The 1,153,433-nt window shown below is 38.7% G+C and overlaps 5 protein-coding genes, 1 non-coding gene and 4 pseudogenes across 10 annotated transcripts; 5 read left to right on the forward strand and 5 right to left on the reverse strand.

Annotated features, from left to right (window-relative positions):
* The first annotated feature begins 16,753 nt into the window (after positions 1-16,753).
* Positions 16,754-681,560, forward strand: PIK3C2G (phosphatidylinositol-4-phosphate 3-kinase catalytic subunit type 2 gamma). 4 transcript variants are annotated; one of them, XM_027541447.1, is made up of 33 exons: positions 16,754-17,253; positions 239,880-240,641; positions 244,916-244,998; positions 249,965-250,122; positions 256,760-256,874; positions 289,913-290,015; positions 294,981-295,051; positions 298,569-298,632; positions 316,906-317,028; positions 322,719-322,752; positions 328,393-328,591; positions 337,092-337,214; positions 343,590-343,718; positions 353,663-353,777; positions 363,382-363,512; positions 372,832-373,020; positions 396,154-396,247; positions 400,205-400,299; positions 487,142-487,322; positions 491,664-491,771; positions 498,723-498,815; positions 500,479-500,608; positions 506,191-506,327; positions 509,095-509,264; positions 550,057-550,213; positions 560,141-560,250; positions 585,418-585,607; positions 586,091-586,212; positions 590,539-590,647; positions 624,897-624,972; positions 644,568-644,662; positions 668,313-668,438; positions 680,249-681,560. In XM_027541447.1, the coding sequence occupies exons 2-33, from the start codon at positions 239,961-239,963 to the stop codon at positions 680,399-680,401; spliced, it is 4,464 nt and encodes a 1,487-aa protein (XP_027397248.1). In that variant the 5' UTR covers positions 16,754-17,253; positions 239,880-239,960; the 3' UTR covers positions 680,402-681,560. The 4 variants fall into 4 exon arrangements, with proteins under 4 accessions (XP_027397248.1, XP_027397247.1, XP_027397249.1 ...); XM_027541446.1 differs by lacking the exon at positions 16,754-17,253 and adding an exon at positions 196,801-197,411; XM_027541448.1 differs by lacking the exon at positions 16,754-17,253 and adding an exon at positions 196,801-197,411 and having other exon boundaries at positions 353,666-353,777.
* Positions 23,538-23,655, reverse strand: LOC113893892 (annotated as a pseudogene).
* On the reverse strand, positions 76,888-87,143 carry RERGL (RERG like). Its single transcript, XM_027541450.1, has 5 exons — positions 87,047-87,143; positions 85,340-85,396; positions 82,425-82,498; positions 80,372-80,520; positions 76,888-77,626 (listed from the first exon to the last, which is right to left on the reverse strand). The coding sequence occupies exons 1-5, from the start codon at positions 87,096-87,098 to the stop codon at positions 77,344-77,346; spliced, it is 615 nt and encodes a 204-aa protein (XP_027397251.1). The 5' UTR covers positions 87,099-87,143; the 3' UTR covers positions 76,888-77,343.
* LOC113892535 lies at positions 571,135-572,023 on the reverse strand (annotated as a pseudogene). The gene has a single exon (XR_003511076.1). The product of XR_003511076.1 is annotated as a dnaJ homolog subfamily C member 2 pseudogene (transcript).
* LOC113892955 lies at positions 633,996-635,650 on the reverse strand (annotated as a pseudogene).
* Positions 681,561-687,056: 5,496 nt separating the features above from the next.
* On the forward strand, positions 687,057-687,128 carry TRNAC-ACA. The gene has a single exon. It is a non-coding gene; the product is annotated as a tRNA-Cys (tRNA).
* A 4,069-nt stretch (positions 687,129-691,197) lies between these two features.
* Positions 691,198-695,528, forward strand: LOC113892537 (annotated as a pseudogene).
* A 790-nt stretch (positions 695,529-696,318) lies between these two features.
* Positions 696,319-744,988, reverse strand: PLCZ1 (phospholipase C zeta 1). Its single transcript, XM_027543542.1, has 14 exons — positions 744,863-744,988; positions 744,279-744,433; positions 743,139-743,262; positions 732,606-732,837; positions 728,057-728,258; positions 722,317-722,461; positions 717,899-718,048; positions 717,112-717,354; positions 715,695-715,842; positions 708,628-708,744; positions 707,340-707,512; positions 701,536-701,659; positions 697,584-697,733; positions 696,319-696,431 (listed from the first exon to the last, which is right to left on the reverse strand). The coding sequence occupies exons 2-14, from the start codon at positions 744,287-744,289 to the stop codon at positions 696,346-696,348; spliced, it is 1,905 nt and encodes a 634-aa protein (XP_027399343.1). The 5' UTR covers positions 744,290-744,433; positions 744,863-744,988; the 3' UTR covers positions 696,319-696,345.
* A 53-nt stretch (positions 744,989-745,041) lies between these two features.
* Positions 745,042-746,121, forward strand: CAPZA3 (capping actin protein of muscle Z-line subunit alpha 3). Its single transcript, XM_027543543.1, has one exon. The coding sequence runs from the start codon at positions 745,208-745,210 to the stop codon at positions 746,105-746,107; it is 900 nt and encodes a 299-aa protein (XP_027399344.1). The 5' UTR covers positions 745,042-745,207; the 3' UTR covers positions 746,108-746,121.
* Positions 746,122-1,130,546: 384,425 nt separating this feature from the next.
* Positions 1,130,547-1,130,956, forward strand: LOC113893432 (MORF4 family-associated protein 1-like 1). The gene is given in 2 exon segments (XM_027543425.1): positions 1,130,547-1,130,661; positions 1,130,664-1,130,956. Coding segments are annotated over 2 exon segments (408 nt in total).
* Positions 1,130,957-1,153,433: the final 22,477 nt, after the last annotated feature.

Raw genomic sequence — 1,153,433 nt, forward strand, 5'->3', positions numbered from 1 at the left:
AGGTGGTCTGGTATTTCCATCTCTTTCAGAATTTTCCACAGTTTATTGTGATCCACACAGTCAAAGGCTTTGTCAGACAATCAAAAATTTTAAAGATGAAATAGGAGATCCTGCTAATTGCTTTTGTAATACCTACTTTCTTTTTCTTGCCAGCAGAATTACAATTTTGGAGGGATAGCAACACACAGAATTACAGACACTCCTCAGAACCCTTTTCTTGTTCAGATGCTAAGTCGTGTCCAACTCTTAGTGACCCCACGGACTGCAGCACACCAGACTTCCCTGTCCATCACCAACTCCTGTACTTTGCTCAAACTCATGTCCATTGAGTCGGTGATGCCATCCACCCATCTCATCCTCTTTCGCCCCCTTCACCTCATGCTCTCAATCTTTCCCAGCCTCAGGGTCTTTTCCAGTGAGTCAGCTCTTGACATCAGGTGGTCAAAGTATTGGAGCTTCATCTTCAACATCAGTCCTTCCAATGAATAGTCAGGGTTGATTTCCTTTAGGATTGAGTGGTTACCCTTACAATTATAAATATCCACTACTTTATATCCTGGTAAAAGTTCAGAGATTCAAGAGACATGTCTTTTACCCTTTACTCATGCCCCCATTTTTTCTAGATAAAACATGGGCACAAAGCATGGAGCTTCAGTAAACATCTTGTTACAAACATGAAGAGGACAGCTTTGTATTAAAGTTAGCAGATCAGGGGGCAGGAGAAAGTGGCCAAAAAAGTACACACTTCCAGTTATAAGATAAAGAAGTATTAGAGATATAATGCATAACATGATGGCTGTAGTAGTTAATGTTGCTGAATGATATATGAAGGGCTTTCCAGGTGGTTCAGTGATAAAGAATCTACCTGTTGATGAAGGAGAGGTGGGTTTGACACCTAGGTTGAGAAGATTCCCTAGAGAGAAAAATTACAACACACACCAGTATTCTTGCCTGGGAAATTCTATGGACAGAGGAACCTGTCAAACTACAGTCCATGGGATCTCAAAAGAGTTGGACACGACTTAGCAACTAAAACATAACAATGATATATGAAAGAGTTAACAGAGTGAATCATCACAAGTTGTTTTTTTTTTTCCTTTGCTTCTTCCTTTTCTTTTTACTGTACCTATAGGAGATGATAGATGTGAGCTGAACTTATTGTGGTAATTATTTCACAATATATGTCAGTCAATCAAACCATCAGGCTGTACGCTTTTAACAGTGACACGTGTCAATCATTTCTCTATAACACGGGAGAAATATAACTTCAAAAAGTTTTTTTTTTTTTTTTTAACAACAGATCAGTAAGGTGAAGCATGCTTAGATCTTTCAGGCTTGGAAGGACAGTATCAGGAACTTCTTATTGCCACCAAATTGGTTACTTGCTTAAGTCACTCTAGTTAGGTTCCAATCACATAGACTTAAATGCAATTCTGTATGTTTAAATAAATTTTTCAAAAGTTTAATTTTATTTCTTTTTATTGAAGTATGAGGGCTTCCCTTGTGACTCAGCTGGTAAAGAATCCGCCTGCAATGCGGGAGACCTGGGTTCGATCCCTAGGTTGGAAAGATCCCCTGGAGAAGGGAAAGGCTACCCACTCCAATATTCTGGCCTGGAGAATTCCACGAATTACACAGTCCATGGGGTAGCAAGGAGTTAGACACAACTGAGCAACTTTTACTTTCACTTTTCATTGAAGTGTGAAACTGAAGTTGCTCAGCCGTGTCCAACTCTTTGGGACCCCATAGACTGTAACCTACCAGCCTCCTCTATCCATGGGATTTTCCAAGCAAGAGTACTGGAGTGGGTTGCCATTTACTTCTCCATGGGATCTTCCTGACCTAAGGATCAAACCTTGTTTTCCTGTGTTGCAGGCAGACGCTTTACCATCTGAGTCACCAGGGAAGCTTTATTGAAGAATGGCTGACTTAAAATATTGTGTTAGTTTAAGGTGACCAGCTCAAATTATCAAGTAGAGTTCCCTGTACTATACAGTAGGTCCTTGTTGGTTACTTATTTTATGTATTGTACTGTGTGTATGTTAATCCCAATCTCCTAATTTATTCCTTACCCACCTCCTTTCTCCTTTGGTACCTGTGAGTTTGTTTTCTATGTCTCTGAGTCTCTATTTTGTAAATAAATCCATTTGTATAATTTTTTTAGATTCTACATATAAGTGATCATATGATACTTGTCTTTCTCTGCCTTAAATAACTTTTAAAAGAACTGAGTCATTATAGTAAGATGTCTTTTTGTAAGTTTGTTCCTTTGTAGTTAATAGCATTTTAACATTGATTTATTTTTTTAATAAAGGATAATTGCTTTACAGTATCAATGGCAATCCACTCCAGCACTCTTGCCTGGAAAATCCCATGGATGGAAGAGCCTAATAGGCTACAGTCCATGTGGTCACAAAGAGTCGGACACGACTGAGCTACTTCACTTTCACTTTCACTTTCGTGTCATCTGCAAACAGTGAGAGCTTTACTTCTTCTTTTCTGATCTGGATTCCTTTTATTCCTTTTTCTTCTCTGATTGCTGTAGGTAGGACTTCCAGAACTGTGTTGAATAATAGTGGTGAAAGTGGACACCCTTGTCTTGTCCCTGATCTTAGGGAGAATGCTTTCAGTTTTTCACCATTGAGAATAATGTTTGCTGAAAGCTTATCATATATGTTGAGGTAGGTTCCTCCTGTGTCCATTTTTTGAAGAGTTTTAACTATAAATGGATGCTGAATTTCGTTAAAGGCTTTTTCTGCATCTATTGAGGTGGTCATATGGTTTTTATCTTTCAGTTTGTTAATATGGTGTATCACATTGTTTGAATTGAATATATTGAAGAATCCTTGCATCCCTGGAATAAACCCAATTTGATTATAGTGTATGAGCTTTTTGATGTGCTGCTGAATTCTGTTTATAAAATTTTTTGAGGATTTTTGCATCTATGTTCATCAGTGATATTAGCTTGTAATTTTGTTTTTGTGTGTACTCTTTGTCTGGTTTTGGTATCAGGGTAATGGTGGCCTCATAGAATGAGTTTGGAAGTGTTCCTTACTCTGCAATTTTTTGGAAGAGTTTCAGAAGGATAGGCATTAGCTCTTCTCTAAATTTTTGATAGAATTCTCCTGTGAAGCCATCTGGTCTTGGGCTTTTGTTTTTTGGGAGATTTTTTTATCACAGCTTCAATTTCGGTGCTTGTAATTGGGTTGTTAATAATTTCTATTTCTTACCTGGCTCAATCTTAGAAGATTGAACTTTTCTAAGAATCTGTCCATTTCTTCCAGATTATCCATTTTATTGCCATATAGTTGTTCATAATAGTCTCTTATAATCCTTTGTATTTCTGCATTGTCTGTTGTAGCCTCTCCTTTTTCATTTCTAATTTTGTTGATTTGATTTGTCTTTTTTCCGTAATGAGTCTAGGTAAAGGTTTGTCAATTTTGTTTATCTTCTCAAAGAACCAGCTTTTATTTTTATTAATCTTTACTATTGTTTCTTTCATTTCTTTTTCACTTATTTCTGCTCTGATGTTCATGATTTCTTTCCATCTACTAATTTTTTTTATTTGTCTTTTTCAAGTTGTTTTAGGTGTAAAGTTAGATTATCTCTTCAATGTTTTTCTTGTTCATTGAGGTAGGATTGTATTGCTATAAGCTTCCCTCTTAGAACTGTTTTTACTGCATCCCATAGGTTTTGAGTTGTCATGTTTTCATTGTCATTTGTTTCTGGAAACTTTTTTATTTTTCTTTTCATTTCTTCAATAACCTGTTGGTTATTTAGGAATGTGTTGTTTAGTCTCTGTGTCCTTGTGTTTCTTACAGTTTTTTTCTTGTAATTGATATCTAGTCTCATAGCATTGTGGTCAGAGAAGATGCTTCATATGATTTCAATTTCCTTAAATTTACTGAGGTTTGATTTGTGGCCCAAGATGTGGCCTCTCCTGGAGAATGTTTCATGTGCACTTGAGAAGGAAATGTGTTCTTCTGCATTTGGATGGAATGTCCTAAAGATATCAATGAGATACATCTCATCTAATGTACCATTTAAGACATGTTTCCTTATTAATTTTCTGTCTTGATGATCTGTCCATCAGTGTGAGTGGGGTGTTAAAGTCTCCTACTATTGTTGTATTACTATAAATTTCTCTTTTCATGTCTGTTAGTGTTTGTTTTATGTATTGAGGTGCTCCTATGTTGGGTGCATAGATATTTAAAATTGTTATGCCTTCCTCTTGGATTGATCCCTTGATCATTATGTAGTGTCCTTCCTTATCTCTTGTAATATTCTTTATTTTAAGGTCTATTTTGTCTGATATGAGGATTGCTAATCCAGCTTTCTTTTGCTTCCCATTTGCAAGGAATACAGTTTTCCATCCTCTCACTTTCAGTCTATATGTCTCTTTGGGTTTGAAGTGGGTTTCTTGTAGATAGCATATATAAGAGTCCTATTTTTGTATCCATTCTTCCAGTCTGTGTCTTTTGGTTGGAGGATTTAATCCACTTACATTTAAAGTAATTATTGATATATATGTTCCTGTTGCCATTTTCTTAATTGTTTGGGGTTGATTTTGTAGATCTTTTTTCTTCTCTTGTATTTCATGAGTGTATAAGTCCCTTTAACATTTGTTGTAAAGCCAGTTTGGTGGTACTGAATTCTCTTAACTTTTGCTTGTCTGAAAAGCTTTTTATTTCTCCATCAATTTTGAATGAGATCCTTGCCAGGCACAGTAGGCCTGCAGAGTTTCTGCTGAAACATCAGCTGTTAAACATATGCGGTTTACCTTGTATGTCACTAGCTGCTTTTCCCTTGTTGCTTTTAATATTCTTTCTTTGTGTTTAGTCTTTGTTAGTTTGATTAGTACGTGTCTTAGTGTGTTTCTCCTTGGGTTTATCTTCTATTGGACTCTTTGTACCTCTTGGACTTGATTTGCTATTTCCTTTTCCACATTTGGGAAATTTTCAACTATAATTTCTTCAAAAGTTTTCTCATACCCTTTCTTTTTCTCTTCTTCTTCTGGGACCCCAATCCTTCTGGGATCCAAATATGTTGGTGCATTTGACATTGTCTCAGAGGTCTCTAAACTATCCTCAATTCTTTTCATTCTTTTTTACTTTATTCTGCTCTTCAGAAGTTATTTCCACCATTTTATTTTCCAGGTTACTGATTAATTCTGCTTCAGATATTCTGCTATTGATTCCTTCTAGAGTATGTTTTACTTTCAGTAATGGTGTTGTTTGTCTCTGCATGTTTATTCTTTAATTCTTCTAGGTCTTTGTTAATTGATTCTTGCATTTTCTCCATTTTGTTTTCAAGGTTTTTGATCATCCTTACTATCATTATTCTGAATTCTATTTCAGGAAGTTTGCCTATTTCCTCTCATTTACTTGGACTTCTGTGTTTCTAGTTTGTTCCTTCATTTGTATAGTATTTCTCTGTCTTTTCATTATCTTTTTTTAAACTTATTGTGTTTGAGGTCTCCTTTTCCCAGGCTTCAAGACTGAATTCCTTCTTCCTTTCAGTTTCTGCCCTCCTAAGGTTGGTCCAGTGGTTTGTGTAAGCTTCCTATAGGGTGAGATTTGTGCTGAGTCTTTTTGTTTGTTTGTTTGTTTTTCCTCTGATGGGCAAGGCTGAGTGAGGTGTTAATACTGTCTGCTGATTACTGGGCTTGTATTTTTGTTTTGTTCCTTGTTTAGATGAGGCATCCTGCACAGGGTGCTACTGGTGGTTGGGTGATGCTGGGTCTTGTATTCCAGTGGTTTCCTTTGTGCGAATTCTCACTATTTGATACTCCCTAGGGTTAATTCTCTGGTAATCTAGGGTCTTGGAGTCAGCACTTCCACTCCAAAGGCTCAGGGCTCAATTTCTGGTCAAGAACAAAGATTCCACAAGTGGTTTATTATGGCATTAAGTGAGATTTCTGGTGGTCATATATGGATGTGTGAGTTGGACTGTGAAGAAAACTGAGCACTGAAGAATTGATGCTTTTGAAATGTGGTGTTGGAGAAGACTCTTGAGAGTCCCTTGGACTGCAAGGAGATCCAACCAGTCCATCCTAAAGGAGTCTTCATTGGAAGGACTGATGCTAAAGCTGAAACTCCAGTACTTTGGCCACCTCATTTGAAGAGTTGACTCATTGGAAAAGACTCATGCTGGGATGGATTGGGTACAGGAGGAGAAGGGGATGACAGAGGATGAGATGGCTGGATGGCATCACCAACTCCATGGACATGAGTTTGAGTAAACTCTGGGAGTTGGTGATGGACAGGGAGGCCTGGCATGCTGCGATTCATGGGGTCATAAACAGTTGGACACGACTGAGCTACTGAATTGAACTGAACTGAACTGAGATTAAAATAAACACTCCCAAACAAGAAACCAAGGATGAACCCCAGACAAATGTCAGTTACATAATCAGGCAAATAATAAATAAAATAATGGAATATACATATACACACATATAAGCAAAGTCAAAACAGTCCAACAAAAATAAAGTACAGTAGATTGACCCTGCGAACAAAGGAAACCAAAAATTATATTTTCCAGTTAAGAACAAAACTAACTAAAGCACAAACTGGAAAATAAAACTAAAGCAAATGACAAGTGAGGAATAAAGCAGTGAAAATAAAACTAACAAATATGTTGAGAGGAAAGGAAAGAAAGCAAAGAAAAAAATAATAGATATGCAAGTTAAATAGAGGTAGATGAAGATTTATATACATGAAAGATTAACTGCAAGGGGAAAATAGCAGTAGGAAAAGCAAACAAAGAAGAAATGTAGAAAAAAATTATAGGTTTAAAAAATTAAAATTAAGTAAAGAGAAAAGAAAAAAAAGGAAAACTCCACAGAACTGCAAAAGTCCACGGAGAGGCAGAGGTTTATAACAACAATAAAAAATGTGACTGAGAAAAGGAAAACAAAGCTCAAAAGCTTAAGTAGATTTTGTAGTGCCAATTAAATTGACAATTATAATGGGGAGGGGGAAGGAAAAAAAGAAAAAAACCCAAAAGAATCTACAGAACAAGTCAAAACATAAGAATGATAAATGTTTTTCTTGAGTCACTGTTGTTAGAGTCCTTTCCCTCTCTAGGAGTCACAGTCCACCTCACCTCCCTAGGATGCCCTCCAACACTGTGCTGATCTCTGGACCTACTGTGGGGGCAGGTCAGATTCTAACCTCATCCTATTCCTGTGTGTTCTTGCCGCCAATGTCTACAGCTATCAGAACTAGTGTGTTTTCTTTTGTGGGAGCTCTAAACGTCCTTTTACATATTCCATAGGCATAGAGTCTGCTTAGTTGATCATGTGGATTTAATCTACAGCTTGTGGGAAGGTTTTGGATCTTCTTCCTTAGCCACACTGCCCCTGAGTTTCAGTTGTGGTTTTATTTCCACCTCTACATGTGAGTCATCCACTGGGGTTTGCTCCTGAGGCTGCCCTGGAGGACTTGGGTTTGCCGCTGTTAGGGCCAGGTGTGGGGGTGGTGCAGCTGTTTGGGTAGCAGGTGTTCTGGCAGCACCAGGTACTCAGGAGAGCTGGCGGCTAGGGCATTAGAAAATATAGTGCTCTGGAAGGGTATGGCAACCAGTATTGCCCAATACAGTCCAGTACTCTTGCCTGGAGAACCCACCTCCCTGGCAGAGGAGCCTGGCAGGCCACAGTATATAGGGTTGCAAAGAGCTGGACTCGATCAAAGCAACCCTGTGCGCATAGACACAAGACACTTTTTGCCTGTGGCAACTCTGCCCCAGTGAGAGTTGACCATGAGGGTGGCACAACTGCTTGGCTTGCAGGGACCCTGGCAGCGCAAAGTGTGCAGGGACAAGGACTGTCTCTCACAGGAGTTATGGCCCTATCAGAGTATTTTTACGAGCCTCTTGTAGCTGGTGATCAGAAGGCCTCTTTGATCAGTCTTTCTCTGTAGCTCCGCCAGTTCAGGCACTTAGAGGGCTCCCTTGCCTTCTCTGTTGTTCCACCCATCAAGCATTTAGAGGGACCCCTCTGGCTGGGGTCCTACTCCATAGATCAGTATGTCAAGCACTTAAAGAGGCACCCTGGGTGGGGTCCTACTCTGTAGTTCAGTGTGTCAGGCATTAGATGGGCCAGCCTCTCTGTTGTTTAGCTGCTGATGCTGGCATGCAGGGAGAGAGAGGCTATGGTGATGGCGCCACCCACTAAGTGTGACTCAGCAGTATCACCTTGTTTGCATGGCTGCCTGGCTTTCCTCCACAGGCATTTCCCACCACAATCTCTTCCGTCACATCCCCTCGATCCATCTCTCCATCTCTCTGCAGTCAACAGCAGCCCTTATCCTGGGATTGCTCCAAAATCCCTAAACTCCAGCTCCCAGCCACTGCACCTTCCAGGGAACCTGTGTCCTTGTCTGTGGTATATTTGGTCTGATTCTCATTCCATTTAGGCTGCTACAGATCAGCTGTTTCACTCTCAGTCATACATGTTTCTCCTCTGACTCAGACAATTGCCTCCATGTGGGGATCGGACTCCTGCTTCAGTTCCCCCACCCAAGGACAGGTCCAGTCCTACCAACACTCCTATCCTTCCCCCTAGTTCTTTCCTCCTACCGAGTTTTGCATGATTCTACATATTCTTTTCTGCCAGTCAGGTACTGCTGTCGGCTCTCAGCTGGTGTTCTGCATGCACTTCTGTGTCTGAAGGTGTATTCTTGATGTATCCACTTCCACCTACTCCTCCACCATCTTGTTCTGTCAGCAATTTTTTTTTTTTTTTTTTTAAATTATTGGCTGGTTGGTCTTCAAATGTCAAGTTTTTGGATGAAGCACTCATGATTGTTTAGGCCAATCATATTTTTCAGTCTCAGCTTTAGGCTTTATTGATGTTACAAAAAACCAAAAAACAAAACTGAATATGTCTTATGACTGTCTTCTGGCCTTCTATAGAAAAGAAAACAGCACTCTTCATGTATTTGAGAGCACAGACATCTTCATATTTCTTTCTTTCTTTTTTAAAACTCTTTCATAACAAAGTAATAATCTATCCCTTGATAAGACTAACTGAACTGTTTCTCCTCTTTCTTCATAAAGTTTATTATTCTACACACCAAAAGAAAATACCCCATTAACTCAGTTTATCCAAAACATCTTTATAACTCCACTATTCCTAAAGTTAGTAACGTCGATGAAAATATTCTTAAGTGAGAATATCCATATTCACTTACAGAGGATTTAGCGTTTAAAAGCAGAGTATTGTTGATTTTCTCAGAACATATCCTTTCACATTTTGTTCTCCAACTGAAATAGAAATTTCAGAAAAAATGCCCTTGGATGACTTGGTTTCTGTCTCTAACATGAGTGTTCAAATATGAATAAAAGCTGAAATGTCATATCAGCTATAAGAAATAAACTGTTTTGAACCTGAAATGATACTTGAATTTTTTTTCCTCTTATTTAACTAAAAAATTAAGCTTAGAAAAATCTTCTAAAATATACAGTCCAAAAAGATAAAATTAGACAAATACACATTTTATAATAACCCCAAATTAAAGAATATTTAAATATTAATTATCTATTAAAAGGTTTAAAATATTCTAATCAATGTAATAAAAAGTAGAATTCATTAATTTATATTGCTGAACATCTGTTCCTAGTTATAATAAAATTGGAGTGGTTTTAGAGTATATCTTCACTTTTTAGAGCATCTAAAATCAGACGCTTTGAAAAAATTTTAATGTATTAAGCTTGGTGGTAGATACCACAGTCTTGGAAAAAAATTCATTTTGTACTACATGTACTGCCAAAAACAAATGTTATTTAAAGATAAAATAAATATTTAGAAAAAATGAAATAAATTTGGCTTATATTAACACATGTGACAGTAGAGCCCATGAAATGTCTTGTAATAACATGTCTACTGGTATATAAGCTTTCAAATTTTCCAAGTTTTATTTCCTATGTACCAAATATTAGCAAAGTTTGGTGTATTAGACTCTACAAAAGCCTCCAAGTTATGTGGAATGAAAATCTAAGTGTAGTTTTCAAATCTGTTAAACTACATGCAAAATATTTCTGGATTTAAATAAATTTCTTTAAACCACCTTAAACAAGAAAGGCGTTCACTCATACAACATAGGATAATAATCCTATGATTAATCCAATAGAATGCCAACAGTGTGCTAACACTGTTCTAGGTGCTGGAAATGCAGTAGTAAACAAAACATCATTCATACTTGTATACATTTTAATAAACATATTGCATACTAATGGGCTTCTCTTGTAGCTCAGTCAGTAAAGAATCTGCCTGCAGTGCAGGAGACCTGGGTTTGATCTCTGGGTTGGGAAGATCCCCTGGAGAAAGAAATGGTGACCCACTCCAGTATCCTTGCCTGGAAAATCTCATGGACAGGAGCCTGGTGGGGTGCAGTCCATGGGGTCGCAAAGAGTTCGGCATGACTGAGTGACTAACACTAACACTTGTTGCATACTAACAGAAATAAAAAAGCCAATGTTCATCGCAGCACTGTTTATAATAGCCAAGACATGGAAACAACCTAGATGTCCATCAGCAGATGAATGGATAAGAAAGCTGTGGTACATATACACAATGGAGTATTACTCAGCCATTAAAAAGAATACATTTGAATCAGGTCTAATGAGGTGGATGAAACTGGAGCCTATTATACAGAGTGAAGTAAGCCAGACAGAAAAACACCAATACAGTATATTAACGCATATATATGTAATTTAGAAAGATGGTAACGATAACCCTGTATGCAAGACAGCAAAAAAGACAGATGTATAGAACAGTCTTTTGGACTCTGAGGGAGAGGGCGAGGGTCAGATGATTTGGGAGAATGGCATTGAAACATGTATAATATCATATATGAAACAAGTCGCCAGTGCAGGTTCAATGCATGATACTGGATGCTTGAGGCTGGTCCATTGGGATGACCCAGAGGGATGGTACGGGGAGGGAGGAGGGAGGGGGGTTCAAGATGGGGAACACGTGTATACCTGTGGCAGATTCATGTTGATGTATGGCAAAACCAATACACTATTGTAAAGTAATTAACCTCCAATTAAAATAAATAAATTTATTTAAAAAAAAAAAGCCAAGCAACTAATTTTATGTTAGCACATTATACCCAACCATGCAAATCTCTTGCTTATATCATCTTGTTCAATTTAGATTTAAATCATATATTCTCACTTTTCTATTTAGTGGAATCTACTTAGCCTTTAAATTCTAGTTCAAAGTTTGTTTCTTTGAAGCTTCCTTTTATACCACTTCCATCACTTCATATCTGTGTAAAATCAGTTACTTTTTCTGAATTCTAGTAGTAGCAACTGCATTATATATATGTTCACAATATTGCTTTATTATTAATTATATACTTGAATGTGAGCCTTTTAACAGGGCCATATCTTATTTGGTTTCATGGTTCTTACATATATGACTGTAGCCCACCAGGCTCCTCTGTCCATGGGATTCTCTAAGCAAGAATGTCCGTGGGTTGCCATTTCCTTCTTCAGGGGTCTTCCCAATCCAGGGATGGAACATGGGCCTCCTGCATTGCAGGCAGGTTGGCTTCCCTCATAACTCAGTTGGTAAAGAATCCACCTGCAATGCAGGAGACCTCAGTTCGATTCCTGGGTTGGGAAGATCTGCTGAAGAAGGGATAGGTTATCCACTCCAGTATTCTTGGGCTTTGCTTGTGGCTCAGCTGGTAAAGAATTCTCCTGCAATGTGGGAGGCCAACCTGGGTTCAATCCCTGGGTTGGGAAGATCCCCTGGAGAAGGGAAAGACTACCAACTCCAGTATTCTGGCCTGGAGAATTCCATGAACTGTATAGTCCATGGGGTCACAAAGAGTCGGACACGACTGAGCAACTTTTCCTTCTTTACCATCTGAGCCACCAGAAAATGGAAAAAGTGGATACAAAAATGAATGGAGTAATTTAGAAAGTCTTCATAGATAGCGTATCAAAAGAATAAAATGGTTCAATGAGGAACTAATATTCTATTAGACTCTAATTGCTGCCACAACAAATTACCACAAACTTATTAGCTTAAACATTAGGAATGTATTACCTTTCAGCTCTATAGTTAGAAATCTGACATGAGTGCTACTGGGTTAAAGTCAAGGCAAGACTGTATTCCTTTCCATAAACTCTAGAGGATAACCTATTACCTTGCCTTTTCCAGATTCTTGAGGCTACCTGCACTTTGGCTTGTGATCTCTTTCCTCCATCTTCAAAGCCAGCAATATCTCATCTCTCTGACCTTTCCCTCTCTGTTCCCAGCCAAGAAAGTTTCTGCTTTCTTCTATTTTTCAAAAGTTAATGCTTTACTTCAAAACTATCCTTGAGTGAGTGAAGTCGTTCAGTCGTGTCTGACTCTTTGCGACCCCATGAACTGTAGCCTAACCAGGTTCCTCCGTCCATGGAATTTTCCAGGCAAGAATACTGGAGTAGGTTTCCATTTCCTTCTCCAGGAGATCTTCCCGACCCAGGGATTGGACCCAGGTCTCCTGCACTGTAGGCAGACGCTTTACCATCTGAGCCACCAGGGAATCAAAACTACCCTTAAGAATATGCAAAAAAATGACATCCAAATTAAAGTTCCAATCCCAAAGAAAGACAACACCAAAGAATGTTCAAACTAGTGCACAATTGCACTCATCTCACAAGCCAGCAAAGTAATGCTCAAAATTTTCCAAGCCAGGCTTCAACAGTACATGAACTGAGAACTTGCAGATATTCAAGCTGGATTTTAAAAAGGCAGAGGAATCAGAGATCAAATTACCAATATCCGTTGGATCATTGAAAAAGCAAAAGCAAGAGTTCCAGAAAAACATCTATTTCTGCTTCATTGACTATGCCAAAGCTTTTGACTGTGTGGATCAAAACAAACTGTGGAAAATTCTTAAAAAGATGGGAATACCAGAGCACCTTACCTGCCTCTTGAGAAACCTGTATGCAGGTCAAGAAGCAACAGTTAGAACTGGACATGGAACAACAGACTGATCCAAATAGGGAAAGGAGTACATCAAGGCTGTATATTGCCACCCTGCTTATTTAATTTATATGCAGAGTACATCATGTGAAATGCTGGACTGGATGAAGCACAAGCCAGAATCAAGATTGCCAGGAGAAATATCAGTAACTTCAGATATGCAGATGACACCACTCATGGCAGAAAGTGAAGAGGAACTAAAGAGCCTCTTAATGATAGTGAAAGAGGAGAGTGAGAAAGCTGGCTTATAACTCAATATTCAAAAAACAAAGATCATGATATCTGGTCCTATCACTTCATGGCAGATAGATGGGGTAACAATGGAAACAGTGAGAGATTTTATTTATTTATTTTTGGCTCCAAAATCACTGCAGATGGTGACTACAGCCATGAAATTAAAAGATGCTTCCTCTTTGGAAGAAAAGCTATGAACAAACCAGACAGCATATTAAAAAGCTGAGACATTACTTTGCTGACAAAGGTCCGTCTAATCAAAGCTATGGTTTTCCCAGTAGTCATATGAGTTGGACCATAAAGAAAGCTGAGCACCGAAGAATTGATGCTTTTGAACTGTGGTGTTGGAGAAGACTCTTGAGAACCCCTTGGACTGCAAGGAAATCAAACCAGTCAATCCTAAAGGAAATCAGTCCTGACTATTCATTGGAAGGACTGATGCTGAAGCTGAAGCTCCAATCCTTTGGCCACCTGATGCGAAGAACTGACTCACTGGAAAAGACCCTGATGCTGGGCAAGATAAAAGGCAGGAGGAGAAGGGGACAACAGAGGATGAGATGGTTTGATGGCATCATTCACTTGAATGACTTGAGTTTGAGCAAGCTCCGGCAGTAGGTGAAGCCTGGCATGCTGCAGTCCATGGGGTGGCAAAGAGTCAGACATGATAGTGAGACTGATCTGAACTGAACTGAACACTAATATCTGCTAAAATAAATATGAGGACCAATTACTAACTCAACAAATACATCTTAAGTATTTGCTTTATGTGTTACTTTGTGCTCGAATCCAGGAAAAGATACCAAGATTCCAACCTTAGATTTTTGAAGAGAACTAGGAAATCTATTTGTAATGCTACAATACAAGAAAGATTATAAATCCATTAAGCAAAAAACAAAAGGCTCTGGAAGTTCAGAAGATGAAAATCTTTTATATCCTGAAGCTTTTTACTTACTATGTTTAATGACATTGCTGTATTTTCCACTAACTTACTGGCCTTTGTATTGTGTGTAAAGTGAATTTTTACATTTTTCATAAAGTTTTTCTTGATTTGCAAATTTCTCTGCTTTTAAAGATTTATGTGATTAATTTGGACAACGAGAGAAACCAGAAAAATCTCCCCATACCAAGGTCTTTAGTCTTCATCATATCTGCAAAATCCCCTTTGCATATAAGTTAAAATATTCACAGGTTCCTGAGATTAAGATGTGAACATCTTTGTTTGGGGTCGGGAGCATTATTGTGTCCATTACAATTAAGAACATAACAGTAGCTTGGCATGAGGATTGTAGTGACTGCTAGTAATATAGAAAAATGAAAAAGTGATCAGTAATAGAGCAAGTTGCAGTAGCTAAATTAAGACATTTAAGAAATGATATTTGGCAAAACTAATACAATTATGTAAAGTTTAAAAATAAAATAAAATTAGGAAAAAAAATGAAAAAAAAAAAGAAATGTATCTAGTGAAAATATTTTCTTCCTACTTGTTGAAGAATTGAATAAGTAAATAAGTGAATAAAAGGAAGTCAAGGAAAGTTACATAAAGACATAAGTAAGCAAAAAATTTTGACAGACTATTTAAAAGCCTAAAAGCATCAAAGCCAAAGCCAGGTTTTTCTGTGTGTGTGTGTGTATTTTGTTTGTTTGTTTTGTTTTTTGTAGAAATTAGTTTCAGAATTATAACTCTCTTTCAACTGAGAAGCAGCAAATATGAGGAGGAATTTCAGAACTCTGTTTTCTCCACCCCAACTTCAGTTGCCAGGTATCTTATAAGTGTTCAATGTACCGAAAACAAGTAGATCTTTCGGAATTTCCCCCAAGAGGTCAAAGCACTGGTAGGGAAATTTTCCTGATGACCAAGCTGTGATTTCAGTGGCTCAGTTTTGTCCCATCATTTCTACTTACATCCCCAGGAGCCAGCCACAGTAATTCCTCACCATTTCGGTAAACACATCTCTCAACTTCTACTACTTGTCAATGACATCAACTTAATTTTATTGGAGATAGGGTCAGGAGCAAATATCCAAGAGGCTACCATCTTCTAAATCAGATAGAAAAATACCCACATTTGTTGTTGTCACCATCAGTTATTTGAAGGACAGAAAGAGAAAAAAAATAGTATTTACCCTAGTTAATGTCAATAAGGAACAAAAATTGGAAAAAACGAGAGTGGTGAACTCTCAAGAAATTATTTCTTTAATATTAAGTTACTTTTTGAATGCTGGTCTTATTCAAGTTGAAAAGATGGTCCTCTGATTCTGGTTTTTAGTCTATTAATTTTGCTTTTCAACATATAACAAAATTCCCATGTAGACAATATGCTTATTCCTGTAAGAATGTGAGGTTTGCTTATTTCATAAATTAAGTAATTAGTTCATTTGTGCAAAACACAGTTACAAACCTTTGCTTTGTTATAGGAGCAGAGTTGTGTTATTCTGTTTCATAATATAATCAGAGGATTTCAGGGTAATACTGTGCTTTAAAAATTATCTAATTTAAGCCCACATTTTAGAGATAAGCAAACTGGAGGTATTTAGTGATTTGTCCAAGGTCACATAGCTAGTTGGTGGCAAATTAGGAAGTTAAACTTAGTTTAAATGTCAATAGTCTTTCTCCCAACTTCAGAATTTCTCCTTTTCTCTAGTAACATCAACATTTGTATTCACAGTGTTCCATAATATACATGTATTCTCTCTCCTAATTAATGGTAAAGGACCAGAACCCTACTGTCAGGTAACATCTGCCATGACGATATTTGCATTTCTAAAAGATCACTCTGACTTTGGAAACTAACGAAAGTAGGGGTTAGAAGAGGCAAAAGATAGTACACACAGGATGAATTTGCAGGGCAGGAATAGAGGCCCAGATGTAGAGGATGGACGTGGATACAGTAGGGAAAGGAGAGGGCGGGACAGATTGAAAGTGGCATTGATTATATACACACACACACACACACACACACACATATATATATATGTATATATATACTACCATGTGTAAAATAGATAGCTAGTGGAAACTTGCTGTACAACACTGTAATCTCAGCTCAGTGCTCTGTGATGACCTAGAGGGTAAGATGGAGGGAAGGGTGTGAGGGAAGCTCAAGAAGGATGGAATATAGGTGTATGTGTGTAGGGGGGATAGTAGCTCAGTCTTGTCCAACTCTGCATACTCACAGATTGTAAGCCTGCCAGGCTCCTCTATCCATGGAATTTCCCAGGCAAGAATACTGAAGTGGGTTTCCATTTCCTCCTCCAGGTGTTGTTCCTGACCCAGGGCTCAAACCTGTGTCTCCTGCATTGCAGGTAGATTATTTACCATCTAAGTCACAAGGGAGTCAGTAATATTGAAGAGGAAACGTTAAATTTTTACATAACCTCCTGCTCCTTCTGCCTCCATAACTCAGCTTGCTCCTTGCAAAGTCTGGATCATGTAGGTCACATAATCTCAGAAAGTGTGGACCTACAGTACTAGGAAGTGGAGCTTATCTCACTCACCCTTGTAACAGTTACCTTTGTAACTGCCCAGCCCCTGCAAACCTGCTTAATCATGCCTGTCCATGTAAAGGTCAGGCATTCCCCTTCCCATCTTGACTGCTGTTCCCGTGCACAAAAAAACCCGTAGTTTAAACCAGCCTATAAGCAGGTAGTGTTGCCCACTATAGTCTGTCTATAAAAACTCTGTAACACCTTTGTTAGGGGCTCAGAGCTTGGAGGGTTAACTCCTCTGGGACGGCTGGTGTAATAAACCTGTTTTCCAACTCTCTGAGTGTGGTGCTTGGATTCTTGATTACTGGTTTCTGCAACATTTCTGGAGGCTCCAGCAAGATTCCAACCACACCAGCCCCTTGAGCCACCAGAAAGGTGGCTTGGCCAGGCTGGAGCAAAGGAATCCTGAGATGAATGAGGAGGCGTGCCACCTGATGGTATTCCGGGTTCTCTTTCACACTGGTGTTCCAACTTTCTGGATGGCCGAATCCTGACTAGACTCTTTGGAAGAATGGACCAACCCACCGGGAGTGGCCACAGGATCAGGTAAGGTCCCAGGGCCAGTCTCCAGTCAGGTCCTACCCCAACGGGTAGAAGAGGAGACTGATCACCTCCTTGGAGCTCCCAGGAAGGGGCACCAGATAGAGAGAACTGGGGACTCAGGAGAAGGGAGGCATTGTGACTGATAACTTCCTTGGAGCTCCCAGGAAGGAGCATCAGATAGAGAGAACTGAGGACTCTGGAGAAGGGAGGCATTGTGATAGCCTCTGAATGATTGTGAGTGCATGATTGCTGATTGAACGGAGTGAGAGAAAGTTTTTTTTCTTTTTAGAAACTGCAAAACCAATTCTTTTTGCATATGCAATTAAAAACAACTAGCTTGTTAAAAGGCCTGTCAAGGAAAAAGGTTTAAGTTAACCTTTTCCATGTCCTTGAAATACACAGCCAACTTTGCCTGAGACCTCAGCCTTGGGCAAATTAGAACTTCAAGCAAAGAAAAAAAAGGGGGGGTAGTGGTCAAAGAGATATTTTAAATCGCAAACAGAAAACTATAAGATCTCTGTCAGTCTGTCTGTCTGGATTTATGCATGTCTCAGTGTATGTCTTTTTTTTTTCCCCCTCTGATAATACTGTTGAAGTTGTAAATGAGTTCTAATTTAATTGGCCTAAAGAAAAGTAAGCACTTACAAATCAAACAATTCAAAATACAAGAAAAATTAACCTAAATAAAGTTCAGATTCACATAAACTGGGAAAATTCAATATTAAGTATCTAGTATTAATGTTTGTTTGGTAATCTAGTAAGGAAGTAGGATGTAGGTTTTTAATAAAGAAGATATAAAAAAGAAAATTACATTTTATAAAAGGGAAAAAAAAGTAGGTCTGACTTACAGGTAGCTGTTACAAAAAGTGATTACAAGGTTTGTGGAAAGAGATCCTAAAAAAAAGTTTTGTGCATGGTTAGGACTAAGTTTAAAATAAATATTATTAAGTTTACCTAAATGAGTTTAAAGTAAGCTAGTGCAAAATTTGGCCTTTCTCTCTGATAAGAGGACATACTTTCTTTAGATGTTGAACAGCTTTTAATAGTAGATTAAAGTTTCCTTATCTCTTAATCTGTTCTATATTTACCTTGAAATCTTTTGTCAAGTTTGGCTAAGTGAATAACTATTATTTCATAGTGACTTATATGATCCTACCTGACTGAGTGTTATAAACCCTTATGATATTTGTTGACAAATATTCCTAAGTAACTTGACTTCTAGCTAACTTTGGGATGCTTCAGAGGGCCCCTGAGACATCCCAAAGAGCTATTAAGCTACCTGGGTTCATTGGATTTGTTAAATGACATGGAAAGTACTGTTGAAGGGGTGACAAATCTTTTCAGGTTATACTGTATGGTTGGTGTTACTAATAAAGGTATCCTAAAATTGTGTGAAATTCATATAGATATGATATGCCCTGATAAAATATGGTCAATTACAATTCTAGTTATCATATTAAAGAATTACATATCACAACAACGACCAGGTTTCTTTGTGAATTGCAATAGAATCAGATTTTAAACTTCTATGGTTTTACTCTCACACCTTTAGAATACTGCTAGTTCTTCAAAATTTATGGAAAAGACTTTCCAAGATTAAGCAGATAAACAAATTTTGTTATTAACAGTAAGCTGGTACCAGACTGGAATTTAGTTCTCTCTGTCTAGAGAACAAAGTTTTCTTAGAATGCAGCTTTTAATAACAGATTATGAATTTCTTTGCCTTTAAGTGATTTATATTTGTTTTTAAAAACTTTTTGTTACTTTGGTAAGGTCAGTAAACATTATTTAAGATTATGGTATAAGTAGACAAAGCTCCTTCTGCTTATACAAAAAAATAACCCTTCATGGTTAGACTTTTGCTATCTTGATATCCTTAAAACATGGCAATACTCTGCTCCTAAATCAAGAAATTAAAAATGGATAAACAACAGCTAAAAATCAGAGAGCCAGGGGTATGGGAAATCCAAGACAGCTGCTTGGCTTTTCCCAGCTCCCTGACAGACTTCATTTTTATTTGATGGGTTAAAGCCTTCCCTGGCTACAGTGTTAATGCCCTTACAGTGAGTTCTCCAAAAAGGAAAAAAATAATGTTTCACTGAATATTACGTTCTAGTTTTGTTAATTAAGGTCTGTGCTTACTAAGACTCACTTATGAAATAGTTCCTTGTTATACTATATTGCTAAAAGGTTTAATTAAGTTATTAAAAAGGACACTCTAAGATTGTTTCTAAAGCTTATCTCAGTAACCAATCTTTGGATAAAGGTCGAATGCTCCATGATGTACAACCAGGAGATGAATACTTGGCTATAACCATTTAACTGATTCAGATGACCTGGGGTATACTGGGCTATACCCAGTGAAAGTTCTGTATTTAAATTCTTGCTTGTGACCTTACTGATAACTGCTAGCTATATCATTTTCTATGTGTGTGTTAGTTGCTTAGTCGTGTCCAACTCTTTGGAACCCCATAGACCGCAGCCCACCAGGCCCCTCTGTCCATGGGATTCTCCAGGCAAGAACACTAGAGTGGGTTGCCATTTCCTTCTCCAAAAGAAACCATAGAAAGAAAGAAAGTAAAGTCACTCAGTTATGTCCAACTCTTTGCAATCCCATGGACTGTAGCCTACCAGGCTCCTCCATCCATGGAATTTTCCAGGCAAGAGTACTGGAGTAGGTTGCCATTTCTTTCTCCACATTTTCTATGTAGCTTGTTTCAAAAGATTATTTCTTATGTTACCAAATGTGTGACTGAGCCTGTGATAAAATGCTGATATACAGTTCCATATGAGATCAATAATTATAATAATGTAACTCTAGATATGGGAAGAAGCAACAAGAAGAAATATTTTCCTGGCCCAAGAGGCTAGTAAGACAGGCATGGTCCAGAGACTTCTGCTACTTACAAGGTATGTTCTAGTGACAACACATTGAATGGCCTGTCAGTGGACTCTTTGTTAGACCTGGGAATGAGCCTTCCCAGCATCGTGGGACACAATGACCATGAAATGTCCCCAAAACATGGTCAAAGTGTGGCTATGCAGGGGCCCTGCTGACTGGAAGTTGACCCTTGCCAGCTGCCTCTACAAAGATAAAATCATGACCACTACAAGATGCTGACCTTCAACACCCCCTTGAAAGGAGTTCAGGGTGGAGACAAAAAATAAGGCACTCCGTGCTCAGGGAAAAACCCAGAAAAACAGACCTTCAGATAGTCAGATGTTTTCAGGTAAAGATTTTTGAGTCCAAATTCTTGCATCTTCTCATACCTAGAGAAACACTAATGTCATGGACCAATGTCTGGACCTGGTTCTCCTGGCTAGCACCTCAGCAGCTTTCCTACTTCTATTACTCTTTGGGCCATATATCTTTAACTTTCTTGTTAAGTTTGTTTCTCCAAGTAGTAGTATGACAAGAATATTCCCCAGCCAACACCAAGACAATGCTGGGACAAGCTGCCTTATCATTCTGTGGACTCTCATCTCTCTCGGAAAATGCACCCTGAGGTCCTCAGGCTATTCTCCCTTTGAAATCTTATACAGGAAACCACCCCCAGTGATAGAAAAGCTCAAGGTAGACCAACAATAGCTAGCTGACCTGGAGATGTCCCAACATCTCCAAGCCCTGGAAGAAGTCTTCTGTCATATTGCCAGATAAACCTTAGAAAGGACGCCCATTCCTTTGGGCAATTGGATTCATCCCTATCAGCCAGGAGATGTAGCATGGGTTAAAGATTGGGAAAGGAACCACTTCAGCCAGTTTAAACAGTCCCTCACACTGTCGTCCTGGCAACCTCTACTGCTGTTAAAGTTACAGGTGTCATCCCTTGGATCCACCACACCAGAGTCAAGAAGGCAGCAGCTTCCTGTGATGAGGACACCTGGAAAGCAGTTCGGGACCCCAAAGACCTCCTCAAGGTCAGGTTCCAAAGACAATGGCCCTCACCCATGAAGGACGCTGAGCCCTTCTCTAGTCATTCGGAGGCTGACTAGTCAGTGCACGGCAGAAGCTTGAGGGTTCTTCAGCCTTGCTCCAGCCACATTCCAGCAGATGGCTGGTCAAAGCACGGCAGAAGCTGGAGGATCCAGCTATCAAAGTATCAATGGATTTTCATTGTCAACCCTGGTCTCTATCCTTAATCGAAATTATTGCTGTGCTTTCCATTACAGGACCAACAAGACTCCCTGGCTGAGGTGGTTTTATAGAATAGGAGATGTCTAGATCTACTGACAGCTGAAAAGAGAAGACTACGCCCCTTCTTAAATGAAGAGTGCTGCTTGTATGTAAACCAATCAGAAATAGTCAGGGACATGGCCCAACAGCTAAGGGAACCAATCATAAAAAGGAGAGAGAAATGAGCTAATTCCTGGGGTAACTGGAACAATATCTGGAGCTGGGCATCTTGGCTTCTCGATTTAACAGGGCCTCTTCTCATGCTCTTTGCAGTGCTCTTGTTTGGCCCTTGTATTCTCAATGCAATTACCCAGTTTATAACCTCTCAGATTGAATCCATAAAGTTACAAATGGTAATAGCTCAATATAGCCCCCTAAATGATGGGGAGCTCTGAATGTCCTACAAAAACATGAGATGATGCTTTCTACAATGAATAATAGAAGCATCAAGAGGGGCGAATGAAGAGGAAAAGTTAAAATTTTACATAACCTCCTGCTCCTTCTGCCTCCATGACTCAGCTTGCTCCTTGCAAAGTCTGGATCATGTAGGTCATGTAGTCTCAGAAAGTGCGGACTTACACTGGAGCTGGAGCTGGAACTGGAGCTTATCTCACTCACCCTTGCCCTGCTCTTTGCAACTGCCCAGCCCCTGCAAACCTGCTTATCATGCCTGTCCATGTAAAGGTCAGGCATTCCCCTTCCCATCTTGACTGCTGTTCCCATGCACAAAAACCCCTTAGTTTAAACCAGCCTATTAGCAGCTAGTCTTGCCCACTATAGTCTGTCTATTAAAACTCTGTAACCCCTTTGTTCGAGGCTGAGCTTGGAGTGTTAACTCCTCTGGGCCCACTGGCATAATAAACCTGAGTTCTCTGACTCTCCGAGTGTGGTGCTTGGCTGCTCAATTACTGGTTTCTGCAACTATATATATATATATATATATATATATATATGCTTATAGCTGATTCACGTTGTTGTACAGAAGAAACCAATACAACACCGTGAAGCAATTATCCTCCAATTAAAAAGTTTTTAAATTTTTAAAAGTTAAAAAAAAAAAGTAGATTGCTGTAGTATAGGTGGGAGATGACGATAATTTTATTTAGAAAAGTGTCCATATATGGCAAAACTAATACAAAAAAAATAAAATAAAATAATAAAAAGAAAAGTGTCCATATAGAAGCACAGAAGATGATTCTAAATCAGTTAAAGTTAATATGATATGTTGATGGAATAGTTATGAAGAAAGAGAGAGAAGGGGTGATAAAAATTATTTCCAGAATTTTGGATTACACAACTGGAAATATGACAATATTATTTGCTGAGAAAGGAAATATTAGAGGAGAACCAAAGTATTAAGCAAACTTTGGTAAGTTATGATACGGTTGGACAATTCCCCTACTTTAGTAACTTTCATAAAAAGAAAGTTTAGCTTTTTCTTCATCATTAGAAAAGCAGACTATGGAGTTAGACCTTCAGATTATGAATCCCAGCTACTACACTTACTAAATGTATATCCATGGAAAGTTACAAAGTCACTCCCTCTCAGTTTCCTCATTTGCTGAATGAGGATTTTCAGATGAAGGAAAAATTGTAATTTCTTCCTACGGTTGTAAGAACTATATGCTGCTGCTGCTAAGTCGCTTCAGTCGTTTCCAACTTTGTGTGACCCCATAGACGGCAGCTCACCAGGCTCCCCTGTTTCTGGGATTCTCCAGGCAAGAACACGGAGTGGGTTGCCATTTCCTTCTCCAAGAACTATATATCTACTTACATTTTTTTCAAGCAAGATGACACAAAGCAAGATTTCACTAAATGTTAACTAATATTATTATATTTCTATTCTCATTCTAGTGAAGAGGAAATTGAAGTATGAAAGTAAAAGTATTGTTAGTCGCTCAGTCGTGCCGGACTCTTTGTGACTCCATGGACTGCAGCCCAGCAGGCTCCTCTGCCCATGGGATTTTCCAGGCAAAGATATTGGAGTGAGTTGCCATTTCCTTCTCCAGGGGGATCTTCCAGACTCAGGGATCAAACCCTGGTCTCCTGCACTGCAGGCAGGTTCTTTACTGACTGAGCTAAGAGGAAAGCCCAAAGGAGAGGGGAGGCAAAAAGCCTACAGCACCTTGTATTGCCAGGTGGTCTCCCATCAAGTACTAAGCAGGCCCAACCCTGCTTAGCTTCCAAGATCAGACAAGATCCACTGCATTCAGGGTAGTATGGCCATAGACTAGAGTGGCTATCTATTCCCTTCTCCAGGGGATCTTCCCAATCCAGGGATCAAACACAGTTCTTCCACATTGCAGGTGAATTCTTTACCAGCCGAGCCAGGAGGGAAGCCCAATAGAAGTATAAGAAGTTTAAATCACCTGTCCAAGATAGCACAAATAGTTACAGAGCAGTCATACTGATTTCACATTCAATATTCTTAATACAAAATGTTAGTATTTCTAATCATACTTTAAAAGTTTTTATGGTAAAAATAAACTCTAATTGCATTAACTAAAAACATATTTTTAGCCTGGATTTTGGAATCTGGTAGATTTCCTATGAAAATTCAGGGATATTTCTTGACTATCCCTTTAACTATTTCCATGATTCTCTTCCTGATCATGTTGAAACACTGTCAAAAATGACAAATAATGATTCTTGCAGAAGCAAATGGGACTTTATGACATCACACTTTGAAGAGCGAACAAATCTGTAATCTTATCTTTTTTGACAGTTATAAAGGACATTTCAGAAACTAATTGTATCTCCTATGATTTTAAGAGGGTTAGCATACAACTAGAGAAAAAATTTTTCTTAAAAATCTTTTCTCTAGGGAAAATAGTCTAAAATATATTGTTCTTAATTCACACATACTGTCAACTTTTCCTTCAGATTCAACATCCATTACTATAAAAATGTCATTTTATACTACTCAAAGATGGAATATCTTGTTATATGTATCAGTTCAGTTCAGTCCAGTCACTCAGTCGTGTCCGACTCTTTGCAACCCCATGAATCACAGCACGCCAGGCCTCCCTGTCCATCACCAACTCCCGGAGTTCACCCAGACTCACGTCCATTGAGTCAGTGGTGCCATCCAGCCATCTCATCCTCTGTCGTCCCCTTCTCCTCCTGTCCCCAATTCCTCGCATCATCAAAGTCTTTTCCAATGAGTCAACCCTTTGCATGAGGTGGCCAAAGTACTGGAGTTTCAGCTTTAACATCATTCCTTCCAAAGAACACCCAGAGCTGATCTCCTTCAGAATGGACTGGTTGGATCTCCTTGCAGTCCAAGGGACTCTCAAGAGTCTTCTCAAACACCACAGTTCAAAGGCATCAATTCTTCTGCACTCAGCCTTCTTTACAGTCCAACTCTCACATACATACATGACCACTGGAAAAACCATAGCCTTAACTAGATGAACCTTTGTTGGCCAAGTAATGTCTCTGCTTTTGAATATGCTATCTAGGTTAGTCATAACTTTCCTTCCAAGTAGTAAGCATCTTTTAATTTCATGGCTGCAATCACCATCTGCAGTGATTTTGGATCCCAAAATAATAAAGTCTGACACTGTTTCCCCATATATTTCCCATGAAGTGGTGGGACCGGATGCCATGATCTTCGTTTTCTGAATGCTGAGCTTTAAGCCAACTTTTCACTTTCCTCTTTCACTTTCATCAAGAGGCTCTTCAGTTCTTCTTCACTTTCTGCCATAAGGGTGGTGTCATCTGCATATCTGAGGTTATTGATATTTCTCCCGGCAATCTTGATTCCAGCTTGTGTTTCTTCCAGTCCAGTGTTTCTCATGATGTACTCTGCATAGAAGTTAAATAAGCATGGTGACAATATATAGCCTTGACGTACTCCTTTTCCTATTTGGAACCAGCCTTTTGTTCCATGTCCAGTTCTAACTGTTGCTTTCTGACTTGCATACAAATTTCTCAAGAGGCAGATCAGGTTATATGTATAGATTAAGCATTTTCCACTGTATTATATAAAATAAATATTACTGCTAATTTCCAAAGTTTCATTATCTTTGTGTTTTGTGTTATCCATTCTTTTACACAAATTTAAACACTTAATTTTAATGTTTTGCAGCAAAAGTAATATTTAATGTTCAAATATAGGATTCCAATGAGAGTTTAATTTTATTTATATTTCTTTTAATTTTTTCATGCTTATGTAGAAAGTATATTGACTTCAGCCACATATTCTTTTGTTTTGTTTACTCTGAATCTAATTATCCTAGTCCAATTTTCAAAAAATTCAATTATGCAATACATAAAAATATTATGGAATCTGGAAAATTTTTTATTATTGGCATCTCTGTTTTTAATGTTAGAAACATTATCCTTTGCAAAGAGAATGAAGGCATAGGTGATTTCAGTATCAAGTGAAAAAAAAATGCCTATTTCAGGTTATTCAGTATAATATTCCAAACTGGGATAAAATCACCTGCTTATATCTTGAGGGAAAAAAAAAAATGTTTCCTGGCATTGAAGATTCATAGGGCTTCCCTGGTGGCTTTGTGGTAAAGAACCCAACTGCCAATGCAGGAGACATGAGATCGCTATCTGGGTTTAGAAGATTTCCTGGAGAAGAAAATGGCACCCTCAATCCTGTATTCTTGCCTGGCAAATCCTATGGACAGAGGAGCCTGGCGGGCTAGAGTCCATGGGGTCACAAAAGAGTCGGACATGACTGAGCAACCAAACAACAACAAATTTTTATTTTATCACATCATTTGTTCCAAAGCCTGAATCTGTGCAGTTTTCTCTTTCTCTGTAGCCTATTCTATGAAAGTGTTAGTTGCTCAGTTGTGTCTGACTCTTTGCAACCCCATGAACTATAGCCCACCAGGCTTCTCTGTCCCCAGAATTCTCCAAGCAAGAATACTGGAGTGGGTTGCCATCTCCTTCACCAGGGGATCTTCCCAATCCAGGGATTCAACCTGGGTCTCCCGCTTTGCAGGCAGTTTCCTTACTGTCTGAGCCACCACGGTCAGCCTATTCTACACCAGTCGTCTTTTGAGTCACTAAGTATGTTATTAATGTCCCCAGTATCCTAAAGCCCCACAAAGCACTGTGAATCTTTCTTAGAGGTAGGGGTTACAAAGAGTAATGACTTGTTCTTTATCTTGGATGGGATATATTAGATCATTGTATCTCTAAAATATTCACTAGTATCAAATAGTCCCCTGTATCTACATAAGGTTTATTTTATATCCTCTCATGCTCATGTCTCTTACTTTGCCATAGTTCTTTCCATTTCCTATTTCCCAAGTAAATTAAAATAATGTCATCAATATGAAAGAACAGTTTGAGATTTCATAGAATATCCAGATGATTATGTTTTGGTTTTGTTTTTGGTGGAGGGGATGAGGGTGATGGACTGCATTGTGACAAAGAACAAGAAAATAATTCAAGCTGTTGCATAAAACAATGAAGATGTATTGCCATCCTTTCCAAAGGAACACCAATTGTTCTGTTCCTCTTTCTCCTTAAGGATTAAAAGAACACACTCAACAATAGCAGCGTAAGTGCCAGAGAATTTGTTGATTTGTTCTTGAACCAAACCCATATTCAATATGTTATCTGTGATGGGGACTATCACTTGGTTATCTTAAGGGCATCTTCTGCCACTTGATAATCCAGAGGATATTTTGATGAATGGACTATGATACGGTAAGACCGTATGGTAAATCCATATGTAGTATGGATTTCAAGATGGCTCAGTGATTGCCAACAATCATTGCATCATCAAAAAAGCAAGAGAGTTCCAGAAAAACATCTACTTCTGCTTTATTGACTATGCCAAAGCCTCTGAATGTGTGGATCACAACAAACTGTGGAAAATTCTTCATGAGACCAGAATACCAGACTACCTGACCTGTCTCCTGAGAAATCTGTATGTAGGTCAAGAAGCAACAGCTAGGACTGGACATGGAACAAACTGGTTTCAAATTGGGAAATGAGTACTTCAAGGCTGTATATTGTCACCCTGCTTATTTAACATATTTGCAGAATACATCATGAGAAATGCTGGACTGGATTAAGCACAAGCTGGAATCAAGATTGCCGAGAGACATATCAATAACCTCCAATATGCAGATGACACCACCCTTATGGCAGAAAGTGAAGAAGAACTAAAGAGCCTCTTGATGAAAGCAAAAGAAGAGAGTCAAAAGGTTGGCTTAAAACTCAACTCTCAGAAAATTAAGATCATGGCATCTGGTCCCATCACTTCCTAGCAAATAGATGGGGAAACAATGTAAACAGTGACAGACTTTATTTTGGGGGGCTCCAAACTCACTGCAGATGGTGACTGCAGCCATTAAATTAAAAGGTGCTTGCTCCTTGGAAGAAAAGTTATGACCTACCTAAGGCATATTAAAAAGCAGAGACATTACTTTGCCAACAATGGTCCATCTAGTCAAGGCTACGGTTTTTCCAGTAGTTATGTATGGATGTGAGAGTTGGACTACAAAGAAAGCTGAGCGCTGAAGAATTCATGCTTTTGAACTGTGGTGTTGGAGAAGACTCTTGAGAATCCCTTGGACTGCAAGGAAATCCAATCAGTCCATCCTAAAAGAAATCAGTCCTGAATATTCATTGGAAGGACTGATGCTGAAGCTGAAACTTCAATTGTCCACATGATATGAAGAACTGACTCATTGGAAAAGACACTAATGCTGGGAATGATTAATGGTGGGAGGAGAAGGGGACTCCAGAGGATGAGATGGTTAGATGTCATTACCCACTCAATGGACATAAGCTTGAGTAAACTCTGGGAGTTGGTGATAGCCAGGGAAGCCTGGCATGCTGTAGTCCATGGGGTTGCAAAGAGTGGGACACAACTGAGCAACTGGACTGAATTGAACAGTGGTAAAAAATCTGCTTGCCAATGCAGGAGACACAGGCTTGAACCCTGGGTTGGGAAGATTCCCTGGAGGAGGAAATGGCAACCCATTCCAGTATTCTTCCTGGGAAAAGTCTATGGAATTACAAAGAATTGGACATGACTGAGCAACTGACCACCACATGATAAGATTATCATACCTAATTCCTTTAAGTGTTTGAAAATAGCACTAATTGCTGCCATTTAACTTAAAATAATTGTATTGCTTCTTATTTTCTAACTGAGCCAAGGATATGTGTACAGTGTCCAAGCCATGCTCTTCAGTTTCTCTACAGTAAAGTCTTAGTTCTTTGGAGAAGGCAATGGCACCCCACTCCAGTACTCTTGCCTGGAAAATCCCATGGAGGGAGGAGCCTGGTAGGCTCCAGTCCATGGGGTTACGAAGAGTTGGACAGGACTAAGCGACTTCACTTTCACTTTTCACTTTCATGCATTGGAGAAGGAAATGGGAACTCACTCCAGTGTTCTTGCCTGGAGAATCCCAAGGATGAGGGAGCCTGGTAGGAGGCCGTCTATGGGGTCTCACAGAGTTGGACACAACTGAAGCGACTTAGCAGCAGGAGCAAAGTCTTAGTTCTTATTCCACAGGAAGCCAGTGTGAAAGTTCATCAGCTGCCAACTCTTTTTATCCTCACTAGGTACCCATGAGTGGAAAAATAACCACTCATTGGTGCTCTTACCCACTGGATCCATTGTGAGGCAAATGGAGGCCAGGAATGCCTTTATCACCTGACCCGGTTCTCCTGTGATGAGGGACCATCAGGGTGTTTTAGTTTCCGGCTATTGCTTAAGTTACTGACTTACCCTTATCTGCCCTTGGAAGACCTATCACAAGTATGGAAACTGGATTATGATTTTTCACTGTGAAAATCATAGACTGACATCACCTTCTGCTCTCCCACTGTTTGTTGTTTCTGATTTTTTATCAAATAATGACCTCATTGGCTGCCATTTTTCTTAGATCTAATAACTTAATGGTTTATTCCCCCTTATTGTGTATTTCAATGTGTCAGTATCCCATGCTGGCCATTCTAGTCTTGTTGCTCTTTACAATAATTTCATTCATTTGGGGCCTGACAATTATGTGTTGCTACATTGCTTCTGCTATTCTTGAACTCAGACACCCCCACTGACACTACATTATTTTTTAATTTATTTTTAATTGAGGATAATTGCTTTACAATATTGTGTTACTTTCTGTCATACGTCAATAAGAATCAGCCATAGGTATGTATATGGCCCTTCCTTCTTGAAAACCCCCTTCCACCTCCTACTCCATCCCACCCCTCTAGGTCATCACAGAGCACTGGATTTGAACTCCCTGCTTCATACAGCAAATTCCCACTGGCTATCTATTTGTATATATGGTAATGTATATGTTTCAGTGTTACTCTTTCAATTTGCCCCTCCCTTTCCTTTCCCCACAAGTCTTTTCTCTATATCTGCATCTCTGTTCCTGTCTTGCAGACAGGTTCATCAGTACCGTCTTTCTAGATTCCATATATATGCATTAATATATGATGCTTGTTTTGCTCTTTCTGGCTTACTTAACTCTGATGCTGTTTTTCAAAATGTTATATCCACAGAGAATTGCCTCTTTGAAACTCCTACCTTTTCACCTCCTAATGCTATCCTAAGCACCTATCCTTCTATGCTGCTGCTGCTACTGCTGCTAAGTCGCTTCAGTCATGTCCGACTCTGTGCGACCCCTTAGATGGCAGGCCAGGAGGCTCCCCCATCCCTGGGATTCTCCAGGCAAGAACACTGGAGTGGGTTCCCATTTCCTTCTCCAGTGCATGAAAGTGAAGAGTGAAAGTGAAGTCGCTCAGTCGTGTCTGACTCTTCGCGACCCCATGGACCACAGCCTACCAGGCTCCTCCGTCCATGGGATTTTCCAGGCAAGAGTACTGGAGTGGGGTGCCATCGCCTACTCTGATCCTTCTATACTCACGTTAAATTCACTTCTCTGTCATAAAGCTTTCTCAGATTCCCCAGCCAGAATGAATCACTTCTATGCTTTCTCATATTTAGTTTGTAGGGGACCATTGCATTTTCTCAGGTTCTGTTTTAGAGGTAATTATGTATTTTCCCATTTTATGGACCATAAAAAAGGTTGAGCACTGAAGAATTGATGCTTTTGAATTGTGGTGCTGGAGAAGACTCTTGAGAGTCCCTTGGACAGCAAGGAGCTCAAACCAGTCAATCCTAAAGGAAATTAACCCTGAATATTCATTGGAAGGGTTGATGCTTAAGTTGAAGCTCCAGTACTTTGGCCACCTGATGTAAAGAACTGACTGGTTGTGAAAGACCCTGATGCTGGGAAAGATTGAAGGCAAAAGGAGAAGGAGATGACAGAGGATGCGATGGTTAGATAGAGTCACTGACATAATGTTCATGAACTTGAGCAAACTCTGAGAAAGGAAAGCCTGGTGTGCTGAAGTCCATGGGGCTGCGTAGAGTTGGACACAACTTGTGACTGAACAACAGTGTATTTTACAAAATCATAGGATCCCTGAGCATGGACTCTTGTCCATTTTATCACTGACTCTCATGAAGCTCTTTTTCTAACAATCTGCCCACTTCCTTTTTGGACTGGATAAAATCACTTGAGTAAAATTAACGGATAATTTGAGAAAATGTAAAACGTATAGTACAAATATTCTAGCTGTTCATATATTTTAGTAGTTAGTATTTTGTTCATTTGTAGATACTAGAAACTAAGAAATAAAAAGCAATTCAGAGTTTTGATTCCCCCGATCTATGTAAGGCAGGTACAAAGGCATATTCTATAAAAGTGTATTTATTGTGTCTGAGAATCTCATCCATACAGAATGGCAGGTAAAAAGGAAGTTTATTAATTTCAATGGAGCAATTGATATATATTACACCAAAATCCTTCTGCATCTAGTATATTACATTTTCCAGTGACTAATTTAAATAAAGTAGCATGGATGAAGTACTTGTAATGATCCGTTTATGTATACATTTATAAATTTCATAGACCTATATGTACATATATAGATAGAACTTGAAATGGTTAGAGGAAGGAATATAACAATAGTGACTTATTTATGTTAGTATTCTGTGCTAGTGTACTTTATCTAAAGATCTCCAGGGCTTTACAAACATTAACATCTCCTTCTTATCCGTGAGATAAGTATCATTATCCAAGAGTTATAGTGAAGTGATGGATGCGCAAAGAGATTAAGTGATTTCTTCAAGGTTATCATCAGTTGTGACAAGGAAAGGATAGAAGTTAGATTTATGAATCTTGGTCTTACGCTTTAACTATTCTTGGGGTCTGCATATGAGTTACCCAAAATATCCAGAGAAAAAAAAATTGAGACTACAGTGAACAAAGACCATGTAGGTAAAAACTAAGTATTTGGATATTCAACATCACTGATTAAATAAACAAAATCCGGAAAGCAGATTTTACTGAAAAGGAGATTGTCCATAGTTTGTAATTAAGCAAGTTTGGAAGAGATTGTTTTACCTTATATTCCAATCAAATTGTATAGAAGGTATACAACTGTGCTTTGAGAAAATTCTAAAACTATATATCAAGAAAAACATATTTATGTGTTTATAGCATTTGAATTCATTACCATGGACTATAGCACTCTGTAGGCCTAAAAACTATTTTGGATAACATATTTTCACTGCTCTGTTTTAACAACCCATCCTGTCAGATCAGATTATAAAAGCTAAAATTAAGTGACCTCTACACAAGCAGAATTCTACTGTGAAAGCAAAAGAGAATTTATTCTTTTATTGTGGTAAATCAGACAAAAGAATTGACTTTGTGCAGATTGCCTAAGGAATGGTAAATTTGCATCTGTAATATGTATTTGTTTATCCAATGATTGTTTATAAGAAATAAAATTGATTCCAGGCAACTAGTACAAAGTCCTGGACTTTCTTTCCTTGTAAACAGTTTTGAAGGCAAGTGATTTTAGAAAGTAAGGCAAGTCATGTGAAGTTTCTTCACTATGAACCAAGCTTTCACATTTGCAAATGGAGGAGGTCTGCAGGTGCCTTTGAATTTGCAGTATGAGTTCTTCCATATCCTTCAATTTGTTGTCCTCTCTGTAGTATACCAATATCCTCATCTAGGCTTCCTAGGTGGTGCAGTGTTAAAGAATCTGCCTGCCAATGTAGGAGACTCAAGAGACATGCGTTCAATCGCTAGGATTAGGAAATGCCAGTTTACTCTATTATTCTTGTCTAGAAAATTCCATGGACAAAAGAGCCTAGTGGGCTACAGCCTATGAGGTCCCAAAAGTCAAATGGACTGAGGAAGCACGCACCCTCATCTTAATCATAGTCAAATGTGAAAGGACAAAAAAAGAGAGGAAAGTTATTTTCTCTATAGTTCCGTGGATTACCCAATCTCTGACAAGCTGCTGTTTTCCTTCAATTCATTTGACCCATATTCTTCTGCAAGCAACATAAAACTACACATATTTAATTAAGGTGCATGTTTTGATACATTTTGGCACATGTATACACCTTGAAACCATTACCACTCTCAAGATAATGAAACCATCCTCAAAGTTCCCCACTATAATTCTCCCTTCCCACTTCTTCCTAACCCCATCCTTAACCAGCAGTCAGTTCTCCCAGAAAACAACTGGAGAGATGGCATAAAATTTAAAACAAGCAAATAGCTTATTTTCATGTAATTAATAAGGTAATTGACTAGATACAAATTTAAAAGATTATATGATCATCTACTGTTCACAAGTCGACATTGCAACCTTATAAATGACTTGGATTAAGTCATTACAATCTCAAAAACAACCTGAATGCAGTCTCAAAAATGACAGAATGATCTCTGTTCATTTCCAAGAAAACCATTCAATATCATGGTAATCCAGGTCTATGCCCTGACCAATAATGCTGAAGGAGCTGAAGTTGAATGGTTCTGTGAAAACCTACTAGACCTTCTAGAACTAACACCCCAAAAAGATTATAGGGGACTGGAATGCAAAAGCAGGAAGTCAAGAAATACCTGGAGTAACAGGCAAATTTGGCCTTGGAGTACAGAATGAAAAGGGCAAAGGTTAATAGAGTTTTGCCAAGAGACCACACTGGTCATAGTAAACACCCTCTTCCAACAACACAAGAGAAGACTACACATGGACATCACCAGATGGTCAATACTGAAATCAGATTGATTATATTCTTTGCAGCCAAAGATGGAGAAGCTCTACACTGTCAGCAAAAACAAGACTGGGAGCTGACTTTGGCTCAGATCATTAACTCCTTACCGCCAAATTCAGACTTAAATTGAAGAAAGTAGGGAAAACCACTAGACCATTCAGGTATGAACTAAATACGACTATATAGTGGAAGTGACAAATAGATTCAAGGGATTAGATCTGATAGACAGAGTGCCTGAAGAACTATGGCATACCTGAATGGTCATACCTGAATTGTTACCAGTCTAGAGCCAAACATCCTGGAATGCGAAGTCAAGTTGACCTTTAGGAAGCATCTCTATGAACAAAGCTAGTGGAGCTGGTGGAATTCCAGTTGAGCTATTTCAAATCCTAAAAGCTGATGCTGTCAAAGTGCTGCACTCAATATGCCAGCAAATTTGGAAAACTCAGCAGTGGCCACAAAACTGGAAAAGGTCAGTTTTCATTCCAATCCCAAAGAAAGGCAATGTTAAAGAATGTTCAAAGTACCGCACAATTGAACTCATTTCACACGCTAGTGAAGTAATGCTCAAAATTCTCCAATCCAGGCTTCAACAGTATGTGAACCACGAACTTCCAGATGTTCAAGCTAGTATCAGAAAAGGAAGAGGAACCAGAGATCAAATTGCCAACATCTGTTGGATCATCAAAAAAGCAAGCAAGTTCCAGAAAAATATCTACTTCTGCTTTACTGAATATGTCAAAGCCTGTGACTTTGTGGACCACAACAAACTGTGGAAAATTCTTCAAGAGATGGAATACCAGACCATCTGACCTGCATCCTGAGAAATCTGTATGCAAGTCAAGAAGTAACAGTTAGAAGTGGACATGGAACAACAGACTGGTTCCAAATAGGGAAAGGAGTTCATCAAGGCTGTATATTGTCACCCTGCTTATTTAACTTATATGCAGAGTACATCATGAGAAATGCTGGACTGGATGAAGCACAAGCTGGAATCAAGATTTCTGGGGGAAACATCAATAACCTCCAATATGCAGATGACACTACCCTTATGGCAGAAAGTGAAGAAATAAAGAGCCGCTTGATGAAAGTGAAAGGATAGAGTGAAAAAGTTGGCTAAAAACTCAACACTTAGAAAACTAAGATCATGGCATCAGGTCCCATCACTTCATGGCAAATAGATGGGGAAACAGTGACAGACTTTATTTTGGGGGGCTCCAAAATCACTGCAGATGGTGACTTCAGCCATGAAATTGAAAGACACTTTCTCCTTGGAAGAAAAGTTATGACCTACCTAGACAGCTTATTAAAAAGCAGAGTCATTACTTTGCAAACAAAGGTCCATCTAGTCAAAGCTATGGTTTTTCCAGTAGTCATGTATGGATGTAAGAGTTGGACTATAAAGAAAGCTGAGCACCAAAGAATTGATGCTTTTGAACTGTGGTATTGGAGAAGACTCTTGAGAGAGTCCCTTGGACAGTAAGGAGATCCAACCAGTCCATCCTAGAGGAAATCAGTCCTGAATATTCTTTGGAAGGACTGATGCTGAAGCTAAAACTCCAATACTTTGGCCACCTGATGTGAAGAACTGACTTATTTGGAAAGACCCTGATGCTGGGAAAGATTGAAGGTGGGAGGAGAAGGGGATGACAGAGAATGAGATGATTGGATGGCATCACCGACTCAATAAATGAGTTTGAGTAAACTCTGAGTGTTGGTGATGGACAGTGAGGCAAGGCGTGCTGCAGTCCATGGAGTCACAAAGAGTCGGACACGGCTGAGCAACTGAACTGAACTGAACTGTTCACAAAGTATTGCTTCTTGCTATGAGTGAGTGAGTGAAAGTTGCTCAGTTGTGTCCGATTCTTTGCAACCCCATGGAATTCTCCAGGCCAGAATACTGGAGTGGGTAGCCTTTCCCTTTTCCAGGTATCTTTCCAATCCTAGATGAAACTCAGGTATCCCGCACTGCAGGTGCATTCTTCACCACTGAGCCACAAGGCAAGCCCATAATAGTAAAAATAATAATGACTAAAAATAAACACATATTATCTCCACACAGGCTCAACTCAAAAATGCCCATTTACCAAAATATTTATGCATCAATAATATTTCTTCAAACTTTAAAAAATATTTTTTAAATGCCATGTCTGTGCCACATCAAAAGTTCAGTGAGATATTTTTGTGTCTATATTTTTTTCCTACTTTTCTATTTTAAGAGTCGTGCTTGTCAAAAATTCCAAAGGTTTCATAAATGGTGGTGAATTTCTTTCTTTCAAAACATTTTCAATTCAGTCTGTGTCTTTCCTATTGTGTCTTTCTGCAAACTTCTACCAAACTGATAAAAGTTCTTGCTCTCTATAGTATACAAATTATCCAGGTTTCTAGTATATAAGAGAAATAACAATTAGGATCTTTGTTTTGAAGTATCAGTGGTGTATAATTTGTACTGATCCAAAAAATTCACAACACAGAGGAAAAACAAAAACACATTCCTTACATTAGATATCTTCAGACATAATATGCTCAATATTCTATATATATAATGAAATTTTAAGTTATCTTAGATGTGTGAATAATCATCTACAGACCAAACTGCCATCTGGTATTCTGACAAGTCAGGCTTGATTTTAGTATCTAAGAATCCAAATGTGTATCTATTTCTTTGTGCACACATGCTTATGATGGATCCAAAAAGACATATGGGAAAAAATTGTATCCATTCCTGCCACCTCCTTTCTTTTCCCTATATTTTAAGACGGGAAATGTAGTGCATCTGAAATTCGCAAGTGTCAACAATTTTTTTTGTGAATCAGTAATCTTCTCATTGGACTTTTTGACAAGTTTTTTTTTTTTTTGTAAGCAAATTGCTCTTGAGGGAGGAGAAGGCATTATTATTCAGTACTTTTCAGAAACCTGACATAGAGTAAAATCTGCAGAGTGTGAGCTCATTGATGACCCAACTGATCTCTGATAATTTGGTCAAATGAAGTTCCTCTTCATCCTTTGAATGAAGGATACATAGGTTGATGCCTTCCTCTACTTACTCCACTCACCAAACTCCTGTTCAACCTCACGGTAAGGTCTAAATTCTTCCTATTTTCATAAACCTTCCCTAATTTCTTTAGAATATGCTATCAATACATACTGCTTTATTATCTTTCACTCCAAAAGACTATTGATTTCATAACTTCAAGTAAGATATTTTTATGTCTATATAATTATTATATATATCCATAAATACAACTACTATTACTACTAATTTTTATTTTAAGTTTGCAGAAATGAGAAATAAAGTATTTTTTCTTAAGTTTTCTTACAGTTTAGCAGAAAAAATTAATTAGATAGCAATGTAATAAGCACTCTGGCAGATATATGTGTCTGTGTGTGTGTATATATATACATTGTTGCTGTTGTTCACTCTCTAAGTTGTGTCTGACTTTTTGTGACCCCATGGACTGTAGCCCTCTGTCCATGGAATTCTCCAAGCAAGAATCCTGGAGTGGGTTTTCATTTCCTCTTCCAGGGGATCTTTGTGACCCAGTTATCAACCTCCATCTCCTGCATTGCCAGAGTGTTATAGAAAGCTTCCTAGAGGAAGCGACCCCTAAATTGAGTATTAAAGAACAATTAGGTATTAACCAGGTGAAGGATGAGTGATGGTGGGTAGTCCGGGCAGATAGGCCACCATGTAAACACTTTGAGATGTGGAATAATAGAGGCAGAACTAGAACTTGAATGCAAATCTTGAGATTTGGATCAGAAAAGTTGAGACTAGAGCAGAAGTTGGATATCAGACCATTTCAGTTCAGTACAGTCGTTCAGTCATGTCCGACTCTTTGTGACCCCATGGACTACATCACGCTAGGCTTCCCTGTCCTTTGCCAACTCCCAGAGCTTGCTCAAACTCATGTCCATCGAGTTGGTGATGCCATCCAACCATTTCATCCTCTGTCCTCCTTTTTTCCTTCTGCCTTCAACCTTTCCTAGCATCAGGTCTTTTCCAGTGAGTCAGTTCTTTACATCAGGTTGCCAAATGATTGGAGTTTCAGCTTCAACATCAGTCCTTCAATTGAATATTCAGGACTGATTTCCTTTAGGATTGACTGGTTTGATCTTGTTGCAGTACAAGGGACTCTCAAGAGTCTTCTTCAATACCACAGTTCAAAACCATCAATTCTTGGGTGCTCAGCTTTCTTTATAGTCCAACTCTCACATTGATACATATTGGGGAAACCATAGCTTTGACTAGATGGACCTTTGCTGGCAAAGTAATGAATCTTCTTTTCAATATGCTGTCTAGGTTGGTCATAGCTTTTCTTCCAAGGAGCAGGTTATCTTTTAATTTCATGGCTGCAGTCACCATCTGCAGTGATTTTGGAGCCCCCCAAAATAAAGTCTCTCACTGTTTCCATTGTTTCCCCATCTATATGCCTTGAAGTGATAGGACCAGATGCCATGATCTTAGTTTTCTAAATGTTGAGTTTTAAGCCAACTTTTTCACTCTCCTCTTTCACTTTCATCAAGAGGGTCTTTAGTTCTTCTTTGCTTTCTGCCATAAGGGTGGTGTCATCTGAATATCTGAGGTTATTGATATTTCTCCTGGAAATCTTGATTCCAACTTGTGCTCCATCCAGCCCGGCATTTCGTATGATGTACTCCATATATAAGTTAAATAAGCAGAGTGACAATATACAGCCTTGACATACTCCTTTCCCAATTTGGAACCAGTCTGTTTTTCCAGACTGATAGAACAAGATGGTGGAGTAGAAGGACATGTACTCATCTTCTGTGAGAACTCCAAAATATCAGACCATATACAGCCTCTTAACCGAAGCAACCATGATTGCCCTTGGCCCAGATTTCTGCCTACTTATGCTGTTGTTGTTGTCAAGTTGCTAAGTCACATCCAACTCTTTGTGACTCCATGGACTTCAGCATGCCAGGTTCCTCTGTCTTCCTAAAGTTCACTCAAATTCATGTCTATTGAGTCAGTTATGCTATCTAACTATCTCATCCTCTGGTGCCCACTTCTCGTTTCTCTTCCACTCACATGTATCCTAATTTGAAAATTGTAAAATCATCGTAACTTAATACTATTTCCTATTTTTTACTGCACATAGTAAGGAACCTGGAAGATACTAAAACATACTAATAAGGTCAGATAAACCATTTAGAAAAGCTATTCTAACACTGGGTTGGAAGATGACATTCACAGAAGTAAAACTGAGGACAGGAAAATTAGTAAGGAGACCCTGAAACAATCCAAATGAGAAAAAGGACCCAAGCCAGAGTGGTGAGAATGGTTAATAGGCCTGTAGAGAAGAAATAATTTCTTTAAGTATTCAGGAAGCAAATTAACCATTAGTTGAGAAGTGTGGAGAAAAACAAGAAGAAAACAATTAGACAGTTCATGTTATACAGAAAAATAAATGAAAATAAATGAAAGCATTGCTGTTGTTGTTTTAGTTGCCAGGACATATCTGACTCATTTGGACCCCCTGGACTGTAGCCTGGCCAGGCTCTGTCCATGGAATTTCCCAGGCAAGAATGCTGGAGTGGGTTGCCATTTCCTTCTCCAGGGGATCATCCCTAGCCAGGGGTCTAACACTTGTCTCCTGCATTGGCACTGGATTCTCTCCCACTGAGCCACCTGGGAAGCAAACAAAGGCGTGGAGATGGGGAAAACTACAGGACGTGATCTCTGATGATGGAACAGAAAAAATAGATAAAGCATGAAATGTACGTGGAAGTAATTGTAATTCTGGTAGAGTTTCTTGGACACAAATACCCGGCAAATTTAATGTTAGCTCTTTGAATTGTGAGACTAGAGAGTAGAATAATCTGGAGGATGTCTGAACCAAACATATGTGGGGTGGTAGGGACTGACTGCCAGGTTCTGCAATAATCTCCAGGTATCAGCTGCCCAGTGAGTCAGGTGTCAGAACAAGCAAGTCAGAGCTGAAACCTGGTAAACAACTTATTATTGAGGCTAAAGGTTGAGAACAAGTTAAACAGACTGAGGATACAACAGACTAAAGCACACACAGGAAGAAGGTCAAGGACTGCCTACTGGGGCTGGGAACCACAGCTGACACAGTTGTCAAGAAGAGACGACCATCTGTGGACAGAACCAGCAAATATATAGTTGAAAAGCTGCTCCCAACCACAGAAGCTGGAAGAATGACAAGGCAAGAAGGTGGAGGTAAGACAGCATAACTAAGTGTGCACTCAGTGAGGGTAAATTTCACCCCTGAAAGGCAACTGTCAAATGCTTCTACATAACTGATCTGTCGGTGGATCCACAAGCAACGCCATCTAAGAGCAGTCAATGCAAGGGCAGATGGCTTTGCAAGTGCTATGGCAATTTAATTTTTTTTATGTGCAAAGAGAGCAGTTAAAAAATAAAACTACAAAAAATATGAGATGATAAAATATGTGTTGGTAGCTATATGAGATGGACAGAGGAGCCTGGGGGTCACAAGAATCAACAAGACTTAGCTACTAAACCACCACCAGCTATATGAGAAGGTCTATGCCTTATAAGATATCTGGAGAATTCTAACTCATAATTAGTTTTTATTCTAAAGAGGCATATGTACAAAGTTAAAAAGCTCTATGCAATGCCATGGGACTGAACTTTTTTCAGGGAGAAAAGTTATGCCAGTAAGAATTTTTCTTCTGAAAGAATATTTTAACTTACAGATATCCCCATCAACACCTCTCATATTTTTTTTTAAAAAAATGGGATTTTGCTCCTCATCAAAAAATAGTCTCTTTAAAATGATGTGTTTTATTGAGTGACAGTCACAATGAATATTCAACAGGAAGCAAATCGGATACAAAAAGTTATCATGACACTAAGAATTTAAAATAACAATTTTCAAAGTGAAGTATCTGTCAGATGCAAGATATTATGTCTAACCTTAGATATCTGATTAAAACTAGGATGTTCCATCACTATTTATTTTTATTTATTTATTTATGTGCCTTAAAAGCTTTGTGAGTATTTTCCATCATACTTAGATGAATGCTGGAAAAATGCGACCTACCCTCTTATTGAACAGACACTACATTAAACCAAAACAAAATGCCAAGTCACCTTTTGTACGATAATCTGAAGATGATCTGTTTCAGAAATAGCTATCTGTGGTCTATGGTTAGGGAAGATCACAGATGATAAATTGATGTATTAAGGAGCAATAAAGACAATAACTATGAATATAACCTGTAAAGAATCAATATAATTAGTGTTTGCAAAATCAAGTGCTTATTTTTAAGTGGGGTTAATAGGATTTAAGCAAATAAAGTAATTATTTGATTCTGAGTTTTTATAAGTAACATAATTAATATGTAATTAAGGCCCCTTGTTAGTTTCACTGGGAAATTCTCTCTCCATTGCATCTGTCTAGGTTGAATACAATTCATTTTATTGTGTCCCATAATTCACCTCTTCTGGTTTTATGAAAGCACACGTAGAGGTTTCACCTCTGGCTCTGGCCTGTGTTACACTCCATCACAAACTCATTTAAACAGAGATATTAATGATTTCAGAAATCACTACAAATGGTTAGCAGCGTCATTGTCATTAATGTCTCACGGGAGCCGTGCACATGAGTTTTATCAGCTTGAGGCTGAGGTATTTGATGAAGTAATAACAAACTAGCTCTGAATTGTCTTTCATTACCCTTTATCTCTCCTGGAAAGAATATAATCTTATTCAAATTATAATGGTCTCTGTTATCAATGAGCTTTACTATTTATTTACCTGCATCCACACACGCAAATACACATGCATTCTGCCTTTTCAACCTGCCTGTAATGAAATTTCTTCACTATCGGAATCATGCACCATCACAAATTACAAACTTGTTACTAATATAATTCGTTTAGCATAAAAGAACCCTACTCATTCTTTTAATATACTATCTTGATTAAAGGAGTAAAATCCAATCATTAGGGTCGAAATACAAAATATGCTGAACAACTTTTAAAATAAGATGACTGTTTCAATTAGAAAGTAGCTCTGTTTGGTTTTTCTCTTAAGCAACATATGATGTTTAATTGTGCTGAGGCTAACTTAGGTTAAGTAGAGAATTGTTTTGTAATTTGGCTGGCATGTGGGAAGATTCCCCAACCAGGGACTGACCCCAGGCCTCTGCAGTGAAAGCATATAATGTTAACCACTGGACCACCAGGGAACTCCCTTTAAGTAGAGAATTGGTAAAGACTGGTTTTTCCTGTTTGGCACAGATCACTTGGTATCTACTTTTTGTTTCAGTGTAGCTATCTTTATGACAATATTCTATTTGTAAAAGCTGGATAATTTCAAAGAGCTTTCCTATTCCATATCAGTCTCTTTCCTTTAGCCAATCTGTAAAGCAGAGAAGTAAGATGTTATTATGTATAGTTGACAGAGAGGAATTACAATTCAGAGATGTGCTCTGATGCCATGTAAAGAGAATCTAGGCAAGAGCGTCCCCCGGGCTATTTTCTCTTCTTTCTGCCTGGTCTGCTTTTTCCTTTGAGAATAATTCTATCTTCTTGTATCTTTTAGCATATGCTAACAATGAAAAAAATAGTTCTTACAATGAAGTTAATGGTGATCTGTAAACTAAACCCTTTTTTACAATTCATTCATACAATAAAGGATTTACTGACTATTCACTCTGTGCCCTATACTGTTCTAGATAGGGAGGATAATGCAATGATGATATGGACATGAATTTCTCTCTACTATATTGAAGGTGGTAAATATGTAAACGCTACAAAAAAAATATTAAATCATGTAAGATAAAGAGAGACTGTTAGGGATTGTCTTTAAAGTGAAAAAGTATCATGGTGTAGACCTCAATGAAATAGTAATGGATTAGAAGGAAATGAGAGCATAAACCATTGTATAGAAAAAAAAATCAGGTATTTGTAATAACAATTTCCAGTGGCTTACCCTTTTCTAAGCAAAATGTTCTTGACATAGCATCAGATTCAAACTTACCAATAAATTTATGAGGTAGACAGGACAATTGTTGACTACCCTTGTCTTTTAGAGAGAACACATTGAAAGAAGTAGAGTGTCATAAACAAGACCTGCAATAATTTCCTCCTACCAGGCCTCATTTTACCTTTTTAATTTAATACTCTGAGGGCAATACACCAGCTTCACTGAGGATTCTTTCAGATCAAGGAGTTTTCCTAAATTTAAATGGTGAATATTGTACTAGGCAAAAGCATCCACAAAGGTGGGGTCATGTCTGTTTTATTCACTAATAATTTGAATTTGTGTCCAGATACACTGGAGTTCCTCCTGGTCCTCAAATACACCCCTTAATTGTTTTCTCTTCTGCTTTCTCTGACTGGTAAGTAGTTAAATACTTACCCACATACTCTCTTTCTCTATCTGTAGATCTGACATCAGATCTCTTTTGAACGTTGCTATTTTCTCATTTTTTGCATAGGTGCTCAGTTGTGTTCAACTCTTTGCAGTTCCGTGGAATATATCTTGCCAGGCTCCTCTGTCCATATAAAATTTCCAGGCAAGAATACTAGAGTGGGTTGCTACTTCCACTTCTAGGGATCTTCCTGACCCAGGAATTGAACCCACATCTCCAGTGTCTCCTGCATTGGCAGGCAGATTCTTTACCACTGTGCCACCTGGGAAGCCCATTTTCTCACTTTAAAAGAGTCTTATTATACTTGTGTGTTCTTACTCACTCAGTCATGTCCAGCTCTGTGCGACCCCATGGACTGTAGCCCACCAGGCTCCTCTGCCCATGGGGATTCTCCAGGTAAGAATACTGGAGTGGGTTGCCATGCTCTCCTCCAAGGGATCTTCCCAAGGTCTCCTGCGTTGCAGGTGGATTCTTTACCAGCTGAGCTACCAGGGAAGCCCCTTTTTTATACTTAAATATATGTATTTCTTTTTAAATTCTTCTTAGAATTAATTATTGTTTATAGGTATTATTTATTAAATCTAAAAGATTTCTAAAAATCACTGTTAATTGAAAATAGCATGTGTATTCTTACAGGCTCTATATTTTAGCTAAATAACAAATTTAGTTTTTAGACCTGAGCTCATTCTAAGAATGAATACCATGTTATGAGTAGCAGCTTTGCACAAATGTAAGTACTGGTGCCTAGAACGATGCAGCACCTGATGTTCTAATTTTGCATATTCAGTCTATAAAGTAATAGAACATGTGAGATTTAAATTCACTAAGTAGGTATCTTCCTGAATCTATGATATATAACAAATAAAATACAGAAGAGATGAGTATGAAATTTATTTCATAGAATTTTTTGAGTCTTGGAAGTAAAGAGGATGATGCCAAATAAATGAAAGATCAAATGACAAATAAATAAAAGATCAAATAAAGGAAAGATCAGATGAGAATACTGTTACCTCCTGCTTCCCACCTGGCCACAAGCAAGCCCATAGGCTTCCTTAAGCTAATGTCCAGAGCAAATATCTTAAGGGACCTCTTCCCTTAGAAGACTGGATGTGACCTCCAAAATAATTAAAGATAAATGGAGACGCCTGGCAGAATATTAGAAGGGTTTAAGGTAGAAAGGAAAATATGGTGAAAGAAAAGGAGAATCCATAGAGCTTGACAAAATAGTTAATACAAATGCAATATTTGGTAAATTTTTTAGGAATTGCTAAAATACATTTTATTGAAGGATAACACAAAAAAGGAAACAGTGGATAAATCATTAATGTGCAGTGAAATGAATCACTGTAAAGAGAACACAGCCAGGTAAAGATTTAGAACATTACTGATGCCAGGGAAATACCCTTGAAATCCTGACTAATATAAATACCCCTCTCCTTTCCAAAAGAAACATCATAGAATTTTTTGTCTCCTTTTGAATTTTATATAAATGGAATCTCATACTACGTACTCTGCTTTCACTCAACATTATGAGATTGATCCATGTCATGCCATCATGTGATGACTGTATTGATTTGAACTTTTAAAAAATAACAATTCTTTATTGCAAATATTAGGAAGTAATATATAAAATATCCAACATTTTTAGAACAATTTTAATTTGGGTAAACCAATGACCTTTTTTCTTTATTTCAAATACAGAGCTGATGATTAGCCACTAAATGTAAGCCATTGGCTTCCTATATTAAACTGGACATAGAATAAGAATTAAATATTTTCATCATTGGGATATTATCAAAAGCCAAAGAATTAGTCATAAGTGCTTCACACAAAATTATGATACAAACTAAATATATCACGTGGACATAGGAATTTTGTCATCCACATGTAAGTGAAAGTGAAAGTCCCTCAGTTGTGTTAGACTCTTTGTGACCCCATGGACTATACAGGCCGTGGAATTCTCCAGGCTAGAACACTGGAGTGGGTAGCTGTTCCTTTCTCCAGGGGATCTTCCCAACCCAGGAATCAAACCGGGGTCTCCGGCATTGCAGGCAGATTCTTTACCAACTGAGTTATCATAAAAAGTGTAAATATAATGTTGTTCAGTCACTAAGTCACGTCTGACTCTTTGCAACCCAATGGACTGCACCACACCAGGCTCCTCTGTCCTGGTTTGCTCAAATTCACATCCGTTGAGTCGGTGATGCTATCTACCCATCTCGTCCTCTGGTCCTCCCTTCTCCTTTTGTTTTCAGTCTTTCCCAGCATCAGGGTCTTTTCCAGTGAATCAGTTCTTCACATCAGATGGCCAAAATATCAGAGCTTCAGCTTCAGCATCAGTCCTTCCAATGAATATTCAAAGTTGATTTCCTTTAGGATTGACTGGTTTGATCTTCTTGCTGGCCAATGAATCTTCAAGAATTTTCTCCAGCACCACGATTTGAAAGCATCAATTCTCTGGTGCTGATGGGAACCCACTCCAGTGTTCTTGCCTGGTAAATTCCATGACAGAGGAGCCTGTCTGGCTACAGTCTATGGGGTCACAAAGAGTTGGCCAAGAATGAGCAACTGAGCACAGCCTTCTTTATGGGCCAACTTTCACATCTACATATCACATCACAACTACAGTGTAGAAAGAGAGATTTCCCTGTATCATTTATAGAATCCTTTGTTTCTCAGCCTTTGAATCATGGGACCTTTTGGGAATTTAGCAATCACCTACCTTGGAAGATCATTTGCTGAAAAAGTCTCCATATCTACATATACAATATTTTACATTTAGTTTCAGGGTGTCAGAGATCACCTGAGGGAATTCACCAAATCTATGATGCTGACATGAACAACATTAATTCTGAGTCACACTTTTAAAAATGCTTCTTTATAAAACCATGAAAGAAAAAAAAAATAAATTAAAAAAATAAAACCACGAAAGACTCTTTAGAATACTCTTTTTTGTAGAGAGGAAAAATCACAGAGGCTTTTGCCACCTTTTAAAACATAATGATAAGTAGGCAGAGTCTGAGGCCTCTGAAGCAGAACTGGTCTTGCCTTTGAGTCATCTCAGAATTGTCTCCTATTACTATGTGGGTGTGTGCTCAGTCATGTCCGACTCTTTGTGACCGTATGGACTACACCTCCCCCACCCCAGGCTCCTCTGTCCATGGGATTTCCCAGGCAAGAATACTGCAGTGGGTAGCCATGCCCTCCTCTAGGGGATCTTCCTAAATCAGGGATCAAACCCACACCTACCCATGTCTCCTGCACTACAGGCAGATTCTGAGCCACCAGGGACAAATTCCCTTTTTCTACTCTTGTCCCCAGATACAATGTATCAAGATTCTCTCAATCTCTTCATCCTTCTCCCTCTGGCCCTCTAATTGATACTCTGGTCCTAATATTTAATTTTTGCAAAGGTCTTCAGAAATTCCTCACTTTTTTTCTCATATTATCACTGAATCATTTTGTGAAAACACCATCAGTTGGGGTCCAGTTGGCAGCTACCACAAACTGAGTTACTTAAAAGGAATTGAATGCTAGCAAAATCAATGTTTGGGACTTCTTGAATAATTCCAAAATCACATCATAGAAATGACCACTAAACTGCCTGTGACAAAATCAGGAAATGAAAGGAGGATACCACTTTCCCAAATTCTGACTTGAGGATCACAAAAGCTTAGCTGGAATCTAGAGGTGAGAGAGCTACTCTGTAATTGTTGGTTTAGGGAACACACAAACTTCTGTGATCCAGGAATAAAGAAGCTCCATCCAAAGGGCTGACTGCAGGCTCTGCTTCTCCAGCCAGATTGGTGCCTGGCCTCTCTTTCCACTTAGGTCAGCTCCGAATTCAAGTCTTACATGAGTGCGCATGATCAGTAAAACCCAAACTATATCCAGAACTCTTGCTACAAGATAGTTTTGAAAATGTAGTCTTTAGGTTTTCGCCTCTGCACAACACAGGACAGGACACATAAAGAGGAATAGGTGCTGATAAGATAATTTACCGTAAGTGCCAAGTATACCTAGTAGCATTTAACCCTGGCTTCATGACCATTAAGATGTGATTATCACAAGAACAACAATGTGGTTATCACAAGAACAGCAATAAAACTCCAAAATAAACTTGATTTAAAGGTTATTCATGTTTTTTTAAAGGTTACCTGATTTAAGCATCAGGGCTATTATACAACCTTAAAACCTCGCCTACTGAATCCTAGCCAGTGAATAGTAGAGACTACTCATATCTTGCTCTATTGAAATTAATTTGGGGTTAAATTTTGTTTGAAATAAAAAAATAAAATAAAATTTAAAATAAAAAAGCCTGAAATCTGCTAGGACTCACCTTTTTAACAACAACAACAACAAAATAAAAGTGTGTGTGTGTGCTCTGCTTTAGAGGGTTTTTTCACTTCATTAGCATTTTTATAATAGAATTATATATGCACATTCCAGATGTCTAGGAAGACAAGAGAATAAACAGAACATTCTTCTTTTCTTTCTGTATTTAACTTTTTCCTTACAAGTTAAAAAAAGTATTATAAATACTACATATATTTTTAAACATTTGCCTCGGTAACACTTTATAAAAGTGATGTCACATATACATTTCCTGAAAATAGCTGTTTTATTTTTAATCTATAAAAACAAGAGATCAGAACTTTTTCTTATCATTGTTTGAACTGCCGGGATAGCTGATCTAAGTGTCAGGCTGCTTTTTACCTCTAAAGAAAGGGTACTTGAATGAGATCCTTATCTTGGTAATTTATGCATAATAAAAATAAATCTCGTTATAATCAGTATGTTGAAAAGCCCTTTTAGTTCAGCATGGTACAGAATAGGGAAAAATAAGTTAGTAATTGATACATTCATCATATGTCAAATATAAGGTGTCAAGTACATCCTTATATCTTTCATGCATTAAGATTAAAAGAAAAAGTCTTTGGGGATTTCCCAGGTGGTCCAGTGGCTAAGACTCCTCACTCCAATGCAGGGGGCCCAGGTTTGATCCCTGGTCAGGGGATAAGATCCCATGTGCCACAACTAAGACCCAGCTCAGCCAAATAAATAAATGAATAAAATATTTTAGAAAACTCTGGTATGTTAATACAGTAAGGGGTATATATAAGCCTTGTTAGTAAATGATAACACGATTTAATATACAACCTCACCTAATATTGAATTCCACCCAGAAAACAAGGAAAAATACCTTTTCAAACAGCCCTAAACTATGCATATATAGGCATTGTTAATGGCAACCCACTCCAGTATTCATGCCTGGAAAATCCCATGGACCGAGGAGCCTGGTGGGCTACAGTCCATGGGATCGCAAAGAGTCAGACACGACTGAGCAACTTCATTTCATTTCATTTCAATGCAAGATTATAGGCAATATTATATCAAACAAAAAAACATGCAGTGTAATGGAAGCTAAATGCATCCATGTCTTCAATTATAAAAAATATCTCTGTATTTCTTACAGCTGCAGAAAGGAGAGTGTATCTTCATCTCCACCCCTGCTTCTCCCCACGCTGACTTTCAGTGATAATTACTCCTTTTCCAGCTGGAGTGAGACACCCCCAGTAGAAGACCTCTGGCCAGGCAGTCTTGCAGGTGGATCCCCTGATCCCACCTCTAGCGATTTCTGGTCTGTCACCTTGAGAACCTTTGATCTTTATGTGTCTATGTCTTTGTGTGGGTGCAAGAGGGAGTGTCAGAAAGTGCTGGGTATAACAAAAATTCTTTCCAGTGTTGATATAATTTTTTTCAACCCCTCCCTTTTACTACTAGGAAATATCAGCACCCCCTACTGGGGAGCCAGGATATAAACCTGGGTTGAAATTTGGGCTCCAGTGTTTGCAAGTTCTATCTCCTGGAGCCAATCCCAACATTTGAGGGTATCAGAAAGGCTATCATTAAATACAGAAATCCTATCTTCAAAGCTACTGTAAGAATTACATAATTGTGTGTGTGTGTGTGTGTTAGTTTCTCAGTCGTGTCCTACTCTTTGAAACCCCATGGACCAGCCCACCAGGCCCCAGGCTCCTCTGTCCATGGGATTTTCCAGGCAAGAATACTGGAGTGGGTTGCCATTCCCTTCTCCAGGAGATTTTCCCAACCCAAGGATAGAACCTGGATCTCTTGCATTGCAGGCAGATTCCTTACTGTCTGAGCCACCAGAGAAGTCCATATATATACACACATATCAAGTTTTAAGGTCTAGAGAGAGGTCTCAGAACATGTGAGTCCCCTTCCTCTTTCCTTGGTTCACACAAAACTGCGTTTGTTCTCCCCCTAGTGGCAGACCTTCCCTCGCATTATTTGCATAAATTACTCACACCAAACACTGTTTTACTTGCAATAAGCCTCCCCAAAGGTCAAAAGATGAGACAATATTATGTCCAAATTAAACATCATGGAAAACAAACAAAACGCGGACCTTCTAGAAATAAAAGGAATACAAATACTAAGTGGAGTATTTCTTTCAGCCAGAAAGGAAGATAAAGATGATAAGATATAAACAGCATAATTACAGAGAAGCAAGCGCACGTGCTGCCTGCCCAGCCTGGATGCAATTTTGGTTCTGGTTGGCACAAATTACCAGTTAAGCAGCGTTATATCGTTCATGCTTAATTTACTTCTGGGCTGTTTCAAAGGACCAGCTCCCAGTGTGTTTTTTGTGTCCACACATCTGTTGACACTGCCGCCATTTTAGAGTCAAACTGCAGACGTTGAAGATGGTTAGGAATCCCAGCCCCTGCCTGCAGGAAAGACTGCTTTCTTAGAAACATGTGTTTCTGCGTCCCATAAATCTCTTCTGTAATGTCAAGCATTACAAACCATGTTTGTATGTGTGTGAGTGTTTACTACAGTCTTATTTATTTCTTTAGTGCAATTTCATTGGTCTCCTTTTAAGCATTAAACACAAGGTAACTCCTTTGTTATTATTGCACACATTGACAAATGTCTAGCCACTCACAGAGGCTTTTCATTTTTATTTTACAGACACCAAAAAAAGCTGAATTTTAAAATTTCTAATTGGTACAAATGGCTTAAAATTTTCATTTAGTTGTGACTTAGGAGTTAAGCTTTGTTAAAGAGAATAAAATCTTACCTGAGTGTATTTTGGAAAGAAAAAGAAACTTTAGCAGCACATTTTATATCTATGTTCAAATATCTCTTAAACACCCTGGACAATTCATATTGAACTAATGCTTATTAATTAAAGTTTTTTTGAAAAATATTTGTAGAAGATAATTAATATTGGAATTATAGACTTAGCTATTTGGTTGTGACTTCTTTTCCCATTTTCCTCCTTTTTAACTCTGCTTATCTTCATTTGTTGTCTTTTACAGATAAGAAGCATTCAGGCCAGCCACATCAATAGGTTTTATTACAAAAAAAAAAAAAAAAAAACAGATGCTATCATCTCCTATTCTGTCAGTTTAATTAGAAATATTGGAATGTGCTATATCCCTGTTAAGCTTAAGACTGTGGAAAATAACTTGTTTTCCAAGTTCTCCAAATTCTTACACAAGTGACTACTGCCAAAAAAATAAATCATTTTTTGAATTTTAATCAGATGAGCATGTGTGTCTGTGTGCTCAGTGGCCCAGTCATGTCTGACTCTTTGCAACCCCCTGCACTGTCAGCCCGCCAGGCTTCTCTGTCCATGGGGTTCTTCAGGCAAGAATACTAGAGTGGGCTGCCATGCCCTCCTCCAAGGGGTCTTTCCGACCCAGGTATTGAACCTGTGTCTCTTGCATTGGCAGGAAGATTGTTTACCACTGATCACCTTAAATGGATATGAGGAGAAATAAAATTTAGCATCTCTAAAATTTTTAAACAAATATCCACTGTTCAATATTAAGGTTCAATAACATTTAAGATTGATTTTAATCCTGCAGATCATGACACTATTTTAGAGGCATCAGCCCCACAGACAGGCATTTTAACATACTTTGCAAATACTTCCTCCTCAACACCTAGCTCAGGCTATAGTACTGTACGGTGAAGCTGCCATCCTAGACCATGTCTTCTAAATACATTCTTTTTGACCATTACAGGCGAAAGACTAATTTTCTTCCTGAGTCTTTTGGGCCTTCAAAAAAGCCAACCTAAATTAATGCTTATGCCAAAGAGACACCATTTGGGGTGGCAAATTTTTGCTCCTTGTACTTCAAAGTACCAGCAGCTAACCAGCACCAATGATGTCATCTAAATAGTGTGCTTAAAGGGGAAGGTATACTTTACTGTTCATGAATTTGTGATTTTTTTAATATATATTTGAAAGAATTCTTCATTTTACTTCTGATTCCAGCTATATTTTGAATTAGTGAAGTTGCTAAATAGAAAGTTTTTGAGTGCCGTATAGAAAGTCAGCTCTATACATGTATATGTGTGAATGGGCTTCCCAGGTGGCACAGTGGTAAAGAATCTGCCTGCCAATGCAGGAGACACAAGAGTCGCAGGTTCAATCCCCTGGAGGAGGAAATGACAACCTACTCTAATAGCCTACCCTCAAAAATTCCATGGACAAAAGAAACAGGCAGGCTATAGTCCATGGAGTCTCAAAAAGTTGGAAATCACTGAGCAACTGAACACACACATGCACGCACACATACACACACATGCATATACAGAATAACTGCTGTACAGGTATTTAGATGTAAGTGTATATTTCAGAATAGTTCATTATTTTTTTCCCTAGTTAAAGTTAAACCTTACCCAGTGGGCATATGTTTTTTCCCTGTATCAGCATACACTTATGTAAGGCCAGATCCAGGTTGGAAGAGACCAGTACATTCCACTTTAAATAGTTTTCTAATTCTCTGACATAGACACACACACACACACACACACACACACACACACACACACATTCAAGAACCAACAAAATCACCATATACAAAATTGGCACAAATAAAGCTATATAAAATGTGTTTCTATCCCATAGAAAATTATTTCAATACAGTCTCCTAACTTCCCAACAGGAAAATTAGCCTTTCTCATGGAGTGTGATATTAAAACTGTGTCCAAGGAGAGCAATTCATGCCTAGAGAATGCCATATCTGTCTTCTGGTCCCTCATGAATGAAGACTTTGTATTAAAATGTCAGAGTTGGAAACTGCGGCTAGAAACCAAGAATTCATTTCTCTAGCTTTAAATGCTAGTTAGGAAAATTAACTTCAAATTCTTATTAGCAAAACTCTGCAATTAATTTTTTTTTTTTAGTGATTGATATTTACGGTAATTTAACACATTAAAGGATGCCAACAGCTACTTAATACAGGTTCTCTACAGTAGTATTTTTTAAATTATTTAGTTTTGTGTTAAAAAAATAGTTTGTGATTTAGTTGGCATATTAAAGACAGCTTGACAGAATAGTTGATAATGAGAGTGTGTCCATTGTCAGGGCAACTCTGGAAGAAATACTTTCCCAAATGGTAACTATAGGCTCAAGTAAGACAAGACCCTGATGCTGGGAAAGATTGAAGGCAGGAAGAGAAGGGGATGACAGAGGATGAGATGGTTGGATGGCATCACCGACTCAATGGACATGAGTTTGAGCAAGCTGCAAGAGTTGGTGATGAGCAGGGAAGACTGGTGTGCTGCAGTCCATGGGGTCACAAAAAGTCAGACATGACTGAGCAACCGAACTGAACTGAACTGAAGACAAGAAATTACTATAAATAAAATCACACTGATGGAACATGGTAAAGAAGACAGCTATAAGTAAAATTCCTCTAAAGTAGGCAACAAGATTTGGAAGTCAGAGAGACTGAAGTTCTAATTGCTGCTTCACTACTTGCAACACAATTTAAGTGATTTTTTTTTTTTTTTCTTATCACAAGAGTACTAACTCTGAACTTCAGTGTCTTTACCTACAAAATGGGAGTTACAACACTAAAGCAAGTTTAGTATTTATTATTTAATGCAAGTAGTGTGAGTGAACACAGATGTGAATATATCCAGAGATATATTACAGTTTAATTTTCATGCCTGAGTGTCAGTCACTTTTCTGAAGTGTATGCAACACTTAATGTGTTCCCTTCCCAGATAAATAAGGGTAAGTTATGTCCCTGAGTTTGGAATCCAGGAAAGAGAGAAAATCATCATTTTTCTAAAAAGATGCTCTTGGGAAGTATCAGAAATGCTCCCAATTGAGGTGATGTTATTGAGTCAATTAATTTCATCAATGCTTGGTTACAATAACTGATATCAAGATGCCTGTATGCATGCTAAGTTGCTTCAGTCATGTCCAACTCTGCAACCCCATGAGACTGGCGGGCTCCTCTGTCCGTGGGATTCTCCAGGCAAGAATACTGGAGTGCGTTTCCATGCCCTCCTCCAGAGGATCTTCCCTACCCAGGGATGGAACCTGTGTGTCTTATGTCCCATGCATTGGCAAGTGGGTTCTGTAACACTAGTGCCACTTGGGAAGCCCTGATATCCAGATGGGAGTATGATCATTTGCGGTTACCCTCAAGATGTTTCTATCCTGCATATTATCAGAGCATTCTAAATACACAGTTGGTTACTGAAGAACTGTGACTAGAAAGAAAAGTATGATGTACTAGGCTTACAAGAAAACTTGGAAAGGAAGTTGTGCTGACTTAACAAATGACAGCAACAGGACGTTGGAAGGTATCCTTGAAGGAGAAAAATTCTGAGCAGATAGGTTATTTTCAGTTGCTTCTCCAACTTTCATTTCCCCTTTATGTCTCTTTAATAAGGCTCTGAGTTTCCAGAGGGTGGGGGCTTCCCAGGTGGCTCAGTCTGGGTTCAGTGGAATCTTCCGACCAATGCAGGAGCAACAGGAGATGCGGGTTCAATCCCTGGATCATGAAGATGCCCTGGAGTAGAAAATGGCAACCCACTCTTGCCTGGGAAATCCCATGGACAGAGGAGCTTGGCGGGTTACAGTACATGAGGTCACAAAAGAGATACAACTGAAGTGACTAAGCTTCTGACTAGGCTGAGTCATTTGATGTATGCAAAAACCCCTTAGCTGCAGTGTAGGGGCAAGGATGGGTACTTTAGGCATAAATGCTGCTTCTACTTCAAACCAGTCAGACTCAGAATTTGTTGTTGAGAAAGGCTTAGCAAATGCCTCCAGGTTATAAGTATGGCAGAAGACATCTTTTATGTCTAAGTTTTTTTCTTCCAGAATTTTCTTTAGTTCTTTTGACCTTAGGAACTTTCAATTTCCTTTTGATTTTTTTTTCTGTATTTTAATTATGTTTTGTGTATTTTTCATTTATTTTATTGTATGTATTTTATATTTCTCTGTACTAGATGGGAATGCTCATCTGCTGGTAACTACTCTTATCTCAATCAGAGCTAAAAATTCCCATGGTAGAAATGTATAAGTGTATTTGTAACTTAGCAATTTATAAAGTTAATTATTTTCTTTAATCTTCTTCTGAAAAAGGCATGCTCTTTCTTAGCCTTTTAGTTATGTTTTGGGCTTTTATCTATTCAATTGACCTATTATTGCTATTGTTTTAAACTGTTAGTATCTGTCTAAATTTGACAACATTTACAATATATCTGAAGCATCACTAATGCATCTTGCACTTTCCTTCTGGGAGTATTTTTACATTTCTTATAAGTACATCCCTAGGATAATAAACATAAACCATAACCAATTAACTAAGTCTGCTGTGCAACTTCCTGAGTTTCTAGATGCTATTCTATTTAACTTTGACATCTAAGTAAAAAAATTGTTTGTTATTTCATTCACTAGGTCATGTTCGACTCTTTGTGACCTCATGGACTGTAGCCCGCCAGGTTCCTCTGTCCATGGGATTTCCCAGGCAAGAATACTAGAGTGGGTTGCCATTTCCTTCAGGAGATCTTCCCTACCCAGGGATCAAACCTGCAACTCTTGCATTGGCAGGTGTATTCTTTACCACTGAGCCACGAATAGATAATTGTAAACAAATATTAATGAAGTAAGCTCCTAATGATAGTTTTAGAACAAGAGTCACATTCAACATTATATACATTATTATCTGTTTATATCTTTTGTCTGAGAGCTTTGGTGTTACTTTGCAACTCTGAGACCCCATGAAATTAAATCTGGCTTTTTCTCATCTTTTTGTGAAAACAAAGTTAATGAGGCTGGTCTTTAAAGTGCTGCCTGCTGATGCTGCTAAGTTGCTTCAGTCGTGTATGACTCTGTGCGACCCCATAGATGGCAGCCCACCAGGCTCCTCCGTCCCTGCAATTCTCCAGGCAAGAACACTGGAGTGGGTTGCCATTTCCTTCTCCAATGCATGAAAGTGAAAAGTGAAAGTGAAGTCGCTCAGTCATGTCTGACTCTTCACAACCCCATGGACTGCAGCCTACCAAGCTCCTCTGCCCATGGGATTTTCCAGGCAAGGGTACTGGGGTGGGTTGCCACTCCAGTATTGCCTTCTAAGTGCTGCCTAATTTATGTTAATAGGGTGCAGATTATTATGGAAACTATAATAATCACAGAGAAATTGATAATGACTTGCATCAGTGTCTCACTTGTTAGTTGTAAAGCTTTTACTATAAAAAGAAATTATTTTACAACTGCGCTTAACTAGTTATGAAGTTTTATTAGACATAGAGATAAATGGTTCTTCTGATATCTAACACAGGATGTAAAGCATCATTGTGTTTATGGTAAAATTGTGATCTTCACATGTTGATACTTTATAACCAGCTAAGGATTTGGAAATCATAATGTTTCACTTTTTCCATGATTACATTTTTAAATGATTTTATTGCCAATAATATAGTGATGGAAATTTTCTAACTAACAGAGCCAAATGTTCAAGTACAGTTGACTCTTGAACAATATAGATTTGAACTGCACAGGTGCACTTACATGCAGATTTTTTCAATAGTGTACATACTCAGTATACATGAAACACAGTTGGTTGAATCCATGGATGTGGAACCTTGGAAGCAGAGGGCCAACTGTAAAATTATACGTAGAGTTTTTATTTCACAAGATACTGGCACCCCTAACCCTTGCCGTTGTTCAAGACTCAACTATATTATCCTCTCCTACAGCTATAACTTGCGGCTTCCCAGATGGTGCTAGTGGTAAAGAACCAGCCTGCCAATGCAGAGATGCAGGTTCATCCCCTGGGCCAGGAAGATCCCTGGAGGAGGGCATGGCAACCTACTCCAGTATTCTTGCCTGGAGAATCCCGTTGACAGAGGAGCCTGGTGGGCTACAGTCCATGGGGTTGCAAAAAGTTGGACATGACTGAAGTGACAGCACAGCACAGCTACAACTTACTAAAAGAAACTCTATCTCAATTCTACCAGCATAAACATTTTAGAATCCCCTTTAATATAGAAGAAATTTGGTACTTTACTATTACATCAAAACTCAAAATGTAAAGGCCTTCAAAACAAGCAGTTCACTAACAAAACTCCCTTTCATGTAACTTCCTGATATTAAACCCTTTCAGGGAAATATAGTTTAATAAAGAAAAGTAGATGAAGATGTAATAAAACATTTATTGACTGGTTTTTGCTTGCTATATGGTACACTAAGTGCTTCAAATATGCTAGTTGATTTAATGCCTCCAATTTTATAAAATAGACATTTTTACTTTCAAGATGTGACGATGGCAAGAAAGAAAGGTTAGTACCTTCCCATAAGTCTTGACACTACTGAGTGTGAAGCTTTACTTTGAAAAGCAGGCGTATCTAAATTTTCCCACCTAATACATATTAAATGTAAAAGTAACAGAAACAAATAGAAGATGGAAAGCTTTAAGGGAGAAGATAATGAATGCCTGAAAGCAGCTTTGTTATCTTCACAAACTCTGGTAAGACAGCACTATAGATCCCCCAATCCACTGACTCTATTTTTTTCACATCGTTTCTATCCATTTCATATATAATCCATTTTATTGCTTAGAAACATCTGTTAGGAGTGACCTAAGAGAAGGAGGTGGAGAAAGAAAAAGAGACAGATTAAGAGAAAGAGTGCTTCAGATATATTTGGTTATTACATATGATTACAATATAGACCATCATCCAAATTAATACCAAGAATTAACTGCAGTCCTTCTCAGTGCCTTTTTGAGGTTTCCCTGGTGGCTCAGGGGTAAAGAATTCACCTGCCAATGCAAGAGACATGGGTTCGATCCCTGATCATGGAAGACCCCACATGCCACATAGGCCTGCATGCCACAGTTATTGAGCCTGGCTGGGACCACAACTACTGAGCCCATGAGCCACAACAACGGAAGCCCAGGCACCTCAGTTACTGAGGGCCGTGCACCGTTGAGCCCCATGCTCCACAGCAAAAGAAGCCATTACAATGAGAAACCTTGGCACGGCAACTAGAGAGTAGCCCCGGCTCTCTGCAACTAAAGACAAGCCGGTGCAGCAATGAAGACCGAGAGCAGTCAAAAATAAATAAATAAAGTTATTAAAATTTTTTCTTATCTGTAACTAGATGAGGTCCAACAGATTGACACAGGCAGGTAATACAGAAAACATTGCAGATCATATTAAGGATTATTGACTTTAAGTGTAGGTACTGGAGAAATGGCTCATTTGTATTTCACTTTGTGAAAACTTTCCTGACTTCTACAAAAATAAATTAATAAATAAAGAGGACATAACAAGAAAAAGAGAAAAAGGAGAGAAAAGAAAGAAAGTGAAGTCGCTCAGTCCTGTCCGACTCTTTGCAAGCTCATGGACTGTGGCCTGCAGGCTCCTCCATCCATGGGATTTTCCAGGCAAGAGTACTGGAGTGGGTTGCCATTTCCTTCTCCAGGGGATCTTCCTGACCCAGGGATCCTGCACTGCAGGAATCCTGCGCTGCAGGCAGACTCTTTACTCTCTTAGCCACCAGGGAAGCCCCCAGGAAAGAAAAGAAAAAATAATTGAAGAGGAAACAAGAAAATTCCTCTGTACTCACAAGGAATTTTTAAGTCATTAGTGTAACATAGATCAATAGCAAACTTTTTACCTAACTCTACCTTATAAGGAGATTTGTAGCTGAAATTGTTGAGTTATTTGTGATAATGGAAGAAGTCAAGAGATGATTAAACCAGTCTATAAAATAATGCAAAAGAAAGAGGAGATAACATTACCAGGTTGGAATTACTGTTTTGAGAGAGGAAAAGACTTCTCTTGTAGATGAAATTACAAAGATTTGTAGGGAGAAGACTTCTGTAATATTTAGTACTTTGGGGAGATTAGCAAAGGTAAGTGGATTTTACATGTGATATAATTTCTTTTGCCATTTATTTGAGACATTTTAGTGAAGATGTAAATTGCTTTTCAGTGCTTTGCATACTTCAAATTGGTGACTCTTTTGAATGTAAGTTGATGCTGAAATTGACTTCAAGACAGCTCATCAACTAGAGAAGCCCAATGGATGTTGTGTTAGCATTAGTTGTGTGTGTTTCCAGTGAGAGTGAATTCCTCAAGAATAGGTGTCATATGCTTCGGTATCTGTTTTCCTAATCCCTTCTCTTCTATATTATAGGTGACACAATTCCCTTTTGCAGGCAGAAGCACATCCATATGCTGCCCCAACTGTGACCTTGGTCAATAGAAATGTAAGAGATTGCCCAGGGTTTCTTATTCCTATGTGAGTAACTGCACACAAGCATGTCATCTGTTCTTTATCTAGAATTTGCAGTTGCTTATGTAACTCATTATATCTTCCTCCTTGTACAGCTAATGACCCTTATATCAAGCTATTCTTCTAAAGACACTAGTGAATCTGTTAGGTCCTGGTATATATGAAACCATAAACTAGATAATGCATACAGTAGCTACCACAAGAGTACTTTTTTACAAGTAGCATATAAGATTTTAATTAAAACTCAGTGAATATACAGATTAAATGAGTTCTGAGTATCTGTTCTGTTCTTTAATTCCAAGTCCTCAATTCTTAAAGAAATGTGCATTAATAATACACATTAATAATATATATCAATATACATTAATAATAAAGCCAGTCTTATTTCAAGAACACAGCTAAATTATTGCTTGATGGAGTTTATTTTGTGACAACTACAGTAGTTGTTCATTTCATTTATGGTTGTGTTCAGCAAAGAGTTTTACAAAAGTATTCCACTTGATCTGCTTCCCTGGTGGCTCAGACGATAAAGAGTCTGCCTGCAATGCAGGAGACTTGGGTTCGATCCCTAGGTCAGGATGGTCCCCTGGAAAAGGGAATGGCTACGTACTCCAGTATTCTTGCCTGGATAATTTAATGGACATAGAAGCCTGGCAGGCTACAGTCCATGGGGTCACAAAGAGTTGGACATGACTGAGGGACTTTAACTTTGACTTTTATGTTCTTAAACCATGCATGTAAATGTTTTCCACCATTATGCCTTCACAGTATTATTATGGACAAAAATATATCTATCAAATATTAACTTTTGCATCATATAGTTACAAAAATCTGAATATAACCATGACAAAATAGAAACAGCATGATGAACTAGAAATATCTCATGTGTTAAAAGATACGCTTGAGTGTGCCAAGAATTACTAAAAAGTATATTCAAACTGATTCTTATCATATACCCACAGATATTTATTTAGTGAATCCGGGGTGGGTCTCAGGACTCTGGATTTTTAAATTAACTTTACCTTTTTAACCTCTCCTAACCCCAAGAGATTCTGATGAGGAAACACAACTTCAGAAACTTTGGATTGTGTTGAATTACACAAAGGCCCTTTTCAGCACTTTTTGCCTAACTTTCTCTCTCTTTTTTTTTAACTCACCTTAGAAGTCATTGTTTTCCAAGGAGGCAATAAAATGTTGAGTTTATTTTAATTCTATGCGGAATAACAAACTTCTGATATTAATTTGATCTCTCATTTTTATTGAAGCATAATTGCTTTACAATGTTGTGTTAATTTCTGCTGTACAGCAAAGTGAATCAGCTATATGTATGCATATATCCCCTCCGTCTTGAGCCTCCCTCCCACCACCTTTCCCCATCCCACCCATCTACGTCATCACAGGACACTGAGCTGAGCTCCTTGTGCTATACAGCAGCTTTCCGCTCGTTATCTATATTACATATGGTAGTGGATATTTGTCAGTCCTTTTCTCTCAATTTATCTCTTCACACCCCACCCCCTTCTCTCTGTGTCCACATGTTGGTTCTCTACGTCTGTGTCTCTATTCCTGCCCAGAAAACAAGCTTGTTGTACCATCTTTCTAGATTCTATACATATTTATGAAATCTAATTTGGTCTCTTAAAACAGATTTTCCTACTGAGAAGATAACTCATTGAGTAGTTAGAAGTTACTACATGTCCTCAGTTTAAAGTAATACTTTGCCATCCTAGTGCATGTGTTTCTCAAGAATCTGATCAGCATGAATAAAACATATCTGAAATCTGAACACCAGGCAAAGCAGTAAAACTGAGATAATTAATTTCAGAAATGAAGAGCAAGTCTTGAAATAGAATATATCTTATGAAATATCACCTAAAAACAAAACAGAAAAGGACACCCATCTCTTGCACTGTGTGCTGTGCTAACTCACTTCAGTTATGGCTGACTGTAGCCCATTAGGCTCCTCTCTCCATTGGATTCTCCAAGTAAGATTACTGGAGTGGGTTGCCATGCCTTTCTCCAGAGGATCTCCCCAATCCAGGGATTGAACCTGCATCTTCAGCAGCATCTGTATGGCAGGCAGACTCTTTCCCATCTGAGCCACCAGGGACGCCCCTCCACCCCATCTCTTAGGTTTGGCTTATTTTCAACAACATCTGGGATGAAACATAACTCATCTCTATGCAACTAGTGGCTTTGTAAGTTTTGCCATAACAATAACATTTCTATTTACTGAAATACTCATCCATTTCATGTAAGATACAAAATTTAAGAGAAGTAATATTAATCATTATTTTCCCCCTTTTACAATGAGTCATCCCTTGCATGCTCTTAATTTTATTTAAATTGTACTTTTTGATCTGTGTGTTCATTTTTCAAGTCATAAGTAATTTGATAGCTAGGGGGGTATGTGTGTGTGTGTGTGTGTTTGTGTGTGTGTGTGTGTGTGTGTTAGAGACAGAGAGCAAGAGAGAGAATTTGTATCTGTGTGATTTATTTTTTTTTTTAACTCTTCTCAGTAAAATCAGTAAGATTTTGCCTTTTTTTTCTCTCCACGTTTGACAGATATAGACATGAAGATAAGAATCACGATAGGCTGTTGAATAGTTTATCTGTTTGTAGTTTAGCTTCAAATATATGACTCTAAATTTCAGAATAGATACATCACTTGGTGTAGTTCAGATAATTGATTCATAAGTCAGCTACATCAGGCAGGTTTTGATGGTATCTTTATAAATAGGCCGGAGCTTTCAAATGCCTGATCGTATCTCTCATGCTGACATGAAAGGCATTTAGAGGTTGGAATATGCTAGCTGTACAACTCGTATTCTAGATACAGTTCATGAGGCCTATTAGCTTCCTATGGTACAAGTAACAAAATATCACTGAAATGTAATAAATTGAATGATAATCCCAGAAATGCTTTTCTAATTGTGTTTTAAAAGAGCAATGTGAGATATGACTTTTACATTAGATGTTTAGAAATAAAAATGCAAGGCATTTTAATGTGTTTAAAACAAAAACAAGCATGATTATAAAATAAGAGGATTACAAAGTCCAGAGACATATCTGCCAGTGCATACTGCTAAGATGGTTTCTCATCCATGTGTGAGTCAGATGGAGCCTGCCTTTGCAAAATGCATTCACTCCATCTGTCTTCATAATTCCAGATGCATGCTCACACATCTCTTATCCTAAAATGAGATAAAGGATTAGGAATTTGCATGGTGAGCTATTTGTGTAACAATTGTAGACACATAAGATTCTGAACTAAAAGTAGTATGTTAGACAAATTTATTTGGTAATCCTAACCAGATCCCCTGTACACTTCATGAATTTCTTTACATTTTTCACAACTACGGGGGCCAAACACCCTATACCACACATTACACATCGTCTTCCCCCTGATTGCAGTCCTAGCCTGACTCTCAGGTCAGATCTCACATATAGAGGGGATATTTTTCTTATTTGGACAGGCTTGAAATACTTCATTCTAGGACTTCCCAAGTTGTGCCAGTGGTAAAGAATCCATCTGCCAATGCAGGAGACAAAAGAGACATGGGTTTGATCCCTGGGTAGGGAAGATACCCTGGAGGAGGGCATGGCAGCCCATTCCAATATCTTGCCTGAAAAATTCCATGGACAGAGGAGCCTGGTGGGCTTCAGTCCATTGAGTCGCAAAGAGCTGGACATAACTGAAATGACTTAGCACATAGGCATGCACTTCATTCCAAGTGTTGTTCCCCCACCCCATTCCCACAAAAATATTTATTTGTGTCCCACGGAAATAAGCACACAACCTTATAATCCTCGAAGACATCCGTATCCATCTGAAGAAAATTAGAATAGCTTACCCAAAATATGCCACCTTGGCATAGTGAGTATTTTTATTTACTTCAAGGCACTTAACACAGCACGTGAAAGAAAAACTCCCACAGTCCTTTTTCTTCCAAAAAGTTCCAACAGGAAACACACTGTGGAGAAACGCTTGTAGTGTCCTAAATTTGGAAAGTGTTAATTTCCTAAGGGGAACCTCTTGAAGCACAAAACCCGAAGGTGCAGGAACCTATCAGAACATGTCTTCATGTGGCAGAAGCCAGGAGACCTTCTGCTGTAGGATGGGGGTACTCTTGGCGCTCCACAAGGAAGAGATGCCCTCCCAGTGTTCTTCCTGTTTGCAGCAGTTCATGAAGAAGCAGTTCAGGCAGACTACAGGATCAAGCTTCTCGAATCCCCAAGCCCCATACCTGTCCCAGCTGTGTGAAGTGCTTCCTGTCCCAAGTGAACTGTGGCAGCAAAAGAGTTTTAAGCACCGTGGGGTCTATATGTGTACAGGGACTTTGACTACAGATGTACCTTAAGGCCAAACACAAGAATTAGAGGTCATGTGTCTGCAAGTTCTGCAGCTGTGCGTTTACCCAGAACGCCATTCTCACATGTACCATGAGAACTGTACACTGGCCAGTGTAAAGACTCTGCACCCAAGCCAGCCCGGACAAACGCAAGGACACCCACACCAGCCAGAAGCCTCTAACTATGTGTTTTGCGGGCAGTGCAACACCGAGAAGGGCCCCTGATAAGGGGCACGTGGTCAATCACCCTGGGGAGGGCGCCACCAGGAGGGTCTACTTCTGCCAGATCTGTGGGAAGACATTTAAAGGGCTGGACCAGCTGTGTAGACATGTCAGACAGCCCCAGGGGGTTGAGGAAGTTCAAGTGCACAGAGTGTGGCTCCAAGTTCATGCAGTAAGCCCACCTATGACTGATGCAGAGCTGTCACCCACTGCAGTGCAAGCTGGACCCTGGTCACTGAAGATCAGATGAGGCTCTTGGTGGTGGTGGATGTTGTGGGGGTTGCGCCCCAGCCGCTGCCTGCGGAGCTGGAGGTGGGCTTGGCTGAGGGCATGGTGAAGTCCTTGGCCCAAGGTGGCCTGGTCAAAGGCTGTGTGCAAAGGAGAACTACAAAAGCCTGGGCCCTGCATCCCTTGCTCATCCTCCCACCTGCCATCTCTCTGAAAGGGAACAGGTAGCTCCCTTTTCCACCACAATTTACTTGGTCTCAACACCCAGTAAGCCACAGGGCTTTGGACTAGAAAAAAAAAAAAAAATTTTTTTTCTTGAATGTTTTGCTCCTTACTGTCTTCCCATCTTTGCTCTAAAGATCTTCTCATAAAGTCAGTACCTAACACACATTTAAAATAGCCATCCCTCTTCCTCCCACTCCCCTTGCATGCCTGCTCTTTTGGGCTGCTTAGTTTTTCTCTATAGTCCTTATGCACTCAACATTATCTGACATCCTGTAGCATGTACATATTTTGCTTATCATTGTCTCTTCTCTTTAAAATATAAGCTTCATGAAGGCATGGCATTTAATATATTTTGTTTGCTGCTGTATCTCCAAAGCTAAGAACAAAGCCTGACCCATAACAAATTACCAATAAACATCATTTTGTCTTTTAAAAGAATATATGATTTTTATGTTTTTAAGTAGGCTTCACTGGTGGCTTAAACAGTAAAGAATCTGCCTGTAATACAAGAGACCCGGGTTTGATCCCTGCATCAGGAAGATCCACTGGAGAAGGAAATGGCAGCCCACTCCAGTATTCTTGCCTGGAGAATTCCATGGACAGAGAAGCCTGGTGGGCTACAGTTCATGGGAATGCAAAGAGTCTGACACAACTGAACAAATAACACTTTCACTTTTTCAGTTTGTAAATGCAAAGATAAGAATGAAAGAAGTACACTAAACTAATGAGATTGACAATTCTTGGAGTGGTTGAGAATGGTATGAGAACTTTTGTTCTTCATACTTTATTTTAAGCACTTTCTACTTATTAACAGCATGTGTGTCTATGATCAAAGAATATTATAATAAAACTAATCACCAAGGTATAATAGCACTGCTGCTGCTGCTGCTAAGTCGCTTCAGTCGTGTCTGACTCTGTGCAACCCCATAGACGGCAGCCCACAGTGCTTGCCATATAATAGGCATTCAAATATTTTATCCAGTAAGTATTCTATGGGCTCCAGCTATATGCCAGACACTGTAGTAAGACCCTAGGTAGATGGTAGTGAAAGTGAATCACCAACTCCAATTTCCTGGAGCTTGAGATAATGTAGTAGGGGTCTATTTATTGCCTAAAGATAGCATGTACTTTCTATTGTTTATGAAATTACACAAACATTTATGAAAATCTGGCAAACATTTCCAGATTGCTTGAAAAAGGGCATAAGGGCAGTTTCCAGAATGATGGAAATGTTCTATATCATGATCTGACAGCAGTAACACAGGTGAATACATTTGTTAAAATTCACTGAACTGTGCATTTAAAATATGTGCATTTTATTGTATGTAAATTATCTTAATCAAAAATTAAAAAGTATATATCCTTTGTTTTCCAAATTATAGCACCTGGTCTTGTAGAAAATTAGAGTGGTAATCTATCTTAAAATAGAAAATTAATAAATGTGATTAATAAGATTTAGGATTTGATTTAGATTAACAAATAAAAATCTACAGGTATTAGTAAATAAAGATAAACTGAGGAGATTTTTTAGAATCCATACAAAAATTTGACTATGCAAATCAACCCATAGGCTCAATATTTGTGAATATAAAATAGTCTTTGGCTGTCCTTTGATTACAGAATTAATTAATGTTTGTTTATAGAAAATTTGGAAATCACAGAAAAATCATCAAGGGCTCATAATCATTTGGCATATTCTATTGCAATCATTTTTCAAAGATACATTTGTACATTAATAAAATTATACTTACCTATACTTTTGTATCTTGCTTTTACATTTATTGTCAAAACACAGGTATCTTCCCTCAAATTAAACATCATTTGTAGATATGATTTTAAATGTGTGTCTGTTTTACAACAGTATTGAGGGAGTGTGGTGTGGTAGAGAGAGAATATAGACTTAGCTACATTCATTTCTGAATCCCAGTTCAGGTAATAGCTAGCCTTTGATCTAGATTAATCTTTTTGTCTTTGTTGAGGTATGTAAATGATATGATTAAGTTAAGTAAAATGAGTCAATAGTATCTTCTCTTTTATATATTTATATGAAATATATTTCAATTGTCTAGCACTGTGCTATGCATCTGGCATGTACTGAATAAGTGATTATATAGTTCAGTTCAGTCGCTCAGTCGTGTCCAACTCTTTGCAACCCCATGAATTGCAGCACACCAGGCCTCCCTGTCCATCACCAACTCCCGGAGTTTACTCAAACTCATGTCCATCAAGTCGGTGATGCCATCTAGCCATGTCATCCTCTGTCGTCCCCTTCTCCTCCTGCCCCCCAATCCCTTCCAGCATATAGTCCGCATACCATAATTACTTTAACCATTTCTTTAGACAGTATTCTTGTTTAAAAGTTTCTCTGTTTTAACAAAGTCTACCTAAGATAGTTTTTCTGATTAGATTTTTAGACTTCCCCATTTAGGGTCACTGATGGTAAATAATATCACACATATCATTCTATGCATATGATTAATCCTAACACTAGCCTTCTAGTTTTAAACTCTTAATTTTGATTATTCTCTGTTTATTGGAATTGAAACATTGATAATCTTTCAGTAACACTGAGTATATTTTTCAAGCATTTGTGTATTTGAAGTTGTCTTCATAATTCAGTCAGAATTTTTGTCTTTATAACTAAAGTTTAGCAAAAGTTTTCCTCATTAGACATTTCACTTCTCATTACAAACTATCACATAGTTGCAAAGAAATTAAAGGCCAGCTAAATTTTTCCACTGATTTTTACCTTCTTTTTCTTCCTGGGAGACTCTGTAATTTTTTTTTTTCTGAAACACATTGAATCATATTTGATATTTAGGATTGTATCTATTTCCTTGTACTACAAGGATAGGGACTGTTCTACAAGGTTACAGTCTAATTTTCATGCCTGTAATATTAATTAATATCATCATATGATTTTTAATATATCTCTCTGTTATTTGAATTCTTAAAAATCTCCTCTTGTTTTACATCACCATCATTCAATTGATTTTCTGCAATTCCAGTTTAATGTTTCATTGCCTAAAATGAAACTTTTAAAGTCTGTCCTAGACTTTCTACTTATTTTTCATTTTAAAAATTATTTTTGGATATATACTTTTCTAATTTAGATTAATATTTATGTATTCTTATCTTGAGTAATATTTTCAGAAGTCCATTGTTATTAATGTATATGTATGGTGGGGCCATTTATCTGTTCTGTTATATGTTTCCTGATGCTTATAAAAGGAAGAAAGTTTTAATGGTCTGGTTTGCCAGCATATGATACTTCCATTTTTATCCTTATCTTCATCACCCTCATTATTTTAGAAAGGGATAATGTAGCTATCTCAAGTCTCATACTTGAAGTGTGGTTGTTGTGTCCAACTCAGCATAAATTCTATGCGTGTTAGTCTCTCAGTTGTGTCCGACTCTGGGACTCCATGGACTGTAGCCCACCAGGCTCCTCTGTAGATGGAATTCTCCAGGCAATAGTACTGGAGTGGGATGCCATTCCATTCTCCAGAAGACCTACCTGATCCAGGAATCGAACCCTCTCCCGCATTGCAGGGGATTCTTTACTACTTGAGCCAACAGGGAAGTATCAAATTCTATGCATAATCAGAATTTATTTAGTTTGGCTATGCTTAATGGAGGTGAAGGTAGTTCCCAAATTTGCTGTCTTCTCATTACAAGGGAGATATAACGGATAACATGACACAATTTTTTTTTCTATTTTTAACAAATGCTATACATGAATAGTTCTAAACCACAGCCCTTTGAGCCCCTGCTCCAACACTTCCTTCCTATAACCAAATCTTGACCTCATCTGTGTTTGCCTTTATCCATGATTGCAATACTGATGAAGAAAGTTTGCAACTGTTGCTTCTCTTATTCTTTTAGCTGTGACTGTTTAAAGAAAGATAGGTGTTGATAGTGGGTCTTGCAGAGAAGGCAATGGCACCCCACTCCAGTACTCTTGCTAGGCAAGTCCCATGGATGGAGGAGCCTGGTAGGCTGCAGTCCATAGGGTCGCTAGGAGTCAGACAACTTCAGTTTCACTTTTCACTTTCACGCGTTGGAGAAGGAAATGGCAACCACTCCAGTGTTCTTGCCTGGAGAATCCCAGGAACGCCAGAGCCTGGTGGGCTGCCATCTATGGGGTCGCACAGAGTCGGACGCAACCGAAGCGACTTAGCAGCAGCAGCAGCAGCAGTGGGTCCTGAGTAATAAGATAATGTGTATGGTTCAGAAAATCATTCTCATGGAGGGAAGGGACAGATGGTTTCTTTTCTGGGTGTGCAAAGCTTGTCTGAAGCTAGGATTTAAGAAAAGGGTAATATAGGCAAAGTGCATTTTTAGCCCAGAAGGTAGCACAAAGATATCTCCAATTTTATCTTTCATTTCTATTCTCAATTATGTAAGTGAAACACTGAAATTCTGTTACATGACCTGTGTTATACGAAACTCAATACTATTACAAACTGTCATTATTTAATTTAAAAAATTGAAGTTTAATGGAAAATTGTGAAATAGTAGATTTGGTCCTTTTCACTAGTCAATGTTTCAATTAAATCTCCATGATTAAATAAGGCATGCCAATTTGTGTCCAATATTAAAGTTCTGTGATAGATGATTATTTACTACTCGTTCTGTAAAGATAAAATCATTAAAGCTGTGTTGTTTTATATTTTTTATAGGTGAGTTCAATTTGTTTAAATGTATTTAATAAAAAAATCATTAGAGAGAGATAAATATAGACATATAGTATAACTATATAGCATACCTATATACACAAATACACATATGTGTGTGTTAGTTTCAGTCTACCAAAGAATATGTTTATCTTCAAAAAGATGTTATTAAGAGAACAATAAATAGTATTTGAAATGACCTAATTCCATAATTTTTAAACTATTTTTGAGCAGGTTTTGCTCAAATCATTTCCTATTGTGGAGAATAACAATAAGTAAAATATAGGCTTCTTTTACTTATGGCCTCAAAATTTTCTGATAAATTTCAACCAACTGGTTATTTTCTTTATAATTGTTGCTTGAATAATTTAAATTTTCTGTCTTTAACTCAACATCAGAACTTTAACCCCAAATATGTATAGAAATAACCCCAAAATTTAAAAACTGAAATAGTTTATTACCATGAAAGTAAATCTGTATCTGGAAAAAATATCAGTTTAACTTAATATGTGTTTTGAAAAGTTCTCATGTGTCTAGTAGTTTAATACTCATTTTTACAGCTGAGTTGACTAAACAACTAAAACTGAGATGTTAAACACTCAATCTTATAAAGTGATCTAAAAACTACAGAGGTAACTCATGGTCATACTTCCACATAATGGCACATAATTCCATTTCTTACTCTTCTTCCATTTTCTGTTTTTTCTTAATTCCTTATGTCTTAGTTTTTCCAGGATTACTAAAATGGTCAAATTTCACATTGCAACTGACACTTTTTATCAGCTCATCCCTTCCTTACAGGAACTAATAGTTCCATTCTTAATAATAAATTATATCTCTATCCAAAAGAAATAAAATACTGTTTGGTTGTTTATACGTTTGAAAACTCTGATGAACTTCTTACTTGCTTGGAATGTGTTGTCATGATGGAGTATATTCCCAATTTACAGTCTGCTTTTTTTTCCTTGGGAATTTAAAATACTTTCAATACTCTGGACTTTGCCTGATTCCCCCAGAAGTGTGGAGTATGACTGATAACTGCCTTTAGAATCCCTAATAGCTAAATTACAATTATTATGCAAAGTCCTACAATAGACAGTTATATGGATTGTTAAATGACTTTGCCTTTTTTGCAAACTATAATCATTTTCCTTTATTAGCTGAAGGATTTCATAATTTAAGGAAGATGAGAAACCTATAAGTCACACTTTCAAGTAAGGAACATGGATATTGCAAACATTAAATTCCCCCATAAAAACGTTAAGGCATCATTAAACTAGGTTCAGATTAATACAATTCAGTCAACTCTAGATAGATATCTCCCATAATAAGCTGAAACAATACCTAGTGATCTAAGATGTAAAATATTTTACTACAGCCAATTTATAAACCTATAAAACATACAGGTATCATTCAACCTCTTTATTAATAGTGCATGCCTTGTATTAAATCAAAACCATTTCAAAGGCCCCTCCCCTTTGGCATTCTCTTCCTCAGCTGTTGCCCCTCATTATGTGTTATCTCATTGAAGCTCATCCAAAGTGAATGACGGCATCTTTTTTTTTTTTTTTTTAATAGAAGCAGCACAGGCAATTCCCAGCCTAGTGCTACAGCTTAACTATCTTTGAGATTTATAGACACACTTGCTATCTTCAACCTACAATGGTCTATGGCCTAATGTTGATGTATTTGTTTCTGCACTGTAAGTAGATGTGGTTTTTCTCACTTTGGAAAACTGCAATTTGTTATTTTTAGGTTTTCACAAGTTGCTTTACATATGAGTGATAGTCATAAGGAGAGCGATTTGGGAATAACTGGATATTGTAGATAATTTTGAATCTGGTTTGGAAGATTCTTTTTTTTCATTATGTTTTTGCCCAATAAGAAAGCCAAATATTTCATATTGACTGAGTTACTGGGGATTTTAAAGAATTATCTGTTCTGATTACCTATTGCCACGTAAGAACGCCTCCCTCCAAAACAAACAAACAAACAAAACATAACCAAGGATATATTCTGGGCTTAGAATTCTATAAGTGGGAATAACTTATCCCTGATCCACATAGCATGGGTTAGAGGAGTTCAGTTTTAGAGACTGAAATCACCTGAGGATTTGCATGCGTTTGGGAGTTGTGTGCTCACTAACCCCAAGCAGTATAGTATTCCTGTCCTGGTGTCTTCAGCGCAGCCAGATTCATCCATGCAAATTTTGAACAAAATTTTAAACAAATGTTGAGTCCCAGGAAGAGATGGGAGCTCGAGCTGTTTTCCAAGCTGGTCTGATGAGTCCTTTCCATTATTTCCATCTCATCCCATGTATTAAAAGAGAGTCAGCAAGGATAGTCTGTATCAGGGGGAAGGAAATTAGAATCAACCTATCAATGGGAGAATGTCAAAAAATGTGTGAATATGTTTTATAACTATCACATTATAAAAGGGGAAACCTAGTACCTTTAACCTCAGTTCAGTTCAGTTCAGTTTCTCAGTCGTGTCCGACTCTTTGCGACACCATGAATCGCAGCACGCCAGGCCTCCCTGTCCATCATCAACTCCCGGAGTTCACTCAATCTCACGTCCATCGAGTCGGTGATGCCATCCAGCCATCTCATCCTCTGTCATCCCCTTCTCCTCCTGCCCCCAATCCCTCCCAGCATCAGGGTCTTTCCCAATGAATCAACTCTTCGCATGAGGTGGCCAAAGTATTGGAGTTTCAGCTTTAGCATCAGTCCTTCCAATGAACACCCAGGACTGATCTCCTTTAGAATGGACTGGTTGGATCTCCTTGCAGTCCAAGAGACTCTCAAGAGTCTTCTCAAACACCATAGTTCCAAAGCATTAATTCTTCAGCACTCAGCTTTCTTCACAATCCAACTCTTACATCCATATATGACCACTGGAAAAACCATAGCCTTGACTAGACAGACCTTTGTTGACAAAGTAATATCTCTGCTTTTTAATATGCTATCTAGGTTGGTCATAACGTTCCTTCCAAGGAGTAAGCATCTTTTAATTTCATAGCTGCAATCACCATCTGCAGTGATTTTGGAGCCCCAAAAAATAAAGTCTGACACTGTTTCCACTGTTTCTCCATCTATTTCCCATGAAATGATGGGACCAGATGCCATGATCTTCGTTTTCTGAATGTTGAGCTCTAAGCCAACTTTTTCACTCTCCTCTTTCACTTTCATCAAGAGGCTTTTTAGTTCCTCTTCACTTTCTGCCATAAGGTGGTGTCATCTGCATATCTGAGGTTATTGATATTTCTCCCGGCAATCTTGACTCCAGCTTGTGCTTCTTTCAGCCCAGTGTTTCTCATGATGTGCTCTGCATAGAAGTTAAAGAAGCAGGGTGACAAAATACAGGCTTGACATACTTTATTTTCCTATTTGGAACCAGTCTGTTGGTCCATGTCCAGTTCTTACTGTTGCTTCCTAACCTGCATACAGAGGTTTCTCAAGAGGCAGGTCAGGTGGTCTGGTGTTTCCAGCTGTTTCAGAATTGTCCACAATTTATTGTGATCCACAGAGTCAAATGCTTTGGCATAGTCAATAAAGCAGAAATAAATGTTTTTCTGGAACTCTCTTGCTTTTTTGATGATCCAGCAGATGTTGGCAATTTGATCTCTGGTTCCTCTGCCTTTTCTAAAACCAGCTTGAACATCTGGAAGTTCACGGTTTGTGTATTGCTGAAGCCTGGCTTGGAGAATTTTGAGCATTACCTTTAACCTAGTACCTTTAAATATCACTCTGAAAAATAATCAGTGGTTCACCAACAGTTCATTCATTATGTTATCTCATGGAAACTATTTTTAAAATAGAAATTATTTTTAATGGAAAACATTTTTCAACTTTACTAAGGTATAACTGAAAAAACTGCAATATATTTAATGTGTATGACATAGTGATTTCATCCACAGATACACTGAGGGCTTCCCAGGTGTGCTAGTGGTAAAGAGCCCCCTGCTAATGCAGGAGACATGGGAGACATGGGTTTCATCCCTGAGTCAGGAAGATCCCCTAGAGGAAGAAATGGCAACCCACTCCAGTATTCGTGCCTGGAGAACTCCATGGACAGAGGAGATTGGCAAGCTACAGTTCCTAGGTCGCAAACAGTTAGACATGACTGATATGACTTAGCACACACATATGTTGTGAAATGATTACCACAATCAAGTTAACTAACACACCCATCACCTCACACAGTTATCTTTTTTCTTTTTGCTAAGAATGTTTGTTGTTATTCCTTTGTTCCATAGACACCTTGTAACAATTGTCATCTCAGATCACCTTGCTATAAAATCAAGCTACAGTAAAGAAATATTAATATATACAAATATGAATAGTATACTTAGAAAACTCTTGAACTCTGATTCATCACAGATACATATGCATAGATTAAGCTATGAAAGAATTTTCATACCATTTTGACAGTAGAGTTCTTCCATGTGGAATAGATAAGTATGTTACTTTTTAATGCAAAATCAGCCCCAAAGAATCATTCTTTGACTGGGAAAATAATTTTAAAGAATGAAGACCAAATCTTTTATTTGGGCAGATAATAAGAACAAAATAAATAAAAAAGATAAAAGTATAAATGTTTAAAATGATATATATATTCATATACATATACTTATATAGTCAATATTAATAATATAAAAAATTAGTAAAAGCCCTATAAATAGTTGATCAAAAAAAGTGTCCTACTGATTTTATGGGAATAATACACAAAAGAAGTTTATTTCTCATTTACAAAGCAATGTAATCTGAATATTCTTAGTTGATAAGAAGCACTCCTCACTCAAGCTTGATGTAATAGTGCCAGGCGAAAGAGGACAGGCTCTCATTACAGATCTGCCCAGAGGTGACCATGAAGTTTATTGGTAAAAGCAAACTATCCCATTTGTCAGTAGACTTTGTTGTGTACCCTATAAGACAGGAAGGTGTAATACAAGATGGTACAGAGTTTTAGACCATGATCATAGTTTTGCCAGTTGGTCAGAGGTATCTGTAAGAGGTGGGCTTCCCAGGTAGTACAGTGGTAACAAATCTGCCTGCCAATGCAGGAAACGTGGGTTCTATCCCTAGGTGGACAAGGTTTCCCTGGAGTAGGAAATGGCAACCCACTCCAGTATTCATGCCTGGAAAATCTCATGGACAGAGGAGCATGGCAGGCTATAGCACAGAGTCGAAAATGACTGAGCATGCATGCACACATCTGTAAGAGGTAAGACTGGAAGAACAGTGCCAAGAAGGACTGGAGAAAAAGTATGTGAATGGATCTCCGAGAGACAGCATAAAATGTACAGGTCTTTGTGTATCATTTTAATGCCCACTAGAGAGCATCCACCAATGCGAAATCACTTTACATCCAAATGAGCAGGATGAACTGCCCTACAGATAAACTTGTTTTGCTTGACCACTGTTGTGCTTATATGTAATGGACTCAGGATAACAATGGCCTTGGTGGCAAGGATGGCAGCAAGGTTTGAGCCCACAATATGAACTTTGCCTCAATAAAGCATCTAAGTTTCCAACCAACCAGTATAAAAAATGGAGCCTTGCTCTAGATACAGCATTGTTTCTCTGGGGGCTGAGCGAATGGATAAATAGGCTGACAGGTTAAATAGTTGTTGTTCAGTCGCTAAGTCATGTCCAAATCATTGCAACCCCATGGACGCAGCATGCCAGGCTCCTCCATCCCTCACTATTTCCCGGAGTTTGCTCAAATTCATGTTCACTGAGTCGGTGATGCTATCTAACCATTCCATCCTCTACTGCCCCCTTCTCCTTTTGCCTTCAATCTTTCCCAGCATTAGAGTCTTTTCCAATGAGTTGGTTCTTTGCATCATGTAGCCAAAGTATTGGAGCTTCAGCTTCAGCAACAGTTCTTATAATGAATATTCAGGGTTGACTTCCTTTAGGATTGACTGGTGTGATCTCCTTGTAATCCAAGGGACTCTCAAGCTTAAACAGCCTTTGGGTTAAACACTGGCATCCAGATTCTGCTGTCCCAGGATTCTATCATTTGCATTGATACTGACAAGTGGGGTTCAATGGCAGCATCTCTACTGTCAGCTCTGCCCGGTGGAGCACAGTCACTATGATGCTTGTCAAAGCTCTTTGCCTCTTCACCACTCTGTTCCTCACTTCCTTATAGTACAGGAAGTTCCTCTGAATCGTCCCAGAGAACACGATCAGATGGTGGGTTCTTGGGCCCAACCCTTCATAACAACTCAAACTCCCCCATCTTTATGAACATTCTGAACTATTTTGTAACTACCACATACAAGTTTCCTTATTTCCACTTGTATATCATCCAGGTTAGCTTTCTCTACAACAGGAGAGCTAAATGTTGGCTCATGACTCACCATGAGCAAGATCATGTCAATGAGATGGATTCTCTCCTGTGCAGCAAAACAGTTTGTATTACCCTCCTGGACTCCTGTCTACCACCCTCTACTGAAGATCTTTCACATGGTCTCTAGGTTAGTGCACATACATGTTGAATTTAAAAAAAAAAAAAAAGCACAACACGAGAGTTGCGAGTTAAGTTTTATTTGGGGCAAAATGAGGATGGCAACCCAGGAGAAAGCGTTTCAGATAACTCTGAGAACCTGCTCCTAGGAGGCGAGGGGAGGAGCTAGGATATATAGGATTTTCACAACAAAAGACAGGTAGTCATTAGGTGGCACAGTGATAAAAGAATCTGCCTGCCAATGCAGGAGGCTCAGGAGACACAGGTTCCATCCCTAGGTCTTGATGAGCCCCTGGAGGAGTCCATGGCAACTCCAATATTTTTGCATGGGAAGTTCCATGGACAGAGGAGCCTAGTGGGCTACAGTCTATGGGGTCACAAAGAGTTGGGCATGACTCTGAGCACATAGTCCTCAGAAACTTCAAAAGATTACCATTAATTAGAGAAACCAGATATCCCAAGTTAAGGAAGTTAGTACTTTTCTATGTATGGAAACATGCAAGAGTCTGTGCTCACTGAAATCATTCCTTTCATATGCACCTCAGTTATCTGGGCCATTATCTTGTGTTTTCACAGCCTGGGTTCCCCCACGGCTCCCCGAAGAGCCCTGCAGGGATGGCTGCAGAGAGTGGCTGCTAGATGGCAGGTATTCTTTTCCTTCCTGAGTGTCCTCAGGACTCATCAGCTCATGTTGGACGGCTGCAATTGCTGATGACCGTGACATCCTTGTTTACTGATATGATAGGAAATACTCCATTTCTCAATGTTAACTCTATAGCTCAATATTAGGAGCATTGCATGTACGCCCAGGTGAACGTATCAGAAATCAAACCTTACTTATCAGTGATTTGGCTGAAATCAGGCCTCGACCTGCAACTTGAAATGCAGCAGTCAGCAGGCTCACCAAGGATGGCAGAAGGGGCGCTGCAGTCCAGGAGGTGGACAGATGACTTTGGGGGGGAAATTGTACCCTATGTAATGGTAGAAGGCCCAAAATGTTTTTGTCTCATGTAATACTTATTTCAGGACAATAAGGGCTTCAAGCTTATATAATTATCTACTAGTTTTTACCTTTTCCTTCCCCTATGACATCTAGATTTCCAAATGAACTTAAAAAAAAATGCTAATCTCTTTTTTTGACACAAATTTTATTTTATTATATTTTATTTTAATTTAATTTTATTTTTAAACTTTACATAATTGTATTAGTTTTGCCAAATATCGAAATGAATCTGCCACAGGTATACCCGCGTCCCCCATCCTGAACCCTCCACCCTCCTCCCTCCCCTCCCCTCCCTCTGGGTTGTCCCAGTGCACCAGCCCCAAGCATCCAGTACCGTGCATGGAACCTGGACTGGCGACTCGTTTCATACATGATGCTAATCTTTTAATCTAAAAAGGATCTTAGCTGCATCAGTTTTTACTCTATGATAATTGCCCTTGTTACTACAGTATACAATAAAGAATTGTAGACTTTTTCATCATCAGGCCGAATATAAACTATGGGTAAGAAACATTTATTTTTTTAATTGGGGGAATATTGTTTTACAGTGTTGTATTGGTTTCTGCCATACAACAATACAAATCAGCCGTAATTATACATATATCACCTCCCTATTGAGATTCCCTCCCCTCCCCTCCCTCTACCGTACCACTCTAGGTCATCACAGAGCACCAGGCTAGGTTCCCAGTGTTATACAACAACTTCTCACCAGCTATCTATTTTACATATGGTAACATATATACGTCAGTGCTAATTTTTCCATTCATCTGACTTTATTCTTTCCCCAGAATTTAACTTCTTAAGGCCTTAGCAGTTAAAAAAAAAAAAAAAAAACTTGTGTGATCTTAAATAACTCACTGCTTATTATAGATACACTTTCTAAATTAAATCCATGCATTTCTGTTAAATAGATCTTGAATTTTACAAATTGATAAATTAAGCTCTATAATATATTGAAGAAGTGAAGTGAAAGTTGCAGCCATGTCTCTTAGATACCCCATGAACTATACAGTCCATGGAATTCTTCAGGCCAGAATATGGACTGGGTAGCCCTCCACTTCTCCAGGGGATCTTCCCAACCCAGGGATCAAACTGGGTCTCCTGCACTGCAAGTGGATTCTTTACCAGCTGAGCTACCAGGTGAATATAACTACCAGTTCAGTTCAGTTCAGTCGCTCAGTCGTGTCTGACTCTGTGACCCCATGAATTGCAGCACGCCAGGCCTCCCTGTCCATCACCAACTCCCAGAGTTCACTCAGACTCATGTCCATCGAGTCAGTGATGCCATCCAGCCATCTCATCCTCTGTCGTCCCCTTCTCCTCCTATATATAACTACATATTTCATCTAAAAGACATATATAAAATATAGGTAAGGGAGCCCTAAAGAATAGTAGTTTAAGAAAATTACATAAGCAGGGTTTATTTGGTAAGGTAAACTGTACAGTAATCCACCATTAAATTATACTAATACTATTCTGTGTATAGAGAATAGTGTGAAGCAAAATGTATAAGATACAAGCAACCAAAAAGGCAAACTATATATTTGAAAACACAGTTGTGGTTCATGGTCAATTATTTCATATCTCTAAGAGAATGTTTTCGCTGCACACAAAAGGTAAATTTAATTCCCAAACAAATGTTTGAAACTCTCTGATATAATAAATCCCCCAGGATCACATGTCTACTAAACAGATTTCCTTCTCTTTCCAAATACATTATTGATCAGCTTGGCCATGGATTTAGATCCACTGTATCTTCTCTTCTCTTTGAGTTTGAAGTTTGTCAGGATGTCCCTGATAATTCTGATAAACATCATTTCCACCTCCAGAGATTGCTCTGCTGCAGACAGTTCACAGAATTGGCACCGGTTATCCAATGCCAGTTTGTGCCCTTCTTCCCAGCCAACCTCTCGCACATGACAGAGATCTTGCTTGTTACCCACCAAAAGCACTGCTGACTCCACAGGTCTGAAATACAGATACACAATTCTTTGGTAAGACTGCTTTAACAACTCTTTTTTTATATATTAAGTAGGTTTATATAAAAATGAATTATAGGACCCCCCCCAAAAAAAGGAAAAAATATTATGTGTATTATTTGTTCGTGTGTATTTGTAGTCATGTGTGTATCCTCATTTACTCATAAAAAGGATTTTAGATTAAATGTAAATGACACAGACCCAACAAAACTCTTAAAGCATAAGATTTGAAGTGGCACAAATCTATTCCTGGAACTATGGCTCTGTTTATTAACAAGACATGAGTGTGACATCATTTTCCATTTTCAGTTCTCTTATATGTTAAAAAACAAAAAAGGTAAAATAGTTCTCATCACCCAGAATGAAGAAGTATGTCGAAAACCTAGCTCAATGCCAGGCTATAATAAAAATAAAAAAAATAATAATAAAAGCATCTTTTATTAAAGATGCTTATTAAGCATTATTTTTCATTTTCTTATCAATTGAAAGAGAAGGACTAGCTACTGCTTCTTTACTAATTAAACAATTTAAATACAGTTTTCTTAAGGAAAAATATTATTCAGTACTCATCACTGTTTGTTCCCTGTTAATATTCATTATAACATATTCTAAAGAAAATTTTACCATCTTGTAACTGTGTACAACTTTTCTGATTTATTTAAGAAATATATTTCTTTGTAAGGTAATGTCTTTGGCAAATATCAATACAATCTCTGTGGTTACAGTGCAACATTTCTAAAGCAGGGTTTCATTTGAAGAATACAGTATGGCCACTAGTCCTTAAATGACAAGAAATAGTGCCAAGATATCTACTATAGGGAAGAAATGGGAAAATGAAGTCTTCAACACCATCTCAAGAGATATTGTATAGAAACCACCAAAGTATGTTTTATTCACATGATGGTTTGAGCCATCAAGGAAAAAGCATTGCATGTCTAACACTAGACTCTTGATGATAGTAATAGTACATTATGACATAGTTCATATACTAATAATATCTCTTTATATAGGGCTTCCCTGGTAGCTCAGCTCGTAGAGAATCTGCCTGCCATGCAGGAGATCCCAGTTTGATTTCTGGGTCAGGAAGATGCACTGGAGAAGGGATAGGCTACCCACTCCAGTATTCTCGGGCTTTCCTGGTGGCTCAGACAGTAAAGAATCTTCCTGCAACGTGGGAGACCTAGGTTCGATCCCTGGGTTGGGAGGATCCCCTGTAAAAAGGAATGACTACCCACTATAGTATTCTAGCTTGGAGAATTCCATGGACAGAGGAGTGTGGCAGGCTACAGTCCACGGGGTCACAAAGAGTTGGACACGACGGAGTGACTTTCACACATATAGTTCAGAAAATTATTGTGAAGAATTAATGGGGAAGAATAAATGAAATATTTTGAAGGATAAGTCACAAATATCAGATATAATTTTTTAAATGCCATATTTTCTTTCTATCTATAGATAAGAGATTTGGAAATAGACTCTACTTAAAGATTAAAAATTGGAAATACCCAAGAATTATTTGATCAACACATTAAGAATATTGCCTGAGAATGTCAAATATAAGGATTTTTAAAATATACATTTTTAATTCTTCTTGAGTGATTCTTTTGATAATGAAGAATAGCAAAGTAATTTTAATTACTTACCCTTACCACAGTTATGGTGCTTAAACATAAAATATTTAACACCCAAAACAATGGAGTTCCCTCAAAATCAGTAATATTATAGGAAATCAGAGCCCTGAGGTTTCTTAGTAAAATCATATTCTTTTCTCCTACCATGTTTCCATCAGTTCTATAATCAGAAAAAGAAGGTCTAGAAATTAAAGGGTTTACCCAAGGTCAATCAGATATAAACAAGAATTCACATCGAATGACTCCAAGGGAACACCCCTTATCAATTATTATCTGATTATTTCTTGATAATGGGCATTTAAAAAAGATATTAAAATCACAGATATCAATTTTCAGGAATGATATTGTGCTTCCTTGCTTCCCAGATTAGCATGATATTAGAGAAGGGCAAATCTGGCTAAGAGCACAAAGAATCCCTTACACCAGCATGTTGAACAAAAATAACTATTTTAAAGGGAAAGGATAAAGCAATTTAAAAAAAAGGAAAACTAAAAATGGGAAATTCATAGGTTTAAACATATATCTACTAATTCAAAAATAGTTTAAGGCATCATTGTTTTCCTGCATAATGACTTTGTCAAGACATTAACAATAGGGCATTGTAGATTAGCTCTTTATTTTAGGAGGTGAAATGGAGAAAAATGTAGTCTCATACTTAGAATTTGTAATGGTTTGATTATTCAGTCTATTTTGCTTTGTAGACTGAAAATACCAATGACTAGGAATTGAATGCCAAACGTAATATATCTGGATTTATTTAGTATCCTTAACATTTTTGCGGGAATGAAAAAGAAAGGTGGAAAGGGAACTATCTTGTGTACAAAGGACTATTATTTTGCAAGCGATTGTCATGTTAACAATAGAAGCTGTCTTGTAAAACAGTCATTTATTGGGGCAAGTTAACTGTTGATGTCTTTCAGGATATAATGTATTCTCATCTTACTCCTTTTACTACATGTGTAACTCCTGTGGAATGGAAGGTGGCTTGTTCAGGGCTGTTAAATTTTGTAATTGGAAACCTGTATTAAATTCTTCCTAATGATGCTTACAGCTCTATGATGATTTACTAAAAAGAAAGTAGAGAGGAATGAAAAATACCTCACCTTTTACAATGACTTGTCTGTGGCTCCCGAATTCTGTAGATTAATGCTTTTGCAAATGCAAAGGAAGACCTGTCACTGATGTCATACACAATAACAAACCCATCTGCCCAATGCAGCTCACTTGTGAGGGAAAATTTTGCTTTCTGTGGCTGAAAATAAATCAAACACATTGAAAGTGGTAGGATTGGACCTCTGTATTTTACATGACAGACAGCTAATTAATGGAGACCCATTTTACCTGGAAGAGAATTCAGTAAGCAAATACTGCTATTTTCTAAAATGCAGTTTATTTGTATCACACTTTTTCTTTTATCAAAAGTGATCAAATTTTTTTAAAAAATAAAGAACTATAATAAAGTTATATCTATTTCATTTGATAACTTTTTCTCTAAAAAAACTTCTCTTTTTCTGAAAATTTGATGAGCCCTAATAATTGCCTTTAACACCATATCCACACAGGAGACAGTATCTTCTATATTAGTGAACAGAATATGTATTGATTTTTTAGTAACAGATTTAAATCAGTAAAGCAACAATAGTGATTAAGGTTTAGCAAAAAAGATTTGAAGGATGTTTGCCATACCCAACAAAATCTATCCCACAGGGGATAGAGATGTTTTGAAATATTGAACAGCTAGCCACCCTTCTCTTACTTATATAATTATATTTAAACTTTTAAAATATAAATTTATTTATTTTAATTGGAGGTTAATTACTTTACAATATTGTATTGGTTTTGCCATACATCAACATGAATCTGCCACAGGTATACACGTGTTCCCCATCCTGAACCCCCTTCCCACCTCCCTCCCCGTACCATCCCTCTGGGTCGTCCCAGTGCACCAGCCCCAAGAATCCAGTATCATGCATCGAACCTGGACTGGCGATTCGTTTCATATATGATATTATACATGTTTCAATGCCATTCTCCCAAATCATCCCACCCTCTCCCTCTCCCACAGAGTCCAAAAGACTGTTCTATACATCTGTGTCTCTTTTGCTGTCTCGCATACAGGGTTATCCTTACCATCTAACAATAACCCTGTATACGAGACAGTAAAAGAGACACTGACGTATAGAACAGTCTTTTCGACTCTGTGGGAGAGGGAGAGGGTCGGATGATTTGGGAGAATGGCATTGAAACATGTATAATATCATATATGAAATGAGTCGCCAGTCCAGGTTTGATGCACGATACTGGATGTTTGGGGCTGGTGCACTGGGACGACCCAGAGGGATGGTACGGAAAGGGAGGAGGGAGGAGGGTTCAGGATGGGGAACATGTGTATACCTGTGGTGGATTCATGTTGATGTATGGCAAAACCAATACAATATTGTAAAGTTAAAAAATAAAATAAAATAAATTAAAAAATAAATTCCATATATATGCATTAGTATGCTGTATTGGTGTTTGAATAAAGGGGTTTGTACTCAAAATCCTTCTTACTTTGGTTTTATTGACAGTGGTTTAGTTATCTGGTGGCTCAGACAGTAAAGCGTGTTGCTTACAATGCGGGAGACCTGGGTTTGATCCCTGGGTCAGGAAGATACTCTGGAGACGGAAATGGCAACCCATTCCAGTACTCTTGCCTGGAAAACCCCATGGACGGAGGAGCCTGGTAGGCTACATTCCGTGGGATCGCAAAGAGTCGGACACGACTGAGCTACTTCACTTTCATTTTCTTTAGTTATCAACAAATGCAACTTAGCAAACATATAAACTATGAATTATATGTTTATATAAATTATATAAATTATATAAACTATGAATTAATAAGCATTAAACTATTAGTATTTTGACAGCTACATTGTGACCTGATAAAAATATATTATGAAAGCATAATAATATTGCTATTTTAAAGATATCTGTAACATAATTTTGTCATAACTTTACAGAGAAGCTAGATAATATAACACTAAAATAATTTCTTAAATTTTTAATAATTAAAATTGAGAAGTAACTTCAATATTAAGGCTAGCAACTGCACACTTACCCTTATCCTATCTTCTTCAAATCATGATTGAAAATATAAAAGTATTTTGGTTTACTTACCTGAGAACAAGGGTCATATATTTCTAGATTCAATTGCTTCCCTTCCAAACACAAATGTTTGTTATAGATAGATTCTGCAAAATATACATATACTCATTATCAGTATGGAAATACTCCAGAATTTTAAAACATGGATTTATATTTGGATCAGCCAAATATAAATATAGCCCTATAAATTCAACCAGTCATATTTTAGTTTTAGTAGCTTTTCTTTATTGATAGTGGTCAAAAAAAACATGTATTTGCTATATTTGCTCATATATATATTCCTTAAAAATGAATTTCACCACTGTACCTATTCACTGACATGTTTTTGTGCCTATATATTAGTCTGTTCATTACCATAGCCTCTAGAAGAGTAACTGCCACATGACAGGTGTCCAATAAATATTTCTTGAATGAATGAAAGACTTCATTTCTGTAACTGTCCCTCCAGTGTTTTCATACAAGACCTAACTTATCTCCAGAATTGCATACTGATACATTTGCCAACTGACACATGACCCATTCTGGCAAACACTCCATAACCCTTGGTAGAAAGATGTAGCTGACATTTGGGAAAGCCAGCTTCAGGGGGTTAGGGATGACATTTATTTTATGTAATTCAATTAATTAATTAATTGTTGGTTGTGCTGGGTCTTTGTTGCTGTGGGAGCTTTTCTCTAGTCATGGTGCATGGGCTTCTCACTGCAGTGGTTTCTCTCGTTGGGAAGCACAGGCTTTAGGGTGCTCAGACTTCAGTAACTGCAGCATGTGGCCTCGGTAGTTGCGGCTCCCGGGCTCGAGAGCACAGGTTCAACAGTTGTGACACATGGACTTAGTTGTTCTGCAGCATGTGCGATCTTCCTGGACCAGGGATTGAACCTGTGTCTCCTGCATTGACAGGCGGATACTTTACCACTGAGCCACCAGGGAAGCCCAGGGGTACATTCTGAGATCCTTCTAGGCTACACAGAGTGAAATTTGTTACTGTTTAATTAAATCTTAAAATATGTCTTCAGACAGTTTATTCTAAACTTCGTAAGCTTACTACCGTGAGTTATCAGCAGTAAAGAATGTGCCTGCAATGCAGGAGATGCAGACACAGGTTCGATCCCCGAGTGGGGAAGATCCCCTGGAAGAGGAAATAGCAACACACTCCAGTATTCTTTCCTGGAGAATCCCATGGACAGAAGAACCTGGTGGGCTACAATCCATGGGTTGCAAAGGAGTCAGATATGACTGAGAGATTAAACAACAGCAACAACCATGAACTATATCATTTCCTCCTGAGACCTTTAAAAATACCTACTCTCAATACTCAAAAACTGCCAGCAGGGGTCACCAGCTCTTAACATTTTAGAATTTTATTATTTCCCCCTGTAGGCCTTCATTTACACATAAGGTCATTTTTTGGCTAATTAATCTTCTTGCTGTGGACCTTTAACTCACTTCATTGTCTTTATAAATGTCTCTAGGTCTTATTTTTCAATAGAGGTGTAATAGCCAGAAATATGCATACTTCATTTGCTTATATAACTATGTTGTATTAAAGATTAAGGTGACATTTACTTTTGTTGTTGCTGTTAATTATTCTTTGTAAATCTGTATTGTTTTATAGTTTTGGAACACTTTCTCATGCCTTACTCTTAGTTTGTGTGTTATCTGGCCCTTTATGACTGAAGTTGTTGACCTGAGAAATGAAACAATAAGAGTTTCTCTTTCTATATATTTTTTCTTTCTATAATCAGAGCTTGCCCTAAAACACTCACAGCATCATATGAACTAAAATACTATGTTGGCTACATGCAGGCAGCAACACAATGCAATACTTCAAAGTTGTTTTCTAAAATACTCTAATAATGCTACCTCATAAATGAATGCTAAAGATTTTTGTTGTTGTTTATTTCTCATGAAAAACACTTGCAATCGTAACTTCTTACTCTAAGTATAATGGAATGAAAAAAAAAAATCCCTTTCTCCCAATTCTATTTCTTAAAATCTTCATTCCTATTAAAAAAAACAAAAAACCTTTCCCCACCATGCCTTCAATCAGGTAAGATATTAGTAGCATTATATAGATTAATTTTTGAGCCAAAAATATATTCAAACTTCTGGCAAAATTCCCCACTTTTTATTAATTCCCCACTGTGGCATTTCCCATATGTCATGCTAATTTTGATAAAAATAACAAAATTATGGTAGAGTTAGTGAAATGATCCTAAGATTATATCAAGGTGCCCTGGCACCTGTTTTAGAATTTCTCTGAAACTTACATAAGCAACCTACATAATTATGATATGATCTTTAGTCAAAGCATAATTTTCCTGTTATTTTCACATGGTCTTTTGAAAATAAGCATTTATTAAATAAATGCTTTAAATAAAATAAGCATTTATTTTGTAGTTACTTGTGCTTTTATAGTTAGTCTTTATCTCTCAGCAGATGTTGCTTTAATTTTAAAATTGCTTCACAGTTTAACAAAACCCCCACACTCACATGCTCTGCAATGGTTGGTGCAGATGGGTGGGACCCAGGTTTAAGGTTTTTCTAGTTCTAGACTGAAATCAACTGGATTTCTAATGTATCTCAGTTAACATAAAACTGGATAAATTTTATCATGAAAGAATATTTAGTTAAAATACTTATTTGGGCTTTTAAAATCAGAGTCCATGAATTAAACAAGTTGCTTAAAAGTGCAAAAATAGAAGATTCTATGAAAATGCTTCTCTGATGTTGTTAATTTGAAGAAGAAAATGGAACCCACTCCAGTATTCTTGCCTTGAAAATCCCAAAAACAGAGAAGCCTGGTGGCCTACATACAGTCCATAGGGTTGCAAACAGTCAGATAAGTCTTAGCAACTGAGCACACACGCACTGATGTTAATTGATGATGCTGAAGTTTTAAAGTGAAAAAGTCTAAAGTAGCGACTTACCAAAATTAGAAGCATATTCTCCAATGAAGCGCTTGGTAAGAAACCTTACTATAAGGGCTGCAAAACAAAACAAGCTGAATTTAAGGTCTTATCAGTTTTAAGACACAGGTAACAATTTAGCTACCTTGGTGGCTCAGACAGTAATGAATCCTCCTGCAATGTGGGAGACCTGGGTTCAATCCCCGGGTTGGGAAGATCCCCTGGAGGAGGAAATGGCAACCCAATCCAGTATTCTTGCCTGGAGAATCCCATGGACAGAGGAGCCTGGCAGGCTACATTCCACGGGGTCGCAGAGTCAGACAGGGCTGAGCAACTAAGCACAGCACACATGTATGTACGTAAGGTTTTATCTCTTGGCTTAAAAATTACTAAGTATTAATGAAGACCTTGCAGTTTTACTAAATTCTGGTCTAAATAATAATCAGTAAGATTAGCAATCATAAAACCGTAAAAATTAGGAGGCTAGAAAGAAAGTGATCTTACTGTGGTGCCCACTCAATTCACTGTGTAAGTAATTCACTAAGGCAAACACACATAAGAAACCTCAGCTTTGCAACAGAGACAGATTTCTTATTAAATCTGAGATGCAAGAACCATGATATCTTTTTATTTCATCAAATTAATTGTGGCTCCAAGGTGCCACATGTTTGTAATAGTGGCCAGGACAGTATCACACCTTTGCGAATGTTTAAGGAAACAGGGACTTCAAAATCCAAGAAACGGAGGATCGCCCTCTAGTGTTGGTTAATCTTACTGCAGCTCCTGGGTCTGGCCAGTTAGGATTCACCAGGCTCAGGTGGCTCTATTGGCAGCATCCTTACTACCACCATGTAACAAAGACAAACGCGTAGCTTCCAAGGTCATGGGCACCGTGTTGCTCAGTTCCCAGGCATTTAAAAAGCCATGTCCTCATCTCCCTTCAAAGTGTTTTCTTTTTCTTTTTCCTCCTCTGAAACGTGGCTTATGTATACCTACAGCTGATTCATCTTGATATTTGGCAGAAAACAAAATTCTGCAAAGCAATTAACCTTCAATTAAAAATAAATAAATTTTTTAAAAAGTTAAAAATAATCCACAGGTCTTCATACATTTCTCTCCACAGTTAGTCTCAGGGCAGTGGAATCTTTTCAAGACCACTGCTTGGCCACTGAGGCTTCTCAGGTGGTGCTGTCAGTGAAGAACCTGCCTGCTAATGCAGGTAGACACAAAAGATGTGGGTTCAACCCCTGGGTCAGGAAGATGCCCTGGAGGAGGGCATGGCAACTTATTCCAGTACTCTTGAATGGAGAATTCCATGGACAGAAGAGCCAGGTGGGCTACAGTCCCTAGGGTTGCAGAGAGTCTGACAAGACTGAAGCAACTTAGCACACACGCATGCAGGTGTGGGGGCAGGTGTGACAGAGTGAGAAGTATGTGGGATCATGATGGAGGGATTTCCTGTTGGTCCTATTTATTTTAAACATCAGTAGAACAAGATACAAATTAATACTTCAAACAGATGTGTTCTTCAACCTGTATATACATTTTATAAATACAAAGTTAATTGCATTGCTTGCTTATAAAATGAAAACTCCTACTGAGAAATAATATATAGTTATATCAACTCTATAAATTATAATATGTTTATATATATATAACGTCAATATATTTCTCACTCTTTATGTACTCTACACCAGAAAAAAAAAAAAAAAAAAACAACACATTTACCAGATTTCCCTGTTCCTTCACCTCCCAAAACAGTAAGCTTCACATCATTCATCTTGCTTTCCTCCTCCTTCTTGGTCTGTCCTGTTTTCTGCGGTTATCCTGAGTTGAGCCAAGCATGTGTTTTCCAACATCCTTTTTATTATTGCTACTCTAATTCCCCTAAGGCCAACTCCACCCCATACTCTTACCATCCAATAATAACTTTAAAAATATTTTCAATTAGGTTTGAACATGTCTCTGAAAAAAAAAAAATAAGTGGACTTACTATTTAGATACACAAAGATTTATTTAGCCAGTAGTTAAGAGCTTAACGGAAGCTTAGCTCCTCATATTCAACTTTCATGTACCTAAAGTATCTACCTTCTCCTAGAACCTAGAAAAATGATCTTTCTTCATGAAGAGTTTTTAGAGGATGGGTAAACATTCCTGTAAATTTCCTATAACTGGATTAGTTTTGCTTTTTTCCCTATTAATAGCTGAGGCTACATTTTCTTGGAATTTTCTTTCCTGTGAAAGACAAGGTGAGATGTGCCTGTGTGCTAAGTTGCATCAGTTGTGTCCGACTCTTTTCGACCCTATAGACTGTAGCTTGCCAGCCTCCTCTGTCCATGGGAATTTCCAGGCAAGAATACTGGAGTGGGTTGCCATGCCCTCTTCTACCAGCTCTTTCTGACCCAGGGATCAAGCTCACATATCTTATACCTCTTGCATTGGCAGGCAGGTTCTTTACTACTAGTGCCACCTGGAAAGCCCTTATGTAATACTTTATAATTAGGAAAAAGACATTTAAAAAAAGAACATTTGGAAGGGCTGTTCTGATATAATTCACTCCTGCTATGAAATGAAAGGGTAAACCTGATATGCACAATTACCACTCTGTTACCCCTTTTTTTTTTTGTCAATGGTCCTTGCTACTCCAAGAATCCAAATTATTAATACTTTCTTACCTTTCTTTCTCCTCATTTGTATATGTATAAATTTGAGAGTTGAGAAAAGAGTACAACAACAAAAAGAGAATGATTCAAACTTTGTGGACTACATTTTAAGACCCAGGTAAAGAAGTTTCATTTCTAGGCTGGGTCTATTGTAGAAACACATGCTTCTTAAAAATGCATTTATTTAATAAACATTGATTAACTGTACTCCTTGTTAAGGTTATATTGAGTTTAATTAAATAGGTCAGCAATTAAAGTATTAAATAAAAATTTTTCTGCCCTGTTAAAGTCTACAATCTACTAGGGGGAAAATGGAAATAGAATTATAATAAATATTATCATTGCTAAAATGGAGCTTTGATGAAGAGCTGGAGAAAGTAGACCAGAGGATAGAAGAGTCTTCAAAAAGTAGGTAAAGTTTGAAACATGAACAGGACCTATGGAGAGGAAAGAAAAAGTGATTGGGGATCAGGGAGATGCGTCTATTCCAAAAGAAGAAATAGACTCCATAAAGAAAAAAAGGCAAGATGGAATATGACGATTTGTGGGATTAACAAGGTAACAGATGAAAAACTTAGATTTTCCCTTTTATTACAAATTATAAAGTATTTTTAAAGTAAGCACTGCTCTCTATTTAATCCATGCCACTGTATTAAAAGTAACAAGAATGATTTTTTAATGATGTTTACCAGCTGAATTATTATACTTTAGAATTAAATGGTTTTCCTCTTTTGGGAGAAATCCTAGTCTTCCTAAGAAATTTCTGATTTATGTCTTTAGAAAGTTTAATATATCTAGTGATAGGAAGGAACAACTTAACTTCATAACAAGCATGACACCGAAAATAACATATGGAAGGTTGTTATTGGCATTTTCTCATTGCAGCCGGTTCTTCCCTATGTCCACTGGATCCCAAAGTATATTTAGTTAAGAAAGCAGTATGGGATTGAAATAGAGTGAAGTTTATAAACCTGAACAAAGAGAATATCAGTCAGTTAGTCAGTTCAGTCGCTCAGTCATGTCTGACTCTGCGATCCCATGAACCGCAGCAGGCCAGGCCTCCCTGTCCATCACCAACTCCCGGAGTTTCCCCAAACCCATGTCCATTGAGTCAGTGATGCCATCCAGCCATCTCATCCTCTGTCGTTCCCTTCTCCTCCTGCCCTCAATCTTTGCCAGCATCAGGGTTTTTTCAAATGAGTCAGCTCTTTGCATCAGGTGGCCAAAGTATTAGAGTTTCAGTTTCAACATCAGTCCTTCCAATGAACACCCAGGACTGATCTCCTTAGGATTGACTGGTTGGATCTCCTAGCAGTCCAAGGGACTCTCAAACAGAATATAATCATGCATAAACTTTTCTAAGAAACAGTGTCTATACATATATATTTTTTCAGTATCACATAAAGGTTGCTAAAAATAAAATATTCTGAAAGACAATTATACTACCTAGAATTTTCTCAAATCTCCCTAAAGAAACATCCATTCCCAACCAAACAAAAGGCATTTATTACTTTATTCATTTATTTCATGAACATAAATTTATTAAAGGTCTACTAAATGGTACCCCACTCCAGTACTCTTGCCTGGAAAACCCCATGGACGGAGGAGCCTGGTAGGCTGCAGTCCATGGTATCGCGAAGAGTCGGACACGACTGAGAGACTTCACTTTCACTTTTCACTTTCATGCATTGGAGAGGGAAATGACAACCCACTCCAGTGTTCTTGCTTGGAGAATCCCAGGGATGGGGGAGCCTGGTGGGCTGCCGTCTATGGGGTCGCACAGAGCCGGACACGACTGAAGCGATTTAGCAGCAGCAGCAGCATGTGCTTGGCACTATTCTCGGTACTAAAAATCTATCAATGAACAAAGTACTGACAGATTCTGGTCATAAGAGATGGACATTTAACATTAAAATAAGCAATCAATTGCAATCAATTACATATCCGGTATTCATGAATGTTGTTATATTTTTGTTTAGTTTTGTTTCTCTAAAGTTAGGTTAACCAGCCCTTCTCAGCTAATCTCATTTTTCTGTAGTTTCTATTAAGAGTAGATGGATAATTTCCATCAAAAGCCTCAAATTCACGGTAATGGAATAACAACAAATATCCAAGGGGAGAGAGTATCTTTGTTCTACATTATCTTGTCCCAGATCTTGAAAAGATGAAATAACTCCCAACTCATTTCTGTGTTTTGTTGCTGTGTGTACTCAGTAATGTCTGACTCTTTGTGACCCCTTGGACTGTAGCCCGCCAGACTCCTCTGTCCATGGGATTTTTCAGGCAAAAATACAGGAGTGGGTTGCCATTTTCTCCTCCAGGGGAATATGTCCAACCCAGGGACTGAAACTGCATCTCTCACATCTACATTGCAGGAAGAATTCTTTACCTGCTGAGCCACCAGGGAAGATCATTTCTGTGTCTATCATAACCCAAACCAAACATAAATGGTATACACAGACACACCAAGAAAAAAGAAATAACCAATGTCACTTATGAATACAGATCCCAGGTCCTAAGTGTAAGAGCAAATCAAATCCAGAAATCTATTTAAAGAGCCAAGCATCATGAGCGAGTAGAATATATTCTAAAAATGTCAAATTGGGTGAACACCAGGACATTTGGTAGACTATTCTAATAAATTACAAAGATAAAAGAGAAAAACTACATGTGTAACATGCTTTCTAAAGCATTTCATGAAATTTAACAGTTACTTTAAAAAATGACTTTTGTAATCTAAAAATAGGGGATTTCTTAATATTATAAAGATTATAATTTTTAAAAATCCAAATATAAAAAAATGTCTATATAATTATTGCTCCTAATTTTCCTCTACAAAGAAGATACTGTCTGTTACTCTTTAGCATAGAACCAGTAGTCCTATCAAACACAATGAGGAAATAGCACATATGAGAAAGAAGAGACAAAATGATTTTTATCTACAAATGATAGTTTTCTATGTAGTTTTATTATCTACACTATTAGCATGCATTAAAGCCATTCAGTAGGTGGTCAGATAAAAGATAATCATAACGAAAGCAATAGTTTCAAACAATAAAAATAGCAGCTAACATGCATTTAACACAGTAAGCTAAGCTAAGCTAAGTCACTTCAGTCATGTCCAATTCTGTGCGACCCCAGAGACGGCAACAAGCAATTTTAAAATGTGTTTTCCAGGTGTACAGCGTTTCATTCTTTGGGAAACTTCATGAGATGAGTATCATTAATAACTTCTAACACAATAGAAATACAGTCCTTTTCACAAAGAAAGACTGAGGGGGAAAAGGATGCAAAGAAGAGTAAAACTAAAAGGGAATGTATCCTATTTATACTATGAATTCTCATTCTTTATTGAATATTATAAAGCAAGTTTTGACTATATAAACAAATATAAATAGAAAGACTCAATGGTGTAATTACTATCAAATTAATCTGAAAGTAAAATATAATGACTATTAGAATCCCAACAAAGATGGTTTAATTGAAAGTGGACAACCTGTTTTGGAAAAGGAAATATGCACGAATAATTGGGAAATTTTTAGGCAAAATAGTAAAAAACATGTCTTATGAGCCAAATCATACCAAAAAATAATTAAATGCTATTTTACCAGGACTAGAGTGATATGTTCATTAATAGAAGAAAATTTTAAGTGTAGAAATTGAATATAAAGTTTTTAATATGTGCTATCATTAAACTGTACAGATATCAAATTTTTTAGAAAAAGTCATTGACTAATAAATTATGTTTGTACCTCATATGCAGAAAAATAAATTATGAATATTAAAAATCTTAGCATGAAAATTAAACTAGAAAAGGGTCAAGTTGACATGTATATGGAATCTTACAAATAATCTTGAAGAAGGGAAAGTCTTCCTAGACAAAAAAACAAACAAACAAACAAACAAAACAAATCCAAAGAGAAAAAAACCCAGTTTAATGATTTTTCATAACTGAACTTTTAAGTGTCAGTTCTGTTAGTCCCATGGGATTATTTACCAAGGAGAGTGCATTTGTTGATTTATTCATAGCACGGTAAGTATCCATATACAAATGGATTATTTTAAATCAGAGTCAAGGTACTCATCTTACCTCTAATTATAATGCAAGTTACTTAAGGAATAAAAGTCCTAGAAGAAACAAATATTTTTAAGATGGAATTACTTCTGAATACTTTTACATGCTAATACGGAAATTCACCATGGAAGAGTAGTGGGTTTTTTTAAGAAGAAGAAAATGATATTCTAATCTCACAAAGTCCATATTTTCAAGCAGCTATATGGAAATTTGTACATTATACCGGGGTTAAGTAAGGACTCTAAAGGTAACATTTTACAGAACAACAACATTTGATTGCTAAGCTCTATCTTTTTTCCCTTCTCAAAGCACTTTATGCAATTCATCATGGCAAAATTAACACAGATAACATTCCCAGCCAGAGATCAAAAACAATTCCTCTGCAATCACAAATCCTCTAAAACCTCTTCCAAAGAAATTATTTAATCCAGACATTACTCTAAACAAATCATGAAGATATTGCAATACTATCAGTATAAAATTTCTGATAAAATGAATAATGGTGACTATGAAGAAGAGTGCCTTCTTGTTTGTTGATACTGTCATGAAATACCTTATACCTTAATTTCAATTTACAGAAAAAGATAAAGTTTGATAACTTTTACAGTAGACTTTACAACTCAACATAATCCTCATCATAATAAACTTCACCTTTATGAACCACTACTGTTCTATGTTACAATAAGCATTTATATATTAATATATGTATAATATATAATTTTTCTGTATGATAGGTGTGTGTATACAACTTGCATCTGAACAAGGTAAAGATGTTTTTATTCATCTTTATATCCCCAAGCAATTTAAAAAGTCAGTTGACATCATTAATATAATTGACCTATGACAGTTACGCCTTTATAATTCTAAATCACTTTTAGAACAAGCTTTGAGAGAGAATCTTTCACTTGGGTATCATATACTAAAGAAATGTTTTATTCAATATGTAATAGTAGTAATTAACTAAATTGCATGGGCCTTTTGTGGTAAAAGAAAAATGATGAATACCTCCCCAATTTTCAAGGGTTTTCAAAGCATATGTGAGACTAAATAATTGAATGGCTTTGCTAATTTTTCTCAGCATGTATACTTATAATTGCAATTATCTTTTCAAGGTAATGGTTCAGTATTTATTTTACTGTTTTAAATTATTCTTGAGGTGTTTATTGTTTCATAAGGTTTTAGCTTCCCACGACGTTCATAATAGTTAAAATAGGATAGCTAACAGTAATTACAACTCAGCTAGTCACCCTTTTTGTCTCTTCTAGAAATTATGTCCTCTTTCCACAAACACAAGAAATCTATGAAGCTACTTTAGTTTTTCTCAGCAGTTGTATGTTGGCTAAAATTTTAGTTAGTTCTTTCTTAATCATTTGAAATTGGTCAGTATTTGCAAAAGTGGCTGTGGTCTTCAAAAACAGTTTTTCTTTTGCAACAGAGCTGCTCCAACAGGAAGCCAGATCAAGTCCATATTCTGCAGAAATAATATTGCTGAACAATATAAATATGAGAAAGATATGTTGCTTATATTTTCTCAATTACTTTCACTACCCTTTAGAAATAAATATTCCAAATTAAAATAAAATTTTCAGATTAAGACTGATGTATTAATGGTGATAAGATCACATTTCACAGTAATAGATAAGCATGTATAGACATTGTTGTTTAGTCACTAACTAAATGACTTTGTGTCTGACTCTTTGCCACCCCATGGACCATAGCCCACCACACTTCCCTGTCCATGGAATTCTCCAAGCAAGAATACTGGAGTAGACTGCCATGCCCTCCTCTATGGGATCGTCCTGACCCAGGGATCAAATTTATGTCTCCAGCATTCCAGGCAGATTTTTAGCCACTGGGTCGTTCCTTTCACCTTAAGCAAGATCTAATGCTCATATTAGAAAAGATCATAATGCTGGGAAAGACTGAAGGCAGAAGGAGAAGGGGAAAACAGAGGATGAGATAGTTGGATGGCATCACTAACTTGATGGACAGGAATTTGAACAAGCTCTGGGAGTTGGTGATGGACAGGGAAGCCTGGCATTCTGCAATCTTAGGGTCACAGAATTGGACATGACTGAGCACCTGAACTGAACTGAATGTTCATATTGATTTGGCCAAAAAATTCTCTCAGATTTTTTCCATAATATGTTATGGAAAAACCCAAATGAACTTTTTGGCCAACCCAACACATGAAATGTAAATTTAAGTAAACATAAGGTGCCTTGGCTGCACAGATAAAAGAAACATAGCTAAATTAGTATAGTATGATAATATATGTTGTTTTTTAGTCACTAAGTCATTTCCAACTCTATTGCTGCCCTATAAACTGTTGCCTGCCAGGTTCCTCTGTCCATGGGATTTCCCAGGCAAGAATACTGGAGTGGGGTGCCATTTCTTTTTCCAGGGGATCTTCCCGACCCAGGGATTGAACCCATGTCTCCTGTGTCTCCTGCTTTGGCAGGTGGATTCTTTACCACTAAGCCACCTGGGAAGCTCAACAGATAGAATAATGGCCTCTAAAGATATCAAGTTCTAATTAACTTCTGGAACCTGTAAATGTTAAATTGTACAGGAAAAGGGTACCTGCAGCTGTGATTAAGTGAAGAATCTTGATATTACTCTAGATGATCACTCAAGAAGTCAAAGTGTTAGTAGCTCAGTCCAGTCTGACTCTTTGCGATCCCATGGACTGTAGCCCGCCAGTCTCCTCTGTCCATGGAATTCTCTAGGCAAGAATACTGCAGTGGGTAGCCATTCATTCTCCAGGGGATCTTCCCAATCCAGGGATAAAACTGGGATCTCCTGCACTGTAGGCAAATTCTTTACCAGATGAGCACTAAATGTAGTCACAAGTATCCTTACAAGAATGAGGCAGAGGGATATTGGTTAGAAGAGGAGAAGATAGTGGGACCACGGAAGCAGACATTGAAATAATGCAACCACAAGCCAAAGAAATTGACAGCCACTGAAAGCTTGGAAAAACAAGGAAAGTACTTGCCCCCTTGTGACTCTGAGGCACAGGACTTTGTGGACAAATTGATTTCAAACCAGTGAAATTGATTTTGGACTTCCAACCTGAGGAACTGTAAGAAGATATTAATAAATGTATGTGGCTTTATGCCACAACATTGGTCAGTTCAGTTCAGTCGCTCAGTCATGTCCGACTCTTAGCAACCCCATGGACCACAGCACACCAGGCCTCCCTGTCCATCACCAACTACTGGAGTTTACTCAAACTCATCTCCACTGAGTCAGTGATTCCATCCAACCATCTTGTCCTCTGTCGTCCCCTTCTCCTCCTGCCTTCAATCTTTCCCAACATCAGGGTCTTTTCAAATGAGTCAGCTCTTCACTGAGGTGACCAAAGTATTGAAATTTCAGCTTCAACATCAGTCTTTCCAATAAACACTCAGGACTGATCGCCTCTAGGATGGACTGGTTGGATCTCCTTGCAGTCCAAGGGACTCTCAAGAGTCTTCTCCAACACCACAGTTCAAAAGCATCAATTCTTTGGCGCTCAGCTTTCTTTATAGTCCAACTCTCACATCCATACATGACCACTGGAAAAACCATAGGCTTGACTAGACAGACCTTTGTTGGCAAAGTAATGTCTCTGCTTTTTAATATGCTGTCTAGGTTGGTCATAACTTTCCTTCCAAGGAGTAAGCATCTTTTAATTTCATGGCTGCAATCACAATCTGCAGTGATTTTGGAGCCCAAAAAAGTAAAGTCTGACACTGTTTCCACTGTTTCCCCATCTATTTCCCATGAAGTGATGGGACCGGATGGCATGATCTTAGTTTTCTGAATATTGAGCTTTAAGCCAACTTTTTCACTCTCCTCTTTCAGTTTCATCAAAAGGCTTTTTAGTTCCTCTTCACTTTCTGCCATAAGGATGGTGTCATCTGCATATCTGAGGTTATTGATATTTCTCCTGGCAATCTTGATTCCAGCTTGTGTTTCTTCCAGCCCAGTGTTTCTCATGATGTACTCTGCATATAAGTTAAATAAGCAGGGTTGACTATATACAGCCTTGACATACTCCTTTTCCTATTTGGAACCAGTCTGTTGTTCCATGTCCAGTTCTAACTGTTGCTTCTTGACCTACATATAGATATCTTAAGATGCAGGTCAGGTGGTCTGACATTCCCATCTCTTTCAAAATTTGATGTGTGGATTACAACATTGTTAATAATCACATATTAGTACAAGTAGGAAAGCAGTAGAGAAGGTTTTACAGAGAAAAACTTGAGTACAGTCATGAAAGTAGGAAGTAGATGAGAGGTACTGGGCACCGAAAGAATTCTGCATTATTTGGGAGGAAAGAATGGATGAAGATGAGGGAGCTGAGGCTCATTTCAGAGACAAGGAGAAGATCAATGTTTTGTGGCAGTCCAGATGGGAGAGGACTTTGAAGGAGAATGGATACATGTATTTGTATGGCTGAGCCCCTTCTCTGTTCACCTGAAACTATCATAACATTGTTAATCGGCTATCAGTTCAGTTCAGTTTAGTTGCCCAGTCGTGTCCGACTCTGCGACCCTATGGACTGCAGCAAGCCAGGCCTCCCTGTCCATCACCAACCTCTGGAGTTTACTCAAACTCATGTCCATTGAGTTGGTGATGCCATCCAACCATCTCATCCTCTGTCATCCCCTTCTCCTCCTGCTCTCAATCTTTCCCAGCATCAGGGTCTTTTCAAATAAGTCAGCTCTTCACATCAGGTGGCCAAAGAATTGGAGTTTCAGCTTCAACATTAGTCCTTCCAATGAATATTTAATACTGATTTCCTTTAGGATGGGCTGGTTGGATCTCCTTGCAGTCCAAGGGACTCTCAAGAGTCTTCTCCAACACCACAGTTCAAAAGCATCAATTCTTTGGTGCTCAGCTTTCTTTATATAATCAGCTATATTCTTATGTAAAATAGTTTTGTTTTTTTTTAAAGACATTGAGACATTTAGTTGCTTCCATGATCTGGCTATTGTAAATAGTGCTTCAAAGAACACGGGGGTGCATGTATCTTTCTGAATTATGGTTTTCCCTGGGTATATAAAGAAGATGTAGTATCTATATACAATCAAACGTTACTCAGCCATAAAAGGCTTCCCTGGTGGTCAGCTGGTAAGGAATCCACCTACAGTGTGTAAGACCTGGGTTCAGTCCCTGGGTTTGGAAGATTCCCTGGAGAAGGGAACGGCTACCAGTATAATACCTACTCCAGTATTCTGGCCTGGAGAATTCCATGGACATGAGTCACAAAGAGTCAGAGACAACTGAGTGACTTTCACTTTCAGCCATAAAAGAGAAGGAAATTGTACCTTTTGCAGAGACATGGTTGGACCTAGAGACTGTCATATAGAGTAAAATAAGTCAAAAGATTAAAACAGATATATATTAATGCGTATGTGTGGACTCTAGAAAAATGGTATAGATGAACTTATTTGCAAAACAGAAATAGAGACACAAATACAGAGAACAAATGCATGTATACCAGGAGGAGCAGGTGTGGGATGGACTGGGAGATTGGGATTGACGTATATACACTATTGATACTTACATAAAATAGATAACTAATGAGAACCTACTATATAGCACAGAAGACTTTACTCAGTGCTCTGTGGTGACCTAAATGAGAACAAAATCCAAGGAAGAGGGGATATATGTGTATGTATGGTTGATTTACTTTGCTGTACAGCAGAAGCTAACACAACATTGTAAAGCAACTACAATCCAATAAAAAATAAATGAAACACAAGGAGAATTCTGGGTGACTTTATATGGTATGCTAAAGACATTATCCTGTACAGATAGTTATCAAGAATTTTTAAGTAGGAGAGTAATCACCTTTATTTCTTTATTTATATATATTATTTATTTTTATTATTTATACTCCACTCTGGGAAGTAATATAAAATAGTTTGGTGACACTAAATAAAGGAGGTAAGAGAAGCTGAAGAAGTATAAGCAGGAACACTTCTTAAAAGGCCATCTTATATTTTCAAAGGTTCTGAATTAAAGTAGCAATGAAATCAAGGGAATGTTGTTTTGAGAAATATCAATACACAGCCAATAAAAATCAGAAAATCTACAGAGATAGTATGAAGAAGGGAGAGTAAACCTTAGATGAGTATTAAATTCTGATTTAAATGATTAGGTTGAGGGTGGTGTCATTAACAGGTTTTTGGTGTTTAATTTCACTGTGGGGCTTCCCCAGTGGCTCAGTGGTACAAGAATCTGACTGCTAATGCAGGAAACATGGGTTTAATCCCTGATCCAGGAAGATCCCCTGGAGAACGAAATGGCAACTCACTCCAGTGTTCTTGCCTTGGACAGAGGAGCCTGGCAGGCTACAGTCCATGGGGTCACAGAGAGTCAGACATGACTTAGCAACTGAACAACAACAAGAAAAATTCACTCTGAGAAGCAGTTTGAAGGAGCAGATGCTTCCATTTTTAGACATGTTAAGTTGAAGAGACCCTTGGGGCTGTCCAGGACTGAGCTGGCTATACAAGTCTAACGCTAGTGAGAGAAGACACAGCTGGTGGAACATGCGGTTTGTCTTATCTATAGATTTTCAGAACAAAGTTAAGTTTTTGTCGTTGTTTGTTTCTGTGTGTGAGTGTTTTTCTTACAAAACAGATTTCAAATTGATATATGAAAGATTTTTTGAGAAAACATTCGCTTGGATCTCTGGAGAAGAGAGATAACTGTTTGCACAAAATTTTCCACATTTGGTTTATTTTTGTTTTAATTGAAGGATATTCCTTTATAATGTCGTGATAGTTTCTGTTGTACAACAATGTGAATCATCTATGAGTACACACCTATTCCCTTCCTCTTGAGCCTCCCTCCTACCCCACATTTGGTTTTTAAGATGGTTTGTTAAGCCAAAGTGCCATAGGTTTTGGAAATTCTAAAAAACATATTAGGTAAAATATTTCTGCTTACTTTAATAACTGCATGAATAGGTATTACAGATTGCATTCTTTCCAGCTTATAGGCATGCACACTGAGACTCAGAGGGGATTGTAAGTATGCAACCCAGAGAAATATTCTTAGTAAGTAGAAGTTAGAATTTAAGCTATACCATTTCTTTTATACATAATCCCAGTGTTCTTTCTACTCCAATTGGAGTAGATTGGAGTAAGATATTTTACCTCAAAGCTAAATGATTCTTGTTCTTAAAATTTGTGAAACTGATTTTTTAAATCAGTTTTGTTAGTGCTATGCACCAAAACCAAAAATGTAACAGAAATCAAATTTAAAAACAAATTATAGCCCTACAATACTTAGGCCACCTGCTGTGAACAGTCAACTCACTGGAAAAGACCCTGATGATGGGGAAGACTGGAGGCAAAAGGAGAAGAGGGAGGCAGAGGATGAGTTGCTTGGATGGCATTACCAATTCGATGGACATGAATTTGGGCAAACGTTGGGAGATGGTGAGGGACAGGGAGGCCTGATGTGCTGCAATCCATGGGGTCGCAAAGAATCGAACATGACTTAGCAACTGATCAGCAACAATAGTCCTATAACACACAGCACGTTACCCTATATCAGGCTTACACTTGTCATTCACTGATTTGTTGTTTGACAATTTTGAGAGTTCACAATCAAACCAAAGTTAATTACTGAATTTTTACTTTTAATGGATGAGATATACATAGCCAACTTATTATAACTTCCATTACAGAGAGATCCTTTGTTTCTGATAGACATTATTTATTTACCTAAGCAAATATTTGTGCTGTGTCACTCATAATTAAGTTTTTCCCAAAGGAACTCCAGCTGAGAACAGAAAACTTCTCATGAGAATCTGAAAGAGAATTTCCTTTTGCAAATCTGTGCAGTCTCATGGTCCTTATTCTTGGATTTGTTTTCCTTAGTCAATGATGACATTATTTAGCTATGCTCCATACAAGCTGCAGAGGGAACTGTATTTTGTTATAGGAATATTTGAAAATACAATACAATCATAAAGGAACAGAGTTGACAATTGTCTTTCTCAAGAAACTGTTTTTTTTCACATTATCAGTGCCTTGTTTTGTTTTTTGCTCTACATGGACACATTTTTAAAAACCATTTCTACCATTAGCCTGGTTCCCAAAAGCCTGGATTTGTTCTCACTCTTCACTGTCCCCAAGATTTTAAATTGTCATAGTGACCATTTGGAGGATTAAAGTTAAGCAGTAGTTCTCCAGTAGACTTCAGGCCTAGACAAGCCAGCTGCTTCTCAGGGTCTAGTTTATGTAGCTACAATTCACATATCCACCTCCATCCCAGCTAAGCATAGCCCTCAGTCTGTGGTGCTCTATTTTTCAATTATCAGTGATAACAAGTAAGCTTTAATATTTCAATCAAGTCTTGTTGAATCTGAACAGAATTAGCTCCTCTGTCCATGGAATTCACCAGGCAAGAATATAGGAGTGGGCTGCCATTTCCTTCTCCAATGGATCTTCCTGACCCAGGGATTGAACTTGGGTCTCCTGAACTGCAGGCAGACTCTTTACTTACTGAGCTACCAGGGAAGCCTTTAATTAATATACAGAAACAAAAGATGTTCAAAGATGTTCAGAATACCATAGATGGTAATAAACCTGGAGCTAATCAATGGAAATGAAAATGAATGAGAAATTCTGAGAAATATTTGTGAAAATTTGTTTGCAGAAAAAGAATGGACTGAGGATAATAAAAAAGCTTTCAGGTCTGTAACACCGGGATATTAACAGGAGTGGGAAAACCCAAAAAGAAAAGATCATTTAAATTCAAGATATATTCTATTTGAGAGTAAATTGATTATCTTAATAGCCATTCAATTTATTAAGTAAGAAACATAGTGTATAAGATATTAGTGACATTACTGAGCATTAAAAAAGGGAAAACAGGAGTGACTGGATATGAATGTGAAATAGTTTTTTAGATGGTCTCTATGGAGAGATGTTTTATTTTTCAATGATATATTTATTCTAAAATGTTCACGAAAAATGGTTCCACTTATAGTTCCTCTATACCCCTTAATTATTATCCCTTGAAGTCCTTTTCTTTCCAGGTCAGGTTCTGGTAAAATAGTTTTCTTCTAAGGGCAGGCCTTGTTAAGAAGAAGAGAATGATCCAGCATGTTTCAAAATGCTTCCTTGTCCTTTCCTCTTGCCATAAGGGTTTTGTTTCTGTTTTTTTTTTTTTTCCCTTGGGTACATAGTGTAAGTATCTGATAGATCTTCTGAGAGTAAAACTCACAAAAGTATAGGGGCTTCCTTATGACTGGGTTCTCCTGGATATTTTCACTGTCACACTTGTCCACAGTGAGCTCCCACAATTCTTTAGTTACAGTTCAGGTTTTTCTATCCAGGTGCTGGTCTCCAGAGGTTCGGCTTGCTGGTTTCCATTCTGATAAGCTGTGATTCTCTGTTTTCCTGTCTCTTTAATTTTGATGCATTGGTTTGCCCTGTGACATTATCCTTCTGATGGATCTAAGAAAAGTTGTTGATGTTTTAGTTTGTTCAGCTTATTACTTGTTAGGAGTGATGACTTCTAACCTTCTTAAGTACATATCAGACATCTTAGGGCAAAAACATTGGTAATAGAAATCTATATAGTATGCTATATGAAATGGACAGGGCAATTATTATGCGTATTTTATGCATGCTAAGAAGATTCTGGGAAGAATTAAATAATTAGCCCATGATCACACTTCAAAATTCAGCAAATATATGTTTTCAACAAATTTTGCCATTAATATTACACTTTGGATTTTCTTAGAAAATGAAACGTACATTTATAGAATTTTCAAAATTTCGTAAGCTGGAGTACATATTTTTCAGATAGTTGCCATCTTGTAAGTCACCAATCAAGAATTCAAATGCATTTAAGTATTAGGCAAGTAAAACAAATGTGCGAAATGATATGAAATAGGCTGAGATAAAGCAAAAAGTGGTTCTGCCAGTGATGGTTAACTGAGGAGTGAATGCCTACCCCCTTTTAAAGGCACTCAAGCACAAAGTTAGAAAAAAACAAGCTAAAATTCTGTAGCTGAACTTGTGCTCCAAATCACCAGTTTTTAAAACCTTTCTAAGTAATCAAATTTTATTTTGGGGGTGAAGTTTTTATTTTTAAAATGACACAAGACATAATTAGATTATGAGTTTCAATCATTTTGAATACATCCAAACATAAGAAATCAAGATTTACATCCTCGAACTACTGCATTGGTTCAAATCCAGGACTAAAATATCTCACACAGAATACCAAAATAGAAAATGGATACATCACCAAAAATAAAGTTGAAGGTAAATTATAAGACAAGCTAAAAATAAAACATAGGGGAACCAAATATACTTATGATGAAAGGAATCTAATTATGGGACTAATACCCTTTTAAAATACTTTTTTTAGGTAAAACTATAATGTGTTAGTCTCTCAGTCTAAATGTCCAACTCTTTGTAGCCTGCCAAGCTCCTCTATCCATGGGATTTTCCAGGCAAGAATACTGGAGTCGGTCGCCATTTCCTTCCCCAGGGGATATTCCACCCAAGAATCAAATTCAGGTCTCCCACATTGAGGCAGACTCTTTACCATCTGAGCCACCAGGAGAGCCCAAAAATATAATATGAACTTTTGTAAACCCTACATCTTTTAAATCTCACAATAATGATATCAGTAATATAATTCTGTTCCTTAATCTTTAGAATCACATGGCATTACTATCATCAGTTTCTATAGCCCAAGTCATTTTTTAAAAATTTATCCTCATCATACAAATGTTCACTGTTGTCAATTATATTTCAGATTTCCCCCGTAGAATAAATTCCTTCTTCTGAAATTACATCTTTGTAAGTTCCTTTAGTGATAATCTAGTGGAAGTAAGCTCTATGCTTATTTTGTGTGAAATTGTCTTTACTTATCTCTTGTTATTGAAAGAAAATTTCTTTGAATATGTTGGTTGGTATGTATTTGCCCTCTGAAATGATAATTCCATTTTCTTTTGCCTTTCATTGTTGCTATCGCTACTGTCAGACTCTGAAGGTAATTTCTACTTGCTTGTTTACTTTTTTTCCTCTAGGATCTTTATCTTGCATTTGCTATTTTCAGTTTTATGATCATGTGTTTGTGCAGGTATTTTGTTTAACTTCTTTTTATTTAGGATTTCTGTGTTTTTGTTCAAGTATATAAAGCCCTCAATCTAATATTTATTTAATTATAGCCTCTCAACTTTCTATTTTATTCTTCTAGAACTCAACTGGATATGTTTTAGCATTCTCTTTGGATGTACTATGACATATAACCAACATTTCATGTATTTCCTTTTTAGTCTTTGCAGACCATGCAGTATTCTATGTAGCTCTGTCAGATCTATATTCCAATTTACTAATTTTCTCTTCAACTTCTATTTATCTAATTCATTAAAATATATGCAATATTAAACATAGATGACTTAAGACGTATTAGTAAAGATACTACTTACAGGATTTAGGGGAAACAACAAAGAATGGTGTAGTATCTAAGGGGGAAAAAAAATCTGGGGACACTTACTCCACGTAAACCCGAAGGCATAAGAAAAGAGAGTGGTCATAAGAAGCTAGCAAGAAAGCTGCTTGTACAGCACTACCTAACAAGATTTCTGATCTTTGTAGAGTAATATAGCCAAGCCAAAGTTACCAGCAGAAAGTGACACTGGACTATCACCTCTCAATTTACTATAATTTACTACAATGGATCTTTCCTTTTCTCCTTTGACTTTTGCTTCTCTTCTTTTCACATCTGTTTGTAAGGCCTCTTCAGACAACCATTTTGCCTTTTTGCATTTATTTTTCTTGGGGATGGTCTTGATCAATGCCTCCTGTACAATATCATGAACCTCTGTCCATAGTTCTTTAGGCACTCTGTCTATCTGATCTAATCCCTTAAATCTATTTGTCACTTCCACTATATAGTCCTAAGGGAATTAATTTAAGTCATACCTGAATGGTCTAGTGGTTTTCCCTACTTTCTTCAATTTAAGTCTGAATTTGGCAATAAGGAGTTCATGATCTGAGCCATAGTCCACTCCTGGTCTTGTTTTTGCTGACAGTATAGAGCTTCTCCATCTTTGGCTGCAAAGAATATAATCAATCTGATTTCAGTATTGACCATCTGGTGATGTCCATGTGTAGAGTCTTCTCTTGTGTTGTTGGAAGAGGGTGTTTGCTATGACCAGTGTGTTCTCTTGGCAAAACTCTATTAACCTTTGCCCTGCTTCATTTTGTATTCCAAGGCCAAATTTGCCCATTACTCCAGGTACCTTTTGACTTCCTATTTTTGCATTCCAGTTCCCTATAATGAAAGGGATATCTTTTTGGGGGGTGTTAGTTCTAGAAGGCCTTGTAGTTCTTCATAGAACCGTTCAACTTCAGCTTCTTCAGCATTATTGGTCAGGGCATAGACTTGGATTACTGTGATATTGAATGGTTTGCCTTGGAAATGAACAGAGATCATTCTGTCATTTTTGAGACTGCATCCAAGTACTGCCTTTTGGACTCTTTTGTTGACTATGATGGCTACTCCATTTCTTCTAAGGGATTCCTGCCCACAGTAGTAGATATAATGGTCATCTGAGTTAAATTCACCCATTCCGGTCCCCATTTTAGTTCACTGATTCTTAAAATGTCAATGTTCACTCTTGCCATCTCTTGTTTGACCACTTCCAATTTGCCTTGATTCATGTACCTAACATTCCAGGTTCCTATGCAATATTGCTCTTTACAGCATCAGACTTTACTTCCATCACTAGTCACATCCACAACTGTGTGCTGTTTTTGCTTTGGCTCCATCTCTTCATTCTTTCTATAGTTTTTTCTCCACTGATCTCCATGGGGCACCTATCAATCTGAGGAGTTCATCTTTCAGTGTCCTATCTTTTTGCCTTTTCATACTGTTCATGTGGTTCTCAAGGCAAGAATACTGAAGTGGTTTGCCATTCCCTTCTCCACTGGACCACGTTTTATCAGAACTCTCCACCATGACCCATCCGTCATGGGTGGCCCTACAAGATGTGGCTCATAGTTTCATTGAGTTAGACAAGGCTGTGATCCATGTGATCAGATTGGTTAGTTTTCTGTGATTGTGGTTTTCTGTTTGTCTGCCCTCTGATGGAGAATGATAAGAGGCTTATGGAAGCTTCCTGAACAGGAGAGACTTAAGGAGGGGGAAAGTGAAGTAAAGTGAAGTCGCTCAGTCGTGTCCAACTCTTTGCGACCCCATGGACTGTAGCCTACCAGGCTCCTCTGTCCATGGGATTTTCCAGGCAAGAACACTGGAGTGGGTTGCCATTTCCTTCTCCAGGGGATCTTTCCAACCCAGGGATCAAACCCAGGTATTCTGCATTGTAGGCAGACTCTTTACCATCTGAGTCGCTGGGTCTTATTCTGATGGGTGGGGCCATCCTCAGTAAATCTTTAATCCAATTTTCTGTTGAAGTCGAGCTGTGTTCCCTCCCTGTTGTTTGATCTGAGGCCAAACTATGGTAGAGGTAATGAAGATAATGGCCACCTCCTTCAAAAGGCCCCATGCACTCACCGCTACACTCCATGCCCCCAACCCTGAAGCAGACCACTGCTGACCCACGCCTCCGCCAGACTCCTGGACACTCATGGGCAAGTCTGGGTCAGCCTCTTGTGAGGCCACTGCTCCTTTCTCCTGGGTCCTTGTATGCACAAGGTTCTGTTTGTGCCCTCTCAGAGTCTGTTTCCCCAGTCCTGTGTCAGTTCTGCCAGCTTACTGTGGGTTAATGGCAACCTCCTCCAAGAGGACTTATGCCACACCCAGGTCTACTAGACCCAGAGCCCCTGTCCCCACAGCAGTCCACTGCTGACCTGTATCTCCTCAGAAGACACCCAAACACAGTTCTGTCTCAGCCTCTTTGGGGTCTCTGGATCCTGGTGTGCACAAGGTATGTTTTAGCCCTCTGAGTGTCTCTGGTGGGTTTGGGATTTGATTCTAAATGCGATTTCTCCTCTCCTACCATCTTGCTGGGCCTTCTCCTTTGCCCATGGACATGTGGTATCTCCTCAAAGTCACTCCAGCCCCACGTAGCCATTGCTCCAGTGCCTGCCATCTTGCTGAGGCTTCTCTGTCCTTGGACATGAGGTGTCTCCTCACAGTTGCTTCAGCACCGCACAGCTGCTGCTCTACCACTGAGCAGCAGACATGGGGTATCTCTTCACAGTTTGTCCAGTGCTGCACTGGAAGCAAAGGAGAAAAGGAAAGATATACTCATTTGAATGTAGAGTTCCCAAGAATAGCAAGGAGAGAGAAGAAAGACTTCCTCAGTGATCAATGCAAAGATATAGAGGAAAACAATAAATGGGAAAGACTAGAGGTCTCTTCAAGAAAATTAGAGATATCAAAGGAACATTTCATGCAAATATGGGCACAATAAAGGACAGAAATGGTATGGACCTAACAGAAGTAAAAGATGGGAAGACGAGGTGGCAATAATACACAGAAGAACTACACAAAAAAGATCTTCATGACCCATATAACCATGATGGTGTGATCACTCACCTAGAGTCAGAAATAGATGGGAAAACAGTAGAAACAGTGGTTGACTTTATTTTTTTGAGCTCCAAAATCACTGTAGATGGTGACCTCAGCCATGAAATTAAAATACGCTTACTCCTTGGGAGGTAAGTTATGACCAACCTAGACAGCTTATTAAAAAGAAGAGACATTTTTTTGCCAACAAAGGTCCATCTAGTCAAAGTTACAGTTTTCCCAGTAGTCATGTATGGATGTGAGAGTTGGACTATAAGGAAAGCTGAGCACCAAAGCATTGATGCTTTTGAACTGTGGTTTTGAGAAGACTCTTGAGAGTTCCTTGGACAGCAAGGAGATCCAACCAGTCCATGCTAAAGGAAATCAGTCCTGAATATTCATTGGAAGAACTGATGCCCCAAAAAACTCCAAAACTTTGGCTGCCTGATGCAAAGAACTAACTTATTTGAAAAGACCCTGATGCTGGGAAAGATTGAGATGGTTGGATGGCATCACCGACTCAATGGACAAGAGGTTGAGTAAACTCCGAAGGCTGATGATGGACAGGAGGCCGGGTGTGCTGCCGTCCATGGGGTCGCAAATAGTCAGACACAACTGAGCGACTGAACTGACAATGTAACCCAACCAAAAGCTAGAGGGCATAAAGCAAGCCAGTAGTCAATATCTCAAGGCACAGAACAATGTAGAGAAAAATGGAGGGGCAAAGAAGAAACATCCAGCAAATGGGACATGGTATGACTGTCTTAGTTTATATAGTATTTTTGATTAAAGTTCTATAGATGGTTACTTTTTAAATTGTCATTTTCAAACAAAAAAAAAAGAATAAAAAAAAGTGCTGCCATTGTTATTTTATGACAGAATACTTTTTCAGAAATGTACTAGTCATTCACACAGAGATCTGAAATATTCCTATGACTGTACTCACCACTGAAATCAATTAATCTTACTCATTAAGGCATTCAGTTTTGGAAAGAATGTGGTCAAATTTTCTTCTGCAGAAAGATAAAAGTCTAATACTTACCTGTTTCATCTACATGTTTTAATCATCCCTTCAGTTGTAATTATCATCATTGTGATCACCATCAAAACCTCTGTGTGTGACTGAATTTAAAGTTAAGAGAAGTATTTCAATATTTTTTCCATGTAAGAGCATTAGAATAATGACAGATCCCAAAATTACAATAATTAATTCTATTCTCTGACTTAAATTCTAGTTTGTGGCAAACACTAGTTTAGAAGTGTAACCCTTAAATATTCTCAGTGCAGTATCATAAAGCCTAAGATATGGACTTAAGAAATTAATTGCTCTTTCCTTCTTCTCTTAGTCATTTTAACTCATATCCAAATAATTCAAATATATCTATGAAGAGATTTAGATACATTTAGATCTAATACTAATGAGATTTAGTTGATCTAAAAAAAATCTTAGAGCCCAGTAAATTAGTCTTTATATTTTGCTCTTCAAATGTTTTGTAATATTTACAGTTTAATTTATATTGAGTATCTTAATTTTGTAAGAATAGAGAACTAAAAGTCTATGGTTTTTAACAGGAGTCATTCGTCATTGTGCTCAGTCTTGTCCAACTCTTTATGGACCCATGGTCTGTAGCCTATCAAGTCTCTTCACCCATGGAATTTTCCAGGCAGGAATACTGGAGTGGGTTGCTATTCCCTACTCCAGGGACTCTTTCCAACCACAGATCAAACCTGGGTCTCTTGCATCTCCTGCATTGGCAGGCAGATTCTTTACCACTAGTGCCACCTGGGAAGTCCCCATTCCAGCTTAGTACAGGCTTCCCAAGTGGCTCAGACTCAAAAGAATCCACCTGCCAATGCAGGAGATATAAGAGATACGGATTCAATCTCTGGGTCAGGAAGATTTCCTGGAGGAAGAAATGGCAACCCACTCCACTGTTCTTGCTTGGAAAATTCCATAGTCAGAGGAGCCTGTCCATGAGATCGCAGTCAGACAAGACTGAGCACATACACACATCTCTGACACACACACAGGAGAGCCAAAGAATATGCATAAATTCCAGAATCCATTGTTTAAAGACTAAGTATAAACATTTCTAATCTTACTTACACCTTCCCATTTTTCCTGCCTATTTTGCATCAGGCATCCCATTTCCTTTTTCCTGTAAACTGCTGACTTTTTAAAAACACTCCTGCTTCTGGCCTTACCTCTGATATATGTAATTTATGATCCAGTTTTTGCCTTCTCTATTCAGAGCATGTTTATATTTGAGCCAAATTCCCAATTAATTCATATACTAGATTTGGCTGTTGGCAAGTGTCATGAGTTCTTCTTAATGTGGCTTCTGTGAATACAGACCACCATGTTTAGAACCAAAATCTCTCCCAGCTTTAATTCTAGCAGATTCAGATTCCTAATGTTATCAAGTCCTCTATCTTGTAGATTGACAAGACTTGGGAAAAAAAAGAAAAACCATTAATGTCATTTCAAATGAGCAACTTCTCTGTTCTACAGAAAGTATATGATCTGTGGTTAGAAAATGTCCTTTTAAGTAGTTTACAGAAAGCATGCTGGTAAAGTTGACCTTTTCTACAGCAGGGCAGTCTCAGTAGTATGCCTTGGTTCATAAAATGACCTCTGAGACAATTGAAGATTCAAAAAAATTGTATAGAGGTTAAGAATGTACATATATGTATAAGTGAGTCACTTTGATGTAGAGCAATAATTAACACAACATAGTAATTCAATTGCACTTCAATAAAAAAATTGGAAGTAAAAAATAAGGATATTTTTAAAATATCCTTAAAAATATACTATATTTTATATAGTATATACTATATCTCTTGAAGTTTCTATCACATGACTATGAAACATAAACTAGAAATCAATAAACTCTTTTCTGCAAAATAAAGTGTAGAGGTTAAGAGATTAAACGTAATTCTCAGCACCTACCAATTATAATTATATAAACTTGGAAATTTTTCTTAACCTTTTGTCATGTCAGTTTCACATATAAAAGGGGTATAATAAGATTAATTCTGTCAAGGGACAGATACTGGAATAAATTAACGCATAGAAGTAAGCACTGAAGAAGTGCAACTTATGATTTCACAGTTCTTTTTCCTTAATTTAGGAAACTTATGATTCTCCAAGCCTCCAGTTTCCTATGATAGGCTGAGAGATTTTCCTGTTCTTCTAGTCTTTTAGCTAAAGGCAAAAATATATCAAAAGACACAATTACAAACAAGCAATCATTCGCTCTGAGTCCTGGATTATGAGTGTTTCTACAGGGTCTACTCATATATTGAAAATGACAAAAGATATGGATAACACATCCCAATGACAGTGTAAGTGCAACTTTTGCTGGCTTTTGGATTAAAGGCCTTATAAATTTCCATGCAGTACATTTACCATCTCAAGCCAAGATTATACCTGGAAAGATTATTTTCTCTTAAGTAGGGATCCAACCACCTAGGTGCAGCTAAACATTGCTAATGTGCAGTTCCCAGGGCTACAACCCAACCTACTCAGTAAGAATTTCTGTGAAGGTTGGCCTGCAGGAATCGTTTTACCCCCAGGGACACACAGTTTTAAGGGTACTAGCCTGCTGTGGTCCTCTTTGCAAAGCAATAAAGCTATTCTTTTCTACTTCATCCCCATCCCTTCAAATGCATTTTAACATGTACCCTAGGTGATCCTGAAGCAGATGGTAGTGGCTACAACACAACTGGAAAGCATTTCTCAAGGTGCTGTAACACCTTGAGAAGGCCCAAGTAAACGAGATGCTTATGCAGACCTAATGAGACTCATTTATCCAATTAATGCATCTTAAACAGAGATGTGCCCACCATTTATATATGCTTGCCAGTTCCCAAAGTAATGTCTGTCCAAGTGTACTCAGTAGTCAGAAGACAATGTGTCTGTTTGATGGAGTGGGATGCTCCTCAGTTGTACTTTACACAGTGAGCGTGGGAGAGATGGCATGATGGGCCATTCTGCATATTTGGTTTGTCTGAGGAATTGAGAACTCACATTACTTGATATAGTAAATCAAGAGGGAGAATTTATATTTGATGACATACAAATAGACATGGGGCAGATCATGGAATAACTTACATGTTATTACATATAAGACATGTGTAATAATACAAATAATATGTAATAAAGTAAAACAGCTACAAATCCACATATAGAAGAGCATATTCTAAAATTCATAAGGTTTTATCATAATTTAAAAATGTTATATGATTTGACTTTCTAATACTGACTCTTGCCCTCCGACCTGAAGAAGCTCTTACTATATTAGCAGAAGGTCATCTTAAATTTCAGCATTTCTATCCTAATGACAGAACAGAGGTTGAAAAGTCTGAGACTACTTGTGACTTAACTGTTTCTACTTTTAGAGCAGGACTGACCTTTCTCAGGCACAGGATTTGAAGGGACATTCACATGACTTTTGGAGACTTTAAAAGTTAGGAACTTTCACCCTTGAGCTTAATATGATTGATGCACATATATTTCATATTTTATAGCTGTGGTGCATGGCTATGATGTAAATCAAAGTTAAAAGAATGTTCTTTTCTAAAAGTACCACAACAAAATATCTATTATGGGAATATGAGACTGGTGAAGCAAAAACTGTTTAACAAGAAATTATCATTGCTATTATATATTCATTTTGTGTATGTGTGTCTCTCATCCTTTGTTGAGATCTAAAAATGTGTGTGCAAGAAGAGTGATTTATATACATGAACCAGCATATGTTGAAAGAACACTGTGAAGCATATGCATTTCTTCTTTTAAAAAAGAGCAAGAGTATTTCTTCAATTGAAATTTTAGTACCCATCAAGTTCAAGTCCTTCATATTCACCCTGGTCCATCCAGATATGGGCTTCCCACGTGGCTCTAAAGAACCCGTCTGCCAATGCAAGGGACATAACAAACACAAGTTTGATCCCTAGGTTGGGAAGGCCCCTGGAGGAGGGCATGGCACTCCAGTGTCCCTGCCTAGAGCATCCCCATGGACAGATGAGTCTGGTAGGCTAGAGTCCATAGGGTTGCAAAGAGTTGGACACAACTGAAGTGACTTAGCATGCATGCACACACCCAGATATATTTAATCTCCCCTCTACTAAAGATCTCAACAACATAAAACAACAAAGCTCATAGATGCAGAGAACAGACTGGTGGTTCCCAGAGACAAGGGATGGAGGGTGGAGAAAATGGGTGGGGGTGGGTCAAAGGGACAAATTTTCAGTTATAAATTAAATAAGTCATGGGGATGAGTTTTATTTTTGAAATTCAATAAGAGAGTAGATGTTTAAAATCCTCACCATAAGAAAAAAATACACAAATACATATGGGGATGGATACTAATCAGACTAATAGGATATTAGACACAATATATACAAATAATGGGTCATTACGTTGTGCATTTGAAACTAACATAGCTCAGTTGGTAAAGAAACTGCCTGTGAAGCAGGAGACTCCCCAGTTCAGTTCCTGGTTCAGGAAGATCTGCTGGAGAAGGGATATGCTACCCATTCCAGCATTCTTGGGCTTCCCTTGTGGCTCAGCTGATAAAGAATCTGCCTGCAATGCAGGAGACCTGTGTTCAGTCCCTGGGTTGGGAATATTTCCTGGAGAAGGGAAAGCCTTCTGGCCTGGAAAATTCTATGAACTGTGTAGTAAGTCTATCAGGTAGCAAAGAGTTGGATACGGCTGAGCAACTTTCACTTCACTTCATAAAGTTACACATCAATTATACCTCAAAAAAAAGTTCACCCTTCAATTATAGCATTAATCACATACCGCCTTGACTATTGCTCTGAATTTATTTCATGTACTGAAGCTTCTACTACAAAAATCCAGTATCGCATTAATATGGTTCAAAGAATATATAGATAGATAGACACATATGTATATCAGTTCAGTTCAATTGTTCAGTTGTGTCCGACTCTTTGCGACCCCATGGACTGCAGCACGCCAGGCCTCCCGATCCATCACCAACTCCCAGAGTTTACTCAAACTCATGTCCTTTGAGTCGGTGATGCCATCCAACCATCTCATCCTCTGTCATCCCCTTCTCCTCCTGCCCTCAATCTTTCCCAGCATCAGGGTCTTTTTGAATGAGTCAGTTCTTCACATTAGGTGGCCAAAGTATTGGAGTCTCAGCTTCAGCATCAGTCCTTCCAGTGAATATTCAGGACTGATTTCCTTTAGGATGGACTGGTTGGATCTCCTTGCTGTCCAAGGAACTCTCAAGAGTCTTCTCCAACACCACAGTTCAAAAGCATCAATTCTTCAGCACTCAGCTTTCTTTATAGTCCAACTCTCACATCCATGCATGACTGCTAAAAAAACATAGCTTTGATTAGATGGACCTTTGTCAGCAAAGTAATATCTCTACTTTTAATATGCTGTCTAGGTTGGTCATAAGTTTTCTTCAAAGGAGCAAGCACCTTTTAATTTCATGGCTGCAGTCACCATCTGCAGTGATTTTGGATCCCCCCAAAAATAAAGTCTGTCACTGTTCCCACTGTTTCCCCATCTATTTGCCATGAAGTGATGGGACCAGATACCATGATCTTAGTTTTGTGAATGTTGAGTTTTAAGCCAACTTTTCCACTCTCCTCTTTCACTTTCATCAAGAGGCTCATATACAAATATAATCTTTGCGAGATTGAATGATGGATGAGAAAGTAATCTTAAGAAGAAGCATATGAATAGGTCTCTGGAACTGAATATAGTATATAAGGATATTTGTGTCCCACAATATGCTGACCAGAAAGCACGCATGAAGAGGAGACTCTTAATAATTAAGTAAGATGACCCATCCTATGAAATTCTGTCAGGTGCCCTCCTATATGCCTATAATGTGTCCATGACAGCAGGAAGAAAGGCAATGCGTGCCCTCTAAGTGCCCAGTATCCTTCACCAAGGCTGATCTTCCATCTATCACTATTAAGGATCCAACTGACAACCGCAAAAACAAATTCTGAGTCTTTGATCTGGCACAATATTCCGGCAGAACCAGCCATAGTGGCAGGTTGTTTCTACCATCCTCTTGCAATATGGAAGGAGTAGTGATCGGTCCTCAGATGAATAGATTCACATACCAGATTACTACTCAGGTTTGCCTTTCTACTCTGAAACGTTTCTGTCGGCACCATCATTCATGCTTTATCTGCCATTTTTTCATTTCACATATCATCATGGGATTCAGCTCATGGCAAAGGATCACCTACTGGAGGCTCAATGATAAAAATCATCTGGGATATACAAACGGGGATGCTGTTCTATGAGATGTGGTATATTTCTCCAAGGAGAGGTCACATATGGTGCCATCTACTCACTAACAAAGGAACAGAAAAGAAAATGTCCCCTTTCACTGGAAGCAAACATATCACTTTCCTGTATCTGTAAACTTGATCAGTTGATTGGGAGGTTTTAGTGAAAGGACAATAATATTGGCTGATGGGACTGATTCTAAATCCTCACAGCCAATAGAGCCATTATTACTCAATGAGAATAAGGAGAATATATTGAAGACCAGACATTATCACTGATGCACTGCTTGAAAATGAAAGTGAAAAAGAAGTCGCTCAGTCGTGTCCAACTCTTTGTGACCCCATGGACTATAGCCTACCAGGTTCCTCCATCCATGGGATTTTCCAGGCAAGAATACTGGAGTGGGTTGCCATTTCCTTCTCCAGGAGATCTTCCCAACCCAGGGATTGAACCCAGGTCTCCCGCATTGTAGGCACTGCTTAGTATTCCTTTTAAGTGAATGCTAGTACACTGGAAATTTTTACATGACAACTCAATAGAAACATGATCACCAAGGATTCAGGTTATGTAAATACATGGGCTTTGGTCACTTCATGGAAAAAGAATCATATAGTTGAGATCCTGATAAAAAGCAATCTTCAATCACAAGCACTGAATATAATTATTTTGTTTTTACTCATTACAACCTTAATTGGCCAGAAAGTTTCTTAATTCAGTTTTTTTCATGTATTTTAACAGCAATAAAATATTTTGCCATCAGAAGATTAGACATATAATTACATAGATACCCATGTAATCATTTATGAGTTTTTTACCTTTGACTCTTAGCCCATTTGAAATTTGATGCATAGTTTGAGGTGTTTATATGTTTCTGCCTCAATAATTAATAATCTTACCAACCATAATTGAATAGTTTTAAATTTATTTATTTTAATTATAATATATAATGAATGATTTCTCAGATGGGTGAAGCTTAATCTTTACTATTTACAAACTTATTTTGTATGAAACAAAACAAATACATTTTATTTCAACTGCTGATGACAGACTTTCTTTTCATATAGAACCCTTTTTGAGGAGGAGCACATACACATAAATTAATAAAATGATGCAGAAAGTTTTCTGGTTAAAAGCCAGAACTAGTGAACATTTTATCACATGCATGTGTGCTCAGTTGCATCCAACTCTTTGCAACCCCATGTACCATAGCCCACCAGGCTCCTCTAGTCCATGGGATTCTCTAGGCAAAAATACTGGAGTGGGTTGTGGTGCCCTCTTCCAGGGGATCTTCTTCACTCAGAAATCAAACCCATGTCTCTTGCATTCCTGCATTGCAGGCGGATTCTTTACCTGCTGAGCCACCTAGGAAGCCCCCATTTTATCACAGTTCAGTATTCTTATTTCCTTTTTTTCCCTTCCTCCACTTGCACCTGCCCCTTGCAAATTTGCCATTTCTCTTGTTCATTCTATTCCTCTCTATGTTGCTCATTAAAATGTCACAGTTTGTAAGCCAGTATTGTTCCCATATTACAAGACTTTTATCATTTAGATATAAGTAATTGATTTGCTACACAGCTGGTTTCCAGTGTAATCTAACTGCTTTTGTGATATGTCTCAGACACCTAATGCCACACAAAGCATTGCTCAGTTTTTCCCATAAGTAAATTATATTATTTGGAGATGAACTTCTTTTATAACATGTATCTGGGAAGATGCAGCTCATTTAGTGAGATATTTAACAGCAAATTACACTGAAAATGTACCTACAATCAGTAAATATTTTACATGTGTCTATCATATCCCTGATGTATTTGTTTTTTATCATATATTTTGACAACATAACTTTGTTTATGAGAACTAATGTTTTAAATGGTCATACGAAATTTTATGCCTTTATTTCAGTGATTTCTTTCTAATTTCAGTTGTAATGTACTACTCAAAATTTGTTATCAAAGAAGTTTAATTGAGCTGTACTTTTTGTTTGGTTTGCATGATTGTGAAAGTGAAAGTGAAGTCGCTCAGTTGTGTCCGACTCTTTGCAACCCCATGAACTGTAGCCTACCAGGATTCTTCATCCATGGGATTTTCCAGGCAAGAGTACTGGAGTGGGTTGCCATTTCCTTCTCCAGGGGATCCTCCTGACCCAGGAATCGAACCCGGGTTTCCCACATTGTAGGCAGACACTTTACCATCTGAGCCACCAGGGAAGTCCATGGGTTTGTGGTTTATTGTTATTAATTGTGCCATATCCCTTAAAGTCCATTTTGGAAAATTAGCTAATTGGTTTTAGTTTCACATCTTGCATTATTTTCGAGAGATCAAAATTTTGTCGTCTTGCTTTAGATCATGTTTAAGTTTTAAATTGAAAATTGCAAGCTTAATGCCATAATTAATTAAATGTTGGCATCCTTTTGTATGTGAGTGAAACACTTTTCATTTTAATTTTATGAAGTATTTTGGGAAAAAAATACGTAGGCGAAGAGTAGCAATATAATCAATGGTTCTACTGGAAGTTTAACATAATTATATCCATCTTTCATTTTAGAAATTGAGTTTTGGTGAAAAATAATTGTGTTTACTACCTTCATTACTTTGTATTCACAAAAACAGAGACATTACTTTGGTGACAAAGGTCCATCTAGTCAAAGCTATAGTTTTTCCAGTAGTCATGTATTGGTGTGAGAGTTGTACTATAAAGAAAGCTGACCACAAAGAATTGATGCTTTTGAACTGTGGTGTTGGAGAAGACTCTTGAGAATCCCTTGGACTGCAAGGAGATCCAACCAGTCCATTCTGAAGGAGATCAGCCCTGGGTGTTCTTTGGAAGGAATGATGCTAAAGCTGAAACTCCAATACTTTGGCCACCTGATTTGAAGAACTGACTCATTTGAAAGGACCCTGATGCTGGGAAAGATTGAAGGCAGGAGGAGAAGGGGACAAAAGAGGATAAGATGATTGGATGGCTTCACCAACTCAATGGACATGAGTTTGAGTTAGCTCTGGGAGTTAGTGATGGACAGGGAAGGGCATGCTGTAATCCATGGGGTCACAAAGAGTCGGACATGACTGAGGACTGAACTGACTAATGAAATGATCAAGCAGAAGTATGGAGAGGATGGGAACTGTGAACCTGACACGGCTGCAGGAAAAACAAAACCCACCTACAGAAATTTTAAAACCTAGGTATATAAACACTAATACCTTTAACCCAAGTTTAAATAAGCATGTATGTCATTTGCTTACATACATAACCTTTATGTATGTAACCTTTTTAACCTTTCCTACCCTATCAATGCAAACATGTGAAACATTTGTCTATAAATTACAAGAAGTAATAGTTCCTTATAGGAACTACATATTGTTGCATTTTCAGTACAAAATCACTTAAAATAAGTTTTTAAAGTTCTCAGAAGTGTAACAATGTCAGAACTATGTATAGCAATAAAAAGAAATTAGATACTAGTGAGTATTGGAAGCAATCAAACAGGGGGGCTAAAATGGGACTATAACTACAAAGATGGATCAAGAATACTGATGAGAGACAAGCACATTCAGAAGTTAGTAAGAAAAGCAAACTGGCCAGGACTGCTGCTGCTGCTGCTAAGTCGCTTCAGTCGTGTCCGACTCTGTGCGACCCCAGAGATGGCAGCCCACCAGCCTCCCCGGTCCCTGGGATTCTCCAGGCAAGAACACTGGAGTGGCTTGCCATTTCCTTCTCCAATGCATGAAAGTGAAAAGTGAAAGTGAAGTCGCTCAGTCGTGTCCGACTCTTCGAGACCCCATGGACTGCAGCCCACTAGGCTCCTCCATCCATGGGATTTTCCAGGCAAGAATACTAGATCAGGACTAATCAAGCTCTAGAAGTACCACATGAGAAAAGTTCAGTAGAGTGTAATCACCATGAAGGAGCATAGAATATTTGTGCGTTATGTATCTAAAGATACTGGGACAAATTTTAGAAACATTAAATGTGCAAAGCACAGCCATGAGAAAGAATTCAATCAAACCACATTCTAAAACAATTGCTCTATTTTAAGAATTGCTTAAGGCTTTCCTGGTAGCTCAGTAGTAAAGAACCTGCCTGCCAATGCAGAAGACATCGGTTCAATCCCTGGTTCAGGAAGATTCCCCAGAGAAGGAAACAGCAACCCACTCCAGTATTCTTGCCTAGGAAATCCCATGGACAGAGGAGGCTAGTGGGCTATAGTCCATGGGGTCGCAAAAGTCAGATACAACTTAGCGACTAAACCACCACCACCACCAAGGGAGATATATGAGAAGCAAAAACTATAGAGAACATATATGAGAATAACAATTTGGAAAAAATTTACATGAAGAGATAAGAAGATTAAACCAAACCCTAAAAATATCCCTTCTTATGTCAAATGCAAAGCCTACTAACAGTTTGAAATCTGCTGAGAATGGTATAAGTTTCCCAGTATATATCTACTTATAATTTATGAAAACAGAAAATATGGGCTAACCAAGGCAAACATATGTTCAGCATGGTTATAAAGCAGACTGTTGTTTGATATTGATGAACTCACCTCTTTTGAAGTCTCCTTTAGGACAACAAAGAAATTAATAAATGTCATCATCTGTATTGTCTTATGTAGGTCGCATTTCTTTTTAAATTTCATTCATGCTTGGAGAATATTTTGCAAATTATTTTAAATCAAGTCACTGAATATCTAATTGCCCTCTAGAGCAGTCCATCATTGATCTCATGATCAATGGTGATTGTGCTGTGCTATTTTTTCAATTTTTACTCAATGAAAAATGATTTGGAGAGTTTAATATACAATGGTTGAAGCAGTTTATTGTGTCAATATGAACAAGAGAGTTAAAAAAGATAAAATCTACTGATTGAATTAATATCAGGCACTATTTCTCCAGCTGTGTTATTATTAATAAAACAAAATAATATTTTGGTTTATGTGTCATGAAACTCTAATACACAGCAAAATAGAAGTAAAAGGACCATCCTAAAATTTTAAGATGTATAAAATGTAGTTTGAGAAAGAACATATGGACTCAAAAGTGACAGGAAATTCCAGGGCCCAGGATCTATAATTATAGTGAATACACTGATAGCAAGATGTGTGTGTGCGCACACACATGTGTGTCTTGGAGAGTTGTTAGGAAAGACTTCCCTGAGTTGGTATTCAAAATGGGTGGTTTTATTTATCTGAAGGACAGTGTGAAATTGCAAAGTTGTCCTAAAAAAAAGAGATAGCAAAAGTAAAGGCTCTTGGCTCTGAGGCAGTATGGCATGTCTGAGCACAGATGATTTTTTCTTTTAATTGGAATATAGTTGTTTTACAATGTTGTGATAGTTTCTGCTGTACAATGAAGTGAATCAGCTATATGTATACATATATCCCCCACTTTTGGACCTCCCTCCCACTCCCTAGGTGAGACGGCCTCTAGGTTATCACAGAGCATCAGGCTGAGCTCCCTGTGCTATACAGCAGGTTTCCACTAGCTTTCTGTTTTATATATGGTAGTGTGTGTATGTCAATCCTAATCTCCCAATTCATTCCACTCTCCCCATCCCCCGCTGTGCTATTCTCTCCGTGTCCAGTCTCTACATCTGTGTCTCTATTCCTGCCCTGAAAACCGGTTTATCCACACCACTTTTTTTGACTTCACATTTATGCGATAATATGCTATTCTTTTTTCTCTTTCTGATTTACTTCACTCTGTATGACAGTCTTTAGGTTCATCCATGTATCCACAAATGACTCAGTTTCATTCCTTTTTATGTGAGCATGGGTGATTTTGTGCTGTCAAAAAGAAAGGGGAAAAAATGAGTTGCTCAGGAATTTAGAATTTGGAAGGATCTGGAGAAATAATAATTTTAAACATGGGAGTAATATGCTTATGTTTGCTTGCAGAGCCACAATTCTGACATGGATATAGACTTACCAATTCTGCGAATTATTCAACTTTCCATTGATAAAACTACAATATCCAATAACATATACTAAGAACAATTATTTAAACACGTTGCTAACTTAATGAAAGCAATAATTTGGAAAGGAACAAAAATGAAATCGCAGAGATAACCAAGTGCGATAACCAAGTAGATTCCAGCCTGAGTCCTGAATGTATTTACCAAAATATTGGGACCCTGAGTTGCCACCTAGATGATAGCAAGGCACAAAGAACAGGATATAAAGATAGGACCTCTGCTTCTGTGTATGATGCAGTAGCTTGAATCTAATCTAACTAACTCTCAATTTGTTAACAGTTAAAAAAGCAGGGAGTGGGATAAACTACTTTATGCCACTGGAAAACAAGCACCACACTCAGGAACTGAGGGATTATTGTGATTCTTGAAACAAGGGTAATACACAAGGTGGGCTCCATACTGGCCTGACTTTGTCCATGAGGCCATTTCTCAGTTTGCTACATTGTAGTGGCACAGGGCCAAACAGAAGGAAGGGGTCTTAGGGGGAAAGGCTGTGTTGGACCCCACAAACTGATTAGACAAAATTCACTTGTACCACCACTGAGTATGCAGACGGTTTTACTTTGATTTTGCATTTCAATTTTCATAGTAATGCTATACAAATAGACTTTATCTCTCCACACACACACACACATATATATATATATATATATATATATATATATATATGGAGAGAGGGAGATATTTTTATATACTAACAAGGGATTAGTTAGGGATTTTTTATACTAACAAGGAATACAAAATAATTGATTTTGTTTTGTTAAAATAAGGAGACACTGCCTTACATGACTTACTCCAGTCCAAAATCTCCTCTTACCCAACTCCCTTTAAACTCATTTTGGGTCTAATTGTCAGAAAAAAAATGCATATGGAAGAAATCCAGCTCAAATTTGGTCTTATTATCTAGTTGCCTTAAATTACATTTGAATCAATATGGGAAAATCACAGAAAAGGAGATAGATGGCCTTATGATGACCAATAAAGATAATTTCAGTATGTGTTAATATTTATTATCATGAAAACTTGTGATCATTTAATTAAGTTACCTTATCTTTTGCCTTAAATTCTTAAAAAAAAAAAGAAACAACCATATTAATTCAGCCAAATAAGCACTTCAGAATTTTAAAAGTCTATTGATTTTTTTTTTCTTCCAAAATCGCAATAAGATTTGTCCCTAGAGAATTCTCGAAAAGGGCAAACGATGTCCTTGCAGCCTTGGCTCTTTCAGATTGTTGGCAGTTTAATGACTCACTGTACTTATAAATGTTCCTGATTAAGCTCTTTTCATTTTATTCTGTAATTTAGTTTATATCATTACATTTCACACATAGTTTCTCATTTCTGCTACTGGACTCAGGTATCATTAAATATCAACTTGTGCAGTTGACAGTCTCTTGTAAACATCAAGTGTGTTTTCTCTACTTGATCTTTGCTAACCTTCTATAACAGACCTTTTCTTCCAAATGGGCAGAAATGACTTTTTGTATGTAAGTTATCTATCACACCGGGTGAAAAATCATTTATCTTAAAATGAAACTTCAACTATACAGACACTGATGTTGAGAAAAAGAACTAAAAGAGGATGCTAGAAATTAATGATGTCCCTTGGGTTTAGCTTTATCCAGATCTTGGAAAAGATTTAACACTGAAACAGCTGTTTGCTTACTAGGGTATGAAAGTTTCCCACAGTAGAGCTTGATGCTTCACATCAGAAGATGTAGAACTCAGTGTTAAAATATGATTTGACAGTGAAGCAGAAGTTCTTCTATGACATGTGAAATTCCACCAAAAGTTGCCAGACCAAAATACAATCTTCCACAAGATAACTGGGTCTAGAATTCTTGAACCCTTGCTCCTACTTTGAGAGTATAAAATAATCAAAAATGGAACATCACAAAATAAACTTTTTTTGATGAGGGATTTTGCCTTCCCCCTTGCCAAAGGGGATGCATGAGGTCCTTTCTCCATTTCAAGCCACAAAAGGAGGCCTCCATGGAGGTTTCAGATAGAGACTATTCCTCCCATTCTGCAGACACAGGTGAACGGGGCCCGACTAATGTCTGAGAAAGCCAACACCGCCTTTGAACTGGGAGTATGACTCCTACCTGGAAAAATCCAGAGGCCAAGGAAAAGGCAGATGGACTGTTTTAGGGCAGATTTAAAGAACGTCACTGCCATGAGATAGGTCTGTACTCTGAGGGTTTTCGGACATGAGTTGCACAAATGTTTTCCAGGGATAGGAGTCTCATGGAATTGGGGAACAGAAAGAAGCCGGAGGTATAATTCCTGATACCCTGGTTGTCACAAACAGGCATACATATCAGGGAACTTCAAGGGAGAAAAACAGCAAAAATCCCCTGAAGAGCCCTGCAGAGAGTTGGCTTAAACCAGCTGCCAGGGCTGGGAGGCTGGAAAGGATCCACGGACAGAGATTAACTAATCACATTTCCTCTCTTCCCACCCTCTTCCCTTGACCACGATGGAAGCCAAAATGTAAACTAGCTGTGGGAAATCTGGAATAGCACTGAGGCAAGAAAAACAAACGCTAAATTGAGTTTGATATTTTTATTTTTGTAAAGAATTTGACTTTTCAACTATTAAATTAAGATAGCATCTACAAATTAAAATGTCTTGAAAGACTTACCTATGAGCAAGTAGAAACACACACACACACCACACAGGGGACCAATGAAAGCTTTCATAGGAGCTAAGGAGTAAGATGGAGAAGGCAATGGCACCCCACTCCAGTACTCTTGCCTGGAAAATCCCATGGACAGAGGAGCCTGCCTGGTAGGCTGCAGTCCATGGGGTCGCTAAGAGTCGGACATGACTGAGCGACTTCACTTTCACTCTTCACTTTCATGCATTGGAGAAGGAAATGGCAACCCATTCCAGTGTTCTTGCCTGGAGAATCCCAGGGACAGGGGAGCCTGGTGGGCTGCCGTCTATGGGGTCACACAGAGTCGGACACGACTGAAGCGACTTAGCAGCAGCAGCAGCAGCAAGGAGTAAGGAGTACTTACCCCAGCTGAATACTTTTAAAGGGATTGTTGTTGTTTACTTGCTAAAGTCTTGTCTAACTTAGCATACCAGGCTCCCCTGTCTTTCACTATCTCCCGGAATTTGCTCAAACGCATGTCCATTGAGTCAGTGATGCCATCCAACTATCTCATTCTCTGTCACCCCCTTCTCCTCTTGCCCTCAAACTTTCCCAGCATCAGGGTCTTTCCTGATGAGTCAGCTCTTTGCATTAGGTGTGGCGGGCAAAAAACTAGGGATATTATTATGTCATGAGATCTGCTGACTAGCATGATTATGACATAGTTTTTGAAGGGTTAAAGAAACATACTTGGCGTGATTGAAAATATATCTCACCATTAAAAGTAATGACATTTTCTGTTTCTAAAATATGATACTAAAACATTAAATACTGTCATCAGAAGTTTCCTAAAATTATATCAAGTGAGTGAGTGAGTGAAGTCGCTCAGTCATGTCTGACTCTTTGCGACCCCATGGACTGTAGCCTACCAGGCTTCTCCTTCTATGGGATTTTCCAGGCAACAGTACCAGAGTGGGTTGTCATTTCCTGCTCCAGGGGAATTTCCCGACCCAGGGATTGACCCAGGTTTCCCACATTGTGGGCAGATGCTTTACCCTCTGAGCCACCACTTAATTAGGTAAATACCAGGCTTGAATTTAACTGGAGTTTCAATCTAGAATAAATAATATTAATTTGCTGTTTTTAAACTATTTTTTCAACTATAAGCATTTGAAAAGGAAGAATAGGTCTTTTATGTTTGTTCACCATTGAGTTGGTGATACCATCCAACCATCTCATCCTCTGTCATCCCCATCTCCTCCTGGCTTCAATCTTTCCCAGCATCAGGGTCCTTTCCAATGAGTCAGTTCTTTCTCCAGTAGCATATTGGGCTCCTACCAACCTGGGGAGTTTATCCTTCACTGTCATATATTTTTGCCTTTTCATACTGTTCATGGGGTTCTCAAGACAAGAATACTGAAGTGGTTTGCCATTCCCTTCTCAAGTGGAACACGTTTTGTCAGAACTCTCCACCATGACCCGTCTGTCTTGGGTGGCTCTACATGGTATGGCTCATAGTTTCACTGAGTTAGACAAGGCTGTGGTCCATGTCATCAGTTTAATCAGTCTTCTGTGATTGTGGTTTTCATTCTGTCTGCCCTCTTATGGAAATTGAGTTCTTTATTTTTTTGAATATTCTTAAAAGTTCTATACATACTTTAGCTCTCCAGGGGATCTTCCGAACCCAGGGAACAAACCCAGGTCTCCCACATTGCAGACAGATTCTTTACCAGCTTAGTCCCCCCATTTAGGCCTACCATGACACATGACAAAATGTATCACCTTTAAATGTTTGGTGACTAATTCACTTGGGGGTTTTGAATAATTCAAATTAATAAAAATTGATAAAAGTTAGTTCATATTAATAAAAGCTCATATTTATAGCCAATGTGTTATGAAGGAAGTTATTATTCTCTCCAATATCAAAACATAATAATCTAACCTCAGAATGTTTGTCACTTACCCCAAATCACAGTAGCAGCAAAGCTAGAAGTGAAAACTGTCTTACCAACTCCAAAGGCCACACTTTCTCCACTACATTGTATCACCAGGTGAGCCAAATAAATTCATATTTTCAAAATATAATTAATCAGATTCAAGTTCTCAATATACTACTGAAATAGGTCACTTACAAAGTTCTGATTTGCTTAGTTTGTTACAAAATCAGGAAAATTCTGGAATTGATTTATCTTGAAATATTTACAAAAGAGAGAAAACATGCATTCTCTCACATTTGCATCATTGATTCATCAGGCATCTGTTGGCTGACTGTGCACTTGTCTAGACTCAGGAGATTAATCTGTGAATAAGTAAATGTCTCTCTTTTATATAACTTACATTTATATGGGAGAAGAAGACAATAATCACAAGTTTTCAGTAATATTAAAATTATTATTAAAAGCCTTCCATGTAATAGTATTTTCTAAAACAAAATAAATTTTAAATGCTTTGAAGTAGTTATTAACATAAAGATTGAAACGAAAGTGCTCAACCATTGGCTAAATACATTTTAGCCTGACTGAGAGGGCTTCTCTGATGGCTCAGTGGGTAAAGAATCCGCCTGCAATGCAGCTCTATCCCTGGGTCAGGAAGATACTGTGGAGGGTCAAATGACAACCCTTCCCAGTATTCTTGCTTTAAAAATCCCATGGACAGAGGAGCCTGATGGGCTACAGTCCAAAGAGTTGCACAGACTTGGACACAACTAAGCAACTAAGGATGCACACATGCATGAGAGGCAAGTACTGAAAAGTGTTAATGCTGCTGCTGCTGCTGCTAAGTCGCTTCAGTCGTGTCCGACTCTGTGCGACCCCATAGACGGCAGCCCACCAGGCTCCCCTGTCCCTGGGATTCTCAAGGCAAGAACACTGGAGTGGGTTGCCATTTCCTTCTCCAATGCATAAAAGTGAAAAGTGAAAGTGAAGTCGCTCAGTCGTGTCCGACTCTTCGCGACCCCATGGACTGCAGCCTACCAGGCTCCTCAGTCCTTGGGATTTTCCAGGCAAGAGTATTGGAGTGGGGTGCCATTGCCTTCTCCAGAAAAGTGTTAATACTTCCCTATTATTCATAGATAAAAAAATACCGTTTAATATCTTTATCTTTAGCAGCAGTATCTGAAAACACCACAAGAGGGTGACATTACTCTTTAAAAATAAATCTTTGGTTCCAATAGTATAAACATTCTTCAGTTTCCTAAAGCGAAAACTGAAATGTTCTTCTTGCTTTTGTTTTTCTTTCTTTTCTTTTTAGTGTTTTAAAAGCAAATGTGAGATTCCAAGAATATATAACTGTGGAAATCACATAAAAGAGTGATTTTCCAAGTCAATATATTACAATCTATGACATATTTTAAAATAGCAGTGTGAATAAATGAATCAATTAGAGCTTTGGCAAATATTGATATCTCATTCTTAAAATTCCTGACCAAATACAATTATGTAAAGTTTAAAAATAAAATAAAATTTAAAAAAATAAAATAAAATACCCATTATAATAAAAGGCAATGAGTCAAAAAAAAAAAAAAAATTCCTGACCCAAACTTATTGTGGCTCATCTATTATGTTTACACACAAAATTTTTTGTGTGTGGAACTTCACCATTTGGACTTCCCTTGGCTGTCCTTGATAACAATTTGCAGAATGATTTTATATATCAGAATAACTTAGAATATCTTGATATCAAAAGAGACTGCATTGATGATTCTAACTATATTAAAGAGATGGTTTGTTTCAGGCTTATAAGTGTCAAATGCTAAGAATTTACGCTAGTAAAACATTCTAAAGTAATCATGTATGTCTTCCGAATTTATCAGATTTTTTATTTTCCCTGGTTATCAGATGTCTTGTTGTTAACTTTACCTTCTAACACTCCTCACAATTTTCTCCTAATCATGGGAAAATCTGTTTCCAGTGTGTTCTTAGATAAAGATCTGACAATAAGAGATTCTCACTTGAGATCTGAAAAGCAGAAGAAAAGGAAAAGCCTTTATTTTCTGGTGGCAGTTGCAAGCAGAAATGTAAGTAAGCAGTAGAGAAGAGGTTTGCAGAGACTTCTAAACTGATATCCTGTAAAAACCATCTGTCTCAGAGTTATAAGCACGTGGAATGGGCAGTTTTCCCGATGTCATTCAAGTTGATAATATCTAAGTGATCTTTTGCAAATACCGATTTGAAGGTTGTAGGCAGCTGAGATCATTGACTGCAATGTAATTTTTGTAACCTCTAGTGGCATTTTTTCAGACCTTCACTTCCAGTCCATGTCAATGGATGTATAAACTTACAATTCCTTTTATTAAAACTAGTATCTCTTGGAATACATAGAGTGGCCACTGCTTTCCTGACTTGACCAAAACTGATGTGCTCAGAGGGCTTCCCAGGTGGCGCTAGTGGTAAAGAACCCAGCTGCCAATGCAGGAGAGGTAAAAGATTCGGTTTCACTCCCTGGGTCAGGAAGATCCCCTGCAGGAGGGCATGGCAACCTACTCCAGTATGTTCGATGCCATGGACCCAGAAGCCTGGTGGGCTACAGTCCAAGTGGTCGCAAAGAATCGGATACATCTGAAGCAACATAGCACACACACACCACATGCGTGGTATGTATATTGGAGAATTTTTTTTAACTTTTTTAATCTTTAATTTGTTTTGACAATGTTTTATAGTTTAAAGGGTGTAATCTTTTAAATTCTTTTGTTAATTTCTTTTGTTAAATTTACTTCTAAGGTTTTTTAAATATAAATTTATTTATTTTAATTGGAGGCTAATTACCTTACAATATTGTATTGGTTTTGCCATACATCAACTTGAATCTCAGACGGAGTTGTATATTTTGTCACTGCAAGGATTTCTCTAATAAATTGCATTTTCCAATTGTATGGTGTTGGACTATGAAAATAGAGTTGAAGTTTTTTCTGATATCCAGAAACTGCTATGAATTAAAATAATCATCTTTAGTGAATTCCTTGGTGGTTCAGCAGTTAGGACTCAGCACTTTCACTACTGTGGCCTGGGTTTAATCCCTGGTTGGGGAACTAAGATCCCACAAGGCACACTATGTGGCAGAAAAGAAAGAAATCATCTTTAGAGTCTATCTACAAAGGCATATTTTTTTCAAAATATTGATAATATTATTTTTGTCTGATCCTTATATGTCTGTTTTATAAATTTCTTTTTCCTGCCTTATTTTAATCAGCCAGCCCAATGAACAGAAGTGACGGCTCCTTTATTCATTCACAATGTTAGAGAGAAAGCTATCAATTATCACCACCAGCTGTGAGATGGGCAGTAGGTTTTCACACATGCACACTTTATATTAGCGAAGTTTCTCTCTGCTTTTACTTTACTAGGAAGTTTTATCATGCATAGATATTGAATTTTTCTAAATGTTTTTATGCATCTGTTCAAACAATCAAATAAGTTTCACTTTATTCTACTAATGTGGTGAATCAAAGAACATGTTTGATCAAAGAATGTCAAAAAAAATCCTTAAATTCTCAATATAAGCTCAACTTTCTCATGACATATGCTTTTTATGCACAGCTTGATCGAGGATTTTAATATTCTTTCTCAGATATTTGCATTTATATTCTTAAGTAAAATTGACATATACTGCTCCTTTCTTGAAAAGTCCTTGTTAGGTTTTTGTAACAAATCTTGCTTGATACCAAATGCTACCTTCTGTAGTGAATTAAAAAATCTTTCTTGTTTTACTCTATAGGAATATTTTCCCCTATATGTTCAGTGGAATTCACTGAAAAAGACTGGAATTTATTACATTTGAAGACCTTAAATTATGGTTTCATTTTCTTAAGAGTTTTTAACTGACTAAAAATTTCTTACCCCTTCTTAGTTTTGGTAAATTTTGTATTTAAAGGGATTTGTAAATTTCACTGAGATTTTCAAATATATTAGGTTAAACTTGGTCATAAAATTCTCTTAATACATTTTGACATCTGAACTATCAATATTGATGTTTCCTTTTACATTCCTAATTAAAATTCTTTTTCTCAGTTTTTGAATACTTTAAGTTGAGGCTTACTTTTAGAAAAGTTTTCCTTTGAACAAAAGAAAGGTTTTTTTCATTTATGCTAATTATCTATTTCATTAATTTAATTCATTAATGAACTTCCCTGGTGGCTCAGATGGTAAAGCGTTGGCCTACAATGTGGGAGACCCGGGTTCAATCCCTGGGTTGGGAAGAATAATTTCATTAATTTACTCATTTAATTCACTAATTTATCTTCTCACCTTTATTATTTTCATCCTTAAGCTTTTTTGATTATATGTTGCTGTTTATTTTTCAACTTCCATAGTTGGATTCATAGAATATTGATTCTTTAGTCTTTCTTATAAAAAAAAAAAATATATATATATATATATATATATATATACACACATATACATACACACATATATATATATTAGCCAGGGCTTCCCTGGTGGCTCAGATGGTAAAGAATCTGCCTGCAATTTGGGAGACCCGGCTTCAATCCCTGGATTGAAAAGATCCCCTGGAGAAGGGAATGGCTACCCACTCTAGTATTTTTGCCTGGCGAATTCCATGGACAGAGAAGCCTGGCAGGCTGCAGTTCTTAAGGTGACAAAGAGTCACATATTTCTAGAAGAAAGAACTCAGAGAAAATAAGAGCTATTAAAGACAAAAAATTATGGATTATGCAATAATGCTAAAGAGGTCAAGTGAAAATATAGGAACTGTCTATTGGATCTGATATTGAAAGTCAAACTGCTGTGCACTCAGATACATTTTAACGAGGTAACTGATAACTCTACAACTGTATTTTTCTGTAGTCTTAAATTCACTCTCATTCTAGTAATTTAGCTTTGGCCATTAAATGGAAAATTGTCCAAGGCTATCAGTGATGTCATTCTAGGAAAATCCCTTGTCTTGTAATCTTGCTATCATCATATTTCTACCTTATTTGCACTAAGTTGTTTGGCATAAAATTTGTAATATAGAAAAGAAAACAGAAACAATTTTCAAGGTAAATTGGAAATATCCCCAATAAAGTATTTATAAACATGTTCATATTCTTTAAACTTTTACTTTTATGAATTAGCAAGATATTCATTATTATCTGTAACTTTTTTTGCTTAAAATGTATATTAAAATCTATATTAATAAAAATGGCAAAACATATTAGAGCTTGTTGTTGTTTAGTTGCTAACTTGTGTCTGATCCTTTGAGACCCCCTAGACTGTAGCCTTCCAGGCTCCTCTGTCCATGGGATTCTCCAGGCAAGAATACTGGAATGGGTTGCCATGCTCTCCTCCAGGGGATCTTCCCAACCCAGGGATTGACAGACATCTCCTGTGTTTCCTGCGTTAGCAGGCAAATTCTTTATCACTGTGCCACCTGGGAAGCCCCATATTAGTGCTTATAGAGCAATAATATTCATATTAACAATTAAAATCTGAAGAATATTTAATGACATGAAAATTTCATGATAGCCTACTAAATTAAATTGCAGGTCAAAGAATCAAGGTATTTGAAGCTACCAATGAGAATGATAGCCCAAAATATTAGCAATTGAAAGTAGGATTCACTCCAGATGAAATAAAAGTAACTGAAGTTTTTGAGAAGATTTTAAAAAAATGTTCAGTCTTTAGAAAGCTAAAGAAAGAAATTGCATCACCAGAGTATTTTCTCCAAAATTTAAAAAGCATATACTATACAAATACATGTATTTGAATAAATTGAAAACAAATTGAAAATCTGAGACGTCAAAATATTATCTCTAGAAATAAAACATCCAACAGGAGAGACTTGAAAACAGTCAAAGAGTACTGTTAAACTGGAAGATAATGGGCAATCAACTCAGAATGCAGTATTGAGAGACACAAAATTAGAAATATAAAAGAGCACTAAGAGAAATGAAGCATACATTGAGAGACTCCACCTACAATTAGAATCCAAGAATCCCAGACGAATAGCAGAAAAGTCACCTAAAGAAACAGTGAAAACATGTGAATCCTACATGAAAATTTGCAGGCTAAGTTCCAAAAAGGATAAATAAGTTCTCACCTATTCAGTTTGACCCCTTCCCCGAAAGCTCAGCAGTAAAGAATCTGCCTGCAATGCAGGAGTCACAGAAGACATAGATTCGATTCCTGGGTTGGGAAGATCCCTTGGAGAAGGAAATGGCAACCCACTTCAGTATTCTTGCCTGGAGAATCTCACAGACATCGGAGCCTGGCGGGCTACAGTCCAGAGGGTTGCAAAGAGTTAGACATGACTGAGTACACACACACACGTCAGATTACACTGAAACTACAACTTATCAAGAATTAAAGAGAAACAATCATAAATGCAAATGGAAAGTCAGATCACGAAAAAAAAAAAAAGAAAAACAGAAAACAGATCACAATGTACTTACTATCAGCTATCATAAATATCAGAAAACAAAGGTATGACATAGCTAAGGAAAATAACTTTCAACTGAAATATCTGTTTCTAGCTGCCTTATTATTTAAGAATATCAATAAAATAAAGATACTTTCAGACATCAAAAGCACTAGAATTCATAGTCCATAGACACATTAAATGTATATTTACACACTCATTAAAATGTATATTTAAAACTCTTTTGGATCAGAGCTTTCCAGTTGGAATATTGTGTGACACACATAGATAGTTCTAAATTTTCTATTAGCACATTTTTTAAAGTAAAATACCAGTAAAATTAATTTCAACAATATTTTATTTAACCTGATATATGCAAAATGTAACCATTTCAATGTAATATATATAATCAGTATAAAAGCACTTTATATTTTTAATAGTAACTGAAATTATTTTATGGTTATATCATATCTCTTATGAGACTGCCATATATCAAGTGCTTAGTAACCACTATGAGTCCTACTGTATTGGATAATATAGTTTTACCTGGTGAAGTTGCCACGTAGAGTCCACTTTCATCTGGAATTGCTGAGTTATGTTACAGATCCACAACGTATTTTGTATGAGACAGAAATGAATCTTTGTTAACACAGAAAATTATGGCATTCTTCATACTGCATCATATTTTACAAATCACAAAAATACAAATATAACAATAATCATGGCTTCCTAAGCACATTAAAAAATAGACCTTTGAAATATATAAAGGAAAGACTGATAAAATCTCAAGAATAATTCATAAAACATGAATCAAAGAGGCTTTTATGCATGTCTATGAAAAAGTTATTGACAGTAGCTTAAAATTTAAGAAGGTCATAGAAACTCTGAATTCACAGTTATTCTAATGTACATGTACAAATGGAACCTATATCTCACAATAGACATTATTTTTTAAGTATGCTTCAAGCATTTTCTATATAATTTTGAAGGAATTATCAATAAAACAAAAAAATTCAATATTAGATACTTTCAACATAATGTGATATATTATAACAAAACACTAAAAAAAACCTCAAAGGAGATCAAAGTCTGATGAGTTTCGAAACCATATATATATAGCACTAAGTCACTAATTCATGTCCAACTCTTGTGATCCCATGAACTGTAGCCTGCCAGGTTCCTCTATCCATGGAATTCTACAGGCAAGAATACTGGAGTGGATTGCCATTTCCTTCTCCAGGGAAACTTCCTGACCCAGGAACTGAACTCAGGTCTCCTGCACTGCAGGCAGATACTTTACCAACTGAGCTATGCAGGAAGCCTCATTCACTCAGTCATGTCTGACTCTTTGCAACCCCATGGACTATACAGTCCATGGAATTCTCCAGGCCACAATACTGGAGTGGGTAGCCTTTCCCTTCTTCAGGGGATCTTCCCAACCCAGGTATCGAACCCAGGTCTCCTACGTTGCAGGCAGATTCTTTACCAGTGGAGCCACAAGGGAAGCCCATATACATATTCATGATATATAAAATATCATGCATATATATAAATTCCTCAATGACTCATAAAAAAATGATAAGTTTTCAATATCTTCAGAACTGTGGATAATTAAAATAATGCATAACAATTAACCTCAGTTCAGTTCAGTTCAGTCTCTCAGTCGTGTCCGACTCTTTGAGAACCCATGGATTGCAGCACGCCAGGCCTCCCTGTCCATCACCAACTCCCAGAGTTTACTCAAACTCATATCCATCGAGTCGGTGATGCCATCCAGCCATCTCATCCTCTGTCATCCCCTTTTCCTCCCGCCTTCAATCCAAGGTCTTTTCAAAGGAGTCAGCTCTTCACATCAGGTGGCCAAAGTATTGGAGTTTCAGCTTCAGCATCAGTCCTTCCAATTAATATTCAGGACTGATTTCCTTTAGGATGGACTGGTTGGATCTTGTTACAGTCCAAGGGATTCTTAAGAGTCTTCTCCAACACCACAATTCAAAAGCATTAATTCTTTATGGTCAGCTTTCTTTATAGTACAACTCTCACATCCATACATGACTACTAGAAAAATCATAGCCTTGACTAGATGGACCTTTGTTGGCAAAGTAATGTCTCTGCTTTTGAATGAGCTGTCTAGGTTGGTCATAACTTTCCTTCCGAGGAGTAAGCATCCTTTAATTTCACGGCTGCAGTCACCATTTGCAGTGATTTTGGAACCCCCAAAAATAAAGTCTGCCACTGTTTCCACTGTTTCCCCATCTATTTGCCATGAAGTGATAGGACCAGATGCCAAGATGCAGCTAAATAGTTTTTAGTGGAAATTTTATAATCTTAAATGCATTCATAAATTTAACAAGAAATTTTAAAAGAAATCATTAAGCAGCCAATTCAAGAGGCTTAGAAAAAGAAGGCAACTTCATCTTAAGGAAGTATGATTGTTTTAATATCTGTTTGTAATGGGGTGGTAGAAAGGTAGGGTATGAAATTTGAAACCTATACTTTTCAGAAGATAAATTGGCCCTAAACTCAAAATAGCTTATCAATATATCATAGATTATTTCCCTACTGATATATGGGAAAATAGGCTAGTCTATGGAAATGCTAGCACTTCATGAAGTTTTTGTTCTGTAATGGTCTATAAATGATTTGTGTGTGTGTGTCTGTGTGCGTGTGCATGCTCATGTGTGCACGCTCAGTCGTGTCTAACTCTTTGCGACCCCATGGATTCTAGCCTGCCAGGCTCCCCTGTCTGCTCACCAGGCTCCCTGTCCATTAAATTATCCAGGCAAGAGTACTGGAGTGAATTTCCATTTCCTACTACAGAGGATCTTCCTGATCCAGGGACTGAACTTTTGTCTCCTCTGTCTCCTGTATTGTAGGTTGATTCTCTACACACTAAGCTATTACACAATAAACTTAAGAAATTAACATTTCCACAGTAATCAAGTATTGTGCAATCCTCATGGTATGCTATGAAGTAATTTCACAACATGGAGTTTAAGTTATTTTGATGGATGGACTAAATACTTAAGGCGCAACATGATGAAATTATAAGCTCCTTGCTTTAGTTATCAGTGTTTAACAAGATAACATGTTGATTTATTAATTTAAACCAGGCAGAAAGATAGAGTAAGGGGATATTGGAAAAAAGAAATGTCAGGATTTCAGGCTATCAGATACTTATGAATAAACCAAGATATCCTCAAGTACATAATAAAGAGGAAAAAAAGATAGCTATCTAAACAAGGAAAGGGACTTGCTGTTCACCATGAAGACAAAGATGTATAATGTCTTTTAATCAATATATAAAGTGCTATAAATGTCATGTGTTTTTTTTTTCAATTCAATTCAACTAATATTTATTTTAAAAAATTATTATTTACTAGGGATTGTGAAACATACTGCAGACACACAGATAAAGAGTTAGACTAAGGGCAGCATAAAAGCTTCTTGCTAAGCAAAGAAAAGAAGAAAATTAGCTAATAACATCTGAAAATACAGAGGTACTGCACAAGTGAAATATGTACATATAGTTACTGTAGAATAAAAGTAGATTCACTTTACCTAGGAGACAGGAAGCCTTCTAAGATGAGAGAACAGCTGATCTGAGTTCTGGGGACAGAGGAAGGATCCTGTGTATTTGCAGGGGACAGAGTACAGCTGGGTGAATGGCTGTGGACAGAGTAGTGTCCTATCCTATAGATCATGCCCATTCAGGACCCTGTACTACATTTTGACCCTGATCCTTGGTCAGAATACAACTTATCTGAGCTTTGGTCACTTACCTTATCTGTCAAGAAACTACTGTAGTACTTACTTTTAGAACTGTCATGAGATTTCAGTCCAGTTGAGTCACTCAGTCATTTCTGACTCTTTGCGACCCCATGAATTGCAGCATGTCAGGCGTCCCTGTCCATCACCAACTCCTGGAATTCATTCAACTCATGTCCATCTAGTCCGTGATGCCATCCAGCCATCTCATCCTCCGTCATCCAGCCATCTCATCCTCTGTCGTCCCCTTCTCCTCCTGCCCCCAATCCCTCCCAGCGTCAGAGTCTTTTCCAATGAGTCAACTCTTTGCCTGAGGTGGCCAAAGTACTGGAGTTTCAGCTTTAGCACCATTCCTGCCAAAGAACACCCAGGACATAAGATTTAGAAATATGTATATAAAAGCAGATGGTGAAATGACAGTTCAGTTCAGTTCAGTTGCTCAGTCATGTCCGACTCTTTGAGACCCCATGGACTGCAGCACGCCAGATCTCCCTGTCCATCATCAACTCACTGAGTTTACTCAAACTCATGTCCATTGAGTCAGTGATGCCATCCAACCATATCATCTTCTTTCAACCCCTTCTCCTCCCACCTTCAATCTTTCCCAGCGTCAAGGTCATTTTAAATGAGTCAGTTCTTCACATCAGGCAGCCAAAGTATTGGCATTTCAGCTTCAGCATCAGTCCTTCCAATGAACATTCAAGACTGATTTCCTTTAGGATGGACTAGTTGGATCTCCTTGCAGTCCAAGGGACTCTCAAGAGTCTTCTCCAACACCACAATTCAAAAGCATCAATTCTTTAGCGCTCAGCTTTTTTTATAGTCCAATTCTCACATCCATACATGACTACTGGAAAAACTATAGCTTTAACTAGATTGACCTTTGTTGGCAAAGTAATGTCTCTGCTTTTAAATATGCTGTCTTCGTTGGTCATAACTTTTCTTCCAAGAATTAAGCGTCTTTTAATTTCATGGCTGCAGTCACCATCTGCAGTGATTTTGGAGCTCAAAAAAATAAAGTCTGTCACTGTTTCCACTGTTTCCCCATCTATTTGCCATGGAGTGGTGGGACCAGATGCCATGATCTTTGTTTTCTGAATGTTGAGCTTTAACCCAACTTTTTCACTCTCCTCTTTCACTTTCATCAAGAGGCTCCTTAGTTTTTCTTCACACATAGTAAAATAATGACAGTAGAATAATAAAAATAGCCATAACTGAGTTCCTAATTATTAAAAGCTAAAATGAATACTTTTAATACATAACCATATTTAATTTCAAACCCAACCTTGTGATACATATTACTATCCTCATTATAGAGTTATAAATTGAAGCTTAAGAAAATTAAGCAATTTCTAAAATATTATATAATATTAAACATGAACATCACCACCTCCACCAAAATCAGATTATGGATGAGACATTTCCATCTTACTGGTCATTTCATTCAGCATCTAGCACAGTCCTTTGTTCATAGCAGGAATTCAACAAATATTCATTAATTAAATGAATAAGTGCTTGGGAAAGTCCCAGGCATGTTAAATTTCAAAAGCTACACTCAAATTACAAAGGTAAGTAAACACTAACACTCAGAAGTTATTATTATTGTAACATTTAATGTTTGCTAACTGGAAATTTAAAATACTGGCTAAATCATCTAATAGAAAGGTGAAGCTTTACTGGAAAAAACAGACAAGAGAAGAAGAAAAGTGAAGAGAAATGGAGATCAGGTAATAGAAATGGTGCTGTAAATTAAATTTGATCATAGCAGAAGTAGTAGTTAAAAACAGCATGGTTCATCAGCTGTCAAGGCTCTCAAAAATAGAAATTAAAGAAAAGAGGACACATCACTGAATAATCAGAAGTTAGAAATAGTCACATACAGAAGTAAGGCAAGAAGCCACTAGGAGAATCAATATTCCACCATAAAGACAAATCAATAATAAAAGACTTTTGAAATATGTGATATGTGGAGTAGGGAGAAGGATGAAGAGGTGATAGACATGAGTTACTCTGATATAGGGGGAGATATGTTTGAAATAAAACATATATCAGGATCTTTTTCCAATGAAGTAGACTACAGTGCCTCCTCTGTACTGATTTATTTCTCCATATCGAAAGCTCTGATTATAAAAATGTCTATAATAGTATGTCTGTACTATCCAGAAACTGTATGTGCTTTTTCTTTTCACTTTGAATTTTTGAGGCAGATATTAAGTTACATTATTTTATGTGGAATGTGTTAAGAAGTCTGAGGCACATATATATTTTAGAAAGATTTATATTAAAAATTAAAGTTAAAATATTCATGCTCAGAAATTTCAATTAGCATTTAAAAGAGTGCTTATCTTGGGACTTCCCTGGCAGTCCAATGGTTAAGACTCTGTGCTCCCAGTGCAGGGGGGCTGAGCTCAATCCCTGGTTAGGGAACTAAGATTCCACATGCTGCATGGTGTGGCCAAATAGTTAAATAAATAAAAAGACACCAATTTCCTAAAAAAAAAAAAAAAAATTAAAAATGAGTGATCTTGCATCTATGAAAGTTAAAGTCTCAATTGACTAAGCTATTTTGGGGGAACCTACACTCAATAGCATTGAATATCCTGTATTCCAGGGTGACCCAGAGAGGACAGAGTTACTCTGTCCAAAAGAAATTTGAAGACTTTCCTTGAACTTTCAGTGCTTGCCAACACCATGGAAGCATTGGGTAGAACTATTAAGTCCAGCCAACGGAGTAAACTTAAGACACAGGATCATGCAAATCAAACTCATTTGAAGTTAGAAGTCTTCTTCCAGTTCAGTTTTCAGTTCCTTTTTTCATTACAACCTTCAGCCTCTAATAAATAGGAATATTTCACTAGTGATTATATAAAAGGAATGTTTTGTCCTTCCCCTCATTGATTATATGGAGATCTTATACAGTGATATTATAGATAGTAATATTTTATGAACAACTTGTAGACTGAGTTCATTTCAGTTCAGTCACTCAGTCGTGTCCAACTCTTTGCGACCCCATGAATCGCAGCACACCAGGCCTCCCTGTCCATCACCAACTCCTGGAGTTCACTCAAACTCATGTCCATCAAGTAGCTGATGCCATGCAACCATCCCATCCTCTGTCGTTCCCTTCTCCTCCTGCCCACAATCTCTCCCATCATCAGAGTCTTTTCCAATGAGTCAACTCATAGCACGAGGTGGCAAAAGTACTGGAGTTTCAGCTTCAGCATCAGTCCCTCCAATGAAAACCCAGGACTGATCTCCTTCAGAATGGACTGGTTGGATCTCCTTGCTGTCCAAGGGACTTTCAAGAGTCTTTTCCAACACCACAGTTCAAAAGCATCAATTCTTCAGTGCTCAGCTTTCTTCACAGTCCAACTCTCACATGCATACATGACCACTGGAGAAAACATAGCCTTGACTATACAGAGCTTTGTTGGCAAAGTAATGTCTCTGCTTTTGAATATGCTATCTAGGTTGGTCATAACTCTCCTTCCAAGGAGTAAGCGTCTTTTAATTTCATGGCTGCAATCACCATCTGCAGTGATTTTGGAGCTCAAAAAAATAAAGTCTGACATTGTTTCCACTGTTTCCCCATCTATTTCCCATGAAGTGATGGGACCAGATGCCATGAGCTTCGGTTTCTGAGTGTTGAGCTTTAAGCCAACTTTTTCAGTCTCCTGTTTCACTTTCATCAAGAGGCTTTTTAGTTCCTCTTCACTTTCGGCCATAAAGGTGGTGTCATCTGCATATCTGAGCTTATTGATATTTCTCCCGGCAATCTTAATTCCAGCTTGTGCTTCTTCTAGCCCAGCGTTGCTCATGATGTACTCTGCATAGAAGTTAAATAAGCAGGGTGACAATATACAGCCTTGATGTACTCCTTTTCCTATTTGGAACCTATCTACCATTTTCACTTGTAGATTAAGCAATTGCAAATGTTTTAGAATTATTAATGCACTCTACACAGAAGAACTGTACAAAAAAGATCTTCACAACCAAGATAATCACGATGGTGTGATCCCTCACCTAGAGCCAGACATCCTGGAATTTGAAGTCAAGTGGGCCTTAGAAAGCATCACTACAAACAAAGCTAGTGGAGGTAATGGAATTTCAGTTGAGCTATTTCAAACCCAGAAAGATGATACTGTGAAAGTGCTGCATTCAATATGCCAGCAAATTGGAAAACTCAGCAGTGGCCACAGGACTGGAAAAGGTCAGTTTTCATTCCAATCCCAAAGAAAGGCAATGCAATAGAATGCTCAAACTACTGCACAATAGCACTCATCTCACACGCTGGTAAAGTAATGCTCAAATTTCTCCAAGCCAGGCTTCAGCAATACATGAACTGTGAACTTCCAGATGTGCAAGCTGGTTTTAGAAAAGGCAAAGGAACCAGAGATCAAATTGCCAACATCCACTAGATCATCAAAAAAAGCAAGGGAGTTCCAGAAAAACATCTATTTCTGCTTTATTGACTATGCCAAAGCCTTTGACTGTGTGGATCACAATAAACTGTGGAAAATTCTGAAAGAGATCAGAATACCAGACCACCTGACCTGCCTCTTGAGAAACCTATATGCAGATCTGGAGGCAACAGTTAGAAGTGGACATGGAACAACAGACTGGTTCCAAATAGGAAAAGGAGTTTGTCAAGGCTGTATATTGTCACCCTGCTTATTTAACTTCTATGCAGAGTACATCATTAGAAATGCTGTGTTGGAAGAAGCACAAGCTGGAGTCAAGATTGCCAGGAGAAATCTCAAAAACCTCAGATATGCAGATGACACCACCCTTATGGCAGAAAGTGAAGAGGAACTACAAAGCCTCTTGATGAAAGTGAAACAGGAGACTGAAAAAGTTGGCTTAAAGCTCAACATTCAGAAAACGAAGATCATGGCATCTGGTCCCATCACTTCATGGGAAATAGATGGGGAAACAGTGTCAGACTTTATTTTTTTGGGCTCCAAAATCACTATAGATGGTGATTGCAGCCATGAAATTAAAAGACGCTTACTCCTTGGAAGGAAAGTTATGACCAACCTAGATAGCATATTCAAAAGCAGAGACATTACTTTGCCAACAAAGCTCTGTCTAGTCAAGGCTATGTTTTTTCCAGTGGTCATGTATGGATGTGAGAGTTGGACTGTGAAGAAAGCTGAGCACTGAAGAATTTATGCTTTTGAACTGTGGTGTTGGAAGAGACTCCTGAGAATCCCTTTGACTGCAAGGAAATCCAACCAGTCCATTCTGAAGGAGATCAGTCCTGGGTTTTCATTGGAGGGACTGATGCTAAAGCTGAAACTCCAATACTTTTGCCACCTCGTGCTACGAGTTGACTCATTGGAAAAGACTCTGATGCTGGGAGGGATTGTGGGCAGGAGGAGAAGGGGATGACAGAGGATGAAATGGCTGGCGGTATCACCAACTCAATGGACATGAATTCAAGTGAACTCTGGGAGTTGGTGATGGACAGGGAGGCCTGGCATGCTGTGATTCATGGGGTCGCAATGAGTCGGATACGACTAAGCAACTGAACTGAACTGAACTGAACTGAATGCACTCTCACACAAGACTAGGGGAATATAAACCAACAGATAAGGCAATTCTTCTAGCCCTGTTGGTAAAAAAACTCATGCCAAATCCAAACCCAAATTAAAATATATTACCATTTTAAGATTATTCTGGTGTGACTTGCTAGCTGATTTGATATCCTAATATTTCAGTGAAAGCTTTTACCTCTATGTTCATGAGGAATATTACCCTGGCGTTCTAGTTCTCTTTTCTGGTAATGTTCTTATCTGGTTTGATTATAAGGCTAGCCTCATAAAACAAGTTAGAAAGATTTCTGTCCTTTCCAGTTTACGCAAATATTTTAAAGAATCCATCAGTGAAGTTATAGATGAGCAGAGTTTTCTTTGTTCCAAGTTTAAACTACAAATTCAATGTCTTTAATCAGTGACCCCTATTTGGGTCATTTCTCCAGATCTCAACTTCCTTCTATAGTCAGCCTAGTCTTTATTTTTTCTTTACTTTTATATTCAGTCTTCAGACAGTTTTTGCTGTGCTGCAACACTGAGTTTTTGCTATGACCAAAACATACTTTTTATTTTTTAATATAAATTTATTTATTTTAATTGGAGGCTATTTATTTTACAATATTGTATTGGTTTTGCCATATATCAACATGAATCCACCACGGGTGTACACATGTTCCCCATCCTGAACCCCCCTCCCACCTCCCTCCCTAGCCATCCCTCTGGGTCATCCCAGTGCACCAGCCCCGAGCGTCCTGTACCATGCATCAAACCTGGACTGGCGATTCCTTTCACATATGATATTTTACATGTTTCAATCCATTCTCCCAAATCATCCCACCCTTGCCCTCTCCCACAGAGTCCATAAGACTGTTCTATACATCTGTGTCTCTTTTGCTGTCTCTCATACAGGCTTATTGTTACCATCTTTCTAAATTCCATATATATGTGTTAGGATGCTATATTAGTGTTTTTCTTTCTGGCTTACTTCACTTTGTATAATAGGCTCCAGTTTCATCCACCTCATTAGAACTGATTCAAATGTATTCTTTTTAATGGCTGAGTAATACTCCATTGTGTATATGTACCACTGCTTTCTTATCCATTCATCTGCTGATGGACATCTAGGTTGCTTCCATGTCCTGGCTATTATAAACAGTGCTGCAGTGAATATTGGGGTACACGTGTCTCTTTCAATTCTGGTTTCTTCAGTGTGTATGCCCAGCAGTGGGATTGCTGGGTTGTATGGCAGTTCTATTTCCAGTTTTTTAAGGAATCTCCACACTGTTCTCCATAGTGGCTGTACTAGTTTGCATTCCCATCAACAGTGTAAGAGGGTTCCCTTTTCTCCACACCCTCTCCAGCATTTATTGCTTGTAGACTTTTGGATCGCAGCCATTCTGACTGGTGTGAAATGATACTTCATTGTGGTTTTGATTTGCATTTCTCTGATAATGAGTGATGTTGAGCATCTTTTCATGTGTTTGTTAGCCATCTGTATGTCTTCTTTTGAGAAATGTCTGTTTAGTTCTTTGGCCCATTTTTTGATTGGGTCGTTTATTTTTCTGGAATTGAGCTGCAGGAGTTGCTTGTATATTTTTGAGATTAATTCTTTATCAGTTGCTTCATTTGCTATTATTTTCTCCCATTCTGAAGGCTGTCTTTTCACTTTGTTTATAGTTTCCTTTGTTGTGCAGAAGCTTTTAATGTTAATTATGTTCCATTTGTTTATTTTTGCTTTTATCTCCAATATTCTGGGAGGTAGGTCATAGAGGATACTACTGTGATTTATGTCAGAGAGTGTTTTGCCTATTATTATTATTATTTTACTTCTATGTTCTCCTCTAGGAGTTTTATAGTTTCTGGTCTCATGTTTAGATCTTTAATCCATTTTGAGTTTATTTTTTTGTATGGTGTTAGAAAGTGTTCTAGTTTCATTCTTTCATAACCTACTTTTTAAAGTGGAAAAAAAGTAAATGAAAGACTATAGGTACATGTTAAATATAATTTTCTGAATTTCTAAATTCCTATTATGAATCAAGACCTTACACAGATTATTTCATTTACTCTACATGAAAAGTTGTTTACTTATTTATTTGTTATTATCTCCAATTTGAAGTTGATGGTGTGGGTGGGTTCAAAAAAACGTCAAATAACTTAACCAAACTCCTTCATTTTAGAATAAAAGAAAAAAAAATAAAAGAATTAGAATTTGAGAACAAGTTTCTGGCCAACAAAGTCTACCTACATTTTTTTTTTTTAACCAATAATCAAAGTCATTGGAACAATACAATAAATGTTGTATTTACTCTCTTACTTTCACAGTCATCAGAACATAATTTTAAACCAGCAGATATTCTTGAATTGATAAATTTGAGAATATCTAAAGAGAGTTTCGGAGAAGGCAATGGCAACCCATTCCAGTACTCTTGCCTGGAAAACCCATGGACGGAGGAGCCTGGTAGGCTGCAGTTCATGGGGTCACTAAGAGTCAGACACGACTGAGTGACTTCACTTTCACGTTTCACTTTCATGTGTTGGAGGAGGAAATGGCAACCGACTCCAGTGTTCTTGCCTGGAGAATCCCAGGGACAGCAGGGCCTGGTGGGCTGCCGTCTATGGGGTCGCACAGAGTCGGACATGACTGAAGCGACTTAGCAGCAGCAGGAGCAAAGAGAGTTTTCAAAATACTATTTGAAAATAGTTTTAAAACTCTTATATAGTTTAGTAACTAATATTTTCTCTTGAAATAATTACTAGTACATTCCAAATGAAACCTTAACTATCCATAATAATTATAGGATCATGTTCCTTCAAAGACCCTCATTAACTTCTTTAAAAAACACATGATGGATACAATATGGCAAAAGTGAAAATTACATAATTTTAATGAGATAGTCATTAATACAGTGATATTTTATCCATCTGGAAGGCTCATATAAACACCAGATTCTTATAAATTAAAAAAAATCACTAATTATCATCAAGTATTCTGAAAACATAATTTTATAAAGGATTTCCTTATTTTATTCAACAGATATTTAATACCTCCAGTCATGTCCAATGTTCTTTATACAACTATTTTAGTATTATATCTAATATAATTGTTAGCATTTAAATTGCATTCACAACATGACATATTTTCCTATTGAATTATATGACATATAAAAGCTTTAATTTTTATTGGATCTTCAGTTAGTAATAGTTTCTAATATATTATTTATCTTTGATTAACAAACGTATTAGTGCCCATATTGAGGAAATCACCAGCAACATGTCTCAAATTCTAAAATATGACTCCTGCCCTAAAGAGAAATATCCTTTTGTCAACGTTTTTTTTTCATATATTTGCTTTTAAAGTATGTATCTTCCTAAAGTTTTCCGCCCCCCGCCCCCCCACCAAGGGAAACATTCTCATTTCCTCCTATAATCAGGTTGCCAAAACCATGCAATATATTTCAGGCTCAGATTCATAAGGGCAGCACATGAAGAGTTACTTTTAGCATCTGCTTGTTATAAAGATCAGTATACCCCCCAGACATACCCTTTATAAACACTGAACCTGAGAAACACTGTTCATACTCAATTGGGCTGCATGAATAATACAGAAGTCATGAATTTAAATTATTACTAGTTTTCAGAGAAATAAATGAGAACCCTTAAATAAGAGCTTAAATAAGAACCCCACTTTATTTCTAGAAACTGAAGTTATTAAGTTGTAAATCAGAAGCATGCCATGGTTCCAAACCTCTCCTGATCTTCAAACCATGCTAAGGTATTTCAGAAATACTACATTGTATCTATCTACATTACACCTCCCCTTAAAAGATGTTTAAGCTTACTTGAGCAAGATATGAAAGCCTTTCAATGATTTTGCTTTGCATTTTCTTATTTTTCATAAAAGGGCAAGACAAAATATGCAGCCGGTGCTGAAAGATGTCTCTGACCTAGAGTATGGGAGTAGGTAGATTCACAAACTAGCATCAAGTGCTGTCATTCAGCACTGCTTCAGGGCAGTATGCTTTTTTAATGAAGTTGCCTAATTAAAAAAAATTTTTTCTCTACTTCAAAAGTTTCCACTCTGCTTTTTTGCCACCTTGGAACCAGAATAGTACAGGATACTGTGAGCTGTATTTATAAGAAGTCATCAGGATCTGGAAAATATGACTGTAAGAATCACTGCTTACATGGCAAACCCTGCCCGTAATGTTATCTTCCTTCCTCTTTTCTTTCTGAATGGAACAAATTGCTTAGCAGTTTAGTTCAGTGTGGGAATCTGGAAATCATTGCAGGTTTCTAAAGTCAGAAAAATCTGAGTTTTGATTATGTCTTTGTGATGCGCTAGCAATAAGTCCAAAGCAACCTTTCTTCCCCTTTCTGAGATGGGATTGTGATTGTGAAACATCTTGTACCAGAGAAGTGAGGGCAGGTTTACAGGAAAGACAGTGCAACAAGACACTTGTCAATTTCATCACAACTTTCAGAGCATAGTTAATCAAGGAATGAACTTTTATTTTGCTTAATCCATAAATATTTAAGGTCTGAATGTTGTAGCAATTAAGATTGGATTCTAACGACTATGCTTATGTTCTTGTATACATTATGTAGCTACATACAATACAAAAGCTAGTATTACACATAATGGGAAAAGACTGTAGCTTTCTTATTAGAGTCACATACACACACACACACACACACACACACACACACACAGGAATATACTCCAGAACCATTTTTTATCAGCGTTGTGGAATAATCATCACTGTAATTATGTAAAAGCAGTATTTCAAGGTGGGCTTCCCAGGTGAGTCAGTGGTAGAGAATCTCTCTGGCAATGCAGGAGACACAGGTTTGATTCCTGGGTTGGGAGGAGCCCCTGGAGAAGGAAATGGCAACCCACTCAGGTATTCTTGGCTGAGAAATCTCATAGACAGAGGAGCCTGGCATTGCAAAGAGTCAGACATGACTTAGTGACTAAAACAACAACAATATTTCAAGGTATAAAAAATTAAAGAGACAAATATATTTATTTGCCAGTTCTATAATTGCAATGTATAACATCCAAAACAATAAATTGGAAATATAAGTTTAAAATATACTTTTACTTGTAAAAAGTCAAAGAAAAAGCAATTATTAAAGGTTTGGATGTACTTAATGTGCAGGGCTTCTAATAATAATTTGACATTTATACATGAAATTTAATTTAGTTTTATGTTTTGGTTTTCTTAAGAAACAATACTTTTTAAGCAGAGTTCTTAAAAGTTTATATTAAAAGCTTATTTAAGTCCTGAGTGAGCTGGGTTTCATAAAGGAGCCATCAATTCTCAACATTCTTTGTAACAGTCAATATAGTGAAACATTACACTCAGTCAATATTTCTCATATTCTTTACAAGTGGGAATTAGAAGAATTTCATGAAATGTTTAGTTGAAATTTCTGGAAATCTAATAAATGTACTGTCAGTTTCCAAGTAAATATTCTAGCTGGAGTGTTTTATAGGAAGAAAAATTTGATTCATAGAATCACTAGTTTACATTATATTTTATTACAAAATATTGGGAGACAAGAACTATAATTTTTATATAAAAATGTAATGTAGAACTTAACTGATAGTAATATATTTCTTAAACTGAAATAACGTGTATCAAAATTTCCTCTTACACATTTCTTATAAAGTATTTTATTGAGTTTATTTTGATGATAGCAATGTAATTACCTTATGAAAATCTAAGACAGCTGTGAGAATTGAGAATATATAATTTAGTTTTTATAATTTCTCATTTTTACTTCTGCTTAAGAGGGAACTTTAGTCTGTTTCATGAGATTTTATTGCAAATAAAACAGTAAATGCAATTGCTGTGATGGATAGAGCAATAATCATGTTGTTGCTGTTCAGTCACTCAGTCTTGTCTGACTATTTGCGACCCCATGGAATGTGGCCCGCCAGGCTTCCCTGTCCTTCACAATCTGCTGAAGTTGGCTCAATCATGTCAATTGACTTGGTGATACCATCCAACCATCTCATCCTCTGTTCTCCCCTTCTCCCCCTGCCCTCAATCTTTCCTAGCATCAGGGTCTTTTCCAATGAGTTGGGTCTTCACAACAGGTGACCAAAATATTGGAATTTTAGCTTCAGCATCAGTCCTTCCAATGAATATTCAGGACTGATCTTTAGGATTGACTGGTTGGATCTCCTTGCAGTCCAAGGGACTCTGAAGAGTCTTTTCCAACACCACAGTTCAAAAGCATCAATTTTTCGACGCTCAGCTTTCTTTATGGTCCAACTCTCACATCCATACATGACAATTGGAAAAACCATAACTTTGACTTTATGGACCTTTGTCGGCAAAGTAATGTCTCTGCTTTTTAATATGCTGTCTATTGTTCTTAGAAGCTTTTCTTCCAAGGAGCAAGCACCTTTTAATTTCATGGCTACAGTCACCATCTGCAGTGATTTTGGAGCCCAAGAAAGAAAAGTCTGTCACTGTTTCCATTGTTTCCCCATCTATTTGCCATGAAGTGATGGGACGGGATGACATGATCTTGGTTTTTTGAACGCTGAATTTTTAGCTAGCTTTTTCACTCGCCTTTTTCACCTTCATCAAGAGGCTCTTTAGGTCTTCTTCACTTTCTGCCATAAGGGTGGTGTCATCTGCATATCTGAGGTTATTGATATTTCTCTCTGCAATCTTAATTCCAGCTAGGGCTTCATCCAGCCTGGCATTTTGCATGATGGACTCTACATATAAGTTAAATAAACAGGGTTACAATATACAGCCTTGACATACTCCTTCCTAATTTGGAACCAGTCAGTTGTTTCATGTCCTGTTCTAACTGTTGCTTCTTGACCTGCATACAGGTTTCTCAGGAGGCAAGTAAGGTGGTCTGGTTTCCCATCTCTTTAAGAATTTTCCACAGTTTGTTGTGATCCACAGAGTCAAAGGCTTTGACATAGCCAATGAAACAGAAGCAGATGTTTTTCTGGAGTTCTCTTGATTTTTTGACAATCCAGCGGATGTTGGCAATTTGATCTCTGGTTCCTCTGCCTTTTCTAAATCCAGCTTGAACATCTGGAATTTCTCAGTTTACATAATGTTGAAGCCTAGCTTGGAGAATTTTGAACATTATTTTGCTAGCATGTCAGATGAGTGCAACTGTGCAATAATCATAGTACATCTAATTCAGTTCTCAGTAAAAGTTTTTTATTTCTATTTACATAACTAAAATTAATTTAGCTCCACACAACTATAAGACTTTAGAAGGTCGGTTATTTATATTTTCAATACTAGAATGACTTACATGGAGAAATAAGTATGTTTTGGGCTTCCCAAGCGGTAAAGAATCCACCTGCCAGTGCAGGAGACACAAGACATGTAGGTTCCATTCCTGAGTCGGGAAGATCCTCTGGAATAGGAAGTGGCAACTCACTCCAGTATTCTTGCCTGGAAAATTCCATAGACAGAGGAGCCTGGTGGGCTATAGTCCATGGGATTGCAAAGAATCAAACATGACTAACAAACTGAGCACACTAGAGCACACAAGTATGCTTTGATATTATAAATTCTAAAACTCATGACTAAATAGTTATTTAAGTTTTATATTTTCCTTCTTTCCCCAAACTAACCCTTCAGGCAGGTCCAATTTTAACATTGTCTATCAATTACATTCCTGTCTTTTTTTCATTTCCATATGAACTACACATGCATGCAATGGAGAATTAAATTATTATTCTAATATGTCTATTGTGTAATTTACATTCTAATTGCAAGTCCAAACTACTCTCCATAAAACATTTCTTTCACTTATTATATTATTCATTCACACCAAAACTTTCAATAAATTCTCATTATCCATAGGATGAAGTTCATCCTTTTTGCCTTTGTATTTAAAGCTCATTTCATTCTGCCTCTAAACTAGTTTTTAGAATGAATTTAAATTACCCTCCAACATGAAGCCTTAGTTCTACTCAAAATGGCAAACAGGATTTCACTAAAACAATTCCTGCTAAAAAAGTCTGTCACTAAACAAGTTAAAAAACCCTTTACATAGTATCTAATACCACATAGAAAACTAAGTTCAGTTCACTTCAGTCACTCAGTCGTGTCCGACTCTTTGCGACCCCATGAATCGCAGTACGCCAGGCCTCCCTGTCCATCACCAACTCCCGGAGTTCACACAGACTCATGTCCATCAAGTCAGTGATGCTAGCCAGCCATCTCGTCCTCTGTCGTCCCCTTCTCCTCCTGCCCCCAATCCCTCCCAGCATCAGAGTATTTTCCAATGAGTCAACTCTTCGCATGAGATGGCCAAAGTACTGGAGTTTCAGCTTGAGCATCATTCCTTCCAAAGAAATCCCAGGGCTGATCTCCTTCAGAATGGACTGGTTGGATCTCCTTGCAGTCCAGGGGATTCTCAAGAGTCTTCTCCAACACCACAGTTCAAAAGAATCAATTCTTCAGCACTCAGCTTTCTTCGCAGTCCAACTCTCACATCCATACCTGACCACTGGAAAATCCATAGCCTTGACTAGACGGACCTTTGTTGGCAAAGTAATGTCTCTGCTTTTGCTTCCTGACCTGCATATAGGTTTCTCAAGAGGCGGGTCAGGTGGTCTGGTATTCCCATCTCTTTAAGAATTTTCCACAGTTTATTGTGATTCTCACAGTCAAAGGCTTTGGTGCCGGGGTCCAGCCCCGGCTGATCCAGGGTATTCGAAGGAGAGACGGCATAGGCGACCTATTTATTTAAATATTTATCAAAGATATAAAGAGTAATAGAATGAGGATAGCTCAGTGAGGAAATTCAGTGGAGAAAAGAGGCTGAGTAGCTTGGTTTACGCGGGAGACCAATAAAACTTCAAGACAAGAAGTTTGCACCACTTACGTAGGCTGCAGGCGTCCTTCCATTCTCGCAAAGGAGAGGAGACACTGAGGCCTCCCCGGTCGGATATTAGAAGCCCAGGCATAATTAGTAAGCATGGTGGGTTCCGCGCTCCAGATGGAGACTCAGCCAGAGTGAGAGAGAGAACGACATGGGGAGACGAAGTTTCGGTGAACAAGCCCTGCACTTTATTTTCCAAAGTAGTTTTTATACCTTAAGTTATGCATAGAGGATAATGGGGGAAGGGGTGGAGTCATGCAAGGACAGCAGTTCCTGGTCCTAATCGAAGCCAGGCTTTCAAACTTATCATATGCAAAAGTTCAGGTGATTTACATCATCTTCTGGCCAGTAGGCCTGTTAACATTTTAAGGAACTTATTTTTCTCTAAAGGTGATTATTCTAAAGTCAGGCACCAGCCTCCAAAAAGCATTGGACAAAGCTGCATTCCTATAGGGCAAAGGTGAGGTGGGCTCAATCAAGAAAAGAATTAACTCAAGGGTCCAAGGTTACAAACATTAAGGCTACTACTTACATTTCTATACACCCATTATATCAATCAATACACTGCCAAGGACACAGTAGGTAAGGGGTATGGAGACTTAGCAGCAAACATTGGCCCAATAAGTGAAAAACTCTTCACCAATACAATTTCTAATCAATCTTTTAACTGCTCAAAGGACTCTGTATTTAGACAGTTTAGAACATCTCATGCCTCTCACAGTTGGGAGGCTCTGAGCAATCACATGTGGCCGGAAAAACATATTCAGGCAGGCTAGAGGATTTCCAAAGGAGTTTGTAGGTTGAAACACTGTCACACCCAGGAATTATTAACTGGAGCTGTAAGCTAACTCTTTTTTCAGAGAGAGGTAGTGGGGGACAGCCCCCCTGTGAAGTCAGAGGTGTAGGTGAGAGCACAAAGCAGAAAGTAGGCAGACTCTGGTTTGTGGGTAGATGCTCGAGAATTTCCACGGGGACTCCTGAGGCTCGATCCTGCCTTTGCGTTTGCTGAGCCTCCTTCCTTCCTCCTTCCTCCACCCTGTTATGGGCGGAGTTCCTCACGCTGGCTCCCGGCAGTGATAGAATTCCAATTGAGCTATTCCAGATCCTGAAAGATGATGCTGTGGAAAGTGCTGCACTCAATATGCAATATGCAACATGCACTCAATATGCAATATGCCGGCTCCCGGCACTTTGGCATAGTCAATAAAGCAGAAATAGATGTTTTTCTGGAACTTTCTTGCTTTTTCGATGATCCAACGGATGTTGGCAATTTGGTCTCTGGTTCCTCTGCCTTTTCTAAAACCAGCTTGAACGTCTGGAAGTTCACAGTTCACAGATTGCTGAAGCCTGGCTTGGAGAATTTTGAGCATTACTTTACTAGCGTGTGAGATGAGTGCAATTGTGCAGTAGTTTGAGCATTCTTTGGCATTGCCTTTCTTTGGGATTGGAATGAAAACTGACGTTTTCCAGTCCTGTTGCCACAGCTGTTTTCCAAATTTGCTGGCATATTGAGTGCAGCACTTTCACAGCATCATCTTTTGGGATTTGAAATAGCTCAACTGGAATTAGACTACCTTAAAATATTTATTGTACATTCTAAGGCAACCATTAGGTATTTTAAGTAAACTGATACACTTTGAGAGGAGATAAAGTCAGGTCATATAAATTGCTGAATTAAAACCAGAAAAAAACAGAGTATGAGAAGGTGCAAAAGAAACAAAGGACTAATGCAGCATTCAGAAAATAGTTGCAAAAATGGTGGCTGTTAGTCTAACCATACAGATGATCACTTCAAATTCGAATGGTTTAATACACCAATTAAAAGGCAGAGGATGTCAGAAGAGATTTAAGAGCCAAATTATACATTTTCTACAAGAAATTCACTTAAATTGAATCCAATTGAAAGTAAAGGGAAAGAGAGGCTATACAGTGCTATCATTACTCAAAATAAAGCTGGCTCAACCACATTAATTTCAGACAAAGCAGACTTCAGGATAAAAAGGAACATTATATAATGACAAAGGGGTCAATTCTAAAAGAAGACATATTAATCTTAAATATATATGTACCTAACACCAGGGCATCAAAGAGTAGGTGAAGCAAACACCAATGTAACTTAAATGATAAATATACACTATTATAGTTGGACTCTTCAAAATATCTCTGTCAGTAATGAATAGCTCAAACTGGCAGAAAATCAGTACATGACAGATAGACAGGGAAGAATAATAGCTATAATAGTCAGGCCACTCACTAGTTTTACTATCTGTGTGATCTTATATTATCTAAAATTCAGTACTGCATTCATATAATTGGAATAATAGTAGTATTTAATGATTCATAGAGTTGCTTGAGAGTTAAATAGATACTGCAGGTGAACTACTTATGAGTGTTTGACATATAGTAAATTCACAATGAAATACAATATCATTATTTTACATTTAGATATTAATTTTGGATTGACTTTTTATAAATGTTTTCCTAAAACTCATAAGATTCATGACACTGTCAGAATGAATTTCTTATTTTTGTACTGCCTGAATAATGTATTTAGTACTCTCATGACATTTTTTATTGACAAAATAAGTATATTTTGCTAAACACTATAACAATCAAATAATCTGCTTCTGGTAATGTCCACCATGCCTGAAGGTGAAATAAAAAGCACCATATATCACTAGATAAATATAACAATCAATAAATTATATTCATGGTTCAGCTGTTAGAAAAATATATTGACTGAGATCTTTTTCTCCTAAATGCCTTAGTAAAGTTCCTTAAGAATAGCAAATTTCATTCAGTCTCTTTCAAATCTACCATTTCAAATTATTCATTTGTCTCTCATTTACTGGCACCATAATGCATCATTTCTTTATTCTTTCCCTTAAAATTCTGACAGGCACACCAGGGTTTTTGTTCAAGATTAAGAATAAAAGGCTAGGAAACACCACTATAGTGTCAGAGCCCATACAAAAGAATGTGGACAGGAGTGAGGTGGTGAATGATGGGAATGCCAGTGGATTTTTATTTATAACCCAGAATTCTAAAGCAGAAGAATCAAATATCACCTGCCTTTCAAAACTGTTTTCTTTTTTGGTGAAGAAAAACAAACCTTGTAAAATAAGAGCTCAGTGAGTTTGATCTTCATCAGCAAATTAAAATAGACAATAACTATTTTCAACTATATTGAAACTATAATGCTGCTATTGAATAGATTTCTGAGTAGACATTAGGAAATTTTTGAGATCTCTATTTTATTCCAATGACCAATGCTTTCTCTGTCTGGTAAAGGTGTCTTGATATAAAGTCAAAATATAATGTAAATTTTACAACCAAAAGAATTGTTAGAGTCCTACATTAGTCACACAAAGCCACACATATTAACAAGAATATAATATTGACAAAATAGATACTGATTTTTGATATGAGAGTAAAATTTCTAAGTAAAAAATATATATTTTTCAGACTTACCAAATATTATCAAATTACTTACCAAGTTATGCTGATTATACTCCAATTATCATGGTTTAGAAATGTTTGTTTCTCCACAACAAACCAAAAGCTTGATGTTAGAAAATATTTTCTTTTTTCCATTCTAATAAGTATAAAATGGTATCCCATTATTGCTTAAGTTTGCGCTTTCCCAAATACGTAAGTGATACAATTGAACAATTATTTATATGACTAATTTATATGGTTCACCAGGATCTTCTACTGCATATTTTGCTCATTCTTCTATTCTGTTGCTAATTTTTTCTGAGTAATTTAGAAGCAATGATTACTAGTCTTTGGTCAAAGATAACTGTTGTGATTATTTTCTCTAAGTCTGCAGGTTTTGTATTAATTTTTGAAGGTGGACTAGATATATTTTCTAGAAACATTTGTTAATATAGTCAAATTATCACAAAGTTTATTTTAGCTTTTATGACCTTGAGTCTTATTTAAAAAATGCTTAACTACCAGAAGGTCATTTTTCTTCTAAATTTTTTTACAACTTTGTTTTTATCATTTCGTTCCTTTATCCATCAGGAATTTGGTTTTTTTTGTATGTTTGCCATAACATAGGATTTAAACATTCTTTTCTAACATAGGAAAACATTCCCTGCACCATGGGAGAGTCCATGCACTGATCAGCAGTGTTTCTTATTTCATGGGATCAAAGTTCCATTTGTCCATAAAACTGTTTCTGAGGTTTCACCAATTAAATTGTTCTAGCAAATATTCCCCTAGACCAACATCAGCCTACCTGATTTGACACAGCTTTATAGTATGTCTTGATATCTAGATGTCAAATTGTTTCTCAAATGCTGGATATATTTCATTTGCCCTTCCACTATCATGCTCCACTTTTCTCTGTCCTGTTCTATGCTTTTCATACAAAGGCACATCAGATTTTTTTTTCACTTAGCAGATTTATTTTTTAGAATAGTTTTGAATTTAGAGAAAATTTACTAGACAGTATAGTACAGAGAGTTCCCACATATTGCCCTCACCTGCATACAGTTTCACCTATTAATTAATGTTTAACATTAATATATTAGGTATATTTTTACATTTAATGAGCCCAATATTAATATATTACTGGTAACTAAATTCCATCATGTGCATTAAGGTTCACCCTTGTGCTATAATGTTCTGTGGATTTGATAAATGAATAATATCATGTATCCACCATTATAGTGTCATACAGAATAGTTTCACTGTTATAAACTCCCACCCCTCACTCCTGCCCACAGCCTCTCCCCCCAGTTCCTCACCTATTCCATCCATGCCCATATCCCTGAGCTCCTGGAAACCAGTGCTTTTTTTATTCTTTCTTTTTAACACTGTCCCTAGAGTTTCTCTTTTTCATAATATCATACAGCAGGAATTTCATGGTACCCTTTATAGACTGGCATCTATCATTTAGCAATATGCCTTTAAGGTTCATTTATTTTTGTGTGGCTTTATAGTTAATTTTTAAAATCATCGAATAGCATTCTATTATATAAATACAACACAGTGTGTTTATTTAGTCGTCTAGTGAAGGATAATTTGGTTGCTTTCAGTTTGGGGCAATTATGGATCAAACTATTTGGAGATTGTTGGGTAGGTTTTTGTGTCAACATAGTTTTCAATTCAACCAAATAAATATCTAGCAGACTGACTGTTGGATCATATATTATGACTACATTTAATTTAATTCACTGAGCAAGTGAAGTTGCTCAGTTGTGTCCAACTCTTTGTAACCCCATGGACTACATAGTCCATGGAATTCTCCAGGCCAGAATACTGAAGTGGGTTGCCATTCCCTTCTCCAGGAGATCTTCCCAATCCAGGGATAGAACTCAGGTCTTTCTCATTGCAGGCAGATTCTTTACTGTCTGAGCCATCAGGGAAGCCCAGAAACAGCTAAACTATCTTCCAATGCGGCTGGACCATTTTACATTCCTGCTGGCAACGGAAGAGAATTCCTATGGTTTTACATTCTTGCCAGCATTGAGTATTTCTCAGGTTTGCAGTTTTTTGTTTTGTTTTTTGTCAGTTTGTTTTTTGAGTTTTTGCTATTCTTATAAATGTGTCGTATTGTGGTATCTCGATGTTTTAATCTGCAATTCTTTAATGACATATAACTTTAAACATCTTTTCATATGCTTATATGTGTATCTTTGTGTGCTTAGTTGCTCAGTCATGTCTGACTCTTTGTGAACCCATGGACTGCAGCCCACTAGGCTCCTCGGTTCATTAGATTCTCCAGACAAGAAGACTGGAGTGGATTGTTATGCCATCCTCCAAGGGATCTTCTCAACCCAGGTATCCAACCCAGGTCCTCCGCATTGCAGGCAGATTCTTTACTGACTGAGCCACTGTATATCTTAAAGAGGAGTCTTTTTAGATTCTTGACCATTTTTTAATTAGGTTGTTTGTTTTGTTACTGTGGTGTTTTTTTTTTAATTTAATTTTTTTTTTTTTTTTTACTTTACAATATTGTATTTGTTTTGCCATACATCAACATGCATCCGCCACGGGTATACACATGTTCCCCATCCTGAACCACCCCCCTCCCTCCGCATACCATCCCTCTGGGTCATCCCAGTGCACCAGCCCCCAGCTTCCTGTATCCTGCATTGAACCTGGACTGGCAATTCATTTCTTATATGATATTATACATGTTTTAATGCCATTCTCCCAAATTATCCCCCTTCTCCCTCTCCCGCAGAGTCCAAAAGACTGTTCTATACATCTGTGTCTCTTTTGCTGTCTTGTATACAACAACCCTGTATTGTGGTGTTTTAACAGTACTTTGTGTATTTTGAATACCAATACTTTAACAGCTAAGTGTTTTGCAAATATTTTCTCCTAGTCTGTGTCTCCTTTTTTTCATTATCTTAGCAGTGTCCTTCAGGAAGCAGAAGTTTTTTAGTTTTTTTTTTTTTTTTTTTTTGATTTGTCAATGTTTTCTTCTGTGGCCAGTGCTTCTGGTTTCGTATCTAAAAAATTATCACCAAATCACAGGTCATTTAAATTTTTTTCCTATGTCATCTTCCAGAAATTTATCGGTTTTGCATTTTACATTTAGGTCTACAATCTAGTTTGAGTTAATTTTTGTGAAGGTGTAAAATCTGTGACTAGGTTCATTTGTTTGGATTTTGCATTCTCACTTTTCAATATACATATATTATTGGGGCTTCCCAGGTGGCTCAGTGGTAAACAATCTGCCTGCCAATGCAGGAGGCAGTTCTGGAACACCTCCTGGAGGAGGAAATGGTAACCCACTCCAGTATTCATGCCTGGAAAATTTAATGGACAAAAGAGCCTGGCAAACTACAGTCCTTGTATTCACAAAGAGTTGGACACGGCTGAGCACACACATGCATGCATAGAGAAGACATTATCAGTTCTTTGAAGCTTTAGTATATTTTACCTTTTACCTATAAAGTTGTCTGGTTCTTGTATCTTTGAGAGTTCTTGATTAATAATTAAACTTTTTAATGCTTAGGGGATTTTAAATGTCTTTTCCTGAAAAAATTTTGGTTATTAATTTTAGTATATGATAAGCTTCATTGAACATAATTTTTTTTAATTTATTGACTTGAACATTTTCATGATATATATATATTAAATCTTTATTATATCTCTAGCTGTTTCTCCTTTTTTATTCCATATGTTAATAATTTGTCTTTTGTTATTATTTTATTTTTATGAAAAATCTTGCTAAAAAAAGTTTCTATTATATTGTCCTTCTAAAGAATCAGCTTTGGCTTTGTTTTGGTCATCCTCATATGTATGTCATATATTTCACTATTTTATATTTTATTAATTTCTGCTGTCTTTATCATGTTCACACTCCTATTTTCTTTAAGCTATATTATTAAGCTTATCTTTTTAAGGTGTCCTGTGTTAGATTCTTAAGTCATGAAATTTCAGTTTTTCTTGATTTAAAATACAACTGAAATTATGTTAGGAAATGTTCGAGAATTCTACTATGTCTTTGATATATCCATCCATTCAGTTTTATTTTGCAGTGTCAACTGATTCTTTTTCTGTCCAAGGCATGGTATTTTTTTTCTGTCCAAGGAACGGTATTTCTTTTCAAGGCATTTTAAATTTTACAACATATGCAGTTGACCCTTGAACAGCATTGGGGTAGGGATACCAACCCCCTACACTGTTGAATACCTGCATATAACCTTATAATTGGCCTGTGGTTCTGCTTCTATGGATTCTACCAACCATGAATCATGTAGTATTACAGTATGTCATATTTACTGAAAAAAATATCTGCATGAGAGTGAACCAGTGCAATTCAAACCCATGTTGTTCAAGGATCAACTATAGGGTTTTTTTTTAATATACATTTGTTATTCATGCACGTCTCACTTAACTGCAGTATTTCAGAAAATGAGGTCTCTGTAATATGTGTTGCCTTAAATAGCTGGAGACATGATTGTGAAAAGGTGCATGTTCATTTTGTAAAAAATTTTATGTATAAATAAATGTATCTTTCATTAAAAATAAATGTATATTAGACAACAGAAATATATTAATCCATAAAACCTAATATACAGTATAAAATGCATGAATAACAAACAGTAAAAAAAAAAAAAATCTCTACAGTTGACCCTGGAACAACATGGGTTTAAACTGCACTGGTTCACTTATATTCTCTAATTTTTTTCAGCTTTCTTTTATAAATGTTAAAGCCAAGTTCTTAGGTGTAAGCAAATGCAACAGTACTATATCTTATTTGTACATTCATTTGATTACTAAATTGTATTTTCTTTATCTTTTTATCTGATATAAACTTTACAGTATCAAGGTTTTGGGTTAATACTTTTCTGTTTACCCTCTCCTTCGACTTGGATTCATTTTCTTCATGCTCAGTTAACGCCTTTACTAATCCTTTCTGTGACAGTCTTAAGAGCAGAAAGTTTGCCTATGATTCACAAATGCCTTTATTTTTCTGTCTCATGGATGATACTTTAGCTATCATAAAATACTAAGTTCTAAGGAACAGACAATATTTTGGTATTCTGGTATTTATAGTTGTTAATGACACACACTCTTTTAATCTACTTGTCATACTTTCGCAGAAAATGTCATTTCTCTTCAACATATTATAAAATTTTTATTTCACCTTTAGTATTTTACAATTTCACTCTGATTTGCTGAGCATGGCTTTACATTAGTTTAACTGGCTTAGTACACAGATTATACATTTGACTTAGGGGCCCATAATTTCCTTCACTTCTGGAAGATTTTAAATTGTCTGTTTAAAGACTTCTTTTTCTCATTTTCTTCCTCTGCAATACTTTGTGTTTAGTGTACTAAATATTCACAACATTTGATGAAGGGTTATTTATCTCTATACATAATAATCAGGCTTGCCTATGTGACTTGATTTGGTCAATGAAATTTAAGTGAGAGTGGCATGTTCCACATTCTAAGCAGATGCTTTAAGAGTAATGACATAGTTGCATTCTGCTTTCAGGGACATGTTCTGTGAATGATAACTCAACATGTGTAATTTTTAATGTATTTCTGTCATTTTTACTTAGGTATGTGTTAACATAACCTGACTTATAAAAACCTATGATATAAACATCAAATTTCTCAGTCTATTCTCTTTTAAATCTTCTATTATATACTTGATCTTTTGCACCCACCCTGGGAGTATTTCTCAATAACTACTAATATAATGTGTCAGTGAAAGTTTCTCAGGAAATGATAGCTTAATTCAGTCTTCAACTAAAGAGTATTTAATCAGTCAACTATTTTCAGCTGTGAGGGCATGCCTAAGGAAACTGTGAGTGGTAAAACACCCAGAAGAAGCAATAGTGGGAAATCTAGTTTGAGGTCTGAAGAAATAAAGAAAGAGAATGGCTTCAGGAAACAAGTGTGGACTGATGCTGTGAAAGGAGGTAAGGCCTCTAGGAACTATAAGCATAGGCATAGAGAAACACAGGCATGGCCAGAATCACCATGAGTCCTAGCACAAGCATAATTAAAAAAAAAAAAAATCCTCACTCCATCTATCCTAATAACTCACTTTCTACTGTCAGAGACCCCGGTGCCTGGTCCCAACTAGAAGTTAAAACAGAAGAAGCCCAGATGACACAGTCCACAGAATATGGTCTCTAAGAGCATAGAATATGACACAAAACAGCAGGTTTGGAGGAAGAGGAAAATGAAGAATAATCAGAACACTTATTTTTTTGGTCACACTGTGCAGCATGTGGGATCTTAGCTCCCCAACCAGGGATGGAACCGGCACCCCTGCATTGTAAGGCAGAGTCTTAACCACCAGACTACCAGGGAAGTCCCTCAGAACACATTTTAAACCACAGATTTCTCTTTTTTATTGGATAATATTTTAAGTTACAAGGAAGAGAAGATGAGTCTGCATAACTAGACTATTATTGAAATAAAAGTGAGTAGACTTTAAATCTGGTTATTAGAGAATAAATTGTGTAAAAGTAAGCCATCTTCCAAAACAACTCTAAAAACAATGCACAATACATGGAACACCTATTTGAATACTTTGCAGAAGAGCCAACAGAGAATTCTGGGGTCTGTGACCTTCAAGAGAAAGGAAACGCATGGATACAAGTTCTGTGTTCACCTCTGTTTCAAATTTGAGGTCATTTGCCAATTGTCAGTGAAGGACAACACAGTATGAACACAAAGCCCTGATCTCACTGAGCTAAGGAAGCAGAGATATGAAATCAAGAATTTCCAAAGAGATGGAAATGAAGGGGAGAAAACTGCTGAAAAGTAAAGCCAAAAATTTGCATGAAATTTCATTTAGAAAAGTTTGGATGAAAAAGCTGCTCATGGGAAGGACATGTCTTAAAAAATAGACAAACACAAAATACCAGAAAGCAGCAGCCGGAATGCTAAAAAGAGAGCTGAGTGGAAGTTTTCAGCAGATTTAAAGTTCTGGGAAGACAGAAGGTGAAGCTGAAGAGACTGGTAAAGACCTCAGGCTTTCAGTGGAGATTTGTGGAGGTTTACTATACCAAAGGTATAGTAAGAGGTACCCAGCATCACCCATGCAGTGATTTTATCAAAAATATTCGACCTAAATCAAGTCATAAATACATTATTTAATATAAAATTTGGTTGTTCTACAAGACAAAAGGCCTGGACTCTTCAGTGAATCAGATATGAGGAATGGCAGGAAACTTTAGGATTGTTATAGATTGTGAGAATTTGAAGGGACATAACTAATGATAATTCATCAAACTTGACTGAATCCTCAATGGGGTAAAATAGATCCTTAATAGACATTTTTTGCTACAACCAGGGAATTTTGCATGTTGCAACATGATTTTGAATTAATGCTTATTTTCTGAAGTGTAATCTATTGTGGTTTGGTAAGAACATGTCCTTGTCTTGGATGGTTCATGTTGAAGTAGTTAGGAATGAAATGTCTTTATGTTTCCAGCATCCATTTGGACAGAGAAAGTGGAAATTAGAGCAGATAGGAGCTTAGTAATTGGTCAAAGTTGGTGATGATGCATAGGTATTCATTTTACTCTTCATTCAGCTTTTCTGAGTCTTTGAAACTTTTCAGATAAAAGATAAACTTTTAAAAATTTCAAAGCTGACCTCTAAAGCACGTTTTATTTTTGAAAGCTGATTTCTCACTTAAATGAATTTGACACAGGTCCAAACTAATTATCAAAGCCTGAGCCTTTTGATTGGTACCATTAATTGAAATTTAGAGCTGAGATACTAACTATTCAGAGTGAAGTGGTTATCTTACAAGCAACTTGCTTTTTTCACAAGGTCTGATCCAAATTATTTAGAGTGTTTTTCTTTTTCGATTGAAAACACTAAGGTTTTATTTAATTGTATAAATTATACCCTTGGCTTTGGAAACTCTAACAAAATAGATGCAAAAAATTAATTACAACATTGTCAGAATCAACCATTAAACAGCAGGATACAAGCATCATAAAATTAGCATTTTCATCTAATCATTCTAGTGTCATCTGCTAATTGCCAACAGACCCTATAAACAGAAATTATTTTTCAAAGCATCCTTACATAAACCCTTAATTCATACTGAACCTTGTGACAACATTTGGAGTCGGTCAAAGTTCTGAAAGAGACAATCCTTACTTCTCAAAAAAAATTAGGAGAATCATGGTTTATTTACTTTCAATTCAGACTCACAAAGAAGGTGAATACTATGCAAAACAGATGTTATTTGCCTTAGTTCTTATGACTGGGAATACTTCCAAAGACTGACATCTTCGACTGCTCAATATAGCACTCCTTTAGCTAAATCTTGTCAGAATACATTTCCTTTCTGTCTTCTCATTGCATCCTCACAAGTATTAAATAAACTGCTCTCGTTATACTAAAGAAAGAAAAAAAAATCAATGTGATACACCACACTAACAAATTGAAGAATAAAAATTATATGACCATCTCAGCAAACAAACAAACAAACAAACAAAAAACCAGCAAAAAACACGTGCACACGTGTGGCAGATACATGTTGATGTATGGCAAAAACAATACAATATTGTAAAGTAAAATAAATAAATAAATAAATAAAAATAAAATAAAAAAAGAAAGTGAAGTAGCTCAGTTGTGTCCGACTCTTTGCTACCCCATGGACTGTAGCCTACCAGACTCCTCCATCCATGGAATTTTCCAGGCAAGAATTCTGGAGTGGGTTGCCATTTAACAGACCATAAAGAAGGCTGAGCACCAAAGAAATGATGCTTTCAAATTATGGTGCCTAAGAATATTCTCTGGGACTGCAAGGAGATCAAAGCAGTCAATCCTAAAGGAAATCAACCCTAAATATTCACTGGAAGGACTAACGTTGAAGCTGAAGCTCCAATACTTTGGCCACCTGATGGAAAGAGTCAACTCAATGGAAAAGACCCTGATGTTGAGAAAGATAGAAGGCAAAAGAAGCCAGCAGCAGGGGATGAAATGATTAGATAGCATCACCGACTCAAAGAATGTAAATTTGAGCAAACTCGATAGCAGTCCATAGAATTCTCCAGGCCAGAATACTGGAGGCCTGGGGTGCTGCAGTCCACGGGATCACAAAGAGTCGTACATGACTTAGAGACTGAACAACAACAACAACACTAAAAAGGTGTACAGTTTTCAAACTTTTGTGGTAGTAAATGCTGAACTTCCCTGAAAATCTCTCAAAAGTTCCTTTTTGAGATTTGAGATTTCTCTCCTATTTGAGAAATGCTACAGAAAGAAATTAAAGCTGATACATTCACACTAAAAAAAAAAAAAAGTTCCTTTTCCTAATAAGTAGCCTACAAAAAAAGTTCATCATTTTGTGTATCCACAATGTTTATCATTTTTAGGTGTTTAATAAACATATGATATTGAAAATGAATTCTGTACCTGAAATACTTTTCTGAATATACTGCACTTCCATCTTTTAACATCCATATGTACAAACTCTCTCTTGACTGGTTCATGATTCCTTCTATCTTTCCTTCAACAAATATGTATTGAAAACCTACTACATGTTAGATCCAATGTTAGCATCTGAATTTACAAAACTCATTAAGGCATGCCATCTGCCCTTTTGTGTGCATGTATGCTCAGTCACTTCAGTCGTGTCCGATTCTGAAACCCACGGACCATAGCCCATCAGGTCCTCTGTCCATAGGATTCTCCAGGCAAGTATACTAGAATGGGATGCCATGCCCTCCTCCACAGGATCTTCTCAATCCAGGGATCAAAACTACATTGCTTGCATCTCCTGCATTGCAAGTGGATTCTTTCCACTGAGCCACCAGGGAAGAAACCCTCATCTGCTCCTTTAGAGGATCCTAAATATACTGGGGAGAGAAACATGAAAATACAATCTTATAATAGTGATAAAGAAATTATCTGCAAAGTCACAAGACCAAAATGATTAGTGATAATACATTTGCCCTCATTCCAAATGGTTGATTCATCTTATTTATATCAGAAGATATATATATATATATATATATATTTATATATATATTTATATATTTATTTATATATTATATATATTTATATCAGAAGATATATATATATATATATTTGGGCAAGAGCAGACAGAACCTTAAAATACATAGTTTCTAAATATTAGAGTGAAAGTGAAGGTCGCTAGTCGTCTCTGACTCTTTGCAACCCCATAGACTATACAGTCCATAGAATTCTCCAGGCCAGAATACTGGAGTGGGTAGCCTTTCCATTCTCCAGGGGATCTTCCCAACCCAGAAATCAAACCAGGGTCTCCTGCATTGAAGGAGGATTCTTTACCGACTAAGCTAGGAGAGAAGCCCACAAGAGAACACTCTACACATGGATATCACCAGATGGCCAACACTGAAATCAGATTGATTATATTCTTTGCATCCTAAGATGGAGAAGCTCTATACAGTAAGCAAAAACAAGACCGGGAGCTGACTGTGGCTCAGATCATGAATTCCTTATTGCCAAATTCACACTGGAACTGAAGAAAGTCAGGAAAACCACTAGACCATTCATGTATGATCTCAATCAAATCCCCTATGATTAAACAGTGGAAGTGAGAAGTAGATTTAAGGGACTAGATCTGATAGATAGAGTGCCTGATGAATTATGGACAGAGGTTTGTGACATTGTATAGGAGACAGGGATGAAGACCACACTCAAGGAAGAGAAATGCAAAAAAGCAAAATGGTTGTCTGAGGAGGCCTTACAAATAGCTGTGAAAAAAAGAGAAGTGAAAAGCAAAGGAGAAAAGGAAAGATATACCCATTTGAATGCAGAGTTCCAAAGAATAGCAAGGAGAGATAAGAAAGCCTTCCTCAGAGATCAATGCAAAGAAATAGAGGAAAACATTAGAATGGGAAAGACTAGAGATCTCCTCAAGAAAATTAGAGATACCAAGGGAGTATTTCATGCAAAGATAGGCTCAATGAAGGACAGAAATGGTATGGACCAAGCAGAAGCAGAAGATACTAAGAAGAGGTGGCAAGAATACACAGAAGAACTGTACAAAAATGATTTTCATGACCCAGATAATCACAATGGTGTACTCACCTAGAAGCCAGACATCCTGCAATGCAAACTCAAGTGGGCCTTAGGAAGCATCACTATGAACAAAGCTAGTGGAGGTGATGGAATTCCAGTGGAGCTATTGCAAATCCTAAAAGATGATGCTGTGAAAGTGTGGACTCAATATGCCAGTGAATTTGGAAAATGCAGCACTGGCCACAGAACTGGAAAAGGTCAGTTTTCATTCCAATCCCAAAGAAAAGCAATGCCAAAGAATACTCAAACTACTGCACAATTGTACTCATCTCACACGCTAGTAAAGTAATGCTCAAAATTCTCCAAGCCAGGCTTCAACAGTATGTGAACTTTCAGATGTTCAAGCTGGTTTTAGAAAAGGCAGGGAAACCTGAGATCCAATTGGCAACATTCTGTGGGTCATCAAAAAAGCAAGAGAGTTCCAGAAAAATATCCATGTCTGCTTTATTGACTATGCCAAAGCCTTTGACTGTGAGAATCACAATAAACTGTGGAAAATTCTGAAAGATATGGAAATACCAGACCATCTGACCTGTCCCTTGAGAAACCTGTATGCAGGTCAGGAAGCAACAGTTAGAACTGGACATGGAACAACAGACTGGTTCCAAATAGGAAAAGGAGTTTGTCAAGGCTGTATATTGTCACCCTGCTTATTTAACTTCTATGCAGAGTACATCATGAGAAACTCTGGGCTGGATGAAGCACAAGCTGGAATCAAGATTGCCGGGAGAAATATCAATAACCTCAGATATGCAAATGACACCACCTTTATGGCATAAAGTGAAGAAGAACTAAAGAGCCTTTTGATGAAAGTGAAAGAGGAGATGGAAAAGTTGGCTTAAAACTCAACATTCAGAAAACTAAGATCATGGCACCCAGTCCCATCACTTCATGGCAAATAGACGGGGAAACCATGGAAACAGTGGCTGACTTTATTTTGGGGGGCTCCAAAATCAATGCAGATGGTGACTGCAGCCACAAAATTAAAAGACGCTTACTCCCTGGAAGGAAAGTTATGACTAACCTAGACAGCATATTAAAAAGCAGAGACATTACTTTGCCAACAAAGGTCCATGTAGTCAAAGCTATGTTTTTTCCAGTAGTCATAATTGGATGTGAGAGTTGGATTATAAAGAAATCTGAGTGCTGAAGAATTGATGCTTTTGAACTGTGGTGTTGGAAAAGACTCTTGAGAGTCCCTTGGACTGCAGGGAGATCCAACCAGTCCATCGTAAGGGAAATCAGTCCTGAATATTCATTGGAAGGACTGATGTTGAAGCCAAAACTCTAATACTTTGGCCAGCTGATGAGAAGAGCTGACTCATTTGAAAAGACCTTGATTCTAGGAAAAATTGAAGGCGGGAGGAGAAGGGGGACAACAGAGGATGAGATGGTTGGATGGCATCACTGACTAAATGGACATGAGTTTGGGTAAACTCCTGGAGTTGGTGATGGACAGGGAGGCCTGGCGTGCTGCACTTCTTGGGGTTGCAACGAGCCAGACACATTGCAGTCAGTTCAGTTGGAGCGACTGAACTGAAGTGAATTGAAATATTAGAGATATATCAATATTTTTACTCAAGATAAATAGCAGAGCTAGATAGTTGATAAGAAAATAAAAATCCAGAATGCAAAATTTACTGAAACCCATCATTCAATAATCTATACTTATCTCAACCTTAATTTGTTCTTGTTATTAACGGAAATATCTATTGAAAATTGTGTTGGAAACTTCTGAGTTTCCTTAAATCTTGCATTTCCTTGAATATTAGGTATCTTTTTCTATTTTATTTAACCTTGCCAATGTTACCATATTAGTGAGGTCCAGTAATAAATCAGAGATTTCTGATCATAAAAGTTGTTCAGGACCTATGAAAACATCAAACATTCTCATCAAAAAGACCAGTAGAATAAATAATTGTTAATATAACTTAGACATGAACTAGATACTGTAAAGAGTATATTTAAACGCTTGGGTTAAAAGGATATTCTTTGGGTTGAAATATTGGGTTGTAGGAGTGTTCTGTTTTCATTACAAACTCTAAGCATTGGAGTAAAGGAAATCAATCATGGTTATTAAGGATTATATGGGGAGGCAGGTGCTCAACTTTTGCTATTGCCTCTAGATTTTTTTTCTTGTCTTGGAGAATGAAGTATCCATAACTTATCTGAGGACAATCTTCACCTGTGTTTAGAATTTCATTGCCACCTGCTACCCCAGGGACCTTAATGCTAGTAGTTTAAAAGTCAAATACTGATCTCCTCTCCAGCTCAGCATTTTTTCAAGAACCAATACCCATGCATCTGTACTTCAATCTGACATTCCTAATTGTATATCCTACAGTCACCTAAATTTAAATTATTTAAGCAAGAATCACTAGTTGCAAGCCACAGAAGCCAACTCTAGATTGTTTAAATGTCCAATATTTTTTTTAAAGGGCCAAAGAATCTGGATTAAGAAGGTGTTGTGCTGTGCTTAGTCGCTCAGTCATGTCCGACTCTTTGGAACCCCACAGAGCCCGCCAGCCTCCTCTGTCCTTGGGAATTCTCCAGGCAAGAATACTGGAGTAGGTTGCCATGCCCTCCTCCAGGGGATCTTCCCAACCCAGGAATTGAACCAGGGTCTCCTGCATTGCAGGCAGATTCTTTACTGTCTGAGCCACCAGGGAAGCCCAAGAATACTGGAGGGCATAGCTATCACTTCTCCAGGGAATCTTCCCAACCCAGGAATTGAACCAGGGTCTCCTACATTGCAGGCGGATTCTTTACCAGCTGAGCTACCAGGGAAGCCTGGATTAAGGCTAAACACCTAAAACTTGTTACCAAACTGTGGCATAGAATGATTCCTTGCCAACGCGGCTGAGCACTAAACACCAGCCAGTATTTTTGCACCAGGCAACTGACTTTGCAGTTTTTACCCTGTGTGACAACTACAACTGTTACTACTGTTGCTGTTACTGTTGCTGTTACTACTACTTACTGCTTGAGAGAGGGAAGAGTGATGGGGGAGAGAAAGATCAACCCCACTGCGAACCAGCCTGTGTCACCAGTTATAGAATCAAATTCCACTGCAAGAGATTGTTGGAGCCAAGATCACACCTCTGCATCTTGTTCCATTGAGGTAGAGAAAGTGTCTACTCCAATGTCCGGTGTTGAATTCAATATCTTTCCTTGATTTTCACCCTATATTTTATTTCTTTAAGTGTCATCACCTCTCCGTTGTTCACTTATGTCACAAACTTGGAACCCATCTTTGAATATTACTTTCCCATTCCCAGTCATTACTGGTCTTATATATCAATCTTCTTAGTATCTATTAAATCTATCTTCTTTTTTACATTGCCAATCATAATATGATGGAAATACCTATGTGTTTTTAAGGTGTGGCTCTTAGTGAGTGACTTGATGTTAAAGGGTAGGTGGTTCTCACTCACCCAGAACCTAGGGCAAGACAGATAAATTTTGTAGTCTTATTTTGTGAGCAGGTAGATTTATTCTCACAGTCCTTTTCAATGACTGAGATCTGAAAGAGTCTAGCTTTATGGAGTAGTCTCAGTTTCAAATTCATCCATTGTTCACAATTAAGAACCAAGACTGTTTTAATTACTTAAGTGACCAACAATCTCAGGTTGATAAGTTTAAGAGACGAGGGCTATAACTCTGCTTTCTAAGTTTTTTTCTTTTTCTTTTCTCTATTGTCTATTTTTTCTTGTCTTTTTTATTTAGGGTCTTTCTTTACTTTGTTATGAGAACAGGAATACAATAAAAGGATATGTCTTACAATTTTCCTTTACTGATATCACCTAGCTTTTTAATTGTCTTCTTGTCTTTGCTAAATCCAGTGACAAACAGATTCCATGACAAATGCCACTTGCAGTGGACTGTAATGGCTGTTTTAAGTTCTGTGTAGAAATGGTTCTAAGATCAATTCCAGTGTAATAGAGTTCTGGAGTTGATTGGTGATGGAGTGGTTGAGGAAATAGGCAATCTGGGGCAAATGTTGTATGATTGCTGACATGCATCCAATCCTTTCACTCCAGACCACAAATATCTCTCAGTTTAATCCTTCCCTAGTTTTTATTTCCCATTTGTGATACTGACTCATTTATCTAACTAAAAACAACTTTATCTCAAAGTATAAGGACATGATATTACCTTATTGCAAGACAACTGCATCTTGTATAAAATGTGGGACAATAGTTCACTTACCTATTTCAGAGAATATTTGTGAAAATCAAGTGACAAAATATGTATTAAAAATGCCACGCATATTCTGTATTGATAAATTATGACATGCTTTTTTAAAGCACCAAATATATTATTAATCTTTACTTCCAAGAAGCAGTACCTAGAACAAAGCTTTGCATACTGGAGATGGACAATAAATGTCTTTTGAATTATGTACTCACTTGCTCTATGGAAGTCTTTTCGTGTGATTTTGACCTGGAGAATGAGGGCATGTATGTGTGTGCCGCACTGGCGGACTATAACTTTAGTAGGTCAAAATCAATAAGTTATCAGTTTGAAAAGCCATGCATAACTGATAACGGTTTTTGGCGTTTCTCGTTTGCAATATAACCTCCCTGGGGGAAAGGAGCTATGCTTCTTCATATGTAGCAAATTATGTAATAAAATGTCCTATTCTGTAGATATGAGATAAATAATAATTAATATTGATGAATTAGCCTGATGAAACCTTCTGTAAATAGCATCCCAAAAGACTATGAAATATGACTTGCTCTAAAATGAAAGTGAGGCTGCTAGCTAGTTAATCCCTCACTTTTTTTTTTTTTATCTTGGGGGAAAAATGGTTTTTCAGGGCCATTAACCTATTTGGCAGAGTTCCACTCTGATATTTGCCAGCTTCTATACCTGGATTTGTTGTAAAGCCATGCTCATTCTAGCAAGTTTATAGGACTTCTACCAGAACACTCACCTCAGGACTTATGATATAATTTTAACACTGGTTAAAAAAACAACAACTTTCCAACTCACTCTTTCATTGGAGAACATAGGACCACATGCATATTTAAACTGACTAGGACTTGATTCCCTGATATCTCGCCAGTTCAAATCTGTTCCGCTTTCTGCATTTTCAAATCACTCATAATGAATCACACTTTATTCATTCATTCAAGCGAGAAGGTTTCAAATCATCCTCATATTTTGCTTCTCCTTGGCCACTGTACTCAGTCATGTACAAAATAAGAGTACTCAACTTTACCTCCTGTGTGTCTTTGACTCCTTTCTCTTTGATTCCACTGTCCTTGACCTCAGTCAGGTGATTTTATGAGACAACAGCCATAGCATCACAACTGCTCTCTCTTGCCTTCTCCACTTTTCAAATTATTGGCAATGCTGTGTTCAATTTATCCTTCAAAAATAATAGTGTCACACTCTTACATAAGAACTCTGACAATCACTGCTCACAAAATAAATAATGTCTTAAAATCCCCCTAGACATATGAGCCTGGAGAAGGCAATGGTACCCCACTCCAGTACTCTTGCCTGGAAAATCCCATGGATGGAGGAGCCTGGTAGGCTGCAGTCCATGGGGCCGCTAAGAGTTGGATATGACTGAGCAACTTCACTTTCACTTTTCACTTTCATGCATTGGAGAAGGAAAGGGCAACCCACTCCAGTGTTCTTGCCTGGAGAATCCCAGGGACAGGGGAGCCTGGTGGGCTGCCATCTATGGGGTCACACAGAGTCAGACACGACTGAAGTGACTTAGCAGTAGCAGCAGCAGACATATGAGCCATACATAAACTCTTCTTTCTTCCCTGTGTATTACATATTAATTAAACTTTGCTTTTACTGAGAAGAAACTATGCATCCTAACACTTCACATAATGTATCCAAATTGTTAGATGCTTTTCCATTACTGACAACATAAGTTTATTAGTTGGGTGGTTTAAAAGATTCTTGGAGAAAAATATATATATATTTATAATTCACATATGTCATTTTGTTAAAAAAAATCATAAGAAACTAATCTATTCAACTCAAGCTGTCAAAATTTGGGTGTGTGCTTAGTCAGTCATTGTCTGACTCTTTGCATCCTCATGGACTGTGGCCCACCAGGCTCCTCTGTCCATGGAATTCTCCAGGTAAAGAATATTGGAGTGGGTTGCCTTTTCCTTCTCCAGGGGATCTTCCTGACCCAGGGATCGAACCCATGTCTTTTGTGTCTCCTGCATTCACAGGCAGATTCTTTACCACTAGTGCCACCTGGGAAGCCCACTAACATTTGTACCATCATACTAATATTAATGAAATACTGAAGCTAACAGTGAAGCACAATAATCATCTTTCCTGTCAAACTTAGTTTGAGGGCAGAGAAAAATTTCCATATCTTTTTATGAGGACAGGATAGCACAAGAGTCAGATCTGGAGGTAATCCTGACATATATGAGAATTTAGAGACTTACAAACAATGTAACCTTCAAAATGTTATCATGTCTGTAGCTCATTCACCTGTGAAATAGAAATAGCATCTAACTGTATAGATTTCTGTGAATTAAATCAGATATCACTAATTAAGCATTTGGTGCATAAATAACATACAGAAGATCTTTGATAGATTCCAGTAGTCTTGTAGTCATTTTAAGTGAATTTGTATTTCCAAAGTCTGGATTGGCATATATAACTAAAAGGTCACAAAATGTGCACTATGTTCATATTCCTATATCTATTTCAAATATCTGAGTCATTAAAGACATAACTTACATGTTGTCAGATCTAAAATATCTGACAATTTACATTTAAATTCTGACTAAGCCTGGTTGTTTCAAATTTTATACACTGGAATGAATTTGACTCTTGGGAATAGTGGGGATTGAAATGCTAGAGAGTAAAATGATGTCTAAGGGTATTCAAATTTAGTTTTGATTTTGCTTTTGAACTCGTTCCATTCAAAAACAAGTTAGGTGCTTCAAATTTTTATTCATTAGAATGAATAAGCATAACAATGGTGATTGTGAGGAATTCCCTGGTAGTCCAGTAGTTAAAAGTCAGTGCTTTCATGGCTGGGGTCTGGGTTAAATCCTTAATCCTTTGTCAGGGTAGATCCTGCAAGTCATGTGGTATAGCCAAAATAAGAGACATTTCTCCAAAGAAGATATACAGATGGTCAAAAAACACATGAAATAATGCCAACATCACTAATTATTAGAGAAATGCAAATCAGTACTACAATGAGGTATCACTTCACACTAGTCAGAATAGCCATCATAAAAAAACCAACAAGCACTCAATGCTAGAGAGGGTGTGGAGAAAACCGAACCTTCCTATATTGTTGGTGGGAATGTATATCTCCAGAGTGGTACAACCACTCTGGAGAACAGTACAAATGTTCTCTAGAAGACTAAAAATAGAAAACTACCTAGCAATTCCACTCCTGGGTATAATCTGGAGAAAACCATAATTTGAAAAGATACATGCACTCCAATGTTCATAGCAGCACTATTTACAATAGTCAGGACATGGAAGCAATTCAATGTCTATCATCAGAAGAATGGATAAAGATGTGGTACATACATACCATGGGATAATACTCAGCCATAAAAAATACCAAAGGTTGTCATATTGAGTGAAGTAAGTCAGACACAGAAAGACAAATATCATATGATATTGCTTATATGTGGAATCTAAAACAGGTACAAATGAACTTATTTACAAAACGGAAGTAGGGTCACAGATGCCTGAAACAAACTTATGGTTACTAGGGGATAAATGTAAGGGATAAATTGGGAGACTGGGATTGACATATACACCCTTCTATATATAAAATAGATAACTAATATGAACCTGCTGTATAGCACAGGCAACTCTACTCAGTACTCTTACTCTTAAATGGCCTAAATGAAAGTGGCTATATATATATTTTTTTTTTTTAACTGAATCACTTTGCAGTATACCTGAAACTAATACAACATTGTATTTTCAGCTATACTCCAATAAATTTTTTAAGAAGTTGATTGTAGTAACATGTATCATGTTTACAGATTAAAAGATGTATTTGTTACAGCAAATACCACCTTTACTTTTGCTGACACATTTGTAACTGATTGAAATATATACACATGAATGATAGAGATGAAGATCAAGACAGAGTTTTCTAGAGAAAAACTGAATCAGTATACATAGCTTTCATGTAGGGTTACAATGTGCTTCCTAATATTTCATTCTAGAATTCACTTACTCTACAAAACTGAAGCCTTCACCCTTATATGGACAAAACCCAACCTATCATAGTTATCATAAAACAAGAATAGCAAATCACAATATCACCTCAGGACCCACAGGGTACTGAATTAATAAGTCACTGTCCTCTCCTTGGCAGGAAGGAGTAAGAAAGTATGGGAAAGATTAAGGTGTCCTGTCTAAGTTTTCCCTCATGGAAGCAGAATGGAAATTCTACCCTCTTATGCAGATATATTGTTGTTCAGTTGCTCAGTTGTGCCCAACTCTTTGTGATCCCATGGACTACAGCACACCAGACCTCCCTGTTGCTCACTATCTCCCAAAGTTTGCCCAAGTTCATGTCCATTGAGTTGGTGATGCTATCCAACCATATATGCAATATAATTAGTGGTGAATAAGTGTTTGCCCCTAGTAATCTCTAAGATATTATTTGCATGTCAGCAGAAAGTGAAGAGGAACTAAAAAGCCTCTTGATGAAAGTGAAAGAGGAGAGTGAAAAAGTTGGCTTAAAGCTCAACATTCAGAAAACGAAGATCGTGGCATCTGGTCCCATCACTTCATGGGAAATAGATGTGGAAACAGTGTCAGACTTTATTTTGGGGGTCTCCAAAATCACTGCAGATGGTGATTGCAGCCATGAAATTAAGAGACGCTTACTTCTTGGAAGGAAAGTTATGACCAACCTAGATAGAATATTCAAAAGCAGAGACATTACTTTGTCAACAAAGGTCCATCTAGTCAAGGCTATGGTTTTTCAAGTGGTCATGTATGGATGTGAGAGTTGGACTGTGAAGAAAGCTGAGCACTGAAGAATTGATGCTTTTGAACTGTGGTGTTGGAGAAAACTCTTGAGAGTCCCTTGGACTGCAAGGAAATCCAACGAGTCCATTCTGAATGAGATCAGCCCTGGGATTTCTTTGGAAGGAATGATGCTAAAGCTGAAACTCCAGTACTTTGGCCACCTCATGCGAAGAGTTGACTCATTGGAAAAGACTTTGATGCTTGGAGGGATTGGGGGCAGGAGGAGAAGGGGACGACAGAGGATGAGATGGCTGGATGGCATCACCAACTCGATGGACGTGAGTGTGAGTGAACTCCGGGAGTTGGTGATGGACAGGGAGTCCTGGCGTGCTGTAATTCACGGGGTCGCAAAGAGTCAGACATGACTGAGTGACTGAAGTGAACTGAACTGAGATTCAAAAAGGATGTCTTTTTTAGTAATAACAATATTGTATGATTAAATCCAGTTACTAACACCAAACAAATCCATATGACCAATTACTTACTCTGTCATACAACACTAATTATGAAACAAAATAGGGAAACAGGGGTTTCATAAATGATTTGAGGCTCTTATAGTACAATGACTGTGCTCACTATAATGTTAAGAAAATTAACACATATTTGTGTGTATGTGTGTGTGCACGTGCACTCAGTCATGTCCAACTTTTTGTGACCCCATAGGCTGCAGCCCACCAGGTTCCTCTGTCCATGGATTGTTTTCCAGGCAAGAATACTGGGGTGGCTTGCCATTTCCTCCTCCAGGGGATCTTCTTGACCCAGTGATTGAAAATCTCTTGTGTCCTCTGCATTAGCAAGTGGATTCCTTACCACTGGAGTCACCTTAAGTTTGCCCCCAAAATAATAGCACTTTAGACAATTCATAATCATGGTTTGCTCCCAGGCCAAAATATATCAATTCAAAACACATCAATTCATGTTTGTAGAAGTTGAAGAAATAGCGTGAACATTGCCATCATCCCAAGAAAAGAGAGAGACGAGATCAGAGGGAGGGGATAAGAGGTCTGGTGAGCTGTCCTTAAAGAGGGGTGAGAACACCCGCCTTTTGTGCAGAGTGGGTTTCTCATTAGTGCTGACACAGGCAAACACTCCAGGGATTGGGGGAATTGGTGATCTAGTAAAGTACGGTCTTTAGCTAAAGGTCAAATGAAATTGTACTGGGAACCTTGGGGATACTTTAAAGTGGGAGCTAAAATGGGGGCTGCTCATTAGAGCCTGTGCTTAAGTACCAGTTTCACTTTATCAGGGAAATTGTTCATTTGTGTGAAAATGTGACCTCTGTCAGTGTGCCAAGCAGGCTGGGCCCGGGGGTGATCTCAGGCTCACGTGCACTAGCAGAAGTTAAAGCTACCCGGGGACTACTTTCAAAGGATGTTGCCAAGGTTAGCAGACCCAAAATCTGACCTTCCTCTTCTTTCTTTCCATTTATATCTGTTTGTAAAGTTCAAATAGTTCTCTTTTTCTTTTTCCCCCCAAAAAGAAAGCGCTTCAAATGCAATAAAATGATAAAAGATTCCAAGGGGAGGCAGCTATAAAAAGAGAAAGTGAAATAAAAATGTTTCATTTAGAAAGCCTGGTTATTTAGGGAAATAGAAGTCAGATACCTTGGTAACAATTACCGTATTTCTTAACCTAGATTAGAGTTAGCCTTAAAATTTTATGGTGCTATCATCCTTTAACCAGAGCTAAGTATTACTGCTGATGCATTAATGAAGAAAAAGAGGAAAGAGGCTTTTCCACAGGATGTTTGCTATCCAAAGAAGCTAGTAATTCAGAATTCTTTGAATTCTCCAAATATATGGACCCACATATATTAAGCTACAAAGAAAAGGAATGATGGGCAGTGACTTAATGGTATGGATATATAATAATTAAAGAAAATTTTAATTTTAAAAATCTACATAAAGTATCTACCAAGATTAGGTACTTTATGATTTTAATTTTTATTTCATATCTTTATATGCAATTATTTGGGTTTTTTTTAATACATCTACCTGCTTATTTTGAGTCTCCCCTTACTAGCATATATTCCTCCAGAGATAATGGATTTTATTTTATTATTTGCTATATTCCTAACATCTAGAAAAGCACCTGACATATTTGTTTGTACTGTTTCGAAATAATACCTGTTTGTACTGCTTTTTCTTTACTGAGTAAATACATGACAGACATGCTCATATATATGATCATTTTAACAATCACATGAATTAGTTACTTATTAATGTTTACTCTCACAGCTAATAAGTGGTTAAAAATGTAACTATGATTTCTAATTGTATAGACTTCTCATGTATCACATAGAGGGTATGTTTATTTGTAATAGAGTGTTTTGTTTACATTGTTAGCATATAGCTCTGAACAATTTTCCTAGCATAATGAAAATTACTTCAAGTTAAGCACTTTACTGAGAGCTTTGCATACAATTAATTAATCTATATATATGTGGGATGGCAAGGCTGTTTTAGTCTGAATCAGAAGAAATCTTCAGTACTCCACTATTTTTAACCTGCATAAATAGCAGTTTTATTTGGTTCAGTCAAATATGATTTCCATGTTACAAGGAGTAATTGAGGTTCAGAAAAATTAAATAAATTGTACAAGGCCAATACCAGTAAGCAATATACTTAAGATCTGAACTTATATTTAATTACAAATGCATTTTCTCCAATATGACTTTGGCAGTGGAACTCAAGAGTACTGAGTGAGTGAAGTGAAGTCACTCAGTCGTGTCTGACTCTTTGTGACCCCGTGGACTGTAGCCTACCAGGCTTCTCTGTCCATGGGATTCTCCACGCAAGAATACTGGAGTGGGTTACCATTTCTTTCTCCAGGGGATCTTCCCAACCCAGGGATCGAACCCAGGTCTCCCGCATTGGAGGCAGATGCTTTAACCTCTGAGCCACCAGGGAAGCCCTGGTTAAATTAAATTAATATATTTAATTATAAATGCATTTTCTCTCTCTTGCTTCTCAAATATGACTTTGGCAGTGGAACTCAAGAGTACTGAAGTCAGGGATAAACATTACACAGTAGTTTGGACATGGAATTATATAAAGTACAGTGCAAAAATTACATGAATTCTTAACAAGAGGCTCTGGAAAATTTTTACACTATGTAGGATAACTTTCTGCTAAAAGTACAATACTACAAAAAGGTAGGAAGAGTCCATTTGCTCCTAGAGCCCATCCCCTTATGCTACTATCTTAGAGTAAATGTTCACAATAAGATTTGCCACTGATCAATACAACTGAACAATCTGCTGAGAACAAGAAAAAGGTTATTTTCTTTGAAGGAAAAAAATTTACATGTCATCAATGTCATCAAAATGCAATGATTTGCTTCAGATAGAGTGTGCGCGTGCTTGCTAACTCACTTCAGCCATGTCCGACTCTGTAGCCCAACTCTGTAGGGCTCCTCTGTTCATGGGATTCTCCAGACAAGAATACTGGAGTGGGTTGCCATGCCCTCCTCCAGGGGATCTTCCCAACCCATGGATTGAACCCTGGTCTCCTGAGTCTCCTGCATTGCAGGTGATTCTTTACCACTGTTTAACATTAACATATCAATATTTTCCTATACTTCAGAAATGAATACTAATTGATGTGGAAGGCAATGGCATCCCACTCCAGTACTCTTGCCTGGAAAATCCCATGGATGGAGGAGCCTGATAGGCTGCAGTCCATGGGGTTGCAAAGAGTCGGACACGACTGAGCGACTTGACTTTCACTTTTCACTTTCATGCATTGGAGAAGGAAATGGCAACCCACTCCAGTGTTCTTGCCTGGAGAATCCCAGGGATGGGGGAGCCTGGTGGGCTGCCGTCTATGGGGTCACACAGAGTCAGACACGACTGAAGCAACTTAGCAGCAGCAGCAGCATATTCAAGTAAAACATATTTTTTTGAAAATTAATAAAGATGTTATTCCCAATTACTTTCTAGACCCTGGAATGGACTGGCTCTGCCTAGGGCCCACGCTCACCCCTATCCCCAGACAGGTGGGTGGGTTACGAAGATGCCAAACTTCCACCAGGAACACATGATACAAGTGGAGAGTGGAGACAACTCCAAAAGGGAGAGAAAGATTATTCTAGAAGTATGGAGGGCAGTTGGGTGGACCTTAATAACGGTTCACTATTATCTTCATATTCTAAAATGGTTCACTATTATCTTCATATTCTAAAACTTTGATTTAAAACAATATTATGTATGTAAAATTAATATCATGTACTAGCCAGGAGATTCTATCTAGATTTGAATTTCCTTCTTCTTTTCTTTTTTTTTTTAACTATTCTATTAACCCAGACAACCAATAAATTGCTGACTAAGCATCTTAAAAGCACAAAATAGAATCTAAAAAAATAGATAGGCAGAGCAAAAAAAATAAAATTACTTCCTATATGCATTACTTTGTTTCTTAACATCAAATTTATAGTTGCTACATTTCTATATAATACATCATTAAAATGAAAGTATTTCTGAAAACTTTCATTATCTAGAAGGTAATATTTAGCTTCTGATTGTAATTTAGAAACTTATGAAATGTTCAAACAACTTTTTTTATTTAGGCAGCAAATGATAAAGATTCAAAAACACAAAGTATTCAAATATATTTTTTTAAAAGAGAATAGTACAAACAGTTCAGTGACTCAGTGTTATTTATATAGGTAATTATCTCAATTGACTTTCAATGCAATGAATTCCTTTTCAATTAGAATTCTGAGTGGGATCACATAAATTATTTAATGAACTGATTATCAAAGTTATAGTCCTCAAATACAGGTTTCTGAGTGGCTTCATTTTCCTAAAATAGCATGTATTCTCTACAGACATAAAAACATGAAACCGACTTTGACCTCTAAAGAGTTTTTTTTTTTTTTTTAATTTGGTTTTACCTTGAATTCTCATTGAGTGAGAAAAAGATTATATGAAAGAAAATTAAATTTGGATGAGACCTTACGCTTAGTTGATTTCTATACTGCTACTCAAACCCCTGGGCTTCCCAGGTGGCACTAGTGATAAAGAATCACAGGCAATGCAGAAGACCGAGGTTTGATCCCTGGGTTGGGAAGATCCCGTGGAGGAGGGCATGGCAACCTACTCCAGTATTCTTGCCATGGACAGAGGAGCCTGGCGGGTTACAGTCTTTAGGGTCGCAATGAGTTGAACATGACTGAAGTGACTGAGAACACATGCAAACTTTTATTTATATTTTATTAAAGCAGTTAGAAAAAAAATCCCATGCAGAACTCACACTTCACACTAGCACCTCATTCACTTTCCAGGGTGTTTTATCAAGAAGTAATAAGTAGAGCAGAAATGGCGTTTGCTTTTGAATAGGGTGTAATGTGACTGGGGATAACTTCTATAATCTTCAAAAGATATAGATGGAAGAGTTGTTTTGTTTTGTTTTCCCTTAAGGAGGTGAAAAAGTTAAAGTCATGCTGAACATTAAGATCTGAAAAGCAAGAAGCAGCCAAGATGCACTGCTTCCCTGTCACAGCCAGCTGGAGCTAATTGTATTAGTTATGATAATACTGCCCTCCAGAGGAATTTCACAGGAATTTGAAAGGCAGGGAAAATGAAACGATATGAAAATGATGAATTTAAATACACACTTGTAGTAAATTAACATATTAATCCTACCCAGATAATTAAAATATACTTAAATAGTTTAAATTTAGTGCTGAAAAGCAACACTATATTCATAACAAAAATGTCAACAAACAAATGCTTTTTTAATATTTTAAGCTAACTGTGAATCTTTACTTACATATTTATATTCTTGATATATTCTAAAATATATGATATGTTATTTTAAGGTAAGTTTAATTCCAGGAACAAGTAAAGGGCTCACATTAGGGATCTAAATCTGTGACATCATTGTTCCTTTTCCTCTGTGGTATTTTTTTTTTTTTTATTTTATTTTATTTTTAAACTTTACATAATTGTATTAGTTTTGCCAAACATCAAAATGAATCCATCACTGGGACGACCTGGAGGGATGGTATGGGGAGGGAGGAGGGAGGAGGGTTCGGGAGGGGGAGCACATGTATACCTGTGTGGTATTTCTTTTGGCAATTCTTTAGAAGTTAGTGTAAGTAGAGCTATATTCTTAAGTTAGTATCACTGAAATTAGGTAAAATTCTAAACAAGCATTATTAATCATTGAAAACAAACTGAAACGGGGGACTCTAAAGCACTAGGTTATATAGATAGTAAGTCCCATTTAACATCACAAAATGTTAACAAGTTAAAAACAGGTAATAAGTACAGGAAATGAAAAATTAGGTGCCTTATTCTTGTCATTTAAATATTTATACTTTCTTAATTTTAGAGACTGCATAATGATTATTTCACATGATTTATTGTCATTATCATCAAAATTGCTTTCACTATTTTAACATGCTAGGCACTGAGGACAATGCAGGGAAAAGGGAATTCATATTTAATGATTTCACTGCTTTTTACCTCACTCACCATTGTCAGCCACCACCATAATTATTTTCTGCATTTGAAACCTTGGAGGAAAAGACAAATCAGAAAACAAATTTCTTTCAGTAATTTACTAAAATCGCAATAAAAGAGTTGAAATTTTTCTCTTAAAATTTAATGCCAGAAACCACAAAAAGAAGAAAAGGAGAATAAACAAAAATAAGAACAAAGCAAAGGACAACAGAAAGAAAACACTAAGAAACAGGGTAGATAAACCCAACTATGTCAATAATTACACAGAATATCAATGATCTAATGAAAGTCTCTAATTTCCATCTTTGCATGAAATGTTCCCTTGGTATCTCTCATTTTCTTGAAGAGGTGGTTTGCCATTCCCTTCTCCAGTGGAACACATTCTGTCAGACCTCTCCACCATTATCCGCCCGTCATCAGTGGCCCCACATGGCATGGCTTAGTTTCATTGAGTTAGACGAGATACCAAGGGAACATTTCATCCAAAGATGGGCTCGATAAAGGACAGAAATGGTATGGACCTAACAGAAGCAGAAGATATTAAGAAGAGGTGACAAGAATACACAGAAGAACTGTACAAAAAAGATCTTCATGACCAAGATAATCACGATGGTGTGATCACTCACCTAGAGCCAGACATTCTGGAATGTGAAGTCAAGTGGGCCTTAGAAAGCATCACTATGAACAAAGCTAGTGGAGGTGATGGAATTCCAGTTGAACTATTTCAAATCCTGAAAGATGATGCTGTGAAAGTGCTGCACTCAATATGCCAGCAAATTTAGAAAACTCAGCAGTGGCCACAGGACTGGAAAGGTCAATTTTCATTCCAATTCCAAAGAAAGGCAATGCCAAAGAATGCTCAAACTACTGCACAATTGCACTCATCTCACATGCTAGTAAAGTAATGCTCAAAATTCTCCAAGCCAAGCTTCAGCAATACATGAACCATGAAATTCCAGATGTTCAAGCTGGTTTTAGAAAAGGCAAAGGAACCAGAGATCAAATTGGCAGCATTGGCTGGATCATAGAAAAGGCAAGAGAGTTCCAGAAAAACATCTATTTCTGCTTTATTGACTATGCCAAAGCCTTTGACTGTGTGGATCACAACAAACTGTGGAAAATTCAGAAAGAGATGGGAATACCAGACCACGTGACTGCCTCTTAAGAAACCTATATGCAGGTCAGGAAGCAACAGTTAGAACTGGACGTGGAACAACAGACTGGTTCCAAATAGGAAAAGGAGTACGTCAAGGCTGTATACTGTCACCCTGCTTATTTAACTTCTATGCAGAGTACATCATGAGAAACGCTGGTCTGGAAGAAGCCCAAGCTGGAATCAAGATTGCCAGGAGAAATATCAATAACCTCAGATATGCAGATGACACCACCCTTATGGCAGAAAGTGATGAGGAACTGAAGAGCCTCTTGATGAAAGTGAAAGAGGAGAATGAAAAAGTTGGCTTAAAACTCAACATTCAGAAAACGAAGATCATGGCATCTGGTCCCATCACTTCATGGGAAATAGATGGGGAAACAGTGGAAACAATGTCAGACTTTATTTTTGGAGGCTCCAAAGTCACTGCAGATGGTGATTGCAGCCATGAAATAAAAGACATTCCTTGGAAGGAAAGTTATGTCCAACCTAGACAGCATTTTGAAAAACAGAGACATTACTTTGCCAACAAAGGTCCATCTAGTCAAGGCTATGATTTTTCCAGTGGTCATGTATGGATGTGAGAGTTGGACTGTGAAGAAAGCTGAGCACTGAAGAATTGATGCTTTTGAACTGTGGTGTTGGAGAAGACTCTTGAGAGTCCCTTGGACTGCAAGGAGATCCGACCAGTCCATTCTAAAGGAGATCAGTCCTGGGTGTTCTTTGGAGGGAATGATGCTAAAGCTGAAACTCCAGTACTTTGGCCACCTGATGGGAAGAGTTGACTCATTGGAAAAGACTCTGATGCTGGGAGGGATTGGGGGCAGGAGGAAAAGGGGACAACAGAGGATGAGATGGCTGGATGGCATCACAGACTTGATGGACATGAGTCTCAGTGAACTCCGGGAATTGGTGATGGACAGGTAGGCCTGGCATGCTGCGATTCATGGGGTCACAAAGAGTCAGACAGACTGAGCGACTGAATTGAACTGAACTGAATGAAAGTCACTCAGTCGTGTCTGACTCCTGCAATCCCATGGACTGTATAGTCCATGGAATTCTCTAAGCCAGAATACTGGAGTGGGTAGCCTTTCTCTTCTCCAGGGGATCTTCCCAACCAGGGATCAAACCCAGGTCTATGGCATTGCAGGCGGATTCTTTACCAGTTGAGCCACAAGGGAAGCCCAATCATCTAAATGCACCAATTAAAAGACAGATTGTCTGAGTGAATCAGAAAACAAGACACAGTGTATGTTATCGATAAGAAATTCACTTTAAGTATAAAGACATATATTAAAAGTAAATGGATTTGTAATGTCACTACATTATTTATGCACATGTGCGTGTGCTCAGCCACTTCAGACCTGTCCAACTCTGCAACCCCATGGACTGTAGCCCACCAAGCTCCTCTGTCCATGGGTTTTCTCCAGGCAAGAACACTGGAGAGGGTTGCCATGCCCTCCTCCATGGGATCTTCCCAACCCAGGGATCGAACCCAGGTCTCTTATGTCTCCTGCATTGGCAGGCCAGTTCTTTACTACTAGTGCCACTGGGGAAGCCCTCTATATGCACATCAGTTCAGTTCAGTCACTCAGTCGTGTCCAACTCTTTGCGACCCCATGGGCTGCAGCACGCCAGGCCTCCCTGTCCATTGTCTTATTTGTTAAACCCTATTCAAATAGCATACCTTTTAAGTTCCTGTCATGTATAATGATTCTAGAGACTAGAGGGTTAAGTTTTTCTTATATTGCTCTTACTTTTGAAATTATATTAGCCAATCTTGTTCCTTTGCCCATCCCAATGATCTGTAGAAGAGCTTATCAAGTTTCATGAAAGAATATGTTGAGATTTTAAATAAGCATCACACTCACTTAATAGTTTAATTCGAGGAGGACTGCTATATTTAAGATACTGAATGTTTATATCCATGACAGTGATAACGCCCCCAGTTACTATGTGCCGTTTTATGTTCTTCAGTACTAACTGCTTTCTCTGTAAAGATTCCATCTTTTGTTACATTTGCTCCTATGTGTATTACTAGGACAGAGTAAAAGGACCAAGTGGGTGATTAAATAGTTAATCTCACTAGGAGACTGCAAGTAAAAAAATATTGCTATATTTATATAGCTATACATATATATTTTTTAAGCTATATTCTATAGGCTAATAATCATGTAAGAAAGCCACTTTTCTTAACCACAAAACGCAGCAGGCTTGATTAGCAACAAAACCATGCAACAAAAGCATGGGACATGTCCCCAAACGTTCAAACAATGGTGGCATGAGACCCACATCCTGCCAGTGAGCTCAGTAAGTTAATAGTCCCTAGCATATGCTCTTTGCACGTGCTAGGCTTTTAAAAAGTATACAAATGTGGATCCCTCCTTAGCCAAGGGACAGACCCTTTTGAGCATATATTTCATAGTGCAGTCTGCTCCAGCCATCAGACACAAAATTCAAAAAACTGATGGTCATCAGATCCCTATGAATGACTTGCTACAATTGGCTTATTTGGTTTTCAATAATAGGGATATGGCCAAAAAGGTGGAATGAACACAGAGAGATAAAGAAAAAAACCCAAATGATGACAAAGTCTTTGTCCACTCAAAGACCACCAAAAGACCAGGATTTCTGGGCCAGTTTGGCCACGGTAGACCACAAGGCCCATGGGTACCCAGGCAAAATCAGTGTGCCCTGTGTGGGCAGAAGGGACACTGGAGTAAAGACTGTGATTGATACTTCCTTTGCAAACAGCCAGGTCATTGGCAGAGGGAATGGCCCAGATGCCAGTATGGCAGGGGCCCCTCTGCCTTTGATGGTTTCACCATCTAAAGATTGATGGGGTCCAATGCCTAAAGTGGCTCTGCCTTAGAGACGCCACCTACATAACTAACGCCAAGACTCAGGTGGTCACTGAAATGGCGGACCACTTGATAAAATTTCTCATAGACACTGGTGCAGCCTTCTCAGTCGTAACCGAAAAGGTTGAAAACCTTAACGACTGTAAGAAATAGGTAATAGGAATCAGTATCAGTTCAGCCACTCAGTTGTATCCGACTCTTTGTGACCCCATGAACCATAGCATGCCAGGTCTCCCTGTCTATCACCAACTGCCAGAGTCTATCCAAACACACGTCCACTGAGTCAGTGATGCCATCCAACCATCTCATCCTCTGTCATCCCCTTCTCCTCCTGCCCTCAATCCCTCCCAGCATCCGAGTCTTTTCCAATGAGTCAACTCTTTGCATGAGGTGGCCAAAGTACTGGAGTTTCAGCTTTAGCAACATTCATTCCAAAGAAATCCCAGGGCTGATCTCCTTCAGAATGAACTGGTTGGATCTCCTTGCAGTCCAAGGGACTCTCAAGAGTCTTCTCCAACACCACAGTTCAAAAGCATCAATTCTTCAGCACTCAGCTTTCTTTACAGTTCAACTCTCACATCCATACATGACCACAGGAAAAACCATAGCCTTGACTAATATCTTTATTTACTAGTAATAGTTTGGCTTTCAGTTTTTTTTTTTAATGATTTTTTTTTAATTGAAGGATAATTGCTTTGCAGAATTTTGCTGTTTTGTGTCAAACCTCAACATGAATCAGCCATAGATATACATATATCCCCTTCCTTTTGAAAAAGCCTCCCATCTCCCTCCCCATCCCAATCCTCTAGGTTGATATAGAGCCCTGTTTGAGTTTCTGGAGCCATACAGCAAATTCCTATTGGCTATCTATTTTATATATGGTAATGTAAGTTTCCATGTTACTCTTTCCATACATCTCACCCTCTCCTCCCCTCTCCCCATGTCTATTAGTCTATTCTCTATGTCTTTTTCTCCATTGTTGCCCCGTAAATAAATTATTCAGTACCATTTTTCTAGATTCTGTATATATGTCTTAGAACAATGTATTTATCTTTCTCTTTCTGGCTAACTTCACTCTGTAAAATAGGTGCCGCCTCATTAGAACTCACTCAAATGCATTTTTTCTTATGGCTGAGTAATATTCCATTGTGTATATATACCACAACTTCTTTATCCATCATCTGTCAATGGGCATCTAGTTGCTTCCATTTTCTAGCTATTATAAATAGTGCTGCAATGAACCATGGGATTCATGTGTCTCAATTTTGGTTTCCTCAGGGTATATGCCTCGGAGTGGCATTGCTGGGTCATATGGTGGTTTTATTCCTAATATTTTGAAGAATCTCCAATATTGTCTTCCATAGTGCCTGTCTCAATTTACATTTCCACCAACAGTGTAAGAGTGTTCCCTTTTCTCCACACCCTTTCCAGAATTTACTGTTTGTAGACATTTTGATGAGGGCCATTCTGGCCAGTGTGAGGTGATAGCTCCTTGTAGTTTTGATTTGCATTTCTCTAATAATGAGCAATGTTGAGCACCTTTTCATGTGTTTGTTAGCCATCTATATGTCTTCTTTGGAGAAATGTTTGTTTAGATCTTTTTCCCACTTTTTGTTTGGGTTGTTTTTCTGGTATTGAGTTGTATGAGCTGCTTGTATATTTTGGAAATTTATCCTTTGTCAGCTGTTTCATTTGCTATTATTTTCTCCTATTCTGAGGGTTTTCTTTTCACCTTGCTTATAGTTTCCTTTGCTGTGCAATAGCGTTTAAGTTTAATCAGGTCCCACTTGTTTACTTTTGTTTTTATTTACATTATTCTAGGAAGTGGGTCATAGAGATCTTGTTTTGATTTATGTCATCAAGTGTTCTGCCTATGTTTTCCTCTAAGAGTTTTATAGTTTCTGGTCTTACATTTAGGTCTTTAATCCATTTTGAGTTTATCTTTGTGTTATGGTGTTAGGAAGTGTTCTAATTTCATTCTTATACATGTAGCTGTGCAGTTTTCCCAGCACCATTTATTGACGAGGCTGTCTTTGCCCCATTGTATATTCTTGCCTCCTTTGTCAAAAATAAGGTATCCATAGATGCATGGGTTTATTTTTGGGCTTTCTATCTTGTTCCATTGGTCTATATTTCTGTTTTTGTGCCAAGACCATACTGTCTTGATGACTGTAGCTTTGTAGTATAATCTGAAGTCAGAAAGCTGATTCCTCCAGTTCCATTCTTTTTCTCAAGACTGCTCTGGCTATTTGAGGTATTTTGTGTTTCCATATGAATTATGAAATTTTTGTTCTGGTTCTGTGGAAAATGCCATTGGTAATTTTACAGGGATTATGTTGAATCTGTGTAGACTGTGTTTGATAGTATAGTCATTTTCACAGGATTGAGTCTTCCTACCCAGGAACATGGAATATCTCTCTGTTTATGTCATCTTTGATTTATTTCATCAGTGTCTTATAATTTTCTGTGTACAGTTCTTTTGTCTCCTTAGGTAAGTTTATTCCTAGATATTTAATTCTTTTTGTTGCAGTGGTGAGTGGGATTGATTCCTTAATTTCTCTTTCTGATTTTTCATTAATATATAGAAATACAAGTGATTTCTGTGTATTGATTTTGTCTCCTGCAACTTTGCTAAATTCACTGATTAGATTTAGTAATTTTCTGATACTATCTTTAGGGTTTTCTATGTACAGTATTGTATCATCTGCCAACAGTGAGAGCTTTACTTCTTTTCTGATCTGGATTCCTTTTGTTTCTTTTTCTTCTCTGATTGCTATAGCTAGGACTTTCAAAACTATGTTGAATAACATAGTTCCTGATCTTAGAGAGAATGCTTTCAGTTTTTCGCCATTGAGAATAATGTTTGCTGTAGGCTTATCATATATGGCCTTTACTATGTTAAGGTAGTTTCCTTCTATGCCCATTTTTTAAGAGTTTTAATCATAAATAGATGCTGAATTTGTCAAAGGATTGTTTTGCATCTATTGAGATGATCATGTGGTTATTATCTTTCCATATGTTAATATGGTATATCATACTGATTTCTGTATATTGAAGAATCCTTGCATCCCTCAAGTAAACCTAACTTGATCATGATGTATGAGCTTTTGATGTGTTGCTGAATTCTGTTTGCCAAAATTTTGTTGAAGATTTTTGCATCTATGTTCATCAGTGATATTAGCCTATCAGTTCAGTTCAGTCACTCAGTCATGTCCGACTCTTTGCGACCCCATGAACTGCAGCACACCAGGCCTCCCTGTCCATCACCAATTCCCGGAGTTCACTCAGACTCATGTCTATCTAGTCGGTGATGCCATCCAGCCATCTTATCCTCTGTGGTCCCCTTCTCCTCCTGCCCCCAATCCCTCCCATCATCAGAGTCTTTTCCAATGAGTCAACTCTTTGCATGAGGTGGCCAAAGTACTGGAGTTTCAGCTTTAGCATCATTTCTTCCAAAGAACACCCAGGACTGATCTCCTTTAGAATGGACTGGTTGGATTTCCTTGCAGTCCAAGGGACTCTCAAGAGTCTTCTCCAACACCACAGTTCAAAAGCATCAATTCTTCAGTGCTCAGCTTTCTTCACAGTCCAATTCTCACATTCATACATGACTACTGGAGAAACCATAGCTTTGTCTTGATGGACCTTTGTTGGCAAAGTAATGTCTCTGCTTTTGAATATGCTATCTAGGTTGGTCATAACTTTCCTTCCAAGGAGTAAGTGTCTTTTAATTTCATAGCTGCAATCACCATCTGCAGTGACTTTGGAGCCTCCAAAAATAAAATCTGACACTGTTTCCACTGTTTCCCCATCTATTTCCCATGAAGTGATGGGACCAGATGCCATGATCTTTGTTTTCTGAATGTTGAGCTTTAAGCCAACTTTCTCACTCTCCTCTTTCACTTTCATCAAGAGGCTTTTTAGTTCCTCTTCACTTTCTGCCATAAGGGTGGTGTCATCTGCATATCTGAGGTTATTGATATTTCTCTTGGCAATCTTGATTCCAGCTTGTGCTTCTTCCAGCCCAACATTTCTCATGATGTATTCTGCATATAAGTTAAATAAGCAGGGTCACAATACACAGCCTTTACCTACTCCTTTTCCTATTTGGAACCAGTCTGTTGTTCCATGTCCAGTTCTAACTGTTGCTTCCTGACCTGCATATAGGTTTCGCAAGAGGCAGGTCAGGTGGTCTGGTATTCCCATCTCTTTCAGAATTTTCTACAGTTTATTGTGATACATACGGTCAAATGCTTTGGCATAGTCAATAAAGCAGAAATAGATGTTTTTCTGGAACTCTCTTGCTTTAGTTTTCTTATTTTGTGTTTTCTTTGTCTGGTTTTGGTATCAGGGTGATGGTGGCCTTGTAGAATGAGTTTGGCAGTTTTCCTTCCTCTGCAGTTTTTGAAAGAGCTTTAGAAGGACAGGCATTAGCTCTTCTCTAAATGTTTGATAGAATTCTCCTGTGAAGCCATCTGGTCCTGGGCTTTTGGTTTTTGGGAGATTTTTGATCATAGGTTCAATTTCAGTGCTTGTAATTGGGATGTTCATAATTTCTATTTCTTCCTTGTTCAGTCTTAGAAGATTGACCTTTTTTAAGAATCTATCCATTTCTTCCAGGTTATCTATTTTATTGCCATATAGTTGTTCATAATAGTCTCATAATCCTTTGTATTTCTGCATTGTCTGTTGTAACCTCTCTTTTTTCATTTCTAATTTTGTTGATTTGATTTTTCTTTCTTTTTTTCTTGGTGGGTCTGGCCAAGGGTTTGTCAATTTTGTTTATCTTCTCAAAGAACCAGTTTTTAGTTTTATTAATCTTTACTTTGTTTATTTATTTTTCATTTATTTTTGCTCAGATCTTTATAATTTCTTTCCTTCTACTAATTTTGGAATGTTTTTGTTCTTTTTCCAGTTGCTTTAGGTGTAAAGTTAGGTTGTCTATTTGATGTTTTTCTTGTTTCTTGAGGTAGTATTGTACTGCAATAAAGGTAAAGTATCTGCCTGCAATATGGGAGACCTGGGTTCGATCCCTGGGTCGGGAAGATCCCTTGCAGAAGGAAACGGCAACCCATTCCAGTATTCTTGCCTGGAAAATTCCATGGACAGAGGAGCCTGGTAGGCTACAGTCCATGGGGTTGAAAAGAGTCGGACACGACTGAGCTACTTCACTTTCTCCCTCTTAGAACTGCTTTTGCTGCATCCCATAGGTTTTGAGTTGTTGTGTTCTCATTGTCATTTGTTTATAGAAATTTTTCAGTAACCCATTGGTTATTTAAAGTTGTGTTGTTTAATCTCCATGTTTGTATTTCTTACAGTTTTTTTTTTAATGTAGTTAGATATTTATTTTCTTTTTTTTTTTAACTTTACAATATTGTATTGGTTTTGCCACATATCAACATGAATCCACCACAGGTATACATGTGTTCCCCATCCTGAACCCTCCTCCCTCCCTGTACCATCCCTCTGCGTCGTCCCAGTGCACCAGCCCCAAGCATCCAGTATCGAGCATTGAACCTGGACTGGTGACTCATTACAGTTTTTTTTTTTTTTCTTGTAATCGATATCTAGTCTCATAGCATTGAAGTCAGAAAAGATGCATGATATGATTTCAATTTTCTTAAATTTACTGAGGTTTGATTTGTGACCCAAAATGTGGTCTATCCTGGAGAATATTCAGTGTGCACTAGAAAAGATGTTCTTCTGAATTTGGATGGAATGTTCTGAAAATATCAATGAGATCCATCTCATCTAATGTTACCCTTTAAGATTTGTGTTTCCTTACGAATTTTCTGTTTTGATGATCTGTCCATTTGTGTGAGTGGGGTGTTAAAGTCTCCTATTGTTATTTTGTTACTGTCAATTTCTCCTTTTAAGTCTGTTTGTGTTTGTCTTATGTACTGAGGTGCTAGAAAGTGAAGAGGAACTAAAAAGCCTCTTGATGAAAGTGAAAAAGTTGGTTTAAAGCTCAACATTCAGAAAACTAAGTTCATGGCATCCAGTCCCATCACTTCATGGCAAATAGATGGAGAAACACTGGCTGATTTTATTCTTTGGGGCTACAAAATCACTGCAGATGGTGACTTCAGCCATGAAATTAAAAGATGCTTACTCTTTGAAAGGAAAGTTATGACCAACCTAGATAGCATATTAAAAAGCAAAGACATTACTTTGCCAACAAAGGTCCATCTAGTCAAGGCTATGGTTTTTCCAGTAGTCATGTATGGGTGTGAGAGTTGGACTGTGAAGAAAGCTGAGCGCCAAAGAAATGATGCTTTTGAACTGTGGTGTTGGAGAAGACTCTTGAGAGTCCCTTGGACTGCAAGGAGATCCAACCAGTCCATTCTAAAGGAGATCAGCCCTGGGATTTCTTTGGAATGAATGATGCTAAAGCTGAAACTCCAGTACTTTGGCCACCTCATGCAAAGAGGTGACTCATTGGAAAAGACCCTGATGCTGTGAGGGATTGGGGGCAGGAGGAGAAGGGGACAACAGAGGATGAGATGGCTGGATGGCATCACCGACTCGATGGACATGAGTTTGGGTAAACACCAGGAATTGGTGATGGACAAACACAAGAGAAGACTCTACACATGGACATCACCAGATGGTCAACACCGAAATCAGATTGATTATATTCTATGCAGCCAAAGATGGAGAAGCTCTATACAGTCAACAAAAACAAGACCAGGAGCTGACTGTGGCTCAGATCATGAACTCCTTATTGCCAAATTCAGACTTAAATTGAAGAAAGTAGGGAAAACCACTAGACCATTCAGGTATGACCTAAATCAAATCCCTTATGATTATACGGTGGAAGTGAGAAATAGATTTAAGGGCCTAGATCTGATAGAGTGCCTGATGAACTATGGAATGAGGTTCGTGACGCTGTACAGGAGACAGGGATCAAGACCATCCCCATGAAAAAGAAATGCAAACAAGCAAAATGGCTGTCTGGGGAGGCCTTACAAATAGCTGTGAAAAGCAAAGAAGAAAAGGAAAGATATAAGCATCTGAATGCAGTGTTCCAAAGAATAGCAAGAAGAGATAAGAAAGCCTTCCTCAGCAATCAATGCAAAGAAATAGAGGAAAACAACAGAATGGGAAAGACCATCCCCATGGAAAAGAAATGCAAAAAAGCAAAATGGCTGTCTGGGGAGGCCTTACAAATAGCTGTGAAAAGAAGAGAAGCAAAAAGCAAAGGAGAAAAGGAAAGATATAAGCATCTGAATGCAGTGTTCCAAAGAATAGCAAGAAGAGGTAAAAAAAAAAAAAAAAAACCTTCCTCAGCAATCAATGCAAAGAAATAGAGGAAAACAACAGAATGGGAAACACTAGAGGTCTCTTCAAGAAAATGAGAGATACCAAGGGAACATTTCATGCAAAGATGGGCTCGATAAAGGACAGAAATGGTATGGACCTAACAGAAGCAGAAGATATTAAGAAGAGGTGGCAAGAATACACAGAAGAACTGTACAAAAAAGATCTTCACAACCCAGATAATCACAATAGTGTGAACACTGACCTAGAGCCAGATATCCTGGAATGCAAAGTCAAGTGGGCCTTAGAAAGCATCACTATGAACAAAGCTAGTGGAGGTGATGGAATTCCAGTTGAGCTATTTCAAATCCTGAAAGATGATGCTGTGAAAGTACTACATTCAATATGCCAGCAAATTTGGAAAACTCAGCAGTGGTCACAGGACTGGAAAAGGTCAGTTTTCATTCCAATGCCAAAGAAAGGCAATGCCAAAGAATGCTCAAACTACTGCACAATTGCACTCATCTCACATGCTAGTAAAGTAATGCTCAAAATTCTCCAAGCCAGGCTTCAGCAATACATGAACCATGAACTTCGAGATGTTCAAGCTTGTTTTAGAAAAGGCAAAGGAACCAGAGATCAAATTGCCAACATCTGCTGGCTCATCAAAAAAGCAAGAGAGTTCCAGAAAAACATCTATTTCTGCTTTATTGACTATGCCAAAGCCTTTGACTGCATGGATCACAATAAACTGTGGAAAATTCTGAAAGAGATGGAAATACCAGACCACCTGACCTGCCTCTTGAGAAACCTATATGCAGGTCAGGAAGCAACAGTTAGAACTGGACATGGAACAACAGACTGGTTCCAAATAGGAAAAGGAGTACATCAAGGCTGTATATTGTGACCCTGCTTATTTAACTTATATGCAGAATACATGATGAGAAATGCTGGATTGGAAGAAGCACAAGCTGGAATCAAGATTGCCAGGAGAAATGTCAATAACCTCAGATATGCAGATGACATCACCCTTATAGCAGAAAGTGAAGAGGAACTAAAAAGCCTCTTGATGAAAGTGAAAGAAGAGAGTGAAAAAGTTGTCTTAAAGCTCAACATTTAGAAAACGAAGTTCATGGCATCTGGTCCCATCACTTTATGGGAAATAGATGGGGAAACAGTGGAAACAGTGTCAGACTTTATTTTTCTGGGCTCCAAAGTCACTGCAGATGGTGACTGCAGCCATGAAATTAAAAGACGCTTACTCCTTGGAAGGAAAGTTATGACCAACCTAGATAGCATATTCAAAAGTAGAGACCTTACTTTGCCAACAGAAGTCCGTCTAGTCAAGGCTATGGTTTTTCCAGTGGTCATGTATGGATGTGAGAGTTGGACTGTGAAGAAGGCTGAGGACCAAATAATTGATGCTTTTGAACTGTGGTGTTGGAGAAGACTCTTGAGAGTCACTTGGGCTGCAAGGAGATCCAACCAATCCATTCTGAAGGATATCAGCCCTGGGATTTCTTTGGAGGGAATGATGTTGAAGCTGAAACTCCAGTATTTTGGCCGCCTCATGTGAAGAGTTGACTCACTGGAAAAGACTCTGATGCTGGGAGGGATATGGGGCAGGAGGAGAAGGGGATGACAGAGGATGAGAAGGCTGGATGGCATCACTGACTCATTGGACGTGAGTCTGATTGAACTCTGGGAGTTGGTGATGGACAGGGAGGCCTGGTGTGCTGCAATTCATGGGGTCACAAAGAGTCGGACTCAGCTGAGCAACTGAACTGAACTGAACTGAGGGCTAGCGCTCTGGGAGTCTAGAGTCTTGGAGTCAGTGCTCCCACTCCAAAGGTTCAAGGTTTTATCTCTGGTCAGAAATGAATATTCTACAAGTGATTTGTTATGGCATTAAGGGAGAGTAAAACAAATATCAAAAAAACCAGGAAACCAAAGATGAACCCCATATCAATGGCAATTAAAAAATCAGGCAAATAATAATTATGTATGGCTGTGCAAGGACTGTCTCATTCGAATTCCATTTAGTCTGCCACAGATCAGTTGTTTCACTCTCAGCCTTAAATGTTTCCCCTCTGACTCAGATAATTGCCCTTAAGTGGGTATAGAACCCCTGCATCAATTCCCCACCCACCAATTGCAGGTCCGGTCCTACTAACACTCCTGTTTTTCCCCCTAGTTCCTTTGTCCTACTGAGTTTTGCCTGGTTCTATATATTCTTTTCCACTGATCAAGTACTCCTTTCTGCTCTCAGCTGGTGTTCTGCATGTACTTCTGTGTCTAAAGGTGTATTCCTGATGTATCCATGGAGCGTGATGTACTCCGCATCCGCCTGCTCCTCTGCCACTTGTCCTCCCGGCTTTCATTTTTCTCATACTAATACAGATATCACAATGTTCTTTCACTAAGTATCTGCTGATATATCTTTTATATTATTTAGCTTAAAACTCTCTGTGCTTATTGTTCATATTTTCTACCTTTTTTGTAATGTACTTACTGTTTATTTTCTCTCTCCCACTAGAAATTGCATTTCATGGTCACAGGAATATTTGTATGTTTGACTCAGTGAGGTACTGAAATATCTAGAACAACGCTTGGCACATAACAGGATCTCAAAACATACTTGTTAAGCTAATTTCATGATGTAATTTATAGTTTATATTTAACTGGACATTTTCCCGTTTTAATCTAAACCCGGAATCTCTGTTTCTTGTTTTCTTGCTGTTGTTGTTCAGTCTCTACTGCATGTTTGGAGTGGGTAGCCTAGGGGATCTTCTTACCCCAGGGATTGAACCTGGGACTCCTGCACTGCAGGTAGATTCTTTATCATCTGAGCCACTGGCTTGAATACAAATATATACATATATATGTGTGTGTGTGTGTGTGTATAAAAGATATGTGTGTACATATATATACATATATACATAATCTGTTTTTTCTGCATTATGTGTACTGTGCATAATTTCTATTTTTATTATATTTTGTCTATCCTTACAGTATTTTGTCCTATCCTTATAGGTTTTACACTTTATTGCTTAATCATTTTAAACACATAAGATTCATTTTATTATTTTCATTTAGTCTTGTTATTTCAAAATTCTGGCTTATTTTTGCTAGAACTGATACTTTACTCATGACACTTTGTTCATTCACTTGTGTTGTGATTTATTTTAATCTAAAGCTGCTTTGTAGTGAGGATTGTAATTTTTCCCTACTGAATTCCTCCCAGCCTTACATTATAAGAGTGTGGCTCTAGAGCAGTGTTACAGGTTTACAAGGGTATCTCTGGACCAGGACAAATATTTTTGCTAATCTCAGACTGAGGACTTTGGCACACAGTTGGTGCCTTTTAATCATAATTGATTTCACCTAAGACACAGACCTTGGGTCTTGATTTCTCACAAGGAGACATTTCCCTTAACTAAAAGGGAACAGTTTTGAACTTCTTTTCTCCCAAGACTGGCAGTCAGAGTATATCTAATACATCTCATCAGGGAGTTTTTTTTTTTTTTTTTTAATGGATTCAATTCTTATTCCAAGGTTTGTTTAAACTCACGTCCCAAAGTAATCATAGGATCACCTTAACTCTAGAGCTTTTAACCCTAGTTTTGTACCTTTTCAGAGTGTACCACTGGGGCTTTCTTGTCTCTAAGAAGTCAGATGAACAATCCATATTATTCAGTACATTCAATTCTTTGTAGGAACAAAGGATAGGTTTTTAACTTGATAAAAAGCCCTGAAATGATACTTCTGAATCAATGTGTATTTTATAATATACTACAAAAGGAAAAATAAACTGATTATTACTCAGATCTATGAAAGAGAATGGTACAGGTGCATTGTCAACAAAGAGAATTTTTAAGAATTATTTTTCAATAAAAAAATCCTTACTTAGGAATATAATTCAATTAGCTCAAAAATGCTATTACTACTTTTTAAAGAAGGTTTCAAAGTATTTTAGGGATAAATCTCCCTAACTAATTTTTTAAATAAATAAAAAATGGAGAAATAGAATTGTACCCTAGTGTAATCCCATTTCTAATAACAATATTGAAACAATATGAAGTTACAATAGCTACAATATGTAGGTATAACAAACTCACATTACACTAAATTTCATGCAATTTTTAGTACTCTGAGGGACATGAAAAACCATTTACCCTTTAGATTTTATAGATTTCATAAATGAAGCAACCAAAATTAAGAGGTTAAGAGTTTAAAAAATCTGAAAGCCTTACTCTAAGTTCATGAACAAGATAAGTATGTCCCTTCTTATCACTTTTATTCAAAATAGTCCTAGAAGTCCTATGCAGAGCAATTAGACAAGAAAAATGAATTGGGATTATATGAAAAGACTATACCAAAAACTGTTAGAACTAATAAATAAAATAGGTAGTTTAGCAGAATATAATATCAGTATACAAAAACCAGCTGTCTTTCTATACAGCAACAACTATCAAGAAGATAAAAAACAACCCTGTTTATAATAGCATCAAAAAGAACAAAATATTTAGGAAAATATTTAATCAAGAAGGCAAAAGATCTGTACATTTAACAGAATAAGACACTGATTAACAAACTGAAGAATGCATAAATAAATGGAAAGATATTCCACTCTCATGGACTGGAAGAATTAATACTGTTAAAATGACTATACTATCAAAGCAATCTTGAGATTTAATGTGATCCCAATCAAAATTTTGATGTTCTTTTTTACAGAAATTGAACAAAAAGTCTTAAAAGCTATGTGGAATCATGAAAGACCCTACATAGCTAAGCAATCTTGGAAAGAAAATAAAAGCTGGAGGTATCACACATCCTGGTATCAAAATATACTACAAAGGTGTAATAATCAAAACAATATGACAGTGTTATAAAAAACAGACAGAGATCCATAGAACAGAGAGCACAGAAATAAACCCACACATACATGGTAAATTAATGTATGACAAAGAAGCCAAGAATACACAATGGTTTGGGGAAAACTGGACAAAAGACAGGATAAGAAATTTTGGTGAGGATATGGATAGAAAGAAATCTTTGTACATTTTTGTTGAGAATGGAAGTTGGCACAGCCACTATAGAAAATAGTATGGAACTTCCTCAAAAAACTAGAAATACCATATGATTCAGCAATCCCACTTCTGGGTATATATCCAAAAGAAATAAAAATAAAATCTCAAAGAGATATATACACTCTCACATTTACTAAAGCATTATTCACAATAGCCAAGACATGGAAAACAACATTCATGTCCATCAATGGAGGACAGAGAAAGAAGGCATGGTTTACATATATAGATATATATTACACATGCATATTATAATAATGTGTGTGTATATATATATATATATAGTGAAATATTATTCAGCTGTGAATAAGCACATTCTGTCATTTGTGACAACACAGATGAACCTTGAGGGCATTATGCTAAATGAAACGAGTCAGTCAGAAAAAGATAAATACTGTATGGTATCACTTGCATGCGGAATCTAAAAAATCTGAACTCACAAAAACAGACAGCAGAGTGGTGCTTACCAGGTTCTGGGTAGGGGGAGGACAGGGGAATGGGAGATACTGATCATATGGTCCATACCTCTGATCATAAGATACATGTGTTCTAGAAATCTAATATATAGCAAGTCATGATAGTTATTAACTATAATACTGTATTACATACCTAAAAGTATCTAAGACAGTAAATCTCAAATGTTCTAACCACAGAAAACAAAGAGCAATTAGGTGACATGTTGCATGTTTTAGCTAACCCTAGGCAGTAATCATTTTGCAGTATCAGTTCCGTACAACTCAGTCACTCAGTTGTGTCTGACTCTTTGTGACCCCATGGACTGCAGCACGCCAGGCCTCCCTGTCCATCACCAACTCCCAGAGTTTACTCAAACTCATGTCCACTGCATTGGTGATGCCATCCAACCATCTCGTCCTCTGTCATCCCCTTCTCTTCCTGCCTTCAATTTTTCCCAGCATTAGGGTCTTTTCCAATGAGTCAGTCCTTTGCATCAGGTGGCCAAATTATTCCTTCCAATGAATATTCAGGGCTGATTTCCCTTAGGATGGACTGGTTGGATCTCCTTGCAGTCCAAGGGACTCTCAAGAGTCTCCTCCAGCATCACAGTTCAAAAGCATCAATTCTTCCGCGCTCAGCTTTCTTTATAGTCCAACTCTCACATCCATACCTGACTTCAGGAAAAACCATAGCTTTGATTAGAAGGACCTTTGTCGGCAAAGTAATGTCTCTGCTTTTTAATATACTATATAGGTTGGTCACAACTTTTCTTCCAAGGAGCAAGTGTCTTTTAGTATATATGTATTAAATCAACTTGTGGCCTACCTTAACTCTGCCTGAACTTACATGTCAGCTACATCTCAATCTGGCTGAAAAACAGAACTTCAGAGAAAAATTAATACATATATATATTTTAAATAGTTCTCAATTATGATTTCTAATATGATGTCTTTATATACACATATGCATACATATATATAAACTATATGAATAAAAGCTATTCAGTAGTTCTTAAGAGGATAAAATATTATTGGGAGCAAAAAGTTTTGAGAATTAATTCATTAGACTGAACTCTATTCTTTAAAAGACAGTGAATCCAATAATTTCCTTGTAGGGAAGAAATATAAGTACAAAGCTACAACACACACTTTTAATTCCAATTCCATTAAATTATCAATGAAACTTTTAGATTTTATATGGGTGACAGAAAAAGAGAGTGAGAATCTCAGAGAATAATACAATTTCTTTAAAATTTTATAAAAGTCCTTTTATAGCCTTGAGCCCCTGTCCAGGCCTTGGAAGTTATTGAAAGTTATTGAAAGAGGGAGCATTAAATAGCTAGATTGTTACTGGTAACTTTTTAATCATATAAATTAAATGTGTCAACAGTAAGAGTTAACGGAAGAGATTGGAGAAAATTATTTTTGATGGTGGTCATGCCAATCATTGAAGGTTCTCAAACAAAGTATGGGAACATGTAATTTTATTTGCACAGCAACTGATAAGATAAAATCAAGGGTGAACAAAACTCCTTTCAAAATGTGTAGTGAATCATTAAACATGAAATGAGCTTCTGAGTTCACCCTGTTTGCTTTCTAATGAGGCGAGAAATACAATTAAAATAAAGAAGAAATAATAAGGTAAGTAATACTGATGTACATTGTGTTATAAGATATTATCTGTATATGTGGCTCAGCTGGTAAAGAATCTTCCTGCATTGTGGGAGACCTGGGTTCAATTCCTGGGTTGGGAAGATACCCTTGAGAAGGGAAAAGCTACCCACTCCAGTATTCTGCCCTGGATAATTCCATGGACTGTATTTATATGATAGAAATACCTAAATAATTGTAAAAATGATTATTTCATAAATGGCATTAGAATTCCCATAAGCAATGTTTTCTACAATGTATATTTTTCAAATTTCAGGGATAATTTTTCTGGGTAAAAATAAAACAATATATGGCAATAATATTTTGTTTAACCATTTAATTGTTGAGGATTTGGTGTGAAACTCTTCTTTTGGAGACAGGACTTTAAAACCCAGAAAGGTTAAATGATATGGTCAAGGTCAGTAGTTCATTTCCACTTGATCCAAAGAACCAAGTGGAATTCAAATTCAAAGAAATGAGGTAAAATAGAAACTTTAGAAACACAGATCACTCTAGATATTTTAGTCACAAATAAGAGTGTGCAGTTAAAGAATATTAGTAAAAGTGCTTAACACTTAAGAAACCAGTGGCAAGATAATAAAGTTCTCGTTACAGAGCTATCATTTTGGGATTTTTTTTATCTTGTAGCTTATGAAACTAGCTTTCATTTTTAATGTGTACACACTTTTCCTACAGTTCTTGCATTTTCAAATAGAATTTAAAATTTGGAAACTCTAAATGTGACACAAACATGGAATCTGTCATTGTAACAATACGTAGAGCATACGCCTAAGCTTATTAATGTAATATTTTGAGACTTTTTAATGCTATATATTACTATAGACAAAAGAAATATTGAGAAAATTATGACTGAATCCTTGTTTTCAAGATCTTATGTTCAGGAGGAGAGAACAAAGTGACAATTACAGTTCAAGATATTGTGAGCTAGTAATTATGAGACAAGAGGCTCTACTGTAAGAATTTAGTGTGAAAACAGTGGTAGAATATTAGCTGTCACAGTGATCTTAGTAAATTATAGAATTAAGCAAAATAACTTTATCTGCCAAAGAAAATGTCTGGAAGAAAAGGACATTTTCCCCAAATTCCAGGATACATAATAAAGTAGAAAATGAACTGCCTATCAGTGTCAATAACAATATAATCAGATAGCTAACAACAGAATCTAAAAGTATAATAAAAGAAACCTAAGGTAATTCCGGGTATCATCAGCTCTTGGTCAAGCCTTTTGTATTAACAGAAAGAGACATTATAGATTCTAATGGTTAGGCAGTCTAACAAATCGGGATTCTGCAGGTTCTTGGTGGATTGCTAAAAGAGTAAAATAAAACAGAGCACTTGGTAGGCAGAGATTTTACATTACTTTTGGTGGAACTCAGAGCCTTTTTCATACCTAATTTCTGGGTTTCTGAGAACTACCTTAATCCAGGAAACCAATGAAACATGCAATTTTCTCTGATATCTTAAATTATTTTTCTAAAGTGTTTTGGAGAAATATCAATAACCTCAGATATGCAGATGACACCACCCTTATGGCAGAAAGTGAAAAGGAACTAAAAACCTTTTGATCAAAGTGAAAATGGAGAGTGAAAAAGTTGGCTTAAAGCTCAACATTCAGAAAACGAAGATCATGGCATCCGGTCCCATCACTTCATGGGAAATAGATGGGGAAACAGTGGAAACAGTGTCAGACTTTATTTTTCTGGGCTCCAAAATCACTGCAGATGGTGACTGCAGCCATGAAATTAAAAGACGCTTACTCCTTGGAAGGAAAGTTATGACCAACTTAGATAGCATATTCAAAAGCAGAGACATTACTTTGCCAAAAAAGGTCCATCAGGACAAGGCTATGGTTTTTCCTGTGGTCATGTATGGATGTGAGAGTTGGACTATGGATAAGGCTGAGCACCGAAGAAATGATGCTTTTGAACTGTGGTGTTGGAGAAGACTCTTGAGAATCCCTTGGACTGCAAGGAGATCCAACCTCCATTCTGATCTCCATTCTGAAGGACATCAGCCCTGGGATTTCTTTGGAAGGAATGATGCTGAAGCTGAAACTCCAGTACTTGGCCACCTCATGCGAAGAGTTGGCTCATTGGAAAAGACTCTGATGCTGGGAGGGATTGGGGGCAAGAGGAGAAGGGCACGACAGAGGATGAGATTGCTGGATGGCATCACTGACTCGATGGACATGAGTCTCAGTGAATTCCGGGAGTTGGTGATGGACAGGGAGGCCTGGCGTGCTGCGATTCATGGGGTCGCAAAGAGTCAGACACGATTGAGCGACTGATCTGATCTGATCTGATCTGACTGATGGTGTCTGGGAAGGAAAAAAGCACAGTATTTTTTTTAATACAGCAAGATAGATTATAATAAAAGATTCATTCTGAAATCAAAGATATGGGTGAGATTTCAAGATTTATAATTTTCCCATATGCTGTCATGGAAGTCCTACATTCCTTCTGGCTCTCAATTTTTGAACTATAAAAGGAATCTATTTTCATATGCCCAGAGTCTTTCCAGAATTTTTATATCAACTGCTAAAAGTATGAGAACTGTACTACATGATATTAATAATTTGGCATCTGAATTTTAAAGTACTCCATTAAGGAGGTAATTGAGCCCCTCCCCCACAAAATAGGGAAAAGCTTATGGAAGAAAAAAGGCATATTCAATAATATATAGCTCAAGTTTGGGAGTATTTATTATTACTTAACAAACACAGTGCTTTATTCTTTATATTTTATTATCACTATTGCCAATGAATTCACATTTTAACTCAAAGCTAACATCAGAATTTTATACTTTTTGATGCTGGTGTAATATAATTAAACAATGAGAAGAGTCCTACTTCATAGGACTATAAGTGAAAGATTTACTTACATTTCAATATCATGTCATAAAATTGTTGCAGCATTCTGTTATATAACTGATAAATAAAGTGGAGTACAATTTAGTAATTCATCATTAACAATATGACTGTTATGCACACTGGAATTCTCTAATGGTCAAAACTAGGACATTCTCTCCCTACAGGCTGACCTATATAGAATCCCAAATTATGATTATAATCAATTGTTTGCTTGGCAGACTCTGAAGCAAAGAGGAATGTTATAATTTGAATCTTTAATGGCAATAGACTAAGGTGATGAAAATCATTTATTTTCGTGTTGGAGACTGTCTATCGAAAATTTTCCAAATCATATCACAATGGGCTGATAAAGAAAAATGATATGCTCTATAAAACACAATGTGTACTCAATGAAAGTTGCTTCCTCCCTGTAGGGTTTCTCCCAGATTTTAACATGCCGGTGTTCATCATTAGTGTTTCAGAGGGAAATATTATAAGCCCTATTTTCCCAAAAAGAGTTTTTTTAGTGGTAGGGGTGGGGTATGAACTCTGATATCTCCCAGAATTAGAGATCCAAGAAACCCAGATTCAGACTATGGAATTATAATACTGCAAAAGCTCCAGCTTCTTCTCACAAATGTGTGGACATCTCTTTTGTGGCATGTCCAGCATCTATAAGGAGGGAGATCCATGGCAATCAGAATCAGTGAGATTTCAATTTGCCAGAACTTGTAGGAAGCAAAAGTTAACTTCCTGGATTGTGAGCTATGGAGGTAGTGTGTTGTGCTCAGTTGCTCAGTCCTGTGCAACTCTTTTGTGACCCCATGAACTGTAGCTTGCCAGGCTCCTCTGTCCATGAAACTTTTTTAGGTGAGAATACTAGAATGGTTGCCATTCCCTTCTCTAGGGGATCTTCTCAACCCAGGGATCCAACTCATGTCTCTTATGTCTCCTGCATTGGCAAGAGGATTCTTTACCACTAGCGCCACCTGGGAAGCCCTTCTCCCCCTCTCTCCCTTCTAAACCAAAACTGCAACCAAAATTAGCTTTACTGATTAACAGGGGCAATATCTGGTTAGATTCCTTCAACTCTGATTCCATGACTGCTTTCTGTATGTTTCCATTACTGCTCAATCACTCTTAAGATTATATTCTTCATATATATCAAGGTCATACATTATATAAAAGACAATACTTTGGGGGACGTCTTGCCCTTGTTATTAATCTATTTGATATGATTTATCTCTTCTCTGATCCATTATCTTGGCTTTAAATGTATTTCTCAAGGGAATTTTACTTGCTAGTTCTCCTCAACTTCTCCCCCAATACCACTTGTAGGCATAAAAATGAATTCAAATGAAGTACTTCCAACTATCTCCTTCTGTGTCAGTCTCTCTGACTCCTTACAGTACTTTAGGACTCTAGCATACATATCTTTAGCATCATAACAAGTATCTAGAGCTTAATAAGCTTGAAGATCGTTGGACTTCTTCCTAGACAAAGTAATCAATCTACTCTTTTCTCTTGTTTTGGGTTCTGCTGTCTTTGGACTGCACGTGTGCTCAAAAATTGGGTCTATCTTTTCCTCCCCCCACCCCCAAAACAGATGGTCCTCTGATAACTGATGCTTTTAAGAAATAAATATAGTAAAACTGCTAATGACTGGTATGGTTTTATGTTTCTGACCTTCTGTCAGCCATTCCTATTGAATAAGAACTACTTTCAAAAGAATGAATATCTAATGGTGGAATTTAATTGAAGATCAGATCAGATCAGATCAGTCACTCAGTCGTGTCCGACTCTTTGCGGCCCCATGAATCGCAGCACGCCAGGCCTCCCTGTCCATCACCAACTCCCGGAGTTCACTGAGACTCACGTCCATCGAGTCAGTGATGCCATCCAGCCATCTCATCCTCTGTCGTCCCCTTCTCCTCCTGCCCCCAATCTCTCCCAGCATCAGAGTCTTTTCCAATGAGTCAACTCTTCGCATGAGGTGGCCAAAGTACTGGAGTTTCAGCTTCAGCATCATTCCTTCCAAAGAAATCCCAGGGCTGATCTCCTTCAGAATGGATCGGTTGGATTTCCTTGCAGTCCAAGGGACTCTCAAGAGTCTTCTCCAACACCACAGACTATTAGCACTATTTGCCTACTCAAATTATATCATTAAAGGACCTGTCTTTCCACATTTTCTTTAAAACTGATATTTCTCTTGCTCATGTTTTTCTCCCACCCCAACTGCAAGCATTTTACTTTTCATCCTTCTTGTGGTTCCTCTGCATGTTACTCATGCTTCAGTCATGCTTGACTCTTTGCGACCCCATGGACTATAGCCCACCAGGCTCCTCTGTCCATGGGATTCTCCAAGCAGGTATACTGGAGTGGGTTGCCATTTCGTCCTCCAAGGGATCTTCCCAACCCAGGGATTGAACACACATCTCTTGTGTCTCCTGCATTGGCACGTGGGTTCTTTACCACTAGCACCATCTGGCTCCTCTAGGGCCTCAATAATCAGTAAGTTTCATCTTATAAATGAACTGTACTCTACCGAGAGTAACTGGAGTAAAACATTGTATATACTGCTTCCTGGATTCATAGAAAAACATAGGCAAGTTTATTTAGTAATCTCTGCTGTGGGCATGAGTGGTTACTCATGTACAATAAATTTGCTCTTCCAGATATAGCCAATGTTTGTATGAAACCACTAAGATTAACTGACTAGTATATATCTACATAGTCCTCAAGTGACCAGAATTAAAAATTAATACAGAAATTATGAATTTTAAAATCTTCAGCAGATTTTTTTATTTAAAAAGTGAAACCTCAGAAACATATTTTACAAAGTTCACATTTTAGAAATAAAACTATCATTAAAAAAATCTGTTTATACATGCTCATCTTCACCCCATAAGTTTCCAACAAAGAAATACCAATAGTTTGTTTGTTTGTTTGTTTTTAAGTTCTAACGCTATCACAGTGAAAACAATCGTTCCTCACAGGTGACAAATGTGGGTGACCCCATACTTAAATGTGAACTCTAGCTACTAACAAGTTTAACTAGCTTGACGTAGTTAAAATTGGTCAGAAAAATCCTGATTGTCTCATGTCAAACAAAATGAATATTCATTAACTAGCCTTTAGAACAGATTGATTAACTGGAACTGCAGAGGCTTAGCTCATTCTTAATGGTGTGAACAATGGTGTTACTTGTTTCTATGTACTATTATTATATGTAAAAATGTTATGTATTTCAGAAGCAGAACAACTTTATGGTTCTAAAAAGAGGCTGGGGAAGTAAATATAACAGAATTTTATTCCTAATATAAGCAATCAAAAACTTTCACTTATTCTGCAACTGTTATACACCAGTGTCTTCTTTAATTCCCCAGGGCTGGAGGTGGAGAATATTTGGTTGAAAGGAACATATGTTCCTGATGAAGCATGAGTTTTCTCAGTACCAAGTCCTAAATCTACCACAATCACAATGAACTGCTGCCTGACATTTAGAGAAGCATTTCATTTCCAGAAGGTGGCGTTCTAGAATAGTTAGAAACGGGTTTGCTTCTGTTTGAAACTAAACAGAGACGCATTAAATTACTATTCAAGTTAACTGAAAATCTGGAAACACAGAGTGGCTATTCAAACCAAAAAAAGAAAAAAGTCCCGCTGTCCTCTTGGTGATAGCATTTAAAAATTCAAATATTTGTGTCCATGATCTAACTTGTTTTCTTGGGAAAAATAGCAACATGACAGTTTAGATATTGCAGCATTTAAACAAAATGAAAGAACAAACATTGAAAGAACAAACATTACAAAACAGAGTTACAAATACAGAGAAAAAACAAGTTGTTGCCAAAGGAGAGGTGGAGCTGGAGGAGAAAATAAATTGGTGAGAAAAATCAAGAGGTAAATGAGTCACAAGTATGAAATGAACAAGGTGGAGAATATAGTCAATAACTATGAGATACTTATGTATGGTGATGCTAACTAGACTTACTGTGGTGATCAGTTTGAAATGTATAGAAGTATCAAATTATTGTGTTGTGTAACAGGAACTACGGAGAAGGCAATGGCACCCCGCTCCAGTACTCTTGCCTGGAAAATCCCATGGATGGAGGAGCCTGGTAGGCTGCAGTCCATGGGGTCGCTAGGAGTCTGAGGAGTCTGAGAGACAGGACTGAGAGACTTCACTTTCACTTTTCACTTTCATGCATTGGAGAAGGAAATGGGAACCCACTCCAGTGTTCTTGCCTGGAGAATCCCAGGGATGGGGGAGCCTGGTGGGCTGCCGTCTCTGGGGTCGCACAGAGTCGGACACAACTTTAGCAACTTAGCAGCAGTAGCAGTAGCAACAGGAACTAACATAGCTTTATAGGTCAAGTATACTTTAAAAACAAAACAAATTCATAGAAAAAGAGATCAGATTTGTGGTTACCAGAGACAGGGGATGGGGAAGGGGGAACTCAATAAAGGCGGTCCAAAGGTACAACTTCCCAGTTATAAGATAGGTGAGTACTGGGGATCCGGCGTACAGCATGACTGATAATAATTAACACTGCTGTACATTATATGTCAAAGTGGTTAAAAGAGTGAATCCTAAGAGTTCTCATCACAAGAAAAAATTTTGTCTATTTCTTCAAATTTGTATATAAATGAGATGACAGATGTGCACTGAACTTGTGATAACCATTTCATGATGAACATAAGTCAAATCATTATGCTGCGTATCTTAGACTTATATGGGGCTATAGGTACTTGTATCTCAATAAAACTGGAAAAAATAGACATAAAATATAACAGACAATGTTAGAAAACTTTGTCAGTTTTACATAAAAGTATACCAATTCTGTTTTGACTTTTAATAAAGTTCATTTGTAAGTATATTTGAATACTATTTGATGCCATACAATTATGTTATATAAAAGTATATGCAAAATTATACAATTATGGAAATTTTTGATTTCTTATTGATTACTTAAAATGTACTTGAGATTACAAAATCTTTGGCCTGTAATAAGCATACGGAGAAGCTGAAAGAGAGTGAAAAAATTAGAAAAGACATTAAAAAAGATTTCTTCAGGAAAGGTTAATTCTTGAGTTTTCTAAACAGAGTTTTTAGAAATCTTTGCCCTGTGAGAATGTATGTGGCACCAAAGAAGTAATAAAGTTTGACTATAGTAAACTGATCCATTTTCTCTTCAAAGACAATTTGAGAACATTGTGATCTTGCCAGAGATTATGAATATTTTTAGCAGTTTTATTTATTTCTATCAGCAATAAGAATTTATTCAGTGATCAAAGGAAAACTATGTTTAGAATGTCAAAGACCATTAAAAATGTCAGCTAATAAGTTTTCTGTAAGAGTTGGAAGTTTTAGTCATAATCATTTGTATCCTAAGAGCTATATGTCTATTTGAGTATTGTTGTTTGCCAGTTGTTATAATAAGCCACAAATGGATCTCTAACATAGCTGTATGTGACCATAATATAGACTAATTAGCAAACATATTTTAAATACATCATGTAAAATATATTTAGTACATCACTTAATATCACAATGCATTATAGAAGTATACACACCACACTCATTTGTAAAGATTTGGGAGGATGTCTGCAAATTAAATCAGTAATTTATCTTAAGGAAAAAGATAGAGGGTACCCAAATTACATGTGATATTTGGCAATATTAACATCTTTACTAGGACTTCCCTGGTTGTCTACTATCTTCCAATGCAGGGGGTGTGGGTTCAACCCTGGTTGGGGAACTAAGATCTCACATGCCATGCAGCACAGAGAAAAAAGTAAATATATATATTATATAATATATAATATTATATAATATATATTTATATATATAAAACTCTACTAATAATCCATCTCTGAATATGATAAACTCTACTTTGCCTTAAAATAGAGTTGTTCCCAGAAAACGGATGCAAGAAACATTCAGATAGGTTCTATACAGGAACCTTGGGGCTGCTGCACTGGGATGACCCAGAGGGATGGTATGGGGAGGGAAGTGGGAGGGGGGTTCAGGATAGGGAACAGGTGTACACCCATGGTGGATTCATGTTGATGTATGGCAAAACCAATACAATATTGTAAAGTAAAAAAAATAAGATAAAAAAATAAAAGTTTAAAATACAAAAAAATAAAAAAGACTATGAGACGCAACTCATTCAAATATTAACATTTGGAATTAAGTGTACCAAATAGTAGACTCAAAGTTTTCGGACAAATATGGACACAGTTCAGTTCAGTTCAGTCACTCAGTCATGTCCGACTTTTTGTGACCCCATGAATCACAGCACGCCAGGCCTCCCTGTCCATCACCAACTCCCAGAGTTCACTCAGACTCACATCCATCGAGTCAGTGATGCCATCCAGCCATCTCATCCTCTGTCGTCCCCTTCTCCTCCTGCCCCCAATCCCTCCCAGCATCAGAGTCTTTTTCAATGAGTCAACTCTTCACATGAGGTGGCCAAAGTACTGGAGTCTCAGCTTTAGCATCATTCCTTCCAAAGAAATCCCAGGGCTGATCACCTTCAGAATGGATTGGTTGGATCTCCTTGCAGTCCAAGGGACTCTCAAGAGTTTTCTCCAACACCACAGTTCAAAAGCATCAATTCTTCAGTGCTCAGCCTTCTTCACAGTCCAACTCTCACATCCATACATGACCACAGGAAAAACCATAGCCTTGACTAGACGGACCTTTGTTGGCAAAGTAATGTCTCTGCTTTTTAATATGCTGGCTAGGTTGGTCGTAACTTTTCTTCCAAGGAATGAGCGTCTTTTAATTTCATGGCTGCAGTCACTATCTGCAGTAATTTTGGAGTCCCAAAAAATAAACTCTGTCACTGTTTCCACTGTTTTCCCATCTATTTGCCATTAAGTGACAGGACCGGATGCCGTGATCTTAGTTTTCTGTATGTTGAACTTTAAAGCCAACTTTTCCACTCTCCTCTTTCACTTTCATCAAGAGGCTCTTTAGTTCTTCTTCACTTTCTGCCATAAGGGTGGTAATCCTTTGCATATCTGAGGTTATTGATATTTATCCCGGCAATCTTGATTCCAGCTTGTGCTTCATCCAATCCAGCATTTCTCATGATGTACTCTGCATATAAGTTAAATAAGCAGGGTGACAATATACAGCCTTGACAACTCCTTTTCCTATTTAGAGCCAGTCTGTTGTTCCATGTCCAGTTCTAACTGTTTAACAGTTTAACATACAGTGTGTACATTTATAAAGTGATGACATTAATTATATTAAAGAGTTATACTAAGAGTTAGGATCTTAAATACTCTTAAGTTGTATAATTTCTAGAGTTATTTTTTTCAAAAATTATTTTATTTGATCCTCAAACAACTGTAGAAGATTGATATGAAATGCATTATTCTTACTCTATCTTTAAAGAAAGGCAAATCAACCAAGATAAAATGTCAAAAAAAAGTAAGTAAAAATTAACCTGATATGGCATTTTCAATTCTGGCTACCATAATGTCCATCAGAATCACAATTCTGCTGCAAGTAACTATGAAACTGGACAAAATTGGAATACAGAGAACTCAGGGCTATGATCATTGAAGGAAAGAAAATAATATATAAAATGAGGTCTACATTCATCCTGGCTTTTTGCTGGGGATCACTTTCCAATTTAAGAAGTAGAGCCAAACACAGAACAATAATCTCCTTGAATAGAAGAAATAAAGATTGGAATTCTGGGCCACGGAGGTAGCTGTTATTTTCAGGGAAAGGGTACCAGAGAGAAGGTAGCTGGACAGAGAACTTCACAAATCTGAGTAAGTGTCCTCTTGAGTTTCTGTGCAAATTCTAAGCTGTTTGTACATGGAGAAGAGATTCCTAACAGACTGCTATTGTAGAGCTATAAACCCAACTGAGATTGGGCCTGGAAGTGATAGGATACATTGTGGATCTCATCAGCCTGAGGGGAGAGACTGTCAAACATGCCAGAAATTCAGATGAAACTCCAGAACTGCCAGAGCTTAGGAGCAGAGCTGGTCCATTTCATCAAACTGTACACTTAATACCTACACGTTTCACTGTATTTAAATTATGTCTCAAAAATTATATTAAATAAGGTAATATAGAAAGATATGGCAATTTTTAAAGTTTCTAAGAAGTTTTATGGGTTGGAAGAGGAATTTCCTGCATTACTGTATTAATTCTGGTTTCAGAAGGTAACAGAATGAATAAAGGAAAAATTGTAACTAAAAAAAATTCTCTTTCATGAATGCATGAAGTTAGTAGAAACAATACAATAAAATACAGGAAGGCCCAGAAGCAGGATCAAGATCTGTTAACAATGACTTCTTATAATTAACGTTTTGGTGCCTATTATGTTCAGAAAGCAAGAGGATGATAATAAAACACAGACTCTATAATAAAGAAGGAGAGTAAATATACATATATACCCATTATTATACAAGGCAGAGAGTAGTAAGTGCCTCCAAAGTTGATGATATGGGAGCAATGCAATTTCAGAAGAACAAGAGAGAAGGATTTTATTTAGAAGTTGTTATTTAGTTGCTCAGTTGTGTCTGACTCTGTGATGCCATGGACTGCAGTATACCAGGCTTCCCTGTCCTTCACTATCTCCTGGAGTTTGCTCAAATTCATGTCCACTGAGTTGGTGTTGCCATCCAACCATCTCATCCGTCAGGTCCCCCTCTCCACCTATGCTCAATCTTTCCCAGCATTAGGGTCTTTTCCAATGAGTTGGTTCTTCACATCAGGTGGCCAAAGTATTGGAGCTTCAGTTTCAGCTTCAGTTCTTCCAATGAATATTCTGGGTTTATTTTTAGGATTGACTGGTTTGATCTTCTTGCTGTCCAAAGGACTGTCAAGAGTCTTCTTCAAATGGGTAAAAATAGACTCATTAAGGAAATTAGCCACCCTGATGTCCATGGCCATTGTCCTCTGTAATTGTAGCACAATGATATCCTCCAAGGCCTGAAAGGATCCACAATATAACTTCAGTTTGATTCTTACTATCTCTTACATTCAAATTCTAGTTATCTACAATATGCTAAAATACAATCAGTAAGTAAAATTAGCCAAAACCAATCTGAAAACTTTAACTAATTTCCTTTCTTTTCAAATAAAAGTTTCAACAAATTTTCTCTTCTGGTCCCCTCTCCCCAGGCTTCACCCTTCAGCTTTGTTCTCACCCTGGCAGCCCCATAAGCCATAAGGCAATGAGAACTCTCTCACACACTCCAAGGAGACAAACCCCAGGAAGAAAGAAAAGTGCATATTAAGCTATTTGGTCTTGGATTAAGAAACACAATTTACTTTAAGTAAAGCAATTTACTTTAATTGACAAATTTGGGAATAGATATGTAATACGTGTTTTTTTCTTTAGTGTAAAGGAATTTTCTCATCATGTCATTATAAGCAGGAAAAAAAGCTGAATTCCTTTTAAAATCAATCCACTGTTTTTGTGCACTCTATACATACTCTGAATATTAACTTTACATTTGATGAGCCAAGATAATTTTTCAATTGTTATTGTTTTCTTATTTTCCAGAATGGATGTTAGACTTCATAAAACTCTCATTTCAAGTAGTCCCTATATGGACCATATTTCTCAGCTTTATACCACACTATGTGAAAAGCTGTAATAGTAACCTTTCATAGAATGTTTATCAGCATTAATTTAATGATTACTGGCATCAATAGTCAGTGGATGAATTTTTTATTGTAAATATTCTCTGGAGATAATTGTTTGAGAACAATTAAGTTTTTATTCTAAATTTATGGAACATGAATACTTCATACAATTTTTAATTTAAACATGCACTTGGAAATAGCCAGTTTGGATCTCTGATTCAATTTTTGTAAGTAATGTATTATGAATAAAATTTTAGGAAAAATAGTCATTTCAGTCTATGCATAGTGTGGTAGTTAAGGTGGTTTTAACATAAACTCTATAACAAAGACTCAAAATACAGCAGTATACACATGATAGTCCATTCTCTCTTGTGTTTTCTCACTCCTCTTTCCAGCTAAGGTAAGAATGATAATGGGCAATTCAGGTTTACCCATTGTCAGCAGAAGGTATCCACGTCCAAGGTGGCCACTCTGTTCATCGCTACTTTTCAGGTGTGCATCCGTGTGTGTGTGTGTGTGTGAAGGAGGAACAGAGAGGAAGGTGTACATGTCATCCTTTTAAGGGTGCAGCTGAAGAGAATCATATTTCTTTTCACATTTCATTGAGTAGAACTAACTAGTTACTTGCCCAAATCTCATTGAAATGGAGGCTGAGAAAGGTGGCTTTTGACTGGCTGGCCATTACTATAGGAGGGGAAAAAGACACTGGGACACAACTTGCAGCCTGCCGCCAAAGATCCAGGTGTGCACTTCTTCCCACTGACCTACCCTCCCTCTACACACATGTATACCCAATATAATACAGTCCCATTCCAAAAAAATGGAAGAGTGCAGTGTTGGAGATATAGTGGCAAGCACAGCTGCCTTCCAAAAAATGGAAGAATTGGAAAAGAAACAGCTGTCATTTTTCAAAGCAATGATCAAATCCTACTGCACAGGAATTATAAACATTCCCCATTCTGGTGCTAAAATAATTTCCTTGACTAGATCCTGATTATATTATCCAGAAGAAATCTCATTGTCCCTTGTGATTTACAGTTCCTGTTTTCTTTACTTTGAGATGTTGTTCTGTGTTCATTATTTCCATTACCATAATTACTGGTTTGCTTGTGATCATCCTGACTTACATGGACTGTCCTGGTGTCACATCAATATTGAATGAATGAATTCTTTGTTTTAAATGTGTGTCTCTTTCATTCTTGAAAATATCTGAATACCTTATAATTTCCTCCTTAAGAGAGAATTGGACTCTATTCTCTCCTTGCAGACTGTACAAATTTCTGGGTTATGTTCTTCAAGGCCAGCTGGGAGGCTTCAGGAGCTGCTTTAAAGGTCAAGCATACATTGGCTTCTGAAGATCGATACAATCCCTAAAAAACTCAGTATGCTTTTTTTCTACCAACAGTCAGATCCACAGGCAAATAATCATAACCAGAAATCTAATCGAGAAAAGCTTTCCAAGCTTGCAGGCTTTCCTCATATTTTCTGTTTTCTTTGTTCAGAATATTTTGGCTTCCCCTCAATTTAATGATGTCTACTTTGGTGCTCTATGAAAATATTAGTTGAGGCAAGAAAGCATCACCCTTAATCTAACCTTTGAAACTAGAATGGACCCCAATTAACTGAGAGGTTTTAATGGAAGCACTTGAGGACACCAGAGGTTATTTACCGTGAAAGCTGCTTCTTTAAAATTGCATCTTACAACCAGTCCAAGTACATCTTGTCAGAGAACTGTGCATGGCAAGAAAGAGCTAACACCCATAAACATTCTGAGTTTTTTTTTTTTTAATGTCCTGAGGTTTTCCAAGCAATTTACAGAGGCTGCATGTTCTTTTGGCAAGTAGTCTATCTTTATAAGGATTACAAGTGACAGTTTTGTCAAATGTTTTATGATGATATAAGAAGAATCACTGGCTTTTCAACCTGAAATAGTAGGGTTCTTGCCACCCAGTACCCAACTATTAGACCCATGCCTCATTTTTAAAATTACATTCGAATTCTACTTGTAGCAACCCAATTATGTTTTATTTAAGAATAAGATGTTATTTTTCAAAAGCAAGAGAGAGTCTAAAATCCAGCATTAAAGAAGGCTGAATGCTGAAGTAATGCTTTTGAACTGTGGTTTTGGAGAAGACTCTTGAGAGTACTTGGACTGCAAGATCAAACCAGTCAATTCTAAAGGAACACAATCTTGAATAATCACTGGAAGGACTGATGTCGAAGCTGAAGCTCCAATCTTTTGGCCACTGGAAATGACCCTGATGCTGGGAAAAACTGAGGGCAAGAGGAGAAGGAGGCGATAGAGGATGAGATGGTTGGATGGCATCACTGATTCAATGGACGTGAGTTTGAGCAAACTCTGGGAGATAGTGAAGGACAGGGAAGCCTGGCATGCTGCAGCCCATTGAGCCTCAAGATTCGGACATGACTTAGTGACTGAACACCAACAAAACAGGATAGAACTGTGTGTTTCATAAAATAATTCAGGTGTAGGTGGTTCACTATTGACTGCACACTATACTCTCATTATGTGGCTTCTGTCCCTGGACTCAGGGAAGATATTCAACCTTTGCCATCACATAGCAACTAGAAAGTATTAGAGTACAATATGCTCCACCCTTTTAAAGACAAAACCCAATAATACCAAATATAATACCTGTTTAAATTCTATTATCTGAAACTTAAGACACATTGTTATACCTCTCAATAAGAGAGGTTGAGCAAGGCAGTCTTTCATTATATAGACATGTGACCAGTTGAAACTATTATTAGAAAGAGGTTGACACCAGGTATTGGCAACTCACAGTCTGACATGCTGTTGTGTTCTTCAGAAACAAATCTAAATATTTAAAGCAAGAAAGAAAGATTTAATACAGAGAATAAAGTACTCTCAAAATTAATAGAAGAAAGAGCCAAAGTTGTGGGCTCTGGACTTGAACACAGCACTGTAGAACACAGCCAGGGAGTGAAGCTACCACAGGAATGGCTGAGTACAGACATTCCACTTTAAAAGCAATTCCATAATCAGAAAGCTGGGAACTAGCTGTCATCACTGCTTTTGCAACAGCTGCCTCTCAACATGGGAGGAAGTGGATAACATACACTGAAGTACTGCTTTAGAAACCAAGATCTTGCCTGCTAGTAGGGGAAAAAAAAAAAATCTAACAACACAACTATTCTTTGCTTCCACCTTCTAAAGTCTGTGCAAATACATTTTATTGGTAGAGTCTAATTCTCTTCCTGACTCTTTACTGCAAAGGCATAGGGGAAGTGTCACTTTAAGCTTTTCAGAATCTTCAGCCAGAAACACACAGGAAGAAGAAGGTTGGCATGGTGTTTAATGAGCCAATCTATAGCATCATCAGTGTTATTAATCAACAATAGGCACCTCAGCAAAGCAGATATTGTTGAAGTATCATTTTATTCAACTAAATACTCTAAGTGAACTTTTCATCTGTGTTTATGCCTTAGTAATTGAATTATCATTTAAAACAAAATAATTTTATTCACTTCACCAAAATAAGAGTCAAGAAACTCAGTTTGTATGAGATTTGGACACATCAATATCAATTTCTCCCTCCTTTAGACTTTAAACAAATACTATTTTTAAAGGTCTGAAAGTTCTGTCTCTATCGAGACTTCATATTCTATTAACTCACTTTTTTCCTTCTCCCAAACTACAGTGAATGAAAGAATAAGCAATTTACTTTTAATATAGTAGCAATACAGCTAGCACTTAATTTCAAAATAACTTGATCAAGATATTTCCCTTTATTTGTCAGTTTCCTGATATTTGAAATAAGAATAGGCAAATAACTTTATCTTATCTGCAACTGCCTTTAATTGTTTTTCAAAGAGGTGCTAACTAGGTTCAGGTCACTCAACTAGAAAATAAGGCAGGGGTAGAAAGTTGTACTGTCCCCTGCATGATAGCAGGGACCTTGCCTGTCTCATTGATCATAGTGGACCCAGAACCAAGTATTGCTAAACACCCACTAGAAAACCTTCTAAGAATTCTTCACTTAATAAGTAAGGCTGTAAAGAATCCGCCTGCAATGCAGGAGACCCCAGTTTGATTCCTGGGTCTGGAAGATCCTCTGGAGAAGTGATAGGCTACCCACTCCAGTACTCCTGGATTTCCTTGTGGCTCAGATGGTAAAGAACCCGCCTGCAATGCCGGAGACCTGGGTTCGATCCCTGGGTTGGGAAGATCCCCTGGAGAAGGGAAAGGCTACCCAACTCCAGTATTCTGGCCTGGAGAATTCCATGGACTATACAGCCCATGGGGTCACAAAGAGTCAGACATGACTGAGCAACTTTCACTTTTAAAACAGTTTATAAAAATAATATTGGAAGATAACGAAGGGTAAGGAAAATGCTGAGCATACACGAAACACACACAACCAGTCTCAAGGTTCTGGATCATAGCTCTTTGTAGTCAATTTTCAAGATGACTATTAAACTTTATCCTACTGGCAAGGTCACCGTTGAAGATTCTTTCTCAGGTCTGAGGCGAGATTGAAGGCTGAATAGCAAGGACATTTACAGAACTTACCTTGTGTGTTCTGTAAATGTGTGTTCTGAAAATTAAGTCATTTTGAACAAAAAGAAATTATCTTTAGAGTGGGGAAAACACATAAAAAATTAATCAGTTATATGTACTTGGACATTGACTTCTTAATCCAACAAGCAGGAAAGTTTTAGGAGGCTATTCACCAAGACACTTAAATCAAGTGTTTCTAACACCTTTCAGGGAGCTTCCCTGATAGCTCAGTTGGTAATGAATCTGCCTGCAAGGTGGGAGACCTGGGCTCACATCCCTGGGTTAGGAAGATCCCCTAGAGAAGGGAAAGGCTACCCACTCCAGTATTCTGGCCTGGACAATTTCATTTAATGTTGTCTCTTATAATGAATAGACAAAACAACTTACAGTAATACTAACAGAATATACACAAAATACACAGAAAAGGAAATAAACTGATCCCATAAAGCTTTCTTTTTTCCCTAAAAGATGTGTAATTTCCATTTTGAAGGCTGATCACTTTGTCTTAAATGCTTTGCCTGTAAAATTATGTTGAAGAGAAGGCTTTACTTGTTTAAGTAGTGGGCACAGAACAAAGTCATGAAAAAATAAACAGTAAAAATGGCATGGTTTTCCATCTGATTTTATTTTGACTTAAAAGTTCTACTCAAAAAGGGTTAGCATTATGTAAAGGAAATAGATGGTGTTCAAGGGCATATTCACAGAGGAAACAAAGCACAAGGTACATCTTGGTACCCTTTTCCTGTTAATAAATAACCAATATCAAACTGTGTTAACCTTAATCTTTCAGTTTTGCCAAGATTAGACTGTCCAAACAGCTGGACTTTTCAAATCAGTCCAGATCTCTTGGCTTTTCCTCCAAAATTCATGTCTACCATAAAAAAGAGATTTATAGGTATAAATATTTCCAATTTTTCAAGGATTTGTTTTCTTAAAAATTAGCAGTATATTTTAGGAGTTACTTTAAAGAGAAAGTAAATGTTGAGTATAAATGTACTGAGTAAAAATCACTACATGTAAAGTGGTTTTGAAGTCTCTCTACCTCTCCAGAGTCCCAAAGTTTAGAATTGCAATCTAGGCTATTATTAAAAAATAAAAATGAAAACATTTCCCTGTATCACCACCCTCTATTTCCACTTAAGCTTCTACTCTGTCTTTAACCTCACACAACCTGTGTTACTCTATAAGGAAAAGAATGCAAGAGGGATGTACAATTTTGTGACTTTCATTCTTCTAAATATCTTTTCATCAGGTTTTCTAATGTGAATGTAATTTTTAATTTTCTGTTGTCTATGCTTCCATTCAAGATATCAATCTTAGAAAAACACTAATATAAAATTAAAAGGATAAAAGAGAAAAGGATGAGGATCCTATAATATATTTTAGTTCCTAAAATTTTCCTCAATAAAGCAAACATACTCCTGACTGGACCTAGTTCCTGGATCCCACTAGATATGTTATGTGTTGACTCCAAATCTCCACACATTGTTCATTTTAAATAGCAATAAACCAAAAAAAAAAAGAAAGAAAACAACTATCCACATCTGCTTTCTGGCTAACTTTGTAAATATTCTTTTCTATTTCTTTTTCTTTCAAACATGATTAGATAATAAAATTATTTTTAAGTTGGAAATTTACTTTGGATCCTGAGGTTGAATTAAAAAAAGGAACATATTAAATCTTAATTAAAAAAAAAACTTGACAGTTAATCTCATAGAATGCTTAGAGTAACATTTTCAAGGGCTCAACTCTGTTTCTGGGAATTGAAACCACCAGTGCCTCCGTCCCCATCCACTCCCACATTCAAATGCAGGATCACATGAGGGGAAATACTTTGAGGGGAAATAGGTTCACCTTATACACTTTTTTTCAAATAAGTACTTTGTTTGCATATTGCTATTTAATGTCTTCTGGCACAAATTCTGTTCAGCACGGAGAAGCTAATTCATTGTTAAGTGTTTGGCTTAACTCCTGTATTCATTATGTAAACTCCTTTTTTTTTTTTTTCCACATAACCCTCCAAGGTTTGATGAAAAATAGATTCCTAAACATGTTCAACCTGTCAAACAGGAATAAAAGGTTCCAGTGGAAGCATAATGCTCCCTTGAAATAGGAGTGTTGTAGCTTGTTTGAGTGTATTTCACTCTTGGACAGAAATGAGATCATGTTTCATTTCAGGAAGATATATGTTTCAGGTAAGAGACTGAAACAAATCAACTTTCTATAGTTAACTGAATACATAGGAGAATATTTTAATTCAAATGTACTGTTAAAGACAAGTAGCTCTTTAACTATATTGTGAAATTAAATGGTAGATGAGTTTCAATTCTGAGTAGGTTTGTAAATATTCTCCAGAAGATATAGATCTTTCCTGAAAAACTGCACCTTGATGATCTCTTCTCTCCCTCTCTCCTTCCCTTTCTCCCTCTCTCCGAATGACCCCATAAATGACGCTGATACAATTTCTTTTGTTTCATCTCTTACCTGCTCAATTTCATGTCTGTCAAAGTCTTGAGCCAATTTCGGTCACGTCTGCTGGTAGATTCCTTCCTTGTGCACGTTTTCTTCAGTGTATTGAATCAGTGTCTGTGGTCTATAGACTGTGTGCTGATGATGACAGCGTAAAGAAACTCTTAATGAGGGGTGGATATTCTTAACATGTGGGCTCCAAATTAACAAGAGTTCCTGCTGCAGGAAGCAGCTGTTTTGTTTCTGTTCTGTCACTCCATGCTGGCTCCTACCCTGTTCTATTTATGTATTGGTAGTTCACTGAAGGCTGGTATGAACATGGTATAGTAACAAGTTATTCCCTCACATTCTTATCTGGCAATTATATTTCTGATACTTGAGTCTGATGATAGAAATGATATATCCCACTTAAAAATCATAATATGCATGTGATAGTGTTAAAATGCATTGTCGAATTGCAATATTGTATATCAAATAACAGAGAGAGGTTCAAGAGCATGTTGCCTACATTATAAATAACATCATCTATGTCATTAATCTGGAGAAAGAAATGATAACCCACTCCAGTATTTCACAGATAGAGGAGCCCGGCAGGCTCTAGTCCACAGGGTAACAAAGAGTCAGACACAACTGAGCACGCACATGCCACACACACATCATTAATAATATCAAGAGCTTGGATTTGAATCAAGGTTTTCTTACTCAGTCTCAGGGGTTCTTTCCATGGCATGTGACTTAACTTCATACATGTGTACCTGCCATTTGTACTATGTAGAAGGCAAGTCTGTGGAATGAGCCATAAGGAAAGAACATCATCTTGACTGATCTGGAAAAAGAATGACATAGCTTCACCCACTTCCTATGGAAAAGGACCATAGTAAGTAGGTGAGTTCACAGATGGAATTAACAAGCTCATATGTTGCCAGGGTGAAACTTCAGTCCCTGGTTTCATGGGTTTTCTGTCTGTCAGAGCTGAGATTCTTTGGTCATAAGGAAGTCTTCTTCAAGGAAGCAAAAAAGCAGTATAATTCTCTTGGAGCTTAGAAAAACTGATGCAATAGTCATTTTCTATCTAGAAAAGTACAGTATTGTATTTCTAACAATTATTACCTTTTTCTTTAAATGTATGATCTGATAAAGTGATACATAGGTAATCATAGCGGAAATGAACCACTAAAATTATTTATGCATAAATCAATTATAACTATCATAAATCAATTATAAGCCATTAATAATGCAGGAGACTTAAGATATGCAGGTTCAGTCTCTATGTCAGGAAGATCCCCTGGGGAAGGAAATGGCAACCCACTCCAATATTCTTGCCTGGAGAATTCCCATGAACTACAGTCTATGGGCTCACACAGAGTCAGACAACTGAAGCAATGTAGCACACGCATAGCCATTAGCAATAGTCCTTTTATGACGCTTTTCCATTTCAAGTTATTATCATTTATTTTTTTTTGTTGGATGGAATATTTTCAAGAATTATTTAGAGCTGCAGAATAAGCATGATGTGTATCTCTGAAATTCTCTTACACAAAATACTTCTTTTCTTGACAACTTTATTTCATATTTCTAAATGTCTTCCAACTTTATTGTGATTTTTTTTCTTGAGTTATTCAGAAATGCTTTTAAAGTTAAAAATGTGAGTTCTTTTGTAAACTGTCTTTCTTTTAACTAATATTTAACTACTTCAGAGTCAGAAAGATTAGTCTATGTAATACTGGCTTTGAGTTATGTTAAAAGTAGCTGAATATATGGTCAATTCTTTTAACTAATATTTAACTACTTCAGAGTCAGAAAGATTAGTCTATGTAATACTGACTTTGAGTTATGTTAAAAGTAGTTGAATATATGGTCAGTTTTCAAAAGTTATACATGCTTTCTTTAAAAACCTAGCTATCTATATCTGTACTTCTTCCTGGATATTATAAGGAACATTTAAAATTTAGGTAACCCAATCCAAATTTATACAGTCTTGCGGTCTAGTGTTTAATTATATCTATTTTGATCTTCCCTGGTGGCTCAGATGGTAAAGACTCTTCCTGCATGCAGGGGACCCAGGTTTGATCCCTGGGTCGGGAAGATCCCCTGGAGAAGGCAATGGCAATCTACCCCAGTATTCTTGCCTGGAGAATTCCATGGTCAGAGGAGCCTGGTGCACTACATTAGATGGGGTCACAAAGTGTCGTACATGGCTCAGTGACTAACACTAGTGTTTAATTAGATCTATTTTGATCTCTGTATTAGAAATCACTACTATGTATACAACCGTTAGTTTAGAATTATCCATATATTTACTACAATCTATATTCATCATTCCTTTCAGAAAACATGATCTTTTTTTTTTGCTGTATTTCTTGAAAGACATGCATATGTTCCTCATCCGATTTATTTTCCTGATCATACTAGCTTCCTGTTTTGTTGTGATATTTTTGCTTAGGTATCATTCTGATTACTTCTTACAAATGCACAACTTTGAATAGGAGTGATTTAAATATAATAATCTTTTTTCATGAAAAAAAATGTATTCCCTTTTTCCCACTTTCTATTTATATAGGAACTCTGCAAGATGTTTACATTCTTTGTGCTTCCATTTCCTCTAAAATGAAGACAATAATAATGCCTACTCAAAAGACTCTCATAAGGCTCATATTTGTATGAGGATTAAAGGGGTTAAAAGTAGAGCATTTAGACTAATACCTAACACATTCTAAGTTAGCATTCTTCAATGTTTGCAAATGTAATTATTAAATTACATTTTTCTTCCTATTCAGCATTTCCCAGAACGTATGCTAAAGGACTATTTTCCAGAAAATATTAATGAGTGTGACTGGAAGAGGTGTGGCCATGTCTGGGTTTTCATCCTCCTCTGAACAGGACATAAAGTTAGGTTTGTGTTTCAGTCTGCACTAACCCTAGTACTTCATCCTCTGTCTACCTCTGACCCCTGTGACCAAGACCCAAGCCTGGTCAATCTAATCCCTGCTTCAAATGTTTAACCTGATGCCATTTGCTATGCAGAAAGTACATGTCTCCAGGAAGCCTCTATCCATATTCCCCATCCTGGAGGAAAAGTTCATTTGCTTAGAAAACACAGAAGCCAATATACTGAGAGAACCAAGGGAGAGAAAGAGAGGCTTAGTTGTGACTGTCCTCAATTCACATCACATTCCCTTCTGTATTGACTTCTGCCACTGTGACCAAGAGTCTTGACCAGAACAAAACTGTGCTTGAAAAGTATCCTGAGTAGTTTCAAAAGCATTGCAAATTCTAGCCCTTTACTGAAATTTTAAAAAAGTGAACTATGCTCTTGTGTGTGCTCAGTCATGTCTGAATCTTTGTGACTCCATGGACTGTATGTAGCCTGCCAGGATCCTCTGTCCATGGGATTCTCCAGGCAAGAATACTGTAATGGGTTGCCAATCCCTACTCCAATACTATGCTATCACAAAAGCCTCTATATACCTCTATAAGAATTTTATTTTAAAATTTTATTTAAAGAAAAAAGCATCCCTACCTTAACATAATAGCATTTCTCAAACATATCTGGACATTTTTTCTGACAACTTCTTGTAACAAATGACAAACCTGAGTCATAGAGAATAAATGTGTGCTTCATAGTAGTTTTGAAACCACTGATACAAGAGTCTCATGATTCCACATTATAGATCTTTACTCCCTATAGAATTTATTTTACAATTGTAATCCATACTTAATGGTGCTAAATTCTTTTTTATTCAAATAATTAACCAGGTGTTCCTGCCCCATCTAATTAGAGACCCAACATTTCCTTCATGTCATCAATTTTAAACTAAAATTGATATATACCAGGTTTTGTTCATGCATTTTCCCTTCTGCTTCCTTTTTGCCTAAGTCTAAATCCATTTAATTTCTACATTGTTTTAATCATTGAATCTTTAAAAGGTGTATTATTTTTCAAATCTCACCAATGATTTTTCTATCTTTTGCTATACTTGTACCAAAAGTACCATAGGATCAGCTTGTCAATTTCCTAATTAAGGGTTTTGAATTAATTTACAAATTCTTCCAAAGTTTATTTATATTTTTAAAATTTTAAACCTTCTCATGTTGAAATATTATGTCTCATTTATACTAAGGAGTTAATATAGTCTTCATACATAAACACATAATCTATGCATAAAAATACTATTCTCTTTTCTAGCAGTTATATCCTCATTGATCTTATTGCATTAAATAAAATTCCTAAAATAATTTGATATAAGGAATAATTATCCTATTCTTGATTTGAAAGAGAAAGCGTTTAAGTGTTTCTTCATTTAAAAAATTTGGCTGTTAGTGTGTGCAAAGTATTTTTTGCATTTTTAAAGTATGTTCTTTTTATTCATAGTACACCATTTAAAAAATCATGAATGGGTAAAGAAATTAAATCCAAAAAAGTTTTTTCTGCTATGATTTATTAATTATTTATTAGAAGACTCATTCTTGGAAAGATAAAAGGGAAAATCATATAAAATATAAATACAAGATTTAATAGGCTTCCCTGGTGTCTCAGACAGTAAAGAATCTGCCTGCAGTGCAGGAGATTTGGGTTCTATCCCTGGGTTGGAAAGATTACCTGCAGGAGGGCATGGCAACCCACTCCAGTATTCTTGCCTAGAGAATCCCAAGGACAGAGAAGCCTGGTGGGCTACAGTACATGGGGTTGCAAAGAGTCGGACACGACTGAGAGACTAAGCACAGAAAAATATTAATAAATTGAGTTGGTTACAAAATCCCAGAATTATCTATTAATTGACCTTTTTAAAAATATACACACAACACATTTTCTATATGCATAAATGTCCACATTTATTTTAAGGTCTTTAGAAACTGCAGCAAGATTATCTTGATGCATTTTTGCTTTATGTTCTATTTTCCTATCCTGCTTCATTTTGTGTTTGTGTATTTCTGTGTTTGAGCAACATACTTAGAAAAACTTTTAACCTTTCTCTGATACTTTTTGTTTCTGTTGCAAAAACCACACAACTGAAAATTACATATTTTAAATGTAATATGTTTTGCTTTTTAATGATAATACATTTATTTTTTAATAATAATTTTTTATTCCACATATCTGTACTTCTGTCATTAGAAATACCACTGAACTTACTTGCCTCATTCTAGCTTTCATTCTTAATACATACTTTTCCTATTTTCCTTATTATAGTGAAAATGCTATCAAATTTTTATTGTTCTGGTGGTTTGAAAATTATACACACTGCTCTTCAACTAATAATTCTGTGTGGCACATTACAGTTATATATGTGTACAAATAATTGTACATGAACTTATTATTTCTTAATCATTGGTAAAATGAAAATAGCATATTTTAATCTCCTTTCTTCTTTTAAGGCAGAAAGTTTAGCATGCCTTTCAGTTTTGAAATAAGTCTATGGTTTCTCACCTAACTTATTAATACCAAATAATTTCTGAGATTTATTTAAATCTCCAAATTTAATCTCTTATTACATTTAAAATTTTGTTTATAATTATTTAGACTAAGTCAACATTAACTGGTCTTTACTATCTACTCTTAGGTCTCTAATCCTGAGTTTTTATTTTGATTAAAATTTTGTCAACTAGTACACCTTTCTCCAGTACTCTTGCCTAGAAAATCTCATGGACCGAGGAGCCTGGTAGGCTGTGGTCCATGGGGTTGCTAAGAGTCGGACACAACTGAGCAACTTCACTTTCACTTTTCACTTTCATGCATTGGGGAATGGCAACCCACTCCAGTATTCTTGCCTGGAGAATCCCAGGGATGGGGGAGCCTGATGGGCTGCCGTCTCTGGGGTCGCACAGAGTCGGACACGACTGAAGCGACTTAGCAGCAGCAGCAGCAGTACACCTTTTCCATTAGAAGTGTATAAAGATTTCTGAGCACTTACATACATGCAAATATATGTTTTAACTATTTTCGCATATAAATGGCAAACTGAATGACATAAAACATAGTTACCCTCAACACTATGTAGCTGCTGTTCCCTTGTTTTAGGACAGCTAGTGTTTAAAGGTGAAGTCTATGCCTGGATGGTTAGATAGCTTCACTAACTCATAACAGACGTGAATCTGAGCAAACTCCAGCAGATAGTGAAGCACAAAGGAACACTGTAGGCTCCAGTCCATGGCGTTGGAAAGAGTCAGACATGACTTAGTGACTGAACAACAACAACAATGTCCAGATTAACTTTCTTCCCTCCTTCTCTTCCTTTTCCCCCTCCTCTTCCCCTTGTCCTTTAATAAGTTAAAATATTTTACATATATCCTCAGTTTTTCCTGGTTGTATGTGTGGCATACAAGTATTTAGGTTTGATATGCATATTCAGAGCTTTATTCAATTCAGTTAGATTTTTTTTTTTTGGCAATCTTCAATGTTACCTCTATTTCATCTCAATAATATGATGTTAGATATCTTTTCTCTGCCTTTTGCAATTGCAAGGGTACCTCTTATTCATTTCTATCACTAGCTCCTTTTCTTCTGTATTCATAGAGTGGTTCTCAAAGTTTATCTCAAAATTTCATTTTCTTCTTTGTCATTCTGCTTTTAATGAATATTTTAAATGTTTGAATATTTAGTTTCTTTGCATGTCAATAGTTTATTGTTTTGTTTTTAACATATCTCTTTTTTCCATTTTCCTCCATATCTTTCTTCTTCATTTTATTGTTACATTACTTAAAATTTTATTTTTATCTTATTTCATTTAACACATTTCTTAATTTTATAAAAAACAAAAAAGCTTACATTTTTATAAAATTTACTTAGGGATATTATAGCATATGGCTCAGTGGTCAAAAATCAGCCTCCAGTGCAGGAGACGTGGGTTTGATCCCTAGGTTGGGAAAATCTCTTGGTGGAGGAAACGGCTACTCACTCCAGTCCTCTTGCCTAGAGAATACCAGGAATAGAGGAGCCTGGTGGGCACTTGATCCTTGGGTTGAGAAGATACCCTGGAGGAGGAAATGGCAACCCACTCCAGTATTCTTGCCCAGAGAATCCCAGGGATAGAGGAATCTGGCAGGGTACAGTCCATAGGGTCACAAAGAGTCAGACATGACTGAAGTGACTTAGCATGGCATGGCATTGTAGCATATATTTTTCAAAAATAACTTATCCTCTAGTCTCTGTTAGTCATTTTACTTCTAGCAGAATATTTTCATATCTTCTCTGTCGATGTTTTTCCAGTTACTCATCCTTGAGGAATAAAGATTCTTTGCACTGATTACTCATAAATAATGTTTGTAAAAACTCTCTTTGCTTTCTTGGTTGCTGTTAGAACACGTTTCTCAGATTTTCAACTATAGAAATGGTAAGTGTGAACAGACTTAGTTTAACTACTGGTCTCTGGCAGTCACTTGATTTCTCTAAATTCTGGACTTCATCAATCTTGCTATCACGATTGACTACTTTGAGAAGGTAAGCATTTTTCTAGGTAATTCTAATCAATGTATATATAGTTTTTATACCAGAAGTGGTCTACCTTTGTACTTTCTTATGACACTCTCTTTGCTCATATTCTCAGATTCAGCAAACCAAATGCTTAGCCACTGTAGACTCTGATTATTTTGTATTACTACAAATTTTAGCCTTAGAAAGCATGTAGAAAGGAGGTTGGTAAAGTGGTCCTGAGTACAGATACTCTTTTTTTGGTCAGTTTGGGAGAGTTGTTCAGACTTTGAATCTCCAAGTCAGGCAGCACTAGGGAAATTGGTCGTTTCTTTCCCATTAGTTAGACTGGTAGATTTATTCTCCTTCAGATAATAAAGCAAGCCATATTCTAAAGATAATTAAGAAAGTGCCAGTCAATTTTTTCCCTTCTACTTCAGATTGATCTACTTGGTCTCACATATGGTGAAAATCTGGGTAACCAAGTGAATGGTTGCAAGTCTTTGTTGCTGGTAATGCTGTTCGATGAATAGACTTTGTCTTTTTAGTTTTAAAAATATTTGATTAATTTTTTAAGTCACACACTACCAGCCAGATGCCACCCTAAAGAAAGTCAACTGGACTGATTTTTTAAATTTCTACATTCTTTCTTAGATTATTTTCCATTATAGGTTATTATGAGTTATTGAATATAGTTCCCTGTGCTATACAGTTGGTCCTTGTTTATCTATTTTATATATAGTATGTGTGTGTGTGTATATATATATATATATATATATAGTGTGTGTCCATCACCTTCCTCCCCCTTTGGTAACCATAAATTTGTTTTCTATGTCTGTGAGTCTATTTCTGCTTTGTAACTAAATTCATTTGTATCAATTTTTTTTTATTCCATATATAAGTGATGTCATGTGATTTGTCTTCTTCTGTCTCACTTACTTCACTTAGTATGAAAATCTTTAGATCCATCTATGTTGCTGGAGATAGTATCATTTTATTCTTTTTTATGGCTGAGTGAGAAGACTCTTCAGAGTCCCTTGGCCTGCAAGGAGATCCAACCAGTCCATTCTAAACAAGATCAGCTCTGGGATTTCTTTGGAAGGAATGATGCTAAAGCTGAAACTCCAGTACTCTGGCCACCTCATGCGAAGAGTTGATTCATTGGAAAAGACTCTGATGCTGGGAGGGATTGGGGGCAGGAGGAGAAGGGGACGACAGAGGATGAGATGGCTAGATGGCATCACTGACTCAATGGACGTGAGTCTGAGTGAACTCCGGGAGTTGGTGATGGACAGGGAGGCCTGTTGTGCTGCGATTCGTGGGGTCGAAAAGAGTCGGACACGACTGAACGACTGAAATGAACTGAACTGAACTGAACTGAATATCCCTTTGGGGCTTCCCTGGTGATTCAGCAGTAAAGAATCTCCCTGCCAATGTAGGAGATGGGGATGTGAGTTTGATACCTTAGTTGGGAAGATCCCATGGAGAAGGAAATGACAACCCACTCTGGTATTCTTGCTTGGGAAATTTCATGGACAGAGTGGTTTGACAGGCTATATGCCACAGGGTCTCAAAGAGTTGGACACAATTTAGTGACTAAACAACAATATTCCTTTGTGTGCATGTATGCATACACACACCACATTTTCTTGATCCATTCCTCTCTTGATGGACACTTAGGCTGCTTCCATGTCCTGGCTATTTTAAATTGTGTGGCTATGAACACTGGGGTGCCTGTATCTTTTCAAGTTAGAGTTTTTGTCTTTTTCTGGATATATGTCTATTAGTTGGATGACTGGATCATATGGTCATTCAATTTTTAGTTTTTTAAGGAACTTCCATATTGGTCTCCATAGAGGCTGTACCACAGATATATGTTTTAAATGATTAAAATAAAATATGGTTATTTTAACCATATGTATATATTAACATATATCTCAGAGGAATGCCTCATGTTATAGCTCTCTGTTGTGAATGGCACAATAAACAAGTCCTTAGAAGCATTAAAGGTAACAATATATTTATATTATCATATTATTATTGGTTTCTCCTACACTTGGCTTATAAAACATTTCTGAGATCTTTCTCTTAACTATTATTCAAATAAAATTCATCATGTGCTTTGCCGTGCTTAGTCGTTCAATCGTGTTTGACTCTTTGTGGCCCCATGGACTGTAGCCCACCAGGCTCCTCTGTTCATGGGAATCTCCAGGCAAGAATACTGGAGTGGGTTGCCATTTCCTTCTCCAATGCATCTTCCCATCCCAAGGATTGAACCCAGGTCCCCTGCATTGCAGGTGGGTTCTTTACAGTCTGAGCCACCACAGAAGCAAAAATTCATCATATCAATAATTTTGTCAAAGATTCAGTTAAAATTTAGTTTTCTTACATCTTGTGCTAATGATTACTAAGTATCAGTAGGTAGAAATCTCTTCAGTATCTATGATATTTTGAATATTTAATTCACCTGGAAGTTTAATTTACCCACTGAAAAACACAGACACGGTTCTAGCTATTAGAACAGTTGATGGGTACCACATGGTATGCATCCCTCCTCCTCCCCTTCTGCTGCATTCACACAGACTGCAGTAATGGAGCATCATTGCTTCCTGAGTTTTGTTCAGTCTCACAATTTTCAAACCATGTCCTGAAAAGCCACTACCATGTGATGAGATTTTATTTATGAGATAAAACTATTTACCACTTCAGTTTCAAGTCCTTATTAGGGTTCCCCCAAAGAAGAAACTGTTATTGACTTGCTTCTGCTACTTTCCATTCACAGCCAAAAGAAAAACCATTTGCATGTATAGAAAAAAATGTAAATTATATTAGTATATAATAATGAAGCTTAAGCTAGATGAGACAGCAAATATCATAATTTTTGCTTTTTTATATTTAAAATATTAAAAAACCTAGATTCAGGTTTAGGAAAAGGCAAAATAGAAAAACCTTATTTATTGGAGGTTATCGTAAAATAGATATTTGCTGTAGGTTCATCAAACATGCTTAACCCCTAGAATGGCCCTAAGGACTATTGTTGTTTTCCAAGAAAATATTAATATTTAAGGATTAAGTTCATGGGTCAGGTAAAACTTACAGTAGTCCAAATTATTTGGACCAAGATTCTGTGAAATGTGGCCTAATTATATGTGGCTCCCAGGTAGTTTCCCTGGCGGCTTTAACAGTAAAGAGTCTCTCTGCAATGCAAGAGTCCTGGGTTTGATCCCTGGGTTAGGAAGATCCCCTGGAGAAGGAAATGGCAACCACTCCAGGATTCTTGCCTGGAGAATCCCATGGACAGAGGCACTTGGTGAGCCCCAGTCCATGGGATCGCAAACAGTCAGACACGACTGACTGACTAACATTTCAGTTTCATTTTTTCATTTAGATGTGGCTCTGATGGTAAAGAATCTGCCTGCAATGTAGGAGACCCGGGTTCGATCCCTGTGTCAGGAAGACCCCCTGGAGAAGGGAATGGCTACTGACTCCAGGATTCTTGCCTGGAAAATACCATGGACAGAGGTGCCTGGCGGGCTATAGTCCATGCGGTCACAAAGAGTCTGACAGGACTGAGCGACCAACACTTTCACTTTCATACAACTGTTTATACTTTAGTTCTAAACAGTCTGAAAGAACAGAGAACAATCTATTGTTGGTATTTTATGATGAAAATATATAATGTTTTATATAGGTGGCTAGTGTGACTCAGAAACTGACCTTCAAAACTTTATTTGATTTTAATTAAAATGTAAATTAAAAAAAAAAAGAAAATATATAATGTTCCATAAATACAAATCCCTTTAAAGAATGGTTTTGTATTCTAAACATGTAACTTCAATATGCTTCAAGTTCTTTACTAAAAACATAGCAGTATTTGCCATTATTAAAAAAAATATTCATGATACTCCAATTAAAAAATAAATTTTAAAAATTAAATTAAAAATGTAAATTTAAAAATTTAATTAAAATTAAATTAAACAGATAATTTTAAGAACTGTGCTGTTTTTCATCATTCAGTCATGTCTGATTCCTTGAGATCCCATATAGCCTGCCAGGCTCCTCTGTCTCTGGTGGTTTTCAAGGCAAGAATACTGCAGTGGGTTGCCATGCCCTCTTCCAGGAACTCTTCCCAACCCATGGATCAAACACAGGTCTTCTTCATTGCAGGCAGATTCTTTACCACCTGAACCACCAGGGAAGCCAAATTTTAAGAACTGGAGTTGAATAATTAACTAATGTTTTGTATTCCATAATCCCTCAAAGTAAGAGGAGTAACAGAAATCCATACGTATAAAATATGTAGTGAGAGGTATTTCTTTGGTTGAGATTTAATCTGTGCAAGATGCACTGTTGATTTCTTAGCCTCTTCACTTCCTTTTCCAAAAAGTAACCCTGGCTCTCCAAGTACTCTGCTTCTTTGCAGTTCTGTGGAAGTTGTTCATTCTCCCATGGCCATTGTATCAAGAAGAGGAGATAAGTACAACCAGGATCCCGTAACATTTTGCTCTCCTACTAATGTCCCTTCTCTTACTGCCATCCCCTGACCTTGCTTTTCCACATCCATTAAAGACTTTTGCTCCTAATTGCAGCTGGTTCAGCATCTTCATTTTGCATTCTAACTTCAGGCTGTCCAGAGAACTTCAATTTCCTCCTTCATTTCTCTTTCTAGTAAAAGAATATCTGTGCTTCTTCTGGCCTCCTGGCAACACAGTAAGGAACTGCATTCCCCAGGCTTCCTTGCAGATATATATTGAGGCCAATGAAAGTGAGCAGAAGGGTTATGTGCAACTTCATAATAAGGTTCCTGAAAGGAAGTCACTTGCCTTTCACTGCTTTCTCTCTTATCAGGAACAAAAGTGGAGAAAATGAAGTGACAGTGGCTTACAGTTCCTCTTCCTACCTTCCAGACTATTCTGTACCTTTTCTTTTTAGATTCATTTATTAAATATTGGTTTCCCCCCACAATGGGATTCCATTCTCAGATTCATTTATAGCTATTTTAGTCTGCAACTGCTCCTTAGACAAGGCTCATGGGTCCAGCTACAAAATTTATCTCCTGAATTGAAGATTATATATGCAAATACTTATTCAGCATCTTCACTTAGATTTGTACAAGTCCTCAAGTTCCATATGGCCAATAAATCTGGGTACCCATTCCTTTTTTAAAATGTATGATATTACCAACTACATAAACTAAATATTTAGCTTAATGTACTATTATAAATAAATTGAACAACCTTCTGACTACCCTATATGTCAAGAAATAAGCATTTTTTGCCACCCCAAAAACCTCTCCAACCCCTCTTACAGTACCCTTCTTTCCCCAAGAAAAACAGCTCTTCTGATGTCACATCTGTACTTTTCTACATAGTTTCATCATTGAAATGTGTATCCCTAAAGTTTATGGCTTTGTTTTACAGTCTCTATTCCTTTGGAGGGGTGCAGGAATGGGTTTTTACAGTCTTTTTAAATTGATGTATTTCATCTCTGTTTTTTGTCTTCTAATTTATTTGCAGAAGAATCTAGCTTAATTTTCTATATCAATTTCCATCCTGATTTAGTTCTATCCTGTACCCTTGTCCATGGTCACTGGATCTAGAAGCATATGTAGATCGATTAAGATTAGATTTTGTTGGCAAGACTTCATGGTAGTTTTGAACTCTTAAAGAGAGCACAAAATGCTAGCTACTCCTCTTTTTGTGACATTAGCAGCCACCAATGCTAGATGCCTAGATTTTATAATTCATGACTTACTGTAAAATATTGATAACCTGGCTTCATCATTCTTTCTTCACTTATCTTTTGCAGTACTTGTACAAAGAGAAACTTTGCCTCATTTATTACTTAGATCACTTCATATTATTCATAACATTTTTTATTATTTCAAATCCTTTCATATTATTACTTAGATCATTTCATATAAAAAAGGACAAAACATGTTTTATTGTGTAGTTTATTAGTCCTGTGTTGTACAAAGGCAATCAATTTGTTGTAGGTATGAATGTGTATCATTATGAATTCGTGCATCTAACATGTTTGATATGTTTTCATCCATTTCAGTTTAATATACTTTTTGAACAATGTAAGCCTTTTCAAGTTGGCTCTCAACTTCAATTGGTGCATCCTTATATTCTGTGACAACCTCCTTATTAAAACTAGAATAATAGGATTTTCTAGGCTCATGTTTGGAGAAGGCGATGGCAACCCACTCCAGTACTCTTGCCTGGAAAATCCCATGGATGGAGGAGCCTGGTAGGCTCTAGTCCATGGGGTCACTAAGAGTTGGACACGACTGAAGTGACCTAGCAGCAGCAACAGCAGGCTCATGTTACATTACATGCCGTTTTCTCAAAGACAGGTGGTACTTCAAGTAGCTTTGTTTCTTTTCATAGAAAGTGGTATTTTTATATCACAGCCTGGATGGTAGAGATGCTCGCTGCTGTTAGGATGGGCTTTATTTCTAGACTTTTCCAATGAAGAAAACTATAGATAAATAAATGTGATTTCTTTTGAAAAAAAAATCTGATGAGTTCATTCTGATGCTTTCAGTTATAATTCTATACTTCTGAGAATACTGGTTGTTTTACCAAGCATTACACACAAAGTATTATAAGGATAATAATTCTAACACAGTCACCATGTGGTTAATAAAAACTCTTCCAAAAACGTGTACATGTTCTCTTCATTTTCCCTACCTTTTACTAAAGTTGAATTCTATCTACATTTTCAGTGCAGCCATACTAAACTGCCTCCTATATCCCTCATCTATCTGAGTTCTTCAAGATACTATGTGCATATTTAATGCTCATCAGTAGTCTCAACGTTGATGTATCTCCATCTTTTTGATTAATCTGAAGTTTATTCTTCAGTAGCTTATAAATAAAAAGTCCATAAAAACAATACTCCCTAAGCTCTCATGTGACCATGACAGTTAGAGGAATTTTAATTTGGAAATCAGTTAAGTGAAGACATATTTTTGGTTCCCAATTTCTTTCCTTGTATCTCTTAAACAGAAGAGTCAATTATCCACTTGGCACAGGTGTTCCTGCCATAAAACCTGATGACAATTCTCTTTCCATTTATGTTACAAGACTATGTTAGTCTTTCTCATGCTCTACAACACTCTGTTCCAACAGAGTATCTTTTCACATCTTCATTTTTCTTCCATCTTTCATCTTTCTTTTGTATTTCATAGTTTCTTTTATCCCCTCTTTTCTATTCTTATTTTTCTTTCTTCCTATTTTTCTTCTTGACTTTTTAAAAATAATAGTCTCTGTCTGGAAAACCAAGGACCTCCTCTTCCTTTTGCCAAACCTGTCTGGAAAACTGCTCCTTTTTTTCTCTTAGTTTAGGAATCATCTCTTCCTGAAACCTTTCTCAATCCACTTTGATAAATTGCAACTGTCTTTTCCTAATGTTGTTACTTAAAATTTAAAGTAAAGTATTTCTCTGGAAACCAAGTAAATTATTGACAGAACCCTCTAATTTACTCATTCATTACTAATAGAACACTCAAGGTTGTTGTTTAGTCACTCAGTTGTGTCTGACTCTTTTGCAACCCCATGGATTATAGCCCTGCAGGCTCCTCTGCTCATGGGACTTCCTAGGTAAGAATAACTGGAGTGAGTTGCCATTTCCTTCTCCAGAGGATCTTCCTGACCCAGGGATCAAACCCGTGCCTCTTGTATTGGCCAAACATTCAATAACAGAGACTTAAATAAGGGATGGGGATCTACCTATTAGTTGCAAAAGCAGGCAAAGAAAACAGCAGCCACTACTGCTTAAATCACATAAAATTTCTTAGTCCTAATTTTTTCAGAATAGATTTGTCTAATAGGCGAAACACTGCTAGTTCTTCCCAAATACCACTAGGCTGTATTTATGGAGCCCCTTCAGTTCAGTTCAGTGACTGAGTGTCGTATTTCAAGGGTTAACCGGATTGGGTCTGAAGATTTCCTCCCTTCAGGGTTGGTGTCATATTCCCTGACTCTTTCTGTCCTGCCCTGAAACAGGCTTCATTCCCACTAGGTAATTTCCCCCAAAGCTGTTACTCAGAGCTGGAGGCTGACTTTCCATTGTCATGTTTATTCTTAAGACACACTCAGAGGAATTGAATGAATTACTGCTTCAACTGCTTTATCATGTTTGAGGCTAAAACCTTAACAATACTTAGGAATTGAAGTATTCTTGAAACCAGTGCTCAGTGACCTGAACAAAACATACCCAATATATAAACCTTAAATATATCCTTTATGAATTTTACTTCTGCACTTTCTAAAGCAAAATAATCTTAATGATGTTCTATATGAAATTTCACAAAACAAAATGAAGACTTTGTCTATTAAAGCCATTCTCATACATCTGTATTATAAATTTATGTCTGTGAAACACTTGAGGGCAAGAGCTGTGCTTTATCTTTTTTATATTCCCAGTGCTTTGCACAGTACTTGACACAATGTATTTTAAAACACATACTGAATAAATAAATGTGCAAATGAGTAAATAGAGGTGTGAATAAATGAATTGATATTTTCAAGTCAATATCCCTTAAAAATAAGCATAAGTGACAGCTTCAAATTTTCCACATAAAAGTGCTTGAGGCAGTCTAATAGGAAGTGTCTTCTATAGGATTATACATTAATAAGAAAATGTCAATTATTCACATAAAAAGGCACCAGATAGAGACTCCTTGGAAATTAATGTTTTTCCTAAGTATCTCCTGTCTGTGCTTACATGAAAATAATCAGAGCTCGTGAAAACAGTATGTTCACCTTACCACTCAATTACAAATTGGAAATGGAAAAAGTAAGGTAATGCAAATTTTATACATAATATGCTTTAATTATATATATCATTAAATTATATACAAATAGTTAGAGTCTTCTCTGTATTTATTCAGAAAATTGAGCTGAGAAAGATCATATTTATGTCTATCTAAAATAGTGTCTGTATGACATAAAAAATTGGCTCATAAGATGGAGAGATGGGAATTTCAGACCATGCAGCCAACTTAGACTTTTCTCAGAACCCAGGTTTGCTGCTACAGATAATGTGGACTTGCCCTCCACCTTGCTGAAATACAGATGGCTTAGCTTGGTTATGCTTTGACATGCCTTATGCTGGCACAATCTTTATCTCCCAAGACATGAATACGTATTTTAAAAACTGCTAAATTTTCAACACGTTACAACTTGCTATCTGAAACAAAAATCATGTTCCTTCAATGTCATAATTTACTCCCTCCACCCTCTTCTCATCTTGTCCCTGCAGATATAGTGATTCAGTAATGCAGCCAGAACTTTTTGGATCAAAAACAGACAATTTTCAGAAAGGTTCTTTGTTCTTTTGTAAAATAAACATCTTTTTGTTCCCATTCTGAACACTGGGGCTATTTGGATGATATTTGCATCTTAGGAGATTTACAGAGTGGAAGCTGCTCGTAGGGGCTGCCCTTTCTCTGAGAGGTACCCAGGTTTTGTCTTTACTTGTTCTTTGAGGGCAATTGAGTATTTAGTCTTCAATAAAAACAGATCTCTTGAAAGTCAAACTGAATAGGAAGTTATAAGCTATTGAAGAATACAAATTTGTCATTATTAACACTTTTGAACTTCCCTGTTTGAATTTAGCTGGACTTACCAACAAAGACTGGGGAAACGTTTTTGTGTGGTCTGCTATCCTTCTTCAAGTCCCTGATTTTCCAATCCATTCATTAATCACATTCCAGTTTTCATGTTGTATCGATTTTCTGTTGCCAGTGTAACAAATGATCACAAACTTAAGTGACTTAAAACCACACAAATTATCATACAATGTTATAGGTAGGAAATACAATGCAAGTGTCACCATGCAAAAATCAAGGTGTTATAAGGGATGTGCTCCCTTCTGGAGGCATCTGGGGGAAATCCATTCCCTTCCCTTCTAGCTTCTAGAGGCTGCTCACATTGCTTGGCTCATGGACCCCTTACTATATCTTCAAAGCCAATAAAATCAGGTTTAGTCCTTCCTGAGTATCACTCTGACCTCTTCTTCCTTTAAGTATCCTTGTGATTGTATGTGTGTGTGTGTGAGGGTGTGTGTGTGTGCGCACACTCAGTCCCTCAGTCATGTCTGACTCTTTGCAACCCCATGGACTGTAGCCCACCAGGCTTCTCTATCCATGGGATTTCCCAGGCAAGAATACGGGAGTGGGTTTCCATTTCCTCCTCCAGGGGATCTTCCCAATCCACGGATTGAACCTGGGTATCCTGCATTGGCAGGCAGATTCCTTACCACTGTGCCAAGTGGTAAGCCCTCTTGTGATTGTACTGATCCTATTCAGGTAATTTCCTAATTTAAGGTCAGATGATTAGGAAACTTAACTACATTTAGAGCCTTGATTCTTCTTCATCGTGTAACCTAACATATTCACATGTTCCAGGGATTAAGATATGGAAATGCTGGAGGAGGGGGGCATTATTTTACCTACCACAGAGTTTTTTCCTATAATTCGACAGAGTGTTATTTAAATCAGGAACCAACAGCCATGTCATCCCTATTATGACATATTTGATGCCATGTAGTATATATATATAATAGGGCTTCCCAGGTGGCGCAGTGGTAAAGAATCCACCTGCTAACATGGACATGCGGGTTTGATCCCTGGGTTAGAAAGATCCCCTGGAATAGGAAATGGCAATCCACTCCAGTATTGTTTCCTCGAAAATCCCATGGACAGAGGAGTCTGGCAGGCTACAGTCCATGGGGTTGCAATGAATTGGACACGACTGAGCAATTGAGCATGCATGCTAGCACATAGTATGTATAATTCTCAAAGTCAAGGTATATGACTTTTAGTTATTTTATGCATTACTTCCTAATGCAGACTGCATACATTTACCAGGTGGCACTCAATCACATTTTTATTTATTTTTAAACTAAGATATAGTCTATCTTCTGGACTGTCATGGTAAAGAGGAGACATAAAATTATTAGGAATTTCTTAAAATCACCAAATTTAATATTATAAAAGTGGATCTGGATGTAGTTTCTGTTTTATTACCTTTTCAATACGAATAAGTATTTATCATTCTCCTTTATCTCACTATAATGAGATTTTTTTCAAAGAGGGCCTCTCACTCATTTCAAGTTTCAGTGCTGTGAGAAATGGATGGAAAATATTATTATTAATAAAAATGTTTACATTTCCAACTCTTTTCAGCAAAGATAGTTTGAATTAAGTTAATGCTGTCTTTCAGTGCCTAAATTCCAGCATGCTCCAGATGTTACATTAGTATGGAATTATCACTCACTTGCTTCTTTTTAATTCCCATTTAAAACAAATCTATGAACACAAACTCTTAGACATTGGGTAAGTTGATTCACCTTTCTGTGCCTCAGTTTTCGAATTTGTTAAATGGCAGTAATAATATCACAGGTTGAGAGGATATGTTAATTCATATAAACAAAGCAGTCTATTGAGTACTGCACCAGAGTGGGTGCTCAAAAGATGTTCAGAATCATTATTATTAATAACACCCAGGTGGTACAGCTTACCTGAATCTTTAATTTCAGCATTATACCACTGATATTTCATTTAAAGACTTCCCCTGTGGCTCTAGAAAAAAATTTAAAATAATTAAAAAACACTCAGTTCATTTGAAATACCCCAAAATTTAAAAAGTCAACATGATATAGCCATATTTACCACATTTAAGCTAAGACAAGACACAGCAGGCTAGACTATGGAAGACTAGAACAGGATATTAACTACGGTTGTCAGAGGAAAGTCACACTTGCTGGAAAATTCTGACTTCCATGACAGAGACAGAAGAGAGTGTATCAGTTCAGTTCAGTTCACTCAGTTGTGTCCGACTCTTTGCAACCCATGGATTGCAGCATGCCAGATCTCCCTGTCCATTGCCAACTCCTGGAGTTTACCCAAACTCACGTCCATTGAGTCAGTGATGCCATCCAACCATCTCATCCTCTGTCATCCCCTTCTCCTCCCACGTTCAAACTTTCCCAGCATCAGGGTCTTTTCAAATTAGTTAGTTCTTCCCATCAGGTGGCCAAAGTATCGGAGTTTCAGCTTCAGCATCAATCCTTCCAATGAATATTCAGGACTGATTTCTCTTACGATGGACTGGTTGGATCTCCTTGGCAATCCAAGGGGCTCTCAAAAGTCTTCAGCACCACAGTTCAAAAGCATCAATTCTTTGGCGCTCAGCTTTCTTTATAGTCTACCTCTCACATACATACATGACTACTGGAAAAATGATAACTTTGACTAGATGGATCTTGTTGGCAAAGTTATTTCTCTGCTTTTCAATATGCTGCCTAGGTTGGTCATGACTTTTCTTCCAAGGAGTAAGTGTCTTTTAATTTCATGGCTGCAATCACCATCTGCAGTGATTTTGGAGCCCCCAAAATAAAGTCTGCCACTGTTTCCAGTTTCTCCATCTATTTGCCATGAAGTTATGGGACCAGATGCCATGATCATAGTTTTCTGCATGTTGGGTTTTAAGCCAACTTTTTCACTCTCCTCTTTCACCTTCATCAAGAGGCTCTTTAGTTCTTCATTTTCTGCCATAAGGGTGGTGTCATCTGCATATCTGAGGTTATTGATATTTCTCCCAGCAATCTTGATTCTAGCTTGTGCTTCATCCAGCCCAGTGTTTCTCATGATGTACTCTGCATAGAAGTTAAATAAGCAGGGTGACAATATATAGCCTTGACGTACTCCTTTTCCTATTTGGAACCAGTCTGTTGTTCCATGTCCAGTTCTAACTGTTGCTTCCTGACCTGCATAAAGATTTCTCAGCAGGCAGGTCAGGTGGTCTGTTATTCCCATCTCTTTCAGAATTTTCCACAGTTTGTTGTGATCCACAAAGTAAAAACTTTGGCATAGTCAATAAAGTAGAAGTAAATATTTTTCTGGAACTCTCTTGCTTTTTCAATGATCCAATGGATGTTGGCAATTTGATCTCTGGTTCCTCTACCTTTTCTAAATCCAGCCTGAACATCTGGAAGTTCACAGTGCATGTACTGTTGAAGCCTGGCTTAGAGAAATTTGGGCATTACTTTACTAGAGTGTGAAATCAGTGCAATTGTGCAGTAGTTTGAGCATTCTTTGGCATTGCCTTTCTTTGGGATTGGAACGGAAACTGACCTTTTCTAGTCCTGTGGCCACTGTTGAGTTTTCCAAATTTGCAGGCCTATTGAGTGCAGCACTTTCACAGCATCATCTTTTAGGATTTGAAATAGCTCAACTGGAATTCCATCTCCTCCACTAGCTTTGTTTGTAGTATGCTTCCTAAGGCCCACTTAACTTCACATTCCAGGATGTCCTGCTCTAGGTGAATGATCACACCATTGTGATTATCTGGGTCATGAAGATCTTTTTTGTATAGTTCTTCCTTGTATTCTTGCTACCTCTTCTTAATATCTTCTGTTTTTGTTAGTGTATAATTTGCTTTAATAAAACATACCTTTCACTACTACTGTGGAAATGAAAAAAATGGCAATTTCTGCAAAAGGGATTACGGCTAGATAATGTATCTATGTGACCCATCAATTTGAATAGTTTGGAATAAATTTTATAGATTAATTTTCTATTTCACATATCCTTCTATACACATTTTATTTATATCTTCTGAAGTTCCATTTTATTTATATCTCCTGAAAATCTTTCTTGAATCAGCACAATTTCTTGACTGAAACATAATAAATCTAACTCGTTTATGTCTCAGGTGGTTGTGGGTTTCAAGTAGACCCTTCGTGCCAATATAATAAAAATTATTTGCCATTGCAAAACACATTGATAGAAAATGGTATTTGATAGGTAATGACTATTATAATCACCTTTTAAAATGTTTTTTTCCTTAACACACATATAATTGTTAAGGCAATTAATAAATCCATGTTGTTGTTGTTGTTTAGTCACTCAGTCAGTCGTGTCCAACCCTTTGCGACCCCCATGGACTGTAGCCTGTCCAGCTCTGCTGTCCATGGGACCTTCCAGGCAAGAACACTGGAGTGGATTGCCACCTCCTCCTCCAAATAGATCCACAAAATGACAGAAATACTTTTCAGTGTCACTTTTTTATAATTCAACTATAATTTTTCCAACATTTAAATCATTCGATCAATAAATGCAAATGAGCAACTACTCTGAGTGAAGCAAAGCACTAAGTACTGAGTTATAAGTGAAAAGACTAACATGGCCTAATGATTTAGTGGGAAAGAAAAATGTTACATATATAACATTTATACATGTTACCCTGAGACAGTAGGAAACCACTGTTATGTACAAAGGTGATATATGGTTAGTCTCTTAAATATAACAGTATAACATAAAAATTGGATTACAAGACTCAAGAATGAATTGTAGAAAATGTGGAAGCAGTTTCAGAGAACTGCAACATTGCAGATGAGAGGATTAGAAAACTTTAGAGTAGGATTGTGACAGTGGTAGACAAAAAAGGAAGCCAGATCCCCTACAGGAACTGGTGATTTACTGGAGGTAGAAGAATGAAGGTGTGGGAAGACTCAAAGATAAAACCCTGGTTTCTGGTCTAAGAAACTGAGTGAATTGTCGGGCCATTTTCTGTCACAGAAGACTGGAATAAAAGCAGGCTTTTGGGTGAATTTTGATTTAGGCTTTGGACTTTCTCTTAGAGGTTAAAAAAAAATTCCAAGTGGAGACAATAATAAGAATGGTCCTGTGTTAGGGTTATTGATATGTAGATGGTAATTTAAGCCATAGGAGGTATGAAGTAATTTACATGCAGAGAATGATTGAGAAGAAAAGCTTTGACAAGGGGTCCAGTAGCTAATGAACAATACGGCAGGGGATTCTTGAGGAAGAGCTAATACAGAACTCAGAGAGTACAGTGTCACAGAGAGTCAATGTAGGACATGACAAGAAAATTTTAAATAAGTGTAGTGAACAAAAGGGTTGAAATATTGCAGAGAGATAAGTTAAAATAGAAATTGATAAACATCAGTTGAATTTTCTCATCAGTAAACTTAATGAAAGTTGCTTTGGAGAAGTTTGCAATTATTTAAAGAAGTTTTGGGGAGGATATGAAAGGGTCTACCCAACCTACAAGATGACTGCTTATGGAGGGCAGAAAAAAGTTAAGACTGTATCTAGGAATGGAATAATCATGAAGAGACTGTTAAGTTACTTTAGCATACTAGCATGCTATAGATGATTAAATATAGAAGGAGATAATGTTGCCATGGGCCAGTGGATTTTCAGTAGAAAAGGAGTCCGTCCAAAGGGGAATACTGGCTTTCGTTCATGAAACCACCGTCATGACTGAAGTGGACTTAGTTTTCTACTACAGGAGTTTCATGCGTGTCTCTGAAGTCAATACTTCCCCTTGGACTTTAATTATGTGAGCCCTGATGGATTTTTATATAACTCATGGGTTTATCTCATTTGCTATGGGGAAACTTTGAAACAATTGTCTGTATTTATTCAACATGTTTTTTTCTTGAAAGCTCTTTTATTTCTAATTAATCACATTTTTTTTAATTTCCTTTTATCATTTGTCTAGGAAAATTCCTATCATCTTTTATAATATCATTGAAGAGATATTTGGAGCTGAGTCAACCCTCTCAGTTACATAAAATAAAGAATGGCATATTACTGGAAAACAGATCTAAATTCCAGTGAATCACATGAAAAGCAGCAGGAGCACCAAGAATTCCCCTCCTTGAATCAACCTCTTTTTCCTAGCCTAGTCAGTCTAGGTTTTGACAATGTAGTAGAGGAGATCAGTAACAAAATCCCACTCTGTCAGAGAGAAATTGAAGAAAATGCCTTCTTTGTGCCCAGTGCACCACACTGGGACTCAAGAACACATTTATTAGATGAAATACACCAAACGTCCTTGAATGAATTCACTTCTAAAAGCTCAGAACTCTCCTGTCACCAAGTTAGGGAAACACCAGTAATTGGTTTTAGTAGGCATTCTGTGCTACCAAATCCTCAAAACATCAATAAAGGAAGCTCTTGGGGAAATCCCATAGGAAAATACCACGGTGCTGATGATTACGGATTCAATATTTTGCCTCTATCATCTACCAGTCTGGATAAAAATAATTCACAGAGTCAACTGGAAAATGAAAATCATAACTACCATATAGGATTTGAAAGCAGCGTTCTTCCTATATACCCATTCTTGTCAACTAACTTGATGCCAAAAGAAGAAAACAAAAGCAGGAGAAATATGAACATTGTAGAGTCTTCTCTGACGCTCTTTCAAGGTTCTTCTCTACCCAGGACATGGGAAAGTACACGCCCAAAGAACACTGAGGTATGTACCATATTTGTAAACCTAAAAATACGAATTTGAAAGAATCAATCAATAATGTGCTGGGTGGATTTGGTAACAAGAGTAACTAATCTTCAGTAGGGGAATGTATTACTATTACTTTTGAAAAAATGCTTATTATTCACAAATTCCATTTTTGTGAATTAATGATTTTTTCTAAAGAAAGAGCTTTTATAATATTTTTAAAGTTCTTGTTTCATCAAAATTAAATAGTGTAGTATAATATTTACATTTTATTAAATAAAAAATATCATAGTTGGGGGTTTATATGATTGTATTTTTCATTCTTATTGTGTTATTATGCACACATAGAAACACAAATGCATTTCATTACATTTATATTTTGAGTTACATTACCATGAATTAAAACATCATATTATTGGTAGGAAAAATGGCCCTTTACTCAGAGGCTTCTAAATTACCCTGTTGGCAGGCACCATCTATTGGGAACATTTCAAGAGTAGGAAATTAAGTAATCATTATGCAATTCATCCTGATGGGTTCATTAGTAGTTTTCCAATCATTTTAGTAACCACAAAGCCTCTTGCATAATATTTGAACACTTCTCTGCTATACTGAATCTAGAAACAAGGGAAACAAGAAGTAAACAATAAAAAGAAGAAACATTATTCCAGTTGTAATTTACAGGGTTAGACAAAAGGATTCTTCATTTATTTGACAACTATTTATCATTATTATTAAGTTATATATGATATACTAGGCATAACAAAGAAGAAAAATCCATGATACCTGAATTTAGGAATAGCATATTGTTCAAATTTACATGCAAATGAATAATGGCAACACAGTAAAATAACACAGAGGATGAGTTCATTAGAGAAGACACGACTGTGTCTGAGGCACTTGCAGAAGAAATAACACCTCAAGGGATTTGAATTAAAAGTGGATGAATTTTAGGAACCTCTATTTCTGATCATGATGGTGTAACAAGTACTAAACTTTCTCTTACCACTGAAAACAACTATCAAATTAGACAAAATACATGAAACTACTGCCTTCAAGACTGAAGAATCAGTCGAGACAGTGATCCTTGAGAGAAGAGAAACACCCAAGCGTTGTTATGGTCATTCTGGTTTCTGCAGGGCTTTTTCCTGGTACTAGGTAGGCTGCTGCTAGTGGAGCCTAATCTGAGCTGCAGTACCTAAAGAAGGCTGAGTGCCAAAGAACTGATGTTTTCAAACTGTGGTGTTGGTGAAGACTCTTGAGAGTCCCTTGGACAGCAAGAGATCGAATCAGTCAATCATAAAGGAATCCATGCTGAATATTCACTGGAAGAACTGACGCTGAAGCTGAAGCTCCAATACTTTGGCCACCTCATGCAGAGAGCCAACTCATGGGAAAAGATCCTGATGCTGGGAAAGACTGAGGGCAGGAGGAGAAGGGGATGACAGAGGATGAGATGGTTGGATGGTATCATGGACTCAGCGGACATGAGTTTAAGCAAACTCCAGAAGATAGGACAGAGAAGCCTGCAGTCCATGCGGTCACAAAGAGCTGGACACAACTGAGCGACTGAATGACAATAGCCTCACTAAACTGAGGAGGCAGAGACGCAGTTCTAGGCTGCAAAGGAAGCTGTGATTTGCAGAGCAGACCATAGAAGAAGCTACGCAATGGATGGGATTTATACTGCAGATTGTTGGCCAAGAGATCATATTCACCACACACAAATAGAAGTTAGCAGGCCACAAGTTCTGATCCTGCAAGAGAAGACTGAGCAGAGCACTTCCGGTATTTGATTGAGATCACACAAAACTATCTCTTAAGAGCAAAAGTCGTGCTCTATAATAAATGCTCTACATACCATTTAGATGTGGCCTCACAAAAAATAAAATCAAGGCAGACAAGACCAAAGGGATCTTAACTGCCTGCCAGAGAAAAACTGTAGTTTGTAGAAACAATTCCTACTGTGCCATCTACAATATCCAATATTTAATAACAAATGCAAAAGATGTGTAAAGAATAGGGAATTCTGAACCATAATCAAGAAAATAACTCAGTGAATAGATTCTGAGATAGAACAGATGTTGGAATTAACAGACAGTGACTCGAGGAAGTTATTAAAAGGATGTTCAAGTAGAAGAAGTAATTGTGAACATAATGAATAGACAAATGAGCAATCTCAGGAGGAAACAAGAAACTATGAAAAAACAAAGACTAATGGGAAATTTAGTAATAAAAGTATACCTGCAAATAAAAAGTCAGTGGGTATGATTAAAAACATAAAGGATGATAGAGGAAAAAAACAATACTTGAAAGAAAAATAATAGAAATTATCCAAACTGAAAAAGAGAAAATAAAAGAACTTTATAAAAGTGAGCAGGACTAAGAAACTTATGAGACAAACAGTTTAACACATGGATAATTTGGAAAGCTAACAGAGAGGAAAGATGGAAAAATTCATTTTAAGAAATAATGCCCTGAATTTTATCAAACTGGGTACAAAATATTAAATTACAGATAAAAGAAAATCAATATATCTCAAACTATAAATGCAAAGACAACCATATGTAGACAAATTTACTAAGACATATGAAGACCAAATTTGAAAAGATCATAAAAGGCAGCAGAGAGGTGGAAAAAATATTTCATGCAATGAAACATTTTGAAGTAAAGCATTATCTTTTCAGAAACAATGAAAGCCAAATGACAATGGAATGGCATTTTTAAAGTTTTATTTAAAAAAGAAAAGAAAAGAATTCATACTTCTGTACTCATTGAGTACATGCTTGAAATTTTAAATGAAATAAAAATATTATCATATAAACAAATGTAGAGAAAACTTAATTCACATACACACAAAAAACACCAAAGTGCTTTATATGCAAAGAAAATTATACCAGATGGAATCTAGAAAAGAACAGAACAAATGGTAAATATGTTAGTAAATAGGAAAAACTACATTAATCTTATTTTTTTTAAAGACAGCTGTATAAAGCAAAAAAATAGAATTTCATTATGAGGATTACTGTATATGTAAATAAAAAGTAAAAGACAACAAGAGCATAAAAGATGAAGGGGGTAAATGTTATTTGCTCTTTAAAGTTCTTACATTTTAAATGCAGTAGTACAGTATTAACTCTAAGTAAACTGCGAAATATTTAGGATGCATATTGTAATTTCAAAGCTAGTAAAACCACTACAAGAACAGTAAAAAAAAAAAAAAAGAAAAACTAAAAATCCAACAGAGGAATTAAATGAAACAGGAGAAAAATCAAATAGACTGAAAAAGTCAGGGAAGGAGAAACAGAAGAACAAAACAAACTAGAAGAAACGAATAGAAGTATGTGTGAACATGGCACTCTTAAACCCAACCACATCCAGAAATATACTAAATCCACTCCAAACTAGATAAGAAAGACAAGTACTATTTACAAGAGCCAAATTTGAAAAGCATAGGTACAGATAGTTTGAAAGTAAAAAAATAAAAATATTTAACCTTCAGCCAGCAAAACAAAGCTTTGTGTTGTTACAAATATCAGAAAAAGTACAGTTCAAGGCAAGATATTACTAGAGAAAGAAAAGGGTCATTTCATAATAATAAAAGGATCAATCAGGAAGACATAATAAATTTCAATGCATATGTACCTAGTGACAGCTTCAAAATACATAAAGCAAAGATTTTTCTTTTAAAGTTAACCTACCCTCTGACTGAGTCATTTATGCACTTATTCACAAGAAGTGAAACACATGTCCAAAAAACACTTGCATATGAAAATTAATATTTTTCTTTACAATACTCCCAAACTACAAACAACACACCTGTCCATCAAAAAGAAAATGGGTAAACAAACTGTGGAATAGTAATGAAAAAGACTACTAATAGGAAATAAAAAAGATAAACTATTGATAATGTATGACAGCATAAATTTTAAAATATGTATGATTTAAATGAAAGAAGACAGAAACACAAGAGCATATACACTTAATCTATGGTGACAGAAATGTGAATTAACAGTTACCAAATACATGTTGAGACTGATAGAAGGAGATATGGGGGAACTTTCTAAAGTGATAGAAATGTATATTTTGATTGGATAATAATATTCACAGTTGCATATATTCCTCAAAGTTCAAATATATTCCAGATTTATGTATTTTTCCATTTGTATTTTTTCAGTAAAGTTTTAAAAATAAAATTAAAAGCAGAATGGCTTTTTAAAACAAAATAAAAATTTTAGAATTGTATTTACCTTTTCTCCACACAAAACTATTTTAACAGTTTTTATTTTAAGCTGACAGGTTGTTCCATTCAGCTGGTTGAAGTAGCTCAAGGCAGTAATATGAGTTTGGCATCCTTTTGCAACAAAGTAAAAAAGTGAGTGCTGCTATTTCATTCAACTTTGACATTTCTAGAACATGCATGAATTTGTCTATTTTAACATCCCTGAATTGACTAATCTTGCATATAGAATGTTAAAGCTCTATAATTTTTAACATAGTTAAATGGATAAATTTATTACACAGTAGTTCATTAATCAACTTCTGGTATTGTTTCGTTGTTTACAGTAAAATTAAAATTTCCCCTGAAAATCTGCTAAAGATGAATATTTTATAACTTTGGGCTTGCTCATGCTGTTTGCTAATAGCTTGGTTTGTGGTAAATTAACTTCTCATTTAACTAGCACATAAGTGACTGACTTCTGTGGCTCTGTCCCAAACTAGCATGAATTTATCCTTCTATATATATCCTATATATATATACTATATATCCAATAGTATATCCTAAATGGAATATACTATTTAGAACAATGAGAATACCTTCTGCTTAATAACTCAATCTTACCCTGAATGGGCTGCCAGAATACTGAACAAATGCATGGGTGTTTGTCCACTGAAAAACAAATTTGATTACTAGAGGAGATTACCAAGAAATCACAGATCCCCTTTTTGCTAACCTAAATAAAGAACTCATAAAGGTAGATGCCTCCTTTTTAAAGACCAATCTTTCATTAATCAATGAAAATTTATATAATGCCATTTCTTCTTTTGCTCAGATTTCTGAAATTTTTGAAAAATTAGTGCACTTTCATTTTAATTACCTTGATTTTTATATTTTTGGCTGTTTTAAGTGTAATAAATATACGCATAAGTAAACATATTTATCAACTATAGCTGCTGCCTGCTGAATGATCATTTGGATTTAAAGATTTGAACCATTTATTTAATCATTATCTTAAAAAGCTACCTGAATGCCTGGTAACTAGTTCATGCATGAGAGAGATTCAAACGAAGAACAAGCAAGAAAACTGAAAAGCAAGGTCAAGTTAAAAAACCTTGTTGCCATATTGAAAGAACCAAAGGGCACACACATACAAAAAAAAAAAAAAAAAAGTATTTCAAATCCATGAACCCATATTCAATCTTTAATTAATTTCTTGCTCCAGTTCACAGAAGAAAATTTTAAATGGCACTTTGGGTTCCTAAATTAGGATCTTTAAAGATATCAATATTGATTCTTTCAAGAATAAGCTACCCACTGTAACAACCTGACAAGCAGTGCCAGGAACTTGACACTTTAATAAAATTTAAGACGTGATAATTTCTACTCTCGAAGCATGAGAAATAGCTCTCTTCATATCACAAGGTAATACTTGGTATAGCTCCATCAAAAAACACTTATTAGTCTCTCTCATAACTTTTTTTCCCCAAGAGAATTTAGTATGTATTCTTTGGTGAAATCTTCTTAATAGTGACATAAATATATTTTATGGGATGGTTTTTCAGTAGCTCATGGTACATTTTTAAACTCTTAGATGGAATTTTTCTCAAGAGTTTCTTTCAAAGTAACCATGAGTACTAAAAAAAGACAACCAAACAATAATAAATATTAAAGTAGTAAAAAAGAAGACAAAGGTTACGTTTACACATTTACTTTTTTTGTTTTCAATAATTTTTGTTGGCATGTACTCATATAAAATGAATTTATATATGCATAATTATTTTGTACACAAACTGTTCACTCAACAATTTTTTTGAGGACCTACTATGTGCTGGTGTCCAAATACTTCCAAAAATATTTAGATATCCAAATATCCAAAGCTCTTTCATTCAAAAACAGACCAAATCGAATTTGAAAGACAAATTTCTTAAGACAGTCTCCAGACTTTCTGGAAAGCCCTAGTAGAATGGATTTATATATCCAATTTCATTTGTGTTTTTTCCTAGTATTTAAATAACCATACCTAAAAATGCTGTTAACATTCCTGTTACATATCCTTCAAGAGGCTCCCTAATTTATGGAATTTGGTTTCCTGTTATGACATACTTTTAAGCCATATATCTCAAGAAATATAGTTTTATGATACAATAAAATATCATTGTGAGACAGAAGACAGATGGGTCCCAAGCTATGCAGCCAGAGGTTGTCCCCTGTAGACATATACTCCAGGATAAGAGTAAGAGAGGAGTTGAGCCCTACCCAGTTAAGAGATAAAAGACCCCATATTCCTCATTCTCAATGTCAAAGAGATCTCCCCAATTACACATGTGCAGGAAGGCTCCCTGAAGGTCAAAAAGGAAGGCGGTGCCAGGGCATAGCAGGTGATGTCAATATCCAATAGCACATTTGCTAGAATCCATCTTGGCTAAGAGATGTGCCTGGACCCAAGGAAGGACCCTGAGATAAACCAAATACAGACTCAGAACCAGGGAAAGCAAGATGAATGGCCAAAGGAAACTCAGAAGAAATATCCCATAAAAGGGATTCAAACTCTTGTGAGGGCATGACTTTCTCTTAGCCCATCCATGTGCCTATCCACATGTGCTCTTTTCCTCCTAATAAACACTTTACTTGTTTCACTACTTTCCATCTCTATTCAAAAATTCACTTTTACACATCTGATGGGCCAGGGCCTTGTCACTGGCCACTGGTCACTGGTCACTGGGGGTCTAGTGGTTAGGATTCAGCACTCTCACTGCCATGGCCTGACTTCAATCTCTGGCTGGGAACTGAAACCGTGCTTTAAGCTGCTGCAGCAAAGGCCGTCAGAGAGCAACAGTCAAAGTCGCTCAGTTATATCCAACTCTTTGCAACCCTATGTAGTGTAGCCTGCCAGGCTCCTCTGTCCATGGAATTCTCTAGGCATATTGGAGTGGACAGCTGTTTCCTTCTCCAGGGAATTTTCCACCCTGGGGATCAAACCCATTTCTCCTGCAATGCAGGCGAATTCTTTACTGTCTGAGTCACCAGAGCAATAGTACACAAAAAAAGTTTTGGGCCCACAGTAGATGCTCAGTGAAGGTTTAGAAAAGAAAGAGTCATGAATTTACATTTTAAATTTAATTCTCTAAAATGGCAGAAGGTTAAATCATGCATGTATGCATTGAGTAGTATCTTATCATATGGTTGAATGCTAGATCATCAAACTCCTCAATTCAGAAATGGAGTAAAAACCTTTGATGGAGGGTAAAAGAAGGAAGAGTGGCCTATATGTTTATCCTAAGTAGCGGTTCTTGAACTGTAGTAGTATTGACTTATTTGGGAAACTGCTGGGAGAAAAACATGGGGGTGGGGGTGGGAATCCTCCACTTACCTACCGAGTCAAAAACTTTGGGGATGGAATCCAGAAAACAAGGTGATCCTTATGCATGCCAGGCCCATTGGATGAATGTACTTTTCCACTTGTGAGGTCCCTTAAGGAAGGGATGTTTTGGTAGAGTTTAAGGGTACAGAGATGGAGCTACCTCAGTGAGCCTATACTACTTTAATGCTGCATAAATTGTTAGGATGAATGTCAAGAATGTAATATATCTGATATATTACACAGAATGCATAATTTTTCATTCAGGAAAAGTACTAGAAAGTTTAGGGTTCTGCAAAATTAACAAAAAAGTAAAAATAATCCAAGATTTCATAGTCATCATCAAAAGCATTTTAAATAGCTAGTTACAAATTTTACGTTATACTCTACATGTAGGCATAAAAATATAGCTCTACAGGGATTCAGCTATAATGATATATAATGATAATTAAGATATATTACATGCATATATTGCTTTACATTCTACAAAAGTCTTTTATATGCCTTTTCTCACATAAAACTTTAAAGTAGATATAAATATTCTCATTTGTGCAAACAAAGAAACTGGTCAAATAACTTGCCTCTGACCATAAAACTACTGAATAAGAGAATCAGGGTTCAAACTCAAGGCTCCTGGCTCCAAGGAGAAACTATTTTGCAATTCTCTGACTCTGACACAGCAAGTAATTGTGCAGAATGTACAAATGACTTCTGAGCTCAATTATTTATGTAAAATCCAAATATTTGTGTAAAATCCAAATTTTAAAGAAAATGAGCGCCCAAGAATTGTACTTACCGATTTGACACAAACAAGAGAATTTAACCATCAATAAATGAATAAATAATAAATGAGTGACTTCTGGCTTGAGAAAGGCACGAGTTCAAGCTTCAAAGGAAATGTCCATGAAGCAATAGTCACTGTTCAGGGTGAATTTTCATATTTTATGAGTGACAATGTATTCCTTTTTCATCACCAAAATGGGTTTATTTGGGAGAAGCAAAAAATTACAATTTGGGACATGTAATTACAGAAAACCACAGGCAAGTCCAAGTAAAGCAAAGGCGAGGAAAACTTTCATAAAGGAGAAGGGAAGTTGGGAGGGGCTGTTACAAAAGTCCATCAGAGGCAAACTTGTGACAGGCAAGGAAAATCTTTTCTCTTGGAAATCTGGCAAATGGTATTATCCCCCATGGGATTGTCAGGCATTAGCCATCAGGCAGGTCTAATGAAATTTCTTTCTATGCTGTCACAAAATTCCAAGTCTGCTTGGCTGGCTGTGTAGTTGTGCACTGGCAAAAAGTTTTCCATTCAATAAAGCATTTAGAAGAATTTGCGGAACCCCTTTCATGTTCATGGACTGTGTTGGGTGATGATGGGATACAAAAATGAATTATCATAGTGTGTGTGTGTGTGTGTGTGTGTGTGTGTGTGTGTGTCTGATGGGATACAAAAAGGAATGCAATATAGTGTGTGTGTGCATTTGTGGGAGAGAAGGCAGCAATAGCAACTATTCCTCTCCTGTTTTTGCTGGACAATATATTCCTAATTGCTTTAAATGAGATGCTCCAGAGAAAACTTAAAGACCAGACATTTACAGTTGTTTTTGGTTTAACTGTAATCTTTACTAAGCTAGCCTAGCTAACAGCACTGTACCACAAATCAGCTGCTGCCTACTTTCCTATATTAAATCTTCTATTGCAAACCCTTCAAGAAGTTTCTTGAAATTTTGTCCTAAGTACTTTTTCACATATATTTTTCAGAATAAGAGAAACATATCATGCCGCTGACATGGATTCCAATTCTGGGAAGATTTGGAGCACGACTACAGCATTTCCATATAAGCTCTTTTCTAATACTAAGTGTAATATAAATATTTTTACTGATAACTCAACAAAAGGACTTCATTTTATCCCATGTGGTAAGCAATCTTGCAAATAAGTATAAAAATCTACCTAAAGCTCGTATGAGCTGCCTAGCCTTGAGCCCACAGTCTGAAGTCATTAAGAGAAGCAGTATTAGCTAGTATTTTGCCCTGAAGTGAAGTAACAGGAAAACAGCTGGAAATCTTTTAACATTTTTTTAGCTATTGTTTCAAAGAACTCTCTCCATAGCTCACCCCAGGACACCTTGTTTTCCTGCTATGAAATAGCAAGTATAGCAAGTTTTTAACATATTAAAAATAAAAGCTAAATTTCAGAAAGATTCTAGAGAAAGGCTACATGTAAGTGGAAATGGCTGTTCTTATCCTTTAGAAACAACTGTTTTATTCAAAAGTAAATAAACTGGGAGATTGAATAGACATTGATACACAGCCTGTATCTTCAGAGTAATAGTCCTGTCAGTCCAGCATAGTTAACAGATATACTGAATCAGTCTCTGCAGATGGATCCCAGGTATCTATCTTATCAAACTCACCGGATGATTCTTATTCCCTAAAGTTTTAGAATTTCTTTAAGTTGTTTAATATTTATTTCACTGTTACAGTCAACCTTTTTGCAAAACAATTTTGTTCTTCAAACAACCTTTGTTTTACTGTTTCTACCTATCAACTGCTGTTCCTTGACAAATTGTTGTTGTTCAGTTGCTAAGTCATGTCTGACTCTTTGCAACCCCATGGATGGCAACACATCAGGCTTCCCTGTCCTTCACTATCTCCTGGAGTTTGCTCAAACTCATATCCATTGAATCAGTGATGCCATCCAACCATCTCCTCCTCTGTTGTCCCCTTCTCCTCCTGTCTTCAATCTTTCCCAGCATCAGGGTCTTTTTGGCTCTTCACATCAGATGGCCAAAGTTACTGGAGTTTCAGCTTCAGCATCAGTCCTTCCAATGAATACTCAAGGTTGATTTCAATTTTTTCATTGAAGTAGAAGTGTTAGTCACTCAGTCATGTCCGAATCTTTGTAACCCCATGGACTGTAGTTTCATTATGATTACTAGATTTTTTTGTTGTTGTTGTTGTTTTTTCTTTCTTACTCTAGCTAAGGCTCCAAGTTAGTACAGATGACTGCAAACATAACGATATTATGTAGGAATATTAGGATTATCTGGTTTGAAACTAACAGAAACCAACTCCTGCTGATATAAGTTAAATAATTTTTTTTAAGGATTACAGGTATTTCTTTAGCATTTAGGAGTAGGAATTCAGAAAACATTTGGGAAGAAAAATCTGATGTACAAGCAGTCCAAAATCCCTGTATGTCTCTCACCTTATCTCCTCTCTGTAAAACTGTTTCTTATGTTTCTCTTACTTTCTGCTGACTCATTTCCCTTACTTTTCTGAAACACATGGAAAGCCAGGCTCAAGCTTAAAAGTTATTTGGCCAGCTACCTTAAGAAAGTTCAATCTCTAAAGAAAGTTCAATCTGTTGGATCTGTTACCAAACTCAGGTTTGGCTGCTCACGGCTAAAAACCAATAATCAGGAGGAATTATTGAAGGTGCTTTAATCAGAAAAGCCGGCAATCTGTGGAGAAGATGGACTCATGCCCCAAGGCCACTCCAAAGATTCTGCTCAGCCCTGACAGTTTTTGAAGGGAAACAAGTGGGGGAAGAATCTCAGTGAATCGTGGAGGCAGAAGGCTGGGTTCTGCATTGTTCTCTGTTCTGTGCAGGTTGACTGACTCTCTCTTCAAATGTTATCTTCCCTGTGGGACATGTCTGCAGGATCGCTAAGGGGCGGGGGCGGGGGGGGGGGGGTGTTGCTCTAGAGAACTAATCAATCTTTAACTACTTAATTAGGTTCTTTCAAAGTTACAGGGGAACAGAAATGGGCAAAGAGAAAAGGGGCAAAAGAGCTGCTTTCAGATCCACTTCCCAGTTTCTGAAAGCAGGGTTCTGATTGGACCACCAAGGTCAATGCGGTATTGCACCTTGATCCAATCAGAATGATATCTGAGTAATGTTGACTTCAGTGGCCGGAGAAGAAGAAAGAATTATGAACTAGGGAGACCACTCCTGATCTTCCAGTTTATAATATTTAATTTCCAATATTGGATTTGGCAAACCAGAGGCCATTTTTGACTTTTACAAGAAGTTTCAGTAAAGTGATTAGGTCACTGTGTTAAGTGTTAGAAATGTACAGTGGTAAAGAGGATGTCTGTGGCCTCAAAGATACTAAGAGCGTTTATAAGAAGGAGGAGCAGGAAGGGATGAATTAGGAGAAGGAGGAAAAAGTAGAGAGGGAGACAAGACACATTTATGAAAATATACAGAGTAGTGTATGCTACTCTTAGGAGAAAAACTTTTCCTCTGCCCATTTAAATTTGAAGTGGGATTAGGACTGTGACATAATTGACAATAAACAGATTAACAAGGCAAAAGACAAGGTTTCTTTACACAGTCATGCAGGGGTTATTCATTAATGAATGACCTGCTGAAACTCAGAGGTATACATTTATATAACAGCATAATATAAAAATGTGTGCAGGGGGAGGTATTTAAAGCTTAAGCTAGAAAAAACAATAATTATATATCTTTTTAAGCTAGTGGATGGGCAGTCTGTCTCCTTCCTGGAATTTGCAGGAAGCTCTCTCAGAAGGAAATTAATAGCACCTGTATTATGAGACTTGGCTTTATTCAGATAAGAAAAGTACAGATAAGATTTCAAATGTTTTCATTTTAAACTAATTTTTACGCCAAAACTGTGATCCCTTTACTACTTTATATTAGTGCTTTACCAATAATATAGATAGAGGATGAGATGGCTGGATGGCATCACCGACTTGATGGACATGAGTTTGGGTGAACTCCAGGAGTTGGTGATGGACAGGGAGGCCTGATGTACTGCAGTTCATGGGGTTGCAAAGAGTCGGACACGACTGAGCAACTGAACTGAACTGAACTGAATAATATAGATGTACTCTAAAGAATAAAAATCTGAAGAGCATTTCAAGAATGACCAGTAAAAAACAGAAGCTGTAACGAAATCTAGACAGAAAGAGGAGGAGACAGTGAGAGATTCTCATCCAAAGAGAATTCTGTTTCCCCCAGAGTGAGAAAATAGAATCCTTCTGGAGGAGCAGGTATTTTGAACAAGATCGTCTCTGCTTCTACAATCTTCAGCTATCAATTCAGTGAAGAAGATACCCTGTCTTTTTTTCCAACTCCAAAGTTATTCTAAAGCCAGTGTCTTTACTTTCTAAATTTAAATGACGCATAGTTGGAACTGTATTAGGAAGTCAGTTGTGACCTGTAAAGTGGTAGAAGCCAGTTTGCAAAGATTAAAGAGTAATTGAGAACTATTGGCAGCAGTTATGTACTCTGTAAAGAAATTTGGCAGTAATGAGAAGGTATAAATTAAATAAATAAATAAGATACTATCCTTAAGGGAATATAATGGAAGAAGAGTGATTTTATTGGAATATTAAATAGAAAAAGATTATTTTAAAGAAAAGACAAAAGCATCCTTAGAGTGGGGAATATTACATAAGAGAAGGGCTTTAAATTGATGATACTAGAAACCAGTGATGGAAGAATCATATGTGAAGAAGTTAGATTTAATAAAAAGCAGTGATACTCCAGCTCACTGGAAAAGACCCTGATGCTGAAAAGATTGAGTATAGAAGAAGAAGGGGATGACAGAGGATGAGATGGTTGGATGGCATCATCGACTCAATAGACATGAGTCTGAGCAAACTCCAGGAGATAGTGAAGGACGGGGAAGCCTGGTGTGCTGCAGTCCATGGGGTCGCAAAAATTGGACATGACTTAACACTAAGCAAAACAACAGTGATACTTTTACATCAAAAGAGATGTAAAGGGATTGAGAAGGACGCATAAAAACTAGATTTAAGCTGCAAAGTAGCATAATTTAAAAGTCACAAGTGGGTCTTCACCTTTTCAATATGGTAGGCAATATGGACAACAGATTGAGAAGGGTTGTATGAAGTTGGCAATTATGAGAAACTGGGAAAAGGATCATATTAGCTGCCAAATTGAAGATACAGGTATAAAATCTCCTTAAAGTAAACCATGGTACTTGTTGGCTTACAATATGGATGAAAAGTTTAACTTACAGACACTTAACTATTTGGCTTCAAGGAGAAAAATGGTAATTTCAGATACAGACATGCTGAATTTGAAGTGATAATGAGACATCCAAAGAGTAACATGAGTAGTAGAAGACCTGACACCAAAGCACAGAAGAGGAGTAACAGTTAGAAATTAGCTTATGGAGTCGTTCATGTAAACTGCAACAACTGACTGTAGTGAAATAATGAATTCATACATACTATGAAATAGCATAGGCCATACAGTCCTGGAAATGGGAAAGTCAAATTAATTAAAATAAACTGGAGTCTTCGGAAATATTTCCCTGCCATTTTACATTGGCATTGCTCTCCCCTTCTTTTCAAAGCCTTTCCAGTCTTGATTTTGCTTGTGGCTATATTTTCCTCTAGCTTCAATTCATAATATTTCAGTCAATATTACCAAGCAGTAGCACATATAAGATACTCTCTCCTATGTCTGGGCATTTCTATAATCTCTAATTCCTTGATGATCGCTACTGTTTGTTTCTCTAAACATTTTATTGATAAAAGCTTGATCTCCTATAAAATACACTTTTAAATCCAGCATTATATACTTCCTTTTTTTCTTCATGGAAATTTCAATAATACCATTTATACTATGTTTTGTTAGCCAGTCTGTGACAAAAACCTTTCCCAATAGTTTGGCCATAAAAGAAGTCACATCAATGTAAACACCTAATTATAAGCAAAACTCAACTTCAGTTCAGTTCAGTTCAGTCACTTAGTCGTGTCTGACTCTTTGCGACCCCATGAATCACAGCACGCCAGGCCTCCCTGTCCATCACCAACTCCCGGAGTTCACTCAGACTCACGTCCATCGAGTCAGTGATGCCATCCAGCCATCTCATCCTCTGTTGTCCCCTTCTCCTCCTGTCACCAATCCCTCCCAGCATCAGAGTCTTTTCCAATGAGTCAACTCTTCCCATCAGGTGGCCAAAGTACTGGAGTTTCAGCTTTAGCATCATTCCTTCCAAAGAACACCCAAGACCAATTTCCTTTAGAAAGGACTGGTTGGATCTCCTTGCAGTCCAAGGGACTCTCAAGAGTCTTCTCCAACACCACAGCTCAAAAGCATTAATTCTTTAGCGCTCAGCTCTCTTCACAGTCCAACTCTCACATCCATACATGACCACTGGAAAAAACATAGCCTTGACTAGATGGACCTTTGTTGGCAAAGTAATGTCTCTGCTTTTCAATATGCTATCTAGGTTGGTCATAACTTTCCTTCCAAGGAGTAGGCGTCTTTTAATTTCATGGCTGCAATCACCATCTGCAGTGATTTTGGAGCCCAAAAAAATAAAGTCTGACACTGCTTCCACTGTTTCCCCATCTATTTGCCATGAAGTGATGGGACCAGATGCCATGATCTTCGTTTTCTGAATGTTGAGCTTTAAGCCAAATTTTTCACTCTCCTCTTTTACTTTCATCAAGAGGCTTTTTAGTTCCTCTTCACTTTCTGCCATAAGGGTGATGTCATCTGCGTATCTGAGGTTATTGATATTTCTCCTGGCAATCTTGATTCCAGCTTGTGCTTCTTCCAGCCCAGCGTTTCTCATGATGTACTCTTCATATAAGTTAAATAAGCAGGGTAACAATATACAGCCTTGAGTAAGTGCAATTGAGGATTTGCAGTATGCTGTTCAAATCTTCAATAAGGATCATCAATACAATCTGTTGTACCTACTTTCATTCAAGATCACATTGAAAGCATTTTTGCCTATGTGTGCTTGGTCCCCTCAGTCATGTCCAACTCTCTGCGGGCCCATGGATTGTAGCCCAACAGGTTCCTCTGTCCCTAATTGCTAACTATTATTATATATGATAATAAATGAATCCCTCTTTATCATCTATAAATAGAAAATATTTCATAAGCAAACATAATTAAATGGTATATGTGTGTCACTATGGGGGGGATATTGTAGAATGTGAATATGAGACGGCAAAGGGTTTTTACCCTATAATATGCTGACACTTTTGAGTTCTAGGGAAGGTGAAGAAAAAGAGTGCATGTCCTTCAAGGTTATTATAATGCTGTCCAAGACAGAATCTGGGGTGATTCTATACCAGAAAGGAAGAACGATAAGGTGTGAACACTCAGAATTATTAAGAGCACCAGCTTTAGAAGCTGCCATATTCGGGTTAGACTCCTGGCTTGCCACCTAGCATTCACTCTGTAATCTCTTTGGCATCTCTCAAATCTCTAAGGATAACCACAGCAGAACATTTTTTTTTTTTTTATGCAGAAGCTACCATTACCAAAGTTTTCAGAATGAGAAATGAAATACCTAGCTCTGTTAGATTATATGAAGACAGTGATCAAAGAAAATGCAAAGAATACTTTAAAAAAATCTCCAAATATAATCAGATCAGTAAGTGTAACGTATCTCATTTTAATTCCTCTTGATGGAGCTAGACAGTTATAACAGTTCATAATGCATGCATCATTTTTTGTGCTCAAAATCTTTTACTTAGCCAATATATAATGAGCTCTTATTAACATTTTATTATTCAATCCTGTTTTTAGCTAATTATCTTGTCAAAGACCTAATTGCCGAAATTCTACATTTTTGCATGAATGACCAGTTATTCCCCAGAGATCATCTCTTAAGTATATGTGGCCATGAAGAATTTTTACAAAAGTAAGTATCTTATTAAGGTAAATTTTTATCATTGTTCATCTATATTAAGCAGCATTTCTTTCTTTGCTTTTAATCAGACTGTGCAAATACTCTGTTCATGATCAATTTTGCTCACTTAAAGGTGAATTTAAAATTTTGTGTCGTACTAACAGTCTTATTCTTGGTTTGACTTTGTATTTTGTGTATATATGGCAATGTGTATTTAAGTGACCTGTAACTAGGGTGACCAACTATCTCAGTCTGTTTGGACTGAGGCTGCCCCCCAGACATGGGACTTTGAGTTCTGAAATCAAGAAAATCTTGGGCAACACAAGTTATCTTATTTGTGACAAAGCTTAGTAGGACTGATCACAATTTAAACAATAAATTTTTTGCAATAAGTAATTTTTTTGAGTCAGAACAATATTAGCATGCTGTTTAAATACCTTTCAAAATTACAGAGTGTTTGAGTATGACAATTATAACATTTTCATAAAAGACTAAATTTTAAAATACTTTCTTCAATTCTTTATTTAGGGAGCTCGGTAAAATAGTTAGAAAAGTCTATTCTCATGTATGTCAACTGCATATACTTATTTGATAGAAAAAAAAAAAAAAACTTACCTCTTCTTAATGTACCACAATAACTATTGTCCTAAAGTTCCCTAAAGACCAAATTTGAAAACATAACACAACCTTAAGCAAGAAAATACTAATATTTCTCTCCTGTTATCGCGTTATTTCTCTCCTGGTATTTATATTTCCTCATTGTGTTTCTATAAGTACCTAAAGATTGACAATATTTTTACTTCGTATTTCTTTTGAGACACCTATTGCCACTGTCATTGCTATTCCACCATGAATAGGCTTGAAAATATCTTGTGGGTGATTTTCCTTTATTGTGCAATGTTAACTGTGAATGATTTTTAAGACGGATTATTCTCCTTTCTTTGTTCCCAGTTACAACAAAATCATTTTATTCTTTTTTTCTTGTTAATATAAACATAATAGATTTTTTAGTGTTTTTATATTATTTTATTAAAATTCATTTACCTGGGTTTATTAAGATAGGAAAGTTGCCAAGATTTGTGTAGGTTAATTAGAGTTAGTTATTTTCTAAAGGAAATTGAAGGATATGTACATATCTGGAATTTGCTTACTATTTAAGAATAATAGCCTATCAGGACTGATATGACTACATTAATAAGCAGAATATTCTTACTATTCTTTCTAATAGCTAAAGGCATATGTATTTCATTCAAATTTTTTTCATGTATTCTTACATAATTTATCTTAAAAATACATGTGAATACATGTGGCAGATTCATTTTGATATACGGCAAAATCAATGCAATGTTGTAAAGTTAAAAAATTAAATTAAATTAAAAAATAAAGAACAAATAAGTTAAAAAAATAAAGTTGTTGACTTAAAAAAATTTTAAAAAAATAAAATAAAAATACATCCTTAAAGACTTGGGTATCTGTTCTTATTTCTCTGTAGAGGGAACGCAGAAAACATTTAATAATTTAATGATGCAATAAGTAATAATTCAAACTCTAACAGTTACAGTATTACAATTCATCTGAAGTACCTAACTAACTTTGATTGCAATGATAATATTAAAATAATAGTAATCATTTATCAAGTGCTAATGATGCCCTTGTCTCAAATAAGGTAAACATCTAAGTCTCATAACATATCAAAGAGACAGATATCATAAGTTGAGTTCAGTTCAGTCACTCAGTCTTGTCCAACTCTTTGAGTCCCCATGAATTGCAGCACGCCAGGCCTCCCTGTCAATAACCAACTCCCAGACTTCACTCAGACACACGACCATCGAGTCGATGATGCCATCCAGCCATCTCATCCTCTGTCGTCCCCTTCTCCTCATGCCCCCAATCCCTCCCAGCATCAGAGTCTTTTCCAATGAGTCAACTCTTCCCATCAGGTGGCCAAAGTACTGGAGTTTCAGCTTTAGCATCATTCCTTCCAAAGAACACCCAAGACCAATTTCCTTTAGAAAGGACTGGTTGGATCTCCTTGCAGTCCAAGGGACTCTCAAGAGTCTTCTCCAACACCACAGCTCAAAAGCATTAATTCTTTAGCGCTCAGCTCTCTTCACAGTCCAACTCTCACATCCATACATGACCACTGGAAAAAACATAGCCTTGACTAGATGGACCTTTGTTGGCAAAGTAATGTCTCTGCTTTTCAATATGCTATCTAGGTTGGTCATAACTTTCCTTCCAAGGAGTAAGCATCTTTTAATTTCATGGCTGCAGTCACCATCTGCAGTGATTTTGGAGCCCAAAAAAATAAAGTCTGGCACTGTTTCCACTGTTTCCCATGAAGTGATGGGACCAGATGCCATGATCTTCGTTTTCTGAAAGTTGAGCTTTAAGCCAACTTTTTCACTCTCCTCTTTCTCTTTTATCAAGAGGCTTTTTAGTTCCTCTTCACTTTCTGCCATAAGGGTGGTGTCATCTGCATATCTGAGGTTATTGATATTTCTCCTGGCAATCTTGATTCCAGCTTGGGCTTCTTCCAGCCAGCGTTTCTCATGATGTACTCTGCATAGAAGTTAAATAAGCAGGGTGCAAATATACAGCCTTGACGTATTCCTTTTCCTATTTGGAACCAGTCTGTTGTTCCGTGGCCAGTTTTAACTGTTGCTTCTGACCTGCATACAGGTTGCTCAATAGGCAGGTCAGGTGGCCTGGTATTTCCATCTCTTTCAGAATTTTCCACAGTTTATTGTGACCCACACAGTCAAAGGCTTTGGCATAGTCAATAAAGCAGAAATAGATGTTTTTCTGGAACTCTCTTGCTTTTTCCATGATCCAGCGGATGTTGACAATTTGATCTCTGATTCCTTTGCTTTTTCTAAAACCAGCTTGAACATCTGGAAGTTCATGGTTCATATATTGCTGAAACCTGGCTTGGAGAATTTTGAGCATTACTTTACCAGCATGTGAGATGAGTACAATTGTGCGGCAGTTTGAGCATTCTTTGGCATTGCCTTTCTTTAGGATAGGAATGAAAACTGATCTTTTTCAGTGCTGTGGCCACTGCTGAGTTTTCTAAATTTGCTGGCATATTGAGTGCAGCACTTTCACAGCATCATCTTTCAGGATTTGAAATAGCTTAACTGCAATTCCATCACCTCCACCAGCTTTGTTCGTAGTGATGCTTTCTAAGGCCCACTTGACTTCACATTCCAGGATGTCTGGCTCTAGGTCAGTGATCACACCATCATTATTATCTTGGTCAGGAAGTTCTTTTTTGTACAGTTCTTCTGTGTTTTCTTGTCACCTATTCTTAATATCTTCTGCTTCTGTTAGGTGCATACCATTTCTGTCCTTTATCGAGCCCATCTTTGCATGAAATATTCCCTTGGTATCTCTAATTTTCTTGAAGAGATCTCTAGTCTTTCCCATTCTGTTGTTTTCCTCTATTTCTTTGCATTAATTGCTGAGGAAGGCTTTCTTATCTCTTCTTGCTATTCTTTGGAACTCTGCATTCAGATGCTTATACCTTTCCTTTTTTCCTGTGCTTTTGTTTCTCTTCTTTTCACAGCTATTTGTAAGGCCTCCCCAGCCAGCCATTTTGCTTGTTTGCATTTCTTTTCCATGGGGATGGTCTTGATCCCTGTCTCCTGTACAATGTCATGAACCTCCGTCCATAGTTCATCAAGCACTCTATCTATTAGATCTAGTCCCTTAAATCTATTTCTCACTTCCATTGTATAATCATAAGGGATTTGATTTAGGTCATACCTGAATGGTCTAGTGGTTTTCCCTACTTTCTTCAATTTAAGTCTGAATTTGGCAATAAGGAGTTCATGATCTGATCCACAGTCAGCTCCCAGTCTTGTTTTGGCTGACTCTATAGATCTTCTCCATCTTTGGCTGCAAAGAATATAATCAATCTGATTTTGGTATTGACCATCTGGTGATGTCCATATATAGAGTCTTCTCTTGTGTTGTTGGAAGAGGGTGTTTGCTATGACCAGTGCGTTCTCTTGGCAAAACTCTATTAGCCTTTGTCCTGCTTCATTCTGTACTCCAAGGCCAAATTTGCCTGTTACTCCAGGTGTTTCTTGACTTCCTTTTGCGTTCCAGTCCCCTATGATGAAAAGGACATCTTTTGGGGTGTTAGTTCTAAGACGTCTTGTAGGTCTTCATAGAACAGTTCAACATCAGCTTCTTCAGGGTTACTGGTTGGGACATAGACTTGGATTACTGTGATATTGAATGGTTTGCCCTGGAAATGAACAGAGATCATTCTGTTGTTTTTAACATTGCATCCAAGTACAGCATTTCAGACTCTTTTGTTGATCATGATGGCTACTCCATTTCTAAGGGATTCCTGCCTGCAGTAGTAGATATAATGGTTATCTGAGTTAAATTCACCCATTCCAATCCATTTCAGTTCGCTGATTCCTAGAATGTCAACGTTCACTCTTGCCATCTCCTGTTTGACCATTTCCAATTAGCCTTGATTCATGGACCTGACATTCCAAGTTCCTATGCAATATTGCTCTTTACAGCATCAGACCTTGTGTCTATCACCAGTCACATCCACAACTGGGTATTGTTTTTGCTTTGGCTCCATCCCTTCATTCTTTCTGGAGTTATTTCTCCCCTGATCTCCAGTAGCATATTGGGCACCTACCAACCTGGGGAGTTCCTCTTTAAGTATCCTATCATTTTGCCTTTTCATACTGTTCATGGGGTTCTCAAGGCAAGAATACTGAAGTGGTTTGCCATTCTCTTCTTCAGGGGACCACATTCTGTCGGATCTCTCCACCATGACCCACCCATGTTGGGTGGCCCCACAGGGCATGTCTTAGTTTCATTGAGTTAGACAAGGCTGTGGTCCTAGTGTGATTAGATTGACTAGTTTTCTGTGATTATGGTTTCAGTGTGATAGATACCATAATGATCCATTTTACAGATGGGAATCTGAGGCTTTCATCAAGGTTACACAACTAGGAAGTTGGTAGGGTCAAGCTTGAACTCAAACTCAGGATTGACTATCTGCATAACCTTGGCTCTTAACTATAAAACAACACTAAAAAAGCTCTTGAGTAAGACCCAGAAAATGGCTAATGGTTCTTCATGCTGGAGCATGGCGTGGAAAATATTTGCAGTTTTGCAGGGGTCTACAGGATAGGTGTGCAGGAATTACAGTACTCCAATTCAACACCTACTGGGCACACAGGTGTGCAAGTGATCTGGTTTATCATTGAGATACAAACATGATTTGAAAATATAATCTTTGCCTTCTTCCTTGACTAAGGAATTCATAAAACTATGTAATTAGTTATTACAAAGTCCTTTTGTGAGGGCAGTATTAGTTTTTGTATATACCAACTACCTGTAGGTCAAAAAGAGACATGGATTAACAGCAAGAATAAGGAAATGGTACAAAAGAAAGTCAATGAGTAATTTGTATTTAAAGGGTAAATACTGAGGAAAGAAATCAGTACTGTATGACAAAATGATAACAGCTTTGGAATATATAAAATGTGCATAAATTTTTAAAGAAATAATTATCAAGATAAAAAATGAGCTAAGAATGTGACTGGCAATTCAGTGAACAAGAAAGTATTTAGTGTTTAACTAATGACAAACATGCAGTTAAAACAATGAGATGCCATCTTTGCCTAACAAGTTGTTAAAATATTTATTATGACGAAATTCAGTGCAAAAATGGACAAAATCCAGAAAGCTGCTGGGAATTTAAACAGATAGAGCACTCTCTAAAGGGAATTTTGTCAAAAATGTGTCAGACATCCATAGAAATGTGTCAAGAACATATATATGTTCCAGCAATTCTGCTTCTACAAATATTTCTAAAGAAACAATCATAATTATACAAAAAAGACTTAAAAAATACTACATTCACCATAGAATAATTTCTAATAGTAATAAAAAAAACTAAATCTCCATCAGTATTCAACAACAGTGATAAAATAATTTCATTATATACAGTTTCATTATATATATAATAATTTCATTATATTATATATATATTTCATTATATATATATAATAATTTCATTATATTAATTTATAAATTAATAGAAAATACAGTATCATAAATCTTGATATGAAAACTTGTATATCCCTGATGGCTCAGATGGTAAAGCATCTGTCCAAAACGTGGAAGACCCAGGTTCAATCCCTGGGTTGGGAAGATCCCTTGGAAAAGGGAATGGCAATCCACTCCAGTATTCTTGACTGGAGAATTCCATGAACAGAGGGGCCTGGAAAGCTATGGTCCATGAGGCCACAAAGAATTGTACATGACTGAGTGACTAACATACATACATATCATACATTTTAAGGGTGAAAAGATATATTTTCAAATCATATTTTAATATATTAATATTTGTTAAAACAAGTATACTACTATTTGGAAAATAAATAGAAATCCTACATATGAAAATGTAATCCTATACAATAAATGAGATCTTATACACTAAAATGCTAGAGTAGCTATTCCTTGAAAAAGAACTACAATAAAGGTAGTATTTATTCTTTTTTTACTTACAAAACATCAGCAATAGACATGTCTTTTTTGCTATCAGGAAATTAAGGAAATAAATTATTCTGGAGGGTGAGAGAAGTATTTAAGTGATCATATAATAACAACATATGCTTTAAAGAGGGTTGGAAATGAGTTAGAAGAACATATGAAAGATGACAGAGTTTAACCTAAAGTAGCAGCAGTGGGGCTAAACAGAAAGTATTAAATTCCCTAGGGTATTAAAACGGTGGAATTAACAGAACTTGGCAAATGAATGTGTGATGATTTAAATACAAACACACAATGTGAGAGCTGTGAGTTACAGTATTTAGGGGGACTGTGGGCTTCCCAGGTGGTGCAGTGGTAAAGAATCTGCTTGCCAAGCAGAAGACATGTATTCGATCCCTGGGTTGGAAAGAGCCCCTGGAGAAGTGAATAGCAACCCAGTCCAGTATTCTTGCCTGGAAAATTCCATGGTGGGCTAAAGTCCATGGAGTCACAAAGAGTCAGACATGACTGAATGAGCATGCACACAGGTACTAAGGACTATAGCCAATAGGCAGCCTCTCAGCTAGCTTGGAGGAACTGATCTGAAGAGTTAAGATGAGATTAGTTTATATGTGATCTTGGAGAAGGGATACATGCAATCAAACACACATCTTGGTGGAAGACTACTGCTATTCAGGAGGCACAGATATATGTTTAAGACTTCAGTACATGTCGGACACGACTGAGCAACTGAACTGAACTGAACTGAATATACCTAAGTATGGGAAGATGCAAGAAATTGGGTTCATAAAATTTCTCCTGAAAATATCTAACTATCTGAAAGCCAGTTCTGCCAGTTTCCTTAGAGCACAGAGTGTCTTCTTCCTATCCCTTCTCTGAACTTCTTTCAGGTTGTGGAGGTCAGCGACTGCAGTGGCTAGTGACTCAATCCTTGTAGAGCCAGATGGTGAGTGACACTCTGTAGGGTATAAAATAATTAATCAAGTTATAAACATACTGAGTATGTGAGTGCCAAGGGGCATCTGATATTGAGAAAACAGCTCAGATTTAGGGAATCTGGCATAGATTAAGGAATCATTGGCACTAAGAGGGAATGAAAGTCTTAGAGATACATGCAACTATGTAAAGAAAGTGACAAAAGAAAGGATCTTGAGAACATTAATATATAAAAAATGAAAGAAGGAAGAAGAGCAGAAAAAGGAAATTGGAAAAAAGCAATTTAAATTGTACAATATTTTGGAAAACTTGCCTTTCACAAGAAGGAAAGAGAAATTTGAATTACTAAGTAAATACAGCATCATACTGGAAATAAATTCGATGAGGACTGATAAATCATCATTAGTTTGGCAATTAAGAAATTAGTTGATTCAAATAAGAACAAGTTTCATAAAATGGAGGAGAAAAAAAGGTAGATTGCAACGAGCTAAGGAGAAAGGAAGGTGTTAAAAAGAAACTCAAGCAGACTACTCTCTCAGAAGTAATGTGTGGTGATAAAAGCCTGGAGGAAAATGGGATTTTTAGATCCTGAGGAGAATCAGTCTGGAGATTTGGGGAATGTGGATAAGAGAGATACTGAAAACATTAATAAGATGAAGGGAAAGAACCAATGATGAAGGAAACACTGAAGGCAGAGAATGTATCAGTTGTGAGGTGCTGCGAGAGCATGGGAAAAGATCAAGAAGACAGATGACTATACCTGTGGCTGATCCACGTTGATGTATGGCAGAAACCAACACAAAATTGTAACTATCCTTCAGCTAAAAATAAATAAAGAAAAAAAGTCATACACACAAAAAAGAAGACAGAGAAAAGGTGAGCAATGCCTTGAAGGAGGACCCTCCCTTCCCAGAAAGACCAACAGGAGCTCAAATAAATATTAAATGAAAAAAAAAATAATAGTAAGAAAGATAACTATGCATTTGAAAAACTGAATCTCTGATAAAAGCAGGAATGCGTAAGGAAGTTGCATCGGAATGAGAATAATAATTATAACAATAAAAACAAGAAGAAAGTCTACTTATAAAAGCCTCTAATGGGTCTTCCCTTGTGGCTCAGTGAGGTAAAGAATCTGCTGTCAATGCAGGAGACATGGGATTTGATCCTTGGTCAAGGAAGATCTCACACACCATGGAGCAACTAAGTCCATGTGACACAAATACTGAGCCTGTGCTCTAGAGCCCATGAGGCATAACTGCTGAGCCCATGAGCCACAACTGCTGGAACCCATACATCCTAGAGTCCATGCTCCACGACAAGAGAAGCCACCATAATGAGAAGTCTGTGCACCACAACTGTGCTCTCCATAACTAGAGAAAAGCCCACACAACAAAAAAAGAGACCCAACACAGCCAAAAGTTTAAAATAAATGAATATTTTTAAAAGTCTCTTATGAGCAATTAATAAAGTTTTCACATATAATACCATTTGTTCCAAAATCGGAAAAGCATGATTATTCCTGTTTTAATGTGGGGAAAATGAGGCTAAAAGAAATTGACTGACTCCTTGAAGTTCAGAAAATCATAAGCAGCAAAGCCAGGATGGCACAGATCTATCTGACTTTGAAGCCCTGTCTTCCCACTCAATTACAAAGCTTCCTTTCATGATAACGGGCCACTTGAAAACAAAACTTACAGGATAACACCTCTATGAATAACGACCATACGTGGCTTCCCAGGTGGCACTAGAGGTAAACAACTCACTAAACGTGAGTTTATAATTCAACATAGAGTATTTTGGTCAAGGAGAAGATAATAACTTACAGAACACTCATTTTCTGACATATACACAAAAGTTCAGTTTCTTTAATCAGGATATGCTTAGAAATGCTTTGACTAAAATAAAGGCAAATCAAAATCACTAAAAGTGGACTTTAACTGTCATTTCCAAATTTCCGATTAGATTAAAATGAACTCTCTTTTTGGAATCTTGAGTCTGTTTAAGCAAATAAATAACATGAAAACAAATCTTTCCCACTCATGGTAACTATCACCTCTGATTTGGCAAAATAAGTTATACTCCCTTAACTTCAATTTTTTTCCTTTTAAAAACTGAATTTTTAATATATTTTTATACTTTAAAAATGAGATGTAGGATTATATTTTAGTAATCTTTAATTTAAAAGGTAAAATTTTATTAAGCTTCTACTAGTCCTTTCATTACATATGGATTGCTTTAAGCTCTAAACATAGTTCTAAATAAATTAAAAGCATTATGGTTGTTAAAATATAATAAACTGAAAAATAAAAAAAACAGATTCTGAATTTCTTGGTCAAGGGAAGAGACTTCACTTTTAACAGACTTCTGGGTGATGCTCACACTAATGGTTCATGGTTTATGTTTCAAGTTGCAAGATATTAGTTCAGTTCAGTTCAGTTCAGTTGCTCAGTCATGTCCGACTCTTTACAACCCCATGAATCGCAGCACGCCAGGCCTCCCTGTCCATCACCAACTCCCGGAGTTTACCCAAACTCATGTTCATTGAGTCGGTGATGCCGTCCAACCATCTCATTCACTGTCGTCCCCTTCTCCTCCTGCCCTCAGTCTTTCCAAGCATCAGAGTCTTCTTAAATGAGTCAGCTCTTCACATCAGGTGACCAAAATATTGGAGTTTCAGCTTCAATATCAGTCCTTCCAAATGAACACTCAGGACTGATCTCCTTTAGGATGGACTGGTTGGATCTCCTTGCACGTCAAGGGACTCTCGAGGCCAGGGATATTAGCAACCTAAGAATTTTGACTCAATGAAAAATGAAGTACACATTTTTTAAATTATTACTTATTTATTCATTTATTTTTAATTAATTTAATTGGAGGCTTATTACTTTACAATATTGTAGTATTTTTTGCCATACATTGACATGAATCAGCCATGGGTGTACATGTGTTTCCCATCTTGAACCCCTCTCCCAACTCCCTCCCCATCCCATTCCTTGGGGTCATCCCAGTGCACCAGCCCTGAGCACCCTGTCTCATACATCAAACCTGGACTGGCGATCTGTTTCACATATGATAATATACATGTTTCAATGCTATTCTCTCAAATCATCCCACCCTCGCCTTCTCCCACAGAGTCCAAAAGACTGTTCTTCACATTTGTGTCTCTTTTGCTGTCTTGCATATAAGGTCACTGTTACTATCTTTCTAAATTCCATATATTGCGACCCAATGGACTGTAGCCTACCCTGCTCCTCCATCCATGGGATTCTCCAGGCAAGAATACTGGTGTGGGTTCCATTTCCTTCTCCAGGAAATCTTCCCAACCTAGGGATTGAACCTGGGTCTCCTGCATTGCAGGCAGATGCTTTACCATCTGAGTCATCAGGGAAGCTCATATATATGTGTTAGTATACTGTTTTGGTGTTTTGCTTTCTGACTTACTTCACTCTGTATATAGGCTCCAGTTTCATTCACCTCATTAGAACTGATTCAAATGTATTCTTTTTAATGGCTGAGTAATATTCCATTGTATATATGTACCACAGCTTTCTTATCCATTTTTCTGTCAGGTTGCTTCCATGTCCTAGCTATTGTAAATAGTGCTGCAATGAACATTGGGGTACACGTGTCTCTTTCAACTCTGGTTTCCTTGGTGTGTAAGCCCAGCAGTGGGATTGCTGGGTCGTATGGCAGTTCTATCTCCAGTTTTCTAAGGAATCTCCACACTGTCCTCCATAGTGGCTGTACTAGTTTGCATTCCCATCAACAGTGTAAGAGGATTCCCTTTTCTCCACACCCTCTCCAGCATTTATTTCTTGTAGGCTTTTGAATAGCAGCCATTCTGACCAGCGTGAGATGGTACCTCATTGTGGTTTTGATTTGCATTTCTCTGATAATGAGTGATGTTGAGCATCTTTTCATGTGTTTGTTAGCCATCTGCATGTCTTCTTTGGAGAAATGTCTGTTCAGTTCTTTGGCTCATTTTTTGATTGGAATTGAATGGCTTGTATATTTTTGAGATTAATTCTTTGTCAGATCCTTCATTTGCTATTATTTTCCCCCATTCTGAAGGCTGTCTTCTCACCTTGCTTATAGTTTCCTTCATTGTACAAAAGCTTTTAAGTTTAATTAGGTCCCATTTGTTTATTTTTGCTTTTGTTTCCATTACTCTGAGAGGTGGGTCATAGAGGATCCTACTGTGATTTATGTCAGAGAGTGTTTGCCTATGTTTTCCTCTAGGAGTTTTATAGTTTCTGGTCTTACATTTACATCTTTAATCCATTTTGAGTTTATTTCTGTGTATGGTGTTATACACATGTTATAGTTTCATTCTTTTATGAGTGGCTGACCAATTTTCCCAGCACCACTTGTTAAAGAGATTGTCTTTTTTCCATTGTATATTCTTGCCTCCTTTGTCAAATATAAGGTGTCCATAGATGTGTGGATTTATCTCTGGGCTTTCTATTTTGTTCCATTGATCTATGTTTCTGTCTTTGTGCCAGTACCATACTGTCTTGATGACTGTAGCTTTGTTGTATAGCCTGAAGTCAGGCAGGTTGATTCCTCCAGGTCCATTCTTCTTTCTCAAGATTGCTTTGGCTATTCCAGGTTTTTTGTATTTCCGTACAAATTGTGAAATTATTTGTCTAGTTTTCTGAAAAATACTGCTGGTAGCTTCATAGGGATTGCATTGAATCTATAGATTGCTTTGGGTAGTATACTCATTTTTCACTATATTGATTCTTCTGATCCATGAACACGATATATTTCTCCATCTATTTGTGTCATCTTTGATTTCTTTCATCAGTGTTTTATAGGTTTCTATATATAGGTCTCTTGTTTCTTTAGGTTGATTTATTCCTAAGTATGTTATTCTTTTTGTTGTAATGGTGAATGGAATTGTTTCCTTAATTTATCTTTCTGTTTTCTCATTGTTAGTGTATAGGAATGCAAGGGATTTCTGTGTGTTGATTTTATATCCTGCAACTTTATGATATTCACTGATTAGCTCTAGGAATTTCTGGTGGAGTCTTTAGGGTTTTCTATGTAGAGGATCATGTCATCTGCAAACACTGAGAGTTTTACTTCTTCTTTTCCAGTCTGGATTCCTTTTATTTCTTTTTCTTCTTTGATTGCTATGGCTAAAACTTTCAAAACTATGTTGAATAGTAGTGGTGATAATTGGCACCCTTGTCTTGTTCCTGATTTTAGGGGAAATGCTTTCAAATTTTCACCATTGAGGAAAATGTTTGCTATGAGTTTATCATATATGGTTTTTATTATGTTGAGGTATGTTCCTTCTATCCTTGCATTCTGGAGGGTTTTTATCATAAATAGATGTTGAATTTTGTCAAAGGCTTTCTCTGCATCTATTGAGATAATCATATGGTTTTTATCTTTTAATTTGTTAAAATGGTGTATCACATTGATTGATTTGTGAATATTGAAGAATCCCTGCATCCCTGGGATAGAGCCCATTTGGTCATGATGTATGATCTTTTTAATATGTTGTTGGATTCTGTTTGCTAGAATTTTGTTAAGGATTTTTGCATCTATGTTCATCAGTGATATTGTCCTGTAGTTTTCTTTTTTGTGTGACATCTTTGTCTGGTTTTGGTAGCAGGGTGATGGTGGCCTCATAGAATGAGTTTTGGAATTTACCTTCCTCTGCAATTTTCTGGAAGAGTTTGAGTAGGATAAGTCTTAGCTCTTCATCAAATTTTTGGTAGAATTCAGCTGTGAAGCCATCTGGTCCTGGGCTTTTGTTTGCTGGAAGATTTCTGATTACAGTTCAATTTCTGTGATTGTGATGGGTCTATTAAGATTTTCTATTTCTTCCTGGTTCAGTTTTTGAAAGTTATACTTTTCTAAGAATTTGTACATTTTTTCTAAGTTGTCCATTTTATTGGCATATAATTGCTGATAATAGTCTCTTATGATACTTTGTATTTCTGTGTTGTCTGTTGTGCTTTCTCCATTTTCATTTCTAATTTTTTGATTCGATTCTTTCCTCTTTTTTTCTTGATGAGTCTGGCTAGTGGTTTGTCTATTTTATTTATCTTCTCAAAGAATCAGCTTTTAGCTTTGTTGATTTTTGCTATGGTCTCCTTTGTTTCTTTTTCATTTATTTCTGCCCTAATTTTTATGATTTCTTTCTTTCTGCTAACCCTGGAGTTCCTCATTTATTCTTTTCCTAGTTGCTTTAGGTGTAGAGTTAGGTTAGTTATTTGGCTTTTCTCTTGTTCCTTGAGGTAAGCTTGTATTGCGATGAACCTTCCCCTTAGCATAGAGTTTACTGAATCCCATGTATGGATGTGAGAGTTGGACTGTGAAGAAAGCTGAGCACCAAAGAATTGATGCTTTTGAACTGTGGTGTTGGAGAAGACTCTTGAGAGTCCCTTGGACTGCAAGGAGATCCAACCAGTCCATTCTGAAGGAGATCAGCCCTGGGATTTCTTTGGAAGGAAGAAATACTGGAGTGGGTTGCCATTTCCTTCTCCAATGCATGAAAGTGAAAAGTCAAAGTGAATTCGTTTAGTTGTGTCCAACTCTTAGTGACCCCATGGACTGAAGCCTACCAGGCTCCTCTGTCCATGGGATTTTCCAGGCAAAAGAGTACTGGAGTGGGTTGCCATTGCCTTCTCCAATGAGTATTGCTACTCCTGCTTTCTTTTGGTCTCCATTTGTGTGAAATATATTTTTCCAGCCCTTCACTTTCAGTCTGTATGTGTACCTTGTTTTAAGGTGGGTCTTTTGTAGACAGCATATATAAGGGTCTTGTTTTTGTATCCATTCAGCCAGTTTTTGACTTTTGATTGGGGAATTCAACCCATTTACATTTAAGGTAATTATTGATAAGTATGATCCAGTTGCCATTTACTTTTTTGCTTTTGGTTCGAGTTTATACACCTTTTCTGTTTTTCCTGCCTAGAGAAGATCCTTTAGCATTTGTTGAACAGCTGGTTTGGTGGTGCTGAATTTTCTCAGCTTTTGCTTGTCTGTAAAGTTTTTCATTTCTCCTTCATATTTGAATGAGATCCTTGCTGGGTACAGTAATCTGCACTGTAGGTTTTTCTCTTTCATCACTTTAAGTATGTCCTGTCATTCCCTTCTGGCCTGAAGAGTTTCTATTCAAAGATCAGCTGATATCCTTATGGGAATCCCCTTGTGTGTTATTTGTTGTTTTTCCCTTGCTGCTTTTAATATTTGTTCTTTGTGTTCAATCTTCGTTAATTTGATTAATATGTGTCTTGGCGTGTTTTGCCTTGGGTTTATCCTGTTTAGGACTCTCTGGGTTTCTTGGACTTGGGTGGCTATTTCTTCCCCACTTTAGGGATGTTTTCAAGCATTTCAAGTATTTCAAGTATCTCCTCAAGTATTTTCTCATGGCCTTTATTTTTGTCTTCTTCTGGGACATCTATGATTCGAATGTTGGGGTATTTGACATCGTCCCAGAAGTCTCTGAGGTTGTCCTTATTTCTTTTAATTTTTTTCTTTTTTCCTCTCTGCTTCATTTATTTCCACCATTCTATATTCCACCTCACTTATCCTATTGTCTGCCTCCATTATTCTACTGTTGGTTCCCTCCAGAGTGTTTTTGGTTTCAGTTATTGCATTATTCATTATTGACTGACTCTTTTTTATTTCTTCTAGGTCCTTGCTAAACTTTTCTTGCATCTTCTCAGTCCTTGTCTCCAGAGTATTTATCTGTAACTCCATTTTGTTTTCAAGATTTTGGATCATTTTTACTATCATTATTCTGAATTATTTTTCAGGTAGAGTCCCTATCTCCTCCTCTTTTGTTTGGTTTGGTGAACATTTATCATATTCCTTTACCTGCTGAATATTTCTCTGCCTTTCATCTTGTTTAGATTGCTGTGTTTGGGGTGGCCTTTCTGTATGCTGGAAATTTGTGGTTCCTCTTTATTGTGGTGGTTCCTCCCTGTGGGTGGGGTTGAACAAGTGGCTTGTCAAGGTTTCCTGATTAGGGAAGCTTGCATCAGTGTTCTGGTGAGTGGAGCTGGATCTCTTCTCTATGGAGTGCAATGAAGTGTCCAGTACTGAGTTTTGGGGTGTCTGTGGGTTTGGTGTGACTTTTGGCCACCTGTATTTTAATGCTTAGGGTTATGTTCCTGCGTTGTTGGAGAATTAGCTTGGTATGTCTTGCTCTGAAACTTGTTGGCTTTTGGTGGAGTTTGGTTTCAGTGTAGGTATGGAGGCTTTTGGATGAGCTCTTGTCAATTAATGTTCCCTGGAGTCAGGAGTTTTCTGGTGTTCTCAAGTTTTGGATTTAAGCCTCCTGCCTCTGGTTTTCAGTATTATTCTTACAGTAGCCTCAAGACTTCTCCATCAATACCACACTGATGATAAAACATCTAGGTTAATGGAGAAAAGATTATCCACAGTGAGGGACACCCAGAGAGGTTCGCTGAGTTATATGGAGAAGAGAAGAGGGAGGAGGGAGATAGAAGTGACCAGGAGGAGAAGAGGGGGAATCAAAAGGGGCAAGAGCAATCTAGCCAGTAAACAATTCCCTGTGTGCTCTACACAGTCTGGAACTCCCAGAGAGGTTCACAGAGTTACATAGAGAAGAACATAGGGAAGAAGGAGAGAGAGGTGACCCCAAGGAGAAGAGGAGGAATCAAAAGGATAGAGACTGATCTGGCCAGTAATCAGTTCCTTAAGTGTTCTCCAGAGCCCAGAATACCCAAACAGATTCACAGAGTTGGGTAGGGAAGACAAGGGGGAGGGAGAAGATAGAGGTGACGTGGGGGAGAAAAGGAGACTCAAAAGAGGAGGAGGGCAATCAAGCCAGTAATCACACTCCTAAGTAAAAATGGGTACTAAAGATTGGATTCTTAAAGGCACAGAATTGATAACAAATACCAAAAAGCAAAGATTAAAAATCTAGAGTAGAGGTTAAACTCTCAAAAATATTTTTTTAAAAATCAAAAAAATTATTTTTTAAAAAAGTATGAAATTTGCTTTAAAAATAGGGTTTTTTTTTTTTTTTTGCAAGGTAATAGTAGGTTATAAAAACAAAAATTAAAGGAGCAATAAAGAACTTAAAAATTAAAAAAAAACTTTAATGATAATAATAAAATATATCTAGGAATTTCTCTGGAGCTGTTGAGGGCAGTATGGATCAGTTCAGTTTCAAATAGTTCCTTGTTCCAGCTTATACTTCTTCTCAAGGTCTATAGGCCGCTTCCAATGTAGTCAGTGCTAACTACAAGGATTTAATCTGTTGCACCTGTCACTTCCAAAGCAGTTCCCTCTTCTTTGTTTACTTTGGCTTCCTCTGTTTGCAAGTCTCTTCAGTGCCTAATTTCCACCCTGATACAAGGGGGAGAAAGTCACTTATTTAGGCTCACTTGTTCAGTTGTGCTGGGGGGAGAGAGGAACACTGCAAACAAATATCACTGGCATGTGTGGGGAGTACTCACAGTGTCTGGGCCTCACACTGGGTTTGCCCCTGCTCATGGCATGTGTGCTTTCCTGCTCTACACTGCTCAGGCTCCAGGTTGATCTACAGGGGAACTGTCTAAAGCAGGCCCTGGGTTGCGGGCACTTCCCAGGTCTAAGGCACTCAGGTTCAGGTTCTCAGATACTCCACAAAGGCACAGACTCAGTTGGGCCTGAGTTTTGTGCCCTTCCCAGGTCCGAGCAGCTCAGGTGACCAGGTGCTTGGTAAGCACACTCTCCTCAGGTGGGCAGTGCATCTTATAACCTCCCCGGTCCCAGCGCTCGTTTCCTGGGTGCGCAGAGGGAGTGCCCTCTCAGGTGTGCCATGTGTCTCCTCTGGAGAGCTGACCTCTGGCTGTGGCCCTCCTGGCAGATGTCACCTGTCCAGAATCCCAGTAAGACTTGGTTAGCAACTGGGAGTCTGCTCGCAGTTTGGTAGAGGATGTCGTCTCTGTGGTAGAGATTGCCCTTCACCTTCCAGCTCTAGCTGTCACCCGCCTGCCTCTCTGCCTCTGGTGGCGGATGGGCCGGTCTGCAGTGTGCTAGCTCTCCTCTGGTATTTGCTCAGTCCTTTGTTCTGTGAGGCTCCCAGCAGTGCCTTAGGTTAGAGCTTTTCATGGGAAAGTTCTCTCTCTCTTTCTTTTTTTTTTCTCTCTCTCTGGCTATCCCACAGTTTGGGTTGCTATCTCACATTAGCTTCCTCAGATTGTCCTCAGGGCATTCAGGCCCTGTCCTTACCCTGTGGAATGCAACCCGTGCCTCCCTGTTCAGCCTCTGCTTGCTGGTGGTGGATGCGTTCATCTGGGCTTCTGGGCTACTTCTCCACTAGGAGTTGCAGTTAGGTGTGTAGTCTATGGGATTTTTTTTTTTTTCCTCCCAGTTATGTTGCCCTCTGAGATTCCAAAACTCCTTATAGACCCACCAGTGAGAGGGTTTGCTGGTGTTTGGAAACTTATCCTCCTTCACGACTCCCTCCCCTGGGACAGGTCTCCATTCCTAACCCTTTTGTCTCTCTTTTTATCTTTTATATTTTGTCCTACCTCCTTTCGAAGACAATGGGCTGCCTTTCCGGGTGCCTTGTGCCCTCTGCTAGCATTCAGATGTTGTTTTGTAAAATTTGTTCAGCGTTCAAATGATCTTTCAATGAATTTTTAGGGGAGAAAGTGGTCTCCCCATCCTATCCCTCTGCCATCTTAGGACCACCACCTAAAGTACACATTTTTAAAACCAGTGTCTTGCACACATACTGAATTTAATCAATAAAACAAAATGTTATACTTCATAACATATTGAAAAATGAGATAATTTTCCTAGCAAGTCACAATTCCCATTTTAATAAGTCAGCTATCTTATTTTTACAGCCATTTACCACTTATCATAACCTAGTATATGACAAACTCTTTCTGTCAATTAAAGTATTGCATTTTCACTCTGTTGAATCCTGCTCTGGCACTCCTTCTCTTGGGAAGCACTTTTAAGAATCCAGTAACTCACTCTACTAACTCATCTCCAGAACTCTTCTCAAATGAGATGGCTCCTGACCTCTTACACATGGCTATCATGCTATTCTTACCAGGTACTTCAGTTAACATCAAAGAGAGTTGCATCAAGTATCATACTCCTCAAAAACTGCCTCACAAAGTTTTTAAATCAGGAGCAAAGAGCAAATGAAAGCATTGGAACTTTATCAATTGTAACATAGGCTGTTGGTAGTGTAGAACAAAGTTGTGAGCAATATGAAGCATGGATACTGAATGAGCTAATTAAAGTCAGAATAAATTAAACAGAAAAATAATAAAAATATTAGCAACTTCCATTACTTTCCTGGTTTTAGCCACCAAGTTAACTACCACAGTAGAAGTGTCTTGGTAATCTCATTTCCCTATTTCTCATGGTCTTAACCAGTAGACAGAACCTCTGGGACTTATGCAGTGGCAGTATTGAGGTCAGGGATAATAATACCTTGTCTTTTCTGTGAGGTACAGCACAGATAAAAGACCTAGGGACAGAAAGACTGTTTCCTAGAATGTTCCTGTATCTGCTTTATTTCCAGATAGTAAACCTTGTTATACCTTCACCTAGACTCACATGAAGTTTAGATACACATATAGATAAGATAAATAGATAGATACAGAGACATGGATATATCTCAATAATATATGAAGTATAATTCTACTTCATCATCTTTCCTTTATTATCTAAAAGCCTGACAATTGCAGAGTGCAGGCTTTTGTTTCTTACTCCTAATCTATGTGATTTGAGCAAATTCTTTTCTCAAAAGTCTTGCTGGCTTGCTTTCTAATTCAACTTAAAAAGCAATTTTCCTTATGAACTTCTGTGTGAAAAAATAAAATTTGCTGCACCTAAATGTTTCTGTTAAATATATCATGACTACATTTTTAATAGTGGACCACAAGTGCTACATAAGGAGAGTGAACAGTCTTCCTTGAAATTGTGCTTGGACCTACTGCTTGCAGTTATGACCAAGTTTTGAGTCCTGGATTTAAACAAGATATGACAAAACTTTTCTTTACTATTTAACTGACTTGATTTCAAGAACTCAGAGTACTAAAAATATATAAGAAAAGAAAAAGAAAGCTTATGTTAATTAATTAAGTCTTGCCTTGAAACCGCCATCGTTTTAAATCAAATTAAGAAATAATATCTACCTCTTGATTCATCACTAGCATTCATTAGTCTGATCTGGTTATCTACTATGGAGTCCCTTTTCTCTCTTCTGACCTCTCCCAGGAAACAAAATGTTGAATTCCTTTGATAAGATTAAGAAAGTCCTCTTCAAAAATTAAATCTAAGTAGAATTTTTAAATAATCTTAAGAAAACTTCTATTTAAAAAATGTTTTAGCTAGTTCCATTACAATTAGTATTAATTTACTCTTTAAACATTTGATTAAAAGTTGGAGTTCCCTTTAATTCAAATAAAAATCAAACTATTAATTAGCAGGGAAAAAAGACTAGGTAATACTGTATAAAGTTTAAGGTAATAGATTATACTCATTAGCAGTAAAAGCCCAGTTGCCTATATTCCTGGGGGAGAAAATGAGTCTTTTTATTCTCAATAAAATTAAAGGTTTTGTTTAGCAAACTTGAACAAATTGATTAGTTTCAGCGCATTCAGAACAGCCTAAGAATTATAGTACTGTAATTTAGTCTCTTATAATTTTTGAGACTTACTTTGAGCAAAAAAAAAAATAGGTTAAAGTGCATTTCTCTTTTACATACTTTGCTTTCCTCGTAAAATCACAGAACCATGTCAGAGCACAGAAAGAACATGTCATCACTTTGAGAGGTCTCACAAAATAATGAAAACATGTTTTTTTAATAAACCATCCATTAAGAGTATTCTAAGTTACTTCTATTTAGTTTTGAATATCCTTAGAAGTACCCTTCCAAACATTTTATAATGAACTTCGGTTGCTATCTTTAATAAACAGTTCAGTCAAGTTCAGTTCAGTCACTCAGTCGTGTCTGACTCTTGGCGACCCGGTGAACCGCAGCACGTCAGGCCTCTCTGTCCATCACCAACTCCCGGAGTTTACCCAAACTCATGTCTATTGAGTCAGTGATGCCATCCAACCATCTCATCCTCTGCCGTCCCCTTATTCTCCTGCCTTCAATCTTTCCCAACATCAGGGTCTTTTCAAATGAGTCAGCTCTTTGCATCAGGTGGCCAAGTATTGGAGTTTTAGCTTCAATATCAGTCCTTCCAATGAACACCCAGGACTGATCTCCCCTAGGATGGACTGGTTGGATCTCCTTGCAGTCCAAGGGACATTCAAGAGTCTTCTCCAACACCACAGTTCAAAAGCATCAGTTCTTTGGTGCTCAGCTTTGTTTATAGTCCAACTCTCACATCCATGCATGACAACTGGAAAAACCATACCCTTGACTAGATGGACTTTGTTGACAAGGTAATGTCTCTGCTTTTTAATATGCTGTGTAGGTTGGTCACAAGTTTCTTTCCATGGAGTAAGAGTATTTTAATTTCATGGCTGCAGTCACCATCTGCAGTGATTTTGGAGCCCAAAAAAATAAAGTCTGACACTGTTTCCACTGTTTCCCCATCTATTTGTCATCTAGTGATGGGACCAATGCCATGATCTTAGTTTTCTGAATGTTGAGCTATAAACCAACTTTTTCATTCTCCTCTTTTACTTTACTCAAGAGGCTCTTTAGTTCTTCTTCACTTTCTGCCATAAGGGTGGTGTCATCTGCATATCTGAGGTTATTGATATTTCTCCCAGCAATCTTGATTCTAGCTTGTGCTTCTTCCAGCCCAGCGTTTCTCATGATGTACTCTGCATATAAGTTACATAAGCAGGGTGACAATATACAGCCTTGATGTACTCCTTTTCCTTTCCTACTTGGAACCAGTCTATTATTCCATGTCCAGTTCTAACTGTTGCTTCCTGACCTGCATACAGGTTTCTCAAGAGGCAGGTCAGGTGGTCTGGTATTCCCATCTCTTTCAGAATTTTCCACAGTTTATTGTGATCCATACAGTCAAAGGCTTTGGCATAGTCAATAAAGCAGAAATAGATGTTTTTGTGGAATTCTCTTGCTTTTTCAATGATCCACCGAATGTTAGCAATTTGATCTCTGGTTCCTCTGCATTTTCTAAAACCAGCTTGAATATCTGAGAGTTCATGGTTCACAGATTGCTGAAGCCTGGCTTGGAGAATTTTGAGCATTACTTTACTAGTGTGTGAGATGAGTGCAATTGTGCAGTAGTTTGAGCATTCTTTGGCATTGCCTTTCTTTGGGATTGGAATGAAAACTGACCTTTTCCAGTCCTGTGGCCACTGCTGAGTTTAAAAATTAATAAAAATAATATATACAAACTTGAATTTGATTCTAGCTAGTAACTGTACTAGAACAAATGTCCCAGTATGAGAATACTCTATATATACCTTCATTTGAAAGCAATTCCCCAAAGAAAGAACTTATACTAAATAAGGTCATTCATTATTGAAAGAAACATGTAAAAATTATATCAACTACTGAGTGCAGTAATAGTTTTTAGTATTGTTAACATACATAAAAAGGACTATTTAGTATTTTAAACATGGCAGCCCCAAAAGAAGTACCAAATACAAATTCTTCAGCTGCTGTTGCTGCTAAGTCAGTTCATTCGTGTCCAACTCTGTTCGCCCCATAGATGGCAGCCCACCAGGCTCCTCTGTCCCTGGGATTCTCCAGGCAAGAATATTGGAGTGGGTCGCCATTTCCTTCTCCAGTGCATGCATACATGCTAAGTCGCTTCAGTCATGTCCGACTCTGTGACCCTATTGGACAGGAGCCCACCAGGCTCCTCTGTCCACAGGATTCTCCAGGCAAGAATACTGGAGTGGGTGGTCATTTCCTTCTCCAAATTCTTCAGCAATATGACATATTTCTGTAACATGAATTAGTTTATTCAGACAAGTCACCTTTACATACAGGGAAAATTTTCAGGCATATTTGTAATGTTTTGTTCTCCTAAGTAACAGTAGATGAATGCAAAGTATACATAAAGCTGCTGAGAGTGACAATACTGTACCAGTGACTGTGACTATTCACCCAGAAAACATGCATTTTCCCCCCTCAGCCTGATTTCACAGTCTTGAAAATGCTTATTGAAGAATTCTCCACAACTGTTGTACATTTTGCCCTCATCTCTATATTCAGCAGCGTCAAGGTTTTCTATATATTCTCTCACCAAGTCAAAGATATTTTTAAAAGCCAGGTCTATTTTACTATATATTTTTTTTTTTTTTAATTTTTGAAATTAAATGTGTCTTTTTAAGACCGTGCTAGTGTTCTGTACTAAGGTGTCTCTGTGTGAATGCACAAAAACACGTGAACTCTGCGTAGACCTGTATTGATTTGAGTGGTCTCTTCCAGTCCTATTTTCCGATGAGATGTTTTATTTTTAGCCCAAAGTTTGCAGAACACCTTAATTCCCCCACCCCATTTTATAAGAAGAAGCATGTATATCACATTATAACAGGAAAGCTTAACTCTATAAATAAACTTCATGCATGCTATATTTACTCCCAATATTTATGTTCTAATTTCTGATCTTAGATTGTTGAACTCAGTGTCTTTAATTGCAAATGAAAGAGCTGGACCAGAAAAGTACTTCCTTTCCAGTTTTTGAGCTCTCTTCTCATGTAAAAGCGTTCCCATAATTAAAATAATTATTTATCTTCAGAACTGGATTAATACATTAGAGTGAAAATGCAAATCTACCCAGCAGCCCACCAAAATTCTCGTGAAAGGACAGGAAAAAAATATTAATAAAAAAACTTCTGGTAAAACAAGAAAGAGTGATAAGCTGGAAAGGACAGAAAGATCGCAAGGGGATTGTACAGCTCCCAGGTAAATGTCAAAAGATTTTTAAAATAGAAGGCACTTGGGACATTTGTTTGATAACTTTATAAAAAATAGATAATTTCCTAAGGAATCATGAATTTTCAAAATTAGCTCAAGGAGAAGTATAAATGTGAAACAGAACAAAGAACAGTGGGGAGTAGAAAATGTAGTTTTAAGCAAATTGCACCAAACCTTGGGGGAATAGATAATTCTCAATTATATAAACTGTGCCAGGACAGAGAATAAGATGCATGCACTTTATAAAGATAGATTAATTGTAACATCTAAAACAAATAAATATTAACACAAAGATTATAGGCCAATTTAGATTTTGCTATATACAAAAAGAAACTTTAAAAATTGAAAATTAAATCTACCCAAGATGTAAAGATAATCATACATAGAAAAAGTCTATTGATACAATTAATATATTACTACATTCAAGGAAAAAAAAGATCCTCTCAATATGATGTACTCAGTAAATGCAAAAAAAAAAAACTCATTAATAAAATTTGAACCTTTTCATAATTAAAAAAAAATAATTAACAAAATAGGCAACAAAAGTATAGACCAGGAATGCAGCAAATCTGTTATCTGTTAACCATCTGATGCATTCTCCATACAGTCAAGAAAAAGAGAAGTATATCTACTTTCATTACTACTACCCAAAAGTCTGCCAAGCATCCTAGCCATCACAATAGAATAAAAAATCAAAAGGAAACTTTTTGCTTTTGGAAGGTAATAAAATTGCAATTATTTTAAAAGTATATGGCTTTCTACTTAGAAAATCCAAAAAAATCAATTGAAAAACTTTCAGGTATTACAACAGGATTCCATAAGAAAAATCAACAAGTAAATTCAACTAATAAATATTATGGAAAAAAATTTTGATTTGTAATAGAACAGAAACTATAAAATACTTGCAAAAGGCATACTTGTAAAACCTACTTGGAAGAAAACTATCATTTTACTCAAGGGTATAGAAGAGAATCAGAATGCAAGTAGAAATATACTTTCCTTGAAAGAATTCAATGTTATAAAAAGGCCAAACTTTTTATAAATTCCAAAAATGAAATATAAGTCAACACTATATTAGAATTTCTTTTTAATATACCACATTAATTTCAAAATTGTTCTGAAGGAGAAATCATGGAAAGATAATATAAATTTTTTTAAATTATTAGTTCAGTTCAGTTCAGTCATGTCAGATTCTTTGCGACCCCATCAATCGCAGCATGCCAGGCCTCCCTGTCCAGCACCAACTCCTGGAGTTTACCCACACTCATGTGCATTGAGTCCGTAATGCCATCCAGCCATCTCATTCTCTGTCGTCCCCTTCTCCTCCTGCCCCCAATCCCTCCCAGCATCAGAGTCTTTTCCAATGAGTCAACTCTTCCCACGAGGTAGCCAAAGTATTGGAGTTTCAGCTTCAGCATCAGTCCTTCCAATGAACACCCAGGACTGATCTCCTTTAGGATGGATTGCTTGGATCTCCTTGCGGTCCAAGTGACTCTCAAGAGTCTTCTCCAACACCACAGTTCAAAAGCATCAATTCTTCAGCGCTCAGCTTTCTTCAGAGTCCAACTCTCACACCCATATATGACCACTGGAAAAACCATAGCCTTGACTAGACGGACCTTTGTTGGCACGGTAATATCTCTGTTTTTTAATATGCTATCTAGATTGGTCATAACTTTCTTTCTAAGGAGTAAGCATCTTTTCATTTCATAGCTGCAATCACCATCTGCAGTGATTTTGGGACTCAAAAAAAAAAAAAAAAAAAAAAGTCTGACACTGTTTCCAGTGTTTCCCCATCAATTTCCCATGAAGTGATGGGATCAGATGCCATGATCTTCGTTTTCTGAATGTTAAGCTTTAAGCCAAATTTTTCACTCTCCTCTTTCACTTTCATCAAGAGGCTCTTTAGTTCCTCTTCACTTTCTGCCATAAGGGTGGTGTCATCTGCATATCTGAGGTGATTGATATTTCTCCCAGCAATCTTGATTCCAGCTTGTGCTTCTTCCAGCCCAGCGTTTCTCATGATGTACTCTGCATAGAAGTTAAATAATCAGGGTGACAATATACAGCCTTGACGTACTCCTTTTCCTATTTGGAACCAGTCTGTTGTTCCATGTCCAGTTCTAACTGTTGCTTCCTGACCTGGATACAGGTTTCTCAAGAGGCAGGTCAGGTGGTCTGGTATTCCCATCTCTTTCAGAATTTTCCACAGTTCATTGTGATCCACACAGTCAAAGGCTTTGGAATTAGTCAATAAAGCAGAAATAGATGTTTTTGTGGAACTTCCTTGCTTTTTCAATGATCCAGCCGATGTTAGCAATTTGATCTCTGGTTACTCTGCCTTTTCTAATACCAGCTCGAACATCTAGAAGTTCACAGTTCATGTACTGCTGAAGCCTGGCTTCGAGAATTTTGAGCATTACTTTACTAGAATGTGAGATGAGTGCAATTGTGCGGTAGTTTGAGCATTCCTTGGCATTGCCTTTCTTTGGGATCGGAATGAAAACTGACCTTTTCCAGTCCTGTGGTCACTGCTGAGTTTTCCAAATTTGCTGGCATATTGAGTGCAGCACTTTCACAACATCATCCTTCAGGATTTGAAATAGCTCAACTGGAATTCCATCACCTCCACTAGCTTTGTTCGTAGTGATGATTTCTAAGGCCCACTTGACTTCACATTCCAGGATGTCTGGCTCTATATGAGTGACCACACCATCGTGATTATCTGGATCATGAAGCTCTTTTTTGTACAGTTCTTTTGTTTATTCTTGCCACTTTTTCTTAATATCTTCTGCTTCTGTTAGGTCCATACAATTTCTGTCCTTTATCGAGCCCATCTTTGCATGAAATGTTCCCTTGGTATCTCTGATTTTCTTGAAGAGATCTCTAGTCTTTCCCATTCTGTTGTTTTCCTCTTTTTCTTTATATTCATCGTTGAGGAAGGCTTTCTTATCTCTCCTTGCTATTCTTTGGAACTCTGCATTCAGATGCTTGTATCTTTCCTTTTTTCCTTTGCTTTTGCTTCTCTTCTTTTCACAGCTATTTGTAAGGCGTCCTCAGATAGCCATTTTGCTTGTTTTGCATTTCTTTTCCATGGGGATGGTCTTGATCCCTGTCTCCTGTACAATGTCATGAACCTCCCTCCATAATTCATCAGGCAATCTATCAGGTCTAGTCCCTTAAGTCTATTTCTCATTTCCACTGTATTATCATAAGGGATTTGATTTAGGTCATATCTGAATGGTGAGTGCAGCCATGAAATTAAAAGATGCTACTCCTTGGAAGAAAAGTTATGGCCAACCTAGATAACATATTGAAAAGCAGAGACATTACTTTGCCAGCAAAGGTCCGTCTAGTCAAGGCTATGGTTTTTCCTGTGGTCATGTATGGATGTGTGAGTTGGACTGTGAAGAAGACTGAGCGCTGAAGAATTGATGCTTTTGAACTGTGGTGTTGGAGAAGACTCTTGAGAGTCCCTTGGACTGCAAGGAGATCCAACCAGTCCATTCTGAAGGAGATCAGTCCTGGGATTTCTTTGGAAGGAATGATGCTAAAGCTGAAACTCCAGTACTTTGGCCACCTCATGCGAAGAGTTGACTCATTGGAAAAGACTCTGATGCTGGGAGGGATTGGGGGCAGGAGAAGAAGGGAACCACAGAGGCTGAGATGGCTGGATGGCATCATTGACTCAATGGACGTGAGTCTGAGTGAACTCTGGGAGTTGGTGATGGACAGGGAGGCCTGACGTGCTGATTCATGGGGTCGCAAGGAGTAGGACACGACTGAGCGACTGAACTGAACCGAACTGAATTGAATGGTCTAGTTGTTTTCCTACTTTCTTCAATTTAAGTCTGAATTTGGCAATAAGGAGTTCATGATCTGAGCCACAGTCAGGTCCTGGTCTTGTTTTTGCTGACTGTATAGAGCTTCTCCATCTTTGGCTCCAAAGAATATAATCAATCTGATTTCGGTGTTGACCATCTGGTGATGTCCATGTGTAGAGTCTTTTCTCGTGTTGTTGGAAGGGGGTGTTTGTTATGACCAGTGCATTCTTTTTTTTTTTCTTTTTTAAACTTTACATAATTGTATTAGTTTTGCCAAATATCAAAATGAATCCATCACAGGTATACATGTGCTCCCCATCCTGAACCCTCCTCCCTCCTCCCTCCCCATACCATCCCTCTGGGTCGTCCCAGTGCACTAGCCCCAAGCATCCAGTATCATGCATTGAACCTGGACTGGCATCTCTTTTCATACATGATATTTTACATGTTTCAGTGCCATTCTCCCAAATCTTCCCACCCTCTCCCTCTCCCACAGAGTCCATAAGACTGTTCCATACATCAGTGTCTCTTTTGACCAGTGCATTCTTATGGCAAAACTCTATTAGCCTTTGCCCTGCTTCATTCCATACTCCAAGGCTAAATTTGTCTGTTACTCCAGGTGTTTCTTGACTTCCTACTTTTGCATTCCAGTCCCCTATAATGAAAAGGACATCTTTTTTGGGTATTAGTTCTAAAAGGTCTTGTAGATCTTCATAGAATCGTTCAACTTCAGCTTCTTCAGCATTACTGGTTGGGGCATAGGCTTGGATTACCGTGATATTGAATGGTTTGCCTTGGAAACAAACAGAGATAACTCTGACGTTTTTGAGATTGCATCCAAGTACTGCATTTCAGTACTTTGGCCACCTCATGCGAAGAGTTGACTCATTGGAAAAGACTCTGATGCTGGGAGGGATTGGGTGCAGGAGGAGAAGGGGGCCACAGAGGATGAGATGGCTGGATGGCATCGCTGACTTGATGGACGTGAGTCTGAGTGAACTCCAGGAGTTGGTGATGGACAGGGAGCCCTGGCGTGCTGCGATTCATGGGGTCGCAGAGTCACACTCGACTGAGTGATTGAACTGAACTGAACTGCATTTCAGACTCTTTTGTTGACTATGATGGCTACTCCATTTCTTCTAAGGGATTCCTGGCCACTGTAGTAGATATAACGGTTATCTGAGTTAAATTCACCCATTCCGGTCCATTTTAGTTCGCTGATTCCTAGAATGTCGACATTCACTCTGCCATCTCCTGTTTGAACACTTCCAATTTGCCTTGATTCATGGGCCTAACATTCCAGGTTCCTATGCAATATTTCTCTTTACAGCATTGAACCTTGCTTCTATCACCAGTCTCATCCACAACTGGGTGTTGTTTTTGCTTTGGTTCCATCCCTTCATTCTTTCTGGAGTTATTTCTCCACTGATCTCCAGTAGCACATTGGGCACCTACCAACCTGGGGAGTTCATCTCTCAATGTCCTATCTCTTTGCCTTTTCATACTGTTCATGGGGTTTTCAAGGCAAGAATACTGAAGTGGTTTTCTATTCCCTTCTCCAGTGGAACACATTCTGTCAGACCTCTCCACCATGACCCTCCCATCTTGGGTGGCCCCACACGGCATGGCTTAGTTTCATTGAGTTAATCAAGGCTGTGGTTTGTGTGATCAGATTGGCTAGTTTTCTGTGATTATGGTTTCAGTGTGTCTGCCCTCTGGTGCCCTCTTGCAACACCTATCATCTTACTTAGGTTTCTCTTACCTTGGACATGGTGTATCTCTTCATGGCTGCTCCACCAAAGCACAGCCGCTGTCCTTACCTTGGATGAGGGCTATCTCCTCACAGCCGCCTGTCTTGACCTTGAACGTGGAGTAGCTCCTCTAGGCCCTCTGGCGCAGCCACCACTGCTTGGACGCAGGGTTGTGCCTTATTTCCAAACTTCAAAATATGATAGAAAGTTAAATAATTGAAGCAATTTGGTACTGGACAGGAATAAATATATGGATTCATGAAGTATTTAGAGTACAGAAACATCGGATATTTATGAAAATTGTTCATGTGTTAAATACAAAAGGTCAGAGATAAAAAAAAAATGTCCTTGTTAATTTAAGAATATTTGGGCAAATTGTTGTTATATTGATAAAAATGTCTAAAATTGGATCTGTAAATCCCTCTTTACTCAACAAATACATTCCAGATAGATCATTAAAACCACTACTACTGAATTAAGTGTGGAGAAAACAACTTCAAAAGATTATAGTAATAAGCACAGGAATCTAAATCAATTTTCCATTCAGGTTGGAAACTGGAGCTGAAAATTAAAGATAATTATAGATTTGTTTTATGCCAGAAGACACAAAATTGTAATCAACAGATGCTTCATCCTATATCACCAACTTTATTCTAGCTTCAAGACTTTGGTTATTGAGAGGCTATTTAACTATTTTTAGTTTAAAAATAAACTGTATTATCTTTTTTATAATTCCCATTTCTAACTTTTTGGATCAACTGATCTACTATATTTTTATTGCATCCAGTAAATTATAAAATAATCTGGGAAAAAATTGAAATTATCTCTTCTTGGGCAACTGTATATTATGAAATAGAAATGAAGTCATATTAAGCTCTAAGATTTATTTGAGAATGTGATATAAATAATGATTAAATTGATGTTGAAGTGGAAAAGATTTAAGATACGTATTACTAAAAAAATAGATAACTAGTAGAAGATTAAAATTATTTATGTCTTCTAAGCCTCTAAAGATAGAGGGAAAAGAGACTCAGGGTTCAAATAATCCCAAAGAATAATGGGAAAAATTTTTAAACAAATATGTTTAATATAAACCTTTAATAATACAGTAGATGGTATTGCTATGAATAGAATAGTTTAAATTTTCTGATCAAGAAGCAAAGTCTCAAGAATTCCTTGACGTTCCATTGCTTGGTACTCTGTGCTTCCACTGCAGGGGGCACGAGTTTGATTCCCAGATTGGGAAATTAAGATCCTGAGTACCATGCGACATGCCGGAAACAAAAAAGGCAGTGTCCAAAAATAAATTAAAGAAATTTAGCTACAAGTTAGAGACCCAGCTAAAATAAAAATGATCTTATTTTTAACATAAATGTATGTGTGCTTGATCATTTATCTCAGCCTATTTTCTTTCTTTTTTTTATTTAAGTGCAATAAACTCTTGTTAACTATTGCTTTGGACAAAAGGAAAGAGGATAATTTTAAGGTCTTTTTTATTGTGCACAATTTAGTATAATTCAAATGTTTTCCCTGAGAATATATTCCTATAACATAACCTTTTTAAAAAACAAAAGAAAATTTATAGGGGAAAAAATTCCTCCCAAAATCTGAAAATTACCCAGATCTTACCCCTCTCCTCACCACACTTGAGGCAAAGATAAGGGAAGAACTAGGGCTGACTTTTAGAAGGGGGTTGAACTGACACATTTAGCAAATAATATACAGAATTTTCAGTTAAATTCGAATTTCAAAAATTTCCATTTTTCTTAGTGTATGTTTGAAACATACTTAGACTAAAAATGTTTATTCATTGTTATCTGAAATTCATGTTTATTGGTCATCTATTTTCTCTGGCAACCCTAGTGAGGGATGTATGTACTGCTAAGTCGCTTCAGTCATGTCCGACTCTGTGCGACCCCATAGACAGCAGCCCATCAGGCTACCCCATCCCTGGGATTCTCAAGGCAAGAACACTGGAGTGGGTTGCCATTTCCTTCTACAATGCATTAAAGTGAAAAGGGAAAGTGAAGTTGCTCAGTCGTGTCCCACTCTTCACGACCCCATGGACTGAAGCCCACCAGGTTCCTCTGTCCATGGGATTTTCCAGGCAAGAGTACTGGAGTGGGGTGCCATTGCTTCTCTGGGACATATATACAAGTGGGTGAAATAGGCAGTTCAAGAAAGCAGTAGCCATATCTGAGGCTGAATTCACTGCACTGGGATCCAGGGCCCAGACTTCAACATACTGAGGAAAGGAAGCTTTGAAAGCAAGATGGGTCACCACTCTTAAAGTGGTTCCCAAAATAGGAAGAGGAACTTCAGAGGAACTTCAGAACTCTAAGCATGAAATAGATAGGGAAACAGTGGAAACAGTGACACACTTTATTTTTGGGGGGGCTCCAAAATCACTGAAGATGGTGACAGCAGCCATGAAATTAAAAGACGCTTAGTCCTTGGAAGAAAAGTTATGACCAACCTAGATAGCTTATTGAAAAGCAGAGACATTACTTTGCCAGCAAAGGTCCGTCTAGTCAAGGCTATGGTTTTTCCAGTGGTCATGTATGGATGTGAGAGTTGGACTGTGAAGGAAGATGAACGCTGAAGAATTGATGCTTTTGAACTGCGGTGTTGGAGAAGACCCTTGAGAGTCCCTTGGTAGGAGATCAGCCCTGGGATTTCTTTGGAAGGAATGATGCTGAAGCTGAAACTCCAGTACTTTGGCCACCTCATGCAAAGAGTTGACTCATTGAAAAAGATTCTGATGCTGGGAGGGACTGGGGGCAGGAGGAGAAGGGGATGACAGAGGATGAGATGGCTGGATGATATCACTGACTCGATGGACATGAGTCTGAGTGAACTCCAGGAGTTGGTGATGGACAGGAAGGCCTGGCATGCTGCAATTCATGGGGTTGCAAAGAGTGGGACACCACTGAGTGACTGAACTGAACTGAACTGAAGCATGAAAAAAAAAAAAAAAGAGTTGGGGTTGGAGGAATTGAAAAGAGGAACCTAAATATATGTGATAGAATATGAGAATAGCCCTTGGAGGAAGGCAGAAATCAATGATTCCAGAAACTCAGGGAATACACTGGCCATGTCTTATGTCTAAATTCACAGTAGAAACAATCCAAGGAACAATATAAGAGCCCTATACAAGTCAGAGACGACTGAGTGACTGACTGAACTGATGGATAGCAATAGGTTGTTTTGTTCATTATTCCACCTATGATTAGGAAATATTTAGAGAGAGAGAAAGAAAGGAAGGAAGGATGGAAGGAAGGAAGCAAGGAAGGGAGGAAAACAAAATACAATTACACCATTAAAAATGTCTGAAATGTGTAATATTTTTTATTTAATCTGCTTGTCAAGCCTTTGACATAGACATTAATATCCCAACTCTAAAACAAAAATATTGTGTTTCAGATAGTTTAACTGGCCTAAGGTCAAGGAGCTAGTACATCTGTCTCTACTCTTGTGATATTTCTACCACATGACTCTGCTTCCTTGTTACAGTGATCCCCTCATACATTTTGTGGCATCAGTTAGACCTCCCAGAAGCATGCTGTGGTCAGCTTTGAGATGGCCGGATAAAACTAACTCTGAATACGGATTCTTTATCATATCCATTCTAAAGGTGTCTAGTCATTTTTTCTAACAATGAATTTGAAAATAAGTATATCTTGTCTTTAAAACTGAATATGAGGAGACATGTCTCTATACATCTATAGAGATATAGATGTATAGAGAGAATCTATAGAGATATAGATGTATAGAGAGACAGATAGACAGATAGTTAAGGCACAGTCATTCGGGTGTCCTACTCCTTGCAATTCTATGAACTGTAGCCAGGCTCTTCTGTCCAGGGAGTTACCAAGCAAGAATACTGGAGTGGGCTGCCATTTCCTCCTCCAGGAGGGATCTTTCTGACCCAGGAATCAAACCCATGTCTCCTACATTGGCAGGCAGATTCTTTACCACTGAGCCACCTGGAAAACCATGATAGGGAGGTAGAAAGACAGAAAAGTACAGATATATTTAAACTTTTATCAGAGTAAGTTCTTAAAATAAAATGACATAGAGTCAGGGAGGAAAACATACACTGGGGGAATAGTAAGAGAATAATTATGTTCATTTTTTTTTCTCTTTCAGTGATCACTATTTGGGAAGCCACAGAGTATTTCAGAAAAATAAATCGGTTATTCAACTTCATCTACAGAAAAAGAGAGACACTCCAGGAACATTATCTCGAAAGGTGAGACTTTCTTAGCATTGGCATCAGTTAGCAAATGGGTTCTTTAAGGACAGTGTTCCCATCCTTATGGATTGTTGCCATTTTGGGATTACATGGCTTAATATTTGAGTATATTTACTTAAACATAATGAAATATATGTCTATTAACAATTTGGACTAAAGCAATTATAGGTACAGCGTACTGCAACCTCAGTATAATAAATCAAGTGGTCTCTTGAAAAGTCATTTATGAGTAACTTATTAATGTTATCCTATTCATACAAGAATCCACTAGTAAATGAATGGGACAGAATATGTGATGGGGAAACCATTGAAGGAAGCAAAAAAACACAACTCTTGCTCCATTTGAAGACAATGGTAATATCAACACAGTTTAAATCAGGACAGATTAGTATTTATAATATATATAATAAAACTCCTTAGAAAGGAATTACTGTGCTTTAATGACAGCTTCATGCTGTTAGATATAAATTTTATTCCCTGTGTGATGTCTTGAGTTACATCAAACCTAAATTGCACAGTATGCAGTAAACTTTGATATTTTAGCAGTTTTTATCTATGGAATCTTCCAGTTACCTACTTTAAGCAAAACTCCCATCACCCTGTCATCTACTTCAGATAACAGATTTCCAAGGCATGACTTTTGTTTCTAGTTTGGGGTGCTTCATCATAAAAAGTGTCAGGTAGTGCATTAGTTTGCAGTATATCTATGTGGAACATAACATAATGAGGCCAAAAGAGAGTTGTTTAGAAATATCTTTTGGAACTCATACTCAACTCAGATGGCATTGACGGCTCCAGGGCTATGCATCTGAAATCTCCACAAAGAAGCATTATAAAGTAACTAATATCCTTAATATTAATAATCATAAACATCTTCAAATTGTCCTTGGTGCTGATGAAAAAGCTGAAATTATCATACTTCATTTCAACAGGGGGAGGAGAAAATGTATAATTCTAACTCCTACTCTTATTTAGAAGCTGAATAATTGCTAAAAAGAATGTCACTGGTAGTAATTCACAAATCACTAATATTTCAGTTTCATGTAAATTAAGGTTTATTCTTGAAGTGAAGTGAAGTCGCTCAGTCGTGTCTGACTCTTTGCGACCCCATGGACTATAGCCTACTGGGCTCCTCCATCCATGGGATTTTCCAGGCAAAAATACTGGAGTGGGTTGCCATTTCCTTCTCCAAGGGAACTTCCCAACTCAGGGATCGAACCGGGGTCTCCTGCATTGTAGGCAGATGCTTTACCATCCGAGCCACAAGGGAAGCCCTAAGGTTTATTCTTAAATGCATATAACTCCACTACTTTGATATAATATGTACTGAACATATATTTTATATCTGAAACTTTAACATTTACATTACATTTACCATTTACAACAATTCCATGTGTCAATAAGGACACTGAATCCCAAGGAGCTCGTGACCTTTCTCAGGTCACATTCATGGAACTAGTAAGCAGAGACCAGTCAGTGAGTCTCCACTGAGAATTTACAGACTATACTCAAACGTTTTAGATGTGGGTGTCAGAGCAATTAGTCAAAATTCTACCTTTATGTTTTTTTGGCTTTGTTTTGTTTTCCACAGCTGTATCCACATATCCCAAAGCCTGGGCCATGACAGGATATTTAATGATAATTAACCACATTAAGTATATATTAGGTGTCAGGCACTGTTATTAGCGCTGTACATGTATCAATTCATAACAGCACCAAAGCAAAAACTATAGCATGTTAGACTATATGATATTGTAGTCTTTTTTAAAACTGTTAAAAATAATATTATTTATTTTTGGTTGTGCTGGGTTTTCACTGCTGCGTGGGCTTTTCTCCGGCTGTGGCAAGTGGGTGCTACTCCCTAGTTTTGGTGCACAGGCTTCTCATTATCCAGAGCACGCACTCTCGGGCATTACAGCTTCAGCAGTTGTGGCTCCCAGGCTCTAGAGCACAGGCTCAGTAATTGCGGGGCATGGGCTTAGTTGCTCTGTGGTGTGCAGGATCTTCCCAGTTCAGGGATCAAATCTCCATCTCCTGCACTGGCATGCGGATTCTTTACTGCTGAGCCACTAGGAAAGTCCTAAAGATTTTTTTGATGTGGACCATTTTTAAAGACTTTATTGAATTTGTTACAGCATTACTTTTGTTTCTTCAGTTTTTTGGTCACAAGTCATGTGGGCTCTTAGCTCTCCAATCAGGGATCAAATCGACATCCCCTGCATTGGAAGGCAAAGTCTTAAACATTAGATCACCCTAACGTTAGTTAAGACATTCATAAATTTCAAAAACTTACTCATGATATTGAAAATATTAGAGTCTGGACACTGGTGTGTTATGTCAACATGATGCATATGTTGCACTCTGATATATCACACTTTTTGTTATGAACTTTTATTACCCATGAAGTAGGTTAGATTATAATTTCACTTGAAAGTCTTATAGTTGAAGAAAATAAAAACTAATTGCCTGGTTTTATAAAATCTTCTTTCAGGACTAGATAAGCATGTTAATTAATTTAATATAACTGGATATAACTGAAACAGTTTAACAGTTTGCAACCCTTCTTCATGGTCTGAATGGCTATATTTAAAATAAATAGCCCATGATTCTTTTTCTTTTATAAACTTATGCTAAAGGAATGGTGAATGGTCTTCTATCTCAAAATTCTCTATGATTTTCATAATTTCAGCTGTATGCTAAACATTGTGAATAATTAAATTTTCTTTCTACTTAACATAAAAGTGGCTTGACAATATTGTTTCTATGTAATATTGGAACTATAATGATCACTATCATTTTATTAAGTTTACTGACACCAACACTGTTCAGGAGATATTTCAGAGTTTATTTTCAGTGTAAAAAGCATTACAAAGCTCAATTCAACTTAGATGATGGCTTTCTTATTTTAAACTGACTCCTATTATATTGATATATGATGATTTAATTCATGTTCCAAGAGATTATTCACAAAACAGGTTGATATTCTTTAGAAATCGTCCTAGATTTCAAAATTTTAAAATTCCTGTCTTTATTAAAAATGACACGAATGACTGAAACTTTTTTTTTTAATTTTCTTCCTTTACATCTTTTGGGTTTGATCAAAAGTATTGCCAACGTTGTAGACATTAATCATAAAATTAAGATTTCCTTATAGCTCAAGGAAGCTTTCATAGAATATTTAAAGCAATAGATTTCTGTATGAAAAAAATGGAACAAAAATACCTTAGTGTTTTTACTAAAACAAAGGTATGGCTTTCAGCTTTGGAGAAAAGTAAATTGCACAATATATTCCAAGGATACGTGCTCAAACTTCCCTCCAACTCTTTGAGATCCTTTAGATAATTTTTTTTTCTTTTAAGTGACTGTATGAAAAAGGACAATTCCCCTGCCCCAAAAAGTATCTCTGGAAGACAAGTAAAGTAGCTTTTAAATGAATATGATTATGCTATACCGAAAGATGCAAATATGTCATATTATTTACATGCTGCTTTGGTTTTAACTTCTAAAATAAGTGCATGTGTGCTCAGTCATGTCCAACTCTTTGCAACCCTATGGACTGTAGCTCCCCAGGCTCCTCTGTCCATGGGCTTTCCCTAGCAAGAATGCTGGACTGGGTTGCCATTTCCTCCTCCAGGGGATTTTCCTGACCCAGGGATCAAACCCACATCTCCCATGTCTCCTGCATTGCAGGTTGATTCTTTACAACTGAGCCACCAGGGAAGTCTCTGAAATAAGGCAAATGTCAAACATTACAGTTCAAATCTTATTGTATTTTGACTTTAAATTTCTTTTTCCCTTCACTTTTACTGTCCTTTCCATGCCTGAACTTTAGCTTTATCTACTGCAGAAAAAGAAATTGTCTCAATCACTATCACACTTTCAGATTTCATCAACCAGAGACCTTGGATGTAAATTCCTATACAGTAAGCCTCATGTTGCCAAGTTCCTTAGCATTTCTAATAATACAAAGCCTTCCTTTTTTATAGCAGTGACCTTATTCTTTCCATGTTACTTAGCTTCCTCCCTCTTCCTCACAAAACAACCCAATATAAAAATTGATTTACCGTTGACCTTAAGCCATGTAAAGGTTTTCCTTCTGATGTTTTCTGTCAGAAACTCTAACAGGCAGTTTTAAAATTAGATTGTGTGCGTACTGACATACAAGATTATATGCACTCCAGGCACTAAGGGACTCACTGGGCTGTAAAACTTAACGGCTCTGGGTGATGAAAAAGTGCAAAGAGGATGGGGTATATTTGCTTCCTCTGCAGACCTGCATAGGGTTTTCATAGGTGCCCATTTTAGAAGAGTTGATCAAGGAGTTAAGATGAGAGTGCGTCTGTGTGAATGCAGAGATGTGGATCAGGGGGCTACTATTTTAAGATGAGCAGTTTCTGCTCATCTTGGGAGAAAAATACAATGCCATCTGATAACTCCTGCAATTTATACCTATCAGTAGTTGTCTTTCATTAGCATAACTCAATGTTCATGAGACGGGAAGTTCTCTTACCCTGACAGTTTAGTGGCAAGGTATGGAAAATCTGAAAAATGGAGGATTCCGTTCTGTGTCTGCTGGCCAATGTGGCAAGCTGTCAAGTCCTATGCTGCCATGGATCCAAGGCCTAAATGTAAAGAAAACGTACATGTGCATGGGAGAACTGGTGTCAAAATTGCCTTCCTCCTGGGATAAATTTGTATTTGACCTTGGTTAGTGGCATGATGCTTTTCAACTGTCCTTGGGGTTTATCCTCAACCAAAGAGCAGCTTTCCACTTTACTTTTGAAAAGAATGCTTCTACAGTTAAGAAGTGTCTTCTAAGGTCTTTAAAACAAAATATTAAAATGATAAATGAGGGTTATCAAAAGAGGTGAATAAAATGACAGCAGGAAGTTACGGACCTATTTTTATCTGGGATTCATTCCTCTTCACTCTATAAATATTAATATATCCTGCTATCTACAGCATGAAGATGACCACAGTCAGTTTTATCTGAACCAACTTCTAGAATTTATGCATATCTGGAAAGTATCCAGGTAAGACATTTCATTTCTGTTCTAAGACTACTTTCTGACTGATTTCTCAAGTGCCAAATCACAATATTTTTCAGTTGATTGTATAAACTATCCTTTCACTAATACTGTGGAAGCTATTGTACTTTTAATAGATATCTCCCTTTGGCAAATTCTGTTAATAATTATCTATTCTTCACAGCTATTCAGATACATTTGAAGAGCTGCTAACACCTTCCAGAACAATCTAACATTCATTTAAAAATCTCTCTGCTACCAGTTATTAGATTTTCGAGGATTTTTTTCCCTCATTCATTTGGTAAATTTGATTGTGCGTGTGTCACTAAGCTCTTTGTATCACTGAATTTCCATACACTGAAAATCACTATCTCCTGCTTTAAATTCCTTTCTGGAACTCCTTGAAAATAATTGGTACATTATAAACAAAGGAGAGTGAATTCAAATTGGAAAACTCAAGTGACAGCAAATGAGCATATCCTAATTGAGTCTGATATCTCAACATATGCATGTATTATTTGAAAGAATAGACATATCAAAAAGCTAACCTGGGAGAAGGTATCAGTGCTACAGGGTGAGTTTATCAGGAATTAAAGTTGTTCTGAGCTAAATGAGCAAAAAATGGAGTGTGGGAGGTATGTGTCATAAATTCTCTAAAGCACAGCCTGATATAAAAGTGAGTTAAAATTGTTTTAGTGACTATTAATAATAGCTATCACTTCCTGGAGTTCTAGTACATTTTGCATACATTATCTCATCTAATTCTCCCTTTAACCTCATAACAATACATACTACCTTACTTCGGAATCAAGGAAACTGAACTTCTGGAAGGTTAAATAACTTATCTAGGGCCGATCACTCAGTTTGTTAGTAGAAAGAGTGAGACTAATGCTGTCTGCAATTTGCAAAGGCTACATTCTTTCATTAAAATATCATGTCTTTCTCTTTCCCCCCAGTATTCAGCCTTATACCATAAAATCATAGAATGGGTAAAACAAGGAGGACTTTTTATATCACTTAATCTAAATTATTATTGTATTACTAATTATATGCTTCAGATAGGTCCCCATCAAAATGGTGTATTAAATCAAAGGTTGTGTTTCAAAATAAATTTATAAGACAACAACTACCACATCAACAAATGCAGAGAGAAACACCAAATTGGACAAATTCTTCAAAAAGTCTGGAATCCCTGGGAGTCAGATATTTGTTCTGAACTGTTTGGTGGAGGGCTGTGACTTGTAGGTGGATGCTACCTGGGGCACAGGGAAACAAAAGGAGCCTGTGACTCTTTGGAAAAGACCCTGTGTGAGGAAAGGTTGAAGGCAGGAGAAGAAGGGGATGATAGAGGATGAGATGTTTGGATGGCATCGCCCAATCGATGGACATGAGTTTGAGCAAGCGCCAGGAGTTGGTGATGACAACTGCATGCAGGAATGACATGCTGCAGTCCATGGGGTCACAAAGAGTCAGACACAACTGAGTGACTGAACTGACTGTGAGACCCATAGGATTTATTCACTAACTTTTCATTGTCAGTAATTTTTAATTGAAGTGTAGTTGACAGACAACATTTCTTCATTCCCTTTCTTCTTTTTGTTGTTCTTCTGACTGGGTGATTTCAAGAAATCTGTCTTTAAGTTTAAGGAGTCTTCTGCTTGGAAGTTTATCAAATTCTTCGGCTCAGTCTTGTATTCTTTAGCGCAAACATTTCTATCTGACTCTTGTGTTTTCTCTTTGCTGAATTTCTCATTTTGTTTCTTGCATTGTTATGCTAAATTCACTAAATTCTTTTTCTGTGTTCCCTTTTGGTTCTCTGAGCATCTTTAGAACAATTATTTTGAGTGCTTTAATCAGACAATTCTTTTATCTCCATTTCTTTGGGGTCAGTTGCCGGAAGTCTACTGTATTCTTTGGGTGGTGTCATATTTCCCTGATTTTTTGTGATCTTCGGAGAAGGCAATGGCACCCCACTCCAGTACTCTTGCCTGGAAAATCCCATGGATGGAGGAGCCTGGTGGGCTGCAGTGCATGGGATTGCTGAGTCAGACACGACTGAGCGACTTCACTTTTGCTTCTCACTTTTATGCATTGGAGAAGGAAATGGCAACCCACTCCAGTGTTCTTGCCTGGAGAATCCCAGGGACGAGGGAGCCTGGTGGGCTGTCGTCTATGGGGTCGCACAGAGTTGGACACGACTGAAGCGACTTAGCAGCAGCACCATAGCCTTATATCCCTGGGTGGGGAAGATCCCTCAGAAAAAGGAATGGCAACTCCCTTCAGTATTCTTGCCTGGAGAATCCCAAGGACAGAGGAGCCTGGAAGGCCACAGTCCATGGGGTCACAAAGAGTTGAACATGACTGAGCAACTAACACTTTCACTGCACACAGCCTTGCATAGCTGTCTGTACAGAGGAAGCAGCAGTCACCTCTTCTAGACTGTATGAGCTGGCTTCAGTATGGAAAGACCTTCACTCACAGGCAAGGGTACCCTGAAATGTGCTGTGACCCTGGGTGTAGTGGTGCAAGGCACCAAGCACAGAATTGTGAGACAACTCCAGGTCTGGAGGGGAGGAGAAACACAAAGTCTGCTCAGCTCAGGTCACAGGGTTCCAAGGCATCCACAACCATGTGGTCCTTGGCAAGTGCTGTGGGAGGTCTGCAGTGCTGCAGAGGCTGTTGTGATCCTCAGCCGTGCCTCCAGATAGGGACCAATGGCAGACAGCAGTTGCTGCTGGAGCTGGTCGTGTACATATACACACACACCCAGCTGTGAAGACCAGCTGCAGGTGCCTGTGTAGCGACAGGGTTGGCTGCAGACACTCAGAGTTGGGCGGGGGATTGAACAGGGCTACCTGCTACTATAAAATATATTGGTGTGTTTTTAACATTGTGAATTTGTGTTATACATTTCATTATTTGATTCAATTCAGGAGTTTTCAAGACAAATAGGAAGGGAAAGTCAATAAAGTTTGGGAAAATAATTTTGAATAGTGAAGCCAGAAGAATCCCTGCTCAACTCACATCTATTCCACCTAAGAGATAAAGCTGAAGCAATAAGAGGAGCTTAGGGAAAAAGGCAAAAATACCAGGAAAAACTCAGAGGTTTGGGATCAAATACAACACCACCTATGATAAATATGTCCTTAATTCTGAAAGCAATTCTCTGCAAATTTTTGCATATTTAATATTTCTTGATGTGTCTGTCATTATCTCCTTATGAATCCCTTTGCAACTGACATTTTGAATTAAAAGTAGTTTCTTATAATGAACAGCCTTTGAGAGGCTTGCTTAAGATGTCAAAAATTTCTTTGGAGTTTTAAGGTTTTTAAATATGCTTGTAGCCTATCAAGTTATACAGAGGTTTTAAGGAAGACATGCAAAATGATATTTAAAATTACATCAACAGAAATCCTTAAGCCACATTTGCTATAGAATCATGGGCAAAACAATACTTGTGATAAACTTGCTAAATTTAATGTTTTCCCACTCAATTTTAAACAAAGCTCTTTTTTATTTCCAGACAGTGTCTCTCAACAGTAATCCAAAAATATGACTCCCACCTGAAATACTTATTGAAAACTCAGGTATTAACTTTTGTTACTTACTTAATTGATCCAATAAGCATATATGTATCTTTTTCTAAAACTTTGCACATTTCTGAAGATACAAAGATTTATAAAGCAGAGGATCTACACTTTAATGGCTTTCGTTCTATCATGGCAAAACCGACAAGTAACCAGATGTATGTAATAAAGTGTCATGTGTACTGTGAAAGACCTATGTGTATATAGGACACACAAAAGAGGGTTATCGATGTTACTTATTTGATCTGAGTGTTGAAAAATGAGTGTGTCAGCCAGGGGAGGGGTGTGGTGAAGGAAAGTCAGAGGTAGGGATAACTTAAAGCAAATAACAACAGTAATAGAGCAGGTAGCAAATAGCCTGGTTTGAGTCAGAAGCTGTATGCTTTTGAAACTTTGGAATGTTAAGGTTCAAGGTGAATGCCTAGGAAAAGACCAGATGAAAGGGAGAAGCAGGAACCAAGTTATGTATGGTCTTAAGGACATTTTATGGACAATTTAATGATTTTCTAATTTATCAGCTGATGACATAAAGCCATTATGCAGGGCAGCATAATGACAGATGGGTGACTATAGGACATTTCATTAACCCAAAGAGATGAGGAGGGCATGGACAAAAGCTCAAACATGGGGTTGGAGAGGAAGGGACAGATTCATAAAAGGTGAAAATGTACAATTTACATGATTTGGTGAAAAACTGTGAACAACAAAAGAACACAGTGCCTAGACTATCTCCAGATTCCTGGAGGCTGACTGACCACATGGAGACATTAATTAACTAAACAGTGAAAGTAGGAGAAGCTAGCTTGGCAGGGAAGATAATAGATTCAGTCTAATCTATTGCCTACTAGGCATCCAAATTGTAGTCACTATTAAGCAAATCATTTCTTACAGTGTGTTCTCCCAGGGAAGGATTTTTGTTTTTCAGTCTCCCAGTCATGTCTGACTTCTTGCAATCTCATGGACTACAGCACACCAGGCCTCTCTGTCCCATACCATCTCCTGAAGTTTGACCAAGTTCGTGTCCATTGCATCAGTGATCTCATCCAGCCATCTCATCCTCTGGCACCCTCTTGTCATTTGCCCTCAATCTTTCCCAGCATCAGGGACTTTTCCACTCAGTTAGCTGTTCACACCAGATGACAAAAATACTGGAATTTCAGCTTCTGCATCAGTCCTTCCAACGAGTATTCAAGGGTGATCTCCCTTAAGATTGACTGGTTTGATCTCCTTGCTGTCCAAGGGACTTTCAGGAGTTTTCTCCAGCACCACAGTTCAAAGGCATCAATTCTTTGGTGTTCTGCCTTCTTTACAGTTCAGCTCTCACAACCATACATGACCAGTGGGAAGAACATAGCTTTGACTATACAGACTTTTGTCGGTAGAGTGATGTCTCTGCTTGTCAACACACTGTCTAGATTTTCAAAGCTTTCCTATCAAAAAGCAACTGTCTTCTGATTTCATGGTTGCAGTCACAATCCACTGTAATTTTAGAGTTGAAGAAGAGGAAATCTGTCACTGCTTCCACCTTTTCCCCCTCTATTTGCCATGAAGCAATGGAGCTGGATGCCACAATCTTAGTTTTGTTTTTATTATTTTTTTTTAATATTTAGTTTTAAGCCAGCTTTTTATTCTCCTCCTTCACCCTCAAGAGGCTCTTTAGTTCCTGTTCACTTTCTGCCATTAGAGTGGTATCATCTGCATATCTGAGGTTGTTGATGTTTCTCCTGCCTGTCTGGATTCCAACTTGTAACTCATCCAGCCCAGCATTTCTCCTGATGTGCTCAGCATACATATTAGTCTTCCACAGATAAAATACTGTATGATTACAGAAAATGAGGTAAGAGAATGTTTTTAAAACAAGTGAAGACTTCTTTTTTCATTAAACAAATGACTCTTGGTATCTATACAAAGGGTACAGATCTTAAGCAATATTAAATTGCTATCCCCAATATTAAAAAACAGTAAACAGTTCTGAAAATAATAAATTACACTTCTTGATGTAGATACAAAACTCACACATGAATTCCATGTAAATAAGTAAAGATACAGTGATGACGAATACACAACTCATCTTCCTTCCCAAAGTGTAATCCTCTCACTCTAATTCCACTCTTTCTTGAGTCTAGCCTGAATCTGGAAGTTTAAAATGTGGAATGTGCAAACAACTCACAATTATTTATATTGTTTTAAACTTCATAAAAGTGTCATAATTACTATTTCTTTGTGACTGCCATTCTTCCTAGTGTAGAATTTGAAATATATCAGGTACCCAGGGCATATTAAGGCTCCATTCCCATGTCATTTATGGCTCTTGACTATACACAGATATACTGTGGAGGTTATCATACCTTACTTATGGATGAATTTTAATTACCTAAGTGTCTTAGTACTGCTCATGTATAACAGATCCATGATAATTAATTTAATTTTCAAATGCAGTGGTTTGGTCATATCACTTATATATGAGGCCTCCAATACTTTAAAAGAAATCATTTTTTGAAAGAAAGCAATTTTTCCAATACAACTGAAAAGTTGGCAAACCATCAAAGAAATACTGTCTTTATATTATCACAGGCAAATAGTTATTATCACCACATCTGAATTATTTTATAAATAGGCCAGAATGTCTGCAAATTTCCACATGAACTCTCTGTAAACCAATGAATTTTTTAAATGACATTTCTTCCTATGAAGCATCAACAGCTAAATATCTAAAAAGTGAGAACAGACTGTGATATTATCAATTTACAATATTGCACTTTCTGTTTGTTTGACAAGTGCATTAAGTAGCATTTCATCAACACTGAAAATAGTTAACAATTTGAAGAATAATGTTTTTATCTTCCTCATACTTGAATTATTATATGATTTGACAAAATAACAAGCAGGTCAAATAAATTTGCCATGAATATTACTGAATAATATGGATAACTTAAATTTCCAAATATTTTGTTTCATCAGCAATGGCTATTGGCATATTTTACATTTGACACATTTCAGATTGTGTATCCTAACTTATGCTTGCTAAACAGCTAATTTTGTAAGTAATTTACATAGAGTTTTTCCTTTCAGCAATTTTCCCCCCTCTATTCTATTCTACTAATAATTAAGGAATGTTTTCCGTATTCATGCTATATTCTGAATTCATTGCTAACATTTAGGAGAAATTAAGAACAGAAGAAAGAGAAAGAATTTTCCCCGGAGGTGTTACTTAATGCTTACTTAGTACAAATTACTAAACTATTTATTTAATGGAATCAACAGAAATCAAAGTCAGAACCATGCTCTGAAGTTGCTAACAATCTGGCTGGAAAGAGCATTTTCACATAAAGCACACAGAGAGGTAAATCTCCAGGAGAAAGCAGTGAAAAGCCAGATTTCCATTAGGTGGAAGAATCAGCTTCTGATTCAAAGTTGCTGTCTCCTAGTAGCCTCTAATGCATTGTCTCCAAAATTTTTATTTAAATGCCAAGTAGGACCTTTAGAGAAAGTTAGCAATCCCAATCACTGAGGACACACTTACACTGGGATCTAGTAACTGATGAACTAATTGTAGATCAAATGGATCTGGATTGAAAAAAATCCAGCCATGCTTCAAAATGTAGGTTGGCTTCATGAAACATCTGCTTGGTATAAAAAGAGCTAAGAGCCTCCAAACATTTTACCTTCAAGCACATGACTCAGAGGCTGTACCAACTAGATAACCAGACAAAAAGTGAAAAAGGCACCTCTATGCACCTCATTTGTTTGTGTGTGTCTGTGCTAAGTCTCTTCAGTTACATCCGACTCTTTTCGACCCTGTGGACTGTAGCCTGCCAGGGTCCTCAGTCCACGGGATTCTCCAGGCAAGAATCCCAGAGTAGATTGCCATGTCTTCCTCCATGGGGTTTTCCTGGTCCAGGAATCAAAGCCAGAAGTCTCCCAAGGCTCCTACACTGCAGGCAGATTCTTTGCCACTAAGCCAACAGGGAAGCCCCTCTCTATTGTTCAGGTGTAACTAACTCAATGAGGAAGGCAGAATAATTCTTTTCTCACACCATCCTCAAGACCAAAATCTAACAGTTTTTAGCCTCTAAACAGAAATCAAAAATTCCATTTATAAGGAGAAAGAAAGTGGGCAAACAGGGATCTGATAATATATATTTAGTATTTTTAGGACAATAGCTTTCTTAGTAATAAGCAGACTGACTGTTGGATTTTCAGAAGTTCCAATTTCAAACATAATTTAACCAGAGTGGCAGTAAAGACAAGAGTTTAGGAGCAGAGATTCCAAATGTATGTGTAAACATTCTGCCACAGGGTAGGCTTTAATTCATCAATCCTTGAGTTTATATTATTCACTACTAGAGTGAAGATAGTAAAATAATATTGTTAAAAATTAACAAAGCAGTAGATGTAATGTGCTTAATATTATATACTGGCTGGAAGATAAAAAATGTTGAAGTAAAAGATAAGTACAAGTTAATTTATTGTTATTAGAGTTACTATTTTTAACACTGTCACTAAAGTAGAGGATTGTATATGATCCAAAAGAAAAATGTCACAAAACTGGTTTGCATTCACAACAGAATATAATAGGAGGGAAAGGAGCAAAAATAATCATTAGAAAATAGAGTAAAATGAATAGGTAGCATGGACCAGCTAAAAGGTCACAAAAGGAGAAGTCAAGGAAATGAAGGAGATAAGTCAGGATAAAAAGGAAGTAAAACACCTTTGCAGAACTGGAACCTATCTTAGCAGAAAAAAGGGGCAGATTGAAACTACTAAAAGTCAAACCTATGTATAGAACACTGCCAGACAGGAATAAGAAGAAACAATGAAAGATCTTCAGTAAGGAAGATAATTACTACCCAAAGTAATTTGTATTCTAAGTGGGCTTCCCTGGTGCCTCAGATGGTAAAGAATCTGCCTGCTAACGCAAGAGACCTGGGTTTGATCTCTGGGTCGGGAAGATGCTCTGAAGGAGAGAATGGATTCCCACACCAGTGTTCTTGCCCAGAGAATTCCATAGACAGAGGAACCTGGCGGGCTACAGTCCATGGGGTTGCAAAGAGTCAGAAACGATCGAGTGACTTTCACTTTCAAGAGAGATATAAAGAGTTTCATCAGAATAATGACATAATCTGATGACTTAAGATTTGTGCAATGAGTTATGTAATACATGAAGAGTGCACACACATAAATTAAAGAACTGAATAGGCAATCTTATTACATAAGTTTGGTACAAAATATTGCCAGTATCCTAAGATCTATCTATATGCCTCTTTATATCTCTTGGCTTCTCCATAAGAGTTATTCTTTGAAGAAAAGCCACTTTGAACCTTTTCTTTGCCATTTCACCATGGAAGTATGCATCCATTAGCAGTTTGCACCTCAGATATTTCAGATTTGGTTTTATTCCATCACAATAAAGAAAACATGGCACTAAAGTGAGTCACATGAATTTTTTTGATTTTTCAGTAGGTATAAAAGTTTTGTTTACACTGTTGCTGCTGCTAAGTCACTTCAGTCATGTCCAACTCTGTGTGACCCCATAGACGGCAGCCCACCAGGCTCCTCTGTCCATGGGATTCTCCAGGCAAGAACACTGGAGTGGGTTGCCATTTCCTCCTCCGATGCATGAAAGTGAAAAGTCAAAGTGAAGTCACTCAGTCGTTTCTGACTCTTAGCGACCCCATGGACTGCAGCCTACCAGGCTCCTCCGTCCATGGGATTTTCCAGGCAAGAGTACTGGAGTGGGGTGCCATTGCCTTCTCCTGTTTACACTGTAGTAAGTGTGTAATTACATTTTGTCTTAAAACGTACAATCTCTGTCCCTTAATTAAAAAATAATTTCTTGCTTTGATTCACTTCAGTCACTCAGTCGTGTCCGATTCTTTGCAAAACCATGAACCACAGCACGCCAGGTCTCATTGTCCATCACCAATTCCCAGAGTCCACTCAAACCCATGTCCATTGAGTCAGCGATGCCATCCAACTATCTCATCCTCTGTTGTCCCCTTCTCCTCTTGCCCTCAATCTTTCCCAGCATCAGGGTCTTTTCAAATGAGTCAGTTCTTCCCATCAGGTAGCCAAAGTATTGGAGTTTCAGCTTCAACATGAGTCCTTCGAATGAACACCCAGGACTGATCTCCTTTAGGATGGACTGGTTGGATCTCCTTGCAGTTCAAGGGACTCTCAAGAGTCTTCTCCAACACCACAGTTCAAAAGCATCAATTCTTCTGTGCTCAGCTTTGTTTATAGTCCAACTCTCACATATATACATTACCACTGGAAAAACCATAGCGTTGACTAGACGGACCTTTGTTGACAAGGTCTCTGCTTTTCAATTATCTGTGTAGGCCAGTCATAACTTTCCTTTCATGGAGTAACAGTCTTTTAATTTCGTGGCTGCGGTCACTATCTGCAGTGATTTTGGAGCCCCCCAAAATAAAGTCAGCCACTGTTTCCACTGTTTCCCCATTTGCCATGAAGTAATGGGACCAGATGCCATGATCTTAGTTTTAAGAATGTTGAACTTTAAGCCAACTTTTTCACTCTCCTCTTTCACTTTCATCAAGTGGCTCCTTAGTTTTTCTTCACTTTCTGCCATAAGGGTAGTGTCATCTGCATATCTGTTATTGATATTTCTCCCAGCAATCTTGATCCCAGCTTGTGCTTCATCCAGCCCAGCATTTCTCATGGTGTGCTCTGCATATAAGTTGAATAATCAGGGTGACAATATACAGCCTTGACGTACTCCTTTTTCTATTTGGAACCAGTCTTTTGTTCCATGTCCAGTTCTAACTGTTGCTTCCTGACCTACATATAGGTTTCTCAAGAGGCAGGTCAGGTGGTCTGGTATTTCCATCTCTTTCAGAATTTTCCACAGTTTATTGTCATCCAGACAGACAAAAGCTTTGGCATAGTCAATAAAGCAGAAATAGATTGTTTTCTGGAATTCTCTTGCTTTATCGATGGTCCAGCGGATGTTGGCAATTTGATTTCTGGTTCCTCTGCCTTTTCTAAAACCAGCTTGAACATCTGGAAGTTCATGGTTCACAGATTGCTGAAGCCTGGCTTGGAGAATTTTGAGCATTACTTTACTAGCATGTGAGATGAGTGCAATTGTGTAGTAGTTTGACCATTCTTTGGCATTGCCTTCCTTTGGGATTGGAATGAAAACTGACCTTTTCCAGTCCTGTGGTCACTGCTGAGTTTTCCAAATTTGCTGGCATATTGAGTGCAGCACTTTCACAGCATCATCTTCCAGGATTTGAAATAGCTCAATTGGAATTCCATTACCTCCATTAGCTTTGTTCATAGTGATGCTTCCTAAGGCCCACTTGACTTCACATTCCAGGATGTCTGGCTCTAGGTGAGTGATCACACCATCGTGATTATCTGGGTCATGAAGATCTTTTTTGTATTCTTCTGTGTATCCTTGCCACCTTGTCTTAATATCTTCTGCCTCTGTTAGGTCTCTACAATTTCTGTCCTTTATCGAGCCCATCTTTGCATGAAATGTTCCCTTGGTATCTCTAATTATTTTGAAGAGATCTCTAGTCTTTCCCATTTTATTGTTTTCCTCTATTTCTTTGCATTGATCATTCAGGAAGGCTTTCTTCTCTCTGCTTGTTATTCTTTGGAACTCTGCATTAAAACGGGTATATCTTTCCTTTTCTCCTTTGCTTTTCATTTCCCTTCTTTAGAAATATCAACCCAAACACTTGAGCTTTCAATGAATTGTAATCTTTTTTGCTGATAGAGGGTACTCCTTGATGTTGATGTCTGTTGAAGGTTGGCGTGCCGAAGCAATTTCTTAAGAAAATGATGAAGTCTGCCACATTGGTCGACTCTTCCTTTCATGAATTATTTCTCTGGGGCATGCAATGCTATTTGATAGTACTTACTGATAGTAGAACTTCTTTCAAAATTGGAAGTCAATCCTCTCAAACACTGTCACTGCATTATCAACTAAGTTTATTTAATATTCTAAATCCTTGGTTGTGATTTCAAAAGTCTTCATAGTGTCCTCACTAGGAGTAGTTTCCCTTTTGAGAAACCACTTTCTTGGCTCATCCAGAAGACTCAGCTCTTCATCCTTCAGGTTTTATCATGAGATTGCAGCAATTCAATGCCATCTTCAGGCATCATTGTATCTATGTGTGTATGTATGCTCAGTCACTCAGTCACTCTGATTCTTTGAGCCCCAGGGATGTAGTCTGCCAGGCTCCCCTGTCCATGGATTCTCCAGGCAAGAATACTAGAGTGGTTTGCCATTTCCTCCTACAGGGGGTCTTCCTACCCCAGGGATCAGACTCATGTTTCCAAAATTGGCAGGCAAATTCTTTACCACTAGTGCCACCTGGGAAGCCCCTCACTGTACCTATACATATGGGTGTATGATTTTCTCATTTATTCTTTTCAATTTTTGAAAAATTTTTGCACTACTATAGATACAGTAAGGGGATTCTCAGGTGGAACTATTGGTAGAGAATCCACCTGCTGACTGGTGATGGAAGTCAAGTCCGATGCTGTAAAGAACAATATTGCACAGGAACCTGGAATGTTAGGTCCATGAATCAAACTAAATTGGAAGTGGTCAAACAGGAGATGGTGAGCGTAAACATCAACATTTTAGGAATCAGTGAACTAAAATGGACTGGAATGGGCAAATTTAACTCAGATGACAATTATATCTAATACTGTGAGCAAGAATCCCTTAGAAGAAATGGAGTAGCCATCATAAGTCAACAAATGAGTCCAAAACACAATCTCAAAAATGACAGAATGATTTCTATTCCATTCCAAGGCAAACCATTCAGTATCACAGTAATTCGGGTCTATGCCTCAACTTCAAAGAAGCTGAAGTTGAATGGTTCTATGACAACCTACAAGATCTTCTAGAACTAACACCAAAAAAAGATGTGTACTTCATCATAGGGGACTGGAAAGCCAAAGTAGGAATCAAGAGATACCTGGAGTAAAGATAAGTTTGGCTTTGGATTACAAAATGAAGCAGGGCAAAGTCTAACAGAATTTTGCCAAAAGAACACACTGGTCATAGCAAAAACCCTCTTCCAACAACAGAAGAGAAGACTCTACACATGGACATCACCAGACAGTCAATACCAAATTCAAATTGATATATCCTTTTCAGCCAAAGATGGAGAAGCTCTATAGAGTCAGCCAAAACAAGACAAGGAGCCATAAGACTGTTGCTCAGATCATGAACTCCTTACTGCAAAATTCAGACTTAAATTGAGGAAAGTAGGGAAAACCACTAGACCATTCCAGGTATGACCTAAATCAAATCCCTTACTATTATACAGTGAATGTGACAAATAGATTCAAGGAATTAGATCTGATAGACAGGGTGCCTGAAGAACTATGGACAGAGTTTCGTGACATTGTATAAGAGGCAGTGATCAAGAATATCTCCAAGAAAAAGAAATGCAAAAAAGGAAAAATGGTTGTCTGAGGAGGCCTTGCAAATAATTGTTAAAAGAAGAGAAGATAAAGGCAAAGGAGAAAAGGAAAGATATACCCATTTGAATGCAGAGTTCCAAAGAATAGCAAGGAGAGATAAGAAAGCCTTCCTCAGTGATCAATGCCAAGAAATAGAGGAAAACAATAAAATGGGAAAGACTAGAGAGCTCTTCAGCAAAATTAGAAATACTAAGGGAACATTTCATGCAATTATGGGCCCAACAAAGGACAGAAATTGTATTGACCTAAAAGAAGTAGAAGACATTAAGATGAGGTGGCAAGAATACACAGAAGAACTATACAAAAAAGATCTTCACAACCCAGATAACCATGATGGTGTGATCACTCACCTAGAGCCAGACATCCTGGAATGTGAAGTCAAGTGGGCCTTAGGAAGCATCTCTATGAACAAAGCTAGTGGAGGTGATGGAATTCCAATTGAGCTATTTCAAATCCTGGAAGATGATGCTGTGAAAGTGCTGCACTCAATATGCCAGCAAATTTGGAAAACTCAGCAGTGGCCACAAGACTGGAAAAAATCAGTTTTCATTTCAATCCCAAAGAAAGGCAATGCCAAAAATGTTCAAACTACTGCACAATTGCACTCATCTCACACACTAGCAAAGTAATGCTCAAAATTCTCCAGGCTAGGCTTCAACAGTATGTGAACCAAGAATTCCTGATGTTCAAGCTGGATTTAGAAAAGGCAGAGGAACCAGAGACCAAATTGCCAACATCTGTTGGTCATCAAAAAGCAAGAGAATTCCAGAGAAACACCTACTTCTATTTTATTGACTATGCCTAAGCCTTTGACTATGTGGATCACAACAAACTGTGAAAAATTCTTATAGAGATGGGAATACCAGACCACCTTACCTTCCTTCAGAAAAATCTGTAGGCAGGCCGAAAAGAAACTGTTAGAACCGGATAGTACAATAGACTTGTTCCAAATTGGGAGAGGAGTTTGTCAAGGCTGTATATTGATACCCGGCTTATTTAACTTATATGCAGAGTACGTCACAAGAAACGCTGGGCTAGATGATGCACAAGCTGGAATCAAGATTGCTGAGAGAAATATCAATAACCTCAGATATGCAGATGACACCAGCCTAAAGGCAGAAAGTGAAGAGGAACTAAAGAGCCTCTTGATGAAAGTGAAAGAGGAGAGTGAAAAAGCTGGCTTAAAACTCAACATTCAAAAAACTAAGATCATCGCATCCAGTCTCATCACTTTAAGGCAAACAGATGGGGAAACAATGGAAATAGTGACAGACTTAATTTTCTTGGGCTCCAAAATCACTGCAGATGGTGACTGCAGCCATGAAATTAAAAGATGCTTGCTCCTTGGAAGAAAAGCTATGACCAACCTAGACAGCATATTAAAAAGCAGAGACATTACTTTGCCAAAAATGGTCCGTCTATTTAAAGCTGTGGTTTTTCCAGTTGTCATGCATGGATGTGAGAGTTGAACTACAAAGAAAGCTTAGTGCTGAAGAATTGATGCTTCTGAACTGTAGTGTCAGAGAAGACTCTTGAGAATCTCTTGGACTGAAAGGTTATCAAACCAATCAATCTTAAAGGAAATGTCCTGAATATCACTGGAAGGACTGATGCTGAAGATGAAGCTCCAATATTTGGCCACGTGATGCGAAGAACTGACTCACTGGAAAAGATCCTGATTCTGGGAAAGATTGAAGGCAGGAGGAGAAGGGGGTGACAGAGGATGAGATGGTTGGATGGCATCACCGACTGGATGGATTGCTTTGAGCAAGCTGCAGGAGTTGGAGATGGACAGGAAAGCCTGGCATGCTGCATTCCATGGGGTCGCAAAAACCCCAGACAGGACTGAGCAACTGAACTGAACTGTAATGACTTAGAATTCTTTCTACATATTTCTGGCTTCAATTAGCAAATATTTTTTTAAGGCTATCTGTATCTGTGTTTATGAGAGACATCAGTCTATACTTTTCTTGTAATATTGTGGCTTGATTTTAACATTGAAATAATGCTAGCTTTATAAAATAAGTTAAGAAATGTTCCCTCTGGCTGACTCTGCATTCTGAAATAATTTGTGTAGATTTGGTTTTCTTTCTTTCTTAGATGTTTGATAAAATTTACCAGTGAAGCCATCTGTTGATAGAATTTTCCTTATGGGAAGGATTTATTATAAATTCAATTTCTTCTAATTCAATAACATAGAATCATTCAAAGTTTAAAGTCATAAATTTCCCTCTAACTTTTAGTGGCATCCTATGAATTTTGATATGTTGGCCATCATCTCTTTAAATATATCTCTCCCCCATTTTTATCTTTCCAGAACTCCAAATGCATAAATGCTTCTGACAGGCTTGGATGATGTGTACTGGCTTTTCTTCCCACTCATTTTCCTTTTTGTGTTTTGGTAGGATGCTTTCTCTTGATCTATCTTCAATTTCACTGATACTTTACTTCACTGTGTTCAATCTGATGCTCAGATTGATGTTCAATCAACTGAAAGAATTCTTCATCTCTAGTATCAAGTATATTCTTATATTTCTATGATTTCCACTTGCCTCTTGTACATCATTTTCATCTCTCTGCTGAAACCCCCATCTGTTCATGCTTGTCGTCTACATTTTCCACTACGTCTTGTCCCATGCTAATCATAGTTACTTAAAAGTCCTTGTCTGATTGTTCTAATATCTGGGTCATTTATTAGTTTGGTTTTGTTAGTTGTTTCATCTACTAACAATGGATTGTTTTATCTTGGTTTTTTGGTATAGATCCTAATTTTGCATTGAGTCCTAAACATCCCATGTAGAATAATACTAGAGACTGAGGTTTACTGTATTCATATCTGGATATGGGGAATGCTCTTCTGTTATTTGTACATAGAGTTGTTAAATCTAGTCAAGATTTGAGCTTTGTGTGTGTGTGTGTGTGTGTGTGTGTGTGTGTGTGTGTGTTTCTATCATTATAGTCAGGGCACTTCAGGCTTCAAATTCCCCTAATGGTTAATTACCATCACCTATACTTACATAGAACACCTGCAGTACTAGAGTCCTTTTCTCTGTTCCTCAGCTTTCAACAGCCCATTTGCCAGGTCACAGAGATGATCTCTCTCAATACTATTGTCTCTACACTAGTGTACTCTGCTATTGTTTATTATTCAAAATAGACTCATTTTTGTATTAGAGTAAAGGGAATTTTGAGGTAACGATCAACAACAGCCCTAGGCTGTGTTTTTGAATCTCAGGATTGGAACTGTCTGAGCATTTCTGCCTTAAATTTGGAACTTTTTGGCAGCCAAAGTGTACCTTATATCTGCACTCAGTCTTGTACAGGAGACAGTTTTCTGTCCTTCCTCCTAGTGGTTCCTGACTTCAGATTGGTATCCATGTGGGATCCTGGGCTCCAGACAGGGTCCCCAGTCTCCGCCCCAGGAACAACAGGTTTTTGCTTCAACCATTCTCTCACCAGCAAAGGATCTTAACCTGTGTCCCACCTATCCCTGCAAGGCAGGCTGTTTGCTTTTTCTCCCTTCCTCCAAAGCAAGAGATTTTTGCCTGGGCTCAGGATCACAGAGGATATCTGTCTCCTCTCGTATTATCATTTTTCTAGTATCATAAACCAGTAGCTTAGAGCTTTTGCTTCTTATAAGAGGAAGATCTACAGAAATAGGGTTTCCCCTAGAAGGCCAGTGAATGGACCTTCAGTTTCCTGCACCGTCTTCATTATTTCCCCTGAACAACTGGGGGGTGTCCAAGATGAGCTTACAAATGACTGTTAACTCTCCTTGTGTCTTGAACTCCCAGATATTTCAAACTGACATGCTTGCTCACATCTAGCCTTTAAGAATCTGCTGAAATTTTGGCTGATTTATTCTTACCCTCTTATATAGTGGTCATCTCGTTCTCCTGTGCTCTGCCAAAGGCCAAAGACATTTTGTGCTCCATCTCCCCTTGGCAGGGCCTGCCACTCTTTGGAATCTGGTCTACTTGGTCCCCTTTTGACCTCAAATCTCTAATGCAGTCAGGAAAAATTATGATCTTTGTATATTATCTGCCTTTTTCTATTTCTACAATGGGTCCAAAGTTCTACATTTTAAGCTGAAATGAAACTCCAAAGACAATTTTTAATCTTTAAGGAGCAATTTATAATAGCACTAACCACTGAACCTGGAATAAAAATAATTCTAAATTCTCAATTTGTCTCCTGAATTTGATAATGTTTAGTACGTAAACAGAAATAGAAATTAAGATTTATTTTTAAAATCCTGGAAAATAGCAAGCTATTTAAACACATTATTACTTTGGTCTCCCTCATAGCTAAATTAAGGGGATGGGGTGGGGGACATGAACCTTATGCTCTTAGTTTGGTTTTGCTTTCAAAAAAGACGAGAAGGAAAGTTTGTCAGCAATCTTCTCCAGTGTTCAAAATACATTACAAATATGCTTAATCTCTAAAGTATTAGACTGGTGCTCCTTCAGAGTCTATGATACATCAATTATATCTAAGTTTAGAATATAGCACATAAAATAACTTCACAGCAGTATTGTCAGTTTTCACTAATCCATAGAGTTAGAAAGAATTTAAAGTAGTCTACTTCAAACTCCTATTTAATGCAAAATTTGCCTCTAAACATCCTTATTGGCTGCACACTGTAACATGGGTCTCTACTCAAAAGGCAGCCTACTCAATTTTGGGAAAAAATAATTTTTCCAAAATATCAAGCCAAACTGAATATCTCACACAGAGCCAAAATAATGTGCAATCATTTGTTCTAATTTATCATTCCAGAACTTACAGTAAATCTAATCCCCTTTTCACTTGAAAGGTCATCATATACTTGAAAGTGATTGTGTTTCCTTTTCCTATTTTCCAAACTGAAACTTCCTAGTACCATCTATTATATTTCCTTTATGCCCATTAAGCTGTAGTCTTATGGCTTATGTCTCAAAACTTTGTGTTCTCCAACTGTGACCCATACTTCCTCCTTCATCATCTAAATATTAAATGTTCTGAAGTGTATATACCTATGTTTCCATTTTTATTTCCTCTATTTGTATTTTCCTTTTGGACAATCAAATCCAATTTCTTTGTTAGGTATCATCTCTATGAAAATAACACTCACATCTAAGCTTTGATATCTCTTGAAATCAGGGACAAATTCTGTTGTTTTGTGTCTGTAGAATATCTCATGATGGATCACCCAAAGCCCTTGTGGTTTGGGATCAGAAAAGTTTTGCATTTGCTTCTGCCTGAGTCCAAAATAGTAACAGCACTGGCATTATTTTGGCATAAATTCCTGCTAAGGGTAGTGCAAATTAATACTCCATAGCTACACATAACAGTTCCTCAGGTAATCATTTTCCTTACTCAATGCCCAGCTTGACAGAGAATTCCTCAAATGTTCTCCTGGTCAGTAGACACTGTTTTGTTTTGTTTTGTTTTCCGCATCTTTTGCAGGTGACAAACCAGTGTCAGGGATCTCAGCCCCAGGTCTGCCCCTTCTCCTACCTCAACCAATAGCTTTAGGTCTAAAATTTCAGCACTTGTCCCATTCTAAGCAGTAAACACCAGTATCTAAGTCCACTGACATTTTCCCCAGGCTACTGACATATCCATGTTGAAGCTAATGCTCAGCCTTTAAATTCCTTCATTAAATTTCTGCCATCCACAGATTTATCCTATCTTTGTTTTGGGCTAAACTTTGGATTTACATTTTTTTCTTGTGGTTCAGCTAATGTTTATATGAGTGTACAATGTGTGTGTGTGTGTGTGTGTGTGTGTGTAAGGTGTCCATGTTTGATCAGTCCACCAACTGCAAGAGCTAGAACTCTGCTGCATTTCCCAGTATCCAGAGGCTGAATCTACTTGGTTTTTCCATTGGCAACTCAAGCTCTGTGTATCAGAAATAAAAACATATCACAATTCCACCAAAACTCCATATTTTGCCATAACTCATGGCACTCTGTCTTTGGGTTTTCCAAGTATGAAATTTTGAAAACATCTTCAATCCAATATCCCTGTTGCACTCAATCCAATTAGTCACCAAGTTAATTCTACAATGGCAACATTTCACTTAACATAGTCTAACAATTTTAGTCACTCAAAAATGAAATATTTATCTTTCGGAATTTTTATGCAGATCAAATGAGATCAATAGATCAGACAAGAGGCACTACAAGACTACAATAACAGATGGAATAAATTAGCTATTGAGTGACCCAGCAACCCAACATTTGCATTTTAACTAGTAATATTTCATGGATTTCAACAAATTCACATGTATCTCATATCTACCAAGAATGTATGAATGAAAAACAAATTCATTCACTCAGAACCTGATATACATCTCTATCATAGTTTTAATATTTCTTAATTTTCATATTATTAGTTACCTGGGCATGAACAGTGTCTGATTTCTCTTATAAACCAAAAAATCTGTGTGAATGGATAAAAATGAACTAATTTGAAATGAATAAACTAAAATTTAGCCCACATTATTTGCCAGGGACTTTTCCTATTTTACTTTATTTAACCTTAATAATAATTGTGTGTTGTGTGTTAGTTGCTCAGTCGTGTCCAACTCTGCAACCCCATGGACTGTAGCCCACCAGGCTCCTTTGTCCATGGGATTCTCCAGGCAAGAATACTGGAGTGGGTTGCCATTTCCTTCTCCAAATAATAATAATTAATTATTATTTAATAATCAGTTCAGTTCAGTTGCTCAGTCGTGTCCGACTCTTTGCGACGCCATGAATCGCAGCACACCAGGCCTCCCTGTCCATCACCAACTCCTGGAGTCTACCCAAACTCATGTCCATCGAGTCAGTGATGCCATCCAGCCATCTCATCCTCTGTCATCCCCTTCTCCTCCTGCCCCCAATCCCTCCCAGCATCAGGGTCATAATAATTAATTATTATTGTTCCAATTCTACAGATGAGGGAATTCAGATACATGGAAGTTAAATAATTTTGTTAATGTCCATAGGTAGAATAGGACAGAATCAGGATTTTATCACACATAACCTTATTGCAGACCTGGAAATAGAATTTATTATTTCTTTCACAAGAAAGAGTATATTCATATCATAATAATAGTTAGGTTGCTGTCTTTGGGGAAAATTCGATTTGTTAAGTTCACTGTCAAATGTGGTACTCAACACTAACCTCAGTTCAGATTATGTACATTTGCTGAGCTCTAACTTTCTGGTTCTGGAGAGTATATGTCTTCTAATTTAATAATAAAGTAGCTCTTCTGGCAGCCACATCACAATGTGGACTCATTTATTTCACACATAAATAAAACAACTGACCTTTTTCCACATGCATTAGTAATAAATTTTTCTTCCTATGTTGTAACTGAGTAGTTATATTTTCTTAATCTGTGAAGATTTAAGATCCAAGTGAACCCAATTAAGTTCAATTTTTTGTTTGTTTAGTTTTATTTTCTTTTTAGCTCATTAATCAAGTCTGGTGATAATTTTGGAGTCCTGATTGTGTCTTTCATAGTATTAATTAGCCATTCTTTCTAGGTTTTTGTCAACAGTTTTCACTGTTTATAAAATCATTATAAAAGGTACTGGAGATATATTAAAAAGCTTTGTTTTTCCATAAAAGACACAAAATTATATTCTTAAATATAATACCCACTTTTTTTGTCTTTATATTGATAATGCTTTGATAAGAAAATGATCTAGAATAAGTACAGTTAAAATCTTTTGTATTATGAATTCATATCTTTGTGTGAAAAAAAATTCTTCCATCTCTCTTGAAATAAACTCCACTGAAATTCTCCATTGGAATGACTGTGATTCTAGACTTGATAGAGCTCATGTGTTTTGAAAAGCCAACTTTATAGTGATACAGTGATATAGATAAAATACATTAAAATATTATAGAGTTAAAGATGATTCACAAATAATTAAAGAAAAAAAGAGAGATTTCTAAACAATTACCAGTAAAAAACAAAAAAGAATAAGGTCAAAATTGGGCAGTTTTTCTTTTTTTTTTTTTTTTAATGAAAGCTAAGTTTAAGAACATGTGAAAGCTCAGAAATTAAAAAAAAAAAAATGAAAAGCTCTTAGAACTGTGACACAAAGTCCGTGTATAACTATCTTAAGCAGAGACAGAAATTTTGATTTTAAGAATAGTTGGTCATTTCTGTGGACTGTACTTGTCATCAGTGATTTTATTTTTGAAACATCATAAGCCTGAAATATAATATAATCAAATGATTACATAACACCTCCAGTACCAAACTTCATTGTACCAAGTTTGTTCTGAACTCTGATTTTTAATAATTTTGCCCTCGTATACAGTGCTTACAAAAATAAATGTATTCTGCACTCTACATAGATCTGCTAGAACTTGTCTGGTTTTCAAAGTATTTTTCAGGAACCAGAGACTTTCAGTCTCTCTCTCTGTCTCTGTCTCTTCTCTCCCCCGTTTTATACCAGATAATGTTGCTGCTAAGTAGCTTCAGTCGTGTCCGACTCTGTGCAACCCCAGAGACCGCAGCCCACCAGGCTCCCCTGTCCCTGGGATTCTCCAGGCAAGAACACTGGAGTGGGTTGCCATTTCCTTCTCCAATGTTAGAGTTGATATATATCAACTAGGACTGACAGTCCTAGTTTTCAGCATTCACTCAATGCAAATCACGATTAGATCACAGGGTAACCAGTCCTGAGAATCTTTCACATGGAAACAACCATTTTTTATTCTGTTTCCTTTTCCTGGGTAGAGAGGTAGTTTAAAGATAACTTAGTGTCCTCTTGATTTCAATAAACTAAAAGATATCAATCTTTTCATCTACAGCAAAATGTGGATAATGTTATTGAAGAAGTAAAAAATATATGCAGTGTTCTGGGATGTGTGGAGACCAAACAAATTACAGATGCTATAAATGAACTAAATCTTATTCTTCAGAGAAAACCAAAGGTAAATACACTCACTTATTACACAGCAATTATTTTAAACCTGAGTTCAATAATTAATTAAGGAGAGTGAAAGACTTTTGATGAACTGGTATATATGTATGTGTGTGTGTATGTGTGTGCATGTGTTGCTGTTCATATATATTTCAATCATTTGGGGATAATGAAAACTTAATTCTATTATACCAAAATAATTGAATTAAAAGGAAATTTCTTATACCTTTGAAGTGTAACTACAATACAACCTTCAAGTGAGACTGAAATCTATCCTACAGTCCTACCTAGATGAACGTGCTTATATAATAATATTCACAGGCAAGTGTTTGTATAGACTATTAATGGTTCTCATGCACACCAGTGTATGCAGAGGTAGGTACCCATGCTTGCTTGGACAAGCATTTATGCAGGAAAGAATAGATCAGTTTTTGTGGTATTTTTTGTTGAATCTTCAAGGCACACTGCTTTGATGATCTCACATTCTATAGTGATTTCCTGGATTTTCCATTTATAAAAATGAGCATTATATGAGTATTATATGATTTTTTCTTTTAAATCTCAGAAATCTGATGTAGATCATATGTGAATATTGCCTAAGAAAAAGATTAGGACATCTGGTTACAATGAATTGTTCAATCTTGTTGCTAGCTTAGCAAGTGATAAAGTCAAAAGATAGGATACTGCTGATGATAATAACTAATACTTGATCAGATCAGATCAGTCACTCAGTCGTGTCTGACTCTTTGCGACCCCATGAATCGCAGCATGCCAGGCCTCCCTGTCCATCACCAACTCCTGGAGTTCACCCAGACTCACGTCCATCGAGTCAGTGATGCCATCCAGCCATTTCATCCTCTGTCGTCCCCTTCTCCTCATGCCCCCAATCCCTCACAGCATCAGAGTCTTTTCCAATGAGTCAACTCTTTGCATGAGGTGGCCAAAGTACTGAAATTTCAGCTTTAGCATCATTCCTTCCAAATAAATCCCAGGGCTGATCACCTTCAGAATGGACTGCTTGGATCTCCTTGCAGTCCAAGGGACTCTCAAGAGTCTTCTCCAACACCACAGTTCAAAAGCATCAATTCTTCTTTGCTCAGACTTCTTCACAGTCCAACTCTCACATCCATACATGACCACAGGAAAAACCATAGCCTGGACTAGACGGACCTTTGTTGGCAAAGTAATGTCTCTGCTTTTGAATATGCTATCTAGGTTGGTCATAACTTTCCTTCCAAGGAGTGTCTTTTAATTTCATGGCTGCAGTCACCATCTGCAGTGATTTTGGAGCCCAAAAAAATAAAGTCTGACACTGTTTCCACTGTTTTCCCCATTAATAAGCAGCAAAATAGAAATTTGAGCCCAGGCCTCTAAACACACTTCAGTACATACAAAACTTCATAAAAGAGAGTGACTGCATGCATTCTTTATCTATATGGATAGGAAGAGCACAGATTCTATTACCTTGAATGCACCAGTCTTGAAATTTCAAAAAGACTGATTTACTAAGTTGACAATTATACTAATATATATAAATTGTCATTGTTTCAAATAGGTGACTAGTAAAAATCAGTAATTTCTTACTATCAGACTTCCTATGTCTTTTTTTTCCTCAAGTGCAACTGCTTTACAATGTTGTGTTAGTTTCTGCTGTACAACGAAGTGAATCAGCTATATGTATACATAAATCTCCTCCCTCTTGAGTCTCCCTCCTACTCTCCCATCTCACGCTTTTAAGTCATCACAGAGCACCAAGCTGAGCTCCCTATGATATACAGCAGCCTCCCACTAGCTATCTATTTACACATGGTAGTGTATATATGTCCATGCTACTCTCAATTCATCTCCTCCTCTCCTTCACAATCATCCACCCCTGCCCCAATCAACAAGTCCATTCTCTACATTTATGTCTTTATTCCTGCCCTGCGAATAGGTTAATCATTACCATTTTTCTTGATTCCACATGCTTAGTCGCTCAGTCATGTCCGACTCTTTGCGACCCCATGGACTGTAGCCCAGCAGGCTCTTCTGTCCATTGCAATTCTCCAGGCAAGAATACTGGAATGGGTTGCCATGCCATACTGGAATAGGTTTCCATGCCATACTGGAGCAGATTGCCATGCCTTCTTCCAGGAGATCCTCCCAACTCAGGGATGAAATCCAGGTCTCCCATATTGCAGGAGGATTCTTTACCACCTGAGAAACCAGGGAAGCCCAAGAACACTGGAGTGGGTAGCCAATCCCTTCTCCGGGGGATCTTCCCATCCCAGGAATCAAACTGGGATCTCCTGAATAGCAGGTGTATTCTTTACTAGCTGAGCTACCAGGGAAGCCTGCTAGATTTCATACATAGGTGTTAATATATGGTATTTGTTTTTCTCCCTATATCTTATTATAAATAATTACAATTGTATTTTTTGCAATTAGATGTAATAAATTCAGAATTTTTAATATCCTATTTGCATTACATGAACAGTGACAGTGGTGACTGAGGAGCAAAGGTCTCATATCGACAAAAGATTTTATAACAGCTGAAGTTAAGATAACAAGTGAGAATTAACTTGCAACAAGTTATTCATTTCTCTTAGATTACCACATTTTGGAGATAATACAAATACCTAGAGCTGATAATAAAATACAAAAAGCATAGGGTCATGCAGAGATGATTTGAATTTGAGATCTGCCACTTGCCAGGTGAATATACTTTGGAAAACTAATTAACTTCTCTAAGTTTCAGTTTTCCTCATCTCTAAAACAGAAAAAGAAAACAGAATTTGCAGGGTTCTTGAATCAGAAATAACATTAACAAATGGGCCAGATGAGAGTATATTTTGAGTGGCTCAGAGGTAAAGAATCTGTCTGCAATGCAGGAGACCACCTACAATGCTGGAAATGAAGGTTCAGTCCCTGGGCCGGGAAGATCCCCTGGAGAAAGTAATTGCAAACCACTCCAGCATTCTTGCCTAGGAAAACTGATGGACAGAGGAGTGTGGCAGGCTACAGTCCATGAAGTCACAGTCAGACACAACCTAGCAAGTAAACCACTACCACCCATTATTATTAGTGGAAGTAGTAGAGATGATGCTGTAGTAGTTTTTAATAATCTTCCTCATGAGGCCAAGAAGAGTTTAATTCACCCAAGTACCACTAAATACTCTCTTATCTCTGGGCCATTGGTTATAGCCAACCTCAGGATAAATGCTAGAGTAGGAAACCAGATACATGAATGTGGACACACGTCTTCCCATCTGTTAAGACCACTTGGCTGTTCTTTAGTTTTTATGTCCTGCTCTCAGTAAATCAGTAGAAACAAACAAATGATCAAAGAAGGAGGAAAATCTAATTTTAGGATGAAGCATTTCAAATGCTGTTAAAGTAGCACTTTAACAACAACAACAAAAAAGCTTTTTAAAGAAAAAGCTTTCTTTAAACATTCATTTTCTGAAACTCCCTAGATAAACAAAAATGACAGTTTTCTCAAAAATATCAAAATTTCAACATATCTGAAGCAAAAGAATCCTTCAAGGAGAAACAAAGTATTTCCTAGGAAAATATGGACAATTACAATAATCGAGAGAAGCTCATATCATATTTCACATTTCTTCTATACTTAAGAGCGCTAAATTGTATGTGACTATTCATGCATAGAAATGAAGAAAAGAATTGATATTTACCAGTTTTATTTCATATATGTCAAGGGTCAAAATAAATAGTTGAATATCCCCAAGTAAACAGATTCTGCTTGAGTACCTTTTCAAAGTTTATTCAACATTATTCACACATTTTGTCCATCCCTTTTCTCAACGTATCTTAACTATAAGCCCACCTATATAAGAAAATCAGCACAAATAGTAAGTATATTTTACATTATTTCTGTAGTAACCAACTATGGCTAATAATGCCAAACTATTTCAATCTATCCACCCACCATAAACCTAAAACTAAAGAAACACTGAGAAATATGTCTTCTGCCAACAGATTCAAATTTCAGAAGCTGTCCTTTTTCTTGGCTGCATTTTTAGGTCAACTAACAAAACACTATTTCCTGCCATACCAGGAAGTAATTAAGTATTTACTAAATGTAAGTTTTGGCAAAATGAAGAACTATATCACAAATGCAGTTGTACTCCATCTATACTTCACGCTCCCACCTAGCACTGGAAACAATTTTCCATTCTTTAGAACTGTATTCCAGAAGCTCACATATTTCCATTAAATACACAATAAACAAACTACAAATAAAAAATACAGTCTTAAAAAAAAATACAGTCTTACACATTGTGCTGTAGGTGGGTGTCATGGTGATTTAAAAATACAAGTTTACATTTCTGAATAAACTGAATTCTAGTTAAGTCATGCTAAGGTGTTTAACAATCTCACCCACACAGCTAGGGTAAAGATCTCATGTGTTCAGCTTAGTAGTTGAATCTATGCTCTAATAGATGAACTATTTTACCTAAGAGAATTGCTTCTGAGAAGGTTCATGTGAATGATACTCTTCAATGAAAAGTTACATACACGTTTAATTACATTCTAAACATGACAGACGGCTTTTCTCTCTAAAAGGAATACTCTAGCAAGTTCCTTGTTACAGGAAAACAATTATTCCCTAGTTTGTTTGTTTGAAAAATCAAGCTTTTCATTAATTGGATTTCCTTCAAAGCAAACTTGTCAAAGCAAAATTTCCAAAAAAATTTAGCGTCAATTAAAATGGATCTTGTTAGAAAATTGAATTTTCTTTTTGACTGAAATGTAACTTTTAATGAATCTGTGAATCACCTACCTGATATAGTTTTCATGATAATGAAGTTATAGCCAGTAAATTCTAAACCACTAAAGTAACTCCAGGTGTACAATAAACATAAACAAACAAGCAAATAAAACCCCCCATGCTAATGGATACAAACTTAAATGATAATGAAAAACACAAAATTTCAGATAGTTTTGTTTTTTTTTTAATCCAGGATACAATCTCAAGTATTTGACTACCAGTTTCTCTTTTTAATCCTACAAAATAAAGAAATGAAACTATACAGTGAATCTGTATGATTTTTTAAGCCTGTATATAAATGACTGTTAAAATAAGAACTGAACACACTAAACAGCAAAAATGACAAATCTTTTATACTAAAATATCAGTCCCTGTTGTGGAAGGGGGATTGAATTTAGGCACTATCTGTGGGTGTGTACTGAGTCACTTTAGTCGTGTCCAATTCTTTGCTACCCTATGGACTACAGCCCCGTCAGGCTCCTTTGTCCATGGGATTCTCCAGGAAAGAAACTGGAGTGGGTTGCCATACTCTCCTGCAGGGGATCTTTCCCACCCAGGGATCAAACCTGGGTCTCATGCATTGCAGGCAGACTTTTTTACTGTCTGAGCCACCAGGGAAGCTATTTTGCCACCAGGCAATATCTGCAGAACTGTTTAAATAATACTAAGAAGGCTGAGCTTATGCTAGAAATTATTTTTTTTTAATCAAATAATAAAGATCGATGATTATGACAGAAGACTCTTCTTTCATCTTACAATTTAGATTTCCTGTTTAATAAGTAATATTTATATAAGGCACCAAGAAATGCATTTTCTTTTTATCATAGCAGAGAAATTCCTATATGTAGATTGTGGACATTATTGGTTTGGTTTTCCAAATTTGTTTTCTGAATAACAATTGTATCTTTCGACCTATTTTTCTTTTTCAGAATCTTCATCAAAATTCAGACACTTCAGCAAAAGGTAAAACATATGTGCATCCAAATATTTTTTAAATAAACAATTTCTAAAACCAAAAATAATTTAATTTTTCCAAATATGGTGATAACACACACATAAAATATTTTTGAGGGAAAAAACTTGCTAAAACTCTTTTTACTGACAGTAGTGATTATTCTGCAAGTGAATAAAAATCCACTGCCTTTGAGCCTGAGATTTTTTTAAAAAATAAAGTCAAGAAAGCTATAAAAGTAAAAAGAATTCTGAAAATGCCCTTTTTACCATTCTAAGAAAATATAAAATTTTATTTAACTAATGATATTCTGATGTAAGAGAAGTCAGAAATGTAGCAGATGTCTTTCTTCAAGGTCATTAATTTCCATTTTAAAATCAAGCTCTATTTGAAGCATCAACTTAATGTATCAGGCAGGAGGATTTGGTTCTGAAATACTTAAGTGTTCGCAGAAGCTCTGAACCTACAAAACTGTAAGCCACAGGAGGACTGGGCCTCTGTTGAAAAGGGTAGATAGTGTGGTCCACAGCAATGAGTCTGGCTTCTGGAATCAGGCAGAACTGATTTTGAATTCTAACTCTGCCCATATTTTTACTCTGATGGTAAAAAATTAAACTCTCTGATCCTCAGTTTTCCTAATATGAATAAAGGATAGGGCAGTATGTAAAGTGCGGGGTGTGGTCAAGATTGTTCTTGTTTGCACTGGCAGATCGTATTTGGCTTATGAACACTTATGAGTATCTTTAAGAAAATTGAAAACATCTGACTCACAGATGTTCAGCTGTCAAAGGTGACAGTGAGGCACAAACAATAACTCTGACCTGTCCTCCATAGCCTTAGTGGTTTTCAGTGGAAAGTTACGTATAGCAGGGTATCCTGTCAACTCTAATTCCCATCACTCAAAAGAAGATACAGTAAGGCCCCTACATGTGAACCTTCAAGTTGCGAACTTTGAAAGATGCGAAATCTAGAACTGTTTTTCTGCAAAAAAGCAAAAAGTGGAGTTTGAGTAATTAGCCCAATAATTAAGATTCTCTAAAATATGTGCTGGGGCTTCAATTAATGAGATCTCTAACTCAACTTTATGATTTATTTTAATGTGCATTAATTTGCACAAGATTGGGAATTATTAACAAGAAGTCTGTACTTCCTGCTTCAGAATACAATTTGGGGACCAGAGAAACAAGATGTTTTTATAAATTTATAATTCTCTGCCTCCTGTTGTTCAGGAGAAACCCTGTTGGTTGGCCTCCAGAGTTTGATGAGGCCTCTTTAAAGACTATTTTTATGCTCCTTTCCTCTTCTGTTTCATTAATTGCTACTGCTGATTTCTCAGAGAATTTTAATTAGAGCTCTTTCACTCTGCATGTCACCTCAGGCTGTTTCAACAAAGGGCATAATTTTAGAAACACAGCAAGTGAGTAGAATTTGGCCATCTCATAAATTTTGTACAAATTTATGAATAACTAAGTGAATAATAGCATGTGTTGGACAACAACAACAAAATGTTTAATTATGGGCAGAGCTACTGAGGGACAGGATGTGGGAAGAAGCTCCATGCAGAAGCTGGCCTCTTTCCTGGGCAATGGAACACTGCACACATACTACTGGAGGAAGCGTCTAGCTCATTCTGCTCATTTCTTTTCAAACCAACTAAGAACCAAAAGAATCTGCCTGCAATGCAGGAGACCCCAGTTGGATTCCTGGGTTGGGAAAGATACCCTGCGGGAGGGCACGGCAATGCACTCCAGTATTCTTCACTGGAGAATCCCCATGGACAGAAGTATCTGGTGGGCTACAATCCATGGGGTTGAAAGGAGTCCTATAGGACTGAGCAACTAAGCACAGCACACAAGAACCAAAAAGCAATTTCCGTTTTGGAAACTACTCATGAGAAAGTGCACGTGTCTCAAAAAAACAGTACTGTGTGATGCGACTCCACACTGAATACGCTTATGCCAAATTTGTGACTTGTTCCACTTGTTCCATTCATCATCTTTTTATCATTATTATTATTATTATTATTGGTCGAACTGCGTGGCTGGTAGGATCTTAGCTTGAATCGCACCTACTGCAGTGTAAGTGTCCGGATTCTTAACTACTGGACCACCCGGGGAACCCCGCCCCCACACTTGGCCCCTTTCATAATCTTAATAGACATTTCTTTTTCTATACCTCATAATATAAAAATATATTTTAAAATATAAAATATAAAAACCTTTAAAATATAGTACAGTAAGTAAAATAAAATGTTATGAGAATTTTTTAAAAATCACAGCAGATCTTGAGAACATAAGATCTAAGGATGCGCTTACTTGTTCTGTCAACGTCTCCTCAGCTGCCAAGGGCTTGGCAACCTTGCTCTTCTGGGCTGTGGTCTTGGGGACTCATGGCTGCACATGACCCAGCCGCCCTAGGGGTAGGGAGAGGGTGGGCGGAGGGAGGGCGAGGAAGGAGCCCACCCTGGCCCTGGCATCCGGGACCCCATCTGGGACAGGTGAACACCACCAGCCCTGCCCAACCAGTGGGCTAAGAACCTGCAGTCTGGAGAGCGAGAACAGGCGTTCAGGCCGGACCACTACAAAGCCAAGGCCACGCAGCCCTACTCCGCAACTGACACTCCCAGTACCATGTAGACGCCTCGCTTGAAAAGGCCCGCACTCTGACCCCGGAGTCGTGAACCAGAACTAGCTGGTGTCCAACTAGCAAGCTTGGGGTTGAAATGGAAGGAAATTGTCCATCAGTCCCTTCCTTGCCCTACAGAAACAGTCATCATCTGCAAACACCTGCCAGGCGTGTTCAGCCTAAAACTTAGTTCAGCCCTGCTGGGGAAAGGCTGCCCGTCGAGGCCGACCAGCTCCTGTGTCGGCCCTTTTCCTCCTGGAAATGGAGGCTGTGCGGTAACCCGAGACGGAAGTCAGATGGAGGCTTGACTTCTGGAGCAGCAACCATGTGCGGAGGCAGGGGAGAGAATCTTCTGCCTTTCCCCACACAGGCTGGCTCCGCCCATCCCTCCGCCGGGGCCCCATCACGTTCCCCGTGGTCCCGCCCAGAAGCCGAGGATTGCTGCGGATGCTCAGCAGCACTGGCTTCAGGCCTCCAGACACAGTGTCTCCCTCCCAAGTACCGCCTGGAGGACCAGCTCTCCTCCGGCAGGCTCTCCTCTGCAGCCCGGCGACCGTTCCCGATGTGGGAACCGCCGCCAAGAATATGGTTCCTCTGCCTCTGTCTTCCCCACACTGGTGGCACTGCCTTTTCATTTACTTTCTCCAGAACAAGGCGGCCGAAAAGGAGAAACATCTGAAATACGGCATTTCCGTACATATTTCTGGCCCAGGATGGATAGAAGAACGCAGGGTTTTCTGCCTCACTCTCGTCTACCAAGATCCGCCTGTGGGATTTAAGGAGGACTTTTGCTGGGACTGAACAAGGCCTGAAGTAGGGGTCTTGATCACAACCACAGGAGCCTTGCAACCCCCGACCTTCGAGACTTGTCAGCAAAGTCAGGCATAAGTGACCCAGAGGAGTAGGAGGGCTCCATTGATAACACTTCATATTATACATTCATCTCTTAAAACTCTTTGTCACCTAAATATTTGTCCATTAAAGCGTTTCCTCTTCTAGGTAAAAAGGGAATAATTTTTAAAATACAATTAAAAAAATTATTTTTTTTTACCTTACAATATTGTATCGGTTTTGCATACAATTTTTTACACGAGGTTATTCACCTAACTTCTGAAACAGCGTAGTTGAGTATTAAAAATAATTGCAAGTCATGAGCGTCTTATGATTTTCGATGCATTGACTGCTGCTGCTACTGCTGCTACTAAGTCACTTCAGTCGTGTCCGACTCTGTGCGACCCCATACACGGCAGCCCACCAGGCTCCCCCGTCCCTGGGATTTTCCAGGCAAGAACACTGGAGTAGGTTGTCATTTCCTTCTCCAATACATGAAAGTAAAAAGTGAAAGTGAAGTCTCTCAGTCGTGTCCGACCCTCAGCGACCCAATGGACTGCGGCCTTCCAGGCTCCTCTGTCCATGGGATTTTCCAGGCAAGAGTACTGGAGTGGGGTGCCGTTGCCTTCTCCAATGCATTGACTACTGCATACAAAATGTCAGCAGTGAGTGTTATCCACCTTCCCTGTAAGGGTCTGACAGCGAGTCCTACCTGGAGATGGCATTCATCATCCTCAGGTTTCTCCATCCTAATGGCGCCAGATTCCTGTCAAAGTCCACCAGTTCTGCCTACTCCATTTCATCAGCCTCTTCTGCTTCCTCCCACTCAGGTTGGAATTTGTCCAACAGAGAGTTTAAAGAGAGGGAGAATACCATTCTCAGAAAAATTTACCTTAAATTTAATGATCAGGGGACGCTTTTCATGTGCTCTAAACTAAATTCTCATGGAATCTAGCAGACATTTCAAATCTATCGGTCCCTGTAGTTAGTCATTTTTCTTCATTTTTTTCTTCATTTTTTCTTCCGTCATGACAATTCAGCTTTACATAATCAATAGACTCCCTATAAATAACTAATGGTAAAACTGGAATAAAGCTTTGATTTTGAAGAAATATAGTAAATGTCCTAAATCTTTTATTCTAAACTTACCTTGGATACCAGCCATGTACTTCAGTTCAGTTCAGTTCAGTTCAGTCACTCAGTCATGTCCGACTCTTTGCGACCCCATGAATCCCAGCACGCCAGGCCTCCCTGTCCATCACCAACTCCCGGAGTTCACTCAGACTCACGTCCATCGAGTCAGTGATGCCATCCAGCCATCTCATCCTCTGTCATCCCCTTCTCCTCCTGCCCCCAATCCCTCCCAGCATCAGAGTCTTTTCCAATGAGTCAACTCTTCTCATAAGGTGGCCAAAGTACTGGAGTTTCAGCTTTAGCATTATTCCTTCCAAAGAACACCCAGGACTGATCTCCTTCAGAATGGACTGGTTGGATCTCCTTGCAGTTCAAGGGACTCTCAAGAGTCTTCTCCAACACCACAGTTCAAAAGCATCAATTCTTCGGCTCTCAGCCTTCTTCACAGTCCAACTCTCACATCCATACATGACCACAGGAAAAACCATAGCCTGGATTACACGGACCTTTGTTGGCAAAGTAATGTCTTTGCTTTTGAATATGCTATCTAGGTTGGACATAACTTTCCTTCACTCTTTTTATGGCAACATAATGTGTATGATTAGTGTTCAGTTAATGGCAAACATAGCATAATCAAACTTATTATAATTAATTCCTTAGATGGAGTTTGTTTAAAATACGTATAAACCACACAGAAAACATGTCCCTTTGTCTGAACATTAATTCTAAACAATAATAATCTAGACCAAAAATTTTGTGAATTATAGTTGATCAGAATGCCAAATTGATAACCCAGAATTATGATTTGTGATTAAAGGCTGCACTTCCCAAATTTATGCAATTGAAGAAATGAAAGCTGATTAATTACACTATAGCAGCTACCCCAGACTGCATACAGAGGCACAGATGGCTAATTGGCTTCAGTTGATAGAGGGTCATTTTAATTCAGTTTTCTTTAAATTTTGTTATAAAAATTTTCAAAGCTGTAAAGAATGGTTTGTGATAAATATGACCCTTCATAGATGACCTGGTTTCTATCCCTCTCCCCACCCTCCCCCCAGGTTTGATAGAGAAAGTGACAACCGAACTATCCACATCCATCTGTCAGCTAATTGATATCCATTGCAGCAGCTTCTGTGCAGATTTCCAGCCTCTACACGCACCTCTGTATAGTGTCTCCTGTGTAAATCTTGGGCTCCATTCCCACCTTAGCTTCACAGTGTATGCAGCTCACAATATTCCAGAAACCTGGGTGCACAGGTGAGTTGTGATGCCTTTTCCACAAAAGGGTTAATTAGTTTTGTGTCGCTTCTAATTGAATATATTTGCCTTGTTCTTATTTGCAGAAGCAAGTATTTCATCTTGAAATTTAATCGGCATGGATGTATCTATGTTTTTAAAATCATTCACACTTATTTCCAGTCCAGTGCACATTCGTTTTCCCTCAAGTCTTCTCCCATTCTATTTAAAATAACTACATGTTGTCAGTATATCATAAGAGAAACAGAAAGTGCCCATCCTCACATGGTGATTGCCCTAAATTTTTCATTTTTTATGTTTGAGTTTAAATGACTGACGCCAATTAACACAGGGTGAGAATGCACACACACATACAAGGAGATGGAGAGTATTTAAGAATAGAAAGAAATCACTTGATCCTATCAAGTTGTGAGTGGTAAATATTTTGTGAGATTAGTACCTTGATAAAGTGAAAATTAGCCAAGAGTTACTTGAGTTACAATAGAAATTAACCACAATTATGCATGGAGCATTGCCGGGTTTGAGGTTAATTCTGCTATGTGCTATTTTCTTGAATAACATAATTAGAGTAATATTATAATAATTATTTTAAATTCCTTATGGATTAAATCTGTAAGAGAATACTGATTAAATCAAATTAAGGTGATAAGAGAATAGTAATTTTCTAATGGATTTATTGTACCCACTGCACTTAGCATCTCAAAGAAAGGCTAAAAGAAACAGAAATAATTTTATCTTGGTCTGTATTTTTGCAAATGGAAACTATGCAAAATTTATGAGTCAATTATAACAAAAATTTTACCTTTTGTATGTAAAAATGAAAAACGACCATCTATGTATCTCACATAAACTTTCTTTAAAACCCATGGGATGATTCTTTTACACTTTTTCTCTTTCTTAATTTTATGAAGTATTTTAGGAGGATGATGTGTAATGTTACAAACTGCTACTCGAATGTTTTCATAATTTTTAAACCTTTAGGATATCCTTATTTATTCTAATTCACCTGGAAAAACTATGTAGCCAGATAAGTACTCAGAAAGCTGTATACATAGAGCTATTTATGTACGTGGGAAATTTAGTTTTGTTTATTTTTCTATTGTTTCTCTATTCTGTTTTACTTATTTTGTTTCTGATCTTTATTATTTTATTTCTTCTTTTAATTTTTATCTTAGTTTGTTCTTTGTTTTCTGGTTCCTTGAGTATAGATTTAGATTATTTGTGAACTTCTTTCATTTTTAATTTTTTAAATCTGTTTTTAAAATTTTTATTGCAGCATACTTGATTTACAATGTTGTGTTAGTTTCTGCTGTAAAATGAATCAGTTATACATATACATGTATCCACTCTTATAGATTCTTTTCCCATATAGGTCATTACGGAGTATTGAAAAGACTTCCCTGTGCTATACAGTAGGTCCTTACTAGTTATCTACTTTATAAATATATAGTAGCGTGTATATATCAATCCCAGTCTCCCAATTTATCCCTCCCCTCCCCGACTTTTCTGGCTGGTAACCATAAGTTTGTTTTCTGCATCTGTGACTCTATTTCTATTTTGTAAATAAGATCATGTGTGTGTGTTAAGTTGCCTCAGTTGTGTCTGACTCTTTGCAACCCTTTGGGCTGTAGCCTACCAGGCTTCTCTGTCCATGGGATTTTCCAGGCAAGAATACTGGAGTGGGTTGCCTTTCCCTTCTCCAGGGGATCTTCCCAATCCAGGGATCAAGCCCATATCTCTTAACGTCTCCTGAATAGGCAGGTGAGTTCTTTACCACTAGTGCCACCTGGAAAGCCCAAATAAGATCATTTGTACTTTTTTTTTTTAGATTCCACTTATAAGTGATATCACAGAATTTTTGTCTTTCTCTATCTACCTTTACTCAGTATGAAAATTTCTAAGTTCATTCATGTTGCTGCAAATGGCATCATTTTATTCTTTTTATGACTGAGTAATATTCCATTGTATATATGTATCCCATCTTCTTTATCCATTCCTCCACTGATGGACATTTAGATTGCTTGCATGTCCTGGCTACTGTAAATAGTGTTGCAGTGAACATTGGGGTGCATGGTTTTCTCCAGATATATGGCCAGGAACGGTATGCTGGATCATATGGTAGCTCTATATTTAGTTTTTTAAGGAATCTACATACTGTTCTGAATAGTAGCAATACCAATTTACGTTCTCACCAACAGTGTAGGTGAGTTCCCTTTCCTCTATACCTTCTCCAGCACTTATTATTTGTAGACTGCCTGATAATGGCCATTCTGACCAATGTGAGGTGGTACCTCATTGTAGTTTTTATTTGACCTTTCTTCTTTTAATGTAAGCATTTATTGCTTTAAACTTCTTTTTTAGCACTGATTTTGCTATATCTCATAAGTTTTGTTATGGTATGTGTTTTCACATTTTACAATATTTTCTAATTTCCCTTTTGATTTCTGTTTGACACACTGGTTGTTCAAAAGTACTCATTTCTACTGCATGATCTCACTTATATAGAATCTGAAAAACGAACAAAATGAAAACAGACTCTCAGAGAACAAGTGTTTGCCAGAAGCAAAGGGGTGGGTTGGGGATGAAATAGGTGAGGAGGATTAAGTGGCATAAATTTCCAGTTATATAACTAATAAGTCACATGGATGTATTAATAATATACACCATAAGAAACATGGATCAATGATACTGTAATACCTTTGCATGAGGACAGATGGTTACTTAACTTATCATGGTCATCATTTCATAATGTATGCAAACATCAGATCATTATGTAGTACACCTGGAACTAATGTAATATTGTACAATAACTATATTTCAGTAAAATAAAAAAAAGAAACAGAAACTAAGAAGTGTTAATTAACATTAATTTGAGAATTTTTCCAGTTTTTTTTTTTTTTTTTTTTTCTGCCACTGATTTCCACTTGTATTCCAATGTGGTCAGAAAATATACTTGGTATGATTTCAATTTTTTTTAATTTGTCAAGACTTGTTCCATAACCAATTTTGTGATTTGTGCTAGAGAAAGATACAAGCTTGAGAAGAATGCATATTGCCCAGAGGTTAGGTGGAATGTTCTATAAATGTCTATTAGGTTCATTTGGACTATAGTGTAATTAAAACCCTCTTCCTTATTGAGCTTCTGTCTGCTTGTTCTATTAATTGTAACCAGTATTGAGATCTTCTGTTATTATTATGTTATTTTCTAGTTCTTTTCATCCCTTCAATGTTTGCTTAATACATTTGCTTCAATTTAGGGTGCATGTATATTTACAGCTATTGTATCCTCTTAGTAAATTGACCTCTTTATCATTATATAATGTTTTTGTCTGTTGTGACAGCTTTAACTTAAAGTCTATTTTGTCTTGCATAGGTATGGTCAATCCTGCTCTTTTGATTATCATATATGGAATATATGATATATATATATATATATATATATATATATGTCCTTTCACTTTCAGGGGTGTCCTTAAATCTAAAGTGTATCCCTTGTAGACAGCATATGGTTGGATCTTGTTTACTAATCCATTCCGTTATGCTGTTTCTTCTCATTGTAGAATTTAATTTATATCTAATATAATTAATGATAGAGAAGGACTTACTTTTGCCATATTTTTTGCATCATTTTCTGTCTTGTAGCATTTTTGTCCCTCTTTTTCTGTCTTGCCACTTTCCTTTGTGTCCTGATGAGTTTTTATAAACTCTTCAACTCCTTTCTTATTTTCTTTTGTGTATCATTTATATTGTGGTTGCTTTCTTTGTGGTGACAATAGGCCTTACATAATACATATTATATTTAAAACACTGTTTTAAGCTAATAATAACTTCACTTTTTAAAATTTTGTTATAACTTCACTTTAAGTTCAGTTCAGTCGTGTCCGACTCTTTGCAACCCCATGAACCGCAGCACGCCAGGCCTCCCTGTCCATCACCAACTCCTGGAGTTCACTCAAACTCACGTCCATTGAGTCAGTGATGCCATCCAGCCATCTCATCCTCTGTCATCCCCTTCTCCTCCTGCCCCCAATCCCTCCAAGCATCAGGGTCTTTTCCAATGAGTCAATTCTTCGCAGGAGGTGGCCAAAGTATTGAGGTTTCAGCTTTAGCATCAGTCCTTCCAATGAACACCCAGGACTGATCTCCTTTAGGATGGACTGGTTGGATCTCCTTGCAGTCCAAGTGACTCTCAAGAGTCTTCTCCAACACCACAGTTCAAAAGCATCAATTCTTCAGTGCTCAGCTTTCTACACAGTCCAACTCTGATATCCATACATGACCACTGGAAAAACCATAGCCTTGACTAGACGGACCTTTGTTGGCAAAGTAATATCTCTGCTTTTCAATACTTCACTTCAGTCATATACAAATTCTCTACTCTTCTTCCCTCATCATACTTTGTGTTACTAATACCACAAATTGCATCTTCTTAAATTTTATATATTGTTATCATTAAAGTTTTCTATACTTTATCCTTTTAAACTCTATAGCAGAGTTAAAAGTTATTCATGTATCACCATTACAGTCTCATAGTATTCTGTATTTGTCTATATGTTTCCCCTTACCAGCAAGCTTTCATGCTTTCATATGCTCTCCTGTTGCTATCTAGCATCCTTTCATTTCCACTTGAAGGATTCCCTTTAGCATTTCATGTTGAGTCAGGTCTAATGCTGATGAACTCCCTCAGCTTTTTACCTGAGGAAGTATTTATTTCTACTTCATTTTTGAAGGACAGCTTTGCCAGATACAGTATTTTTTTTTCTTTCAGAACTTTGAATATATCATCTCACTCCCTCTGGCCTTCAAGGTTTCTGCTGAGAAATCTGCTGAAAAACTGATGAGATCCCTTTTATGTGGCAGATCACTTTTCTCTTGCTGCTTTCAAAGTTCTCTCTTTGTGTTTGACTTCCAATAGTTTAATTTTAATGTGTTTTAGTATGGTCTTCCTTGGGCTCATCCTAGTTTAACCCATTAGGCTTCTTGAAATTGGATGTCCATTTCCTTTCCCACAATTAATAAGTTTTCAGCCATTATTTCTTCAGATCAGCTTTCTGCCTTTTTCTCTCAGTCATCTTCTGGGACTCAAATAATGTGTTTGCTTGTCCTATTGATTGTGTCCCGTAAGTCCCTTAGATTTTCTCCACTCTTCATTTTTCTTGTTTCTCTGAATAATTTCAAATACCTATGTTTGAGCTCACTGATTTTTTCTTCTGCCTGATCCAATATATTCTTGAATCCACCTATTGATTTTTTTCAACTCAGTTGTTGTATTCTTCAGCTCCAAAATTTCTTCTTAATATTTTTATGTTTTTTAATAGTTTCATTTTGTTTATGCATTATTTTTCTGAGCTTATTGAGCATGTGTGTGTATATATGTACATATTTTATTCTTTGTCCGGTAGTTCATATACTTCCATTTCTTTTTTTTTTTCTTTTAAATTTTATTTTATTTTTAAACTTTACATAATTGTATTAGTTTTGCCAAATATCAAAATGAATCCGCCACAGGCATACATGTGTTCCCCATCCTGAACCCTCCTCCCTCCTCCCTCCTCCCTCCTCCCTCCCCACACCATCCCTCTGGGTCGTCCCAGTGCACCAGCCCCAAGCATCCAGTATCGCGCATCGAACCTGGACTGGCAACTCGTTTCTTACATGATATTCTACATGTTTCAATGTCACTCTCCCAAATCTTCCCACCCTCTCCCTCTCCCACAGAGTCCATAAGACTCTTCTATACATCAGTGTCTCTTTTGCTATCTCGTACACCAGGTTATTGTTACCATCTTTATAAATTCCATATATATGCGTTAGTATACTGTATTTATGTTTTTCCTTCTGGCTTACTTCACTCTGTATAATAGGCTCCAGTTTCATCCACCTCATTAGAACTGATTCAAATGTATAATAGCCAGGACATGGAAGCAACCTAGATGTCCATCAGCAGATGAATGGATAAGAAAGCTATGGTACATATACACAATGGAGTATTACTCAGCCATATACTTCCATTTCTTTAAGATTGTTTTCTGGCGATTTTTTTTTTAGTGTAAACCAACTCTCCACAATTTTGATGTATTCATAAAATTTCATGAAGTTGGTCAATATAGTGAGGTAAGAATTTACCCTTTTCTGAGGGAAATAAAAGAGTGTTAGTTCTGTGTCTGCACTTGTTGCTTTAATTCATCTGTTATAAATGTCTTTGCTTTCTAGCCCTGGCATCATTTTATGTTGATATGCTTCAAATAAACTTGGCTTTCCAGTGAACAACACTTGAGAGTTGTTTGCATTTTCTCTTTGGTTTCTAATTTTGTTCTTTCACTGAGAGACCTGGTAGAGAAACGACTAGAGGATCTTTGTAATGTCAGTTGGATTCATACAAAATTATTGACTTTAAAGATAGCAAGTTTATCTAGCCTAACCTCATTTTTCATCCTTTCATTCTCAGAAATGATTTAGAAATGCATTTTGACTCTCAGGGCTTCCCTTGTGGCTCAGCTGGTAAAGAATCTGCCTGCAATGCAGGAAACCTGGGCTCGATCCCTGGGTTGGGAAGATCCCCTGGAGAAGGGAAAGGCTACCCACTCCAGTATTTTGGCCTAGAGAATCCCAAGGACTATACAGTCCATGGGGTCGCAAAGAGTTGGACACGACTGAGCAACTTTCAGTTCACTTCTGGAGATTTATCTTGTTCCTTTGGTTGGGCCCATGTTTTCCTCTTTCATTGTATACCTTGTTTTACTTTGTATTGAGATTTGAGCATTAAAAAAAAAAAAAAAAAAAAAACAGCTACCTCTCCTAGTCCTTATGGACTGATTTCATACGAGGAAAGAATTGTTGCTTTAAAACAAAAAGATGCGTAACGTGAGAGTTGTGAGTTAAGTTTTATTTGGGGCAATATGAGGACTCCAGTCTGCAAGAGAGCACCTCAGATAGCTCTGAAAAACAGCTCTAAAGAGGCAAGGGGAAAGGACAGCATATATGTGACTTTGGTGAAGGGTGAGTACATGCAATCAAACACATATTTTTTGTAGAAAGCTTCTGTTGGTCTCGTGAAGCTTCTGCCAGTCATGAGAAATGATCATTTTAGTGCTTTCCTAGATATGAAGGATTTTGGTGCTTTTCGAGATATAAGGAGAATCAAGAATGGGGCTCATAAACTCAGTTTCTGAAGATATCTTACTATCTATAAGACCTGTCCTTGCCAGTTTCCAGAAACACAGAGTGCCTCATTTCTGCTGTCTACCCTGAACTCATTCAGGGGGTGTTGTAGGTCAGCAACTGCAGTAGCATGTGATTTAATCCTTGCAGAGGTAGATGGCAAGCATCCATGGCAAATGCCAATTTGTGGTTGACTGAATGTTACCAATCAGCTAGAGATTTGGTGATTTTCAAACCTTTCTTGTAGGTGCATCCTCCCTGGATTTGTGTGTATCGATTCACACTGGTTTTACTTCATCAAGAACTTGAATTTCTTGTTTCATCTAGTGTCAGCCTGTGGTCCTTCCTGCTGGTTCTCCATAAGCTACCCAGCTCTGTTTTGTTCTCAGTTGGGAGCCAGTATTTAGAGTATGTCTGGTCCCATAGATGCTCTGGTGATGAGACATAAACCAGACCCTCACACAGCCTCCAAAGAAAGCCAAACTGTTGGATGCACACTGCACTCTCCCTGCTCCCCTCTCTTCCTGCCAATTCAGAGATCATCAGATTGCATCAGCCTCTGCCTATGGGTCCCACAAATCCTCTGGAGCAGCAGCAAGCCTCCCAGCTTTTTTTTTTGTTCTCCTAAATCCATGGCCCCTGGGTATCTAAAGGATATCATATCCTATTGGAATCACAATCCAGATCTTTCCCAAGGGAGAAGCTAGGAGTTGGGGGTTTTCTCCTATTCCTTTTGCACTGAGCTGGGGGAAGTGGTCAGTTAGTTTGTGCTAGTTTAGACCACTCACTGCCTTTGTTTTCAGAAGCCCCCAACTTGGCACCGATTCCTGTTCAGCACTCAAATTCAGGCAAGAGAGAAACCAGTCCCTTGGATAAACCCCTAAAAAGTCTGAATGTCAGACATATGTTCCAGTCTTCTCTTTCCCACCCCCGGGAGAAGATGGGAGTTAGGCGTTCTCTCCTGGTCACATGACACTCTGCTGGGAGAAAGGGCTCTGCAAAATGAGTGCCATGCATTTTCCTACTGATTTCTTTGTGACTGGTTTTGCGCTTGGGTGCAAGAGCCTTTTAACTTATTTCTGGATTTCTCGCAAAGGAAACTGATCCATGTATTGTTAAATTGGTGTCTCCAGCAGGGGAAAGAAGGTCTAGGACTTCCCATTATTCTGCAATTTTGCTGAAGCCACAAAACATAAATTCTTAGTAATTTTTAAAGTACACTCTGTACAAACAAACATCACTTTATCATTTGACTTTTAACTATAAAATAACTGACCCATATAGAAAACTGCTTCCTTCACAGTGTTCAACTTATTGAATCAATGTTGTTTCTTTTTAGCTATAAAGCATTTTCTTTCTCCTGTTGGCTTACATATGCTGGAAAGAAGCTGTGCCAAGTGAGAAACTGCAGAAATATTCCTGTCAAAAAGTTGTTTTTTTTCTTGGTCAACTGGAATGAAACGTAAGTTTAATCTTTATTCTGGAAAGATTATTTGTCTAATAAAGACCAGGATTCCTTCCACCTCCCCTCTCCCCTGCTGCTTTCTAAGTGAAAGATATAATTTTTTTTTTTTAATGTAGCTGGTTGATTTGATTCAGAGATGTGGTAAATATGCTAAGCATACTAGGTAACTGACTTCAATTCAAAAGATTAAAGGTGCCTTTAAAAATCTAGATAAATATCCAATCTATATTGTTGAGCTGCTCAAAGAGGGAAATTGGGGAAAGGAGAATTATTAATCATTTGTAGACTGTGGATAAAAGGAATACCCTCTATTGGTGTTGGAGGGAGATAGATTTCAGTTATAACAAAGAAGAAAGATGTCACCTAATGACATATGAAATCTCTATTTTCTCACAAAAGCCAATTGCAAATTTACTTAAACAATCAAGTTTTTGTACAGTAACTATCTATGCATTGTGTAAAATGTCATCTAATTTGGGATAATCAACTCCTACCAAGATCTTTATCTATTTATTTATTTAATTTTCAAATTTTTTCCCTAACAACTAAAGCAGCACCAGACACAGGAAAAGTCCAGTAAATGTGGCTTGGCAAGGGAATGAATTTTATGTAATAAGTGACTCCCCAAAAATATATTAACCAGCTCAATGACTAGAATTAGGACACCCCAGTTCGATTCCTGGGTAAGGAAGATCCCCTGGAGAAGGAAACTCCAATATTCTGGCATGGAGAATTCCGTGGACTATATAGTCCGTGGGGTCACAAAGTGTCGGACACAACTGAGTGACTTTCACTTGACTTTCCACTTTTCTTCTGACTTAATTAAAGCTTATCCATGGTTGTTTTCAACTACAAATATGTGTCATCATTTAAACAATTCAAGAGAAAAATTTCCTAATTTTAGAATCAATTTCAGAGAAAAAAAAATCTCAAAAGAAATTGAAATTATCAGTATTAGTGGAATAACTACATTGGTATACTTTTCTTCTTGTCCTTCAAGAGTGCATAAGTATTATTTTTCCTGTGGAGTTTCTCTGATTCCCCCAAGAGTTAGTTACTTTAGCCCAGAATTCTTTTCTTTCTTTTTTTTTTTTTTAATCCTTCAAATCTCTTTTTTTCCCCAAACTTTATAAACTCTTTATTTTGTATTGGGATATAGGCGATTCACTATGCTGTGGTAGTTTCAGATGAATGCTGAAGTGATTCAGCCATACATATACATGTATCCATTCTCCCCAATCTACCCGCCATTCAAGCTGGCACATAACATTGAGTAGAGTTCTATGTGCTATACAATAGGTCCTTGTTGGTTATCCATTTTGAATATAGAAGTATGTATGTGAATTCTTTTCATTTTATTTAATTAAAAATATATTCATTTACCATTTTCCTAGGTGCCTGGCCTGTAGTATCCTTTATATATTTTATTGACATATACCCATTACAATACAATTAATTGCATGTTTTATTACTAGACTGTAAATTTGAGGACATAAACTTTGTTTAATAATAATATGTGACATAGATTTTAACTGTTTGTTGCATTCCAGTCATCAGAGTTTACCCTCAAAACATATTGTCTCGTCTAAACTTAATAACAAAAATGCATAGAGATATTGTCATCTCCATTTTACAGATCAGAATATTGACGTTTATGAAGCTTAATTAACTTGGCCCAGGTCCCACAACCAGCAAATGGCAGAACCAGTGCTCAGATGCACTCTGACTCCAAAACTGAGGTTTTTACTGTGATTTTCATACTTTCTTACAACATATAAAATCTTAGGCTGAATATTTATATTCTGCAAATAGTTCTTAATCTTAAACTTAAAAAAAAAAAATTGCTTTTTTGTTTCAACAGCAGCAATGCCATTTTTCTCTCTCCTTTGCAGCAAAACCCTTCCAAAGAGTGTCTGTATTCACTTTCTTCGATTTTTTCCCCTGCTCTAAAACAGTCCAGTCAGGCTTTCATCATCTCTTTTTCACTGAAATTGATCGTTAGAGTCACCAGTGACCTGCAGAGCTGAATCTGATGTTTGTCTCTCTGTCTTCATCTTACATAATCTATTAGGAGCTGTTTCCCACATTCTTTTAGCTTTCTGCCTCCCTCACTGGACATTCCTTCTCTGTATGCTTTTCTTCTCCCAGACTGCTCATAGTCTTAGCCCTTAAGCTTCCTCTGTAGTATCTACATTTATGGCCTTAGTTTTCTCTTATAGTCACATAGCATTAAATGCCATCTGTATGCCAGCAACTCCCAAATTTATATCACCAGCCCAAGCATCGGTCACAAACTTCGTACTTATTCACTCAACATGTCTAAAACTCTTGATCTTACACTCCAAATTTGTCCTACCCATGAATGGCCACCCTGGATGATCGTTTCCAGTTTTGGTTGTTTCGATCAGATCCTTAGCCTGAATTTCCTTCTCTCAGACCCATGGCTCAGATATCCTACCGGCTCTCTCCTCAGAATATTTCCAAAATGTTACTTCTTGTCTCTTTCATCTGTCTAGGCCACCATCATATCTCCCCTGTATTCCTTCAACTGCCTTGTAATAGTCACCCTACTTCTCTTGCACCTTTGTAATCCTTCTCATACAACAGCTCAAGTAACATCTTTTAAAATGTAAGTCAGGCTACATCACTCTTCTGTTTTATAATCCTGAAATGTCTCCCACTTTCACTCAGACAAAAGTCAAAGTCCTTACGATGGTCCATTATTTTATATCAGTATTAATAGGGGAATTCTATACAGTGTGACTTTTTAAATCTCCCAATTTCACTATCAAAAAATTATTCTGATTTTAGAAAAACTGTCTTATATAGAAGCAAAGAATGTTTAAGAAAAATTTTAGTTTTTACTCATTTTTAAATAGTAGAGTAAGGCAAGCATGTGGTTAAAATTTGAAGTTTGTAGATATAGAGAAGCAATCTTACTTCACTTATTGAATTATCTCAAAGTATTTTTCTTCCTTTTTTGTGTAAAGTTCATTCCTTTGGTTTTTAAATAGCCATGTAGAAGTTAATAAAAAAGATTTCTCAGTGACTATGAGATTATTCTGGCTTAAAAATCCATATGTATTCAAGAAAATGAATAAATAACCATATGTATTCTTACTCTGGAAGAATTTATTTTTGTTAATAAAAATGACAAAATGGACATTGTCAGTAACTATCCACTGTAACTTATCGAATGTTTTGTCATTCTTGATTTGAAAAGCTCACTAATAAGTGAAGTTACACATGAAGAAGAGAGACTCAATGGGAAAAAGAACATTCCAGATTATATGAGAAATAAAGTGAAATTATAACTTCCATCCTGACACAAAATTATGAAAACTAAATAGAAAGTCAATTACAGGTAAAAGAGAATATTCAAGAAACTGCTGTGCATTTTACAAAATCATCAACATTTTATGTTGAGTTTCAGGGCTTCTTTTTAAGCTGAGAAATATGTTTACATTACATTGAATGAATATTATAACTGTGAAAGAATATGAAAGATAAGAAAAACTTTTGGATAACTGTGTGATAATTTAATTTTCAATAGTCTAAATTTTGTTAATATTGAAAAATAAGTTTTCTTTAGCCTTTCCTTTGTTTTATGTCCTTCCTTTTTTTAAAAATTTGTTCATTGGAGGATAATTGCTTTACAATATTTTGTTGTTTTCTGCCATATATCAACATGAGTCAGCCATAGGTATAGGTATGTCCCCTCCCTTAGTTTTAACTAGAATTATATTTCATCTGTTTTACAGTGGCTAATACAAGTTTTTACACTGTTGATGGGATAATGAATATATTGCTGATATACAGCCTACCATTTATCACATATTGTGTAATGTAATATGTTTTCCTTTTTATAGATAAACAAGGCTTAAAAAGGTTAAATTCATCACTCGAAGAAGAACATCTGTTTAGTCACAGGACCAACATTTGGATCAAAACCTTTGACTCATCTCCACACGCAGTTTACATATTGACATCTCTGAGTTATTATTAACTCAATGGCAGTATGCCATAAGCCACATATAAGTCACCTACCCCAAATTCCTTATCTGTGTTTTCTATCAGTTAAAGGGATCCACTAACATAATCTAGGAGCATGAAATTCATCTTCAGTTCGTCATTGTCCTATTCCACTAATATGCTGTCAGTCAATTATTAGTTATCCATTTTACCTCTAAAATAGCTCTTCTGTCTTTCCTCTTGTTGGATGTTTTTTTACACCTGTACCTAGACCGCTCCATCTCAGAGAATAGCATGTTGAGGGGAAAGATGTGTATTTCCTCAGAATCAGTTACGGTCACTGGTGTGAATTAACTGTTCCTTATTCCTGAGGCTGAATGCTGCCTGTTGTTGTTGTGTAGTCACTAAGTCGTGTCCACCTCTTTGCAACCCCATGGACTGAAACATACCAAGCTCCTCTGTCGTCTACTATCTCCCGGTGGTGATTTAGTCGCTAAGTTGTGTCTGACTCTTGCAACCCCATGGACTGTAGCCCATCAGGATCCTCTGTCCATAGGATTTCCCAGGCTCCTTGAGCTTGCTCAAATTCATGTCCATTGAGTCAGTGATGCTATCTAACCCCCTCATCATCAGCTGCCTTCTTCTCCTTTTGCCTCCAGTCTTTCCCAGCATCAAGGTCTTTTCCAGTGAGTCAGCTCTTCATATCAGGTGGCCAATGTGGGGCCTCAGCTTCAACAAAAGTCCTTCCAGTGAATAGTTAGGCTTGATTTCCTTTAGGATTGACTGGTTTGATCTCCTTGCTATCCAAGAGACTCTCAAGAGTCTTCTCCAGCACCATGATTTGAAGGCATCCATTTTTCGGCATTCAGCCTTTTTTGTAGTCCAACTCTCACATGCTTCCTGAGTGAGTGAGTGAAAGTCGTTCAGTCGTGTCCAACTCTTTGCGACCCAATGGACTATAACCTGCCAGTCTCCTCTGTCCATGGGATTCTCCAGACAAGAATTCTGGAGTGGGTAGCTGTTTCCTTCTCCACACAAGCTTCCTAGCCACCCATAAATCTATCTCTCCTAAACACTGTATTTCTCTTGAGACTCTTGTATCATTTCTATGTAGCCAAGATGACTCCTGAAAGGAAAGAAAGGTACCCTTCTTCCTGTCCACCATTAGGAACCTCAGATCTCTCAACTTCCTGTCAAAAGCCCTTTCTTCTTAGCTTCTTCAACCACCCAGGTGTATTCCTCCCAGTCTTACAGTATCTTTATACCTTGTAGGCAATCTTATATAGATTAATGGATTCGATGCCCAAATTCAAATTTTTTCCACCTTTAACAACCTTGTGCTTATCCTTAGCCACTTTTTTTTACCCATACCTACAATCCATCCAGGGTCTGAGTTTGATGTTCTTCACCTTGACACATCCAGGAATTGTCTATTACATCTCAGCAATCAGCCCCCAATTTCCTGGAAACTCATCATCACCCAGAATAGTTCACATTTAAAATTATAAACAACTCTCGATGCTTTTAGCTCTCTCATTTAAACGTTTCCTTTTGCCATTAGGAAAAAGACCGCAAATTCCTTTGCCTGGCATACAGAGTTCTTAAATATTCTGACAACCACCTATCTTTCTAATTGCATCCTTCATAACTTCCAGGTTAAGACCAACTTGACTACGTTTCTTGTTCTAGCTACAATGCACCACTCAGCATTCCTCAGCTCCATGCGTATATGCCCTTGTCTGTGCACTTTTTTTCTTTTTTGGAATATTCTTCTCCAACTATTCACCTTGTTGTAGCCAAACTACTGTTTAAGACCCATTATGAGTTATTTCCTGTCCTCCCCCCATTCCCTAAGACAATGTTAATCATTCTTTCTTGATGCTCAAGTTTTGTAATTTTCAAAAAATAAGCTTATGTATCAAAATCATAACAATCACCATAGAGTAATCAATCTCATTACTCTAGTACTTCTGCTATATTTCTGCATTTGCAAGATAAAACATTAAAACTTGAGATAATTCCTCAATTCAAATAGTTAAAATACTTGTGTCACACAGCACTGTATTAGAAGGCAATATTTATGAAAACATCATAGTAATTGGGCCCTAGTGTCCTAGAGTTGTTGGGAATATTAATGAGATCAAGGGTTAACAGTGCTTGACACACAATAAAGTGAAGGTGTTAGTTGCTTAGTGGTATCTGACTCTTTGTGACCCCACGGTCTGTCCATGGAGATCTCTAGACAAGAATACTGGGTGGATTGCCATTCCCTTCTCCAGAGAATATTCTCGATCCAGGAATCAAACCAGGGTCTCCTGCATTACAGGCAAATTTTTTTTTTTTTTTTTTACCATCTGAGCTACCAGGGAAGCCCAACTTAATTTTTTCTTTTATTTTAAGGATCAATTTTCCTCTCGAAATAAAATCACTTCCAAGGGAATCCATGCTCACTATAAAATTGTTTGGGATTACCTATGCAACCAATGCAGATTTATTGGCCTGGACTTGTTTTCCACTGTTTCCAAAACAGTAAGTATATCTTTTGTGATTAATAAAACTTCCATCTCAATAAAACCTCCTTGGAACTAGATAATGTTCAGTATATGACTTAATGAGAAAATCAAGAAGACATTTTATTCTAAAACTGAGCTGCTACTGCTGCTGCTAAGTCGCTTCAGTCATGTCCGACTCTGTGCGACCCCAGAGACGGCAGCCCACCAGGCTCCCCCATCCCTGGGATTCTCCAGGCAAGAACACTGGAGTGGGTTGCCATTTCCTTCTCCAATGCATGAAAGTGAAAAGTGAAAGTGAAGTCGCTCAGTCGTGTCAGACTCTTAGCAACCCCATGGACTGCAGCCTACCAGGTTCCTCCGTCCATGGGATTTTCCAGGCAAGAGTACTGGAGTGGGGTGCCAGCTACCTCAATATAAATCATGACAGTTGAAAGCAGGACTGAAAAGCAAAATGTAGAAATGGCTTTAGAAACAAGCTTCATGCTCAGCTTGTCAACTGGATCATTTACCATGAAAAGGTATCACCATGACTAATATCAATTTCTTTTCCTTCTCTGACCAGCCAGTTTCTCTGGAATTACTAATGCAAAATGATTTAGATCAGTACTGTCATTTAGCAACAATGTAAGTCTTGAAATTCTGACTGAAGTAAAATTATTCAATGTAATTGGTTTACTGACCTTTTATTGCCAAGAAAAAATATGTCAACTTTAAGACAATATTTTCAGAAAAGTAAGCCAAATAGGAGTTCTGTCAGAACTGGTTGCCACTGAAAAAGTAGCTGTCAATTTAACCATAAGGATTTGGAATTATTAATACTTAGAATATTTGAGAAAGTCAGTAATGTGATTTTCTGTGTTATTAAAGAAAAATATTTTAAAACATCTTAGTTACTTTCCTTTGACGAAACTTGCTTTAGAATCAAACTGTTAAAAAAAAAGGACTTTTGAAGAATTAGAACTTGTGTTGTTATTTTAATATTATAGAGTGTTTCTGCCTCCGCTCTTTTAGAAAGATTTGGTAATATGAAAATGTTAACAAAATTCTTCATCAGGTTTTAGTTCCCACTTTTAGTCAGTATAAATAAAATATCATCAAAGCAACTGTGATACATATTTTGGTTTTGTTTGCTTGTTTGTTTTGCTTTTGGCCATACCTTGTAGCATGTGGGATCTTAGTTCCCCAACCAGGGATCTAACTCGTGCCCCTTGCAGTAGAAGCACAAGTCTTGACCACTAGGTCTACAGGAAAGCCCCCTGGAATACATTTTAAAAATCATTTCTATTGGATTAATTATGACATGGTGTGCATGTTTGTATGTGTATATGTGTTGCTCTTTTATTTGTTTTCATGTTATAGCCAGTTTCCACATGTGTGAGCAGAGGGAATGTATTTTCTTGGTAATTTCTGTCATCTAACATGGTACCTCTTATAAATAGGCAATCAGTACAGGTTTGTTTATTAAGTTGAATTAGAAGAAAATCAATCTCTATAGGAGATTTAGAATGAAATAAGATCTCAAAAGTCTATAAGAAATAGTTCAACCCTAACGGGAATACCAACTGCTGTTAGCAGATATTTCAAAAATCTGATTTGTGGGCTAAGAACTTTCATTACTTTCTCACTGGGAGCAGCTGCACAGGTGCCTTTCCTTCTCTTGAGTGAGTTTCTTTAAAGTTTCATCTGCAGTATTTGTAAGATCTAAAATGTTTGTAGGATACATTTGTAGCTATTCACTGAAAACAAAAATCCATTTTATTACCTCTAACACACTATTTTGTACATAACAGGTAATCAAAAACTTGTTAAATATATTAAAGGTCTGGAATATTTTTTGTCTTTCAAACTAATCTTCAAGGCTTTTTTCTACATGCTTATTGTGATAGCAAAATACTGCCTTCGTGTTGTTTTGTCATCTGTCACTTAACCTTTGGTAGACATTTAAGATGCAAGTGATTAGAGACAATGGGTATCTTTAAGGAATGCCATCTGGGACTGATATTAAGTGCTTTTCCTAAGGGTAAATGGCAAAATTGTGGATGCTGAGACATCACAGAAACACAGCTTACTTCAAAGAGGATTTCAATAAGCATTTGTGAAAGTGTTTCCGAAAGATCATTTCTTATGAAAATCGGAAAATCTGCTCTGTCCTGGGCTAAACAACGTAAAGAAATTTAGATCTTTTTAAGACATCAGAAATCCATCACGTGGCCATTTGGGGAGATGTAATAACTCCCACTGTGTTCATTGCTTTGAGTTACAGAGATTCTAACCCAATTTATGTAATGCAGGTATTTCAAGATCACATCAAATAAGTCACTTAATCTCATTTCCTTTCACAGAATGACCCCTGCCCATAAACATTTGGTATCATTTATGTCATTTATTTCAGTTCAAATTGCTCATACCTAGTCGTGTGGAGCTGTAATGAGCATTTATGTCTTTATTTTTTTCCAAGATACACACAACCTGAAAATATGCAGACTTAAAGGCTTTCTGTCTCTTTGTGGTTTCCAGAGATGGGTTTCAGAAGAACCAACCAAGGTTAAACTTATATGTATTGGTTGTGGCTGCATCAAGAGTGTGTACAAATAAAAATAAAGTTCAACATTTTCAAGCACACAAACTCACTTTCAATCCTATTAAAAAGATATGTTTCAAGAACAAAGGTAAAATGTTGCCCACAGAAGTTTTATTATCCTCTCCTTTGCAGACAGGGCTTATACCACATCTGTATTCACAATGCCTCCACTGCAGTAAGACAGGGTTATTCTCACCTCAGTCATTTCTATGAGCTACCTTTCCTACTTAAATTCAAAACAAATAGTGTAGTCCTTACTTAGCATTTCTAAACTGCAGTAAACTCCTTCAATGCAGAGATGCTCAACCCTGGTTGAACAATAGAATCTCCTGGGGAGATTTAAAACTAAACCCAAAACCCAAGTGCTCCCAAAGATTCTAATTTAATTGGTCTGTGGAGAAGCCCAGGCATCAGTATTTCCAGAGTTCCTGAGATGAGTTAAAATCCAGGAAAATGAGAATCTCTTTTGTAGAATTTAAAAAGAATCCTAAGTAAATCATAATACAATTTTGTTCCTGAGATTGTTCTCTGAGTGGCCAACCCTGACCACACTAGGTATTGTCATTTCAGATATACCCTTAAAATCAAATAATAAAAACAAGTTGTAGATAAAAATGCCTTATCGTTCTTCCATCCTGTAGGAGAAAGACTCTCAGGATTCATTTCAAATATCTTATTAATATATGAAGACCTTTATGATGAAGGAAGGTTAAGGGACTGGCTAGAGGTTACTGGGCTACCTGGGAATAGAACAAGAACCAGAATGGAGAGTTGCCTTCTCTCCACACATCTTCCTACTTCAAGTTGCCTCCCTTCCTGCCATTAGATACCACACCCTGCTTCATGAATGAGCTGTGGAAACCTCACCAGCACAGGAGGGGATCCTGTTTCTCTTCCTGGCCACGAAACCTGTTAGATCTATGAGAGTCAGAGTCTCAAAGAGTTTTATAAGATCAGATCTTCTGAAAGTGCTGGTTCCAGAATGTCAAACCATAGACTCCTGTACTTAAAATGGGAGTAATTAATTTATTCTGACCATTTTTTAAAAATTCTCTGAGGAAACAGGGGGACAGAGAGGGTCAACTAGCCCATCTGTTCTCCTGGTGCTACAGATTTTCACTTCGTTTTTCCCGGGATAGGAATTTGTATAATATTGAAATTTAAAGGACCCTTAAGGATAGAAATGGGATGAACCTAACAGGTAAAGGAGCAAAAATGGTATGGACCTAGTAGAAACAGAAGATACTGAAAAGAGGTGGCAACAATACACAGAAGAACTGTATGAAAAAGATCTTCATGACCCAGATAACCATGATGGTGTGATCACTCACCTAGAGCCAGACATCCTGGAATGCCAATAAAGTGGGCCTTAGGAAGCATCACTACAAACAAAGCTAGTGGAGGTGATAGAATTCCAGTTGAGCTATTATAAACCCTAAAAGATGATGCTGTGAAAGTGCTACACTCAATATGCAGGCTAATTTGGAAAACTCAGCAGTGGCCACAGGACTGGAAAAGGTCAGTTTTCATTCTAATCCCAAAGAAAGGTAATGCCAAAGAATGCTCAAACTACTGCACAATTGCACTCATCTCACATGCTAGCAAAATAATGCTTAAAATTCTCCAAGCCAGGCTTCAACAGTACATGAATGGAGAATTTCCAGATGTTCAAGCTGGATTTAAAAAAGGCAGAGGAACCAGAGATCAAATTGCCAACATCTGTTGGATCATCAAAAAAGCAAGAGAGTTCCAGAAAAAATATCTATGTCTGCTTTATTGACTATGCCAAAGCCTTTGACTGTGTAGATCACAACAAACCATGGAAAATTCAAGAGATGGGAATACTAGACCATCTTACCTGCCTCCTGAGAAATCTGTATGCAGGTCAATAAGCAACAGTTCAAACTGGACACGGAACAAAGACTGGATCCAAATAGGGAAAGGAGTACATCAAGGGTGTATATTGTCACCCTGCTTATTTAACATATATTCAGAGTACATCATGAGAAAAGCTGGGTTGGATGAAGCCCAAGTTGAAATCAAGATTGCCAGGAGAAATATCAATAACCTCAGATATGCAGATGACATCAACTTTATGGCAAGAACCATAATGGCAAAGAGCCACCCATATGGCAAAGAGCCTCTTGATGAAGGTGAAAGAGGAGAGTGAAAAATTGGCTTAAAACTCAACATTCATAAAGCTAAGATCATGGCATCTGGTCCCATCACTTCATGGCAAATAGATGGGGAAACAATGGAAATAGTGAGACTTTAATTATTGGGGCTCCAAAATCACAGCAGATGGTGACTGCAGCCATGAAATTAAAAGATGCTTGTTCCTTGGAAGGAAAGCTATGACAAACCTAAGCAGCATATTAAAAAGCAGAGATATTACTTTGCCAACAAAGGTCCATCTAGTCAAAGCTATGGTTTTTCCAGTAGTCATGTATGGATGTGAGAGTTGGGCTATAAAGAAAGCTGAGCACTGAAGAATAGATGCTTTTGAACTGTGGTATTGGAGAAGACTCTGAAGAATCCCTTGGACTGCAAGGAGATCCAAACTGTCCATCCTAAAGGAATTCAGTTCTGAATATTCATTGGAAGGACTGATGCTGAAGCTGAAATGCCAATACTTTGGTCACCTGATGCGAAGAACTAGCTAATTGGAAAAAACCCTGATGCCGGGAATGATTGAAGGCAGGAGGAGAAGGGGACAACAGAGGACGAGATGGTTGGATGGCAGCACCGACTCTATGGACATGAGTTTTAGTAAGCTTCAGGAGTAGGTGGTGGATATGGAAGCCTGGCGTGTTGCAGTGCATGGGGTCACAGAGTCAGAAACAACTGAGCAACTGAACTGAACTGAACTAAGGATAGAAATGTTATTTATCCTGCATCGAACCTGGACTGGCAATTCGTTTCTAATAATAAAAGACAATTGGCCATTAAAAAAAAAATGTTATTTATCAGCATAGTCCTTTGCTAATGACATATTATTCAAAATCTCCACATATAAGATCAGTGAACAGTCCATATACATGTTGGTGGGGTAGGCAGGGTGGCATCTGAAATTCTAGATTCCTATCTATTTGCCAGGGCTTCCCTGGTGGCTCAGTGGTAAAGAATCCACCTGCCGATGCAGGAAACAAGGATTTGATCCCTGGTTCAGGAAGATCCTCTGGAGGTGGAAATGGCAACCCACTTCAGTACTCTTGCCTGGGAAATCCTATGGGTAGAGGAACCTGGCAGGCCACAGCGCATGGGGTAACAAAGAGCCGGACATAACTTAACAACTGAACAACAATTTGCCATCTCCTCAACACCTTTCTGCTTCCCTGGTGACCCAGATGGTAAAGAATCCCCCTGCAATGCAGGAGACCTGAGTTCAATTCCTGGGTTGAGAAGATCCCATATAGGAGGGCATGGCAACTCACTCCAATATTCTTGCTTGGAGAATCCCCATGGACAGAGGAGCCTGGTGGGCTACAGTCCATGGGGTAGTAGAGTCAGTCACTCAGACATGACTGAGTGACTAAGAACAGCACTGAATATCACCTTTCTAAAGTCTACTCCCCCAAACACAAAGCCACATGAAGACAAATATAAAACTAACTACTGATTCTGTGTCAGAAACTCGAAGAAATTAAGCAAATTAAGGCTTGCTAATGAAGATAGGATACAGATGTCCTGGTATAAATCTGGTGCTCTTTCCACGATTACGAAACTGTTTCTGGTATGTTTTGCTTTCATCATGTTTTTGTTTTGTTTGCTTAATTTTAACTGACTTCATAAACATTTGCATGGCATTGTAATGTAAAACCTACTGGTGAATCCCACCAACTTGGAAGTTAAAAATTTCCACCTGTGGTGGATTCATTTTGATATATGGCAAAACCAATACAATATTGTAAAGTTAAAAAAATTAAATTAAATTTTTAAAAAATTTCCATTTTCATCCTTTTTTCTGAGACCACCAACACTAAGATGCATTCTTTAAACCCCTTGATTCCACTGATCATCTTTCTCATCCTCATATTTTCTATTCACAAACATCTATGGAAATGTAGTCCTTCAGTCATGCTTACAATATTGAAAAAGGCCCCTTGTCAGAATATAAATTAGGTGATTTCCTGCCAACAAAGAACCCAAAGAATGGTGTCAAACATCCTTTCCCGCAGAATTGTCTTAAAGTATGTATTATATTAACCTTAACTGGACAACTAGAAGTTCATTCTCTCTATGCCCTATCCCTTGATACATCCTTTCATACATATTCTTGAATCAAGAGTTCTTACTTCACTGTGCCCCGTACAACTCAGGGTTAAAACCAGGGTGACTATTGATCCAGACTCCATCTGAGGAGACAAATGACAGATAACTCATGGTTATTCTTGAGTCTCTTCATTATTTGTAGAAATCAGCTTAGATCACTCAGATTTTCAGAGTGAAATATGGCCAAGATGTATAAATATAATAGGGCCCTAAATATAGCTCACTACACAACTTAGATGTGAAGAAAAAGTGCAATTAATATATCACACTTTTCCTCATGAGCTCCCACACTGTAACTAAGGAGGTGGACAAATTAGCCAATTTGATCATCTAAATAGGTCCTTTTAGAATTACGCAGCCTCCTTTGGATAAAATGCTCAATCGCTCTGCTTCTTGATACCCTAAGTATTTTTTTTTAATTTATTTATTTATTTTTACTTTACAATATTGTATTGGTTTTGCCATACATCAACATGAACCCTAAGTCTTTAAGAGGACAGTTGTTGTTTAGTCACTGAGTTTTGTCTTACTCTTTTGCTATCCCAAGGACTATAGTCTGCCAGGCTCCTCTATCTGTGGGATTCTCCAGGCAAGAATACTGAAGTGGATTGCCATTTCTTTCTCCAGGGGATCTTCCCGACCCAGGGATAGAACCCTCATCTCCTGCATTGACAGGTGGATTCTTTACCACTGCATCACCTGGGAAATCTGGATACAAAGGATCAGAAAAGAAACAGATTATTTGGCCTAGTGACATACAATATCCAAATCAAAGGCATTTTTAAGCTGGTGGTTGGTTGTTCCACCTATTGTAGCCTGTGATTGGTACTCTCCCAACTTGGCTAGGGCTAACTGACACTGCCAGGGTGTCCTGGGGTCTCGCAGGCACCACAGAGCCACACAGGACTCCAAGCTGACCTCAGCTCAGATGGTCTAACCAGATGCCCTTATTGTAGAAGCTCTTTGTCCCCACCACCTGACTCCCTTTATAGAAACATTCTCACACACAGACATCTCAGCTCCGTCTAGATTCTGTCTCTTCTGTAAAGAAACCAAAAACCCAATAAAGCTGAACACAAGTTCCTTTGGCCTGTATATCATGTGGCCCCATGTTAAAGGTCACTATTCAAGTCTGTACCGGATCAGCTCAAGAAATGATTTTCTTCTCAGATCTGAAGCACAGAGCATAAAATGGAGCCCCCTCCACCTTCAGCATTAGGCTGTGCTCACTTACTTAACACTCCTCCCCATCTGCCTTCCTATGGGCAGAAGAGGGGAACTTGGGATACCATGATCGCACTGCCCCTCTTTCTCTGTCTTGCTTCCCACCAACTCAAATTGCCAGGAAGTAGTAGCTTTTTCTTTTGCCACATTCTCCTTGCAGTATGCCACATCCACCTTCCTACACTCCTGTTTACTCTACCATGGATAGGCGTATTTTCTATAAATACTGTGGAGGACATTAATATCTGAGCCCTCCAAGCTCAGTTATAGCCCTCTTCTTTTTCATTCTGGCTGAAACTAATCCAAAACTTTCCCCAAGAAGATGGATGCTTCAGACCATTTGGGGCAAGATTATATACTCTGAAAGGTAAAATAGAAAATCACAGAAATAAGTTTCAAATCTTTATCTCCATTGAGTTAAAGTTAAAAGTTAAACTAAAAGTTAAACTTCTAGCTTGCTAATATACTGTGGGCTTCCCTGGTCACTCAGACAGTAAAGAATCTGCCTGCAATTCTGGAGACCCAGGTTCCATCTTTGGGTCAGGAAGATCCCCTGGAGAAAGGAATGGCTATCCATGCCTGGAGAATTCCATGGACAGAGGAGCCTTTGCAGGCTACAATCCATGGGGTCACATACAGTCAGATGTGACTGAGCAGCTAACACTTTGACACTACTTTTGCTAATGCTGGTATTGGCTAATACTGGTCCCTGGTATTATTATGCCAACAAACAAACAAACAAACAAACAAAAACTCAAGTTCTGCCAGATGAAGTGAGGATAGAAGAAAAGGATAAAAATGACTCGAAATTCATCCTGCTAAAACAATATTCTTGGGTTATATAAAAATATCTGCACAGTAATGCTTAAAATTATACTTCCTTGTATACTTTCTAATAGTATCTTTTGATATGAAAGCTAAAGAAGCCAAGCCTCAAGAAGCTAAGGGTTTAGAAAACTTTATTTGGATTTTTTTCCTCTTACTTTGCATATTTGTCCATTAAATGGCAAGGTAGAATTCTATATTATTTTCCAAAGACTTGCTTAATGAATTAAAATTCTATATAAACTTTAATCTTGTTGACTTTAAGTTCTACAGTTTTAATTTTATGTTAATCAAAGACTGTTTTCAGATCAGTAGAACATTTTAATCAATAATCTTATTCATATATACAAGCCAGGTATAGCTTGTTTTTTAATTCCTATAAGCCTCTGTGAATTTGGATGTTATTGAAGCTGTTAAAACTATCCATGAATTCTTCCTGTCTAAAGTCTTTCCTGTATTCACTCTCATTTACTATGGTAATTTACAACATAGGTTTAAATATTCAGGATATGAATAATCTTTCTACTTATGCATAAAGAACCACTTCCTCCATGAAGTCCCACAACTACTTTGATCTGCAAATCATATGCTAATTTAAATCTTTTCTTTCTGTAAATTTAGAGCTCATATCTTTAAAGATGCCCAGGGAATTTAGTCACCCTATGAAGCAAAAAAATATTCCTAAGAGTTATTAACATCTTTATTAATTTAAGGCAGTCATAACTCCAAGAATATAAACTTGAGATTCTTAGTCCCATCTTGTAATCAGCATTGTTGGAAATTAAGAGTAAATCCCACCTGTTAGAAACCATTGTGGAAACAGTTTTCTCTTGTGGAAAATAATGTAGGTATACCGTGCATGTGGTATAATTAGAAACGAACCATTCATCAGTGTCTAGACTTGTGGAATATCCTATTTCTCTTTTAACTACTGAGTGAAGCTACTGAAATAGCTAATTGTGGTGGTGTGTTTTTTTTTTTTTTTTTTTAATTTATAAATGATAGTACCTTCCCTCTTGAAATGACTTTTGTCTGTCCATATGTGTTGTCTTTTGCAGCAGATCCATTCTCGGGTCTGCGCTATTCAGCATGACATTACAAAGTGAGCCTCCCATGGAAATGATTGCTCCAGGAGTGTGGGATGTAAGTCAGCCATCCCCAGTGACCCTGCAGGTAAGTGTCAGGCTATGAGATTAAAGTACACACAGCAAGGATTACTTGATAAATAGCTTGTTGTCAATTACAGAAACAATTTTCTTCCAGGATCACACATTTTAATAGTCTTCTCTTTCTCTGGCCTGCTGGGATCTGTAAAACCTCTATTGCTTTTATTTTGCATTCAGTGTTCTCAAAGCACTTTTCTCCCAGTTTATATAATAGCAATTTCAAGCCATTCTCCATCCAACACAATCAGGAAGGAAAGGAATGGACTGTTGCCAGGAGTCTACTCATTACACATATTCATTTTTCTTTCCATTGTCTAAAAACAGTCATTAGTATATATTATTAACTTGGTACCTTATTCACACCTACCTCTTCATTATGTCATATTGCCTTAAAGTCTCTTTTGTTACGTGTTTCCTAAATGACTAGCCATTAAGCTGAATAGTAGGGGGAGAAACAGCAAACCAAATCCTTCCTTTTTCCTTGACGGCTCTCTCCTTTCTGTGATTTGTAATCATGAATGAAAGGTGATTAATGATTTTGGGCTTCCATCCTTTCTGCTCAGAGGATTTTTTTTTTTTTTTTCATTTTCCTCACTTTTTTTTCATGCTGGTAAGTGATCAGGTTCATCAGATACCTGAAGCCTAACCACTCCCATACATGCAAATGCAGGGAATACAGACTATGCATCTGCGTGGGAAAAACTGGGCCGTGCGCCATAGCACAGGATTTTCAACCTCTCACTATTGACATGTTGGATGGGATGAGTCTTTGTTGTGGAGGGTGCCCTGTGCACTGTAGGATTATTTAACAATGTTTTGGGATTTACCCACTAAGTACCAGTAGTACCTTCCCAGTTCTGATAACCAAAAATGTTTCCACATACTGTCAAATGGTCTCTAGGGATAAACCTGCCCTCAAGTGAGAATCACTATGCTGGAGGAAATTAGTAGAGTCTCTAGGTTCGTAGAATTTCCAGGTTTGGGGTCAAGGATGTGAGGGACAAAGTTTAGCAATATGAAAAGTAAGCTGTTAAAATGGAAAAGAAAAGCAGCACTAATAAAACATGGCTTTCACTTTGCAAGATGGAAGAACTTCCCCCTCCAGACAGTAGCTGAAGACCCACTTCTAATCCATGGATGGGGTGATAAATAATCAGTGTTACAAAAGAGAGACACACAGAGAAGGAACTTCTGACTGTGGGGGTTGGGGTGGGGAATGGGGGATGGGATAGTTAGGAAGTTTGGGGTGGATGCACACACACTTCTATGCTTAAAATGGATAACCAACAAGGACCTACTGCGTAGTGCAGTGAACTCTGCTCAATGTTATGTGGCAGCCTGGATGGGAGGGGAGTTTGGGGGAAAATGAATACATGTATATGTATGGCTGAGTGCCTTTGCTCTCCACCTGAAGCTATCACAACATTATTAATTGGCTATATACCTCAATACAAAATAAAAAATAAAAGCCAGATGTTGTCAAAAAATAAAGCACACAAACACGCCAAAGAAGTGATTGATTAGGTTGGATCTTGGCATAGCATCCTCGACACTCAACAGATGATGACGTAGTGATTAGCAGATGTTTCCTTGTAACAGGACAACTACCTTTCTTTAAGAAGATGAATGCAGACTTTTTCTTGCCAGATCCAAACCACCTGAGCTTAACAAAAATCTTCCAAGTCTGCCCATTGCCAGAGCTTTATGGATATAAATTAATGATTATCAGGGTCTTTAGTGGGTGAGGAAGGGCGGGAGACGTGAAGGAGACTATCAGATGAGACCTTCTTTGATTCCTCTCAAGTGAGGGGATCAGCTGCTTTAGGAGCACCCATCCTGGAAGTATAAGCTGAAGAACAGTATCAAGTATTCAGCAGCATAGATTTCCATGTAGAGACCTACAGCCAGGACAGAATTACCTCATGCTCGTGTTCAGTCACTAAGTCAACTGTTCGGGACCGCATGAACTGTAGCCTGCCAGGCTCCTCTGTCCATGGGATTTCCCAGGCAAGAATACTGGAGTGGCTTGCTGTTTCCTTCTCCAGGGGTTCTTCCTGACCCAGGGATCAAACTTGTGTCTCCTTCATTGGCAGGTAGATTTTTTTTTTTTAACCTCTTAGCCATCTGGGAAGCCCCTGTGACAAAATTTATCTTACAAGAAAACGAGAAAAGATATGGAAATCATCCAACAGGATGAAAAAATGTTAAATTATCTGCTCTTGCAAAATAATTTCACATGGTATAGACATAGATAGAAACATCTCAGAATTTTTTCAATTGATGATGAAATATACAAAATAAAGTAAGAGGTATTAAGGTAATAAAGTTAAAAGCCTTAATAACTAGTCTCATTCTAATTACACACAGCTAAATTTAGAGCAGAATTTTCAACCTAAGGATTATGAGATGGTGAGGAAATTAAAAGCAAGCTCTGCAACCAGTGTTTGTGTTAAGGAGTCAGTGTGAGTCACAGGGAAAGACATGAGGCTCAGAGTCAGGAGATTCAAAGTCTAGCCTTAGCTCTTTAACAATAAACGTTATGACTGAACAAGTCACTTTCCACCTCCATACAGTGAGAGGATTGTACTATGCCTGTTCAATTTCTTTCTGGTCTGTGCTTTGCTGATTGTCTATGTTATTAAAAGATGACAATTATGGTATGATGCAGGTTATAATATGTTACAGAACTTAATTCCTTCCAGTCAGCCTTCTTTTTTTCACACTATACTGCAGACTGGAAGCGGTGAATAGAGTGAAGTAGATCTGAGTTCTGAGCGTCCCAAGTGGCACTAGTAGTAAGGATTTCTCCTGCCAATGCAGGAGATGTAAGTGACGCAGGTTCATTCTCTGGCTCAGGAAGATTCCCTGGAGGAGGACGTGGCAACCCACTCCAGTGTTCTTGCCTGGAGAATCTCACAGATAGAGAAGCCTGGAGGGCTACAGGCCACATAGGGTTGCAGAGTCAGACATGACTGAAGCAACTTAGCATGCACGCACAGATATGAATTCAGACATGGAGACAAATTATTATATGATCCGATCAACATGTGTCTCCCTCAACTTCTTCCCTCTCCCTGTATACAGTCCAGTATGCTGCTGTTGCTGTTACGTCGTTTCAGTCGTGTCCGGCTCTGTGCGACCCCATAGACGCCAGCCCACAAGGCTCCCCCGTTCCTGGGATTCTCCAGGCAAGAACACTGGAGTGGGTTGCCATTTCCTTCTCTAATGCAGGAAAGTGAAAAGTGAAAGTGAAGTCGCTCAGTCCTGTCCGACTCTTCTAGTGACTCATAATTTACTCACTAAGAGCAGAGTTGTTTTAGTTAATGTTGCTCTTGTTGTAGTTTATATTTCTCTACTTAGTTTCCCATTCATTCAATTTTTTTAAGGTTTTTCTTTTTTTTTCACGTGAACAATTTTAAAAGTCTTTATTGAATTTGTTACGATATTGCTTGTTTCATGTTATGTTCTTTTGTCCACAAAGTAGGTTGGATCTTTGTTCCCCAACCAGGGATTGAACCCACACTCCCTGATTGGAAGGCGAGGTCTTAACCACTGGACTGACGGAGAAGTCTTCCCCTACCATTCATTCTAAATACATTATATTCTGGTTTATTTGTCCTCACCACACTGCTGTCAGATAACCTCCTAATTTCTAGTTGCCAAACCCAGTACTGGTTTTCATACCTCTTCATTCTAGTTCTCTCTGTGCAGTTTTTGGCACTATCTCTTCCCTATTACTGGCTTTCTGAAGGAGTTCGGTGGTGAACAATTTGCCTGCCACTGCAGGAGATGCAGGAGATGTGGGTTCCATCCCTGGGTCTGGAGGAGGAAGTGGCAACCCACTGCAGTATTCCTGCCTGGAGAATCCCCATGGACAGAGGAGCCTGGCTGGCTATAGTCCGTGGGGTCACAAAGAAGACCAACAGGACTTAGTGACTCAACAGCAACTTCCCCACTACAGAACACTCTTCTCTGACTTTGCTGATATTGCTCTCTTAGGTTTCTCTTTACACTCCCTATGGTTATCCTTTTTCTGTTTTCTTCTCCCACTCCTTTACTTTTGCGTGTCCCCTCTGTTGACAGTTCCCACAGGTTCTGTCTGCTGCCCGTTGCTATTCTCAGTATGTATATTCTCCTTGAGAGAATTTCTCTAAAGCTTTATTGAGACGTATGTCACATACCATACAATCCTCCCATTTAAAGTATACAATTCAATGTTTTCTAGTATTTTCACAGATACGTACAACTAATCTCAACCAACGCCAGCTTTAGAGCATTTTCATTTTTATGAAGAAATCTCATACTTTTTAGCTATTGCTTTCCAGTCCCCAAATCTAAGCAACTACTAACATACTTTCTGTCTCTATAGAGTCACCTACTCTGTACATTTCATGTAAATGGAATCATATAGTATGTGTTCTGTTGTGGCTGGATTCTTTCCTTTAGCATAATGTTTCAAAATTCATCCACGTTGTATCATATATCAGTATTCACTTATTTTTTTATTGTTGAATAGTATTACAATGTAGAAACGTGCTTAGTCACTCAGTCGCCTCTGACTCTCTGCTACCCTTTGAACTATAACCCACCAGGCTTCTCTGTCAATGGGATTTCCCAGGCAAGAACAGTGGAGTAAGTTGCTGCTTGACTCAGGGATCGAACCAACATCTCCTGTGTCTCCTGCATTGCAGGCAGATTCTTTACCTACTGAGCCATCAGGGAAGCCCCACCCACAGTATAGATATACCACTCATATGCATGAGTGATTTAGAGTGGTATAGAGATACACTACTCTAAATGCATAGTTGATATGCATTTAGATTGTTTCCTTTTGGCTATGAAGAACATAGCTGCTCTGAACATTCATGTACAAGTTTGTGTGTGAACCTATGTTTTCATTTATCTGGGCTGTATACCAAGCAATGGAATTGCTGAGTCTCATTTGTTCCTAAGGTTTGATTTACAGTATCTTGCAGGTTCATGCCAAAGTGTGAATCTTTAGTTCACACTCTTTTACACCACAGGAAAAGAAAGTGTTAGTCACTCAGTTATGTCTGACTCTTTGTGGTCCCATGGACTGCAGCACTCCAGGCTTCTCTGTCCTTCTCTATCTCCCAAAGTTTGTTCAGATTCATGTCCATTGAGTCAATGATGCCATTTAACCATCTCACTCTCTGCCACCCCCTTGTCTTCCTGCCTTCAATCTTTCCCAGCATCAGGATCTTTTCCAGTGAGTCAGTTCTTCATATCAGATGCCCAAAGTATTGGCATTTCAGCTTCAGCATCAGTCCTTCCAAAGAATATTCAAGACTGATTTCCTTTAGGATGGACTGATTGGATCTCCTTGCAGTCCAAGGGACTCTCAAGAGTCTTCTCCAGCATCACAGTTCAAAAGCATCAGTTCTTTGGCACTCAGCCTTCTTTATAGTCCACCTCTCATATCCATACATGACTCCTGGAAAAATGATAGCTTTAACTAGATAGACCTTCGTCAGCAAAGTGATTTTTCTGCTTTTTAATACACTGTCTAGGTTGGTCACAGCTTTTCTTCCAAGGAACAAGCATCTTTTAATTTCATGGCTGCAGTCACTGTCCACAGTTATTTTGGAGCCCAAGAAAATAAAATCTGTCACTGCTTCCACTTTTTCCCCTTATATTTTCCATGAGGTGATAGGACCAGGTGCCATTAGTTTTTTTTAATGTTGACTTGCAAGGCAGCTTTTTTACTCTCCTATTTCACCCTCATCAAGAGGTATTCGTAGACAGCTTCCAAAACAACACATCCCAAATTGAGCTCACTATCCTCTGAGAATTGCTTTCACTCCCTGAATTATTTATGACTGTTCATGCATTCACATACAGCTAGTTGTTGCACTTGTCTTGTCTCTCTCTCAGTACTCATATTCTGTCCACCATAGATCCTGTCAACTCTTCTCTCATATGTTCCTCAAGCCTGTCCTTACAAGTCCCCCCTGTGTCTGCCCTAGTTGTTATTCTCTAATCCAAAATCCACAAGCATGATCCTTCTAAAACATGAATCTGAACCCAGCGCTCTCCTTCTTAAACTCTTCAGTAACTCAGCACTGCCTAGAGAATTACAGGCAAGTTCTGAAGCACAGCCTCCTCCCATTGTTTCCCTTGCCACTCCCTGATGTCAAGCTCCAGCAGCTTCAAAAGTTGTAGTCTCTGACGGGCACTGTCCTGCTTTGACCTTTTGTACATTTATGAATTCTGTTCACTGCCTGCAATGTGTCTACCATCTTCCCTTAACTGTCTGTTACCCACTCTTGGCTTAGTTTCTGTCATTGTTATTCACCTTTTAGGATCCATGGAACCCTCTTCCATGAATTTCTCTCTTACCCGCTTCCCTCTTTTCACTCTAAGAAGTGTTGGAGTGTCCTACCTCTGTGTTCACATAATAACCAAGAAGATTTTTGTCAACACATTTACAACATTGTATTTCTTTCTTGAGAACTTTTTTAAACCATAGTTCTTACCTACTCATTCATACAAGGTATTTTACTTTACCTAACATTTCATTACCTATTTATCCTTCATTATCAGTGATGTTAGGGTGAGGCAACAGTAGTATTATTGGTACATGACCCTTAGAACACAGTACATTTTTGTCCGAGTGTAGCATAGCTTCCTTTTTCTTCACCCCCTCTTTTACAACTCCTTCCACAGACTCACAGCAATTGCCATCTAGTTGGTAGACATCATTCCTTCCCTTGAACTGCATAGAACTTATGGTCCAGTATGCATATGCCTTATGTCCAAACTACACCTACAGCCCAGGTTCATTCCTTTGAACAAGGTGGTAGAATCATGGGGGCCTGAGCAAGTCCATGAACATCTTATTGGCATAGTTCTGTGAACATGAACACCAGGAACACTCACAGCAGCTCCTTCAAGGAATTCCAAAACATGAAGCCATAGTAGGAACCGTAGTGGCCAAGTGCAAATGGAGAAGGATGAAGGAGAGAGTAAAAGCAGAGCAGATAAATGGAACACAAGAATTCAATATTCAGTGTATAAGGAAGTGTGAATTATAAGTGTGCATGATTGGATCTGAATATTTTCCTGTACCCTGGAAGAAAGCCTCTTTTTTTTTTTTTTTGTTTGCTTGAAGTCAGTAGTCCATCCTTAACTCTTTGAGGCAAGAATGGAATAGTAGGTGCCATGGCACATTAAGTGAACACATTAGTAGAGAGCTCCTGTAGCACTCTATTAAAGAAAAGAAAAAAAAAAAAAATAAGACTAAGGCCAAGTTTAGTGCGTCATGACCACAGAAGTGTCACATGTTTGCCATTATTAACTTGAAGCATAGCTTGGGGGGCTTTGTATATATTCAACCCTATTTTAATTGTTAATGTTTGCCTTTCTCCTCCTCCATAATGCATAGAACTCAAAAGAAATCTTGGGAAAATGTTGTACATTAACACATTTTTTGGGAAAGTATCTTTTGTGAAAAATTAGAAGAGACAACTGGGGAAAGCCCTAATATTTTCTGTCAGCAACTGAAGAATCGGTAACTGTTTAACTTTATAAAATATGAAAATATGCAGTTTGTATAGGACCTCATTCATGTATCAGAAATGAAAAAAAATTTCATAATTGAAATATATCATGGAATTTATTATGGATTTTGTATAAGGATACTTCTAAGTTCTCATCCACTGGCTTTAGTTTCCTCATCTACCCTGCCCTTTACTTAGGACCAACATAAAGTTGAATAAGCTCATTAAATACTATTTCTAGTATTTTTGTTTTCTATGTTTAAAATATCTGGATATATTAAGAGTAAAGGGTAACCTACTAATACCGGAGGCACTTCTTTTCAAGGCAAAATTAATCTTTCTGTCAAGAGGCAAAATTTACTATAATATTTCTTTGGTATGTTGAAATAATGAATGATATAACAAAAATTATACCAAAAACAAATATTGCAACAAATTTTAAAGATTAAAGAATAAAATTCCTAAGACTTTTCAAATAAGAACCCAAGTAGATTAAATTGTATTTCAAACTGTAACTCACAGTCTACCTTATAATTTTATTCCATTTTCTCTGAGATCACAATCTAACATAGATCAGCAGAGAAAAATAAATTATTTAGAGTTTCTGATATGAAAGTGAAAAAAAAAAAAGTGATACTCTTAAGTACTATGAAAAGTGAAAGTCACTTAGTCATGTCCAACTCTATGACCCCATGGACTGTATTCTGCCAAGCTTCTCTGTTCTTGGAATTCTCCAGGCAAAGGGGTCTTCTGACCCAGGGATCGAACTTGGGTCTCCCACAGTGAAGGCAAATTCTTTTACCATTTGAGCCACCAGGGAAACCTCCCAAGCATAATATGGGGCTGAAAATATTTATCTCATTTACATACTTGGAAACTGTATTTTTTTATAACTACCGTTTTATTTACTGGGCTTCTCTGGTGGCTCAGTGGTAAAGAATCTGCCTGCCAGTGCCAGAGATGTGGATTTGATCCCTGGTCAGGAATATCCCCTGCAGAAGAAAACAGCAACCTACTCCAGTATTCTTACCCAGGAAATCCCATGAACAGAGAAGCCTAGTGGGCTATAGTTCATGGGGTCACAAAAGAATCAGACATGACTGAGCAACTAAATAACAACAATGACAAATGTTATTTACTAGAATCAGGGTATCACTTAAATGTGGTCTAGTGGGAGGCATGTTAAGCCAGGAAAAAAGAAGGTCTGCATTCTAGCCTTGTCTATAAAACTGAACTATAGAGCCACAGCAAGAATATTGTTTGGTTTTATACTTGCAAAACAGATCTTTACCAGAGAAGAGTTCACTGTCATGTCTACAAAGTGGTTCACAGACTTACAGATTTTAAGTAGTAGCTGCTGCTAAGTCACTTCAGTTGTGTCCAGTTCTGTGCGACCCCATAGATGGCAGCCCACCAGGCTCCCCTGTCCCTGGGATTCTCTAGGCAAGAACACTGGAGTGGGTTGCCATTTCCTTCTCTAATGCATGAAAGTGAAAAGTAAAAGTGAAGTTGCTCAGTCATGTCCAACCCTCAGCGATCCCATGGTCTGCAGCCTTCCAGGCTCCTCCATCCATGGGATTTTCCAGGCAAGAGTACTGGAGTGGGGTGCCACTGCCTTCTCCGTTAAGTAGTAGAGACCAACATAAAGTTACTCTTTTTATTTTCTCAAGTGATTACATGAAAAAAGTGTGATTACAATCTATAATTTTCATCATTTAATTATAGACATTTAATAATGAAATACAGAAAAGGTATTATTTCAGCATTACATAAAAATGTAGCATTTAACTTTATGAAAAGTTAATAAATATTATTTTCTTGTTTTTTCTCAGATAAAGTTACAGACTACAAATTTATATACCATTTATATAAATAATTGAGGATTTACCAAATATCATGTATATTTAAACACCAAGTCCAAACCCTAATGATTCTTCTAAAATTATTGTTAAATAATAAACATCACAGGAAACATAGGATATTTTCCTGCCCTTTGCTTTATTTTCTATAAATCTAAGATAGAGGTCATTAAATTAATGATGCATTTTTCAGGCATTTGATACATGGCAAACCATCTTTTTGTTATTTCAGATTGATTTTCCAGCTACTGAGTGGGAGTATATGAAACTTGATTCTGAAGAGAATGGAAGTGATCTTGAAGAACCACCAAAAGAATGTTTAAAACATATTGCCAGACTGTCACAGAAACAGACTCCCATACTGTAAGTGACCCAGTTCTTGGGAGAGGATTTTGCCTGCATTTCATGATACCAGCAGTCATTCTAGAAGCACTCATATCTGTTAAGAGTGAACCTTCCTTCCCACATAAATCCTCTCATTTCCTCCGATCACATCTGTTGGATGATCCACTAATACTTAGGAGCTAAGTTAGTAATTGTGGGGTTTTTTAAAGATTTTTTTTTATTATAACACTTAGAAACTTTAACTTTGATCAAAGGAAAAATAAAAAGATTGGAAAACATTCAGTTCAGAACGACAGAGCAGAGACTGAAGGATACAGATCAGCATTTAACAGTGATAAACCATTGTTCTTCAGTTAGATAGAAAACTGTTTTGGTAAACCATAAGATGTAAAATTTAATTATAATGATATTAAAAAAGAACAGAAATAGCTTATTTTTTTATACCACTAAATTGGTAACTAAAGAAGTACTTAAATTTTGTCAAACACCAATTCTCTGGAAAAGAGATATCCCAGGAAGAATTATAAGAGATTACTAATTCTGTATACTTACTGTTTGTACTTAATATTTGGTAATCTCTAAGCCACAGTTTATGATGCTCTCATTACCAACATGGAAAAGCATAAAACTAAGAAAGCAACACTTCATGTGTGTGAGATATATAATATAATAAAACATTTTATTCCAAGAATAAGAGATTATTTAAAGGTTTTGAACAGGGTAGTCATGTGATCTGAATAATCTTTTTGAGTGATCCTTTTGGCTATAAGTTGAAGGATGGTTTAGAGAGGAAGTAGGAGAGGAAGACATTACTTTGTCAACAAAGGTCCGTCTAGTCAAGGCCATGGTTTTCCCAGTAGTCATGTATGGATATGAGAGTTGGACTATAAAGAAAGCTGACCACAGAAGAATTGATGCTTTTGAACTGTTGTGTTGGAGAAGATTCTTGAGAGTCCTTTGTACTGCAAGGAGATCCAACCAGTCCATTCTAAAGGAGATCAGTCCTGAGTGTTCACTGGAAGGACTGATGTTGAAGCTGAAACTCCAATATTTTGGTCACCTGATACGAAGAGCTAACTCATTGGAAAAGACCCTGATGCTGGGAAAGATTGAGGGCAGGAGGAGAAGGGGAGAACAGAGGATGAGATGGTTGGATGGCATCACTGACTCGATGGACATGGGTTTAAGTGCGCTCTGGGAGTTGGTAATAGACAGGGAGGCCTGGCATGCTGTGGTTCATGGGGTCACAAGGAGTCAGACATGACTGAGCAACTGAACTAAACTGAAAAGAGGAAGAGAGCAGTACAGTAAAGTAGCTGATGTAATATTTTAGGCAGAAGGCTGTGGTCACTAGAACGAGGGCAATGGCAGTGGACATTGTGGACATTGATAGTAATGGCTGGATTTGGAGCATATCTGGGAGTTGAAAAGGCATGACTTGATGATTAATAGTAAATAGGGGTGAAGCCAAATGAGAAACCAAATAATCAAGATACTGAAGAGTCTAAGGTTTGAAATTGCTGAACTGGGCAGATGTTAGAGTCATTTTCGGGAGGAGGGATTAGTTTGAGACCTTCCAGACTGAGGTGTTGAACGTGATTAGGCATTTCAGTTCAGTTCAGTTCAGTCACTCAGTTGTGTCCAACTCTTTGCGACCCCATGAACCGCAGCACGCCAGGCCTCCCTGTCCATCACCAACTCCCGGAGTCCACCAAAACCCATGTCCATTAAGTTGGTGATGCCATCCAACCATCTCATCCTCTGTTCTCTCCTTCTCCTCCTGCCCTCAATCTTTCCCAGCATCAGGGTCTTTTTCAATGAGTCACCTCTTTGTATCAGGTAGCCAAAGTATTGGAGTTTCAGCTTCAACATCAGTCCTTCCAATGAACACCCAGGACTGATCTCCTTTAGGATGGACTCGTTGGATATCCTTGCAGTCCAAGGGACTCTCAAGAGTCTTCTTCAACACAACAGTTCAAAAGCATCAATTCTTCGGCACTCAGGTTTCTTTATAGTACAACTCTCACATCCATACATGACCACTGGAAAAACTAGTTTGGGGTAATCTTGTTACTGCCCTGAGCTCTAATTTCCACACATCCTACTCTTTTCCTCAGTCATTTCAAGCCAATGACATCTCTTTACTTCATATATTTCACATGTGCCATTCCTTCTCCCATCTCAGGGTCTTCTTATTTGGGATTTCCTCTTCATGAAATACTCCTCCTTAGTTCTTCACATGGCTGAATCATCTCATCTTGTAGTGAGTTAGTGTTAGAAAGTGTTAAAATGCTAGTTGTTCAGTCATGTCTGACTCTTCGCAACCCCATGGACTGTAGCCCGCAAGGCTCCTAGGTCCATGGGATTCTCCAGGCAAGAACACTGGAGTAGGTAGCCATTTCCTCCCCCAAGGGATCTTTCTGACCCAGGGATCAAACCCTATCTCCTGCATTGCAGGCAGATTCTTTACCATGTGAGCCACCAGGGAAGCCCCTCAACCTATAGGTCCTCACTTAATTGTGATCTTCTCAAAGAGACCTTCTTTTATGACCCTATCAAATGAGGTTTTTCCTTCTTTACAATCTCTCATATTACCTTTTTTATCACACATAACACAGTCTAGTATCATATTGTTCACTGATGTGTGTTTTTTTTAATTGTTTGTGAGAACCAAGAGAACCAGGAACCTATCTTGTTTATTACTACATTTCCAGTGTTCCACATTGTGCCTGATAAATAATATGTGTAAAATAAATGTTATAAAGGATAAAGTTCCTTGGCATAGAGTTTGGTATAAAAATGACCTAAAGGATTCTCATAGTCCTTATGACACATATTTTGATGACCCATCATTATTCTAGACTATTGCCATCTTAATTAGATGAAACATGTTTTGATAGTTCTTATTCAAAAATATAAAACTTTACATTTAACAAGTATGTCACATATCAGAGACTGATATATTTGTATGAGAGATTTTTTAAAATATAAAAAGTTGCTATCCTTTGAAATTTTAAATATGTTCAAACAAAAAATGTCAAAACCAACAAATAAATAAGCACAGAAACTGCCTTTAAATATTAAAGGTTTGTATTTTTAAATTAGCCCCAGTGAATTCTAGCTGGTTTTATACTTCAGTTTTCTATTTAAGTGAATAACTTCTACATAAAATAAGCAACATTTTTCTGTTTTACTCACTCAAATATAATTATTAATGCTCAGTAGAGTACAGTTTCATTCAGGACTGTGAAAACAGATGGAGAACAGTCTTCAATGTGATAAAACTTATGTTAGAAACAGATTAAAGTCAATTTCCAAACACCACATTTTATGATTTAGTTGGTGACATACTTGTCTTCTTTCAAACTGGTTAAATGTAAGCAGTTGAGAAGTTCAGACTCAATGAAGTTTGGTGAAAATGCACTCTAACATTTGTAAAAATAAAAAGAATACCTTCTTGATGACCTCTATAGAAAAGTATCTAATGTAAGGAAAATCTCAGAACATAAGGTAAAAAACAAATGTTTTGAAAGAAATTATGCCTCCACCTCTAGCCATGAAGGTTACCTATTATATTACTAAACTAGTCCTCCTGAATTAAAGAAATATGATACAAGAGAAATACATATAAAGCAACTGCTCTCAGAAATTGAGCAGAAAAGGCTTGAGGTGAACCCATGAGTAAAAAGGCCTTCGGACCCAGAGACATTTTCTGTATCATTGCTCTGGAAGTTATAATTAAAGAAGAGCAGGCAGGTCTTACCTCCTGAGATTAAAAAATAAATAAATAAGGCAGAGATCACAGAGTTTAATAATTTTGAGGCAGCTAGAATTTCCAGAGAATAATAGAGAAAGGCATATCCACAGAATAGGAGCTTCAGAAATATGTAGTGGTGTCCCCTTATATATTCAGCTGAGTACTGAGCCACTCGTGAGCACGTGGGGATTTTATAGCAAAAGAACTGCTACAGGGAGATATGAAATAAATGTAGATTCTAGAGGTTGTACAATGCTGGGAGACATAAATTTTCTGACCAGTAATGATGCAGAAAGATCACAGAACACCTCAGCACTCAATAAAGAAATCAGAAAGATGCATATTAGGAGTAAATGTGCTCTAGCTCAAGATTTAGGACTGTGCTTGGCCTAGTCTAACACATCATAAAAACAGACCCCAAGAGGATTAAGCTGATCTACTAGTAATTAAACTGCCTCCTAAAAAAAAAATTGGAAACATTCAGCACTCAAATGCAGCAAAATGCAGACTCTGAACAATGTAGGATTTTAAATGTTTAGTGTACAACCAATAATTGCTAAACATAGGAAAAGTCAGGAATACATAACCATAGACCAGGATTGAAGGAGGCAGTTAATAGAAACAGCTTCAGATATTTTGCATGTGTGCTAAGTTGCTTCGGTTGTGTCCAACTCTTTGCAACCCCATGGACTATAGCTTGCCAGGCTTCTCTGTCCATTGGATTCTCCAGGCAAGTACAATGGAGTAGGTTGCCATTTCCTCCTCCATCAAATATTTTACAACTGTTATAAAGGTATTTATGGGTTTAAATTAAAAAATACATATGGGTGAACAAATGAAGTAGAAAAATGGAAATTTAAGAACTGAAAAACACAGTATTAAAATTTTTAAAAATCACTGGAAAAGCTTAATAGATTGCATAATGAAAAAAAAAAGAACAGTGAATTTAAAGAATGGGCAATAGAAATTATCCATGTTGAAGAACAGAAAGAAAAAAACCTGAAAATAGTGATACAGCTTTGTGACCTATAGGACAATTATCAAGCAATGTAATATGTATGTATTGGACACACAGGAGAGAAAAGAGATAGTGAAGAAAAAAAATTCTTAAAGAGATAATAGCCAAAATTTTACAAGTTTAAGTTTTAAAAAATCACCTACAGATATAAGAAACTTAGCAAATTCCAAACACATACACACACACACATCACCTAAGCACACCATAGTCAAATTTCTGAAAACTAAAGATAAATATAAAATTTTTCTAAGGCTTCAGAGAAAGTCAACAAATCACATTCATGGGATGAACTATAATTCTACAGATTTCTCATTAACTTCATATTTCTCATTAGAAACTATGGAAACCAAAAGACATTATAAGTTATCTTACATTTTGAAAGGAGAAAAGAAACTCTATCAACTTAAAAATTCTATAACCAGTAAAATTGCATTTCAAAAATTAAGGTAAAATTAAAACATTTCAACTAAACACAGCTGAGTTAGTTAATTATAAGCTCATCTGTACTGTAAGAAATTTTAAAGAAAATACTTTAGGCTGAAAAAAGATGGACATTCAAATCTACAGGAGTAAATGAAAAGTACCATGAAGGGAAATAGCTAGATAATAAAGATATACATTTTTCATGTTTATTAATTTATTTTTAAAAATATTTAACTAAACATAATCATAATGTACAAAATAAAAATAAAATGAGAAAAAATAAAAAAAATAAGAATGAGAAATAGAAAAATAAAAGCATAGTATTCTAAGGCTCTTATGCATAAAGCAGTGTAATAACTGTGGTTGGCTGGCTCAGTGGTAAAGAATCTGCCTGCCAATGCAGGAGACATGGATTCAATCCCTGGGTCAGGAAGATCCCTTGGAGGAGCAAATGGCAATGCACTCCAGTATTCTGGCTTGGGAAATCCCAAAGATAGAATAAATGAAAAGACTGTAGTCCAAAATCACTGCAGATGGTGATTTCAGCCATGAAATTAAAAGACACTTATTCCTTGGAAAGAAAGTTATGACCAACCTAGATAGTATATTGAAAAATAGAGATATTACTTTGCCAATAAAGGTCCATCTAGTCAAGGCTATGGTTTTTCCAGTGGTCATGTATGGATGTGAGAGTTGGACTATGAAGAAAGCTGAGCACCGAAGAATTGATGCTTTGTGGTGTTGGAAAAGACTCTTGAGAGTCACTTGGACTGCAAGGAGATCCAACCAGTCCATCCTAAATGAGGTCAGTCCTGGGTGTTCATTGGAAGGACTGATGCTGAAGCTGAAACTCCAATACTTTGGCCACCTGATGCAGAGTTGACTCATTGGAAAAGACCCTGATGCTGGGAGGGATTGGGGGAAGGAGGAGAAGGGGACGACAGAGGAGGAGATGGCTGGATGGCATCACTGACTCAATGGACATGAGTTTGAGTGAACTCCGGGAGTTGGTGATGGACAGGGAGGCCTGGTGTGCTGATTCATGGGGTCGCAAAGAGTCGGACATGACTGAGCAACTGAACTGACTGACTGACAGTCTACAGGGTCACAAAGAGCTGGACACCACTTAGCAGCTGAGCACTCATACACGCCCATGATGTGCTGAAGAAGAATATTATAATCTTGAAAGAAACCATAACCCCCAGATTTTAAGAGTACATTTAAAAGTAAAAAAGATAACAGAAATTAATTTTTTTAATCCAAAAGAAATAAGAAATAAAAGAAATAATTTGGACAAAAGTAATTAATAGCAACATGGTTGATTTAAACTGAATCACATCAATATTCCATTAAATATAAATAAAAACCCCAATTAAAAGGAAGAAATTGTTAGCCTACATTGCAAAAGTAATATCCAACTTTATGTTGTTTACAGGTGCATATTTTAAATGCAAGAATTCAGCTAGATTAAAATTAAAAGAACTGAAAAAGATATATAAGGAAAATCATACCATCTTGATATATTTGGGGGAAAAATTTTGACAAGATTCAGCACCAATTCATGATAAAAAGTCTCAAAACTGGAAATAGAGTGGAACTTCCTCAACCTTCAACTCCGGAGTTGAATCTGGATCTATAGGAAAAGCTAGAGTTAGCATTATATTAAATGATGCACGAATAAATGTTTTCCCCCTAAGGTTGGGAACAAAGATGCTTGCCTAAATATTCCTCTTCAGTGTTGTACTGTCAGTCCTAACCAGTGTACTATCGCAGGAAAAAAAAAAGTTTTAAATGTGTAAAAGTCATAAAGAAATAAAACTGGCTCTATTTTCAGACGGGTAATTATGTAAGATCATAGCATTTGCAATTAATGTACAAAATGCAACTATATTCCAGTAAAAAGGGGAAAATAAATTTCATTTTTCTAAATTCGAACAATGTTGATATTTACAATATCAATATCTCTATCCCCTGCAGAAGGGAATACAACCCACTTCAGTATTCTTGCCTGGAGAATTCCATGGACAGAGGAGCCTGAAGGGCTAGAGTCCATGGGGTTGCAAAGAATGAGACATGACTGAGTGACTAACACACACATACTTAAAAATGCAAAACTTTGCTAAGAGAACTTAAAGAAAACCTCAGTAAATGGAAGGACATATCCCGCCATTGATTAGAATAACCATTATTGTTAAGATGACAGTTCTAGTTGTTCCAAAATTAGTGATGAAAATACAATTATAATCTGGTAGAAAGTGTAATTTTTTTTCAAATGATCAGTATGCTTTTAATTAAACTGCAGTGACATGGATAATATTTTTTAATGGGCAAAATTAAAGAATGGCAAAAATGCTATACAATTGGTTCTGTCATACCCTACACCTGATAATGTAAAATGCAACAACCGCTTCGGAAAGCAGTTTCTTCAAAAAGTAAACACATGACATACAACCAAGTCATTTCCCTCCATGGTACTTCGTAGGAGAAATGCAAATACACCTGTACAAATACATGCACACAAATGTTCACAAAAGCTTTATTCATAACATTCCAAAACAGGAAACACTCCCAGTATCCATCAGATAGGAGAAAGGATAAGCAAATTGTGGTATGTTCATATAAAGGAGTAATACTCATTAACTGAAAGAAATAATCTACTGATATACTCAACAGTATGGATAATTTCAAAAAAATATACTTAGTGAAAGAAGCTATAAATAAAAAATATTCATGATTCTGTTTATATGAAGTTTGAAAGTAGATATTATCTGTCTAAAGTGAAAGAAGTCGTACTACTGCTAGCCTCTGGTAGCATAAGAAACTTTTATATCTTGAAAAGAGTGCGGATTTTATTATGCTTGATATGTGCATTTGTCAAAATTTAATTAACTGAATCCATGCATTCTCTTTTATGTAAATTATGCTTCAATAAAAGAGAAAAAGGCATTATTCAATATTGAAAAATGAATTCAGTTAAAACAAAATAATTAGTTTTAGTAGCATAGTAACACATGTATACCTGTGGCGGATTCATTTTGATATTTGGCAAAACTAATACAATTATGTAAAGTTTAAAAATAAAATAAAATTAGAAAAAAAAAACTCAAAAAAAATAATAATTTTATTATGGAATATTTTTCTTCTGGGGGGTTTCTGGTGAAGAAGGTAGTGACAAAAGAGAAAAAGAGCCCAAATGTACCTCAAAAACCATCCTCTGTAATTCGTTTCTTTCATTTTGCAGAGGGAGAGGATTTCAGAAGATATTGTAGAGATATAATGATATTTAAAATCTGTTAATAATTCTTGCTATCCCTTCTTGGGAGTTTTAGTTAATGAAAGCTGAGCGACAGAGTGTCAGTTTGGAGGAGACAGTGTTGAAAAGCTGTCATTGTCGTGTGAGAAATGCTGTCCTTCAGTTCAACTGTGGTCTTGAATGCCTTTCTTGGAGTGTAGGCAAAACATGGTAAACTGTCAGTGAATCAATGGCCCTTGTCCCAGATCTAGATCTTCTGAGGGGCACACTTGTGCATGTGAGAAAGTCCTATTCACTGGCATTTTAACTCCAAACTTCCAGCAAACTCTAAGAATTTAAAGCCAGAATCCAGGGATGAAATGAGATCTTTGTTTCTGAAGTTTAGAGCAAAAAGTTTTCTGACCTCTGATGAAACTTGCTTCGAAATGAAGGAATATCATCTTTAAAATATGCCATTTCTCCACAGGCCCACTTGGGTCTAAGTTAATTTCCAAATACAGTAAGAAAGTAAATGGTTGAGAATCTTTGTTCTAAGTAGTACATGTGGCAGAATTGATAAACTTGGTCTGCCTTAAAGGAGACAGAAACTTTGCTAACCAGAATGACATTTTTTAAAAAGTGGCAAAGATAAGAGCAAGGAAAAATACATGTGAATTATCTGAACTGAAATACATTTTATTTAATTTTTCTATAAAAGATTAAAGTTAGTGGGAAATAATCTGATAAAATAACCTATCAAACTGTCCCAAGAAGATAAAGGACTTATTTTCCAAAAGAAACTAAAAATCAAAGAACTAGACCTAATATTTTGCACTGACTGTTCATAACAAACATGTGTTAGTGTCACGAACTCCAGTAAATTATCACTTCCAATCTGGTTTTGCAGCCTCTCTGAGGAAAAGAGAAGATACTTATGGTTTTATCGCTTCTACTGCAACAATGAAAACTGCTCCCTTCCTTTGGTCTTGGGAAGTGCCCCTGGATGGGATGAAAGAACTGTTTCAGAAATGCATACCATTTTAAGAAGATGGAAATTCTCTCACCCTTTGGAGGCACTTGGACTTTTGACTTCAAGGTAAGAATTGCATTATAGGCATGATATTACTAACATGAAAATTTTGAAGAGAAAAACTGTAAGTCTCTATTCAATACCAATTCTGTTTATTTCCAATTTCAGTAGCTGTGGATATTAAATTTAGATAAATGTAAGCTGTGAATATAAATTTGAAACAAATCTAAACTATAATTGTGTCTTCTAAACTAAACTTGAAATAAAATTAATGGCCAGAGTTTCTTAAATGGGGAGTCTAGTTGCTCTTAGAGAAATAACAACCAAAAAATATTGAATAGGGAAAAATAAACTTCTCTACTTGTCCCTCTCTCAAAACAAAAGAGTCCTTAAAAATTGAAACAGTATCTTTTACTATTGAAATATTCAAAGCCAGGCAAAATACCCTGTTTATAGTAGGTGTCCAGTTAGTAAGACAATGATAATGATAACAAAATGAAAAAAAAAACACCTATCCCTTGTGTACTCTCTGTATTTTCCCTAGAATAAAATGCATGGTGGTTGAGAATCCGGTGGATAATGATGTCATCGTCTAGTTAAGAGGAAGCATGTGGGAACAAGTGTGATGTCTGGTTCTGGCTTGGGGAAGCAGCTCTTACTTGGCTTCTGCTTCACATTCAAAGCCAAGAAGAGATATTTTAAGTCTGTCTTCATGGCATCAGCACTGATGCCATGAAGAAAGTCTGCAATCTCTAGAGTCAGAGAAGAATTGTGACACTCAGTTCTGTTCTGAATTCTCTCTCAAGATCCTGATGGAGAAAGGAGGGAAAGAAAGTGCCACAAAGGGCTTTTCAAACAATTTATTTTGGTTTATTTTAAAATTCATGGCTTTTATAAAACTTCTAGGATGTGAAAGGAGGAGAAAGAAATTTTTTCCTATTATTCGTAGGAGTTACTAGAAGCTTCCTCTCAATCTTCCAAGTTCAAAATTTACAAATTATCTTAAAATTCTGTTTTTTTGTGCCTTGTACATTGAATATTTCTGTTTTCTGATGTCTTTCATTGATGACTGTGCACCCATATACCAACCTTCCTTGATAAATGATAGAACATAGATAGATACATAGATAGAGTTTGTCTTTTAGTTGAGCTTGCAGCTCTCCCCCTTTTTATAAGGCTTCTTCTACATGGACCTTCTTTGACCTCACTAAGTAACACTGCCCACATTTCCCTACTGCAGTGCTTTGTTTCTTTATGAATTACATTATACTGCAATGTTTTACACACAACATGTGAAACATGTGATTTACCCACATTAGAATGAGAGCTAGTTAAACCCAGATAGTTCATCATAGTGTTTCTGTTTCCCACAAGCTTAATAATACCTGAGACATAGTAATTACTCAATATTGAATCAATCATTCTCAAAAATTCATGATCACTATTTATACCTTATTTTAAAATAATATTTAAACTATATTATTTGAAGGAATCATCAATTATCTTTGTTTCTTACATTGCCTTATACAGTTGAATTAATTAATGAAATAATTACATAAGAAAATCAATTAACAATTGGTTTCATTGGAATTGACTTCCCTGGTGGCTTAGATGGTAAAGCGTCTTGCTTACAATGTGGGAGACCTGGGTTTGATCCCTGGGTCGGGAAGATACTCTGGAGAAGGAAATGGCAACCCACTCCAGTACTCTTGCCTGGAAAATCCCATGGACAGAGGAGCCTGGTAGGCTACAGTCCATGGGGTCCCAAAGAGTTGGACACAACTGAGCGACTTCACTTTCTTTCATTGGAATTACTTACAGTTCATACTTATATTTCAAGAAATTTCTGGAAGAAATGAGTTCCCATTTTCACCTTACTCTTAACCTCTTTTTCTGATTTAGATAAGAGTAGCCAACATCTAAAAAAAGTTTTTTTAATTCTAATTGTTTTTTAGCTCAAGTAAGACTTAGAAAAGTAGCAGTTGTTGTTTTGTCATTCCTGAACTGATTAGCTCAGAGAAAATTGTTTCAAAATATAAAGGTTAAAAAAAAGTGTGAAGGTAACAATTCACAGAATAAGAGAAGATATTAGCAAATCCTATATCTTAATAAAGGAATTTAATTCAGAATATATACTCATAACTCAATAACCAGAAAATAAATAACCTAATTTAAAAAAAAATGGTCAGAGGGTCTAACATTTCCTCAAAGAAAATATAGAAATGTCCAATAAGCATGTGGAAAGATGCTCAGCATCATTAATCACTAGGGAAATATAAATGAAAACCACATTAAGATATCACTTGACACTAACTAGGATGGCTATAATCAGAAAAACAATTACCTTTGGCAAGGATGTGAAGAAATTGGAAATCTCATATACTGCCCATGGGAATGTAAAACAGGGCAGCCAGTTTGGAAACCAGTTAGTCAGTTTCTTAAATACTAAACATCAAGTTAACATATGACCCAACAATTCCACTCTTAGGTAAATACTCAAGATAAATGAAAAATAGGCAGTTCTATTTCCAGTTTTTTAAGGAATCTCCACACTGTTCTCCATAGTGGCTGTACTAGTTTGCATTCCCACCAACAGTGTAAGAGGGTTCCCTTTTCTCCACACCCTCTCCAGCATTTACTGGAGAGTTACTCAGCCATTAAGAAGAATACATTTGAATCAGTTCTAATGAGGTGGATGAAACTGGAGCCTATTATACAGAGTGAAGTAAGCCAGAAAGAAAAACACCAATACAGTATACTAATGCATATATACGGAATTTAGAAAGATGATAACAATAACCCTGTATACGAGACAGCAAAAGAGACACTGATGTAGAGAACAGTCTTTTGGACCCTGTGGGAGAGGGAGAGGGTGGGATGATTTGGGAGAATGGCATTGAAACATATATAATATCATATATGAAATGAGTCGCCAGTCCAGGTTTGATGCACGATACTGGATGCTTGGGGCTGGTGCATTGGGACGACCCAGAGGGATGGTACGGGGAGGGAGGAGGGAGGAGGGTTCAGGATGGGGAACACATGTATACCTGTGGCAGATTCATGTTGATATACGGCAAAATCAATACAATATTGTAAAGTTAAAAAATAAAAAAATTAAAAAAAATGAAAAATAGGTTCCCTCAAAAATTTCTCCATGGATGTTCAGACCAGCATTATTTACAATAGCCAAAAAGTAAAAACAACTCAAATGACCATCAAATAATGAATGGATAGATAAAAAGTGGTCTGTCCATGCAATGTTAGAGTATTCAATGATAATAAGTGAATATTAATGTATGTTACAACATGAATGAACCTTGAAAACACGTTAAGCAAACAAAGCTAGTCACAAAAGACCACATGTTTTATGATGCCCAGATATAGGCAAATGAATGGAGATGGAAAGTAGATCAGTGATCACCTAGGGCCAGAGGAGTTTGGGGCAATGTAGAGAATGAGAACCAGTTGTTATGAGGTTTCTTTTGTGGTTATGATTCAGTAACTCTAGGAGGAAGCTAAAAGCCATTAAATTGTACACTGAGTGAATTGTATGGTATTTGTTACATCTCCATAAAACTGCTAAAAATACTTAAAGAATGATTGTAAAGGCAAAACTATTAATATGACTCTCTATTTCACTAAAGCCTAGTTTTTTATGGGATAACTTTTTTAAGTTTCTAAAGCATTAACTATGGCTTTTTTTTTTTTTTTTTTTTGGATAGCTTATTGTTCCATTAAGATGTACTTTGGTCTATTTTAAAGACGTTTAAATGTATTAACTAATATTTTCTTGTAAAGTTCATGGAATACTTTTTACAAAAATCTTTGTCAGCATGAAGCCTGCTTAGTTTTCTTGCTTATAGATAAAGAGGATTCACTAGATGGATTTCTATATTCTTTGATTGCTGATAACTAAGCTTCTCTACCTGAAGAGATGTTGAACATCTATTTGATTCTCTTAATATTTTAAGTATAAAGTTTAGATTTTCATTTAGTGCTCCCTTAGTACTCACTTTATTATCTATAATAACCCTATAAAACAAATACTATTATTATCCCAGTTTTACCTTTGAGGGAACTGAGGCTTACAAGGGTTAAATTGCCCAAATGGCACTTGTAAGTTAAGGAGCTAGAGTTAAATCCAGAGATTTGGAGCTTGCCATCCTCACCCTATAATTCACACCATTCCTACATAAATACATGCTGTTTGTTTATGTACTAAATATGTAAATAAAACTATCCTACAGTAGTTTGATTATAGTAAACAGCAGTACTTTCCCTTGGATGTTTCCACTTCACTGTGTAATTTCTTTTTTTCTGAATAATCAGAGTTTTAAATGTTATGAGGACTGGTTTCAGAATAGAGTGGGGTTTAGAAAGCATCAATCAAGGAACTTAGTAGAAACTTGATTTATTTGCACATTGAACAGTTCCTTATCATGCATCAATAAAGGTCACTGAAAAGGTTGGAGTGTTTCCACTGTACTCATCCTCCAACTCCCACTCTCAGTTTAACAGAACTGTTAAAAAACTTGAGGACAGGCTGTTTCAAGAAATGAACCTTTCAACTTCTCTAAATTCAAAAGCTGACTTCTCTGAGAACAAACAGTATGTGCTAACAAGTAAGTTGTCAGAGTGAGTTCTTCAGAGGTCTATATTTTGTCTCCATTGAATAATCTATTTTTTTCCAGTGGCTTAACCTCCTGAGAACTGACGTGCTCCATTTCTAGCTCAGATAATTTTTAATATTGCTGATTACTTAATCCTGTTTGAAGATTCACCACCTCCTGCTGGCTTCTTTTTAGCAAGAAACATGTTGATATTTGATTTAGCTCTTGTGGGCCATAGGGTGTTAATATTTCCACAGCTGAGCGTTAACAGTGTGTTCAGCGGGTACTGATACTTCCATTAGAGAAGGCGGTGCTGTCAGAATACCAGAGACCAAGGGCTAAGGTCTGTAGTTCTTGGCAGATGGTTGCTATTTTCTTGAACCCTGGTGCACAGACACAACTATTCAACTACTAATAATAAGCAGAAATTACCCAAGGAATTAGAAGGCAGTTCAAAGAAAGCATTCATTTAAAAATAGCAACTCTGAATTAGCATCAGAGGATTACATCAGAAGCTTAAATAAAAATTTGACAAGGTACTAGAACTTCCTATCCTACATGAAGTGAAATTATTGTCTTGCAGAAACAAGAGCAATACTTAATAGGCAGTGCCTTAGCTTTGAAAATCAGTTTCCCTGGAAAAATGTCCCACAAAAATGTTTGCATCAAACCGCTGTATTCTTTATTGTAGAGATTAATGTACTAAAGTCATTCTTAACTACCATTGTAAGCAGGCCAAAGAGAATATGGAAAAGGTAGACAGCTATAACTTCCACATTTGACTAAACAATCAACTAATAGATGATGATGTATTCTTTCCATTTATTTTTTGAGCAAAAATATGTATATATGGAAACTGGCACACAATGAATCAAAGAAGCAGAATAGGACACAGCAACTGTGTTTAAAGAACATACACTTCAGAGGGAAAGACTCAAACTGAAGATCACCATACAATGTTCTCCAGACTATAATCATAGTGTTGAGTGCTGTATGCCTCCAAGAAAGAGAGAGGCAGATTCTCTCAGAGAATGTAAGAAAAGGTTTGGAAAGGAATTGAATTCTGACTTGAAAAATTCATAGGCATTTCCTGAGTGGAGTAGAGAGGAAATGGAATTCCAGAAAGAAAGACTAGATGGTCAAAGTTATGGAAGTTCAGAGAATAATGAGAGATTTACTATAATATTATAAAGGAATGGTACTAGGAGACAAAGTTGAAAAGGCTGGTTCAGTTTAGATCATTTGGAGCTCTATAAGTCAGGCAATTATTCATAACTAACTTTATGGCAGCCCATGGAATCTTAAAAATGGGACTCAAGCAGTCTGATTTATTTTGTACAAGGATAATTCTGTGCATTAATGCAAAGTGTGGACTGTAAAAAAGAATAACAGCAAGGATATTAGATGTAGGTATAGAAATAGTCTACTTGAAAAGTGGTCTGGGCCTGCTCTAAGCATCAGTAGAAATTTACAGAGCAGACTGGAGAAACATTTCAGAGGAAAGTGAACAAGAGAGGAAATAAGGAAGACTTTGAACTTTCTGATTAGGTAAATGATAGATAATTACATCATTAACCAAGACAAGAGTTTTGGATGAAAGAGCAAATTTGGGTGTTGAAGTTGGATGCCATCTTCAAGGCCTCAAAGAGGAAATGGAGAAAACTAATTTGTGCCTCTTGGAATAAGATTGATCGTAAAGGTGAGAAGATCACTAAAGTTGGAGGAGGTAAGAGAAAGATTTTAATGTTTGGACTTCTTATGTTTGTTTAAATAAAAAAGCTCCAAGCATGTTTACAAACTGAGATGAAAGATGCATGAAGGGAAGGAAGCTCAGAAAACAGGGATGGGTGAAGAGACAAAATGAGATGACCCCAACACCCAACAGACTGGACCAAAAATGAAAATAGAGCTGTTATCAAGGAAAGAGAGTAACTTGTTCCTCTCAGTTGGGAGGGAAGGGAATATATGAATAGAATTATAGGTAACTATGGATACGGAGAAAGGAGTACAACAAGGCTGTATATTGCTACCCTGTTTATTTAACTTATATGCAGAGCACATTATGCGAAATGCTGGACTAGATGAGTTACAAGCAGGAATCGATTGTAGGGAGAAATATCAACAACGATATGCAGATGATACCACTCTAATGGCTGAAAGCAAAGACTAACTAAAAAGATTCTTGATGAAGGTGAAAGAGGAGAGTGAAAAGGCCGGCTTAAAACTCAGTATTAAAAAAAATTATGATCATGGCATCCAGTCTCATCACTTCATGGCAAATAGAAGGGGAAAAGGTGGAAGCAGTGACAGATTTTCTCTTCTTGGGCTCTAAAATCACTGCAGATGGTGACTGCAACCATAAAAGCAGAAGACGATTGTTTCTTGAAAGGAAAGCTATGACAAATCTAGACAGTGTATTAAAAAGCAAAGACATCATTTTGCTGACAAAGGTCCATATAGTCAAAGCTTTGGCCTTTCCAGTAGTCATGTGTGGATGTGAGAGTTGGACTATAAAGAAGGCAGAACACTGAAAACTTAATGCTTTCAAACTGTGGTGCTGGAGAAGACTCTTGAGAGTACCTTGGACAGTAAAGAAATAAAACCAGTCAATCCTAAAGGAAGTAAACCATGAATACTCATTGGAAGGACTGATGCTGAAGCTGAAGCTCCAATGCTTTAGCCACATGATGAAAAGAGCCAACTCCTTGGAAAAGACCCTAATGCTGGGAAAGATTGAAGACAGAAGGGGAAGAGGGCAATGGAGGATGAGATGGTTGGATGGCATCACTGATCCAGTGGACATGAACTTGGGCAAACTCCGGGAAATGGTGAAGGACAGGGAGGCCTGGCGTCCTGCAGTCCATGGTGTCTCACATGAAGACAGAGTCAAAGTGATATACTGAGAATGAAGAACTTAGAATTGTATAAACCAAAGACATGAATCTTACCTTTGTGCATTTTTGAAGAGTTTATGGAGTTGCTTCCAAATTTCACAGTTGACAATACAAGCTTTGAAATCAGACATTTCTGTCTCTGTCACTTATTAATGAAACACTTCGTTCAAGTTTTTATTTTTTTTCTTTTATTTTAGTTTTATTTATTTACTTTACAATATTGTATTGGTTTTGCCATACATTGACATGAATCTGCCATGGGTGTACATGTGTTCTCCATCCTGAAACCCCTCCCACCTCCTGCCAATGGGAGTAATAAGTATCATGCATTGTACCTTACAGGATAAAGTACTTATGAGAACTTTCAATAAATGCTACCAGTCAGTCTTGTCAACATCATCTTCTTCCTGGTATCTATGTTTTTAAGAGTGTTTACAGTTTACAGATTTTTTTCAATGCTAAATTGTAAATATCATAAAGTCACGGGAACAATTTCGTTTCTAGTAAGATTCACTAAGCTTAAATTCACTTGTCAAAACGTATATGGTAAAAGAGCAAATTTATATTTGAAAATTGAATAGTGACTTATAGATTACTTATTAAGCACTTTCAAAATATTATATGATTGACCTACAAAACAGTCTCTATAATATTGTTACCATCATGTGCAGTTTCCCCCACTTTATGGATTTCCACTTTATAAATAAAGAAATTGATATCCAGTTTGTTTATTCATTCACTCAGTAGATACTTACTGATGGCCTGTTCATGTTAGACACTTCTTTAGGCTCTGAAGCTAGCATGTTAAGCAAAAAGAAACATAGTCCTGCCTTTATGGAGTTGTAGTCCACTGGAAGTGGGGAGAAATAGGCCCTTACCAAATTATAAATGTAAAATAACAGGTGTCATAACAGCTCTGAGAGAAGTACATGGTTCCATGATAACATAAAATGAAGGACCCAAATCTTTCTCCAGAGTGGGAAAAGTCTTCCCTGAGGAAGTTTTATGTTTGATTGCATATCTAAGATGAGTGAAAATGAACTGGTGAAAGGGAAGATAAGAGAAGAGTTCCATGGGAAGACGGGAGCTAGGAAATGCAGAAACTGCATTTAGGAAGTGAGAAGAGAGCCTACTGTGAGCAAGAATTCCTTAGAAGAAATGGAGTAGCCATCATAATCAACAAAACAGTCTGAAATGCAGTACTTGGATGCAATCTCAAAAACAACAGAATGATCTCTATTCATTTCCAAGGTAAACCATTCAATATCACAGTAACCCACACCTATGCCCCAAACAGAAATGCTGAAGAAGCTGAAGTTGAATGGCTCTATGAAGACCTACAAGACCTTTTAGAACTAACACCCAAAGGGTTGTCCTTTTCATTATAGGGGACTGGAATGCAAAAGTAGGAAGTCAAGAAATACCTGGAGTAACAGGCAAATTTGGTCTTAGACTACAGAATGAAGCAGGGCAAAGGCTAATAGAGTTTTGCCAAAAGAACGCACTGGTCATAGCAAACACCCCCTTCCAAAAACACAAGAGAACACTCTACACATGGACATCACCAAATGGTCAATACTAAAATCAGATCGATTATATTCTTTGCAGCCTAAGCTGGAGGAGCTCTATACAGTCAGCAAAAATAAGACTGGGAGGTGACTGTGGCAAAGAATATAAACTCCTTATTGCCAAATTCAGACTTAAAATGAAGAAAGTAAGAAAATCCACTAGACCATTCAGGTATGACCTAAATGAAATCCCGTATGATTATTCAGTGGAAGTGATAAATATATTCAAGGGGTTAGATCTGATAGGGTTCCTGAAGAAGAAGGCAGAGATCAAGACCATCCCCCCAAAAAAGAAATGTAAAAAGGCAAAATGGTTGTCTGAAGAGGCCTTACAAATAGCTGTGAAAAGAAGAGAAGCCAAAAGCAAAGGAGAAAAGGAAAGATATACCCATTTGAATGCAGAGTTCCAAAGAATAGCAAGGAGAGATAAGAAAGCCTTCCTCAGCAATCAATGCAAAGAAATAGAGGAAAACAATAGAATGGGAAAGACTACAGGTCTCTTCAAGAAAATTAGAGATACCAAGGGAACATTTCATGCAAAGATGGGCTCAATGAAGGACAGAAATGGTATGGACCTAACAGAAGCAGAATATATTAAGAAGACATGGCAAGAATACACAGAAGAACTCTACGAAAAAGATCTTCATGACCCAGATAATCATGATGGCATGATCACTCACCTAGAGTCAGAAATCCTGGATTGTGAAGTCAAATGGGCCTTAGGAAGCATCACTACGAACAAAGCTAATGGAGATGGTGGAATCCCAGTTGAGTTATTTCGAGTCCTAAAAGATGATGCTCTGAAAGTGCTACATTCCATATGCCAGCAAATTTGGAAAACTCAGCAGTGGCCACAGGACTGGAAAAGGTCAGTTTTAATTTCAACCCCAAATAAAGGCAATGCCAAAGAATGCTTAAACTACTTCACAATTACATTCATCTCACATGTAACCCACTCTAGTATTCTTGCCTAGAGAATCCCGTGGACAGAGGAGCTTGGTGGGCTGCTGTCCATATGGTCGCACAGAGTCAGACACAACTAAAGCAACTAAGCATGCATGCATTGGAGAAGGAAATGGCAACCCACTCCAGTGTTCTTGCCTGGAGAATCCCAGGGACAGAGGAGCCTGGTGGGCTGCTGTCTATGGGGTCACACAGAGTCGGACACCACTGAACTGAGTTAGCAGCAGCAGCAGCACACGCTAATAAAGTAACGCTCAAAATTCTCCAAGCCAGGCTTCCACAGAACGTGAACCAAGAACTTCCAGGTGTACAAGCTAGATTTAGAAAAGGCAGAGGAACCAGAGATCAAATTGCCAACATCCATTGGATCATCAAAAAAGCAAGAGAGTTCCAGAAAAACATCTGTTTCTGCTTTATTGACTATGCCAGAGACTTGAACTGTGTTGATCACAATAAACTGTGAAAAAAAATCTGAAAGAGATGGGAATTCCAGGCCACCTGATCTGCCTCTTGAGAAATCTGTATGCAGGTCAGGAAGCAACAGTAAGAGTAAGACATGGAACAACAGACTGGTTCCAAATAGGGAACGGTGTACTTTAAGGCTGTATATTGTCACCCTGCTTATTTAACTTATATGCCGAGTACATCGCAAGAAATGCCAGGCTGGATGAAGCACAAGCTGGAATCAAAATTACTGGGAGAAATATCAATAACCTCAGATATGCAGATGACACTACTCTTATGGCAGAAAATGAAGCAAAGCTAAAGAATCTCTTGAAATGAAAGAGGAGAATGAAAAGTTGGCTTAAAACTCGACATTCAGAAAATCCGGTCCCACCACTTCATGGCAAATAGATGGGGAAACAGTGGAAACAAGAGATACTTTATTTTTGGGGGGCTCCAAAATCACTGCAGATGGTGACTTCAGCCATGAAATTAAGAGATGCTTGCTCTTTTGAGGAAAAGTTATGACCAAGCTAGACAGTATATTAAAAAGCAGAGACATTACTTTGCCAACAAAGGTCCATCGAGTGAAAGCTATGGTTTTTCCAGTTATCATGTATGGATGTGAGAATTGGACTGTAAGGAAAGCTGAGTGCCGAAGAACTGATGCTTTTAAACTGTGGTGTTGGAGAAGACGCTCGAGTCCCTTGGACAGCAAGGAGATCCAACCAGTCTGTCCTAAAGGAAATCAGTCCTGATATTCATCGGAAGGACTGATGTTTAAGCTGAAACTCCAATACTTTGGACACCTGATGTGAAGAACTGATTCATTGGAAAAGACCCTGATGCTGAGAAAGATTGAAGGTGGGAGGAGAAGGGGACAACAGAGGATGATATGGTTGGATGGCATCACCGACTCAATGGACATGAGTTTGAATAAATTCTGGGAGTTGGTGATGGACAGGGAAGCCTGGCATCCTGCAGTTCATGGGGTCACAAAGAGTCGGACAGGACCGAGTGACTGAACTGTACTGAAGAGAGCTAGTGTGCCTGTAGTCCAGGGGAGGAGTGTGTGATGGAAAGATACCTTCATATGGAACTAGATCATGTTAAGGTCTTCTAAACAGGGTCATGTTAAGCAACTTCATCTTTATTCTGATAGCAACATGAAGGCATAAATGGTTCTTGGCGACAAAAAATTTTGAATTGATTTGCATCTTTCATGGAGGAGGCAATGGCATCCCACTCCAGTACTTTTGCCTGGAAAATCCCATGGACAGAGGAGCCTGGTGGGCTACAGTCCATGGGGTTGCTAGAGTCGAACATGACTGAGCGACTTCCCTCTCACTTTTCACTTTCATGCATTGGAGAAGGAAATGGCAACCCACTCCAGTGTTCTTGCCTGGAGAATCCCAGGGATGGGGAAGCCTGGTGGGCTGCCGTCTCTGGGGTCACACAGAGTCGGACACGACTGAAGCGACTTAGCAGCAGCAGCATCTTTCAGAGATTACTCTGGTTTCTGAGTGAAGCATGGATTTGGTGAAGGAAGCGTTAAGTAGATGAGAGAAGATGAGATAAGTTATGGAAGTAGTCCAAGGATCAGAGAATGGCAAGTCAGCCTTAGAAGGTGGTGTTGGTGGTGGTTGTTTCGTTGTTCAGTTGTGTCTGACTCTTTATGAAACCATAGATTGTAGCCCGCCAAGGTCCTGTGTCCATGGGGTTCTCCAGGCAAGAATACTGAAGTGGGTTACCATTCTGTTCTCCAGGGGATCTTCCCCACCTAGGGATCAAAGCCATGTCACAGGCAGATTCTTTACTGCTGAGCCACCAGGGAAGCCCTAGAAGGTGAGTGGTAATGCAATGAAATGAAGAAAACCAGAACATTTAGACATAAAAATGACAGGACTGAATGGGAAGGAGTAGTGAAAAAGAAGAGTACCAAGGATTATTCCCAGATCTCTATCTTTCGTAACTAAGGGGATAAAAGTAACATTCCCTAAGATGGGGCACACTGGGAGACACATAACCAATAGAAGAACAAGAACTATGTGGTTTAGACTTTGCATGTTGGCTTTGAGGTGTGCTTGAGATGACCAAAGGTGTTCAAGAAAGGTATCTAAGCTGGAGACCCCAACATGGAAGTCATCAAGTGAAGGATGGGAATTAAGTCAAGGGTGCAAATAAATTTGTTTAGGGAGAGGTCTTAAAAAAGGAACCCTTCATATTTATTTATTTTTAGAACCCTTAGTATTTAGACTCAAAATCCCTTATTCTTTTTTTTTCCCCACAAGATAATGAATAACTTTATTATCAATGAGTATTTTTTGGTTATACTTTGGAATTGTAAGTACACATTATTATTTTTTTCAGTCAGATGCCTATTGACTAGAATTATAAAACTCTAAGAACTTTTAAATCCTTTTTATTGGAGTATAGTTGCTTTATGATATTGTGTTAGTTTCTGCTGTACAGCAAAGTGAATCAGCTATATGAATACATACGTCCCCTCTTTTTTGGATTTCCTTCTCCTTTAGGTGGTGACAGAGTGCTTGTTATAATTCCCTGTGCTATACAGTAGGTTCTCATTAGTTATTTACTTTATACATGCTAGTGTATATACGTCAGTCTCCCAATTCATCCCACCCCTCTTCCCTCCATGGTGTCTATATGTCCATTCTCAGAAAGAGAAACATATCATAGATATCTTAAGTAATTCATTAATACCATGACTATATGGCTTACCCAGTGGGTAAAGAATCCACCTAAAGTGCAGGAGACACAGAAGACATGGATTTGATCCCTGGGTTGGGAATATCCCTTGGAGGAGAAAATGGCAACCCACTCCAGTATTCTTGCCTGAAAAATCCCATTAACAGAAGAGCCTGGCAGGCTATGGTCCAAATGGTCGCAGAGAGTCAGACAAAACTGAGCGACTAAGTACACATGCATGACTATATAGGCATTTCCCAGTATTGTTGTGCAAGTCCATAACTATCCATCAGGAAATATCTGAACAGTTCCTTTGTCTGTTTGGGCCTAGGACTCATTCTTATTCCTTTTGGTTCATGGCTGAACCAGTGCCCCAATCCAGATAAGTAAATTACACTACTCACTATTATATGTTTCTACTGACCCATTTAGAATGGAATAAAATTTAAAATACACCCAAATAAGTCTTGTGCATATTATATAAGCATAGAAGATAATAGCTAGTCAAAAGATTAGAAGGCCTTGATAGAAATATTGGGCTAGTATTCTGGATGTTTATAATCTAGTTTTGTTATCAACCAGTGAATGACTTCAGGAAAATAGCCCAAACTCTCTTGAGTTTCAGTTTCTTCATTTATACAGTCAGGAGGTTGAATAAATCTCCAGGTTTCGTTGAATTCTAATATTCTATAATCATGTGAACAATTTTGAAAGAACATGAATTATTCAGTAGATAGAGGTTGACAATCATTTTAAAGAAGCTTTATTCACCTCTTTTCCTAGAAAAAAATTTCTTCTGTCATGTCTGATTGTTTTTAGTGTTAAAAAAATAGCGAAGATGTTCATATTGACATTTTCCTTCCAAGCTGATGCTGAGTGTGTCATCAGATTCAAAACCTGTTGGAAAAACAGTTCTGTACTTCTGATGGTTTTCTAATTCCAACCTGACATTGGTACTTTTAAGCTGAATAGCCTTATGGCATTCTGCATGAATTCTTACTGTGTTTTCTGAAGTCTGACATTTCTGTTACACTTAAATTTGATCTCAGATTTCTTTGCTTTTCAGTTTACCCCAAGTTGCTTTTTTTTAAAGGTCAACATTTGTTACATTGCATTTGGCTTTCACCCATCACTTCAGAAGTTTTTGAAGTAAGCTATTGACCCTACAGAAAAAGAAAGTAAGAAAGAAGTAGAAATGACAAAGTAACAAGCCAAATGGGAAGAAGTTGAAAGATGTATTTTTCTGTTGAAATTTCACTTCATAATTCCAGTGGTCCTATTGAAGCTTGTCTGAATCCGTTGTGATATTCCTATAGCCCTCTGAGATGAGAGGAATTATACATGTTTGAGAAGGAATGACAATTCCCAAGTCTGATGTTGGCAGATGACTTTGAAGCCAATTTTCCACTCATGGGAGACATAGGTTGATGTGCTGCTGTCTTAGAAACAGGGCACAGGTTCTGATTCTTTGACCAAAACTACATTGTACATCAAAGTTTTCAAAGTCTACAGTCTACAGTCATAGAAGGTCTACAGTCCTCAAGATGTTTACAGCGATGTCACAAGGTCAAAATTGTTTCCAAAGTAGTTCCAGACATCAGTTCTTTTTGTCATACTCATTTACTCATGAGTGTATAGTGGGGTTTTCCAGAGACTGCATGATATGCAGTGTTACAACAGAGTTAATGCCAAAGCAGATAGGAGAATTCAGCTGTTTTCTGTTAAGCCAGACATTAGAGACAAAAATATTAAATGATATAACTTTTCTCACTATTTTCTTTGTGAAAATGCAGCTATACTTTTAGAAACATATTGTTTATGTTAACATATAATGAATTATTGTCACTTAAAATGAATTGATAAATATATCTTAAATGTCTTGGTTGTATTTTTAATTGATAATTGTTAATAGACAGAGGCTTTCCAGGTGACTCCCCGGGAAAAATCTTCCTGCCAAAACCCAGGAGATACAGGTTCGATCCCTGAGTGGGGATAATCCCCTGGAGAAGGAAAGGGCAACCCATTCCAGTATTCTTGCCTGGGACATTCAATGGATAGAAGAACCTGGCAGGCTACAGTCCATGCAGTTGCAAAGAGTCAGACATGACTGAACATGAACACCTGCCTGCATAACCCACATAAACAAAAACTCTTTGGAATCATCTATAATTTTTAAGGATCTAAAATGTTCCAAAAGAAACTGAAGAACTTCTACTGTACAGCAGACTTTAACCACTGGTCAGTTTCTGCTTCTCCCTTGAGCCAAAGAATTACATGAATACTTGATACACTTCCTTTCCTACCCATGTAAAGATTGCAATTCCAACTTAATTTTCTGCTTGACTTTCAACTTTGTGTTTACCCTACAGTATTGGCAAAATATAGAATTGATATCTCACTGAAGTTTCTTTGAAAAATGTTTGTCTTGAATTTGCTTTCATTTTACTTAATGTTTTCACATTTTGAGGTTTTTAACCATATTTCTTAGATTCCTTTTATCAACTTTTACAGTCAGTCTGCAAGGAGTATTTTTTCCTTTGTGTCCAAATGTCCTCATTGGACAACAAGCTATTTTTAGGTAAAATCCTTTAACAATTACTGTGGCGAGTTTTATATTTATCTTAGGTATGGTATCTTGTCCTTTTAGAAATCCTAAAGATGCAATTGTTAGCTCCATTCAGAAGCAACTAAACCCTGAATATATAGAATCACTGTTCAGGAAACTCATATAAAACTGAATAGTAAGCCAGTCTTAATGTTTTTGTTTTTGACCATAATTGTAGGGTTTTGGGGGGTTTTTTTGCTCTTCTCTTCAGACATACATGGGAAGCTAAATTAGATAGCATAAAGTTAATGGACATTTAAAAATTATGTATAACCTTAAATAAGTGATTATTTCACATGGACTCTTTATTTCTAATTTTTAAAAATTTCATAATAAATGAAAATTTGTTTCACTTACCTGGTCTCCTCCCCAACAAGCAATGAATTTTACTGATCCTATATATTTTTAATACCTTAAAACAGATAAATCTCCATTTATTACATTTTAAATTATCTATTTTCTGATTGATTATAAGGAAAGTGAAGTCGCTCAGTCATGTCCAACTCTTTGCAACCCCATGGCCTGTAGCCTACCAGGCTTCTCCATTCATGGGATTTTCCAAGCAAGGGCACTGGAGTGGGTTGCCATTTCCTTCTCCAGGGGACCTTCCCGACCCAGGGATCAAACCTGGGTCTTCCACATTGCAAGCAGATGCATTACCCTCTGAGCCACCAGATTATAAGGAAGTTTCTGATAAATATAAATGAATGAGGACCTAATTGACATCAGCCTGATGAATCCTTCTACTGAGACTTTTCTTTATTCCCCAGATTCAAGGTGTTATGTTCATGCCTACAGAAATTAGCAATCCCAAGGTTAGCAGGATCACTAGAGAGTGGCTCTAGTTTATTATCAACAAAAATTATACTTATTTTTCAAGCAAACCAGGTCGTTGGAAGTTACAATAGCCTGACTTGTGGAAAATTCAAAATAGATTGCAGTTCTTCTGATACATATGACATTTCAGCATGTAAATATCACACCACAGTCAGAGAACTAATATGAGTAGCCCTCACCTCATTGAGGAGCGAGTTACTGAGCATGAAATGCCAATAGCTATATCCCCAAAGAATGTTTAAATAGTTTCAGACAATATTACAAGGAAGAAAGGCCAGGATTTGTGGAACATATTTGTCCATTGATCTGTGGCTGAGTTCATGGCCCTGAAAAGATATTAAGCACAAATTCTCCAGGGATAGAGATCCCTATTTGGGCCTATTAGTTAAAAGAATATTCTAAAGCAAGTACAAAATATGAGGCTTGTTCTTTCACTCTACAATGTGTACTCTTAAAAGGACACATGATTTGGATCTTTGTTCTGGTAGTAATAAATTTGCATTTATTTATTTTCAATTTATTTTATTTTAAAATGTGCAATTATTTGCAATTATTAATGTATTTTCATAATTAATTGAATGAGACTTACTTTTTAAATTACTGTTTTTTAGTAACCAATAAAACTATCATATAGAAAGTTTAAAAATCTTTAAAAATTAAGCTTTAAAAAAGAAAACTAAAGTCATCCATGACATTTCCATCTAGAAATTTGGTATTCATATTTTGATCCTTCCTTTCCATCTTTTTTGTTAAGCATGTGGAAAAATTCACAAATGTTTCATAATATTCTCATATTATTAAATATTATTTTAATATTTTAATGACAGTATTTTATCATAGAGTCATAGCACATTTAACTTAACTGCTTATTTTTAGATACTTGCATTATTTCCAGTTTTATTTGCATACATATATCCTCACACACATCTTTGATTATTTCTGTAGAATAAATTCCCAAAGTAGAATTGCTTGATCAAAAATAAGCACATTTTAAAGATTCTTTTTATACATGTTGCTATATATTGCCAGCAATGTATAAAAAAGCCCCATTTTCCAGGAACTTCACCAACACTGCCAGCATCTCTTTTAATGTAGCCAACTCTTCCTAATATAGTCAGATTCAGGTTATATTTGGATATACTTTAATGTCGTTAGGCCTTAGTCACATCTCAGGATGTCATGTGGTTCATTTCTTGGCAGTTTCTCTTCCAATTTCTTCCTGAACTTCAAGCACCAGTAATGAATAAAAAGAGACATCCCTTTCTATAAAAACACAAACACATTCTTCCAACATTTGTGTGTATTAATACAAATGCATAATATTCCTTTTGGACTGTTCTATAAAGATATCACTAGTTTTTTGTTCTCCTGTTCCTAAAGAGCCTGAAAAAAAAATCTTTCTCTTCCATCACCATCGGATTTGTTTTTGTCTTACTGTTTTGACTGTAAGGGGGGAAAATCTGGGATTTGTATGAGTGCTTTTTGTGGAATTGAACCTCTTGCTACCAATATATAAATTATCTCAGAACACAAGAAGCATAGTATGATTTTCCTCATTATTATTGTGACCAATGCTTTTATTTTATTTTTTTGGCCATGCCACATGGCACAAGGGATATTAGCTCCCTGACCACTAGGGATTGAAGCCATGCCTCCCTCCCCCGCCATCACAGCAGTGCAAGCATGGAGTCCTAACCACTGGACTGCCAGGGGGTTCCTATGATCAGTGCATTTTTATTAATCACCCAACACATATGGAGAGTGGTCTTGAATTCTGGAAATCAAAAAAGAAGATAGAACAATCCTTAGCTACAGTATATTCACTAGTTGAGGAATGAGGATACATATTAATAAAATGATAAATGCTTTCACACACTGTCATACCCAATTGCCCAGTGGAGGAAACCACTCAATGCCCTGGGAGTTGAGAAAAGTGATTGCTAAAGACTGGCATAGTGGCCTTCAAGGGAATATGATCTACAGTTTAAAGGAGAACTAGAAGTCTAAGAAGAGAAGGGAGGGTGTTCTAAGCAGAGGTTACAGTGCTTACAAAGGTGAGAATGAACATAGCATGTTCAAAGTAAAAACAGCATACAATGAGCCAGGGCAGTTTATCCAGTATTACAGTAGTACAAAAATCTGGAGTGTTCGGCTAGCTTTTAATATGTAAATAAATAGTATGAGCCTGAACGTTTCTTTGAAAATAGAAAACCATTTACTGTTTTATGGGAAATGAATTTACAAAATAATTCAGGAAATTTTATAAGGTAATACTATGAAAAATGCTAATACCAGTGTGAGCCAAGTATAGCCTAGCATAGGTAATTGCAGAAGAAACTGAAAACAAGCACAGAGTACTTCCCTGGTGGCCTGGGGTAGAGGAATCCGCCTGCCAATGCAGGAGATGCAGAAGACATGGGTTCGATCCCTGGATAGGGAAGATGCCCTGAAGGAGGAAATGGCAACCCACTCCAGTATTCTTGTCTGGGAAATCCCATAAACAGAAGAACCTGGCAGGCTACAGTCCATGGTATCACAAAAGAATCGGACACAACTTGGTGACTAAATAACAACATTGGTGCGAGAGCCATTGGGATAGAAAAATTAACAGAACTTGGCAACTGATCAGATGTAAAGATAAGAGACTACTAGAAATTCCGCAAACTTTTATTCTGTTATGCTTGGACTAGGGATATAAATGAATGAGTCTACCCTCAACCTTGTGTTTAGAATCCCATAGAAAAAGGGGTAATTCTAGAAAGTGGCTGAAACAGCTTTACCAGTAAATTGAGGCTTGAACTTTGTCTTCGAGGATGAATTGAATTTCACCAGATAGAAAGAGGGGGAATTAAATGATGAATCTTTAGCAAAGAGGGAGAAAACATAATCATTAACATTTCAGACCTACATGACTGGAGAAAGATGATAACACAGACTGTGAGACAGAAGTCTGGCAGTAGTGATGCTTTAGATGGAAAGATAACGAATTAAATTTAGACATTTCTGAAATATGTAGAGAGTGTCCACCAATCTAGAGATAATGGGGACAGGTAAGTGAACAAAACAGGCAAAATTTTTCTGCTTTCAAGGACTTTACATTCTAGTGTTTGGAAATAAGCACATGATTAGAGATACAGTGTTTACCAAGGAGTTTTCTTTTGTTGTGATGTTTGTTTTCTGTTTTTCCTCCTTTGCTGTCATTCACATCAGTAAGATGAAATAGGCACACAGGAAAGCAAGGATGACTAGTATCTGACCTAAGTCTTCATTTAGGCAACAAAATGTACCAAGTAACTATTCCCCCAAGACTTCAAAGTGTCCTCAAACTGACCTTGATGTCTACAAGCCTCAGACAAATGGTTTAGTAATTGAGAGAAATAAATTAGAGTCAATCACATTTAGTTAGGAGAAAATAAAGTCTTAGTGTGCTAAAACAAGCTGACCTTCTTCCAGCTTTGAATTTTTATTACACCCTTTCTTCTTTCCTTCTGTGCGTGATGCTATGCTGAAATCTTCTGACCTTAGTGGTACTTCATGAGATGTGCCTGGACTACAGTCTCAGTAGGTCTTATTGCTAGAATATTCGTAGAGAAAAAATTATTGGAAAAGTATATGTAGATCAGAAGTAAGGGTTTTGAATGACCAACCTTGGAAGTGAAATTCTTGTTGCATTTAAAATGCTCAATTTAAGATTAATTAGGTCCCATTTGTTTGTTTTTGCTTTTATTTCCAATATTCCAGGAGGTGGGTCATAGAGGATCCTGCTGTGATGTATGTCAGAGAGTGTTTTGCCTATGTTCTCCTCTAGGAGTTTTATAGTTTCTGGTCTTACGTTTAGATCTTTAATCCATTTTGAGTTTATTTTTGTGTATGGTGTTAGAAAGTGTTCTAGATTCATTCTTTTACAAGTGGTTGACCAGATTTCCCAGCACCACTTGTTAACCTTAAAAGCTTCTGCACAGCTAAGGAAACTATTAGCAAGGTGAAAAGACAGCCTTCAGAATGGGAGAAAATAATAGCAAATGAAGCAACTGACAAACAACTAATCTCAAAAATATACAAGCAAGTCCTACAGCTCAACTCCAGAAAAATAAATGACCCAATCAAAAAATGGGCCAAAGAACTAAATAGACATTTCTCCAAAGAAGACATACAGATGGCCAACAAACACATGCAAAGATGCTCAACATCACTCATTATCAGAGAAATGCAAATCAAAACCACTATGAGGTACCATTTCACGCCAGTCAGAATGGCTTCGATCCAAAAGTCTACAAGCAATAAATGCTGGAGAGGGTGTGGAGAAAAGGGAACCTTCTTACACTGTTGGTGGGAATGCAAACTAGTACAGCCACTATGGAGAACAGTGTGGAGATTCCTTAAAAAACTGGAAATAGAACTGCCTTATGATCTAGCAATCCCACTGCTGGGCATACACACTGAGGAAACCAGAAAGGAAAGAGACACATGTACCCCAATGTTCATCACAGCACTGTTTATAATAGCCAGGACATGGAAGCAACCTAGATGTGCATCAGCAGATGAATGGATAAGAAAGCTGTGGTACATATACATAATGGAGTATTACTCAGCCATTAAAAAGAATACATGTGAATCAGTTCTAATGAGGTGGATGAAACTGGAGCCTATTATACAGAGTGAAGTAAGCCAGAAGGAAAAACACCAATACAGTATACTAACGCATATATATGGAATTTAGAAAGATGGTAACAATAACCCTGTGTACGAGACAGCAAAAGAGACACTGATGTATAGAACAGTCTTATGGACTCTGTGGAAGAGGGAGAGGGTGGGAAGATTTGGGAGAATGGCATTGAAACATGTAAAATGTCATGTATGAAACGAGATACCAGTCCAGGTTTGATGCATGATACTGGATGCTTGAGGCTAGTGCACTGGGACGACCCAGAGGGATGGTATGGGGAGGGAGGAGGGAGGAGGGTTCAGGGTGGCGAACACATGTATACCTGTGGCGGATTCATTTTGATATTTGGCAAAACTAATACAATTATGTAAAGTTTAAAAATAAAATTAAAAAAAAATAAAAAATTAAAATGCTCAATTTAAATGAATGAAGAGAAAATATGTAACCTGTTTAAGCACCACATTTCAAACTGCTGTCAAAGACAGTTGGGAAGATACTGAGTAGTGCTATTTTTGTCCTTTATACTATAGCTGCATGTATTCCTTTCACCCTTAAGTAACCGGACATGCTGAAAAGAGACTTGGGATTAGAGACAAAGTTTTCTGACCCCCACAGTCTTTAGAGCTCTCACCTGAAAAGCATTCACTTAGTTCCCATGCAAAAAGATTCGAGGGTCTTATTTATTCTTTTTTTTATTGTTGTTTCTAAGTGAATTGCTCTAAACTGTTCCTTTGAATTTTAAATTGTGCATATTAATTTTTTAAGATTTGTTTATTTAAAATAATAAATAAAGGTGTTTCTCTCACCAAAACCCTTGCTATATTTATTTATCATGTCAAAGCAGCGTGTGTCAAATTTATATCTAAGCACTTTCCGGGAGCTCTGGCAATGTAGGAGATGCAAGAAACTCCAGTTTGATCCCCGGATCAGGAAGATCCCTGAGGAAGGGAATGGCAACCTGCTCCAGTATTCTTGCCTGGAGAATCCCATAGAGAGAGAAGCCTGGCGGGTTACAGTCCATGGGGTCAAAAAAGAGTCGGACATGACTGAGCACGTGTGCGCACACTCACACACACAATTCTACTGATGGAGCAGTGTTAGTTGTTCTGAGGAGCACAGTCATCCATCAGTATCATTAGTTCCAACACCCCTGCAGAAACCAAAATCTAGAAGCTCAAGTCCCTTATATAAAAGGGCATAGTATACAGTCCACACTATGTACCCACAGATGAGAACCCTCCAATATGGAGGGGGACTGTAGGGTTTCAGATGTGAACTACCTTCATAAATTTAGTTTAGTAGCAAGCTTTTATTGTGTTTAGTTGGTGCTAAATCTTACACCAGGCATATGAAGTTCAAAATGAGTAAGGCATAGTTACATTCAAGAACTTAACAGCCTAGTATGATTTAGCTGTATTACATTATTTGTGTTTATTTATTGTAAGATACATTAGATTTCTTGTTTTTTTATTATTCTCTGCCCAAAGACTCATTTAAATATATTTTATCCCATTTTTAATCATATAAGCCATCAGATCTCCAGCTAGTAATTATTTACTTAAATATATGGCTAAATAATAAGCAAGGATTTTCATGTATTTTTAAAAAATCTTAGATATCCTATAATCCACATTTTATAGGCAGAAAAGTTGGCAGGAATCTGACTTAAACTCATGTTTCCAAAATCTAGTCAAAAGAACTTTCGACTGCAGTTCATAGAGCACAGAATATGGAAAAAAAAAAAAAGAATGATTATTTGATGCTAATGATTATCTTAAATGATTGTGAGATTATTTTATCTAATGCATTGGGGGTGGAGTTAATTCTCTGTTTTCCTGATATTTCTCATGCATTATTGTAAGCTATTAACAACTTAGTAAGTGTATTTACTTTGTTTTAGTTTTCCAGATCAAGAAATTCGTAACGTGGCAGTTCAGCAGTTAGACAACCTCTTGAATGATGAACTACTGGAATATCTCCCACAGCTAGTTCAGGTAAGGACAGCAAAGTTGCCAAGGGATTCCAGGATTTTAACCAATAATTCTCTAAAACAGGTCCCAGTGAATCAACAGTAGCCTACATTAAAAGTGATAATTTCAGTTTGGCTAGCCAAGGGGCTAAAAATATAGCTGTCAACTTGGGTACCATGGAAATTCTCTACCCAAAATTGATATGGTTACAAAAAAGGTATATAAACACCAAAAGGGAATTTTTTTTTAAAAAAACACCTTCACTTATTAATTAGAACAGGGAAAAAAAAATACTGTGATGAAAAATTGGTATCCAACTGTATATATAAAACTATAAAAAAGTAACCAAATAAACATTATGTAGAAAGTAGTCATTTACTAGACATCTGTTCATAATATTTTTCTTGCTTTTCCCATATTCTAATATTAATTACAGATTTTAAAACAGTAGTTTCTAACAATCAAATTCTGCTGCCAGATAGTAGTTTTGTGACATCATATATCATGATATTGGAGTAATTTTGGAAAATACTATAAACTTATCTAGAAATCTGATCATGGTCTGATTTAGTTTGACTATGTTACCATTTAAACAATTGCACAAATAGTCATGTATATGATTGAATATCCAAAATATAAACAATGATTTTTTTCTAAGTTAACTGGATACTGAATGCTGAATAGGTCTAAAGTAGGGGTCTGTATGTTTTTCTTTTGCTTTGTTTTTAACTCAGGTGTTTTCTTATCTGAAAGATCAGGTCATTGTTATAAGCTATTTTAAATGCCAGGTGCCTCAGGTTTTGAATTTAAGACAGAGACCCTGAGACTAAAGTGCTGCTAAGCTGCTAAGTCAATTCAGTCGTGTCCGACTCTGTGCGACCCCACAGACGGCAGCCCACCAGGCTCCCCCGTCCCTGGGATTCTCCAGGCAAGAACACTGGAGTGGGTTGCCATTTCCTTCTCCAATGCATGAAAGTGAAAAGTGAAAGTGAAGTCGCTCATTCGTGCGCGACTCTTAGCGACCCCGTGGACTAGAGCCCACCAGGCTCCTCCATCCATGGGATTTTCCAGGCAAGAGTACTGGAGTGGGGTGCCATTGCCTTCTCCGGAGACTAAAGTGAGGAGCCTCTAATAATAGAATTGAATCTATGTTACTTTACAATCAGAACATGTACTTCTCTGAAGGCCTTAAAGAGAGAACTGATCTAGAAGCATGTGTACTGTAGAGTTACTACTACCACTCCTTACAGTTGTGGTTTCCCTAGCCTTGCAGGAGTATGTAGTGTAGTGAGAATAAAAATTAATTCAACTTGCAGAAACACTATTCATCTCATGCCTCTTGAGTATGGGCAACATGCTATATCTAACCCAACTCAAAAAAAGGAAATTTCTACAATAGTATATGTAAATTAAATCTTTGAAAGCCAGAATCTGAGTCAATAACACTTGACACTAGGAATGTGGCTGAGAGACATGCCTGTAAATGCAAATTCATTTATAAGATAAGTCGCACCCAGGACCCAGCATTGCAAATACACAGAGGTAAAGATAGGTAACGTTGCAAATATTCCCTAATTAAAAATGATAATTATAAAATCATGTGAGATGGAAAGAAATATTTAATGTGACTGGAAAATTAATAACAAATGGGAAGAATTTTCAAAACATTAATTGTGGGATTTGCCCTTAAAATTTCGATGCTGCACCCTAACTTTCCAAGACATAAAAAAAAAATTCCTACCCTGCTGATTATTTTCTGGAATCATGTTATTTTTTATGCATTATTTTATTAGAACTGTGCAGGCTATGTTAAAGAGCAATATGAAGTTACTTTAAGACCATGATGAAAACAGAAAGTATGGTTCTTAAAGTGTTAGTCACTCAATAGTGTCCAACTCTTTGTGACCATGTGGACTGTAGCCTGCCAGGCTCCTCTGTCCATGGAATTCTACAGACAAGAATACCGGAATAGATTGCCATTCCCTTCTCCAGGAAATCTTTGTGACCCAAGGATCAAACCCTGGTCTCCCGAATTGCAGGCAGATTCTTTACTGTCTGAGGCACCAGGGAAGCTTATGGTTCATAGCTAATGCTCTAACAAGCCACAGACCCAGAGGTTACTGCAAACCACAGGCTGTAGGTAGGTTTCAAGAAGAGAGTTCAAAACAATGTTGTTGTTGTTCCATTTCCTTAGTTGAATCCAACTCTTTTGCAACCTCATGGACTACATCCTGCCAGGCTCCTCTGTCTGTGAGATTTCCCAGGCAAGAATACTGAAGTGGGTTGCCATTTCCTTCTCTAGGGTATCTTCCCAACCCAGGGATTGAACCCACTTCTCCTGCATTGGTACACAGATTCTTAACCACTGAGACAACTAGGAAGCCAATGAAATATGCATCCAAAATATTGTCTCCTGATGATGATGCAGGATGTAGGGAGAAATTGTAGCAGTAGACAGAATGATGCAGTGAATTTGGAAGCAAGGGAGGCCATTCATGATCAGTAAGTAGTTTCTGGGTTCAGAAAGAAATCACAAGGAAGTCTTCAAAGAAAGCTAAAAGGCAAGCATGGAAGTAGACTCTGAGGTATCTCTCTCCTGCTAATGTACTCATAGGATATGTTCACGATAAGGGCATGAACACAGCCCATGGTCTAGTCAATCCAATATTAGCATGTTACTTAAAGAAGGTCATAACTGCAGTTTAAGACAGCACACATTATGATCCTTATATATTCAGACAGCATCACGAGTTTATGCAAATTTGCTGAGATCATCTTTGACATTCTCACACTTCAAGAATTCATAAACATTCCCATCCTGGAGGATAATTAGCATACTGAGGTGTTTCTTTAGGTGTGTGTTGAATGAATGTTGTTCCCATTTTTTCTGCTCTCTGGACTGTGGTGTTAACTCTGTGTGTGTATGTGACTTAAATGGCTTATGGAGCAACACGCCATAGAATCTTTGTTTTTCAAGCAGGAATAAGTACTTTTAGAAAGATAGGAAGAAAGCCTGACATTCATTTTCACAGCTTATTGTGGTTCATGAGATGATGATGATGATGATGATGAGGGCCCAGACACCGAGTGCTGATGGTGAAGTCCCTGTAGAGTGGGTGTGGAAGTCTAAATTAGGTCTCAAAGGTTGCTGTTGCTGTCTGTGTTTTTCCCTCAGGTTGGATATCCTAGAAAACATTAGAAAGTTGTTCACATTGCAGATGAAGGAATGGGAGATTGGAGGATGGGTGGATTATGTGTCCACCAAAAGGCAGCTTTGAGACTTTAAAGTAAAGCTTCAAATTCTGCAGGTTAATACTCAATAGGTGATTTCAGTTAAGGCTTTGATTTTGTGGGGCTTCCCTGATAGCTCAGTTGGTAAAGAATCTGTGTGCAATACAGGATACTCCGGTTCAATTCCTGGGTCAGGAAGACCCCCTAGAGAAGGGGTAGGCTACCCACTGCAGCATTCTTGGGCTTCCCTAGAGGCTCAACTAGTAAAGTATCTGCCCACAATGTGGGAGACATGGGTTTGATCCAGGCTACCCACTCCAGTATTCTGGCCTATAGAATTCCATGGATCTATGGGGTCACAAAAAGTCGGACACAACTGAATGACTTTCACTTTTTCAAACCAAAAGAAGAGAATCATCTATTGTTTAATAATGCCATTTTTTTAATATCCAAGACACTGTTCATGGTATTACTTTCTGTGTGCCAGGATTCTCTCCCTAGGCGTGGTTGAACTCCACCAACCACCAGCTCTTATTTATTCTGTGATACTAAAAGCCAAAAAAGAAAATTGTGTGATGTGTATATGCTCTATTAGTTACACACCAAACGATAAAGCTATTAAATATAAGTATTTTGTCAAAACTTTTATGCTGTTTTCCCTTTCTCAAGCCTCTTAAGTACCTCTGTATTCTGCTATAATTTTGTTACTGAGGAAAAAAAAAAAGTAAAGTAATTGATCTCTTATTTCAGGCTGTCAAGTTTGAATGGAACCTTGAGAGTCCTCTAGTGCAACTTCTGTTACACCGCTCACTACAAAGTGTCCAGATTGCCCATCGTCTTTACTGGTAAGATTAACCAAAGTAGGGCAGGATGCCTTTTTTTTATTGTCAACTTCTTTTTGTGGGGCAGCTTTTCCTTATAAACCTGATTCAAACTTCCACTTAAAATTCAGCCAAATGTGAGTCTTTATCAGGGTTATTTTTACTTATGAGTATAATTTAACTGTCATTGTCTTCAAAATCTTCCTTTTGTACTGTTGCTGCTCTTTAAATCCAACTGGAATTTGAAATCTAGGTGATCCTTTTCCAATAGCTTTAAATCGCAAGGTCTACATGTGGTCACATCCACTTGTTGAATATTTCAGTTTAAAATCTAGTTATAAGATCCTGTATGTTTTGGAAGAATGTAAGCTTGAAAAGTAACTTCTGTAACAATATTAGTTACAAACAGTGGGATCGAGGCCAATATATACTGTCTTAAGCTTATAATTCCTGGAGCACTAAAGTTTTCCAAAAACATTAACTTTGAATATTATTAGTGAAGAAGTTAGATTTATTTAAGATATATTAGGATTTCTCCCATCACTGCCTGCTCCTGATCCTACTAAACAACGTGTTCTTTCGATGCTGTTCTCCCTACTGTTATTACTAAATTTGCACAAAAAATTTAGCAATTACAAGTGTCAGTAACCTAAGGATGGAATTGAATCTATCTTTTTTCCTCACATATGTATGACAAGCATCATTTATTGGCTTCAATTGCTAGTGAAGAACTTTAATTAATGGGAAAAAAGAAAGTCAATATAATTTTTGAATATCATGTTTTTCTACTTCAAAAAACATTGTTCTTGTTGACATCACTCTTCCCATGAAAATGACTCAAGGATTTCATATAAAAATAGAAATACAAGGAATTGTCAAGCCCTAATGTTTGATTAGATGCAGATTTCCATTTCAAGTGTCTAATAGAAAAGCCAGATCATTTTCCTCTAGTATGTCAGTATAATTAGGCATCAGATACATTGGCCAACAGCAGGCCTTCCACTAAGTAGACTCTCTTCATCAGACTCTGAATTAAGTCTTATTCTCTTACATTTTTCCAACAGCTACTTTGATGATAAGGTAAGTTAAGTGGATATATTTGTTGGTATTTCACTGTCGTATTAAAGCTAGAACTCCATTATCCTCAACATTTATTTCCCTTAAAACTTGACTTTTTTTCACTTTTCACTTTTTTAAAACATGTTTACTAAAATGAAGACATATTCAAAAGTAACATGACTACATAATAGTCTTGATTTAAATATTTGAACCAAAACATAATATAAAATATATAAAGTAGAAGAGCAAATAAAAAGATCATTTAGAAAAATTAGAATAAAATATTGAGGACTTATATCGATTGTTATAATACTAGTACTAGAACCATCTTAGTAAGTTCTTCATCTGCTAAGGGTGCGAAAGTGGAGTCATTTGATAGGAAACAGTGAATACAGACAGAGCTGTCAATCAATGCCACACTTGCAGGTTCACAATAAATACAATACTGTCACTTTTCAAAGAAGGTGGGAGGAAAGACTTTCTCAGTATAGAACTCACCCTTACGAAAAAGAGAAAAAAGAGTAACAAAGCCCATTTCCCTTCTCACTGATTTAAGAAGAGAGTAAGATAGAGGAACTAGAAAAAGATATAAGTTATAAATGGACTGCTTGTTTTTGAATGCTTAATTTATGAAAATACGAAAAGAACAAGACAACATGGAGGGAAATTTTAAAATACCCATCTCATTTTAAAACTTAAGAATTAAGAATCAGGCAAAATGTTGTAAACATCAAAGTACATTACATATATTTAAAATATATCTTGGAGTTAAAAAAAAAAAAAAGCTTCTGCCTAGCATCGTATTTGGGGCATCCCAGGTGGCTTGATTGGAGAAGGCAATGGCAACCCACTCCAGTACTCTTGCCTGGCAAATCCCATGGATGGAGGAGCCTGGTAGGCTGCCATCTCTGGGGTCGCACAGAGTCGGACATGACTGAAGTGACTTAGCCGCAGCAGAAGCAGCAGCAGGTGGCTTGGTGGTAAAGAATCCACCTGCAGTGCAGGAGACGCAGGATTTGCAGATTTGATCCCTGGGTTGGGAGAATACCTTGGAGAAAAAAAAAAAATGGCAACCCACTCCAATATTCTTGCCTGGAGAATCCCGTGGACAGAGAAGCCTGGCAGGCTACAGTCCATGGGATCGCAGAGTCCGACACGACTGAGCGACTGAGAATGAGCATCATATTTAGGGGACATTTGTATGTAGAATGCTGAGTTTAAACTTCAAAGATGCAGCTCAGACTCCTCATGATACACTTGAAAACATTCTCAATTTATCTTTCCTTAGAAAACAAAGCAACAACAATAAAAAACCAATATCTGATAACTTTTAAAAAAGAGTTCCATCAGACATCAGTTTAATGATTTTTTTCCACTTGGGTGAGCTCCTGCTTCTTCATATTCAGCATATTCAGCACTGAACTCAATGACTTACCCTGCTCACTCAGGTCTTGGAAGCTTTTCTGGACCCTCCCTGTTTCTCACTAATATGCTCAGTTGTTTACCAAGCCCTGTAATCGTATACCTCCCAAATAGGTCTCCCCCAAACAGTTGCTTCCACCTGCCACTGATCAGAAGGTTAACTCCTCAGATATTGAATTGTGAATAAACGGGCTTTCACAGAAACCATCTTGACTACTTACCATCACTGCCGGCAGCCTTCCTGAAAAGGGAAATTGATTTGGAGTTACTGCAAGTCTCCTCCATTGAAAGGGTGACATAGGATGAATATCCCCAATTTCTTATGGAAAGGGAGCTAACAATAAGCTTTGGATTGGGAAAGTTTAAAAGCTCTCAATCACAGTTTGCACCCTAAAAGGTGGCTGTAGATTGGTAGGGTAGCATTTGGAGTTCATACTTAAGAGGCCCCTCCCCCATCATATAGCAATTATAGAAATTTAAGCTCAGACCCTTTCCTTTTTGAATAAGAAATAAACAGCCATCGCTAGCTGATAGTGAGACACTGGATTGAATGGGATATCCCCAAAAAGATATTTACATCTTAACTCCAGGAACCTGTGACTCTGAACTTATTTGGGTCTTTAAAGATATAATTAAATTTAAAATCTTGAGATTAAATTGTCCTATTTTATCAGTGTGTGAGTGCTAAGTTCCTTCAGTCATGTTCAACTCTGTGCGACCCCATGGACCATAACCTTCCAGGCTCCTATGTCCAAGGGATTTTCCAGGCAAGAATACTGGAGCAGGTTGCAATGCCCTTCTCCAGGGGATCTCCCTGACTCAGGGATCGAACCCAAGTCTCTGGTGTCTCCTGCATTGGCAGGCAGGTTGTTTACCACTGAGCCACCTGGGAAACCCAGTGTGGGTTTTTATCAGAGTGGGTCCTCAATCCACTGACAACTGTCCTTATAAGAAACAGAAGAGAAGACACACACATGCAGAAAAGGCCATGTGGAGTATCACTGATACTCTGATGGGAGTGATACAGAAAAGGCCATGTGGAGTATCACTGATACACTGATGGGAGTGATACAGCCCAAAGCCAAGGAATGTCCAGAGTCACCAGGAGCTAGAAGAGGCAAGGGAGGATTCTTCCTCTGAGCCTTGAGAGGGAGCACATCCCAATCTCGATTTCAAACGTCTGGTCTCCAGAGTTGTGAGATTAATCTCGATTGTTCAGTGTGTGTTGATCTCTTGTGGCAGCCACAGGAAGTACACAGCAAGGACAGGACTTTGTGAAGGGCCCTGACTAGACGCTCTGATGACACATCACACAGGAAGCTTCTCCTGACTCTTTCCACAGTCACTGTCCAGCATGAGTACTGCTCCCGTGCTGTCTCCCAACACCCTATATGACTCCCCAGGTGTCATGTCACATTCCTTAACACTTCTGTTCCCCTGTCTGCTTCCCCTCCTAGTCCTTATAGTAACCCATGATAGCTATCATGTCATACTCATCAACGTACTAATCATACCAATGCCTGAAACTCAGGAGATACTGACAAAAAACATTTTTTAAGTTAGGAAACCAGAGAAATTTCTTTAAGGCCAGCAATAGTTTCACATACAGGGAATTCAGTGCACTCTCAAAGGTACTGTCAGTACCCTAGGCAGATCCCCTCTACCAGCTGGTGGACCTATCTTGCAGCTTCTGTGAATATTGACCACAAATTGACAGCTGCCTCTTCTCTGCAGAATTGGTCTCTGCTAACATAGCTACCTAGTCTGGGGAGTGGGAAATCATTAAGGTACTATTTTCATTCCAAGCCTCCACCCAGATGACTCAAAGCTAGATTAGACCTTGATCTCCTGGTTAACTCCTTCCCCTCCCCTACAGTGCTTCTCACTCCCTCAAAGGTTTTTTTTTTTTTTTTCGCTGAAGAGTACTCCTTCAGTAAATCACATCCACCTTAATTCCTGTGTTATAATCTGTTCTAGGGAAGCTTAGCTAAGATAAACATTTCTTTATCAAAGAAAACTAATTCAAATATTTGATTAAAAAAAATTGGAGCATCAGTATGCTAGACACGTATCATAAGTGGAAAAGCAATACTGCAGTCTTTCATATTCCTAATAGTATTAATAAGTCTGGCTGAATGAGCTGCGAGAGAGCCATTTTGAATAAAAATCTGTATAAATTGTTTTTTTAAGTCATATCCTACAAAACTCTGAAAGTGTTCTCTTCAAAGTGTGAGGATAACCTGAGATGAAATGCCCATTGGCAGACTCTCCAAGAACAACAATATTTTTCTGTTTTATTTGCTGATAAATAATGTCATATTTATCAAGTACTATCAAGTATATAATGTTTATTTATCAAATATATCATATGTATCAAGTACTATCAAGGACAGTACTTGGCACTTGACAAATTCTCGATAACTTGCTACTGAAGGAATGAATAAGACAAAGTTGCCCCAGGCCCAGCTGGGTACATGCAGACTTGTGACAGAAGGGGGCAGAAGAGAGCTGCTTGAGTGGTCAATCGGTCTTGAAGCCAAACAATGCTGGCAAGGAGAGCAGCATCAGGTGATTGGCCCCTGATGCAGCAGTGTCTGCTGAAACAGCTGGGAGAACGCCGCAGTAAACTAAGGCACTGAGTCTCTGGGACCACGAGGACTTTCCAGGGTGGCCCATGGTATCAAAGGACTGTATGAGCTCTAATGTAGGACGCATAAAATTGAGATGATTTGAAAACTGACCAGTCATTTTCTTAACAATCTACCTTAAACTTTTCTTATCTAGAATTTTGGGGCAATTTCTCAAATCAGGGACTACTCTAAATAAAGCAAAATAATGTGGAAATTTTGCATCATGTGATCTGAAGTCACATGTCCCCCTTCAGTTTAGTTCAGTTCAGTCGCTCAGTCTTGTCCGACTCTTTGTGACTCCATGAATCGCAGCACGCCAGGCCTCCCTGTCCATCACCATCTCCCGGAGTTCATTCAAACTCACCCTACCCCTTTTCTAAATTTGTCTCTCACCAATGCCTGAAATTCTCTCATTAGCAACCACTCCTTTTGGTTAAATAATGTTCCCTCTCAGAAGTACTCTTCTCATATATACATATATATGCTGCTGCTGCTACTGCTAAGTCGCTTCAGTCGTGTCCGACTCTGTGCGGCCCCATAGACGGCAGCCCACCAGGCTCCTCTGTCCCTGGAATTCTCCAGGCAAGAACACTGGCATTGTTGCCATTTCCTTCTCTGATGCATGAAAGTGAAAAGTCAAAGTGAAGTCGCTCAGTCATGTCCAACTCTTCACGACCCCATGGACTGCAGCCTACCAGGCTCCTCTGCCCATGGGATTTTCCAGGCAAGAGTACTGGAGTGGGGTGCCATTGCTTTCTCCAATATATATATATATTCAGAACATAATGCTTATGAGGAATTAACTTATCATTTGTTCATATTTAAATATTTTATTTTTGGCTGTGCTGGGTCTTCGTTGCTGTAAGCGGGCTTTCTCTAGTTGTGATGAGTGGGGTTACTCTCTATTTGCTGTGCATGGGCTTCTTGTGATGGCTTCTGTTGTTGCGGAATATGGGCTCTAGGGCATTCGGTCTTCAGTAGGGCATGCTGGCACATTGGTTTAGTTGCCTCAAGGCATGTAAAATCTTCCCCAACCAGGGACTGAATCCATGTCCCCTACATTGGCAGGGGGATTCTTAAGCACTGGACCACCAGGGAAGTCCTCATTTGTCCATTTATATGACAGATGTTAAGATGTTAGATACCGGTGAACTACTAAGGATAGATTAGAATGGTGCTTGCCTAAAGAAACTCACAGGCTAACTCTCATTAGCATCCAGCGGGTAGGAAAAAAACCTATGGGCTGTGTGACAGGGACAGAGAAGAAGGAGAGAGCTGACAGCAGATTCTGTCCATTTTACAGTTTTACCCATGACCTGTTCCAAATATAATGTAAGCACAAGGCAAAGAGGCAAGGCTGGCCATCAAGTAAATAAAAAACACTTCCATTCTGTCAGACTTAAATATTGATAAAGGCATACAAATTATACACAGAGGTGGTACGTGCTCTGTCTCTTTCGAGGTCTGGATCACTCCCTAAAGTGAGAGTGAAGAGCTGCACTTTAGGGAGTTATTGCAGTGTAATAGAGCACGCATGATATAGAATCAATAGGAGGTTTTAAAGCCTCAATCCTTTACCTTCTAGAATCATTTTATTGCCACTAATTCACCATTTTACCTTTACAGTGTAATAAATAATAAATTGTTGCTTCACTTTTTTGTAAGAGAAAGATATATCTTGTCATTTAATATTGATCTGTTATAATCATCTTTCACCCTGTCATTCTCAGAAAAGTACACACCAGATAAAATCCCTATAATAAGCAATTCACCAAACTAATGATAGTTCTTCTCCACTCCGACCAACCTGGAGAAAAGCGACAGTTATTTGTGAAAAGGTGTACATTTTACATAACAATCTGTAAAATTCATTAGCACAGTTTCCTAGTTAAGGTAAAAGATAAGAACAATTGTTTTTTGTCTGTTTTATATGATAAAGGTTATATGTAGTTCCTTTAATAAAAAGATTTATTTAAAAATCATAATATAAATTTTAAGTTATTTTCTAATATAATTTGTCTTATTACTATTAAATATACATGAAAATAGAATCTGATGCAACCCCCTGGACTGTAGCCCACTAGGCTCCTCTGTCCATGGAATTTTCCCAGCATGAATACTGGAGTGGGTTGCCAGTCCCTTCTCCAGGGGATCTTCCCAACCCAGGGGTTGAACCTGGGTCTCCCACATTGCAGGCAGATTCTTTACCACCTAAGCCATGAAAAAAGCCTGATACAAAGGTCTACCATAGATCAGTGCAAAAACAGGCACAGAGCTCCACCTTCAATTTATTCCTAGTTTAAATTATTTTTCCTTGATATTCTTCTATTTTGTTAAATAAGTTAAGAGTTGTAAAAAGGAACATTTTGTATATACGTACTGACCTCAATTATTGGAACTCAGACATATGACGTTTGGGAACTAAACTTTCTAATCCAGTCTCTTGCAATTTTTCATTATGCTGCTGCTGCTGCTGAGTCGGGTCAGTCGTGTCCGACTCTGTGCGACCCCATAGATGGCAGCCCACCAGGCTCCCCTGTCCCTGGGATTCTCCAGGCAAGAACACTGGAGTGGGTTGCCATTTCCTTCTCCAATGCATGAACGTGAAAACTGAAAGTGAAGTCATTCAGTTGTGTCCAACTCCTAGCAACCCCATGGACTGCAGCCCACCAGGCTCCTCCATCCATGGGATTTTCCAGGCAAGAGTACTGGAGTGGGGTGCCATTGCCTTCTCCCATTTTTCATTATAACTGCATGCAATTACATCATTGCTTCCTTAGATAGTCATCTGGGTCCCTTATAATAATATTAGCCCCTCTCTGCCATAGTTTATGGCATAGTTTATGCTGGAGATTTGGGTTAAGACCTTGAAAAACAGCATTATATTGTTTGATTTTTGTTGGTTTTTAATGAAGATCAGAAAAAAGATCTGGATTAATGACAGGTAATAGAAGCGTATCACCATGCTGATGGTATTGGACCCAGAAAAAGAAAGAGAGAGAATCAGAGCATCAGGTTGAAGATACTTTTAGGTGCCAGGTCTAGAAATGGCACATACACTTCGGATTATATTCCATACATGGGAAGTCAGGAAGAAGGCCCCGTCCACTGCCAGCTAGCGTAGGAAAGAAGATTGGGTGTATATCTACGTGAACGCGTGCTCATCCTCCTCAGTCGTGTCTGACTCTGTGCGATTCTACAGACTGTGTAGCTCACTAGACTCCTATGTCCATGGAATTTTCCAGGCAAGAATACTAGATCAAGTTGCTATTTCCTACTCCAGGGAATCTTCCAATCCAGGGATCGAACCTGAGTCTTCTGTGTCTCCTGCATTGGCAGGTGGATTCTTTACCACTGAGCCACCTGGGAAGCATGCATACTTTCATTTACTTCATTATTTCCCTTTTCTTTAAGACACTTTGGGCCATAAGTAACAGAAAATTTTGATTCAAATGGTTTGAAATGATGTGAAAAATTAATCATCTTACAGTTTGTTTGTCAGGTGGTTCTGGAGTTTATTATTGCAGCTCACTGATTTTGTCATTAAACTCAATTTCTTTGATCTTTCTGCTCTGTCAACCTTAGCATGTTGACTGGTTTCTAGTCTATCTCATAACATGGTTACAAGAAGACTGCCAGAGTTGGTATCACATCCATACATGGCACCATGCAGCAAAAGGGAAAGGACTGATCTTTCTCCAACAAGAAAAGTTTTCTGTAAACTACATAGCGGAGTTAACTTCCTATATCATTTGCCAGAATTGGGTTGCATGTCATCCTGAACCAGTTACCTAATTAGATGACAATGGAATGAGTTGACTTACCCAGCTGATTTAGAATATTGAGAATCTATCCCAAAACTGTTTATCTCTCCTGAAGATTTTTATATCTGAACAAAATCAGATTCTTTACTCAGATATAAAAAGGGAAATAGATTTGGTGTAGATAAAACCCTCTATTCCCTTTCTGTACTGTGAGGCTCTATCTTGATCATCTCTCCTAACACAGAACATTGCACATAGTAGAATCATTCAGTTCAGTTCAGTTGCTCAGTTGTGTCGACTCTTTGCAACCCCATGGACTGCAGCACAACAGGCCTCCCTGTCCATCACCAACTCCCAGAGCTTGCTCAAACTCATGTCCATCGAGTCAATGATGCCATTCAGCCATCTTGTCCTCTGTCGTCCCCTTCTCCTCTTGCCTTCAATCTTTCCCAGCCTCAGGGTCTTTTCTAATGAGTCAGTTCTTCACATCAGGTGGCCAAAATATTGGAGCTTCAGCTTCAGCATCAGTCCTTCCAAAGAATATTCAGGACTGATTTCTTTTAGAATTGACTGGTTGAATCTCCTTGTAATCCAAGGGAATCTCAAGAGTCTTCTCCAAACCACAGTTCAAAAGCATCAATTCTTCAGCACTCAGCTTTCTTTATGGTCCAACTCTCACATCCATACATGACTACAGGATAAACCATAGCTTTGACTAGACGGACCTTTGTTGGCAAAGTAACGTCTCTGTTTTTTAATATTCTGCCTAGGTTTGTCATAGCTTTTCTTCCAAGGAGCAAGTGCCTTTTAATTTCATGGCTGCAGTCTCCATCTGCAGTGATTTTGGAGCCCAGGAAAATAAAGTCTCTCACTGTGTCCATTTTTTTCCCCATCTATTTGCCATGAAGTTATGGACTAGATGCCATGATCTTTGTTTTTTGAATGTTGAGCTTTAAGCCAGCTTTTTCAACTGTCCTCTTTCACTTTCATCAAGAGGCTCTTTAGTTCTTCACTTTCTGCCATAAGGGTGATGTCATCTGCATACCTAGAAGAATCATTGGTGCTCAATATATATTTGTTGAATGAATTTTAAAATAATCACACCACATACATTGGTGCTGCCAACAGGTTATCTTAACTACTATACTTACAACAGTAGGCAATCTGCCCAAATCATGTTATATTAAATGTATAGGGTTGGCCATTGGTATTCTAATAATCGTATTTGTTGAGTTAAATGACTTACAGAAAAATATGGTAGTTTGGAATAAATTTTTTGAAGAGGTATCAGGTGTTAATACTGATTGAGTCCACAGAGTGAGATGCTTTTAATGACTTTAACTATGCTGTTTCTTAAAGCCCTGATTGAAAATGAAAGGTTACGTCTAGTGATTTGGCAAGAAGTGTTTTAGGGGCAAACCTTGTGAAATAGCTGATTACTATCTTTTAAAATATAATCTTCTGTATTGAGACTTTCTGTGAGCTTTAGGGAATTACTGAAGAGTTTATGACTTTTGCTGACTCCTATATTCTTCAATTTTTTGTTCTTTTTTCTGGGCTGTGAAGATTCTTAGTTCTTTTTGTTTTGTATCAGTTACTGAATAAGTCCTTTCTTTTCAGGCCCTATTTTACTTTCTATCTTTGTCATCAAAAGATCACTCTTTGAAAAGGTTGAATGGAGGTTTGATTTGCTTTTTTTCTAGCTCAGATTTCAACTTCATCTGTGTACAATTATTGTAGTTACAACAGAAAGGCATTTACTTTATTTTCCTCTGAAGAGCTTCATATGTGTTGCTTTTATTTGCAACAAAATCTAGACCTGGGTATTTCAATCAAATATTTGTCATCTTTAATAACCCAGAATTCTTGTTCTTGTTTTGGCATCTGTGATTCATTTTTGACCAAAGATGAGTGAACAGCTTGCACAAATAGTGTTTGTCTTCAGATATGACAATCTGCCTGATACACTAACCACTCGTGACAGAATGTCAAATTATTGGTCTATCTGAACTTGAGTTTAGTCATCTAAAATTGTTAAATGGAGAATCCCAATGTATGCATCACTTTCCTGTTTATATTGGGCACTGTGTATATATGTTTACTAAGATACTGTAAATGTCATTCAGTTGCCAAAATGATGAAATTTCCATTACTTTCTGCCAAGTAAAATAGCATTACTTTTAAAGAGTCTCAGTTTTTTATGTCAAAAAAAAAATTGATTGAGGATTCTGCAAATATCACAGAATTCAGTCTAGAACTTTACTTTCCAGTTGTCATGAGGGCAGCTGAAAAAGTGGACCAGTGGGACAGAGGTAGAAAAGTGCATGAGAAGTCTACTGAGAAAAAGAGTGTAATGTTAGTCATCCATTTTTTCATTCATATATCTGTTCTCCAAGTTTTTATTGAGTGTCTATTATATATATAATTTTAGCTATTTTGTGAAAGAAATAGAAAATATAAATAAATTATGATAAACACAGTTTAAGTAATGTGCTTTCTTCAACCATTTGCGTCCCTCTTAGCTAATCCAAGCAGTTACTACAGATGCTAGAGTTTATTTTTCAACTCTATTGTCTCAACAGAATAAATATAAACATTTTATTCAATGATTTTTAAGCCCTCTGACTGAGTTATGAAACTAAATTCAGTGTTCAGTTCAGTTCAGTCGCTCAGTCGTGTCTGACTCTTTGCGACCCCATGAATTGCAGCACGCCAGGCCTCCCTGTCCATCACTAACTCCCAGAGTTTACCCAAACTCACGTCCATTGAGTCGGTGATGCCATCTAACCATCTCATCCTCTGTCGTCCCCTTCTCCTCCTGCCTTCAATCTTTCCCAACATCAGGGTCTTTTCAGATGAGTCAGTTCTTCGCATCAGGTTGCCAAAATACTGGAGTTTCAGCTTTAACATCAGTCCTTCCAGTGAACACCCAGGACCAATTTCCCTTACGTTGGGCTGGTTGGATCTCCTTGCAGTCCAAGGGACTCTCAAGAGTCTTCTTCAAAATCACAGTTCAAAAGCATCAATTCTTCTGCACTCAGCCCTCTTTATAGTCCAACTCTCACATCCATATGTTCAGTGTGTTCATGTGCAATTACTTGTTCTTGGGAATAGTTGTGTCAAGTGTCCAGTGAACTGCTTCCCAGGATCAAGGGACTTCATTAACTTAATTGGTGGTGAGATGGTGTCTTGGATAATCTTTAGGAATATTTTACTATCCTTTCTCTGCTAAGAAGACTAAAATACTAAAGTTTATCAGCTCTGGTATGGCTCTGACTTGAAGAGTATTGCTAAAAATTCTAATCATCCAACTCTCTGTTTTCAATACTCTTTCTTCTCAGGACAGCATTGCCTTCTGGTAGACATAGTATGATTAATGCTAGATAATATACTAGTCACTTCAAATACTCTTTCATTAATTCAGAGAACTCTGTTATCTCCACTTTTCAAATGAAAAACATAGTTCTCAAAAGGCAAAATATGCAAAGCTACTAAGTGGAAGAGCCAGAAATTGACCCCGAGTCTCATCCATTATGATCTGCCAAGCCATGTAAATATTATAAAAGATAATAACAGTAAAAGGCAGAATAATGTAATAGTAAGAGAACAAGATTTGGAGGAAAACGTAATAGAAATTCCAACTCAGATCTCTACTAGCTAAATGCTCTCAGAAAAATTACTTAATTTCCCTGATCTTTTTCATAATCTGTAAAAAGAAATACAATTATGCCTAATAGTTGTTAAAATGAATTGAGATCATATATATCAAGATGTGTATTTAGCACATCTAAGGATGTATTTTTGAGTCATTTAGAAAACATAGGAATTCATTTAGAAACATGAAATTACAGTTCCCAAGGTTATATCATTAATTAATAATTGTTTTGGATTTAAATCTTGGATTATTGACATTTGACTCCTCACTCCTACCATTATTCTTTGTTTTTTTTTTTAATTCAAATTTATAATTGAAGTTCAATAATAGAATTTGGATGTGGGACCAGGAAAATCAATGTGTATACGAATTAGTTCAGAGACCTGTTGAGAAAAGTATCTTGAAACATTCTCAGTGTCAGAAAAAGTTGGGAATATGTGCATCGTTTAGGTTCAGAGAAATTTAACAGACAAAGGAATCTAACAACATTCACAGATTGCCTGTTGATACTTGTTTTTACATTTCAACAGCCAGCATCTATATCACTCACATCACTCCACTGCCTGCTAACACAATTCAGAAGAAGATACAAGTAAAAATTTCCACCAATCCTTTGTTTATTTTTTTTTGTTTGTAAAAATGCATTTATTTGAAACACAAACAATTCATGTTCAGTAGAGAAATTTTGGAAAACAGATAAAGAAGAATTTAAAAATTAAAATTAAAAAATCATTTTGGGATATTTTGCCCCTATTCCTTTTTATTTTTTTAATTTAATTTAATTTTATTTTTTAACTTTACAATATTGTATTGGTTTTGCCATATATCAAAATAAATCTGCCACAGGTATACATGTGTTCCCCATCCTGAACCCTCCTCCCTCCTCCCTCCCCATACCATCCCTCTGGGTCTTTGTTTATTTTAAAGGGTTATGACTGTAAAGTGAAAAATTGTACTCACTCAAGAAGTTGAGAAAGTCAAAGGCAAAGAACTAAAGAACCTATTACAACAGCAAGAGAATGGATCACCAAAGCATTGCTAAACCTACCACACTAGGAAAGCATTGTAGGCTATCCAAGAAAAGATAAGAAATCCCTGGAACATCTCATGAAATGGGGAAGAAAATGTGACTGGTGGTCATCATGGACTTATTCATAATTTAGTCAGATTTTCAAACCTTGAATGACTTAGTCATTTGGTACAAAATGTCTATAATAAACCTTATTACTGAGCTTGTGCCTAAAATGCAATAATTTGTTCTTAAGGTAAAATAACATCAGTTATGCAGGGTTCACTTTCAGGGTCATAGTTGGCAGTTCCTTCCAATTTGGCAGTGGATTAATGACAAGTAAAGACTGAATATTGCTCTTTTCTCTTTCCTTTACCCAGAAGCCTTAGCAATTACTATCTTGAAGAAATTATTTTTATTTCTGTACATATGATGATGGGCTTCCCTGGTGGCTCAGAGGGTAAAGCGTCTGTCTGCAATGCAGGAGACCCAGGTTTGACCTCTGAGTTGGGAAGATCCCCTGAAGAAGAACATGGCAATCCACTCCAGTATTCTTGCCTGGAGGATCCCATGGACAGAGGAGCCTGGTAGGCTACAGTCCATGGGGTCACAAAGAGTTGGACAGAACTCAGCAGCTTCACTTTCTTTTTTTTTTTTTCATATTAAAGTTCGGTCCAACTCCTGCTCCAACTTCTAGGGGACACTGTATCTGTCACTTTTGGAGCTTTATTTTGAAACACCCAGTGATCTTTGCTGACACACCATGCCTTTTTGGTCCTGGGCAATTGACTTAACCATCTGAGCTTCCATTTCCTTATTTGCATAACAAGAATAACATCCTTACCGTAAGTACCTAGCACAGGCCCTGACACCTGTAGCTACTCAATAAATATAGGTTGAATCAGTCAATCATTGAAGAATTGAGATTTTTTTGAAGGTGGAATGACATAAGATTATGCAATATACCTCATACACCTCCTAGACATGACAATTATTTCTTCTTATGCTTTTCCTTCTTTCCCTTTCTTTTTTTTTTAATTTTTAAATCAAATGATATTTTATTTGTTAGAATATAGCACTCCCCAACTGAAGTATTTCATCAGATAAGTGGGCATATATCTGTAACTCTGTCTAATTCATGCATACTTCACCTAAGTGTAAATGGGAAAACTACGTACCTGGGAAAACTGCTGAAACACTATTCCTCCTGTTTCTCACCATCCCACATTTTATCACCATTCTGGAATGTTTCATTTCTAAATGAATGATTCAGCTAAAATCTCCAAGTGTCAAGAGCCCTCAACCTCCTTTTTCACCAGTAAAACTTAGCACCTTCACACTTCAGTAACTCCTTTCCATGGCTACATATTTAATCTTGTCATCACTAAGAATGGCACTTTATTTGAAGTTTTAAACTTAGAAATCTAATGTATTAATCTTTTCACATGTTGACTTTACCACAAATACTAAACTCAGAGTTCATTGTCAATAGAAACTCCACTCCTGACCTTCACTGGTTCTTCAGTCTCATCAAACCACTCAGAGTTGACTTACTTTCCTATCAGTTTTTCTAGCCACTCATTTCTCTATCTGGGTTAATTTTCTCCATCACTCACTGTATCTACCAAGTTAACTTAAGAAATATGAATCAGTACCATCTCCATTGAACCCTTAACTTAGAACATCATCATTTCCCTACTAATAATGCTGTTGTTTATTATTTCATCTACCCAATCCAATGATTCATCAGTGTCTGTAAGAACAGATCAAATTCATTCATCCTATACTATATAGAATGGCCCACAAGATAAATTAATTTTATTATCTGTAGCAGGAAAGCTTGTGCTTCTCCAAGATATGCAGTTTGTTTTGAACATATAAAAATGTAGGTTTTCTTAACTCACAGGGTAATTGTTAATAGTTTAGGATCTACATCACTATACCTGGATGCAAAACTTGGTTCTACTATTTACTAGGTATCTGACTTCCAGCAAGGTACTTAAACTTTATAAGACCAGTTTTTCTCAGGCATTACAAGTGAGAATATCATTTACTTTCAGAGGGTTGTTGTGAGATCAGATTTGGGATGAAAGAGATGGAGAGCTTTGTGATACAGAAAATCTAACCAGTGTCAGGCTTATGTCTATAAGAGATAATAACAATATAAGAGATGTTATCCTATCCCATAGGAAGGTTTACTCATTAAATAGGTATTTATTAAGCACATTCCATGGGCTTCCCAGGTAGCTCAGCTGGTAAAGAACCACCTATAATGCTGGAGACCCTGGTTTGATTCCAAGGGCAGGAAGTTCCCCTGGAAAAGGGATAGGCTACCACTCCAGTATTCTTGGGCTTCCCTGATGACTCAGATGGTAAAGAATCCACCTGCAGTGAGGAGACTTGGGTTTGATCCCTGGGTTGGGACCATCCACTGGAGGAGGGCATGGCAACCCACTCCAGTATTCTAGCCTGGAGAATCCTCATGGACAGAGGAGCCTGGCAGGCTATATTCCTTTCGTAGAAGAGTTGGTCACGACTGAGTTACTAAGCACAGAAGCACCTTCCATGAGCTAGGTTATGTTGTCATCTTCAGGGATACAACAGTGGATAAAACATTCAAAAATCCCTGCCCTTCCTTATGTGTCATTTGAGAGAAATAAGATACATTGTTATAGGATGTTGGTATGATTTAGGGAGAAAAATGAAACAATCAGGAGATACAAGAATACAAGAGTCAAAGGAGTTGCAATTTTAAGATAGAGTAGCTGGAAAGCTGGATTTGATCCTAAGATTGGGATCCCCTGGAGAACGGAATGGCTACCCACTCCAGTATTCTTGCCTGAAGAGTCCCAGAGGAGCCTGGTGGCCTACAGTCCGTAGGGTCGCAAAGAGTCGGACAAGACTGAAGCAGCTAACACTTTAATCATGCTGCAGTCCATGGGGTCATGAAGAGCTGGACATGACTTGGTGACTGAACAACAAGGAAGGAAAGGCCTTATTAAAAAGGCGGTATTTGGAAGAAGACATCAGTGAAGCATAGGAATGAATTATTTAAGTATGTAAAAGAAGATAATATCAGGGAGAGGAAATGGCAAATGCAAAGTGTTTTTGGGTGTTAGAGAAAAAACAATGAGGCCAGTGTGGCTGAATTAACTTGAAACAGGGGAAGAATAGTAGAAAATGAGATCAGCTGGGAAAAAGGTGAAGATGGGGACAAGTTATATAAAATTCTCTGCAGCATTATGAGAATACTAGTTTTAATCTAAATGAAAAGTCATTAGAGGGTTCAGAGAAAATGAAAGACATGATTTGACTTATATTTTAACAGAATTACCCTGTATGCTGGATTAAAAATCAGCTGAGAAGTAATGGTAAGAACAAGAAAACCAGTTAGGAGGCTAATGCAGTGATCCAGGTGAGAGATTATAGTGTCTTAGTCTAGGATACAGTAGTCAAAGAAGAGAGAAATCGTTCAATTCTGGATTCATTTTTGAAATTAAAGCCAGCAGAATTTTCTGATGAATGAGAAGTATAAGAGAAACAAATTATGATACCAAGGTTGTTGCTTGAACAGCTGAAATAATTTTAAGAGTGTTTGTTTCTAAGGGTAGGAAATAGATGTCAAAACATCAATCTGGACCTATCAAAATCTGAAATAACTATTGGACATCTTTATCTGTACTACAGTAAAAAATGGATTTATCAACACAAAAGATGAGGTTTAAAACTATTAGCACAGATTATGTGGTGGTAGAATGAGAACAGATAGAAAGGCAAAGTCCAAATATTTCATCGTCAAGCTAACATTTAAGTCAAAAAGATAAGGCAGAAGCAGAAATAGAGACTAAAAAGAAGCAGAAACAGAGATGTAAAAGATAAGCCAAGTGAGCATGGACTCCTGCAATGTTATTTCTAAATAAAGTATAGAAATAAACTGGTATGATCAACTTTGTCAAGGACTGCTAATAGGTTAAGTAGCTCTGAGATCAGAGTAGCACCATGAAGGTCACTGCAGGTCACTGGAAAAGCAATTTGCAGTACAGTGGAGATAAAAGCCTGATAGGAATAGATTCAAGAGATAATGGAAGGGGAGATCAGTCAGTTCAGTCTCTCAGTCGTCTGACTCTTTGCGACCCCATGGACTGCAGAATACCAAGGCTTCCTGTCCATCATCAACTCCAGCGGTGTACTCAAACTCATGTCCATCGAGTTGGGATGCAGCCAAAGCAAAAAGAATACCCAGCTGTGGATGTGACTGGTGATAGAAGCAAGGTCCGATGCTGTAAAGAGCAGTATTGCATAGGAACCTGGAATGTCAGGTCCATGAATCAAGGCAAATTGGAAGTGATCAAACAAGAGATGGCAAGAGTAAATGTTGACATTCTAGTAATCAACAAACTGAAATGGTCTGGAATGGGTGAATTTAACTCAGATGACCATTATATGTACTACTGCGGGCAGGAATCCCTCAGAAGAAATGGAGTGGCCATCATGGTCCAAAAAAGAGTCCGAAATGCAGTACTTGGATGCAATCTCAAAAACAACAGAATGATCTCTGTTCGTTTCCAAGGAAAACCATTCAATATCACAGTAATCCAAGTCTATGCCCCAACCAGTAACACTGAAGAAACTGAAGTTGAACAGCTCTATGAAGACCTACAAGACCTTTTAGAATGAACACCCAAAAAAGATGTCCTTTTCATTATAGGGGACTGGAATGCAAAAGTAGGAAGTCAAGAAACACCTGGAATAACAGGCAAATTTTGCCTTGGAGTACAAAATGAAGCAGGGCAAAGGCTAATAGAGTTTTGCCAAGAGAACGCACTGGTCATAGCAAACACCCACTTTCAACAACACAAGAGAAGACTCTACACATGGACATCACTAGGTGGTCAACACCAAGATCAGATTGATTATATTCTTTGCAGCCGAAGATGGAGAAGCTCTATACAGTCAGCAAAAATAAGACTGAGAGCTGACTGTGGCTCAGATCATGAACTCCTTATTGCCAAATTCAGACTTAAATTGAAGAAAGTAGAGAAAACCACTAGACCATTCAGGTATGATTTAAATCAAATCCCTTATGATTATACAGTGGAAGTGAGAAATAGATTTAAGGGACTAGATCTGATAGAGTGCATGATGAACTATGCACGGAGTTTCATGACATTGTACAGGAGACAGACATCAAGACCATCCCCATGGAAAAGAAATGCAAAAAAGCAAAATGGCTGTCTGGAGAGGCCTTACAAATAGCTGTGAAAAGAAGAGAAGTGAAAAGCAAAGGAGAAAAGGAAAGATATAAATATCTGAATGCAGAGTTCCAAAGAATAGCAAGGAGAGATAAGAAAGCCTTCTTCAGCGATCAATGCAAAGAAATAGAGGAAAACAACAGAATGGGAAAGACTAGGGATCTCTTCAAGAAAATCAGAGATAACAAGGGAACATTTCATGCAAAGATGGGCTCGATAAAGGACAGAAATGGTATAGACCTAAAAGAAGCAGAAGATATTAAGAAGAGGTGGCAAAAATACAGAAGAACTGTACAAAAAAGATCTTCACGACCCAGATAATCACAATGGTGTGATCACTGACCTAGAGCCAGACATCCTGGAATGTGAAGTCAAGTGGGCCTTAGAAAGTATCACTATGAACAAAGCTAGTGGAGGAGATGGAATTCCATTTGAGCTATTCCAAATCCTGAAAGATGATGCTGTGAAAGTGCTGCACTCAATATGCCAGCAAATTTGGAAAACTCAGCAGTGGCCACAGGACCAGAAAAGGTCAGTTTTCATTCCAATCCCAAAGAAAGGCAATGCCAAAGAATGCTCAAACTATCGCACAATTGCACTCATCTCACACGCCAGTCAAGTAATGCTCAAAATTCTCCAAGCCAAGCTTCAGCAATATGTGAACCGTGAAATTCCAGATGTTCAAGCTGGTTTTAGAAAAGGCAGAGGAACCAGAGATCAAATTGCCAACATCCGCTGGATCATTGAAAAAGCAAGAGATTTCCAGAAAAACATCTATTTCTGCTTTATTGACTATGCCAAAGCCTTTGACTGTGTGGATCACAATCAACTGTGGAAAATTCTGTAAGAGATGGGAATACCAGACCACCTGATCTGCCTCTTGAGAAATTTGTATGCAGGTCAGGAAGCAACAGTTAGAACTGAACCTGTAACAACAGACTGGTTCCAAATAGGAAAAGGAGTACGTCAAGGCTGTATATTGTCACCCTGTGTATTTAACTTATATGCAGAGTACATCATGAGAAACACGGGACTGGAAGAAACACAAACTAGAATCGAGATTGCCGGGAGAAATATCAATCACCTCAGATATGCAGATGACACCACCCTTATGGCAGAAAGTGAAGAGGAACTCAAAAGCCTCTTGATGAAAGTGAAAGTGGAGAGTGAAAAAGTTGGCTTAGAGCTCAACATTCAGAAAACGAAGATCATGGCATCCAGTCCCATCACTTCATGGGAAATAGATGGGGAAACAGTGTAAACAGTGTCAGACTTTATTTTTCTGGGCTCCAAAATCACTGCAGATGGTGACTGCAGCCATGAAATTAAAAGGCGCTTACTCCTTGGAAGGAAAATTATGACCAACCTAGATAGCATATTCAAAAGCAGAGACATTACTTTGCCAACAAAGGTTTGTCTAGTCAAGGCTATGGTTTTTCCTGTGGTCATGTACGGATGTGAGAGTTGGCCTGTGAAGAAAGCTGAGCGCTGAAGAATTGATGCTTTTGAACTGTGGTGTTGGAGAAGAGTCTTGAGAGTCCCTTGGACTACAAGGAGATCCAACCAGTCCATTCTGAAGGAGATCAGCCCTGGGATTTCTTTGGAAGGAATGATGCTAAAGCTGAAACTCCAGTACTTTGGCCACCTCATTCGAAGTGTTGACTCATTGGAAAAGACTCTGATGCTGGGAGGGATTGGGGGCAAGAGGAGAAGGGGATGACAGAGGATGAGATGGCTGGATGGCATCACTGACTCGATGGACGTGAGTCTGAGTGAACTCCGGGAGTTGGTGATGGACAGGGAGGCCTGGCGTGCTGTGATTCATGGGGTCGCAAAAAGTCAGACACGACTGAGTGACTGATCTGCTTTTTAACCATCTTGTCCTCTGTTTTTCCCTTCTCCTCCTTCCTTCAGTCTTTCCCAGCATCAGGATCTGTTCCAATGAGTCAGTTCTTCACGTCAGGTAGCCAAAGTATTGGAGCTTCAGCCTCAGCATCAGTCCTTCCAAAGAATATTCAGTACTGATTTCCTTTAGGATGAACTGGTTGTATCTCCTTGCAGTCCAAAGGACTCTCAAGAGTCTTCTCCAACACCACATTTCAAAAGCATTGATTCTTTAGCACTCAGCTTTCTGTATAGTCCCACTCTCACATCCATACATGACTACTGGAAAAACCATAGCTTTGACTAGACGGACCTTTGTAGGCATCAAAGAATATGATTTTATGTGTTTTACTGGGAAGGAAAAGAGAAGTGTGGTCATGAAAATGAGCCTTGGGTTTGTTTTTAGAATGTGAGAAATAGCAACATTTTTATATGTGTATATACTGTCGCTTTAGTCATGTTCGACTCTTTGTGACCCCATGGACAATAGCCTGCCAGGCTCCTCTGGCCATGGGATTCTCCAGGCAAGAATACTGGAGTGGGTTGCCATGCCCTCTTCCAGGAGATCTTCCCAACCCAGGGATCCAACCTGCATCTCTCACATCTCCTGCGTTGGCAGGCATGTTCTTTACCACTACTGCTGCCTTTGGAAGACCACTTTTTTATATCCTGATGGGAGTAACTAATAGAGCAACATTAATGAGACAAAAGTGGTACATTTCTGATGCATCGTCAGTGAGTAATGATAAGGAGCAGAATCTATGGCACAAGAGCCTTAGTACACTGAGTTCATACAAAGTAACAAAAATAAATGAAAAGTAGATGGGAACAGCTGGGGGCTAGATGTAATGATACTTGCTTATAAAATGAAGGAAACAAGAACACCTTTGAATGGGGCAATTGGTGTTGGAGATATGAAGAGTGAGATCACTTGAAATTACTGCTTTTAATTCAAAAGGATGACAGGTATGCTTGTATGTTTTTCTCCCTGTCCAAGAAATATGTGGATATCTGGATTTAACCAGAAATATTGTTTATCAGAACATATCATCAAGCAAGAGAGGCAAGAAGGGATTTCCCTAGGGGTCCAGTGGTTCAGACTCCTCTGGCTCAACACAGGGGATGCAGGTTCCATCCCCGGTCAGGGAACAATGATCCACATGCTGGGCAGTGCAGCCAAAAAAGAGAGAGAGGCAAAGAAATGGAAGGTTTATGCAACAGAGCGTTACCCAAAAACTGGATTCACCTCTTGGTGGGTGTCAAGCCAAAAGACACAATCAAGCCAGAGATCAGGAGAAGGAAGAATTTATTATTATTTTCAGCAAGCAAGGAGAACACCAGAGATCCTTCCCAAAGCAATGTCTTCTTGAACAGCAGAGTTGGGGAAGTTTTAAGCTAAGGGTATGTGCATATTCTGGAAGAAGAAATGGCAAACCACTCCAGACTCCTTGCCTGGAAAATTCCATGGACAGAGGAGCCTGGTGGGCTACAGTCCATGAGGTCGCAAAGAGTCAGACATGACTGAGTGACTAACACACACACACACACACACATGCCTATTCAGGGCTTTCCAGGTGGCACTAGTGGTAAAGAACCGGCCTACCGCAGGAGATATAAGGGACGTGGGTTCAATCCCTGGGTCAGGAAGATCCCCTGGAAGAGCGCATGGCAACACACTCCAGTATTCTTGCCTGGTGGATCCCATGGACAGAGGAGCCTGGCAGGCTACAGTCCATGGGATTGCAAAAGAGTGGGACACAACTAAGCAACAACAGTATCGTGCTCCAGGAATCTTGTGCTCAGCCAGAAGTTACTGTCCTCTGCCGGAAGTTACTGTCCTCTGCCTGGGTGGGGGCTTTAGTTCCTGCAGAAGAGCTCAGAGATATGTTGTTACCTATATCCCAAGAAGGAACCAAGACCCTGCTGCACAATTGTTTATTGCCTGTTCCTCCTTTGTTTCTGTATTCCCTCCCTTCCCCAAGTAGTAACTGTTTGAACCTGCCATTTGAAACTCGGGGAAGATCTAGGAGGCTGAAGCCTTCTCCCTACAAACAAAAAACAGGGGACTCTCAGAAAGACTTTTGTACCCAGGAGGGCCCTAAAGGGCCCTGCTTGGTTTCATCAGTAGTGGTCATTGGAGCCAGAAGGAAAGTCCTTTAAATATTAAGGGCCAGAAAAAAGCAAAATTTATTTAAGTGACAGAGCAGCTTGTGGGAGCCAAGGTGAAGGTTGGATAGGGATCTGGAAAGGCAGGAAGGGGCAGATATGAGAGGATGTAGTAGAATGCCAATATCAGTCTGAAAAATGATGTAATTTCTAATGTGAACCTAAGGAACATGGGTTGAAGGATACCCTCAGTTGGAAGGTGTTGACCTAGATCTAGAAATTACAAACTAAGCATCAACTGGCCAGTGTTCTACCCAGAAGCCACTCTGGTAGTTAGGAAATCTCATCAAGCTGCGAAAGCAACACAAAAATTGTTTAAAAAGGTATTCCAAGATTGTTTGGAATAACATGTTTGCATCTTTAATGATAAAGCATTTTAATCTTTTTGCTTGTTTTAAAAGTGTTCAAATACATACAAAAATAGAGAAAATAGTACCATAACCTACCCCCACACACATACACTGTCACCAGATTTCAACAATTATCAAGATTTTGGTACATTTAAGAAAACATCAGAAATTCCCTGGTGGTCCAGTAGTTAGGAGGATCCCTAGCTTTCACTGCTACAGGCCAGGATTCAATCCTTATCTGGCTGGAGAACTTGGAGTAGGAAATGGAGATTCACTCTGGTATCCTTGCTTAGAAAATCTCATGAACAGAGGAGCCTGAGCAGAACAATGCTCAGGACTGAGGGCTGAGTGACTTAGTTAGGGAACTAAGATTCCACAAACCATGTGGTGCAGCCAGAAAAAAAAAAAAAAAAGCATCATTTAATCCTTAGATTTATAATTAGATGTGGAAATATTTGAGAGAATTAGACTGTAATAACTATTATTACATGCATATGTATGCCATTGTAATTTTTTTGAATAAGAGAATGTGGCCTTTAGAGTAGCAGATTAGCCAAGTAATCAAATAGGCTTGTGGTTTTTAGGTTGAAATTGTACTATATAAATAATATGAAATATTTGAGTAAACAGCGCACCATATTTATCATATTATGTATAAGCTATATTGAGAAAATTTTCTCTCTTAAGACAGATTACTGAGCTATTAAAAGAACATTAAATATACTAAATTTATAAATGAAGTTCAAAATGTTTGAGAGCATTAAGTTTCTAACTAGGAAAATATTAATCAAAGATACATCCCCCCCACTCCCCAGCAAAAGTGATTATTAAAATTAATTACATTTATAAATAGTATAAGATATATAAACTGACCTTAAAACCTTAAGGAAAATGGACTCTTTAAATTTAAAAGTTAATAAAATAAATATTAATTTTTACAGCTAAAATAATTTTTGAATGATCTTTTCTAGACTGAAAACTGAAGACACCAGAAAGTCTGATATTATTAAGAATAGTGCTTGGCACATGGTAAACATTCATTAGATGGCATTATTCCCTTTGAATACACAACTTGGGATATACTTGTGATATCCCCAAGTATATACACTTGGATATACCCAAGTATACACAACTTGGGACCTTTAAGCATGAGCTTGTAGCCTGAATTCTAATACTAACTTCACTCCAGGTCCATCTTTCCTATCTGTACTTTTCCTTTGCATCATATTTAAAGTTTTAATTTTATACTGTAGACATATATATCTGATACATAAAGAGAAAAGCACATAAGCCCTTTACATTTGGTCCTTCACTTGCATCTTTTTCGTCTCATTTTCTATTTTTTATTCTATGCTCTGATGGTCAGACATGCCAGCATGCTTGCTGCTGCCTGGAGAGATCACTACCTTCACATCTCTTTACCGTCTGAAGACACTAAAATGCTTTTCTTTGCTTTTTGCCTGGAAAACTCCTTGGCATTTCTCAATACACAGTTTAAATATCTTCTCTAAATCTCCATCCTTTGCTAGAGTCAATTAAGCCTTTCTCTGGATTCCCAAAGACCTCCTGTTTATGTTACTTATCAAATTGTCTGGAAATTAATTGTTTAAAGTCTGTATAAAGTCTGTCTTTCTGATAGCTCCTTGAAGCTATCAGATTAAGCAAAGGCTTAATCACTCCTAAAAGTAACCTGTTCAACACGATTTCCTTGAATTATTTTAGTCAAGAGCTGGTAAATATAAAATATAATCAGTGTCCTTAACACATTAATTGCTGTTATTATTTTTGATGATGACAATGATATTATATCTGTTATTATTATTATTATTTAACTCCTATGTAGTCTCATATTTGTGAGTTCTGTTTCCCTGGCTAAAACCATAAATTACATTTCTCTGTTTGTCCTGAATTGTCTGGGTTTTTGCACCCAAAATCTCATGTTCCGGAAAACCCCTCCATTCCAGGCAAAGTGGGTCTGTGGTTTGCCCAAAACCACAGCCATAACTAGCAGGTATGCAGGGCTTATACTGATGGGAGCTGTTGTTGCAGTTCAGTCACTGAGTCTTTGCACTATGTTAAATATTTTACCAGTATTAACTCATTTAATCCACACAACAGCTCCACCATGGGATACTATTATTATCCCCGTTTTACAGATAAGAAAATTGAGATGTTAAGTAATATGCTGAACTATTAAGTTGGAGAAGGAGGTTTGAATCAGGCAGTCTGACTGCAGAGCTCCCACTCTTAATACTAATGAAACTGCATTGTCTCTCACAATCACAGAAGTGTGATCAGCTAGTACCTTCACCGCTTTTTACCCTGCACATGGTATGTACCAAGTACCAAGTGCTCAACGTGTCATCAACAAATAGGATTGCCAGAGGTCATGCAAAATATACAGTTAAATTTGAATTTCAAATAAACAATAAGTAGTCTTTTGTACAAGTATGTCATGCTATATTTACGACATATTTATGCTGAAAAATATTTCCCTGAAATTCAGTAAATTTAACTGGTTATCTTGTACCCTCATTTGCTAAACCTGACAACTCTATGGCTATTCTATCTGCAAAGTAGGTGTTATTTTTATACATGAAAACATTAAGCCTCCAAAAAGCTAAATAACTTATTCAAAGATAAAAAGGGTTGTGGTGGGGTCATGAATGTCTAGTTGATACATTTATTTCAACTAATATATGAACCTTCATTCCTCCAATTACACTATTGTTTCTTTATTGAATTTCTGATCTATGTTAAATAACTACCTATTATCTAGGACTAGAATTCAAAATTCTGATTTCCCAGAATGCTTAGTTGGCTTGTTCATTCATTCAACTACTCATTTGCAAAAACACTGTCTCTGGGCCTATTTATTTTTTCTATGCCACAAACTCTAAAATCATGTATAATAATAGGAGAAGTCCAAGATTTTCCAATGATACAACAAAGGACAAACTAGTAGAGCAGATGATGATGATGAAAGGTATGAGAACAGTGTTCTAAAGACAGATGTACATTCTAGAGACGTGAGTGCCACGTGCCACAATACAGATTGCTCTACTTCAACTCCTGACTTAACTGTCCTTTAAGCTTGTTTTCTTTTAATCTCCTACTTCTGTCTGTGCATTTTATTATTCAAATGAAGCTATAAAAATGTAAAACTTCAAGTAAACAAAATTTTAATTCAGTAGTGGGACCGAATACCAGGTTCCATTAAGAAGCAAAATAAATTTTTTGACCACCTATCAGCAGCATTTAAGGTTTGTACTCTACCAATTTAGAAACATCAAATTAGGATTTAAGGTGTGATACATTTTAGCATGTGTGTATGTGCTCTGTCACTAAGTCTTGTCCACCTCTTCTGCCAACCCATGAACTGTAGCCCTCCAGGCCCCTCTGTCCACGGGAGGTCCCAGGCAAGAATACTGGAGTGGGTAGCCATTCCCTCCTCCAGGGGGTCTTCCCATCCCAGAGATGGAACTTGCATCTCCTGAGTCTCCTGCATTGACGGGGGATTTTTTACCACTGAGCCACATTTTAGCATAATAACATTTAAATAAAAACTATATTAAAATGAATGGCTATGATTCCTTTGATTTAACTGACAGTATGAATCCCCAGACTGTGAGAAACAACTGTTTTCATCTCGCTCGGAGACGTTTAATGATAGTGCGGAGCACTGTTAAAATATGCACTGGACCAATTTAAAAAATGTAATAAGTACCTGTCCTCGAAAAGTTTACATTCTTTCTTAAAATAATAAGTATAAACAAGCAATTTAATCTGAAACAATATAAGAACATTTATAAAGGAATATCACAATAATTGTAAGATAACCACAATAACTGTTAAGGGAATGGAAAATAAAAAAGTCTTCAAGATTAAGCGAGCTTAGTTAAAATGAATTCTTGGGAGTACAGTTTTGACACTGTTTCAAAGAGGCAATGGATAAGGATAATATGAGTAGGTTCCACACAGGCTGAAATGAGAAAAGAGTGGCCAGAATAATTTTCTGAAACTGGGCTCATTTTAGGAAAGAAAGAAAGAGTACCAAGTTACTGTATTATAATTCTTCAGCTGTTACCAACAACCTTCACAATTGATTAAATTATCTAGGAGTACTTCTTTTAAAATGACAAGAAAAGCTATGTCCTTTTGTACCTACAATTTTCAAATAGGAGTTAGAACTCAATAACACAGGCTACAAATTTCTCTCTATGGTCAATGTGTTAATTTTTAGTTTGGAATGAGTTCCTGGAAGCTGATCTCACAATTTAAGAAACAGAATTAGTATACAGAAATCAACAGAGTAATTACTCTGTGTGTTGTGCTATCTCTGAGTATATGTTTGCATGTGTGTGTGTATGTATTCCCCATGTGTGTGTGCACGTTCAGTTGGGTCTGACTCTGTGCTACCCCAAGACTGAAGCCCTCCAGGCTCCTCTGTTCATGGAATTTTCCAGGCACGAATACTGGAGTAGGTTGCCATTTCCTACTCCAGGGGATCTTCCCAACCTAGGGATGGAATCCAGTCTCCTGTGTCTCTTGCCATGGGCAGGTGAATTCATTCCCAGGCGGGTACCACCTGGGAAGCCCAAATAAAAGGAAATGTATACTTACAGCTCAGATGGTACAGAATCCAGACATGGGTTGGGAAGATTCCCTGGAGGAGGGCGTGGCAACCCACTCCAGTATTCTTGCCTGGAGAATTGCCATGGAGAGAGGAGCCTGGCAGGCTGTAGTCCACAGGGTCACAAAGAGCCAGACACGTCTGAGCAACTAAACAGGGCACATACTTACATATTTAATGTTTTTATCTTTGTTCAATGTTATATGAATATCCGTTCAGTTCAGTCGCTCAGTTGTGTCCGACTCTTTGCAACCCCATGAACTGCAGCATGCCAGGCCTCCCTGTCCATCACCAACTCCCAGAGTCCACCCAAACCCATGTCCATCGAGTCGGTGATGCCATCCAACCATCTCATCCTCTGTTGTCCCCTTCTCCTCCTCCTGCCCTCAATCTTTCCTATATATTCCTTTTATTTCATGTGCTGTTATGGTTTGGAAAAGCATTTCTGTTCATTACACGGCACATAGGAAATAAAGAAAACATTTATTGGACCCTGTAGCTCAGATGGTAAAGCGTCTGCCTGCAATGCAGGAGACCCAGGTTCTATCCCTGGGTCGGGAAAAGATCCCCTGGAGAAGGAAATGGCAACCCACTCCAGTATTCTTGCCTGAAAAACTCCATGAACTGTCGTCTGAGGAGCCTGGTAGGCAACAGTCCATGGAGTCGCAAAGAGCTGGACAGGACTGAGAGACTTCACTTCACTTCACTTTGTTTAATTTAATTAAAGGAGCCTCTGAAAAACCTGTTTACCCTTTTGTTTCCATAAGCACTGGAAAATTCTTCTGTATGTTGGAGTAGAAATGCTATTGTCAAAAGCTGAAATTTTGGTTAATGACAAGGAAAGAATAAAATCGGAGTCAGAATGAACAGAAAATCATTGTATGGCAAAAGTGAATTACATTGTATCATGATTATAATAAGACAATGAAGAATTGCTAAATCAAAATGTATAAACTAAAGTCTATTCCTAATCTCTTACTATCCAATAATTATAATAATTGTACTGTCATTGCCAATCATTTATGCATAAGAAAGATGGCTCAGTGGTAAGGAATCTGCCTGCCAGTTCAGGAGGTACTTGAGATGCAGGTTCAATCCTGGATTGGGAAGATCCCCTGGAGGAAGGCATGGCAACGCACTCCAGTATTCTTGCCTGGAAAATTCCATGGACAGAGGAGTCTGGCAGGCTACAGTCCATGGAGTCACAAAGAATCATCACGACTGAGCGACTGAGCACACAGGCATGCTAGCACAGGCATAAGAAAGATCCAAGGATTGTTTTAAAATAGGACAGCAAAGTTTGGATGGAAAACATTTTAGAATGTAATGACTTCCCCTGGCCACCCAAGAGCTGTTTATTTACACAGTTGCCACTTCTGCATTCCTCGTTCATGAAGCATTATGTAACTATGAATATGCAGATATTCACACCCGGCTTGACTCCTATTCCTAACTCTCATATGTTTTTTAATGTATTTCCTTTGATAAGAAACAAATACCAGTTATCATCTTGTCCATCAGAAAGTACCAAAGTGCTATTCTCTTACAAAATGAATACATAAATGAAGTAATGGATGTAAAAGCTCTCCCATTCTGATAAAATCTATACACCTATTCTCCAAATACATTATGAGCCATCTTCCTTCTATAACATTATGTTTGATCTTCAATTCCACTCCCTGGAATGACCTCTTGAATCATGATCTTTACTTCCTGAGTCATCCTCTTTAACAGTTCCACCTATTAATATAAAAATATTGTCATACTTGAACAACCCCAATCTCGAGAATTTCTAACTCTGCTGAAATCCTATATCACATTTTGTCTTTATCAATCATTTGATAATTTATGTTTCAGTCTTGTATATAGACCTGAATCTTATGAATACTTATGGCCTAATACATGTAGCAAATACTAATCAAAATTTTAATTGTGGTGATGTAGTGGTTCTGGTATTTCCTAGATGCCTAATCTTAAATTCCCCTGACCTCAATTTTCACAAAGTAAAATGGGTATAATGATGGCCAGGTCCTCCATATTATAGTCAATACAGGGATATTTCTATTGCCACTGCTGATGATAGTGACAAATGATGACTAATTTTTCTTTTATTATTTTCAGTGTGCCTGAATTGATTTGACCTTTTATCCAACACAATGTTTTTATTTTTTTTTATTTTTATTAAAAGTACTTCTCTGAGTCCACTTGTTTCATCCAAAATCCAAAGAACTCATTCAAGTTATGTTCTAGGTTTAATATATTCATGAACACTCTTCAGCACATATTTATCATTTTGGTACATTTATGATCAAAATGAATCATTATCCATAATAAAAACCGTAGAGTACTGCCAAAACTAAAAAACCAAAGATTGCCATAAAAAAAGATTAGTGAAAGAGATTTGAAGGTCCAGATGTATACCAAATTGTCTTTTATAATTTAGTAGGTTTATTTTTAATAAAAAGAATTTCAGATTAGTGGAGGAAAGATAGATCATTCAGTAAATAGTGCTTGGATAACCAACGATGTGATAAAAAGCTGGATCCATAACTTATACAATTCCCTGAAATAAATTCCAAGTACATCAAAGATTTATAAGACAAAGAAAAAGAGGGTAAAAGAGAAAGAGGCCATAAAATTTCTATAACAAAATATAGAATTTCTTTCATGTAGAAAAACACTTTTTAATAAATCAAAGTGTTTTATAAACCCACTCTTTTCAGTAGCAAATAACTTATTTTCTTAATGAATATAGAGCCCTTCCCAATCCATAAAAATGGTTAAAGGATATAAACAAGCAATCCAATAAAAAAATAAATATACTTTGTTCCTAGTTGGACAATGAATCATTTTCCAACCTAAATCATAATAGTAGAAATTAAAATTAAATCATTTGTCATTTTAACTTGTCAAATTAGTAACAACAAAAAATTTGGTGGCACTCAGCTGGTGAAAATGTAAGAAAATAGACTCTCAAACTGCAGCTGGAAGTTTAATGATTATGACTTTTATGGAGATTTATTTATCAGTATAATTTAACATTTTGAATGTGCTAACCTTATAACAAAGCAATGTTGCTTTTAAGTCCTGTTATAAATACAGTAGAAGATGTAAAAATGATTTATTTATTATAATATTCAGTGTAGATTTTGTTGTAGGAAAAAAGCAGAAACAAATACTCATCAATAGAAAACTAATAAAGGAGGTTCTGTTCAACTCATGCAAACAAAATCTTATATACTACAGAAAGCAGGGCTTCCTTGATGGTTCAGCAGTAAAAAATCTGCCTGTGATGCAAGAGATGCTGGTTCAGTCCCTGGGTTGGCAATATCCTCTGGAGGACAGCATGGCAACTCACTCCAGTATTCTTGCCTGGAGAATCCCAAGGACAGAGGAGCCAAGCAGGCTATAGTCCATGGGGTAGCAAAGAGTCGGACAGGACTGAAGCGACTTAGCATGCACACACGCACTATAGAAAACACTCTATGTATTGATTTAAAACCATCTCAGTTCTGTTCAGTCACTCAGTCCTGTCCGACTCCTTACGACCCCATGAATCACAGCACGCCAGGCCTCCCTGTCCATCACCAACTCCCAGAGTTCACTCAAATTCATGTCCATCGAGTTGGTGATGCCATCCAGCCATCTCATCCTCTGTTGTCCCCTTCTCCTCCTGCCCCCAATCCCTCTCAGCATCAGAGTCTTTTCCAATGAATCAACTCTTTGCCTGAGTTGGCCGAAGTATTGGAGTTTCAGCTTCAGCATCAGTCCTTCCAATGAACACCAGGCAACACCTAAAACTGATCTCCTTTAGGATGGACTGGTTGGCTCTCCTTGCAGTCCAAGGGACTCTCAAGAGTCTTCTCCAACACCACAGTTCAAAAGCATCAATTCTTCAGTGCTCAGCTTTTTTCACAGTCCAACTCTCACATCCATACATGACCACTGGAAAAACCATAGTCAACGAGATGGACCTTTGTTGGCAAAGTAATGTCTCTGCTTTTGAATATGCTATCTAGGTTGGTCATAACTTTCTTTCCAAGGAGTAAGCGTCTTTTAATATCATGGCTGCAGTCATGATCTGCAGTGATTTTGGAGCCCAAAATATAAAGTCTGACACTGTTTCTGCTGTTTCCCCATCTGTTTGCCATGAAGTGATGGGACCAGATGCCATGATCTTCATTTTCTGAATGTTGAGCTTTAAGCCAACTTTTCACTCTCCTCTTTCACTTTCATCAAAAGGCTTTTTAGTTCCTCTTCACTTTCTGCCATAAGGGTGGTGTCATCTGCATATCTGAGCTTATTGATATTTCTCCCAGCAATCTTGATTCCAGCTTGTGCTTCTTCCAGTCCAGCGTTTCTCATGATGTACTCTGAATAGAAGTTAAATAAGCAGGGTGACAATACACAGCCTTAACGTACTCCTTTTCCAATTTGGAACCAGTCTTTTGTTCCATGTCCAGTTCTAACTGTTGCTTCCTAACCTGCATATAGGTTTCTCAAGAGGCAGGTCATGTGGTCTGTATTCTCATCTCTTTCAGAAGTTTCCACAGTTTGTTTTGATCCACACAGTCAAAGGCTTTGGCATAGTCAATAAAGCAGAAATACATTTTTTTCTGGAACTCTTTTCCTTTTTCCATGATCCTAAAGATGTATTATTACATTTCAAAAGGAATGTACTTCTGTGTATATAATATGGTACAATACTTGTAAAAAGTAAGAAATATATATTTATATACTTACTCTTGATTGCAAGCACATGGAAAAATCTGTTAAGTACAGGAAAGAAACTAGAAGCCATAGTTTTGTGTAAGGAGAGAAAATGAGGAAAGGAGAATTGTAGATAGTTTTCACTCTAGTCCCATTTACAATTTTGAATTTTGTAACATAGAAACATTACCTATTCAAAATGGTAAAATAAGCAATTTTTAAAAAGCGTATAATTAGTCATGCTTTAAGGCCACAGCAACAGACTGTATAATCTCTCCATATTTTTTAATTGACCTCATATCTTTTTTACATACAGTTTTTTAAAAATAGAATTTAGTGCTAGTCTGCCATTTAACTATTTTATCTTACAGAAGGGAATAAACTTGAAAAAGATCTGGCCTTGTGTCTTGTGTTTGCCTCTTCAGACCCACTGTACACCCTTCACCCTGCTCTCTGCCCTAGAAGGCTAACCTTCACGGTCAGCTTCCAGAGTGTCTTTTGCCTTTGGCTGACAATAGCCAGTGAGTAGGCTCAGCAGGATATTACAGGAAAAGAAGGAAGTGTTGTCGGGGTATGTATTTGTTCCCTGCCTCTATCTGTGAAGCTCTCCTTCACTTGGCCATGTCTTCACTGCTCCTTGTGTGGTCACTGACTCTTTCCTGAGGTCCCATAATTGTTCCCACACCCCAGGCCTAGTTAACAATCCCACTGTTAGTGGCCCTACTTATTAGCTGTTCAAGGTGGTTTCTCATCATCCCTCCCATATCTTCTTCATAACACATTCATCAAATTATTTAAATGGACATTGTTCCCCGTTTGGACCCTGACTATTACAGTGAAGGAGCTAGGTTTTGGTGTTGCTTTGTTTCAATTAATATTGGAATGAGCAAAAGTAAATATTTAATTGTTATCATGAACCCTATACCATAAATCATCATAGTCAGAAAGGTTTATGTTACCTTCCAGAGCATATATGTATTAAGACAGTCTTTATTCAAAATAAAGTATACTCTATTTTTTTATTTTATTTTAAACTTTTTATTTTTTACTGGAGCTTAGCTGATTATGTTGTGATAGTTCAGGTGAACACTGAAGGAACTCAGTCATACATATACATGTATTCATTCTCCCCAAGACTCCCCTGCCATCTAGTCTGCCATGTAACACTGAGCAGAATTCCCTGTGCTACACAGTAGGATTTTGTTGGGTATCCATGATAAATATAACAGTGAAATATACACTCTATTTAGTCTACTGGGTTCCAAAGGCCTTGTTTCTTTCTCTTGACTCTTCTTTTTTTCATTTGATTGATAGATGTTTTTACTACTTAATAAAACATATGTGGAATAAAGAGCAGATGGAGTTGAATGAAATTGTTTTATTTAGAAGAGCTGTAAATTATATTAATATCTCCTTGTAGGTAGGGATCTTAAATTTCTTCAGTTTCTTCCCAAGGCTCCATGGTGTTCCACCTTTTTTCAGTGATTAAATAGAGATATTGAACCACAAATTGAAGTAATCGTTGCACTTAATATGAGGGTAATCATTGGTATCCTCATTTGACTCAGGTGTCAGGTGATCATTTTCTCTTCAGTTCAGTTCAGTTCAGTCACTCAGTCCTGTCTGACTCTTTGCGAACCCATGAATCGCTGCACGCCAGGCCTCCCTGTCCATTACCAACTCCCGGAGTTCACTCAGACTCATGTCCATCGAGTCAGTGATGCCATCCAGCCATCTCATCCTCTGTTGTCCCCTTCTCCTCCTGCCCCCAATCCCTCCCAGCATCAGAGTCTTTTCCAGAGTCAACTCTTCGCATGAGGTGGCCAAAGTACTGGAGTTTCAGCTTTAGCATCATTCCTTCCAAAGAAATCCCAGGGCTGATCTCCTTCAGAATGGACTGGTTGGATCTCCTTGCAGTCCAAGGGACTCTCAAGAGTCTTCTCCAACACCACAGTTCAAAAGCATCAATTCTTCAGCGCTCAGCTTTCTTCACAGTCCAACTCTCACATCCATACATGACCACTGGAAAAACCATAGCCTTGACTAGATGGACCTTTGTTGGCAAAGTAATGTCTCTACTTTTGAATATGCTATCTAGGTTGGTCATAACTTTCCTTCCAAGGAGTAAGCGTCTTTTAATTTCATGGCTGCAGTCACCATCTACAGTGATTTTGGAGCCCCCCAAAATAAAGTCTGACCCTGTTTCCACTGTTTCCCCATTTATTTCCCATGAAGTGATGGGACCGGATGCCATGATCTTCGTTTTCTGAATGTTGAGCTTTAAGCCAACTTTTCACTCTCCTCTTTCACTTTCATCAAAAGGCTTTTTAGTTCCTCTTCACTTTCTGCCATAAGGGTGGTGTCATCTGCATATCTGAGCTTATTGATATTTCTCCCAGCAATCTTGATTCCAGCTGGTATTTCTTCCAGTCCAGCGTTTCTCATGATATACTCTGCATAGAAGTTAAATAAGCAGGGTGACAATATACAGCCTTGACGTACTCTTTTTCCTATTTGGAACCAGTCTGTTGTTCCATGTCCAGTTCTAACTGTTGCTTCCTGACCTGCATACAGATTTCTCAAGAGGCAGAATAGGTGGTCTGGTATTCCCATCTCTTTCAGAATTTTCCACAGTTTATTGTGATCCAAAAGAAGAGTGAATTCCACAACGGACAGCAATTGCCTGTGGCCCTTTATGCTTGTGCCTGGCTAAGTAGATGTATCTTATTTTGAAAGGCAGAATCCTATCATTACAATTCTTTGTAATAATACAGAAGTAACCATGAAGAATGGTCCAGACAGAGAGTGGCTATCTTGTGATAGAACACTTTAAAAAGTTGGCAAACATGAAAATGAGTTCTGCAATTTCATTTGTAAACTATGAGTTCCAAATTTGCAGCTTTTTCTGTGATGTCTACTATGCTACTTGGCAGATATTTTCTTAAAGTAAACACATACACACACACGCATACATATATACATATGCTGAATTTCATGTGCTTCTTCAAGATAAAGGTAATTTTTTAAAGTAATGGAAAAGCAAATGTCATTTTTGTTAATGTACTAAGAGGGAGTATTTTGAAAATGTTATGTTGGATAGGATAGGTTTTCATAATTAAGTGGATTTGTTGCCAAAAATTATGTAAAAGGATGACCTGCAAAATCTCTCATATCTATGCACTTTTAAAACTTGGGGATAGAAAATTCTAACTTGTATTAAAATTTTCAAATAAAGAAGTTAAAAGTATGAAAGTGCAGAATCTTCCACTAGCTTTTAAGAACAACTAGTATGTAATAATAAAAATTTCTAGCAAAATTTTAAAAATGTTTGCTTAGCTGTTAGTATTATTTTTTATAGCCATTAGCACTTTTATTTTTTATTTTTTTAATTTAAATTTATTTATTTTAATATAATATTATTAAAAAATATTATTAAATACACCTATGACAGGGCAGACTCTGAGGTCTTTCTCCTACTTGAATCTATGCATCTTTGTGATGGGCTCTACCCAGTAATGAAACCAAGTAAACCAAATATTGAACCCAGACCTTGGTAGCATAAAGTGATAAGCCAAGACCTTAAAATATAGTGTAGAATGTTATTAATATAATTGTCACCAAGTAGTGTTAGTAACTGTGTTTAGAAAGAGCAAAAAATGCATTTTAGTTAATATATGTGATAGAATTAAAATTAATTTTAAATATTTATTTTATTCTAGTATATCTTTTATGTTTTTATAATATAACATATTTATATGGAAGAATATGCAGGTAACTCTTAAATGAATATATATATATATATATATCTGAAAGCAGCTTTACAATTTTCTCTATGTGAGAAATGAATGGTGAAAAATTTTGAGACCTGTGGTTTTAATACTTGCCTATAGGTCCTGAGTGTTGGAGTTGGGTCTAAAGTTCAACGTAATAGTTCAAAGTGACACTCTTATCTTGAGCTAATGGCAATATTGAAAATTGGAAAGTGCCTTTAGGAATTTTCTTTCAGGTGTTGTTTCTGAAGAATAATTGTGAAGCCACAAAGAGCGACTTTCTGTCATCCTTGTTTTGTTCTCTTTAATTAAAAAAATAAAGAGGAAGTAATTTACTACTGAAATAATTTCTGCAAGTAAACACCACTCAATTAGCTTTTAAATGTAAATTTTAATTAGTGTTCTGACTCAGTGCCTAATTTGAATGTTGTCAGTTGTCTGTGGTTTGCAGTATTCCATGCCAAGGTTTACTCCTGTTTTTTTAGGAAGAACCAAAAGTTGACTTAATTCCACCCCACTGCTTAGCTTATTAATGTAAAGCTCCTTGTGGTCTTAAGTACCACAAAAATGTCATTGCATATTACATAATACACATCCTCTCTTCAAAACTGTTTTTGTACTAATTTCTTCTAGCAAGTACAAATTGATAATATTCATTCATTCATTCATTTAATGAATGCCTACTATATATTAGGCAGTTTCATATGCAGGAAATAATAGTAAACATGTTAAAACTCTCTGCCCTCATGGGATTTATATGCTAGTGGAGTAGACAGATAATAAACAAGATAAATAAAATGTATAAAATATTCTATTGTGATAAATACTAAAATGGAAATAAAACTAGGAACTATGTTGAGAAGTTGCAGTTTTACTGGGGTGTCCAGGGAAGACCTCTCTGAGAAGAAGACAGTAGAGTAAGATATTTGAGGGAACCAGCCATGAAGTTGTTGGGTGCAGCACATTCTATGCTGAGAAAGCAAAATGCAGGGGCTTCAAAATCTGATGGTGAGTATCCGAGTGTGATAATGGCTTAGTAGGGAAGTTTGAGAAGCTGGTGTGATTGTGCTATGCGTGCCCAGGAAGAAGAAACAAACCAGACATGCCTATATAGGTCTCTGTAAGGTGGTTGAGTATCTGACTTAGAGTAGACTCCATTAACAGGATCTTTGTGCCTGCTGTTTTGAAATAAAATAAGGGGGGAAAGGCAAAAGCAGAAAAGTCACATGTTCTTAAGAGGTTACTGCAGTAATCAGGTGAGAAATTGTATTAGATGAAGATGGTAGCAGTAAATTGGTAAGGTTATATTCTAATTTTGAATTCAGGAAATTTTATTAACAGAATTTTCTACTCTAAATGTGAACATAGAGCCGATGCAATTTACTGATGAATACATTATCTGATGTTGTTGTTCAGTCGCTCAGTCGTGTCCAGCTGTTTGTAACCGCCATGGACTGTAGCACATCAGGCCTCCCTGTCTGTCCTTCACCATCTCCCAGAGCTTGCCCAAGTTCATGTCCATTGCATCGGTGATGCCGTCCAGCCGTCTCATCCTCTGAGACCCTATTCTCCTTCTGCCCTCAATCTTTCCCAGCATCGGGGACAGGGTAACAAATTACCCCAACAACTTACTGGCTGAAAAAAAAAAAAAACAAGTATTTGTCATCTCTTTTTCTGTGGATCAGAAATTCAGGCAGAGCCTAGCTATTTATTTTGCTTCAAGATTTCTTTCTCAAGAGGCTGTAATACGGTGTCAACCTGAGATCCACAGTCATCTCAAGATTTAGCTGGAATAGAATTGACTTCCATGTTGACTCAAACTAATATTTGACAAGATTTGGTTCCTGAACCTGGATACCCTCTTTATCAGAGGTCTTAAGTACCACAAGAACAGCCAGAGAAAATACCAGCAACACAGAGTTTTATAGTGCAATCACAGAAGTGACATCCTGTCACCTTTGCCATATTCTATCAGTTGGGAGCAAGTCACTAGCTTCAGCCAGTGCTCAAGGGGAGGATTCGCCAGGGGCATGGACACCAGGAGAAGGGCATCATTGGGAACCATATCAGAAGATGCCTCCCACCTGAGGTATGAGGGGATGGGGAAGAACCAGGAATGGCTTCAATGTAAGTAACAGTGAATAGGTCATCTGTTTTTCTTGAATTGCTGAGTTTGAATTGCAATCAACTTCAAATTCAAAATCTTCATGATACCTTTTTTATTTAAGGATTTTATGCCTCCATTCATAAGATGTCAGAGACATTTGACTTATGCCATTTTTTCTTCACCATTTTTTTAAACCATTCTGGAGTTCCCAGAAGTGGCCCAGAAATCTTGACTGAGGTTTCAGCATGTGTGTATGCTCAGTCACTTCAGTCATCTCTGACTCTTTGCGACCTCATGGACTGTGGTCCACCAGACTCCTCTGTCCGTGGGATTCTCCAGGCAAGAATACTGGAGTGGGTTGCCATGCCTCAAGGAGACCTTTCCAACCCAGGGATCAAACCTGGGTCTCCTGCATTGTAGTCAGATTCTTTACTGCTGAGCACCCAGGGAAGCCCTTGAGGTTTCAGATGTGCCCATCATTGAGTTACAGGGTGGTTACACAGAGGCTTTATCCTCAAGAAGAACACAGAGGCCATTGCTTACTAGTCAGAGACTTAAAGAAAGCTAGATGCACATTTAGGAAGAAATTACGCTTTTAAAAAGTTAAATCATTTGTTCAAGGTCATGCTGCTAGTAAGGTAGAGCTGGGTTTGAGCCTGTACACCTGTACCTCTCTTATTTTACACTCCATCTTCTTTGCACAAATATTTTCCATTTTTAAGGCTTTGTATTCCTGAGAGACAAAATCAACATCTTTGAAGCCATCGAAAAGTGGTTACTTCCAAAGCATTTCAATGTGAAATGATACTGGATGCTTGGCGCTGGTGCACTGGGATGTCCCAGAGGGATGGTACGGGGAGGGAGGAGGGTTCAGGATGGGGAACACATGTATACCTGTGGTGGATTCATGTTGATATATGGCAAAACCAATACAATATTGTAAAGTTAAAAAATACAATAAAATTTAAAAAAGAAAAAAAAAATTAAACCAAGGAAAAGGAGAAATCAGGGTGGACTGGAGTAGAGAAATTGGCTGAAAGAAGACAAGACAAAAAAGGAGCCCTGAAAAATGGACAGGATGAAGATATGCATATTATATTTTCCTTGTGGCTTGTGCATAGGAAGTTCTTAGATAAATGTGAAAGTAAGAAAGATTAGTATGAACAGAGAATAGTTAAATGCTTTTGCTTGATTCTGCAGCATTACATATTACCTCTTTCTTGCTGAATTTACTTTTTATTTATGATGGTAACTGAAGCAATATAAAAAACAAATATCAATGCAATGTAGACCCATATTATCATGTCAATACAGGAAAATAACTTAACAATTCTGCTTTCGTGGCCATCAGGAAATTATGCTGTTATGTACACTACTAATATAGCTCATTCTTCAGTGCTTGCTATCATTGGCCTCATTTCTGTGTGAGCCTGTTCCTACCTGTCTAAACCACATACATCACTGATTTTAGAAAATTTATGTATCTTCATACTGTTCCAAAAAATTTCCCTAATTCTTTAAGTTACAAGCGTAGGGTCCCAGATGCTCCTTCTCTGTAATGTGTTTACCTGTGTTGACTCTAAAAGTTTTCAATCTCTATAAAATAAGAATAAGGTGTATCAAAAATTTTTTAATGAACAGCCAGATTTTTTATTTGAGACTTTCAATAAGAATGAATCTAGTGATATTCATGGTAAAATTATGAAATGAAGAAGTTTGAAATATTATGAGAATTACCAAAATGTGACACAGACACAAAGTGAGCAAACGCTGTTGTAAAAATGGTGCCAAGAATTAGTCAAAGCCAGGTTGCCACAAATCTTTGACTTGTTAAAAAAAAAAAAAAAAACAGAAAGAAAGAAACAATGCAGTATTGGGGAAGCAGTATAAGGCAAAGCTGAATAAAATGAGGTCTGTCTGTATATGGCAAGATAAATTACCCTGTGTGGGCCTCGCTAGTTGAATGCTTATAAGCAGAGTTCCCTTTAGCTGGCAGAAGATAAAGCTACTACAACAATTCTAAGTGTGAGAGGGAATCTATGTGAGGAGATGCTCTGTAGCTGACTTTGAAGATGGCAGGAGACCATGTGCCAGGAAGTGATAACGATCTCTACATTCAAGAAGTGATGCCCAGCTGAGAGCCAGTGAGGAAATGGAAATCTGAATGAGCTTGAAACCAAATTTTTCCCCAGAGCTTCCAGAACAGTACTTAATCCAGCCAATATGTTGATTTCAGCTTTGTGATATCCTGAATAGACTACCCAGTCACACCATGCTCAGACTCATTATCCGTAGCTAATATATGGTCATTGTTTTAATACACTAAGTTTGTAGCCTATCAGCTGTCATTCTCATTAAAATCTGAGAAAAAGAATCCTTAGCAAAAGACAGTTTGAAGAAGTTTATCACCTGGAAACCCTCAGCTAGTCTTTTTTTTTTAATATATAACTACATCTCAGACAAGCCTTAAAATTTGTAATATAGATCCCCATAAATAATTATATAGGGCTTCCCTGATAGGTCAGTTGGTAAAGAATCCACCTGCAGACCTTGGTTCGATTTCTGAGTTTGTTGAAGTGTTTGTTTGGCACAGGTCAGTCCAATATGAGTTGTTTTAGCCACTCACTTAATTCTAAGGCATTTAGAAAAAGGAAAAGAGACCAACTTACATGAGGAACTAACTAATGGAGAAGCCTACATTGAAAGTGTTAGTCGCTCATTCGTGTCCAACTTTTTGTGACCCCATGGACCGTAGCCCACCAGGCTCCTCTGTCCAAGGAATTCACCAGGCAAGAATACTGGAGTGGGTAGCCATTCCTTTCTCCAGGGGATTTTCCTGACGCAAAGATCAAATCTGGGTCCCCTGCATTGCAGGAAAATTCTTTACCATCTGAGCCCCCAGGGAAGCCTGCAACCTATGTTAGGAAGCAGTTATTTTGTTGAAAACTTCCTTTTACTACAGCAGAAGCCTCAAGGAAATGTTCATGGGAAAGTGTGAGAGATTAATTTCTACTATTTAGATATTGATCCCTATGAATGTGTAGACTGCTTCACTCCTTTATATTATGTAATGGGTATCTTTACTGATAGAAACAATTAAATTCAAATCTCACTACTTGGATTTTATATTGGAAGTACATTAGTTATATTGAGATTCATTTCCAGTCCTTTGAGTATTTAACCTGTGCCTAAATTGAACTCTTTAATGAAATATACTCAATATAACTAAGTCTATAATGTGTAGAGAATTGCTGTTATTAAGTCACATCAGATGGTATGTTGAAGTTCTCTGAAGCCATGGCCAGAAAGGGAGGGTTTCTTTCCTTTCAATGAATTTTTCTACAGTGTTAAGTTTATTCATGCAGCATGACATGGTAGTTAAAACCAGTGGCCTTGAATTCTGGTAAGTGTGAACTTCCATCTGACAGTAGTTGTGTGATTGTGAAAATGTACCTTCACCTCTCTGAGATTTAGTTACTTACTATGCAAAATAGGATGATTAGAAATATTGCCTTGTAAGTTGTTAGTTACAATTAACTGATATCATGCATAAAAGGCATTTAGCGCAATGCCTGGAATAATTAAAGCACTCAATATATCTTAATCTTTGTTACTATTTTTGTTGTTGTTATATCAAAACCAAAAAATCTAGACCAGCAAAAATATGTTTTCAAATGTCACTAATCCCAGCATTGTAAGGCTGGCCCCTGTGAGTTAGGTGCATAAATTCTGTACATCGTTGTTTTAGTTGCTCTATGGATTGTAGCCCGCCAGGCTCCTCTGTTCATGAGATTCTGTCTAAGCAAGAATACTGGAGTGGGTTGCCATTTTCTTTTCCAGGGGATCTTCCCGACCCAGGGATGAAACCTGCATCTCCTGCTTGGCAGAAGGATTCTTTACCACTGAGCCACCAGGGAAGCCTGTACATTGATTACCAGATCTCCCACTCACTATTTATATCACTTTGAACAAATTAAACCTTCTTAACCTTGATTTCCTCAGCTGTAAAATAGAGACTAATAATAGCACTTACTCTCTAGGTTTGCTGTGAGGATCAAACGAGTTATGTAGAATGCCTAGAATAGATGCTGCAAATCAGTTGTGATATGTAACTGTTAGCTATCAGTAGGCCTTGCTGGCAGATACTCTCCTAAACTGTGTGTTTATGCGTATGTATATGCATAATCTGTGTGTATTATATATCCTATAAAAATGATATTATATTATAGATATTGAGTTGTCCATAGTGTTATTTTAAAAATACAACTTGCCCTGAGCATCTTTCCAAAAATAATTATATTTTCATAATGTTATTTTTACAGCTCACAAGTATTCTGTTGTTAACTAATACCATTTATGGAACAACAGACTGGTTCCAAATAGGAAAAGGAGTACGTTAAGGCTGTATATTGTCACCCTGTTTATTTAACTTATATGCAGAGTACATCATGAGAAACACTGGACTGGAAGAAACACAAGCTGGAATCAAGATTGCCAGGAGAAATATCAATAAGCTCAGATATGCAGATGACACCACCCTTATGGCAGAAAGTGAAGAACTAAAAAACCTCTTGATGAAGGTGAAAGTGGAGAGTGAAAAAGTTGGCTTAAAGCTCAACATTCAGAAAATGAAGATCATGGCATCCGGTCCCATCACTTCATGGGAAATAGATGGGGAAACAGTGGAAACAGTGTCAGACTTTATTTTTCTGGGCTCCAAAATCACTGCAGATGGTGACAGCAGCCATGAAATTAAAAGGCTTACTCCTTGGAAGGAAAGTTATGACCAACCTAGATAGCATATTCAAAAGCAGAGACATTACTTAGCCAACAAAGGTCCGTCTAGTCAAGGCTATGGTTTTTCCTGTGGTCATGTATGGATGTGAGAGTTGGACTGTGCGCCAAAGAATTGATGCTTTTGAACTGTGGTGTTGGCGAAGACTCTTGAGAGTCACTTGGACTGCAAGGAGATCCAACCAGTCCATTCTGAAGGAGATCAGCCCTGGGATTTCTTTGGAAGGAATGATGCTAAAGCTGAAACTCCAGTACTTTGGCCACCTCATGTGAAGAGTTGACTCATTGGAAAAGACTCTGATGCTGGGAGGGATTGGGGGCAAGAGGAGAAGGGGACGACAGAGGTTGAGATGGCTGGATGGCATACTGACTCGATGGACATGAGTCTGAGTAAACTCCGGGAGCTGGTGATGGACAGGGAGGCCTGGTGTGCTGTGATTCATGGGGTCGCAAAGTGTTGGACATGACTGAGCGACTGATCTGATTTATTTTAGCATCATCAATTATTATGATATAGTTAGTTAACCCCCTATTATCAGATGGCAAGAATACACGAAAGAACTGAACAAAAAAATATCTTCATGACCCAGATCATCATGGTGGTGTGATTTTTCACCTAGAGCCAGACATCCTGGAATGTGAAGTCAAGTCGGCCTTAGAAAGCATCACTATGAACAAAGCTAGTGGAGGTGATGGAATTCAAGTTGAGCAATTTCAAATCCTAAAAGATGATGCTGTGAAAGTGCTGCATTCAATATGCCAGCAAATTTGGAAAACTCAGCAGTGGCCATAGGACTGAAAAGGTCAGTTTTCATTCCAATCCCAAAGAAAAGCAATGCCAAAAAATGCTCAAACTACCGCACAATTGCACTCATCTAACACCCTAGTAAAGTAATGCTCAAAATTCTCCAAGACAGGCTTCAGCAATATGCGAACCGTGAACTTCCAGATGTTCAAGCTGGTTTTAGAAAAGGCAGAGGAACCAGGGATCAAATTGCTAAATTCTGCTGGATCATCAAAAAAGCAAGAGAGTTCCAGAAAAACATCTATTTCTGCTTTATTGACTATGCCAAAGCCTTTGACTCTGTGGATCACAATAATCTGTGGAAAATTCTGAAACAGATGGGAATACTAGATCACCTGACCTGCCTCTTGAGAAACCTGTATGCAGATTAGGAAGCAACAGTTAGAACTGGACATGGAACAACAGACTGGTTCCAAATAGGAAAAGGAGTATGTCAAGACCATATATTGTCACCCTACTTATTTAACTTATATGCAGAGTACATGATGAGAAATGCTGGGCTGGAGGAAGCACAAGCCGGAATCAAGATTGCTGGGAGAAATATCAATAACCTTAGATATGCAGATGACACCACCCTTATGGCAGAAAGTGAAGAGGAACAAAAAGCCCTTGATGAAAGTGAAAGAGGAGAGTGAAAAAGTTGGTTTAAAGCTCAACGTTCAGAAAACTAAGATCAAATAGATGGGGAAACACTGGAAACAGTGGCTGGCTTTATGTTTTTGGGCTCCAAAATCACTGCAGATGGTGATTGCAGCCATGAAATTAAAAGACGCTTACTCCTTGGAAGGAAAGTTATGACCAACCTAGACAGCATATTAAAAAGCAGAGACATTACTTTACCAACAAAGGTCCATCTAGTCAAGGCTATGGTTTTCCAGCAGTCATGTATGGATGCGAGAGTTGGACTGTAAAGAAAGCTGAGCGCTGGAGATTGATACTTTTGAACTGTGGTGTTGGAGAAGACTCTTGAGAGTCCCTTGGACTGCAAGGAGAGCCAACCAGTCCATCCTAAAGGAGATCAGTCCTGGGTCTACATTGGAAGGACTGATGTTGAAGCTGAAACTCCAATACTTTGGCCATCTGATGCAAAGTACTGACTCATTTGAAAAGACCCTGATGCTGGGAAAGATTGAGGGCAGAAGGACAAGGGGGCGACAGAGGATGAGATGGTTGGATGGCATCACCTAGTCAATGAACATGAGTTTGGGTAAACTCCAGGAGTTGGTGATGGACAGGGAGGCCTAGTGTGCTGCAGTTCATGTAGTCAAAAAGAGTCGGACATGACTGAGCAACTCAACTGAACTGATGAGAAATTCAGATTGTTTCCTATATTTACCTAGTCACATTTAGATAGACTTCCTTGTGCTTAAGTAGTTGCTAGGGCCTTGGTTATTTCACTGGGCTACTTTTCAAGAGTTGAATTGCTGGAATAGAAATTGTTAAGTGTTTATACTTCTTTTGATCTCCATTGCCAAATGCCCTCTATTAAGTAAGATTGTGGGAACTTATACACTCACTGTGAGTGAAGTGAAAGCCACTCAGTCGTGTCCAACTATTTGCGACCTTCATTTACGATACAGTCCATGAAATTCTCCAGGGCAGAATACTGGAGTGGGTTGCCTTTCCCTTCTCCAGGGGATCTTCCCAACCCAGGGATCGAACTCAGGTCTCCCACATTGCAAGCATATTCTTTACCAGCTGAGCCACAAGGGAAGCCCAAGAATACTGGAGTAAGTAGCCTATCCCTTCTCCAGTGGATTTTTCTGACCCAGGAATAGGCTTGATTATCAAGCCAGTTGACTTTATTATCAAACCAGACTGCAAGTATAGGTGAAAATCCAGGAAACAGCCATTTTTGTATGCTACATATTCACTGCTGCTGCTAAGTCACTTCAGTCGTGTCTGACTCTGTGCAACCCCATAGACGGCAGCCCACCAGGCTTCCCCATCCCTGGGATTCTCCAGGCAAGAACACTGGAGTGGGTTGCCATTTCCTTCTCCAATGCATGAAAGTGAAAAGTGAAAGTAAAGTCGCTCAGTTGCATCTGACTCTTAGCGACCCCATGGACTGCAGCCTACCAGGCTCCTCCGACCATGGGATTTTCCAGGCAACAGTACTGGAGCGGGGTGCCATTGCCTTCACTAGCAGTACACAAAAATGGCTGTTTCCTGGATCCTCACCTATACTTGCACTCTGGTTTGATAATAAAGTCTAACTATTGAGGTAATCACATTCTAAAGGAAGTTGGGTATGGTTTTGTTCATTTTATTTAGTATCTGTTAATTTTTTGAATAGTATATTTATTTCACAAGGGATGTTATACAACTTGCATTGCAAAGAATTCCATTTCTCAGTAAGACCCTATAGCAAATATATTAGTTTACCATTGCTGCTGTAACAAATTACCATCAACTTAGTTCTGGACATTAAAATCAGAAAATGGATCTTGTCAGGCTAAAAATCAAGGTATTAGCAGAGCTCTATTTCTTCCAGAGGCTCTAGGGAAGGAACTACCTCCTCGCATTTTCCAGCTTCTAGAGGCTGCCCACATTCCTTGATTCAGGAGTCTCTTCTAGCAGTAGCCTCACTCTGACATCAGTTTCCATCATATCTCCTTCTCTTCACTCTGACCCTCCAGCCTTCCTTTTGTAAAGACCCTCTGATTACAGTGGGTCTAGCCAGATAACCCAGAATAATCTCTCCATCTCAAAATCTTTAATCATAAGTCTCTTTTACCAATTAAGGTAACACATTCACAGTTTCTGGGGATAAAGACACAGATATAATGGGGGAAAGGAGTGTATTATTGAGCTTACCATAGGGAATTACCTTAATGTCCTCCCTGCATTGCCTTTAGTTTAACCCACGGTACATTAGAGAATGCTTAGAAAAGGCTGAAGAGATGTAATTCTGATGTTAAACTTCATAAATGGTCTATAGAATATTGGCCACTCAGAGACAGTATTCAAATGTAAACACAGCCCTATTGCAAAAGGTAAATAACATACTGTTGTGGAGCAACAACAACAAATACAGCTTTCCCTTAGAGATATGGCATGCATATTATAACCGATACTAGAATAGAATGGAATCAAGGAAGCAGTCCTTTTCCCTCTCCTTCCCTTTTGCTTGCTTTGTCTCCACTATCATTTAGGCCTGTCTTATAGATCACTGACAGAGGATAAGTCAAAAGGAATTGATAATTCTGAACTCTAAACCAGTACCCTTGGGAAAGCTGAATGAAACAATCGAATTTCTTTTTTAAGCTGTGAGAACATCTAAAAACTTAACCAAGTTTACAAGAGAAGTCACAAATGTGGATCTTCTGTGTGTTTTTCTTTTTCCCCAAGTAATGTCATTTATTTTTTTTTTGCAAGTTGAATTTCTGGCTTAGGAATTTCCTCTCACTGATTAAATTGGCCTCATTTCAACACATGATATTGGCTGTTTTCTAAAGGCCAACTTGCTTACCAACAATTAAATCTATGCTCTTTACCAATAAAACTCAATTATCCAGCATTACATTATTTTCAACCATTTGGAAACAGCTTTTAAAAGAATAAATATATACTATCATTTATAAAATGTTCTTTTGGCATAGAATCATTACGTGTACAAGAATACCACAGCCTTTATCAACGGTGCTTAAAGATACAGTTTTTCCAATCAGTATAGAAAAATTCCATAATTGATAAGGATATATTAGGTTTTGACTCAATTTGATTATTGTTAATGGTCACCATCATCAACATTGATTCCTGTGGTCTATTTCTATCATTCTTTTAGACTCCTAAGATTTGCTTTACCTATTCATTTTCATGGTATACCTTACATATCCAAATTTGATAAGATTCAGAATTATTTCTTTCATCACGTGATTTTCAAGCATGCTTATAGTAGGGCACAACAGTTAAAATAGCATATGGCTCAGTCTTGTCTGACTCTGTACAACCCCATGGACTATAGCCCACTAGTCTCCTCTGTCCGTGGAATTATCCAGGCAAGAATCCTGGAGTGGGTTGCCATTCCCTTCTCCAAGGGATCTTCCCAGCCCAGGGATTGAACTTGGGACTCCTGCATTGCAAGCAGATTCTTTACTGTCTGAGCCACCAAGGAAGCCCACCATATCTAAGGGAAATCAAACATAAGGCAGCAAGAAAGTGAAGCATTCTCTCTCTTACAATAACAGCTCAGTATTTGAATAAACTGCTGCTGCTGCAAAAAAAAAAAATTCACCACCACTTCCCCATAATAAAATATTTTCTCTTTAATATTTCAGTCCAGGTTTCTCCTCTTACAGATAAATTTGGCATAGGCAACAGAGAGGATTCTTGCTAAATGTTTACCAGAGAGGATGAATGCTCCCTAATTAGTCACCTGTGGACTGCACTGGAGATTATAGGTTGGTTGTGTTTCTGATGCAGGTGTTCACAATTTGAATGGTATTTAATGAGTACAGGTAGTCTAGCAGCTTTTATTCTCTGGTGCAAACCAAGGCAATTAGACAGTTTTTGTGTTTGTGGAATCACAGAAGCGTAGAATGTGAGAAAGGAGAAGACCTTAGATGTCTTTATAACCTAGTCTCTCATTCTACAAGTGAGAAAACTGAAACCCAGAGAGACTCAATGTCTTCCTTCCTCAAACCCCTTTGTGTTAGCCCTGAATGAGTTTATTGATGGTCTCAGAGCTGACAATATGCAAGGGCTCTTTGCTACTCCAGCCTCTCTGCTTTCCCCTTTACCTGGTCCCACTTCCTCCTTGCCCACTTGCTTTCCCTTCTTCCTCATGTCGGAGTCAGTCACAGGTCTGATCTCAGAACTTGACACTTAGCTGTGTACTCAGTTCCATTATTAACTTCCCCAGAATTATTTACATTAACAAATCATAAACTGTGAAATTGTACAGTGAAAAATTATCTGACAGTATGGGTCTGATTTTTGTGTGTTTTATTGCTGCTGATTCCGATTCATAGTGTCCTGTTTCCTTACGTATACTGAGGTATATGATCATGCATGTGTGCTAAATCACTTCAGTCGTGTCTGACTCTGTATAACCCCATGGACTATAGCCCACCAGGCTCCTCTGTCCATGGGATTCTCCAGGCAAAAATACTGGACTGGGTTGCCATTCCCTTCTCCAAGGCATCTTCCCAACCTAGGGAATCAAACCAGCATCTCTTGTGTCTCCTGCATTGGTAGGCGGGTTCTTTACCACTAGCACCACCCGGGAAGCCCCTAGAGTTTTTGACTGAGAGCTCATATTTTCTGGAAACTTATCTATAGGAATTTTTATCCATTGGTATGAGGCCTGCCTGGATGAATGTGAGAGTGAAAGTGAAAGGGTTAGTCCCTCAGTCCTGTCCAACTCTTTGCCCCCCCATACACTGTAGCCTGCCAGGTTCCTCTGTCCAGGAGATTCTCTAGGCAAGAATAGTGGAGTGGATTCCCATGCCCTTCTTCAGGGGATCTTCCCAACCCAGGGATCGAACCCAGGTCTACATTGCAGGCAAATTCTTTACTGTCTGAGCCACCATGGAAGCCCTGCCTGGATCAATGTGGGTTCCTTCAAAGAAGATTTGCATTTGCTTCTGCTGTGTGCCTGAGAGCTCTGTCAATTCAGAATTATATCAACTAAGTTATTTGCTGAAGGAGTTTTTGAACACTAGGGTACTATATGTATGAGATATAAACCCAGATAGGAGCCAAAAGAATTCTCCACCCAGCACCACATTTTCAGAAAGTTAATTTTCCTTAAAGTGCTTTGGAAATGTCTAATTGATTTTAGTTCACTCCTACACTAAAGGCCTATCCCTTTGAGCTCCAAGATTTATGGGTAAATTGCTTATTAAATCCCTCTTCTCAGGGTACAATCTTTGTTCCTTATCACCCCATGTGAAAAATAAAAGTCCTTGTTGATGAACTTCAGCAAAGGCCAGGCAAAATCTGGCTTCCGAGTCCTATTTACATCTCCACATTTCTGCTTTCTCTTATTTTTTTGGCATCTGAGGACTCTTTATCTTCCTGCTGGCTCATCCATGCATGTAATACATTTTTAAATAAATATTTTAATTATAATCTAGCATTTGGGATTTTCTTTTGCAATAAACTTGGTCAGGATACTTAAACTGCTACATTACCCAAAACGGAAGTCAGTGATCAATTTAAAAATATATTTTTAATACTGTTACTAGAAGCAGTATGCATACTATAAATCATTACTTATGTGCATCTCCAGTTTAACAATTTAGTAGTCTCTCAACAAGATTTATACACCCCGTCACACACATACACATATATACATATTAAGAGTGTGTAACAGGCATTCTTTCTTAAATATTTAGTAGATGCCAGACACTCTAGTATATTTCATATGGATTATCTCATGTAATCCTCACCACGGCCATATGTAGTCCTAAAGAAAATTCACGTTCTGCAGAATCATCTACACAAAGGAAGTAGGGATTATGGGAAAAAGTATTGAGGCTGACTATTCAACATTTCTGTGAATATTATTGTTAGAGAACTAGGCAAAACAGTAACAATCTTAGTAATAAATACCAGGACCATTTGAAAATATGTTAGATTCCCAATACATAAAGAAATGCAAAGTATAATTGCATGTGTGCTCGCTCGTGTCTGACTCTTTGTGACCCCTGGACTGTAGCCTACAAGGCTCCTCTGTCCATGGAATTTTCCAGGCAAGAATACTGGAGTGGGTTGCCATCCCATTCTCCAGGGGATATTCCTGAGCCAGGGATCTACACTGGGTGGCAGATTCTTTACCACTGAGCCTAAGCCCTCATTTAGGTTACTGGCTTTCCAAGCTGCTGCCAGAAAAGCTACATTCTCTCATCTCCTTGCTTCTATCGTTGTTCCCTGCTGTTAATCTCTGGGGCACTTTGCCTGATGAAGGTCATATTTATCATCCTTACATTCTCAGGGTGCTCAGGGTCTGTATCTGTGTAGCACCTATAAACTTGATAAATTCTTTCTAGAAACTGACGGATCCTCAGTTGGCTTTTATCTCCTGAATTTTGTTTAAGTTCTTCTGTCTAGGTATCCCATTGGGTTTTCTCTCAGATCCCTGCACCATAAGGTGGTAGTCCTCTGACTCCTTTTTCTCCTGATGAAATAGCATAAATGCTTCTACCTGTGGTATCTCATCTCTTTTCCCTGCTCTTTTGCAAAACACTTCTAACTGTCAGATTGCATAATATTTGAGTGAGCTATTCAGGGGCCATCGCTCCTCTGATTCTAACATATATTGAGCCCAGACCATATTACAATAGCATAGTCATAGGCCTACAGTTATATCCAGTATCCATTTACCATATCCCATTTGTCCAGTATATGCCCAAAAGCACTCTCCTTCAAGATAGACAGAGTAATTCCCATTAATTGATGGAACACTTCCCATTTTTATAAGTATGACCATCAGTTCAGTTCAGTTCAGTCACTCAGTCGTGACCGACTCTTTGCGACCCCATGAATCGCAGCATGCTAGGCCTTCCTATCCATCACCAACTCCCGGAGTTCACTCAGACTCACGTCCATCGAGTCAGTGATGCCATCCAGCCAACTCATCCTCTGTTGTCCCCTTCTCCTCCTGCCCCCAATCCCTCCCAGCATCAGAGTCTTTTCCAATGAGTCAACTCTTTGCATGAGGTGGCCAAAGTATTGAAGTTTCAGCTTCAGCATCAGTCCTTCCAAAGAAACCCCAGGGCTGATTTCCTTCAGAATGGACTGGCTGGATCTCCTTGCAGTCCAATGAACTCTCAAGGGTCTTCTCCAACACCACAGTTCAAAAGCATCAATTCTTCGGCGCTCAGCCTTCTTCACAGTCCAACTCTCACATCCATACATGACCACAGGAAGAACCATAGCCTTGACTAGATGAACCTTTGTTGGCAAAGTAACGTCTCTGCTTTTGAATATGCTATCTAGGTTGGTCATAACTTTCCTTCCAAGGAGTAAGCGTCTTTTAATTTCATGGCTGCAGTCACCATCTGCAGTGATTTTGGATCCCCCCAAAATAAAGTCTGACACTGTTTCCCTATCTATTTCCCATGAAGTGATGGGACCGGATGCCATGATCTTCGTTTTCTGAATGTTGAGCTTTAAGCCAACTTTTTCACTCTCCTTTTTCACTTTCATCAAGAGGCTTTTTAGTTCCTCTTCACTTTCTGCCATAAGGGTGGTGTCATCTGCATATCTGAGGTGATTGATATTTCTCCCGGCAATCTTGATTCCAGCTTGTGTTTCTTCCAGTCCAGCATTTCTCATAATGTACTCTGCATATAAGTTAAATAAATAGGGTGACAATATATAGCCTTGACGTACTCCTTTTCCGAAATGGATCCAGTCTGTTGTTCTATGTCTAGTTCTAACTGTTGCTTCCTGACCTGCATACAGATTTCTCAAGAGGCAGGTCAGGTGATCTGGTATTCCCATCTCTTTCAGAATTTTCCACAGTTTATTGTGATCCACACAGTCAAAGGCTTTGGCATAGTCAATAAAGCAGAAATAGATGTTTTTCTGGAACTCTCTTGCTTTTTCCATGATCCAGCAGATGTTGGCAAGTTGATCTCTGGTTCCTCTGCCTTTTCTAAATCCAGCTTAAACATCAGGAAGTTCACAGTTCGCATATTGCTGAAGCCTGGCTTGGAGAATTTTGAGCATTACTTTATTAGCATGTGAGATGAGTGCAATTGTGCAGTAGTTTGAGCATTTTTTGGCATTGCCTTTCTTTGTGATCAGAATGAAAACTGACCGTTTCTAGTCCTGTGGCCACTACTGAGTTTTCCAAATTTGCTGGCATACTGAGTGCGGCACTTTCACAGCATCATCTTTCAGGATTTGAAATAGCTCTACTGGAATTCCATCACCTCCACTAGCTGTGTTCGTAGTGATGCTTTCTAAGGCCCACTTGACTTCACATTCCAGGATGTCTGGCTCTAGGTCAGTGATCACACCATCGTGATTATGTGGGTCGTGAAGATCTTTTTTGTACAGTTCTTCTGTATATTCTTGCCACCTCTTCTTGATATCTTCTGCTTCTGTTAGGTCCATACCATTTCTGTCCTTTATTGAGCCCATCTTTGCATGAAATGTTCCCTTGGTATCTCTAATTTTCTTGAAGAGATCTCTAGTCTTTCCCATTCTGTTGTTTTCCTCTATTTCTTTGAATTGATCGCTGAGGATGGCTTTCTTATCTCTCCTTGCTATTCTTTGGAACTCTGCATTCAGATGCTTATATCTTTCCTTTTCTCCTTTGCTTTTCACTTCTCTTCTTTCCACAGCTATTTGTAAGTCCTCCCCAGACAGCCATTTTGCTTTTTTGCATTTCTTTTCCATGGGGATGATCTTGATCCCTGTCTCTTGTACAATGTCGCAAACCTCATTCCATAGTTCATCAGGCACTCTATCTATCAAATCTAGGCCCTTAAATCTATTTCTCACTTCCACTGTATAATCATAAGGGATTTGATTTAGGTCATACCTGAATGGTCTAGTGGTTTTCCCTACTTTCTTCAATTTAAGTCTGAATTTGGCAATAAAGAGTTCATGATCTGAGCCACAGTCAGCTCCTGGTCTTGTTTTGGTTGACTGTATAGAGCTTCTCCATCTTTGGCCGCAAAGAATAGAATCAATCTAATTTCGGTGTTGACCATCTGGTGATGTCCATGTTTAGAATCTTCTCTTGTGTTGTTGGAAGAGGGTGTTTGCTATGACCAGCGCATTTTCTTGGAAAAACTCTATTAGTCTTTGCCTGCTTCATTCCGTATTCCAAGACCAAATTTGCCTGTTACTCCAGGTGTTTCTTGACTTCCTACTTTTGCATTCCAGTCCCCTATAATGAAAAGGACATCTTTTTGGGGTGTTCGTTCTAAAAGGTCTTGTAGATCTTCACAGAACCGTTCAACTTCAGCTTCTTCAGAGTTACTGGTTGGGGCATGGACTTGTTTTACTGTGATATTGAATGGTTTGCCTTGGAAATGAACAGAGATCATTCTGTCGTTTTTGAGATTGCATCCAAGTACTGCATTTCGGACTCTTTTGTTGACCATGATGCCTACTCCATTTGTTCTGAGGGATTCCTGCCCACAGTAGTAGATACAATGGTCATCTGAGTTAAATTCACCCATTCCAGTCCATTTCAGTTCGCTTATTCCTAGAAAGTTGACATTCACTCTTGCCATCTCTTGTTTGACCACTTCCAATTTGCCTTGATTCATGGACCTGACATTCCAGGTTCCTATGCAATATTGCTCTTTACAGCATCGGACCTTGCTTCTATCACCAGTCACATCCACAGCTGGGTATTGTTTTTGCTTTGGCTCCATCCCTTCATTCTTTCTGGAGTTATTTCTCCACTGATCTCCAGTAGCATATTGGGCACCTACTGACCTGGGGAGTTCCTCTTTCAGTATTCTATCATTTTGCCTTTTCATACTGTTCATGGGGTTCTCAAGGCAAGAATACTGAAGTGGTTTGCCATTCCCTTCTCCAGTGGACCACATTCTGTAGATCTCTCTACCATGACCTGCCCGTCTTGGGTTGCCCCACGGGCATAGTTTAGTTTCATTGAGTTAGACAAGGCTGTGGTCCTAGTGTGATTAGATTGACTAGTTTTCTGTGAGTATGGTTTCAGTGTGTTTGCCCTATGATGCCCTCTTGCAACACCTACCGTCTTACTTGGGTTTCTCTTACCTTGGACGAGGGGTATCTCCTCACTGCTGCCCTTTCTGACCTTCAACGTGGGATAGCTCCTCTAGGCCCTCCTGTGCCCTCACAGCCACCGCTCCTTGGACGTGGGGTTGGTCCTCCTGGCCAGTGCCCCTGGCCTCGGGTGTGGGGTAGCTCCTCTTGGCCGCTGCCGCTGACCTCAGACTTGGGTAGCTCTGCTCAGCTGCTGCCCCTGACCTCGGACGTGGTGTAGCTCCTCCTGGCCGCTGCCCCTGACCTCAGACTTGGGTAGCACCTCTCGGCCATTCCTGCACCGTTGCAGCCTGGCACTCTCAGCTGCTGCCCCTGACCTCGGACGTGGGGTAACTCCTCTTGGCCACGGCCCTTCAGGCATGGGGGGCGGCTGCAACCGACGCACTAAAGCGTGGGTGGCTGCTACAGGTGCACTGAAGCATGGGCAGCTGTGACCAGCGCACTATAGCAGGGCGGAGAGGAGCTACCCCATGTCCGAGGTCAGGGGCAGAAGTCGGGAGGACCCCATGTCTGACGTATGACCATACCACAGCACAAAAGATGTATACAAGTCCAATATAAAAAATTCTACAAAAAAATTGCAGCATCAATACACCAACAAATTGGTTCCCAAGTCCCAAACTTACCAGACAAAACAAAGAACTAACCAATACAATATTTTAAAGTTAAAAAATAAAAATTTTAAAAATGGTTTTTAATTAAAAAAAAGCCAAAGAACTAATTCCAACCAGGGTAGACTTACCCCCACAAGAACTAGTTCCCAATAAACTGGTTCCAACTGAACTGATTCCCAACTCATGTAAATAAATTTACTCTACAAAACAAATGAGTTAATTCCAACTAGGGTAGGCTTACTACCACAAGAACTAGTTCTCCAATGAACCCAGTTCCAGCTCAGGTACAGTCCAACAACAATTCCCCTTCCCAACAGGGTACCCAAATCAAATTGGCCTGTTCCCTAAAGGAAAAGCCCACACTGAAGGGGAAATATGTTCCCAGTGTGAACACCGCAGTGACTAACCCTACAAAATCGAGTCTGTCGACAGATAATTTGTCGGTTCCTAGCTTCAACTGCCAAGCCCCGGGGCAGCTGGTGCCATGTCAGGGAATCTTGAAGGAAAGATCCTCAGGACAAATGGTCCAGGCAGCTGCTAAGGCCTTGCCCCTCTATTCCCTGACTGGGGCCATGTAGCCCTGAGCAGCAAAGCTTAACTTAAAAGTATAACATAAAATTTACCTTAATAGAAGCAAGTATAAAGTTCTTCATGAGAAAGGTTGTGGCCACTTTGAACAGAGAACTTGAATACTACTGGAAACTATGAAAATACTACTGTTATTTTTCCTTGGTTTATTGTTTTCAACTCTTTTGCTGTACATGACATTCAGTTGCTGCTTCTTAGTGGCACAAAATATTAATAATATGCTAGAAAAAATAGCTTATGAACCAAGGTAACTTCTGCATTATGCTAACATCATTCCCCCATATGCTAATCTTACATGAGTAATTCACATTACAGAAATACATGCTACTGCAGAGCAGACTATATTAATATCCTCTCCTTCCAGATAAAGAAAATTTGTCTTAGAGAAACTAAATGACTTGCCCAGAGTTATTCAGCTAATAACTGTTGAACCTGGGATTTGAACAGTGTGATTCCAAACACTCCTGTGACTATTGTCTCTTTGTAAAATAAGCCAAAAGAATGGAAGGGCCACCCAAGATAAATTATGATAAGTATTTTTGCTGCATTAGATTTATCATAGACTGTCTTTGAAGAATTATACAATTTAAAAATCACTTGTTATAGAATTAGACTGAAAATAATCTTGGAAGTATCAATGTTTATAAAATTTTGAAATCTAATTGCTTTAACCTTGAATTAACATATTGAGAAAATCACCATGTGAGAGTTGTGAAGATAGTCCAGGATTAAATAATGTAAAATAGTAAGTAAGCATTATTTCTATGGCTTACTTTGGAGTTAGTCCACATAAGCAAGATAAGAGAATAGGCATGCACATTCATTTAGTTATCTGCTCATTCATTTAATCTTTATTGAATACTTCCTAGTCGCTACACTGTATCATTGAACAGAATGAAATTTATGCCTTCAGGGGTGTCTGTTCTAGAAGGAAAAAAGATACAAATAAATATGTGATGTTATATGATGTCAAGTGGTGACAATTGTTATTAGGACAAATAGAACAGTGTTCAGGATATTGCTGGTAAGGATAGTAAGATATTTCATAAACATCTGAATGAAATGAAGGCGGGATCCATTTGAATGCCTGAGGAGGACCCTTAGGAATGAGGGTTGGGACTACATGCATTGTGCTGGAGAAGGCCAAGTGATCCAGTGGAGTGAGCAGGTAGTTTGAAGTGAGGCGACAGTGCTCAGTAGAGCTGAAATCATCATAAGCCATGGCAAGAATTTTGGATTTTATTATGGATAAGGTAGAAATCCCTTGATGGGTTTTGAACACGGAAGGATATGAACTGGTTCAGTTTAAAAGCTTCACAGCTATTGTGTGGTGAATAGATTTTATAGGTGTTTATGTGTAAATATGTGCATGTGCATTGTGGTTGGAGAAAGCAGCAGAGATGTAAAGATGAAAATAGGCAGAACAGTTCAAATAGTCCAAATTTGGATTAAGGTAATAGTGATGAAAGTGATCATATTTCAGATATACATTAAGGGTAGAAACAAAAAAATTTATTATTGTGGACTTCTCTTGTGAACATGAGACCAAGCGAAATTTTGTCATAAACAGTGGAATTAGAGAAATAGTGGGCTTAATGAACTTCTTTAAAAACAAAAATGTTAATAAAGACAGGACTAATATTCTTAAACATTATTATATTCCATCTTGAAATATTTTAATTTCTGCTTCCTACACCAATTATCTTCAGGGCTGATATGAAAGTATTGGTTTCAAGCTTATTTGTAGAACTCTTTTATAAATGAAATCTTATCAGCTCAGTTCAGTCACTCAGTCGTGTCTGACTCTTTGCCACCCCATGAATCACAGCACGCCAGGCCTCCCTGTCCATTACCAACTCTCGGAGTTCACTCAAACTTATGTCCATTGAGTCAGTGATGCCATCCAGCCAACTCATCCTCTGTTGTCCCCTTCTCCTCCTGCCCCCAATCCCTCCCAGCATCAGAGTTTTTCCAATGAGTCAACACTTCTCATGAGGTGGCCAAAGTATTGGAGTTTCAGCTTTAGCATCAGTCCTTCCAATGAACACACAGGACTGATCTCCTTTAGGATGGACTGGTTGGATGTCCTTAAAATACATAGTTGTACTGTGCTGTGCTTAGTTTCTCAGTCATGTCTCACTCCTTTGCGACCCCATGGGCTGTAGCCTGCCAGGCTCCTCTGTCCATGGGGATTCTCTAGGCAAGAATACTGGAGTGGGTACCATGCCCTCCTCCAGGGTATATTCCTAACCCAGGGATCAAACCCAGGTCTTCCACATTGCAAGTGGATTCTTTAACATCCGAGCCACCAGGAGAATACTAGTGGTACTGGTTGTAGTTTATTTCTATAAATGTTTTACATAAATCCAAGCTTGTAACACTTGGAATAAATTTAATCAATTAACTAATAAAAAGCTATTTTATGAAGAGAATAGAAAAATGTTAGTACCTTCATGAAGCTTAAACATTTATTGGCTGATGTGATGACTGAATGGATGGATGAATTTATTTAGAGAAGCTTGAAATGTTCAAGAACTAGCACATGGGAAAAAGTCAATAGCAAACCACTTTACTCCAACACAGAAAGGAGAAAGCTCTGTTAAAATGACCCCAGAGTCAGATAATCAACATTACCCTTCCCTAACCTTCATCTGTTGCAAACTTCTAATTCAATCACACATGAACAAAGTATTAACATTTGACACAAATAGAATTAATAACCTCTTTTTTCACTTTGTATGTTCCTGATTTAATAAAAATAATACAATAATGGAAGAACACAGCTCTCAAAAAGAAAACACAATCAACAGAACTCTTCATTTTTACCTTTCATTACTATTTTTACTGAGTCACTTTTGGAGCTTACCATGTTCTAGAAGAACAAGTACTAAATGACCTTACATTGTCATTCATAGTGTCCTATTTTTGAAATGTTGAAAGATGGGAAGCCATATAAAAATGACTTGATATTATAAACTGAACTGCCCAGTTATTCACTGATTCACCAGTTCAGTCAAACAAGTTATGACTATGTCAGTTTGCTCAAAGCTGGCAAACAGATTTCAAATACAGAGACACTGCTTCAGATAATTGATTCTACTCCTATTCTTAGGATCTTTTTCTGGCATTATTCTATTATTCTGGTTGGAAATCCAACACACAAAATGCTGACTTCTAAAACCAAGAAGCATGGGACCAAGGGAGCAGTATTTCTTATTTCAAAATTTTATCCTTGATTGGCTTCCTTGTTGATTCTGGAATGCTGTCCCCATCCAGAGCCTTAAAATACTATTTGTATTATAAATTTCATTAATAGAGAAGTTTTCAAAAAATTCTCAACTATGTCAAGCAAAGCAGACAGTCTGAACAGTGTGAGGTCATGGATTATGAGACTACAGGGAACAAATAGTTCCTGTGACATCCTCTGCCTTTATTGACTGTAAGTAATACATTGTGATTAATTGTTGTACCTTATGATCTTTGAGCAGTAATATTCTGTGATTAAAAAGAATTTCCAACCTTTTGTGACTCACAATTGGTTTCTCAAGGACCAAGTTTCATAAAAAATAATGAATGTAAGTGCTTCTGTGAATTACTTTTTCAAAATATACTTTAATCTCATTCATGTTGCTGTGAACAAAAAAAGCCATATACTTAACAACCAGAACATGAATCAGTGTATTGATGTGAAACTGAGGGGCTTAATTTCGTTGGTTAAAGGTAAATAATGCACAAAATAAACCGATGACTAAGATTTATCTTAGGGAGAGAAAAAAGCCAACATAGTTTCATTTCCCTGAAATTACAACATACTAAACCTGTAATCCGGAGAAGGCAATGGCACCCCACTCTAGTACTCTTGCCTGGAGAATCCCATGGATGGTGGAGCCTGGTGGGCTGCAGTCCATGGGGTCGCTAAGAGTCCGACACGACTGAGCGACTTCACTTTCACTTCTCAACTTTCATGCATTGGAGAAGGAAATGGCAACCCACTCCAGTGTTCTTGCCTGGAGAATTCCAGGGACAGGGGAGCCTGGTGGGCTACCGTCTATAGGGTCACACAGAGTCGGACACAACTGAAGCGACTTAGCAGTAGCAGTAAACCTGTAATCCATCTTTTCAGCAAAAAGGACTCTAAAAACTGTTGAGTATGTTCTTTGATCATATATCCATATTGTTTCAATCAACTATTCAGATAAAGCCTTTGTGTTGTATTTTTGAACTTTCTTCCCAAATCAGAAATAAATGTGCTTTGTGTGAAAATGTGACCAGAGGCTCCTCTGTCCCTCTCAGTCCCTAAACTACTGCTCCTAACTTGAAGCTGCCTCAGAGGTTCATTTCTGACAAGGAAGCTCTTACCTACAAAGTAGTGTATAGCTTCTTCAATATCAATGCAGTGACTCATTTGACTCTGCATAAAATGGAAATAGCAATTTCTTATGGGAAATAAAGAGGGGGGGGGGGAACCCACAGGGGAAGGAGAGAAGGGGAAGTTTTCTTGGAAATACTTTCATAAACTTGGTAATTAATGGCAACAAATTATTATTTTAACCATGACCTTTTCAAAGACATGCTGAATATGCTCAAATTATACTATACCTATTTATAATCACATTGCAGATTGTAGTTGAGGTTTTATTTAAACAAGCTATTATATATATTACTCTGACTTTTATCCTATGGAAGGGCATCTCTTATTTAACCCCTTGTTTTTGTTGTTTTAGTCGCTAAGTCATGTCCGACTCTTTGTGACCCCATGAACTGTAGCCCACCAGGCTCCTCTATCCATGGGATTTCTCAGGCAAGAATACTGGAGTGGGTTGCCATTTCCTTCTCCAATTTAACCCCTTGACCCCTTTAATTTCCTTTTAATAATCCGTTTCCCCCAAAATTTTCTTTACCTCCCAAATCATTCTCTTTCTCTCTCTCTCTTTTCCCTCTATCCCTTTCTGAATTCCATGTTTGGTTTATTATATTATTTTCTAATATTTCATTTTATATTTTCTTTAAAAATATGCATGCATGCTTAATTCACCTATAGAGTTGCTTTTTTAAAAAGCTTACTAGATAAACTAGATCAGTTCAGTTCAATTCATTCATTCAGTTGTGTCTGACTATTTGTGACCCCATGGACTGCAGCACATGAGGCCTCCCTGTCCATCACCAACTCCTGGAGTTTACTCAAACTCATGTCCTTTGAGTAAGTGTTGCCATCCAACCATCTCATCCTCTGTCATCCCCTTCTCCTCCTCCCTGCAATCTTTCCCAGCATCAAGATCTGTTCCAATGAGTCAGTTCTTCGCATCAGGTGGCCAAAGTATTGGAGCTTCAGCCTCAGCATCAGTCCTTCCAAAGAACATTCAGGACTGATTTCCTTTAGGATGGACTGGTTTGATCTCCTTGCAGTCCAAGGGACTCTCAAGAATCTTCTCCAACACCACAGTTCAAAAGCATCAATTATTCGTCACTCTGCTTTCTTTATAATCCAACTCTCACATCCATACATGACTACTGGAAAAACCATAGCTTTGACTAGACAGATCTTTGCTGGCAAAGTAATGTCTCTGCTTTTTAATATGCTATCTAGGTTGGTCATAGCTTTTCTTCCAAGGAGAAAGTGTCTTTTAATTTCATGGCTGCAGTCACCATCTGCAGTGATTTTGGACCCCCCAAAAATAAAATCTATCAGTCTTTCCATTGTCTCCCCATCTATTTGCCATGAAGTGATGAGACCAGATGCCATGATCTGAGTTTTCTGAATGTTGAAATTTAAGCCAACTTTTTCACTCTCCTGTTTCACTTTCATCAAGAGGCTCTTTAGTTCCTCTTCACTTTCTGCCATAAGGGTGGTGTCATCTGCATAAACTGGTTACTGTAATATTAAATGTCAGCACTTTTACCTCTTACCTATCTTCCCTGTGTGATTAAAACTTTTAAGTGTAGAAAAATGAAGGGTAACAATCTGCTACTACTATTTTTCTTCCTGTAGACTTTATGAGACCTGGCACTATCAACTTTGAAGATTTGGAGCCATATAGAGTTGACCTGAGTTATAGCCCAACATGGGCTTCCCAAGTGGCACTAGTGGTAAAGAATCCACCTGCCAGTGCAGGAGATGTAAGAGACACTGGTTCCATCCCTGGGTTGGGAAGATTCCCCCCAAGGAGGGCATTGCAACCCACTCCAGTATTCTTGCCTGGAGAATACCATGGACAGAGGAACCTGGTGGGCTGCAGTCCATGGGGTCACAAAGAATCGGACACAACTGAGCAACTAACACACACAGAGAGTAGAAGGCAATTTGAAAGATTATATATAATATTGTTTTATTATTTATAATAACATTACAGGCTGAGAAATTATTAATTATATTAATATAGGCATGAGTAAAGGTATATGACCATCAGGAGGGCAGTTAAAATCATAATAGACATGGAACCAGACTAGCATTTGGGGTGGGAGTTAGTCAAGGGCAAGATTTTGTCAAAGTTGCTGATTGGTACGTGCTAAGTTGCTTCAGTCCTGTCCAACTCTTTGCAAACCCATGGACTATAGCTTGCCAGGCTCCTCTGTCCATGGAATTCTCCAGGCAAGAATAGTGGAGTGGGTAACCATTTCCTTCTTCAGGGCATCTTCCTGAACCAAGGAGCAAACCCAGGTCTCCTGAATTGCAGGCAGACTCCTTACCGTCTGAGCCACCAGGGAACCCCAAGAGAGAGACATAGCTCCTATCAACAGGATTATGTATAATTTCAAAACTCAGATTTAGCTCTGTACTTTTTTTGTTTTTTCTTTAATTTATTTATTTTTAATTGGAGGATAATTGCTTTACAATATTGTGTTAGTTTCTGCCACATAGCAACATGAATCAGCCATAGATATACATATGTCCCCTCCCTCTTGAACCTCCCTCCCACCTCCCACCCCATCCCACCCCTCTAGGTTGTCACAGAGCATCAGATCTGAGCTCCCTGCATCATACAGCAAATTTCCACTGGCTATCTAATTTTACATATGGTAATGTGTATGTTTCAATGCTACTCTCTCAATTTGTGCCCCCCTCCTCCCTCCTGCACTGTGTCTACAACTCTGTTCTCTTTGTATTCAATGGCTCATCATAAAAATAATTTACTTGATTTCAAAATTTCCAAAAAGGATTGAAGGAAGGCTTGAGATTGGTTTTATTCATCAAAAGGAAGAATAGGTTTTAAGAAATCAAGAAACACCTTTATGAGGGCCCAATCATTATGTCAGAGTTTGTCTAATCTGTTTCTTTGCCCTCTAGTGTACCATAGCCACTCTCAGCAATGCAATTATCTGAAAAGAAATAAACAAAAACTTCTCCTCATCTTGAAAACCTATAAAAATGCAGCCAAGCGACTGCTGCAAAAGAACCAGTTGTTTGACATCAGGCAAAACAGTTATGCCCTATGGAATTAGGTCTTCTCATCTACAAAATGAGTACACAGGAGGAGACAAATCTTAACCTGTATGAATATAACATCTCTTCCCTACTCATAAATCTTTACTGCATGTATTCCTGTCTGATGTTATTTATAGAAAACTCCCACCTTCTTTGCTAGGTATTTAAGATCCCTGGTGACTCAGATGATAAAGAATATGCCTGCAATGCAGGAGACCTGGGTTTGATCCTTGGGTCAGGAAGATCCCTTGGAAAAGGGGATGGCAACCCACTCCAGTATTCTCTCCTAGAGAATTCCATGGACAGAGGATCCTGGCGAGCTGCAGTCCATGGAGTTGCAAAGAGTCAGACACAACTGAGCACATGCTCATAATCTATCACAAATCTATTAATACCTTTACAACTTTGCTTCCACTAGTCCCCTGCATAAACTTTCTGCTTTTATCAGATATTTGAAGTTACTAGTGCCTGAATAAACTTTGCTTCATCCCATCACAGAGTCATTGCTTATATACGACTCATCTCCGGAAACTTCTTACCTTTCTAACACATCTCATCCATGTGTTACTTATCTTTTATGGTTTAATTTACATCTGCCCTTTCTGCAGTCATTCTGAACAAAAATTATTTTTTTTCTGGTCAGTTTTCTGTACCAAAAATTTGTGTGTTGATATTTGATCCTCGGGCTTCCCAGGTGGTGCTAGTGGTAAAGAACCTGCCTGCCAATGTAGGAGCCATAAGTGACTCGGGTTCAATCCCTGGGTCAAGAAGACCCCCTGGAGGAAGGCATGGAAACCCACTCCAGGATCATTGCCTGGAGAATCCCATGAACAGAGGAGCCTGGGAGGCTACAGTCCATGGGGTCGCACAGAGTTGGGCATGACTGAAGCAACTTAGTACACATTTGATCCGCATAATGTAAGATCTTGTATTTTTAAATGTATCTTAATACCCTTAATTCCAATTAAGCTAGATACGCTTCTTGGGCAAGGGATTCTTATACTTTAGTGGCTTTCTGACAGTACCTAATAAAATATCTCACCTGTGTCTAGGAATTAATATTTATAAATATTTAGATATTAATTTATTATGGAAGGTCTCTAAATCCATAAGAGTCTATTTATGTCAAATTCAAAGCTGAGTCACCAAAATGGCATATACTTTAAAAGCTATGAGAAATGTGACTCTATTGGTCTATATTACTAGAGTGAACTTTCCCCAGTAACTAACTTATTCTAAATAGGAACTAGTTCAACTTTCCCTTACTTTCAAATTTGAAAGAACACTCTGCATTTCTTGATTCAAAAGTATGTTCAAATGTATAAAAATATGAAGCAGATCAAGCAGTTAATTTATTTAAGAATTACTTGTAATTATATGTTTTTAGTTCTTTCACTTTTGCTTAAAGCATCTTTCTTTAAAATGTACCCCCATCTTAAAAGTTAAACATCTGCAGATATTTTAATTGTATTTTTTGTACTCTAGATTTATGTCTAAAGGTGTTCTTTTACTGGCTATACTTATCAGTTATGTAAAGGTCTGCATTCTGGTCACTTTATATTACAAATTAAAATTATCTTGCTAATCCATTTTCATATTTGCTTAACATCTGTCTTCGCCCACTATAATGTAAACTCCATGGGCATAAGAATTTTGGTCATCACAATCAATACTATATCTTGGTCACTGTTGCACTTCCATGTTTTGGTCAGTACTGTATTCTTAAAGAGATAAGAATACCAGACCACCTTACCTGCCTTCTAAGAAATCTATATGCAGGTCAAGAAGCAACAGTTAGAAACAGAAATGGAACAGCAGACTGGTTACAAATTGTGAAAGTAGTACGTCAAGGCCATATATCATCACCCTGCTTATTTAACTTATATGCAGAGTACATCATGAGAAACGCTGGGCTGGATGAAGCACAAACTGGAATCAAGATTGCTGGAAGAAATATCAGTAACCTCAGATATGCAGATGACACCACCCTTAAGGCAGAAAGTGAAGAAAAACTAAAGAGCCTCTTGATGAAAGTGAAAGAGGAGAGTGAAAAAGCTGGCTTAAAACTCAACATTTAAAAAACTAAGATCATGGCATCTGCTCCCATCACTTCATGGCAAATAGATGAGGAAACAATGGAAACAGTGAGAGACTTTATTTTTGGGGGCTCCAAAATCACTGCAGATGGAGACTGCAGCCATGAAATTAAAAGGCACTTGCTCCTTGGAAGAAAAGCTATGATTAACCTAGATAACATATTAAAAAGCAGAGACATTATTTTGCCGACAAAGGTCCATCCAGTCAAAGCTATGATTTTTCCAGTAGTCATGTGTGCATGTGAGAATTGGACTATAAAGAAAGCTGAGTGCTGAATAACTGATGCTTTTGAACTGTGGTGTTGGAGAACACTCTTGAGAGTCCCTTGAACTGCAAGGAAATCCAACCAGTTAATCCTAAAGGAAATCAGTCCTGAATATTTGTTGGAAGGACTGATGCTGAAGGTGAAGCTCCAATACTTTGGACACCTGGGGCGAAGACCTGACTCATTTTAAAAGACCATAGTCTTTTACAGTTCAGTCGACTGAGCAACTGAACTGACTAAACTGAGTGTCTGACTGACTGTATTATCAGAGTATATGTAGATGCTTAGTATCTATCTTTTGAATAAAATATTGTAAATCAAGTAGTTGTATAAACTAGATAGTGGAGGACAGGGAAGCCTGGCGTGCTGCAATCCATGGGGTTGCAAGAGTCAGACACAACTAAGCAACTGAATAACAACAAACTAGAACAACTCACTATTTCTCTTGGTCTCAACCATTGCATCTCAAAAAATAGAAATGTTTACCTATTCCAGTATGTTTTAAACATATGTTCTTTCTAACCACAAATTTCCCGGAGATATATCTGAATGTGAAGTCAGTCAGTTCAGTCATTCAGTCATGTCCAACTCCTTGTGACTCCACAGACTGCAGCACACCAGGCTTCCCTGTCCAGCACCAACTCCTGCAGCTTGCTCAAATTCATGTCCATCGAGTCAGTGATGCCGTCCAATCTCATCCTTTGTTGTCCCCTTCTCCTCCTGCCTTGAACCTTTCCCAGCATCAGGGTCTTTTCCAAGGAGTCAGTTCTTTGCATCAGGTGTCCAAAGTATTGGAGCTTCAGCTTCAGCATCAGTCCTTCCAAAGAATATTCAGGACTGATTTCCTTTAGGATTGACTGGTTTGACCTCCTTGCTGTCCAAGGGGCTCTGAAGAGTTTTCTTCAACACCACAGTGTTGGAGAAGTGTTTTACTGAAGGTGAAAGAAGACACCAAACAGACCATTGGTCTAGGCAGCGGTTGACCTCATTCTCAATTGAGCAAATCTCTTTTTATCTATTTTTCTAATAAGAGAGAGGTGGGAGGAAGAAGATAGTTCTAAATAAGGTTTTGTTTAAAAATGTATGCTGCTTTTACAAAACAAAAAACTTCTAAATAAAATTATTTCCATAAAACTTCTTATACTCCAAGTCCCATTTTATAGCTTATTATTGGGCAAACAGTAAAAGAAATAATTATTCTCTCCACTACTGTGCAAATGTTAGCCTACAAACGATAGTACATTTGTCTAATGAAAAGACAAAATGCCCTTGTGTATCTGGCCATATTTATATATTGGGGCAGTTTCCAAAGTTGAAAACTTTGGAAGACAGTTTCTGTCTTATGATTGACTGCTACTTCTTTGCATGCTAAACCAATTCAAATCAAATATCGAAAACAAGCCCTGCTTTGTGGGTCAAGTAGAAGTAATATGTCTAGAGCTATATGTCAGCATATGTTTAAAAACTCAGAAAAATACTCATATATTCACTCTTATCAGTAACAATAGTCAACTTTAGAGTACCTGCTGAATAAATTACAGAATTTTTCTTACACTTGGTGCCTCAACTTCAGTGATTGTTGTCATTATTATATGTTTATTCTCTTTGTTATTCTACTGGTTGTTTTGCCAGTATTTTTGATAGTGATATGAAACAAACTGAAGATACTGAACCTGAATATCCTTAGAACCAGAATTGCCGTGAACAGTGGAGAAAGCTTTCTACCATTCTTTCTAACTGTCTTTTTGTTAAACAGAGAGTGTTGTCTAAATAGCATTCAAATAAGAAATATATTTAACTCAGCAGCTATTTTGATTGAGGAAAGTTTAAGTTTTCCATTAGGTCATGTTTAGAAAAACACTTCTTGTAAAATGAATCACACTGTAAGCAAAAACATTTATGAAGTCTAGAAAAATGCAAGCTAGAATTCAAACTGCATATTTCTACGGATAGCAAGAACAATGATTGCCATTATGAGTGAGATGATAGTAATGGCAGATTTTCACTAAGTACTTTCCTGAATTTTATCATTTAGTCCTCATAGCAGTCATTAGATACTGTGGAAGCTCAGAGAGTTTTAATCAGAGACCAAAAGTCACACAGCAATTAAATGGCCCAATTGTTGTTACATTATCAGTTATGTCTGACTCCTTGGCCTATTGTTTTATCTATATTTCAAAGCCTTTAAACTGAAAATACCACTTCTTAATTGATTACCAATGGTATCACCAGTCCAAGAGAGGGATGAGACCATGAATGTTCCCTGAGGCAGAATTTATGCAAAAATATAGACTTTTTCTTGCTGAATTCTTTGTCCATTTATACATTTCCAAAGTTCTTAGGAAAAGAAATGAGCACAAATTCGTTATCAACTTACCCTCTTATCAGCATGTTTTCCTCATTTGTGAAAATAAAAATCATTACACTATAAACAGAAAAAGCATTAAAATAAATAAGTTATTTTGTTCTGCTGCTGCTAATTGAAATAGAGGGAAACAGAAAAATGTTAAGCATTAACAAAGGAAAAATAGAAATTAAGCATTATTGGATTTGGCTAACATACAATACTGTTTTAGGGAAGAACACCTCCAAAAGCAGAGTATGTAAATATTTGATTCATAATTCAAATGAATTAATTTTAAAATCCTAGCTAAAAGTAAATGTCATTCCCTAAGAAATGTGAACAGTAAACCACTTATTCTTTTTTTTTTTTTTTTTAATGTGTGTGTCATTAAAAAGAAGAAAGTTCTCAACCACTTTTGTCTGAAGCAATTTTTGTTATCTGCCCTTAGAGCACTATCATCCAAACTCCACTGTTGATTTCTGGGGTAACTAAAGAGTCTCATTAAAGCAAGCTTCTGAAGCTTTTCTTCAAGGATAAATTATGAACGGACAGTCCCATAGAGAACTAGACAATTTGGTGGTCCAAAGTAGAAAAGACTTGGAGGCCCCCTGAAGGATAACAGTAGGAATAAAAACCACCCTTAGGTTGTTACAGGCTATATTAACTTGGGTAGATAAAAATTTTTTAAATTATTATAACTACTCACATACTTAAGATGAAATTTTAGGATCTGACTTTTTTTGCACCAACATTTTTTTTTTTAACATGCGATTTAAGTATCATACAACAAGCATTTGGAAATTCCTTGGAAATAAATGCTCTGATTACTCACCTAAATAGATCCACCCTCCCACACGGACACATTCTTGCACACAAATGTACAGTACTGTTTTCCTCAGTTCAGGTCAGTTCAGTCACTCAGTCGTGTCCGACTCTTTTCGACCCCATGAACTGCAGCACACCAGGCCTCCCTGTCCATCACTAACTCCCGGAGTTTACCCAAACTCATGTCCATTGAGTCAGTGATGCCATCCAACCATCTCATCCTCTGTCGCCCCCTTCTCCTCCTGCCCTCAATCTTTCCCAGCATCAGGGTCTTTTCAAATGAGTCAGTTCTTCACATCAGATGGCCAAAGTATTGGAGTTTCAGCTTCAACATCAGTCCTTCCAATGTACACCCAGGACTGACCTCCTTTAGGATGGACTGGTTGGCTCTCCTTGCAATCCAAGGGACTCTGAAGAGTCTTCTCCAACACCACAGTTCAAAAGCATCAATTTTTTGGCGCTCAGCTTTCTTTATAGTCCAACTCTCACATCCATACATGACTACTGGAAAAACCATAGCCTTGACTAGATGGACCTTTGTTGGCAAAGTAATATCTCTGCTTTTTAATATGCTGTCTAGGTTTGTCATAACTTTCCTTCCCAGGAGTAAGCATCTTTTAATTTCATGGCTGCAGTCACCATCTGTAGTGATTTTGGAGCCCAGAAAAATAAAGCCAGCCACTGTTTCCACTGTTTCCCCATCTATTTGCCATGAAGTGATGGGACCGGATGCCGTGATCTTAGTTTTCTGAATGTTGAACTTTAAGCCAACTTTTTCACTCTCCTCTTTCACTTTCATCAAGAGGCTCTTTAGTTCTTCTTCACTTTCTGCCATAAGGGTGGTGTCATCTGCGTATCTGAGGTTATTGAGATTTCTCCCAGCAATCTTGATTCCACCTTGTGCTTCCTCCAGCCCAGCATTTCTCATGATGTACTCTGCATATAAGTTACATAAGCAGGGTGACAATATATAGCCTTGATGTACTCCTTTTCCTATTTGGAGCCAGTCTGTTGTTCCATGTCCTGTTCTAACTGTTGCTTCCTGACCTGCATACAAGTTTCTCAAGAAGCAGGTCAGATGGTCTGGTATTCCTATCTGGTATTCCTATCTCTTTCAGAATTTTCCGCAGTTTATTGTGATCCACACAGTCAAAGGCTTTGGCACAGTCGATAAAGCAGAAATAGATGTTTACATTTATAATTTTTTTTCCTCTGAAATATAGGAAATTCCAATTCTAAAATGGCATGGCTTATCTAATAGAAAAGTGCTTTGCAAGATATCTTCCCTACAGATTACCTGCCTCTTAGCTCAGGTACCTTTCCCAGTGATGCATTTTCAATATGAGCCTCCTCAGCTAAGTCTGTCTAATTAAGAACAGTAAGTCCCCTCCATTTGAACCTTCAAGTTGCAAACTTTCAAAGATGAGAATATGTGTTCTCATATCCAATCACGTAAGTTAGTTCACATGTTCAGTGTACATTTTCATGTGCATGTATCTTGTACACATGGTTATACTTTTGTGAACATTACTGTATAATACTGTATAGAGTCTCCTGGAAGAGGAAATGGCAACCCACTCCAGTATTCTTGCCTGGAGATTCCCATGGACAGAGGAACCCGGCAGGCTACAGCTTATGGGGTCTTAAAGAGTCGGACACTACTGAAGTGACAGCGCTAGCCCGTTGACTGGCTGCTGTCACAATTAGAAACTTTCTACTCCAATAAAATTACATTTAAAAAAGAACTTAAAGTCTAGTAGGAGAGATAAAAAAAATAAGCAATTAAAACACCATAAAAAAAAAAAAACAGGTAGTGTTACAAGAATAATGGATATGGGGAAATACTTCATCTTTACAGAGAGAAGACTGAACATATGCCCAAGATTGGAAAAAAATTAAGAAAGATTTTTTTCAGAAAAGATGCCAATTAAGTTAAACATTAAAGGACAAACAGATATTGGCATACTGAAATATCTTTTCAGACACGGGTTGGTGCAGTGCAAAAGCATTCTAACCTGTGAAAACAGAAGATTCAACTTATTATAAGTAGCACTTTGTATTTGGGAATGGAAAAACATGAATGCAAATCAGAGACAAGCCTTTAAGATGTGGAGGAGCTAAACTATCAAGTGCCCTGTCTGTTCATACTAAGGATTTTATATTTTATCCTGAGGCTATATGGGTTTTAATCACAGGACTTTTAGAACAGGACTTATTAGACTAAGTAGAGAACTAATTTGAGGTAGAAAAGTAAAAATGCAGGTGGTGCGAAAATCAAGTACCAGTAGATTAAGGTAATTAAGACCTCAATTAAATGCTGTCAGTCCAAGCAGAGAGAAGGAATTAGATTTGAGAGCTATTTAAATGGTAAACATAATGACACATGGTAACAGATTTGATGTTGGGATGAGGATAAGAGAAGAATCATGTCTCATTTTTAGTTCAGGTGATGGATGGCTGACCATTCTCTTTGTGGTAAAGTAATTCAGGTAAAGAAGTAGGCATTGGGAGGAATAATGATGAAATTAGTCATGTAATGGTTAAGACAGTAAAAAAAATCTGCCTTCATTACAGGAGACCTGCGTTTGATCCCTGGGTTGGGAAGATCCCCTGGAGGAGGGTATGGCAACCCACTCTAGTATTCTTGCCTGGAGAATTCCATGGACAGAGGATCCTGGTGGGCTGAAGTTCAGGGGGTTGCAAAGAGTCAGACACAACTGATTGACTATCACTTCTTGATTTCTTCACCCTCAAGGTTAAGATGCCTTAAGAAAATTTGAGAATCATATCTTGTAGATAGATGAACATGCAGGTCTGAATTGGAAAAATGACTTCTAGATTGGAAACTGTCTTACAGTCTGCTAGGGCTGCCAAATCAGAGTACCAGAGACTAGGTGGCTAGAACATTAAAAATTAAGTTTCTCCCAGTTCTGGAGGCTGGAAGTCCAAGATCAAGGTACTTAAGCATTGGTTACTGGTAAGAGCTAAAAACAGACTTTCTGGCTTCCAGACAGCCCACCTTCTCATTGGGTTCTCACATGGCCATTTTTCTGTGTGAACACTTACCTGGCATCTCTTCCTCTTCTTATACAAACCCTAGTCCTACACACTCTTATGACCCCATTTAATCTTAGTTACTTCCTTAAAGGCCTGTCTCCGAAGACAGTGGCATTGGGAGTTAGGGCTTCCACATAAGAATTCAGGGAACACAGTTCAGTCCATAACAGACACATAGATCTGATGACAGGACACTCATTATTATCATTTTAGAGATGGGAAGACTAAGGTTGGAACCTCTAAGTTACTTGTGCATACAGAGAGCATGAGAGATGGAAAAGGCTTAGTACTCTTCCCGCAATCATACAGTATGGTGGACAGGACAGTTACCCCTGCCTGGCAAATACAATCTGAACCACAGCAACAAAACAACAACAACATCACCTAAATCAACAGAAAATTAACCAGGTAGGTTGGATACCTCCTGGAACACCTCTAAGGCTTTATTGAATTTCCAAAAGGAACAGGATTAAACTGCTTGCCGACTTCAGGGAACACACTCTTTCATGATGCTGAGCAAGAATGTCCCAGAAATTTTCTCAGGACATCAAACACAGCTCCAAATCTTATAGATAACCTCCCGGGGAACCTTTAATACCTTCACAGAATAAACCACGCTATTTGTGCCTCTGAAGGATGAAGGGTGAAGCAACCACCCCAGCTGTGACTTGCAACTGGGGTTCTGATGCGTTTGGGTTCTGGGGAAGCAGGGTATTTCAAAGCCAGCTTTGCCTTTAGCCTAGTAAACCAGCCCCTCTGGCTGTGTTCAAACACATGACTTGCTCACTGCACAGTGTAATGATTATCCAACTTTCACCAGAGGGCTATGCAAGAACAAAAGGCTGAATGGTAAAGAGGATTTTTATTATTAGGTTGCTGTGCTTATGAAACATTCATATAGCAAAGGAATTGCTTTGCCGTTAAAAAATTTTTGTGAAGGAAGCTTTATGAAAAATGTGCTTACCTGGCCTTTAAAGTAACTATACATGTATTCAGAAAAAAAAAAAAAATATATATATATATATATAGAAAAAGAAAACAAAAAGGCTGAGTTTAGAAACTCAGTTCAGAACCATATTTTAAAATATAAGTAAGGGAAAATGTAGACATCTATTGGACTAGTTTAAAACTCCACAGGCATGGATTTGAACACTAATTATATGTCAAGTAGAATTTATTTTATTTTAGCACATGTGCTATTGGTAATGACTCCCCATTTCTCTTCTGCCACAGCTTGGCATTTATTTGGAACCACAGACCAAGTTAAGGTGGGTAGTTCAAGGCACGCGGGTTGTGTCCACACAATTCATCAGGATTTTATAGGTTCCCAAGTGCAATGAGTGTTATTTTCAATTCAGCATCTTTTCCCTCCACTCTCCTAGCTAGCCTCACCCAGCACCACCACTTGTATAAATAAACCATGAAAATCCAAATCATTTGAAACTGTGGTGCTGGTCTCGCTTTCTCAAGTGAGGAAGGACAGAGCATAGGTGAGTGTATTACCTGCATTATCAAGGTAGATCCACATATCCTATTCTTTTTACTGACTAGGTAGGGAAGAGAAAAGTATTCTTGTTTGTAAGTATTTCACGTGAAAATATGTTTAGGTTAACAAGCTCTTCTTTAAAAGTTCAAAAAATGTTATTAATAGAAGCAGAAAGGAAAATATTATTAACATCGTTTGGTGGTTTTTGCCAGGGAGCTTACACAGAGCAGGACAAAATTAAATGAGGAACTTTGGAAAGAAAGAAGTCAACCTGGAAAGCATGACACTTCTGAGGGTTACAAAACAGTAAGTAAAAGATGTTAAAGAAAAACATAATTAGAAAGTGGCAAGAAGAGAATTCTTCAATTGTGTACTCCGTTCCTGTGCTCAGTCGTGTCTGACTCTCTGCAATCCCATAGACTGTAGCTCAGCAGGCTCCTCTCTCCATGGGATTTTTCTTAAGGCAAGAATACTGGAGTGAGTTGGCATTCCTCCTCCAGGGAATCTTCCCAACCTGGGGATCGAACATGCACCTACTGTGTTTCCTGCATTGCATGTGGATTCTTTACCCGCTGAGCCATCATTGTTAGTCTCAGAGTAAATCATCAGCTGGTACCTGTGTTAGGATATCACAAGGTGATGATACAAGGTGATGATGAAGGGCAAGGGCTCTGGAGTCTGATACACTTGCATTTGAATCCCTGGTCTACAGATTGGGTGACTTTGGGCATTGTCACCCAATTATCCAATAACTTTGGGCAAGTTATTGGGTCTTTGTAAACTGTAATATCCTCTGTAAAATCGAGGGAATCACGTTACTTGGAGCGCTTTGAGAATTACCTAACAGAGCTACCGGAAATGCTTAGGAAATGCCTGGTGTAGATGTTGGGTAAGTTCATTAAGTATTAAAGTCATGGAGCCCTACAGCTGGAAGGTATCTTAACAGAACCTCACAAACTCCAACATTTTACAGAATAGGAAAGTGAAGAGCTAAAGCATTAAGTTTCTTGCCAGAGGTGATGCAAGCATAAAATCGTCTTCCAAGTTGTGTTTTAATGGTTTTTAGGACACTGTGTTAATCAGCTCAGGCTGCAGTTACAAAGGAGAAGGCGATGGCACCCCACTCCAGTACTCTTGCCTGGCGAATCCCATGGACAGAGGAGCCTGGTTAGCTGCAGTCCATGGGGTCGCTAAGAGTCAGACATGACTGAGCGACTTCACTTTCACTTTTCACTTTCATGCATTGGAAAAGGAAATGGCAACCCACTCCAGTATTCTTGCCTGGAGGATCTCAGGGATGGGGGAGCCTGGTGGGCTGCCGTCTATGGGGTCACACAGAGCCAGACATGACTGAAGCGACTTAGCAGCAGTAGCAGCAGTTAAAAAATAACAGACTGTGTGCCTTAAACAATGTAAATTTATTTCTCACAGTCTGGAGGCTGGGAAGTCCAAGATTGAGGTGCTGGCCAATTTCAGTCCCCCATAAGTGTCCTCTTCCTGGCTCTTGGATGGATACCGGACACCTTCTCAGTGTCCTCACATGGCAGAGCTCCAGTCTTCTCTTCTTATAAAGGCAGTAATCTAATTATATTACTCCAGTCTCATGACCTTGTCTAAGCTTAATCACCTCCCAAAGGTCCCACCTCCAGTATCATCCCATTTAGAGTTACAGCTTAAACATACAGATTTTGGGGAGACACAAATATTTGGTCCATAACAGACACAAACTATGGTGCTGTGGAAAGAGCCTGTTAAGAACGCAGTGTTCTCATCATAAGGATCTTAGGCAAGTCCCTTAATGTTCCCGTTTCCTCGCCTAATAAATGCGATGGGTGGGAGGGCTTATCTCAAAGTGCAGTTCAGCTCTACACTAATGTGATATTATTCTCTAAAAATATGAGTGTAATTTGAAGTGAGAGATACCATGTTTGGAGTAAGAAAAACAAGGAGTAATTGGGACCCCAGGACACAACAGGGGAGAGCAGGGCTAGGTAGTTTCTGGCAAAGGAAGAGCAGCAGAAGCAGTATGAATCTTGAGGGTCAGGGACAGGAGAAAACCAGAATGAGAAGAAAGGGAAATGTAATACAGGAGGGCCTCATTGAAGGCTAGCTCGTATTCTAAAGTGTGCCCAGGGCCAAAATTCTGCCTGTTTTGTTTTAGGATTATAAGTACATATGGAGTATAACAGTGGGGACCGAGAGAGGTCACTGATAGCCATTCACAGCTTGGTGCTCAATTAAGGAAAGTGATTTGAATAAAATAACACTAAAGCATAAAGTGTGTTGGAATGAGAGGAGGATGACAGAGTTTCTGCTCTCTGACATCACATCATTCAGTGTGTTAGACATGTGAACATAGGAATACCTGTGAGTGGATTGGAAAGAGTTTTATTTATTTACCTTAATCTCCCAAGTTGGGCTTTCCAAGTGGCTCAGTGGTAAAGAATCTACTTGCCAAGCAGGAGACATGGGCTCCATCCCTAGGTTGGGAAGATGCCCTGGAGAAGGAAATAGCAACCCCCTCCAGTACTCTTGCATGGGAAATCCCATGGAGAGAGGAGCCTGGCGGGCTATAAGCCTTGGGGTCACAAAGAGTCAGACACAACTTAGCTACTAAACAGCAGCGATAACATCTCCCAAGTTGACCATGTCCCTCAGCAAGATGAGCGGAAAGGGCTCTGATTTCTAATTATAGATTCAAGAATCTCCTCAGGGGAACTTACCTGCTCAGCATAGTTGTTGTTTTTTGTTTTTTTCTTTCCTTCATAGCTTCCAGATGATCCTAAGAGAGCAACACTGCTGTGTAAGCGTCATCCTAATTACAAGTGTGTATATAAACTGGGTACCATTTATGGCTAACTTTTGCTCAGAAAAATACCATTTAGGCTTATAATTATGCAACTGGTCACAACTGTTAAAAGATTTTGATATGATGATAAAATATCAATTATAGTAGTAAATATACACCTATATGTACACATATATGAAGTATTAATATCCTATTTCTTGATGAAACAACTTGGATTTCTTGAATACAATTCTGTGCTTCATGACAGTCATCCACAAAGGAACCCAAAATCAGCAGTGCTCTAAAAGAGCAGTCAGTGGTTGAAGGAGATGAAGAAAGGCAAAGAGAGAAATTCCAGCCAACTCTCTGAAAATTAAGAGATAAGACTCCCCAGTTTTTACTCTGCATTTTGAGACATTTTCTCTCATGCAGTACAGTCAGTGCATTTCCTGAAGTTCTCCACTGACTCAAAGATGTTTAATTGTCTTGCTTAGTTTTCTTTAAACTGGCTGAGCCTGGTATTGGTAGGGCTCCAATAAAACTTTTTGTTATTTTGAAAATACTACTCTTCCTTTTCGAATTTCCTAATTAAAGCCAGGGTAGATTTCATAGTTGCCTAGGTCACTTTTAGATAGAAAAAAAAAACAAAAAACCTCTTCACCAGTTTTGTCCAATTTGAAACTTAATTTTCTTCTCCAATTTAGCATACACTTCCTCCTCATTCTCTCGCACCCCCAAGTTTTAGCCTGGGGGACTTGTGGTGGGTGGAGAATATTACCTGCTGTTTCGCTCCTCTTCTCTCTGTCTTCTGGTTCTTGCTTTTCTTGACGTGGAGTGGGGGGAAAAGAGAAAGAGTGACCCTCACATTCATTGAGGCAAGAAAGTACAGTTTCTGTCTGTGATCTCTGATTCTCCATCAAGGCCCACTGTGGATTCCGTGTCAAAGCTGGCTCCCTCATGTGAGTGAGTTCCAGCCTTGCAGGATTTCCCATTAGGAGATTTTCCTTTGGCTGAGCCTTTGGTGACTCAGGTAAAGAATCTGCCTGCAATGTGGGAGACTCAGGTTCAACCCCTGGATGGGCAAGATCCCCTGGAGAATTCCATGGATGGAGGAGCCTGGTAGGCTATAGTCCATGGGGTCGCAAAGAGCTGGACATGACTGAGGAACCAACACAAGGAGTGGGATCACATTTAATTACCTGCCTTGTGTTTATCTGAACCTTGAGAAACTCACACATGCTTGCTTTGCCAGTTAGGGTGCAGGAGTACAGGCTGCTCCTTTGCTATCCTGTTTTTCCATCCTAGCGTTGCACTCTCTTCCCTATTGACATCCCCTGGGAAAATCAACAAACCCTCTTTTAGCACAGACAGTTAACCTGAAAATGAGGCAATAGTCTCCCATTCTTGCACATATCTGAATAAATGGCTATCCTTGAACTTCCCTCTTCACTAGATTTTGCAGGGATGAGTGGGAATAGCAGATCCACTCTATCCTCACTAAGCTGATGACTCATGGCTCTCAAACAGCCCCTTTCCTTGAACCCCACTTGAAAATATAAAGCCCAGTAGGGGAGATGGTGCTTGGTGTGTCATAGCCATTTTGGCCATCTCCCAATAAACCCTGTAGAGTTCTCTGACTTCCAGTCACTCCTTTGGCTATTGTTAAAGCATAGGATAACTGTTGTCTCTTTCCTTTAATCTTAGGTCTTGATCACCAACTCCAGAGCAATAAAGGAAGTTCCATTAAGCACGCTAATATAGATAGATGCTTTCTCCTCCAAAACCCTCCCAATTCAGCCATTGCATTCTTCCAGCTGTCGCCATTAGCAGAGCTCAGTTTCTCAAGCAGCTACGTTTAATGCCTCCCTCACTGTCCTCAACCATCAGACCCTTCATCTAGTAGTGTGTTAGATTTGTCTAGTCCTGTAATATATATAAGTAAAAAGATTTTGTCGTTGCCCTGTTGCACTCATTAGTGCATTTTTACTCAGAGAGAATCTCCTATTAGATATTCAGACACTTGGGCTGGATAAAACAGCAGATGGTACCTAGGCCTGTTCATACTCTAAATGAGTCAAAAAGTATGTTAGTAGTAATAAAATAACAATAAAATTCTAGTAATATAATAGAATATACATGTCCAAATGAACCATATCAAATCATTTTTTTAAGTACTCTTTTGGGCATTTTATGATCCATAAAATCAAACCAGTCAATTCTAAAGGAAATCAGTCCTGAATATTCATTGATGATGATGCTGAAGCTGAAGCTCCAATACTTTGGCCACCTGATGTGAAGAACTGACTCATTACAAAAGATCCTGAGGCTGGGGAAGATTGAAGGCAGGAGGAGAAGGGGATGACAGAGGATGAGATGGCTGAATGGAATCACTGACTCAATGGACATGAGTTTGAGCAAGCTCTGTGAGTTGGTGATGGACAGGGAAGCCTGGGTCTGCAGTCCATGGGTCACAAAGAATCAGACATGACTGAAAGACTGAACTGACTGAGTGATCCATTAAAGAAAGTCATTTTTATAACTTTTATAATTTTTTAATCTAAAATTGTGTACTCAAATTGATCACCCATCTATTTCACCAGACTTGTCTCCTTTGTTTATTTTCATTAATTAGATTTGCCCCCAGAGCATCCTCAGGGCTAACATTGGAGAGATTAAAAAATATATATGCTCCATATTCTAAAGGCAATACAAACAAATGAAAACAAAAGCAAAGAAAAGGGAAAAAGGAGTTGCCAGTCCAGGTTCGATGCATGATACTGGATGCTTGGGGCTGGTGCACTGGGACGACCCAGAAGGATGGTATGGGGAGGGAGGAGGGAGGAGGGTTCAGGATGGGGAACACATGTATACCTGTGGCGGATTCATTTCGATATTTGGCAAAACTAATACAATTTTGTAAAGTTTAAAAATAAAATAAAATAAATACAATAGTAAATTTTGGCAAAGATATGGAGAAATCGAACCTCCATGCATTGTTTGTGAGAATGTACCAAAAAAAAGAAAAAGACAGTGTAAAACTTGGCATATTCACCATATCAACAAATAGCCCCACAGTTTCAGTGGCTTTTAGTAATAGATTTATTTCTCACTTATACCACACAGGCTGCAGATTTGCTATAGCTCTGCTAGGCTGCCCTGGACTTCACACAGCAGTGCTCAGCTCTGCTCAGCATTGTCTTCTCATTCCAGCGCTGAAGGAACACCCCCATCCCTCACCCCCAACCCCGAGCAGGGACATGCTGTTCTCATGGCAGAAAGTACAAGACGGCAAACCAATCCATGATAGCACATTTAAAGCATCCACATGGACTTGGGCATACATTTTATCCAGTCATAGCCTACTGGCTTAAGCAAGTCACAAGACCAATCCTGACATGGGGTGGAAAAGTAGATGTTGCCTCTGGGAAGACACTGGAAGTCACAGAGCAAAGAATGTAGCTGTGTAAGCTTCACAGAAGAAAGCATGGCGTTGGGAAAAATAATCAAATCTACCACACAGTGTGAACACAGTGGAAAGATTATAAGTATGAACATATGGCATTCTGAACACACTGCTTTGGAGGTGGTAATAAATATTTGGTACATAAATTGCAAAATGGGGATAAAATGAAGTCAGTTCATATCTTAGGGGCTCTTCTCATATATTTAAGTGTTCCAGAAATGTATACAGTCTCCAGAGTATGTATTTCATTATCTTCTGAATTTATTCCTTCTTAATAGTTTTATATTCTTGTTGTCAGACCATGAACTCCTTCTTGCCAAATTCAGACTTAAATTGAAGAAAGTAGGGAAAACCACTAGACCATTCAGGTGTGACCTAAATCAAATCCCTTATGATTATACAGTGAAAGTGAGAAATATATTTAGGGGCCTAGATCTGATAGATAGAGTGCCTGATGAACTATGGAATGAGGTTCATGATATTGTAGAGGAGACAGGAATCAAGACCATCCCCATGGAAAAGAAATGCAAAAAAGCAAAATGGCTGTCTGGGGAGGCCTTACAAATAGAAGAGAAGCTAAAAGCAAAGGAGAAAAGGAAAGATAAACATCTGAATGCAGAGTTCCAAAGAATAGCAAAAAGAGATAAGAAAGCCTTCTTCAGCGATCAATGCAAAGAAATAGAGGAAAACAACAAAATGGGAAAGACTAGGGATCTCTTCAAGAAAATCAGAGATACCAAAGGAATATTTCATGCAAAGATGGGCTCGATAAAGGACAGAGATGGTATGGACCTAACAGAAGCAGAAGATATTAAGAAGAGATGGCAAGAATACACAGAAGAACTGTACAAAAAAAGATCTTCATGATCCAGATAATCACGACGGTGTGATCACTGACCTAGAGCCAGACATCCTGGAATGTGAAGTCAAGTGGGCCTTAGAAAGCATCACTACGAACAAAGCTAGTGGAGGTGATGGAATTCAAGTTGAGCTATTCCAAATCCTGAAAGATGATGCTGTGAAAGTGCTGCACTCAATATGCCAGCAAATTTGGAAACCTCAGCAGTGGCCAATAAGACTGGAAAAGGTCAGTTTTTATTCCAATCCCAAAGAAAGGCAATGCCAAAGAATGCTCAAACTACCGCACAATTGCACTCATCTCACATGCTAGTAAAGTAATGCTCAAAATTCTCCAAGCCAGGCTTCAGCAATATGTGGACGGTGAACTTCCTGATGTTCAAGCTGGTTTGAGAAAAGGCAGAGGAACCAGAGGTCAAATTGCCAACATCCACTGGATCATCAAAAAAGCAAGAGAGTTCCAGAAAAGCATCTGTTTCTGCTTTATTGACTATGCCAAAGCCTTTGACTGTGTGGATCACAATAAACTGTGGAAAATTCTGAAAGAGATGGGAATACCAGACCACCTGATCTGCCTCTTGAGAAATTTGTATGCAGATCAGGAAGCAACAGTTAGGACTGGACATGAAACAACAGACTGGCTCCAAATAGGAAAAGGAGTTCATCAAGGCTGTATATTGTCACCCTGTTTATTTAACTTATATGCAGAGTACATTATGAGAAACGCTGGACTGTAAGAAACACAAGCTGGAATCAAGATTGCAAGGAGAAATATCAATAACCTCAGATATGCAGATGATACCACCCTTATGGCAGAAAGTGAAGAGGAACTCAAAAGCCTCTTGATGAAAGTGAAAGTGGAGAGTGAAAAAGTTGGCTTAAAGCTCAACATTCAGAAAATGAAGATCATGGCATCCTGTCCCATCGCTTCATAGGAAATAGATGGGGAAACAGTGGAACAGTCAAACTTTATTTTCTGGGCTCCAAAATAACTACAGATGATGACTGCAGCCATGAAATTAAAAGACACTTACTCCTTGGAAGGAAAGTTATGACCAACCTAGATAGCATATTCAAAAGCAGAGACATTACTTTGCCAACAAAGGTTCGTCTAGTCAAGGCTATGGTTTTTCCTGTGGTCATGTATGGATGTGAGAGTTGGACGGTGAAGAAGGCTGAGTGCCGAAGAATTGATGCTTTTGAACTGTGGTGTTGGCAAAGAGTCTTGAGAGTCACTTGGACTGCAAGGAGATCCAACCAGTCCATTCTGAAGGAGATCAGCCCTGGGATTTCTTTGGAAGGAATGATGCTAAAGCTGAAACTCCAGTACTTTGGCCACCTCATGCGAAGAGTTGACTCATTGGAAAAGACTCTGATGCTGGGAGGGATTGGGGGCAGGAGGAGAAGGGGACAACAGAGGCTGAGATGGCTGGATGGCATCACTGACTCGATGGATGTGAGTCTGGGTGAACTCCAGGAGTTGGTGATGGATAGGGAGGTCTGGAGTGCTGTGGTTCATGGGGTCGCAAAGAGTTGGACATGACTGAGCGACTGATCTGATCTGATCTGATTCTTGATGTTTCAAAGTGGCTTATAGACAAATATATGCTGCAAAACAACTATTGATTAGAAATTACATTTCAGCAGACTTGTACCATGTAATGCTCCCTATGTGCAAAATTCAAAAGAAGTTCAGTGCTATTTTTCTGAAAGGGCAAATCAATATTCTAGAAATGAGCTAGTTATAGGAAATAGTTATGTTTGCAAGACAATAAAATGTATCAGGTACCTCACTTTAGGGAAATATTAAATAAATCTCTCAACCAATTAGAAGTAAAATAAAGTTATAAAGACTAAAGAGGTACATTGTTTTTTACTTTTTAACAAACTGTTGAAAACTTATAGTTAATAATTCCATATCAAATATTGAATTTCAGTCTTTATATGTCCCAGGGTTATAAATAAATACACTTGAGTAATCGCATTCTAAAATTCAACCGTGGTCACTAAGACATGGTCTAGGAGCACACCCCTGACCCCCACCTAAAGTAAAAACCAATAGAGGCAATGGGAAGGGAAGGTCCTGGAGTGACCTGAAATCACTCATCTTCATTGTGCAGCTCAGTTTTCTTCCAAATGTTGTTTCCTCTCTTCCCTCACAGGAAATATACATGTGGGTGTGTATTTCATACATTCATTCATGTCTGACTCCTTGTGACCCCATGGACTGTAGCCTATCAGGCTCCTCTGTCCATGGCATTCTCCAAGCAAGAATACTGGAGTGTGTTGCCATGCCCTTTTCCAGGAGATCTTCCTGACCCAGGGATCAAACATGAGTCTCCTGCATTGCAGGCATATTCTTTACCATCTGGTTAGGATATCATGCTATTGAGAACTAAAATTAAGACCTACACCGAAGGGAGTCATGAGGCAAGGAGAGCTGGGCTGGTGTGATTAGCCTGTCCTGTCCTGCTGGTAGGCTGATGAAATGAAAACTAGCTGTCCTTTTCCTCCGGCTCCAGCAAGTCACTCACCACGTGATCAGAAGCATGATGTGCATGAAGAAATGGGGAAAAGCTCTAATTTCCAAGGAAAATCTCCATTTCATGCTGCTGGGGTTTGTGTATATGAGTTCACCACTATCCCCTTAACTTAGGCAAATGCCTTATGACATCCCAGAACAAGTATGCTCTGTCACCTGGGTTATATTTGCTTCTCTTCTTGTTTTTTGCCTCTCATTCTCAACACTACCAAAACCTTTAATCAGCTGGATTTTATGCATGTATTCTCATTTTAATGTTGTCATTACTTACAGTCCATTAGACACACGTAAAAAATAATATCAAGTTGAACTACTCCTGTATCTCGCGGCACTGGGATAAACAGGTCTCTGACATTTTGAGGTTTACCTCATAGTTTGTGGTCACATTGCCTGCATCTTAAGAGCCCAGTCTTTCAGCACCAAGTCTTATTCCTATTTCTCAATCCCTTGACCTGAACTTTAAAAAATTATTTTTTTTTAACTTGGCATAAGCAATTCTGCTTTTCCCAGTGACAGTGTCTTGTGAAAAGAGTTTCTGTAATTCTCAGGGGAAAGTGACCAGTTGTTTTCCAGCCTTACAAACAGAAGCAGCAGGTAAAAAATACCACATGATGGGTTTGCCACTTCCTGCTGGTGAAGGTCATTGACACAGAATTATGTAACCCTCCACTCAAAATTGAATAGTCCAGCTTTCTCTGAATAGATTAAAATTAAAGTACATGTTAATTTCTCTCCTCAGTTAAAATGATTGTCCCTGACAACACAGGGATAGACTAATTGACCTCTCAGGATCATTATACAACACACTATTATTTCAGTTCTGCACTGTGTAAAAAAACTTACAAGTTGAGTAAAAATCCATAGAGCTTGAACCAGGAGATCGTGTCATCATGGGAGAAACGAAAGTTTGAATGAGACATGTTCTATAAGGAAAATAATCACAATGAAACACACTGAGTTTTCTTCACTTAAAAAATTTTAAAGCACAGTCACATAATCTCTCCACAAATCTCCCCTGTTTTATTTTTTAATTTATTTTTTAAGGATTTTTTTTTCGATGGTGAACCATTTTTTAAGTCTTTATTGAATCTGTTACAATATTGCTTCTGCTTTATGTTTTTTAGTTTTTCACCATGAGGCAAGTGGGATCTTAGTTCCCCACCTAGTAATTGAACCCACGCACCCTGCAATGGAAAGCAGAGTCTTAACCACTGGGCTGCCAGGGAAGTCCCTGCTCTGTTTTATTTCGAACAATGAGTTAGACTGATTTTTCTCCCCTCTTTGAACCAGCACTTATGAGAGAAGCAAATAGACTTCTAATAGAATTCAGTTCAGTTCAGTCACTCAGTCATGTCCAACTCTTTGCAACCCCGGGGACTGCAGCTTGCCAGGCTTCCCTGTCCATCACCAACTCCCAGAGCTTACTCAAACTCATGTCTGTCGAGTTGGTTAAGAGTATTTTGGGTACAAGCAATACAATTTTAACAATTCCTATGACCATACTCCCATTCCTAAAATATATCTTTTCTTTAATTATTTTAGTAAAAAGTTAACTTCATCTGTGCAGAATAACCTTTCATCATGTATGTAATAGTCAGGCAGTAATAGAGTTATATTTATGTTCTAAAAGTTTTAAATAATAATATCTTTAAAAACAGGTAACTCAGTATTTAAAAGGTATGAGAGTGTTGGCAAGCATCGATATGGGATATAGAAATATCGTACCCATCACTTCTTTACCTTATTGAAAACTAAGTAGCCTATACAACTGTATATTGCTGAGGTCCTCAGATTACTGTGAAAATCTCTGAGGTATACATGGGTATATGCTCAGTCACTTCAGTCATTTCCAACTCTTTGCAACCTCATGGACTATAGCCCACTTGGCTCCTCTGTCCATGGGATTCTTCAGGCAAGAATACTGGGGTGCCATGCCCTCCTGCAGGGAATCTTCCCCATACCAGGATAGAACCTGTGTCTCCCATGTCTCCTGAATTGAAGGTAGATTCTTTACCACTGAGCCACTGGGGAAGCCCCTCTGAGGTATACATTCTGCAGAAACTACCTTGAAGTTTTAAACGTGGATGCTTTCATTTGAGGCTTTCCAGTTCACATTCATACAACTCTTATTCTCCTGGACCCTTCAAATAATGACATGATTCATTTATTATGTCTGAAATCTCAAAATCTCATTGAAGGAGTAGGTGGGAAACTTTTTCATTGTCTGTTATTCTCCTTACATTGAAAACATAAGTATCAATAGATTATATTTTCATCAATACATCTTTAGCCCCTTGAGGTTTTTTTTAATGCTTTTCAGAAACAAGAACTATTATTCCACTTGGTTTATGTTTCCTTTGCAAAAGTCAAAGAGGTGAGAGAAGATAAGTTGGCTTCGTAAAAATGACAAGAGAGCAAGCCCTTTCCTAAAAAAAAAAGCAAATTCATTCAATTAATTTTTTAACTTAAATGTGTAGGAACAGAGAACATACAACAAATGAAAATAATGTGTTTCTTAGACTCTGTAGCACAATACATAGTGGGCAGATATGCAAAATTAGGAATGCAAAATGAAACTCATCTATATATATATATATATATTAATATTTTGGCTCCTAGGAATTTAATCCTTTTTTTCAGCATTTCATTCTCATAACTTTCTTTTTTTTTAAATTTTTATTTTATTTTTAAACTTTACAGAACTTTCTTATAGTTCCTTGAATGGTAATTTTTTTTTTTCAGAAGAGAAGAAGACTAGAGACAAGTTAAGAATTAAAGAATCAATCAAAGAGATTTAAAGGAATCAGTCTTTTTTCCTTCAGTGTTTTAGGGCATAATAAAAAGTAAAGTTGAAGCATATTGGAATTAGTTTCAAGGAAATATAAATTGTTACATGGCAGAAAGAGTAATCCAGTAATTGTCACTGTTGCATTATCCAGCCACATGTCCTTCCCTTGTTCTGTTGTGCCTCCCGTGCTCATGACACAAGCAGACTGCCAGTGAGGGAAGTTGGCTTGGGGAGACTGCAAGATACAGCTGAACTAATGTTTGTTTTATTGACTAGTACATACTTTGAGCTAAGCCCTTTTGAATTAGAATCACATTAACTTTTTCTGCATTCTGTATAATTCTATAGGTTCAGAGATATTACCTTTTTTTTTTTTTTTTTAACCTCAACCGGCTTAAGTAAGTAGCCTAAGTTACTTGTTACTTGGAAGTTGTAGGGCTGAGATTTGACTCAGAAATACCTGAAAGCAAAATGAAACAACAAAAAAACACCATGTTCTTGCCTTTCTGGTATCTTCCTCCAGGTAATCAAGGGGAAGTGATGGAACAAAGAGCAATACATAGATATATGACAGTGTGGGGACATTATCTATTGAAGAAAAACAGAAAAACTTGGGGTTGATGGTTGAGTCGTCATTAAGTATAGTGACTTTTAAATACAATTTAAAAAACTTTGTCTGTATTATAATAAGTCAAAAATAGGCTCTTAAGATAAGTTATTTGTCATAGAACTTAAGAAGCCTGAAAGAAGAAAAAGTGCATCGTGAACTGAAATGAGGAATAGTGGGTCTCTTATTGATTTTTCACTCTCGGAATCTCATTAACTATCAGATGAAACTTGATAACTGGCAACAAATAAACAACATTTTCCCCATTCTAGACTGTTAAACTACCCAAAGCCATCACACAGATAAGTCTGAAATGCACTTATTGTTCCTGCTGGAGGTGTTTTAAAAAATCAGCTTTAGATATAAGAATTCTTTTTCTCCCTTTCCTTCAGGCTGCTAAAGGATGCACAGAATGAAGCTTATTTTAAAAGCTGGTATCAGAAGCTATTGGCTGCACTCCAATTCTGTGCAGGAAAAGCCTTGAGGGATGAGTTTTCCAAGGAGCAGAAACTTATCAAGATTCTGGGAGACATTGGGGAAAAAGTCAAGACTGCTAGTGACCCTCAAAGACAGGTTTGTTGGGACATCAATGTTCATGTAATGAAGTTTTGTTTTCTTTTTCATTATGGTTCAATTAAGATTGAAGTTCATAACACTGAAAGTACGTTCCTTGACTGCCACTTAGTCATAAGACACTTCAATTAATTCTTTTGATTAAGTTGTTTTTTTTTTTTTTTTTGTCAATTTACTACCCTAATGTTAATGATAATTTCTATCACCAGGACATGGTTTTTTAATTTAAATAGCCATGTTGCACAAACAGTACCTGACAAGAGACCAATTTCAAGGCAATTTGACTAAAATGACCAGATGAAGTAATTTCCTCAGAATGGAAGCACAATTCAGACTCACAGAAGAAATACACAAATGGGACTTTTTAAACACCCTTGTCCAAGGGACAACATTTTGGTCTAAATTTTTCCAACTCTGCACTAATCAAAGTTACATTTTTAAAGGCACTTTTTTTTTTTTTTTGCCACAACAAATAAAATGAAATGCATGAAACAAATGAATAGTGGTGTGGATAGTAAGGCTTTCACACTAACATCCATGGATGGCAGTCAAAATATTGTCCCTCTTTCATCACTGATTATAATAAAGGACCTGGCTGTTCTTTTTCTTGATCTAATGGAAGAACACTTGCTCTTTTTAATTGTCTGCATTACTAGTTCCCTTCATTAGTGATGTAAAGAATCTACCATTGAGCAGATTCTCTTAAGCTCACATTCTAGATATAGAGGATAGTGAACTTCCATTCATTGGATTAAGAATGTCATTCAATAACAAGGACTTACTATGGTCTAGGAGTTAAGGATAGAAAGATGACTAAACCATGAATCTTGTCCTCAAAGGAGCTCATGGTCTCTCTCCACCCACTGTTTAAAATCAACAAGTTTTCAACAAAATGATACAAAAATAGTAGGAGGCAAAGTGTCCCAGAACTCTTTCCAGCACAAGATTTTTCTTACTGGAAATCACTTCATTTGGTAGTAATGCCAGAAACTATGCTACTTCACCTACATAGGAAAAAAAATGGAAAATAAAATGCAGAAGCATGGAATTTATTTTTAAATGGGAGGCATATAATCTCTGGATGCAGAGAAGAGCCTTAAGGCACATAACATGATAAGCAATGCAAAAAACATTTCTATGACTTCTCCATGTTATTGCAAACTCATTAGTTATTGTCTAATGGTAAACAAAAAGTTGAGCACAAGTAAAATAAATTTGGTTTAAAATGTACAAACTTTGTGTATAGGTTTGGTCTTTATTTCTTATATTTTAAAACCCCTCATGTATTGAAGATGCATACTACAGTCAGTACAGTGCCTTTTTTGACCAATTGCATCAAGTTTTGAAGTGATACTGACATCATCCTCTCATATAAATACATTTATCTCACCTTGACTGGCTGCTCCTGTGAGAACACCGCTTCACATGAAAACAGGAAAAGAAAAAAGAAGGAGATGGGAGAAGAATTTATAATTTCTCACAAGTTACTATAAGCTTTTTTTTCCCATTTTTTTTAAGCCCAATTAACAGGACTGGAAAAGGTCAGTTTTCATTCCAATCCCAAAGAAAGGCAATGCCAAAGAATGCTCAAACTACCACACAATTGCACTCATCTCACATGCTAGTAAAATAATGCTCAAAATTCTCCAAGCCAGGCTTCAGCAATACGTGAACCATGAAATTCCAGATGTTCAAGCTGGTTTTAGAAAAGGCAGAGGAACCAGAGATCAAATTGCCAACATCCTCTGGATCATCAAAAAAGCAAGAGAGTTCCAGAAAAGCATCTATTTCTGCTTTATTGACTATGCGAAAGCCTTTGACTGTGTGGATCACAATAAACTGTGGAAAATTCTGAAAGAGATGGGAATACCAGACCACCTGACCTGCCTCTTGAGAAACCTATATGCAGGTCAGGAAGCAACAGTTAGAACTGGACATGGAACGACAGACTGGTTCCAAATAGGAAAAGGAGTATGTCAAGGCTATATATTGTCACCCTGCTTATTTAACTTCTATGCAGAGTACATCATGAGAAACACTGGGATGGAAGAAGCACAAGCAGGAATCAAGATTGCCGGGAGAAATATCAATAAGCTCAGATATGCAGATGACACCACTCTTATGACAGAAAGTGAAGAGGAACTAAAAAGCCTCTTGATGAAAGTGAAAGAGGAGAGTGAAAAAGTTGGCTTAAAACTCAACATTCAGAAAACTAAGATCATGGCATCTGGTGCCATCACTTCATGGCAAATAGATAGGGAAACAGTGGAAACAGTGTCAGACTTTATTTTGGGGGGCTCCAAAATCACTGCAGATGGTGATTGTAGCCAAGGTACAGGGAGGGAGGTGAGAGGGGCGTTCAGGATGGGGAACATGTGTACCCTTGTGGTGGATTCATGTTGATATATGGCAAAACCAATACAATATTATAAAGTTAAAAAAAAAAGAAAGAAAAAGAAAATAAACAGTGATGTGTTTATGAAAAAAACAACAAGAAAAAAAGACAAACAAAAAAAGACACTTACTCCTTGGAAGGAAACTTATGAACAACCTAGATAGCATATTAAAAAGCAGAGACATTACTTTGCCAACAAAGGTCCATCTAGTCGAGCCTATGGTTTTTCCAGTGGTCATGTATGGATGTGAGAGTTGGACTGTGAAGAAAGCCGAGCACCAAAGAATTGATGCTTTTGAACTGTGGTGTTGGAGAAGACTCTTGAGAGTCCCTTGGACTGCAAAGAGGTCCAATGAGTCTATCCTAAAGGAGATCAGTCCTGGGTGTTCCATTGGAAGGACTGATGCTAAAGCTGAAACTCCAGTACTTTGGCCACCTCATGCGAAGAGTTGACTCATTGGAAAAGACTCTGATGCTGGGAGGGGTTGGGGGCAGGAGGAGAAGGGGACGACAGAGGATGTGATGGCTGGATGGCATCACTGACTTAATGGACATGAGTTTGAGTGAACTCCAGGAGTTGGTGATGGACAGAGAGGCCTGGCGTGCTGCGATTCATGGGGTCACAAAGAGTTGAACGTAACTGAGTGACTGAACTGAACTAAACTGATATCCAGTGAAGAAATTTTAGTTAAAGAGAGCAGAGGTTCCCCTCTGTGATGCTCTTCAGGCAAATCCAGGTATAGAAAAGACAAAGAGGACAGACGAAAAGAATCCCATTGTGGAACTTTGCCCCACTTCTCCTCCTTGTTTTTCTGGATTCTGGAAGCAGTCGATTCTGTCATTTGACCATGAGCCAGGAGTCAGAGCTGAGAAACTCTTGAGAGTTGGTCAAGCATCATTAATCTGATATCCTCATTTGTAGAAATGTACTTAAAAGTGTTTTCAAAGTAGGCCAAAAGTTTTTTGTTTTTTTGTTTTTTTTTTAATTATCATTGCTTTTCCCTCTTTTTGACAGGGAATACACAATTCTTTTTTTTTTTTACTTGAGTATAGTTGCTTTACAATGTTATGTTAGTTTTTTCTGTACAGCAAAGTGAATCAATTACATGTATACATGTGTCCCCCTTTTTTTGGAGTTCCTTCCCTTATAGGTCACCACAGAGCACTGAGTAGAGTTCCCTGTGCTGTACAGTAGGTTCTTGTTGGTTTTCTGTTTTATACCTAATAGTGTATATATGTCAGTCCCAATTTCCCAATTCATCCCATCCCCTCAGTTCCCCCTTGATATCTGTAAGTTTGTTCTCTTCCTCTCAGGGGATACACAATGCTAAAGGTGTTGTTTGGTCTCTGACCTTCCACGTGTGCAGAGGACTGTTGAAGGGAGTAAGTCAAGTATCAGAAATACACTCACTGGCATTTAGTAAACTATTTGTTCATATATGTTACTGTTTCTGACATTTATCAATTGTCCATAATTATCTTTTTTGCCATTATTGCACCTACTGTATGTAAATTTTTTTCTAAAATGTACTATCAGTATTAAGTGTAAATCTTAAGAGTTACAAACTAAGATTTCAGGGAATTACAATAAATGGATCATGTTAATAATTCCTTAAAGTAGGGGTTGCAAGTTGCTGGGTCACAGGTCAAGCCCCATGCATCATGTTTTGTTTGAACAGAACAGTACTTTGTTTTGCTTTTGTTTTTAATTTAAAGTGCTTCAGAAAGGGCATTCAATCTTTACGCCTTCATTTTTCCTGGGACTCCCTCTTGTTTTAGCCTGTTGCCTCCTCATATGCAGCTACATCACCCACCGACCCAAAGCACCCAAGTGTGTAACCCCTAAATTAACGAGTTTATATAATCAATAGAAGAAACATATAACTTGAAGGGAAAGTCAAGTTCTTTACAGTTTCAAAAATGCTTTTTCTAATGATCTTTCACAGGAGGTGCTGAAGAAGGAGCTTGGCAGACTAGAAGAATTCTTTTGGTGTACAAAGACCTGTCACCTCCCTCTGAACCCTGCCCTATGCGTACAGGGGATCGATGGTGATGTAAGTTGATGTATTCAGTAGATAAGTTAAGTATTTTTATTTTGTGTTGTTTAGGTTTTGAAATGGCAGAAACAATTTGTGAATTGTTATTATAATTATTTAAGAAAAATTAATTGGATCTCATCCAAACTGCGTGATCTATTTGATGCACTGTGACCAGTTGGGATCACATTAACTGCATCAGCTATTTCACTGGTTTATTAATAGAAGCAGACTTTCAGTTCAGTGAAAAAAATAAAAATACTCCTTACTTAAATTGATTTCTTGACTTAATCAAAACTGGTTGGTTTGGTGACCCCATGTAGGCTGGTTTAATTTCATGCTTATTTAGATTATGTGTACACCCTTGCCTAGGACACGAATATATCATTAGCTATAACATCTCAGTTTTGATTCAATTTAAAATTCATTGATGTTCATGAGTCATGATGCTATGTGATATATTTTGTGATTTTACTCATGCCTGGAAAGCCCTTCTTAGCATCACTGAACTCACAAACTCCTTCTCTGCCAAGTCTCTATCAGTCACACTTGTCTGACTTAGAATCATTCTTTCTCCATGAGTTTTATTATTTTCTTTCTCCAAAATCCAAGACTAGAAGACTCTATTAAAAATGAATGATAAGTGACATTTAGAAGTGAAGAGATTAAACTTTCATACATACACAGTAAATGTTACATAACTGAAGTCTTAATAAGTCAAGGAAACAAATTTAATAATTAAGGGGAAAATTAGACCATTAGTATGAATAGAAGAGGGCTTCCCAGGAAGCACAGTGGTGAAGAATCTGCCTGCCAAGCAGGATACGAAAGAGACTCAGGTTTGATCCTTGAGTCAGGAAGATCCCCTGGAGAAGGAAATGGCAACCTACTCCAGTATTTTTGCCTGGGAAATCCCATGGACAGAGGAACCTGGAGAGCTACAGTCCATCCATGGGGTTGCAAAGAATTGGACACGACCGAGCATGCACACACCCACACAATGCATGAATAGAAAACATTTTGCTAAAAACTTAATGCTGTCACCTTGACAACTTTTCTGCTACAAAGACACCCTAAAAAGTTTCCTAATATACTTCATAGATGTATTTTGAACAAAAACAAAACATCAATTCCATAAGCTGAGGTGTCTATCAAAGCTAAAATCCAAATCATCACTGATTTTCTTAAAAATGTGTAACATTTTTATTATGAGTAGTATACACTGATTGATGCTAAAGATACATGGAAACTCGATATTTCAAAGACAGTGTATCTTTTTTTCTTTGGTTATAAGTATTAATATATTTTTCTAGCACTACAATCAAAAAACAGTTGGATCCAGTTAACAGTTTTTGAAATGAAAAGGAAGGTTTTTACATAAATAACTAGGTCATTTAAGCAGCCACATGAGCAATACATAGAAAGAACAATGGAGATTGTGAAGGCCAGATGTTATTTTTTATTTCTGCCTTATTGATTTGTTGTTATTGTTTAAGGAATATAAAGATTTTCTTTTTCAGTTAAAATTACATATCAAGGCCTCATGCAGGCCTTGGGGATGTGGAGCACTGGCTCTACTGGGTGGCTGTGGAAGTGTCCAGGTGAGTTGGCCAGGCCAAGGTCCCCACTAGCCCAGCAGTCAGCACCCAAAGTGCTGTGGCTGAGACCACGCTCCTCCCCTACAGCAACCCGCAGCCATCAGCACTTCTCCTGAAGCTGGCAAGTGCCCCAGGTGGAGCCATCTCTTTGCCCATATGCTCTGGTCAGCTCTGCTGTGCGTACAGCAATGAACAGGGAAAGTGGCAGGCGAAGCTCTCACCTGCAGGACATTTTAGTCTGTCCTCAGTCCTACTGAACAACAAGGAGGTCTGAATGGACACACATCACCTCTGAAGGTGCCATAAATGCAGCAAAATTCTAGTCAGAATCCACATCTGGTTAACCATCAGGGAATCCACACTTGTATGAAACTCTGGGAATGTAATGAGTATGTTAAGAGCTTTAGAGAAACCCCTCAGGCAGTGGTTCATCTGAGCACCCACTGAGGGGACAGACTCTATGGAAGTGAATGTGAGGAGACTTGTCACCACTCCTCCCGTCTCAATAAATATAGACAGGGAGAAACCTCATCAAGGTGACAAACAAGAAAAGCCTTCACTCTTCATTCCCTCAGAGGCACATCAGACAGCCCTTACTGGGGAGAAGTCTGCAGAATATCATGAGTGTAGGAGGCCTTCATTCAGAGTAGAATCTTTTTACAGCACCAGGCACTTCACACAGGTGACAAATGTTATGTTGAAATGAATGTGGGAATGCTCTCTGTTCTGATAGAAATCTTACTGACCACCAGAAAGTTCACACTGGGGAGAAGTCTTACAAGTGTAAGGAACGTAGTAAGGCCTTCAGTTAGAGTAAATCCAGTGTCAAATAAGATAGTCAGTGTCAGTCTTACTTGACACTGGGTTCCCCATGCCAGCGAACAAGCACATATGTGTTGGCAGTGTAGAAAAGCCTTCAGTCAGACCTCTAAATGTGTTGATTATGAGCAAGTTCACGCCAGAGAAAAGCCTTTTGAATGTGGCATAGCATGGCATTTAGTCTAGTGAATACCTTACTTTATGCTACAGACTTCACACCAGCAAAAACACAATAAATGTGGAAAATACATAGTTGAGACTCACACCTCATTATATATCACAGAATTCACACAGGTTAGAAGTCCTATGGATGTAATAATGAGTATGGGAAGATCTTTGGTTATACCACCAGTCCTCTAGGACATCAGAAAGCCCATGTGGGGAGAAAGCTGATAAATGCAGTGATGGTGGAAAAGTCAATACTGAGCTTATCGTGTGTCAGAAGTCACTCTGCAAAAGAGACTTAGATGTATAAAACAGTCTTTTGGACTCTGTGGGAGAGGGAGCAGATAGGATGATTTGGGAGAATGGCATTGAAACATGTATAATATCATATAAGAAATGAATTGCCAGTCCAGGTTCAATGCAGGATATAGGATGCTTGGGGCTGGTGCACTGGGATGACCCAGAGGGATGGTACGGGGAGGGAGGTGGGAGGGGGATTCAGGATGGGGAGCACGTGTACACTTGTGGCAGATTCATGTTGATGTATGGCAAAACCAATACAATATTGTAAAGTAATTAGCCTCCAATTAAAATAAATAATTTTTTTTTTTTTTTTTAAAAAGAAGTCACTCTGGAGAGAAGTCCCATGAAGGAGAGAGCATGGCAAAGCCTGCATACACAGTCAGCATTCTAGTTTAATCACCATCAGTTAACTACATTAGGGAGAAGCACTCAGGCCTGGCTCAATCCATTTCTTAAAACATGGCCCTTCAAGACAGAAAGCAAAAGTCTTCTTAGGTTTGGCTAAGCTTTCTTTATAAGAAGAATTCTCACCCCTACCTCTCTCATTCAGACCACTAACCACAATGGACCATTTCCTGTTTCACTAAGGGATGGATAGAATGAGAGAGTAGGAATAACTTAATGCAATCCTTCTCTACTCCTGGGAAAGTAAGGACCAGATTTTTCATTTACTAAATAGATTTCTTTTCCTTTTAAAAATCTCTTTTAAATCTATTTCAGCAGTGTTTACTTTACAACAAGAGAAGTCATATCATCCTTTCCGTATTCTTATCTTTCTCTATTCCAGCTCCTTTATCTCATCATTTTTATAAACTATCCTCTAAGACTTTGATTTATTCTTCCCTATCTCTTGGTTATGGCCTTCCCAATCCACATTTAACTTCTACTCTGAGGTGTCTTTGTTTGCCTTTTCCTATCTAGCAAACATTTTCTTTCACCTGTTTACTAATCTATGTCTTTCACAATCTTCAAATTCAGCTCATCTCTGAAATACTCCCTTCTTCAAATGCTTCCTCATTCAACTATGTTACATTGCCTTGTAAATTATTTTTGACTTAATGCATGTGTGTATACTTTCTTACCAACTTTCCACAGGCTCTTTCAGAGGTAGATATGGTGCCTCTTTCTATTTGCATATAGATAGTGGTTTGTGCATACTAGTTGTCAAGTGTATGGTATTTTTGTTGTGACTCTCAAAAAACAGACTGCATCTGAAAACCAAAATATGAAACAATGAAAGCACAATCACTCTCAGTGATGTAATTACAAAGAGGGGCTGAGTCTCCCTTAGCCCTTTGTCTCTTCCCTGGACTTGGCATGCCTCAAAGACTTTATCACCTCCCCCCATGCCTCTCATCCCCAGAGTTGAATGAGGAAAATTTGAAAACCACTAGTCTAGACTGTGGCCCAATACAGGGTTTCCTAATTAATACCATGACAGAAGGTCATATTCCCTGACTGACTGATTCTTGCAGCAGGAATTCATTACTTAACAGGCAGCCTCATCCTTTCACTGTAAAACTCAAATTGATTCAGTAAACAAGGGTTTCTGTTTGCCTGGGGATTATGTTAGATTTACATCGATAGGTTAAGAAATAGATCCTTTCCTCTCTTCTACCCATTTCAGACTTCTCAGTAATAATGACATTCAAACCGATCTTTCAAAATGTATTGATGTCATATTTTTACTAAGTTGATAAGTTAAAAGTATAAAATCCTTTTCCTTTTAGTATTGATTTAATTTTTCACTGTCAACATGAACTCTCTAATAACCTAAAAACATATAGCCTTTAGCACTCAAACAATTATAAGCACATAAAAGGAAAATAATGGAAAGCAGTCGATACTGTTTATGATATTGTTCAGCTTTAGCTGAAGATAAAATGTAAAGTATAATTGAAAAACATGAGAACAGGAAATATATGTTGTACAGTTATTTGTAAAGATAAGAAAATGTTCATTAACAAAAAGGGGGGAAATGCATTAATCTTTTAGAAGTACCTGATTAATATCAGACATTGTAAAAGCCATTTTATATCCATATACCTATTACATTTGTATGAGGTAGGATTTTTACCCCTATATTACATTAAGATACAAACATTTATTCCAATGTGAAATAGGGATAATGAGTCAGACACAACTGAGCAACTAACACACAAGCAAAAACATTTAAGTAATTTGTCCAAGGTGTTACAGTTGATGTGACAGAGTCCACGTTTTTTTTTTTTTTTTTTTAATTGGAGGATAATTCCTTTGCAACATTGTATTGGTTTCTGCCAAAGCAATGTGAATCAGCCATAAATATACATACATACAAAAACAAAACACTGGGAGCTGGCTGTGGCTCAGATCATGAACTCCTTATTGCAAAATTCAGATTTAAATTGAAGGAAAAAAGAACACCACTAGTTTGAGTAAAACTCCAGGAGTTGGTGATGGACAGGGAGGCCTCGCATGCTACGGTCCATGGGGTCGCAAAGAGTCGGACACAACTGAGTGACTGAACTGAACTGATATGTGTGTGTATCTGTGTGTGTGTATTCAGGCTTCCAAGTTGGCTGAGTACTAAGGAATTTGCCTGCCAAGCAGGAGACACAGGTTTGATCCCTGGGTCAGGTAAATTGTCTACAGAAAGAAATGGCAACCTACTCCAGTATTCCTGCCTCGAAAAGCCCATGAACAAAGGAGCCTGGAGGGCTACAGTCCATGGGGTCACAAAGAGTTGGACATGACTCAGAAACTAAACAACAACAACATACATATTGTTGTTGAACCTCCCTCCCACCTCCCCATCCTACCCTCTATGTTGTCACAGAGCAACATGCTGAGCTCTCTTCTCTGTTATACAGAAACTTCCCACTAGCTTTCTATTTTACACGTGGTAGTGTGTATATCAGTGCTACTCTTTCCTTTTTCTCACCCTCTTCCTCCTCCACTGTGTCCACAGGTCTGTTCTCAACAATTATGTCTCTATTCCTGTTCAGCCAAAAGGTTCATCAGTACCATTTTTGTAGATTCCGTCAGTTCAGTTCAGTCACTCAGTCATGTCCGACTGTGCAATTCCATGCACTGCAGCACTCAGGCTCCCCTGTCCATCACCGACTCCTGGAGCTTGCTCAAACTCATGTCCATTGAGTCAGTGATGACATCCAACCATCTCGTCCTCTGTCATCCCCTTCCCCTCCTGCCTTCAATCTTTCCCAGCATCAGGGTTGTTTCAAATGAGTCAGTTCGCATCAGGTGGGCAAAGTATTGGAGTTTCAGCTTCAACATCAGTCCTTCCAATGAATATTCAGGACTAATTTCCTTTAGGATGGATTGGCTGGATTGGCTAGATTCCATATATATGTGTTAATTCAAAATATTTGTTTTTCTTTATGGCTTACTTCATACTCTGTGTGCATGCTAAGTCACTCCAATCATGTCTGACTCTGAAACGCTATGGATTGTAGCCTGCCAGGCTCCTCTGTCCAAGAGATTCTCCCGGCAAGAATACTGGAGTGGGTTGCCATGCCCTCCTCCAAGGGATCTTCCTAACCCAGGGATCAAACCCACATCTCTTATGTCTCCTGCATTGGCAGGCATGTTCTTTACCTCTAGAGCCACCTGGGAAGCCCACTTCCCTCTGTATCAGAGTCCAAATTTGTATTCAGGTCTTTCTTAACTCTGTATCCATGTTTCTTTAAAATATGCTCTTGGGCAGAAAGAATGAAAAGGAAATATATTTTTTTAAATAGCAATTTCATCTTTTAGATATTAACCAACCAGCAAAAGCACAATACCCACCTACTACTTAGATTATTTAAACCCCCTCCACACCATCACTGCTTAGTGAGGAAAAAATGTCCTTGAAGATTTAAAACCTGCTGAAAAGCTGGCTTTTTAGTTTACAAATGAAGGCTTTGATTGGTAGACTAAAGTCTTTTTTTTTTTAAATAAATATGTTTCTTTGTTTCAAAGTGTAAAAATTATTCATATGTGTTATATTTGCTCGTATAACAGATTCCGCTGGGGCCATGATTTCAAACTGTTCTCTTTGCTTTATTTTGCTCACCATATTTCTCTTGCTTTTGTCCTGTAGGCATGTTCATATTTCACATCTAATGCTTTGCCGTTGAAGATTACCTTCATTAATGCCAATCCAATGGGCAAAAACATCAGTGTCATTTTTAAGGTACAGTAGCTCTCCTGAAACATCGAATTGATCCCATAGATAGGACTATTGATTTATTACTCAGAAAAATAAATTAGTATAGCTCTATTCCTCTGGCAACAGCACAGAAGCTGCCAGTTATTTTCGATTCCACATTTTCACAGAATAATAGTACATGCCCTACTATGATTGGCAATAAATCCAACATTACTGGCTCAAAGCCAATGAATCTTCAGTGCAAAACTCCGGGAGGTATGTTTCAATAAATGAAATTGTATGATCACCTTTGACTAGTACAGAAAGCAGAATTGTGCTGTTTCTAGAGAGGAAAGTCTTCTTTTGGCCTCCATATTAAATTTGAATCAAAATCAGCTGCAACTCAAATGATATGATTTAACATAAAATTCTTCTTAGTGAGCACTTGCTTATTTTAGTAATTTGGGTTGTTGTCTTCTTTTATAATAAAACATAAATATGGGCCATATCAGGCTTTAACATGGATCCCATGGGACAGTAGAGTAAAAAGTTACATACAGTTCAGTAAGAATAAAGGAAACATTTGCCAGTCATTCTATTAATGTGTTAAATGACGCAGCCAAACCAGAAAACAAGGTCTCAGAGTGGAATTTGTATTCAATTCTGACTAGTTTAAGGATCACACTTATTGCTGCTGCTAAGTCGCTTCAGTCGTGTCTGACTCTGTGCGACCCCATAGACGGCAGCCCACCAGGCTCCTCTGTCCCTGGGATTCTCCAGGCAAGAATACTGGAGTGGGTTGCCATTTCCTTCTCCAATGCATGAAAGTGAAAAGTGAAAGTGAAGTCGCTCAGTTGTGCCTGACTCTTCTCGACCCCATGGATTGCAGCCTATCAGGCTCCTTCATCCATGGGATTTTCCACACCCATATTTTTGCTGTGATCTGTGTAACCTCAAGCATTAAGAGTTCCCCCAGCACTGCATTTTTGGTGAAGGAAAAAGAACCACACAGAATCTCATCGTGGCACACAGTCTTCTGAATATAATTTAGAAAGCGTTTTCAAAACTGAGCCTCTTAGTAGTTAACAGCATAGAACTGTCCTTCCCCTTTGGACATTTTCCATTTCCTTCACCTATGCTAGAAAATCACCCCTTTATGATTTCTTGTTATCAAAGGCCATTTATTCTGAAAACTTTGTAACTGCCTTCAAAATAAGAGAAGCCAATAAGTCAAAGTCTGATGAATCATATATGTGCTATTTATACTCCCAGTCAAGAAGCTCCAGGTAATATAAATGTGTATCAGTGTATAAACTTGTAGCACACCAAATATATTTCCCTCTGAAAGAGATGTCACTTGGCTGAGTTTGAAATTTGGATGAACGTTTGTCTAGCCTCTCTTCACCAGACTTTGAGGTTAAGAGGCTGCACATGGATAGTAAATTGAAAGATTGTTATCAGGGAACAACATTGCAAGACACTTCTAATTTGATGGCTGAAGCTTCTATAATCATTTAAAAGAAAGCTCTTGTTTTCTTTGATCTTCTATCAGAAACACGGGGTACTCTTAGTGCTAAAAGAACAACTGAAACCACCCTAAGTCAGGCTGGAAAGTTATTCAGAGAAGGAAATGACATATACTGAGTTGTTGAAAACTTTCAATGGAATTCAAGAAGAAACCCAGAGTCTATAATTTTGTTTCTAACAGGCTGGAGATGATCTCCGTCAGGATATGCTTGTTCTGCAGATTATTCAAGTGATGGACAATATTTGGCTGCAGGAGGGCCTGGATATGCAAATGGTCATTTATAGATGTCTATCCACAGGAAAAGGCCAAGGTCAGTATAGATTAGAAAGCTGACTTACATTGCTTATCTCATACATTTATTGGTAATATGCCCTCAGACTTTCTACAACTTTCATTTTAGATGACAAATTTTAAAATCCAAAGAACTAAACACAGTCATTCTTCTTCTTCTTCTTCTTCTTCTTTTTTTTTTTTTTTTACAAAGAATTAGTTTCAAAAACAATGAGCCAAGATGATTTAATATCATCAAGTGACTAAAGTCACTTTAGTCATGTCTTACTCTTTGTGGCTCTATGGACTGTAGCCTGCCAGGCTTCTCTGTCTATGGGATTCTCCAGGCAAGGACACTGGAGTGGGTTGCCATTTCCTCCTCCTCCAGAGGATCTTCCCAACCCAGGAATCAGACTTGCATCTCTTATGTCTTCTGCTTTGGCAGGCAGGTTCTTTACCACTAGCACCACCTGGGAAGCCCCAAACATAGTCATTCTTCTTTAAAAAAAGAATTGGCTTCAAAAACAATAAGCAAAGATGATTTATATAAAGCATAATGTCCTTCTAAATATTAATCAGGATTCTGACAACTTAAATGTTAACTGTAATATTCTTTTGAGTGTCTTTAAGGATTATTTACATTAATAATTCATATTTTTTCTCTTTTTTAAGCTAATAATAGAAAGGTCTGCTTATTCATAAAAATTACAATTGTTTCCAATTAAGACAAAATTTACAAAGTTGCAAGCACTTAAAGGAGTTCTGAAAATTCTAAATAAGTTATCAACATGCACTTAGTTTCTGAAAGACTTTTGAGTAAAGTGTGATATCAACAATCAAAGATGATCTGTATTCAAACTTTGAACTTACTTCAGCATTTCTCTTTATAAAAGCCAAGACATTAATATGGAAATATAATTACATATGTACACATTTTCAATGAAAATAAAATGTTGAAGATCCACACAAATAAGCAGACATCAGAAGTAAAGTTGTACTTAATTACAATCATGCTAAATTGAAGAAATAATTTCTAAGGTATCATAATTTTTTTACATGTGGCAATTGCCACTTAAGATTTCATTAAATTAATTGGTATAAAATATAAAAGATATGGGCTTCCCAGGTGATACTAGTGCTAAGGAATCTGCTGCCAGTACAGCAGACACAAGAGACCCAAGTTCAATCCATGGGTTGGCAAGATCCCCTGGAGAAGGAAATGGCAACCCACTCCAGTATTCTTGCCTGGAAAACCCCATGGACAGAGGAGCCTGGCAGGGCTACAGTCCATGGGGTTGCAAAGAGTCAGACAAAACTGAGCACTTGTCAGCAGCAGCATAGAAGATATATCTGCATAAACAAAGGGATAAAATAATCATAGAATTGGAAAAAGGATTATGTTGTTGTTGTATTTAATTCAGACAGAACTACAGTTTAAACCCATCATCTTAAAAGAAAAACTGTTACTGTCTTCAGGTACCCTCCAGTTCCTGGGGTCCCATCACTAGGCTCAGTCCTCCAGCCAACTGAGATTCAAGATTTTAGAAGCTAAACATGGAAGCATCTCCTAGTTAACTTGCAGTTATGTAGTTCAGGGTTACTGTTACAAGTCAAACTGCCCAATTATTTTGATTCTAATAAAAGGGCCCTTGTTTCCATGCCAAGTGTACCACTCCTGAACTTCTAACGTTCTAAATCCTGAAAGTCTTTTATTACTGCTACTACTCAGAGATCCTTATTCCTTCAGTTTTATTCTCCCTTTTCTCACATAAATGACCTAATTCTTTCATATCATAATATGTTGAAAGGGTAAGAATGAGCCAAGGCTTAGATGACCCAAGCTGAGCTTCTTGATGTCACACGGATTACTTTTTATTCAGAAATTGAATACAGCAATAGCCTCAGTGGAATTCTTCAATTCCATCTCTTTGTTTCTCTGTTTACAATCATAGGAATGTAATGGAGACTAAAACTTTTAACTTTCATAAAATAGTTCAGCAAAAATAACCCTAGACTTGCCCAAAGTTAGAGATATAATTAGGCAAACAAGTTATTCTTCCCCATCCCCACTATCTACCAACAATTTCTTTAGTTGTAAGATTATAATGGAAAAAAACTTCTTCCACAGAAATGGCCACCATTAAAGCAAATGTCTTTTTTAGGCATTTAGGTTTCATTTTAAATCAGGTTCCAAGGGTTATTGAATATCTACTGTTCTCAAGAAATGTCACAAAGTAATATGCATGTGTGCTAAGTCCCTAGTATCTGACGCTTTGCGACACTATGGACTGTAGCCTGCCAGGCTCCTCTGTCCATGGCATTCTCCAAGCAAGAATACTGGAGTAGGTTGCCACCCCCTTCTCCGGGGGATCTTCCTGACACAGGGATCGAACCCATGTCTCCTGCATCTCCTGCACTGCAGTTGGATTCTTTACTGCGAAACCACTGGGAACACCTGTCACAAAGTAAGATAGGGAATACTAAAATGACCTAAACAGGGCTGTTGGTCTTAAGGAGAGTATACTCCAGGCCACAAGTTAATATAACTTTATCAACATTATTGTTAATTCTCATGACCACTTGGGATATGGTGTTGTAGGAACTTTGGGAGAGATTATCAGAGCAGATAAAATTTCTTTAGGATTTATTTCATTGCTCCAAATTTGCTCCAGATTTGATGGGATAAAAGTTACTTAGGAAAATTGGACCAGTTACATCTAGGATCCAGCCAGGTTACTAAATCAAGCTCTCCACTGGGCAGGGGTGGGGAGGGGAATGGAAGGTGGAGAGGCTCAGTCTCAATGATTACAGAAAGCTGCTAGTGTTTCTCAGGCACCTTTTTTTGAGAAACACTACTTTCTGTGATGGCTCAGAGGTTAAAGCCTCTGCCTGGAATGCGGGAGACCCGGGTTCAGTCCCTGGGTCGGGAAGATCCCCTGGAGAAGGAAATGGCAACCCACTCCAGTACTCTTGCCTGGAGAATCCCATGGAGGGAGGAGCCTGGTAGGCTACAGTCCATGGGGTTGCAAAGAGTCGGACATGACTGAGCGAGTTCACTTTCACCTTCTGTGATAGGGGCTTCCCTGGTGGCTCAGTGGTAAAGAACCCATCTACCAATGCAGGAGATGTGAGTTCAGTCCCTAAGTCAGAAAGATCCCCTGGAGAAGGAAATGGAAACCCACTCCAATATTATTACCTGAGAAATCCCATGGACAGAGGAACCTGGCAGGCTACAGTCCATAGGGCTGCAAAGAGTCAGACATGATTTAATGACTAAGCATGCATGCACAGCTTGTATGATATCATCTTAAAAAGTTTTCTCCATAAGAACCTTGCTACTTAAAGTGTGACCTACGGACCAGCAACATGACATCATCTGTGAACTTGTTAGAAATTCAGAATCTCAGGTCCCACTTCCACCCTACTGAACCATAACCTACATTTTGACAAGATCCTCAGGCAATACACATGGGCATTAAATTTTGAGAAATGCTATATTACAGAACTATGTGATTGGAGCCACACATGTTACCCAATGTGCACAGAATTGTGCTAGAAGTGTTTAAAAGGTGTATAATACACAGTAGCTTAAAATGTATAAAAATGTAAATTATGGTTTGAATTAATGGGCAGAATTTACCCACCATGATTGTTATAAATGAGGTACAAAGTTTTCTGGGTAGTCAGCAATGAAAGACTTATGATAAATGACTTGGGATTTAGCAATGATTAATTCCCTGAAGACAAATGAGGTCTGAAGCATAACTGACTTTGCTGCAGTACCATATCTAAGGGTGCATTAATCCACGTCCTAGTCTGGGGTGTGGTCAGATGCACAGGGCCTTCCCTGGTGGCTCAGTGGTAAAGAATTGCCTGCCAATGCAGGAGATGCTGGTTTGATTCCTAGGTCAAGAAGACCCCCTGGAGAAGGAAATGGTAACCCACTCTAGTATTCTTGCCTGGGAAATCCCATGGACAGAGGAGCCTGGTGGGCTATAGTCCATGGGGTCACAAAGAGTCAGATATGACTCAGAGACTGAACAATAACAAATTTGAGGTGGCGATGAAGCACCATGGAACCAGGTGCCATGATTTTCTGTTAGAAAGTGTTAGATGGAGGAACTGGGAGAATGAAGGAAAATTTCAGGGTCGGAAAAAGGAATTATATTGCTGTTTCCAAAGTAATTATATTACTATCAAGTGTTAAGTTTTACATTCACTATCTCTATACGCAAGGGAATACCTGCACAAGAGCCAAATACTGTCAGGCAGAGAGGGAGAAATGATATTAAAGATATGACCAGGATTTATCTCTGGGGTGTTACATTTCCTTCTTTTTTGTTTTCAACAAACTGATTGTAATATGTTATTTTTTACAGCGTTCTATTCCCACTCTCCATGTTTTAAGTTTCTCTCTGATCCAGCAAAGTAGTTGCCTAATAGTCACCCCAGGGCTGGGCTATTGAGTATTACAAGATTAAGCCCGAAAAAAAAAAAAAAAAAGAGAGAGAGAGAGAGAGATGAAGGCTACAACCAGCTGCCACTGGCCAAATCCAACACAGAGAAGTGTTCTGCCTACCATTACTATGATCTACTCATTTGTCGTTTAATTTGAATATTTTTAAGGTAGACATAAAACAGTCAATTTTTAAAACTTAACTGTCTCTCTTTTCATATAGTTACATTTATGTCCCTGATCCCTTTGGGCATTTGTGTTTGCAACTCTTGCAGCTGTCAAAGATTGTGGAAATTAGAAATTCTCAACTCTAATTTCTTTCAATGACTTTATTTATAGAACTGTAGATTACAGATTGTTTTTTGGGCATTATTCCTAGGAGAATTTTAAATACTGGGTTTAAATTGCTATTCTGTACATAATAAAAATCAGAAGGTTTGAAAATATTTACATTCCAAAAGCCTTAGGAACACAGCGAAAAGAAGCCTTGATGGTTAGTGGGTCAAATGTCCTATTGAAGTTCATTCAATGTATGTTCCCCTAAAAAATTATCATAGTTTCCCTTTAATATTGACTGAGAAGGAAGGAGCAAGTGGCTCTGTACATGTTTACTGCAGAGTTACTCTGTTCAGTCCTAGAAGTGAAACTGGTAAGTGAAGCTTTTATTAACCTGAACATTGATTTTACAGTATATTTGAAATATTTGTCATGTAGATTATATTAGATTCACTTATTTCATAGATGTGCTTGTTATACAAGTATAAATGTCTTCCTTTAAACTGTAAATGAATGCACAAGCCATACATTAATTAATTCACTACTCTGTTGACTCAGTGAGGTTTCTGGGAGACCATCTAGATTGACTCTCTACTATTGTTTTAATGGAACATCTAAGCATCTAGTAGAAATAGATGCTTCTGATACATCTGACCGAATATGAGTAGCCTCATCACTCCCCAGGATTTAGGAAAAATTAGAAGGCATACCATCTAGGTAAGACTCCTTCAGAAAAGAAAATTTGAAAAAAGAAAAAAAGTGGGGTGAGGGGGTAATCCAAGTCATGCTAGCAACTGTTGTTGTCGTTACCTAGATCAAAATGCATTTCCTAAGTATCCTTCATCCTGCAGAGAAAGAGCTGTTTCCATAATCTCTTTTTTATCACGCAGGGTTGGTGCAGATGGTGCCTGATGCTGTAACCCTAGCAAAAATCCATCGCTGTTTTGGGCCGATAGGACCCCTGAAAGAAAATACAATCAAAAAATGGTTCAGTCAGCATAACCCTTTAAAGGCAGATTATGAAAAGGTTTGTCCTTTTGTAGCTAATTTTAAATGATGTACTTAAATAAGGATATACACTGGCTCATTAGATATTCTGATTTTTTTTTTCTTTCAGAGCACTTTATTTATTTATTTTATTTTATTTTTTAACTTTACAATATTGTATTGGTTTTGCCATATATCAAAATGAATCCGCCACAGGTATACATGTGTTCCCCATTCTGAACCCTCCTCCTTCCTCTCTCCCCATACCATCCCTCTGGGTCTTCCCAGTGCACCATCCCCAAGCATCCAGTATCGTGCATCGAACCTGGACTGGTGACTCGTTTCATATATAATAGAATGGTAGAGATATTCTGATTTATGAAAAAATAAATTGAGTTCTCTTGAGTTCTTGAGTTCTCTTGAGTTCTTGAGTTCTCTGGAGTTCTACTTTCCTCAGTCATCAGCCTAGTAATAACAACACAGTTTAAATGGTATATTGTTGTCATTGTTCAATCATTAAGTCATTTCTGACCCTTTTTTGACCCTATGGACTGCCATATGCTAGACTTCCCTGTCCTTCACTGTCTCCTGGAGTTTGCTCAAATTCATGTCCTTTGAATTGGTGATGCTATCTAACCATCTCATCCTCTGCCACACCCTTCTCCTCCTGCCTTCAATCTTTCCCAGCACCAGGGTCTTTTCCAGTGATGCAGCTCTTCACATTAGGTGGCCAAAGATTTGGACCTTCAGCTTTGGCATCAGTCCTACCAATGAATATTCAAGGTCGATTTTCTTTAGGATTAACTGGTTTGATCTTCTTGCAGTCCAAGGGACTGGTATGTTAACCCAGTAAAAATTTCTGTGTTTGGTTTTTCCTCTGGGTGGAAAATCTGGGCTATCAATAGAGACTTAGCTGCCCCTCTTACAGCAATCTCACATGAGATGATGCTTCTTGAAACTACCTTCTCTAAGTTACCTCTGCCTATTTGTCCACAATCTATAATTTCTAGAAATCCCCCTCCTTCCTTTGCAATGTATTTTCTTCTGCCAAGTTCTCTTTTCTCATGCCTTATTCTTTTAATATTTTCAGAATGCATAATAGAGTTTTCATTTTTTATATCTCAGAATTTACAAAATGCAATATTCCATTTGACCACAAAAATTTTTCCCACTTTACCCTGGCATCTAGCCTGCAGTGTACCGTTTTCAGATTCTGCCCTCAACCAGAGCTCCTACATGAAAGAATGAGTTGACTAGAGTCAGGCCTTGCCCCACTTGCCAAAGCATGAACTGGTACAGCTAGGTCCCCTAGAGAGGTAGGGACACCTTTATGCTGATTCACACAAAGATGCAATATGGGCCAGCATCAGATTTGCTCAGAACCATCTTGAGCCCTAAACATCCTTCATTCTAGGAAACTCCTCAGTCCTAGGCAAACTGGGAGGTTTAGTCACCCTAGTTGGCCTGGGACAGGAAAGAGACACCCAAGATTTAATCCACTCCAGACTTCTATGAGATTGAGTGAGTCAGTGAAAGTGGCTCAATCGTGTCCAACTCTTTGCAACCCCATGGACTATACAGTCCATGGAATTCCCCAGGCCAGAATACTGGAGTGGGTAGCCTTTTCCTTCTCCAGGGAATCTTCCCAATCCAGGGATTGAACCCAGGTCTCCTGCATTGCAGGCGGATTCTTTACCAGATGAGTCATGGAATACAGTAAAATACAGGTTTGGGAGTTCAAATAACAAAGAATTAGATGAAAGTATCTTGAATCTATTTTTTACCCATTCCCAAAATTGAAACTTGAGTTAGGCACAAACCCTGAGGTTGTATTGTTTGAGGTGTTTCCACATACATTTAATGTTCATAAGTACCACTTGAAAGACATATTTTATTATCTTTATAAGTAAAGAAAATCAAGACAGACAAATTAAGGCACTTGGGATACCTGGAACTGACCCGGCATGTAGTCCAGCCACATGGACTTCCCTTCCCAAGGGTCAGCCACTAGCTGAGGAGGCCCACACGTGTGGCTCAGTCTTACTCACGGTTGCACCACGGTTACACTTATCATCGCATCATCCATCAAAATGATGTATATCCAGGAGACAAATTTTTTGTAGAAAAAGGAACTTTGGCAAGAAGCCTGTGTTCATTAAAGAAACGTAAGCCACAGCTGACTTAATGGAACCTTCTTCCACCCGCACAGGTATATACTGTACCAAACCCTTTGGGGCATTAACTGGATAATATTTTTGTAAGGGATCAGACATCTCAATATTGTTTATTTTGTGTAAAAACTTCAAATATTCAAAAATTGATATTTTACATTTCTATAGGACTAGGCAATAGTGTTCTTGCCTGGAGAATCCCAGGGATGGTGGAGCCTGGTGGGCTGCCGTCTATGGGGTCGCACAGAGTCGGACACAACTGAAGCGACTTAGCAGTAGCAGCAGGCAATATTGAGCCATATTGTTCCTTCTTTTACCTTGAAAAAAGTAATCCACTCTTGTGCAACTGTAACATTAAAAAATCACATTATGGATAAACTATGAAAATTAGCTTTAATTGAATGAAAGATATTTTCTTCCATTTCAACAAAAACATTCATTGAGCCAAAGAACAGACTGCTTCACCTTCTTCTGTAGCATATCAAGAACCAACCATTTAATCATATCTTCTCAACTGAGATGCAGAATTTGTTCCAGATGATATAATTCTGTTTTTTATCATACTTTTACCATTACCACTGTGTTTGCTCATTTGTGTTTATATTACTTTTGTGTTACTGTTTTTCAACTGATTAGGTCTTAAGGAACTTCTTCTATTCCTGTGCTGGCTGGTGTGTGGTAACGTTCATCCTAGGAGTCTGCGACCGACACAATGACAATATCATGCTGACAAAGTCGGGCCACATGTTTCATATTGACTTTGGAAAATTCCTGGGTCACGCGCAAACATTTGGAGGGATAAAAAGGTCAGTGCTCAAATCATGTTTATTGTAGTAATTAAGCAGTCTCCTGAAGTGATCTATAACATGTAACAGCATCCCGGTAGATGAGTTGCTCCGCATCTCTCAAATCCCCTAAGATAACATAAACATGATTATATAGCTAATAATACTTAAGGAAAGAGTTTTCTCAATAGATTATTAATGGAACAAATTGTGTGTGTGTGTGCGCACACATACTCAGTCGCTCAGTCATGTCCACCTTTTTGTGACCCTAAGGACTGTAGCCCTCCAGGCTCCTCTGTCCATGGAATTTTCCAGGCAAGAATACTGGAGCAGGTTGCCATTTCCTACTCTCGGAGATCTTCCTGACCCAGGGATCAAAGCCTTGACTCCTGTGTCTCCTGCATTGGCAGGCAGATTCTTTACTACCAAGCCACCTGGAAAGCCCTAATGGAAAAAATTAGGTTTCCTCAAATTGTTAGGGAATTAAATTGGCCTTCTCTCACAGGATCCTATTCCTGTTTTGGTCTGAATTGTTTGAAACATGGTATTTTCATTTTCTTATAAACTTTGAGTGGACAGTGAGGACAGAGCTCATGGTCTCAATACAGCTGGTATCTTGCCCATAGCAATCACCACCCTGGTCTACATGAGTACACTTAAAATGAGCATACTTCCTGACTAAGTTAGGCTTGAATCATTCCAAAAATATTCAGTAAGCAACTACCATTCAAAACTCTGAGGATACAACAGTGGAGGAAGCAAATACAAACCCTGACCTCTTTCTAGTAGGGATAACAGACATCGAAGAAGATAACATGAGGAAATGAGGGGTTTCATTTCTTACTAAGAAACAAAAGCTGAGAATTGGGATAGAAAGTAACTGCGCAAGGAATGCTATTTATGTTGGCCAAAAATTTCACTCAGGTTTTTCCATAACAGTGTAAGAAACTTGAGTGAACTTTTTGGCCAATCCAATATTTTAGAGAGACTTCCTGGAAGAAATGAGAGACAGCTGTATAGTGAGTGATCCTCTTGTGGAGATCCATGAGAAGATTATTCCTGGAAGAGAGGACACCAAAATAACAGCCATGAGCACAGACTAAGCATGGTACATTCTAATGACAAGAAGAAGGCCTTGGGGCTTGGAGATGGGATAAAGAGAGGTGAACTGTAGGGAAGAAAGATGAAGAGTTTGGTGGAGGCCAGATCAAGTAGGGCATTGAAGACATGGTGTAGAGGGTGAAAGTAAAGTAGCTCAGTCGTGTCTGACTCTTTGCGACCCCATTGACTGTAGCCTGCTAGGTTCCTTTGTCCATGGGATTCTCTAGGCAATAATACTGGAGTGAGTTGCCATTTCCTCCTCCAGGGGATCTTCCTGACACAGGGATCGAATCCGGGTCTCCCACACTGCAGGCAGACTCTTTACCGTCTGAGCCACCAGGGGTGTAGAGGGTGGCTTTTACTTAATGTTTAGAGGCAACCATTGATGGATCTCAGGGGAATTCAAAGCTCTCTCCTGCTGTCCTGTGAAGTAATGGGAGTAGTTAACAGACTATTCGGAGAAGGCAGTGGCACCCCACTCCAGTACTCTTGCCTGGAAAATCCCATGGGCGAAGGAGTGTGGTAGGCTGCAGTCCATAGGGTCTCGAAGAGTTGGACACGACTGAGCGACTTCACTTTCACTTTTCACTTTCACGCATTGGAGGAGGAAATGGCAACCCACTCCAGTGTTCTTGCCTGGAGAATTCCAGGGACGGGGGAGCCTGATGGGCTGCCGTCTATGGGGTCGCACAGAGTCGGACACGACTGAAGCGACTTAGCAGCAGCAGCAGCAACGGACTATTACAATAGTTAAGGCAAGACCTTAATGGTAAAGAAGATTCCAAACATATTGTGGAATCTGAGCCACAAGACCTACTAATTGACTGGGCGTTGTCTATCATTAACAGGAAGAGAAAACAGGCCTGACGGGTAGAAGAAGTAAGGAAAGCATTCAAGGATGACTCTTAGATTTTTGTTCTTTGCAAATAATTATATCTTTTACTGAAATGGAAAAGACTGGTGAATAAACAGGTTTTTGTTTTATTTTATTTGAGCTGGAGGCAAGGGAATCAGAAGTCTAAGACTAAAAGTCCCTTGCTTTAAAAAGATAACTTCATATTAAAGTAGAAATGGTATCAGACCATTCCAAAGACCCATCAGTCACTTTTATCTAAAAACAGCTCCTCAACAGAGGACATAAAAATGTCTCCTACAATATTACGAGATGAATTTTCACCACATGGTCATAATCTGGTATTACAATGCCAGTATAAACTACATAATAAGGTTCAATTCTTACAAACTGATAGCTTCTATTTTCTGAAGGCCTACAAATGGAGTTGTTTCACTTTTTATTACTTTCAAAACATTGCCTTCTATAATTAATTAGCTCAGGAAAATTCACCACATACTCATTCGTTCCTTAAACATCTTTTGGTATGGTCTATATGTGAAGGACTGTGATAAGCCTTGGGGATACAAAGATGAATAATATATAGTTACCACCTCAGTGGTGCTTACTCTGTCTTTAGAATTTTGGGGAGTGAAGTGAAATGAAAGTTGCTCAGTTGTGTCCAACTCTTTGCAACCCATTGGACTATACAGTCCATGGAATTCTCCAGGCCAGAATACTGGAGTGGGTAGCCTTTCTCTTCTCCAGACGTTCTCCCCAACCCAGGGATCAAACTCAGGTCTCCCGCATTGCAGGCGGATTCTTTACCAGCTGAGCCACAACCACCTCACTGGTGCTTACTATGTCTTTAGAATACTAGGAAGACTGACACATAAATAATTATCAAAAATGTGGTGAGGGAAAAGATAAATATATAGAAAATTAGAACACCACAGAGGAGGGATACCTGGTTTATGAAAGACAAATGTTTGTTAACAGCTATGAGCATATTACATAATTTAATAATGTAACACTTTTCCTAAGATCCACTCTTTCCTAGAAATTTAAAGATTACATTAAAATTGTGACATCTTTATTGTGCTGTGTTGTTTACTGGGGGGCTTCCCAGGTGGCACTAGTGGTAAAGAATCTGCCTGTCAGTGGAGGAGACATAAGAGACGTAGGTTCAATCCCTGTGTCGGGAAGATCCCCTGGAGGAGGAGGAAATGGCAACCCACTCCAGTATTCTTGCCTAGAGAATCCCATGGACAGAGGAGCCTGTTAGGCTACAGTTCATAGGGTCACAAAGACATGGGCACAACTGAAGCAACTTAGCACACATGCACACCGTCCACTGAGAATTCGGGTTAACCCTTTTTCATTTACTTGACAAACATCTGTGTTGACCACGGAGTGGTTAAAATATGCATAAAGATATTCCAGTTATACAGAAAAAAAAAAATTCAGTTAGGGAAACATAAAAAGTAAAGAACAAGTTACTAAACAATAGGGTAAGTGCTATATTAGAGGTAGGTACAAGGGTCTACAGAAGAGGTGGAACCCAGTTTGTTGGTTTATTGATACTTCAGCAGGTACTGCTGCTTCTGAAGTGTGACAATTTTTTTTTTTAATGCAACCACTAAGGAGGTCATGAAAATGTGCCCCGTAGAGAACCTTACTTATGGTAGGTGCTTAATACCATTTGCTGAATTGTTGTTGTTTAGCCATTAAGTCATGTCTGACTCTTTTGTGACCCCAAGGACTATAGGGTCCCACCAGGCTCTTCTGTCCATGAGATTCTCCAGGCAAGAATACTGGAGTGGGTTGCCATTTCCTTCTCCAGTGGATCTTCCTGACCCAGGGACTGAACTCTCATCTCCTGCATTGGCAGGTGGACTTTTTACTACAGAGCCACCAGGAAAGTCCTTGCTGAATTAGTCAGCCAATAAACTATTCACAGGTCAGCCCTCAGCCATTCAATAATTAACTGGATGAAAGAAAATGAAGTTGGCACTGTCTTTCCTTGAGATTATTGGGCACCAGCTGAGGTGGCTGACAGAAGCATTGTGACCCATGTGGATTATTGTTTGCAGGATTTTATCTCCACCAGTGACTATGTAAGGCTCTTTGGCAATGTCTCCTTAGATTTCTTTCTTGATACTGATGCTTCTGCCCTTTTATTCTTTTTTTTTTTTTTTGCTGTCCTAGGTCTTCATTGTTGCACACAGGCTTTCTCTAGTTGCAGTGAGTAGGGGCTACTATTCATTGCAGTGCATGGGTTTCTCATTGAAGGCTCAGTAGTTGTGGTACAGTGGCTTAGTGGCTCTGAGGCACGTGGAATCTTCCACAAGCAGAGATTGGACTCATGTCCTCTGCACTGGCAGGTGGATTCTTAACCACCAGTTGATTCTTAACTTGACCACCAGGGAAGTGTTAATCTATGCCTTGAGTTTCTATAATGATTAAACTGAACTATGCAACCTAGATAGCATATTCAAAAGCAGAGACATTACTTTGCCAACAAAAGTTCATCTAGTCAAGGCTATGGTTTTTCCTGTGGTCATGCATGGATGTGAGAGTTGGACTCTGAAGAAGGCTGAGAGCTGAAGAATTGATGCTTTTGAACTGTGGTGTTGGAGAAGACTCTTGAGAGTCCCTTGGACTGCAAGGAGATCCAACCAGTCCATTCTGAAGGAGATCAGCCCTGGGATTTCTTTGGAAGGAATGATGCTGAAGCTGAAACTCCAGTACTTTGGCCACCTCATGGGAAGAGTTGACTCATTGGAAAAGACTCTGATGCTGGGAGGGATTGGGGGCAAGAGGAGAAGGGGATGACAGAGGATAAGATGGCTGGATGGCATCACTGACTTGATGGACATGAGTCTGGGTGAACTCCAGGAGTTGGTGATGGACAGGGAGGCCTGGGGTGCTGTGATTCATGGGGTCGCAAAGAGTCGGACAAGACTGAGTGACTGATCTGATCTGATCTGATCTGATGCCTACTCACTATTACTCTGTATAGATTAATATTTTGAATTATAGCTGCTGCTGCTGCTGCTGCTGCTGCTGCTGCTGCTTAGCCACTAAGTCATGTCTGATTCTTTAGCGACACCACAGTAGCCCACAATGGGGATTTTCCAGGCAAAAACTGTCCATGGGATTTTCTAGGCAAGAACTGGAGTTGGTTGCCATTTCCTCTTCCATGGGATCTTCCCAACCCAGGAATAGAACCCGCATCTCCTACTTGGCAAGAAGATTCTTTACAACTGAGCCATCTGGGAAGCCCTGAATCATAGGCAACATCCAATAATTTCCTTCCACATCTCTTTCAGTTGTGTCTGGAGTTCATTTGAATGTTGTTTCATTAAGCAGCCAGCTTCTTCAATCCTAAGTCCGTTGGTTGCTCTTGGTTGCTAGGTGAACAAAGGTCTCTTATAAAAAAGGCCTCTGAATCCCCCTGAGATAAATGTGTTCATTATTACATTATATAACTGATCTCTAGAGCAAAACCTAACTACACCTTGCTTCTTCTATACACATACTAGACATATTAATAAACATCCTCTAATGCACTATGTGAATCACAATACTGTGGAAAATTCTGAAAGAGATGGGAATACCAGACCACCTGACCGGCCTCTTGAGAAACCTATATGCAGGTCAGAAAGCAACAGTTAGAACTGAGCATGGAACAACAGACTGGTTCCAAATAGGAAAAGGAGTACGTCAAGTCTGTATACTGTCACTCTGATTATTTAACTTATATACAGAGTACATCAACGAGAAATGCTGGGCTGGAGGAAGCACCAGCTGGAATCAAGATTGCTGGGAGAAATCTCAATAACCTCAGATATGCAGATGACACCACCCTTATGGCAGAAAGTGAAGAGGAACTAAAACGCTTCCTGATGAAAGTGAAAGAGGAGACTAAAAAAGTTGGCTTAAAGCTCAACATTCAGAAAATGAAGATCATGGCATCTGGTCCCACCAGTTCATGGGAAATAGATGGGGATACAGTGGAAACAGTGTCAGACTTTATTTTTTGGGGTTCCAAAATCACTGCAGATGGTGAGTGCAGCCATGAAATTAAAAGACACTTACTCCTTGGAAGGAAAGTTATGACCAACCTAGATAGCATATTCAAAAGCAGAGACATTACTTTGCCAACAAAGGTCCATCTAGTCAAGGCTGTGGTTTTCCCAGTGGTTATGTATGGATGTAAGAGTTGGACTGTGAAGAAGGCTGAGCACCAAAGAATTGATGCTTTTGAACTGTGGTGTTGGGGAAGACTCTTGAGAGTCCCTTGGACTGCAAGGAGATCCAACCAGTCCATTCTACAGGAGACCAGTCCTGGGTGTTCATTGGAAGGACTGATGCTAAAGCTGAAACTCCAGTACTTTGGCCACCTCATGCAAAGAGTTGACTCATTGGAAAAGACTCTGATCCTGGGAGGGATTGGGGGCAGGAGGAGAAGGGGATGACAGAGGATGAGATGGCTGGATGACATCACTGACTTGATGGACATGAGTTTGAGTGAACTCCGGAAGTTGGTGATGGATAGGAAGGCCTGGCATGCTGCGATTCATGAGGTCGCAAAGAGTCAGACACGACTGAGTGACTGAACTGAACTGAATATACAAAGCCAGGTTTGTAAATCATGCTCTATGAATATTCTAATCTCTTGTAGCCTAGCAAGGCCATTTAAATGTCCCAGTAATAACCAGCACTAAGCCAGGATCATACTCCTTTACATAAAATGCTGTACCCACAAGGAAAAAAAGAGCATATGTGTCCCAGAACGCATATTTCTATTTGTCTACTCCTTAAAACCATGAAGAAGGAAAGTATCCGTGTGACTTTTTATGGTTTACAAAGTGTCACTAACCCATACATTAACTGATTTTATTTCATAAGACAATTGCTTAACCTCACATAAAAGAGTACAGTTTCCAGTTGTGAATGGGAATGGAGCTGACAAAAAAAATCACATAAAATCGTTCTCTATGTTGCAGATTTAACCCTTAGCCAAGGATACAGAACTTAAAAATGGAATTTAACAGTCCAACAAAGCAGTGCAAATAAATTTAAGCTGGGGAGAGATTTTCCCTTGGTTTCCTTAAAAGGAAACAGTAATGAAGTGACATTCTCCATAAAAATATGATCTTGCAAAATAAAGGACTTTTTTGTTGTTGTTTTTTACCATGCCCTAAAGCATGCAGGACCTTAGTTCTCCAACCAGGAATTGAACCTGTGCCCCTGCATTGGGGGCATGGAGTCTCAACCACTGGACCACCAGAGAAGTCTCAAGACATAAAGGAATTTCTTGCTGTGCCATTGCCCTTTAATACTCATGCTTACATCATCATCCCAGAGCATCTCACACTAACCATCTGTGTGATTCTGTTTAAGAAATGTTTATAAACATCAGGCTCTTCTGATTCTTGAATTATGTGAGTCAGCCCAGCAACACTCCTTAGGAGTCTTCACTCAGGTCTCCCTGAACCACTGCTCTGAATTCAGTTTTCCAGAAATCTGGAAAACCTATCTTCAATAGACCAAATCTGAGGATCCTATAGATTTTCTAACTATGAAGAAAGAAAAAAAAATTACAGCTCAGTTATGAATTTGAAGAATTTCACATCCTGTACATAAAAAAGCAGTTCTTTAGTGTTGGTTTTAATTACGAGATTAGATAAAGAGGATTTACACCAGCAGATTAAACCACATGACAGTTTAGCCCCAGCATTACTCAATGATTCTCGGAGAAAAGAGTGGCTAAATCCCCACAATGAAAACAATGAGATTTCACCAACTTCCTGAAACCAATTGGTTTTTCTTTTGAAATATTGCTTAATTATTTTGTTCATTTCTTTATTTTCTCTCACAAAGATTCAAATTAAAATGGTTAACAAATTACACATTCACAATTTTTCAAAGTTGCTGTGTAACGATTATTTCTATATAGTATTTTTTCATTACATAAAAATATTATTGTAATAAACTCTAAATCTCCACTCAATGATTTCTTGATGGTGACTCTGTTACAGAGGAGGGGATATTAAGGAAGGCCTTTATTAGCAATGTTTATTGTTCTCCTAATTCACTGTTTCACGCTTTTATTTTTTTTTAGACTATTATTTCCAGTCCATATGATCTTTCACTTTCGTAATGCTGGACTTGCATGACGTCTTTCTTGCAGCCTTGTGCATGTATGCTAAGTCACTTCAATTCAGTTTAGTTCAGTTGCTCAGTCATGTCCGACTCTTTGCAACCCCATGAATCACAGCATGCCAGGCCTCCCTGTCCATCACCAACTCCCAGAGTTCACTCAAAACCATGTCCATCGAGTCAGTGATGCTATCGAGCCATCTCATCCTCTTTTGTCCCCTTCTCCTCCTGCCCCCAATACCTCCCAGGATCAGAGTCTTTTCCAATGAGTCAACTCTTTGCATGAGGTGGCCACAGTACTGGAGTTTCAGCTTTAGCATCAGTCCTTCCAATGGACACCCAGGACTGGTCTCCTGTAGAATGGACTAGTTGGATCTCCTTGCAGTCTGAGGGACTCCCAAGAGTCTTATCCAACACCACAGTTCAAAAGCATCAATTCTTCGGCTCTCAGCCTTCATCACAGTCCAACTCTCACATCCATACATGACCACTGGAAAAACCATAGCCTTGACTAGATGGACCTTTGTTGGCAAAGTAATGTCTCTGCTTTTGAATATGCTATCTAGGTTGGTCATAACTTTCCTTCCAAGGAGTAAGTGTCTTTTAATTTCATGGCTGCAGTCACCATCTGCAGTGATTTTGGAGCTCCCAAAAATAAAGTCTGACACTGTTTCCACTGTTTCCTCATCTATTTCCCATGAAATGATGGGACCAGATGCCATGATCTTCGTTTTCTGAATGTTGACCTTTAAGCCAACTTTTTCACTCTCCTCTTTCACTTTCATCAAGGGCCTTTTTAGTTCCTCTTCACTTTCTGCCATAAGGGTGGTGTCATCTGCATATCTGAGGTTATTGATATTTCTCCCAGCAATCTTGATTCCAGCTTGTGCTTCTTCCAGCCCAGTGTTACTCATGATGCACTCTGCATATAAGTTAAATAATCAGGGTGACAATATACAGCCTTGACATACTCCTTTTCCTATTTGGAACCAGTCTGTTTTTCCATGTCCAGTTCTAACTGTTGCTTTCTGACCTGCATACAGGTTTCTTAAGAGGCATGTCAGGTGGTCTGGTATTCCCACCTCTTTCAGAATTTTCCACAGTTTATTGTGACTCACACAGTGAAAGGCTTTGGCATAGTCAATAAAGCAGAAATAGATGTTTTTCTGGAACTTTCTTGCTTTTTCCATGATCCAGCAGATGTTGGTAATTTGATCTCTGGTTCCTCTGCCTTTTCTAAAACCAGCTTGAACATCTGGAAGTTCACGGTTCATGTATTGCTGAAGCCTGGCTTGGAGAATTTTGAGCATTACTTTACTAGCATGTAAGAACGCCAAGAGAATGCACTGGTCATAGGAAATACCCTCTTCCAATAACACAAGAGAAGACTGTACACAAGGACATCACCAGATGGTCAACACTGAAATCAGATTGATTATATTCTTTGCAGCCAAAGATGGAGAAGCTCTACACAGTTAGCAAAAACAAGACCAGAAGCTGACTGTGGCTCAGATCATGAACTCCTTATTGCCAAATTCAGACTTAAATTGAAGAAAGTAGGGAAAACCACTAGACCATTCAGGTATGACCTAAATCAAATCCCTTATGATTATACAGTGGAAGGGAGAAATAGATTTAAGGGACTAGACCTGATAGAGTGCCTGATGAACTATGGACGGAGGTTCATGTGATTGTACAGGAGACAGGGATCAAGACCATCCCCATGGAAAAGAAATGCAAAGAAGCAAAATGGCTGTCTTAGAAAGGGAGGCCTTACAAATAGCTGTGAAAAGAAAAGAAGCGAAAAGCAAAGGAGAAAAGGAAAGATTTAAGCATCTGAATGCAGAGTTCCAAAAAATGGCAAGAAGAGATGAGAAAGCCTTCCTCAGCAATCAATGCAAAGAAATAGAGGAAAACAACAGAATGGGAAAGACTAGAGATCTTTTCAAGAAGATTAGAGATACCAAGGGAACATTTCATTAAAAGATGGGCTCAATAAAGGACAGAAATGGTGTGAACCTAACAGAAGCAGAAGGTATTAAGAAGAGGTGGCAAGAATACACAGAAGAACTGTACAAAAAAGATCTTCATGACCCAGATAATCATGATGGTGTGATCAGTCACCTAGAGCCAGACATCCTGGAATGTGAAGTCAAGTGGGCCTTAGAAGGCATTACTACTAACAAAGCTAGTGGAGGTGATGGAATTCCAGTTGAGCTATTTCAAATCCTGAAAGATGATGCTGTGAAAGTGCTGCACTCAATATGCCAGCAAGTTTGGAAAACTCAGCAGTAGCCACAGGACTGGAAATGGTCAGTTTTAATTCCAATCCCAAAGAAAGGCAATGCCAAAGAATGCTCAAACTACCACACAATTGCACTCATCTCACACGCTAGTAAAGTAATGCTCAAAGTAACTTCAGTTGTGTCCAAATCTTTGAGACCTTGTGGAGGTAACCCACCAGGGTCTGCTATCACTGGGGTTCTCCAGGCAAGAATACTGGAGTGTGTTGCCCGCCTTCAGGGGATCTTCCTGACCCAGGGATCGAACCCATGTCTCTTAAGTCTCCTGCATTGGCAGATGGATTCTTTACCACTAGTACCACCTGGGAAAACCTCTTGCAACCTTATTTCTAGATAATTTTAAGAGGCCGTAAGAGCAGTAGTTAGTCTCATACCCTGAAGATAGGTTTTGCTTTAAAAAAAAAACAAAAAACAAAAACCTTATCATTTACTAGAGATCTAATCTTAAATATATGGCTTCTCTGTGTGTCAGTTTAATCAGCTATAAAATAGATTCGGTTTGAAGATTAAATTAATTGATATATGTAAAGTGCTTAGAAGAGTTCCTCAATCTGAGAGAGGCCTCTATAAATGTTTGATGGAATTAATAATAATGTAAATACTCCAAATGAAGTGACAAGAAATTAGTGTTAGTTGCTCAGTCGTCCCTGACTCTTTGTGACCCCATGGACTGCAGCCCACCAGGCTCCTCTGTCCATGAGATTTTCCAGGCAAAGATACTGGAGTGGGTTGCCATTTCCTTCTCCAGGGGATCTGCCCAACCCAGGGATCGAACCCGGGTCTCCTGCACTGCAGGCAGATTCTTTACCAACTGAGCTACAAGGGAAGCACCGACAATAAATTAGGTTGTATCATTAGGTAATTATTGTTTCTTTTGTTTAAATTTACCTAAATATCGTGAAAGTGTGTTAGTTACTCAGTCATGTCTGACTCTTCGTAACCCCATGGACTGCAGCCCTCCAGGCTCCTCTGTCCATGGAATTCTCCAGGCAAGAATACTGGAGTGGGTCGCCATTTCCTTCTCCAGGGCATCTTCCCCATCCAGGGATCAAACCTGGGTCTCCCACATTGGAGGCAGACTCTACCAACTGAGCCATCAGGAAGCTAAATATCTTATCTGGTACTCTTTAAAGGATGTGTTTGAAAATCATAAATTGAACTGTTTTTTAGCTCTCTGACTTTGAAGCTTGTTGCCTGAAAGAATAGATTGCACTATTTGTCAGGTTATTCAGCTTGTGATGTTTTTCACCAAGTCACTCTTGACTTCTGATGTCATTTAAGACATGTGCTAAGGTGTGTGAGAACTGGCTCATACTGGCTTGAAAGAGCCTACTATGTGTTATTTCTTCTCAACACCACATTTCATTGACATTCAACTGGTAGCCTGAAATCAGCCATGGTGGGAGAATATATATCATGGAAATTTGGCAAATGTCACAAGTCAGAGCTTTTTTTTTTCCCTTACAGTGAGTGAGCAGGTTATTAAATATTTACCACCACACTCTAGGACCTAAATCATCTATTAAAACAGATGAAAAATCATTTGAGAACTCAACAAAAGTCAAATTCTGGTTTTTTCCTATTAAAATACATACACTTGGGTGATTAAAAAAAAAAAGTATATATATGTCTTTTTACAACATGATTTAGACCCAGTTTTCAAGTCTTATCCCAGCAGATCAACAATCACTTAATATAATTGATCTCAGAATTTTCTCTCAATTTTAGTCATAAAAATTATCTGTACCTATAATCATTTTGACATTATCTTCACTATTTAATTATTACTAAATTTTAAAATGTTTAATGTCTCAGTTCTAATTTGAGTATTATATTATTTATATTCTAAATATCCTCAATTTAACTGTCTTTAGGGGAAAAAACTCCCTGAGCAGATTAAAAGATTAATTTTTGTCTTACTCCAGTCTTTCTGGTTTAGTACAATATTCACAGTAATCCACATGCTGTATGGATATTAATGATTTCCTGCATGGTTTAATTACTATCTTGGTGTTCTTTGAAATTAGGTGAGTTTCACTGGTCTGTTATTCACAAAATTGTTTATTAAGAAAAAGACTGATTCCTTTAACTCAAAGCAGGTTTCAATTTCACCTGAACTTTTGAGAAGAAAAACATACTTTCCAATACCTCTCCAACTGTAAGTGCCGTGAGAACACTTTTGTATCTTAAGCACCTAGCTAATGCCTGACATTTTCAGAGGCTCAGTTTTGGTTGACCGAAGGATCACTGCAAAAATGCCATACATTTTACTTTCCTTCACTTTTCCTGAAGATAAAATTGTGAAGAACTTGCCATATTCTCTTATTCCTGGAAATTTACCAGGGGATTTTACCTTATGGTCACTTTCCATGTGGGAGTCTGGAGGATGAGATTCAAAATTTGATACTGCTGCTGCTGCTGCTAAGTTGCTTCAGTCCGACTCTGTGTGACCCTATAGATGGCACACCAGGCTCCGCCGTCCCTGGGATTCTCCAGGCAAGAACACTGGAGTGGGTTGCCATTTCCTTCTCCAATGCATGAAAGTGAAAGTGAAGTCACTCAGTCATGTCAGACTCTTAGCGACCCCATGGACTGCAGCCTACCAGGCTCCTCCACCCATGGGATTTTCCAGGCAAGAATACTGATACACACTACCTCATACCCACTTAGGATGACTACTATCAAAAAAACAGAAAATAAGTTCTTGATAAGGATGTGGGGAAATGTCAGTGAGAATATAAAACAGTGCAACTACTGTGGAAAACCTTCTGGGTGTTCCTTATAAAATTAAAAATGGAGTTACTATATGATCCAGCAATTCCACTTCTGGGAATATACCCAAAAGAACTGAAAGCAGAGCAGCAAAGAGATATTTGGTACAACCATGTTTATCACAGGATTACTCACAATAACTGAAATGTGGAAGCAATCCGAATGTCCATCAACAGATGAATGGATAAGCAGAATATGGAGTTCTTTAAAGAGAAAATTCTGACACATGCTACAACATGGACAAGTCCTGAGGACATTATGCTGAGTAAAATAAGCCACTCTCAAAATCACAGGTGAGCCCGGCAGAAACCAACACAATTCTGTAAAGCAATTATCCTTCAATTTAAAAATAAATAAATTTAAAATTAAAAAGAAACACACAAGTGAGTGTATGACTCCACTTTCATGATGTACTTAGAGTAGTTCAGATCATAGATCCATAGATACAGAAAGTAAGGCAATGGTGGCCAGGAGCCCCACAGCCAGGAGCAGTGGGGAGGGTAAATGAGGAGTTTAAAGGATATAGAGCTGCACTTTTAAGAGAGGAAAAGAATTGTGGAGGTGCATGGTGTTGATGGTCACACAACATTATGAATATTTTAATACCACTGAACTGTACACTTAACAATGGATAAGATTGCATATTTTATGTTGTTTGTATTTTACCACAGTGAAATAACTGGGGGGAAAAATGGTAAACTGTAAGTTTGATAAAAGCCTTATCTAGCAACAACAAAAAAAATCAATCCAAGGTAAACTCCACCTAGCATTTGAATAGACCTTTGGATTTTTCAAAGCTCTCTATTTCAAGAAATGAAGTTTGTCACTCTCGTCTTACAGCTGACTCTCCCTCTTTTACTTCACTTTACCATTCCACTATGTTTCACCATTGGCTTTCATTTGAGTAAATTCCTTTTATTTACCTCCCTCTTATGATAAGTTAAAAAACATTCTTATGAAAAAATGCTCAATTTGCTCTTTATTACAGAAATTCAAATCAAAACTATAAGGTATCACTTCATACCAATCAGAATGGCCATCATCCTAAAATCTACAATTGTACTGATGGAACTATTTCCAGGGCAGGAATAGAGATGCAGACATAGACGACAGACTTGTGGGCACAGCAAGGGAAGGAGAAGGTGGGACGAATTGAGAGAGTAGCATTGAAACATACAATAAGGAAACATACACTTTACCATGTGTAAAATAGGTAGCTAGTGGGAAGTTGCTGTATAACACAGGGAACTCAACCCAGTGCTCTGCGACAACCTAAAGGGGTGGGATAGAGTGGGAGGTGAGAGGGAGATTTAAGAGGAAGGGGCCATATGTATACCTATGGCTGATTCACATTGTTGTTATGACAAACCAACACAACATTGTAAAGCAATTATACTCAAATTAAAAATAAATTAAACAGAGAGAACAAGATGGTGAGGAGGAGGTGGACATGGAGTACATCTCTCTCCACAGATACATCAGGAATACATCTTCAGACACAGAAGTGCATGCAGAACAACAGCTGAGAGCAGACAGGAGTACCTCACCAGTGGAAAAGAATATATAGACCCACGCAAAACTCATGATCAACCCCCGAGCCTTTGGAGTGGGAGCACTGACTCCAAGACCCTAGAATACAAGAGAACTAAACCTACCGGGGCATGAAATAGTGAGAACTCACACAAAGAAAACCACTGGAATACAAGGCCTGGCATCACCCAACCACCAGTAGCACCCTGTGCAGGACACCTCATCTGAACAACAAACAAAACAAAAACACAAACTAAATCATCAGCAGACAGGAGTACCACCTCACTCAGCCTTGCCTATCAGAGGGAAAACAAACAAACAAAAACTCAGCACAAATCTCACCCTAAATGAAGCTTACACAAATCACTGGACTAACCTTAGGAGGGCAAAAAACAAAAGGAAGAAGGAATTCAACCTTGAAGCCTGAGAAAAGGAGACCTCAAACACAGTAAGTTAAAAAAAAAAAAAAATTAAAAGGCAGAGAAATACTGCACAAATGAAGGCACAAACTAGAAACACAGAAGTCCAAATAAATGAAGAGGAAATAGGCAAACTACCTGAAAAAGAATTCAGAATAATGGTAGTAAAGATGATCAAAAACCTTGAAAACAAAATGGATAAAATGCAAGAATCAATTAAGAAAGACCTAGAAGAATTAAAGAATAAACATGCAGAGACAAACAACACAATTACTGAAATTAAAAATACTCCAAAAGGAATCAATAGCAGAATATCTGAAGCAGAAGAACATATCAGTGAGGTGGAAGATAAAAATGTGCATATAACTTCTGAAGACCAGGATAAAGTAAAAAGAATTAAAAGAACTGAGGATAGTCTCAGAGACATCTGGGACAATATCAAACGCACCAACATTCGAATTACAGGGGTCTCAGAAGAAGAAAAAAAAAAGAAAGTGTATGAGAAAATTTTTGAAGACATTTTACTTGAAAATTTCCCCAACATGGAAAAGGAAATAGTCAATCAAGTTCAAGAGGCACGAAGAGTCCCATACAGGATAAACCCAAGAAGAAACACACTAATCAGACTAACAAAGACTAACACAAAGAAAGAATATTAAAAGCAGCAAGGGAGGAGCAACAAGTAACATACAAGGGAAACCCCATATGCTTAACAGCTGATCTTTCAGCAGAAACTCTGCAGGCCAGAAGGGAATGACAGGATACATTTATAGTACTGAATGACTGTACCTGGCAAGGATCTCATTCAAAATTGATGGAGAAATAAAAAGCTTTTCAGACAAGGAAAAGTTAAGAGAATTTAGTACCACCAAACCAGCTTTAAAACAAATGCTAAACAGACTTATATATAGTCAAGAAATACAAGAAATGATAAAAGATCTACAAAATCATTCCCAAATAATTAGAAAATGGCAATAGGAACATATATATAAATAATTACTTTAAAGGTAAATGGATTAAATGTTAAAACCAAAAGACACAAACTGGCTGAATGGATACAAAAACAAGACCCACATATATGCTGTCTACAAGAAACCCACTTCAGACCTAAAGACACATATAGACTGACAGTGAGAGGAGGGAAAAATATATTCCATGCAAATGGGAAGCAAAAGAAAGCTGGAGTAGCAATCCTCATATCAGGCAAGATAGACATGATCAAGGAATCAATCCAAGAGGAAGACATAACAATTGTAAATACCTATGCACCCAACATAGGAGCACCTCAATACATAAGACACATATGAACAGACTAAAAGGAAGAGTTGACAGTAACACAATAATAGTAGGAGACTTTAACACCCCACTCACACCAGTGAACAGATCATCAAAGCAGGACATTAATAAGGAAACACAAGTCTTAAATGATACATTACATGAGATGGATTTCATTGATATCTTTATGACATTCCATCCAAATGCAGAAGAATACACCTTCTTCTCAAGTGCACATGCAACATTAACCAGGATAGACCACATCTTGGGTCACAGATCAAACCTCAGTAGATTTAATAAAATTGAAATCATATCAGGCATCTTCTTTGACCACAATGCTATCAGAATAGATATTAATTACAAGAAAAAAACTGTAAGAAACACAAACACATGGCAATTAAACAACACATTTCTAAACAACCAACAGGTTACTGAAGAAAATAAAATGGAAATCAAAACATTTCTAGAAATAAATGACAATGAAAACATGACAACTCAAAACCTATGGGATGAAGCAAAAGCAGTCCAAAGAAGGAAGTTTATAGAAATACAATCTTACTTCAAGAAACAAGAAAAACATCGATAGACAACATAACTTTACACCTAGAAAAACTGGAAAAGGAGAACAAAAATCTCCCAAAATTAGTAGAAGGAAAGAAATCAAAAAGATCTGGGAAGAAATAAATGAAAAAGAAATGAAAGAAATAATAGTAAAGATTAATAAAACTAAAAGCTGGTTCTTTGAGAAGATAAACAAAATTAACAAGCCTTTAGCCAGACTCATCAAGAAAAAAAGAGAGAAGAATCAAATCAATAAAATTAGAAATGAAAAAGGAGAGGTTACAACAGACAATGCAGAAATACAAAGGCTTATAAGAGACTATTATGAACAACTATATGGCAATAAAATGGATAACCTGAAAGAAATGGACAGATTCTTAGAAAAGTTCAGTCTTCTAAGACTGAACCAGGAAGAAATATAAATTATGAACAACCCAATTACAAGCACTGAAATTTGAAGCTGTGATCAAAAATCTCCCCAAAAACAAAAGCCCAGGACCAGACAGCTTCACAGGAGAATTCTATCAAACATTTAGAGAAGAGCTAATGCCTGTCTTTCTAAAACTCTTTCAAAAAATTGCAGAAGAAGGAACACTTCCAGACTAATTCTACAAGGCCACCCTGATACCAAAACCAGACAAAGACAACACACAAAAAAGAAAACTACAGGCAAATATCACTGATGAACATAGATGCAAACATCCTCAACACAATTTTAGCAAACAGAATTCAGTAACACATCAAAAAGCTCATACACCATGATCAAGCTGGGTTTATTCCAGGAATGCAAGGATTCTTCAATATGTGCAATTCAATCAATGTGATATACCATATTAACAAATTGAAAGATAAAAACCATATGATCATCTCAACAGATGCAGAAAAAAGCCTTTAACTAAATTCAGCACCCATTTATGATTAAAACTCTTCAAAAAATGGGCATAGAAGGAACCTACCTCAACATAGTAAAGGCCATATATCATAAGCCTACAGCAAACATTATTCTCAATGGTGGAAAAACTGAAAGCATTCCCCTTAAGATTAGGAACAAAACAAGAGTGTCCACTTTCAGCACTATTATTCAACATAGTTGTGGAATTCCTCACTATAGCAATAAGAAAAGAAAACTAAATAAAAGGAATCCAGATCACAAAAGAAGTAAAGCTCTCACTGTTTGCAGATAACATGATACTTTACATAGAAAACCCTAAAGATAGTACCAGAAAATTACTAGAGATAACCAGTGAATTTGGCAAAGTTGCAGGATACAAAATAAGTACACAGAAATCACTTGCATTTCTATATACTAACAATGAAAAATCAGAAAGAGCAATTAAGGAATCAACCCCAATCACCATTGCAACAAAAAGAATTAAATATCTAGGAATAAACTTACCTGAGGAGACAAAAGAACGGTTCACAGAAAATCATAAGACACTGAAAAAAGATATCAAAGACGACATAAACAGAGAGATATTCTGTGTTCCTGGGTAGGAAGACTCAATCCTGTGAAAATGACTATACTACTAAACATAATCTACAGATTCAATGCAATCCCTATCAAATTACCAATGGCATTTTACACAGAACTAGAGCAAAATTTTACAATTTATATGGAGATACAAAAGACCCCGAAGCCAAAGCAATCTTGAGAAAGAAGAATGCAGCTGGAGGAATCAATCTTCCTGACTTCAGATTACACTACAAAGCAATGGTCATCAGGAAAGTATGGTACTGGCACAAAGACAGAAATATAGACAAGTGGAACAAGATAGAAAGCCCATAAATAAACCCATGCATCTATGGGTACCTTATTTTTTACAAAGGAGGCAAGAATATACAATGGGGCAAAGACAGCCTCTTCAATGGTGCTGGGAAAACTGAACAGCTACATGTAAAAGAATGAAATTAGAGCACTTACTAATGCCATACACAAAGATAAACTCATATTTGAATAAGACTAAAATGTAAGATCAGAAACTATAAAACTCTTAGAGGAAAACATAGGCAGAACACTTGCTGACATAAATCAAAGCAAGATCCTCTATGGCCCATCTCCTAGAGTAATGGACATAAAAACAACAAGCTTTTGCACAGCGAAGGAAATTATAAGCAAGGTAAAAAGAAAACCCTCAGAACGGGAGAAAATAATAGCAAATGAAACTACTGACAAAGGATTAATTTCCAAAATATACAAGCAGCTCATACAACTCAATGCCAGAAAAACAAGCAACCCAATCAAAAAGTGGGAAAAAGACTTAAATAGACATTTTGCTAAAGAAGACATAGTGATGCCTAACAAAAACATGAAAAGATGCTCAAGATTGTTCATTGTTAGAGAAATGCAAATCGAAATCATTATTAGAGAAATGCAAATCAAAACCATAATGAGATTTCACCTTACACTGGTCAGAATGGCCATCATCAAAAAGTCTACAAACAATAAATGCTGGAGGGGGTATGGAGAAAAGGCAACACTCCTGCACTATTGGTGGGAATGTAAATTGATACAGCCACAATGGAACAGTATGGAGATTCCTTTAAAAGCTAGGACTAAAACCACCATATGACTCATCAATCCCATTCCTAGGCATAAACCCTGAGGAAACCAAAATTGAAAAGGATACATGTATCCCATTGTTCATTGCATCACTATTTACAATAGCTAGAACATGAAAGCAACTTAGATGTCCACTGACGGACGAATGGATAAAAAAGTTATGGTACATATACACAATGGAATATTCAGTTCAGTTCAGTTGCTCAGTCGTGTTCGAATCTTTGCGACCCAATGAATCGCAGCACGCTAGGCCTACCTGTCCATCACCAACTCCCGGAGTTCACTCAGACTCACATCCATCGAGTCAGTGATGCCATCCAGCCAACTCATCCTCTGTTGTCCCCTTCTATTCCTGCCCTCAATCCCCCCCAGCATCAGTCTTTTCCAATGAGTCAACTCTTCCCATAACGTGGCCAAAGTACTGGAGGTTCAGCTTTAGCATCATTCCTTCCAAAGAAATCCCAGGGCTGATCTCCTTCAGAATGGACTGGTTGGATCTCCTTGCAGTCCAAGGGACTCTCAAGAGTCTTCTCCAACACCACAGTTCAAAAGCATCAGTTCTTCGGCACTCAGCTTTCTTCATAGTCCAACTCTCGCATCCATACATGACCACAGGAAAAACCATAGCCTTGACTAGATGGACCTTTGTTGGCAAAGTAATGTCTCTGCTTTTCAATATACTATCTAGGTTGGTCATAACTTTTCTTCCAAGGAGTAAGCATCTTTTAATTTCATGGCTGCAGTCACCATCTGCAGTGATTTTGGAGCCCAGAAAAATAAAGTCTGACACTGTTTCCACTGTTTCCTCATCTATTTCCCATGAAGTGATGGGACCAGATGCCATAATCTTCGTTTTCTGAATGTTGAGCTTTAAGCCAACTTTTTCACTCTCCACTTTCACTTTCATCAAGAGGCTTTTGAGTTCCTCTTCACTTTCTGCCATAAGGGTGGTGTCATCTGCATATCTGACGTTATTGATATTTCTCCCAGCAATGTTGATTCCAGCTTGTGCTTCTTCCAGTCCAGCATTTCTCATGATGTACTCTGCATACAAGTTCAATAATCAGGGTGACAATATACAGCCTTGACGTACTCCTTTTCCTATTTGGAACCAGTCTGTTGCTCCATATCCAGTTCTAAGTGTTGCTCCCTGACCTGCATACAGATTTATCAAGAGGCAGATCAGGAGGTCTGGTATTCCCATCTCTTTCAGTATTTTCCACAGTTTATTGTGATCCACACAGTCAAAGGCTTTGGTGTAGCCAATAAAGCAGAAATAGATGTTTTTCTGGAACTCTCTTGCTTTTTCCATGATCCAGAGGATGTTGGCAATTTGATCTCTGGTTCCTCTGCCTTTTCTAAAACCAGCTTGAATATCTGGATGTTCACCGTTCACGTATTGCTGAAGTCTGGCTTGAAGAATTTTGAGCATTACTTGACTAGCATGTGAGATGAGTGCAATTGTGTGAACTGCGGTGTTGGAGAAGACTCTTGAGAGTCCCTTGGACTGCAAGGAGATCCAACCAGTCCATTCTGAAGGAGATCAGCCCTGGGATTTCTTTGGAAGGAATGATGCTAAAGCTGAAACTCCAGTACTTTGGCCACCTCATGCGAAGAGGTGACTCATTGGAAAAGACTCTGATGCTGGGAGGGATTGGGGGCAAGAGGAGAAGGGGACGACAGAGGATGAGATGGCTGGATGGCATCACTGACTCGATGGATGTGAGTCTCAGAGAACTCCGGGGGTTGGTGATGGACAGGGAGGCCTGGCATGCTGCAATTCATGGGGTCTCAAAGAGTTGGACACAACTGAACAACTGATCTGATCTGATCTGATCTTGAGCATTCTTTGGCATTGCCTTTCTTTGGGATTGGAATGAAAACTGACCTTTTCCAGTCCTGTGGCCACTGCTGAGTTTTCCAAATTTGCTGGCATATTGAGTGCAGCACTTTCACAGCATCATCTTTCAGGATTTGAAAGAGCTCCACTGGAATTCCACCACCTCCACTAGCTTTGTTCGTAGTGATGCTTTCTAAGGCCCACTTGACTTCACATCCCAGGATGTCTGGCTCTAGGTCAGTGATCACACCATCGTGATTATCTGAGCCTTGAAGGTCTTTTTTGTACAGTTTTTCTGTGTATTCTTGCCACCTCTTCTTAATATCTTCTGCTTCTGTTAGGTCCATACCATTTCTGTCCTTTATCGAGCCCATCTTTGCGTGAAATGTTCCCTTGGTATCTCTAATTTTCTTGAAGAGATCTCTAGTCTTTCCCATTCTGTTGTTTTCCTCTATTTCTTTGCATTGATCACTGAAGAAGGCTTTCTTATCTCTTCTTGCTAGTCTTTGGAACTCTGCATTCAGATGCTTAAATCTTTCCTTTTCTCCTTTGCTTTTTGCTTCTCTTCTTTTCACAGCTATTTGTAAGTCCTCCCCAGACAGCCATTTTGCTTTTTTGCATTTCTTTTCCATGAGGATGGTCTTGATCCCTGTCTCCTGTGCCCTGTCATGAACCTCATTCCATGGTTCATCAGGCACTCTATCTATCAGATCTAGTCCCTTAAATCTATTTCTCACTTCCACTGTATAATCATAAGGGATTTGATTTAGGTCATACCTGAATGGTCTAGTGGTTTTCCCTACTTTCTTCAATTTCAGTCTGAATTTGGCAATAAGGAGTTCATGATCTGAGCCACAGTCAGCTTCTGGTCTTGTTTTTGTTGACTCTATAGAACTTCTCCATCTTTGGCTGCAAAGAACATAATCAATCTGATTTCGGTGTTGACCATCTGGTGATGTCCATGTGCAGAGTATTCTCTTGTGTTGTTGGAAAGAGGGTGTTTGCTATGACCAGTGCATTTTCTTGGCAAAACTGTATTACTCAGCTGTAAAAAGGAATGCATTTCAGTCAGTTCTGATGAGGTAGAAGAACCTAGAACCTATTATACAGAGTGAAGTGAGTCAGAAAGAGAAAGACAAATATTGTATTCTAATGCACATATACAGAATCTAGAAAAATGGTAATGAAGAATTTATTTACAGGGCAGCTGTGGAGAAACAGACATAGAGAATAGACTTATGGACATGGGGAGAGGGGAGGAGAGGGTGAGATGTACGGAAAGAGTAACATGGAAACTTACATTACCATGTGTAAAATAGATAGCCAACAGGAATTTGCTATATGTCTCAGGAAACTCAAACAGGGGTTCTGTATCAACCTAGAGGGGTGAGGTGGGGGAGAGTTTCAAAAGGGAGGGGATATATGTATACCTGTGGCTGATTCATGTTGAGATTTGACAGAAAACAACAAAATTCTGTAAAGCAATTATCCTTCAATAAAAAAATAAATCAAAATAATAAAAAATAAAATAACTTAAGGGGAAAAAAAAAAAAAAAAAGAGCCAAAACCAAACCAACCAATGAGTTTTTTTTCAAAGAGAAACTTGTAGATTGTCAGATGAAAAAAGTGAAGAGTGCTTGAGAAAGGAAGAAAAGTTTGTGACAGAGAGGGAATAAAAGGAACAAAATGAAAGAGGGAAGGAGAGAAGGGGAGAGAGAGAATAAATACTGTAAGGATCCTGCCTTCCTGAACAATGGGAACAAAGCGTGTTTAAGATGGAAGACATGGGTGCTGATTCCTCAGCTGATCCAAGGTACAATGTGCTTGTCAATAAAAATATCTCATAATCCTGAGTCTGAGTCTAGTTTTTAAAGAAAGACTTATATCTCCTAAACTTGAGCCAGATATTAGAACTTTATCTGATACCCAAATGAAGAAACAGTATCTGCTTCTGTGCTCGGGGAGACACTCCTGGTGTTAAACTCTTGAATAAGAGGTAAAAGGTCCATTTCCATTCAAGCTTCCTAAATTTTGATCATGCGTATGGCAACTTTAGGAGTGACTGGAATGTTTTCAGAGTCAATTTGGGCTATTCTTGATTTTTGCCTTTATGATACAAGCATCATAGTATAAATAATATTTTTTTTTATATCCAGACTGATTTCTAACCCAAGCAAACACTGGAATTCCATGTAAAGCATAACTGTGCGCTTTTCCTTGAACTCAAGCTCAAGGGGGCAAAATATGGGAATTTGGATCAGCTGACCATTTTCTTCCCATTTTCATAAAATCCTGCACGTGTGCTAAGTCACTTCAGTTGTGTCTGACTCCTTGCAACCCCATGGACTGTAGTCCACCAGGCTCCTCTGTCCATGGGTATTCTCTAGGCAAGAATATTGGAGTGAATTGCCATGCCCTCCTCCAGGGGATCTTCCCACCCCAGGAATTGAACCCACATCTTTTATGTCTCTTACATTGGCAGGTGGGTTCTTTACAGCTAGTGCCACCTGGGAGGCCCAATATAATCCCAATCTACTATAAACTCACTCCCAAAATATCACACTTAGGAAAGTAGGACTGATACTTAGAAGAGGTAGCTGTTTTAATTACCATTTTCAAAGAAGCAAGATGGCATGTCTGAGCCTGGGAGGAACTCCAGAGTCAGTATCTAAAGTTATTAAGCAATTAAAGATCAAGGACCTCCCAGAGTCTAACTTAGGACCCACAATGAGTTATAAAAGAGGTTAGTGGAGGGAAAACTTTGTTTTACGCTTAAGAGATTATTGGTGAGGGTCTTCTTAGTTAATAACTGCTGAGAATTTGGAGATCTCCCAAGACTTTAAATGTTCTTTTTGTGATACTACATGTACCTTTATGTTCTTATTATATTGCACAGATGAGGTTTCTTGTGCTGTCTAATTATACAAGGTGCTCTCCTGTCCAATGGAGATGCCAAATCTGCCTTCTCAATTAACTCATGGATATGAGACAAGAGACCTGTGTTCTTTGTGTTGGACAGCAGAATGTGCTCTCTGAAATGTAGGTTGCTTGTGGTATTAGGGAAAGTGTAGGCTGAAACATTCCCCACTTAATTTGTGTGCTAATATCACCATCCACCATGGTGGCAGTCTGGAGCTTTTCAAAATCTTTAAAACAGTATATTTTAATGTGACAATGATACTTCTTGGGGACAAAAACATTTTTAACTCATGAAATTAGTAATAATAATTTCAGTAATAGAAATAAAATGTGCCTCATTACTGAGTCCCACATTGCAGTGCAATGTACAAACATGTGTTCAGCACTAGAGCCTTTCAAACTTGTATATGTCCTTTTGTATGTATCCACTTACTGGCTTTATCAGTTGCTCAAGTAAATACTAGATGAACTATCCTATAAAAGGGCTTCCCCAGTAGCTCTGATGGTAAAGAATCCACCTGCAATGCAAAAGACCCCAGTTTGATCCCTGGGTCAGGAAGATCCCCTGCAGAAGAGAATGGCTACCCAGTGCAGTATTCTTGCCTAGAGAATTCCATGGACAGAGGAGCCTGGTGGGCTACAGTCCAAGGGGCCCCAAAGAGTCAGACATGACTGAGTGACTAACACTTTCACACTTTCATCCTATAAAAGGAAATACAAAGTATGTGCACAGAGTATAGCAGACAAATTCTACCACCATGAATCCTTGCTGAGTTCTCTGTCTTTGCAACCCACACTTCATATTCCCTGCCTCCATCATCAATACTGAAAGACATAGCTTTTCTCAAATTGCTGTGAAATATCTCTGGGAGTGGTAGAAAGCCGTGCTTCTCAGTGTAGTGCTATATCATCCAGTAGTAGGGAGCAGATTCTAAAGGAGAGATTCAAAATTACCCTTTAAAGACTTGTCAGTACTTGATATGCGTTCAGTTCAATTCAGTTCAGTTCAGTCACTAAGTCATGTCCGACTCTTTGCGACCCCATGAATCGCAGCATGCCAGGCCTCCCTGTCCATCACCAACCCCTGGGGTTCTCTGAGACTCACATCCATTGAGTCAGTGATGCCATCCAGCCATCTTATCCTCTGCTGTCCCCTTCTCCTCCTGCCCCCAGTCCCTCCCAGCATCACAGTCTTTTCCAATGAGTCAACTCTTTGCATGAGGTGGCCAAAGTACTGGAGTTTCAGCTTTAGCATCATTCCTTCCAAAGAACACCCAGGGCTGATCTCCTTTAGAATGGACTGGTTGGACCTCCTTGTAGTCCAAGGGACTCTCAAGAGTCTTCTCCAACACCACAGTTCAAAAGTATCAGTTCTTTGGTGCTCAGCTCTCTTCACAGTCCAACTGTCACATCCATACATGACCACTGGAAAAACCATAGCCTTGACTAGACGGACCTTTGTTGGCAAAGTAATGTCTCTGCTTTTGAATATGCTATCTTAATTAATTCTTACAAAAGTCTTTGAGGACGTTACTGTTATTTTCTCTAATTTATGAATCAAGAACTAAGATAGGGGTCTTCGTCATTATAATTTGTCTAGAGTCCTAGTCATTGGGTGGTGGTACCCTTGGGAGGGTGCCATGTAGGAATTTGGTAATTCTGTTTCTCTGTAATTCCATTTCTCTGTAATTCCAACACAATATTTCCTCTTCAGCATTGGGAAAGTTGGCTGTTTCTTTAGTTAGTACCAAATGGCATAGTTATCCTGCATTTATGGCCATTATATATATTAAATTCATGTCCTGAGCAACTATGATCAAATGTGTTACAAGATAGTTGTGTGGTAAGAGGCATTCAAACACTAGGACCAAGTGTGACCGCAGCAGGGCCACTCCCTTGTCTATGGGCAATATGCTCTTTTATAAATGAAAACTTAGGCACAACTGCTCACCCTTTTTTTTTTCTTACATTTAAAAAAAAGTCTAACAGGGTCGGAAAGATCTCCTGGAGAAGGAAATGGCAACCTGCTCCAGTATTCTTGCCTGGGAAATCCCATGGACAGAAGAGCCTGGTGGACTGTAGTCCACGGGTTTGCAAAAGAGTCGGAGATGACGTAGTGACTAAACAACAGTTTTCTCTGTAACTTTTAGTTGCTTATCATACAGGTATAAATTAAGAAAGCAAGAGATTACAAAAGCAAAGAATGCTTCTTATGATTGTCTATTCTCCTTGAGAGAGTCCAGTGTTAGAGTAATAAAATACCAGGGACTTTTTTGTCTTAGTGAGTTAATGCCACATAAACTTTAGTGAGCTTCTCAGAATATGACGATAAATTTCCAAATATGATGTAGAAGTCAGTCAGTTGGTTTTTTAAGATAGTAAGAACACAAAATTTCTAAATTCATACACTGAACATTAATCTTCAAAAATGTTAGGTCATATTCTGTTGACTTATTTGGTAGCTTTGTTGTTTTGCCAAAGACAATGTTTACTTTTGTGTCCGAATTCACTTTGTTCCTTTAGAAAACTGACTCTTTGTAGAGATAACTCTATTTACCTTTAGAGGAAAGAAAGTTGTGAACTCCTCAGTGTTACTTTAGTTGCTGTTGGTCATTCGACAGCCCAGAAGGAAAGATGCAATCTGACTTTTGCACCAAGATCAGAACAACAAGCTGGAAGAAAAAAACATGAAATATTCTAGTGCTAAGTCACTTCAGTCGTGTTTGACTCTGTGCGACCCCATAGACGGCAGCCCACCAGGCTCCCCTGTCCCTGGGATTCTCCAGGCAAGAATACTGGAGTGCGTTGCCATTTCCTTCTCCAATGCATGAAAGTGAAAAGTGAAAGCAAAGTTGCTCAGTCGTGTCCGACTCTTAGCGACCCAGTGGACTGCAGCCTACCAGGCTCCTCCATCCATGGGATTTTCCAGGCAAGAGTACTGGAGTGGGGTGCCATTGGTAGAAATTTATAATTGAATGAACATACAACTCAAAATAAAGTTAACTATTGGAAGTTGGCCTATGGAGGACCAAAACTTCTTGTAATAAAAAGAACCATCTCTGAAAACAAAGAAAAGAAATTAAGTGCTCAAGGGATGTGACTCTAATTTTCCGAGTTCAGCAGGGACTGTTTTGTTGAACTTGGTATGGCCAAAGACTATTATGTCCTCAAATAGGTTAGGTGCTTGACACTTTAAAATCCAACATCATTCATTTTTTAAGTATGTACCTATTTGTTTAAGGAGCGGTTCAATAAATGGAAGAATGCTCATTTTAAGGAGACTGCACCACAGCCGTTTCGGGGTGCAGCCATTGCAGTCGGCATGCTTGGTCCATTTCATTAATACTGTATTTCAGAATAGGGTGGTCTTCACTGCCAGGGCTACTGACACTCAGCAGTTTTGCACTCCAGGAAAGCCTCAGCACAACAGGGCAGATGTTCTTGGTTTCCAATGGGCCATCCACATGGCCCAGCAATCCTACCATACTTATCCTTGAAGGATAAACCTTCAGTCTCTCCAACCCACTGTTTACTACTCCTTATTTTACACAGACAGCCACACCTCCTACTTTATTGTGGAAAAAAAAGAAAAAGGGAAACAGAACAGAGCCTGCTTTTGTGCTCAAAACAAAACTCAGAAACTTATGTTTGCATCACAACTTCTTTCTTGTTGTGATAATAGACAATTTGTTTTTCCTTTCCAAAGCCAGTCCCTCCATCTGTGCTTTGGAGCCATTTCCTTCTCACCTTCTTACATACATTATACTGGACCTAATGCCTGATGATCGGAGGTGGAGCTGATGTAACAGTAGAAATAAAGTGCACAACAAATGTAATGGACTTGAATCATTCCCAAACCATCTCCACCCCCATCCATGGAAAAATTGTCATCCACGAAACCGGTCCCTGGTACCAAAAAAGCTGGGGACTGCTGCATTATACTACCAAGAATTCATACTTCCCTGCATTCCTCTCCTACCTATTTATTTATTGGCCACACTGTGAAACTTACAGGATCTTAGTTCCCCAACCAGAAATTGAACCTGTGCCATCACTTCCCTGGGGGCTCAGACAGTAAAGAATCCACCTGCAAAGCAGGAAATGTGGGTTCAATCCCTGGGTCAGGAAGATCCCTTGGAGGAGGGCATGGCAACCCACTCTAGTATTCTAGCCTGGAGAATTCCATGGACAGAGGCGCCTGATGAGCTATAATCCCTGGGGTCGCAAACTGTCAGACATGATTGAGTAATTAACACTTTCACACTTCACAGCAGTGAAAGCACAAGGTCCTAACCTTTGAACCTTCACAGAATTCTCTCTCCCTTTTAAATAATACTGTTAAATATGCTTATTTCTCCAAAGTTTAAATGACCTTGCCTCAAACCCCCCCATTTCCATGCATTTTGCTCACCTTCACAAATTTCGTGAAAGAGGTATCCAAACTCCTGACCTACATCTCTTACCTCTGATTCCCCACTTCAACCTGGTTTTATTCTTCATTACTTGATAATATCAGTGACCTTCACTGTGCTAAACCCAACATTATTTGGGCTTCCCAGGTGGTGCTAGTGGTTAAGAACCCTCCTGCCAATGCAGGAGACATCTGAGACACAGGTTCCAACCCTGGGTTGGGAAGATCCCCTGGAGAAGGAAATGGCAACTCACTCCAGTATTCTTGCCTGGAGAATTCCATGGACAGAGAAGCCTGGTGGGCTATAGTCCATAGGGTTGCTAAGAGTCAGACACAACTAAAGTGACTTAGCATGCACAACATTATTTATTTCTCATTTTACCTAATTTACCTGCAGATTTCAGCAGCGTTAACTATTCCATCTCCAGAATAGTGATGATCTTTGCTTCCCTTCTAGTTTTCTCCCCCAGGCAGTGTCCAATGCAGGGTGACTTCCTTTTCCCAAGCCACTAGATGTCAGGTTCCCGGAGATTTCTTAGCCCTTTTCTTTCTCTTCTCCCTGTCCTGTCTCCAGCACACTGCTATCAGCTACATCCAAGGCCTCTATCAATATTTATATCCAGATGACTCATACAAAGTTTAATATTGAACATTTTATTTTGAGATACTTGCAGATTCATGTGTAGTTTTAACACATAATGCAAAGAGATCCTGTGTGCCCTTTATCAGTTTCCCTCACTGGTAGCATCTTATAAAATTACAGTACAATATCATGGCCAGCTTCTTAATATTGATACCATCCAGATACAGAACAGCTTCATCACCCCCAGAGCCTCCATGTCACCCCACTTCCCTCTCACCCCCTATCTCTCTACATCCTTAGCCCCTGGCAACTACTAATTTGTTCTCCATTTTGACAATTTTGTCATTTCAAGAGTATTATATAAATGAAGTCACACAATGATGTAACTTTGGGGGCTGGCCTTTTTCACATAGCATAATTGACTGGAGAGTCATCCAAACTGTTGTGTGTATCAGTACTTTGTTTCTTTTATTGACAAATAATATTCCATGGTATAGATATACCATAGTTTATTTAATTATTCACCCACTGAAGAACATTTGTGTTATTTCCAGTTTCTAGCTATTACAAGGAAAGCTGCTTTATACATTCACATACAGGTTTCTATGTGAATATGTTTTCATTTCTCTGAGTCAAAAGCCCAAAAATATAATTTCTGGATTGTATGATAGTTCATGTTGTTGCTAACAAACTGCCAAGTGGTTTTCCACAGTGGCTGTACTACTTACATTTTCACCATCAGTGTATGAGTTATTCATTTTCTCCATGTTCTTACCAGCGTTTGGTATTGTCATTAACTATATATTTTAGTCATTCTTATGGACATGTCATTGTGGCTTTAATTTGCTTTTCCCTGACTGAGCGACTGAACTGAACTGAACTGAATAACTAATGAGGATTCTCAGGTGACTCGGTGGTAAAGAATCCACCTGCCAATGCAGGAGACACGGGTTCAATCCCTGGGTCAGGAAGATCCCCTGGAAGAGGGCATGGCAACCCACTCCTGTATTCTTGCCTGGAGAATCCCATGGACAAAGGAGCCTGGCAGGCTATAGTCCATGGGTCACAAAGATTTGACCACTACTGAGCACACACATGACTGAGTACCCCCCCTACACACACACACACATACACATACACATAATAGCTAATGATGTCAACCATTCTTTATATGCTTATTTATTGCATATCCTTCAATGAAACATTTCATGTCTTTTTCCCATTTTTTAATTATATTGTTTGTTTTTTACTGTTAAAGTTTGAGAGTTCTTTACATATTCTAGACACTGCTCCTCTGCTGGCTATGGGATTTGCAAATATTATCTCTCAGTGTATAACTTTTCTTTTCATCCTCTTAAAAACTTTTTGCATAGCCCCCAAATTTTCTTTTGTGTTCTCTTCCAAGAAATTTTGCTTTTACATTTTGTATTTAAGTCTGTAATCCATTTAAGTTAATTTTTATATTAGGTATGAGATTTAGATCAAAGTTTATATTTTTGCTTATAGATGTCTGATTGTTACAGTATCATCTGGTCAAAAGACTGAAACCTTTTTCCATCAAATTGTCTTTGCCCCTTTTTCAAAAATCAGTTGGCATATTTATTTGAGCCTATTGTTTAGTTACTCAGTTGTATCCAACTCTTTGTGATGCCATGGACTGCAGCATGCCAGGCTTCCCTGTCCTTCACTGTCTCTTAGAGTTTGCATCCATCATGTTGGTGATGCCATTAAACCATTTCATCCTCTGTCACCCTCTTCTCATCCTGCTCTCAGCCTTTCCCAGTATCAGGGTCTTTTCCAGTAAGTCAGCTCTTTGAGTCAGGTGGCCAAAATATTGGAGCTTCAGCTTCAGCATCAGTCCTTCCAATGAATTTTCAAGGTTGATTTCCTTTAGGATTGACTATTTGATCTTCTTGCTGTCCAGGGGATTCTCAAAGGTCTTCTCAAGCACCACAATTCAAAAGCATCAGCTCTTCAGTGCTCAGTCTTCTTTATGGTCCAACTCTAACATCTGTACATGACTACTGGAAAAACCATAACCTTGGCTATACAAATTAGTATTTCTGCATTATTTATCCTTTCCCACTGATCTATGTATCTCTTCACCAATACCTAGCTCCTTACTCACCTGTCTCTGATACCCCCTGGAGAGGGAACTGAGGTACCTCAGTACAGCCTTGTGAGCATGGAAGTTTAAGCTCCCCACTGTTCATCATTTCTAGTGTGGTAGGGCAGTATGCTGCTAAGTCACTTCAGTCGTGTCCGACTCTGTGTGACCCCATAGACAGCAGCCCACCAGGCTTCCCCATCCCTGGGATTCTCCAGGCAAGAACACTGGAGTGGGTTGCCATTTCCTTCTCCAATGCATGAAAGTGAAAAGTGAAAGTGAAGTCGCTCAGTCGTGTCCAACTCTGTGCAACCCCATGGACTGCCGCCTACCAGGCTCCTCCATCCCTGGGATTTTCCAGGCAAGAGTACTAGAGTGGGGTGCCATTGCCTTCTCTGAGGGGAGTATAGTCACAGTCTTTTCTGTGATATTTGGCTGGAGTAGAGTGGTTATTGTTTAAACATTTTCTGTCTTGTCAAGCTACCCTTTCCCAGTCTTTTGGCTAGAGAGAGTAGGCCTTCTTTTGGTTATGTTTTTGCCTACATCCACTGGCATTTACATATTGCTGGCTTCCTGAGCTCTATGTCTGGAATATGTGAGGCAGAAATATATGTTGTTCCTTGAGGTCTGAGGCCCCTATTAAGTCTCTCCTCTTCTCTACACCCTTTAAGAGTCTTCTTATATTTGTTTTGTATATAATTTCCAAGAGATTTTGTGTACTTAGTGGGAGGAATAAGGAAAAATATGCCTATTCAGTCTTCCCAAAAGTCACAAAATTTTACTTCCAGTTTATATCCTTTCTTTGTGGTCCAGAAGTAAGTGTTGCAATACCTCAGTATCCTCTGTTCTTGTAAGTCTCAAAGGTAACTTGCTCAAACTGAGCCCACTCTGAATGTTGTACTGTCACCTTCCTGATACACAAGCCAAAAATATAAAGTTCTTCTCTGCTCTTCTTTTTGCTTCCATTTTAACCATCATGAAGTCCTCTTGATTTTTTTCTTCAAAGTAGTTTTTAATTCTTTCCACTTCACTGTATCTAGGTATTTCCCTGGTGGCTGAGATGGTAAAGAATCCACCTGCAGTGCCAGAGACCTGCATTCAATCCCTGGGTCAGGAAGATCCTCTGGAGAAGGGAGTGGCAACCCACTCCAGTATTCTTGCCTGGAGAATTCCACGGGCAGAGGAGACTGGTGGGCTACAGTTCATGGAGTCACAAAGAGCTGGACATGACTAAGCGCGCACACACACACACACACACACACTTTTCTGTATCTGCATGCCACAATTCTAATCTAAACAACTCTCACCTCTAATCAAAACCTTCTGCAAACATCTCTTACCTAATCTGCCCACATACACCCTCGCTGTTTTATGTTCTTTTCCATATTATAGCTGGAAAGATCTTTTCAAAAACTATTATCATTCAGTAAATTTTCATTGCTTTTAGGGTATTGGTTTTTAAAATCTTTAACCTCCACCTACCTGTTAGCCTTCCATATCTCTATTATAGATGCTTATTAAATATCTGTTGATAAATACCTATAGTATGCTAACATTTTAGATGCATGCCTCTCTAGCTAGATTGAAGTCACCTAAGGAGCAAAGTGTGCAGGTGTGCTCAGTCACTAAGTTGTGTCCGACTGTTTGAGACACCATGAACTATAGCCCACCAGGCTCCTTTGTCTATGGAATTCTCCAGACAGGAATACTGGAGCAGGTTGCCATTTCCTTCTCCAGAGGTTCTTCCCAACCCAGGGATCAAACTTGTGTCTCCTGCATTGGCAGATGGATTCTTTACCACTGAGCCACCTGGGAGCCCACAGGGCAGAGACATTTCCTAAATCTCTGTGTACCCTCAGTACAGTAAGAATCTGTATATAGTTAATGATGATGACCTTGGTATTCTAGTCACCTGATACAAGGAGCTTATATCTACAGTACAGTTAAAAGGGAAGCTTATGCTTGTCTCGGTAATTAGTATTTATTTATAAGAGAAATATCCTTAAATTTCCCAAGTATATATACATTTTTAAACTACTACTTACTTCCTACCTATATTGAAAATTTATACAAAATACTCCCAGCATTTCTACAGAATAATAATTTCAGGGAAAGACTGATCATAAGTTAATAAAAAGATTAAATTTGACAACAAAATGACAGAATCATAACAATAAGTTTGTTCACACCATCTTCCCACATAAATGTTAAACCATCTAAGCTCTTCACTGTGTGAGCTTGTATTTATTTACTGTTGCATTCAATAAATGCAACAAAATATTGTTTGAGATACTAAAAAATATAAAGGGAAAATAAAATACTTCATGTTCCCTTGAAAATCATACAGATCATTGAGGGAAATTCATGAGATTACTAGAGACTATATAAAATACAATATATTAGCTGTAGGACTAAGCAAAAGGATAAGGCAGAGTAAGGAGAAATCAGCAAAGGAAAGGTTAATTAGAGAAAACTTGTTAAAAAAGAACTTTTGATCCTGGTCTCTTAGAATAAGGATATTAAGAGGGAAAGAAAAACATATCCAGAAATGGCAAACTACACAAGTAAAAGGTACAGAAGCACAAATAGTTAGGGCTTAGGCAGGTAATAGCAAAAGCACTTATCTGGAAAAGGGGAAAAAAAAGGATAGTCACAATAAGGAATTTCTGGTTTATTTGTACAGCTATAAGTGAGAGATTTCCAACATATGATTCAGAATGCAGTACAGTATATACTTAAGAGATCAAATAGTTTCCAATCTTCCCTCTTGCCACAACCAATTTATATCTCAGACTTGTGAGTATTGCTTTAACTTCATACACAGGCTCCAATACATTAATTCTGCAACCTGGGATTGTGGTCACATTTGAGTAGACTGATAAATCACAGTCCAGCTACAATTCCTACAGCTTGTAGGCTGGGAGAGCATTCTGTTTCATATGAGGCTTCCTAGTGTTTATAGAAAAATCTTAGTCAAATTCTAATTACTTTTAAAAATTTCTCAGAAGTGAGCCATGCAAATCATATAGAAAAGATGCCATAGTTTAGACTATCATAATATTTAAACATAGCTAAAATTCAGTTCAGGTCAGTCACTCAGTCATGTGCAACTCTTTGTGACCCCATGAACCACAGCATGCCAGGCCTCCCTGTCCATTACCAACTCTCAGAGTCCACCCAAACCCAAGTCCATTAAGTCAGTTATGCCATTCCAACCATCTCATCCTCTGTTGTCCCCTTCTCCTCCTGCCCTCAATCTTTCCCAGCATCAGGGTCTTTTCAAATGAGTCTGCTCTTCACATCAGGTGGCCAAAGTATTGGAGTTTCAGCTTCAACATCAGTCCTACCAATGAACACCCAGGACTGATCTCTTTTAGGATGGACTGGTTGGATATTCTTGCAGTCCAAGGGACTCTCAAGAGTCTTCTCCAACACCATAGTTCAAAAGCATCAATTCTTTGGCCCTCAGCTTTCTTTATAGTCCAACTCTTACATCCATACATGACTACTGGAAAAACTATAGCTTTAATTAGACGGACCTTTGTTGGCAAAGTGATGTCTCTGTTTTTTAATATGCTGTCTAGGTTGGTTATAACTTCTCTACCAAGGAGCAAGCATCTTTTAATTTCATGGCTGCAGTCACAATTGCAGTGAATTTGGAGCCCAGAATGAAAAAGTCTATCACTGGTTCCATGGTTTCCTCATCCATTTGCCATGATGTGATGATATCAGATGCCATGATCTTAGTTTTCTGCATGTTGAGTATTGAGCCAACTTTTTCACTCTCCTCTTTCACTTTCATCAAAAGGCTTTTTAGTTCCTCTTCACTTTCTGCCATAAGGGTGGTGTCATCTGCATATCTGAGATTATTGGTATTTCTCCCGGCAATCTTGATTCCAGCTTGTGCTTCATCCAGCCCAGCGTTTCTCATGATGGACTCTGCATATATGTTAAAAAACAGGATAACAGTATACAGCCTTGACGTACTCTTTTCCCGATTTGGAAACAGTCTGTTGTTCCAGTTCCAGTTCTAACTAATGCTTCATGACCTGCATACAGATTTCTCAGGAGGCAGGTCAGGTGGTCTGGTATTCCCATCTTCAAGAATTTTCCACAGTTTATTGTGATCCACACAGTCAAAGGCTTTGGCGTAGTCAGTAAAAGAGAAGTAGATGTTTTCTGGAACTCTCTTGCTTTTTCGATGATCCAACAGGTATTGGCAATTTGATCTCTGGTTCCTCAGCCTTTCCTAAAACCAGCTTGAATATCTGGAAGTTCACGATTCACATACTGTTGAAGACTTGGAGAATTTTGTACATTACTTTGCTACTGTGTTAGATGAGTGCAACTATGTGGTAATTTGAGTATTCTTTGGCCTTGCCTTGCTTTGGGATTGGAATTAAAACTGACCTTTTCCAGTCCTGTGGCCACTGCTGAGTTTTCCAAATTTGCTGGCATATTGAGTGAAGCACTGTCACATCTTTTAGGATTTGAAATAGCTCAACTGGAATTCCATCACCTCCATTAGCTTTGCTCATAGTGATGCTTCCTAAGGCCCACTTGACTTCGCATTCCATGAAGTCTGGCTCTAGGTGAGTGATCACACCATCGTGATTATCTGGGTCATGAAGATCTTTTTTGTATAGTTCTCCTGTGTATTCTTGCCACACCTTCTTAATATCTTCTGCTTCTGTCAGGCCCATACCATTTCTGTCCTTTATTGAGCCCATCTTTGCACGAAATGTTCCCTTGGTATCTCTAATATCCTTGAAGAGATCTCTAGTCTTTCCCATTCTATTATTTTCCTCTATTTCTTTGCATTGATCACTGAGGTAGGCTTTCTCATCTCTCCTTCCTATTCTTTGAAACTCTGCATTCAAATAGGTATATCTTTCCTTTTCTCCTTTACCTTTTGCCTCTTTTCTCAGCTATTTGTAAGGCCTCCTCAGACAACCATTTTGCCTTTTTGCATTTCTTTTCTTGGGCATGGTCTTGATCACTGCCTCCTGTACAATGTCATGAACCTCCATCCATTGTTCATCAGGCACTCTGTCTATCAGATCTAATCCCTTAAATCTGTTTGTCACTTCCACTGTATAATCATAAGTGATTTGATTTAGGTCATACCTGAATGGCCTAGTGGTTTTCCTTACTTTCTTCAATTTCAGTCTGAATTTGGCAATAAGGAGTTCATGATCTGAGCCAGAGTCACTCCAAGTCTTGTTTTTGCTGACTGTATAGAGCTTCTTCATCTTTAGCTGCAAAGAATATAATCAATCTGATTTCGGTGTTGACCATCTGGTGATGTATATGTGTAGAGTTAGGGTTAGTTATGTCCATATGTAGAGTCTTCTCTTGTGTTGTTGGAAGAGGGTGTTTGCTGTAACCAGTGCATTCTCTTGGCAAAACTCTATTAGCCTTTGCCCTACTTCATTCTGTGCTCCAAGGCCAAATTTGCCTGTTACTCCAGGTGTTTCTTGACTTCCTACTTTTGCATTCCAGTCCCCTATAATGACAGAGAAGGCAATGGCACCCCACTCCAGTACTCTTGCCTGGAAAATCCTATGGACAGAGGAGCCTGGTAGGCTGCAGTCCATGGGTTGCTAGGAGTCGGACATGACTGAGCGACTTCACTTTCACTTTTCACTTTCATGCATTGGAGAAGGAAATGGCAACCCTCTCCAGTGTTCTTGCCAGGAGAATCCGAGGGACGGGGAAGCCTGATGGGCTGCCATCTATGGGATCGCACAGAGTCAGACACGACTGAAGCGACTTAGCAGCAGCAGCAACCCCTATAATGAAAAGGACATCTTCTTTGGGTGTTAGTTCTAAAAGGTCTTGTAGGTCTTCATAGAACCATTCAACTTCAGCTTCTTCAGCATTACTGGTCAGGCATACACTTGGATTACCATGATATCGAATGGTTTGGCTTGGAAATGAACAGAGATCATTCTGCCATTTTTGAGATTGCATCCAAGTACTGCATTTTGGACTCTTCTGTTGACCATGATGGCTACTCCATTTCTTCTAAGTGATTCCTACCCAAAGTAGTAGATATAATGGTCATCTGAGTTGAATTCATACTGTTCATCGGGTTCTCAAGGCAAGAATACTGAAGTATGGATGTGAGAGTTGGACTGTGAAGAAAGCTGAGTGCTGAAGAATTGATGCTTTTGAACTGTGGTGTTGGAGAAGACTCTTGAGAGTCCCTTGGACTTCAAGGAGATCCAACCAGTCCATTCTGAAGATCAGCCCTGGGATTTCTTTGGAAGGAATGATGCTGAAGCTGAAACTTCAGTACTTTGGCCACCTCACGCGAAGAGTTGACTCATTGGAAAAGCCTCTGATGCTGGGAGGGATTGGGGGCAGGAGGAGAAGGGGACGGCAGAGGATGAGATGGCTGCATGGCATCACTGACTTGATGGACGTGAGTCTGAGTGAACTCCGGGAGTTGGTGATGGACAGGGAGGCCTGGCGTGCTGCGATTCATGGGGTCGCAAAGAGTCGGATTTGACTGAGTGACTGAACTGAACTGAGTTGAATTCACCCATTCCAGTCCATCTTAGTTCGCTGATTCCTAGAATGTCGAGGTTCAGTCTTACCACCTCTTATTTGACCACTTCCAATTTGCCTTGATTCATGGGCCTAACATTCCAGGTTCCTATGCAATATTGCTCTTTACAGCATCAGACCTTGCTTCTATTACCAGTCACATGCACAGCTGGGTGTTGTTTTTGCTTTGGCTCCGTCCCTTAATTCTTTTGAGGTTATTTCTCTGCTGATCTCCAGAAACATATTGGGCACCTACCAACTTGGGGAGTTCATCTTTCAGTTCACTTTCAGTTCTTTCTTTTAGTTTATATATTTTCTCTAATTTGTATATGTTTCTTTTACATGTTTGAAATATGTTATCACAGGAAGGTAAGCATAACTAAAAAATTTTCCAAAAGAAATCAATTTGGTCAGACATATTTTTCTCTATCAATGAGAAAAGCATATCTATCACACTAAAAAAGAAAATTTCAGGAAGTTGTAAAGTTTGAGACTCTCAAAATTATTTCAAAAACTTCACCCAATATAGCCAATATACTATAGAGAGTAAGAAAAAGAATTAGAAGACTTTTATATATAAAATTAAGTTTTTTTCTGATTATAGAAGTCTAAGATTTTGCTAAAACTCACTGAAATGTTAACTGTAGTGATGACCCCATGGTTGAATGATTTATAAAAAATGCTACCAAATTCAAATGTCCACTTAAGGGCTTATGCAGCCAAAGAGATCACTTTGGAGAAGCTGAAAGTAAATTAAACATTTAAGGATAGATGGGATCTCACACATGGAATTTTTGAAGAGAAAGAGAGATTTAACTATGACTAGGTTCAGCTCTAAGAATAATTTTATTAGTTTGGAGACTAAGAACAGTATTTAGAATTATTGAGTGTTTACTATATGCCAGGCTATGTTTTAAGTACTTATACTCATTTAATCCTCTCACCTATCCAAAGAGTCAAGAGCTCTTATTCCCATTTTACAGAGGAAGAGATTGAGCCACTCAGAGGCCAAGTGACTTGTTCAGGGTTGCAGAACTAGTAAGTGGTTGAATATGACTGGAAGCGTACCTGGCAAGGCTACAGTCTGTGCTGTCTGCATGAACCTGTTATAGCCATTCACAGATGTGTAGTTCTCTCTGTGTCCGGCCTTTGTGTGTATGTTCTTAGTCCTCACAGCAATTCTAAGAGCTAGGTATTGTTGTTCAGTCGCTAAGTCATGTCCGATTTTTCACGATCCCATACTAACAGTGTCTGGTCATATTTCCTCCTTTCTGACCAATATTTTTATTATACCTAGTATAAAATGAAATATAGCTACCTCTTTTCCCCTTACTAAGCATATCACAATGAATTGGTAACATCTGTGTTTTTCATAGATTACCTTCTGAAATAATTTGTCATGCATATCTTAGCTTTTTTTTTGTTGTTGTTCTGAACTATAGTTGACTTACAATACCATCATTCATTTCAGCTGTAGAACATAGTGATTCAATATTTTTTATGCATTATAAAATGATCAACACAATAAGTCCAGTTACCATCTGTGTCCATACAAAGTTATTACAGTATTATTTTGACTATATTCCCTATGCTGTACATTATGTCCCTATGCTGTACATTACGTCCCTATGACTTATTTATTTTATAACAGGAAGTTTCTAACTCTTGGTCTCCTCTACCTATTTCACTAATTCCTCCATCTCCCTCCCCTCCGGCAACCCCAGTTTGTTCTCTGATTCTATGAGTCTGTTTATGTTTTTTTGTGTTTGTTTTCTAGAATCTACGTGTGAATGAAATCATATAGTATGTGTCTTTCTGTGACTCATTTCATTTAGGATGATGCCTTCTAGATATATCCATGTTGTTGAAAATGGCAAGATTTCATTCTTTTTTATGGCTGAATAACATTTCATTTTATATATATATATATATATATATATATATATATATGTCACATCTTCTTTATACATTTGTATATTGATGGACACTTAGGTTGCTTCCATATCTTGGCTGTTGTAAATAATGCTCCTCAATTTGTTGAAAGTGAAAGAAAGTGTTAGTCACTCAGTCTTCCCAAAGACTGTAGCCTGCTAGGCTCCTCTGTCCATGGAATTTTCCAGGCAAGAATACTGGAGTGGGTTGCCATTCCCTTGGGATTCCCTGGTGGCTCAGATGGTAAAGCATCTGCCCACAATGCAGGAAACCCAGGTTCAGTCCCTAGGTTGGGAAGATCCACTAGAGAAGGAAATAGCAACCCACTCCAGTACTCTTGCCTAGAAAATTCCATGGATGGAGGAGCCTAGTGTGCTACAGTCCATGGGGTCACAAAGAGTCGGACACGACTGGGCGACTTCACTTTCTTCTCCAGAGTATCTTCCCAATCCAGGGATTGACCCTGAGTCTCTCTCATTGCAGGCAGATTTTTTACCATCTGAGCCATCAGGGAAGACCATTAAAACAAAGAAAAAGTACCATGAGGTTAAAAACATGATCTGTTCTATCATTTCATACTTTAGCAATAAATGTATTTTCTGTAAAATCACATTCCCTATATTAACTTTAATGGATAATAGTCACATCAAAAATAACTTGAAATTACTATTTGAGACTGTATAGGTCAACTTTGTAAAATAACTTGCCCTTCCTTCTCTGTTACAGCTCAGTTACATTATTCAAAACCTATAATTAGCAAGCTTTTATAACCATCCTACAATGAAGGAGGTTCATCCATTAGAGTGGAGAGAAAAATAACAAAAATTTTCAAATGGAAATAAGTTGTTGTAATTGCCTAATTTGATTTTTTCAACCATTTCTCTTCCTGCTTATGGTTGTTCTTGCTTTTCTTTCTTTCTTTTTTTTTTTCCCTTTTTTTGCTTATAGGGACCGAGCCCCTTTTATTTTTACTTCAGAGATGGAGTACTTTATTACAGAGGGTGGGAAAAACCCACAGCATTTCCAAGATTTTGTGGAGCTTTGCTGTCGAGCTTATAATATTGTCAGAAGACACAGCCGGCTGCTCTTGAACCTGCTAGAAATGGTAAGTCCCTTGGGGAATTAACAAAAATAATAAGCTTCACTTATTTCTCTCTTTCTGTCGTCTATCTTTGCTAATGGTTTGGAGTTCCCCAAAGAGCTATTCAAAACGGAATGGAATGAACCAACTAAAAGTACCATTGTACATCTTTTCAATACGTTTCTTAACAGTTCATAACATTAATTCACAGTCATCGTCTCAAACCTTTCTCTTCACAATAATATTGATATATTCAGGGGTTATTTCAGTACATTTTGATTAAAGATGAAGGACAGTAATCTAGAATATTATATCAGTTGCACAATGCTTTAGGATTTTTTTAAAAGTATTTTAAAAATATTATCCCATTTTCACATTATGGCAACCCAATGATGTAGAACAAGCAAGGATTTTTCCTGGTTTCCCTCCCAACCCCTTTGATCACTTGCTTATTTTCCAGAAGAAACTGAGAGTCAAAAATGTAAGATGACTTGCTAGCAACTCGACTCTAGAGCAGCACATTTGAGTCTATGCATCATAGTCCTGGGTGCTCTCTGTTGGCCAACAGAGGAATTTTTAATGTTTCATTCCACTGTCCAGTGGACCAACCAAATGTCAGGGTGAGAGGAGAGGGATCTGATAGAAATATCTCCTGGAAGGGAAATGTGGTGATTCCTATGGGCACATACATACATGCTAATAACTGCAGCAAATTGTAGGAGATACATACATCTTTTGTAAATCAGCATGGTGTTGGAATCAGTACAATCATCAGAAATTTTTGGTTTAGGGTGAGCTGTATGGAGAGAGTAACATGGGAACTTACATTACCATGTGTAAAATAGATAGCCAACGGGAATTTTCTATACGTCTCAGGAAACTCAAACAGGGCTCTGTATCAACCTAGAGGGGTGGGATGGGGAGAGAGATGGGAGGAAGGTTCACATGGGATATTTGTATACCTGTGACTGATTCATTTTGAAGTTTGGCAAAAAGCAACAAAATTCTGTAAAGCAATTATCTTTCAATTCTGACTGCAGCACACCAATTTTCTCTGTCCATCACCAACTCCTGGAGCTCACTCAAACTCATGTCCATTGAGTTGGTGATGCCATCCAGCCATCTCATCCACTGTCATCCCCTTCTGCTCCCACCTTCAATTTTTCCCAGCATCAGGGTCTTTCCTAATGAATTGGCTCTCTGCATCAGGTAGCCAAAGTATTGGAGTTTCAGCTTCAGCATCAGTCCTTCCAATGAGTATTCAGGACTGATTTCCTTTAGAATGGACTGGTTGGATCTCCCTGCAGTCCAGGGGACTCTCAAGAGTCTTTTCCAACACCACAGTTCAAAAGCATCAATTCTTCGGTGCTCAGCTTTCTTTATAGTCCAACTCTCATATCCATACATGACTACTGGAAAAACAATAGCTTTGACTAGATGGACCTTTGTTGGCAAAATAATGTCTCTGCTTTTTAATAAGCTGTCAAGGTTGGTCATAGTTTTTCTTCCAAGGAGCAAGCATCTTTTAATTTGATGGCTGCAGTCACCATCTACAGTGATTTTGGAGCCCCCCAAAACAAAGTCTCTTACTGTTTCCATTGTTTCCCCATCCTTCAATTAAAAATAAATAAATTTTAAAAAACTGGTTTAGCACCATGAGATGACAGTTCTACTAGATGCTGTTAAGGGTAGGTTTGAATTCCTGGGTTTGAATTCTAAGTTGGCCTCTTACTGGCTATATTTCTCAGCATATGTTACTTACTCCAGTCAGACTCTTGTTTCCTCATCTGCTAAATAAAAGTAATAGCATCTACCTTGTAGGACTGATAAATAAATGGCCTAATGCTGAATATTTTGCATAAGCATTTATGCTAAGTGCCTTATGCGTACTAATTGATTTACATTTCATAATAGCCCTATTAGATAATTAATATAAACAGCACAGTACCTGTCCTATAGTAGGATCCAATTATTACACTAGATCCTTGTTAACCTATAAGAGCATTGTCCAAAAAGTATCCCCTAATCACTTGGTTATTTAAATTTAATTAGCATTGAATAAAATTTAAAATTCAGTTCCTTAGTCTCACTGACCACATTTCACTTGAAATTTCACATTTCACTCACCAGCCACATCTAGCTAGTGGTATACCATATTGGGCAGCACAAATATAAAATATTTCCATCAAAGCAGATGTTTAGTTCTATTAATTTAGTTCTATTGCATAGTACTAAATAAATGTTGACCTTCTTGCAGTGAAGATTGGATTTTGATTCTTGTTTCACTTTTCAAACAACATATGGACCTTACTTCTTTCCTCTCTGTCTTGAAAATATGGATTTCTAAATATTCTATAAACATGTAGTCCTTCATATAGAAAGACATTTTGGTTACTTCACATGTAAACTGGATATATACGGTTCTGTCCATCTCCAGAGTCAAACTGACTTTCCAGTAATAGCCAGTGATTCATACTGGTAGAATTTTACTCTATCTCCCAATTATATTAGGTCATATTATAATCATGAGATGGTTTATAATTCATTGTATTCAAGCCACAGGTAGAACTCTACAAGGACTGAGTCTATGACCTTGAATCCATTTCATAGTAAAAATCTAGATGATATCAATGTTTACACTCTAGTGGGGTTTAGCTCATGAATCCATAAACTCTTGAGTACTTACTACATGCCAGAAACTATAGAGAATACATTAACATATTAGATCTTGTCAGTCTTAAATTTTTCAATTTAGTAAGGAAGACAAAATTCATGTACACAAGCAAATTAGGTATCCAGCATTTCTAAATGTCTAAAACATGTAAGTAACTGCCTACTAAGACTGAGAGTAACATATTCTAACAACTGCTTCCACCAGCCACAGACATTTCAAAAATAAACCCAAAGCAGAAAAGGACAAATATCATTTTATACTGTTTCTTAGCTGATAGTAAAATTATGCTGAATGAAAAGCATGTTAAAATAATGTGAAAGAACAGCCTTTTGAAGGAAAAAAAAAAAGATTCTAAAAGGTATTGGTGGGCTTTTTTCTTTTGTTTAATAATCATTTCCACTTACCTAAAAAGAAAACTTTTAGCCTGTGGGTCATAATATATTAAATAGTCATTAAAGAGTATATACAATGTTATTTCATCTAAAGAAGCAGATATGTGATATTTTATTCAGGTAGTCAAATAATTTTTCATAAAATAACATTGAAATCAGACATTGAAGGATTCTAGTAAATAGTACTTGCAAAAAAATTCCCTGTTTTAATTATTCAACTGTGACTTTTAGGCTAAGGAAGAAAAATTGGCAGTGAATGATACTAATTCAGATTAATCTTATAATCTGAGATTTAGACTTTTACAGAAATTGAAACAGAGATCAGATGCAATGTGGGCCAATTAGTGTGGGCATGTGTGCTCAGTCGTGTTCAACTCTGTGACCCCATGGACAGTAGCCCTGGTGCCAGGCTCCTTTGTTCATGGAATTTTACAGGGAAGAATACTGGAGTGGGTTTCCATTTCCTGCTCCAGGGGATCTTCCTGACCCAAGGATCGAACCCATGTCTCCTGCATTGGCAGGCTGATTCTTTACCACTGAGTCCCACCTGGGAAACAGACCAATTAGACAAATGAACGTAGTTGTTATTTAGTCATAAGTCGTCTCCGGCTCTTTTGTGACCCCACACACATGTGTAAAACAGCAATGTTATATCTCTGTTTCTGATTACTTACCTCTTGATTCTCTGCTCTTCACATTTCTTTCTTATGGGGTTCTGTAGGTAAATAAAGCATCAGTAAAGGCTTCAAGACCATATCTTCTCTGGTAGAGCTTCTTATAAAATAAAGACCAAATTTAAATTTACAGAAGATTGTTTTACAGCATTTAGTTATCTATTCTATCACTCAACAAATATTTGTTGAATATTGGCTGCATCTATGTCACTGTGCTAGGCTCTGGAGATATATCTGTAAAGGGATGAACAGAATTTCTGTCCCCATGGAGTTTATAGTCTATTGGAAAAAGAAGTATCCATTGTCAGAAGAACTGCAGTACCAGTGCCAACCTCTGGGGACTTTTTGTTTGTTTCTTAATTGTAGTATAGTTGATTAACAATGTTGCATTGGCTTCTGCCATATAGCAAAGTGATTCAGCTATCTATATACATATATACACTCTGTTGACATTTTTAGTGGGCATCCCTGGTGGCTCAAATGGTAAAGAATGTGCCTGCAGTGTGGGAGACTGGGGTTCGATCCCTGGGTTGAGAAGATCCCTGGAGAAGGGAATAGAACTCACTCCAATATTCTTGCCTAGAGAATCTCATGGACAGAGGAACCTAGTGGGCTTCAGTCCATGGGGTTGCAAAGAGTTGGACACAACTGAACGACTAACACTGACTTTTTGCTCTTTTTTGGATTTCCTTCCCATCTAGGTCACCACAGAGTACTGGGTAGAGTTCCCTTTGCTATTTTATGTATAGTAGTGTGTACATATCAATCCCATTCTCTTCACCCCAAACTATTTTTTTTTTCCATTCCAATTCTGGCCTACACATGGACTCCTTTTGGGTTACTTTCTACCTCTGTGTATAATCTATATTTCCCTCAACTCTCTCTCAAATGACTCTTTCTGTGTTAACTTACTCAAAAAGAACTTAATCTACTGTGCCATAACCTAGTTATGACTTGAGAAGTACTTGACATGAGTCATAAATTCTGCCCTCCATTAATGGTCAATAACAAAGGATTATAAGACACAAACATTTGGTGTCTGCTGTGGAGTTCATTGCTCATCCTTGGTAGAGAACAGCCCATTTCCAGATATTCACAGTCCTTTTTGTTTACTCCTGGGAAAAGCTGGGGAAAAATAATCCATGAAATTCCCATCTTGCTTAAAAGCAAAACATCTGTAGAGACCCAAGAGTGTTGCTGGCTGGATTCACTAACATAAAAGCCTGTATTTCATCAGCTTTTCTCTTATTAAAAAATCAATAGCAGTCATTATGGAAGGCTCCCAAAGAACATAGGGACCATTCACCCAGTTTAAAATGTTTATCACACCCATTTTTATATCCAATATTTCCCAGCAGAAATCTTTCTAACTTCTCTACGTGGTAGCAAAGAGTGTCTGCTTTCTGAAGCATAACTATCAAGATAGATTTGGACTCAGTAAGAGAAAAACAGAATTTAAAAAAAATTTTAATGTTCCCATGTTTTAAGAAGGAACTTATCTGTTTTTCTGTACTAGCCACCCTTTCTCTTTCTTATTGCCCCAATTAACGTTATTGTTGATGATTTAGTCACTAAGTCATGTCCAATTCTTGTGGCCCCGTGAACTTTAGCCTGCCAGGTTCCTCTTTCCATGGGATTTCCCAGGAAAGAATACTGGAGTGGGTTGCCATTTCTTGCTCCAGTAGATCTTCCCAACCCTGCGATCTAACCCACATCTTCTGCATTGTAGGCAGATTCTTTACCACTGAGCCCACCGGGGAAGCCCTACAGTTTTGACCCATGTAATCTAAGCTGGCAGGCACTTGAACCACATCTCTGTGGGCCAGTGAACAGACCTGGCTAAGTGCACCCACGTTTGAGACCGTCCTTACTCTCACGTGCAGAGTTGCAACACTAAAAGCCGTCTTTCTAAGGCATTAAGCCCATCAACAAGGGCAAAGTTAGCACTTGCTTCCTTTAATCAGCCACATGAAAGGGAGAGAATTTGGATCCGAAGTCATCTATACTTGGCAGACCACTGGTGTGGTGTGTGTGTATGTGTGTGTGTGTGTAGGAAGGGTAAGTGTAAGGTCTACTTCCCAAGGAAATGTTTGACATAGTCCTAAAGGAGCATGTGTGAAAGCAGAATATTCAGAGAAACTAGAAAGGAATTCAGCTTTAGGTGTTCATAGCAAACAGGCAGTCACAGTGTGTTAAAGGAGGACACTGGCACAATAAGTGCACACGTCTCTGGAACTCTCAAGTACAGAACTGATAGAACCTAATCTAGGTTTTAGTTGCTCTGCAATGTATCTCCCTATGGTTGATTTTAAGTTTATTAGTTGGGACTGAAGTTCTATCTGTAGGCTTTCAATGCCTCACAGGGTCAGATATTTTTTCATTCACTCATGCATTCATTAATTCAGACATTCATTAAGTTCTAACTACAAAGCACCATGTTATGCAATATAGACAGTTCAGCATGGACTAAAAACTTAATTTCTATTCTCAAAGAACTTAAAATCTAATGTGACAAACATACACTCAAACAAAACATAGTTAAAGCTAGGCAGCAATAAGTTCTTTGAAAGAGCTGTAGCCAAAATAGGATTACTGTACAAAGAAAGCAAATTAAGAAATCTTATCAAGAGCATCTGTGGTGCTTTCAAGGAGGAAGAAGTATTTGACATGAGCCTTCAGAAAGAATTTCAACAGACAAGGGAAGAGAGGAAAGGAATCCTGACTGAAAGAAAATCATAAGTATGTGTGAAGGCTTAAAGACCATGGGCATGACATGTGTTAGAAATGGAGGTGACCAAGTACACCCAGTCTGTGGCACAGGTGGAGGCCTATGTAGATAGTAAGGTTGAAGTGTTATATCACAGTTAGATTAAGAGTCATTTATGACCAGGATGAAAATTTTGGACTTATATAGCCACCTGAGATATAGCCATCTGAGAACCGAGGAGTGTCTTTGTTTTTGATAAAGGAAGTACCATCATACTAAAATCCATGTAGCTTGGATTTTAGACAGATAACTTAGAAATTATGTAATTAGATAAGGATTGAAGAGCCAGAAAAAAAAGCTATTCAAGTTATCTAAGCAAATGAAGATGGGGAGCTGAGCTGGAACAATAATTGCAATGGAGGATTGTCATTGGGAATCAGGAAGAAGAGAAACTCAAACAAGATATGAATTTCTTGTTACTATGGGCTTCCCTGGTGTCTCAGACAGTAAAGAATCTTCCTGCAATGTGGGAGACCTGGGTTTGAGCTCTGGGTCAGGAAGATCCCCTGGAGAGGGGAATGGCTTCCCACTCCAGTATTCTTTCCTGGAGAATGCCATGGACAGAGGAGCCTGATGGGCTACAGTCCTTGGAGTCACAAAGAGACTCGACTGAGTGACTAACACGTTCACTTCTTGTTATTTGGACAATGGTGGCAGTGAGATATGAAATAAGAAGCAGGAGGGAGAGTTATAGAAGAAAATTTGCTCAACTTTAGATATCATGAATTTAAGATGCTCGGTCATCCACAGGGAAAGACAGCTAACAACTTCCCAGGACAACCTAATCCATTCCCATGGTTTCAATTACTATCTGTATGCTGCTGCTGCTGCTGCTAAGTTGCTTCAGTCATGTCTGATTCTGTGCGACCCCATAGACGGTAGCCCACCAGGCTCCCCCGTCCCTGGGATTGTCCAGGCAAGAACACTGTAGTGGGTTGCCATTTCCTTCTCCAATATCTGTATGCTAATAACCCCCAAATCTGTATTTATGCTTTAGGCCCCACCCAGTCTGCCAAATATACCCAGTCAACCACCTAGTTTTCTCAATTCTATCCTCTAGGTATATTTAACAGAGAAGGCAATGGAACCCCACTCCAGTACTCTTGCCCGGAAAATCCCATGGATGGAGGAGCCTGGTAGGCTGCAATCCATGAGGTCGCTAAGAGTCGGACATGACTGAGCGACTTCACTTTCACTTTTCACTTTCATGCATTGGAGAAGGAAATGGTGGCCCACTCCAGTATTCTTGCCTGGAGAATCCCAGGGACGGGGGAGCCTGGTGGGCTGCTGTCTATGGGGTCGCACAGAGTCGGACACGACTGAAGCGACTTAGCAGCAGTAGCAGCAGCAGGTATAATTAAACTCTAGTAGCTTTTCTTCATTCTTCAACAGTCTCCTATCTAGCCTCTTATTTGGCCCCACTTTATTTTTCACATGTAACCATGATGATCTTCCTCAAACACAATTCATTCTTTTTATACTCATATATAAACATGAAAGGAGCTTTCTTTGCCTTTAGGATAAAGTACAGAATATTTTGGAGAAGGCAATGGCACCCCACTCCAGTACTCTTGCCCGGAAAATCCCATGGATGGAGGAGCCTGGTAGGCTGCAATCCATGAGGTCGCTAAGAGTCGGACACGACTGAGTGACTTCGCTTTCACTTTTCACTTTCATGCATTGGAGAAGGAAATGGCAACCCACTCCAGTGTTCTTGCCTGGAGAATCCCAGGGACGGGGGAGCCTGGTGGCTGCCGTCTATGGGGTCACACAGAGTCGGACATGACTGAAGTGACTTAGCATAGCATAGCATAGCGTACAGAATATTTCCTATTGCTAAAACATCCCACATTCTTAGCCTTTTCAGCCCCATCTCTTGTCACTCACCCACAGGATACCCAATGTTCCTGAAATCTGTCTTGGATCTCTGTCTGTGAACAAATGGAAGATATCTTGCTCTCCTCTGTCCATCTAGTTATGCTGGTCCCTCAGCCTATGTGTAAAGAGTAGGAAGGGAAAATAGTTTCAAATCCATTTTTTTCCACTTGAACTTCATCAAGTCAGTCACAACTTCAGCCATCCTCCATAGCCACAGTCAGTTTATTCTTTTTTTTTTTTTTAGATTTTTTTTTTAATGTGGACCCTTTTTAAAGTCTTTATTGAATGTGTTACAGTATTGTTCCTGTTTTATGTTTTAGTATTGTGGCCACAAGGCATATGGGATATTATCTTCCTACTGCTGCTGCTGCTAAGTCACTTCAGTCGTGTCCGACTCTGTGCAACCCCATAGACGGCAGCCCACCAGGCTCTGAGTCCCTGGGATTCTCCAGGCAAGAACACTGGAGTGGGTTGCCATTTCCTTCTCCAATGCGTGAAAGTGAAAAGTGAAAGTGAAGATGCTCAATTGTGTCTGACTCTTAGCGACCCCATGGACTGCAGCCTACCAGGCTTCTCCATCCATGGGATTTCCCAGGCAAGAGTACTGGAGTGGGGAAAAAAAAAAAAAAAAGTACTGGAGTGGGGTGCCATTGCCTTCTCCAATTATCTTCCTAACCAGGGATCAAACCTGCACCCCCTTCATTGGAAGGCAACGCCTTAACCACTGGACCTTCAGGAAGTTCTTCAGTCTTTTCTTTATTTTTAGGATCAACAGCATTGTTCTTAACTTCCCACAACTGTTCTTAACTTCCCTTCCTCTATTCCAGAGCAGGAAGTAATTTATTTTAGTCATGAGATACTGATGACATTCTTTTTTTCTCAGAGCTCACATTTATCTCAAAGATCTATTTTTTTTCTAAGATGTTTGCCTATAACTAAAGAGAGTATTACCCCTTCAATATGCACTATAATTTAAACAGAGCATTTTCCCAAAGTTTGGCAAAAAAAAATACCTGAAACTTAGTATGGTTTAATCTTTGTTTCATTGTTTTAATATTTTTTAATAAATTCAGTCACCACTTAACTAGGGAAAAATATGTTCTTATAGTAAGAGTCATTGATTCATGAAAGAACACAAGATGAAAAAGCAAAGGAATGGGGCATAAGATTAAGCAACAGAAAGATGAGTTTTTTTCTTTCCTTACACACCATTTGACCTGGATGCTTCACTTACATGTTTGGAGGGATTAAGTTTTTCTTCTTAAAAATAGGTATTGTGATATAATTTTTGTGCTATAATTTATATGTATAGCTCTTTCTTAATCATTACTAGTTGATTCTCCCAGAACATGTTGGGTATTTTTACATCCACTTTAAAAAGGAGAAAATTCCAGATCATTTAGATTTTAAATCATGGATCCAGAAATTCGGACACTAGAGCTCTTATTATTTCTGTTTTCTCTTGCTGAACATGCCTCTTCTACAGAAGACAAGAATGGAGATTTTATTTATATTTATTGAGATTTTTTTTTGTTTGTTTTGTTTGTGTGTTTTTGTGTTGCTAAGATGTTACATGCAGGATTGCCCGAGCTAAGCGGAATCCAAGACCTGAAATATGTGTATAATAATCTTCGTCCACAAGATACAGACCTGGAAGCAACAAGTCATTTTACCAAGTAAGACTAGCTGTGAATGTATGAGTGTGCATGTATTCTTGTATACAGACACATCTCACATTTGTGATGATCTTAGGGTGAACAGTCATGGGTATAAAGCTGTCATTTCCACAACAAGCTTGTGTCTTTTCCACAGGGACAGAAAAGCAGCAATGCAGACTGTCTAGCAGGAGGCCTTAGTCAGCATTTCTGTAGCAAAAGCTATTGTTTGCTAACCAGCCTCTACATGTAACACATTACTCAGTAAAGAGGTCAGAGAGCTGACAGAAATAAATTGGTTGTTCTACTTGAACTATGTCCTGAAAAACAATTTGGAAAAAGATTTATGATGGAATATGGACGCACTACTTTCATCTCTAAGACAATACAAATGTTGGAATATTTGGTGACTATCTTCTGTTGTTAATCTAGTTTTTATTAAGCCTGTCTGGCAAAGCACTAGTGAACAAGAAGATAAGAGTCTGGGCACAATATGCTGATTATTAGTTAGATTCCAAATCTGTCAAGTGGGTGGTTCATTTTATAATACAAAAATCTTTTGAACTTTAATTTTTGAAAGGATAGAAAAAGTGCTAGCAGATTTTAGATGCTCCATAAACATTAGCTGTAATCATTACCCTAGTAAACATTTTAAGTAGAGAAATACAGTGCTCTTTCCTGTAATTTCTTAATATTGAATCTTGTGTGTATATTCAGTCACTCTGTCGTGTCCAACTCTGTAATCCCATGGACTGTATAGCCCACCAGTCTCCTCTGTCCATGAGATTTTCTTGGAAAGAACACTGGAGTGGGTTGCCATTTCCTCCTCCAGGGGTTCTTCCCAACCCAGGGATCAAACCTTCATCTCCTGCATTCTCTGCATTGGCAGAGAGATCCTTTACCACTGACCTTCCTGGGAAGCCCAATATTGAATCTTATTTGAGTCTAATTTTTAATCGTTCTAATATTTTCAACTGGCAATTAGTAAACACAAATTATACATTTTTAATGGATGTATGTTCTGTCTTTTTATTTATTTTATTTTATTAATTTTTTAATTTAATTTTATTTTTAACTTTACAATATTGTATTAGTTTTGCCAAATATCGAAGTGAATCTGCCACAGGTATACATGTGTTCCCCATCCTGAACCCTCCTCCCTCCTCCCTCCCCATACCATCCCTCTAGGTCATCCCAGTGCACCAGCCCCAAGCATCCAGTACCGTGCATCGAACCTGGACTGGCAACTCGTTTCATACATGATATTATACATGTTTCAAAGCCATTCTCCCAAATCTTCCCACCCTCTCCCTCTCCAACAGAGTCCATAAGACTGTTCTATACATCAGTGTCTCTTTTACTGTCTCATACATAGGGTTATTGTTACCATCTTTCTAAATTCCATATATATGCGTTAGTATACTGTATTGGTGTTTTTCTTTCTGGCTTACTTCACTCTGTATACTAGGCTCCAGTTTCATCCACCTCATTAGAACTGATTCAAATGTATTCTTTTTAATGGCTGAGTAATACTCCATTGTGTATATATGTACCACAGCTTTCTTATCCATTCATCTGCTAATGGACATCTAGGTTGCTTCCATGTCCTGGCTATTATAAACAGTGCTGCGATGAACATTGGGGTACACGTGTCTCTTTCCCTTCTGGTTTCCTCAGTGTGTATGCCCAGCAGTGGGATTGCTGGATCATAAGGCAGTTCTATTTCCAGTTTTTTAAGGAGTCTCCACACTGTTCTCCACAGTGGCTGTACTAGTTTGCATTCCCACCACTGATAGTAAAATCTTTCCCACACAGGTATTATTTTTCTCTCCTTTTGCCAGAATGTATACTGTAGAATCTCTCTCCATTCCAAGGGATTAGGGGGAGTTCATGGGAATGTATGTTCTAAACACTCAGAGAATTTCACTTTTGCAAGGAATCTCTGTTTCATGAACTTTAATGGATAGGCTGCTCTTGTGGTTGAATAGTAGAAATATGACAGAATATTAGAGCTAGAAGAGCCCTTATTGTTTACTTATTTATTTATTCTGACAATAAATATGCAAATCAGAAAACTGAGATCCAAAGAATTAAGGGCTTGCCCATGATTTAAAGAAGTAGTAAGAAATAGAGCTGGGACTAGGGCCCAAAGCTAAGACTTTGATCCCATGCTCTAGGGTTTTTTTCAGCATTCAACATTGGAAACTATATGATATGATTAAGGAACTCCAGGCAGAGGCCCTGTCAAAAATATACCTTCCTGCTATTTGGTTTGTTTCTGAAATTCTACCATTAGTGATTCTTTATGTAGGTCTGGTTTTTTCAGTCTTAACCCTGAATATTCATTGGAAGGACTAATGCTGAATTTGAAGCCCTGAAAATTTGGCGACCTAATGTGAAGAGCCAGCTCATTAGAAAAGACCCTGATGTTGGGAAGGATTGAAGGCAAGAGAAGAAGGGGACAAAAGAGGATGAGATGGTTCGATGGCATCATCGACTCAATGGACAAGAGTTTGAGCAAACTCCAAGAGACAGTGAAGGACAGGGAGGCCTGACCTGCTGCAATCCATGGGGTTGCAGAGTCAGGTATGACTGAGTAACTGAACAACAACAGAAATGCCCTTTAATAGTAAAATTACCTCTGAAAGAAGCAATGGTGTATATCTACTTGCATGCTGAGTTGCTTTAGTCATGTCCAACCCTTAGAAACCCTATAGACTGTCACCCACCTGGCTCCTCTGTCCATGGGATTCTTCAGGCAAGAATACTGGAGTGGGTTGCCATGCCCTCCTCCAGGGGATCTTCCGGACCCAGGGATTGAACCCACATTTCTTATGTCTCCAGCATTGGCAGTCGGGTTCTCCACCACTAGTGAAACTTCAGTTCAATTCAGTTCAGTCGCTCAGTCATGTCTGACTCTTACAACCCCATGGTCCATAGCATGCCAGGCCTCCCTGTCCATCACCAACTCCCGGAGTCCAACCAAACTCATGTCCACTGAGTCGGTGATACCATCCAACCATCTCATCCTCTGTTGTCACCTTCTCCTCCTGCCCTCAACCTTTCCCAGCATCAGGGTCTTTTCCAGTGAGTCAGCTCTTTACATCAGGTGGCCAAAGTATTGGAGTTTCAGCTTCAACATCATTCCTTCCAATGAACACCCAGGACTGATTTCCTTTAGGATGGACGGGTTGGATCTCCTTGCAGTCCAAGGGACTCTCAAGAGTCTTCTCCAACACCACAGTTCAAAAGCATCAATTCTTCGGTGCTCAGCTTTCTTTATAGTCCAACTCTCACATCCATACATGACTGCTGGAAAAACCATAGACTTGACTAGATGGACCTTTGTTGGCAAAGTAATGTCTCTGCTTTTTAATATGCTGTCTAGGTTGGTCATAACTTTCCTTCCAAAGAGTAAGCATCTTTTAATTTTATGGCTGCAGTCACCATCTGCAGTGATTTTGGAGCCCAGAAAAATAAAGTCAGCCACTGTTTCCACTGTTTCCCCATCTATTTGCCATGAAGTGATGGGACCGGGACTGAATGCTGAGTTTTAAACCAACTTTTTCACTCTCCTCTTTCACTTTCATCAAGAGGCTCTTTAGTTCTTCTTCACTTTCTGCTATAAGGGTGGTGTCATCTGCATATCTGAGGTTATTGATATTTCTCCTGGCAATCTTGATTCCAGCTTATGCTTCCTCCAGCCCAGCATTTCTCATGATGTACTCTGCATATAAGTTAAATAAGCAGGGTGACAATATACATCCTTGATGTACTCCTTTTCCTATTTGGAGCCAGTCTGTTGTTCCATGCCCAGTTCTTACTATTTCTTCCTGACCTGCATACAGGTTTCTCAAAAGGCAAGTCAGGTCGTCTGGTATTCCCATTTCTTTCAGAATTTTCCACAGTTTATTGTGATCCACACAGTGAAAGGCTTTAGCATAGTCAATAAAGCAGAAATAGATGTTTTTCTGGAATTCTCTGGCTTTTTCAATGATCCAGTGGATGCTGGCAATTTGATCTCTAGTTCCTCTGCCTTTTCTAAAACCAGCTTGAACATCTGGAAGTTCATGGTTCATGTATTGCTGAAGTCTGGCTTGGAGAATTTTGAGCATTACTTGACTAGCATGTGAGATGAGTGCAATTGTGTGGTAGTTTGAGCATTCTTTGGCATTGCCTTTGGAATTGGAATGAAAACCGACCTTTCCCAGTCCTGTGGCCACTGCTGAGTTTTCCAAATTTGCTGGCATATTGATTGAAGTACTTTCACAGCATCTTCTTTTTGAATTTGAAATAGCTCAACTGGAATTCCATCACCTCCACTAGACCTCTATTAACTTTGTTTGTAGTGATGCTTCCTAAGGCTCACTTGACTTCACATTCCAGGGTGTCTCACTCCAGGTGAGTGATCACACCATCGTGATTAACTGGGTAGTGAAGATCTTTTTTGTACAGTTCTGTGTATTCTTTCCACCTCTTGTTAATATCTTCTGCTTCTGTCAGGTCCATACCATTTCTGTCCTTTATTGAGCCCATCTTTGCATGAAATATTCCCTTGGTAGCTCTAATTTTCTTGAAGAAATCTGTAGTCTTTCCCATTCTGTTGTTTTCCTCTATTTCTTTGCACTGATCACTGAGGAAGGCTTTCTTATCTCTCCTTGCTATTCTTTGGAACTCTGCATTCAGATGCTTATATCTTTCCTTTTCTCCTTTGCTTTTTGCTTCTCTTCTTTTCACAGCTATTTGTATGGTCTCCCCAGACAGCCATTTTGCTTTTTTACATTCCTTTTTCTTGGGGATGGTCTTGATCACTGTCTCCTGTACAATGTCATGAACCTCCATCCATAGTCATCAGGCACTCTGTCAGATCTAGTCCCTTAAATCTATTTCTCACTTCCACTGTACAATCATAACGGATTCTATTTGGGTCATACCTGAATGGTTTAGTGGTTTCCCCCACTTTCTTCAATTTAAGTCTGAATTTGGCAATGAGGAGTTCACTTCTATGTGCCACTTAGAAAACTACAAATATTAGTTGACAGTTGACTGTGGCAAAAGACACTAGCTTGAAGACTTGAAGAGATATTTCAGATCCTCAGTTTCAAGGATGAGGGACTCTCAAGTTGCCTCGATTAGTGGGGGCAGGGACTAATGAGAAATCCCAAGGAAGGACTGGCTAACTGCCTGCCTCAGGAAGAACAGAAGGTCTATCACAAGGCCTGGAAGGTCCTTCCAGATTTGTGTTGAGGGCAGGTCTGGGGACCTCATGAATAGGAATCAGCCTTTCACTTAAGCTTCTGACCTTGCTACAGTTAACTCCATCCAAGGTTCAACTGGTACCAAAAATAGTCCCCTCAGGCTATTCCATCAGGATCTGACTTGGATACCCTTCTTTAAAGTGGGCTGCAGCAGGGAAGGCACAACGATTGGCATGTCAGTGAGACAGGGTAGGACAGGGGAGGAATGAAGAGAGGGCCAGAAAAGGTGGAGATTGAAAACATGATTGTGCTCCAACCTGCATTTTATGTGTCATGCTTGAACAATGCAGTTATAGGCTGCAGTCCACAGATAGTCCCTGCTACCATTTAGAACAAAGGGAAAAACTATATATTAGATGAAGAATGTTCTTTCAGCATGAGGCCATAGAAAAAAGGTAAATAAGTTTTGTCTGCCAGAGTCTCATCCCTCCACATCCTCCAACTTCATCTGGCACATTCAGATCTGTGAGGGATGGAATTGTAGAGATGGGAGAGCTTGCCTATGTCGACTCATCTCCCCTTCCCATTGAGAGGACCTGACCAAACAAAGGAAGTGGATCTGAAGCCAGTAGATTTCTGGCAGTGAGTTAGATCTCATTATCTGCCTGCATCTCTCTGCCAGGCTAATTTTCTCACTTTCAGATGTTATGTGGTACATTCGGTTAATTAAGTTTTTTCTACAACTTTATAGTCAAGAACTTGTTCTCCTTGGGAGACTTAAAACGCATCTGGTCATCTAAACCACAGCACATTATTATTCTGTTCAGTAATTGTCTTTGACTCGCCATTTCCTACCTCTTACTTTTGAGGACCTTATAACTTGATTGTCTTTATTGAGGTTTATCCACACCACCTCTGTTATTCCCAAATGAATTCTTGTCATGGTAGATCAGTTTGGCAATATACTTTCAGTCCTGCAGGTCTTCCCTGGTGGTTCAGTGATAAAGAATCCACCAATGCAAGAGATGGAAGAGATGCCAGTTCAGTCTTCCCCTGGGTTAGCAAGATTCTCTGGAGGAGGGCATGGCAACCCATTCCAGTACTATTGCCTGGGAAATCCCATGAACAGAGGAGCCTGGTGGGCTACAGTCCATGGAGTCACAAAGAGTCGGATACCACTGAGCATGCGTGTATTCATTCCTGCTTTGTCTTTTTAACTTGTGTGTACAGCCTCATCAAAAATGGCTCCCTAAGAATCATAAAATTACTAGAAAAGAGGAGGGTGTCTGATCTAACTTTTACTCCTATCCATCTCTTGAGACTCTGGACGTCATCCACAAAGCCTTTTCAGATTATTTTAATACCGACTAGTCTTCTATAACTCTACAGAACGTGTACTATTTCATGATATGCCTAATTTATTACTGAATTATATACTACCTAGTATATCACCTAAGTTAATCTGCTGGTTGGTTTAATCAGTTTCTCCCAAGTAAACAGAGGACTTATTTCCAATTCCAAAAGTATCTGAATGTGAAACAAGCTCTAGTCCCTTAAAATATATCAAAAAGTTTATCTTCAAATAAAATACAATTTTAACATGAAACATCGTGTATAAAACTCATATAATAATGGCCAATATTTAATACAGTGCTTCTTACATGTCAAACCTTGTTCTAAGTACTTTTCATGCAGTAACTTGTTTAATCATCATGACAAGTCTATGAGGCAGTATCACTTTTCTCTACATTTTTAGATCAGGAAATTGGGACCCCAGAGAAAGAAAATGATTTGACAAAGGATACAGCCAACAGGAGACAAAGCCATGATTCAAATCCAGGGGCTCATGCCCCGTAGTGTGGGGTTTTAAGTTCTACTGTGCTCAGATGCTCCCCTCGCATGTGAGGGCCACTGGAGTTGTGCTGCTTCATAATTCAGATCACAGTTTTTTGAGGTTCTTCGGAGCCCATGCTGGCTGCAGGATGATACTGTAACCTTTCCTGGGCACCTATCTTCATTCCTGAATACCCCGAGCCTTGGCAGACTGAGGGCCTTCCCAGAATTATTATTCTAGCTCTGTACTGTGCCACCATCTGGTGTCCCCCAAGTGTTTGGTTCAGGATGGTGGTGCTAGTGGTAAAGAACCCACCTGGCCATGCAAGAGATATCAGAAATGGCAGTTTGACTGGGTTGAAAAGAGCCTATGGAGAAGGGAATGGCAACCCACTCCACTATTCTTGCCTGGAAAATCCCATGGACAGAGGAGCCTGGCGGACTACAGTCCATGGGGTCACAGAGAGTCGGACATGACTAAAGTACACACACACGCTGATACATTGGTTGGCCTGGGAGATCCCCATGGGATAACTTGATTACTGATGCCAAGAATACCTCCTGCCTTCCCACTTTTGGCATGTTACCAGATGCCTTGAACCTGTATTTTTTTCTACTTTTCTTCTCAGAGAAATCTCCAGGAGACTCACGCTCCCATTAATTTCTAAGAGCCTGTCTCAGTAGTATCTTTTGTCCTAAAATCTCAATTATGTACCTTTATTTTTTACATGTGATTTAATATGCTTTAAGATTATCTTTTCAACTCTCCTGTAAGTTCCTTGGTCATTATCTGTAGATCAAATGTTTAGGGTCTTTCCTGTCACACTTTCCATCCAGCACTTTGAGGAACCTATTATCAAGGTTCAAGAAGCCTTGAATTGAATGTTACTATGTGTCTTTACCAGTTAAGAAGTTACTTAAACTCTCTATTATTTATACATTTAAAATTTTAAAGGAAATTGTACAATAGTCTTCTGTTAATGCTTAACATATAGAGTGAGTTTATAAAAACAGGGTGGTGAATTGAAAACAATAAGGAAGCCTTAAAAACTTCTGTGTGCTCGTTTACTTGTCTGGATAAATAATATTATCTTAAGCTATGTTTTCTGAAATTATATGAATGTCAAAACTTAAGGAAAAAATTGAAGTGTCGATGATAGAGCACATAATTTACCAAAAAGAAAACCAAGTTCAGTAATGGATCCAGCAATGCTCTTGGGGCCTCAATGAGTGTCATTAACTTGGGTATACTTATGAGAGCCCTGGTATATTTAAACCCCTTGTTCTCTTTGTTCTAACAAGCTAGAAGTATTTTATGCCACTTTTTATTCTGATATCTCTACTAAGATACAGATAAAACTAAAATGAAAATCAACCCTCTCCCACCACCACTACTAAACTCAGAGATCTGGGTCATGAATGAGGACTAAGCCATCTGAGACACAGCATGAGTGGGTACCTTAAGTGCCCGCATCCTGACTACAGTATTAGCATTAAGAGGTTGCCCCTCTTGACCCTCTTTGAGACTTGAAAGAAATAAATGGCTTTTCCCGTGTCTCTCAGGGAGTACTCTATTCATGAACAATACAGAATCCTGCTTCACTCTTGGGTATTCACATTCTGGGTTAAGAAATGATCACAAGAGCTTCAGAGGATGTGTGACATTAAAAAATCATATTACAATGAATAGCATTTAGAGAAAAATGAAAATAAAATTGGTTTACTGGCCACAAAGGTTTTTTACCTCATTGCCAACTCCTCTCTCTGCTTCCCTTACTATTTTTTGTTTTACTCCCCTTACAGCTGCGAACATTCTGCTGAATAGAATCAGCAAAGTATCACAACTCAGTCCCTGCAAATTGATACTCTCATGTAATATCTCTGCCGAGCCCACTGCTAGGCAACAAAGGCAACCATCCATTAAAGTGCCATCCAAATGGGTTGTTTCAGAATTTTCAGTCACTCTCAAACCTCAGGCGAGCTGTCCTTTAGAAACAGGCAACCTATTTCACAGGCCAGACCGGGATCATCAAGCATAAATTTCCCGGCCTACCTTCCCTCCTAAATGCAGATCCTGCTTTTCACTTTACCTATTTCCTCCACCAGAAATATGAGAAGACATTTTCCATGTCTTCCCAGATAATCCATTTGGCCTGCCACGCAGATTCTTTGGTTTAGTAAGTATAAGATCTCCTGCTCTTCAGCTAAAACTGTAGGCAGCTTGAAGCAAAACAGAACCCCAGACTTCAAAATACCCAATTATTTGCATCAGTGGGATATTTTGATAGCAAGAACTAGATTCTATCTGGTATCTTTGGGGAGAAGAGTTTATGTGGACTCACACTGTCACCTAACAAACTCCAGAAACAGATATGCCTGGCCAGTTTCTATTGAAAATGAAGGCCTTTTCTTCTGCTTATCTTTACCTAGCAAATACTACTTCTCTTTGCCTATTGGCCAGTATTCTCTCATATAAATTCCAGAGAGAGTTTTGTCTAATTGACTTAACTAGTGGCCTTTATTGCTACTGGACAGGGTCCTTCATGCAAAGCCATCATGGATTCGGTTGTCCATTCTTGTTCTCACTATGGGCCACCCCTTCACAGAGAACAGCCTGGAGCTTGTTCTCTGAACTCTGGGCTTTAGAAGGAACAATCTTAATAATGAGGGGTCATTGGGTAGTACAGGCACAATGACTGTCCCAAGAAGTACAAGCATGAAGCTGCTGAAAATGTTGATGACATCCCAAAAGAGTGCTCCCAGGCCTCACATCACAAACACTGGAGTCAGAGTCCCTTAGCTGACAAAGTATGCAGACATGGTGCCAGAAATCCCCAGTGTCCCCAGCATTCCTTCTTGTTTATTTTTCATGGCTATAGGCTTCCCAGGTGGCACCAGTGATGAGAATCCACCTGCTAATGCAGGAGATGCAGGTTTAATCCCCAAGTTGGGAAGATGCCCTGGAGTAGGAAATGGCACCCACTCCAGTATTCTTACCTAGAGAATCCCATGGACAGAGGAGCCTGGTGGGCTACAGTTCATGGGGTTGTAAAGAGACTAACATAACTGAGCTTGCACACCTAACCTAGTAAGATGAGACAAGATTCCTTATGCTCAAATGTTTCAAAACATAGTTCAATGGCTTTCTACCTGGTTTCTCCTCAAAACTGAGAAACAGAGTATGGGACAGGAATGCAGATCCCTGGGCTCTTTTATCATTAAAATTTTTTTATTTTATTTTTTTAGGACTTTGCAAATTGTCATCTTATTGTTCAGTTGCTCAGTCATGTCCAACTCCCTGTGACCATGGACTGCAGCACGCCATACTTCCCTGTCCTTCACTATCTTCCAGAGTTTGCTCAAACTCATGTCTAGTGAGTTGGTGATGCCATCCAACCATCTCATCCTCTGTTGTCCCCTTCTCCTCCTGCTTTCAATCTTTGCCAGCATCAGGGTCTTTTCCAATGAGTCAGCTCTTCACACCAGGTGTCATCTCATGGATTGCTGAATTCCACAAACATGGGTCAAAGTTTTCTTTTGCCTTAGCTTAACTGTTGATACCTTCAGAAATGAATGCTCCCAAGAAAAACCAAATAAAAAAACAGGAGTTAGAGGAACTAACAGTTATGACCTCCAACTTTCCTTAAATTAGGACAGCACATTCAAAGGGAAATGTAAATTAAACTGGCATTTTCCAAAAAAAGTCTTCCATTAAAAAAAAATGTAATTGTAAGAACTAATCTGAACAAAATTGATTTTTGAAACTACTAGTTTTTAATTGCAGATAGGACAGCTCTTAGAGGGGCTTCCCAAGTGGCACAGTGGTAAAGAATCAGCCTGCCAATGCTGGAGACTCAGGTTTGATTTCTTTTTTTTTTTTTTTTTTTGTATAGTATTTTCAGTTTTATTATAAAAATGCACACGCAACAAAGATTGTCATAAGTCATTTCTTGCCTCTACTTGCATTCAGCACTTGCTCTTGTGCAGCTTTCTTTGCTTTTACCATTTCAACCAGTTCCTTGTATCGTTTCATGCAGTCCTTCTTTGTCCTGCCAGGCACTGCTTCTGCTATTTTTTCCCATCTTTCAGGTGTATTTACTGGGTATGTTTTCAAAGCTTGTTCCAAAAGCTTCTGTTCTTCTGTTGTCCAAGGGGTGAAATCTGTGCATGGACCTTCAAATCGTTCTGAAGGTGCTGCATTGTCTGCCTGAGGCAACACACCATGTTCTTTCTGAAATTTATCAAAAGCCTTTTTGTTTATGTCATCCTTTTGATGAGGGTCAAGTTTTTGAAGGCTCTTTGCTTTGCCAATAACATCTTTGGCGGTTCTCTTAACTCCAGAAGAAGAAGAATGTATGTTCATGTAATTAGCAATAACTTCCCATCTTGAATTTGTTCCAGCAGGGAAGAGATTCACAGCTTTAATGAGTAATTGCAGATCATCTTCTGACCAATGTTTACTTCCGTTTCCACCTCCGCCAGCTGACTTCTCTGCATTCTTAGATGCTTGTCGCATACTAGCCTCAGCTTCCTCTTTTTCTTTTCTAATTTGCTCATTTATTTCTTCTATCTGTTTCTCCAGAGCAGCCTTTCCTACTTCTTTAGTAGAAGATGTGAGTGTTTCATTCAAGCACTGTAAACTTGCTAATTCAAGCCGATCACAAAGTTTTTCCACTTCTTCCATCATTTTAACACGTTCTGCCTCACTGTCAGAAAAGTGATTCCAGGTCTGAATGGTCTAGTGGTTTTCCCTGTGTGTGTATAGCTGCTCAGTCGTGTCTGACTCTTCGTGATCCCATGGACTATTGCTCACCAGGTTCCTCTGTCTGTGGGATTCTCCGGGCAAGAATACTGGAGTGGGTTGCCATTTCCTTCTCCAGGTTTGATTTCTGAGTCAGGAAAAATCCCCTGGAGTAGGAAATGGAACCCACTCCAGTATTCTTGCTTGGAATATCCCATGGACAGAAGAGCCTGGAGGGCTACAGCCCAAGGGGTCAAAAAGAATTGGATATGCCTGAGTGACTGAAGACACACATATGATAGCTTTTACAATAAATCCAAAAAAAAAAAAAGCTGGCTTTTAGGGGAAGATGGGGATCAAAACCTGGAATGCCATTTTGCTGGCATAGTACTTATACATAAGACTAGTCCATCTATCGGAGAAGGTGATGGCACCCCACTCCAGTACTCTTGCCTAGAAAATCCCATGGACGGAGGAGCCTGGTAGGCTGCAGTCCATGGGGTTGCTAAGAGTCGAACATGACTGAGCGACTTCACTTTCACTTTTCACTTTCATGCATTGGAGAAGGAAATGGAAACCCACTCCAGTGTTCTTGCCTGGAGAATCCCAGGGATGGGGGAGCTTGGTGGGCTGCTGTCTATGGGGTCGCACAGAGTCGGACACGACTGAAGCAACTTAGCAGCAGCAGCAGCAGCAGTCCATCTATATTTCCCTATTTTTTTTTTAATTCCATTTGCTCTAATTTGGCTAAATTTTGTAAGAAGACTCCATAAGAAAATATAAGAATTAGTTATTGTATTAAAAGCCATGGAGCCTGGAATTCTTGTTTGTATGCAATTGAGTGCTTTTGATGAAATTTTGCCTAACACTTGCTGACCTTGTAGATAAATTCTGAAAATTTGAAGATTGGACTTGGAGGAGAGCAGGTTTTCATTCTTATAGCCAGGTTCTAAACTATGAGGAAGGATAAAAGAGAAAAAGATGAGAAACTCTAAAGTTGCCTCTTATTTTAATCCCTATCTAACATCTCTTTTGTAGGATTTCAAGAGTCTGCCATAAGTCAGTTTCCACAGAACCGTAAATCTGTACATTTGTTTTTCCCTTGTATCTATCTTACTAGTTTACTGCCTTTTGGGCTCATATATATATTCTTCTTTTTTTTTTTTTTTTTTTTTACTTATTTAGTAGTAAGCTTTGGTAAATAAAATTTATAAGGCTTCCCTGCCAATGTAGGAGACATAAGAGACACAGGTTCGATCACTGGGTAGGGAAGATACCCTGGAGGAGGGCATGGCAACCCACTCCAGTATTCTTTCTGGAGAATCCCACGGACAGAGGAGCCTGGCAGGCTAAGTCCATGGGGTTGCAAAGAGTCAGATAAGACTGAAGCTACTTAGCACATACACATTCTATTTCTAATAACTTTATATGTTACTTCATTTGATTCTGTCAATAGTCCAGGGGATGGCATGGTTTAGTCATCAACTATATTTCTGCTGCTGCTGCTGCTGCTGCTGCTGCTAAGTCGCTTCAGTCGTGTCCGACTCTGTGCAACCCCATAGACGGCAGCCCACCAGGCTCCCCCATCCCTGGGATTCTCCAGGCAAGAACACTGGAGTGGGTTGCCATTTCCTTCTCCAATGCATGAAAGTGAAAAGTGAAAGTGAAGTCGCTCAGTCATGTCCGACTCTTCGTGACTCTATGGACTGCAGCCTACCAGGCTCCTCCGTCCACGGGATTTTCCAGGCCAGAGTTCTGGAGTGGGATGCCATCGCCTTCTCCGAAACTATATTTCTAGATGGTAACAATTGAGTCTCGTGAAAGCTAACCGACTTTCTTGAGATTACAGGTGGAACTGATAAGTGAGTTTAAAGAGAACAAAACTGATTTCTTGCATAATAGGTGCTCTTCCCAGGACTCTAAACAAAATTAGGTGGGGAAAAAAACTACATAGGAAACTGATAATCTCAAATAATATGGATGTGCTTTAACTGTAGTGTCTTTGGATTAGTTGAAAGAACATAGTGAGAAAAAAAAAAACCTAAATGTTTATAGCTGTGTTTCTCAAATTAGGGTACCATGCCATCAAAACTATATGAGATTAACACGAGATATCCATTTTTAGCATCAAATTTTTTAAGGTTAGACCATGAAGCTTAAATTTTTATCTTCACACAAATATATATACATGTTACATACCCCAAAATCATCAAGTGCTCTCATTTTAATGTCAGATAATCTTGAATTTTTTTTAAATAAAAGTGCATAGAGAGGAATTTTTTTAATGGTGTACCAAGATTGCATTAGCAATGATTATTCATTAAATTCATTTCAGAATGATAATTTTTGGTTAAAAATATTTTGAATACTCTTGTATACTTATTGGTCCAATATAAATTTGTAACGATATAGGAATTATCATGATAGTGTATTTTATTGAGAGTTAGATGAAGAAATTTGTTCATGGAGAATGTGAGTTGAAACTGTTTACATATGATAAAATTACAGTGTTGATGGTAAAATAAGAACATTCTCATGCTAATTCCTTCACAGAAAAGTCATTTGAGAAGTTTTCCCTGAGACTATTAAAGAGATTGACCAGTAAAATAGATCGGTGTTCTATGAAACAGCAAAATGATATCAAACTTCAGCAGTAGAAATATGCATTTTTTTAAATTCCCATCAAGTGTTGCCTGAGAACCTTCACTCAGTCACCTAAACTACACCTTTAGGCCTTCAGTAGTTGGCCTTCCCTAGTAGCTCAGATGGTAAAGCCTCTGCCAGCAATGAAGGAGACCTGGGTTCAATCCCTGGGTGGGGAAGATCCCCTGGAGAAGGAAACAGCAATCCACTCTAGTATTCTTGCCTGGAGAATCACGTGGACAGAGGAGCCTGGCAGGTCACAGTTCATGGGGTCGCAAAGAGTCGGACATGACTGAGTGACAAAACACGCACACACACTTCAGTGGTTACTCCCATGTAGTTTATGAAGCAATTAGAAAGTTTTGCCATTTTATTTATTATATAAATTTATATTAGTAAAAATATGAACTCAAAAAATACAGTATTTAACCTGAGAAGAAAAAAAAAAAAAACTGACATGAAAGATTAGACCTGAATTTGACAGTTTTCTGAGACTAATAAACTCAATTGCCTAGTCACACATAGCTAGGAAACCTATTAGTAACAGTTGTTTCTGATGATAAACAGTTTAAAATATTTATATAAAAAGGTACATCTGTTCTGAAGTAGAAAAGAATTTGTACATCTGTTAATGATGGAACCTATTGCTTAGGAAATTTTATCTTATTTTATGTCCCTTTGGACTATGTTCCCTAGATCCAAGAAATATTAAATTTTTTTTCTAAATGTTATTTCTATATAAAAACCAAAGGGGCATTGTTTTAGTGCTTTTATCTCACCTAGGAATTCCATACTAATCTATTGGCTTGTGCTCAGTTGCTCAGTTCAGTTTAGTTCAGTTCAGCTGCTCGGTCGTGTCCAATTCTTTGTGACCCCATGGACTGCAGCACAAAGGGCCTCCCTGTCCATCACCAACTCCCAGAGTTTACTCAAACTCATGTCCATCGAGTTGGTGATGCCATCCAACCATCTCATCCTCTGTCATCCCCTTCTCCTCCTGCCCCCAATCCCTCCCAGCATCAGGGTCTTTTCAAATGAGTCAGTTCTTCACATTAGGTGGCCAAAGTATTGGAGTTTCAGCTTCAGCATCAGTCCTTTCAATGAATATTTAGGACTGATTTCCTTTAGGATGGATGGGTTAGATCTCCTTCAGGCCAAGGGACTCTCAAGAGTCTTCTCCAACACCACAGTTCAAAAGCATCAATTCTTCGGCGCTCAGCTTTCTTTATAGTCCAACTCTCATATCCATACATGACTACTGGAAAAACCATAGCCTTGACTAGACACACCTTTGTTGGCAAAGTAATGTCTCTGTTTTTTAATATGCTGTCTAGGTTGGTCATAACTTTTCTTCCCAGGAGCAGGCGTCTTTTAATTGCATGGCAGCAGTTGCTCATTCATGTCCAATTCTGCTCTGACGTCCCCAGTCCTAAATTGCACCATATTTAACAACACTAGTTTATCTGACCTGTTAAATCTGACACTTGAGAAACTGGAGATGGATTTAGGTGAAAGTTGCCTTAAAACTCTAGGTTTATCATAAGAGTTCATCCTTCACCACTAGTCCTCTTGCATCTTGTCTGTTGAGAAATCTAAGAATAAGGCCTGGATGTATGTGTTTGAGATTATGTGAGCATGAGTACATCAGAACTCAAGATTTATGATTCATAGTCACTTCATGAGAAGTGAGTACCTGCTGTTACCATAACGCTTTCCATCCCAATACATAAAATGTGCTCAGTAAATATTTGTTGAATGAGTGAATAAATTGTAAGGTCTCCATAAATCATGATTAGTATTATACTCTTACTATTATTATTGTCTTCATGTCTTTAAACTGCTGATGAGGAAAGAAATTAATGTTTTATCCTGTACTACCTACCCATAAATTCATAAAGTCAAAGGACATCTTTAGAAATAGTGAACACTGTGGAAATGAATAATGATCAAGGTCATATTTTAACTTTCTTAGCAAATTTTGGCCAAGATTGATATATAATAATGGGAAATTTTGGATTTTTTTAAACCTAATACCAGAACAAGATAAATGGGCTTTAAGTTTTATAAAAAATGAGGGAGAAATTATTAAACATTATTGATTTATATTTTTAACATCAGGGACATGGCTGATTCTTCATAAAGAAATCACTGCATGATAACTTTGATGGATGCCAACCCAGAAAACCAGTGTTTATTACATTCGATATCTATTCCTCTTGGAAAATTTTAGTAAGCTCAGAATAGAAGGAAACTTAGATAAACATGTATTTTAAAGTGAAAAATTATAAGCATTAATGTCATTAATGTCAGAAAAAATATAATAATGCCTCTATCTTTATAGTAAAGCTTTATATTTAAGATTTGCTATATTATTATTTTCCACTTGAATAAGAAAACAAATAAAGCAATTCCAGATACTTTTCTTTTAATTTTTGAAATAATGAGAATTTAATACAGTAAGTAGTTACAAGATAAACATTCAAGAGTCAGTAGTGAAAAAAATAGAGGGGGAACTTTATATGATCACCTAAGTAGATACAGAAAATGCAGGTATTAAAATTTAGAATCACTGTTTTTTCAACTCTCTAAACACAAATAGAAGTGTCCTTAACCTGTAGCTAAAAACTATAGAAAACATTGTGCTTAGTGGGAAAACATTAAAAGCTTTTCCCTATAATCAAACAAACCAAAAATGCCTGCTATTACTATTTTTATTTAACATTGAACTAGAAATCTTAGTAATGTAAAAGGTAACAGAAAATTCTGTCACTGTTTTCATATAACATGACTGTGTCCATTCAAATTTCAAAAGAATATACAGTATATTGTTAGAAATAATGACTTAAAATCTACTCATATATTAACAGTTATTAGGTAAAATTTAGGAAAAACTAGAATTTAAAAGCTATGATAAATCTAACAAAAGATATGCAAAACATCCACAGGAAAAAAATTCTAAAATTGTACAGAAGGATGTAAAATGAGACTCAATTAAATGGAGAAATATGCCATGTTTAGTGGTTGTATGTTTCAGTATTGTGAAGATGTTGATTCTCCCCAAATTAATTTATAGTTTAATGAATGCTACTCAAATAATTGTTCATTTATTTTGTGTATGGGTAAGCTGGATAAGCACATCAAGCTGAGCACATCATGAGAAATGCTGGGCTGGATGACTTACAAGCTGGAATCAAGATAGGTGGGAGAAACATCAACAACCTCAGATATGCAGATGATACCACTCTGATGGCAGAAAGCAAAGAGGAAGAACCAAAGAGTCTCTTGATGAGGGTGAAGGAGGAGAGTGAAAGAGCTGGCTTAAAACTAAATATTAAAATAAACTAAGATCATGGCTCCATTACTTCATGACAAATAGAAGGAGAAAAGGTGGAAGCAGTGACAGATTTCCTCTTCCTGGGCTCTAAAATCACTGTGGATGGTGACTGCAGCCATAAAATCAGAAGACGATTTCTTCTTGGCTGGAAAGCTATGACAAACCACAAAAGTCCATAGAGTCAAGGCGATGGTCTTTCCAGTGGTCATGTACAGTTGTGAGAGCTGGACTGTAAAGAAGGCTGAGCACCAAAGAATTGATGCCTTCAAACTGTGGTGCTGGAGAAGACTCCTGAAAGTCCCTTGGACAGCAAGGAGATCAAACCAGTCAATCTTAAGGGAGATCAACCCTGAATACTAATTAGAAGCACTGATGCTAAAGCTGAAACTCCTGTATTTTGGTCATCTGATGTGAACAGCCAACTCATTGGAAAAGTCCCTGATACAGGAAAAGATTGAGGTGTCAGATGATGAGATGGTTGGATGGCATCACCGACTCACTGGACATGAATTGGGTGAACTCCAGAAGATGGTGAAGGACAAGGGAGCCTGGTGTGCTGCAGTCCATGGGGTCCCAAAAAGTCAGACATGACTGGGTGACTGAACAACAACAGAAGCTTGATAAGCTGATTCTAAAATATATTCAGGAGGTCAAAGGACCTAAATTCATGGGAAAACAACAACAACAACAAAAAAAAAACACTTAAAGAAGAACAAGGAAAAAGAATTTTCAAGACTTACTGTAAATTCTAGCTATTTAAGAAAATGTAGTATTAACACAGAGATAGACAAATTGACGAGTGCAACCAAATGAAGAGGCCAAGAACAAGCCTATATGTATGTAGACCATCGGTGTTGGACAAAAGTTGAATCAGTGAGGAAAGAATGGTCTTTGCAATGGAAAAAAAAAATTGGTTAAACTAATCATTGTATATCTATACTTCTAGATAGATAATTTTTTTAATTCTATTTATTATTTTTTATTTTATTTTATTTTTTAACTTTACAATATTGTATTGGTTTTTTTTAAAAAAATAAAGTTAACTCTATTTTCTGAAATAGAAAGATTATTCATTCAACAAATATTTGGGGGCTACTTACATTGCACAAGTTATTGGAAAATTTTTCTCCCAAAATATATTTGTTGTTGTTCAGTCACTAAGTCATGTCGGACTCTATGTGACCCCATGGACTGCAGCACAGCAGGCCTCTCTGTCCCTCACCATCTCCCAAAGTTTGCCCAAGTTCATGTCCAAAATATATTACTGTTAAAAAAGCAGATTACATTTCAAATAATTGTGATTTTTGACTCTTGCCTTTTTTACTTCCATCTCACACAACTTCAAAATTCTTACAAAAACATGCTCCCTTTATCTGCCCGATTCCCTTCTTCCCCTCCTCACTCTGTCAGCCACACTGCAATTTTTTGCTGTCTGTTAAGCATCGGTCATCCATCTACCTCTGAGCTTCTGGATGAGCTGTTGTTTCTTTCTAGAATATCCTCCAACAGAAATTCCTATGGTCTATGTTCTTGGCAAATTAAATTTGTCAAATCACTCCGCCCATCTTTTCAGTGAGATTATCCCTGACCATCCTGCTTAAGGGGTTTCCCTGGTAGTTCAGCTGGTAAAGAATCCGCCTGCAATGCAGGAGACCCCAGTTCGATTCCTGTGTCAGAAGATTCGCTAGAGAAGCAATAGGCCATCCACTCCAGTATTCTTGGACTTCCCTTGTGGCTCAGCTGGTAAAGAATCCACCTGCTATTGTGGGAGGCCTGGGCTTGATCCCTGGGTTGGGAAGATCCCCTGGTGAAGGGAAAGGCTATCCACTCTAGTATTCTGGCCTGGAGCATCCCATGGACTGTATAGTCCATGGGGTCACAAAGAGGCGAACAGGCCTGAGTGACTTTCACTTTCATCCTGCTTAAAACAGCAACTGTTTCCTACTGCGTATTCCTTCTCCCCAATTTCTATCTTAGTTTCTTCTATGGTTTATATTACTTTCTCAAATCCTATATTTTTATGTTTATTTCATGATAGTTTATATTCACATTATAGAAACTTTATAAGGGGAGACATTTCTGTCTGGTTTTCTCATTGGTATATCCTAGTATGCACCTGGCATATAACAAGAGTAAAACTAGTGCAAGTGTCATCTGTGTCTGTGTGTCTGCTCATTTGCACAAGTGTATAGAGGAACCGCAAAAGAAAACTACCAAACTCTTCATACTGGCTATTTGGGGGGAGGAGAGTGGTAACGGGAGAAGGATGAGGCAAACCTTTTACATTTTACTTAATATTTTACTGTGCGGCTTGAATTGCATTTTATTTCTAAAAAAGCAAATATTTTAGTGTGCCTGGAATTTCTTTCATAATTCATAAAACAGATCAAATAGGGTAGCAAAACCCCAAAACTGTGGACAGCATCCAAAACAGAACTAAGTAACAAGGTATTCCTAAGAACAAGCAGGGAAGGGCAGATCATTAAGTTATAAGACCTGTGTAACAGAATCTTATGGGAGGAAGCTAAGGAAGCCACAGTTACCTGGTGGACCTGAGAACAAGGCTTCACAGAGCTCACAGGTACTCATTGGAAAGCTGAGCAGGCCAATTTGATAAGCTATGAAGCAGCTGAAATGGGGAAGGACTTTTACACCCTCCAGTTCACAAGGAAGGGCAAGAGTCCATGGAAAATCTGAAAAGGTTGGAGAAGTCTATAAACTCGCAAAGGTAACTGACACTTCCTCCCTAGAAAAAGTCCTAAGCTGAAGACAAACTGCCATAAATATAATCTGAATGAAAGGAGAAAGATTGTAGGAGCAAAAGAAAAACAAAATCCAGAAAAAATTGGGGGCAAAGGGACCAGCCAAAGCAGCATATCTCAGAAAGTATGAAACAGTGTTTTTTTACCTGTGACAGCAACAGAAAAGAGGGCTTAAGATCCTGAGAACCCTCTACTCCTTCCTGAAAGTTTAATTTCATCTTAAAATGAGTAAGTAAGATGGATCATGTCTGAATGTCATACAAAATTAGAATTTTTAAAAAAGAAATAAAATGCAAATAAAATCTCTTCAATGAAAGTATGCCAGAAAGACATTCCTAACAAAGGGTTAAACTGTTATATTTCAAATTGAGCTAAAAGAAATCAAGAAAATGATAAAGATATGGAGGAGCAATGTAAATTATAACTAGAGAAAACTCAAAAATGAAATGATGAAACCTCCCAAAATTAGAAAATAAAACATACTTTAATAAAGTCCCTGAAGAAGAAAAATAAAGTAATATATCAAAACAATATCAAAACTAAATTGTATATTTAGTATTTTGATGAATATTAACATCATAATTCAAGAAGTTTTCAGAAAAATGAAAAGACTTGAAATTACATATGAAACAGACACTTTGCATATTGAGAAAGTTACCCAGAATAACCAACCTGAAACATATTTTTGGAGAAAGTATTGGATTTGAGGGGGGGAAAAAAAGCTTGCTTTAAGCATCAAGGCAAAAAGATCAATTCATTTGTAAGGGAAAGAATTTCAGACTGTCATAAGAATTTTGGGTCATAATCCTTTATTCCAGAAGAAAATTAAATAATATTTTTATGACCCCCCAAAAAGGAAAACGTGAGCCACGGATATTGTAGCCAGTAAAATTGACTTTCGTGCATAAAGGTCACAGAAACACTGTTATCAACACCCAGAACTCAGAAACTTACTTCCTTGAGCACTTCTGGTGGAATTTGCCAGAAAATGAGCCTCAGGTAGTCGAAATGACAGAGGGATGTGACATAGGACTGGTAGAGCATATCATATTTAATGATAGTCAGAAGAGGGAATGTGTAATATGTATAGTATAGATACCATATGATGCAGATAGAATAGCTCTGTAAAAAATGGGAGTGGAATAGGAAGCACATATGAAAAGTGAAGTAGGCATAAAGATTGCTTTATTAGATGAACTGGGATAAAAAGGATAACACTGCAATCAGATACTGGAGAAAAAGGGCACAGGGGATAAAGGGTATTATCTGAAGTTATTTATTATACCATTAGGACACAATTGCAAACCTTCTTAAATATAAATAATCATAATACTAGAGCAGAGACAATCCAAAACCAAACCAAAAAATAAAATAAAATAGAGACAGAGTGAAAACATTCCATGTAAAATATGTGTATATTAAATATAGTATTATGGTATACAACTTCTTAGAAAATAGTTGACAGAGGAAATCAAATCTATTTGAAAAGAAAACAATGAAAGTTAAATCATAATTTTTAAAAAATGTTTAAATATAGAGGGAAGAAGGGAATAGTATAGAAAGTTCAGGGATAGATGTTGGGCTTCTTGGAATATACACTGTTTTGATAAATATAACTTCTGAAATTGTTTTAGTATTTAAAACAAAATGATGTTTTAAATTATTCCTAAAAAATAGAATACAAAAATCCGAGAACACATTACCTGTCTCCTGAGAAACCTGTATGCAGATCAAAAAGCAAGAATTAGAACTGCACATGGAACAGAGAACTGGATCAAAATTAGGAAAGGATTTCGTCAAGGCTGTGTATTGTCACCCTGCTTATTTAACTTATATGCAGAGTACATCATGTGAAAAGCACAAGCTGGAATCAAGATTGTTGGGGAAAATATCAACAACCTCAGATATGCAGATGATACCATTCTAATGGCTGAAAGTAAAGAGGAATTAAAGAGTCTCTTGATGACAGTGAAAGAGGAGAGTGAAAAAGCTGGTTTAAAACTCAACATTCTTAATCCATTTTGAATGTTGAGTTTTAAACCAGCTTTTTCACTCTCCTCTTTCACTGTCATCAAGAGACTCTTTAATTCCTCTTTACTTTCAGCCATTAAGATCTAAATATAAGACCAGAAACTATAAAACTCCTAGAGGAGAACATAGGCAAAACACTCTCTGACATACATCACAGCAGGATCCTCTATGACCCACCTCCCAGAATATCGGAAATAAAAGCAAAAATAAACAAATGGGACCTAATTAAACTTAAAAGCTTCTGCACATCAAAGGAAACTATCAGCAAGGTGAAAAGACAGCCTTCAGAATGGGAGAAAATGATAGCAAATGAAACAACTGACAAACAACTAATCTCAAAAATATACAAGCAACTCCTACAGCTCAACTCCAGAAAAATAAATGACCCAATCAAAAAATGGGCCAAAGAACTAAATAGACATTTCTCCAAAGAAGACATACAGATGGCTAACAAACACATGAAAAGATGCTCAATGTCACTCATTATCAGAGAAATGCAAATCAAGACCACTATGAGGTACCATTTCACACCAGTCAGAATGGCTGCGATCCAAAAGTCTACAAATAATAAATGTTGGAGAGGGTGTGGAGAAAAGGGAACCCTTTTACACTGTTGGTGGGAATGCAAACTAGTACAGCCACTGTGGAGAACAGTGTGGAGATTCCTTAAAAAACTGGAAATAGAACTGCCTTATGATCCAGCAATCCCACTGCTGGGCATACACACTGAGGAAACCAGAAGGGAAAGAGACACGTGTACCCCAATGTTCATCGCAGCACTGTTTATAATAGCCAGGACATGGAAGCAACCTAGATGTCCATCAGCAGATGAATGGATAAGAAAGCTGTGGTACATATACACAATGGAGTATTCCTCAGCCATTAAAAAGAATACATTTGAATCAGTTCTAATGAGGTGGATGAAACTGGAGCCTATGATACAGAGTGAAGTAAGCCAGAAGGAAAAACACCAATACAGTATACTAACGCATATATATGGAATTTAGAAAGATGATAACAATAACCCTGTGTACGAGACAGCAAAAGAGACACTGATGTATGGAACAGCCTTATGGACTCTGTGGGAGAGGGAGAGGGTGGGAAGATTTGGGAGAATGGCATTGAAACATGTAAAATATCATGTATGAAATGAGATGCCAGTCCAGGTTCAATGCACGATACTGGATGCTTGGGGCTAGTGCACTGGGACGACCCAGAGGGATGGTATGGGGAGGGAGGAGGGAGGAGGGTTCAGGATGGGGAGCACATGTATACCTGTGATGGATTCATTTTGATATTTGGCAAAACTAATACAATTATGTAAAGTTTAAAAATAAAATAAAATTTTAAAAAATAAATAAACAATAAAAATAAAACACACACACACACACAAAAAACTCAACATTCAAAAAACTAAGATCATGGCATCCAGTCCCTTCACTTCATGGCAAATAGAAGGGGGAAAAAATGGAAACAGTGACAGACTTTATTTTCTTGGGCTCTAAAATCACTGCAGATGGTAACTGCAGGCATGAAATTAGAAGACGCTTGCTTCTTGGAAGAAAAGGTATGACAATCTTAGACAGCGTATTAAAAAGCAGAGACATCACTTAGCCGACAAAGGTCTGCCTAGTCAAAGTTATGGTTTTCCCAGTAGTCATGTATGCATGTGAGAGTTGGACCATAAAGAAGGCTGAGTACTGAAGTATCGATGCTTTTAAACTGTGATGTTGAAGAAGACTCTTGAGAGTCCCTTGGACTGCAAGGAGATCAAGCCAGTCAATCCTAAAGGAAATAACCCTGAACATTCATTGGAAGGACTGATGGTGAAGCTGAAGCTCCACTTTGGCCACCTGATGGGAGGAGCTGATTCATTGGAAAATACCCTGTTGCTGGGAAAGATTGAAGGCAGGAGGAGAAGGGGACAACAAAGGGTGAGATGGTTGGATGGCATCACAGACTCAATGGACATGAGTTTGAACAAACTCCAAGAGTTAGTAGAAGATAGAGGAGCCTGGTAACGGCACCCCACTCCAGTACTCTTGCCTGGAAAATCCCATGGACGGAGGAGCCTGGTAGGCTGCAGTCCATGGGGTTGCTAAGAGTCGGACACGACTGAACGACTTCACTTTGACTTTTCACTTTCATGCATTGGAGAAAGGAAATGGCAACCCACTCCAGTGTTCTTGCCTGGAGAATCCCAGGGATGGGGGAGCCTGGTGGGCTGCCGTCTATGGGGTTGCACAGAGTCGGACACAACTGAAGCGACTTAGCAGCAGCAGCAGAGGAGCCTGGTGTGCTACAGTCCATGGGGTTGCAAAGAGTTGGACATGACATAGTACTGAACAACAACAAAAATAGAAATTCAAATAATTTCTATTTTTGAAAAATTTAAAGAAGTCAAGATAGAAATATTGCAATTAGTTTTATATTTGACCACAGAAGTTTCTCTTATATTTGCTAACAGCTCAAGATGTGAATTTGAAGTTGGTAAAAATAATGTTTACTATTAATAGTGTACTCCAAATCAACAGGCATGGTCCTTGACTCTCCCATCCACATCTAACACAAGGAAATGACTCAAGTGAAATGGGTCAACTCAGGGGTAACATCACTCACTATCTTATCTTTTTTTCATTTCTCTAGGAAAATAAAGGAAAGTCTGGAGTGCTTCCCTGTGAAATTGAATAACTTGATCCATACACTTGCACAAATGACAGCCATAAGCCCTGCCAAATTGACTTCACAGACGTTTTCCCAGGAATCCTGTATGTCAGGTGCAAGCAGGTCAATCCAAAGAGCAACAGTCTTAGGGTTCAGCAAGAAAACCAGCCATGTAAGTTTCAAGACTGTCATCTTAACTTAAATATCATTTGACTACATCTCCCACTGTGCTTCACCGTACACATTCTTCCTGATACCATGCTTAATTTTCTTTACTATGCATATGAAAAATCATTTAAGTGTGCCATTAAGGAGGATGTTCCAAGGAGAAATCATAACAACCAGAGCTGTTAGTAGAGAATCTCAAAGAGAACAGTTCCTGCCCTGTAGTAGACTATAAATCAAGAACCAATTAAAATGTCCACAAGGAAAGAAGAACAGAAATTAGGCAGTCTGTTCCTAGCACCTAAGATTATGATATCTTTCTATACCGTGTGTTTATAGGTAATTTTGCCTTTACAAAATGCACCTCTTATCTTTTGTGATGATTTTTTTTTGCAAAAAGTATTGCTTTGTTTAGTTTACACGGAGCCAGATTTTAGAATGTATGGAAGGTTGATACTGCCGTCTTTTGATTTTGTCTTCTTTTCTGCAGCTGTATCTAATCCAGGTGACTCACAGTAACAACGAAACAAGCCTGACAGAAAAGTCATTTGACCAGTTTGCAAAACTTCACAGCCAACTTCAAAAGCAGTTTGCATCACTGACCCTCCCAGAGTAAGGATTGTCCTCCTTGGGGTTTTGCGTTCAGTACTTGCCCTTGAACATAAGGAGAAATTATGGTTATGGGGTTTTCTATTTGTGAGCAATACAGCATTCTGATTCTAGTTCCACTGAACCTATCCAAGCAGTCTCTATTGCTCTCAGAATAAAGAACCTTTTGTCTCGTAAAACAGAAAAAAGTTTTTAATTTTGTCTGCTTTCAGGCATTGGTGTTTTAGACAAAAAAATCAGAACCAATTTCATTTTTCATCAATTATCAGTAAAATTGTTTTCTTTGCCTGTTTTTAAAATTTAATCTTTTTCTAGAATTTTCTGTTAAAATAAAATTGAAAATGCAGAATGAAATTGGATATATCTTCTCTTTCAGCAAATACTGGTGACAAAAAACTCTGATATATTTTTTTGCTGTATAAGAAAAATTTATCAGTATCAATTAGTATACAAGTAAAATTTATTCACATCAATTCATTTTTGTTATTAATTATTAACTTGATCCCTGGAGAAGGAAATGGCAACCCACTCCAGTATTCTTGCCTGGAAAATCCCATGGACAGAGGAGCCTGGCAGGCTACAGTCTATGGGGCCGCAAGTGTCAGACACGACTAAGCACAGAGCACACACATTAACTTGAAATTGGGTTATCTAAGTTTAATTTGTTATTAGCTTCATTTTGCAGTCCTGAGAACCACTGCTTCAGTTCATGTTATAGCAAAAACATATTATGCATAAACAAAGGGTATAATTCAAAATAACTTCTGATTAAATAAATCTTCTAAAATTTATCATTTAGAACTAGCCAAATTTAGATTATAGACTTGAGTATGTGGAATATCTTGACTTTTAAAGAAGGAACTTCTTAGAAATTAGATATTTGCACTTAGGCATATCAAATGTTACCTGTAGAGTAGTTTCTTGGTATCCGCAAAGGATTGGTTCTAGGACCCCCCTCCTGTGGACACCAAAATCCTTGCATGCTCAAGTCCTACACATAAGATGACATAGTGTTTACATATAACCTACCCTCTTACTTTAAAGTCTCCTCTTACTTTAAATCACCTCTAGATTTCTTATAATATCTAATACAATATAAATGCTATGTAAATAGTTGTAAATACAATGTAAATGCTATGTAAATGTTTTCTGGCATGCAGCAAATTTAAATTTTGCATTTTGGAACTTTCTGGATTATTTTTTCCTAATAGTTCAATCTACAGTTGATTGACTATGCAGATGTCGAACCTGCAGATAGAGAGAGCCAAATGTACCAGGATTTTTCTTGAGTAAATGGTCCTTTAACAATAGGAATGTTCATACCTGACCTGACATACTTGGTACATGTGGATTTTCATTAGACTTTCAGAGTTTAGTCACTTACCAATGTATAAATCTAAGCAACATCACCAGTGGATGGAAAGATAGTGGGCATTATTGAAGACTGAGTAGTTTACATTCATGAAACTCTATACTTGCAGATATCTCAAAAATTTTGAAATACAAATGCTTTAAAAATAAGAAAGTCATCAGAGTAAGAGACTGACAGGGAAGGAATGTCATTGTGAAAACTTAAAGACAACATCAGCTTTAAGAATTATTGAAAAACATCTAATATGATAACTGAAGAAAAGAAAATACTGGCCAAAAAATTTAAAGTCCAACTACAAATACTGAATTCAACATTAGTGGTTTCCATTGTATCTTACTTATTAATGATTTAGAAATTACGTTCGTTCATTTCTGTAAATGGTTGTTCCTTTAGGTTTCAAAAATGTCTCTCTTCTACTCTCTTCTCTCCTCAATACATATTAGTATAACCTGTAAAACTTTAAAGTGTCAGTAATCTCTTTCCATGTGCCTCGTCTCGATTTTCAGCTTTAGTTAGGATTCTGCTTTGCTCAACAACTCCTGCCAGGTAATGGGACCTAAATTGATTTTAAAACCATTCAAGCAACATGTGGAAGGGAGGAATATTTAGTCCTTTGTGCCCTGAACAATATTTGTATGCTGACAGTCCCAAAGGAGCTCAAGCTTATAGCAATGCATATAGATGAAGGATGAGGGCAAGATTTCCTCTGACTCCTAAATTTACTAAAAGAAGCTTTATGCAAATTATGTAAATCCAATCTAGAAAGTATGATCAGAAAGTTCAAATTAGACATATTGTAAAACAGTGGTCTTCAAATCAGGTTGTTTATACTTCTTGGTACCTTCTGAGAATACACAGACATAGGAATCTTCCTTGAAATTAATCATCTTTAACATCATCTGCATGAGGGCTTCCCTGGTGGCTCAACGGTAAAGAATCCACTTGCCGATGCAGGAGGCACAGGTTTGATCCCTGGTCCAGCAAGATCCTACATGCTGCAGAGCAACTAAGCCTGTGCACCACAAGTATTTAGCCTGCACTCTGGAGCCTGGGAGCAGCAACAACTCAAGCACGCACGCCCTAGAGCCTGTGCTCTGCAGTAAGAGGAGCCACCGCAATGAGAAGCCCTCGCACTGCAGGTAGAGAGGAGCCCCCACTCACAACAACTAGAGGAAAAACCCACGCAGCAACCAAGACCCAGCGCAGCAAAAAATAAATGAATAAAATTATAAAATAGAATTAAAACTCATCTACTTGGGAAAGGTTGATTTCCTTTTCCTGGCTTACTTTCACCATCGCTCTTCTCCCAGCCATCCAGGATTTTATATTGATACACTGTCCCAGCGAGTACAAAGTCTCTGAGACTCAAATAAAGGGCAAACCAAAATATCGGTATTGGTACTGAGAAAATGAATTATTCTAATAACTGGATATCAAATCTGTTTGCAGGTCAGGTTTTTCTTAATCTGTGGTGTGAACAGAACTAAGAGAAGACTTGTCAGCACCATCAGATAAAATATTCTAAAAAATCATTTTCAAGAACTATTACTATGTTATATTTGACATATAACTCAAAAGCACTTCAAACAATTGAAGGATATTACTGGAGCTGAATTCCTTAATTCTCATATATTTATTTATATGCAATATTTTTTAGTACATCCATCTATAAAAATGGAATAGAACTAATGTTGAACTCCATTTTATTCTAGCAATAAAGAAAACTCATCCGCAAATAAACAAATTAATATTTAAAACCAGCAAAATCTATCTACTTACCAAATATATTTCTGTGCTTTGATTAATTATATATGATACTAAATTTTATGATAACTAAATCTGGATGAAAACTTTTAATACTTTAAGCCTTAGAACCACAAAAGTTAAAAAGTAAAATATCAATTATTTAAAGACACAGACATATTATTTTAGATTTCCCTGATGTTTCTGACAAGAAGCAATGGATAGGATGTCCTGCGGTTGTCACATACTTTGGTGTGTTTGCTGACAACCCTTTACCATCCCCCGTGCTCCTTTGCCCAGGGGAAGGTCTAGACCAAAGCAGCAGAAGATGAAGGAGGCAAGAGCAAGACTGCAGTCAGAGGGAGCTGCTAGATAGTTCCTAAAACGATGCATTTAACCAGAAAATTTAAAGTGTTAGTCGCTCAGTTGTGTCCAGCCCTTTGTGACCCATGGACTGTAGTCCGCCAAGACTCCTCTGTCCATGGAATTCTCCAGGCAAGAATACTGGAGTAGGTAGCTATTCCCTTCTCCAGGGGATCTTCCTGACTGAAGAAGTAAACCTGAGTCTCCTGCATTGCAAACAGATTCCTTGCCATCTGAGCTACCAGAGAAGCCCTTAAGCAGCAAAACCTATTGCCTTTAACACCTCATGCCACCCAATAATTGGTCGTAATCAATGTCCAACCCATCAAGATGAATCATCAGATAGCAAAGAGGAAATTCTGCAAGTCAGACCTCTGAGGAAAGTGATACTTTGTTCCAAAAGACTAAGACCAGATGGAAGCATATGTCACTGGTGAAGTGTTTAATTTAGCTAGTGTAGCAGTGTCTCTAGTGAACCCAGAAGCAACAATACCATCTGACTTTTTGGGAAAATTATGAATCATTAAATTTCAGAAAGTATTTATTAACCCCCACATGTATTAAAAGACAAAATGTGTGGTCTGCCATAAACACAGTAAGAGGGAAAATATATATTAGTTTAGTGTGCTAAATTAAATTAAAGTAGTGTCAATATTAATAACAGTTAAAATAGCACATGTCCACAGCCATGTTAATAAAACTCTCAGAATTAATCATGTATTCTGTGGTTTTATAAAAAAATGTTTTCATTGGCTCTTCCATCTGATGCAGCTAAAACTCCATGAACAATTCTAAGATACAGACACCAATTTTCAAACTAATGAAAATATACTTTTTTTCTTTTAAAACAGGTTTCCTCACTGGTGGCACTTACCTTTTACAAATTCAGATCACAAAAGGTTCAGAGATCTAAATCATTACATGGAACAGATATTAAATGGATCGTATGAAGTTGCAAACGTATGTTACAATTTACTTTTTATATTTTTACATAACATATGGACTATTTTATATATCATTACTGGGAATACTTTTAAATACCTTATACCATCTTTAGTCCTACATTTACTCAACACATGTGCAAATTAAAGTTATCTTGTCAATTCCATGCAAAAACCAACCAGGGTTTTAGTTGAAATTGCATCTTAATATGTTTCGATCCATTGTCATATACCCATTTAAGTATTTTTAGAATGTTCTTTCAATAATAGTTTACTGTTCTATGCATAGAGGTCTTAAAAATATTTTGTTATACCAGATATGGTACTTTTAAAAATCCTTTTTCACCAGTATATAGATGGAATTGATTTTATATTTTGATGTCTTACCCAACAGTCTTACTAACTTCACTTTTATTTCTAACAATCATCTGTGTAATCATCCATGTTGTTTCTGAGTTTTCAATTTATGATCATATCATCTGCAGATAACAAGAGGTTTTTTATTTATATATTAATGGAACAAGTTAAAAGTGTTAGTTGCTCAGTCGTATCTAACACTTTTTGTCCCCATGGGCTGTATCCTGCCAGGCTCCTCTCTCCATGGAATTCTCCAGGCAAGAATACTGGAGTGGGTTGCCATTTCCTTCTCCAGGAGATCTTCCCGATCCAGGGATCAAACCTGGGCCTCCCGCACTGCAGGCAGATTCTTTACCATCTGAGCCACCAGGTTCCAAAATTTATTTGTGCATTTCTTTTCCTTTCTATTTCATACTCTTTAGGGCTTCTAGTATGTACTGAATTGAAATAGTAATGGTGGATATACTTATGTTATTCCTGAATCCAGGGAAGAAGCATCTAATATTTCCTCATTAAGTATGTAAGTTTTTATGGGCTTCCCTGATAGTTTCATTGATAAAGAATCTGCCTGCAATGCAGGAGACCCCAGTTGGATTCCTGGGTCAGGAAGATCCACTGGAGAAGGGATGGGCTACTCACTCCAGTATTCTTGGGTTCCCCTTGTGGCTGAGCTGGTAAAGAATCTACCCGCAATGCGGGAGACCTGGGTTCGATCCCTGGGTTGGGAAGATCCCCTGGAGAAGGAAAAGGCAACCCACTCCAGTATTCTGGCCTGGAGAATTTCATGGACTGTATAGCCCATGGGGTCGCAAAGAGTCGGACACAACTCAGTGACTTTCACTTTCAAGTATGTACGTTTTATAAGTACCCTTTATTGTTTTATTTCCTTTTATTTCTAGATTGTATTAGTTTTTACAGTGAAGCTTGAATTTATCAAATTTTTTTCCTGAATCATTGGGCTCATCAATGATCATCCAATAATCCTGGTTTTCTCCTTTATTGTGTTAATGTGGTGAATTACACTGCTGAACTTTCTAATTTTAAACAAGTTTGCTTTACTAAAATAAACTTCACATTGTTGTATGTATTATCCTTTTTATGTATTATTGGATTTGATTTAACACTTTTTTCTTTACTATTTGTTTACATCTTTGTTTATGATAGAGACTGGCCTGAAGTTTTGCCTTCTTACAAAGTCATTACCAGGTTTCAGAATCAAGAACATGCTGGCCTCATAATATTAATTGCAAAGAGTTATAGCTTTCCCCACACACAGACACACACTCTGGAAGAGTTTGTATAAAATTGGTTTTATTTCTTCAATGTGTAAAGTCATGTAGGTCTGGAGATTCAATTTGTTTGAGTTGTAAGTCATTTCATATTTTCTATTTATTCTTGGTTCCATTTGTTAAGTTACATTTCTCTAGGAGTTTGTGCTAATCTATTGGTATAAAGTTATTCATAATATCATATTATAATCTTTTAAACATTTATAGGATCTGAACAGATATTCACTCTTTGATTTCTCACACATACCATTTCCTGATCAGTACTTCTGAGAATTATGAATTTTACCAGTCTTTGCAAAATATGAAACTTGGAATTTATTGACACTCTCTATTGTGTTATTTCACTATTTCATTTATTTTTTATCTTTATTATTTTCTTCTTTTGCCTCCTTTCTATTAATAACATCCTCACATAGCTAATTATTTTCAACCTATCCTCACTTACCCATTTAAAATTCTTTTTTTTTTTTCCTTTTTTTTTTTTATTTTTAAAATTAAAAAAATTTCAGGTATACATGTGCTCCCCATCCTGAACCCTCCTCCCTCCCCCCTCCCCATACCATCCCCCTGGGCCGTCCCAGCGCACCAGCCCCAAGCATCCAGCATCGTGCACTGAACCTGGACTGGCATCTCGTTTCATACATGACATTTCACGTGTTTCAATGCCATTCTCCCAAAACTTCCCACCCTCTCCCTCTCCCACAGAGTCCATAAGACTGCTCCATACATCAGTGTCTCTTTTGCTGTCTCGTATACAGGGTTATCATTACCATCTTTCTAAATTCCATATATATGCGTTAGTATACTGTATTGGTGTTTTTCCTTCTGGCTTACTTCACTCTGTATAATAGGCTCCAGTTTCATCCACCTCATTAGAACTGATTCAAATGTATTCTTTTTAATGGCTGAGGAATACTCCATTGTGTATATGTACCACAGCTTTCTTATCCATTCATCTGCTGATGGACATCTAGGTTGCTTCCATGTCCTGGCTATTATAAACAGTGCTGCGATGAACATTGGGGTACACGTGTCTCTTTCCCTTCTGGTTTCCTCAGTGTGTATGCCAAGCAGTGGGATTGCTGGATCATAAGGCAGTTCTATTTCCAGTTTTTTAAGGAATCTCCACACTGTTCTCCATAGTGGCTGTACTAGTTTGCATTCCCACCAACAGTGTAAGAGGGTTCCCTTTTCTCCACACCCTCTCCAGCATTTATTATTTGTAGACTTTTGGATCGCAGCCATTCTGACTGGCGTGAAATGGTACCTCATAGTGGTTTTGATTTGCATTTCTCTGATAAGGAGTGATGTTGAGCATCTTTTCATGTGTTTGTTAGCCATCTGTATGTCTTCTTTGGAGAAATGTCTATTTAGATCTTTGGCCCATTTTTTGATTGGGTCATTTATTTTTCTGGAGTTGAGCTGTAGGAGTTGCTTGTATATTTTTGAGATTAGTTGTTTGTCGATTGCTTCATTTGCTATTATTTTCTCCCATTCTGAAGGCTGTCTTTTCACCTTGCTAATAGTTTCCTTTGATGTGCAGAAGCTTTTAAGTTTAATTAGGTCCCATTTGTTTATTTTTGCTTTTATTTCCAATATTCTGGGAGGTGGGTCATAGAGGATCCTGCTGTGATGTATGTCAGAGAGTGTTTTGCCTATGTTCTCCTCTAGGAGTTTTATAGTTTCTGGTCTTACGTTGAGATCTTTAATCCATTTTGAGTTTATTTTTGTATATGGTGTTAGAAAGTGTTAATTACTAGAACTAATCAATGATTATAGTAAAGTTGCAGGATATAAAATCAACACACAGAAATCCCTTGCATTCCTATACACTAATAATGAGAAAACAGAAAGAGAAATTAAGGAAACAATTCCATTCACCATTGCAATGAAAAGAATAAAATACTTAGGAATATATCTACCTAAAGAAACTAAAGACCTATATATAGAAAACTATAAAACACTGGTGAAAGAAATCAAAGAGGACACTAATAGATGGAGATATATACCATGTTCATGGATTGGAAGAATCAATATAGTGAAAATGAGTATACTACCCAAAGCAATTTATAGATTCAATGCAATCCCTATCAAGCTACCAACAGTATTCTTCACAGAGCTAGAACAAATAATTTCACAATTTGTATGGAAATACAAAAAACCTCGAATAGCCAAAGCGATCTTGAGAAAGAAAAATGGAACTGGAGGAATCAACCTACCTGACTTCAGGCTCTACTACAAAGCCACAGTTATCAAGACAGTATGGTACTGGCACAAAGACAGAAATATAGATCAATGGAACAAAATAGAAAGCCCAGAGATAAATCCACGCACATATGGACAGCTTATCTTTGACAAAGGAGGCAAGAATATACAGTGGATTAAAGACAATCTCTTTAACAAGTGGTGCTGGGAAATCTGGTCAACCACTTGTAAAAGAATGAAACCATTTAAAATTCTAAATCATTTCTTCTAATCAAGTTTTAATAGCACCCCATAAGTTTTTATATTTAGTATTATATTTTATCATTCTTCCAAACTATTTATAAAATTTTCACTGTGAATTTTCCTAGACTCATGGATTAAGTCTCTTTAACCCACTTGAGTTTTATGTGCTGTACCAAAAATATACTATATCTGTAAACTTAATAAATACTTATTATTGTTTTATGCAATCAATATATCTTTAATATTACTCAGATATATCATTTCCATTGCTTCCTGTAAACTCTGGATTTCCATCTTGGAATTTTTTTCCCCTCTACCTGAAGAACATTGTCTACTATTCCCTTGAATATGAAGTTCCTGCTCAAAAAAAAAAAAAAAAAAAACAAACTCTGTATTTGCATATGTCTGAAAAGTTTTTATTTTACCTACATTCTTGAAGGATATTTTTGCTGACTATGGTATTTGGATAGCAGTGATTTTTATTCTAAAAAACTTTAAAGCTGTCATTTCATTGTCTTTTAGCTTTCATTGATTCTATTGGGAATTCATCTGTTATAATTGTTTCTTTGAAAAGTTGTTTTTATTCTTTATAATATTGTTCTTTTTACTGTTGGTTTTCTGCAGTTTTATTTTCATTTACTCAGATACGACTTTGTTTCTACTGATGATGCTTGAGCTTCAGCACTTTTTGAATTTGTGCCATGATGTCTTTCATCACCTTGGGAAAGTCCTGTTATGATCACTTCACATGTTGTTCAAGCCATTTCCTCTCTCCTCCTTTTCTGGGACTTCAATCACATATATGTTAATCCTTCTCACTGTACCCTCTATGTCTCATGCCTGTACTCCTGTATGTTTTATTCTTTGTCCTCTGCGACTTAGTTTCGAATAGTTTCTTCTAACTTATCTACTGACCTGTGTTCAACATACTGTGGAGTCCATTCTTTGAGTTCTTAATTTCAATTATCATATTCTTCAGATTTAGAATTTTTTTTCCAGTTCCTAGTTGTTTGCTAAAAATCTGTCCCTTTTATTATTTGTTTGAAAATGGTAAGCATTAAAATCTTCCTAAAAACCCCAATATTGGGACCCACTGCATGTATATTTCTATGTTCTAAAGTTTCTGCTAGTTTTAAATCATGTAGTCTTGTTCTGTTGTGAGCCTGTTTCTTTTTCCTTTTATAGTGACCACATATTTTACTGTAACATCCCTTGTATAAATTGGACACCTATATAACTATCATTCGAATCTAGAGAATTAAAATATGTGAAAGTGAAAAGTGAAAGTGAAGACACTCAGTCCTGTCCAACTCTTTGAAACCCCCATGGACTGTAGCCTACCAGGCTTCTCAGTCTATGGAATTTTCCAGGCAAGAGTACTGGAGTGGGTTGCCATTTCCTTCTCCAGGGGATCTTCCTGACCCAGGGATCGAACCCACGTCTCCCGCATTGTAGACAGACGCTTTACCCTCTTAGCCACCAGGGAAGCCTGGTATATGTGAGTACATTAACAATTTGGGGTTGCAGAAATTCAGCTGCAGGGGTTCAGAGTATTTGAAACTGAATGGTAGCTCTTGTGCAGGACTATTACTGGTTCACCCTATTCCTTAGGTGCAGTCACTTTGGATATAAACCCAAGTTGAGACAGACTCACCAAAAAATTATGTGGCAGCTCTGGATTCTATTCCCTTTCCTCTTAACTCTGCCAGGTGATCAGAAGTGCTAATCTATGTCTCAGTCTTCCACTGCTGCAACCTACATCAACACACACCTACAACGGAAAATTGTGCCAAAACCCAAGTTCACATCCCCAAAATTGTCTTGCCCCAGATTTTAGTCTGGTAATTCCTCACTATCTTGTTAGCTATCTGATGCTTTCAAGGAGTTTGAAAACAAATTGTCTAATTATACAAGTTATTCTCACTGGGAGGTCTAGAATAAATGACTGAATATACTGTCACTAAAACTGGTAGTTTAGAGCTGCAGTCATCACCCACTCAATCCCTTCCCTTCCAGAGATACCTGCCATTCTACCTCCTCACCTCCATCCTGTGTTCTAACAAACCTTGTCTCTCATAGGGAGCTGTTTCAGAGGATCTAAGGTTGTGGTCACTTCCCATATGAAAAAGTATTTAAGAATTTCTTGGTGAGATTTTGGTACTATTCACCAGTGATTCTGAGTAGGCTGGAAAATTGAAAAGATATGCCACTTCCCAGTTTTGCTGTCTTCTGTCATATGCATCAAAAAAAAAAAAGGACACTTAAGATCCCTACCTAATCCACATACATACAACATACACGAGCACACAGAAGATACAGGTCCTTCTGAGGATTCAAGGGAGCACTTGCTCCCTTTACTATTAAGTCCTTATCATCATCTTGCATGAAAAGTTCCTATGAGATAAAAGTAAGTTACAGAGGCAAGTACAAAGCTAATAGAATCCTCTGGGGTTATTGGCTAGACATAGGACCCTTTAGGGATTTATTTTGAACATCATCCCTAAGGGTAAAAAGTTACTGTTATTGTTGTTTAGTTGCTAAGCTGTGTCCAATTCTTTGTGATCCCACAGACTGTAGCCAACCAGTTTTGTCCTTGAGATTTCCCAGGCAAGAATACTGGAGTGAGCAGCCATTTCCTTCTCTAAGGGATCTTCCCAACCCAGGGATCAAACCCACATCTCCTGCATTAGGCAGATTCTTTACTCCTGAACGACCAGGGAAGCCCAAGTGTAAAAGGTACAAGGTCTATTAAGCTTTTTGCCTTTTGATGAAAGAATGGAGACTACTTATGGAATATCTTTAGCTAATCCACATATCTGGAATAACTTTAGTGTCCCAACAAGAGACCATTTCTAATATTAATCATGCTAGTCAACAAGCTACCACTTTTATGAACAAAATCTCATCTTTGACATCCAGTGTGCTAATTAATAATGTCCATTTTTTCAAGGTTTTCAGCATGATGGCTTAAGTTACATATATTTTGAACTGGTTACAATAGGTTTAGTTAACATCTATCATCTCCTATAGATACAATAAAAAGAAGAGAAAAAAGCAATTTTTAAATTTATAAATATCATAAGATGAACATATAATAGCTCTACCTCTTCTTCATCCTCTCCCCCAAATTTTAGAGTGCTTTTAATTACATCAGTAATTAGCATTTGTAAACTGTCTACTGTTGATTGAGTTGTGAGTATATAAAAGTAGCACTTACATTGACTGCTTTTAGTATGAATTTCTTGATTAAAACAATGAGAACCTCCTATTTCCTTCTCCTCTATCCAGGCATCCTGATAGTGAAGCCTTTCAGTTGAGATCAGTTGCTCAGTTGTGTCTGACTCTTTGCGACCCTATGGACTGCAGCAAGCCAGGCTTCCTTGTCCATCACCAACTCCCGAAGCTTACTCAAACTCCTGTCCAGTGAGTCGGTGATGCCATCCAATTAGGACATTAACAGACCACTCCTGGATTCTAGTCTCTTTTCCTTTTATTGAAGTATAGTTGACTCACAATATTATATTAGTTTCAGGTGTACAGCATAGTGATTTGATAATTTTTTTGCAGTCTTGATTAAATCCTAGCAGCACTTTGGTATACTTTGATCTAAGAAACATACAATATGCAGACTTTGAACTTCAGTAAGTTAAAGGTATTGTAACAAGAGGACTACAACTAACCCTATAAAAGTGTAAGTCACTGAGTTGTGTCTGATTCTTTGCGACCCCATGGACTATAGCCTGCCAGGCTCCTCTGTCCATGGAATTCTCCAGGCAAGAATACTGGAACAGGTAGCTGTTCTCTTCTCCAGGGAATCTTCCACAACTGACCCCATAACTGGGACTTAATAAAGCACCAAAGAATCCTATTTCTCTCAGCTGTGAATTCAACAACTTTTCTTCTCCATGTGGAGCTTGGGAAAGACATTAGATGAGATTACTTTCCAGTCAGAGTGTGAATTGTTTTAGTTACATGTTATATAGCAGATTAAGTCAGTATATATCAAGGTAACCTTACTGAAATTTAAAAATAAAATATATTAATGAACATGTTCAAAATTGTTTCCTAACTGTAGGTTTGCTGATTCAGGATGTTGGCATATTGCTAGACCTCCTAGTTAGGTAATATTGTGGTTTGCTGATGAATAGACCCACTTTAAAAAAAATCCCACAGTTCAGATTATAAGCATCCTAAATCTATTAGGAAAAAAAAAAAACACAGTTGTCAGTAATGATTGTATTAGATTGCATGTAGTCAGGATCAAGAAGAGAAAATTTTAAATCCCTATCACCAGTCCCTAAGAATAGTGGTTCTCAAAGCTCAGTTTCTGGACTGTGCTTGGAACATCAACTGAAAATTTATAAGACTGCAAAATATCAGCCTCATCCTCAATAAGAATCTAAATCAGAAACTTTGGGGATGAGGTACAGCAATGTGTTTTAATAAGCCTTCCAGGGTGTTCTGATCTGTGATAGTGTTGTTGTTGTTGTTGGCTTTGCTGGGTCTTCATTTCTTTGCTCTGACTTTGTCTAGATGTGGTGAGCAGGGGCATGAGGGCTTCTCGTTGAGGTGGCTTATCTTGTTGTCAAGCACAGGCTCTAGCCACTAAGGGTTCAGTAAGTGGAACAGTGGACTCAATTGTTGCCACTCACAGGCTCTGGAGCTCAGGCTCAGTAGTTGAAACGCATGGGCTTGGTTATTCTATAGCATGTGAAATCTTCCTGGACCTGGGACTGAACCTATGTCCCCTGCATTAGTAGACAGATTTTTTTTTTTTTTTTTTTTTTATGCACTGCATCACGAGGGAAATTCCCAGGACATATTTGAGAACCATATTTCATAGTCTAGTCATCTTTCCTCTTTTTTTTTCCAGTTTGGACATGGTCAGATGTTTGGTTTCCAATGTAGTAGATATTAAGGTACCCTACTATATTATTGATTTTTAGCAAATCTGGACTCAAGAACATTGTGCTGCAATATTGTTTCCAGACTGATAGCTCAGCTGGAGATGCTGTTTTGTATCAAAGGACAAATGCCTGAGCACTTAAGGAGGTATACTTAACCCAGTTCCCAGTGAGGTAAAGAAGGCATCCCAGGGAGTACGGCATTCAGGTTGTTGTTAAAGGGCAAACATAATACAAGTTAGTAAATAGCAACTGGGAAAAAGTTGCCCTAGACAAGGGGAATTGCAAGGACAAAGCATCCATTATGGTTACATGTTTTTCTCTTGTTTGGAAGCTTAAAGAAATCAATGACTATATTCACTTAATTTTTATTCATGGATAGCACACTTATAATCTCATCAATATTTAACAAATACTTTAAATGAAAAATAACAGAATTATTAGCATATATTAACCTATAGGATTTATGTTGTTTTGTAAAACTTAGGGGACTGAAACTGAAGAGTATCTGAAGAGTACTAGCAGTCTTCTAATTTATTCTTACAGTTTTATTTTAATTTAATGCATGCTCCCAAAATACATAATTTATTTTTAATATATAAACTATGATGCTAGTAAGCGATAAAGGCTTTAAAATTTATAGAAAATAATGCAAAATTTGGGGGAAATTTTGGATGATATTATAAAATAAATATGAATGCAATTTTGATTTTTTTCTCACCCCATTGTATAATCCCACATGAACCCTGTGACCAGACACCTCTGGTTGGTAAACAATGATCTGGAGAATCTTGCTAGCTGCCAGCTTGAGGACAAGTTCCTTTGTTACCTAGTGCTAAAGCCAGGAACACTGCTTGGCCATGCTTTAAATGATGAGCATTACTGGTGTACTGGGTCATGATTTTACCCTTCAGAAAGATCACTCAGAGCACATCTGTAACATATCTGCTATGAACAGAGAGAAAGAAGTGAACAGTATCTGTTCATCATGGGAACAGAACCACATAATAAGCTAACTGAAAATAAAGATGCAAAATGATTGTTGAAACAGCAATAGACAATAGAAAAGCTACACTATACTAAATGATATATGTAGATATCTTGCATGTGCATGAGTTTAACTGTTTGAGATGGCCAAAACATTCATTAGGACTTCTCTGTAAATCTTTTTTTTTTTTTTTTTCCTTTTTTTTAAATTTTTTTTATTTTTATTTTTTACTAATAAAAATTTCTAAAAATAAACCCTCCTCCCTCCTCCCTCTCCATACCATCCCTCTGAGTCGTCCCAGTGCACCAGCCCCAAGCATCCAGCATCGTGCATTGAACCTGGACTGGCATCTCGTTTCATACATGACATTTCACATGTTTCAATGCCATTCTCCCAAATCTTCCCACCCTCTCCCTCTCCCACAGAGTCCATAAGCCTGTTCTATACATCAGTGTCTCTTTTGCTGTCTCGTATACAGAAAACTGAAAGAATGTTTTTGGCCAACCCAATATTATACTAGCATACTCAATATAAACTATATATTATATCTTTTGAATATATTTAGTATTTAGGTCTCAAATCAGTGAGTAATGGGAAATAAGTGATAAGAGAGGCTTCTGTTCTATAGGATCAAGGCAACTGAATTTATGTCATTGGACTTCAAATGCTTTTTGCATATTCAAGAATGTAGTGTGTTGAAATCTTAATGTTCTGACTAACTCTGACATTCTCTGAAGGTCATGTCCATTCACTTTGTCATAGTGAATGACACATGGCTATGACAACTGTCTGTAAGGGATCATGCTGAGAGGACCATGAATGGGATTGTCATCTTTCAGGATGAGGGCTGCCTTACAGATTAGATAGTTTTAAAGACTTTTCAGGGTAATTGACAAAATATCTAGTAACCACTGAAAATGTCAGGCTTTGGCTTATCTAAGCAGAGGCAAGTGAGTGCAAAGTGAAGAGGCTTCTGATTTCTGGTCCTGGTGTGAATAGGGTAAATATTGAGATCTGTCTTGGTATGGCAACAACAGAGATTTCCTCAGTATATCTGCCTAGAGGATGGGTTCACAGAGAACTGTTAGCAAAGGACTGTCATGAGAGGGGAAAAGTAAAGGAGTCAGACATATACAGGTAGAGAAGACTTGCAAAGTGAAGTTTATCACCACAAGTTTTAATGGATAGTGTTACAGTTCATCATGATCACAGCTGCACTGAAACAGCTGAACAGAACTACCAGAGGACCTCAGTTTTCATCACATTCACATTTACTACTGTGCTAAATTAAAGTGCTACTGAAGCGGCCTCAAGAAGAGATGTTTTTATTTTGTTTTGTGCTATTCTGAAATTCCATTGGCAAACATTCAGGGAAAACAAGGCTTAAGAAATTTCAAGCACCACATTATTTTTGTTTCGGATGAATTAAGATCTAGGATTTGAATGGGAAAAAAAAAAAAGGAGGAGAAGAAAAAAGAAGATACATTTATACCATCAAACATGAGATACTACTGTGAAATCACAGATCCCAGAAATGCTCCCAGTAAGGCTATGTCAACCACTTTCTAACCTTGGACTTCCAAAGAGAGCAATCCTATTTTGTGCCATAATAGTATCAAGCAAAAGGAAACTGATATGATGGGTGTGATTCTCATAAAGTAACGCCCTGCTAATAGTTTAATTGAATTTTGTAAAATGAGTATTTGAAGTACAAGAAAATACCTTTCTAAGATGCAAATCCTACATCTACTTCTTAGTTGTCCTTTATATATAACAAAATTAAATAGTGCTAGATTAACAAAGATAAAATCAATAAAAATTAAATCTGAAGACTGGAATAATAAAGACTATTAATACTTTCAAAATCTACTGTCTTTGTCACTCAACAAATGTTTATTAATTAATTAATACATTAATTAATTAATTAATACAATGCCTACATTGTATACTTTCTGGCCAAGAAACCAAAATAGTACCTATTGATCAAGTGCTTCATGGGGAGGTTTTAAAAAGTATGTTCTAAGGCCAGTCATTAGAGATGCTGGTCATACAGGCAAAGGGAGATATAGGTATACTCCATTTTATTGCACTTCGCTTTATTTGCCATGCACAGGAATTATGTTTTTTTTTAACAAATTGAAGCTTGTGGCAACCCTACTTTAAACAAATCTATTGGTGCCATTTTCCAAACAGAATATGCTCAGTTTGTGTCTTTGTATCACATTGTGGTAATTCTCAAAATGTTTCTATTATTATATTTGTTTTGGTGATCTGAGACAAGTGATCTTTAATATTACTACTGTAATTGTTTTGGGAGGGTGCCACGAACTGGACCCATATAAGACTCTGAGCCTTTGTGTGTTCTGACTGGTCCATATTGCTGATTAGCCTTGCCTTCATCTCTCTCTATTTCTCTCTCTCTCTCTCTTGCCACCACCATCCTTGGGCCTCCATCTATTCTCTGAGACACAAAAAGATTGAAATTAGGCCAATGAGTAACCCTACAATGGCCTCTAAATGTTCAAGTGGAAAGAAGAGTTGCACATCTCACACTTTAAATCAAAAGCTAGAAATGATCAAGCTTAGTGAGAAAGGTATACTGAAAGATGAGATGGTCTGAAAGCTGGGCCTCTTGCACCAAATACTCAGTCAAGCTGTGAATGCAAAGCAAAAGTTCTCGAGGGAAATTAAAAGTACTAGTCCAGTGAACACATGAATCACAAGAAATAAAAACAGCCTTACTGCTGATAAGAGAAAGTTTTTGTGGTCTGGATAGAAAATCAAACCAGCCACACATTCCCTTAAAACAGAGCAAGACTTTAACTCTCTTCAGTTATATGAAGGTTGAGAGAGGTGAGGAAGCTGCAGAAGAAAAGTCTGAAGCTCACAGAGGTTGGTTCATGAGGTTTATGGAAAGAAGTTGTCTCTATAACCTCAAAGTGCAAGGTGAAGCACCAAATGCTGATACAGAAGGCCCAGCAAGTTATCCAAAGGATCTAGCTAGGATAATTGATGAAGGTGGCTATACTAAACAACAGGTTTTTGGTTTAAACAAAACACCCTTCCTTTGGATGAAGATGCTGTGCAGGACTTTCACAGATAGAAGTCAATGCATGGCTTTAGAATTTCAAAGCTCAAGCTGACTCTCTTGTCAAGGGAGAGTAATTACACTAATACAGCTGGTGTTTAAGTTGAAACCAGTGTTCATTTGCAATTCCAAAAAACCTAGGGCCCTCAAACAGTATGCTAAATCTACTGTGCCCTCTGGTCTGTAAATGAAACAACAAAGCCTGGATGACATCTGTTTACACATCTGTTTACAACATGGTTTACTGGATATTTTAAGCCCATTGTTGAAGAGCTATTGCTGAGGGGAAAAAGACTCTTTATAAAATGTTACTGTTCACTCACAGTGCACTAAATGGATACGGACAATGAGATTAATATTGTTCATGCCTGCTGATACAACATCCATTGTGCAGCCATGGATCAAGGAGCAATTTTGACTTTCAAGTCTTATTATTAGGTTGATGCAAAAGTAATTGCGGTTTCAGACCATGAATCATCATAACCAGACTTGAACACATCTTTATTAATCAAAATAGGAACCATTACAAGTAACACGTTTTTGACAACGAGAAGTTTGCTTATTCATTTAGCATAAAAATCTGTGCTTCAGGATTTGATGAATTCTTGGAAAGCATTTTCTGCCTCCTGCTGGTTGTGGGAGCATTTTCCCTGCAAAAAGTTGTCAAGACACTTGAAGAAGTGGTAGTTGGTTGGCAACAGCTCAGGTGAATATGGTGGATGAGGCAAAACTTTGTAGGCCAATTCATTCGATTTTTGAAGTATTGGTTGGGTGACGGGCAGTTGGGTGTTGTTGAGAAGAACTGGGCCCTTTCTGTTGACAAATGCTAACTGTAGATGTTGTGGTTTTCCATGCATCTCATTGATTTGCTGAGCATACCTCTCAGATGTAATGATTTTGCCAAATTCAGATAACTGTAGTGGATCAGACTGGCAGCAGATCACCAAACAGTGACCATGACCTTTTATTGGTACAAGTTTGGCTATGGGAAGTTCTTTGGAGCTTCTTCTCGGTCTAGCCACTGAGCTGGTCACCGCTGGTTGTCATATAAAATCCACTTTTCATCGCACATCACAATCCAATTGAAAAATGGTTCATTGTTGTTGTGTAGAATAAGAGAAGACAACACTTAAAGACGACGATTTTTTAATTTTCAGTCAGCTCATGAGGCACCCAGTTATCGAGCTTTTCCCCCTTTTCCACTTGCTTCAAATGCTGAACCACCATAGAATGGTCGACGCTGAGTTCTTTGGCAACTTCTCATGTAGTTTTAAGAGGATCAGCTCCGATGATGCTCTTAATTGGTCACTGTCACCTTCCAATGGCTGGCCACTGTGCTCCTCGTCTTCAAGGCTCTCATCTCCTTTGCAAAATTTCTTGAACCATCACTACACTGTATATTCATTAGCAGTTCCTGGGCCAAATGTGTTGATGTTGCAAGTTGTCTCCACTGCTTTATGATCCATTTTTAATTCAAAGAAGAAAGTCGCTCAGATTTGCTTTTTGTCTTAACATCATTTCGATAGTCTAAGGTAAATATCAAATATACAGCAAGCAATAAGTCATTAGAAAAAATATATAAACCAAGAAATGCACATTAAAATGATGTATAACATGACTGCATTTATGAAGAATGCATTCCAATATCAAATGGCAAATATCCACAATGCAAAACTGCAATTACGTTTACACCAACATTAATATTTAAGAAAAAACATTTTTTACAGCTAAAGTTGCCATAGATAGTGATGCCTCTGATGATCTGGGTAAAGTCAACTGACACTCTCCTGGAAAGGATTCACCATTCTAGATGCCATTAAAAACATTTCATGGCTCCTGGGAAGAGGTCAAGATATCAACATTCACAGTTTAGAAGAAGTTGATTCTAGCCCTCATGGATGACTTTGAGAGGTGCAAGACTTCAGTGGGGGAAGTAACTACAGAGACAGAGAGAGAGATCAGTCGCTCAGTCATGTCTGACTCTTTGCAACCCCATGAATCGCAGCACGCCAGGCCTCCCTGTCCATCACCAACTCCCGGAGTTCACTCAGACTCACGTCCATCGAGTCAGTGATCCCACCCAGCCATCTCATCCTCTGTTGTCCCCTCCTCCTCCTGCCCCCAATCCCTCCCAGCATCAGTCTTTTCCAATGAGTCAACTCTTTGAATGAGGTGGCCAAAGTACTGGAGTTTCAGCTTTAGTATCATTCCTTCCAAAGAAATCCCAGGGCTGATCTCCTTCAGAATGGACTGGTTGGATCTTCTTGCAGTCCAAGGGACTCTCAAGAGTCTTCTCCAACACCACAGTTCAAAAGCATCGATTCTTCGGCACTAAGCCTTCTTCACACTCCAACTCTCACATCCATACATGACCACAGGAAAAACCATAGCCTTGTCTAGCCAGACCTTTGTTGGCAAAGTAATGTCTTTGCTTTTGAATATGCTGTCTAGGTTGGTCATAACCTTCCTTCCAAGGAGTAAGCGTCTTTTAATTTCATGGCTGCAGTCACCCTGTAGTAATTTTGAAGCCCAGAAAAATAAAGTCTGATATTGTTTCCACTGTTTCCCCATCTATTTCCCATGAAGTGATGGGACCGGATGCCATGATCTTTGTTTTCTGAATATTGAGCTTTAAGCCAACTTTTTCACTCTCCACTTTCACTTTCATCAAGAGGCTTTTGAGTTCCTCTTCACTTTCTGCCATAATGGTGGTGTCATCTGCATATCTGAGGTTATTGATATTTCTCCCGGCAATCTTGATTCCAGCTTGTGTTTCTTTCAGTCCAGCGTTTCTCATGATGTACTCTGCATAGAAGTTAAACAAGCAGGGTGACAATATACAGCCTTGATGAACTCCTTTTCCTATTTGGAACCAGTCTGTTGTTTCATGTCCAGTTCTAACTGTTGCTTCCTGACCTGCATATGACATAAATAGCAAGAGAATTAGATTTGGAAGTGGAGCCTGAAGATGGGACTGAATTGCTATAATCTTACGATGAAGCTTTAACAGGTGAAGTGGAGTTGCTTCTTATGGTTAAGCAAATCAACTTGTTTCTTGAGGTGGAATCTACTCTTGGTAAAGATGCCATGAAGATTGTTGAAATGACAACAAAAACTTTTAAATATTACATAACTTAGTTGATAAAACAACAGCACAGCTTGAGCAGATTGATTGCAATTTAAAAAAACATTCTACTGTGGATAAATGCTATCAAACAGCATTGCCTGCTACAGAGAAATCATTTGTCAAAGAGGCAGCATGTCATCTTATTTGAAGAAGTTGCTGCAACCACCCCGACCTTCAGCCTGATTAGTCAGCAACCGTCAACAGCAGGGTAAGACCCTCCACCATTGAAAAGATTACAATTTGCTGAAGGCTCAGATGATAGTTAGCATTCTTTTAGCAATAAAGTATTTTTAAACAAGTTATGTATGTTTTTTAAAGACATATTGCTATTGCTCACTTAATAGACTACAGTATATTATAAACATCACTTTTATATGCACCAGGAAACCAAAAAGTTTGTGTGACTCACTTTATTGCTATATTCACTTTATTATGGCGTTCTGAAATTGAACCTGCAATATCTCCAAGGTATGACTGTATCTAGCTAGGTACTGGTATGTTTTTTTAAGAACCTTTTTCTGACATGTGTTTCCCAGGTGATGCTAGCAGTAAAGAACCTGCCTACCAATGCAGGAGACATAAGATACGTGGGTTTAATCCCTGGGTTGGGAAGATCCCCTGGAGGAGGGCATGGCAACACACTCCAATATTCTTGCCTAGAGAATCCCATGGACAGAGGAGTCTGGCGGGCTATAAGTCCATAGGGTCACCAAGAGGCAGACACGACTGAAGTGACTGAGCACACACACACGTTTCTGACACCACCAGGTTTGGGAACAGCTCTAGAAATTCAAAAGCTGAATCAGATATGTACACTGCTCTAAGAAAATTACAATCCTTGTCCATATTCTGTGTATGTTGATTATGTTCCAGAGCTTCATAAAGACTCATAATTTCACACATGGGAGTTTTCTTTCCTTTATTGCTAAGGAACTTTATGGGGGTTTTCCTGGTGGCTCAGTGGTAAAGAACCAACCTGCAATGCAAGAGAGGCAGGTTCAATCACTGGATTGGGAAGATTACCCTGGAGAAGGAAATGGCAACCCACTCCAGTATTCTTGCCTGGAAAATCCCAGGGACAGAGGAGCTGGGCGGGCCACAGTCCACAGGGTCACAAAGAATCAGACATGACTTACCGACTAAACAACAACGAACTTTATGCATCTGATCCATTACTCGTTATACATATTATACAGTGATAGAACACTAATAATTTGACAGGGACATCAGCAGATGATGACTAGCCTTAATAATCAGTGTGACCTGACTGACCACCCAGGTTCTCCGTGATGTATAATGTCAATTTTCAATTATCTTCAAATAGATTATCCACAGTGAAAGCTTAAGTGTCTCCATATGCTGGCGTATGCTTCCCTGATTCCATTTGTTTATATACAAGGAATGAAAACTTATTTTAAGAGCAGCTAAATAAACATTATTGGCCTAAAAATCACATAAATAACTTCAAAGTAAATCATGTTATTTTGAAATTTTTAAAAACCTTTGTATTACTGATGCAGTTCTTCCCTTCTCTCATATGTTTTAAAAGAGCTATCTGCATAAACACTAAAATCTATAAAGTCAGGGATATAACATAAATATTGTAATTATTTTAAGTGATATGGACAACTTAGAGGACTTGTTTACATACACATATTTTTCCTCTTCTAATAAGACAGTTATTTTGTAATATTTATAAAATAAATTTATTTTATTTTAGCAGATATTTTATTTTATTTTAGCAAATATTTTATTTTATTTTAGCAGATATTTTATTTTATTTTATTTCAGCAGATATTTCTCTGCTGAATACTCCTGTGATAGGATTATCCTCATTTCTGACCCTGGAAAAATCCTCATAAAAATACTTTTCTTCTTCCATAGCTGCTTATCATTTGGCAATGTAGGAAAGACAAACAATTCTATTATGTCTATACATTAAACATTGCAGTCTTTTTAGTTATGTGAAGCAGGTATCTGTAACTATTTAAAAATATTTTATATCACCGTACATAACTCTGTAAAGGCTTTTAATTTTTACTGATCACTTACTATGTATAACACTCTAGATTAAAAACTTAAAATTGGTTGTAGAGAACAAATTGGAAAGATTAAAATAATGCAATATGTTCTTTACTCTCAATGAATTTATAATATGGTGATAAATACAGACATTAAATATAAATAATAGATGGCAGCGAGTGGAAAAGGAGGAGAAAAGAAAGTAGTAGGTACATCTTGAATATGAAATTGGACAACATTACCTTTTTAAAATAAAATATTATATACCCTTTCAGGGGCATAGTCAGTTGTAAGCAGTCTTGTTTTCTTGTCAAGGAAATGAGATGAAAAAGCTGCTTTGAAGTCCGGTCTCAAGTATCAGAGTTAAGTTAGATGTGAGTGTCTCTGGAGGTTTTATCTGAACCCAAGGTATATGTGCATCATATGTGTTTCAATTACCAACGATACACATATATGTATCATCAGTAAAACCAGTTCAGTTCACTTCAGTCACTCAGTCCTGTCCGACTGTTTGCGACACCATGAATCACAGCACGCCAGGCCTCCCTGTCCATCACCAACTCCTGGAGTTCACGTCCATAGAGTCAGTGATGCCATCCAGCCATCTCATCCTCTGTTGTCCCCTTCTCCTCCTGCCCCCAATCCCTCCCAGCATCAGAGGCTTTTCCAATGAGTCAACTCTTCGCATGAGGTGGCCAAAGTACTTGAGTTTCAGTTTTAGCATCATTCCCTCCAAAGAAATCCCAGGGCTGATCTCCTTCAGAATGGACTGGTTGGATCTCTTTGCAGTCCAAGGGACTCTCAAGAGTCTTCTCCAACACCACAGTCAAAAGCATCAATTCTTCAGCACTCAGCTTTCTTCACAGTCCAACTCTCACATCCATACATGACCACTGGAAAAAACATAGCCTTGTCTAGCCAGACCTTTGTTGGCAAAGTAATGTCTCTGCTTTTGAATATGCTATCTAGATTGGTCATAACTTTCCTTCCAAGGAGTAAGTGCCTTTTAATTTCATGGCTGCAGTCACCATCTGCAGTGGTTTTGCAGCCCAAAGAAATAAAGTCTGACACTATTTCCACTGTTTCCCCATCGATTTCCCATGAAGTGATGGGACCAGATGCCTGATCTTCATTTTCTGAATGTTGAGCTTTAAGCCGACTTTCTCACTCTCCTTTTTCACTTTCATCAAGAGGCTTTTGAGTTCCTCTTCACTTTCTGCCATAAGGGTGGTGTCATCTGCACATCTGAGGTTATTGATATTTCTCCCGGCAATCTTGATTCCAGCTTGTGCTTCTTCCAGACCAGCGTTTCTCATGATGTACTCTGCATAGAAGTTAAATAAGCAGGGTGACAATATACAGCCTTGACATATTCCTTTTCCTATTTGGAACCAGTCTGTTGTTCCATGTCCAGTTCTAACTGTTGCTTCCTGATCTACATACAAATTTCTCAAGAGGCAGGTCAGGTAGTCTGGTATTCCCATCTCTTTCAGAATTTTCCACAGTTTATTGTGATCCACATAGTCAAAGGCTTTTGCATAGTCAATAAAGCAGAAATAAATGTTTTTCTGGAACTCTCTTGCTGTTTTGATGATCCAGCGGATGTTGGCAATTTGATCTCTGGTTCCTCTGCCTTTTCTTAAACCAGCTTGAACATCTGGAAGTTCACGGTTCACGTAATGCTGAAGCCTGGCTTGGAGAATTTTGAGTATTATTTTACTAGCATGTGAGATGAGTGCAATTGTGCAGTAGTTTGAGCATTCTTTGGCATTGCCTTTCTTTGGGACTGGAATGAAAACTGACCTTTTCCAGTCCTGTGGCCATTGCTGCGTTTTCCAAATTTGCTGGCATATTGAGTGCAGCACTTTCACAACATCATCTTTCAGGATTTGAAATAGCTTAACTGGAATTCCATCACTTCCACTAGTTTTGTTCGTAGTGATGCTTTCTAAGGCCCACTTGACTTCACATTCCAGGATGTCTGGCTCTAGGTGAGTGATCACACCACCGTGATTATCTGGATTGTAAAGATCTTTTTTGTATAGTTCTTCTGTGTATTCTTGTCACCTCTTCTTAATATCTTCTGCTTCTGTTAGGTCCATACCATTTCTGTCCTTTATTGGGCCCATCTTTGCATGAAATGTTCCCTAGGTATCTCTAATTTTCTTGAAGAGATCCTTAGTCTTTCCCATTCTGTTGTTTTTCTCTATTTCTTTGCATTGATCGCTGAGGAAGGCTTTCTTATCTCTTCTTGCTATTCTTTGGAACTCTGCATTCAGATGCTTATATCTTTCCTTTTCTCCTTTGCTTTTTGCTTCTCTTCTTTTCACAGCTATTTGTAAGGCCTCCTCAGACAGCCATTTTGCTTTTTTGCATTTCTTTTCCATGGAGATGGTCTTGATTCCTGTCTCCTGTACAATATCACGAACCTCCATCCATACTTCATCAGGCACTGTATCTATCAGATCTAGTCCCTTAAATCTATTTCTCACTTCCACTGTATAATCATAAGGGATTTGATTTAGGTCATACCTGAAAGCCCTACTTTCTTCAATTTCAGTCTGAATTTGGCAATAAGGAGTTCATGATCTGAGCCACAGTCAGCTCCTGGTCTTGTTTTGGTTGACTCTATAGAGCTTCTCCATCCTTGGCTGCAAAGAATAGAATCAATCTGATTTCGGTGTTGACCATCTGGTGATGTCCATGTGTAGAGTCTTCTCTTGTGTTGTTGGACGAGGGTGTTTGCTATGACCAGTGCATTTTCTTGGAAAAACTCTATTAGTCTTTGCCCTGCTTCATTCCGTATTCCAAGACCAAATTTGCCTGTTACTCCAGGTGTTTCTTGACTTCCTACTTTTGCATTCCAACCCCCTATAATGAAAAGGACATCTTTTTTGGGTGTTAGTTCTAAAAGGTCTTGTAGATCTTCGTAGAACCATTCAACTTCAGCTTCTTCAGTGTTACTGGTTGGGGCATAGACTTGGATTACTATTATACTGAATAGTTTGCCTTGGAAACGAACAGAGATCGTTCTGTCGTTTTTGAGATTGCATCCAAGTACTGCATTTCAAACTCTTTTGTTGACCATGATGGCTACTCCATTTCTTCTGAGGGATTCCTGCCTGAAGTAGTAGATATAGTGGTCATCTGAGTTAAATTCACCCATCCAGTCCATTTTAGTTCACTGATTCCTAGAATGTTGATGTTCACTCTTGCCATCTCCTGTTTGACCACTTCCAATTTGCCTTGATTAATGGACCTGACATTCCAGGTTCCTATGCAATATTGCTCTTTACAGCATCGAACCTGCTTCTATCACCAGTCTCATTCACAATTGGGTATTGTTTTTGCTTTGGCTCCAACCCTTCATTTTTTCTGGAGTTATTTCTCCACTGATCTCCAGTAGCATATTGGGCACCTACTGACCTGGGGAGTTCCTCTTTCAGTATCCTATCATTTTGCCTTTTCATACTGTTCATGGGGTTCTCAAGGCAAGAATACTGAAGTGGTTTGCCATTCCCTTCTCCAGTGGACCACATTCTGTCAGACCTCTCCACCATTACCTGCCCATCTTGGGTGGCCCCACAAGGCATGGCTTAGTTTCATTGAGTTAGACAAGGCTGTGGTTCTAGTGTGATTAGATTGACTATTTTTCTCTGAGTATGGTTTCAGTGTGTCTGCGCTCTGATGCCCTCTTGCAACACCTACCATCTTACTTGGGTTTCTCTTACCTTGGACGTGGGGTATCTCTTCACAGCTGCTCCAGCAAAGCGCAGCCACTGCTCCTTACCTTTGATGAGGGCTATCTCCTCACTGCCGCCCCTTCTGACCTTGAACATGGAATAGCTCCTCTAGGCCAGCAACTCAAATAGAGGGATGACTATGAATCCCTGAGACCATCGTTCTCCCCTCTCCTTCTCTCTCCTCTCTCCACTCCCCTTCTCCACACATAAATTGGCTGATAAAACAGACAAAAATGAGGACTGCAGTTACACACTATTTCACTTTCTTCTAATGAGGCTGTAAGCACCAATTTAGACATTCTAGCCCTCTATCTACTTGGTTTTATTTTTGCTTGTTTAGCTTGACTCCCGTCCCTCAAACTGATTGAAACTTCTTTTGTTCTTTCAATGTGTGCAGTTTCATTCCACAAGTAAACGATAGTCGTCATAACAGGAATTCCTTTTGTTTCTTTAAATTTTGCTCTGTTTTGGTTAAATTATGTTGTAAACTAAGTAAGATCTTTATAAAGGGCAATATAAACATGTAATAAAAGTTACAGCAAATGATTGCAGTACCTAAACAAATGTGTTCCCACATTGGGTTTAGCTGAGATAATCCAACAGCTGTTGTCTGAAAACTTTTAAAAACCATATTCACTGTGATTTTTAGCTCTTAGTCTTATTGCTTATTTCTAGTAGTCCCTTAAAATAAGGAATGCTATCACTTTCGGCATAAGCAATATTATTTTTTAAAGCAGAAATCAAATGTCAAAATAAATCCAAACGGGTAAATCCTGTCTTAATAGTGAACATATGTTTCTTGTTCTCTGCTTGCTAAACCCAGATGTTAATTACTGCATTTGTCACTATATTGCTCTTTTCCTTTTTGAAGCTGGCTGAGCTTATGATGCAGGCAGGATAAATGTCATATGTGTATCATCAGTAAAACTAAGATTATTTTTCAGACTCTGGAAAAATGCTGATGACATTTTAGAGCCAGGATTATAAAAGATTCCTTAGAAGTTCACTATTTTTCACAGTGCCATTCTTCCATGTAACTCCAATACAAATATAGTGGGTTGAACTACATTAAAGACTGGACATTCTGACAAGCTGCTCTATGAAAAAAGCAATAAAATATAATTACTGTTCAACTTTGATTTAAAACTCTTAAAGGAATTCATTTTTAAATTCACATTTTTATAGTGCTTCATGGTGTTTGAGAGAGATAGATTTAGCTTATTGTTTTAACTTGTTGAAACTAAATCTTGCAGTCAGTTCTAGATGTTGGCTGGCCAGTTAATAAATGGGAATTCTTAATGTGTTATTTTAAAGAAAGAAAAAATTGATCTCAGTGTCATATTACATTACTTCTGATCTTTGCAAGGATTTAACTCTCTGTCATCTTTGAGAACAAGAATATATTCATATGATATTAGAAAAACACTTAGGTTTTGGGTGACTTTGAATTGATCAACTCTCTCAAAAATCAATTATTTAAAATTACAAACGACTTATTAATATAATTGGTAAACAAACTATTAATATGAGCTCTGAGTTTGAAATATAAGCTGATGGAGATTTTGGTTTAAAATTGCTCAGTTGGCTTTTAGATTTACTTTTTGCTGACTGAATTTCTAATTTAAAAACACATTATTAGACATTAAGAATCCTGTATTAGTTAAATAAAGATCAACTTTAGCAAAGAAAAAATATGTATAACCTCATAGTGTATTTAGTATAGCTTAGTGCATTTACCTGGATCATTGATATCAAAGTTCAATAACTTTAGAATCATTTAAGATAAATGGAAGTGGAAGTGAGAAATAGATTTAAGGGCCTAGATCTGGTAGATAGAGTGCCTGATGAACTATGGACAGAGGTTTGTGACATTGTACAGGAGACAGGGATCAAGACCATCCCCAAGAAAAAGAAATGCAAAAAAGCAAAATGGCTGTCTGAGGAGGCCTTACAAATAGCTGTGAAAAGAAGAGAAGCAAAAAGCAAAGGAGAAAAGGAAAGATATAAGCATCTGAATGCAGAGTTCCAAAGAATACCAAGGAGAGATAAGAAAGCCTTCCTCAGTGATCAATGCAAAGAAATAGAGGAAAACAACAGAATGGGAAAGACTAGAGATCTCTTCAAGAAAATCAGAGATACCAGGGAACATTTCATGCAAAGATGGGCTCGATAAAGGACAGAAATGGTATGGACCTTACAGAAGCAGAAGATGTTAAGAGGTGGCAAGAATACACAGAAGACCTGTGCAAAAAAGATCTTCATGACCCAGATAATGATGATGGTATGATCACTCACCTACAACCAGAAATCCTGGAATGTGAAGTCAAGTGGGCCTTAGAAAGCATCACTACGAACAAAGCTAGTGGAAGTGATGGAATTCCAGTTGAGCTATTCCAAATCCTGAAAGATGATGCTATGAAAGTGCTGCACTCAATATGTCAGCAAATTTGGAAAACTCAGCAGTGGCCACAGGACTGGAAAAGGTCAGTTTTCATTCCAATCCCAAAGAAAGGCAATGCCAAAGAATGCTCAAACTACTGCACAATTGCACTCATCTCACACGCTACTAAAGTAATACTCAAAATTCTCCAAGCCAGGCTTCAGCATTATGTGAACTGTGAACTTCCAGATGTTCGAGCTGGTTTTAGAAAAGGCAGAGGAACCAGAGATCAAATTGCCAATATCTGCTGGCTCATCAAAAAAGCAAGAGAGTTCCAGAAAAACATCTATTTCTGCTTTATTGACTATGCCAAAGCCTTTGACTGTGTGGGTCACAATAAACTGTGGGAAATTCTGAAAGAGATGGGAATACCAGACCACCTGATCTGCCTCTTGAGAAACCTATATGCAGGTCAGGAAGCAAGAGTTAGAACTGGACATGGAACAACAGACTGGCTCCAAATAGGAAAAGGAGTACATCAAGGTTATATATTGTCACCCTGCTTATTTAACTTATATGCAGAGTACCTCATGAGAAACGCTGGTCTGGAAGAAGCACAAGCTGGAATCAATATTGCTGGGAGAAATATCAATAACCTCAGATATGCAGATGACACCACCATTATGGCAGAAAGTAAAGAGGAACTAAAAAGCCTCTTGATGAACGTGAAAAAGGAGAGTGAGAAAGTCGGCTCAACATTCAGAAAACTAAGATCATGGCATCTGGTCCCATCACTTCATGGGAAATAGATAGGGAAACAGTGGAAACAGTATCAGATTTTATTTTTTGAGGGGGCTCCAAAATCACTGCAGATGGTGATTGCAGCCATGAAATTAAAAGATGCTTACTCCTTGGAAGGAAAGTTATGACCAACCTAGACAGTATATTCAAAAGCAGAGACATTACTTTGCCAACAAAGGTCCATGTATGGATGTGAGAGTTGGACTGTGAAGAAAGTTGAGCACCAAAGAATTGATGCTTTTGAACTGTGGTGTTGGAGAAGACTCTTGAGAGTCCCTTGGACTGCAAGGAGATCCAACCAGTCCATCCTAAAGGAGATCAGTCCTGGGTGTTCATTGCAAGGACTGATGCTGAAGCTGAAACTCCAATACTCTGGCCACCTCATGCGAAGATTTGACTCATTGGAAAAGACTCTGATGCTGGGAAAGATTGAGGGCAGGAGGAGAAGGGGACAACAGAGGAGGAGATGGCTGGATGGCATCACCGACTCAATGGACATGAGTTTGGGTAAACTCTAGGAGCTGGTGATGGAAAGGGAGGCCTCGCGTGTTGCCATTCATGGGGTCGCAAAGAGTGGGACACAAATGAATGACTGAACTGAAGATGAATATCAACCATGCATTAATTTATTCACCAAGTATATAATGTTTTACATAGGAAGGATGTTCCATATATTAACAACTGTTAGGGCACATGAACTGATTAATCAGGATAAATGCAGGCCAACAACCCACCTTTTTGGCCATACATGCTTGCATTGGTTGAATGTTTGTTGTGATGGATAAAACTACAGGAGGAGCAGTGGGGAGTGAAGGTTTTCAGGAGTTTGGATCAAAATATACTGAGTTGCTTATGAGGCTTTTAAGTAGAGATGTCCAGTAGAAAATTGACTATTTTCAGTTGAGGGGAAAAGAGAGACTGGAAATATAAATATTGGAGTTTCAGCTAATAATTGGTTTTTCTTGCCATGAGCCTGGATATTACTTAGGGTAAAAATGTAAATATTAAAGAGAAGAGGTCTGAGGATGAGACCATGTAGCACACCAATTTTGAAATTTGAGATGATGGAAGAGAATCAATCTAAGAGACTGAGAAAAAGCAATCTGTTAGAAACTGAAAGAATCTGGTGCCTGGAATTCAAGAGAAGGAAATATTTCAAAGAAGAAGGGCTGATGACATCCTGTTTCAGATGCTACTGATGGGTCAAAAATTGAGAACTGACCACTGGATTAACAAAATGGATATCTTTGGTGAATTTACCAAGTCAGTTTGATGAGAGTGTTGGGAACAAAAATCTGATTAAAATGGGCTCAAAGGAGAATGTGAAGAGAGAAATTTGGGGTAGAAAGAAGAAAACAATCCTTGTAGAATCTTTGCTCTAAGGATGAATGGGGAGGGGAGGCAAAGGAGGAGGGGGAAAATAGTGTGCAGGGAAATGTAAGTCAAGAATTTTTTTTTTTTTTTTTAATGAATGATGTATAAGCTGGTAGGAAAATCCACTAAAGAATCAAAAATTGGTGATGCACTTAGCCAGATATCAGAGTGATGACGTAAAGTAGAGAAGAAGGCATGCTATCTGGTGCCCAATCAGTCTCAAATTAGAGCACAGGCAGTCCACCTACGTAGCAGACAAAATGGCAGAGGTATGGTAAGATAATAGATATTGGGAGCTTATAAAAATTCTTCTCTGTGGCTGTTTTGTCTATCAACAAGAAGATTGAAAGATGGAGAAAGCATGTTCACATTTTGAGGAGTGAGGTTAAGACATTAAATAGTCCTATAGGTGAATGGAACACCAATTGGGATAGTGATATGTGTAAAATTGCCAGAAAATCTTGAATGCCAATTCAAGTACCATCGGGTAGTGGGCTTGAGGTGACAGTAAGATCAGTAAGCATGAATGAGTGATTTTCTTTAGCAATATTCTTCAGGCCTGTTACAGTTGCAGAGTTGGCAGAGAGTAACCAGAGTTATTTTGTTTTCATTTTTTGCAAGTGAATGATAACATAAAGGGGAGAAAGGGTCAAAGGAGTTGAAAGGAGTATGCAAGAGAGTTATTATAAGTATCGACCATGAGATCCATATTGGCTAAGGAAGGATATGAGAATATGAGAGGGGTTAAGTTCAGTGTAAAGATCAACAGATTGTTCAAGTTACATAACTAGAGGAAGTGAGCTGAAAAGGAGGGAGCAGGTGCTTGTAGCCTCAGAGTCTAGAAATCAAGAAAATGGAAGAACTTCAGTCATTGATCAAGATAAGATCAATAGAACAAAAGTGAGCAATGGAGTGAGATGCAGAATAAGATTACTGGATGAAATGAATGTTTTTTTAAAAGGATGTTTTGTGTCAATATTAAAGTATATGACTGATTCATGTCAACGTATGGCAAAAACCACTACAATATTGTAAAGTAATTGGAAAGAAAGAAAGAAAAAGAAAAACATAAGTGTGAATTGTGACTGGTACTATAGGAGAAAATGACAATGTTCCAAGATTTTAAATGTTCTTGGAATAAAGGCCAGTGACCTAGAGCTCAGTAGACAAGTGAAATAAGAGGGAGAGGGCTGTGTAGTAGACATGGATATTCAAAGCAAGGCATTTTTAGATAGAAAGCAAGTGTGGAGATTAGAAGAGAAAGGAGATGCAAGGAGGAGACCTACCCCATCACCAGGACCAGGGTTATAAAGGGAAATGTGAGACAGCACTACCATCATTTCAGAAACTTACAAGGAAAGCAGAGTGGAATACTTGGAGAATAGAATATGTTGAGCTTACAAGGGATTTTGCTGATGACATTCTCTAAGTCTGGCTTCTATTTTTCCTTTCCTCCACAATCCTGCACTGTAAACTTTTTAAGAAATATCTTAGAAATATACTTATCGCATATAAGTATATTGTGTGTGTTAGTTGCTCAGTCATGTCCGACTCTTTGCAACCCCATTGACTGTAGCTCGCCAGGCTCCCCTGTCCATGGAATTTTCCAGACAGAAATACTAGAGTGGGTTGCCATTCCCTTCTCCAGAATATATAGTATATAAGTATAAAATTATTTTTCTGAAAATAATATCATATTTTTCTGTTTATAACTCATCAATATGTCCCAGTTGCTTCACGCTTGTGCAGAAGACTAGAGTGCCCTAGGATTCCTGCAAAACTCTCTGTAGGCACACCGGTCCTCTAGGTATTCTTCATGTCTATAGGTCATTGGCAGTGGTAACACAGTTGAGCCTGGGCATACCAATTATACTCTACATTCTTTTTTATACTAATTTCAATCAGTCAACCCCTTATGAGTTCTGATATTCAGTTTTCTCATTTCTAGAATGAAGTAGAGTTTTTCCTCTGGGAAACCATTACCTTTTGAAGAATTAAACAGAAAAGTAACATTCTTTGTGATGGGAGAATATTGTAGGTATGTCAGGATATTTAGAATAAGTAGCCTTATTCATTAATTGCCAATTGTACTTGCTAGTCATTGAGACAACCAAAAGTGTGCCCATACATCTTTAAGCATCTTACACTGTAGGATAGCTAGATAAAATGCAGGCTGCCCAGTTAAATCTGAATATGAGATAAATAAATTTCTGGCTCAGAGGGTAAAGAATCTGCCTGCAATATGGGAGACCCAGGTTCTGTCCCTGGGTCAGGAAGATTCCTTGGGAAAGGGCATGGCAACCCACTCCAGTGTCCTTGCCTGGAGAATCCCATGGATAGAGGAGTATGGCCCTCTACAATTCAGGGGACTGCAAAGAGTTGGACATAGCTGAGTGACTAACACTTTAAGTTTTCACACTTGAAATATTGCATGGACATCATCTTTTTTTAAAACATATCAGATCAGATCAGATTAGTCGCTCAGTCGTGTCCAACTCTTTGCGACCATATTAAAAAAAAAAATTGGTTGATTTATCTGTCTGTGCCAGGTCCTAGTTGCAGCATGCAGGATCTTCAATTTTCATTGTGGCATGCAGAAATCTTTCAATTGCAGCATGTGGGATCTAGTTCCTTGACCAGGGATAGAATCCAGCTCCCCTACATTGGGAGCAGAGACTTGGCCACTGGACCACCAAGGAAGTCCCGAGCATCATCTGTTTTTATTAATTATATCTGGCAGTTCTACATTTGGAGAGCCCTGCAGACTAGGAGTATATCTATAGTCAGTGTAAAGAAGGCACGCATAGAGTTGCTCAGTCTACACGACTAAAGACAGCCACACTGCCTGGTGGTCAGTACAAACTCAACTGAAAACACTGGTTCAGGGTTTCAGTGAAAGCAATCGTAGCACTAACATTTCAATAATTCTCCAAACTCTCCAGTAGTGCAATGTGCTAAAAAGCTGTGGGATACATGCGCACAAGTAAAGTCAAATGTGAAAAAAAATTTAATTGATTATTTTGAAATCCAGCAATATCAACTTTCCCATCCTATCATCATTTTTATTAATTTTTTTCCCCTTCCATTGACACTGGATCATGTTTCTCATAGAGTGAAAACCATCTTGCCACAAGAAGAAATTAGCGTTAAGCATGTCACCCACACCTGGAATTACAAATGAGGGTTTCAAGGATATGACAGTGTAAACACAAGGGAATAATTAGCTAGTGGTGACATTTCAAACACTAATTGGGGAGTTATTCTGCCTACTACTGAAGTTTAATAACCATTAGGAGGTGAGGTCAAAATGTTGCCAAAATGAGAAGAATAACTGACTAGTTGGCAAAAACCAATGAAGGTCAGATTTCCTTCCACAAATTCTGCACGGTCTGAAATTTGACTTCAGACTCTCAAACTAAAAAACTTGATTTGGTCAGCTCTCTGAATATGGATATATTTCTTGAAGATACATTATTAAACAAGTTCACAAGAGAACAACATGTAGAGATCAAAATTGCTAATCAACTAGTTTATAATGATGCATAAAACTGCTACACAGAGAAAAATATTTCCATTAGAAGATCAATGTATTCTATATCTGAAATCAGACCTGTTTTTATTAATAAATATTTATTGAGTAAAACTACTCTACTAGATATGAGTGAATAAATGATCTCTGCTCTTGATATCACACTGACTACCCTAAATGAGTAGAGAAAAGAGAATGTGATAAAGCTTGGGCAAGTGGGTGGATAGAGGTGGAAAGAATGGAGAAAGGAACATATAGAAAAGCAGAGGTGAGAGAGCATGAGGAAATACAGTTCAGTAGAGTGGTGGCACTACTCTTGCCTGGAAACTCCCATGGACGGAGGAGCCTGGGGGGCTGCAGTCCATGGGGTCGCTAAGAGTTGGACACGACTGAGCGACTTCACTTTCACTTTTCACTTTCATGCACTGGAGAAGGAAATGGCAACCCACTCCAGTGTTCTTGCCTGGAGAATCTCAGGGACGAGGGAGCCTGGTGGGCTGCCGTCTATGGGGTCGCACAGAGTCGGACACGACTGAAGCGACTTATCATCGGCAGCAGCATAGTGGTGGCACAGTGATAACGCATCTGCCTACAGTGCAGGAGATATGGGAGATGTGGGCTTGATCCCTGGGTCAGGAAGATCCCCTGGAGGAGGAAATGGCAACCCACTCTGGTATTCTTGCCTGAAAAATCCCATGGACAGAGGAGCCTGGTGGGCCACAGTCCATAGGGTTGCAAAGAGTCAGACACTACTTAGTGACTGAGCATGCATGCACAGGAAGTAGCAAATCAAGAGAAAAAAAAATGCATTTAGTTGTGTTCTTTGGGGGTTTTAATTATCTTTAGAACAGTCAAGGAAGCCAATAAAAAGATATTTTGATGTAGTGAAGTAGAAGGCTGAGGTTCAAGAGATAGAATGGAGATAAAACTGTAGATTTGCAAATCATTATAATGTCTATTTTTTAAAAATATTTATGTATTTATTCATTTGTTTATTTGGCTACGCCGGGTCTTAGTTGCGGTGTGTGAACTCTCACCTGCACCATGTGGGATGTAGTTCCTTGACCAGTTATCAAACCTGGGTTCCCTGCATTGGGAGTTCAGAATCTTACCCCTAGACCACCAGGGAATATAGAAGCCACCAAAGGGGATAACATTACCCAGAAAGAACATGTTAGAACAATGAGAGAAATGAGCCAAAAGTGAAGGACACTAGATCTGAAGTTATAAGCAAAACGAAAAGGAGCCTGAAAAAAAGTGTAAGAAGAGATGGCAGGACAAATGGAAGAAAAACTGGGAGAACAAGAAAGCAAGTGAAAGAGAATTTTTCACTAAAAATGGAGCAGCTATATATATATAAAGGGCCAAGAAAATCTCTATTGGATTTAGGGGGGGAAAAGACCTTAAACAAGAGAAATGATGGTAAGAGCATTTTCAAAGTTCAATTAATGACAGAAACCTGAGTGTGGTAGATCATAAAGTGAGAGAAAGTTGAAGAAGTGGAATCAGTGTGAGTACTGACAGCTCTTCCCATAAGTTTGTGTTAGAGAGGAGAAAAATAACAGGACTTGAAAAGGACATTAATGACAAGAAATTGTTTTTGTATGAGTATACTTTGCATGGTTTGAGAAATTTTATAACTCATCTGGGGTACCATGTCAGTGTATAAGCTGTCCTACTCTTCCACACTGAGAAAACTTTGACTTTTTTTTAAACTTATCTGGTGGGAAAATAGGATACTGAAAACTGAAACTGAAAGTCGTTCAGTCATGTCCGACTCTTTGCGACCCCATGGACTGTACAGTCCATGGAATTCTCTAGGCCAGAATACTGGAGTGGGTAGCCTTTCCCTTCTCCAGGGGATCTTCCCAACCCAGGGACTGAAGCCAGGTCTCCCACATTGCAGGTGGATTCCTTACCAGCTGAACCACAAGGGAAGCCCAGGAAAAATAAGATGGTACCAGCTAAATTGGGTCCTTATTGTTTTTGTCCAAGTTAATATTGTGATGGCGATTACTCCTTATGGACATATTAATCATCCTTCCCTCTCTTTCTGGAATAAAACTTGGAAGGAATGGAAATGGTGAAGGAAAAATTTCTCTAGGAATAACTGTTAGGGCTATAGTCTTTTTGTGCTTTATGTATACTGTGGCCTCCCTTGCAGTTATTTTTAAATAAAGTGAAGTCTCTCAGTCGTGTCCGACTCTTTGCGACCCCGTGGACTGTAGCCCACCAAGCTCCTCCGTCCATGGGATTCTCCAGGCAAGAATACTGGAGTGGGTTGCCATTTCCTTCTCCAGGGGATCTTCCTGACCCAGGGATCGAACCCAGGTCTCCCACATTGCAGGCAGAGGCTTTAACCTCTGAGCCACCAGGGAAGCCCTACTTTTAAATAAGATGCTATTAATAAAATGGACAGAAATGTAAACATCATAAAAAGAGAAATATGGTTGTAAAGTGAAGGGAAATGGCCATACTTGATTCTTAAGGGAGAGAAAGAAAGAGGGAGGAAAGGAAGAGGAAGGAAGGAAGCAAGCAAGAATGAGAGGGAAGGAGGGAGGGAAAGGAGGAAGGAAGAAAAAGACTATAGACTGGGACATTCTACAAGGTTCTTGAGGAGAAAGGTATAGAATCTGGGACACTGAAGGACATGAGCAGCATTCAGTGGTGTTTTAGTTTGCAAGGGATGCCATAACAAAGTACCATACACTGGGTGACTTAAAACAACAGAAATGCATTGCACCACAGTTCTCGAAGCTGTGAATGAACACCTGAAATCAAGGTGTCACAGGGTTGATTTCTTCTGACAGGTGTGAATGCAGAATCTATCCCAGGCTTTCACCATGGATTGTAGATGATAGATGGCCATCTCCTCCCTGTCTCTCCACACCATCTTTGCAGCATGAAATATGTCTAAATTTCCCCTTTTTATAAAGACACTAGTCATATCGGATGAGAGGTCCACCCTCCACCATATGACCTCATCCTAACTTAACTAATTATATCTGTAGTTATCCTATTTCCAAAGAAGTTCACATTCTGAGCTACTGTGGGTTAGGATTTCAACATTTTGGGGGAGGGTGCAATTCAATTTAGAATAGATGGGAAGAGAGACAGATCTTCCCTTGGAGAAGGAAGAAAAGAGAAAACATGACTTTGTGCATCTGTAGATTTTTCAGCAGGAAATTCAGAAATCTCCATCTGCCTTTTGTTTTTCTCTAGAGTGGAGACAAAATCATCAGGAAAGGAGTCAGAGTTGGAAGCTTAAGTTTCTGGAAAAGGTTGAAAGAACCATTGCACAGAACAAAGCTAGCTGGGGAGGATGGAGAATGTCAGGTGGCTTTGCAGCTAATATGGCATCAGCTTATGATAGTCAAAAGCAGTAATCAGTTATGTAGTGGTGCCCTTCAGATAAAAAAATATAGGAAAGGCTACTTTGCTTAAAACAAAATGCGTGTCAATATAATGGCTTAAAACAAAATGCCTGTCAGTGTCACTAAGGACAAGTCATTCTGATTCATCAGTTAGCCCATTTATTTGGAGTCCAGGTTAAATGTCAGTTTGTTTGTGATCATATCAGTTTAAAAGAGAAGCACACTCACTTCTTTGTAGTAAAATTACACAGAACCAGAATTTCTGCTGAAGCATTCAATACAATCTGTTTCCTCCACTAATCAGATTGTGTTCTAATACAGAGGTCACCTTTTGCATCTTTCTCTTTCTAAATATACCCTAACATTCCATAATGCTTAAAGCTTAGTGAGCATTTCTAGAACTGAACTCTGAAGAGCAATGGTTTTTCACTGAGTGTCTGTGTCCTACTGAGAGTAATTTTTCTCCAAAAGTTTTGTCCAACAGTACACATTTTCTAGAAAAAGGACATGTGAGATTGATGCATAATTATAAAGTTCAAGAGTGTAAACATTGTGGTGAGCTCTAAAAGCGGTGTACACCTGAGCCTCTTAAAGAAATATAAAATAGCCAGATTCTAATCTCGTGAGAGATTAGCTTAATTTAGTGAAAAATTATAGCATTGGCTTAATAGATTTCCTAGTATATTTTGCTTATTTATGGAATATATAAATATAGATATATCTATAAATAAAAACAGGTATATATAAATATTCTATATTTGGGTCAGTGTTTTCAGAGACTAAGAAATAGGAATGATAAATAAATGTATGAAATGAAAAAAATATATTTTGTCTTATTTTTCAGAGTGATTGTGTACTTAGCTTTTTTCTCTCTGAGCCTGTGGAACAAGCAGTGAAAGAATCATCAGCTGTGGACCTAGGCAAGTAATTTTATCATTATTACCATGTACAATTATTGAGTTTCAATATAATTGTGAGGCTTCCCCAGTGGCTCAGTGGTAAAGAATCTGCCTGCCAGTGCAGGAGACCCAGGTTCAATTCCTGGATTGGGAAGATCCCCTGGAGGAGGAAATGGCAACCCACTCCAGTATTCTTGCCTGGAGAATCCCGTGAACAGAGAAGCCTAGTGGGCTATAGGCCATGGGTTGCAGAGTCAGACCACAACAGAGCATGTATGTACAATTATTGAGTTTTAATTGTATAAAAAATAAGAACTATATGTTTTTAATTTTCAAATTAAAATATTTTTAACAATAAGGCTTTCATAGTCTTTTCAAACCATTTTTAACCCCTTAGAATATGTTTATCAAGTTAAATTAAACCCAGGTGTGTTTGTCTAATTATAATAATTCCATGCTACCCCACTATTAACTTACTTCAGTTAATTGTGCTTTGAGGTGGAATTGCATTTCAGAGAGAGAGATCCTGGTTTCCCCTGCATGTAAATCTTACAGTTTACTCAGCATCTTAGAAAATAACAAAAATAAATATTGGGCAATAATAATGACCATGAATTATCTAGCAGTTTCATACTTATCTTTTAAAGCTCAATAATTATTCCACCTCCTTCATGAAGTCTTATTTTATTAACAGGATCCTAAATGAGCCCAGCAAAATTATCTACCCTATTCTCTGCCAAATGTGTGTTAATTCTAATTAATTTCTCTATCATCTCACATAGATTGGCAAAGACTTTTTAAATATCCTATCAATCTAAAGCATTCTTTAATGTAAATCCATTGCCAGTGGCCATCTAATACTGATACTGGTTTTTATCTCACACAAAATTTGCAAACTCATGATTGGCTAGGCCTCACCACCCCCCACCCCAAACTTCCCTTTGCAACTCCCAGTCTTCCTTTTGTCCACATCCACCTTCGTATTCTCTACCTTTAAGATTAGGCCCATCTGCTCATCACCTCTCTCTGTACCTGATATCCTAGTTACTTACCCCTTATGAGTACAGTTCTCTATAGCCAGATCAAGTCTTATAGTGTGATTGTTTACTGTTACATATGTATTTTTGTGTCTGCCTTGTTTCTCTTGTTAGACTGAAAATAACTTTCAGTCAAGCACTCACTTCTCCATTATGTACTGCTCTACACTAACAAATTCTAAATTAATATATGATAATTAAATTACTTTTATTGTGCCTATATTTTATTCATGTAAGTAATGTTACCCTCTAAGATGCTTTGCTTTTATAGTTAAACCATAAACAGTATTGAGTAAGGAAATTTCTTACATTTCATAGCATGTATCTAAAGAAGAATGATGTCCACAAAATAAAATATTTTTAGAGACTGAGACAGAACTGTGTTTGAACGTCTCCTGTGGAGGTGTGGGTCAGCAGTGGACTGCCACTGGGACGGGGCTCTGGGTGCTGCAGACTTGGGTATGACATAAGCCCTCTTGGAGAAGTCACCATTAACACCACCACAGAGCTGCCAGAACTTACACAGGACTGAGAAATAGACTCTTGGAGGGCACAAACAGAAGCTTGTCTCCTAGGACCCAGGAGAAAGGAGCAGTGACCACACAAGAGACTGACCCAGATTTGCATGTGAGTGTCCAGGAGTGTCTAGCAGAGGCATGGCTTGGTGGTAGCCTGCTGCAGGGCTGGGGGCACTGAGTGTAGCAGTACATGCATGGGATCTTTTGAAGGAGGTCATCATTATCTTCATTACCTCCACCATAGTTTGGCCACAGGTAAATAGCAGGGAGGGAACACAGCTCCAGCCATCAACAGAAAATTGGATTAAAGATTTATTGAGCATAGCCCTGCCCATAAGAACAAGATCCAATTTTCCCCACAGTCAGTCTCTCCCATCAGGAAGCTTCCATAACCCTCTTATCCTTCTCCATCAGACAGCAGACAGACTGAAAACCACAATCACAGAAAACTAACCATTCTAATCCCATAGACCACAGCCTTGTCTTACACAATGAAACTATGAGCCATGTCCTGTAGGGCCACCCAAGAGAGAAAGGTCATGGTGGAGAGTTCTGACAAAATGTGATCCACTGGAGAAGAGAATGGCAAACCCCTTCAGTATTCTTGCCTTGAGAACCCCATGAACAGTATGAAAAGGTGAAAAGATAGGACACTGAAAGATGAACTCCCCAGGTCAGTAGGTGCCCAATATGCTACTGGAGAGAAGTAGAGAAATAACTCCAGAAAGAATGAAGAGACAGAGCCAAAGCAAAAACAACACCCAGTTGTGGATGTGACTGGTGATAGAAGCAAGGTCCAATGCCGTAAAGAGCAATATTGCATAAGAACCTGGAATGTTAGGTCCATGAGTCAAGGCAAATTGGAAGTGGTCAAACAGGAGATGGCAAGAGTGAACATCGACATTTTAGGAATCAGCGAACTAAAATGGACTGGAATGGGTGAATTTATCTCAGATGACCATTATATCTGCTATTGTGGGCAAGAATCCCTTAGAAGGAAACGAGTCAACAAAAGAGTCCGAAATGCAGTTCGTGGATGCAGTCTCAAAAAGGACAGAATGATCTCTGTTTCCAAGGCAAACCATTCAATATCACAATAATCCAAGTCCATGCCCTGACCAGTAATGCTGAAGAAGCTGAAGTTGAATGGTTCTATGAAGACCTACAAGACCTTCTAGAATTAATACCCAAAAAAAGACTTCTTTTTCATTATAGGGGACTGAAATGCAAAACTAGGAAGTCAAAAACACGTGGAGTAACAGGCAAATTTGGCCATGGAGTACAGAATGAAGCAGGACAAAGTAATAGAGTTTTGCCAAGAGAACTCACTGGTCATAGCAAACAACCTCTTCCAACAAGACAAGAGAAGACTCTACACATATACATCACCAGATGGTTAACACTGAAATCAGACTGAATATATTCTTTGCAGCCAAAGATGGAGAAGCTCTATACAGTCAACAAAAACAAGACTGGGAGCTGGCTGTGGCTCAGATCATGAACTCCTTACTGCCAAATTCAGACTGAAACTGAAGAAAGTAGGGGAAATCACTAGACCATTCAGGTATGATTTAAATCAAATCCCTTATGATTATACAGTGGAAGTGAGAAATAGATTTAAGGGACTAGATCTGATAGACAGAGTGCCTGATGAACTATCAACAGAGGTTGGTGACATTGTACAGGAGACAGGGATCAAGAACATCCACAAGAAAAAGAAATGCAAAACAGCAAAATGGTTGTCTGAGGAGGCCTTACAAATAGCTTTGAAAAGAAGGGAAGTGAAAAACAAAGGAGAAAAGGAAAGATATACCCATTTGAATGCAGAGTTTCAAAGAACAGCAAGGAGAGATAAGAAAGCCTTCCTCAGAGATCAGTGCAAAGAAATAGAGGAAAACAATAGAATGCAAAAGACTAGAGATCTCTTCAAGAAAATTAGAAATACCAAGGGAACATTTCATGCAAAGATGGGCTCGAGAAAGGACAGAAATGGTACAAATCTAACCGAAGCCAACGATATTAAGAAAAGATCATAAGAATACACAGAAGAACTGTACAAAAGATCTTCACGACCCAGACAATCATGATGGTGTAATCACTCAACTAGAGCCAGACATCCTGGAATGTGAAGTCAAGTGGGCCTTAGGAAATATCACTATGAACAAAGCTAGTGGAGGTGATAGAACTCCAGTTGAGCTATTTCAAATCCTAAAAAATGATGCTGTGAAAATGCTGCACTAAATATGCCAGCAAATTTGGAAAATGCAGCAGTAGCCACAGGATTGGAAAATATCAGTTTTAATTCCAATCTCAAAGAAAGGCAATGCCAAAGAATGCTCAAACTACCACACAATTGCATTCATCTCACACGCTAGTAAAGTAATGCTCAAAATTCTCTAAGCCAGGCTTCAACAATATGTGAACCATAATCTTCCAGATGTTCAAGCTGGTTTTAGAAAAGCCAGAGGAACCAGAGATCAAATTACCAACATCCACTGGATGATGGAAAAAGCAAGAGAGTTCCAGAAAAACACCTACTTCTATTTTATTGACTATGCCAAATCCTTTGACTGTGTGGATCACAATAAACTGCAGAAAATTCTTAAAAAGATGGGAATATCAGACCACCTGACCTGCCTCTTGAGAAACCTGTATGCAGGTCAAGAAGCAATAGTTAGAACTCAACATGGAACAACAGACTGGCTCCAAATAGGGAAAGGAGTACGTCAAGGCTGTATATTTTCACCCTGCTTATTTACCTTCTATGCAGAAAACATCATTAGACATGCTGGGCTGAATGAACCACAAGCTAGAATCAAGATTGCCAGGACAAATATCAATAATGTCAGATATGCAGATGACACCACCCTCACGGCAGGAAGTGAAGAAGAACTAAAGAGCCTCTTGATGACAGTGAAAAAGGAGAGTGAAAAAGCTGGCTTAAAGCTCAATGTTCAGAAAACTAAGATCATAGCATCTGGTCCCATCACTTCATGGCAAATAGATGGGGAAGCATTGACAGACTTTATTTTTGGGGGCTGCAAAGTCACTGTAGATGGTGACTGCATCCATGAAATTAAAAGATGCTTACTCCTTGGAAGGAAAGTTATGACCAACCTAGACAGCATATTCAAAAGCAGAGACATTACTTTGCCAACAAAGGTCCGTCTAGTCAAGGCTATGGTTTTCCCAGTAGTCGTGTATGGATGTGATAGTTGGACTGTAAAGAAAGCTGATCACCGAAGAATTGATGCTTTTGAACTATGGTGTTGGAGAAGACTCTTGAGAGTCCCTTGGACTGCAAGGTGATCCAACCAGTCCATCCTAAAGGAGATCAGTCCTGAGTGTTCATTGGAAGGACTGATGTTGAAGCTGAAACTTCAATACTTTGGCCACCTGATGTGAAGAGCTTACACACTGGAAAAGACCCTGATGCTGGGAAAGACTGAAGGCAGGAGGAGAAGGTGACGACAGAGGATGAGATGGTTGGATGGTATCACCAACTCAGTGGACATGAGTTTGAATAAACTCCAGGAGTTGGTGATGGACTGGGAGGCCTGGCGTGCTGCAGTCCATGGGGTGGCAAAGAGTCAGACAGGACTAAGTGACTAAAGTGAACTGATTGTCATAATTTATAAATATTCTCTAAAAAACAGTATTAATTGGATAGATTTTTAACAATCATTATTTGTAAACTTGAGTTAACCAGATTAAAAAAACAAATAATAAGAAAGTAGCCAATTTCTAGAGAAGTTAACTTAAAAAAAAGCTACTAGGTTGGCCTCTATTTTGTCATTAAAGCCCTTAAAGAAAATTCTTTCAAAACATAGACTATGGGTCACTATCAAGTTTTTGATTTTGTGATTATTATTTGTCTATAAAGTGTTTTAAAATACATGCATACAAAAAAAGTAGGGTTCTTATTATAAAAACTAAAATGGTTGTTTCAGAATTCTTTTTGGTTTTTTTTGGTTTGCTTTCTTCTTACTACATCATATAATACTTAAGACTTTTTTGTCAGTGATAATGGACAAAAGTTTTGGTTCTCGATATTTTATGTTACAACAGCAGGACTGCATATTCTAAGCAGGATATGCAAATCACTGAAACAAAGAAGGATTAGCAGGAAGTTGTTCCTTTTTGTATTCTTTAAATTATTTCCTCTTTCTTATTCTGAATTCTGAATACTTTTGTCACAGAATATCAGTTGATTCCAAAAAAGAAGCACACTACTAAGGACACTTCTTGTCAGTCATTTGAAACTTTGAATTGTTAAATAATTAGATGATAAATTTATTCAGTGTATTAAAGTAATGGTTAAATAGGATGACCTGAAGCAAAAATCCCAGACTGTACCATTTTACTACCCCTACTAACGAACTGAGAGTGGATTGAAGTGACTTAGCACAGCACATCTGGACACCTATGTATCTAGGCACAAGACTTGCAAAGATCATATTAGTAATCATTTGTAGTCCCACCTCTGCCGTTGCTGCTGCTGCTAAGTCGATTCAGTCGTGTCTGACTCTGTGCGACCCCATAGACGGCAGCCCACCAGGCTCCCCCGTCCCTGGGATTCTCCAGGCAAGAACACTGGAGTGGATTGCCATTTCCTTCTCCAATGTATGAAAGTGAAAAGTGAAAGTGAAGTCGCTCAGTCGTGTCTGACTCTTCGAGACCCCATGGACTGCAGCCTACCAGGCTCCTCCATCCATGGGATTTTCCAGGCAAGAGTACTGGAGTGGGGTGCCATCGCCTTCTCCAGTTACTCACTAACTAAACATGCCTTGGTAGAACAACAGGAAGTGCCAACCAAGTATACTCTCTCCTCTACTTATCCCTTTTCCTTGGCTTTGCATTGCCTAATTTAGGCAGAGCCAACTTCCTGGGCTTGTAACCTATGCAGTCGTACAAAGTACAGTACTTAGAACAATCCTATACTTGGTTTAATATTCTGTTGTCACTAACTTGAAATTCTTAATAAAAAGTTTTTGGGGGAAAAGAACTGTGAATTTTCATCTTGCATTTTTATTTCAATGACTCCCACAAATTATGTATGCGGCTGGCCCAGCAATTTGGAAAAAGATCAGAATTCTCCAGCTGTATCTCAGCAGAATCTGGTACCCACCAATTTCCCTTAAAAGTCAAATATCAGGTCCTTCCCAATCTTGACTCTTGTCTTTTTCCAATTCTTCAACTAAGACAAGACCCTCAGGTACCTCACAGATCAATTTTCTCTGCCTAGATTTCTTGATTCCTGTTCCACCTTCCCCATCATTATCTGCATCCTTCAGATCTCATCTCAACTGCCTTTACTATATAGACCTATATAATGTTTTTTTCCCTCAAAACACATATTGCAATGATAACTATGCTATGTGCTTCTTTGCAGACTAAAAATCCATGAAGACACAAGCCATGTGTATCTGGCTTACCATTGTAAACCCAGTGCTGAGCAATGTGCCTTGTCTCCTCTAGATAGTCCATAAAGAATTCCTGAATAAATAACTGACAATAAAAGGACAGTAGAGAAGACACCAAAATCCAAATTTAAGCTCCTTCTCTCACACTCACCATTTTAAGTGGAAAAATCCCAGCACAAGGAATTCAAAGCTTCCCAACCACTAGAATTCTCCTGAAGTATCACCAGGGGGAAAAAAAAAATCTGTAAATTATCATGTTTAATATTATAGACACCAGACTCAACCAAGGCACTAACCAGAAAGTTGCTGAATTTTATCTTGTGTATTCTTTAATTCTCTAATGACAGACTCTCTGTACTCCCCACAAATTAATACAGCCACCATGCCAAATAATACTTTTACAAAAATAAAAATTATCCACCTTCCACCAGTACGCAGCTCTGATACACAGAAGATAGATTTTTGTCACAATACAGAAATAATAATGTAGGTAATGGGCTAGAACTTGATCAAAGACAACAGTTGCCAGAGTTAAGAGGATGAATTAATGAGCATGTTTAGATGCCATTGATAATTATAAATGATTACAAAGAGGAGCTTTCAATCATTACCTTACATCACTACTTTCCCTTTGAGATGTTACTTTAAAAGGAAGCCACACAGTCTCTATGGCAAGGTCTCTCTGGTTAATGTTCTAGCTGCTTGTTCTGGCAAAGCCCAGACCAATTGTCCATAGGTTGAAGTATGTTACTCATGCAAGCGTGCTCAGTCGCTCAGTCATGGCCGACTTTTTGTGACCTCCCTGGACTGTAGCCGCCAGTCTCCTCAGTCTGTGGTATTTCCCAGGCAAGAATACTGGAGTGGTTTGCCATTTCCTATTCCAGGAGATCTTCTCAACCCGGGTATCAAACCCAAGTCTACACCATTGGCAGGTGGCTTCTTTACCTCTGAGCCACTGGGGAAGTCCATGTTACTCAGGTTTTGAATTTAAATTTTACTGATATGGAAGGACAAGAGATGAAGGGCTAGTTATGATTGTCTGTAAATAAATACTTGTATTGTTTTTTAAATTTTCCACTGAAAGCTTTGAAATATACATTTTGCTACAATATATCATATGATCTCATGTTTTTAATTAGAAGATTATTTTAGATTAGGCTTCCCTGGTAGGAAGACGGTTCAGACAGTCAAGAATTTACCTACAGTATGGGAGACCTGGGTTTGATCCCCTGCAGAAGGGACTGCCAACCCACTTCAGTATTCTTGCCTGGAGAATCCCATGTACAGAGGAGCTTGGCCACCTACAGTCCATGGGGTTGGAAAGCTTTAAAATATACACTTTGCTATAGCATCTCATATAATCTCATGTAATTAGATTATTTTAGACTGTTGCTGTGGCTGATATAGGAAGGAAAAGATGAAACAAAGATGAGAAAAAACTTTCTCTAATTACCTCATATCTAATAGCTCTGTGTCAAAAGATATCACTTAAAGTGTAGCAAATCAAGCAATAAAAAATTTTAGCATATGTAATATTAGTATTAGAAAAACACTGAGAAAGATCACAACATTGAATGTAATTGGGTGGTAGATCAAAGTAGATGAGAAAGATCATCACACTAATTTTATCTTTGCTTCTATTAGGAAAGAAATATTGTCAAAAGAAATAAAAGTCTAAGAATATTAAATAAAATAACCACTAGAACAAAAATTAAAACTTCTATAAATATCATAAGTACATAAAGCAAATTACTTCGTGAAAGACTTTCTTTAAAAATCATTGTTAAAAGTTATAGTTCTTTTTTTATGTGTTAATTTAATTCTCCTGTACATTTCTGTCCACATGAGCCAACAAAAGTCAAGAATGCATACTTTACAATATTTACCTGTTTTGAGATATTCAAGTCAATTTCAGATGGCAAAAGTAGAATTCAGTCACTAATGACATGTTTAAAAATATATATATTTTTAAAAATGTTTTTACAAGATAAAAAATAATCTTCCACAAGATCATTCTTGCAGATCTTGCAGATCACTGAAATTTTAACTCTTTAGATAATTTCACTTCAGTTTTTGGTTTCAAAATCTAGAGACAATTGAAAGGAAAAAGCATTGGCAGAATTTATATTTTTAAGTCTCTCTTTTTTGTTTCAACTATTTGTTACACTGTTTAAAGATGTTAAGGATGAAGGTGCTCTTTGACTGATGGCCTTTAGATGATCAAAAAGTTTATTTCGGGATGGAAATTCACTGTGGCAGGTTGTACAGCTGATAAGCACATCACTCATTGTCTGTGGTTCAGCAGGTACTCTGACAGACTTTTTAGTATCTTTGGCTTTCTTTCCTTTGGGTTTAGAAACCCTTTTAGCCTCAGTTTTTGGGTCATCGCACAGTTCCACAGTCTCTGTGACCCCAACATTTTCTTGGAGACTATCTTCCAATTCTTTGGCACTGTTTTCATTTAGGTTGGTATCTTCCGGGTCAAGCTTTACTCCTTCTCCAGTTCCATTTTCATTGAAATTATCATCACAGTTCTGTGCTGGTTTCTGTTTCTTTTTCTTCTGTTTTTTAGAAAGCTTTTGTTTTGGCGCCTCCTCCATTTCTTCCTAGGAATTGACATTCAGACTGTTTTCACCAGTTTGAGGTCCTGAAAAATTTGCTTCCTCCTCCTCCAACTGTTGTTTTAATAAGGCAGCCATTTCCCGATGCTTCTTTGATTTTTCATGATTCCTCAGAGCCTTTTCAGTCTTGAAAGACTTATCACACGCGGGGCAGTAAAGGCTATCATAAAGTTCTGTGTCCTCTGCCTCGTCGCTGTCTTTACCATCCTATCTGTCTCTGAGCTCCAGTTCTTCCGCTTCATCTTCACCCAATCCATCTCCAAACTGCTTTTCATACTGCGCCTCCATCTCCCTGAGCTCCTTCCCCAAGTCAGCCACTGCCATCCAGCTCTATTCTCTGTACTGCTCTGCCAGCTTGGCCTGTTTTAGCTTCTGCTGCCACCTCATTGCCTCCGCTTTCCTTGCCTTCTCTGCATTTTGTTCTTCCACAAGCTTTCGATGAGCCTGCACTCTTCTATCCTTTTTATGGATGAAAGCGACCTGCTGACGGACAAGTTCATTCTCCTTCCTCCCCTTTCCTCACTTTTCCTCACTTTTTCGTTTGTTTTCTTTTTCCATGGCTCGTTTCTCCCAGCCGTTTGAAGCCTGCTGTGTATCATATTCTTTCCAAGCAAAGTTCTGAGTGCAGAAACTCTGCCGGTAAGCATAGAATGGTGGACTACCATATCATAGTCACTCTGGGAGTCTCCAAAAGTTGGGAAATCTTCCATGTCCTCTTCTAAAGCAGATTCTAGTTCTTCCTTTGCAGTCATTTCAAAGTCATTACCGTGCACCGTGTAAAAGCCCTTTTCATCGTCGCCATAACCAGGGTAGCAGGTCACAGTGAAATAGTGAAGCAAGTCTAAGCTGTCATCTTGATATTCTGCATCACGTCCACCTTTCACCAGAGCTCCTCTATGATAATTGCACCACGCGCTTTCCTGAGGGTCGCTCAACACATTATACGCCGCTTGGATTAGTTTAAATTGTTCAGCTGCTTCTGCGGCATCATCCAGATTTTTATCCGGGTGCCCTTTCTGGGCCAGCTTCCGATAGGCCTTCTTGAGCTCCTCCTCGCTGGCGTGGCGCTGCACCCCTAGCGCTTCGTCGTGACAATTCATCGCGCGACAGAGCAGGGGGCTCCGGCCGGGGCGGGGCTGGGCTAAAGTGCTGGCAGCGGCCCTAGTGGTCGTCTCCTGCGGCGGGAGCTCGGCGCCCGCACGGGACCAGCCAGTGAGTGCAGCGGCGGCGCGGGCTATTTCTTTACTAATTTAATAAGAACAAAGAGAGAATATATTATATCAATAAAAATAAGAATGAAGAGAAAAACTATATATCAATAAATATAACTCTATTAAGAAAATTCCTATAGGAGTGAAAGGGAAAATCCTAACTATATTTAATGTAAAAATACACCTAAAGCAAAATGATTTTGGAAGACTGAAAATTGAAATATAGGCATAGGTATATTAGGCAATGGGGCTTCCTAGGTGGCTCAGTGGTAAAGAAGCCTCCTGCCACTACAGGAGATGAAGTAAACATGGGTTCAATCCCTCGGTGAGGAACATTCCCTGAGTAGGAAATGTCAACCCACTTCAGTCTTCTTGCCTGGAAAATTCCATGGACTGAGGAGCCTGGTGGGCTGTAGTCCATGGAGTCACCAAAGAATTGGACACGACTGAGCAACTGAGCACACACATATTAGGCAAGGCAAGAACATGGAAATCAAAAGTCACAAGCATATGTAAAAACAAATGCAATTTAGTCCCAGAAGACTTGAATAGAACTTTAGACTATAACAAGTACAATTCTCAATAAAGATATAAGCAACTGCTGCAACATGTATAAAATTATGGAAATTGTGGAACATACAAGGAGAAACAGACAAAAACAAACCAGTAATAGGATATTCTAATTTACTTCTCTTGACTTTTGAAAGATTGAGTAGAAAAAATAAGCTATACATAGAAAAACTAAATAGTAACATTAATAAGGCAAACTGTAATTTATACCAAACTCTTATTCTGAAAATAGAGAATATATCTTCTTTTCAAGAGCCCATGCAATATTCATGAAAACAGATTATATAGTAAGTCACAAAGGAAATTAATTTCAATAAATCCTCAAAAGTAGAAATTGCCTAAGAAATATTCCCTGATCATGAGACAATACAGTGAGACACCCATGGAAAAATTCATAAAGCTAAAAGATACTTAAGTTTGAAGGTTTAAAAAATTAAGTTCTCTTGAACAACTTTTGGGTCAAAGGACTTACAAATCAAAATTACAAAACTTACAAAGAATAGCAATAATGAAAAACCACATCTCATAAAACTACAAGAGAAAGATAAAGCAGCGCTCAGAGGGAAATTGGAATAATTAGAATAAAAGCCAAAAAACAAACCAAAGGAAGACAAAAAAAAAAAAAATGGATAAAGGTAAAAGTAAATATATGAGTTAGAACAAAGCTTTTCACCATTGAATATGATATTAGTTGTCAGCATGTCCTAAATGAATTTTATTATGTCCAAGAAGATACGTGGGCTTCCCAGATGGTGCATTTGGTAAAGAATCCATCTGCCAATGCAGGAGTTGGAAGAGAGGGTTCAATTCCTGGGTTGGGAAGATCCCCTGGAGGAGGAAATGGCAATCCACTCCAGTATTCTTGTCTGGGAAATCCCATGGACAGAGGAGCCTGGCGGGCTACAGTCCATGAGGTCACAAAGAGTCAGACACAACTGAGCAAGAAGATATATTGAGATACGCTCCCTGTGTATTCACTTTGATGAGAGTTTTTATCATGAATAAATGTTGCATTTTGTGAAATGTTTTTTTCTGCATCTATTAAGATGCTCATGTAATGATTATCCTTCCTTTTGCTAATATGGTATTTCACACTGATGGATTTGTCAGTATTGAACCATCTTTGTGTCCCTGGAATAAAACCAGCTTGATCATGGTGAATGATCCTTTTTATATATTGTTAAATTCACTTTTCTGTTATTAAGGATTTTTACATATATAGTCATCATAGAAATTAGCCTGTAATTTTATTTTATTGTAGTGTCTTTGTCCGGTTTTGGTATCAGGGTGGCCTAGTAAAATAAACTTGACAGTTTCTGTCCTCTTCAATTTTTTGGAATAGTTTGAGAAAGATAGGCATTAGTCCTTCTTTATATGTTTTGTAAAATTCCCCTGTGTAGTCATCCAGTCCTGAACTTTCGTTTGCTGGGAGTTTTTAAATTACAAATGCAGTTTCACCACTGGTGATTGGTTTGTTCAAATTATCTATTTTTCTTGACTCAATCTTGACATGCTGTATGTTTCTAGAAATTTGTCCATTTCTTTTAGATTATCCAATTAATTGGCATCTGACTTATGGTAGTATTTTATGATTTTGTTTTGTTTTGTTTTGTATCTCTATGGTATCAGTATGTATCTCTATGGTATCTTCTCTTTCAGTTCTCATTTTATTTGGGTCCTCTTTCTTTTCTTCTTGGTGAGCCTGGATAAATGTTTATCAATTTTATCTTTTCAAAAAACTAACTCCTGGTTTCATTGATCACTCATGCTTTCTTCTGTATCAATCTACTATTCATTCCTTCTAGTATGTTATTTATTTAGGCTATTGAATTCTTCATTTCTGATTGAGTCTTTTTTATATTTTCTAGTTCTTTGTAAATTTTCCACTGTATTCATCTATTCTTTACCCTAATTCAATTAACATTTTGACTGCCAGTGCTTTGAATTCTTTATTTCTGTTTCATTATCTGCTTTTTCAAGGGTTTTCTCTTGCTCTTTCAACTGAGAGCATTTCCTCTGTCTTTTCATTTTGCTTAACTTTCTCTGACTCCATGAATTTAGTGTGAAACAGTTGCCTGTTGCAGTCTTGAAGGGGTGTTCTTATGTGGGAACATCCCTATTCAGACCGCACACACTCAGGGCTTTAATGGGAGAGCTGGATTTGACATGGGTGCAAATCACATCTTTAGTCAGGGTGTGATGACAGCTACCCCCTTGGTAGGGAGTGAAACTGGAAATGGAAGGGCTGGAGCTGGAGTCAAGTGCTAAAAAATGGCAAGTTCCTTTTTAAAACAGTTTTACTTATTTATTTTTGGCTTTGCTGGGTCTTCCTTGTTGCCCAGGCTTTTCTCTAGTCACGGCAAGCAGGGTTACTCTCTTGCTGCGGTATGCGGGCTTCTCTTTGCAGTGGCTTCTCTTGTGGAGCACAGGTTTCAGGGTGCAAGGGCCTCAGTAGTTGCAGCACACAGGCTCAGTAGTTGTGGCGCACGGGCTTAGTTGCTCTGAGGCATGTGGGATCTTCCTGGATCAGAGATCAAACCCATGTCTGCTGCATTAGCAGGCGGATTCTTTACAATTTAGCCACCAAGGAAAACCCACAGGTGCCTTTAAGGGTGGGTTTTCCCCTATCCCCACCCTGGAACCTATGTCCCAGAGTTGGGGAGTATTGAAGCAAGGGGGCCCATGCAAGCTATCAGCTTGTGCCAGCCATAGCAGAGGTCCAAGCTTTCTGCGCCACACTGCCTGTGCAAGCACCTGCAAGTGTGTCCCTTAGCTCAGTTGCAGCCTGAGGTCCAAGTATTCTTCATCCTTCACAGTCAGTCACTGCCCCCAGCCTCCACCACCCTCCTTTCCACTGTGGAGCCACACCACAGGGCAGGCAGGGCCCCACATGGATACTCAGCATGTACTGGGGCATGAGCTGCGGTGGAAGGGCTGCTTTCAGAGCTCTGGGCTGCTTCTGATGCGCAGCTTGAGTAAGCACCAACCATGGCCACTGCCACCCCACAAGACTTGCCCTGGGTCTGGGTAGTCTCTGGATCCCTAAGTTATGTCTTCTCCTCAGTAATAGCTGCCCTAGATCCAACACCACACTGTGATATGAAGAGTGAATGGGGCTGGAATATTCACTCAACTGGGGCTGGGACATGCACCAAGGTGGTTGTGGGAAACCGAGTGGCCACTTGACCACCTCCTTCTGCCCGTCCTGGGGGCAAGCCAGTGTGCATGTGCTCCTCAGGAGCAGAATCCAGGCTTCTCACAGCTCCCCTACTAGTTCCAGTGGTCCCCCAGCCAGCCAAGGGGGCGCTTCTTACAGGACTGGGGTGCCCAACCCACAGCTCTCACTGCTCACTCCCCAGGGCAGGTGTCTTCCAATGAATTCTCCCTTTTCCTCTGAGTCTCTCCCAGGAGCAAAGATCCCAACTCAATCTCTTTTCTTTCCTTCCTACCTGATTACATGTATATCTTTCTTATAGCCTTGATTGTATAGGAGTCCTTCTGCCAATTTCTAGTGAAATTTGTTCCACATTTAGATGTATTTTCTGATATGTTCTTGAGGGGAGGTAAGCTCTACATCCCCTTACCCCACCATCTTGATTGATCTCCAGAAGATTTATTTTTAACAACATGAGCTAATTCTACGGTTTATAAACAAAAATAAACAAAGAAAAATCAGGAAAACTTAGCAAAACAAAGAGGTGAGGTTGCCTTATCTGATACAAAAACACATTAAAAGTCTCAATAATTAAAATGGTGTGATGTCAGTGCATAAGTAGAGGAGCAAGTAAAACATAATAGAATGTCCATAGAGTCAAATATGTTCAGGAATTTAATAGGTGCCCAAACCAGTAAGAGAAAACAAAGAATGTTGGCATAGTATACTTCATACCATATGCCAGGAAAAATACCAAGTGAATGAAAGACTTTAAATGTAAATAATGAAATCATATATATGACAAAGAAAACATGGAAAAATTCTTTTTAATCTTGGGATGAGCTGCAATAGCTGTGACAGCTGAGTGCCAATGAATCGATGCTTTAGAACTGTGGTGTTGGAGAAGACTCGTAAGAGTCCCTTGGACTGCATGGAGATCAAACCAGACAATCCTGAAGGAAATCAATCCTGAATATTCATTGGAAGGACTGATGTTGAAGCTGAAGCTCCATTACTTTGGCCACCTGATACAAAGAGCTGACTCACTGGAAAAGACCCTGATGTGAGGAAAGATTGAAGGCAGGAGGAGAAGGGGATGATAGAGGACAAGATGGTTGGATGGCATCACCGACTCAATGGACATGATTTGAGCAAGCTTCGGAAGATGGTGAAGGACAGGAAGCCTAGCATGCTGCAGTCCATGAGGTCAAAAAGAGTCAGACACAACTGAGCAACTGAACGACAATGATAAATTCAGAAGCTGTAACAATTCTGCATGATATAAGACACTGTAGCAAAGTTCAAAAAAGTGAAGATAAGTGACAAAATGGGTGAAATATTTGCAAGTATTTAACATGTTACCATCTCCTATAAATTGGTTTTTAAAAATGACCAAATATAAAAGTGTAAAGAATACAATAATAAATAAATAAATAAATCCAAACCTTCAGAAAACAAAAACAGAATGCAAGTGGCTCTTAATGAAATGAAAGAATCCTCAATGTCACTCGTAAGAAAAATGAAAATTACAGCTACACTGACCCTGTTTTAACTCATCAGATCAGCAAAAATTCAAAAACTTAATTAACAAGCTTGGTTATGAATCAGCAAGTACTCATACACTGTTGGTGGTAATGCAAATTGGTACAACCTTCATGGAAGGCAATTTGGCGAATTTACCAAAATTACAAATACCAATACCCATTGACCCCGAAATTCTGCTGTTGAAATTTATCCTATTAACACTTGTACAGGGGTACAAAATAATACACATACAAAGCTATTTAATGCAGCATGGTTTGTAACAGCTGGAAAGCATTGGAAACAACCAACTTGCCCATCAGTGGGTAAATTGTTAAATAAATTATGGTATTTCCTCATGATGGAATATTCTGAAAGTATATTTAAAAATAAAGAAGCTTTGTATTATTGATATGAAAGTATCTCCAAGATGGTTGTGCAGAAGAGTAAATATGCTATTCTTTTTGAGGAAAAGGGGGAAGAATAAAAATACTTATTCATATTTACTTAAATGGAGAAATTCTGGAAGAATATGTGTCCCTCTGGAGGAATACTTGCAAAACTAATAAAATAATAATTGGAGAACTGGCTGGATAGGTATTAGGAACAGGAGAAAGACTTTTTACTGTGTACTTTGAAAATGCATTTTCACTTTTGAATCATATGAATATATTATCAGCTGAAAGGAAGTTAAATTTTGAAATGCCATTTTTAACATGAATGTACACATTATGCATAATAAGCCCTGTATTATCTACTGTATGGCATGCATTCAAGCATTTCAACATGGTCATTCTTTGGATCAACATTATTTTAACAGTTCTTGGGGTTACTATAAATGGTTAGATTAAGCATGATGAGATTCCCCCAGAATAACTTGAAACAGAAAAATCAAAATATTCTAGCATCTTCTTGTCCATCTGAAGCTATTCTCAAATCTCTCTCAGGATTTCTGATGGTCCAGTGGTAGGACTCTGAGCTTCCAATGCCAGGGGCGCAGGTTCAATCCCTGGTAGGGGGACCAAGATCTCATATGCCCTGTAGTCAAAAAAAAAAAAAAAAAAAAAAGCCTCCCTCTCTGGGCTGTTCATTTAAAGTCTTTCCCCTTAGTTTACAGACTCTTCATCTACCCTTTACCGCATGATATTCAAAAACAGGCTGTAATTCTATTTTATTTTATGTACATATAATCACACCAAAAAAAAAAAAACAGGCTGTAGAGATCATTTGACCAGATATCATTAATTGTCTGCATAAGCTTGGACCAAACACTTCAATTTCCTCAGGTGTAAAATGGAAGTAAACATAAACTTTATAGATTTGCTGTGAGGATTTAGTGAGTTATGTACGTGAAACTCTGAGCCCACCATTGGCATACGATAAGTATTCTAGAAATACTAAGCACCTCGACTATTATTACATTGACTACAAGGACTTCTGTGTTGCAGTTGTTTAGTCGCTTAGTCGTATCTGACTCTTTGCAACCCCATGGACTACTGCAACCAGGCTTCCCCGTCCTTCACTAGCTTCTTGGGTTTGCTCAAACTCATGTCCATTGAGTTGGTGACTTCCTAGTGGCTGGCGTTTCCAGTGGGTTCTAAACTCTGACGTGTTTCAATGGATACTCTGGTTACTAATCTTGCATGAGATGGTTGGATGGCATCACCAACTCGATGGACATAAATCTGAGTACATTCTGGGAGTTGGTGATGGACGGGGAAACCTGGCATGCTGCAGTCCATGGGGTCGCAAAGTCGGACACGACTGAGCAACTGAACTGAACCGAACTGATCCTCTTGTCAATTCAAGTAACAGTTGTATGGCTATCATTTAGACACTCATCCATAAATTTATACTAATCTCCTATCTTTGAATTAATGCTCCTCTAATTCAACACATTAAGTTTCTAATTAATGTGTCTAATAATCCTTTCACTCTTTAATTCAAAAATAATGTTCACTGTTCATCAGAAAGTATCAGCATTTTTTAGCATCCTCATACCAAAAGTTCAGCTACATTTTTTAATCATGAAATGCAGTTTACCCATGTAATACAGTCAGAATTACCTCATAGTATCTCAGACTCACAGTATCACTCTATCACTGTAATCAAGATATTCTTAGGAAGAATTCTTTATTTATCTACATAATTGTCATTTTAGTGGTAAGAAACACTCGATGTCAATTTTAATTATTTCAATGTCAATAATCCACATTAACATGAAAACTATTAATAATTAATACAGCTGTTTACAATGTGTGCAATTCTAATAAACATGTAAAAGACTTTGGGAGAGGAAACATACCACTCAGCTTTAATACTCAAACGTTAGGGCCAGAGAGCTAAGATTGACTATCAGAAAACAACCTAGACCCCAATAAGCCCACAAGACATTGCCAAATTTCTTATTATTAATAAATTTCTTCTCTCTGAATTCCCTCAGAGAACATACAACCAGTGATTACCAAGGGAAATATTAGAAAACTGTGAATTATATTTAATCCTTGGGCTATAAACTGGAAATTTTTAATTAAAAAACTAAAGCCTTCATTTTAATGTTGGAATGCTATTATATAACTTGAAAAGAAAATTGAGGTTTACTTTTGTCATTAAATAGACGTTTAGTGCAACATTATGGAGCAAGTGCTGATTTACATATCCTTTGGGGAAAGAGGGAAAAAAGTAAGCCTTAAGGGAGATTGTAATCTACTAAGCAAATTGAGACAGGTAAGGTAATAATTAAAATATAAATAATAAGTGATAAGGGCTGTGCTAGTGAAATTCAGAGGGAGGTGACCACAGAAACTATTTTGCATTTTAATTCGGCTTTGTGGAGAGGTAAAAATTCAACAGCCAGAAATAGTGAAAAGAGATCATTTCAAATAAAGGGAATAATATGAGCAATGTCTGGAAGCAAATAGCAGAGCATGTCTGTAGAACTGAGCATATGGACTGCAGTATGAAATAATATTAATGGGAAATAAAACAAACATGGATTCAATAAGAAGCAACAATATGAAGCCGAGAAATTCAGAATTTTTTTCATAAGCAATGGAAAGCTATGAACAGTACTTTGATTGAAAGGGTAATTTTATAAAAGTTGCCCTAGGAAGATTATACTGGTAATTGTGTACAATATGGGTTACATTTGGGTTCTGGGGATGGGCAAGAGAGTGTTCTAGCAATTTAGGCAAAAGATCCATATGCATCTGAACTAGGTGCCATGGAACTGGAAAGGAAGAGATGAGGTAAATATATGGAGTATATTTTAGTTTTAGTCTTTGAATGTTCAGTGTATCATGGGTCATGCTCAGTCACGTCCAACTCTTTGCAGCCCCATGGACTGTAGATCACCAGGCTCCTCTGTACATGAGATTTCCCAGGCAAGAATACTGGAGTGGGTTCCCATTTCCTCTTCCAGGGGATCTTCCCCACCCAGGGATCAAACCTGCGTCTCCTACGTAAGCAGGCGCATTCATTACCACTGAGCCACCTGGGAAGCCCCCATCCCATGATCAGCCACTTCCAATTTAACTCACTGAAATTCTACTCTTTCATCAGGTGAGAAGTTTGCTGACAAGAAGCCTAAAGTGCAGTTAGTCATATCCTACAAAGACGCGAAGCTGACTATACTTGTGAAGCACATGAAAAACATCGTGAGTTTCTCTTATCTAATAAGAAACATGTAAACCTACATTTAGAAATAACTTTCTTCCTTTAAGCAATTAATGTCAACACTTGTGAGAGGAATGGGGCCAGCCACCAAGTATCAGCGAGGAACAATGAGCCAATTACAGTATTCAGTATGCTCAGTGTACAGGATAATGGTGATCCTTGCTAGAAAGGCTATAACATATTTCACAGGTAAAGTCCTAAAATGGAAGTCAGACTTTTTTCAAAGTGAACTGTCAGAACAAGTCAAGTCCAGCATAGCTAGAATATTGAGAACCAAAAGAAGGAAAAGAAGAAACAAAAAAAAAAACTAAGTCCCAACAGTTTACATCTGTCTCATCAAGTTAAGCTTCATGGAAGGCTGACTCATCTCTTTGAACAGTGCCAACACCTTCTATGTGAAGCCAGAGAAGTAATTTTCTCACAGATTCCCATTTAGTGCTTTGAACACTTATCATATTCTGATATAATTGCTCAAAGATGTTTTTCTTCCCTCAAAAAGTAATAATTTTTCCAATAACAGGGACCCCCCATCTTTGCATCCCCAGAACCAAGAATGGTAGTTAGCCTCTAAGGAAAACCAAAAACTGCTCTATTATACCCCATTACTCCCTGAAGATGGGTCAAGTCAGAGAGACCAGGATGGCAATTGCTGCTGCTAAGTCACTTTAGTCCTATCCAACTGTACAACCCCATGGACGGCAGCCCACCAGGCTCCTCTGTCCACAGGATTCTCCAGGCAAGAATACTAGAGTGGGTTGCCATTTCCTTCTCCAAGGATGGCAAATGGATCATGTCTTTAAGAGAGGGAGCCTTCTGTGTCACAGTTAGTCTCTCAGTCATGCCCGACTCTTTGCAACCCTATGGAGTGCAGCACGCCAGGGTTCCCTGTCCATCACCAACTCCCAGAGCTTGCTCAAACTCATGTCCATTGAGTCGGTGATGCCATCCAACCATCTCACTCTCTGTCATCCCCTTATCCTCCTGCCTTCAATCTTTCCCAGCAACAAGGTCTTTTCCAGTGAGTCAGTTCTTCACATCAGGTGGCCAAAGGATTGGAGACTTAGCACCAGTCCTTCCAATGAATATTCAGGACTGACTTCCTTTAGGATTGACTGGTTGGATCTCCTTGCAGTTCAAGGGACTCTCAAGAGTCTTCTCCAAACCACAGTTCAAAACCATCAATTCTTCAGCTCTCCACTTTCTTTATCATCCAACTCTCATATCCATACATGACTACTGGAAAAACCTTGATTTGTCTAGATGGACCTTTGTTGGCAAAGTAACATCTCGGCTTTTTAATATGCTGTCTAGGTTTGTGATAGCTTTTCTTCCAAGGAGCAAGCAGCTTTTAATTTCATGGCCACAGTCACCATCTGCAGTGATTTTGGAGCCCAAGAAAACAGTTTCTCATTGTTTCCACTGTTTCCCCATCTATTTGCCACAGAGTGATGGGACCAGATGCCATGATCTTAGTTTTCTGAATGTTGAGCTTTAAGCCAACTTATTCACTCTCTTCTTTCACTTTCATCAAGAGGCTCTTTAGTTCCTCTTCACTTTCTGCCGTAAGGGTGGTGTCATCTGCATATCTGAGGTTATTGATATTTCCCCCTGCAATCTTGATTCCAGCTTGTGCTTCATCCCAGCCTGGCATTTCTCATAATGTACTCTTCAGAGAAGTTAAACAAGCAAGGTGACAATATACAACTTTGACGTACTCCTTTCCCAATTTGGAACCAATCCGTTGTTTCATGCCCGGTTCTAACTGTTGCTTCTTGACCTGCCTACAGGCTTCTCAGGAGGCAGGTCAGGTGGTCTGGTATTCCCATCTCTAAAAATTTTCCACAGTTTGTTGTGATCCACACAATCAAAAACTTTAGCATAGTCAATGAAACAGAAGTAAATGTTTTTCTGGAACTCTCTTGCTTTTTCTATGATCCAACAAGATGTTGACAATTTGATCTCTGATTCCTCTGACTTTTCTAAATTCAGCTTGAATATCTGAGTCACCTTTAATTGGTTAAACGTCTGAATCTGGATGCAGTAAGTGGCAAGGGTAACACTAAGCCTCACTAGCTTCTCTGGTCTTCCACTAGCCTAGCAAAATGGATCCTCCACATGGCAAAACTCCCCGGAGAATCCACTGATGTGGCAAGTCAGAAGCACTACTTCGGCTCTCTCCTTTGTGCATATAAATCTCTAAGGATGCACTTGGATGGACTTAAAGGAGCAAACTCTTCTCAACATGATGTGCATCTGGAACATACTAGCACTTGATAAATACTTGTTCACTGAAAAATATTTGGCATAGTTTTCAGGGAATACATCCTTTATAAATTTAGTATTAGCCAGACATCCAAAGATGCCTGTCTGTAAATCTGTGTTGTTTGCAATCAGCAATTTTTATAAGAACTGGGCAAATATTATTAAATGTGCTTTGTAGAACTTTTACTCTTTAAAAATAATTATTTTCAATTGCTTTAGCTTATTTAAGTTATATGCAGAGGGCATCATGAGAAACGCTGGGCTGGAAGAAGCACAAGCTGGAATCAAGATTGCCGGGACAAATATCAATAACCTCAGATATGCAGATGACATCACCCTTATGGCAGAAAGTGAAGAGGAACTAAAAAGCCTCTTGATGAAAGTGAAAGAGAAGAGTGAAAAAGTGGGCTTAAAGCTCAACATTCAGAAAATGAAGATCATGGCATCTGGTCCCATCACTTCATGGCAAATAGATGGGGAAACAGTGGAAACAGTGTCAGTCTTTATTTTTGGGGGCTCCAAAATCACTGAAGATGGTGATTGTAGCCATGAAATTAAAGGATGCTTACTCCTTGGAAGGAAAGTTATGACCAACCTAGATAGCATATTCAAAAGCCGAGACATTACTTTGCCAACAAAGGTCCATCGAGTCAAGGCTATGGTTTTCCAGTGGTCATGTACGGATGTTAGAATTGGACTGTGAAGAAAGCTGAGCACTGAAGAATTGATGCTTTTGAACTGTGGTGCTGGAGAAGACTCTTGAGAGTCCCTTGGACTGCAAGGGGATCCAACCAGTCCATTCTAAAGGAGATTAGTCCTGGGTGTTCTTTGGAAGGACTGATGCTAAAGCTGAAACTCCAGTACTTTGGCCACCTCATGCGAAGAGTTGACTCATTGGAAAAGACTCTGATGCTGGGAGGGATTGGGGGCAGGAGGAGAAGGGGACAACAGAGGATGAGATGGCTGGATGGCATCACTGACTCGATGGATGCGAGTCTGGGTGAACTCCAGGAGTTGGTGATGGACAGGGAGGCCTGGCGTGCTGTGATTCATGGGGTCGCAAAGAGTCGGACACGACTGAGTGACTGAACTGAACTGAACTGAGTAAGTTAATCAGCTTAACTGAGAATAGCAGTTGTTTAAGACAGTCTTAGGCTGGGAAATGAAGATTAAGTTAGATATAATTTATAGCAATATGTATGTTCATGGACTTTAAGAATCTATATAAATACACATGATAAAGAAATAGTATTTAAGAAATAGTGTTAATCAATTTAACAGAATTTATATATATATATATATATGACATATAATGGGCAATTGAAAATAGTCCTCTTGGAAACTATACATATATTTCAGTAATGTCATTGCTGAAGACATTTTAGAACATGCTTGTCGACATTGCTTTTAGATCTGCAGATAAACCACACAGTAAGCTTGTTGATATTATTCAACAGTCATGCCTAATGTTTCATCAAAAACAGTATTAACCAACCTGATCACTCATTTTATTCATTAGCGAAATCCCCAAATTACTTTTGACAGTTTTCAAAAATGCATTTTACACTCTGATCAAGTTGTACTACCAATAAGTATATTCAAAACGAGTGTGATGAAAGCATAAAGGAGGGGAGTGAGTAAGAGTAAGAGTTTAAGATTTGGATCAAGTTATGAGTAAATGGAAAATGAGACAGTGAATCCTTTAAAAATTTGAAAACTGCTTGGAATTCCCCGGTGGCTCAGACAGTAAACAATCTGCCTGCAACACAGGAGACCAGGGTTCAATCCCTGGGTGGGGAAGATCCCATGGAAGGACATGGTCACCCACTCCAGTATTCTTGCCTGGAGAATTCCATGGACAGAGGAGGCTGGCAGGCTACAGTCCATGGGGACACAATTGAGTGACTAACATGTTAGGGCCACTAGGGCCTATATGTTGCCAATGCCCTTGAAAGGGAAGTTGTTAATAATGAAGTCATGTTTCCCCCTCGTTGTTCTCTGCCCCCTAATCTCTTAACATTGCCCTGGAACTCATCTCTTTCTCTCTTTTAAAAATATTTTCTTTGCCTCACCTCACAGATGTGGGATCTTAGTACCCCAACCCAGTTTCAAACCCTTGCCCCTTGCATTGGAAGTAGATTCTTAACCACTGGACCACCAGGGCAGTCCCTCTTCGCTTTTTATTGCCAGGCCTGTAGCTTTAAATACCCTTTACATGTCTTTTCCTTCTGTATTTATAATACAACTTGAAAGTCCCCCTAAAATCCAGTTATATGTACAACTGATTACTCAACAACTCTAGTAGAAATTCAATAGGCATCACGACTTAACATACATCCAGTCAAACTTCTGATTATTGTCCCCCTAAACCTGCTTCTTTGGCAACTTGTCTCACCTCTAAATAACACCCTTATCCTACTAGTTGCTCAGGTTAAAATCTTTAGAGTTCTTTTGACTGCTGTCAAAAACTACATCCCAATTTATCAGCAAATTCTCAGTTTCATCTTGCAAAATAAAGCCAGGATTCCATTGTGTTGTACCACCACCACTACCACAGTTGGATCAAGCTGCCATCTCTTCTCACTTGAATTACTGCTGTTGCCTCTCAATAGCTTTCCCTGATTTTACCTTTATATCAGGAGCTCCCAACCTCCAGGATCTAATGCCTGATGATCTGCAGTGGAGCTGATGTAATAATAATAGAAATAAAGTGCACAATAAAGGTAATGTTGTTGAATCATTCCCAAACCATCCCCCCACCCCCTAATCCATGGAAAAACTGTCTTCACTAAACCAGACACTGGTGCCAAAAAGGTTAGGGACTGCTGCTTTATATCTTTTTAGTCTTTTTCTAACCTAGCATCCAAAATATTCCTTTGAGAATAAAAGTCAAATCCTATATTCCTCTGCAGAAGGAATCTCATTCTACTTACAATGATAGCCAAGTACCACCCTTGACCTCTCCAGCTTCACCTCACGCCTGTTGTAATCAGTCCCAGAGTCGTGTCAGACTCTTACAACCCTGTGGACTGTAGCCTGCCAGGCTCCTCTCTCCATGGGATTTCCCAGGCAGACTCCCTAAATCACTCCATTCCAGCTGCAATGATTTTCTTCCTATATCTTGAATACTGAAGCATGTTTCTGCCCCAGGGCATTTGTACCTACTACTCAGCATACCTGGACTGCTCTTCCCCAAGCCCATGGTTCAAATTCCCCAGTGGTTCAATCTCACATATGCTAAACAGCTATTTTTACTGTCACCTTTTCCCATGAGGTCCTCTCCTACTCCCATATATAAAATTGCGGAAACACCCCTGTTGGTTGGCACTTCCAAACTTCCTTCCTCCACTGCCCTATATCAGTGTTATAACCCCATGGCTAAAGCAGGGTCAAGTATATCATAGGTGCTCAATGAATACTTTGTTAAATAAAAGAATGTTAAGTTACTTCTAATGTGGACAACAATCTCTCACCTTCCCAAAATCATCACAACAAAGTTCTCACGCTTTGCATTTTTCACAGTTTCTTTTAAATGACTACTTTCTTTCTTTGGCTTATCTGAAGACTGAGATGACACTATAATGCAAATGACAAAAAAATCTATCTATAAATTCTCAACACATTTTCTTTGCTCATTTCAAGTTGTAACTAATTGTTATTTATTTTTTTCGCCTTCAGTATTTTCACATGCTTGAGTAATCAGACTAAAGAAGTTGTGTTTGATTTTGTTTTAATATTAAAATGAATTATTCTGCCTGCAGTTCTGTTATATTTGATAGTAAGCTTGATGAAAAGAATTGTTTATCTTATATTAAATCTTTGAAGCTTTGCTGTCAGAACTACTTCCCTCTTGTGAATTCACAGCCTAAAACAAAATTGCTAAAATTCTTCCCTTTCAAAGCCACACAATATGATTTATCCTAGTGAACAGAGACTGACAAAATAGTGCAGTTATTTAGAACTGACCAAGATTTTTAAAAATAATAGTTCAGTTTGTATAACCGAGAAACAGAAAAATGATTTACAGCTAAAATATGTCTTTAAATCTTTCTAGTGTTTTCCCATGTAGCCTACATTAAAATGCTCTCTTCCACTGACTTCTGCGATCTCTCTTTGCATTGCTGTGTGTCTCCTGGTCTTGTGGATTCCCCTAGTGTTGTGTCATTTCTAGACTGTTTTCTTCTACCTGCTCCTGAGTGATCACGTTCCAGAAGCCTCTTAAGATAATCAGTAAGGATTACTGATTAGCATCAGTAATGGCATCAGTAGGGATGCCAAACCCCCTTCTGATATGGAATATGCTCACACCAGGAGAGTCTCCTTAGTCTGTAACAGAATAATAAGTCATTTCATATGAAGAGCAAGTAATGACCAGGAAAGTCGGATATATCTCAGCTGGAGTGCTCTTTAGTCCTTTCCTAAGACACAAAATGGCAGAAAATCCTTACTGTATGAAATCAACGGAAGAGAGAGTAGTAGTCAAACACAACAAAAAGAACTAAATACACACATTAAATTTTATTATGTTTTATTGTTAAAAATTCTTACAGTTTTACTATGTATTTGTAGTCTGGCGGGGGCTGGGGGGTCTTGTTTTTAAAATCCACATTCCTGGATGCAACTTCCATGACATTGACTCTGTCAGTATGGGTTGGGATTTCTGCATCTGCCTTTTATAGGCGATTCGTGGATTCCTCTACTCTTGCATTTCTAGACTTGTTTTCTTCTCTCCTGCTCTCAATTCTTTTCAGTTTTTTAAAATCTAGACCTTTAAAAGAAATTTGTCATTGCTCCATCTTAGATTCACTTTATGTAAATGAATGACAATTTCTTGTTAAAGGGAAATTTTCTAATAATAATTATTCAAACAATTATATTTGCCTTGTATTCCATGAATAAAAATTGTTCTTCCAGAGTTGGCGTATTATGACATCCATTTCCCATTTCAAAGAATAAATGAGATGCAAAGCGATGAACAGTGAGGAGTACCCAGCCCAGATATACATAACTTACTTTGTTTCATGACTTTTCAACCAAAAAATTGACCCTCAAAGATTACCAATTGTTTCTTAAGGAAACAAACTATGTTGTAGTTCAGTTGCTAAGTCCTGTCCGACTCTTCCCAACCTCATGGATGCAGCAGGCCAGGCTTCCCTGTCCTTCACTATCTCCCTGAGTTTGCTCAAAATCACATCGATTGAGTTGATGATGCTTCCAACTATTTCATCTTCTGTTGCCCACTACTCCTCTTGTCCTCAATCTTTTCTGCCATCAGGGTCTTTTCCAATGGGTCAACTCTTTGCAACAGGTGGCCAAAGTACTGGAGTTTCAGCTTCACAATCAGTCCTTCCAATGAATATTCGGGGTTGATTTCCCTTAGGATTGACTGGTTTGATCTCCTTGCAGTCCAAGGGACTCTTAAGAGTCTTCTCCACACCACAGTTCAAAAGCATCAATTCTTCAGTGCTCAGCTTTCTTTATAGTCCAACTCTCATATCCATACATGATTACTGGAAAAACCATAGCTTTAACTAGACAAACCTTTGTTGGCAAAGTGACGTCTCTGCTTTTTAATATGCTCTCTAGGTTAGTCATAGCTTTTCTTCCAAGGAGCAAGCATCTTTTAATTTCATGGCTGCAGTCACCATCTGCAGTGATCTTAGAGTCCAAGAAAATGAAGTCTCTCACTGTTTCCATTGTTGCCTCATCTATTTGCCATGAAGTGATGAGACAAGATGCCATGATCTTCATTTTCTGAATGTTGGGTTTTAAGCCATTTTTTTTCACTCTCCTCTTTCACATTCATCAAGAGGCTCTTTAGTTCTTCTTTGTTTTCTGCCAAAAGGGTGGTATCATCTGCATATGAGGTTATTGATATTTCTCCCAGCAATCTTGATTCCAGCTTGTGCTTCATCCAGCCTGGCATTTGCATGATATGCTCTGCATAGACGTTAAACAAGTAGGGTAACAATTCACAGCCTTGACATACTCCTTTCCCAATTTGTAATCAGTCTGTTGTTCCATGTCTGGTTCTAACTATTACTTCTTGACCTGCATACAGATTTCTCAGGAGACAGGAAAGGTGGTCTGGTATTCCCATCTCTAAGAATTTTCCACAGTTTGTTGTGGTCCACACAGTCAGAGGCGTTGGCATAGTCAATAAATCAGAAATAGATGTTTTTCTGGTATTCTCTTGCTTTTATGATGACCCAGCGGATGTTGGCAATTTGATCTCTGGTTCCTCTGCCTTTTCTAAAACCAGCTTGAACATCTGGAAGTTCACGGTTCATGTATTGCTGAAGCCTGGCTTGGAGAATTTTGAGCATTACTTTACTAGCGTGTGAGATGAGTGCAATTGTGTGGTAGTTTGAGCATTCTTTGGCATTGTCTTTCTTTGGGATTGGAATGAAAACTGACCTTTTCCGGTCTTGTGGCCACTGATGAGTTTTCCAAATTTGCTGGCATATTGAGTGCAGCACTTTCACAGCATCATCTTTCAAGATTTGAAATAGCTCAACTGGAATTCCATCACCTCCACTAGCTTTGTTCTTAGTAATGCATACTAAGGCCCACTTGACTTCACATTCCAGGATGTCTGGCTTTAGGTGAGTGATCACACCATCGTGGTTATCTGGGTCATTAAGACATTTTTTTGTACAGTTCTTTCATATATTCTTCCCACTTCTTCTTAGCATCTTCTGCTTCTATTAGTCCCATAACATTTCTGTCGTTTATTGTGCCCATCTTTGCATGAAAAGTTCCCTTGGTATCTCTAATTTTCTTGAATAAATTGCTTTCCTTTATTTCTTTGCATTGTTCATGTAAGAAGGCCTTCTTATCTCTCCTTGCTATTCTCTGGAACTCTGCATTCAGTTGGGCATATCTTTCCCTTTCTCCCTTGCTTTTTGATTCTCTTTTCTCAGCTATTTATAAAGCCTCCTTGGGCAATCATTTTGCCTTTTTGTATCACTTTTTCTTTAGGATGGGGTCACTGCCTCCTGTATAATATCATGAACCTCTGTCCATAGTTCTTCAGGCACTCTGTCTACCAAATCTAATTCCTTGAATCTATTCATCATCTCCATGTAAAATTATAAGGAATTTAATTAAGGTCATACCTGAATGGCCTAGTAGTTTTCTCTACTTTCTTCAATTCAAGCCTAAATTTTGCAATACAGAGCTGATGATATGAGCCACAATCAGCTCCAGGGCTTGTTTTTGCTGACTGTATAGAGCCTTTCCATCTTTGACTGCAAAGAATATAATCAATCTGATTTCAGTATTGACCATTTGTGTTGTTGGGAAAAGGAGTTTGCTGTGACCAGTGTATTCTCTTTACAAAACTGTTAGCCTTTGCCCTGCTTCATTTTGTACTCCAAAGCCAAACTTGCTTGTAACTCCAGGTATATCTTGACTTTGGCATTCCAATGCCCTGTGATGAAAAGGACATCTTTTTGAGTGTTACTTCCAGAAGGCCTTTTAGGTCTTCATAGAACCATACAACTTCAGCTTCTTCAGCATCAGTGGTTGGATCATAGACTTGGACTACTGTGATTTTGAATGGTTTGCCTTGGAAATGAACTGAGATCATTCTGTGGTTTTTGAGATTGCACCCAAGTACTGCATTTTGGGCTCTTTTGTTGACACTGAGGGCTACTCCATTTCTTCTAAGGGATTCTTACCCACAGTAGCAGATATAAGGGCCATCTGAATTAAATTCACCCATTCCCTTCCCTACAAGTTCACTGATTCCTAGGATGTTAATATTCACTCTTGCCATCTCCCACTTGACCACATCCAATTTACCTTGATTCATGGACCTAACATTCCACATTTCTATGCAATATGGTTCTTAACATCATTGGACTTTACTTTCACCACCAGATACATCTGCAACTGGGCCTTGTTTCTTCTTCGGCTCAGCCTTCATTCCTTCTAGAGCTATTAGTAATTTCCCTCCGTTCCTCCCCAGTAGCATACTGGACACCTTCCACCTTGGGGCCTCAATTTTCAGCATCATATCTTTTTGCCTTTTCATATTGTCCATAGGGTTCTCGTGGCAAGAATATTAGAGTGGCTTGCCATTTCTTCCTCCAGCGGACCATATTTTGTCAGAATTCTTCACTATGACCTGTCCATCTTGGGTGGCTCTGCATGGCATGGCTCATAGCTTCATTGAGTTACACAAGCCCCTTCACCACGACAAGGCTGTGATCCATGAAAGGGACTGTGGGGGGGGGGGGGCGGGGGGGGCAGGAGCAGGGGGAGGGCAGCTAACATTGTACTCAATGGTAAAAATCTTAGAGCTTCTCCTCAAAAATCAAGAACAAGACAAGGATACCCACTCTCACCACTCTTATTCAGTTAGGTCAGAAGAAGAAATTAAAGGCATCCAAATTGGAAAGGAAGGTATAAAAATGTCCCTGTTTATAGATGACATGATATTACATATAGAAAACCCTGACCACTTCTCAAACAGTTATTAGAATTAATAAATGAATTCAGTAAAATTGCAGGATACAAAATCACTACATTTCCCTCCCTATCTAAAAATAGGGCATTCCTATGAAATCTTTAGTAAGCCAAAATGGTGAAAATGAAAAAGCAATTACCTTCAGCTGCATTTTGCTAACAAATTCACAGAATAAATCAAGATAAAGCATACATGCTCACAGACAGTTCAGAGCTATAGCAGCTTGATACTGAAGTTCTAAGTGTTGTTCTTGGGGAATGAGCTTGGCAGCATGTCTCACTGTTCAGGGTTCATGCTACCTTGAGCAATGAGAGCACTGCTATTAACAGATTGTTGCCCCCAAAAAACACTGAAGGCTGTTTTCACTTTTCACCTTTCCTTGTAAAAGCGAAAATTCTCTGGATTTTGTTCAGTTAGCAAAAACAGGTGATAATGTAGGTTTTTCCTAAAAGCAAAATGGCATAAAGCAAACTTCCAAAAAGCAGAAAATACATATATATACATATATATATATAAATCACCTGCATTATAGTAATAATGAGCAATCAGAAAGAGAAATTAAGATAACAATTCCAAGTATAACTGCATTTAAAAGAATTAAATACCTAGGAATAAATTTAACCAAGGAGATGAAAGACCTGTTCACAGAAAAGTCATAAGATACCAAAATAAATTTGAAGAATTAAAAGTAAATGGAAAATATTCCATACTCATGAATTGGAAGAATTAACATTAAATGTCCATACTACCCAAAGTGGTCTACAGATTCACTCAATATTTTTTAATATAAATTTATTTATTTTAATTGGAGGTTAATTACTTTACAATATTGTATTGGTTTTGCCATACATCAACATGAATTCGCCACAGGTATACACGTGTTCCCCATCCTGAACCCCCTCCCTCCTCCCTCCCCGTACCATCCCTCTGAGTCATCTCAATATGAATCAGTTTTCTATCAATATCCCAATGGCCTTTCCAAAGAAACAGAAGAAACAATCTTAAAATTTGTATGGAACCATAAAAGACCCCAAATAGCCAAAGCAGTCTTGAGAAAGAACAAATTTATGGCCTATGAGCCTAAAACATACAATAGGGGAAAACAGTCTCTTTAATAACAGTGCTTGGAAAACTGGACAGCTACATGCTTTAAAAAAAAAAAAAAAAAAGGAACTGGGTCACTATCTTATACTTGTTGCTTTTATTTAGTCGCTACGTTGTGTCTGTCTCTTTTGTGACCCCATGGGCCGTAGCCTGCCAGACTTCTCTGTGCAGGCAAAAAATAGTGGAGTGGATTGCCATTTCCTTCTCCAGGGAATCTTCCCAACCCATGGATCGAACCTGAGTCTCCTCCGTTGGCAGGTGGATTCTTTACCTGAGCCACCAGGGGAGCCCATCTTATACCATACACAAATCTTAAGTCAAAATTGATTAAGGACTTGAATGTAAGACTTGAAACCATAAAACACCTAGGCAAAAAAAAAAAAAAAACTGGAAAAAGGCTCCCTGAGATTGATCTTTCTGATGATTTTTGGATTTGATACCAAAAATAAAGGCAACAAAAGGAGAAATAAACAAGTGAGACTATATCAACCTACAAAGCTTCCACACATCATGGAAAGCCATCATCAACAAAATGAGAAGGCAGCTTACTGAATGGGAGTAAGATACATGATTAACAAATCAGATATCTAGTAAAAGACGAATATCTAAAATACAGAGACCTCATTTAATTCAGCAAGAAAACCAAACAAGCAAATTAAAAACTGGACAGATGATCTGAAAAGACATTTTCCCAAAGAAAATATACAGATGGCCAATAAGTAATTGAAAAGGTATTGCACATCACTAATCATCAGGAAAATACTAATCAAAACCATGGTGAGATATCACTTCACAAATAGAATGGCTATTATAAAAAAAAAAAAAGACAAGAAATAACAGGTGTTGGCAAAGATGTATAGAAAAGTGGACCCTCATCCACTGTTGGTGGAAATGTAAATTGTTATTTTCCCTTATGAAAAAATATGAAGTTTCCTGAAGAAATTGAAAATAGAACTACCATGTGATCTAGCAATTTTACTTCTGAATATTTATTCAAAGAAAATGAAAATGCTAATTCAAAATTATATGTGTACCTCCATGTTTACTGCAGCATTATTGGCTGTAGACAAGATGTGGGGGCAACTTAAGTGTCCATCAATGGATGAATGAATAAAGAAAGTGTATAGTCATACAATGGAATATTATTCATCCATAAAAAGAAGAAAATCTTGTCTTTGGTGACATCATGGATGGACTTTAAGGGCACCGTGCTTAGCAAAACAAGTCAGGCAAACAAAGAAAATACCACAAGATTTCATTTGTATGTGGAATCTAGACAAAAATGAAACCAAGCTTATAGATAATAGATAATAGACTGATGACTGCCAGAGATCAGGGAAGGGGTGAAATGGAAAAAGGGAATCAAAAAGTATAATCTATCAGTTATAAAATACATAAATAACTGAGGATACAGCGTACAGCATGCTGACTATAGTTAATAATACTGTATTGTATATTTGAAAGCTGGGGAGAGTATATTTTAAAAGTTTTTGCTATCATAAGAAAAGAATTTAACTCTGTGTGGTCATGGGTGTAAATTAGGCATCATAATCAAATCATTATGTTGTACCCCTAAAATTAATATAATGCTATATTGATATTGTTCTATTAATGGTCTAATCCTAACCCTAACCCTAAACCTAAGCTTCATTTTTTAAGTACCAGTATAAATTTAAGGACTTAAATATAAAATATCTAAAATTAAAAATCTTGCACTCAAGAGAAGAATGGAAATGATGGGAGAGTCAGTAAACCAGAAGATAGATCAAGGGAAATTATCCAATTTAAAGAACATGGAGAAAAAATATTAGAAAAAGAAGAATAGAATTTTAAAGGTCTGTGGGAAAATACTCAAAGATCTAACATTAGGTCACATTTGTTTCTGGACTCCAAAGACAGAAGTAAGAGTTTGAGGCAGAAAAATATTTGAAGAAATAATTGCCAGAAATGTACAAAGTTTAGTGAAAAGCATACATTTATAAATTTAAGTACCTTATTGAGTACCAAAAGGAAAAGCTCAAACAAAAGCATGCATTTATATATTGTTCTCAAACTGCTAAAAACCAAAGATAGTGGGAAAAAATTGTGAAAGAGCTAGAGAAAAACAACACTTGGCAAGTAGGAGAACAAAAAAAAAAAAAAATGTAGGTAAGAAATAACCAAAGCTGAAGACAGGGGAACATGTTAAAGAATTGGAAAATAAAAAGGAATGTCAATTTAGATTTCTGCAGACGGCATATCCCCTTCAGCAACAAAAGAAAAATGCCTATTCCAGTGGAGGAAAGCAAAAAGAATTTCATACCCTGGATTTGCAGAATGAGTTTTCCAGGCCCAAAAGAAGAATTTGACATTCAGTCTATTGTTTTTAACTTTGTTAGATATAGTTCATCATTCCAGCCGGTCATAACTCAGTCCCGATGATCTGATCTAGCATATTAGCCATAACTGTTTAGTTGGACATGATCAAGGCAAATATTTGAGGTATATGGATAAAAAAAAAAACTGTTACATTTTACCTCTAAATTACTAGTTTCTGCTTTTCATAATTCATCTTTTTTTTCCCATCTATCAAATATAACATCATCAAAGCTAACCTTCCAGTATTTATCTGTTCATCACAATTCCTCAGCAATCACTAACAAAACATAGTCTGTCTCTTGTATTTCGATTTCTCAGCACTGTAAATAGAAGCTAAGGCTTTGGAAATTGGAAATCATCTACAGTGGTTCAATGCAACTGTAAAAAAAAAAAAAATTTAATTACCAGTTAACTCAAATAGTTCTTCAGTATTATCTATTAGGTAGATTGTAAAAAGTAAATAAGGTTAATGCCTTACTTGTTACATGTTATTAAGACTGAGAAATGGAAAAACTTTTCAAGCTTCACAAGATACTCCAGTGAAAGTCTGGAGTCCTAGTTAGAATTCTGAACTTTTAAAAGCAATTCAATCCATAGGTACTGAGTCAGAAAAGAATTTCTATCTACTAGACTGTGACTTCTGTCTGGTTGCTAACTATATTAAGTAGAGGATTAAAAATTTTAATATATATATATATATATATATATATATATGATACAAGATGATCATGCCAATGAGTTTGTTATTGCTTTGAAGGCAGAAACTATTTTGATCACTTTTCTGTGTCCTCTCTCAGAACATCCAAAGTGCTAGACATATGGTAGTTTGATTTTTTTTTTAATTATTGGAAATCACCTATTGATGATAAGCTCTATTCAAGGCTTAAATTGATGTGAAATGAAGCAGAAGACCATTCGAATTGAATTCACGAAGACCTGAAATCATCCCATTCTACACAAATTAACACAAAGACTGGAAAAACCATTCCACCATTTCTTTGAGGCATACAGCAAACCATACATCACAAGCATTTTTATTGTACTCCTGTACTTTTATTGTACATTGTCATTTTATAAAAACACCCTCTTCATGATGGCCAGCCTGAATTTCAAAATTGCCATTTGGCAGGCACATAAATGAGGGAAATACTTTTTTATTACATTGTTTTGTTTCTGGCATAGACCTCAGGTTTTGATAGTCCTATCTTGTTTTAATCGTTGTCAGTTGAATTCTACCAATGCCTATATTACCCTATGATTGGAAACATTTAAGTTAAAAAAAAAAAAACTTGATGGAAAATTCTCATAAATTATTCATCAAAAAGATAATAACCTATTAAATACAATTAAACTTTGAGTTAATCTACAGACACTTCCAAAGAGTCTGATATTTTTAAACCATGTACGTTCATCACATAACTAAGAAAATTTGATCTAGAAGTGCTCTTAATTTGAATCTGTCAGTTTCCTTTGCATTCTCTGTAGAGACCTTACAAGATAGTGGATAAAAGCATAGCCTGTACATTGAAAAATCTTGAATAAAATAAAGACAATACCAGCTCAACGATTATTTTAAGAGAGTGCTTTAAATGAACTAAATATTCACGATGTGGTAGCTCTTATTATTATTACTGTGTATGAAAGATAAAAGTCTTTTTTCATATACTCATATGAAGAGTTGCTGGCATACCCTACAATGTGAAGATGGTTTTATTTACTTAACAAACAGTTTATATTTCGTTTTCTTTCTACACCAACTTACTACTGCTTACTAATTTTTCAATTCTGATAAATTATATTTTCAAGATACTTTCATCCACTGATCACAAAAAATACAAAAGTAACACTGAAAACCATTTGAAAGGCTGTGTGCAACCTAAGGCAAGAAATGAAGACAGAAATTTGGCATATTTAACTATTAACAGGGCTACCCAGGTGGCACTGGGCTTCCCTGGTGGCTCAGATGGTAAAGAATCCACCTGCAATGTGGGAGACATGGGCTCAATCCCTGGGTTGGGAAATTCCCCTGGAGGAGGGCATGGCAAACCACTCCAGTATTCTTGCCTGGAGAATCCCCATGGACAGAGGAGCCTAATGGGCTTCTGTCCACAGGCCTGCAAAGAGTAGGACATGACTGAGCAACTAAGTACACATTGTGAATAAAGATTTACTAATGTATATGTTTATATATATATATATATATATATTAATTTTTCTAATTTAAAACGAGAATCCCCTATATTTCACTCTTCAGTTGAGAAGTCTCTTCCACCAGTGAATGCTAAGAGTATCCTAAGACTTTTGTTTCTAATCTTTTCAACTAGAGGAGCCTCTTTTTAAACAAGCAAAAAAGTTTCTGATTTCTCAGATGCCACTGAAGTCCTTTTGCTATCTGATATATCTAAGAAATACAAAAAGTGTTTAAAACTACTATAAATGCAGCAGTGCTTTTAAATAATAAAATTGTGTTAACAAAAGTGCCTACATATATTTGAAAAAATAGTAAATACGTGTGAGACATATTTATTTCCTCTGCAGGGAGTGCTTGCTGCTAATGTGGGGCCATCTCCCTGCCCCCACACAAAGTCCCCCATAAGGCACTCCTCCAATTAAACTGAATGTACCTCTTTCTGTTTCTTCCATGTACTCCACACAGCAGGACATGGAGAGGAAAACTTATTGGTGGTTGTGAGAGGGCATAGGAATGTAGCGCAAAAATATGACTTTAGTTCACACTCCGCCATTTATTAGGTCCCCAAGAAATTGTTGGATAATCATTAGCTCCTAGAAGCAGACTTAAATAACCTGCTGTGCTTATTGTCAAGGAGATTTTTAATGAGTTAGTAAAGTCCGGAGGGTTGAGAGGACTATCACAGAAGAGTAAACAAGATCTCAGGAAAAGGACAGCAATTAGAGATCAAGCCTCTGAGTGAGAAGAATGGTGACCAAGGACTCATTCTGAGACAGAGTGCAAGTAGTTATGTTACAAATACAGTCTAGCTCCAGTTGGAGCAAAAAAGGAGTAAGAAAGGGTCATAAGGATCTAATTGTCTAACAGGATCTGAGAGATTAGATGAAGTCAAAGTTTTTGAAGTGAAGCATTAAGAGACTATTCAGATGGTAAAGAATCTGCCTGCAATGCAGGAGACCTGGGTTCCATCCCTGGGTCGGGATATAGCCAACTGAGCGGCTACATTAAGATACTGAACATAACAAACAGACCTTAATGCATAAGTTCCTGATGCAGCGGTGTGCATGAAAAGATCAGCTCTAGCAGAGAGATGCCTTCAGACAGCTTGCCTTCAGACAGCTTTGCGTTCAGGGTAAACACCTAGGACAGACCTGGGAAGCAGACCCCAAGATACATCTATTTTACCCTGCAGTCGGCTTTTTTTCTCTTTTTTTAACTGGGATAGTTTCTTTATAGTGTTGTGTTAATTTCTGCTGAACAACCAAGTGAATCAGTTATGTTGTTCAGTCGCTCAGTCATGTCCAACTCTTTGCGACCCCATGGACAGCAGCATGCCAGGCTTCCTGGAGTTTGGTCAAACTCCTGTCCATTGAATCAGTGATGCCATCCAACCATCTCATCCTCTGTCGTCCCCTTCTCCTCCCGCCTTCAGTCTCTCTCAGCATCAGGGTCTTTTAATGAGTCGGCTCTTCACATCAGGTGGCCAAATTATTGGAGCTTCAGCCTCAGCATCAGTCCCTCCAGTGAATATTCAGGATTGATTTCCTTTAGGATTGACTAGTTTGATCTCCTTGCAGTTCAAGGGACTCTCAAGGAAGAGCTAAAAATATTCACATATCCCCTCTATATTGGACCTCCCTCCCAACCCACCATCCCACCCCTCTATGTCATCATAGAGCATGGAGCAGAGCTCCCTGTGCTGTATAGCTGCTTCCCAATAGCTATCTGTTTTACACTTGGCAGCACACATATGTCAATCCCAGTCTCCCAATTCAGCCCACCACCTCGTCCCCTGTGTCCACACATCCATTCCCTACGTCTGTGTCTCTATCTCTGCCTTCCACATAGGTTCATCCATACCATTTTCCTGGATTCCACACATATGCACACATGTTAATATACAATATTGTTTTCCTTTCTCTGACTTACTTCACTGTTTATGACAGACTCTTAAGTCCATCCAGTGGGCTTTTTATTGCTTGGTTACAGTACTCTTGCCTGGAGAATCCCATGGATGGAGGAGCCTGGTGGGCTGCAGTCCATGGGGTCACTGGGAGTCGGGCACTACTGAGCGACTTCACTTTCACTTTTCACTTTCATGCATTGGAGAAGGAAATGGAAACCCACTCCAGTGTTCTTGCCTGGAGAATCCCAGGGACAGAGGAGCCTAGTGGGCTGCCGTCTATGGGGTTGCACAGAGTCGAACATGACTGAAGCAACTTAGCAGCACAGTAAGAAATGTTGCAGTAGGTAACAGAAACTACTTATATCTTAGGAAGTTAGGAAGACTTCTGGTTTTTATGTTGTTGTTCTGTTGCTAAGTCATGTCTGACTTTACAACCTCATGGACTGCAGGCCAGACCTCCCTGTCCCTTACCATCTCCTGGAGTTCACCCAAGTTCATGTCCATTGAATCAGTGATGCTATCCAATGATCTCATCCTCTGGAAAAGGTCAGTTTTCATCCCAATTCCAAAAAAGGGCAGTCCTAAAGAATGTTCAAATTACCAGTCAGTTGTGCTCACTTCCCATCCTAGTAAGGTTATGCTCAAAATCCTTCAAGCTAGGCTTCAGCAATACTTGAGTCAAGAGCTTCCAGGTATACAAGCTGGGCTTAGAAAAGGCAGAGGAATCGGAGATCAAATTGCCAACATTCGTTGGTTGGATCATAGAGAAAACAAGGGAATTCCAGAAAAAATCTACTTGTTTTCTTGATGACGCAAAAGCCTTTGTGTGGATCACAACAAACTGTGGAACAAACTGGTTTTTATATTGCATTATAAATAATGATTCAGCAAATATTTATGAATAACTTTCAAAGAGCCAGGCACTATAAATATATAGCTTATTTACTCAGTCATTTGATAGCTGCTTATTGAGTATTTGGACGCTCAGCTGGTAAAGAATCTGCCCGCAATGAGGGAGACCTGGGTTTGATCCCTGGATTCAGAAAATCCCCTGGAGAAAGGAGCAGCTACCCACTCCAGTATTCTGGCCTGGAGAATACCATGGACTGTATAGTCCATGGGGTCATGAAGAGTCAGACACAACTGAGTGACTTCCACTTCATTTTGCTTCATTTCTTGAGTATTGACTAAGTGCCAAGTACTGTGTTAGGGTTAGAGCTTCTATGAAGGAAAAGAATGCTATTGAGGAAGACAGCTGTGAAAAGAAAGACACGAATAAGGTAAAGAAAAGCCCAATCTCAAGTGAGGATTTAAAATTTTTAATTGGTGATTCAGAAACATACTGAACGCTTAGAAGAAGGAAATGAGGGTTGGGGTTAGGTTAGCAGGATAAAATAACCAATGCAGCAAAATCCAAAGCAAATGCAGGGGTAGGGGAAGAGAGGAACAAGAAGACATGGATTTTCCTTTTAAATGATTTCTTATCTCATAAGGAAACTAACACACATATAAAACTATTTATTGAACTTTGAAAAATAATAAGCAGTTTAACGGGAAATCTAGAATATAAAAATTCAGAATTGGTCTAGGCAACAAAATGAAATTTGGATGACTTCACATCATCTTCTGAGCACAGTAAGAACATCAGGCAGAATTCTAGAAGACTGTGGTAGTGTTCCTTGACCTTAGCCCACCATGAATAAGAACGTCCTCTGGGTGATACAAGGAAACGTCTCATTGTTTAGACTGAACCTCAGTCTAAGAACTCTAACCCCAAGCCTTATCACTCTTCAAAGTGTTAAGTCTTTGTGAAGGTCTAAAACACAACCAGAATACAATCCTGGGGTAAGACAGACAAGTAGGAGTTATTTAGTCATTTTAAAATAAAAATTTAGTTCATATAAACATAAGGGTGAAATGAGAAGTGTTGATGAAAAGACACCTAGTGATTTCTTTAACATATCAGATGAGATCTTTAAGGGGCAGGTTACAGTCCCAGTAAGAGGAGCAAGGGAAAAGTGTTGATAAGACAACTGCTACGGGAAAAAAGTGAAAGTGAAAGTTGCTCGGTCATGTCCGTCTCTTTGCAACCCCATGGACTATACAGTCCATGGAATTCTCCAGGCCAGAATACTGGAGTGGGTAGCCTTTCCCTGCTCCAGGAGATCTTCCCAATCCAGGAATGGAACCCAGGTCTCTCACATTGCAGGTGGATTCTTTACCAGCTGAGCCACAAGGGAAGCCCCAAAATACTGGAGTGGGTGGCCTATCCCTTCTCCAGCAGATCTTCCCTATCCAGGAATCAAACCAGGGTCTCCTGCATTCTAGGTGTATTATTTAGGGGGAAAAAGGATTTTCTTAAAGACTTGAGAAATCCATGTCTGCATATTTACAGCTGCTAAGGACAGACTAACTGTGCTGCTCAAATCAAATGCATCCCTGACTTAAATTGTTCTATTATTCTGAAAACAATAGGATATTCAAAGATCTTGTCAAAGACACTAATTGGAAACAGAAGCCCAAACCTTTAATTAGTAAATGCCTGGTGAAAGCTGGTATACAAAATCCTTTTTCTGTTCTCTGATTGGGAGCTTATCCCTCTGTGGGGAATCCTTGAAATGTTCTGAGAAGGAAAGTGACACAGTCAAAACAGTTTCCAAGAAGGTTAAATACAACAGTGATAAACAGAATAAATGAGGGAATGAAGTGGGAAGACTGGGACACAAAAAAGGAACTGAAATCTAATTATAAGGTAGGGAATAAAGATCTATGGTGGCAGATGAACTAAAGCAAAAAGGGAGGATGTTGATCTTGGTACATACTTGGATTTGAAAATCAGTGACAAGGGAGATACTGGAGAAATGAAACTGTATCATTTAATACAATTTCAACAGGCTGAAAAAGAAATCGATTTTGGAGTAATGAGGAAAGTGAAGATGAATTTTGGTTAGAGTGTAACCTACTTGTAGAGCTCTTCATAGGTCACTAGACTGGAATCTGAAGGCTGAATTACAGATTCCAATTTGGGAGTCATCAATATCAGTGGTTTTCAATTGGGGTCAGCTTTGCCCCCCAGGGGTCATTTAACAATGTCTGGGGACATCTTTGCTGTCACAACTAGCAGGATGGTATTGCTGCAGGCTGGTAGGTAAAGGTCAGTGATGCTGTTAAAGTATCCTCTGTGCACACAACAGCTCCCTACAACAAAGACTCACTTGGCCCCAAATGCCAATAGTGTCAATGTTGAGAAATCCTGCTCTCAAATGTCAGAGTACATTAGGGCTATCTAGTCCAATCAGTGCATATAGTGTATTCTTATTCAATTTATAGAAAATAAAAATAGTAGGAAGCATATATTGGATCTTACTCTTTCAGGCACTATACTCACATTACATGGTTTATTTTATTTAATCTTTTGAATCCTTTGAGATCAACACCACCTTTATCTCCATTTAAGAGGTTAGGAAACCGATCCACAGAGAAGTTATCTACCAAAAGCCACACGGTTGAGAAATTTGGGGGCCCAGACTGCAACCAAAAAGCCCCTCCCAGAACCACAATTCTAAGATGTCACCACTAAGATGACACATACAGTGATTATAGGTATGGAATGCTCAAGCCCAGTGGTAGGAAAGAGACAATTACACAGAGCAGAAACACTTTACTGCCTTCATTTCTCTCTCTTTCTCTGTCTCTCACACACACACAAAATCAGCTCTCTCAAATATTAATAGCAATGTTTTTCTGTGTCACAGAAAAGTCCATTGTGTCATTGACAAATTCCAGAGCTCCTCCTGGGGGAGGGTTTTGAGTGGAGCAAGGTACCTTGAGCACCATCCAAAGCAGCAGTTTTGATGATCTTAGCATTTGGACATGTGCATGTGTCCAGATGTATTTTATCTAATTTGTGAATAATAATAAAGACCCAGATTCTCCTGATGACATGATTTTTACTATGTAAATTAGAACAGAATAGAAGTTAGTCCTATAATAATGTATATCACATTTCCTTACTCTCCTTCCTTTCCAATATGCTTTTCTAACTGCCAAAGAACGATGTAAAATTCAAGCTAATGACCTTGGGGGTGGCACTGGATGTTCATGTGTGATTGTCACTGTCATTCACAGAATTTGTTGAAAACTACTGATTTAGTAGTTAGGATGTATTCACCAAGATAAGCATTTAAACTCCTCAATTGTGACTTTCAAATCATCCTCTTTAAATGTAAATTACACAAACATTTCTCATTTTATCAAGCGAGATAGGCACAGCTTTTAGTACAATTTTCTCTCCATTTGGTTACAAAGATAGAACCCATTTCTCTGAAGTACAGTTGTTTCCAAACTTTTAAAAGTATACTCTGTCTTCAAATTTATTAAGAAATAAAAATATTCATAAGAAAAAAGGTTGAAAAAGGGAGACGTTCTGAAGCCGTTGGGGAAGTTTGGGGGGAGGAAGGCTGGAGAGCATTGATCCACCCATCAGGCTGGAACTCACACAACTTTGGGAGCGCCACAGAACACAATTTTAAAAGGATCATCCAATATATTTTAGGATAATTTAGATCAGTGCTCCCCAACATTTTTGGCACCAAGGACTGGTTTTATGGAGGACAGTCTTTCCATGGACTGGAGTGGGGGGTGGTTTTAGGATGATTCATGCACATCACATTTATTGTGGACTTTATTTCTATTATTATTACATCAGCTCTACCTCACATCATCAGGCATTAGGTCTCAGAGGCTGGGGACCCCTGACTCAGATAATAAAATTATTAAAACTATCTTAAAATCTTGTAAGTAGGTCTAATTGATATTTTATTTTTTTTTTTAATTTTATTTTTAAACTTTACATAATTGTATTATGTAAATATGAAAATATGATATTATGCAATATACATGTCATTAAGTGCTACATCTTATTTTAGGTGTTAAACTTGAAATTTTTTTTTTTTAATTTTCAAGTGGTGTACAGTCCCCTGAGGCACTCAGGTCCTATCTCAGCCAGTGGCTTATATTCATCTCTTGACCATTTCTGTCAAAAATGCAAATTTCATTTTTACTACAAAAAACTAAAGTAACTCATACTTACTGGAGTTTTAAATGTAGCTCTCTGAAACAGTGCTTAATTTAAGATGGACTGTTTTACTCCTTTAAACTGTATTTTGGGATTCCTTTGGAGCCGTGATGTATTTCTTTTGATTGTTCTCTTCTTTTCTGGTAAACAGTGACTGTAATAAATCTCGATCCTGTCTTTGGTCTAGATATTTAGTAGCCATGTATTTGTTTTCTTTGATAGCTGCGCACATTAATATTTATAACCATTTTTCTCTGCAGCATCTCCCAGATGGCTCCACGCCCAGCGCACATGTTGAATTTTATCTTTTACCGTATCCCAGTGAAGCCCGGAGGAGGAAAACAAAATCTGTTCCAAAATGTACTGACCCCACTTACAATGAGATTGTAAGTATGATTCATCTCTTGTCCAGTCACTTTGTATTTTTTCTTACCATTTTTCAGCTTCACAATGAAATATGGAAAATCTGTAGTAATTGGCAGCATTATTTCATAAAGGGAAGATGTTTCCCAAAATAGCCACTGTGTGCCACTCACTGTTCTTGATGCTATAGGAATAGGAAAATACAGCTTTCAAAGTGCTTATGAACCAATTTTCAAATTGTGGCTAGCTTACAGCAAGAGCCCAAGACTTTATGGCATTTGTTTTGCCTCCTAACATTATCCCTGACTCCATCTTGTTTTCTCTAATAAGCTTTTCTTTCCCTCGTTTTCCTTACCTGATAACTTTATCATAGTCTAATCTATTGTAAACATTATAAAATCTCCTTTGAAAAACTGAAAAAAAAATAAGTACAAAGCACAAATTATATTAAAGTTAATTTATATTATATTCAGCTCTCTAATTCCTTTGTAGTATACAATCTGAACATCCGATCCTCTCTTTTTTTCTACGGCAAACCCTACATTTCCCTCTTGATTCCATCCTTTCCCATCTCCTCTGTAGCTTGCTCACTTGATTCTTTGCTTACCTTTCCAGTGGGTTGTCTTACCCACTGGATCCTCAACTCCAAAATCTTAAAAAAAAAAGTCTTCAACTCAGCTTTTATAAAGCATCAATTTTTTCTTCTCTTGCTATCACCTCCACACTTTAGCAAACTTGGCATATTTCCTGCTCTCTGTTCATCGCCTCCTTCTCACCACTTAATCCTTTGCAATATGGATTCTACCTTGACCAATGCTGCTTTGTTCAAAGGGCACCAGAAGACTCCTGATTGTTCAGTCCAGTGATCCAATGGGCTGTCCTCTCCTGAGCACTTAGACAGCAACTCTATTAACTTCTTTCTCTTTCTTGACACCTCCCTTTTGCTTCTTGAGCTCTGCCTTTTAAGTCCCTTGTTTTCTTTAACCACTCTCTCATTTTCCTTCATTGCCATTCTTCCCCTGAAAATATTTATTTACTGGAGTTCCATGATGTGACCTCATCTCTTCTTGATGTATACACTCAAAATGATCTTATGGATCTACAGATTTTCATTTATTACCTACTTGAAGCTTGCATCTCAATTATTTCCTCAAACTCTAGCTTCTTTCCTAAGCTCTAAACCTGTGTGTGCATGTTCAGTCGTGTCTGAGTCTTTGTGACCCTGTGGACCCACCAGGCTGCTCTGTCCATGGGGATTCTCCAGGAAAGAATACTGGATTGGTTTGCCATGCCCTCCTCCAGGGGATCTTCCCAACCTAGGGATTGAACCCAGGTCTCCAGATGGCAGGCAGATTCTTTATCACTAAGCCACCAGGGGAGCCCTTTAAACCTGTAATTTTACCTGATTATTGAAGAGCCCCTGAGATGTCAGGGAGGGTGGGAGGGAAGCTGAAGATGAAGGGGATACATGTATACTTATAGCTGAATTCACATTGTACGGCAGAAATCAACACAAGATTGTAAAGCAATTACAAGAGTAAGTTAACAGTTAGTGACTCAGTTGTGACCGACTCTTTGCAACCCCATGGACTGTAGCCCACCAGGCTCCTCTATCCATGGAATTCTCCAGGCAAGAGTAGTGGAATGGATAGCCATTCCTTTCTCCAGGGGATCTTCCTGATCCAGGGATTGACTGGGGCTGCCCGAGTCCTTTCTGAGTTGACTCAGATGCTCATCTGGCCTCACTTCTCTCTGGCTGTTGGAGGAGGTCTCAGGTGTTAGCCACATGTGTGCTTGATGTTCTTTACCACATGCTGCTGGCTTCCCAAACAGCAAGTTATCCAAGACAGAGACAAAGATGCCACACTACTTTCTGAGCCACCAGGGAAGCCCAAAGCAATTATACTCCAATTAAAAAAGAAAGAGCCCCTTTAGGATGCCTCCTAGGCCCTTTTAAACCAGGTTTCCCTCCACTGTCATCTCAGAAGATACTAATGACATCACTCTCTTCCTCACTCACAAGTCCAGTTAATCCCCAAGTTTTGTCAGTTTCACTTGGGCAGTCGTCTGTCTCTTCAATCCATCTTCTCCTCTGTGTCCCATAACTGTGTCTCTGGTGAAAGGCCTCATAACTTTGGCTAATATAATAGCTTCCTATCTGCCCGTCTTGCGCTTTTCAATTAAATCATTCAAATTTCTATCTAAAGTGTCAAAAACTACTCATTTTTATTGCTCTCCTACATAATTTTTTCCAAATGTTCCTTACTACCTACTGGATAATATCCAAAATCCTAAGTGTGGCATTCACAGCCCTTCAAATTTGACTCAGTAATTTTCCAAAGTTGTCTCTGGAGCAGTATCATCCTTATATACCTTTAAAATTTTTTTTGTTTTGAGATAATCGTAGATTCACAAGCAGTTAGAAGAAACAATATAGAGAGAATTCAAATACCCTTCAACCACTTTTCCTAAAATGGTAACACTTTGCCTGACTATTGACAATATCATAATCAGGAAATTAACATTGGTACAATTCACTGACCTTATTAGGATTTCTCGTTTTACACGTGTTCTTATGTATGCGTATATTTAGTTCTGTACATTTATATCACATGTATAGGTTTGTGTGATCACCACAATCAACCAAGGTCTAGGCCATTCCATCACAATGATTCCTGGTGCTGTCGGAGTAAAGCCACAGTCACTCTTCCCACTCTAACACTCCACGCCCAACTCTGGCAATGCTTAATATATTCACTACCTCTATAATTTTGTCATTTCAAATGTTATATAAATGGAATCATACAGTTTGTAACATTTTGAGGTTGGCTTTTTTCTTTTACTATACATCTCACGAGAGATCCATCCAAGTAGCTGCATGTATCAACAGTTTGTTTTCGCTGCTGAGTAGTAGTCACGGCAGGGAGGTATGAAAGTTTAACTATTTACCAATTAAAGGACATTTGGGTTGTTTCTGACTGGGGACTACTGCAATACAAAGCTGTTCTGAACGCTGATGTATAGATTTTCGTGTAAATATAAGTTGTAATTTCTCTAAGAGAGATGCTCAAGATGTAATTACAGGGGTATATGGTAATGCCACATATAGTTTTTTCTTTTTTTAATTTTATTTTATTTAACTTTACAATATTGTATTGGTTTTGCCATATATCAAAATGAATCTGCCACAGGTATACATGTGTTCCCCATCCTGAACCCTCCTCCCTCCTCCCTCCCCATACCATCCCTCTGGGTCGTCCCAGCGTATAGTTTTCCAAAGAAATTGTCATACTCTTTTTCCACACCATTTTACACTCCCAATGCAATATTTGTGCTAGTTTCGCTGCATCTCTGCCAGCATTTGGTATCATTTTTATTTTATCAAATAAAAATATCACTTTTTAATTTTAGTTCATTTGACAAGTAATGAGTGATAGCTCACTGTGGTTTTAATTTGCATGTATCTAGTAGCTAATGATCAGAGAATGAATGGCACCCCACTCCAGTACTCTTGCCTGGAAAATCCCATGGACGGAGGAGCCTGGTGGGCTGCAGTCCATGGGGTCGCTAAGAGTTGGACACGACTGAGCGACTTCACTTTCACTTTTCACTTTCATGCATTGGAGAAGGAAATGGCAGTCCACTCCAGTGTTCTTGCCTGGAGAATCCCAGGGACGGAGGAGCCTGGTGGGCTGCCGTCTATGGGGTCGCACAGAATCGGACACGACTGAAGCGACTTAGCAGTAGCAGCAGCAGTAGCTAATGATGCAAATTTCTTTTCATGTGCTTATTTACTATCTACATATCTTCTTTGGTGAAATATGTCTGTGTGTCTTTGTTCATTTTCTAATTAGAGAGTCTACATTTTTACTTATGTTTACTATTGACTTTTGAGATTCTTTATATATTATCAATAACCTTTGTCAGATATGTGGTTTGCAAATATTTTCTCCAAGTCTGTAGCTTGACTTTCCATCCTTTTCTCAGGGTCTTTCACAAGTAAAAGTTTTTAATCTTGATGAGGTCCAATTCATCAGTTGTTTTTCTCTTATAGACTGCATATTTGGTGGAAAGTCTAAGAACTCTTCACCTAGCACTTTCTAAAGATTTTCTCCCATAGAAAGTGAGTCACTCAGTCGTGTCTGACTCTTTGCGATCCCATGGACTGTAGTCTACCAGGCTTCTCTGTCCATGGGATTTTCCAGGCAAGAGTACTGGAGTGGGTTGCCATTTCCTTCTCCAGGGGATCTTCCTGACCCAGGGATCGAACCCAGGTCTCCTACATTGCCGGCAGACACTTTACCCTCTGAGCCACCAGGGAAGCCCAAATATTTTATAGTTTTATATTTTACATCTAAGTCCATTATTCATTTTGAGTTGACTTTTGAATAAAGTGTGTATTTTAGGTTAAAGTTCACTTTTCTTTTGCCTATGAATGCTAATTATTCCAGCACCATCTATTGAAAAAGCAATTCTTCCTACATTTAATGTCTTTTGCACCTTTCAGCACCTTTAACAAAAATAAGTCAGGAACATTTGCTTGCTCATGCCCTTCCACTGCCCCACACTTAGTCATATTCTCCAGTCACATTACACAGCTTGTCACTCCCTGAATAATCCCTGTGACCTCTGTGACTGAGCTCATGAGGCTGTTCACCCTCCTGCCCTTTTCTGCCAACTTTGAGGTTCCCCTCAAATATGGACTCTGTGAACCACTCTTTCCTCCCTGACTCTTATACCACATTTACCATCTCTTGTTCAGTCCTACATAATTATTTTTTTCTTTTAGTACACTGAAAACTTCTTGAGGACAAAGAAAAAGTTTTATCTTTCTTAGTATCTCTGAAACTTAGCTATTTCTTTTGTTTTTTTTTTTTTTAACTTTACAATATTGTATTGGTTTTGCCATATATCAAAATGAATCCACCACAGGTATACATGCGTTCCCCATCCTGAACCCTCCTCCCTCCTCCCTCCCCATACCACCCCTCTGGGTTGTCCCAGTGGTTCGATGCACAATACTGAAACTTAGCTATTTCTTAAAAGATTTGTGGAATTAAATATTTGGGGTAATTCCATAAGTGACACTTTTTGTGTATGTGGAAAAATGTAAAACCAGCAAACATTTATATATATATATTCAACTGTATGTATAATTTAGTAAGGAAAGATACTTTGACATTTTATTATTTGCCATGATGTCAACCACTAGAGATATATGTACATGCTCAGTTGCATCCAACTGTTTGCAACCCTATGGGCCATAGCCTGCCAGGCTCCTCTGTCCATGGGATTCTCCAGGCAAAGATACTGGAGTGGGTTGCCATGCCCTCCTCCAGGGCATCTTCCTGACCCAGGGATCAAACCCACATCTCTTAAATCTCCTGCATTGGCAGGTGAATTATTTAGCACTAGCACCACCTGGGAAGCCCATAAGTCTATGCATAGCAAACTCCAATTCATACATAATCCAAATGAGCAGGAAGATGAATTCATGTGTGAGTAAGTGACTGCCTTAATAGTAACGATCATCATGTAAACAAATTTGTCAAGGAAGTGGTTGAATTTAGAAAGCCATGAGAAGAAAAAGACATCTTTTTTAGGAGTCCTTGTTAATATTTTAATAAGTATTCTTTCTGAATTATGTCTCTTTCTCTCAACAGACACATTCTCTAACAAAAATGGGATCATATTGTACCTATTAATTTGTTACCTGCTTTATTCAATAAGCATATAAGACTACAGTATTTTAATTTTTCTCCCATTATGCTGTGTCTGTATCAATACAAGAATATTTCTAAGAAATATCCCACAAAAGGGTACCAGTTCTAACTGTGGTTTTACTTTCTCTCCCCTTCAGCTATACTATAGGCTCCCATCTCTTTGCTAAGTCCCCTCTATTATTTCTGTGCATTCTTAGCAACACCTTATACAGACGTCCTCATCCCTTCGTATCCGCAGGGGAGGTTAGCTCCGGGACTCCTGAGCATACCAAAATTCTCGGGTGCCCAAGTTCTTTCTATAAAATGGCATATTTGCATATAACCTATACACATCCCCCATTTACATTAAATTGTCTCTAGGTGACTCATAAGAGTTGATACAATGTATATGCCATGCAAATAGTAGCTGGTAGGCAACCTATTCAAATTTGCTTTCTAGAACTTTGGAAATATTTTTCCCTGAATATTTTTTGATATGTGGTTGATTGAGTCCATGACTGCAGAGCTCATGGCTACAGAGGGCCAACCATTTGTGTTTTCTGAGGAGCCTGGTAATTATCACATGGCATCTACCTTGTATTTAACTTCTCCCGTTTGCTTCCTGAGGGCTGCTATATCAGGGACTTTGGGATTTCTCAAACTGCCAAAGCCAGGCAGAGATCTGGGGAGTGGGAGAGAACGACTTCACTCCCCTTCTTATATAAACCTCTTAGAGGAATTCAAAGGGAATATCATATTGCATCACTTCAGAAAGCTTTTCAGGAAAATAGTTCTTTGAGGTGTTATTCACAAGCCTCTTTCTCCCTAATACTCAGACCTGAGAGAGGCTGGGTCAGGACCACTGCCAAGTGTCCCTTCAGCATCTACCCTTCAGATACTAAAGCTCTGATACAAGGCCAAGTTTGTCACCTTGATGCTCTCCAGAGTGGCTCCCAACAGGACTGCCTGCAGCCTTCCTGAAAACCCTTCTCACATACAGAGCCCTGTGGTGGACACGACTGGGCTCAGGACAGGGTGGGGCTGGTGGTCGGAGTGCCCCCAGAACTTCCCTCCAAGTCTTTCAGAAGCAGAGTGGGCTGCTAACGCCGCTGCCACTGCTCTTTCTACTCTACTGTCTTTGTTATCTGGTTGAGAACCATCATTTTCCAATACAATATTGTAAAGTAATTAACCTCCAATTAAAATAATAAAAAGTAAAAAAAAGAACCATCATTTTTAATGACTCATTAGAAATAGATTCAATTTTAAAAATTAATTATATTGTTATCGTCCATGTATCTTGCACATTGTATTCCTTTTTTTTTTAATTGAAATATAATTGATTTACAGTGTTGTGCCAATCACTGGGCATATAGACTCACTTATACATATAGAGACATTCTTTTTATATTCTTTCCCATTCTGGTTATGACAGGATATTGAATATAGTTCTCTATGCTATACAGTAAGGCCTTGTGGTTTATCCATCCTGTATCTAGTAACTGACATTACATTCCTTTCTTAGACATTATCCTAGAGGAGATATTAGAAAGGACAGAATAAGAATGTTCTATGTAGTTCACGTGCCTTAAAATATCCAGCATGTGCATGAATATCTAGCATAGAACGCGGTGAATGGTACACTCAGTAAGCAATGGTTATTGTTGTCTATAGCATCCTCTCATTCCATACTCATAAAGTAACGATAATTCTTTTTGTAGAGGAAGACCCTGAGGCCCTGAGGTAGATATTTTGATCAGGGTTAGGTAACTAAATTTCAAGCCCAGAAGCACCTGATTCCAAAGCTCTGACTGGCCCCATTAAACTTTCTGTGCTGTCCCTCCCTCGCTCTACCCGCAGAGTCCTGGCTTTCAACTCTGCCTTTCACAGTCACCTCTCCACTCCTTCTCTCACCAGCCCTAAGCACAATTCGGTTTCCATACTATTTTCCTGCCCTTGCAATCCTTCAAACACTCTTTAGAATTATTTACTAGAACTTGGTGTCAAATGACATAGTGAATGCTTGCATATAAGTTAGTAGATACTAAATTACCCTAAACAGTGTTCTACTTGATATAACAGTTTCAAACTTACACATTCAGTGTTTGTCAGAGGGCAGTGAAGACTTGACACATGCCTCAATGGCACCCCACTCCGGTACTCTTGCCTGGAGAATCCCATGGGCAGAGGAGCCTGGTGGGCTGCAGTCCATGGGGTCGCTAGGAGTCGGACACGACTGAGCGACTTCACTTTCACTTTCCGCTTTCATGCATTGGAGAAGGCAATGGCAACTCACTCCTGTGTTCTTGCCTGGAGAATCCCAGGGACAGGGAGCCTGGTCGGCTGCCGTCCATGGGGTCACACAGAGTCGGACACGACTGAAGTGACTTAGCAGCAGCAGCATGGGTAAAAAGTATTACAAAGTGAAATTAAAAGAGCTGTGTATTTTTGGTTCTGTTTATATTAAGGCAGAATACATATTAAATCATTTGGTGAAAAGTCTCAAAGAATATAGTCATCTGCATACATCTCTAGCATTACACACTAATTATTCATTGCAATGAAGAAAAAAGTGCTTATTTTTAAAATGTTACAGATGAAGTAAAGCAATTAGAATATATGTATATATCATCTATGATGTGCAATGATTACATGTTATAAAACAGTCACTTTCAAGAAAAATAGCTTTTACATAATAAAGCATAGGAAAAAAATCCATAGTAATATAAACTTTGGAGTTTAAATGTTTGCATTTTAACCAGGAAGGCAATTAATTCCTAGCATCGAATATTAGAGAAATTCTGCTTGCTAAATAGCTGGAGACTCAACTTTGTCTACCACTGTTATTTCCTGTCAGCTAAGGTAAAATGGGCTTCCCTGGTGCCTCAGCTGGTATAGAATCTGCCTGCAATGAGGGAGACCCAGGTTCGATCCCTAGTTGGGAAGATCCCCTAGAGAAGGGAATGGCCCTCACTCCACTATTCTTGCCTGGAGAATTCCATGGACAGAGGAGCCTGATGGGCTACTGTCCATGGGGTCACAAAGAGTCGGCCATGACTGAGCAACTAACAGTTTCACTTTTCAAGTCAAAAATACCAAGAAATGACTGTTCTTTTTTTGTGTATTTGATGGATCTTTTTTGGTTATAATTCATTAGTGTTTACTATGTACCAGGTTTTGCACCAAGGCTAATTATATTCATTCTCTCATTTTATTCTTCTTCACAATACTAAAAGGTAAATATTATCACCATATTCAAATAAGAAAGTTCATTCAGATGGCCCCCAACTTGGGCTGGTTCAACCTGAAATTTTTTGAACTTACAGTGGTGCAAAAGCGGTATGCATTCAGTAGAACCTGTACTACAAATTCTGATCTTCTCCCAGCTTATCAGTGCGTGGTAGAATATTCTCTCCTGATGCTGGGCAGTGGCAGTGAGCCACAAGTCTCAGTCAGTCACGCAATCATGAGAGTAAACAACCAATACTCTCACAACCATTTTGTACCCAGCCAGCCATTCTGCTTTTCACTTTCAGTACTGTATCCAATAAATTATATGAGACATACACACATTGTTATAGAAGAGGCTTTGTGTTAGATGATTTTGTCTAACTGTAGGCTGACATAAGTGTCCTGAATGCATTTAAGGTAGATGAGGCTAAGCTATGATGTTCGACGGGTTAAGTGTGTGTGTGCTCAGTTGCTCAGTTGTCTCCGACTCTGCAACCTCATGGACAGTAGCCCTCTAGGCTCCTCTGTCCATGGAATTTCCCCAGGCAAGAATACTGGAGTGGGTTGCCATGCCCTCCTCCAGGGGATCTTCCCAACCCAGGGATCGAACCCGGGTCTCTTATGTCTCCTGTATGGGCAGGCAGGTTCTACCACTAGCGCCACCTGTTCAGTTTACCATGGGTTTATAAGCCCATCTGGATGTAACCCCATTGTAAATGGAGGAAGAACTATCAGATCAGATCAGTCGCTCAGTCGTGTCCGACTCTTTGCGACCCCATGAATCACAGCACGCCAGGCCTCCCTGTCCATCCACCAACTCCCGGACTTCACTCAGACTCACGTCCATCCAGCCATCTCATCCTCTGTCGTCCCCTTCTTCTCTTGCCCCCAATCCCTCCCAGCATCAGAGTCTTTTCTAATGAGTCAACTCTTTGCATGAGGTGGCCAAAGAACTGGAGTTTCAGCTTTAGCATCATTCCTTCCAAAGAAATCCCAGGGCTGATTCCTTCAGAATGGACTGGTTGGATCTCCTTGCAGTCATAGTGACAACAGATTTAAATAAATATGTATCATAGATATGTTTCTTAGAAAGTTACATCTTTAGCACTAATTTATAAGATTCCCAGTGTTCTGAAACCAGATTTTCCAAAAGCCTAATGGTCAGAGCTATTCCATTTTTTTTTATACACTTTGAAGAGCCCTTTGTCTATTTCCTCTGTAAAATAGGAATTGAGTGTATCTGCCGAATGTGTTGTGGGGAGGAAAATGGAGGATAATTTAGACAGTTCAAAATAACCACCATAGAGAAGAGGAAAAGGAGCTTACTCTGAAGTCCTGGAAAAATAGGTGTTCAGGAGATAAGAGTGATTCAGAGTCCACGTTAGACTTCTCTTTGCCATTAAAGATGAATTACATCAGTAAGACTTTGAAATTTTTAAGGCAGCCCTTAAAATCCTTTACTATCTGGGGGAACTCAAGAACTTAAGTGGAATAACTTGAATAAGCAGTTCTGCCCTGAGAATCCCATGGACAGAGGAGTCTGGCAGGCTACAGTCCATGGGGTCTCAAAGAGTCGGACACAGCTGAGGTGACTTAGTACGCACACACAAGAATTTAAAAGGTAATCTCCTGCCTGGAATGGGAGCAAGATAATAGAAGAGTAGGTAGCCAGGAGCTGTCACAAGAAGTAATATAGACTGCATCAACATCCTGTATTGTATGTCATATCCCTTAATTGAATTATTATTTTTTTGATAAATAAATCACTGCTCAGAGCTGCTGGTAGATTCTTTAGTGGAATTTCATTGATATCTTAAGATGGCCAGAAATCACATCCATACACACTGAGCAGGCTTCCTAGAAGATTCAAGGCTTTCCTCTCAATTTGTTTCCTCTGATTCTTCTTTGCATATAAAGCACTTCTTTCTATCTTGTAGCTTCACTATAAAAAGCAAGCACATTTGTAGCATCATATGAGACTCCTCTAAATGTGTTATAAGGAGTTTCCTTGGCAACCACTTTGGGTTTATACACAGCAATCTCCTCCTATTATGATGTATAACTAACTTCTTGATCCTGCAGTTTTTAAAGTTTCTTTACCACTGCAGGAACACAGTGATAATGCCTGTAACTTACTTCTTGGATATTATAAATCGCAGTTGAATAGCTCTCTCTCCTTAAAAATAGTTCCATGACTAGTAAATGAAAAGAAGAAAGACACAAAACTGTACACACAACATAATCATAGCTCAGAATCTAAAAATTGATTATATATAGAAAACAAAAAGCACAGCAAAATGTTAACTATAATTATCTCCTAATGGTAGAAATATAAAAATGTTCTTTTATATTCATTTCTGTTTCATCCCCATATTTTACTTAATGAGCATATATTTTCATAACTAAATATTAAACAATTTTAAATTAAAGTAACCATAGTATGACTGCTTCACATGGAGAAGGAAATATTGTTGGACTACATTAACACAAGGAAATCATGGAGATTGGTCTGATTTCCTCATTAGCCTTCAACAAAGAAAAATAGTGTTCAAGGCTCCATGCTGCACATAAATTCAAGGACAGTTAAAAGGTGGTAAGTATTTAAATTTCTTCCTAGAGAATGATTTGCAACCTTATTAAATTTGGGATAGACAATTATTAATGGAATCAGAGTAAATTTTAAGCTTCTTAAGAAATACTTTGTCATTAAACTCCTTCATGTTAGCAGAACCTTTAGCTCTTCAGAATTAAGAGTTAGAAATGAAAGATTCTAACAACATTAACCTGTCCATTCCAAGGTACAAAATATGAGATGCAATTATTTTGTTAAAAGAAATATTTTTTAAAAGATGCATTTAAGCATATCTAATTTATATTTTCAAAATTCTCTCCCCTTTCAGGTAGTATATGATGAAGTCACAGAGCTCCAAGGACATGTCTTAATGCTTATTGTAAAGAGCAAAACCACGTTTGTAGGAGCAATTAACATCCAACTCTGCAGTGTCACACTCAATGAAGAAAAATGGTATCCACTAGGTAACAGTATAATTTGAGCATTGCTTTGAACATACAGATTCATTAACTACTCATATTTTTTTCACTTTTGGGCCTCTCTATCACAAGATCAGGACATTTTTTTAATCAAACGTAGTGTGGTAAATTAAGGACACAGAGAAAAGAAATCAGAATCAATGTTTTTAGTTATTTATTCTCTGTGTATTTCACTGTTTTCTTAGAACCATTTCTCCAACTGATTGTGTAAATTCAATATGTAAAATAATAAAAGGATATTTTAGTGTATCTTTTAAATCAAACATGCGTGCACTTTATAATTATGTGCCTATAGTTAAAAGCAATACTTTTAATGTAGTTTTCAAAAAAAAAACAAAGCAAATAAATCTTATCACTTCAAGACCTAAGTATATCTGAAACAAGTTTTTAAAATCTGAATTAAGTATATATACCTATACATCCACTTATAATCTTATATGTATTGAAGGCATTAGTAAGCTCTGGCAGAATACTATAGTTATTTTCTAACAGAAAAACCAATCATAAATGCCTAAAATTCTTAAATCCAATTTTTGGAAGAATTTTTGTAGTTTTTCACCGTCTTCAATACTCATCACCACTGGATATCACCCAATCAGAGGCATTATCACATTTTAAACTGTGGTATACCTTAATTCAAAGATCTCAAACTCTGAAACCCTCCCCTCTGATCAAAACATCTTTTCTGTACAACAAAAAGTTTTCTTACTTCTGAACCTACTTTCATACCCATCGTGACCTTAGTAAACAATCCTGGAGGGACTTCCCTGGTGATTCAGTGGTTAAGAATCTACATTGCAGTGCAGGGGACACAGGTTCGATCCCTGGTCAGGGAACGAATATCTCACACGCCACAGGGCAACTACGCCCTAGTGCCTTACTATGGAGCCTGGGAGCCCTAGAGCTGTGCCCCACAACAAGAGGAGCCATCGCAACAAGAAGCCCACGCACCACCACCAGAAAGTACTCCAGCTTACCGCAGATAGAGAAAGCCCTTACACAGCAGCAAGACCCAGTGCAGCCGTAAATTAACTTTTTCAAAATCCTGCAGATTTCCACCTGCAAAGTAGGTACAAATCAAGGCACTTTATCATATTTTTTAAGAGAATTAAATTGCTTTAAAAAATTCCTGCCAATTAAATTATTAAAACCCTTGCTTTACTCAGCGTTCTCCTGTGTGTATGTTAAAAAGGCAACTTAAGCTCTTTTTTATACAGTCATTGGCGTAAACATGTAAAAGACTGTACATTTATTCATTGAAAATACATGTGTGCCTAGTGTGGGCTGATATGGTCTTGCTCTGAACACATGATCATGTGAGTCAAATCATCCATAATCCTCTGGGCAGTGACTGGGTGTTTCAGGTCGATTCCCTGTCCTTTTCTAATAGAGTGATTCCATATCCTTCTCTCTGATGAAACCCCAGAACCCTCTACCGTAATCCTCACTCTCAGTTGATGACTGTGTTTCCTACTTCACTTAGAAATTGGAATCAGTCCACGAGCATATCTACCCACTCAGCACAGTCTACATTCCACCTTTCTACTTATTATCATAGAAAAACCACCCCAGCTCCTACCCAAAACCAATCCCTCAGCTTGTACATTTGACTCCAGGTCCTCTTAGCTCATGCATTGGCAAGTGGTTCTTTACCAATTGTGCCAGCTGGGAAGCTCTTGGATCATAGAAAAAGCAAGGGAATTCCAGAAAAACATCTACTTCTGTTTCATTGACTGTGCGAAAGCGTTGACTGTGTGGATCACAACAAACTGTATAAAATTCTTAAAGACATGGGAATAACAGACTACCTTATCTGCCTCCTGAGAAACTTGTATGCAGGTCAAGAAGCAACAGTGAGGACCAAACCTGGAACAACACATTGGTTCCAAATTGGGGAGGAATATGTCAAGGCTGTATATTGTCACCCTGCTTATTTAACTTATATGCAGAGTACATCATGTGAAATGCTGGGCTGGATGAATCACAAGCTGGAATCAAGTCTGCAGGGAGAAATATCAATAACCTCAGATATGCAGATGACACCATCTTAATGGCAGAAAGTGAAAAGGAACCAAAGAGCCTCTTGACAAAGGCAGAAGAGGAGAGTGAAAAAGCTGGCCTAAAACTCAACATTCAAAATACAAAGATCATGGCATCTTGTCCCATCACTTCATGGCATAGAGATGGGGAAACAATGAAAACAGTGAAAGGCTTTGTTTACTTGGGCTCCAAAAACACTGTGGACAGTGACTGCAGCCATGAAATTAAAAGGCGCTGGCTCCTTGGAAGAAAAGCTATGAAAAACCTAGACAGTATATTAAAAAGCAAAGACATTACTTTGCCAACAAAAATCCATCTAATCAAAGCTATGGTTTTTCCAGTAGTCATGTATGGATGTGAGAGTTAGACTATAAAGAAGGCTGAGCACCAAAGAACTGATTTTTGGTTTTTTTAAAACATCAAGGTCTCTTTATTTATAACAGGTAAAAACTGCAGTAAGGTCATCTAATATACAATTAAAAAAAAAAAAAAAAAAGTGTAATTACATCCTTAACAAAAGGACAGCCAGCATGTTTTCTTCCATAGCACAGAATTACTGGTTTGTCTCCTGGTTGGTCCTCATCATCTGGTACATTTTCCCCCCAGGAATTTCCTTTTCAAAGGAAGACGGTCTTCAGGGCAAAAAATGTTTGTCAGACTCTAGTCCCAGTAGTATATATTTTATTCACTTATAGATCCATAACCACCCCACCCCACGCTATCTTGCTCCAGCCTTCCTTGAATTCCTATTGACATCAGTCATTTATTACAACTCTCCCCCAACATTTATTATAACCCCCCAAGTTGTATTTACAGTTAAGAAGAATCTGTAAATACCACAAAACGACTCAGCTGTTAGTGCACAGAAGTCAAATGATCCTCTGAAACACTGAAGTACATTTCTCAAGCTTTTGGTAAACAATTATATGTTCATTTAAAACACAGACAACATTCCTTAGACAAACATAACTCCTGAAGCTCATCTGGCAAGACAAATTGCTTTGTATTTCTTAGCACAATAAAATGTATCTTTGGAAACTGAGAAGAACCAAAATTATTTAAAACAATAACAGAACACCACACATAAAAATCACACAACAGTTTGACTGATACATTGAAATTCTGTCAAAATCGATTTTCAGTGAGGCTTTGCATTTCAAATAGGCCAGAAAAAAAAAATGATCCTAAAACGTGTATTTTATACATGTGACGTTTCATCCTCCAAAGAGCTGTTTTTCTCACTTGAAGTTTCTAAATAACATTTAGAAAAAGAAATATTATAAGAGGGATTATCCAGCTCAGTCGAACTGATGGTTTTGAACTGTGGATTTGGAAAAGACTCTTGAGAGTCCCTTGGACTGCAAGGAGATCCAATCAGTCAGTCCTAAAGGAATCAACTCTGAATATTCATCGGAAGACCGATGCTGAAGCTGAAGCTCCAATACTTTGGCCACCTGATGCAAAGAGTCAACTCGTTGAGAAAGACTCTGATGCTGGGAAAGATAGAAGGCAGGAGGAGAAGGGGATGACAGAGCACAAGATGGTTGGATGGCATCACCAACTCAATGGACATGAGTCTGAGCATGCTGGGAGATGATGAAGGACAGGGAAGCCTGGCATGATGCAGTCCATGGGGTCGCAAAGAGTCAGACATGACTGAGGGACTGAACAACAACAACCTCTTACCTCCTCAAAAACAGTACTGGAATTCTCCTCTATGCAAAAGCATCATTTCTTTATTCTCTTCTAGACAAGTCTCTTCAACATACATGGTTACATGATGGAACAACTATTCTAAAAAATATCTCAGCACTTCTGTCTTCTTTCCAAATATTCATCTAATTGACTGGCTCTTTTCTGCAGCAGAACTTTTCAAAATGGTTGTCTCTAATCTCTGCCTCCAGATTTTCTCTTCTCATTTTCTCTCAGATCATTCCAAGTAGATGTTTGTCCCAAACACTTCAACAAAACTGCTTTTGTCACGATACCTACTGACCTCCACAAAGCTAAATCCAAAGGTCAGTTTCCAAACTGATTCCTTTGGATTTAGCTATTTAGTTTCCTTGGGATTTAGCTATTTAGCCCTGATCCAAACTTACCTATCAGCAGCATTGAAATACACAGTCAATAACCTTCTTTCTCAAAGCTCTTCCTTTGGCTTCCAGAATACAACACCCCCTTGTGCTTTCCTTCTATAACACTGGTCCCTCCTTCTCAGTCTTCTGTGCAGGAGCATCTCCACAGTCTCCAATGTTGAAGTGTCTAGGGCCCAGTCCTTGGTCCTCTTCTCCATCAACTTCCACTCCCTACTGGTCTCATCCCATTTTGATGGCTTTAAATATCATATGCTACATACGTGCTAAGTTGCTTCAGTCATGTCTGACTCTGTGACCCATGAACTGTAGCCCACCAGCCTCCTCTGTCCATAGGATTCTCCAGGCAAGAATACTGGAGTGGGTTGCCACATCCTCCTCCAGGGTCTTTCCAACCCAGAATCTTTCCAACCCAGGAATTGAACACTTATCTCTTATGTATTCCCCAGTTTTACAACTCCAGCCCAAAGAATGGCCAGGATGATGGAGTAGGAAGACTCTGAATTCGCCTCCTTCCATAAGCACACCAAAATAACAACCAATTACAAAGCAACTCAGCTATTTCTAAAGACAGCCACTCAATGGACATGAATTTGCACAAACTCTGGGCAATAGTGAAGGACAGAGGAGCCTCAGAGTGCTGCAGTCCATGTCAGATACAACTTAGCTACTGAACAACAACAGAGCAACTATAAATAAGAATAATCTGAAGACTAGTAGAAAATTTCTACAACTGGAGATAAGAAGAAGGAATCACAACAAGATGAATAGGACGAATGGACACACAAAGTATAGTCAACTTTTCCCAGATCCAACCACTTACCCCTCTCCATCTGTTTCCTCTCCTGTTCAAGGCAATCCTATCAACTTTGGCCCAAATTACTACAATTGCCTTCTTCTAAATAGTCTTAGTTTCTGTGTTTACCCCACCTGCCCTTACAGTTGGGAGAAGGCAATGGCACCCCACTCCAGTACTCTTGCCTGGAAAATCCTATGGACGGAGGAGCCCGGTAGGCTGCAGTCCATGGGGTCGCTAAGAGTCGGACCTGACTGAGTGACTTCACTTTCACTTTTCACTTTCATGCATTGGAGAAGGAAATGGCAACCCATTCCAGTGTTCTTGCCTGGAGAATCCCAGGGATGGGGGAGCCTGGTGGGTCGGACACGACTAAAGTGACTTAGCAGCAGCAGCCCTTATAGTAATAGTAATAGTTTCAGTCGCTCAGTCATGTCAGACTCTTTGTGACCCTACGGACTGTATCCTGCCAGGATCCTCTGTCCTTGGGATTCTCCAGGCAAGAATACTGGTGTGGGTTGCCATTTCCTTATCCAGAAGATCTTCCCAACCCAAGAATCAAACTCAGGTCTCCTGTGTTGCAAGAAGATTCTCTACTGTTTGAGCTACAGAGAAGTCCTTACAGTGTATTCTCAACTCAGCAATTGGAGTCATCCTATTGTTCTTCTGGCTCAAAACCTTGCAGAGCCTTCTAATCTCAGAGTAAAAGCACAAACCTTCAAAATAGCCTAAAAGCCCAATGTGATCTGACCTCCCATTGGTCATCTCTCTGATTTTAACTCCCATTACATCCTCCTATGCTCAACACACTCAAGAAACACTGGCCCCCTTTCCATTCCCTGAGTGTTCTAGGCATATGCTTCTTCACTGGAATCTTTATCACGCAGCTCCTTTCCTCCAAAATGTGTTTTTGTCCCATGTATCCACCTACCTGTTCTCTCACCTCTTTCAAGTTTTGGTCATATGTTTCCATCTCGACCTGTCTGTGTCATACTGAAACCTGCTCTGTCCTCAAATACACACCAGATCCTTCCCACTTAGCTCTACTTTTTTTCTTATATCCTTATCACCTTTGAACATTCTATACAATTTACTTATTTATTTTTTTATTATTCATGTTTTGTATCCTTTCACTAAAACACAAGACTCTCAAGAAGTGTTGTCACTGACAGTACAGCTATAGACCCAGGCAAGAAGAATCCTTGCTCAGGTGCCCTCACCATATACCTATGGTGAGGTCTATGACTCACCTATACCCACAAGCCTCATTCTAGACCAAATTCTAGGTACACATGACTCCAGAATTCCCTGCCCAAACAGCCTCTGCAGGCCTTCTAAGGATCCATTCGCCTGAAGTCAGACACCACATCAGGGCGAGGAATGCCTAGGCTCCAGTGGTGGCCAAGGGCAAGCTGCTTACAGTGTATATGGATGCAGCTTAAATGTACCAGCTGGAGCGTCCACAAATGTGCATGAGGCCGCTGACAGTACAGGAGGGAGCCTGTAGGCGAAACAGGACATACAGAAGGAGAGCCAGTTCTAGGAGAGGACCCAGTCCTTTTCAGGTCACCATAATCCAACACAGATCTCTAAGACATCCAAGAATTCTCCATTAAAAGCTGTCTTTTCAGGTGTTTATAGAGGAGAACAAGACATGTTGCACTTAATGACTTCTTGGCTTTATTTATAACTTTTATATTTAGACAGATGTTATGTAAGTTTTGGACTTCCCTGGTGGCTCAGACGGTAAAGCATCTGTCTACAATGCAGAAGACCCAGGTTCGAGCCCTGGGTTGGGAAGATCCCCTGGAGAAGGAAATGGCAATCCACTCCAGTACTATTGCCTGGAAAATCCCATGGACAGAGGAGCCTGGTACGCTACAGTCTACGGGGTCACAAAGAGTCGGACACGACTGAGCAACTTCACTTTCACTTTCACTACGTAAGTTTTATGGACTGAATTATGTCCCCTCAAAATTGATAAGTCCTAACGACCAGAAGGGCTTCCCAGGTAGCTCAGTGATATAGAACCTGCCTGCCAATGCAGGAAATGTGGGTTCGATCCCTGGTTTGGAAAGATCTCTTGGAGAAGGAAATGGCAACCACTCCAGTATTCTTGCCTGGGAAATTCCATGGACAGAGGACCCTGTAGGGTTACAGTCCATGGGGTCACGGAAGAGTTGGACACAACTGAGCACAACAAAGCACAGTAACCACCAGTAACCTCAAAATGCAACTTTATTTGGAAATGGGGTCACTGCAGATGTAACTAGCTAAGAAGAGGTCATCCTAGAGTAGAGTGGGCCTGTAATCCAATAAGACCAGCGTCCTTATAAAAGGAGGAAATCTGGACATGGACCTGCAACCAGAGAGAACGCCATATGAAAACATGAAGTAGAGGTTAAAGTGATGCATGTATAAGCCAAGGAATACCAACAAACTACCTGAGCTAGGAGAGATGCGTGGAACAGATTGTCAGAAGGAACCAACACTGCCAGCCCCTTAATTTCAGGCTTGTATCTCCCAGAAGTGTGAGACAAAAACATTTCTGTTGTTTAAGTCACCAAGTTGGTGTAATTTTTTATGGCAGCTCTAACAAATGAATCTAACATTGAGTCTTCATTTGTTTTGCTGTTCTAGCCCCTACAAAAACCTGGCATGTAGTAGATGCTTAGTAAGTCTTTATAAATTAAATGCCTGAATAATGACTGAATGACACACCAGTGAACGAGAAAAACAAGGTTCCTAGTCTTAACTCTCATTCATATCATGTTTTACAGCTCTTTTAGCCTTTTTATATCTGTATTTTATTTGCCTTTTACAAGAAGTCTAATGAGATGGGGAAGTGAAAGCCGCTCAGTCGTGTCCAACTCTTTGTGATCTCATGGGCTATACAGTCCATGGAATTCTCTGGGCCAGAATACTGCAATGGGTAGCCTTTTCTTTCTCTAGGGCATCTTTCCAACCAGGGATCACACCCAGGTCTCACACATTGCAGGAGGATTCTTTACCAGCTGATCCAAAAGGGAAGCCCAAGAATACTGTCATGGGTAGCCTATCCCTTCTCCAGTGAATTTTCCTGACCCAGAAATTGAACTGGGGTCTCCTGCATTGCAGGTGGATTCTTTACCAACTGAGCTATCAGGGAAACCCAATGAGATGGGGAAGGGAGAGATTATTATAGTTTTAGAAACTAATAATATTCAAATGTCTCATAGTGTAAACTTTCCAGTCAAATGAATTCTTGAATGTATTGTTTACATACACACTGGGGGAGGGGCGGATTTTTAAGTTACCTGGATGTGAGGGACTGGAAGCACTGGACGACTGCCCATCCCATGAACCCCAACCCCTGCATTCTCATCTTCAAAATCCCTGAGAAACTTCCACAGAAAACTAAGACATCTCAAAAAGAGCAGGCTAAAAGAAACTGAGGGTCACAGATATGACATGGCTACCGATATCAAACAATTAAGCGGTTATGGTAACAGACTCATTTCTAGCAAACACAGCTCAAGGTCAGGACTTGATTCCCAAAAAGAAATGGATTATTGAAGAGCTACCATGACTGACATATTATCTAGGCCCAAAGTGAAGATTTAATACATGAGAGAAATTCTAGTGACTAAACTGCCCAGCAACCTTAACCCTCATATTGTTAACACAAATGTCACAAATTAAGATATACTTTATTTCTTAGCACAGGATCCAGAATGTTCTCAATACAATTTAGATAAACATATTAAACCTAACACTTTTTCTTCAAAAAAATATTGGAGGGCTTCCCTGTTGGCTCAGTGATGGAGAATCCACCGGCCAATGCAGGAGACATGGTTTGATCCTTGCTCTGGAAAGATCCCACATGCTGCAGATCAACTAAGCCCATGTACCACAACTGCTGAGCCTGTGCTTTAGAGCCCAGGAGCCACAACTACTAAAACTCACATGCTGAAACCACTGAAACCCATGAGCCCTAGAGCCTGTGCTTGGCAACAAGAGAAGCCACTGCAATGAGAAGCCCATGCCCTATAATGAACTGTAGCCCCTGCTCGCCGAAACTAGAGAAAAGCCAACACAAGAATGAAGACCCAACACAGCCAAAATTAAATTAAAAAAAAATTTTTTTTTAATGTTGGAGTGAACACAGCATCAACACAAGTTTCAGTAGACCAAGAGACACTGCTTGGACTTTAGGCTTTGGTAAGCACGGGCTATGTGGATTTATTAACCTTGGTAGTTTGTAATGGCTTAGATTGCACCAAATGACTGGTTTTTATCATTAAAGGGATATAGCATTAAACCTTTAGACATTAATGAGTACAGACCATGTAAGATTTAGTCTTTAGAACAAAACAGACTATAAGAGAAAGATAACCCTTTTAAAATTTTCTTAAGCTTTTTAAGCATTAGGTGATAAAAGAACATCGGCTGCTTTCTTTAATGGATTTCTCAGCCATATCTCAAAATAACTAGGCCAGAAATTTGAACATTAGCTGAATTTAAAGTGTGCTACAAGCTCTAGTAAAGTTAGAGCTTAAAATTCTTAGCTCCAGAGACAGATATGTTTCCTACTGTATCAACTTCCCCAAACTGTGTTCTTGTGTGTGTGTGTGTGTGTGCGTGTGTGTATTATTTTGAAGTGACTTTAGGATAACAGCTGTGGAAGAGATGGGGCCAAACCTGAATTTGTGTGTCATGTCCACAGTCTTCAGTCAAAGAAATAACACTAGTCTCAAGGAGGTACTGCATTTGATAATTAAAGAAACTCTAATTATTAGAGTTCAGATATTTCAACCATGCCTCCAATTGCCAGAAGGGAAGTGGATTTTATTAATATTTAAATCAAAAAAAAATGGGTATTCTTTCCATAAAGAGAATATGCCCTCTTCCTAGGCTGAGGTCAAAAAATAACTGACTGAGATTATTAAATGCCCCAAAACTGAAAAAGCAATTTAAAAGTCTGTGCCTGTTAGCCTCTGGCTCTGAAATTCTGATTTACCCCAGGAATCAAGAAGGAACTGGAATTTCTTACCATCAGAACAAAGGTAGTAGAAAAAGGAAAATAAAATAGAAGGCATCAAACAGAGTAGTAATGAGAATGATATTTCCTTGAAAGAAATACTGGGGTCTTAAAAACATAAACTGGGAAGATATGAAGGGGAAATGAGATGCTAAGAGCCAGGAGAGAGAACTACAAAGTGAAAAAGGTGACAGATTCAAATCCAGTTTCTCTTGAAAAAGTAATCGAAAACGGCAATATATTTCAATTGTTACTGGTTCAAAAAAAAAGTCAACCAGATAAAAAGAGGAAAGGCCTTGGAGAGCAGCTATCATGACATCCTAGAGAGAGTTAAAATTAGAAAAACTTTAAAAAGATTTCTCATAAAGCAGCAGCATTTTATAAGAACAACTGGGAAACCATCTCTCAAAAACTGAGACAGAGTAATTAAGTGATAAGCAAATCTGGTCATATTTGAGAGGGAAACCCAGGAAGACAGGTGTAAAGGATTCCAAGAATTATTATGTGACTTTCAAAAGAAAATAATTATTGGCAAGAGGGCCTAGGGGAACCTATTTGGAAAATCTCTAGAACTGGTACTGTAAGGGAAAATGAAGCAAACAGAGGACTTACTGAAGGGAAATCAGACAGGATGGTTACAGGTCAAGACTTGCTCTGGAGCAGATATTGGTCTGAAAGGAACAGTTTAGGTGAGACTAACCACTTCCTGGGTGGCTCAGCGGTAAAGAATTGCCTGCCAGTGCAGGAGATGAGGGTTTGATCCCTGGGTAAGGAAGATCCCCTGGAGAAGGAAATGGCAACCCACTCCAGTATCCTTGCCTGTAGAATTCCATGGACAGAGGAGCCTGGCGGGCTATAATCTATGGAGTCACAGAAGAGTCAGACATGACTTGCAACTAAATAATAACAACAAAACCTACTCCAGAGGATCAAGGTGGTCAAGACTCATGTGAACAAGGGATGTGGAACAAACATGAAATTCACTGACTTCATCTCCCTCAAGACAGAACTTTGAGAGTAGAAAGAAAAACAAACGCCTAGGCCAGAGCGAAGGGATAGGAAAAGTAAACATGACACTCAGGTCCAGGAAACACTGTTATCCTTATATGAACTACAGAAATAGACAGACCAAAGGATGGAGTAACAAAAAAAAAAGGTATAAATCCAGCTCAAACTATCTGAAAAGAATATTAAAACAATAAGAGGGGGGAAATACCAAAAATTTTCCTCATGTCATCAGAAAAAGAACTTTAGGGACAGTGGTTAAGACTTCGCCATCCAATGCAGGGGGTGTGGATTTGATTCCTGGTTGGGGAGGTAAGATCCCACATGCCTCTAGGTCGAAAAACCAGAAACATAAAACAACTAGTCCGCACATGCTGCAACTAAGACCTGGCACAGTCAAATAAATAAATAATTTTTTTAAAGGTTAAATTGTATACAAATGGAATGGAAAGTAGACAGAGAGCATGGGTTCCTGCGAATGTGTAGGTTTGTAAGGAATTTAACATCAGCTCCCACCACCATCCCCGCCACTACCATGTGCTAAGGTGATGCGTAAGAATGCAAGACTCAAAGAAGACCAACCTCTCATAAGCTCAAATTCCACTTTAATCTACCTTTTTGATGTTTAAGTGGAAATTTCTAGTGGCTGGTAAAAATAACTTACCTCCAAATACTACAGGGGACTCAAACTTTATGGCCTAAGAATCCAGAATGCATCACAAGAAAGCTTTGTTGGTACAAATATTTCCAGAGGGTTGTTACCTTGAAAGAAATGTAATTCAGCAAATGTTTAGAGACTAGCAAAAAACAAGGAATTTCAATAACTCCTGAAAATAGAATCTAATTCATATAGTCTCTCAATAAAATGTTCATTGGTCAAGCCCAGAAGGGCTTCACTAAAAGTAAGCAATTCCATTTTCCCGATCCTAATCCACAGCATGAAGTTCCTGCCTTTGTGGCTCCCAAATAACCCCTGAAATTTGCATAAATTTTTCAAGTGGAATCTGGGATTCTCATGTCTGCATCTCAGGACACCATATACTCCTCCCTAACCAAAATTTACATAAAGACCTCCTTTTTACAGCTCTAGGCAGTTCTTCCACACTTCTTTCAAAAATAGGGCAACTTAAGAGCAACCACCATCAGTGGCCTCCAGTGGCCACCATCTCCCAAACAAAAGTCAAGGTAAGTCTAGACTGTGATCTGCATGTTTTCTATTTGAAGTTCTAAACAACCAGAAGCAAGGGGGAGAAAAATAAAGGTCAAAATTAATGACATAACAAAACTTTCCTGTCATTGATCACTAAAAGGTCATGAGAGTAACAAAAGGAAGAGTCCAGGTTTGTGTTAATGACCTCCAGCCAAAGACCACCAGAAACACACACAGTGGGTTGACTCCTCATCTCAATGAGGGAGATACACAAATGAAGAGCCATGGAGTGTCTCAGCAAAGGACGTACTGTTGGATTCAGGCTTGTGTTAGATGATTTGAGAGAAGGTCCAAGGAAGCAGGTGAAGAATCCAAGAGTCATTCACGTTTCCCCAGGAGTGTTTGGCACTTTGGTGTTTGGACAATATTCATGCTTCTGTCAGGTGCCCCACCAGGGTTGCAGACTTACAGACTGGTCCCGTTTTTCTCCTTATCCATCGTGGTCACACAGTGGCCCTGTTGGGTATTGATGTGAAATCGTTCACGTCTGGCAAAAGAACACCGTAGCCTGACTGTGAGTGTCAGGCTAGCTCCCAGCAACACCAAGGCCTCCCTGACAGTGCAAAGTCACTTCCTAGCTGTCACTTTCCTCAGTTGCATGGAGACATAAAGCAAGGAATGTAACCTAATCTAGGAGGTCATGGTTGGCCACCCTGAGGAAGTGACATTTAAACTAGAGTTTAAAAGCTAAAAGATCTTCCGTTAGCACAGCCTAGAGGTTCATTTTAGCTGTTTCTTCTGTTTCTTTTCCCTCACCAACACAATTATTTTTCTACAAGTGAATTAGGCTTAGAAATAAGTCAAAGCTGGCTTTTCACACCATTCCCAATCTTCTCTAATATGAGAACATCTCTGGCAGTGGCGTTTCTATGGGTAGTATCTGGTAAAAGCTCTTGTGAGAAAATAATAATAGTAATAATAATGGTACCAGTTTAATTTAAAGGGTGATGTAAATGATAAATAATGCACATAAAATGAAAACAGACATGCCTAAAGACATTCCAAGATTACTGGAAGGGAAATAACAATCTAATGTTTCCTTTCAAAATTGCATTTCTAAAGTAGTGTGGGATATTAAAGAAAGATTTTGTCTTCAAAGAGTGAGCTGAGTTTGAGTGGTACCTGAAGGAAAGTGAGAAAAGGAAAGCCTTTTTTCTTCCTTATTTTAAATCTTTTTGGTGTAAATGAGAAATAAGTTCTTTCTGCTTCAAGAATTAAGGAACTCTTACAATATTCACCGATAAAAGCCTTTAAACTTTCATGGAATTCCAAATCTTCAAAAGGCTTTAGGAGTTTAGAGAAGGTGAAAGCCTTGCATTAATGGGCGGAACAGGCCACTTGCTATTAGGTTGAACAGTAAATGATTTAAATAAGATCCTTCTGGAATGGATCATGCTTGAAAAAACAACTTACAGGGATCCTACTGGTCACACAAGAAGTTGTGAAACAGCAAAGCAAAGAGGATAGTCGGGTGATGGGGGTGGCAGTTACCCCAGAGCCTCAAAGAACCCTTTGCTAGGAACGCATCATTCTAGTGAAGCAGTTCCAACCACCGATGGGAGGCTACTGTCATGAATTCCCCCCGGTCCGATGGATAACAGCGAAAGCCCAGAAGCAGCTGCTCTTCGGGAGCTCGAGGAAGAAAACCAGCTATAAGGGTAATGCTGCATGTTCTTCAGCCATACGTATGGATCTGGGTTTGTCAAATTAGTTGCACCCCGCACATCTCTACCATAACTCTCCGTGCAGATGATAATGAAAATGTAAGGCCTAAGCCACAGTCAAGAGATGGAGAATTTGTGGAAGTAATTTCCTTACTAAAGAATGACCTGCTGAAGAGACGGGGTGCTCTGGTAGCTGAAGGGTATCTGAGAGTAAATGCCAGAGTCTATTTCTGTGCTCAGGTCACTAAAACATGCACACGTGAGGCCTTTTGAAGGGCTCTTCCTGAAGCTGGAATGCCAAAGGACAGTAGCCACGTTTCTGCACACAGAACCACCAGGCCTGCTTCACTAAGACTTTGTATCCGGCTTAGTTTTCAGGGAGATTTGAAATTGGTTTTTTTCATAAAATAAAAGCATTATAAATAAATATAAAATCCTTTTGTAATCTGGCAAAAGAGAAGCATTCCTGTGAGAATTGGCTGTTCATTTCCCCCCTGGGAAGACTGTGCTTATGTGCTCATTATGCCCAACTCCTGTGTGAGTCCATAAGCCATAGCCTGCCAGGCTCCTCAGTCTATGAGTTTTTACCAGTGCTTTCCTACTCTAAAGGATCTTCCCAACCCAAGGATCAAACCTGCATCTCTGGAGTCCTCTGCACTGCAGGCACCGTGCCACTGGGGAAGCCCACTGGGAAGACTGTCTCTTGGTCTTAACTCCTGACAGCCCATGAAGGAGGATCTGGATGATTATACACTGAGCAATCTGGGATACCCAACTTCTTATAGGCTGGGTATTTCAATTCCCAGTGGCATGTTTATTTTAAATATTTAGTTCTGAGGCTAAATCATGATAGTAGGAAAACATGGTAGATGACTTTTAGTGTATTTTTCTGGCTATCAAGTGATAATGCATTAACAATCATAAACAAAGAGTCATTTTTGTTGTTTTAATTATAAAGTCAGATTTAATTTCAAGAAATACTTATAATGGCTCTTTTTGTTGTCAAAAGGGCAACTGGGTGATTTCACCTCACTGCCATGCAACAATATGGTAGAATCAGTATTAGTATGCTTGGTTTTTTGAAAAACAGTTAACACTGAACCATATTCTTCTACATATGACATTTAGTAAAGCAAAACCTTGCTGATGGTGAGAAGCCCAGTATATGAAATAGCACAGCAATTTTCAAATCTGACCAAGAGACTAACTTCAATGTACACTTAGTGCAGATTCAGAAGGGAAGTGAAAGTCACTCAGTTGCATCTGACTCTTTGAGACCCCATGGACTATATGGTCCATGGAATTCTCCAGGCCAGAATACTGGAGTGGGTAGCCTTTCCCTTCTCCAGGGGATCTTCCCAACCCAGGGATCATACCCAGGTATACCACATTGCAGGCAGATTCTTTACCAGCTGAGCCACCAGGGAAGCAGATTCAGACACAGTGCAAATTCATTCCGAGATCTGAGCATGTAAGCCACTGTAGTAGATCACTTTTAGAGATACAGAGTCTGGAAGGCAGTTTGAACGCAAATCAAAATCATATGCACTCATAAAAACGTCTATGTAATTACAGGGTACCCAATCCAGTGCACAGCATTTAAGAACTAGTCTGACAGTGTAAGGGCTAATTACTCTCCGGGATGTAAAAGGGCACTAAGCACCTGGAATCCAATTCCTTCCCACTACAATATGCACTAGTGGGTGTCTAGAAGTTAAAACACTCTTAGATTTCACATTTCTTTTATACCTCCAAATATTTGCCAACGTATCTTATTCACTCAGACATATTTTAGAAACTTGTAAATTCTACGAATTAAACATGATACAAGCAAGTTGAAAGAGCAGCCTCAGAAACAGGGGGGGAAGAGAAATTGGCTGACAAGGATGTCACGCTGAGTCGGGACCCACTGAAGCTTTTGTTTTGTTTCCATTGCTCGTTTGCATATTTAAAAGTGAATTTGCTCAGTACTTCAAAATAATTATTTTTCTTTACATTAAAAAATAATAAAATAATAATAAATAAATAAATTTAAAAAGAGAAAAAATATCTAGACATTCATTCTAGACTGTTTTATTGCAATGTGTAAGCTAATGATATGTCAAGTACCATGAGTGGCTATCTGATGTACCAAACATAAATAAAAAGGGAAGCGGGCTCAAGACTCTCACCCATTTTGGAAAACAGAGGAACACGACGGTAACCTGCAAAAGGAATCACATCTGATTAACACAATAAAAATACATTCATCAGCAGGGGCCCCAATAGGGCTCCTGAGAAATAACATACTTTGTTGTTTGTTGCTCAGTCGTCTGACTCTTTGCAACCCCATGGACTATACAGCATGCCAGACTCCTCTGTCTACCACTATCTCCTGGAGTTTGCTCAAATTCATGTCCATGAGTTGGGCTATAGGGATGCCCAAAATATTTTCCACTGCTACAGTGTTAACTGTAAAAATACACTGTATTCTACTGAATCTCAAACTTGGGGTAGATATAAATTGACTGTCTCATGTCAAGTCTTGTGCTGTCTGTTGTTGTGCCAGAAATCCATGTCTATTGAGTCGGTGATGCTATCTAACCATCTCATCCTCTGCTTCCCCCTTCTCCTTTTGCCTTCAATCTTTCCCAGCAAGAAATATAAAGTACATATAAAAACTAGGACTATGCAACTATATTCCATCATGTATATTCATTTTCCTCCAAACTAAAATATTTGAAGTTTCTACTCCAACTTCATATTAAGTACCACAACAGCTCATACTTCCCCCCTGCCCTGCCCCGAAAATGATGCATCTCCAAAATTAGCCATCACCCTTCTGCTTCAGAAAGGCCGTTTTCTAGGTACATCTCAGATGGTACTAGAGAAGTAAATATAAGGATAAAATTGGGAGCACACTGTAAATCACCCCAGAGAGGTGACTGCAAGGCAGCTCTGAAAAGAGTCAAGATAAGAGTGTTGGGCTCCCTGTCTCTTCTCAGGTGGAAAAAAAGAGTCACTGCTTCTCCCTTCTGAATGGTTCCCATCCTTCATTCCTTCATGGCAGTCATGCCTACTCTTAACTGAAACAAAAGAGCTATAATCCATGCAGAGAAATTTTCATATAAGTCAAGTTTGTCTAATTAGTCTTCCTGGCATTCCCAGTCCCCAATCCCACCTTATGTATCAGAACATACTTCTATAATTCCACTAGGAAGAACTATATCAATATATATATATATATATATATATAAATTTTTTTTTCTTTACATATCTGTAATGAAGACAGCTATTTGGTATATCAAAGAGTCTCTTTGTTAAACTCAAGTTACACATAAATATTAGCACAGTCATCTTACTTTTCAGAATATTACCTCTGTTCATGCATAGAACTGGTAAAGTATATTGTCCAAGAAATTCATTTCCAGCTATTAAACCTTGATTTTCAGCAACAAAACGAATCAATGCTAATTCTGGCACCTGAATAACAAATGTGAATGTTTCATTCCATCTTGGATTAAAAGCTGAAATATAAAGGAAGAGATAGAATAAAAAAAAAAATCAAAGACTGTTCCTAGGGGAAAATGCTTAATATCTGTTCTCTAAAATTCTTATTTTTAACACTTTAATAGTAATAATGAAAGCTAATGGTTTAGAGGACTTAAATCTTTATGCATCCAATGAGAAAGAAATAATAATGGCAATAATAATACTTATTAGGTGTTTACAAGTGCTGGGCAATATTCTAAAAACTTTAAGGAGATAATCTCACTTATCCCCACGCCAGGGTTATCTCTGTCAACACTTACAGATGGGAAACTGAGTCACAAAGATGTTTCATAATCTTCAAAAAATAGCCATTTTTGTGTGTGTATGAAATAGCCTTCAAGAAATAGCCATTAAGTAGTGGGGCAGGAAATCAAACAAATGGTGTCTGATTTCACAGCAGAAACGTGTAACTGTTATATAATATGACTGTTGGTGTTCAAGTATTTTATCAACAAAGAACTTGAGACAACAGGAAGTTATATAACATCATTTTTCTAGATCAGGACATATTATGGGAAGAACTACAGACAGTGGTTGGACTGAGAGTTCACTAATGTTTGCTCTAAAGTCAGCTCTTGATCCTTCTTTTGATTAAATGCTTATTTTCAAATCCAAAATTGATGAGTAATCTATGTCCCTAGCAAAACAGATCATCCCAAATACTCTCCTGCCAAACAAGAAATCCAAATTGCATTACAATGTGACCCAAATCAGATAAAAATTAAGCATAATTGAATGGAACCAAGAAATTCTCATCCAGATCAAATAAATGCTCTTACTTTAATAAAAAAAAGTTCAGGGAAAAATAATGCATTGTTTTTCATGTACAAAGGCAATGCTACACATACTACCTCAAAAGATTTGCCCTTTGTGTCACGTTTCAGCACATATTGAAGCATCTGTGACTTATTATACCTTATCTATGCTTTTTATGGTATATCTTTGGTCACAAGTGCATGTTTACTAGGTAGGAATTCAGAATGCAGTCAATGCTAGTGAAAATATTAAACGAATCGACTCACATTGAAATAATGACCACCTTACCTTGCCCTAGTAGAGAAATAATTCAGTGAAGTACAGGAAACAGGTTTAAGAGTGAAATCTCTATAGACACTACAAAATGTCTGCACAAAATTCTTATACTGACTTATTCTCTGTCTTCTAACCCTGCTTGACCATACTCTTTCATATACACATAAAATCATACATAGATATATGTGAAAGTCCTTTTAGTTGTCAAAGTAAAAAAAAATAATAATAATTTGATAGTTACAAATATAGTTAAAAATCACGGGACTTCCCTGGTGGTCCAGTGGTTAAGAATCCACCTTGCAATACAGGAGACCCAGGTTCAATCCCTGTTCAGGGAACTAAGATCCCACGTGCTTTGGAGCAACGAGGCCTACCCACCACACCTAGAAAGACCAAGTGCTGCAGCTACTGAAGCCTGTATATCCCAGAGCCTGCGCCACAACTAGAGAGTCCAGCACCACAAGGAAAGATCCCACATGACGAAATGAAGATACTCCATGCTGCAGCTAACACCTGATGCAACCAAATGATTAAGTGTTTCTAAAAACTCACTTCCTTATTGTACGCAAACGTGATTGTTTTCCTCCCAGACGCTCCTGTCTTTCAATGCACTACCATCACCCTAGTAGCTAGGCGATCTCAGCACCCTTCTCGTCCGCTATCGACACTTTCAGTCCTGCAGGTCTTCCTCACGTGCATCCTCCGTTCCTTTTCTGATGGTGCAGCCCTTCTTTAAGACTTGACTTCTGCATCGTGTCACTGTGAAACCACATCCTGACTCTCCTGTATTTCTCATCTTTCTCTCTCACACTTCTTCCTCTCTACTCTGTAGAAACGATCTCTGTGAACACTCAGTTCTTAGTGCTTTATATCCCTGTTTAAAAGTTTTAGTTTTATTCATTTTATACAGAAAAGAAAGTTTCTAATACTGTGTCATGGCTTTCATGATTTTCCATAGCCATCTCCAGAGTAAATCTCTCATTTTATCTCACAACTAATCTTTCTTAAGTATACTGTACTTGAACTTTTGTACTTTCTGCTAACATGTTTGAATTTTGTTTTCTCCATGTTTTAGCACACATATTACTTTTGCCTTAAATTCCCTTATCCTAGGGAATTCCCTAGAGGAACAGTGGTTAGGATTCAGCATGTTCTCTATCACCTGGGTTCTATCCCTGGTCAGAGAACTAAGATCCCACAAGTCTCAAAGTGTGGCCAAAAATGGAGAAAAAAGAAAGAAAGAAAATTCCCTTATCTTCAATCTCTATTAAAAAAAATTCTACTCATTTGCCAAGAACCATCTTCAAATTTGCCCCTTCCATACAATTCTTTGTACTTTCTTTAAGGCACTAATGACTCTTTCATAACAATTTCACTTACATCTCATATTCCACACTGAACTATAAACTATCTATAATAAAATTAGTTGGGGCATACATAAGAATGTAGTCAATAGAGGTTTTAAGTTTTTTGATGCTTAGAATCAGGCTTTTAACATGATAGGCTCAATAATGTCTGGTGAACCAAACTGAATTTTTGTAGGTATATTCCCATGAAACCAGGGATACAATCAAATTTCTAATGGGAGCTAAAATCACAGTATTACATAAGGGGTGCATGGAATAAATTAATGTTCTGTGCATTTAGTCATGAAGAGTCAAGTAAGGGGGATGGAGAGAACAAAGGATAGGTTACTAGAAGCTTCCTGATATTAGCAGTTACCATTTCTTGACATTGCCATTTCAACTCTAACAGAAGCCAAATAAGGCAGTGAGTTACTACTAGTATCCCTTCCTGATGATAACACAGGATGAGGTAATAAAACTTTCCAAAACTTTTTTCTCTCCTTTGTTCCTAGAGGCTGAGGTGGAGGAATATTTGGGGTTTGGGAGGAGGCAAACATTGGATTTTGAGGGAATTATCACCAAAGAAGAAAAAGATAGCTCAAACTGCACCTGCTTCTCTGTCCATGCCATTCAACCTGGAGCAGATTTCCAGACTCTGAAATGAAGTCCACTATACTTTGAGAATATTCACTCAAAGAAGGTTCTGCTCTCAAAGGATCAGTTGCAAGTTCTCTTCCTGAGTGATTCTGACTATCTAACAGTCAGCCCCAAGAATCTATACTTTTCTAATGTCCTTAATGATTTCAACTTCAGAGAATAAATAACAGTGTTAGTACTGTATTATGTAAACTGTCATGAGATGCTGGCACACTGAAAATCTCACCAAAGTCACTTCTTTCATTCCTACATTTCCCTTCTGGCAAAAATGACTGAATTATGAATCTAAATACTGTTATGAGTAGGTTTCTATGGCATATTGAGTCAGAAGCCACAGACTTTTGATCTAAAATAATTCAAGCTGTTAAGTAAAACTGTGCAACACACTATATCAGCGAAATCTTAAGCTCTTTATTTTACACAGAAGCTAGCAGCTAGATTTGAGGCAGTCAAAATATCTCTCTTAACCAGTCAAATAAGAAAACATAAAGAGGAAGTACAAATGGAAAAAACACTACTTCTTCAGGTCAGATACATTTTTGTATCTGTAATTAAAACTATATCTAACCAACATTAAGTAATTATTAAATTTTTTGCTGATATAATACTTTCATCATCTTGAACATCGTGCAAAAGCTCTTATGAAAAATAAATATGTATCAAAACACTATCAATACATAATTTTTAAGCTTTCCAACATGAAGTCTAATAGACCGATCAATAAAATATATTAGGAGCTCACCATTTTTTTTAATTACACGACTCTGCTGCTTCATTTGATCATTTGGAACCCCAAAAATTTCTACAATCACTAAGGTATCAGCTTTGTTTTGATAACTTGGAGGCAACTGGATACCACTGATGAGCTGCACAAAAATAAGTAAATTCAAGAACTCAGCAGAACAAACTGTATCACTGCTAATTTTCAAAATAAAATGTTTTCCAAAAATTATGATGAACTAAGTCAAGTCCCACCAAAAAACAACATAGAAAACAAGGCAAATCTTAAATTTTAGTCCTTTTTGAGTTAAATTTCAACTTAAGTATCAAAAGATGATTACCAAATTATTCCATTTGACCCAGATGTGATTATAGTAGAATCCACATTCTCCAATAATTACGGTCAAACATATATTTTTATTCTAACAACATTTGTTATGATTGTTATAAAACAATGTTAAAAATATTATGACCGCCCTTCTGCTTTAATACAGACTGAGCACTCTGATAACTTGAACTATTTTTAAATCTATATAGTCTATAAACAATGGAAAAAATGGAAACTATAAATATTACTTCTGAAATGTATGAAAAAGCACCACATAATTTTCTATGATAGCATTTTCTGACAATATAATTTATATATTTGGATAAATTATCATGAATTTTTACCTTATCCATTGTTGTCTATATTATCATAAGTCACCTGAGTTTGAAAAATCAATTATTTCATATATACATATCTTAGGGATTGAATAGCAGAAAAATGTTAACAAAGTGATTAATAATAATATTATTTCACCTTCTATTATTCAAGCTAATTGTTGAAGCACAGATTTATTTTACTTTAAGGAACAAAGGAAATGATGTTGTTAAAGTGCTATACTCAATATGCCAGAAAATCTAGAAAATTCAGCAGTGGCCACAGGACTGGAAAAGGTCAGTTTTCATTCCAATCCCAAAGAAAGGCAATGCCAAAGAATGCTCAAACTACCACAAAACTGCACTCATCTCACACGCTACCAAAGTAATGCTCAAAACTCTCCAAGCCAGGCTTCAACAGTATGTGAACTGTGAACTTCTGGATGTTCAAGCTGGTTTTAGAAAAGGCAGAGGAACCAGAGATCAAATTGCCAACATCCCCTGGATCATGGAAAAAGGAAGAGAGTTCCAGAAAACATCTATTTCTGCTTCATTGACTATCCCAAAGCCTTTGACTGTGTGGATCACAATAAACTGTGGAAAATTCTAAAAGAGATGGGAATACCAGACCACCTGACCTGCCTCTTGAGAAACCTATATGCAGGTCAGGAAGCAACAGTTAGAACTGGACATGGAACAACAGCCTGGTTCCCAATAGGGAAAGGAGTACGTCAAGGCTATATATTGTCACCCTGTTTATTTAACTTGTATGCAGAGTACATCATGAGAAATGCTGGACTGGATGAAGCACAAGCTGGAATCAAGATTGCTGGGAGAAATATCAATAACCTCAGATATGCAGATGACACAACCCTTATGGCAGAAAGTGAAGAAGAACTAAAGAGCCTCTTGATGAAAGTGAAAGAGGAGAGTGAAGAAGTTGGCTTAAAGCTCAACATTCAGAAAACAAAGATTATGGCATCTGGTCCCATCACTTCATGGCAAATAGATGGGGAAACAGTGAGAGACTTTATTTTCTTGGGCTCCAAAATCACTGCAGATGGTGACTGCAGCCATGAAATTAAAAGATGCTTGCTCCTTGGAAGAAAAGCTATGACCAACCTAGACAGCATATTAAAAAGCAGAGACATCACTTTGCTAGCAAAGGTCCATCTAGAAAAAGCTATGGTTTTTCCAGAAGTCATGTATGGATGTGAGAGTTGGACTATAAAGAAAGCTGAGCACCAAAGAATTGATGCTTTTGAACTGTGGTGTTGGAGAAGACTCTTGAGAGTCCCTTGGACAGTAAGGAGATCCAACCAGTCCATCCTAAAGGAGATCAGTCCTGGGTGTTCATTGGAAGGACTGATGTTGAAGCTGAAACTCCAATACTTTGGCCATGTGTTGCGAAGAACTGACTGATTGGAAAAGTCCCTGATGCTGGGAAAGATTGAAGTTTGGAGGAAAAGGGGACGACAGAGGATGATATGGCTGAATGGCATCATCGACTCAATGGACATGAGTTTGAGTAAACTCTGGGCATTGGTGACTGACAGGGAGGCCTGGCATGCTGCAGTCCATGGGATCGCAAAGAGTCGGACACGACAGCAACTGAACTGAACAAAGGGATCAAAGTCTAAATAAAAAAGAACAGCACTTGAAGTGTACTAATTTATAAAGTGTGAAAGTGAAAGTCGCTCAGTCCTGTCCAACTCTTTGGGACCCCAGGGACTATACAGCCCATGGAATTCTCTAGGCCAGAATACTGGAGTGGGTAGCCTTTCCCTTCTCCAGGCAATCTTCCCAACCCAGAGATCAAACCCATGTCTCCCGCATTGCAAGTGGATCCTTTACCAGCTGAGTCACAAGGGAAGCCCAAGAATACTGGAGTGAATAGCCTATCCCTTCTCCAGCTGATCTTCCCAACCCAGAAATCAAAGCAGGGTCACCTGCATTGCCAACAGATTCTTTACAAACTGAGCTATCACTAATGTAGAAATTGAGACATGATTTCAATTTCTGAAGATTATAATAAATAGGAACAAATAAATAACTTTGAATAAAGGGAAAAATGAAAGAAAGAAAAAAAATTAGGCCATATCCAATAAAAGTTTATTAAAAAGAAAAAAGGAGGAAAGAGAAAAGAAAAAAGTGCCAATTTGTAATTTTTCCTTTCCTACCTCCAGACATAGCAGCACCCACTAGAAACCAGAGTGACTGCACAAATATTTAATGATCAGCTTGGAATTGGCCCAGCAACCCACTGTAGTATTCTTGCTTGGAGAATTCCATGGACAGAGGAGCCTAGTGGATTACAGTCCATTGGGTCCCAAAGAGTCACACACGACAGTGACTGAACACCCACGTATCAGCTGACTATCAGCCCTCTGGGCGATATATCCTTTTCAGTAGGGAGAAGGTGTAACTCATGACAAAAAAAAAAAAAATTGCTAAGTAATAATGATAATTGAATATGAGCACTTAAATAGAGTTTAAGAGATTTATTGTTCAAATAATTTGTACACTCTGATTCACAAAGCCCTTTCAGGGGCCACTGCAGAGGATGGATGTCAAGCAGACGACCCTTAGTGGTCAACCAGATAGCTCTTGCTTTCATCTGGTGGTCTTACTCAGGAGACTTTAAACTTAGGAAATTATTCCATAGTTTTTATAAGCTTGAAAATAACTGATTTAATCCAAAGTTCTCTGTTTACAGATGACAAAGAGTAAACCAGAAATGTTGAATGACTTTATCAAGGAGCTAAGAAAAATAATGGCAAAACTGGGTCTTCTGATTCTCAAATCATGCTCTCCACAATTTGTGCAAGAACAATCAGAACAATCTAGAACAATCAGAAGAGGGGAAGACCCATGTGGCTATGAGAGCAGCTTCCTAGGAAAATCATTAACCCTACCTCTTTCACATCATGTCACTTAAGCCCCTTTTGGAGTATAAATAGGTGGCATTTATAAACAGTATAAAGCTGTGCATACCAGCTATCTTCCAGCTTTGCTTTTTCAAATTAACCTACATGTACTAAGCAAATACTTTGTGTCAGTGACTGTGGATAAGGATTGAACAAAACATAGTCCTTATTTTTAAAGGACTCTCGGACAAGTGGGGGGAGAAAGACAAGTATAACAAGTAAATAATTATAACTCACAGTGTGGTAAGTGCCATAATGCATGCATGTATAGGGTTTTATGGGCTTCCCTGGTAGCTCAGTGGTCAAGAATCTGCCTGCCAATGCAGGAGACATGGGTTCGATTCCTTGGCCAGGAAGACCTCCCAGAAAAGGAAATGGCAACCCACTCCAATATTCTTACCTAGGAAGTCCCATGGAGAGGGGAGCCTGGTCAGCTACAGTCCATGGAATTGCCAAAGAGTCGGACACGACTGAGTGACTAAACAACAACATAGGGTGTCATGGAAAAACAGAAGAAAACTCCAAAAGAAATGCAACTTAGCACAGGAAAAGGTTTCCAAAGAGAAGTGACTCTGAAAGTCTTGAAAATGAGTCAGAATGCAACAGGCAGATGAAGAATGGAAGAGTAGTCCAGTCAAAGGAAATAGCATATGCAGTACCTAGAGGTGCCATTGTGGACAAAAAAAAAAAAAGGCTTCCATATGGTTTTAAAATGGGTTAAAATGCTGGAAGTGGTGAGAGATGAGGCTAGAGGAGTGGGACAAAGCCAGACTAAGAAAACAATCAGGAGACAGAATAAATATTAAGTAGACATGATCAGATTAGCCTCAGCAAAATCTCTCTTGTTGACTTGTAGAAGATGGATCAGGATGACTGAGACAGGCTACCTAAAAACCCCTTAGGAAGCCAAAGGAACAGAGGTGATGACAGGTAACAAATTCCTTTAAAAAAGGACAGCAGCAAATGACATCAGATCAAGGGAATGAATAAGAAAGATAGTTAAAGTAAGATCTACAGAAGTTAGAGACTGATAAGACATGGGACGTGAAGGAGATGTGGAAGAGAAGAATAGCTCCCAATTTTATGGCCTGAGTCAACTGAATAAATGAATTTGACTCAATACACTGAGATTTCAATAAAATAGAAGAGAGTTAACTAGGAAGGGATGTTCAGCTTTAATATTTTAAGTCTGACAGAACACTGGTTAGGGATGCTAGATGGGCTATTAAAAATAAGCCTTTAGAGTCAAAAAATGAAGTCAGATTAGCAATGTGAGCACGTTTGTGGTTGAAACCATTAAAGTGTATAAAAGAACACAAAGAGAATGTTTAGTTTGAGATGAGGATTGAGAAAAAGCCTTTGGCAACATGAATATTTTAGGGGCACGTAGGGGCTACCCTGCAGAAGAGAATGGCTACCCACTCCAGTATTCTTGCCTGGAGAATCCCATAGACAGAGGAGCCTGGCAGGCTCCAGTGCATGGGGTCGCAAAAAGTTAGACACAACTGAGCAACTAAGCATGCAGGGGTTTCCCAGGTGGCTCAATAGTAAAGAAAACACCTGTCAAATCAGGAGATGTGGGTGCAATCCCTGGATTGGGAAGATTCTCTAGAGAAGGTAATGGAAACCCACCCCAGTATTCTTGTCTGGGAAATACCATGGACAGAGAAGCCTGGTGGGCTACAGTCCATGGGGCTGCAAAACAGTTACACATGATTTAGTGACTAAAAAACAACTAAAGAGGAACCCACAAATGAAAGTGAGAAAGAATTGCTTGGAGGTAGAAGGCAATGGCAACCCACTCCAGTACTCTTGCCTGGACAGTCCCATGGACGGAGGAGCCTGGTAGGCTGCAGTCCATGGGGTCACACAGAGTCGGACACAACTCATGCGACTTAGCAGCAGCAGCAGCAGCAGCAGCAGATTGAAAAAGGAAAGAGGAAACACACAGAAGCACATCAATGAGATTTGTGTGGATTAGGAAGGGGCCTGAAAAAGTGGCTGCTTCGTCCCAGCTATTCCCTAGAACAACTAGACATGTTCCTCTAATTAGAACAATGCAACTTTTTGAACTTTTTCATTCATGCAAAAAGGCAACAAAAAGATATGGCAAGATGCTGCAATACCATCCACCTACAGTACCTGAAAAGATTAACAGAAATTTAAAAGGTATTAAGGAAAATCAGTAGAACTAAAAATATTAATGGGTACTATCTAGCTTATATCATAACTGAAAAAAAGGTAAAAGCAATCTTACCCTTATTGTAAGTGTGAGTGGATTACTGTCTATTTGTACTTTATGTGGATTAAACTTTGTTTTTTTATCTCTTAGGAAGCGTGGTTTTAAAACATATCCAGAACAACCATTATCCAAAAATTTCCCATTTTGAAGATCCATAGGGACACCAGGGGTCTGGAAATTTAAGGCCACTATAATGGAAAAGAGTATTTTGACCTTGTCAGGAAATGAGGGAATATCTAAAAAAACATAGTTAAACAGTTGAGTGAAACCTAATCATGGATTATATATCTTTGAACATTTTAAGAGCAAGTGTTCACCGAATGACTCATGATGTTTAAATATTTGTTGTCACCATGTCTACATTAACAGATGAAGGTGAGTTTCAAAACTTAATCTGTAAATTATTCTACAGCTTTTGAGTTAAAAAATCAAAATGGCACATAGCACAGATTATAGAATAGCAATGTACATGTCAGATAACATTCAGGAAACATGAGAATAAAGAAAATCACTACATTAAATGCTGGGAGGGTTGACACCAATGTATCATAAACTTTCAGATCTAAAGGGGTACTGTTATCACTTGAGGAGAAAGCAAGGAACAAGCAGAGCGATAATTGTTGTTAAAATATACAGACAACTTCATATAGCCTGGTAAACAGACACTGGTGGTATTCAGTACCACCATCTGCCCTCCACTGCCCACCCTACCATCCTGGTCCCAATTGTTCCCTCTCTACAAACCTATGGGCCTTTCCACAGTTCAGTAACAGAAGAGTTAACACTTGGCACTTTCTAACTGGTTAATCCCAGTAGCATACCAGTTGATCAGTTTGGAATAAGGAGGGTCTGACAAAGATAAATAACAGAGCTCATTACTCATTTTTCAATACTATGAATTCAGAAGTGATTAAAGTACAAAAAGCACAGGTCACTTGATTTGAAGAGGCCCTTATCAAATCTTTCACGCAAAGCACTTGATCTTCACTGTCCTCTTACGTTCATTTTCAGTTTCCTTTTCCCCTTCCTACATTTTCCATGCAAACTCTTCATGAATTTAACCTCCATGTCTATACCCTTACCTAGATTTATCTTATGCAACCCATTTAAGAATAAACTCAACTCTTGAAGTCAACGATTCATCATTGCTTGACTCCAAAACATCCAGGGTCAAAAATTTTTCAAAGGAAGCTCTTTTCATGAATATTTTATTAGTTCACAAAATGAACTTATTTTGTCTTATTTTTGCAAAAAAACAAACAAACAAAAATAAACCCAAAGCTCAATATTCTATATAACATACCCATTTGACAACCTACATTCCAAAATTCTTGAGGATTAAAATTAGAAGAGTCAGCTCTTAATGCTTTGGGATATACTCTGGTAATGAACCTCCTGGTGTGAAGAATAAATTCCCTGGCTGAAAAACAAATTTATTAAAATATTGTAAAATATTTCAAATAAACTACCATGTCTATATATTTATTTAATTCTACAATTTTGATGTCTACTGTCTTGGCAAAAGTATTTGCAATTCATGGAAATCAAATTCATGCTTTTGTTTCACAGTATAATTCAACTGTTATTGAAAAGTTAATAATTTATTTTACAATTTTATGTAATCATTCATTTAAAGAAAGAAACAACTGAAAAACATGTTTCTTTTTCTCACATTCAAGTTAATTTCACTTTGACATAGAGCATATAAAATTCCAAAATAAAATATCATCCATAATGGTAAATAGTGCAAATTAGTTTTGAATCTTAAGTGATTTAAATAGAATAAATAGAAATGTGTAAAAAATATATGTAGACACTTAAAGAATATGTATAGGAATTGTAAACAAAATGAAACAGACTGTGTGTATATATAGGTTTATCCCAGGTGACTCAGTGGTACAGAGTCTGCCTGCCAGTGTAAGAGACTCTGGTTCAATCCTTAGATCGGGAAGATCTCCTGGAGGAGGAAATGGCAACCCACTCTAGTGTTCTTGCCTGGGAAATCCCATGGACAGAGGAGGCCATGGGGTCCCATGGCATCACAAAGAGCCGGACATGACTTAGTGACTAAACAAAAACCACCATTGGATACCCCTCAAATTTTTGAACACAGACTTCATATTTCTCCAACGTTTTTATTCTTTCAATATGTAGATCCTCTTCCCACATCTATTTCAGCTAATATGGTGAGAATCGTGGAAGAAATGGTTATTGCCTACATCCACTCTATTTCCTAGTCAAGTTTGAGCAGAATCATTGTTACTCTCATCCTAAATGCTATTCTTTTCCTAAGATGCATGGTCAGATAAAAAATTGGTTACTGAAGTTAATAGTAATTATAGTTAATTTAAGTAACTCATTTCTAGAGGCTATACTCTCCTTGAGGAAAAGTTCATTTTGAAGCTGCTCATGTATAAATGTGTTTTGTGTGTCCAACTCTTACGATTCCTTATCTAGTCCTACATTAGATGTCTACCTTTTGATAAAACATGGACTCTTCTGGGTCTTAATTATTTTCATCTACAAGTTGATAAACATGAATGATCACTAAATATCCTTAATCTGATTTTGTTACTTCTGAGACTTAGAAATTAAACATGTTATGTTTTCACAAATGCGATTTATGTTTATTTTAGATAAATGAGAAAATCAAATAGAAAATAGAAGAAAACAATATATAATCTCATCTCTCTATTAATAACCCTGATAACCTCTTGATAAATATATTTCCATTCTTCTGACATAGGTATATACTTATGCTTCAATTGAATCTTATTGTTAACTCTCTTTTATAAACTTCCATTTTTGACTTACTAAGATAACATGAAAATCATTCCATTTAAATAATATTCACCTATGATATTATTTTTAGATGAATGAAAAGTATTCATATATATGAAAACTTGTTTCTGATTTTTCCTTATAATAAAATTAATGATGTTTATTATATATTAAGAATGATGGACCTCTTTGTAGTACATCTTTGACCAATCATTATATACTAGAGCCAGGCATCTTGAAATGCGAACTCAAATGGGCCTTAGAAAGCATCAAACAAAGCTAGTGGAGGTGATGGAATTCCAGTTGAGCTATTTCAAATCCAAAAAGATGATGCTGTGAAAGTGCTGCACTCAATATGCCAGCAAATCTGGAAAACTCAGCAGTGGCCACAGGACTGGAAAAGGTCAGTTTTCATTCCAATCCCAAAGAAAAGTGAAAGTGAAGTCTCTCAGTCATGTCCAACTCTTTGTGACCCCATGGATTGTAGCCTCCTCTGTCCATGGAATTTTCAAGGCAAGAGTACTGGAGTGGGCTGCCATTTCCTTCTCCAGGGGATCTTTCCAACTCAGGGATCGTACCTGGGTCTCCTGCATTGCAGGCAGACACTTTACCATCTGAGCCACCAGGGAAGTCCCAAAAAAAGGCAATGCCAAAGATTGCTCAAACTACCATACAATTGCATTCATCTCACACACTTGCAAAGTAATGCTTAAAACTCTCCAAGCCAGGCTTCAACAGTATGTGAACCATGAAATTCCATATATTCAAGCTGGATTTAGAAAAGGCAGAGGAACCAGAGATCAAATTGCCAACATCCGCTGGATCATTAAAAAAGCAAGAGAGTTCCAGAAAACCATCTACTTCTGCTTTATTAACTACACCAGAGCCTCCCACTGTCTGGATCACAACAAACTGTGGAAAATTTTGAAAGAGATGGGAATACCAGACCACCTTACCTGTCTCCTGAGAAATCCGTATGCAGGTCAAGAAGCAATAGTTAGAACCAGACATGGAACAACAGACTGATTACAAACTGGGAAAGGAGTAGGTCAAGGCTGTATATTGTCATCCTGCTTATTTAACTTATATGCAGAGTACATCATGAGAAATGCTGGACTGGGTGAAGCACAAGCTGGAATCAAGATTGCCAGGAGAAATATCAATAACCTCAGATATGCAGATGACACCACCCTTATGGCAGAAAGCAAAGAAGAACTAAAGAGCCTCTTGATGAAAGTGAAAGAGGAGAGTGAAAAAGTTGGCTTAAAGTTCAACATTCAGAAAACAAAGATCATAGCATCTTGTCTCATCACTTTATGGCAAATAGATGGTGAAACAGTGGAAACAGTGAGAGACTTTATTTTCTTGGGCACTAAAATCACCGCAGATGGTGACTGCAGCCATGAAATTAAAAGACACTTGCTCCTTGGAAGAAAAGCTATGACCAACCTAGATAGCATATTAAAAAGCAGAGACAATACTTTGCCAACAAAGGTCCATCTAGACAAAGCTATGGTTTTTCCAGAAGTCATGTATGGATGTGAGAGTTGGACTATAAAGAAAGCTGAGTGCCAAAGAATTGATGCTTTTGAACTATGGTGTTGGAGAAGACTCTTGAGAGTCCCTTGGACTGCAAGGAGATCCAAACAGTCAATCCTTAAGTAAATCAACTCTGAATATTCATTGGAAGAACTGATGCTGAAGCTAGAACTCCAATATTTTGGCCACGTGATGTGAAGAGCTGACTCATTGGAAAAGACCTTGATGCAGGGAAGGACTGAAGGCAGGAGGAGAAGGGGACAACAGAGGATGAGATGGTTGGATGGCATCACCAAATTGATGAATATGAGTTTGAGCAAGCTCTGGGAGTTGGTGATGGACAGGGAGGCCTGGCATGCTTCAGTCCAGGGCGTCACAAAGAGTCGGACACGACTGAGCGACCGCGCTGAACTGAACTGAGTTTTGTTTCAAGAAAAGTGCTCTATACTCTTTCCAAAGAAATGGTGATGCTATCTTTTCTGACTCTACTCAGTCCCTTTTCAAATGCTGATCTAGTGTTTAATATGATGAGAATGAGAGAATAATAACCACCTTTGCTGTGCCCAGAAGTCCCAACCGCATGAACAACAACAAAAACCATCCTATAGTTTGAAATCATGGACTCTAGTAAAGTAGGTCAAATTCAAACTCCGTTCACAATATTTCACAGTAAAAATATACTTTATATCACAATCCAACACCACACACACACACAATTGTTTTATAAAATAATACTTATGTTTCCTGCATACAATATACTCTTCTATATTCTATTATTTAGTTCTATTCCATTCCATTTTGTTATGTTACATTTCATTCTAAGAGCTACTGAATAGATTTTTGGTCACAAGCCTCAGTTTACAACAAAAACCAAAAAGTCCTAAAATATCCAGCATGTTTCTAACAGGCATTTTGAGGAGATGAGTTAAAGCATGCCTCAAAACCCTAAAGCACCGGTGGCCAGCCCAATGAGGTTAACCACCATATATATTAGAATCTGCATTTCCAAATAGCCAGGAGCTTTTCTCAAGTTTTCTTTTGCAGGTTTGGAGGTGCTGATTTTTATGTTTCTAGATGTATGGCAAAACCAATACAATATTGTAAAGTAATTAACCTCCAATTAAAATAAATAAATTTATATTTTAAAAAAAGATAGTAGATTGCAGTTTTTAAAAAGGATATGGCAAGTCACCTTATTCTCATTGACTGTGGAGGCCCAGCATGCTGCTGCTGCTGCTGAGTCGTGTCGGTCGTGTCCGACTCTGTGCAACCCCATAGACAGCAGTCCACCAGGCTCCCCAGTCCCTGGGATTCTCCAGGCAAAAACACTGGAGTGGGTTGCCATTTCCTTCTCCAATGCATGAAAGTGAAAAGTGAAGTCGCTTAGTCGTGTCCGACTCTTGGCGACCCCGTGGACTGCAGCCCACCAGGCTCCTCCGTCCATGGGATTTCCCAGGCAAGAGTACTGGAGTGGGGTGCCATTGCATAGGCTGCCTCAAAATGTGCCTCAGTGGCATACTGATTATTTTGGATTAAAGTTAAGCAATGGTCAGTGCAAGAGAGACACTCTTCCTCTTTTCTTTCTCTTTCAAAACAGTAAATAAATCTCTCATGTGACAGGTACATTCCCTGTATCCGAAGATAGGACATCCTTTCCACCAATGACAGGGAATTCAGAGCTGAGAAGCCTATAAATATAAACCTGGTGCCTTATTTAATTACAACCCCAAGCTCAAACTGTTTAGATTCTTCACTAATTTCCTGTCAGTTTCTCACACATTTGTTTCTTTGTCTGGAAAGCATAAAAGCTGCCTACTTTGGTCACTTCTTAGGGTCCCATTTCTATGAATTAATTTTGTTTCTTTTTCTCATGTCAATATGTCTGGCATCAATTTTATTACTAGTCCAGTCACAAGAACTCAGGAGGGGTAAGAGAGAAAAGATTTCCCCTACCAACAGACAATTCCTTTTTAAGTTGATAACTGTTATTTAGTCATTAAGTTATGTCTGACTCTTTTGTGACCCCATGGACTGTAGCCACCAGGCTCCTCTGTCCATGGGATTTTCCAGGAAAGAACTGGAGTGGGTTGCCATTTTCTTCTCCAGGGGATTTTCCTGACCCAGGGATGTAACCTGAGTATCCCACTTTGGCAGCTGTATTCTTTACCACTGAGCCACCAAGGAAGCTCCAAGTTGATGATGTTCCCCACCATGTAAGTCTGAGAACAAGGCAGAGTCCACTTTCCATTCTTTTTCCCAGGCCTAACAGTTGTATCTCTGGCTGTACCATGTAGAGCAACGCACCTCAGATTTAGAGTCTGGAAACAATGAAAACAAGATTCAGAGACAAATGGCTCCTCTGTAGGTACACAGCCATCTGGCAGCCTGGTCTGGGTACCATTTTTACCTTCTTCTTCACTTTAGAGATGCAGCTTCCAGTCTATTTATCTCTACCTCATAGATGCCCACTTCTGCTAGTGGTAAAGAATCCTACCAATGCAGGAGACACAGGAGACATGGCTTTGATCCCTGGGTTGGGAAGATCCCATGGAGTAGGATCCCACTCCAGTATTCTTGGCTGTAAAATTCCACGGAAAGAGGAGCCTGGCAGGCTACAGTCACAAAGAGTCAGACACAACTGAGTGACTAGGCATTCATTCATTCATAGATGTCCACAAAGTTCACCCTGGCTTCAATTTTGCTGCCACAAGCCAATCAATCTCAAGGGAAATCAACCCTGAATACTCGCCGGAAGGCCTGATGCTGAAGCTGAACCTTCAGTATTTTGGTCATCTGACGTGAACAGCTGACTCATTGGAAAAGCCCCTGATGCTGGGAAAGATTGAGAGCAGGAGGAGAAGAGGGCATCGGAGGATGAGATGGCTGGATGGCATCACCGATGCAATGGGCATGAATTTGGGCAAACTTCAGGAGATGGTGAGGGATAGGGAGGCCTGGCATGCTGCAGTCCATGGGGTCTCAAAAGAGTCAGACACAAATGGGTGACTGAACAACAACAAGCCTTTATCATCCCCTGCCTACAGCCAGCATCACTTTTAGGCTGCTAACAGAGCATCTATTAGAAACATACAACTGTACTGTACTGTAAGTCACTTCAGTCGTGTCTGACTCTGTGCGACCCCATAGACGGCAGCCCACCAGGCTTCCCCATCCCTGGGATTCTCAAGGCAAGAACACTGGAGTGGGTTGCCGTTTCCTTCTCCAATGCATGAAAGTGAAAAGTGAAAGTGAAAGTGAAGTCGCTCAGTCATGTCCGACTCCTAGTGACCCCATGGACTGCAGCCCACCAGGCCCCTCGGTCCACAGGCTTTTCCAGGCAAGAGTACTGGAGTGGGTTGCCATTGCCTTCTCCGGTCAGTATGGTATCTCCGAATAAAGTATTATTAGGTTCAGCAGCACTTAGAAATTCAATGAATCTATGTACTAAGCATCCAATATTTAAGAAATTAAGTCAAATTGTAGAACTCTTTAGTCCCTCCTCCTGCCACACGCTTCTACTTTTCCTAGTCACTGAACTAGCACCTACAGCCTAAGCGTTTTCCTAAATGCTTGCCATACTTGCCTGTATTTTTGTTGGAGAGCAGAGAGTGCATCAGCATCACACTGTGTCTTAGTCCCCCTTTTCCACAGTCTGCAAGTTTACGCACAAGGGATCATGTAACTCCTGAGATTTCAATCTTCTGCTCACTTACAAAGTTCAAGTTTCTTGTAATTTAGCTTTGCCTACATCTGCAACCTTGTCACTCACTACTCTCTCATATAACCTGCTCACCACAGCCCCTCCCAACAAAGTGTCCAGACTGGACATTCTCAAGCAAACTTTCATGACTTAGAGAAGTAAATTAATGGTTCGGTTCTGTGAAATAAAATGTAAAGTGACCTGAGGCATATAACCCTTTTTAAAATCTATTAAATACATTGAAATTGTATTAGAACATAGTTTTATGAACATCAATGGCCAATTTTGACATCTTAAGAGTGAATATAACTTGTTTAAACACTTCCTCTATTTGAATTATAAGAATTTACCTGCCAACTTTGTAAGTTTTCGGGCTTGGGACTCCCCAATAGAGTTGCTTTCATTAAATTGTTGATATAGATGTGAATGATGAAAACTTTTGAACTTCTCAACTTTAGTATAAATAACAAGATCAGATAGGGCCATAGATATTTTTATCTTTGTGATGCAAACAAAAAAAAAAAACAGTAATTTCACAATTTTGCACTAATCATTTGAAAAATTCTTTCTCCAATAAAGAAAATATGCTTTCAAATCAATGATTTTAGTTTTTTCATAAGATTATATCCTCAAAAACTATTTGGATTGGGTCAATGTAAATATGTTCAATGATAATAGCACTTGATGTTACTTACCAGGCAATCTAAACCTAAAATCCCAATTTATGCAGTAAGTACTGAAGATGGCAATTATTTCTATTTCCTTTTCCCAAAGGTCTTAGTCTGGTCTCATAAATTTTACAAGTTCAGGTATTTTAGACTATTTCCAATGTGATCTAACATTTTGGAATAACTTCTGCTGTATAGTACACTATTGTACACTTTTCCAGCCCAGGATCTATATTCTCTGCACTTCTGTTAGCCTCTTCCAAAGTGTGTTTTTTTTTTTTCTTTTTTCAGGAAAACATTGCCAGCCCATGCTCAATCCATGTGCTTAAGTGTCGATCATGTGGAGTGGGCGTGGCTAAGCAGACTGCATTCCCCTGGCAACAGTAACCAACTTAGGCGTGCATGCTTGGATCACAGCCAGCCTGCCGAGATCCAAAAGGAGTCAGCTTGGGCAGCTGAAAAGACAGGACTTTCAGATTTGAATCTGAAAGCATGTAAAACTGAAGCTTTGCAAAGGCTTACACCCATATTAGGAAAGTGGGGCCAAAGTTGGCAGAAAGAAAATTCTGTGGACTTTGCTTAATACAACTTTAACCAATCATTCCTGAAATTAGATTCCCTTTCCTGAATGTTTCATTTCTATGGACCAGCTGAATTAATTCATATTTTACTTAAAGCAGCTGAATTAGTTTTGTATTGCTTGCAACCTTGTATACCTTCCTTTGTCGTGCTAACTTGTATACTTAAAATACTACATAATATAAGCAGTGATTTTCTTATCTTGACAGTAAGCTCTCCTTCAAGGCAGAGACATTACCTTTTGTACACGGCACAAGGTCTAATATATGAGAAGGCTTAATATGCGCTGGCTGTAGAGAAAAAGAATTTACGAACAGCTAACACGGGGAAAGAGGTAACAACTTCTAAAATTTCTTTTCCACTGCTAATTTTTCCCAAAATAAATTTTAAATGATAAACTAAAGTGATTACAAGTAGGAAAAAGATGTTTTCCTCCAAAAAGTTTAAAAAATTCTCAACTAACAAAAAAATAAAACAACTTTTCAATCACTTGTAAATTTTTCACAAAACGTTGCCTCACCTTCTTTTTCCTGAAGAGTGGGATTCCGACCACCCGTTTCAACTGTTCTTCCTTTGCCAAATCATCTTGAAAATCACCCACTGGTTCTGGTTCTTTGGGACCACTTCCATCCTCCTCTTGTTCTATCTCCTCCTCTTCTTCAAATTCCTCTACCTTCCCATGCATATCAGAACCTTTCCTTTCAAGGGTTTCATGTAAGGTTCCTATTTTCTTGTTTCTAACTAATATTTTGAATTTTAATGCCTAGAGAAACAATTTGAAAAAGATACGATTATACATGTACAGGTAAATTTGTACTTGTCATGGTCATTGAAAAGTCTTTCATCATATTTTCAATTTGCCCACAGTAGTAATATATGTAGCTCCTTTTTCCATATTCCTAAAAACCTAATAGAAACCAAGAGATCTACCTGGTGGCTCAGAGGCAAAGAATCTCCCTGAAATGCAGGAGACCTGGGCTTGAACCCTGGTTGAGGCAGATTCCCTGCAGAAGGGAATGACTATCCACTCCAGTATTCTTACCTGGAGAATCCCATGGACAGAGGAGCCTGGAGGGCTACAATCTATAGGGTTGCAAAGAGTCAGATACAACTGAGCTACACTAGACTATCCTTTTTATCAAAATATATTCACCTAAATGCTCACGGGCTATTTCCTAGGAACATTGCAAAGATACACCACTATAATTAAAACTAAGCATTTTTCATTGATCTCTAGCTCAGTTTCATTGGCAATTATAATAGCAGTAGGCTTTTTCTTAGCCTAAGCTTCTCAGACAAAATATTACCTCTGGTGAAGGTAGTCTGTCTGAAAAATTATCAAGCGTATATGACAGCAAGGCATCCCCAAATGTAGCGAGCAAACTGTCGGCCATCACTTCTTGTTGGGAAGGGGAGCAGTGATTTTCTAAAGAGAGCACCACTGGGTACTCAGATGCCTAAAAAAATTAACCATTACCACGGTTAACAGTCAAAATTCTTCAATAACTTTAATGCAATTAATAGAAGTACTTAATTGATTTTAAAACTAACTTCTAATGTTCAGTATCTTAGCAAAATAATTACCTATTCTTTAAACTGATAATACTTTTGAGTCTGACAAAACAGGGAACATTAAATCTGTATATAAAGGTAAATTAGTCCTAGTTGTACTTAAAATATAGGGAAAAAACTGAAACTCCCAATAGTTTAAATAAATTTGTTAAAACTCCCAATTTTTAAAAATAAATTATAGCATAGTCATATAAAGAAATGATAAAGATCTGTCAAAGGAAGTAGAGCTATATACACTGCTATAGATATACAGTATCTTTGATCTAGTCTTATGAAGAAAAACAAGTTGCCAAACAGTAAGATTCTACATTTTTACTTTATAAGGTACATATGTTTCAATATTTTTAGGAAAAACTTTAACACTGATATGTTAGAGAAAATGTTAATTTTCTACTTTTTTCTATTTTAAATTCTATAATCGAAATTCACTGCATTATAATTAGAAACAAAGATAAAGATATTTCCAGGTTTTAAATAATAAAGAATATCTAGTAAGTAAAAGCAACTTTGTGTGTGTGTGTGTGTGTGTGTGTGTGCATGCTAAGTCACTTCAGTCATGTCTATTCTTTGTGACTCTGTGGATTCTAGCCCACCAGGCTCCTCTGTCCATGGGAATCTCTAGGCAAGAATACTGGAGTGGGTCAAAAGTGACTCTACAAAGGTGTTTTCCACCACTGTAACTTTTAAATTTGCCACAAAATAGTGAATATCACTCATTTGGAGATCTTATTCAAAATTATTTTCTTCCTTTCCACATATAATTTTCAGGGCACATTTGCCAATTTACAGTAACAAGAAAAGGAATTGTAAGGTCTGCTGAATTATTATAGACCTTTGATATATATGTCATATGTCATATTGCATATAGCATACCACATTAAGTCTGAGTCTATTAATTTCTTATGGCTGCTGTAACAAATTACTATAAATTAGGTGGCATGAAACAACAGATATTTATCTTTTCATAATTGTGGAGGCCTAGATTTTGAAATCAGTTTCACAGGCTAAAATGAAGATGCCAGCAGGTTCTAGGGGAGATCTGGTCCCTGCCTCTTTCAGCTTCTGATGGTGGCCAACATTTCTTGGCTTGTGGTCATATCACTCCAGTGTCTGGCCCTCATCTTTGCATTGCCTCTTCCTCTGTTATGTGTCAAATCTCCCTCTACCCCCCATGAATAAGGATACAATACTGGCATTTAGGACCCGTCCAGATAATTCAGGGTGGTGTCTCATCTCAAGATTCTTAACTTATCACATCTGCAAAGATCCTTTTAACAAATAAAATAACATTTACAGGTTCCAGGAATTAGAATCTAGTATCTTTGGGGCTCTTATTCAGCCTACAAAATGATCTTCCTGTAAATACCCACATATATTTATAGGGCTTCCCTGGTGGCTCAGACAGTAAAGAATCTGCCTGTGGAGATCCAAGTTCAATCCCTGGGTCAGGAAGATTCCCTGGAGAAAGGAATGGCAACCCATTCCAGTATTATTGCCTGGAGAATTCCTTGGACAGAGAAGCCTGCTGGGCTACAGTCCATGGGGTCACAAAGAGTTGGATACAACTGATAAACTAATACTTTCATTTTCATTTATACATATATAAACTTAAGTCTAATATCAAGAGAAGAGTGTAAATTTTTTTTCCCAAATATAATAAGTGATTTTGAGTTTAGGCAAAGTGAAGGCCTAGCAAATAGATTTCTCACTTAGGCCCTGACTTTACTCACTGGGAAGAGCTCATTGTCTTCTGTGGTCTTTGTTCCATCCTCTGGGAAGATCATCTTGTCTTTATCCTCCTTGGCCATATCTGAAGTACGAACTGAGGAGTTGGCTTTTCTTAAAGCCAAACAACTTTTGCAGCTCGCTTTCTGACTAATGGTGGTTTTAGGTTTCCCCTAACAAGTCAGACTTATCTTTTGTTTTTAGCAATCTAATGCCCTCAAAAACCACAATTTCGTATAAACCACAATTTCGTATATGCTTGTTTCTAGTAAGTCGCATGTGCTGGGGCCTATACTCAAAGTTCTTTCTGCACCATAGATATCAAGTGTATTTTATTTCATCACTCTCTTATCCCCAAGTTAATGGCAACTATGTTGAGTAGAAAGTCTAAACTTCAGTCTAATCTTTGCTGCAAAACTGTGTCACTGCATCCAACTGAGAAGTTTCATTGAGTCTGTTGAAAGCCTTTTTTTTTTTTTTTTCATTCCATCACGTACTCTTTGGAGTCTTAGAAGTTGTAGATGTCTGTCCATCCTTGTAAGGCCTTTGAATTTTCAGACTGTCTCTATTTCCTTTTATTCCCTCAGTTATACACCCTGAATGAAGTGGGAGAGTTTGGTACAAAAATATTTGGGAAGAGTATTTCAGATGAAGGGAATAGCAAGTGCAAAGGCTTTGAGATGGGTCTGAAAAGAGGTAAGGAGGCCAGAATGGCCACATGAACAAAGGAGAGAGGAGGAGAAGACGTCAGGGAGGTAATGGTAAACAGGTCATGTAGGGCCTTGGGAGTCATGGTACAGATTTTAACTTTTATTTTGAGTGGAATTAAAGAGTTTGAAAAGGGGAATGCCATGATTGGACTTATCAAAAAGTCACTCTGCTACATTAAGATGAAACTGCAGAAGAGGAGGGAGAGAAGCAGAGACCCTGGATAAGAAGCCATTGCAATAATGCAAGTCAGAGGTGATGGTAGTTGACCAGGAGAGTGACAGTGAGAATGGGGGAAAGGGATTAAATTCAGTGTACATTTGGAAAGTAGAGCCAGGAGGATTTGCTGAAGAATATATAGAGGATTCAGAGAGAAAAGAAGGGAACATTAAAGTAGACAATAATGATTTAGGGCAAACACAGTTGTCATTAAGTGAGATGGAAAAGACCATAGGAAAAGTGGGACTAGGAAAAAGAAGGATATGATCTGGAGCTCAAGCTGAAACATGTTAACTATAGCTATTAAACATGCAAGTGGAAATGTCAAATAGGAAGTTGTCTACACTGGTGTAAAATTTAAAGGAGAAGTTTGGATAAATTTAAACATCAGAAATTAGATGTTTAAGAGAATCAATGCCATATATTAAGGTTTTATATTATGATAAATTTTAAAACATTTTATAAATATTTATTATTTTATACTCTAATAAATAATGGAACAATGAATCTAAGTATGTGATTTTAAGTTAGGCTTCTGTTTACAGATAAAAGATTGACCAAGCTAGGAGAACTTTAGGTTTTTCAACTTTTTAAGTTTAATTTATTAAATAGACATTAAGTACTTAGATTTTGTTAAATCTCTTCAATTACACTACAATTGAAGTACTTAAGAAAGAAATCAAATATACTAAGTTTAAAAACACAATTTAAAATGTCTGAAGGTGCTCAATTAACCAAGCTTGTCAATGAGATCAAGTATTACTCAAAATTCAGTGACTATTAAAACCTGCTCAATTTACAGATGAGTATTTTTAAACTGAATTAGAAGCTTTAGACAGAAAGAAATAGATCTTTGAATCTTTAACTTAATAAATTTAACAATAATTTTTAAATCCAAAGTAAACTTTTAAACATTCTTTTCTGTATAAATACCTGCCATCAGAGTATAAAATATGCCAAAAGTTGAGATAATACATTTTTTACATTTGTGTCCTGAAAGTAAAATATCTGAATGTTGGTAAAATATTTACTATTACATAGAACAGTATTTCTTAAACTTTTTGGCCATAACTCATGGTAAGAAATATAATTTACATTAAGACACAATACACATGCATGCATACATATACACACATATAATATAATTACATAATTAAACAAAAAGTTCCTTGAAACTACATATACCTTCCTACCTGAGATCTGTTTTAATAAATCTACCTTTAATGATATACTCCCTGAAGACGGAAATGGTAACCCACTCCAGCATTCCTGCCTGGAAAATCCCACCTGATGGGCATACAGTCCATGGGGTCACAAAGAGTGGGATATGACTGAGCATACACACATAATGATACATAATACATGGATTTTGCTGCCAACTAATGGATCATAACCTACAATTGAAAGGTCACTGATCTAAACTAAGGCCAAGCATTATAGGATTTTGAAACAAATTATCTTATGTTTAAATAACTGTGACTGAACAAAGGCATGTACATACTAGGAATGCATATTTGTTTATAGCTTGGATAACAGTTTTAAACAGAAGCTTGCTGGTGAATGTATAGCCATGGTATACAACAGGTTCATTTTGTGATCCGTCCCAGCAGTCAATTTCCAGACAGCGGCATCCTTTCACAAGGGCACTAGTAAAATTTAAACAAAATAAAATTGTCACTCCTGGACTATAGGTTAAACCTTTAACCATATTCCATGGACTATACAGTGCATGGGGTTGCAAAGAATCAGACACAACTGAGTGACTTTTACTTTCATTTTTAACCATATACTACCTGGGTTATATTGCCTACTAGTAGATCAAAACCCTCTGTGGTTTTATAGAAAAATTTTTTTTCATGGAGGACAAACTTAAGAATATTGCTTCTTGCTACAATCTCTCAGTTCAGTTCACTTCAGTCAGACTGCTCAGTCATGTCCATCTCTTTGCGACCCCACGAATTGCAGCACACCAGGCCTCCCTGTCCATCACCAACTCCCGGAGTTCACTCAAACTCACGTCCATTGAGTCAGTGATGCCATCCAGCCATCTCATCCTCTGTCGTCTCCTGCCCCCAATTCCTCCCAGCATCAGAGTCTTTTCCAATGAGTCAGCTCTTCACATGAGGTAGCCAAAGTATTGGAGTTTAAGCTTCAACATAATTCCTTCCAAAGAAATCCCAGGGCTGATCTCCTTTAGGATGGACTGATTGGATCTCCTTGCAGTCCAAGGGACTCTCAAGAGTCTTCTTCAACACCACAGTTTAAAAGCATCAATTCTTCAGCGCTCAGCTTTCTTCACAGTCCAACTCTCACACCCACACATGACCACTGGAAAAACCATAGCCTTGACTAGACGGACCTTTGTTGGCAAAGTATGTCTCTGCTTTTCAATATGCTATCTAGCTTGGTCATAAAGATAGGTTAACTTTATCCATGATCAAGCCAACCTTTAGCTGCTTATTTTAACTACATGGTTTGGTCCCCAGCAAAAAATGAGGGGACTGCACTGTGTCATGGCAAACCCTTTACTCAGAAGCTGGTAAGAGAAAGCTCTCTTTCAGTGGTGGTATGGAAGCCACTTTTCACTGTCTCACACTGAGTGAAATGATTGAATAATGAATCATGGGAATGAATCATGAAAAATTTCTCACTCAATAAAGAAATTCTCCACTTAAATAAATCTAAGGGGGTTTCAAGAATTAAAATCTTTAGTGCAGTTAATATTGGTTTTTATCTTTTAAAGAGGAGGAAACTGAGACATAAAAAATGTTATACCCATCAGGTAATTAACAAATGAGGGACTGAGAGGAAAGATAAACACCAGAAACTTAAATATTAATAGGTAAACATCATTCTACACCACCTCTCACAAGTAGAGAAATTTCGAAGACTTTTATCAAACTGTAACCCTTATAAGTGGGTAAGGAAATAGAGGAAGAAATATAATTAAAGTTAACTTTAAATGTTCACAGGGGTAGAACATTTTCTCAGAATTCAAAATTAAATTTCTGTATTTCTAAATAAACCTATTGAAAAGGTATTTTCTCTCAAAAAAATATAATGGTGTATGAACAGAAATTTCTGTAGAGCTATGAATGGGCTTATCCTTACAGGATTTTAAGTGGGTATATTTCTGAATTTGGGGATTTATGTACTTACTTAGATTTTAAATTATAGAAGCAATGTTAATTTGTGAGTTTGATGTTATCATGGGATTATAAGATATATTTTCTATGATTTTTCCTAAGTAATATCACCCAATCACATAGCTTTGAATGACATCTATATGCCAAGGGCTTCCAAGATTATTTTTCCAACCTGGATACTTCTTAAGGTCAAGAGGGGTGATGGTGAGAAGATACCCTTCATCCAAGGTAAGGAACAGCAGCTAAGCTTTGCTGGAGCAGCCATGAAGAGATGCCCCACGTCCAAGGTAAGAGAAACCCAAGTAAGATGGTAGGTGTTGTAAGAGGGCATCAGAGGGCAGACACACTGAAACCATAATCACAGAACTAGTCAATCTAATCACACTAGGACCACAGCCTTGTCTAACTCAATGAAACTAAGCCATGCCCGTGGGGCCACCCAAGATGGACGTGTCATGGTGGAGAGGTCCGACAGAATGTGGTCCACTGGAGAAGGGAATGGCAAGCCACTTCAGTATTCTTGCCTTGAGAATCCCATGAACAGTATGAAAATGCAGAATGATAGGATACTGAAAGAGGAACTCCCCAGGTCAGTAGGTCCCCAATATGCTACTGGAGATCAGTAGAGAAATAACTCCAGAAAGAATGAAGGGATGGAGCCAAAGCAAAAACAATACCCAGTTGTGGGTGTGACTGGTGATAGAAGCAAGGTCCAATGCTGTAAAGAGCAATATTGCATAGGAACCTGGAATGTCAGGTCCATTAATCAAGGCAAATTGGAAGTGGTCAAACAAGAGATGGCAAAAGTGAACATCGACATTCTAAGAATCAGCGAACTAAAGTGGACTGGAATGGGTGAATTTAACTCAGATGACCATTATATCTACTACTACAGGCAGGAATCCCTCAGAAGAAATGGAGTAGCCATCATGGTCAACAAAAGAGTCCGAAATGCAGTACTTGGATGCAATCTCAAAAACGACAGAATGATCTCTGCTTGTTTCCAAGGCAAACCATTCAATATCACAGTAATCCAAGTCTATGCCCCAACCAGTAACACTGAAGAAGCTGAAGTTGAACGGTTCTATGAAGACCTACAAGACCTTTTAGAACTAACACCCAAAAGAGATGTCCTTTTCATTATAGAGGACTGGAATGCAAAAGTAGGAAGTCAAGAAATACCTGGAGTAACAGGCAAATTTGGCCTTGGAATAAAGAATGAAGCTGGGCAAAGGCTAATAGAGTTTTGCCAAGAGAACATACTGGTCATAGCAAACACCCTCTTCCAACAACACAAGAGAATACTCTACACATGGACATCACCAGATGGTCAACACCAAAATCAGATTGATTATATTCTTTGCAGCCAAAGATGGAGAAGCTCTATACAGTCAGCAAAAACAAGACCGGGAGCTGACTGTTGCTCAGATCATGAACTCCTTACTGCCAAATTCAGACGTAAATTGAAGAAAGTAGGGAAAACCACTAAACTATTCAGATATGATCCAAATCAAATCCCTTACGATTATACAGTGGAAGTGACAAATAGATTTAAGGTATTAGATCTGATAGAGTGCCTGAAGAACTATAGATGGAGGTTCGTGACAATGTACAGGAGTCAGGGATCAAGACCACCCCAAAAGAAATGCAAAAATGCAAAATAGCTGTCTGGGGAGGCCTTACAAATAGCTGTGAAAAGAAGAGAAGTGAAAAGCAAAGGAGAAAAGGAAAGATATAAGCATCTGAATGCAGAGTTCCAAAGAATAGCAAGGAAAGATAAAGCCTTCCTCAGCGATCAATGCAAAGAAATAGAGGAAAACAATAGAATGGGAAAGACTAGAGATCTCTTCAAGAAAATTAGAGATACCAAGGGAACATTTCATGCAAAGATGGCCTCGATAAAGGACGGAAATGGTATGGACCTAACAGAAGCAGAAGATATCAAGAAGAGGTGGCAAGAATACACAGAAAAACTGTACAAAAAAGATCCTCACAACCAAGATAATCACAATGGTGTAATCACTCACATAGAGCCAGACATCCTTGAATGTGAAGTCAAGTGGGCCTTAGAAAGCATCACTACAAACAAAGCTAGCAGAGGTGATGGAATTCCAGTTGAGCTATTTCAAATCCTGAAAGATGATGCAGTGAAAGTGCTTCACTCAATATGCCAGCAAATAAGGAAACCTCAGAAGTGGCCACAGGACTGGAAAAGGTCAGTTTTCATTCCAATCCCAAAGAAAGGCAATGCCAAAGAATGTTCAAACTACCGCACAATTGCTCTCATCGCACACGCTAGTCAAGTGATGCTTAAAATTCTTCAAGCCAGGCTTCAGCAGTATGTGAACTGTGAAATTCCAGATGTTCAAGCTGGTTTTAGAAAAGGCAGAGGAACCAGAGATCAAATTGCCAACATCCGCTGGATCATCAAAAAAGCAAGAGAGTTCCAGAAAAACGTTTATTTCTGCTTTATTGACTATGCCAAAGCCTTTGACTGTGTGGATCACAATAAACTGTGGAAAATTCTGAAAGAGAAGGGAATACCAAACCACCTGACCTGCCTCTTGAGAAACCTATATGCAGGTCAGGAAGCAACAGTTAGAACTGGACATGAAACAACTGACTGGTTCCAAATAGGAAAAGGAGTATGTCAAGGCTGTATATTGTCACCCTGCTTATCGAACATATATACAGAGTACATCATGAGAAACGCTGGGCTGGAAGAAACATAAGGTGGAATCAAGATTGCTGGGAGAAATATCAATAACCTCAGATATGCAGATGACACCACTCTTATGGCAGAAAGTGAAGAGGAACTAAAAAGCTTCTTGATGAAAATGAAAGAGGAGAGTGGAAAAAGTTGGCTTAAAGCTCAACATTCAGAAAACGAAGATCATGGCATCTGGTCCCATCACTTCATGGCAAGTAGATGGGGAAACAGTGGAAACAGTGTCAGAATTTATTTTTTGGGGGGTCTAACATCACTGCAGATGGTGACTGCAGCCATGAAATTAAAAGACGCTTATTCTTTGGAAGGAAAGTTATGACCAACCTAGATAGCATATTGAAAAGCAGAAACATTACTTTGCCAACAAAGGTCCGTCTAGTCAAGGCTACGGTTTTTCCAGTGGTCATGTATGGATGTGAGAGTTGGACTGTGAAGAAAGCTGAGCACCAAAGAATTGATGCTTTTGAACTGTGGTGTTGGAGAAGACTCTTGAGAGTCCCTTGGACTGCAAGGAGATCCAACCAGTCCATTCTAAAGATCAGTCTTGGGTGTTCTTTGGAAGGAAGGATGCTAAAGCTGAAACTCCAGTACTTTGGCCACCTCATGCGAAGAGTTGACTCATTGGAAAAGACTCTGATGCTGGGATGGATTGGGGGCAGGAGGAAAAGGGGATGACAGAGGATGAGATGGCTGGATGGCATCACTGACTCCAATGGACGTGAGTCTGAGTGAACTCCAGGAGTTGCTGATGGACAGGGAGGCCTGGCGTGCTGCAATTCATGGGGTCGCAAATAGTGGGACATGACTGAGCGACTGAACTGAACTGAACTGAACTGGATACTTCTTCCAAATCCCAGACACATATACCCAACTGACTATCTAGCCTAGCCCTTTGATAACTAACTGATATCTCCAACTGAACACAGACATCATGGAACTTTTGCTTTTGAATCACACCCTACAATGGCTTCACCATCTCTGCCCATAATGTCTTCACATTCTAGGTTATCAGGCCCAAAATCCTGATACTCTCTTTCCCTCATACTTCTCTTCAAACTGCCTGGTAAATCACCTTGTTGGCTCTGTCTCCCTAAAATATTTCAAATTCAACCATGTATCTCAACTGCTGCCTCATGAATTAACCATCTAGATCACCATCATCCTTGGACTCCTACAATATTTTCCCAAAGCATCTTCTACCCCCACTCTTTCACCATCAGTCTTTCCTCCTCAGTAAAGAATAAATTAAATTATGACATTTTCCTAAGGAAAACCCCTCCAATGAATTACAGCTTGCTGGAGTAGAAACCACTAGGAACTTTCAAACATTTTTTAAATGTGATGGATTCAAAAATCAAAAGAAATACCTTATATATCCCCAAAGGTCACTTGGTCCCCATAATTGGTCAGATATCAAGTATGTATTATGTGAACTTGAAATAAAATAATCAGTCAATGGATGAGTCATATCTTGGTAAACATGATCACACTTATTATCAAATAGCAGACATTCAGATGAATCCATGTATCTTCTAAAACCTTCAAATGACATCTGGTGTGCTTGTTTAACTTTAAAAAATAAAAAGAATGCAGAAATACCATAAATAGTATAAAAATTACATTTCACTTTAAACATAGTAGCAGAGCATGATTCTAAAGTATTCATTTAGAATTAATACTGATCTAAGTTTCTTTGGAAACAAATTTTTCTAAGGTTTTTATTTTTAGTTCTTTCAAGACTAAATATTACTTAATCATCTCTTCTTTTAATGTTTAAAAAACATATACAAGACTACTATATTTAAAATAGATAACCAACAAGGAACTATTGTTAGAAAAATTTTTTTAATAATTAAAATACATACAAGAAAAGGACACGTGTCGTAGATTCATGAATTTCCACAAGTGAACCATCCATGTAGCCAACACCAAGGTCAAAGAACAGAAGATGACAGCACCCCAGAAGACTGCTGCCTGCCAACTTTCTAGTTTTCCTCCAAACCCCAACCCCCAACTGCCAAGTATATTCAATGGTATGGCTTCTAGAAGCAGATAAGTTTTCTTTAGTTTTTGCGTTTTACATAAATGAACTCACACAATATGTATTTTTTATGACTGGTTTGTTTTGCTCAACATTATTTATAAAATTTATTCTTATAGTGGTACACAGATATTTTTTATTCCTATTTTTGTATAGCTCTCCATTGTGTGAATATACCACAATTTATCAATTCTGTTCTTGACAAGCATTTAGATAATTTCCAGTTTGGGGCTATTTACAAAACTACACTGCTATAAATAACCAGTATATATCTTTTGGTGCAAATATGTACATGTTTCTATTGGGTGCATTCTTATGAATCGAATTACTAAGTCATTTGCATATAATTATCTTTAGCAAATGATCTGTGAACTTTTTTGCTCAGTATCATATATACCAAAATTATCTATTTAAGCAGAACACTGGCTCTGGAATGAGACAGCTTGGGTTAAATCCACTAATTTGTTATATACGAGTCTGTTAACCTCTCCCTGTCTTAGGAATGATGGCAATCATAACACCCATTCGTGCATACTAGTGCTGTATATTAGATCTATAAAAGTTAGTTACTGTTGCTTTTGTTGCTGATAACTCAGTTTGCCTCATATTAAAAGTTGGTGTGAGTATTCACTTTAGAGAGTGGTCCTTGGCAGAGAATTTTATTTCTGGGAATTTAAATTACAGAAATAGAGACTCAGACAAAGCTTGATATGCAAGAATGCTCACACCAGCATTATTTATAAAAGCAAAATAAATGGGGGAGGGGAGGAAAGAGATTAAATCTCAAAATATGACACAATACTAAGCAGCCATTACAAACAATGTATCAGAAAAAAATATATAGTGACATTAAGTAAATGTTTATGACATCATAAAAACAAAAAAGCCAGCATTCAAAATGCTATTACAATCTTACTTTTAAAAATGAAAGCTAGAATAAAATACATAAAATATTTATAGTGATGCAAACTAAACTCTCTATTTCAAAGCTATACAAATTAGAAACATGCAAGTGAACGGGGCAAATGCTTCATATATCATAATTGTAATGATTTGCATGAATTTATTCTTTTTCCCAGTGCAATTACCAGTGATTGGCTTATAGCTCTTTGAACTATTAACTAAGTAAATATCTTTGGTAATGGAATAGAAAACAAACTCATGTTATGCCCTTAAAAACTACCAGACTGAGATGACAGTTAATCTGATGGATTTTTATATTTAAAATAAAATGAGGTTCTCCTCATTTGGTACATGTCACATATCACTGTGGGACAAGGTTGAGAAACTTAGCAGCATTTGGGACTATAAGTTCATAATTCAAATTGGCCCCAATAAGTCTCTAAAGTGATCAATAGCCTTGTAAATGAAATGAGTGGTCTTGCCTGTGTGCAAAACTATCTGAATGGAAAGCAGAGGAAGACTCAAAAGATGGAATAGATACACATTATAATATTATAGTTAAAATGTAAACACAATTCCAAAATGTCAGTGGCACCATTCCACTATGCTTTTGTACCTTTTAAGTTGGGCTTCCCTGGTGGCTTAAACTGTAAAGAATCCTCCTGCAGTGCAGGAGACCTGGGTTCGATTCCTGGTTGGGCAGATCCCCTGGAGAAGAAAATGGCAACCTACTCCAATATTCTTGCCTGGGAAATCCCATGAACAAAGATGCCTGGCGGGCTACAGTCCATGGGGTCACAAAAGAGTCAGACACAATTTAGCAACTAAACAACAACCATTTAATTTACCATCTGCAGGTAACAATTCCAAAGTACGTGTTTTAAAAATCTTCACTGGAACAGGGCCATAAAGTGCATGTCTGTGAACTGGTTGTTTCCAGGTGGAAATGATATAAAGAGTTTGAACCAAAACATAAATCAATTCACTACATTCTTATGGAAAGTCTTTGCAATTGAAAGTAAAGACTCCATTGTGTATATGTACCACAGCTTTTTTATCCATTCATCTGATGATGGACATCTAGGTTGCTTCTATGTCCTGGCTATGGCAAAACCAATACAATATTGTAAAGTTAAAAAATAAAATAAAATTAAATTTAATTTAAAAAAAAAGAAGAAAAAAAAAAGGAAGAAAGAAAGTAAAGACTAAGCATCTGGACTCATCAGATGTGCTTAGAGATGTACTTGTTTTACATTCTGATACAAGTGCTTTATCTTGCTGCAAACTTGCAAGTTTTAATGGAGACCAAACTCTTACTAGCACTATCTTCAGTCTTACCACAACGATGCTTAGAAGCATTCCAAGTCTTTATGTGGTACCGAGTCATGAGCCAAAATCTAGCTTACGACCAATGAGACCTACATGATTTAATCCCTGCCTATCTCTCCAGGTTCGAACCACACTGTCCTCTTCCTGTTCCTTGCCTCTCCACCTCAGAGTCAACACTTCCCTTGCCTAGACGTCAGACCCTTCTCCCATTTTGTCACATGACTAATTCTTTCTCATCATTTTTGTCTCAGCTCAAATGTTACATTCCCCATGAAGGACTCTGCTAAACACTCACCTGAGCTAGACCTTGTGGGTTGTCTACTGTCTATTTTATTTTATTTTTTTCATAGTACATAGTACTCTCTGAAACTATTTGTATGTTTAATTATTTATTGTCAGTCTCCTTCCAACCCTTATCAGGAATATAAGACCTAGTTTGCCTCATACTCCACTGTATCCTCAGGCCCTAGAAACATGCTTGGTTGCCACAAATAAATGCTTCAGTAAATCAGGAATGTATGAGTCCATGAAGGAATGTTTTGTTTTGTTAGAACCCATATCATCATATGTTAAGCACTGGTAGACATAAACCAGTTTGCAAAGGCAGAACTCGGGCTTTCACATGTGTGTGTGTGTGTCTGCTAAGTCCCTTTATCTTGTTTGACTCCTTGCGACCCTATGGAGTGTAAACTGCCAGACTCCTCTGTCCATGGAATTCTCCAGGCAAGAATACTGGGGTGGGTTGCCACGCTCTCCTCCAGGGGATCTTCCTGACCCAGGGACTGAACTCACATCTCTTGTATCCTGCATTGGCAGGTGAGTTCTTTACCAATAGTGCCTCCTGAAAAGACCTGCACTTTCATATATCCCTTATTAAATAAATATTCTGAGCTATTCCATTAATCTCTGTAGGGTTAAACAGCATGCTTTAATAGTGCTTTTTCTGCAACTATATGAATATTGTATTATATTATGTCTTTATTATTTTATTTAAAAATAAGTATAAATGGAAAAAATTGAAGTGCTTTACCCATTAAAGATGAAACAAAGATCAAAAACTATACAAGAGATCACTAGCCAAAATGGTTATTGGACTTAAACCAGATGAGTGCATAGGAAAATGAAAGAAAAGCAAAAATCTTTTAATGTTTATGAAATGTTGTAAACAATTAAGTGTCAACAACAGAGAAATGAGTGATTTTACAATGTTTTATCTCTTCCCTAGAACTGTTTTCGTTTAGCTAATTTAATATTCTATATTTTGTCAATAATATATAAAAACGGAAAACTGCCTACACCTGGGTTTTTATCTTACTAATGAATATCAGGACCCTTTCTTCCATTATGGTATTTATAATAATAAGATCCTCATCTTGTTTTCCATGCCTAAGTTCATCTCTGAACACTTGAAAGATACAGAAACAGTTAAAAGGAAGGAACTGGACAATGAAAGAAAGTCGTGGTTACACAACATAGCTTTCTAAAAGGTATGTACACTGTCTGTAAGTTACAAAATTATAACTGTCAATATATAATATTACCTAGAAGAAAGCTGACCCAATCAAGATTGAATTTGAAAACTTCTATTAATAAAAAACAGTTTGCATATAAATATTTGATAAAACTTTGAAGTACAAGCATACCTTCTTCAATAGGCTCATATTTCTGAATGATCTCAGAAGCAATACTTTTATTGAAGTCAAGTGTATACTGTTCTCGCATCAAAAATTCGACCAGGTTCTTTTCTAAAAGAATTTTCCGGTTTTCAGAATACGTGTTGAAAATCTCAATAATTTCTTCTCTGTATGTAATAATTCGATAAATTGTTCTAAATTCTTCTATGGTGATTCTTCCTTGTTTCAGCCTGTCATTATCCTACTAAAAAAATTTACTGGTGGGCTCACATTTCGAATGTAAAAAATACACAAAACAAAAATGTTAGAGTAGTTGTGTAATATATATACCAACTCATCCTGAAAACAAGTTACATTGGATTCTTATTTTACATAAATATATAAAACTGCATGAGATGATGCCAAAGCTTGGGAATCACTAGTGGATAATTACCACTTAAAACCTGGTGGCTTTATTCTCTATTACTACTTCTGCTTTGCAAATAGGTTGGATTTCACATATATGCATTAATATACGGTATTTGTTTTTCTCTTTCTGACTTACTTTACTCTATATGATAGTCTGTAGGTCCAACCACATCTCTACAAATGACCTAATTCCATTCCTTTTTAATGTGGAAAATAGATAACTAATTCAAATGGGTTGAATACAGAGTTCCAAACAACAGCAAGGAGAGATAAGAAAGCCTTCCTCAGCGATCAATGCAAAGAAATAGAGGAAAACAATAGAATGCGAAAGACTAGAGATCTCTTCAAGAAATTAGAGATACCAAGGGAACATTTCATGGAAAGATAGGTACAATAAAGGACAGAAAAGGTATGGACCTAACAGAAGCAGAAGATATTAAGAGGTGGTGGCAAAAATACACAGAAGAACTGTACAAAAAAGATCTTCATGACCCAGCTGATCATGAAGATATAATCACCCACCTAGAGCCAGACATCCTGGAGTATGAAGTCAAGTGGGCCTTAGGAAGCATCACTAAAAACAGAGCTAGTGGAGGTGATGGAATTCCAGTGGAGTTATTTCATATCCTGAAAGATGATGCTGTGAAAGTGCTGCACTCAATATGCCAGCAAATCTGGAAAACTCAGCAGTGGCCACAGGACTGGAAAAGGTCAGTTTTCATTCCAATCCCAAAGAAAGGCAATGCCAAAGAATGCTCAAACTACTGCACAACTGCACTCATCTCACATGCTAGTAAAGTAATGCTCAAAACTCTCCAAGCCAGGCTTCAACAATATGTGAACCATGAACTTCCAAATGTTCAAGCTGAATTTAGAAAAGACAGAGGAACCAGAGATCAAATTGCCAACACCCACTGGATCTTCAAAAAAGCAAGAGAGTTCCAGAAAAACATCTATTTCTGCTTTATTGACTATGCCAAAGACTGACTGTGTGGATCACAACAAACTGTGGAAAATTCTGAAAGAGATGGGAATACCAGACTACCTGACCTGCCTCTTGAGAAATCTATATGCAAGTCAGGAAGCAACACTTAAAACTGGACATAGAAAACAGACTGGCTCCAAATAGGGAAAGGAGTATGTCAAGGGTATATATTGTCACCCTGTTTATTTAACTTATATGCAGAGTACATCATGAGAAATGCTAGGCTGGAGAAGCACAAGCTGGAATCAAGATTGCCAGGAGAAATATCAATAACCTTAGATATGCAGATGACACCACCCTTATGGCAGAAAGCGAAGAACTAAAGAGCCCCTTGATGAAAGTGAAAGAGAAGAGTGAAAAAGTTAGCTTAAAATGCAAAATTCAGAAAACTAAGGTCATGGCATCTGGTCCCATCGCTTCATAGCAAATAGAAGGAGAAACAGCAGAAACAGTGACAGAATATTTTGGGGGGCTCCAAAATCACTGCAGATGGTGACTGCAGCCATGAAATTAAAAGATGCTTGCTCCTTGGAAGAAAAGTTATGACCAACCTAAACAGCATATTAAAAAGCAGAGACATTACTTTGCCAACAAAGGTCTGACTAGTCAAAGCTATGGTTTTTCCTATAGTCATGTATGGATGTGAGTTGGACTATAAAGAAAGCTGACCACCTAAGAATTTATGCTTTTGAACTGTAGTGCTGGAGAAGACTCTTGAGAGTTCCTTGTACTGCAAGAAGATCCAACCAGTCCATCCTAAAAGAAATCAGTCCTGAATATTCATTGGAAGGACTGATGTTGAAGCTGAAACTCCAATACTTTGGTCACCTGATACAAAGAGCTGATTCATTGGAAAGGACCCTGATGCTGGGGAAGATTGAAGGTGGGAAGAGAAGGGGATGACAGAGGATGAGATGGTTGGATGGCATCACCAACTCAATGGACATGAGTTTGAGCAAATTCCGGGAGTTGGTGATGGACAGGGAGGCCTGGCGTGCTGCAGTCCATGTGGTCTTGGACACAACTAAGTCGGACACAACTGAGCGACTGTACTGAATGAGAACATATTGTATAGCACAGGGAACTCTATTCAGTGCTCTGTGGTGATCCTAAAGGGAAAAGGATATCTGAAAGAGGGGATATATGTATATTTATTGCTCATTCCCTTTGCTGTACAGTAGAAACTAATACACTATTTTAAAGCAACCATACCTCAATACAAATTAAAAAAAAAAAAAAAAAAAACAACCTGGTGGCCTGGGCTGCCCAGTTTAAGCAAAGAAGCAAACCCTGTTCCTCAGGAGAACTGCAGCCCATAAATAGCTCTCTGCCCAGAAAGACTTGCCCAACTTCAGGCTGAGGTATTGATACTCATGATTCTTCAAGACTGAGGACGTCCCTGAACCATCTGGATTTGCTTCAAACCTCGTCCTTACTGTGGTGATGACATCCACCATCCTGGGAGGTACTTAGGTGTGCTCAGTCATGTCCGACTTTTTTGCAACCTCATAGACTGTCGCCCACCAGGTTCCTCTATCCATGGGATTTTTAAGGTAAGAATACTGGAATGGGTTGCCATTTCCTTCTGCAGGGGATCTTCCTGACCCAGGAATCAAACTGGGGTCTCCTATCATTGAAGATGGGAAATTATAATTTTGGTAGAGAAGGGAAAGGAAAGCACAAAGGGTAAGTAATAAGGAGAAGAAATATAAGGCCTGGGGAACACAGTGTCAGCAGAAGAAAAGGGGGAAGAAGAATAGTGGTAAGCAAGGAAGGTTCAAATCTGAGTACTGAACCTCTTAACAGCAGCCTCAATGTTAACATAGGGTATCAATGTATTAATATCTCCCCTGTAGGATAAAACTGAAGAGCAAAAACCTTTATATGTTGATTGTCACCAGTCCCAGAGCCATGGTAGACCAGGACTTGAACTAACTCCAAGGAAGGAAAGAAAAAACAATACACTATTGCCTGTACTCAAAGTGAGAAATGGAATATTTCCTGCCATATCAATAAACAAAGGATATCATCAGTGATTGCAGCCCTCCAATGTGAGCTGGCAGGGGGCTTCCCTGATAGCTCAGTTGGTAAAAAATCACCTGTAATGCAGGAGACCCTGGTTCAATTCCTGGGTCAGGAAGATCCACTGGAGAAGGGATAGGCTACCCACTCCAGTATTCGTGGGCTTCCCTTGTGGCTCAGCTGGTAAAGAATCCGCCTGCAATGCGGGAAACCTGGGTTTGATCCCTGGGTTGAGAAGATCCTCTGGAGAAGGGAAAGGCTACCCACACCAGTATTCTGGCCTGGAGAATCCCATGGACTTTACAGTCTATGGGTTCTCAGAGAGTCAGACAGGACTGAATGACTTTCACTTTCACCTTCTTTCAATATGAGCTGGTGAGCCCTGAGGGAACTCAGGAAGGAAAGAACACCTGCCATCAGACTGCAGCCACTCCCTATGTTGAGCCCTGAGGAGGATATGAAAACACAGAATAATGACCCCAGATAGCTGAGGTGCATATCAAAGGAAGGATTTCAGTGAGCCCAGACACTTACATCTTCCTATACTTAGAAAAGTACTAAACTACTTAAGATATCTGGTTTTCTTTAATTTACAATGAACTTTTGACATTCAGACTACCTACCCTTTGTAAAATTTCTATGTAACCTGGGTCCCCCTTGCCTCCTCAGAGCAATTCTCCCAGGATTACTTTAGATGCTACCTCCCAGGGCCAAAATCCTAAAACTTCCCATCAAACAGAACGTAACTCTCAACTTTTAGGTTGCATGTATTGATTCAGTTGACAAGAGTATATGTGCAGAAATAAATTGCCAAATACAAGTCTGATCTCTCTAATTCTCTTAAATTTCTCAGTGTTTCTCCTCTGGTTTCAAGACAAAATCCAAACTATTGGCATCCAAGACCCTCAAAGACATGGTTTCTTCCCCCGCCCCACCACCACTTCTTCCATGCATTTCACACTGTACTGTGCTCTGAATCAGTTACAATACAAATACCAAGCTACCTCTTGCTATTGTAAAGGCTCTTTCTTCTGTCTGGAATATTGTTTTCTTTTTTATTTAAGTTGGTTGGGAAGAGCCCCTGGAGCAGGAAATGCCAACCCACTCCAGTATTCTTGCCTGGAAAATTCCATGGACAGATGAGCCTAAGGGACTGCAGTCCATGGGGTCACAAAGAGTCAGACATGATCAAATGACTGAGCATGAGCATGAATTTCTACTAATCTTCAAAAAAATGTCCTTCTCTTGAAGTCTTCCCTATGTCCCTCTGTGTCTCCTCCCCACATCATGTTAGAGAGCCCTACCTAAGATTCCTAGAAGATTCTATACCTGCTTCTCTACTGGGGTTTATTACACCAGAATAAAACCTTTACGCATCCCTTCTAGAATTGTCTCAGATGCAAAGTCTGTCATTTGTTTCCCATATCCTTAGTACATATAGGGCTTCCCTGTTGGCTCAGATGGTAAATAATTTCCCTTTAATGTAGGAGACCTGGGTTCAATCCCAGGATCGAGAAGATCCCCTGAAGGAAGAAATGGCAACCCACTCCAGTATTCTTGCCTGGAGAGTTCCATGGACAGAGGAGCTTGGCGGGCTACAGTCCATGGGATCACAAAGAATCGAACATGACTGACTAACACTTGGTATGTATAAGAGTGTCTGACTGAGGCCTTCAGAACTTGATGATTCTGATGAAATATGTTCATTTAATTGGAAAAAGGAACTAAGTATCTCCCTAAAACTAGGGAGAGCAGGAAAAGATGTCTTTTATTACAGAAAATATGCAAAATCTCAGGGCCCACTGCAGGGAATACTACAGCTTTTCAAAATGTTACATATTAATCACTTACAGTTTACAACATAAAAAAAAAGAGTAATGAAATCATCTTTCTCAAGTTTACAAAAAAATAAAAGTTCATTAAGTGGTTATTTTTTGCAAGGCATTACAAAAAGAACTTTCCCAAATAATTTATGTATAATTCCAAAATATATCTTTTGGGGACTTCCATGGCAGTCCAGTGGCCAAGACACCATGCTTCCAATGCAGGGAGCCAGGGTTTGATCCCTAGTAAGAGAACTAAACCCACACATCATGCAGTACAGCCAATAATAACTAAATAAATAAATAAAAATGAAAAGTTTGAATAATTTTTTAAATTTAAGAAATAAAATATATCTTTTACCTTAAGCCTATGACCCCCATGAAGGTAGATACTTTATTCTTTTTTTATTTCCAAAGCCTATTACTGGAAGATGGAAATGGGAACCCTCTCCAGTATTCTTGTCTGGGAAATTCCATGGACAGGGGAGCCTGGCAGGCTATGGTCCAAGGGGCCACATGGGGCTGCAAAGAGTCAGAGATAACTGAGCAACTGAGTACACCCTAAATTAGGAGCCTAGTGATCATATGTTTAAATGAATGATTGAATCCAGGAGGATAAAAGAACATATTAAAATAATTCTATTGTTAGTCATTCTGATAGTACACTTTAGAAAACAGAATAAAGGTCTTTCACGTTGTTACCATTTCCATTGCTCAGTTTGCTAGTAAAAAGATGAAATGTTACTTAATAAACAACATTATAAGAAAGGTGATCTATCTGATGAGAAAGCTGAGCTATCAAAGCCAGAACTTCTAACATAAAATGTAGCATTTTAAAATTCTCTCTGAAATTACCCTAAAAACAATGTATTCAAAATATAGTCTAGGAAATCTTATGACTTGCAACTTTTTCCTCAAACTCTGATATACTTTTCTTATGCTCCTTGGAAGAAAAGTTATGACCAACCTAGACAGCTTATTAAAAAGCAGAGACGTTACTTTGCCAACAAAGGTCCGTCTAGTCAAGGCTATGGTTTTTCCAGTGGGCATGTATGGATGATGGATGTGAGAGTTGGACTATAAAGAAAGCTGACCACCAAAGAATTGATGCTTTTGAACTGTGGTGTTGGAGAAGACTTTTGAGAGTCTCTTGAACTGCAAGGAGATCCAACCAGTCCGTCCTAAAGGAAATCAACCCTGAATATTCATTAGAAGGACTAATGCTGAAGCTGGAACTCCAATATTTTGGCCACCTGATGTGAAGAACTGACTCATCTGAAAAGACCCTGATGCTGGGAAAGACTGAAGGCAGGAGGAGAAGGGGATGACAGAGGATGAGATGGTTGGATGGTATCACCAACTCAATGGACATGAGTTTGAGTAAACTCCAGGAGTTGGTGATGGACAGGGAGGCCTGGCATGCTGCAGTCCATGGGGTCTTAAAGAGTTGGACACGGCTGAGAGACTGAACTGAACTGACATACCAGTTTAAATTAGCAGGCAACTTGTTCTTTCCCCTTTTCTTATTCCCTGTTTCCTTCTGTCCCTAATGCATGCATGCATGCTATGCATGCTAAGTACTTCAGTCGTGTCTAACTCTGCGAGCACATGCACTGTCGCCTGCCAGGCTCCTCTGTCCATGGGATTCTCTAGGCAAGAACACTGCAGTGGGATGCCATGCCGTCCTCCAGTGTCTCTTAGGTCTCCAGCACTGGCAGGCAGGTTCTTTACCACTAGCACCACCTGGGAAGCCCTAATGCAGATACAGTAATCAAAGGCACCTAAGACCCAGTCTTCCCTGAAGAAGGCCTTTGTGCATATCTTGGAGTCTAGCCTGAAGAAGGGAGCTTGAGCACACAAGCTGCTGTGCAGAGGACACATTCCTTGTCCAGAGGTCACACCTCTTGTCTAGAGGACACACCCCTTGTCCAGAGGACACATTGGCTCCAGTAGCCAGGGGGCTTGTATTTCTGGGTTCAGCTGAACCGTGGCAAATATAGAGAAATATAACCTCTTAAAATTGAAAAGGATACTATTTCATATTCTGCCAACAATCAAGACTGTAATCTAAGACTAGCTATGTGAATTGAAATGACAGGAGATATTTCCTAAAATTAGCTTGTGCTGTGTTGTGCTGTGCTTAGTCTATCAATTGTGTCAGACTCCTTGTGACCCCATGGACTGTACCCTCCAGGCTAATCTGTCCATGTGGATTCTCCAGGCAAGAATACTGGAGTGGGTTGCCATACCCTCCTCCAGGGGATCTTTCCTGCTACAAATTAAAAATAATGATTAAAAACAATTTTTTTAATTTAATAAAGGGATTTTTTAAAGAAAACTTAGAGAACTACTGCTCAAGTCAAGATTCAGTAATTAATTTTGGAAAAAGAAGTTTAGAATATTTTGCCAGGGTCATGAAGTTATATGTGCTTTACTCAAGTTTTATAATAAAATTTCACCTTGTCAGAAAGTAAATTCATGTCAGAATTTATGTCAACTATTAAACACTTAGGAAATCAATAAATATAATGTAATTTTCTCTATTTTTTTGAACAGTCATGATGTAGCTTCAACTAAAATTTACTTGGTGCCTACTTTATGCCAAGCCTGATACTAGGTACATTCACAAATGATAACATTTAATATTTAGAACCATCCTGCAAAATAAATATATTAGTATCCCCATCCTGCAGATTAAGACATTTGCTCAGAGATTTCTGACTTGTCAATCAAGTACTGCACAACTAGGTTCTCAGAGACTGAAGACTCTCTACACCCAGTAAGCTTGCTAATGATAACAGCTCTGAGACACTGAGCGTCTTTGTGTTTGTGTGGACACCAAAAAAAAAAAGATTCACTGTGATTCATTTTATTTGGTCTCACTAATAGGTGTATCTTTGCCGAGTGGACAGATCAGCAACATAAGTTAAAGCAAAAGAGTTGGATGTTTAAGATTAATCTTGAGCTATCTAGAAAATTCAGTTAACCAATATACTTTCCCTAGGCATACTACTTAATCAACATTTTAACCAATATACAGCAATTTCACCTAAGGCAACAAAGTATTTCTATTAGGAGAGTTATTTAAATAGAAGATAATGGTTTACCATAATCATCACTCTTTTATACATAATTCATGCTTCTAAAGTATCTGAGGTCATTTTAAAGGGGTTTTTGAAGTATTCTAAGGAATCTCTGCTCCTCTAATTTTTATAATTAACATTGTTTTCATAGCTACTTTAAAAAGGTTTTGCTATACAAAATAGACCTTCAGCCTGGCTATGTCCAAATAATCATAAATTCCAATTAATGAGCTATTTATTTAATTGTTATACCTGTTGAACATTCTACATAATGCTTTTCGATACAGCTTGCGTTTTACTCAAGAGCATTTCAAAGACCTATCTCTATCTTGCAGCTAATTCAAAGCAACTTGAAAATCACTAAGATTTACAGTATTTCACATTAAATACAGATTTAACATATTACTACCTCTATATTGTGCTGAATGTGAATTTTATTAAACCAGAAAGCACACAGCTGTTTCTCCCTTTGGGCAATACCACTGGGTTAAAATTCTATGTGTAAAGGCCTTTCACATAAATTTGTGTTCTTCAGGTGTGGTATTAGAAATTAATCAAAATTCTTATCTCTTATGGCAGCACAAGCTACTTGGAGCCATAGAAGCAACTCTGAATTCTTTGTCTTTTACAGCAGTCTCCTGAGAAGTTCAGTTTTTCTTTTCTGAACCTCCTCTTTTGGTTAGTAAACCTGAGGACTAAATCTGACTGAGAGAAATGCTTGCTCCTGTGTTTCTGCTTATTTTCTGAGCAGAGCCACCAATTGCCTTTCTTCAGGACTAGCTCTTCAAGGATATTTACATGATGAAGAGATAGTTCTTCATTCCAGAGGAAAAAGCAGGTTTGTTTACTGTCCGGGATAATAACATTAATAACGACACCCTCCGGGGCAAAGATCAGACAGGCTTATTGCCCATAATAAAAGCTCTGAGTTTCTTAAGCTTTCTTCTGAGGTCCCTCTCAGGTAATACACCCACTGTATGTGCACATGTCACCAGGCCCTCCTCATATCACTTTGGGAACAGGGCCAGGAGAAATGGCAGCAAAATGGTGATAGCCTGGCAACTGGTATATTTGGGAGTACCAAGCTGTCTTTTTTCTCTGAACTGGAACCTGCCTGTGCAAGCATTCCTGGAACTCTACCAGGCTCACTGGTTAGCCCACGTGTGAAGTAACAACAGGGGCTTCCCAGGTGGCTCAGACCATAAACAATCTGCCTGCAATGTAGAAGACTTGGGTTTGATCCCTCAGTCAGGAAGATCCCCTGAAGAAGGACATGGCTATCCACTCCAGAATTCTTGCCTGGAGAATCCCACAGACAGAGGAGACTGGAGGATTACAGTCCACAGGGTTACAAAGAGTTGGACAAGACTGAGCAACTAACACTTTCACTTTCAAAGTAACACAGGCTTCCCAGTATAGGTTAGTTGCTAACAATTTCACCACAGATTGTGTTATCTGGCTTCCCAGTTCCAAGAAACAAAATCATACTCAAGATGTCTACCCTTCCTAACTGTCTGGGTTGGCTAGTCTAGTATTCTTGCCTGATTCACCAAGAAATTTGCCATCTTCCTAGTAAAAAAAAAAAAAACTCAGCTCTAACATGCAGCTTTTTCTTTTTTTCATGATCTTTCCATTCATCCTCTAGTGACAGAATTGAACCAGGTTCCCTTCCTACTAATTCTTCTTTAAACAAAGGGAAGTGAAAGTCACTCAGTCGTATTTGACTCTTTGCGACCCCATGGACTATATACAGTGGGGTCTCCAGGCCAGAATACTGGAGTTGGTAACCTTTCCCTTCTCCAGGGGAGCTTATGGTATAATTCCTTGAAGATGAGTAAAATATGATTTTTATCAAGATTGCCCATGCCTTCTATAAATCACTAACATCCAATCCAGTTACCATTTCATCATTTATATGATTTGATCTAATCAGATGACAAATCTTAATCTGATGTGAACATCTATGCATTCCCAGCAGATTGTTCTAAGCAGATAACCTGGTATTATTTCAAATTTTATCAACAACTCATTTTTCCTCTTACCTAAATGCTTTCCATTTTGATTATAAATATATCTAACATAATTAATTGCTTTAATTTCTCAGAGACTAATCTTTCATATGTATTTTCTGCAGAAAACATACAAGTAGCTATCCATATTTCCTTATATTGGATGAAGTCCTTCCTAGGGTGGGATATGCAGGGGACAGATATTATCTCACCTTAAAAATATATTTCACATGAATAGTATTGCACTGAATATCTAATTTTTCAAGTAGTTTCAGAGCTTTTTCTAGAGTAATTTTTCCACCTTTGAAGTCATCTCGAACCATCAACAAAAACCATGTAGGAGACACACCAAAAAAATAAGTTAAGGAAATTCTCACAGAAAGTCATTAAGTACTTAAAATGACTAAAGAATATTTTGTCTCTCTTCAATTCAATGTTTTTCTTTTTCTTTTCAGAGGATAGTCTATCTCATGCCTAAGTGAGAAAATAATTATATGGTAAATAATATTTAAAACAAAATTAAGTAGGTACTATTTAGTGTTAAAGGTATGAAAGGACTTAATAAAATAAGAATTATAGGAAAAGAAGAAAAGTTAACATTTGAGAAATCCAGCTATTACTTGGGAAATACAGTCTATTTTCTGAAGACATGAACATCAAGATCTTTCTATCACTTGATCTCTCTCAGGGTTAGTTTCCTCATCTGAAAAGTGGTCAAATTAATACTTCAGGAAGGTAGGGGCATTAAATGAGCTCATAATATATCATTCAACATAGTTTATGTTACTGAGAGTTCAATAAATAGTAACCATGTCTGATATGATTATTACCATTATACTAGCCAAATGTCCAGCTACTCACATGCCTCCAAAAGCAACATTTTAAGGACCATCAGAAAGAGGTCTTTTTTTTTTTTTTTTCTAATGCCATGATGAGTGTCTAATTAATATGAAGGAGAAAACAAAAATAATCAAGCTTGCTTTATCTACAGAGAAACAACAAAATTTAGGACACTTCAAATTGAAAAAATAAGATTGAGAAGGATTAATATGACAGCCTATAAAATCATGAAAAGTATCAGTAAAAATTGTTCAACAATACACTCAATTTCAGATTGTTAGAACTAATAGGAAGCCCTTCAATTTAATGGCTGTGACTTAATATGGCAAAGCTCATGTTATAAGAAAAAGATATAGGAAGGTAGGGAAATTAAAAAAAAAAAAAAAAAAAAACTCAGGATGCAAAAAGAAGGAAGCAGTTTATACTCAAATGAGAGAAACAAGCTCAGGAGTCTTCAAAGGGGATAAATCAAGAGAAAGAAAGAGGAACAGAAAGGACTTCTGAGTGGATATTTGTTCTCCATATTTTCATGACCTGAAGTTTGTTCCTCCTCACTTAGAAGCTTCTCTCCATTATGAGTTGTTGCAGGTTCCAAATATAATTAACTCTGCCGCTTGGCAAGAAAGGGATTCCTTGAAACTCATCCGCTGTTGCCACTGCCCCTTTTCTAGAAAGAAAGCAGAAAACACAGTGGTTTGTTGCCTTTGTTCTTTGCAGCTAGCACAACACTAAAATCCCCCAGAGACTGTATGGAGGTTTGTGGTCTCTGCACTTCACTGCCCTTAAAATTTTTCTGGCTTCTTGCTTATGTTCTGACCATTTCCAAACCCACAATGTTTATGAGAGAGGCAACCCTTGCCGTCCGGCATTTTCCCATGAACAGCCATCATCTCTCATTTTATTTTTACTATTTTGTTTAAACCCCTCAAACCTTTCAGGATAACATGCTTCCACTGGGTTGGGGACAGTTATTCTGACGGTCTGATTACAAATCACTGCCACTGTGGTCCCCAAAGCGTCAAAGAGCTTCCAAATACTCCTTAGAAACTCCGGGATGCTTCTCTTAGATCTATGACCACCTATGCAATAAACACACCACTTTATGAAGAAGGCTGTTCTGGAGGCTAAGTTCTTAAAAATTCTTCAAAATTCGTATAGCTGGTTGGCCGGGCACCACGCTGTCAGGTGACTGTCATGTTTTCCTTTGGGTCCAAACGCCCATTGTGATCTCATCAAAAGTTCCATACTTCACAGAGCAAGCTCCTTTATGACTTCATCAGGAGACTCAGAGCTGGCCAGACAACCTGGTTTTTGCATGGTCAGACATGGTAATCTTAAGCTTAAATGTTTAACACCTGGATGGGAAAGGTGCCCCATGGAATGTTCTCTCATCCTCTGAACACTGTTTATTCCAGAAGCTCTGCTTCTGCCGCAACCAAACATGTCACGTAGCACTCTGAGTAGGAAAGAGAAAGAAAAAGTAATTCGCAGACTATTGATACAGGCTCCTCCAGGGGAATTTGTAAATGCCTTCGATGATCTCTGTCTGCTTATCCGTGATGAAAAACTCATGCACCATCAAGGGGAGTGTGCGGGCCACCAACACTGCCAAAAATACTCTGTCCCACTCAGCATTGATGGGAATGCTGTCCTCCTGTCTCACCACAATGTCGTGGGCGACTACAGGTTTTTCGATTACCAGAGCAAACTTTCTTTCAAATTTGACCTGCTTCAAAACCAGTTAAAGGACATCCAGAGTCATGGAATCATTCGGAATGAGACAGAGTACCTGAGGACTGTAGTTCTGTGCGCCTTGAAGCTGTATGTGAACGACCACTACCCAAAGGGAAACTGCAATGTGCTGAGAAAAACAGTGAAAAATAAGGAGTTCTTGATCGCCTGCATCGAAGACCACAGCTATGAAACAGCAGACTACTGGAATGGGCTTTGGAAATCAAAATGGATTTTCCAAGTCAATCCATTTCTAACCCAGGTAACAGGGAGAATTTTTGTGCAAGCTCACTATTTCAGGTGTGTCAACCTACACATCGAAATCTCCAAGGACCTGAAAGAAAGCTTGGAGGTAGTGAACCAAGCTCAACTGGCTCTAAGTTTTGCAAGACTTGTGGAAGAGCAAGAGAATAAATTTCAAGCTGCACTGTTGGAAGAACTACAGGAGTTATCGAATGAAGCTCTGAGAAAAATTCTACGAAGAGATCTTCCAGTGACCCGTACTCATATTGACTGGCAGAGGATACTCTCTGACTTGAATCTGGTGATGTACCCTAAATTAGGGTATGTCATTTATTCAAGAAGTGTGCTATGCAACTGGATAATATAAAGGATTGCTCCTGGTAACTCTCTTGATCTGATTCAGTTGTGTTTCCAGGGACAGCGGGTGGGGGAGGCACTGAGGTTATTTTCCTAAAGTTAAGAACCCACAAGATATGTCCATTACTTGGCAGATGTAAATTTTGGGGCGATTTTTGGTTTTACTTTTTTGGGGTAGGGGCACATCACACAATTTGTAGGAACTTGGTTCCCCAGCCTAGAACTGAACCTGAGCCTTCAGCAGTTGAAAGCAGAGTCCTCACCGCTGGACCACCAAGGAATTCCAGATGAAAGTTTAAATTAGGGACAAGTCTTTCAAATCATTTTATTCAAGGAATATTTACCAGTAACTTAAGGAAAGGGTGATGGTAATGTGTTTCATGGTAGCGACAATCACAAAGCCAGAAACATTTATTAGAACCTAAAATGACTTTGTAGAACGTGGCACCCAGAAGTATTAATATAGGTAGCCAGAGTTAAGGCTGTGTGAGAGTGTGTAGGAATGACTTTTGACTTTCTTTGTAACTGGAGAAGGCATGCAAACAAAAGTCATTCTGCAAATGATAATTCACCTAACAACTCACCAATAAAGGGGTAGATTTCAATCAGTGACATTAGGGTTGGATGGTCCATGAAACCAAAAAATATCAAAAATCTAGCTCATATGAAGGACTACTGGACCCATGACCACTCCCCCTCATACCCCAACCCCTCAAAAGAATCTGGAATTACTCTAATCTCCAGGCTTTTCTTCAAAGAATCAAGTAGAAAAGCTTGATTCCCCAGCTTATATCGTCTAGCTCTTGTGAAGTCATTTATACAAGGATTAGATGCTGAACCCTGTGCTAGATGATTTACAACAAATTTTTTGTCATTAGGCTGCTACTAGTGGTAACCCCATTTTATATGAGAAGAATCTAAAAATGGAGTCACTTAATTCATCCAGGCACATGGTGAGTGATGAGTGTTACTGACCCCTAGCACTCTTAATCTCTAGGGCAGGGTCCTCAATCTCCAGGATCTAATGTCTGATGATCTGAGGTGCAGCTGATGTAATAATAATAGAAATAAAGTGCATAATAAATGTAATGTGCTCGAATCATCCTGAAACCACCTCCCACCCCTGGTCTGTGGAAAAACTCTTCCATGAAACTGGTCCCTGGTGCCAAAAAGGTTGGACTCCGCTGCTCTAAAGCACTGCAGCTCTCGGGGGAAGCCCGTTTCATTAAAAGTTGTGAACTCTACTCTGCAATGACTCAGGTAAGCATTCCACCCAAAGGATACCACTCCCAAGGGAACTAGAACTGATGGGTCGCTGTTTTCTAGCCAACCAGTCCCCTATCATTTGTCCCAGCAATGTTACTGAACACTTTGTCTGTTCTTTAAGAATTCCAAATCTAAACCTCTCTACTAAGATTGCAGTTGAACAGTAGCTGGGTCCCAGCCCCACATCCAACTTATGTGATAAGCAAAGTGCTTTACAGTTTGGACCCATGCAACTGAAAAAAATGGTTAAATTCTATTTAATGAACATTGGAGCCAATGTTTAAGGTTCCTCTACAAAAATATCTAAATGTCATACCTCTCTTAATTGGTAGTAGATCTTAGAGAATCTCAGGAGGGTGACCCAGGGGTATACCTTTAAAACAACTTCCCTGTACCTATCCTCAGATTCTGAATTACTAGGTCAGCAAATCTACGCTTGAGCAATTATAGTGATGATTCTGATACAAGGGGCTATAGGATCACATTTTAAGATATATTGTTCTACTCTTAAAGTAACACATCTCTGCTTTCCATTTACTTAATTGAAATCATTTCCTATACAGCTACTGTCCACTGAAGGCTGCTTCTACTCCTTCACTGCATTCACCACACACAGGCCAAAGACATAGTTCTACCTTCATTTGCCATGTTAAAAATTTAAGGAAAAAAAACTAAAGAAAAGCAGCAAAGAAAAGTGCTCTCATTGCACTAAAATATACCCATCTGACAAATTCTTTCACAAAACTCTGAATTGATATTATGGTTATATATGGAAGCGTTGATATTCCAGATTGGTCCAGCGTAAGAGTTCAATGTTTCATGGGACAATCACAGAAGCATTTAATGCCTACTCTAACACTGGGGTTTTTATTTTTATTTTATGTATACAAATATTCCCTCCCTCTTGAGCTTCTGCCCATCCCCCATCCCCCATCCTCCACCCAGGTCATCACAGAGCACCAAGCTAAGCTCCCTGTGCTATATAGCAGCTTCCCACTAGCTACCTATTAACACAGGGTATTTAAAATAATATTTATTGCTATTTCTGAATATAAAAATCACATGTACAAATCATAAAAATGCTTAAAGTGTAAAGCATTTTGGCCTATTTCCTTGCATCCAATTTTATGGAATTGCTTTAAATATTAAGGATATACAGCATATAAAAATTTGTATCCTGTTCTTTTTATATAATTTCCTGTATCATATTGTCCCATGTCATTAAAACTCCTTGAGCAAATACTTTTAATTATTTACATGATACTCATATTTTCATGTGCAATAACAAGACAACCATTTCTCTATTGATACATAATTTAAATTTTTAGCATTTTATTTCTGTTATTAATTAGGCTACAGTATCTCTGTGTATAAAGCTTTGCCCACATCCTACATTATTTCCCTTAAGATAAATTCCCTAAAATCACATATTGAAAAGATATGAACATATTAATGTTCTTAGTACATACTGCCAAATTGCTTTCCAGACAGATTCAACAATTTATACTCCCATCGGTAGCATGACAGTGCCTCGCTAAAATCTTGGCAATACTGAATATCAAATTTTTCTTTGAAAGGAAACATACTTTAAAGTAAAACAAGTATAAAAGACATTTCACTAACTTATGCTCAGTTTCATTCAGTTCAGTCGCTCAGTCGTGTCCAACTCTTTTTCAGATCCAATGGACTGCAGCACGCCGGGCCTTCCTGTCCATCACCAAATCCTGGTGATGGGCACAAACTCATGTCCATTTAGTTGGTGATGCCATCCAACCATCTCATCCTCTGTTGTCCCCTTCTCCTCCCACCTTCAATCTTTCCCAGCATCTGGGTCTTTTCCAATGAGTCAGCTCTTTGCATCAGGTGGCCAAAGTATTGAGTTTCAGCTTCAGCATCAGTCCTTCCAATGACAGGTTGGATCTCCTTGCAGTCCAAGGGACTCTCAACAGTCTTCTCCAACACCACAATTCAAAACCAGCAATTCTTCGGCGCTCAGCATTCTCTATAGTCCAACTCTCATATCCATACATGACTACTGGAAAAACCATAGGTTTGTCTAGATGGACCTTTGTTGGCAAAGTAATGTCTCTTCTTTTGAATATGATGTCTAGGTTGCTCATAGCTTTTCTTCCAAGGAGCAAGCGTCTTTTAATTTCATGGCTGCAGTCACCATCTGCAGTGATTTTGGAGCCCAAGAAAATAAAATCTCTCACTGTTTCCACTGTTTCCCCATGATTTGCCAAGAAGTGATGGGACTAGATGCCATGATCTTCATTTTCTGAATGTTGAGTTTTAAGCCAACTTTTTCACTCCTCTTTGACTTTCATCAAGGGGCTCTTTAGTTCTTCTTTACTTTCTGCCATAAGGGTGGTGTCACCTGCATATCTGAGGTTACTGATATTTCTCCCAGCAATCTTGATTCCAGCTTGTGCTTCATCCAGTCCAGCGTTTCTCATGATGTACTCTGCATATAAGTTAATAAAGCAGGGTGACAATATACAGCCTTGATGTATTCCTTTCCCTATTTGGAAACAGTCTGTTTCATGTCCAGTTCTAACTGTTGCCTCCTAAACTGCACACAGATTTCTCAAGAGGCAGGTCACATGGTCTGGTATTCCCATCTCTTTCAGAATTTTCCACAGTTTGTTTTGATCCACACAATCAAAGCCTTTGGTGTAATCAAGAAAGCAGATGTTTTTTCTGGAACTCTCTTGCTTTTGTGATGATCCATTGGATGTTGAATCTCTAGTTCCTCTGCCTTTTCTAAATCCAGCTTGAACATCTGGAAGTTCACAGTTCACGTACTGTTGAAGACTGACTTGGAAAATTTTGAGCATTACTTTACTCACGTGTGAGATGAGTGCAATTGTGCGGTAGTTTGAGTATTTTTTAGCATTGCCTTTCTTTGAGATTGGAATGAAAACTGATATTTTTTAGTCCTATGGCCACTGCTGACTTTTCCAAATTTGCTGGCATATTGAGTGCAGCACTTTCACAGCATCATCTTTTAGGATTTGAAATAGTTCAACTGGAATTCCATCACATCCACTAGCTTTGTTCAGTGATGCTTCCTAAGGCCCACTTAACTTCACATTCCAGAATGTCTGGCTCTAGGTTGGTGATCACACCATCGTGATTATCTGGGTCATGAAGATCTTTTTTGTACGGTTCTTCTGTGTATTCTTGCCACCTCTTCTTAATATCATCTGCTTCTGTCAGGTCCATACCATTTCTATCCTTTATTGAGCCCATCTTTGCATGAAATGTTCCCTTGGTATCTCTAATTTTCTTGAAGAGATCTCTAGTCTTTCCCATTCTACTGTTTTCCTCTATTTCTTTGCACTGAGCTGGTCTTATCTTTCCTTTCTATTCTTTGGAACTCTGTATTTAGATGGGTTTATCTTTCCTTTTCTCCTTTGCTTTTGGCTTCTCTTCTTTTCACAGCTATTTGTAAGGCCTCCTCAGACCGCCAATTTGCCTTTTTGCATTTCTTTTTCTTGGGGATGGTCTTGATCCCCACCTCCTGTACAATGTCAAGAACCTCTGCCCAAAGTTCTTCAGGTATTCTATCAGATCTAATCACTTGAATCTGTTTGTCACTTCCACTGTATAGCCTTAAGGGATTTGATTTGGGTCATACCTGAATGGTCTAGTGGATTCCCCTACTTTCTTCAGTTTCAGTCTGAATTTGGCAATAAGGAGTTCATGATCTGAGCCACAGTCAGCTCCCAGTCTTGTTTTTGCTGACTGTATAGGGCTTCTCCATCTTTGGCTGCAAAGAATATAATCAATCTGATTTCAGTGTTGACCATTTGGTGATGTCCATGTGTAGAGTCTTCTCTTGTGTTGTTGGAAGAGGGTGTTTGCTATGACCAGTGTGTTCTCTTGACAAAACTCTTTAGCTTTTGCCCTGCTTCATTCTGTACTCCTTCTAACTTATGCTGCCCTCTACCTAAAAGCATGTCCACAGTGATATTATTTAGTAGTTATTTTCTTTATATGAAGGCTGGCATAGTCAGGAAAATCTATAGTTACTACCTCTTCTCTGAATATTTATCGCACACATACACAAATACATTTACATTTAAAGCTGGATATGGATACAAACACATGTACATATGCCTAGGCATATAGGGATTTCCCAGGTGGCACTAGTAGTAAAGAAACTGCCTGTCAATGCAGGAGATGTAAGAGATGTGGGTTCGATCTCCAAGTTGGGAAGATCCCTGGGAGGAGGGCATTGGAAACCACTCCAGTATTCTTGCCTGGAGAATCCCATGGACAGAGGAGCCTGGTGGGCTAAAGTCCAACGGGTTGCAAAGAGTCAGACATGACTAAAGTGATTTAGCATGCATACATACAGGCATATGCATACAGACACACAAAATGCTTCAGATTCTGAAGACTCAGTGTGATATTTTTCTTAATATTCTAGTATTTTCTCCTTCTCAATGCTATTTCCACCTGGACTGTGATCTCCATAAGAACATGGACCTTGTTTATCCCAAGTATCTAGTTTATTATTGTCTGTGTTAAGATAGGTACTCAACGAATGAATGAATGAATGAATGAACAAAGCAGGATAATAGACACATGAAGCATGGTAGACTTCATCGGTCTTGAGGTTTATTTTGTAAACCGTGAATTACTGCTGTCCCTTTAGGAGCCATGCATTCCTCTGCCTATTACCAAGACTGACACTGGGACTCTTCATACTAAGGCAGTTGATTGCTTTCTGAAGCTGCCTCAAGCTCTGATGAAAACCTTTGCTCTTTTCCCACTCCCAATGGAGAGAGATTGTTTCCTCCAACATGTTTAAGAAAATCAAGTTCTCCAAAAATGATGTACAGTATTTTTTTTCTAACACTAAATAAACAACTTTGTTCCTTTACTAGCAAGACACATGCTTTCAAAAAGAGCTCTGACAGCTTCTCTTCTCTGCACTTAAAAAATATTTATTTCCTTCTCCTTCCTAAGAGTCACCAAAGTTATGTATGTTCCCTTTGAGGCCCATTCTTCTTGCACACCTGATCCTAAATTCTTGATCTTTTGTCATCCAAGCTCTTGATTCATCATTTTTTGTTTTTTGTTTTTTTTTTTCTTGACTCTTCATGTTCTCTACCCTCTCTTAGCATCTCTCCTCTATAAGCTAATGTATGTGTGTGTTAGTTGCTCATTCATTTCCAATTCTTTGTGACCCCATGGACTATAGCTCACCAGGCTCTATTGTCCATGGGATTCTTCAAACAAGAATATTGGAGTGGGTAGCCATCCCTTCTCCAGGGGATCTTCCTGACCCTGGGATTGAACCCGGGTCTCCTGCATTGCAGGCAGATTCTTTACCATCTGAGCCACCAGGGAAGCCCATACTGAATAAGCAAACATACTCAGTTCCAATTATCCTAAAAAAAATCTTCCCTTGAATTTCTCAGGTCCTTTCACTGTGAAACTTTTCAAAAGATTACCCTATTCTTAGCTTTTTTTCTGTTTGCTTACCCGTTATTATTTTCTTAAAGGAATAGGTTTAATTAAGGCTGTGCTATGTTCTAGGCATTCTACCAAGCAATTTCACCTGCCTCATTGAATTCTTATAAGAATCATACAACAGGGAATTATTTTTTACACTGTAGAAAACTAGGAATATTCTTAAGAAATTTGGCCAAATTGACACAGCTGGTAAGTGACAGAACTGGGATTCCAATTTAGGGATGTCACACTTCAAAACTCCTGCCCTTACCTCTGTGGCTTCTGGTCCAGGAGTATACTGAGAATCCATTCTTGCAAGTTTGCAGTATCATCGTTCTTCATTCCAGTGACATCCCCTCGGTCATCATCATGGGAACTTGACTATTTCTTTATCCTGAAAAGCTTTTCTTTCCTCAGTTCTAACTGCATCCTAGTCTCCTCCTCCTCTAAGTCTTTTCATTTTTCCTCTTCCAGTGTACCCCACACTCAATCAGACACAGGCATCCTCCAAGCTTTAGCTCTCCATTCTCTTCCTCTTATATGATCACCCTCACGCACCAAGGTTTTCAGCAACCACCCTTTTCTTCACAATATTCATCATAATATGCAGCTACAATGGTACTGGATACTCACAATCCACACCTATGATTAAGTAGCTCTTCAAAACAGTATTTTTTTTATAGCATATGTGTCTTCTCTTTGCTCTTGGCTTTCAAACTTGTTGCTTATTTTTTCAGTTTTATTTTATTATTGAACTTGTTGCTAAGCACTAAGATACAACCTTGACCACATCTCCCAGGGTAGCTTCACATGAACACATCTCCCAGTTAGACCTGACCTTCAAGAACATCCTGTCTTGACACAGCTCCCCCTTGACCCACACTCCATCCCACCATCCCTCCAACTCTGGCCACCTATGTTCTACAAATAAAAACAAGACATCTACTAAATAATATTAGAGATGACCCAATCAACTTGACTGTGCCTCACTTCTACATTTCAATATTCTCTAGAAGTCCTACTTACAGTGTGTCAAAGGCAGAAATTTCAGAATTAAGTTTTTATTCTTTCCTGCCTCTCTCCTCTTCAATATGATTTTTTCCTGCTTTAGTATCTCTGTCTTACCATTAATTCAAGGTCAAAACTTCTGGCATCTTTAACTTCCTTCCTATTTCCTAAAATCCAATTAGTCATTGTAACTTTTTATTTCTATTCTTTTAAGTATTTTTCTTATTTTTTCCCTTTCTCATTTATCAGTAAATTTTGTTACTTCTCATATATCATGTTTTATAACTAGCCTTCTTTTATTTCCTTTTTAAAATCTCTTCTCTGAGATGCTGCCAAATTAATTTTCATAAACCTTAACTGATTATTCACTGGTGTTACAATCTTAATCAAATACTTTTAGAAAATATCTACTGACTAGGGGCTACATTTTAAATTTCCTGGCTTAGCATTCCAAGGTCCCCCATGACCCAAATGCCCCATCTTCCATGGATTTAATATGGCTATACTGGACTTTAGGATTGGACTTAAACACCTTTTCCAAAAAGCCTATGAGAAGCTTCATCACAAATGCTATCTTCATTTCCTACATGTAAACACCTACTTTCTCTAATTTTGCCATGAAACTTTACCATCCTATTTTGAATATTAGACATCTGTGTTTGTCCTATTCATCTTAATACACAAAGGAAGGGATTTTGCTTCATTCATGCACAATGTAGTGGAAATCTATAAAATTTTGAGTCAGAATATCTAAATTTGAGTCCTGCTTCTACCAATAATCTCTTTTGTAACAAAACACAAGGTTAAATATATGATTTCTCTGATACCCAATTGTTCCATTTATTAAATTACATATAATGTATGAAAAATAAATAGTGTAAATGTCCCAGGTAGGAGAGCTTCCTGTAAGTCTCTCAGGTTGGCCAGAGCTTCACAAGCAGTATTTCCTAAATATAAAAGAAGGGATCTGAGAGCATCATTCCTCAATTTAACCAAACCATCTTCTTGGAACTGTTTACCAATATCTCTGATTTGGAAATACAGATTAATATTTTGAAGATCTTTCATAGTGTCTGGCACAAGATAAAAATATAATCCCATGCTATATTTTCCTGTAAATAAATTCTTTGTATCTTATTATATGCCAAAGGAAAATAGATCCCTTAAGGAAGCCCCGCATCTGAGCTAAGGAGCAGCAGATGTGCTTTACTGGAGCAGCCATGGAGACCCCACGTCCAAGGTAAGAGAAACCCAAGTAAGACGGTAGGCACTGAGAGAGGGGGTCAGAGGGCAGACAAACTGAAACCACAATCACAGACAACTAGCCAATATGATCACAAAGACCACAGCCTTGTCTAACTCAATGAAACTAAGCCATGCCATGTGGGGCCACCCAAGATGGCCATGTCATGATGGAGAGGTCTGACAGAATGTGTTCCACTAGAGAAGGGAATGGCAAACCATTTCAGTATTCTTGCCTTGAGAACCCAATTAATAGTATGAAAGGGCAAAAAGATAGGACACTGAAAGACAAACTCCCCAGGTCGGTAAGTGCCCAATATGCTACTGGAGATCAGTGGAGAAATGACTCCAGAAAGAATGAAGGGATGGAGCCAAATCAAAAACAGCACCCAGTTGTGAATGGGATTGGTGATGGAACCAGGGTTCGATGCTGTAAAGAGCAATATTGCATAGGAACCTGGAATGTCAGGTCCATGAATCAAGGCAAATTGGAAGTGGTCTAACAGGAGTTCACAATAGTGAACATTGACATTCTAGGAATCAGTGAACTAATATGGACTGGAATCTGTGAATTTAACTCAGATGACCATTATATCTACTTCTGTGGGGAGGAATCCCTTAGAAGAAATGGAGTAGCCATCATAGTCAACAAAAGAGTCCAAAATGCAGTACTTGGATGCAATCTCAAAAACGACAGAATGATCTCTGTTCATTTCCAAGGAAAACCATTCAATATCACGGTAATCCAAGTCTATGCCCTGACCAGTAACACTGAAGAAGCTGAAGATGAAGAGTCTATGAAGACCTACAAGACCTTCTAGAACTAACACCCAAAAAAAGATGTCCTTTTCACTATAGGGGACTGGAATGCAAAAGTAGGAAGTCAAGAAACACCTGGAGTAACAGGCAAATTTGGCCTTGGAATACGGAATGAAGCAGGGCAAAAGCTAATAGAGTTCTGCCAAGAGAATGCACTGGTCATAGCAAACATCTGCTTCCAGCAACACAGGAGAAGACTCTACACATGGACTTCACCAGACAGTCTACACAAAATCTATACTTTGCAGCCAAAGATGGAGAAGCTCTATACAGTCAGCAAAAACAAGACTGGAAGCTGACTATGGTTCGGATCATGAACTCCTTCTTGCCAAATATAGACTGAAATTGAAGAAAGTGGAGAAAACCACTAGACCATTCAGGTATGACCTAAATCAAATCCCTTATGATTATACAGTGGAAGTGAGAAATAGATTTAAGGGACTAGATCTGATAGACAGAGTGCCTGATGAACTATGGGTGGAGGTTTGTGACATTGCACAGGAGACAGGAATCAAGACCATCATCAAGAAAAAGAAATGCAAAAAACAGCAAAATGGCTGTCTGAAGAGGCCTTACAAATAGCTGTGAAAAAAAGAGAAGTGAAAAGCAAAGGAGAAAAGGAAAGATATACCCATTTGAATGCAGAGTTCCAAGGAATAGCAAGGAGAGATAAGAAAGCCTTCCTCAGTGATCAGTGCAAAGAAATAGAGGAAAACAATAGAATGGGAAAGACTAGAGATCTCTTCAAGAAGATTAGAGATACCAAGGGAACATTTCATGCAAAGACGGGCTCGGTAAAGGACAGAAATGGTAGGGACCTAACAAAAGCAGAAGATATTAAGAAGAGGTGGCAAAAATACACAGAAGAACTGTACAAAAAAGATCTTCACAACCAAGATAATCACGATGGTGTGATCACTCACCTAGAGCCAGACATCCTGGAATGTGAAGTCAAGTGGGCCTTAGGAAGCATCACTATGAGTAAATCTAGTGGAGGTGATGGAATTCCAGTTGAGCTCTTGCAAATCCTGAAAGATAACACTATGAAAGTGCTACACTCAATATGCCAACAAATTTGGAAAACTCAGCAGGGGCCACAGGACTGGAAAAGGTCCGTTTTCATTCCAATCCCAAAGGAAGGCAATGCCAAAGAATGCTCAAACTACCGCACAATTGCACTCATCTCACACGCTAGTAAAGTAATACTCAAAATTCAGGCTTCAGCAATATGCGAACAATGAAATTCCAGATGTTCAAGCTGGTTTTAGAAAAGGCAGAGGAACCAGAGATCAAATTGCCAACATCCGATGGATCATCGAAAAAGCAAGAGAGTTCCAGATTTATTGACTATGCCAAAGCCTTTGACTGTGTGGATCACAATAAACTGTGGAAAATCCTGAAAGAGATGGGAATACCAGACCACCTGACCTGCTTTTTGAGAAACCTGTATGCAGGTCAGGAAGCTACAGTAAGAACTGGACATGGAACAACAGACTGATTCCAAATAGGAAAAGGAGTACGTCAAGGTTGTATATTGTCACCCTGCTTATTTAACGTATATGCAGAGTACATCATGAGAAACACTGGGCTGGAGGAAGCACAAGCTGGAATTAAGATTGCCAGGAGAAATACCAATAACCTCAGATATGCAGATGACACCGCCCTTATGGCAGAAAGTGAAGAATAACTAAAGAGCCTCTTACTGAAATTCAAAGAGGAGAGTGAAAAAGTTGGCTTAAAGCTCAACATTCAGAAAACTAATATCATGGCATCTGGTCCCCTCACTTCATGGCAAGTAGATGGGGAAACAGTGTCAGACTTTATTTTTCTGGGCTCCAAAATCACTGAAGATGGTGATTGCAGCCATGAAATTAAAAGACACTTACTCCTTGGAAGGAACATTATGACCAACCTAGACAGCATATTAAAGAGCAGAGACATTACTTTGCCAACAAAGGTCCGTCTAGTCAAGGCTATGGTTTTTCCAGTGGTCATGTATGGATGTGAGAGTTGGACTATAAAGAAAGCTGAGCGCCGAAGAATTGATGCTTTTGAACTGTGGTATTGGAGAAGCCTTGAGAGTCCCTTGGACTGCAAGGAGATCCAACCGGTCCATCCTAAAGGAGATCAGTCCTGGGTGTTCACTGGAGGGACTGATGCTCAAGTTGAAACTCCAATACTTTGGCCACCTGGTGCAAAGAGTTGACTCATTTGAAAAGACCCTGATGCTGGGAAAGATTGAGGGCAGGAGGAGAAGGGGACAACAGAGGATGAGATGGTTGGATGGCATCACCCACTCGGTGGACATGGGTCTGGGTAGACTCCAGGAGTTGGTGATGGACAGGGAGGCCCGGCATGCTGTGGTTTTTGGGGTCACAAAGAGTCGGACACGACCTAGCAACTGAACTGAACTACACTGAAGGAAGCTCCAGAGATAAGATTTGCTTTCAAATTTAATCAATCAGGCTTCCCTGGCAGCTCAGTGGTAAAGAATCCACCTGCCAATGCAGGAGACATGGGTTCAATCTTCCCTGGTCCGGGAAGATACAACATTCCAAGAACAATGAAGGCTGTGTGCCACAACTATGGAGTTTGTGCTCTAGAGCCTGGAAGTCACAGCTATTGAAACCCCCAAGCCCTAGAGCCCATGCTTCACAACAAGAGAAGCCACTGCAGTGAGAAGCCCATGCATTGCAACTAGAGTAGCCCTCACTCCCTGCAACTAGAGAAAAGCCCGCACAGCAGCAGTGAAGACTCAGCACAGCCGAAAGTAAATAAATGAATAATTTAAAAATTCATCAACCTATGTCCCAACAGGAAACAGATACAAATACAGATAGGATACTTCACAGAAAGTATAATGAAGGGATTATCCACAAAGATGTGGGAACATAAGAGACAGTGGAATAAAGTGAGAGCTGTTTACCTCTTTAGAGCAGGGTCAGGGAGTGACCACTAGAATGTAGAAGGAGTCAGTATAATGGCTCAACAGAAGAAATGCTGTAACCTTCTGTGGAGGAACACTCCAGCTCAAGGAGACCCCTCAGGAAGAGAGCCAAGGGCATCAGTATACTTCTTTCTCCAGCTTCTGTCAGAGATTCCCTTTGGCAAACCCAATCAAAAATGAGAGGGCAAGGGAGTCCATGAATAGTTCATGCACATCTGTCTTCCAAGGCCAAGAGTTGGGAGGCAGGGAGGTGAAAGGAAGAAGATGGGTCTGGATGGGGCAAATGGAAGATACCAGAAACACATTCATTCATCTGAATATGATTTCTCATACCAGGCAGGTCTTTTGTTTTAGCATGACAAACATCTGGCATTTTCTTAGTACGTTTCATCCTTTTGTTCATTTAAAAATGTCATTATTTTGAACAAGTAAATATATTTTGTAAAGCTACATAAAAGCTGTGTTTGGAAGGATTTCAAATAATTTTTCTATATACTTCAGTCCATTTTAACTCCTCTGAAAAGGACAACCTCTTCTAGGTTATAAATGCAACAGCTTTCCTGAATTAATTTTATTACATAAATATAATGCTTATCATACTGTTCTTATTTCTCTAGCCACATTTTATTCTTATTTTAGAATATGTAAAATACCTGCACTTTGCAAGCACCATGTCTGTGCACCAAACTCTTATGAATAAAAAAGAATTTATGGTGTGAACAGGATTTACTAATTGGACAAATTCTTTTTTTTATTCCCCAGGAATGTGATCTGTGACCCTAACAGCATGCAAATGCAGCCCCTCAGTTCAGAGATAGTTAAGGCAAGGGACAATGAAGTAATGCAAAAATTCCATAAACATCATATTTTTTTAGTAGAGATACCTGAACAGTATCCCAATGTTTCCAAAAGATATTTACTAGGTTCACTTCAGTACTTCATTTTATACCTCATTCTTGGATTAAACAATCTTCAACAGCTCAAATGCTTTCAAATTTATTAGAAAATAACAAAAAAAAAGAAAAATAAAGACTCTTTTGCCAAACTATTATTATAGCATAACAAATGCCCAAAGTTCAAGAAGGGTCTGAGGTATTTGTCTGGCATTAAATTCACCAAGTCTAGCACTGAAATTCCTTGGTCAAACTGATCTTTTCAGAATTTCTAGAAATTCTTGCACTGTGTCATGATTTCTAATGACAAGATCTCATGATACAGAAGAAAATATGATGGCAGTGGCTATTTATAGCCATATGGAACCATTCAATACACTTTATTGGCCATTGACTCTCAGTACACATCTATTCATAGGGAATTTGACTAGAAAATTTGAGTTAAGCTGCATTGCCTTAGCTTGGCCTAGGATGTACTTTTATTTTTTAATTGGAGGAAAACTGCTTCACAATATTGTGTTGGTTTGGGGATGTACTTCTAACCAGCTACCAACACCCATAGTCACACTGTATTCATTCACCCAAGAAGACCTCATACCAAACCCTTTTGGACTTTGCAGAACAATCTGACCTGGCCCAACTCATCCATATGTGTCTCATCTTCTTCCTTTTTAAGAGACTAAAATCCCAAGATCCTCTCTTATGTTACTGCAAATTTATTTAACTCCAAAATTCTTCTGCAAAATATTTTCATGGACTTATTACTAACCCTGCTTCCTTTTTACATTCCTATTACTCAATTCTTTCTTTTAAATTAACCTTCAAAAAATAGGTTTTTATTAAAAAAAAATAGGTCTTTATAGATGTATGTCTCAAGAAAAAGGACTTACTTACTTTGGTGAGTCCATTACAGAGTGTGGAATATAATGAGTATTTAGTAGATTTTTTTTTTTTTTTGAGGACAATTACTTTATAATATTGTATTGGTTTCTACCATACAAAAATGTAAACCAGTCAGAATTTTATGTATATATTCTCTTCCTCTTGAGCCTCCCTCTCCCATCCCATCCCATCCCTCTAGGTTGTCACAGAGCACCAGGCTGGAATTCCCAGATTATATAGCTGCTTCCTGATAATTATCTATTTTACACATGATAAGGTAAAGTATGTCAATGCTACCTTCTCAATTCATCCTAAGATATTTGCGGAATGTGTAGATGGACAGTAAAATGAATGAATACATTGAAGGGAGAAAACAAACTCTGTTTCCTTTAAATAGATAACTTCTCTACTAAATATTTTAATCTTCAAAGCATCAAGAGATGATGCTGAAAATGCAGGGACAAAGGATGTGCCTGAGATCCCATATAAGTTTGAATACGCTGCATATGCCCCTCCTTAGAGAGTCTCGATCTGCATTAAAGGCTCAGAGGTAGTCTGCTGCTAAAAAAGTTTTTGTAGTTGAGTATTTTCTGCAATCATTTTTGATTCCTCCTTTCCCCCCTCACCATCCACATCTAACTTATCTGCAAGGTCTGTGAGTTTAACCTTTCAAAGAATATCTGTCTACTTCTCTCCACCACAACTGCTATTACTGTAGACTATGGCCCCATTGTGTCTCTCAGGAGTACTGCAATTGCCTCCCAATTGACATCTCTGCATCCGCTCTTAGACCCATAACCATTCCAACAATGAAGCCAAAATAAGCTTTCAAAAATATAAATTGATTCCCTGCATAACAATGAGTTAAATGTTCTTAAAGTACAGTCTTCATAAATAGGCCTGCAGAGCCTTTTGACCTTTAGCTGGAACCTCACTCTCAAACCTTATCAATCACTACTTGCCCACCACTCTTTTGTCCACTAGGTCCCATCCTCTGCCTTTTACCTGCCAAACCCTTTCCGACATGAGGGACTTTGTACTTGGAATTTCCTTTGCCTGAAAACATATCCTTCAGCTCTTATGATTAACTCTCTTGACTCTTTAAACCTCAGCTCAAGTGTCTTCTATCTGAACCTCCTCTAAAGCACTGGCTCTTCCCAGTTCTCCCCACATCACCAACTTTATTTATTTCACAGTGGGTACTTGTATGCCCAGTTGCTTCAGTTGTATCCAACTGTTTGTGACCCCATGGACTGTAGCCTGCCAGATTCCTCTGTCCATGAAATTTCCCAGGCAAGAATACTGGAATGGGTTGCCATGTCCTCCTCCAGGGAATCTTTCTGACCTATGCAAGGATCAAATGGATGTCTCTTGTGTCTCCTGGATTGGCAGCCTGATTCTTTACCACTGAGCCATCCAGGAAGCCCATGTATGGGGGACTGGATCCAAACGACGATGTTGAGCAACACCTAATTTCAGAGAGGATGCCTGGAAAGACCCACTTCCATTTCTATTACAGTGCAGCAGTTGATTAGCTGTTCATTATGACCTAAGTAGAATCAGATACCCATTTATTTCCTTTTGATAATTATCTGTTGATAACTGGAGGAACTTGTCCTAACAAAGAAAATCCTAACAGTTCCACTCCCATTTATACTACCAACTTGCCTACAAGTGAATACTATCCTCCTCCCCTCAAAAAAAAGAAAAAAAAAAAAAACCAGACTCTACAATTTCTTAGTAAATTGAGGTAACACTAATGCTCATAATTTTAACAGATTTTTTTAAAATTCTGTTCATGTGGTTGATGAATGGTGAAATTACACAGGTCTTGAGTGAGAAGCTATAAAGAAGGGAAGTAAATCTTATTGTTCTTCTGTTAATATACTCAATTTGACACAAGAAGCTGCTTAAATTAGACAGAAGAAGACAGCAATCCTAATTTTAAAATGGGCAAAGTATAGAAACAGGCAGTCTAGTGGTGGTTTAGATGCCAAGTTGTGTCTGACTCTTGCGACTCCATGGACTGTAGCCTGCCAGGCTCGTCTGTCCATGGGATTTCCCAGGTAAGGATACTGGACTGGATCACCATCTCCTCCTCCAGGGGAATCTTCCCCACCTAAGAATCGAACCTGCATTTCCTGCCTTCCTACAGTAAAGTAGATTCTTTCCTGACTGAGCCAAGATAATCCAAAACAAATAAGAAAAACATGTGCAATAATCAAAGAAATGCAAATTAAAACCACCATTAGTGGTTTTAATTTAAAAAGGCAAAATATTAGAAGCTGATTTAAGTAAATTATGGTAACAATGTGTAGTTGTGTATATGTACAAGTCCCCGTACATGTTTCCATATACATGCATGTGCGTGTATGTGCCTGTGTATGTGTGTGTATGTGTGTGTGTGTGTAGGAACTCTCATATATTATTGCTAGTGGGAAATTAAACAAAAGGTCCTGTTCTCAGGAGCAATCTGGCACTATTTAGTCAAATTAATTGTATGCAGATCCTATGTCCTAGCAATTTCATTCCTGGGTATATTTCCTTCCAAATTTCTCACACGTCTCCAGAAGGAAACATGTACAAGGATGTCCACTGCCGTGTTGTTTGTTGCAGCAGGAAGCTAATCTCGGTTTAGAAGTTCACCAATGATGGATTAAAGGTCAAATGTGGTGGGACTTTCCTGGCGGTCTATCAGCTGTGACTCCACGCTTCCACTGCAGGGGCACGCGGGTTTGATTCCTGGTTGGGGAACTAAGATCCCACATGCTGCATGGTGCAGCCAAAAAGTAAAGAAATGAATAAATTTTTGAAAAGTTAAACATGGTAAATATACACCAAGGAATATCATGAATGGCTGGAAGAATAGAGCAAATGTACACAGAACAGTATATGTAAGCTAAATCACTTCAGTCATGTCTTGACTCTTTGTGACCCCATGGACTGTAGCCCACCAGGCTCCTCTGTTCACAGGATTTTCCAGGCAAGAATACTAGCATGGGTTGCCACATCCTTCTTGGTGGATGGTATGAGCACACTGCTGGATAAAAGCAAGTAAGATACAATATGATTTGTATCACGAAAACAAATGCAGAGATTAAACACAGATATGCCAAATAATGCACACTTTTTAAGAACATATTTTTTTAATTTAATTTAATTTAATTTTTTAATTTTACAATATTGTATTGGTTTTGCCATATATCAAAATGAATCCACCACAGGTATACACGTGTTCCCCATCCTGAACCTTCCTCCCTCCTCCCTCCCCATACCATCCCTCTGGGTCGTCCCAGTGTACCAGCCCCAAGCATCCAGTATCGTGCATCGAACCTGGACTGGCAACTCGTTTCATATATGATATTATACATGTTTCAATGCCATTTTCACAAATCATCCCACCCTCTCCCTCTCCCACAGAGTCCAAAAGACTGTTCTATCAATAACCCTGTATACGAGACAGCAAAAGAACGTATTTTTTAAAACATACATTAAATTCATTAGAATAGTTTCTGATATAGGAAACAAATTGAAAAGTACTAATAATAAACACACCTGTAAAATAGCTAGTGGGAAGTTGCTATAACACAGGGAGCTCAACCCACTTCTCTGTAACAACCTAGAGGAGTGAGATGGTGGGTGAGGGTGGGAGGGAGGTTCAAGAGGGAGGGGATACAATATACTTATGGCTGATTTGTGCTGTTGTATGGCAGAAAGCGACACGACATTGTAAAAGCAATTATCGTCCAATTAAAATTAAATTTTAGGCTTCCCTGGCGACTCAGTAGTAAATAATTCGCCTTCCAATTTAGAAGAGATGGATTCGAACCCTGATCCGGGAAGATCCCACATGCTGAGGAGCAACTGAGCTCGTGTGCCACAAATAACGAGCTCTAGAGCACAAGTGTCATAACTACTGAAGCATACAGACCCTAGAACCTGTGCTCCTCAACAAGAGAAGCCACTGCAGTGAGGAGCCTGAGCACTGCAGCTAGAGAGTAGCCCCCACTCCCCACAACTAGAGGAAAGCCCACACAGCAGCAAAGACCCATCACAGTCAGAAAGAGATAAATACATAAATAAAATTACCCCCCCAAAAAAGAAATTTTAAACAATAAAGAAACAATTGCAGAAAAAAGGAAAGAGAAACAGAAGTAAAAAGAGCTTTACTTGGTTAGAAGCAGTGTGAACTTAAAGTCCCCAAAGACGAGCAGAAATACCGCCCCCCGCCCACATTTCCCTCACCATCCCTCACTTTGCGTGGTTTAGAAGGCACCACACTTCATCTCCAGCTCATGTAGCTGTGAAAAGTCTGCAGGAGTGAGACCGAGGCCAAGGACAAGAGAAGGCTGTGCCCTGAATGAAGTCTGGAATGTCACTCACGGGTCTGAGGTTGCCTTCCTCAAGATAAGCATGAACTGGGGCTGGAAAAGAAAGCCCATCCCTGTTTTTCTCAAGGGGGTGACTGGAAAGGGTGAGTTTGGCTCCACAGACTGTCACGGGTACCACTGTCTAGGAGAGACCAAAAAAGACCTGGACTTGTGGAAAATTGGAAAGGCAGCATATTTCTTGCCAGGTCAAAAAATTATAAAAGTCTGACCATAAAGATAGAGTGTAGCTTTACTGTAACTGGCACAAAATTGTAACAATTTTCTGTGTAATAAAAGTGCTGTGTCGAGGACATAAATTACCTGCTTCTCCAGTTTCCCTCCTTCTGATCCTCAATTTCGTTCTCCTCTATCTTGTTGCCTCACCTAGCTTCCTGATGGTGAAGAAAATTAGCAGATAGAGGTTTCTGATATATGGCTGAACCAATACAATATTGTAAAGTTAAAAAATAAAATTAAATTAAATTAAAAAAAGAAAAAAATAAATAAAAATTTTACTTATTAGAATTCAGTGCGTGTGTCAGAAAAAGCAAAACCACAAAGATAAAATCCATTTATCTTTAAGCAGAGTACTGCATTTGAAGGAATTTAGCTGTAAAATTATCCGTGATATTTTTCTGGGAAAAATTAATTGACGCTTTTCAAATAAGTACTGGAGGGGCTTTGATGCCCTCACCATACAATCACATGTATTCTCAAGATGCCCTGGAGTTTATGGCACAAAGAACAGAGAGCACAAGACTTGACACTAGAACGTCAATTTATATCCACCCCAAGAAACAAGATTCAGAGGAATACAGTGCATTTTTACAGTGAACACTGTAGCTATGGAAAATATTTTGGGCATCCTATAGCCCAACTCAAAATATATACAATAACTTTTTAATTACATTATTAAAATATGGTTCTTATGCACAGAGGCCAAAAGGTGTTTGGAATGGCTATAGTGAGACAATACCTTATGGAATCAGCAAGAGATGCTCAAGCAACCCTCTCATCTCCAACCACTGAAGTCCAGAGTTAGAAATCTGTGTATTCTATCCATCTAATAAAACTATGCCCCTGTGTCTGCATTCCCACCCTATTAGCTTTCTCCTGGGAAAGTGATCATGGAGAAGCTTTTAATGATGCCACAGTAAACTCTTTCCAAAGGTCTACAGAACATGAGGTCTACAAAACAAAAGGCTGTATAGTCAAATCTATGGTTTTTCCAGTAGTCACGTGTGGATGTGAGAGCAGGACGATAAAGAAGGCTGAGAGCCAAAGAACTGATGCTTTCAAATTGTGGAGAAGACTGGAGAAGACTCTTGAGAGTCCCTTGGACAGCAAGGAAATTGAACTAGTCAATCCTAAACGAAATCAACCCTGAATATTCACTGGAAGGACTGATGCTGAAGCTGAAGCTCCAATACTTTGGCCACCTGATACGAAAAGCTGATTCACTGGAAATGACCCTGATGTTAGGAAAGATTGAAGGCAGGAGGAGAAAGGGGCCACAGAGGATGAGATGGTTGAATGGAATCATCAGTTCAATGGACATGAGTTTGAGCAAACTCTGGGAGATAGTGAAGGACAGGGAAGTCTGGCATGCTGCAGTCCGTGGGGTCGCAAAGAATAGGAGATGACTTAGCAACTGAAGAAGTGCACACTCTTCCAGCTTCTGAGTAAGATGAGTCAGGTAGGGCCTTTGTTGTGACAGCATCAGCAGTTCACTTCCCTTCCTAATCCAGGAGTAGGCAAACTTTTTTCTGAAAACGTTGGATCACATATTTTTTAGGCTTTGCAGGTAACAAAAGGTCAACCTCTATCTATCTATCTATATTTTTTTAACCCTTTAAAAATGTAAGAGTAATTCTTACTTAACTTGGGGCCATACAGGCTGTGGGCCCAATTTGGTTTGCAGAGCCTGCTCCAACCATAACTGTTTCCTCGCCTGCTCCTGTTAATTTCAAGAGGACACCCCAATAAAAATACTGCAAGCAAATCCTTGTCTCAGAGCTGGTTTCCTGGGAACCTAGTTATGACAGCTTAACAAAGGGAGGACTGAGACTGAGAGGTTTAACAAGAATTTGTTAGGGAAAGTGGTGACAACGTTGATTTTACCCAAGCTCTATGTCCTAGAAAATAGAAACAATTAATCCTCCAAACCAGGGGTCCACAACCTCTGAAATACAGTGCCTGATGATCTAAGGTGGACTTGATGTAATAATAATAGAAATAAAGTGCACAATAAATGCAATTGAATCATCCTGAAAACATCCCCTGCCCTGGTCTGTGGAAAAATTGTTTTCCATTAAACCCATGGCTAGTGCCAAAAAAGGTTGGGGACTGCTGTTCCGAATCAGTTTTACAAAAACTCCCACCCTCTTGTGTTCCAGGAAAGGGCTTCCTGTGAAGAACCACCCCACCATACAACTCAGATCACCCTTTACTTTCTCCTAACTCCCATGAGACTCCTAGATGACTCCCTTGTTTGCATATAAGGCCAGACACCACCCCTCAAAATTCCCATTCTTTGTCTCATAAGTGATTGGCTGAACCATCTGTCCCCCCAAAACTAGCTAGACAAGGAAATAAACTGTCCCTGTTCTTCTAACAGACTGAGGCTTCCTCTGATGACAAAAACCAATCCCAAGTGTAAAATCGCTTCACCTGCAGCTTCAAGATTCTTCCCTATCAGATCAGATCAGATCAGATCAGTCGCTCAGTCATGTCTGACTCTTTGCTACCCCATGAATCGCAGCACGCCAGGCCTCCCTGTCCAGCACCAACTCCCGGAGTTCACCCAGACTCACGTCCATCGAGTCAGTGATGCCATCCAGCCATCTCATCCTCTGTCGTCCCCTTCTCCTCTGCCCCCAATCCCTCCCAGCATCAGTCTTTTCCAATGAGTCAACTTTTCGCATGAGGGGGCCAAAGTACTGGAGTTTCAGCTTTAGCATCATTCCTTCCAAAGAAATTCCAGGGCTGATCTCCTTCAGAATGAACTGGTTGGATCTCCTTGCAGTCCAAGGGACTCTCAAGAGTCTTCTCCAACACCACAGTTCAAAAGCATCAATTCTTTGGCGCTCAGCCTTCTTCACAGTCCAACTCTCACATCCATACATGACCACAGGAAAAACCAGAGCCTTGACTAGATGGACCTTTGTTGGCAAAGTAATGTCTCTGCTTTTGAATATGCTATCTAGTTTGGTCATAACTTTCCTTCCAAGGAGTAAGCATCTTTTAATTTCATGGCTGCAGTCACCATCTGTAGTGATTTTGGAGCCCAGAAAAATCAAGTCTGACACTGTTTCCACTATTTCCCCATCTATTTGCCATAAGTGATGGGACCGGATGCCATGATCTTAGTTTTCTGAATGTTGAGCTTTAAGCCAACTTTTTCACTCTCCACTTTCACTTTCATCAAGAGGCTTTTTAGTTCCTCTTCACTTTCTGCCATAAGGGCGGTGTCATCTGCATATCTGAGGTTACTGATATTTCTCCCGGCAATCTTGATTCCAGCTTGTGTTTCTTTCAGTCCAGCGTTTCTCATGCATGTAAGTTAAATAAGCAGGGTGACAATATACAGCCTCGACGTACTCTTTTTCCTATTTGGAACCAGTCTGTTGTTCCATGTACTGTTCTAACTGTTGCTTCCTGACCTGTTTACAAATTTCTCAAGAGGCAGATCAGGTGGTCTGGTATTCCCATGTCTTTCAGAATTTTCCACAGTTTATTGTGATCCACACAGTCAAAAGCTTTGGCATAGTCAATAAAGCAGAAATAGATGCTTTTCTGGAACTCTCTTGCTTTTTCCATGATCCATTGGATGTTGGCAATTTGATCTCTGGTTCCTCTGCCTTTTCTAAAACCAGCTTGAACATCAAGAAGTTCACGGTTCATATATTGCTAAAGCCTGGCTTGGAGAACTTTGAGCATTACTTTACTAGTGTGTGAGATGAATGCAATTGTGCAGTAGTTTTAGCATTCTTTGGCATTGCCTTTCTTTGGGATTGGAATGAAAACTGACCTTTGCCAGTCCTGTGGCCACTGCTGAGTTTTGCAAATTTGCTGGCATATTGAGTGCAGCACTTTCACAGCATCATCTTTCAGGATTTGGAATAGCTCAACTGGAATTCCATCACCTCCACTAGCTTTGCTCGTAGTGATGCTTTCTAAGGCCCACTTGACTTCACATTCCAGGATGTCTGGCTCTAGGTCAGTGATCACACCATCGTGATTATTTGGGTCGTGAAGATCTTTTTTGTACAGTTCTTCTGTGTATTCTTGCCACCTCTTCTTAATATCTTCTGCTTCTGTTAGGTCCATACCATTTCTGTCCCTTATCGAGCCCATCTTTGCATGAAATGTTCCTTTGGTATCTCTGATTTTCTTGAAGAGATCTCTAGTCTTGCCCATTCTGTTGTTTTCCTCTATTTCTTTGCATTGATCGCTGAAGAAGGCTTTCTTATCTCTTCTTGCTATTCTTTGGAACTCTGCATTCAGATGTTTATATCTTTCCTTTTCTCCTTTGCTTTTCGCTTCTCTTCTTTTCACAGCTATTTGTAAGGCCTCCCCAGACACAAAACCACCCTGCTGAGACACTCCTATCCTCGGATCCCCCTATTGCAATATTCTGAATAAATTCAATTTAATTACCTGTTCTGGGTGTTTTGCTTTTGAAACTGAGATAACCACAGGCAAAAGAAACAATAAACACAGGCACTAAGGCATGAAAGGACCTGGTATTGTCAAAGAGACAAGAAGAAGTCTGATGTGGCAGGAATCGAGAGTTGTGGTTGGAGTCTGAGTGAATGGCAGTGAGGGTAGACTGAATTACCTCATACGTTAAACCAAGCACTGGATCCTTGTTGCAGGAAAATTCCTGAGGCCTTTACCCTCATGGAGGTAAAGAGGCTTGGTGACTAGCCAAGGGAGACTAAGTCCTGCAATGGACAAAAAGAAGCATCCTAAAAGTCCACCTACAGAGGAATGGATAAAGATGTGGCACATATATACAATGGAATATTGCTCAGCCATAAAAAAGAATGAAATAATGCCATTTGTAGTGACCTGGATGGACCTAGAGATTGTCATACTAAGTCAGACAAATTTCATCTGATATTGTTTATATGTGAAATGTAAAAAAAAAAAAAAGGTACAAGCAAACCTATTTACAAAACAGAAATAGTCACAGATGTAGAAAACAAACTTAGAATTGCGAAGGGGGAAAAAGGAGAAGGATAAATGGAGAGATTGAGATTGCCATATACACACTATTATATATAAAATAGATCACTTATAAGAACCTACTGTGTAGCACAGGAACTCAATACTACTCAATACTCTGCAAAGATCTATATGAGAATAGAATCTAAAAAAGAATGGATATATGTATATGCATAACTGATTCATTTTGCCATATAGCAGAAAATCACACAACACTGTAAATCAATTGTACACCAATAAAAAGTAATTTAAAGAAAAGAGAAAGAGAGACAGAGACTGGTCCCTTGATGAGAAGAGATCTTCAACTGACACATCCTTAAAGTCCTCAAAATAATTTTGGGAACTGTATATCCACTTGTGTATTTATAAGTTACCCTTAAGATTTGTCATAAAAAGCTTAAATTATTCCAGGTAATTCAGGCATATTGTAAATATTTACATCTTGAAATAAAATACACATATCAAGTTTTTTTTCTTTTTATATCAGGTTTTAAAAAGCAGTCAACAGAATCTAAATATCCTAGATTTATCTATCTAAAAAATAAGTGAACACTTTATTTTATATAGTTCCTTTATCTCTTTGAATTTTTCTATTTCATTTCACCAACACATTTTATGCTAATATCATATATCTTTATGCTGGAAAGGTTTTTACTGAAAGTAAAAGTCTTTTATGCTAGAAAATATAATACATCTTTGCTCAAAAATCTGTATGTAATTTTCTCCATTATCTATAGAGGCTTAGTTTAAAAATAGTTTTTTCTCCTATAAACATTTATTCAGAACAACATAAATATATTAAAAATTTGGTGATTGGTTATTAAATATAAAATAAAACTTACTGAAGATATACCTTATAATGTATGGCTTAAACTAACTGATTTTCATTGAATTTATATATCTTTGAATAAATATTATTAATTGCTGAAGAGAGAAAGGATTCAGCATCAAATATATTTTTCTTCTTATTTCATAGATACAAGAAATGAGCAAACTATAAGATAAATAAGTGGACAGGAATAAAAAGTTTTCTGATAGTAATGTCACTCTGTTCTTTAAATTCTTCTGAATTATATACTAAAAGTCACACCATAATCTATTATCAAAAATTATTGCAATGATGTATCAATTAACAAACTTGTTAGGTAGCCCTTTTATTGTATTGAAAGCAAAAAATTAGAAACCAACTTATTTGCAAAGGGCTTTATTATAATGGACTTCCCTGGTGGTGCAGATGGTAGAGTCGGCTTGCAATGAGGGAGATCCGGGTTCTATCCCTGGGTTGGGAAGATCCCCTGGAGGAGGGCATGGCAACCCACTCCAGTATTCTCACCTAGAAATCCCATGGGCAGAGGAGCCTTGTGGGCTACAATCCATGGGGTCACAAAAAGTCTGACACAACTGAGTGACTAACACTTTCACTTTACTATACTAGACCCTGACATTCTCAGTTTCTTGGAAGAGCACAAAGGCTTTACCAAGGCTCAGCCAATGACTTGCCTTGTGCCTGCAACTCTGTCACTTAGAGGCATTTTATTTATCCAATATTCTTAGAGAGGAGGAAAACAAAGTATTAAATACAGTACACCTTTGATAAGGTAAAAATCCTTTTAACTGTCAGTTTTTATCTTATGAAGGTCTAGGAGATTCAGAGTTAACTCCTGTAATTAGTGGAAAACCTACACCATACAACCTAATAAGCAAAACTAACCCACATCAGAAAAACACTGAACTTCAAGTTTTCACTTTCAATAAAAGTGTTAATACATAGTTTCAGAAACATAAAAATCACTGTGAAACAAATTAGAAATCAGGCCTTGTAGTACAAATTACTAAAAGCAGTCATTAAGATTAAAATTTTTCATATCTAATTTAATTTATACATATTCTAATAAAGTCAAAAGCATAATAAAATGCCATCTTTATTTCTTCATTTGCAAGACTGCTGTACGTAAAATTACAAGTTATTTATGAAGTGTGGAGTGTATCAGCACAGTACTCCTTTGGCAAATATGTAACTGGTATGTTTTAAACACTGATGTTCAGCTTTAGTATATAATTAAATAAGAACTGTGTTTAAATGATAATAAATCCAGAATTAAAATGCCCTATATATTTTATGAAAGAAATGATATGCAATGCTAAAATTACTTAGTCCAAAGCACACAGTTGTATTTCTTGCTAATAGAAAGCAGAAAATATTAAATATTTTATAGATGAGAAAGATTAGGCTGACTGAAATCAGAATAAATATTTTATGAAATGACTTGAGAAAGTAAGTTTAACTACATTAGCAAATAATGAACTCCAATCTGAAAGAAATCACATAAAATGTCCATTTACAGTTATCATCCTATGTCTTAAGAAATTTTATAATGTTAAAATTATTTCCAGTTAGAGGTGAAAGTATTTTAATCCTTTGGTTCTTCATTTTGAGCTAATGGCATGACTTGAGGATGTCTATCAGAAATGGCTGAAAAGAATCAGTTACCTTTAAGTGGAAAACCTGTTCTCAGGACATTCTCTCCTGATCAATGCATGTGCCTACAACACTGGAGGCAACAGAAGAGGCAAAGTCACTCCCATCATTCAGCTCCACAACGTACCTGAATTCAGAATATAACAACCCTCAACCAACATTCAAATGTTTTTCTGCTTATTGCCTTAGAACTTCTTTTTTTTTTTTAATGAGATGCCAGTCCAGGTTCGATGCACAATACTGGATGCTTGGGGCTGGTGCACTGGGACGACCCAGAGGGATGGTATGGGGAGGGGGGAGGGAGGAGGATTCAGGATGAGGAACACATGTATACCTGTGGTGGATTCATTTTGATATTTGGCAAAACTAACACAATTATGTAAAGTTTAAAAATAAAATAAAATTAATTACAAAAAACTTCTTTTAAATATAAATTTATTTATTTTAATTGGAGGCTAATTACTTTGCAATATTGTATTGGTTTTGCCATACATTGACATGAATCCACCATGGGTGTACATGAGTTACCCATTCTGAACCCCCCTCCCACCTCCCTCCCCATACCATTCCTCTGGGTCATCCCAGCGCACCAGTCCCAAGCATCCTGTATCATGCATCAAACCTGGACTGGCGATTCATTTCACATATGATAATATACATGCTTAAATGCCATTCTCCCAAATCATCCCACCCTCACCCTCTCCCACAGAGTCCAAAAGACTGTTCTATATATCTGTGTCTCTTTTGCTGTCTCACATACATGGTTATCGTTACCATCTTTCTAAATTCCATATATATGTGTTATTATACTATATTGGTGTTTTTCTTTCTGGCTTATTTCACTCTGTATAATAGGCTCCAATTTCATCCACCTCAGTCAGATCAGATCAGTTGCTCAGTCGTGTCTGACTCTTTGTGACCCCATGAATCGCAGCATGCCAGGCCTCCCTGTCCATCACCAACTCCCAGAGTTCACTCAGATTCACATCCATCCAGTCAGTGAAGCCATCCAGCCATCTCATCCTCTGTCGTCCCCTTCTCCTCCTGCCCCCAATCCCTCCCAGCATCAGAGTCTTTTCCAAAGAGTCAACTCATCACATAGGTAGCCAAAGTACTGATTTAAATGAATTCTTTTTAATGGCTGAGTAATACTCCATTGTGTATATGTACAACTGCTTTCTTATCCACTCATCTGCTGATGGACATCTAGGTTGCTTCCATGTCCTGGCTGTTATAAACAGTACTGTGATGAAGATTGGGGTACACGTGTCTCTTTCAATTCTGGTTTCCTCGGTGTGTACGCCCAGCAGTAGGATTGCTGGGTTGTATGGCAGTTCTATTTCCGGTTTTTTAAGGAATCTCCACACTGTTCTCCATAGTGGCTGTACTAGTTTGCATTCCCAGCAACAGTGTAAGCGGGTTCCCTTTTCTCCACACCCTCTCCAGCATTTATTGCTTGTAGACTTTTGGATCGCAGCCATTCTGACTGGCATGAAATGGTACCTAATTGTGGTTTTGATTTTCATTTCTCTGATAATGAGTGATGTTGAGCATCTTTTCATGTGTTTGTTAGCCATCTGTATGTCTTCTTTGGAGAAATATCTGTTTAGTTCTTTGGCCCATTTTTTGACTGGGTCTTTTATTTTTCTGGAATTGAGCTGTAGGAGTTGCTTGTATATTTTTGAGATTAGTTGTTTGTCAGTTGCTTCATTTGCTATTATTGTTTCCCATTCTAAAGGCTGTCTTTTCACCTTGCTTATAGTTTCCTTTGTTGTGCAGAAGCTTCTAATTTTAATTAGGTCCCATTTATTTATTTTTGCTTTTATTTCCAATATTCTGGGAGGTGGGTCATAGAGGATCCTGCTGTGATTTATGTTGGAGAGTGTTTTACCTATGTTCTCCTCTAGGAGTTTTATAGTTTCTGGTCTTACATTTAGATCTTTAATCCATTTTGAGTTTACTTTTGTGTATGGTGTTAGAAAGTGTTCTAGTTTCATTCTTTTACAAGTGGTTGACCAGTTTTCCCAGCACCACTTGTTAAAGAGATTGTCTTTTCTCCATTGTATATTCTTGCCTCCTTTGTCAAAAATAAGGTGTCCATAGGTGAGTGGATTTATCTCTGGACTTTCTATTTTGCTCCATTGATCTATATTTCTGTCTTTGAGCCAGTACCATACTCTCTTGATGACTGTGGCTTTGTAGTAGAGCCTGAAGTCAGGCAGGTTGATTCCTTCAGTTCCATTCCTCTTTCTCAAGATGGCTTTGGCTATTCGAGGTTTTTTTGTATTTCCATACAAATTGTGAAATTATTGTTCTCGCTCTGTGAAAAACACCATTGGTAGTTTGATAGGAATTGCACTGAATCTATATATTACTTTGCATAGTATACTCATTTTCACTATATTGATTCTTCTGATCCATGAACACAATATATTTCTCCATCTATTAGTGTTCTCTTTGATTTCTTTCACTAGTGTTTTATAGTTTTCTATATATAGGTCTTTTGTTTCTTTAGGTAGATATATTCCTAAGTATTTTATTCTTTCCGTTGCAATGGTGAATGGAATTGTTTCCTTAATTTCTCTTTCTATTTTCTCATTATTAGTGTATAGGAATGCCAGGAATTTCTGTGTGTTGATTTTATATCCTGCAACTTTATTAAATTCATTGATTAGCTCTAATAATTTTTTGGTGGAGTCTTTAAGGTTTTCTATGTAGAGGATCATGTCATCTGCAAACAGTGAGAGTTTTACTTCTTCTTTCCCAATTTGCATTCCTTTTATTTCTTTTTCTGCTTGGTTGCTGTGGCCAAAACTTCCAAAACTATGTTGAATAATAGTGGTGAGAGTGGGCACCCCTTGTCTTGTTCCTGACTTTAGGGGAAATGCTTTCAATTTTTCCCCATTGAGGATAATGTTTTCTGAGGGTTTGTCATATATAGCTTTTATTATGTTGAGGTATGTTCCTTCTATTCCTGCTTTCTGGAGGGTTTTTATCATAAATGAATGTTGAATTTTGTCAAAGGCTTTCTCTGCATCTGTTGAGATAATCATATGACTTTTATTTTTCAACTTGTTAATGTGGTGTATTACATTGATTTGAATATATTGAAGAATCCTTGCATCCCTGGGATAAAGCCCACTTGGTCATGATGTATGATCCTTTTAATGTGTTGTTGGATTCTGTTTGCTAGAATTTTGTTAAGGATTTTTGCATCTATGTTCATCAGTGATATTGTCCTGTAGTTTTCCTTTTTTGTGGCATCTTTGTCAGGTTTTGTTATTAGGGTGATGGTGACCTCATAGAATGAGTTTGGAAGTTTACCTTCCTCTGCAATTTTCTGGAAGAGTAGGGTAGGTGTTAGCTCTTCTCTAAATTTTTGGTAGAATTCAGCTGTGAAGCCGTCTGGTCCTGGGCTTTTGTTTGCTGGAAGATTTCTGATTACAGTTTCAATTTCCATGCTTGTGATGGGTCTGTTGCTGCTGCTGCTAAGTCACTTCAGTCGTGTCCGACTCTGTGTGACCCCATAGACACCAGCCCACCAGGCTCTGCCGTCCCTGGGATTCTCCAGGCAAGAACACTGGAGTGGGTTGTCATTTCCTTCTCCAGTGCATGAAAGTGAAAAGTGAAAGGGAAGTCACTCAGTCGTGTCCGATTCCTAGTGACCCCATGGACTGCAGCCTACCAGGCTCCTCCGTCCATGGGATTTTCTAGGCAAAAGTACTGGAGTCGGGTGCCATTGCCTTCTCTGATGGGTCTGTTAAGATTCTCTAATTCTTCCTGGTTCAGTTTTGGAAAGTCATACTTTTCTAAGAATTTGTCCATTTCTTCCAAGTTGTCCATTTTATTGGCATATAGTTGCTGATAGTAGTCTCTTATGATCCTTTGTATTTCTGTGTTATCTGTTGTGATCTCCCCATTTTCATTTCTAATTTTATTGATTTTATTTTTCTCCCTTTGTTTCTTGATGAGTCTGGCTAATGGTCCCAAACAGGATAAACCCAAGGCAAAACACCCCAAGACACATATTAATCCAATTACCAAAGATCAAACACAAAGAACAAATATTAAAAGTAGCAAGGGAAAAACAACAAATAACACACAAGGGGATTCCCATAAGGATAACAGCTGATCTTTCAATAGAAACTCTTCAGGCCAGGAGGGAATGTCAGGACATACTTAAAGAGATGAAAGAAAATAACCTCAGCCCAGATTACTGTACCCAGCAAGGATCTCATTCAAATATGAAGGAGAAATCAAAAGCTTTACCTACAAGCAAAAGCTAAGAGAATTCAACACCACCAAACCAGCTCTCCAACAAATACTAAAGGATCTTCTCTAGACAGGAAACACAGAAAGGGTGTATAAACTCAAACCCAAAACAATAAAGTAAGTGGCAATGGGATCATACTTATCAATAATTACCTTAAATGTAAATGGGCTGAATACCTCAACCAAAAGACAAAGACTGGCTGAATGCATACAAAACAAGATCCCTATATATGTTGTCTACAAGGGACCCACCCTGAAATAAGGAACACATACAGACTGAAAGTGAAGGGCTGGAAAAAGATATTCCATGCAAACAGAGACCAAAAGAAAGCAGGAGTAGCAATACTCGTATCAGATGAAATAGACCTTAAAACAAAGGCTGTGAAAAGAGACAAAGAAGGACACTACATAATGATCAAAGGATCAATCCAAGAAGAAGCTACAACAATTATAAATATATATGCACCCAACATAGGAGCACCGCAATATGTAGACAAATGCTAACAAGTATGAAAGGGGAAATAAACAATAACACAATAATAGTGGGAGACTTTAATACCCTACTCACACCTATGGATAGATCAACTAAACAGAAAATTAACAAGGAAACACAAACTTTAAATGATACAACAGACCAGTTAGACCTAACTGATATCTATAGGACATTTCACCACAAAACAATAAATTTCATCTTTTTCTCAAGCGCACACGGAACCTTCTCCAGGATAGATCACATCCTGGGCCATAAATCAAGCCTTGGTAAATTCAAAAAAATTGAAATCATTCCAAGCATCTTTTCTGACCACAATGCAGTAAGATTAGATCTCAATTACAAGAGAAAAACTATTAAAAATTCCAACATATGGAGGCTAAACAACAGGCTGCTGAATAACCAACAAATCACAGAAGAAATAAAAAAAGAAATCAAAATATGCATAGAAACGAATGAAAATGAAAACACAACAACCCAAAACCTGTGGAACACTGTAAAAGCAGTGCTAAGGGGAAGGTTCACAGCACTACAGGCATATCAAGAAACAAGTCAAACAAATAACCTAACTCTACATCTAAAGCAACTAGAAAAGGAAGAAATGAAGAACCCCAGGGTTAGTAGAAGGAAAGAAGTCTTAAAAATTAGGGCAGAAATAAATGCAAAGGCAACAAAAGAGGCCATAGCAAAAATCAACAAAGCCAAAAGCTGGTTCTTTGAAAGGATAAATAAAATTGACAAACCATTAGCCTAGAAATTTTCATACCCAGGGAAAATGTCCCATAGCAAGATTTGAGCCAGAATGTGCCTTTGTTTTACAGAGTGGAGATAAAACTATTAAGAAAAGACAGGTGGCAACAGAGAATCTGCTTGATCATACAGGAGAGTTCTCAGTAGATACATTTTAGGAAAAGCATATATGGAAATTGAGACTCCAGAAAATAATTCCCTTAACTTTCTTTGCAAACTCCCAAAGGTATGAACAGTCCACTTGGAAGACTGTCATCCTGAGGCTTGTGCAATCTAGTTTCAGACTACTAGAAATAGAAAACTAATAATAAGGAAATGAACAAAAAGCATGAGATAACTTGCAAAGGGTTCATGCCCTACTCTATGTCACAAGTGATTCTGCACATTTGCTTCTTCATAATATTTCTATGAAAGAAGAGAAAGAGTTCACTTCTTTATGTCACAAACAAAAAAGTTCAGTTCAGTTGCTCAGTCATGTCCGATTCTGCGACCCCATGAATCACAGCACGCCAGGCCTCCCTGTCCATCACCAACTCCCGGGGTTCACCCAGACTCACGTCCATAGAGTCAGTGATGCCGTCCAGCCATCTCATCCTCTGTTGTCCCCTTCTCCTCCTGACCCCAATCCCTCCCAGCATCAGAGGCTTTTCCAATGAGTCAACTCTTTGCATGAGGTGGCCAAAGTACTGGAGTTTCAGCTTCAGCATCATTCCTTCCAAAGAAATACCAGGGCTGAGCTCCTTCAGAATGGACTGGTTGGATCTCCTTGCAGTCCAAGGGACTCTCAAGAGTCTTCTCCAACACCACAGTTCAAAAGCATCAATTCTTCGGCACTAAGCCTTCTTCACAGTCCAACTCTCACATCCATACATGACCACAGGAAAAACCATAGCCTTGATTAGATGAAACTTTGTTGGCAAAGTAATGTCTCTGCTTTTGAATATGCTATCTACATTGGTCATAACTTTCCTTTCAAGGAGTAAGCGTCTTTTAATTTCATGGCTGCAGTCACCATCTGCAGTGATTTTGGAGCCCACAAAAAGCAAGTCTGACGCTGTTTCCACTGTTTCCCCATCTATTTGCTATGAAGTGATGGGACCGGATGCCATGATCTTCGTTTTCTGAATGTTGAGCTTTAAGCCAACTTTTTCACTCTCCACTTTCACTTTCATCAAGAGGCTTTTTAGTTCCTCTTCACTTTCTGCCATAAGAGTGGTGTCATCTGCATATCTGAGGTTATTGATATTTCTCCTGGAAATCTTGATTCCAGCTTGTGCTTCATCCAGGCCAGCGTTTCTCATGATGTACTCTGCATATGTTAAATAAACAGGGTGACAATATACAGCCTTGATGTACTCCTTTTCCTATTTGGAACCAGTCTGTTGTTCCATGTCCAGTTCTTACTGTTGCTTCCAGACCTGCATACAAATTTCTCAAGAGGCAGATCATGTGGTTGGTATTCCCATCTCTTTCAGAATTTTCCACAGTTTATTGTGATCCACACAGTCAAAGGCTTTGGCATAGTCAACAAAGCAGAAATAGATGTTTTTCTGGAACTCTCTTGCTTTTTCCATGATCCAACGGATGTTGGCTACTTGATCTCTGGTTCCTCTGCCTTTTCTAAAACCAGCTTGAACATCAGGAAGTTCACGGTTCACATATTGCTGAAGCCTGGCTTGGAGAATTTTGAGCATTACTTTACTAGCATGTAAGATGAGTGCAATTGTGCAGTAGTTTGAGCATTCTTTGGCATTGCCTTTCTTTGGGATTGGAATGAAAACTGACCTTTGCCAGTCCTGTGGCCACTGCTGAGTTTTGCAAATTTGCTGGCATATTGAGTGCAGCACTTTCACAGCATCATCTTTCAGGATTTGAAATAGCTCAACTGGAATTCCATCACCTCTGCTAGCTTTGTTCGTAGTGATGCTTTCTAAGGCCCACTTGACTTCACATTGCAGGATGTCTAGCTCTAGGTCAGTGATCACACCATCGTGATTATCTGGGTTGTGAAGATCTTTTTTGTACAGTTCTTCTGTATATTCTTGCCATCTCTTCTTAATATCTTCTGCTTCTGTTAGGTCCATACCATTTCTGTCCTTTATCGAGCCATCTTTGCATGAAATATTCCCTTGGTATCTCTAATTTTCTTGAAGAGATCTCTAGTCTTTCCCATTCTGTTGTTTCCTCTATTTCTTTGCATTGATCACTGAAGAAGGCTTTCTTATCTCTTCTTGCTATTCTTTGGAACTCTGCATTCAGATGCTTATATCTTTCCTTTTCTCCCTTGCTTTTCGCTTCTCTTCTTTTCACAGCTATTTGTACGGACTCCCCAGACAGCCATTTTGCTTTTTTGCATTTCTTTTCCATGGGGATGGTCTTGATCCCTGTCTCCTGTACACTGTCACGAACCTCATTCCATAGTTCTTCAGGCACTCTATCTATCAGATCTAGGCCCTTAAATCTATTTCTCACTTCCACAGACACACTGAAACCATACTCACATAAAACTGGTCAATCTAATCACACTAGGACCACAGCCTTGTCTAACTCAATAAAACTAAGCCATGCCCGTGGGGCAACCCAAGATAGGCGGGTCATGGTGGAGAGATCTGACAGAATGTGGTCCATTGGAGAAGGGAATGGCAAACTACTTCAGTATTCTTGCCTTGAGAACCCCATGAACAGTATGAAAAAGCAAAATGATAGGATATTGAAAGAGGAACTCCCCAGGTCAGTAGGTCCCCAATATGCTAGTGGAGATCAGTGGAAAAATAACTCCAGAAAGAATGAAGGGATGGAGCCAAAGCAAAAACAATACCCAGCTGTGGATGTAACTGGTGATAGAAGCAAGGTCCGATGCATAGGAACCTGGAATGTCAGGTCCATGAATCAAGACAAATTGGAAGTGGTCAAACAAGAGATGGCAAGAGTGAATGTCGACATTCTAGGAATCAGCGAACTAAAATGGACTGGAATGGGTGAATTTAACTCAGATGACCATTATATCTACTACTGCGGGCAGGAATCCCTCAGAAGAAATGAAGTAGCCATCGTGGTCAACAAAAGAGTTTGAAATGCAGTACTTGGATGCAATCTCAAAAATGACAAAATGATCTCTGTTCGTTTCCAAGGCAAACCATTCAATATCACGGTAATCCAAGTCTATGCCCCAAACAGTAACGCTGAGGAAGCTGAAGTTGAATGGTTCTATGAAGACCTATAAGACCTTTTAGAACTAACACCCAAAAAAAGATGTCCTTTTCACTATAGGGGACTGGAATGCAAAAGTAGGAAGTCAAGAAACACCTGGAATAACAGGCAAATTTGGCCTTGGAATACGGAATGAAGCAAGGCAAAGACTAATAGTTTTGCCAAGAAAATGCGCTGGTCATAACAAACACCCTCTTCCAACAACACAAGAGAAGACTCTATACATGGACATCACCAGATGGTCCACACCAAAATCAGATTGATTATATTCTTTGCAGTCAAAGATGGAGAAGCTCTATACAGTCAGCAAAAACAAGACCGGGAGCTGACTGTGGCTCAGATCATGAACTCCTTATTGCCAAATTCAGACTTAAATTGAAGAAAGTAGGGAAAACGACTAGACCATTGAGGTGTGACATTAATCAAATCCCTTAAACAAAAAAGAAAAAGTTATAATAGAGGGCCATCATTATTGTCAATCATCTCAGATGTAAATAAAAAGGGTCCCCTCACTTCCAGGTAAGAAATGACCAATCCATTTCACAGAGGTTGCTTCGTAAGATAGGGATGTGATGTATTGGGGGATGGGGTAAAGGTGAGGCCACTGGAGCAGAGCAGAGGGAGTATCTTCACTGTTCAGTCATTTGGGAGAACTCCAGGAAAGTAAACCGTCCCACTGTAGAACTGAAAAACCAGTACAATCAGTATCTGTTTACAACTTAATATTTATGATAGGAGAGTAAAAGGCACTTTATTGAAAAAATTTTTAGGTTGCTGTCTGCTTCAAGGAGATCAAACCAGTCAATCCTAAAGGAAATCAACCTTGAATATTCATTGGAAGGACTGATGCTGAAGCTGAAGCTCCAATACTTTGACCACCTGATCCGAAGAGCCGACTCAATGGAAATGACCCTGATGCTGGGAAGGACTGAAGGCAAGAGAAGAAGGGGATGACGGGATGAGATGGTTGGATGGCACCACTGATTCAATGGACATGAGTCTGAGCAAATTCTGGGAGATAGTGAAGGCCAAGAAAGCCTGGCATGCTGCAGTTCAAGGGGTCGCAAAGAGTCAGACATGACAGGACTGAACAACAACCATTTTCCTAAACTTCTGAGTATTTCACTGACTGTCATATAAACAAAGCCATTAATTCAGTTAGGGCCTACAAAGCAGAAGAAAATCCCTCTTTGGCTAAAAATTTATCTAAATTATCTAAATTATGTGATACATAATTTTATACATTTTAAATTTTTTCAGATTTTGTTGATGTGTAATATTTTATTTCAAGATGTAAATATTTATGAATGAAATTACATGGAACAATTTAAACTTTTTATGAAAAATCTTAAGGGTAAGTTGTAAATGTACAATTGTATACACAGTTTCCCAAAACTATCTGGAGGATTTTAAAGATTTGTCAGTTCAAGACATCTGCTCATAAAAGGGCCATGCTCTCTCTCACTCTCTCTTTTTTAAATTAATTTTTACTGGAGTACACTTGATTTACAATGTGTTATTTTCTGCTGTACAGCAAAGTCAACCAGTTATACATATGCATGCATCCATTCTTTTTTAGATTCTATTCCCATATAGGTCATTACGGAGTACTGAGTAGAGTTCCCTGTGCTATACAGTAGGTTCTTATAAGTTATTTATTTTATATATAGTAGTGTGCAAATGTCAATCCCAATTTCCCAAGTTATCCCTCTCCCCTTTCTTCCTTGGTAATCATGTTTGTTTTCTACATCTGTGACTCTGTCTCTGTTTTGTAAAAGGTTCATTTGTACCATTTTTTCAGATTTCACATATAAGAGATATCACAAGACATTTGTCTGACATATTTCGCTCACTATGATAATCTCTAGGCCCATCGAAGTCTCAACCACTGAATTAACAAGGAAGTCCCCCCAAATTATTATATATATATATATAAAGACTATATATTTATATATCATACAAATAAAAAAGAGGCTTGTTTTTCAAACCTAAATACTTACATATTCATCTTTATTATGATAAAATGGAAGGAACATCTTTCTAAAGGAGGCCTAGTAGGAAACCTGCTTGAGTGCTTCAATTTCCATTTTAAAAATTAATCTTGCAACATTTTATACAAAATCTTATAATTGGTTCTATAGTTAATTAAAATTTCATTAGAGAGCAGATATGAAAAGTGCAGCTTATTTGAAGTATTTATTATTCCTTCTTGGATTACTAATGAATTAAAGCCTCAAGTGCATCTATATTAAAGTTACCTTCCTGCTCATCTATCTACATGTTCGGAAAGTAATACATTAAAACCAAGAGGGCTTCATATATTTGGTGCTATTATTTTGTCTGCCTAACTTGTGAATGTAAATTTATTCCATGGTACTTTCTGAAAAATTAACTACTGTTTTCAGCTAATAGTCTTTTTCAGTCCAGTTATTTTAATAATTGGGATTCTATTTGAAGTTCATTTTCATTTAAGCATATTACAATTTCTGTCAACATTTTTCTCTTTATCAAAAGGCTGGTTTGAAGTCATATCAACAACATTAACTGTTCTAACCTGTAGACTTTTCATGAAACAAGATGCTACTTTATCCTCTGGAATTTAGTTTGCATTCCTTAATCTCTTTAAAACAGATTTCAATTCAAATGTATAAAAATATTGAATCACTATGTTGTATACCTGAAACTAACATAATATTGTAAGTCAATTATACTTAAATTAAAAAAAAGTAAAATAGAAAAAACAAAAATCTTCTTAAAGAGACAGATTTGAAAGAACCCAACCATTGATATTAATACAAACATCAGTATTTTTGAAGATGTTTTGGATATTTCTTAATTGCAAATGTCCTGCTATGAAATTAATTAAATGATATACAAAGTAAAATGCGTATATACAGATATTTTTGTTAGTATTGGATATTACTAGGACCTGTTTCTGTATTCAGAAACTCATGGAAAACATTCCTTAAGGGTTTAAAATATTTCCTACTGTGAAAAGTTCTCAATTTATTACAAGCCAATTAAAGCAAGTTTATTATACTCATGGACATTACAGCAGACTCACTACTATAAATATACATTTTCCCCACTGCTATCACAAGGTGAATTTTTCCCACCTTAAGTGAGAATAAGATTTTTTCAAAGAAGGATACGAGGTTTTTGCAATTCTCCTTTTCTTACAACAAGCAACTAGGCAGGCCTCAGCGTTTAAGGGACAGACACAAAGATCAGAAAAAGGACACTTCTAACCTCACACAGTCTCTCTGTCAGGAGGAACAACATGAAGTTGTTGATATTTGACCATTATGGAGGTGCAAAATTGGCAATTTTGAGTAATTCAGCCTATAAAGTTGATGTTCGTCTTTAATCCAATTTTCCTATGGATTTACTCTGTGTTCTCCAAAAAGGAGGTCTATGGAAGTGTCTACACTGCTACTCAAGAGGAAACTTTGCCATGTGGAGAGGAAGGAGACCTTGTGGATAGGGCCTGAGGACTTTGTTGCTGATTAAACCCCAGAAGCTCTGTTTTTATCCTTTTTACTTACGGTTCTATGCTCTTTAAACACTTCATTATCTTCATTTCTTCCACTGACATTGCAACTTTTCAACTTTCCTACAAACCAAAGGTAACCAAAGTCAAATATCACATTAACACAATTGATGTATTTTGACCAGTACCAAGTTCAATAAGACCATGCCCCATATAGTGCCCCATGCATTATAGTTATAATTTTGGTTGAGCAGTCCATTAATCACTTTATGGTGGAAATGAAAGTGTCAGATGCTACTCTTTGGCTTGTCCCCAAGCTTCTGCCACTTTAAGAATTAAAAGGGCAAAGGCTATGAAATTTCACCTCAGAACCAGGAAAATGAAAGCCATTGTGAGAGGGAAATGGAGCATTCTGGATAGAGAAATGGACTGGTGCATCCTAGTAAAGCTTTGTAGGAACACCTAGTTGTTCTGTAGAAAACGCACCCAATCTACAAAGTGTAAAAGAAACAGCAGACCATTTCCTTAAGGGAGGAAAAACCCCCTCGTTTAATGCTTATGAGAGAGTCTCTTTATGGGGAAGAAAAGGGGCCATCACTAACTAAGCAGACTAAGAATGGGAGAAGCTGCTGCTACTGCTGCTGCTAAGTCGCTTCAGTCGTGTCCAACTCTGTGCGACCCCATAGATGGCAGCCTACCAGGCTCCCCGTCCCTAGGATTCTTCAGGCAAGAACACTGGAGTGGGTTGCAATTTCCTTCTCCAATGTATGAAACTGAAAAATCAAAGTGAAGTCACTCAGTCGTGTCCGACTCTTAGCGACCTCATGGACTGCAGCCTACCAGGCTCCTCCGACCATGGGTTTTCCAGGAAAGAGTACTGGAGTGGGGTCCTATTGCCTAAGAATGGGAGAAAAATAGTTATAAAGTCCAATTTTAAAGTCTGTGAGATAAAGAGATGGGAAAAAGTCCTCTAATTAACCAAACTTGTGTTTCACATGAGTACATACTGTTTAAGTCCTAATGAAAAGATTTTATATGTGAATCATAGCCAGATCTTATTATCTGCCTGGAAAAATGGGGGTAATTGGTCTAAAACACAAAATACTAATGTGACTTTACATGTGAACATGCAGTTATTGTAGAAAATCTGGAGTGGAATGTATCCAAATTTAAAATTAAACTTTAAAAATGGAACGAGGAATCATAGGAAGTGCCCAAGTAAACAAATTTGCTTTCTAAAGATAAAGAAGGGTTTTTTCTTAAGACCTGGAGAACCTAAATCATCCATCAATAAAGTTAAAGTACACCTATTATTCAACATGCAGCAGCGCACACTTCAATAGGAATTTAAATTCAAGTTACACATGTTTTCCCTTATGATTTGATAGTGTGACAATACATCTTTAAACTTTTAAAACTATCTGGATTTTATTTTGCCAGTTTATGTGAAATCGTTACTAAACTGATTTTTTTTCTCTGCCAAGAGCTGATGCCACTTGGTTGAATATTCCTGGCTAGTCCATTACGTGGTGGACACCCTTTATGAGATCGTAAATGCTCACTTGTATTTGTGCATGTTTCCACTTTTCTGTTTTTCTTCCAGTAAGTCCTTATTCCATATTTTTAAACATGTCACTTTAGGCCATAGCTCTTCTTTGTCAAAAAGGGTTTTGACCATTCTTACCTCATTATTTTTTCCTCTACATTAACATAAGAATTTTGTCAAGTTGCTCCAAAAATTACTCTCTAATTTAACTGTAAGTCTGTTAAACCTGGGCTTCCCCAGTGGCTCAGCAGTAAAGAAACTACCTGCAATGTAAGAACCACAGGAGATGCAGGTTCAATCCTTGGGTAGGGAAGATCCCTTGGAGGAGGGCATGGCAACCCACTCCATGATTCTTGCCTGGAGAATCTCATGGACAGAGCAGCCTGGGGGCTACAGTCCATAGGGTCGCAAAGAGTCAGACACCATTGAGGTGACTGAGCATGAATGCACATACTGATAAGAACCCTAGGAAGTATCATCGCTATTCCTAAATTACAGAGAGTAATTCTAGGCTGCTACCAAGTGGAGGAACCAGAATCCAAGCCTGGGCCAGTTTGAATCCAAACCCACAATGTTAATTATATCAAGATACAGTATTCTCAATAATTGTATCACAATATATGCAGAGTACCCCATGCAAAATGCCAGGCTGGATGAAGCACAAGCTGGAATCAAGATTGCCAGGAGAGATATCAATAACCTCTGATATGCAGGTGACACCACCCTTATGGCAGAAAGTGAAGAGGAACTGAAGAGCCTCTTGATGAAAATGAAAGAGGAGAGTGAAAAAGTTGGCTTCAAACTCAACATTCAAAAGACTCAGATCATGGCATCTGGTCCCATCACTTCATGATGGGGAAACAATGGAAACAGTGAAAAACTTTATTTTCTTGGAGATGGGGACTGCAGCCATGAAATTAAAAGACTGCTGCTCCTTGGAAGGAAGGTTATGACCAACATAGACAACATATTAAAAAGCAGAGACAGTACTTGGTCAGCAAAGGTCCATCTAGACAAAGCTATGGTTTTTCCAGTAGTCATGTACGCATGTGAGAGTTGGACCATAAAGAAAGCTGAGCACCAAAGAATTGATGCTTTTGAATGTGGTGTTGGAGAAGACTCTTGAGAGTCCCTCGGACTGCAAGGAGATCCAACCAGTCCATCCTAAAGGAAATCAGTCCTGAATGTTCAGCAGAAGGATTAATGCTGAAGCTGAAGCTCCAATACCTTGGCGACCTGATACAAAGAACTGACTCATTAGAAAAGACCCTGATGCTGGGAAAGATTAAGGCAAGAGGAGAAGGGAACAACAGAGGATGAGATGGTTGGATGGCATCACCAACTTGGTGGACATGAGTTTGAACAAGCTCAGGGAGTTGGTGATGGACAGGGACACCTGCCATGCTGCAGTCCATGGGGCCGCAAAGAGTTGGACATGACAGTGACTGAACTGAAATGATACTCTTCTCATTGAGTGTTATATGTCTCTACATCCATTCAAGAATTCTTACATATACAGCAGTAGAATATTATGGTTTTCTTTATATTTCCTTACATTTCTTAAGTTAATTCCTACTAGTATAATTTGTTTTACTGCAATTGTGAATGAAATTCCTTGCTGTTTCATTTAAATAGTCATTATATCATTAATAATTATTGTTTTGTGCATTCAGTCACTTCAGTGAGATTTCTTAATTCTGGAATGGTAACTTCTGAAAAATTATGTCATCAGCAAACAATGATAATTGGTCTCAGTCTTTCAAACTATTCTGGTTTTTACTGTTTCTTATAAAACTACACTGACCTCTAATACTGTCAAATAATATAGTGCAAAAAATAATTTAACGATAAGAAAGGTCTTTTTTTATACATAACTCTTAGTTTGAGATAATTTTTTATTAATTAATTTTAAAGTATTTATTACTTTTATTGTGAATACATTAGATTTTATTAAATACCTTTTGAATATTTTTAATATTATTTTTCCTTATTTAATCCATTGATATGAAATAAATGGATTAATATCAAATCATCCTTGTATTTTTAAAATACAAACTACTTACTCATGGTGAAGTGTTTTATACCATGATAGAGTATTTAAATTTATTAATATCTCATTAGAATTTCCTTCTTAATGAAGGGTGAAAGTTTGTAATTCTGTTGTACAGTATCTTTTTCAGCTTTTAATAAAATGTGTGATACTTTATTATATTATTTACTTATTGTTTCAATCAGAGTACCAGGAAGAAACAAATACCATATGGCAAAATTAAGATAATTCCAAAGATTAATAAAGTAACAATGTACAAAGAGGTGAACAGGGAGTAGAGAAACCACACACTACACTGCAGTACATTAGGGCTGCTAACACTTAGATCTGATGGAAAAGATCTAACACGCCTAGTTCACAGGTAGGAGTAGATACCAGACCTGAAATGAGAGAATAACTTGAAAATGGTCACCTGGAGAAAATTTGTGATCTTCAATTGGGTTCTCAAACAGGTAACTACTTGAGAAGGGAGCCAAGGGAATAAATACTACACCCTCCCTTTCCTCCCTCCTTCCTGTCTCCTGCTGGGTTTCCCATTTGGCTAAGCCCAGTGTAAAAGCAGAGGACACGAAGTTTTTTGATGAAGCGGTCTGTTACAGAGGGTAGGGTAGAGATGAGGAGTTAACCCAGAGAGGCATATGAAGCACAGGTTTTCAATGCTCTGGAGTGAAAAATAGACTTCTGAAAGGAACTCTTCCTTGAAATTTTAAATAGATGGTTTATAAAGACTCTGTGACTCTGGAGTATATAATTTTAGATAATTGGAGTGCTACTACATTTTTTTTAATGATTATGTTAGAAAAGTTTCTACATCTTGAGTTAATTTAAAGTTAATAGTTTTTTTAAAAGCTCTAATAAGCATAAAATTCTCCTATGATTTTATCTACTCTTCATTTATTAAAATCCTCTCATTTCAAACTGAATTTGTACTTTTTTTTTTTTAGGTTTTCCGCCGACTTGACTTATTTGAAAATACTAGTTGTTCTCATTTCTTTTTAATTTCTGTCCCATTTTTAATTATCTATTTTATAGAAAAAACCTAGACAGCATATTAAAAAGCAAAGACATCTCCTTGCCGACAAAGGTTCATATTGTCAAAGCTGCCGTTTTTCCATTAGTCATGTATGGATGTAAGAGTTGGGACCAAAAAGAAGGCTGAGAGTGGAAGAATTGATGCTTTCAAACTGTGGTTCTCAAGAAGACTCTTGAGCATCCCTTGGACAGCAAGGAGATCAAACCAGTCAGTCCTAAAGGAAATCAACCCTAAATATTCATTGGAAGGACTGATGCTGAAGCTGAAGCTCCAATACTTTCGTCACCTAATGAGAAGACCCAACTCACTGGAAAAGACCCTGATGCTGGGAAAAATTTAAGGCAGGAGAAGAACGGGACAATAGAAGGTGAGATGGTTGGATGGCATCACCAAATCAATGGACATGAGTTTGGGCAAACTCTGGGAGAGAGTGAAGGACAGGGAAGCCTGGTGTGCTGCAGTCCATGGGGTTGTAGAGTCTGACATGACTGAACGACTGAACAACAAATATATAAATCTCTTTCCATTTGGATTTCTTAAATTAATTTTTTATTTCCCTCTTCTTGAGTTGAATGATTCATTTCTTTCCTTTTTAAATTTTAAAACCATGTCAAAGTGTTTAGTTCTGAATATATTTTTAGCCAAATCATGTAAGTTTTTATGACTTTATTTTTTCTTTGCTAAACTGCTGAATTTCCATTTGTTCTTTGCATGAGTGCTCAGTTGAACAGTACATGCATCTTTCCTTCTATAGATGGACAGTTAAATTCACTCCAGTTTTTTGGGAGGATGAAAATTGGTATCAGAAACATTTTTGTATGGATCTTTTTGAGCACATGAGGAAAAAATTTTGTAGGGTACTTAGGACTGTAACTGTCTAATGACAGGTTATGCACACCTTCAACCTGGAAAGAGATCCCAAATTATGTTCCAAATTGATTGCAACAATCTCTGTATACTTTCTACTTTTAAAATTTACTGAGTTTTTTTCCCAGGGGTGGGCAGGGAATAGAGCTAGTTAAGATTTAATGTTAATAAATGCTCCCTTGACATTTGAAATTTTTAAAATATTTTCTGTTTGTCACTTATAAAATTGGATCAGTTCAGTTCAGTTCAGTTGCTCAGTCATGTCCGATTCTTTGCAACCCCATGAATTGTAGCACGGCAGGCCTCCCTGTCCATCACCAACTCCCAGACTTCACTCAGACTCACGTCCATCGAGTCAGTGATGCCATCCAGCCATCTCATCCTCTGTCATCCCCTTTTCTTCCTGCCTCCAGTCCCTCCCAGCATCAGAGTCTTTTCCAGTGAGTCAACTCTTCGCATGAGGTGGCCAAAGTACTGGAGTTTCAGCTTTAGCATCTTTCCTGCCAAAGAAATCCCAGGGCTGATCTCCTTCAGAATGGACTGGTTGGATCTCCTTGCAGTCCAAGGGACTCTCAAGAGTCTTCTCCAACACCACAGTTCAAAAGCATCAATTCTTCGACGTTAAGCTTTCTTCACAGTCCAACTCTCACATGTATCCATGACCACTGGAAAAACTATAGCCTTGACTAGACGGACCTTTGTTGGCAAAATAACGTCTCTGCTTTTGAATATGCTATCTAGGTTGATCATAACTTTTCTTCCAAATTAGTAACCATATTATTCAAGTATTACAATGTGTTTTCTGTCTTCTTGCTCTAGTATAAATATATTAAGAAATATTAAAAATTTCCACTGTATTTTTGTAGATTTCATTTTATACTTCTAATAGATCTTGGTCTATAAATTGCAAAATTGTATTATTTCAAGATTTTTTACCCAAATTTGGTATTGTAACTTTGAACATTATTAAGTAGCTGCCTTTTTAAAAAATGATTGTCTTGTTTAAACTGGTTTTTGTTTATTTCTGTTTGATATGAATAATGCCACCTTCTTTTTTAAAAATTTTAAATATTTTTGCCTAATAAAGATCTCTTTGATCCTGTTTCATTTTATAATGGTATGCTCTAATGTAAAGCCTCCCCTTTGCAAAAAAATTAAAAAGCCATCAGATAGAATTTAATGGAATTTATTGATTAATAAAAAGCCTCTTGATGAGAGTGAAAGAGGAGAGTGAAAAAGTTGGCTTAAAGTTCAACATTCAGAAAACGAAGATCATGGCTTCTGGTCCCATCACTTCATGGGAAATGGAGAAACAGTGGAAACAATATCAGACTTTATTTTGGGGGGCTCCAAAATCACTGCAGATGGTGATTGCAGCCATGAAATTAAAAGATGCTTACTCCTTGGAAGAAAAGTTATGACCAACCTAGATAGCATATTGAAATAATAAATAAATAAATAAAAGAAAAGCAGAGACATTACTTTGCCAACAAAGTCAAGGCTATGGTTTTTCCAGTGGCCATGTTTGCATGTGAGAGTTGGACTGTGAAGAAAGCTGAGCACCGAAGACTTTATGCTTTTGAACTGTGGTGTTGGAGAAGACTCTTGAGAGTCCCTTGGACCACAAGGATATCCAACCAGTCCATTCTAAAGGAGATTGACCAGCCCTGAGTGTTCTTTGGAAGGATTGATGCTAAAGCTGAAACTCCAGTACTTTGGCCACCTCATGCGAAGAGTTGACTCACTGGAAAAGACTCTGATGCTGGGAGGGATTGGGGGCAGGAGGAAAAGGGGACAACAGAGGATGAGATGGCTGGATGGCATCACCGACTCGATGGACATGAGTTTGAGTGAACTCTGGAAGATAGTGAGGGACAGGGAGGCCTGGCGTGCTGCGTTTCATGGGGTCACAAAGAGTCGGACACGACTGAGCGACTGATCTGATCTGATCTGATTGATCAATATAATATCTCACCTATTTACATTAAATGTCATAATTGTTAACTTTGCTTTGGTTTTAGTACACTTATTCCATCTATTCTATTCATAATTTTCTTCATTATCCTGTTAATATTTGTTATTATTCTCTCAAAAAATTCTAAAGAGAAAGAATCATTTGTTCTACTTGTGAATCTCAGGAAGTTTTGCAATGGTCTATATTAAATTAGAGCTTCCCTGGTAGCTTAGATGGTAAAGAATCTGCTCATAATGTGGGAGACCCAGATTTGATCCCTGGGTTGGGAAGATCTCCTGGAGAAGGGAAAGGCTATCCATTCCAGTATTCTTGCCTGGAGAAATCCATGGACAGAGGAGTCTGAGGCTACAGTCCATGGGATTACAGAGATGGACAAAACTAAGCGACTAACACTTTACTTTCATATTAAATAAACTACCAAATTCAATAATAGAGTAATATTATTTTACTTCCTTTTACGGACGGTAAGGATTCCTGCTCTTTTTTAACTTGGGGTATAGCTGATATACATTATTACATAAATTTCAGAGGTACAACATATTGACTCTCAATTTTTAAAGGTTATAATCCATTTATAGCTATTATAACAAGAGTTCCTAATCTTGATCTGCATCTCTTTCCAACCCATGTAGTTTTGATGTGATAATAATAATGATCACAATAATAATAGCTAATGCTTACTGAGTACTTACCATGTGTCAGTCACTGTTTTAAGCACTTTTTATATTAATTCATTTCATCCTTACCCCAACCCTATGAATATTGCTCTTGTCCACAATTACAGGTAGGAAAACTGTGTGGTTGAGAAGGTCACAGGTCACAGAATTTGTGTGTGGTGAATCCGGACTTTGAACTCAGAAAACTGGAGTTAAAGCCTAACCATCTAGCTACTACACTAAATTTCTCTTACATTTAATATTTCGTCTAATTGTATAAATTGTAACCTGAAAAGAGAAACAGTGGATTTGATTTTTTTAAAGATTATTTTTTTGATGTGGACCATTTTTAAAGTCTTTATTGAATTTGTTACAGTATTGGTTCTGTTGTTTATGTTCTGATTTTTGGCCTTAAGGCATGTGGGATCTTAATTCCCCAATCAAGGACTGAACCCACACACCCTGAAATGGCAGGTGAAGTCCTAACCACTGGACTGCCAGGGAATTTCCCGATTTTTATTGTATTTAAGTAATTATTAAAACTTATCTTGGTCTACACCTTCTTCATGCTTTTATTCAAATATCATCTTCTCAGCCCTAACTATCATATTTAGAATGATAATACTCCCTTCACTCCTGTCCTACCTCCAGGGCATGTTTGGCTGACAATTGTCTCTCTAGCATCTAGAACAGTAATCAAGACATAATCATCATTCAGTAAATATCTGTCAAGTGAATGAGTATATGAAGAAATAGTTTGGGTTCAGTGGTCACTAGTTCTTTTCAATTGCTATTTCATCATAGCAAAGGTCTTGTCTTTGACTTTTTTTTCATTTTCCCTTGCATTAGCAGGAAGGATTTTGTGTCTTCACCATGAATAAAAATTTGCCCGGTCATAATACTATCTATTTCAAACAGTTTTCATCCAGAAGTTTGTAAGTTTCCTCCATTATCTTATAATAGTCATAGGAAAAAACTTCCTAATAGTCCATAGGAAAAAAATTCTGAGGAAAACTTGATTTTTATCTCCTTACATGAAATCTGAAATTTTTTAAAATGATCATTGCAGTGGGAATTTTGGAGATAAGGATGTATATTCTAATATCAATGTTTTACCCTGAAATCTCCCAAAAATGGTGTAAAACAAAATGCAGTGTTTGAGAAGTTTAATGTGCACTGAGGTATCATGTAATAAAAAGAGGAAGTCAAAATATGGCGTATTAAATATTTATGAACTGATGATGAATAACAATTGAATGAAGCAAAAAATTATAAGTACGGAAGCTGTTTTTCTGTAAAGCAAAATTGACCTTAATTAAGTTTAAAAATGACAACAAGCCATTGCCTATCTAAGTTACATCTAGATTCAAAAATATTAGCAACCTGGAAGTTTGATTATAGTCTCTGAATCACTTCTTTGTAACTACAGAGCAATTTCCTACCATTTCATCTACATACGCATGACAACAGAATGGTAATTGATAAAAGATATCAGAAGACAGTTAACCTTATATCAGGTGGCTACAAGGGCAAAGATATTGGAACTTGATTGCTCAGAGATGGCTACCAGGATGGGACATAAAACAGCACTCTCTAATTGGGAGTAAAATATTCCAAGTGTATTAGTTTCCTATTGCTGCTGTAATGAATTACCACAACCTTGTTTCCATAAAACAACATATACTTATTATCTTACACTTCTGGAGGTCAGATGTCTAAAATAGGCTCACAAGGTTTCTTCTAAAAGCTCTATGAAAGAACCTATTTCCTAGCCTTTTCCAGAGGCCACCTGCTTTCCTTGGCTCATGAATCCACATCGTTGCTCCATCATCATATCTCCTCTGGCTTTGATCCCCCCTAATTCCCTCTTATAAGGACCCTTGTGATTACACTGAGCCCACCAGATAACCCAGGATAATCTCTCCACTTTTAGATACTTAATCACATCTGCAAGGGGCTTCCCCAGGGGCTCAGTGGTAAAGAATCTGCCTGTGATGCAGGAGACCTGAGTTCGACCCTTGGGTAGGAAAGATTTCCTGGAGGAGGGCCAGGCAACCCACTCCAGTATTCTTGCCTGGAGAATCTCATGAACAAAGGAACTTCATGGGTTACAGTCCATGGGATCACAAAGATACAACTGGAGTGACTGAGCACGCATGAATATCTGCAGAGTCCCTTTGGTCAAGTAAGGTAACAGATACACAGGTTTTAGGGGTTAAGACACAAACACCAAGTCCCTCAAATTCCCTCTGTCCCATTTTAAGATGAGAGATACTGTAAATCTAGTAGAAAGGAAATGTAGTAGAAAGGAAAGATGATGATGCCAGAGAAATGATACGATAGCAAAATCCTTAAGAAATAAACGAAAATAGCATTCAAGGATACTGCTCCCATTTTAGCAGTACTTGGCACATTTGAAGAGCTTGTAAATGTTTGCAGGCACTCTAAATACATGCTATTCTGAAGCTCAAGTATTTACACAAAAGATACCAAAAGGCAGAAACTTGTGTTACATTTGTAATATTCATAGCAAAATTAGACAAATAAGTTACCCAATAATAAAGAAATTAAAAATACTACTGGGTTGGACAAAAAATTAATTTGGGTTTTTAGGAAAAACCCAAATGAACTTTCTGGTCAACCCTATATTTCAAAATCTTATTTAAGGGAAAGACAAGATATCAAAAGACTTGGATGATAAAAACAGTTAAAAACATCCAAATTCATAAGACATTACCATACTTTAAAGAAAATACACTTTTCTGAATATAAATGTTACTGGACACCAGCCACCTAAGACTTGGGAAAGAAACAGATTATTAAGCCAAATAAAGGTGGGAAAGAGAAATGATGCAACTAATAGCAGAAACAAATGTGCTTGGGAAAAGGAAGACAAAAATCAGTAAAAATTGATCATTGGAAACAGTAATTAACTGGGAAGAAGTAGATAAGGCAACTGGCTTTCTTTCATGGGGTGAAGAGATCCCCAGGGGAAAAAGCAGGTGACCCCCTTGTCAACCTGGATCTCCCAGTAAATAGACTTGAGATATTTGCTAGAAAGGAGACAACTTATTTCTGAAATGACTTGAAGGGGAAATCTCTGGCTAAAGATTACCTAGAGTAAACAGAATCAAAGATGACAGGGGCATGGCTCCTTAGAGGATGCCAATGCAGGCTATTCACCCAGGGTATAAAAATAGAGACGTTTCATAACCGAATGCTTCCACCATGTGCTGTGCTCCTGTCAACATCACAAGAGACCCATCTGCTCCTGGTCAGAGGGGCACACTGGACACAGGAAGGATCTCTCTCTGTCGCATCTGAGTCTTTTAACTGCCAGTGGCCTTGATCTAATTTGTGAAGCTTGGTACTAGGTAAGATTTCTGATCAACGTGGGGCTGGCTTTTCAATTCTACCCTGTTTGTTGGTAGTTCATTAAGCAACAGAATAAAACCTAACAACATTGATCAACCACTTCATTTTTAAATGGGCTTCGTTTTTAAAATTTTAATAAATTCTATATTAAAAGGTTATTTAACCTGTGACAAATATTCTCAACTGAACAGCACTGATAACTATTTACAAAAATAGAACATATTCAGAGACACATAATAAAGACCCACATTTATATAATCAATGAGACAAAAATATAAGAGTATCCCATAGTGACAGATTCACTGTATTAATAAAACATGTAAAATTTTCAAAACTATAAATATAAATAACAATAACTGTCCAGAAATATTCAAAATTAAAACTAGGTCAAATAATTCTATCAGGCAAAAACTGTTGAATTCCAAAATCTAAAAAGGAAATACCAAAGAAAGGTTTATTAAGCCGGTTTTAACTCTTAAATGATACACAAATATTCAAGTATTATAAAAACTCTCAGTGATCTATCCTGGGATTTTAAACTGACGGACCACAAATAAAATAATCAACATGGCTCTTCACATTAACAAGGCAGGAAAAAACTAAAATCTTCTAAGCTTCTCAGTAAATGCCAAGAATACATTTGACAAAATCCAATATTTGTTCTAAATTTTAAGTCTAAAGCTAAAGTCATTGGGAATTTCTTAACCACCAAAGAGTACGTCCATTTCAAGTAATGTGTTTATATATTTAATACAAATTCATCGGAGTTATTTCTTTAAATAAAAAAAGACAATGAATGTCTTTCTTTTAGCACTTCTACTGAGTATATTAATAAGACTCACAATTCATGTATTAATAATATTGGCAATTACTATCCAAGCAGGAAAAGAAATCATCATTAAAATGACGATATAAATGAACCACATTTGCAGATGGCATGAATACATATCCAGAAAGCCAAAAGGAAAGAATGAAACTATTATCAGAGACAATAACCCAGCAAGGCTCCAGACTATGTGATAAATCCACTAAACTTAATTGCATCTCTTTGTAAAAATGATACGTGATTAGAATAATTCAGAAACAGAATCAGTTTCACTGATAATAGAGGTCAGCATATTTAAAGACTAGACAATTCATTTAATTTAGGTCATAAGGGTTTTTTTTTTTTAATAGCATAACAGAAACAGACAAAAAGAGTTGTAGCAATATATTAGGATTCTCATTGGGAGTGTTAATGCAGAAGAGATGTCAATACTCCATAGCTATTATATTTAATAAATTAATAACAGTAATAAATAGCATTTATTGCTTACTATCGGAGAAGGCAATGGCATCCCACTCCAGTACTCTTGCCTGGCACATCCCATGGATGGAGGAGCCTGGAAGGCTGCAGTCCATGGAGTCGCTAAGAGTCGGACACAACTGAGCAACTTAACTTTCACGTTTCACTTTCATGCATTGGAGAAGGAAATGGCAACCCACCCCAGTGTTCTTGCCTGGAGAATCCCAGGGATGGTGGAGCCTGGTGGGCTGCCGTGTATGGGGTCGCACAGTGTCAGACACAACTGAAGCGACTTAGCAGCAGCAGCAGCATTGCTTACTATATGGTGGTTATTATGGAAAGGGCTTTTGTTTCATGTTTCTGCCTAATTGCTAATCCTGTGAGATAAATTTTATTCTAATCTCTTTACAGACAAGGAAATCAAGGATAAAAGAAGTACTTGTCTATAGTCAACATGTGTGTGTGTGCGCTTAGTCGCTCAGTCGTGTCCAACTCTTTGCAACACGTGTGTGTGTGTGTGTTCTTAGTCGCTCAGTCACATCCAAGTCTTTGCGACCCAATGGACTGTAGCCCTCCAGGCTTCTCTGCCCATGGGATTCTCTAGGCAAGAATACTGGAGTGGGTGGCCATTTCCTCCTCCAGGGGAACTTCCCAACTCAGGGGTCGAAACCCCATCTCCTGTGTCTCCTGCATTGCAGGCAGATTCTTTACCGTCTGAGCCACCAGGGAAGCCCACATTGAGGTAGAGTGGGCCCCTATTTCAATGTGATCATGTCATTATAAAATGAGAGCATCTGGACACACACACATACACACACAGGGAGAATATCATGTGAAGATAAAAGGAGTGAGTGATGCTACCACAGACCAAGAATACCAAAGCTTTCCAGCAAACCACCAGAAGTTAGGGAAGAGACGGGGAACAGATTCTTCCTCACAGGCTTCAGAATGAGCAAACCATGAAGAGAACCTGTCTTCAGATTTCTAGCTTCCAGAACCATGAGGCCACAAATTCTTACTATTTCAGCCATTCAACTTATGTTAGGTGCTAAGTCACTTTAGTCATGTCTGACTCTTTGAGACTCCATGGATTATAGCCCACCAGGCTCCTATGTCTATGGGATTCTCCAGGCAAGAATACTGGAGTGGGTTCCCATGCTCACCTCCAGGGGATCTTCCCAACCCAGGGATCAAACCTATGTCACCTACAGCTCCTGCACTGCAAGTGGATTCTTTACCACTGAGCTACTAGGGAAGCCCTCAGCTTGTGGTACCTTTTTAAAAGTTATTTTAATTAGTTTTTTTAATTTTTGATCATGCTATATGGCATGTGGGATCTTAGTTCCCAATTCAGGGATCACACCTGTGTCCCCTGCAATGGAAGCATTGGATCACCAGGAAAGCTCCCAGTTCGTGGTACTTTATTATGGTATCCCTGGCAAACTAATATAACGACCCTAATTTAACTTACATGCAGCGTACATCATGAGAAATGCTGGACTGGATGAAGCACAAGCTGGAATCAAGACTGCTGGGAGAAATATCAATAACCTCAGATATGCAGATGACACCACCCTTACGGCAGAAAGTGAAGAGGAACTAAAAAGCCTCTTGATGAAAGTGAAAGTGGAGAGTGAAAAAGTTGGCTTAAAGCTCAACATTCAGAAAACGAACATCATGGCATCCGGTCCCATCACTTCATGGCAAATAGATGGGGAAACAGTGGAAACAGTGTCAGACTTGATTTTTGGGGGCTCCAAAATCACTGCAGATGGTGATTGCAGCCATGAAATTAAAAGACACTTACTCCTTGGAAGGAAAGTTATGACCAACCTAGATAGCATATTCAAAAGCAGAGACATTACTTTGCCAACAAAGGTCCGTCTAGTCAATGCTATGGTTTTTCCAGTAGTCATGTGTGGATGTGAGAGTTGGACTGTGAAGAAAGCTGAGCACTGAAGAAGGGGAACACATGTATACCTGTGGCGGATTCATTTTGATATTTGGCAAAACTAATACAATTATGTAAAGTTTAAAAATAAAATAAAATTAAAAAAAAAAAAGAAAAAGAATTGCTGGTTTTGAACTGTGGTGTTGGACAAGACTCTTGAGAGTCCCTTGGCCCACAAGGAGATCCAACCAGTCCATTCTAAAGGAGATCAGTCCTGTGTGTTCATTGGAAGGACTAATGCTAAAGCTGAAACTCCAGTACTTTGGCCACCTCATGCGAAGAGTTGACTCATTGGAAAAGACTCTGATGCTGGGAGGGATTCAGGGCAGGAGGAGAAGGGGACGACAGAGGATGAGATGGCTGGATGGCATCACTGACTCAATGGACGTGAGTTTGAGTGAACTCCAGGAGTTGGTGATGGACAGGGAGGCCTGGCATGCTGTGATTCATGGGGTTGTAAAGAGTCGGACATGACTGAGCGACTATACTGAACTGAACTGAACTTTACAATAAACCCCTTTGCCATTAGCTAATTTGAGTGAGTTTCTGTACCTTGCAAAGAAAAAAAAAAAAAGATATGAATCAAAAGCCTGACTTATATTACCTTTGCTCTGAGCAGAGGGAACACCCTTGGGCAGAGCCAGAATTCTTCTCAGAAAATTACTCTGAATGTCCTCCAGGACAAAAATAAATGAAGAAGTTTTAAAGTTCTCTTCTAAAGAGTATGATCAAGATACTTTCAGCCAGAAAAATCATAAAGGCAGTTCAAACCAGAATCCTGCCTTGACAAAACAAACTCACAACCATGAAATCTCAGAATGCTTAGGTTTGAATGACACTATTTCCTCGGATTCCTTCCAGGATAAACTACTAGCCAAATTATAACAGAGTAAGCAGTCAGTTTTATGCTGTGTGTGCTTAATCGCTCAGTCATGTCTGACTCTTTACAATCATATCTGCAGCCCACCAAACTCTTCTGTCCTTGGGAATTCTCCAGGCAATAATACTGGAGTGGGTTGCCATGCCCTCCTCTAGGAGATCTGCCCAACCCAGGGATTGAACCCAGGTCTCCCACATTGCAGGCTGATTCTTTACTGCCTGAGCCATGGGACTGCTATTTGTTGCTCAGTTACAAGTTAGGCAATAGATACCAAACAAGCAAATAAGTAATCTTAGTTTTAGAAAAGAAAATAAATTTTATTTTGGCAATAATTAACTAGCAAACTCATGTGGTCCACACATTAAACAAAAATTATCTTTTGGGGGAATTTCCCTGGTGGCCCAGTGGTTACAAATCCACCTGCCAATGCAGGGGACATAGGTTCAATTCCCAGTCCAGGAACTAAGATCCCACATGCCGCAGGGTAACTAAGCCCGTGCCCCACAACTACTGAGCCTGTGCACTCTAGAGCTGGTGCTTCATCACAAGACAAGCCACCATAATGAGAAGCCTGCCACCAAAACAAGAGAGTAGCCCTTGCTCTCTGCAACTAGAGAAAGCCCTCACACAGCAATGAAGAGCCCCGTGTGCTGCTGCAAAGACCCAGTATAGCCAAATATAAATAAATAATTATTTTCAAAAGATTATCTTTTTGTCTCCCCTGGCAAGCATAGGCATCAGGCTCATCCAAAAGTGGAACTAGAAGATGAAACTATAAATTGAAACAGGGAGAATGCAGAGAAATAATGAGAAGCAGGTTAAAGGTACCACATGTTAGCAGTTTCTAGCTTCTCCATCTGGGAGTGGTCACTGATCCATCTAAATCCCACAGATGTATAATGATTCTAAACGAGAACCAATAAAAGCCACAAATTGTCTATTATCATCCCTGATTTACTAGGTGTGCAGTAGCCACACATAAAATCTGACTGCTACATTAAGTATTAACCTAAGAATCCCAGACTTTTAAGCAAGCAGCAGACTAAGAAGGGATATGCCACAAATTAACAGAACTATAATTTGAAGAAGCTAGCAAATTGCCTTTTTAACATGGGGTACTCTAAAGTTCAGCTTCAATAAAAGAAAAAAAATTATTTTTGGTTTTACTTCAAACATATTGATTGAGTTTCAAAAGGAAAACCTTCCTAGGTACTGGTCTTTGTAATGGAGTTTAATATTGTAGGTTGGCTAAAGACCAGAGTTTTGTAAAAACTTATCACTTCCTATAAACAATTGTAAACCTTTTGTTTTTCTTTCTAGAAAGAAAAATTCTAACTAAGGACTATCACCCAGGGATCTGTAAATCCCAGGGAAATTTCCCAAGTGCCATGGCTTACTAAATGGGGATTTGTTTTTTCTGAGTTGAAGTCCTAATTTCACCAAATTGGCTGTTGCTTCATGGAGACCTCCCTTGTTAATATTGTCTTATAATCCTTGAATGTGATGTATCTCTCCAATTTATTTGTCTTCCTTAATGTCACTCAATCATTTTGTAGTTTTCTGCATAGAGGTTTTATTTTTATTAAATTTATCACTAAGTATTTTATATTTGAATACATTATTATAAATTATATTGTATTTCACTTTCCAATTCTCTGTTGCCAGTATATAAAAACATAATATATTTATATATATTGACCTAGTAAACTAGTTGTTAGATTCCTTAGGATTTTCTCCATTTAAAAAAAAGTCATCAGAAAATAAATAATTTGGTCTTTTGTTTCCAGTCTTGAGCCTTCTATTTCTTTTTCTTGACTTACTGTCTTAGTGTGGCCTTCCAGTTTAATGTTAAATAGAAATAACTACAGCAGACATCTTTGCCTTGTTCTTGAGCTTAGGTGCACAGCATTTAGTCTTCATAATTAAATATGATATTAGTGGTAGGCTTTTCATGCATATACAATTGATCATTCTGAAACACAAATTAAATGAGGTCACTCATTTTCCCAAAGTCCTCCAGTGGTTTCCCAAATCATTCAAAACGTCTTCCTAAATCCTTACAATGATCCACATAATCTGGCTTTCTATTATCTCTCTGAACTCATACTCTCTATTCTTCCCCAGTTTTCAATATGCCATACTGGTCTTTGCTTTCAGACATTAAAAATATGCCCCTATCCTGGGACTCTTACACTTGTCCCTGCTAACTGACTGCCCTTCCCCCAGATAGCCACAGGGGTTACTCCATGAAAGAGATCCTTCTTGGCCACTTCATATAAAATTCTATCCCCACCATGCCTATGTATATTGCCTGTCCTCCATACTGCTTTATATTCCTTCACAGAACTTACTTTATATTCCTTCATAGAATTGCTTTATATTCCTTATGAATTTCCTTCATAGAATTTGATATACTATATATGTACTTCTTTTTTTATTTATCTGACCTTTCCCCCATGGCTCATGTAAGATCCATGAGGGTTGGAACTGTTATTAGAATAGAACTTAACACACAGTTTGTGTTTAAAAAGTATGTATTGGTTGAAAAAATAAATGTGTTTGAGTATATATGAGGCTCACCCTGTTAGTTGAATAGGAACATTGGAAAGCAAACTGTCCAGTGGTTAAGACTGCACACTTCCACTGCAGAGGGCACAGGTTTGATCCCTGGGCAGGAAACTGAGATCCTGCAAGCCATGTGGGGCAGTCAAAAGAAAAAAACTCAGAAAGTACCTTAAATTCTATGTAATTTAAATCATGCTACAACCTTCTTAGCATTCTATTATAAGGATCTGGGTTTGACAGTTATAACTGGGAATGAGACTAGATTCTGGAATGTATTTACCCATGGCATGATTGTCACAACTGAGCCCATTTATTTTTTCAATTTAATGACCCAAGGAATACTTCCCTGAATCTTACCAACCTCAGATCTCTTTCTACTTGAACACAGACAATTCTTTTATTTAAGCTCAGGTAACAGAGAAGCTTATACTGAATAAAGATTTTTTTGATTCTTTGGTTCCCCTGACAGAACTGTGGATGGTCCACTCTGGCAAACACCAGTTTGCTTACCCTCATGGACTGTAGTAATTTGGCTTCATCTGGATGGATCTAGAGAGTACTTTATCCTATTTTTTAGCAGGTGATCTCCCACCTTCCAGTGAGCCAGCACCAGCCCAGGACGTACAGCCAACCATGTGGGAACTTACTCTGCCTTCCAGTAGGCCTGCACTCACCACATGAGGCACAGCATCATAGCCAACCTGGCCAGGGGCCAGCCCCACCTATTAGCATGTCCACAATAGTCAGTTCCACCATAAGAGAGGGGTGCATACAGCCCATATATGGGCTCTGGTGACCAGAGGGGAGCATACTGTTGAGCCCCATAGGCTACCGTCTATAAAAGGAGACGACAAACTCAGGACATGTAACCAATCTACCTAATACAGACACATAATCACAGAGAATTAGACAAAATTTGGAGAGAGAAGAATATGTTGTAAATGGTGGAACAAAACAAAACTTGAGAAGAAAAGTTAAATGAAGTAAAGATATGCAACCTACCTAATAAAGGTTTCAAGGCAACCATCCTAAAGATGATTAGGGAACTTAGGAGAAGAATGGATATACACAGTGAGAATTGCAACAGAGATAGAAAATATAAAGAAGCACTAAACTGAGCTGAATAATAAAATAACTGAAATAAATGATACACTAGAAGGGATCAACAGTAGATTACTAATGATACAGAGGAAATTATCAGTGGTCTGGAAGACAGAGTAAATGGAAATCTCTGTCTGAACAGAGCTGAACAGAAAAAAGAAAAAATAATTTTTAAAATGAGGATAGTTTATGAGACTTCTGGGGCAATATCAAGCATAATAACATTTGCATTATATGGATGTCAGAAGAAGAAGAGAGAGAAAAGTGTCAAAGAACTTGTTTGAAGAAATAAATAGCTGCAAATTTCCCTAACCTGGGGAAGGAAACAGACATCCAAGTCCAAGAAGCACAGAGAGTCCTTAACAAGGTGAATCCAAAGAGGTCCACACCAAGACACATTAAAATTAAAATAGCAAACATTAAATATAAAGATAGGATCTCAAAAGCAGCAAGAGATAAGCAACCAGTTACATACAGGGAACTCCCACAGGACTATCAGATGACTTTTCAGCTGAAACTCTGCAGGTCAGAAGAGAGTGGCACAGTATATGCAAGTTGATGGAAGGAAAAAATGTAGAAGCAAAAACACTCTACCCAGAAAGCTTATCATTCAGATTTGAAAGAGAGATCATGAGTTTTACAGAGGAACAAAAGCTAAAAAATACTCTCAACACCACTAAACCAGCTTTACAAAGAAATGTTAAAGGGACTCCTTGAAGTGGAAAACAAAAAGCCACAACTAGAAATATGAAAATTGTAAGAGGAAAAATGTCACATGTAAGGCAAATATATAATAACTGTAGTAATCAACCACTTTGAAAACTAGAAAGTTAAAAAGCAAATGTAGTAAAATCATCTATATTCACGCAAAACAAAAAGATGACGTCAAAAAATATTGGAGGGAGGAGTAAAAATGCAAGGTAGTTAGAACGCATTAGTACTAGAGGGTATTATGATAAATAAGTCAGACAGAAAAAGACAAATACCATATGATTTTACTTAAACATGGAATCTAACGAACAAAACAAAATGAAAACAGACATAGGCTCAGAGAATAAACAGGAAGCTACCACAGGTAGGGGGATTTGGGAAGGGGTATGTGAAGTAGGTGAAGAAGATTAAGCCGTGGAGATGTAATATCCAGCATAAGGAATATCGGCAATAATACTGTAATAATTTTGTCCAGGGACAGATGAGTACTATCCTTATCATGGTGTTCCTTTCATAATGTATGCAAATAACAAATCACTCTGTAGTACACCTGAAACTAGCATAAGATGGTATATCAACTACATTTTAATAAAAGTAAATAAAACAGCCATATATCAGTTATTCTTGATAGCTTAGCCTCTGCTGCTACATTAATTTCCCATTCTGTATAGCGTATCATCTCAAAGAAAGGATTATAATTGTGTTTCATCTGCTAATGATACCAATAAAATACCCTTACCACAACTATTCCCTTCCAGGAAAGAACAATGTGTTCACCAGAAATGTTTTCAGGTACTACATTCTTTCTTATTTTTGAATAATCAAATTAGGAAATATCAATATTCAACTTACTACATGGAATTTAACACGTGTCATAAAAATCATGATGTGTAGTCCCAAATTTAAAAGCAACACTGGAACACATACTACTCTCTTTCCACAATGATTAAGAAAAAACAATTTCTATTTAGACTTGCATAAACACTAGCTTACAGCACCATACTGAAGCCATCCTCAGAGAATACTCTTCCTCCAGGATTAAATGTATTTGAGAAAACTGAAACATCCCCTAATTAAAAAATAATTCTTAGCTATCTCTAGGCTCTAATTTAAAAGCAAAATACAATATTTAGTTGCTTATTTATTTATTATTGAAGATTTATCTCAAGATGATTTTATTTTAGCAGAAATAACCCCCATAAAGAATGAAGATGCAGCCAAAAAGAACTTTAAGATTTTAAAAATAGATACTAAAAGATACTAAAGGAACAAAATCTATTTATGTGTAAACATCCTTTGAATGTGTCTGCATAATCAAACTTCTCCTCAGTAGTAAAAGTTGTGCCCCAATAATAACTGAACTGCTGAATATTATTCCAAATGCAAAAGAAATATGGATGCATTAGTTCTCAGTCACAGAAACAGACTTAGCTCTTTGGTTTTTATTCATTTATTTATACTCATCTCTCTTTGCCACAACTTCCCTGGTTAGGGTTAGGATTAGAGTTAGGGTTAGTAAAGACAGTAAAGAATCTGCCTTCAAGGCAGGAGACCCAGGTTCAACCCCTAGGTTGGGAAGATCCCCTGGAGAAGGGAATGGCTACCCACTCCAGTATTCTTGCCTGGAGAATTCTGTGGACAGAAGAGCCTGGCAGGCTACAGTCCAGGAAGTGGCAGAGTCGGACATGCTACAGTCCAGGAAGTGGCAAAGAGTCGGACACGACTGAGTAAAGAACACTACCTCATTCTACAATTTTCAGGCAGATGAAAAAACTGCTGGATATAATTTATAGAACACTTGGGCTTCTCTCATAGCTCAGTTGGTATTCTTGGACTTCCTTGGTGGCTCAGCTGGTAAAGAATCCGCCTGCAATTTGAGAGACCTGGGTTTGATCCCTGGGTTGGGAAGATCCCCTGGAGAAGGGAAAGGCTATTCACTCCAGTATTCTGGCCTAGAGAATTCCATGGACTGTATAGTCCACAGGGTTGCAAAGAGTCCGACATGACTGAGCGACTTTCACTTTGAGGTAGTTTAGATTCTATATTTGGGACTATTCAGGTTTATTAAACAAAATTAATTTACTAATCTTGAGTACATCTAAGATTAAATTAAATCAAAGTATGTTCTAAGTCTTAGAACATAATAGGTAAAGACCAGTGTCTTGGTTTCTAGTTTTTAAGTTAGAGACCTTTTTTCAGCCAGAAGATAGTACTAACAGTATATACATTAATACTTCCAGTACATACATTAATACTTCTTAGTCAATTTATGGGAAAAGCTTAATTTGATTTTAAAACTTTATAATCAGGTTAGATACGTCTTTGATGGTTCTTATCTATAGAAATTTACTCTCACCTATCATTCTATGGATGTACTGTTTTATCCTTGGTGCTTTGTTGGAATCCAGTGCAGTTTTTATCATCTCACCTGGTCAATATGAATTTGATTATAGAGATTAGGGAAGGACATTACATCTACAGGACACTGTCTGTCTTTATTGTAGCAGTTACTCAGTTAATGGCAGGGGGAAAATCTCCAAGCCTAATAAATTTAAAATATCTGGCAATTTGAACAGTTGAGTGACAACCAGAATCCTAATTTAACCTCATTTTGTGTTCATACAAAGACTAGTATGCTAAAAATTAATCTCAAATTTTGGTATCCATTATTCATATCCAGTTAGTGTTCCGCTATTGTGCCCAGAAGAAAGTGATTAATGCATGTGGAGTACCAAGGTCAAATTTATTTTGGATACAACACAATGTACATCCGCAATGTTGACTACTGGCATGGCATGAATTCTTAATGTTCTCATAACAGTAACTTCATATTCAATCACAATTTTGAAATTATTAATGATTATCTCATGTTAAGATGTGGAACCAAGAAGGGCTACATAACAACAACAAAGCCAGTTCTATTTTAAATACTATGTGGAAAAAATGATTATATACGAGTTTTTGAAAGATTTCAGGTACATGTTAGCTTTTCCCTGTCTCAGTAGCCTGACCTGTGGAGAAAAAAAAAACACTGTCAGTTCCAGTTCTCATCTGCCTTTATTTTCAAATAACCTTACCATAACACAGCTTTAGCTCATTAATGATGGATATCCATCACTTTTCAAATAATCTATGCTTCATTGAATTTGACTGCAATGTGAATCTATACAGAACAAGTCCTCTATTTTTCAATGACTTCCCAAATATAGAATATGTGATATCACTGAAAAAGTTCACTCTAGAAACTTCTGACATGAAAAAGTTTCATGCATGCGTGCTCAGTCATGTCTGACTCTTTGAGACCCCATGGCTATAGCCCACTAGGCTCCTCTGTCCACGGGGTTCCCCAGGCAAGAATACTGGAAGGAGTTGCCATTTCTTTCTCCAGGGGATCTTCCAGGGATCCCCAAAGGGATCAAACTTAGGGTCAAACCAAAGTCTCCTGGGTTGGGAGGCAAATTCTGTACCACTGAGCCACCTGGAAAAAGGCTCAAGGGGCAGCAAAAACATGGCCAACAGAGGTTCCCCCCTGGTATTGCACACTGTCTGGCCCTTGGATTTGGCTGCCTGGGTCTGGCACCCCCTACAGAGACAGTCACAGCCCCTGACTCTGATCGCTGACCACCAGTTCTGACGGGACTGCTCAGAAGCCTGACATAGAGACTATTTCCTCAATCAGAAAACCCAGGGCCCACTCAGAACTCCCTCAATAGACTCAGGCAGGCTGGTAATCAAGTCCACAATCCTTAGGTCCCCAGCTGTGATATTCAGAAAGTTCTAAAGCCCAGTTTTTTTGGCCATAAAACTGAACTGACCTGAATTATTTGGCTGCAAAATCTGACCTGAACTCGTATGAGGCTATTTATAGACTTCACTTATCCCACCGTAGGTGAATATTCATGCTTTTCTGCCAGCATATGAATCTGTTTTGATTACAGGGAGCCTTAGACCTTGCTGGGACTGTTTATATAACACATGATATTTGCACTGTATTGCCTTCTAAATTCTTATGTTCAAAATAAATCTGGCATCAAGGGATGTGGATAAAGAATCAGAAAATAACATCTTGTGAAATTACATGGACATGAATTTAAAACCTGGATCTGCTGCTAATCACTAATTATGTGACTTGGGATAAATTACTTAACTTCCTTGAACCTGGTTCTTCATTTATAAGAATGGAGAAATCAACTAGCACTACAAATGTTTGGATAGTACTTGCCTACTTAGGCAATCACTTTTTCAACATTATTTTCCCCTAAATCAACTGTACTTTAATAAAATAAATCTTTTTAAATGTTAAAAAAAAAACATATTATTTTTCCCTAAAATTTCACTCCCCTTTGTCTGCTCCCTGTCCTCACCAAATATCAGAACTTGATGGCTTTCCCTCCTTTATGGGATTGAATGTTGTCAATGTCCTTCTTTTGATGAAAAGAGTTAAACCACAACATCGTACTTCTCTACAAACTGTAATAATTTAAGCTTGGGGTTCTCAAAGACAAAAATCATGCCTCTCCTTTTCTGATAGCACTTACACATGTTGGCTGGGGGCGGGGAAGAAGACCACAGACTCAGAATTACAGTCAAGACTCACATATTAAAAATAAATGTCAGAGAATAAGAAGCGAAGTATGCACACACTAGAGCCTGGGGACCAACTCAATCCAGTTCCTTAATGCAGTTGAATTACAAACTTTCCCCCTCCCACTGCCGTGATGTCAACTGGGCAATAGGGTGTTAGTGACACTCAGGTAGCAGGAGAAATCCTAATGCTACTGAACAGGAGAGAAAAGACTGGTCACATGTTGGCAAATAGGTAGAACAGGCTATCCTAACTGTCCCCAAAGATACTGAACATCTATAAACGTCCAGGGTTTTTGCCCAAAGGAATCACTATGGATCGTTTTGGCTTTAGAGATTTGACCCACTCTGTGAGTTATGAAGACTGACTTCTTCATCACACACTAATGTCTGATAAATCTGATAAATCCATGTTGTTCAGTCACCTCTTCACGACCCCATGGACTGCAGCATATTTGTTGTGAAATGTTTGGTAGTGGAAAGCATAGCATAAAATCAGCATCTGGTCTGAATGTTCATTGCAGTTTCCCTTGTGGCTTAGCTGGTAAAGAATATGCCTGCAATGCAGGAGACCTGGGTTCAATCCCTGGGCTGGGAAGATCCCCCTGGATAAGGGAATGGCAACCCACTCCAGAATTCTGGCCTAGAGAATTCCAGCCTAGAGAATGCCATGGACTGTATAGTCCATGGGTTCACAAAGAGTTGGACACAACTGAGCGGCTTTTACTTACTTACATATACATATATATATATATATATGGAATCTAGAAGAATAATACTGATGAACCTATCTTCAGGAAAGGAATGGAAATACAGACATAGAGAACAGACTTATGGACATAGAGGAGGAAGGAGAGGATGGGACAAATTGAGAAAGTAGCACTGATATATATACATTATCATGTGTAAAATAGGTAGCCAGTAGGAAGCTGCTATATAACACAAAGAGCCCAGCCTGGCACTCTGTGACAATCTAGAGGGGTGGGAAAGGAGTGGGGTGGAGACTCAAGAAAGATATATAATTACGGAAGATTCACATTGTTGTATGGCAGAAACCAACACGACATTGTAAAGCAATTATCCTCAACTTTTAAAAAATCATAAGCTGGATATTTGAAGAGACCTTAAAAATTAATCTAATTTCTTGATCATTTTGGTGAGAAAAACTAAGGCCAACTGAAGCTTAAAAACTTGATTAAGTTTCACAGCTGGTAAAAGGCAGAGCCAAAAAAACTTCAATCCTTGCATCCATTAAGAAAATAATAAAATAAATGATAGCCTATATCTCCATTGGAGGATATTTGTTTTAAAATTAAGTATCCTTGGACATGGAGTAGCATTACTGCAGAAAGATCATGGGAGATGGATGTGGTAGACTTAGTTCTAACAGGAGCTCTGCCACTAACTTGGGCAAAGCAAAACAGAGTTGGATGCCCTTCCAGTTGTGAGATATTATGATGCTGTGATTCTTCTAAAGTGACATGAAAGAAATGGCACCTCCAAAGATAACCAGAAAGGACATTTGATCCTGTAAGCATATGAGTTAATACTTTTAACATTTTTTTAATTATGTAAATATGATAACACATTTACAGGAGACTTGGAAAATACAGAACAAAGTTACATATAGTTCCATTATATATTACAATTATTTTTTAAGTAGATCAATTGAGATCTTTAGTTAGAGTTTCAACATCAAACTCTCAAAAATTAATAGAATGAACATACAGAAAAGTAGAATATAGTAGGCCTGAAAAGCACTATGAACCAAGTCAACATAATTAAGATTTACACAATTTTCATACAACAGTAGGATACAAATTCTACTCAAGTTCCAATGGGTTTAAATATTAAATGCAATATTAATAGAAAGAGGTTTTAGTCTGATCACTCAGAATCTGAATATATGTTATATTTGAATACATGACCAAATATATTTTTAAGTTACAGAAGAGGATATTTTTTCTGCTTGGCAACTATTAGGAGTTATAATGTGATGCATACAAGTCTTCAACTACTTCAACTACTCTGTTCAAAAGAAACCCCGTTGAGCTTCTCTGTCAATGATTTCTAATCAGAGAAGCCTTCTATATGCTCAGCAGAAATCGGTGACGAGAGTAATGAAAGAGCATCACCGTTTGTTGTAACACTTGACATTTAATATGAGTGTATAAGGTGCAGCCCCCTTGGGAGAGGAGAGGCAAAGTTATTAAGAAAAGAGACTCAAGAATACCTTAGGAAATCCTACCTTCTTGCTTTTACTTGATTTTTAAAAAATATTCAACTCACCCTGTTGGGGAACCTCGTGCTCTTTCTTCTTGTTTAAGTCAATTTGATTTTTTTCTTTTCCCCCAAAGACTTGTTCTCCCTCTTGTTAAACTGACATGCTATAAATTGACATCTCATTAAAAATCCTTCAGCATTATTAAAGTCCCTGGGTTCACTTCTTTAGATTTTATTATTTTTCCCTCTACATACTATTTTCTTCAAACCATGCAGTATACTTTAAAACATGTATTCACATTATCTTTTGAAGAAATTTTCTTACCACATGCAGCAGAGTACAGCTAGCACAAGAGCAAGCTTCCCAGTGAAAAACCCTTACACATTAGGGGGTGATTATTTGAATTTCAAAAGGACTTCCTTAAAAAAAGCTACCCCCTTAGTCCATTTAGGTGTTTATTTACTAATTCCTCAGACTCTGGTGGCTCAGAGGATAAAGAAATTGCCCATAATGCAGAGACTCAGGCTCAATCCCTGGCTTGGGAAGATCCCCTGGAGAAGGGAATGGCAACCTACTCCAGTATTCTCGCCAGGAGAATTCAATGGACAGAGGAGCTAGGCAGGTTACAGTCAATGGGGTGGCAAAGAGTCAGACAGAACTGAGCAACTAACACACACACACACACACACACAAACACATACATACACACACAGACTTCTTGTAAGGCAAGTGGCTTAAGCAGTCAATGCCAAATTAAGGTCAGTCATAAGAGAAAAAGAAGTTAGAACAATATGGGGTAATCTGTAGAAAATGACAGTTACATTGCACTTAGTACAAACCCCACCATTTAGGCAAAACAAAATATCCTTTTCTAACAGATCACAGTTCAGCTCACCTTAAATAATGAAAAGCACACTGAAAAGCGAAAGTGACAGTCACTCAGTCATGTCCGACTCTTTGCGACCCCATGAACTATACAGTCCGTGGACTTCTCCAGGCCAGAATACTTGAGTGGGGAGCCTTTCCCTTCTCCAGAGGATCTTCCCAACCCAGGGATCAAACCCAGGTCTCCCGCATTGCAGGTAGATTCTTTACCAGCTGAGCCACAGGGAAGCCCAATATATAGATAAATATATATATTATATATATATATAATATATATTTTTTTAATCCTGCTATTTCTGGGTCATTAAACACCATCCATAAAGTATACTTCATTAGCAAGAATCAGAACAAGATTCTTTAAAATGTCTGTAGGACACTGCAGTATCAGTGTCCTTCACTCTAACCTTATAGTCCTTTCCACACTGTTTATGACGGAACCAGTCTTATATTTTGTTAAGAGAATTGTAATAAAGTATTTATTTGTAAAGTAAATAATAATCATGCCTATTTTAATACCATGTTGCTTGTATCTTAAAGAATTAAGGATGTAGGTTCAGTCTCTCGGTGGGGAAGATCCCTTGCAGATGGAAATGGCAACCCACTTCAGCATTCTTGCTTGGGAAATTCCATGGACAGAGGAGCCTGGTAAGAGCTGGACATGACTTAGCGAATAGATAACAACACTATGTGTTTAGTACCTATCTATCCCCTTAAATATGTGCCTGATGAGGGCAGGATTCATGTACTGATCCCAGTACATGGTATGTGAACAATAAAAACCTATTCAAGAAGTGAATTAAGTGAGAATCTGTCATGTCATTTGGGTTAAATACAACTTTTGGTCATGTTCATCATCTCCTAAACTATGAACTATGGCTAAAACAATAGACACGTTTTCACAGCTCCTTTTAATAACTACAATGACCATGTATAGCGGTATCACATGCTAGTCATGGTGCTAAAGTGCTTTACAGAGATGATCGGATTTAATTCTCATAACAACATGATTGTACATTACTATTATAATAGTATTCCTAATGTACTGCTAATCCCATTTCAGAGATGAAGAAATTGAGACTAAGGAAAGTTCCCTAGGTTGCTGAAGTCACTTCAAAATCTTACTTTTCTGAGCTCATTTTCAGTATGCCTAATAGTCTGCTGAAAAAGTATATGAAAAGTCTCACACTCAAGCAGACCTGAGTCATTGTGATTCTTGGAATAACAGTGGTAAACCAGAGCGTGCATTGAAAAGATCTTGCTGAGATTAAAACAACAGTTTAAGTTGAAAATGTGGTTCAGGGATGAATGTTCTGAGTGGAAACCAGAATCAAATAGCATTGTATGAATTTACTAAAATGAGAAAGTTTATTGACAAAATTACACACTGGATATTAGTGTTAAACCTCATTTCAATGCATATCCATTATATTTTAGAAATAAGAATGAATTTTTAGAAGAGAGTGATCAGCCATGCTTGGAATAGTTCAAATTTGTGTGTCTTTTTTAATAACTAGATCACCTGGAGACTTTGGAGGCAGCTGTGGTTACTCCTTGGAAGGAAAGTTATGACCAACCTAGATAGCATATTGAAAAACTTAGATATTACTTTGCCAACAAAGGTCTGCCCAGTCAAGGCTATGATTTTTCCAGTGGTCATGTATGGATGTGAGAGTTGGACTGTGAAGCTTTTGAACTGTGGTGTTGGAGAAGACTCTTGAGAGTCCCTTGGACTGCAAGGAGATCCAACCAGTCCATTCTGAAGGAGATCAGCCCTGGGTGTTCAATGGAAGGACTGATGCTGAAGCTGAAACTCCAATACTTTGACCACCTCATGCAAAGAGTTGACTCATTGGAAAAGACTCTGATGCTGGGAGGGACTGGGGGCAGGAAGAAAAGGGGACGACAGAGGATGAGATGGCTGGATGGCATCACCGACTCAATGGAAGTGAGTCTGAGTGAACTCCGGGAGTTGATGATGGACAGGGAGGCCTGGTGTGCTGCAATTCATGGGGTCGCAAAGAGTCGGACACGACTGAGCGACTGAACTGAACTGTGGGTCTTCTAATTGGTCTAAGGGGTCTCTGTACCAATAGAGGCAACACCAATACCATGAGTACAGAAATTTTCAGACAGTACCATCTCAACAGGAGTCCTCTGAGTCATGATTAGCACACAGCACTGAAAGTGCTCTGGGACAGATATGGCTAAAGGATTAAGTGAGAGTGTACGTGAGTGCAGATGTGCTTGGTCGTGCCCCTTTTGCAACCCCATGGACTGTAGCCCACCAGGCTCCTCTGTCCATGCGATTTCCTAGGCAAGAATAGTAGAGTGGAGCGCATGTATACGTGTGGAGGATTCATTTTGATATTTGGCAAAACTAATACAATTATGTAAAGTTTAAAAATAAAATAAAATTGGAAGAAAAAAAAAAATAAAATAAAAATAGGATTAGAAATCTTAAAACATTAAAAAGTATGCTTAATAGCCATGTATAAGAGTAATTTACATTCTTAAAATAGTTGGCTTGTTTGTTAGATAGTTGAGATACTTAACATGGAAATAAAATGTATAAATACAGCTTAAAAAAAAAAAAAAAAAGAATAGTAGAGTGGGTTTCCATTTCCTTCTCCAGCGGATCTTCTTGACCCAGGAATCAAACCTGCATCTCCTGCACTGGCAGGTGGATTCTTTACCACCACGCCACCTGGGGAGCCTGAGTGTGCACAGGACTCCGTACCTGAGTTTATTCCAGGAGTCCCAAGCACTGGGTTTTCCATGTCCTTGGTAGATTGTTTCTCTGCCCGGAAAGCTTCTATAGCAGATTGAAAAGTAGTGAGGATTTGCATGTGGAATTCATAACCAAACATCAAAATGGGAGAAATGTTCCATTTTTGTGGTTTCTATTACAGGGACAGCTGCAGTGCACCAGCTATCCAGAAAAAGTAAAGCTAAGCCTTGAGCATCAGAATTGATTGGGTCAGTCTCGACGAATGTGATTTTTATCTATCAATTATTCAAAAATCCTGAGTTTTACCATAAAAGTAGAGGCTGCATTATATTCTCAGAGTTATGAGGCTCATCAGATCTGAGGTGATACTAGATGTCTTTTGGGAACAAGACCAAAAAATAGAGTCCAGACCTGAGTCAACAAGATGGGCTTGAGGAAAGAGGATGGAATACACACTGAGAAAATTAGGGCACTGAGAGAATCACATGGAAAGATCTGGATAGATGAGACAATGTTTTAGCAGCTGCTGTGAATGCACAACATTTAGGCAAGGGGGATGCATTAGTTATCTATTCACAATAACGGTGCACAACAAATTACCCTAAGACTAGCAGCTTAAAACAATAGGCATTCCTTTGGTCACAAGCCTGTGAGTCATCAATGAAGGCTGGCAATGTGGGCTTAGCAATTCTGGCCTTAGCTGCGCTCACTCACACATCTGACAGTTGCCACTCAGTCACTGATCTTAAACAGCCTCAGTTAAAACTGAGCAATTCTGAACTGAGTCTCTTCTCTATCAAGCCAGGCTTTCTCAAGGCAAGGGCAGAGAAGCAAGCGAGAAAACAGAAAAAGAAAAGTGCTTTTTACAAGCTTCTACCTGCATCATTTCTGCTTAGTATCCCATTGCCCAAAGCAAGTCCTATGACCAAACTCAGAATCAAGAGATGGTAAAATGAACTCTGCCTTTTAGTAAAAGAAAATACACAGTCGTACACAACGGGTGTTATGTTGGCTGTCTATCACTCCATTAAAAACGACCTCAAAACTCAGTAACATAAAACAATTACCACTTAATTTACCATTTGGTGTGATTCTTCTGCAGATCTTTCCTGGACTTAATCAACAATTTAGCTGAGACTAAATCATCTAAGATGTCTTTACACATATATCTGACAGTTGGTGTTGGCTGTTGATTGTACCCTATGTCATCAATAGGGTAACTTGGGATTCTTCATAGTGATTGGTTTGCAGAAGAAACCAAGCCCCACTGGACAGTGCTTTGTGTCATGATTGCTAATGTCCCATTAACCAAGCAAGTTTCATAGTTAAAGAAAAATCACAGGATCAAGTCCAGGATCAGGGCAGGCAGAGAATGCACAAGGATGTGAATATTGGGGCCTGTAATTACTGAGGACTGCCAGGTGGTGCAGTGGTAAAGAATCTGCCTGCCAATGCAGGAGACACAAGAGATGTGGGCTCGATCCTTGGGTCGGGAAGATCCCTGGAAGAGGAAATGGCAACCTACTCCAGTACTGCTGCCTGAGAAATCCCATGGACAGAGAAGCCTGGTAGGCTACAGTCCATGGGGTCACAAAAAGTCAGACAACTGAACACACACACACACATTATAACAAGGGAGCAGATGAGAAAGAGGGGGGTGCTCACAAGAACCCTATAGGGGACACCCTATTATTGTCTATATTGCTTAGATGAGGACATAGAAGCTTGGATAATAGGAAAGATTTCCCTAAGGTCATCATGGCCAAGCCTGCCTGACTTAAGAACCTGGCATTTTATTACTACATTATTCATAATTAGCTCATACCCCTTGTGTGGCTCTTAACAAGGCTGGAAATGAAAAAATAAAATAAACACTGCCACTCTCCTCTCCATACGCTGAGCCTTTGCTTAAGCCAGGTAAGATACTCTCTCATAACTGCAGCCACCTCAATACAGCCTCTAATGCTGATGTTACATGTTACAGATAAGACTCTATGAAAAGGCTCTCTCTGTGTGAGAGGGCTCATAAGCAGGATCCTAAATATGGGGAAATATTTTTGTATGTGTACATCCACTACCTACCTGAGGAACTAATGGACCAAAATAGCCTGGTAGAGATTCCACTTCCAAATGATGAATTCTCTAAAGCAGGGGTCCCCAACATCCAGGAGCTAATGTCTGAAGATTTGAGGGGGAGCTGGTGTGGTAATAATAATAGAAATAAAGTGCACAGTAAGTGCAATGTGCTCAAATCATCTTGAAACCGTCCCCCACCTGAGCAGGGAAAAACTGTCTTCCATGAAACTGGCCCTTGGTTACAAAAAGGTTAGGGGCTTCTGCCCTAAAGCATTATGAGGAAGACTGTCCTCTTTATAATTTGATTTAATCTTACAGGGAAAGTAGGAAGGAGGGGAAAACATAGGAAGAGGAGTGGAGGGTAGAAAAAAAGAAAAGAAACTGAGATATTAATATTAGTTATGTCTGGACACAGAGTCAGGGGATTCTTATTTTCACCTTTTCAAAATTTTCTACAATTAACAAAGTGATACAGTAAGAATTATGGAAGTGTAAGATCTGATGTATGAGACTCATGAAAGGGATGGAGGAAATACTGTTGAGAATGCACAGCTAGAGAAACAAGGATAATGTTTGGAGGACCCAGGGTCCCATAAAATGGACTATTTGGATATCATCATGATACATGCTGTGGCCAACTTGACAAAGAATATATTATGAAACAGCAGTCCTTATCATTTCCCATCCAATTCAGCCTGCTTTGCTTTTGTGAACTGTAGGTCAAATTGTGTATGTATGAAGTGTCAGTTTTATATATTCATGAACATGGACTTAAACATGAACCCTCTATCTTATCAGAAATAGCAAATGTGTCCAAAATCTTCAACAAAGATAAAAAATGAATAATAACCACATTAATGCTGGTAGAAGACAAGACTGGAAAGTCAATTTGTATGAAAGTCTTTACAAAGACTTTACAAAGGAAAAAAAATTGGTTGCAGTGCCTTACTATTTTCACTGTAATGCCTCCTTCAAGTTTATTTTATGGAACTACATGCTCAAATGGTACATCTATTTGCATTATTTTACTGCCCCAGGCCATCATTGGAGTAAGACTATTCAGTTCACTTCAGTTCAGTCACTCAGTCGTGTCTGGCTCTTTGAGACCCCATGAACTGCGGCAAACCAGGCTTCCCTGTCCATCACCAACTCCCAGATTCCACCCAAACCCATGTCTATTGAATTGGTAATGCCATCCAACCATCTCATCCTCTGTCATCCCCTTCTCCTCCTGCCCTCAATCTTTCCCAGCATCAGGGTCTTTTCAAATGAGTCAGGTCTCCGCATCAGGTGGCCAAAGTATTGGAGTTTCAGCTTCAACATCAGTCCCTCCAATGAACACCCAGGACTAATCTCCTTTAGGATGGACAGGTTGGATCTCCTTGCAGTCCAAGGGACTCTCAAGAGTCTTTTCCAACACCACAGTTCAAAAGCATCAATTGTTCGGCACTCAGCTTTCTTTATAGTCCAACTCTCACATCCATACATGACTACTGGAAAAAACATAGCTTTGCTTAGCATAGTCTCTGCTTTTGAATATGCTATCTAGGTTGGTCACAACTTTCCTTCCAAGGAGTAAGCGTCTTTTGATTTCATGGCTGCAATCACCATCTGCAGTGATTTTGGAGCCCAGAAAAATAAACTTAGCCACTGTTTCCCCATCTATTTCCCATGAAGTGATGGGACTGGATGCCATGATCCTCGCTTTCTGAATGTTAAGCTTTAAGCCAACTTTTTCATTCTTCTCTTTCACTTTCATCAAGAGGCTCTTTGGTTCTTCTTCACTTTCTGCCAGAAGGGTGGTGTCATCTGCATATCTGAGGTTATTGATATTTCTCCCAGCAATCTTGACTCCAGCTTGTGCTTCCTCCAGCCCAGCATTTCTCATGATGTACTCTGCATATAAGTTAAATAAGCAGGGTGACAATATACAGCCTTGACATACTCTGTTTCCTATTTGGAACCAGTCTGTTGTTCCATGTCCAGTTCTAACTGTTGCTTCCTGACTTGCATACAGATTTCTCAAGAGGCAGGCCAGGTGGTCTGTTATCCCCATCTCTTTCAGAATTTTCCACAGTTTATTGTGATCCACACAGTCAAAAGATCCACACACAGACTATGCTTTGGCATAGTCAATAAAGCAGAAATAGATATTTTTCTGGAACTCTCTTGCTTTTTCCCTGATCCAGCGGATGTTGGCAATTTGATCTCTGGTTCCTCTGCCTTTTTTAAAACCAGCTTGAACATCTGGAACTTCACGGTTCATGTATTGCTGAAGCCTGGCTTGGAAAATTTTGAGCATTACTTGACTAGCATGTGAGATGAGTGCAATTTGTGCAGTAATTTGAGCATTCTTTGGCATTGTCTTTCTTTGGGATTGGAATGAAAACTGACCTTTCCAGTCCTGTGGCCACTGCTGAGTTTTCCAAATTTGCTGGCATACTGAGTGCAGCACTTTCACAGCATCATCTTTTAGGATTTGAAATAGCTTAACTGAATTCCATCACCTCCACTAGCTTTGTTCATAGTGATGCTTCCTAAGGCCCACTTGACTTCACATTCCAGGATGTCCGGCTCTAGATGAGTGTGAGTGATCACACCTTCATGATTATCTGAGTCGTGAAGATTTTTTTTTTTGTACAGTTCTTCTGTGTATTCTTGCCATGTCTTCTTAATATCTTCTGCTTCTGTTAGGTCCATACCATTTCTGTCCTTTATTGAGCCCATCTTTGCATGAAATGTTCCCTTGGTATCTCTAATGTTCTTGAAGAGATCTCTGGTCTTTCCCATTGTATTGTTTTCCTCTATTTCCTTGCATTGATTGCTGAGGAAGGCTTTCATCTCTCTCCTTGCTTTTCTTTGGAACTCTGCATTCAAATGGGTATATATTTCCTATTCTCCTTTGCTTTTCACTTCTCTTCTTTTCACAGCTATTTGTAAGGCATCCTCAGGCAGCCATTTTGCTTTTTTGCATTTCTTTTTCTTGGGGATGGTCTTGCTCCCTGTCTCCTGTACAATGTCACAAACCTCTGTCCATAGTTCACCAGGCACTCTGCCTATCAGATCTAGTTCCTTCAATCTATTTCTCACTTCCACTGTATAGTCATAAGAGATTTGATTTAGGTCATACCTGAATGGTCTAGTAGTTTTCCCCACTTTCTTCAATTTAAGTCTGTTACATGAACTATTTAATTGCCTTATCATGGGATCTGGTAGTCACAGCCACAGGAAGATACTATCGGTAAAAAAAAATGGAGAAAAAAAGATCACTTTGCTTTATTTTGATGTCGTCTACCATTTATCCTTTCACAATGCACCGTGGAATACAGTTTTTCATGTAATTTGGAAAAAAGAATATTGGAAACAAGTTCCAGCCTGTCAAATAAAATTCTATATAACAAGCTTGTCTGGCTATTCTATTAAAATGCTCTACACTTTGAGATGTCCTCATTTCTGAAGGGCAAATGAACCCAGCAGGTGACTGAGTGATTATGACTTCTGATTCAGTGCTCATTTTCAAAAAAAAAAAAACGCACTATTTAATGTGTGCTGATTGCCATCACTAACACTCCCTTGTTTTCAATACACCCTTCCTCTTATCCACTAACTGAATCCTGCTCTGCATCCAGAAAGCCCACTTAAAGAAAATCTGCAGCTAAGTTTCAATTCCCTAGACGGTGAGAAGACTTACTACAGAATTAATTTTCAAAGACATCTTTAGAGTCCTCTATTTTTCTATTCCAGATGTAAATTTTAAAAACGTTTTGAGAAATGACTCTTAATAATAGAGTGAAATGAAAGGGAGCTACTGCCAACCAGAGACTCTGTTTCATCTAAAATATGCCCCATATGGGTGTTCTGAGAAAATGCTACAGCAGTAGATGCAATCACTCTCTTATTCTGAAAAGTTATAAAAACAAAGCCAAACAAAGGAACAACAGTGAAACAGATCACAAATAAATCAAGCCTCCCAGCACAGTCTCTCTAATGGTATCTCTGGGACGGTCCTGAAATTCTGAACATCCTGTCTTTTGATTATAAAAGGAAATCCTCAATTTTATTAGTTTATAATCTAAATGCAAAGGATAAAAACAGTAGTGTGTTACACTTTTGTTATTGCTATTGTTGTGCCCAGTCATGTCTGACTTTTTGCAACCCCATGGACTGTAGCCCACCAGGTTCCTCTGTCCATGGGTTTTTCCAGGCAAAAATACTGGAGTGGGTTGCCATTTCCTTCTCCAGGGGAATCTTCTCCACCCAGGGAAGAAACCCAAGTCTCCAGCATCTCCAACATTGGCAGGTAGATTCTTTATCACTGTACAACCTGAGAAGCCCGTGTTACACTAGAAGTCTTCTAAAGTGATCAAATACCAGGCACACACTCTGCCTTTTATCTGACTAAAGTGTAGTAGTACTTGGCAGCAAAAAGGGGTGTGCATCCAAAATTTTAATTTATTAGAGGATGTGTGTGTTAGCCCATCTCTAAAGAGATATTTTTACAGTCACCAGAAATTCAGGAGCCTCCAATAATGCTGCAAGGTTGTCTCTTCACTCCTAGAATCCTCAAGTGCTTTATCACTTGTCATTTTGAAGATGATCATTAATCAGAACACTTTGCACTTGAGCCGACTTGTAACCTATGGACTCTTTACAAACATAACAAGCCACATCAATAAAATGCAGCTGTTGCAGAGTGGAATGAGGCTGTTCATCATATGAGCAGCAGTCTAAAACAGGAAGATAAAGATGACTACTGACAGTGCAGGCATCATTTTCCTCTTCCCAAACTCAATTTGATATCTCACATATAAGTATCAGGTGTAGAGGGAATAAACATTCAAGGGCCATTATTGAAAAGCACAAGGTGTCAAAAATTGCATAGGTATACAGAAGTTAGCATGAGGATTACACAGAAGGGCTAAGTTTGTATCTATACCAAATGTTGCAGTGCAGTACATGTGCGCCCTCATATCTGACCCTTTGCAACCCTAAGGAGTGTAGCCCGCCAGGCTCTCCAGTCCATGGGAGTTTCCAGGCAAGAACACTGGAGTGGGCTGCCATTTCCCACTCCAGGGGATCTTTCTGTCTCAGGGATCAAATCCGTGTCTCTGGCATCAGCTACAGTGGCCAGCAGATTCTTTTACCACTGGCACCACCTGGGCAGCCCTCTGAAGTGAAATGAAGTGAAGTCGCTCAGTCGTGTCTGACTCTTTGAGACCCCATGGACTGTAGCCCACCAGGCTCCTCCATCCATGGGATTTTCCAGGCAAGAATACTGGAGTGGGTTGCCATTTCCTTCTCCAGGAGATCTTCCTAAGCCAGGGATTGAACCCGGGTCTCCTGCACTGTAGGCAGACGCTTTACCGTGTGAGCCATCAGGGAAGTCGTCTACACAGAACAAATAGTCCTAACTGGTGGGGTTTTTGTTTGTTTGTTTGTTTTTGGGTGCTAATTACAAAAGCCAACTATTTTAAGTGATACTGGTTAGATCCCATAGGAAGAATGCTCATGTCATTTCATATCAACCTGGAAGCTGAATTTAGTACTTGGAAAAACCCTGGACATCAAGATATATCCAGCTCAGACTTCCCCAGTGGCACTGTGGTTAAGAATCTACTGGCCAGTGCAGGGGACACGGGCTCAATCCCTGGTCCAGGAAGATCCCACATGCTGCAGGACAATGAATTCCATGTACCACAACTACATAGCCTGTGCTCTTAGGACCGTGAGCCACAACTGAGGCCACACAATATAACTACTGAAGCCCGTATGCCCAGACCCCATGCTCTTCAACAAGAGAAGCCACTGCAATGAGAAACCCATACACCATAATTAGAAAGTAGTCCCCACTCGCTACTAGTAGAGAAAGCTCGCACACAGCAGTGAAGACATACTGCAGTCAAAAAAAAAATCAGAAATAAATAATTTTAAATATATATATATATATATATATCCAGCTCATCAACATACTAGCTACACACACAAACGATGTGTCATTGAAAGTTCTGTGGGGAGATGGAAAAGAGGGCTTCTACCCCATACTGCATGGTCAAACTTCCATCGTCTCCCCAATGTTCTCTCCCAGTGCAGCAATCTCTCTCTTCTGAACTACAAGTTCTGCTGTCCTAGCATTTCCAACACAGGTCTAGGACTGAAACTTAAGTCCCTTTACTTATGCAGAACAACTGAGGTCTCTAACTCCCCAGCCTGTTGTATTTCACCAATGCAGTGAAGTACCCACTTTCTTGGAAGGCAGGGAAAACTCTAAATAATAAATATTTTCTCTTTTCACAGATTTAGGGATATGCACTTCTCTCAAGGGGGCTTCCCAGATGGCACTGCTGCTGCTGCTAAGCCACTTCAGTCGTGTCTGACTCTGTGCGACCCCATAGATGGCAGCCCACCAGGCTCATGCATCCCTGGGATTCTCCAGGCAAGAACACTGGAGTGGGTCGCCATTTCCTTCTCCAATGCATGAAAGTGAAAAGTGGAAGTGAAGTCGCTCAGTAGTGTCCATCTCGCAGCGACCGCATGGGAGTATTCTCCAGGGAAGAATACTGGGGTGGGGTGCCATTGCCCTCTCCACCAGATGGCACTAGTGGTAAAGAATCCACCTGCCCAATGCACAAGATGCAAGAGATGCAGGTTCGATCCCTGGGTCAGGAAGATCACCTAGAGGAGGACGTGTCAACCCACTCCAGTATTCTTCCCTGGAAAATCTCATGGACAGAGGAGCCTGGTGGGCTACAGTCCATGGGGCCATAAGGAGTCAGACACAACTGAGCAAATGAACACACACACACACAACCATACCAAGGGCAGGAATGCTAAATCAGTCTTGAAAAGCGATTGGATCCAAAAGTATGAAAACCACGATCAACATTAGGAAACTCCAGTTTTGTCTTAGCTTGTCTCTGTTCATGTGCTTTATCCATCTCTCTAGTTTTCCCTCCCTCTCCTCCTAATCTTTCTTGTTTTACAAAAAGTAAAGACTTTCAGAGAAAGGGTCTTTTGTTACACAGAACAGTGGTTCTCAAGTCTAGCTATCAGTACAGTTTACTAATGTAAACAGTACAGTTCACTCACAAAGACTGTGATTTTAAAGTCTCATAGAGTTTGACTGTTTACATTTTCAAAGCCTCCTAAGTAGCTTAAAGACTAAACTTCTGAAGCAAAGAGCATCTCCCACCCCAAAATACAGCAACATAATTTAAGATAGACATGTATTTCTTTCTTAACAGTCCTGACAATGAGTAACCCAGATAGGCAGAGTAGCTGGGCTCCATCTAATCACTAAAGATCCCAGTTTTCTTCCTTCTTGCTCATCCACATCACCAGCTTACAAACAAGAAGTGATTTTTTTTTAATCAAAGCAGATTTGATGTACAATATTATGTAAGTTCCAGTTGTACAACACAGTGATTCACAGTTTTTAAAGGATACATTCCATTTACAGTTATAAAATATTAACTATTAAACAAGACACTTTTTGCAAACTTAATGGCGGAAGTCTTGCCTTGACTCTTGGGTCAAAGTGAGGTCACTGTCATATTTACTTTTCAGCTTTGGGAAGGTAAAGAGTCGATATTCAAGCCAAATGATTTCTTTATCAGCAGCAGGGTAGAAGTTGCCCATAACACTAAGTCTCTCAACCGCTCAGTGAGAACTTAGTCATTTGATTGGGAAACACAGTCTGTAGCTGGACAGTCATGGGTCTAGGATGATGTGGAAATCCAAGCATTTAATCATACTCCTCAATTGCCTCTTTTAAATGCACAGGCAGGTTTGGGAACTGCTATAAAGAGGTTCATATATTGCCACTTCATGGCAAATAGATGGGGAAACAATGGAAACAATGGCTGACTTTATTTTTCTGGGCTCCAAAATTACTGCAGATGGTGATTGCAGTCATGAAATTAAAAGACACTTACTCCTTGGAAGGAAAGTTATGACCAACCTAGATAGCATATTCAAAAGCAGAGACATTACTTTGCCAACAAAGGTCCGTCTAGTCAAGGCTATGGTTTTTCCAGTGGTCATGTATGGATGTGAGAGTTGGACTATAAAGAAAGCTGAGCGCTGAAGAATTGATGCTGTAGAACTGTGGTGTTGGAGAAGACTCCTGAGAGTCCCTTGGACTGCAAGGAGATCCAACCAGTCCATTCTAAAGGAGATCAGTCCTGGGTGTTCATTGGAAAAACTGATGTTGAAGCTGAAACTGCAATACTTTGGCCACCTGATGCAAAGAGCTGACTCATTTGAAAAGACCCTGATGCTGGGAAAGATTGAGGGTAGGAGGAGAAGGGGACGAGAGAGGATGAGATGGTTGTATGGCATCACCGACTCGATGGACATGGGTTTGGGTGGACTCCAGGAGTTGGTGACGGACAGGGAGGCCTGGCGTGCTGCAGTTCTTGGGATCACAAGGAGTCAGACATGACTGAGAGACTGAACTGATATAGAGGAAAGTGATGGTGACTTCCCACCTCTACCCTTCATTTCACCTAATCTCAGCTGTCATACAGAAGGGAGGGCACTCAACTTAGAGTTAGAGGATCCATGTGCAAGCAAGCCCTAGTTCTGCCATGAATTGTGTGATCCCCAGCAGATCCCTTCATAAAAATAACACATACAGGCTTAGTAGTAAGTGATTTATATGCATCATTTTCTTTTAACCTTGATAATGCAAGGCACATATTTTTAATCCTATCTTAGTAAGAAAATAGATAAGCTTTCCCACTTCACATTTTATATGTTACCAAAGCTAGATTTCAAACTCAATTTTGCATGCTCAGTCACTAAGTTGTGTCTGACTCTTTGTGACTCCATGGACTGTAGCCTACCAGGCACTTCTATCCATGGGATTTCCCAGGCAAGAATAGTGGAGTGTGTTGCTGTTTGCTCCTCCAGAGCATCTTCCTGACCCAGGGATCAAAGCCATGACTCCTGCCACATCTCCTGCATTGCAAGCAGATTATTAACCACTGAGCCACCTGGAAAGCCCAAACTCAACTTTATTTGAATTCAAAGCATACCATCTTCCCCTTTGGCCATATTTAACCTCATTGAGTCTGATTTTCCTGTAAGTGAGATAAAAGTCTACCTCAAAGAGTTGCTGTGAGCTTAATTTCAGGATAGGCTTCCCTGGTGGCTCAGATGGTAAAAGCATCTGCCTACAATGTGGGAGACCCAGGTTTGATCCCTGGGCAGGGAAGATCCCTGGAGAAAGAAATGGCAACCCACTCCAGTACTCTTGTCTGGAAAAATCCCATGTACAGAGGAGCCTGATAGGCTACAGCCCATGGGGTCAGATGGTGTGTAGACCTTAAATATCAACAAAAGTCATTATTTCCTTTTTTATACAGAAGATGACACTAATTTGCCATGGTGAGCCTGTGGTTTGAATTCCTTTCTGGCAATGGTGATGGATTTGAGCTTATTCATTCATAATCTCTGGTTCTGTCTTCAGTGATCAATAGAACCCACTTAAGAGATGACAGTTCAGAGCTAACGTGTGGCCAAGGAACTGAACAAAGCCAAACTGGCCCATATGGGAACTGAATTAATGATCTGGAACTGATAAGCACTATACTCAGATAAGCTGAAATAATTCAACATTGATTGTCATGAAGACACAGACCAAAAATTATAAGACTTAGGGAAAAGCAATGTCTCTTTGCTCCTCTTGTAAGTTCCCTCATTAAAGGCTTGAAAATAAAACCAACTATCTTGCCAGTGCATGCCCTGTTACCATAAACCAAATTAAGGTGGCTTCCAATACACTAATTCATTTCATATTCCAGTCGTATTACTACCAAGCCTACCACTTCTTTTATGGAGGCTAAAAACTCCAGCTTGCAGATCACAGCTTGTAGAAAAGCAAAGAATAAAACAAGACACCAAACAAGGTTAAACACATACTCCCCTTCAATCTCACTCCTACCTGACCTTTCCCATAAATAAGCAGAAATATGTGAGGAAACAGTTTTTTAAAAAAAGGAATAAATACTATTATCATTCAGTTGGTTTTTATAGCACTTTTAAGTACACGACTATATTTATGGGGGTTGGTATTAAATTTTTTTACAAAATAAAATTATTACACTTTAAAATTAAGATAAGAAGTACGCCTCCAATCAAAAGAGTCCCCAAGTCTCTGATGATTTGAAAAATAATTAGTACCATCAAATCTCCTTAGAATCTCCATAACTGCTCTACCATGAGCATTTGGGGACTGGCCTAAGGATTTTCTTGGTTTTCAGTTCTGTATGAAGTAATTTGCCAGCTCATTAAAAATGTTTTTACCTCCCCTTCTAAAGGAAGACATCCTAACTTGTTCAGAAGGGAGTGTTTTCATAACCAAATTGAAAATCTCACTCTCCATCCCCTACCTCCACACTGAACAGCATGTTTTGCCAACAAGCTACTCTGACTTATATACCATAGGAAAGGAAATAGAAAGAAAACTACTCTTTTGTCCAACTCTTCGTAACCCCATGGAGTAGTCCATGGAATTCTCCAGGCCAGAATACTGGAGTGAGTAGCTATTCCCATCTCCAGAGGATCTTCCCAACTCAGGGATAGAACCCAGGTCTCCCACATTGCAGACAGATTCTTTACCAGCTGAGCCATCAGGGAAGCATATACCTCATATAGGAAAGGAAATGGAAAGAAAACTAGCTTCCCTTCAGTTTAAAGCATCTCTACTGTCTAAAAGAAACAAACCTCTCCTCTCAAAATAAGCCCATCACATTTATACATTAAGCATCATGACTTCCCCTGAAAGTTCTGAAGATGACCAGTAAAACCAAGAAAAATTTAAGAATTGATTAAAAAGCAAGCTTTGGTACTGATAGAAACTAAAATTTCAAAATTATTTTGGCTAAGTGAGAATTCTCTAGAGCAGACTAAGCATGGAAAACAAAAAGCTTTCCCTTTCTTATTGGGTTATAAATAGAGGAGATCCAGAACTTGTATTATACCTCAGTTTTCACGGATCCTAACAGAGTGATCTAAACAATATTTTGCTGAACTACACATGGTTAGGAACATATTCTACGTAGTGACTATTGTACCCTTTTGTATCTGGCTTAGTGTGCTCAATATTATGGTTGTGAGATACACATGTGTTATTTCATGTAGCAGTAGTTCAGTCATTTCCACTGCTGTATAATATTCCACTGTATAAACAAAGTATACATTTCTATCAATTCTACCACATTTTGGTTAGTTTTTGATTTTGGCTGCTACAAATAGTGATACCATGAACATTCCTATACATCTAATATGGTAATCAAATGTATACATTTACTCTGGCCTGAACTTTTGTGCCCCTATCCCCAGTCTGTATGCTGAAATCCTCAGTGTGATAATGTTAGAAGATGGGCCTTTGTGTGGTGCCTATGTAATGAAACTCTCATGAGTGGGATTAGTGCTTTTATAAAAGACCCAGAGCGGTCCCTTGCCCCTTTCACCACGTGGGGATCCAATAACAAGTCTGAGACCCAAAAAGGGCCCTCATGCTGGCATGCTATCACCCTTATCTCATACTTTCAATGCCGAGAACTATAAGAAACAAATTTCTCTGTTTTGCAAACTACCTAGTCTGTAATATTGTGTTAGAGCAGCCAAAAAGGACTTTAGCTGATTATATAGCTATACTTACAGGGCCATGGAATATGATTACAACTTTATTAGGTACTCCCAGCTTTGCAAAGTGGTTTTTTACCAATGTACATTCCCACCAGCAATGTATGAGAATTTTGTTGCTCCATATCCTCACCACTAAATGGTATTATTTCTTTTTTTTTTTTTTTTTTTTTTTGCCATCTTCTAGATGAACTATGGCACCATAATGTGGTTTCTAATTGCACATGCAATTAAGGATTAATATAATCCCTAATGATTAATAGAGTTGAGCATCTTTTCATACGCTCACAAGCCTTTTGAATGTTTACTTTCTGAAAGCTGCTTCAAATATTTTTGTCCTTTTCAATTGTTTTCTGCCTTTCCCTTACTACTGTGCTTATATATATATTGTTGTTTGGTCGCTCAGTCATGTCAGACTCTTTGCAAACCCACCAGGCTCTTCGCCCATGGGATTTCCCAGGCAAAAAATACTGAAGTAGGTTGCCATTTCCTTCCCCAGCTTACACACACACACACACGCACACACACACAAACACACACACACACACATATAGGACAACAGTCTTTTCACTGGAAAAACATATTACAAATATATTCTCCACCCTGCACCTTGCCTTTTCATTCACCAAATGACATCTTCTGAGGAAGTGAACTTAATATTAGCATAGTTTTATTTATCAATCCCTGACTTCAGGTTATTTCTCCATTCCAGCCACAATGGACCCTTGCTGTTCCCCAGTTATGCTGGATACCTCCTCTCTTCTTCACTTGCAATTTGCATACAAGTGCCACACGCTACAATGTCAGCTCCATGAGGGCACAAAGTATGCCTGCTGTGATCAATTCGCTGGGCCACAAACAGTATCTGGTACATAACAGGTATCCAAAAAAAATTTTTTTTCTGCTAAATGAATGAAAGAATAAACTAACTATGAATTTATTTTATCTTTCTCACAACTCTGTGTGCTTTTACTATCTGACTGCTCAAATCTTTCTTCAATTTTAAGAATTTTTGGCTATTGTGTCTTTTAATTCACTTCTTTATTTTCTCTTATGCATTGCATATTTTTTCTTTTTTAAAAAATTATATTTAAAAAATACATTGACATGAATCAGCCATGGGTGTACATGTGTTCCCCATCCTGAATCCCCCTCCCACCTCCCTCCTCATCAAACACATGTTGGAGCTTTTAGATCTATCTTTCACATCTTTAAACTTCTCTAAAATATTTCCTATTTTTATCTCACTATACTATATTCTGGATGATTTCCTCAGAGCTGTTGTCCAATTAAATAATTCTCTCTTTAATCTTGTTGAGTCTACTGTTAATTCATCTATAAATATTTTATTTCAATAACTTCATTTTCTATTTATATAATGTTTGGAGGGTTATTTTCAATCTTCCTGTTGTTATTCAATGCAGTATTATTTTGTCAATTATCTTATTTTTCAAAAGATAACTGAACATTTTAGACATACTTCTTTCAGAGCTTTTCTTAGATAGGTCTTATTCCCCTCATGTATAAATATTCACATTTGTTTAGTCTGCTGACTTTATCTCATTGCATTATTTATGATGATTTTCATAGACAGTCACATGTGTCCTAGGTTACAGAGTTTTACCCATATGGACCAACTTTATAATTTCTGCTGATGAAGTCTTTAAGTTTCACTGGTTTCAGAATAGTTTCTACGATACTCACTTAGCTCCATATTTCTATACAATCTGAGACATGACTTTTGGCTACCTACCAATGCACACCTTGGGCCAGGATGAGGGGATTTGGCCAATTCCACTATTTTAAAAGTAAAAGGCATCCTCCACTTCCAGCAGAGAACTACATACATTGGGGTTTCATACAGATCCCCAGTTACTGATAGGAGTATGACATTTTCTTTGTGTGCATATTTCTGTTGGAGACTTTACAAGATACTGCAGCGACCAGATAGGATTTTTATACATTGTGATCCTGTGCCCATCATCTTTCTCAAACACTCTTCTCACTGATGAAGAGGACCTCTAGTTGGAAATAGCCAGAAGGTAGTCGACAATAAAGCACAAGTGCTCAGAAGACAAGTCAAAAGTCAAAGAAAAATGTTTATGTGTCTACCCACAATTAATAAAATATCTGGAACCATGTATTCTGTTGCAATTCAATAATAGAATTACTATCTGCTTTTTTTAATTAATTTATTTTTTTAACTTTACAATATTCTATTGGTTTTGCCATATATCAACATGAATCCACCACAGGTATACACGTGTTTCCCATCCTGAACCCTCCTCCCTCCTCCCTCCCCACACCATCCCTCTGGGTCGTCCCAGTGCACCAGCCCCAAGCATCCAGTATCATGTATCGAACCTGGACTGGCGACTCATTTCATAAATAATATTATACGTGTTTCAATGCCATTCTCCCAGATCATCCCACCCTCTCCCTCTCCCACAGAGTCCAAAAGACTGTTCTATACATCAGTGTCTCTTTTGCTGTCTCACATACAGAGTTATTGTTACCATCTTTCTAAATTCCATATATATGCATTAGTATACTGTATTCGTGTTTTTCTTTCTGGCTTACTTCACTCTGTATAATAGGCTCCAGTTTCATCTACTTCATTAAAACTGATTCAAATGTATTCTTTTTAATGGCCGAGTAATATTCCATTGTGTATATGTACCACAGTTTTCTTATCCATTCATCTGCTGATGAACATCTAGGTTGCTTCCATGTCCAGGCTATTATAAACAGTGCTGGAGAGGGTGTGGAGAAAAGGGAACCCTCTTACACTGTTGGTGGGAATGCAAACTAGTACAGCCACTATGGAGAACAGTGTGGAGATTCCTTAAAAAACTGGAAATAGAACTGCCTTATGACCCTGCAATCCCACTGCTGGGCATACACACTGAGGAAACAAGAATTGAAAGAGACACGTGTACTACCTGTTTTTAATTAATTTATTTTTTATTGAAGGATAATTGCTTTACAGAATTTTGCTGTTTTCTGTCAAACCTCGACATGAATCAGCCATACATATACATTTATCCCCTCCCTTTTGGAACCTCCCTCCCATCTCCCTCCCCATCTCACCCCTATAGGTTCATACAGAGCTCCTGTTTGAGTTTCCTGACTCATACAGCAAATTCCCATTGGCTATCTATTTTACATATGGTAATGTAAGTTTCCATGTTACTCTTTTCACACATCTCACCCTCTCCTCCCCTCTCCCCATGTCCATAAGTCTATTCTCTATGTCTGTTTCTCCACTGTTGCCCTGTAAATAAATTCTTCAGTACCATTTTCCCCCCTAAGATCAGGAACAAGACAAGGGTGTCCACTTTCACCACTATTATTCAACATAGTTCTGGAAGTCCTAGCTCAGCAATCAGAGAAGAAAAAGAAATAAAAGGAATCCATATTGGAAAAGAAGTAAAGCTCTCACTGTTTGCAGATGATGTGATACTGTACATAGAAAACCCTAAAGATAGTAACAAAAAGTTATTAGAGCCAATCAGTGAATTTAGCAAAGTTGCAGGATACAAAATCAATACACAGAAATCATTTGCATTTCTATATACTAACAATGAAAAATCAGAAAGAGCAATTAAGGAATCAACCCCATTCACCACTGCAACAAAAAGAATTAAATATCTAGGAATAAACTTACCTAAGGAGACAAAAGAACTGTACACAGAAAATTATAAGACACTGATGAAAAAATCAAAGACAACATAAACAAATGGAGAAATATTCCATGTTCCAAGGTAGGAAGAATCAGTATTATGAAAATGACTATACTACCAACACAGTCTACAGATTCAATGCAATCCTGATCAAATTACCAATGGCATTTTTCACAGAACTTAGAACAAAAATTTCACAGTTCATATGGAACACAAAAGAGCCAGAATAGCCAAAGCAGTCTTGAGAAAGAAGAATGGAGCTGGAGGAATCAATCTTCCTGACTTCAGATTATACTACAAAGCTACAGTCATCAAGACAGTATGGTACTGGCACAAAAACAGAAATATAGACAAATGGAACAAGATAGAAAGCCCAGAAACAAACCCATGCACCTATGGGTACCTGATTTTTGACAAAGGAGGCAAGAATATAAAATGGGGCAAAGACAGCCTCTTCAATAAATGGTGCTAGGAAAACTGGACAGCTACATGTAAAAGAATGAAATTAGAATACCTCCTAACACCATACACAAAGATATATTCAAAATGGATTAAAGGCTTCAATGTAAGACCAGAAACTATTTGCTTTTAAAGTCAAAGACAATGCAAGTTTAAAAACAAGCAAATTTCTTTTGTTATTTCTGGCACTCAAAACTTGAAGAAACGCAAACAGCCTATTTTCTGTGGAGCACTCTTCTACATTTATTAATGTGGCAATCATTCCAGAGTAAAGTTTGAGCATCTGTGTGTAAAAGAGAATCAGAGAGTGGGAGAAGTCAATAAACAAATGATCCATGAGAAAACTCACAAGTTTTTGGAAAAATAATTTACCATAGTAATGATATGTTGAACTCCATATATAAAATCATTATTAATTAACTTCTGTTTGTTGGTTTTCTGGGTGTTTTTTTTTTTTTTTTTTTTTTTTGGCTGTTTATTTACCAGCTCAGTTCAGTTCAGGTCAGTCGCTCAGTCGTGTCCGACTCTTTGCGACCCCATGAATCACAGCACACCAGGCCTCCCTGTCCATCACCAACTCCCAGAGTTCACCAAGACTCACATCCATCGAGTCAGTGATGCCATCCAGCCATCTCATCTTCTGTCGTCCCCTTCTCCTCCTGCCCCCAATCCCTCCCAGCATCAGAGTCTTTTCCAATGAGTCAACGCTTCGCATCAGGTGGCCAAAGTACTGGAGTTTCAGCTTCAGCATCATTCCTTCCAAAGAAATCCCAGGGCTGATCTCCTTCAGAATGGACTGGTTGGATCTCCTTGCAGTCCAAGGGACTCTCAAGAGTCTTCTCCAACACCACAGTTCAAAAGCATCAATTCTTCGGCGCTAAGCCTTCTTCACAGTCCAACTCTCACATCCATACGTGACCACAGGAAAAACCATAGCCTTGACTAGATGAACATTTGTTGACAAAGTAACATCTCTGCTTTTGAATATGCTGTCTAGGTTGGTCATAACCTTCCTTCCAAGGAGTAAGCATCTTTTAATTTCATGGCTGCAGTCACCATCTGCAGTGATTTTGGAGCCCAAAAAATAAAGTCTGACACTGTTTCCATTGTTTCCCCATCTATTTCCCATGAAGTGATGGGACCGGATGCCATGATGTTCGTTTTCTGAATGGTGAGCTTTAAGCCAACTTTTTCACTCTCCACTTTCACTTTCATCAAGAGGCTTTTGAGTTCCTCTTCACTTTCTGCCATAAGGGTGGTGTCATCTGCATATCTGAGGTTACTGGTATTTCTCCCGGCAATCTTGATTCCAGCTTGTGCTTCTTCCAGTCCAGCATTTCTCATGATGTACTCTGCATAGAAGTTAAATAAGCAGGGTGAAAATACACAGCCTTGATGTACTCCTTTTCCTATTTGGAACCAGTCTGTTGTTCCATGTCCAGTTCTAACTGTTGCTTCCTGACCTGCATACAAATTTCTCAAGAGGCAGATTAGGTGGTCTGGTATTCCCATCTCTTTCAGAATTTTCCACAGTTTATTGTGGTCCACACGGTCAAAGGCTTTGGCATAGTCAATAAAGCAGAAATAAATGTTTTTCTGGAACTCTCTTGCTTTTTTCATGATCCATTGGATGTTGGCTATTTGATCTCTGGTTCCTCTGCCTTTTCTAAAACCAGCTTGAACATCAGGAATTTCACAGTTCACATATTGCTGAAGCCTGGCTTGGAGAACTTTGAGCATTACTTTACTAGCGTGTGAGATTAGTGCAATTGTGCAGTAGTTTGAGCATTCTTTGGCATTGCCTTTCTTTGGGATTGGAATGAAAACTGACCTTTTCCAGTCCTTATGGCCACTGCTGAGTTTTCCAAATTTGCTGGCATATTGAGTGCAGCACTTTCACAGCATCATCTTTCAGGATTTGAAATAGCTCCACTGGAATTCCATTACCTCCACTAGCTTTGTTTGTACTGATGCTTTCTAAGGCCCACTTGACTTCACATTCAGCCAGGATGTCTGGCTCTAGGTGAGTGATCACACCATCGTGATTATCTTGGTTGTGAAGATCTTTTTTGTACAGGTGTATTCTTGCCACGTCTTCTTAATATCTTCTGCTCCTGTTAGGTCCATACCATTTCTGTCCTTTATCGAGCCCATCTTTGCATGAAATGTTCCTTTGGTATCTCTGATTTTCTTGAAAAGATCTCTAGTCTTTCCCATTCTGTTGTTTTCCTCTATTTCTTTGCATTGATCGCTGAGGAAGGTTTTCTTATCTCTTCTTGCTATTCTTTGGAACTCTGCATTCAGATGTTTATATCTTTCCTTGTCTCCTTTGCTTTTCACTTCTCTTCTTTTCACAGCTATTTGTAAGGCCTCCCCAGACAGCCATTTTGCTTTTTTGCATTTCTTTTCCATGGGATGGTCTTGTTCCCTGTCTCCTGTACGATGTCATGAACCTCATTCCATAGTTCATCAGGCACTCTATGTATCAGATCTAGGCCCTTAAATCTATTTCTCACTTCCACTGTATAATCATAAGGGATTTGATTTAGGTCATACTTGAATGGTCTAGTGGTTTTCCCTACTTTCTTCAATTTAAGTCTGAATTTGGCAATAAGGAGTTCATGATCTGAGCCACAGTCAGCTCTTGGTCTTGTTTTTGTTGACTGTATAGAGCTTCTCCATCTTTGAGTGCAAAGAATATAATCAATCTGATTTCGGTGTTGACCATCTGGTGGTGTCCATGTATAGAGTCTTCTCTTGTGTTGTTGGAAGAGGGTGCTTGTTATGACCAGTGCATTTTCTTGGCAAAGCTCTATTAGCCTTTGCCCTGCTTCATTCCGTATTCCAAGGCCAAATTTGCCTGTTACTCCAGGTGTTTCTTGACTTCCTACTTTTGCATTCCAGTCCCCTATAATGAAAAGGACATCTTTTTGGGGTGTTAGTTCTAAAAGGTCTTGTAGGTCTTCATAGAACCGTTCAACTCCAGCTTCTTCAGTGTTACTGGTTGGGGCATAGACTTGGATTACTGTGATATTGAATGGTTTGCCTTGGAACGAACAGAAATCATTCTGTCATATTTGAGATTGCATCCAAGTACTGCATTTCGGACTCTTTTGTTGACCATCATGGCTACTCCATTGAATGGTAAATTATTCCTGATCCATTTCCTCTCTTGCCAGGTTCCTGTTGTGAATGACAACACAAATTTATAAAACTACTGTATAAGGTTTAGGAACAGTGGATGACTACAGAATGATACAAACCTGATTAACTTTGCTAAGGTTCTGTTCCTTGATCCTGGCCTCATTAGTAACCTAAACAACAGAGCTAACTAGGTCTAAGCAGAACCTTTTTTAAGGACAAAGCTTATTATGTTGCAGGAGATAAAGGAGACTGTCAACAGCACCTTAGTAGATTTTGATGGTTCTCTAGAGAGAGATATTCTGTCTGCATTATCCATAGTTGTAAAAACACCAGGGAGCTGGTTTCTGAGCCTGCTTAATGAAGAAAGAAAAAAAAAAAAGTGTTTAAAGATGGAAACACAGGAGGCAGTAAAACAAACAGCACAAACCACCAACAGAATTTGTTTGGGGCTACTTTTGTGTTTCATAGCATAGATTTTTACATAAGAATTACTGTTGTCATTTATCAATACAAATGTTTTTCCTAATAACTTCCAGGGAGGGAAATAGGATTGGAATCACCTATACACAAAACATACATGAAAGTCAGCAGTAAGGGTGAGTCAGGAACAGGTCTTGCTTGTTACAGGGATCAGCCTTATGTCAAGCCTGACCATTTCAAAGACTTCTAATAAAACAGCCAAAAAAGACCGTTTATATGCAGTAGAATTAAGATATCAAATTCGAACTTTCTAATTTCTAGTCTCTTGCCATATTAGCTGGAGTATTTCAAAGAATTCTTTGGGGAGTTACCTCATGGCCCAGAGGTTAAGAATCACCTCAATATAGGGGACACAGGTTCGATCCCTGGTCAGGGAACTAAGGTCCCACAGGCTGTGGGGCAGCTAAACACTCGAGCCACAACAACAGAAACCCTTGCACCAGCATGGAAGATTCTGCATGCCACAAAGAAAATTCCATGTGCTGCAACTAGGAATTGATTTAGCCAAATAAATAAACAAAATATTTTAAATAAAGTAAGTAATTCTTTGGGTAAGTCATTAGAATGATAGACCATTGCTTCCTAAGTTATCTAAGAATGTAAAGTGGAAGTGTATAATAACTAGGTTCTTCTTCTCTTCATGTCCTGTACGTTCCTTTGGCTAAGAAACAACAGATTAAAGAAATTAAGAGTAGACAAAACTTAGTAATGATTGTCATTCCAATAGCTTCCTTTAATTGGGTTCCATAAAACCATGACAAAGAACATTATGCTGTAATTAGGCCTGCAAAGGCTATTTAAAAACAAACAAACAAACAAAAACTTTGGCTAGAATGTGGTTACACTCATTACAGTTATCATTCAGGTTACTTCAAATTAAGCAATGTAGTGAACTGCATTGGGACATAAAGATTTGCACTAACCCTCAACTTGAGGATAGTATTTTACCACTCATACCATCATTCCCTACTATTAAGTGAACATTATTTCACTTATTTTCTCTTCTTCTTTTGTGTTATCTCCTATAAGTTTATTGAGTACAATTTATCATATTCATTTATTCATTCAACTGCTATATATTTAATGCCCCAAAGTGAATTGGCCTCTACACTCAGGGACAGAAAAAAAATCATCAGCAAAAACAAAAGCACTCCTTAATCTCAAAGATTACAGTTGGAATGGGGGCAGGAAAGACAATCAAATAACCACAAAGAAATTATAGAAGTTATCAACTTATGATAACTGCTATAAGATGAGGATATGGTAATGTAAGAGCTTATAATAAGGAAATGTGACATACTCAGAAACAGCTTTCCCAAAAAACTCATTCTTGTATTGAAATGAGAAGGATGACTAGCAGTTACACAAGTACAAAAAGAAGGAAAGACAGAAGAGAATGTGCAAATGTCCTACATAAGTTTCCTAATGACAGGGACTAGAGTTGCAAAATTGTAGATAAATTGGTCTTATTCCTAAGGCTAAAGCAAATATGATCCTATTTCTAACTGGCCAGGGTCAAATGTTTTCAGGACTGGATACAAGAGAAATCATTTGTTTTGTCATTACATTATTTGATCTCTAAATTGTTTTTGGCAGAAGAAAGGAAGAATTAAGCTCTAAGTCTATTGTAGTTAAATTCAAAGTCTCTTTCATCTCCCAGGACACAGACACAGGGCTTTTGCACACATTAGCTACAGAGCTTGGTGCACATGAGTTTTACTTTTATTTTTATTCTCTGCATTATACTTAGTACGAGTTATAGATAAAACATGTTGCGCTATTTTAGTTTGATGTGTGATTATACTTCAGTTTGCATTTTATTTCTATAATTTGTGAGAATTTATAGTAGAAAAACATTTTAAAATAAAATGTAGGGTAAAGTGACTGTTACAGTTTAGTATAAAAATAAATTAAATTTCTTCCTAGAATACAAATGATAGCACCATTGTGAAAAATAACCAATCTGAGCCATCTCAAACTGCTTTAGAAATTACTGCCTCTCATTTTACAGTGGTATGACAGCTAAAAAACCATTTTGGTTCTATTATTATTAGTTACTACCTTAAATATGTATAATATTATAACTGAAGGCCACCTACATATATAATCTATCTTCTCAAATATTCACAGCTAAATTCTTGAAAACTACATCAACACAGTCTTCCTTTAAAGGCTAAATACTGGAGAAGTGCAAATGTAGAAAAAGTTTGGTTCAGTAGGTAATAATGAGTAAAACCTGAACACTATAAAGAAACAAAGTTTTCTGGCATTCTTATATATGATACTTTAGTCACTAAGTTGTGTCTGACTCTTTGCAACCCATGGACTGCAGCCCATCAGGCTCTTCTGTCCATGGGATTTCCCAGGCAAGAATACTGGAGTGGGTTGCCATTTCCTTCACCATGTACATAAGTGTGTGTGTGTGTGTGTGTGTATGTATATGCACATGCACACACACATTGTGTGTGTATATATATATATATATATATATGTATATATATACATATGTATACATATATATATATATATATATATAGAGAGAGAGAGAGAGAGAGAGAGAGAAGAGAGGTTTACAGTGCCACAGATGTTAATTATAATTTGGGGTAAGTTAACTCATTATGTTTCTTCAATTAGTAAATGGTTACCTTTTCATATGTCTATGTTAATTGACCACTAACTCAAGTAAATCAAGTCAGAAGATAAAATGTACTAAAAATTAAGGTTCTAAATAGCTACTAAAACTCTAAATAGACAAGATATGTATTTGGAAGGAGGGCAGGGAAGAAAAGAAAGGGAAAAAAGCTATTAGTAAGTAACAAATAGATAATGCTCAAAAATAACCTTCATCTACTAAAGTTACATTTCATTCACTCATTAACAAAGTCATTAACTTCTATTGCACTAAACACTGGGAGATCCCTGACAAAGAACACAAAGCTCTTAACACAATGATACTGAACAATTTTTAGAACTGTACAATAACTGATACGTTTTGTCTTTTGAGCTGAGACTGAACCCAGAACACATAAAAGCTTTGCTGGTTCTGATTCTTCCTCCTTTCAAAACACCATCAATACATCCTAACACATGTCAACACCATCATTGGCCTTGTATAGTGATAAAACAAAGAATTTCATAAACACAGCTTACCACCACCCTGTGGGATTTTATAATTCAATAGACATAGGCTAACAATAATAATTTACATGTTATTTCACAATTCAAAAAGTGATTCACACACCATATTTCATTTGGTTTATGTACGCTGCTATAGTTATGCATATAGAGTTGGGATGATAAAGTGACAAAGGCCCATGAATAGCAACAGAATAAAAAGTTCTAAGTAAGACACACATGAAAAGCAAGGCATATGTCCAGTGAATTTCAGAACCAAAGAAAGATGGAGTAAAGCATTATGATCCAAGCAGAAAGAGATGAGATTTCAGGATGCATGTAACTTAAAGAAAGGGTCCACTTAATAGGTTAAGAAAAAAAGAAAAAGAAAATCCAAAAAGATATTTCAAGGACAAAGTGCTACTTTGGAAAAGGCACCAACTTTTTATAATATAAATTTATGCTAAGGTTTACAACCATGTGGCCTGTCTCACTCTATGTTGCCTACAAAATCATGGTTGGGATCAATATCAGGTTCTATAAATGAATGCAACATAATTCATCCAATATTTCCATCTCACTTGTTTTATGTCAAGTTTTTAAATATTTTAAGTGTAGTCAAAAGAAGCTGACAAGGAAAGCCATCCAAACATTCCTATAACCAATCTTGTTTCCCAACATGTGATGTAAGACCAATGAATCACAGTCACTAACTCAAATAAGTGATCCAGCATCATTCTAATTATGAGAACAGGCCATCTGTTCATTGTCTTCGAAAGCGAAACACTGCTGTGTCTTCACTTTTTTTTCAACAGTGATTATTCACTTTGGCGAGCACCTCATTTATTGTTTGTTTCATCACTATAAAGATTCTATTTTGGCATTCGAATGCTGTGTATTTCCTTCTCTGGTATCATGTGAGCATTCATTCCTCTTCATAATATGGGAGATTTGTTCAGTGTCAATTAGAGGAATAAGCTGCAAGATGGTAACGGTCCTGTTACCTCAGAAACCCGTCCACAAACTAGTTGCTTCCTGCTATTAACCAGTTGCAAAGAAATTGCTTCAGTAAATTTTCTCTGTCAAATTTCAAATAATTATTAGTGCAAACTATATGAGATTGCCAATATTCAACTATTTGACTTTAAAAATGGCGGATTCATAGGATTCTACCTGATGTAATAAGCCAGAGATTCCTCATGCATTACTCCTTAGGGTTCAGGATGGGGAACACATGTATACCTGTGGCAGATTCATTTTGATATATGGAAAAACCAATACAATATTGTAAAGTTAAATAAAATAAAATTTAAAAATAAATAAATAAAATAAACACACACACACACACACACAAAAGTAAAAGTTGGCCAGATATCTGAACCCCATATTCATAGCAGTATTATTTGTAACAGCCAAGTCATGGAAACAATCTAAATGTCCATTGAGGGATAAATGAATAAAATGAATGTGATGGATACATATACACATATGTGCATGTATACATTGTTGTTTTTGAGTCGCTAAATCAGGTCCATGATTTTTTATGGCCCCATAGATTGTAGTCCACCAGGCTCTTCTGTCAGTAAGATTTCCCAGGCAAGAATACTGGACTGCCATTTCCTTCTCCAAGTGATCTTCCTGACCCAGGGATCGAGCCCACATCTCCGGCACTGGCAGGCAGATACTTCACCACTAAGTCACCGGGAAGTCCCAATAGGTTACTGCAAATTTCAGAATTTTATAAGTGCTTATTCCATATCTTCCTGGGTAATAATATTGCTTTAAAATGCTATAAAAAATATCTTATGAAACAGATAAAGTCAAGCAAGGTATTGCACATAAAAATTCTTTTAAAAGAATCCTTTTAAAAGCCATGCCTATCTTTCTGGATTAACCAGCAGAAGCATCTCTTTCATCTCCTTTGCCTCTTAAAACAACTTGAATTTGGTGGTATCCCTCTAAGCATTGAAAGTGTTGTCACTCAGTCGTGTCTGACTCTTTGTGACCCCATGGACTGCAGCCCGCCAGGCTCCTCTGTCCATGTAATTCTCTAGGCAAGAATACTGGAATGGACTTCCCTTTCCTTTTCCAAGGGATCTTCCCAAAACAGGAATCGAACCTGGATCTTCCATATTGCAGGCAGATGCTCTACCACCTGAGCCACAAGGGAAGCCCCCATTACTCTAAAAGCAGTATTCACCCATAAAAAAGGAAGAAGTCCTGCTATTTGCGACAACATGATGGACCTTGAGGGCATTATGGCATGTGAAATAAACCAGCAAAGAAAGGCAAAGATCGTATAATCTCACTTATTTGTGGAATCCAGAAAATCTGAATTTACAGAAACAGAGGCTGGGGAAATGTTGAGATACAGGTCAAATGATACAACCTTCCATCTCTAGGATAAAGTCTGGGGATCTAATGTGCACTATGGCAACTACAGTTAACAATACTGCATTGTACATTTAAATGTTGCTAAGAGGGACTTCCCTGGATGGGGAGGGAGGTGGGAGGAGGTTTCAGGATGGGGAATACAGGTACACCCATGGCTGATTCATGTCAATGTATGGCAAAAACCACTATAATATCGTAAAGTAATTAGCCTCCAAATAAAATTAAAAAAAAAAGAATGTTGAGACAGGGAGGAGTGGGTGTGACTATAAAGGGGTACATGGAGGGGAGGGGCTTCTGGCTGTGCTGGAATAGTTATGAATCTTGACTGCAGTGATGGTTATAAGAATCCACTAATGTCCTAGAAGGGTACTCAGGACCTCTCTGTACTATCTTTGAACTTCCTTTCAATCTACTATTTAAAAATTAAGAGCTAAAAATATTAATAATAATAAAGATTGTAGGAGTCAAACAAAAAAAAAGACTGCCTTCCAATGCAGGGGAGTGCAAGATCAATCCCTATTCAGGGAGCTAAGATTCCAGATGCCTTACATCCAAAAAACCAAAACTTAAAACAGAAGCAATACTGTAATAAATTCAATTAAGACTTCTTAAAAAATGGTCCACATTAAAAAAAAAACAAACAAACTTTAAAAAAAAGTTGCTAAGAGAATACACCTTAAATGTTCTCGCCATGACAACAACCAAAAAAATGGCAATCATTTGAGCTGAAGTGTTAACTAACATAATTGTGGTAATTGTTCTGCAATATATATGTTTATCAAATCATCACATTTTAGATGTTAAAATGGCACAATGTTATATGTCAGTTATAGCTCGTGGTGGGGGTGGCGGTCAGTTGCAGGGGTCTAGGCTGACACCTTATGCTAACACCTGTGAACACACACACACACACACACAAAACCTGTGGGACAAAGCCCAATAAAATCTGCAAAAGGTCTGCAGTGGCTGTGCTGGTTGCTGGTTTCTTTAGTGGCTAAAGCTGCTGGGGTTCCCTCTGCAGAGAAGGTCACTGGGAACCCCAGGAACTCCTGCTGCATGGCTGACAGCCTTTCTTCCTTGCTCCTAGTTGTCACTACGTCTCAGCTCTGCTGGTCTCTGCTGAGATGCAACTGAAGCGGTCTTTCATGTGGTCCCTGAAAGGCTGGGGACGCCAGTGGCTCACCCTACTCTCTTTCCTGGCCAGGGAAACTCTCTCTAGCTGGAAGTTCCCTCTTTGCACAGAGCACTGGCCTCTGGGGAATGGGATGGTGCAAGGCAAAACTGAAGCTACTCTTCCTTCCCTTTGTTTGTTCTTATTCCCAAGGGTTTTGTTCTACTGTGCCCCTGAGGTTTCATAAGTGAACTCCTGCAATCACCCAGAGCTGTTTTTATTGGCAGATCACTGTCTAATGATTGGTCTTTGTAGGGGGACATTGATCTTTGTGGGACAGTCTCCTACTCTATCATCACAGCATCGCTTCTTAATATTCCTGTTATAATGAAGATACAATCACATAGACTTTAGATTTTAAATATTTTTGATTTTGCCTTGCACCATTCTTTGTGTCAGTTACTTTTAACATAGAATTCTGTGACTTTTGTCAGCTTCCTGGGAATGACCTTCAAATTCTTTATCTAGGGAAAATAAGAAGCTTTAAGCACACCCTATTGAGAATGTGTGAATTATAAAAATTAATGCGAAGAGTTGACTCATTGGAAAAGACTCTAATGCTGGGAGGGATTGGGGGCAGGAGGATAAGGGGACGACAGAGGATGAGATGGCTGGATGGCATCACTGACTCGATGGACGTGAATCTCAGTGAACTCCGGGAGTTGGTGATAGATAGGGAGGCCTGGCGTGCTGCGATTCATGGGGTCGCAAAGAGTCAGACACAACTGAGCGACTGATCTGATCTGATCTGATATATATTTATATTTAACTTCATGCTGAAGAGAATAATCTATGAGCCTATGGTATTTAGAAAAGGCATAAGTGAGAACCTTTGTACAAAGACAGTTACAATCAGGAGCTGCAGATTTAAGTTCTATTTTAACTAGATAGCTGTAAAAAAAAATATTAAATAGAATTTGATCCTCTTTTGAAAGGAGATATTTTAGCAAACAATATGTAATGCACACTATGTTGAAAACTGAAGAGTTCCCCTTTTGACAGGGTTATTTCACTTATACATCAGGAAAATTCAGAAGACATCATGTATCTAGGTTATCAAGGCCAAAAGGCTTGAGAAAGCTTTTTTTAATACGCTTGTGAAAGAGACAATGTGATTGAAAGCTAATAAAACTGGACGGACTTGAAATGAATTGAAAGTCATTTCTTGAGGATACTGATTAATGAAATGATGTCACAGTCTGTGGCCTCTACCTTCAGCCCTGTCTTGTTCAATGATTTTATCAATGACTTGAATGAAGACAGAAAATATATGTGTATTATATTTGCAGAGGATACAAAACTTGGAAGGATAGGAATAGGTTGGATGACAGTATGCCAGTACTGTGAGCCAAAGAGATCTTGACAGGCTAGAGAAATGGGCCAAACCTGACAAGATGGAATTTAATAAGGATAAATGTAAGGTCAATACAACAACAACAAGAAAAAGAAAAGAAAAGAGCCTTGCTATTTAAGCACAGGCTGGGGGAGTTGTGGCTTAAGGCAGCAGGTGAAATGAGAACTGAGGAATTTAGTCAAGCTCATGGCAAGCTTACCATCAATCAATAGTGTGAACCGTGATTACAGACTTGCTCTTTAGGGTCAAGAAGATGGAAGGATAAAGTCCCAGATCTCACTTGTATTGTGGGCTAAGCTTGGCAAATTACTTAATCTCTCCAAAGCTTAGTTCCCTTATATGTAAGATGAGAGTGATAATCTTCAACATGACATCTACCATGTCATCATTCTTTTATATAAGTTTTAACTCTCAATTCTTGACTCTTTAATGATTACTGAGACTTTCCATAAATATACCATAACTTCTCATTCCCATTTTATAATAGTAAGAGAAGAGGAAAGGAAAACAGGAGGAGATAAACAGGGGAAGGATGGAAAAGAAAACAAGAGAAGGGAGAAATTAACCAACAGTAATGGAACAACTACTTCGGTCCAGACACTATGTAAGGTACTGCAGGTACCTGCACTCATGTAATTCACATAATTAACATCAAAGATGTCATCATTTGCATTTTAGACATGAGAAAACTGAAGTTTCAAAGGAGAAGTTTTCCTGAAGTCAAGACACAGAAATTAGCACAACTGGACTTTGCATGCAGGTCTACACTCCATGACCCTGATTCTCTCCCCACCCTCAATCACCTCAGAAAGAACTTTCTGATCACTGAATCACAAGTATCCTCAATACTCTTTTTCTTCTATCTGGTGGTTCAGTCGCTAAGTCGTGTCTGACTCTTGCGACCCCGTGGACTGCAGCCCACCAGGCTCCTTTGTCCATAAGATTTCCCAGGCAAGAATACTGGAGTGGCTTGCCATTTCCTTCTCCAGGGGATCTTCCTGGTCCAGGGATCGAACCTGCATCTCTGGCATTGCAGACAGTCTCCTGCATTGCAGGTAGATTCTTTACCACTGAGTCACCAGGGAGGTCTTCCCTTCTATCTGCATGGTCTGAAATTTGACTTAAAATACTATTCTACTACCACATTAATATTTATGCTATCTATTTGGTTCAATCTGTGAGAATTTATTTCAACACATTAAATTATGTCTATGATTCAACTTGCCTATATAAAGCAATTCAGTAGGCAAAATGACATTCTAGATAGTCACCCCATCTCTTTAATAGTTACCCTTCCCATAACTGGCTCATAAAAAGCTTCTTCTCTGGCTTCTCCAGCCTTTTTTTAAAATCTAATTTTGCTTCCTCTGTGTTTTAAGTCATTTTCCTTTTTATTTTCCATCTATTGCATGTGAGCATGCCAGCAGCAGCAGAACCATTTCTTATATAAACTTAAAGGGGAAAAAAAGGACAAAATTATTTCAAAAAATGCAATGCCATGCACATGTAGTTTATCACCTGAACCAAAATAGTTTGGAAAGAGGCCAGTGAGGGAAAGATACAAGAATAACACTATTTGCCATTCATTGTCAAAGCCCTATGCCACCCACATGCTGCCATCCTTCAAAACCCAAGTCAAACGCCACATTTCCTGTGAAGTCCTGCCTGATCATATCCCCACGCCAGGGGAGATTTGATCACTCTTTCCTTTGCCCCATGCCTTTTCACACCTCTTATATAATACACATTACACTGTATTGCAAATATTTCCTGATATAACAGGATGTTAAATTGTAAATTTCAATGGAGACACCAACACAATAGATGTGACATTCCAAAGGAGATGCTAGACCATTTATTTGTTGTTATTGTTGTTTAGTTGTTAAACTGTGTCCAACTCTTTTGCAACCCCATAGACGGTAGTCTGCCAGGCTCCCCTGTCCATGGGACTTCTCAGGCAAGAACACTGCAGTAGGTTGCCATTTCTTCCTCCAAGGGATCTTCCTGACCCAGGGATTGATGTCCTGCAATGGCAGCTGAATTCTTTACCACAGAGCCACCGGGGAAGCCCAGACCACTTAGAGAATTTTAAAAATAGTTCACTGGAGATCGTTATGTATACACTGATTTATTTAAAATGGATAATCAACAAGGTCCCTACTATACAGCACAGGGAACTCTGCTTGGTGTGATGTAGCAGCCTGAATGGAAGGGGAGTCTGGGGGAGAATGGATACATGCATATGCAGGGCTGAGTCACCGGCTGTCCACCTGAAACTATCACAGCACAGTTAATCGGCTACACTCCAATACAAAATAAAATGTTTTAAAAGTAAATTAATTAAAAATAACTTTATAATAGTTCATTAGAAAAAATGCCTGAATCCCTCCACCACATCAAAAGTATTTTTAAAAATGAAAAATGGAGATAGGAGATGGACTTTCTGAGTGTTTCCAAGACTGTGCTTGGAGTCACAGCTTCCATGGGGGTGGGGAAGCTCTCAGGCCTCATGAGGGAGCATCAGTGAGTCGGCTCTTGAAACTCAGCATGTGAGCCCTGAAGCTGGGAGGAGCACAGTTGCCTGGAATCTAACTACCACCAAGATGAGGAGATAGAATTAGGCTGGTAAGCTGCAGTTATCTTAAGAGCACTGACGTGCTGCTGCTTTTTGTAAGGATCAGTGTGAAATCCCACTGTTCACTGGGGCAAGGCATTTTCCAGCCTATTATCTTCTGGTTTCTAGGTCTCCTCTATAGAATAATGCTCTTTTAAAAGCTGCCAATGACGATTTTCCATGCTGAAAAATTCAATGCACTTTTCTAAGTCCTTGTGATGACTCAACATTTCTACATGATTTAATGTTTGCTTTTATATTCAAACTTTCACCTTCCTTGGTTTCTGTGATCATTCAACAAGGTACTGTGCAAAGGCCATGGGCCTTGAAGTCAAATGAACCTAAATTTGATTTAATGCAATCAATAAGTGTTTACAGAATGCACAGTCTGTGCCAGGGACTAAACTAGGTTCTGGGGGATCAATGATAAAGACAGACATGAAACACCATGCCCTCACTGTGCTTAATATTTAACCTAGCTATAGCATTTCCCAGCCATATCAGCATGAGAAAACCTACTAAATTGTCTGGGTGTAATCTTGCTCACCTATAAAAGGAAAATAGTACTATTTCATGAGAAATATTATTATGGTTAAATGAGGCAAGTTATGTAAATTGCCAATTAATCCTTATCGGACATATAATAGTCATTCCATAAATGTTCAAGCCTTTCACCAGGCCCTCCCTTCACCACCTTGCCCATTTCCTGCATATGCTTGTCTACTCCACTGCTTCTGTTTCACTCATTCTTTAATTATCTCAGCCCCACTCCAGCAAACAGGCATGAAGTGCCTGCATTCCCTAAAGCTTTCTCAGCTCTGTCTTTCCTCTTCCTTTACTTTTTCCCTCAGGGACCTTTCTCCCTTGGCATCAACTACCACATCTTTGTAACTGCTGCTTCAAGCGATGTCTTTAAATGAGATCTCTCTTTAGTTACTATCCCACGTTTTCATGATGCCTCTATCTCAGTGTGTCTAAAAATAAACTCACCCTACTCACATGAAATCTACTTCAAAGCTCATACCACTGACATAAATAATATTTAATTCAACAAGCAGTTACTAAACATCCACTGTATACAAGAGACTTGTTATGGGCTAGAGATTCTCCTGCCACTATCTGAACTCAAAAGTACTCAACTAGATGGACCTAGAGATTGTCAAACTGAGTGAAGTTAGACAGAGAAGGAGAAATATCATATGACATTCCTTTTATGTGGAATCTAAAAAGAAATGATAAAAATGAACTTACTTACAAAACAGAAAGAGACTCACAGACTTAGAGAACAAACTTACGGTTGCCGGCACCAAGGGGGGAAGGATGGGGAAAGGGATAGTTAGGGAGTTTAGGATGGACATGTACACACTGCTATATTTTAACTGGATAACCAACAAGTCCTACTATATAACATATGACTGTATAAAATATGACTGAAGTCATGTAACATACGACTTTGAACTCATCCATATCACATGTAGGCTTTTTGTTGCCATCTTGGAGACAGGAATTACTGACCAAATCCACATATGCTAATCCTCTACATTCCAACCTCGAGTCTCATAACCAACAAGTCCTACTGTAAAACATATGAAACTCTGCTAAACGTAATGTGGCAGTCTGGATGGGAGGGGAGTTGTGTAAAGAATGGATACATGTATATGTGTGGCTGAATCCCTTTGCCGTTCACCTGAAACTATCACAATATTGTTAATATGCTATACCCCAATACAAAATAAAAAGCTTTTCTTTAAATACACAAATAAACATTTAATACGGAGCCAGCATCTTTCAATAGCTGAATTCTCACCATTTGCTCTCAGAACTTAAGAACCAATAAGACATGATCTGCAAGGAAAACTAGTATCTACAAAACATTCCAACTTATACATAGTAAGTAATCAATGAATGTTTACTTAGCTAAATTCTACTTAAATTAATGGTGGAAGCCGAGAAAGTATTAAATTATAGCTCATTCTGGGAATGATAAATAATCCAGAAGCACAAATGAGCATAAAGTAAGTAATATACCTGAAAACGTGGATTGAGATCAGCTATGGAAGTCTTTAATGCAAAAACAGGTGGTTTGATGTTTATCTAATAATGTTATCTAATGAATAAGTTTTGTCTAATCTAATGGAATGGAAAACCACTAAAAGTTTTGGTGTAAGTGCAAAGCATTGTCATAGCTATTACTCTTTTTCTGTTGGTAACCTATAGTCCATAGTAAACAAAAGAGTCTGAAATGCGGTACTTGGATGCAGTCTCAAAAACAACAGAATGATCTCTGTTCGTTTCCAAGGCAAATCATTCAATATCACAGTAATCCAAGTCTATGCCCCAACAAGTCATGCTGAAGAAGTTAAAGTTGACTGGTTTTATTAAGACCTACAAGACCTTCTAGAACTAACACCCAAAAAAGATGTCCTTTTCATTATAGGGGACTGGAATGCATAAGTAGGAAGTCAAGACATACCTGGAGTAACAGACAAATTTGGCCTTGGAGTACAGAATGAAGCAGGGCAAAGGCTAATAAACTTTTGCCAAGAGAACACACTGGTCATAGCAAACAACCTCTTCCAACAACACAAGAGAAGACTACACATGGACATCACCAGATGGTCAATACCAAAATCAGATTGATTATATTCTTTGCAGCCAAAGATGGAGAAGCTCTATACAGTCAGCAAAAACAAGACCGGGAGCTGACTGTGGCTCAGATCATGAACTCCTTATTGCCAAATTCAGACTTAAATTGAAGAAAGTAGGGAAAACCACTAGACCACTCAGGTATGACCTAAATCAAATCCCTTATGATTATACAGTGGAAATGAGAAATAGATTCAAGGTATTAGATCCGATAGAGTGCCTGAAGAACTATGGATGGAGGTTCATGACAATGTACAGGAGGCAGAGATCAAGACCACCCCCAAGAAAAAGAAATTCAAAAAGACAAAATGGCTATCTGAGGAGGCCTTACCAATAGCTGTGAAAAGAAGAGAAATGAAAGGCAAAGGAGAAAAGGAAAGATATACCCATTTGAATGCAGAATTCCAAATAAGAGCAAGGAGAGATAAGAAAGCCTTCCTTAGCAATCAATACAAAGAAATAAAGGAAAACAATAGAATGGGAAAGACTGGAGATCTCTTCAAGAAAGTTAGAGATACCAAGGGAACATTTCATGCAAAGATAGGCTCAATAAAGGACAGAAATGGTATGGACCTAACAGAAGCAGAAGATATTAAGAGGTGGCAAGAATATACAGCAGAACTATACAAAAAAGGTCATCATGTCCCATATAATCACAATGGTGAGATCATTCACCTAGAGCCAGACATCCTGGAATGTGAAGTCAAGTGGGCCTTAGAAAGCATCACTATGAACAAAGCTAGTGGAGGTGATGGGATTCCAGTTGAGCTATTTCAAATCCTAAAAGATGATGCTGTGAAAGTGCTGCACTCAATATGCCAACAAATTTGGAAAACTCAGCAGTGGCCACAGGACTGGAAAAGGTCAGTTTTCATTCCAATCCCAAAGAAAGGCAATGCCAAAGAATGCTCAAATTATGGCACAATTGCACTCATCTCACACACTAGCAAAGTAATCCTCAAAATTCTCCAAGCCAGGCTTCAACAATACATGAACTGTGAACTTCCAGATGTTCAAGCTGGATTTAGAAAAGGCAGAGGAACCAGAGATCAAATTGCCAACTTCTGCTGGGTCATCGAAAAAGCAAGAGAGTTCCAGAAAAACATCTATTTCTGCTTTATTGACTATGCCAAAGCCTTTGACTGTGTGGATCACAACAAACTGTGGAAAATTCCTCAAGAGATGGGAATACCAGACCATTTGACCTGCCTCTTGAGAAATCTGTATGCAGGTCAGGAGGAAACAGTTAGCACTGGACATGGAACAACAGACTGGTTCCAAATAGGAAAATGACTACATCAAGGCTGTATATTGTCACCCTGTTTATTTAACTTATAGGCAGAGTACATCATGAGTACAGCCCAGTATACATTAGGCTGGAGGAAGCACAAGCTAGAATCAAGATTGCCAAGAGAAATATCAATAACCTCAGATATCCAGATGACACCACCCTTTTGGCAGAAAGCGAAGAAGAACTAAAGAGCCTGTTGATGAAAATGAAAGAGGAAAGTGAAAAAGTTGGCTTAAAGTTCAACATTTGGAAAATTAAGATCACGGCATCCAGTCCCGTCACTTCATGGAAAATAGATGGGGACACAGTGGAAACAGGGGCTGACTTTATTTTTGGAAGCTCAAAAATCACTGTAGATGGTGATGCAGCTGTGAAATTAAAACACACTTGCTCCTTGAAAGAAAAGTTATGACCAACGTAAACAGCATTATTAAAAAGCAGAGACATTACTTAGCCAACAAAGGTTGGTCTAGTCAAAGCTATGGTTTTTCCAGTAGTCATGTATGGATGTGAAAGTTGAACTATAAAGAATTGATGAAAGTGAAAGCTGAAGAATTGATGCTTTTGAACTGTGGCATTGGAGAAGACTCTTGAGAGTCCCTTGGACTGCAAGGAGATCCAACCAGTCCAGCCTAAAGGAAATCAGTCCTGAATATTCATTGGAAGGACTGATGCTGAAGCTCAAACTCCAATACTTTGGCCACTTGATGCAAAGAACTAACTCATTGGAAAAGACCCTGATGCTGGGAAAGACTGAAGGCAGGAGGAGAAGGGCACGACAGAGGATGAGATGGTTGGATGGCATCACTGACTCAATGTTCATGAGTTTGAGTAGACTCTGGGAGTTGGTGATAGACTGGGGGTCCTGGCATGCTGTAGTCCATGGGGTCGCAAAGAGTCAGACATGACTGAGCAACTGAACTGAATTGAGTCCAAATGGTCACAAAGAGTTGGACGTGACTGAAGCAACTTAGCACACACACATGCATGCATGCATCATGAACTTAAGAAACTATATGCTGGAAATGACTAACATGTCATTACAATGACCACATATATCCAAAGATGTGCATGCAAATATTTGCAACAGGTGTTTTCATTATAGCCAAAAAACTGAAATGTCCAAGTATCCATCAACTAGACAATAAACAAATTTCAGGGCAACCATATGTGGAATATTATTCAGAAATAAAAAAGGAAAGAATTACAATAATACATGCAACATGAATTAATCCCAAAAGCATTCTAAGTGCAATTAACCTCATTAAAAATTTTACATACTGAATGAACTAATTCATGTGACTTTATAAAAAAGGCAAAATCAGAAGGACAGAAAAACAGATCAGCAGTTGCCAAGGGCTAGAGATCAGGGGGATGGCAAAGGAACTGACTGTCCATGGTGATTGCCACATTTTTGGATGATGCAAATGTTCTATGTCTTGATTGTAGCAGTGATTACACAACTATATACATTTGCCAAAATTTATTAAAATATACACTCAAAAAGAGTGAATTTTATAATATGTAATTATACCCAGATAAACCTATATGGACAGGGAAGACTGGCATGCTGCAGTTCATGAGGTTGCAAAGAGTCAGACACGACTGAGCAACTGAACTGAATTGAACTGAAACCTATAAAAAATATCCAAATTAAATCTGATGGTAGTGTGACTAGACATTGAAACTGATTCTAAATACATCAAAAAGGAATAAATGATAGATGTCAGCAACTAACTGCATATAAAATCAAAGGAGTAGCTTTCTTCTGAAAGTATGGTGGAATCACTAAAAATAAATAAATAAATAAAGAATCCAAGAAAAGGAAGTGGTTTGGGAGTTGGATTTTTTTCTTCAGAATTAATAAGATGTAATTGACATAAAGTTAAAAGTGCAGGGTGAAGATCTGAATATGTATATATTATAAAATAAATGTCACATAGGGTTAGTGAACATTTTCATTATCTCATATAATTACCATTTTGCTTTTATTGTGAAAACATTTAAGATATACTCTCTAAGCAACTTTCAAATATATAATATGGTATTACTGACTATAGCTATAGTGCTGTTCATTAGATTCCCAAAATTTATTCAACTTATACCTGAAAGTTTATTCTCTTTGACAAGTATCTCATTTCTCGCACACCCTCAGCCTCTGGTAACCACCATTCTACTCTCTGTATCTGTGAGAGTATTATTATTATTTAGATCCCACATATAAGTGAGACTTTACAGTAATTTTCTATATCTTCAAGGTCCACCCATGTTGTCACAAATAGAATTTCCTTCTTTTTGTGGCTAAATAATATTCCATTGTATATACTTACCACACTTTCTTTATCCATTCATCCAACAGTGAATGAACTTAAGATTGTCTTCATGCCTTATTATTATAAATAATGCTGCAATGAATATGAGAGTGCAGATGTCTCTTTGGGATAAGGATTTTGTTTACTTTGAATAAATATGCAGGAGTGGAACTGCTAGATCACATGGTAGTTCTTCAGGCTTCCCTGGTAGCTCAGCTGGTAAAGAATCAGCCTGTAATGCAGGAGACCCTGGTTTGATCCCTGGGTTGGGAAAATCCCCTGGAGGAGGGCATGGCAACCCACTCTAGTATTCTTGCCTAGAGAATCCCATGGACATAGGAGACTGGTGGGCTGCAGTCCATGGGGTTGCAAAGAGTTGGACATGACTGAGCGACTAAGAACAGCACATGGTAGTTCTAGTTTTAATTTTTTAAGAAACGTCCATACTAGTTTCCATAGTGGATACACCAGTTATAATCCCCACTTCTCAGGTCTTACATTTTAGTTTTTAATTCATTTGAGCTAATTTCTGTGAATGATGTAATAAATTATTTTCACTTTCATTCTTTTATATATGATCATCCAGTTTTGCCAACACCATTTATTGAAGAGTCTATGCTTTATTCCCACTGAGTATTCATGAAAGTACCATAATATTTTGATTACCATAGCTTTGTAATATAGTTTGAAATCAAGAAGTGTGATGCCTCCAGCTTTGTCAAAATTGCCTTGGCTATTCAGGGTCTCTATTTTTTTTTTTTTTTTAATGAAAACTGTCATTGGAATTCAATGAAGACTGCATTGAATCTACAGATGGCTTTGGATAGTATGAGCATTCTAGCAATATCAGTTCTTCTGATTCATGAACACGGGATGTCTTTCCACTTATTTGTGTCTTCTTCAATTTCTTTCATCAAAATATTATCACTTTTAGTGTACAAACCTTTCACCTCCTTGATTACATTTATTTCCAAATATTGTATCATTTTTAATGATATTATAAATTAGATTATTTTCCTTATTTTTTTTCAGGAACTAGAATAAGAAAAATACACTGAGTCTCAGGTTATCAGAAGGAAGGAGATAAGAAAGATGAGAACAAAATTAATGAAATAAAGACCAGAAAAAATAGACATGATCAACAAAATTCAGAGCTCATTTTCTAAAAAGATAGACAAAATTGACAAAACTTTAGCTAGACTAAGAAAAGAAACAAGACTGAAATAAAATCAGTAATGAAAGACACATTACAAAAGATACCACAGAAATACAAAAGATCATAAAAGACTACTAAAAATAGTTGTTACTTCAACAAATTGGACAACCTATAAGAAATGGATGAACTCCTAGAAACATGCAATTTACTTAAACTGAATTATGAAGAAACAGAAAATCTGAACAAACCAATAACAAGTAAGGAGATCAAATCAGTAACGGAAAACCTCCTAACAAAGAAAAGCCCAGAACTGGATTGTTTCACTGGTAAATTTTACCAAACAAGTAAAGAAGAACTTATACCAATCCTTCTCAAACTCCATCAAAAAACTGAAGAGCAGTAACTTCATTTAAGGCCACCATTACCCTGATAACAAAGCCAGATAAAGGCACTACAATAAAAGAAAATTAAAGGCCAACATACTTGATGAGAATAGATACAAAATCTCTCAACAAAGTATAGCAAACAAAATTCAGCAACACGTTAAGTCATACATCATGACCCTAACCCTAACCTCAATATATGCAGAAAAAGCATTTGACAAAGTTTAACATTCTTTCCTGATAAAACCTCTCCACAAAGTAGATATAAAAAGAATGTACTTCAACATAATAAAGGTCATAAATGACAAGCCTGGGCTTCCCAAGTGGTGCAGTGGTAAAGCATCATCTGCCAATGCAGGAGACAAGGGTTCAATCCCTGGGACAGGAAGATCCCCTGGAGAAGGAAATAGCAACCCACTCCAGTATTCTTGCCTGGGAAATCCCATGGACAGAGGAGCCCGGTGGGCTACAGTCCATGGGGACGCAAAGAGTCGGACACGACTGAGCACACATGCATACATGACAAGCCTACAGTTAACATCATACTCAGCGATGAAAGACTGAAAGCTTTTCCTCTAAGATCAGGGAAAAGACAAGGTGCCCACTCCCACGACTCATATTCAACACAGTAGCCCTAGTCAGAGAAATTAGGCAAGAAAAATGCATTCAACTTGGAAGCGAAAAAGTAAAATTGTCTCTATTTGCAGATGATGTGATCTTACGTACAAAAAAATCCTAATAACTCCACCAAAAAAAAAGTCAGAATTAAAACAAATTTAGTAAAGTTGCAAGACATATATAAATCAGTTGCAGTGACAGCAAAGTATCTGGAAAAGAATTAAAAGGATATGAATGTTTATTTCAGCTTTGACCACTACATTTAAGACACATGAGAGTGCTCAGGCCAATCAAGTTAAAAAGCCTGAAAAGCAGTGAGAAAGATAGTAACTAAAAAAGAAGGGCAGGGCTGAAAATAAGAATTCTTTAAATAAACGGCACATAATTTACATCTGTATTTTTAGGACTAGATGAGACTACTACAGAAAAGTTGGAAATCAGATATTTTGTGGCCATCCACAATTAGGCTGCACTATGGAGAATAAGAAACATCCAAAGAATAGGTTAATTTTAGAAACGTGACATTAATAATCTCTAATGCTTTAGAATAGTCAAAAATTAAAAACAAAAAAAATTTAATGTGGATTCTGACATCACTGAGTAACCTTAAATGGTAAAATTTAAGCAGAATAGGAAGGGTAGAATTCAGATGGCAAGGGTTTGAAAAGAGCAAGCTCTCAAGAACTCTGAAAATAATAAAAGGTTTTTTGGAAAGATTGAAAACAGTAAAAGGCTTTTCTTGCAAAGATTGCCTGGAAGGTTATCACTAGTAATCTTTGTTCTTGGCAAACAAGAATGGAGGCTGAAAAAATGATGGTCGGGAAAGAATTCAGAATTTTTTTTAATCCTCAAGTACTTGGCTTCTAGGGACTGCAGAGCTAAAAATCAAACAATAAATGTTTTTTGAAGGCTTAAAAACCCAATATTCAGTTTATCCAAGGGCCATCAGGCCCTAGGATATATTAGGTCATGGTGCCCAAATTGATTCAAACCAAAATCAATTAAATAATTTACCATGAAAAGCGTAACTGTTAAGCTGGATGTTCTTTATCTTGGCTGGACAACACATAATTGCCCTGGAGTAAAGTTTTTGGGGTGGGGGAAACAAATTTAAAATTATAAGGTATTCGTCACCCTCTAGCATTCTTCCCCATATAATCCTTCTGTTTCATTGCCAGTTTCTAAAACTATAGTCCAGTCTTTATTAAAACTGGGAAGTTTTTTAAATGGCAAATTTCTAGCCCTTGCTAAGACTAAATTAAACTTCTGAGAGTGAGAGCCTGACATCTCCATTTTTTTAACAGCTTCAGCACACCATCCAAATGATTTCAATGCATATTAGAGCATCAGTTGATGCTAAAGCTGAAACTCCAGTACTTTGGCCACCTCATGCAAAGAGCTGACTCATTGGAAAAGACTCTGATGCTGGGAGGGATTGGGGGCAGGAGGAGAAGGGGACGACAGAGGATGAGATGGCTGGATAGCATCACTGACTTGATGGACATGAGACTGAGTGAACTCCAGGAGTTGGTGATGGACTGGCATGCTGCAATTCATGGGGTCGCAAAGAGTCAGACACGACTGAGCGACTGAACTGAACTAAACTGATGATCTATTCTCACTTCCACTTCCTCACTTCATACTTGATTCATGTCAATCTGGCTTCTATTGTCCTATCTGTTCTTCTCTTGCTGAAATATCCAATAACATCTTAATTTTCAGCTCCAATGCCATTATTCGAATTTACTATCCTAAAACAATGACCATTTTTACCACTCTGTCTTTCTTAGAACTTTCTATTTCTTGGCTTCCAAGGTAGCAGTCCCTCCAGGTTCTTTCTTCTCATTTGACTTGGTTTGTTTTCTTCACTGAATCCTTTCCCACTGCCTGGGGCCATACATTTTGAGTTATTCCAGAGTTCAGCCTTTGTTTTCTCCTTTTGCATTTCTAGGCTCTCTTCTGGGATAATTTCATTCATTCCCATTACATTTTCCATTGGCTATATATTGATAATTTTGAAGTCTTTGTTTTCATTCCCAGTCTTCCTAAAACTGTGCTCACTAATCTCCAGTGCTCACCAAAGAGCTGCTTGTAAGGATTAAGCAAATTTGAGACAGAAGCTGCAGAAAAGGTTGTGAGTGGAACTGCTCACAAAAACTCTGGATAAGTGTTGACCAAACTTCCTAAGACTGTGTATATAAGACCCATGCTGAGAACTAGCTGACATCAACCCAGGTAACATAAAGCTAGTAACTAAGTAGACTGATCCAGCCCAGAAACCCTAAAAGTTGGAGACAATGTTAATGCCAAGCAATCTGGGGTCATGAGCAAGTGGGTGTAAAGCTGACTGTGGGCCTGGACCCATGCAGGAACTGAAGCAAGGGCTTGGCCAAGAATAAGATTGGGAGCTATAGGTGTATGGATCCAGGTGCTGGCAAAATGCAGGAGCATGGTCCTAAGGCAATAAGCATACAGCCTACCCACTGACAAGCAAGCTTAAAGAGGGTACAAAGTTCCATCAGTTTATCTATTAAAAACTAAAAAAAAAAAATTTTTAATCACCTAGAGATCTTGGATTTAATTTAATTTAATTTAATTTGAGGTAGACAGAACATTCCAGGATTATCCTATCTAAGTGCAATTTCTCCTCCTCCACTCCCTCCCTTTTGAATGTCTAATTATAAAACTTTTCAAACAGAAAATAATTCAATACATGTGTAGCCTCTACAGAGATTAAGCAGATGTTAATATTTTGCTATAATTGCTTCTGATGACTGATCTTTTTTAAAGAGATAAATTGGTACATATGAGCAAAAGACACCCCCCAAACATTTTCTCTTAACTCGACTCCCCCAGGATCATTGCTCTGCTGAGGTCAGGGTGTCTCAATCTCACACCTGTCTTTCTTGTACTATGGTGGAATGGTGAAGGACAGGCTTCCCTGTCCTTCCCTGACCCACGGACTCCCTGACCCATGCAGTCCATGGGTCGCAAAGAGTCAGACATGACTGAGCAACTGAACAACAATGGTGGGAAGACTAGTAGTAAATCTAAAAATGTTAACTCAGCATTGGGTAAAATCAAGAGAAAAATCTATATCACAGTGGTATTTGAGAGAAAACTTGGATTGAACAAACATTGTTGAAAGAGGTACTTTGCAAAGTCAAACCATTGTACTGGTCATTACCTGCTTCAGGAAAAGAAGGACATGATTAGAAAATATTAATATTCCAACAACCCCTGGAAACAAATCAAGAAATTGCTATGACACTGGCTAAGTGAGATAATAATATTACTTAAATCTAAACCTGTGCAAATTTTGCTTATTATTTTCATTAAAGTAAATGACTTTCTTCAGTGTTCAGGGAGGAGAAAGTAGATCCCTACATTAGCCAACATTTAACTACAAAATTCAAAGACTGTGAAGGCATATGAAAACTCCAAATTTTGTTTTAGGAAACTGTTCAACCAAACAATATATTTGTAATAAGAATTAAAATTTGGCCATCTAAGCCATAAATGTCCTCACATATTTTGTATTTATTAAACCAGTACCATATATATAAGAGCAGTTTCTCTTGCTCCTCAGGAAGATTCAGACACCTTGGGTTTAGATTTACCTGATGACAGAAAAAACATTTTAATTTTTTATAAGACAGGTGCTTCTAACAGATTCCAGTTCAAATGCAATGTAAAAAGGTAATTAGGCAGAGGAGATAGACAGGTAAATAGGTAGGTAGATAAGTAGATAATAAACTGTGTATACTTAAAATTTTACATAAATATACCATATCTTTAACATTATGTTTTAAGGTTTATTCTTACAGGGGTGTGTGTGTGTGTGTGTGTGTGTGTGTGTGTGTGTATACATATATATATGTGTGTATATATATATATACACACATATATATGTATATGTATGTGTGTATATATATATATGTATATATATGTATATGTGTGTGTGTGTATAAATATATAGTTAACTCCTTTTCAATGGCTATATAGTATTACATTGAATAAATTAATACTAGTTTATTTCTCCCTTCTACTAATAAGGAAAATTTAGTTTGTTTTTAATGTTTCACTATTATTTCTCTGTAGTGAATATTCTTTTTTTTTATTTTATTTTTTAACTTTACAATATTATATTGGTTTTGCCATATATCAAAATGAATCAGCCACAGGTATACATGTGTTCCCCATCCTGAACCTTGTAGTGAATACTCCTGAATTAACTCTTTGTAAATTTACATAAGAGTTTTTCTAAAACAGTCACAAGTGAAATGCTACATCACAAGGCATAAGCATCTTAAACTTTATCACGTGTTGGAAACTGCTTTCCAAAGAACCTGAACAAATTTTACTCTCGCACAGCAATTTATTTCTGGGTTCAGTTCAGTTGCTCAATCGTGTCCGACTGTTTCTGACCCCATGAATTGCAGCATGCCAGGCCTCCCTGTCCATCACCATCTCCCGGAGTTCACTCAAACTCATGTCCATTGAGTCGGTGACGCCATCCGGCCATCTCATCCTCTGTCGTCCCCTTCTCCTCCTGCCCCCAATCCCTCCCAGTATCAGAGTCTTTTCCAGTGAGTCAACTCTTCACGTGAGGTCGCCAAAGTACTGGAGTTTCAGCTTTAGCATCATTCCTTCCAAAGAACACCCAGGACTGATCTCCTTTAGAATGGACTGGTTGTGTACATTCTCACAAATACATACTAACATTAGTCTTACAAACATTTGTCAAGCAGATGGATGTGAAGTGGTATCTGAGTCTTATTCAGTCTGAATGTCTTAGATTACTAGTGAAGTGGAGCGTAGGGCTTCCCCGGTGGCTCAGTGGGTAAAGAATCCACCTGAAATGTAGGAAACACAGGAGACGCAGGTTGGCATATTTAGTTTTTTTTTATTAGTACTTTTCTCCTCTATGAATTGCCTGTCCATATAACTTGCACATTGTCCTGTTAGGTTGATTATTATTATGATGATTTGTTTGAGATCTTTGTATATTCTAGACACTAACCCTTTGTTCTTTACATGCATTGTAATTATTTTTTACTTGCTTGTGGTATATATTTTTGCTTCATTCATGGTGGGTTTTGTCACATAAAAGTCACACTCTCTGGTAAGTAAAGTAAAGCTTTGTGGTTAACTATCAGATAACTTGGAAATCGTCTCCTTTTGTGTCATCAAATGCTGAAGGGGGCACTTTCTTTAATGAACCTGTAAGCAAAGACTCGCACAGATTCAAATGTAAGTAATGTCCTTGCCCCACTGGACTACTTTTCAGCAGTCGTGGTGCTTTCCTCCTTTTCATTTTCAGCTTTATATCTATCACTTGTAAAGTTCTCTCTGTGTTGTGAACTCAGTTATGTACTTAAGACAGTTTTTTGTCAAGTTTTATCAAGAATTTTTACTACCTGGAACTGAAAGATGGTTCAGGCCCTCTTATTCCACCGCTTTATGTGAATCTCATCCCTTTCCACCTACTCTTAAAGAACATCTTGGACTATGTTGACATTCATTCAGGCCAGCCCACCAGCTATTAGTCTAAGATAGCTACTGTCCTTCTTTTTCCCTGGAAGACTGAAGAGGGAGCGAAAAAGAAATGACCGAGAGCCTGAAAGAACAGCAGCATCCCTTCAAAAAGGATGGAAAGACACAGCTTGTCCCAGTCATTGGAGCACATTTTGCTCCCTCAGATGCAAAAAAAATAAGGACAATCTTCTGTAAAATCATAACAGAAAGTGCTTATCCTTGAATATAATCATCTTAGATATAAAAACATAAATAGAAATTTGACATATAAAGTAAGAACAATTTTATTATTTTTCAAAGTAATATGAAAAATCCAAGTAGATCTGAATAACAAGAAGTCCATGTGGAATTACAAATCAAGCTTGATTTGAGGAACTAATCCATATATCAAATTTAACATGCAGGCAAATTTAAGCTAGAGAATTGCAAACTTTAGTATATTCAGTCATTCAAAGAACAGGCTGTTGCCCACTCCAGGTCCCCATGCCCAGAAAGTCTGATTTAGGGCGCTTGAGGATGTGCCCCAAAATCTGCATTTCCACAATTATTTCAGCGTAATCTGTTCTATATCTGTATTAGGATGTTTTGAGAAACCCTAGTGTGTAAACTGGAGAAGGCAATGGCACCCCACTCCAGCACTCTTGCCTGGAGAATCCCATGGACGGAGGAGCCTGGTGGGCCACAGTCCATGGGGTCACTAAGAGTCAGACAAGACTCAGCAACTTCACTTTCACTTTTCACTTTCATGCATTAGAGAAGGAAATGACAACCCACTCCAGTGTTCTTGCCTGGAGAATCCCAGGGACAGTGGAGCCTGCTGGGCTGCCGTCTATGGGGTCACACAGAGTCGGACACGACTGAAGTGACTTAGCAGCAGCAGCAGCAGTGTGCAAACACTAGCATGTAAGTGATGAGGAAACAATAGAGGTTTTGAAGTAGATGAGGAGGAAGGAGGAGGGTTCAGGATGGGGAACACATGTATACCTGTGGTGGATTCATTTCAATATTTGGCAAAACCAATATAATATTGTAAAGTTTAAAAATAAAATTAAATTAAAAAAAAGAAACACTATTCTAGAATTTAAAGGTGGCAGATTAGTTGAGGAAAAGACTAAAGAATTACTGCACTAATGCAGTTGAAAAGCAGTAAGAGTTAAAACGAGATAAAGGGTGGGAGGTCAGAAAAAGAAGAGAGATGCTGAATCGATCCCTGGGTTGGGGAGATCCCCTGGAGAAGGAAATGGCAACCCACTCCAGTATTCTTGCCTGAAGAATCCCATGGACAGAGGAGCCTGACGGGTTGAAAAGAGTCGGACACGACTGAGCAACTAACACACACAGTATCCATCGAAAGATTAGAGGTTGAATATAAACTAAATGGAAGAATTAAAGATGCATCTGAAGTTACCATTTTAAGAGAATAATGATGCTGTTTATAATACTGTAGCACAAACCCATGAAAATAGAGAAAATAACTTATTTGATTATCAACATGTGAGTTTGAAATACTAGAGTTATCCTGTGAGCAACTGGATATACAGTTAAATCCCCTACATACAAACCTTCAAGTTGCTAATTTTCAAAGATGCACACATGCATTCCATCAGCGTCAGGTGAGTGACATTACAGCTTGCCCTCTCTCTCCTATTGCTATCGATCCTTCAGCTCTACCATCTTCCTCCTCCTCTCCCTCCTCCAGTCAGTAACTGTTCTTGCCTGTTCACCTGATGCCAGTCCCTGTATGTCAGCTGTTGTACTGTACTACTGCAATTTTTAAGGTACTGTCAGATCAGATCAGATCAGATCAGTCGCTCAGTCGTGTCCAACTCTTTGTGACCCCATGAATCGCAGCACGCCAAGCCTCCCTGTCCACCACCATCTCCCGGAGTTCACTGAGACTCACGTCCATTGAGTCAGTGATGCCATCCAGCCATCTCATCCTCTGTTGTCCCCTTCTCCTCTTGCCCCCAATCCCTCCCAGCATCAGAGTCTTTTCCAATGAGTCAACTCTTCGCATAAGGTGGCCAAAGTACTGGAGTTTCAGCTTCAGCATCATTCCTTCCAAAGAAATCCCAGGGCTGATCTCCTTCAGAATGGACTGGTTGGATCTCCTTGCAGTCCAAGGGACTCTCAAGAGTCTTCTCCAACACCACAGTTCAAAAGCATCAATTCTTCAGCGCTCAGCCTTCACAGTTCAACTCTCACATCCATACATGACCACAGGAAAAACCATAGCCTTGACTAGACGAACCTTTGTTGGCAAAGTACTGTCTCTGCTTTTGAATATGCTATCTAGGTTGGTCATAACTTTCCTTCCAAGGAGTAAGCGTCTTTTAATTTCATGGCTGCAGTCACCATCTGCAGTGATTTTGGAGCCCCCAAAAAAGCAAGTCTGACACTGTTTCCACCATTTCCCCATCTATTTCCCATGAAGTGATGGGACTGGATGCCATGATCTTTGTTTTCTGAATGTTGAGCTTTAAGCCAACTTTTTCACTCTCCACTTTCACTTTCATCAAGAGGCTTTTTAGTTCCTCTTCACTTTCTGCCATAAGGGTGGTGTCATCTGCATATCTGAGGTTATTGATATTTCTCCTGGCAATCTTGATTCCAGCTTGTGTTTCTTCCAGTCCAGCATTTCTCATGATGTACTCTGCATATAAGTTAAATAAACAGGGTGACAATATGCAGCCTTGACGTACTCCTTTTCCTATTTGGAACCAGTCTGTTGTTCCATGTCCAGTTCTAACTGTTGCTTCCTGATCTGCATACAGATTTCTCAAGAGGCAGATCAGGTGGTCTGGTATTCCCATCTCTTTCAGAATTTTCCACAGTTTATTGTGATCCACACAGTCAAAGGCTTTGGCATAGTCAATAAAGCAGAAATAAATGTTTTTCTGGAACTCTCTTGCTTTTTCCATGATCCAGCGGATGCTGGCAATTTGATCTCTGGTTCCTCTGCCTTTTCTAAAACCAGCTTGAACATCAGGAAGTTCACGGTTCACATATTGCTGAAGCCTGGCTTGGAGAATTTTGAGCATTACTTTACTAGCGTGTGAGATGAGTGCAGTTGTGTGGTAGTTCGAGCATTCTTTGGCATTGCCTTTCTTTGGGATTGGAATGAAAACTGACCTTTTCCAGTCCTGTGGCAACTGCTGAGTTTTCCAAATTTGCTGGCATATTGAGTGCAGCACTTTCACAGCATCATCTTTCAAGATTTGGAATAGTTCAACTGGAATTCATAGTTCAACTGGAATTCTATCACCACCACTAGCTTTTTTCGTAGTGATGCTTTCTAAGGCCCACTTGACTTCACATTCCAGGATGTCTGGCTCTAGGTCAGTGATCACACCATCGTGATTATCTGGGTCCTGAAGATCTTTTTTGTACAGTTCTTCTGTGTATTCTTGCCATCTCTTCTTAATATCTTCTGCTTCTGTTAGGTCCATACCATTTCTGTCCTTTATTGAGCCCATCTTTGCATGAAATGTTCCTTTGGTATCTCTGATTTTCTTGAAGAGATCTCTAGTCTTACCCATTCTGTCATTTTCCTCTATTTCTTTGCATTGACCTCTGAAGAAGGCTTTCTTATCTCTTCTTGCTATTCTTTGGAACTCTGGTACCGTACTGTACGATTAAAAATGTTTTTTTGTGTGTGTTTGGTTTTTTATGCATTATTTGCATGAAAACTATTATAAACCTATCATAGTATAGTACTACATAGCCAGTTGTGTTAGTTGGGTAGCTAGGCTAACTTTGTTGGACTGACAAACAAACTGGGCTAGGGAAATGCTCTTGGAAGAGAACTCGTTCATTTATAGGGGACTTACTGAACACATCTGGAATCAGACAAGGTAGTTTTACAAGTCCTAGGCATAGAGATTGTAGTTGAAACCATGGGAGCCTGTGAGATTGCTCAAGAGGAAAGGAGGGGAAGGAGAAGAGAAGAGAAAAGCTAAAAGGTGAGCTTTGGGGAGTATTTAAATGTAAGCAATTAGAAAAGGAAAAGAAAACCAGAAAGAAGGTGGGGAAAGAAATGGCTGAGTGCTGTATCCCAAGAATCTATAACAGAGAGTTTCATAAAAGAAGTAAAGTGGTCGATAGCATTATATGCTCTTAAGGGGATACCTATTACAAGGCTGGAGAGGATCAATGGTGGTCTTTAAGAGCGCAATTTCAGTTGGCAGGATTTACATAGCTCCAAGTGAAAAAATAAGTAAGAACTGAGAAAGTAGACATGATAAAAGTAAAATTATGCAGAGAGTTCTAATGGTAACTTCAGGGCATGGATAACTTGGAAAAACATGAGGTTCTGTTCTTAGAAGAAATAAAAGTTAATCTATATGCTGAAGGGAAGGAGCAAATGGAGCAAAATAGAATGAGGACAGAAAATAAAAATAATACTTGGACTTCCCTCCCGTTTAGGTCTCCAGAGAGCACTGAATAGAGTTCTCAGGGCTATATAGTAGGTTTTCATTAAAACTAATGAAAACCTATGTATAAAATGTATCTATTTTATACATAGTATCAATAGTGTATAAAAAGGGACTATATGTAAACATACAGCTGATTCACTTTGCTATACAACAGAAACTAACAAAACATTGTAAAGCAACTATATTTCAATAAAAATTAATTTAAAATATATCAAAAAATAAACATAAAAAATCAACCCCTGCCAAAAAAAAGAAAGTAAAAAGAATACTTGATGGAGCAAAGTCAGGGAGAGGGTAAAGGGATGGATCAAGAGAATAACTTGGTAGGGTTAGCCATGAAAAGGATGTATTTCTTCTGTCAAACTTGACAGAAGGCCAAAAAAAGAAAAAAAAGTAGTCGAAAGGCAAATTAAGGCGTTGTCAGGGAAGAAATTAAAAGAGCTCATGCAAATTAATTTAATTTTTTCAGAAAAGTAAAAGTCACCTGCTTGGAATGCGAGCAGGGTTTTAACTCTAGGCTCACAGACAAGTAAGTGGTCTTAAGTTGGAAATGTATCAATATAGAAAAATATAAAATTTTCTAAGCTGCATTGCCTCTAAGTCAATTAGCCACTTTCAGTGACATGAGTATACTGAGAAAAGGGTAGAAAAGGGTAGAGCATCAGTTGTTTATTGCCACAAGATTTCAGTGGCTTTTGTGAGTTTTTCTCACTGGCATGTCTGGGAGTCACCTGGTAGTTGGCTCACCCAGACAGTGATGACTCCTGGGGTGGGGTGTGGTTCAACATGTCCCAGCAGGACAACTTGAGGAAGCTCCCGTGGTGATGGCAGAGGCCAAGAAGAGCAAATCCCAACACACAAGCCTACTTCAAGCCTCTTCTTATGCTATTATCTGTGAACATCCATTGACCAAAGCAAGCCACGTGGCTGAACCCATTGCCAAAGAGTGGGACATATCCCTCCAACCATGGTGGAAGGGTACTACAAAGATGTAGATTTACAGAGGGGTGAATAACTGATCACTGTCAATGAACTTTTGCCTAGTAAATAAAGTTACAGACAGATACTGCTTCATCACAGTAAACCGATATCTTGGGATGAAATATTTCAATGTATGTTCTCATATTGGGAGTAAGCTTCCAGCCAAGGTGCTTGGTGTAGTTAAAGCAACAATTTTTCAATTAACGTATTATTCTATGTTGGAAAATTTTGAGTATTACACATTGTCCCCAGATTACCATAGTTATTGCTGTGAAGAAAAATACAAATAAGAAAATAACTCAACAATGCAGTACAATCACAAACAATATCATTCTGACATGGTCTGGGTATTGTGTATTCCTGGTTGCATCACAAACAAAATAAAACAAAGTGGTAAGAGGAAAAAAAGGGCATGATTTGGACAAATGAATGTAAAGTTCATGTTTTAAAGTCTAATGACTTTAAATGACAAGCTTGTAATTTTTTAATACAGCTTTGAAAAATGGTTTGCAAAATATAAGAGCTGTTAACAATCTGCTCCCACAAGCCTTTTGCTCTCATGACTCCACAGTGTCACCAGTGATGTCACCAATGACCTCCCCATTGCTAAACTCCATCAGCACTTAACATACCTGATACCCCGTTCCTCTTTAATACACTTTCTTCCCATGTCTTTTGCCAATACTATATTCCCTTGCTCTTCCTCCAATTTACCAAGGTTTCCTCCTTGGTCTCTACTGTGAGTTTCTCCTCTTCTCTCCACCTTTTAATACTGGAGAACCCTGGGGCTTAGTCCTTGGGCTTCTTTCCTTTATCCATCCACATTTATTTTCCAGGAAATCTTATCTTATCCTATCACTTTGGGTTGTGGGATGATTTTTGTGTTTCCAACCCAGACTTCTCTTCTGAAATCCAGCTTCTTCTATTCAGGTTCTAACCATACAACCTCTTTTTGCCTTTTCATACTGTTCATGGGGTTCTCAAGGCAGGAGTACTGAAGTGGTTTGCCATCCGCTTATCCAGTGGACCACATTTTGTCAGAACTTTCCACCATGACTCATCCATCTTGGGTGGCCCGACATGGCATGGCTCATAGTTTCATTGAGTTAGACAAGGCTGTGGTCCATGTTATTAGATCGCAGTCCAACATCTGCTGGATCATCAAAAAAGCAAGACAGTTCCAGAAAAACATCTACTTCTGCTTTATTGACTATGCCATAGCCTTTGAGTGTGTGGATCACAATAAACTGTGGAAAATTCTGAAAGAGATGGGAATACCAGACCACCTGACTCACTTCTTGAGAAATCTGTATGCAGGTCAGGAAGCAACAGTTAGAACTGGACATGGAACAACAGACTGGTTCCAAATAGGAAAAGGAGTACGTCAAGGCATATATTGTCATCCTGCTTATTTAACTTATATGCAGAATACATCATGAGAAACGCTGGGCTGGAGGAAGCACAAGCTGGAATCAAGATTGCAGGGAGAAATACCAATAACCTCAGATATGCAGATGACACCACCCTTATGGCAGAAAGTGAAGAGGAACTAAAAAGCCTCTTGATGAAAGTGAAAGTGGAGAGTGAAAAAGTTGGCTTAAAGTTCAGCATTCAGAAAACTAAGATCATGGCATCCAGTTCCATCACTTCATGGCAAATAGATTGGGAAACAGTGTCAGACTTTATTTTGGGGGGCTCCAAAGTAATTGCAGATGGTGACTGCAGCCATGAAATTAAAAGACGCTTACTGGTTGGAAAAAAAGTTATGACCAACCTAGAGAGCACGTTGCCAACACAGGTCCATCTAGTCAAGGCTATATTTTTCCAGTAGTCATGTATGATGTGAGAGTTGGACAATAAAGAAAGCTGAGCACTGAAGAGTTAATGCTTTTGAACTGTGGTATTGGAGAAGACTCTTAAGAGTCCCTTGGACAGCAAGCAAATCCAACCAGTCCATCCTAAAGGAAATCAGGCCTGAATGTTCATTGGAAAAACTGATGTTGAAGCTGAAACTTCAGTACTTTGGCCACCTGATGCGAAGAGCTGACTCATTTGAAAAGACCCTGATGCTGGGAAAGATTGAAGGCAGGAGGAGAACGGGATGACAGGGGATGAGATGGTTGGATGGCATCACGGACTCGATGGACATGAGTTTGAGCAGATTCCAGAAGTTGGTGATGGACAGGGAGGCCTGGCGTGCTGCAGTCCATGGGGTTGCAAAGTCAGACGTGACTGAGCCACTGAACTGAAGTGATACAACCTCTATTTGTATATCTAATGTTGTTACTATTTAGTTGCTCGGTCATGTCTGATTCTTTTGTGACCCCATGGACTGTAGCCTGCCAGGCTTCTCCATTCATGGGATTTCCCAAACGAGAATACTGGAGTGGGTCACCATTTCCTCCTCCAGGGGATCTTCCCCATCCAGGGATCAAACTCATGTCCCCTGCATTGGTAGGCAGATTCTTTACCCCTGAGCCACCATGGAAGTCCCATATATTTAATAGCTATCTCAAATTTAAACAAGTCTAAAATCAAACTCCTAATCTTTCACTCTAAACCTGTAGATTCCTAACTCATCTGACTGTAATCCCACCCTGGCAGGTGCTTTTGTCAAAAACCTCAAGAGTCATTCTGGATTTCTGTCTTTCTCTTCCACTCCACATTCTTTCTATCCATCCTATCAGATAAACGTGTTGGCTCCAAGATTCACTGCTGTCCCTGCTCCAACAATCATCTTCGACCCGGATTACTGTGTTGGAATGCTTATCAATCTATGTACTTTCATACTCACCATTCCACAGTCTATTCTCAACAGTGATCCTTCTAAAATCAAAGTTTGATCATGTCACTCTGCTCAAAATATCTCAAAGGCCCCCTGCAGACAAAAGCCTTACAATAACCTCTAGGTGGGGCTTCCCGGGTGGCGCTATTGGTAAAGAACCTACCTGCTAATGCAGGAGACATAGGAGACTCCTCGGGTTCAGTCCCTGGGTTGGGAAGATCCGCTGGAGAAGGGCATTGCAACCCACTCCAGTATTCTTGCCTGGAGAATCCCATGGACAGAGGAGCCTTAGGGGCTACAGACCACAGGGTTAGAGTCAGACACGACTGAAGCAACATAGCATGCACAGCCTCTAGGTTCCCTGTGCTCTAGCCCCTGTTACCTTGATGATATCACCCTCTACCTGCCATCTTGCTCATTCTGTACCAGTCATCACTGGCCTCCATGCTGGTCTTTGAACGCACCAGGCATACTCCAACCTGAGAGCTTTGTACTAGCTGTTCTCTCTGCGTGAAACAGCCTTTCCCCCTCCTTACATGTCTTTGCTCAAGTATCAGCTCCTCATGAGGCCTAACCCAGTATAAAACTGTACTGCACAGACCTTCTCCCAAACACACATGCTCCCTGGCCTCCTATAGGTTGATTTTTATATTACTTACTGCTTTCTAATGCATTATATAATTTGCTTATTTATTACATTTAGTAGAATGTAGGACATACATGAGCAGGGATTTTGTGCCTTTGATTTACTTATACATCCCAAACACCTAAAACAATGCCGAGCACAGAACAGACCCTCAATAGATGAGTTTAATACATAAATTTTAACAAATTAAAAAAAAAAGTTCAATTATTAAATTTCTCTCTCTCATATAGCAAGATAGGTGTTTTGGTAAACAATACCACAGAGATTCTTTCATTCATATTTATTTTATTTCTCCTTACTTTTCTTAGAATCTGCATTTCTCAACAGTGCAGTATTCCAAAATCTATCTATAGTTAAAATTTCATCCATACACACAAATTTATGAAAAATACCCCCACTAAGCTTGTTTCTGCCTTTTGCTATACAAATTTCAGCTTAGAACCTAGCTAAAATGTCTTCACTTCTGATATTTTTAAGTTTAATTTACATAGAAAGTTTGCTGATCTTACATGTTAATTATATTCCTTCCAATGTCGGATTTGATACTCTCTTTAATTGGAGGAATAATGTCAAGAAAGAGTTGCCTGATCTATTAGTGACAACTGAGCTGTCATTGCCATCTTTCTGTTTGTGAGCTGGAAGGGGTAGACACTGGCCACTTAATGAACTCTGCCTGGCAAAGAGAAGACCGACATGTCACACACTTCAGTGACTCTTCTCTTGAAGCTCCCATGTGTCCAAGTTTTTCTCCTTTCCTCACCCTTTAAATCTTGTCTGCTCCCACTTTCAACAATGCCAATTGCCAGCATTACACGCAAGTCAGTGCATGGACCGCAGCAGATTGGGTTGCAAGCCTCGTTCCTAAATGTCAGGTTCCCACCTGGAAAACCCTGCATGACCAGAAAGGATGGATGACAGCAGATGCGAAGGAGCCTGAGGGCCACTGAGGAGCCCGTGAGGCCGTTGTCAGCAGCACTTTATCATCATAGATCCTGTTCCTCTTCTCCCTTTTCTCTCCTTCCATCATCTTGCTCTCCTCCTCTCCCTGGTTCATTTCGCTCTTACCTCTCTTACTTCTTCCTGTAGATACCTGTTACCTTAAGGATATCTTATTCCCTCAGAATTTATAATGCTTGCCCCAAAAATTTCCTTTGAAATGTTTCTAGTCTGCCTTTTCATGCTAGAACTTAAAATCATTAACAGTCCCATACATTGAAGGCAAATTAAAATATTTAATAAAAAGGAGATCACTGAGACCATGGCCATAGAGTTGTATTTCTAGGTCACCTTTGCCCAGTATGGACCCCATTGTGCATGGAAGGAAAACAAAAAATGATGACAGTTGAAGGCAGAAAAGAATGATTTGTTTTAAGGGGTGAAATCCCAAGTACAAGGAACAGCCTTGCTGCTTTTCAATAGAAGACTGGAGGCAATCTGTCCCAGTCCCATGACCTTCGTGTAAGATTCTGGTGGGGAATTCCCTGGCGGTCCAATGGTTAACCTTCCAACACTTCACCTTCCAATACAGAGGCTGCGAGTTTGATCCCTGGTCAGGGAGCTAAGATCCCACATGCCTCCAGGCCAAAAAACCAAAATGTAAAACAGAAGCAATATTGTAACAAATTCAATACAGACTTTGAAAATGGTCCACATCAAAAAAAAAAATATTTAAAATAAAAAGAAGGCATCTACTTCCTGAGGAACGTGCGACAATCAAGTGAACATCTTTAAATTAAGCTTGTAGACCTTACAATTTTTTTTTTATGTAAGCAACAGAAATTTATTTCTTATATTTCTGGAGGCTAAAAGGCTGAGAACAGAGTGCTAGAATGGTCAGGTTCTCTTCCTGCCTTGTAGATGGCCATGTTCTTGTGCCCCTGTATGACAAAGAGAACTCTTGTATCTCTTTCTCTTCTTATAAGGACACTAACCCATCACAAGGTTCTCACCCTTAAAACCTCATCTAAATTGAATTCTCTCTCAAAGGCCAAATCTCCAACTGACCATTACATGGGGATAACAGGCTTTGACATATAAACTTAGGGGGTGGGGTTTAAGAATATGTATAATTATTGCTAAAGATCCCAGAAATAATTAAACCATCTGTTTTAAAACATGGATTAAAAAAAACACACACCTGAGGAAAAACTGTCTTATTTATGATAAACAAAGGACCAACTATAAAGTATTAGTCACTCAATTGTGTCCAACTTTTTGCGACCCCATGGACTATAGCCCGCCAGGCTTCTCTGTCCATGGGATTCTCTAAGGAAAAATAGAGGATTGGGTTGCCATTTCCTCCTCCTTTGCATAGCTGTAAGATTTAAGAACAATTGTTTTACAATACAAATATACCATCCAAGGATATTTCAAGTTTAAATTTTAGTCATGAAATACTGCAAACATGAAAAGTGTAGAAATACGATAACAGTGACCTATTAACATACCTCTAATATTGACTATGCCAAAGCCTTTGACTGTGTGGATCACAATAAACTGTGGAAAATTCTGAAAGAGATGGGAATACCAGACCACTGACCTGCCTCTTGAGAAACCTATATGCAGGTCAGGAAGCAACAGTTAGAACTGGACATAGAACAACAGACTGGTTCCAAATAGGAAAAGGAGTACGTCAAGGCTGTATATTGTCACCCTGCTTATTTAACTTCTATGCAGAGTACATCATGAGAAATGCTGTGTTGGAAGAAGCACAAGCTGGAATCAAGATTGCCGGGAGAAATATCAATAACCTCAGATATGCAGATGACACCACCCTTATGGCAGAAAATGAAGAGGAACTAAAGAGCCTCTTGATGAAAGTGAAAGAGGAGAGTGAAAAGTTGGCTTAAAGCTCAACATTCAGAAAACGAAGATCATGGCATCTGGTCCCATTACTTCATGGGAAATAGATGGGGAAACAGGGTCAGACTTTATTTTGGGGGGCTCCAAAATCACTGCAGATGGTGATTGCAGCCGTGAAATGAAAAGATGCTTACTCCTTGGAAGGAAAGTTATGACCAACCTAGATAGCATATTCAAAAGCACAGATATTACTTTGCCAACAAAGGTCTGTCTAGTCAAGGCTATGGTTTTCCAGTAGTCATGTATAATGTGAGAGTTGGACTGTGAAGAAAGCTGAGCATCGAAGAATTGATGCTTTTGAACTGTGGTGTTGGAGAAGACTCTTGAGAGTCCCTTGGACTGCAAGGAGGTCCAACCAGTCCATCCTAAAGATCAGTCCCGGCTGTTCACTGGAAGGACTGATGCTAAAGCTGAAACTCCAATACTTTGGCCACCTCATGCCAAGAGTTGACTCATTGGAAAAGACTCTGATGCTGGGAGGGATTGGGGGCAGGAGGAGAAGGGGATGACAGAGGATGAGATGGCTGGATGGCATCACCGACTCAATGGACATGTGTTTGAGTGAACTCCAGGAGTTGGTGATGGACAGGGAGGCCTGGCATGCCGCGATTCACGGGGTCGCAAAGAGTCAGACACGACTGAGCGAATGAACTGAACTGAACTGAACTGAATATGAACAGATGTTAATGTTTCCCATTATATGTTTCATGTTTTCCTTTTGAAAAAATAAAATGTTGCAGCTAAAATTAAAGACCTACCTCCCTTGTTTTCCTCTCTTCTTCCTCTCAAACAGTCACTTTGCTAAAATTGTTGTATATGTTTTCCATACAAGTTTCGAGACATTTACCTCCATAAAGAAAATGTACTAATATTAGTGTGCTTTAAAACTTTACATACATACTAAACATACCCTTTTAATCGTTTCCCTCTAAAAAATATATTTCTTTTTTAAAAGTACATTTCTTTTTTTAATATCTATTTATTTATTGGAGTATGCCAGGTCTTAGCAGTGGCACATTGGATCTTTTTTTTAGTTGCTCCTTGTGGGATCTAGTTCCCTGACCAGGGATGGAACCCAGGCCCCCTGCACTGGGAGTGAGGAGTCTCAGCCACTGGACTATCAAGGAAATCCCTAAAAATTATATTTCTGACATTGATCTATGCTGGCACCTGCAGTTCAAATTTGTTTATTGGTATGGCTCTATAACACAGTGTTGAAAAATAATTATATAATGTGTCTGCTTATATACATGAATTTCTCCCTAAATGTATAATTGCTGGATCACAGCACACAAGTACCCTCATATTTATTTGTTGTTCTGTTGCTAAGTTGTGTTTTACTCTCTGGGACCCCATGGACTGTAGCATGCCAGGCTCCTCTGTCCTTTGCTATCTCTTGGAGTTTGCTCAGATTCATGTCCTTTGAGCTGGTGATGCTATCCAAATATCTCATCCTCTGCTGTCCCAATCTCTTTTCACATTTATAACACCACTGTTAATACATAATCTCTCCAGCAGGTGTCACCAGAATTATTACATTGTATTCATTATATAAGTTTGATATAGCATGTCATGACTTTTAATTGAATACTGACAATGTTGAAATCTTTTCAAAATTTCATTTGCATTCACTTTCTTCTGTGAATTGCCCATCATGGCCTTTGACTATCTTTCTATTGGGCTGGTTTTCTATCATTAATTTGCAGAAGCTCTTTACATATTCTGGACACTAATACTTTAATGGTTGTATACATTACAAATTTCTGGCAGTTTTTATCTTATTTTTTCACATTGTCCATGGTATATTACAGAAGTGATTATGTAGTTGGATTTATTAATATTTTCCTTACTAGTCTGTGCTTCTACATCATATGTAAGAAATCTAGACCTGATATAACTAAAATACTATTTTCCCATGTTTCTTCTCTATATTTTATTATTTTACTTTTTAAATTTAGGCTTTTAGTTCATCTGGAATTCACTTTGTATATATGAAGAGATATAAACTTTTTCTATATCAATTTTTGTCATAATATCATTTATTTAATAATCCTTCCTGTTTCTGCCAAATTTTATTACCACATTCCTCAAATAAATAGATTTGTCTCTAAATTTCCTTTTCTATTCCATTGGCTTATCTATTCCTGTGTCAGCCCTCACAGATTTCATTCTTACAGACCCAGAGAAGTTTTAACTCTAAAATCTCAGTGACTGAAAACAACAAAGTTTATTTCTTGTTTGTCTTGTGTTTATTTCTTATTTGTATGTATTTATTTCTTATTTGTCTTGTATTTCTTGTATTAGGTGGGCCACTGCTCTATTTTTCTCACCCCAGGGCCCAACTGACAAAACAGCTATCACCCAGCAGATTGCCATGTTCTAAGAAACAATGAAAAAGTGTTTCCAGTCATGTATCAATACTAGTTCCCAATGCTTTCACCTGGAAGTGACAGGTATCACTTCTGATTACATTTCATTGGTCACAGTCATCTGATCAAAGCTAATTTTAAAGGGATAAAAAAGTAAAACCCTGCCATGTACTAAGACAGAACCAAAATTATTTACTGAACAGTATTAAAGGCTCTTGTAGTTACTACTGTACAGTTTATACAAACTGAACTTTTTTTTTGGTCACGCCACTGGGCACATGGGATTTTAGTTCCCCAATCAGAGATCAAACCCATACCCACTGCATTGGAGTCATAACCAGTGGACTGCCAGGGAAGTCCCCAATATTGAATTAAAAATAAAAACTTCATCTTAAACGTTATCAACTCGCTAAACTACCTTGTTGGTTTTAATCGTTCGTCTGGAGTTTCTGTTAGATTTTCTTGGTAGATATTCCACTCTTCATAAACAATAACAGTTTTGTGTCTTCTTTCCCAATCCTTACGCAGTCTATCTCATTTGTATGTGTTTGTGTGTCGAGGTATGTTACTATGCTGTCGAGGTATGTTACTATACTGCTAGTAAAATGCAGAAATATAGTAGAAACAATATTAATAACTAACAATAAAAAGGCATGTACTATCAGCCTTTTCAATTTTTGTGAATTTCATCAGTGTAAAGTATTTTTATATTAGTTGGCACTTGCTCAATTATTAGTGAAGTTACTCTCTTTTTATGTTCTTGGCCATGTAACAAATCCTTTTGTGAACTGTCAATTTACACCCTTTGCTTATTTTTCTACCACACTGTCTGCCTTTTTCTTACTAATACATAAGAATACTTATGTGTTCAGATGCTAATCCTTTGTGGGTAAAATACATTTGAATATCTTCTTATAGTCTATGGCTGGTATATATTTTAATAGTGTCTTTTGTCATACAGAAGTTTAATATAGTCAAAATTCTTTCCTCCACGTTTTGAGGTTTTGTCTTTTTAAAGAAATCCTCACTGTCAAAAGATCATATAAATATTTTTATATGTTTTTTTAAATGGTTTTATTTTTTAGTTTTTACATTTAGTTTCTTAATACAATAAGCCCTCTGTGGTAGACTATTTGGGGCGAGGGGTGGTAAGAATAAAGGAAAAACAATAATTTACTTAATGCCAACATAGCAAACCATTAAAAATGTTTTCATGATGAATATTAGTAACATCTCTCACAACTCTTAACATTCTGCAAAGCATAGTTTGGGAAATTATGGAACAAATGAATCCTATCTAAAATTTCAAGAAAGAAAACCAATAATTTAGTGCCCCATAAGTGAAAAGCACCATGCTAGGTATGTCCCCATAACTCATTCATCCTTAGAAAAAAACAACCTAATAGTAATCCTGTTTTACAGATTCCAAAGATCACCTAGGGCTTCCCAAGTGGCGCAGTGGTTAAGAATCTACCTGCCAATGCAAGAGACACAAGTTTGATCCCTGGGTTAGGAAAATCCCCTGGAGAAGGAAATGGCAACCCACTCCAGTATTCTTGCCTGGAAATCTCCATGGACAGAGGGGCCCAGTGGGCTACAGTGCATGGGGCCACAGAGTTGGACACAACTAAGTACACACCTACACATACACAAGGACACCCAACCGTGAGAATAAAATCCAAGGCCAGATGTCTAACTTCAAAGTTCATTTCCTTCCATTTTCTTCCCACCCCAGAATCCTTGAGTATTTTCTAAGGCTGAAGGACAGATTGACACATTGGGATTTTAAGACAAATTTAGACACTAGAAAAAAGAGGCAATGACTCTGGCAGAAAATCTGCTTGCTTTTATATATATATATACATATATATAATATGCACTATGTCTCTTTAAGTATAGTCTAGATTGTACAATTATTTTAAAGTTCAAAGCATTGATCAAGCCCTGTAGACCTGAGTTCAAACCTGTTATATCAAGCAAGCTATTTTCCTAGCCTCAGTTGAAGACGTATAATAACAGCTACTGCCCAGGACTGTTGAAGAGATTACACAGTTACATAGAAAAAGCATTCACCACTCTGTCTGGTACCTAATAGGCAGTGAAGTATTAATTCCATGAAATCTCAATTGCACTGTACATATGAACCCACAAATTCCCCCTCTGCAAGGCCTCTACAACCCAAAGAATGTTGGAAGCTACTGCTGTCCTCCCTCCCTTCTCTTGTTTCCCTTTTCTTTTTCTGCTGCCATTGTTTCTTCTTGCCAGCCTCTGCCTGAGGCAGCACTTTGTTGATAATACTGGACCTACTCTATAAACAGGTATCCTGTTATTAATTATGACGAGGTTCAGCCCAGTGGAGTTAAATTACTTTCAGAAGGCCAAGTCAGTGCCAGAATGAGTCACCAATAAACTGAGACTTTTCCTCCTCCCCCGTACTTTGTTCCCACAGCGGTCACAGCTGCCTACAGGTTCCTAGAGACTGGAGTTACCGAAGAGTGACCGAGGCAGTGACCTCTGAGGTCTCATTGCTTATCCTCCCCCATTATCCCAGAAATGAACAAGCTGGCATCCACAGGAATTAGCAGGATCATACCGGGACAAATAGAGATGTCAAACTGATTCTGTCTCTGGTTCTCCCCCTCAAATCTCTTTACCATCAGTTTCAATCTCATTCTTGGTTTTTCTCTGTCCCTTTCTATTCTCCTTTGATCAGTGCTTCCTCCCTCGAGCTGTTATTTTCCTCCTCTTTGTTCTCCTGTGTGACATCTACCATCGTCATCCTATCCCCATTCTCCTCCTCATCTCCTCCTCCTTCCTGACTCCATTCAAAAATAATGATAATGATAAAGATAACAACAACAGTAATAAACAGTTGTCTGCTGACTGTACTGCAGGAACACAAAGTACTTTCCGTTAGTGATCACTGGTGGCTCCTCAAGTCCCGCCAGCCTGGTGGCGGAACTGATGGCCATAGTGAGGTAGGTAGGGGAGTGTGGGTGGTTCCCAGTAAGCACCCACTTGACTCATTCCATTGCCAATCCTTCTGACAATGTTTAAAGCAGGCAAATGCACAGCAGCTAATTAAGTCCGCGTTGTTACTGCACTCCCAATCACAATGTAGTTTCCAATGGAAAATTCCCAGTCTACAAAAGTAAAAAAAAAAAAAAATGAGGCTGAATGGATGTTTTAACTAAGATTGTGACATCATCTCTTGATTTTATGTCTGTCCAGCTTTTGCTCTGTGAATGAGTAGGCTTGTGCTTTTCAGAGTAATGTTGTAACACACACATGTACTAAAAATTATACTGGAATGCCCAACGAAGCCTGCATCTACCCAGACAAATTAGCTGGTAGAGACACCCAATATAGTTAATTCAGGAGTATAAATTCTTACCTTTTCATATATAGCAATTTAAAAACTGACTCAGATGCATCATTTTCTCAAACTCTTAATCCTGCCTATAATTTTGCCTTGATCTTCTAATGTATATTTACTTGATATTTTTATTTAAAAATTCTTGTTGTTTTTAACATGCTTGTTTATGCATTTTGTATAAGCCACTTCAAATCCTTTGTGGGATAATTTGAGTTTGGAAATAAATAAATGAAGTAATAAACTCTGTCTTTACCCAATTATCAAAACTAATATGTCTTGATCGCTATTCTGGATTTTAGCTCTTGGTTTTTGTTTTTTTGGTTTTTTTGTTTGTTTGTTTGTTTTTCATCTTCACTGCCTTATTTATAATTTGACCTCACATTGTAAACTGAATGTTTGTGTCCCCTCAAAATTCATATATTGAAAAAAAATTCAAATGCAATGGTATTTGGAAGCAAGGCCTTTGGGAGGTCACGAGGTCATGAGGATGGAGCCTTTATGATGGAGTTAGTGCCCTGGTAAAGAAAGTCCAGAAATTCCTTCACCTCTTCTGCCAAGTAAGGACACATGAACCCGGAAGCAGGCTCTCATCAGACACCAGATCTGTCAACACCTTGATCTTGGACTTCTCAGCCTCCAAACCCATAAGAAATAAATTTCCCTTGTTTATTAGCACCTTGTCTATGGTACTTTTTTACAGAAGCCCAAACACACTAAGACACCTCACGAGAGTATCTGATTGAAAGATATCATTTGAAGACATACAAACTTTGCTTTATCAGGGTTATGCAAACCATCTGTACTCACATAAGTGAAGAACAAATTTGGAAAAATAGCAGCACAAAGTAAATATTTACTGGCCACTACTCTAAGCTAAATATCTGAGGAATTCTGGCTTGAAAGTACTTGTTTTGACACGAATTATCCAGGTGTAATATTTCAAGCCATGTTAAGCTTAAGGGTAGGAATTCAGCAGGCACGGCTGTCAGCCTCACCTTTAGTAGTTCAAGACTCTTCATGTATGTGAAGTCATTTCAGTCATGTCTGACTCTTTTTGACCCTATAGACTATAGCTTGCCAGACTCCTCTGTCCATGGGATTCTCCAGGCAAGAATAATAGAATGGGTTGCTGTTCCCTGGGGGATCTTCCCAACCCAGGGATCAAACCTGTGTCTCCAGCACTGCAAGCAGATTCTTTACCCACTGAGCCACCTGGGAAGCCCCAAGACTTTACCAATAAGCAAATTATCACAAGAAATGAAGTTTCCCCACAATCTACTGGAAGTTTCAATTGCACAATGAAACTCTGATTTGGAAAATTAATTCATTGGTATTCATTGACTAAAGCAGAGAACTGCTATTCATATCTTTCTCTTCTACATTCCAAAGGATTAGAGAGTTCTTCTCACCACTGATTCCCCTGTAATAGGTCATGTGTTCTGTGGTATAATGGTCTGATTACAACCCCAGCTCTGCCAGTTATAATCTTTACACTTTAGGGTAACTTGCTTAAACTGCCTGGACATCAGATCTTTCATCAGTGAAAGAAAACAATAGTTCTTAGAAACTGAAACATCTGCATACGGAAAATGACAAATCATAAATATACGGATGGAAGATTTAAGTTTCTTCATACCTCCATAACATAATTGCTGACTTATATGTCTGTATCTCTAAAATTCTCAAAGAGAGATGCCTGAGGAAAGGTCCTAATTAGTGATAACTGGTTATCCCAGTTGGCTTCATCAAGTGGTTGATGACATCTTCCAAGGCAGAGACATGGTGCCCATAAGAAATTACTCAGTAACCAAAGCTGTGTCATTTAGAATTAAACCTGTTCACTTTCATGAATTGGAGGAGGAAATGGCAACCCACTCCAGTATTCTTGCCTGGAGAATCCCAGGTACGGCAGAGCCTGATGGGCTGCCGTCTATGGGGTCGCATAGAGTTGGACTCGACTGAAGCGACTTAGCAGCAGCAGCAGGAATGGCAAGTGTTCCAATGATAACAAATGTTTATTGTTATTATCATGATCAGTTGAGCTGGGTATATGGACAATACCTACATGTGTGCACACATGCACACGTACGCATGCACACACACACACACACACACACATACACACACACACAGAACAGCAATGTGGTCAAAAGACTAGACTGTGCCATTAGATCCAGACTGAGGTTTCTGTTCTCCTACGTATTAGCTAAGTGGCCTTGGGCAAGTTAAACTCACTAAGCTTCAATTTTCACTTGTAAAATGGAGATAATACCTACTTTGAGGGCTTGTAAGTAGAAAAGCAAATGAGACAATGCATGTAAATCATTTAACCTTGTGCTTGACACACATGAAGCACTCATCAAACAGGAGCTGCTATTATTGTTGTTGTTGTTATCATTACTATTTTATCATCCCAAATTCTGAGCAATGTTTCATTAATGACGGAGATATAACATTAGTTACAAAATAATTTTAGTTATTGAAAAAAAGGTTTAGCAGTTTTAATCTTCTACAAAATTTGTGATGCTGCAGTTGCCATCTTGCATGCCCTAAAACCAAAAAGTCGATAAATTCAGATTAATGTGTATTGTGGATAAAAGCGCAAAGTGATAATTAGATAAGAGGCTGCCATGATTTTTCCAGATGACTGGGTTAGAGTGACTGGTTGTTCAGGTGGCATTATTATTAATAATTGTGATAATTATTGAACCCTTTAATGTCCCATAATTACCACTGAAGTGCCACATCAAAAAAAAAATTTTTTTTTTTTGCTTATGAATTCCACTTCTTTGTTCACCAAGCATGGGAGTTAGATGTCAGTACTCATAATGATCCTTCCTTTCATGCACATTTTGCTTTGAACAATTTCTTCCAGTACATTTGGCTGGAAGGTAATAGGCCTGTATCATATTTCTATGTGCCTTAGAAGGAAGGGAAATAACTTAGAGGGAGAGAGTGAAAAACCTCAGTACATTGAACACCAAAGAAAGAGGGGTAGAGGAGACTTTATCAGCAGCCTAATATCTTGAAAAAGGTTCATTTGCCTGAAAGTGTTGAAGAAAGAGACCTTGGTCCTTGAAGGGACTCTAACAGGTAAATGTGAGGACAAGTCAAAAAAAAAGCACAACCAGAATCCCATCCAGAGGGAAATATCTGAGTAGAAAGGAAGCCAAGCTGGGTTTGGAGAATTATATAAAGGAAATGTAATGTAATCAAGTCTACCTGGATATTCTCCAGGCTCAGTTCTGTGTTATTGTGGCAGTGATTTCATTAGTCATCTGTGGAGCTATAAACTTGATACTCACTCGGTGTATATTTATTTTTTAAGCCAACCTACACTGGCTCCTTGTTTCAGTTTGCAAAATTTTTTTCATTCATTTACAACTCCTGGTTTAAAGATTTAATCTCTGAATAAAATTCTGGAAGACAATTCAGGTACTTTAACAGCAAAAAAACACTTGCTTTACTTTATACCTGGCATCAAGGTGGCCAGTTACATCCTCATCCTGTTTTCCACATGTAATAACTTCATTCAATATGTTTTTCAGGCTGATTCATGTTGATATAAGGCAGAAACAAACACAATATTATAAAGCAATCATCCTCCAATTAAAAATAAATAAATGTTAAAAAAATAAGTCTTTCATTCAATAAGCATTTCCTGAATTTTTACTAGTATCTTAAGCATGTCATAACTCATGAAACCAAACATAATATGATTCCCTACTCTACTATTCCAAGGCTGAAACTTCTCCCAAGAGTCTTGATATTTTCAGAAATGCATAATGTCCTCTTGCAGACTACTTCAAACACTGTTCACCTGGCGTGAGTTGAAGAAACTTTCGATCTATCCTCATCACCTGTATATTCTAGGTGTCAGGAAGAATAAAGCACAAGAGAAGAAACAACAGAAAGGGTGTTAGAAGCTGAGACTCCAAAATGAGGATGAAAGAGCACTGAAGCACTGACACAGATAATTCAGTCACTGACTCCTTTCCTGTTAAGTACCCAAAGGATCTGGAAGTTCTCCAAAGGCTTGAAAATTCTTATTTTAAAAGCGGTTCCATAAAATCATTCTCACTGAATGAAATGCAGAGAACACACAGTTGTTAGTGAAGAAGTAGAATTTCCAATGGCCTTACATTTTTCAGGGAAGAAAAAGGTAGAAACACTTAAGTCATTTGTGATCTTCACAGGGTCTTCAAAATGTTTTATAAAGCTATTTATGTTCCAAGTAAACACTGCTTCTGATAACAGGTTACAAGTTCATGAGTGATACTTTGAAGGTAAACATGCAATTCATTGGGCTTCCCTGGTGGCTCAGTGGTAAAGAATTCACCTACCAATGCAGGAGACACAGGTTCAACCCCTGGCTCAGGAAGATCGCCTGGAGGAGCAAATGGCAACCCACTCCAGTATTCTTGCCTGGGAAATCCCATGGGCAGAGGAACCTGGTGAGCTACAGTCCATGGAGTCACAAGAGCTGGATACGATTCAGAGACTAAACTGCCACCACTACCATACAATTCATTAATAACATACATAGCACTTAGTTCTTAAAATCATTTCCTTAAATCCACTTCCCTAGTGGCCTAACGATTTTTCTTAAGGGATTCATTCCAGGGTTCTTATTATCGTTATCTTTTATGACCTTAATGAATGTTAGTCCCTACTTTATAGCGTGGAGGTTATTGTCAAGTGCCCTATGTATGCAAGCAATTAAATCAAGAAAAGTGCTTAATTTCTGAGACTCAACTTATTACTTTGCTGACAAAGGCCCGTCTAGTCAAAGCTATGGTTTTTCCAGTAGTCATGTATGGATATGAGAGTTGGACCATAAGGAAAGCCGAGCGCCAAAGAATTACTGCTTTTGACTGTGTTGGAGAAGACTGAGAGTCCCTTGGACTGCAAGGAGATCAAACCAGTCCATCCTAAAGGAAATCAGTCCTGAATATTCATTGGAAGGACTGATGCTGAAGCTGAAGCTCCAATACTTTGGCGACCTGATGCAAATAATTGACTCATTAGAAAAGACCCTAATGCTGGGAAAGATAAGACAGGAGGAGAAGGGGACAACAGAGGATGAGATGGTTGGATGGCATCACCAACTCAATGGACATAAATTTGAGCAAGCTCCCAGAGTTGGTGATGGACAGGGAAGCCTCCCATGCTGTAATCCATGGGGTCGCAAAGAGTTGGACACAACTGAGTAACTGAACTGAACTTACTACTCTGCATAGGCTTTATAAATGCCTAAAGAAGATGTAGCATACAAAGTTCAGACTTCAGAATGAGAAATAGTTTATAATTTTCAATTCCAAGTTAAGCGTGAGCCTGATAAGGCTGTCTCAAATCACTTGTTTTAGAGATTAAATACAAAAATTCCGGGGTAAATATCAATTTTATAAATGCATTATTGATTTGGCCATATTTTCTCTGTGCTCCTGAAGCAGTCCACTTAATCACAAACATTTTTTCAAGACTGTAGGAGTCAATCTTTACATTTTACATCATTCCAAGCTTAATAATGCAATGTGTGTTCCTTACCTCATTTACGCTGAGAATCTTAACAACTTACTGTGACTTAGAAAAGTCTCTCCAGAAAACACATGAAATTATTTTCAGGATTAAGTAAGGAATTCTCAACTATATTTGCCCTTTCAGCCATGAGGGAAAACATTTTTAGCTTGTAATTTCAAGCACTTATTGATCCAAAATCAATGATAACGTGTGTTTAAAAGCACACATCTTAGAGGCATAAATTGGAAAAATATAAGGAAATACGACCTGAATATACTTGGCACATTTTTTTCCCATCTTAGAAGCTGAGGGCACTATATGTATATGACCAAACAACTGAATTTGAAGCAGCATTGTTGAATTACAATCAATGGTTGCTGTTGTTGTTTAGTCACTAAGTTGTGTCCAACTCTTTTGCTACCCCATGGAGTGGAGCCTGCCAGGCCTCTCTGTCCATGGGATTTCCTAGGCATGAACAATGAATACTGGAGTAGGTTGCCATTTCCTTCTCCAGGGGATCTTCCCAACCCAGGGATCAAACGTGCATCTCCTGCATTGGCATGCGGATTCTTTATCACTGAGTCACCGGGGAAGCAGAATCAATGGTAGCTCATGACAAAGTATGAGCATGTGTATGTATGTTGGGTAGGGGCAGAGACAAGATGAGAAAATACACAAAGATGGAATAATTTCTATGTATCAGGTCTTGTTCAAGATACTGAAAATACAGTGTGAATAAGATAGGGTTCCTGGTCTTGGGGAGCTAATATTCCTGTCAAGGAATACAGGCTATAAGACACATAAATTTAAAAAAATTCAGAAATATATCCCTGATTTAGGATCTAATTTAAGTTCAAAATAATGAGACCTCAGAAACAGAGACGGCCAAAATAGAGGCCATGCAACCCACTGTGAGTATGAGCAGAAAAGACAAACAACAGTTTTAGGACATCAAAGACTTGGCTTTTATAATTATTAGATACAAAGCATAAACAATACTTTGGCCACCAGATGAGAAGAGCTGACTCATTGGAAAAGGCCCTGATGCTGGGAAGATTGAGGGCAGTAGGAGAAGGAAGCAACAAAGGATGAGATGGCTGGATGGCATCACAGACTCAATGGACATGAGTTTGAGCAAGTTCCAGAAGACGGTGACGGATAGGGAAGCCTGGGGTGCTGCAGTCCATGGGATCACAAAGAGTCAGACTAGACTCGATGACTGAAAAACAACAACAGCATTAACAAACATGTATAAAACGTTACAATCTTTTAAAGTATTTGGGCCAAAATATGATTGAAAATGTATTTTCAATCTTTGAAAATATGATCAGAAAACACCATGAGGAATTAAGGCAGAATCAAAATTTAGAAATAAAACACAAATAGGGTAAAGATGGAGTCTCAGTGAATGGGTGAGGCATTAGAACAAAGCAAGTTGGTAAACTGGAAAAGAGATATGAAAACATTACCTAGAGTACTGCACAGAAAGAAAACGAGAACAGTATGAAAGAACAGAGAAATGAGAGATTCTATCATGCATCCAATTGAGCCCCAGAAGAAGGGAACATTTTAAAAGGTAAAAGGGACTGATGAACCTATTTGCAGGGCAGGAATGAAGACACAGACACAGAGAACAGACTTGTGGACACAGGAAGGGAAGGAGAGGGAGGGACGGACTGAGAATAGCATGGAAACATAACATCACACATAAAACAGCCAGCCAGTGAGACTGCTGCATGATGCAGGGGGCTCAAAACTGGTACTCTATGACAATCTAGAGGCATGGGATAGGGTGGGAGGTGAGAAGGAGGTTCAAGAGGGAAAGGACATATGTATACCTATGGCTGATTCATGTAATGTATGGCAGAAACTAACACAATATTATAAAGCAATTATCCTCCAATTAAAAATAAATTTTAAATAAATAAATGAATAAAGTGGATAACCAAGTGATAATTTGCCAAGATGTCTGATTTGTGAACTTTTCTGCAAGTTTTGTTTTGATAAGAACATGATTAAACAATGCTTCTGAATGATTTTTAAAAACAAAATGGAAAAAAACACAGAAGGGCTAGGTTTGAAGATACAATCAGTGTAAAAATTTTCAGAATTGATAAAGTGTATACACACACACACACACACACACACACACACACACACACATATGAACAGGAAGTTTGCACATAAACCAAACAGGACAGACCATGAGATACACACTGGGGCACTTTTGAAAAGGCTACAGAATACTGAAAACAAGAAAAGAAACATCGAAGCAGATGGAGACAAAAGACAGGCCATTTACCAGGAATGATAATTATACCCATAACCCACCCCTCATTGGCAGCAGTGGAAGCCAAAGACTGAGCATTACTAACTTCAGAGCCAGACAGAATATAACTGTCAATCCAGAATAGTAAATCTAGTAAAATTATCACTTCAAAATGGGGGTAAAATGAAGATATTTTCAAAGGAACAAAAACTGAGGGAGCTTACCACCAACAGACTTTCACCAAAGGAACTTTCGAGTTATGTATTTTGTGAACAAGAAAAATGATCCTAGAAGTGTTATACACAGTTAATACAGATTTGTGTAGTCATGATTGCACAGTCCTGTGAATATATTAAAAATCATTCTATTGTACCCTTTAAGTGGGTAGAAAGTATGCTGCAGGAATTATATCTAAACAAAGCTGTTTTTAAAAACCATAAGGGACAAAGACAGTTTGACTTGAAAACTTGGCAAAAATGAATATCTGGACTTCATTATTAAACCTTTAATCTTGCTGGGTTTTAATGTACAAAGACAGTTACACTGAGGTGCATCTCAAGAGGATAGCGGAAACATACTTAGAGCTGCCTATAAATCAAGAATATTTTTTAGTGAAAGCTTATAAGCTTTTAGGCTTATATTTTATTAATTAAATTAATATATAATAATAGCTCAGTTCGTAAAGAATCCACCTGTATTGCAGGAGACCCCGGTTTGATTCCTGGGTGGGAAAGATCCCCTGGAGAAGGGAAAGGCTACCCAATCCAGTATTCTGGCCTGGAGATTTCCACGGACTGTATAGTCTATGGGGTCGCAGAGAGTTGGATGTAACTGAGTGACTTTCACTTTTCAACCATTTTTTTAAAGTATAGACTAAAATAACTTCTTAAGAATAGTAAATATATATTTTTTTTCAAAGACCAAATCATAAAATAAATTCAGATAATTCACATTTTCATCCCTGTTTTCTGAACTGTTCCTTCCCTCGCATGCTGGTAATTAATACTTGATTTCTATTTCCCTCATTTCTCAAAAACCAATTATTTCAGAGTTGGAAAACTAACATAACCATATTTCATTGTATTACACAAGAAAAGCACCATGATGTTTTCATGTCTGTATCCAGAACAAGCTTGAGAACCATCATAAATCTAACCACAAACATTGGGCATAAACAAGAGTTTTCGACAGCCTTCAGCTCAGTTTAGGTCAGTTCAGTTGCTCAGTCGTGTCCAACCCTTTGCAACCCCATGGATTACAGAATTCCAGGTCGCCCTGTTTATCACCAACTCCCAGAGTTTACTCAAACTCATGTCCATTGAGTCGGTGATGCCATCCAACCATCTCATCCTCTGTCATCCCCTTCTCCTCCTGCCTTCAATTTTTCCCAGCATCAGGGTCTTTTCAAATGAGTCAGCTCTTCGCATCAAGTATTGGAGTTCCAGCTTCAACATCAGTCCTTCCAATGAATATTCAGGACTGATTTCCTTTAGCATGGACTGGTTGGATCTCCTTGCAGTCCAAGGGACTCTCACGAGTCTTCTCCAACAACACAGTTCAAAATCATCAATTCTTTGGTGCTCAGCTTTCTCTATAGTCCAACTCTCACATCCATACATGACTACTGGAAAAACCATAGCCTTGACCAGACAGACCTTTGTTGGCAAAGTAATGTCTCTGCTTTTTAAAAAGCTGTCTAGGTTGGTTATAACTTTTTTCTTCCAAGGAGTAAGCGTCTTTTAATTTCATGGCTGCAGTCACCATCTGCAATGATTTTGGAGCCTCCCAAAATAAAGTCTGACACTGTTCCACTGTTTCCCCATCTATTTCCCATGAAGTGATAGGACCAGATGTCATGATCTTAGTTTTCTGAATGTTGAGTTTTAAGCCAACTTTTTCACTCTCCTCTTTCACTTTCATCAAGAGGCTCTTTAGTTCTTCTTCACTTTCTGCCATAAGGGTGGTGTCATCTGCATATCTGAGGTTATTGATACTTCTCCCAGCAATCTTGATTCCAGCTTGTGCTTCATCCAGTCCAGCATTTCTCATGATACACTCTGCATTTAAGTTAAATAAGCAAGGTGACAATATATAGCCTTGACGTACTCCTTTCCCAATTTGGAACCAGTCTGTTGTTCCACGTCCAGTTCTAACTGTTGCTTCCTGACCTGCATACAGATTTGTCAGGAGGCAAGTCAGGTGGTCTGGTATTCCCATCTCTTTCAGAATTTTCCACAGTTTATTGTGACCCACACAGTCAAAGGTTTTGGCATAATCAATAAAGAAAGATGAAGACTTTAAAAAAAATGTAGACTTTAATTTGAATTCCCATATGATCCTGCAATCCCACTCCTGCACAGACATCCTGAAAAAACTATAATTTGAAAAGATACATGCACCCCAGTGCTCTCTGCAATACTATTTACAATAGCCAAACTATGGAAGCAATCTAAATGCCCATTAACAGATGTGTTTTATAAATATATATTCAAAGGACTATTACTCAGTCCTAAGAAAGAATGAAGTAATGTCATTGCAGCCACATGGATGGCACCTAGAGATGATCATACTAAGTGAAGTATGTCAGACAGAGAAAGACAAACATCATATGATATCACTTATACATGAAATCTAAGGGAAAAAAAGGTACAAATAGACTTATCTACAAAACAGAAATAGACTCACAGACATAGAAAACAAATTTATGGTTACCAAAGGGGAAAGGAAGGAGGTATATATTAGGAGTTTAGGATTAACATATATTCACTACTTTATATAAAATAGATAACCAGCAAGGACCTACTGTACAGCACAGGGAACTATATTCAATATTTTGTAATAACCTATAAAGGAAAAGAATCTGAAAAAGAATATATATATATATATATATATATATATATATATATATATATATATAGGCTTCCCTAGTGGCTTAGACGGTAAGTAATCTGCCTGCAATGCAGGAGATGCAGGTTTGATCCCTGGGTTGGGAAGATACCCTAGAGAAGGGAATGGCAACCCAACTCACTCCAGTATTCTTGTCTGGATAGTCCCATGGACAGAGGAAGCTGGTGGGCTCCCGCAAACAGGTGGACATGACTAAGTGACTAACACACAATGTGTGTGTGTGTGTGTGTGTGTGTGTGTGTGTGTGTAACCGAATCACTTTACTGTACACCTGAAACTAACACCACATTGTCAGTCAACTATATTTCAATGAAAAATACTTTATCTTTTGAAACAGTTTTAGATTTATACAAAAAAATGAGCAGACAGCACAGAGAGTTTCAATGTACCTCTCCCCTTCCCACAATTTCTTTTATTTTTTTACTGAAATATAGTTGTGTACAATACTATGTTCATTGCAATTGTACTACACAACAATTTGACATCTGCATACGTTATGAAAGGATCATCATGGTAAGTCTAGTAACCACCTGTCCCCATACAAAAAGTTATTATAATATTATTGTATGCTGTATTACATATTCTTTATTCTATATATTACATCCTGGTGACTTATTTCATAACTGGAGTTGTACTTCTTAATCCTTTCACCTACTTGGCCCCCACACCCCTCCATTCTGGCAACCACTCATTTGTTCTCTGTATCTATGAATGTATTTTTTGGGGGGGCAAAGCCTTCCTTTTGATTAAAGGAGAGTTTCTGGTCAGTTTGCACAGGAAGAGACATCTGGGGGCCAGGGGTACTTTGAACACCATGTTTGAAATTACCATCTACTTCCATCAATGCTTGCAACAGTGTGCAAGGAAAATGGGTTTCAGAGCCAGGTATTTCCAAACTGTGATACTTTGAGCAAGTTGCTTAACCTATCTACACTTTGCTTTCCTTGTTAAAAAAGAAACAAGGATGAGGACTTCACTGGTGGTGCGGTGGTTAAGAATCCACCTGCCAGTGCAGGGGATATGGGTTCCATCCCTGGTCTGAGAAGCTTCCACATGCCATAGAGCAACTGAGCCCATGTGCTGCAACCACTGAAGTTGCGCCCCCCAGAGCCCACGCTCCGCAGCAAGAGAGGCTATCGCAATGAGAAGCACCACAGCTAGAGAGCAGGTCCTGCTTGTCACTGGGTTTCCCTGGTTGCTCAGACAGTAAAGAGTCTGCCTGCAGTGCAGGAGACCCGGGTTTGTTCTCTGGCTCAGGAAGACCCCCTAGAGAAGGAAATGGCAAACAACTCCAGTATTCTTGCCTGGAAAATCCCATGGACAGAGGAGCCTGGCAGGCTACAGCCCATGGGGTCGCAGAGAGTCAGACACGACTCAGCAACTTCACTCACTCGTCACAACTGGAGAAAGCCCGCACACAGCAACAAAGACCCAGTGCACCCGAACAGAGTAAATAAATAAATAGAATGAATTTTTAACAAATGCTTTATTGCTAAAAATGCTAACCATAATCTGAAAAAAAAACAAACAAACAAGAATGATACTGCTCACTGTTTCAGATTGTTCTAGGGACTGTGATACATGACTCAATGATTCAGAACCCACAGAACAAGCACTAGGCTGCTGCAGAGGCACTCCAAGATGGAGGCTAAAATTCCAACCCAGGACTACAGAGGATGCCAACTTCAACTGCGATCAGCAGGTCAAGGTGTGGAGGGAGACCATCATCCCCTCCTGAGTTAGGCCTCTGCTGTATACAGAATTAAAAGCTCCATCTCTCTGCTTCTCTGAAAGCATGTAATATCCCAGAGCATCAGCCGATGAAGTCGGTTTAAGAAAATGATGCAGAGGGGTATGGCTAATTCACAGTGGAGAACAGAAAAGACTTAATGCAAATGGAAGGCAAATGCTTTTTAGCTGAATTGAATCTGTTCAGGTTGACTGTTGAAAAAATAAACATTCAGGGTTATTCTTCCTCTTCTGCCATTAAAATGTGCTTCCTCTAAAAGGAAAACCTCCCATTGTTTGGCTCACAGAAAATGTTACGGTTCTTAATCTTACTGTACAAAATCTTGGGCTTTCTTAAACAGCCAGCTCTCAATGTGCATCGTATTTAGCTGGCAAGGCAGTCATGGAATATCTCTAAGAAATCGCCTGGGAAATGTATCCGTGGGTTTTGCTGTACAACAGTAAAACTCGCCACCACACATTGGGAGGGAACGTTGGCCAATTATGGTCCTAAAACGAACTGCCCATTGCTTCTTCTCAATTTCTTAAGCCAACTTCCTTTCCAGTTTATTTTCCATGTGTGACAATTCTAGGCCACCCCAAGCTGTGCACGTTCAGACCACATTTGTGAGGAAAGGTGCAATTGAACTTTGCAAATGGAAAAAAAAAAAAAGAGAGAGAGATCAGCGATTAATCTGGGTCCTCACAGAAAAGAAATGGGCTATTTTTGCTTCTGAAAGCTTTTTGAAAAAGACTTCACTCCTAGAAACCGCTCTGTCTCTTTGTAAGCAAGTTGGCTGGCACAGGTAAAGAAACCAAAGGTGAGGGTCCTGCCAGAGGGGGCCTGAGGGATGGAAAGAAGTGCAGGGATTGACTCAGGCAGACTCCAAACCTCTCCTTCTTACCTCGAGTCTCCAGCCAAAGCTGAGAAAAGGTTTTGCAATCACCATAGTGATTTGGGCAAAAACAAGCCTGTCTATTTATGCATGAGTTCTGCTAGGCAGGCCTGAAATAATATAGTCAAAAGTAGGCCAAAATTTCATAAAAATATAGAAAATGTAAACCTGGCAATCTGGCAGGCCTGGTACCTAGAAATGCCAACCTGTATGTTCTTCCAGATAACGTGACACATTTGTGGGTTTTCACTTAAGAGTCAGAAAAATCAAGGATGAGCTCCTTGTACAAGTTCCACTGTGGCAGAACCCCCCAAATAACTCGGGGTGGGGGGCAGGTAGCCATGAGAATCGGGAGCACAAGAGTCATCATTAAATGAGACTGGACCTCCAACTCCAGAAAGGGCTTCCATTGGTGGGAAGCCAAAGAGACTTACCCCATGACGCCCAATTCCATCCTGACAGCATCACACTGGTACCCGTATTTCCTTCCTACATGCACTCTCATCAGCATCCACCACACAGGAACTAAGGTAACTTAGGAAAATACATTTCTTAAATTTATAACCAAAACATTTTAAATACGTACATTATGATAGTGTTACTCAAACTGGTACATGAGATTTTAAGTGATATGTAAATTCACTTTTTTTGAAATTTTACTTGTATTTTATGTACATTTTTAAAAATACAGCACGACTTCCCTAGTGGTGCAGCGGACAGGAGGAGCCTGCCTGTCAATGCTGGGGATGTGGGTTCAATCCCTGGTCCAGGAGGATCCCACGTGCCCTGGGGCAACTGGGCTTGTGCACCACAACTACAGCCTGTGCTCTGGAGCCTGGGAGCTGTAACTACTGAAGCCCATGCACCACCACCAAGAGAAGCCACTGCAATGAGAAACCTGCACACTGCAAGCAAGAGCAGCCCCGGCTCGCTGCAGCTAGAGAAAACCCTGTGCATAATAATATTAAGTATTATATTAATAGTAAGATATTAATAGTAGCAATATAATAATAGTAAATAATAATAAAACAATAATTTTTAAAAAACAGCACATAGAATCCATGGTTTCACAAGTACTAGTTACTTGGAACAAAGATAATTTTTTTTTTTAGAATTTCAAAATGAGCTTATTAACAGAAACAGTAAGTAAAAATTGAATACTTGCACTGCTCTAAAAAAAAATAGGCAGTGTAAATATTCAATGTAAAGTGGGCAAAAATATGAAATTGGTACCTGAGAGGTGGATTTGGAAGGCACATGACAGGAAGACTTCTGTTTCCAGTCAAGCCCTAAGGTCCTGGCCCAGGAAAGAAGTACCTCCGGTTCTCCTATCCCACAGTTTGCTGAGAACTACTTTTTATGGGCGGACAGACCTCATTTCCTCAACTGTGCATGGACTCTGGGTAGATGCTCCTCTCAGCCTGGGAATCTCCAAGAGGAAGCTGCCACTCATCACTGAACTGGGAGGATATCCCTTCTCCACCAGAATGAAAGCCACAGGCCTTGTCTCTCCCAAAGGAAATACTCTAGCCCCACCAATGTAAATAGCTCTTTATGGAAGGGGCCCCTGCAAAGGTCACAAATCTCTTTCTGTCTGTTTGGGCACTCAGTAGTGCCTGGCTCTTTGCGACCCTGTCCATGAGATTTTTTCAGGGAAGAATACTGGAATGGGTTGTCATTTCCTCCTCCAAGGGATCTTCCCAACCCAGGGATCAAGCCCGTGTCTCTTGTGTCTCTTGCATTACAGGTAGATTCTTTCGCTGCTGAGCCATCAAGGAAGTACCCCCACCCCAAAGCTTTAGAGACTGTATCTGGGTGAGAGGCAAGGGACAAGCCCTTGAGTCAGAAATTAAGCCCTTGGCCCAACCTTCCAGTTCTCTCATCCTACATGAGAAACCAGATTTTCCAAGGTCCCAACTCCTTAACTCTCCCTCCCATCAACCTCTCCTCCACCCAGTGGTCCTCACTTAACTTCTCCCATCCTACCCCACACATCTCATCCTCTCACACAGTTCTGACAATGAGGAAAGCCTAGTCCAAGTTCTTTCTTCTTAGTGCCTGTATGTGTGTGTTTGGAGGATGATGAAAGGGGGAGGAGGTTTCTCAGCTACCAATCCACAATATAAATTTACTAAAATTGCATCATAAATTTTGTTCTGGATTTCCTTTCCATCAAAGTGAAAGAGGGAGTGGAATTCATCATGGTTCCTCAGAGGAAGGTCTTCTTAGATCTTCATCTAGCTGTTGTTCAGTCACTCAGTCATGTCCGACTCTTTGCAACTCCATGGACTATAGCCCTCCAGGCTTTCCTGTCCTTCACCATCTCCTGAAGCTTGCTCAAACTCATGTCCATTGAGTCAGTGGTGCCATCCAACCATCTCACCCTCTGTCACTCCATTCTCCTCCTGCCTTCAATCTTCCCCGGCATCAGGGTCTTTGCCAATGAGCTGGCTCTTTGGATAAGGTGGCCAAAGTAATGGAGCTTCAGCTTCAGCATCAGTCCTTCCAATGAATATTCAGAGATGATTTCCTTCATCTAGAGTGATCTTTATATTGAGGATATCAACAATATTCTCTATAAAGAATGCCTTCGGTTTTTTTTTTTTGGCAGCTGCTAATGCAGAATCCGGAGAAGGCAATGGCACCCCACTCCAGTACTCTTGCCTTGAAAATCCCATGGATGGAGGAGCCTGGTAGGCTGCAGTCCATGGGGTCGCTAAGAGTCGGACATGACTGAATGACTTCACTTCCACTTTTCACTTTCATGCATTGGAGAAGGAAATGCAAACCCACTCCAGTGTTCTTGCCGGGAGAATCCCAGGGACGGGGGAGCCTGGTGGGCTGCCATCTATGGGGTCGCACAGAGTCGGACACGACTGAAGTGACTTAGCAGCAGCAATGCAGAATCATCTGTGTATGCTGAAGTGACCTCACACACATCACTGCAGTTATCTGTTTATATGTTTGTCTCCTCTGTCCAGACTGTAATTTCTTGAGGTCAGGTCATAGGTCCCATACACTTTTCTAATCTTCAATGTCAAGAATCACATAAGGCTTTCAAAGTGTTTGCTAAGGGAATAAATTAATAATCTTAATGACAGTAATGTCTGAAGATGAAGGAACCAAATGCTATGTTGAAATAGGAGATGCAGTTTTCTTTTCGAAATCAAGAATTACATTATTTTTGACTAAAAGTCTACCAGATGCTGTAAACAGCACACAGGAGTGTTTTACCCAAGGTGCCCAGATCAAGTCGATCAAAGTTATTATCTGTTTGCTCAGCTTTCCCCTGCATCCCCCTGTACATGCTTAGCTTCCACAGATTCCATGTGACTATATTTATCCCTCTACTTCATTTTGGATACAATATGGGCAGAGGAACCTATAGGTAAAAAAGGAAATAAAATCATGAGGCAGGATGACCTAGATTACTTTTTACCTAGATTATCTTTGGGGTCCCTCAGGCTTGCACTGTATCTGGGCCATTTGGTTTGAGTGGCAAGCAGACCAACGAATGTACTAGATTGTCTTTAACTCACAGTTATATATCATAATAAATAGTCTTTTTAAAACAAAAACAAAAAAAAAAAAGAGGCTCTGGAGAGTGGGACTTGGAATACATTCTGCTTAGCGACATGTGCTAAAAAAAGAAGACAGGATGTTTGGCACAAATGGAGACACTGTTACATAAGGCTTTTGGGGGATAAAAGCAAAAAAAAAAAAAAAAAAAACTAGAATCTTCCTCTTCTCCTTCCACTAGGATACATGCAGAATGGCAGGTTCCTACATAAAATGGTTTGTATTAGTTTGCCAGGACTGCTATAACAAAATATCACAAACTGGGTGGTTTAAACAACAGAAAATTATTTTTTCACATTCTTGGTGCTAAAAGTTCAAGGTCAAAGTGCCAGCCCTGTTGGTTTCTCCTGAGGCCTCTCCCCTTGGCTTGCAGATGGTGGCCTTCTTACCGTGTACAACTCTTTGCAACCCCATAAACTGTATAGCCCACTAGGCTCCTCTGTTCATGGGATTTTCCAGGCAAGAATACTGGAGTGGGTTGCCATTTCTCTCTCCAGGGGATCTTTTCAACCTAGGAATCAAACCTGTGTCTCCTGCATTGGTAGGTGGATTCTTACCACTGAGCCACCTGGGAACACCCCCACACACACACCCTTCACATGTCCAAATTTCCTCTTCTTACAAGGACACCCATAAGATTGGATTAGGGCCCAGTCTAACAGCCACATTTTAACTTAGTACCTGTTTAAAGTCTCCAAATATACTCACATTCAAAGGCACCCCACTCCAGTACTCTGGAGAATCCCATGGACAGAGGAGCCTGGTGGGCTGCAGTCCATGGGGTCGTGAAGAGTCAGACATGACTGAGCGACTTCACTTTCACTTTTCACTTTCATGCATTGAAGAAGGAAATAGCAACCCACTCCAGTGTTCTTGCCTGGAGAATCCCAGGGACGGGGGAGCCTGGTGGGCTGCCGTCTATGGGGTCGCACAGAGTCGGACACGACTGAAGCGACTTAGCAGCAGTAGCAGCAGCAGGACTTTCGCAGACAGATCAAGGGGATGGGGACTTGGGCAGAGGGGCAGGGGGTGGTGTGGGGAACACACACAGTTCAGCCCATAACATGAAAGCATACTATGTTCTATGAATTTAAAAAACCATGATTTCAGGGACTTCCCTGGTGGTCCACTGGTTAAGAATCTGCCTTCCAATGCAGGCAACACAGGCTTGATCCCTGGTCCAAGAACTAAGATCCCACATGCTACAGGCAACAAAGTCCGTGCACCACAACTACAGAGCCTACACACCACAACTAAGCCCTGATACAGCCGAAAAGAAACAAATATTTTTCAAAGAAAGAAAGGAGACTTTAAAAATAAAATAAAAACTGCAGTGTCATCCTAATTGGTAACTGATTGACTCCTCACTGCCAAGGCATTTTAGGATCATACTGAGGTTTGAAGAGGAACTGTTGCTGCTGCCTCTAAGTCGCTTCAGTCGTGTCCGACTCTGTGCGACCCCATAGACGGCAGCCCACCAGGCTCCCCTGTCCCTGGGATTCTCCAGGCGAGAACACTGGAGTGGGTTTCCATTTCCTTCTCCAATGCATGAAAGTGAAAAGTGAAAGTGAAGTCACTCAGTCATGTCTGACTCTTAGCGACCCCATGGACTGCAGCCCACCAGGCTCCTCTGTCCATGGGATTTTCCGGTCAAGAGTACTGGAGTCGGGTGCCACTGCCTTCTCTGAAAGAGGAACTAAGCAATGAGAAATTAAAGATTTTTCCCCAAGGAAGCCAAAGATGGCTACAGATGGAGGATCAAGAGTTTGGATCATTTAAAAAATCTCAAGTTCACAGTAGACCTGGGGCAACAAACTCAAATGGTTTTTGGTCAGAACATAACATCAACATGGACTACAGCTTAGTTTAAAAAGAAAAGGCAAAAGGAGGAGAGTGACAGGACCAAACTAGAGAGTCTAAGTCATAAAAGGCATCAAATTCGATTCTTTTCCCAATGCATCAGCCAGCTCATGAGCCCAGAACAAGACATTCTTTGCTACATATTCAAACATTCACTAAACAGATATCCTTCTCATATGCCCTGTGATATCTCATTTTTTCCTCTTTGGTTTCCTCTAACCCCATCCAGATAAATCCCTTGGTTTGGTGGCAGCTCAGGGCTTCAAGCTGCTGACCTGAAGTTGGAGCGTTATAGCCGCCAACTGTTCTGTTTCCAATCAGTGCCGGCCGTGAAGGCAGTGACTGTTTCCCATAGCATGTCCATGCCTCATTTCCATCCTCCTCAGGCTTGGTTGTCATAGGGACAGCAGTGTGCTTGAGGCCAGGGTGAAACTCCAGGACCAGAAAAGTAGAACATATGCAAACCTGCAGGGTCCATGAAGTGCTGAGTCAGAATCAGATGAGCAACAGAAATTGAAGATTCATGAAAGCCATAGGGGAATATAAATTGGCATATTTGCAATCTAAGTCAGTAGTTTCTAACACAAAGTAGATGAGGGGATATTTTAGATTCAGACACCTTTTCCAACACACACATGCCTACTACACCCAACCCCCACTGAATTTTTACAACAGGTTAGCAGCCAATAGAGTCTCAGGGACTAAAGGAGTCAAACAAAAGAATAGACTGAAGCAATCTGATAAGTCATGGTTACCTTTGGACCAGGATGAGATGGTTGGATGGCATCACTGACTCAATGGACATGAGTTTGAGAAAACTCTGGGAGATAGTGAAGGACAGGGAAACCTGGCGTGTCGCAGGCCATGGAGTCGCAAAGTGTCGGACACAATTGAGCAACTGAACAACAACAAAGATATATTTGGAGAACAAGGAGATCAAATCAGTCAATCCTAAAGGAAATCAACACTGAATATTCATTGGAAGGACTGATATTGAAGCTGAAGCTCCAAAACTTAGGCCACCTGATGCAAAGAGCCAACTCATTGGAAAAGATCCTGATGCTGGAAAAGACTGAGGGCAGGAGAAGGGGGTGACCGAGAATGAGATGGTTGGATGGCATCATCGACCCAATGGACATGAGTTTGAGCAAACTCTGGGAGATAGTGATGGACAGGGAAGCCTGGCGTGCTGCAGTCCATGGGGTTGCAAAGAGTAGGACAAGACCTAGCAACTGAACAACAACCAGCTACTGAGAGCTCACAGTGAATGATGTGCGATTCGTGATTTCTGAAGAAGATTTAGCTTCAGGATCGGGGACCCAGCTTGATCACTCAGAGCTTTTGTATGGCAAAAGTTTTATTACAGTTAAAAAGGAGAGAGAAAGCTTCTGACATAGATGACAGAAGGGAGACAGAGAGTGCCCCACTCACTAGTCTTACCAAGGCCTTACATACCTTTTCACTCAGTTACCAACAATATGAAGGTCTTCTCTTTAGTTCTTCTTCACTTTCTGCCATCAGGGTGGTGTCATCTGCATATCGGAGGTTATTGATACTTCTCTCAGCAATCTTGAATCCAGCTTATGCTTCATCTAGCTCAGCATTTCTCATGATGTACTCTGCATATAAGTTAAATAAGCAGGGTGACAATATACAGTCTTGACATACTCCTTTCCCTATTTGGAACCAGTCTGTTGTTCCATGTCCAGTTCTAACTGTTGCTTCCTGACCTGCATGCAGATTTCTCAAGAGGCAGGTCAGGTGGTCTGGTATTCCCATCTCTTTCAGAATTTTCCAGTTTATTGTGATCCACACAGTCAAAGGCTTTGGTATAGTCAATAAAGCAGAAGTAGATGTTTTTTCTGGAACTCTCTTGCTTTTTTGATGATCCAGGGGATGTTAGCAATTTGATCTCTGGTTCCTCTGCCTTTTCTAAAACCAGCTTGAACATCTGGAACTTCACGGTTTGCATATTATTGAAGCCTGGCTTGGAGGATTTTAAGCATTATTTTAGTAGCGTGTGAGATGAGTGCAACTGTGTGGTAGTTTGAGCATTCCTAGGCAGTGCCTTTCTTAGGGATTAGAATGAAAACTGACCTTTTCCAGTCCTGTGACCACTGCTGAGTTTTCCAAATTTGCTGGCATATTGAGTGCAGCACTTTCACAGCATCATCTTTCAGGATTTGAAATAGCTCAACTGGAATTCCATCACCTCCACTAGCCTTGTTCATAGTGATGTTTCCCACTTGACTTCACATTCCAGGATGTCTGGCTCTAGGTGAGTGATCATCCCATTGTGATTATCTGGGTCATGAAGATACAACTCTTTTTTGTAGAGTTCTTCTGTGTATTCTTGCCATGTCTTCTTAATATCTTCTGCTTCTGTTTGGTCCATACCATTTCTGTCCTTTATTGAGCCCATCTTTGCATGAAATATTCCCTTGGTATCTCTAATTTTACAGAGCTTAAGGACAAACATACCCTTGAGCAAGATGAGTTGTTTTGTTGTGTAATCACTAGCTCTGGGCTTAAAGAAAGTTAGTCTTAAAGACTGTTGCCCTAACAACTCAGAGTTTAAGAAAAATGTCTTACATGACTAAGACAAAGCAATGTAGAAAAAATGTCTGTTCCTTTCTTCTCCTCGAGGTCCCTGGAACCCTTCCTCTTTGAGGGCTCCAGACCCCTTATCAACCTACCTAAGAATTAAGTCTCTCACTATCTTTATAGTCCTCTAAATCTGACAGTATTAGGAGATAAAATTTATTCCCTGGTCTTTAAATTTCTTTGCTAATAGGACAACTCAGTGTTCCTGCTAGCTTCACTCATAATCACTCCACCTTAAGGGAGCTGGAAAGCTTCAACTTCTTGGTGAATTTGGGAATAATAATCTGGGTATACTAAGCCCAGCTCTCTCTTTCTTCCTTTTTAGGAGGCAGCTTGTCCTGAGACAGTCTAGAGTCTCTACCCTATGTTGGGGGTGGAGGCAATGTGTCTGGCTTGATCCAACACTGCACGAGTCTGTTGGCATCAGCCTGTCTAATTCTGGGGTTCAGAACTAATAAGGTCACTTTGCTAATCAGAACTGGAGCCGCAGCCTCTAAGCCACTGTCAATATTGAAGATAATACTGTGTCCTCCATCTGTCATTTTCTTCTTTTATTTATCACTTTGTTCAGAGCCTGAGGATACAAAACTCCCCAATGGTGACATCAAATCTGGAGAGTCTTTTGTGGTAATACTGACAAAATACAAGATTGCTCTGTGCTGAACCAGACTGTAAGGAGTGGATTTAGTGCTGTTGCATGACAGGTAATTTCCCTTATACTGATATGAGTAAACACAAAGGTAAATACACACACACACATACACACACACACACACACCCCCCACATGATTACATACATAGTATCTCCTAAGAGTCTGGATTTCCCTGGTTGTCCAGGATTTAAGAATCTGCCTGCCAATGCAGAGGACATGGATTTGATCCCTGGTCCAAGAAGATCTCACATAAACAGAGCAGCTAAACCCCTGCACCAGGACTACTGAAGTTTGCACACCCTAGAGCCCATGCTCAGAAGTAAGAGAAGCCACTGCAATGAGAAGCCCACTCACCACAGTGAAGCAAGCCCTGCCTGCTGCAACTAGAGAAAAGCCCACACACAGCAAGGAAGAACCACCACAGCCAAAATTAAATAAATACTTTTTAAAAAAAGATGAGTTCATCACAGCTTAAAAAAAAAAAAAAAAAGAGTCTGTATGATTTCAAATCACAAACTAGAAGTCTTCACAACCCAATCACTTAATATCATAATATCTGCCTACATATCAAGTATCTTTGAAATCCATTTCACATTACAAAATATAGGCTAGTTTGAAAATTCATCCTCAAAGATCAAACCACTGCTTGTTGCTTATTGTTTAGTCGCTAAGTCATGTCCAGTTCTTTTGTGACCTCATGGGCTACAGCCCATGGGTTGTAGCCCATGAGGCTTCCCTGTTCATGGGATTTCCCAAGTGAGAGTACTGGTCAGTTGCCATCTCCTTCTCCAGGAGATCTTCCTGACACAGGAATTGAACTCATGTCTCCTGCATTAGCAGGTAGATTCTTTATCACTGAGCCATCAGGGAAGCCCCATCAAACTTAAATGCTTTTCCTATAACCTTTAAAAGTATTCCAAACTTTATCAAAGTCCGTCAAATTTTTCTGAGGTTAGTATGCAAAAAAACAAATACAGAAACTCTAAGAAATCTAGCTGAAACAATAACCTTTTCACTTTAGTCAACAGTTAAGATATTTATTACTATTTAGTAAAAAGAAGAGTGATTAGGAAATTCACTTATGTTTTATTTTAAAAAAAAATAACATGAGAAAGATAACCTTCCAATTTGGGGGAATCAGGAGAGTTGCTAACAGAAGGAGGGGATGACTATAAACAGTTATATATATTCTTTGGTTTTGGAAACTCAAGTCTCACGAAGAATGAGGCTGAATTTCTCCGAAGAGGAGACATCTTGGATGCTATAGAGTTCTATGGTTAAAGAAGGAAGCTTCTTGACATAAACAAGTTTGGGGAAGAGAAGTATAGACTCCCTGTAACAGAGAGCACAGAACTCCTCCTTAGTATGGTCCCATACAGTTACTCACATAGGGAAAAAGTGTTCAGTTCAGTTCAATTGCTCAGTTGTGTCCGACTCTTTGAGACCCCCATGAACTGCAGTACGCCAGGCCTCCCTGTCCATCACCAACTCTCAGAGTTTACCCAAACTCATGTCCATTGAGTTGGTGATGCCATCCAGCCATCTCATCCTCTGTCATTCCCTTCTCCTCCTGCCCCCAATCCCTTCCCGAATCAGGGTCTTTTCCAATGAGTCAACTCTTTGCATGATGTGGCCAAAGTATTGGAGTTTCAGCTTCAGCATCATTCCTTCCTATGAACACCCAAGACTGATCTCCTTTAGGATGGACTGGTTGGATATCCTTGCAGTCCAAGGGACTCTCAAGAGTCTTCTCCAACAATACAGTTCAAAAGCATCAATTCTTCAGCGCCCAGCTTTCTTTATAGTCCAATTCTCACATCCATACATGACTACTGGAAAAACCATAACCTTGACTAGACGAAACTTTGTTGACAAAGTAATGCCTCTGCTTTTTAATATGCTGTCTAGGTTGGTCATAACTTTCCTTCTAGGGAGTAAGCGTCTTTTAATTTCATGGCTACAGTCACCATCTGCAGTGATTTTGGAGTCCAAAAAAATAAAGTCTGACACTGTTTCCACTGTTTCCCCATCTATTTCCCATGAAGTATTGGGACCGGATGCCATGATCTTAGTTTTCTGAATGTTGAGCTTTAAGCCAACTTTTTCACTCTCCTCTTTCACTTTCATCAAAAAAGTGTAAGGTTCCTAAATATGGCCACCAGGAAGATGAATGTCCCCATGGTAAAACTTCGCACTGAGAGGTGCCTGTCTCTGAAAAACCTAGACCCTGCCCTGATAGCAGCCACATGACTGACCACAGTGGGTATCTCTTTTTTGAGAACAGGGTAAAGTATTTTAGAACTGAGTAAAATCTCTGCTGCTGCTGCTAAGTCGCTTCAGTCATGTCCGACTCTGTGCGACCCCATAGACAGCAGCCCACCAGGCTCCCCCGTCCCTGGGATTCTCCAGGCAAGAACACTGGAGTGGGTTGCCATTTCCTTCTCCAATGCATGAAAGTGAAAAGTGAAAGTGAAGTTGCTCAGTCGTGTCCGACTCTTCACAACCCCATGGACTGCAGCCTACCAGGCTCCTCCATCCATGGGATTTTCTAGGCAAAAGTACTGGAGTGGGGTGCCATTGCCTTCTCCAGGATCCTGTAAAAGGAGTCCAAATGGCAATTAGTATCGCCCTTCTTGACAACCCTGATGAATGGGAACAAAACAAATATTACACTGTGTCTATCATATTAAATTGCTTGTTAATTTATGAAAGGACGACACAGAGTACCCACATTCCACTGTCTGCCTATATGCTGGCTTGTGTTTTGTTGATGTGGTGTTATCACTTCCCCTGAGGCTGGGAATGACATCTCCCAGGATATCCTTCCCATAAATTCCAGGGTTAAAGCCAGCCAGCCACAGTGACAGAGGTGGTAAAAGTGCCTGAAGGGCTCCAGCTTTAAGCTCTTTTCCCAGCTTCTGACTATGTCAGTCAAGAGTAACCCAAGCCCACCACCAAATCCTAGACTGCATTTCCCACAGAGGCAGCTTCTAGAAACCTCTCCACCAGCTCCCCCTTCACAGTCCCCTTCAGTGTAATTTATCTTTGCAATGCTGCTTTAAACAGACATTTGGGGGGATTTTCTGCTTGGGGGATTTTTCCTATGAGTTTTGACCCAACATTAACACTAAAGCTTCTGGCTTTTGTTAGTCGCTTTTTCTGATTCTGGTTCCACTCATCCAGATCATCACTTTTCTGGTTCCTCCTGCAAGTATGTAAGCACTAATTTCTATGGTAAATCCCATGGTATTTTAGTGGCTGGTTTACTGAGTGACTACTGCTGGTTCCAGTTTAGTACTGAATGTGGTTTCAGAAGAACAAGATCATAGGGAGGGGACTCTGACTTTTTTTAAATTAGCTATTTATTGGATTATGGTTGCTTTACAGTGGTGTGTTAGTTTCTGCTGGGCAGCAAACTGAATCGGTTACACATATAAATGTATTCCCTCTTCTTTGGATTTCCTTTCTATTTAGGTCACCACAGAGCATGAAGCAGAGCTCCCTGTGCCATACAGTCTATTATCATGAGTTATCTATTTTATACATAATAGTGTATATATATCAATGCCAATCTCTCAATTCATCCTATCCCACCTTCCTCTCTGGGCAACCATAAGTTCATTCTCTACATCTGTGATTGTATTTTTGCTTTGCAAATAAGTTCATCTGTACCATTTTTCTAGATTCCACATACAACTGATATTGTACTAATCTGACATTTTTCACCCTCTGTTTTAATTAGATATAAAGAAATGTATGAGTGACCCTGTTGCTGTTAGTAAACAAGGCAATAGTACTCCATAATATCCAGTGGCAAAAGTCACTTAAATTATCACTTGAAGTCACCCACAATAGCATGCCTATCAAAGTCAAGGCTTGGGTGACCAAATTGTTGCCATCCATCAAACATCATCATGGAAAGAAAGAGAATAAAGACTATGGAGTTCTTTGTCTACCAGTGGAGCTCAGAAAAAGAAAATAATCATCTCTGAGTTTAAAATTCTCTCATCTTGACTCAGGTAAGAAGGCAAAAAACATTTATAATGTTTCTGCAGGAAATCCTCTTCTCCTCTTCATGCAGCGTTTTTATTTCTGAAAATAAAACCACAAATCTGAATCTGTAGGTGACTGAATTACAATGCAAGTTAAATTCATAACTTTAAGAGATCTCTTATGTTAAAGATATTGACTAGGAAAATAATGGGGTCCTGAAAACTTGGGCAGATAGAAAGGAACTGTGGGCCTTGGACACCTGAATTCTAAGAGAAATAGCTCTTCATCTCCTCTCCAAAGAGAGCAAAGAGAGCAGCTTTCCCTTATCTGAAGATACTGCAGTGATCTTTGCTGATGTAAGTGACCTTGCAGGGGAATGACGATCCTCTTTCAAGACTCATCTCCACGACCTCTCATTGCTTCTACACTTATAACTAGCCTCAGATCCTAGTAGGACCTATGGGACTGAGGACAAAGCATGGCCCAATAAGAGGTCCCACACATGACAAAATATCAGGTTTTCCCAGTTTACAGTGATGGAAACCTGGAGAATAAAAATATGTATGGAAATGAATTTTACTGTAATGGCAGCAAAGCTAAGCCATCAGAAAGTACCCCCACCCCCAGTTCTTTCATGTCGGCTAATGGATCATGCTGTCACTAGGACTGGAACCAATGGGAAGATGCTGCTGCTGCTAAGTCACTTCAGTCGTGTCCGACTCTGTGCGACCCCACAGAGGGCAGCCCACCAGGCTCTCCCATCCCTGGGATTCTCCAGGTAAGAACACTGGAGTGGGTTGCCATTTCCTTGTCCAATGCGTGGAAGTGAAAAGTGAAAGTGAAGTTGCTCAGTCGTATCCGACTCCTAGCGACCCATGGACTGCAGCCTACGAGGCTCCTCCGTCCATGGGATTTTCCAGGCAAGAGTACTGGAGTGGGGTGCCATTGCCTTCTCCAATGGGAAGATGACAAAAGTTTAATTTGATTTGTCTTGTTCTGATGAGCAAAAGTGTGATTTCAATAACTTCCATAGAGTTGTGTGTCCTCAACTGATTTCCAGACTTTAGAGTATTCCCAGACCCAGAGTCCACTGATAAAGAAAAGGCCAGGTCCCCATTAAGAAGATCCTTCCTACCCTTTTAAAATGTGTACTATAAATCTTCCTTTCACACTTTATTAAAGACACCAACAGGTTTCCCTAGTGGCTCAGTAGTAAAGAATTTGCCTGCCACTGCCAGAGACATATAAGAGACATGGGTTCGATCCCTGGGTTGGAAAGATTCCATGGAGAAGGAAATGTAAGCTGCCTCCAGTATTCTTGCCTGAGAAATCCCATGAACAGAGGAGCCTTGCAGGTTACATTCCATGGGGTCACAAAGAGTCAGACACACCTTAGAGACTAAAACAACAACAACATGACCAACAGCCATTTATGCAATTAACCATTTTCCAGAGTATTGTGCACTGGGTAAAGTAATTACCCACATTTTTCAGAGATTTCTGTTCAGTAGCTCACATCCAACATGAATTCCTAGGGAATCAAACTCAAACACGGTCTACTAGTCAGAACACAGAATTAGAAAATCAGGTGGGAATTTTGGCTTGGATTTCTCTCAAAAGAATCTCAATGATTTTCCATGGCTACTTCCCCAACCACGGAAGGTAATTAACAGAATAAGTCTTATGAACTGAACTGTGTCTCCCCAAAATTCCTATATTGAAGCCCTAAGCCCCTGCACCTCAAAATGTGACTGTATTTGGAGACAGGCTTCTAAAGAGGTGACTAGATTAAAATGAAGCCATTATAGAGAGCCCTCCTCCAATCTGACTAATAGATATCTTTATAAGAAGAGGGGATTAGGACATGAAGAGAGACAGCAGAGATGATGTGCACACAGAAAGGCCATGTGAGGACACAGCAAGAAAGGGGTCATCTTCAGGTCAAGAGGAGAGAGCCCTCAGGAGAAACCAACTAAAGCCAACACTTTGATATTGGACATCCAGCCTCCAGAACTTTGAGAAAATAAATTCCTACTGTTTAAGTCACCTAGTCTGTGGTGTTAGGTTATGGTATGCCTAAGAGACTAATACCAAACTGATCCCCTAAGGAATATTAAGGGAAAGAGCAAGCGAAAATTTCTATACCGTGTTTTCCATAATGGCTCAGTGGATAAGAATCCGCCTGCCAATGCAGGAGACACGGATTCAATCCCTGATTTGGGAAGACTCCCACATGCCTCAGAGCAACTATGCCCATGTGTCACAACTATTAAGCCTGTGCTCCAGAGCATGGGAACAACTACTGAAGCCTGAGTGCCCTAAAGCCCATGCTCCACAACAACAGAAGCCACCACAATGAGAAGCATGCACGCCACAGCAAAGAATAGCCCCCTCACCACAACTAGAGAAAAGCTGAACAGCAATGAAAGCCCAGGAACAATAAAAAATAAATAAACAAAATTATTTTTTAAAAAGCGATGCCCCAGTGGCTCAGTGGATAAAGAATCTGTCTGCAATGCAGGAAACACAAGAGATGCATTTGATCCCTGGGTCAGGAAGATCCCATGGAGGAGGACATGGCAACCCACTCTAGTTTTCTTGCCCAGGAAATCCCATAGACAGAGGAGGCTGGTGGGCTACACTCCGTGAGTCACAAAGAGTTGGACATGACTGAGCAATTAAGCACACGTGGATTTTTTTTTTAATCTTCTATAACTTTTACCTATAAAAAGAGTAAAGTAAAGATCTGTAAGGACTGCAAAAATTAGTGCTACCATCAAGGACTTGAAGGATGAATTATGATTATTCCTACCAAGTGAAAAAGCAAAGTGAAAGTATTAGTTGCTCAGTCAAGTCCAACTCTCTGTAACTCCATGGACTGTAGTCTGCCTAGCTCCTCTGTCCATGAAATTCTCCCAGTGAGAATACTGGAGTGGGTAGCCATTGCCTTCTGCAGGGGATCTTCCCAATCCTGGGATCAAACCCAGGTCTCCTGCATCACAGGTAGATTCTTTAATATCTGAGCCACCAGGGAAGCCCAATTCCTACCAAATCCCCATTTAATCCACCTCTCTGGACTGTGAGAAAATAAATAGCTCTTAAGGAATAACAATAATTCAGGTTTCAGCTTCAATTGCAACTGCTGGTCCAGATGTTTTTTTGTTTTTTTGTTTCTAACTGGAGCAAATAAACACAGACCTGAATTCTTGCTATTATTTCCAAGGGTTCAAAGGCTAGGGCATGTTGAGATAGCCCCCCTAAGATGGATGTGCTGCTGACCTTGTACCAGCTGTTACAAGACTGATACAATAATATACACATCACTTGCACAGGCTGCTCTGACCCATCTGCCAAGTAATCTATAAAATTATCTGTTTTGAGTGAGAGTCACAGGAAGAGAAGGCCTGCGCCAGATGCAGCTTATCATGCAAGCTACCCTACTGTTTGGTCTATATGACCCAGTAGATCCAGTGATGCTTAAAGAGATGTAGTAGGAAGCCTGTGGTCATCAAAGGTGAATCACAATATAGGCCTTTGGTATTTTGAAGCCATGAATCTTTACTTCAACTTCTACATACAACTATTCTCCATTTAACTATCCTCCCTAGCTTGCTCATAGGACCTAATACAAACTGAATGCTTGAACATGAACTAGCAATTTATCTGAGCCACCAATAATGAATTAGTATTTTCTAAACCACCAAGTTTGTGAAAATAAGGGCCATTTAACTGATAAATGAAAAATGTGAGCCTGTTCTGCAGATGGTTTTGTATAAATATTGATACAACCTATAAGTGGCTGGTTGGAGCACTGTAGTCCATTCAGGGATGGACAGTAGTAAAAGGAAACCATCCCAGCAGGCACATCTTTTGGCAGAGAACTGGATACATTCATTTTGACTGCAGGGAATGATTTCCAGAGGTACAGATCTACACTTATTCACGAGTGGTGGCTAACCATTTCTCTAGGTGATTGGAAACTTGGAAAGAGCACAACTGTAACACTGATGACAACAAGGTCAGGGGAAGAGTTATCTGGACAGACGTCTCAGAATTGGCAAATCATGTGGGAATATCTGTGCCTCATGTAAATGTTCACTGTAATTTGAGGAGAGAAGGCTCTTATGAATCAAAGAGAAAACACAACCCACTTGGGAAGGTCAGTCACTTATTCTCCAGTCACTTCTGTCATTGCCATATGGGGTCCTGCACAGAATGACAAGAGCAACAGGAACGGAGATATATATAAGAGTTCAGCAACACAGGCTTTTGCTCAGAAAGGTCAACCTGCAACCATGACTGGTCATCAGCAGGAACCAACACTGAGCTCCCAGTGTGGCAACTAAGAAGAAATGAAGGTACACTGCTTAACTGAATGAGATCCATCACAGAAGAGACATCAATCTGTTTCATTTCTTCATCTGGATCTGCCTTGCCTTACATACTTCTGACAAAACTAGTTTCCAGGTTATTATAGATCCTTTATTCACCCTCACAGTATTCCAACCCGAATTACTTCTGAACAAAGGGCTCACTGTCCAGTGAATGAAATGTGGCATTATGCTCTTGATTAAAGGATTCCCTGCTTTCATCATGTTCTACATCACTCTGAAGAGGTTGGCTTGATAGAATAGAGGAGTGGCCTGAAGACTGAGTAATCATGCCAGCTTTTAGAGCTCGGATATTGCTTTTAGTAGTCAATATATGCCCTGATTCAGCAAACAAAATACAATACTCTTTCTACCATAGCCAGGATTCATGGCCTGGGAATCAAGAAATATAGATGTGAGCAATTCCTCACAACTTAATCATCTATTAGCAAAAATTTTACTTTCTCATGTCACATGGAGATCAGTGTAGAAATAACTCCACAAAGAATGAAGAAACAGAGCCAAACCAAAAACAACATCCGGTTGTGGATATGACTGGTGATGGAAGCAATGTCCACTGTTGTAAAGATCAATATTGCATAGGAACCTGGAATGTTAGGTCCAATAATCAAGGTAAATTGGAAGTGGTCAAACAGAAGATGGCAAGAGTGAACGTCGAAATTTTAGGAATCAGCAAACTAAAGTGGACTGGAATGGGTGAATTTAACTCAGATGACCATTATATCTACTACTGTGGGCAAGAACCCCTTAGAAGAAGTGGAGTAGCCATCATAGTCAACAAAAGAGTCCTAAATGCAGTACTTGGATGCAATCTCAAAAACGATGGAATGATCTCTGTTTCCATGGCAAATCATTCAATATCACAGTAATCCAAGTCTATGCCCCCCACCACTAATGCTGAAGAAGCTGAAGTTGAATGGTTCTATGAAGACCTACTAGACCTTCTAGAACTAACACCCAAAAAAGATGTCCTTTTCATTATAGGGGACTGGAATGCAAAAGTAGGACGTCAAGAAACACCTGGAGTAAAAGGAAAATTTGACCTTGGAGTACAAAATGAAGCAGGGCAAAGGCTAATTGAGTTTTGCCAAGAGAACATACTGGTTATAGCAAATACCCTTGTCCAACAACACAAGAGAAGACTCTTCATATGGACATCACCAGATGGTCAATGCTGAAATCAGATTGATTATATTCTTTGAGGCCAAAGATGGAGAAGTTTCTATACAGTCAGAAAAAAACAAGACCTGGAACTGACTGTGGCTCAGATCATGAACTCCTTATTGCCAAATTCAGACTTAAATTGAAGAAAGTATGGAAAAACACTAGACCATTCAGGTATGACCTAAATCAAATCCCTTACATTATACAGTGGAAGTGAGAAATAGATTTAAGGAACTAGATCTGATAGAGTGCCTGATGAATTATGGACAGAGGTGACACTGTACAGGAGACAGGGATTAAGACCATCCCCAAGCAAAAGAAAGGCAAAAAAGAAAAATGGTTGTCTGGGGAGGCCCTCCAAATAGCTGTGAAAAGAATAGAAGTGAAAAACAAAGGAGAAAAGGAAAGATATATCCATATATATTTGAATGCAGAGTTCCAAAGAATAGCAAGGAGACGTAAGAAAGCCTTACTCTGTGATCAATGCAAAGAAATAGAGGAAAACAATAGAATAAGGAAGACTAGAGATCTCTTCAAGAAAATGAGAGATACCAAGGGAACATTTCATGCAAAGATGGGCTCAATAAAGGACAGAAATGGTATGGCCCAAACAGAAGCAGAAGATATTAAGAGGACGTGGCAAGAATACACAGAAGAACTCTACAAAAAAAGATCTTCATGACCCAGATAATCATGATGGTGTGATCACTCATCTAAAGCCAGACATCCTGGAATGTGAAGTCAAGTGGGCCTTAGGAAGCATCACTAAAAACAGAGCTAGTGGAGGTGATGGAATTCCAGTGGAGTTATTTCAAATCCTGAAAGATGATACTATGAAAGAGCTGCACTCAATATGCCAGAAAATTTTAAAAACTCAGCAGTGGGCACAGCACTGGAAAAGGTCAGCTTTCATTCAAAGGTCATTTCATCCCTAAGACAGGCACTGCCAAGGAATGCTCAAACTACCACACAATTGCACTCATCTCACACGCTACTAAAATAATGCTTAAAATCCTCCAAGCCAGGCTTCAATAATACGTGAACTGTGAACTTCCTGATGTTCAAGCTGGTTTTAGAAAAGGCAGAGGAACCAGAGATCAAATTGCCAATATCTGCTGGATCATGGGAAAATCAAGAGAGTTCCAGAAAAACATCTACGTCTGCGTTATTGACTATGCCAAAGCCTTTGACTGTGTGGATCAGAATACACTGGAAAATTCTGAAAGAGATGGGGATACCAGACCACCTGACCTGCCTCTTGAGAAATCTGTATGCAGGTCAGAAAGCAACAGTTAGAAGTGGACATGGAACAATAGACTGGTTCCAAATAAGGAAAGGAATACGTCAAGGCTGTATATTGTCACCCTGCTTATTTAAATTATATGAAGAGTACATCATGAGAAATGCTGAGCTGGATGAAGCACAAGCTGGAATCAAGATTGCCAGTAGAAATATCAATAACCTCAGATACGCAGATAACACCACCCTTATGGCAGAAAGTGAAGAAGAACTAAAGAGCCTCTTGATGAAACTGAAAGAGGAGAGTGAAAAAGTTGTCTTAAAACTCAACATTCAGAAAACTAAGATCATGGCATCTGGTCCCATCACTTCAAGGCAAACAGATGGGAAACAGTGGAAACAGTGGCAGACTTTATTGGGGTGGGGGGCTCTAAAATCACTGCAGATGGTGACTGCAGCCATGAAACTAAAAGATGCTTACTCCTTGGAAGAAAAGTTATGACCAACCTAGACAGCATATTAAAAAGCAGAAAAATCAGTTTGCCAACAAAGGTCCATCAAGTCAAGGCTATGGTTTCCAGTAGTCATGTGCAGATGTGGGAGTTGGACTAGAAAGAAAGCTGAGTGCCGAAGAATTGATGCTTTTGAATTGTGTTGTTGGTGAAGACTCGTGAAAGTTCCTTGGACTGCAAGGAGATCCAACCAGTCCATCCTAAAGGAGATCAGTCCTGGGTGTTCTTTGGAAGGACTGTTGTTGAAGCCAAAACTCCAATACTTTAGCCACCTGATGTGAAGAACTGACTCATTTGAAAAAACCCTGATGCTGGGAAAGATTGAAAGCAGGAAGAGAAGGGGATGACAGAGGATGAGATAGTTGGATGGCATCACCGACTCAATGGACATGAGTTTGGGTAAACTCCGGGAATTGGTGATGGACAGGGAGGCCTGGCATCCTGCAGTCTATGGGGTCGCAAAGAGTCAGACACGACTGAGGGACTGAACTGACATACAACATTGGGCTATGCCGATTTAGAAGTCTTAGTTCCCAAAGAAGGACTGCTTCCATCAGGGGACACAGCCATAGCTCCCCTGAATAGGAAGTTGTGACAACTGCCTGGATACCATAGGCTCTTTATTCCACTGAAACAAAAGGCAAAGAAGGATGTTTACCACACTGGTTGGGGTGGTTGATTCTGACTATTAAGGAGGAACTGGATTTCTCCTACTACTATGTAGACTAGGAGGAGTATGTTTGGGACCTGGAAAATTCTCTGTCGTGCCATTTAGCATCACACATGCTGTGGTAAAAGTTCCAGGTCCACAACAACCCAATATAAGCAAGACTGTTGACATCAGAGACTGTTAGGGATTAATGCATTGGATCATAGAGAACCATGAGCAGCTCAGGTTCTTTCTAAGGTAAAGAGAATATGAAATGAGGAGCAGAAGAGGGAACTTTTAAATATCAGCTTCAGGACTTCCCTGTTGGAACAGTGCTTAAGAATCTACCTTGCAATGCCAGGACTGCCGGTTGGATACCTGGTTAGGGAGCTAGGATCCCACATACTTTCGAGCAACTATTCCCACATGCCAAAACTAAAGAGTTAGTGTTCTGCAAGAAAAGATCCCATATGGCACAACTAAAACTCAATGCAGCCCAATAAATAAACAAGTATTTTTTTTTTTTTTTTTTTAGGTAAAGACCAGCTTCACCATGTTACTAGTGGCAGAAACTAGCAATGGTTGTAAATATTTTTTCCTTAAGTTCATATGAATATATTCAAGTAAATATGAACCAAGACTTTCCTCCCTCATTAACGTACTAGCTAATTCAAAGAGAATCAGGATTTAACGACAGTCTCTCAAATGGGAAGTACGATGTAGCTAGAAGAGGAATTAACATTCCCAAAAGGTGGATAAAATGGTATATGAGACTTTTCACTTTTGAGGGCAGGATTAGCATGTTTCTGTCTGTACAAGGGATAGTTTCATATCCTTTGATATGAAATATATGATAGATCACATATTACAGAAGCATGATTCTTCTATGCTTACAAAATAAAATTATTTTCAGTTCAGTTCAGTCACTCAGTCGTGTCCGACTCTTTGCGACCCCATGAATCGCAGCACACCAGGCCTCCCTGTCCATCACCAACTCCCAGAGTTCACTCAAACTCACGTCCATCGATTCTGTGATGCCATCCAGCCATCTCATCCTCTGTCGTCCCCTTTACCTCCTTCCCTCAATCCCTCCCAGCATCAGTCTTTTCCAATGAGTCAATTCCTCACATGAGGTGGCCAAAGTATTGGAGTTTCAGCTTTAGCATCATTCCTTCCAAAGAACACCCAGGGCTGATCTCCTTTAGAATGGACAGGTTGGATCTCCTTGCAGTCCAAGGGACTCTCAAGAGTCTTCTCCAACACCACAGTTTAAATGCATCAATTTTTCAGCGCTCAGCTTTCTTCACAGTCCAACTCTCACAACTATACATGACCCCTGGAAAAACCATAGCCTTGACTAGACGGAACTTTGTTGGCAAAGTAATGTCTGCTTTTCAATATGGTATTTAGGTTGGTCATAACTTTCCTTCCAAGGACTAAGTATCTTTTAATTTCATGGCTGCAGTCACCATCTGCAGTGATTTTGGAGCTCAAAAAAAAAAAAGTCTGACATTGTCTCCCCATCTATTTCCCATGAAGTAATGGGATCAGATGCCATGATCTTCATTTTCTGAATGCTGAGCTTTAAGCCAACTTCTTCATTCTCCACTTTCACTTTCATCAAGAGGCTTTTTAGTTCCTCTTCACTTTCTGCCATAAGGGTGGTGTCATCTGCATATCTGAGGTTATTGATATTTCTCCCAGAAATCTTGATTCCAGCTTGTGCTTCTTCCAGCCCAGCATTTCTCATGATGTACTCTTCATATAAGTTAAATAAGTAGGGTGACAATATACAGCCTTGACGTACTGCTTTTCCTATTTGGAACCAGTCTGTTGTTCCATGTCCAGTTCTAACTGTTGCTTCCTGACCTGCATATAGGTTTCTCAAGAGGCAGGTCAGGTGGTCTGGTATTCCCATCTCTTTCAGAATTTTCCACAGTTTATTCTGATCCACACAGTCAAAGGCTTTGGCATAGTCAATAACGCAGACGTAGATGTTTTTCTGGAACTCTCTTGCTTTATTTTATTTGAAGTTAAATATGTATGCAGAATGCTACATTGAAAAAGGAATTTGCTCTTATTCAGTTGCTCAGTCATGTTCAACTCTTTGCAACCCCATGGACTGTAGCATGTCAGTCTTCATTGTCCTTCACATCTCCTGGAACTTGCTCAAACTCATGTCCATTGAGTCAGTGATGCCATCCAACCATCTCGTCCTCTGTCATCCCCTTCTCCTTCTGCCTTAAATCTTTCCCAGCACCAGGGTCTTTTCTAATGAGTCAGCTCTTTGCATCAGGTCACCAAAGTATTTGAGTTTCAGCTTCAGCATCAGTCTTTCCAATGAATATTCAGGGTTGATTTTCTTTAGGATTGACTGGTTTGATCTCTTGGCAGTCCAAGGAACTCTCAAGAGTCTTCTCCAACACCACAGTTCAAAAACATCAATTCTTCAGCACTCAGACTTCTTTATGGTCGAACTCTCACATCCGTACATGACTAATGGAAAAACCATAGCTTTGACTACATGGACCTTTGTTGGCAAAGACTGTACTAAACTATGTTTTGTCTATTAGTTTATTCATCTCTTGTCTATGCCTTGAAACTAAGTATAGTCTGGATTAGAGTTGACCAGGGGGAAATTTGTAAGAAGTTCAGTAGTCAGAAGTGAAACAGGGGCCATTACTTTCAACAAGCAATGGCAGTGAGACACAGTGACAGACAGACAAGGAGACGTACAGAGAGGTCCAGATTTCTCTCGTCTTCCTGACTCCTGACCTGCCCACTGATGGGGGTCCCAAGCCGATCACCAAGTGCTTGACTGTAGTTCCCAGCGAGACAGCAGCTTCCACACCCTTCTCTATGAACACCCCTTCCGGTAATGCAATTCCATTCCAGCAACCTGAGGTGGCTCAGACCGTAAAGAATCTGCCTCCAGTGTGGGAGACCAGAGTTCGATCCCTGGGTTGGGAAGTTCCCCTGGAGGAGGGTATGGCAACCCACTCTAGTATTCTTGCCTGGAGAATCCCCATGAACAAAGGAACCTGGCGGGCTACAGTCTATGGGGTCGCAAAGAGTCAGACACGACTGAGTGACTAAGCACAATGTGACACACAGCTTTTGGGACTCTCCTACAAACTCCAACTTGCACATTTTCACCAAAGCTCCATGTCTGAGGCTCCAAACTGGTCTCAGAATTTTGTTCTTTTATACTCTTAAAAACAAATGCAGACCCCCAAGGAGTTTTACTATACATGGATCATTTATCTATAAATATTAAAAAATAAGAGGCATTTTTATTAATAAAACACAACACACACACACACACACTCCATGTCAATACAATCTCAAGTCATGTAACCTCTCAAATTCCTTGCCATACCCTCAAGAGAGACTTGAAAGAGAAAAAGGAAAATATATCTCAGCAGCGTTATTAACATATTTTGATCTTGTAGACTTCCTGAGCCTTCCCAGGTGGTACTAGTGGTAAGGAATTCACCTGCCAACACAGGAGACAGATGCAGATTCAATTCCTGGGTCAAGAAGATCCCCTAGAGAAGGGCATGGCAACCCACTCCAGCATTCTGGCCTAGAGAATCCCATGGAGAGAGAAGCCTGGTGGGCTACAGTCCATAGGGTCAGAAAGAGTCAGACACGACTGAAGCGACTGAGCACGCATGCACACACTTCTTGAAAGGTGTCTTTGGGACCCCTGAGAAGTCTTGGGAATGCCAGTATGTCACCAGACAGCACTCTGAGAACCCATGTTCTTCGCTATTGTGATTAGTGACTTCCTGATCCTTTGATTCTCTTCAGGTCTTCACACTTCTCCTTGACTCACATTTGTGTAAGCTCCAACTTATACAGCAAAATTTTATTTCCTTAATACTTTAACTAATTTGCTAGGGCTGCCTTAACAAAATATCACAGATGAGATGGCTTAAATAGAATTATTTTCTCCCGGTTTCGGAGGCTGGAAATCCAAGATCAAGATGTTCGTAGTAGGATTTCCCTGGTGGTTCAGTGGTTAAGAATCCATCTGCCAATGCAGGGCACACAGGCTCAACCACTGGTCCTGGAAGATCCCACACACAGTGGAGCAACTAAGCCTGTGCCCCACAACTACTTAGCCCACACTCTAGAGCCTGTGCTCTGCAACAAGAGAAGCTACCACAATGAGAAGCCCCTGCACCGCAGCTACAGGGTAGCACCCACTTGCCACAACTAGAGAAAGCCCGTGCACAGCAGCAAAGTCCCAGCGCAGTCAAAAAAAAAAAGATGCCAGCAGGACACGTTTCTTCTGAGCCTTCTCTCCTTAGCCTGTAAACGGCCACCCTCTTGCTGCCTCTCTGTGCATGCATGTCTCTGGGGTCTCCCCTGTATGTCCAAATTTTCTCTTTTTTTAAGAACACCAGCCATATTGGATTCATCCAATGGGATTCATAACCCACCATAACACCTTCAGATGTGAGAGTTGGACCATAAGGAAGGCTGAGTGCCAAAGAATTTATGTTTTCAAACTGTGGTGCTGGAGAAGATTCTTAAAAGTCCCTGTGACAGCAAGGAGATCAAACCAGTTAAACCTAAAGGAAATCAAGGACTAATGCTGAAGTTGGAATTCCAACACTTTGGTCACCTGATGCAGAGCTGACTCATTGGAAAAGACCCTGAAGCTGGGAAAGGTTGAGGGCCAACAAAACAGGGGCAGCAGAGGATGAGATGGTTAAATAGCATTACTCACTCAATGGACATGAGTTTGAGCAAACTCTGGGAGATAGTAAAGGACAGGGAAGCCTGGCATGCTGTAGTCCATGGGATCAAAAAGAGTTGGACATGACTTACTGACTGAATAACAAGCTGTTTAAAATCCCATCTCTAAATACAGTCACATTCTGAGGTACTGGGGGTTCAAGCTTCAACATATGAATTTGGGGGGAACACAATTAGGCCATAACACCATTTTTGGTCACTCTGTTTTCCCAGCAACATTCTAATTGATACACTCTTAAAATCTTTGGCCACAGAACCTATTTTATGTGAACAGCTGCATAGTTTAGCCAGACAGGATGAATGTTACAAGTCAGGACTGGTGGCCCATTATAAACATGCTTTATCATAAAGAGGTCTTTTATATATAAATAATCTCCAAATATAATAAAAAAGGAAGAGTAACCAGAAACTAACTTAGAACTCATTCTCTTCTCTCCTCAGACTAATTTCTCCTCAACCCTTTTAAAATTCAAAAGGTGAAATGATACAGAAAACTATGATCAAATATCAGCCCTGCAGCTTATGAAAAACACTTTGTTCATGTTATCAAATTGTGTATTATTGTTTCTCTGAATATTAGTTTACACCAGTGAACCAAAGGTTAATTCTGTCTGTAAATTAAATGGATTTGTAATTAGAGCCTTTGTTTAATTTGCTTTAAAGATCATTCCTGTTTATGTGTGGACCGCAATTCCATTTTTAAATGTAATTGCTTCTAAGTCCCAGGAGAAGCTAATGTAGATTCAGACCAATACATTTTAATAGCAGAATTATGATTAAGGATTAACAAGGTAAAATTTTATAAAGAAGAAAGAAAAGAGAAAGTGTTAGTAGCTCAGTCATGTCCAACTTTGCCACTCCATGGACTGTAGCCCACCAGGCTCCTCTGTCCATGGAATTCTCCAGGCAAGAATACTAGAGTGGGTAGCCACTCCCTTCTTCAGGGGATATTCCCAACTCAGGATCAAACCCAGGCCTCCTGCATTGCAAGCGGATTCTTTACTATCTGAGCCATCAGGGAGTGCAACTTTGTGGCTTTTTGGCAGGTAGTTTCTGATTACCTGTTGCTGAGAAGTTAACCTCCAGAAGTCCTAGGACACAGCTTCTTCAGCCACGTTCATTGTGGAAAGTGTCTAGAATACAAACTCTTTATAAGTCTGTCTTTTCTCAGGCAGAACTCAGAAAGAAAGAAGAAAATAATTACAATCCAAGCAGTTTCGATTTTTTCATCTCTGAATTGGATGCGTTCAAAAAGTCATCTGCAAAGGTTAGAAGGGACTGAGATGGATTCCAGGATATTTCAATTACACTGTAGTGTGTCGCTCAGCCATGTCCTGAAGCCAAACTCTTGATCCAAACTTTTCACATCACAAATTCTGCCCTAAGCCGGTTCCCAGGCCAGGCAACTGTACACAGTACCAACTTATGAAGTCACTACATGTCACTGGACAGGAATGAATTGAGGATATTTGTTTTTATCTTGACTCTTCTCAGAGCCAAATGGTTATAGACAGAAAGAATAAACTCAGAAGGTGGGAAGTTAGAGGAAGTTAGACATCGTACAGTCTGCTAACCCTGCCTTCCTTCCAAGAGACTACGTATGATTGACCTCAGGGTTTTTTAGGTTTGGGTTTTTTTTTTTTTTTTCTTTTGCTAAGAGGGGAATGTGAGTTTCAAGCCAAAACTGATTTTCTGGGGATTATTTTAGAAAAGCTGAGAACTGCCACAACTGGTTCTCTTTCTATATCCTCCTCTCACATCTTATTCAGTTACTTCTCAAAATAAAAGTTAAAGGAATATTTACGGAAGAGTAAAACTCACTACATTATTACAACCATCCAATCTCTTCTGCTGCCCTCCCCACAACATGAAGAGATTAAGCTAGGCTAAGTAGTTCTCTAAAAACCACGTGCTACAGATTCAATGTTTGAGCACTCCCCCAAAATTCACATGTCAAAAGCCTAATCCCTAAAATGATGACATTAGGAGGTAGGGCCTTTGGGCAGTACCGAGGTCATGAGGGTGCAGCCCTTGTAAAGGGATTAGTGCCCTTATAAGAGAGACTCCTGAGAACTTCCTTGCTCCTTCCACCCTGTGAGAACACTGAGAAGTAGGCAGTCTGCAACCAGGAAGAAGATTCTCACCAGAACCTACAATGCTGACACCCTGACCTTGGACTTCCAGCCTCCGGAACTATGAGAAATAGATTTCTGCTGTTCACAAACCACCCAGGCTGTGATATTTGGTGGTGGTGTTGGTTGTTCAGCCACTGAGTTGTATCTGACTCTTTGCTACTCCATGGACTGTGGCACACCAGGCTCCTCTGTTTATGGGGTTCTCCGGGTTAAGAATACTGGAGTGGGTTGCCGTTTCCTTCTTCAGAGGATCTTCCCAGCCCAGGGATCAAACCCACGTCTCCTAAAATGGCAAGCAGATTTCTTGAGCCACCAGGGAGCCCTGAGATTTGATTATAGCAGCTGAAATGGACTAAGACAGCATACAATCATCCCTACCTGAGCTTAAAACATGTTAAAGACTCTGCTTAAAGACTTACACCACAGTAATAAGCACTAAACTGGGATTTGAGGCTTCCCAGGTGTCTCAGTGGGTAAAGAATCTGCCTACAACATAGGAGACCTGGGTTTGATCTTTGGATCGGGAAGATCCCCTGGAAGAGAGCATGGCAACCCCCTCCAGCTTTCTGCCTGGAGAATTCCATGAACAGAGAAGCCTGGTGGGCTATAGTCCATAGGATCACAAAGAGTCAGACACAAATGAAGTGACTCAGCATGCACTCAAACTGAGATTTCAATTTCAAAACTACTTTATTAAAATACAGCTATGTGACTAGACATGTGTTAAGTGTTAGTGGAGGTTACAATGAGAAATATACAACATGGTCCTTCCTGTCAAAGAGCAGAGAATATACTTAGAAAACAAGATTACATTAAGTTTCTGCTAAACCTTGGGCTATTTTATATAAGCTTATGCTCTTCATCTGGCACCTTTACGACATGGAGTATATCAAAATAGAATTATGGTGGGACTAGATCTCCATTTCATGAGTGTGTGTGTGTGCATGTGTTTGAGCTATGGAACTTCTCAGATCTTCATGTATATAATGACCTCATGGCCAAACTGTGAAGGTACAGAATTCAAAGGATTTAGCAGTTGGCAAATGTCAGCTGCAGAGATGGGGGAAAGAGCCTGCATATACAGAGGCAAACATGAAGAGGAGAGAGAGATGCCCTCAGAAACTTAATCATGCTGGACCCCCTATCTGGATAATTCAGGGGGAAATGAGAAAACTATTTCTGCAATTTTGTCCATTTTAGAGAGATTAGCAACATAATTGTCTTGACTCCCCTCTTCCCCCAGTGGGTGGAGACACAGCTGGGTTTTATGTAGAGGCCAAGCAAATTTTGATCTAAATGAAGGGTGAATTGCATCAGGGTTGCAAAAATGAGACTCTACACTCCGCCTCTGCTCTTCTTGTAATCTGTGTTGTGAAAGACCTTTTTCTCTGTGCTGGGATATAATTAAAGCTTATCAAATTATCCCACTCATTTCCCTCTACACAACTGCTCTCTGTATTGTGTTTCTGACTAATCTGCCCAGGTGTCTTTAAAATTTTCTCAAGAATAACTTTTGGACAATTCTTGAGGATATCCATATCTTTTGCAACCAAAGCTTAATTTCTGGTTGTACACAGCTTTCCTCTTCACATGCATGATTTTGCCATAATCTAAAGGGTTTACTTTCCTTGTTAATCCATTCATTCAGTCATACTTGTTGAATAAATTGTTTCAGAAATATGGGGTGAGTGAGAGGGTAAATTTCTCCCCATAGTTCTGGAACCAACATGCATCTATCAACTGGGTCTACCACAGAGAACTATAATCAAGGAAACAATAAAACCTTAGAAATGTACTTCTGCAAAATGTCTTATTATAAGATACTAGTCGCACATAGTTGAAGGAGGTATTCTACAAAGATGATTCTGGAGACTCACTTTATAATAGCAACATGATTTGAATTTTTTTGTTTTTTTTAAAAATATTTTTAATTCATTAATTACTTCTGGTAGCACTGGGTCTTTGTTGCTACGTGTGGGCTTTCTCTAGTTGCAGCAAATGGCAGCTACTCTCTAGTTGCAATGTATGGGCTTCTCATTGTGGTGGCTTCTCTTGTTGCAGAACACAGGCACTAGTGCACAGGGTTAGTTGCTTCGCTGCACATGGAATCTTCCCAGACCTAGGATCGAACCCATGTTCCCTGCACTGGCAGGAGGATTCTTAACCACTGTGCCACCAAGAAAGTCTATGGCTGGATTTTGAGTCACCTTTACTCATGCAGTTCCCTTACATGGCAAAATGCTGTAGACATGTACACATCAATCTAAATGAATTTGTAGTTTGATCCTGACATCTAATTTTCCTGGTGATGTGAATATTTATTTCTAAACCACCTCCAACATATGCATGGATTTCTAGAAATAAGCATTCCTCAAAACTGTACACATGATCATTCCAAGAATAAAAGCAAGAATTACCGATAGTCTGCTATACCATAATTTTTATACTTAATTCTTTGTTGTTTGTGAATATCTTTTCCTCATACACTTCTCCCATATGTGTCTTGTGCCTTATAAAAGTTCTTGCTGTGATTTTTGGGTGTGTTCAAAGCAGAGAGGTTTTCTCTGTACTTATCAGTGTTTATGATATCTTTGAGTTAACATAATCTGTCAATCTGACATGTTTTTCAAACACTTAAAATTCACTGAAAATTTGAAGGAGAAAATTCACTGTGTCTCTAATTCTAACTGCAGCATATGTTCTATCCAATTTACCCAGAAGGCTTCAAGATATTTTTTAAAAATTAATCGCCCTCAAGGTCAGAATCAGCAACTTTCCATCTAGACATAATAGTAAAAGTTAAAACTCTGCAACCAAGAAGCTAAGCTTTGTATTATAACTCATCAGAGCATAAACTTAAAAAGCTAATAAAATATGCTCATATTTTCACAAGCATAAAAAATTTTATAAATATTTGCATTTATCTTTATTTCCATGTATACTAAGGACAAAAACATCAACTTTACTTTATGGTAAAATGCTGGTTTAAAAAAACTAGGGACACTAAAATGTTAATAATCATTATCTCAGAGATCAGGCTAATTGATAATTTTGGGGGGATATTTTTAAATTTTCTACATGATCACACATTACTTTGAAAATAAGTTTTAGAGCATTCCAAGTAGCCAAACATCTGTCTTCCTATTTAAAGGACCAAATTAATTTCACATTTTTCATATCCTTAAATTCATTTCATCAGGAATTTTAGAGAAATATAATTTTCCTCTCAATGGTCAACAGAGCAATATTTTGCCTAGCAAATCAATAATTCATAGAAATTACCAATATAAGTTGGAAAGGATAAAAGTAAATTGAAACAGATTAATAGAAATTACTAATTTAGTAATCACTGTGGATATACATTAAAATCTAAATATGTTACAGAATTAAGGATTTATCTTCTTTAACTTCTTTTTTATTAAAGATAAATTTTTTGTAAATCTAAGATATTCCTCCACTTGGAATAGATTACATAAGTGACCCTAAGCTGCACTGTTAAAATAGACATGAAAATCACCTGTACCCTGAAATATATATAATTATTAGTTACTATTTTAGAAAATGGTGTGATTTAATATAAGTGCAATGAATACTCAGGAAACTGGTGACAGAGAAAACTCAGAATTCACTTGTCATTATTACTAAAATTCATTTGCACAGTGTTTTATTTTAATGCATCTGTCAAGACCCATGCTATAACAGTAAAACTTTCCCAAAAGCAGCTGAACTAAAAACCTCAAACATACAACACAATCCTGACAAGAAGAAAAGGGAAAACAATACAGCTAGTCTATAGGTTTTTAGTACCCGTTTCATGCCCATCTGAAGCCTGCTCAACAAGAGAAAAATGTCTAGGACAAGGACTCTGTCTTAAGAAAGCTTATAGCTCATTTAAGAGATACAACATACCTCATTTAAAAAAATTCAGAACAGTTAGGCAGGAAATTTTGTGCTTTGATTGTAAGAACAATAGATATTCAGAGAAAGGGGAAAGCAGGGGCAGACTGAATGGCAGTCATAAAAGGTTTTTTGAAGGAGAGAGAATTCAGGAAGGCCTAAGAAGGATTGATACGGTCTGATTAGAAGATGAGAGACATTATTTCAGAAGACAGAAGTTGACTGAATAAAGACAAGAAAGCCATCAATTGATGGGGGAAATGAAAGGCACAAGGAAGAGAGGAATGAGAACACGTGATGGGCAGAAGCAACAAGAGTGAAGCACAGTACGGTGAAGATAAGAGGACAGGAACTATAAACCTGTCAGCACTCTGCCAGGCACACACAACCAAATGCCCTGGGTCTGGCCCATCTTCAGGCAAGGCTCCCCAGAGTCCCTTAGAGGAATTTATCATCAATTCAGGATATCAAGTATCAGGTTTGGTATGAAGTGAACATGAGTGGATGGCTTGGATCCTGTGCTTAACACAAGGCTTCATGTCCAGACACTCCTCCAAAGGATTATTTTGTTTTAAATTTGGCTCCACTGGGATATTGTTATGTTCCTCGACTCTCCTTGTTCTTCCTTGGGCTCTAATTCATGGGTCTCAGGCTCATTAAGTAGAATAGCCCTTCTGATTCTATCTCTGTTGTGGGAATTGAAGCTGACCTTCCTCATAGTTATATTCTACAAAAGTCAGATAATTCATAATTTGAAAATCTATGAATAGATAATGCGATACATAAATGCTATGTCTTTTTCAACCAGTAGTAGGAACTTTGGTATTCGAGGCTTATGCAAATTTACTGCATTAAAACTGTGTAATTTATGAGAGGAAACTTGAATCTAATCTTTTCTGCTCAGGAATTTGCAATGAATGAAGGGGAAATCATTGGAATGAATATGGATTTGTTTGGAACAACGGAAACTCATATGCGGAAATGATCTATAGGGCATTCAATTCAGCTTCCTGCCAATGCTGAATTGCTTCCTACCATAAAAGCTCAGAGGTTAAGTTCAGACTATTTCAAACTAAGATTCAGCTGCTACCAAAACGTCAAGGAGAGCTTGTATGCATCCTGGGCGATACAGTTTAATGTGAAGTAGTGGCCTGATTCAGTCATCAATATGGTATTGTATATTTGAAAGTTGCTAAAAGACTAGATCTTTAAAGTTCTTATCATAAGCAAAAATAAAAATTCTAACTACATGTGGTGATATGTTAACTATATGAGGTGATAAAAGTTATTGTGGTGACCCTTTCACAATATATACAGGTATCAAATTCTTATATTATACACCTTAGAAGTTAGATCATATTATGTGTCAAATACAGCTCAATAAAACTGGAAAAAATAAACTTATGGCCTTCTTCTGGAAACTGTACTACCGATCCACATCTGAACATATTTTTTGCTTGCAACTATGTAAAGTCCCTGATTAATCTGGTTAGTGGATCAATATTTTAGGATTATAGCCTGTCCCTGGGGAATATATTAAAAAGACGAGGTTTACTATTATATGTCTTAGCCTACAACATAAAACCTATCCCAGGACCAACATTTTAGCTGCCACATCAAAACAAGCCACAGACAACTAAGCATGTTGGAGACAATTTCCCTGCCCTTTCTCTGGCTTCTATAAAGATAACCCCAGCTGACTCAGCAGCTATAGGGCTTCCTGGGTGGCTCAGACGGTAAAGAATCTGCCTGCAGTGTGGGAGGCCTGAGTTCGATTCCTGGGTTGGGAAGATCTCCTGGAGAAGGGAAAGGCTACCCACTCCAGTATTCTTGCCTGGAGAATCCCATGGACAGAAGAGGCTGGCAGGCCACAGTCCATGGAGTCGTAAAGGGTTGGACACAACTGAGCTACTTTCACACACACACATACACACACACACAGCTGATTCAACACTTTGCTATGTAATTCCCATGGTAAAGCTGAATGGATAAATAACTAAATGAACAAACTTAAATCCAGTCATAAGCCCAAATCTCATGTTGTCAATGGACTTCTCAGGTGGCACTAGTGGTAAAGAACCTTCCTGCCAATGCAGGAGACATAAGAGACTCAGGTTTGATCCCTGGGTCGGGAAGATCCCCTGGAGGAGGGTATGGAAACCCACTCCAATATTCTTGCCTGGAGAATCCCACGGACAAAGGAGCCTGGCAGGCTACAGTCCATGGCGTCACAGTCAGACAGGACTGAGTTAGCAAGCATGCATGCTCCAGCCTCAGAGCTCCACAAGGATAGCGCTACTTACTCAGCAGAAAGCCTTGGATCCCAACTCCTTCCCATCATTTTCCTGGCCAAATGCAACTCATCTTTCAGCTCTCAACGCCAATGTTGCTTCCTCAAGACACGTTCTGATGCCCTCAAACAGATCAGTTCTCCCCAGTACGTGCCTCTATATTCCTGTGTAATTTTTATTCAGAGCACTTATCACAGATTACGATTAGCAATGACACGAGTACATCAGTTCAGTTCAGTTCAGTTGCTCAGTCGTGTCTGACTCTTTGTAACCTCATGGACTGCAGCACGCCAGGCCTCCCTGTCCATCACCAACTCCTGGAGCTTACTCAAACTCATGTCCATTGAGTCAGTGATGCCATCCAACCATCTCATCCTCTGTCGTCCCCTTCTCCTCCTGCCTTCAATGTTTCCCAGCATCAGGGTCTTTTCAAATGAGTCAAGTCTTCATATCACATGGCCCAAGTATTGGAGTTTCACCTTCAACATCAGTCCTTCCAATGAATATTCAGGACTGATTTCCTTTAGGATGGACTGGTTGGATCTCCTTGCTGTCCAGGGGACTCTTGAGAGGCTTCTCCAACACCACAGTTCAAAAGCATCAATTCTTCGCAGCTCAGCTTTCTTTATCGTCCAACTCTCACATCCATACATGACACTAGTACATATTAGGCCATTAATAAGTTTGTAAGATTGAATGTATATTGGCTGTATATTGTCACTCTGCTTATTTAACTTATATGCACAGTACATCATGAGAAATGCTGGACTAGATGAGGCACAAGCTTGAATCAAGATTGCTGGGAGAAATATCAATAACCTCAGATATGCAGATGACACCACCCTTATGGCACAAAGTGAAGAAGAACTAAAGAGCCTCTTGATGAAAGTGAAAGAGGAGAGTGAAAAAGTTGGCTTAAAACTCAACATTCAGAAAACTAAGATCATGGCATCTGGTCCCATCACTTCAAGGCAGACACATAGGGAAACAGTGGAAATAGTGTCAGACTTTATTTTGGGGGGCTCTAAAATCACTGCAGATGGTGATCGCAGCCATGAAATTAAAAGATGCTTGCTCCTTGGAAGGAAAGTTATGACCAACCTAGACAGCTTATTAAAAAGCAGAGACATTACTTTGCCAACAAAGGTCCATTTAGTCAAAGCTATGGTTTTTCCAGTAGTCATGTATGGATGTGAGAGTTGGACGATACAGAAAGTTGGGTGCCGAAGAATTGATGCTTTTGAACTGTGGTGTTGGAGAAGACTCTTGAGAGTCCCTTGGACAGCAAGGAGATCCAACCAGTCCATCCTAAAGGAAATCAGTCTTGAATATTCATTGGAAGGACTATATTGAAGCTGAAACTCCAATAGTCTGGCCACCTGATATGAAGAACTGATTCATTTGAAAAGACCTTGATGCTGGGAAAGATTGAAGGTGGGAAGAGAAGGGGACGACAGAGGATGAGACGGTTGGATGGCATCACTGACTCAATGGACATGAGTTTGAGTAAGCTCTGGGAGTTGGTGATGGACAGGGAGGCCTGACATGCTGCAGTCCATGAGGTTACAAAGAGTCAGACTCGACTGAGCGACTGAACTGACTGAACCGAAGACTGAATGAGGAGCATGCGGTGTGTGCCAGTCTATACCCGAAGTTTCTGTTTAACACAAATAGAGCACCCACATTCGAAATGCTCTTGGTTTTGATCTCAGACCACTGGCATTCCTGAGATTGAAATCTTGGAACCATCAAAAGACTTATCAAAAGAGAGAAATAAAGTACATGTGTTTAAAGTCTACTGATCACTTCAGAAATATGAAGCTTTAGGGAAAACAGAGACTACGGGCACACAAACCCATTGTGGCACAAAGGGACTGTCCACCCCACTCAATCTTTTTTCGTCTCATCCACACTCATTCAGAGGGAAAGGGGATCTTTGAAAGACCAAGGAAAGGGGCAAAGACACTGTAAGTTTTTCTTTTGTTTTCTTTCATACTGAAGAGTGGGTGGATATTAGTAAGACAAGATATTTATTTTATCTCTCTAAATGTTCTACTTTAAACAATCTAGGACAGATAATCCACTGTTAAAGAAGACTGTGTCAGTCAGTATGAGCCAGGTTATGCTTCAGTAAAAATCAACCACAAAATCTCAGTGTCTACTGATTCAGATGTTAAAGAAACTGCCTGCCAGAGCAGGAGATACAAGAGATGTGGGTTCAATTTGTGGGTGGGGAAGATCCCCTGGAGAAGGGAATGGCTACCCACCCCAGTATTCTTGCCTGGAGAATCCCATGGACAAAGGAGCCTGGCGGACTACAGTCCATAGCGTCAGTCCAAAGAGTCAGACATGACTGAGCAACTAATACACTAAAATCACAGTGACTAACCACAGCACAAATCTGTTTCTCACTCCTTCTTTCGTGCCTAGTGTGAATTGACATTGGAATTCTGCTCATTATAATCACTCAAGGATGAGATGAAAAGGAGGTCCATCTTGATACAGGTTTTCTTGATGATCCACAGAATGATGTGGGCCACAAAAATTATCATGCACCAGCTGGTACAGTTACCCCTGGAAGGGACACACATCACTTTAGTTCACATTTCATTAGTCAAAACAAGTCATGGCCATGCCTAACTACAAAATCAAGATAGTGTAATCCTACCACCTGCCAGTATTGAGATGAAACAACTCTAATGACTACCAAGCAACCATAAGAATTGATAGCAGACATTCCAGTCCAAAACAAAAGTGATCATGACCTTGGTTTTTCTGTGCACCAGCAGAACTGGGACTTGTGTAGAACAGAAGAGAACAGGGAGAGAGAACTTGCAAAGCCCCAATAAGTTTATCTCAGAAGTGGCAAGTCAACAGGAAAAGGAAAGAACTAAAATGGTTGCTCACCCTCACTCACCTCCTCTGGAAAACATATGTTTATGACCAACTACTGTAAAATTGTGTCCTCTCTAGAAATACACTGCATACACACAACAGAAAAGTTAAACTAATATAGTGCAATTAGTGATTATCATTATTCAAAAAGAAGGCATTTAGGGGAAGAAATGGCAAATGTTTTTTAGTAGAGATCTGAAGTAGCTTTAAGATGTAGAAAACACTGAGGATCTATAAAAATACTGAAGGTAAGGCAACCTAGTAAAGAAAAAATTTAGAAGAGAAAGTGGGTCTCACTAAGAATCTTACTTCCTTCAATGACAATGAGGCAAGATATTTTACCTATATTTAATCATATCACACCCTCCCTTCCATTTTCTTTCCAGGTTACCAAGCAGGTAGCCAGATCCTTTAGATCAGCAGGCCTTAACCTTTTGGGCACCAGGGACCAGTTTTGTGGAAGACAATTTTACCATGGATGGGGGAAATGCAAGTGATGGGGAACAGTTGTAAATACAGATGCAACTTCACTCATTCGCCCACTGCTCACCTCCTGCTATATGGCCCAGTTCCTAACCAGTCATGGATCAATACCAGTCCATGGCCCAAGGACTGGGGACACCTACTTTAGATTTCTCAATTCAAGTGTTTTGTCGTGCAGACAGCAGAGGAGTGACTGCATTGAAGATATCACACCAGGGTCTTAAGAGGATAAGGGATAGCCCAGCTCTATAGCAGTGACTGGAGAAGACAGCTAAACTCAGGCCACTGCTATGCAGTCGTCAAGGACAGAGCCCTAAGTCAAAAGTAATGATTTTCACATCTCCAAGTTTGAAACAAAAGTAGCACAGTTGTTCATCTTGGAAGGATCATGGACAACAGGCATCAGAGGGGTTATCAGTGAGACTGGAGGAGCCTCCCTGACATTCTGGTGAAGCCATAAATGCCCCGGACTTGTGTACAATCTGGTGGAGTAGAGGGCAGACAACACTAAAGATCAAATGTGCCACCAGTCCTGACTGGTGGGAGCTCAAAGGCAGATCTGAGTTGACTTAAGGGTAAAAGAGAATATTACTGGTGATACAGTGGATAAGAATCTACCCGCCAATGCAGGGGATATGGGCTTGATCCCTAGACCAGGGAGATTCCACATGCCAAGGGGCAACTAAGCCCATGAGCCACAACTACTGAGCCCGAGTGCTGCAACTACTGAAGCCTAAGCGCCCAGAGCCTGTGGTACACAACGAGAGAAGCCACCTCAATGAGAAACCCACGCACGGCAACGAGTAGCCACTGCTCGCTGCAACTAGAGAAAGCCCACATGCTGCAAGGAAGACACAGCACAGCCAAAAATAAATAAAAAATATTTTTAGAAAAGGGGGAAAAATGTGTCCGTTCTTATACAGTAGAGCATATAGTTGAAAATCTGTCCTCTAAAAGATTATGACTTGTACCAGGCTTATGAAACCATTAGCAAATAAGAGCTCTTTCTACTTCTCTCCATATAGTTTTGCCAACTTGAGATTTCTTTCTTTTTTTTTTTTGTTAATGGTGGACAGGGACTTATAGATATTATGATGTTAGTTCTTAGGATAAGTGTCTTAAAAAAAATACCTAAAGCCTGAGGGCTACCTACCCCCAAAGCTGCCAGGAGTTCTATCCAAATCGCTAGAGAGCCCAGAAAACAGGGATCACCATCTCAAGGAGAAGGAACATAGGAAAGCAAACAGTTGAATAATAAAGGATACCCTGGAATCAGTATGTGACTTACCACATTTTCTCTAGGAGTTTAACATTTATGTTATCTTTTTAATAAAGATTTTATTTTGCTTATGGACTGGTCATCTCAGAAATTCTTAGTAACTTGTTGTTGTTGCTATTTAGTCACTGAGTTGTGTCCAACTCTTTTGCGACCCCATGGACTGTATCTCGCCAGGCTCCTCTGTCCATGGGACTTCCCAGGCAAGAACACTGGAGTGGGTTGCCATTTCCTTCTCCAGGGGATCTTCCCTATCAGGGACCAAACCCATGTCTCCTGCATTGGCAGGCAGTTTCTTTACAACTGAGCCACCAGGGAAGCCCTCTTAGTAACTATCAAAGGCTAAATATTATTCCTAAAAATCAGAGCTCCATGTTATCCTTACAAACTGTCTGTGGTCAAAATCATTTCTTTCAAATCCTATGCAATGGAAATACAATGACGTAACCCATCTACTTTGAGTTGGTTAAAGATTTACAGATGTGAAACAAATGTTACAAGGGGGAAAAGCAGTTTAAATTTAAAGACAGAGAGGCCTGAGTTTTGAATTGTCAATCTGTGAAGCTTTTCATTAGAAGTTTTAGAATGCTTTCATCACTAATTAATAAATAATGATATGTCAGACAAGTAAATTTAATACTGAGATAACTAACAGACACACATACCAAAAGCTATTTAACACTAACTTCATCTCATTTGAGCACCACTATTTCAGTGTTTTATTCAATGAAAACTGACACTTGGTGTATCAGATCAATTATCAAATAGATAATAGCATGCAAAATAATTATAGCAAAGCCCTTAGTCAGGTCCCTGGCCTTCCTTCTGCAACTTCATTCTTCCCAAAACAAATCATTTCCTCCAGTTCTATTCTCTGAACATCTTGCAAATCCTCATTGCCTCCCTTATGCTTTTGCTCATGCAATTTCTCCTGGAATTGTCCCTCTTCATTCGTAATTGCTTTGAGGACAGAAACCAACTCTTGGTCAACCTTGCACTCCCAGAAGGCTCTAATGTGGCATCTGCATATAAAAAGGCATACGATAAATGCTCACTCAATCGAACTGAATTTTGACTGCCAACCTCAGCCATTATTACAGTGATCTTCATAACACAGGGCAAATATGAGTTTACTAACCTATACTGCTATTTCTTAATCTGACAAGAAAACCCACATTTTTCTGAAAAAAGAAAAACCAAGTAGGCAGGTTAAGACAATAAAAAACTGGACTATAAAAGTCAGTTCCATGGAAGAACAATTTTCTTACTGTCCTTATTAAGTGTGCTGGTCCAAAGTACAGATGTTAAAGAAACATTCCTATTTAGTTAATAGTGCATGATGGATCTCATCAGAGCCAGTCTTCATTCTTTTGAGGACTCTAGACAGCTTTTTTGAGTTTGTGTCTTAGAAGGTTTGGGCTGCTTTGAGATTGGCCACCCCACATCCTTTTTTTTTTTTTTTTTTTGTATTTCACAAATCTCCAAGGCATACTAGAAAAGTGAATCAGTTCTGCTCAAAATGAAAGGATTTCAGTAATTAGGTGAACCATTCCACTTATTTGAAGGCATTCCTTAAATGTGTGAAATAGTTTCAATAAGCTCATGTTTATGCAAAGATTAACAGGGGCATTAAGCTCTTATGTTAGTAATGGTAAAGGAAAATTTAAGTATTTCATGTATAGTTCCCTCAGTCTTAGTGTTTTTAAAAGATGTAAGTGCTTTATGCTTAAATAATGATGTTGATAATGATGATTAAATGTCTCCTGTGTGCCAACCCCTGCAATAAGCACTTACCCACCCCACCTAATTCAATTTAAAACTCATTAACACTAACAGATATTCATAGCCTCTTGTCACAGATGGGAACACAGAAGCACTGAGAGGCTATATAACTTAGCTAGGGCCACATAGTTCACTAGCAGAACTGAAATTGGACCCGAAATAAATTCTGTAATTCCCACTCTTCATTAGATTATGTTACATCCCAAGTTAACTAAACACCCTACCAATTAGTTGGCACCTGAGTTGGTAACAGAGTTTGGAAAAAGTTGACCAATTTACTACTTAAGATCCCATCAACAGGAGTTTTGACTGAAGGTAAGAAAGTAAATGGGAAGTTCAGGCAAAATTTTCTACAACTGGAAAAGTTGAGAATGGAGAGCCGTCTTTCTGCTAGGTTGTACTGGCACAGCTGGGTATGGAGGGACCTCTCGCCAGACTGCTGGAACCAGACAATCCCAGCTTAGAAAAAAATCTGTAGGTCACAAAATCTCACTATACATTACTCAAGTGTGCGCATATAGTTCCCTGCCTTGCTAAGTCACTTCAGTCATGTCCGACTCTGTGCGACCCCATAGATGGCAGCCCACCAGGCTTCCCCGTTCCTGGGATTCTCCAGGCAAGAACACCGGAGTGGGTTGCCATTTCCTTCTCCAATGCATGAAAGTGAAAAGTGAAAAGGAAGTCGCTCAGTCATGTCCGACTCTTCGCGACCCCATGAACTGCAGCCCACCAGGCTCCTCCGTCCGTGGGATTCTCCAGGCAAGAGTACTGGAGTGGGGTGCCATCGCCTTCTCTGAGTTGCCTGCTTCACATCATATCAAAAAGGCTTTGCTCTGCTTTACAGTTATGTGCTGATTTGAGCCCAGAATACACAGAAAAAAAAAAAGCTGAGAGTTGATGATTAACCAGCTATTCTGTACTGGGTAAACATCCAACCATCCAACATGTTTAGTGGTGATCTGAAAACATATTAATAAATAAGATCCCTACTGTATTTTCAGATGGCCCAAACTGAATGAGAGAGCTAATATAATTAAGATACTATACTGTGATACATAATTTTATGCATAAAATTATGTTAACAAATCAGAACACTAGGAAAAAACAGCAAACTTTAACAGAGTGAACTATAAAGTTGTATATTTGATTTCAAAACTTGCAGAAGTTGAAAAGAGAACGAAGAAGGCGTAGATAAACCTTCTGTGTGAAAAAGCACTGCACAGAAGGTAGGTTGCAGCCCATAATAAGCCAGAATGTGCAAACAGACAAGTAAATGAGGACCAGCCCAGAGTCTGTATCAAAGGAGGTAATGGTAATGGAAGATTGTGTTCCGTTTACATGCCACTATTTAAAATCAAGTCTATCCAGGGCTCCCCTTGTGGCTCAGTGGTAAAGAATCTGCCTGCCAGTGTGGGGACACAGGTTTGATCCCTGGTCTGAATGTTATGGAGCAACTAAGCCAGAGCACCATAACTCCTGAGCCAGTGCTCTGTGCTCTGCAATAAGGGATGCCACCTCAGCAAGAAGCCTGCACACCATAACTAGAGAGTAGCCCTGTCACCACAACTCGAGAAAAGCCCACACAGCAATGAAGACCCAGCAGCGCCAAAAATAATAAATGCGTGAGTGCTAAGTCACTTCAGTTGGGTCCAATTCTGTGCAACCCTATGGACCGCTAACCCACCAGGTTCCTCTCTGGCCATGGGATTTTCCAGACAAGAATACTGGAGTGGGTTGCCACATCCTTCTCCAGGGAATCTTCCCAACCCAGGGATTGAACCTGTGTCTTTTATGTCTAAAATTATTTCTTTTAAAGTCTATCTGGAATACAGTAACCAGTACAATAAAGGCTTTAAAGACCTTCATAAGGCAAAGCTAGAGAAACAGGAAATTTAGTCTGAGGAGGAAAACACTAGAGGTAAATTGGCTAGCACTCCTCATGGTATAATGGAAAGTACACGGTCTAGAGACCAAGTCAGAGTTCTATCCTAGCCCTAACACTCTGAGAACCAGAGCAACCATTTCATCTCAACATCCCAGGATCCTCAGCCCATACAGTCTGCTTATTCTTAAATTATCTAGGCTCAATACGTCAGGTACTAAAAACAGAATAAAAGCAAGCTTTTGACCTTAGAGAGCTAACAGTCTGGTGCCCAAAATAGACAATTTTCAGTCGATTAACATATAAAGTAATGATCCTCTGAGAGTTCAAAGGACAGACAATTCACCCTGAAACAGGACATTTTGACCAGGTCTTCTCGATACAGTTGTTCTTCATGCTATATTAAGTTTCCTGGGGCTGTTTTAATGAAGGACCACAAACTGGGCAGTGAAAACAACAGGAATTTTTTTGTCTCACAGTTCTGGAAGCTAGATGTCCAAGATCAACGTGTCCATAGCGTTGGTTCTCTCTGAAGGCTGAGAGGGACAATCTGTTCCATGAATCTCTTATCTGCTGGTAATTTGCTGGCAATTCTGTTTTGCTTGGCTTGTAAATATATCACCCTGATCTCTGTTTTCATCTTCACATGGTGTTCTCCCAGTGTCTCTACACATAGTTTCTCCTTTATGTGTGTCTCCTTAGCCAAATTCCCCTTTTTTATAAGGACACAGTCATTTTGGATTTGGGCTCACCCTAATGACCTCATCTTGACTTGTGTGTATGTGTGTTAGTTGCTCAGTCATGTCTGACTCTTTGCAATCCCGTGGACTGTAGCCTGCCAGGCTCCTCTGTCCACGGGATTGTACAGGCATGAATACTGAAGTGAGTAGCCATTCCCTTCTCCAGGGGATCTTCTCAACCCAGGGATCGAACCCATGTCTCCTGAATTGCAGGCAGATTCTCTACCTTCTGAAGCACCAGGGAAGCCCCATCTTGACTTGCTCATCTGCAAAGACTCTATTTCCAAATATGGTGACACTCACAGGTACTGGGGGCTAGGACTTCCATACCTTTTGGGGGGATGGGGACAGAGTTCAACTCGTAACACATAGCTAATTTGTAAGAAACATGTCAAAATATCTTTTCTTTCTATTTTGTAAGTATCTAAACAGAAGCTGTAACAAAAGTGATACTCCCACATTAGCAGGCACCTCTTTTTTATTCTTTTTTTTTAAATTTAAATTTATTTATCTTAATTGGAGGCTAATTACTTTACAATATTGTATTGGTTTTGCCATACATCAATATGCATCCTCCTCGGGTGTACACGTGTTCCCCATCCTGAACCCCACTCCCACCTCCCTCCCCGTACCATCCCTCTGGGTCATCCCAGTGCACCAGCCCCAAGCTTCCTGTATCCTGCATCGAACCTGGACTGGTGATTCGTTTCTTATATGATATTATACATGTTTCAATGCCATTCTCCCAAATCATCCCACCCTCTCCCTCTCCCACAGAGTCCAAAAGACTGTTCTATACATCTGTGTCTCTTTTAGCAGGGGCCTCTGACCCCTATCCTCCCTTCATCATGAACCTTTCCCCCATCTCAGACTCCACTCCAGTCCTCACTCTTATCTTCACACAATCCCTAAATCAAATCCCCTCACTCTCCCTACCCCCCGAGTGGAGGGTCAGCAATGCTGTAAAGGTCAGTAATAGGGTAAGAATAACTGTTTTTCCTCAGGACTTTTTGAAGTCAAGAATTTAGTGGTTCACTTTTTTAGGCTCCATCAAAGTGAACTCAAGTAAATGATGGTGTATAAAAATGTTCCTGGAATCAAAATGTCCTCAGGGTAAAATTTACCAAAATAGCCGAGTCAAAATCTCTCACAACAAATCATGTAGTGCAGGATTAACCTATTTATGAAGGCCATGCCAAAGCTGAGTGTAAAAGGACAAACAGGAAGTTAATTAGGCAAGGAAAGGGACATTCTTGGCTGAAGCAAGAATGCAAAGGTATGATCCTGACAAAGGAGGAAGCATCAGAGAATCTTAAGTGATGCGGCATAACCAGGGCACCAGAGGTGAACGGAGATAGACAGAGGCCTAATAAGTCATTGATGGTCTATTTATTTTACTTTTTTTTCTTTTTAATTTTTTATTGAAGGAAATTACGTTACAGAATTTTATTGTTTTCTGTCAAACCTCAACATGCATCAGCCATAGGTCTACATATATCCCCTCCCTTTTGAACCTCCCTCCCATCTCCCTCCCCATCCCACCCCTCTAGGTTGATACAGAGCCCCAGTTTGAGTTTCTTAGCCATACAGCAAATTCCCATTGGCTATCTATTTTACATATGGTAATGTAAGTTTCCATGATACTCTTCCCATACATCTCACCTTCTCCTCCCCCCTCCCCCATGTCCATAAGTCTATTCTCTATGTCTGTTTCTCCACTGCTGCCCTGTAAATAAGTTCTTCAGTACCATTTTTCTAGATTCTATATATATGCATTAGAATGCAATATTTGTCTTTCTCTTTCTGACTCACTTTACTCTGTATAATAGGTTCTAGGTTCATCCACCTCATTTTATTTCCCTTATCATTGCTATGGTCAGTGAGCACAGGATTGGAAGTGCCATGCTCATATGTGCAGTTTTAAGAGATCACTTTGGCAACTGTGAGAAGGATGGATTAAAGTTAGGATGAAAAGCTGGAGATGGGAAGACCAGTGAGAAGTCTGTGTAATAACAGAGGTAAAGCAGTGAAGAGAACTGGCACTAAGATGGCACGTGCAGTAAGGAGGGCAAGCCTTGCCAGCTGTTTGTAGAAATATTCGGCAGGTAGAATTAACAAGATTTTTGTTAATTTTTATATAATTTTTAGAGGTTACTTTCCATTTACAGTTATTACAAAATATTGGCTATATTACCAGTGTTGCACAGTACATCCTGAGCCTATATTTTACACCCAATTGTTTGTACCTCCTCTCTCCTACTCCTAAATTGCCCCTCCCTGCCCAACTGGTTAGCTCTCTACAAGTGTTAGACTGCTTCCTTTTCACAATGTTTACTACTTGGTTGGATTTTAATGAGGGAAACTATATGAGTGGTTTCCAACTCTAGTTTCACAAGGCAGACATCTTGGGAGTTTTTCAAAAACACAGACTCTCTCTGGCCCTGCCTCTGACTTAGTGAATCCAAATTTCTGCTGCTTAAGCCTTGAGAATTTGAAGATTCCTCCAGCCAGTCGCTGTGACTAACAGTTTAAGAGCTGGCCCCCAGGAGAAAAAAAGAAAATACTCTTCATTGATTCGGGAGCAGATATCAGTGCCACATAACAAAACTGTACCACAAAATGTTTAAAGATAGAATCATTCACTCAGAAGCTTGTTGCTGAATATGCCTGAGCAAGAACCAGTAAACCAGTTACAGAGAGGTGACAGAGGGTTTTTTGCTTGTCAGAAACATTGTGTGTTAGTCACTCAGCCATGTCTGACTCTTTGTGACCCCATGGACCGTAGCCCATCAGGCTCCTCTGTCCATGGAATTCTCCAGGCAGTACTGGAGTGGGTTGCCACTGCCTTCTCCAGGGGATCCTCCCAACACAGGGATTGAACCTGGGTCTCCTGCATTGAAGCCAGATTCTTTAACTGAACTACCAGAAGTATGAGCATGCCTTTAAGGCACCTCAGGGCCAGAGGACTCTCCAGGACAGTAAGCAGGGACCAGAGACATCAGAGCAGCAGGCAGGTACATGGAGGACATCTGTGGGCCCCGGCCTGTGTGTCTGCTCCCTTTCTGCTCCAGCTGTGGCTTCAGTTACCATCTCACTCTGACCTAGCTGGATTCCAGGTTCTGGCCTTTGGATCTTTCTCTGTTTCTATGACAACCCAGTCCTGTTGGAGCCATGCTTGTAGCTGGCTGCTATATCTGGATTTACCCAGGAAATCCGACCTCATGGTGTCACCATCTCTGAGGCAGTAGTCCATTCTGCCCAGCCCAAGTCTGCTTTCCAGTTCCCTTTAACCCCTCTTGGCTTCCACCATACTCAGGCCCACATTCGGGACCCTGCTTCAAGCTCAAGGTGTAGACCACTCCCTCCCACCCAATTCCAGCATTGGTTGGCTAGATATATTTCTATATGAGACAATGAGAACCAGTAGCTTCCCAGTGGGTTTCAGGGGAGGGAACATACAGTAACTAAAATCTCAAGCCCTGAATTCAGATCTGAATTCACAACTAGACTCTGTGACAGTAAACCAGTTACCTTATCTCTCCAAGTCACCAAAACAATCTAAACATGATAAATACATCTCACCTACCCCAGAAGTTATAAAGGTATAAACAGCATAGTCAGCTTCACCAACTCAGGATAAACACACAGCCAAGTCTCTTTTCATTCAGAGTTAATACCTCAAGCATCCAGATACCTGCAAAGACTCTCTTTCAAAGATCACATTCTTGGGTTCCAGTGGACATGAATTTGGGGGGACACTATTCAATCCACTACAAGATTCTCATTTTTTAAAAATAATTTGTGTAATTGCTTATTTTTAGTTGCACTGTCTCTTTGTGGCTGCACACAGGCCTTCTCTAGTTTCAGTGATCGGGGGCTACTCTTCGTTGAGATGCACAGGCTTCTCACTGCAGTGACTTCTCTTGTCACAGAGCATGGGCTGTAGAGCATGGGCTTCGGTCGTTGTGCCCAGGGTCAGCTGCCCCACAGCATGTGGAATCTTCCTGGACCAAGGATTGAACCTGTCCCTCCTTTATTGGCAGGCAGACTCACACCCACTGTACCACCAGGGAAGTCCCTATGAGTCTTCTTGATAGCAAAGTTTGAAGACCCAGTTCCTAAATTTCAAATCTCTGAAAGAAGAGTTCTCATACCACTTCTTCCAAGAAAGTCCACTGGGATCCCTCGGTAAATTTTTCTTTTATCTTCCCTCCCATAGCCAGAGACAGCAAACAGGTCTTATATTTCCAATGTTTCACTTAGTAAGAAGAATCTGCCCAAAAAGTCTTTTTCCAGACCCCTCTTAGAATCTAGAAGAAACTGGCATAATTTTTATATCACTTCATGTGTGAAGTATACTTACAACGTCCGGCGCATAGACAGCCCTCAATTACTGGCAATTATAATTTTCTCTGAAAGTAACCAAAAATGCCCTGAAGATACAGAGCATCAGAAAAAAACTTACTTTGCCAGTGGCAAAATATCTGCCCTTTTTAGTTTTTAAGACAATTTGAGTGGAACACAGGTAGAATCTGTATCCTTTATATAACATCTAGGTAGATTTTATGTATCGTTGGTTCTTGGATCAAACTAATGAGTATATGTTTCAGAGCTCTTTGATACTACCAACATTTCAGGGCTTTTGTGCTCAGTCCTGTCTGACCCTTTGGACTGAAGCCTGCCAGGTTCCTCTGTCCATGGGATTTCCCAGGCAAGAATATGGGAGTGGATTGCCATTTCCTTCTCCAGGGGATCTTCCCAACCCAGTCTCTTGCATTAGCAAGTGGATTCTTTACCCCTGAGCCAGCAGGGAAGTCCCAGTATGAGCACTACACTGTTGCAAACAGTTTCTTTATAAATAAAACTACTTAAACTCATTCCTGACTTTTACAAGGTCATGACTTAGATTGAGATGAAGTACATAGGTAGATTTTCAGTTATTTTCATCTTAAATATTTCATCAAGAATTATAGGACCAGAAGAGTTCATCTAAATGAACTCTTCACTTAATAAACAGTGGGTCAGAAACTCAGTGGGGTTCAGGGATCTGACCATGGCCACGCTACTTAGTGAAGGAGTCGATCATAAAACTCAAGGCTCCTAAATTCAAATCCAGTGGTCTTTCAACCCATCTACCTGTGAGCCTGGAAAAAGGATAAGTATTTTCCTACACAGTCCCAGGTTTCTATAGTTACTTGATACTCAAAATTAATGCCACCTCCAGTCACTTTAAGAACTTCATCTTCCAATCCTTTCTTCCCTTTGTTCTCTAGCATTTCCTTCATCCTTTTTCTTTCCAGTACTTTCCCTCTGCCCTGGGAGAGACACAAACATTTACTGAGTACTCAGTATGCACTAGACACCATGAAATAAACGAGTAACCAATGCTAAATCACTTGCTGTCTCAACACTCTAGACAACTATGAGGTATTATACCGATTTTACATACTAAGGAACTGAGACTTAAAGGATCTAAGTGTTCAAGGAGGCACAACGAATACTCAAGCTTCAAGTTCGGTGTGCTGGATCCAGAATCTGTACTCTCCCCACGATGCCATGATGCAACCCGCAGGTGAGTGAACCCTCGTGCTCCCCCATGACTTCTGGCCCTCCTCCCTCCCCAGTCCTGTCCTCCTTCCTCTCCCTCATCCTTACCCTCCTCCCTCCCCCATCCTGCACCCTCCTGTTCTCAGTGTAGCAGCATTCGTCCGGTTTTCAGATCAACACAGCCATCTTAGGTCTGATTCCATTAACCAATAAAAGAAAACTAGCAATTTTGAGAAATCATTTACCCATCTCTTTTTCAGGATTTTTATTTTTTCAAAGGATGCATGTGTGATAAGTTGCTTTAGTCGTGTATGACTCTTTGTGACCCAATGGTCTGTAGCCCACCAGTCTCCTCTGTCCATGGGATTCTCTAGGCAAGAATACTTGAGTGGGTAGCTGTGCCCTCCTCCAGGGGATGTTCCCGACCCAGGGATTGAACCCTCATCTCTTACATCTCCTGTACTGGCAGGCAGTTTCTTTATCACTAGTGCCACCTGGGAAGCCATTTTTAAAGGATGCCTAGAATGTGGCCTAATGTGGCCTCTACAAGTGCAGAAAATAGTCAAATTGCAACTCATGCCATGTATTGGCATCAATTCTTCATAGAAAAGAAGACAGCTCTGCTAGCCTGTAAGAAAAGAAAAGAAAAAGATCCTTTCTTACACAGTCATTTAGTTAGAAGTTCATGCATTCATTTTCAAAGCACTGCTGGAAACTGGGAAACTTAGAATTCAGACTCTGCAAATGGAGGACTCCAAAACAAAGAATGGGACTTCCCTGGTGGCTCAGTGATAGAGAATCCACCTGCCAATGCAGGAGAATGGATTCAATCCCTGGGTTGGGAAAATCCCCTGGAGGAGGAAATGGCTACCCACTCCAGTAATCTTGCCTGGAAAAATCCTATGGACAAAGCAGCCAGGGCTACAGTCCTGAGGTTGCAAAGAATTGGACACAACCTAGCGACTAAATAACAACAAAATGAAGAACATTGCATTCACAGTATAAGAAGGGAAGGTGAGGAGATAACATTTGCAACTAGCTTTCAAGTCTAAACAGAGGCTGAATTTGTAAGAAAGTACTATACCCATTGCATTTATTTGTACAATTTATTTTCAGCACAACACATAATTATTTTTACAGTTTTCTCTCCTTCATCTTCTGTAAGCTTCACAAAGGCAGCAACTGTGTCTTATTCATCTTTGCATCTTCCACATCCCAGAGTCAGGATCTTATACATAGAAGATGCTCAATAAGTGTTTTCATTGAATACGCATTCTGCCTTTTCAGGTAACAGATTCACTTAACGAGACTACTCAAAATTTTATTTCTTATGTTGAACACATTTCAGAACCATATTTTCAAAGGTATGGGTAAAAATTAGATTTCACAGTAGAATCAGAGGTACAATGGGAGGCTATTGTCAAAAACAATAAAAATAAGTGCCAAAGGTCATCAGCTTCTGAGTTCTCTCCTCTTATGACTTTTTCCTCTTTTGCATGGGAGAGACTTGGCCCTTCGCTGGTTTTTTTTTTTTTTTTTTTTTTGTCTTCAAATACCTTTAATATAAAATATACTTCTGAGGCACAATACTGTTCCTGATGCATTCAGAAGACTTATGTGCTAGACACAAAAGAGCTCCTCAGGCTCCTATGATGCTATTATACACACCTGTACATTTTAAGTAGATTTTCAACACAATAGATATTAACAGTGGTTCTCACAAGCACTCATTGTTTGAGGGGTACTTATTCTTGCTTCTTAACAGGATTTTGTTTTCTTGATGCTGTATCTACAATAATACTTCCAGTGGTTGTTAAATTAGGGAAGAAATTCAGCATTCAAATCATTGTCAGTTTGTTTTTCGGAAGAAGAAAACCAACAAAGAAAAGAAGCAAATTTCAAAACACAGACAGCTTATGATGCCACCTTTTTAAACAGCATAAGTCCATCCTAAATTGTTACTGAGCTCTTCAGAAATAAGGGTCTATAAGTGACTCAGCTGTTTTTGTGTTTTTATCTTTTCTTTATATTTTTACTATCAGTTTGAATAAAAGCAAGGTGATCTTTTTTGAGCTCTATATTCTTATTAATTGAGCATTAAAAGTAGTCAGTATCTGGCTTACTTTGTTGAGTCCATTGTGTTAAAAACAAGATGCCTTTGTGGACTCCATAAAACTGAGTAAAATGGGGTGCAGGAAGGTTGGTGAGTAAAGCTGAACTAGGCATGATTCTGATATGCCTTTTAAAGTTAGCAATCTTTTTGGCCCTTTTGAAGTTAGCAATCAGAACTGGTTTTCTACGAACAGTATGCTATCCTCGACGAGATAATATTCAAACATCTGCAACATGTAGGAGCTCCAATTCATAACAGTCGTGATAAATTTGGCCCTGACAAATAGAAGGTCCAGCCATCCACTCCTTTGGGCTTGTAGGTCACCATAACTGATTATGAGCACTCAGCTGGCTTTCTAATGTCATTTCTCCCCTCTGGCTAGAATCATGGCACCCAGCTTATTTTTTCTATAACTCTAAATTGGATTGCACAGGGGCTTTGCCACTCTTGTGTTCTAAAGTTAAACTAAGTAGGAGTTTGCTATTGTTGTTGCTGTTGTTACTGTTTGGTCGCTAAGTTGTGACTAACACTTTTGTGATCCCATAGACTATAGTCCTCCAGGCTCCTCTGCCCAGCCCCAAGTAGGAGCTAGTGTACTCCATAACCATTAAGTGAAATTTTCACATTCCTATATTTATATCATACAAGAGATATAAATATATATGTCTATATAACACATGGACATTACCAGATATTCAATACCAAAATCAGATTGATAATATTCTTTGCAGCCAAAGATGGAGAAGCTCTATACAGTCAGCAAAAACAAGACCTGGAGTTGACTATGGCTCAGATCATGAGCTCTTTGTTTCAAAATTCAGGCTTAAAATGAAGAAAGTAGGGAAAACCACTAGGCCATTCAGGTATGACCTAAATTGTATCCCTTATGATTATATAGTACAGGTGACACATCAATTCAAGGGACTAGGTCTGGTAGACAGAGTGCTTGAAGAACTATGAACAGAAGTTCATAACACTGTACTGGAAGCAGTGACCAAAACCATTCCCAAGAAAAACAAATGCAAGAGGCAAAGTGGTTGTCTGAGCAGGCCTTCAGTTCAGCTGCTCAGTCGTGTCCAACTCTGCAACCCCATGAATCACAGCACGCCAGGTCTCCCTGTCCATCACCAACTCCTGGAGTTCACTCAAACTCATGTCCATCGAGTCAGTGATGCCATCCAGCCATCTCATCCTCTGTCGTCCCTTTCTCCTCCCGCCCCCAATCCCTCCCAGCATCAGGATCTTTTCCAATGAGTCAACTCTTCGCTTGAGGTGGCCAAAGTATTGGAGTTTCAGCTTCAGCATCAGTCCTTCCAATGAACACCCAGGACTGATCTCCTTTAGGATGGACTGGTTGGATCTCCTTGCAGTCCAAGGGACTCTCAAGAGTCTTCTCCAACACCACAGTTCAAAAGCATCAATTCTTCAGTGCTCAGCTTTCTTCACAGTCCAACTCTCACATCCATACATGACCACTGGAAAAACCAAAGCCTTGACTAGATAGACCTTTGTTGTCAAAGTAATATCTCTGCTTTTCAATATATTATCTAGGTTGGTCATAACTTTCAAGGATCAAGCGTCTTTTAATTTCATGGCTGCAATCACCATCTGCAGTGATTTTAGAGCCCAAAAAATAAAGTCTGACACTGTTTCCACTGTTTCCCCATCTATTTCCCATGAAGTGACAGGACCAGATGCCATGATCTTAGTTTTCTGAATGTTGAGCTTTAAGCCAACTTTTTCACTCTCCTCTGTCACTTTCATCAAGAGGCTTTTTATTTCCACTTCACTTTCTGCCATAAGGGCGGTGTCATCTGCATATCTGAGGTTATTGATATTTCTTCTGGAAATTTTGATTCCAGCTTGTGCTTCTTCCAGCCCAGCATTTCTCATGATGTACTCTGCATATAAGTTAAATAAGCAGGGTGACAACATACAGCCTTGACAAACTCCTTTCCCTATTTGAAACCAGTCTGTTGTTCCATGTCCAGTTCTAACTGTTGCTTCCTGACCTGTATACAGATCTCTCAGGAGGCAGGTCAGATGGTCTGGTATTCTCATCTCTTTCAGAATTTTCCACAGTTTATTCTGATCCACACAGTGAAAGGCTTTGGCATAGTCAATAAAGCAGAAATAGATATTTTTCTGGAACTCTTTTGCTTTTTCCATGATCCAGTGGATGTTGGCAAATTGATCTCTGGTTCCTCTGCCTTTTCTACAAATAAGTAAGAAAAGAAGAGAAGCGAAAGGTAAAGGAGAAGGGAAAGATATACCCAACTGAATGCAGAGTTCTAGAGAATATCAAGGAGAGATAAGAAGCCTTCTTAAGTGAACAATGCAAAGAAATAGAGGAAAACAGTAGAATGGGAAAGACTAGAGATCTCTTCAAGAAAACTAGAGATATCAGAGGAACATTCATGCAAATATGGGCACAATAAAGAACAGAAAAGCCAAAGACCTAACAGAAGCAGAAGAGATTAAGAAGTGGCAAGAATACACAGAAGAATTATATTAAAAAGGTCTTAATGACCTGGATAACCACAAAGGAGTGATCACTCACCCAGAGGCAGACATCTGGAGTGTGAAGTCAAATGAGCCTTAGGAAGTTTAACTACAAACAAACGGAGTGGAGATAAAGGAATTTCAGCTGAGCTATTTCAAATCCTAAAAGATGATGCTGTAAAAGTGCTGCACTCAATATGCAACAAATTTGGAAAACACAGTTGTGGCCACAGGACTGGAAAAGATAAGTTTTCATTTCAATCCCAAAGAAAGGCAATGCCAAAGAATGTTCAAACTACCATATAATTGCACTCATTTCACAAGCAAGCAAGGTAATACTCAAAATCCTTCAAGCTAGCTTCAACTGTACATGAACTGAGAAATTCCAGATGTACAACCTGGATTTAGAAAAGGCAGAAGAACCAGATATCAAATTGCCAACATTCACTGGATCCATAGAAAAAGCAAGGGAGTTAAAAAAAAAAAATCTACCCTGCTTCATAGACTATGTTAAAGTCTTTGACTATGTGGATCACAACAAACTGTGGGAAATTCTTAGAGACAGGAATACTAGACCACCTTACCTTTCTCCTCAGAAACCTGTATGTAGGCCAAGCAAGAATTAGAACTGGACATGGAACAACAGACTGGTTCCAAATTGGGAAAGGAGTACATCAAGACTGTATATTGTCACCCTGCTTATTTAACTTACATGCAGAGTACATCATGTGAAGTGCTGGGCTGGAAGACTCACAACCTGGAATCTAGATTGCCAGGAGAAATAGCAATAACCTCAGATATGCAGATGATACCACTCTAATGGCAGAAAGTGAAGAAGAACTAAAGAACCTCTTGATTAGGACAAAAGAAGAGAGTGAAAAAGCTGGCTTAAAACTCAGCATCCATAAAACTAGGATCATGGCATCCAATCTTAGCACTTCACAGAAAACAGATGAGGAAAAAGTGGAAACAGTAACAGATTTTATTTTCTTGGGCTCCAAAATCACTGCAGATGGTGACTGCAGCCACGAAATTAAAAGACACTTGCTCCTTTGAAAAAAGCCTCTAATTAAAATAAATAAATTTAAATTAAAAAAAAAGAAAAGAAAAAAGCTATGACAAACCTAGACAGTGTATTAAAAAGCAGAGACATCACTTTGCCAACAAAGGTCCATCTAATCAAAGCTATGGTTTTTCCACTAATCATGTACAAATTTGAGAGCTGGACCACAAAGAAAGCTGAGCACCAAAGAATTGATGCCTTCGAACTGTGGTGCTGGGAAAGGCTCTTGAGAGTCCTGTGGACAGCAAGGAGATCAAACCAGTCAATCCTAAAGGAAATCAATGCTGAATATTCATTGGAAGCACTCATGCTGAAGTTGAAGCTCCAATATTTCAGCCACCTGATGCGAAAAGCCAACTCACTGGGAAAGACCTTGATGCTGGGAAAGACTGAAGGCAAGAAGAAAAGGGGGTTACAGAGGATGAGATGGTTGGGTGGCACCTCTGACTCAATGGACATGATTCCGAGCAAACACTTGGAAGTAGTGAAGGACAGGGAAGCCTGGCATGCTGCAGTTCATGGGGTCACAAAGAGTTGGACAGGACTGAGCAACTGAATAACAACAGATATCTATATGATGATATAGAGCAATGTTTTAATATTTGGGCTTTCCTGGTGGCTCAGTGGTAAAGAATCAGCCTGCAATGTAGAAGATGTGAGTTCAATCCCTGGGTTGGGAAGATTCCCTGGAGGAGGAAATGGCAACCCACTCCAGTATTCTTGACTGGGAAATCCCATGAACAGTTCACTGGCAGTCTTCAATCTATGAGGCGGCAAAGAGTTGGACATGACTTAGCAACTAAACGCAGCAGCAGCAAATGTGAGATACCTCAGGCTGGCCTCTCTCTGAACTCTTTGGCTATCAGAGAGGAAGAAAAGAAAGTGGGACAAGCCAAACACCAGTGATTAGCTAAAACTAGTCTCAGCATGTGGCGAACAGTGCCCCAAACTGCTGTGGTCCTCCTCCCCGCTTAGGATGGGGTTGCAGAAAAGAGGGCAGGAAAGAACCTGCAAAGGACCCTCTCCCATCCTCCACACTCCATCTAAAAATCTTCCCAACACTGTTCCACCTTTGGAGACACATCTATAGACTCTAGACAGAGCTCATTTTCCATTCTTGAGCCAGAAAGCAGGGCAGACAATTCAAAAACATGAGTTATGGATAATATATTAGATTTTCTGAATCAAAATGGAAACATACTGGTCAGACACATTGGCCAAGCAGTCCACAGTCAAACAAGAGTGCAGAATAAACTACCACAACGTAGTTAATCAGCTATACCCCAATACAAAATAAAAAGTTTAAAGTTAAAAAAAATACAGATCTTAAAAAAAGAACACAGAATATTTTTATCAATGCTATTAGACACATAGTTTTATTATTCTAACATCACTGAAATAAGGATAAGAATGTGTCTTGTAATCAGAAACATGTGGGTTTAACTGATAGCACTTTTTTTCTTGGTTTGTGATACAAAAAGTAACAGTATGCTTTATAATCAACAGCATCTTAGATTTAATCAATCTGACCCCAGGATTATCCCAGAAAATTCAGGAAAAGCAATCTGATTTTCTGTCTTGTTCAATACACAGGTTCAAACCTTGCAATTCTCTAAATCCAAACTGGATTTAAAAGGGAGAGTGTAACAGTCAGTTTTACTGTGTCAACTTGCCTGGAATCTAGTCTCCAGTTATTCAAACACTAATCCAGGTATCGCTGTAAAGGTATTCTGTAGATATGAGGTTAACATCTTCCATCAATAGATTTTAAGATTATCCTCCATAATCTGGGTTGACCTGATCCAATCAGTTGAAAGGTTTGAGAGGAGAACTGCAGTTTCCCTGAGGAAGCAGAACTTCCCCAGCATCAGATCCTACCAGAGAGTTTCTAGCTGGTCCTTCCTGACAGCCTGATGTATGGATTTTGAAGTTGCCTAACCAGCTCTCAGTCACATAAGCCAATTTCTTACAATAAAATCTTTTATAAATATTCTATAGTTCTATTTCTCTGTTGGAACTCTGACTGCTACAGAGGGTCAGTGGTATTTTTGTCTTCTAATATTTTCTCTCTTTTTGACATTTACTTAACTGAGAAGGTAATACATTCCCCTGTTCCTTTTATTTATATAAAAGTACACAGTGATAAGATTTATGCCAACTCCCTTTCCCATCTTCCAAGGTCTGAACCTACCATCTGTCACATGTAACCACTATGATTTTTCTTTGTGAATAATTCTATATTTTTATATATAAGCAAAGAAATACAGATATATATCTCCTCCAATCCCCACCAATTTGCCAAAAAAAAAAAAAAAAGAAGAAGAAGAAAAGGTAGCCTACTCTTTACAATGTCCTGTACTCTGTCTCTTTTTCTTAATATTTCTGAAAGCTTTTTCCATTTTAGTATGCAAAGAACATCTTTATACTTTTTTCATAGCTGTATTATATTCTATTGCATGTCCATACCATGATTTCTTTAACCAGTCACCTACTGGTGAACATTCAGCTTATTTCAACATGTTTGCTATTATTCACAAGGGAATATCCTTTAAAACATTTAAAAATATAAATAGAAAGAACTGTATATAATAATTTATGTCTGTATAATCATTGCATACTTTGAGCAAGAGTAGAACAACATACAAGGGGAATTACTTAAAATATCAGAGAGTTTGTGCATTTTCAATTTTGAGAAACTTTCCTAAATTATCCTAAATGTCCCACTATAGGTGAAGAAAGTATTTCTTTAGGAAATGTTTGTTTTTCCATAGCCTCAGCTATACAAGTGTGTCACTGATCTTTGGCATTTGTGCCAATTCAATAAATTACAAAAGTATGCTTCAGCAGATATGTATTTGTATTTCTTAATCAGAGTGACATAGAATATTTTCTTAGTATTAACTTAATAATCAATGGAGAGAATGTATAACAAAGGGTAGCAAAGACAAGAGCTATATCTTTGGGTTCTTTTTATTTCTTTTGCTGTATAAGCTCTGTGTATATCTTTGGACTAGTTTTCGATCAAGTTGGTCTTTTTGTATCATTGAAGAGTTCTTAGATATTAAGGAGGTTACTCTATATATAATATAGGAATGCTAATATTTTCACCATTTTTTTTTCTTTTGGCCTTCTTGATGGTCTCACCATAAAGAATTTATTTTTACGTATTTTGATTTACCAGTCTTTTCATGTCCTCCATATTTTGTGTTATACTCAAAAAGGCCTCTTCACACCAAGGTTCTAAAAGCATTCACTATTTTTTTTTCTATAGAATGTTTAAGGTTTCTTTTTTTATATTTAACTATTATTTTTCAGATGACTGACAAGCTGTCACAAGATCATAAATTATGCTACTTTTTCCCTACTTACCAGAGATGCCTTTGTCATATACTGAATTTCTATATATACCTGGATTTGGTGTGTTCCATTGGTTTATATGTCTGTGAACCAGTACCACATCTTTTAATTGGGCTTCCCTGGTGGCTCAGACGGCAAAGAATCCACCTGCAATGTGGAAGACCTGGGTTCAATCCCTGCATTAGAAAGATCTTCTGGAGGAAAGCATGGCAATCTACTCCAGTATTCTTGCCTGCAGAATTCCAGGAACAGAGAAGCCTGGCAGGCTACAGTCCATAGGGTTGCAAAGAGTCGGACACAAATGAGCAACTAATATTTTAATTAATAAAGCTTTATAACATATTTTAACGTCTTGGCAGGGTTAATTCTTCCCTGTCTTTCTCCACCCCCATCACTGCTCTTCTTCCAGAGAATTTTCTTGACAATTCTATTTGGTGTTGCATAAGAACTTTATTTTTTTATTATTATTATTTTTTTTTTTACTTTACAATATTGTATTGGTTTTGCCATAAGAACTTTAGAAATAGTCTTCTGTCCACCTTGCCCCCCTCCCAAATATTTCCACACTGGTTTCTCTAACCACAGTCTTAAAATCCTCCCATTAGATATAATGACTCAGAAAGCCACAAGCCTCAGACAATGGTCTCTTACCTTGTGCTGTGAACTGGGACAGCAACCACATCTCTTAGGGTTTTAGTTTTCCTCCTGACAGAATGGGGACAAAGATAAGGAGAAAAAGTTTTACATAGATGTTCTCTAAGATACCTTCCAGTTCTAAAATTTTCAGTTCAATATCAAACCTTTTTCTGAGTGTTTTAATTAGCAGTATGCTCATTTTTCATAAAAATGCTTGCTTTGTTCCTTCGGCTTTTAAATAAATATAAAAGACACATTTTTCATTTTCACTAAGAATTTTATTAAGTAACATATTCACCCCTTTGTTTCACTACCTTTTGCCATTTTTCAGGCAACTTCGTAATTCCACCATCCCGAAACTTATCATTTTGAGCAAAGAACTGTTCCATGTGTCTTTTACAGTCTTCCAGGGAATTGAAATTTTTTTTCCATTGAGAGAATTTTGTAAATGGAAATCTAAAGTTGCAATGTCTGGTGAATGCAACAGATGAATCAGAACTTCCCAACCAAGCAGTAACAGTTTTTGCCTGGTCATCAAAGAAAGATGTTATCCTGATGGAAAATTATGTGTTTTCTATTGACTAATTCTGGATGCTTTTCATCAAGTGCTGCTTTCAGTTGGTCAAACTGGGGGCAGTACTTGTTGGAATTAACTGTTCAGTTTTCTGGAAGGAGCTCATAATAGAGGCCTCCCAATCCCACCATATACACAACATCACCTTCTTTGGATGAAGACTGGTCTTTGGTGTGGTTGGTAGTGGTTCATTTCACCTGCCCTATGATCTCTTCTGTTCCACATGATTGCACAGTATCCACTTTTCATAGCCTCACTTGATTGTACAGTATCCACTTTTCATAGCCTGTCACAATGTTTTAAAAAGAGAACATTTTGTTACATTTAAGTAAAGAATCGCAGGAAGAAATATGGTCAAGAAGATTTTTTTGGTTCAATTTATGTGGAACCCAGACATCAAAGCAATGAACATAACTGAGGTGGTGCAAATGATTTTCAACACTTGATTTGGATATTTTGAGTAGGTCAGCTATCTCTCATGTGCTATAAACACTGATGGTTCTCAATTAATGTCTCAATTCAAGTGCAATCATCTTCAACTGGTCTGCCAACCATGGAGCATCATCCAGCGAGAAATCTCCAGCTAAAAACTTCACAAGCCACTTTTGATGCATTTGATCAGTCACAGCACCTTCTCCGTACACTGCACAAATCTTTATTTGCATTTCAGCTGCAATTTTACTTTTCTTGTAATAATAAAGCATAATATGCCGAAAGTGCTGCTTTTTTTTCACCTTCAATTTCACCTTCAATACCTATACAAAAATTCACCCATTTTGGTAAGTTTTTTTTTTTTAATGCATGCTGATAGCACAGCTGTCAAAATACAATCTAACAAAATTATTTCAAATGAAGTTGAAAGACAACTAGATGCTATTAGTGCCATCTTATATTAGTGCCATCTTATAAAAAATCAAATGGACTCTCTGGTCAATGGAATTTTTGGAATCATTTGTCATCATTTGCAGTAGGGGAGAAGATCAAAAAGAAGTCTCTTATTGCCCCTACAGATCAAAATTTATACAACAGAATTTCCACGGAGTCCTATTTTCTAAGCCATTTAACTTCTCTAAATGCAACATGTAGAAGCCCCGAGAGAGAAACAAGCTCAGAGTGTTCAGTGACTCAGTCATGTCCCACTCTCTGTGACCCCATAGACTGTAGCCCACTAGGTTCCTTTGTCCATGGAATTTTCCAGGCAGTACTGGAGTGGGTTGCCACTTCCTCCTCCAGGGGATCTTCCTGATCCAGGGATCAAACCCAAATCTCCCACTTCCAACACAGTATAAGTGAAAGTTCTGGCACCCAAAAAGTATTAACAAACAATAAAAGCTTCAGAAGGTCTGCTTCTATTTTCATTTTTGCTTCTCTTTTTCTTTTTACCGTATATGTAAATTGCTAGCTGACCAGACTGTGCAAGATCAAAGCCTCTAAATGCAGTTCTCTCACACATGCCTGTGTGGCCACTGAGTGCATTGATTACACATCACCACTGAGTAACCGAGACAATACTCTACTCTAAATTGTGTGTCATGGACAAGGGTGAAAAAAGGAAGCAATAAAAACTTTAGTTGGCTGCATTGCTCTGAAAGATACAGTATTTTTTTTTCTATCTTGCCAACAAGCTGGCACAGGATCAGTCTGTGACATTTACGTTGTACTGAAGTTAAGTGTTTGGTGGCTTCTGATGAACCACCTGATCTATGAACCCCCTGTGTGTGCTAAGTCACTTCAGTTGTGTTTGAATCTTTGTGATCCTATGGACTGTAGCCCGACAGACTCCTCTGTCCGTGGGATTCTCCAGGCAAGAATACTGAAATGGGTTGCCATGCCCTGCTTCAAAGGATCTTCCAGACCCAGGGATCAAACTGGCATCTCTTATGTTTCCCACATTGGCAGGCGGGTTCTTTACCACTAGTGCCACCTGAGAAGCCCATAAACCATCTAGATCCATGAATTAAGAAGTTGAGAGAGCTTCTCTCTGGCAACCTCCATGCTTTTCAAGACTGTTTCATTAACAGGTTTTTCCCTCTCCTTTTTCCTCAATGGCTCTATGTTAGGTGGAATTCATTAGAATGTGGACTATAAAACCCAAAAACTAAAGAAAGAGTTTATTTTCAGGAATAGTATTTTTATCCTTTCTGCAGAATAGTGCCTTACATATGTAATATGCCTCCTGTCCCCAAATGAAGAATTCTTAAAGTGACTGACCTACATGAAAAATCTCATCTCAGCCCTAAAAAACTCCTGTGCAAAAATGTAAAGCTGGGATAGGAGGGTCTGCATTTATTTCAATAAGTCAGAAGTTACTTGGGCACTAATCCTCACAGGAGCTGTACACAAAGCCCTGGACATCAAAATATCCTTGACTAGGCTGACTTTTAATTTAGGAGTTTACTAGAGCCTGCAGCTATGCTGCTGGAGTCTGTGATAGTGTCAGATTCCATAAATGAAGCGTGGAGGACTTGGTTAGCAGCCTGGGTAGAATGCCAAAGAACACCCTGGGGACATGCTAATTCAGTACTCAAGGTAGCCTGCCCTTCTGTGAGCCGGCACTAAATCAGTGCCCTGTAATGGTGTTCGAAGCACTGCAGTGCAGGCTCAAATTTTTGCTATCAGCTCCTCGCACTTATTTACAACGCTCTTTTCTCTGGCATTTGCAAGGACAATAAGCTACAGCTGCCACATCAAATTTTCCAGCAAGCAGAGACTGCCTGGCATCCTGCCACCAGCCAGGGTTTCCACAAATCCCCTTCCTGATTGGTAAAGGAGGCTGGTGAGAGAATGAATGTCCAGGGAGGGGACTCCTCCAACACTGCCCATGGGTACATGATAGGAATAATGAGAGCAAAGAATAATGGACTGTGACCATCTCTTACTTCTTTTCATCTCTTTCCAAGACTCTACTGGAGTGCCACCCTGCCACTGCCCAGGCATTTCCACCACTCTAAGAGTAGAGGGCTGGGGGAATTATCACAGGCAGGATATCTCATCATTGGCTGCAGCTGTCTCTTTAGTAGATGGTTGTGGGAAGAGAGTCAACAACCTAAGGAAACCCAGCCAATGCCATCATTACATTCATCATCTGAGGAGCCCCACATCCTCAGTTCATAACGGTACATTCCTCATCACAAACCAATTGCTGAGAAATATTATCTTCCCCTTTTTACAGAAGAACTGAAGCTGAAAGAAATTAAGTGACTTGCCCAAGGTCGCTCAGTTACAAGTAGGAGAGCCCCCATTCAAACCTACGCCCATCTGACACCAAAGAACAGGAGACAGGTGGTAAAATTATACATATCTCAGTTTCAGCTAGCTTCCCTGGTGGCTCAGCAGTAAAGAATCCGTCTCCCAATGCAAGAGACTTGGGTTTCATCTGTGGGTCAGGAAGATCCCCTGGAGAAGGAAATGGCTACCCACTCCAGTATTCTTGCCTGGGAAATCCCATAGACAGGGGAGACTGTGGGCTACTGTCCATGGGGTCACAAGAGTTAGACACAACTGAGCAACTAAACAACTATTTCAGTGGAGTTTCCAAGGGCCAAGGATAATACAAGTGGCAAGCACTGCCCCAACCCTTAAGTGAGATTCCAGAGCACCAATAAGCGTGGGGCATGCTGGGAAAGTAGAAAACCAGTTCTGTCAACCTTAGCCTACCTCATACCTTGAGGGTTTAAAGAGTGAGGACACTAAAGAAAACGCTTCTTTTAGAGAGACTCGTTGGGTTACCATGGCCCCTCTCCTCTTTCTACCCTGGGAATGAGGAGGAGGAGGAGCCCCTATTTTGTTGCTGTTTTTCAGTTGTTAAGTTGTATCTGACTCTTTGTGATTCCATGGACTGTAGCCTGCCAGGCTCCTCTGTCCATAGGATTTCCCAGTAAAGAATACTGTAGTGAGTAGTCATTCCCTTCTCCAGGGAACCTTCCCGACCTAGGAATCGAACTCATGTCTCGTGCACTACAGGTGACTTGTTTTTACCACTGAACCACCAGGGAAGCCCAAGTCCCCATTGCCTCAAGCCAAAGAGAGGAACATCACAGGACACTGGAAAAGCCTGACACGTGTTCCTTCAACTTCGAAAAATAAACACTCATTCACACTGGGCAAAACTAAAGATGGCGGCTTGAAGAAAGAGGGATGTATCAGGAGTGAACTGTTCTGCTACTGATGTAGCAGAGGGGTAGGTTTTTCTGAAGAAGAACTGTTTGTGTTTCCACATAAAACGCCCCCTTTGCTCCCTATCTACTCTCTGGCTGGGCCGGCTGTGGAAGGGGTCGAGCAGTTACTTTCCAGAGAGAAAGAAATACATCAAGAGCCTGAAGATGATTACAGCCACTCTCCCACGGTGGGCTGAAAAGCCTGAAGCAGGCTGGAGCTGAGTAAGTGAATTTGAACTACACTGGACTTATTTTTTCTTTTCATACAACAGTGGACTAGACAGGAATTATCTGATTATTAGACTGATCTGGGCTTTTAACACTAAAACAAGGGGATCACTGATTCATCTCAAAGTAGGTTTAAAACTATGAAACCTGCTTGAAATGTCATATGAGAACTAGGGAGAGGGAAGAGACACCCAGCCTATGTAAGAGGCATTTCTGCTTTTCAGCTCCTCTGAATCCAGCTCATCCCCTCGGGTAACTTATATAAACTCAATGTTGCCTCAAGAGGGCATTATGGAATGCCCTCTTCCTTGGCCTACTCTTTAGGGGAATTAAGTTTCTAAAGGTCTTCCCTGTCACATCTGGTATGTACTGTTTTCCCTACAGCCCTCCCTCCCCTTGCTCATAGCTATCTGGCCACCCTACCCCATCTCAGCTCCACTTACGGGAAACTAGCACCTCCTAGCCTTGTACACCTGAGGAGTGTGTGTGCGTGTGTTGTTAGTCACTCAGTCATGTCTGACTCTTTGCAACCCTTTGGATTATAGCCTGCCAGGCTCCTCTGTCCATGGGATTCTCCAGGTAAGAAAAGTGGAGTGGGTTGCCATTTCCTCTTCCAACACCTGAGGAGTATTCATATATAACTCGGTACTTTGGAATGGGCATCACAAAACGCCTTCTACCCTAGACATCACATCTTTGGTTCCTATGTTTCAAATCAATCTTTGGGGGCCTCAGTCACAAGTCCTGTGACTCCTCGAGAAGCTGCCAGAAGAACTCCTCAGGTCAGAGTACTCTGAGATCCCTGAAGCAATTATTTCTTAAGCACTACTCCAGGCAAGCGATGGAGGCCCAGGATAGGAAGCAATTTGTCTCTCAGGAGCTCTCACACAGATGGCGCTTCTGCAGCCATGAGAGAGCAGGCAGGGAGCCCAGGAAGAGAGGGAATGGAACCCTCCCCATGATGAAGTACAATTCAAACTACATCTGGACTTTGGTGCGCATGCTGCGTTTTTTAAATATGGGACATACTTTAAGCTCACAGATTCAAAACTCACCTGTCTATAGCCATAAATATATGTCTGTCGGCATTCTGTCATGCTTTTTAAATTCGAAGAATTGTCAGTAAAGGAGTATAACTTGCCTTCTCATTTGAAGACAAAACTCCTCCTGATGGCACCTAAAAGTGGTTTAATAACGTTTCAGGTAATATGAGCATACTCATTGTGTGTGTGTGTGTGCACGCACATGCGCACGTGCACTAAGTCACCTGAGTTGTGTCCGACTCTTTGCGACCCCATGGAGTAGCCTGTAGCTCACCAGGCTCTGCTGCCAATGGGTTCTCCAGGCAAGAATACTGGTGTCGGTTGCCATGCCCTCCTCTAAGGGAGGACCCAGGGATCGAACTGACATCTCTTCTGTCTCCTGCATTGGCAGGTGGGTTCTTTAAAACTAATGCCACCTGGGAAGCCCAACTATACTCATTATACAAGGTTAAGTGATAAAAAGGTATAAAATTGGACATGTAGCATGTATATGTATATGACAGCATCTAGCCATGCCCCAACTTGCGGATCTCAAGCTTGTTGAGTTCAGACACCTCAAAATATGTATGTGACCCACAAGCCCACAAAGTGTCCAGGGTTCTGTGCTGAGTCTCTGGGTCCCAAAGTAGACACTGTCAGCACCCCAGCACTTTTTCTCAGGTCTTACGAGACAGAGTAAGACCTGCTTGGTTTCCAACTGCCTTAGGGTTTTCTCTGGCATTCAGAATCTGCTGTGCCTGCACCTGGGACGGGCTGGAAATGACCAATAGTGAACATCTTCTGCCCTTCCTTGGTGGCTAAAATGGTAAAGAATATGCCTGCAATGCAAGGGACTCAGGTTCAGTCCTTGGGTAGGGAAGAGCCCCTGGAGAAGGGAATGGTTACCCACTCAAGTATTCTTGTCTGAAGAATCCCAGGGACAGAAGAGCTTGGTGAGCTACAGTTCATGGGGTTGCAGAGTTGGGCACAACTGAGCATATATACAAACTGAATTAAATGGCAATCTTAGTCACTACAGCAGTGCCAGAAGTAGTATCTTTACTAGAAGAAATTAGCACAGACTCTGGAATGAAGCTACAGGTTTGAAAGAGTTCTCTTCAATTCCCTCCAGGAAAGATGATCTTAAATGGTTTGCATTTGCTTGGATTAGACAGCAGCTTACATTCGTTCCCACCATACACTTTCATGCCAAAAGATACTGGCCTTTTAGGATGTTTGAACAGCATCTTAAAGGCACAGCTGAAGTGCCAGCTATGGGATGATACCCCATGAGGTTAGGATACAGTACATATTTTGAACCAATGGCCATCATCTGCTGCTCTGTGTCAATAACTAGGATTGAAATGGGTACCCAGGAGTGAAAGTAAGGGTGGCCCTTCTCACCACCAGTCCCAGTAAATTATTCAAGGAGTTTGCCCCTCCTCCAACTTTAAGGTCAACTGGACTGAAGATCCTGGTTCCCGGGTGAGTGGAAATACAGTAAAGGAAAAGGGTTCATTAAGCCTAAAGCTATGACTGCCTCACAGTCATTTTCATCGTTCATCCTAACCATCCTAGCCATCTGATGTGAAGAGCCGACTCATTAGAAAAGACCCTGATGCTGGGAAAGATTGAGGGCAGGAGGAGAAGGGGATGACAGAGGATGAAGTGGTTGGATGGCATCATCGACTCAATGGACATGAGTTAGAGGAAACTCTGGGAGATAATGAAGGACAGGGAAGTCTGGCATGCTGCAGTCTATGGGGTTGCAAAGAGTCAGACACAACTAAGTGACTGAACAACAACAGATCAGCAGACAAAGTAAGCAAGAGTGACCAGCTCTCATGAGGAACTAGAACTTCTTCTACAAAATGGACAAAGAGGTTAAGTATGTTTGGGACTCAAGGGATTTAGAGGGCACCTGTTGAAAAAGAAAACTCTTAAGAATTTGTAACTAGCCACCATCATGAAGAATAAGTGACAGAACAAAATGAATTCATCCTGGAGTAGGAGGGTATCTGAGCAGTGCAAGGGGCAGACACTAGCAGAGATTATCTGTGTACCATCATTCACCCTCACACTGCACCACTGTAGGGCATAAAGCTGACTTCCAATTGTGCAATGACTCTGTCTGGTGGTCAAAGCCTTGCTGTCCACACACAGGGCAGGCTGAAGTGTCAGAGAATTAACACACACCAGGAGCAGCATTCAACCAGTGACTGGAGGGAACTGGGGTATAAATGCAATAGTTCCTTTCATGTGAAGGGAGGATAATTCAAGCACACGTTCTGCAGTTTCCCGGAGTTCCTCAGTGAGTTCCAGTTATCTACAGGTAACTTGTTTGACTACAGTCTCTTAATTGGCTGTCGTGTGTGTGTGCTCAGTTGCCCAGTTGTGTTTGACACTTTGCGATTCCATGGACTGTAGCCCACCAGGATTTCCCATGCAAGAATATTGGAGTGGGTTTCCATTTCCTTCTCTGGGGGATCTTCCCGGCCCAGGAATTGAACCCATGTTTCCTGCATTGGTAGGCAGATTCTGTACCGCTGAGCTATCAGGGAAGCCCTTTACCTTCCCACCCTGTTACCAGGGTTTCCTGGAATCATCCTCATATAAATTACTTGCAGTCCAGTCTTCATCTCAGGATTTACTTCTAGAAGAAGCCAAACTAAGAAAGACTCCCCAAGCCTATGTTGGAGGCATGTCCACATGGGATACTCAAACAGGGACCAAGCAAAGTCTTCCGTCATGGACAGGATGACTTCTGCTGGGCAGTCAATGAGTGATAATACTAGCTACAAACATAATACAAATACTTCTCTGGTCCTGCTGGAAAGACTAAAAGAGTAATAGTCCCTGCCATGGGCAGTGGGACACTACAAGATGTCACCGGAGGCCATTATCAGTGGGCAGGGACTTGGGTCCAATTACGTCCTGGAAGGTTCAATAAACTACAGCACCTCTTATATCAGGTTCACTCACCTGAGACTTCCCAGAAATCAGGGCCTCTCAATCCTGGGACAAAATTTCCCACCTTAACAGGTACCACTCTATTACTCCTCATGTCTCCACTGCCATTCAATACCACATGTTCCTATCGCCCATCTCCTTCTTCAGGCTTCCCTAAACAACACTTCATCCATCCTCAAAACTTACACTCCTCTTCTCTTTTATAACAGACCCAGAAGCCCCATTAAGCCTTCAACTCATACTTTTAACTATTAAAAAATTGAACAAACTTAAACAATTAAAAGCTATTTTTCAGTTCAGTCGCTCAGTCGTGTCCAACTCTTTGTGACCCCAAGGACTGCAGCATGCCAGGCCTCCCTGTCCAGCACAAACTCCTGGAGTTTACTCAAACTCATGTCCATTGAGACAATGATGCCATGCAACTATCTCATCACCTGTCATCCCCTTCTCCACTCGCCTTCAATCTTTCCCAACATCAGGGTCTTTTCAAATGAGTCAGCTCTTCGCATCAGGTGACCAAGTATTGGAGTTTCAGCTTCAACATCAGTCCTTCCAATGAACACTCAGGACGGATTTCCTTTAGGATAGACTGGATGGATCTCCTTGCAGTCCAAGGGACTCTCAAGAGCCTTCTACAACACCACAGTTCAAAAGCATCAATTCTTTGGCACTCAGCTTTCTTTATAGTCACACTCTCATATCCATACATGACTGTTGGAAAAACTGTAGCCTTGACTAGACGGACCTTTGTTGGCAAAGTAATGTCTCTGCTTTTTAATATGCTATCTAAGTTGGTCATAACTTTCCTTCCAAGGAGTAAGCGTTGTTTAATTTCATGGCTGCAGTCACCATCTGCAGTGATTTGGGAGCCCCAAAAAATAAAATCAGCCACTGTTTCTACTGTTTCCCCATCTATTTCCCATGAAGTGATGGGACCAGATGCCATGATCTTAGTTTTCTGAATGCTGAGCATTAAGCCAACGTTTTCACTTTCCATTTTCACCTTCATCAAGAGGCTCTTTAGTTCTTCTTCACTTTGTGCCATAAGGATGGTGTCATCTGCATATCTGAGGTTGTTGATATTTCTCCTGGCAAACTTGATTCCAATTTGTGCTGCATCCAGCCCAGAGTATCTCATGATGTACTCTGCATATAAGTTAAATAAACAGGGTGACAATATACAGCCTTGACATACTCCTTTTCCTATTTTGAACCAGTCTGTTGTTCCATGTCCAGTTCTGACTGTTGCTTCCTGACCTGCATACAGATTTCTCAAGAGGCACGTCAGGTAGTCTGGTATTCCCATCTCTTTCAGGCTTTTCCACAGTTTATTGTGATCCACATGGTCAGAGGCTTTGGAATAGTCAATAAAGCAGAAATAGGTGTTTTTCTGGAACTCTCTTGCTTTTTTGATGATCCAGCAGATATTGGCAATTTGATCTCTGGTTCCTCTGCCTTTTCTAAAACCAGCTTGAACATATAGAAGTTCACAGTTCATGTATTGCTGAAGCCTGGTTTGGAGAATTTTGACCATTACTTGACTAGCGTGTGTGATGAGTGCAATTGTGCGGTACTTTGAGAATTATTTGGCCTTGCCTTTCTTTGGGATTGGAATGAAAACTGACCTTTTCCAGTCCTGTGGCCACTGCTGAGTTTTCCAAATCTGCTGACATATTGAGTGCAGCATTATCACAGCATCATCTTTTAGGATTTGAAATAGCTCAACTGGAATTCCATCACCTCCACTAGCTTTGTTCATAGTGATGCTTCCTAAGGCCCACTTGACTTCACATTCCAGGATGTCTGGCTCTAGGTGAGTGATCATACCATCATGATTATCTGAGTCATGAAGATCTTTTTTGTATAGTTATTTTGTGTATTCTTGCCATGTCTTCTTAATATCTTCTGCTTCTGTTAAGTCCATACCATTTCTGTCCTTTATTGAGGCCATATTTGCATGAAATGTTCCCTTGGTATCTCTAATTTTCTTGAAGAGATCTCTAGTCTTCCCCATTCTGTAATTTTCCTCTATTTCTTTGCACTGATCACTGAGGAAAGCTTTCTTACCTCTCCTTGCTATTCTTTGGAACTCTACATTCAGATGCTTATATCTTTCATTTTCTCCTTTGCTTTTGGCTTCTCTTCTTTTCACAGCTATTTGTAAGGCCTCCTCAGACAGCCATTTTGCTTTTTTGCATTTCTTTTTCTTGAGGATGGCCCTGATCCCTGTCTCCTGTACAATATCACGAACCTCCATTCATAGCTCATCAGGCACTCTATCTATCACATCTAGTCCCTTAAATCTACTTCTCACTTCCACTATATAATTGTAAGGGATTTGACTTAGGTCATACCTGAATGCTCTAGTGATTCCCCCTTTCTTCAATTTAAGTCTGAATTTGGCAATAAGGAGTTCATGATCTGAGCCACAGTCAGCTCCAGGTCTTGTTTTTGCTGACTGTATAGAGCTTCTCCATCTTTGGCTGCAAAGAATATAATCAATCTGATTTCAGTGTTGGCCATCTGGTGATGTCCATGTGTAGAGTCTTCTCTTGTGTTGTTGGAAGAGGGTGTTTGCTATGACCAGTGCGTTCTCTTGGCAAAACTCTGTTAGCTTTTGCCCTGCTTCATTCCGTATTCCAAGGCCAAATTTGCCTGTTACTCCAGGTGTTTCTTGACTTCCTACTTTTGCATTCCAGTCCCCTATAATGCAAAGAACATCTTTTCTGGGTGTTAGTTCTAAAAGGTCTTGTAGGTCATCATAGAACCATTCAATTTCAGCTTCTTCAGCATTACTGGTCGGGGCATAGTCTTGGATTATCGTGATATTGAATGGTTTGCCTTGGAAACTAACAGAGATCATTCTGTCATTTTTGAGATTGCATCCAAGTACTGCATTTCAGACTCTTTTGTTGACTATGATGGCTACTCCATTTCTTCTAAGGGATTCTTGCCCATAGTACTAGATATAATGGTCATCTGAGTTAAATTCACCCATTCCAGTCCACTTTAGTTTGCTGATTCCTAAAATGTCGACATTCACTCTTGCCATTTCCTGTTTGACTACTTCCAATTTCCCTTCATTCATGGACCTAACATTCCAGGTTCCTATGTAATATTGATCTTTACAGCATTGGACCTTGCTTCTATCACAAGTCACTTCCACAACTGGGTGTTGTTTTTGCTTTGGCTCCGTCTCTTCATTCTTTCTGGAGTTATTTCTACACTAATCTCCTGTAGCATATTGGGCACCTACCAACCTGGGGAGTTCATCTTTCAGTGTCCTATCTTTTTGCTTTTTCACACTGTTCACGGGGTTCTCAAGGCGAGAATACTGAAGTGGAGAATGACAAAATGTGGTTCACTGGAGAAGAGAATGGCAAACCATTTCAGTATTCTTGCCTTGAGAACCCCATGAACAGTATGAAAAGGCAAAAAGATAGGACACTGAAAAATTATTTAACAATACTTAATAGTAGCTTTCCTTATCTTAAGTATAGAGAAAGTTTTATCTTTAACTCCTTCCAAAAGACAAGAAGTATTTGTATGCTATTTTTCATTTGCAATATAGAAGAATACATCAGGAGAGTCTAAGTGGTCACATTCTGCTGCTGCTGCTGCTAAGTCACTTCAGTCGTGTCTGACTCTGTGCTACCCCACAGACGGCAGCCCACCAGGCTCCCCCATCCCTGGGATTCTCCAGGCAAGAACACTGGAATGGGTTGCCATTTCCTTCTCCAATGCATGAAAGTGAAAAGTGAAAGTGAAGTTGCTCAGTCGTGTCCGACTCTTAGTGACCTCATGGACTACAGCCTACCAGGCTCCTCCGTCCATGGGATTTTCCAGGCAAGAGTACTGGAGTGGAGTGCCATTGCCTTCTCTGCACATTCTGCTACATGTGTGTAAACAAAACACACCACACATTAATAGGTTTTATTTCTTGGTAGTAAATCTCTCTGTTTTCCTAATCTTCTAAAAGATACTACATGTACAAATCATAAAAAAATGCAACTGTGTGTTTCATTTTAGAGTCCACAGGTTGTGGACTCTGCTTTTTCAAATGATCTGTCTATATTAGAAGCAAGGAACTAACAAGTCCTTGCTAACTTCAATTTCAATGTATTTCCCAATGACAGTTATTCAAATTTAAAACATGTTCACACAAGTAAATATAACTCAAACTCTGTGAATTAGAACACTACTTACCTATTACAACTATAACAAAACTTGACATTCCTTTTTTATGTGTACACATGCATATATAAAATCAATATGTAATCTTACCAAGTACTAAATCTACTCACAATTTTTAAAATTACTAATCTGGCAGCCAAAAAACAATTCCAGCTTCAGTTAAATTTATAGGTGGACTGTAATACATGACAAAGACAAACCAATCTACAAAGCATAAGAAACAAAAGCAGACTCACAGAGATAGAACATAGACTTGTGGTTGCTGGGGGAGTAGGGAGGGACAGATTGGGAATTTGGGGTTAGCAGATGCAAACTGTTACACACAGAATGAATGAATAGACAACAAGGTCCTTCTGAAGAGCACAGGGAACTATATTCAATATCCTGTAATAAACCATAATGGAAAACAATACAAAAAGAATATATATATTTATATATGCATGTATAGGGCTTCCCAGGTGGTGCTAGCAGTAAAGAACCTGCCTGCCAATGCAGGAGACCTAAGAGACACAGGTTCAATCCCTGGATTGGGAAAATCCCTTGGAGGAGGGCATGGTAACCCACTCCAGTATTCTTGCCTGGGAAATCCCATGGACAGAAGAGTCCGACATTCTACAGTCCATAGCACTGCAAAGAGTTGGACATGACTGAAGTGACTTAGCACATATATATATGTATAAATGACTTGGTCTGCTGTGCAGCAGAAATTAACACAATATTGTAAATCAACTATACTTCAATAAAAGATTTAAAAACTGAAAAATTAAAAACTTAAAGATAAATTCAATCGTATGAGAGCTGATTCTGGTCAAAAATGAAACACCTATTGTAGAACAAGATTAGGCACTGGAAATTTGCTCTCTTATGTAATTTCTCATAACATAACTAAAGATCATCTTGTTGGAGAAGAAGAATAAAATAGCTACTATCCTTCAACACAGCCAAAGGAATCTTTCTGAGCCATTGCCTTTACTCCTCAAGAACATTCTAGAATACAGCTCTGAGGCACAGGACGAGCTTCTGTGAAATCTCATCCATTTACATCACAGACATAAGGAAAGGACTAGGAAAGAACAAGTAAACCTGAAAACTTTTCACTATAGTCTGGATGAAGTTCCTTCCTTAGCACTGCCTGAAACCACTTAAGAAAGAAAGTATGATTCATTTTGATATTTGGCAAAACTAATACAATTATGTAAAGTTTAAAAATAAAATAAAATTAGAAAAAAAGAAAGAAAGAAAGTATGTAAAGAGATAAAAATTCAAAATATTATGTCCACTACTACAAAATAGAATTAAGTTTAGTACAAATTAATTTACCATAGCTCACCATAACTAAGAGAAACTATTTGAACAACAAAAACAAAGAGTCATTTCTGGAATAAACTGCTAGACACATGTCAAGTATTAAGTTGAACTACAAGAAACTGCCCATATTTGGCCATTTTTTCATCAAATGCAATTTCATATAATTTCACCTAGTATTTTCTCTTATATTTGCATAACTACAAAACACTCAGAAAGGTAATATTTGGTCCATTATTCTGATTTGGAAAACTACATGCAAAAAAACCATGACAATACTTTATAATCTTATCTGCATAAAGTATGGTAAGCTAGCCAGGGGAAGCAGGACTCAACAGAAGCTGATATTCAACTTTCAACTAATGTTCAGATGAAAGTGAATAGAAAGGGAAAGTGTTCATCGCTCAGTCCTGTCTGACACTTTGCGATTCCATGGACTACAGCCCACCAGGCTTCTCTGTCCATGGTATTCTCCAGGCAAGAGGGGATCTTCCCGACTCAGTGATCGAACCCAGGTCTCTTTCATTGCTGGTGGATCCTTTACTGTCTGAGCCACCAAGGAAGGCCAGTGTTCAGATGAACACGGTCAAAGACTTACCTGATTCACACAGTGCAATCTTTCAGAAAACTTGAGTTAAAAATGAGCGTTCTTTTCCCCCAAACCACCTGTATTAACTACTTTAGTTGTTCTCCACTTGGTGCAGAGCACCATGTTAGACAGTAATAGGAGCAGAAATTTCTCTCTTTGAGAAATTCTCCAATAGTATTGTCTTCACAACAGTTTTTATGTTAGATCCTAGTTGTTGAGATTGCGATGCAAAGATGTTTGAGGTTGGAAGCCAGGTGGAGGAAAGGAAGACAAAAGATAAGCTAAATCCCTGACACACATCTCTTTGCTTTGTCTCTCATTAACCACTGACACACACCATCAAGACCACCTGCCCGGCTCCACTCCCAGAATCTCTCCCTAACTTTAGAACATGGATTCATGTTGCTATTTGGGAGAAACCAGCACAATATTGTAAAGCTATTATCCTCTGGTTAAATAAATAAACAAATTTAAGTTTAAAAAGAAAAAGAATTTGGTTTCATCTCAGATTTAAATTTTTATAGGAGAAAGACACTATGGATCCTTGAACACAGAAGGTCTTTCAGCAATATTTTAAAGGGTTTATCATGTATTTATTCCTTCTTAAAATACTCTATTCTCTTGGAAACTTTGACATCAACTCATTTAGTTTTTCTTCAACCTCTCTGGCTCTTTTCAAATTCTCAGAGCAGCTTCTCCTCTCTATCCAACCTCTGAATGTTGAGGCTCCTTGGGGTTTAGTCATGTGGTTTCTCATTGTAATTTCCTCTGTGATATCTTCCACTCCTGCAGCATTAAATAATTATAGATATGATGATAATTCCCAAATTTACATCTCCAGCCAAGATCTCTTTTCTGAGATCAGATTTACACACCCAACTGCCTTCTTAGCATTTCTACTTAGATCTGTCTCCCTTCCAAGGAAAAATCAAAAACTAAATTCATTTTTGTCCCCCAATTTCATCTTTATTCTATACCCATCATCACAGTAAACTTCAACCTCACCAATTGCCAAAATCAGAAACCTAGAAGTAATTCAACTTTCATTCCTAAAATTACCACAACCATCACTATGTTCTATCAATTCAACACGTGTGTATTTGTGTATGTGTGTGTCTCCAATTTGCTACCTCTTTCAATGTCCCTGGCCATTTTTTAGCCATGCCACCAGCATCTCTCATCTGTACTGTAACGACAGTACCATCTTACCAAACTGCTCTTCACAAAGCTAAAAGAGAATAAACCTTTAAAAGTACAGACCAGAACAAGCCAATCCCAAGGGTAGAATCCTTTGACAGATTTTAGAAAATAATCCAAGACTTTGCAGGATTTTGATTGGGTCTCTCCCCTTGTCTCCAGCCTTGTCTTGGGCCTTTCTTCCCCATTTTAGCCCATTCCCAGCCCACTGGGGATCTGATCTGCTGTCCCATCACCTTCAGTATTCCCCATGCTATTCTGCTTAAATGCTAGTCTTAGGCTTCTCCTTAAACGCCACTTTTCAAAGAGGATTTTTCCTGAGCCTCCAAACTAAGTTAGGTTCCTCCTAACATGCTTCCTCGGAGAAGGCAATGGCACCCCACTCCAGTACTCTTGCCTGGAAACTCCCATGGACGGAGGAGCCTGGTGGGCTGCAGTCCATGGGGTCACTAAAAGTCGGACACAACTGAGCAACTTCACTTTCACTTTTCACTTTCACGCACTGGAGAAGGAAATGGCGACCCACTCTAGTGTTCTTGCCTGGAAAATCCCAGGGATGGGGGAGCCTGGTGGGCTGCCGTCTATGGGGTCACACAGAGTCGGACACAACTGAAGTGACTTAGCAGCAACATGCTTCCTCACAGTAACCTACACTTATCCTTTAAAAGACTTTCCACAATTTTTTTTTCTACTTGTGTGTATTTAATGTCTTCCTATATCACTAGTCCACAAATGCCTTGGGGCAGATGTCTATTTTATTCACCAACACACCCAGGGTCTAACAAAGGGCTTAACATGTAACTATTTTTTGATAACTGTTTGGAACATCTGAATCAGCTCTTGATACTAATAATTTATTTTCCATCACAATAGCTATGTTAGAAAACAGAAATATCAAACTTCTTGTTCTTGCCTGAAATTGCATCAATTCAGTCTGATGTCACAGTTTATGTTCGCTGATTGTAAGGTCTGTTTGGACCTTAGTAATGATTTTTAAAGAAAAAAAATATGTTTTTATCATCACAATTAATTCATTATCATAAGTAAAAGTTGAGAAATAAAGATCTTTCAAATGTCCATAAGGAAAATAATTTTTAAAAAGTGAGAGTCTTGGCAATATATTTTTAAATCGATAACTGACTACCAGATCAAGATGGCAGAGTGGGGGGGGGGGGGGGAGGAGCCAAGATGGCGGAGGAGTAGGACAGGGAGAACACTTTCTCCCCCAACAAATTCATCAAAAGAACATTTAAACACCGAGTAAATTCCACAAAACAACTTCTGAATGCCGGCAGAGGACATCAGGCACCCAGAAAAGCAACCCAAGTCTTCGAAAGGAGGTAGGGAAAAATATAAAAGACAAAAAAAGAGACAAAAGAGGGAGGGATGGAGTTCTGTCCTGGGAAGGGAGTCTTAAAAAGAGAGAAGTTTCCAAACACCAGGAAACTTTCTCACTGCTGAATCTGTGCTGTGCTTTGGAAGCACAGAGGGCAACATAACAGGGAGGAAAAATAAATAAACAATTAAAACCTGCAGATTTCGAGCCCTACGGTAACTCCCCCAGCGGAGAAGCAGCGCAGATGCCTGCACACGCCATTAGCAAGCGGGGGCTGGGCAGGGAGGCACGGCGCAGGCTGCATCGCTTAGAGTAAGGACCTGGCCTGAGTACCCTGAGCGCTATCTGAGCGAAATAATTTGGGCTAGCAAACCAGACTGTGGAATATCTACCACATGAAAAGCCAGCCCTGACCTAAGACACCGCCAGGCCCACGCACGGTACAAAGGACTGAACAGAGATAGCCGGCTGCAGACCTTCCCCCTCTGGTGACAGGTAGCCAGAACTGGAAGGGGACAATCGCAGCCCCAGAGAGACATTATCTATAAAACTGTAAGCAGGCTTCTTTGCTAACTAAAACTTCTTGGGGGTCTGGACGGTCAACATCTGCCTGAGAAGGTGCGCCGGTTGTACACCTAGATAACCAAGCGGCGGGAGGCGATACATCGCAGCAATTGCGCTCGCCAAACACCTCATCACTTGAGCTGCTAGGACCTGGGAAGGGCACAACGCAGGCCCAACCGAGTCTGCGCCTCTGAGGACTACCTGAGTGCCTGAACCTGAGTGGCTTGGACCTGGGAGGTGCAGGTAGCCCAGGGCCGGCCACGGATGGTTCCCAGAGGAGCAACCTAGAGCCTGAGCAGTGTGGGCAGGGAGGCTACACGCGCCGTGAGCAGGGGCAGGCCCAGTGTGGCTGAGGCACTGCGAGCACACGCCAGTGTTATTTGTTTGCAGCATCCCTCCCTCCCTCCCCACAGCACGACTGAACAAGTGAGCCTAAAAAAAAAAGAAAGAAAAGTGTCCTCCACTGTCCTCTTTGTGTCAGGGCGGAAACCAGACACTGAAGAGACCAGCAAACAGAAGGGGATATAACAGAGGGAACCGCCTTGGAAGCTACAGGCAATAGATTAAAACCCTGTGGTTACTACTGACTACATAGGAAGGGGCCTATAGATTTTTAGAAATATAAGTCGGACCAAGGAACTAGCCAAAAATGAACTGAACCCACAATACTCACAACAAAACCAGAGAAAGTCCTAGATATATTTTTACTATTTTTATGACCATTCTTTCTTTCTTTCTTTTTTTAAATTTTTTTTAAAAAATTGTCCTCTATTATTCCTTTAATTTTCACTTTTATAACCTATTAGTTTGCAAAAAAAAAAAAGACCTTTTTTTTTTACAGCAAACTTCATATATATATATATATTTTATAATTTTTTGACCTTTTTTTTTCCTTCTTTTCTTTAACATTGTATTTTTGAAATTCCAAATTCTACTCTAGATTTTTAATTTTAGCTTTTTGGTATTTGTTATCAATTTTGTACCTATAGTTTTTTTTATAATTTCTGTGACTTTTTTTTTCTCTGTTTCTTTCTCTTCTTCTTTTATACAACATTGTATATCTGAAATTTCAAACTCTACTCTAGATTTTTAATTTATGCTTTTTGGTATTTGATATCAATTTTGTACCTGTATTTTCTTTATAATTTTCATGACCTTGTTTGTTTTTGCTTTTGTTTTTTTTCTCTCTCTTTCTTTTTCTTCTACTTTTTTTTAACATTGTATTTTTGAAATTCCAAACTCTACTCTAGATTTTTAACTTTTGCTTTTTGGTATTAGTTATCAATTTTGTACCTATATTTTCTTTATAATTTTTGCGACCTTGTTTGTTTTTGTTCATTTTTTCTCTCTTTCTTTTCCATCTTCTTTTCTTTAACATCATATTTTTGAAATTCCAAACTCTACTCTAGATTTTTAATTTTTGCTTTTATGTATTGGTTACCAATTTTGTACCTTTAAGAACCCAATCTTCAGTACCCATTTTTCACTAGGGAGCGAGATTACTGGCTTGACTGCTCTGTCTCCCTTTGGACTCTCCTTTTTCTCCACTAGGTCGCCTGTGTCTCCTCCCTAACCCCTCTCTACTCTACCCAACTCTGTGAATTTCTGTGTGTTCCAGACGGTGGAGAACACTTAGGGAACTGATTACTGGCTGGATCTGTCTCCCTCCTTTTCATTCCCCCCTTTTATCCTCCTGGCCACCTCTGTTCCTCCTTCTTCTCTTCTCTGTATAACTCCGTGAACATCTCTGAGCAGTCCAGTTGTGGAGTGCACATAAGGAAGTGATTACTGGTTAGCCCACTGTCTCCTCTATTGATTCCGCCTCATCTCATTCGGGTCACCTCTAACTCCCTCCTCCCTCTTCTCTTCTCCATGTATCGCTGTGAACCTCTCTGGGTGACCTTCATGGTAGAGAAACTTTTCATCTTTAACATAGATGTTCTATCAATGGTGCTGTATAGAAGGAGAAGTTTTGAAACTACTGTAAAAATAAGACCAATAACTGGAAGCAGGAGGCTTAAATCCAAACCCTGACTCCAGGGAACTTCTGACTCCAGGGATCATTAATTGACAGGAGCTCATCAAATGCCTCCATACCTACACTGAAACCAACCACCACACAAGGGTCAACAAGTTCCAGGGCAAGACATACCAAGCAAATTCTCCAGCAACAAAGGAACACAGCCCTGAGCTCCAAGATACAGGCTGCCCAAAGTCACCCCAAAACCACAGACATCTCATAACTCATTACTGGACACTTCATTGCACTCCAGAGAGAAGAAATACAGCTCCACCCACCAGAACACCGACACAAGCTTCCCTAACCAAGAAACCTTGACAAGCCACCTGTACAAACCCACACAGAGCGAGGAAACACCACAATAAAGAGAACTCCACAAACTGCCAGAATACAGAAAGGACACCCCAAACTCAGCAATTTAAACAAGATGAAGAGACAAAGGAATACCCAGCAGATAAAGGAACAGGATAAATGCCCACCAAACCAAACAAAAGAGGAAGAGATAGGGAATCTACCTGATAAAGAATTCTGAATAATGATAGTGAAATTGATCCAAAATCTTGAAATCAAAATGGAATCACAGACAAATAGCCTGGAGACAAGGATTGAGAAGATGCAAGAAAGGTTTAACAAGGACCTAGAAGAAATAAAAAAGAGTCAATATATAATGAATAATGCAATAAATGAAATTAAAAAACACTCTGGAGGCAACAAATAGTAGAATACTAGAGGCAGAAGATAGGATTAGTGAATTAGAAGACAGAATGGTAGAAATAAATGAATCAGAGAGGATAAAAGAAAAACGAATTAGAAGAAATGAGGACAATCTCAGAGACCTCCAGGACAATATTAAATGCTACAACATTCAAATCATAGGGGTCCCAGAAGAAGAAGACAAAAAGAAAGACCATGAGAAAATACTTGAGGAGATAATAGTTGAAAACTTCCCTAAAATGGGGAAGGAAATAATCACCCAAGTCCAAGAAACCCAGAGAGTCCCAAATAGGATAAACCCAAGGCGAAACACCCCAAGACATATATTAATCAAATTAACAAAGATCAAACACAAAGAACAAATATTAAAAGCAGCAAGGAGAGGAGCTAAGATGGCGGAGGAGTAGGACGGGGAGAACACTTTCTCCCCCACAAATTCATCAAAAGAACATTTAAACGCTGAGTAAATTCCACAAAACAACTTCTGAAAGCCGGCACAGGACATCAGGCACCCAGAAAAGCAACCCAAGTCTTCGAAAGGAGGTAGGGAAAAATATAAAAGACAAAAAAAGGGACAAAAGAGGGAGGGACGGAGTTCCGTCCTGGGAAGGGAGTCTTAAAAAGAGAGAAGTTTCCAAACACCAGGAAACCTTCTCACTGCCGAATCTGCACCGAGCCTTGGAAGCACAGAGGGCAACATAACAGGGAGGAAAAATAAATAATTAAAACCCGCACATTGCGAGCCCTACGGTAACTCCCCCCAGCGGAGAAGCAGTGCAGACGCCTGCATACGCCATTAGCAAGCGGGGGCTGGGCAGGGAGGTGCGGCGCGGGCTGCATCGCAAGAATCTGGCCTGAATACCCTGAGCGCTATCTGAGCAAAATAATTTGGGCTAGCAAACCAGACTGTGGGATATCTACCACGCGAAAAGCCAGCCCTAACCTATGACACCGCCAGGCCCGCGCACGGAATAAAGGACTGAACAGAGATAGCCGGTGGCAGACCATCCCCCTCCAGTGATAGGCAGCCAGAGCCGGAAGGGGACAATCGCAGCCCCAGAGAGACATTATCTATAAAACTGTAAGGAGGCTTCTTTGCTAACTAAAACTTCTTGGGGGTCTGGATGGTCAACATCTGCCTGAGAAGGTGTGACGGAACACAACTAGATAACCAAGCAGCGGGGAGGCGATAAGTCGCAGCAATCCCGCGCGCAAAACACCTCATCACCTGAGCTGCTCGGATCTGGGAAGGGCACAAAACGCAGGCCCAACTGAGAGTCTGCGCCTCTGAGGACTACCCGAGTGCCTGAACCTGAGCGGCTTGGACCTGGGAAGTACAGGCAGCCCAGGGCGGGCCGCGGATGTTTCGCGGCAGAGCAATCTAGAGCCTGAGCAGCATGGGCAGAGAGGCTACACGCGCCGTGAACTGGGGGCAGACCCAGTGTGACTGAGGCACTGCGAGCACACGCCAGTGTTATTTGTTTGCAGCATCCCTCCCTACCTCCCCTCAGTGCGACTGAACAAGTGAGCCTATTAAAAAAAAAAAAAAAATTAAGTCCTCTATTATTCCTTTAATTCCCACTTTTATAACCGATTACTTTGCAAAAAAAAAAAAGACCCTATTTTTTTAAAGCAAACTTCATATATATTTTTTTAATAATTTTTTGACCTTTTTCTTTCTTTTTCCTTCTTTTCTTTAACATTGTATTTTTGAAATTCCAAACTCTACTCTAGATTTTTAATTTTAGCTTTTTAGTATTTGTTATCAATTTTGTACCTATAGTTTTGTTTTTGTTTTTGTTTTTATATAATTTCTGTGACCCTTTTTTATTTTTTCTTTTTCTCTGTTTCTTTCTCTTCTTCTTTTAAATAACATTGTATATCTGAAATTCCAAACTCTATTCTAGATTTTTAATTTATGCTTTTTGGTATTTGTTATCAATTTTGTACCTGTATTTTTTTTTTTTTTTTATAATTTATGTGACCTTGTTTGTTCTTGTTTGTTTTTTTTTCTCTTTCTTTTTCTTCTTCTTTTTTTAACATTGTATTTTTGAAATTCCAAACTCTACTCTAGATTTTTAACTTTTGCTTTTTGGTATTAGTTATCAATTTTGTACCTATATTTTCTTTATAATTTTTGCGACCTTGTTTGTTTTTGTTTGTTCGTTTTTTCTCTCTTTCTTTTCCTTCTTCTTTTCTTTAACATCGTATTCTTGAAATTCCAAACTCTACTCTAGATTTTTAATTTTTGCTTTTATGTATTTGTTACCAATTTTGTACCTTTAAGAACCCAATCTTCAGTACCCATTTTTCACTAGGGAGCGAGATTACTGGCTTAACTGCTCTCTCTCCCTTTGGACTCTCCTTTTTCTCCACTAGGTCGCCTGTGTCTCCTCCCTAACCCCTCTCTACACTACCCAACTCTGTGAATTTCTGTGTGTTCCAGACAGTGGAGAACACTTAGAGAACTGATTATTGGCTGGATCTGTCTCCCTCCTTTTCATTCCCCCCATTTATCCTCCTGGCCACCTATGCCACCTTCTTTCTTCTTCCCTTCTCTGTATAACTCTGTCAACAACTCTGAGCGGTCCAGTTGTGGAGTGCACATAAGGAAGAGATTACTGAATAGCCCACTCTCTCCTCTATTGACTCCACTTCATCTCATTTGGGTCACCTCTAACTCCCTCCTCACTCTTCTCTTCTCCATATAATGCTGTAAACCTCTCTGGGTGAAACAAGTTTCAGGGCTAGACATATCAAGCAAATTCTCCAGCAACAAAGGAACACAGCCCTGAGCTCCAAGATACAGGCTGCCCAAAGTCACCCCAAAACCATAGACATCCCATAACTCATTACTGGACATTTCATTGCACTTCAGAGAGAAGAAATACAGCTCCACCTACCAGAACACCGACACAAGCTTCCCTAACCAAGAAACCTTGACAAGCCACCTGTACAAACCCACACAGAGCGAGGAAATGCCACAATAAAGAGAACTCCACAAACTGCCAGAATACAGAAAGGGCACCCCAAACTCGGCAATTTAAACAAGATGAAGAGACAGAGGAATACCCAGCAGATAAAGGAACAGGATAAAAGCCCACCAAACCAAACTAAAGAGGAAGAGATAGGGAATCTACCTGATAAAGAATTCCAAATAATGATAGTGAAATTGATCCAAAATCTTGAAATCAAAATGGAATCACAGATAAATAGCTTGGAGACTAAGATCGAGAAGATGCAAGAAAGGTTTAACAAGGACCTAGAAGAAATAAAAGAGAGTCAATATATAATGAATAATGCAATAAATGAAATTAAAAACACTCTGGAGGCAACAAATAGTAGAATAACAGAGGCAGAAGATAGGATTAATGAATTAGAAGATAGAATGGTAGAAATAAATGAATCAGAGAGGATAAAAGAAAAACGAATTAGAAGAAATGAGGACAATCTCAGGGACCTCCAGGACAATATTAAACGCTACAAAATTCGAATCATAGGGGTCCCAGAAGAAGAAGACAAAAAGAAAGACCATGAGAAAATACTTGAGGAGATAATAGTTGAAAACTTCCCTAAAATGGCGAAGGAAATAATCACCCAAGTCCAAGAAACCCAGAGAGTCCCAAACAGGATAAACCCAAGGAGAAACACCCCAAGACACATATTAATCAAATTAACAAAGATCAAACACAAAGAACAAATATTAAAAGCAGCAAGGGAAAAACAACAAATAACACACAAGGGAATTCCCATTAGGATAACAGCTGATCTTTCAATAGAAACTCTTCAAGCCAGGAGGGAATGGCAAGACATACTTAAAGTGATGAAAGAAAATAACCTACAGCCCAGATTATTGTACCCAGCAAGGATCTCATTCAAATATGAAGGAGAAATCAAAAGCTTCTCAGACAAGCAAAAGTTGAGAGAATTCAACACCACCAAACCAGCTCTCCAACAAATACTAAAGGATATTCTCTAGACAGGAAACACAAAAACAGTGTATAAACTCGAACCCAAAACAATAAAGTAAATGGCAACAGGATCATACTTATCAGTAATTACCTTAAATGTAAATGGGTTGAATGCCCCAACCAAAAGACAAAGATTGGCTGAATGGATACAAAAACAAGACCCCTACATATGCTGTCTACAAGAGACCCACCTCAAAACAGGGGACACATACAGACTGAAAGTGAAGGGCTGGAAAAAGATTTTCCATGCAAATAGGGACCAAAAGAAAGCAGGAGTAGCAATATATATATCAGATAAAATAGACTTTAAAACAAAGGCTGTGAAAAGAGACAAAGGTGGTCACTACCTAATGATCAAAGGATCAATCCAAGAAGAAGATATAACAATTATAAATATATATGCACCCAACACGGGAGCGCCGCAATATGTAAGACAAATGCTAACAAGTATGAAAGGAGAAATTAACAATAACACAATAATAGTGGGAGACTAATACCCCACTCACACCTATGGATAGATCAACTAAACAGAAAACTAACAAGGAAACACAAACGTTAAATGATACAATAGACCAGTTAGACCTAATTGATATCTATAGGACATTTCATCCCAAAACAATGAATTACACCTTTTTCGCAAGCACACATGGAACCTTCTCCAGGATAGATCACATCCTGGGCCATAAATCTACCTTGGTAAATTCAAAAAAATAGAAATCATTCCAAGCATCTTTTCTGACCACAATGCAGTAAGATTAGATCTCAATTACAGGAGAAAAACTATTAAAAATTCCAACATATGGAGGCTGAACAACACCCTGCTGAATAACCAACAAATCACAGAAGAAATCAAAAAAGAAATCAAAATTTGCATAGAAACTAATGAAAATGAAAACACAACAACTCAAAACCTGTGGGACACTTTAAAAGCAGTCCTAAGGGGAAAGTTCATAGCAATACAGGCATTCCTAAAGAAACAAGAAAAAAGTCAAATAAATAACCTAACCCTACACCTAAAGCAACTAGAAAAGGAAGAAATGGAGAATCCCAGGGTTAGTAGAAGGAAAGAAATCTTAAAAATTAGGGCAGAAATAAATGCAAAAGAAACAAAAGAGACCATAGCAAAAATCAACAAAGCCAAAAGCTGGTTCTTTGAAAGGATAAATAAAATTGACAAACCATTAGCCAGACTCATCAAGAAACAAAGGGAGAAAAATCAAATCAATAAAATTAGAAACGAAAAATGGAGAGATCATAATAGACAACACAGAAATACAAAGGATCATAAGAGACTACTATCAATAATTATATGCCAATAAAATGGACAATGTGGAAGAAATGGACAAATTCTTTAAAAAGTACAACTTTCCAAAACTCAACCAGGAAGAAATAGAAAATCTTAACAGACCCATCACAAGCACGGAAATTGAAACCGTAATCAAAAATCTTCCAGCAAACAAACGCCCAGGTCCAGACGGCTTCACAGCTGAATTCTACCAAAAATTTAGAGAAGAGCTAACACCTATCCTGCTCAAACTCTTCCAGAAAATTGCAGAGGAAGGTAAACTTCCAAACTCATTCGATGAGGCCACCATCACCCTAATACCAAAACCTGACAAAGATGCCACAAAAAAAGAAAACTACAGGCCAATATCACTGATGAACATAGATGCAAAAATCCTTAACAGAATTCTAGCAATCAGAATCCAACAACACATTAAGATCATACACCATGACCAAGTGGGCTTTATCCCAGGGATGCAAGGATTCTTCAATATCTGCAAATCAATCAATGTAATACACCACATTAACAAATTGAAAAATAAAAACCATATGATTATCTCAATAGATGCAGAGAAAGCCTTTGACAAAATTCAACACCCATTTATGATAAAAACTCTCCAGAAAGCAAGAATAGAAGGAACATACCTCAACATAATAAAAGTTATATATGCCAAACCCACATCAAACATTATCCACAATGGTGAAAAATTGAAAGCATTTCCTCTAAAGTCAGGAACAAGACAAGGGTGCCCACTTTCACCATCACTATTCAATATAGTTTTGGAAGTTTTGGCCACAGCAATCAGAGCAGAAAAAGAAATAAAAGGAATCCAAATTGGAAAAGAAGAAGTAAAACTCTCACTATTTGCAGATGACATGATCCTCTACATAGAAAACCCTAAAGACTCCACCAGAAAATTACTAGAACTAATCAATGATTTTAGTAAAGTTGCAGGATATAAAATCAACACACAAAAATCCCTTGCATTCCTATACACTAATAATGAGAAAACAGAAAGAGAAATTAAGGAAACAATTCCATTCACCATTGCAACGAAAAGAATAAAATACTTAGGAATATATCTACCTAAAGAAACTAAAGACCTATATATAGAAAACTATAAAACACTGGTGAAAAAAATCAAAGAGGACACTAACAGATGGAGAAATATACCATGTTCATGGATTGGAAGAATCAATATAGTGAAAATGAGTATACTACCCAAAGCAATTTATAGATTCAATGCAATCCCTATCAAGCTACCAACGGTATTCTTCACAGAGCTAGAACAAATAATTTCACAATTTGTATGGAAATACAAAAAACCTCGAATAGCCAAAGCGATCTTGAGAAAGAAGAATGGAACTGGAGGAATCAACCTACCTAACTTCAGGCTGTACTACAAAGCCACAGTCATCAAGACAGTATGGTACTGGCACAAAGACAGAAATATAGATCAATGGAACAAAATAGAAAGCCCAGAGATAAATCCATGCACCTATGGACACCTTATCTTTGACAAAGGAGGCAAGAATATACAATAGATTAAAGACAATCTCTTTAACAAGTGGTGCTGGGAAATCTGGTCAACCACTTGTAAAAGAATGAAACTAGAACACTGTCTAACACCATACACAAAAGTAAACTCAAAATGGATTAAAGATCTCAATGTAAGACCAGAAACTATAAAACTCCTAGAGGAGAACATAGGCAAAACACTCTCCGACATACATCACAGCAGGATCCTCTATGACCCACCTCCCAGAATATTGGAAATAAAAGCAAAAATAAACAAATGGGATCTAATTAAACTTAAAAGCTTCTGCACATCAAAGGAAACTATTAGCAAGGTGAAAAGGCAGCCTTAAAAATGGGAGAAAATAACAGCAAATGAAGCAACTGACAAACAACTAATCTCAAAAATATACAAGCAACTCCTACAGCTCAACTCCAGAAAAATAAATGACCCAATCAAAAAATGGGCCAAAGAACTAAAAAGACATTTCTCCAAAGAAGACATACAGATGGCTAACAAACACATGAAAAGATGCTCAACATCACTCATTATCAGAGAAATGCAAATCAAAACCACTATGAGGTACCATTTCACACCAGTCAGAATGGCTGCGATCCAAAAGTCTACAAGCAATAAATGCTGGAGAGGGTGTGGAGAAAAGGGAACCCTCTTACACTGTTGGTGGGAATGCAAACTAGTACAGCCACTATGGAGAACAGTGTGGAGATTCCTTAAAAAACTGGAAATAGAACTGCCTTATGACCCAGCAATCCCACTGCTGGGCATACACTCTGAGAAAACCAGAATTGAAAGAGACACGTGTACCCCAATGTTCATCACAGCACTGTTTATAATAGCCAGGACATGGAAGCAACCTAGATGTCCATCAGCAGATGAATGGATAAGAAAGCTGTGGTACATATACATAATGGAGTATTACTCAGCCATTAAAAAGAACACATTTGAATCAGTTCTAATGAGGTGGATGAAACTGGAGCCTATTATACAGAGTGAAGTAAGCCAGAAAGAAAAACACCAATACAGTATACTAACGCATATATATGGAATTTAGAAAGATGCTAACAATAACCCTGTGTACGAGACAGCAAAAGAGACACTGATGTATAGAACAGTCTTATGGACTCTGTTGGAGAGGGAAAGGGTGGGAAGATATGGGAGAATGGCATTGAAACATATATAATATCATGTATGAAACGAGTTGCCAGTCCAGGTTTGATGCATGATACTGGATGCTTGGAGCTGATGCACTGGGATGACCCAGAGGGATGGTATGGGGAGGGAGGAGGGAGGAGGGTTCAGGATGGGGAACACATGTATACCTGTGGCAGATTCATTTTGATATTTGACAAAACTAATACAATATTGTAAAGTTAAAAAATTAAATTAAATTAAAAAAATGATGCTAAAAAAATGAAAAGAAAATATAGTTGGTAAAACTTAAAAAAAAAAAAAAAGATGGCAGAGTGAACACATGATATATTTACCAGCCCTTCCTGCAAAGATCTAATTGAAATGACAATTTATGCCAAAAAGAGAACAAATTCATAGCAGCTCTAAAAGGAAGAGTGACATTAATGGATTTAAATGATTTCTGAAAAACAGAAAGCAGGTGGAATTATGTAGATGGAAAGAAGGAGCTGTGGGGGACAGACTATGGTCCAGAATATACAGAGGAAACAAAACAAAATGAAAAGAATAGAGGATATGTATACATATGGCTGATTCACTTTGTTGTACAGCAGAATCCAACAACATTGTAAAGCAATTATACTCCAATAATAAAATTTAAAAAAAACATGGAGAAGATATTCTTTCCAGATCAGCTCCAGAGAAGCCCCAAGCTTGAATTAGAGTGGGAAGAGGGCAGAAGTCAGGTGATCAAAGTACAGTGTGTAGAACAGCTATACCAGCAGCCCATCCTCCACCACCCACCACCACTTCCACAAGTGCAAAGTTACTGGTGGCATAAATATTTTGCTGTAGACTAAAATCAAATAAACACTCTCTAAACAAATTGCACAATATGCCTGGAAAGGGCAGGGTTCCTAGTGTGGATGAGATACCACAGAATGAGCTGCTTCTTATTTAATCATCCAGGAGAGGGGTCAACTTAGCTATATACTTCCTTCCTTGGCTATATACATACACTCCAGTGGTATGTACCCACGTACTGTATTCACACACAGCCATTCATCTAGTGTAAGAGAAGTGTCATATAGGAAGAACCACCCCACAGAACTGAAACTCCAGTACTTTGGCCACCTCATGCTAAGAGTTGACTCACTGGAAAAGATTCTGATGCTGGGAGGGATTGGGGGCGGGAGGAGAAGGGGACAACAGAGGTTGAGATGGCTGGATGGCATCACCAACTCGATGGATGTGAGTCTCAGTGAACTCCAGGAGTTGGTGATAGACAGGGAGGCCTGGCGTGCTGCGATTCATGGGGTTGCAAAGAGTCGGACATGACTGAGCGACTGAAATGAACTGAACTGAACCCCACAGAACACAGCAGCTAGCTGGATACATTTATCGAATCCTGTGGTTAGTTCTTATCCAGTCCAAGCATAAATGATATAGCATTATGCTGGGCACTGTATAAACACTGCTGGAGTGGGGTAAACAAACGAATGAAAGATAAAACCCTCAAAGAGATTGTTGCCTAGCAATGGGCTTACAAGCATCATTCTCCTAAAACTTCCCTTTGCAGTTGACATTACCTATGAAAAGGCAAAATGATAGGATACTGAAAAAAGAACTCCCCAGGTCAGTAGGTGCCCAATATGCTACTGGAGATCAGTGGAGAAATAACTCCGGAAAGCATGAAGGGATGGAGCCAAAGCAAAAAGAATAACCAGCTGTGGATATGACTGGTGAAAGAAGCAAGGTCCGATGCTGTAAAGAGCAATATTGCATAGGAACCTGGAATGTCAGGTCCATGAATCAAGGGAAATTGGAAGTAGTCAAACAAGAGATGGCAAGAGTGAATGTCGACATTCTAGGGAATCAGCGAACTCAAACGGACTGGAATGGGTGAATTTAATTCAGATGACAATTATATCTAGTACTATGGGGAGGAATCCCTCAGAAGAAATGGAGTGGCCATCATGGTCAACAAAAGAGTCCGAAATGCAGTACTTGGATGCGATCTCAAAAATGACAGAATGATCTCTGTTCGTTTCCAAAGCAAACCATTCAATATCACAGTAATCCAAGTCTATGCCCCAATCAGTAATGCTGAAGAAACTGGAGTTGAACGGTTCTATGAAGACCTACAAGACCTTTTAGAACTAATACCCAAAAAAGATGTCCTTTTCATTATAGAGGACTGGAATGCAAAAGTAGGAAGTAAAGAAACACCTGGAGTAACAGGCAAATTTGGCCTTGGAATACGAAATGAAGCAGGGCAAAGACTAATAGAGTTTGCCAAGAAAATGCACTGGTCATAGCAAACACCCTCTTCCAACAACACAAGAGAAGACTCTACACATGGACATCACCAGATGGTCAACACTGAAATCAGATTGCTTATGTTCTTTGCAGCCAAAGATGGAGAAGCTCTACAAAGTCAATAAAAACAAGACCAGGAGATGACTGAGGCTCAGATCATGAACTCCTTACTACCAAATTCACACTTAAATTGAAGAAAGTTGGGAAAACCACTAGACCATTCAGGTATGACCTAAATCAAATCCCTTATGATTATACAGTGGAAGTGAGAAATAGATTCAAGGGCCTAGATCTGATAGATATAGTGCCTGATGAGCTATGGAATGAGGTTCGTGACATTGTACAGGAGACAGGGATCAAGACCATCCCCATGGAAAAGAAATGCAGAAAAGCAAAATGGCTGTCTGGGGAGGCCTTACAAATAAATGTGAAAAGAAGAGAAGAGAAAAGCAAAGGAGAAAAGGAAAAATATAAGCATCTGAATGCAGAGTTCCAAACAATAGCAAGAATAGATAAGAAAGCCTTCCTTAGCGATCAGTGCAGAGAAATAAAGGAAAACAACAGAATGTGAAAGACTAGAGATCTCTTCAAGAAAATTAGAGATACCAAGGGAACATTTCATGCAAAGATGGGCTCGATAAAGGACAGAAATGGTATGGACCAACAGAAGCAGAAGATATTAAGAAGAGGTGGCAAGAATACACAGAAGAACTGTCCAAAAAAGATTTTCAGGACCCAGATAATCATGATGGTGTGATCACAGACCTAGAGCCAGACATCCTGGAATGTGAAGTCAAGTGGGCCTTAGAAAGCATCACTACGAACAAAGCTAGTGGAGGTGATGGAATTCCAGTTGAGCTATTTCAAATCCCGAAAGATGATGCTGTGAAAGTGCTGCACTCAACATGCCAGCAAATTTGGAAAACTCAGCAGTGGCCACAGGACTGGAAAAGGTCAGTTTTCATTCCAATCCCAAAGAAAGGCACTGCCAAAGAATGCTCAAACTACCACACAGTTGCACTCATCTCACATGCTAGTAAAGTAATGCTCAAAATTCTCCAAGCCAGGCTTCAGCAATACGTGAACCATGAACTTCCTGATGTTCAAGCTGGTTTTAGAAAGGCAGAGGAATCAGAGATCAAATTGCTAACATCCGCTGGATCATGGAAAAAGCAAAAGAGTTCCAGAAAAACATCTATTTCTGCTTTGTTGACTATGCCAAAGCCTTTGACTGTGTGGATCACAATAAACTGTGGGAAATTTTGAAAGAGATGGGAATGCCAGACCATCTGATCTGCCTCTTGAGAAACCTGTATGCAGGTCAGGAAGCAACAGTTAGAACTGGACATGGAACAACAAACTGGTTCCAAATAGGAAAAGGAGTACGTCAAGGCTGTATATTGTCACCCTGTTTGTTTAACTTATATTCAGAGTACATCATGAGAAATGCTAGACTGGAAGAAACAAGCTGGAATCAAGATTGCCAGGAGAAATATCAATAAGCTCAGATATGCAGATGACACCACCCTTATGGCAGAAAGTGAAGAGGAACTAAACAGCCTCTTGATGAAAGTGACAGAGGAGAGTGAAAAAGTTGGCTTAAAGCTCAACATTCAGAAAACTAAGATCATGGCATCCAGTCCCATCACTTCATGGGAAATAGACGGGGAAACATTGGAAACAGTGTCAGACTTTATTTTGGGGGGCTCCAAAATCACTGCAGATGGTGATTGCAGCCATGAAATTAAAAGACACTTACTCCTTGGAAGGAAAGTTATGACCAACCTAGACAGCTTATTCAAAAGCAGAGACATTACTTTGCCAACAAAGTTCCGTCTAGTCAAGGCTATGGTTTCTCCAGTGGTCATTTATGGATGTGAGAGTTGGACTGTGAAGAAGGCTGAGCGCCAAAGAATTGATGCTTTTGAACTGTGGTGTTGGAGAAGACTCTTGAGAGTCCCTTGGACTGCAAGGAGATCCAACCAGTCCATTCTGGAGATCAGCCCCGGGATTTCTTTGGAGGGAATGATGCTGAAGCTGAAACTCCAGTACTTTGGCCACCTGATGCGAAGAGTTGACTCATTGGAAAAAACTCTGATGCTGGAAGGGATTGGGGGCAGGAGGAGAAGGGGACGACAGAGGATGAGATGGCTGGATGGCATCACTGACTCAATGGACGTGAGTCTGAGTGAACTCCGGGTGTTGGTGATGGACAGGGAGGCCTGGTGTGCTGCAATTCATGGGGTCGCAAAGAGTCGGACACGACTGAGCAACTGAACTGAACTGATCATTGCCAAGGTTTCAGAAATGTAACTTTCTCTGATTCCTCCTCACTTTTCTCTAGTCATGCTTCCTCTTTATTTACATCAACTATGGACATTCCTCCAAAGCATATCATTATTTTCTCTCTCCCCACCTCCATTCACACTCTTTTATCAATTTATTCTCATTCTTTCATTTACCTGAGCTCCTCTCTAATGCCCCATCTTCTTGTTATTTCACTCAGATGTCCCTTGTTCACCTGAAAACCATCACCTTCGACCTGTGAGATTGAAGATACTGACGTCTCACAGTGATGCCACCTTCTTACAGTCATTTAGATGAGACTTTGACACACTTCTAATTAATTTCTCTCCTTAATTTTCTACAGTTAGCCATCTTTCAAGTCTGTCAATATATCACAGAAGTATTATATGATTTAAACTTGGCCTAATTCCACAAAAATATTTGAAGTGGCATATAGAAAGCACATAAAATTATTCATCATAAATTTTAAAAACCAGAACTATAGAAATAAATTAGAATACAAATACAATATCAGAGGGCAATGAAGCATAGATATGTAGATTATAAAGGCATTTACAAGAGTTCTAAGTTAGTAAAAAGCTAGTTTTCAACAATTTGATGAAGAAATATTATCCATTCATTGTTCTCGATTCGTAAGATATTGGGGTGTGGAAAAAGCCTGACAAATAGAAACCCTCTCTCTTACCCAGGTTTTCTTTTAACTGAGAAATTAGAAGAAGGGAATACACCAGTGAAATAACAAGATTATCACTGATAAAGCTGCAATTTGAGAATACAGCTTACATCTGCAGGCGAATGGACTTACACACTGAAGCCAGGATCAGGTCAACTCCCTCTGCCAGTCCCTGCCCATGGCCCAGTGGAGGCAGGGCCCCCTCCCCATACTTTACCATGCAGCTTTCAGAAGAGCAGAGGGCAGTCGAGGGCACACTCTGTGTACAGACTCACTCCCAAAAAAGTAGAACAGAGAGAAGGGATGAGCTACCCTTACCCAGTTCTTCCAAAATCGCCCATTAGTTCACACCTCCCCAAAGGAGGAGCGAATGAGGGGCAAAGACATACATAGTTTGCAGCTTCCTCCTCTTGGAATCAAGAACATTGCAGAAAAGTTCCTTTTTCCCCAAAATCAGGGTCGCTGAGGGATGTGGCAGACAAGATATTTGACAACTTGCCTGCAGTGAATACAGTACAAAAAAAGTTTTAAAATATACATACAGCATTTTCTAAGACTGATGTGTATACAGTATGTCTTACTGGAACCTGTGATGGTGACACAGAAAACCCAGTTCAATGAAAGCTGTTCTGACAGAGGCCTCAACAACAAAAGAAGCAGAGCATAAAGATTTTCAAAAATTAAGCTTCATCAGGAGCACCTCTGATAAATACAACCTTATTCAAGAGTTTATTTTTTCTGGTGATAACAAGAATAAACTACTCACCTTAGAAAGCGTATCTTCCAATCCAACTTCCCCATTACATACCCGCTCTGTACTAATTAATCCTTTTTATCACTCAGCATCATTGCTCCATCAACACAAAATACCTGTGTACAATACTTGTATTATTTCCATCTGGAATGTTCTTTTCCAAACCTTCTAATACTAGCCATCTTTCAAAGAGATTGTGAGATTGTCTTCTTCATTAAGCATTTCCTAATCATCGAAAAAGCAAGAGAGTTCCAGAAAAACATCTATTTCTGCTTTATTGACTATGCCAAAGCCTTTGACTGCATGGATCACAACAAAATGTGGAAAATTCTGAAAGCGATGGGAATACCAGACCACCTGACCTGCCTCTTGAGAAACCTGTATGCAGGTCAGGAAGCAACAGTCAGAACTGGACATGGAACAACAGACTGGTTTCAAATAGGAAAAGGACTATGTCAAGTCTGTATATGGCCACCCTGCTTACCTAATTTATATGCAGAGTACATCATGAGAAACGCTGGGCTGGATGAAGCGCAAGCTGGAATCAAGATTGCCAGGAGAAATATCAATAACCTCAGATATACAGATGATACCACCCTTATGGCAGAAAGCGAAGAACTGAAGAGCCTCTTGATGAAGGTGAAAGAGAGTGAAAATTTTGGCTTAAAGCTCAACATTCAGAAAACTAAGATCATGGCATCTGATCCCATCACTTCATGGGAAATAGGTGGGGAAACAGTGGAAACAGTGTCAGACTTTATTTTTGGGGGCTCCAAAATCACTGCAGATGGTGATTGCAGCCATGAAATTAAAAGACACTTACTCCTTGGAAGGAAAGTTATGACCAACCTAGATAGCATATTCAAAAGCACAGACATTACTTTGCCAACAAAGGTCCGTCTAGTCAGGGCTATGGTTTTTCCAGTGGTAATGTATGGATGTGAGAGTTGGACTGTGAAGAAAGCTGAGCTCCAAAGAATTGATGCTTTTGATCTGTGATGTTGGAGAAGACTCTTGAGAATCCCTTGGATTGCAAGGAGATCCAACCAGTCCATTCTAAAGGAGATCAGTCCTGGATGTTCTTTGGAAGGAATGATGCTAAAGCTGAAACTCCAGTACTTTGGCCACCTCAGGCGAAGAGTTGACTCATTGGAAAAGACTCTGATGCTGAGAGGGATTGAGGGCAGGAGGAAGAGGGGACGACAGAGGATGAGATGGCTGGATGGTTTGATGGACGTGAGTTTGAGTGAACTCCGGGAGTTGTTGATGGACAGGGAGGCCTAGTGTGCTGCGATTCATGGGGTTGCAAAGAGTCGGACACGACTGAGCAACTGAACTGAACTGAATGATCCCAGATCACGCTGATTTTTGTCTTTTTACTTTTCAGAGCACAGAGCACTGCATCGAAATCCTGCTCATATATTTGTGTTGGTGTCAGTCACTACTGTTTGGCATGTATTATCATACCTACTTAACCAAACTCTGCATGTGTTCATGCAAAGCCACTTCAGTTGTGTCCAAAATTCTGTATGACTCTATGGACCATAGCCCACCTCTGCTCATGGGCTCCTCTGCCATGGGATTCTCCAGGCAAGAATACTGGACTGGATTGCCATGCCCTCCTTCAGGAGATCTTCCTAACCCAGGGATTGAGCGCATGTCTCTTGCATCTCCTGCACTGGTGGATGGGTTCTTTACCACTACTGCCACCTGGGAAGCCCTAAACAGACTCTAAACTCTTTAAAAGATAGATAATTGGAACTCTTGAGCTTTTCCGTATCAGCTACCTCTACCACAGGGCTGAGTATATACTAGGTGATTAACAAATACTCACTGAATTACATATCAGTCAAACTGAGCACATATTGGAAAGCATGTACAAAACAGGTTTACAAATCAGCTCTTCCAACGTCCAGATTGAATATAATCTTTAAAAATACTCAATTGAGACTCTAAGAGAATCAAGACTTTTCAGTCAGTTTACATATTATCACATCATTCCCGATTCCTCATACAAAATGACACATAAGCCCGAGAATGGAGAGATTACATACAACAAGATGGCGGTAGCTGAGTGCTTAAGGATATGAGTTTGGGTTGTATTTGATTCCTAACTCTTTTCAGTTGTGTGATCTTCCTTTTAATTTTGAAATTTTTTATTCCCATAGTACTTTTGAAAGAAAAGTACAATGAGCAGCACAGTTAAGAGCCTGCCATATTATTACTATATAGAAAGAGGGATATAGATAACACGCACACAAACAGACACACACTGCTCTGTGGCCAAACCATCTGAAAAGAGGCTGCACCCGCATGACACTTTGGCACATAAACTATGTAATGCTGAGCGACTTACTTCAACCTCCATAAGCTTTGGTTCCTGCATAAGTGAAACCTGGGAAAGGAGTGATAATTAGACACTCTTAATAGAGTTACTTATTAGGTTACATCTTTAAATACTTGGCATATAGCTGTTATCATTGTCATTAACTCCATAAAATCTGTACCTTTCCTATTACAGTCCAGTACTTCCCACATTTGGAGCTGTCCATTTAACTGCCTTGTCCACTGGACTCTTAGACCCCCATGAAGGTAGAACCTAGCTTTGTATCCACAGCAAGAAGCATGTGATCTGTTTTACGGCCACAATTTAAAGATTATAGATAACCCTACCTAAAAAGGCCATTGTCACTGCTTGTGGAATACTTTGTTGGTGTTGGTGTTGTTGTTGTTCAGTCGCTAAGTCCTGTCCAACTCTTTGTGACCCCATGAACTGAAGCACATCAGGCTTCCCTATCCTTCAGTATCTACCAGAGTTTGCTCAAACTTTTGTCCATTGAGTCGGTGATGCCATTCAACCATCTCATCCTCTGTCGCCCCCTTTTCCTCTTGCCCTCAATCTTTCCCAGCATCAGGGTCTTTTCCAATGAGTCGGCTAATAATAATAATCCATTTCAATGATTATTAACAGGTAATTTATGTTCATTACAGAAAATATGTTTTAAAGAGACAAAAGAAAGTAAAATTCATGCATGATAATTCCACCACCCAAAAATAATCACTCAGTTCACATTTTTAAAACTTCTTTCAAACTTTATTAAAATGAGGCTTTATAATACTACACACATGTTTATTAACTGGGTCATACCATCTCAAATTCACAAATGCAAATCACAAATCACCATCTTTGCCACTAATGTGTCATAAAATTTGCAGCTTACATGTTTCTTTGCAATTTTCCAGCAAATTTGGAAAACTCAGCAGTGGCCACAGCACTGGAAAAGGTCAGTTTTCATTCCAATCCCAAAGAAAGGCAATGCCAAAGAATGCTCAAACTACCGCACAATTGCACTCATCTCACACGCTAGTAAAGTAATACTCAAAATTCAGGCTTCAGCAATACGCGAACAATGAAATTCCAGATGTTCAAGCTGGTTTTAGAAAAGGCAGAGGAACCAGAGATCAAACTGCCAACATCCACTGGATCATGGAAAAGGCAAGAGAGTTCCAGAAAAACGTCTATTTCTGCTCTATTGACTATGCCAAAGCCTTTGACTGTGTGGATCACAATAAACTGTGGAATGTTCTGAAAGCAATGGGAATATCAGACTACCTGACCTGCCTCTTGAGAAACCTGTATGCAGGTCAGGAAGCAACAGTTAGAACTGGACATGGAACAACAGACTGGTTCAAAATAGGAAAAGGAGTATGTCAAGGCTATATATTGTCACCCTGCTTATTTAACTTATATGCAGAGTACATCATGAGAAATACTGGGCTGGATGAAGCACAAGCTGGAATCAAGATTGCCAGGAGAAATATCAATAACCTCAGATATGTAGATGACACCACCCTTATGGAAGAAAGTGAAGAGAAACTAAAAAGCCTCTTGATGAAAGTGAAAGTGGAGAGTGAAAAAGTTGGCTTAAAGCTCAACATTCAGAAAACGAAGATCATGGCATCTGGTCCCATCACTTCATGGCAAATAGATGGGGGGAAACAGTGTCAGACTTTACTTTTTGGGGCTCCAAAATCACTGCAGATGGTGACTGCAGCCATGAAATTAAAAGACGCTTACTCCTTGGAAGGAAAGTTATGACCAACCTAGATAGCATATTCAAAAGCAGAGACATTACTTTGCCAACAAAGGTCCGTCTAGTCAAGGCTATGATTTTTCCAGTGGTCATGTATGGATGTGAGAGTTGGACTGTGAAGCAAGCTGAGTGCCGAAGAGTTGATGCTATTTTAATATAAATTTATTTATTTTAATTGGAGGTTAATTACTTTACAATATTGTATTGGTTTTGCCATACATCAACATGAATTGATGCTTTTGAACTGTGGTGCTGGAGAAGACTCTTGAGAGTCCCTTGGATTGCAAGATCCAACCAGTCCATCCTAAAGATCAGTCCTGGGTGTTCATTGGAAGCACTGATGCTGAAGCTGAAATTTCAATACTTTGGCCACCTCACGCGAAGAGTTGACTCATTGGAAAAGACTGATGCTGGGAGGGATTGGGGACAGGAGACGGGGACGACAGAGGATGAGATGGCTGGATGGCATCACCGATTCGATGGACATGAGTTTGAGTGAACTCCAGGAGTTGGTGATGGACAGGGAGGCCTGGCGTGCTGTGATTCATGGGTCCCAAAGAATGGGACACGACTGAGCAACTGAACTGAAACAAACCAAAGGCAACCTGGCTCTTATTTGCCTTGGGATTCCTTAGTACCTTGTAACAGGGTTGTTATACATAACTCTTATTGTCAAATAAAAATCAGTTCCATTAAAATTTAAAAACCAATTGTAGAATGATCATCAGCACTTTGGAAGGCTACTTCTGGCAAACTGTGCCATAATCCTTCCCATGAACTAAGACCTCAATATAGTTTGAGAGTTTGTTTTTGGTGAAAGAGAGACTCCTAGATCATGAGCCTTCTCTTTTCACACAAATGCATTATTTCATTGGGATTTTTACATAATGAAAAATAAAAGTCAGGTTTCTCCGAGTATGAGCTTATGCCACCCTGAAGCAAAGCACAGTAATTGTGGAGTAAAATAGGAACGTCAATTTCGGTAGAAAGAAAAATTTTATTTTAAAGCCTTATGGAGATGATTCTTTTATAAGAACTGATGATACTGTAAATATTCAAATACAAAATACTTTAGTAGTTTTACTGAAGTTTGCAGTCTGCCATTTGATGTGAGCTGGCTTGATTCCCGGAAAGAAGTCTATTGTGTATTTATTCAGTCAAGTGAGCCCTGGACCATCTCTGAAGACACTGCCCATTCACTCAAGTTGGCCTCAGAGCTAATCTGTATTCTTGAACTTGTTGGGTGGCTCAAAACCTTGGAAACATACCTGGTTTTCTTTTCTTTTTTTTTTTTTTTTTTTTGCTTCTTTTTATAGATGTAACCCAAGCCTTTGTGTAATTCTCAGTTTTATCAAATAATCTTATCATCCTATTTCCAAATGTTCTCTTCCGCCTTGCTGTCATTTTATGTGCTCACCCAAACGACCATAAAATAGTTGTGATCAGGCTGAGCATGTCAAAATTTTCTGTGAGGTGACTGATAATTCTTTCTACATCTACTTTCAATTCTATATACCCAATTTTTTTAGATAAATGAAATATCTGTTATATACCAAAGAATATAAATAAGTTATAAAACAAAATAATAAAAACAAACATTGAATATTTACTTTTAAAACCTGACTATTTCAAATTTAACAGATAATATTACTGAAAAGGTTAGGGACTTCCCTGGTGGTTCAGTGGCTAAGACTCTGCTCCCAGTGCAGGGGGCTCAGGTTGGATAACTGGTCAGGGAACTAGATCCCTCATGTCACAAGCAACTAAAAAGAAAAGATTCCACATGCTGCAACTAAGACCACATGCAGTCAAATATATAAATAAATTCAAATAAAAGATTTTTAAAAGCTTAATAAAACAGTGAGAGAGATGATAGATAGAGATGTCATCTATTTAACATATACTCATTCAAACACCTGTAAATAGGAATGATAAGGCAAAACATGCTCAGGTTGCTTGTGAGGTGTGTGTATATATGACATATAATAGATTTCTATTTCCAAAAATACGCCTGACTAGAAGATTCAAGGAAATATCCCTCTACTGAACAACTGAAGTTTGTAAACAACGTAAATATATGAAAATTATTGCTGACCTCAAAGAACAGGAACACTTTCCAAAGACATGGTGATGGTGGTTTAGTTGCTAAGTTGTATCCAACTCTTTTCAACCCCATGGACTGTAGCCTGCCAGGCTTCTCTATCCATGGGATTTCCCAAGCAAGAATACTGAAGTGGGTTACCATTTCCTTCTCCAAGGGATCTTCCAGATCCAGGGATCAAACCTGAATCTCCTCCACTGGCAGGCAGGTTCTTTACCACTGAGCCACCAGAGAAGTCCTTCCTAAAGACATACTCTTTTTCTTAAGACATCACTGGGGCCAGACTGGTAGTAGACATCCAGGAGGAGCAGAGTTCCCAGACGGCAGCTACTGTAGTAGCTACTGTCAGGAAATTCAGCCTCAAGCCAGCCTTGGGCCAGGATGAGTCTCAGAACAAGGACCTGGATCTCACATGCAGAGCTTAGGTAGTTTCAGAACTGAAGCTTCCAATCTGTGATGCTGGAGAAGACTCTTGAGAGTCCCTTGGACAGTATCATCAAACTAGTCCATCCTAAAGGAAATCAACCCTGAATATTCATTGGAAGGACTGATGCTGAAGCTGAAGCCCCAATACTTTGTCCACCTGATGCGAAGAGCCAACTCACTGGAAAAGATCCTGATGTTGGGAAAGACTGAAGGCAGGAGGAGAAGGGGGCGGCAAAGGATGAGATTGTTGAATGGCACCACCGACTCAATGGATGTGAGAATTTGAGCAAACTTCAGGAGATGGTGAAGGACAGAGTAGCCTGGCATGCTGTAGTCCTTGGGGTCTCAAAGAGTCAGACATGACTGAGAAACTGAACAAAAATAGTTAGCACGGAAAAAAAATAATTCGCTACAAAGCAATTTCTCAAATTTTCAATTAAGGCATAAAGGATTAAGCAACAAACTCATAATATTTGATGTGAAACATACTTGAAAGAAAGCCACCATTCAGAGAAAGGGTAAACAACAGGTCCAGGGGCTGTTGCTACAGAATACAGAAGAATGACATACAAAATGATTAATGAAATAGAGGATAAAATCAGAGATCGACTACCAAAATGAGATTATTAAGAACAACCCTGGATCTGAACAAGGATCTAGTTGCTCTAGATGTAGAACAAGGATCTAGTTCCCTGACCAGATATATTTGCATTAAAATGTACAGAAACATACACTGTTGAAATAAAAAATCTCAATCAATGGGTTAAACTAAAAATAAAACACAGCTGAAGAGAGAATTAATGACTAATACACACACAGACACATGCATGCATACACACAAAGAAATTACCCAGAATGAAGCAGAGAAGACAGAGGGATGCAAAAAATGCAGATATTAGACATATGGAAAACCAAATAATGAGTAACATAATTCTAATTAAAATTACAGAAAAAGAGACTAGAAAATGAAAAAAAAAAAAAAAACTGTGACTGATCTAGAAAACAATCTAGTGAAATGGGCTCTAAAAATAAAAGTCTTTGAAAAAAATGTGTTAATATTGATACACAGTCACATACATTGAAACTTTAAAATGCAATACTTCAGCTGAGAAACATTTTACATTTTTTCAGATATCATTTTCTATGATTCACAAGGTTGAATATAAAAATTATCTAATTCTATTTTTTAATTGGAGTATAGCTGCTTTATAATGTTTAGTTTCTGCTGTTCTAATAGAATTCTAGTATTTTTAGATTAAATAAAATTTGCATTCCTGAGGGCAGAACTTAGTTGTATAAATTTGTGACTGATTTCAGGTTCTCAGTCAAAATCTACAGGCAATCACCATCAATAAAGGAAGAAGAGAGCAGATTGGTTATTATGGTTATAGGAAAGAGAAAGGAAAGTAAATGAAATTGAAGCATAATTAGCACTTTTTTACACCTAGAAAGAAATCTGGTGAAACCCTGTATCCTACTAAAATTTTAAATTACATAGACCTGAAAGTTGGGAGCATTTAACAAATCCGTAAATTAAAATCTAACAGCAGAAAAATTCAGCACGTGTTTGTTTATTTTAAAGGTCATATTTTGTTACTCTAACCCTGTAAATATTTAAATCATGTAATTATATTTATATTTAATATGCACAAGTAGCACCAGAAGCATGTTTTATAACCCAGTTCATCTTCCCCACCATCCTATGAAGTATGTGCTCTTTTTGCTATATTTATAAGTGAGGAGTGGTAAAGAATTCATCTGCCATTACAGGAGAACCAGGTTCTATCCCTGTGTTGGGAAGACCCCCTGGAGTAGGAAATGGAAACTCACTTCAGTATTCTTGCCTGTGAAATCCCATGGACAGAAGACCCTGGCAGGCTACAATCCATGGGGGTTGCAAAAGAGTCCGACACAACTTAGCAACTAAACAACAAAACCGAGTGAGTTAAGTATCTTGCCAGAATCACAAAGTTAGCAAAAAGAACATTGTCTATTAACATTTTTGAGTAATGTGATTTTTAAAATGTGTCATTGTGAAAAATACTGTTCTTGAGTGAACATTCAAAACTAATCCTGCAATGATAATGGCAGACAAATCAAAAGTAAATTTCTAGTTTTCAGATCATTTCTAAAACCTCCTCTTCATCAACCTTTTCCAAAACTCCCCCTATAATAAAATTAGCCTGCCTTTCTTTGGCCACCTATGAAAGTGAAAGTGTTAGTCACTCAGTCTTGTCCAACTCTTTGCGACCCCATGGACTGTAGCCCACCAGGCTCCTTTGTCCATGAGATTCTCAGGGAAAAAATACTGGAGTGGGTAGCCATTTCCTCCTCCGGTGGAATCTTGCCAACCCAGAGGTCGAACCCGGGTCTTCTACATTGCAGGCAGATTCGTATTCCTCGGATCTCACTCTACTGAGGCCCTTCTGCAAGGGCAGAGCTAGAAAAGTCAGGCAGAAACAAAGAGGAAAGGCAGTTGCTACAGGATTCACTTGAACTCAAGTAGCCATTAATAACTGAGCCAACTCTTCTCAGCGGATAGGATATCCAACCCTATTGACTATGCATTTTCAGAAAATTTTGAGGAGTGATTAGGGTTCTATTGATGTGGAAGCAAATACATTATGACTCTAAGACTCTCGGGCGAACATGACTGATACTTTGAATGTGGTCTGGCATTTAACAGGCAATAGATTGCTTTCTGAAATTGGGTAATAAATTGTCGAAGAGAGAGAGAGAGAGAGAGATGAATTTACATTGAATTGTCAGGCATGTCACTGGCCAGAATAACCAATTTCAATAAATGGGACTGGATGCAGCAGCATCTCCATTCATTTTCATCTAGGTTTCAAAGGCTGCAGTTCTACTAAATAATATTCCATCTCACTGCAAACACCAATGTTAATATGATCCTTTCCTTCTGGATGACCTGATCCAAGGACCATACAAAAAACACACCACTGAGTACTAAAAATAAATCCAGCATGAGGGAGAGTTCTTCCCTTTCATCTTCCACACTGGGGTATTATTACAATTTTAATGATCTGCCTAGGATTTTTCATACACTCTGTTTCTTTTGAAGGAAGGACAGGAAACCTATTGAAACACACCAATCTCCTTGAAAGGTCTACAGCAACAGAGCAGTGGGAATATATGCTTTGCTATAAAGAAAGAAAAAGAGTAAAGTGATCAGAAATGTATCACTTTGGTCTGTCATGATATACTGCTTTTCCTTTAGAGAGAACAGGCCCTTGTGTTCTAATATTGTCTTTTCAGTTACTACATTATTCCTTTAAGGTATTCAGAGCATTAACAATCCACATAAAAAAGATAATAATCATCTCTCTAAATATTATTTCTGCTTTAGAACCTTCTAGTCAACCCAATGCAATCATTTCATTACATATTTGGTCAAGCTGCTTTCATTTCTTCCCAAAGGGAAATTTAACAATTTTTTTAAATGATTGAAATTTCATCTATACAACTGGGAAGTGTTGTATGAGAGTAATAAAGAATCCACCTGCCAATACAAGAGATGCAAGAGACAAGAGTTCAGTCCCTGGGTCAGGAAGATCCCCTGGAGTAGGAAATGACATCCCACTCCAGTATTCTTGCCTGGAAAATTCCATGGGCAGAGGAGCCTGGTGGGCTACAGTCCATGGGGCCACAAAGAGTCAGACACAAGTGAGCAACTGAGCACACACAGGTAGAAGTACTAGGAGTTGAGGTAAGAATAATGAAGGAAGTAATATTTGTGAAATTACTATACAATAGATGTGGTATAGTGGGTATATTACTGTATGATGGTTACATTCCAATGTTATCACATTTAAATTTCTCAACAAACCCCAAATCTCAGCTAAGCCTGTGTAGAAGGAAAATATACCAAACATTTAGGGTCAAATAAAGTAACGATTTTCTTTTTTACAATTTATCAATTACTCAAAGCTATGACACATTTTAGTTTGCTCAACATTTAGATTATGATTTAAAAAAAAAAAAAAATCTTCCTTTGCCCAGAGTTCCTAATTGTCCTGTCTTTCCTTCTTGTGGTTGGTAAAACAAATCAATATCTTATCAACAAAATGATATAATTTCTTGATTAAAAAAAATTTTGTAATAAAATTTGCTTTCTTCCTGAAGACATTCTTTCTGCATACCTTGGACTTAATCTTACAATTTGGATCACCCAAGGATTTTATCATACTACTTGGTTAGTTTTACTGTTTCTTGGGTTCTGTATCCTCTTTTCTTTTGGATTCATTTTTATTTCTCTTCACATATCTTCAAATATGCTCTTCAGAAAAAATGAATGAGAAACAAAATTTCTGGACTTCTTGCTAGAATTTCTGGAGGTCTCTTTTTGGTCAGGTCAACATTCAGAAGACTAAGACCATGGCATCCAGTCCCATCACTTCATGGCAAATAGATGGGAAACAGTGGCTGACTTTATTTTGGGGGGCTCCAAAATCACTGCAGATAGTGATTGCAGCCATGAAATTAAAAGGTGCTTACTCCTTGGAAGGAAAGTTATGACCTATCTATTTTTTTTAACTTTACAATATTGTATTGGTTTTGCCAAATATCAACATGAATCCACCACAGGTATGCACGTGTTCCCCATCCTGAACCCTCCTCCCTCCTCTCTCCCCGTACCATCCCTCTGAGTTGTCCCATTGCACCAGCCCCAAGCATCCTGTATCTTGCATCGAACCTGGACTGGCGACTCATTTCATATATGATATTATACATGTTTCAATGCCATTCTCCCAAATCATCCCACCCTCTTCCTCTCCCACAGAGTCCAAAAGACTGTTCTATACATCTGTGTCTCTTTTGCTGTCTCGTATACAGGGTTATTGTTACCATCTTTCTAAATTCCATATATATATGCGTTAGTATACTGTATTGGTGTTTTTCTTTCTGGCTTACTTCACTCTGTATAATAGGCTCCAGTTTCATCCACCTCATTAGAACTGATTCAAATGTATTCTTTTTAATGGCTGAGTAATACTCCATTGTGTATATGTACCACTGCTTTCTTATCCATTCATCTGCTGATGGGCATCTAGGTTGCTTCCATGTCCTGGCTATTATAAACAGTGCTGCGATGAACATTGGGGTACATGTGTCTCTTTCAATTCTGGTTTCCTCAGTGTGTATGCCCAGCAGTGGGATTGCTGGATCATAAGGCAGTTCTATTTCCAGTTTTTTAAGGAATCTCCACACTGTTCTCCATAGTGGCTGTACTAGTTTGCATTCCCACCAACAGTGTAAGAGGGTTCCCTTTTCCCCACACCCTCTCCAGCATTTATTGCTTGTAGACCTTTGGATCGCAGCCATTCTGACTGGCATGAAATTGTACCTCATAGTGGTTTTGATTTGCATTTCTCTGATAGAGATAGCATATTAAAAAGTAGAGACATTACTTTGTCAACAAAGGTCCGTTGCCGGGGTCCAGCCCCGGTGAATCCAGGGAATTCGAAGGGGAGACGGCTTCGGCGATCAGGAAACAATAGATTAAGCGTTAATTAAAGATATAAAGAGTGGTTAAATGGGGATAGCTCAGTAGGAAAATTCAGTGGAGAAAAGAGGCTGAATAACTTGGTTTATGTGGAAAGCCAATAAAATTTCAAGACAAGAAATTTGCATCACCTACATAGGCCAAAGGCGTCCTTCCGTTCTCCCAAAGGAGAGGAGATACTAAGGCCTCCCTTGTCAGATCTTAGAAGCCCAGGCATAATTAGTAGGCTTGATGAGCCTCCATGCTCCAGATGGGAATTCAGCCAGAAGGTGAGAAAAAGAACGACATGGGGAGACCAGTCTTTCTAGGAACTGATCCCCTTCTTTATTTTCCAGGGTCCGCTTTTATACACAGAGATGTAATACAAAAGTCATGAGGGGTCAGCAGTCCTGACTTTTATCAAAATCAGGTGCTTCATACAAATGTATACAAAGGTCTTAGGGGTGTTACATCATCTTCTGGCCAGGGGGCCTGCTAACAATTTATGACCCTCTCCTTGTGACAGCGGTCAGTCAACCAGAACACTTATTTCTCCAGGGGTGATTATTCTTAAAACAGATGCCACCTTCTGAAGGTACTAGATAAAGTTACATTCCTATAGGGTGAGGGTGCAGTGGGTTTTAATTAAGGGAAGAATTTGCTTAGCCTAAGGTCTAATGTGATTAATATTAAAGGTTAATACTTATTTCTTCTATATATTCATTAATGTGTACAAGGGGCAAGGGATATGGAGATGTAGCAGCAAACATTGGCTTAACAAATAAAAAACCCTTCACCAATACAATTTCTAATCAGCCCACTATACTACATTAATAATTTCCTAACTTCTCAAAAGAATCTGTTTTTAGAAGGTTTAAAGCATCTCGTGCCTCTCACAGTTGGGAGGCTGTGAACAATCACATGTGGCCGGACAAACCTGTCAGGCAGGCTAGAGAACCTTCAGAGGAGTTTGTAGGTGGGAACACTCTTGTCATGCCCAGGGATTATTATTAACTGAAGCTGTAAGTTAACTCTTTTTCAGAGAGAGGTGGTGGGAGACAGCCCCCCATAAAGTCAGAGGTGTAGGTGAAAGCACAAAACAGTAAAGTAGGCAGACTCTGGTTTTGGGGGCAGATGCTCAAGAATTTCCAGGGGGACTCCTGAGACTCCATCCCGCCTTTGAGTATGCCGAGCCTCCTTCCTCATGACCTTTGCCATGGGCGGAGTCCCTCATGCTGGCTCCCGGCAGTCCGTCTATTCAAGGCTGTGGTTTTTCCAGTAGTTATGTATGGATATGAGAGTTGGACTATAAAGACATCTGAGTGCCAAAGAATTGATGCTTTTAAACTGTGGGTGTTGGAGAAGACTCTTGAGAATCCCTTTGACTGCAAGGAGATCCAACCAGTTCATCCTAAAGGAGATCAGTCCTGGGTGTTCATTGGAAGGACTGATGTTGAAGCTGAAACTCCAATACTTTGGCCACCTGATGCAAAGAGCTGACTCATTGGAAAAGACCCTGATGCTGGGAAAGATTGAGGGTGGGAGGAGAAGGGGATGACAGAGAATGAGATGGTTGGATGGCATCACTGACTCAATGGACATGAGTTTGGGTAAACTCCGGGCATTGGTGATGGACAGGGAGGCCTGGCGTGCTGCGGTTCATGCAGTTGCAAAGAATTGGACACAACTGAGCGACTGAACTGAACTGAGAATTCTAGAAAAATATCTCTCCCTTCAGACTTAAAGTATTGACTTGTTATCTTCCTGCATCTAGTGCTATTGATAAAAAGTCTGAGGCCAATGTAATTCCCTTTCCTTTGTAGGTAAGTAGCTTTTCCTCTGAACAATTTTCAGTCTTCATTTTATTCATCTGAATAAATTTAGTCTTCTGAAATTTATCAGGGATATACTTCACATAAGATGTTAAAAAGTATTCTTCAGTATGGCATTTCATAGGCCTTTCAATTTGATCACTCATATATTTCATTTATCCTGAGAAATATTTATTTTGTATTTCGTTCTTTTTTCCCTCAATTTTCTATTTTAGGAACTTTCATTAGATGTTTGTTGGAGCTCATGGGTAGATTCTTCATTTGTCTTAAATTGTTGCTAATCAAGAACCATATTTTTATATACCAAAAACTCCCTTCTTTAACAGTTCCTTCCCTAAGGTAGCCTATTCTTAGTTTCAGAGTCTTATTGTCTCTGGGAAAGTAATCAGATTAAAGGGGACCAAGAAGATTGGTCTCTCTTACCTTGGACGTGGGGTATTTCTTCATGGCTGCTCCAGCAAAGCGCAGCCACTGCTCCTTACCTTGGACAAGGGGTATCTCTTCACCACCTCCCCTCCTGACCTTGAACATGGAGTGGCTCCTCTTGGCCATCCTGCGCCCTCTGAAGGGAGGGCTGAAACCATAATCACAGAAACTAGTTAATCTAATCACATGCACCACAGCCTCATCTAACTCAATGAAACTAAGCCATCCCCTGTGGGGCAACCCAAAACGGGAGGGTCATGGAGGAGAGGTCTGACAGAATGTGGTCCACTGGAGAAGGGAATGGCAAACCACTTCAGTATTCTTGCCTTGAGAACCCCATGAACAGTATGAAAAGGCAAAATGACAGGATACTGAAAGAGGAACTCCCCAGGTCGGTAGGTGCCCAATATGCTACTAGAGATCAGTGGAGAAATAACTCCAGAAGGAATGAAGGGATGGAGCCAAAGCAAAAACAACATCCAGTTGTGGATGTGACTGGTGACAGAAGCAAGGTCCGATGCTGTAAAGAGCAATATTGCATAGGAACCTGGAATGTTAGGTCCATGAATCAAGGCAAATTGGAAGTGGTCAAACAGGAGATGTTAAGACTGAACATTGACATTCTAGGAATCAGTGAACTGAAATGGACTGGAATGGGTGAATTTAACTCAGATGACCATTATATCTACTACTGCAGGCAGGAATCCCTTAGAAGAAATGGAGTAGCCATCATGGCAAACAAAAGAGTCCAAAATGCAGTACTTGGATGTGATCTCAAAAACGACAGAATGATCTCTGTTCGTTTCCGAGGCAAACCATTCAATATCACAGTAATCCAAGTCTATGCCGCAACCAGTAATGCTGAAGAAGCTGAAGTTGAATGGCTTTATGAAGACCTACAATTAGAACTAACACCCAGAAAAAGATGTCCTTTTCATTATAGGGGACTGGACTGCAAAAGTAGGACGTCAAGAAACACCTGGAGTAACAGGCAAATTTGGCCTTGGAATACGGAATGAAGCAGAGCAAAGGCTAATAGAGTTTTGCCAAGAGAACGCACTGGTCACAGCAAACAAACTCTTCCAACAACACAAGAGAAGACTCTACACATGGACATCACCAGATGGTCAACACCAAAATCAGATTGATTATATTCTTTGCAGCCAAAGATGGAGAAGCTCTATACAGTCAGCAAAAACAAGACCGGGAGCTGACTGTGGCTCAGATCATGAACCCCTTATTGCCAAATTCAGACTTAAATTGAAGAAAGTAGGGAAAAACACTAGACCATTCAGGTATGACCTAAATCAAAACATTTATGATAATACAGTGGGAGTGAGAAATAGATTTAAGGGACTAGAACTAATAGATAGAGTACCTGATGAACCATGAACGGAGGTTTCTGATATTGTACAGGAGACAGGGATCAAGACCATCTCCATGGAAAAGAAATGCAAAAAAGCAAAATGGCTGTCTGGGGAGGCCTTACAAATAGCTGTGAAAAGATGAGAAGAGAAAAGCAAAGGAGAAAAGGAAAGATATAAACATCTGAATGCAGAGTTCCAAAGAATAGCAAGAAGAGATAAGAAAGCCTTCCTCGGCGATCAATGCAAAGATATAAAGGAAAACAACAGAATGAGAAAGACTAGATATCTCTTCAAGAAAATTAGAGATGCCAGGGGAAATTAGGGAAAATTAGAGATACCATTTCATACAAAGATGGGCTCGATAAAGGACAGAAATGGTATAGACCTAACAGAAGCAGAAGATATTAAGAAGAGGTGGCAAAAAGAACTGTACAAAAAAGATCTTCAGGACCAAGATAATCACGATGGTGTGATCACTCACCTAGAGCCAGACATCCTGGAATGTGAAGTTACGTGGGCCTTAGAAAGTATCACTATGAACAAAGCTAGTGGAGGTGATGGAATTCCAGTTAAGCTATTTCAAATCCTGAAAGATGATGCCGTCAAAGTGCTGCACTCAATATGCCAGCAAATTGGAAAACTCAGCAGTGGCCACAGGACTGCAAAAGGTCAGTTTTCATTCCAATCCCAAAGAAAGGAAATGCCAAAGAATGCTCAAACTACCGGACAAATGCTCTCATCTCACACGCTAGTCAAGTAATGCCCAAAATTCTCCAAGCCAGGCTTCAGCAGTACGTGAACCCTGAACTTCCTGATGTTCAAGCTGGTCTTAGAAAAGGCAGAGGAAGCAGAGATTAAATTGACAACATCCGCTGGATCATGGAAAAACCAAGAGAGTTCCAGAAAAACATCTATTTCTGTTTTATTGACTATGCCAAAGCCTTTGACTGTGTAAAGTGAAAGTGAAGTTGCTTAGTCGTGTCCAACTCTTTGCGACCCCATGAACTGTAGCCTACCAGGCTCCTCTGTCCATGGGATTTTCCAGGCAATAGTACTGGAGTGGATTGCCATTTCCTTCTCCAGGGGATCTTCCCAACCCAGGGATCAAACCCAGGTTTCCCGCCCTGTAGACAGACGCTTTACCGACTGTGTGGATCACAATAAACTGTGGAAAATTCTGAAAGAGATGGGAATACCAGACCACCTGACTGGCCTCTTGAGAAGCCTATATGTAGGTCAGGAAGCAACAATTAGAACTGGACATGGAACAACTGACTGGTTCCAAATATACAAGGCTGTATACTGGCACCCTGCTTATTTAACTTATATGAAGAGTACATCATAAGAAATGCTGGGCTGGAAGAAGTACAAGCTGGAATCAAGATTTCCAGGAGAAATATCAATAATCTCAGATATGCAGATGACACCACCCTTATGGCAGAAAGTGAAGAGGAACTAAAAGGCCTCTTGAAAGTTAAAGAGGAGAGTGAAAAAGTTGGCTTAAAGCTCAATATTCAGAAAACGAAGATCATGGCATCTGGTCCCATCACTTCATGGGAAATAGATGGGGAAACAGTAGAAATGGTGACTTTATTTGTTTGAGCTCCAAAATCACTGCAGATGGTGACTGCAGCCATGAAATTTAGACACTTACTCCTTTGAAGGCAAGTTATGACCAACCTAGATAGCATATTCAAAAGCAGACATTACTTTGCCAACAAAGGTCCGTCTAGTCAAGGCTATGGTTTTTCCAGTGGTCATATATGGATGTGAGAGTTGGACTGTGGAGAAAGCTGAGAACCGAAGAATTGAGGCTTTTGAACTGTGGTGTTGGAGAAGACTCTTGAGAGACCCTTGGACTGCAAGGAGATCCAACCAGTCCATTCTAAAGGAGATCAGCCCTGGGTGTTCTTTGGAAGGAATGATGCTAAAGCTGAAACTCCAGTACTTTGGCCACCTCATGCAGAGTTGACTCATTGGAAAAGACTCTGATGCTGGGAGGGATTGGGGGCAGGAGAAGGGGACAACAGAGGATGAGATGGCTGGATGGCATCACCAACTCGATGGATGTGAGTTTGAGTGAACTCCAGGAGTTGGTGATGGACAGGGAGGCCTGGCATGCTGCAATTCATGGGGTCGCAAAGAGTTGGACACGACTGAGCGACTGAACTGAACTGAACTGAAGAAGAGTGGTAAGAAAGCTAAGGCTTTTGTACACATCCTTCACTGGAGACTTATGCTGTGAATCTTGGTTGGAAAAAAAAATGATACAGGATATTCGGGGCTGGTGCACTGGGATGACCCAGAGGGATGGGATGGGGAGGGAGGTGGGAGGGGGGTTCAGGATGGGGAACACATGTACACTCATGGCGGATTCAAGTCAATGTATGGCAAAACCAATACAATATTGTAAAGTATAATAAATTAATTAAATATTTAAAAAAAAAAAGAAAAAACAAAAAAAAATGGTAGCTAGAGACTGTCATAGAGTCAAGTGAATTTGTTTTGTTTTGAATTTTTGGCTTCATAACTGGAGAGATGTATTTTTTTGAAAGCCAGCAGGAAGAATTAATGGTCCTTGGAGAACAGACTCTCTCCCCTACCATACATATACCCAGGGCTGGTATGACCACTGCACTCCAATAAGGTTGTAGTGATTAAAAGACTGAATTACCTCCTTAATCACTTGTAAAGACCACTGCCACAACTCCTTTGAGGGTTACTACATACTATGTCAGCATTCCTGAGCCTGCCCCAGGAATTTCATAACATGTCTCAATTCAGAAGCAAAAGAGTTATTTCTGGAACTCCAGAGGGACTCCAGAACTCTATTCTAATCCTAAAAGAGAATTTCTTTTTGATTACTGAGTGCCTGTGCACATCAGCACCCCACATTTCCACTTTCTGCACACAGATTCTTTCCAAGGACTGCAGAAGCCTGACTTTTGTTGTACCATGCCCTCTCCCCAGCCCCAAGGAGTTTAAGTTTGGCACCACAAGGAAGGCACTTTGGCAATGACCAGCATGCTGACCTGCCACCACTCACTATGGTTCTGACTTGCTCCAACCGGTGCAGGCCTGACCCACCCCCCCAAAATGGGGTGGGAAGGAGGCTTCCTTGGTAGCAACACTGGCATCCTTTAGTTAAATGACAAGTGCCCACCTGGGCCCTCAAGGTTATGACCAACTGTCACCAGCCAGGTGTTGCCCTTAGATGATTGCCATGGGGTCTACACCTCTAAAGGACTTTGGTTCTAAGAGCACAGGGAGAGGAGGAGAGAGAAAAATGTAGGTAATGAGGCCATTTTGCACAAAATGGCTAGGTGCTTTGGTTCCAATGGCCTGGCCTAAATGGAAGGAGCCCAAGGGCAGCTTGGAAACACCTGGAATGCATAAAGGCACCCCTTTTCAGCACCTCAGTTAAATTTCACCTTCATTTAGGGTGATCAGTTCAGTTCAGTTGCACAATCGTGTATGACTCTTTGCAACCCCATGTACTGCAGCACACCATGCCTCCCTGTCCATCACCAACTCCAGAGTTTACTTAAGCTCATGTCCATTGAGTCAGTGATGCCATCCAACCATCTCATCCTCTGTTGTCCCCTTCTCCTCCCACCTTCAATCTTTCCCAGCACCAGGGTCTTTTCAAATGAGTCAGTTCTTTGCTTCAGGTAGCCAAAGTATTGGAGTTTCAGCTTCAACATCAGTCTTTCCAATGAATATTGAGGACTGATTTCCTTTAGGATGGACTATTTGGATCTCTATGTAGTCCAAGGGACTCTCAAGAGTCTTCTCCAACACCACAGTTTAAAAGCATCATTTTTTTAGCACTCAGCTTTCTTTATAATCTAATTCTCACATCCATACATGACTACTAGAAAAGCCATAGTTTTGACTAGATGGGCCTTTGTTGGCAAAGTAATGTCTCTGCTTTTTAATATGCTGTCTAGGTTGGTCATAACTTTTCTTCCAAGGAGCAAGTGTCTTTTAATTTCATGGCTGCAGTCACCATCTGTAGTGACTTTGGAGCCCAAAAAAATTGTCTGTCACTGTTTTCACTGTTTCCCCATCTATTTATTTAGTGGGATAAGTCCATTAAAATGGACTAAATGCCCGCTTGTCACAAGAGGTATAAGCATTAAAACATTTTGAACAAAAATGACAGCATGTCTGAAGCACATAACAGTAATATTGAAAAGAAAAAGCCAAACACATACATCTGGCCTTTGACTGTGTAGATCACAATAAACTGTGGAAAACTGTGGAAGAGATGGGAACACCAGACCACCTGATCTGCCTCCTGACAAATGTGTATGCAGGTCAGGAAGCAACAATTAGAACTGGACATGGAACAACTGACTGGTTCCAAATAGGAAAAGGAGTACATCAAGGCTGTATATTGGCACCCTACTTATTTAACTTATATGCAGAGTACATCAAGAGAAATGCTGGTCTGGAGGAAGCACAAGCTAGAATCAAGATTGCCAGGAGAAATATCAATAACCTCAGATATGCAGATGATACCACCCTTATGGCAGAAAGTGAAGAAGAACTAAAGAACCTCTTGATTAAAGTGAAAGAGAGTGAAAGAGTTGGCTTAAAGCTCAACATTCAGAAAACTAAGATCATGGCATCCGGTCCCATCACTTCATGGGAAATAGATGGAGAAATAGTGTCAGATTTTATTTTGGGGGTCTCCAAAATCACTGCAGATGGTGACTGAAGCCATGAAATTAAAAGACACTTACTCCTTGGAAGGAAAGTTATGACCAACCTAGACAGCATATTAAAAAGCAGAGACATTACTTTGTCCACAAAGGTCCATAGTCAAGGCTATGGTTTTTCCAGTGGTCGTGTATGGATGTGAGAGTTGGACTATAAAGAAAGCTGAGCGCCAAAGAACTGATGCTTTTAAACTGTGGTGTTGGAGAAGACTCTTTTTTTTTTTTAACTTTACAATATTGTATTGGTTTTGCCAAATATCGAAATGAATCTGCCACAGGTATACATGTGTTCCCCATCCTGAACCCTCCTCCCTCCTCCCTCCCCATACCATCCCTTTGGGTCGTCCCAGTGCACCAGCTCCAAGCATCCAGTATTGTGCATCGAACCTGGACTGGCGACTCGTTTCATATATGATATTATACGTATTTCAGTGCCATTCTAGACTTTTGAAAGTCCCTTGGACTGCAAGGAAATCCAACCGGTCCATCCTAAAGGAGAACAGTCCTGGGTGTTCATTGAAAGGACTGATGTTGAAGCTGAAACTCCAATACTTTGGCCACCTGATGCAAAGAGCTGACTCATTTGAAAAGACCCTGATGCTGGGGAAGATTGAGGGCAGAAGGAGAAGGGGACGACAGAGGATGAGATGGCTGGATGCCATCACTGACTCAATGGACATGAGTTTGGGTAGACTTTGGCAGTTGGTGATGGACAGAGAGGCCTGGCGTGCTGTGGTTCATGGAATTGCAAAGAGCTGGACACGAGTGAGTGACTGAACTGAACTGATACATCCTGCATGATTTCGGTGATATAAAATTCTAAGTCAGACACAAACAGTGATGCGGAATTAAATGGTGAAACTCTATAGAAAGGTGAGTAACAATTATTAAGTCAGGTGAGAGGTGTCCTTGATCTGTGGAGAGACATCTAGAGGTTTCTAAGGTGCTGATAGTATCCCATTTCTTGACCTGGGTAGTGCTTTCATGGATATTTCCTGCAAATTCATTATTAAATGACACATTTATGTTTACATACTTGCTTGAATGGATATCACATTAAATATTTCCTTTGAGAAAAAAAGATTTCACTGGAATTGGCTGGAAGCCAATTGCTGGCATAGAGTGATGTATGAAAGAGTATAAGAGGTGCCCTTCTATCCATTGATGAAAAGCAGCCACTGAAGAACACCAACCATGGCTATGTGCTGTCGAGTGGCTGGGAGCTACCTATGGTAGACACGACGGACATAAATAACCTCAACACATGGCAGCAGTGGTGGTGGTTTAGTCAGTAAGTCATGCCCCACTCTTGTAACCCCACAGACTGTAGCCCACCAGGCTCCTCTGTCCATGGGATTTTCCAGGCAAGAATACTGGAGTGGGTTGCTGTGCCCTCCTCCAGGGGATCTTCCTGACCCAGGGATCAAATCCAGGTCTCCTGCATTGGCAGCTGGATTCTTTACTGACTGAGTCACCAGGAAAACCCAGTCTCAACATATAGATGATATTAAATTGCAGAAATATCACTAGGAAGGGATGGGTCTTGAGTATTACCTCTGTTTTAAAAATAAATTATTTAATTTTAAGTTAATTTTTAATTATGGCCTTGTTTAACCACCAGTTCACAAAATTGAAAATTTAACAAGTTACTGGTAACCCAGTGCAAGCCCGCTTCAGCACATTGCTGACTACAGCTCCCAACAAGGGACTTAATGAGGGCAAAATGGAATGGAAGCAAACCAACGTCTGGGCTGGGAAACCAGGTCCATATAGGGCACGATTTATTTATTTATGCATTTAAGAACTACATGGCACTTACTATCCACCAGACGCTGGTTGCAGCCCTGTACAAGTATACACTGTGACAGCTCTGACTTTGCCCAAACCAGGGGCACACACTGGAATTAACTACTCAAGACCTTCAAAGATGAATAGAGTTCCAAGCTCATCAAGAACTGGGTCAAGACACACACACTGACCAAGGACAGAGGAAGTTTAGCATCATAGAGGGAAACTGCTGTGATTAATCACAGTCGTTAATGAAGCATTTACAAAAGAGTTAATGAACGGCTCCAGTTGGACACAGGAAGAAACGGGGTCAAGCCAAAGAAAGAGGAAGTACTAAGGAGAGTAGGGGAGGGGTGGTTAATTGTCTTTATGGAGGACTAAGAACAAGGAGACAATGAAATGTGAGGATCAAAGGATGGTGATGCACAAGCATTCCTATCTGGTTGCTTTGGAGCCCAGTGGATCTCCCTAAAGTCGCAAGAAACTTCAGAGCTTCCAATACAACCTGAAAAGCAAGCATGAAGGATAAGACTGCCTCTACGTATAATTAAAAGTGTTATGTTCAGGACTTCCCTGATGGTCCCATGGCTAACAGTCTACACTCTCAATGCAGAGGAAGGCCAGGTTTCATCCCTGGTCAGGGAACTAGATCCCACATGCCACAACTAAGAGTTTGCATGCAGCAACTTAAAAAAAAAAAAAAAGTGGATGAATGATAAAGACAGTTGTCAGTTCTATTAAGCATAATCAATATAATATTAAAACTTTTAAATTATTGTATAATTTTAAATGATGTTATAAAGGTCTGCAACTGCCAGATACTAGAATCTAGAACTAGGTAATTATGACTGGTTATTTTTTTCCTTGCAGTTTTATTGAAATATAATTGACATACAGCTCTGTATAGGTTTACGGTGAACAGCATAATGGCTTAACTTCCATATATCATGGAATGATAACAAGAAATTTAGTGAACATTTATCACCCCATACAGATAAGAAGTAGATGCCAGCAATACTATGTAGGAAGCCACAGGTGTTGAAAACTAATTGGACACAGGTGTCAAATGATAGGTGTTGGTCCAATTCTAGAAGCTACTGTCACATTTTATACTGAGCTAAGCAGTAGCCTACTGGAATGTCACACTAATTTAAAATGGGAAGTTCACAGGAGGTTTTAGTTTTCTGTTTCAATTTGACATTCACTTATAGAGTTAACTAGAATTCTTTTTAAATTTTTCATTTTTTATATACAGTGGTTGAGGTCAAACACTAAATCATATACTAGATTAAATCATGGTGTATATTAAATCATATACTAAATCACCAATCAGTGTTTCTCAAGAGCCAATATTGAGTTTGAAATAATATAAAACAGGAGAGAAGACCTAGCCCATGCCCTGGAGGTTTGTAATCTCAGCATGACAGACATCAGTAATGGTCTGACTAATCCAATTCAGGGATGACTGAGTTACCACCACGGCTTTGGTTTGCTCCAGGAACTCTTCCAATTATACGAAGAATCATGGGACCAAGAGAAAACTGGCATTTTGAAAAGATGGATCCTTAACACCTTTAGTACCACCCCACTCTCAGTCCTGCCTGGGGAAGGAGGGTTTTCTTACTGTATGGGAGGTGGCGGTTTCTGCTCTCCATGGTATGCGTGTCACTTGCATCTACAGTAGCACTAATGCAAACTGAAACTGAAGCTCAAATAGCTTCCTATTACTCCGTTCTGAAATTAAAGCTCAAAATAGAAGAGAGCTTATTATCTGGATAAGATCTAGCCTCAGTTCAGTGCCCTGACCGGAGACACAATGAAAGAATGGAGTCTTTTATGAAGACCCTCAACACACCCGCTCCCCTCCTCACCTGTCAGCACTCACACCTGTCTGCAACACAGACTACAAACAGAAGTGCTGGAACCTGTTATCATAACATCAAAAGCTACCCATAAAAGAAATCAATCTTACTTTTTTGAAACCTTGGAAAAGTCACAGCCTCTATGCATCCCAGTTCTTCCTTCTGCCAAAAACAGATCATAAAGATGTTTCCCCCCTGTCTTTCCAGCCCCATCATTCTATAATCCTTCGAGCTGACCTCACCTGGCTTCCTCCATCCCTCAGCCTCCCACGCAGGTCTCCCTCTAAGTCCTACCACCCTTGTCTCCTCTTTAAAATAATGACTGCAGATCTCCTAAGAGATGACTCCGTCACTGATGCTCGGAAGCCTCTCTCCGTCCTGTCCACATTCCAGTGTCATGGGATGACTTCAAGTGGCATTGCTGCCTCTCTTCTTTCTCCTCTATCATGCTGAGAAGGCAAAGGACCAGGGTCAAGATAGGGGCCTGTGTGTCTTGGAAATCACGTTTGAATTTTTGAGGAATCAAGTAATAGCACAGTCACTCCTGCTTGCTCTTCTGTCCTGGCACACAGCCAGGAGAGGCACAAAATGGGACAGCAGAAGTGAGTTTTCAAGGGTGTCAGCTCTTGGGACAGTTCCTGCCTACCTGGGCACATCCCTGTGGCAGGGGTGGCGGGGCAGGGAGAGTATACAGCCTTTGAGCTCCACTTTCATCACATGGATTTCACTGTGTTAAAGTCATCAGACCTCTAGCCCCAAGGGAAGGGAAGCAATAATAAAATCAAATTCCTTTATTTTTTTAGACAGAATCTGAAATTAGAGTTGAAATAATTTTGTGTGCACCTTCTTAATGAAGTACTGCTTCCTGTAGAGACTTTCTGAATTCAGAACTCTCTTACCTCCCTGCCATCTTTATCATATCAGTTCCCTGGCAGTTAACTTCTTTTTTTTCCCCTTTGAGAGGGGTGAAAAACTAATGAATAAAACTACAGGGTACGATCTCAGGAGGCTACAAACAAAGGATGGTAAAAAGAAAATCCGTAATTGTTTAAAGCTGAAAATTATATCAACGGTGCTGGCTACAATACATTTTCCTGTTGCATTTCTCAGATCTGAAGGACTATTATAATTTTTCAAACAGTTCTTCTCACTAGACCAACAGACTCCAACTCGTGAGCAGGGCAGGCCTAAGGCACCTCATGAGGAAATGATTATTCTTGGAAACATTCATTTCTGCACCAGGGCTTAAGGAAACATGTGGTAACATATAGATCGGCACTGAAATTTTAAACCTTTAATTGACTTTTTATGGGTCCATACACTGAATATTAAACACATGGATTTTCTTCTGCTACAGTTTCAAACTAATTTTGCATTCTGTTTTGTTCAGTAACTTTGTCTTTTTGTTTCTAAATGTGTTTTTCGCTGATTTTATCATACTGCTTTAGACCAAGCTATTGTCATCACCCAGATCTGCCATTTCACACTGTGTCATCGAGCAGTGTCCTGACATGGTAACGCACACACGGCACTTTTCCAATTATCTGCAGTGGTGCATGACCAGAAGGGCACAGATAAGCAAAGCCCATGAATAATCCTCAAATCTCTTTGTAGCTAGCACTACCTTTTCAGAACTTCACCGAACATTCCACAAAATTTGCTAAAATTAACTGGACTTCTGATTTCCCCTCCTGACCATGCTAACTCGTTGGTGAACATGATAAAATATTAAGTAGATAAGTGATAAAATGGCAGTAACTAGAGGATCAACGGAGAAGGCAATGGCATCCCACTCCAGTACTCTTGCCTGGAAAATCCCACGGACAGAGGAGCCTGGTAGGCTGCAGTCCATGGGGTTGCTAAGAGTCGGACACGACTGAAGCGACTTAGCAGCAGCAGCAGCAGAGGATCAAAATCAACATGTTACCAGTGACTGTTCTCCACTGTGGTAACAAGAACTGGACAAATCTCACTAGCACTTACAAAAAAAATAATGCTCTGCAGTGGGGAAGGGCGTTTTCCAAACTTGCGTCTACGCCGTTTTACGATAGGACTCAAACATTTGGCCGGCCTGGGGGTGGCAGAGCCGCCCTGGGAGCCCAGAGCAGTATTAGCTCTCTGGACATCAGGCACTGGTAGCGATGGCCAGTGCACCTCGTCGTCCAACGTGGCGGGCAGCCAGGACTTCTGCATCCGACATTACTGAGAGCAGCCAATGCAGAAAATAAGGAAACAGATGACACAGCACATTAAAGCATAGAGGACGTGAACCGGAGTATGCAGGAGCCATACCAGCAGCAGATCTGAGTGGGTAAGAAGCACAGGAATATTAATTACTCTTAAGATCACTCAAAGATATTACTTCCAAGAAATCATATGAAAGAGGAATTACGGATATTGTGTACCTATGCGCTTGGCGTTTTTACTCTCATGGCCAAATGTGTTTCCTCTTTTCCTTCCTCTAGTGCACAGTCATGTCTGACTGAGGCTCTACAGACCCAGCCCACCAGACTCCTCGGTCCCTGGGATTCTCCAGGCAAGAATACTGAAGTGGGTTGCCATCCCCTCCTTCAGGAGAACTTCCCAACCCAGGGACTGAACCCTTGTCTCCTGCATTGGCAGGCGGATTCTTTACGACTGAGCCACCAGGGAAGCCCCTTTCCTACCTCTAGGGTCACTTACGCTTCCCATGTTTGTGGGAAATCTCTTCATGTATCAGTAGTCAGGTGGGGTTCTATGCTGTCTCTGATAAAAGGCTGGGGTGATCTATCTAGATTAAGTCAACCCAGAGATGTAAAATACTCAAACAATGGCTTTATAAATATCAAAAATTGCTCAGAAAACTGAGTATCTCCTAAGTCTTATTCTGTTTATAAGGCACAGGGAATGTATTCAAATGAGAGGACAAAACAAGACAGAAATGTATTCCTTTTCTCAGCTTTCCAACCACTCTCCCTTGCCCTGCTGGGTGACATACCGGTTCTGCACCTAGTGAAAGGAGGAGCAGGTAGAGCAGCAGACATGCGCCACCCATGAACACGGCCCAGCAGCCCGGCACAGTGGGAACCTACCTGTCCTGCTCTGTAGACAGGGCTTCCCAGGTGGAACTAGTGGTAAAGAACCTGCCTGCCAATGTAAGGAGATGCAGGTTCGATCTCTAGGTTGGAAAGATCCCCTGGAGGAGGGCACAGCAAACCACTCCAGTATTCCTGCCCAGAGAACCCATGGACAGAGGAACCTGGCGGGCTATGGTCCATAGGGTCGCACAGAGTCAGACACAACTGAAGCAACTTAACAGGCAGGCATGCTCTGTAGACACAGTTCATTCCTATTAGAAGCAGTTCAAAGCACATCCAGTGATCCTGAAGAATCCAGGAAGGAGGAGGAAAGGCTGTAAGACTGGAGACAGAAAACCAAAAATTGACATTTTTTCTAAATCTAAGCTGGATACTGCAAAGTACAGACTAGCAAGTACATTGTTAGGTCAATTGTAGCCACCAGCTCAAGAGCAACTTGAGCTTCTTAAACAAACAATGGGAAATTCACTGTAAAGCTGACCCAAATTCAAACCCCAATATAGCCATGTTCAATTCTCAGTTCTGTGGCTTCTTAACTCTGTGACTTTAGGCTAATCACTTAAACACTTTAAGCCTCAGGGTTTTATCTATGACATGAAGATCACACCAGCACCTGACACGCAGGTTTATTGTGATAATTAAGCAAGATGATGCCTATAAAGTGCTAACCACAAAGTCTTGTTGTTGTTGTTTAGTTGCTAAGTTATGTCCGACACTTTTGCGACACCATGGACTGTAGCCCACCAGGTTCCTCTGTCCATGGGATTTCCCAGACACAAATTCTTGAGTGGACTGCCATTTCCTGGGGGATCTTCCTGACCCAGAGATCGAACCCACGTCTCCTGCATTGGCAGGAAGATTCTTTACCACTGAGCCTCCAGGGAAGGCCCTAACTGGCAGTTGTTATTATTGTTATTATTAAAAGATTCGTGTGAAGTTATCAATGGTGGCAGCAAACATGTGAAGAGTGGCCATGTGGGAAAGAGAAAGAATAGGTAGAACTTAGAAACAGTTTTCAGCTCAGTTGAGAGAAAAGCTATCAACAGTCTGAGTCATTCACAAGAAGAATGATTCGTCTCAAGAATGGGAAGCTGCTTCTAGTTTCTTGGAGTAAAATAAATATGAGCAGGGAAGTTTGGTGAGATGCAAGAGCTTCCCCAGCATTAAAGAGATGGTCGGACAACTAAACAATCATTAATATTCTTTCAAGCCCATGAAAGCCTAGATTCTATTATTTCTTTTGTTAGGCAGGAAGTTAGCTGAGAGGTGGCTAACTTTAAAGAGGTGGCCCCTTCTTTAAAGCTAACCATCCAATGGCCACCTAATCCCACCAAGCAATTTACCAGCCCTGCCCCAAATATGCCCTTATCAGTACTCCAAAATAGTCAGGCAGTAAGAAAAATCCCCCACCGGCTGACTGATGGGACTTTCCCTACTCTGGCACATGCACAGATCTCACACTACATGTACTAAAGTAACCTTTGGTGGTCATCAGACTCATTGTGTGTGCTTAGTCACTCAGTCATGTCTGACTCTTTGCAACCCTATGGACTATAGCCCACCAGGCTCCTCTGTCCATGGGATTCTCCAAGCAAGAATACTGGAGTGGGCTGCCATGCCCTCTTCCAGGGTCTCTTCCCCACCCAGGGATCAAACCTGCGTCTTTGGCACCTCCTGCACTGGCCTTCTGATTGGCACTGGCAGGCCATTCTTTATCACCAGCGCCACCTGGGAAGCCCATGTTTTTGTTGTTGCTGTTGTTGTTCAGTCGCCCAGTCTTGTCTGACTCTTTGCGATCCTATGGACTGCAGCATGCCAGGCCTCCCTATCCTTCACCATCCCCCAAAGTTTGCCCCAGTTCATGTCCACTGCATCAGTGATGCCTTCCAGCCATCTCATCCTGAGATGCCCTCTCCTCCTTCTGTCTGCAATCTTTCCCAGTATCACGGACTTTTCCAGTGAGTCGTTGTTCAAATTAGATGACCAAAAATATTGGAGCTTCAGCTTTAGCATTCATCCTTCCAATGCGTATTCAGGGTTGATTTCCCTTAAGATTGACTGGTTTGATCTCCTTGCTACCCAGGGGACTTTCAGGAGGAGTCTTCTCTAGCACCACAATTCGAAGATTCTTTGAGTCTTCAACCCAGGAATCAAACCCAGGTCTCCTGCACTGCAGGTGGATTCTTTACCATCTGAGCCACCAGGAAAGCCTGGGAAGACCATACATACATCTGATTATAACAGACTGAATTATGAGAAGGACATGCACAGCAGAACATCTTGTTATATAACCTGCAGCTGTCAATCAAGACTATCAATCAATGACCTCCTAGCTTATGACCTTGCCTTAAAAATTCTGCACTCCAGCCCTCCCGGGCCATTGCCTCCCTTGGTGTGACCCACCTCTCTTTTGAAGTGTTCTCTGTATTCTTTCTTTCCTTATCATCAATAAACTTTCTCACCATGGGTAAGACCTTAGATTCTTCTTGGTGTCCTTACAAAGAATCAAGGCCCACGGGAGGAGGGGGCCTCCAGACTCCTCTCTGCTAACACTTTCTCTTTGTTACAATAAAAATGAGAAAACAGTCGCATTTGAAGAATGGCAAAGAGGAGAAGAAAAATAAAAGAAGAAAGACTGCCGCTCCATGCTTACTGAATGGCCACTATTTCTCCAGAAAGAAAGATACCATTCGCATCACCACAAATGATGATAATTTTCAGTGTTCCAGAAGGTGGGTCTTATGGTTGTTCATTATGCTGTTCATTATGTAACATACTTGCTGCATCCCTCAGTTCAGTTCAGTTCAGTCGTTCAGTCGTGTCCGACTCTTTGCAACCCCATGAATCGCAGCACGCCAGGCCTCCCTGTCCATCCCCAGCTCCCAGAGTTCACCCAAACCCATGTGCATTGAGTCGGTGATGCCATCCAGCCATCTCATCCTCCGTCGTCCCCTTCTCCTCCTGCCCCCTATTTTACTATATATGAGTGCCTGCTCAGGACCGTAAGAGGGTTTCAAAATGATTCTTTCTGTGCCTTCTAAAATTTAGTGAGCCGTCTCATCAAAACGGTACTAACCCCACACGGAACGGAAACTGCCCCAATGTGGTTTCCCTCAAGGAGACACTCTAAGAAATAGAGGTGTGTTTTTAGAGCCACTTGTCATCCTGCATCAGAAAAGAAAGTTCTTGCCTACTAACTATTCAAAGCAACTGCATACTGCACTAAAGGATGCTGCTTTAAAAAAAAAAAAAAATCTCGCTATTGACTCAAGGCTCTTTATTTATGGTACAGCGGCACACTTCCACTTAGAATTAACTCAAAGTCAATGGTCACCCCACTCTGTGGAGCACAGATGCACTGGATCTTGGAGAGCAAAGAACACTTGTGTAAAAACCCCTGCTTAGAATCAGATTCTAAATAGTGCCCCATTTGGAGGACCAAGGATACAGAGTCTTAGAAGAAGAAGAGGTTTTCAGTTCAGATGTTTGATAAAGAAAGTCTCCACATGTCTGCTAAGCGTAGGCCCTGGCTATTTTTATCCTATTGTGGACTCTGGCCATAACCTGAACTAGTCGAAGCCAGAGAAAGGTTAGAGGGCTTCAGTACATAGACCATTACTTTTCCTGCTCCCACAAGTGAAAAAGAAAGAAGAGGAAAATGTTCTGGCACCAAGAATCTAGAGATGAAAGGATTGTAAAAAGTAAAACAGCCATTGTTGGTAGACTGAGGAATCCACAATTCTGAGGTAGTGTGAGATTCCCCAATGGCTCATTGGGTAAAGAATCTGCCGAAACTGCGAGAGACGCAGGAGACACGGGTTCGATCCCTGAGTCAGGAAGATCCCCTGGAAGAGAGCATGACAACCCACTCCAGTATTCTTGCCTGGAGAATCTCCATGGACAGAGGAGTCTATAGGTTATACTCCATGGGGTCGCAGAGTTGGACACGACTGAGTAACTAAGCACATACACTGTCAACTCAGCTTCGGAACTGGGGCATGAGGATGGACACCTGGGGCAGTGTCCATAGTCATAAAAAGATTTCCTCTCTGTAGAAAGTGAGACAGTCTGGGCCCCCGGGCCCCTTGCTGCAGTGCTACAATGCCTGCACCTGGACACACCTGTCCTTGAGCAACAGTGGGACTAAAAATAACCGCATGCATTTGCACTAGGGGCAAATTCTGGATAAAAGATACAAAGAGACCAAAAACCCAACTGCCACATCTGAAGAGCCTAGAACAAAAGCCGGGTACTGTACATGCCCCCTTGTACACACCACCACCTAAAGGGTGAGCAAAACATCTAAGCCACCCCTCCAGCCCAACCCTCACCCCATGTAAGGACCAAGCTTGCCCGACCTCGGGAAGCAAGTGAGGAAGGGAACCTGTTGCTTGTTTTCACTCCCCCATACTGCAGCAGGGGCCCCAATAAAGCCTTTGCCTGAATTTCTTGTCTGGTCTCAAGTCAATTTCTATTGATGTGGGGAATCCTGGTCGGTAACAAAAGTAGTTGCCATCAGATAGTGAGTCTGGGACCAGAGAGATAATATTTTATGCTATCTTTCTACTCCCTGTCAAATAACAAAGGTGTGCACCTCAAGGTGCCGACAGTGGACAGTGGCCACAGTCATCTCAGCTTTTCCATGGCAGAGAAAGAGCCTAAGAAGCTACTGGGTGGTGATTGGCAGCCACCCACCTAGCACTTGGAGCACAGGACCCCCTGAAGGAAGATGCTGCCTTGCCCTTCAGCACAGTAGATGATAAGAAGCGGTTGACAGACACACACACACCCAAGCCCCACCTTGAACCACTGAATCAGAATCTCCAGGTGAGGGACCTGGAAAGTTAAATATTGAATAAGTGCCCTCAGGAGAGTTTTATTTTTCAAGAGCCTAGGGAAACAGTACAGTTTAGGTCCTTTTTCATAATTCTCCAAATCTCTTGGGCTCTAACCAATGGGGTGGCAGGTCCTACGCACTGGCCTGAGTGGTACCTTGTCACCAAGCTTCCAAAAGCATTGAGAGCCCTTCATATCATCACCACTCTCAGCAGCACAACTTACATGTCACCAAGTAACAGAACATCTATAATTTAAACTAAATTATACAATTAAGCAGCACAGAAGGAAACAGTGTTCCATTAGAGAAATTGTTTCCATTAAGTCTCCAAAAGTGTTTTTGGAGTAGAAAGTCAAAACAAATGCTTCAGTTGGCATAATGTTTGAAAACCAGTTTCAGTATACTAGACTTCTGAAAACAGAAAATCCTACACTGAATTGTAAATCCAACAGAAACATAAGCATGTAAAACCCCCATCTAGGATTAAATCTAGATATTAGCTTATTTTTCATTTAGAGTAACAATTATATTTTATTAATCACATCCTAGGCTTCCCTCGTGGCTCAGACAGTAAAGAATCTGCCTGCTATGCAGGAGATGTGGGTTGGATCCTGGATCAGGAAGATCCCCTGAAGGAGGGCATGGCAACCCACTCCAGTATTCTTGCCTGGAGAGTTCCGTGGACAGAGGCACCTGGAGGGCTACAGTCCATGGGTTCACAGAGAGTTGAGACACAACTGAGTGACTAACAACAACAACAGTAGTCTTAGAGAATTAAAAATAGAAGTATAAGCAACAAATTTTTTATTAAAGAGGTTTGACTCCATTTCAAGTTTGGAAATATAATTACATTTTGAATGTTCTATATCTCACTACCCACACAGTATTAACTTTAAAAAGGATTATTAGTTTCTAAAAAATATACATAGACATGAGGAAGAAAATAGAACAAAACAGTGTCGGACACGACTGAGTGACTAACACACACACACACGATCACATCCTACATGGAGTTATTAATTATCACAAAATATCATGATGAACAGATACTATTATAAAGTTATATAGTAAGAATTAATTTATTATTATCTTAAATTGAAGTTAACTAAGATTATTTCATTCGAAACTAAAAGACATATTTAAAAAAGAGTTTCTGCTTAACAAAAATTTCACTACTTATTTTGTCAACAGCTGTTAGTGAAATAAATCAGAAAATAGCACTCTGAGAGGGCCCCAGATACTTCCCATTGTTTCATGTGGCTACTTGTTTTGTTCAGTGGAATGTCAGCAAAAATAATTTGTGTCACTTCTGAGTCTTGGTCTGAATACATTTGAACATAAATCCCCTGGTTTCTTTGCACCCTTCCATTATTGAGAGAGCCAATTTGGACCCAAACAGGGAGGCTATGGGTTGAGAAAAGGAAGGGTGCTTGCTGGTCCCAGAACATTTAGGCCTGTGTTCCTGGGCGGCTCTTCAGTGAAGAATTGCCTGTGATGCAGAAGACACAGGAGAAGCCATGGGTTCGATCCCTGGGTTGGGAAGATCCCCTGGAGGAGGGCCTGGCAACCCACTCCAGTATTCTTGCCTGGAGAATCCCATGGCCAGAGGAGCCCGCTGGGCCACAGTCCATACGGTCGCACAAAGTCGGACACACCTGAAGCGACAGCACGCACGGCGAGCAAACGCGTGTCAGTACGTGTGACTGTCTATGTGTGTCTGCAGTGTCTACGTCTGTGAGAGAGAAAGAGAAACTTCTATTTTGCTTAAGCCACATTCATTTTGTGTCCATTCGTTAGAGCAGCCTGCTGCTGCTAAGTCGCTTCCATAGTGTCGTACTCTGTGCGACCCCACAGACTAGCCTATACCATAATTAATGCCCACAAACCAGAAAACAACAAGCTCAAATATAGGAAAATACTAATAAAATAACAGGACTTTCAGAAAAAAACATAAAAACAATCACTTTGCAAGTACATATATTAACCCTCACTGAACTTCTATTTTTTTTATTTCCAAGTTCTTTTAATCAATGGATCTCTGTAACAGTAATTGTCAATGCTTCTACTTCTAATACTCTCAATATCTGCTCTTTGGATGTTACTGTAAAATACTGAATGACCTTTTAGGTTATTTATGATGTAAAATGAACTATCCTTAAAACCGTAATCTTTTAACTGTCAGCAAATCCTTGCAAAGTTCAACAGATTCATAAATAATGAAAGCTAATATTCTGCTACAATATTTATGAAAAATTTAAGGCAGAGGCATATAGATTTAAAAATAAAAACACAATATTTTTGCATTAGCAATTCAGATCGATAGAGATTATATTTCTAAGGCTAAAGTTTTCAAGGCACTATTTCTATTTTCATATCTCTCTACGGGAAAAGTATTTTCTGTCATTTTATATAAATCCACAGAGTCTTAGCTTGGTATTTTTAAACATGGAATATGAGAACTCAGGACACATGACTGTTAACATCAGAACCGCTTGGATGCTCCTCTCATACATTTCCTGTTTTGTTTGTGCTAACTTTGGGTAAATCTTCCTTAAACATGTCACACATGTTTTGAGCAATAACCAAGGTCATGAGCAATATCCCAGGGATCTCTGTTCCCAAAGCTCTATTGAAAATGTTCAAGATCTCCAAACTCCCCAGACCACCCTCCTTCTGCTGAAGTCAGGTCTCCCAGCCCTAGCCTACTGTCTCCTTCACCTCTGCTTTCCAATGCTGGGTTCTCAGCTTTGGGGAAGAAATTGATTATGAGAGTCAACCTTCCAACTTTTGAGCTTGGGTTTCTCAAAGACTTCTGTAGAGAGATTTTGGCTGAAGAAAACCTTACAAAGGAAAAAACTGGACTAACACCTAGAATGATCATAAAAAGCTTTTTAAATATTTTATAATCACAAAAATAAAGTAACAGACTAGAGTTGCCAGATTTAGCAAATAAAAATACAGAACACCTAGTTCAGTCTGAATTTCAAATGAACAACAAATGCTTTTTGTAGTATAAGGTATACGAATGTCCCATGCGACATCAGGGAACATAGTTACAGTTTAAATTTTTTCAAGGTTTTTTTTTTTTTTTTTTTTTTAACGTAGGCTATTTTTAAAGTCTTCATTGAATTTGTTACAACACTGCTTCTGTTATACGTTTTGGTTTTTTTGGCAGCAACACATGTGGGATCTTACCTCCCTGACCAGGGATCAAACCTACATGCCCTGCACTGGAAATGGCAAAGTCTTAACCACTGACGCCTACACTTTAAATTTTATTCATTTTTCATTTTAATTTAACTGGACATCCTGTATTTTATCTGGAATTCTATATAGAGACAGCATACTTGAATGAATATACCAATGACACACATTGTTAGTATAGTAAGGATCCCAAATGCTAAAATTTTACTGGTCAAGATGTAAACATGAAACAAAAAGGCAAGTGGTCAGCAAGGATCTATTTGTAAGAATTGATTTACATGAGGGGGAAAGACACATGCTGGGAGGGAGAAGAAGATGGGGAAAGGGGAAGGAGGAAGGGAGAAAGCATCTGTCACCTGTGGGATTCCCAGGCCTGGGCCCAGAGACGCATGCTGAGCCGTTTTACAGAGACTGACTACAGGCCTCAGGCTGAATGAGGGATTCTACAAATCACCCAGTAGAGGTGACGCTGCATTTCTATCCAAGTAACAGGTAACACTGCGTAACAATGTGACTCAGGGAGGTGAAAGAAGTCTCCCCCCTACTTCTCACCTTGCTGCTTGGAGACTTCAGAGGTGGTCCTAATGCTCCTCACTGACCACACCTGGAGCACCCCCGCTGCTCCTAGCCACAGCAGCAGGCAGCAGTGACCACCCCCGAGTGGTCACAAAGAGCAAAAGGACCAAAGGGAGAAAGAAAAACATGGCAGACTTAGCAGCATCTTTAGCCAACAGAATTGCTCCTAAGCACAAGAGATACACACCAGATATGGCTAGATATAAGTGGACAAAAAGTTGAGGAGCATCAGAGAACTGGCTGTGGCCAGGTGAAGGAAAGAGTCAGAGAACCACAGACATGACCACCAGCCTGAGCCCATGCGTGTGCACAGATGGAGAGGCCCATGGAACACAAGTCTAGTCCATCTGTAAAGACAGGGCTGCCCCCTGCTCTTGTGAACACAGCAGGAGAAGGAGAGGGTAGGACAAATATACACTACCGTGTATAAAATAGATAATTAGTAGAAACCTGCTGTATAACACAGGGAGCCCAGCCTGGCACTCTGTGACGAATGATGGAATGGGAGGGGGGGAGGGCGGCTTAAGAGGAAAAGGATATAAATTATCATCATAAAAATAGATATGAAAAGAAAACCAAGAAACTAATGAGACTCTCAGTAAGAGTTCATTCTCAGGGCTTCCCTGGTGGTCCAGTGGTTAAGACTCTGTGCTTCTACTGCAGGGGGTGTGGGTTCAATTCCTGGTTGAGGAACTAAGATCCCCCATGCCAAGTGGCACAGCCAAAAAAAAAAAAAAAAACACAAAAACCCAGAGTTCATTTTTAGATCATACTTTTTCTTCTGCAAACTCCTTTTCTCCAAATATTAGATGATTATTATGAGCTAGGGTTTTCAACTCTCCATGCTCCCAACAAGTCCCCAAGGTTATCAGAAAGGTATTCAGAAACGGGTTTACATATTTTAGAATTTTATGTCAGGTGGGCTTTTCAATCGGGAAGGAATTGATTCTACTGCCGTTCATGTGTTTGCCTTTCATCTCCTGAGAAACGCTTCATGGTTCTCAGAAACTCTACTCTTGCCAATCACGAACTGGAGGCTGCCACCGAGCACCTGGCTCCTTCTTGCAGCACGCCACCACTGGAGGCACTGCCAGATGCTGGGGCTACGAGAAGTCCCTTCTCCTAGAACATCTCCACCCTGCGATTCCCAAGACCAGGCCCAGGCCCCCCAGCTCTCTGCATCTGTTCTCCCAGGAGGCCTGGAGACTTGGATGCAAGCAAACCATTTGGATGACCTATTCTGACATCATAGAAGCAGCTGAGGCTTCCCACCTTCATTTTCATTCCCTTTTAAGTAAATAAATGAATATGAAAAAAAGAAAATCCTCACACTTTGGGGCTCCTCCAAAGCCTAAATAAGAGGTTTAGGAATTGGGAGGTGGCAGATATGTCAAGAGCTTATCTTGCCTTCAGGAAAATATCAAAGGCAGTCATTATCTTAGATTACAGATCAGGCAACTGAGGTTCAGAGAAGTCGAGTGAATTGCCTAAAGTCGAGGGGCAGCAAGCAGCAGAAGGGGAATGAGTTGCCTGCCTTTCAGCTTCATTCTCTCTGCAGTCACCCTAGGGCCTTAGATAAGAAGGTCACATAAATACCGACAGCCAGCATTTCAGAAGTAAGGACTAATCCACTAATACCGCTTTGTGCAGAGCGCAAGGGAAAAGCTGCTGCTGCTGCTAAGTCGCTTTAGTCGTGTCCAACTCTGTGCGACCCCATAGACGGCAGCCCAACAGGCTCCCCCGTCCCTGGGATTCTCAAGGCGAGAACACTGGAGTGGGTTGCCATTTCCTTCTCCAATGCATGAAAGTGAAAAGTGAAAGAGAAGTCACTCAGTCGTATCCAACTCAGCGACTCCATGGACTGCAGCCCACCAGGCTCCTCCGTCCATGGGATTTGGTATACAACAATTCATGGTGTTAAGCAGGAAGTTAGCCATGAGCAAGGAGGGGTGATATAGCCGAAAAGGATGCAAGCTGATCTCTAAACCCCTTCCCAAATACACCCAGCAGAGCTCACAGATATGCTAACTTATTTAAGTTAACTTATTTAGAGACTTATTAAAGTCTCTAAAAAAAACAGAGACCTTTTCAACTTTTGCATATGTGCCCTAGGTACACAGTGGATACAAACTAACCACAGGGGCTTCTCCAACTCCAGTACATGTGCCCTTGATGCTCAGCTGTGTCCTCAAGGACACTTAGACAGCCAGGAGCCCACTGTTGTTGCTGTTGTTCAGTGTCCACATAGTGTCCAACTCTTTGTGACCCCAAGGGCTGCAGCATGCCAGGCTTCCCTGTCCCTCACCATCTAATGGAGTTTGCCCCAAGTTCATCTTGTCCATTGACTCAGTGATGCCCTCCAACCATCTCATCCTCTGTCTCCCTCTTCTCCTTCTGCCTTCAATCCTTCCAAGCATCAGGGTCTTTTTCCAATGAGTTGGCTGTTCACATCAGGTGGCCAAAGTATTGGATCTTCAGCATCAGTCCTTCCAATGAATATTCTGGGTTGCTTTCCTTTAGGATTGACTGGTTTGATCTCCTTGCTAGCCAAGGGACTCTCAGGAATTCATTAGGGTTCATAAATTTTCTATCCATACATACATACCAGACTGAATTATGGGAAAGAGATGCACAATAGAGCCTATTGTTATAGAACTTGCAACTATCAATCAGACTTGAGCATATACTCCCTTTCCTGATTGGTGGTGGGTACAAGCCCTATTTTGCACAGGGCAGAACCAAGAGGGGGAGGGGCAATATAAAAAGGGAAGCCAAGAGAGATCATTGCCACTCCTTCAGGGTTGGCTCACTCCCTTGTGTTAGGAGTGTACTAACTGCTGTCTGTTTAATAAAAGATCTGTCTGCTTGAGCTGTAACGGAGCTGTAACCAGTTTTGTATCCTTGCTACGACAAGACAGGAGCTGAGAAATTCTACCTGCCTGAGTTGTAATTAGACCATCATTCCAAATATTTGTTATGATGAGACAAGAACCGAGGGAAAAAAATAAACCAACTCAACATTAGGAAAAGCTCACTGTTCAAAACCATCTCTAAAACAAGTGCTCTTGGAAGGAAGACAGATCTTAAAGACATATTGAAGGATTTGCTAAGGCAGCAGGGCCAGAGTCTCCTAGGAGGCGCTCTGTCTCTCTGGCTTAATCCTCTCATAGAAGTGAGTGTGTTAGATGGGCCTTTGAGGATATAGCAGGAAGATTCAAGGTCTTCTCTCCCAATACAGGGGAAAAGCATTTTCTTCATTCACTTTGAAATGCCTGCATCCCTGTCGGGAACTTGGAGAAAGCGGGTACCTGAGAGACTAGCAGGATTCAAGTATTACTGTGTTCCTAAGAACCATAAATACTGGGCTTCCCTAGTGGCTCAGCAGTAAAGAATCTGCCTGACAATGCAAAAGACACAGGCTCAATCCCTGCGTCAGGAAGATCCCCTGAAGAAGGAAATACCAGCCCACTCCAGTATTCTTGCCCAGGAAATCCCATGGGCAGAGGAGTCTGGCGGGCTACAGTCCATGGGGTCATAAAAGAGTCAGACACGACTAAATACCAACAACCATAACATCATCTTAAAACCAACTAATACTTATCATAACTGGTGGTACAAGGGGTAATTCTGGAAAGATGGCACACTGCGAGAGAGGAGAGCTAGGCAGGGAGGCAGTAATGAGACCCTTTGGAGCCCCAGAGAGTCAGCACTCAGGAATGGGCTGTACAGAAACTTGACCAGAGGGAGAAGGACCAGAAGGAAAGCAAGGAGTCCCCAAAGGGAACCAAGCAGGTAATGAGGACAGGCTCTGCCTCCCTGTGTTTCTGGTGATGGCGACAACCATGACTCTTCAATTTTTTTTTTTATTATTATTTTTGGCTGTACTGAGTCTTCACTGCTGTGCCGGCTTTTCTCTAGCTGGGGTGAGTGGGGGCTACTCTCCAGTTGCAGTGCATGGGTTTCTCACTGCGGCGGCTTCTCTTGTTATGGAGCATAGCCTCTAGGACATGTGGGCTCCAGAGCACAGGCTCAATAGTTGTGGCACACGGGCTTAGTTGCCCCAAGGCACGTGGGATCCTCCTGGACCAAAGATCAAATCCACATCTCCCACACTGGCAGGCGGATACTTTGCCACTGAGGGAAAGTATCAGGGAAGCCCCAAATCTCCAATTTTTATTGAGCAAAAGCTGTTATGCAACAGATTTCTGAGAGACTTAAGAGAACTGATATCCTAGAAACACTTATCCGGATAACAAATAACACACACCAAAACTCCTAAACTATTTACTGTGACGTGACACAGTAAGCTTTTGTATTTAAGATTTGTTCAATGAACAAAGAGCTTCTCTTTCATTGTCACTTTGTTTTTGGTCTCAAAGGACATCCTGCTTTAAAAAGTTGCTAATATAACCAATATTTTTAGTCTGCTAAAAATATTTTAAAAGCTTCACAACTTTTCAGTAAAAGGTACTCAAATATTATCTTATCGCTCTATCTTTGCAACTACTGAGGACAAAGCCTTTTTTTGTAAGGTTAACGCATATTCAACAAAGTAAAGTCTCAGAATTTTTACTGGAAATATTTCTGGAAAACTCTAACAAAATTGATGCGTTTAATTTTGGGGAAAAAAATCAATTTCCAAAGAAAATTTATGAGTTCAAATAGATACTTTAAGAAAATACTAGATATAAAAGTAAATGAAACAATGATGTACTCATTATTTGGGAGCGGAGCAAGCCCTAAAAAGGCACATTAGACTACCAAATATAAAATAAAGAATTTACAGGGATGTACTGTACAACAGGGAATATAGCAATGGCACCCCACTCCAGTACTCTTGCCTGGAAAATCCCATGGACAGAGGAGCCTGGTAGGCTGCGGTCCACAGGGTCGCCAAGAGTCAGACACGACTGAGCGACTTCACTTTCACTTTTCACTTTCAGGCACTGGAGAAGGAAATGGCAACCCACTCCAGTGTTTTTGCCTGGAGAATCCCAGGGATGAGGGAGCCTGGTGGGCTGCAGTCTATGGGGTCGCACAGGGTCGGACACGACTGAAGCGACTTAGCAGCAGCAGCAGCAACTGTACAACAGGGAATGTAGTCAATAATATTATAACTTTGTATGGTGCACAGTCTATAAAATATTGAATCACTATATTGTACATGTGAAACTAATATATTATTAGTCAACTATACTTCACATTTTTAAAAAAAAAGAGGTTTGTTAGTTGCCCTGGAAGCCATGTCCTTTTTCTGTTCAATTGCAGTGAAAAATAAGCAGCATGATCAATTAGAGCTTTGATTTCAAGGTGCTGGTTTATAGGAAATTTTCAGGAAAATGCCACCTTCACCCCCAGGATTGTGTATACATTTTTAATTACAATACTCAATTTTATTTGTAATACTTTAAGCAGCTTATATGATTTAAGGGAATACTTAAATATGGCACAAAATAATGGGGAATTAATAACGACAGTGTGTGACGGTACAATGGTGACTGACCTACATCACTTTCTCCCCAACCCTAGATCTCTCTCCCTGTGCCCTTCTCTTACACCACCATGCTTTTCTTTGGAGAACCCTGCCTCTCCTCTTCAGGAGGTACATGTGACTGTCAATCACTGGCCATAAACCATCACCACAGGGGCAGGCACGCGACTCACATGGCCAGTCACAGCCTTCCCTGAGAATGAAGCAGCATCAGGGAAGCAGAACCCACACATTATTTAAACCCTTGGATCTTTCCACTATTTGTAAACCAGTAGATCCCAGGCCCAAACTATTTTGCTTAAACTACTATAAGCTGGTCACATGTACCTGAACAAGTCCTAAATAGTATGTGTACTATCCTTTACAGTAAGTCCCCTACTTACGAACAAGTTCTGTTCCAAAAGCACGGTCAAAGGTCCAATTTGTTGGTAAGTCCAACAAAGTTAGCCTATGACCCACCTACCCACCTAACACAGTTGGTTATGTAGTACTGTACTGTTAAGCTTATAAAACCTTCCACACAAATAATACGTTAAAAAAAAATACAGAAAACATTTTAAATCTTACAGTGCTGTTGTTCAATTGCCAAATCATGTCTGACTCTTTGCAACCCTGCAGACTGCAGCATGCCAGGCTTCCCTGTCCTTCCCCATCTCCCGGAGTTTGCCCAAGTCCACGTCCATTGAGTCAGTGATGCCATCCAACTATCTCGTCCTCTGTCACCCTTCTCCTTCTGCCTTCAGTCCTTCCCAGCACCAGGATCTTTTCCAATGAGTTGGCGGATTGCATCAGGTGCCCAAACTATTAAGAGCTTCAGCTTTAGCATCACCTTCCAATAAGTATTCAGAGTTGATTTCCTTTAAGATTGACTGGTTTGATCTTTCAGTCCAAGGGATTCTCAAAAGTCTTCTCCAGCACCAAAATCTTACAGTGCAGTACCTTTAGGTACAGTACAATAATACAGTACAACAGCCGGCATACAGGGGCTGCAACTGAGTAAACAGGCAAGAATTATGACTGGAGGAGGGAGAGGGGGTGGAGGTGGTAAAGCTAAAGGGCCATGAGCAGCAGGAGGCGGAGGGCATGCTGCGCAACCACCTGCAGAGGAGGCACGCACGTGACCGCGTACACCAGCCTCGGGAACTAACTTACACGACTGGACGTGTGAACACACTGTGCGTCTTGTAAAGTTCAAAACTTGAAGGTTGGTATGTAGGGGACCTTACTGTATTTTATTTGAACTTCATTTACTCTGATTTATTTTTTTCACACAGTCTATTTACAGCTATCTTTAGACAAAATCTCCTTGATGTTTTTGTAATACTTTTTCTAACATCTATTTAAAATACGTGTCTCTGTTAGATTCTGGGAGTTCAGAATACTGACCCATCGTTTTTAAGCAATATTTTCTAAACTTCCCTGATCATAAACTCTTGGGAGGAGGGGTCCTTGTTAAAATACAGATTGCTGGGTTCCAGCACATAAACCCTCCTGAATCAGAGTCTCTAAAAGGGAGGGCTAACAGTCTGCTTTTTAACAAGCATCACAAGTGAGCCTTCTAATAAGGGAAATTTAGACCACATTGCCCTACAGCAACATTTGTCCTCGAAGTAAATCCTTCCTTTTGAAGGATAGCCTCCGAGCTATGGGTCTTTGAACTTTTGAACCCTTTGAACTTTTCCCTGGAGTAAACCTGCTTTCTTCTGAACACCTCTGATGAAGCAAGTCTCTAGGATTACTTTTCTTTTTATAAGTGCTCTGTAGCAAAAGTCATTCAGCTTAGCTGATACCAATATAATCAATCAAGCTAAAGCTGTGTGAGCTTATTATTTAGGAAGTTCACGGAAAGAATGCCAGCCTTGGAATTACATAAACCTGGGTTTAAATTCGCGTTTAGACAAATGGGTATAATCCCCACAATACATTTAATATCCACATAACCTTGAGTGAATTCCTTAAACCCACTTACCCTCAATTTTGTTAACCTGTAAAGCTGTAACAGGACATAGAGTATAATGCCCACCCTACAATGATTGATAATGGAATACAGAGCAGAATGAATGCTTTTGTTTAGTACTTTACTTTCATATATTTTTAAAATATTTTTACTTTTTATGAATGATGAAAAACATATCCAGGTTACACAGAAAAAAATCGCTCAAGTGGAATTTCAAGACAATTTGTGACATTGCTCCCATTAAAAAATACAGTAGGGGCTTCCTTAGTGGTTCAGTGGCTGGGATTTCGCCTTCCAATGCAGGGGGTACAGGTTCGACACCTGGTCTGGAAGCTAAGATCCCACATGCCTGTGACCAAAGCCAAAAAATAAAACACATGCAATATTGTAACAAATTCAATAAAGATTTTTTTTAAAAAAAAGAGGTCTTAGTCTTGAAAAAAAAAAAAGATACGGTAATGCTTCATAAGTAGTAGTTTTACTTATTTTAAAATACAATTTGGCTTTAAAGAACCCTATTTACTTTCATACAAAACCAACAGGGAAAAAGAAAGTTAACACCAAGCTGTCAAAGGAAGGAAAATCAAACTGAGTCATTACTCTTCTTAATTTAACCTCCTGTTTAAATAATACGGGCTTTCCCCGCCCCACACCCCTACCAATTTCCTTCTTTTCTTAGTCCATAAATCACAAACTAGTGACAGTATCAACAAATTCCCAAAACTAGAGAGAGAAAAACAGATGGCTTTTTACATATTGCTTTTTATCACTCAGTCATAGTCACCTAAAAGCCATTTTGCTTATCTTACTAATTACTTTGATTCTCTGCCTTCTCTGGGGCTTCCCAGGTGGCACCAGTGGTAAAGAACTCACCTGCCGATGCAGGAGACATAAGAGACTCAGGGTTTGATGACTGGGTCAGGAAGATTCCCTGGAGGAGGCCATGGCAACCCACTCCAGTATTCTTGCCTGAAGAATTCTATGGACAGGGGAGCCTGGCGGGCTATAGTCCATAGGGTTGCAAACAGTTGGACAGGACTGAGCAACTTAGCCAGCACATGTTCACTGCCTTCTGTGGGCTTCCCTGGTGGCTCAGATGGTAAAGAATCTGCCTGCAATAAGGGAGACTCAGGTTCAATCCCTGGGTCAGGAAGATCCCCTGAAGAAGGTAATGGCAACCCGCTCTAGTATTCTTGCCTAGAGAATTCCATGGACAGAGGAGCATGGCAGGCTACAGCCCATGGGGTCGCAAAGAGTCAGATACAACTGAGCGACTAACACACACATCCTTCTGTTTTCTCTGGCCTGCTTGGACTCTTTCCCAAATGCCCTGGCTTGCAAGAAGTAGCAGGGAGACCTCAGGCGGGAGGGAGAGTAGATGCATTAAACTACTGGAATCCAAGCTCACCACCACTGTAGACTCCCCATTTGCTCACCATGACAGCTCTGAAAGGTTCTTCAACGCCCCATCAAGCATTCTGAAAAATATCTAACCTGCTCACTCAGAGGGTAAGAATTTATGACCAGAATGTCGAACAATTTGATTCACATTATCATTAAAGGAGAGCAGATAAAATTTTCTTGAGATGTAGAAAATAATTTTTTTATTGCTATAACATTTTAAGATTTGAGGCACCAACTGTGAAACCTGGAAACATAAATTGTTTTCCACTTTGCTTCCCATTTTAAAGTCCCTCCTTGCCTGCAGACTCCTATATATCCCAGAGCACATCTGTATGAGAGCTTTGCAATTCTCCCTGCAAGGTGATCTGAATATATAGCTTACTATATTATGTTATTATATAATTACACGGATTTAGATAGAATATTTTCACATGGAATGTTTATATAATTATCTTCGTTGCTATGCTTCTTGCTGGAGAATGACACAGAGCATCTCAAGATGACATCAAAACCTTGCTCGAGCAGAAATGCTAGATATTTTATGCCAGTCCTCCAATTAAAAACACAAATATTATTCTAGCTGGGAAAAAAAATCCCCCATATCCTAAGAAGGCTTCTCTGGTAGCTCAGTCAACAATCTGCCTGCAGTGCAGGAGACCCGAGTTCGATCCCTAAGGTGGTGAAGATCCCCTGGAGAAGGAAATGGTTTCCCACTCGTATCCTTGCCTGGAAAATCCTATGGACAGAGGAGCCTGGTGAGCTATAGTTCGTGGAGTCACAAGATTCGGACACAACTTAGCAAATAAACCACCACCACCACATCCTAAGGACGTTGACTGGTGCGAATTGAGAGAATCATAGGAAAGTACAAAGAATACTGCATTGAACAACAAAAGCAGAAGTGTTTACTATGTACAGAAGCCCTGAGCTCTACCCACAGCAGAAATTTGATCTTGCTGTGACATGTCATGAAAGTCCATGCAACAAGTTGTCTATTTCCAACTTAAACAGGATACTCACAAAGACAAATGCCTACCTTTTTGTCTCACTTACTGCAAATTTCTGTTCACCTGTCCTTCCCCTTCTCAAATCATTCTGACTATTATTGACAGCCACTGTTCAGAGGTATGTTGAATGTTTTGCTGTTGCAACAATTTCCATCTTTAGGTGGGAGTTTCCAACCATGCTGACAGCTGGTATCTAAACATCTTTTTTAGTCACAGTTGGGTAACATAATGTCTTAGAGTCAAGGTGGTACTTTTTATGCAGTGCCCCAGAGAACTCTGTGATGAATGACGTGTTCAAAGCGTACAGCACAAACACAAATGATCATAGTGCAAGAGCACCTGAAAGTTTTAAAGGTGTGAGATAAAAGTAGGTGGCTATTTAATCCATGTGGTGAGCAGAACAATAATCTAGAAATCAAAAGCAACAACCAGCCAGGATCCATATACAGCCTTTACAGAGCTTTAGGTAAGAAAGGCAACAAAATATGGGATCTGTAAACTGAATGGGTGGGTCAGGGCAGTTATAGATCAGGGATAATTTAACCCTGATCTCATTGAGAAAGATCACATCAGCCATTCATTCCAGAAGATGAATGTGCACATTTTCTCTGCAAACATTTTTTCCTGAAAAATTAAACTTAGTTATACCTTATGTTATTACATTACGAAAAAGATATATATTTGGGCCACAGCAATTCAGCACCTCCCAGCACTGCTTTGACTGAGATATGCTTTAATGCTGCCTTAAGCATCTATGAAATGTTGTTATAAGAAACATTCAAAAGAAATCTGTCTTTGCATCTGCTGTTTAAAAAAAAATAATAATTGTGTAGGTTATAGAACCTATCACAATGTCTTCTATAAAGAAAAGCCCCTGGACAAAATTTATTCCAGAAAATATTGCCAGAAAAACTTTATCTTTTCTAAGACCTGGGCTTCATCCTTTTAAATAAGAAGAAATAGGTAGTTTCTTTTATTTCTCCTTTCACACTGACTGCCAGGAATCCCACAAGTAAGTTTGAAGTTCAATATGGCAATAAGTTAATCCATAGGGCATCATTTCGGTTTTTCTGTTTTGGGGGTTTTCTTAAGCTTTTTATTTTGTATTGGGGTCTAGTCGATTCACAATGCTGTGATAGTCTCAGGTGAACAGAGAAGGGACACAGCCATACATATACATTATCCATTCTCCTCAAACTCTCCTCTCATCCAGGCTGCCACATAACATTGAGCAAAGTTCCCTCTGTTATACAGTAGGTCCTTGCTGGTTATCCATTTAAGATAGAGCACTGTGCTCTATCCCAGACTCCCATAGGGCATCATTTTGAATTCTCCATTTTTCCATAGTTCTGAATTTCTATTTAATTATTTTTTTATTAACACTGCAAAAGCCACTTCAAATTCTTTGGGAGGAAAGACTGGAATCAGTAAATTAAATTATCCAGAGAGTATATACATGGCAACACTGACTCTCTCAAACAGGGGTTCCCAACCTCCAGGCCAGGGATGGGCACCTCCTGTCAGATCAGTGGCTGCATTAGATTATAAATAAAGAGCACAATGAATGTAATGCACTTGAATCATCCCAAAACCGTCCCCTGTCCAGGTCCATGGAAAAACTGGTTTCCATGAAACCAGTTTCTGGTGCCGAAAAGATTGGGGAACGCTGCTGTAAAACACAGTTCTGATCATCAAAAATATAAAATTTAAAAAAAGAAAACTCCAAACATTACAAAAGCTCTGCAACAAAGACCACACAAGTTGCACCAGAAGAATGACTCTGCCCTTCACTTAAAGGTTGCTTTAATTCATTTAGACACAATGCTAACAAATTTGGTTAACACATTCCTTGGGGCAAAGAAGATATGAAGCAGGAGTGAAAAGCTGCTAGAGGCAGTCACATTGTCAACAACAATAATTGCAATGACAGTAAGGGGAAAAGATACACAACTATAAATGCTGTCCTAAGAGGTCAAACCCTGGCTAATCCAGAGTCATTTCACGAGTTTCTTAAAGTGTGAAGCATGCACATCAAAATCATCTGGGGATTTGTTAAACTCGTAAGGTACTGAGCCCTGTCCTTGGGGTGTGGGAAAGTCTAATGTTCACAAGCATACAGGGTGATTCTTTCCTAAAGGGCAGTTTGAGAATCACAGGTGTAGACACAGACAGCCCTACGTAACTCAGTAGGCCTTCAGGGCCAAACCACACACCAAGCCCCCAAAAGGCAAAGATGGTTTCAGAACCTTCCTCTTAGGAAGTGGGAAAGGATGTGACCAATTTGAGAATGGTTATCCTTGAAAACTGTTAATATACAAATATTTTTTATTATTTGTTATCTTCATGTGCAACAGGATAACTATCAAGACATCCAGATAATGGAAGAACTGTGACTGTCACAAACTGTGGAGGGCCTGAAGTTTCAGCCTAGTTGCAACTGCTACAGTTTCATGCTGGCAGAAGAGCAGAGATTTCTGGGCCAGGGACAAAGAATCTGTTAGTCACAGCACAGCAGGAAGCATGAGCTTCTTATCTGTGCAAGTTCCTTCCATCCCAACTACCTCAAGGGCTGGGCAGAGGAGCCAAGATGAGTCTGTGCCATTACTGAGCAAAGTTAAGCCTAGGAACCCCCAATCTTTTATAAGGAGAGTTAGCAAACTGAACTGAACTTAGCTCTGGAAGGAGGAGACACTGTTCATGTTACAGTTCAGTTCAGTCACTCAGGCACGTCTGACTCTTTGTGACCCAATAGACTGCAGAACACCAGGCTTCCCTGTCCTTCACCAACTTCCGGAGCATACTGAAACTCATGTCCATCAAGTCGGTGATGCCATACAACCATTTTCACCCTCTGCTGCCACTTCTCCTCCTGCCTTCAATCTTTCCCAGCATCAGGGACTTTTCCAATGAGTCAGTACTTCACATCAGGTGGCCAAAGTATTGGAGCTTTAGCTTCAGCATCAATCCTTCCAATGAATACTCAGGACTGATTTCCTTTACAATGCACTGGAGGTATCTCCTTGCAGTCCAAGGGACTCTCAAGAGTCTTCTCCAACACCACAGTTCAAAAGCATCAATTCTTTGGCACTCAGCTTTCTTTATAGTCCAACTCTCACATCCATACATAACTACTGGAAAAACCACAGCTTTCACTCGATGGACCTTTGTTGGTAAAGTAAAGCCTCTGCTTTTTAATATGCTGTTCACGTTGGTCATAACTTTTCTTTCAAGGAGCAAGTGTCTTTTAATTTCATGGCTGCAGTCACTATCTGCAGTGATTTTGGAGTCCAGAAAAATAAAGTCTGACACTGTTTCCACTGTTTCCCCATCTATCTGCCATGAAGTAACGGGACCAGATACCATGATCTTAATATTCCGAATATTGAGTTTTAAGCCAACTTTTTCACTCTCCTCTTTCACTTTCATCAAGAGGCTCTTTAGTTCTTCCTCACTTTCTGCCATAAGTGTGGTGTCATCTGCATATCTGAGGTTATTGATATTTCTCCCGGCAATTTTGATTCCAGCTTGTGCTTCTTCCAGCCAGCATTTTGCATGACGTACTCTGCATATAAGTTAAATTAGCAAGGTGACAATTTACAACCTGACGTACTCCTTCCCGATTTAGAACGAGTCTGTTGTTCCATGTCCAGTTCTAACTATTGCTTCTTGACCTGCATACAGATTTCTCAGGAGGCAGGTCAGGTGGTCTGGTATTCCCATCTCTTTCAGAATTTTCCACAGTTTGTTGTGATTCACACAGTCAAAGGCTTTGGCATAGTCAATAAAGCAGATGTTTTTCTGGAACTCTCTTGCTTTTTCAATAATCCAATGGATGTTGGCAATTTGATCTCTGGTTCCTCTGCCTTTTCTAAAACCAGCTTGAACATCTGGAAGCTTACAGTTCATGTATTGCTGAAGCCTGGCTTGGAGAATTTTGACCATTACTTGACTAGCATGTGAGATGAGTGCAATTGTGCAGTAGTTTGAGCATTCTTTGGCATTGCCTTTCTCTGGGATTGGAATGAAAACTGATCTTTTCCAGTCCTGTGGCCACTGCTGAGTTTTCCAAATTTGCTGACATATTGAGTCCAGCACTTTCATAGCATCATCTTTTCAAAATTGAAATAGCTCAACTGGAATTCCATCACGTCTACTAGCTTTGTTCATAGTGATACTTCCTAAGGGCCACTTGATTTCACATTCCAGGGTATCTGGCTCTAGGTGAGTGATCACACCATCATGATTATCTGGATCATGAAGATCTTTTTTGTATAGTTGTTCTGTGTATTCTTGCCACCTCTTCTTAATATTTTCTGCTTCTGTTAAGTCCATTCTGTTTCTGTCCCTTAATGTGTCCATCTTTGCATGAAATGTTCCCTTGGTATCTCTAATTTTCTTGAAGAGATCTCTAGTCTTTCCCATTCTATTGTTTTCCTCTATTTCTTGCACTGATCGCTGAGGAAGGCTTTCTTATCTCCCCTTGCTATTCTTTGGAACTCTGCATTCAAATGGGTATATCTTTCCTTTTCTCCTTTGCCTTTAGCTTCTCTTCTTTTCTCATCTATTTGTAAGGCCTCCTCAGACAACCATTTTGCCTTTTTCAATTTCTTTTTCTTAGGGATGGTCTTGATCACTGCTTTGTGTACAGTATCACGAACCTCCATCCATAGTTCTTCAGGCACTCTATCAGTTCTAATCCCTTGAATCTATTTGTCACTTCCACTGTATAATCATAAGGGATTTAAGTCATACCTGAATGGTCTAGTGGTTTTCCCTACTTTCTTCAATTTCAGTCTGAATTTAGCAATAAGGAGTTCATAATCTGAGCCACAGTCAGTTCCTAGTCTTGTTTTTGTTGACTGTATAGAGCTTCTTGATCTTTGGCTGCAAAGAATATAATCAATCCAATTTCAGTATTAATCATCCAGTAATGTCCATGTGTAGAGTCTTCTCTTGTGTTGTTGGAAGAGGGTGTTTGCTGTGAGCAGTGCATTCTCTTGGCCAAACTCTGTTAGCCTTTGCTCTACTTCATTCTGTACTCCAAGGCCAAATTTGCCTGTTACTCCAGGTATCTCCTGACTTCCTACTTTTGCATTCCAGTCCCCTATAATGAAAAAGACATCTTTTTTGGGTGTTAGTTCTAGAAGGTCTTGTAGGTCTTCACAGAACCACTCAACTTCAGCTTCTTCAGCATTAATGGTTGGGGCATAGACTTGGATTACTGTGATATTGAATGGTTTGCCTTGGAAACGAACAGAGATCATTCTGTTGTTTTTGAGATTGCACCCAAGAACTGCATTTTGAACTCTTTTGGTGACCATGAGGGCTGCTCCATTTCTTCTAAAGGATTCTTGCCCACAGTAGTAGATATAATGGTCATCTGAGTTAAATTCACCCATTCCAGTTTGCTGATTCCTAAAATGTTGATATTCACTCTTCCCATCTCCTGTTTGACCACTTCCAATTTACCTTGATTCACAGACCTAACATTCGAGGTTCCTATGCAATACTGTTACTTTACAGCATCAGACTTTACTTTCATCACCAGTCACATCCATAACTGGGTGTTGTTTTTGCTTTGGCTCCATCTCTTCATTCTTTCTGGAGTCATTTCTCCACTGTTCTCCAGTAGCATATTGGGCACCTACAGACCTGGGGAGTTCATCTTTCAGTGTCCTATGTTTTTGCCTTTTCATACTGTTTATGGGGTTCTCAAGGCAAGAATACTGAAGTGGTTTGCCATTCCCTTCTCCAGTGGTCCACGTTTTGTCAGAAGTATCCACCATGACCATGAGTGTGGGGAAACAGACTCTTGCAGGGCACAAACAAAGCCTTGTGCACAACAGGACCCAGAGACCCACAGAGACTGAGTCAGAACTGTGTTTGAGTGTCTCCTGTGAAGGTGCAGGTCAGGAGTGGCCTGCCTCAGGGGCTCTGGGTGCAGCAAACCTGGGTATGGCCTAAGCTCTCTTGGAGGAGGGCGCCATTAACCCCACCACAGAGCCACCAGAACTTACACAGGACTGGGGAAACAGACTCTTGGAGGGCACAAGCAAAACCTTGTGCACACCAGGACCCAGGAGAAAGGACCAGTGACCCCACAAGAGACTGACCCAGACTTGCCCATAAGTGTCCAGGAGTCTCCAGTGGAGGCGTGGGTAGGCAGTGGCCTGGTGCAGGGTTGGGGGCACTGAGTGCCGCAGTGCATGCATGAGACCTTTTGAAGGAAGTGAAGTTGCTCAGTCATGTGTGACTCTTTGCTATCCCATGGACTGTATAGCCTACCAGGCTCCTCCGTCCTTGGAATTTTCCAGGCAAGAGGACTGGAATGGGTTGCCATTTCCTTCTCCAGGGGATCTTCCCTACCCAGGGATCAAATCCAGGTCTCCTGCATTGCAGGTAGACGCTTTACCTTCTGTACCACCAAGGAAACCCATTATTTTCATTACCTCTACCTCTCCCTCTCAGTGTGCTTCTTGTAAGAAGGGTTGTGATTATACTGGGTCCATTTTAATAATATGGATAAGTTCCCCATTTTATGACCCTTAATTTCATCATGTCCGCAAAGTCCCTTTTGCCATATAAAATAACATTCACAGATTCTGGGCATTATGACATGAACATATGGGGGGGGTGGTGCGGTTACATAATTCAGCCTGCCATACTGACCTCAGGGCTTTTGCTCTGGCTACTGTCCCTGCATGGAACACTCTTCTTCTAGATAATTACTTGGCTGATTCCATTATCCCCTTCATATTTCTTCTCAGGTGCCACCTTTTAAAAACCAACAAAAAGTATCCTACTTAAAATACAACAGGGAATTCCCTGGAGGTCCAGTGTTAGAGAACTTCCCAGGTGCCACTACTGGTAAAGAACCCACCTGCCAATGCAGGAGACTAAGAGACATGGGTTCAATCCCTGGGTCAGGAAGATCCCCTGAAGAAGGAAATGGCAACCCACTCCAGTATTCTTGCCTAGAGAATCCCATGGACAGAGGGGTACAGTCCACAACATCACAGAGTCAGACACGACTAAAGCGACTTATCATGAATGCATCATTGGTTAGAAACTGACACTTTCACTGCCAGGGCCTGGGTTCGATCCCTTGTCAAGGAACTAAGATCCCACAAGCTACATGGCCTGGCCAAAAAATAAAATAAGATAAATAAAATAACAATAAAACAGTCAACAACTCCTCACCCCTGCATTCCTGATTCCTTTACCTCCACCTTACCTCACCTACTCTACTTTTTTCTTGTAGCATCCATTACCTTCCAACTCTACTACATAATTTGCTTATTTACTGTCTGTCTCCCTGAGCTCAGTCACTGTGCCTGCTTTGTTCATGGGTATATCTCAAGCACATAAACAGCACCTGGCACAGATCAGGAGTTCAATAAACGTTTGTTGAATAGGTAAATATGTCATAGGCCTCAGAGACACAGAACACCAAAAGCAGGTCATGTTTTTCAATGTCAACTAATAAGAGCTCAAGCTCCCACCAGTTTCAGGTTCAGAAATTAAATCCTCACCACATTTGTTTCAACTGTAGGTGCCAATTCCTTCCTAACAAGGCTGCTCTGCTGGACATACCTGACCCCATTTTGACCACCATGACACTGCTGTCCCTGCTTCTTAAGCACAGGAGAGTCTGTCCAGTCCCCAGTTCTCCAGAACCAGCCCAACATATTTAATGGAGACAAAGAATAATTAAGGGACCAAGAAAACAAAGCGTGGTTTAAATGCTACCAGAAGTAACCACTCTTCTTCTGAAACGAAAAATACAAACTCATTTTCAGAACCTCTTGCCTAGTCTCCTGTTTCTCCAGGTAACAGATGTCAGTTCGCCCCTTCCACCATGGGGGAGGTGTAAGAACTCTGCCGATAACCCACAGTCCTAGCAAAACTGTTAGTTGACTCAGAGAGAAGAATCATCTAAAATTTACCTCCAAGAATTTTTATTTCTCTGCCCTAGAATTGGCCTCTTCCCACAGTAAATTACAAGGGATATACCATCTCCAGGGCTTCCCAGGTGGTGCTAGTTGTAAAGAATCTCCTACCTACTTACGCCTGAAGCAGGTAGACATTAAGAGACGCAGATTCAATACCTGGGTCAAGAAGATCCCCTGGAGAAGGGAATGGCACCCCACTCCAGTATGCTTGCCTGGAAAATTCCATGGGGCAGAGGAGCCTGCTGGGCTATAGTCCATGGGACCACAGAGAGTCATATACAACCAAGCACACACACAGCACACACACACAACCATTTTCAACTCACTGGGGGTTATTCTTGGCCTAAGAGTTGTAACACAACAATCCACGACAACTCAGTAATTGCATAGTTTCTAAAGTCTAAAGCTGTTCAATATGTATTTTTAAATTTATGTTATTAAGTTTTGACTGTGCTGGGCCCTTGTTGCTGTACTGGCTTTTCTCTAACTTCGGCGAGGGGGTGGGGGGCTACTCTAGTCGTGGTGTGCAGGCTTTTCATTGTCGTGGCTTCTCTTGTTTCAGAACACAGGTTCCAGGGTGCACATGTGTCAGCAGTCACGGTTTCCGGGCTCCAGAGCACAGGCTCAATAGTTGTGGTGCATGGGCTGAGTTGCTCCGAGGCATGTGGGTGGGATCTTCCCAGATCAGGGATGGAACCCGTGTCTCCTGCATTGACAGGTGGATTCTTTACCACTGAGTCACCAGGGAAGCCCTAAAGCTGTTCAATTTTTTGATAACATCCTTTGTGGGGCTTCCATGGAACAATCCAGAATAGTAAGCTTCAACAACTTCAATCAATTCATTTTTAAGGTACCCCTCCCCCAAGTTTGTGGTGTCTATTTGCATCCTTTTTCCTGTAATAATATCTTTCCTCTAATCTTTGGCAGGTGGCGCTAGTGGTAAAAGAACCTGCCTGCCAACTCAAGAGATGCAAGATACCTGGGTTCAGTCTCTGGCTCAGGAAGATCCCCTGGAGGAGGATGTAACAACGCACTCCAGTATTCTTATCTGGAAAATCCCATAGACAGAGCGGCCTGGAGGGCTACAGTTCATAGGGTTACAAAGAGTCAGACACAAGTGAAGCAACTTAGCACACAATCTTTAGCAAGTGCGTAGACAAAGCCACGAGTAATAATATATATCCAGTCCCCATAAGAAAAAACAATAATTTTCAGAGACTAAAGGGTCTATATGTAGAGGGGGGAGGAAATTCTCCAAAGAAAACATAAAGGATACTCTTGACTTTTATGACTACACAGAACTCTCAGCATTTCCCTCTGAAACACCTGCTTCCAGTTACTGCACCACCTTCAGGCCTTCCCCAACTCTGCTGCTGCTGCTGCTAAGTCACTTCAGTCGTGTCCGACTCTATGCAGCCCACCAGGCTTCCCCGTCCCTGGGATTCTCCAGGCAAGAACACTGGAGTGGGTTGCCATTTCCTTCTCCAATGCATGAAAGTGAAAAGTCAAAGTGAAGTCCCTCAGTCATGTCCGACTCTTAGCAACCTCATGGACTGCAGCCTACCAGGCTCCTCCATCCATGGGATTTTCCAGGCAAGAGTACTGGAGTGGGGGGAGAAAAAAGAAAGGTTCTTGAAAGAAGCCTTTCATTTGCATATCTAAAAGCCTTGCTGCTGCTAAATCACTTCAGTCGTGTCCGACTCTGTGCGACCCCCATAGACGTCAGCCCACCAGGCTCCCCCATTCCTGGGATTCTCCAGGCAAGATCACTGGAGTGGGTTGCCATTTCCTTCTCCAATGCATGAAAGTGAAAAGTGAAAGTGAAATCGCTTAGTTGTGTCCGACTCTTCTCGACCCCATGGACTGCAGCCTACCAGGCTCCTCCACCCATGGGATTTTCCAGGCAAGAGTACTGGAGTGGGGTGCCAAAGCCTCAGTCAAGATATTTTCTTAAAACCAAAGAGCAGTTTACCCTCAAAGCTGAATTCAAATTGCCCCTAGAAAGCTCTGAGCCTTTGAGTTTGGCAGGGCTTTTTTAGCTCAAGAAAAAAAAAAGTTGAGGTTGAGGTCCAGCTACAGTGATCCAGTTTTATTAAGAGATGACTAGTACCCTTTCCAAGGTGTCAAAACAACATTTCAACACGCAACAAGAACTGTGAAACAGCAAAATCTTTCTAAAAGATGTGAAAGTCATTTCCAGCAGAACTCTGAGCTAAGCCCATATTTGATGAAATGGGTACCCACAGAAGAACTATCTCCAAAGGAATATGTGTCATGTGCAGAAGTGACAAATAGAGGAGGGAGGACCAGAAGGACTCTAAAACCTAAAGGTAATTCAAGATCACCTTCTAGGTGAGGTTTTTTAGTCACATTATCAAAACATCTCAACCACCACTCTCCACCTACACACACACACACTCATGCACACACACACACACACGTTTCCTAACCTCATTCCTTGTAAGTTTTTTTCTCCTTACATACATCACTATCTAATATCTTATATATTTTACATATGCACATTTTTTTAAGGACTTAGTCACCAGAATGTGAGCACCACTGGAGCAGGGCTTTTTCTATTTTATTCACTACTTGTATCATCAGGGCCCAGAACATTATTTAGTACATGGAAGGTACTGAATAAATATTTGCAAATTAAATGGATGGATGGATGGAAAATTCTGAAGTTCTAAAGAGCAAACTGTCAAATTCTAAATAAATTGACCATGTGAAGATAACAGCACATTTTGTAGCAAGTAGACACACAATATTTGCCCATTTAAAAGTTTTTCACAATTTCTCCTTATAATGCACAGCAAAGAACAGTAATGAAACATTTCAAAATAACATCACAGATGTCTGTTGATTTCTCCATGTTAGCCTCTAACAGCAAAAACTGGGTATCAAGCCTTAGTGACACAGTGCTTCAGTTCAGTTCAGTTCAGTTCGGTCTCTCAGACGCGTCCGACTCTTTGCGACCCCATGAATCACAGCACGCCAGGCCTCCCTGTCCATCACCAACTCCCGGAGTTCATTCAGACTCACGTCCATCGAGTCAGTGATGCCATCCAGCCATCTCATCCTCTGTCATCCCCTTCTCTTCCTGCCCCCAATCCCTCCCAGCATCAAGTCTTTTCCAATGAGTCAACTCTTCGCATGAAGTGGCCAAAGTACTGGAGTTTCAGCTTTAGCATCATTCCTTCCAAAGAAACCCCTTAGTAAGCACTAGCGCCTTCACATGCACCTAATGAATAAATGAAGTAAAGTAAGATGTCTAGTTCCCACCATGTGCGTGTGTGTTTGCTAAGTCGCTTCAGTCGTGTCCAATGCTTATGACCCTACAGACTAAACAGCCTGCAAGGTTCTTCTCTCCACGGGACTCTCCAGGCAAGAATACTGTAGTGGGTTGCTATGCCCTCCTCCAGGGGATCCTACAACCTAGGGATCCAACCCTATGTGGCTGATCTTTCCTACAAATTTCCCTACAAAGCAACTGCTTCAGTTTCTTTCTAAAATAGTCTTTGAATATAAGTCATTATTTGTTAGAATTTTAAGTTCTTTGAAGACAGAAAAAAAAAAAAAAAGGAAAAAACTCTCAGGGGGATATTTCTTATTTCCAGTGAATGCATACTTTGGGACAAGTGACCTATGTTTTCTTATAACCACAAACTATATGCTCAGTTGCTCAGTCATGCCTGATTCTTCATGACCCTTTCGACTGTAGCCCACCAGGCTCCTCTGTCCATGGGATTTCCCAGGAAAGAATACTGGAATGGGTTGCCGTTTCGTCCTCCAAGGGATCTTCCTGACCCAGGAACCAGCATCTCCTGCATTGGCAGGCAGATTCTTTATCTGCAGAACCATCAGGGAGGCAAACTATATAATAGTTTTTAAATTCTTATGAAAAACAAATAAACATTTTGAGAGATTTACTTTTAGACCTGATGTCTCTTTCCTGTCAGATGAGATAAGGTGAGACAAAGTGCTTTGTAAAAAACCAGCCCTGTAAACACAGTATATGATATTGTTGTCATTTTTTTATAGTGTTAAAGACCATAAAGAAAAGAAGTCTGCATCTTTTCTTTTTGGCCCCATCCACTAGCTTCCATGCAGAATTTAACAGAATTTCAAATCATCTCTTTCCTCCCCTCTCAGAGGGAGTACTAGGACATTATACGAGAAGCCTTACAAGCATGTAGGAAAAGACTTGCTCCCTGAAAGACTTCACTGATTGAACCTGTGCCAAAATTTCACTTGCTTCCTCCCTCCTTCAACCTCCAACTCCTTCCAAAATATGGGGGAGGGGGGAATCAGTGTTTCATTTTTTGATGCTGCCAAGGCTACAGCTAAATAGCTAAATGCAGAAGAGAAGGACATGGACATAATTATCTCGTGAACTGAATATTCAAGCAGTAATCCAGAGGCCTTTTCCTACATGAGTTTGTAATGGCCAAGCAGGTACAGTGCAAGCAACTGTACTCAAGAGGAATTCTATGGTATTAGAAAAATGACTTAACATTAAGAAGATCTACGGAAATCTATGAATTCTCCAAAGAAATGAAAGGAAAAAATGAGATCACAAAGTTAAATGCTCTGTACCTAGGGGAAAAACATCATAATCTAGCAGTTTTTCACCACTTAGTCAAGTTTTCATTAAATGGTGTTGATATTACTAAGGGAAAAAGCTGGATCAACAAAGTGTCCACAATACCACTCTAAAAGAAACTTTAAAGTGAAGGTTAGTTTGTCTTTATTCTTCCCCCAAAATCTCCTTCTTTGGGCTCCAAAGCCAACAAGACTGCTTCTGAGATGTTGCTTCCACTTACCCTCTCTCGAATATCTTTCTTCTGAGAATAAAATACCAGAAAACTATGAGTATAGAGTTGTAACTTTAACTGTCTAGCTGACATGCACACTCTGGAAGGAATAAATAAGCAGTTTATTACCCCAATGTAATGTACCTACTATATAGAAATTTCAGTAATAACCACTATGGCTGAATGGTGCCATGTTGGCAAAAAAAGACAAGAGAAGTTGCCCAGTGAAGTAGGTTCCTGAAATGATTCTTAAGCAAAATGTAGGACTTACCTAGACCAAGAAACAAGCTTAGGGGAAGCCCCTTGGAAAAACAAAGCCAGAATCAAAAGGCAGAGGCCAAGTCATGCAGAGCCTTTTTGGTTGTGCAGAATAGTTTAAAACCTCATCCTAGCACAGTAGACCTCATGGGACCATTTTGAAGAGTTTATCACCAGGGTGGACAACGAGCTAATTGCATAGTATCAACTTTTCTGCTTTACTGACTACGCCAAAACCTTCGACTATGTGGATCAAACAAACTGTGGAAAATTCTTAAGGAGATGGGAATACCAGACCACCTTACCTGCCTCCTGAGAAATCTATACACAGGTCAAGAAGTAACAGTTAGAACTGGACATGGAACAACTGACTGGTTCCAAATAGGAAAAGGAGTACGTCAAGGCTGTATATCGTCACCTGGCTTATTTAAGTTATATGCAGAGTACATCATGAGAAACGCTGGGCTGGATGAAGCACATGCTGGAATCAAGACTGCCAGGAGAAATATCAATAACCTCAGATATGCAGATGACACCACCCTCAAGGCAGAAAGTGAAGAACTAAAGAGCCTCTTGTTGAAAGTGAAAGAGGTGAGTGAAAAAGTTGGCTTAAAACTCAACATTCAGAAAACATAGATCATGGCATCTGGTCCTATCACTTCATGGCAAATAAATGGGCAAACAATGGAAACAGCGAGAAACTTTATTTTGGGGTGCTCCAAAATCACTGCAGATGGTGACTGCAGCCATGAAATCAAAAGACGCTTGCTCCTTGGAAGAAAAGCTATGACCAACCTAGACAGCATATTATAAAGCTGAGACATTACTTTGCCAACAAAGGTCTGTCTAGTCAAAGCTATAGTTTTTCCAGTAGTCATGTATGGATGTGAGAATTGGACTATAAAGAAAGCTGAACGCTGAAGAATTGATGCTTTTGAACTGTGGTGCTGGAGAAGACTCTTGAGAGTCCCTTGGCATGCAAGGAGATCCAACCAGTCCAACCTAAAGGAAATCAGTCCTGAATATTCATTGGAAGAACTGATGCTGAAGCTGAAGCTCCAATACTTTGGCCACCTGATGTAAAGAACTGACTCACTGGAAAAGACCCTGATGCTGGGAAAGATTGAAGGCAATAAGAAGGGGACAACAGAGGATGAGGTGGTTGGATGGCATCACCGACACGATGAACATGAGTTTGAATAAGCTCTGGGAGTTGGTGATGGACAGGGAAGCCTGGCATGCTGCAGTCCATGGGGTCGCAAAGAATCAGACATGACTGAGCAACTGAGCTGAACTGAACTGAACCTTTTCTGAAATTCCTATACATTTCAGCCAAATTGTATAAGCTTTTCAGAGGGAGATATTCTCATTAGAAACTTGACAAATATGACCATCAGATAATTATGTCGTAAGCCATTGCTCTGCAGCTTATTACACTCAGGACCTGCTTGCTCTCTGTTTTATAGGCACTTAATTGTTTTTAATCTTTGTTGTTTTGTGTGCCTGTTCATGCTCAGCAGTCTAAAGTTACTCTGTTACTGCATTTATAAAAATCGATTTGGGGGTTAATCATCTGACACCAATTATCTTGTTTGTGCCATACAGATAACTCATTATGTACACACGTTGTTTTTCACCCAAATAGATTTTAGCCACATACAATTTATGGCTTAAAAAAAATAGACTTCTGTAAACAGGAAGCAGCTACATAGGTAAACAAAAATATCAAAGCTTCTTCCTTAACACAAGAGCCGGAAATTGATTACAATCTGGCTATATGATGGGAATCTAACCAGTCTTGGTTTTCAGATCAAATAATATTTGGTCAACATTTATTTAAAAGGCAAATCATCAACCACAACTGACCCAGCCTCTTAAGGTGTATTCTGGGATAGTTTTAATCATATTTAGACCACAGCAGGACCCAGGCTCCAGTTTAAGAGTTTCTCACTATGGGAAAGTCTTGCTAATAGAACAACTCCGGAACCAACATTTTCCTCGTATTAATCGCTCCTACTTCATCACAAGACTGTTTTATTCTAAACTTTCAATATAAAAGCTACCTTAAGGAAAAGAGAAAACGCTCAGTAGCAAAGTCTAATGACGTACTCTATTGCACCAGCAAGTTTTGGTTTTATTTTGATCACAAAACAAAGAAGTCATAGTTTCACTACTTGAAAGCACCTCAAAGATGAATGACCATTAGTCACAAAAACAATCCGCTTCTGACATTCTCTTAAAAAACATTCATTAGGTAATAAACTCGTTCATTTGCACTCGTTACCCAAAGAGCTATTCTCTTTTTTATCTTACGCTTCTGACACTGAGCTATAACATCTCACTGCAAATACAGGTATATTGCAGTGTTTCACTGCAATTGAGAAATGAGTTCTAAGGAAAGGAGAGGCAAAGACCTCACTATTTTCAGTGAAAACTGTTTGTTCAAAGCCTTTTATTCCAAGCTATTTTAGACGGAAAATGGTTTGTTTCAATTAACTCATAATAACATTAAGGGTCAGAGAGAAAGACTTCAACAAAATATATACCAGTCCTAAATACACAGCATTTAAAAACCCTCCACCATCTAGAAAAATGGTACTGAAGAACCTATTTGCAGGGCAGGAATAGAGACACGGATGTAAAGAATGGACATGGAACGCAGAGAGGTAAGGGGAGGGTGGGACGAATTGGAAGAGTAGTGCTAACATATATTTACTACCACGTGTAAATCAGATAGCTAGTGAAAAGGCAATGGCGCCCCACTCCAGTCCTCTTGCCTGGAAAATCCACAGACGGAGGAGCCTGGTAGGCTGCAGTCCATGGGGTCGCTAAGAGTCGGACACGACTGAGCGACTTCACTTTCACTTTTTACTTTCATGCATTGGAGAAGGAAATGGCAGCCCACTCCAGTATTCTTGCCTGGAGAATCCCAGGGACAGAGGAGCCTGATGGGCTGCTGTCTATGGGGTTGAACAGAGTCAGACACGACTGAAGCGACTTAGCAGCAGCAGCAGCAGCAGTGAAAAGCTGCTGGATATCACAGGGTGCTCAGCTCAGTGCTCTGTGATGACCTAGACAGGTGAGATGGGGGTAAGGTGGGAGGGAGATCCAAAACGGAGGGAATACATGTATATATGTAGCTGATTCACTTTATTGTACAGTGGAAACTAATACAACATTGGAAAGCAATTATACTCCAATGAAAAATCAACCAAAATAAAATAAAAATAAAACCCTCCACCTAGTCCTAGTCCTTTACAAGACTTACTACTATATATACATATATATGTGTGTGTATGTGTGTGTATATATAAATACATATAGTTCAATGAAAGTAAATTTTGTTCATCTGTTGCTATGTACTTATATATGTTTCTTGGATAGAAAATACTTTGTGTCTTCTTTGTAGCATCTAGTCCACTGGGTAGATTTTAAAATAAAATTGGTGACTCAAACAGCACAGTTCAGAAGAAAAGCATCCTGTTTTGTGCCCATAGAGCGACAGGCCCGGCTGTGAATGCAATGACTGCTTGGTCCTTTTGAGAGAGAATACTGAAGTGCCCACTGAATGGATGACTCTGCAGTCTCTTAACAGGGAGCTCTGCTGTGAAAACAGAGTTCTACTGGTTTCTGCCTAGAAGGAACAGTCCAGTAACATTGAAGGAGGCAAGAAGAGGTTCTTGTCAGAATCACATGCAGACCGAAAGCTGCTGTTCACAAATTAGTTCCCAAGCCCACCTACCTGTGGCTGTCATCCCCAATTTAGAAACAGAATACCAGCCAGTAGAGATTTCAGGAAAGAAGGTCTGTTGTGGTCAAATTTTGATCAACATAAGCTTTCTTTCTAATACTCTTTTGATGCACTTAATATAAAGGATACAGTATTAAAAGCTATTAAGTTTTATCTGATTTCATTTTCCTCTTAAGCTTATTTCAGCCTTTTGTTTGAAATTAGGTTAGCAACTTCTCATTTTTCTACAATGAACGTTGATTACTTTTATAACCAGGAAAAATAAACTAATAACAAAGAAATTATATTTGAGGCAGTGTGGTTATCAAACTCTTCTCAGTTAAACTCTTCCTTACAGGAAACAAAGACAGACATTCATCTTCCTTGCTGTGTCTCAAAATATTCACCAAAACTTCTTTTCAAGAATACTTTCTGCCAATTATTTTTATTTCATGGAGATTACCCAACCCCCAACCCTTTCAAATGTTTTCTCTCAAAAGCCTAGACTGACCTTTTTCCCCAAGGCCTGAGCTTAATGAACATTTTCATATCACAAACTTCTCAGACCTGTTCAGAAGGCCCTCAAATACACAAGTGCACCTTTCAGAGACAGTGATGATGCCCTCGGAGCACCACATTCAGAACACAATTACTTCAAATACATCAATTCTCAATATTTCAAGTATGTGAGGGGGAAAAAATTGGCAATTATTATCCTGGAGCAAAATTACAACTATATCAAATTTAGACATGTATTTCCAGCTCCATATTAAATCAGTAACGAGGTGGCATATAAAAAAACCAACTAATGTATCCATGATAAATATTTAAAATTTCAACTTAGGATGTAAGTTAATGAGCTCTTTCAAGACAATGAAATAAATATAGTTTGAAATATACACAGCAGGCAAATAAATAACAGTAGGCTTTTTTAAAATCCATTTAACTCAGACCAGGTGCCGGGTCCCTCATGTCAGTTTCTATTCTCTGATTTTTGGAGGTAAGTTATGATCTGGCCCTTTGACTGCCCTAGACTGTCTGCCATGACTAGACAAAGCAATAGATTATAGACAAGTCAGCCATGGCTCTCCCTCCCCATCAGGTACCTTCCTAGCCCAGAGCATGAGCCTGTTAACTTTAAAGCGATGCCATGTTAACACTGTTCCAAAGCCCCTCATCAAAGCCGCTCTTCACAGCAGTGGCTCAAGACTGCGCCCCCACCCCCACCCCGCCCAAGTCAACATGACCAACCTGCAGCAGCTTTCAAGTTTTGCTCCAAAAAAGCTTGCAAGTTTGGGCTTTAGATAAAGTTTCTTGTGGCGCCGGACCACTCTGGGGCATTTAGGCAGTTTCTTCAAAAATTTTCAAGTCCCACTGAGTAGTTGTCTAGCATTTTTGAAGTACGCAAAGTGCAAAACATCACACAAAAGTCTCTTTCTTATGTATTTCAAAGGCTCAATCTGCTCCATCGCTTTTAATTAGCCTATTCTGACTCAATAAATTCATTCATTCATTCAAAATTGAATTCCACGATTCAATTTAAACCAATTGTCTAAGCTTCATAGGCAACTAATTTTCACCCCTGCCACAGTACACAGGGAAAAGCAGGAGCCCGGTTAAAACTTACCTATATTTATGTCTTTTGTGGATATTTTATAGCACTGGGCCAGAAAGCTCAACTGATTAGAACAAGGTGCTAATGAGGCCAAGGCTGTGGATTCAATCTCCACATGAGCCAATTAACTTCACTTACACAAAACCACCATTCCACAGATGCAGATTAAAATTCTACACCCAGTCAGCCATGTATAAAAACATGCCAGTGAGCTCAAGAGAATATTTAGAGAAAGAGTGTGGGTAGCTCAAGGAAGGTCACCATCATTGTTTAGAGAATGGAGGGAAATTAGGGGGTCATTCACTCAGCAATTAATATCCCACATCTGCTCCGTGCAATGTAACATGTCAGGTCAGTGGTAGATCGGAAGAAAACTAAGGTGAGCAGAGCAGTTTCAATCTGCCATTCGACTTCAGGAGCAGTCTTGGCCAACAAAGAATTAAAGTCAAATATTAAGGCTGAGACATATAAAAAAGAAACTACAATACAAGCAAGAAGTAATTAATAGGCATAATGAAAAGCGAAAGTGAAAGTGTTAAGTTTCTTAGTTGTGTCTGACTCTCTTCAATCCCATGGACTGCAGCCCACCAGGCTCCTCTGTCCATGGAATTCTCCAGGCAAGCAGACTGTAAGAAGAGTGGGTAGCCATTCACTTCTCCAGGGGATCTTCCTAACTCAGGAATCAAACCAAGTTTCTTGCATTGCAGGTGGATTCTTTACCATCTGAACCACCAGGGAAGCCCTAAAATAGGGTTTATGATAAACCATGAAATTTTAAAAGCTCCATAGTCTTACAAAGGACAGAGAATTCATATTCAGCTAGTGTGATCAAAAGTGACTTAATGGAAAAAAGGAATTTTGGTCTGGGGCTTATGGGAAAAACTGAGAGAAAAGTCTAGAAAATAGGTAAAAACTAAATAACAGAAGGCCTTGAATACTAAATAAATAAACTTCATCTTTTAAGAAACAGAGAATTAGTAAGAACTTCCCTGGTGCCCAGAGTTAAAACTTCACCTTCGAATGCAGGAGGTGCAGCTTCAATTCCTGGTTAGAGAGCTAAGATCCCACATGCCTTACGGCCAGAATATTGAAACATAAAACAGAAGCAATAATGCAACAAATACAAAAAAGATTTTTTAAATGGTCCACATCAAAAAAAAAAAAAAAAATCCTAAAAAAAAAAAAAAGGAAACAGAATTAGTAGAAAATTTTAATACAGCAATAACCTGAATAAAGTTCAGTGACTACACCGATTGTGGCGTGGCAAACCATGGAGACAGGAGCTCGGGACAAAAGCAGAGAAAATGAGGCTTTCCCAATAGCTACATCCAAGATCTTAGTGCAAACAGAAACAGATTCAGAAAATACTGGGCAAATGGAAATTGCCAGGATTTGGCAGTGGATCAGATGGAAGAAATTATTGAAGGAAGGGAAATGAAAAATATATGAGGATTCAAAATCCAGTGATGGGGTAATGGTAGTACCATAAGCAGAAATAAAGACTAGAAATAAATGGGATGGAATGAGCCAGGAGGAGTCAGAAAGGTAAATGATGATGATGAATTTGTGTTTATATACAGTGAGTTTGAAGTACTGGCTAAATACTCAACCGGATTCATAAATAGGCTTTAAAGATGCTCCCAAACTTACGATTTTTTTTCTACTTTATGATGGTGCAGAAGCAGTTTGTATCAGTAAAGACAGTATTTGAATTTTCAATATTGATCTTTACGCAGGCTAGCGACAGGCAGTGTGATACCCTCTCCTGTTGTTGGGCAGCGGCAGCAATCCACAGTTCCCAGTTAGTCACATGACTACAAGGGTGAACACTCAATGCACTTATAACCCTTCTGCACCTGGTCAATCTGCTTTTCACTTCTCGTACAGTATTCAATAAATTACATGAAATATCCAACACTTGATTATCAAATGGACTTTGTGTTAGATGATTCTGCCCAACTGTAGGCTAATGTAAGTGCTGAGCACATTTCAGGCAGGCTGGCTACATTATAATGCTCAGTAGATTAAGAGTATTAAAAAGCATCTTCAACATAAGATAATTTCAATTTACAAGGAACTTATCGGGAGGTAATCCCTTCATAAGTCGAGGCAGATCTGTAGTTGTAAGAAGGGGTAAGTCAATAATATCGAATGCTGCAGAAGATAAAGGAGAATGAAGAGAAAAATCTGTCTGATAATAAGGAGACCTGGTAGTTCACTGAACATATTTCCACTTTTCTTCCTTCTGAACACAGAGAGCTGGTACTTCCTCAACAGATCCCTTTAATTAGTTGGGGCCATGTGACTAGTTCTGGCCAATGAGTTTCATCAAAAGTGCCATGTCTCATTTCCAGGTGAGAACATGTAATTTGCGAATACAAAACCCTGTGGAATTCTCTTTTCCTTTGCCAAAGCAACCTGCAATGTTCCAGATATGGGCTACTTCATCAGCCTGGATCTGAGAGTGACGCTGTCCTGGTGCAGCATCCCCAGGCCACTCCCAACATTGCAGTGGTTGTCTGTGTAACACACGTTGAGAAGCTAATTTTTGTGGTTTTCAGTGACTGACAGAACAGGATTTGGGGGAACCCTCAAGAAAGCAGTTTCACAAAGTGGTGAGGAAAAAAAATCTGTCTTGTGAGGTGCCAAGAAGTGATAGGATGGGAAAAAGTGACATATTCAGCAAGACCATTGTGTCAGTAAATCTGGTCATGAAAAGATGGAAAGGATTCAGCAACTTGAAAGGTTAACAGCAAAGAGAACTAGATTATGAGACCTTTTGTTATTGTTTTAGTACAGGGAAGCAGTCCCAAGGAATAAAGAATATGGATGGGGAAAAGATTAACAGAATAAGATTTCAAAAGAGTTGGAAGAGGATCAAGGTATAGAGTCACACTTCTTCCTCTGAGGCAAGAAGAAGAAAGATTAGGGCCTTTGGGAAATATTGTGATGGGAATGTGAGAAACTGAATGCACTCATGTCAGATGGTTTCAACCAGTCAACAGTGCCGTCTTCCTACACAAAGGCTGTCATGTTTTAGCATTATCCTGGATATTATTGGTACTTACGAAATACTACTAAAAGCAAAATCCTTCATAAAATTCATCCTCCTCTTAAGGCACAGTGAATGACTATAATGTTCTGAACAGAGTGCCAAGCAAGATGAGGGATATGAGCATCCAGGGCATGTACTATAGTCTCTTTTATAAACAATGAAAATTATTATATACTTAAAATTCATGAAGAACATAAAATTGTATGTAACCTATGGTTAAGATGTGAATGACAGAGAAGACAGTGATTATTCAGGTTTAGGAAAATGAAAGAAAGAAAGTGAAGATGCTTAGTCGTGTCCGACTCTTTGCGGCCCCGTGGACTGTAACCTACCAGGCTCCTCCTTCCATGGGATTTTCCAGGCAAGAATACTGGAGTGGGTTGCCACTCCCTTCTCCAGGATATCTTCCCAACCCAGGGACTGAACCTGGGTCTCCCCCATAGTAGGCAGATGCTTTACCATCTGAGCCACCAGGGAAGTTCCAGGGGAAAAGATCTCTCTGAAGCACTGAAGCTTGAAGGTACACAGTATTTATGAAACAGATCACCAGTCCAGGTTCGACGCATGAGACAGGGTACTCAGGGCTGGTGCACTGGGATGACCCTGAGGGATGGGATGGGGAGGGAGGGAGGAGGGGGGTTCAGGATGGGGAACACATGTACACCCATGGCTGATTCATGTCAAGGTATGGCAAAACCACTACAATATTGTAAAGTAATTAACCTCCAATTAAATAAATTTTTAAAAAATAAATAAAATAGCAAATAAATAAACAGAGACACAGAAAATGGAGGAATTCCGAGTGTTTACAATGACCTCAGCCAAGCACACAGACCAGGATGAGTTCTGCATGCTCCTGGGATGAGATGATTAACCTGTCTAGGGTAGGATGTGTGTGCATGTGTTCAGTCAAAATTCTTAGCCACATCCAATGAGAAAACAAGTTTGGCTAATTTAAGGATTCAGAGAGATCACAAAACTCACAGGAGAAACATAGAACTAGGTTTAGAGGTTAAGCAGCCAGAGTCAATGACTAAAAATGTAATGCAAGACCGGCCTAGAAGATTCTAATGTAGCCACTGATGGACACAGACACCTTAGGACGCACTGTTGACCCCAGATACCATCACTGATGCCTCTGGAAACTGGATGGGTGTTGCCACTGCCACCACATATACAGCGCATTCTGTGAGGGCCATATCGCTCTGTATCTCTATCTTATGATTCAGAGTCTAGGAGAAGTATGTCCAAAAGAGAGAACCTAAATTACATGCTATGACAGATGATGACACGGCAAGGGAGGCAGGAAAGGTGATTACCTGGTATCTTCAGCTTCTACAACAGGGGTGTAGTTCTGCTTCATAAGGCAGGGGATTCCCATAGTTAAGTGGCTCCATTAGTGGCTGGCATTCCATTAGTGGCTGGCCATAAGTCTACTACAGTGTTTATGACAAGCAGAAATATGACTGGAATAATTAAAGGAGGATGAAGAAGTGAATACAGAGGACTTGAAATTTAGACAAAAGAATTTAGCTTCCTACTGAAGGAAAATCGGAACTACTGAAGATTTCAAAACATAATAGACATGCATATCAGAAACAGATTAGGTGATTTATAAATATCTGTTCAATGAATAAATAATTAAAGCAGTAAGACTAAATGGACTTAAAATTGGACTAAAAGAATTAGAGACCAGAATGTTGGCTATAGCAGTAATCTAAGCACAGGAGAATGACATCTTGGAACTAGGGAAGTACAAATAGAAATTAAAATTTCCTATTATGAAAAATATTTTAAAGACAACATCAACAGGCCCTAGAAATTGACTGAGTACAACAAATAAAACAAGTAAATTACCTCCAAAATGATTCCAAATCTTTCAGCAGAGATCACTGAGGAAATTTATACCAAGGCTGGTTTGGGTGAATTTTCATTTTGAAGACTATAAACTTTTTTCTTCCATCTCCAATCTGCTGTTAAAACCACCCAATGAATTTTGCACTGAACATTTCATTTTCCGTTTAAGAATTTCCATTTGGTTCTTCTTTAAAGTTTAAAATTCTCTCCTAAGATTTTCCCTCTGCCCTTAATAAGGTAATATTTCCCCTTCTTTCTTTGAATATATTCATAATAGTCAATTCAAAGTCTTTGTCTATTAAATTCAATACATGATTTATCTTGGAGTTGGCTTTCATTACATTTTTTCCTGGTTATGGACCATATTTTCCTGGGTGTTTTTTTTAATTTATAATAATAGAGGGTTTCCTTCACTCAATATTGTGGACAAATCACTATGAAGGCTCTGAATTCTATTATCTTTCCCTTGAAGAGCTGACTTGTTTTCTTAGGCAGCTCAATTACTTAATGATTATCTTGAAACTTGTATGAAAAGCTGGTGTTCCTGGGTTTATGCTTCATTAGAAAGGATTGGTGGAAAGCATAAGGTGTTTTCCAAGCTTCTCTAAGTTGGCAAAATTCACCTTCCAAACTTTTTCTCCTCCAGGTTTTACTATAGGATGTGGTTCTTAGTGGTCTTTCTGATGTCTTAACTGGATTTTATTATAATAAATATTCATGAGATGTTAACTATTAATAGGTTTCTCCCTATAACTGAGCTAGAACACCAATGTCTCCAGCACATTTCAACCTCCAGCATCTCTGTTCCACTCTCATCCCCTACAGGTGCAAGTCTGAGCTCTCTGGTAAGCTCGAGTAGTCTCACCTGGGACATACGAAGCCCAGTCCTCAGCCAAGGGAGGTATGGAGAACTTCCATACATATTTCTGAGGTTCACATTTTCCTCTCCAGTACCCAAATATTCTACCTGCTATGCTATCTTGAACTCTAATCTTTATCTCTTTAGCATACTCTGTTGTGACTGGGAAATGTTTCCCAGGTTGACATTCAGGTCAAGCATGGGACTCATCTTGTGAGTATCCCCTCTTTCAGGGATTACAGTCTTGCACTAACCTGCTGTCCAAAGCCTAAAAAGCATTGCCACATACATCTTCTCCAGTTTCATTACAGTGTGTGGCATGAAGCTATCCTTGTACCAATAACTTCATCACAGCCAGAAGCAGAAAACTAAAGACATTAACCATAAGGGGATACTGAAACAACAAAGTGAAAATTCAATCCACTTCTGACATCTGCTTTGTCTCAGACCCTTATTATGAGGCCAGCTACCCATATTCATTCCTCAGGAGGCCCATAAGTGCTGGCTTCAGCTGAGCCCCTCACTCTGGCATTTGTCCAGACTGCCTGCCAGTTTGACATTTAACCTCTCTCCTCAATCCTTCAAGTTCATTCTTACTGGGTTAGGAGGAGGGGAAGGCAGTTTCTCCCTGCTAGTTGAAAACTTTTGCCAGCCTTGAAACTGGGAGCTGTTACATTGCCTGAATTTTAAGAAGAAACTTCTTCCTTCTCTCTAGCTCTCACTAGCTTCTCCACATAGGAAGAAAAGCGACATAACTAGGGGCTCAGATTGCGAGAGGAAGTGTTCTAGGAAGGCAGGCGGCCTACCCTCCTCCGTGCTTCTTGTTCTCTCATATAAATCAGCCTGTTCCCAGGTGGCATGAAGTGCAGGGGTTGCCCGGCAGGTTGGTGCTTGGCTGCTCTGTCCACCCTAAGCCAAACCAGTCTGATTCATTGGAAGAAAGAGCAGGAAGCTACTTAGACCTTGAGCACAGGCACTGTTCAAGTTCATATTTCCTAGTAAAACTAAACCCAGAGTAGAAAGGTGTGTCATTCACTGACCCAATCAAACTTCAACAATGTCCTGGCTTAAGCCCTCCTCCTCATGTTGGTGACTCACTTAGACCTTTTCCTTTAACTTTGAAGCTCAGCTCTTGCTTTGAGTCTTCTTCCTCACTTTTATCAAACCCAACTCTACATATGAGAGAATCTTTCTGCCAGCTCCTGTCCTACAGGACATACAACGACCGTAATTCTCCCTCCCTATTTCTTGCTGGAAATACAAGATTAGAATCCCCCCCCAAAAATACATCATTTTTGCTTCTAAAATAAGCTTTATTTGGTGCTCACCTTTATTGATTAAAGTGTTAGTTGCTTCAGCTGTGTCTGACTCTTTGTCACCCGAACAGACTGTAATCCACCAAGCTCCCCTATTCATGGAATTCTCCAGGCAAGAATGTTGGAATGGGTTGTTGATTAAAGTACAACGTAACTCACACCCAGAACAAGGGATCAGTCCCCATGTGGACCAGTTAATTTAACTTGGCTCCTCATCACCTTAGCTAACATCTTACTTCTCCAAGCTCTCCAACCAAGTGGAACCTACAGGGAAACCATAATGATTAACAGGACTCCAAGACCTTTAGTGGGAAAACAGTCTAAGACTCGTACTGAACTGATCAGCAGCAGTTATCTTTGTGTATCAGGGACAGCATTATCATTATATTACCTACATTATCACTAGAAGACACCTCCAAACCAAAGAATTTTCCTTCTTGGATGTGAGACACATTGAGGAAAAGGTTAAATGTTGGGAGAAAGTGCAGGATAAATTTTTTATCCTCAGAGCAGTCATGTCAATAGTTATGAAACATTATTATTAACATCATAAAAAAATTTTCCCGTAATAGAGAAAAGACAGTGAACACCTTCAAGGAATATATAGAACAGCTGTGAAAGCAAGACTCATTCATATGAAAGTATTGCCAACAATACAAAATAGTACACAAGAAGTGTCCCAATAAATGGTACAGGAAATGTGGCAGGAAAAGATGCTGTTTCAGAGGATATCCATCTCCAGTCTCAAATTGGATGCTGGGATCTGAGCTGGGCTTTATAGCTGAGTAAAATTATTAGATTGAATCACATGAAGCCGTCGGGTTTTTGTAAGTCAAAAGGGTTCAATATTAGCAATTTTATATTGTTCAACCTAATAGCTGGGAGGTCTCTTTTTTTATGTGAAAAAGAAAGTTTGGACTCTGTAGCAATGGGGCACATGTGGAACGGAAATCCATGAACAAGTACACTGTTTAATTAAAGCTTCATCTAAGTGAAGTTATATACAGCATTTCCGTTTTCAGTTATGCACTTAAAAAGGAAATAAATGCATGGAAAAGCACCAAAATGGTGTGCTTTGAGTAACGACTCACACATCTGTTGTCTCATTTACTCTTCACAACAATCCTGTGAGAGGCATACTTTCTCAGCATACTTTCTCATTTTTTTTACAGGTAGAAACTCATGGTCGAAGAAGAATCTTGCCAGGTCACACAGTAGTAAAGAGGGCACCTGGTGACTTCACAATTTCCTGCCCCTGAGTAGTATACTGGAGGAGAAACCCAATCCTTGCCTCCCTGTAAAAATAAGTAAGTGATTGATTGATATTTCAAGGTATCTGTCATCTATGTGTGACAGAGCAATGCAAATGTTTCTGAATTCAGTATACTCAAAAATCCTGTAGATTTTAGACTGTAAATTCATGGAGAATGACACTTTTCATATCTGTTTAGTACTCTGAATTACTCCTTAGAGATAAGAAAAGATTAAGATGAGTACTATAGCTTTCTTTCATGCTAAACAAAGTTCAAGGGTGATACTATTTTTGCTTTAAATTTGTTCTTAAAGAATTCTCAGACTGTTTCCAGCTAGGTTCTCACTCCATGTGATGTCAGTCTAAAAAAAAAGGAGTCTTGTCCCTGCAACTCTTGACATGTTCCTAACTGAAGTATCAGAACTCACAAGGAGGATTTTAAAGACACCAAAACTAGTTCACTAAAATCAAGATTCCCTATACATGAGGCTGATAGGTTTTCTTACTTTTTAAATTAGTTTATATTCTTCCTAAAGCTATGTTAAGTGTCCTATAACTAATTATGAAAAATTAGATTCTTCTCATCAAGTTATATTTGCAATTCAACTGGAAGACCCAGAAGAGCAGCTAAACATTTAGGACTTTTTTCCTAATTAAGTTTCTTTTACATTAGTCTTCTAATTGTTTCTAGAAATCTAAGGTAGCTGGAAAAAAAAAAAAATCTCATTTATACCAAAATCTATTTCTTAATAAGTGTTAAGACCTTGGAAACCTACTCTCTATAATATGATACTGGAAAATGAATAATTTAGTTAGCTGATTTGGGATTAAGGAACTGGAGATCAAAACTACCTTTTTATTCCTGTTATAAAATAATATTAGATTGCTTTCCCCTAAAAATATAATACATACATTTGAGATCTCAGAGCAATTCAGATAAGGCACATACAGAATCAAGACACCACTGCCTCATTTTTTAAAAAATATTCTGCATGTACTCATCAGAGGTGGCAGTGGTGGTGAAATCTGCACTCACTCCTATTTCCTCTCTACTCATCATTCCTTATTCCAATCCAGTCTGGTTCCATTCGCCCACCGACTCTTCCAAACCAATAACCTCTCTATCATCAAGTCTACTGGAGTTTCCTCAACCCTCATCCCTTTTAATTTCTCAGCTGTTCACACAATGGATTCTTCCCCCTCTTCTTTCTCTTTTCTCATTTGCATTTGGGAAAATGTTACTTGTTCTTTTGTGTTTCATTTCTGTCTTTTCTTCCTCCTCTGCTGCTGCTGCTAAGTCACTTCAGTCGAGTCCGACTCTGTGCAACCCCACAGACAGCAGCCCACCAGGCTCCCCGATCCCTGGGATTCTCAATGCAAGAACACTGGAGTGGGTTGCCATTTCCTTCTCCAATGCACAAAAGTGAAAAGTGAAAGTGAAGTCGCTCAGTCGTGTCTGACTCTTAGCAACCCCATGGAATGCAGCCTACCAGGCTCCTCCATCCATGGGATTTTCTAGGCAAGAGTACTGGAGTGGGGTGCCACTGCCTTCTCTGTCTTCCTCCTCTAACAGCTACTAAACATGCGCTTTAATGGTCAGCCCCTTCTCTGCAGGAACAGCATCCACTTTATCCTATTTGGAGTTCAGGTTTCACCATATTCAGTGACCAAATCCATGCCTCTAGTTCAGAACACTCTTTTGGTCTCCAGAATCAAACATTAGATGACCTCCTATATCTCCTCCAATCTATCCCTTCATTCCTTCAACTCAACATTTCTCTACTGGAGATCCTCTTATCCCCCCCCCGAGACAACTCACTGTGAACAACATCAGTAACATTCAGATCAACCTGACACAAAACTTTAAAGTTGCTTTCATCCTTGCTTCCCCTTGATCCATACTTCAAATCAGTCACGCTCAAATCTTTCAAACCTCTACCTTTTTTTCAACACCCTTCCTAGCATGTAACAAAAGTTAGGCACATGCACTGTGCTTAGTCATGTCCAACTCTCTGCGACCCCATGGACTGCTGCCTGCCAGGCTCCTCTGTCCACAGAATTTTCCAGGTAAGAATACTGGAATGGGATGCCATTTCCTTCTCCAAGGGATCTTCCTGACCCAGAGGTCAAACCCGTGTCTCCTGTGTCTCCTGCACTGGCAGGCAGACTCTCTACCACTGTGCCACCTGGGAAGGACATAACAGAAGTTAGCACTGGTTATTCTCTGATTTTACTTCAGCTGTTGATATAATGTCATTACTTTATTTGTCTAAATTGTTCTCGAAAGGAAGGGGCTGGGCTTTATTCACACAAAAGAATCCTTTAGCTGTGCCATTAAATGTTGGAAGGACAAGAATCAGTAGGCTCCAGAATTCCTATCAAGAAGGAGTTTAGAAATCTGGCTGTGGAGGCAGGGAGGACATGGGAGACTTGGCTGAAACAGGCATTTGCTTGGTTAGCAAACTAGGGGCTGCTTAGCAGGCTTTGGGATTCTGATGGAGATGTTGATGGCTCTAAAGACCCCTAAAATCCCTTTGCATTGCCTCAGCTGATAAGCACATTGCCCCCAGATAAACCGTACTAAGGAAGTATAGTGCAGTGCAGTGCAAGCTGGGCAGTCGCGTCCGACTCTTTGCGACCCCACAGACTACACAGTCCATGGAATTCTCCAGGCCAGAATACTGGAGTGGGTAGCCTTTCCCTTCTCCAGGGGATCTTCCCAACTCTAGGATCAAACCCAGGTCACCCACAATGCAGGCGGATTCCTTACCAGCTGAGCCACAAGGGAAGCCCTATACTAAGGAAAGAGGAGGAATAAACCCAGCTTATAGAGATGGAGAAATGAGACATCTGCATTTCCCTGGAGTAAGAGCCAGTCCCTACTGAGTTCAGCTCAGAAGAATGTCAGAAAGTCTCTCTTACTTGCCTCCTTCTCCCCTCCTTTCTTTCTCCCATGATTACTTACCCACCTCTTTTCTAACTTCACTCCATCCCCTGAGCCTGGTCTTATGTGCAGAGACAAGGAACAAAGGGAAACTACCTCTCTCTAAGAACCAGAGGAAGCATCTTCATCTCACTGCATAGCTCTGATTCTAAAGAATTTCTGTCTTTTTTCCCATTTTTACCAAGTCATATTATTCTCATTTAGCATAAGCCAGAACCCCCAGGAGGGGACATTAAGACCTTAACCTATGAAAGAATGAGGATTTTAAAACCCTATCCTGCAATTCAGATAGCTCAACAAAACTCAACATAGAGACCAGCACAAATAAATATTTGGTAAGCAAACTAATAAATGTGTTCTCTGTAAAGATTCATAGATGAAATGGAAGTAGTCTTAAAACCAAACATACTAAATTCTGATTAATGTGTAATGCTTTATAAAATATAATGAAGAATGTAATCCTTTTTTCTTAATTTTCCTTGAATTAATGGTGCCTTCCTAATGAATCCAGGCTGTTAATGAATTTGGCCCAGTGCTAGTAAAATCAGTGAAGCATTTCTATCAAATCAGTATTCAGAGTATGTCTCCACTGATTTCAGCACAACAGTTAAAATGTGAACTACACAAACACATTATTTACAATCCAGTGTGCAAAGATCCTTCACTTAAAAATAAGAAAAAACACTGATGTTAGAGAGATACCCCAAAATAGAGAATTCTAAATGTCGTTAAATAGGACGTGAAGCCAACAGACATTTTGGTAAACCATGTTCCATATTTCCACTGAATAACTAGAATAAATGTTAACATAGCTGAGATCGGATGTGTCTGGTTGGCAACACCCATCCCTACGCCTCCCAGCTTCAGCTTCCATTTGTGGGAGCCAGATGGAATATGGAGATAGAGAAGAATGGTTTTATATGTGGATTCTTGGGTCCAGAGAGGAACAAAGACAAGGGATAACATCTAGTCCTTTTGACAGCCTGCCCCCCAAAACTCAGTCTGAGCTATCCTAGAGAACAGGGCTGAAGAGAAAAGTTAAAGTGGCGGTCTGCAGAGGGCATGTCATGAGCTTGGTGCCAGGTTAACAATGTCCCAGGCAGAGCTGAGCAAAGGACATTTTATCATTCTTGTAAATAACACAGCATGGCTCTGATGTGGCCCTGAAATTGGAGAGGAATTCAGTAGCATTTGGCAGTTTAGAGAAGCTGCAGCTTTGGGAGCTCTGTGGGAAAGTATGGTGGGTAGAGAAGCAGCTTCCCAGAGGCTGCTGCAAAGCAGCCTGCAGCCAGCAGCTCTCAACAAGAAGAGTTAGATGGAAGAGCACCAGAGGGGTGAAGGCACACATGGGAATATGAGAATGACTGGGGAGTTTCAGGTTTTACAGGTGGGAGTCAACTGGCTAACAAAATAAATACACAAGCAAACACAGCCTCATTTGGAACCAAAACCACTGAAGTTTGGGGATATGAGGTCTACAGTCATAATGAGTAAATTGATATTCTTCTTATTCAAAGTTAACCATTTTGTGCTTGTTTATAGAAGGACAGAAAGTGGTATCCCACAGCATCCATGGACCCTCCCGGGTATGAGGAATATAAGACAGAAAGAGGATTTTCTTTACCTGAACTGATAGGCCAAAAGGAAAAGTTAACCATTCTAGTAGGCGCATGTGTGTGTGTGTGTGTGTATTAGTTCACTTATGAGTCTGAAGTTTTCAAGCTATTTGGACACCAGAATATACCCCTTAACTTAATCCAACTCTCCTTTCTCTTGATTATTCATTTTACCCAAATAGAAAACAAAAATATGTATTTATTGAGAGTTTTTTTTTTTTCTTTGAAGAAACTACATTGAGCAGTGTGGAAAAAAATTTTTTAACAAATAGTCTTACATTAATGAACACGAAAGATATGTGGGGGTAGGAAATGACACATAAAGAACAATTAAGAAGCAATCAAGAATATATTCTAACATGCACATAGAATACTTCTGGACAATACACACACACAGTGGTCTCCTCTACAGAAGAGGAATGAAAGATAGCCACGAGGGGACAGCTTCACTTCACTCTCAGTTATTTATACACTTTGACTTTTTTTGCCATGTGTTTATATTACCCTTTCAAAAACAAAATAAATGAGTTGTCTTTTTCTAAAGGCAGTACAGAATGAAGGGTTATAAGCTAGCTATAATCTGTACAAAAGCATTTTGGACTCAGACAAACCTGGCATTGCTAACAGATCTAAGCTAAAAAGACTTTCCAAATTATCTGGTTCTTCTTGGTAGATGTCTACAATCTCTAGAAATTAATAGTAGATGAGAATCCTGTTATTGCTGTTCAGTCACTAAGCCATGTCCAACTCTTCACGGCCCCCATGGGCTACAGCATGCCAGGCTTCCCTGTCCTTCACTATCTCCAGTTTAGGTCAGTTCAGTTGCTCAGTCATGTCCGACTCTTTGAGACCCCATGGACTGCAGCACGCCAGGCCTCCCTGTCCATCACCAACTCCCAGAGTTTGCCCAAACTCATGTCCATTGAATCACTGATGCCATCCAACCATCTCATCCTCTGTCACCCCCTTCCCCTGCCCTCAATCTTTCCCAGTGTCAAGGTCTTTTTCGAACAGAGAACTCTACCTACAGTCTTATGAACAAGTAGGATATTATAATGAAAGCAAGTGTTAGTCTCTCAGTCGTGCCTGACTCTTTGTGAACCCATGGATTGTAGCCCAGCAGGGTCCTCTGTCCATGGGATTGTCCAGGCAAGAATACTGGATTGGGTTGCCATTTCCTACTCCAGGGGATCTTCCTGATTCAGGGATCAAACCCAGGTCTCCTGCATTGCAGGCAGATACGTAACCGTCTGAGCCATCAAGAAAGCAAACCCTAGGCCAAATACTGTGACACGTACAATACATATTAGCAGGCAGGCACTAAAAATGCCACACAATCTCAGGGCCTGGGGGTCTCAGGGCCTGGGGGAAGTCCTTTAGACACTCAAACATGTATCTCACAAGCATGGCAGACATAAAAATATTTTAGCAACAGAATCAACGAATCCTCTACTTAGAGCAGACAACAGAATTTTCCATTAAGTGGTGGAGTGCTGAACTAAATGTACTGAGTCCTTTTTCAAAGAGTTTTAGGCTGATGGGCTCCCTAATTCTAATTAATCTATATTATGATATATTATCATTATGTAACATTTACAGAGGTATCTGAATATTACTTCTGGTCAACAAATGATATCTTAAAATACCACTTATTTCACCAAGAAAAAATTATTTCCAACAGGTAGCACAGTATAATCTTAGAGGATGCAGGCTCTGGAGGCAGACTGCCTGGTTTCAAATCTGGCTCTGCCACTTACTAGCCACATAACCTTGAGCAAGTTATTTAAGTTCTCTGTACCTCTTATCCTTTGTCTGTAAAATAGGAGTGCTAATTATGCCTACCTTGTAGGGTCATTAAGAGAATTAAATGTGTTGATGTTTCCAAAGTGCTAAGATCAATGACTGTCAAATAATAAGAGTCAGATGAATACTTGTTAAATATATTAAATTGGCATCTTTAGGTTAATTAATGAACTTTCTAATGAAGGGTTAGCTTAAGGGTTAGGACTTGCTTATAGCTTTGGAAGACAGAGCGATTCCCTCTATAACAAAGGGCAGGTATGATTACCACTCAAGAAAAAGTTTTTGGATTTCCTAAACTTTGTGTGCAATCCCTATAATACAACCCACTGCATGTGCAAGTGTCATCTGGCCTTCCTTATGCCACCCTATGGGAACTAGATTTTGGGAACTGATTTAAAAAACAGTAACACTCTAATTACTGTTATTGCTATGAGTAATAAACTATCCTTCAACTCTGACCCAAGACTCTTGTGTCTTCTACCAGCATCCATGAAACTGCAGCTGGCAACTCAATAACTTACAGATAGAGTAAAATCTTAGCTTTTCACAGTTCTTAAAAATATTAAGGATGTATTTTCAGCAAACTTATGCCAATAAACTTGGATGAAATCAACAAATTTCTTGAAAGACACAACTTACCAGACCTCTTCATGACACTGGGGAAGGCAAATTTTTCTTAGGCAGGACACTGAAAATACCACCTATAAGAGGACAATAATTAAATTAGACTTGAACAAAACTAAAGCTTTTGCTCTTTCAAAAATATTGAGAATATGAAAAGGTAAGTCACAGGCTGGGAGAAAATATTCATAATTGATATGGCTTACAAAGCACTTGTACCCACAATATATAAAGAACTCTTCCAACTATTTGAAGTCAAATAACTTAGTTTTTAACAGGCCAAATATTTAAACAGGTTTCTCAAAACAAGATAAATGGCCAAGAAGCACATAAAGATATTCCCTACATCATTAGACAGCAGAGAAATGAGAAATAAAACTATAATGAGATATCACTACCTACTCACTACATGAAGGTGAACATTTAAAAGACTGGCAATACCAAGTGTTGACCAGGATGTAAAACAACTACAACTCTGATATATTGGAGGGAATGTGAAATGCTATAACCACTTTGAAAGGACTTTGGTAGTTTCTCAAGTTAAATGTATACTGATCATACGATCCAGCATTTCTACTCAAAGATATTTCCCCAAAAGAAAAATATATGTGAACACAAAACCTTCAACAAAAATTTTCATAGCAACTATGTTCAAAATAGTCAAAAATGGAAACCAAAGCCTATCAACTGATGAATGGGTAAAGAAATTGTGGCATGTGGTATAATGGAATGTTATTGTTTAGTCGTAGTGAGTCCATGGACTATAGCCCACCAGGCTCCTCTGTCCATGGGATTTCCCAGAAAAGAATACTAGAGTGGGTTACCATTTCTTTCTCCAGGGTATCTTCCCGACCCAAGGGTCAAACCCATGCTTCCTGCATTGGCAGGTGGATTCTTTATCACTGAGCCACCAGTGAAGCCCATAATGGAATGTTACTCAGCATTAAAAGAAAAGAACTACTAATACACATACAACATGGATGAATCTTAACATCATAATGCTGAGCAAAAAAAGCCAAAAACCAAAGTGAATACACAGTATGCTTCCATTTACACGCTGTTCCAGAAAAAGCAAAACTAACCAATAGTGATAGAAATCAGACCTGAGCCTGGAGATGGAGAACTGGCTGCTAAGCAGCATGAGAAAAGCATTTGGGGTTATGAAAATATTTCATATCTTCTCTGGAGTGATGATTATAGAGAATATATGCATATACATGTTGAAGCTCATCAAATTGTACTATTAAAATCTGTGCATTTTATTTTATATAAACTAGACCTGAAGTAATTTTTTTTCATCATGACCATTTTCACTATTATGAAAGATTCAGTGGGTTTCAACCTCATTGAAACTTTGTCTAGAAGATATGAATGATACTATCTACTGTACTGGCAAGAAAATTATATTAAATAATTCATACAGACCATTTAGCACAATGCCCAGATCAAAGTAATAATAATAATGTACCCTAAATAACTGCTGAGAAGGTTAAGAGTAGTATCGATGGTATTATCCATTAAGTTTCCCTGGGGAGGTGATTTCTGAGAAAACCATTAAAGAAAGACATGAGTTATTGGGGGGAACATTCCATACAGAAAAATGTCAGACAAAAGCACTGAGGTAAAATTACCAAGATGAATATAGTAATGGGTAACCATCAGGTATATTCTGCTGGGTTAGACAGGCGATACCTATTCATAATGAAAATTGAGAAAGAAGCTATGGAGGAAGAAAGAGTGAGATGTAATAAGTCCAGAGATGTAAAAACTCAACTAGGAAACAACAGGACACATTACACCAACTAGAGAAATCATACAGAGATTTAGTGCTGAAAGTAGGCAATTTTGAAAACTATATATGAAGTGGATAGAAGTAGTGCATGACTTGACACAAAGAAGTGAGGGAGAAACCTATCACCTTGACATGCAAGAGGCAACAAGGTTTAGGCTAAAAGATAAGAACATACAAGAAGTATTGTGGATCAGAAACTGACTCCAATTAGATACAAAAAAACAAACAACAACAACAAAAAGAGTTGCACATAACTTCAAAGTCTTAAATTGGAAAAATGGGTTATTCTTTAATACTAACACCCAAGTGCACAATATGTGAAGAAGGAGAATAGAAAGGAAATCTAAGAAGAGAAAGTTAGTATTTTAAAGGGAAAATAGGAGAGGGTTAGAGATGGTGGTGGTCCTTAGTGCTTGTATTAGTTTGCTAAAGTGGCCATAAGTATCAGAAAAGGGGGGGGGGGGAGCTTAGAACAACACAGAAGTTTCCTCTCAAAGATATGAAGGCTACCAGTTTGAGTTCAAAGTGTCCACAGGGTTGGTTCCTTGCAGGCTGTAAGCGGCCATCTGTTCCATGCCTCTGTCTCAGCTTCTAGTGGTTTACCAGCAACCTTCAGTGTTCCTTTTGGCTTCTGCTGCATCATGCCAATCTCTGTCTTTATCTTCATATGGTGTTCTCCCTCTGTGCATGGCTATGTCCACATTCTCCATTTTCATAAGAAAACCAGTCAAGTGGGAGGAGGGGGTTCACCCTATGGCCTCATCTAAACTAATTATCTTGTTAATGACCCTGCTTCCAAATAAGGTCATTTTCTGAGATAGTAGGAGTTAAGACTTTGACACGTGAATCTGGGGGTGCCACATAATTCAACTCATAAGAGTGCTGCTCACCAAATACTTCCAGCCATCTCCCTTCTGAGTCCACGTAGAATTGTATTTCTTCAGCCTCTTTGAAGTTATGTGTGGCCATATGCCGTGTTTGGCCAATAAAATGTGAATGAAAGTGATGTGTACCATTTCCAGGTGAAGTTTTAAAGGCCAGTGTGTGATTCAGGGCATTCTCTCCCCGCTGCTCAGGTCATGTCAAGGTACATGTCAAGATCAATCCTCCATCAGTCAATGTCACTGAAGAACTGTGACAAGCAGAACCTCCCTTCTGACTGGCATTGGGAATGAAGCAAGAACAAGAAGTAAGTTTTTGCCCTCGGGAGAAAGCTCTTTACAACCTAGGGGTGGGGCTGGGGGGGTGAGAGGGAGGTTCAAGAGTGAGGCAACATATGTATATTTATGGCTGATTCACTTTGTTGTAAACAACATCATAAAGCAATTATCCTCCAATAAAAAATAAATTTTTTAAAAGGCAAAAAAAAAAAAAGGAAGCTTTATTGCACTGAGTTCATTAAATGTGGGGGTTGTCTGTTATTCCTGCTAGAAACCTAGCTTATCCTGACCAATACAGAGATGACTGTACTTTTTCTCAGAAGAGTAGTGATCAGAAAAATAAGTACCTATGAGTCAGCCATCACTTCACAGTTTTAAGGAAAAAAAGGCTAAAAGCAAATGAAACCAAGAATCTTACTCCTACGACTCTGCATTGAACAGCAAGTCAGCAGATGATATCTTTGGTGGCCTCCAGTGAACCATGCCCCCTTGGGTAGAGCTGGCATAGACCACTTCAACCCTGACTTTGGGATTCGCTATTTGACTGGCTTTGGCCAACAGTACACTAACAGATGGCTTCCAGGTGCCTTAATGTTAAAGAATCTGCCTGCCAATGCAGGAGACGCAAGAGCGCGGGTTTGATGCCTGGCTTGGGAAGACCCCTGGAGCAGAAAATGGCAACCCACTCCAGTATTCTTGCCTGGGAAATCCCATGGACAGAGGCGCCTGCAGGCTACAGTCCATGGGGTCGCAAAGAGTTGGATATGACTGAGCATGCATGCACACTAATGGGCATGATGAAAACAGATGTTGGCACATGGAGTCTGTCCATGTGGAGTGTTTGCCCTCAGGAGACTCTCTCACATAACCCAGTGACCATGTGGTGAGAAGCCCAACCTAGCCTTGTAGAGAGGCCATGTGGAGGGCCATCAAGACCTTGGCTGATAGCTCCAAGTGAGTTCCTAGCAAGCATCAATTTGCCAGCATACGAATGAGGATTCTTGGAACTGGATCTTTTAGCCATAATTAAGCTGCCAGAACTGATGTCATGTGAAACAGAAAGGAACTGTCCCATCAGGTCCTGTTCATATTTCAGAGTTATAAGCAAACAAAATGACTCTTGTTGTTTTAAGACACTAAGGATTTGGAGTGATAATTGAAACAATAAATGCTTTTGTACGGGAGGTAGCTGAAAAATTAAAAGAAATTATTTTGTGTATTAGTAATTTCCATGTTCTTTAGTAAAAAAAAAAAACAAACAAACAAAAAAAACAAACAAAAACTTAAGCATTACAGAGCCAAGATCACAAGCTCTGAAACAGGCCACATTTGTGTTAAAACTCTGACTCTGTCATTTACTAACTAGATAATCATAGACCAAAAAACCAATCTGTGAACTTAAGTTTCTTCTTTCACACAGCAAGCATTGAAAGAACTACCTCCCAAGTTTATTGTGAAGACAACTACTACACATAAAGTACTGGAAACAAAGTCTGCACTCAACAAACAAATGGTAATACTGTTGTTACCATTTTGTATAATTAGTAATCATTCAACTGTTTTTGGAGCACCAACTATGTGACAAGAATATGATGGGTGGCAAGGATACAAAGATAAGCATATCCCTACTCTGTACTTTCTGAGATCTTGTAGTCTATTAACTGCATTAAATTCATCAGAGGAAAGCCACAAGTTTAGTGAAAGTGTTAGTTGCTCAGTCGTGTCTGACTCTTTGCAATCCCATGGACTGTAACCAGCCAGGATCCTCTGTTCATGGGATTCTCCAGGCAAGAATACTGGAGTCGGTTGCCATTCCCTTCTCCAGGGGATCTTCTCCACCCAGATAGAGAACCTGGGTCTCCTGCATTGCAGGCAGATTCTTTACCATCTAAGCCACTAGAGAAGCCCACAAGTTTAATACGCAGGTCTATCAAGGAAACCTCATTGAAATGCATAGTCTGGGAGAGTTTCCCTAATAAACATTTAAAGTGAGTCCAAAAAAGATAATAAGGAGGTATTAGGCAGGTGAAGAATGCTCAACAGATTGTTATGGATGGAGGAAAAGCAGTATGAGACTGAAGGAGGAGAAGACTTGTACATTCTTAGAGCTGAAAGAAGGCTGCTGTGGTCTACTCAGCAAGCAGGTGTGGCATATAATAAGAGATTAAGATATATGCCTTTTTCATAATAGCTAGCACAGAACACCTATCCTGAGAGGCTAGGCATACATTACTATAGCCATGCTGTTACCAATTGCCAACAATGTGCAAATACTACCTAGGAAATAGAAATTAATGACATATGAAGCAAATAATTTCCAAAATGTGGTCCGCAGGTTTGTGCCATGCCATGAATAATAAATTTTAGTGCCTGGAGATGCGGCAAGAAAAACAGGACAATGTAGAGAACTTTAATAAATTCATTCGATTTTGAATTTTATAATTGTGTCCTTATTAGTTTTTTGTGAAATAATAGTGATGATAGTCAATTTTATTTTCAATGTCTTTACCCAGAAAAATCAAAAGGGAGCAACTCTATTGCACCCCAAAAACTACTTTCATCTGACTTTGGGGTATCTTCTTGTGGTCTGCGAAATATACAAGTCTAGGAACAACTGACTTAAAAGGCAGCAGTATCTAGATTGCTTTTTACCTTAAACAATTGACTATTTTGTAAGAGGCAATAGTATAGAACAACCAGAAGTAGAGCCTCCTGCATCCTCAAGCAGAAACTCATGAATCTTTGTTTGAAATTTTTGCTTATTAAAAAAAAGGTAATACATCAGGTTCTGAAAATTCGTATTCACATTCACACACATATAATATTCTTTATGTAGAAAATGCATTGAGGAAACAGCACTGTAATTTTTCCATGAAATATAAATGCCAAACTCATACATAATTTATATAACATAAAACCAACAGACCATGCAGGTTTGGTGTTTAATTATGATCCCTTGGTTCTTCCTGATGAGCACCATTAATCAGTCCAATCAGTGTCTGAAATGTCATATTTCTGTCTACAAATAAACACCTAACTGGAGGTATTAAAATATTTAATTGAAATGCGCTTTTGTACAAAGTACTTCTCAGCCTAAATGTAATAACTGGAATTTAAAAGCAAATAACCAAATGACTGACAAAACAATAATAATTTTTTTCTGAGATTTTTCAAGATATATGGGAAAGTATAATTTTAAGCATCTTGACCTTTTGCTCAAATAAAACTTCCTCCTGTTTAATTAGTTCATGATTCCTTTTTAAAGACAACCTCTAAAGTTGCTACTTTAATACCGATAAACCTAGAAGGGACTTTTGTGCTTTAATGTAATTGTGTATTAGAATACTCAACCTGCTGGATATCCAAAAGCTGGAACAATCTCTCGATGGCTGCACACTTTCTAATGCCCCAAGAGCCCCTCCATGTTTTCAAAGAGAAATAAAGTCGACTGATAAGACAGGCTGTAAGCATTGAGGCTTAAGGTTCTTTTTTTCCTTTACAAATCTCATTCTACAGCAGCTCTATCACATCACCATAACAACACAAAACTATGGAACATTTTCAAATGGCTTGAAGGGGGCATTTTCTCCATGGAGGCAACAAACATTTATAAAGTAAACATTACCATTTGTTTCCTCAAAAGGTGACCGAAAACCTGATTTTGGCTCTGCTCCTATCACCCTAGACACAGCCTTGTCATTTGTTACCATCTCCATGGTCTCCTCTCTAGTAGCAGAACAAGCTCAACCAGAGGCTTCTCCCAGTCTCGCCCATCACGTTCCTCACGGCAGAGCCAACTCCCATCAATCACTGCTCACTCTCAATTATCTCTGCCCTGTAATCCCTCTGGACAGGAAACTTCAATATTGTACTGGATTCCAGTCTGCCTTACAAATATCATCTGGTAATTTCACCCATAAATATGCTTCAAATGCCAGTCGTTTATTAATTCAAAACGAAGCACCACTACTACTATTGCTCCTTGCTTCCTAGTAGTTCTATTCACTGTATATCCTTACTGACCATGTGCAGGATAAATGGATAGACATCAATATAGCACAGTGGTTAACAGCATGATCTTTAAGTCTGAATTAAGTCAGAGTCCTAGCTTCAAGATCTATTAGCTGTCAAACTTTGGACAAGCTATTTAGACTCTCTAAACCTTGTGTTCTTCATCTATAAACCATAGATGTTAGTACCTATCTTAAATGTTTCTTGTTAGGATCACGGCAGGACAGCTATCTAACACGAAAAAAGGGTCTAAGAGATGTTTGTTTTTGTAATCACTGTTCATTTCATTCACTCATCAACTATTTTCTGAGCACTTACTATGTTCCTGGCATCCTCCAAAGGTTGAGTAATGAGTGGTGAATAAAAGAGACATGGTCTTTGTACCCTATGCAGCTTACACCTTAGTGGGAGAGAAGCACAATAAACGAATAAGTATCTAATTATTCAATACAAACAACAAAGGCCTGAGAGGAAAACAGGTGCTGTAATAGAGGACACCAGAGAAAGAAGGAGGGGGTAATCGGGAAGGGCTTCCTGGGTAACGTTATCATTAAACTGTGACCTGAAAGATGAGGAAAATACCCAGTGAAGAGTGGAAAAAGGCAGAAGACAGAGGCTGAGTGGGAAGGCATTATTAAGTAGACTGTGGGTCTCAAGCTTGTTTATTAAGAAGTGCTGACCAGACTGAAAGATTTTCAGAAGCCAGAAAATGCAGAATCTTGTAGGACATGAGAAGAAATTTGGCTTTTACTCTAAGTTCAGTGGGAACATTGAGAAGGGTTTTTTTTTTTTTAACTTAATACAGAAAGTTTAATTTTATTTTTATTATTTATTTAGCTGCACTGGATCTTAGTTGTAGCACGTGAGATCTTCACTGGGTCACTCAGGATTGTTTGTTACAGCACACGGACTCTCTAACTGCTGCCCATGGGCTAGTAGTTGTGGCAAGCAGGCTTAGTTGCTCTGTGGCATGTGGGATCTTAGTTCCCTGACCAGGGATCAAAATAACATCCCCTCCATTGCAAGACAGATTTTTAACCACTGAACCACAGGGCTTTCTGGGTGGCTAAGCTGTAAGAAATCCGCCTGCCAATGCAGGAGACACAGGCTCAATCTCTGGGTTGGGAAGATGCCCTGGAGAAGAAAATGGCAATCCACTCCAGTATTCTTACCTGGGAAATCCTACAGAGAGAGGAGCCTGGCGAGCTACAGTTCATGGGGTTGCCAAGAGTTGGCAAGTGAACAACCACTGAGAAGTTTTAAGGAGGAGAGTGGCATGATCTGATTTCTGCTTTTAGGAAATTACTCTGGTTATCATGTGATCATTTGGAAAAACGCAAAAGAAGTGGATGGGGACAAGTTAGGAAGCTGTTGGAATAGTCCAGGAAGGAGGTCATGGTGACTTAGGCTTAGGTGCCTAAGGCGCCAAGGTGCCAGTAAAATCAAATCTCACCATGATATTGAGTGGAGGAGGGAAGTGTTGTGGCTGACTTTAATTTCTTCTTGTTTTAGTCCTATAACTATCACCAGCCAGGCTTTAGGCTCCCAAAAGAAGGGGCTGCAGAATAATAATTTTAGATGTTCACATTAAATATTTTCTTATAATTATTCAGTTATTCTCTAACAATCTTGTCAAAAGACTACTCAACACATTTTCCCATTTACATCAGTACTCCCCAAATCCTGCAGTAAAACTAGGAAAGAGTAAAAATGCTTCATCATCATGAAAACTTTACAGCACCAAGCTCAGATGCTAGTAATCCGTGAAGTCTTGTTTTCATATCATCTAATGCAAGAAAAATTACTGAGCCTCCCTTATATGAAATTTGTTTTTTCCTTTACCTGGAAGCTTTAAGGATTCTCTACATGACTTAATTTGCTTCAAATTTATACATGCCTACTTTCATTCCCTTGTAAACAACACCAACAGATGGTATGGAATATTTGGTTGCAGAATAATTAAGCCTGAATTTGGTGAGAACTCAAAGATTAAAGTTATTCTTAGCAAAACAAGCAATCCACTGCCAGGACTGTAAAGCATTTAATAATTTATATCAAAAGAACACCTAAGGAAGCACCCCAAGTGACTTGCAGATCTGAGTTCAAAACCATATACACCTGAAATAAGACCCGTGTACGCTCACCCACAAATACTATCTTGACGCCATAAAAGAGGTGAGTGACTTCATCCTTCTGCCTGTCAGGGATTCGATTATGAAACTAATTTCAATCACCATTTGATGTATATTCCATCAAAATGCAGGCCGACAAGTTATGTAACATGTTCTGGCTATTTAAATATCCTAATGGGATTTTTAACTGTGGTGATGCTTTTGAACTGTGGTGCTGGAGAAGACTCTTGAGTCTCTTGGACTGCAAGGAGATCCACCTAGTCCATCCTAAAGGAAATCAGTCCTGAATATTCATTGGAAGGACTGATGCTGAAGCTGGAAACTCCAATACTTTAGCCACCTGATGCAAAGAGCTGACTCATTTGAAAAGACCCTGACATTGGGAAAGATTGAAGGCAGGATGAGAAGGGGACGACAGAGGATGAGATGGTTGGATGGTATCACCGACTCAATGGACATGAGTTGGAATAAACTCCGGGAGTTGGCCATGGACAGGGAGGCCTGGTGTGCTGCAGTCCATGCGGTCACAAAGAGTCGGACATGACTGAGAGACTGAACTAAACTGAACTGAATGAGATTTTTCTCAACAAGTGGGAGCAAGGCAATTCTACTCCTCCTACTATGTCCAGAAAACAGTGAACAGAAGGATGTGCTCTGTGCGTACTCAGTCACACCCAACTTTTTGCCACACAATGGAGTGTAGCCCACCAGGCTCCTCTGTCCTTGGAATTTTCCAGGCAAGAACACTAGAGTGGGTTGCAATTTCCTTCTCCAGGGATCTTTCCCAAACAGGGATCTTTCCAACCCAGGGATCAAACCCGCATCTCTTGCATCTCCTGCATTGGTAGGTGGATTCTTTACCATTGGCGCCATCTGGAAAGCCCTTAATAGGAGGATACTTGAGAAAATATCACAGGGTCATTTCACTGTCCCGTAGCTCAGCAGGTTGCAGTTTGGAACAACCAAAGAGACAATTCATCCTATCTGTTTTAGTCCCAGAATTATCTTTTTAAAAAAATTTTTATATCTAAAATCAGAAAACTGAGCCTTAAAGTAATTCAACCCAGATTAGGCAATTTTGATAGCAGAGAAGAGAAAATAAAAACACTGAAGAAAGCACAGTGTGTTGTCTGGAAAGATGAGATGTGGGTGTGGAACCAGACTAAGGGCAGCAACACAGAATGATGAAGCATTTGAAGAGAAGATGGAATGGGAGAATTCCAGAATTCCAGAGAAAAAGTTTTATCTAATAATTAAAATGGCATCCACCAGTTATCGAGCACATGCCAAGGGCCAGGCACTGAACTAGACACTTCATAATCTTATCTCTAATTCTTGCAGTAATGCTACAAAGCAGGTCTCCCATTTTTGATAAGGAATCAAATCTTCAGAAGGTTATACACCAGGCTTAACGTTCCTATAAGGGTTTCCCTGGTGGCTCCGATAGTAAAGAATCCCTGGGTTGGAAAGATCCCCCAGAGAAGAGAATGGCTACCCACTCCAGTATTCTTGCCTGGAGAATGTTTCTTTTAATATATTTAAATATTTTTTAAATCCCAGGGAGTTAAAGGACTAACTTAACTCAGGAACTAACACTTTTACTTAACAATCCTGCAGTGCTAGGATTTGATATTACACCTATCCCTCTGGCTGCCTGATAGGGTTGTTCAACCTACACAGCTGTATACAATGGCCTGGTTAAAGCCCAACTCTTTCTGCAAAAAGTTTAAGTTTTTCTTAATAATTTTATTTTTTTATTTTTGGCTGTGCTGGGTCTTCGGTGCTGTGAAGGCGTTTATCTACTTACGGCGAATAGGGGCTACTCTCCATTGCAGTGCTCAGGCTCCCATTCTGGTGGCTTCTCTTGTGGTGGAACGCAAGCTGTAGGGCACACCACCTTCAGTGCAGCTCCCTGGCTCTAGAGCACAGGCTCAGCAGTGGTGGAGCACAGGTCAGTTGCTCCATGGCATATGGGATCTTCCTGGATCAGGGATCGAACCTGTGTCTCCTACACCGGCAGGTGGACTCTTTTATCACTGAGCCACCAGGTAAGACTTTGATTAAGTTTTAAACACTGAGCCCTAAGCTCAAAGCTATAGTCCTAAGGTGAATTTGACAAGAAGCAAGCATTTTCATGGAAGGAAAACCATACTGACACATTTTCAGAAATATGGCAGAGTAGTTCAGGGAAACCTTGACAGGGAGACCAAGGTGACTCCCTGGAATTTAAAATATATTTAAATATATTTATTTTTTAAATATTTTTAAAATATAGATTTAAATATATATATATAAATATTCTAAATTCTGGGTGATATATATATTTTTTTAATTTTTATTTACTTATTTATTTTGGCTGTGCTGGGTCTTCATTGCTGTTCAGACTTTTCTCTATTTGCGGTGAATGGGGGGCTGCTACGTAGTGGCAGTGTTTCTGCAACATAGTTGTGAGGTAGTTGTAGTGGGTTTCTCACTGCTGCGGCTTCTCTTGTGGAGCATGGGCTCTAGGGCACATGGGCTCAGTAGTTGTGGTTCCTGGGCTGTAGAGGACAGGCTCAATAGTTATGGCTCAGGCACATGAGTTTAGTTGCTTTGCCACATGTGGGATCTTCCTGGATCAGGGACTGAACCCGTGTCTCCTACATTGTCAAAGAGATTATATACCACTGAGCCACGAGGGAAGCCTTGGGTGATCTATTTTGAGCAAAAGGACCAGACAAAGAGAAGAGGCTGCAGAACTACACATGGTGGCTGGCTTTATGAAGAGTGTGCCAGATGCCATCAATGGTCCTCTAATATCCATCACTTCTTTCTCTTAGGAACAGAACCCCATAGCTCAGGGACTTCTTTCTTTTAGCAACAGAACCCCATAGTTTAGGGACTTCCTTGTTGACTCAGACAGTAAAGAATCTGCCTGCAATGCAGGAGACCCAGGTTTAATCTCTGGGTTGGGTAGATCCCCTGGAGAAGGGAATGGCTACACACTCCAGAATTTGTGCCAGTACAATTCCATGGACAGAGAAGCCTGGCAGGCTACAGTCCCCATGGTCGCAAAGAGTCAGACACGACTGAGCAACTGACACTCAAACTCAAACTCCCCCTAGTTTTAGCTAGGTTTGGCTGTTTGGCTAGATACTTTCCCAGCCTCCTTGACAGCTAGCTTCCAAACAATGGAATTTTCAGTTGAATTTTCGGTTGACATCTGTCAAATTAAAAACAAATCTGGATTTTAGTCAAAAGGATTATTATGAAAGTGCTGGGGAGGGATGACCGCAATGGGAGGAAAGAGAACTACTACAACAGGGAGAGCATTCTGACTGCACGAACTGCACGTGTCAGGCAAAACAGGTTTCTTCCACCAAGAGGAGGAAATCTAGGCTAAAAAGAACCAGGCATAGGATAGTGGATGGAACGGTGGCAAAGTCAGAGAGTAGATCAAAGAATGTTTCACTCTGAGTCCAGCTTGTTTTTTGGGAGACATTTAAGGAGGGACTGTACCCGAGTTCAGACTGAAGGCAGATCAAATTTCAAGGGGCACAAGGGAAAGAGAAAATCTTAACCAAAGCTTGGTTAATAAATATTTTGTTCCTAGTGATCACTGGAGACAAAACAGTTCAGTGAATCAGTTAGGAAGCAAAGAATGGGAATGTGGAGAGTCAGTGTCTGGTCCTGTAATACACAAACAAGAGGGGCCTCCTTGAGTCCTTACCTAAACCATGGGTAAGGGGGGTTCTTTGCAGTAAGCTGTTTCTCAGAACAGAAAGAGAAGGAGGGATTTATTTAACCATCACTGGTTTCCAGAATCCCAGGGCTCTGGTAAAGTTTGGCATGGTCATAATCTTAAGAGGAATCTGTACTTCCTCTTTGGCCTGTTAGGGGTTGGAGCTGCAATTTGGTGGTGACGAGTCACCCTCAGGGAGGGTATAACCTGAGATGGGAGGAACCTGGGTGCCTGCATGGTTTTATGGAACAAAGCTGTCGACTTGCCCTGGTCAGCTCACCTACTTTTAGACTATCAAGAAAGAGAGAAATAAGCTTCCTTCTAGTTTGCCATGTTTTATTTTCAAGTCTCCTACTTACAGCCACTTTGCCAGTACTCTCATGAATAAAAACAATCCCTGCAAACAAGAAATTTTTGTGTTTTTGACATCACAGGCACCCTGTAAGCATCATCTTCAAATATGAGAGTTAATATTAAACACAGAGCTCCCTTGCCAGTATTCATATTCTCATTAATCTATGAACGCCAGAAGCATCAAATGCTCAATTTTACTCTTCTTTTTCTATGTCATACAGGAAAAGAATTCTGTTTCAGTTCCTGAAATGAACAAAAAAACTTTCCATTCACATAGCAATGGAACATTACAAAAGACACACTTATTTTGGACTAAATAATATATGTCAATATGAGTTTTTGTGGTATTGTGGGGCTTTTTGAAAGCAGCTTAAAATGACATAATGTTCTACCATTTGATTCAAATGGCCTTTAAGTCAGTAATACACTCCTTTATTGGAAATGTAGACATGGGAAGATACCGAAGTTTGACCAAGAGTGTTTAAAAGAACAAACTAATCACAATTAACCATATACTACTCTATGTCAGACATAGTAAGGTACCTGTTAAAGGTTGTTCCCAAAGGGAGCAGACACGTGATATGCCTTGCTAACTGAACAATTACATGTATGCCTGCTGTTAGTGGACCAGCTCCTCAAATTCCAAAGGTCTTTCCTTCCTTATTTAAATTTCTCAAACAGGCTTAATAACATAAATAAGAGTTATTGATTAGTCTAGGTTCCTCTAGTGAAAGAATAGTCCAACATCAAAACTGCCTAGGAAGGTTGTTTGTTCAACTTAATCTAAATAAAGAATTGGTTAATAATAATCACTGCAGGCTCTTTGATTCACTGGATCATTGAATTCACTGTCTCCGTTGAGTTCTTAATGATTTTCAAATACATTTTGGAGAAGTTACCTATCCTAGCGAAAAATGAGCCTTGATGGTTTTAATTTCCTGCATCTCCTCTGTATTGTGTGCAACCTTAATACATTGTGAAATTATTCCAAATCTTTACTGTCCATTCTTTCCCTTTTTAAAAAGGTCCAAGAAGAGACATGAGACATACAGCCAAATTTATGTTATCATTTTTCACCTAAGTACTCAGAGTTTCAAAAGCATCCTTTCCTCCCCCAAATCACCTCTTCCCTAGTGGCTTCTGAAAAGTTCTACTTAAATGCATAAGCTCCCCACTGGGGACATTATCAATTAAGAACTTCTCTCTGCTCCAGGCCTTTAACTTTGAAGTAATTCAACAATTTTTTACATATTAAAAACAATCTCACTTCCAGAAGCCTTGGTGTTTCTCGCTGATGCAAGAAAAGAGAAAAGGTCATCTTTTTTGTATAGTAGTACCAACAAAGGAGAAGAAGAGCACTAAGCCCTAAAGAATTCACTGCAACTTTTTTCTTTTTCGTTTAAGCTTAAAACCTTACCTATCATTACAAAGCAAAACAGAAATGTACCTGTCATTAGACTAAATTTGCTGATAAATAAGTACTCTTCTGCTTTTGAAAATCCTTTACAAAGAAGATTAACAAAAGCAGTTCCTACAAGGTAATTATTATACTGATACATGCTTTTACTTTTAAAACAAACCGATTTCCCATGTTCTTACTTTGAGGGGATAATGCTAAAGTCCACAAGAAGAAATCTTGTGGAAATGATATAACCTGAGTTAGACATATTCCAACGTTTTTCTCAGATGTTCCAGGTCCTTTCTTAAATACTGTGGATTCAGTATGTAATAAGACATGCAACTGAGTCGAGGACAGTTGGAAGTTCCTCTGTATGTGTTGTTCAAAAAATAATAATTTTGTAAGTCTATGTGACAAAACTGTACAATTGTTCGGCTACTGTTAAACAGTATTCTCTCCGGCAGTTGTCTAAGAGAACATGACGTAGTACTCAACGAACAATTACTGAATTGAAAGGATGGTTGACCTGTAACAAAGCTTGCATATATTCCTTGGTTTAAAATACCTGCTCTTTTAAACAACTGATTCTCCAAAAAAAAGTGGATACAAAATTGATTTTTAAATTACTGAGTCCCTACAAATACGTCAGTGGGATGTGAACACTTCTAATCAGCTGCAACCATTGGACAAGTTTTCTTACCTCTCAGAGTCACTGTCTTCCCGGATGCTCAGCAGGCCGCAGCTAGCCCTCACGATAATTTCCGGTAGGGGCGTCTCTCAGCACTGCCGCTTGGGGGTGGGGCCTGCAGAGGGCGGGGCTAGCAGAGGTGGGCTGGCCGGGGCAGAGCTTGTGTGTGTGTGCGCGCTCTGGCCTGCAGACTCTGTGGTCAGAGGACTGTAGCCCGTCAGTCTCCTCTGTCCATGGGATTCTCCAGCTAAGAATACTAGAGTGGGTTGCCATCTCCTCCTCTAGGGGATCTTCCTGACCCAGGGAGAGAACCCGCATCTCTAGCGTCCGCAGATTCTTTAAAACTAGAGCCACCAGGGAAGGCCAGGGTTGGAGCTTGCCTGATGGAATTGATAGCGCCAAGGCGAGGCTCCTAGCTGAAGTGAGTTGGAAAGTCTTGGGGTGAAGAGCCTTAACCAAACGTTCAGTTTTGAAAATTTCTCTAGTTTAGCCTGCGACACATGATTAGAGTCAACAATTTGAAGTGGCCAGCTCACATGATGCATTCTATGAACCTCTTGAAAGCTTTAACATTCGGAGACCTGATCATGAAACCCTGTGGGATAAATTGGATGACTATTACACAATTGTCAAGGAACGCTGCTGCTGAATCAAAGTCAGGCCACAGGTCTCAATGCCACTAAAACATGCGGTGATGGTCAGAAGGCCAAGATCCATGATCACTTGAGTTGAATCTCTGATGTAAAATGTATGCTAGGAATTCTCTACTGCAGGGATCCCCACTCTCGGAGCTGCATCTCAGTACCTCCTACCAGATCAGGGGCAGCATTAGAGAAGAAATAAAGTAAAGTGCACAATAAATGAAATGCACTTGAGTCATCTTGTAAACCATTTCCTTCACCTCAGGTCCCTGAAAAAATTGTCTTCCAGGAGATCCGTCCCTGCTGCCAAAAAGGTTGGGACCATTGCTGGGACCGTTGCTTTGGTACCCTATGCATCAGGTCAATAACGTCCAGCAGTTTAAGCAGGATCCACGACGCACAACGTGTCTTTACTCTATTTTCAATGTACACACAGGGCATGAGATCCTCTGCTATGAAGAATAGGGTCATCTCCAAATAAGTGCAGGAACATGGTCATCTTCAATTAAGTCCAGTGTTGCTTTATCTCCTTTACCTGGTGAAAATTATTCTCTCAGGCCTGCAGATTATATATAACACTGATGTTGTTGTTGAGTTGCTAAGTCCTGTCCAACTCTTTTGTGATCCCATGAACTGTAGCCTGTCACACTTCTCTGTCCATGGGATTTTTCAGGCAAATATACTTCAGTGGGTTGCCATATCCTACTTCAGGGAATCTTCCCAACTCAGGGATTGAACCTGAGTCTCTTGCATTGTTAGGCAGATTATTTACCACTGAGCCACCAGGGAAGCCCATAACACTGATGAAGTCTCTTTAGTTCAGAACTTTTTATTTTGTGTACAAGGCATTTACCATGTACCTGACTTTAGTGTCTGGGAAAGAGGAAGCATGTGTAATAATGGCAACACAGAGCTGCATTCGAGGTATCTGGAGGAGGGCATGGCAACCCACTCCAATATTCTTGCCTGGAGAATCCCATGGATAGAGAAGCCTGGTGGGCTACAGTCCACAGAATGCAAACAGTTGGACGCAACTTAGCATGGACAAAAATCAAAGAACACAAAAATCAAAGTACTAGATTGGAAAAAATAAAAAGAAAATTGGACTAATATTAATGATGGTGATTAAATCAGACAATGCACACACTATGCCCAGCATTGCACCAGGCATGCAGTACATACGCATTTGATGGTAATAATTATTTTCTTTTACAAGAGTGAAAGGAAAAATTTATTCTACATGGTGACATTGTTCTGATTCTGAGGGAAAGTAATGAATTTTTGTAATATGCATGAACTTTTCATCTTACATATACATGTTGCAGTCTCTCTCCTCTTTTTTTTTTTTTTTTTTTAGAAGAATAAGATAGAAGGGAACCAAATACCTGACTAGGAAACACCTGCCTCTTTTCACCTGACCTTCCAGGACACCCACTTGCTCTCAGATCACTGTTATCTCCACTGCTTTTGTCTGATTTCTGCCTGTTGATCTCCATTTGGCTTGGCTCTCGAGGAGCCACCTGCAAGGCTTTTGTTTCTCCACCTATTGAGTCTCCCTTTGAGTAGAAGAAAGAAAAGATTTCCAAAGTCTGAACCAAAACATTTTTTTAAGTATCTAACAATAAAAGGGGCATGAAACTATTTACCAACTTCACTTACATCCAGTAAAATTTCCATTTACAGGGTGTTGCATTAAGTTGATTGCTTTCTTCTCTGTAAATAAAGACTTAAATTTCAGCTCACAGGAAAAACTGATACTGAGAGAAGCCGCCCATAAAATGATACCAGCAGCACCAGACAGGGAAATGTTCAAGGCAGGGTGGTGAGGAAAACAAAACTTAGATGGAAACCATCACTGCATGTTTTATTTTAGAGTAATAATTAATCAAAAAACAGAGTAAATATCAAGTTTCCTTGGATTATTATTCTCCCTGGCCACAAGGCCACTTTTCATTGTTTCTTAGGGTGATCCTGAATAGAGATATTGTACAATCCATACTGGGCTTCCCTGGTGGCTCAGGGATAAAGAATCTACCTGCCAATGCAAGAGATGTGGACTTGATCTCTGGGTCAAGAAAATCCTGTGGAGAAGGAAATGGCAACCTACTGCAGTATTCTTCCCTGGGAAATCCCATGGACAGAGGAGCCTGGCAAAGCAACCAAACAACAACAAATAACAGCAACCCATTTTAGGGAGAGAAACTGGCTGCTCTCAACTCTAACCACAGCATATGTAAAATAACAGGCTTTGATATTCTTCTGGAAGTTTCTACTTCATTTTTTTGGAAACTATAAAAAGAAATTTCTTTTGTTGCTGCAGTTCTGCTGCTCTAGATGCTTTGTATTGCTTCCCTTCAGTCGGGTTCTTAAGAGAAGAGCTTTATCCTGCATACCTATTAGCAAAGAAAAGGGTCTTAGAATCCTTATACAAAAGAATTATTCTGTAGAGGTGCAGGCCATAGGTTTATATTCATTCCTGGTTTCTCAGGTGACCTATCACTTATAACAAACTTTTCGAAGAGATTAGAAAAAAAGATGGTGGGATTAAAGAAGAATTTGAAAGCTCACTGAATCCAATAACCCAAGAAGAACTTTAAAAGAAAGAAAAAAATCAAGCATTAAGAGAGACAGAGTGGTTTCTAAAATAAACAAACAGGGATCTGCCTTAATAAAGTAGTTGACAGCTTCTCTCCCTCTTTTCCAGGCTCAGCCACTAGCAACAAAGAAAAGGGCTCGTTTGCACAGCTGTTGCCCAAAGAACTGAACAAAAGGCTGAAACTTTAACTTGAATTTGAAAGAAAAAAAAAAATCAACTGACAGAACAGAAGCACAAATATCAGGGAAGTCAAGAGAGACAAGAACTTCATGAGGTCAGTAAGAAGAATTTTCTAAAGTGTAAATTTCCTGGGAGCTCAAAGGAGACTGGAAACCAGAGTCTGATAGAGGCCCAGAGGGTGAGTTCTGGAAGTTCCTAACCCCACACTGCCACTCATCAGAGTGATGATCACAACAGCAGGGAGAAACCCATTGCCCGAGATGGTGGAGTGGAAAAGGCATCAACTCACTCAGAGTTCAGAAGTTGGAGATCAGTTTGGTTCTCACTGTGAAAAGCTGGGGCCAAGTGAGGGATAATGTCAAGAAAGAGCTTGCCTGATAGTGCTTCTTCTCACTTCTAGAATCTGCCTCAGTATCTGTCTCTGTCATGGAAAGAGATAGGATTCAGGAAAAATACAAGAAGGTAGTAATTTATTTATATCTCCTTCATTTTAGATGTTTTTCTCATCCTTCATTTGTTTAACAATCTATTAAGCTTCACAAAAGAAAAGGCAACTGTGCATTTACAAGGAAAGCCTCTTGGGAAAATAAGCAATATGCTGGTTTAGGCTATTTATTATTTATAGACTGTCGATCTCCAGAAAAGGTTGAAGCATGCATACAATAGAAACTATGAAGACACAAAAACAATTAGAACATTACACCAGCAGTCAAAAAACAAGACGGCAGGATCTCACAGACAAGGAGGGGGAAGAATTGTACCAGAGAATATAGAAATAGGCTTCTTTGCTGTGTCAGCTATGACATACAGAACTAAAATTTAAGTTCAACTGCAGTGAGTTTGGTTCATTTTTTTCCTGTTCTTTTCCAGCTGCAATAAGAAATGATGAAAAAATTTTGAATACAGCCCCAGATATAGTAATTAAATATTAATGACATATCTCCTACGTACTAGGTCCCTTTAGAGAGTCTTGAAGTCTGATGAGAAGTAGAAACAAAACCAAATAATCTCCATGTAGTATGATCAATTTGGGTTGAGTTTCTTTCCATATATGACTATGGGAGAGGTTTTGAGAAGCTAGGAGAAGAAAGCCTTCACTTGGTTGGGAAAGAGAGGAAAAGCATTATTAACACTTCATAGGAGTGACATATTGGCAGGGACTTAAAAGACCAGTTTTCCAAATGGAAAAGAAGGAGAAGGACAGTCCCCAAAGAAGGAGTGGACAGAGGAGGAAAGACCAGTGTGTTCAGGAAAATAGTGTGTTCAGGAAGTTTTCACCATTGGGGGCCTGGGGATAAAGTGGAAAGGTAGCTTGGAATCTCAAACAACTATGCAGAAGACACTGAAAAGCTTTTAAACCAGTAAGAGAAACTTTCCTATTTCAGTTTTAGAAGACAGTTTCATATTGTAATTTGAAGAGTGGATAGGAGTGAGACTGAAGAACTTCCCAGGCAGTCCAGTGGTTAAGATTCCATGCTACCCAGAAGTTTAAGAATAGACCTTTTGAACTCTGTGGGAGAAGGCTAGGGTGGGCTGATTTGAGAGAATAGCATTGAAACATGTATATTACCATATGTAAAATAGATGACCAGTGCTAGTTTGATGCATGAAGCAGGGCACTCAAAGCCGGTGCCCTAGGACAACCCAGAGGGATGGGGTGAGGAGGGAGGTTGGAGAGGGGTTCAGGATGGGGGGAAACATGTACACCTGTGGCTGATTGATGTCAATGTATGGCAAAAACCACCACAATATTATAAAGTAGTTAGCCTCCAATTAAAATAAATTAATTAATTATTAAAAAAAAATAAAAGATTCTGTGCTACCACTGCAGGGGGTGCATAAACAGATTCCTGGTCATGATCCCTGGTCAGGGAACTAAGATCCCACATGCCACAAGTGCAGCCAAAAAACAGAGTAAGAGTGAAATTAAAGTAAGGAAGCTGTTTTAGGGTTCTTCAAAGAAACAGAACCAAAAGGAGGTGTATATGTATATATAGAAAGAAGTTTCTTTTAAGGAATTGGCTCATAGAAGATGGCAAATCTAAAACCTGCCAGTTGGGCTGGTGGGCTGGTAGGCTGAGACCTGAGAGAGCTGATGCCACAGTTCTAGCTGAAAGCTGTGTGCTCTACCACTCAGAAGAGTCATCCAGTATTGCAGTGGAAGTCCAAAGGCAGAGTGCTGAGAATTCTCTCTTGTTCAGGGGAAGTGAGTCTCTTTGTTCTCTTCAGGCCTTCAACTGATTGGACAAGGCCCACCAAATTATAAAGAGCAATCTGCTTTACTCAAAATCTGCTCATTTAAATGTTAATTTTAGGTGGGGAGGGAGGTGGGAGGGAGGTTCAGGGTTGGGGGGAACACATGTATACCTGTGGCTGATTCATGTCAATGTATAGCAAAAACCATTGAAATACTGTAAAGTAATTATCCTCCAATTAAAATAAATGAAATAACTTTTTTTTTAAAAAAGCACCCTCCCAGAAACATTCAAACCAATGTGTGGCCAAATATTTGGGTACCTGTGGCCCAGCCAAGTTAACACATAAAATTAACCATCACAGAGGCTATTTGTGTATGTGTATTCAGTCACTCAGTTGTGTCTGACTCTTTGCAGCCCCATGGACTATAGACCACCAGTCTCCTCTGTCCATGGAATTTTCCAGGCAAGAATTCTGAAGTGTGTTGCCATTTTCTACTCCAGGGGTTCTTCCCAACCAGGGATCAAACCTGTGTCTCCTATTACTCCTGCATTGGCAAGTGTGTTCTTTACCACTACTGCCGCCTGGGAAGCCCATTAGTGTACACAGAGGCTATGTACACATATACTACATGTATATGTAGTATACGTGAGTGTACACATATACTACATGTATATGTAGTATACATGAGAGATGGTATACTGTCTGGACTGAGCGCAGAGTAATGGGGACAGAGAAAAATAAAATTTAGGGGAAAATTGAACATGAAGATGTAAAAGAGCACATTGTAAGGATAACATCAAGATTGTTAGTTTGAACAAAGATGTAGAGAAAAACAAAACAAATTCGATGGCTAGTAATCTCCAAGAATACATTTTTATTTTAGTTTCTTTTCTTTTTCTATAGCAAGTACAAGTTTCTTCTGCCTCCTGATGCCTGTATGTACAATTTGCATTTTTTTCTTATTACAAACTGCATCATCAGTTACTCTAAAAATCATTACAGTTGCAAAAGATATTTCATCAATCAAATTTCATGTGTGAAGATATGCACTGTACTTTGAAAAATGCATTTTCTTAACTTCTGGAGAAACCTGGTAATTTGAATACACTTTTTTGCCCCTAACTTACCCAAACAAAATGTATAAACACATAAGAACAAGAATACATGAGAAACCATAACAAAGACGTCCCTGGCGATCTGGTGCTTAAGCCTCTGAGCTTCTACTCTAGGGACACAAGGTTGATCCTTGGTTGGGGAACTATGATCCTACATGCTGTGCATTGCAGCCAAAAAAAATTTTTTTAATAAAAGATAAAAATAAATAAACATTGTATTCCATTTAAAAAAAAAGAAAAGAAACTGCAACTGAGAGAAATAGTGACAAAATTTTGAAAACCAAAATTAAGTAGCTGAGTGACATATCACAGGTAAGCAGAAAATCAAGAAATTAAATTCCCCCCACAAAATCCCAGAAAAACCCAGCAGTTGGTGAAATAAGATGCTTCTGAAAAGAGATGGGAGGTGTTCAAGGGGAGCAGAAGGTCTAAAGAGAAAAATCACCTAGATACCTAAATCAACTCCCTACAACTAGGTGTCTACCTGTCACCAACTCCAGCAGATCAGAGGTTTTCTCTTTGGAGAAAATGAAGCAAAAGGAACATGGACTTATCAACAGATTGGATAAAGAAGCTGTGGTACATATACACAATGGAATACTAATCAGCCATAATGCATAAAAAGAAATGCATTTGAGTCAGTTCACATGAGGTGGATGAACCTAGAGCCTATTATACAGAATAAAGTAAGTCAATATCGTATATTAACACATATATATGGAATCTAGAAAGATAGTACTGACCAATCTGTTTGCAGAGCAGCAATGGAGACACAGACATAGAGAACAGACTTATGGACAAGGGCTGGGGAGTAGAGGGAGAGGGTGAGATGAATGGAGACAGCAGCATGGAAGCATATACACTAACACATGTAAATAGATAGCCAATGGGAGTTTGCTGTATGACTCAGGAAACTCAAACTGGGGCTCTGTAATAACCTAGAGGGGTGGGAATGGGCGGGAGGTGGGAGCGAGATTCAAGAGGGAGGAGATATATGTACACCTATAGTTAATTCATGTTGATGTTTGACAGAAATCAAGCCAATATTGAACAGCAATCATCAATCAATTAAAAATAAATAATTTTTTAATATAAAAGAATATGAACTTGAGGACAATAGACAGAGCTGGCAGCAAAAGATGCGTGTAATCATGAGAACCAGGATTAAATGAAAAATCTGCAGTCTGAATAGTAAAGACTCCAATGCCTTTTCCCCGTTTGTTCCCAGCATGCAGCAGCTTAAACAATAAGCCTCAAGCAAGAGATAAACTCTGATCAACCCAGAAGACCCACAGGGGCAGATAGCTGGAGATTCCCCACTGAAAGACACAGGTTCCATGCTAATTATCCAGCAATGAAGCCGACATTTGACACACCTCTCAGATACACACAGAAATTTCAATCAGCTTTTTACTGTCTTACAGTTAAACCTAAAAGCACTGCCAAGGATCACTGAGCATGCAGAAGGCTTTTAATATGAAAGTAGAAGGCAAAACTGGAGAAGGCAATGGCAACCCACTCCAGTGTTCTTGCCTGGAGAATCCCAGGGATGGGGGAGCCTGGTGGACTGCCGTCTATAGGGTCGCACAGAGTCGGATACGACTGAAGCGACTTAGCAGCAGCAGCAGCAGCAGAAGGCAAAACAGGTAAAAGGAAAAAAGATGACCTACAACAAAAGAAGCAAGAGAAAATGTCTTAAACCAAACCCCAGTGTTCCCAGGTAGAGAAAAGAAACTATTACATCCATTAAATAAAAACAGGACACTTTTTTTTAAAACAAATAATCCTTAGAGAACAAGCACTCTTAAAATTAAAAAATAGTAGAAATAAACATTTCAATAAAAGTGTTGGAAAATGAAGCTGTCAAAAGGAAATAAAACCATCTGTAAGTAAATATATATATATATATATATATATATATATTTACTTCTATATATATATATATATAGAAGTTAAGAAAAAGAAAACTGGCAAGAAAGTTGAACCTTCAGGTGGCAGAAGCTCCAGAATGAGAGAACAGAGCAATGGATAAGCAGAAATTGTCAAAAAGAAAACACCAAGGCTGATTCATGTTGAGGTTTGACAGAAAACAACAAAATTCTGTAAAGCAATTATCCTTCAATAAAAAAAATAAATTTTAAAAAAGAGAAGAAAACACCAAGAAAAGTTCCCAGAACTTATGAAGGTAAGTTTTAAGGTGGAAGGAGCCTAGGGCCCCACTGAGCACTGGCCCAATCGAAACATACATATATACACCAGGAATATTATAGGAAAACTTCAAGATATTAGGAATAAGAAAGCCCTAAACACTTCCGTTGGAGAAGGGAATGACAACCCATTCAGCATTCCTGCCTGGAGAATCTTATGGACAGAGAAGCCTGGCAGGATACAGTCCATAGGGTCACAAAGAGTCCGACAAGACTAAGTGACTAACACTTTCACTTCCAGAGAGAAAAGCAGGTTACATACAAAGTTAGAGGGAATGAAAATTATACTGGCTGTTTAAGAATTCCTGGAAGTTACAAAACAGTCAAATTATAGAGGAAAATGATTTGCACCTTAGAGTTCTAAACCATTCGAATTATCAACCATGCATGATTACAGAATAAAGGAAGGTCTCAAAAGTTTTCCTTCTTAAAATTTCTTTCTCAGGGAGCTTCTAAAGCTATGATTGCCAAAGCAACATCAGCATCTTTTAGAGATTTGTTTAGAAATACAGGTTCTGAGACTTCACCCCAACTCTACTGAAGTAGAAACTCAGGGGCTGGCACAGGAGTGGAGGGGTGGGAAAGACTCCAGGGAGAGGAGAGTTTACAACCTGTATCCTATCAAACGTTGAGCACAAGCCAAAGCCTGAGAAGCACTTTACCAGTGGATGTACTCCTTCCAAAATAAGGAGTAAACCAAGGAAGAGGAAACATAAGCCCCAAGACACAAAACACAAGTACTCCAGAGCAGAAGAACAGAGGCTACAGGAGAGCTATTACAAATTAACATTTACAACACATCTGTTACTGTTCTAAAAGTTAGCCATTTCTTATGTTCATATCACCCCAACATCCTCTTAAACCTTATGAAAAGTGTGAAAGTGTTAGTAGCTCAGTCATGTCTGACTCTTTGCGACCCCATGGACTGTAGCCCACCAGGCTCCTTTGTCCATGGAATTCTCCACACAAGAACATTGGAGGGGGTAGCCATTCCCTTCTCCAGGGGATCTTCCAGGGATCGAACCCCAGTCTGCCTACAATGCAGGCAGATTCTTTACATCTGAGCCCGCAGAGAAGCTCATCCCAAGAAGTCTAAATCCAGGACCCAATGGTTCAGATGGTGAAGAATCTGCCTGCAATGTAGGAGACCCCAGTTCAATTCCTGGGTCAGGAAGATCCCCTGGAGAAGGGATAGGCTACTCACTTCAGTATTCTTGGGCTTCCCTGGTTGCTCAGACAGTAAACAATCTGCCCGCAATGTGGGAGACCTGGGTTCAATCCCTGGATCCCCTGGAGAAGAGAATGGCGTCCACTCCAGTATTCTTGCCTGGAGAATCCCATGGACAGAGGAGCCTAGTGGGTTACAGTCCATGGGGTTGCAGAGAGTCAGACACAATTGAGCAATGAACACTTTTCACTTTCAGATACTGTTAATTATAACATAAGTTGCACATACCATAAAAACCAAGGAAATCCCTGGTGTTTTTAAATATATTGAGACACTTCGAAGGAAGTCTTCAAAAATAAATAGATACAGAGAAAACCTAACAAGCAACACTGAGACAAATATTCCAGGGGAAAAAAGGATTGAACTAGAAAGAAAATGTAATCAGGCTACGTGATGTATATTCACATGGTCCTGTGAGAATAAACACTGAATGATGATTTAACAAAAATTATGATTCATTATATTAGGAGTATAAGTAGCAAAACGGCCAGCAGCAGACTATGCCACTCCCAAAATATGACTACAGAAATTCAGGACCTGCCACCCCAAAATATGCGGTTTGGGTACATTAAGAGGCCTTCTCTGAGCTCCTGTTATCCGTCTAAAGACAGATTCAGTGCCCTGTAAGGAACTCAGTGGTCATAAACCCCTTCCCAGGAGTTTCTTAGGTAGGGAAGATTGATTCTTATTACAGAAGAGGAGACTAGAAATGGACACCTTACCCAGATAAACTTCGTCACAAACTATCATTCCTCCCACCTATTCTTCTAAGGGCCCATTTGTCATTGGTGTGTGTCTTCCTGCCCTTTTCCCTATTAGGAAGGCAATTTAAGTGTGAATTCTATGCCAACTGGGGGAGTTACCTGTTTTTCCCTGGGGCTCTCTCATGATCACGTGAGGTATCAGTTCAGTTCAGTTCGGTTCAGTCGCTCAGTCACGTCCGACTCTTTGCGACCCCATGAATTGCAGCACGCCAGGCCTCCCTGTCCATCACCAACTCCCGGAGTTTACCCAAACTCATGTCCGAGTCGGTGATGCCATCCAGCCATCTCATCCTCTGTCATCCCCTTCTCCTGCCCCCCAATCCCTCCCAGCATCAGAGTCTTTTCCAATGAGTCAACTCTTTGCATAAGGTGGCCAAAGTATTGGAGTTTCAGCTTCAGCATCAGTCCTTCCAATGAACACCCAGGACTGATCTCCCTTAGGATGGACAGGTTGGATCTCCTTGCAGTCCAAGGGACTCTCAAGAGTCTTCTCCAACACCACAGTTCAAAAGCATCAATTCTTCAGCGCTCAGCCTTCTTCACAGTCCAACTCTCACATCCATACATGACCACTGGAAAAACCATAGCCTTGACTAGACGAACCTTTGTTGGCAAAGTAATATCTCTGCTTTTGAAAATGCTATCCAGGTTGATCATAACTTTCCCACCAAGGAGTAAGCATCTTTTAATTTCATGGCTGCAATCACCATCTGCCGTGATTTTGGAGCCCAAAAAATAAAGTCTGACACTGTTTCCCCATCTATTTGCCATGAAGTGATGGGACTAGATGCCATGATCTTAGTTTTCTGAATGTTGAGCTTTAAGCCAACTTTTTCACTCTCCTGTTTTACTTTCATCAAGAGGCTTTTTAGTTCCTCTTCACTTTCTGCCATAAGGGTGGTGTCATCTGCACATGAGGTATACACCTTAATAAACTGCTGTTTGCTTTTCTCTCGTCAAATGGTCTCTTATTATAGGTGTCTCAGCCAAGACAAAATGGGAAGTCCCCGGAAGGGATACACAAGCTAAATTCTCATCCTCCATATTAGGAAATGGAATATTTAATGCCTAAAACTGAAAAAATAGGAGATAGAAGTATAAGCATAATAACTAAAAGAGTTAAAATTAGTTGCCACTTTAGCAGAAAGGTCAAGAGTAAAGAGAAGTAGGAGAGGAGACTTTGGGGGACTTCCTGGTGGTTCAGTGATTAAAACTCCTTGCTTCCAATGCAGGGGTCAAAAGTGCAAGGAACCAAGATGCTACATAATGCTCAGCAAGGGCAAAAAAACATTTTTTTTAAGCAGTGGGATGTAGAAATAAAGAAAAAAGACTTCTTGTTTTGTTATAAACCTTATACAACTGCTGCTGCTGCTGCTAAGTCGCTTCAGTCATGTCCGACTCTGTGCGACCCCATAGACGGCAGCCCACCAGGCTCCCCCATCCCTGGGATTCTCCAGGCAAGAACGCTGGAGTGGGTTGCCATTTCCTTCTCCAGTGCATGAGAGTGAAAAGTGAAAGTGAAGTCACTCAGTCGTGTCCAACTCTTCGCAACCCCATGGACTGCAGCCTACCAGGCTCCATCCATGGGATTTTCCAGGCAAGAGTACTGGAGTAGGGTGCCATTGCCTTCTCCACCTTATACAACTATGTAAACTTTTATATCACTCCTGCATAGTTTGATAAAAAATAAAATCAAGTTAAGAAAATAAATTTCCTACAATGTAGCAGTCAAAGTTTAATGACTGTTTCTAAATTTCTTCTGACAGGTAATTTCTACCATGCTCTGTTTGCTGACACTCAAAGAAGAGCAAACGCCTTCTTGAGGCATCCTCCTTGTTCTCACAATCCTTCCCTGTCCCCGTCAGAAAACCTCAGACTCTGAGACTCTGAGCTTCAAGTTCAAAGGCACAGAGGTGAGAGTCACTGGGGATTCCTCACCCTAATTGTCCCACAAGAATTTGACAGTGTTTTTTTTCTATGATCATGTCTGCAGAAACAAACTCTCTAAATCATCTAGAAGTTTCTACCATGCATAAGGTTGCCATGCCAATGCTTATGTTTTAATAACATCCCCATGAATTTTTGATATCATGCTTTCATTCATTCATTCAAAAACAAGTGTTTAATGAGGCCCTACTGTGTGACAGATTCTTGCTATTAAGTTTCTTCAAATTATTTTTCCTCTATGCATGGTTTCCATACTTAAGGATTTAAGATGTTTCAAGGGTCTTTATAATCCCTGCCTTTCCGTGTGTTGATTACAAAAGGCAACCTACTGTGATGTAATGATTAATTAAAATAAAGATAAACTGGATTGTCTTAAGAAAAGAAAAGCTCCAAGATTCACTTTCTAAATTTAGACCAGGTCAGTTAAATTTTCTCTTACCCAACATGTCAGTGGGCTCTGTTGTCACACAAAAAATAAAACTGTTAACATTTATCTAAAAGGTTATCCATTTCCTGCTGATGGTTTATGAGCAAATGACTTCTGCATTTCCTCTCAAAAGAGAAAAGTACATTTACAGAGTAGGATAGTATTTTGAAGTACTGATTCATGTATCCTGACTTCATCCCACTCTACTCCCACCTCAAATTCAGGCAATTTAACATAAGGATAGTTGTCCAAAAAGATAGTTATAATGGCATAACAAGAGTACAAAGAGGACGAATTTAAAATCCATGAGCATAACCAGAGTAATATTAGGTTGGTACAAAAATAATTGTGGTTTCAGACCATGAATTTTAAATTATTATAACTAGGCTCAAACACATCTTTATTAATCAAAATAGAAACCATTACAATCAACACATTTTTGCCAACGAGAAATAAGTTTGCTTATTCCTGTACCATAAAAATCCATGCTTCGGTGTTCAGTGATCTCTTGGAAAGCATTTTCTGCCTCCTGCAGATTGTGGAAGCATTTTCCCTGCAAAAAAGTTGTCAAGATGCTTGAAGCAGTGGTAGTCGGTCAGCGAGAGGTCAGGTGAATGTGGCAGATGAGGCAAAACTTCGTAGCCTAATTTGTCCTACTTTTGAAGTGACATGTGGTCAGACATCATGCAGAAGTATTAGGCCCTTTCTGTTGACCAATGCTGTCTGCAGGCATTGCAGTTTTCAGTGCATCTCATCAATTTTCTAAGCATATTTCTCAGGTGTAACGGTTTTGCCGCGATTCAGAAAGCTGTAGTGGATCGGATGAACAGCAGATCACCAAACAGTGACCATGACCTTTTTTCAGGGCAAGTTTTGCTTTGAAAAGGGCTTTGGAGCTTCTTTTCGGTCCAACCACTGAGCTGGTTGAAGAAGGAAATGGCAACCCACTCCACATCCTTGCCTAGAGAATACCGTAGACAGAGGAGCCTGGTGGGTTACGGTCCATGGGGTCGCAAAAAGTCGGACACGACTGAGTAACTAAACTACTGAGCTGGTCATCATCAGTTGTCATATAAAATCCACTTTTCATCACACATCACAATCCGCTTGAGAAATGGTTCCTTGTTGTGGTGTACAATATGAGAACATGACACTTCAAAATAATGATTTTTTACAATCAGCTCACAAGACACCCACTTACCAAGTTTTCTCACTTTTCCGATTTGCTTCAAATGTCAAACGACCATAGAATGGTTGACGCTGAGTTCTTTGGCAACTTCTTGTGTAGATTGTAAGAGGATCAGCTTCAGTTGGTTGTTGTCAACTTCTGATGGCCAGCCACTGGCTTCTTATCTTCAAGGTTTAGTTTCCAGTTACTGACTGAATGTTTGTGTCCCTCCAAATTTCATATTGGCCTTCCCTGATGGCTCAGTGGTAAATAATCCACCTGCCAATGTGGAAGACTCAAAAGATGTGAGGGTTCAATTCCTTGCTTGGAAAGATCCTCTGGAGAAGGAAATGGCTACCCACTCCAGTATTCTTGCCTGGGAAATTCCACGGACAGAGGAGCCTGGCAGGCTACAGTCCATAGCGCTGCAAAAGAATCAGGCATGATTTAGCAACTAAAAAGTGAAGTGAAGTCGCTCAGTCATGTCCAACTCTTTGTGACCCCATGGACTGTAGCCTACCAGGCTCCTCTGTCCCTGGGATTCTCCATGCAGGAATACTGGAGTGGGTTGCCATTTCCTTCTCCAGGAGATCTTCCCAACCCGGGGATTGAATCTGGGTCTCCCATTTTGCAGGCAGATGCTTTACCATCTGAGCCACCAGGAAAGCAACTAAACAACAAGAAAAAATTCATATGTTGAAGACCTAATTGATGGTATTTGAAGGTGGGGCACCTGGAGGATAATTAGATCATGACCTTTGTGCCTCCATGGTGGAATTAACGTCCTTATAAAAAGTGAAAGAGAGCTTCCCTTTTTCTCTGTTCTCCATCATTGGAGGAAATAAGATGTCCATCTACAAGCCAGGAAGAGGGTTCTCACCAGACACTGGATCTGCTTATGCCTTGATATTGGACTTCCCAGCCTCTAAAACTGATAGAAATAAATATTCGTTGTTTCAATCACCAAGCCTGTGGCATTTTTGTGATAGCAGGCTGAACTATTACCCAAATCAGGAACTGAGTTCCCAGGAGGGCCCAGCTGACATGCAAATCAGGAACCCACACTCCAGAGACAGCTGATAGGAATATTTGCCTTCTGTTATCCACATATCCATCAATACTAGCTTTTCTAATTAGCATCATGAATGTTAGCAACAAGATCTCATAGTGGAAATGAGTGGAATTTGAGATATGTTGTTCAATGAACAGAATACAAAAGTCCACCGAGGCCTGTAGCCTGTTGTTGTTCAGTCACTAAGTTGTGTCTGACTCTTTGCAATCCCATAACCTGCAGTATGCCAGACTTCCCTGTCTTTTGCTATCTCCCAGAGTTTGCTCAGATTAATAACTACTGAACTGGTGATGCTGTCTAACCATCTCACCCTCTGCCACCCTCTTCCCCTTTTGCACTCAATCTTTCTGAGCATCAAGGTCTTTTCCAATAAGTTAGCTCTTCACATCAAGTGGCCAAAGTATTAGAGCTTCAGCTTCACCATCAGTCCTTCCGATAAATATTCAGGGTTGATTTCCTTTAGGATTGACTGTATTAAGTACAAGTCACTCAGTCGTGTCTGACTCTTTGTGACCCAGTGGCTTGTAGCACTCCAGGCTCCTCTGTCCATGAATTCTCCAGGCAAGAATGCTGGAGTGAGTTGCCATTCCCTTCTCCAGGGGATCTTCCCAACCCAAATATCAAACCTGGGTTTCCTGCATTGCAGGTGGATGCTTTACTGTCTGAACTACCAGGCACACCCAGGATTGACTGTAGCCTGTACCCTTAAGGATAATGCCGAAGGCTTGACCCACAAATGAACCTGTGTCCAGTTGTTGAGTCAGAGGACTTCTGGTAGCCCCCTGTGACTCCAACAGCACAAGATTCTGCCTCTGGATATTTTTGCATCTGCTTCAAGTAAACATTTCCTATAAAGAGGTAGTTAGAGCTCTTCAAAAGAATAGAGAACTTGGACTTTATCGATCTTACAAAACAGTTTGCATATATGTTTTTGAGTCTGCTTGCCAGTGAGTTTTTTTTAATAAAGTCTGTATTTGTGGCATAATTTGTGGATGGTAAGTCAATTTTATGGTGGTTACTATTATTTACTAAAATAACGTAAAGTTGTTATGACCAAACTGGCTTAGGTTTACAGAGTTAGTTGACAGACAGTGAAGAGCCCTGAATGAAAAAAAACACTGCAGCTTTCTTTGGAGGCTTGGATGGTAGCACCAGGAATTACAAGGAACATGAACATCTCAATAGAAACTACTGTAGAATAGTGACTACTACATCTGGAAACCATACACAATGACCTCAGCAAATGACAGCAAGGACAACTACTTACCAAGGCCCGGATACTTCCTCCTTCCTGGAGCCAAAAGGCTACTCAAATGCAGTCCGGGAATTGCCTGCATTAAAACTTGAAGTGACTAAATTTGCCAGGAAATGACTGAAATTATGATTACTGCCATTAGGAAGAAGAGAGTCTTTCAATAGATATTGCATTGAAATTAAGAAAAAAATCTAAAAATGTTCTTTTCTTGCCCATCTGAATTTTGGATTTTGAGAAATTCATACTCACTATATGCAACACAAGGAAAAACAATTCTGGGGCTCTCTCAGTCTTTCTCTCAAAGATCTTGTACTTTAAGGCTTGGCACCTCTCTTGCATTTTCTCCTCTAGTAGCTCTTCAGGAGGGATCCCATGATCCTCTTGGACTCTTCTTTGTAATCCAAAGTCTGGTACAAAGCCCAAGAAAGGGATAGTCATGTCTTGTTGAAATGTCTATTCAAATCAGGCAAAAGAGAAAGTCAGCATCTTAAATATGTAGGTACGTGTCTTAGTCAACTTGCGCTTCTATAACAAATACCATGGATTGGACAGTCTAAACAGCAGACATTTATTTTTTATGGTTCTGAAGGCTGGGAAGTCCAAGATCAAGGTGTCAGCAGACACCTTGGTTTCTGGCAAGAGCCCCCTTAGGCTTCTTTACTAGTGATAATCTACCTGCCAATGCAGGAGGCTCAAGAGATAAACGTGGTTCAATCCCTGGGTCAGGGAGATCCCCTGGAGGAGGAAAATGGCAACCCACTCCAATATTCTTGCCTGGGAGATCCCATAGACAGAGGAGACTAGCGGGCTACAGTCCATGGGGTCGCAGAGTAGGACATGACTGAGCTTTCACTTTCAATTCACAAGAGCCTGCTTTTGGCTTATCAACAGCCACCTTCTCACTTTATTGTCACATGGCAGAGAGGGAGTGTCTTTCTCATGTCTCTTCTTATAAGGGCACTAACCCCAAGCTTTGGGGTTCAATACTCATGACCTAATTACCTCCTAAAAGTCCCACCTCCAAATATCATTACATTGGGAATTAGGACTCCAAGATATAAATTGGTGGGTTGGGGGCAGAGGGTAACATTCCGCCCACAGCAGTGTATATTGTGGCAGGGAGGAAACTAGTGATGATGAAAAAGTTATGCTGAATTCACCCCCCACCCCAGGAATTTTACTTCCAGAGAGAAGTAGAACCATCTTGCATTCAGCAAACATCTAACTATCAGTGTTAGGAAAGCACTAGTTTCACCAAGATGAACAAAATATTTTCTAATGTCAAATAAAGAAACAAATCATATAATGTGCTAAGTGCTGTGATGGGGTTGAGTGCAGAACCAGTGTTGGGGGTGGAAAGAGCCTCGCTCTGATTGTAAGCATCTGAAAAGCCTTTCAGAAGTGATGAGACTCAAGCTGGGTCCTAAATTTCACCAGCAGCCTCTCTAATCACACTAATAGAAGATGCCAAGGCAAAAATGAAAGTGTTGGAAACAGTGACAAGTTCAGGGGTTAGAAAGTATGTGGGTGGACTAGCAAGGGGTGATAGAGGGTAAAGTTTGCTCAGGTTATAAAGACTCATGAATGCTTTTCTGAAGAGACTGGCCTTCATGAGTCAACCAGGTCATCCAATGAGCCCACGGGTCCCAAAAAGGTCCCCTGATGGGAGCACAACAGATCAAAGCTCTGACCCCCCTCCACTCTACCCCACCCCATTTGATATCTTTATCTCTTTTATATTTCTAATGTGGAAGTAGAACCCTGCTGTTATTTTTAGGTTATAAAATTGCTCATATAAGCAAATGAATGTCATAAAAGATCTTTAATTAGGGAAGTTAAATGAGCATATTTACATTTCAGACAGCTAATTCTGGTTGCAGGCCAGGAGGAAAGAGTAGAGAGAGGAGATATAAGAGGCAGAAAAACCATGAGACTGTTAAAAAATAACTCGTACAAGGGACGACAAAGGGTCCAAATCACTGTAGTGATAGTAGAAGTGTGAACAGATGCAGGAAGAGGGAACGGGTTTTACAGACATTTTAGAAATTGAATGAACAGCCTTTCACAAGTCCTATTGCAGATGGAGCAGGTCTCGACAGTGTTTGGACCGAGCAGGCAGGAATGATACACACTTTACCTTTCCTGTGGTGAACTGATGTAATATCAAGGTTTCACTTCAACTCCTATGTATTACACAGGGCGGTGAGGTAAGAGCCTCTGGCAACATACTAAAGTCTAGGTTGTTGAACGTATTACAGTTTGTAGACTGATGTGACTTTGGAAAACAACAGTACATTTAGGGGTTTATGGACGAACATGGAAAAAGTCACCAATACAGAGGGTTCAGTTGATTTATCAATTCCAGAAGACTGATTATGGTATTTTGTTGTCTCTTCTGTCTTTCATTTTCTCTAAGTAAGATTTTTCCAATCCTAAAAAAATGAATTTGAAAAAAAGTGGATTTAGTAGTAAATAAAGTAAGCCATAGATATGGTTCATTTTACGTTATCGTTATGTTATAGTATTTGGCATAGTGTCGTAGGCTTCCTTTGTGGCTCCGTTGGTAAAGAATCCGCCTGCGATGCAGGAGTGCAGGTTCGATCCCTTGGTGGGGAAGATCCCCTGGAGAAGGAAATGGAAATGCACTCCAGAATTCTTCCCCAGGATATCCCATGGACAGAGGACAAAGGAGCCTGGTGGGCTACAGTCCATGGGATTGCAAAGAGTCAGATACAACTGAACACACATGCACAGGGATCAGAGGGAAGCCAGGGAGAGGTCATGGGCAGGTTTTAGGAACAGGTTTCAGCCACGCGTACCAAATGAAAGAAGAAGGAAACCCTGAAACAGTGGCTGGCATATGACCCAGACCCATAGAGCTGTAGTGGCAGAGGCTGCAGCCTCGTGGCATAGGACATGCTGGGAACAGGACATCACACTCAGCAGCCAGGTAGATTCTGTGGCTAGTGTATCTGAACCTAGCTCTATGTACACACTGCTCTGGTTAAAATTATTCCCAGAACTCAAGTTGTAGGCATCAGGGTCTGAAGCTGAAAATTTTGGTGAAGTTTCTGACAAGAGCCACCTTCATGGTCTCCCTAAATCCACTTCTGTCTCATTCCAATCAATTTTTCAACAAAAATGTTTGAAAAGTCCATTAAAAAAAAAATCTGATAACTATGCTCATGAGCAGTCACTAAGTCATGTCCGATTCTTTCGCAAGAAAAAAGAATCCTAGACTGTGGCCTACCAGGCTCCACTGTCCATGGGATTTCCCAGGCAAGAATACTGGAGTGGGTTGCCATTTCCTCCTCTAAGAGATCTTCCTGACCCAGAAATGGAACCCACATCTCTTATGTCTCCTGCATTGGCAGGCAGATTCTTCACCCCTGAGCTACTATCGGGCTTCACCAGACCCTACATTCTGCGGTCTTTCATCACACATTGGGTTGGCCTCTTAGAAAAGTACTATCTTCCAGATACAAGTCTGTTCTACCAGCTGCTTCCACCTCGGCTGTTGATTCCCTCCCTGGTTTCAGCTCTGTGTTAGGTCAAGGTCCTCACCTGGCCCCTCCTCTCCCCTAAAGTGCCTCTGAGGTGAAGCTTGTGAAATGATTAAAAATAAACTGCAATAAATATCACACAATGGTGGGTTACCTATCTAGAAGAACTTCTCTTTAGAAGACAGCTTTCTTATTTCTTATTCTTCTGAGATAGCAAGGTAAGATTTATTATTTCTTAACAGTTCTATGGAACATTCCAGTGTGGATGAAGCACTGATGTTTATCAAAAGAATGAGGAACATGTTTTACAGTGTTAAATATCATAAGCTTTGGACGAAGATTTTTTTCTCAAACATGTTTAATTGTTCAGGTCTATTCCCTTTTAACTGGCCTGCATGTCTAACTCCCACGTTTCTCAGAATTTCCAGCAGTAAAAAATGATACACCTCAGTGAAGAGGGATGTTCAGATGTGAAGAGTCAAAGAGAGACTGGCATTTAATCTGTAGCAGGTGTGTTGTTGGATTTAATAAGCATTTCTGGGAGGGTTTGTGTTTTTTTTCCCCTTCTTCATGAAGAGTCCTTGAAGCACATGAGCAAAATTTAAACCAAAACATGAAATATAATCAGAGCAGGATATGACAAATAATTCTCCACCCTTACACTTTCTCTACCCTTGAAAGAAAACAATTTTAGAGGCAGAAAGTTTTCCCTGAGCTTGCTAAGGATATATTTCTTTTTCTTTTGTTTCCTCTTCTCCTTTTCCAGTCCAGGCAAGACAGAATCATCCATAGAAATTAACTAATACCTCATTTCCTAAGTCTGATGTTGGAAACACATCCATAAGTTTCAGGATAACATCTTTCTACATCTGTGCTTGTGGTTCCATACTAAACACCTTGTTCTAAAAACAGAATTCTCTGTGTGACCAGAACAAATGCAGACTGGGTGATAAATGTTTCTGCCTGATTGTGAGATTGATGTGAATTAAAGTAGCTGAAATGTAAGTCCACAGTATTGTGATCTGAAGTGTTAGAGCGTGCCCTTCAGCTAAGAAATGCGAAGTATTTTCAAAACAAGCATCATGTGACACTCAGCAGATTGAGTCATATTATTACAGCTCTCCAGAGGAGGTAATTTGTTGTGCAGAGGCTTGAGGATGTTTTGCTAAAATTTGACCCTTTTTTTCTTAATGCAGCTCAGAATTCTCCATTTTTTGATGTACATGTTTTTACATTTTCTTCTGATAACCAGATTGCTGTCAAAAATTATAACCAATCTTATTGTACTTTAAGACAGAAGGAATGGCAAAAAGAAATGAATAAGAATGAATGATAAAGCTTCAGATGTTTTGACTTAATAGGTTTTTGTGTGGTTGTAGAATCCCCAACCATCGGAGAAGGCAATGGCACCCCACTCCAGTTCTCTTGCCTGAAAAACCCCATGGGCAGAGGAGCCTAGTAGGCTGCAGTCCATGGGGCCGCAGAGTTGGACACGACTGAGCGACTTCACTTTCACTTTTCACTTTCATGCGTCGGAGAAGGAAATGGCAACCCACTCCAGTGTTCTTGCCTGGAGAATCCCAGGGACGGGGGAGCCTGGTGGGCTGCCCTCTCTGGGGTCTCGCAGAGTCGGACACGACTGAAGCGACTTAGCAGCAGAATCCCCAACCATACTACTAATTTATCTAACGCAACACTTTGTGACCTGTTCTCAAATTTGGGATTTTCTCTTTTACTTTTTTTTTTTTTTTTAAGATTTTCCTTTTAATGTGAACCATTTTTTTTAAAGTCTTTATTGAATTAGTTACAGTACTGTTACTGCTTTACGTTTTAGTTTTTTGGCCTCGTAGCAGCTGGGATCTTAGTTCCCCGACCAGTGATGGAACTCGCACACCCTGCATGGGAAGGTGAAGTCTTAACCACTGGACCACCAGGAAAGTCCTTGGGATTTTCTTTATCCTTCCTTCCATGTACTCTGATAGCAAATATTTTATAATCTGTAGATTAGTTTACTTTTTCTCTAATCGTGAAACATTAAAGAGCTTTAGCCACTTGAGCTGCCAATTAGAAATTGCAACTTCCAGCTCCATCTAAGCAGAAACAAGCCCAAAAGGAAAGGTGAGTAAGAGCCAGAAGGATCCAATGGCAAAGCCTCTGTGGGAAATATGGAAGAATAATGTCGTTTCTGCTCACTAGATATGTGACCACAGTGCAAGGGTGATCAAAATCTGAGGCTGGAAAAAACAAGCAGAGGTGTTGACTTATATCAAAATTGGTCAGGAGAGAGGCAGTTCTTTTCAAATAACTTCCAAGAGATCTTCCTAGCTTGCACTACACCCTCCATTCAGTTAGTCTTTTGTCTTCCATTCCTTTTTTTTCCTTTGGGATATTTTGGGGGTCTGTTTTGTCTTGCTTACATTGATGCTTAGCCTCTGGCTTCAAAATTTCTCAAACTCCAGCTCATGACTGGACTTTTCTATAACTAACGAAAAACTTTCACAATTTAATGAATGAAATTAATTTTCAGATTTAAAAGAAATCCAGTAAATCCTGATGCTGGGAAAGACTGAAGGCAAAAGGAGGAGGGGGCAGTAGAGGATAAGATGATTAGATAGCATCACCAACTCAATAGGCATGAATTTGAGAAAACTCCAGGAAATACTGGAGGACAGAGGAGGCTGGCGGGTTACAGTGCATGGGGGTCTCAAAGAGTCAGACACAACTTAGTGACTGAACAACAACAAATAAACCTCAAGAAGAATAAATATGAGCAGAAACATGCAAAGACACCTAATAGGCTAAAAACCAAAGAGAAAAAAAAAAAAAAAGCTTGAGAGCAGATAGACAAAAATGGCAACTATATTTAAAGGAGCACACAGTTTGAATCTTGTTAATTTCCTATCAGAAACTATGGAGGTGAAAAGACAACATCAAAGAGGTTTAAAAAATTCTGCCCAAGACAAAAGTCTGCACCCAGCATAAGTATTCTTCAGGAACAAAGGTGAATATAGCCATTTCAGATAAATGAAATCAAAACAAAAAAGTTGGCACAAACAAACCTAACCATAACAAATGGAAAAAAAAAGTCTTTCAACTTGAAGGAAAACTATACAGATGGAATTATGTATATATTTATATATAATCATAAATAAATAATTTATATCTTAAATAATACATAATTATAAAATAAACAGCTTATATGTAAATTTGATCATTTTCGTTTTTCCATATTTTTTAGCTGGGAGAATTAAAGAGTAAAATTGTTTCGTCAGTTTATTTATTTTTAATTGAATGAAAGATTCTTTAGATTCTATAGTGCTTTATAATTTTCTGAAGTTTCACATACATGACTTCATGCAATCCCATGATGGTGGTTTAGTTGCTAAGTCATGTCTGGCTCTTGCAACCCCATGGACTATAGCCTGCCAAGCTCCTCTGTCCATGGGATTCTCCAGGCTAGAATACTGGAGTGGGCTGCCATTTCCTTCTCCAGAGGATCTTCCAGACCCAGGAATCGAACCAGGTCTCCTGCATTGCAAGCAGATTCTTTACCAACTGAGCTATGAGGGAAGCCCACAATTCCATAATAATTTTTTTTTTTTTCATATTACAACTCAGTGACTTTTTTGGTTTCTTTGCATTTAGTAGCTTATTCCTAGGCATCTGATATCATCTGGCTATATTTTTAGCACCAATAGTAAGATTTTAGCTATGTGAACTTATTTTTTTAATTAGTTCTCCATCCAGCCCCAGCTCCCTCTGTTATTCTGTGCTGGCTCAAACCGCTGATTCATCTTCCTGGTAAGATGCTGCCTGTCTTTGCCAAGAAAAAGTAGACCCATCTCTGGAGGAGGAAGGGTTAAAAGTTCTCTAAGGACCCAATTTCTGTGAATTCATAATCCAAACATAACTTAAACTAAAGCTGAACAATTATCTCATAAATGTTGGAGAACATAGTTGAAGAAGAGCAGTATGTGTATGTGTTTAATTATCTTCATGATTAACAAAAAAACACTTTCAAAGGACACAAACATCTTTAGTTCATTTAACCAAATGAAGATCAAGCCTGCATAAGTCCTTTCAGTTTAAGGGGTTACTCTTTTAAGAAAAAGAATGCAAAACTGCAAATAAAATATTAGGAACAAATGTGAATATATACACGTGTGGAAGGAAAAATAAATCACAATGAAATACAACTTATGAAACAGACAAATACATGAAACCTAATACAGAAAATAGCTATTTTATTAATTAATTGCCTGATAAGACTCTGATACATATTTCTATTTTTTAATATTTATTTATTTGGCTGTGCCAGGTCTTATGTCACATGGGATCTTTGACCTTTGCTGTGCTTTCAGATTCTTTACTTGTGACATTTAAACTCTTAGATGCCGCATGTGGGATCCAGTTGCCTAGCCAGGGATTGAACTCAAGTCCCCTGCATTGGGAGTGCAGCGTCTTAGCCACTGAACCACCAGAGAAGTCCCCATAGTTCTATTTTTTTGGCTTCATACTCTGAAATGTATATACAAAATTAACTGTAACACAAGAGGAATTAAAATACAGTTTTAAATTGTTGCTACATTATATTGAGCTGCATCAATATGTAATCAAGTTATTCTTACACTATATACATTAACTAAGTTGATGAATATGTACAGATATCTTGTCATTGGAGCACTTATTTTTTCAATCTGTATTTCTTCATGTACAATTTCATCAGGAACTGCTAAACTTTGCAAGGACAAAATATGTCAGATACTACAAGAAAGGCTCTGACAGAATGAAATGCACAGCCTGTCGAGAGACTTATTCACTGTTTGTAATACTTCTAAAGTTTGTGACCTATAAACACAAGAGTTATTGGATAAATTTTATTTTTGTGATTCTCATCCAAAAAAGAAAAAAAAATATATGGTGCATTTATCATTGTACATCCTGCATTATTGTGTGTTACTGATAGGAGAGAACAACCATTTTGATTAGGTGATAATGAGAAGGAGATGCTTTTCTTTCAGTTCTACACTTCTAATGCTTAGAAGAATTTCCTACAGTCTAGCTTCCTGATTTTATTGTTTTATTTTTTTTTCATTTTGAATTGTTTTTAATATAAATTTATTTATTTTAATTGGAGGTTAATTACTTTACAATATTGTATTGGTTTTGCCATACATCAACATGAATCCGCCATGGGTATACATGTGTTCCCCATCCTGAACCCCCCTCCCATCTCCCTCCCCATACCATCCTTCTGGGTCATCCCAGTGCACCAGCCCCAAGCATCCTGTATCATGTATCAAACCTGGACTGGCGATTTGTTTCATATATAATTTTATACTTGTTTCAATGCTGTTCTCCCAAATCATCCCACCCTCTCCCTCTCCCACAGAGTCCAAAAGACTGTTCTATACATCTGTGTCTCTTTTGCTATCTCACATACAGGGTTATCATTACCATCTTTCTAAATTCGATATATATGCGTTAGTATACTGTATTGGTGTTTTTATTTCTGGCTTACTTCACTTTGTATAATAGGCTCCAGTTTCATCCACCTCTTTAGAACTGATTCAAATGTATTCTTTTTAATGGCTGAGTAATACTTCATTGTGTATATGTACCACAGCTTTCTTATCCATTCATCTGCTAATGGACATCTAGGTTGCTTCCATGTCCTGGCTGTTATAAACAGTGCTGCGATGAACATTGGGGTACACATGTCTCTTTCAATTCTGGTTTCCTCGGTGTGTATGCCCAGCAGTGGGATTGCTGGGTCATATGCCAGTTCTATTTCCAGTTTTTTTAAGTAATCACACTGTTCTCCATAGTGGCTGTACTAGTTTGCATTCCCACCAACAGTGTAAGAGGCTTCCCTTTTCTCCACACCCTCTCCAGCATTTATAGCTTCCTGTTTTTAAATACCCTTTTTCTCTTTCACTGTTCACATACCTCAGCGCCTGGTTCTATAGGACATATTCATATCACTAGGGATGTTTTGTTATTATAAGGTACTTGAACTACCCATTGGGCTGTTTAAGGTTATTTGAAAATGGTCTTGAATTACTTGTAAATGTGTATTACAAACTCTAGGGCAACCACTAAACATAAAGTTTTAAAAGAAGAATAATTGATACGCTAAGAGGGAATATTTTTCAATGCTAAAAGAAAAGAGCTATCAGTCCCCGAAAAGACATGGAGGAACCTCAAATACATGTTACTAACTGAGAGATGTCAACCAAAAAATGCTACATACTGTATGATTCCAACTATAAGACAGTCAGGAAAAGGCAAAACTATGCAGACAGTGGATACCTGGGCACTGGTGAGAAGAGATAAACAGGTAGAGAAAGAAGAACTTTTAGAGCAATGAAACTACTTTATATGAAATCGAAATCATGCATACATGCCATTAGGAAATTGTCCCAACCCATAGAATATACAACATCAAGAATTAACGCTAATATAAAAAAATAGATTTCCAATGATAAGGATATGTCAAAGTATGTTCATAAGTTGTTACAAATAATCTACCCTATTGGAAATTGTTGGTAAGAAGAAAGACTATGGATGTCTGGAGAAGGGATTACATGAAAATTTGTGTATCTTCGGCTCAGTTTTGCTATAAGCCTAAAACTGCTCTAAAATATAAAGTCTGTTAAAAATAAAAATATAAAATAAAGTTAACAGTTTTAAAAAATAATAGTTGCCTGCAATTGTTATAGATAAAATTATATTTATTGACCATGGAAAATAAAAGCACTTGCTCTGCATTAAGATCTGTAAGCATATTTACAATCATATTGGAAAACATAACAAAAATAATGAAAAGGGTTTTCAGTCAGATACCAAAATAGCTGTCTTTTGTTTGTTGAAGGATGACTCTCTTTATCTCCCACTTCACTCCATCTGCTTCCTACACTTAGCAACAAGAAATACAGCAGCTATTTCACTTATCCATTCTCTTTTCCTTAAAATCCTTTCTTTTCTATACTTTGGTTATTTAAAAGTATGAGTTTGTATTTACCAAAAGAACCACTATCAGTTAGCCATGGCCAGATTTATAATTTAGATTAACTTTAGTCAGTCAAATAAATAAGAATTTGTGAACAAAACTAAAATAACTATCAATCAGCTAAAATAGTTACATATAAGATGGCATTTATTTTGATATTACATACTAACTTACACTTTATTTTTTAAGTTAATTCAGCAAGTATTTCTGTCCTAGGCACTTGGGGGGTGGTGGGCCACAGATTCAAATAAGCAAACAATTAAATATTTATTTTAACAGCAAATAGTGATCAGTACAACCTGGAATCAAGATTGTAGGGAGAAATATCAATAACCTCAGATATGCAGATGACACCATACTTAAGGCAGAAAGCGAAGAGGAACTAAAGAGCCTCTTGATGAAAGTGACAGAGGAGAGTGAAAAAGCTGGCTTAAAACTCAACATTCAAAAAACTAAGATAATGGCATCTGGTCTCATCACTTCATGGCAAATAGATGGGGAAACAATGGAAACAGTGAGAGACTTTATTTTCTTGGGCTCCAAAATCACTACAGATGGTGTCTGCAGTCATAAATATAAAGACACTTGGTCCTTGGAAGAAAAGCTATGACCAACTTAGACAGCATATTAAAAAGCAGAGACATTATTTTACTGACAAAAGGTCCATCTAGTCAAAGCTTTGGTTTTTCCAGTAGTCATGTATGGATGTGAGAGTTGGACCATAAAGAAGGCTGAGCACCGAAGAATTGATGCTTTTGAACTGTGGTGCTGGAGAAGACTCTTGAGAGTCCCTTGGACTTCAAGGAGATCAAACCAGTCAATCCTAAAGGAAATCAGTCCTGAATATTCATCGGAAGGACTGATGCTAAAGCTCCAATACTTTGGCCACTTGCTGCAAAGAGCTGACTCATTGAAAAAGCCCCCGATGCTGGGAAAGATTGAAGGCAGGAGAAGGGGACGACAGAGGATGAGATGGTTGGATGGCATCACCGACTCGATGGACATGAGTTTAAGCAAGCTCCAGGAGTTGGTGATGGATAGGGAAGCCTGGTGTGCTGCAGTCCATGGGGTTGCAAAGAGGAACACAACTGACTGACTGAACTGAACTGAACTGAATGATCAGTGCCATAAAGGAAATGTTAGGAGGATATAATAATAGGAAGATCTGACTGACATCTTGGAGAGGGTGGGGAGGTGGCATAGGGGATGGAGAAGGCTTCCCTGAGGAAGTGGCATTCGGCTTAGGCTTGGAGTTTAAAGAATAATAAATAAATTTAAGAGACATAAAGTGTAGGAGGAGAAGGAGGAGACAATGGATGAGATGGTTGAATGGCATCATCAACTCAATGGACATGAGTTTGAACAAAATCTGCAAGAGAGTGAAGAACAGTGTGTGCTACAGTCCAGGGGGTTGAAAAAAGTCAGACAGGACTAAGCAGCTGAACAGCAAAGACACAGAAAAGAATATTGCTGGTAGAGGGCATGATGTGTGAGAGGGTCTTAGGAAACCAAGGAGTATCATTACTCAGAGGACTAAAGACAGCTCCTGTGCCTGGAACATAGTAAGCAAGGATTATCACAGGATGAAGCTAAAAATTAGGCAGAAGCTGGATCATGAAGGGCCTTTCCAGACATACAACAGTAAGTGACTAAAAGGTTTTAAAGAGCACTGTCAAATTTTAAAAATAATAATAATTCTGAGATAGAATATAGAAAAGTTGGGAGGAGTGATACTTCTCTAAGGATATTATTTTTTATCACTTGACTTTGAACCATGTTAATGTTTTAACACATAAAGTAATTAATGAATATATTTTATTCTTAAAAGGAAATACAAAGCAAATGAAAACACAAATAAAGCAAACAAACATTATTGTATTCCAAAAGGATGATATAACCATGCTTGAGGTGGGGGAGTTGGGGGTGGTGGTGGACCAAGAAAAGCTATTTAAGTAACTTTTAAATTTTTTATGTATTTATTTTTGGTGGGGGCACTGCATTGGGTCTTCATTGCTGTGTGTGGGCTTTCTCTACTTGCGGCAAGGGGGGCTACGCTTTAGTTGTGGTACCTGGATTTACTGCAACGGCTTTTCTTGTTGCAGAGCACTGGCTCTAGAGCACAGGCTCGGTAGTTTTGTTACATGGGTTTAGTTGCTCCAGGGCATGTGGGATCTTCCCAGACCAAAGATCGCCAAGGATCCAACCTGTGTCCTCTGCATTGTCAGGTGGATTTTTAACCACTGGACCACCAGGGAAGTCCTCAAGTAACTTTTTTGAAATTGAGATTTTAATTGACATAGAACCTTTATATTAGTTACAGGTTCAAATAACATTTGAACACAGCATTTAGGAGAAGGCAATGGCACCCCACTCCAGTACTCTTGCCTGGAAAATCCCATGGACGGAGGAGCCGGGTAGGCTGCAGTCCATGGCGTCGCTAGAGTCGGACACGACAGAGCGACTTCACTTTCGTTTTTCACTTTCACGCATCGGAGAAGGAAATGGCAACCCACTCCAGTGTTCTTGCCTGGAGAATCCCAGGGACGGGGGAGCCTGGTGGGCTGCCGTCTCTGGGGTCGCACAGAGTCGGACACGACTGAAGCGACTTAGCAGCAGCAGCAACAACAGCATTTTAATACTATATCTTCATTCTAAAGAGAAAGAACTTTTAGTAAATATTAAACATATGAGTTTTAAGAGTGGTTAGCCGTTCCCTTCTCCAGGGGATCTTCCCAACCCAGGGATCAAACCAGCGTCTCCCACATTGCAGGCAGATTCTTTACCTGCTGAGCCATCAGGGAAGCCCATAAAAGAGGAAAAGAGGTCAAGAAATAGCTGAGGGATATGTGTATATGAATGTCCATATGTGTTTGAAGTAATCACTCCCCAGTAGCAGAGAGTACAATTAATGACTAAATTTTGACTTCTAAATGTATTTTGTACCAAAGGAATCAAGTCTCTTTAGAGAAATGGCTGATTCCAGCCTAGAGCAGAAAAAGTATAAGAGGAACTGTGAACATCTTATTGTGCCAAAAAGTAAGAAAAGGTTTCAAAAATGTTAGGGATGGCAATAAAACACAGAAATCATCTTGAAAAAGTTCTTACCTGGCCAAATGTAAAAATCATTATATTAGCAGATTAAAATAATTATCTTATTATTTTTAGGAAAATATATACACTAAGAGATTAAATTCCATTCAAGGAAATAAGAATCCATGAATTTATCCTAATGTAGAAGACATATGAATGAATTAGGGAAAAAGACTAAGTGGAAGATATTAAGATTTATCTAAAAAGCAAAAACAAAAGAAAAAAGAAAACATATGAGTAAATGAATGGAAAGATAAAAAGCTTTTTTATAACAAATACAATTGAATTAGGCAAAAATCATCAATCAAACTACTGAGTGTAAGTTTGGTGATGAATCGAGAGACCTGTGTACCTTACAAAATATAATCTTCCCAGAAAATACTTGTTAATTAAAAGGAGAAAAGTAGCAACTTTACAACAGAGAAAACAAACCAAATGATCAAATTTAACATCACATCGAATATTAAGACAAATCAACATGTGACCCAGATACAGGGCCCTGAGGAGCATACAGCGTCACTTTTGTAGTTCAGTTCAGTTCAGTTCAGTCGCACAGTCGTGTCCGACTCTTTGCGACCCCATGAATTGCAGCACGTCAGGCCTCCCTGTCCATCAGCAACTCCCGGAGTTCACTCAGACTCACGTCCATCGAGTCAGTAATGCCATCCAGCCATCTCATCCTCTGTCGTCCCTTTCTCCTCCTGCCCCCAATCCCTCCCAGCATCAGAGTCTTTTCCAATGAGTCAACTCTTCACATGAGACGGCCAAAGTATTGGAGTTTCAGCTTTAGCATCAGTCCTTCCAAAGAACACCCAAGACAGATCTCCTTTAGAATGGACTGGTTAGATCTCCTTGCAGTCCAAGGGACTCTCAAGAGTCTTCTCCAACACCACACTTCAAAAGCATCAATTCTTCGGTGCTCAGCTTTCTTCACAGTCCAACTCTCACATCCATACATGACCACTGGAATGTCTCTGCTTTTCAATATGCTATCTAGGTTGGTCATAACCTTCCTTCCAGGGAGTAAGCATCTTTTAATTTCATGGCTGCAATCACCATCTGCAGTGATTTTGGAGCCCCCCAAAATAAACTCTGACACTGTTTCCACTGTTTCCCCATCTATTTGCCATGAAGTGATGGGACTAGATGCCATGATCTTAGTTTTCTGAATGTTGAGCTTTAAGCCAACTTTTTCACTTTTCTCTTTCACATTCATCAGGAGGCTTTTTAGTTCCTCTTCACTTTCTGCCATAAGGGTGGTGTCATCTGCATATCTGAGGTTATTGATATTTCTCCCGGCAACCTTGATTCCAGCTTGTGCTTCTTCCAGCCCAGCATTTCTCATGGTGTGCTCTGCATATAAGTTAAATAATCAGGGTGACAATATACAGCCTTGACATACTCCTTTTCCTATTTGGAATCAGTCTGTTGTTCCATGTCCAGTTCTAACTGTTGCTTCCTGACCTGCATACAGGTTTCTCCTGTCCAAAATGTATAACCTCAAACTAACCACAAGGAAACATCAGATAAATCCAAACTGAGAAACATTCTATGACAATAACTGTATTATATTCAATTATCTGCTTTCTTCAGTTATCTCAAAGATAGGATCAGCAAAAGCAGTCTGAAGACCTTTTCCAGATTAAATGAGACAGAAGAGATATGACAAGTGCAACGTATGATGTTGGATTGAACACTGGACCTCATTTCTTTCTTTTCCTTTCCTTTTTAATTTTTTCTTTTAAAACTAAGAACTTCAGTTCATCAAAAGATATTGTTAAGTATATATTTTCTCCACTGGGAAATCATATTTGATAAACAACTTGCATCCAGGGTATATGAAGAAATCTCGAGACTCAACAATGAGATGACAAGGATTATCTGGTGATCCAGTGATTAAGAATTTGGCTTCCAATACAGGGGACATGAGTCCGGTCCTTGATTGGGGAACTAGGATCTCACATGCTGTGGGGCAACTAAGCCCAAGCACCACAACAAAGACCCAGTGCGGCCAAAATTTAAAAGTGAAATAAATTGTTAAAAAGCCAATAAGACAACAAAGAATCCAGCTTTTTAAAGTTGACAAAAGGTCTGAACTGACACTTCATGAAAGAAGATATACGGATGGCAAATAAGCACCATGAAAAAGACACTCAACACTACTAGTTATGAGAGAAATGCCTGTGAAAACCACTGTGAGATACCTCTCACTACCTATCTATTAGAACGGCTAAATTAAAGAGTGCAAAAAGTATTAGCAGTACCGCGGAGCACCTGGAGGTCTCAAACAGTACTGAGGGAACGTAAAATGGACCAACCACTTTGGAAGACAGTTTGGTAGTTTCTCAGAATGTTAAACATACACTTATCGTGTGACCAAGTCATTCCATTCCAAGGTATTTATTTACCCAGAGAAATATAAGCATATATCCAAAGATTTGTACATACATGGGCTGCTGTCTCTGGGGTCGCACAGAGTCGGACACGACTGAAGCGACTTAGCAGCAGCAGCAGCAGCAAATGTTCATAGAACTTTCATTTGTAATAGCCAACCACTTCCCACTACATCCATGATACAAAATCTAATCCAAGTTATGTTATTTCTAGCTTTAATTATTATAATAACCCCTGCACTGGACTCAATATTTGAGTCCCCCAAAATCCATATGTTGAAATCCTAACACCCAGTTAGTAACCAGATGGTACTTAAAGACGGGACCTTTGAAAGGCAATTATGTTAAAAGGATGAAACTCTTGTGAATGGGATTAGTGCTCTTATCCCATTCACAAAGTACCCCAGAGAGCCTTCTCTCCTTCCTTCTGCCCTTTGAGGATACAATGAGACTGGAAGTCTAGAGATCTGAGGTCACAGTGCCAGCATGGTCAGAGTCTGATGAGAACCTTCCTCTTTCTGTTGTTTATAAGCCACCCAATCCAAGGCACTTTGTAATAGCAACCCAAACTATAAGACACCCCATAACTGGTCTCCCTGTGGCTGCCCTGATCCCAACCCCAACAATGTATTCTCAACATAGCAGCCAGACATCTTTCCAAGCTTTGAGTCCTACAGGTGTACTTCCATAATCTGACCTGCGGTTCCCACCCCCTCCCACCTGTCTATCTGACTTCGTCTTCTACTACTGTCCTTATTTCTCAGTTCCAACCATGTTACTTCCTTGCTTTTCCTCACACACATTAAGCATGCTCCTTCTTCAGAGATTTTTGCGCTTGTTACCTGGAAACTCTGTTCAAATATCCACAGTGATGCCTTCCTTACTTCCTACAGGTCTATGTTCAAATGCCATCTTCTAGTTGGAGATTCTATTGGATAAACTCATATAAAATAGCTAGTTCTTCACTACTACCCCCATTCCTCTATCCTTTCTTTGTGGTACTCCTCATCATCCACCACGTTGTATATTTACTTGCTTAGTTCTTGTCCCTATTTTCTCACCACCACTAGAATATAAGCTCCATGAGAGCATGGACTTTGTTCACTTCTGTATTCTTCAACAACTGGAACAGTACCTGGCAATTGGGCATGCAATAAATTCTTATTGAGTGGGTGCATAAATATCATAATCACATTATCTTTAGTCTTATTCTTGACATCTGTAAATTGGTAAAGGTTTCTGACCTAATAGAAGCAATTGAAGTGAGAACTTTTACATTAAACTTACTTTGTTCCATATGTTATGGGCTATTTTTTTTTAAGTGACTTGTCATCATCCATTCTTTCCTTCCCTCGTTGCTATCACATTAGTCCATTTAGTTTCAAATGTAAACAATACTCCCTGATCATACATCCAGAGTGTTAGACTTTTTTCTCTACTTCATTTCTCAAGGTTTGTACTAGCTGACGAGGGGAGGAAGGATAAGACCTAGTGCTAAAATGTATGGTTGACATTTTCCTAGTCGTTTGGGAAGGAATCAGTAATTTTAAAAGGCAGAGAAAAAGAGGAAACAAAAGAAAAGTGACTTTTCCTGGCAGCAGTATTTCTTAACCCTGGTTTTTTGGTTACTAAATACATAGCATTTGAGAGCTGCTGCTCTTATAACGCCCCTCTACATTGTCATGATGATTGAAAGGCGTAATTTGATCACCTGCAGTTTATTGTTAAGGATGCATAGTAGTTATCACAATGCATAACTGAATTAAAAGAGCAGGAATCTGTCCAGAATGGCTGCCACTGTTGTTTAGTCTCCAGGCTCTGATTGTAGACCACCGGTCACTCCCTACACTTAACTAGCACAATATAAGCTTCTTGCTGTGACACCGTTTTCTTACCCCATCCTGCTGAGGTAACCTCGTTACTTACAGAAAGAAAGCTGCCTCAGGAGTGGCTGAGACTCTTTGCGGCTTACGAAAAACATTATTCTGTGACCAATGTGAAGAACATAAGGTAACTTGAAGAGTCAAAGAATTAAAAACAAGGATAAATCCCGAGAAAGGGTATTTGACATGTTTTTGGGATCAAAGAAGAAGAAAGTCTAAGCAATTCTAAAGGGAAGATTATTTTGATCCTCCAGTTGGGAGTGGAGGAAAAGGAAGGAAAATGAGGATTATGAAACAGAAAAAGGACTCACATGTGGGTAGTTATTTCCTTAACTTGAGATATACAGGAATGAAATTAAATAGATACTGCTGACAAAAATGAATCAACTGGGGGCTTCCCTGGTGGCTCAGTGGTAAAGAATCTGCCTGAAAATGCAGGAGACATGGGTTCAATTCCTGATCTGGGAAGATCCCACGTGCAAAGGAGCAACTTAACCCAAGCTCCACAACTACTGAGCCTGTGCTCTACAGCCTGTGAGCCACCTACTGAAGCTCCCATGCCCAGAAGCTAGGGCAATGAGAAGCCCTCACACCACAACTAGGGAGTAGCTTTCTACTTACCGAAACTAGAAAAAGCCTGCACACAGCAACAAAGACCCAGCACAGCCAATAAATAAATAACTAACATTATTGTTCAAAATTATTCTACCGGTAAGCTTCACTATAGGTGGGGATGTTAATCCAGCTCATTTCCAGTCTTCTCCACTTTGGATTAACCTCACCTAGTTGCAATGGCACCCCACTCCAGTACTCTTGCCTGGAAAATCCCATGGACGGAGGGGCCTGGTAGGCTGCAGTCCATGGGGTCACGAAGAGTCGGACACGACTGAGTGACTTCACTTTCACTTTTCACTTTCATGCATTGGAGAAGAAATGGCAACCCACTCCAGTGTTCTTGCCTGGAGAATCCCAGGGACGGTGGAGCCTGGTGGACTTCTGTATATGGGGTCGCACAGAGTCGGACACAACTGAAGCGACTTAGCAGCAGCAGCAGCAGTTGCCGTACACTTCTCTTCATAACATAAATACCTAAAAATGAAAGTCTGTCTCAATTGTTATTGTTCCCTGAAATGAGTCATAACACTGAATATCCCAAAACTATAAAACGGGGTGTTGGGACCCAACAAATGCTTGCTACAGGTGATCTTAATCCTAAAAAAATGACCGTTTCACACAAAATACTATAAACCACTCTTATTCTCTTAGATCATCCTATAAGATGTATGACCTCTATCCAGAGGATCAGAAAGAAAGCTCAACACTTTTTCTCTTTGATTCTCTTCCCTCTTCCTTAATAGACTTAATGAAGACATCTGGCTGACAATAATGTTGTCAAACTAGACAAGAAACAGCCAAATTTGCCTTGTCATCTGCAAAAAAAAAAAAGGAAAACAAAAAGGAAGTCAGAACTATATCGACTTTATCTTGCCTTCAACCCATTCCTTACTAATTATAAGAAGAGTGAAGGATGCTGAATGATTTTACAATTCTTTTACTATCGATGCTCCCTCTTGAAAAATGAAACTTTATTACTACTTATTATACCATAAGCAGCATGCATAAAACCGGGAAAGAAATTGCCACAGAGAAAAGTGGATAGTAAATACATGTGGCTCAAATGCTTGATCCACTGTGCAGAAAACTCTACCTGTTAGAATGGAAGAAGAAAGTTGAATATAAAAAAAGGGAAAGGAGGTTTCCCAAGATCTTTAGAATCAGTTCCAAGTTTCCACAAATAAGTAGATCTGCAAATGATGTATGTAAAATGCTGATCCATTCATATCTATTCCCCATGTAGCTCTCTTGTCTTTATCCTTGATTCAGATTTATTCTTTCTCTTCTCTCCTTCTTTTCTATAACACCCCAACAGAAGCCCAACAGATAATGTCCATATAGACAAAGCTATGGTTTTTCTAGCATCATGTACAGATGTGAGAGTTGGACCATAAAGAAGACAGCACTGGAAAACTGATGCTTTTGAATTGTGGTGCAGGAGAAGACTCTTAAGAGTCTCTTGGAAAGCAAGGAGATCAAACCAGTCAATCCTAAAGGAAATCAACACTGAACATTCATTGGAAGGACTGATGCTGAAGCTAAAGCTCCAATACTTTGGCCACTTGACACAAGGAGCTGACTCACTGAAAAGACCCTAATGCTGGGAAAGGTTGAGGGCAAGAGGAGAAGGCAGATAGAGGATGAGATGGTTGGAGGACATCACCAATTCAATGGACATGAGTTTGAGCAAACTCAGGGAGACAGTGAAAGACAGGAAAACCTGGTGTGCTGAAGCCCATGGGGTTGCAAAGAGTTGGACACAACTTAGCATCTGAATAACAACAACATATAAGGTAAAAACAATGAAAAAACAGAGACCATCTCTTGTGCCCATTTGGGAATACTTGTTTGTGTATACTATTCTAAGTTCTTAGAAGGCAAATACATACGTATTATCTAGGACTATTTCCTATAACAGATAAGTACATAACTGATAATATTTGATGGTTTCATGAAGTTGTATTTAGACTCGGTTTCCCTATAGCTGATGAGCAGCTCAATCCAAAATGTTTGGTTTTTTTTTTTCACAAATATTGGTCTTTATTGGCTGCAGTCTATTCACCTTTCCCTGATTTTCTTTGAAGAAACTACCTCTTCCCTATTGTATGTTTTTACAGTAATTGCATGGCTTTGGAGACCAAGGGACCCAGGTCCTTTATGTGGTAAACCCAAGGGTCAGACATTTGACAACCTCAGCCAACCAGTTTTTCTCTCCTGGGACTGGGAATCTTGAGAGTGTGATGCAACAATGAAGAAAACATTATGGAGATGATTTCATTTCAGTGGCAGCTAAGGAGATGTCTTTTGCCATGGGGTGGTGGTTGGTCTTCCTGGTCCTCTAAAGCTCTCTTTGCTTCTCTTTGGTTCCAAGCTTATCCTCACAGCCTCCTTACCTGTTATTCCTGTGTACAAAAACACCATATCCATCACCATCATAGTCTTAAGTAAATTTTCTTTTAAGTTTAACAGCAGTCAGTTTCTATTGATCATAATTAGAGAAACTGATAGATTACCCTAGAAATAAAAGGGAACTTCAAAATATAATTTACAAGCTCTTCCTGATTTCAGTGAAACTACATGTGAGAGGAAAATTCAAAAGGGTGTTTCTTTGCCACATGGAGAAACAGAACACATGACTTATTAAAAACATACTTTTTAAACTATCCTCACATTTAAATACTTTCAGGCTGTTCTGGGGAAATCCGAGCCAAATTTTATGAGAAAGGGGAGCAGTTATTGATGTGAAAGTGTTTCTGTGGTTCAGGAAAGAGTTAGTGAGAAGGATATTCATAGATTAAAAAAAGGGGGGGTTTAACTTGACTTGTTGTGAAGTCTGACACATTGTAAAATTTTTCTAGGTTAGGGAGAGTTCGAGATGAAAGCCTGAATGGTCAGTGTAATGTTAATGGAGTGAGTGGATGTGACAAGAGGATATGTCATCAATGGGCCCAATTAATACTTATGTTGACAGGCAGCTGAGTCATGAGATGACAGTGAGCAAAGAACTGTGAATGAGTGGAGAGAAACCTATGGATGAGCAAAGATCACATAAGAAAACAAAAGATTGCACACCCTCGGACAAAATGTGATAATGGCTCCACTTGGTTAATACTAGTTAATAATTTTACTGAGAAACTTCAGTATTGATCACTAATTTTTTTAGGAATTTACCCTGATAATCTGTCTCTAATTTTCTCAAATGTTTCTGGAAAAAACTCAAAAATTGTGAATTCTGTGACACAGTGATTTATCCTAGTGTGGGCAACACAGAGCTTGCACTGAATGGATTGCTGGTGTGTGTGTGTGTGTGTTGAGGGGTGGAGGGGGTTGGTCAGGATACAAGCATAAGTATACAGAAAAGCAAAGTGGGAAGAATGGAGGAAAATTCAAGCCTGAATCAAGATTCATACTGGAAAGAAATAAAAGCCAACATGAAGATTGCAAATGCTTAAGAGATAATAGAAAAGAAAAACGTAACAGAATACTTATATAAGAGCTCTGTTAAGGAGAAAGAAGAGCTGCAAAAAATAACAGAACTGACTGAAGAAGGACCGAGAGAACTACATGTACTACAGTGTACAAATAGATTCAGGAAAAATGCTATACTTATGTCAAGCAAATTGCTGATAAAGGAAAGGCCTTTGGATTGGGTCATCCATATGTGTTTTACTACAGCATTCTTTTTTCTGATTTTTAATGAAAATACATCAATTGTTAAATTTAATGAAACGCTGAAGGGCATTTAGAAGATACCGTAGATCTATTGATGATGTTTCACCATCACATAATTATTTCAGACAGCAGGCTGAATATATGCATGTCTATTTCAGTGGCTAGAATTACAGAGCCAGGGACTTGAAGCTCTATTAGCATCAAAATATGTGTGCTTGCAGGGGGGATAACGGCGGGGGTGGGGGGAAGATAGGGAGTTTGAGATGGATATGCACACAATGCTACATTTAAAATAGACAACCAACAAGGACCTACTATATGGCACAATGAATGCTGCTCAATTGTTAAGTGGTAGCCTGGATGGGAGGGGAGTTTGAGGGACAATGGATACATGCACAGGTATGGCTGAGTCCCTTTGCTGTCCACCTGAAACTATCAGAACATTGTTAATTGGCTACACTCCAATATAAAATAAAATTTTACCTATGTGCTTGACTAGCAAGAATGAAACAAAAGGAGACAAGTCCAAAGTCAATTGTAGGGGCAGGTCTACAAATTATGATTTTTTTAAATTTTTGTACATGACAAGAAAAGCACTTTGGAGACAAACACACTTGTGTTCAAATTTGAGCTCAGCTCAGCTCTTTTCTGGGTGTGTGACCTCAGACAGTTATTCAATCTCTTCAAGCTTCAGTGCTTTCATCTGTTTTTTGTTTTGTTTTGTTTTGTTTTGTTTTGTTTAAGACAAATGCTGTATGATCTATTTTAGTGAGGGTTGCATTGGATAACATATAAGTATAGTCAGTGATCTGGGGAAGGGAATGGCAACTCACTCCAGTGTTCTTGCCTGGAGAATCCCGTAGACAGAGGAGACTGGGAGGCTACAGTCCATGGGTCGAAAAGAGTCGGACACAACTGAGCGACTTTCACTTCACAATCGGTGACATAAAAAGTGTTTGATACTAGAGTTATTGTTTAATACCTGGACGTATGTAGTAAGATTCCAGGAGCTCCAACTTGTTATTTCCCTTCTTTTCTCAACTCTACCACCAGAAGTGGAAAAAAAAAAACCTCGATACTCAAAAGAAAATCTGAAAACCCCTCTTAAGATTAAATTATTTCACTAAAAATTGTGTGGGCTTCCCTGATGGCTCAGTGGTAAAGAATCTGCCTGCAATGCAGGAGACGTGAGTTACATCCCTGGGTCAGGAAGATCTCCTGGAGGAAGAAATGGCAACCAACCTCAGTATTCTTGCCTGAGAAATCTGATGGACAAAGGTGCCTGGTGAGCTACAGTCCACACGACTAAATGACTAAACACACACACACAAAGATTGTGTATTATTTAAAATTTTTTAAAATACTTTTAAAAAGATAGCATGATAGCTTCATCAATCATTCTTACCTCAATTTATGAACATTTATGAACTCCTCTGTGTTGAATGCATTTTAATGGAAAGTCCACAAAAGCCCTGAACCCATTTGCAGTGATGGTGTGGATGAGAGGAAAAAGGGGAACTGGGAGTACAAAGACAAATTTTATCTTCTTTATGGTTATTTTCTAGGGATTAACTTGGAGAGGAAAGTTATGACCAACGTAAATAGCATATTAAAAAGCAGAGACATTACTTCGTCAACAAAGGTCCATCTAGTCGACTATGGTTTTTCCAGTGGTCATGTATGGATGTGAGAGTTGGACTATAAAGAAAGCTGAGCGCCGAAGAATTGATGCTTTTGAACTGTGGTGTTGGAAAAGACTCTTGAGAGTCCTTTGGACTGCAAGGAGATCTAACCAGTCCATCCTAAGGGAGATCAGTCCTGGGTGTTCATTGGTAGGATTGATTTTGAAGCTGAAACTCCGATACTTTGGCCACCTGATGGGAAGAGCTGACTCATTTGAAAAGACCCTGATGTTGGGAAAGATTGAAGGCAGGAGGAGAAGGGGATGACAGAGGATGAGATGGTTGGATGGCATCACTGATTCAATGAACACGGGTTTGGGTGAACTCCGGGGGTTGGTGATAGACAGGGAGGCCTGATGTACTGTGATTCATGGGGTTGCAAAGAGTCGAACACGACTGAGCAAATGAACTGAACTGAACTTGGAGGGTTTAGAAGTGTTAGTGCGGGACTTCCCTGGTGGTCCAGTGGCTAAGACTCTGAGCTCCCCGTGGAGGGGACCCAGGTTCAATCCCTGGTCGGGGAACTAGATCCCACATGCCACAACTAAGACATAGTGCAGCCAAATAAATTAAAAAAAAAAAAAAAAGAAGAAGAAGTGTTAGTGGGCTAGGGGGTGGTGAAAAGATCTGTTTGATATTCACTAGTTATGACTTCCCAGTGTGCCATGAGGGTAAAATATAAAAGTCTTGATTAATATGCAGACATTCATAATGCGGGCTTCCCTGCTAGATCAGTTGATAAAGAATCCACCTGCAATGCAGGAGACCCCAGTTCGATTCCTGGGTCAGGAAGATGCATTGGAGATGGATTAGGCTACCCACTCCAGTATTCTTGGGCTTCCTTCCCTTGTGGCTCAGTTGGTAAAGAATCCACCTGCAATGCAGGAGACCTGGGTTCGATCCCTAGGTTGGGAAGATCCCCTGGAGAAGGGAAAAGCTACCCACTTTAGTATTCTGGCCTAGAGAATTCCATGGACTGTATAGTCCATGTGGTCACAAAAAGTTGGACACGACTGAGCAAGTTTCACTTTCATTCTTCATTCCTAATACGTTTTTATTTATACATGGTCCTTATCCCTAGAACTCCTGGGAGTTTAATACATTACAATTCAGCCTCCACTTATCTTCACAGGTGTGTCAGTTAAGTGTGTAAGGAGGAGGTCAGGTTACAGATACAGGAAAGAGAGCAGAGACAGATGAAACAATTTATCTATGGTCTCACCACCCGTATGTTGTCAAGTAAGGCATGGAACCGGCCATGAACTAGATACCTCTCCTGACAGGTAAGTGTACCAGAGTCCCATCCCAGGTGAGAATTGTCTTTTTCTGAACCCTCAGTGTCAACAGATGGAAAGATGGGAAGGTGGGGTTCAGGAAAGTCAGAATGAACAGTTTAGTAGACAACGAGTCATCGAAGATATGGTTGCTGTAGATTTGGTGGCTGTTAGGTAAGGTGGGAGTTGAGGCTGGTCTAAAGTTCAGAGCAGCTTTCTGTTGATTAGATGAGTGTCCCTATAAAGCCCTGGGAGCTCTTGCCTGCTGCCCCTCCCATTACATCCTCCTTTCACTGGCTTCAACCTGGTGTTTGTTGAGTAAGTCCCTCTGCAGCTCTGCCACGGTTGAATGGGTCCTGAATCTTAGCCTTGGTGCATCTCCAACCACCAAGCCAGAATCACCTGGCAGCCACTTTTCAAGGCATAACTTGGCACATACAGAGCTCTGGCACTGAGCCAATTCTGAGGCCAGACTTTCACTTTGTTTCTCCAGTTATTTTTATCTCGAAGGTCACCATTCAAATGAAAATAAAGGAACACCCAACATGAGTGGGCTTCCCTGATCGCTCAGTTGTTTAAGAATCTGCCTGCAATGCAGGAGACCCCAGTTCTATTCCTGGGTGGGAAAGATCCACTGGGGACAGGATAGGCTACCCACTCCAGTATTCCTGGGCTTCCCTTGTGGCTCAGCTGGTAAAGAATCTGCCTGCAATGAGGGAGACCTGGGTTTGATCCCTGGGTTGGGAAGATCCCCTGGAGTAGGGAAAGGCTACACACTCCAATATTCTGGCCTGGAGTATAGTCCAGGGGGTCACAGAGTCAGAAACGACTGAGTGACATTCACTTTCAGCCTGAGTATTTTCACATAGGGCTAACAAATGAGCACTCATCTGTTCTTTTTGCTTATAAAAATCTACCTCGCTTGTTTCTTGAGAAAAATGAAATGAGATGGTAGAATAATTATTAAAACTGAATGTTTAAGAATAAATGATTACGATCATTTATTCTGGGTAAAGTTATGAAAAGATGTCTAAAGCTTTAAATCATAGTCTTTCAAACTGCTTATGATTATGAACAGCTTGAATTTAGGTCAGAAAAATGACATTCGTAAATTTGGTATGGAGGACTTGCCTGGTGATCCAGTGGTTAAGACTCCACACTTTCAATGCAGGGGATTCGAGTTCCATTCCTGGCTGGGGAAAAAGGCTCCCACATGCTGAGAAGCACAATAGGAAAAAAAATTGGAATGGCTTATATGCAAACTCCTTCCCCTGACACTTAAAGCAAACCAAAATAAAGTTCCCACCAATTTTTTCTAGTTTTTTGCTTTTTGGGGAGAAATAATTGACATATATCACTGTATATGTTTAAAGCCTGATGGCTTGATTTACATATATTATGAAAGGATTGTCACAATAGATTTAGTTAATATCCATCTTCTCACGTAGATACAAGAAAAAAAAATCACCTTGTGATGAGAACTCTTGGGAGTTCTATTAACAGTCACTCTTAACAACTTTCCTATGTATCATAGGAAAACAGTGTTAACCAGAGTCATCGTGTTGAACATTACATTTCTAGTACTTATTTAATCTCTTAATTAGAAGTTTGCACTTTTTGATCACACTCCCCCAATTTCTCCTCATCCTATATTCTACTCTTTATTATTTTTTTTTTTAAACTGCTCTTTAAGGACAGTTAAAGTTTTACAGCAAAATTGGGGAAATGGTACAGAGATTTCCCATATATGCCCTGCTCCAACACATGTGTAGTCTCCCCTGTTATCAACATCCCTCACCAGAGTGGTACATTTGTTACAACTGATGAACCTACACTGGTACATCATAAGCACCCAAAGTCCATAGTTTACATTACAGTTCACTCTTTGTGGTATTCATTCTATGGGTTTAGACAAATGTATAATGACAGGTATCTTTCATTAAGGACTTCCCTGGTGGCTCAGTGGTAAAGAATCCACCTGCCAATCCAGGAGACATAGGTTCGATCCTTGGGTCTGGAAGATCCCCTAGAGAAGGAAATGGCAACCTACTCCAGCATTCTTGTCTGGAAAAACCCCATGGACAGAGGAGCCTGGCCGGCAACAGTCTGTGGGGTTGCAAAGAGCCCAACATGACTTAGTGATTCAACAACAATCTTTCATTATGGTATCATATAGAGTATTTTCACTGCCCTAAATATCCTTTGTAATCAGCCTATTCACTTCCTCAACCCTGGCAAACACTCATTGCTGATCACTGATTTTACTAGGTCCATAGTTTCTCCTTTTCCAGGACACCACACACTTTAAGATTGGCTTCTTTCACTTAGCAATACACATTCAAGTTTCCTCCGTGTATTTTCATGGCTTGATAGCTACTTTCCTTTTAGTTCTGCATAATGCTCCCTTGTCGGGATATACCAGAGCTTTTTCATGCTTTCATCTACTGAAAGACATCTCGGTTGCTTTCAAGTTTTGACAATCTTGAATAAAGCTTTTATAAACATTCATGTGTAGGCTTTTTTGTGGACATATTTTCCCACTTGTTTGGGTAATACCAAGGAGTGCAATCAGTGGATCACATGATAAAAATGCTTCATTTCATAAAAGAGAACAAAACAAACATGAAACTGCTTTAAAGTGCTTATCCCATTTTACATTCCCACCAGCAATGAACAAGAGTTCCTGCCTTTCCACATATTTGTTAGCAGTTGGTGTTGACAGTGCTTTGGGTTTTGGTTGTTCCAATAGCTAGGTGGTAGCTCACTGTTTTAGTTTGCAGTTCCCGAATAACATATGATGTTAAGCATCTTGTCCTCGGCTTGTTTGCCATCCATATACCTTCTTTGGTGAGGTCTCTATTCAGGCCTTCGGCCTTTTTGAAATCTGGTTGTTTGTTTTCTTATTTTTGACTTTTAAAAGCTCTTTGTATGTTTTGGATAATGGTCCTTTATGTGATGTGTTTGCAGGTATTTTCTCCCAGTCTGTAGCTTGTCTTCTTATTCTCTTGACAGTGCCTTTTGCAGGAAAGTATTTTTAAATTTAATGAAGTCTAGCCTACCAATCATATTTTTAATGGATCATTTCTCTGGGTATCTAAAAAATCATCACATACCAATGTCATCTAGTTTTTCTCCTATGTTATCGTCTAGTAGTTTCATAGTTTTGTGTTTTACATTTAGGTCTGTGATCCATCTTGAGCTGTAACTTCCAGTATAATACTGAAAAGGAGGGATAAGAGGGAACATTCTACCCTTGTACTTGGTTTTACTGGGAAAGCTTCAAGTTTCTCACTATTAAATATAGTGTTAGCTTGAGGGTTTTTTTCCTTTATCAAGTTGGGAAAGTTACCATCTATCAAAAAGGAGTCTAATTAAAACGAGTTTTGGATTTTATCAAATGCTTTTCTGTATCTATGATAAGATCATGTGGTTTTTCTATTTTAACCTGATATTATGATGAATTACATTAATTAATTTTAAAATATTGAGCCAGCCTTGCACACCTAGGATAAGTTGCACTTGGTTGTGGTTTATAAATCTTTTTATATATTGTTGGATTTGATATGCTAATATTTTGTTTATGATTTTTGCATCATTTTCATGGGAGATATGTCTATAGTTTTCTTGCAAGGTCTTTGTCTGGTTTTGGTATTAGGATAATGCTGACTTCATAAAATGAATTATAAAGTTTTTCCTCTGTCTATATCTTCTGGAAGACATTGTAGAGAATTGGTATAATTTCTTTCTAAGATGTTTCGTTGAAATCACCAGTGAACCTCTTTGGATTTGGTGTTTACTGTTTAAAAAGTAGCTAATTCAATTCCTTTAACAGATTCAGACCTATTCAGATGGCCTATTTCTTCTTGTGTGAGTTTTGGCAAATTGTATCTTTAAAAGAATTGGCCAGCTTTAACAGGTCAGGAAGCAACAGTTAGAACTGGACATGGAACAACAGACTGGTTCCAAATAGGAAAAGGAGTACGTCAAAGCTGTATATTATCACCCTGCTTATTTAACTTCTATGCAGAGTATATCATGAGAAACACTGGCCTGGAAGAAACACAAGCTGGAATCAAGATTGCCAGGAGAAATATCAATAACCTCAGATATGCAGATGATACCACCCTTATGGCAGAAGTGAAGAGGAAATAAAAAGCCTCTTGATGAAAGTGAAAGAGGAGAGTGAAAAAGTTGGCTTAAAGCTCAACATTCAGAAAACGAAGATCACGGCATCCGGTCCCATCACTTCATGGGACCAGATGGGGAAACAGTGGAAACAGTGTCAGACTTTATTTTTGGGGGCTCCAAAATCACTGCAGATGGTGACTGCAGCCATGAAATTAAAAGACGCTTACTCCTTGGAAGGAAAGTTATGACCAACCTAGGTAGCACATTCAAAAGCAGAGACATTACTTTGGCAACAAAGGTCCGTCTAGTCAAGGCTATGGTTTTTCCTGTGGTCATGTATGGATGTGAGAGTTGGACTGTGAAGAAAGCTGAGTGCTGAAGAATTGATGCTTTTGAACTGTGGTGTTGGAGAAAACTCTTGAGAGTCCCTTGGACTGCAAGGAGATCCAACCAGTCCATTCTGAAGGAGATCAGCCCTGGGATTTCTTTGGAGGGAATGATGCTGAAGCTGAAACTCCAGTACTTTGGCCACCTCATGCGAAGAGTTGACTCATTGGAAAAGACTCTGATGCTGGGAGGGATTGGGGGCAGGAGGAGAAGGGGACGACAGAGGATGAGATGGCTGGATGGCATCACTGACTCAATGGACGTGAGTCTGAGTGAACTCCGGGAGTTGTTGATGGACAGGGAGGCCTGGCGTGCTGCGATTCATGGGGTGGTGAAGAGTCGGACACGACTGAGCGACTGAACTGAACTGAACTGAACAGGTTATCAAATAGGTACATATAAAGTTGTTCATAGTATTCCTTCATTATTCCTTATTTATTTTATTATTATTCTAATAATGTCATCTCAAAATATGTACAGCAAAACTTTATCAGAATTACAAGGGTTAAGTATTCAAATCCACAATAAAAGAGTTTTTTATGCAACTCTCACTAACTTACTAGAGTAAGAAGACAGGAATTCAGGAAGGATATATTAGAATCAAATAACATTATAGCAAACTTGACTTTTTCAAATACACATGGATAGCCTCTCAAGAAGCCTCTCAAGAAGATAGCTGAGAATAGGAAATTAAGTAAAATAATTTAAAATGAAGTAAAGCTGGACAGCTGCATACAAATCAATGAAGTTAGAACATACCCTCACACAGTACACAAAAATAAACTCGATATGGCTTAAAGACTTAAGTATAAGATAGGACACCATAAAACTCCTAGAAGAGAACATAGACAAAACATTCTCTGACATAAATCGTACCAATGTTTTTTTAGGCCAGTTTCCCAAGGCATTAGAAGTAAAATAAAAAATAAACAGATGGGACCTAATCAAACTTATAAGCTTTTGTTTGCTTATAATGTTACAGTAAAGGAAAATATAAACAAAATGAAAAGACAACCTACAGATTGAGAGAAAATATTTGCAAACGATGTGACTGATAAGGGCTTAATCGCCAAAATATACAAACAGCTCACACAACTCAATAGCAACAACAACATAAAAACAACCCAAAGAAGATATACAGATGGCTGTTAGGCACATGAAAAGATATTCATTATCACTAATTATTAAAGAAATGCACGTCAAAACTACAGTGAGGTACCACCTCACACCAGTCAGAATGGCCATCACTAAAACGTCTATAAATAACAAACGTTAGAGGGGGTGTGGAGAAAAGGGAACCCTCCTACGTGGTTGGTGGGGCTATAAACTGGTGTCGCCACTGTGGAAAGCCGTATGGAGGTTCCTTAGAAAACTAAAAATAGAGTTGCCATATGATCCAGCAATCCTATTCCTGGTCATATATTCAGACAAAACTATAATTTGAAAGCATGCATGCACCCTGATGTTCAAAGCAGCACTATTTATAATAGCCAAGACATGTAAGTAACCTAAGTGTCCATTGACAGATGAATGAATAAAGAAAATTTGGTAAATATATACAATGGAATGTCAATCAGTCATATAAAAGGATTAAATAATGCCATTCCCAGAAACATGGATGGATCTAGAGATTATCATACTAAGCAAAGTAAGTCTGAAAGAGAAAGACAAATGCCATACGATATCATTTACACACGGAATCTAAAATATGACACAAGTGAACGTATCTACAAAATAGAAACAGTCTCACAGACATAGAGAACAGATTTGTGGTCCTCAAGGGGGTTGGGTGGGGGAAGGAAGGATTGAGAGTTTGGGATTAGCAGATGCAAACTATTATATACTAAATGAATAAACCACAAATTCCTATTGTAGAGTACAGGGAACTATATTCAATATCCTGTGATAAACCATAATGGAAACAAACATGAAAAATAATATATATGTACAACTGGATCATTTTGCTGTATAGCAGAAATTAACAGTGTAATCAAATATACCTCAATAAAATTTTTAAAAATAAATTAAATGAAGAGAATAAAGATAAGAACAGGAATTAAGGTCTCTGTCTCATATTCTTGTATGTGTGTGTTTGCTGTTGTTTTGTTTCCATTTGCTTTTTAAAATCCTTTAAAAATATAAAAATTATTCTTAGCTCACTGAGCCAAACAAAAACAGGCCATGGGTCAGATTTGGCCTGAGAGCTTTGGTTTTCTGACTCCTGCTATAGATCATACAGACATTAAAATGATCATAAGAGGATATTCTGAAAAACTTCATGCCAATAAACTTAAAAATTCAGATAACATGGACAAAAGCACAAGCTACAAAACAAATACAAGAATAGAAAGCCTAAATTGTTTTATAACTATTGAAGAAACTGGATTGGTAATTTAATTCCTTCCCACAGAGAATAACCACAGGCCCAGATGGCTTTGCTGGTGAATTCTACCAAACATTTAAACAGATTTTTCTAGAGGACAGTAAACCAGGGACTACGTCCCATCATTTTTAAGGGAGCCTAATAACCTTGATATCAAAACATGACAAAAACATCATGAGAAAGGAAAATTCCAAGCCAATGTCACTCATAACACAGATTGAAAAAAGTCCAAGTGAAATATTAACAAATCAAACTTAGCAAAATATAAAAATTTGGGTTCATTCCAGGAATACAAAATTGATTGAACAGCCAAAAATCAATCAACATAATTTATCACATTAATGGAAGAAGAGAAAAATCGCATGACTATCTTAATAAATGGAGAAAATACTGTGATAAAATTCACTGTTTATAATATTTTTAGCAAAAGAGAAAGAGAATGGAATTTCTGTATTTCAAAAACAGTATCAACAGGAAATACGCAGCAAGCATTAAGGTTAGTTGTGAAATGATAAAAGCGTTCCTACTGAGACCTGGAACAAGACAAGCGTGTCTGCTATCACCATTCCATTCAACACTGAACTGAAGGTCCCAGACAGTGCAAAGAGGGAACATAGCTATTATAGAAAAGAGAGAGACAATTGGAAAGGAAGAAATGAAAAAGAACACTTTCTCATTATTCACAGATGACATGTGCATATGTTCACAGACATTCCAAAAAAGGAATGTAAATGGGACAGCCATTTTGGAAAATAATATGGAGGTTAAACACACACAAATAGAACTACCATATCGTCTAGCAAATTCCAGTTCTGAGTGTTTATCCGAAGGAAACTAAATTACTATCTCAAAGAGACACCTGCAGAGCAGTAAGTTGATTCCCTGTGCTATACAGTAGGTTCTTATTAGTTATCTATTTTATCTGAAACTAGTATAATATTGTATATTAATTGTGAAAGTGTGTTAGTCATTCAGTCATGTCCAACTCTTTGCAACCCCATGAACTATAGCTAGTTAGGCTCCTTTGTCCATGGCATTTCCCAAGGAAGACTACTAGAGAGGTGGCCATTTCCTTCTCCAGAGGATCTTAGCCACCCAGGGATTGAACCCACATTGCCTGCATTGGCAGGCACATTCTTTACCACTGAGCCACCAGGGAAGCCCAATGGTTATGTTACCTAACCTAATTGTGCTAGTCATTTTACTATATATAATCATCAAATTGTACACCTTAAATTTACACAACACTATATGTCAATTATACCTCAGTAAAGCTGGGGTGTGGGAGAAGGAAACGGCAACCCACTCCAGTAATCTTGCCTAGAGAATCTTGTGGACAGAGGAGCCTGGTGGGCTGCTGTCCGTAGGGTCATGCAGAGTCGGACATGACTGACGTGACCTAGCATGCATGCGTGCACTGGAGAAGGAAATGGCAACCCACTCCAGTGTTCTTGACTGGAGAATCCCAGGGACAGAGGAGCCTAGTGGGCTGCCGTCTATGGGCTCGCACAGAGTCGGACACGACTGAAGCGACTTAGCAGCAGCAGCAGCAAAGCTGGGGGGAGGGAGAAGAAACTCCATAAGAATTACAGATATTTGGCACTAACAAGAGAGTTCAACAAATTGCTATATAAAATACACAGAAGCATTTCTTTCTGTATGACAGGTCATAAGTCTCCTCCTCTGTTATCTTCTAGAGGCTTCAACTAAACACCAACGTATTTCTGTATATCAGCAATGAACAGTCAGAAAATAAGAGTTTAGACCATTTATACAACAAAATTGAAAACATCCAATTACCGAACATCGAACTTAACATAAGATACACAGGACTGGCTGTGTTGTGAAAGAATTACTAACACCAGCAAGTTGAGGGCTCCGCTGTTTGCCTGCGAGGCAGTTCTTTCCAGATCAGCTGGGAAGTTGGAGGAGTAAAGGGAAATTTTTAAAAGATAATTCAGGAATACTGTTGACCGGGAGTGTGGATCACTTCAACTGCAGCAGAGAGTGTTGAGCAGTAACAGTCCTGGGGCTGTGGATCTGAAGCAGTGGCAGGAAAAATGGGGACCTTGGACCTGGACCAAGTGGAAGCTCCGGAGGAGGTGGGTGTGCTGGAGCCCGAGATAGATTTCGAGCAATTTCTGCTCCCAGGCATCAACTGCATGCCGGAGGACATCAAAGTGCTCACCTGAGGACCAGGAACAAGTGGTGGGAGGTGGACCATCTGCTGAAAACACAGGTGGAGGCTTCAGAGCAGGGCACCTTGAATTGCATTCAACATCCCTGTGGGCAGGCTGACGACAGAGCATCCGAGTTGTGTGAGAAGGCCAAGGGAAAAGCCAAGGAGATGGAGAAAGAGGCCGAGCTGTCAATGAAACTGGTCTGGCGCAGGGAGGAAAGCGAATTGCCCAGAAGGAGGGTCATAGGTTCACAGGTGATGGACTCCGGTCAACTGGTAAGATTAGGCTAACACCTCAAGGAAACTGACACAGCTTATTATTTTCTCTATAATAATAGAGAAAATATTATTCTTTTTGTTTTTGTATGTTTTTCACCCCCATGTAACAGCCTCCCTTAGGATCAGTGGTGGGTGACCTCCTTAGAGGTTTAGATTGTCAAATACATTTGGTTCTTAAAAAATTACTTTTGTTTGAGAAATACTCTTATAAGGGATATCGGGCTTATTAAATAGCTGTTTCAGTGGTCAGATTTATTTTGTTACTTTGTTGTGTTTTTTAAATGTTGGGCACGGACCAACAGTAGCTTTCACCCATGTGACCAGATTGTTTTAAGTGTATGTTGATGTTTATGTGTATGTACTTGGTTTATTGTTGCTTTTATGGAATTCAAAGAGAAGATTCTAGAAAATATATTAAAATTCAGTGGACTAGCTTGATTCCAAAGTGGCAACCAATGGAAAAGCAATGGACTAAGAACTGTGAGGGCACCCTTAAAGAAATTCATGGTGGGAGAAGCTACTCTACAAGACACTGATAGTTTCCCTCATGTGGCTGTAATGAAGACGAGCATATTAATGAAAGGATAGGCAAAATAATGGCATAAAATCAAGACTGCGCACTTATAGATTCCTGAATGACTAAGATAACACTTCTGAACCTTAGGAAAAGCGAAACTTTACGATCAATGTTGTTGAAAATATTGCTTATCCCCACTGGGGGTAGCTGGGGATGGAAACAGGGGGAAATGGACTTGAATTCAATTATATACCACTCAGAAAAAAACAGCTCCAGATGGATTGCAGATTTAAATGTGAAATACAGAACTCTGAAGCTTTTAGAAGATAAGATAGATGAATATATTTATGATCCAAGGTAGGAAAAAACTTTATAAACAAGACACCAAAAGTATCATCATAAAGGAAAGATTGACAAATTTTGCTACTTTGAGTTCATTAAGACACCAATAAGGAAGTACAAAGTAAGCCACAGAGTGAGAGGCAAAGTATTTTGAATCAGCAAAACAATTCTGCAAATCAACAATAATAATAAAATCTGGGACTTCCCTGGTGATCCTTTGGTTAAGACTCTGTGCTTCCAATGCAGAGGGCACAGGTTTGATCCCTGGTCAGGGAACTAAGATCCCAAGTGCCATATGGTACCATCAAAAATAAAATAAATTTTAAAATCATCATAATAATAAATTCTGGCAACCAAAAGGAAGATGGGGAAGAGATTTGAACAGCCACTTCACAAAATATGATAGTCAATAGTCAGTGAATATATGAGCATATGAGTTGAATAACTCTTCCTTGGTAGCTCAGATGGTAAAGCATCTGCCTGCAATGTAGGAGACCCGGCTTCGATCCCTCGGTTGGGAAGATCCCTTGGAGAAGGAAATGGCAACCCACTCCAGTACTCTTGCCTGGAAAGTCCCACGGACAGAGGAGCCTTGTAGTCTACAGTCCATGGGGTCGCAAACAGTTGGACACAACTGAGCAACTTCGCTTTCGCTAATGTAAAGTCAGGGGAAATGTGAACAAACATTAGTGAGATAACAGTACTGTGACAAGAAATATTATATTTGGCCTCTGCCCTTAGTTTCTGACACAGAACTCCTAAAACCCTTGTAATTTCCTGAATGACAGGAATAACAGGAGCATTTTTGTTATAATCTTTGGTCTAAGTCCCTGGTTCCTGACATAAGAGTTTCTGAGATGCTTGGCATCTCCAGAGTGATAGGCGTGCTTCATCACAAGCTAATGAGATGACTGGTAACCGGGATCCCTGGATAGTTTCATGATGAGGGCTAATTCCCAAAAAAATCAAGGCATAATTAGAAACTTAGAAATTTCAGCCCCACTTTCACCAACATCCAGGAAGGCATGAGAGACTAGAGTTGCATTAATCACCAGTGGCTCGTCATTTAGTCAACCATTCCTATGTATTGATAGTAAACTTCCATAAAAACCCTAAAGACCAGAGTGCAGGTCAGTGAACAAATGGAGGTGCTGAGAAGTTGGCACAACCAGAGAATACATGGAAGGTCCACACCCCTTTCCCCTACCTTGCATTATACCTCTTCATCTGGCTGTTTAATGCACCCTTATAGCTTTCTTTTCATTGGAAAAGACCCTGATGCTGGGAAGATTGAGGGCAAGAGAAGAAGGGGGAAGCAGAGGATGAGATGGTTGGATAACATCACCAACTCAGTGGACATGAGTTTGAGCAAATTCCAGGAGATAGTGAAGGACAGGGAAGCCTGGTGTGCTTCAGTCCATGGGTTCTCAAAAAGTTGGACATGACTGAGTGACTGAACAACAACAACAACAATAACATTCTTTAAAATAAACTGGTGATAATGAAGTGTTTGCCTAGGTTCTGTGAACCATTATAGCAAATTTTCAAACCTCATATTAAGGGGATTAAGAGAACCCCCAGTTTTTAATAGAGTAAGACAGAAGTGTGGGTAACCTGGAACCTTCTGTTAATACTTGCAGTTAGCATCTGAGGTGGGGGCAGTGTTGTAGGACTGAGCCTTTCAGCTGTAGGGTCTATACTAACTCCAGGCAGTGGGTCAGAATTGAATTAAATCATGTAACATCCAGTGGGTGCCAACAGAGGATTAGAGAATTTCTTGGTTTGAAAAGCCCACACATTTGGGGTCAGAAGAGTTGTGCGGAGAGTGAATTCTCCTTTGACTATAAAACCCATCAAAATGGCTAAAATTTAAAAGACTGATAATACCAGTCATTGAGGCAAGTAGCGAGCAGCAGGAACTCTTATTCACTGCTGCTTGGCAAGTGTATCAGTACAACCTCCTTAGAAAAGAGATTGGAACTAGCAGCAGAGTTGAATACAAGCACACCCTAGGACCCAGCATTTCCACTCCTAGGAAGAGAGAGAAGAGAAATGTGTATACATGTGCACCAAGAGACGGTAGAAGAACGCTCTTAATGGTGTTATTCTTATCTCAAATTGGAAATACCCAAACACACATTATGAGTAGAATAGATAAATTGGAGACACTATTTTCGGAAAGATACCCAGTGTTCTTATTTGCTGCAAATAAATCTTTTCTTTTCCTGGAAAAAAGGGAGTAAAATAGATAAGTAAATTTTAGATATATACAATCGAAGATTGTAAAAGAGTGAAAATGAGCTAACTACAGCTGTGATGAGATCCTGGGTAAATTTCACAAATATATTGGGAAAAAAAAGTCTGTCATGAAAGCATTTATTCTGTAGGATTCCATTTACCATAAAATTCAAGATTCAAAAGAGGCAGGACTATAGAGTTTGGGATACATTGGAACTGTAAAGCAGGTAGGAAATGATTACCGTAATTACCAGGAGGAGGTGAAGGGGATGTGACAGGGGCTTTGGAAGCACTGGCCAGATTCTACTTCTTGATCTGAGTGGTAGTTGCAAGAAGACTTGCTTTGTGATAAATCATTAGGGCACACATTTTTATTTCATGCCTTTTATATATCTTTATTTCTTTTATTTTTCTTCAAATTGTCTTTGGAAATTTAATCAATTTAGTGATAATGGGGATTTTTTTTAACGGAGATGTAACTGATATATAATACTGTATTAGCTTTAGGTGTACTGATAATGATCTGATACATGTATATGTTGCAAGCAAGATTTAGTTAACATCCATCATCCCACATAGTTGGGCTTCCCTGGTGGCTCAGACCAAAAGAATCTGCCTTCAGTGCAGGAGACCTGAGTTGGATCTCTTGGTTGGGAAGATCCCATACTCTGCATTACATCCCTGGGACTTATTTATCTTAAAACTGGAAGCTTGTACCTTTGGACCACCTTTATCAATTTCACCATCCCCTACCCACCCACCCACTACTACCTCTGGCACCACCAATCTTCCTTTGTATCTACCAGTTTGCTTTTTCTCAAAAAATTCACTCACATATAAATGAATATCATGCAGCATTTGTGTTTCCCTATCTGCTGCATTTCAGAGTTTCACAGTGGTAAAGAATCAGCCTGCCAATGCAGGAGAGGTGGATTAAATCCCTGGGTTGGGAGGATCCCCCAGAGGAGGAAATGGCAACCCACTACAGTATTCTTGCCTGGAGAATCCCATGGCCAGAGGAGCCTGGTGGGCTACAATCCATGTGGTCACAAAGAGTTGGACATAACTGACTGACTGACTGACTGATCTGCTGTATTTCACTTAACATAATGCCTTCAAGTTCCATTCATGTTGTTGCAAATAGCAAGATCACCTTGTATGTGTTTTTAATTTTTTAAATCAAAGTTTAATTGATTTATAATATTGTGTTAGTTTCAGGTGTGCAGGAAAGTGACTCAGTTATATATATAAATATATTCTTGGCATTTTTTCCCTTATAGATTATTACAAAATATTAAGTATAGTTCACTGTGCTGTATGGTAAGCCTTTATTGATTTTCTGTTTTATAAATATGGTGCTGGAGAAGACTCTTGTGAGTCCCTTGGACTGCAAGGAGATCCAACCTGTCCATCCTACAGGAGACCAGTCCTGGGTGTTCATTGGAAGGACTAATGATAAAGCTGAAACTCCAATACTTTGGCCACCTCATGCAAAGAGTTGACTCATTGGAAAAGACCCTGATGCTGGGAGGGATTGGGGGCAGGAGGAGAAGGGGACGACAGAGGATGAGATGGCTGGATGGTATCACCGACTCGATGCACATGAGTTTGGGTGAACTCTCGGGAGTTGGTGATGGACAGGGAGGCCTGGCGTGCTGCAATTCATGGGGTGCAAGGAGTCGGACACGACTGAGCAACTGAACTGAACTGAACTGATATGTTAATCCTAAACTCCCAATTTATCCCTCCCCCCATTCCCTTTTGGTAACCATAAGTTTGTTTTCTGTTTTGAATGCAAGTTAATATGTATCATTTTTTTTTAGATTTCATATGTAAGCAATATGTTATGATATTTGTCTTTGACTTTCTTCATTTAGCATGATAATCTCTGGTTCCATCTGTGTTGCTGCAAGTGCCATGACTCCATACTTTTTCCAGCTGAGTGGTATTCCATTGTATATATATACTACATCTTCTTTATCCATTTATCTATCAATAGAAGCAAGATAGGTTGCTTCCATGTCTTGGCAATTGTAAACATTGCTGCAATAAATTCTTGTATTTCTTAAGCTCTTAATTTCAGAATTTAAAAGCTTAAGGAAAGCTTCAACATGAACCAGTGGGTGGTGTGCAATGACACTGGCTAGTCACAACCAATGGCCTGTTAAATTCAGGCCTGGCCTTTGCATGGTAACTTGAACAATCCTATATGACAGCCCAACACAACAATCCTTACTGAAGCCATCATGACATTGATTTAAATGAAGGACTTTGGAGTTTTCTTTGTTTGTTTTAAATATTACTTTTTATTTATTATTTGGCTATCTTGGGTCTTAGCTGCATCATGCAGGATCTTTCACTGCAGTACAGGGACTCTCTACTTGTGGCCTGGGCTTCAGCAGTTGCATGTGGGATCTTAGTTCCTCGATCAGGGATTAAACCCATGTCCCCCGCATTGCAAAGGATTCTTAACGCCTGGACCAGCAGGGAAGTCCCTAGAGTTTTCTTTTTACAAAAGTTGAATTACAAGGTGGTCAGAAGCAACCATTTTGACTATGTGTAGCTTTTGTGTGTGTGTGTTCTCTTGCACTATTCCATCTGTGGGCCCTCCAGGACCTCCGTTGGAGTGCTCTGCTTCCCATAGAACTGTCAGCGTGCACACACATTAAAAAGCCCAAGGACTCCAGTGACAAAAATCCACATCCCCATGGAGCTGAGCAAGAGCCACAGGGCTCTCAGGCCTTCCTTAACAATCTTTTAATATATTGGCTTCCACAACCCTTTCCTCCTTTGTCATTCCAATTAAGTTATTAAAATTGAAGTAGAAGCATTTAAAGCAAAAGAGTTTTGGTAGAAGTTCATAAAGGGATCAGAAGTCTGTGCCTTGACTCCTTAGCAAAATGCTTTCCCAGTTTTTCATTTGTTTGTTTTTTACCTCAAAAGGAAACAGTTCTGAAGCTTCACACACATGTTCTTGTAACTTCTTTGGTTTCCTCAGTTTCCATTTTGCCAGATTAAAGTTTAACTTCTCAATGTTTACTTTAAAAAAAAAAAAAAGCTCTATTTGTATGACGTAATTAAAATTTACATTTAAAAATTCTCTCCACTGGCCTTCATCCTCCTCTAAACGAAGCTCAATTTCTCCTTGACCAAATTCTCAAAACTGGTATCTCCAACACATACATAGAGCTGCTGCTGCTGCTAAGTCGCTTCAGTCGTATCCGACTCTGTGCGACCCCATAGACGGCAGCCCACCAGGCTCTCCGTCCCTGGGATTCTCCAGGCAAGAACACTGGAGTGGGTTGCCATTTCCTTCTCCAATGCATGAAAGTGAAAAGTGAAAGTGAAGTCGCTCAGTCGTGTCCGACTCCTAGCGACCCCATGGACTGCAGCCTACCAGGCCCCTCTGTCCATGGGATTTTCCAGGCAAGAGTATTGGAGTGGGTTGCCATTGCCTTCTCCGATACATAGAGCGGATGAAAGCAAATGGGGATTTTCATGTGCTCAGTAAAATTGAGCTCAAAGTCACTTATTTTATGAAGAAAAGGCAACCACCCTTCTCATGCCAGCATACTGGCTCCTCAAACAAAGTTCAGTGGTCAAGCTGGGGAGAAAAGGACATATTTCTGATGCCAGATAAAACAGAATGGAAAATTCCCAGGTTAAATGCTAGAGAAATCTCTTAATGAAGATATTTTTCAGGCTGGAGCAACTTTCCTGAGGGAAATGCCTTGAAGTGACATCCTTTGAGACATTTAAATTATAGTGGGTAAAAACTCAAACCCACCATGAAGAAACACTCTTCGTAGAACTCATGGGAAAATTACTGGGATCTATAATAGGCATTTTCTAAGAGGAAGCTAGCCCAGGAGGCAGACCTGCTGTGGAATAAATTTTATTTTTAATGGAGTGTGGCTGTATAGTAACTCTGTTCCTTATTTGGAGAAGAGCATGAATCGGTGGGTTAGCCAAAAATTAATAGGTTTTTATAAAGTGGTGGATTTCTTCACCAAACCTTCCTAATTATGTAAGTTTTTCCTCAAGAACTCCATGCCTCAATACTCATTTTCTTTTAACTATTTTTTTTTTAATGTTATGTACCCCTTAGGACTTCCAACCCCCTTTCTCTAATAAATCAGCATATAACAGAAGAAAAGTTCAGAACTCACACAGCTTTCAGTGTTAAATTTTAAAATTTAACTTCACCTTTTTTGAGTAAAATGAATTTAATGGTGATCCTCCACGCTAAGCCTTTCCCACAGCAGGGCTGACCCAGCACAGCCCTAATTAAGCATAAAGTGTCCCACAGTGAAAAGACCACTTGTTTGGAATCAGCGTTTGTAAGTTAAAAAAAAAACAACAAAACAAACAACAACAAAACAAATGCTACCTTCTAAAGAGCCTTCATTAGAAAGTACAATTGCCATATTCTGTAAGCCTATCGATTTTTCCTCATTGTTGAGATGGAGAAAGTAAACAGAACTGCATATTTACTCATCTCCTTTTCTGATACCTTTGCTCTAGGAGCTCCACTCTTCTGTCCCACATGGATAGGAGGTTGTTATTTCCAGAGCTGGTCCGTGGAGATGACGGATGAATGATCAGACAAAAATTCTGATTAATGCTCTATAATTAGGAGTTTGCCTCTACTTTATGAGTTTTTTTTTTAAGTCCACGATTTTGACCCCACAACCTTCTTTCCCCTTGGTAATTGCTGAAGTCTGACAGCCTCTGTGTTTGCTGCCTGTAACATATGGCTAATTGAATCTGAGCTGGGGAAAGAATGACCGGATTCCTAATTATGATCCATTCGGCAGATCTGAAGACTGGATAAAGAGAAAACAAGGAAAATGCTGCTGAGCCAGAAAACATCATGATACACAGTAGTTGTAGCAGGATGTAAGTATTCCCCCAAAATGCCTGAAGATCACTTCTTTATGGTGTGTTCTTTAGTCTTTTAATCACAGAAAGCAGACAAAGATTAGACAGAGTTTACTTTGATCTATACGGTTTTTGCAAGTCTGGACACCGGACCTGATATGTAGTCTTCTCCTGAAATTCATGTAATCTTACACTGGGACACTTTGTATTTCTAGTAAGGTAAAGGTTGGATTTTCATTTTGTAGGTTCTTCCCCATCTCCACCGTTCGTATAATGAAGATACATGTATGTGGATGGGCAATGTCACCTGCCATATCAATAAACAAAGGATGTTGTGACCATCAAGTCCCCCACCACAATGTACACCCTGAGGGGATTCAGGATAGATAAAAATGGGATACTGGCCCTAGATAGTTAATGCAAAACAAAGGAATAATTTCAATGAGCCTGGACTCTTGCATCTTCCCATACACAGAAAAATGCTATGTTCATTAATTTGAGATGTTTGCTTTTTCTTTAATTAGAAGAAATCTTTTGATGCTCAACTACCTGGTTTATTTTTGCAAAACTCTGATATATCCTGACCCCTCCTTTACTCTTCAAAGCAGTGCCTTAGAGGTATCTGAGAGGATTCCTCCCAGACTTAAGTCCTCAGCAAGTCCACCAAACAAAGCATAAATCTCAACTTTTAGATTATGCTGTTTTTCAGTTGACACATACATATTTTTAAATGTGTGCTTTGATTTTAAACAAATTTTTCTATAGCAGTTAACATAATGGTAACATACTTTTTATTGCCTCTCCTGGAGTTGGGGGAAAGCAGTAAATGAAACAAACCAAGAATATTCATGCATCAAATATTTTTGCTGAATATGTAACCAATAGTACAAGGCACAGTACTACGTGTCAAGAGGGTATACAGATGATAAGACAGTTTTTCCTTTTTTTTTTTTTACCTTGTAGAGGTAAGCAAGATGAACAGAAGTAAAACCTGAGAAGCTTGTAGAATGTGCATGAGAAAATATTGTTTGTTTAATGTATGAATGAAATCTAGCACAGAGATTGCACAGTGGATGTTCAATAAAATCAATTGTAAAATAGTATAGGAAATATTGAATATAATATAGTTATATTTGGACTTCCCAGGTGTCGCTAGTGGTAAAGAATCCACCTGCCAATGCAGGAGACATAAGAGGTGCAGGTTTGATCCCTGGATTGGGAAGATCCCCTGGAGAAGGAAATGGCAACCCACTCCAGTATTCTTGCCTGGAGAATCCCATGGACAGAGAAGCCTGGTGGGCTACAGTCCATAGGATTGCAAAGAGTCGGACACGACTGAAGTGACTTAGCACACAAAAATAGTTATATTTGGATATAGAAAGGAGTCATTTCTGATTGTGGGATTCTAGAGAGGCTTTTGTAAGGAAGTAAATTTTTAGTTTAAGTCTTTAATGAAGGAATAAGTTTTTTGGGGTTTTTTTTTTGGCTACCCTGGGTCTTCATTGTGGTATGAGGGCTTCTCTAGTTGTGATGCATGGGAGCTTCTCTAGTTGCAGCACATGGGGTTGGTTGCCCCACAGCATGTGAGATCTTAGTTCCCTGACCAGGGACTGAACTTGAATCCCCTGCACCTGAAAGGCAGAATCTTAAGCACGGAATAATCTTAAGCATTATTCAATCTTAAGCATTGAATAACTTCAGAGTTCTGTGATGGGAGTTACTCTACTAAGATGGCTCAAACATAGGGAAACAAAGATACAGGATATATTTGGGTGGCACAACAGATCTAGTTTGTTTGAGAAAGTCATATAATACTTCACATGTTGCAACATTTAATAAATTTTTAAAAGATACATGAAAAAGAGTTGTGTGAGATAAACCTAGAAAGATATATTGGGAACAGATCTTGGATGACCTTGATTAGAGGCTAATGATCATGATAAAAAGCAGTGTTCCATCAATATCTATGGGATAATCTGAATCTTAGCCATTTATTCGTAACAGGAAATGTTTTCTCCTCCAAAATCTCTCAAGAACTCATGTACTGAAATTAGCATATTATGGTGGAAAAGATAAAGTATGGTTTTCCTTGTAATTCATTTTCAGAATGAAAGATCGTAGAGATACCACTGAGAATAAACTCCATTGGGAATAAATGTGCATGTTAGAAACCTCCTTCCTTCCACCTTATTCTTAGCAGCTTGCTAGCTATAACTAAAAATAATTCAGAAAGTTAATTTAAGGAATATTATCTATGGTGTCTTTACTGTTAACAATCATATTTTTGTTGTAAGAATTTATAAGAAGAAATTAAATATCTGATGTAAAAGCTTAATAGTGATGGACTTCTCCAGTGGCTCAGTGGTGGGGAATATATATAAAGAATCCACCTGCTGACATAGGAGAAGTGGGTTTGCTCCTTGGATTCGGAAGATCACCCGGAGGAGAAAATTGCAACCCACTCCAGTATTTTTGCCTGGAGAAGCCAATGGGCAGAGGAGCCTGGCGGGCTGCAGTCCATGGGGTTACAAAGAGTTGAAGAGCTACTGAACACAGCCTCAGAAGTGCTGAGTGAGAATACAAATGGTTTCTTTGTAATTTTGTGGCAAACTCACCCAATTGTTTACACTAACAGCTGTTCTTCCCTAATAGTATATTAACATCATAAAACATTATTTTTCACAGGAAACATGGCCACCTGGAGACTTTCAAAAATAAAGTATAAATTTTCATCTTCCCTTGCTCGTATAATTATGTGAATAATTCTGACCAATAAATTGGAGCCAAAAAATTGTATGCAACTTCTGGGAAGACAGGAGATGGGATTTTCTTCATCCCATTTCCCGTCTTGCTGTCTGGAATGTAAACTTGATGGCTGAAGCAGTTTGATTAGCATCTTGGACCAAGAAGTGACCTAGAAACAGTAATAGATCTAGAGAGAAGGCACTGGGCTCCAGATTATGAAGATACCATGTCGCTTTGGATTGCTTTCCTATGAACTTCATTTACAGGTACAAAAAAATTCTATATTGTTATCTAGCAATTTGTAATCTACTGTTATCTAGCAGTTTCTATCACTTAAAGTTGAATCTGGGGACTACCCTGATGGTCCAGTGATTAGGAATTCACTTTGTAATGAAGGCAATATGGGTTCCATCCCAGGTCCAGGAAGATCCTCCATGTCTCAGAGCAACTAAGCCCATGCTCCACAACTACTAAAGCCAGAGTGCCTGGAGCCGTGCTCCACGACGAGAGAAACCACTGCAATAAGAAGCCAGTGGACCGCAACAGAGAGTAGCCCCCACTTGCCACAACTACAGAAAGCCTGTGCACAGCAACGAAGACCCAGTGCAGCCATAAATATACATACACATATATATATGGAGTGGGTTGCCATTCTCTTGTCCAGGGGATCTTCCCGACCCAGGGATCGAACTTGGGTCGCCTGCATTGCAGGCAGATTTTTTTACTGTTTGAGCCACCAGGGAAGCCTGTGTATATATGTAAATATTTTAAATTTAAAAAATTGAATCTGAACTGGAGTAATTTAAAACTTGAGATATAATAGAAAGTAATATATAACGCATCCTATTAATAAGAAGAATCATCTTATTAATAAGCAACTAAGCATCATTGTTAGTTGCTCTGTTGTGTCCAACTCTTTGCGACCCTATGGACTGTAGCCTGCCAGGCTCCTCTGTCCATAGGATTCTTCAGTCAAGAATACTGGAGTGGGTTGCCATTCCCTTCTCCAGGGGATTTTTCTGACCCAGGGATTAAACCCAGGTCTCCTGCATTGTAGATGGATTATTTACCATCTGAGCCATCAGGGAAGCCCATAAGGCAACTTAAAATAAATTCTAAGGGAACATTCACCCTTCCCCTTTCCATCTGAGGCATATGCTTTCATATCCCATTGATGTTGGATTTCACTATGTGAGTTGCTTTGGTCAATAAGATTCGAAAAGGGTTGACCTGTGCCTGTGCGGTTGGACTTGCCCTCTTGCACTCCTCACTGCCGTGGGACAAATTTCCACTAGATGGTCATTACCCCTTTGACCCCAGTCTTAAAATGAATACTCATGTAAGAGACCTAAGCCCAACCCTCAGCTAAAGCTTGGAGCCGCTGAACTCCAGATGACACCAAACAGATAAACAAGAAATAAATGCTTGCTGTTTTATGCCCCTGAGTTTTGTGATTGTCACCCAGCATTAATGGACTAATGCACATCTTCTCCTGCTCAAATTTATCAGGTTTTCTGCATTAAGAATTGCACTTTGGTTTTCAACCACCCAAAAATCATCACTACAATTCATTATACCAGCAGATTACCAGCCTTTTATTGCCAGTAAAGTGACTTAAAGAGATGAATATTTAATTTGTATTTATGCTATAGACCCCTCCCCCATATAATTAAATTCAGAATTGAGTTCGATGGGATGGCAAGTTCTTTCTATGCCCATTGGCTTTTACAACTGTGACAGTTTCAAACAGAACTCACAGACCAGGTTTATCTGGAAATATGACAGTTTAGTCACCAACTGCCTTTGCTGTGACCACCAGAGCGTTTGAAGGGTTCCTATTGTATTTATAAACTTGGAAACTGAAATCGCCTCACACCATTTATTTTCTGATTTCTCTCATTCTTAGCAACTGACACAACAATCATTCTTGGTGAGGACATTAATAACTACTTTACTACAGTTAATGACAATAAGAAAAGTGCAAATTATTGCAAGATAGGTAATTCGTTTCAAGAGAGCTTATTTAGTTTTATTATCCATCTGTAAAACTTTCCAGCCCCCAGAATCCAATGTGGTCTTCTTTTCTCTTTGGCAGGCTATGTGCTCAGATATCTGAGGAAACTATCCAATCCTGATCTTCTTAAATAAAATTTTTCTTTATTTGTTCAACTCTCCTCGTTCTCCCTGACCACCACCACTGAATACATGTGGACATATTTTTTCCCTCCAGAGTCCCAATTTACCAACAGCGACTCCAGACACTTGACTGTGAATCCACAGGGCTAACAGTTTTTCCACAAACTTCCCTATAAGCTCATCCTTTGTTATCTATATGCTTGGCTTATTTGGGTTTTCCTGCAGTCCTTGACTTTTCACTCATATAGTAAATTGGTTAGTGATTCTTCTCTCATTTCTTCCTTCCCTTTTCAATTATAAATCTCCTGTTAGAATACTACTTATGTTGTTGTTCAGCTGTGTCCAACTCTTTGTGATCCCATGGACTGCAGCATGCCAGGTTTCTCTGTCCTTCACTTCCTCCCAGAGTTTGCTCAAACTCATGTCCATGGAGTCTGGAATTTACTGATTGAACCCATTTGGGGGATTTGTTTGTTTATTTGTTTTTCAGTTGAAGCATAGTTACTTTACAATGCTGTGTTAGTTTCAAGTGTACAGCAAAGTGAATCAGATATGATTCAGATATACGTACGTATTCTTGTTCAGAATCTTTTCTATCTTTTCCCTTATAGGTTATTACAAGATATTGAGTATAATTCCCTGTGCTATATAGTAGGTCTTTGTTGCTTACCTATATTATATTAATATATAATTGTGTGTATATGTTGATCCCCAACTCCTAATTTATTTCCCTCCCACCCTTCTCTATCTCCTTTGGTGACCGTAAGTTTGTTTTCCATGTCTGTGAGTTTACTTCTGTTCTGTGAGTCAGTTCCTTTGTATCATTTTTTTTTATTCCACATATAAATGATACTCTTTATTTGTCTTTGTCTGACTTACTTCACTTTATATGATAATCTATTCATTCATTCATGTTTCTCCAAATGGCATGATTTCAATCTTTTTAGAAACTGAGTGGTATTCCATTGTATGTACCACATCTTTTTATCCATTCATCTGTTGATGGATATCTTCCATGTTGCTTCCATGTCTTGGCTATTGTAGACATTGGGTGCATGTGTCTTTTCAAATTATATGTGCAGGAGTGGGGTTGCTGGATCATATGGTAGCTCCATTTTTAGTTTTTTAAGGAATCACCATACTGTTCTCTATAATGGCAGCACCAATTTACATTTCCATCAACAATGTAGGAGAAACCCATTTGGGTTTTTTTTTTTAATTATTAAGTATGATAACACATGTACAGGAGACTTGGAAAATACAGAACAAGGTTACATATAGATCTACTATATATTACAATTATTTTTAAGTAAATTAAGATCTTTAGTTGAAGCTTCAATATCAAACACTCAAAAATTGGTAGAATGAATATATGGAGAAGTAGAAAGATACAGTGGACCTGAAAGCACTGTAAATCAGTTCAACATAATTAAGATTTATAGAATTTTCACGTAACAGTAGGATACAAATTCTATTCAAGTTCCCATAGATTGTAAACTAGGAGACATTGGAACTAGGAACATATCCAGGGACATAAAACAGGTGTAAAAATTTCATGGTCTAAAGATACTGAAATCATACAGAGTCTGTTCTCTTATCACTGTGGAACCCATTTGTTTTTGTAGCACTTGCTTTCTAGTATGTCCTGTTCCCTTGCTGCAACCCCACTGCTCACTATTGTCGATAAAATTGTCCTTTTTGAGCTCCTGTGCATACAAAAACATATAAAGTCAAAGAGTGAGTCTTCTTGGATTTCAATAGCCATAATTTTTACCATGAATGTATAGGACCACAGTGGCATATTTAAATTTTTGAGCCATCTGTGCACAAAGTACTGCTATTAAGTTGTTTGGACCTAACAGTTTAATGAATGGAACTGTTAAGACTTGTTGCTCATTGTTTACATTTTGTTTGCTTGCTTGTTTAGGCACATGGGTGTCATGAAAAAAGTATCAGCACACTATGGACACCAGAAACCCAGGAAGCTGGGGAGCTTCTGGAGACTAGTAAGGACTCATAGCATGGGAACAATTCAGGAGAAAACATAAAGAGTAGCAGCAAGCCCCTGACTATTATAGGTCTGCTTGGTACAGGGAGGGGGGGTAATCAGGACCCAGCACTCTTGTCCTAGAACCAAACTGCTGTGACGTAGCAGGACTCCCAGATAACTTTCTGGAATCTTAGAGGAAAGGAAACCTGAGCCCTATTTTATGACTAGTCTTCCAAGTATTGGCAAGAGAGGGTCTTCCCAGCCTCCACAGAGTTTTACAAATGCCAGCATGACCTGGAGTAGTAATATGATTTTCAAAAGCCCTAGAAAGGTGGGAATGTAGCTGAGACCAATGCCAGAACTGAAGGCCTCTTCCAGACAGAAATGAAGAATGCACGCATGATGAGATATGAGGACAGGATGGGCCACTGGGGTGTCTCAGAGACGCATGTGTCATCAAACGTCCTCTTTAGCCCTAAGGGCTTAGACCTAAGTAGGTTATTCTGGTCTTAAATGCAACCTAAGTAAAAGGGAAATAAAAGTATAGGGAAACTGACCACTTTAACCACCATTAAGTTTCTACCATTCTAGAGGAATGCGTGTTCAAAGAGAAATTAAATTTGAAAAATAGAGGTATATTTCTTCCATACTTTGACCTGTGCATTGAGATTTATAACATGTACATAAGCACATAAAATGGAAGCGATTTCACCACTATTAAGGCAGGTGCTATTTTCAAGAAACTCTGTGTGTTTGGTTTTTTTTTTTAAAGAAAAATATCCTGTCCAAGCACCAAGAAGAATTTTTCAATACCCCTGACCAAGAGAAATTGTGACTCAAATCAAAATCCACTCGAAATCCACCATTGCCAACTGTGACACATTTTATAAATATGAGAACTAGAAAGAGATACCATTTCTCCAGTGGTTTCAAACAATTTTAAGTTCAGAAAATATTTCCCAGGTGTAATATTCTAAAAAGAATATTAATAGACCCCCAAGAGATAAAGGGGGTATTATACTAGCACAATTTTATTTTTAACTCAAATTTATAATAAGTTTTTATTTAAAAGAACAACCAATGAAAATTGCAAAGCAGTTTTGCAAATGCCAAGATATTGAAAACTAAAGGTTACTGGTGTTAACTGTAGTCTTAAATCAGACTTGCGACCCCCATGGACTGTAGCCAGGCAGGTTCCTTTGTCCATGGGATTTTTCTCAGGCAAAAGTACTGGAGTGGGTAGCCATTCACTTCTCCAGGGGATTTCCCGACCCAGGGATCAAACCTGACCCAGGAATCAAACCTAGGTCTCCTGCATTGCAGGCAGATTCTTTCCCATCTGAGCTACCAGGGAAGCCCCTTAAATCAGACATGTGGTCTTAAATCAGACAAGATGTTCTAATTTATTTTTATATTTTGCATTCTCCATTTCTGTTGCTCAAGATAAATAGGTGTAAGTGGTCATAACTTTCTAATAGTTTATCTTGTTATCAGATTATTCTTCAATATTCTAATTATCTATTGCATGTAATAAACCATCCTAAAATGCAGTGGCTTAGAAAATCATTGCAATTGAAGAATTTAGGCAGAACTCAGATGGTTGGTTCTTCTTCTCCATGTGGTTTCAACTGAGATCAATCTTCAATGGTACTTAGTTGAAAGATGACCTCTTCTGGAGTGATCAAAATTATTTCACTCACACATCTGATTTCTTTGGTGGACACAGCTGATAGGAGGGCTCAGTTGAGCCCTTACACCTCCCTGCAAGCTCAGGACCTCTCCATGTGGCACTCCAGCTAGGTCATCAGATTTCTTTCATGGTAGCTCAGGGATCCAAGAGTGAGAGTTCCAAGAGGCTTGGGCAGAAGTTGCAAGTCTTCTTGTGAGCTCACTTCAGAAATTTAAAGCATCCTTTTCAATACATTCTATTGAACAAACAAGTCGCTAAGGCCTGCCCAGGTTCAAGGGGAGAGAAGAATAGACTCTCAATGGAGGAATGGCATATGCATTCAAAAAGCTGAAGGAATGCATGGTGGCCCTTTTAGGAACAAGCTACCACATTCAGGAAACACCAATCCAGGCATTTAAATTAAGAGCAAAGTTTTAATATATATTAAGTAATAATGTGTGTGAAAGTTGCTCAGTCATGTCCGACTGTTTGCAACCCCCTGGACTATTCAGTCCATAGAATTCTCCAGGCCAGAATACTGGAATGGGTAGCCTTTCCCTTCTCCAGGGGATCTTCCTGACCCAGGGATTGAACTCACGTCTCCTGCATTGCAGGCAAATTCTTTACCAACTGAGCTATCAAGGAAGCCCTAATAAGTAACAATATCTACAAACATTTCTTAATTGATAAATGTTCAATGTTGAGAGAATCAATGAATGGATTCTTCAGACTGTTATTGGTGGAAAAATAATTTTTAAACATACATTGTTAAATTATGACATGTTCAGTGGTATCTTTTAAAACTTCAGGTACTAGGACAATTTTGTCAGATATTTCTTGAGATTTGTAAAATAATCAGATTGTGTTATTTTGTATATCAAGTCTTTTCATTTCTTTACTGACACTTTAATCTGTGGCTGCAATTCATGGGGATCTTGAATCGCCAAATAAACATGAGCTTGTTTACGTTCTATAACTTACTACCCATATCGATGCAAATAATCCTGAAAAACCTGCAGTTGAAAATTTAAGAGTTGATGATATTAGTATGGCACTATCTAGGGCTTCCCTGGTAGATCAGCTGGTAAAGAATCCACCTGCAATGCAGGAGACCCTGGTTCGATTCCTGGGTCAGGAAGATCCCCTAGAGAAGGCATAGGCTGCCCACTCCAGTATTCTTGGGCTTCCCTCATGGCTCAGATGGTAAATAATCTGCCTGCAATGAGGGAGACCTGGGTTTGATCCGTGGATTGGGAAGATTCCCTGGAGGAGGACATAGCAACCCATTCCAGCATACTTGCCTAGAGAATCCCCATGGACAGAGGAGCCTGGCAGGTTACAGTCCATGGGGTTGCAAAGAGTTGGACATGACTGAGCAACTAAACAGAGCACATGGCACTATCTAACACTGCATACAAAGATGCTAGAATCCTCTTAGTAGCTAGTGTTTCTTTTAAATAACATATGATGACTAAGTACATTTTGGCAATAAATTTTCTCTGAGCCACCAATCCCTTGGTACTTTGTTCCCCAACACTGCTCTTACATACTCACTGAAAACATTACTACATTAGTAATATTCAATATTTGAAAAATGATTTTAACTCTTACTATTTCTTTCTGGTTCCTACGAATCATGTGTTTGACACAGCCTTAAATCATCTTCTTATATGCATGCCAGAACATATGATAAATCAAGCAAAAATGAAAAATTTACAGTATTTGCAGCATTGTCAGTTGAACTGTAAAGAATTTGTATCATCTCAGCTTACCTTCAGTAGGTACATTCTGAAATCCTTTCTGGAATATGTTATCAGATAATGTTGCAGATCTGCTCCCATATTTGTTATTATGTTGCATCAGTTATTTGTTGCTATGTAACAAACCACTCCAGAGATCATTGTCTTAAAAAAACAATATTTTCACAATTCTATAAGTTAACTGATTGGCTTTTCTGCTAGTCATGCCTGTGTTCACTCCTGTGGTCGTATTGATAAGATGACTTGCCTAGGGCCAGAGTGTCCAAGGTGGTCCCACTCATGTCTTGGGCCTTGGTTCTGGCTATTAGCTAGAGCACTCTTTCTGTGTGGTTTCTCAGCAGTCAGTCGCTAGACTTCTTGACGAGATGACCAGAGCATTTTAAGAGGGAGAGACGAGTGCTCCAAGGCTTTGGAGTTCTAGCCTCTGCACAGTATAACCTCAGTTCAGTTCAGTTCAGTCGCTCAGTCGTGTCCGACTCTTTGCGACCCCATGAATCACAGCACGCCAGGCCTCCCTGTCCATCACCAACTCCCGGAGTTCACTCAAACTCACGTCCATCGAGTCAGTGATGCCATCCAGCCATCTCATCCTCTGTCGTCCCCTTCTCCTCCTGCCCCCAATCCCTCCCAGCATCAGAGTATTTTCCAATGAGTCAACTCTTCACACTAGGTGGCCAAAGTACTGGGGTTTCAGCTTTAGCATCATTCCTTCCAAAGAACACCCAGGGCTGATCTCCTTTAGGATGGACTGGTTGGATCTCCTTGCAGTCCAAGGGACTCTCAAGAGTCTTCTCCAACACCACAGTTCAAAGGCATCAATTCTTCAGCGCTCAGCTTTCTTCACAGTCCAACTCTCACATCCATACATGACCACTGGAAAAACCATAGCCTTGACTAGATGGACATTTGTTGGCAAAGTAATGTCTCTGCTTTTGAATATGCTATCTAGGTTGGTCATAACTTTCCTTCCAAGGAGTAAGTGTCTTTTAATTTCATGGCTGCAATCACCATCTGCAGTGATTTTGGAGCCCAGAAAAATAAAGTCTGACACTGTTTCCACTGTTTACCCATCTAGCTAGTCAAGGGACTTCCCTGATGCTCCAGTTGTTAAGAATCCAGCTTCCAATGCCGGGGATAAGGGTTCGATCCCTGGTAGAGGAACTAAGATCCCACACGCCTCAGGGGAATAGAGCCCACAGGCCACAACTAGAGAAAGCCCACTCACTGTAATGAAAACCCAGCACAGCCAAAATAGTAAGCAAGTCAAGAGGCAAGTTTAGGTTCAAAGGGTCAAAAATAGATTCCACCTCTGAAAGAATCTTAAATCCATATGTTTACTTCACAAAATTGCACTTCAAAATGATGATGTAATTTGATTGTTAGAACATAAAAGTATCTTGCAAAACTTCACTATGTATCTTGCAAATCTTCATATTGAAGCTTCGGACATTCATATTATCCCAGAGGCAAGTCTCAGTGATAAATAATGGTAAAAACAAACAAAAAATAGTGTTTTCAGATTTTCATTTTTTTTTTTTTTACTGATTCTTCAATCTGTAGCTATAGTTCATTGAGACCCTGAATGGCCAACTAAATATAAACTTATATCACAGTGACTTTGAAGAGAAAACGCTGCATATCACTTTCATTTTATATACTGCTGTGAGTCTGGTCGATAAAACTGTAAGACGCATTCAGTTCTTAACAGTATGACTCGTTTTATTCTTAGCCTAATCAATACTGCATATCTATCCTAAAATGTGAGCCTAGTTGATATGATCATTTATCACATTTGCTTTTCAAATGTCCTACTTTTAACCGTCAATCCGTTTCTAGTTGCAGGGGAATTATTCCACCTCACCTAAAATAAACAAACAAAAACAAATCCACAGAACACTCAAAACATGTAACAACGTTAGCACTAAGATCAGGTAACAAGCACCCAAAATGAAAAGTAAGCATTTAAACACACTGTCAATTGCATTCTCAAGCAAAGATATAGAAAGCAGTCACCCTGACTATCCCAATAATGATTAGATGGTAAGTGGAAGGAGGCCAGGCAGATGTTTATGTTTCTGACTTGTCCTTCCTTTCTTTCTTTCTTTTTGGACACACTAAGCAGCACGTGGGATCCTAGTTCCCCAACTCGGGATTGAACCTGTGCCCCCTGCAGTGGAAGTTCAGAGTCTTAACCATCAGACTGCCATGAAAGTCCTTAAGTTGTCCTTTCTTTGACACCCATCTTTGTATTCACATGTATAGTTGTATTTGAGGACACCTGGGCCTGAATTTGCAGGAAATTTGCAGAATTTCCTAGAAAAACTGTATCTGTCTTGGTCAAGGACACATTTTCATGGCAGTCAAATATAAGCACAGGGATCCTTACACCAGGATTGACCTCAAAAAAGAGTTTGGTATAACAGTATGGGAAAGTGCTAGCTGCTCAGTCATGTCCGACTCTATGCAATCCCATGGATTATCTTCTCTGTCCATGGGATTCTCCAGGCAAGAGTACTGTAGTGGGTTGCCATTCCCTTCTCCAGGGGATCTTCCCAACTCAGGGATAGAACCCAGGTATTGCAGGCAGACTCTTTACCCTCTAAGCCACCAGGGAAGCCCACAACAGTGTGTAAGTGGTCTCAAATACATTAAAATTAGGGACTTAGCAACCTTCAGTTTGTACCAACTGCCTTTTTAATAGTCAAAAATTACCTTTTAAAGGCTTCCCTAATAGCTCACCTGGTAAAGAATCCACTTGCAATGCAGGAGACCAGGGTTTGATCCCTGGGTTGGGAAGATCCCCTGGAGAATGGAAAAGCTACCCACTTCAGTATTCTGGCCTGGAGAATTCCATGGACTATACAGTCCATGGGTTGCAAAGAGTCAGATACGACTGAGTGACTTTCACTTTAAAGTGAAACTTGAGTTATATTTCTTAGAATGCCTGTAGCAGTATGAAAACCATTGATTTGGTTGAAAAGTATTTTCATAACACGTAAAACACAGCCCAAAGAAGTTAAGAATCTTGCTCACAGATAAAGAAAGTAGGGCAAAAATCCAGGTCAAGAGACTCCCAGTCCACCATCTTAGTACAGTACTGGCCGTTAGCTCTGATTTTTATCTAACATTGGTTCTTCCGCGTGCTTTGACCTCAAATATTTAAAGAAGTTTGGAAAGAGAAGTTTTGTTCAGATCACACAAAAACACCATAATTCATATTTCCAAGAACTAAAAATGACATTGAAAAATCATCCTTCCTATCAAGTTCGTGTAGATGTGTATAATGTAATATATCACAAAGAAGAAGCATTTAATGATCCCCTTAGGCCATGACAAAATAAATCCTCTTTTTAGCTTCCATTTACTTTAAGTTCTTAAATTAAATAAGTCAGGGTGAAGAGCTCCAGCTAACATAAACTGTTGGAGTTTATTATTATTTTAAGGCTCCAATCTTCACCAAATTGTTTATTGATTTAATTGCTCAGATACAATACCATCTTAATAGGACAGAAATCTAGTTTGACAAATTTTCCAAAAAGAAAATCATCTACTCCCTCAAAACAATAGAATTTTTAATTTCCTGGACACTCCTTGAACATTTTTTGCCAACATCTGAAGAAAAGACAATACCTAGTGTTGAGAAGATTTCAGGAAACTAGGTACTATAAATTCCTTCAGTATTTCTAGAGGGCAATTTGGCAATAAGTATTACAAAGCCACTTTAAAATTGCGTAGTCCCTTTGAGCAACTTCTAGCAATTTAACTTAAAGCAATAATCTCCCTATGTTTGTAAATTTTCCTATAAATATGCTAATCACAGTTTTTTTCATATCATCAAATTAGCAATCACCTAAACGCCAAGAATATAAAATTGATTAAAATATACATGGAAATGCAAAATAATACAAAACTGGTTAATTGCTCAAATAAATATATATGATGTTATGTCCATATATGGTGTTATGTCCATAGATGAACCAGTAGTCAACAGTGACTGAGATCTTAGTATGTGGAATGATACAAATCTGGGTTCAAGTCACATCCTGCCAGTGTGACAGTGAGAAAGTTATTTAAATTTTCTAAGGCTCAGCTTCCTCAGTTGAAATAGCCTTGCAGAGTTCTTGTGAAGATTAAAGAAGTGTTTAAAGTATATCTAACTGTAGTATACAGTGAGTGCTCAGTAGATCATAGCAACTAATATTATTATTGGT

Source organism: Bos indicus x Bos taurus, chromosome 5 (genome assembly GCF_003369695.1).
Source record: "Bos indicus x Bos taurus breed Angus x Brahman F1 hybrid chromosome 5, Bos_hybrid_MaternalHap_v2.0, whole genome shotgun sequence".
Taxonomy (NCBI): domain Eukaryota; kingdom Metazoa; phylum Chordata; class Mammalia; order Artiodactyla; family Bovidae; genus Bos; species Bos indicus x Bos taurus.

Coding starts and splice junctions, on each gene's coding strand:
- RERGL (XM_027541450.1), bottom strand. CDS start 87,098: ATGAATGATGTGAAGCTTACTGTTTTGGGAGGTGAAGGAACAGGGAAA. Junction 85,397..87,046: donor TGAAGGAACAGGGAAATCTG/GTAAATGTGTTG, acceptor TTTGTTTTGCAG/CCCTTATAGTAAGGTTTCTT. Junction 80,521..82,424: donor TATATGACCCTTGTTCTCAG/GTAAGTAAACCA, acceptor ATTTATTTTCAG/CCACAGAAAGCAAAATTTTC.
- PIK3C2G (XM_027541447.1), top strand. CDS start 239,961: ATGGCATATTACTGGAAAACAGATCTAAATTCCAGTGAATCACATGAA. Junction 400,300..487,141: donor ATTGCCCATCGTCTTTACTG/GTAAGATTAACC, acceptor CCTTTCCTTCAG/GCTGCTAAAGGATGCACAGA. Junction 550,214..560,140: donor TCTTGAACCTGCTAGAAATG/GTAAGTCCCTTG, acceptor TGTGTTGCTAAG/ATGTTACATGCAGGATTGCC.
- PLCZ1 (XM_027543542.1), bottom strand. Junction 717,355..717,898: donor ACAGACTACCTTCACCAGAG/GTAATATTTTGT, acceptor TTGTTTCTCTAG/GCATTAAAATTCAAAATATT. Junction 708,745..715,694: donor AAAACTTACAAAGTTGGCAG/GTAAATTCTTAT, acceptor TTTGTTTTTCAG/CCAGGGAATTTATTCTTCAC.
- CAPZA3 (XM_027543543.1), top strand. CDS start 745,208: ATGTCACGTAGCACTCTGAGTAGGAAAGAGAAAGAAAAAGTAATTCGC.